Source organism: Monodelphis domestica, chromosome 7 (genome assembly GCF_027887165.1).
Source record: "Monodelphis domestica isolate mMonDom1 chromosome 7, mMonDom1.pri, whole genome shotgun sequence".
NCBI lineage: Eukaryota > Metazoa > Chordata > Mammalia > Didelphimorphia > Didelphidae > Monodelphis > Monodelphis domestica.
Window position 1 is genome coordinate 158,408,122 of NC_077233.1, and position 1,153,433 is coordinate 159,561,554.

Consider the following 1,153,433-nt stretch of genomic DNA (forward strand, 5'->3'; position numbering starts at 1 on the left):
AAATTTATTTTTACAGTTCTTGCATTGTCCAAATGAATGATATTTTATTGCACCAAGGAAAGCAAATGCTCTATGTTGTATTACAGTTGTTGGTTCATAGTTCATGGTTCATAGTTGTTGTTTGAGGTAATCAAAAGTATCCTCAGTGATGAAGTGAAGCTCAAATGTGAACTTCCCTTCCAGGCACAAGGACCCTAAAGAGACTCTTATTATAAAAATAAACATAAAATATTTATTGAAATATATAAGGATAAATAAAGGATTTTTAATTCTAAAGGATTCTAAATCCACCCAAATAAACTCCCAGGATCCACAAGGAACCACTTCTGTTTTTCACAGGTTACAGTAATCCTCCCATATCTGACTAACCCAAATGTATACTATCTAAATAAAAACTACCACTATTATCCTTATAAATCTTAACTTCACCTTCAAATTATAAAATAGCAAAAGCTAGCTGGTTGAGTCTCAACAAGAATCAAGTCTTAATAGACTCAGAGTCCAAACCAAAGACCAGGTTTTTCTTTGGTCTTCTCAGAGTTAAACTATCTATAAAACTACAATAGATGTTCAATAGTGTTTCCCAAGTTGGGAAAGGAAAACACTGAGCTCCTTCAGATCTTTCCCTCAGACAGAGAGAGAGGCAAAGATGTTACCTCCTCCAACCCTGAGAGAGAGTCTCTCACAGTGTATGTCTCTGCCAACTGCCAGAGAACAACTCCCAACTGTCAGAGAGAGTAATTGACATAGAAAAACGGTTATAACTGTCACATCTAAAATCAACATGCTCTCTCAGCTTCAAACTCCAGTTGTTTTCTCAAGTCAGACACTTTACTTCTTATCTCTAAACTAATAAAACAACATTTCTTTTCTAATATCATCCTTATAGAACACAGGAAAGAGGCAATTCAAATTACAGAATGCATTTTTAAAAGGAATTGTTTTACTATTTTCATATATACTCAAATTGGTCTGTGATTTAAACAAATCATAATGCCTCTGATTCAGATTGTTGTACATTCATACCTGCCCATCCCATGCAACTCTTGAATATATCCTCTCATAAAAGATATCCACCCAACATATTGAATATCATTGCTTCTTCCTAACATCAAGAAATAACTTTTCTATGTGACAAGTTTATTATCTCTTATTCTTATAGAATTCATTGATAATATTTTTATAACTGTTCTTTGAAGTTCCTCATTGAATATATGTTGTTGCCGGCTGACATGTACCATAGGCTTCTCCACTGTAATGTCATTTTTTAAATTATTTTGATACTGTTATATTCCATGTCTTGCTGAAACAAAAGTGTTGATACCACTAAAATTATTCTTAAAATAAAGGCTTTTGTTTTTACCATGGAATCATAAAATAACTTTGCCATATCCCAAAGGCAGGGTAGCTAGGGGGTACAGTAGATAGAATGCTGGGTGTGAAGTCCAGAAGACTCATCTTTCTGAGTTCAAATCTATCCTCAGACATTCAGTAGGCATGTGACTCTGGGCAAGTCACTTAATCTTGTTTGCTTCTGTTTCTTCATCTATAAAATGAACTAGAGACTACTAAGACTTTAATGGAGTCTGGACCTGACCAAAAGCGAGTCAACTGGGACTTCTGGGTAAACATGGTGGCAGTCTAGACATGGGACTCTTCCTCTCCTCAGCACACACCGATATAGACTTCCTCAAAAGACAAAAAAAAAAACAACCAAATTCTTAAGAATGAAGGGACTCATAAGAATGAAGGGCACAGCATTGAAGGTACGTGGGATTTGGGCATTTCCAACCTACCCCATCCCACCTTCAGAACCAGAGTCAGAGCCAGTGCACACCAGAATCAGCGAGTGAGTGAGGGACACCTCTAGAGTGAGCAAGGGGCTCCTCTAGGTCCTTGGGAACTGACTAAGACCACCAAAGACCTACCCCTGAGAGCAGCTACACCTGAATCCCCAGCAGACTGGGGAGCTCAGATTGTGGGCGCTCTCAGGAAGGTGGAGCAGAGAAGGGCAGTGAACAGCGGAGGCTGTGGAGATTTGAGAGCTTGCCTCAGGCAAAATCTTTGCAACTTAATGCCTTACACAGAATGCCTGCCCATCTCACTCAGATTTCTGACTAAAAATGGAAGGAAAAACCTCCACAGTGATCGCAAATTGTGCCCAGGAGCAACAACCACCCTCGAAGAAAAACAAAAAGGAGGCATTGACCCTGGAAAAATTTTACGGAGGAAAAACTCAGTCTATAGAGGAAATACAAATAAATGCACCAAAACCTTCACCCCCCTCCCAAAATAGAAATTGTCCACAAGCTCTTGAAGAATTTTAATTGGAGCTTATTAAAAAGATGGAAGCTTTCTGGCAAGAAAAGAAAAGAAAATAGTTCAAAGAGGAAATAACAGTTTAAAGGACAAGAACTCCCAATTGGAGAAACAGCTGGAAGCCACAAAAAGCAGGATAGACCAAACTGAAAAGGAAAGCCAGGCTTTAAAGACCAAAATTAGGCAACTGGAAGACAATGATCTTGCAAAACAGCTTGAATTAATAAAGCAAAGTCAAAAGACTGACAAAATCAAAGAAAACATAAAATATCTCACTGACAAGATCACAGATCAGGAAAACAGATCACAACAAGACAATTTGAGAATCATTGGTCTACCTGAAAAGCCAGGAATAAACAGAAATCTTGACATCATACTACAAGATATCATCCAAGAAAACTGCCCTGATGTTCTTGAACAAGGGGGTAAAATAGACATTGAAAGAGTTCATAGAACACCCTCTACACTAAATCCTCAAAATACAACTCCCAGGAATGCAATTGCCAAATTCCAGAGCTTTCAAGCTAAGGATAAAATTCTACAAGAAGCCAAAAAGAGACAATTCAGATACCTAGGAACACCAGTCGGGAACACACAAGACCTGGAAGCTTCCACACTAATGGACCACAAGGCCTGGAACATGATATTCAGAAAGGCAAGAGAATTGGGTCTTCAACAAAGAATCACCTATCCATCAAAACTGACTATATACTTCTAGGGGAAAGTATGGGCATTCAACAAAATAGAAGATTCCCAAGTATTTGTAAAGAAAAGACTAGAACTAAGTGGAAAGTTTGATATCAAAACACAAAGATCAAGAGAAACATGAAAAGCTAAATAAGAAAGAGAGGGGAAATGTGTTTTTTTCAAACTCTCTTCTTTAAGGGCTACAATTAGATCAAATTATATATATTAATACATGGGGAAATGTAATATGTAACTCTAAAAATTGTATTCATTATTATAGTTATTAGAAGAATCACTCACAGGAAGAGATTGGGGCATTAAGGGCTATAAAATGATATGCAAAAAAAAAAAGAAAAAGGGAGAGGGGAATCAAAGATGGCACCAAGAGATACTTGAAGAAATAAAATGAATAGGATAATCTTTATCACACAAAGATATACATGGGAAGAGGAGGGGGAAAATACTCTTATAAGAAGGAGAGGAAGAGAGTACTAATAGGAAGTACTTAAACCTTACTCTCAGTGAAATCAGTTCTGAGAGGGAGGAGCATCTAGATCCATTGGGGTCTTTAATTCTATACTATCCTACTGGGTAACTGAGAAGGGGAAACTAAGGGGGGCTGGGGGGAGGGAGTACAAAAAGGGAGTAAAACAGGGGGAGGGACCTTAACAGACCCTAAAAAAACAAGAAGTGAACAAAAAGGGAGGGGGCATAAAGGGAAGCATATTAAGAGAGGGGATTAGTGGGATAAATTAAAAGTAAACCATGGGTTTAAAAGGAAATAGCAAAAGAAGAAAGGACAGAACTAGGTGAGGATATCAAAATGCAAGGGAATACACAAGTGATAATCTTAACTTTGAATGTGAATGGGATGAACTCACCCATAAAATGAAAACAAATAGGAGAGTGAATTAGAATCCAAAATCCTACCATATATTGTTTATAAGAAACATACCTGAGGTGGGTGGATACTCACAAGGTTAGAATTAAAGGTTGGAGCAAAACCTATTGGGCCTCAACTAATAGAAAGAAGGCAGGAGTTGCAATCATGATATCTGACAAAGCCAAAGTAAAAATAGATCTGGGATAGGGAAGGTAAATACATCCTGATAAAAGGCAGTATAGATAATGAAGAAATATCAGTAATCAACATGTATGCAACAAATAGTATAGCATCCAAATTTATATAGGAGAAACTAGTGGAATTGAAGGGAGAAATAGATAGTAAAACTATACTAATGGGAAAACTGAACCTACCACTATTAAATGTAGATAAATCAAATAAAAAAATAAATAAGAAAGAGGCAAAAGATGTGAATGAAATCTTATAAAATTAGAGTTAATAGATATATGGAGAAAAATAAATAGGGACAAAAAGGAATACACCTTCTTTTCAGCAGCACATGGTACATTCACAAAGATTGACCATGTACTAGGTTATAATAACATGGCAAATAAATGCAGAAGAGCAGAAATGATAAATGCAACCTTTTTAGATCATAACACAATAAAAATAATGATCAATAAGGGTACATGGAGAGCCAAATCAAAAATTAATTGGAAATTAAATAATATGATTCTCCAAATTGGTTAGAGAACAAATCATAGAAACAATTCATAATTTCATTGAAGAAAATCACAATGTTGAGACATCTTTTCAAAATCTATGGGATGCAGCCAAAGCAGTACTCAGGGGGAAATGTATATCCTTGAGTTCATGTATTAACAAATTAGGGAGGGCAGAGGTCAATGAATTGGACATGCAAATCAAAAAACTTGAAAGCGAACAAATTAAAAATCTCCAGAAGAAAACTAAATTAGAGATCCTAAAAATTAAGGGAGAAATTAATAAAATCGAAAGTGAAAGAACTATTGAACTAATAAATAAGACTAGAAGCTGGTATTTAAAAAAATAGACAAAGTACTGGTCAATCTAATAAAAAAAAGGAAAGAAGAAAACCAAATTAACAGTATCATAGATGAAAAGGGAGACATCACCTCCAATGAAGAGGAAATTAAGGCAATCATTAAAAGCTATTTTGCCCAATTATATGGCAATAAATATGCCAATCTAAGTGATATGGATGAATATTTACAAAATATAAATTGCCTAGATTAAGAGAAGAAGAAATAGAATTCTTAAATAATCCCATATCAGAAAAAGAAATTGAACAAGCCATCAAAGAACTCCCTAAGAAAAAATCTCCAGGGCCTGATGGATTCACAAGCGAATTCTATCAAACATTCAAAGAACAGCTAATCCCAATGCTATACAAACTATTTGACATAATAAGCAAAGAGGGAGTTCTACCAATTTCCTTTTATGAGACAAATATGGTACTGATTCCAAAGTCAGGCAGGTCAAAAATGGAGAAAGAAAACTATAGACCAATCTCCTTAATGAACATAGATGCAAAAATCTTAAATAGGATACTAGCTAAAAGACTCCAGCAAGTCATCACGAGGGTTATTCACTATGATCAGGTGGGATTTATACCAGGAATGCTAGAATGGTTCAATATTAGGAAAACCAGCCACATAATTGACCATATCAACAAGCAAACCAACAAAAATCACATGATTTTCTCAATATACACAGAAAAAGCTTTTGACAAAATACAACACTCATTCCTATTGAAAACACTAGAAAGTATAGGAATAGAAGGGTCTTTCCTAAAAACAATAAACAGTATTTATCTAAAACCATCAGCCAACATCATCTTCAATGGGGATAAACTAGATACATTCCCAATAAGATCAGGAGTGAAACATGGATGTCCATTATCACTGCTATTATTTAACATTGTACTAGAAACACTTGCAGTAGCAATTAGAGAAGAAAAAGAAATTGAAGGTATTAAAATTGGCAACGAAGAGACTAAGCTATCACTCTTTACAGATGATATCATGGTCTACTTAAAGAATCCTAGAGAATCAACTAAAAAGCTAGTTGAAATAATCAACAACTTTAGCAAAATTACAGGATACAAAATAAACCCACATAAGTCATCAGCATTTCTATATATCTCCAACACATCTCAGCAGCAAGAATTAGAAAGAGAAATTTCATTTAAAATCACCCTAGACAATATAAAAATACTTAGGAATCTATCTGCCAAGACAAACACAAGAACTATATGAACACAACTACAAAACACTTTCTGCACAATTAAAACTAGATCTAAACAATTAGAAAAACATTAACTGCTCATGGGTAGCATGAGTTAACATAATAAAAATTATCATCCTACCCAAACTTATTTCCTTATTTATTACCATACTCATTGAATGTCCAAAAAACTTTTTTACTGAATTAGAAAAAAACATAACAAAGTTCATTTGGAAGAACAAAAGATCAAGGATACCAAGGGAAATAATGAAAACAAATGCAAAAGAAGGTGGCCTTGCAGTACCAGATCTCAAACTATATTATAAAGCAGTGGTCATCAAAACAATATGGTACTGGCTAAGACACAGAAAGGAGGATCAGTGGAATAGACTTAGGGTGAATGACCTCAGCAAGACAGTCTGTGACAAGCCCAAAGATCCCAGCTTTTGGGACAAAAAATCCACTATTTGATAAAAACTTCTGGGAACAAAGAGATAATGGACAAAAAGACTTGTACAAAAATATTCATAGCTGCGCTCTTTGTGATGGCCAAAAACTGGAAAACGAGGGGATGCCCATCAATTGGGGAATGGCTGAACAAACTGTGGTATATGTTGGTGATGGAATACTATTGTGCTAAAAGGAATAATAAAGTGGAGGAGTTCCATGGAGACTGGAACAACCTCCAGGAAGTGATGCAGAGTGAAAGGAGCAGAACCAGGAGAACATTGTACACAGAGACTAATACACTGTGGTATAATCGAACGTAATGGACTTTTCCATTAGTGGCGGTGTAATGTCCCTGAACAACTTGCAGGGATCCAGGAGAAAAAAACATCATTCATAAGCAAAGGATAAACTATGGGAGTGGAAACACCGAGGAAAAGCAACTGCCTGAATACAGAGGTTGAGGGGACATGACAGAGGAGAGACTCTAAATGAACACTCTAATGCAAATACTATCAACAAAGCAATGGGTTCAAATCAAGAAAACATCTAATGCCCAGTGGACTTACGGGTCGGCTATGGGGGGTTGGGGGGGGGGGAGGAAAAGAAAATGATCTATGTCTTTAACGAATAATGCTTGGAAATGATCAAATAAAATATATTTAAAAAAACTTCTGGGAAAATTGGAAGACAGTGTAGGAGAGATTAGGTTTGGATCAACACCTCACATCCTACACCAAGATAAACTCAGAGTGGGTGAATGACTTGAACATAAAGAAGGAAACTATAAGTATATTATGTGAACACAGAATTGTATACATGTCAGACCTTTGGGAAATGAAAGATTTTAAAACCAAGCAAGACTTAGAAAGAGTCACAAAGTGTAAAATAAATCATTTTAATTACATCAAATTAAAAAGTTCTTGTACAAACAAAAACAATGTAACCAAAATTAGAAGAGAAATAACAAATTGGGAAACAATCTACATTACAAAAACTTCTGACAAAGTTCTAATTACTCAAATTTACAAAGAGCTAAATCAATTGTACAAAACATCAAGCCATTCTCCAATTGATAAATGGGCAAGAGACATGAATAGGCAATTTTCAGTCAAAGAAATCAAAATTATTAATAAGCACATGAAAAAGTGTTCTAAATCTCTTATAATCAGAGAGATGCAAATCAAAACAACTCTTAAGTTACCACCTCACACCTAGCAGATTGGCTAACATGGCAGCAATGGAAAGTAATGAATGCTGGAGGGGATGTGACAAAGTCAGGACATTAATTCATTGCTGGTGGAGTTGTGAATTGATCCAACCATTCTGGAGGGCAATTTGGAACTATGCCCAAAGGGCAATAAAAGACTGCCTGCCCTTTGATCCAGCCATAGCACTGCTGGGTTTGTACCCCAAAGAGATAATAAGGAAAAAGACATGTACAAGAATATTCATAACTGCGCTCCTTGTTGTGGCAAAAAATTGGAAAATGAGGAGATGCCCTTCAATTGGGGAATGGCTGAACAAATTGTGGTATATGTTGGTGATGGAATACTATTGTGCTAAAAGGAATAATAAAGTGGAGGAATTCCATGGACACTGGAACAACCTCCAGGAATTGATGCAGAGTGAGAGGAGCAGAACCAGGAGAACAATGTACACAGAGACCGGTACATTGTGGTACAATTGAATGTAATGGACTTCTCCATTAGTGGCAATGCAGTGATCCTGAACAACCCGGAGGGATCTATGAGAAAGAACACTATCCACATTCAGAGGAAAAACTATGGAAGAAAAACATAGAAGAAAAACAACTGCTTGAATACATGGGTTGAGGGAATATGGCTGGGGATGTAGACTCTAAATGAACATCCTAATGTAAATATCAGCAACATGGAAATGGGTTCTGATCAAGGACACATGTAATACCCAGTAGAACTGCGCATCTGCTATAGGAGAGGTGGGGAGTGGGGAGGGAGGAATAGAATATGATTTTTGTAACCAAGAAATAATGTCTGAAATTGACCAAATAAAATAAAAAATAATTAAAAAATAAAATAAAATTAATTAGAGAAGGAAATGAAAAGTCACTCCAATATCTTTGCCAATAACACCCCAAATGAAGTTATGAAGATTTGGACATGACTGGAAAAAAATGACAATAATAACAAATTCTCAAAGGTAATCCCATCTAATCTCTTTTTGTTCAATTCTAACTTTCTGTCCCTAATGTGTATACTGATGTATGCCAACTCTATAGGTTGGTTGTCCTTCTAAATACAAGTCATATTACATTCTTAAGCCAAATAACTAGAATGATTTGTTGCCTTTAGAAAATATTCAATAAATAGGTAAGACTAGCATTAATTTCATTATATAAAGTTCTGAAATGTTTAAAGGATTTAAACAGTACTTTTCCCTTTCTCAAAAATAAAGGAGAAATGTGTCCTCTATTTTTACATTACAGTCATTTCTGAATATAAAAGAGAACTCCAGAATTGGAATTGAACCCTTCCTTATAAGAAAGTAAAATACTTAAGCAAAAACAAAAATAATTCCTGACAACAGTGTCGGAAGCATGGCATAGTACAAAGAGAAATAACCTGGAAGAGATGGCTTCAAGTCCTGCCTCTAATATATACTATATATACTAGTTATGGTACTAGGCAAATTTCTTAGTCCTTCAGTGCTATCAGACAAATCTCTAATAATCTAAATTACCAAGAAAGTACCGATTGGTGGCAGAGGAATTTCCTCATCAGGAATCATGTAAAATTATGAAATCACATCTGATCTGTAACACAATACTACCCACATATGAAAATGCATGTTTGGTTCTGCCTTCCTATCTCCTACTTCCAAGAGCCATGCTTCATTGTGTTTTCTTCAGTAATATTATTGCTTTTTTCAATTACTGAAAATTTGTCTTCCTTTTAGTGATCTTTTCATTCACATTGCTGTAGTTATTTTATACATTTTTCCTTTACTTATGCTTATTTCACTTCATATTGATTCATATAAATCTTCCTGTTTCTCTGGATACATTATCTTTATAGTTTCTTTTTTTAAAAACCCTGTCTGTCTTAGTATCAACTCTATGACAGAAGGGCAAGAGCTAGGCAAATGCAATTAAGTGACTTGCCCAGGGTCACACAGGTAGCAAGCATCTGAGATCAAATTTGAACCTAAGTCCTCCAGACTCTATCTACTGAACCATCTACCTGTTCCTTGTTTGTCCTTATAAACAATTTGGTTTTTAGTTTTGTTTAAGTCATTAATTTTTATATTCTATGAAAAAAAGAGTTTGAGAAATGTTAAACTTTAACCCAGATCCTGAATTAGATTGTTACAATTTTGAATCAGTGAGGTTCTAATTAGTGAGGTTCTGTGTTCAAATATAACAAATTGAAATGGTGTAGATGACTACAAATACCCTTACTCTGACAAAGGTTTCACCTTTGCCTTCATTTTATGTGTGCAGTGTTTATACAACCTTTAGTTTGATGATGAAATTTCTAATCGTTGATGTAATCTAGGCTTGTATCAAAGGACACGTTTTGGTGAGTAAATGATTAGGAGGCTAAATTGCATGTATTACAAATAGAAAAATGAAATTTTAATAGTATATCTGAACCACTAAGAATCTTACCACAGATGACGTCTAATATTGATTTCCCAGAACCAGCATTAGCATTAGAAATAATTTCACTTTATTTAACGAGTGGTCAATTAAAAAGATGATTTTGATAAAATGCAAGTAATATTCAGTACAAAAAACTGTGGCCAAGCAACCTCCCTTTTTTACTCCCTCTTGGAAGACATTAAGCCATGTATTGTTGGTGTTTGTTTTAAATTTGGAGGGGCAAGAACCTCTAACTTCACTGCAGAAGGGAACTCTAGGTTGGAAACTTCCTCTTCCTATGAAGACTAGCAACTATCTATACCTGAGAGCCTCTGAGAGTTATCTGGGGGCATGGGGAAACTAAGTCTCTGGCCATGTCAACGTAGCTAGCATATGTCAGAGACAAGACTTCAATGTAATCCCCTCTGACTTCCATGATAGATTTCTATCTACTGCATTCAGTCAGTTAATACACATTTATTTAGTGCTGGGTCCTGTGCTAAGCACTGAGGAAATAAAAGCAAACGATGGTCTCTGCTCCCAAGCATCTCACAATCGAATGGGGAAGACAAGCAAACACATGGGTACAAACAAGCATTCATTCATCTCCCTTCCAAATATCTAGGTCCCTAACTCCTATTTCCCTTGGAAGACAAGTATCTGGCTCTCCAATGTCTATTCCCATCAGGGCTCCTGGCATCCATTCTCACAGCACAATTCCCTATAGGGATTCAGACAGCAATCTTCCTCTTCCTTGTTCCCCTCAGGAACTGGGAGTTATTCCCTTCAAATCCTCTGGTACCTGCCCCTTTGCTCCTGCCCCCTTAGAAGCAGAGGCACACGATATCCTATTATTGGCTCTTTTCAAGGACATCTTTCACTATTGACCTCCTTTGGGGATCTAGTCTTATACCCCAGATTGTTCTTCCTTTAAAGAGTCAGAAATTCCGGCACCTCAGAGTCTATTTCTTTAAAGGATTTGGGCTTCTAAATCAAACTCCCTAATCTCTTTGACAGGGATTTTTAAGTCTAGGACCTGTGAATTTATTTTTAATAACTATATTTCAATATAATTGATATGCTTTGTAATTCCGTGTATTGTGTACATTAAAACCATTATTCCATGGAGGCATCCATAGGTTTCACCAGACTGCAGAGAGGTCCAGGATGCAAAAAAGATTCAGAACCCCTGTTTTGGAGGTCCCTGCCACTCATATGATCAGCACAGGGGCATTCATTTAACCCACTCCACTCAGACTCTGGTTCACCCTACTAGTCAATTCCATTGAGCATCTGCACTGACCAGGGGCTCTGTGCTACTTACCACTACAACCCCCACCCCCACCCCTACCCCAAAATTAGACAAACATCACGCTGGGGAGCCCTTCTACATGAGAACACAAAATTAAGTAACATTTATCATCAGCGAAGTTGGATTTGGAGTCAAAAGATGCAGATTCAAATCTTGACTGTCACTCCCTCCCCTCTGCAACCTTGGTTGAGTCACTTACATAGTATGAGATTCAGTTTCCTATCTGTAAAATTAGAGCTTCAGACTATCTGACCTCTAAGATCTCTTCTACTTCTAAACCCACAACTCTATGATCCAACATTTTTTATTAAAAATTATGGCTGTAAAAGAAGCCTATACTTCAATTAACATCCAAATAATATAAATTCTTTTTGTTTTGTGATAGTGTGTCTTTAAAACTACCACTAGATGGTGCTTTCTTCACTACCTCTAAAATTGCTAAAGTTCATTTACTCTGCCTCTCAGGAAAATTTGAGAAGTGCATCTGACTCAGGATGTCCCTGGATGGAAGGAATGTAGAAATATGATAATGAATTTACAGGGACTGATCTTTACTAACAAATGGAAAAATACCAGGCTAGCTTTAGAACCTCTTTTGGAGCTGGCAATTTCCTTACAAACTTTTTTAGAAGTAATGATTCACATGGGTTACACATAAGGAAAAACTTGGAAAATATCCTAATGAATAATGACATATTAAAAAATTCCATATTTATGAAAAGGTATTCAAGAAATGTCTATGCTGGGAGTGATAAACTTATGAAAAGAAAATGTCAGGATTTTGTATTTGTCTTCTCTAAAAGATGGATGAAATGTTTTGGCAACATACAAATCAAGCAGCATTTATTAAGTGCCTACTATGTGCTAAGCACAGTGCTAGGGGGTGGGGATACAAACACAAAACTAAGATCTTCCCTACTCTCTAAGAGTCTGAATTATGCTGGGATGATCCTTCAACTAACATGAAAATGATGAAAACATGGTGTATTTTAGCATAGAAAGCTGGAAAAGAAAGCCGCTTTCTATCTAGTTTCTAGAACTATTTATAAGACATTTTATTGCCAGGCAATTCATTGTTATATAAAGAATGCAAAAACACAACCTGTAATTAGAGGGAGTGTAAAATGGGATATTTGTGGATGGGTAGAGGTTGCTTGCTTATTTGTAGATCAATAACATGCTTTCAGAGGGTATTTTTGCTGTCAGTAACATTTCTGGTAATCAGGAAGAAAATTGTGCTTAAAAAGATTTTCAACAATTTGGAACTATAAAAACCCAATGAAAACTAATTGACCAATTTAAGCACCATTTGATTCTGAATCTTTAATATTAAAGGGAGAAAGCATTTTCTAAGTGATAGCTTCTTACTGATTACTGTTAGGCTCATAAATTCAACTAATAACTATTATTTTTATTGTTAAATATTCATGTTCTGGTTGTGATTTCACTTGTCCCTGGCATCAAAGGCACCAATTGTGGCATGGGCACATCTTCTAGAAGATCTATCTAAATGGGTGTGACTCCAGAATCTCTGGGCAATGTTTATCACTGATAATCCTGGGATTCATGGGCCAGAAGGAAGTGGGAGAGGAAATAGGGTTAGGACAGAAAGATTACATTGGAAAAGAAACAGAAAAGGAATAAGCAAGTTAATGTCCTGGGAGTTCTGACAAGCTAGGAATACCTACTCTAGTCTCAGCCTACAAAAACTGAAGGTCCTGTTCTCTTCACTCACCTGCACTTTGGCAGCCCTGTCTGCCATGTCCTTTAGGGATCATTTCCCATTTGTTTAAGTAGTGGTCCATTAAATAGAAAAGCTTGGAAAACGGCAAACAATATTTAATACAAAAGCATAAGACCTAATTCTTTATAAATCCATATTTTTAAAAGATATGTTCTCATGGTTTATTTAACTATTCTGTGTGTAAAAATGGTAGTTACTGAGGTAAAAATAAAGGTTCTCTCCACTGATTTTGGTGGTATATCAGTGGAGTTTCAGAGAGAGTTTCTGGAGGGAGAGAGCCAAAGCTTGAGTGGAACTAGCTTCCATCCTCCTCTCATCACACTGAGAGAGACAGCTGTCAGTTGCTGCACTTGGTTCCCTGAGAAAAGGGGTGGTGGAGTATTGAAGACAGGTTTGCACTACCAACTAAACCCAAGGATGGCCTCAGTTCTTCTGACACAGAGAGGATTTAGAGACAAGGCCCTGCAGGGGCTTTGCCTCAGAGGGGAATAGTTCAGCTGACTCTATTGATCTTGAATGATATACCTTCTCAAATCTAAATCAAGAGGCTTGGCAAATCTGGCCATTGTTTGTAAGGTTTAATGAAGGATCTTTAAGTAAACTGGGTGATGGAAAGTGGGGATTGGTTACCCTAATGACTTCCTATTCTGTCCCTCACCTGGACAGCATAATTTTCTCAGATCCAGGTTTCTCCAACCTGTTCCCCCAACTAAACAATCCCACTATGAATTTATATATCTATTTGACCTAAAATAAAGAGACAGGTGCAAGGAGACTGGAAGGGCAAGGGAGTTGGGCTCTCTCCTGCATGGGTCCACAGCCCCCTTTTGGGGTCTGAGGTATCTTCTCCTCAGTTAAGAGGTGGTTGGAGATATCAGACTGATGAAGGATTTATAGGAAATTTGAATGCAGAAACAGGATATTCACTGGTGGCTTTTGGTGAAATCCTCAGCCTGAGAACAGGTCTTACCAGGTCAAGGATTCAGCTCAGATGGCCCAGAAGTCCATCAAGATATTCCTCTAGTCACTTTTCTTCCCAGGATCCCTTGCACTCCAACTGATGCTTTCTCCCCCTCAGCCCTAATGCCAAGATCCCAAAAATCCTCTCATGCACCCATCATTACATGTGCTGAGGTCAAACTGGGAGAACTGGAATTTTGAGGATCATGATAAAAAAAAAAACAGAGAGTTGTCTGGAAGGTACATTTACTTAGTAGCTACACTGAGGAGAGTAAGGAAAACTTCTGTAACAGACTGAATCAATCAATCCACCAAAAAAAATTATTATTTACTATGTGCCAAACACCATATTAGGTTCTAGAGGCACACATAAAAAAAGAAAGATTCCTTAATCTCAAGGATCTCTCATTCTAATGAGAATATAAATAATTATTATGATACATACAGAGTAGTTGGAAGGTATCTTAGAGGGGAAGGCACTAGCATCTGGGCAGAAGGGAAAGACCTTCTGCTCGTTATGATTTGAGCTAAGTCCTCAAGGATGCTAGGGAGTAAAATGAGATAGAGAAGGAAATGGCAAACCACTCCAGTAACATTACAAAGACTTTTCCCTCAAATGGGGTCACAAAGAGTCAGATGCAACTGAAAATGACTAACCAACAATACCCATAACTAAACACACACACACACACACACACACACAGAGCTGTATACTACTTCAGTTGTCAGTGAAAAGATCCTCTCTTCTGTTCATGAAGAAAGGAACCACAGATGTCACTACCAGCAGCTGTGGCAATACTTGCATGGGATGACTGCCACCCTTTCTCTTCTCCTAGGGGAAAAAAAAAGATGCTAGAGAGTCTGGGAAAAGGACATAGAGAGGAAGCATTCGTGGTACAAAGCCTGAATCCCTACAATTAATAGCATTCCTGCTGTAAAATATTAACCGTATGTATCCTCTGCTCCTGTAGTGATTGGAGATGGGAAGTTTCTATTAAACAAGTGAACTTCCTGATATCTTCTCTTGTAGTTCAGGAATAGAAGAAAAAAACAAGGAGCCATACCCTTAGGGGTAGGCATTGAGATTTACTGTAGTTTCCAATACTGTGGCTACTATTTTTGAGATCACCAGGATTTTAAAAATTAAATGATTGTTCTTTCAAAATGTTGAGGTCTAAATGATTTGCTAATAAGAATTGAAAATTAAAGGGATGTCCATTAATTGGGGAATGGCTGAACAAATGGTGACATATGATTGATGGAATACTATTGTTCTGTAAGAAATAATGAACAAGATGATTTCAGAAAGAGCTGGAGAGACTGACATGAACTGATATTGTGAAATGATCAACTGTGACAGACTTAGCTACTCTCAGCAATACCATGATCCAGGACAATTCTGAGAGACTTATGACAAAGCATGTTATCTACCTCCAGAGAAAGAACTGTTAGGTTTGGAAAGCAGATCAAACCATACTTTTTTTTTTAACTTTAGTTTATTTGAATTTGTATTTGGGGACTTTGGTTTCATATGATTGTTCTCTTACAGAAATAAACAATATGGAAATAAGTTTTGTATGATGATATATGTATATCCAGAATCAGATTGCTTGCCATCTCTGGGAGGGGGAAGAGAAGGGAGGGAGGGAAACAATTTGGACCATATAATCTCAGAATAGTTAGGTGGGGAAATGTTATTATATGTAATTTGGTAAAATAAAATATCTTTATTAAACTTTCAAAAATGATTTGCTAATAACACATTGGATCTAAGGGGGGAAATAGAGGCATTTCAGTGTGAATGAGTTGGTCATAAGCATAGGGAGAGAGTCATATGTGACTGATTTCTAACCCTAGGATTTTGAAGTAACAGAATTATTAGCATGCTGAGACTAGATACATGTAGGACCTTGTCCTACATGAATGAAGTATTCCAGTTATAGGCAAAAGACAAAGTCTTCATTCAGAAGTTTTCATTAGACAAAGGCATCTCCTCAGAATCTGAGAGCAGTTACGATATAGAATACATAATGAAGAATTGGAAAAGAACGAAGAGGTCATCCAGTCCCCAATTGCCCAAAGCAAAGATTCCCCCTAAAACTTCACCATTAAGGAGGTTTCCAGGTTTCACTTGAAGACCTCTATTAAGGAAGAAATGTAGCTTTTGAGGCAGCCCACCTATGCACTTATGGTTAGCTCTTGAATAATTGGAAAATCTTGAACCCCAAGACTACATTCCCCAGAATTCCTTTTGTATTTCCCAGCATCCTTTTCCCTTAGTTTACATGTCTTTATGTGATTGGTTATAAGTTTCTATAACTCCTCCTCCCTCTTGGTTCTGGAGATCTTGGTTTGAGTTAGTTAGCTCCTTTTTAACTCTAGTTTTTATTTTAATAAATCTTATAAATATGATACTTGAGTTATTGTATATTGATTTTAATTCTCACACTCTAGTTTTAGCATTGGTTAATTCTCCTGGATAAGTCACTGCTCTGGGTTTTATGCTACTTACCCACACAGTTCCAGGAAAAATAAGTCAGTTGGCATTTGAGGAACCACCACTTTACACAAATGTAAATCATACTCTTTAATTGACAAGGCGACTGCAGTCTGATTCCCTTTCTATGATGTATACGGCTCTGAAAATACGTGTTCTGTGCTGCTATGTCCTCCATCTTTTATCTGTGGTTTTGTAGGAATCATTTCCTTTTTTTCTGTTTTATTCTATTTTAATAAATATTTCCCAATTGCTTTTTTTTTAATTTTATTTAGTCAATTTAGAACATTATTCCTTGGTTACAAGAATCATATTCTTTCCCTCCCTTCCCTCTCCCCACCCCTTCTCCTTGCAGACATGCAAATCCACTGGGTTTTACATATGTTCTTGATCAGAACCTATTTCCATATTATTGATATTTGCATTAGGGTGATCATTTAGAGTCTACATCCCTAATCATACCCCCTGGACCCATGTAATCAAGCAGTTATTTTTCTTCAGTGTTTCTGCTCCCACGGTTTTCCCTTTGAATGTGGATAATGTGCTTTCTTGTAGATCCCTCTGAGTTGTTCAGGATCACTGCATTGCCAATAATGGAGAAGAATAATTTCCTTTTTCCTCTCCAAATCCATGTGTCCATGTCATTAATATAAATAGACAAGGAAGACACACAAAAATGGGAACCAAAGAAATCCCCCACCGCACTGGCTTACTGTTATACACTCCTTCCAACTGTTATAAGTATATATAATTTGGATAGGGGGAAGGAAAGTAATGCAGAGGGAAAAGCATATAAATATTGAATTTATTTAACATAGAAGGGATGAAGGAAAGGGAAATGGGAAAGGATGAAATCTGAATTCTTTTACTCACTAAATAAACAATATCTGACTTACACTAGACTAAAACCCAAGTTATCTAAAGGCAAGTCCAACAGGGGATCAGTATCTCACAAAGAGTCCTTGGTGAGCCAGAAACAGGAATCCCAGGTATAATGTCCTGTGAAGATTAGATTTAGCTATTTCCTGATTGTAACAATGAATATACTTAGTTTAACAAAATCAGGAATGTCTTTGGAACTCTAAATTACTCCACCCTACTTAGACCATACTTTAGGGGAAGATAAAGTTGTAATCTTCTGATTGAACAATGAAGGTAATTAACTCTTACCTTATAGTGAAGCTAGAACTTTAAGTTGTCTATTTAAGATCTTAATACAAAAAAATGTTAAGTAACTATAAAGGTTAAATTAATCACACAAAGGTTAAGTAACTCACAAAAGGTGAACTTAACAAAGAAGTGTTAAGTAACTCTAAAGATATAATCTAATCAAAGAAGATAAGAACTCTAAAAGAATGGGCATTTAGAGGAAGAGACACAAGGGTGAAAGGTCTATATATTGACTCATTTCCTCTCTCTGGTACCTTTTGAGGTGGAGAGTTGGCTGATAGCAGCATGTTGGCCTTTCAGCATCTTAGCGTGGCTACAAGCTATTGTCCAGTTAGGTGGTGAGTTCTGGCTGAGTTTTCCTCCTTTACTTTCCAACTTTATCCTCTTAGAAGCCTCTAATCTTCTTCAGAGACCTAGAGGTGGGGATTTTAAAACTCCCCCTGGCACAGGCCAGCCAGGAGAAATCCTATATCCTCTTCCCTCCTTCTCCTTAAATTCCTTCCCTCTATATTAATTACATTAGCATAAATTTCCAGACTGACTTGGATATTTTATTTGGGATTTTCCCCAGCAACCAATTAAATCTAGATTTTAAGTCACAACCCTAAAATTATCTTGACAGTCCACAGATGGTCTCTTCCAAATAGATATTCCACTCTTCAATCACTATCCAGCAGAAAACTGAAGAATGACTCCACACCATAGCCAGTAGATATTAAAAAGGTCAGTATCTTGATGGATGAGTTTCAAGATGATTCACACATACACCTGTCTCCTTCTTCTCTCAGGTCCAGAGTGACAGTTAATCAACTGTCCCTAGGAATTCTGACCCAAACAGGCTCAGGATGATTCTGCTCTCAAGCCCCTGTCCATTCCTTGCAACCTTTATTTTCCATTGCTACACAACTGCCACTAGCGTTTGTGCTGTGCCTTGCTCTGTAGCTACAGACTGGCCTTGGCCTGTTTCATACCCTGGATGACCTTAGGCCAGTGAAGCCCAAGGTTAATACCCCCAAGGTTATCCACTACCCTGGTTACCAATAGATTCCCATCTATTACTCTTCCCTGTCCCAGGCTGCAACCTGGGCATCTCTTGCTCCCTGACTCATCCAGGCCATATCAGGGGCTAAAGCTTCATGTCCCTGTCTGCTGCTGTCAAAATCATATACTTGTAGTCCTCTTTCCCAAGTCCTTCCTCTCCTTTGGTGGGGTGATTAGCTCTTCTCTGAATACTTTGAATAACAATAGGCCATCAGGGCTGGGACATAGATGTTCTCCTTCTCAAGTCCAAAACTTGATCTGCTACTCACTTGATGAGCTAATAAATGATACTCTTCCTCTAACAATTCAGAATCTCATATTCCTCTCATGTTTAATTTAATGGAAAACCATCATGGATCCTTTTACTGTGGAAATTCTTGCTGACATACAGATTTGAAATATATAAAAAAGACAGTAGATCTGTTATTTTCTGAAGAGACCTACTGCATAGATAACTAAGTTGAGCTTTTGCTCACAATAAATGCCCCTTAAAAACAGGAAATTCTGCTATACTGAAATATAGGCACACCTAAAAATCACCCAATATGCAAAATTGGTCAATAAACCAAAAAGAGCTTAAGGGGGAAACGGGATTAGAGATAGAAAACTCAAATTTGGTCCCAGGGAAACCAGGGACCTGCTCTGACATGGGAAACCCCCTACTGTGAGATCTGAGTTCTTACTCTATGACCAAGAATGGGAGACTTTAGGTCACAGGCCCAGCTTTACCTGGGGAGTAACTGAGGGGTGCTGAGACTCAAAGGCACTGTCTTAGGTGGGGATAAGTTGGGAGTCTCCTTGTCTTTCCTTCCCTCCTGTGCCTGCCTCTTCAGGCCCTCACTTTTCCCTTCCTCACTGTCATATTTCATTCCAGCAGTTCTCAGTGCATTCTAGAGGATACCCAATTGCAACCGGGCACTTTCTTCTGTCCACAAACCCCATTATATGCTGGCAGCCCCCCTCCCCAAACTGATCTGTGGAGGTTGCTCTCTCATGCACACCTTGCCACCACAATTCATGAGACTTGATGACTAAATCATACTTAAACAAACACAAAATTCTAATGCTCAAACTATTCGCTCATCTATCAATCCTATTAAAAACAAATTTGCATTTTCAAAATGTTGTAACAGAATTGATCATATCATTTGTCCATTGTCACAGAGTAGTAATATAATAATACATGCAAATACCCTAATAATATCTTGTCTCCTCTTTCCAGAAAAGGGCCTCAGATTTCCAGTTGTCCCCTTTCATCTCCCCTACTTCAGAACTTGTCAAGCTACCTATCCAGATTAGGTATCTTTATTTTCTGATGCTTCCACTAGGCAAAGGTGAGTTGTGTAGCCAGAGGTAAGTGTGACTGGTGAATGATTCCTGAAGGCTGAGTTTAATGCAGCGTAGAATTCCTAGTTCTGCTTCAGGCATAAAATGGTCAGGTGGTTTAGTAGATTGAGAGCTAGGCCCAAAGATGGGAGGTCCTGGGTTCAAATCTGGACTCAGACACTTCCTAGCCGTATGACCCTAGGCAAATCACTTGACCCCCATTGCCTAGCCCTTGTGGTTCTTCTGCTTCTGAAGCTACAAAGAAAGGCAAAAAACCTGGTGTCTCCTCCAAAGGAACTCACCCAACAGGGAAGACAAAATGCAAACCACTGTGCACATATAAGATATTTTACAGGGTAAATGGAAGGCAGTCTCAGAGGTGAGGGACTGGAAGGCCTCTTACAGAAGGTAGGATTTGAGCTTACTCTTTTAAAAAAAGTCAAGGGGGGGAGGGGGAGCAGAAGCCGGGAAGGGGAGAGCAGTCCAGGCATGGGGGTAGTAGATGGAGTATCATATCAAAAGAACAGCAAGGAGGCCATTGCCATTGCTTCTAAGAATGCATGGAGGGGAGTAAAGCGTAAGAAGCCTGTAAAGGCAGGAAAGGTCAGATTACCAGGGGCTTTAAGAGACAAACAAAATGTCCTATTTGATCCCAGGAGCTCATCTCTAAGGTCAACTTACGTCTTTAACATGGCATAATTCTATTCGTCTTTGTAAACTTTTCCTCTGCTCTATCCTATGAAGCCTACACTTGAATCAAAATGGTTTGCATGACATTCTCCAGGTTAAGTGACTTGCTGAGGGTCACACAGCTAGTAAAGTCTGAGATCAAATTTGAACTCAGGCCTTGCTGATGCCAGGTTCAGCATTCATGTATGTTCACTTGATAAAGAGGCCTGGATTTAAAAGCCATATAAAGGTATAGTTCATAGTGATTTCTTGATAACCCCCAGCAATGACCTCTTTGCCCCTTGCAGCCTCAGGTAGAGACACCGTCAGCTCTTTCTCTTTTCCATATCTCATCTACGCACTTAACATTTTCTCTACCTAGTAACTGTAGACTTAAGCTCCTCTCATGATGGTGGTATATATGCAGGTTCTTAGACCTTCCTATGATCTTGGACCCTTTTATGACTGAGTTTGAGGAGTAACTGCCCAGATCTCGCATTGAGGGGGTTGCTAGGACTGCTTCCACCAGTAGGTTAAATGACTTACATTTGTAATAACGGTAACAAAGTAAAAAAAAAAGGCCCACACAAGTAGGTCCATTTGATCATGCCCTGGGGATCTTGATGTCTCAGAGTAGTTTCCAATTTTCCTGACTACAGGCTCCCTTTCTCATCCTGAACCCCTGGTGATAATGGCCAGCTAGGTAACGTGGGCTCCCCACTGGATGTATGGGGCTGTGATGTGTTGTCTCCTGCCAGGTCTTAAAATCTTGCTTATATTATGATTCTGAGATTTTATAGCTTTTCCATTGAAATCATTCCCATAGGTTATACAGGAAAGGGGTCTTGCTAAATGATCTTAAAACTCTTTACTCAGACCGTTAAACATTCCCCTAAAAATTCCTTCTCCTAGGCCAAAGTGGTTCTTGGTTGATGGAATTATTTCATATGATAAAACCCGGATGTTCCCTTTCTTTTGCTTAGCAAATGTAGTAAATAATAATAAGGGGGTATATTTGATTGGTCATAGATAACTAAAGATCAGGCAATTATCTTATTTCTTCTGTCTTTAGCTCCTCCCTCTATACCTCCCTTCCTCCCTTTTCCTTCCTCTCTTCAGCCTCTTCAGCTTCCCTCCCCTTCTTCTTCTTCTTTTAAATCACTCAGGGTGAGCTAATGATATTTCAAATGAAATATTCTTTATCTTCTTTTATCTTAAATAAGGGGCTTATTTGGGGAAGACAGGAAAAGATAGAGAATGGAGATAAGAGGGTTGGGGGTTTCCCTGATACTACAATGAGTCTTTGGAGGATGGTGAATATATAGTTCAAATTGAAAGAAATGTCTTTTATCAACAGAACAAGTCAGAGAGATATCTGGACTCATTGGCCTTCTTTCTTCTGCCTTCAAAGTCACTAGGCCACCACTCTTTTCTGTCTCCAAGGTTAAAAGACAAAGAACTCCTTCTTCCTTCCCTGATAAAAGACAAAAAGGATAACCAGAGTTCAGCCAACAGCTGGCTTTGCCTCCAACTGTTTTCCTGGTAACATTCAAAATCAGAACCTTCGTTTGACTGACAGGTCACCACTCAGCCTCCACTGCTTCTGTCTTTTGCGTACTTCCCAATTTCTCTCTTCCACACCAAGAAGCTGTAGCATCCCTTACTCTGACATTCAGATTAAAAAAAGATAATAAGGGTCAGTTAGGTGGCTCAGTAAATAGAGAGCCAGGCTTGGAGATGGGAGGTCCTGAGTTCAAATATGGCCTTAGATATTTTCTAACTTGTGATCTTGATTTATTGTTCAGGCTCTCGCTCTCTCTCTCTCTCTCTCTCTCTCTCTCTCTCTCTTTCTCTCTCTCCTTCAATGTTTTCTTGTATTATTTTCCATATACTATAATTTATATTTGCCTATCTAAATTCATGTTATATTCCTTCCCTAACTCCTTTTCTACCTTACCTTACCACACACACACTCATATACCCACACAGAATGAGCCCCCTTCCACCACCACCCTTGGCAAAGTTCCCTGGCAGTAACTTCACCAATTAGTAGAATAAAAAGAATAGAACAGAATTGAATTGTCCAACCTCCTAGTCTTTGACTGAAACTCTTTACTGGCAGGCCATTTCATATTTGTATAGGTCAAGTTATTAGAATTTTTTTTAAATTCTGCATTCTACAACTTGCATCCACATTTTCTAGTTCTGCTTTGTATAGCCAAGTTCAACTAATCCACTCCTTCTTCTGCATGTTAGTTCCTCAGATATTTGAAGAGAGCTATCAAGTCTCTAGCTAAGACTTCATTTCTCCAGACTAAATACACCTAGTTTGTCTAGTAGATTCTCATGTGTCTGGGTCTCCAGTTCTCTCAGCATTTCAGTTCTCTTCTTCTAGATGCTTTCCTGTTCCCTAAATTGTGGTTTTGATTTGGTTTGGTTTGATTTGGTTATGCCTTATTTTGAGGTCCAGAACTGTGATTTCAGCAGAGCAAGTAACCCGAAGGAAATAGATACCCTCTCCCAAAGCAGACTAGCAACTCCAGCAACTGAACACTTTTGGCAAACTGCTAAAATGCTTGGACACTGAATGTTTCGGTGGGTTGCCTTGTGTTACACAGTCAGCATTTATCAGGTACTTGAATACAGCATTCCCGTGGCTCCAAGACCTGCCCTTTGTCCACCATTCCATGCTGCCTCTCTAAAATGTGGTATTCAAAAAAAAAACCCCAAAACCCCAAAACACAGCGCTCCAAATGTGATCTGACCGGAACCGAGCAAAGGAAAACTGTCTCTTTTCTTTTGGAAGTTATATCTCTCAATGCAGCTTTAGGCTACAGTAGTTTTTTTGGCTGATATTTCACACTGCTGACCCAGTTTCACAACTCATATCAGAGAAGTTCTGCAGCAGTATGTTTGAGTTGTAACTACTAGAGGTAAGGGTCATGTCACACTAACAGTCAAGGTCTATGGTTCCTGGGAGAGCCAATTGGAATCCAAGGGCCAGAGGTAAACTAGGTGAACCATAAGAAGTCCCTGGGAGCCCAAGAGGCAGAATCTAAAAGCTAAGGCTGCATAAACAAGGACAAATAACAATTAAGAATAAGCATTTCATAAGAATAAACAGAATCTGTGTCCCATCAAAGAGCTGACCCACTGTGTCCTATTCAGTGAGCTAAGCACACCGGGCTCTTTAAACTGGAGAGTGTAGGATGAGTACTGACTCTCCTACCTCCTTGTTCTTCCAGTTAGCTGTGCAGCTCTGAACAGTCATTATAAACTGGCCTCTCCTGAATGGGAGACAGCAGCTGACACAAACCTAAAATATTTGCTGATCAAAATCATCTATAAATTCATATGAATAATGAACTAGATATATATTGTAATAATCCATAACTCATTTGTAATTACATAATTAATAATAAGTTGTTTATGGTATTTGAAAACAGGAGAGGATGCCTTTCAGTCAGGCCTCCATGTAATACCTCATTCAGCTCACCGTTTACACTAAACTACAGCTGTACTTCCAATAAAAGAGATGAGTGTCTTGAAAGCAAAATTAATTTTAGTAGCTAATGCTAACTATCCCCTTCTTTTTTTGAGGCCCCTCCCCCAATCTAACCAGATTATATTCCCCTAGCCTTGCCCTGAAAGCCAAACAACAACAACAAAAATTCAATGAGGTGGGGCAGGAAGCAGAAGGGACAGGGTGGAGATAGGAAGCTTTTACTCCAACTTTAGCAAAGGCCAAAGTTCCCCAGATTTGGGGAATAGGGACAGGTGATTTGATGGAAGTAATATAATGATTAGCTCGGTCTTTCTGGAAAGTTACATGATTATAACAATAAAATACTTAACTATAAATAAAGTTAAAAGATAACCATTTTTATAGTCAAGATATCTGGGTCTATCACATATCAGTTACAAAATCATATATATAAATTTCCTCAAATGTGTTACAAAAGAAAAGTCCTTGACACCTACCAACGGTGCTTTCCGGAGTATATGCTTCATCGCTCCTAGACTGTAGTTACTTTTTAATTTTTAAACGTTGAAGAAAGGAAAGTGATTGCTTTTAAATATTTGTTTTCAAGTAGTTAAGTTAAGCAAGACTCCTGTTCTGACTAAAAAGTATTCACTTTTTAAGCTAAATCTGTTTAATAAGTTTCTAATACATACTATTAAAATTCATCTCAAGTAAATATCTGGCTTTCAAGATTTTTCTGTATAATTAATTATATGATACACTAGGTTGTTTTTTTATTGTTCCATTTATAGCTAGCTCCAGTACTCCATAGCAACTAGGCAAGTTCTCATAAGAAATAACTTGTAGAGAACATCTCTGACTCATTCCTATTAAATTAGCATCTGTGGGGATCAAGATTGCAGTAAAAGAGTTGCTAGGTCTGAGTTTCTATAATAGTACCAGTGGAGAAGCAAACCAAGTATAGACCTATCTATTACTTAAATGTTTCATTAATCTGAACTTCAAAGATCGGAAATTTCTCATCACTTAAGTAGATTTTTAGATGAAATCTATCTGTTTAGTAACCATTATAATAAAAGTGTAAACATGGCAGGAGAAAAATATAGAATAATTAAGAAAAGAAACTATTTCTAAATGTTTAAAAGCATTTATGTGTAATAGTTGATATTTTAATGAGAAATTATTTTCATTAAGACAAATCCTCCTTTAGAATCATATTAGGCAGTATAATGTAGTAGGAAGGAAGCTGGATTTGGAATCAGGGCACATCAACAAGCACTTTTAAAAGTGTCTACTAAATTTTTAAGGTACTTTGCTAAGTACTGGTAATACAAAGAAAGGGAAAAAACTGGGTGTGTTCTCCAGAAGTTTATATTTTAATGGAGAGGACAAAATACAAACAACTACCTACAAATTACATACAGAAAAAAATAGAGATCATCTCAGAGGGAAGGCCTTATGATTAAAGAAGCCTGGGAAAGGCTTCTTACAGAAGGTAAGTCTTGGGCTGAGACTTGAAGGGAGTCAGGGAAGCCAAGAGGAAAATATGGAGAGGGAGAGAATATCAGGCATAAAAGACAGCCATTCAAAGTGCATGTCGGTGGGGGGGAAGCTAAGTGGCTCAGTGGACTGAGAGCCAGGTCCAGAGATGAAAGGTCCTGTGTTCAAATATGACCTCAGGCCCTCCTACCTATATGACCTTGGGTGAGTCACTTACCCCTAATTGCTTGGCCCATACCTCTCTTTTTCCATGGAACTGAAACTTAATATTTCTAAAATAAAAGATTAGGGTTTAAAAAAAAAAAGAAAATACATACAGAGAATGACTGATTACAGGCAGGAACTCAGCTAAATTCTTTCAAAATTTCCCTCCCAGAATAATTATTGTTTATAATAATTAATTGTTACTAGTAATTAATGACAATTAATTATTATTTATTAATATAATTCCTGAAATCCAATTTTGGAGTGGAAGACAACAAAAGGTCACAGTGAGACATTTTTCTGAGCTAAGAAAATTTAGGAGTTTAACTAGAGAAGTCTGTGACACTTGGCTGGAGGCCAGTTTCAGAGTGTGTATACTTGCCACTACTACAGCATCTATGTCTTTAGCAATAGCAATGATTTTGGAAATTATCAGCCTGGAGATGTCCCAGGGCAGTGAGGAGTACAATTATTTGCAGCTACAGGACAGCATGGGCATAAAGACCAGAACATAGACAAGAAGAGCAGTAATCACACCTAGTTCATGGTCATACCACCTTGGAAGCACCAACATCTTGCAGACTCCCAGAACTAGCTCTGAAAATAGCAGCATGGAAAAGCCTGAAGCTTGGGATAGTGCCTCCCTACTACAATATGAGCAGAGCCCAAATCTGGTGTAAGGTTCAAAATAAAAAAATAGTTTGGAAAAGTGAACTGACAGGAAAAAAAAAGAACATAAAAAGCTAATATGGTGGCAGGGAGAACCAAAACATTAATTCAGAAGAACACAATGTAAAAACAGCTACAACCAGAGCCTTAAAGAAAAATGCTAATTTGATCTAAGCCCAACAAGAATTCTTGGAAGCGTTAAAGAGTTGAATGGGAGAGGAAAAAATGGGAAAATAAATGACAGTGAGGCAAGAAAATTATGAAAAGGAATTTAACAGTTTGGTTAAAAAAAGAGAGGGGAGGCACAAAAATGTTGAAGAAAATAACACCTTTAAAAAACAGAATGCTTAATGGTAAAAGAGGTAAAACATTAACCAAAGAAAAAAACTTTTTAAAAGTCAGAATTGGCCAAATGGAAAAAAAAAGTTATAAAAGTTCATCAAAGAAAATAATTCCTTCAAAATTAGAATTGGACAGGTGGAAACTAATGACTCCAAGGGGCAACAAGAAATAATAAAATCAAATCAAAAGCCTGAAAAGTAGAAGAAAATTAGAAAAATAGTTTGCCTGGGAAACAGATCAAGGAGAGAGAATTTAAGAAATATTGGACTGCCAGCAAGATATGATTTTTAAAAAGAGCCTAGATATCATTTTTTTTCATTGTAAAGAAAAAAAAAACTACCCAGATGCCTTAGATCCAAGAGGATAAAATAGAAATTGAAGGAACCCACTGATCACCTCCAGAAAGAGATCCCAAAATGAAAACTCCCAGGAATATTATAGCCAAATTCCAAAGATCCCAGGTAAAAATAAGAAAAAAAATTTGTAAGCAACTAGAAAGAAACAATGCACACATCATGGAGCCACAGTCAGGGTCATATACAATTTAGCAGCTTCTACATTAAAATACTGGAGATCTTGGAATATAATATATTGACAGGCAAAGAAGATAGAATTACAACCAAGAATTACCTATGTAGAGATTAAAATTAATATTCAGTACTCCAAGTATCATATTTAATAATATTTATTAAATATTTTTCTTGAAGTATAAGGAAGTAAGGCTAGCAAGAAACCAGAGCAGCTCCTCCCTCCTCCTCCATGGAACCAGAGAGACTCCACATGGGTGGAAATAGCACCCAAAACTCCTCTCACATATGGAGATGCACAAACAGGATAAGAAAAAAGGGATTGTGGGAAATGTAGTTTCTAGGGTACAAGATTCTAAATCAACATACCCACCTAACAAAACTGAATGTAATTCTTCAGGGTAGGGGAGAAATGGATATTTAATATTGTTGGATTAGAAACTGGATACAGTGTCTTTTCTTAACTCTAGTTGTTCTCTGAAAGGCAGCTGTTTTGAGCTAAGGCTCTATGTAACTGTTGGGCCTAGTCAGCGAAGGTTGAATGAATACTGATATGGAGACAGATTAACAAAACCTATTTAATATTTTTGAATGGTTTTAAATTAGGAAAGGAGAGATAAACAAAAGACTCAGGATTAGATCCCTAATCTAAAAAGAATCTGAACTTTACCCACATCTCTGGTTTGCAAAAACCATCTTCCTTTATGAGAAACCTGAGCCTCCTTAAAACTCCTTATTCTATCACTAATTTCTGAATATCTGTTCTAAATAATGATACAAATTAATAATCTCCATATATAGTTTACAGTCACTGTCTCCTTGTATTCTTTCCAGCTCACTCTTTCAACTGCCAGCTCTTTTCAGGGCCTAGTCAGGCTTCAGTAGGTCATGGTAGGCTTCACTTGGCCTGTTTCACTTTGCAACTACAGAGGAAAAATAGTCTTTCTTTCTCTTCTCGGTTTGTCTTCTTTCACAAATTTATTCTGAAAACTCCAACCTGTTATCCTCTTTCAACTGACGCTTGGTTTTCCACAGTTTTCCAAAGAGAAAAATCTAACCAGCCTCTCAGAGTAAATACTCACTCCAAGAGAGTCTGACACTTGGAAACCCCAGGGACTTTCTAGGAACTTTGTTAGGAACTTTCCCCAAGATTCCAGCTAGCTCTTAAAGGTAATCTTATACTGGTCTTACCCTATGTCTATTTACTAAGGTCCTAATTAACCCAAATACCTAATTAATCCCCATATTATCTTAAATAGAGGAGTTTCAAGTATTCTTGATGAAAAGACTAGAGCTAAATAGAAAATCTGACACTCAAACACAAGATTCAAGAGAAGCATATAAAGGCAAAACATGAAAGAGAAGTTATAAGGGACTAAATAAAATTAAACTGTTTACATTCCTAAATGGGAAGATGATTCATGTAACTCCTAAGAACTTTATCATTATTAGGGTCATTAGAAGGAGCCTACATAGATAGAGGACATGGGAGTGAGTTGATTATGTTGAATGTTCTCTAAAAAGAAAATGAAGGGGTAGAAAAGGGGGAAGAGAGAAGTAGAGTGGAGAAATTTTTTTTCACATAAAAGAGGCATGCAAGAAAGTGTTTTTACCCTGGAGGGAAAAATAGGGTGGTGGCAGGGAATGCTTGAATCTCACTCTCTCTGGAATTGGCTCAAAGAGGGAAGAATATATATATGTATATATATATATATTCTTTACCAATGGGGGGGGAGTAAAGTGTTTTGGCTATTTAATATAATAAACAAAAGCTGTTAAACTTCCTTTGTTTAAATTTCCACTTCAACTTGTAAATCTGTTTTTATTATTGTGCATAAATACATGCTAATACTTGAAAAAATATATATAGTCTTCTCTCTTTGAACATATATATATATATATGTGTATATATAAAAATATTCAGTTGTGTATAGAAATTGATCTTACCCAATAGGAAATTATCTTGATTTTTGTCTTGCCTCTAGACTTTGATGACGAAAGACTGATGATTTTGTATAACTCTGCCTAATTTAAATCCATTTTATTCATGAATCAAAAAACATTACCAATAATATTACTTTAGACTTCTTCAAGTATGAAGGACTATAGCCAACCACCCAATAGGGAAATAGGAGGGAGAGGATAATATAAGAAATGGGAAGAAGGGATGATAAAGAGAAGGGAGAATTAAAGAAGGCAGTAGTGAGAAACGAATTGACTTTTAAGGAGGGATAGGACAAAACAAGAAAGAATAAACAAGAAAATGGGATGAAAAGGAATATATAGTAATGTGAACTGCGGGGGCAGCTAAGTGACTCAGTGGGTTGAGAGTCAGGTCTAGAGATGAGAGGTCCTGGGTTCAAATTTGACCACAGATTCTTCCAGCTGTGTGACCTTGGGCAAGTTACTTAACCCCCATTGCCTAGCCCTTACCACTCTTCTGTCTTGGAACCAATACACAGTATTTATTCTAAGGTGGAAGGTAAGGATAAAAAAAAAACTGGAAATGCAAATGGAATGAATCTTCACATAAAACAAAAGCAGATAGAATGTATTAGAAACCAGAATACAACAATATTATGTTTACAAGAGACACACTTGAAAGAGAAAAGCACATGGCGTCAGAATAGAATCTAATAAAAGTTCAGAATAGAAGTTAAAAAAGTCAGGGGCAGCAATTATGATCTCAGACAAAGCAAAAGCATAAATAAAGCTAATTAAAAGGTTAATCAGGAAAAATACATTTTACTGAAAGGTATCATTGATAATGAAGCAATATTAAGAAGTTTTTAGAGCAAGTTTTTCTGGTAAAGGTTCCCCCCCCAAATATATAGAAAACTGAGTTAAATTTATAAAAATAAGATATTTTATTTTTAATTTCCCAATTAATAAGTGGTCAAAGTAAACAAACAGGCAACTATCAAAAGAAGAAATCAAAGTTATCTATAATCATATAAAATGTCTTAAATCACAATTTTTTGGAGAAAAATAAATTGAAAAACTCTGAGGCACTACCTCCCAATGATCAGAAATAACAAATGCCATGGAAATGAGAAAAAATAGATACACTAATGAAATGTTGGTGGAATAGTGAATTGGTCTCACCAATCTGGACAAAAATTTTGAATTGTGCCCAAATGCATATGAGCCAGAAATACTATTATTGAGTTTTCATCCCAAAGAGATTAAAGAAAAAGGAAAAGAACCTATATGTAGAAAAATATTTATATTAGCTATTTTTTGTGATGGCAAAGAATTGGAAATCAAGGGATGATCATTAATTAGGAAATGACTGAATAAGTTGTGGTATATGATTGTGATGGAGTATTATTATCTTGTAGGAAATGATGAAGATGGTTGCAGAAAAACATGGCAAGACCTATATGAACTGATGCAAAGTGAAGTAAAAAGATCACTGCATACAGTAATAGTAATGTAATGAGGAATAGAAAAGTGATATGATCAGATTTGTGTTTTAGTAAGATCAATTTGACAGCTCAGGGGAGAATGAAATGGAGGAGATACTTGAGGTAGGGAGGCAAAAGCAGAGAGTTTATTGAGGGACACCTACTCTTGTCAGTTGCTATTGGAAACGAATCCAGCAAAATAGACTAAGGAGAAGTCAGAAGGTAGTGGTGTGGTCTGATGGCCTGATCTGATGGCCTGACAGCCTGGTGTAACATGCCACAGTAGGGCAAACCTTTGAAGGCCATCACCAAGAAAGGGAGAAAGAACAAAAGGTTTTGAAAAATCAGCACAGAAACTGGAGTGGGACTCTGCTTCCATGCCTGTCTCTGAGCTGGCATTTTTCATGGAGCTTTACCTTTTCGCTTGGTCTTGGCAAGCTGTAATGGGAAAAAGGATCATTGCTTAATGTTAGAAAGGCTGAAACCTATCACTCTCTTTCTCTCTCTCTTTACTAATGAATGCTTATAAATCTCTTAATGAGCCTCCATATTAATTTAAATTTATAACATAGGGGTAAAACTAGGAAAGAGGATTAAATGAAGCCTAGAGAGAAAAAAGTATCAGAGAAGAGAGTGACAAACAATGTCTAAGGCTGGAGAGAGGAGTTAAGAAAGATCTGCCTGTGACACTAGCTGTGTAACCATGGACCCACCACTTAACTCCCAAGGCTTCCATTTCTTAGAAAATAGGATATCTGTCTAGACTACCTCAGAGAGTTATTTCAAAGATCCACTGAGACAATATAAAGCATTTGGCAAGCTTTAAATTATTATATAAATGTCAGCTATTGGATTTATGAAAAAAGTAGAAAGAAAAAGAAAGAAGAGGGAAGGTGGGGTAGAGGGAGAGGTGGTCTTAATAGTACCTAATCCTATTTAGCTATAAGGACTAGGGTCTATGCGATCCAATTAAGAACTCATTCAACCACCCATGTGTGCCACTCAAAATGAGAAGGTACTTTTGGAATATTAAGTTAGCCCCTTGTGCCTCTTTTGGGGCTCTCAGAGTCACTTTAGTTTTGCTCCATTGTGAATATTGTCACTTTTCTTAGTGTAGGAGTTTGTGTAAATTATATATAACTCAGCCCCTATTCTACTTTGGGATAATTCCTCCTCTTTATCCAGGGTTTTGCTAGCAAATGTTTAAAAACCAGATCTCTGAAAAAAAGTATGTGGGATACACTTTAAAATTTACATTTTCTTCAACACGTAAATCTAGACAATAAACAAAACAATACATTTTTCTCTTTGTAGTGTTTGGCAATTTCCCAAGTGTAAATGCCCCCCCTAAAATGATAACAACCAGTTCTCACTTGCTGGTGGGAGCTGCCTCCAGAACACCCCTAATTCATCACAGCACAGCCTGTTACCTTTGTTTAGTGTCAGTTACCAAGACATATGTTTATATAATTCTTTATTCAGACTACTATTAAGGAATGTGTCATTTAACATCAATTTATACAACTTGCACATTTTCCAGTACCTGTTCTTCCTTAGCCCCTTTATCAACCTCCAGAGATGGCTGGCCAAAAGGCCCCAGAAGCCCCAAAGTCCTTTTCCTCCCAGAGGGAGGGAGATATCAAGGGTTAGTCCAGGGGTCTTTTATTTACTACGCCTACAGTATTGGATCAGTTTCCTGTTGATCTGTGTAGGAACTCAAAGTACTTGCTGGTCTCTCTCCAAAGAAGCACTAAGACTTTAAGGCCAGGTAATCATAATTTTTTCTTAGCTTGGCAGAAATCATCTTTACCTGATACAACTGCATTGCCCTGGTCCCACTCATTTCCATGCTTAAGATCTGAAACTCTACTGAGCTATGGTTCTCTCCTGCAAATGCCTTAAGAGTATAGACTGGCTATCCTAGATCTGGAGTACCCAATGGCAAGAGGGCTACTGTATGATGAGAACTTTAAGTTCCCTCCTCTTTCACCTTCAGGCTTCCAGGCTCTTGCCTCTGACATCAGAACTTTTCTATCTGCTTTCCCTTCAAGTGCAATGAATCTGAGGATGCAAACCACCCAGATGAAACTATAACAATGTTGGAATGCTACCCACTAAAGTAATACAAGTTTATTTCTTTACAAATTATTTAATAATCAAAACTTTTTAATAACTGAGCTGAGGCTTCTTCAAATTAATCTGAATTTATCAATCTATGGATAAGGAGTTCATTACCAAAAGATAAAGAGGTCACAGGAGGGAGAGGAGTGATATATTATAATGACTTGAACTTTTGGAAGATCACTTTAGTGGCAGAATGGAAGATGAATTAAAGTATGGAAAGACTTGAAGCAGGCAAACCTACTATCAGGTAGACTTATATATAGTTCTTTAATCAGACTATTATGAATGAATATGTTAGTAACAATAGTCCAGGCATGAGGTGATGAGGAGCTGCACTAGAGTAGTGACAGTGTTGGAGGAGAGAAGGAGGAATATTTAGAGATGTTGCAAAGATGAAAACAATAGGTCTTAGCAATAGATTGGATGAGAGATAGTAAGGAATCCCAGTTAACTCCTACATTGTGAAATTGTGGGAATGGGAAGATGATATTGCCCTCTAAAATAATAAAAGTAGGAAGGGATGAGAGTTTGGGGGAAAAGGTGAGTTCTATTTTAGACATAATGGAGTTTTGTTCTATTTTTAATTTTTTACTATGATCACAAACTCCTTTTTTCTTTGAGAATCCTAACTTTCATATCTTGTTCTAGTCCCTAATTTTTTTTTTTAATCCTCTAATTCTGAGTAGTTAGGCTCTTTTCTTGGATATTACCTTGAGACAGGGATGAAGGAAAGATTTTTCCTGAGGTTATCTTGTTCTTTCCCTATAGCCATTGCTGGGGACTCCAACTCAGACATGGGATCTTGGATTCAGAGCCACTGGGCCAGTAAATGCAATCTGAATTGGGAAAGATAAATAAACTCTTTAGAACTAGCACATTATAGTAAAAAGAAATCTTTTTAGAAAGCCAGAAACCTGAATTCAAATTTTGGTTTGCCACTCACTACCTATTTAATAATCTTAGACAAATCCTTTAATCTATCTGGGTCTCAGTCTCCTGATCTCTAAATTGAGGAAGTTGAACCAGGTTATCCCAATGATCCCTTCAAAGTTCTAAATATGCTGTTCTTATTCTCCTTAATTTACTATTCTGAGTTGATTAAAATGATTCAGTCTGAAGCAAATTGTCCTCTGACTCGGTTTATACATAAAAAATGCAAGACTGAGTCCAAATCAGAAAGTAGGACCAGTTAGATCTTGACTTCATCAGTCATAAATATTTTGAGCTTAGTTTAATAATTTTGCAGAAGAATTTATAGGCATATATTGTTCTCTACAGTTAAAGAATTTTAGGAAACACAACAAAATTCATTTATGGAAGAGTGTTTGGAAGGCATTAGATTGAATTAAACAGAATTAAAGTCTCATATATTTTGTCTGCCTTGAACAAGTGGGAAAATTCAATTGGAATTTATTTGAGACAGCAATGAGAAATATGACAGCTATGGTTCACATCTTAACAATTTAAAAGCTTGATTCTAACTCATTTAAGAGCTGTAAAAGGAAGCCTCATTTTATTTGATTTTTTTTTGCTTTCAAGTATATCTTCTAACCTAAGAATCATAGTAAGGCTGGTTTGTACCTTTGGAGTTATTGTACTACTCATGTTTGTGCTTGGTTGGAATTAGAGGTAGCTGCAGAGAAATTGCAACAGTTCTCCACCTGGTACATAAAACAATAATCTCCTCTAGGCCATGATGATGTAAGCTGGTTTGTCATTTTATGGTCAGGATTAGAAAAAAATGAGACACATGTAGACTATCCAATATTTGATTTAAAAAAGCCGACTTAACAATAACATGGGAAAATACACAGAAAAGACATAAAATTGATTCAATTATTCATTTAGAAATGGATCTGGCCAAAAAGGTATGTTGAGTTACATAGCAATGAGACTCTATCATGTCTGAGAGGCCCTGACTTCTTGTGGATTGGCCATTTTATATCCTAAATGAGCAGAAAACTATTTACATAATTGGAGATAGAGTCCTCTGAGCCAATCAAATATCAGGGACAGCTTCCTCTTAGAGTAGGACAAAACTAGGTAAGCCTATGAGACAGAGTATAGAATATGGAATGGAGAGTAATTGATGGTATTGCTGGCTATACCACTTTTTAGTTAAGTGGCTTTAGACAAATCAATTAATTTTTCTGATCTTTATTTCTCTTCTCTAAAATATATTTAATAATTTGTATCATGCCTACTTCTACTTCTCTACTTCATAGTATTGTTACGAGAATCAAATGAGGTAATCTGAGACTACTGCTTGAAAACTGTCCAAAAAATAGTCAAATGTACAGAAGAAATTAGTATCACATATATACCCTATTTCTTATTTCTTCCTCATTCTTCTCCTTTGAAGCCTGATAAAATAGAAGTTTGGAGGGAAATTTAGTAATCTCTTCACTCTGTTCTAACCAGCTATGAGTCCTAGTAACAATATTCTCTGTGGACATCAGTACTCAATTAACCAAGTACTGATTATACTTACCCTGTTTTTTATTACACTTGTAATTCTAGGACTTATTCTGCAAGATTCATTGGAACCTTAATTTTGAAGTTGTACAGGCCTAGAAACCAGCCTTGTTAATATGTATTACATCATTATTTTATCAAATTCTTTAAGCCTTTTAAAGAGCTATCATAAAATAGGAGTAATTAAATAAAACATTCTGAGCAGTGGTATCTCAAGAATTGACAATAATACTCTTTTTTGCTATGTATTTACTATTTTCCAACATGTCTTGCAGCCAGAATATTCTTCCTGTTTTTTTAGTGCATTAAGATTATTTTTATCAGAAACTCTTTACTTGTAAAAACAATTTGAGATTTTTTCAAGTCATCAATACTTTCTTAACATTTCACCAAAAAAGTAACAATATAAAAGATTACTCTAGTACAAAAATTAATAATATGGAAATAGGATTTGAGTGATAATATATGCATAACCCAGTGAAATTGCGTGTCAACTCTGGGGTGGGGAAGGGAAGAGGGGAGAGAATCGTAACCAATAGAAAAAAAAACAAAAAAACAAAATTGAAAAATTAAAATAACAAGAAACATTATTTTCATTTCATTTCATCAAATTTTGCTTTATTAAAGCAGATAATTGCACAGTAATTGGCGCAAGATTTTTTGAAGTAATTTGACAAATTCACCTAGATGATTTTATAATTTAAAATGTTGTTTAATAGAATTGGGGTTCTGGAAAATAATTTACCTCAAAAAATCCAAGTGTAACAATTTCCAAACCAGAAAAGATCAAATAAATCTATTTTATCTGTTTGGATTTAGGGTCAGAGGACCTGGGTACAAATCTTGGATCTGTTACTTAGTAGCTGTGTGACTGGGAAAATCATTTCAGCTTTCTGGGCCTGTTTTATTATTTGGAAATAATATATTAACTGATTTCCAAGGTCCCTTCCAGCTTTGGCAATTGTATGATTTTCATAAAATTCAAGATTAAAAAAAATTTTTTTTAAGAAAACATTTCAGGAAAAGAAAGTCGCTAACTCCTTGAATCAAGAAAATGAACCCTTCAGAGAAAGTGCCATGAAGAAACCTCCACTACATCAGAAGATCCAGAATGAACTTTAGGGTATCATTGATTGAACTGAAGGGGGTTGAACACATTTATTCTGAAGATAAATTCTTATGCCAAAGGGGACTTCCCCCTAATTGTTTTTTTTTTTGTCAATGCGCCTAGCAAACATTGGTTTTACTCTCTCTCTTCTTTTTTTTTAATTTTATAATATTTTATTTGATCATTTCCAAGCATTATTCATTAAAGACAAAGATCATTTTCTTTTCCTCCCTCCCCCCCCACCCCCAGTAGCCGAATTGTGATTCCACTGGGTATCACATATGTCTTGATTAGAACCCATTGCCATGTTGTTAGTATTTGCATTAGAGTGTTCATTTAGAGTCTCTCTTCTGTCATATCCCCTCCACCCCTGTAGTCAGGCAGTTGCTTTTCCTCGGTGTTTCTACTCTCACAGTTTATCCTCTGCTTATGAATAGTGTTTTTTCTCCTAGATCCCTGCAGATTGTTCAGGGACATTACACCGCCCCTAATGGAGAAGTCCATTACATTCGATTATACCACAGTGTATTAGTCTCTGTGTACAATGTTCTCCTGGTTCTGCTCCTCTCGCTCTGCATCACTTCCTGGAGGTTGTTCCAGTCTCCATGGAATTCCTCCAGTTCATTATTCCTTTGAGCACAATAGTATTCCATCACCAACAGATACCACAATTTGCTTAGCCATTCCCCAATTGAAGGGCATCCCCTCGTTTTCCAATTTTTGGCTAAAACAAATAGCACAGCTATGAATATTTTTGTACAAGTCTTTTTCTCCATTATCTCTTTGGGGTACAGACCCAGCAGTGCTATGGCTGGATCAAAGGGTAGATATTCTTTTGTCGCCCTTTGGGCATAGTTCCAAATTGCCCTCCAGAATGGTTGGATCAGTTCACAACTCCACCAGCAATGAATTAATGTCCCCACTTTGCCACATCCCCTCCAGCATTCATTACTTCCCTTTGCTATCATGTTAGCCAATCTGCTAGGTGTGAGGTGATACCTCAGAGTTGTTTTGATTTGCATCTCTCTGATTATAAGAGATTTAGAACACTTCTTCATGTGCTTATTAATAGTTTTGATTTCTTTATCTGAGAACTGCCTATCCATGTCCCTTGCCCATTTATCAATTGGAGAATGGCTTGATTTTTTGTACAATTGATTTAGCTCTTTATAAATTTGAGTAATTAAACCTTTGTCAGAGGTTTCTATGAAGATTTTTTCCCAATTTGTTGTTTTCCGTCTGATTTTAGTTACATTGGTTTTGTTTGTACTAAAGCTTTTTAATTTGATGTAGTCAAAATTATTTATTTTACATTTTGTGATTCTTTCTATGTCTTGCTTGTCATCAGCTTTTCTATATATCTCCAACACAGCTCAGCAGCAAAAACTAGAAAGAGAAATCCCATTCAAAATCACCTTAGACAAAATAAAATGCCTAGGAATCTATCTCCCGAGACAAACACAGGAACTATATGAACACAACTACAAAACACTCTCCACACAACTAAAACTAGACTTGAGCAATTGGAAAAACATTAACTACTCATGGATAGGATGAGCCAATATAATAAAAATGACCATCCTACCCAAACTTATTTATCTATTTAGTGCCATACCCATTGAACTCCCAAAATATTTCTTTACTGATTTAGAAAAAACCACAACAAAATTCATCTGGAATAACAAAAGATCAAGGATATCCAGGGAAATAATGAAAAAAAAAAACACATATGATGGGGGCCTTGCAGTCCCAGACCTTAAACTATATTACAAAGCAGCAGTCATCAAAACAATTTGGTACTGGCTAAGAAACAGAAAGGAAGATCAGTGGAATAGACTGGGGGAAAGCGACCTCAGCAAGACAGTATACGATAAACCCAAAGATCCCAGCTTTTGGGACAAAAATCCACTATTCGATAAAAACTGCTGGGAAAACTGGAAGACAGTGTGGGAGAGATTAGGAATAGATCAACACCTCACACCCTACACCAAGATAAATTCAAAATGGGTGAATGACTTAAACATAAAGAAGGAAACCATAAGTAAATTGGGTAAACACAGAATAGTATACATGTCAGACCTTTGGGAGGGCAAAGACTCTTTCTCTCTTCTATTTCCCTCTTATATCTAACTATTGTAGTTTCCTCTTAGAAAAGTGGAATATTGTATGCACCTGTAGCTAGAGGATCTTTAGAAGTATAAGCTGGTTATGTTAAATGATTCATTGGGGGGACTAGTCTCCCAAAGAATCATATGGGAGATTGTGAAGTGTGAATCAAACTTTCTTTGTCTATCAATCAGCAACTTTTAATTTAATCAACCAAAAACTGAAGCCACCCATACTTAACATTTTGTTAGCCATCAAGTAAGAGAATTCTTAAGTCACTTACTTAGAGAGCTCTGCCCTTTTTACTCAGTCAGTCAGGAACTTGTGAATCCTTTTGATAAGACCTCACCTCAGAGGGCAGGAGGTGGATCCCACAGACACTGTCGCTCCCCCCTAACCCCGCCCCCCCCAGGCAGTGCTAGGCAATTTGGAAGCTGTGATTGGTCCCTGTGAAGAGGGGAATGGACAAGAAGGACTATAAAAGTCCTGAACTTCTTCAGCTAAGGGTAGTCATACTCTTCAGCTTGAGTCTTCCAGTCATCTTTGGCTTGGATCTTCAGCTTGGAGCTTTGGTTGGTGACCTGCCTCTTGGAGGTGACTTTGGACTTGGACCTCAGCTTCAACTTGGACCTTGAAGGCTCTTGGACTATTTCTTGGGTGAGTGAGTAGCTGACCTTTCCTTTTCTGGCTTCCTGGAGAGAGAGTAGTTTTGGAGAGGCCTTCCCCTCTTGGAGGAGGTCACATTGGTGGAACACCTGGTCCTCTGGTTGAGGGTTAACAAGTCCTGCTGGGTTGAGCCAAGTACCAGAGCAATATTTAGTGTGATGGGCTAAATATCTTCTCTACCTTTTTTTTGTTTTTTGGATTTCTCTACTTTCACTCTTTCTACCTCTTTTGTAAATAAAAACTATTAAAAGTCATTTTGACTTTGAGCTATAATGCTTTAAATTGGAGACCATCATATTATTTTGGAATTTCTCACATATTTAGTCAAACCTTTAAATTTAATTCCTTACACTATGATACTGTGAACTTTGATTCAAATGCTTTTTTTTTTTTTTTTTATGGTTAATGACCTATCCATTAGCAATTAATAGTGCTATACTTGGAGTTAGGAAGACTGGGGTTTAAATCCTACTGCAGAGAACAGCTGTTTTATAATGGGAAAGTAATTTAACTTCTATAAGCCTCTTTTCCCTTATTTATAAAACAGTAATAATAATACTTGTAGTACCTATCTCATAGGATTGCTGTGAGGCTCAAATGATTAGTATCTATAAAGCACCCCAACTCCTTACTATTCCTGCCACATTGCCATGGAAACTTAATCTACAGGAAGACAATTTTAGCAAAGAATCTGTATTGGGAGATTCTAAATGTTCATAATGTTAAATCTGAGTATAGGGAGTTCTTAAAAGGAGAGAATGCTATAAGAAGTGTGAAACTAAGTAGAAGTTTCAGCAGCCCCCTTGGAGAGGACAGGAGTCAGACCAGTCCAAGGCTGTATTTTGGATTATCTGGGTAAGGCACTGAATAAATGTCACATTGCTTTCATTGACAGATTTGAGGGGAGTTCTGGGAGCCCAAGGCATAACAGGACTGGAGCTGAGTTGTACAGAATATGGATAGATTTTCTCTGCCTGTTTCTATTTGAACATGTGGGAAATAGGGGAGGGCTGCTGTGTCAGAAAAACAGAGAAGAGAGTATGAAGAAGAGGGTATTTGACAGTGTCAAAGGGTGCAGAGAAGTTGAGAAGGATGAGCATTGAGAAAATATTGTTAGATTTGTTGATTGAGTCACCACTGATAACTTTAGAAAGAACAGTTTCTGCTGAAAATTTAGGTTAGATACCATAGTGCAGAGAATTAAGAAGAGAATGAGGGGAAAGGAAGTGAAAAATTGTTGACAGTCTTTTCAGAGTTTAGGCATGAAAGGAAGGGGAAATTATAGGAGGTTAGCTAGCAGGAATGGACAGTAATGTCGAGTTTTTGTTTTTGTTTTTTGATGATGGAGAATTGAGTATATTTGTTGGCAGCAGAGAAGTAACCTATAGAAAGATGGAAAATTAGTGAGAAAGTGGACCATCTCTTTTTGTGAAACAGAGATGAAGGCAGAAAGCATCTGACTTATGTGAGCTGTGAAGGAGAGAAAATGTTTTTAGTGAATAGTTTCAATTTCTTCAGTAAAATATGAGGCGAATTTCTAACTTGAGGAAATGAAGGGTGAGGGAATCATGGAAGTTTTGAGAAGGGATGAAAAGGTTTAGGGAAGTTAATGGGGTGAGTGGAATAGTTGAATTGATTAGGGAGTTGTACAAATATAGTCTTGCCTTAGTGAGGTCCCATTTCAGAAAATGTAAAATGTAAAATAAATTGTATTGTAGTATTGTAGTGGACCAAGTCAGCATGACTTCATGATTTTTTCTAGCTTCTACCAGCAGATTGTGAATTGGAGCAAAGATAGTGTATGGTAAGAGTAATTCAAAGCTAAGACTTACTAAGACAAGGTAAGTAAGATAGGAAAAAGAGGCAAGGGGCTTCAGAGGATAGTATGAAGTTCATTCACCAAGGTGTCAAAATAGAGAAAAGAGGAAACTCTAGTACAGATCTAGCCTAGGATAGATCTGAAGGATGGAGGGATTAGAGTTAAAACAAAGTACAATGTTAGGGATTATAAGTAGAGAGAATGATAAAATGACAAATGTTTATGATCAAATTAAGGAAGTAAAATGATGCAGATTCAAGGAAATCCCCCAACCTCCATATTGATACCTTGAGTGCTTTAGTTGTTGTTTTTTTTCCCCAGAGAGTAATGTTCACCAGACTTGCTACCTCCAATACAAATTCTAATTCTTAATTTTTTTCTTTAACAATTAAAAAAGTTTTACATGTTGATACAATTTTTAATAATCATTTTCTAACATTTTGTGATCCATGTTCTCTTCTCCCCTTCCCTCTTCCTCAAGATGGCAAGCAATATGATACAAGTTGCACATGTGCTATCATGCAATATGTATTTCCACGTACATCATTTTTGAAAGAAGATACATATTACTATATTAGAAAAAAGCTCATGAAGTGAAAATTATATGCTTCAATCTGTATTCAAATTCCTTCAGTTCCTTCTATGCCTATGCATATGTGTCATTAAATAGGCCTAGTGTTACTGTTGTTGCTAACCTTAATTTTTTAATTATTTATAATTGTTTCTGTACTGTGAATAGGTATGTACTATTAGGAAGCTCATGTACTGTGTTTAGATATTTAGATAGATATGTCTATCAAACAATGCTTTGTATCCTGCTATGTCTAGTACATGCATTTTTAATTTGCTGTGAATTGTATCCAGGATTGATTACTTGTATTGCTCTTATAATCACGTATTATTTTAAGTGTGATGTTCCTCTTGATGCTGATGATTCGAAGATTTCAAGTTTACCTCAGCGGATTTGCAAGCGGCTGGGAAAATCTCTGGCTTTTGGGAGGATAAATGTTGGTGGTGTTACCTTGGAGACCTAGTATTCAGGAATCACTATTGCACTATAATCTGACAGATTTTACCCATGGTTCCCAAATGCATATGGCATTGAATTTTATCAAACTTCCATAAAAGGAGAATAGTTATGTGGACCAGTTTGACAAAGAAGAAGCAACAGCTGGAAATGCATCCTCAGCTGCCTAAGCAGAGAATTTGAAAAAGTGATTAGTGGCTATCACCCTTACTAAAAACTCCGAGGGGATGAACCTAAGATAAGACAAGAACTAAAATGTGAGTCAGACATGCCAGATAATATTGGATTCCAGTAAAAGCAGCATCTTGTAAAGTCGGCCCAGCGAGCTACACTCACATTAGGTACCCAATAGAGTTTCTTTGTTACATGTACATTTACTGCCTGTTTCCATGTCAGGGCTGGTAGAGGGAAACTAATTCTGTTTCTAATCAGTGACACCTTCAGGCAAGGTGACGTTTTCAAGTTATCTGTTCTCTCACTGCTTCTTATAACTTCATTGCTTTATAAATGTTAAAATTAAAAAAAAAAAAGCTGGTAGCCATAAACCCAAACTAGTTGTGATTAATGACAGTGGAGCCAGACTGTAAGAAAAGTAGAAAGCTAGAGCCAATTGAAGAACCAACTCTCTACATTTTTTTTGGATCAGTAAAGGCATTTTTATTGACTGTCTATACAAATTCTACCTCTGACACATATGCCTCTTCCCTTGTTTAACTGCTCCCCATAGTCATTCTTCCATGGAAGTTTGCTCAAGTTCAATGTCATATGCATTGGGAACTATGTATAAATATGTGACTCCCTGAGCAAATGACTTCACCTTTTCAATATAACTAAGATGGCAGAAATGATGTAGACCTGCATTGGCAGAGAGAATTTTCTCATCTGGAAAGTTCCATATATCTCTGAAAACACAGCCCAGTTCCTATCCACTATCTATATCCTTTTGTAAACAAAAGGAGAATTAGAACACTGCCATACAAAGTAGATTTCACAGCCATGTTCTCTCACCAATGAGGGGATGGCTGGTCAATTTATAGTCTTCCAACCAGGTTGAGAAAACAGAGGGTAAATTGGTGGTGATATAGAGCTGCAAGTCAAATGGGAGGATAGTATAGTTGGGAGAGGGAAGTAGGCATTGATGAAGACATAGTTATCAGGGAACAATAAATAGTTTTAATAGGAATATTCTAGTATTTCAAATTGAGCAGGTTAATTTCCAATGTCCTGTTGAGAGAGAGTATTTTTTTAAAATGGTAATTCATTTCCTTGGAGATTTTTTTCAGGTTAATTAGACAGCCTCCCCACACTTTTGTAGTACTAAATACAGCTTCTAATGATTGATGTGTTAAGGAAAAAAGCCTAGTACAGAGCCTTGAATCCTGGAGCTTGTCTGGGAGTTAAAGGAATCAGACATTTTTGCCCCCTTAGTGAAAATTTCCAATCTTGTATATAGTTTGCTTTCTACATATTTGTTTGCCAGTTGTCTCCCTTATTAGATTGTACCGGTCTCGAGGGTAGGGGCTGTTTTTTCTTTCTTTTTAAATACCCAGTGCTTAGCACAATGCCTAGCACATAGTAGGTGCTGAAAAAATGTTGATTAATTGGTCTGATAGAAATCTGAGTTGGGTTCATATTAGGAAGGGCCATAAGAGGTAGAGCTGAAAGGGATCTAAGAACTCATCTAGTTCAGCTACCCCACTTTACCGCTGAAGAAATTGATTTGCTCAGGGTCACACAGGTATTTGAATAGTCAGACTGGACTTAGAATCTAGGTTCTCTGACTCCAGAGTTATTAAAAAAAAAAAGTTAGATGACTTCTAAGGGTTATCCATTTCTAAGTTTATGATCCTAGGTCAGAAGGAAATAACCTGTTTTTATGACAAAATCTGGTTAGTTAGCTCTTTAACTCCATATCTAGTCCAATCAGGATTATAGATTACAATTGGTCAATCATTTATTAACTAGCATTTATTAAGCGTCCACTGTGTTCCAGGCACAGGACTAAGCGCTGGGAATACCCCCCAAAATTAATTTATTAAAAAAAAATCTGTGCTCTCAAAGAGCTCGCAATCCAAAGGTTCGATACAAAGTCCCGGGGTGCCTTTGACCTTGACCCTGCTCCCTAGAGAGCATAGAAAGGGGAAGGAGCCACTTCTGCCCCAACTCCCCATAGTCTCTTTCCAGTAGTCAGTCAGTTGATAAAACTAGGGCACAGGGGTAAACTACGCGCCTCCCTCCAGGCCGTTGCGGCTTTCGGGAGGGGGAGGGGCGCCCTCCTTGGGTGTAACCGTCGGGTTGTGCGATCGCTCACGCGCTTGCACTTGGGGTCACCTTCACAAGTCAACCCAAGCCTGAAAGACCAGCCAGAAGTGGAATGAGGAATGCTGGAGGGAGGGCGGACGAGAGGGGAAAGTACATAGAGCCAGCCTCCAGCAAACCCGCCCAGATCTTTCTTCGAAGCACGTGCTCTGTTGCCCAGACAACCAGGAAGCGCAGAGTGGAAGACAAGACAGTCATCAGCGCCGCCATCCCGGGTTACGCCTCCTCCATCGATGTCTAGAGGAGCTGGTGAAGTTTCCCCGGTCCTTTCGCACAAGCGCGCGCCAGGTTTCCTTCAACTCTCCCCTCTATCCCCTCCCTCCCTCCCCCCGGGGCGTTCACGCACGCGTAGTTTAGCCGACTTCTTCCGTGCCTCCTCTGAGTCATCTGCGGCTGCTGGCCGACTGCTCCTCCAGTCGTCCCTCCCACGGTCCGGGCGGGACCTTATGTCTTGCGGGTGGTGGCCCAATTCCCTGAGTTGGAGCCTGAGTCGAGTGAATTTAGAGAGGCCCTTTTGGGGCTGACAGGTGAACCGCCGTGGGGAAGGGGAAGAAGAGAAGGAGGCAGAGGAAGAGGAAGACCTGACCGCGGGGGCTACCCCAACCGCGGCTGTATAAGATGGTGTTCGAGTCGATAGTCGTGGACGTCTTGAATCGGTTTTTGGGGGATTATGTGGTGAACCTGGACACTTCCCAGCTAACGCTGGGCATCTGGAGAGGTAAAGAGACCGACCGACCGCCTGCCTGCCTGCCGCCCCCTCTTTCTGGATGTTCGGCGTGCATCCATCTCTCCAGCCCCCGCTGGGCCTCCCGCCGTGCGCCCTGTGCAGTCACTGCACCTTCGGAGCCGGCCTCTCTGAACACGCCGGCGCTCCCGCGAGTATCTCCGGGCTCCCACTCATACTGCCCACCCGGACACGCCTTCCGTCTCCGCACTTTCCTTTGGGGAGTTTTGCATGCGCTTGTGCCCCATTTTTGCTGGGGTCCCTTCCTTCTCCCCGGGTCTAGATGGCACCGCGCCCCATTTCCCTCCCAGGAGACAACTCTGCCTGAGATGATCACATTACATAAAGTTCGGGGTGTAGATGGCAGTTTCTTGTTGCCTGGGAATTTTTATTGTTTTTGAGGAGAGGAATGAATAAAAAATTTAATCTCTCTGAACTTTAGCTAGGTGTATGGAAATGGGATGACAAATAAATGCCCCTTTTCCTCCATTCCAGTTATTGTAATTCCTTTTATTTTTGGGAGGTGGTGGTGGGACGTGTGTGATTGTGAAGCAGGAAAAAAAAATGGTTCTAGGTTTGGTTTCTTGGTTATTTTGCCCTTTATGATTATGACCGAGGCACAGAGAGATAGGGAAGGTACCTCACGTTGCTTGACACGTGAAGGGTGAGACAAGTGAAAGACAATTTCTTCATTTTAGCCTAGTTTTACTTCTTGGGAAGAAGAGCATTCGCCTTTATTTGCATTGCTTGTCAGCTCCTAGGACATTTAGCTTGGACATTGCTGATTACAGTTATCTTGTCGCTGGTGACTTTATTGTTTTGGGGTTTTGTGTGTAGGAATTACATAACTTTTTCAAATTGGTGTAGTATATTGAGTGGGTAAAATTTATAGAAGAATATGTAATTTGACTGACTAATGAAATACTGACCCTTATTTTATGCAAGTTTACACCAATCCTTAAGTTGTTTTAGACACTTATTAATAGTGTTTTATGTACTTTAATTTGTCATGTACTTAGTTTTACATATGGTAAATTTAGACAATTTAATTAGTAAAAGTAATTCTATTGACGTAAACTGGTTAATGGTGACATTTGAAATTAAAGTTAGTTTTTAAAATAAATTTAACACTCGGTTTTTAGGATTTTCTTTTCTTTTCTTTTTTTTTTCACCCTTCCTCCAGAATTTGCTTTTACTAACTCTGTACTTTTTCCTGATCAACTGAAGCTCAAGATTTCTGGAGTGATATAGATAGTTTGAGGTGTAGTCAGCATTTTTTTTATTCAAAGATATTTTATTTTCCCAATTATATGTAATAATCTTCAACATATGTTTTCTGAAATCATAAGATCCAAATTGTCTTCCTCCTTCCCTTCTCTCACCCCTCTCATAGATGGTAAGCAATTTGATCAATCTTAATAATTAAAAAAAAAGTAACATTACAGTGTGATTAACACTGATTGGAATAGTTGCCCAGGAACTATAAGTTTTAGCTCAGCTAGCTTCTGACTTATAATAATGTATGTATATATGTATAGTGATGTTTGATAAATTGTTTAATAAAAAACGAAATAATAATAAATGGATCCCATCCTATTTCAGAAAGCTGTTCTGAGAATAAATGAGGAATGTTTTGTTCACTAGTGGAAGTTTGCATATAAACTCAAGATAGTACAGTTATTATTATATATAGTTCATTTTCAACAGATATTGTGAAAAGTGCCTTTAGAGTTTACAAATAATTTTGTTTCAGAAGAGAATTGTTATGCTGAATGCCTGGGTTTACCCCTGCTGGGAGACCTAGGGCATTTCACTTAACTGTTTATGAAGCAGTAGTTTTATCTGTAAAATGAGGTTGAACATAATGATCCTTCAGGTCTTCTTCAGCTCTAATAGTATGTAAATGAAAAATAAAATAAAATGCTTTTTATATATAGCTTTTTAAGTGGTTGGATAATATCCATCAGTTTCAAGTAAAAAGAAAACAAATTTTAGTATAGAAAATTTTGCACATTTTTTAGAATTTCATCAATACTTCTCTTAGGTATTTCAGATATAGAAACTTGATGCTGTGAAGTAAGGGTCAGTGAGAGCATAGCTTTCATCTTTTGCACATCATGGTCAGAATGCTGATTTAAATGTCTTTGGAGATTTTGATCTACCATGTGCCTGGAAACTTTATAGTAAAGAAAATTCTTTTCATCATTAGCACATTTCTGGTCTTGAGCCTGATATGATCCTGCATTGTTTTCCTGCATTTTGTAAGCCAGTTTCTAATTTATGAAAGAATTTTATTCCAAAAGCTTCGTTTGTAAGATTTGTTTCAAACTTTCCCAGGGAAAAAAATGTTATGATGTTTAACATGCCAATGTAGGGCACTAAAACCTATTTAATACATAACTTAATACAACTATACATTAAATACTAATTTGAACTCTTGAGTTCTAGGAGCAGAAGGGACTGGAGCTGAAGGAAGGATAATTTAGGTTAGTGCTTGTTAGCTAGTATTTTAATCAAAGTGAAAATTGTCTTTTAAAAAAAATATGAGATAGCATTGCTTAGTGGATAGAGAACTAGCCTAAGAGGCCAATGGATCAGAATTCTTATCCTGTCACTGAGATACTGATTACAAGATGCTGGGCAAGTGCTACAGGTTACTCTGAGACTATAACTGGCAGCTTAAGTGATATCTTGTTTTAGTGGAGAATTTCCTTATCATGAAGTTTTCTTTATAGAATGAAATCACAGTTATATAATCCCTATCCGTGTCCAATTTTCTTTCCATTTCTTCAGTGTGCATGCGGCTGTACCATGTACTATGGTACTTTGCTAAAGACTTCAGTACCTCCTAAAATAGCTCATTCTATATTAGCAACAATTCTTTTAATTCCCCATTAAAACTTTCATTTCAGTCAAAAAAACCAGATTTCAGTATAACAGTAACTGTTTAAAGGAATATGAGTGCACTAATTCATGGTTATTATGAATGACAACTCCTTTACCTTATCAGAGGTACTGCAGATTTATTATTTTTTTCAAAAAACTCTTACCATCTATGTTGGTTACAAGGCTGAAGAGCAACAAGGGCTAGGCAATTGAGATTAAGTGATTTGCCTAGGATCACTCAGCTAGGTAGTGTCAGAGGCCTTGAACCCAGGATCTCCTCTTATCTCTAAGCCTGATTTTGACTCACTTAGCTACCTACTTGCTCTGGTCCTGGAGATTAAAAAACATTTTTTTTAATTGTTATCTTTTGTTTTTACATTAACAACTTTTTCCATTTTATGTCCCTTTCCTCACCTTCTCTGAGAACCTTCCCTTATGACAAAAAAATGAAAAAAAGGGAAAAAAATCCTTCTAGTCAGCAAAGCTAAATATGTCAACTAAGATAATAATTATATGTAGTCTTCTACATCCCTATTTCCCTCCAAAAAGCAGAGGGAGATGCAGTATGCTATCTCTTTGGAATGATAACAATTTCAATTGTTCTTTTTTTCCCCCTTTTGTATCATTGTAGTGTAAGGGGGGAAGAAAAGGTGTTTTTATAAAAGGTTGCACTGGATTAACTAAGAATAGGGTTGCCAGGAATTTCTATGAAATTCCAAAAAGATCTATTTACAGTTTATTTATAAAATATAGAAAGAGTGAAAGTAAGAAAATGAGGGAGAGGACAGGGTAAGATATCTAGCCTAAGCACCAAGTAATTTGCTCCCTGTCCCTGGCTCAACCCAGGCAGGGAGAGTTAGTCCTTAGCCAGAGAGGCCTTGGCAAAGCCGAGGACCTGGGGATGTAGGAAGTCTCTCTCAAGGGGTAGGTCTCTCCTGAGGCTAGTCTCTTCAAAAAATCCAGGAAAGGAGTCAGCTCTTTCATTCACCACATGTCAGTCCAAAGGGAGAAATTTAAGAACAGTCTCACCAAGTATAGGTCTAGTCAGCAGATTTTTCTTCAGCCTTCAACTGGAACTCAGAACTCCAGAAGAAATCTAGTCTCCACTCCAAAGAATGAAGAACTGTCCCTCGCAGGAAATGACAGTTCCTTTTAAAGACACTTTCTTTTGCATCAGTTCCTGTTCCTTCCCCTAATTTTATGCCTACTAATCACAGTCTAAAGCCTTGCCTAGGGGGGGCAGTCAATTTGATTCTTAATTCGTCATCCACTATTGCACACGTGGGTCACAGATCTCTCCCACTAAATGATTAAGTGGGTTGTTTACACTTTTGGTGATTAAACCTAAAAATGGGCAAGGGAGTTAATTTCATTTTCACAATCAGGGGGGAAAGTTTAATTAATTTCATTTTCACAATCAAGGGAGAGTTAAATTTAATCTTCACAATCTTCAGATTTCCTAATTGTTATTCCATTTTCCCAAAGATTATTCAAGTTGATTTTATATTCCAAACTTTTGACTCTTAGACTCTTTGGACAAGTTAGCATCTTCTATTCAGTATTTTACAAGTCTTTGATTAAAATCCATTTACGTTTACAAGTTGTGTAAACTCAGTATTACTTTAGTGACAGTCTTCTAAAAGATCACAATCAGTACTGTTATTGACTCTTATTTAGATGAAGGCAGTATACTATACTCTCTGAAGCAAAACAAGCTATGTAAGAACAGGGCCTAACCTCAAGGTACTTGGCAGTCTAATTGGTCAGAATATAGAAGAGGGGGAGAGGACTACTAGTTTGGAGTCATCTTCAGAAAAGTTTCATTTTGGAGATGGGATTTGACCTAGACATTGAAGGATAAGAAGCTAGTTTAGTGATAGTGAACCTTTAAGGGACTGAGTTCTAGGCCCTTCCCCCACTCCACCCACTAGAGTACTTGCTGTGCTGGCCCTTCCCCAGAGACTGAGAGCCCCCTCCCCCTCTTATCTTAGACAGGGGAGGAAGGAAGTTCTGCCATTGGGCTGCTGGGAAGAGGGATGGGTGGTGAGAGGCACTAGTGGAGAGGGGGGTGAGGAGTGGTCTGAGCACTCTGCTCCTCTCTAGCTCTGCTGCCTACCTTACCCCCTGAGTATACCACTGGGCTGCTGGGCAGAGGGGCAGGTGATGTGAAAAAATGTCTTCAGGCATGATAGAGAGGGAGAGGGGAGCAGCTTTACCTAAGACCCTCTGTCTTTCTAGTAATGATCTCTAGAGTTCAGGAGTTGGGTCGAGGGTGGCGTGCATTCCCCCAGAGAGTGTTCTGTGTGCCATCTTTGGCACCTGTACCAATGGTTCACCATTACTGAGCTAGTGGAATAGGGGCATCCAGACCGTGGGAATGATTCCACTTAAAGAACACATTCTATCAAAATATACTGTGACAGTTTTCATTTATTTAAGAATTAAAACACTTGGACAAATTTTGGCACTGTTTTTCCATTAAAAATATAGATAGTTGCATTTTTTGGAAAAATCAGAATTAGCGAAGTTAGTGTTTTCTCAACTTTAAGATCTTTAATGGTTTTGGCAAATATATACCATCTTTGGGTACATTTTTAAAACATTTAATTTTTTCAAATTATATTTAAAAGCAATTTTAACATGTTTTTTAAGTTTTTAGTTCCAGATTCTCTCCTTTCTTCCCACCCTTTTCATTGAAAAGGCAGGCAAATTGATATGTTATACATTTGCAGTCATACAAAACACATTTCCATATTCATGTTGTGAGAGAAAACACAGACCAAAACCCCCCAACAAAAATAAAGTAAAAAAGTATGATTCAATCTGAATTCAGACCCCATCAGTTCTTTCTCTAGAGATGGATAGATTTTTCATCATTTGAAATTCTTGGGTTATTATATTACTGAAAATAGCTAAATCATTTACAGTTTAGCATTGTACAGTATTGTTGTTACTTGAATATTGTTCTGCTCACTTCACTTTTCATCAGTTTATGCAATTCCAGTTGTTTATGAAGGCATCCTTCTTATTTTTTATTGTTAATATTATTCCATAATAATCATATACCACAATTTGTTTAGCTAGTCTCCATTTGGTGAATATCCCTTCAATGTCCCATTCTTTGCCACCATAAAAAGAGTGGCTATAAATATTTTTGAACATATAGATCCTTTTTCTTTTTCTTTTTAAAATCTCTTTGGGGTTACATAGTAATGCTATTGCTGAATCAAGGGGTATGTACAGTTTCATAACCCTTTGGGCATAGTTTCAAATTGTTCTCCAGATGGTTGGATGAGTTTACAATTCTACCAACAGTGCTTTAGTGTCCCTATTTTTCCACTTCCCCTCCAAAATTTGTTTTTCTTTTCTCTCATATTATGATCTGTTACATATCACATGGTACCTCAGAACTGTTTTAATTTGCATTTCTCCAATCAATAGTGATTTAGAGCATTTTTTCATGACTATAGATTTGACTTCTTTATTTGAAAACTGTTCATATCCTTTGACCATTTATTAGTTGAGGAATGACTTGTATTCTTATAAAGTTGACTCAGTTCTCTACATGTTTGAGAAATAAGACTTTTATCAGAGAAACTGGCTATAAAATTTTTTCTATACTCATTATTACTGTGTATTTCCCTCCATCTTATTTTTTGCCTTCTTTCTCTCTGCTTTCAGTCAATATGTCTCTCTTCAAAAGTGTTTTGTTTCTGACCACCATCTCCCCCAATCTACTCTGTTTTCTCCTAGCCTCATATCTTCCAACACTCCCATTTCCCTGCAGGGTAAGATAGATTTTTATTGTGTGATGAATTTTGCATTCTCAGTGCGTTTTGGAAAATTTTGTTGGTGGGATAATTTCTTTCTTGCAATTTGGTTTCATGGTTCTGTTTTGTAGATATTGCCTTTGTTGCATGATCAGTTAATTTGACTAAATATGATCTCAAACTTGATGGGAAATTGTAGTTGATGTATTTATTTCCTCTTCCTTATTAACTCTAGCACTCAGTAAATAATTGTGAATTTTAAAAATGGGCATAGACTTCAAGTTGTGATTTCAACAGTGTAGAAAACTTTTGGAAAGAAAAAACCCTCTGTTTTCAGTGTAGAATGTTAAATTTAAATTGTGGTTGGACTGATAATATATTATTAATTAAGTGATCACCAGGGATTTAATTTGTAAATCCCAAAATGAATACTAAAGTAAATAGAATTTATGCTAGTTTATTTACAGTGTTTACAATAGAAGGAAGATATTAAGGAATGAGAGAGAGAGAGAAAATTCTGGCTTCTTCTGATATCAGTTAGAAAATTCTAAGTCCCAGCCAGGGGAAGAGAGTCTCAAGAAGTTGGGCCTTTTCTGGAGACTTCACGCCTCCAGAAAGGCAGGGTCACTGAGTCAGCTTTTCACTCACTAAGGTTAACAGTCTAAAAGAAGCCTGGGTGTTGGTCTTCTAGTCGCTCCTCCGTCCTTCACTCCAAATCCGGGTGACTGACTCTTCAGTCTTTTTTTTCTCTATTTAAAGACCTTTTTCTATTGTGTCACCTACTCTAAATTTTCACGTCCACCGATCACAGCAGACACTTTTTCCCAGGACTGCCCATTCTTTAGTTCTCACCTTCTTTGGTTAGTTTAAGTTGTTTGGCTTTCTGAGATGGATGATTTACCCAGAGTTAAAAGAGGTTGTGAAGGCCATTGTCTGGAGTATACTAGGGTTGAAATATATGTTGAAGCATTACAACTTCTGATTAGCTCTCATTTAGAAAGATATTTCCTTTCAAATAGAATTGAGATGGTTTTTATTTGTACTGTATTATAGCAAGACATTTGAATTAATTTCTACATGATTCCCTTAGTATTTGACATATAGTATATGATTCTTATAGTATAATGTATCTTGTAGAAATAAAATAGAAAAATTAATGTAGTGATATGCTTAACAACTTACAGGGGGTAAGTGAAATATTCCTTGTTAAACTTCAGGGTTGGAAACATAATACAATGGTGTTTGCTAGTATTTATTAGATTGAATTTTGAAAAGTAACTATAAAATAAGAAAACTAGGCTATATAAATCATAGTGGGTAGCATTTTTCAGAATATAAGCATCCTAAAAAGTTAATCCCTACCCAGAATTTTTTAATGATTAGAGATTGTACTTTTCCACATTTGAGTAACTAGGAATATTGCAGAGGGTTTTCAGTTAATGCTTATGATTTTATTCAATCTTAATGTGTTAATTGTGAGTCTGTTGGAGGTTGTAATTGGATTGCTAGTTCTGTATTAGCTATTGGAAGTAGAGTCAATGGAGTAAACATTTTTATTTTATTTCATAAACTTAAGTGTTACAGTGAGGAGACAAAGTTGTAATCAAAGTTACTAGCATAGGATTTTTCTATTGAATTCAAAAGACATTTTTCCTAGAGTACTAACAAAGGTAAGGAAGGTTGAATAAATAAATTGTATTGTTGGCTATGTTTTTATTATGAATTTACTTCACTTAAAAGTAATTTAACAAGATAAAATAAGCAATTTAACGAGATGCTTGGTCATCTTGTTTCTAAGCAGTTACGATATACATATGCCAAAAGAACATCATGAAGATAATTGTAGAGTATGTGCCAAAATCTTATGCAAAAGTACAGAGGAGGTTGAGAAATTCTATGAAGAACTTGATTAGCCTCTTCCAGTAAAATTCACACATACTTAAAACATATCAATAAATGCTTTTTTTCCCCCAGTTACATGTAAAAAAGTGTTTGGTATTCATTTTCTAATATTTTGAGTGACACATTTTCTCCCTCTTTCCCATCCCTGAGGCAGTAAGCCATTTGCTATTAGTTATACATATGCCATCATACAAAACATATTCTCATATTCATGTTGTGGAAGAAGACACATATATGCATACACACAAATACATGAAGAAAATAGAAATGAAAAGTGGTCTTCTTCAATCTGTATTCATACTCCAACAGTCTTTTTTTGAGGTATGTAGCATTTTTCAGTACCTTTTGGGATTGTCTTGGATCATTGTGTTGCTGAGAATAACTCAGTTATTCACAGTTATTCCTTATACATTATTGCTGTTGCTGTGTATAATGTTTTTCTGGTTCTACTTCACTTTGCATCAGTTCATGTTTCCAAGTTTTTCTGAAATTATACTGCTCATCACTTATAGCACAGTAGATTTATATTACAGTCATAAACTAAAACTTATTCAGCCATTCCCCAATTGATAGATACAACCTTACTTTCCAATTCTTTGCCACCATAAAAAAAGCTGGTATAAATATTTTTGTACAAATAGGCCCCCCCCCCCCACTCCTTTAAAAAGTTTCTATGAGATAGACCTATTATAGACCTATTAGTGGTATTTATGCTGAATCAAAGGATATCCAGTTTTACAATCCTTTGGACATAGTTCTAAATTGCTCTCTAGAATAGTTGGATTAGTTTACAACTCCACCAACAGTATATTAGTGTCCCAATTTTCCAATATTTATTATTTTCCTTTTCTGCCATGTTGGCCAGTCCACAGAGTTTTAATTTGCATTTTTCTAATCAATAATGATTTGGAGCATTTTTTCATATGATCATAGATAGCTTTGATATCTTTGTCTCAAAACTTCTTGTTTGTGTCCTTCGACCATTCATTAGTTGGGAAATGACTTGCATATTCTTATAGGTTTGACTTAGTTTTTAATATATTTTAGAAAAGAGGCCCTAGTCAAATACACTTGCTTTAAAATATTTTCCTCTTTTAATTTTTAGGATATCCAATTTGGTGTTTAATTGGGATTTTTTGGGATTTGTTCTTTTTCTAGTTTTTTTTTTAAATTTGAATGAGAATTTATGTACTTTCCTTCCGTATTTCTTAATTTTATCTTTTTACTTTTGCTTTATCTGAGATCATGATTGCCACTCATGCTTTTTTTTTTTACTTTAGCTAAAGTATAATAGATTCTGCTCCAGCCCTTTGCTTTTACATTGTGCATCTCCTTGCTTGAAAAGTGTTTCTTGTAGATAACATATTGTGGGATTCTGTTTTTCAATCCATTCTGCTATCTGCTTCTGTTTTATGGGTGATTTCATCCCATTTAAATTCTTAGTTATGATTACTGAGTATTTTTCTCCATCTTATTTTTCCCTTGCTTATCCTTCTCTTTCCCCTTGCATTCTTTTTTATTGTTTATTTTTTAAATAGCTCATTATATTCAGTTTACTCCTATGTCTTTTATGTATATTCCTTCTAGTTGCTCTTATAATGATGATGTTCTTTAGATTTAAAAGTATTGTCTTCCCATATAGGTAATATAAACTATTTAATTTTATTGAATCCCTTAAGTTTTCTCTTTTTTGTTCACCATTTTATGGTTTTCTTTGTGTCTCCTGTTTGAATACCAGACTTTCTGTTCAGCTCTGATGTTTTCATCAGGAAGGTTTAGAATTCCTATGTCATTATTTTTTTTCCCTGGACGAGAAACCTCCTATTTCACTAGGGAGATAATTCTTGGTTATAATCCTAATTCCTTTGCATTTTGAAATATATTCCCAGGCCTCCTATCCTATAATGCAGAAACTGCAAGACCGTATATAATCCTGACTGTGGCTTCACATGACATGTGAATTGTTTCTTACTGGGTTGCTTGCAGTATTTTTTCCTTGGCCTGGGAGCTCTACAATTTGATTATAAGCTTTCTGCAAGTTTTTATTTTGGGATCTCCTTTAGGAGGTAATCAGTGGATTCCTTTTCAATTTATATTTTTCCCTCATTTGAGAATAATCATGGCAATTTTCCTTGATAATTTCTTGTAGTAAGGAGTTCAAGCTCCTTTTGGGGAGATCATGGCGTTCAGTAGTTCTGTTATTCTTAGATTATATCTCCTTCGTTTGTCTTCTAGGGCAGCTGTTATTCCAGTGAGATATTTCAGATTTTTTTCTATTTTTTTATTCTTTTAATTTTTTTGTTTCTTGATGTTTTATGGACTTGTGGAGCCTGTTGTCTAATTATAATTTTTACAGATTTTCATGATTGAGCTTTTGTACTTCTTTCCCATTTGACTAATTCTACTTTTTAAAGAGTAGTTTTCTGTCTCATATTTTTGTGCTTCCTTTTCCATTTCATCAGTTATATTTTTTAAGAAGTTTTTTTTTCCCCCCTTGGACTTTATATTTATATCTCTTTTTCAGTTTGGCCAATTCTGATGTTAGAGTTTTTTTTTTTCTTCTTCTTTGGATTTTTGTATCTTCTTTTCAGTTTGGTTAATTTCAGTTTTTAGCAAATTAATTTCTTCACGGACTTTTTTATATCTTTTATCAATCCCTATTGATTCTTTTTTTTCATGATTCTTTTCTAATACTCTCATTTCTTCTTCTACTTCTCTTAATTGCTTTTTATAATCCTTTCTGAGCTCCTGTAGGAATTCTTTTTCTGGTCTGATACCATTTCACATTTTCTTTTGAAGCCTCATGTTTTGGCATTGTTGTCCTCATCTGAATTCGTATCTTCCCTATCACTTTTAAAATAACTTTATGTTGTTAGGTTTTTTTCTTTGTCTTTTATTCATTTTTTTTAGCCTATTTTGTGACCTTGTCTATATAGTAAAGTTCAGCTCTATTTCTAGTTTGGAGGGAGCTTGTATGGGGGGTTTACTCTGGTTATAGGGAGTAGCCTGGCTGCCTTTGGGTCCTGCAGCAAGTGCTTCTTGGGGACATCTTGACTGGCTTTCTACGGGTATGCTTGCAGCTGTTTTGCTCAGACACAGCCTGTGCTGGAATGAGCTGGATCTTTCCTCTACCCATAATCCCCCCCAAGTTTCCTGTGGTGCTGCCTGTGTTGGATTGCTTTCCTCATTTACCCAAGTGAAAAGGATTTTTTCTGCTGTCCTTCAATAGTGTCTTGGTCTGAACCATTCTTTCACCCCGTCTTTTGTTGGTTCTGCTACTTTAGAATTTGTTTTGAAGCATTTTTTGTGTGGTTGTTGAAGGTGGGTTTGGGCTAGCATAGAGCATTTTTATATAACATTTTATATAACAATAACATTACATTTTTTATGTAATGCTACTGTTCAAATATCCTTTTTCTAATTTTTTGCTACAACAAAAATTGTTGCTATAAATATTTTGGTTCATATGGACCTTTTTGAGGTGATAAGTTTTGCAAAGTCTTCTCTGGGTCACTGAAGAACATCATAATTACAAATTGCTTCCCAGAATGATAAGATCAGTTCAGTAATTCAGCAAAATATTATTTTACTACTGTAGTAGTGACTTTATAATTTTCTTTTGTCCTCTTTGCCTACTTGATCTGTGTGATGAAATCTCAGATTGGTTTTGATATTCATTTTTTAAGTGATGAAGAACAACCTTTCATATGTTTGTTAATACTATAGATAGCTGATGTTCTTTGGAAAACTACTTGTTCATATTTTTTAGATATTCATCCAATGGGAATGATTCTTAGTTTTAAATACTATTTCATCTTTATTGTTTATCTTGAATAACATGACCTTAATTTAAGATATTTGATTGCAAAGTTTTTCCCCTTATATTGACTACCTGTCATCCTAGCTTATTTGGATAGCTCAAAGGCTTTTCAATTCTAGGTAATCATATTTATTTACTTGATATTTTTTGATCACCTCTATCCTTTGTTTTATTAAGAATTCTTTCCCCAACTCTAGCTATGAAAGGATATTTAATCTGGTTCTCTTCCAATTGGCTTTAGTAGTGTGACTAATATTCAAGTCATATTTTATTTTTATCCTGATACATTACACAAAATGTTTATTGGGCCTAACTTTATTTTGCCATCTTATTTTCAATTTTTCTAGAAATTCTCCTCAAATACGGAATTCTTTCCTGAGTAATTTTAGTGTTATTGAAAAGTTCAATTTGCTTTTGATTCTTATTTAGTTAGTTCTGTTTTATTAGGGCTTTATAGAAGATAGTTCCTACTTTATGGAAATTCACATAATACAAATTCAATTTTGCCTAAAGAATTCTGACAGCTATATTCCAAAAGAAAATCTATGAACTTTACTGTGCAGTACTATTCTCTCTCTCCTCTGTCTGTCTGTCTGTCTGTCTGTCTGTCTGTCTGTCTGTCTTTTTTCCCCCTTCTTTCCCCTTTCTCCCTCTCCCCCACTTGCCTCTAAGTTTAGCATTCTGCAGCTTCCCTCTTGTTCTCCTTTCTCCTAAAAAAAAAGCTAAGTGAAAGGAGTAGAATGGATACCAACACCACCTTCTCAAGATGTGGGGATTGGCTTGAGACCACCCCACTTGCCCATCTTTGTTCTATCTGAGCTAGAATACAAGGTACCTATCTGCTGGTGTCTCTCTGCCTCATCATGTTCATGTTGCCTGTCCTCTTAGTTCTGTGGCGGTCCATCCCCCACCCCAAAGAGACCATAGGGAAAAAGACTTGTACAAAAATATTTAGAGTTGTGCTCTTTGTAGTGGCAAAAAATTGGAAAATTTTGGGATGCCCTTTAATTGGGGAATGGCTGAACAAATTGTGGTATTTGTTGGTGAACTGAAACGACCTCCAGGAATTGATGCAGAGTGAAAGGAGCAGAACCAGGAGAACATCATACACAGAGACTGATACACTGTGGTACAATTGAATGTAATGGACTTCTCTACCAGCAGCAATGCAATGATCCAGGACTATTCTGATGGAGTTATGATAAAAGAACACTATCCATATTCAGAGAAAAAAAACTTTGGTAATAGAAACACAGAAGAAAAACAACTGCTTGATCACATGGGTTGATGGGGCTATGACGGGGAGTATAGACTCTAAACAATCACTCTAGTGCAATTATCAATAATATGGAAATAGTTCTTGATCAAATGACATAAGTAAAACCCAGTGGAATTGTGCGATGACTATGGGGGAAGGGAGGGAAAGAACATGAATCATGTAACCATGGAAAAATATTCTAAATTGATTAAATAAAAAATTTCAATTAAAAAAAGTGTTTCTATAATATTCTTATACCTATAGATCCTTTTCCTCTGTTCTTGATCTCTTTTGGTTATAAACCAGAGACGTTTTTCCAGAACTATTTTCCAGAATGGTTGAGCTACTTCAAGATTCTACTAACAGTGCATTAGTGTATCTGTCTTCTGACAACCTATTCAACAGTTGCTCTTTTCCCCTTTTGACATTTTTGCCATTCTGTTGGATTTGAGATGAAATTGTAGAGTTTTAAAATTTGTATTTCTTATATTAGTAATATAGATGTTCCCCCTATGTATATTGATATTTGCATATCTTCATTTGGGAAATATCTGTTTATACTCTTTGGCTGTTTATTTATTGGAAAATAGCTCATATATGTATTAATTACAAATCTTAGTTGTTAGAGTTTTTAGAGCAATAAATTGAAATTCTTTTCAAAATTGATTCCCTTCTAACTGCATTTATTTTGCTCTTGAAACAATTTGCTCTTTTCAGTTTAATGTAAATCATTAATTTCATTTTTGCGATCATCTCCTATCCATTGTCTCTAGCTACAGATAATTCCTCTCTTTGTCACATACTTTTTCTATATCCTTTTCTCTTTAGATCATGCACTTCATACTTTGCTTATATGTGAATATATCTCTATATGTGTACACATGCACACATTTATTTATATATTTTTAAAAAATTAGAATATAAGCTTCTTTTGAGTAGGGTTCTTTGTATCTGAATCTCCAGAACCCAGCCCATAGTAGGTGCTTAATAAATCCTTGATGACATTTTGTCTCTATTTGGAATTTATTTTCTTAGATGGTATAATTTGCTATCTATACTTACAAATCACTTGGCCTTCCTGAGCCTCATTTTTCTTGCTTGTAAAATGAAAATGTTGGATTAGATTGTTTCTGTGATCCTTTTTAGTTCTAGATATATATAGTCTTATGATTTTGCTGGACTACTTTCCATTTTTCCCAGCAGTTTTTCTCAAATAAGTAATCTGTACTCTAGTATCTGGTGCCTTTTATGCTATTGTGCTTTATTGCTTCTGGGTCATATTTACCTAATATTTTCCATTGTTCATTCTTTTTGAACCCAGTACTAAATTGTTTTGATGGCTACTTAATATATAGTTGGCAAGTGGTAATGCTAGAGTTCCTCATTAGGATTTTATTTTCATTATTCCTCTTGAGTTTCTTGACCTTTTGTTCTTCTAGATGATTTTTTTATCCTTACCTTATCTTCTGTCTTCGAATTGATACCAAGTATCTCTTCCATGGCAGAAGAGCAATAAGGGTTAAGCAATTGGGGTTAAATGATTTGCCCAAGGTCTCACAGCTGGGAAGTGTCTCAGGCCATATTTAAACCCATGTGCTGCTGTTGCCAGGGCTAGGTGCTCCACTATAGCTGAATTTTAAAAATTATTTTGTATAGTTCTATAAAATAACTCCTTAATAATTTAATTATGTCACTAAATCTTTAAATTGATTTACATTGTCCATTTTTTTATTGGCATAGCCCAACCCATGAGCAATTAATAGCTCTTCAATTATGCATATTCCTTAATTTCTATAAAAAGTGTTCTGCATTTCTGTATTTAAAAGTCCCGAGATTGTCTTGGTAGGTAGATTTCATTTCATAGTTACTTTGAATAGGATTAAAAAAAAATCTTTTTTGATTGGGTAACATAAGTTTATTTTATATCTGATTACTTACTGAAGTTCATTAATAGTTTTCCTTTTTTTGTTGGCTGTTTAGGATTCTCTAAACAAATTATTATATCATTTGCAAATAGTTGTAATTTTGTTTACTTTTTGCCCATGTGAAGTCCTTCATTTCTTTGCCTTAATTGTTATAGCTAGTATTTTTTAGGTCTATAAAATATAATAGTAGCGATAGTAGAAATTACTTTTGAAAAGGCTCCTGGATTTTTATTTCATTTATTTATTTATTCATTCATTCATTCATTCATTTATTTATTTATTTATTTTGCAGAAAATGCTATTTTTAAATTTTTGATCCCTGTTGTTTAAGTGGGGGAAAAGCTACCCTTTAAAAGATCTCCTTTCTTCTATGATTTCTACAGTTTTTTTTAACATCAGTGAATATATTCCTTTGTCAAAGTGATTTTTTTGTTATCAGAGTAGTATTATGTTTATAATTTTCCTAATGTTGAATTGGCTTACATTCTAGGTATAGGTTCATTTTGCTTTTAGGTATCAGAATTGTAAAATGAGACACAAATTCTATGGAAGTTAGGTCTCCTTTTCCCCAAAGGAGGAGCAAACACCCTAGGACATAAGATTAATGAAAAGATAGCCTTTAAAAGGAGATAATTTTTATTAAGGAAGAACATAAACACACATGAAGTAAATTGGTCTGATACCAAAAAAACTCAGTTCAGAAGCCTCAAGGATCAACTTGAATAATTTTCTAGAGAAGGATGGCAGGCAAAGGGATTGGAAGGGACTGATCCGTGCTATAGGCACAGAGGTCCCAGGATTGGAGGTAATAAATTTTTAGGTGCAAGAGGGGAAAAAGACCCTTTGGTACATATTTTTGGCATGAGATAGCAAGATAAGAGTATGGAGTAACTTAGTCTCACGGTTTGAGCAGTACAATGACCCATTGAGTTTTAGGACTAAGAATCCTTCATAGTTGAGGCCAAGTGTTAAGAAGTTAAAAAACAACTTGGGCTAACAGAGATAGAGTGGGACTCATACTGCTGAGTTCTCTTAGTTAATTTCATCCAAGAGACTGGGAGAGCCCACTAGTGGGATGAGCCAGTGGTTGTCCAGCTTAGTGTCCTAAGACTAAGAGATTTCCATGGTTACCTCAGACTGGATATTACTTTCAAAGACATTTTCTACAAATTACTCTGGGTCCTAAATATGGAGAGTTTCAGTCTTACATATTGTCTTCACCTATGTAGCAGGGCAACTCAAGCATGCCAAGATAATTATCAAGATACTTTATACAGGATCATATTTGCCTCAAAAAAATTTGTTTCCACTATTTTTTTCAAGCAATTTTTGCAGTACTGGGACAGTTTTATCTATGATTATTTGAATTCATTTGCAAATCTTTTAAAATTCATTTATGGTATGTTCAATGTTTCTTTTTTCTGATGTTTAGTTGTTTAAAAATTTCTTATCTCCAAGAGTTTATATTTTTTAAGTATTCATCTATTTCTTTTACATTATTAATTTTGGGGGGGCATATAACAAAATAGTTTCTAATATTCCTTTGTCCTTTGTTATTTCTCAATTTTCTTTTTGAAACTACTTACTTCATTTACCTCTTTTGGAGTGATCAAATGATTTAACAATTTGTTTATTAGTTTAAAAAACTCCTAATTATCATTCAATTTGTTTTTAATTTTTTGTTTTATATTTTAAAAATATTTATTTCAGTGATTATTAGAGTTTTTATTTTCTAAGTTGTTTTTAGTTGCATGGCTGATTCAGTGATTTTTTTTGCTTGTTTTTTTATGAGCATGCTAAGACATATACATTCTTATACATTTTCCCCTAAGAACTACTTTTGCTACTTACCAAAGTTTTGATATATTCCAATTGTTGCATTTTTCTCTGACAAAATTATTCCTATAATTTTATTCTTTGATTCATACATACTTTGAGATTTTATCATTTAGTCTCCATTTAAACCTGAATCCTTTCTTGAAAATAACTTTATTGTGTATGCAGTGCACTGTTGCCTATAAGAATGTTTACTATATATGTTTCCATTTTGTTATGTTTATGAGTTTTTATGCCCTAGTGTAATAGAGGCTCTTTCACTATGGAATTTATGGTAAAAGAATTGCTGGAACAGTGACACTAGGAAATAAGGTTAGAGGAGGAACTGAGATTCTCACTCCTCCCCCCTCACCCACTTCCTGTGTCTTTCTGTTGATTTTAACAGCTCTTCAGAGAAGGTAAGTTAACAGCAACCTTTCAATAGATTAATTTCACAATATAATACTGTCAAAAGGGGATTTATTTTAAAAGGAAGAAAGTTAGGGAGTTGGGATAGGTTAGAGGGAATTTATGGGTTCCCTAATCTATTATAAAATTCAATATAAGAAAGTAAGGTTGATTTATCTTTGAGGGAAAATTGTTAATATCTTGAAAAGGATCTTCAGAGCTATGCCCCAATCTTTTCCAAGGATAAATTATTAGTCAGGAATTCAGAGCAGTGGTCTGCTGGCTCCTCTCTCCCAATTTAAGAGAGCAGAAATGAAGTTTCATATGTTGACTTTCTTAACTGACTCCCTGACCAAATTGTTCCCTGGAATCTTCTTTTCTTTCCTTAATTGACAGTCCTTCAAGCTTCCATTCCTTGCATCTGCTTGCAAGTCTCTCTATTGTGGTAGTTTCTCACAAATCCATCTTGACTTTTGAATTTTTCTTGAAATAGAATTTCCTTTTAGCCTGTGGGTTTTTGTGTTATGGGTTTAGTCTTGCTTGCTTTAAATTTTATACCCATAAGATTTTGATATTTTAATTTTTATCTTGAAATTAATTTTATTATGTCCAGTTCAGGCATACGACAGTACAAATAAAAAGTGTAACAGAACATATAGCTAATAGCCAAAACACAGTAACTTAAAGTAACATAGCATAACAGTATATTAGATTAGATCAATATGTGAACTTAAAAACAAAATAAAATCTAAACAAATAACAAATATAATAAACGTGACAGGATACAGTCACTCAATGTCTACAGAAGGTACTCTCTTTACATGAGAGCAATGAATCCAAGAGTCCTTTTCACTAATTTTGATAGCTGTTGGAGTGGTTAACAGAAATTGGAATGGACCTTCCCAGACAGACTGAGTTCCTCCAGTGAGCTGGAAGTTCTTAATATCAACCTTGACTCCTGGGTGTAGGTCATGGAAAGAGAAGTCTATAGGACCTACTTGTATAGCAGACCTGGATTCATGGAGTTTCTTGCAATTTGATCTGTAAGTCCTGTATATATGAAGCAATAGAAGTGCCCCCACCCCTTTAGTAATGATGTGTATGCAGGAGAAAAAGGCTTAGCTTGTATAGGGGAAGTGTCCAAAAAGCATCTCAAATGGTGAGATGTGTACATCTCCCCTGGGCCTACCTTGAGGATGAAATAGGGCAAGAGGGAGAATTTCAGGCCACTTTAAATGAATATCCATGCACAATTTTTCAATCATAATTTTAATAACTATTCATTCTCTCCGCTTGGCTCTGTAAAGATTGAAATTTAGGAATTTGGGGAAAGGTAGAAATTAGTTTCTCTCTGCAAGGAGTATTATATTTTTAGAGGTTTATTGAAGATTAAGGATTAAAGAAAATACAGGATAAGGAAAACGTGCCTAGGCCAGAGAGGCCTAGACAAGACCTCACCTACAATTATGGAAAGAGCCACGTCTGCCCCAAAACGGAAGTCAAAAGAGAGCTCAAAAAACTTTACAATCAGGTTAAATACCTTCTCGATCTCGGCCCACGTGAGAATTCAAAGCATTCTGGGGAAGTGAAGCAAGGACTTCTGGGGATTGAAGTCTAGAGTTCGAGTCTATTTTTTATAGCTCTGAGGATGATTCGGTACATGGAATTTGGGAGTGATCTCCAAACAAGAATATATCTGAGACAAAATCAAATTAGTAAAATGATTTCCCCTTTCTGAATCAATATGGTCAGGCAGGCCAAAATGAGGAATAATCTCTTTTAAAAGCACCTTGGCAACAAAAGTTGCTGTGGCCCGGGTGGTAGGAAATGCTTCTGCCATCTGGCCAGTTGATCCAGTCTGACTAGACAAAATTTATACTGTCCATCCTTTGGCATAGTGAAAAAGTCAGTTTTTAGGTGTTCAAAAAGTATAAATCAAAGGACTCCCACCAAAAGCTTTGCCACAAAAGGTATACTGATTATATGCTTGGCAGATATGGCAGGCTGCACACACTTTAGAGGCTATGGTTATATCAGGGGCTATCCATCCTTTTTAAACATAGTCTACAGTGCCTTGGTTACCAAAGTGACTATTTTTGTGAATGGATAGGTACATTTGTTGATAAAACAACAACAACAACAAAAACCAAACTTCTAGGGAGTAGGATTTTTCCTTCATATGATGCCTATACTCCATTTATCTGTTTTGCTTAAAATTTTTGCTTCCACTTTTCCACTTCCTGATCATTATAAGAAAGGGATAAATTTAAGTCATTACTAGTTGTCAATGTTAAAATTAATTCAGGCCCTTCTAAGGCAGTGAGTTTTGCTTCAGTGTCTGCCTTGTGGTTTCTTCTAGAGACAGGGTCAGTGCCACCTGTATGGGCAGAGCAGTGAACCACAGCTAGGACTTCAAAGGGGATTTTTAACTCAGCTGGAAAATGTATCACAAATGCAGAAATCATTAAGGAAGTGTGTTTTGCTCTACAGTCCTCAAATCCTGTACAAATCAATAGACAGTTTTCCATCTGAGCCTAATTTTTTTTTTCCTACAGGTAGAATAGGTATATTCAGATTTGCATGGAATTATTATTCCTTGCTCAATTAATGAATCTATCACTGAGATAACTCCCTTAAATTGCCTCTTTTTATAGAAGATACTGAGGAATGGTAGGACGTGGAATGCCTTTTGTCTTAATTTGAACAGAAACAACTGATTTAAGTAGGCCCAACATCAGAAAAGGATGTGACCCAGAGAGACTCAGGTATATCAGCTGGGATTATAAAGGTGGGAGGCTCCTTCACCTCTTTACTGTCTGAAAGAAGTACGGGGAGAAAAATTAAGGATTCTTCAGGCAATTCTAGTGTCATAGAACCATCTGGAGAGCATGTTATTGTGACTCTAAGCTTGCATAAAAGATCTCTCCCTAACAAATTTGTAGGGAAGCTAGGCATTAGAAGGAAAGAATGTTCTACTGATAGCGGTTCCAGAGACACCATTCAAAGGGAAAGCTTTGGGACCTTTAGGGGTGGCCCTCATATCCCACTACATTTAGTGAGCCAATAGAATCACATTCAGAATCAGGTTTACATATCAATACATAACTGCATGCTCCAGTGTCTAAGAGGCAATCATAATACGAGTTTCCAACTTTTAGGGTTATATGAGGTTCATCATTACGGGCAGGGGAACCAATTGGGATAACTGACATTAAAATATCAGGGTCTGGGAAATCAAAGGTTTCACTCTCTGATTTCAGAGTCCTTATCTCCCCTCCCCCCACAACTTCATAAAGATCCTTGCATAGTTCTCTGGGATCCCTCTTGGTGAGGGGGATTTTCACCCTGAGTATAGCATGGATGAGCCCCATTTTGGGTATTTGATGTGAGTTATAGGTTGCCTTAATTGGATTATTATTTCTGCAATTGTTATTATTTCTAAAGTTGTTATTATAGCTATTTGCCTGATTCCACTTCTTACAGATCATCTGTATATTACCCCCCTTTCCACAGAAATAACACATTAATGATTGATTTGTGGATTCCTGCAAAGGGGCTATGGCCACTCCTTGATTTTCTTTTCTTTTTTAATTTCGTCCTTTAAAATTTTTATTTTTTTCCTTTCTTCTTCCACCAAGTCATTGTTCTCATCTTTCTTTTCATGACCATTAAAGACATAAACAGCTACTCTCAATTCTTCAAGGTCCATATTAGCCCAATTCAAGCAGTTAGTCTTAAAATAATCTTTAACTACTTTATTACAATTGTTTATAAACTGTCTCCTTATCTGCCTGATATCCCTTTCTCTGGAAAAGTTCAGGTCTATATATCTACCTCCCAGCTAAATAAGTCTATCCATAAACTGGGAGGGATTTTCCTCCTGTTTTTGTTTAAGATTCTCAAATTTTGTCCATGTACCAGGCCTATCACAACAAGCTTTTATTGCTGTTAGTAACTCCTCTCTAGCCTGGCATAGTTTTAAGTAGTCTTGCTCATTGTTGGGGGACCATTTTGGGTCTTCCTGTGGCCAGTGAATTGCTTTCCTACCCTGGGCCTGATTTACAAGAGAGATGATTTTATTTTTCTCTCTGTCAAAAAAAGCTTGGAGCAAATTTTCTATGTCTATCCATAAGTCCAATAAATGTTTTCAAGCTTTTAAATAACTATAATAGGCTCATCTTCAAAGGGAGGGGGTATTTTGCTTGAATCTCTCAATATCTTGGGGGGGGTAAGGGTGTACGATGTCTTAAGGATACCACATCTTCAGTTTTATTGAAGGTGGGTACTTCTCTTAAGGGGAATAGTAATTTAACTTAATTATTTATGATTTCTGTTGCTTGGCTAGATGTTTGGGTTGCTACAGAGTAGGTAGGAGTGAGGAGGAGAAGTGGGTGATCTGAGAGGGAGGGGTTGGTCTGAGGATGGGAAGACAGAGTGGGAGGAATGGGGATGAGGTCAGGGGCAGGGGGAAGAAGTTGAGCAAGGAGGGGGGGTAGAGTGGGGTTGGGCCATGGGCTTCCAAAAGCTGAACAAGACAAGATAGGAGGTAATCAGCTTGAGGCATGGGCTGGATAGGCTTAGATGGAGAGGAATCTTCCTTCTGAATCTTTGGATCATTCAAATTTTCTCAGTGTTGTCTATTTGTCTATAGGGTAATCAAGGTAACTTTCTGTTGATTCTTCTTGAGGAAAAATAGATAAAGTGTAAAATATACTGAGTAATATAATGCCCAGGTATGGTGCTAAAGAATGCCATTCTGAAATTCTGACCTGTTCGAACACAGAAAAGTTCTCTGGGAAGAAAAGCTGTTTCAAACTAGTTTAAAAATGGAGGATGGCTGAAAGGCTTTAGCTCAGGGCTAAGTTAGTGAAGGAAAACAAAAGCTTTCTATTTTAGGTACAATGAAACATACTTCTTTGAAGGTAAAAACTCCTCAGAGCTGTTTAGCTGAGCTGGTCTAGGAGAGCAAAAGTGTTTTATGGGTGTAGAATACAGGCTGTTAGGATTTTAGCACTAAAAGAGGCTATGAAAGCTTCCATGGCTTGAAAGCTTAATGGGGTTGGAGGTGGTTGCCCCCAGAGGCAGAGAGTAAGAGGGTAGAAGCTTGCCCCCAGGTAAATGCCCTGAGGAAGCTAATTGTAGCTAAAAAACAAAACAAAAACCCCCAACAACTCAGTTTGGGAAGCCGCAGCAGGCAATTTCAGCTGTTTTCAATAAAAGGGGCAGGGGAATTTAGATCTCACCCTCTGTGCAGGAAAAGTACTTCCAAATACTTTTTTTTTTTTAAACTCTTACCTTCCATCTTGGAGTCAATACTGTGTATTGGCTCCAAGACAGAAGAGTGGTAAGGGCTAGGCAATGGGAGTCAAGTGACTTGCTCAGGGTCACACAGCTGGGAAGTGTCTGAGGCCAGATTTGAACCTAGGATGTCCTGTCTCTAGGGCTGGTAATCAGTCCACTGAGCTACCCAGCTGCCCCCCCAAATACCTCTTGGATCCTTGGGCAATCAGCAGTGGGAGGAGAGCTGCATGAATGGAAGAAGCACTGAGAAGTGGGGGGGGGCAGCAGGACTTCTAAAACTTTATAGTCTTAGACCAACTTCAAGGCTGTGGCTTTGAAGCTAATCTGTCCTTTTGCCTATTTTAAAAACTGTTCTTCTCACTTAGAGAGACATAAGGGTCTTAAACTCCAGACTTCCGGTCACCAAAAATGTAAGATTTAAATCAATATCAATAACTCCAACTATTATTTTTATGAAGTTTATTAATAATCACTTGAAGTTGAAGAATAAAAAAAAGAAATAGATGTTCAAAGCCTAATTTCTTAATTAAAGTAAGACCTGTAAAGATTAAAATTTAGGAATTTTGGGAAACTGAGGCAGGTAGAAATTAGTTTCTCTCTGCAAGAAGTATTATATTTTTAGAGGTTTATTAAAGGTTAAGGATAAAAGAAAATACAGGATAAGAAAACACATGTTTAGGCCACAGAGAGGCCTAGACCCAACCTCACCTACATTATGAAAAGAGCCATGTCTGCTCCAAAACGGAAGTCCAAAAAGCCCCTCAGTAGGTGGAGAACTCCTTTAAATAATCATTTGTGTTCTCGCCCAGGGGAGAATTTAGTGTGATTAAAAAGCATTCTGGGGAAGTGGAGCAAAGGATTCTGGGAATTGGAGTCCTGGATTCGAGTCTATTTTTACATCCCTCCGTTTGATCATTATTGGGGAGAGAAGTTTCCCCAAAAAGGATCATGAAAACATAATCAACTTAAACATTACAGTAATTTGAGGATAAGAGGAAAAAAACAAAACAAAACCAATAATTGCTGGATGCATTGACAAAAGGCCAGTTAGGGGGCAGTCCCCTTTGGCATGAAAGTATACATACAATTAAATGTTCAATGAACCACACCCAAAGTTCAATTTGGATTTCTTTTTTTTGTGTGCATCTTGTGATCTGGAGGCATCTTCATGGTGTATCCTCCAACAGTTCAGTTCTGGATTCAGAGAGGTATCATCTTTCTTTACCTAAAATTCTTCTCAAAAAGAATTTAAACTTTGCAATTTAAATTATAATATTTTTTTACATTCCCCCGTTAAGAGGATGATTGACAAATACAGGATCACTTAGGGATGCATGGCTGAGGTATGAGGTATATGAATCAATTGGCAAGAGACATTAAAAAGATATCAGAAAATCCAAATAAAAAAGACAAATTTCTGGATGAAAATATAGACTATCAAAGTCTTATGTGTAAAAATTCCAAGTAAAAAGAAAAATAAATCTATAACAGGTCCTTGAATCAGGGCCCAATTAAAATGATGGAAGCAATGATGCATTTACCCAGTCAGTGGCCAGGACTACAGAAAGGTACCACACTATGAGAGGCAGAAAAGTGGACCAGATTATAGGAGCCAGGGTTTCGGGGATACTCGTCTGTGAGTATCTTCAGAATTAGTGTGGACACAAGGAAAGCCTATGTCATAACAACATGTTAAACACAGTAACCTCGAGTCTTCACACTAGGTTCAAGACCTTTTTGTATTGGCCTAGAAGTGCATCAATCCATCCTGGATTGGCTTTTCTTTGGCTCTGTGCAATGGCTCTTTTGTGTATATTTTGTCCTGAAATAAGACAGAATCATTAAGCAAAGTCCCATAATTTTTTAAATAATTAGTGGCATCATTTTTATAGGCACAAGCTTTTTGGGCATGCATTGACAAATGTATATTAAACTTATAGTACTGCAAAATCAAAAAGTTAAAGAAAATATAAATGCTGCTGACATGTGCTTCAAATATAAAAAAGAGAGAGAAAAATTAAAAAAAACATATTGCACATGCAAGAAAAATATAATAATAAAAGTCTTTAAAAATTCAAAAATCTAGCTTATAATCATTGACACTCTGTGTCAGCTAAGAAAATATAAAATGCAAGGCTTTCTCACCAAAAATGAGATCCATTTTCTCTTCATGCCTGGCCATGATCTACTGTGAGTGAATGTAAATGAATTGAACAAGGTAATGATTTTTCATTTTTTTAAAATATAGTAATACAAATATGTAGATATCAATATCCCCCAAATTCTCAATAGCCCAATTAATTACAATAGCAAACAAACACACTTTCATATTTCACATAAGTTGCTGTGTGACATTTTTAAAAAACCTATGAATTGATGGATATTTGTCACAAGTTTTTTTTTTCTTATTTTTACAGACATAGCAAATCTTTCAACCTTGGTATTTAAACATATTTTTAAACAAGGTAAAACTTATCTTGGGTTAAGAACATAATCAAGAAATCTATATACCATTCTTGTGGAAGTTAAGTAGTGAGCTGAAGAGTATAAATGAGAGATGTTCCTTTTTTGGAGGCTTTTTTAGGGCTACAAATGCCCTGAGATTAACTGCCCCAACTTCCATTCACATATTTAGAAATGCGGGAAGGTTGGGGGTTATAAAATGTATTTCACTTCAGCTAGAATTGGCCTTACACCTCGTGTTAGGGGCAGGCAAAAATAACCAGAGATTGTTAAAAAAAAATTACAAAAATCGTATATAAAAAACCCTTAAAATCAGTTGAGATATTTTAGCACATTAAATTTTCCAAAGGTTGTTATAGCAATTGTAACCAGTTCTGATGAAGTCCATCTATCCTCTATGTGACAATTTACAAAGGCAAAATAGAAAAAAGCTGTTTTTTTTTTCTTATATGGGCTTAATTATTACAATGATATTCTTTTCAATATATGGTTATAGGGGAAAAGCAACAGAATTTAACAGTAGTTAACGCAGTACATTAAAAATAAACAGTGTAACATAATGATATTGAATCCAGTAATATATGAACTTAAAATCACAAAGTTAAACCTTAAACCAAGCAAACATCAAAATGCAATAGAAATGCAGAGATTTTTTTTATAAACCATTGGAGTCTGAAATGCCTTAAAATATAGCCTCTAGTCTCTCTTAAAATTCCTTGGGTCATTATCCATTTAAATGTCTATTGTCCAAAGGCAGAGTGGTAAGGGCTAAGCAATGGGGGTTAAGGGACCCATCCAGGGCCCCACAGCTGGGAAGTATCTGAAGCTAGATTTTAACCCAGGACTGCATGTCTTTAGGCCTGGCTCTCAGTTCGCTGAGAAGTAGAGTTTTTTTCCCCAAAGTTAGCTGAAAGCAACGCAGGTGAAGTCAATAAAAGGATCAATGCAATTACAAGACATCCTTGTAAAATAGCCATTGCTTTTAAGTTCCTGCTTGAAAAAGTCTGTTTCTTCTCTTCCCTCCTACACTCCTATCTGCCCACGTGGTCAATACCCCTGTTACCAGCTGGTAGAAATGAGTCCTGTGAGATCTGCTCCAAGGATCTAGGTGATGAGCCGGCTGGGGTCGCGCTTGTGGGTCTGGGGAGCAGAAACAGGCAGGCAGGGCCGGGAGATTGGGCACCAGGTGAGAGGCCAGGAGCAGGAGCCAGAGCTGGAGTGGGCCGCCGGGGTGGGCAGGGCCAGGACCAGGTGAGGACAGAGAGAGGTCAGGATCGGGGGCTGCAGGCAGGAGCTGATCAAGATGGTTTTCTAAAAAAGCATCTTGGAGAAACGTGGCTTAAAAAAAATTCTAGGCACTAGCTATTAAAGCTAAACTAAAGATCAGAAAAGAATCAGAAGATTGAGTCTTTTCTCCCATTAGATCACCAACTGTAAAGATTAAAATTTAGGAATTTAGGAAAACTGAGGCAGGTAGAAATTAGTTTCTCTCTGCAAGGAGTATTATATTTTTAGAGGTTTATTAAAGGTTAAGGATTAAAGAAAATACAGGATAAGAAAACACGTGTCTAGGCCACAGAGAGGCCTAGACCCAACCTCACCTACATTATGAAAAGAGCCATGTCTGCTCCAAAACGGAAGTCCAAAAAGCCCCTCAGTAGGCGGAGAACTCCTTTAAATAATCATTTGTGTTCTCGCCCAGGGGAGAATTCAGTGTGATTAAAAAGCATTCTGGGGAAGTGGAGCAAAGGATTCTGGGAATTGGAGTCCTGGATTCGAGTCTATTTTTACAGACCATATGTGTAAATTCGCCAGTCTCAGCAACTGCATTCAGAGAGTGAGAGAGAGAGAGAGAGTCAGTACTGGGGAGCAAATTCTACCCACACATTCCTCAGAATTGTCCTGGATCACTGCATTGCTGCTAGTAGAGAAGTCAATTACATTTGATTGTGCTGCAGTGTTTCAGTCTCTTTGTATAATGTTCTTCTTTCGCTCTGCATCAGTTCCTGGAGGTTGTTCCAATTAACATGGAATTCCTCCAGTTCATTTAGTATTCCACAATAGTATTCCATCACTAACAGATAGTACAATTTGTTCAGACATTTCTCAATCGAAGGGTATCCCTTCATTTTCCATTATTTTTTGCCACCACAAAGAGCATGACAATAAATATTTTTGAACAAGTATTTTTCCTTATTATATTTTTAGGGTACAGACCCAGAAGTGGTATGGCTGGGTCTGTAATAGTTAAAGGAATTGTAGGGATTGGAGAAGTACAGGGAATAAAGAAGGTTTTGTAACAGGGAATGGATGAGTTGAAGGGAGAGAGGGAATATTGCTGCCGGTGAGGTAAAAGAAGATACACCCTGCTGAGAGGCTATCTTTGAAAAATGTGGCTCCTGAGAGATGAACCACCTATGATAGTAGCTTGAGGGATATCTTCTCTATTGATTGATTTTGAAGATACCCCAGAGCAGGTAAGTGCAGACCCTCCTGAGGGACAAGCCCCTCCCCCCCAAGGTTGCCCAGCAGGGGTCCACTTAGGACCGTTTATGGTTGAATGGCTACCCTTGCGTTCAGCTCCCTCTATGTCCCCCTCAAATGATAGTTCTCTTATCTGTCTACAGTTATTTAAATAAAGATGAATCTAATAAGAAGTTTGGATTGGGGAGGTATCAGGGAAGAGGGAATTGGGATTTCCCTAGATTGGGTTTGAGTCTCTCTCAGCTTTTGAGCTGAGGCCAAGCCTCATAGGCTGGTGGAGGATTTCTTTTATTCCTGACTATGCTAATCTATGCTATCTTTCTTAAGTTCAAAGTCTTTAACATTAGACAGTAAGAAGAGGAAAAGGTTCTGACTTTCAGAGCTGGTTGGGCCTGTCTCTTCAGAGTAATGCCCCTAAAGACTGGTCTTACAGTTCAGATTTAGATGACAGGATCACAGGTATCCAGGTAGAGCACACAGATGGGTAAATCCTGGAATAGAGATACTTCTATCCAGAGACAGGGAGAGAGGCCCCTTCCAGTCTGAGGGCTGTAACTCCAAGAAGCCCCTCCCCCCACCAACTGTCATTCTTGTCAATATCTTCTCTCTAACATTCCAACTGCTGTTTGTTCCATTTGAGTGGCAGAAAGTCCAAAACTTGCTTCAGTTTTCCTTTCCACAGGTCAAAGGGCAGGCAGTCATTTAAAGCCCTTTGGGCATAGTTCTAGATTCTACTTTCTAATCCATATATAAATTCCTCTATTTTGTGGGTGAGGCTGTCCCATTTACATTCACAGTTTCACTTTGTAAGTTGTTTTTCCTTCCATAAAATAGGCATTTGGTGACACAGCAGATAAAGTTCTGGGACTGGTGTTAGAAGACCTAAATTCATATTTGGCTTCAGATTATTAGCTGTGTAACACTGGGGAAATCACTTAATCTCTAACTCAGTTTTTCTTCAACTGTAAAATGGGGATAATAATAGCACCTACCTCTCTGGGTTCATTGTGAAGATAAATATACAATAGTTGTAAAATGCTTTACACAAGCCTAGCATGTTGTAGGCAAATAGTAAATGCTTGTTTCATTATTTTCATTATCATATCCAGTTATGTTTCCCTTCTTTGAAAAAAGTGATATAAGAAAGAGATTGGGGTCAAGAGCAGTTATATCATTGGAGTGATCCTTTTTTTTCCCCCTCTTCTCTCTTCATCCAGCCCTGGCTCAAGTTGCTTAACTTCTAACCTTTCTTTCTTTCCTTTATCCTCTACTTTATAATATATTCTCCATAGCTGAAGTTTGTTTTGCTTGTTACTTCCTTTCCAATTCTACCCTTTCTATACCTTTCTCTCTTCTTATTCTATTTCTTTCCTAATTTCAGTGCATTTCATTTTGCTTTTTTCTTCAAAAATACATTGATATCTTTTGTTTTTTATGTAGCTAGCATTTTTGCCAGAATCAGTCCTTTTTCCAAATTCCCAGAGAGCCATCCAAATGACAATATTTTTAAGAAAAAAATTTTAAATCTATAAAACTATAATATTTTAAAAGTCTGAAAATAATATGCATTGTATCATTCCTCTACACATTTCCTTTCTCTAAAATGGACTGAGGTAAGGGAGTCTTCTCTTATTTTTTTCTTGGAACCATTCTTGTATTTGCAGTTTTGAAACATAGTTATTTCATATTTCTTTTAATTTGCATTGTTCTAAGTCATTGAGTATGTTGTTTTCTTGCATGTATTCATATTTTTAATAAATCATATAAATTCTTGTTTCTCTTTATTCATTATATTCATCATTTCTTCCATTATATTCATATGTCATATTTTGTTTAATTAATCCTCAGTTATTCAGTAGGAATCTTTTGTTTCCAATTTATATAGGGGAATTTTCTTATCAATTTTATTGTTGGGTCTTTATATAAGGAAGCTTAGTAATGGAATCTCTGGATCAGAAGGTAAAGACATTTTAGTCACTTTATTTAATATTTCAAATTGCTTTTCCAAATTGTAGTACTGATTCATAGCTCCACCAACAATATATCAAGTATGACTGTTTTCCTGCAACCCTTCCAATAATAACTATTCTTGTCTTTTGTTATTATTGCTAGTTGTCAGGAAAATACTATGGACTAGAAAAGAAAAGGGTGTGGATAGGTTAGAATTGAAGAGTAAGTAACAACCAAAATAGACTTCAGATATGGAGAATGTGTTTATATTTTTCCTTTTCACATTTGTTCCATTTCTTTATGCTCTAAAGCAGTGGTTCTCAACCTTTCTAATGCCGTGACCCCGCAATACAGTTCCTCATGTCGCAGTGACCCCAAACCAAAAAATTATTTTGGTGGCTACTTCAAAACTGTAATTTTGCTACAGTTATGATTCAGAATGTAAATATCTGATGTGCATTATGTATTCTCATTGCTACAAATTGAGAGGTTGAGAACTGCTGCTCTAAATCATGATCAGTTTTGTTAAGGTGCCATGCACAACTGAGCAGGACATTTTCTTTATTGATTCTCTTAAATGAATCCTTAGAAGTTTATTATTTATTACTTTCTAAAATTCTATTTAAGTCTCTAACTTCTTATTTGTCTTTTCGCTGGATTAATCTAGGTCTTAAAGGAGCACAGTAAAGTCTCCACTGTGTTTTGCTATCTGTTTCTGTCTATAGTTCACTTAGCTTTTCTTTAAGTAGTTTCAATTTCTCTAGTGCCTTTAAGTATATTTTCTGTTTATATTCTTACTCAACACTTTAGCCAAGCTGTTTTTACTTTTCTTCTTGGGACATGTTGCCTCATATCCTGCTTCAGTGGATTTTCGTTGGCTGTTTTTATTTTTTTTAACCCTTACCTTCAATCTTAGAATCAATACTGTATATTGGTTCCAAGGCAGAAGAGTGCTAAGGGTTAGGCAGTTGGGGTTAGACTGCCCAGGGTCACATAGCTAGGAAGTGTCTGAGGTCAGATTTGAATTTAGGACCTCCTATCTCTAATCCTAGGCTCTGAATTCTCTGAGCCCATCTAGCTGCCCCCATCCATCATTGGCTTTCTTTTTCTTCGCCTCTATCTCTTAGAAATCCCTAGCTTACTTTAAGATTCTGTAAGAACCCCCCCTCTACTTGATCCTTCTCCAGTTGTTATTTTTCTCTCTGTTTTTACTACCAATTATTTTTTTTATTCACTTACCACATTGTATCTCTAGTAAGTTTCTTGATATCAGTAACTTTTTTTTTTGGGGGTTATATACTTAGCCCATAGCTAAGCATTGTGCTTTGTACACAGTAGACATTTAATAGATAATTGTTGAACTTCATTGACACAAATGCTGGTGATAATATCTTGATGATTTGCATGTAGATTGTTCTCTTTAAAAGAGATCTCATTGAAAGGGAAAAAAATATCTGGCTTATAAAAAATACCATTTAGAGGCAATACTTTGATGATCTCTATTTCTAGCCCTCTCTCTTTTCCATACTTTAAATTCATTCTAGATGTTTGCTGGATATTTTTGCCTGAGTACCCCAGGAGCACTTAAATTTAATGTTTTCAAAGGTGAACTTATCTCTCTTCTCAAATTGTCTCCCCCCCCCCACCCCCCCCCGGTAGTGGTAATGTTCATTCAGCTATCCGTATTTGAAACTTCCGTGGATTCCCTTTGATTCTTTATTTCTCTTTACCTTTCACATACAGTTATCAAATCCTATGGATTCTGATCCAGCATCTCTCAAACCCATTCCTATTTCTACCAACTTAGTATAAGGCCCCATTTTAGCAGTTAATTTATTGTTTGGCAGTTAGGTGGAGCTATAGATAGACTGCTTATCAAGTCAAGAAGACCTGAGTTCAAATCTAGCTTCAGACTCTTACTATCTTTGAGACCTTGGACAAGTCACTTAACTCTATATGCCTTAGTTTATCATTTGTAAGATGATTTGGAGAAGGAAACTGCAAACTAGCTCAATATCTTGACCAAGGAAACTCTAAAAGAGGTCACAAAGAGTCAAACATGACTAAAATTCTTGAATAACAAAAAATATTTATACTTGACAGTCTAATGACTCCTCAATCTCTTTCTTCAAAACCCTTACTGATGAGATAATGCCACTTTTGTGGTCAAAGTCCTTCCTCAGATCATATGCCACTCAAGGATCTAGCTGGCACAGTACCTTCCTGTCTTCTGTTAGTATTTTATGCTACCTTTCCTTGTCATGTTATAGATAAATAGAACTTTGTCATTCTTTGTATAAAGCTAAGAATTTTCCTTTCTCTCTACCATTATTCACACTGTTTCCAGCTCTGCATTTTAAAAAATCCTTGTGGTGGTGGGTAGCGAGGTGGCTCAGTGGATAGATAGCCAGGCCTACAGTTGAAGGTCCTGCCTTCAAATCTGGCCTTGGTTGCTTCCTAGATGTGCAGTCCTAGGTAAGTCATTTAGCCCTCATTGACTAGCCCTTACTGCTCTTCTGACTTGGATCAAATATGTAGTATTGATTTTAAGATGGAAGGTAAGGGTTTAAAAAAAATCTTTGCATCCTGTCCACCTCAACTTCAATTTTACTTTTTGATTCCACTTGTACCATCACACCTCAGTAATATTTTTTTCTTAACATTTACCTAACATTAATTTTCTGCACTAAAGTTGTTCTTTATTGCATATTTATGTGTAATTGTACCCTTGTGTCATCTCTACCAGAGTAGGGATCCAGTTTTGCTATGTTTATCTGCTCCTTAGCATTTAACCCAACATACTGTTTAAGATTGGGTACTTTTGCTAATCTTTGTTAAATGAATCAAGATAGGTTCTTTGGAATACTGGACAAATGTAGTCAAATCATATGTAATAAACCCTTGAACAAAGAACCTTAAATAAGACTGTTTTATTAAAAGAACATGAATAATAAAAATGGGTGCATGAAATTACATGTAGAAACAATTGTTTTCTGCCATTTTGCAATTCAGATTCTCCTCCTTATACTCCTCCCAGGTGGCAAGTAGTATGATAGTTCTAGCAATGCTAAAGCAATACAGATTTCCATATAACCCGTGTTGTAACTGAAGACATATATCGCATATATAATTTAAAAACTCAAGAAAGAAACAAAGTAAAGCATGGCAAGCTTTGATCTTTAAGTAGATTTCAACAGTTCCTTCTTTGGCTATGGATAGCTTTGTTTTTTAATCACTTTACAGATATATCTTGTTGGCATGTTATCTTTCCCATTAGCTTATGAGCTCCTTGAAAGCAAAGACTATTTTTTTTCCTTCTTGTATTCTCAGAGAATAGCACTGAGCTTGGCATGTAGTAGATGCTTAACAAATGTTTACTGGGAGTTGTTCAGTCATATCAGACTCTGTGACCCGATTTGGTTTTCTTGTTGACAAAGATAATCGGAGTGGTTTGCCTTTTCTTCTCTAGCCTGTTTAAAAAATATTTATTCCAGTTATATGTAGAAACAATTTTTAACAACTGTCTTCTGACATATATTAGGATTCAGATTTTCTTTCTCTCTCTCTCTCTCTCTCTCTCTCTCTCTCTCTCTCTCTCTCTCTCTCTCTCTCTCCCGCACTCCTCGAATCAGTAAATAGCTTGATATTGGTTATACCAGTGCTTTTATGGAATAAATATTTCCATATTTCTCATTTTGGGATAGAAGACATATCTCACATACAATTAAAAACTCATAAAGGAAATAAAATGGGAGATGACATGCTTTGATCTACAACCAGACTCTGGACAGTTCCTTTTTTTGGCTAAGGATAGCATTTTTTATCATGGATCCCTTGTAGAAATTTTGGAAACTTGATTTGCTGATCCTAGTTTAGTCCTTCAGTCATTCATTGTGTAATGTTTCTGTTATCGAATACCTTGTTCTCCTGATTCTGCTTACTTTACATCAGTTCATCTTGGCTGTCATTTCTTATGGCTCAATATTCCATTCCAACCCTGTACCACAACTTGTTTATCCATTCTCCAAGTGATAGATACCTCTTCAGTTTCCAATTCTGTGCCACTTCAAGAAGACCTGTTAAAAATATTTTTGTGCACGTAGCTCCTTGCTCTCTTTTTCAAATCCCTTTGGGATATAGATCAAGTAGAGGTATTATTGGCTAAAAAGAGTATGCATAGTTTTATGGCCTTTTGGGAATGGCTCCATATTACTCTCCAGAATGGTTGTATCAGTTCACAGTTCCATCAATAGTGTATTAGTGTCCCAATTTTTCTACATCCCTTCTAACATCTATCATTTTCCTTTTTGGTCTTGTTAACCAATCTAATAGGTGTGAGTTGGTATCTGTGGCATTTAAAAGAGTGGATGCCATAAACTGTGGCCTTTAAAAGAGTGGTAGTCATAAACTGTAAGAGTTAAAGTGGTTGAGGCCGTAAACTGTAGTGAGTAAAGTAGTGGAAGATATTAATTGTAGTAGATATAAGAGTGGGTGAGTAAATTGTGACTGCAGAAAATATGTTTTCACCACAGTGTCTTGTTTTAAATCAAATATGAGGTGGTTGCCAGGGAAATATTCCCAATTATGAATATACCCAAGTCAACTGGGTTTTATAGAGAATTTAATTAATAATACAATGAGGAATCAAAGAAAGAGAGAGCGAGCGAGAGAGAAAGGAAATAAATGAGAAAAGAATAGGCCGGCCCAGGCAGCCCTGGCCAACCCAGGCCTAAGCCCTAAAAGAAAAGATCAGTCAGTCCTTAATCACTCACCATAAGATCTGTTCAAGCGAGGATTCAGGGGGACAGAGTCTCCCCAGAGGGAGTTCCAGCCAGAGTCAGCCTCCCTTGAGAGACCTCCTTAGAGATTGTCCTTCTCAAGAGGCTCTCCCTTAGAGCACTCTCCTTCTAACAGCCTCCTTAGAGCCTGTATTTCAAGAGACTATATCTTTTCAACAGCCTGTCCTTTTCTTATATAGGGGGTTTTCTCCTATGTCACCTCCCCTAAGTTCTTCCATCTACCAATCACAGTAGACGTTTTCCAAAGGACAGCCCATTCTGAATTCACACCTGAGTAGACTAATCCTTTTAATAAGTTTTTTCCTCTTTGCTCCTTGTAAGTTCACAAGTTGCCTGACCTTTATAGGTACTTAGCACCCTTTTTATATTAGTTCTAAAAATAGGCATGGCTTAAGTATGGGTTTAAGTACTTTTCATTGTTCAACAAGGAGTTTTCTCCCCTAAAGCAGTCTTAAGTATGGTGGAGTAGAGGTCTTCACAATTTCTTTTTTTTTTTTTAATATATTTTATATGATCATTTCCAAGCATTATTCGTTAAAGACATAGATCATTTTCTTTTCCTCCCCCCCACCCCCCATAGCCGACGCGTAAGTCCACTGGGCATTAGATGTTTTCTTGATTTGAACCCATTGCTTTGTTGATAGTATTTGCATTAGAGTGTTCATTTGGAGTCTATCCTCTGTCATGTCCCCTCAACCTCTGTATTCAGGCAGTTGCTTTTTCTCGGTGTTTCCACTCCCATAGTTTGTCCTTTGCTTATGAATGGTGTTTTTTTCTCCTGGATCCCTGCAAGTTGTTCAGGGACATTACACCGCCACTAATGGAGAAGTCCACTACGTTCGATTATACCACAGTGTATTAGTCTCTGTATACAATGTTCTCCTGGTTCTGCTCCTCTCGCTCTGCATCACTTCCTGGAGGTTGTTCCAGTCTCCATGGAACTCCTCCACTTTATTATTCCTTTTAGCACAATAGTATTCCATCACCAACATATACCACAGTTTGTTCAGCCATTCCCCAATTGATGGGCATCCCCTCGTTTTCCAGTTTTGGGCCACCACAAAGATCGCAGCTATGAATATTTTTGTACAAGTCTTTGTGTCCATTATCTCTTTGGGGTACAGACCCAGCAGTGCTATGGCTGGGTCAAAGGGTAGATATTCTTTTGTCGCCCTTTGGGCATAGTTCCAAATTGCCCTCTAGAATGGTTGGATCAGTTCACAACTCCACCAGCAATGAATTAATGTCCCTACTTTGCCACATCCCCTCCAGCATTCATTACTTTCCTTTGCTGTTATGTTAGCCAATCTGCTAGGTGTGAGGTGATACCTCCACAATTTCTGATCTAAGTAGAGTTCTCACATTTTAGTTCTAAGTAGCTTCACTGTTTAAAATGGGGAATAGTCCGAATAGGGAATTGTCCCAGTAAAAAATTCCCCAATGGGGAATTTTTTAACATTCACAAGTCTGAGAAATTTCAAGATTCACAGTGTCTCAGAGTTGTTTTAATTTGTTTTTCTCTAATCAATAGTGATTTTTTTTTCATATGACTATGTCATTTCAATTTCTACATCTTGAGAACTGCCTTTTTATATCTTTTGAACATTTATTAATCAGGTAATGCTTTGTAGTCTTTTAAATTTTACTCAATTCTGTATATAATTATAAATGAGGCCTTTGTCAGAGACATTTGCTGTAACGTTTTTTTCCCAACTTGCCATTTTCTCTTCTGATTTTGGTTGTTTGGTTTTATTTGTACAAAACTTTTTTAATTGAATGCAATCAAAATTATCCTTTTCATTTTTCATAATGCTCTATTTCTTGTTTGCTTCTCCATTTCTTTTAATTCTGTTTGCTGGGAACAAGCAGAATCAAGGGTATAATTCCACTTCCTTAACAGTTTTTCAAACTCTTGACCACATAGACCACTTTCATTAATGAATCTGGTTGTAGAAATCCCAAGTAAATTACTAATTAGGGCACTAGAACAATAAATCACAAAGATTATACATTTTGACCAAACAGGATTTATACCAGGAATGCAGAGATGCTTTAATTTAAGAAAAACTATCAATATAATTGATCTTGTTAATATGAAAAATGATAGAAATCATATAGTCATATAAATGGATTCAGAAAAAGCCTTTGATAAAGTACACTGGAAAGCAAAGCATAAGTATAAATGGAGTTTTTCTTAAAATGACACAAAGCATCTACTTAAAACCATTAGCAAGTATTATTTGTAATGAGAATGAGCTAGAAGCCCCCAAGGTTATAAATAAAAATTGATCTGCAGAAGTATTACAAGATTTATAAATAGTTATTAGCAAAGAGAGAGATTGATAGAGGGAGAGAGAGAGAAACAGAAACCTTTCTAGATCTGATTCTCCATTTTGCTGAATGACTGAGACATTGACATGAGACATGTCAAAGATTTCCAGAATAGATAAGCAGTTGCTTGGATGGCTCAGAGAGAGCCAACAATCCTCCATCCCCACCCCCACTCCACCACCCAGACCAGTATGAAAATCAGGAGAAAGACTTAGCTTCCTGAACTTGTTTAAAAACCCTCTCAACTCTACCTCCTTTGGCCACTTCCTGCTGACTCTGCCATGTTGTCACTCTGGAGGCCCACCCTGACAGGGAACCCAGGAGTCTGGTCCCACATTCCATGTAACTTTGTGATTTCTATGTCCCAGCTCCCTAAATAATTACTTTATACACCAATAGGATCAGGAGTAAAAGAAGGATGCCCATTATCACCAATATTATTTAACATAGTGTTAGAAACACTATCAATAAGAAAAGAAAAAGAAATTGAAGGTATCAAAATGGCTAAAGAGGAGCTATTAAAATTATTTCTTTTTGCAGATGATATGCTATATATGGAAAATTCTACCTAAACAGTTGAAATTATCAATAATTTCTTAAAGTAACACAATAATCATCAGCATTTATATATATTTCTAACAAGAATACAGTAAAACTTTAAATTTTAACTAATGTGGAAGAGAAGTTTCAATTATTTATTGTCACTAGGGAAATTGTTATAATACTTTTAGGTATAGTATACTTTCTCCAAGTTCTCTCATTCATTCAAACTCTCATGGAGTCTTAATCACAATTCCAATGAATACTGACTGGTTTGTATTGCTATCAGTTATATATAAATAGTAATTTCTATTTTTAACATTTTTCCATTGCTAGCTCTAATGGCTAACAAGTCATAGATAATATAACTCTGATGTTGGTATTATTTATAATTGGATAGTAGTTATACATTACAGTATTAATAATATGATAGATAACATGGATTGGACTGATTGAACATTTTGGTTTATTTGTTGAAATTTTGAATTGAATCTAATCAGTGAATAGCATGATTGTGGTTGTACAGTGGCAGAAAAACCCCCCCAACTAGAACCAAATCACCTGTAGTGCGTTTACACCAAACTATACACATTTTTCTACTTGACTTTATGAGAAAAGCTGAAAATAAAATGCGGGATTTAATATGTTGATTGAAACCTTCAGAGAGTTATAGTGCATGTGAAATTGGTGCTTTAAATGGTTGGTTGAGCAGGTTAGGGGAAGTGTTTCAAGGCCATGACTATTCATAATTAAAGTCTCCTGACTCTCATATAGAATATATATTTTTTTAAAACCTTACCTTCTATCTTAAAATCAATACTTTGTATTGGTCCCAAGGCAGAAGAGTGGCAAGGGCCAAGAAATGGGGTTGTGACTTTCCCAGGGTCACACACAGCTGGAAGTGTCTGAGGCCATATTTGAACCCAGGACTTTTCATCTCTAAACTTGGCTTTCAATCCACTGAGTCACCTAACTGCCTCCTATATGGAATATTCTTGAAGCATAACCTTGAATAATATCCTTATATAATATTTGTTAAGTAGAATTTCCCTATTAAACTTTCCTTAAGGCCTATGAAGCCAAGGATTTGGGCCTTAAATAAGTTTCATATTTTGCACCAGTGTTTGTTGGATGGATTCTTTAAACATTATAGCATTGGGTAGCCACCTACACAGTTTGTCCACCAGAAAATGCTATTCCCCCAGTCCTGAATCTGGACAGAGTATTGTGTAACAGATTTTTTGAAGGACTTTGATAAGAGAAGGGGGCAAGTAGGATTGTGAAGGGTCTTGAGATTATGTTTAATTTGAAAAGGAGAAAAAATGGTCTTCCCGTAATTGAAATCATGAAATTCTGATTGACTCTGAAGGCAGAACTAAGAGAAAGAGATGGAAGTAGAAAGGTAGCTTTAGACTTGATATAAGGAAAATAAAACAAACTTCTTAATTATTAGAGGTGATCTATTCAACTTTTTTGATAGCTCTGTATTCCCCTTGTAAAGAGATCTTCAGAAAACTGGATAAGCGTTAGGGATTTTGTAGAGTGTGATATTGGTCAAGAATAGGTTGGTCTAGAGTCTAGACTCTAGATGGATGGTCTCTGAGATTTCTACTCATTTTGAGATTTTGTGATTTAATAGGTATCAGAATGTGATCTAAGTTTTTTCAGCTTCTTATCTCCTCTGAGCATGTTGAATAGTAATTAAAAAAAATAATATAGAGAGCCAGGTGTCTAAGAAAAGAACCTAGGTGAATAACTGGGAGTTGATTGGAGTTATGTGAAATTTCCTTCCTACTATGGTAGTAATTTTGAGAGATTTAATTTACTTCTTTTCAAGCAAATTTATTAAGTGTCTTCTCTTGGTGGATTCCAAAATAAAATGTCTATGGTTGAGGAATAAATATATGGTTAGGAGGTAGCTGGCATGTGTGTAAACCATTCTTTCCACAAGTTTAGCAAAGGGGGGAGGAGAGAGAGAAAGAGAGACAGAGACAGACAGAGAGACAGAGAAACAGACAGAGACAGAGGGAGAGTGGAGACTACCTTGAGAGCATGGCAAGGCCGAGGGAAGTTTTTCTATGACTAGTAGAATCCTGGTTTTGATGATGGATAAGAAAACATAATTGAACAAAATGCAAGACAGTAGTAGTAGTAGTAGTAGTAGTAGTAGTAGTAGTAGTAGTAGTAGTAGTAGTAGTAGTAGTAGTAGTAGTAGTAGTAGTAGTAGTAGTAGTAGTAAGTCTTTCAGTATTAGATAAAGAAGGAAATGGTTCTGGTTGCTGTGGAATACTTTACTTTCTTCTGGAGTTTTAATGGCACATATCATGCCCAGATGAGTATTATATAGGGAAGAAAGTTGATGGTGCCTCAAAAGTGGCGAAATCTGGACAGTTTGATGAAAGAATATTTGAGGAGGGAGACTACATTTTCAAACTCAGAAATGTCAGGAAAGGTTCAATGGAATAAGTAGTGCCTGAGCTAAGGCCAAAAAAAGTTTTTTGAGAAGGTAGGGAGATGAGAGGAGTGCATTTCAGGCAAAGAGAATTATCTACACAAATGGAAAGTCTTGTTTGGGAGAAGATCCACTAAGGCCAATTTGCATGAAATGTAGAGTGATGAGAAATAAGAATTAAAATATAGGATAAAGTTTTAATGTGAAGGATCTAAATGCCAGGATTAGGAACTTTCTGTCCCATTAGAGAAACGATAAGGAGATAGAAAAAAATTTGAACAAAAATCATGATATTTTTGGAAAGATCTTATAGAAATCATTTGATAGCAATTTGAATCATGAATTGGAGAGTGGAAAGATTTTGAGCAAGATGACTAATTAGGATGCTTTTATAATAGTTTAGGTAAAGGTGGTGAATACCTGAACCAGAACTATGACAGTGATGACAGTGTGAATGGAGAAAAGGAGACTGATGTAAAAGATGTTGTGGAGGTAGTATTTATATTTAGAAAGGTAATATAACTGATTGGACATGGCTGTGAAAGAGAAGAGTCATAGATAATTTCAAAGTTGTAAACTTGGGTGCCTGGGAAGATAGCAGTTTTTGAAATGGTAACAGGGGAGACTAGAAAAATGAGTGTTTAGTGAGGAAGGTAAGTTGAGCTTTAGTGCTGTTGGTGGGACATGAAGGTGACACAATCAATATCTAGCAGTTGTTGCTGAGATATTATATAGTTTGAGGATAACATATATAACAAATATAAGATAGTCAGGAGGCTTCAGCACCAGATTTATAAGCATTTATAAATAAAAAGAGAGCAGAGAGAGATTTCAGTCTTACTAGTTTAAGGTATCATGTCCCACATTTCATCCCAGCTTGGTTCCCTCCATGCTGTGCTGCCACTTGCCAAGAGCCAGCCCAGGGAGTCTGTCTGTTCAAGAGCATAAGTAAAAAGAACACATTCCTGCCTATACTTGTCTTTTAAATCTACTAGCTCCTCTTTCTCTGAGGCAACATTGCATGTTGATGCTTACAGTGGTGCTGATGCTCATGTTGCTACCAGGGGACACCAGGCCTTGACTCTGTAATCAGAATCAGTGTTTCCTAAATAATTTACTTCACACATATAAATAGAGGATTGATTTCAAGGAAATGCAGGTTACTGAAGGCTAGAGTTCAGAGAAAAAAAGAGGATCTGGTATATTCAGGTATAGGTGGCAGGAGTGGAGCGGTGAGAAAGAAAGATGCAAGATAATAATTTGACGGAATGGCAAGATCTAATGAATTTTGAGAGGGAAATAAGAGTTGGAGATAATTCTGGTAGCACTAAATTACATAAAGATTATGAATTACCCTTGTATATATAAGAAACTATGGTTCAATGAAAATTTTGGTAAAAACTAAATTTAAGATATGGTGAAAATGTATATATATGGTTAATATAGAAAACTTCTCTAAAGGAAGACTTCTTTTTTTTTTTTTTTTTGGAATTTTTGCCTGATGGTGATCATAGAGGGGTGGAATAATAAATCTTTAAAAGTGTCAAAGTTTGTCCACAGTGAAAAATTAATAATAAAATGTATTTTAATGTTAATTTTCAGTAAATATAAAGATTTTGAATTATTTTCTTTTTAATTTGCTTTAGGAGTTGTAGCCCTTAAGAATCTTGAAATTAAAGAAAATGCATTGGTAAGTTTAAACTATATGGAATTTGGAAAGTATTAACAACCTTAGTTATAAGCATATATATTATTGATCCTTTAGTTTTCAAAATTAAATTTGTGGGTTGAAAATATAATTCAGTTTTAGAAACTTCAGAATTAAAAGTACTATGATATAGACAGCCTTTGTATTAATTCGTTTGGTGGAACTTTTATCTCCTTTTAAAATAATCATTAAATTTGATTTTAGAAATTTATTCCTAATACTGATAAAATCAAAAGTTCACTTAAAAAAAAAAGCCTAAGAAATTAATCAGAAAAGGAGTAAGTAAACCGTTTGAAGAGTTGAATTTTTGTGTATATATACTCCTGGAAAAAGTAGCTTACATTTTAGGAGGAAAAAATAGTAATATGAATGAACTTTACGTTTTGCCCATTTAACTTTGCAGTTTCAGTACAGTACAATGGAAAGCAATTGTTATTTGGAGTCAGAGGATCAGGATTCAAATCACATTCTGCTATTGGCCTCATATTCTTCATCTTTAAAAAGAAAGGGTTAGATTAAATGAATCTCTGAGGTCCCTGCTAGCTCTGAATCTATGATCCTATGATATTGTACTTTATTCAATAGTGGTTACATTTAAATAGAATGAAGGAAAAGATGGCTTTACAAAAGAATCCCAAGAGAAATTTATTTGTTGAAGAATCCTTTTGGTGTACAAATAACCATTTTATTTTTGGCATATATTTTGGTAAATAATCACATTGCTGCATAACAATATATTATATTTGCTATATCAAATTCACTTGTTCAATTATATCAGTATATCTAATTAACTTAAAGGGAGATCCATCTCTACTAGGTGTTAAGATTACAGTTCTTATGTATTGCTTTCAGAAGTCAAACACGTTTACTGAAGGGATTTCTAGAAACTCAAAGGATGCTCATTTCTCAGGAATGTTGTAGAAAGTCTTCTTTTGATTGTGGGAGACTGAGTAACCAGTTGACCTTTAAGGTCTCTTCCAATTCTAAATGCTGTGTTTTCTCAGTTCACAGGTTACTTTCCTATCATTCTGCTGTTATTATTGAATCATAGGGATTTTGGGAATCAATAGTCACTGACAAATCTAAGCAACTACACCATTACAGGGAAATCTAGTTTTTCCTATTAATTTTTGAAGTACTGAGAGTAGGAAGATTCATTTGTGGAAGCTAAGAAGGACATCCAGGATAGAAATGTGAAGGTGCTTGAGTTCTCCTGTATCATTACTACCTCACTTATTATGTGGTGTTCCAAAGAATAAAAAGCCAGATTTTCCTACATTTCTTCAGCACTTTATTGCTATTAATGAAGGAGAGGTGATTTTTATATTATATTTTGACCTGATAAGTCATGGACTGAAGTCTGAGGTTCTCTAGGTTTTCCTGTTAAGCCATAGTAGTATCCTGTTGTTAAACTTAGCATTCTTTCTGAAGTCCGTCCCCATAGCAGTGCTTATCAAATAGTAAAAAAAAAAATCGCTAATTCAGACAAAGAAGGGAAACGAGGTCTATCAAATTATTTTTAGACTTTTTTTTTTACTAGGCAGTTTCAACACATAAAGCAATAATTCTAAATAAAAACAAAGTAGGGTGTTCAAACAGTCTTAGTTCAGCTTTAAGTATATTAAAATTGCACTATGTCTTTTGTAACTCTTTGTATTTCTAAGTAGAAGTCCTATCTTTAATGACCAGCTTGGCTTGCCAGTTTATTTTGTTAAGCAAGTTAATGTCCCTTTTACTCATGTTTACTCTTAAGTACTCTTTAACAAATGTTTTTAATTAAATATTATTGAAAAACAAACTTAGCTTACTTCAGGTTAAAGTATAACAATTAAGAATTATTTAGATTGTTTTGATAAAATTTTGATTGTAAAGGGTTTTACTTTGTACTTGAACAAGTATATAGCAAAATAACTTATTCTCAAGTTAACCTTTCAACTGGTGAGCCCTTGAATTTGAAGAAATATAAAATTCTGTCAACTTTACCTTAAAAGAATGTGCTATGGAAAATTCCAATTCACTTAAGTATAGCAATGACAGATTCATCCGTGTCGTTACATTAATTTTAGATCTAATTTTCTCGGTTTTGCTAAACTTTAGTAATCTCAGTACTGCTAAATTTTAATCAAGCACTTGGTTAATTTGTTAGTTCCCTTCATTAATCTTCCACAGAACAAATACATTTTAAGTGTTTTTAACCTGAGAAAAAAACCCAAACTGCCCTTAAAGTTATAATAAAGGGTCTTTAATCTTGAATGAAAAGATTGAAGCCTGAGTTCCCCCCACAGCACCATGCATCCTGGTACTGGGGATCTCCAATGAGATATAGAGAAAGAGGTAGTTAAATGGGAGGAGGTAGGGGAGACTCCTGGGATATGTGAGTTCATAGAAACTTGAGTAAGATGAAAGACTAAAAGACCAAAGACCAGACTGAGCTGGGGAGTAGATTTCTTATTCTTTATATTTTTTTGCTTTCTTTCGAATTGAGTCCTTAACAATGGGAGTAGTTTCTGGGTAAGGCAAAACCAATTCATAATCAATTCAGAATCATTAGCCACCTTCTGGAAGAGGTAACTAGATTTTCTGCAGTTCAACTTCACAGTTATTAATAATAAAACTTCCACTTTTTGAAATTACTTTAGTAATGAAAAATAAAGAATACCTTGGTTTACAAAGATAGAATTTTCTCCCAACTGATAAATTTTAAACTTTAAAAAATAGTATGAATGTTAATTACATAAGTAAAGCTTCCTCAGAGGGGAGAGAAGCTTTAAGGTAGGAAGATAGAGACAGGATAGAAGTTTTAGATACCATGAGGGGGATGACGGAGTCAAATTAGAGATATGAGGTGGCAGGAATGAGTCTTTATTAATTTTCCATGAGCCACAGCTAAGCTCTGATCAAAGGACCCTTCCGAAGGCTTTTACCAGTCCAGAGATCCACATTTAATACCACACAGGTCGGAGAGATGAAAGAGAGAGATAGAGAAGATTTAAGGCCAAGCTCCTGCCAGGACAGCCATCAGCTAGCCTGAAAGAGAGAGAGAGGAGAGAGAGAGAGAGAGAGAGAGAGAGAGAGAGAGAGAGAGAGAGAGAGAGAGAGAGAGGGGCAGAGAGAGAGGCAGAGAGAGAGAGAGAGGCGGAGCTTGCTGGGCTAAATATAACCTTTTATATGCAAATATACACAGTACATAGGGATGATTCTCATTGGTTAATGACAAGGTATAGGTGTGGTTTCTCTTAACCAGGTGAGCACGAAGAAACCTGTGTTCCCACCTAACCTGGGGGAAGCTGGGGTCAAGGGTCAGAGGCTTTCCCAGCCATGTGCAATACTGGGCATGCTCAAGACTGAGCATGCTCTCTTCTAAGACAATCTGTACATACCAACTGTTCCCCTTGCCCATAGCTAGGGGTGGACTGCTACAATAAGGGTTGCTTATTATGTCCCTAAACAAGTTGGGAAGAAAAAATAAACTGCCTGGACTCAGTGATACTTGCTTGCTATTTCTATTATGGGGCGGCAAAACTGGCAGATTACTTTGAGCCTGGAAGTTCTGAACTGCATTATGGTTAAAGCTGATCATTGTTGACTGTGATAATTCTGGCACCAATTTGGTGAGCTTCTAGGAATGTGGGCCACTAGACTGCCTAAACAATGGTAAACTGTCCCAGATTGGTAATGGAGAAGTCAGAGCTTTTTAGCTGAGATAGGCGTGTGTGTGTGCGCATGTGCATGTGCACACACACACACTTTTATTATGTTGTTTAAATGTATTTTTATTCTCTTTATAGAGTGAACTGAATATACCATTTAAAGTCAAATCTGGATCTATAGGTAAGTTAAATTCATTTGATATATTTGACCAATTTTGAGAAAATGAAAAAATACATTTTGATATAGAGATATCATGGTGTAGTGAATAGAGAGCTGGTTTCGAGCCCAGAAAACCACCTGGAGGCTCTTTGCAAGGTTCAATTAATTATTTTTATAGAGAGGGGGAAAATGTTTTTCCAACACCGAGAATCAGAAAGAAAAGTGTAGAGGGAGAGACATTACGGTGCTGGGCATTCTTCAGGGTAAAGGGATAGATGCTAAGCACATTTTCATTAAAGATATCATAATTTTCTCAGTATTGCTAAGCTTTAACCAAGCCTTTGATAGATGCTGAATTTGATATCTACCTTCATTAATGCTTCCACAGAACAAGTACAATTTTTAGGTTCTGTCAACCTGAAAAAAACAAAACTACCACCATAGTTTTAACTGACACAGACAGAAGTTGACTAGGAGGAGACATGAGTAAGCATTTGAAGAAAAGAGTCATTTCAGTGGACAATTATTTTTTAACACTGAAAATCCAAGGCAGAGTATTCTGAGGAATAATGATTGGAAAAGCATTTAACCACTTGGACTATACAAAGCTTTTGTGCCAAGTGCTGGCTATACAAAATAGATAAATAAAAACCATCCCTCCTCTCCAGGAGCCCATATTTTAATGGAGGAGATACCTGTAGAAGATTTTACCTTTAAGTCAGATGACAAGGTCAAATCTCTTACCTTAAAATTCTCTCTCTACCTGAAGTTAGAGGCAGAAGAAATGGCAATAGATATTTAATGTTATTTCCATTGATAAAATCATCAGTTTCTGTTGAACTATCATGTTGAACCAATTGACAATACCAAGTGCTTTTAGCAAGAACTTTCTTTTTGTGGGCATTAGTAGTTGTAGTTCTAGCATCTGTGGAAGCAATTGTGGGGCTGAATTTCTACTCTGGTTACTTCCTGGGATGATAACTGAGGGATGGTGAAATAAATGGTAGGGATTTGGGGATGGTATAGGATGTTATTTAGGCCAGTATCAGAAGAGTAAATTGGTTTTGGGAAGGCTACCCAAGCCCAGTGCAGGCAGAACCAGACCCTGAGATGACACACACACACACACAGAACCCTATTATAAATCACAGTTGTTTAATAAAATAAGGACAGGTTAGAAGGGATTTGGATATACCTTACTCTAATAATAACTACCTACACCTCCCCAGATCTACAAATCTCTTCACAGAGATTTCTTCTGAGTGGTTTCCCTACTCTATTCCTGTACTCTATATAACCCCCAAATTACTATACTCAACTAAGCTAACACTAAACCGCCCTTTGTTAATCTAAGGAAAAGGGTCTGTGTGCAAGTCTGACAGGGTCCAACGATGGTCTCATGATCAGATGTCAGTTGTTACAAGAGCAGTATAGGAACTCAGCAGGTGTCAAATAGTCAACAGGGTACAGGATAATCCAAACAGCAGGTAGGATGTGAAGAACAAGCAGTCAAAGGCCACAGGGAAAAAAACTAATCTCCTCAGGTTCACCCACAGAAAGAAAAAGCCACAGCCCCTCTGCTTAGCTCAGCTTAACTGTCTCTCTCTAACAATAGTTGCTCTACCTCAGAATTCCAGAACTCTGCACTTTGCTGTCAATCTGCTTCTGCTCTCTGCACACACTTAACTTTATAACAATGGACTGGAATTAAGCCTGGTGGTCTGCAGAGAGCTCCCACTTCTGGGGTTCCTGGGCTTATATATCCATTGGTGGCAGTTGATAATGGTGATGGGTTTCTTCTCCACAGTGATTTCTCCCTTTATTAATAATCATGGGGCCCAGCTAGGTGGAGGGAATAATATTCCCAAGGCTCTTGGGTTAAGGATGTTGGGCTATCTCTATCCTGGTCTGTGAGGAGGGGAAGTGAGGCAGTCTCTGCGAATGCCTCAAGGAGAGAGAGAGAAAGAAAGGATAGTAGATTGGATTCCATGGGGGGCATGATGGAGCCAGGTAGGAGATGGCAGAAATGAGTCAGAAACCAGGCCATATTGATTACAATGGAGCCACAGCAGAACTCTGATCTCTGGACCACACAAAGGCAGAATCCATCCAGTGATCCAAATTTAACACTCACAGGTCATGAGAAATGATATAGCTAGCTGAGAGATCAGCCTAGGTTTCTCAGACTATTTGCCAAGCCCAAACCTTATGGCTGAGAGAATAGGGGAGTGAAAGGAGCCAGAACCAGGAGAAACTTATACACAGAGATGGATCCACTGGGTCATAATCTAATGTAATGGACTTCTCTACTAGCAGCAATGCAATGATCCAAGACATTTCTGAGGGACTTATGAGAAAGAATGCTATCCACAGCCAGAGAAAGAAACACAAGAAAAACAACTGCTTGATCACATGGGCTGATGGGATTATGATTGGGGATGTAGACTCTAAACGATCACCCTAGTGCAAATTATCAATAATATGGAAATAGGTCGTGATCAATGATACATGTAAAACCCAGTGGAAATGCTCGCTGACTATAGGAGGGAAGTGAGAAAGGGAAGGAAAGAACATGAATCATGTGTACATGGAAAATTTTTCTTAATCAATTAAATAAAAGAAAAAATAAAAATAATACTCCATTTAAAAAAACTGAGTCATTTAGCATGATGATGAAATTTCAGATGATTGGTTTGTCTTGGTGAGAGTGTGATGTTTCCTGGAACCAAAACCAAGTACATCTGTAAATGGAAAATGCAGTATTTTCAGTGAAGCCAGGAAGTTTTAGGTCTTCCAGATGGATATCATGAAAAAATAAAAAGACTATTTTCCAAAGTATTCTACAGAAAAATTGCCCACAAATATTGGAAATGGACACCTTTCAAGTTAAGAGTCCCAGAAACACACTGAATAAAACCCCTAATTTAAATCACTCTTCAGTTTGAAATAAATAGGTAAAGAGTTTTACCAAACTCTTTTTATAAAACATATATGGTACTGTTATCTAAACCAACAAAAATAATGAAAGAAAATTAGACTAATTTAATTAATGATTTTTGGATGCAAAATCCCTAATTAAATCCCTAATTAATCCCTAATTAAAATGCCAGCTAGTAAACTATAACAATACATCATAAAGATTATACCTTATCACTAAATGGGACTTTTTACAGGGAATACAGGGAATGTAGGAATGGTTAATGTATGGAAAATTATTGATCAGATAATAGCAAAGGTAATAAAAATCTTCATTATGTAAAGATTAAAATTAGGGAATATTGGGGAGACTGAGGTAGGTAGAAATTAGTTTCTCTCTGCAAGGAGTATTATATTTTTTAGAGGTTTATTAAAAGTTAAGGATTAAAGAAAATACAGGATAAACACGTGTCCAGGCCACAGAGAGGCGTAGACACAACCTCACCTACATTATGGAAAGAGCCACATCTGCCCCAAACGGAAGTCCAAGAGAGAGTCCAAAAATCTTTGCCACCAGCTTAAATCCTTCCTCGATCTCGGACCACCTCAGAATTCCCGTGAGATTACAAAGCATTTTGGGGAAGTGGAGCAAAGGTTTGTGGGGCTTGTAGTCCTGTATTCGAGTCTATTTTTTACAATTAAAGCAATAAATGCAGAAGCAGCGTTTGATAAAATACAACACTCATTCCTATTAAAAACACTGGGAGGAAAATAAGTCAATGACTATTTAGTTGTTTTAGTCATGTCTAATTCTTTGTGACCCCATTTGAGATTTTCTGGCAAGGATTCTAGAGTGGTTTGCCATTTTCTTCTTTAGCTTATTTTATAGATGAGGAAACTGAAGCAAACTGAGTTAAATGACTTGCTGAAGATCACATAGCTAGCAAGTATCTGAGGCCAGATTTGAACTCAGCAATATGAGTTTTCCTGACTTCAGGCCTGATACTCTATCCACTGTCCTACGTACATGCCTCAGTTCCTATAATCATTACATTTGTGACAAGGAAATCACTTTAAAAGACTGATATATATTAATTTAAGGTCGCCAAGGAATTCAGCTATGTAATTCCTAAATGAAAACTCAAGTCAGCAGTCAATCTTTTATGGAGTTTAATTACAACAGGAGGAAGAAAGGAATTAGAGATAGAGAGAGAGAAAAAGGAGAGAAGGGAATAGGGCTTAAATACCCCTTCTGTTTAGGCTGGGCCAAAAGGCCCAAGCCCTTAGATAGCTGGGGCAAAGAAAAGAGATCAGTCCCTATTACTCACGTGACCAAAATGGAGAAACAGTCTCAGAGGCCCCCACCTTCAGCTTCCTTCAGAGTAAGCTTCTCAGAGCACCCTCCAACCACTCAGACCAACTCCTCAATCACCCCCCTGAGTCTTCAGACCCCTCTCTCTTTAAGGAAACCATCCAAGTTCCCTCCCCTCAGTTCTCATATCTACCAATCACTGTCCATCAATTTCCCTGTGCCAATGGAGGCTCTAGCTTAACCAAGGACCGCCCAGAGGTCTCTGGCTTTGTACATGTCTGTTGAAGGTCATATTTTCAAATAATTAAATCTTTGATCCTTTGCTACAGCCCTTCCTAAATCCTGTTACCCTGAGTAGGGTAGAGATTGGAATAATTAAATTTTGATCTATGCTGCAGCCCTTCCTCAATCCTGTTAGGACTGAGTAGGGTGGAGATTGATTCCAAGTATCTCCATTGTATCAATTCTAAAATCAATCATGACTCAAAGAAATTCCTGTTCTATGCTTAAGCATAGGTCAAAGTCCTTTCCATTGTTCAGCAAAAGGTTTCTGTCCTAAAGTAATCTTAAGAAGGGAGGAGGGGGAAACTCTCATGCCAATGGGGTTCACATTCCAATAGCCAAGACCCACTATCAATAGGGAATTTTTCAAGTATGAAATTTCCCAATGGTGAAATTTCCAACATTTATAAGTCTAAGAAATTTTGAGGTTTACACATTATAACTAGATTTCAGAATTGTTATATTAAAGGACAAATCTTGAGAACAGCAATGAAAAAGATCTATTGAATTCCAAGTAGAAACGATTAATTTAGGATGGGATTATTTCATAGTACAAGAAAGCAAAGGAAAAATTGGAATATGATATTCCAGAATGAACAGGACATGGGTTGGCACTCTAAAATCACATATGCTACAAACTGAGTTGAAATACTGAAGGAAATAATTGGGAATTTAGTAAGAGGGAAGAAGCATAATCATTCCTTCAAAAGAACTTATAGGGGAGCAGGTCATTTAATTTAGAAACTTACCAAATAGGAGGAAAAAGAAATAATTTCAGAAAATGAAGACTAAGAAATGAAACATTTAATTTCATGTGCATAGGGCAAGAGTATGGTCAGCAGAGTACATAGGAACAGGAATATGACTCTAGGGCTTAGGGTTAAATTAAGCAAATGTTCCAGCCATGAAGCCTCCTCCAAGATGTCCTTCCAGGAGCCCAGAAAGAAATCAGCCCTTTCATTCACCTGTGTGGTAGCCTTAAGGGAAGATTCAAGAGCAGTCTTAGGTCCCAAGCCAGAGCTGCTCCAGGGCCAAGTTTGAAGGCAAAAGAGCTGGTCACAAGAAATTTCTTCCCACTTTTAAAGACCATTCCTTTTGTCACTTACTGTGCTTTCCTCCCACTTTATGTGGACCAATTGCAGCTTTATTTTTGCTTAGGGGGCAGTCAGTTGTTTTTGATTTGTCACCCACTATAGCTCATGTGGGTCACAGATCTCCACATACTTGAGGATAAATGGGGTGTATACTCTTCTGGTGATTAAATCTAAAAATAGGCAGGGGAGAGTTAATCCCATCTTCACATCATGTTCCAGGTATTGTGCTAAGTGTAAGGGATACAGAGAAAGGGAAAAGATAAGTCCCTGCCCTGAAAGAACTCATAATATAGAGGAGACACCAGGCAAACAAATAGTTATGAATAAGTTACATATCGCATAAATAAGAAATAATTAAAAGAGGTAAGGCATTAAAATTAAGAGGGGTTTGTAAAGGCTTCCTGTATAAGAAGAGATTCTAGTTAGGACTTGAAAGAAGCAAAGGGAATCAATAGATGGAAATGAGAAGAGGAGAACATTCCAGACATTGAGATAGCCAGAGAAAATACCCAGAGCCAAGAGATGGAATGTCTTGTTTGTGAAATAGCCAGGAGGCAGCTAGATGGCTCAATAGAGAAAGTGCTAAACTTGAAGTCAGGAAGACCTCTGAAACTGGCTGTGTGCCCCTGGCCATGTCAGTTAATTTTTGTTCCCTGAAGGCATGGGGGTAGTTCTTCTGATTTGGATCAAAGGGACAATCAAAGGAGGATAATCCTCTCAAGGTCTTTGGGTTGGGAGTCAGAGGGTATAAGACAGCAAAGGAATTTTCCTGATGATAGTTTGTCTGAGTTTCTGGGGGTACCACGCCCATGACACTAGGAAGTGTCCAAGGGCAGATTTGAACCTAGGACCTCCCATCTCTAAACTTGGCTCTCAATCCACTGAGTACCCAGCTACCCCCAGAAAAATCACTCTTAAATCAAGGAAAAGGGGTTCAGTGTAATAGTAGGCCTCCAGACAGAGTTTGGCACTGCAACCCCATTTAGACTCCCCAGACTTTGGCTGCTCTGGTCACCAAAATCTTGGAGTGCCACCAAGCTAGATGATAACTCCTAAAAACCATGAAAGTGGGCAAGCTTCAATATTTTTCTAGGGGAGCTTGGGGGCTGAGGATTACAGGGTTAGTTGAGTTGACTTTACAATGGTAACACAGGAAAATGAGTCCCAGATAGGAATAACTGTGAGGGGCTGAAAGGGAAAGACCTAGCCCAGGGCTGGGCCACCTTGGTTAAGGACTTTGGCCTAAGGGAAGAAGCCATTGGGACTAAAGAGATACTTAATGAATGAATGATGGGATTAGCTATTCCCACTTAACTCTAAGGCCTATTAGTCTGAGACCAGTGAAGTGTAGGACTTCTAGAAATTTCCCTTGGGGTTTTATATAATACTTTGCTAAAAATTTGAACTTAATGTTTGTTTCATAAATAATCTGGCAAGAAGCATCTTCATAAGATATCAGCAAATGTTTGCAGGTTGCATATGAATGACATTTGGGGAGAAAGGTCACAATTACAAAATGGTTAGGGATATGTTACATGATCAGTTAAATAATAAGTGCTTAAAATATTTAAAATGAGGTTAATGCATTATTTTAAACATAGGGATTTCAGTTGTATTATAAGGAAATTTAATTGTACTTTGTGAAATCTTGCCAGTCAACCAGCAGCTAAGTCCCTACTATGTTCCAGGAACTGTTGTGGGGTGCAGAGGTGAACCCCTGGGGTTTGGGAAGGATACCTTTTGCAAGAATGCAAGACTCCAAAACTTAGCTTAAAAATAAAAAGAGAAATTTATTAATTTGGAAAGAAATGTTGAATCTGGCCAGGAGGGCAACATAATTGGAAGCCTGCCTCCTAGGTGGAACAGCATGGGTGGAAAGTTGCTCCTTGGGAGGACTGCATGGATGGAAAAGCTGTCCCCCCAGAGGATATCAATTCTGGGGATTTTATACTCTGGAGCTCATGTTTGGGGGAAGGTTTGCTGGAGGATATGGGAGTGGTATATGGGGTGCTCAGGGAGGAGTAGTATTTCTGGTATGGAGGGCTTGTCGTGCCCTCCTAGGGCAGCTCTCCAGCCTCTGATCCTCACCTGACACTGTGGCTCGTAGTTGCTGCTAGCATGTGGCAGAGGCCACACCCCGGGCAAGGGCTTGGACAGGCCGGCTAAACCTTGTGAGGGTAGCCATCGGGTCATTGTTGACCCCTGGTGAACTAGGGCTTTGCTCACCCAGCATGTGAAGACTGCTTTGGCCGAACAGACGGAAGAAACCAATAAGAAGGTTCAAGGGCTGAGAGGGCAACACAGCAAAGCACTGTGGAGTGCTTAGGATGTGTTGGAGCACAAAAGACAACCCGGCCATCCAATGCAGCTGAGGAAGTCTCCAGGTGTGCCAATGGACCCAGGCTTTCAATGCCGAGAGAGTGGGACTGTCTCTGTGCATCGGCTTTTCCACTTAAATCTCCTTCAAGCACAAGTGTCTTTGTGCACACTCATCTACATCACAGATGAAAGCGCACAAAGACACCGAGAGACTACTACTACTACTACTACCTCAGTGCCTGGAATGCACCTTTTTCTTCTTTCTGCTTGCTTCTCTTTCTCTAAGATGCAGCTCAGACATATTGTATATGAAATCCTTCCGGATTCCCTCAATTGGTAGTTCCCTTCCTCTGAAAACTACCTTGTACTTCATTATTTCATATATGCTGTATTTGTGTTAATTCACTTTACATTTATGCTAGATGTATTTTTATAAATGCTTCTTTTCCCCAGTAGAATACAAGCTCATTTTTAAAGTAGGGGCTGTTTAGCACACTTCCTGACACATAGTAGGCACTTAATAAATATTAATTAATTGATATCATAAAGAATGTTGTAGTCAACATATATATTTTGGATATATACTTTTGATCATTTTAAAGAAGGACATTTGTCATGTGTAAACTTTTTCGAATTTTTAACAAAAACAAGTGCTGTATTTTGTCAGTCATTGCTGATTTGTATTTTTGGAGGATGTTTGCATGTAGAAAGTTACATAAGCTATATATATCTATGTCTCTGTCCATCTATATATTCATTTGTATGTGTAATACATGTAGAAGCACTAGAGAGATAGAGAAGTATACTAAGCAATTACTTGATACTTGTATATAGTCACATTTAGTAACTACAAAATTATTTTCCTTAATTTAGCATAAGAAGTGGAAAATGGAATGGAACCTGATTTTGAACAGAGGGGGAGGATAAAATATATTTGGGGTTGGAATTAATTATATTAGCTATAATATATTAAAAATATTACCTATAGTAAAATAGGCCACAATTAGATGTAAAAATTCTACTCATGAGGAAATAGTTTTATCTCATTCTGACAAATACTTATATATATATATATATATAAAATTATTATTTAAAATAAAAACCCTTACTTTCCATCTTAGAAATAACACTGTTTTCTGGTTCCAAGAAAGAAGAGCAGTAAAGGTTAGGCATTGAATTTGCCCAGGATCACATAGCTAGAAAGTGATTTTACACTATTTTAAAAACAGTTTAAAATGTAATGAATGCTCTTTTGTTGTCTGTAGGTAAACTTGATCTTGTGATTCCATGGACAAACCTTTACACTGAGCCAGTCAAGGCAATATTGGAAGGAATTTATTTACTCATAGTACCTTCAACCCGTAAGTATAATTTTAAGAAAAAAAAAGTAAATTTTAAATGGACTATTTTGAGTGGATGTAAAATGTTTTTAATTTTTGATATTTGTATTTCACATTACTACATTTTGGCATGTGCTATATCATAGCATTGTGTTTTAAAACTATATGAGGTCTTTTTAAAAAACTCATATTTCATTTTTATTGTTTTAACTAGTAATTACATTAAAAGGTGTAGAAGTGAAATGGTAAAATTTAGGTGGTTTTAATTTTTTTTTAATTTCATGTAGTTATGAAGTATGATGCAGAAAAAGAAGAGAAATATCTCTTAGATTTAAAGCAGACTACATTAAAGAGAATAGAAGAGGCAAAAAAGAAAATGGGAAATAAAGGTAAGGAAAACATTTTATGGCTATTTAAACAGGAAAGAGGTGAAGTGAACTGTTTATTCTTGGTTTTTCTTGGTTTAGGGGCATCTCTAGTCATGTAATTTGTCTTTATGGCAAGCCAAATGCTCTTTGCAACTTCCACCCATTGATTATGGTTTTGTCTTCCATAGCTAATAATGTAAATCTTTCACATAATAGACTTTCAGATATTTGAACATGGCTGTTATGTTTCTTCCTTCTCCTTCTGTGAAGATTTTTCTTTTTTTTTCTCCAGTTCTTTTTCTCTAATTTAGAATAACCTTGAGTCAGTTTCCCATTTTTTTACCCTAACCTGGGCCCATTCTAATTTCTCATTATCCTTCCTTACCTAATTTGTGCTTCAAATATTTCTTAGTCATGTTCATTCTGCCCTTTTAATATAAAGCGCATTCTTTATAATTGAGAAAATTAAGCAAAAAAGAAGTCAGGTAGTTCTTAGTTTCAAGGTTTGTTAATGTGCTTTTTCCAAGAAGTGGATTTGTTTTGGCCTATTCTTTTTGCTCTGAACACAGCTAAATAATCCTTTTTATGGTCCTTAGTAATTGCTTAAATTCCAGCTTGTTGTGGACTTCAGAGTTCCTAACAGAATAAAATTTTTAAAAATGTTTTTCAATCACATTGTAAAAATAATTTATGATAATTGTTTTCCCTCATATAGGATTTTGGTTTTCTCCTTCTCTCCCTACCTCCTTCCCCCCTCCCTGAGTCAGTAAATAGTCTGATATAAGCAATACCAATGCTTTTATGCAATACATATTTGCTTATTGCTCATCATGTGACAGAAGACATATAACACATACCAAAAAATAAACTCATGAAGGAAATAAAATGGAAGATGGCATGCTTTAATCTACAAACAAGACTCTTAACAATTCCTTCTTTGGCTTTGGATAGCATTTTTCATATTTGGTTTCTTGTGGATAACTTGGAAACTTGATTTACTGATAATAGTTTAGTCCTTCACAGTCATTCATCATATAATATTTCTGTTATTATTTACACTGTTCTCTTGGTGCTGATCACTTCACTTTGCATCAGTTCATGCAAGTCTTTCCAGATTTTTCCGAACTCATCACTGGAGTATTCTGTTTCAACCATATACCATAACTTATTCAGCCATTCTTCAATTGATGGACACCACCTCAGTTTTTACTTGCTTGCCACTACAAAAAGATCTCCTAAAATAATTTTAGTGCAGGTAGCTCCTTTTCCCCTATCTCAGATCCCTTTGGGACACAGACACAGTAGAGGTATTGATGGGTCAAAAAGGTATGCTTAGTTTTATATCCTTTTGGACATGTTTCCATTTTGTTCTCCAGGATGGTTCTATCAGTTCACAGTTCACCAACAGTGCATTAGTGTCCTGATTTTCCTACTTCCTTTCTAGTATTTATCATTTTCCTTTTTGGTCACATTGGCTACTCTGATGGGTGTGAGTTGGTTTTAATATGCTTTTCTCTAATAAATAGTAATTTGGAGAATTTTTTCATATGACTATATGTCATTTTAATTTCTACATCTTGAGAACTTCCTTTTTATATCTTTTGAACATTTGTTAATCAGAAAATGCTTATAAATTTGACTTAGTTCTCTGTATATTTAAGAGATTAGGACTTTATCAGAGATATTTGCTGTAAAAATTTCTCCCAGACAATATAATCAAAACCATCTATTTCATTTTTCATAATGTTTTCTGACTTGTTTGATAATAAGTTTTTCTCTTACCTATAAGTCTGGCAGGTAAACTTTTCCATGTGTGAGATATTGATCTATGCCTAGTTTCTGCCATACTGTTTTTGTGTTTTCCCAGCAGTTTTTGTCAAATATGAAGTTCTCTTCTCCCCCCCTCTCCCCCAAGCTTGGATCTTTAAAGGGGTTTTATCGAACACTCAGTTACTTGGTCATTAAATGCTGTGTGTTGATTACAAAACCTAGTCCATTCATCTATTACCCTATTTCTTAGCCACTACCAGATTGTTTTGATGATTATCACTTTATAGTAAGGTTGAGATCTTGCATGGCCAGGCCTCCTTCTATACTTCCTCTTTTTTTCATAATAGTTTTCATTAATTCCTTTGACATACTTGGCCTTTTATTTTCCCACATCAATTTTGTTTTTAATTTTTCTAGCTCTCTGAAATATTTTTGGATAGTTGGTATGGCATTGAACAGGTAAAATAATTTAGGTAGGATTGTAATTTTTAATATATTGACTTAGCCTATTGATGAGTAATTAATGTTTTTCTAATTGTTTAGGTCTGACTTTGTGTGAAAAATGTTTTATAATTGTGTTCATATAATTACTAGGTTTGTTTTGATAAGTGTATCCCCAGGTATTTTATTTTTTTACTGTTATTTTGAATGGAATTTCCCTTTCTATCTCTTGTAGTTGGATTTTGTTGGTGGTAGATAGAAATAACCATATGATTTTTCAATTGTTTATTTGGGTTTATATTTTAGGGTTTTGGTTTCATAAGATTATTCACAAAAATGAACAATATGGGAATATAATTGCATAATAATACATGTATAACCCAAATCAAATAGCCTGCCAGTACCAGGAGGAGGAAGAGAAGTGAAAGAGGGAGATAAATTGATCATAAACTTTAGGAAAACTTGTGCGGAAATTTGTTATTACATATAATTGATAGAAACATTTAAAAAAGATTTTAAGTAAATATAAATGCTGATTTATTTTGGGTTTATTTTGTTTCCTGTGGCATTGCTAATAGCGTTATTTCTGTTAGGTTTTTGGTTGATTCTTAGGATTCTCTAGTTATTCCATTATATCATCTGCAAAGAGCGATAACTTTGTTTCTTCATTGCCTATTCTAATTCCTTCAGCTTCATTTTCTTATTGCTATAGTTAGAATTTCTAATACAATAATAAGAAGTAGTGATTATAATGGAGATCTTTACTTTACCCCTGATCTTATGGGAAGGGTCCTACTTTATCTCCATTACAGATAATGCTGGATAATAGCTTTAGGTAGATTCCATTTATTATTTTAAGGAAAACTCAATTTATTTCAAAGTTTAAAAAAATTTTTTTATGAGGAATGAGTGTTGTATTTTGTCAAAAGCTTTTTAAAAAAATCTATTGAAGTAAGCATATGGTTTCTGTTCTTTTTGTTATTTATGTGTTCACTTATGCTGATAGTTTTCCTAATATTAAACCATTCCTACATTCCTGGTATAAAACAAGTTTGGTGTATGAGCCTTGTGATATAATGTTGTAATTTCTTTGCTAGTATTTTTTTTTAATTTTTGCTTCAGGGTTCATTAAGGAGATTGGTTTATTATTTCTGTTTTAGCTCTTTCTACCTTAATTATCAGTACCAAATTTGTGTCATGAAAAATATTAAGAAGGATTCCTTCTTCCCCCATTTTCCCAATAATTTTTATAGTATTTGAGTTGATTGTCCTTTGAATGTTTGGTAGAATTCATTTGTGAATCCATCTGACCCTGGGACTTTTTTCTGAGGTAATTCTTTGATGATTTGTTCAATTTCTTTTTCTGTGATGGGGGGGATTAAGTGTTCTATTTCCGCTTTTATTAATCTGGGCATTTTATATCTTTGTAAATAATCATCTTTTTCATTTAGATTGTCAGAATTATTGGCATATATTTGGGCAAAATGACTCCTAATGATTGTTTTAATTTCTTCATTGGTGGTGTTTTTGCCTTTTTCATTTTTGATTTTAGTATAATTTGTTTTTCTTCTGTCTTTTTCAAGTTAACCAATGGTTTGTCTATTACATTTTTTAAAAATAAAACCAGTTCTTATTATTAGTTTTCCTTTAGGATTTCTTTCAGGTTTATTCATTTATCCCTTGATTTTCAGGATTTCTAATTTGGTGTTTAAATGGGGATTTTTAATTTGTTCTTTTCCTAGGTTTTTTAGTTGCATGGCCAATTCATTGATCTCTTTCTCTTTTTTGTTGATATAAACATTTAGAGATCTAAAATTTTCCCCAAGTCAATAGTAAGTTATCATAAGGATTATTCACTGTGACCAGGTGGATTTTATACGAGGAATGCAAGTTTGGTTTAATGTTAGGAAAACCACCCACATAATTGACCATATCAATAAACAAACTAATAGAAATAACATGATTATCTCTGTAAGAATTAAAAAGAATGGTTGCCAATTATAATATTTACAATTAAAATTATGAGGCTGTTAGTAGCTTTAAAAATTTAGTTTAATCAAAATAGGGAGATACTAAAATGAGAGAAATGTAGGAAGAAGATAGAGAATTGCCTAGCCTATTGCCCTAGAGTCTTCACCAATGAAATACAGCTTCCCACCAACAAAAAACTCAATCTCCAGTCAGAAGATCGCAGGAGTCTCTTTAGCAGGAGTCCCCAGAATAAGTGTCTCCCTTCAGGCTGAGTCAGCAATGCAGGAATCTGAATCCAAGTCTGAGAGTCCCTTCAGCAAGGGCCACCAAAGCAAGAGAGCAAGTGGGCAATCAGAATGCCCACTTTGTGCTGGGTCTCACCTTATAAAGATTTTTCTCCATCCATTAGTTCTCCCATGTCACACCTTAGGAACCAATCATAGTTCCTTAGTTTGTCTGGTACTGCCCAGGGGGGTCAGTGCCTGTGGGATCAATTTCCGGTCTCTGAGAGTGTGAACTTTCTTTCTATCAATGATAAAGGATCTTCAAGTTCCTGACTGATTAAGTTAAAAAAAAAAACAGAGAAACAGAGTGTTAATTCCCTTTTCACATCTCAATAGATGCAGAAAAAGCCTTTGACAAAATATAACACCCTTCCTATTGAAAAGAACATCAATATAAGGGTCTTTCATCAAAATAATAAACAGTATTTCTTTAAAACCATCAGCAAATATCATCTGCAATGAGCATAAGTTAGAAACCTTCCCAAATAAGATCAGGAGTGTGAAGCAAGGATGTCCATTATCACCTCTATTATTTAATATTGTACTAGTCTTAGATCTTTTGCCCTTTGGAATATCATATTCCATGCCTTCCAGTCCTTTAACTTAGAAGCTGCTTGTTCCTGTGCAGTTTTGACTGTGGCTCCACAATATTTTAATTGGTTTATTCTTACAGCTTGCAGTACTTTCTTCTTGGCCTGAGAGTTTTGAACTTTGGCAATAATAATTGTGGGATATTTTATTTTGGGGTCTCTTTCAGGAGGTAATTGGACTGGATCAGTCTCCTGCTTTGTTGATTCAGGCACTCTGCAGCTTCACTGCCTCAGATCATGTGGAAGTATACTCAGCCTTTGCTACCTGTGCTGTGTGGTTTAGGCTGAGCTGGTCTCCCACTCTGCAGCTTTGTTGTCTTAGTTGCTCTGATGCTTTCCTGCCTCAGACCATGTGGAATTGTGTGGGCCTCATTTTTGCTTTGCCTTTGTTGCTTATGTCAAATATCTCAGTCTGAACTCTGTCAACCTTTGTGCCTTCATTGCTTATTGCATATTGCCATGTAGCAATATGTTTGGTTGGCTATTGTTCTCTTGGTTCTCAGAGATGATGAGCCCCCTGGGCTATTTTCTCTTAACTCAGTGAGAAATGTTCCTCCTACTTCCCTTTGTTTTGAGGCCATTTTTTTTCTTTTTGTCAGTGTGGAGGGTTTAGGTGAGTGGAGCATCCTTTATACTGCCACCTTAGTTCTCAGTTTGACAAAACATGTCAGTGTTTTGCATTTTCATGCAGTTTCATGCCCCTTATTTAATCTTTTTTTTAATATATCATTTAAAGAATCTGAGTTCATTAGAGATATAACTTTTACCTTCACTTTGAATCTTTCATATGCCTCGTACTTTAATTTTTCATTGAGAACATTATCACATTTCATTCTTTTGTAGATCTTTTCATTTTAGATTTTAAGGCAATGGAATCATAGCTGACATTTCTTTGCACTTTTGGAAATCTTATTTCTTACAACCCAGGGTATATTTCTGAATATTTCTTGTATTCCTGTTCTTGAATGTCACAAACTCTTTTAAAAATATTTATTTATTTTACAATATTTTTCCATGGTTACATGATTCATGTTCAAAGTGTACCTATAAATATTTTTTTTACAATCAAGTCCTTTCCCATTTTTTTTTTGTCTCTTAGGGATACACACCTAGTAGTAGCATTGGTGGATCAAAGGACATTGCAGTTTTTACAGCCCCTTGGGCATAATTGCTAAATTGCCTTCCAGAATGGTTGGATCATTTCACTACTCCACCAGCAATGCATTGGTTTCTCAATTTTGTCATATCCCCTTCATCATTTATAATTTTCCTTTACTGTCATATTGGTCTCTGGGTGTGAGATGGTATCTCAGAGTTGTTTTAAAGGTAAAAAGGAGAGATTTAGAACAATTTTTCATGCGATTATTGATAGTTTTGATTTCTTCCTCTGAGAACTGCCTATTCATATCCCTTGACCAGTTGGAGAATGGATTTATTTTCTGTAAATTTGACATAGCTTTTTATATATTTGGGACATTAGACCTTTGTCAGATAATGTTGTTATAAATCCCCATCCCCCTCCTGTTTATTGTTTGCCTTCTACTTTTGGTTGCGTTGGTTTTGTACAAAACCTTTTAAATTTAATATAATTGAAGTTATTCATTTTACATCTTGTAATGTTCTCTATCCCTTGTTTGGTCCTAAATTCCTTCCTTTCTCATAGATCTGACAGATATAGTATTCTATGTTCACCTAATTTATTTATGATTTTGTTCTTTATATTTCTGTCATTTATCCATTTTAAATTTATCTTGGTATAGGGCATGAGATGTTCATTGAAACTTAATTTTTCCTATACTGTTTTCCAATTTTTCCCAGAAGTATTTTTCAGATAGTGAGTTCTTATCCCAAAAGCTGGAATCTTTAGGTTTATCAAACACTAACTTGCTGAGGTCATTTACTGCTAGCGTCTATTCCACAGATCCACCCTTCTCTCTCTTATGTAGTACCATATTGTTTTGATGGTCATTTCTTTATAGTACAATTTAAGATCTTGATATTCTTGGATCTTTTGTTCTTCCAGATGAATTTTGTTATTGTTTTTACTAATCCCATAGATTCTTGGTAGTTTAATAAGTATAACACTGAATAAGCAAATTAATTTAGGTAGGATTGTCATTTTTATTATTTTAGCTTGTCCTACCCATGAACAATTAACATTTTTCCAATTATTTAGATCTAGTTTTATTTGTGTGAAAAGTATTTTGTAATTGAGTTCATGATTCCTCTGTTTGCCTTGGCAGAGAGATTCCCAAATATTCTATATTGTCTAGAGTGATTTTAAATGGAATTTCTCTTTCTAACTCTTGCTACTGAGTTTTGTTGGAAATATATAGAAATTCTGATGATTTCTGCGAGTTTATTTTGTACCTTGCAACTTTGCTAAAGCTATAATTTCCTCTAGCTTTTTAGTTGATTATCTAGGATTCTTTAAGTAGACCATCATATCATCTGCAAAGAGTGATAGCTTGGTCTCCTCATTGCCCATTTTAATACCTTCAGTTTTTTCTCCCTCTAATTACTACTGCTAGTGTTTTCTAGTACCATGTTAAATAATGGAGGTGATAGTGGGTATCCTTGTTTCACTCCTGATCTTATTGTGAAGGCTTCTAGTTTATCCCCATTGTAGATGATGCTTGTTGATGGTTTTAAATATATACTGTTTATTATTTTTGTAAAAGGCCCTTTTATCCCTATACTTTCTAATGTTTTCAATAGGAATGGGTGTTGTATTTTGTCAAAGACTTTTTCTGCATCTGTTGAGATAATCATGTGATTTTTGTTGGTTTTCTTGTTAATGGTCAATTATGTGGATGGTTTTCCTAATATTGAACCATCCTTGCATTCCTGGTATAAATTCCACCTGTTCATAATGAATAACCTTTGTGATCACTTGCTGGAGTCTTTTTGCTGGTATTCTATTTAAGATTATTGCATCTATGTTCATAAAGGAGATTGGTTTATAGTTTTCTTTCACTGCTTTTGACCTACCTGGCTTTGGAATCACTACCATATTTGTGTCATAAAAAGAACCTGTTAAGACTCCTTCTTTGCTTTTTTTTTGTCAAATAGTTTCTAGAATCTTGGGATTAGTTCTTTAAAGGTTTGATAGAATTTACTTGTGAATTTATCACCCTGGGGATTTTTTCTTGGGGAGTTCATTGATGGCTTGTTCAATTTCTTTTGGAAATGGGCTTATTCATGTAATCTATCTCTTCTTTTGTTAATCTAGGCAATTTATATTTTTGTAAATATTTGCCCATTTCACCTAGATTGACATATTTATTGCCCTATAGCTCTTAATAATTGCCTTAATTGCCCCTTCATTCGAGGTGAGATTGCCCTTTTCAATTTTGATACTGTTAATTTGATTCTCTTCTTTCATTTTTTTATTAGATTAATCAGTACTTTATTTGTTTTTTCAAAGTGCCAGCTCCTAGTCTTATTTATTAGTTCAGTAATTCTTTTATTTTCATTTTTATTAATTTATCCTTTAATTTTTGGGATTTCCAATTTAGTTTTTATCTGAGGATTTTAAATTTGTTCTCTTTCTAATTTTTTAAGTTGTAATCCCAATTCATTGGTCTCCTCCCTTTTTATTTTGTTGACATAGGCATTCAGGGATATAAAATTTCTCCTGACTACTGCTTTGTCTATATCCCAGAGATTTTAATATGTTGTCTCCTCATTGTCATGTTCTTTGGTGCTATCAGTGATTGTTTCTATGATTTGTTCTTTGACCCACCAGTTTTGAAGATTAGATTTAGTTTCCAATTAGTTTTAAATTTGCCTCAAATGAATTCTTATTAATTATAATTTTTTTCACATTATGATCTGAAATGGTTGCAATTCTGCTTTTCTGCATTTGTTTGTGATGTTTTTATGCCTGAGTACATGGTAGATATCTGTATTTGAACCATGTGCTGCTGAAAAGAAGGTATATTCCTTTTTATTCCTATTAACTTTTCTCCAGATATCTATTAACTCTAATTTTTCTAAAATTTCATTTATTTCCCTTTCTTTCTTATTTATTTTTTGTTTCAATTTATCTAGTTCTGATAGGGGAAAGTTGAGGTTCCCCACTAGTATGGTTTTACTCTCTATTTCCTTCTTAATCTCCTTTAGTTTCTCCTTTAAAAATCTGGATGCTATACAATGTTACATAAATGTTTACTATCAATATCACTTCATTGTTTATGGTACCTTTTAGTAAGATGTAATTTCTTTCCTTATCTCTTTTAATCAGTTCTATTTTTATTTTATCTTGTCTGATATTTTGATTTCTACTCCTGATTTTTTACTTTCCATAATCCTCAAGAAATTCTGCTCCAGCCTTTTACTTTTAATCTGTATGTGTCATTTGCCTCAAACGTGTTTCTTGTAAACAACATATAGTAGATTCTTGTTTTTAATCTACTCTGCCATCTGCTTCTTTTTTATGAATGAGTTCATCCTATTCACATTCACAGTTATGATTACTGTGTATTGCCCTCCATCTTATTTTCTCCTTTTGATCCTGGTCTATTCCCTTTCACTCCGTTCCTCCTTAAAAGTGTTTTGCTTTTTATCACCCCCTTCCTTCATTCCTCCCTCCAGTTACCTCTCCTTTCCCTTGTCTTATTTCTCTTCTACTTCTCCATAGGGTAAGATAGAATTCTATAACCCTGTGAGTATATTTGTTTTACCAGTTATGAACCAGTTATGATGATAATAAAGTTTAAGCTTTGCCCTTCATCACCCTCATCCTCCCTTTCCTGTAATAATTTTTCATACCTATTTATATTATATAGTTTATCCCATTCCATCTCTCCCTTCCCTTTTCTCTTAGTATAATCCTTTTATACCCCTTGATTTTTTTTACATATATCATTGTAATAAGCTTACTTCCCTACCCTTTCTAAGTATATTCCTTTTATTTGCTCTACTAATAAGAATAATGTTTAAGAATTATGGCTATCCTCTTTCAATGTAGAAATACAAACATTTTGACCTTGATGAGTCCCTTAAATTTCCTCTTTCTTATTTACCTTTTTAGGCTTCTCTTGGGTTTCATGTTTGGACTTCAATTTTTTTGTTTTGGTCTGGCTTATTTTTCAGGAATCCCTGGAAATCTGTTATCTCATTGAATGTCTATTTTTTTATCCCTGAAAGATTATACTCTGTTTTTCTGGATATATGACTCTGGGTTGTAAACCATGATCTTTCACTTTCCTTAATATCATATTTGATGTCTTCCTTAGAGTCTTTAATATTGAAGCCCATAAGTCCTGTGTGATCTTTATTGTAACTCCATAGTTTTTGAATTATATTTTTTCTGGCCATTTGCAGTATTTTTTCCCTTGGCTTGGGGGCTTTTGAATTTAGCTATTAATTCTCAAAGAGCTGGAAATTGTTATTTTAGGAATTTTTTCTAGAGGTGTTATGGATTCTTTCAATTTTTATTTCATTTCCTTGTTCAAGAATATCTGGGCATTTTCTTTGTTAATTTCTTATATTATGTTGTCCAAGCTTTTTTTTTTTTTTTTAAATAATGGCTTTCAGGTAGCCTAATAATTCTTAAATTGTCTTTCATGTATCTATTTTCCAGGTCTATTGTTTTTTCAGTTAGCTATTTCATGATTCCTTTTTTTTTCATTGTTTTGATTTTGGTTCATTGTTTTTTGATGTCTAATGAAATCATTAGTTACTAGTTGCTCAATTCTAATTTTCAAGGTTTGTTTTTCCTCCATCAGCTTTTGGGTCTCCTTTTTCATTTGGCCCATTTCTTTTTGCATTGCTTTCATTTCTCTTCCCCACTTTTCTTCCACCTCTCTTAATTGGTTTTTAAAGTCTTATTTGAGCTCTTCCAGACTCTGAGTCCAATTCATATTTTGCATGTGTTTACTTTCCTTTCACTGTCCCCTTCTCTATCTTTATCGTGCTTTTTGTCTCCGTAAAAATTCTTTATAGTTAGCTTTTTATATATAGCTTTTTTTGGTGTCTGCTCATTTTTCTTACCTTTTTATAGGTAGGCTTTGTTCTCTGGGAGGTTAGGGTACCTTTTTAAATTTCAGTCCTTCCTTAGTGCTACCCTTAGTTTTATTTCTGGTTTTCTGACACTTTTGGTTCTTCTAAGATGGTATGATGGCCTGAGGGCTGGGAGTTCTGAGGGCCACCTCCCATTGCTGATTCAGTTAATCCTTGAGATCCTAATAGCTGAAATTCTCACCTCAGATTTGCATTTAAGCTATTAGTCTTTACTCTGTGCTTTTGTTTCACTGTGAGCTTGATTTTGTCAGGCATACAGTAGATTGCCTTGTTCTGGGGTTCCACTCTGAGCTTTTGACAAGAGGATAGGGAGGCCATTCTCCTTCCCCCTCAACCCCCCCCTCCCCAACTCCCATCCTACTTGGGTCTATCATCTATATCAAACTGGGATCTACGTACGACTTCACTGGGTATGGGTTAGTTGGACCTCTCTGCCCAGGCAGTGTCTCAGGTCTGGATGTTGGCTTGGGCCTAGATTCTGAACCTGGGACAGCAGATATGGGGTTAGGGATGTGGCTTGCTCTTGGCTTTCTCTTCAGTCCTTTCTATAGCTTTCCTTCTGGCTCTTCTCCCCTCTTACATCCCCCTGCACCCCTGTGCCTACTTTTTGGGTTTTTCTTTTCCTGAAAGTTGTTTCACTCTGTCTCCTTGTTGGTTCTTTCACTCCTGTATTCGTTTTGTGGTGTTATTTTAAGGTCGGTTGGAGAGAATTCTCATGGTGAGTTTGAGCTTCTCTGCTTCTACTATGCCATCTTGACTTCCCACAAACTCATGAGAGATTAAATTATAAGCTTCTCTGACTCTTTTTGTATTCTCAGTGCTTAGCCCAGTGCTGGCATATAGTAAGTGATTAATAAATGTTGATTTTGTGTAGGGTTAAATTTTTGGTAGGAGTTTGACAGAAGTAAAGAGAGCAGTTTGGTAAAACACAAAACAGTTTATTTTGAGAAGTTCAGATAGTACATAGGAAGGATTATTTCTCTTATATCTTATAACTATACCTAAAATCCTAATCCTACCTAAAATTTCTAAGAAATCCTAATCTAACTGCCCTCTTGGGCAGGTTCTTCTGCCTAGGTCAGGCCCAGCCTAAATACATACACTGTCTACCTAAGAATTTATTCACTACCTAACTACCTACCTAAGCTAATCAATAAGCCATTATCTCCCACAACCTCTTTAAAATCTGGTTTCTATATCCCAATTCTCAACAGTAAAAACTGTGTGCCTGACTGAGACAAAGACAGACCAAGCTGCTGCTCTCTAGGGAATTAAGAGTAAAGGAGCCCTTAAACTCTTAACAGTGTTCCTTTTATATGATCCTTGTCTCTTAAGTAATGGAATCTTCAGCTCTCTGCTAACTCTTATTTAGAAATGTTTCTGTCCCTACCTCCTATTCTGCCTCTTAAAGAGACAGAGGGAGAGATTAAGAAACTCTCTTTAACCATATATTGATTGATGATTAAAGATAACATGAACGTCTTTGGAGAAAATGACTATCATTTCTACTTATCTAACTTGTTCTCCCTATTAGGATTTTGTTCATCAGTTAAATTATGTTAATTTCTTTCTCTCTTTTCTGAGAGGTGAAATTGTCAGTCAGCCAAGATGACTTTTATATGAATGAACATTTTAATATATGTCTACTTAGATGGTGTCCTCTGTCATAGCTGAATATTGCTTTTGTGACATTATTGTCATCTCGATCTATCTATCTGGAATTCACTATCCTTTTACTTTGGCTACGGGATTCATTCAGTGAATATTAATTAAATAATTACTGCTCACCATGGTAGTCACTGGATGGGGCAAGTCTGTAAAATATTATATGATATTTGTAGTAGGAGATCTTCAATTACACTCCTGGTATATTTTTAGCTAACTCTTCTTTTTTTCTAGTTCAAGTACAAGACTAATGCAGTGAGGAGAAATATTGGAGTAAAAGCTTATATGTTACTGTCAGTACAAAGATGTTTCCTGAATCTTTGTATTAATTTTTTGTTCTTAATTCTCCATTATTCATGTCTGTCTTCTCATTATATTTTTCTATTGGCTATCTCTTGAAATTTGGTGTCTAAAACGGGTCACTTTACTATTCTTAGGATCTCTGAATTAAAAAACAGATGAGCAAACTATTGTAATATGATTTATTTCCTTGGTAATCTTGTTGATTATATTTTAAACATTTAAAAACAGAATTCTAAGATGGAATCCATAGTCTTCACCAGACTGCCAAAGAGTCTATGACAGAAGACTTCACCTTTGCTGTAGAGTTATTTAGATTCCCCTCAGACTTCACTGATTAGAGAATGGTGCCATAGTTTCAGCCACACATAAAACCTTGAGTGTACCTTTAATTGCCTCAGCATTTCTAAATCTATCTAAATCTAGAGTCACCAATATTAATAATTTTCTTATGTTTTCAACTTGCATTGCTACCAGAGTCAAGCCCCTCATTATTTCATGTCTACATTATTGCTGTGAATCCTAATTCACCTTTCTACTAGTTGTTTGTATGCCTCTCTTTTTTCTCCATTTTTTCTTATTTATTGTTGACTTGTCTTCCTAAAACACCTTTTCATGTTTCCATAGCTATTAAAGATTTATTATTAGGTATAGATTAAAGCCTAACTCCTTAACCTGGTATTCAAAGTTCCTATACATTTTGACCCTTATCTGCCATTCAAGTCTTATTTCTCTTTGCCTTCCCCATATGAATTCTATTCTTCAACTGAACTGAAATTTTTTAAAAATTTAGTTCACATTTATTCTACTTGGGAAACTCTCCTTATTTCCCTACTTAAGATGTATTTTTCCTATGGGATCTTGAACAAATCTTGCTGTCTCATAAAGTTTTCATTAAATATCTGAACCCTCAATAATTGCTGCTTTTCTTGAGCTATTATAACACTTATTATCTTTACCACTTTTTTTTTTACTTTGGCACTTATTAACTTATATTGTTACTTATCTCTTTATGTTTATGATAATACCATATGTATGTGTATTACTCTGGCCTCTTTTAATACCATTCCTATACTTAAGAGGCCAAATACATATTTAAAGAAATTTAGGTATATAAGCTATTGGTTCACAATCTCATTGTTTAATTTATTTTAAGGGCCGTTTAAATCATTAATCCAGTGAATTATTCTATGGTTTCTATATTGACAGGTTTTGTCCCTGATTCCTGAAAGATCTATTTAGCCCTTTCTTACAGGTCCTCACACCTTCTCCATTCTGCAAGGTTGAAATTTCTCTTTTTAAGTCACCTAAATTGGTATAGTGATTCTATCCTTCTTACATAGAACTTCTCTCCCCCGATATGCCTCAAATTCTCTCATTATTTTTTCTTTGCCACATTTCTTAGTTCCTTCTTTGCTTCTATATCTACTCAGTCTTTTTGTATACTTCCTTGATCATTGAATAAGCAAAATTTTTATCTGTTTTCTCTAGGTCTTGCCCTTAAGATTCATAATTAACTGTTCTTTGGGTAGCTCCTTAAATTCCTGAGCAATGATACATTCCCATTTCCCCAGTGCTAGGATAGAGTTGTACTTTTCTAAATATAGATCACCCGCTTGGATCCATTATTTGATCTCACACTTCTGATGCCTGTTTTCTGCTCCAGTTTGCTGTTTTAATTCATGGGGAAAGTTAAGAAAAAACATTTTTACTTAGTAAAGTTTTTGGACTTCAGTATCCACATTTATAAAATGGTGGCAGGAAATGGAGTGTTGTATTAGGTAGTCCCAGAAGTCCCCTCCAGCTCTAAAGTGGTATAATTAATCTATGATAGAATAGGCCACATGACATAGTGAAAATGTCTCTTGTCTTGGAGTCAGGAAGACCTGAGTTAAATTATGCCTCAGAAAGTTACCAGCTATATCTTTTTGTCATAGACAAGTCACTTAAACATTCTTTGCCTCAGTTTGTAGACTACTTCTCCTTGTAAACTGCATGAAATGGGGGGAATGGACTCAGTGGTTTCCAAAGTCTCTTACTTTAAATCTATATCCCACATAAAATTAGCACAACTAAACCTCATAACTTACCTAGCTATTAACTGCTTTAGCCACATAGAAATACTTTTGAATCCCAAGTGTTTTGTTATATGATAGGATATATATAAATATATAAAATATATGATAGGTTATATAAATTACTTTGTTTGTAGTTTCAATCATGCAGAAGAAGTGTCAGAAAGTATTTAAACAATATTATTCAAGGTAAATTTTTAAAAATGTAAATGCTAAACTCACACTGTAAAGCATGCCAGACTCTTAATTCCATAGGGGCTAAATATAGCTCCACATTTTGTCTATTCAAAATTTGGTCCATGTTATGCTTGCTCGCGCTCTCTCTCTCTCTCTCTCTCTCTCTCTCTCTCTCTCTCTCTCTCTCTCCCTCTCCCTCTCTCTCTCCCCTCTCTCCCCCCTTTCCCTCCCTATCTCTTTCTGTCTCTGTCTCTCTCCCTCCTTGTCTCGCCTCCCCCCCCCCCCCCCCCGTCTCTGTCTCTCTTTCTTCCCCTCCCTAGCAATTTCTCATAAAGGACTTTGTTATGTGTTTTTTCTTTCTTAAACATTTTAACAATTGAGTAATATTTATATGTAATATGTAGGTTTAGTGATCTTGATGTCACAGCCTCTTTTTTGGTGGTGGCTTAATCAGTGTAAGGATTTCTCTAAACTGCATTTTCTCTCAAATTAGTCATGTTTTTATGTTTGCATTTTATAGAAAATCTAGAAGAGAAACAGGATACCTTCACAGAAAAGCTAATTGCACAGATAATAAAAAATCTTCATGTAAAAATTTCCAATATCCATGTCCGATATGAAGATGATGTAAGTATTTTTATAGTTTTTTCTTTACTTTGAACAATTATAACTGTCATTTGTAATTTACCTTAATGAAGAACTTGTTTCTTATTTTATATTCTGATTATTTTAGGTGTATTTATTGTCATTGTTGTTATAACTAGCAGCTGCAAATTGTTTTGAATATTCTTTAAGTTTGTCATGTCTTCCTTTTGGAAGTAGAACTGGATCAAGAGTCAAAATAATTACGTTTGAGTATTGGCTTTGCCCGTTGATTAGTCTTCTGACTTTGGGGAAATCTCTTAATTTAATTTTTAACATAGGGATAATATCTGCCCTTTTGAGAAATAAGTGACATAGTGAATTTGAAAGCACTTTGAAAACTATATAATCAAATGCAATATGGTGTCATATTTTTAAAAAGATAAGTGTTGTACAGCACTAAAATCTGGACAGTGTTTAAAATGTAGACATAGTGAATATTTCTTTGAAGAAATAAAATTTTCCCTTATATTTTTTATTTTCTTACTTAATTTTTTAGGTTACAAATCGAAAAAAACCATTGGCATTTGGAATATCTCTTCAGAATCTCAGCATGGAGGTATTTTATCTTTAGAAAAGATAAGCAGATTGATTTTAACTTCCTGCCACAAATATGCAAATACAAAAATATTCTTACTTATTATTTACTGATCTTCCCTGCTACAATCAAAAGTTGGGTATAGGAAGGTTAGATATTATGATTAGTAGACTAGTTCATATCTATAGAAGAATATGGAAACCACAAAAGAATGAAGTTGATAAAAATTTTTATTAAAAGAGTTTGAAGATTTTTATTGTTTATTAGGTTCTATAATTTCCATATTGTATCTGTTGAATATAAACATTTTAAAAATCATAAGCCATGGATTTTAATTGTTCTACAACTTTGTTTTTGAAGAGAAAGTTTTATGTGATCAATTTTATTTCTATTTTTATTTATTTAAAAGTAGTTTTCCATGGTTAAATGATTCATGTTCTGTCCCTCTCTTCCCTCCCTCCTCCTAGAGCTGACAAGCAATTCGATTGTTATACATGTATTATCACTCAATACCTATTTCCATATTCTTCATTTTTATAATAATCTTTTAAAAACCAAAAGTCCCAATCCTATACCCATGTTTTTTTAAAAAATTTTATACTCCCTGTGATCAATTTTAAAATAATAATCAATTATTAAATATCCTTAGGGCTACATAGAAGTAAGCTAGTATTTTAGGTGTGTATATTCAAAAATAGAATAAACATGATTTTGTATAATTCAAAAGCTTGGCAAAACAGTATGTAATGAAATTCATATAGATATAATTCTAGAAATATGTTGAAACAAAAACATGGGCCAGGAATTATTAAATGGTTCGGTTATTAAGGGCAGTATTAGAGAAATGGCAAAACTACAAATAATAAGCTTGTATGTTATTAAATATTGCAAAAATCAAATTACTTTATGTAAACACTTTTTGAAAGTTATACAAACATACCTTTGAAATAATTTTTACTAAAACTTTCTGTGTAGCTGAATTTATTACAGAGATGTCATTCAATGAATCATGTTCATATATTTTTTGGGTTTTCTGCAGATTTCATTTATCACTAATGTGCATGGCTATGTAGCTGCCATGGTTGTATAAATATTTACTACTACTAAATTTTATGAATTGTTCATTCTTGTTCTCACAGGTAGATTTCCTTGACTAAAATTATTTTAAAATACTGTTTCCTTTTATATTTCATATTGTATGGGCAGTATTTTAATAGCTAATTTTTGCCTTGTTCTTCAAATTTAGGTAACACCTTTGAACCTGTCATATATAAACTTAGTACCTTGTTACAGAAATGTAAAATCTATTTCTTATTTTTGGTGTGTGCTTGAAGTTGTGATTTTTTTTTTTTAATATTTGGAGTTCTATTAGGGGGCTTCTTCCCCAAGTCCAGATCATCACCTTTTCCATGACTTTGAGCCTTAGACATTATCTTGGGGCACTGATGGGATGAGCAGACTGCCCTGGTCACTCAGCCAGGATGGGGCAAGAGGGATCTTGAAGCCAAGTCTTCCCAAATACCCTCTTAACCACTGTGATGCTGCTTCTTCTTTTAGAAGACTATACATTCGATTCTAGATACTGCTATTTTTCATTCCAAGAAATTATTGAAACCTAGTATTTCTTTGAGAAAAATTTTAATAGGTGGTCAAGTTCATTCAGATGTTCCAAGTGAGTTATTTGTTCAGTTTTTCTTTACAACTTAATGTTAAAAATTCACTGCAAGTATGCAATTAATTTCATTGTCATTTTATCTAAAAACTGAACAATTTTTAATATAAAAGAATTCAATTAATAATCTTTTAGTTGCCAACAATGATGCTTTTTTTTCTCATTCCTCTATTGATTGATTGATCTAATTAGACTGCCTCTAAGATTTGTTGTGATAATAACATTTTGAGGGGTTACATGTACCATCTTCCTATATAAAGATGTATACTGTTTAACCTTGTTAGTCCCTTATCATTTCATACTCATGTTTACCTTTTTATGCTTCTTTTGAGGTCTTTCTTTGAATATCATATTTTTAATTTAGCTTAAGCTTCTCTTCAAGAATGTTTTAAAGTCCTCTTTTCATGAAATTTTCTTTTTTCCCCCTCCTGCAGGATTATAATCAGCTTTGCTAGGCAAATTTGGTTGAAATCCTAGATCTTTTGCTTTTTGGAACATCATATTTTTTTTAAACATTATTTTATTTGGTCATTTTCATACATTGTTCATTGGAAACAGATCATTTTCTTTTCCTCTCCCCCAACCCCCCAACCCCACCCCTTCCCTAGGATTTGTCTGGGTATCACATGTGTCCTTGCTCTGAACCCATTTCCTTGTTGTTGGTATTTGCATTAGGGCGCTCATTTAGTGTCTCTCCTCAATCATGTCCCCTCAACCTCTGTAGTCAAGCAGTTGCTTTTCCTCGGTGTTTTTACTCCCTCAGTTTGTCCTCTGCTTGAGGATAGTTTAGTTTTTTTTTTTCTTGTAGATCACTGCAGGTTGTTCAGGGACATTGTAAAGCCATTACTGGAGAAGTCCATTACGTTCTCTTCTACCACAATGTGTCAGTCTCTGTGTACAATGTTCTCTTGGTTCTGCCCCTCTCGCTCTGCATCACTTCCTGGAGGTTGTTCCAGTCTCCATGGAATTCCTCCACTTTATTATTCCTTTTAGCACAATAGTATTCCATCACCAACATATACCACAATTTGTTCAGCCATTCTCCAATTGAAGGGCATCCCCTCATTTTCCAATTTTTGGCTACCACAAAGAGCGCAGCTATGAATATTCTTGTACAAGTCTTTTTCCTTATTATCTCCTTGGGGTACAAACCCAGCCGTGCTATGGCTGGATCAAAGGGCAGACAGTCTTTTATCGCCCTTTGGGCATAGTTCCAAATTGCCCTCCAGAATGGTTGGATCAATTCACAACTCCACCAGCAATGCATTAATGTCCCTACTTTTCCACATCCCCTCCAGCATGCATTACTTTCCTTTGTTGTCATGTTGAACAATCTGCTAGGTGTGAGGTGATACCTCAAAGTTGTTTTGACTTGCATCTCTCTGATTATAAGAGATCTAGATCTAGAAAACTTTTTCATGCGCTTATTAATAGTCTTGATTTCTTTAACTGAAAATTGCCTATTCATGTCCCTTGCCCATTTTTCAATTGGAGAATGGCTTGATTTTTTGTACAACTGGTTTAGCTCTTTATAGATTTGAGTAATTAGACCTTTGTCAGAGGTTTTTGTTATGAAGATTGTTTCCCAATTTGTTGCTTTCCTTCTAATTTTAGTTACATTGGTTTTGTTTGTACAAAAACTTTTTAATTTGATGTAGTCAAAATTATTTATTTTGCATTTTGTGACTCTTTCTAAGTCTTGCTTGGTTTTAAAATCTTTCCCTTCCCAAAGGTCTGACATGTATACTATTCTGTGTTCACCTAATTTACTTATAGTTTCCTTCTTTATATTCAAGTCATTCGCCCTTTCTGAGTTTATCATGGTGTAGGGTGTGAGATATTGATCCAAACCTACTCTCTCCTACACTGTCTTCCAATTTTCCCAGCAGGATTTTTGTCCCAAAAGCTGGGGTCTTTGTGTTTGTCAAAGACTGTCTTACTGAGGTCATTTACCCCAAGTCTATTCCACTGATCTTCCTCTCTGTCTCTTAGCCAGTACCAAATTGTTTTGATGACCGCTGCTTTGTAATATAGTTTGAGATCTGGGACTGCAAGGCCACCTTCCTTTGTATTTTTTTTTTCATTATTTCCCTGGATATCTTTGATCCTTTATTCTTCCAAATGAACTTTGTTATGGTTTTCTCTAATTCAGTAAAATTGTTTTTTGGTAGTTCAATGGGTATGGCACTGAATAGATAGATAAGTTTGGGTAGGATGGTCATTTTTATTATGTTAGCTTGTCCCACCCATGAGCAATCAATGTTTTTCCAATTGTTTAGATCTAGTTTTAATTGTGTGGAGAGTGTTTTGTAGTTGTGTTCATATAGTTCCTGTCTTTGTCTTGGCAAATAGATTCCTAAGTATTTTATATTGTCTCGAGTGACTTTAAATGGAATTTCTCTTTATAATTCTTGCTGCTGAACTGGGTTGGAGATATATAGAAATGCTGATGACTTATGTGTGTTTATTTTGTATCCTGCAACTTTGCTAAAGTTGTTGATTATTTCAATTAGCTTTTTGGATGATTCCCTGGGATTCTTTAAGTAAATCATATCATCTGCAAAGAGTGACAACTTGGTCTCCTCATTGCCAATTTTAATACCTTCAATTTCTTTTTCTTCTCTAATTGTTACTGCTAGTGTTTCTAGTACAATATTAAATAATAAAGGTGATAATGGGCATCCTTGTTTGACTCCTGATCTTATTGGGAAGGCTTTGAGTTTTTCCCCAGTGCAGATGATGTTTGCTGTTGGTATTAGGTATATACTTTTTATTATTTTTAGGAAAGGTCCTTCTAATCCTATACTTTCTAGTGTTTTTAATAGGAATGGGTGTTGTATTTTGTCAAAGGCTTTTTCTGCATCTATTGAAATAGTCATGTGATTTTTGTTGGTTTGCTTGTTTATATGGTCAATTATGTGGATGGTTTTCCTAATATTGAACCATCCTTGCATTCCTGGAATGAATCCTACCTGATCGTAGTGGATAATCCTTGTGATGACTTGCTGGAGTCTTTTTGCTAGTATCCTATTTAAGATTTTTGCATCGATATTCATTAGGGAGATTGGCCTATAGTTTTCTTTCTCTGTTTTTAACCTGCCTGGCTTTGGGATCAGTACCATGTTTGTGTCGTAAAAAGAATTTGGTAGAACCCCTTCTTGGTTTATTCTGTCAAATAGTTTGTATAGTATTAGGGTTAGCTGTTCTTTGAATGTTTGATAGAATTCATTTGTGAATCCATCTGGACCTGGGGATTTTTTCTTAGGGAGTTCTTTGATGGCTTTCTGATACGGGGTTGTTTAGGTAACTTATTTCTTCTTTTAGTCTAGGTAATTTATATTTTTGTAAGTATTCATCCATATCACTTAGATTGCCATATTTTTTGCCATATAATTGGGCATAGTAGTTTTTAATGATTGCCTTGATTTCCTCTTCATTAGAGGTGAGGTCTCCCTTTTCATCTTGGATACTGTCAATTTGTTTTTTTTCTTTCCTTTTTTTAATTAGACTGACTAGTACTTGGTCAATTTTATTTGTTTTTTTTTCAAAGTACCAGCTTCTAGTCTTATTTATTAAATCAATAGTTCTTTGACTTTTAATTTTATTAATTTCTCCTTTGATTTTTAGGATCTCTAATTTAGTCTTTATCTGAGAATTTTTAATTTGTTCACTTTTTAGTTTTTTAATTGGCATGCCCAATTCATTGACCTCTGCCCATCTTAATTTGTTTATATATGAACTCAAGGATATAAATTTCCCCCTGAGTACTGCTTCGGCTGCATCCCATAGGTTTTGAAAGGATGTCTCACCATTGTCATTTTCTTCAATGAAGTTATTAATAGTTTCTACGATTGGTTCTTTAACTAGCTGGTTTTGGAGAATCATATTGTTTAATTTCTAATTAATTTTTGATTTATCTATCCATGTACCCTTACTAATTATCATTTTTATTGCATTGTGGTCTGAGAAGGTTGCATTTATTATTTCTGCCCTTTTGCACTTGTTTGCAATGATTTTGTGCCCTAGTACATGGTCAGTTTTTGTGAATGTACCATGTACTGCTGAAAAGAAGGTTTATTCCTTTTTGTCCCTATTTATTTTTCTCCATATATCTACTAACTCTAATTTTTCTAAGATTTCATTTGCTTCTCTCACCTCTTTCTTATTTATTTATTTATTTATTTTTTATTTGATTTATCTAGTTCAGATAGGGGAAGGTTCACGTCTCCCACTAGTATAGTTTTTCTATCTATTTCATCCTTGAGCTCCTCTAGTTTCTCCTTTAAAAATTTGGATGCTCTGCCATTTGGTGCATACATATTGAGTACAGATATTTCTTTGTTGTCTATACTGCCTTTTATCAGGATGTAATTACCTTCCCTATCTCTTTTAACTAGATTTATTTTTACTTTGGCTTTGTCCGATATCATGATTGCTACTCCTGCCTTCTTTTTATCATTTGATGCCCAATAGGTTTGGCTCCATCCTCTTACTTTCACCCTATGTGTATCTACCTTCCTCATGTGTGTTTCTTGCGGCCAGCATATGGTAGGGTTTTGGATTCTAATCCACTCTGCTATTCGCTTGTATTTTATGGGTGAATTCATTCCATTCACATTCAGAGTTGTGATTACTAGCTGTGTATTTCCCAGCATTTTGATTTCTACTCCTGGTCCTGCCTTTTCTTCTTTCACTATTTCCTTCTATACCAATGTTTGTTTATAATCAGGCCCCCCCCCACCCCCCTTATTTTACTGGAACATCATATTTTAAGTTCTCTGCTCCTTTGTAGTAGTGGCTGTTAAATAGTGGATGGTCCTGACTGTGACTGTAGTATGTTCTCATTCATCTGGGTGCTCTGGATTTTGGGTATAATATTTCCTGGGAGTTTTCATTTTGGGATTTCAGGAAGTAACCATTGAATTCTATTTCTACTCTCATTCTAAGATATTTCCTTCATAATTAATTGAAATAGGATATCTAAGCTGTTTTTTGTTTATGGGCTTCAGGTTCTCCAAAGATTCTTAAATTATTTTAAATCTATTTTTTAGGTCTTTTATTTTTCCTATGAAATATTCAACATTTCTTTTTTATTTTCAGTTTTTTTACTTTTTTATTATCTTTACTGTTTTATTATTTCTTGTCTCATAGAATCATTAGCTTCCGTTTGGCTAATTCTAATATTTTAAGGAGTTTTTTCTTTTCTAAGATTTTGTACTACTTTTACCAAGCTATTAAATTGTTTTTTGTAAGATTCTTGCATAGTTCTTTTTTTCTTTATTTTTTCCTCTACCACTTCTATCAGATTTTTAAAAAAATAATTTTTTGTTCTTTTAAAAATCTCTTTTTTTTTCCTTCAACACTTCTGGGAATTCTTATTGAGCTTATATTTAATCTGAATTTTTTCTTGAGGCTTTGTTTATAGTTTTTTGATCCATTCTCTTTTTTATTTAAGTTTTGAGCTTCCTTAGTACCACTGTGACTTATTATGGCTGGGTTCTATCTTTGTTTGCTCATTCTTCCAATCTGTTTTTGATTTTGAACTTTATGTTAGTGTTGGGCTCTGGTTACTCTAAGGAGGCTTGATCTTCTGTTCTTTTATTTCCTTCTGCTTTCACAGCTTAGTCTGGGAGCCCAAATGTTTTCATTGCTTTCAAAGTGATATGATTTGGGGAGGTCTATTTGTTGCCCTCCTAGTCTGAGCTCTAGATGTTCTTGAACCAAGTTTGGGTCTTTTGGCTTGTGAGTGTGTGGTTGATGGTCAGTAAACTGTTGTTGGACTCAGTTGCTGATAGCCCATTATAGGTTTGGAATCATTAAATTGCTGGCTTTCCTTTGGTCTTTTTCTCCTCCCTTGGTTATTCCACTGTAGTCTTAAACACTGGAGTAAAGATTAAAACCTGTGAGTGTGAAGCCACACAGCTAAATTTCTGGAACTTGTTCCTTACTTAGTACACAAGCATGACCCTTGTCCACCTGCAGCTACTTGTTGTCTGTGATCTGGAACTGCACAATGGGCAAAAGATGCATTAGATGGCATCTTTTCCTACACCCAGTGCCAGTTCATGGGTTTCCTGGGATTTCTTTCTGGCTCTGTGCTTCTAGTCATGCTGTTCTATATGGGTTGTTTTTCCATCCCTGGGGGCTAGAATGTTCCCATCTCATTGCTGCCGTTAGATTGTGCTTCTGGCTTGTTTCCATCTCTACAGACCTCTCTATTTTCCTAAGCTTCTTTGAGTTTGGAAAGTGATTCACTGAGACTTTCTTGTCTTTCCCCTTCAAAATTGAGATTGATATTTTTTATAGGTTGTTGGGAATGAGGTGTGTGGGTGAACTGGGCAACTAACAATGCTTCTTCTCTACCATCCTAAACGCCAGTTCCAACCTCATTATACATTATTCCCCTTCCTGATCTCTGTTCCATCCAAACTGTCCTTCTCTTTGTTACTCATGTCTGCTGCTTCATTGAGTAGAGCTTTTGTGCTCTCTGATTCCTGTGCCTAGAGTGCGCTCTCTTCTTTCTTTTTCTTCAAATATCAGCTTCTACATGAAGCTTTTCTTGATTCCTCTCATCTACTACTGTCCATTCTCCCAGCTCCCCCATATTTTTTATATTTTTAACTCTTAAAAAAACTTTTATCTTCTATCTTAGAATCAATACTAATTCTAAGGCAGAAAAGCAGTAATGGGTAGGCATTTGGGGCTAAGTCACTTGGCTAGAATCACATATCTAGGAATTGCCTGAAACCACATTTGAACCCACAACCTCCCAGCTCCAGGCCTAGTGCTCTGCCCCCTGAGCCACCTAGCTTTCCCTTGCAATTAATTCTTTATATATCATGCATGGATCTGTTAAAGGATTCACTTTCCTTTGTCTTCTTCTTTATCTGGTCATCTCAAAACAGAAATCAGTCTTGCTTAGTGCTACAAATTGATTCTAAGGTGACTTGAGGTTACTAGGCAAGCACTGTTTTAGATTCATTAGGTCAAAGGAAAATCAATCCTTGAAAGAATTTATCCTTTTATGATACATAGACTTTAGTTGCCTTCAAATTTATTCATCACAATTCATTTAAACTTGAAAAGGTTAATAATGAAGCTCTTTTGGTGTGAGAGTTTGTACTCTTTGATTCATTTTCCATTTCCTGTCCTCTGAAGTCTGGTCTCATCAGTTTGGATCAGAAAGATATGAACAGGGAGAGGGAGAAGAGGGAGAGGGAGAGGGAGAGAAGGAGAGAGAGAGAGAGAGAGAGACAGAGACAGAGAGACAGAGAGAGAGACAGAGAGAGAGAGAGGACAGACAGAGAGAGAGAGAGAGAGACAGTGAGACAGAGACAGAGAGAGAGAGAGCGACAGAGAGAGAGAGAGAGAGAGAGAGAGAGAGAGAGAGAGAGAGAGAGAGAGAGAGAGAGAGAATGAATGTCTAAGTATGGGTGGAGTAATGTAAAATTCCCAAGACATTCCTGATTCTTAGACCAAGTATCTCCATTGTTACAGTAAGGAAATAGCTAAATCAAATCTTCTAAAGTACAGTCTGAGTAGTTTTTAAGATTCACACCATATCATGTACAGCCTTCTCCTCAGCCTTGATAAATGCCATTGGTTTCCTGTTACTTACATCATCAAGTATCTAATCCTTTGGTGTCCAATGAAACTGAAGGGAAAAGAAAATAGAACTAATCTAGATATCACAAGGATGATTTTTGAATCTTAGTTTATGGAAAGTTTAAATTGGAAAGGCAAGTGAAGTCAATGTTTATTAAGTGCTTGCTTTTGTTCTACATTCTGCTAAGCACTGGAAATACAAATGCAAACAAAGAGAAGAATAAACACTTCTTACCTAATAGAACTGACAGTGGAATGGGGGAAGACTACATAAAAAAAGCAGCTAAAGTAATGTATGCTTGTATGGATATGAAGGTGAAATAAAGTACATGCAGGGCATAGTGGAAAGTTCAGAGTTAAGAGTGAACTAAGAGAAGAGTAAATAACAGTTGATTCTGGCCTTTCCTAAAAATGGAGGTTCCATGAAAAACTTGTTAGTGGGAAAATAAGACTACAAGGGCAGTTTTCCAAGTTGAGAAAGCAGCTGAGGCATGGTGACAAGGGTCAGAAACTCAATTGCAGATCTAGGAGACAAGACAAAGATAAACAATTAAATTTATCTTAATCTTTTTACAAAGGCATAGCTGTTTGTTTTATTTGTACTTTTAAAAAAGGAAAGAAAGAAATTGCGGTGAATAACCAGAAATTTTTTCAAAAAAAGAAATTGCAAGAATTCTGATCATTAAATTTGAATTATAAGGAACATTAGAGATCATCTAGTTCAACTATTTTAAGATTAAGAAATTGACATAGGGACCTGAATTGGTTTGTCCTAAGCACAGGGATAGGAAGTACCAGAGAAGAAAGTGCCAGAGAAGACATTGCAGTCTTACTGTCTTTGGTTTTTGAAATATGAGGAAAAATTTACTTTATACTTGGAACTGGGAATTCTATGTTGAATAATATTTAAAATTGAATAAATGGCATAAGTAAGAATTTTGAAAATGGAACCATTATTGTATAAATATACAATAAATGATATTCCGATACAATCTTAGTTCAGCTACTATCATAAAACATAAAGTAATTAAATGTGTACACATATGCTACTTTCAATTTATGTTCATGCTTTTATTCTTTCAAATTACAGTGTCAGTGGATTTAGCAAAAAAAAAATATGAGTTCTAGTCCTGCCTACCCACTTATTAGCTGTATAATCTGAATAAAATCATCTGCATACTGCCAAAGGAGCCTAGGATCCCCTGCTGTTGTATTGTACTTAGAAATATAACCAAAAATTAGGAGGATTTAGGCTAGTGAGAAAGCAAGTTACCTCCTCCAAATTTACCATTTTCCTTATTTTGTTATTATTGTTTCTAGTGAAACTTAAGTTCTTAGTGCTAACAGCTGAAAGGCCTTGTTTTAAAAAAAAAATGAAGGTCTAAATAACTTAATTTATTTTTTATAATTTAAAATTTTTATTTTCCCAATTACATGTAATAACAACTGAAGTTATAAAATACAAATTTTTTCCATCCCACCCATATCTCCCTCCTCCTGGAGATGATAAGCAATTTTATCTGGATTATACATGTATAAGACTTCCCCTATTTTGAGTTGTCAACTTATTTATTATGTCAAGTTGAAACCTATAGTTCTTTGTAATTTGTTCTTAAGTGATTCTTGAACTTATTCTTAATATGTAATACTATCTACTGCTTCTTTCTGACTTTGCTAATTGACCTCTCTGAGGTTTGATTAAGACTTCCTCTGAAAAATATTGAAAAAAATTAGTAAATTTTTGTTTAGTAATGATTTGACTGCTATATCTAACAAGTTACATAATCTTTTAAAGTCTCAGTTTCCTTATCTTTAAGTTGTGGATATTAATATTTTCTGTACATATGCAAGTATTTTGTATATAGACATTTTATAGTTTTAGTGTCATAAATGTAGACTAGTATTAAGATCTCAAATTTGATTTCACTTGTAAATTTTTCCTTTTTTAGACAACTGATCAAGATTGGAATCCATGTGTAGATACTGACACTGAGAAATTCTTTCGTAAGGTAAATTATACAGAATACTATTTTTCTCCCCATTGTCATATAGAGCTAGAGAGTCTTTTTCTTTCTTTCCTTCTCTTCTTTCTTTTCTTTTCTTTTTTTTTTGTGTTTTTTTAGAAAAGGTAATACTATGTAGAAAAATAATTATGACCAAAAACAGATATGATCAGCCAGGATAAGAATACAATTACAAAGTACCAAACTATCTAAAAATATTTGAGAGCTTGGGAAAAAAATTCATTTGGATAAACAAAAGCTCAGGAATATCAAGGGAATTAATGAAAAAAAAAATGAAGGAAGAAGGCCTAGCCAACCCATATCTTAAAATGTATTATAAAATAGTGATCATTAAAACAACCTGGTACTATATAAGAATGAGTACTGGATCAGTAGATTTGGTTAGGTAATCAATTCACTGTGTTTAATGACCACAGTAACCTAGTGCTTGATAAGCCCCCAAATCCAAGCTTGTGGGACAAGAACTCGCTATTTGACAAAAACTACTGGGAAAACTCAAAAACAGTACAGCAACAACTAGGCAGAGACCAATGTCTCACACCATATGCAAGGTAAAGTCAAAATGGATACGTTATCTATAAATAAAGGGTGATGCAATAAAGAAACTATGGGAATATGGAATAGTTTACCTTTCAGATCTATGAATAACAAAAGAATTTATAATTAAACAAGATATAGAGAACATCATGAGAAGCAAAATAGATAACTTTTGATTACATTAAATTAAACAAATTTTGTTCAAACAAAATTAATGCCACCAAGATTAGAAGGGAAAGAAAGAAACTGAGAAAAAAATTTTATATTGAATTTTATTATAATGAATATAGTATAATGAATAATTTATATGAATTGAATATGAATGAAAATGAATAAATTATAATGATATTATAATGAATGTCTCTGACAAAGACTTTATTTCTCAAATAGAGAACTGCATCAAATTTATAAGAATACAAAGCATTTCTCAATTGAAAAATGGCCAAAGGATATGAACAGACAATTTTCAAATATAGGAATCAAAGCTATTTCTCGTCATATGAAAAAATGTTTGAAATTGCATATTAAAGAGAAATGCAAATTAAAATTACTCTGATATACCACCTTACACCTATCAGAGTGGCTAATCTGACCAAAAGTGAAAATGATAATTGTTGGAGGGGATGTGGGAAAATTGGGACACTAATACTCTATTGCTGAAACTGTGAACTGATATAGCCATTCTAGAGCTCAATATAGAAAAACATGCAAAAGGCCACAAAACTATGCATACCCTCTGACCTAGCCATACCACTATTGGGTCTGTATCCCAAAGAGATCATATGGTGGAAAATGATCTGCTTCTACTAAAGTATTTTTATCAGGTCTTTTTGTAGTGGCAAAGAACTGGAAACTAAGAGGATGTCCATCACTTGGGAAAATGGCTGAACAAGTTGTGGTATATGATTTTAATAGAATACTATTGTGTCATAAGAAATGACAAACAAGATGATCACAAATCTTGAAAGATTTACATTAAAATAATACAAAATGAAGTGAGCTGAACCAGGAGAACACTGTATATAGTAATGGAAATATTATACAATGATCAACTGTGAAAGACTAAACTTTTACATGGAAGCAAGGTTCCAAGATTATCCCAAGGGACTTGTGATAAAAAATGCTATCTGTAGCCAAAGAAGGAATTATTGAAATGATTGCAGATCAAAGCATGCCATTTTCAACTTTATTTCCCTCATGAGTTTTTTTTTTTATTGTATGTATGATATGTCTTTCACCGAATGAGGAATATCGAAATGTGTATTGTGTGACAACATTAGAATAGCCTATATCAGACTATGATGCAACCTTGGGGTGGGGTGGGAGTAAGGGGAGAATCTGTATTTCAAAATGTCAGAAAATAATTGTCAAAAATTGTTTCTGTTATTGATAAAAAAGATAAAAAGTAATTGTGATTTCAGTAGCATTTGCTTATATCTTTGTTTCTCAATTGACTATTGAAAATCCACATTAAAAATGGTAACATGTTAAGAGAACTTCAAAAATAAATTGAAATTTTATATGAACTTCTTTTATCTTTAGCTAATACGTTTAGATAACCTTTTTGGCTATTGGAATGTGAAAGCTGTGATGTTTCATAAACATGATTCTGTTATATCTTTGGTAAGTATATTTGAATGTACATCATGTATCTTTGCTTAATTCAGTTGATTAAGAATTTGTGATTTTTTTTTTTTTGGTTTGGGTTCTCTTATATACTAAGAAAAGAGTATCTATAGCTTAGTAGATGAGAATTGTTGTGGCCCCAAATTCACCTTTTTTATCTGGTTATGAACCTTTCCAAATTAAGCCAAGTTTGTTCTCATGAAAAAGACATGTTCATCACTGGTCCGATATCTGAAGAATTTCTTCTTTAGTAGGACCAACCAGAACATTTATTTGACTGGTATAGTCTTTAGGAGTACCGAGTCCTCCCCTTGCTACATAGAGGCATTGGAATAGGACTTATGTTGATTTCTAATGGCAACTCTACGTGCATATGACTAGATATTTGATTTGAAAAATGTTTATATTTTGACATTTGTCTATTATGTTTAGTTGCCTTCAAGACAAAATCTGTTAGCAGAGTTCAGTGAACACAGTTATCTGGAAAAGCATTATGATTAATTATTTTCCTTTACAATACTATTTTCTGAAGGATAACTTAAAATTTACTTCTTTTATTTTGCTAATGTTAAATGTTTTAGATTGGAATTGAGTTTGTGTTTGATTGTTAAAAAAAGAGAGACTACTACTTCATGTTATGTGCCCTAAAAGAATATCAGATTATTTTACAATGTTGGTGTTAACCACAAATAAATATATTTTTTTCTTTTAATAGGAAAACTTAAAGTATGGAATCGTCAAAGACGTTGTCCCAGAAGGTTATGATTTTGGTGAGTAATATTCTTTTTTTAATCAATATTTTATTGGCCGTTAAGTTTTAAATAGATCTAAATAATAATCTAATAAGATTTCATGCTAAATTTTGTATTCAGGAATAAACCACAACTCTTCTATTTCTATTTTCTCTTTGTTAATACTTAATTTGCTGTTGGGAAATGTATAGAAATATTCTTGGCATAAGGAAAAATATAAGTGTTAAGTTGTCATATACTCTGTGGACACAAAAGTATTTTTTTTTCATAGTTTGTTACCGATGTTAGCTAATTTATTTTTCAGTTGGATTGTCTAAAGTTATTTACCCAAAGTGATTCAATAGCCTGGACATGGGTTTCATTCTACTTCGATTTACCATGAGTGGCCTTAACCTAATACGCAAAGAAATAGATAATTTGAATTAGGGGTTACATATAAATGTTATATTATATTTTAGTGTATCCACAACTCTAATAATAATCAACCTATTTTTCCATACTAATTTATTTTGCTTCTCAGATACTCTTCCATTTAAATGGTTTTACTTGGTCTTCCCTGTCCTCAGCATTTAAATTCCACCTCCATGCCTTCATAAAGCCTCAAATGTTCTCATCATATCTTCCAACTCCAGAAATCTGACTCCCTTTTAATGTCAATTAAAATGTCAGCATTGAGGGCAGCTGGTTATCTCAGTGGACTGAGAACCAAGCTTAGACATGGGAAGTTCTGAGTTCCAATGTGTCCGTCTAAGGACTTCCTAGCTGTGTGAACCTGGGAAAGTCACAACCCCCTTTGACTTCTTCTTACCATTCTTCTGCCTTGGAACCAATATACAAATTAAAAAAAAGTATTTTATTAAAATTTTTTTCCTGTGTTTACATGATTCTTGTCTACTTTTTTTCTTCTTTTTCCCCTTCCTGGGGCTGCCAAGCAATTCTACTGGGTTATACATATATTATTACTCAAAACCTATTTCCACATTATTCATTTTTATAATAGAGTAATCTTTTAAAACCAAAACCCCAAATAAACAAGTGATAAATCATATGCTTTTTTTTCTGGATTTCTACACCCACAGTTATTTCTCTAGATGTGAATAGCATTCTTTCTCACAAATCCCTTGGGATTGTCCTAGATCATTGCATTGTTTTTAGTAGCAAAGTCTATTAAAGTTGATCATCCCACAGGGTTTTAGTTATTGTGTATAATGTTCTCTTGGTTTTGCTTATTTCAATCCACATCAGTTCATGGAGATTGTTCCAGTTATTATAGAAATCCATCAATTTCATCATTCCTTATTACCCAATAATATTCCATCACCATCATATACCACAATTTGTTCAGCTATTCCCCAATTGAGGGACATCTCCTTGTTTTCCAGTTTTTTGATACCACAAAAAGTATAGCTATAAATATTTGTTTTTGCAAACCCTTTCCCATTTTAAAAAAAATCTCTTTGGGATACAGACTTAGTAGTAGTATTGGCAAATCAAAGGACATAAAGTCTTTTAAAGCCCTTTGGGCATAATTCTAAATTACCTTCCAGATTGGTTGGATCAATTCACTTCTCCATCAGCAATGTATTACTGTCCCAATTTTGCCACATCCCCTCCAACATTTATTATTTTCCTTTACTGTCATATTGGCCAATCTGATAGGTGTGAGGTGGTATATCAGAGTTATTTTGCATTCCTCTAATCAAGAGGAAATTAGAACACTTTTTCATGTGATTATTGATAGTTTTGATTTCTTCATCTGAAAACTGCCTATTCATATCTCTTAACCAATTTGTCAGTTGGGCAATGATTTGATTTCTTATAAATTTGACTTAGTTCTTTGTATATTTGAGAAATTAGATATTTGTCAGATGATTTTATTATAATTTTTTATAGTTTGTTGTTTCCCTTCTAATTTTGGTTGCATTGGTTTTGTTTGTACAAAAGCTTTTTAGTTTAATATAATCAAAATTTTTCATTTTATATCTTGTAATGTTCTCTATCTCTTGCCTAGTCTTAAATTCTTCCCTTCCCCATAGATTTGACAGATCTGAACTATTCCATGTTTACCTAATTTACTTATGATTTCACTCTTTATGTTTAGATCATAAACCCATTTTGAATATATCTTGGTATAGGACGTGAGATGTTAATCTAAACCTAAGTTTTCCTGTACTGTTTTTCAGTTTCCCCAGTTTTTAAATAGTGGGTTCTTATCCACAAAAGCTGGTATCTTTGGGTTTATTGTACACCAGCTTGCAGAGGTCATTTACCTCCAAACTATTCCACTGATCCACCCTTCTATCACTTAGCTAGTACCATATTGTTTTGATGATCACTGCTTTATGGTACAGGTTAAAATCTGGTACTGCTAGGCCATTGTCCTTCACATTTTTTTTTCATTAGTTCCCTTGATATTCTTAATCTTTTGTTTTCTTCCAGATGAATTTTGTTATTATTTTTTCTAATCTTATAAAATAGTTTTTTGGTGGTTTGATAGATATGGCAGTGAATAAGTAATAATTTAGATAGGATTGTCATTTTTATTATATTAGCTCACCCTACCCATGAGCAATTAATGTTTTCCCAATTGTTTAGATCCAGTTTTATTTGTGTGGAAAGTGTTTTGTAATTGTGCTTATATGATGCCTGTGTTTATCTTGGCAGAGAGATTCCAAAATATTTGATATTGTCTAGAGCAGTGATGACAAACCTTTTGGACCTTTTTTAGGGACCCTGTACCATGCCCTTCCCACCTCTCCAGACTGCATGCTTGTGCCTTTACCCCTACTGTGTGCCCCAACTGCATGTCCCACCTCCTGGCTGAGTTCAGTCCCTTCTCCTACCCCACACAATCTGGGGTGGGGCCTGGGGGGCAGGGCCAGGCTGCAGGCTGACTAAGCCAGGGCTGAGCTCCATGGGCCAGTTTCAGTACCCCATATCCTCCCCTTGTGTTAAGGGGGTGGGACCAGTCTACTGGCTCCCTGAGCTGACTGTCTTCTACCCTTGTGAAGGTGGAGGGAGTCTAGAATGGCCCACTCCCATCCCTATGCATGCCATAGGTTCGCCATCAAAGGCTGAGTGATCTTAAATGGAATTTCCCTTTCTATCCTTTGCTGCTGAGTTTTGTTGAAAATATATAGAAATGCTGATGATTTATATGGCTAAAGTTATTAATTATTTCCACTACCTTTTTAGTTGATTAGAATTTTTTCAATTAAAAAGTGTCAATGTCTTCCTGAGGTCTTTCCTGATCCACCAGTTGTTATTTTTTGCTTCTATCTACCTAAATTACTTGTACATGTTTTTTATTTATTTACCGACTATTTTGTTTATTTACCTGCTATGTACTATTTCCCTAGTAGAATATAAAATCTTTAAAGGAAGAGACTATTTTTTTTTCTTGGTAGTTCTAGTGCCTTGCATAAACATATCAGTTATTTTAGTTATCAATTTGAAATTTTTTTTCATCTACATAATGTTATCTCTGGTATAATAAGGACTAGCTAAATACATGTTAATATGGAATCAAGGAAAATCTGAAATATATTTCAGTGGTGCCAGACAAATTGAAATCCATTTCTGGATTTCTCATAGCCTCATACAGACTTTCCAAGCCTCATATAGACTTGGAAAACCACAAATTAACATTATCTAAGTTGTATATTTATTTTGTTAAATATTTTCCAGTTACATTTTAATCTGGTTCCCACTGTACTCTTCAGTGTTTTTGGCCAGGTGGCCTCAGATATAAGTTTGAGACCTGGTATAAACTCTTATCAATGTTAAGGAGTTATAGATTAGTGAGAAAAGGAGGAAAAGTATGTTTACATCATCTCCATTTTTAGTGTAAAAAGAAGCTTTATAACATTGATGTACTGATATGTTTTCTCAATTTCTTTCAATCTATATTATTTTCTAGTATTTTATCCCATTTCTGCTCAAGCCAAACTGGGTATGAATCGCCGAACAGATTTAGATTTTTCTTCACCAAAAATGAATTTGGAGGTTGAGGTACATCACATAGGCATCGAATTGAACAAATTACAGGTGATAATTGCTTTTATGAATTATTTTGACTTGTAAATTATATTTTATTGAAAATGAGAGCTAAAATTCTGAAATGATCTTCTGAATTTGAACAATATATTTTATGTGCTTTTTAAATTGTCTTTAGTTAGAAAAAGTTAAGTAATTTAGAAATTTGCTTTCTTTTCAGTGTTTAGGTAAACCTTTTTTTTTCTGAGAAATTTAAGAACATTTACTTTTTCCATTGATCAGTATTTCAGTGTCATGGAGCTCCTTGAATCAATTGATATGATGACTCAAAACTTGCCATATAGGAAATACAGGCCTGATGTATCTATTCATGACAATGCTGAAAAATGGTAAATACATTTTTTTCTTAAATATGTTTTATTTAAAATAAAATTTCTAAATGACATTTAAAAATAATTTCTGGAACCAATTTTTATATTTTGAAGGGGATGCATTATTATTTTCCTCAGCAATGAATTTCTACCTTCTTATTTATAGATCCTCTTGTACTTTTTAGACATTGTTAGTCTAGGGGCAAATGTCATGCTAATTATTTATTCCCATTTTAAGTTGATATGTTTACATTTTGAAATCAAATGCCAAGTTTGAAATGATTGCATTTGTAGTATAATTATTTTCAAGTTATTACTTAGGAGACTGAACTTTCTTAATCAAAAACATTTCCTTTCAATTTGAATTTAAATTTCCAAACTTAACATTATTATTATTTTTAAATCCCTATATTATAAATTGAATGTATTCTGTCAGATATTGAATTCCAAAGCTTTGTTCATCAGATAGTTTACATTTTACATTTCCTCCAGTGTCAGGAATTTTTAGACATGTTGACTATTGAGTCAGCTTTCAATATGTGAGCTATTCTGTAGTGTATAAATTATGTTCCTTTATATAAAACTACCTTAAATTTCTTAAAAGGAAATTTGAAAATGTAGAAAAATTTTCCTCATTTAGTTCCTTTAATTAAGAAAAACCCCAAATCTTTTATTTAAATGATATAAGTAACCCCTTTGAGGAAGATTCTTTAATTAATGTAGATGGGCAGTTGTATTATCTATAGTCTTTAAGTGAAAAGGAAAAAAATAAGCCTTTATATAGCACTGATCATATGCCATGCATTGTGTTAAGCCTTTGAAAATACCTCATCTGTTTCTCATAAGACTACCTGAAAAATCCTGCTGTTATCCTCATTTTACAGATGAGGAAACTGAGGTTAAATTACTTACCCCAGCTCACACATGTTGTGTAAGTATCTGAGATTTGGATTTGAACTCAGATCTTCCTGACTCTATGTAGAGTTCAGCTCTACATAGATTTCTTGTGTAGGTTTGAATCACCTATGGAGGGAAGCTGAAGACTGGGAAAGTAATGGGTGAAGATTAAGAATTAGAGGGAGTGAGCCATAGAAGGAGCAGAGAGACAGGGAACACAGAGACAAAACTTTAGCGTGGTGTTAGCAGGTCAGCCCTCTGGAGTCAGAGAGAGGGAGGCTGAGCAAGTTTATTATAGATTTCAAGGATGGGGTGTTTGTGAAATGTCAATCAAACAAATGAAACAACACAAGTATTAATTAATAACCAAATGCAAGATAAAGGAGTTGGAGAGCAACAGCAGTGTGCCCAGGAAAGAAGTTCACTTATGAAACCTTCCCCCAGAACACTGGCACCAAGATATCCAGATGTTAAATGTATGTCTTTGACATAACAAATAGAAATTGCTTGTTAGCCTTCCAGACTGCAGATAATAGTAGAGGCTTGATTTTTAAGTTCCACAAAGTTTAAGACCCATTCATTATAAAAATTAAAAAACCAATCATATGAAGTATTAGAATTACATCCATAAGTCTGGCCCATGAACACTTTGCTCATTAGAGTCAGCTTTTGAATACATCTTTAATATCTTCATGATTCATTATAACTGAAACCCTTCACTCTACGTCCACCACTCTGTGTACTATGCAACCTGAATGCCATAGAGGTTTAGTGACTTGACCAGGAACACATAGCCAGTATGTTTTACAGACAAGACACCCAAAACCATATGTTCTTTCCTCCAAGGTTGACTCTCTTCATGCATGTTGCTTCTCCATTTGATTCCTTGTACATGTAGTTAGATTGACTTAGTTCAGTTTCTCTTCTTAATTCTTTCCTTCTTAGTGGCCAAGGTGTTAATAATCTGTAAATGAGAAGAGTAGCAGAAGGGAAGAAGAGAATAAAAATGACCTGGATAATTTTTCCAGTGAGATAACACTATTAATATGTACTTTTAGGATATGGGTCATTGAATATATACAATTACAACTTCATCTCTTAGAACTGTTTTGTGTATATATTTTTTTCATTAGGTGGAAATATGCAATAACCGGCATTCTTAAAGTAGATATCCAGCCCAGGTTGCACATATGGTCATGGAAGCACATTTATCAACACAGGCAAAATATAAAGCAGTATAAGGAGCTTTATAAGAGAAAGATAAAAAGTACGAAACCAACTGATGAAATTCTAAAACCGTTGCAGGTTAGCATTTTTTTAAAATGTTGATGATATGTTGACTACACTATACTACTTGAAATTTGTTTAGCTTTTAAATATACCTAGAATTTGAGCAGTTATCAGTTCTGGGAACTCACATGTATTCCAAGCTATCTAGGGGTACTTTCTGGTAGAAGTAGTTTAGTTGGGTTTGATTGGTATCCAAATTGAGAAGAAGATTCTTTGAAAGTCCTTTGATACTGATTGGGATTGTAAAAGAGAAGAAAGGGGGAGACTCTTCTCTCTTTAATAGGAGAGGGGTGAACAGGTTTGTCCCACTGGAAAGATGTAAAATTTCAATGAGAGGTTGAAAGGAGATGTGGAGAAAAAGGATATGGATGAAGCAGAAAGGTTGAGGTAGGATGGCACTATGTCTCCCTCTGTGAAGTTAGTTAACACCTTGAGGCAACCTCAGAGAGGCAGAAAGCCTTCTCTAACCTACTCCCCAAAGGACAATTTAATTGACAGTTTCCTAAGAGAACTGTTATTTGACACAAGCCGGAAGGAGTGTTGTCAGGTTTCCTTGCCAGCAGTTCAGAGCAAAAGGGGTTTATAATCAAACCCTTTTCTGTGGAGGGATAATGGCAACCTAAGCTCTGGTTTGCCACAGACAAGGATAGGATTCAGTTTAAATCCTATCTTCAATTTGTCTGATCTTTCCCCTTAGTATAATGACAGGCCCAGACCCCAAAATCTGACTTATACTGAAGATTTATTGAAAGGAAGGGGTAGTATGGTTAAAGGAATAAAGAAGGAGGATGGAGGGAGAGAATGCTCTGTAAAATCTATTTCCACAGCAGTTGGATTTCAAAGGCTGAGGCTAGAGGCTTTTGAGCCTTGGCCCCTTTCCCAACTGACTGCTTTTTATACCTCTATACTATTGTAACTTAACTAAATCCCTATTATTCAGTCCAAGGAAAAGGCAACAGTGAGAGATCCAAAGGGAAGAGGGCAGGATGGCTCAGACAAGAGAGTCCAACCAAATCCCTTCTGAGTCTTGAGTAGCTGTTGTCCAATCAAAGAGGAGTTGTGAAGGATTTCTAGATGGAACAACACATAGGAAATTAGGCTCTTTCTCCCTCCTGTGGCTTCAGATATCCCCAGAGCCCCAGGAAAAAGATCCTCTCCATTTTTCTTCCAAGACTGGAAGTGATGAGTTGGTCAGAATCCTCTCAGCTCCCAGTCCTTTACCCAGAATCCTTTTGCTATCTCTTAACTGCCACTAAGTCAGCTTCCCCCACCAGACTAGCTGTCCATCAAACAGCAGGATTCTATTTAGGGTCTCTTTTTTTCATACATTACAGGATCCCAAAGTAGGATTATTGGGTATATGCTCAACTCATTTTGATTACCCAAGCTGAATTTTGGCTAGCAGGAAAGGGATTGTTAGGTGCAGAGCAAATGAATGGCACAAAAATGCAGGAAAGTAACTAGGATGAAATTGCTATTACATTTATTTTCATAACTTCATAAATTTATAAAAGCAATAAATTTAAAAGGAGTATATTAGAGACATATGGTGCTTTAAAGATGGAATATTTTTAATGCTTACAACTTCACAGGCATATGTTGCTATTTTTTGTGAACATTTTTTAGAAAAAAGTTTTTTGTCAACATCCCTAAAACTCATAGAATGCTCCTATCTTGGTGGTCCTATCTTGGTTTCTTCTATTTGAAGACTATCCTTTGGTTTGTGGCTGTATCATTTTTTAGAAAAAATCTGTTAAACATGACTGCTTCATCATATACATGATTTAAAAAAAAACCCAGAACATCAATTATCCTGCTTCCCTTTGCTAAATTGGGTCTTTTGTGATTGTACTCCTCCGTTATTCAAGATTGGGGGGTGGGGTTGTTACTTTTTGTGTGTGTGCTTTGCTTTTCATGCATGTTTCATTACAGTAATTTAATTGAAGATGCTAAATTATATGGGGGATGTTAACATATTATTTCTTTTTACCTTCAGAATTTGGAAAAAGTATTGGATGTATTTAACATTATTTTAGCAAGACAACAAGCAGAAGTTGAGGTAATTTTATGTATATTTTTCAGGTATTTGAAAATAAGAGCAAGGTCTTTGACATTAGAGGATAAAGTCATGAATTCTAGTTTATGTGCCCCAAATACCTTGGCCTGAGACACTGTCTCACCCATTTCAGTTTTAAGTTGGTCAGTGTCTAAAAATAGTAGTCCTTTAAATATTTGAATTTTTTGAAGAAAAATAAAGTATTATAGGAGGATGCTGGATTTTATTGATTTATTTTTCATTAGAGGGAAGTTTCTCTTCAGCCACAGCTCTTAGAAAAGTTAGAGAGGTACTTGACTCTTGAATCCATAATTTGGATAAATCTGCATTTGTATATGCTCTGTTATAATATATGTGCATAGGGCATTTATTTGCTTAGCCATATAGGTTTAGGAAAGAAGAGCATAAATTTATTTATTTAACTTCTATGAACCAATTCATCAAATTTATTTTACAAATTCATTTTTATATAATCCACTATGGTATTCATTTTATATAATGTTCATTCACTGTGACATAGGCAAAGAAAGCTGGACTCAAAATTTATGGAGAATCTTCAGAGGATAATAAAGGCTGGTTTGGTTGGTTGTGGAATTGGTCAGAATCGAACACTAATGAGCAAGCAGATACTAAACCTGCAAGTATGTTCTTTTAATTAATTCATAGGATCAGTAATCTTCACATTAAGTGAAGTTAAAGTTGTGAAGAAAAATTTGCTTTTAAACCTAAGTTAATACCTATAACATTTCTATAGTTACATTTCTAGTCAGATTGCCATGGAAACATGAATTCATTAATTTTGATGGATTTGGAATCAATTGAATGTCTTGATATATAGTTCTAGTCCGTTGTCATCTTGGAAAGAAGTTCCTGGTCGGGTTTTGTTAGTCAATAAATATTTATTGAGCCTACTGTCTGCTTACTAGATATCTGGGGATATAAATAAGAAAAAAAGAAAAAATAGCTCGTACCTTTCAGAAATTTGTGATCTAAAAGGGGAAGACTACCCACGAAAGGCAAAAGGAGGTGGCAGAGGGCTTGTTGGGGAAAATATATAGTGGAAAAAAATCACAGAAATCTCAAAGTGGAGTAGCCAGGTGAGAAATGAGGAGGTGTTCTGAGCTAAGTTCCGTCCTTAAATGGAGGTTTTGGAGTTCATGCTCTGTCCTTCAGTTGGAGGGACAGAAGGTGGTGATGAGGTAGATAGAGTAGCTAAGGGAATCTTGTAGAATAATGAAGTTTTCTCAATAAACTTCTCAACAATAAGTTTCCCAGGGATATGTACTTGGCCCTATATTCTTTAATATTTTTACTAATGATTTTGATAAAATAATTTTATAATAAAGTGAATGGAAAATAAATGGTTACTATATCCCAAATGTTGTATTAATTGTGGAGTGTGCAAATAAAAAATTGAGACAGTCTCTGTCCTCAAGTAGCTTTTATTTTAATAAGGAAGAATATTCCCATGATGAGTATGGTGACCAGGGACGGGAGTTGCAGTCTTAGGAAGTTTATTAAAAAAGAAAGTGCTTAGAACAGCAGAATATTGTCATGCTCCTTCTAAAGCAAATGGCCCTGTTGATTTGTTAATTAAAATATAGTTCTCTGAGCCAGATGTGGAAGTCAGAGAGAAAGGAAGAGTGTAAAAGGTTAGAAAGCTAGGTGATATAGTAAATGGTAGCTGAAAGAGTTGAGGTTAAATGTGGCCTCAGACACTATCTATGTGTCTCAAGAAAGCCTTTATTGCAAAAGGGAGATAATAATACCTACCTCTCATGGTTATTTGGAGGATAAAATGATTGTAAAGTTTTTTTGCCAGGCTTATGCTAGTTGCACCTGTTGTAATGTTTGGTGTTTGGGAGTACAAAGACAAAAATACACTTGTTAATTAAGGTATAGTAATATGACAATTATCATCTACTCTTAACAGTTGGTGGCAGCTTCACAACATATTTCCTTGTTGCTTAAGGAAGGAAACAGTAGTTGAACATATTTGCACACATAAATTCTTTATATTTAATTTATGAATTTTTTTTCAGATATGATCAACTTCATTTGTGGGTGTTTTGTTCCTAAAGTATTTCCTAAGTAAAATTCATTTTAATTCAGAAAATCAAATCTCAGTGAGGTTTTTTTACAAAACAATTCATAATCAACTAGTAATTCCTTTTACTGTCCCTTAAAATAAACATTTTTAAAGCTAATTAAATTGCTAATTTTCGATATTTTTTAATGTCTTCAATTGCATACTCTTAAAATTCTTTTGCAAGCACCATCAAAAATGACAGATTTACTGCATTTACTTTGAAAACATATTAAGAAAAACTAAACCATAATTAATGTTATTTGATGTTTTTAATTTCTATTTTATAAGGTTTTGAAGAATATATGACATCTGAAGAGAAGGTTAAACTCTATGAAGCAATTGGCTATAGTGAAACTGCTGTTGATCCTACATTGCCCAAAACAGTATGATATCATTACTTGAAAATTTGCTAAGTATTTAATAAGCCATTTCTTTTTCTGTCTTATTATTTTATGGAATCTATTTTTTATATTTGGAAAAGTATATAAGGTAAAATAAGCATGTCTATACATAATAGATTATTTCATTTATGTTTAACGAATGCTTTGATTCTCTTAAAAGATTTCATTTTTGTTACTATATCAAAAGTAGTGCTAAAAATCTGATTTGAAATTTTTTGGGGGGGGGAAATTTTATTTAATTAATTTAGAATATTTTTCCATTGTTACAAGATTCTTGTTCTTTCCCTCTCCTCTCCTCACCTCCCTCCCGTAGCCGACATGCAGTTCCACTGGGTTTTACATGTATCATTGTTGATTCCAAATCATGACACTTAAAACTAATTGGATTTGAGAATTCATTAAGTCACAGCCCCTTTTACATATAAATAAGATGATTTCAAATTGCACAGGTTCCCTAAGGTTGCAGAGATAGGACTGTCATCAATACTCTTTTAGTCCTTTGTTCCAAGGTAGTGAAGTTATTTTATATAAATTCATTTATCCCACAAATTCATGCATCAATTCCTAGGAGGAAAAGGGAGAACAACTTGGTTTCTACAAACCACATTTTAAATGCTCAGCACCCAAGTGGAACAGTGGATGGATTGCCAGATCTCTAGTTAGGAAGATTTGTGTTCATGAGTTCAAATTAGGTTTCAGACATTTACTAGCTGTGTGACCCTGCACAAATCATTAACCTTTCCTGTCTCTTTCCTCATCTGTAAAATGAGCTGGAGAAGGAAATGGCAAATCACTCCAGTATCTTTGCTAAGAAAACCCTCAAATGGGGTCTTGAAGATTTGAACATGACTGAAAATTAATTGAACAACAAATTGAATGTTTGTCTTTGAAGGATAGCCATTCTGTTTTATGACATTTTATTTCTATAGCCACTCACCATGGGTTTGTTTATGATTATATTTTTCCTTGCAAAATAGATTATGAATTGCCACCTATTTTATCATATCATATATAGTAATGTATAAAGTGACTATATATTGTATTTGAAGTACTTTGGATCATTTGAAATAAAGACTATGGAAATAATAGTTATGTTTTAATTTTAATTTTTATCCTTTTACATATTTCCTAGTATGAAGCCAAAAAATTATATTTGCACTTGGGAAGTATGTCTATTTCTTTAAGGGAAAGCAAGAAAAAATCTGAGTTGGTACATATTTTATTTGGCGAATTCAGCACCTTGATCATACAACGACCAGGAGCGCAAGCAATAAAGTAAGTGCCAAATCTATCTTAATTTTAATCCTTTTCTAAGAAAAAAATCACTTTGTAAGAATTTGATGATAGAATTATTTTCTCCAGTATTTCTATAAGCATGCTACTGTTAAATGGCATTTTTAAAGTTTTATTTGGAATATAGCTTTAATTTAAAATTTTACTTGTGTTTGGTGTGAGAAGCAATGTGTGGTTGTCAAACAGTTTTATTTTGTTTTATTGTTTCAATCTTCTTGTGGAATTTGATAATGCTTCCTTTTCAAGTCAAACTTAATTTCATGAATGCTAGCTTTTCTTTACCATTAAGTTTCCACTGAGTAATGTTTGAAGTTAGTGTTCAATCAACATGCATTTATTAATCACTTAGTATGTGATAGGTATTATGTTAAAGACTGAGGATATAAAGGCGAAAATATTCCCCACAATCAGGGAAATGACATTCTAAGGTGTGAAACAATATGTAAATAACTAGAATGTATGACATAGAGAGAGTAGATAAAAGATAATTTAAACAGTTGGGTGGATCAGGAAAGTAGTACCAGTAGTTAGGTGGACCAGGAAAGGCATCATGCAAAAGACTTATTTGAAGGAAGTTAACAATACAGATATGGAGGACAACTAGTGTAGACAGAATGGGAGAGAAGTGGTACAAGGAATAAACAAATATCAAATAGGCCAGAACAAACAGATATTGGATTGTGTGGAAGGAATTCATGTCGAGGAAGAAAGGAAATAAAGGAATGGGCCAGATTTTAAAGAGCTTTAAATGCCAAAAAGAAAACTTTATATTTGATTCTATAGGTATTAGGAAGCCACTTAAGTAATGGAGTGACATTTTCAGGTCATGATTTAGGAAAATCATTGTGGCATCTAAAGGGAGGGTGGTGAGATTTGAGGCAGAGAGGTTGATTAAAAATTATTATGGTAGCTGTAGGAATGGATATAATAGGAGAACACACAAGAGGAGAGATGATTGATAGATGGAGAGACGGAATGCATAGAGGGGATGTTGGGAAGGTTTCAACTGACTTGGGGAGTGGATTCCTGAGTCTGAAAGAATGAGGGAGGATCCTGAACTCTGGTGTGAAAAATATCATCTCAAATAGCCTGAAGTATCCCAAAGTGATTCCTGTGACTCCAGTGTAAATCAATCATCTTAAAGATCTTCTTGTGGATCTTTGATGGCGTCTGAGAAGACTTTTGAGATTGACCCAAGAAGGATGTTATACTAGGAGGGCAGTCTGTGTGTCTGACCAGCAGAACCAGCTATCTCTGCTCCTTCTCAAGACTCAAACTTATATTTAGGTGCTGAGATATATTAAATATAGATTAGGGGAAAAGAAGAATTTCCTTTGGACTGATCCTGGCTGATGACCACAGCTGAGGACTCAAGATCAGTCTGAAGGGATTAGCTTAGGGGTATCCTGAATCCCTCTTTCCTATACCTTTCCCTTACTTGTCTCTGTAATAAACTATTGTTAATTCATATGAAAAGCAGTCGGATAAGTCTTTGAAATATATCAAAGAGATAGAGGGTGATAGGGTGCTATATGGTGTCAGTTCTTAGAGACTTCAGTTAAGCCAAATCCAAGGTCTCTCGCCATTGCTGACAACCTGACAGGCCAGTATCATAAAGGACATCTAGGGGTGCCTGGCATTTCGCTAAGCCCAGGCAAAACCATCTATAGTTTACCCATTAGTTGTCTCTTATATGAATACCCGATCCTGTCTCTCGCTGTACTGAGTTTTTATCACAGGGACAAACCTTTGAAGACCCTCTGATTAAGAAGAAAGACAATCCTGCTAGGTTTATACATCATCAATCCTAGGTAATAAATAACATCAAATTAATGGATTTTAATTCTCATTTTACATAGCCTAGGCAAGAGGTAATGAAGGTCTGAATGAGAGTGGTGAATGTGAATGATGAGAAGAAGAGGGACATCCATGAGAAAAATTGTGAAAGCTAAGAGCCATGGGGTTTTATCAACCAATTGGATATGTGGGGTGGATGACATCATGTTTGCAAACTTAGATGACTGGGAGGTGGTGGTAACTTCAGTGTTATTGGGAAGGAGGAAGGATTTTGAAGATAAAAGATTATGGCTCTTTTGATCATGTTTCAGTTTGAGGTGCCTGTGGGACATCTAGTTCAAGCTATTTAAAAGATAGTTGGTGATGTGGGAGTGTAAGTTGGAAGATAGATCAGAACTACATATACAGATAATCATCTGCATTTAGATGATAATTGAACACAAAGAAGCTCATTAGATCACCAAGTGAGATAATAAAGAGGGAAAAACAGAAGAACATTGAGGAATACTCACTTTTAGTGGTTATGACATGAATAAAGACCCAACAAAGGTTCTTAGATATAACATATCCTACTTTACCTCTTCAGACAAAAAATGGGTTTTCTTTCAATGTATTGAATGGGAATTAGGAAATGTTAATTAAAATTTTTGTTTTGTCTTAGTTTTTAATTTAGAAAATGCTTATTTTGAATATTAGTTTTTGTCCTGTCTTTTTTCACATAGATTTGAAAGCAAAATAGATACATTTCGTGTTACTGGTTCATCAGGTCATTCCTCAAAACCATGTCTCCTTTCTTCATTGGATGATGATTCTTTACTTTTCAAAATTATGTTCGAGACCAATCCATTAGATGGAACTGCTGCTCAGAGATGTATCATAGAAGCTGAGCCTTTGGAAATCATATATGATGCAGTAAGTATAAAACCTTCAATAATTATAGGTTTTTATTTTATGTCCATGATATTCATTTGATGTACAAATAAGCTTGTGTCTCATATTAGTGATAATTGTATTTAAACAGAAAACAGTGAATGATATAGTAAACTTCTTTCAACCTCCAAAAGAAGTTCGTCTGGCTAAGCTAACTACAGCAACTTTGATGAAACTGGAAGAATTTCGTGAGAAGACAGCAACAGGTAAATTCCAATATTCACTGCTGATAAATCAAATGACAAAGTCACTTTAACAATAAAAATCCTTAGTTTATTATTTTAAAGATTATAATCTTAATTTTTTATTTTTCTAATGCTTGCTATAGCAATAAGAGAAGAAAAAGAAATTGAAGGAAGTAGAATAGGCAATGAAGAAACAAAGCTATCATTCTTCACAAATGATATGATGGTATATTTAGAGATACCTAAAGAATCAGCTAAAAAAACTTTAAAAGAACTAACAACTTTTGCAGAGAATAATTAATTATAAAATTAAACACATAAATCATCATTTTTTCTTTATATTACCAACAAAATTCAGCAGCAAGAAATAGAAAAAGAATTTTCATTTAAATTAGCGGTAGATAATATAAAATTCTTGGGAGTCTGCCTGCTAAGACAAACCCAGGACTGTATTAACTCGATTACAAAACACTTTTCATGCAAATAAAGACAGATCTAAACAATTAGAAAAATATTCATTGCTCATGGGTAGACTGAGCAAATAAAATAAAATAACAATTTTGCTTAATCTACTGAGCCATGCCAATGAAAAATTATGTTATAGAACTAGAAAAAAAATTCATCTGGAAGAACAAAACTCAAGAATATCAAGGGAATAAATGAAAAAAGTGTTAAGGTAAGTTCCAGGTTTCAAACTGTATTACAGAGCAATAAGTATCAAAACAATTTGATACTGACTATAAAAGAGTGATGATTCAATGGAATAGTTTAGAAGTATTATCCCTAATAATAAGTGACCATAGTAATTTAGTGTTTGATAAATTAAAAGATCCAAGCTCAAGGATAAGAACTTACTGTTTGAGAAAATTAGGAAATGGTATGGCAAAGACTGAGAATAAACCAACATCTCACACCTTATATCAATATAAGATCAACATGGATATATGGCTTAGACACAAAGGGTGATAGCATAAACAAAATAAGGGAGTGAAAAAGAAATCTACCTCCCAAAGGAGATATATTGATTGGCAAAGACCTAGATGAATTGGTGATGAAGAAACTCACCGAGGGACCTTCCCAGGGCCAATAAAGCACAAAACCCCTTGAGACTATAGGAAAAACAAGTTTATTTAGCTTATGAAGGTTATGGAAACTGATAAACTCCACAGGGTTCCTGTCTCTAAAAAGCTCAATCTCCACCCACCCACTTTTCTATGCCCCCCTCACGAGGATGCTCTTCTGGTCTTCTCAAGCCCTCCTTAACAGCTCCCTGATCTTTCTAGACCCCAAAACCATCTGACTACCTGGCTAAACTAAATGTCCCTAAAAGACTGGGGAGACAGGACTCACAACATGGATTGAATTCTTCCCTAAGCCTGGTGTTGGCTTCCTAGGTAAAACCCAAAGTCCCAGATGTAAAACCCTTTGGATCATCTTAGCCAAATTATCCACAGCCAGAATGTTCACAACACTTCAGGGAAATACAGATCTCCTCACAGATATTCTTCCAGACCGAAGAACTTCCTTGTTTTTCCACAAAACTAGTTACTTCCCAGGAGTTGATGGAGCAGCTATTTTCCCTTCCAGCTCAAAGAGAAGGCAGTTCAGGAGTGACAGTTTTTCTCAGTAAACTCACCAGACTCCCTTCTGCAGAGGTCCCCTTTCTAGAACCTTTTTCCAGGGTTTGTGGCTTAATTCTCCACTCTCCCTCTTAGAGACAACCTTTTACCCATTAGATCTTTGGATAAAGAGAGAATTTATATCCAAACAAGAAATAGAGAGCGTAATGGGGAACTATCCTAGAGGGATGTTAAATATTACAACCCACCCAAGAACTCCCCAGGGCCAGTTAAGTACAAAACCCTTGGCTTATGGAAAACAAAATTTAATCAAGGGAATAAGGGGAACTGGTAGGTAGGACCCTAGCACTCTTAAAACTAACTCCATCCAGCTTCTAAGTCCCCTGCTTAAGAGGAACCTTCTGTTTCTTCTCTGGACCCTGCCCACAACTCTCTGTGTTATCTAAAACCCTTCCCTACACTATCTGACTTTATCCTAATATTCCCACTAGTGATTAATAAAGAAAGGGAAAAAAAAATCCTGGGTTTGGCTGCTGCACTAAGTAACCCAAATTTACAGATGGAAATCTTTGGATTACCTTAGCCCAAGAGGAATTCTGGCAGATGGACCACTGGCAGATGATCTTTGGACTCAGGGAAATTGGTTTCCTCCAAATAAATTCTCTACTTAGAAGTCAAAGATTTCTCCACAAAATCTTGACTATCGAGGGAAAAATTCTCAGAGCAAAACCTGTCCTTCAGCTTGATGGAAATTCAGACAGAATCAAAAATCCAATTGGGTTGGAAAAATCCACGAAGGAAGAAGATTCAGTTATTTTCAGTTCAGACTACCACAATTCCTTTCCTACCCAGAATCCTCTCCCAGGACTTATCTCAAAACTCTCTTCTCTCAACTAACCCTAGAAATCAGAGTATTCCTAACTATATTCCTGCAAGAGTATTATAGGATGTAAAATGAATAATTTTATTATATTAAATTTAAAAGGTTTTATACAAACAAAGTCAATACATCTAAGATTAGAAGGAAAGCAGAAAACTAGGAAAAAAGTTTTACACCAAGTATCTCTGGTAAAGGTCTCATTTCTCAAATAGATAGAGAACTAAGTCAAATTCATAAGAATAATAAACATTTCTCAGTTGATGAATGGCCAAAGGATATAACGGGCAATTCTCTGATGAAATTAAAACTATCTTTAGACATATGAAAAAGTGCTTCCAATCACTATTAACTAGAGAAATGCAAATTATAGCAACTCTGAGGTACCAGCTTATACCCACCAGGCAGACTAGCATGACAAAAAAGAAAAATATAGTGAGTGTTGGAGAGTATGTGGGAAAATTGGGATGTTAATTAATGCACTGTTGTTGGAATTGTGATCTGATCTAGCTATTCTGGAGAGCAATATGGAAGTATGCCCAAAGGGTCTTGAACTGTATGTACCCTTTGATTGAGCAATGCCACTGCTAGGTCTGTAATCCAAAGAGATTTAAAGGGGGGAAAAACCAAAGAGGACCTATTTGTATAAAAATATACATTGCAGTCCTTTGTGGTGGCAAAGAATTGGAAATTTAGGGATTTCCTGTTAATTGGGGAATAGCTGATAATTATCTTGGAATACTGTTGTGGTATAAGAAATGATGAGCAGGATGAATTCAGAAAAACCTGGAAAGACTTACATGAACCAATTCAAAATGAAATGAGCAGAAGCAGAAAAATATTGTACATAGTAACAACAATATTTTTGATAAACAGTTATGAATGAACTAGCAGTTCTCAGCAATACAGTAATCTAAGACAATCCTAGAGATTCATGATGCTTTTAAAATGCCATACTGCCTTCAGAGAAAACTGGAATCTGAATGCATACAAAAACATACTATGTTTTAGCTTCTTCCTTTGTCTTTTTTTTAAATCTCTTTCCCAAAATGACTAATGTGGAAAAATGGTTCATATGATTGCATATATAAAATTTATGTCATATTGCTTACTGTCTCAGGGAGGATAGAAGATTTGGATAGAGGAAAGGAGGGATTGTAGAAAGAGGATTGGGAATAGTGGAACTCAAAATTTAGAGAAAAATGAATGCTTAAAAATTGTTTTTACATGTAATTGGGGAAAAATAAAACAAATTAAAAAATTTTTTCTAGACAAAGTTTTACAGAACTTTAATAGGAATATTTTTACCTCAAAAGGTCAATATGGTAATACATATGAAGCATTTTGGTGTAGTGGGGGGGCAGCCCTCAGAGTTGGGAAGATCTAGATTCAAGTCTTGCTTCTGACACATCCTGGCCACATGATCCTGGGCAACTGCTACATGCCTTAGTTAACTCTCTGAGAATGTAAATTGTGCAGCACTTACCTATCTGCACTTTGGAAGAGTTTTCCATGACTGGGAATTCCCTATATCAGTAAAATCATAGATTCCTCTTCCCTTCAAAAATGGTAGTAAATATATCTTTTCATACTTGGAAAGACCAAAACTAAATTTACTCATTTTAGGTTTGTTAAGCTTAGTTTTAAACTTTTTTTAATACCTAGTCTTGTTTTTCCTTTTTCTCCATTTATCTTATGTAATATATCCTTCCTATATTTCCTAGATGGTATTTTTTCAATGCCACTTCTTGTATGCTAGTTATAATTGGGAATATGCTACAGTCATTTTTCCCACCATAACACTTTGGATTCTATAATGTGGTAAGGGGAATGTGCTATATACCCCCCAAATTATACTAAAACTTGTTTGAATTATATATGTATATATATGTGAGTTCAACAGAGTGGCTAATTAAAGAACAAAAGTGTCACCTTACTTAATGGAGTAATGGAGGACAATGATCTGTTTTATTCCCTTAGAATCTTCCATGTTAACAATAATTCATTAATATTTATCTTTGTTCAGTTCTTTAATTTACCTTTCATATAATAATTCAGTCAGTTTTATATTCTCCTAACTTTATAACTATCATAATTATGTTTGTAGATTGATTGTCTCTGTAGTACATATATTAAAATTATATAACCAACTCTTAAGATTTACTTAATGTTTAATTTACATGTCTATTAGGCAAATATTAACTGTCTTCTAGTTGTAATTTTAAAAATTGTTAATTATAAAGTTTTAAATTTTATTTTAAAGGTTTATTGTATATTATTGAAACACAAAAAATTCTTGATCTTAAAATTAATTTGAAGGCATCATATGTTATTATCCCACAAGATGGATTTTATACTGCCACATCAAATTTACTTCTCTTGGATCTTGGTCATCTAAAGGTACATGTTTATAGTATATAAAGTTTGCTATATATTATTTTGATACTTCTGAATATGTTTGTTGCCTCTTTGTTGTTGAAATGAAGCCTAGCTTGTTACATGGATGATATACTGTGGTTTATGTAATTTAAAAAAATATTACAAATAGTTACCAAAATTAACAAGGTGTACTTTTTCCTTAGTGATTGAGAATGAGTTGAATTTTCATATAGTAAGGTTGGTTCAGTACATCTCTTAATGAGGATATATAGGACAAGCCAGTTGATCTTTGAAGAGTACATGGGAACAAATTGAATAAGAATTTATTTCAGTGTTCATTAACTCATTTGAGTTAAAGATAAAAGCATAAGAATTTGAAGGGAGCCCAGAACTCATTTAGCTTATACTTATGCTTCCAAGATTGCTTTAGTGTTATGATTTTACTATTCATATGTTAGTAGCAAGGGATTTTTCTGAAATATTTATAACATACTTAAGAACTTATAGCATTGGTAAAGAAGAGAACCTCCCATATTTATTTGCATAAGTTTGTCTTAACCCCAAAACTACTTCCTCATTTTACAGATAGAGAAACTCAGGCCTGGAGAGATGTTGTGTTTTACCCAGGGTAGACTCAAGAATTGAACCCTTGTCCTTTGATTCTTTTGTCCTTTGACTCTAGGTATATCACACTGTCTGTTACACTGTGCTTCTGGAGATCATGCTGTAGTATTATTGACTAAAGAACCTGTGTATATGTAATCTGGAGAAGGGAAAACATGGAATTAGGAATGATCATTTCTTCCAAACATTTTTTAGTAGTTTTCATGCAGAAGAAGGATTAACTGTCTTCTACTTAAATTCATAGTAATACTATTTTGCCTTCATTCTTACTTTTTATATTTCCCTTTGCATTTTAGATTTTTTTGTCTCCAAGTTAACATTTTTTTTTCTAGTTCTATGAAATATCTACCTGGTAGTTTAACATAACACTGGAACTTAAAATGAATTTCCTCATATTGTCATTTCTATTATTTTGATTGGCTCAACAGAATTAACCTAATGTACTAGAGTTTTTAAAAAGCCATTCTATACTTCTTTTTGGGGAATTTCAGAATTATATTTATACAAGTCTTGATTGTGATATGGTAGATTGATTCCTAGAAGTTTAGTGATTTGTTTGGTAATTATTTTGAATTTGAATTCTGTTTCTAATATGTTTATAATTTTTAAAGTTCATTTTCTAGCCTGCTATTTTACTAAAGTTATTAACTGACTCAGTTTCTTAGCTTGTTTTCTAGGATTTTCAAAGCCAGTTATCATGTTTCTAGCAAATATATATTTTTTCTTTGCCAAACTTTATGTCTTTTTCCTCTTGTTTGATTATTATTTTTGGTATTTCTAGAAACATACTAAATAAGAGTGGGGAAAGGGGACATGCTTGTTTAACTCTTGTATTTTATAAATTAATCTTCTAGCTTCTACATTGAGCTGCTAGATTTTGGTTTTAGTCATATGATTTTTTTTTTCATTGAAAAAGGTCCTATGTATTGTAGGGTTTTTAGCATAAATGTGTATTGTACGTTGTTTTTCTTCACTTATTGATAGAATTGATACTTTTGTTTTTAATGAGATTATGTTTATTCCTAATACTGAACCATATTTGCATCCCTATTATAGATCAAACCTGACCAAATGAATACTTTGTCAATAGGCATTTATGAAATATTTTTGGTGTTAGTGATAAAAGTACAACATGTTTGTAGAAAAATACAGAATATATTCAAAATAAATAGAAAATTTTTAGGGGGAGGGACTAACAATATGTGGAAGCAAGAAAGATTCTTAAAGGAGGTACCATTTGAGATGACCCTTGAAAAGGGTATTAGGGTTCTAAGAAATAGCTGGTAAGTGGAAGCATTGAATCTCTTGCTCAGTGCTTTGAAAGCTCTACATTGTGTTATACCACATCCTTAAGACTCCTAAATTAATCTATTGTATTTTCTACTATACCATACTGGAGGCTTGTTTTTATATATATCATTGACATTTAGGGAAATATAATAAATTATTATTTATCATATACCATTTATTTAGTAAATTTAAATAGCACTTTAATAAACCTCATTAATGAGATTCTGGTAAATATGGTTCCTTCAAATTTAGTATCAATGTTAATATTCCAGTGACAAAGCTTCTATGTTATAGTGTTTTAATGGAACATATGATTTGTGTTGAAAAAATCATTTTACATAGTATTTTTGATGAATTATGAAAAAGCAAGTTAACTATATTTTGTTGCAGACTTTATATTTTTTTTCCATGTATGAATCCTTAGTTGCCAGTAATTTACTGTTTATTCCTAAAAAATGGGAACTTTAAAATGAAATCTTACTTTGAACTGATTTAAATACATCTTCATAATATTAACTTTTAAGGTGTCAAGTAGAAGTCAATCTGAGTTACCAAACATTGAAGTAAACCTGACTGATATTGAAGAGATTATGTCTAGAGCTTATGATAATTTTGATATTCAGCTTAGTAGCATACAGCTACTTTTTAGCATAGCCGGTAAGTATAAAACATAAATCATTTCATTTTTATATTCTCTAAATTTTAATTTTGGGGGTATTTTTAATAGGAAATCTCATCCTTTGGAATGATTTTTTTCCTTTGTATATGACAGATCATAATAATGTGAGAACTCAGATAATTCAATAGGACTAAATTCAATTCAGGGGTTGTACTGTTGGAGTTTTGTTTTTCCTTTTTCCAAACTGTCAATTTTTAATTCAAAATATTGGTTATATCAGAGAATGGTTCTGAGAAATGCTTATTTAATTTTGAAATTAATATCTTCCTATTACTAATATTAATATTAATTTGCATTTCTAGCAAAAAAGAGACAAGCTACAGAAATGTATGAAATTGTAGAGGGAAATTTATCAAAATGTTGATGTACAAAATCAATATTTACTGTATTTTTATGATTTTGTTGAGTAGTTAATTTGCATATTACATCGATGACAGTTCTTAAAGATAATTACCACTGGCTTTGCTTATGCTTGGGGAGTTTTATAAAGGAAGATAAAATCTCCTTTTGTTAAGTACTTTTCTAGTACTGTGGATTCTGTTCCCAAATAGATCATATTCACAGCTCTATTCTCCAAAATTCCATTGATACTACAGCATCTCAGTGTTTAAATGTTTGCAGGTACTTAGGGACTAAATAATGAAATTATATTATTCTGGTTACTATTTGATTTTTTTGAAAATCAATCTGAGATATCCTTTCTCCTCAACCTGTCCTTCTAAAATGATTAACTTCTTCTCCATTGATATTTGCTGCTCTAATCTAATACTTCTAGTTTGTTAGGCAGCTCCTCAAGAATATTGGTCCACAGGACCTTTAAGCAACAGCTAAAGAAAGCAGTGGGAAAAACCAACCTGGGGATCACAATTATTAAGGGAGAATGATGGTGGGAAATGTTCCAGGATTACGCTTATGTGGGGCAGTGATACATATAGTTAATTTATTTGTTTCCAGGTAGTGATTGGAAAGAAGCTCGAAAACTCCCGTATTCTAATCAGCATATCTTGGAGCCATTGCATATTAATATGGAATTTTCCAAGGCCATGGTTGTCACAGATCTGCGAATGCCTAGGTAGGTTTTATCTTTTGGGAATAAGGGCTTTGTTTCTCAATAATTGGATGATTAGGATAAAAAATTATTTGGCTCTTTTAAAAGATGTAGAAAACTATTTTAACAAATGCTATTTTAATGTCTGGCTATGTATAAGGAATTTAATTCGCAAGTTTAGAAGATGGTTTATAATAACAGTTTTACTGTTCTTAGAATAAATTTTCATAAATGCCTGTACAGCCCTAATTCATGTATGATTCAAATCAAGTTCAGATTTGTTTTTATCAACTGGTATCATTACTTTCTTTTTTTGATACTATGTAGTTCCATCATCAATATCATTGTCGTCATAGTCATCATCATCAAAACCATCATCATTGCCACTAGTATTACCACACTACCAACACATTAAAAATCTAGATTATTGGGGGCAGCTGGGTAGCTTGGTGGTTGAGAGCCAGTCCTAGAGATGGGAGGTCCTAGGTTCAAATCTGGCCTCAGACATTTCCCAGCTGTGTGACCCTGGGCAAGTCACTTGACCCCCATTGCCTAGCCCTTACCACTCTTCTGCCTTGGAGCCAATACACAGTATTGACTTCAAGACAGAAGGTAAGGGTTTAAAAAAAAAAATCTAGATTATTACTCTCCAATAGCTAGCATTTAATTTTCTTTTTATCATCAACCATATTCCAGCAAGGGTGAAGCTTTTTTAGCGTGTGTTACTATAGCCCTTTTTTGCCTATCATTTCCTCTAGTCTCTTTCTTCCACACTTACCCTAAGGGGCACTTGGATGTTTGCTTTTCTCTCCATGCTCAATGACATGGATTTTGTTTTAATTTAAAAAGAAATCTTACTTTCTTAGAGTCAATACTGTGTATTGGTTCTAAGACAGAAAAGTGGTAAGGGCTAGGCAATGGGGATTAAGTGACTTGCCCAGGGTCACATAGCTAGGAAGTGTGACTGAGGCTACATTTGAACCCAGGACTTCCTGCCTCTAAGCCTGACTCAATTCATTGAGTCACCAAGCTGCCCTCAACATGGATTTAAGACAGCTGAAATATTAGAATCTTCTATGAATCTTCTATATTGTTTTTCTGGAGAGTAGTAATAGCATGGTCATTTTACTTAAGGCATGGAAGGGAGAGACCTGGTCTTAGAAGGAAAGAGGCAAGTGAGAATAGGCTTTGGATGCTTATTTTCTGAGAACCTTGGTATTTGGAAATCCAGGGAAGGAAGGAGCTTAGGTGAATGAAGTGAAAGCTCAGCCTTCCTACTGTTCTTTTTGACTGAGTGTTGCTTTTGTCCTAGTATAATTTGAAGGAAAAGAGACATTCCTTTACCCTTACCTGAAAAATTTAAAATCAAACACAAGTCTTTCATTATATAATTAGAGGAAAAAATTAAAAATGCAAAGCATATCTGGGAAAATCACCATTCAGAGAATAACTATATCTATGACTAAAGAAAAAGTGTGTACAAATGTAATTTTCTTTTAAGCCCTAAATAACTTAAAACTTGAATTCTTGTCTTTTTGGAATAGATTCAAAGTTTTCGGACATCTGCCTCTGCTTTCTTTGCGAATTTCAGATGAAAAATTAAGAGGGATTTTGAAATTAGTTGAAAGCATTCCAAGGCCACAAAGTGCAACTGATGTATATGGCCCTAAAAAAATTTCTCTGGTAAAGTATTGTTTTAAAATATTAAAGAAATGTTATAGTGGATATTTGAAATTGGAAGAGGCATCAACATCCAGTTAGTCTTTGTCATGTCCAAAGAGGAATCTTTTGCAACCCAGGGTCTCTTGAAAATCTCTACTTAAGGACGCATACACTACTTCCATAGACAGCCATTATGCTTTTGTATAGCTCTTTTTGTTGGAGACCTTTTTTTCTGGCATAGGTCAACCCCTTTTTTGCAGCTTCCTCCCATTGTTCCTAATTCTACATTCTCAACCCTACATCTCTCATCCCTCTTATCCCTGTTCTCCTGCCCCCTTCCAGGAGCAAATCAAATCTAATTTGTCTTCCACATTATAGTCCTTCAAATAGTAGAAGATAGTATGACAATTAAAAATTGAGAGGCTCAGTTACAGGTAACAAGATCAATGTTTTGATCAGGCTACCAATAAATCAATTGGTCAGTCATCTTTCTGGGTGATCTAAGACAAAGAATTTCAGCATCTTAATAATTTTGGAACTTCATTATTTTGCCCTCTCCATGACATCTCTAATTGGTGAATTCCTAATGAGGAGGAGGACTAATTTTTCATAGTCCCCTGATTCCTTCATGATGATGAAATAAGGGTATGCCTAGTTAAAAGATACCTTCTCCTTTCAACCCAGTGCTCACCATGAATGCTGTGATGCTGCTCCCCAGACATACTTGGCTTAAGTTGATTCTTGTTTACCGATCAAGGGAATGTCAGAGAATATCAGGACAAAGGAATGAGAAAAGAAAATTGAAACATAGGCTAAACCTTAGTTTGAAAATTATATAGAGTATTACTTGGAAATAAAAACAATACAGCACTAGAAAGAAATCTTTTCAATAGATATGTGTCCCCTGAGTCTTCAATTAAATATTCCCATTCCTTCAATTAATCCCCTTGTAGCATGGACTCCTTCCATTATCCTGATTGATCTCCCCTCTGGATATTTATCAGAGTCTTTCAGGTACTGTGGTTCCCAGAATTGGATGGGATACTTTAGGTACTTTAGTCTGACCAGGAAGAAATTCTGTGGAGCTATTACCTCCTTATTCCTGGGGAGAGTACCTTTCTTGGTTTAACACAAATTACTATTTACTTTTTTGGCAGCCTCAGAATGCTATCCATCAGTACTAAGCTTAAATCCACAAAAACATTGAAACCCTTTTCAGATAAACTGCTTTCTAAACCAGGGCCCCTCATCTTGTACTTTTGAAGTCATTTTCTTGAATCTAAGATTAGTAAGATTTTACATTTATCTATATTAAATTTTGTGGTACTAGATTTAATTCATTCTTCTTGTTTTTCCAAAAATTTATATCCTGTTTATATTGTTTATTATTCTTCCATACTTTGGGTTATTCTATAAATTCAATAAGCATACCACCTATGAAAATTGTTGGTAAAAATGTTTAATAGCACAGGCTTACCCCAACTTTTTGTGACATAGTACCATTAACTGCTACATTTTGAATATTCCTTGCTGTCCTTATCTTTTTTAACCAACAACTTCAGATCATTCAGAACTTTTGCATACCTAGCATTGCGTTGTGCTTTCATGCCAAACATTTGAAGTCATCTTTTGTACCTGTCTCTTCTATCTTCTGTACTTGTCTTATTAAACATATAAATTGATTGGTGAGTCCTCTCAACAATGAAGTGAGTCATTCAGGTGACTTAAAAATATTTCTCTAATCATTCCTTGACCTGGGGGTCTTCTTGATTCTAGTCAGAAATACAGCAAAAATTTTTTATAATAATCTATGAAAGAAATTGTAGATTCAGTTTTAAGAAAGTTCTTTTTTAAGCACTTATTGATATGCTATGTTTCTTTTTTCCTTTGTACATTATTTTTATAGAGCTTTATACCTTTCAACTTAATTTGAATAAAATATCAAAGTAAAGTCCCATTAACTTGAGCTCCTCCAATTCAGAATTTGTAAACAATCAAGGGTTGGATATTAAATTCTGTGAATAAAGAGATATTTGGTAATCAGATTAATAACTTAAACTATAAAGGTAAGTTTTAGTTCATTTGAAAGGGTTAACTTTTCAAGTGGTTAGACTATCCATTTGAATTCCCACAATTTAAATAATTTGGAAAACCTCTCTTTTGACACCTTTTTGTTAGCATTAATTTTTATTTATTGTGTGTATAATGCTAAAGATTTTTGTATTAATCTGTCTAAATATATAATGAGTATGAAAATTATTCTCATTAAGATTAAATTTATATTGCTGCTTTTACCTGTGATTAAATTTATATTGCTGCTTTTACCTGTGTTTATATATTTGAAGTATGTTTTCTTAGTTTGCTTTTGGTTTTTTTTTTTTATTGCCTTCAGGAAGAAATAATATGCTTGAATTGCATAAGTGTATAAAGTGTATTAGATATATATTTGTTAATTGATAGTACTCACATTGCACATAATTTGCATATAATTATCATTAGGCATATAGCTTAAGGAAGTACATTAAAGAAAGATTAATTTAGGATAGCTCTATGATAGAACAAATATATATATATACATATATATATATATATATATGTAGGCATTATAGAATAGTGAATTAAAGCTGAATATGAGGAAGAACTTTCTAATGATTATAGCACCCCACAACTAGACTGAATTTTATTGTAATTTCTTCTATTCTAGAAGTATTTAGCAGAAATTGAATAAACTTTCTCATGGATATTGTAACCCATCCCTTTTAATTGGATAGAAAGCTCAAGGTGAACTCTGAGATCACTTTAATTCCAAAGTTTTAGGAAATAACCATCAAAAAACATTAAATAAGACTAATGAAGAGGATTGATTTGTATTTGAAAAGAAATTTCCTTTCAACTTTTGTAATTTAATTTTTATTAATTCAAATTAATCTCTTTCCTATTTCACTTACATTTGTGATGTTTCCTTATCAAAATAGTCCCACAACATTTTTGTGTGTATTTTTATAACTTTAGACAATCTTTTACCTTTTTAGGATCATGCACCATCTTTTGGAACACCACAGATTTCGCAAAGGCTGCTTCCTCTCTGGGAACTTCAATCCATTATGGAAGATGGTAAAATAAAACTACTTGAAGGGTAGTGTCTTTATAATGAATGTATTATCATAGTAAAAATTCAGTGGATGGTTTTGAAAGTAGGTTTTGCATAAGAATTGCACAGCTTATGAGGATTTAGGCTGCAGTCAGTTTCCTTGGAGGGAATAGGCTGTTTAGAAGATCCATCCAAAGCCCTACAAAGTTTTCTCTAAGCAACTTAACATTCTTTAGGTACCATTATAGTATATGGACCTTCCATTCCTTACTCCAACCATATTAACAGCCTTCTTCCTTTTCTGGTAACATATTTCCTAAATGATACCTTTTATACCCTTTGTTGGATAGAAACTATCATGAATAATAGTACTCTACAGCTTATTTATAACCACCATATTCTCTTTATTACCCTTTGAGTTGAGTATAAATTTATTTTTCATAATCTGATATTTCATGATTTTCAATATATGACATAATTGGAAGAATAATAATATTGAAGAAATTTTGCCTCAGGAAGTAGCTTGAATTCTTTGAAAGTACTGCCATTCCCCAAGTGCAGTCCATCTCACTCTCATCCTCTCATTTAATTCTTGGCAAGTCATTACCCATTTTGTAGTGCTTGTCATATATGTGTATATGTGTATGTACTTATGTATGCACGTATTATGTATATATCTATATGTCAGTGCCATTAAATTTGTCCAGATCTATGCATATACTTTTACAGTGCATGCTTATTTTGTAGGTGTGTATGTATTTATATAGAAGGCAATTGCATGGTGAGTGCCATTAAACTAGTCATATCTGTCATGTGTGTTTAATATGTTATTTTGTAAGGATAATTTAGGGCCGTGACCTAATCTATATTTAATTTTTGGTTGCCAGGGGATATCCTTTTTATGCTTCTATTTCCTTTTTATTCCTTCCACTTCAATTGATTATTAATAAATTTTATAAAATTAATACTTGGAGTTATTTGATATTAATTTAAATCTTACATATATTAGTAGACATGAGTGAACTTGTTAAGCTTACTTGGGTATATTTTCATATGTAATAAATCCCTAAGTAATTGTTCAGTGGATTATGACATAATATTTTGAAAAAGTTACATTCTTTACATTGGGACTTGAATATCTTTATTGTTCATATGTATTTTATGTTCATTCCCAAATGCTGTTTAGAGAATTTTAGAATCCTTTATGTACATAATTATTTTAGTTCTTTAATTTATTAACCATTGAGCCCTTGTTCTAGTACTTGTTTATTCACAAATTATAAATATTATAATAACATTAATTTACTATTTTTATTAATGACATATTGTAAGATTTAGAATCAGAAGATGAATATTTTGATGCTCCTTGTAGTCCACTAGAAGATATTCCATGTTTGTTGTTTTCTGGTCATAATGTTCGACAAAGAAAATCTCAGAAACTAGGAGCTACAAACTGGATTGACTATAAAATGAAATTTGAGATACCTGAGGTATGTATCATGATAAAATGGGATCAGTATTTTAAGAAATTTAATTTTAATCATTTTTGTTTGTATAACTTCCTGCTATATCTCTGCCAATGGAAACTTTTGTCTTCACCTAGTTCAACTAAAAATCCAAAATGTATTTTTGCCTTTAATTTTTTTTGCTTTATTTATTGATTTAGGGAAGAAATCTTAAATTTTCTAGTTGAATAAAGCTTTCAATTGATATTTGCTTTTTATATATAGGCAAACCCTGATTTAATTATATTGACTTACTTAGAATCATCTATCTTTACACAGAAATAGCCATTCTCGAACAGTACTAAGTTTTGGATACAGAGCTTCTCCTCCTTCCCTATTATTCTGAGGTGGACTTACCCTTTTTTCTTCCCATCTTTCCACTTTCTTCTCTTTCTTTTCCTTCCCAGATCCTTACTCCAAGGCTTGATATTATATAGGTTGATTTGTCTATTGCTTCAAACTCTCCCCTGGGCCCTTCTTACTAGACTTTATCCATCAAGGTCAATGTGGTGGCAGAAATGAATTTAAAATCAGTTTAAAAACTGCTAAATTTTTTTCTTTTCTCCTCTCCCCCATTTCTTGTTTTTTTTTTTCATCCTATTAGCATTTGGTTTAATTCCTGTGATGAAGGCCCTAGGCTGCCTAAGACTTTTTGTTTTCTTGATGGAAAAAAACCATACATAAATATATGCATATGTGTGTATATATACATATATACACACACATGTACATTTTAAAACATATTAATACTTATGGCAATTTCCAAATAGGGTTTATGTAAAAAGGACAAGAAAAGAGAGCCTTGCAAGTGGCCTCATAATTAGTCTTATTATTTCAAATCTCCCCCTACTCTAATCCATCTTCAGCATATCTGCCTAGGTGAGTTTTCCTAAATAAGACCTTGTCACCCTCCCACCCCACCCTTCATTCAACTCTAAGTGGCTCTCTAAGCTTCTGGAATAACATAGAGCCTCTTCTTTTGACCATTAAAGTCCTTACTGACTTTCCCCCAACCTAGCTTCCCTGCTTCATTATATATTATTCCTAAACTGTATAGTTCATCCATATTTGCCTTCTGTCATATTTATTTATGTACACATAATATCAGCCAAGTAGAATGTAAACTTGAAAATCAGAAATAATTGTGTGTGTGTGTGTGTGTTTGCTTGCATTCCTATGACATATCATAGTTTATGGAACATAATAGGTGCCCTAATAAGACTAAGATGCATCCCTGTAGGATTCTGTTATCAGGATTCCCATTTTCTAGAATTCTCTACAACCTCCTCTGCTCCTCATTTCCAGAAGCCTTCATCCCTGACTTTCAGTCTATGTTCTTTTCATTCCTCCTTGTTACTATGCATTTTCTTTGATCTTGAAACCACTGCTAGTGGCTTGAAGCTATGAGAGTAAGACCTAATTTCCATTGCCTGTCAGGTGGAAACCATAGGGCAAAGGCTTGTTTACATTGAAAGATGAGTTCTTTAAGTTAACCTGGAAAAGTATTTAATCATAGAAATATTGTTCTTCATGTGAGCTTCTTAAGGGCAGAGACCGTCTTTTGCCTTTTTTTAAAATCCCCAGTACCTAGCATATAGTAGTGTAATGATTGGATTCTTGAGAGGCAGTATTTCTTAATTTAAAAAAATTAATTGGCTGTTCAAGAAAATCTAAATTAGCTAGTAGACTCATTCCAGTGGACTCCATGGAACTCAGGCAGGGCAAAAGAGACCAAGTTCCTGTGGCACAGGCTAATTGTGCATCCCTTGTAATGTCATAATTCAGTCCTTTCCTAAGATTTGGAAAAGTAGGGAAAGAGAGAATCCTTTCTAATCCTTTTTATGATACAAATATGGCACTGATACCTAAACCTGGAAAAGCAAAAACAGAGAAAGAAAATTATAGACCAATCTTCCTAATGAACAGAGATGTAAAATTTTTAAATAAAATTAATAAAAATAAAATAGCAAAGAAATTGCAGCATTTATATCACAAGACTCATACTCCATGATCAGTTGGATATTATATCAAAAATGCAGGGATGGTTCAATATTAGTAAAACTATCAGCCTCATTAATCAAGTTCAGTAACAAAAACCAACAAAGACCACTTGATTATTTCAATAAATGCAAAAAAAAGCATTTGACAAAATACAATACTCATTCCTTATAAAAACATTAGAAAACATTCAAATAAATGGAACCTTCCTTTGCATCCAACAGAGAGCAACTGGGAGAGAGACCAAAACTCTTCCTAATAACATCAGGTATAAAATAAGGATGCCATTATCATCACTATTATTTAATATGGTACTAGAAATGCCATCTATACCAATAAGAGCAGAAAAAGGAAATGGAATTAAAATAGATAAGTGAGAAACAAAGTGATCATGATTTACAGATAATATGATGATATACCTGGGGAATCCTAAGAATCCATCATAAAAGCTAATAAAAATTTTTAGCAACTTTAGCAAAGTTGCAGGATATGAAATATACCTATATGTCATCAGCATTTCTAATTAACCGCCAACAAAGTCTAATAGCAAAATACAGAATAGGAAACATCATAAAAATATTCTATATTTTGACATTATATCTAGAGTAGATTCTAAATCTACAATCTAGACAATACAAAACATCTGAGGGTATACTCACCAAAACAAATGCAGCAAGTATATGAACACAATTACAAAACATCACACAGATAAAGTCAGACCTAAATAATTGGAAAAACATTAATTTTTCATGGTATGGTATTAAAATTCTCTGGAAACTATATATTAATTTTTAACTAGTAGATAGTGAAAGCGGTTTGAAGAGAGAAAAGGCATATAATCACATGGCTGGTCACCTAGCTAATTTGAGTTGGCTGCTCACCTGTGTCTCTGCTAGCTAAGAGTCTGTGCTGCTTCATCTGATCCCCAGTTTATAAGATGTCACTCCCTCCAGGTTTCTCTTGTTGGACAGGCCTGATTTCAGTCTGGGTCTCGGGCCTGTCCTTCAGGCAGGAGTCCTGTGGGACAAGATGTAAGTGTCCTCTGGGATGCCAGGGAGATAGAGGCTTCTCTTTATATAGATAAGCCTCAGGATTCAAGTTCCCAAACCAATCAAAGAGCAATGGGTAGAGTGAGACCTAAATGGATTTGCAAAACTTTCCTTTTAGAAAGAAAAGAGGGGTATAATTTTTATTAAATTCACATGATGGATAGGCTGAGCCTAAATAGTGAAAATGATAATCCTACCTAAATTAATTCACATGTTTAGTGCCACACCAATCAAACTACCCAAAAATCATTTCATAAAAATGTAAAAATTACAAAATTCATCTAGAAGAACAAAAGACCAATAATATCAAGGGAATTAATGACAAATGAAGGAAAGAGACCTATCCAGATCAGATTTAAATCTATGCTGTAAAAGTGGTAATCTTCAAAACAATCTGGTACTGTCTTAGAAACAGAGTAGAAGAGAAAATTATTTTACAAAACTCAATTCTATTTTAATTTTTATATTAGTGATTTAATAAAAGTTTATTGACTTTATGAGTAATTAGTACTATTAATGATTTTTCAAACTTGTGGATTAATTCTAACTATCAGTAATAGCAGTTTTCTGGGAAACTCCTATTCAGAATTCTAAATAGCCAGCTTATATATGAACTTTTGGAACTTGTCCATAAATTGGGGATAAGGTCCCTATCTGACATCTACAGAAGATGAAACAGGTAATGGAAGGATGACTACAGAAGGTAGTCCCTTTAACAATAGTGTTAGTACAAAAAAATTCATGTTAGGAAAATGAAATATATAATGTAACATTTTGAAAACACCTCCCTAGAGATAGTTAGGTAATACATTGGATAGAATCAGAATCAGAAAGACCAGAGCTCAAGATCTGGTCGCAAGGCACTTACTAGATGTGTTACCTTGGGCAATTCATTTAAAATTTTTCTTAATTTCCTTAATTTCAAAATGGGGCTAATAAAAGCACATACTTTGTTAGTTTCTGAGGATCAAAGGAAAAATATTTGTAAAGTTAGGAATCTTTTACTTTTCCTGAGGTAAAATATGTCGGTCTGCAACAAGTATCCACTTATTGTTCTTAGTTATGCTCTTTGTGACCAAACAGGAAAAGTCTACAACTCTCTTCAATTAGAGAGCCCTTGAGCGCTTGACTCAAAGACAGCTTTCAGGGGCCTCTTAAGTTTCCTCTTCTCCAACTTAACTGTCTAGTCAGTCCTATTATAGTATGTTAGAGTTCTTTTTCTATGTAACAAATTATGTTCTTTATTCCAGCTTTTTAAAAAGTCAAATATTCATATAACCATTTATAATATCTAAAGATAACACACAACATGCACATTTCATTTAATCTTCTCATAACAATTATCATAATTGTTTTAGAGAAAATAATTTTATTGAGAGGTTGCAGGAGGAGTATATAGCCATTATAAATATTCTTCCACTTTTCAAACTATCTGATATTATAGCCAGGACAGAATTTGTGCTTCTATCAATGTTTTACTGATCACATGTCAATAGAAAGAGCCCCAAATGCTGTACAAAATCCATTGTATTTTAAGACCATTTCCAGTATATTTTTATATAAATAAAAATCCTTTTATTCATGGTTACATATGAAACCACACAAAAATCATGGTTACATATGAAACCACACAAAAATCATACCATCTTCTTTCTCAAAAAATTAAAATATTTTACTTTTTTGGCATTTCTTCTGTGGTGTTATGGGTTTTTTGCATTTGCATTAGAAATATACAGTCAAAGTTCCTGGGCTTAAAGTTCTTGAGATACTGAAAAATTCATTATAGATTATCACTAATAAGTATTGCAACAAAATGAGGCAAATTACAAGGATGCCATAAACTCCTTGTTTAGATTCTTCCAGATAGACATTTGCAAATATTACCATATTATAACTTAAGAAAAATAACTGGAAGAATAGATAAAACACTAAAAAAAAAGAATAATTATCTTAACTATTTTGAATTGAGAACAAATAATTATAGCTAACTGTTCATAGGAATCTCTGGAACTCAAGTGCTATGAGCAGGATGATTATCTTAAGTGAATTTTCTAAAAAACCTTATTAAGGATTCATTAAAACAAAGATAATAATCCTAGCTTTTAGGGTAATTGAATGGGAACAAGTCACTTCTGAGCTACAGTTTCCTGGTCAGTAAAATGAGGATGCTGAAAGTAAATGATATCTGAGGTTCTTTCCAGCTCAAAGAATTTCTGATTCTTTATGTGAAATCTAATCCTTAGTATGAAACCACAACTTTTATTTAAGCAGTTCCATTTATTTTCAAATAAATAGTTGTGATCCATATATGATCTTTTAAGTTTTAATACATTTCATTTTGTTTATTTTTAAAAGATTGATGATTTATAGAAATACAAAATACAGTTATAATAATTGTATTGCAAAGAACTATTTCATTGCTTCATCTTATTTGTAACATTATATACTGAAAACAGATGTACTGGTTACATTGAACTTCACTTTCAGTCTTCATGTAATTCATGCATTATAACAAATATGTTTATAGAAATACTGAGAAGAATTGCAGTAGTTTATAGGTTGATTCTTAATAAAATATGGATATGAAATTTTAATTTATTTAGAATTAGAAAAATCAATTAAAATATTGGGGGGATATTATGCATTAAATTTCAAGGAAAAAAGTTTCACACCAACACATTTAAACCGAATCTTTTTTTGAAATCAACACAAACTTCTTACATATCAATATGTCCCCATTTTTTAAGGGAAAGGACTAAAAGTTAATAGATAATATTCTGAATATTCACTAAACAAAACCAAAAATTCACTTTTTTCTTTTTCCATCATTTGAGGAATTTGATCCTTTTTGTGGTTTGCCTTCCTAAAGAACATTTTTTACAAATCTTGAATCAACTCCTTTCTCCACTTTGGCAGCCATTTTCTTATCTACAATTTCTTGACTCTCTTCATTTGTATTCTTATTCTACCTATTTTCTGTTTCAGGGATATTCTTTGGGATTAACTCCTTGAATGGCCATGTAAATCCAAAACATTTAATTCAATGTCTAATGAGAAACTAAATCTATCTTGTCCTGTTCAGATGGGTTCAACTTTTGTAATAACTCATTTCTAGAAACTGACATCATAATCTTTATTTAGCATTTAATCCTGAAATAATGTATTTAAAATAAGGGGCATAAACTATAAATATAACAAAATAACAGTTTATTTTAGGGGAAGAGAATTAAGGAAAGGGAATCGGGAAGATCTTATCTTAACCACAAAGCCAAAGTGCTAAACCCCACAATCTAATGATTTTCACTACCTACAAAGCTAGCTAACTATAACTAATTAAATTTAAACCCCTTAGATAGTTTATAGATTTGGGAAAGATTTGTAGGTACAGGAACAAGTGCCAAAGGAAGTCTCACAGACTGTTGTCCTCTTGATCCTGGCAGGAGTCCCAGTAGAAAATCATAGTAGCAGCAGATCCACTAAGAAGGGGAGCAATGGTTTAACTCACACAGTCCACAATAGAGTTTAAACCAATCTCAATCACTTCCCAGAAGGTGAAAACTTGCTTGAAGGAAAGCTCTCAGTCTCCTCCAGAAAGAGTAATTCCACCAACTGCCCCTCCAGAGTCAGTCTCTCCTTAGAGAGTTCTGGAATTCTCTCCCTGCCTCTACCATAATACTTCCTCCTTTGTAGGATTCCCTGTTTCTCCTAATTTCCCTGATAACAATCCCCAGAATAAAGAGATTTAGCATATGCTGATAGTCATTAATTTCTGTTGGATAGTCTTATACACTAGTATCTTCTGCTATGCTTATCTGTTAGCTTCTTTGGGGGAAGCCCTTGAGGTTCTTTAACTAATCTTAGTCACTCCTCTCAATGTTTTCAAATAACAGCTATAGTTTTTCAATCTTTCTTTTTTTCCAGTTATCTAAAGTTGATTGAGAATGCACTTTTAAGAATTGCAGTGCATATTATATTTCTTTAGACATTCATATTTATAGATATAAAAATATAACAAACAAGGAAATGACACTATGGCCTATTATGCATTTATTACACATTTCATTACAATTTTTTTGGTATGATTTTGATCTGTCTTCTCTCCCCCACACCTTCTAGGTTTTTATTCAGTGTTGTCGTCTTGTTGAAAATTTGGAGCAGCCCATGATGGAACTAGATATCATGGGATTGGGTACAGAGATTCAATTAAGAAGATTTGATAAGAGTGCAAGTGCTTTCCTGAAGGAAATCTGTCTAAAATGTCCAGAGTATATGGGTATGATTCCATTTAATTTTTCTTTTAAAAAAATTATTTAACCATTAATATTGGTAGAACATTTAGGAGATGCTAGATTTAGAGATAGAAGGGTCCTTAGAGGTCAGTTAGTCCAGTCCCTTCATTTTTCAGATGAAGAAACTGAAGTCCACAGAAGTGAATTGTCCGAGATCACCTAGCCGACTAATGAGAGAACTAGGCTTTCAAATTGTCCTCTGATTCCCAACATGAGGTTCCTTCCTAAATAATTCTTAGAGTTGGATGACTTTTAGTTTTTTTGACACTGACATTGCTTAATTTTTATTGCTGAGTTAGATTTTGTAAAAAGAATTTCAGGAATTAGTACTCTATGTCATTGTCCTTTGATGCCTCCCTTATTCAGTTTCACTTTCTGGGTTTTCTGTTACCTGAAATCAAATTCCAATTCCAGGAGAAAGAGGACAGTATGATGGAGGCTGCCAATGGGTGAGAGAGGGGGCCAGTATATGGCTCAGGAGGCTAGGACTGTGGTTAGAGTGGGGTAAAGGCTCAAGAACATCTGAAGTCAGAGCAGTAGTCTCTTCTCTCTATCTGGAGGTCTGCCCACAGAGGTGTTTCTCTGAGAGTCAGGTCTTCTGCTTTCATTTTCAATTTCTCTTAAAGTTTTTGTTTTATTTTTTTTGGTGGGGTGATGGGAGGCTGCAGAGATTGAGCACAGGAGCAGAAGAAGCCAGAGCGCATATAGAGGGTGAGCCATCCACAATAGGTCTTGGAATCCACAGTATGGATAATGTGCCCTTACTGTGTGTATTACCTAATAGATTGGAAGTCAAAGAATAGATCAAGAAGATCAAGAGAAGTTTTAATTTGCTACAGGAAAAAATACAACTTTAATACATTAAAACAGTTATAGAAAATAAAATTTAAAAATAATTTTGCTTGGCTTCTTGGAATTCCAGTTAAGAATAGTTAGTAGAATAACATTGTATATATTGGCAGAGATGACATTTGGATCAAAAGAAGAAAAATGAAGCTGACTTTGTCATTGATCCTAGAAATGTTTTGGGGATTAGGTGAATGTTTAAAGTAAAGGATTCTAGTTATTGACCAGAATGCAGTGTATAAAAAAGGTAAATTTTAGTTTTTCATAAATGTTGCTTACATTGAAAACATTATTACATCTCCTCATTTTCATATTCAATTCAACATGTATTTATTAAGCACCTACTATGTACCAGGTACTGTACTAAGTATAGTAGTGAGGATACAAAGGCAACAACACACTGGTCTTTTCCCATAAGAAGTTTATGTGCTTCAGGCGGAAAACAAAATGGACACAGATATACACATTAATACAGAATATATATAAAATAAAAACAAAGTATTGTGGGATGGAATGAGAAGAATTTACAATTGAAGAATCAAAAAAGACCTCTGATAGGAGATGGCATCTAAAGTGAGCTCTGAAGGGGAAACTGAGGCTTCTAAGAGGTAGTAAGAAGAGTGAGTGTATTCAAGGCATGAATGTGCACCTTGCACACTCATAAGGATGGGAAATGGAATATATCATATATGGGGAGCAGGAGCAAGGTAAATTTAGGATGTATGAAGGGGCATTATATATAGATTGCATAGAAACTTAGATTGGGGAAAGATTGTGCACAACTTTAGAAGGCAAAAAAGTTTGTATTTTACCCTAAGGACAAGAGGGAGCTTTCTGTGGAGATCAATAAAAGCTTCTTCAGCAAAAGAATGACATGATCAGACATGTTCTTTAGAAATCTCAATTTGATAGCTTTATGGAAAATGGATTAGAGACAAGAGAGACTGAAGACAGGGAGATTAAGAGGCCATTGCAATCATGAAGACAAGAGATGATGAGAATATGAATTGGGGTAGTTATATGGGAATGTCTAGAAGGAAATAAATATAAAATATGATGTGATGGCAGAATTGACAAGACTTGGCAACCAATTGAATTATGAATAGAAAATAAAGAGTTAGTTGACTCCTAGGTTTGAGTTTGTGAGATATTTTCTATGAGATTTCCTGATTTCCCTAGCTTATACTAACTTGAGTACTTTATTTTGTGTGTGTATATATGTATGTGTGTGTATAATATAGCATGTATTTATAAAACATTCAAGTATGTTTCTATATGTGTGTATATATATATTTTGCATATGAATGCACATACATATAAACTTCATTCTCTTACCACCCCACTGCCCTCCTCCTTAGTAAATATTTCTATTTCTAAAAAAAAATCAACACATTAGCCATATCCAAGAATGTATATCTCATTCTCCATTTCTAGTCCTTGATTTACTGTTGATCTCTACTTTATGATTATGAGATCATTGTTTGTTTTTTTTTCATGTTATTATCTTCAAGTAAGTTGTTTTTGTTTCTGCTTATTTCACTCTACATCACTTTTTTCAGGTCTTTTTCATATTTCTCTGAATCCCTAGTTTGTCATTTCTTTTGGTACAATAATATTTCCTTATATTCATATACCTCAACCATTTCATTAGTTTCTAGAACTTTGCTACTATAAAAACCACTACTATAAATACTCTTGTACAAATTGGTCCATTGCCTCCATCCTTGATCTTCTTAGGATATATACCTAATAACATTATATCTAGTTCAAAGGGCATGTATAGTTTAGTGACTTATGGGAAATAGTTCCATAGTGTTTGAACCAATTCACAGCTCTACTCACTATACATTAGTGTATTGATCTTCCCACAGCCCATTTTTCTTTTTTTTTTAAATAATTTTTTTATTTGATCATTTCCAAACATTATTCATTAGAGACAAAGATCATTTTCTCCCACCACCCCCCAGCCCATTTTTCAAATGTTATGCTCCACCTTTTTAGCCTCCATAGTTTAGATCTTTCCTTCACCTTCAAAGAAAAGGAGCTGAAGTCAGGCAGTAGCTAATAATGCATATGTTTGGAAACAGTACTATCTAGGTTGTCAGGAGTCTAAGCTTTTTTCCATGGGACAAAATGAGGATGGTATTGTCTCTCCCTTTTCTACAGGGGGTATCAAGTTTCTTGTTCTACTTTTGTGACTGTCTTTTTCCCTTTAAGGTTGCCTTTGATTTTCGTTTAAACTTGATTTTATGATAGAAATCTATTCAGAGTTGTGCTAGGAGTGGAGCACAACATAATATTTAATTTAGGACTCACACCTAGAGATGATTCTGAACCTTCTATTCCACTGCAAATGTCATCTTTTGAAGAGATATTATGTATGCCTTCTATGAACATGCTTACTCTGTAATTTTTAGAAGGCGGCTAACTACATAGCAATTACAAGGTCCCCTCTTTTTATTAGTAGTAGTATCAATCACAAGAAAGATTCTTGATTAGTAGAGGGTACCACACTTGGAACCTAATACATCAACCTCTTGTCCCTGTATAATTCACAACATTTTTGCTGCCATTCTTTTCAGGCTACCTCCATCATCTTAGAGGGAATTGATTGGGGGGAATATCAAATGTTGAATTGGAGCTTTCACCAGTTGTGGTTGGTTACTATATTCTCTATACATATCTCTAAATTACCTTTTTAATCTGATGAGCTTAAGGTAAAAATATTGCTTTTTATCAGAAAGTGAAGTCACAAGATCATAAATTTAGAGCTGATATGAACCCTCAGAGATCATCTAATCCAGTCTTCTTATTTTATAGTTGAGGAAATAGGCCAATGGAGTTTAAGAAATTTGGCCAATGTGCAAATGGATTTGTGAAATAATATAGATAGTATGCATCAGAGGTGGAATTTGAACCAAGGTCCTCTGAATCCAGAGCCTTTTCACTATATCATATCATACTGCCTCTGCAATATTCTTTTGTGTCATCCCAAACTAATTTTCTATTGGTTAGCTGTGATCTGATGACACTGATTTTCAGCTCTAGTATAAACAATTCTTTTTCCTTTGTCATATCCCCACCATTTTAAAAAATGTTGTCTATGGACTGCCTTTTATGTGAACATAAAACTGAAAACAGTTTATGGTTGGACACACAGTTAGCACTTAATAACTATTTATTGATTGATGGGAACAAAATCAAAATTATAGCAAAATTGATACATACTTAAATCAATCAATTAATATTTATTCAACATATACACATGAGATACAATGCTATTATTATCTTAGTGGCATTTTCTACCCAAGTTCTCCCTAAAAATAGTCTTGAATTTTCTAAAGCTATACCAAAAGAGTACAGCCTTTCGCAGTTCTTGTCAGAGTATAAAAAGGCTTTCAACAGGGGCCTCTGGATCGTTGTCTGAGATTAAGCTGGCTATATCAGGAAAGATTTGATTATAGGGGTGATGATTTTTCATGTTCCAGTAATTACATATTTTAAATGTTAAATAAAAAGTATTTAATGGAATATGTATATTGTGCAAAAAGGTTATTGACTTGTGGAAGCATTTAGTATAATTGGTAATCAGTTCATGGATATGACTTTTTGGTATTTAGTTTTATAGCTTATACCTTTGATGTTGAACCTTTTAGAAACTGAGTGCCCAAACTGCAACTTTCATGCCTTATCCTAGATAAGGGAGGGAGGAAGTGCTTCCACTGGACTACTGGGCAGAGGGGCAGGTGATAAGAGAAATGTCCTTAGGTGTGTGTGGAGAAGGGGAGAGGAGCAGCCCCCTCTGGCATGCATTCCATAGGTTCACCAACATGGGTTTGTTTTTTGCTTTTTTTTGTTTTTTGTTTAGTTATTCTCTTTAATTCTCCAATATCAGTAAGTGATCCTGGGTCATTATTTCTTGTTATCTTTAATAGTTTAATGATCATCACATATAAATACATATTTTCATTCTATTCATCAAAAGTTAGAGCTCCCTGTGATTTTCTGCCATGTTTCCTTAAATACCCCTGTATTATATAGAACTGAGAATCTTTGTGCCCTAATTCAATGGTTTTCTCTTTTTCTTTCCATAATACTTATACACCTGAAGGGTATTTGATCAGTAGCTTAGCTCCCTGTTTTCTCAGTCAATCTAAAAGCACTAGGTGAAGCTGTATAAAATACATAGGATCCTACTTGATACTTTCCAATTTTGAGATTCTGTGTTCCCAAAAATGCTAATGGGGTGGGAAGATAGGAGAAAGGTTGATGGGAGTAACTGACAGGGCATATCCCAGAGCCTGAAGCAGATATATATATTCCCTCATTTCTAGCATTTCCAGAAAATAGAGCTTCAGCTTCCAATATTAGTGTTCCCTACTCCCATCTTATGAACTGTTTAAAGTACATAGGCCATCTCATTTGTAGCTGTTTTCCTATATAACATAGTTTTAAAAAAATTATTTTTAGATGAAAAGCAAAAACCATTATACCTTATCACAACACTGGATAATGCATTAGAAGATCTGTTAACATTGGAATATGTTAAGGTAAGTGATTCTTTGTATATTAAACATATGTGATGAATATATTGTTAAAAACTTTGTGTTAATTATTTTTAAAATTTTTTAAATTTGTTGGTATCCTTGAAATGATTTTTTCTTTATTTTCTATTTTACTCACAATTATTTATTATAGCTTTACTTTTCCAACCTTCAGCATCTCAGTCAACAAGCATTATTATGTGCTTGCTACATGCCAGATACTGGTAAAGCACCAAAGATACAAGGTGTAAAGAATTTGAAATAACTAAAAGGAGTTTATGTTCTAATGCAGAAAATTAACACAAATCAGTATAAGTATAAAGTGAATAAGTGCAAGATATACAAAGCTGTTAAAAATAAGGTAGTTTGGAAGAGAAGTCACTAGTTTTTGGGGAGTTGGGAAGAAATCAAAATAGGATTCCTTCAGAAGACAGTTCTTAAGTTGCACCTTAAAGGAAGAGAAGAGCCCTGGAAGACTGAGGTAAGAGGAATATGGATTTCAGGAGTGTGTGACATTCACTGCAGATGCAGTGATGGGAGATGAGTGGTATATATGAGAAAAGGCCAGTTTTGTCTGCATTGAAGAATTAAAGAGAAATAGTAATGTACAATGGAAAACCTGAAAAATAATTTGGAGCCAGGTTGTGAAGAGCTTTAAAAGTTAAACAGAAGAATTTATGTTTGACTCTAGAAACAATGAAACGCTATTGGAGTGGAGAATGAGTTGGTCAGAGCTGCATTTAAGGAAAATTACTTTGGCATCAATGTATAGGATGGATTGGAGTAGCTGAGAGTCTTGAGACAGGCTATTTTGGGGTCTGTTGCAGTAATCTAGTTTAAGAGTTGATAAGGGCTTGAACTAAGTTGTAACCTTGTGTATAGAGAAGAAAGGTTGAGATGTGGAGTTGGAAATGGAGAGATCTGGAAATGGTGGGGCCTTTGAAAGTGTCAGCAAAGTGTAGAAAAGAGGTGGGTTTGGTGAGAAAGTTAATAAGTTCAGTTTGAAACAGGATAAATTTGAGATGTTTCTGAGGTACTAGTTGAAAGGGCAGAGTGAGTGGGAGAAATTTGGAATGTTGAAAGAGTGAGTTGAGTGTGACAAGAGGGACAGTTGGGGTTGAAACAGAGGAGCTTGGGAAGGAGAGGAGAGGAGAGGAGAGGAGAGGAGAGGAGAGGAGGAGGGGCTTTTAGATCAGAGATCTTGAGGGAATAGGAGCCCTCTTGCTTACTGGGGACCTCTGGGCTGATCCCCATAGGTCTTCACTCTTATCTGCCTTAATCCAATCCCAGTCATACTTAATACTGTAGATTAGATCAAGTTAAGAAATAGGGGAAGGGAAGGTGAATTCCTGGTTTAGGCCAGGAAGAAGGACGTTTAGGGTTAGAGTTTAGGGACTCCTCTTGTGCCTTTACCCTCTCCCCAGTTCCTACTACCTCATCAACTTAAATTTCATCTTAATCTCAGTCAGATGAAGGAAAGACTTTTATTCGGGGGGAGGGGGGAACATAGATGGAGCAGGAATCAAGGGACTGCTGATCAGCTGTACACTAGTTAAATCGGGTCCCCTACTGTGCCATTTAAATCTAGGGGAGATCTGTGCTTCTCCACCCTGGGGTACCTTTAACATCATCAGAGATTACTATCAGGTTACTATTGCTAGCCCATTCTCCAATACCCCATCTTTTCTGAGAATTACCCTCTTGTTCCAGCTTTAGTGCGGTACAGAGAGAGATCCAGGCAAACACACTCATAGCATATTCCACCCAGACATCTCTCTTACATTCACTCACTAGGGCAAAGATTACTTACCTATTAAAAGCTATGACAGTTAAATATTACAATACTTAGCAGGCAATTGGTGATGTAGGATTGGAGTTCAATGGAGAGACTGGGGCTATGTGTATGTGGATATAATATGTTTATTTTGTACATATAAATGTACACATAAATTTGTACAAATGTGTGAATCACATTTAATGCTAGTTAATTTAATGCAGGAATTGATATAGCTTACATAGAGTATAGAGGGAGAAGGGAAGTGGGCCTAGAAAAGAATGTTGGGGCTTCATAAACTCAAGGAGTTTGAAACAATTCAATGAAGATTTGACCTACTCTTTCCATTTGTAATTTTGTATTTTTGTAGAGTGGTTATTCATTGTGGGGTTTACTTGTAATTAACAATAAAATGTTACTGAGTCTAAGATAAATGGACAAAATTGTGAAAAAGTAATAGAAGAATTATATGAAAAAAGTTTTTACTTTGTTTCATTGATAGTTGGATTCCACAATGTAATATTTTAAAGAGGGTTTTTGATGTGTATTTTTGAGAGTTTATATTTGCTCTAAGACAGTATTTGAATTTGAGCTAAAAAATGCTAATATGTGTAATATATAGGGAAGACTGATAATTTAGACAGATTTTAAAGTCAAATTATAATTATTTGAAGTATTTACTAGTCCATTTTCATCAACTTCTCTTTCACAAAGGAATAATGAATAAATACTTAAACTGGGTTGTAGATGCTTCTTAGTATTTTTCTCAATCGGTAGAGGCAAAATTGCAGGTGATTGAGAGCTTAAAAACTTTTTTTTAGTTCTAAAGGCTAGCTTTTTTTAAACATGACTGGTTTTGTTTTGCTAAAAACATTTGTACAGTTTATTTCCTAGTATTGAACATTAATGTTTACAGGTAGAAAATAATTTCTTATTTTAAAAAATATATTTGAAGTATTTTAGATTATAGTTAGCAATGAATTATATAGATGTAAAGAAATTACATAGTATTCAAGTGCTTTGTGGATGATTCAAATGCCAAATTTTGCAATTCATTTTATGAGAAAGATTTAGTTTTCATTCATTATTTTTTATTTTTCTCTGTACTCTATAACCTCATAGAAAGTTAGCTATACATATAGAAAAGTTTAAACAAATTATTATATGTTAGGATCATAAAATGATTAAATATTCATGTCTACTTTTTTTCTTTGTATAGGTTGATTCACGTGTACCAGACCTTAAAACTTCCTATCAGAATGTTTTACAACTGTTAAAGGTATAGTTATATTATAACCACAAGGAAATAAAAACACTAAATATTATATCTGTATTTTTAGTCAGTTGTTTTTGAAATTTTATGTTCCCAATGAGATTTTAAACTGTGTAAGAACTTTGTTTAAAAAAATTTTTAATCTGCAATTGAGTTGTGAACATAGTAGGTTCATAATGAATGTTTATTGTTGATCAATAATACAATTACCTTTGGTTCATAGATCAATTTTTCTTCTTTGGATATTCACTTGCATACTGAAGCACTTTTGAATATTAAAAATTTTGTGAATAGTCTCCTTCCAAAAAGAGAAGTAAAATCACACAGTCAAATTGTGGAAACTGAAGAGAAAGGAGGAGAAATAATTAAGAAATTATGTAAGTTTCTCTTTAACTTCATTTATATTTTATATTGAATAAAGCAAAATATTATTAAGATTAATTTATTAAAATTCAAAAATGTTGGTATGCATTAATAACAAAATTATATCTGGTATAAAATTTAAGTGTGAGATTAAATTCTGGATTGATCTAATATAAGTTGTTCTTTTTGTGATTTTGTCAATATAGGAAACTTGGTATCCAAACTCTTTGTATAGCTATTACACATTTAGAGATATGAAAATTAGTACTTTGTTTACTTTATAGGTTAGAAAAAATGTTTAAGTAGCTACATTTAAAAAATATTTAAAAATGTAATTAGTAACTAACTTAAATATCAGGTTTTAGTTTTAGCATATATCTACTGATTCATCTCTTTTATGATTTCTACTTTGTTAGCATGAAATTTTATTCTATTTTAATGAGATGAAGATAATTCTAAACCTCTCAAGTTAAAGGAAGAATTTACTTTTACCTATATAAAAGGAAGAAATATTTTCTTTACTCTTAAATTTCTGATATGGGACTTCCTTTGTCAATCTGAATCACATTCATTTTGTAATTCACAGGCTTAGAGAGCTGTCTGTAGCTCTCAGAAGGAAGAAAGTATGCCCATGTTCACATAAACACCAGAGATAAAATTTGAACTTGGCTCTTTTTTACTCCAAGTTCATACTTTATGCATTAGATCATGCTACTCTTCCATTATTTTTTGACCTAATATTTTACTATCCTGCTGACTTGACTAATTTTTTTTAAAAAGTTCATTGTATTTGATAATAGTATTGCATTATATCTACAGCTTCTAAGATATCTAGGAGTGAAGATGTCATTAACCTAAATGTCATTGCTGAACTGTCTTGCTTACGTTTCTTTATTGAAGACCAAAGATGTAGAATTTCTGAAATTGCCATTGAAGGTAACACATTTTAACCAGAATTAAATTGAAAGCTTTTAATTTTGGAACAACGATATTAATGAATACTTTTTCCCCTGTAGGCTTTGAGTCCCACATGGTAATGAGACAAACCACAAGTGAAATAAATTTAAATCTGAAGAATATAATAATTTTAGATTCTGATGAAATGGCCTTCTATAAAAAGGTAAGTATATGTTTGTCCACTAATTGTAACTGATTGAAGTCAGTTTAATTTATTTGCCTTTAATATTTTGGCTTCTTGAGAGCAGATTGTCTTTTGCTTCTTATTATATTCCTAGAACTTACCATAGCACCTGGCATATAGTAGGCACTTAAAAAATGTTTATTGACTGATAGGAGTATAGTTTTTTTGAGTATGTAAGTATGGAAATATGGTTTCCATAAAACCAGCCCAGTTTTTCCTGAGATGCTACATTCTTTGCTCATATATTAAACTAATTTGATTTTTTGCTGTCTATGGATCACTAAAAGTTACATACAACCTTATATCATGCCTATAAATCCCCATGATACATTCAGGACCTCTTGTTCATACTCATGGAGAGTAAACAAGTCAGATTTAGGGATCTTATTCTGGCTTAGTCTATGTTGGGGAGGTTATCATAACCCTGAACTTGCTCCAGAGTTTGTGAACACATGCTTTTGGGAAGGTCAATTTGGGAATTGTTCTTCCCTTCCTTAGCAGTATAATTACTAGTTTGTGGTGACTTTGGGTTGAATTTTAATATCCCTTAGATTAAATACAAATTCTGGTTATAGTATGAGAAAACAAAGTATCCTAGTTACAAGCCCAAGAATGAGTTTTAAAACAAAATGGATCTTTTGAGAGTACCAACAGTCTTCTTGAGTCCCATCAAGGTCCATCTCAAATCTCAAATATCTAGTTATTGTCTCTGGAATTCATAAAGTGTAGTTGATTTTACATGGCTGAGCTGGGGATAGATAGTGTCTAACTTCTCATACTGTTGTAAAAATGGACTATGAGCTTTAGTGCCCAGAAAGGAAACACTGTGATCAGACTCTAACAAGTTACTTTTGATGTAACTTGGATTGTCTGACTATATAATTTTAAGAGTATTGACCTTTTTCTTTTCTTTAATACTACTGTAATTTCTAAATATATTTTTCATTTGTAATGCCTTTTATCTGTAAATAATAAAAAGAAAGAAGAAAATAAACATATCAGCTGAAAACATTAATCAAGTCCAACAGCTTCTAGAATATTTCAAAAATTCTGTCCTCTGCTCTGAAAGAATAGGAGAGAATAGCATTTTAAAAAATTAATTAACTTATTTGTTTGTTACACTACAATTTCCAGGTATAACTCTTCCTCCCACCACCACCCAAGAGAAGACATCTCTTGGCTAAAAAAAATGTATATTTAAATTATGTTTTTAGTGTTTCTTTTTTATAAGTTCTTTCTCTATGGGCAGAAATTAAGTTATTCTTCAAACATGAATTCTGTAGTTGGTACATAATCTCTTTGTTCTACTTACTTCTCAAAATTTTGTGTAGGTCTTTCCATGATTTAAAAAAAAAATTTAGCTTAGCATTTCTTACAGTGCTATAGTATTCTGTAATAAGCATATGTCACAATTTGTTCATTCATTCCACAATTGAATGGATAGCTCCACATTTTCCAGTTTTTTGCCATCACTAAGAGAGCTATTATAAATATTTTAGAATATATAGATTCCTTTCGTTTTTCCCTGATAACCTTGGGAAACAGACCCAACAATGTTATTGCTAGGTTCAAGGTTATACACAGTTTAGAACTCTCTTGGCATAATTTCAGAGAGAGTAGGATTTTTTCTTCTCTGTGGTCAAAATTATGTAACTTGTAACTAGTGTTTATCTTTATTTTTTTAAATATTCTAATTTTTTTTTTACAAAATACTTGTAAAAAAATTTAGCATTCTTTTTTATTTGAAATTCTTTGTTTAATTAATTAATTTAGAATATTTTGCCATGGTTACATGATTCATATTCTTTTCCTCCCTTCCTTCCACAGCACTCCCATAGCCGATGTTTCCACTGGGTTTTATACATGGCATTAATCAAGACCTATTTCTACATTATTTATATTTGCATTAGGGTGATTGCTTAGAGTCTACATCCCCAACCATATCTCCATCAACACATGTGATCAAGTAGTTGTTTTTCTTCTGTATTTCTACTTCCACAGTTCTTTTTCTGGGGGTGAATAGTGTTCTTTCTCATAAGTCCCTCAGAATTATCCTGGATTATTGCATTGCTGCTAGTAGGGAAGTCCATTACATTCTCTTGTGCCACAGTGTATCAGTCTCTGTGTATAAGGATCTCCTTTCACTTTGCCTCAATTCCTGGAGGTCATATCCAGTTGTAAAAGTTAAAATTAAATCACAACAATAAAAATATTATATTTTAATAGATTTATTAATGATCATTAGAAATCAAGGAATAAAGAAGATACACAATAAAAGACCATGTGCCCATGGCTGATCAACCAGTTCAAACAGCTGCCTTACCACCACCAAGCTTGGGATATGAAGTAAAGAGGTGGGACCCTTCACATCCTTGCCTAATATCCCCTGTCTACAGGAATTACGTAAGGAGAGGAAGGCAGTGGGCTCCTGGGAAATGTAATTCTTTGTTTAGTGTAACAGATTTTCAATTATACACAGTTCACATGGAATTCCTCCTTTTAGCACAATTGTACTCTATCACCAACAGATACCACAATTTCTTCAGCCATTCTCCAATCGAAGGGCATCCCCTCATTTTCCAATTTTTTGTTACCACAAAGAGTGAGGCTATAAATATTTTTGGACAAGTCTTTTTCCTTATCATCTCTTTGGAGTATGAACCCAGCAGTGGTATGGCTGGATCAAAAGGCAGTCTTTTAAAGTCCTTTGGGCATAGAACCAAATTGCCATCCAGAATGGTTGTATCAATTTACAACTCCACCAGCAATACATTAATTTCCCAATTTTGCCATATCTCCTCCAACATTTATTACTTTCCTTTGCTGTCCTATTAACCAATCTGCTAGGTGTGAGATGGTACCTCAGAGTTTTTTTTTGATTTGCATTTCTCTAATTTTAAGAGATTTATAACACTTTTTCATGTGCTTATTGATAGTATTGATTTCTTTATCTGAAAACTGCCTCTTCATGTCTCTTGCCCATTTATCAATTGGGAAATGGCTTGCTTTTTTGTACAATTGATTTAGCTCCTTATAAATTTGAGTAATTAGAACTGTCAGAGGTTTTTGTTATAAAGATTTTTTCTCAGTTTGCTACTTCCCTTCAAATTTTGATTGCATTGGATTTGTTTGTACAAAACCTTTTTAAATTTAATGTAATAAAAATTAATGTATTTTACATTTTGTAATTTTTTCTAACTCTTGCTTGGTCTTAAAATCTCTCCCACAGGTCTGGCATGTATGCTAGTCTGTGTTCACTTAATTTACTTATAGTTTCCTTCTTTATATTCAAGTCATTCACCCATTCTGAATTTATCTTGGCATAGAATGTGAGATATTGATCTAAATCTAATATCTCCCATGCTGTTTTCCAATTTTCCCAGAAGTTTTTGTCAAATATTGAATTTTTGTCCCCCAAACTGGGCTCTTTGGGTTCATCATACACTTTCCCTCCCTTTTGTCTCCTAACCAGTACAAAATTATTTTGAATAACCACTGCTTTATAGTACATTTTAAGATCTGGTACTGCTTGGCTCCCCTTCCTGACATTTTTTTCATTATTTTCCTTGATATTCTTGATCTTTTGTTCTTCCAAATGAACTTTATTTTAGTTTTTTCTAATTCAGTAAAAATTTTTCTTGGTAGTTTGACAGGTATGGCAATGACTAAGTAAATTAATTTGGGCAAGATTGTTATTCCTATTATGATAGGTAGGATATTTTTATTATGTGAGCAAATTAATGTTTTTACAATTATTTAGATCTAGTTTTAATTGTGTGGAAAGTGTTTTGTAGTTGTGTTCATATAATTCCTGTGTTTGTCTTAGCAGATCGATTCCCAAGTATGTTATATTGACTAGGGTAATTTTAAATGGAATTTCTCTAACTCTTGCTTTCAGGATGTGTTGGAAATATATAGAAACGCTGATCATTTATGTGAGTTTATTTTGTATCCTGCAATTTGCTAAAGTTGTTGATTATTTCCATTTGCTTTTTAGTTGATTCTCTAGGATTCTTTAAGTAGACCATCATATCATCTGCAAAGAGTGATAGCTTGGTCTACTCATTGCCCATTTTAATACCTTCAGTTTTTTTCCCCTCTAATTACTATTGCTAGTGTTTTCTAGTACCATGTTAAATAATGGAGGTGATAGTGGGTATCCTTGTTTCACTCCTGATCTTATTGTGAAGGCTTCTAGTTTATCCCCATTGTAGATGATGCTTGTTGATGGTTTTAAATATATACTGTTTATTATTTTTGTAAAAGGCCCTTTTATCCCTGTACTTTCTAATGTTTTCAATAGGAATGGGTGTTGTATTTTGTCAAAGACTTTTTCTGCATCTATCGAGATAATCATGTGATTTTTGTTGGTTTTCTTGTTGATTGGTCAATTATGTGGATGGTTTTCCCAATATTGGACCATCCTTGCATTCCTGGTATAAATCCCACCTGTTCATAATGAATAACCTTTGTGATAACTTGCTGGAGTCTTTTTGCTGGTATTCTATTGAAGATTTTTGCATCTATGTTCATTAAGGAGATTGGTTTATAGTTTTCTTTCTCTGCTTTTGACCTGCCTGGCTTTGGAATCACTACCATATTTGTGTCATAAAAGAACCTGTTAAGACTCCTTCTTTGCTTTTTTTTGTCAAATAGTTTGTATAGTATTGGGATGAGTTGTTCTTTGAATGTTTGATAGAATTCACAAGGTGAATTCATCAGGCCCTGGGGATTTTTTTCTTAGGGAGTTCTTTGATGGCTTGTTCAGTTTCCTTTTCTGATATGGGAGTATTTAAGTATTCTATTTCCTCTTCTGCTAATCTAGGCAATTAATATTTTTGTAAATATTCATCAATATCACCTTTATTGCCCTATTTATTGTCATATAATTGGGCAAAATAGTTTTTAATGATTGCCTTAATTTCCTCTTCATCAGAGGTGGTCTCCCTTTTTATTTTATATACTATTAATTTGGTTTTCTTCTTTCCTTTTTTAAATTAGATTGACCAGTTAGTTTGTCTATTTTTTTTTGTTCTTTCAAAGTTCCAACTTCTAGTCTTATTCAATAGTTCTTTCAGTTTTGATTTTATTAGTTTATCCTTTAATTTTTTGGACCTCTAATTTAGATTTCACCTGGGGATTTTAAATTTGTTCACTTTCTGGTTTTTTAATTTGTATTTCCAATTCATTGACTTCTGCTTTCCCTAATTGTTAATATATTCACTCAGGGATATAAATTTCCTCCTGAGTACTGCTTTGGCTGCAACCCATGGATTTTTTTGTATATCTTATTGTTTTCATTCTCTTCAATGAAATTATTAATTGTTTCTGTGATTTGTTATTTGACTTACTGATTTTGGAGAATCATATCATAGAGGAAGTTTCAGGTTTCTCACTAGTACAGTTTTACTATCTGTTTCATCCTTAAGCTCCACTAGTTTCTCCTTTAGAAATGTGGTTGCTGTACCATTTGGTGCATACATGTTAAATACTGATATTTCCTCATTGTCTATGCTGCCTTTTATCAAGATGTAATTACCTTCCCTATCTCTTTTAACTAGATCTATTTTTACTTTGGCTTCGTCAGATATCATGATTGTGACTCCTGCCTTCTTTTTCTCAGTTGATGCCCAATAGATGTTGCTTTCCAGCCTTTTACTTTTACCCTGTGTGTGTCTACCCGTCTCATATGTATTTCTTGTAGACAACATATGGTAGGATTTTGGTTTCTCATCCACTCTGCTATTTGCTTTTGTTTTATGAGTGAGTTCATTCCATTCCTATTCAGAGTCATGGTCGCTACTTGTGCATACCCCAATGTTTTGATTTCCTCTTCTAGTCCTTGTGTTTTCTTCTTTCACTATTTCCTTCTATACCAGTGTTTTTGCTTTTAATAAGTCCCTCTAATCTCTATCCTAATCCCTTTCCCCCTCTCCCTTTTTATTCCTCTCTTGTTTTTCTTTAGGATCTTTTAAACTACTCCCCACTCTCTCCCTCTCATGTATTGCTTCCCTCCCCAACAGTCTTTTTGTCACCCTTCTACTTTTCTATAGGGCACAAATCAATGGATCTGTTTGTTCTTTCTCTTTAAATAAATTTCAATGCATGTAAGAATTAAGTATTACCTGCCTCCAACCCCTTTACCCTTTTATTGTATTGTTCTTCTCCCCCACTCCCACCATGTGCTTCTTTATGAAATATAAATTTACCCCATTATGTTTCTTTTCCCATTTCTCTTATTGTTATTGTCTTTTTTTTACCTCTAGTTTTATATATATATTCATACATACATATGTGTTGACATTTCGTCCTATACTGTTTGTCACTGTTCCCTCTAAGTATATTTCTTCTAGCTATCCTGATAATAACAATTTTATTATTTTTTTAATAAAACCCTTACCTTCCGAGTGTTAAGGGCTAGACAATGGGGGTCAAATGACTTGCCCAGGGTCACACAGCTGGGAAGTGTCTGAGGCCAGATTTGAACCCAGGACCTCCAGTCTCTAGGCCTGGCTCTTAATCCACTGAGCCACCCAGCTGCCCCTGATAATAACAATTTTTAAGAGTTACTGCTGGAAGCCTTCAGACCATGACGCCTTGACAGAGTCATGTGTGGTAGCTGAGGATATCATAGAATGGTCCTTGGCGAGATGTGACTGCCCACCCAATCCCCCTTTATAAGACCTCTTTCATCAATGTCCATTACCTATGAATTGACATGACTATTATTCCCCCTAGTCTCAAAGGAAATAATGCAAGAACAAAACACCTGTACCCTAATTCCCCAAAACATCACCAAAAAGATCAGACCCTTATATCCAATCCCAAAAAAGACTATCATGGGTTAACTTTTATTTAGGTATATAATTCCCAGTAAAACTGTAGCTATAGGCCAAGCCCAGAACTTCCCCACTTACAGAAATCTGTTCTCATGAAGCCAGCACACAAATCAATCATAAGTGATACGTACAAGTACATCAAGCTTCAGTATCCCTCAGTGACTCGATTACACGAATTAGTAACTCAGAAACTCCCCAGAAGCCACCAGTCTAAATTTGAATTATGTTCCGAGTACCCCTAAACCTCAATGATATGATTGTTGAATTGGCTTTTAAGAACTGCTGATTAATTATTCCATTTTATTAAAAGCAATAAGTAATTTTCTTTGTTTGTAATCTCAAAAATTCTCACAGTTAATAAGAAAATTAAGCCACCTGTGACGAAATAATTTATCTGATGTGTAACCTGTATTCTATCTTTAATCACAATTCAAAAATATAGAATGTTAATGAAGTGATTTGTTAAAAGTTAATGTATCAATTTTCCAATTATCTCTCTTTGATTTTGTGTTTCTGCATGCCAAGAAAATGGGTATAAAAATAAAAACCAGATATCGGGATGGCGGAACAGCTGTCAGATGCAAAGCAATCCTATGGCTGTTATGATTAAGCTGTCTTCCATTTGTTATTTTTGTTGACTGATCATCTGTCACCTGTTGGGAAACCCTTGAGTTGTGGGCAAGGGTGGACTTTGCCTGTGTCAAGTTACCAATGTCATTTTTTCTTATAGGAATACAAATCATCTGAACTTGTTGGTTCCCTTAAAAAAAGATTGTTGTTTTTACCCCCTTAATTACTTTTTGATGATTCTCTTGAGTTCTGTGTTTGGGCATCAAATCTGGTCTTTTCTTTATGAATGCTTGGAAGTCTTTGATTTTATTAAATGCCATACTTTCTCCTGCAAGAATGTAGTCAGTGTTGCTGGGTAGTTGATACTTGGTTGTAGATTCAGTTCCCTTGATTTATGGAATATCATATTCCATGCCTTCGAGTCCTTCAGTGCAGATACAGCCAGATTCTGTGTTATCCTAACTGTGGCTCCATGATATTTGAATGACTTAGTAGCTTGTAGTTTCTTTTCCTTGTTCTGATAGTTCTTGAATTTTGCTATAACATTTCTGAGCATTTTCAATTGGGAATTAAATGTGGGAGGTAATCTGTGGAGTCTTTCAATATCCACTTTTCCCTCTTGTTTGATAATGTTGAGGTAGTTTTCTTGGATAATTTCCTGTAGAATGATGTCCAGCCTTTTTCTTTTGTCATGATCTTCCCGTAGTCCAGCAATTCTTATATTGTCTCTGCTCACTCTATTTTCAAGTTCTGTGGTTTTGTCAATGAGGTGTTTCTTATTTTCTTCCATTTTTTTTTCATTCATTTGATTTTGTTTTATAAACTGTTGCTGCCTTGTGAAGTTAATTGCTTCTAGTTGTTGGATTGTAATTTTTAATTACAGTAATTTGGGGATGAAAGGGAAAAGAACAAATCCATGATTTTAAGGCACGTTGGCAAAAAGCCAGTTTGGGTGCAGGCCCCTTTGGCATAAGTGTATATATACAGAATTAATGCATTCAGCCCCACACAGTTAAAATCACCGCATCCCAAAGTTTACTCTGGATCTTCTGGTGCAATATGTGGTCTGTGGAGGCATCTTCATTGTGCTTTCTCCAAACAGTTCACTTTTGGGATTCGGAGAGGTAACATGTTTCTTAACCTAAAATTACTCTCAAAAGAATTTAAACTTTGCATTTTAGAATAATAATACATTCCCTACTGAAGAGGGTGTTGGAAAACATAGAGATCACTTAGGGATGCATGGCTAAGTTATGAGGTATATGAATAAATTGGCGAGTGAAATAAAAAGCATCAAAAAATCCAAATAAAAGAGAAACTTCTGGATGATATATATACTATCAATGTCTTATGTGTACAAATTCTAAGTAAAGGAAAATAAAACTATAATAAGTCCTGCAATCAGGGCCCAATTAAAGTAATTTCTATCCCACAATAGCCCATTTAAATACAATAGCAAACAGACCCACTGTCATTAGGATTCACATGAGTCTGCTATATGACATAAAAAGCTAATGGATACTTGTCACAATTTTTTCAGTTGTAGCAATGCTTCAGCCTTGGCTGAGATATTTTAAAAAATCTATTACTTCCATCATTACAAAATGTGGCAGAGGAGTCTAGAAAAAAACCAAACCTTTGTACTGTTGATGTTGGGTCTAAAAATGTCACTATGAATCTAGATCATTCTGGTGGAAAGGATATAGTAAGCTGAAGAGTTACAAATGAGAGATGCTCTCTCTTGGGAGTCATCCAGGGGTACTATGCCTTTGGATCAACTTCCCAGTTCCTTTGGTATGAGATTGTTATGCCCCATCAATTCACATTTTTACAAATGCGGGAGGTGGGGATTATAATTGTACTTCACTTCAGCTACTAAAATGGACCATTTACCTCTTGTTGCAAATATCTCAGAGGTAGGCAAAATGATCAGTCAGAGTTGTTGAAAAAAAATCTAAAATTCATGTCTGAAGTCCCCATAAAACCAATTTGAGATGTTTAGCTCATTAAATTTTCCAAAGGTTGTTATGTAATTGTATCCAATTTTGATGAAGTCCATCCATCATCTACATGACAATTTACAAAGCCAAATTGGAAGAAAAAGCTGTCTTTTTAATGGCCTTTTTCAATAAAATTTATTCAGTATCATTATAGGGGAAAGGTAACAGTATATAACAGTAGTTAAAACACAGTAGATTAAAATGATTCAGTGTAACAGAATAGTATTGATTAGATTAATAGATGAATTAAAACCAACCAAATTAAATTATAAACTGTAAAAATTAATCTCAAATGTGAGATTAATAAATATGAGATAAAATGTAATCTCAAATAACAAAAATATTATATTTTAGGAAGTTTATTAAATGATCATTAAAAATCAAGGAATGAAGAGGATACAAAATAAAAACCATGTTCCTGTGGCTGATTAGCCATTTCAAAATCCCCTCCTTACAACCATCACCGCTGATTGCTGCATCATGCCAGAAAGAGGGCATGGGAGGAGTTATCACCAGTTAAATACCAATAACTTGATCTTCCCAATGTGGAGAGATTATATGGAATTTTGGGAAATTCTAAGGACTTCTGGGGAATGAAGTCAAAGGTTCAAAATCTCCATTTATAGAAAACAAAACAATCAGCAAAATACAATAAAATACAGAGACTTTCATAAAACATTGAAGTCTGAAAAGGCTTAAAAATTTCACCTCCAGACTCTTTAAAGTTCCTTCCCTGGAATCTCCCATAGTGAGGGAGAACATGGATTTGAAGAATCCCAAACTGGATATATCTTAGTGAGTGGGCAGGCCCAAATGACAAAGGGTTATAGGGAGATGAATTTCTCCCCTGAATCTCAGGCAAGATAAGTGAAAGGATTAGTACACTCATGAATGGTAGAAGCTGTTTGAAATAGGCAAAGTATTGCTCTTTCATAGAGTATGCCATGCTTGCAATTTTTACTTCTTTTTTGGAAGAGTAAAAACTTCTTCCCTTCCTTTCCCTCTGAGGTAAGATGCTAGGGGAGCAGTTTGTTTCCCCAGCCATGTGGAGAGGGAGTTAGGAGGCTAATTGTTGCCTAAGGAAAAATACACCCTGGATTTTAACCAGCTTCCTGGCAACTGGGTCCAAGAACAGGAGCCCAGCGTAATCAGAAATAGTGGTCAGGTTCGGGTTGGGGAGGAGGCTGTATCAGGAAGAGGGCTGGAGATCAGGAGGAGAATTGCTGGGGGCTGGAGACTGGGTCGGCAGCAGTATCAAGAGCAGGAGTAAGAAGCAGGCCTTTGGGATTTAGCAGCCCAAGTGAGAGGAATCAGGTGCAGTAATGCCAGAGGCAGCAACGAGGAATAAAAATAGCTTGGCTGGTAGGGAGAGCAACTGGGCAAAAGGTAGGGAAAGAAAAAGGCAGCAGCTCCAAAGAGAGATCAGAGTTCTCTAAGAGTTTGTGAGGGTGGGTGGGTGAGGGTGGTGAAAAGCCTTGGCAGGAGTAATGGGGTTTAAAAATTTATCTCGGCTATCTTAAAAAAATGTATAGAGTTTTTTCTCCATTTTCTGGGTGCCATAAATATAAAAATTAAAATTAATATCAATAATAAAATTATTATATTTGAGATTTATTAATGATCATTAGAAATAAAGAAATAAAGAAGATATAAAATAAAGACCAGGTGCCCATGGCTGATTAGCCAGTTCAAACCTTACTCACCACTGCCACCATGCTTGCTGCATCTTAAGAGAGGGCCAGCATGTCCACCCATTCAATTTATTTCCTGTCGACAGGAACTACATAAAGGCAGGAAGTCAGTGGGCTCCCAGGAAATGTATTTCTTTTTTAGGGTAACATTTTCAATTACATAGTATTAGCAACATATTTGTATTATCAAAGGAATTTTCCCTTTTTGTCTGTTTTTCAAAATACTTTAGTGTTAGAATTAATTGTTTTTTAAATGTTTGGTAGAATTAATTTCTAAATCTGTCTGGTCCCAGAAACTTTTTCTTAGAGAATTCATTGATAGCTTATTATTTAAGTTATTTAAGTATTTTCTTTCCTGTTCTGTTAGTCTGGGTAATTTTTATTTTTGTAAATATTTAAACATTTCACATATCTTCTCAGATTTATTGGCATATACTTGAAGAAAATAGGTCCTAAAAACTACTCTGATTTACTCTTTATTGGTGGTGAGTTCACCCTTTTAATTTTTGACACTTGTAATTTTTTGGTTTTCTCAAAACCAAACGAGTCCAGGTTTATTTATTTTTTTTTAATCAGCTCCTAGTTTATTAGTATAATGGTTTTCTTTCTATTTTACTAATTTCTCCTTTGATTTTCAGGATTTCCAATTTGGTATTTTATTGGAAATATTTAGTTTGTTCTTTTTCTATTTTTTAAAGTTGCATTTCCAGTTTGTTGATCAATTCTTTCTCTATATTATTGATTTAAAGATACATATTGCCCCAAGCGCTGCTTTCATTGCATCCCCTAAATTTTGGTATATTATCTCATTGTTGTTGTTCTCTTTAAATTATTGTTTCTATGATTTTTTCTTTGATCTATTGATTCTTTAGAATTGGGTGATTTATGTTCCAATTAATTTTTAGTTTATATTTTCATGACATTTTATTGAATATAATTTTTATTGCTTTATGATTTGAAAAGGATGCATTTACTATTTCTGCCCTTTTTTTATTTGTATTTGGTTGTGAGGTTTTTGTGCTCTAATACATGGTCAATTTTTGTTTAGGTTCCAATACTGCTGAGAAAAAGATATATTATTTTCTATTTGTAATTATTTTTCCCCAGAGATTTATCCTACCTAACCCTTCCAAAATTCTATTCTTCCCCTTATTTTTAAAAAATTATTTGTTTTTTGCTTAGATTTATCTATTTCCCCAAAGGGTAAAGTTGAGATCCTCTGCTTTTTTTTTTACTCTATATATTTACTCTCTACTTCTTTTTGCAAATTGTTTAATTTTTCCTTTAAAAATCTGGATTTGGAGGCACTAGATGGCTCAGTGGATGGAAAGCCAGTCCTAGAGGCAGGAGGTCCTTGGTTCAGAGCTGATCTCAGATAGTTCCTAAATATGTGACCCCGGGCAAGTCACTTAACCTCTATTGCTTACTGCTTGTCATTCTTCTACCTTATTACCAATTCATAGTGTTGATTTAAAGATGGAAGGTAGGTGTTTAAAAAAATAATTTAGATGTCAATCCAATTGTTGCATATATATTTAGTATTGATATTATTTTATTGTCCATGGTACTTTTTTTTTAAACAATATTTTATTTGATCATTCCATGGTACTTTTTTAACAAGATGTAGTGACTTGGTTGTCTCTTTCATTAGATTCATTTTTTATTTACTTCTCTGAGATCATGATTGCTACACTATTTTTTTTTTTACTTTAGTTGAATCACAATAGATTCTGCTTTGACTCCTTACCTTTCCTCTGTGTGTCTCTCAGCTTCAAGTGTGTTTTTTGTAAACACCAAGGATTCTGGTTTTTAAACCACTTTGTTATCTACTTCATTTTTATGAATGAATTCATACCATTCACATTAATAGTTATGATTACCAAATACAGTTTACTCTCCATATTATTTTCTCCTGCTTATTTCTTTCTCTCCTTTCAGCCTTTCACTTGTTCACAGATGTTTTGTTTCCAAACACCACCTTCCTCAGTTCTCCTTCCTTTTTGTTTATCTCCTTACCCTTATCTTTTTCCTCTTTCTCTACTACTTACCTATAAGGAAAGCTATATTTCTCTAGTTGAGTGTGAATGATATTTCTGTTTTGGCTAATTCTAATGAAAGTAAAGTACAAGCATTCACCATTACTCTTCCATTATTGACTCTTAGACACCTCTTCATATGAGATAATAATACCCTTTCTGTCTTTCCATTTTTCTCCCCATTTTTTCCTCTTTCTTGTTCATTGATTTTTTCTATCAGCTCATCTTATTCTGCGTACTCCCTTCTTTCTATGTTTACTTCTTACTGTCCTTTTAGTGATAAAGTTCCTAAATATTTTAAATACTTTGAATATGTTAAGTACCTTACATTACTCTAGTGTAAAAATGGAGATTTTACCCCAGACTCCAATCCCCAGAAGTCCGTGGCAGTTCCCAGAATTCCCTATAATCTCACCTGAATCCCCACCTGGGCCGAGAACAAAATTTGTATTTAAACTGACTGTACCTTCCACTTGGTCTTTCTGCTTCTCCTTCTAAGCTCACACGTCTCTCAAGATGTAGAGTAAGTAAAATTGAATGGACTATGTGCCCTAGGCACATGCTTTCTTATTTTGTATTTCTTCATCCTTGAGTTCTAATAATCTTTAATAAACCTCTAAAATAATACTTTTATTAGAGAAAGTAATTTAACTGTTACACTAGTATCATAAATATCTTAAATATAATCTTCCTAGGCATGAATTTACTCAATTGAACATCATTGAAGCCCCTAAATTTTCACTTATCTGTTTACTTTTTTATGCATCTCTTGAGCAGTGAATTTGATGATTAAATTTTTCTTTTTCATCTCTGTTCCCCCACCCAGGAAAATCTGGAATACTCTGATTAAATGTCTGGGAATGTGATTCTTGTTTGCAGACTGAGACTGATTGGCATTTCAAATATCATGTCCCTTCCCCTTCCAGTCCTTTAATATAGTAGGTGCCTGGTCTTGTGCCTTACTGACTGTGGCTTCATGATATTTGATTTGTTTCTTTTTGACTGGTTGCAATAATTTCTTCTTCATCTGGGAGTTCTGGATTTTGACTATAATCTTCCTGGAAGTTTTCATTTCTAGATTTCTTTTAGGAGGTGATTGCTGGTGTTTTTAAATTTCTAGTTTTTCCTTTTGTTCTAGAATATTATAACAGTTTTCCTAATTTCTTGAAAGGTGATATTTATTCTATTTTTTGATCATGGCTTTCAGGTAGTCCAATGATTTTTAGATTATCTCTCCTGGATCTTATAACTCAAAAAAATCCTGTTACAGATAGTTCTATTTCTGTAGTGAAGGGGACACTGTCCCAAATTTCAGGATCTTTGCATAGTTGCCCTCAGACCTAGATCCCAAGGAACTTTAAGTTTTCAGTATTTTCAAGGTGGTGTGATCTAAGAATAGATGTGTTTAATAATCTCTCGACATTTGCTCTGGCCTTTGAGTGGCCACAAGCACTCTTTTACACCCTGGAATTTTGACTAGCATCGCTCATTCCCTTATGGCTTTAATTACTGGTGTGTACTAGTGCTCCTCCTTCCCCTGAGATCCAGAAATGCAACCTGAATCTGTGTTGTATGGGTAGTGCAATAGGGTAGGGTTGTACCAGGTTGTGCCAGGGAAGGAACCTCTATAATTCTGAACATGCCCAACTCCCTTACCATCTTTGGCTGACAGCTCTGGAAGCCATTGTTGCTGGTGTAATTTTTTCTGTGGGGGGAGGGGGAGGACTCACACTCCTTAGGTAGAGAAATGAGGGTTGAAAGCAGTGAGGAAAGGGTTGATGATAATGGCTTCCCTCACTACTCCACCCTCAAAGTCTACATGGGCTTGCCAAAGTGTGGCACCTATTTGTTCTCTACTCAGACTTTTCATGCCAACCCTTTAAGTTATCTTGAACTGAAAAAAATTTTTACCTTGTCCTTTTGTGGTTTCTGCTATTGCAGAATTTGTTTTGAGGCTTTATATTATGGTCGTTTGGAGGGTAATTTGATAGAGATCAGACAGGTCTATATACCTTCTAAATCATCTTGGCTCTGCCCTATATCTTCTGTTATAGAGGTGAATTTTCACTTTTGATCATCAGTGTATCCTTAGTTCTTTGAGGAGAGATTGTAGTTCTTACTTCTGAGGAATCCAGTTAGACTCAGAAAGATTAAATGACTTGCTTAAGGTGACATAATCATTTTATCATAAATCTAGGTTTGAAACCATATTCTCTTAACTCTTAGTTTCAAGAGCTTGTTTGGTTAATTGGTGGCTGAAAGTTATAATATATGATAGAGTAGTACTATGAGATAAAGTATAAACAGAACCTAAATGCAGTAAATCAATGATAATTGCTTTTGAAATAAATCTTTTCTTTTTAATGGTTTTGCTTTTCCAGTTTGCCTTGGGTTAGGCGAAGTTTAAATTAGTAGTAAATGCTGGCCAAGAAAGAGGAAAGACAAAAATGGTGATTTAAAATCTGCTCTTGGTAAAGGCAGAGTAGATTAAATTTTAGTAAATGTAAAAATCTCCTCTGTGCAAGGTATTGATAATACAAAAGCAAAAACAGAACAGTGTCCTTATACAAGGAGCTTACTTTCTGTTTGGATAAAAAGTCCTCTCATAAGTAGGCACGGAGTATTTTGAACATATTGAGAGATGACTATAAAAAAATTCTGAGAGAATGAAGGAAATAAGAAATGATAGAAAGCTAGAGAAATAAATATACTGTAAATATGATGAATTTATACTTTGTAATTGACATGTCAAAGCAGAAAGGCTCCGATTGTAATAATGCAAAGCCAGTTTTCTCATGGCTATGTGAAAGTTTCATGTCAGCATATTTTTGTTCTGACCTAAAAATAGTGGCTAGGGGAGTAATTATATAGATATTGAAAAGTTGTTCTTGTGGGGTCTTTTCTTTGCCTCTGTTGACTTTCCTTCCTTCTATTATTAGAATTGCTGCCCAGATTTGTTCTGTTTAGTTAGTTGAATTTTGGTGGAAGAATTTCAAATTAGTATTTTATCATCATAATATCTGATGGATCGAGCATTTTTGAAAATAGAACTTTTGTTGGCTTCTTATAATTTAATTTTCTTTCTTCTTTAAGGTACTTTATATAACTGGAAAAGAAGTTTTCAGTTTGAAAATGATTTCTTATGTTGGTGCTACTGCTGGTGCTGAATATACCAATATGAATGTCGTTGACAGGGAGATTACTTTAACTGTTGGCTGCATTGAAGTTGTTTTAATAATGAAATTTCTGTATACTGTATCGGTAAGTATTTGGGAATTATTTCTTTTTTTAAAATTATAAATTAAAGCCTCATTTATTTAGTATAATGGCGTTGGCATGCTTGAATTTTCCAGAAATTTTAACCACATACTTTTTTTTATAACCCTTACCTTCTGTTTTAGAATCAGTACGCTATATTGGTTCCAAGGCAGAAGAGCAATAAACTGTAGGCCATGGAGGTTAAGTGACTTGCCCAGGGTTAGACAGCTAGGAAATATTTGAGTTGGTGTTGGCTGGAGAATCAGAATATCAAATTGATTAGGATTATGTCTAAAATGAGGATAAATAGATATTTACAGAAGATTTTTAGGTCCTTTTTTATGAAAGTAGTTGTATTACTAGAAAGAGTTACTACTACAACTAATTGCTACTGTAACTACCATCATCACCCATTTTTATGCTTTAAAAGTTACAAAACACTTTTCACAACAATTCTTATGATATTTTTTTCAGTGTATATTGTTATTGACATCTATTTTGGCTGCTTGTTGCTCTCATTTTGATTGTTTTCAAATTCTTTATTATGCTTTGGAGAGTTGAAATATATAATAAGGTTTTAGGATTCATTTTTTAATATAGAAAATATTTGTTATTCATTAGACCGTTAAAGAATGACCATTCTCCTGAAATCCCTTCTTATTTTATAGGTAATGCTTTGTCTCTGAATTCTGTTGATGTCTGATAATCATACTAATAAGAGGAAAACACATTTACATATTTTCCTTCTAAATCATACATTCATAGACTTTCTTGATTCATAACACACTTAGTCTCTTCTTAATTTTTTCACGTGGCCATAGACCAAAAGAAATAACTTCAGTAGTTCCACTAAGTAGTACGTTTAAACAGCTCAATAGATATTTGTGCTCTCCCAGTTTAATCACCATTTGAAAAAATCATGCATATTCATTAAAAGGAAAAACTATTATCTCATTTTGAACCACATTTACTTACTAATGGGAAATGTATACCTGTTGGGCCTTCCACAACTTCTCGGACTTTTGAATCATATTAGGCTGTGCCACACTCATTTCCTGTGCCATATTGATTTTCCTGTAATGCTTGTTTGTTTTTAATCACAGCAACCACTAAAAGTATGGGAAATCATAGCTGTAAGAATGTTAACCAAAAAATACTCAAATGTTCAAGAATATTGTTAAATGTAAAATATCAAATCTAATATTGAAACTATATTAAATTTTGCTAGTTGTTTGTGGTGCCTGGCATCTCAAATGGCAATGTGCTTCCTTCAGAAATATTTAAAATGTCCTGTGGCATATCCAAATTCACACCCTTTGGGGCTTAGAGGGCAGAGTTTGTAAGCCATATTCTAAACATTTAATGAATACTAAAAAGTACAAAGATTTCCAATAGATCTGAATTACTATTTGTAGTAACAACTGTTACTACTGCCACTACCACCTTGTATTTTCATAATGCTTTAAGAGTTAACAAAACACTTTTTTCAGAACAACCCTTATATTTGGTGAGTGGAGTTATTAATATCTATGTTGGGTGATTATTGCTATTATTTTGCTTGTTTTTAGATTTTAATTTATTTAAAGTCTTACACCTAAATACTCATCAGCTCCACTAACTAGATTTAAAAAAAATCTATTTTCCATTTTCTTTTATTCAATATAAGAGCAGAAAAATGGGAGTAAATAGGGGTACCAAAGACATTTATAAAAAACTTATATGAGAGCACCCAAAATTATAAACATTGATAAATATTTAGTAATAATCATATTCCTTGATTTAATGAACCTAACATAAAGAATGTAATTCTGTAATTCATAGGCTTTTATAAACAACTTTCAAAGAGCAAAAGAAGCTTTGACTGAAGCAACAGTTCAAGCAACAGGTATAGCTGGAGGAGTAAAAGAACTGACACAAAGAAGTTCCCGAATGGCATTGGATATTCATATCAAAGCACCTGTTGTAGTCATACCACAGTCATCAGAATCCACAAATGTCTTAGTTGCTGATTTTGGGCTAATTACAATGAAGAACAAGTTCATCTTAGTGCCTAACAGCACTTATTCCCCTCCACCAGTTATCGATGATATAACAGTAAAGCTGAGTGAGATGAAACTCTACAGGTATACATGTTTGTTGGTGGGTATACTGGTTTGATTGTGTAGGAGAAATAATCTCAAGTCTTTACCCTACTTGTGGACTTTTTTTCTTTCAAGGTGTTATAAAGTTTAGGGTCTTTCCTCCCACCCCCAAGTATTCCTAGGCAAGACTATCTATTACTATTTTGTTTGGTGTCCTGGTATTTTCATTATCTGAATTGTGTATTTATATTTGTGGAATATGGAAATATGTTTTAACTAGTGGAATTTAACTACTGGAAAAATATATCTATTTTTAAGAACTAGTGGAATACTTGTTTTTTCTTACAAATTTAACAACTTGAAGCTTATTTATGCTTTTAACTTTTGAAGTTATGTTGCAGGAGAGAGGCCTAATATACAGGATATCCCAAACTCTTTTTGTAGTTTTAAGTCAATAGCCTAAAGTTTCTATTTTCTATTTTGTTGTGCTACATTCCTTTTGAGGACCTTTTTGAACATTTGAGATAAATTTTTGATTACTTGTGATTAAGGCTAACAGTCTTGGGGAAATAACACAGTTTCTTGTTTTGGGAGTATGTTTTCTTGAGAGAGAACTGTTTACTTGTCATCTTATACATTCTTTCATATCCTCTAAATACTAGTGGTTGGACATGTGAAGATTTACACTTCACTTGTCCTAAGTAAAGTCGTTCAATAGAATCTTAGTTAAAACATATATTCTGCCCTGATTATGTCACATCTAGAGTATTGTGTTTGGTTCTAGGAATTATTAGGAAAGATATAAACAAAATGGATTGTGTCCAAAAGAGGTTATCCAGGGTGTCAAAAATTATGCCAGATGAGAATCATTTGAAGAAACTGGAATGTTTGATTAAAAAAAAGACTCAGAATTCATATGATACCATTTTGTTTTTTAGTATTTGAAGGGTAAGTAGATAGGTAAAATGTTTATTAAGCTAGTCACTGTACTAAATGCTATGGATATATATAAAGCAAGACATTTCCTTTTGTCAAGGAGCTTACCTTCTAATGGGGAAAGGTGATGCATAAAAGGGGTATGAAGGAGAGTGGAGAATTGTGTCTGTGTTACTGGTGAGTAGTGGAGAAGGCCAGGAGGTGAATCAACATGGGTCTGAAGTGAACATGGCTGGAATCCTTGAGGAAATGAGTCTGGCTTAGGGACATGCTATTTTGAGGGCCGTGTTTAGCGAGAAGGTATCTCCAGGGTAGCAGGCTATTGGCAAAGCTGTTGAGAAGTCTAGAAAGTGAGTCATAATTGTGTTAGATTTGTTCTATTTGCCTCCAGATAGCAAAAAATATTAGTATTATTTAGAAATTGTAGAGAAGCAGATTGAGGTTTGATATGTGAAAAAAAATAAAACTTCTATTTACTCTAATAGTTGAAAAGTTAAATGGATTGCTTCACAAAGTAGTGGGCTCTGGGCAGCTGGGTAGCTCAGTGTATTGAGAGCCAGGCCTATGTATATAAAGCAAACAATATACAGGATGATTAGAAAATAATTAAAAGAGAGAAAAATAATGGAATTAAGAGAGGTTAGGAAAGGCTTTCTGTAAAAGGTATGATTTTAGGTGAGACCTGAAGGCAGCTAGTGAGATCAGTTAGAGCAGAGGAGGGAGAGCATTCAAAGCATAGGAGATAGCCAGACAAAGTTCCAGAAAGATTCAAGAGATGGAGTATCATGTTTATGGAACATCAAGGAGGCCATCGCCACTGAATGAAGAAGTATTGAAGATTAAGTTGTCTGAACACTTTAAAGGTAGAAGGGGGCTAGGTTATGAAGGGCTTTGAATACACAACAGAGGATTTTGTATTTGCTTCTGGAAGCAATAGTGGGCCACTGGCATTTATTGAGTAGGGGAATGGCATGAAAAAATCACTTTTGTGGCTGAATGGAGGATAGATCAGAGTGAGGAGAAATTGAGACTGACAGACCCACCTGCATTAGAGGGGTGGCAATGTCAGAGAGAAGAGATTATATTCAAGAAATCTTGCAAAGTGAAGTCAAAAGACCTTGGCAACAAATTGAATTTGGACAATGAAAGATAGTGAAGAAGGCCAGATGACTCCTGGGTTGTGAGCCTCAAGGTCTGGGAGTACAGTGTTTCCATGGAAAATAACAGGGAAGGGAGGAAAAGAAGGTATTTAGGGAGGAAGATTATGCATTCTTTTAGAATCTCTGTATAGGAACCTCCGACAGCTCCTATATAATGAACCTGTGGGTGGTGACCTGAGAAGGAGATTGGAGGCTATAGGAATATGGATGAATAGATTAAAGACAGAGGGAGAGTAAAGCAGGAATGAAGACTCAGAGACCACAAATTAGTGGGGAGTAGGGAGCTCCATAAACACCTCTCTATAAGATAACAAGTGGAGAAATTCTAAGTATGACAAACAAGAGAACAGGTGGGGAGTAGATAACTCTGGGATATCCACCATGGACCAGGTGGTCAAGAGATAAATGGGAGATATGCGGGGCAGCTGCGCTGTGTAAATCTGGCAGACATGAGGAACATAATAGGCCATAGCATGATTAAGAAGTGCAAGGAGCAAGAGCAAGGTGTAAGAGAAGAAGAGAGGGCTCGCACATGTCCCAAGCTTTTCTTGGAGATTTTAGGAATGTCAAGTGGGAGGTAATTAATGAATACGTGACATGATGTAGGTTTTTACATTGGTTGAATTGACAATGACGGAATCAAAGAGGAGGAGATTAATCTAACCCGCGCTTTGTAAAGGAATGTAGTCCCAGCCAGGATACTGTGGCTGACAATGCCCAGCCCAGGAATTTGCTTGTCCTTTGCGCTAGTCCTTTGGACTGTCCCTTTCCATACAATGAACATTAAGTGATCTGACCATGTGTTTGGTAAATTAATATATAGGATACAATATCAATACATCAATCATACTTCCAAGATGCTAACATGCCTGGTATGCTACACTATGATTTGCTGGGAATTAGGAATGATTTGAATATGAAACGTATCTAGTCATTTCCTATGATGTCTGTGTTCACATTTGTGTGGTTTCCACTTCTGTTTTAATTTATTTCCACTTCCATTTAGAGTTTCAGACTTATATTTTGTTTCTATTTCAGAGCAGATTTTTGCTTGGATTTTTCTTTTTACTTTCTTTGTTTCATTTCTCTCCTCTTTTTTTAAACTACTGCTCCTGTTTTCATTGGATTAAATTCTCAGTGTTTACATTTGTTGTATTCTTGGCCTAATTTCTATGTTAGCTTCTATTCTTCACTAGGCATATCTTCTATTATTAGCCTTTTGGCCAGAATAGCCCTGATGGAATAGTTCAGTATTCATCACATCTTCTTTTGTTGAGATATTTAAGATAAAATCGATTGTAATATGCCTGCAGCAGTACTAAGGGGGAAAGAAAAAAAGCAATATATTAGGTTTTAGTTTCTACTGACATTAATTTTTATTTCCCATTAGGATGAGCACATTTTATATGTCAGAAAGAAATAATAGTTGGAGAGGAAGAAAAGAGATAGATATTGGTTTTGTTTTATAAGGTTATTGATTTAGGGAATAGAAATTCTGAATTAATATATATGTTTATTGAAGTAGTAGCTTGTTAATATTTGGATAATAAAAAGTAAGAGAAGAGAAAAAGCATATTCTACTAGAGAAATCTTTGAGAGGCTTCAGGAAGAAGGTAACAGATGATTCTTCGAGAATCGGTGGGTCTTTGGGAGGATCCTTACTCTCCCAATGATAGTAACAACAAAAAGCCTCTAGTATAGATTTGCTTTTGCCAAGAGTAAGTCTAGACTCCTATCAGTGACACTCAGTATTCTTCATAATTTGACCTCACCCTAATTATTCTATATTTTTTTCAGTACTTTCCAGTGAAAACTCTTACTTTTAATCTCCATCCTGATTAGGTTCTCTTTCTAAAATAAAACATTGCATGCAGGGCCAGTTTATTCAGATAAATTATATGAGGCCTAGTCTCATAGTTTTCTTCTTTTTCACAAATAAACAGTTAGGCAGACCTTTTGCAGTTTTCATCAACTTTCCTTTATAATCAGTATTCCAATCCTACTATTCAACTGGAATTAATTTTTTGAACGTTCTCATGAGCTCATAATTTTAAAATCTGATTTTTCTCCCTTAATCCTCAACCTTCTTGAACTCTTTGCAGTGTTTTATTTGTTTGGCAATCTCTTCATATGTATTAATTCCTTCCTCAAATATTTACAATTAAATTTTATTTTTTATCACGCAAATATTTTTTCTCTCTTGAATCTTGTACCTCTCCTTCCCCCAAAGAAAAGACAAAACCTTTGTAACAAATTTAAATATGGCCAAGCAAATTTCTATGTATATTGAGTTATAAATAAAATTATGAACTATTTTGTGTGAGGGAATAATTTATGTAAACCATGATATATATATTTTTTAAATGAGGGTCACTGGGAGTTGCATACAGCTCCACCCAAATCCCCCAAAGAAAGAAACTATCTGAAAACAAAGGAAAGCTCAACAAGCCTTACTGGGGGAAGAAGAGAGAGCAGCCCGGTGAGCTATTGAGAACTGGCTGAACCTGGACCAGGCCAACACACTGTGACTCTACCAGAGGCAATGAAGCTGCAGAATGAGAACAAGCCCAGCTGTGTGGACTTGACACAAGTAAAGAAAGAGGAGAGGGCAAGAAACTGACAAATTTACATGTCAGCAAAGCACTAAAGGATGAATAGGAAAAGAGAAGAGGATCTTCAAACAGCAGGAACCTACTCATTCCCACATGACAACAGAGTATGTGATGCTACTAGGGAGCCAAAGTAGGGGACCAGCTGAATTTCAGGAAACTACTCAGTACCAAAAGGCCACAGTTAATGGCTTACTTAAATGATTCCCTCACACAAAATAGTTTATAATTTTATTTATTAAATCAATGGTTTAAATTTTTTTTAAAATTATTTTTATCATCATCATTTACTTTTAGACCTCAGTTTAGGTGATTATTGATTTTCTTAAGGTTATTTTCTACAGTGCATTTTTAGTTGCATGCCAAAATCATCTCTTTTCCTGAAAAAAATATTTAAAGATAGACTTTTTTTCTTCAAAGCCTCTTTTGATTGCCTTTTAAAATGTTTGGTTTGTTGTCCTGTTACTACTCTTAATGAAATTTGTCATATATATAATTTTTTTCTTTGATACACCAATTCTTACGGAATTAATTAGATTCAAGCTAGTTTTTCTTCCTATCTTCAGTGGCCCATTTGAACATATAGTTTTTATTGTATTTTTGTTTATTCAATAATCTTGCTTTTCTGCATTTTGTTTTTATGCAGACACTTTATGTTGTTAAGAAAGATACCATTTATTCCTTTAAAATGGTTATTATATTTTATTAAATGTTTTTATTTATTCATTGATGCAATTATTTATTTTATATTATCTTTGTTATTAATTAATTTAATTATATTTTTCTATATCAACCTTTCATTCCTTGTAATAAATTCAAGCTTACGTTCAGTAGAGTTCTTAAGATTTCAAAGGTGTTACTGTAGAGATTATTGTGATTTTCCTCAATTAATTCTATATCAATTCAAATAAGTCTCAGATTTCTTTGAAAATCAGCTCCTTTATCTTTTCTTATAACCTCATACCCATAATTTATTGAGGCATTTGTCAGTTAATGGGTACATTTCTTTTCAAAGTGGTTGGACTAGTTCACAGCTCCACTGAGAGTACATTTATTTATGTAACTATTTTTTCATAGACCCTCCAACATTTGTCACATTTCATTTTTTGTCCTTTTTGCTAAACTGATGAGGTGTGAGATGAAATTTCAGAGTTCATTTAATTTGGATATTTTAATCCAGCATGATATTTTGAAAAATGTTGAGTTTATTAATATCACTTTGCCAAATTCATTAAAATGTTTATTGTAACTCAACTTTAATTTTTAATAAGATCTAGATCTATTATAGTAATTTTAAGTACTGAAGGGTTTATGAAAATGAGTCATTATATAGAAAAACCTTAAACTTATAAAATCATGAAATTGTAGATCATAACTTGTTTCATAAAAGCATCATTTATTTTTATAAAAGGTTTAAATTCATTGGCCTCTTTAGACAGGAAAGTCCCCTAAAGTATTTAAAACAAATCATGACTTTATAGACAGCAAAACAAGCACTCACATTAAATGTTGGGATGATAGTCATCTGGAAACTTTTAAATGCTTAATATGTGCAGAGCTAAGCACTCTGGAAACACAGGAAGCAAAAACAAAGAAACAAACAGCAAAACTCCTAAACCCATATCATATCATAGGCTGTCAAATAAAGATTGTAGTGCATATGTTTGTGAAATCTCAAATGCTTTAATTCATAACTCAAATTTCTATAATTGTGGTTGGGTTTCAGTAGATACTTGTGAGGGATATTAACACCTCTTGATGTTATTCAGTTGTTTCTGTCATGTCAACTCATTATGATCCCATTTTGGGGTTTTTCTTGGTAGAGATACAGTTGTCCCTTGGTTCACTTATCATGGCTTCACTGTATCCTGGGTTTTTAAAAATAATATATCTAACATTCTGTATAGTGGCATTTTTGCTATATGGGTTTTTTTTTTTTTGTGGATTAATACTGTACTGTACTCAATGGAAATGCAGTATGGTATAGTATTGGCTTTAGAATGAAAGGTGACTAACCACAGTGCTATGCTCTTTAATCCTGGGTGCTAATTGACTCAGTGATTATAGCATCAGTCTGTTTGCTCTCCAGCTACTTCTGGGATTTTTATCTATTGTGGGGGTGGTCTCTGGAATATAACTCCCACAATAGTTGAGGGATCACTGTACTCCTTTGCCATTTCCTTCCTAGCTTATTTTATAGATGAGGAAATTGAGGTAAACAGGATTAAAAGATTGCAAGATTACAAAACTAGTAAATTTTTCTGGGGCTGGATTTGAATTCTAGTTTTCTTGAGTTTAGTGCTCTCTGCCACCTTACTATCCCAATTTAAACAAGAGAAGTGAAATTGAAATAATTATTAATGCTACTTGTTATCAGGATTTCTAAGTTTAGAGGGAGGCAGTTGATAAGTGATTTGAAAATGAAGTTTATGAATGAATGACTCCTTTGTGTTTTATATCCATTATTAGTCATAGTTGCATATTACCTCTTTAAAACATTCAGAAGCTATTTTTATTATTTTCCCCAATTACTTATAAAAACAGTTTTTAATATTTAAATTTTTGATTTCCAAATTCTCTCCCTCCCTCCATCACTCCTTCCCATCCCTCCAACACTCCTTCCCATCCCTCCTTGAGAGAGTAAGCAAAAAATTGGATATAGATTTTGCATTTGTAATCATGTAAAAATTTATCCATATTAGTCCTTTTGTTGAAGGGATCTCAAACAAACAAAAAAAAGAAAATGAAATATAGTAGTTTCACTCTGTATTCAGACTCTTATCTGTTCTTTCTTTGGAGGCAGATAGCATTTTTCATCATAAGTCTAAAATTGTGTTGGATCATTATATTGCTGAAAATAACTATATCTTTTATAGTTATTCATCAAACAATATTGCTGTTGCTGTATGCAGGGTCCTGTTCATTTTACTTTGTATTAATTCATGTCTTTCCAGGGTTTTCTGAAATCATCTGAAATCATTGTTTCTTATAGTAATATTTCATGACAGTCATATATTAAAACTTCAGCCATTTTCTAATTGATGGACAACCTCTAAATTTTTAATTCTTTACTATCACAAAAAACTGCAGTAAATATTTTTGTACAAATAGGTACCCCCATACCCCCTTTAAAATTTTTTTCTTTGGGATAAAGATCTAGTTAGTGGTAGTAGTATTGCTGAATAAAGCATTATGCACAGTTTTAGACTTCTTGGGCATTGTTCTAAATTGCTCTCCAGAATGGTTGGATCAGATCACAACTGCACCAACAGTGTTTTAGCTTGTGTCCTCTCCAATATTTATTATTTTTCTTTTCTCTCACATTGGGTCAGTCTGATAGGTGTAGTGTGTACCACAGTTATTATTAGTGCATTAAAAAAAAAAAACCTTACCTTCATGCTTGGAATCAATACTGTGTATTGTTTCCAAGGTAGAAGGAGTGGTAAGGACTAGGCAATGAGGGTTAAGTGACTTGCCCAGGGTCACACACCTGGGAAGTGTCTGAGGCTAGATTTGAACCTAGGACCTCACTTCAGTGCATTTTAAAAAAATATAGATAGCTTTGATTTCTTTGTCTGAAAATTGCTTGTTCATGTCCTTTGATCATTCATCAATTGGAAAACTACTTATATTTTTGTAAATTTTACTCAGTTTTCTTTATATTTGAAAATGAGACTTTTATCAGATATAGTTGCTATAAATTTCCCCCCCTCAGCTTTCTTCTTTCCGTCTAATCTTGGTTGCACTGGTTTTATTAGTACAAACTGTTTTTCATTTAATATAATCAGAATTACTGATTTGGCATCCTACAATTATCCTTCTCTCTTGTTTGGTCCTATGTTCTTCCCTTATACTTAGATTTGGCAGATAAACTATTCCGTGCTTCCCTTATTTTTTACTTATCATCCTTAATGTCTAAATCATGTACCCATGTTGACTTTATTGGGATTTGTATGAGATGTTGGTCTATCATTGAGTTCTGCCATACCTTTTTCTAGTTATCTCTCATTTTTGTCAAATAGTAAGTTCTTGTCCCTAAAGATTGGATGTTTTGATTTATAAAATACTCAATTACTATGGTCATAAGTTACTATTTATTATGTACCCAACCTATTCCATTGATCCACCACTCTATTTCTTAGGCAATGTCAGATTATCTGGATGTTTACTGTTTTGTAATAGTTTGAAATCTAGTATTTCTAGTCTACCTACCTTCATTCACATTTTTTTCATTGATTCTTTGGATATTCTTGACATTTTGTTCTTCCAGATGATTTTGTTTTTATATTTTCTAGTTGTGTAAAATAATTTTAGGTCAGTTTGATTGGTGTAGCATTAAAAAAGTAAGTTATTTTATTTTATTTTTCCCCCATTTTATGTAGAAAATTTTTCCATGGTTACATAATTCATGATCCCTTTCCCCCAACTCTTTCCTCTCCCCACCTGGAACTGACAAGCAGTTCCACTGGGTTATACATGTATCATTATTCAAAACCCATTTCCATGTTATTCATATTTATAGTATAGTGATCTTTTAACATTAAAACCCTAAGTGGATACCGTTGTTTCTCATACGTTCCTCTGGATTGTCCTGAGTCATTCCATTGCTGCTAGTAGAGAAGTCCATTACATTCGATTGTGCCACAGTGTATCAGTCTCTGTGTACAATGTTCTCCTGGTTTTGTTCCTTTCACTCTTCATCAATTCCTGGAGGTCTTTCCAGTTCATGGGGAATTCCTCCGGTTATTATTCCTTTCAGCACAATAATATTCCATCAAAACATATACCACAATTTATTTAGCCATTCTCTAATCAATGGGCACCCCCCTCATTTTCCAATTTTTTGCCACCACAAAGAGTGAGGCTATAAATATTTTTACACAAGTCTTTTTCCTTATTATCTCTTTAGTGTACAAACTCAGCAACGGTGTAGCTGGATCAAAGGTCCAGCATTCTTTTAAATCCCTTTGCACATAGTTCCAAATTGCCCTCCAGAATGGTTGGACCAATTCACAACTACACCAGCAATGTATTAGTGTCCCAATTTCACCACATGCCCTCCAACATTTATCACTTTGCTGCCATATTGACCAGTCTGATAGGTGTAAGATGGTACCTCAGAGTTGTTTTAATTTGCATTTCTCTAATCAGGAGGGATTTAGAGTACTTTTTCATTTGCTTATTCATAGTTTTGATTTCATTGTGTAAAAAAACTCCCTATTCATGTCCCTTGACCATTTGTCAGTTGGAGAAGTAAATTATTTTTGAAAGAATTGTCATTTTTATCATATTGACTCAGCCTACCCATGAGCAGTTAATATTTTCCCTGATTTTATTTGTATAAAAAGTATTTCATATTTATGTTCATAGAGTTCTTTGGTTTTTATTGGCAAATAAACTCCCAAGTATTTTATGCTTTTTACGGCTAATTTAAATACAATTCCTTTTTCTGTCTCTTGCTTCTGGATTTTGGGGGTAATGTATAGAAATGCTGATGATTTATGTGAGTTTTTATGTTCTGCAACTTTGCTAAGGCAGTTGATTATTTTAAGTGATTTTTAGTTGATTCTCTAGGATTCTTTAATATATCATAATATCATCTGAGGAGTGTTATAGTTTTGTTTCTTCTTTGCTAATCCTCATTCCTTCAATTTCTGTTGCTCCTTTTACTCTTCTAAGAGTACAGTATTGAAAATTAGTGATGATAATGGTCATCCTTGTTTTACCCCTGATCTTATTGGGGATGGTTTTTCGCTTTTCTCCACTTTAAATTTTGTTTGCTGATGATTTTAGATAGATACTACTTATTATTTTAAGGAAAGGCCCACCCATTTTTATACTTTGTAGTGTTTTTAATAGGAATGGAAATTGTATTTTGTCCAGAACTGACAAACTACTTAAAAACATTTAATTATGTACTTTGTAAATTATATACTTATAATATCATTTATTATATCTGTATTTACATACATATTGTAAGATGGAAATTTTTTATCATTTTCCTTTTTTATATACAGAAAATTATCCTATATATTTGCTGTTTGTGAAAATAGAGACTTTTAAATTAATCTTTATCCTTTTTTTAACCTTAAAAATTATTTCATTGTTTGTAAAGCAATCCAAAATAATTTTTGAAAAAATTACAGGTCCCAATTTGTTGAAGGTCAGTTTCCGGATGTACTAGTTATAATGCAACCAATAAATCTTGAGATTGCTATTCAACGAAACTTGTCCTGGGAGTGGTACCAAGAAATTCCTGCTGTGAACCTTGATGCCCAGCTTAAACCTATGGAGGTAAATGTTTTCTTTTTATTGTTCCCTTTTGTATTATTAAGAAAAGCATTAATAAAAAGAGTTTTTCTTAATGCTTTTTTTTTTTAAACCCTTACCTTCTGTCTTGGAGTCAATACTGTGTATTGGTCAAGTGACTTGCCTAGGGTCACACAGCTGGGAAGTGTCTGAGGCCAGATTTGAACCTGGGACCTCCCATCTCTAGGCCTGACTCTCAATCCACCCAACTGCCCCCTATTAATGCTTTTCTTAATAACATACAAATCATATATGTGTATATATGTGTATATATACACATATATGTTTTAGATATAAGAAGCTTTATATATATACATGTAGATATATATGTGTGATTTTTTCTCAATGTTTCTGAGTGATGTGATTGAAAATCTATCTTGTGTATTCATTGTGATGAACATATATTACTACAAAAATATATTTTAAAATGTTTTTGATATTTTTTCTCCAAACCATGTCAGTGATTTAACATATATTAAAGATACTGTTATGGAAAGTAAGGAAATGAAATATTTAATAGAAGAATAAGAACAGCTTTATTAAAAACAATTCTTTAATCTCATTTCCTTTATTAGAAGGATTACTAGACTGTTACATCCATGGTGCATGCTATACATACCTAGATTGATCTTAAATTTATAAAGTATCTAATACTTTTTTCTCACAGCATCCTTATGAAGTTATTACTATGAGTATTATTATTGTAGTCTTACATATGAGATAATTGAAACTCAAATAGCATAAGTGATAGACTTTTGTTTATATGCTTAATAAGTATCAGATTGGAGATTTGAACCCAGTTCTTATTAACACCAACTCCAGCAATTTATCCCTTATGCTAGACAGCTTCATTCAATGACACATTTTGTTGAACTTTTATATAAAATGGAGAGATGTGAAGCCAGAATATGATTGACTGATTGGTAGAAAGTGAAGGAAGGAATGAAAATGGGATTATAATGATATTTGGAATGAGTGATGCTGGGTGAAAGGTATAAAAATAATAATGTAATTATAGAGAATGGAATATCTGAGGAATGAACCTTCGAGGTGGACCACTGTCAGGTGATTTGGGGGTTTAAAGTGTAATCATTCCTTTGGATAAGATAGAAGCAATGAAATGTTCATTGATGAAAAGGAGTTTGATCATTTTTAGAAGAATCATTAATGTGACTATCACCAAAAATGGTGGCTTGGATTATGTAGGAGAAAAAGACTATTAGTTATATACTCTATTCTAGGAGGAAGGTGGGAAAGTACCTTGGAGGGATATATGATAGCAACAAGGCTCTGAAAGTGAATGACAAACTTCAAAGCAGGTAGGTAGCAGCAGATTCTGAAAGTGGCAGTGGGAACAGGGAAGTTCTGTGACCTGAGGTGTATGTGAGAAGCTTTGAAAATATTGGTGAGGAATGTGATATCAAGGAAGAACTATGATAGTTATTGCTAGAAGGTGGAAGCATTGTAAGAGAAAGACTTGAAAAAGAGGGAATTTTAAAAATTAATTAAATAATATTCATTTTAGAGTTTTATTTGTTTAAAATAATTTACTCTCATGTCTCATAGCTCCTTCCTACACCAAAGAAGGTAGCACCTGACAAAATGATGTGTGTGTGTGTGTGTGTGTGTGTGTGTATATATATATATATATAGAGAGAGAGAGAGAGAGAGAGAATGAGAGAGAGAGAGAGAGAGAGAGAGAGAGAGACCATCTTTGTGTTTTTACCTTAAAGTTCATTCTTTGGAAATGTATATTAACAAGTTATTCTTAAAATATTAAATCTATAGCTGAATATAATGTTCTCTTGGTTTTAATCATTCTTTCTACATTGTATAGATCATTCCAAGTTTTATTTAAAAAATTAAACTTTTTGTTTCTTATGGCACAGTAATATTACATCACAATCAAATACTATAGTTTGGCCAGGCATTACCCAATTGATGGCATCCCCTCTTCTAGTTCTTGCCACATAATTTCTTTTCCTTTTTTACCTTATCTCCTTGGGAAACAGAGCTAGGAATCATATTTCTAGGTCTCAGGGTACACACCGTTTTATAACTCTCTAGGTATAATTCCAAATTGCTCTCCAAAATGTTTGGATTAATTTGAAGTTCCACTAGTATTAGTCCCACATCCCTTCCAACATTTGTCATTTTATCAGTGTAGTAAATCTCATGGCTTTGAGATGGTATCTCAAAATTGTGGTTTGCATTTCTCTTATCAATAGTAGTTTATTTTTATTTTTTCAACTCCAGCTTTATTCTTTTTATTGTAAAAAGATTTTTCCATGTTTACATGATACATTTTCTTTCCCTCCCCTCTTCCTTTCCCCCTCCCTGAGTTGACAAGCAGTTCCACTGTGTTCTTCAAAAGTTATCATTTGATAACTATTTCCACATTAATTCATTTTTGTTATAGAGCAATCTTTTAATACCTAAACTCCAAATTACATACCCATATATACATGTGACATATACCTGTGATAAGTCATATGTTTTTCTTTTCATTTCTACTCCCATAGTTCACTCTCACAATGTGGATAGCGTTCTTTCACATAAGTCCTTCAGGAGTGTCCTGAATTATTGCATGGCTAATAGTAGAAAAGTCCATTACATTGTGTAGTTCTGTAAACCTTAAAATTTCTTAGACTTATGAATGTTGGAAATTTCCCCATTGGGAAATTTCATACTTAAAAAAATCTCCTACTGATAGTAAGAACTCTATTGGAATATGAAACTCCTTGGCATGGGAGGATCCTTCTCCTCCCTACTTAAGACTACTTTAGGACAGAAACCTTTCGCTAAACAATGGAAAGGGCTTTGACCTATGCTTAAGCATAGAACAGGAAGTTCTTTGAGTCATGATTGATTTTAGAATTGATACAATAGAGATACTTGGAATGACAGAACCAGGTCTTGGAAACTACAATCTTCACCCTACTCAGAGTAATAGGATTTAGGAAGGGCTACAGCAAAGATCAAGATTTAATTATTTGAGAATATGACCTTCAATAGACATGTGCAAAGGGGGCAGACCTCTGGGCGGTCCTGTGTTAAGCTAGAGCCACCATTGGCACAGGGGAGACATCGACAGTGATTGGTAGCTGTAAGAACTGAGGGGAGGGAACTTAGATTGTTTGCTTATAGAGAGCGAGGTCTGAGGACTGGAGGGACTGGAGGTTGATGCTCTGAAGGAGGACAGAGAAGGTTGCTCTGAAGGAGAACTGAGAGGGTTTTTGCTCTCGAGGAGGTCTGAGAGGAGAGAGGTCCTGGAGGGAGAGCTCCTGGAGAGGTCTTGAAGGAGGCTGTGGAAGGAGAACTCAGGAGGAGTCAGGAGGAGAATTCTCTGAAACATTTCTTGAAAGGAGGCTCTCTTGAAGGTGGAGCCTGAGGTTGGCATGAGAAGCCTTACCTAGAGAGATCTTGGGTGAGTGATAAAACCAACTGACTGATTTATCTCTTAGGACTGAGATCTAGGCCTTATTGGCTTGAGACCCTTCATTCTTATTCCTTTCTTACTTTCTCTCTTTTTCTATTGATTAATCAGTGTATTATAAATTAAATTTCTCTATAAAACCCAGTTGGCTTGGGCATATTCATAAATTGCGAATATATTCCCTGGCGACCATCTTATATTTATATAAAACCAAAACACAGTATAAAACATATTTCAGCGGTCATAATTGTTATATATTTATCTTGCTCCAAACTATTTTAAATCTAACAGTTCCACAATGTTTCACTTTCTGTGTACAATGTTTTTCTGGTACTACTCATTTTACACTGCATCAGTTCATTGAAGTCCTCCCAGTTCATATAGAAATTCTCCAGATCATCATTCCTTACAGCACAGTAGTGCTCCATCACCATCAGATACCACATTTTATTCAGCCATTCCCTAATCAAGGGACAACCCCTCATTTTCCATTTTTTTACCACTACAAAGCGCAGCTATGCATATTTTTTCAAGTATTTTTTCTTATTCTTTTAGGGTACAAATCTAGTAGTGTTATTGGCAGATCAAAGAATATGCAGTCTTTTAAAGCCCTTTGGGCATAATTCCAAATTGCCTTCAGCATGGTTGGGTCAATTCACAACTCCACCAGCAATGCATTAGTAACCTGATTTTGCCACAGCTCCTTCAACATTCATTATTTTCCTTTATTGTCATATTGGCCAATCTTCAAGGTATGAGGTGGTATACCTCAGAGTTGTTTTGATTTGCATTTCTCTAATTAGGAGGGATTTCGGACACTTTTTCATGTGATTTATTGATAGATTTGATTTCTTTATCTGAAAACTGCTTCTTCATGTCCCTTGACCATTTGTCAGTTGGGGAATGGCTTGGTTTCTTGTACAGTTGACTTAGTTCCTTATAAATCTGAGAAATTAGACCATTGTCAGAAGTTTTTGTCATAAACACTTTCCCTCCAATTTGTTGCTTCCCTTTTAATTTTGGTCACATTGGTTTTGTTTGGACAAAAACTTTTAAATTTAATATAATCAAAATTATTCATTTTGCGTTTTGTGATGTTCTCTCTTTCTTCCCCAGTCTTAAATGCCTTCCTTTTCCATAGATATGACAGATAAATTATTCTATGTTCAATTAATTTATATGATTTCACTCTTTATATTTAAATCATTTACCCATTTTGAATTGATCTTATGATAGGATGTGAGATGTTAATCTAAATCTAAACCTAATTTTCCCATACTATTTTCCAATTTTCCCAAATAGTGGTATCTTTGGGTTTATCAAACTTTATCTTGCTGCTATCATTTACCCCAAATCTATTCCATTGATTCACCCTTCTGTCTCTTATGTAGTACCATATTGTTTTGATGATCACTGCTTTACAGTGCACTTTAAAATCTGGTACTGCTAGGCCTCTATCCTTCACATATTTTTTTTACATTAGTTTCATTGTTATTCTTGATCTTTTCTTCTTCCAGAAGAACTTTCTAATATTTTTTTCTAATTCTATCTAAAAAATTTTGTTAGTTTGATAGGTACTGTACTGAACAAGTAAACTAATTTAGGCAGGATTGTCATTTTTTTTCATATTAGCTTATCCTACCCATGAGCAATTAATGTTTTTCTAATTATTTAGATTTAGTTTTATTTGTGTGAAAAGTGTAGTTATGTTCATATAATTCTTGAATTTGTCCCAGATATTTTATATTTTCTAGAGTGACTTTAAATGAAGTTTCTCTTTCTAACACTTGCTGCTGGGTTTTGTTGGAAATCTATAGAAATGCTAATGATTTATGTGGGTTTATTTTGTACCCTGCAACGTTGCTAAAGTTTTTAAGTATTTCTACTAGCTTTTTAGTTGATTTTCACAGATTGTCTAGGTATACCATAATGTTATCTGCAAAGAGTGATACTTTAGTTTTCTCATTGCCTACTCTGATCCCTTCAATTTCTTTTTCTTCTCTAATTGCTACTGATAGCATTTCTAGTACAATATTAAATAGAAGCTATGATAATGGGCACCCCTTCTTCACTTCTTATTGGGAAGGCTTCTAACTTATCCCCATTGCAAATGATATTTGCTGATGGTTTTAAAAAAATACTCCTTATTATTTTGATAAAAAGCCCTTTTATTCCTATGCTTTCTAGTGTAGGAATGGATGTTGTATTTTGTCAAAGGTTTTTTCTACACCTATTTAGATAATCATGTGATTTCTATTACTTTATTTGTTGATATGGTCAATTATGTGAATGGTTTTCCTAATATTCAACCATTCTTGCATTTCTGGTATAAATACAACTTGGTCATAGTGAATAATCCTTGTGATAACTCACTATAGTCTTTTAGCTAGTATTTTATTTAATATTTTTTCAACTCTGTTCTTTTGTTCTCTTTCTATGTTTTTGGTCTTTCTAACTTGGGAATCAGTACCATATTTGTATCATAAAGATTTTAATAAGATTCCTTCTTTGCCTATTTTGTCAAGTAGTTTGTATAGTATTGGGATTAATTGTTCTTTGAATCTTTGTTAGAATTCACTTATTAATTAATCTGGCCCTGTGGATTTTTTCTTGAAGATTTCAGTTTCTTTTTCTGAGATGGAAATATTTAAGTATTCTATTTCTTCTTCTGTTAATCTAATCAATTTATATTTTCATAAATATTCATCCATTTTACCAAGATTACCATATAATTGGGTGAAATAGCTCTTAATGATTGCCTTAATTTTCTCATTTTTCGAGGTGAGATCACCCTTTTCATTGATGATACTGTTAATTTGGTTCTCTTTTTCTGAATTAGCTTAATCAATACTTTATCTGTTTTTTTCCTTATTTTTCAAAATACTAGCTCCAAGTCTTATTAATTAGTTCAATAATAGTTCTTTTACTTTCAATTTTATTAATTTCTACTTTGATCTTTAGGATTTCCCATTTGGTCTTCATCTCTTCTGCTATCCATTTCTGTTTTTTGGATGAATTCACCTCATTCACACTCTACAGTTAGAATTACTAACTGTTCATTTCTTACTATCTATTTTCTTCTGCTCATCCTCTTATTCTTTTTGTCCTAGCTTCCTCTGAAGTATGTTTTGCTTTTGACCACTGCCTCCTTTTATAGGCTCTTGCTTTTATTGATTCCCCCTATCCACCCTCCCCCACCCAGGTTCTTTTTGCATTGTCCTCTCTCACTTTCTTATTGGATAACATATATTTCTAGTATCAGCTGTGTGTGTGTGTGTGTGTGTGTGTGTGTGTGTGTGTGTGTGAGAATATATATAAATATATATATATATGTGTATATATATATATATATATATATATTTCTTTTTTAACCATTATGAATGAGAGGGGTTCAAGCATTGTCTACCCTTCCCATTTTCCCCTTTCACTATGAAAGTTCTTCCTTATGAACCTCATGTATTTGAGATGACTTTATTTGTTCTTCCTCCTCCTTCCAGGGTATCCCTTTTTCTGTATCTTATTTTGGTGTTTTTTTTTCCCATCATCCTACTAAGATATGGAAGATTTGAACAAATTGATTATATTCCTTTTTTACTACCTTTAAAATTTGTATATCTTTGGTTATTGTGAATCTATTGTGAATAAGAATACATTCTTATATGAAAATTTATGTACATTAATTTAAGAGTTCATTTGACTGTATATGTACAACTTTGAAGAGAGGAAGTGAATAAAGGGGAAAGGAGGGGCAGAAACAGAGATAAGATACAGAAACATTGATATTTATAAAGCTCAAAGTCCTATATAAATGTAATGCAATCCACCTGAGTTGGAAAAAACCTATATGGTAATATAGTTATAGGTTGCCAATGTAGTGTCTCTCTATTTATGGTATTTATTAATGTAGTAAAATACTGGATAGGTAATACAATAGTAGGGATTAGGGACATTAGGACAAGTATTTATGGATTCAAAATTCTCATTATAAATATTTTGGTTAATTAAGTTTATTATTAGATTTTAAATTTTGGAATTTAAGGGGACATTAGATATCATCTAACTCAACCCCTTTTATTTTTTTGGAATCATCAAAGGACCTTCAAAATTAAATTACCTATAAATCCAGTGGAGTTTTCTGCTCAATTAAGTATTTACCACACACATTCTACACTTTTTTCTCTTCTCTATCTCTCTCTCAAGCCCCTATTCTTTAACTTATATACTTTCATGTGACCAAACATAAGATCTACTCTTTCCTGTGGTTGGCATAATTAGTGAGCACATCTAGCAACCCAGGTGCATGGTTTTATAATGCTTTTCATGTTTCAATAGCTTATTAGGATATTCCATTGAGCCCATTTATTCACTGTTCAATTATCAGCCCATAGCACCTCATATATGATTGCAAGAAATTTAACATAATTATTTATGATATTCTATGTAAAGTATTTATATTAAATAGAAAATATTTTTGAGAATGTAGCCAGTAAATGACAATGAGTATATAAAATGGATTTTGGTTTTCAGAGTATATTTAAACATTTAATTTCTGTAAGATATTATTCAAAAGGTATTATAAGATCATATGGCCATTTGGAAAAGTTAAAGCATAGTCAGAATATGTTCATTCATTTTCAGAATTGTTTTAGAGGACAAATGGATGCTAATTTCTCATGCTTTTCAATGATGTGTGAAAATGAAAAATTTTTAATTTTTATTATTTTGAACAGCTTATTCTAAGTCAAGAAGACATTACTATGATAGTAAAAATGTTGTATGAAAATATATGGATTACAGATAATACTCAGCCATCAGTAGCTCCAGTCTCTGCAGAGTCTAGTGATCTAACAACTCCTCATATTTCAGGAGGTAAGTATTTCTTCAGTTTAAGAAATAATACAGAATTATCATGTTGTTTTTATATATATATATATATATATATATATATATATATATATATATATATATATGTATATTAGTATGGGGAAAGTATGAACCAAGGACAAATTTATTATTTATGACAATTCTCAAATCTATTTTTCTATCCCTAACCTCTCACCTGATTTCCAGTCTCATATTTCCAACTATTGATTATATGTAACTGGATGTCCAGAAGAAACTCTTAAACTTCACATCTCCAATGCCAAACTCATTTTTCCCCAAACCATCTTCCCTTCCAGTGTTCCTTATTAATGACAAGAAAAGCACCATCCTCCCAGTCTCATGGGTTTGTATCTGAAAGTAGCATCCATAACTCCTTACTCTCCCTCATTTTTCATATCTGATCTGTTGTCAAGACCTATCAATTTCACATTTATTTTATTTCTCTTGTGCATTTCCTCCTTCCCTCTGAAATACTTCCATTACCCTGGTATATTAGGTTTTCATAACCCAATACCTGGAATATTATAAAAACCTTCAGATTGGTCTCCTTTCTTAAGTGTCTTCCTATTCCATTCCATCTTTTATTCAACTGTCAAAATAATCTTTCTGAAGCATAGGTTTGACCATATCATTACCATTACCACCACCATGACCACCACCACCCAACTCTACCTAATAAATAAATAAATAAACTCTACCTAAAAAATAAACTCCACCTACTCAAATAAAGACTACCTAAGTCTCCTGCTTTCATTGTCATGAATACTTGGAAAAATTATTTTTATCTGGATTTATTATTTTATTGGTAGAGGCAGATATGAGGAATTTCTCTACCTTTGTACTTCTACACATCTTATAAAGAGTTAACTGAGGTGACTTGCTCTGGGTAATAAAACTAATACATGTCAGACAGCGAAACCAATTTGCTTTAACTGTCTTACTAGCTGAATTAAAAAGATTGGCCTTTGTTTCAGGGGCAAACATGAGTTACTTTATGAATTTATTTTAAGCTTTGACTTATTCAGCAGTACATTTATGTTGAACTTCTTCAACTGGTATCTTTATGATAAATTATATATATATATTTTGGTTAAATTTTCTGACTCCCATATTATTACATGTTATAATAAAAATATTAAGTAACAATATATACTAGTTAAATTAATCTTTTTTAACCATTGTTTCTTATATCTTTGATTAATGAAGTTTCATAATTTCTTTATTATACTTTCTCGTCTGCTAAATGCTAAGACTTTAAAAAATTACTTTCCGTTTTTGATTCGCATTTTTTCAATGCTTCCAACTTGTATAAGGAACAACTGTAGTGACAGCAGCCGTGGTAGAAATGCATCCACAAGCACCACGTGTTAAGACTACAATAAACCTAAATTTCAGAACTGACTATTTGACTCTAACTTTGTACAGCCCAGATCCTAAAAATGTAAGTAATGGAAGCAGGTAAAAACATTATCACAACCTTTTTGTGGCATAATTTTTATCAGATTTTAGATCAGTTATGTAAAAAGTTTAAGAATGGATGAAATGACTAAGGGAAGAGCAGATCTTTCGTTGATCCTCTCATTGACCTGTCAATATCAGTGAAGGAGACTGAGGGAGCAGATGAATATAAGAATGTGGTACCTGAAGCTGAGGGAAGAGAGTAGTTAACTGTGTTAGAAACAGCAAAGGTAATAAGAATGATTGAAAAAAGTGTTACTGTTTTTGATGGTTAGGTGATCATTGATATCCTTTGAGATAAGAGTTTCAGTAGAAAGAATACATACAACTTGTTTCTTCCTTCGTTCCTTCGTTCCTTCCTTCGTTCCTTCCTTCGTTCCTTCCTTCCTTCTTTCCTTCCTTCCTTCCTTCCTTCCATTAGGACTAGGCAATTAGGGATAAGTGACTTGCTGAGGATCACAAAGCTAAGAAATATTTGGGGGTTACATTTCAACCGCATTCCAGACTCTCCTCTCCATACAGCCAACTTTTTATTTCTTTTAAGAAGTTTTAACACCAAAAGAGATCATGGATTACTGGGGCAATCTTGATGTGAATGGTAGGTAGATAGAAGGAGGAGCCCCTGAATCCAGGGAAAAACTGAAAATATAGTTACATTTAGAATAGGAACTACAGAGTCTTTTGTTTTGATTTTTTCCTTTTTCCTTTTTGTATATTCAGTAACATCTTTTATATAAGGGTACTAGCATGGCACCCTTATACATAGTATATATTTTTTAACATTTTTATTGAATTCAATTAAATCAGTTTTTGAACATACCTTATTGGTATGTTCTTTATCATGTAAGCAAAAAATAATTCTGATACTCTAATGTTAATGTTTCACTTAAATCAGTTAAAGCCAGTGTTTAATAATTATCTTCAAGAGCTTAGTCAGTAATTTTTAGTAGAATAAATTTTAAAATTTGATGATTTTCCCCTTCATTTTAACAAATATATCTTGAGCTCCTATTCCTCATTACAGTTTGTTAATCTGGGTTTTTTGGGTGTGTGTATTAATATTTGTCCTTATTTCTCTTCCAAATAGACATCCTTTGTAGATGTTCGTGATCCCCTTTTGAAACTTGCAGAATTTAAACTGGAACAGATTCTAAGTGGTGGGAAAATGCTTACAGATGACTCGGTATTTTTTTCATTGTCATTAAAACACTGCATATTAGAAGATAAACAGAGCCATATTCGGAAGGCAACTCCACAGTATGTATAATAGTTTTCTGACTTTCTACTTAAGTAGTAATTAATTCATTAATATTGTAAATTACCAAAATGTAGCTTCTTAATAATATTGTAAAGTAACTACTACCAGCAATAATAATTGACATTTTATATCATTTTAAATATAGAAACATTTGAAACATTTTATCTATCTATAGCAGTCCTGGGAGATTGGATCAACATATATTATTATATTTATTTCATACAGGATCAAATTGAGGATAAGATAGGTTAATTTACTGCATAATAATACAACTAGTAAATAATTGGAGGCAGCAACCAATAACAGGATTTTTCTGATACCTAAGTTAGCTCCCTTTCAAATGTACCACACATTTTTCCCCATTGTCATATTAAGTAAGCACTGATCGGTAACTATAGAATAGTGTATTCTCTAATAAAGAAAGTCTCTAAAGAATTTCCATTATGAGAAGAACTATCACTTTCTGGTGTTTTATGAAACTTATGAGTATAGGTGATACTACCAGAAGAAAACTGAAGAATTACATTGCTAAATGTTACCAAATCTGGACTAAAGACCTTTGAAGAGGAATTATGGGGAACATAAAAGTAGGGGTATATAGACACACAAATGACCTCTCCAAGAAGACTGAGAAAGTATACCAGGAGAATACCATTCAGGAAGGATTCGAGTCAGCAGTATGAAATGCTTCAAAATGGTGCAGAATGATGAAGAATTAAGAAAAAACAGATGGTTTCAATAATCAAAAGATTCTTATCAACTTTGAAGAGAGCAAGGCTTTGAGAAATGTAAGGTTAAAGAATGGTGGAAATGACTTTTTCCAGGAGTTCATCTATAAAAGGGAGAAGTATAAGTGTAGTAGAATCAAATGAAAGCATTTTTAAGGATGAGAGAGAGATCAGGACATATTTGTAAACAGAAAGGGGATCTCTAAGAGTAAATTATTGAACATTTGGTTATGTGATATATATAATAAGTGCTGGGAATAAAAGGAAACACATAAAATGTTGCTGCTCTCAAATTATTGAATTCATATATAAAAACAATACATAAATGTACAGCTGGACATAAAAGAAAGGGAGAATGGAATAAAATTAACAAATGTAATAACTAACATGGGAAAAGTGAGAACTCAAATTTAGTGCTTAAGAAAGACTACCCTCAGAGAAATAAGGAAGCAACAAATAAGGATATAAGCATTTAATTAGAGAACAGAATTCAAAATAGATTAAAAGGGGAGTAGAAACAAAAAGGAATATAAAGTAAATTATAACATTTTAGTAAAGGGCACCAAAAGAGAAAGACTCTGAGGATGCATGGAGTAGGGAAGGTTGATTTTTGAGTCACAGGTTTGTCTTTGTAAAGATAATAAAACATCAAAAGAAGAAGACAGAGGGGGAAAAAACCCCTGCAAGCATAATGGTTGAGGGACAGCAGCTATTATGTCTCTAAATTATATGTTTCTTCATAATGTAGATTATTCATAAAAAATATGAAAATATTTATTAAAAGGAAGAGATGAAATAAAAAACAGATTGAACAACTATTCACAATTTTTATTTTGAATATTTTTGCTTCTTTTCTACTCTCTCCTTAAACAAACTGAGACAGATTGCTATTTTTTCTCTTTTTTGACTATACCCACAGCATTGGTTCTGCATCATCATGTTACACAGTGTGGTTCCAAGTCTATGCCCAGGTCTTAGTCCCTCTCTATTAAGAAGACTCTCATCTAAGAAGAAGAAAAAATATGATACTTCTGTTTCTCATAGTGTATACAGGTTCCATCCATCCCCTTCATCAAATGAGATGACTCAATTATTTTCCTCAGCCACCTTTTTCTCAGGCAGAGGTAACTTAGGAAGGCTGACTCAGGTCTCTGCCACAATCTATGCATCAAATTAAAAAAGTGATTATTTGTGTCTGAGATTTTCTCTGTTACATAGTAGAGGAAAACATTTCACTTTGAAATTTTTTTCCTGTATTCAGAGAGAGAATCTAGCTTTAAATATAATAGACGGGGAGTAGAAGTTCTTATATATGGCTTAAGTGTTCTGGGAAGTTAAACAAGAATTAATAGAAAATGAATCTTAAAGAATACTTTATTTTCCTCAGTTTTCTGGTAAAAGAAAATGTAAGAGATCATCAGGAGAAGTATTTGGCAGTGGTATGGAGTCCTGTCTATTATAGCAGTATCTTGGGGAACTTTCAGTCCAGAGATGTTATAAAAAAGTAAACAAGAAAGAGTAGTTATTAGACTCTTAATAAATTTATACTATTTTTTCAGAAATCTTTGAAGAACCATATCATTTATAAGGGAAATTTAAAAAGAGTTTACATAGATAGAGCATGGATGTGAATTGATTATATTAGAATGATATTCAAAATAATGAAAGAATGAGGAAGAAGGATGAACTGGGAGAAAGGGATAGATAGAGGTAAAATGGGGAATATTTTCTTGCATAAAATACATGAGTGAGGAAAATCTTTACAGTGGGATAGATGATGGGAAAGGGGCATGGCAGTTAGTGCTTTGAAATTCATTAGAATTGTTTAAAAATAAAGAAACATATACACATATGTGTGTATTTATATACACAAACATATATACACATACTCAATTTTTTAATAAAATATTTAACATACCAATATGTAAATAGGAGGAGAAGGGGATGAAAGAAAAGGGGGTGGGCAGGATGATAGAAGAAACTGAAGAAAATAGGATGGAGAGGAAAACAGAGTAATCATATTTGTGAATGTAAATGAGTGGATATCATAATGATTAAGAAACCAAATTCCAACAATAAGTTTTTTCTAAAAGACACGCTTGAAAGACAGAGATAGGCAAGAGTTAAAATAAAAGACTGAAGCAGAAATAAAAAAGGCAAAGATAGCAAACATGATTTCAGACAAAGCAAAAGCAAAAATTACTTCTTGTTTTGTTGTTTCATTTTCTTCATGACCCCATTTAAGGTTTTCTTGTAAAGATTCTGGAGTGGTTTGCCATTTCCTTGTCCAGCTTATCTTCAAAATAAGGAACTGAGGCAGAGTGAAGTGTTTTGCCCAGGGTCCCATAGCTATTAAGTGTCTGAGGCCAAATTTGATCGTAGGAAGATGAGTCATTTATCAAATATATGTCTATAGAAATGAGTCAATTTTTAAAAATTTATCTCTTTATTTTTAAAAATATTTCCCCAATGTTACATGATTTATTTTCTCTCCCTCCCCTCTTCATTCCCCTCTCCTGGAGCCAACAAGCAATTCCAATTGCCTATACAAATGTTATCACTTGATACCTATTTCTATATTGTTCATTTTTGTAATAGAGTAATCTTTTGAAACCAAAACCCCAAATCATGTATCCATATAAACAAGTGATAGTGATACGTTTTTCTTCTGAGTTTCAATGTAGATAGCATTCTTTCTCATAAATCCCTCTGGATTATCTTGATCATTGCATTGCTAATAGTAATAAAATCCATTACATTCAATCATTCCACAATGTTTCACTTTTTGTGTAAAACGTTTCCAAGGTTCTGCTTGTTTCACTCTGCATCAATTCATGGAGGTTCTTCCAGTTCATATTGAAATACTAGTCATTCCCCCAGTTGACAAATGATGAAAGGCTATGAGTAGGTAGATTTTAGATGAAGAAATTGAGGCTATCCATACTCATATGGAAAAGATATTTCAAATCATCATTGATTTTAGAAATGCAAATTTAAACAACTCTGAGGTTTCACCTCATACCTACCAGTTGGCCCATATGAACAGAAATATAATAGATATTAGAGAGGATGGTGGAAAATTGGGACACTAATGAAGTAAGTGTGAACTGATTCAACTATTGTTGAAAACAATTTGGAACTATACCCAAAAGTTATGAAATTGCATACCCCTTGATCTGACAATACCTACTACTAGATCTCTGTTCCAAGCAAATTTTTTTAATTTGAAAATTTTTATTTAATTAATTGATTTAGAATATTTTTCAATGGTTACAAGATTCATGTTCTTTCCCTTCTTTCCTCCTCCTCCCCCCTGCCCCCCTTGTAGCCCCTGAGCAGTTCCACTGGATTTTACATGTGTCATTGATCAAGACCTACTTCCATAGTATTAATATTTGCTTTAGGGTGATCATTTAGAGTCTAAATCTTCAATCATATCCCCATAGAACCATGTGATCAAGCAGGTGTTTTTCTTCTATGTTTCTATTCCCACAGATCTTTTTCTGAATGTGGGTAGCATTCTTTCTCATAATTCCCTCAGAATTGTTCTGGATCATTGCATTGCTGCTAGTAGAGAAGTCCATTACATTTGATTTGTATCACAGTGTATCAGTCTCTGAGTATATGGTTCTCCTGGTTCTGCTCCTTTTATTCTGCATCAATTACTTGTGGTCTTTCCAGTTCACATGGAATTCCTCCAGTTCATTGTTCCTTTGAGTATAATAGTATTCCATCACCAACAAATGCCCGAATTTGTTCAGCCATTCCCCAATCAAAGGGCATCCCCTAATTTTCAATTTTGTTTTTGCTACCACAAAGAGCACAGCTACACATATTTTGGTACAAGTCTTTTTCCCTATTATCTTTTTGGGGTATCTTCCCAGCAGAGAGGTATGGCTGGATCAAAGGGCAAGCAGTCTTTTAGCGCCCTTTGGGCATAATTCCAAATTGCCATCCAGAATGGTTAAATCAATTTACAACTCCACCAGTAATGCATTAATATCCCAATTTTGTCACATCCCCTCCAATATTTATTGCTTTCCTTTGCTGTCAGTTAGCCAATTTGCTAGGTGTGAGGTGATACCTCGGAGTTGTTTTGATTTGTATTTCTCTAATTAAAAGAGATTTAGAACACTTTTTCATGTGCTTATTAATAGTCTTGATTTCTTTATCTGAAAATTGCGTATTCATGCCCATTTCCCATTTATCAATTGGGGAATGGCTTGCTTTTTTGTACAATTGATTTATTAGCTCCTTATAAATTTGAGTCAGAGGTTTTTGTTATAAAGATTTTTTCTCGATTTGTTGCTTCCCTTCTCTAGAATTTTTTTTTATAATGGGGGAAAGGGGATTATTTGTACAAAAATATTCATGGCAACTCTTTTTGAAACTGAGGAAATGTCCCATGAAGTGATAATTACTGAACAAGTGGTAGTATATGATCATAATGGAATGCTATTGTGTTATAATATAAGAAATAATGAGCAAGATTTTAGAAAAATCTGGAAGGACATTACTTGATGTAAAGTGTAGTGAATATTACCAGGAAACACTATACATAGTAAATCAATATTTTAAGATGATCAATTGTGATTGAATTACCTATTATTAGCAATACAGTATCCAAGACAACTCAGTGAACTCATGATGCATTTATGCTACCTAGTTCAGAGAGAAAAAAAACTGATGGAGTCTGAATATAGACTGAAGCATACCATTTACCACCTTTTTTTCTTCATGGTTATTGTATACATTCATATATACATATACGCCCATGCACACATATATGTCTTCTATGATGAGAAATATGTGAAGATGTCATGTATGATCAAACATGTATAATATCAAATTGCTTACCATCTCAGGGAGAGGAGGAGGAGCAGGAAGGAAGGGAGAGATTTTAGAACTTGAAATGTTAGAAAATTAATGCTAAATATATTTTTTATATGTAACTGGAAAAATATTACTGAAAAGGTAAAAAAATTAAAAACATTAATAATTTAGTCTTAAAGAATAATAACATGTGTAAATTAGAGAACCATAGAAAATTTTACATATCATTTTTATAGCTAAAGGAAAAGATTATGACCAAACAAGAGGTAGGATCACAGTGAGTAAAATGTATACTTTTGATTACATGAAATTAAAAAAGCGGTTGCACAAACAGTAGTAATGTAGCCAGAATTAGAAGGAAAACAAAAAAATTGGGAGAAATGTTTTGTTTTCTCTGATAAAAGCATTATTTTATATTTTATATATATTTTCAAATATATAAGGAAATGAACCAAATTTTTAAAAATACAAGCCATTCCCCAGTTGATAAATGGTCAAATGATATTAACAAGCAGTTTTTAGAAAAAAATCAAAGCTCTTAGTAGTCATGTGAAAAATGCTTTAAATTACTACCAATTAGAGATACAAATTTAAATAACTTTTGAGATACCACTCCATATGTATCAGATTGATTAATATGACTAAAATTGTCACCTAGCTTAGTCATATTAGCCAACATTGGAGAGGATGTGGAAAAATTGGGACTCTAATGCACTTTTGGTCAAGTTGTGAAATGGTCCAACCTTTTCTGTAGAAGAATTTGGAGTTGTACCCAAAGGGATATAAAACTATACATTCGCTTTTACCCAACAATACCACCCCTTGTTCTTTTTACTAAAGAAATAAAAGAGGAATGGAAAGGACTTATTTGTGACAAAAAAAGGTAAGAAAAAATTATAAGCCCATATCTTCTGTCTTTTAAGTGATACTAAATTATTGGTTCTAAGGCAGAAGAGAGGGAAGAGTTAGGCAATTGGGCTTAAGTGACTTGCCCAGGATCATACAACTAGAAAGTGTCTGATATTAGATTTGAATCCAGGACCTCCAATCTACAAGCTTGCCTTTCTGTCCACTGAGTCACCTGTTCCTCCCCCTTGTACAAAAATATTCATAGCTGTTCCTTTTATAGTAATAGTCATAAAATGCGGGAATGCCCATTATTTGAGAATCACTGAACAACTTATACTGTGTGTTTTTGATGGAAGTCTGTTTTGTTGAAAGAAACCCTAAGTAGGATGGTTAAAAAACAACAACATGGGAAGACTTGTGTGAAGCTACACAGAGTGAACCAGGAGTTCATTGTACACAGTTAATAGCAATAGAATTAATTAACTAATTAATTAATTAATTAATTGTGAAAGACTTACTTATCCCGATCAAGAAAAAGATCCAAGGCAATTCTAAGGGATCTATATTGAAAAATGTATTCCACCATTCTCCAGGAGGAGGATTGTTGAGCTCTTGAATGCAGTTTGAAGCATTGTTTTTTTAAATCCTTTTTTTTAATTTTAAAAAATTCTTCTTTGCTTTTTAATTTTACAAAATTTCTAGTAATGGACATGTCTTGCAGGATTTTTTCATATTTCATTGATATCAAATTGCTTGCCTTCTCAAGAAGTGGGGCAGCATGGGTGGGAAGAAGAGAATTTGGAAGATTTTTTTTAATGAATGTTAAAAATTCCTTTACATAACATATAATTGGAAAATATTCAACAAATATTTTTTTGATAAATTGGAAGGCATCAGTGTACTGCCAATTTCAGTGAAGGGAAATTTTTTTTCCCATTGTATTCTTGGAACAATTTTTCCTTTAAAGATACCTTGAATTTGCTGCTTCTCATACTAGAATCCCAGAAAGATAGGATTTTTTAAACTTTTTTTAAATTTAATGACTTTTACTTTGCCAGATACAATTTTTAGATCCCTTCCCAAAATGTTTTTAAATGTATAAATAAAAATACCTAGGGTTATAAAATAAATCTCTTTCAGTGAAATTTATTTACGAAAATATTTTTTATAAACAAACATCTCACATTAAGAACTCTATCTTTATCATAGTGTGCCACATAGTATTTAGATTTGGAAACTAAGGGAAACATCTAGCCCATTCATTATCATTAACTATTGAAAAGGTCAAACATATCCTAGAAATATTTGAATATCTTGACATTTATTAGACATGGTTCATATTAGGGACTGACTTTACATAAAAGTGATGTAATCCTTATGTCTTTCAGAATGATTGGACTGACAGTTGGCTTTGAAAGAAAGGATATGATGGATTTAAGATACAAACGAAACAGAGAGGGTATTGTAATCGATATAATTTTGCAAGAACTTTATCTCTGTGCAAGTATGCAGTTCCTGAGGGCAGTTTCAGATGTCTTTCTTACAGCGTATTACAGTGGTATTGTTATAGAGACTACTACTGTTCAAGGATGGCCTTCAAAAGAAGGTTAGTTAATAATTTATACTGCTCTGACTGTTTATAATTAATTTTGCTATAGTGTTACAAGATTTGTTTTTTGGTGAAATCATTAATATTATTACAGTGATTCTTCCATATGTTTAATATTGTGTGATCTTAGGAGATACTTTTTAGTTTTGTTGGTCTTTACTAGTAAACAAATAATACCATTTTTAAAAGGCTGGGGAATGTGTATATGTGGATACACACACACATATATATATATATGAGGAATCACTTTGGAAAATATAGACGTATTCTTCATAAGATTATTCTAAACATCTTTTTTACTTTGTGATTACATTGCTTCTTTTTTGTATCCAAAACCCACTCTGGAGTCATGAAACATATTTCACTACATCGGATTTTATCTTTTTATCTGTATGGGTATTTTTTTTATCTGTATGGTTAATCCCTTTGATGATGAAGTTAATAAAGTATTTATGATTTGAATTTGAGATATTTTTGCAAAATATTCATCATTTATATTATTAAGAGAGTTTTGAACCTCCCTAAATCTAGTTAGCCTGGTCCCTGAATGGCAGACATTGTAAGGATGATATTAGAAAATAATTATTGTTTTATTAGTTTAGAGGTAAGAAGTAAAGTGGTTGGCTTGAGAAAAGAACTGGAGTTTGAAGCAAAGCTGAGAGAGCATGTTAATTTCAACTGCTGACAGTTATAACCATTTTTCTATGTCAATTACTCTCTCTGGCCATTGGGAGTTTCAGAGACAACTTGACAGAGACACACTCTCGGTGACTCTCAGGGCTAGAGGAGATAACATTTTGCCTCTCTGTCTGAGGGAAAGATCTGAAGGAGTTCAGTGTTTTCCTTTCCCAACTTGGGAAACACTATTGATCATCTATTGGGGGTTTTTATAGATTGGTTTATATCTGAGAAGACCAAAAAAACCGCTGATCTTTGGTTTGGACTCTGAGTCTGTTAATGTTGATTCTTGTTGAGACTCAACCAGCTAGCCTTTGCTATTTTATAAATTGAAAGTGAAGTTAAGATTTATAAGGATAATAGTGGTAGTTTTTATTCATATAGTATACATGTGAGGATTAGTGTAGCCTGTGAAACACAGGAGAAGCTGTTCCTTGTGAAACCTGGGAGTTTATTTGGGTGGATTTAGAATCCCGTAGAATTAGAAATCCTTTATTTATCCTCATATATTTCAATAAATATTTTATGTTTATAATTAGAGTCTTTTTAGTGTCTTTGTGCCTGGCCCTGAAGGAAAGTTCATACTTGAGCTTCACTTCATCCCTGAGAATATTTTTGATTACATCTATAAAAGTATCTGAACAGTTTGAACCTGATTGGCAAGTTAAACAGTTTTGAAAAGTTTTGAACAGTTTTTCCATCCAAATATTTTATTTTATGTAACTCCCAAATTTATTTTTACAACATAAAGACTCATACTCATTTTAAATACAGAAGATAGCAATAAAACCTATCCTTATTAGAACAAAATATATAATGAAACTAATATTTAAAATGTTATTTCATTTCAGTGCAATTAGATATGCAAGAGAAATGGGAAATGAATCTTTTTATTAAAAATCCTGAAATTGTGTTTGTGGCTGATTTGTCAAGATTTGATGCTCCATCATTAGTTCTTACCACACAATGTGAAATCAGTTGGAAATGGACACCTCTGTTAGATAATATAACGGCTGCAATTAAAGATCTCCAAGTGAAAGCATGCCCATTTCTTCCAGCAAAGAGAGAAGGCAAAATCACTACGGTTAGTATTTTTTAAATGTCTTAATTCAAATTAATTTATTTTTAATATTTTTTGGTTTTTCAATCAGCAGTTTCCCCAACTATATCAGGTCTTCTTCCCTGTCCAGTGAACATCTGTTTTGTAACAAAGAAAAAAAAGGCAAAGTTTAGCAAAACTAACCAACATTATCCACATGTGATAATATCCATAATATTCCACACTCTTCATCCCCTCCCCATTGTAAGGGATGGGACATGCATTTTCTCAACTTCTTTCTGGGCCACACAGTATTCAATGTTTCTTGCCACCCCCTTAATTGCTTTGGTTTGCATTTCCATTTTATAAAATAACTTCATTTGCTTTTACATAATATACCTTTTTCAGTATATTCCTCTATCCTCTTGTTCTTTATAACAAAGAAAATTGTGATGTGGATCAAGTCAAGGAAGGGAGGGAGAGATCCTGTCTCATATTTCTTTCAAGCCAATTTTTTTCATCATAATTCAAAATTATCAGTTTTAACTGTTTTGCTATTTTGATTTGCATTGTCATAGTAATTATATAGTTTTTTCCCTGACCTTCATTTGTAGGGGGACCAAATTCCTTGAAAATACTTTCTACTATAGATATAGCCACTTTCTTTCCTTTTACTAAGTCTTTTTAAACCCTTTACAATCTGACTTCTGATCTTATTCCACTTAAACTATTCTCTCCATCATTAATCCATTATTATGGATTATGGATATTATGGATCATCCATTAATCCATATTAAATGATCTCTTATTTGCCACATCCAGTGACCTTTTCTCAATCCTCATTTTCCTTAATCTTTCTGTAGAATGACACTGTTGATCACCTTTTCTACCTTGATACTCTCTTCTCTGTAGGTTTTCAGGATGCTACTCTTTCCTGGTTCTTCTCTTCCCTCTCTACCTACTCCTTCTTTATCCCCTTTCCTGCATCCTTATCCAGATCACACCTGCTAACTGTACTTAACCCTCAGGGTTCTCTCCTAGTCCTTCTTCTTTTTTCCCCACAAGAAGTCTTCGCCTAGTGATTTCCTCAGTTCCTACAGATTTAATTACATTATCTGTCCTCGTTTTTCTGCTGACTTCCATTCTTGCATCACCTTTCAGAAATATCAAATTGAATGTCCAATATACATATTAAGCTCACTATGCACCAAATCCAACTCATATTTCATTGTGCACGAGAGAATTTCTCTCTTTCTTTGATCACTTTGAGGAATATATCTAAGAATCAGAACTCTATTAAAAGCTATAGATATTTCGTCACTTTATAAGCATAATTTCAAATTGATTTCTGGAATATTTAATATTGAAAATTTAGATGGAACATCATTTTGGCAGTCCTTTTATGTGATGTGGATTGCAGTTCATCAGTGACTACTTATACTGTTTGATTTTTGTATATGGCCTCCTTTAAGTTTACCACTGAGATCCATTCAACATGCTGGAGGACTTCCTTGTAACAGTGAAATACTATGGCTGTCATTCCTCCTTCTTGCCACAACACCTATCTATTTTCTGTTAAAGTATTAAATTCATATCCATCCTTTTTTCCTGTCCCAGAAAATATAAATATTATAGATTGTCTATTCAAAGGCATTTTGAAATTGGGGCAATAGAAGTCCTTCATCTGTTTGGTCTTTCCTTTGTGAATTTGTAGGCCAAGCTCTTTTAAATTGCTATGATTCTCTTTCAAAAGAGGCTCTGCAGTATTCTGTGATTTTCCTTTGTTTCTTCTATATAGTATAATGGATAGAGTGCTGGATTTGGAGCCTGGATGACAGTTTAAATTTGGATTTAAACATTAAATAACTTTGTGATTCTGGACAAGTCATTTAACCTCTTATCTGTCTCAACTAATCACCTATAAAATGAGAAAAATGATACGGCTTACTTTCCAGGACTTTTGTGAGGATCAAATGAGATAAAATTTGTGAAGTGCTTTAGAAATCTTAAATAAATGCCAGGTTTTCTTGCTGTCATTGCTGTTGTTGTTGTTTGTTGATATTATTATAATTTGTTATTCTGTCTGCCCCTTATTTATATACTAATGGACAATTTCTATAGCATAATATTTTTCAGAAACTGAGCATCTGGAGGATTTTATCTATCATTCTATATTAAAATTATTATTAATAAAAATAAATATAATAGAATAATAAAAATCTTATTAATTATAACATTTTTAGTATAAATGAAGGTTATATTAAAGACTGAAGTCTTTGAAGAATTTTACTGCATCTATTGTTTGTGTAGTTTGAAGTATTTCGCTCAATTTAACAAACTTATTAAACATAGTATGTGTAAGACATGAAGTTGCGTACTAGGGATACAGAGAAAAAAGAATGATATTGTGAAAAGCAGACCCCAGAGTTAATGGGCTTAAATTTTTACTCTTTTGGTTGCTTTTTGCATTATTGTTAAATGAGTTTTGTTTCACTAAGTCTTATTAAAAATATTGATGGTTTGTTTTTTCTTACTGATAATCTTTTTGTCTTAGGTTTTGCAGCCATGTGACTTGTTTTATCAAAGTATTCAAGCAGGTATAGATCCAAAGATGGTTGATATATCTGTAAAGTCCCTGACTCTTAAGGTATGTTAAAATATTGTTCTAAGACTTTATTTTAGCAGATTAAAAAAAAGAAGTAGAACTTACAGTGAAATGCAGGTCCTTTAAAAAAATAAGTATTTAAATGCTAGAAAATATACATAACTACATTTTTATTCATGTACTCATTTGGAATTTAGTACCTTTGACTTTCCAAAAGGCTGGTTCCACCTCTAATTGAATTTTTTGAAATATATTTTACAAGATATGTTAATTGTATTTCATTGTCAGAATTTTAGAGTTTTTCTGTTTTTCTCCCTCAATTCATCCATTTATCAAAACAATAAATTCATTATGTGCCTTCTATTTGTAGAGCACCTAACTTGATGTAATAAGAAGGGATATGGTGAAGAGGAAAACATATTTTCTGAATTCGGTATCATATAGTAAACTAGAATATTTTTGATTACTAGATTGTCTGAAATAGTTGATGTTTCTAGAGCTGGGAAATCACATTGGAATATAAACTATTAATAATTTCTCATATATGATACCTAAGGTTGACAAAATGCTTTATGTATGCTTCATTTTATTTTGGATTGATATATTCTAATTCTAGTACTTTATAACCAGTTATATTATGAAGTTGGATGATAATATTAACAAAGATAGAGGCAACCTATTTTTTCCACCCAAAATTAATTTTTACCTGTGTTCAGGATATATATGAATGATTTTCATAATTGAAATGGTGTCTTTAGAAGCATTTTTGGTCATGATTAATTTTTTTCCTCCTAGATTTCACCTATTATTATAAATACCATAATTACCATTACATCAACATTTTATACAACTGCAAAAGTTACGCATCGAGAATCATTTCCATCTCAACCAGATTTATGGGACAAAATGGATACAAAGAAACTGAAAATGTGGTTTCTTGAAGAGTCAGGTGAAAATGAAAAGGTGGCTGCAGTGACAGAGTTGGTTCCCACTGGAGAGATGATAAAAATGACAATTGACTCAATTTTTGTTGTTCTTGAAGCTGGAGTTGGTCATAGAACAATACCAATGCTCTTGGCCAAGTCATATTTTTCAGGGGAAGGCAAAAACTGGAGCACTCTTATCAATCTTCATTGTCATCTTGAGTTAGAAGTAAGCACTCATTCTCCCTTTTCCTAGTATTTACAACAAAGGATAGTAGCTCAATTTAATGTTTATTTTTCTAGTTGATTTCAGTATTTATAATTACATGCAGCTTACTCAAATTTCTTAAAGATGAAATGATTTTAATAGTTATTGTGTAGGACATCTTAATTCAATTTCTTTTATGTTAAACATGTTACAAATATGATTCTTACTTAAAACTTTGAACCTTTGCAACATTGAACCATATACTAAATTTACTTCTCATCTTAAAATTATTCAAAGGTTCATTTAATATGATTTTCCCTGTCTGTATTTAATTATTTCTTGTATGTTCTCCTAATTGTAGTTATTTGTGAATTGATTCTATTAATAATTTATTCCTTATTCTATTAATAACCTTTATTAGACTCTGCATTTATTTTCTTTTCCAAAATATAGTGGAGTAGGTTTTGGAATACTGATATCTTTCTAAAGAAGTAATGATAAGTAGAGGCATATTTTCATGATAATAGATATGACTTGTTCATCCCCAGGGCTTAATGTCTTAATGTTTTAGTTAGTGAAGACTGTTAATTAGTAACTTTTAAGCTATATTTATACTCTTATTAGCAGAAATTGTCTTTTAAATTTAATTTAATTTCATGCAAAATTTCAAGAATCTAAATTTCTACTTAAATACTTATATCAATAGAGTCATAGAATTTGAAGTTGGACATTGGAGGTTAATACTTAAATGAATAATGAATCTTTTCTATAGTATTGTATTGGGAGATTAGTGATCTTTATTTACTTTAGCAACAGGAAATGCATTATCTTCTAATGTAGCTGATTGCATCTTTTATAATACCAATTGTAGGAAGTTTCTGTGTGGATTGACCTAAATCTGCCTCATAACTTTTACATTTTGTTTTCTCTTCCTAGGTCAAAAATAATATTTCTTTCTTCATGATATTTTAATGTAACCTATGTTTCTTCTACATTTAAAAAAATATTTCTCTGTTGTTATTTGAGTCAATTTATTAATAAGTGTGCTTAGCTTCATTACATATTTTTATGCTGTTCTGTGTTAAAATGTTTCATTTTATTCAGCTATCAAAATACTTTTTGCTGTTTTTCCTGATGAATAACCTTTTCCAAGTAATTAAAACCAGATTTCTAATTTTTAAACTTGTTTGAAGTATATACTGCAGAACTTTGCTTTGAGTTTAGTCCGAGATACTCAAGAAATTCAGATAATTATATAAAGAAATTCTGAGTTATGCATTATTAGAACATGAATGCCTGATTTTCTTTTCAAAAATATTTCTCTAGGTACATTACTACAATGAAATGTTTGGTGTATGGGAACCTTTACTTGAACCTTTAGAAATTGATCAAACTGAAGATTTTAGACCATGGAATTTTGGAATAAAGGTATATATAATTTCAGATGAAATTCACATATTTATCTGGAAAAATTAATAATTGAGTAAATCTCAGCCATAAAGAAGAGTGATTATGTAACTCTGAGGATAACAGTAAAGGATTAATATTCTGACTTAGGTTAATAAATGTATCTTTTTGTGACCTCTGAGTAAATTAGCTTTATAAAATAGACTCTGTTTTCTGCTCAGTACAACTTATACTAATGTTGCTTATCTTTGACAGTCTTCAAATTTTTATTGAGTCTTCCCTAAATATTAAAGAATTTTAAAGCAGAATGAAGCCCTAGGGATATATTTCTCATTCTTTTAAGTGAGGAACTTGAAGGTCAGAGCAGGAACTTTATGTAATTTCTAATCCATTGTGGTTATATGCGATTTTGCAATATACTATACTTTAATATACTACTTGAATGCATTTTTAATGTTTACCATCTATCTGTTAGTCATGAGATAGGTTTCCTTAGGCAAGAATTAAGTTTGGATTCTTCCAAGCAGCACCCTTTTCTTCCTTAATCCAGAGAGAGAAGTAAGAAGCAATAGTAGATGGTTTAAGATTTGAAAACACAATTGGATCATAGGCATTGTCATGTTTCTTTCTTTTTTTTCCTTTCTCACTGATAAGCAAAAAATCATTATGAAATTAAAAAATGCTAAACATATGTCAATTTCACTTTTTATGTAGGAGATAATGATGAGAAATATAGAGACCAAAATTATTCTTTGCTCCTAGATCAGTCAGTGCAGTTAGACTTTTATTCAATTTAGTAGTTCTGTTTTTTTTGGGGGGGGGGGTTAGTGATATTCTTACCTGTAGTGCCTGTGATTAACTAGCAGGTTGGCTGAAATTGGGATTGGGAATGATGAAGCTAGAAGTTTCATTGGAGTTTTAAAACAGTGCTATTAAGCTTTAAATTGGTAGATCACCAGTGTGAAAGTCTATGGCATCCACAATCTCCCTGAGCTAGAATGTAAACTCCTTCAGTAAGTCTCCATCTAATTCACTGATATGCTTAGCTTGGTCAACTTAGTGACTTAAATATAATAATTGGTAATTAACAAATATCTGTTTATTTGAAGATGGTTAAAGAAAATCAGGGAAGTAAGAATGATTTAAGTTGAAGGATGCTAGAAATATGGACTTTTTAATTGATTTTATGCCTATTTTAAAACCATTACCTTCAGCTTTAAAATTAATACTATGTTTTGGTTGCAAGGCAGAGGAGTAGTAAGGGCTAGGGTGTCAGGTCAGATTTGAACCTAGGACCCTCCTGCCTCTAGGCCTGGCTCTGAATCCACTGAGCTACTCAGCTGGCCCCTTTTGTGCATATTTTAAAAAATATATTTTAAGTGTATTTCTAAGTAGTATAGTGGCATCTCAAGAATAAAAGAAAAAATATTTAAATTAATTGGAGTTTAGATACTTTCAAAAAAGACATCTTAATTTTCAAAACTGCATCAGAAGAAACAGGTCAAGTCTCTGTAATCCAGTCTAGCTCCTCAGACTAGCAACAAGTGCCAGATGATTTCATGTTATTGTTCTGCTTCATGATTTGGAGTTTCTTCAGATAGTGGTAAGACTGTGTTTACTGGCATGGTAACAGATTATCAGCTTGTCATCTGAATATTTACCTCACTAAGTTCAGAGAGAAAATTGTCCTAAAGATTGCCTCCAGATGGTAAATCTTCAAGAAAATTGATTTGTTGTTATTGCAGTTACAATTAATGAATAGTGTTCATTCCTCCATCCCAGTCTCACATGAAGAAAATGGCCCTGTCTTCCTTGACAAAGCAAACTCATCTAAATTGATATGTTGTCCTACTCTATCTTTTTTTCTTATGCAAATTTCCCCCCTTTATCATCTTTATTCTCTAACTAATCTTGAACCTCTCCCTGTCTTATTGGCTGCTTCCTTGCTGGCTTCAAATCTACGTTCTCCAAAAACCCTGATTTGATTGTTCATCTCCTTGAAGCTTGGCCTTATATTTCTTCTGTGTTTTATAGCTAAACTCCCTAAGACGATTGTATAGGGAATATACTCTTCTTTTCTCTCACTTTTAACCCCCCCATCCCCCAGATTATATTGGTACATTTCAATAATCATTTTCTGATATTTTTTAATCCATGTTCTCTCCCTTCTGCTCCTTCTCCTACCCCAAAAAGGCATCTAATACAATGCAGGTTGTAGATGTGTACAATAATGTAATATATTATATTTTATATTACTATGTTGTAAACCTCAAAATTCCTTAGACTTATAAATATTGGAAATTTCACCATTGGGATATTTCATACTTGGAAAATTTCTTACTAATAGTCTATTGGAATGGGAACCCCATTGGCATGGGAGGTTCCTCCTCTTCCCTTCTTAAGATTACTTTAGGACAGAAACCCTTTGCTGAACAATGGAAAGGACTTTGACCTATGCTTAAGCATAGAACAGGAATTTCTTTGAGTCATGATTGATTTTAGAATTGATACAATGGAGATACTTGGAATAAATCTCCACCCTATTCAGTCCTAACAGGATTGAGTAAGGGCTGCAGCCTAGATCAAAATTTAATTATTCCAATCTCTACCCTACTCAGGTTAACAAGATTTAGAAAGGGCTGTAGCAAAGGAGCAAAGATTTAATCATTTGAAAATATGACCTTCAACAGACATGTGCAAAAGCCAGAAACCTCTGGGCGGTCCTGGGTTAAGCTAGAGCCTCCATTGGCACAGGGAAATTGATGAACAGTGATTGGTAGATGGGAGAACTGAGGGGAGGAACTTGGATGGTTTCCTGAAAGATAGGAGGGTCTGAAGACTAGAGGAGGTTTTGGGAGTAGTTGGTCGGTGTGGTTCGTGTGGGCTCTGAGAAGCTTGCGCCGAAGGAAGCTGAAGGTGGGGCCTCTGAGACTGTTTCTCCATTTTGGTCACGTGAGTAATAGGGACTGATCTCTTTTCTTTGCCCCAGCTATCTAAGGGCTTGGGCCTTTTGGCCCAGCCTAAACAGAAGGGGTATTTAAGCCCTATTTCCTTCTCTCCCTTTTCTCTCTCTCTATCTCTAATTACTTCCTCCTATTGTAATTAAACTCCATAAAAGATTGACGGCTGACTTAAGTTTTCATTTAGGAATTACATAGCTGATTCCTTGGCGACCTTAAATTAATATATATCAGTCTTTTAAAGTGATTCCCTTGTAACAATGTATATGTATTTCTATGTTATATTGTGAAGCAAAAGATTATTATTTACATTAGAGAGAAATTCATGTAAGAAATAAAATGAATAATGGTTATGCTAAAATCTACATTAAGACTGTCAGTTCCTTCTATAGAAGTGAATAGCCTTTTTCATCATGAGTCTGTTTGAGTTGTCCTGGAGCTTTTTTGATAATAGATAATCACTCACAAGTAATCATCATATACTATTGTAGTTACCATATACAATGTTCCTTGAGTTCTGTCATTTGACTTTGCATCACTTCATGTAAATATTTCCATTTTTTTGGGAATCTTTTTCATTTCTTATGCACAGTAATTATTCTATTACAAGCATATACCACAAATTGTTCAGCCATTCCCTAATTGATGGACATCCCTTCAGTTTCCAGTTCTTTGCCACCACAATAAGAGCAGGGAAGCTCAATCTCTAACATCCCTCCCCCATCTAATGCTCTATGGCCTGTGGTAAGAATAAGGCTAACTTGGATCCCAGGGTGAAGGCTGCAACTGTGACAGAGTACCTTAGTACCACCACCAGAAGATCAGGTCTCTGACCAGGCAGCCAGCAGGGAGGGTGTCAGCAAAAAGGAAGAGAGAAGGTTGAAGGTAACTACCTTCAGCCTCCATAACTTCACCTTATGTAGATAACATAACTTCAGCTTTATGCTGGCAGCTGGTGAAGATCTGGCCTATGGCCTCATTAACACAGTAGCCCAGTCTCATCAGCCTAATCCAGGTAATCGGTGGAGTAGAGAAGAAGCCCCTTCAGGAAAAAATAGCCCAAACCCACAGATTCAGCAAATAAATAGAGGAATAAGAATACAACCAATGACTGGCTAGAAAGAAAGAAAAAATAAGAGTAAACAACTAAAAAAGAAAAAAGAAATTACAATTGACAGCTTCTATTCAGGTAATGAACAGAGAACAAATAGAGGAGAACCAAGGGACACCAAGCAAAACCTCAGGAACTCCAGCAAATTGGACATAGGCTTTAGAAGTACTCAAAACACAATTCAAAAAACAATTAAGAGAAGATAAAGAAAATTGAGAAAAGAACTTAAAAAGCAAAATAGGTCATTTGGAAACAGAGGCACATGAACTAAAACAACAACAACAAAAAAGAAATAGTGCCTTGAAAGCCAGAATTGATTGGCTTGAAAACAAAGCAAAGGAAGTGAAAGATGACCTGAAAAGGAAAACAATGATCAAAAAGCTAGGGATGAAATTTAGTCCTTAAACATTAGAATCCAACAACTAGAAGCAAATGACTTCACAGGGTAGCAAGAGTCTAAAAAACAAAATTAAAGGAATGAAAAAAATCGAGGAAAATGTGAAACACCTCATTGACAAATTGACAGACCTGGTAAAATAGATCTAGTAGAGAGTTATTGGACTACTGGGAAATCATGACAAAAGAAAAAGCCTGGACATCATTCCACAGGAAATTATCCAAGAAAATTGCTCTGATATTCTTGAACAAGAGGGTAACGTAGAGATTGAAAGAATCCACGGATCACCTCTGTATTAAATGCCCAATTGACAATGTCCAAGAATGGTATAGCCAAATTCAAGAACTACCAGACCAAGAAAAAGATATGAGAAGCTGCTAAGAAGAAACCATAGATATCATGGAGTCACAGTTAGGATAGCAGAGGACGTGGCTGCATCCTCACTGAAGGACTAGAAAGCATGGGACATGATATCCTGGAAAACAAGGGAACTGGATCTATAAGCAAGAATCAACTACCCAGCAAAATTGACTATATTCTTTCAGGGGAAAGTATGGCCACTTAATAAAATAGAAGAATTCCAAGCATTTCTAAAGTAAAGACCAGACTTAATTTGATGCCCAAACACAGAACTCAAGAGAATCACCAAAAGGTAATTAAGAAAAGGGGGCAGGAGACCAAAAGTTTTTTAAGGGACCCAATAAGTTCAAATGATTTGTATTCATATAGGAAAAGATGATATTGGTAACTTTAAAAGTTGTTATTATTGTTAAGGAAGCTAGAAGATGTATACTTAGAGGGTACTGTGAAACTGTATAGGATGATGTGTCAAATATATATATATATAAAACTAGGTAAAAAAGAGGATATTAATAAGAAAAAATGGGAAAAGAGATAAAATGGGGTAAATATATATTTCATAAAGAAGTATGGGGGGGGGATGGAAAGACCAATACAATGGAAGGGTGGAAGAGGTTAGCAAGAGGTAATACTTAAATCTTCCATGTATTGAAATTGACTCAGATTGGAAAGAATAATCAGATCCACTGGGGCAGAGAATTGTATTGTTCCCTATAGAGAAGTAGAAGGGTAATAAATGGGCCAATGGGGAGGGGAGCAATACAAGGGAGGGAAGCAATACAAGGGAGGGAGATGTTGGAGGTGCTGTTTAAAAGGCACTATAGTAAGAAGGAAATATAAGAGGGGAGGATGTGGGAAGGGGAGAACACTAGGGAGTAGAAAGAGGGGAGACTGATTCAATGCAAAAAGTTGGAGGGGAGGGTAAGAGGGATAAGGGAACAGGCAGAATCAAAAGAAGAAACCAAAATGGAGGGAATACACAGACAGTGATCATAACTGTGAATGTGAATGGGATGAATGCACTAATAAAAGGAAGTGGATAGCAGAATGGATTAAAAACCAGAACCCCACCATATGCTGTCTACAAGAAAGTCACTTGAGGCAGGTACACAGGGTAAAAGTAAGAGGGTGGAGCAGAATTTACTGCACTGACAACTGAGACAAAGGCAGGAGTAGTAATTATGATCTCAGACAAAACTAAAGCAAAAATAGATCTTATTAAAAGAGATAAGGAAGGTAATTGCATCTTGCTGAAAGACAGTATAAATAATGAAGAAATATCAGTACTCAACATATATTTGCCAAATGGTACAGCATTCAGATTTTTAAAGGAGAAACTAAAGGACCATAAGGAGGAAATAGATAGTAAAACCATACTAGTGGGAGTACTTCAACCTTTCCCTATAAGAACTAGATAAATCAAACAAAAAAAAAATAAGAAAGAAGTAAGGGAAATGAACGAAGTGTTAGAAAAGTTAGAGCTAAGAGATATCTGTAGAAAATTAATAATGATAAAAAGCCATATACCTTCTTTTTTAGCAGCACATGACACATATATAAAGATTGACCACATACTAGGGCATAAAAACATTGCAAACAAATGTAGGAAAGCTGAAATAATAAATGCAATTTTTTCAGACCATAATGCATTAAAATTAGAATCAATAAGGGGTTGTAGAAAGACATATTTAAAATTAATTGGAAACTAAATAATCTAATTTTTAAAAACTAGTCTGTCAAAGAAGAAATCAAAGGAACAATTACTGATTTCAGTGAAGAAAATGACAATGAGGAAACAACTTATCAAATCTGTGGAATGCAGCCAAAGAAGCACTGGATGGAGGGGGTGGTGGTGAGAATTTGTATCCGTGAGTGCATATATAAACAAATCAGAGAGGGAAGAGGTCAATGAATTGGGCATGCAACTTAAAATACTAGAAAGAGAACAAATTTAAAATACCCAGATAAAAACAAAATTGGAAGGCATAAAAATCAAAGGAGTAATTAATAAAATTGAAAGTAGACTACTTTTAAAAAACCAAATAAAATACATAAAGTACTGGTTAATCTAATTTTTAAAAAAAGAAAGAAAAATTAACAGTATCAAAGATTAAAATCTCATCTCTAATGAACAAGAAATTAAGGTAATTATTAAGAACTATTTTCTCTAATTATATGGCAATAAACATGACAATCTAAGTGAAATGGGTGAATATTTACAAAAATATAAATTGCCTATATTAACAAAAGAGGAAATAGAATACTTAAACAATCTCATCCCAGAAAATGAAATTGAAAAAGCTATCAATGAACTCCCCAAGAAAAAAATCCCTAGGACCAGAGGGATTCAGAAGTGAATTCTGTCAAACATTTAAAGAACAATGAATCTCAATACAATACAAACTATTTGACAAAATAAGCAAAGAAGGAGTTTTTCCAAATTCCTTTTAAGACACAAATATGGTACTGATTCCAAAGCCAGGCAGATAAGAAGTAGAGAAAAGAAAATTACAGACCAATTTCCTTAATGATCATAGATGCAAAAATCTTAAATAGAATACTAGCAGAAAGTCTTCAGCAAGTCATCATAAGGATTATTTACAATGATCACGTGGGATTTATACTAGGAATGCAGGGATGGCTTGATATTAGGAAACCCATCCATATAATCAACCATATCAACAACCAAACTAACAAAAATCAAAAGATTATCTCAATAGAAAAAGCCATTGACAAAATACAACACTCATTCCTATTGAAAACACTACAAAATATAGGAATAGATGGACCTTCTCTAACAATAATAAAAAGTATATATTTAAAACTATCAATAAGTATCATTTGCAACAGGGATGAGTTAAAAGCCTTCCCAATAAGATTAGGAATAAAGCAGGATGCCCATTATCACCTCTATTATTTAACATTGTGCTAGAAATTCTAGCAATAACAATTAGAGAATAAAAAGAAATGTGAGAGATTAAAGTAGCCAATGAGGAGACTAATTTATCACTCATTGCAGATAATATGATGGTCTACTTGAAGAGTCCTAGAGAATCAACTAAAAGGCTAGTGGAAACAATCAACAAATTTAGCAGGATACAAAATAAACCCATATAAATCATCAGCATTTCTATATATTTCCAAGACAACTCAGCAACACAAGTTAGAAAGATAAATTCCATTTGAAATCATCCTAGATGATATAAAATATTTAGGAATCTATTTGCCAAGACAAACACAGGAATTATAGGAACATAACTACAAAACACTTTCCACACAAGTAAAACTAGATCTAAATAATTGGAAAAACATTAATCACGTATGGGTAGGATGAGCTAACATAATAAAAATTACAATCCCAAATTAATTTACTTATTCAGTACCATACCTAACAAACTACCAAGAAACTTTTAGTGAATTAGAAAAAAATTATTATAAAGTTCATTTGGAAGAATAAGAGGTCAAGAATATCAAGAATGTGAAAATGAAAAAAATGAAAAATGAAAAAAAAATGTGAAGCAGCACTATATCTTAAACAGTACTAGAAAGGAGTGGTCATCAAAACAATATGGTACAAGCTAAGAGATGGAAGGGAGGAACAATGGAATAGAGTTAGGGTAAATGACCTCAGCAAGACAGTGTATGATAAACCCAAAGATCCCAGCTTTTGAGACAAGAACCCACTATTTGACAAAAACTGCTGTGAAAATTAGAAAAATGCCCTTTACTAAGATAAATTCAGAATGGGAAAATGACAAATATATAGAAGGAAATTATAAGTAAATCAGCAGAACATAGAATAATATACTTGTTAGATCTATGAGAAAGAAAAGAATTTTAAGACCAAGCAAGATAGAGATAGAGAATATTACAAAACATAAAATGAATAATTTTGATGACATTAAATTTTTTGTTCAAGCAAAACCAGAGCAACCAAAATTAAAAGGGAAGTAACATTGAGAAAAAAATCTTTATAACAAAAACCTCTGACAAACGTCTAATTTTTCAAATTTATAAGGAGCTAAGTCAATTGTACAAAAAAAATCAAGCCATTCTCCAATTGATAAATGGTCAAGGGAAATCAATAGGCCATTTTCAGATAAATCAAAACTATCAATAAGCACATAAAAAAGTGCTCTAAATCCCTCCTGATTAGAGAAATGCCACTCAAAACAACCCTGAGGTACTACCTAACACCTAGCTGATTTGCCAATATGACAGTAAAGAAAAGTAGTCAGTTTTGGAGGGGTTGTGGTAAAATTGGGATTCTAATTCTTTGCTGGTGGAGTTGTGAATTGATCCAACCATTCTGGAAGGCAATTTGGAATTATGCCCAAAGGGCTTTAAATGACTACCTGCCCTTTGATCCAGCCATACAACTGCTTGGTTTATACCCTAAAAAGATAATAAGGAAGCAGATTTGTTCAAAAATATTTATACCCGTGCTCTTTGTGGTAAAAAATTGGAAAATGAGTGAGTACCCCTCGATTGAGGAATGGCTGAATAAATTGTGGTATATGATGGTGATGGAATACTATTATGTTGAAAGGAATAATTTGCTGGAGGAATTCCATGTGAACTGGAGCAACCTCCGGGAATTTATGCAGTGTAAAAGGAACAGGACCAGCAGAACATTGTACATAGAGACTGATATATTATAGTACAATCAAATGGTGACTTTTCCACTAGCAGTAATGGTGTGATCCAGGACAATTCTGAGGGACTTATGATGAAAAAATGCTCTCTCTATCCAGAGAAAGAACAATGGGGGTAGAAATGCAGAAAAAGAAAACATGATTGATCACATGGTTCAATGGGGATATGATTCAGGATATTGACTTTAAATGTTCACTCTATTGCAAATAGTAGTTATATGGAATTAGATTTTGAATAATGATACACATAAAGCCCAGTGGAAAAGCTCCTCAACTCTGGGACAGGGGAGGGAGAAGGGGAGAGAAAGAATATGTATTACGTAACCATGAAAAAGTATTCTTAATAATTAAAGATAAAAGAGAAATATATACATAATTCTGTATCATAGAGTTTTTGCTATATCATGTTATTTTGTTAAAATTATATAGGTTTAAGAGTGTAGAATGTTTTTAAGAGCATATGAAATATTTAGAGGAGTGTGGGAAAGATTAATAAGAGTGTGGAAAAGATTTATAGGAGAGTGGGAAGGGGTTATAAAGCCTTAACATGTATAAATAATAAAATAAATATAGTGTCACTACTTTGTGAATTGGTGGGGTCTATTGGTGGGGTCTCTGAACTTAACTCCTATGATAGGTGAGAGATCAGTGTATAACAAAGTACTGATAATTTATATGAATTTATTTTATAGCTTGCAACTTTACTAAAGTTAATTGTTTCAGTATGTTTTTGGATTGATTCTCTAGGCCTCCCATTAGTATATCATCATATCATCTTCAAAGAGTGATAGTTTTATTTCCTCATTGCCTATTTTAATTCTTTCAATTTCTTCTTATTGATTTCTTTCCTCTGACATTTCCCACCACCCTCATCACCTAAGTCCTTGACTATTACAATAGTTTTCTCATTCATCTGCCTTTCTCATATCTATTCCATCCTCTTAGTCTAATCTACCTGATATTCCACTGCCAAAGTAATTTTTCTAAAGCATAAATTTGGCTCTGTCACCCCATTTAGTCAACTCTATGAATCTCTGTTACCTCCAACATTGAAACTATGGCAGTAGCAGAAATGATACAACCACCATCTTATATTTTATTTGTTTAACATATCATAATTTTCAATATTCATCTTCATTATCTTATTTTGTCTTCCATCTACTTACTCTGTGTTGTAGTCAGCATATTTAGCAACACCTACATTTTACTAATGAAGAAACATAATCTCAATAGGGTTCAGTGATTTGTCTAAAGCCATGCTATAAGTCAGTAGAGTCAGAAACTGAACTCAGGATTTTTACCTCCAAGACCAGCACTCTTGTATATAGTTATTGAACAGGAACAGTGTTTCTGCTCTCAAGTAGCTCAGAATCTTAAAATAGCTTACAAAATTTGACTACTTTTGCACAAATGGTTATAGCTTCTACAAAATGAAACTAAATATACATTTTGAAGCAGCCTTTAATTGTTTAAGACTTTCCCTCTGCTTTTTAGGTATTTATAATTAATTGTTCTCATGATTTCTATTCAGATGATAATATTAGCTAGTCAATAGATCTGTGAAATTGCAACCTGAAAGTACCTTTTCATTTGTAAGAAGTGTTTTGGTGGCATTCCTTTTTTTTCTTCTTAATTTGGACAACATCATAACTTTGTAGAGAAGTAGAATTTGCCCTCTATCTTCCCTGTGTAACAGTTAAATTAGTTTCTCTACTAAAAGTATTATATTTTATGAGGTTTATTAAAGATTATTAGAAGTCAAGGATACAAAATAATAAGCCACGTGCCTAGGGCACAATTAGCCCATTCACAGCCTACTTACAACATGGTGCAATCTCTGAGTAGAGGAGGAGGGCTCTTGAGAGGCAGAGAGCCCTTTAAATAATAAATTGTGATCTCATCCAGGTAGAGACTAAGGTGAGATTATAGGGAATTCTGGGAAGTACCAAGGACTTCTGGGGATTGAAGTCTGGGGTTCAAATATCCATTTATACACCTGTTAGGACATGTTGTTGGAACTAAAGAGGTTTTGTTGAAGGATAACCAGTAAATGCTGAAAATAATAGTCCCTCTTGTTATAGGCAGGAAGGATACCCTTTTGGGTTTGGGAAGGATGCCTTTTGCAAGCATGCAATGACTCCAAACTTAGCTTAAAAACAAAAAGAGATTTATTAATTTAGAAAGTAATGTTGAGAGTGGCCAGGAGGATAGCAAGGTAGAACAGCAAGGTGGGGAGCAGTCCCCTGGGAGGACAGCATGAAAGGAAAGGCTGTTCCTCCATGGAGACAGCATGGATGGAGAGGCTGTCCCCCAGAGGATATCAGTTCTGGGGTTTATATACTCTTTAGATACTATGTCCTGGTGTGGACATGACCAGAGTGAGTGTTAGTCCCTCAGGCATTTGGTGGGGTGAGGTGGTCATCTGACTGGGGTCTGCCTGAAGGCATAAAGATTCATTTCTTTGTCCACCTTAAATCTAGAAGACAAAAGAGGGTAAACATCTGAGGATCCTGGGTGGGGTCATTGGGTGTTTCTAGGTTAAGAGTCACCAGGATGCAAGGGCAAAGGAGTTTTCCCTGATAATAGTTGGCCTGGGTTTCTGGGGGTACAGTGCCCATGTCACCTCTCATTTGTCACATTTAAGGGAAGACCTTTTGACTTAACTGGAGACACCAAGGAGAGCAATGAGGGGCAATGGCAGGGGGGTAACAATAGAAAAGTACTAGGGATGTATCTGCCCCAAACCTGGGTTACCTATTAAACCCAACAAAAGTTAGCCTGTTGATTCCCTCTGTCCTGGGGATGGGGCTGATACTTCTAAAGTTTGAAGGAATTTCTATCAAACTTTCCTGTACCTCTCTCACTTTAAGATCAGATTGATCATTTCATAATGAACCTGAAGAGGGAAGGGAAGGAATTCAAAGAAAGATATTTCTAAGAAACTAAAGGCAATGACAGGAGGGTAATGTTTGATGATCTTTCTAGAAGTTGCTCCCAGAATTTGACATTTTTTAATACCAAGTCCTAAGGAGTATTCCTGGATCCCTTTTTGCTTAGTGTTTAAAGGTGACTCGTTTTGTTTGTTTTTATTGTAAGGAGTCTCACTAGTGCCCCTAATTCTAGGATACATAGTTACATAATTAATATTATAACTTTTAATTTAAAAATTAAACATGTGCTTTTAATGAATGCAAATATTTTTGTTTCTAATCTCATCACTATCTAAAACACATTTATTTGTAATATTTTAGATTAAAAAGAAAGCAAAGAAAGCCTTGGTTGAATCTGACACTGAAGAAGAAAACTACAAAGTGCCGGAGTACAAAACAGTAATCAGTTTCTATTCAAAAGACCAGTTGAATATTACATTATCAAAATGTGGCCTTGTAATGCTGAATAATTTAGGAAAGGTAAGAAATTAATTTGAGTTTCAATAATGGAGTCTTCCTTTAAATTTGACCCAGTGCTAATCTTGATGATGTGATTCAACAAATTGTCTATTATGTTATGTTTCCCTATCATATCAGTTAAGGTGGTACAGTGGTTAGGGTTCCAGGTCTGAAATTCAGCAAATTAATCTTCCTGAATTCAAATCTAGCTGCAGACACATATTATCTGAGTGACCCTAGGCATGTCACTTAACCTTGTTTGCCTCTGTTTCCTCATCTTTTAAGTGAGTTGGAGAAGGAAATGGCAAACCATTTTAGTATCTTTGTCAAGAATACCCTAAATGGAGTTATGAAGAGTCATATACAACTGAAATGACTAAAGGACAAATTTTATTTATCATTTGTAGTACTTCTTTCTTCTGTTTTTATTGTTTGGTTTTAAATGTTTTCATTATTAGGCATTTACAGAAGCTGCTACTCAGACTTCAGATATCTTCACAAAGGATCAAGCACCATTTCTGATTTTCAATTGTCTTGGAATTACCATCACTGTGTCAATGAGCGATTCCTTTCGGGTTCTTGATGTACCTGAGGCAAAAACGTTTGAATTAAAAAATGAAGAGAGCTTAAGTATGGATTATATCAGAAGTAATGATGGTGATCAATTTAGTGCCATGACCAGCCTAAGCAGCAAACTTTTTTTCATTCAGCTCAGTAAGTTTCATATCTTTAAAAGAACAAGGTTAAATCAGTTAAATATTTCCTACTCTTAATATAGCACATTACAAATTATTAGCAAATAATAGACTAAATTACAAATTAGTCTATTATTTGCTACAGTATCCCACATTTGACCTAAATTGATATTTTTTAGTGATTTTAGTGATAGTTCACTAAAATGCTAAATTTTATGCTTAAATTGTATTCATATGACTTACTTTTTAGTCATACCTTCACCACATTGACTTGTAAAGTTTTTTTGTGAAAGTATCTTTGTATTGTATCAGATAGACCATGGATTTCATCATTCACTGATAGTTATTCAGCTTTTTCTAAGTTAAATTAAAAAAAAATGCTCCTCACCCCTTTTTGAGAAAATAAAAAAACTCCTGTTAACAAACCTGAATTTTCAAGCAAAACAAATTCTTAAAGTGATAGAATTTTAAACTTCATATTATATCTGACCCAGTATTCTCTTGTGTTGGGTTTTTGACTTTGTTTTGTTCTGGTTTTTTTTTTGGCTTTTCCGTATACAGTATGTTAGCTCTCCCAGTTTTCTGTCATGTGAAAATTTAAAAAGTTTGCCAAAAAGAACTTCATCATTTTATCAGTAAGGTTTGGGACTAGCACAGGGAAGTCCTGAATGAGGAAACTCCTTCTGCCAGTTTGGATTGGCCCCTTCTCTGCAACTTATAGTCATGAGAATTTCCTAGAATACTGAGAGTTTAAGTGATTTAGTCAGGATCACATAGTCAGTATGTTCCAAAGATAGAATTTGAACTCCTATTTTATTGGTTCTGAAGAGATTCTTTACATTATGTCATTTTTGCCTCTCAGCTCAGTATTCCAGAAATATAATAACAAATGAAATATTCCATTCCCTAGGGGATTCCATTTCAAAAGAAGAGACAATAAGGGCATATAAAGAATAAAAAATAAAGAGAATTAAGGCAAATACAAATTAGTGAAATACTGGATATTTGGGGAACAGAGGTACTAGCAGGGAGCGAATCAGAAAAAAAAAACTTCATATAGAAGATGATACTTAACAAGAATCTTGAAGAAAGAAATTCTATGAGGCAGAGTGAGAATTGAGTGCATTATAAATATGAAGAATAGCCAATAAAAAGGCACGGAAATTTGAGATGGATTATTGTATGTGAGAAACAGATAGAAGCCCAGTTTGGCTGGATCACTGAGTGCAGTAAGAGGAGTAAAAGGGCTTATTATTTGTTAAACTCTTTTCACTGATGATTTGGTCAGTATGGGATCAGGGAGAATAATTCTCCCTCCTCTGTCATTTCTTCACCTGGTCTTACTGCTCTCTGTTAGACTCACAAGGATATTTCCTACTCAAGGTGCTTCCAAAGTTTCACTGCCTTATACCCAAATCCCTTTTCTGATATACAGAGACCAAGAGTTGTAGCTGGTTATATTTGTTTTGTAAATCTGATTTATTCAGTGTCTTGACATACTCCATTCCTTCCAAATTAAGGCCTTGTTCACACCTAATTTATATTTTTGATTGGTTCTGCAGTTCAGTAAAAGAAATTCTCAGCTGATAAGGGTATCCAGGAATAGAACATCTTGTTAATTATATTACTTGAAAGCTGTGAGATACTCCTTACAATGCTAAATTGTTGAAATATCTTATGCCATTTTATTTGCACATTTTAATGGTAATATATAATTCTAAATGACAAATACTCTTGTTTCTTAATTATTAACATAATAAAAATTGAAATAAATAATCTTACTGAAATTTATTAGCCTATTCTTTGGGTCTCTCATTTATGAAATATGTATATTTTTTATTTAGCACCTGATAACCATTCAACTACTGATAAGATTCCCTTAACAAAAGGAGGTCGACGTCTTTACACTGTTAGACATAGAGAATCTGGTGTTGAAAGATCTATTGTTTGCCAAATTGATACAGTTGAAGGGAGTAAGAAGGTTACAGTCCGATCACCAGTGCAGGTATTATATGATTTGACTTTTTTTTTTTAAATTACATTTATATTCATATACAAATTTCATGTAAAATATTTTTCAGCACTATATTTTATGTGCATGATGTACTTTATCCTGGTAGTCACCTTTAGAAAAACGTTTTTTAAAGGTTGCTTTATTGTTTGGGGGTAGTTTTCTGTCTATTTTATGGATAAGCTTTTTTTTATCAGTTTCTAGGTAATAACATAATATTTGTCATTTATATTCATGGTAGAATAATTTAATGCTATTTATCTCAGTTGCTTTAAATTTTTTAAAATTAGAATACTTGAATTTGAGTTACTGGTAAAGTCTACTCCCAGACCTTCACATATGTATTATCTGTTTTTTGAGAGTACTATTGAGAGCATCTTTTTATTCCCAAATTAACTTTTTCCACTGAACTTATTTTAGGTTGTTAATGGTATGTACTTGGAGAATAACGTTCAGTTTTTATATTAGATTGTTTGGTGTGTGACTAACAAAGTAGTTTACTGATTAAATCATATATTACTCAAAGGAAAAAATTCAAAATCTCATTTTGAATTGTACATGCCCCTGCGTTTACTAGCATTTATATTAGATAAGTGAGTTTACATAGCAGCTATAGTTAGCCACCGTTGCACACTTTTTAAACTAATGTACAACCTGAAGGAGTTGTTTAGTGTTTTCTCCCTTTTCTGGCTGTTCTTCCCCTCTTGTATTTTCTCCTTGCCAAAATACATATTGATTTCTGTCCTAAGCAGGCAACTAAGTTAGAGTTTGGGTGTTTTCTTTTTTTGTACCTCTGCTTCCTTGTTAGAGGCAATATCTTTTTTCTTCATAACACAGCAGAGATAGGAGGTCAAGTTTAGTCATGTAATATTTCATATTAAAAACAGAATAATAAATGATATAGAAAAGTAGCATCAAACTCAAATAGAAACAGATCCTTGTTGGCTGCATATTGACTTAAAATCACAAATTAACATTCTACTCTCTTGTATTTTTCTTTAGTTTATTAAACATTTCCCAATTACTTTTTAATTATTTAATCTGCACTGGGGAGTTTAGTAGGCTTCCAGGTGCTGGTGTTTGGCAAATATGAGGTAGAACATTAACGATGAAAAATATTATGAAGATTTTACTTGTTTTAAGAACTTTTGAGGTTATTAAGATTAAGTTACTAATTTGAAGCCAGGCAATAATTTTGTATATTCATTTTATTCCTAAATATGGAAATATTTTCCCAAAGCCTTTTAAGCATGAATAGCAAAGGTCCAACATCCTCTGTTGGAGTATAAGTTTAGAGAAATCAGCTTACTCTTGTTGTTTCTGTCCTATCATGTTACAATAATAAATCATGGTTTTGTAGCTATCATCCTTACAGTGACTTAACAGCATTTGTTTTTAATTATTTTGATTATGTAGATGCGAAATCATTTCTCAATTCCATTAAATATTTATGAAGGTGACATATTGTTGGGAACTGCTTTGCCAGAAAATGAGTTCAACATACAATTGACATCTTATCGGTAAATATAAAATTGTAACCTGTTTCACTTCATAAATTTTTAGTATTACTTGTGTCTCGCTGTGAAGAAATTACTGAACTAAAGAACAGACTTAATTATGTTAATATTGCTTTCAAATTAGGTGTTTAAAACCTGTATTAAATAATTATAGATTATAGAAAAGTTGATTATCACTCTTTTGATCTTAGATCCTAAAGATATCCCTGAGTTTTAAATAGAACCCACTATGAATTTATCCTGTGGAATGAAGCAAAGGTACCATGCTATTAATTGTTATGAAAGACTTTCAGTTTTTAATAGTTTTGGCAATTAGGCTAGTAGAAACACTAGAACTCTTTTGTTGTTTGTGCCTCAGATTCTTATTAGTATATTCTACTCCTCATAGCATGGCAAATGCAGGAAACTTTTACATAAAAACAGAAATTGAATGATATTCTGGTATAGGCCCAAGTTTTTAAATTATTCATATTTATATAAATATTAGGGACAACTAGGTAGCACAGTGGATAGAACACTGGGTCTGGGTCAGGAATATGTATCTTTTTGAGTTCAATCTGGCTTCAGACACTTCCTAGCTGAGTGACCCTGGGCAAGTCACTTAACCCTATTTTCCTCAGTTTTCCTCATCTGTTAAATAAACTGGAGAAAGAAATGTCAAACCAACTCCAGTATTCTTTGCCAAGAAAATCCCAAATGACATCACAAAGAATTAGAGACAGCTGAAAAACAACTGAATATAATATAAATATCTAATAAATTATGCTTATCAGATAGCATTAATAAAGCACTATAAGGTTTGCAGAGTTTTTACTGATTTCTCATTTGGTCTACCCCAATAATACATAAGGTACATGCAATTATTATCTTCATTTTATAGATGAGGAAACTGAGATTGTTACATTCATATATTATGTATCTTGCCCAGGGTAACACAGCTAGTAAGCAATCAAGGAATTATTTGAAATATGGATGTGGACTATAGCAAAGTATTAGATCTATGAGATAACTATGCGTGTGATATTATTTAAGATGTATGAATCATAGTATAGTTTTTATAAATCACTTTATCAAAAATAATTCTTGGATTGTGTATACATATGTACTTATACACATACATCTCAAGTGTTAAAACCCCAAACTTAAAATACCTAAATTTTTATGTACAGTGATATAGTATTTCTACTCCTGAAAAGTTTTATAGAAATTTTTTTAATTCTCCCCAATCTGTCACATATAATTTTGGCATCTGGAAATTTAATTTGTAATCAATATTTTGGAAACATATCCATTATGTAAAGAAAAATATACATATAATTCTCTTTAATCCTTAATATTTAAATTGCTAAGAGTTGTTGAATTGCAGAATATATTAGATTTCATGGTATAGTTATATTTTAATATTTAGCATTTGTTATTATTAGTAACAGTCAAGTGTATTCAACATAGACATTTTGACATTACATCAAGTAGAGATTAATATCTAAATAAGGATGGAAGTATACCATAATAATGAATAATTATTTTTAGTTTTGCATTTTTGAGCTTCCTGTCTTATAGGAAAGATATAGCCTCTGCAAACAGGAATCACTGTCTTCTCTTCAGTTTGTGAGCCTTTATAGCTGGGAAGATGGTGATGCACTTAACAGTATTAAGGAAAGCCTTATTCAGAATAAATACCACATTTATAAAATAAATAGAAATCATTATTATTGTAATAATACACATTATACATAAATATGATTATAAAATCTAAAGAATTTAAGAATGACTGCTAATTTCTGGGTATATTTGTTGTTCATGATTGGGCTGTATTAATATAAGGAAAATTATTCTACTCCCCATATTAATTTATGATTTTACAGTGTATAAATTGAACTACCAAAGGAATATTTTATGAAATGAAACAGGATAACAACAAAATTAATTTGGGAAAAGTAAAAGTCATAAATCTTAAGGGAATTAAAAGGGGGAAAAAAAAGAAAGTAAGAATAGCACCTGGAAGATCTCAAATAATTTTTTTGTTAAGGAAGTAACCATCATAAAATGGTAGTGCACTTGTGTAAAAAATTGGAAAATATCTCATTGGAACACTGATAAGTAAATGTCAGAATCAAAAATTGAATTCAATAACTCAGTGTTTGCTTACTGAAATTATATAAATGATGAATACTACTGGAAATTTTTGGTAGAAATCAGATTTAGGCCAACATGACATATCATATACATCGTAATTTCAAAATAGATATTTAGAATGTTATAAGAAATAATTACATATTCACAAATGCAATAGTATGTATATATTATCCACATTCATGCACATATATTTAAGTATTTATATATATGTATGTGTTTGTATGTTACATATTAAGGAGAATGTTAAAAAGCAGAAGCAATTAAAAATAAAATAGATCATTACAATTCTATAAAATTGAATAGTTTATATATGAATAAAATGAATGCAATTATGGTAAGAAGGAGGGAGGAGACTAGTAATGTGAAATATTATGTGTAGTGTAGTACTACACTTGGTTGATATGTTGATTAAATTTACTCTATAGATAGCCCTCTTAAACCCTCCAGCTCTTTTTATCCTTTTTCAAGGAAGATCTCTTTGGAAAGGTGGGGAGAGTAGAATATGTCTAGAAATGTTGTAAACATGAAAGGTATCCCTCAAATACACACATATGTGTATAATAAGCTAATATGAGAGTATAGAATGAAAAATTTGCAAGGAACATTTTCTTTTGAGAGATCCAAGTTAATTTTAATTATTAAATGGAATTATAATCTTCATTCACATTCATGTAATACTTTACAGAAATAGCAGGATTCCATATTCTGACTTGACTAAAACTGTTTATAATTAGCCAATACATTTTTTGTTTTTTTTTCTCCATCAGAAAGTTTCATTTCCTTAATACTTTTATGTACTGACATTTTAAAGAACTTAAATATGATTATCCCTTACTTTAGAAGTGAAACCTTCTTAATTTATAAATTTGATGATTGTTTTTCCTGGTGTTGTATTTTTATACATAACATCCAGTGATTAAGGACTTGTACTACTAAAAATCTTATGACTTTTTACATTGAAGTATGCATATTTGTCTTTTAAGTAGGCCTAGATAGTTTCCTCACTTATTCTTTGCTTTCAGTAAGTTTTGTGAACTAAATAGATTTTATCTGTAAACTTCAAGTTAATTATAAATTTCTTCAACAAAAACTTTTTTATGATCAAAATTTGGATTACAGCATGATCTTTGCATGGAAACCACATATAGAAAGTATACCTGTCTAAAAAAGAGCTTTTTTTGTTTTACTTATCCAAACCATGATTAAAACAATATGGTCTTCCATACAAAATAATTGTAATCTATCTATTGCATTTAGTTACTATCTAATTAAGCATATACATTTTTTGAGTAACTTTCCAGATTGTTACATCTAGACACATTATAATATGATTAATTATAACTCCTAATAAATAGAATAACTCCATGGGAAGTTTTTTAAAAAGCATAGTAAAATAAAGTAATTAATTATGTTATTCCAAAGCTATATATATATATTAGCTTGCTTTTAAAGAACCATTTCAAAGTCATTACAAGTTACATTTTTTCCAATAGATCAATCCTTTTTTTGAGACCTGAAGTTGAAGAATATCAATCATGTGATGCAATCAGCTTCGAAGAAATTATAAAACATGAAGGGTTTCTTTTAGAAAAGCAATGTCAACCGTCACACTCTACAAAGAAATCATTTATCATTAATATGGTACCCGAAAAAGATCAATTGACATCACTGTCGGTGTATTCAGAAGACGGATGGGATTTACCATATGTAATTCATCTATGGCCTCCTGTTCTTCTCCGCAATTTTCTTCCTTATAAAATTGCTTATTATATAGAGGTATTTAAAAAATACTTTGTATCTTTAATTTATTCATTGACACTTGATAAAAAGTAGGAAAGAAAAAAATTAAGAATAATACCATTCTGATTTAAATTGTAGCACTAGAAAAGAATATGTAGGGTAATAGAAAAAAATGCAAAAAGTTTTAAAATGAGAAAATACTGGTGTACCAGTACCAGTCGAATAGAAATGTTTTCAAAATGTCACCTATGAAACATATTACTGTCCTAATATATCAATGTCTGGGATGGTGGCTAGAGATTTTTTCTTTGAGTCAGGAAGCCCTGAGTTTAAGTCTCATGTATTAGACACATACTGATTTTGGGGTTCTTGGTAAGTCACTCACCTTCTAATGGATTTCAGACAAGCAACTCTCTGAAATTATAAATTACAGAGAAGATGCTACTCTGCACTGCTAAAGAAAATTCTTCTCAGGACCTTCCTATACTGATGAAATTATTAGTCAAAAAATTAAAAATAACAAAATTAGTTTTCAGTACCTGCCACAAAAAAATTTGGAGTAGTACTAAAAAGAAAAAAAAAGCAAAGCTAAGGAAATCTATAAAGTACTTATTTCAAAAGAAAGGAAAACTTATATTATTAATTCTTTTATTTTAAATAATGAACTTTTTTTCTAAAATATCTTTTAAAAGCTAGCAGAAGGGGGCAGCTGGGTAGCTCAGTGGATTGAGAGCTAGCCCTAGAGACGGGAGGTCCTAGGTTCAAATTTGGCCTCAGACACTTCCCAGCTGTGTGACCCTGGGCAAGTCACTTGACCACCATTGCCTAGCCCTTACTACTCTTCTGCCTTGGAGCCAATACACAGTATTGACTCCAAGACGGAAGGTAAGGGTTTAAAAAAAAAAAAGCTAGCAGAAACTGCATTTCTTTTGGCCTAGTGCAATATGAGGATGGTAGGTCCTTATGACATTACTTAATGAAATTGATATTTTGGGGAAATTTTACTCCATTCTTAAGACAACTTCTCCCAAGGAAAAAAATGACTTGTATATCATATTATTAGTTATTTTACTGAAAGTGTAAAAGTATTTTTCTATTGATTTTTTTGAAACTGTAGCTGTAAGTACATCCTAGGTCTCTTTTTCCTATTCTCAATTTACCCTTTTCCTTTTACCTCCTTTCTTATTTCCTTTTTATATCTCTTTAATATTTTTCTGTTTTCCAATTTACCCCCTTTTCAACTTTTATTTACATGGCAGTTGTGAGCATTAGTGGTAGAAGGCAACTACCTGATTCATTTGCCATCAAGTTTATTCAATCCATCCTGACTCCCACACATAACTCTAGCCAGTTTTTACTCTACTATTCTAGGAATAATTTCTCGTTGCTTTCTGTGTCTCTGAATCTAAACATTCATTCTGTAATAATAAGATGTTCTATAGACACTTATAGAAATAGGCTTATCTGTTAAATTTTCTGATCAAGATAGCTGTACCAATATGGATTTTCTAATATTGTTTTTCATCATTTATGTGCATCATAATTTTAATTGTTTATCATGAACATGGGGATAGTCTTAAATATAAGTAGACTTTTTATGTTATTCAGAAGTAATACTTTTTTCTTTTTTCTATTACAGGGAAATGAACTTAGAGTTTTCACCCTAGAGGAGGGTTCTTCAGCCCAGATCTGTACTGCAGAATTGGATAAAACTAGACTACATTTAAAGTTAATTAATTATCTTGACCAGGATTGGAAAAGTGAATATCAAATAAGGTCTAATCAACACGACATCAGTTTTATTAGTTTCAGATGTGTCACTGAGATAGAGAAGACAGAATTAGTTATTGCCATTCACTTGACTTATAATACTGGTCAGGCAATTGTAGCATTTCACAGCCCTTATTGGATGGTGAATAAAACTGGTCGGATGCTACAATACAAAGCAGATGGGATTCATCGTAAGCATCCTCCGGATTACAAAAAGCCAGTACTCTTTTCTTTCCAGCCTAAACACTTTTTTAATAATAACAAGGTATTTAATTTTAGACTTTCTATCTCTCCTTTGCTGCCCTTCAGAATTCTGAATTAATTCCTTGCTTGTCAAATGATAGTAATAGCACCTACCTCATTAATCTTCTTATGAGTATCAAATGAGTTTATAATAACCTTCATTTATACACTTGTATATGTGTGTGTATACACTTGTATATGTTTGTGTATGTACGTACACACACATATACAAGTGAATTGTTGCAGCAATTCTTGATACTGTTAAGCTTCCATTTTTAAAAACTAGCAATATTTATTAAATTATTTCAGACTTTAAAATTATTAATGTTTATGTTTAGTTGAAAATAGAGGAGTTAATGAAATATTTTTTGATATTTTTCACAAGTGCCATTAATGAAGAATTATAAAAAATATTTTAGTCCTCTGACTTTAGCAATATATTTATATTTTTTCCATTCTTTCTTAGGTTCAGCTTATGGTGACTGATAGTGAATTGTCAGACCAGTTCTCAATTGATACTGTAGGCAGTCATGGAGCGATTAAATGTAAAGGCACAATAATGGATTATCAAGTGAGTCAATGTGATGATTTCAATTATTTTATTAATGCTTAAGAATACCATATGAGCTCATAAAAATAATGAAATGTGTTTCATTTTTCTTTTTTTTTTTAGGTTGGTGTAACCATAGACCTGAGCAGTTTTAATCTTACCAGAATTGTAACTTTCACTCCTTTTTATATAATAAAAAACAAAAGTAAATACCATGTAAGAGTATCAGAAGAGGGAAATGAAAAATGGATCTCTCTTGATTTGGAGGAGGTAGGTAGATGAACTTCAAATTTACCTCTTTTTATTCTACTGTGTTAAATGGGTACCAGTAACAACCAAGTGAGAATTTTTTCTTTCTACAAAGTAGTTCTTTTCTCAGAATACTATGGGCATGTATAAAGTGAGAGAAAAATATTCTTTGTTTACTACTTTGCTAAGTTTGAAACATTGAAATAAAGCATAGATTATGACATAAAAGGTTTAGTGATATAGTAAAGAATATCATTGTACCTATATATGCTGATCTGAACCATGAATAATTAACCTAGGAATGAGTGGTTTTTTAATTTTATCATGATAGATAATATCAAATGTCAAAATAAATTGAAAAAATTTTAGGTTATTTTTATAGTCCTTTAAGATGTACAAAGTGGTTTCTTCATAGCAAAAGTTACTGCAAAGATCATTAATCTTATTTTACAGATGAGGAAAATTGCTTCATAAGAGGTTACATAACTAGCTCATTCTCATACAACTATTAGTTGGTGTCTGAACCTAGTTTTAAATTTGTTTTCTTGACTCTCTACCCACTAAAAAACAGTTTGTCCCTCATATGAAATAAGATACTGAGTATAATTATAACAACTCAAGCTTGTTTCACTAAACCACTGACTTGAAAAATGGGAAATTGAATTAATATAAAGACTTTTAACCATTTTATTTTATGTCTCTATAATAAAATATGAGGACAACAAAAGTGTCTAAACAATATCAATTGGCCAGCATTTAATCTCCTTGCTAATTAATTATTTTAAAAAATCGTTGTTAAGCTCTTACTCTGAGTCAACTCTGGTAGAAAAAGAGAAAGAATGGGGTAAATTCTGCTCTCCAAGCATACCATGCGGGGAAGTGGTATATGAACTGAATTTTGAAGAAAGCTAGAAATTTTATGAGATAGAAGTGAGGAAGGAAGTCTGTTTTAAACATTGTAGATAGCTTGTGGAAAGGTAGCAAGAGAATGAATGAATTAAATTGTTTTTTAAGTGCCTGCTATGTACAAGAATTGAGCTAAATACTAGGGTAACAAATAGAAAAGTAAAAGTTCCTGCTCTCATGGAGCGCCTGCCCCCTTGCAGTGAATCAATATACACAGAAATTTTCAGCTGTAAGTCATATTGAAAAGCCTAATCATTCTTTGATATTAGTGGCAAGGCAGTAAAATACCTTTTTTTAGTGTTGTTTTAATGAATATAAGCCCTATCAGAAAAGCATGGCAGTTGAAGACAACACTCGGTGTATAATTCCATTTTCAAGATCTTATACAAGAATTCTCAGCTGACCAGCAGGCAAAAGATATTTGAGTGGCAGTACTATTAGATAACAATAATAGTGAACCATTTTTTGGAATAAAGGGATCTCAGGCTGCCTAAGGAAGGGCAAACTACTTTTGCCAGAAAGAGAGCAAGTTCAAGTTCTTTGTTGATCAGAAGTAGGATGGGGTCTTTTGATGACCACTGCATTTCCATCATGAATGAAAGTGAAAGACCCAGTCTCTTTTTCCCCTCTCAAATCTGTCTTATTGGTGATGGTGATAGTAAAATGTCACTAATTAGATTTTATCTCTAAATCTATATGTAAAGCAATGATATTGGTATTGGAAGTTAAGAAGATGGAGTAGGGAGTTTAACTATACACAACAAACTGAAAAAAACAATGCCAGAGACAAAATAATTGTAGAAGCTTTTAAGATTGAATTGAAAAATTGTTTTTAATGAAAAAATCTTAATACTTTTACAAAAATAAAGACAGCTGAAAAAGCATTGACCATTACCGATTCATATGCTTACACTAAGGATATAACTTTGATAAAAAGCAGGAGAAAGAAAGGGGAGGGCTTTCAAAGATGATTTTCTAAAGCACAGCACATTATGTTGTACAACTTATTGAGAGGGAAATAGAATATTAAGCTTCTTTGAGTTTATTTAATTCCTAAAAATTGACTCACTAATCCAAAAGTTAAAGGCTTTCCTCAAAAAGGATGTTTTTAATTACATCAACATTCTGAAAGACAAGTCTTTAGATGTTACTGTTTTCTGTTATTTGGTGAGAATTATCATGGGATGAGGTATAAAACTTATGTACTCACACTAGTGCATTCACTAGGGTCAAAGAACAATGTCCTTTATAAAATACAATCCAAAGGATTATCATATTAGTGATGAGATTCTTTAGATGCTTCTTTTTGCAGGTCATGTTGTAGTGATTACTTTCTGAACCAGATTGCTGCCAGTTCTCTCCCTCATTAACAGCAGTCATATGAGAGAGATTATTTTAACCATCTATCCTGGAAAATCCTGATGGAAAAACAATGCTTGTTGCCCAGAATCTGATTTACAGCTAGATATACAGATGAATGATGAGCTTGGCCCAGAAGAAGAAGCCAATTTACTAGATAACATGTGGAAAATTGCACAGCATTTTTATGATTCTTTGGTACTTACTTTTTAGCCCTTCTCCCTTTACTATGTCCTTGGAACCACAGACAATAGATAAATGAACCTGGATTTTATTTGAGAATTTTTTTCGGTCTTTATTGCCTGAGGTAAAAGGCACAAGCCTGCTATGCATTCTCATAGTCCAGGCTTCTAAATATGTACACCTTATATCACATACATTGTCACATATCATTTTTTTTTTCCTCCTGGAGCATCAATCTCCACTCACAGTATAAATTCTTTTGTGTGCATTAACCCTTTCTTCTTCCTTGTTCCCCATGCGATAATCACAGGTCTGACTCTTTTCTCCCCAGAGATCTTGCTTTAATTATTATTTGTCAGGATGCATTGTCTTAAGTATATCTAGTTGACAATAAATCTCCATTCTCAGGGTAGTGACTTCATTGTATCTGTGTACATCATTCCCTTGGTTCATCTTTAGTTTAATTCATTCAACCTTGTTTTACCATCTTGGAACAATAGTGTTCATATATAGACCTATTTCTGTTCTTGGTGTTACAGGTTCTTTTTTCTGTCGTCTCCAAACAGTCATTTCTATTTTATGTGTTGCTTCTTTGTCCAGATGTTTGTGTGGCTCAGTTTTTGTTTTGAGATAGACCTATCATTTTCTTCCCTCTCCCCAAACCCATGCTGCAGGAGAGACTGAGATTCAGGACTTTATTCACATTTCCAAGTCATAAAAGTCCATCTCTTTAATGCCAACTTCTCACTGATTATGTATAGCCATGAACATAGAGCATGATCTTCCAAAAATAGGAATTACAAGTGACCCAAAAAACAGTGGAAAGACTATTGTTAAAAGTAAGCTACAATTTCTGACTTGTGTAGAAGATGTATAAATGACTTGTGTGAAAGTCTTCTACCTAGAATAAATGACATCAGATGAATGATTTCCTAAAGCAGAGCACATTTTGTTATACAACTTAATGAGAGGTATAGAGAATATTAAGCCCAATCGAGTTTATTTAATTTTTAAAATTAAAAAGTAGGCTTTTTAATTTTTAAAATCACTAGTACAAAGAACTTTCTTTTAGATGTATATTCATTTGTGACTGCTGTTCTCCACCTTCACCCTCAGCAGGCTCTTTTTGAGCGTAGGACTTTTTATTGTTTTACTTTTATTGTTGTTTTTTATTATTATTATTTTATTGTCTCTTCCCTCAGAAACTTATGCAGTATCTGGAACTTGGATAGAATTTACTGAGTGCCTATTGAATTAAGCTGAATTGATATCCTAAGGATATTGAAGATATTTTAAAAATAATTGCAAGATAGATTCACAGTGGAGGAAGAATGTAGGCTGGACTGTCTTTGAAAATTTGAAAAGTTTTGTTGACAAATCTTTCCATGAAAGGAAAGACATATCTTTTCTTATATTACCATTTTAATGGCGCTGCTATCTGGCTATATGATGTAGAATTCAGTTTCCTCCACACAATTAAAAATGAAGATCAGGCTGAAGGCATTGGGAAACATTTGGTGGTTGTAAGCACAATGCTACATATAACCAATTAGGAGTTCTGTAGAAGAAAAGGAGCAAGTATGATAGAAGTAGAAAATGGGCTGTTAGTATAGAAAGGATGAAAGATGACCGCAATAAAGGCCTTTTGTATTCTGGGTGGACTTTCTGTGCCAAAATTTTTGAGAGTCTGTGTATAAGTTGCATAGGATCATCAGATATGGATGAATTATGATATGCATCACTGAAGGGAGTTCATTTTAAATAATTTATTTTTTCCCACTTGCATGTAAAAATAACTTTTAACGTGTAGTCTTTTAAAATTTTGAGTTCCAAATTCATTCCCTCTTTCTTACCCCTCCCTGAGATGGTAAGCAGTTTGACATGGGTTATACATGTGCATGCATGCAAAACATATTTCCATATTAGTTATGTTTTAAAAGAAAGCACATATTGAAGAAAATAAAGTGAAAAGTAGCATACTTCAATTTGCATTAGACTCCCAACAGTTATTTCTGTGAAGTTGGATAGCATTTTTTGCCATGAGCATTTAGAATTGTCTTGGTCCATTTGTATTACTAAAAATAGCTAAGACAATTATAGTTGCTTATACTTTGGTAATATTCTCCTAGTTCTGCTCTTTTCATTTTATATTAGTTCATTTAAGTTTTTCCAAAATTAACCTACTTATTATTCCATTACAATCATATATGATAACTTTATTACCCAGTCCTCAGTTGATGGGCTTCCTCTCAATTTCCAATTCTTTGCCACCACCACAACAATTGCTATAAATATTTTTGTACAAACAGGTCATTTTCTCTTTTTTAAAAAAACTCTTTGGGATATAGACCTAGTAGTGTTATTGCAGAATTAAAATGTATTCACAGTTTTATAGCTCTTTAAGCATAGTTCCAAATTGCTCTCTAGAATGATTGGATCAGTTCATAACTCCACCAATAGGTGTCCCAAATTTTCTCAAATTACCTCCAATATTTGTCATCTTCCTTTTCTGTCATATTAGTCTATTAGCCAATCTTACATGTGCTTAGACTTCTTTTAACTTGTATTTCTCTAATAAGTAGTGATTTAGAGTATTTTATCATATGACCATAGCTTTGATTTCTTTATCTGAAAACTCCCCTTTCACCATTTATAAATTGGGTAGTGATTTATATTCTTATAAATTTGACTCCATTCTCTCTGTATTTGAAAAATGAGGCCTTTAAGAGAGAAACTCGTAAAAAATTTCCCCCAGTTTTCTGCTTTCCTTTTCATCATGACTTTTGCTAATCTTTTATATTTAATGTGATTAAAACTATCCATTTTATATTCCGTAATGCTCTCTTTTTCTCATTTGGTCATGAATTCTTCCCTAATTCATAGATCTGACAAGGTAATATTCCATGTTCTCCTTATTTGTTTATGGTATCACCCTTTATGTCTAAATCATTTATCTATTTTTACCTTATTTTGTTTATGATGTGAAATTTTGGTCTATAGCTAGTTTATACCAAACTACTTTTCAGTTTGGGGAGCAATCTTTGTCAAATAATGAATTCTTGTCCCAAAAGCTAAGATCTCTAGGTTTATCAAATGGTCTATCTTTGGTAATTCTCTACTGTATATTATGTACTAAATCTATTCCACTATCTACCACTCTCAGTCAACAATAGACTGTTCTGATTATTACTGCTTTATAAAACAGTTTGAGATCTGGTATATGTAGGACACCTTCCTTGACATTTTTTCATTGATGTTCTTGATCTTTTGTTCTTCCAGATGAATCTTGTTAATTTTTCTAACTGTATAAAATTATTTTTAGGTAGTTTGATTGGTATGGCACTGAATAAGTAAATTAATTTTGGTAGAATTGTCATCTTTATTATTGTTGTTTTACCTAACCATGAGTAGTTAATATTTATTCAGATGTTTAGATCTGACTTTATTTGTATGAGAAATGTTTTGTAATGATTTTCATATAGTTTCTGGGTTTGTTTTGTCAGGCAGACACCCAAATATCTTATGTTGTCTACAATTATTTTAAATGAAACTTCTCTAGTTGCTGGACTTTTTTGGTGATGAATAGAAATGCTAGTGAATTATGTAGGTTTATTTTATATAGAGCAACTTTGCTAAAGTTGTTAATTATTTCATCTGGTTTTTAGTTGATAGTTTTATTTCCTTTGCTTATTCTAATTTTTTCAATTTCTTATTTCTAGTACAAAACTAAAGAATTTCTAGTACAATACTAAAAAACAGTGGTGACAATGGGCTTTAACAAAACCCTTTTCATATTGTGAAGGCTTTGTAATGCTCGCTGATGATTTTAGAAAAAAACTACTTATCATTTATTCCTGTGCTTTCTAATATTTTTACTAGGAATGAGTGTTGTATTTTGTCAAAAGCTTTTTCTACATCTATTGAGGTAACCATATGACTTTGTTGGTTTTATTATTGATATGGTCAGTTATACTGATAGTTTTCCTAATATTGATCCAGCTCTACCATTACCTGGTATAAATTTCACCTGCTCATAGTATATAGTCTTTGTGATATATTGGTGTATTGGCCTTAGTAGTATTTTATTTAAAATTTTTGCATTACTATTCATTATTGAAATTGGTATAATCAAATTAACCCATGGTTTATCTATGTTGTTATTATTAAAACCAACTCCTGTCTTTACTCTGCAGTCTTGACCCCACCTCTATTTGTAGGTTTTTTCCCCCTTAATCCTTAACTTCTGTCTTAGAAACAATATTGTGGATTTGTTCCAAATAAAAGAATGGAAAGGGTTAGGCAATTGCTATTAAGTGACTTGCCCAGGGTCACAATGCTAGGAAGTGTTTGAGTCCATATTTGAACCTAGGACCTCCCATCTCTAGGCCTCATTCTCAATCTACTGAGCCACCTAACTGCCCCCATTTGTAGAATTAACAAAAATGATTTAGGGCTTATTTTAATTGGCAGGTGTAGCATGCTTATAGAAAGTAATTAGTGGTTATTTTATACATCTACACAGAAATGTATGTACATATACATATATTTGTATATACATATACACACACATCTATATATATGTGTCAATATTTAATTTTTTTTTTTTAGTGTATCCCATTTTGGCCTGAAAGTTCTTCTAATAAACTGCTGATTCAAGTTGAAAACAGTGAAGAGCCTCCCAAAAAGATATATTTGAACAAGCAAGAAAATTGCATTTTACTGCATCTAGGCAACAAAGTAAGTGACTCTTAAAAATTATTAGAGAAAGTACTGAATGGCACTCTAACTTTGGAATAAAAATAATAGTATATATATTAATGTTTAAAATGTTTTCCTCTCTGTAAAAATGAAACATATTCTATTATCTTCAATTTTTAAAAATCTCTTCTTAATTCTTTAAAGGCTAGCTTGAGTGAGACCTTTTCACTCAACTGCAACTATTCTCTCCAATTGGCAATTATAATTGTCTTTGAATAAGGATTTATATTTCTTAATCACATCACTATAATTAATTGACAAAGTTAATTCTTGTTTACTGTTTAAAATTATGAATGAGTCAAGTTATTCTTGGCACATTATATATCTTAGTGTGTGTTTTATTGTTCTAGTTTTTAAAAGGCCCTTTTTCATATTCCGTTTGTGCCAAATATGTAAGAATCTCCTCTGCTCTCCCAGCCCAGTAAATTATAGCTTAAATGGAACTTTATACTTTTTTTTTACCTGTATTCATGTCAAAATGCTCTTTCACAAAACCATTTCATAGTAAAGGCTGCTTTCCCAGCCCAGGCCCATCTGCCCCTTTTTGCTTCCTATAGGAACTACTTATCATTCTGGCCACTTAGGAAGGAATTTTATGAATTAGAGATCTATCTGTAGATCCACCAGGCTCCCTGATACATATCCCTGCTCTTATTTCTGGCTTAGTTGAAAAGCCTTATGACTGCAAACTCATTCCCTTTATTCTTCCTCTCCTCCAAATTCCTATGTCCATTCCTAACAGAATTTCTCTATCTTATATACATTCTGTATATTTCTATGACACAATTTTTTATTTGTTACATAACTTATTAACCCATACTTTAATACTAACAGAGTGCATATTAATCAAGTTAAGGTCACTTTTCAGTGTTTGACAATATGCCTGGGCCTTCCCAACATATTCTATATTTATGCTTAGGCTTACTCCTCACATGTTACTAGATATGTCCCAGGGGCCTGATCAGGTCCTTCTTTTCTCTCTGTATTTTTTCCTCCTTTTCTCTCTCCATCGCTCTCAGGTTCCATTCTCTTCTCTATGCAAAAGATTCTTAGACATGTTTATCCAGCCTAAGTCTCCCTAAGACATTACAGAAGTAAAGCCACTCAATGCAACAATTAGAACAAGGGAATTATTTGAGTTTAAAGAGTTTTAAAATATTTGTTAAAGTGGCTTGTTCAGTTTTTTCTATCCATTTCTATTCCTATGAATGAGGTTCATATGACCAAATGAAATTCTTAGGGGATGTTTTTTAGAGCTAAGAGAAGATACAAGAGAATGGTTCACTCATTCAGCAAATACTTATAAGTTCCTACTCTCTGTCAGGCTCTGTGGTGAGCACTAGGGATGGGAAAATAGGCAAATGATAGTCCCTACCCTGAAGGAGATCACATTATAGAGGTGGAGACAACGAGTAAACAAACATTTACAATTTATATATGGGAAAAATAGGAAGTAATTAAGAGAGGGCATTAGAATTAAGAGGAGTTGAGAAAGGCATCTTTGTAGAAGATGGGATTTTGTTTGAAACTTGAAGAAAGCTAAGGAAGTCAGTTGTTTGAGATGAGGAAGGAGAATGTTCTGGGAATTATGGACAGTGAGAGAAGATGCTCACAGCTGAGAAATGAAGTGTCTTTTCATGGAATAGCAAGGAGAGCAATGTCACTGCATCAGAGTGCATGTTGGGGAGGGGGAGTGAATTGTAAGAAGACTGGAAAGGGGTCATGGTAGAGGAATCCTACTTTGTGAAGGATTTTGGATCCATTAGAGTTTGTTGCATGGGTTGGGGTGAGGGAGTTGACATGGTTGAATTTATGTGTTAGGAAAATCCCATTGGTCACTGAATGGAGGATGGACTGGAGTGTGGAGAGAGCAAGCTGACCTGCCAGCAGACTATTGCATTAGTTCAGGCATGAGGTGATGAGGGCCTGTACCAAAGTGGTGGCAGTGTCAAAGGAGAAAGGTGGATATATTGTAACTCTACTGGATATCAATTTTGAGATGTCTAAAAAGCAGGTGGAGATTTGAGATTGGAGTTCAAAGAGAAATCAGGACAGAATACGTAGATTTGAAAATTGTCTCCTTATCATTCCCTGTTTCTTTTGAAACTACCTCCATCATTTAGTCACCCAGGTTCACAATCTAATAGTTATCTTACACTTCACTCTCCCTCACTATCATATATAATCAGTTGCCACGTTTTGCCATTTTGTACTCACCTGATCACCTTCCCTAGTTCTGGCTCTCATTACCTCTCTCCTGGATTATTGCCGTGACTTTGTAATTAGTATTTATTTAGATCCTGGCTCTCCCTTCTCCAATATATTCTCTTTATTGCTTCCAAATTGATATTGTAAAAGCTTAGGTTTGACTATCTTATTCAGTGCAATCAGAAGATCCAGGGAATTGGACTGAAATTTAGGAGAGCTGTGTTCTAGCCCTAATTTTGCATTCATCTTAATTATCTATGTTCTCCGTGACTTAGCTTTAATGTGCTTTAGGTTATCATGTAGAAATGTAGTTATTGATTTGTATTACAGACACACACACCCATACATGAAGTCTCTTCTCCATTCTGTTAAAGACAAGAACAATGGAAGAGACATTAAATAACTGTTTTAGGATCTCTTCTTTTTATAAAAAGAATCATTGAAAACAGAATCATAGAAATTAGAATGCACCTGTCACCTAGCTCTCAACTCTCTTTTATAAATCATTATACCTAAGCATGATTTAGAGTCATATAGAATCATGGGCACCAACTGACTCAGTGGATAGAGCACTGGACCTTGAATCAAAAAGATCTGAGTTTAAATACAGCTTTAGATACTAACCATAAGGCCTTAGGCAAATCACTTAACTTCTGTTTCCCTTAATCCATTGGAGAAGGAAGTGGCAGACTACTCCAGATCTCTTGTCAAGAGATGCTCCGTGGAGTCATAATCAGCTAAAACTGAAAAACCACATAGGAAAGAACCTTTAAAAATCAAACTTTCTTCCATTTTATAGACCTGTACTAGAAATATTCAGAGACTTTTAGCTTTTTTGAGTAAAAGTTTGATGGTTTTTCAAAGTACTTTCTAATTTATTTTTTATTTGAGTTATTTTAAAAGTCCCTAGAAATAATAAGTTACTACTGCTTTTCTAAATTTCTCTTGTCTCTATTTTTCCCTTAGTGTTCCATCCTTTGAATTATTTTCACCAATTTGGAGTTTATTATTCCAGTTTATTTTTCAAACTTATTATTTAATATTCTAAATTATTAGAACATTAACAATTTGTGTTAGACAGTGAAAGGCACTGAGAATACATAAGCAGAATGAAAATAGACCCTACTTTTAAAGGAAATTCCATTCTATTGTGGGAGAACAGCCTGTATTCCCATGGCTGTCTTCATGCTGACATACTCTTGTGCTATGATTTCCAACCTTGTTCTCAAGTTGCTGCCTTCAGATCTGGGTTTCTGATTAGTGAAAATTTACCATATGTAGCTTTTATGTTGACACACAACTCCACAAATTTCTTTATGTCTTGCAGTTTCCCAGACTCTGTCTACCATGCCTCACTTTCCTGTTGTAGCCATGAGGACAGTCATTACCTAAACTATGCTTTGAAGGAATTTGGGAGTTTTAATGGGGAGGTGAGGAGAGAGAGAATGTAACAGACATTAAGGTTTACATATAGAAAGAGGCTGAGATTTATAATTTTTGAAGAATTACTAATAGACTAGTTTAACTAGAATTGAATAATATAATATGAAATAAGATCAAGAATATTCACTAAATATCCCGGGTCTTTTTTTTGGGGGGGGGGTTAACTCTTTTCTAAACTATACATCTGCTTACCAACCTAAATTTTATTAATCCAAATATAAAACAACATTTATCCTCATTCAATTTTGCCTCATTAAATTTGCCCCTACATCCTAGGATATTGATATATTTTTGAATCTCAATTTTTGTCATTCAGCATCTTAGCTTTATTTATTTTGAGAATTCAATGTTTCCCATCCTTGATTTTTTTCCCCAAGTAATTTTGTTAATTTTTAAAAATTATAGGACTAAGCACAGAGCCCAGTGTCAATCCCTAATGGGATTCAGTCATTTGAGTTCTGAATTCATCTGTCATCTACTACTGTCTAGGAAATATTTTTCTAATCTTTTCAACTAAAATTAGTGAGAGACTGCCAGATGCTTTGTTAAAATCTAGGCAAACTATTTCTACAAAATGTTACTGATATACCAACCTAATAACCTTGTCAATAAGGGAACAAAGATTAGTAATAGAATACAAAATAAGTATAACAGCAGTGTGATATGGTTCAGTCTGGCTTCTAACCTTATAAATAGACTGCGACTCTCTCAAAGTTACTAATGAGTTTTCAATTGCCAAATCTAGTGACTGTTTTTTAGTTCTTCTCCTTTCTGATCTCTCCAGCCATTGTCACAGTTGATCACTCACTCATCTAGGTTGCTTTCTCTTTAGATTTTCATGATACTACTCTCATGACTTTCCTCCTATGAATTTGACCACTTCTACAGTCTTTTTCCCTGAATTTTCAAAAATGCCACACAACTGTGCATGTCTTGATCCCTTTTCTCTATCTTACTATTTCATCCAATCTCATGGTTTTAATAATTAGCTCAATGAAGATGACTCCTAGATTTCTATATTTAGCTCTTATCTCTTTTCTGAGCTCCAGTGCCACATCTCCAATTGCTTGTTGGATATTTCAAATTATATGCACTCATCTACCCCAGATTCAACATGCTCTAAACAGAAGAAAATGTTTTTGAGTTCTTCTGAACTTTGCACCACCAACTTCCCAGTCACCGAGGTTTATAACTTAAGTGTCATCCTTGACTCCTCATTCTCAACACATATATCTAATCATTTGTAAAATCTTGTCATTTTTATCTTTACGATATCTCTTGTATATTTCCCCTTCTCCCCACCCAAGTCCCTTCCTAATTGAAATCCTCTTCACCTTCTACCTGGGTTATTACAATAGCATTATTGCTCTCTCTCTCTCTATTCCATGAGTCACCAAAGATATTTTCTATTCTATTCTTTCTTGCAGGAATTTAAACAACATTGATTCCTATGCTCAATCCCAAATTTCTTATTCCTCCCTACTCCCTACCCCATGTAGTACTCAATTCCCTTTTTATCTCAGCTTCAACCAGATTTTTTTTCTTATTTAGATTTTCCAACATAGCATCAAAATTAAGTTTCCTTGTATATAGGCTTAATTAGACAAATTAGAGTATATTCTTTATGTATCATGCTGTTTAAAATGTCTCATTGAAAACTTTTCTGTGTCCAACTGGTTTCTGAGGTTCCCTATTACTTTCACAATATTAATTCTTTTTTCCTCATGACCCTTTGGCATACTAATGTGTTTTAATACTAAAATCTCTTATATGCCAACCTAGTCCTTTTCTATAATAGCACTGTTTAATTTTAAATTATGTTTTAGCATACATATCCCATTATTAGTTTGCATCTATAGTAAATTAAAATATTTAGAATTATTACAAATTAACCATGATTAAATTAATATTTCCCATTGCTATAGTAAGCATATTTAAGCCTAAGTTTAGTATTTATCCTCATTTTTCCTCATAACATTTCACATTTATTTGTATTTTCAGCCTATTAATAGAATGAGCTTCTCATCTTTCTTTTTCTTTAGGGTTACTCAGAAGATTTATTTAATTTTATTTTTTACAATCCATCAACTAGCATTTGTTTTAATTTTTTAATTTTTTGTTTTCTTTTTTCCAAATTACATATTAAAACTTTTTTTTGCATTTGTTTTCTAACATTTTGAGTTCCTATTTCTCTCCCTTCCTTCTTCTCCCTAAGATATTAAGCAATTTGATATTGGTTACATGTGTGCTTATATAAAACATTTCCATATTTGTCATGTTTTGGAAGAAGACAAAAAATGAAGAAAATAAAGTGAAAAATAGTATGTTTCAGCTTGCATTCAGACTCCATCAGTTTTTTTTTCCTCTGGAGGCAGATGTCACTTTTTCATCATGAGTCTTTTGGGATTGTCTTGGATCATTATATTGCTCAGAATAGCTAAGTCATAGCTCTTCATCATATAATATTGCTAATGCTGTGTACAGTTCATTCCTGGTTTTGCTCACTTCACTCTGCATCAATTCACACAAGTCTAGGTTTCTCTACAGTTCTCCAGCTCACCATTTCTTATAGCACAATATTATTCCATTACAGCCATATACTTCAACTTGTTCACCAATTCCCAATTGATAGATATTCCCTCAATTTTCAGTTTCTTGCCACTAGAAAAAGAGCTGATTTTTGTAGAAATAGGTCCTTCTCACTTTTTTGATTTCTTTGGATATGAACCTAATGGTGGTGTTCTTCTTAAAGGTTATTTGGCATCTTCTAGTTCTTTTTATAATTTAAGGTTTGACTCTAGAGACCTGAACACATTTTTATATAATGTTATCCTTTTTCTAATTTTTCTCCTACCTTTGTTTTCATTTATCTCTATTAATGATATGCATTCTATTTTACCGAGGTGATCATTTTCCTTACTTCAAGAAAGATGAAAACAAATAGGTTTGAGAAATTGGTCCCTGCCATTTATATCATCTTTTTGAAGCAATAGAAATCTCTTATTTCTTTGTTTTGCTCTTAAAATGACTAAAACCACCTTTTTTTGTGATGTCCCAAAATCTGCTGGGTTTTTTCTCCCCTCAACTACTTGCAGTTTGACTTGTGTGATTTCATCACTTACTTGAAATTTCTGTCTCCAAAGTTAAGTTACGTATTCATTGCTAAATCTAATGGTCTTTTTAAAATCTTCATGTTCATTCCTCAATCATTGTACTGCATTTTACCACGGTCTATTTTTGTATTCTCTCTCTTTTCTGGATTTTTTTGATATATGATCTGTCATGGTTCTTGTCCTACAGAGTCATTCTTCATCATTTGTGCAGTTAACTTTTTCAACATCAAGAACTTCTGTGATTTTCTTAATAACTTTATTTTAATTGTTGTATTGATAACCACATATATTCATGCCTATGTGCAGTAAAGAAAAAAAAGGAGAGATGTGAGCATCCAAGTTTATGGAGTGACTAGTATCCTAGTATACCCTTCACTGATATTGTTCATTTGACTGTCATGAAGAACTCCGTGTACATTTATTGCATATTTTCATTGTTTGCCTTTATAACTTAAGTTTTATGGTGAAGTTCTGTCCAAAAATGTAGTGCAAATGCTTTGATCTCTAAGCCCAAGCATGCCAAGCTAGTGATGTGGCTTAGTGAGAAAATAAAAGTGTTGGATAAATTTAATTCTGGAATATTTGCAGCCATTGTAGGCTAAAAGACCTATAAAGATCCCAATTGGCTCACAAAGCAGATGTCAATGACAGATTATTTAAACCGGTAAATCCTTTACAATATCCAAGGCCATCTACCAGGAAGGACAAGAGTGGCAGAGGTGATGTCAAGACCTTTATAGTCTTGGTATCTTCCATCCGCAATGACTAAAGTTCAGCAATCTCTTCCTTGGTTTTCAGAGGGCAGCCAAGGTGGAGAGATTTACAGCAGTGGAGTACAATGCCCTCACATTGCCATCTGATACAGTGGAAGGTGAGATTAAGGTTAAAAATGTTTTAGTTTTAAGAATTTTATTTTCTGTACAGTATTTATAGCACAGTAGATTTCATGTTTGGGGAAAGTTAATTATCATCTAAAATCAGACAGATTCTGAAAGACACAAATGCTTATTTAGGGCTTCTTGCTGGTGCCTGAGGAGTCCAAGAAAACTTCCATTTCTTGCTAGCCATCTAAGTTGTCTTGGGATGGACAATTATTTCACCCTGGCTTTATATTGGTTTTGCCACTCCAGAAATCATTTTTAGGTTTTATTTTAATGTTTAATGAGTCCATGCCTTTATTCCTCCATCTTGGCTCTACCTCCCAGCAAAAATAATTTTTATATACTCAGTTTTACTTTTTTTTTTAATATATTGTTACCCCCAACAGAATATAAGCTCTTTGAGAATAGAAACTATTTCATCTTTGTTTATCCCTAATATTTAGCACAGTGTTTGACAGATAGATGCTTAAGACATGCTTATTTGTGGATTAAAATTTAGGGAGAGGAATATTTTGTTTTGATGTATCAATCACTTAACCAACAAACAACCTCTATATAATACACTTTCATTAAAATTGTTGATTGTGACCAAGAGACTAATTTCCTTGAGGGATTGGACTGTCTTTTACTTTTTTTTTATATGCCCACTGCTTAGTATAGCCACTGGCTCATAAATGCTAATTAAGTTCCTATGAAAGGGAAAAAAAAAGTTTTTTGTAACCTTAGTCAAATGTAACCACAAGATTTAGCCATTTTATCCAAAATTTATACAAAAATACAACTGTCATGTTCTTTATGGACATCTTCGCTATGTTCAATGTTCTCTGTTCCTTCAAATGATTCTTAAATAACATGGACTCAGGACCCTTCACCATCAACTGTGTTTCGCTGGGTACCCAAATTCCTTAAGTTATGACATGCAAAGATGATCACAGTGTTCAACCCTTCATTCATCCCTTCTTTTGTTCCTTTTTTTCCTTACTTCCAACCAAATAAAACAAGTATTTCCATGTACAAAGAAAATTGTACATAAATGATTGTACATAAATGAATTACAAATCTTTTAAATGTTAGCTTTCTTTTCTTCATATCTACTTAATAAGTACCATCCACAAGTGTCCTAGACCCTTCCCACCCTCTCTGCTTCACAGAAGGTATGTTGCCCAGGAGACCAACATGTGCTATAAATTAAATCTTTCGGGAGGTGGAGTCAAGATGGTGGTATAGATAGAGGCAATGAAAATTCAGACCTCTGAAAACCATTCCTTCCTAATTAAAAACCTAATGCTCCTAGGGGACTGAAAACCAAACCTAACAACAGGACAGAGCCAAGGAACCCTCCTGTTGGACTCAACTTAAAAGGTACATCCCCAAAAAGCCTGAATTTGAGAACACTTGGGTTTAAGGGGAAGGAAGAAGGAAAGTCCCGGGACCCCTTCCCCACCTACTGTACTGAACCTCCAGCAATGGTGGGAATCTCTGGGTGGGCAAGGGCTCTAGTCTGGAGGGAGTATCTTGTGGGCAAAGCTGTGCCAGGCTCAGGGCTTTGAACACAGGCAGTGGGGAAATAGTTCTAGAAGATGCACAGAGCAGGCAGCCTAGATGCAGCTGTGACACTCCATATTGCCCACCCCCCTTTTCCTGAGGTTTTGGCCTCAGGGCACTTCCATCTCAGCAAGTTCAACTCCATTGGGCTTAATCTAATCAAGTCTTCAGAGGGCAGGGAAGCTCTAGCTCCAACGCCCCTCCCCCACAGACTGCTCTGAGAGCCTTGCTAAGCTCCAATAGTGAAGGTTGATAGAAAAGTTCAAACCCACAGATCCTGCATATAATGAGAGGAGCAAGAGTGCAGGCAACTAAAAAAGGGGGAAAAGAAGGGGCAACTATGAGCAAACAACAGAAAAAGCAAAAAGAAATTACAATCAACAGCATCTATCCAGGCAATGAACAAAGAGCAAATGTAACAGAGGAAGATCAAGGAACACCAAGCAAAATCACAGAAATTCCAGTGAATTGGACACAGGCTTTTGAAGAACTCAAAATACAATTCAAAACACAATTAAGAGAGGCTGAAGACAACTGGGAAAAGAACTTAAAAAGCAAGATACATTATCTGGAAACAGAAAACAGTGTCTTGAAAATCAAAATTAATCAGCTTGAAAATGAGGCAAAGGAGATGAAAGATGAGGCAAAGAAGATGAAAGATGACCTCCAAAGAAAATCAGACCAGAAGGAGAAGGATGACCAAAAAGACAGGGATGAAATTTAGTCTTTAAAAACCAGAAAAGAATAATTAGAAGAAAGCGACTTCACAAGGCAACAGGAAACTATAAAACAAAATCAAAAGAATGAAAAAATTGAGGAAAATATGAAGGGTCTCATTCAGAAAACAGAAGATTTAGAAAATTGTTCCAGGAGAGACAACTTAAGAATCTTTGGTCTACCGGAAGACCATGACAAAAGAAAAAGCCTGGACCTCACCCTCCAGGTAATTATCCAAGAAAACTGCCTCAACATTCTAGAACTTGAGGGAAAAGTGGAGATTGAAAGAATCCACAGATCACCTCCTGTACTTAATCCCCAATGGACAACACCCAGGAATATTATAGAGAAATTCAAGAACTATCAGACCAAGGAAAAAATATTACAAGCTACTAAGAAGAAGTCATTCAGACACCATGGAGCTACCGTGAGGATAACACAAGATGTGGCTGCAGCTACACTGAAGGACCAAAAGGCATGGAATATGATATTCCTGGAAAGCAAGGGAACTAGGTCTACAACCAAGAATCAACTACCCAGAAAAAGTGACTATATTCTTAGAGGGGAAGTATGGTCATTTAATAAAATAGAAGAATTCCAAGCATTTGTAAAGAAAACACCAGACCTGAACAGAAAATTTGATGCCCAAACACAGAAACCAAGAGAATCATCAAAAGATAATTAAGAAAGGGGGAAACAACAAAAATAAAACAAAAGAAACCACTTTTTTAAAGGGACCCAATAAGTTAAAATGTTATGTATCCCTATAAGAAAAGAGGATATTGGTAACTCTTTAAAATTGTTATTATCACGTGGGTACCTAGAAGATTATACTTAGAGGAACAGTGACAAACAGTATAGGATGAAATGCCAAGACATAAATATGTATATAAATATATGTATGCATAAATATATGTATATACATATATATGTATACATACAACTAGAGTTTTAAAAAGAGGTTAATACTAAGAGAAATGGGAAAAGAAATGAAATGGGGTAAATTTATATGTCAGAAAGAAGTGCATGGTGGGAGGGGAGAGAACCTCAATACACTGGAAGGGTAAAGAGTTTGGAGATAGGAAATACTCAATTATTAAGTTCATTGAAATTGACTCAAAGAGGGAAGACTAGTCAAAGACATTGGGGCAGAGAATTGATTTGCGCCCTATAGGGAAGCATAAGGGTAACAAATGGACTTTTGGGGAAAAAAGCAATAAAAGGGAAGGAGAGGGTGGGGGTAGTTTAAAAATACTATAAAGAAAACAAGAAGAGAATAAGAAGGGTCGGGGGTAGAAAGGGAAGTTAAATAAGGATGCGAATTAGGGGGACTGATTAAAAACAAAACAGTGGTGTAGAAGGAAATAGTGAAAGAAGAAAAGGCAGGACTACGAGTGGAAATCAAAATGCTGGGAAATATACAACTGGTAATCATAACTCTGAATGTGATTGAAATGAACTCACCCATAAAATGGAAGTGAATAACAGTGGATTAGAAACCAAAAGTCTACCATATGCTGTCTACAAGAAACACACATGAGGAAGGTAGACACATATAGGATAAAAGTAAAAGGATGGAGCCAAATCTATTGGGCATCAACTGATAAAAAGAAGGCAGGAATACAGTCATGATATCTGACAAAGCCATAGTAAAAATAGTAAAAAAAAAAGAGATAGGGAAGGTAATTACATCCTGATAAAAGGCAGTATAGACAACGAGGAAATATCCGTACTCAACATGTATGCACCAAATAGCACAACATCCAAATTTCTAAAGGAGAAACTAGTGGAGCTCAAGGATGAAATAGATAGAAAATCTATACTAGTGGGAGACCTGAAACTTCCTCTATCAGAACTAGATAATCAAACCAAAAAATAAGAAAGAGGTAAGCGAAGTGAATGAAATCTTAGAAAAATTAGAGTTAGTAGATATGTGGAGAAAAATAACTAGGGACAAAAAGGAATACACCTTTTTTTCAGCAGCACATGGTACATTCACAAAGATTAACCCTGTATTAGGGCGTAAAAACATCTCAAACAAGTGCAAAAGAGCAGAAATAATAAATGCAACCTCAGATCACAATGCAATGAAAATAATAATTAATAAGGGTATATGGAGAGGCAAATAAAAAATTAATTTGAAATTAAACAATGTGATTCTCCAAAATCTGTTAGTTAAAGAACAAATCATAGAAACAATAATTTCACTGAAGAAAATGACAATCCCTTCAAAATCTATGGGATGCAGCCAAAGCAATACTCAGCAGGAAACTAATGTCTTTGAATTGATATATTAACAAATTAGGGAGGGCAGAGGTCAATGAATTGGGCATGCATATTAAAAAAAAACTAGAAAGTGTACAAATTAAAAATCCTCAGATGAAGACTAAATTAGAGATCCTAAAAATAGAAGGAGAAATTAATAAAATTTAAAGTCAAAGAACTATTGATTTAATAAATAAGTTTAGAAGCTGGTACTTGGGGGCGGGGGGAACAAAACTAGACAAAGTACAGGTCAATCTAATTTAAAAAAGGAAAGAAGGAAACCAAATTAACAGTATCCAAGATGAAAAGAGAGACCTTACATCTAATGAAGATGAAATTAAGTCAATCATTAAAAATTATTATAAAAATAAATTAAATCTTTCCTGCTTCACTTTTCAGTTGACCGTCTGGAGGTAAAATTCGCAACTTATTCTTCCAGCATTAATTTTGAGGTTGTGTATAATCTCTACTGGTTCCACTCATTTCATCACCATTCACTGTCTCTTATAGTTTTTTTCACGTTTTAAAAAAATCAGGTTACTCATTGCTTCTTAGGGTTCTGTAGTATTCCATCACAGTCATATATCAGTTTGTTTAGCCATTCCTTTCAATTTCTAATTCTTTGCCACCACAAAAAGAGTCGATATGAATATTTTTAAACATATGGATTGATTTCCTTTTCCCCTGATCTCCTTGGGAAACAGATGTAGAAATTGCTGGGTTTTGTAAGCCTCGGAATGTAGTTCCAAATTTCTTTCCAAAATAGTTGGATCCGTTGACAGCTCCACTAACAGTGTATTAGTATCCCTAGTTTTCCACATCCCCTCTAACATATGTCATTTTAGCCAGTTTTATAGTTATGATGATATATGTCTGAGTTGTTTTGATTTGCATTTCTTTCATCAGTAGTAATACAGAGCACTTTTTCATATGCCTATATGTATGGCTTTAATTTTTCATCCAAAAATAATATGTTCTTATATTTTGCCTATTTATCAACTGAGAGATGACTCTTATTCTTATAATTTGACAATGTTCTCTATATATGTTAGATATGAGATGGCTATCTGAAAGGCTGTCCATAAAAATTTTCCCTAATTTTCTGCTTTCCTTCTAATGTTGGTAACAGTTTCTTTATTTGTACAAAAGCTTTTCAATTTAATGTATTCAGAATCATCCATTTTACATTTCACAATGCTCTCCATTTCTTGTTGACTCATGAATTGCTCTTATTCATAAATCTGATATATAATGTTCCCTGTTATAATTTACTTATGGTATCCTTCTATGTCTAGATCATGTATCCATTTTGAAATTATCGTAATGAATGGTATAAGATATTGTCATATACCTGTTTTCTGTTAAACCAGCATCCATTTGTTTACGTAATTTTACCAAGTAATGACTTCTCACTCCCAACACCTGGATCTATGCTTTTGTCTTAAAACAAGGTTACTAATAACTAATAATCTATTGCTGCTGTTTATTTTGTGTCTGTTCTGTTCCATCGATGTACCTTTCTATTTCTAAGCTAGTACCAAATATTTTTTGATAATTACTGCTTTATAATTAATTTAAAACCTAGACCCTCCTTCTTTTGCATTTTTAATTCATCTTTTCTTCCTCCAAGTTAAATTTGTTATTATTTTAACTCAGTAATTTTTTGGTAACTCAATTAGGATGGTGTTGAATAAGTAGATTAGGCTGCATTATAATTTTAATTATATGGGCTCCAATTATTTAAATCTGACTTTTTTTGGTGAAAAAAGCATTTTATACTTAGTTCATATAGTTCCTGGGTTTATTTTTATATGTACACTTCCAGATTTTTATTCTCTCTGTGGTTATTTTAAATGGACTATCTCTATCTCTACTTAAAGGTCTTTGTTAGTATTATATAAAAATGCTGATGATTTATGTATATATTTACTTTATATCCTGATACTTTGCTAAAATTATTGATAGTTTCAACTAACTTTTTAATTTAATCTCTAGATTCAATACCAATTCAGTACCATCATGCCATCTGCTAAATAGATTATTTTATTACCTCTTTGCCCATTTTGATTCCTTCAGATTATTTTTCTTCTTTTATTGCCATTGCTAATATTTATAATACTCAGTGGTTGTTTTTAGGTATGACATTTCCCCCAATTACATTTAAAAGCATTTTCAACATTTTCAAAGAATGTTGGTCTCAAATTCTTTCCCTTTCTCCCACCCCCTTGGTCCTACCCTCTCTCTTGAGAATCTAAGCATATAGATTTTACATGTTTCATCATGTAAAATATTTTTCAATATTAATCTTTTTGTGGAAGGAAACTCAAATAGGAAAAAAATTGCTTTGGTTTTGATTTTGACTGAGCTCGGTTCTGTGGAAGTAGTGGGCATTTTATGGACATAAGAAAAGTGAGGGGAGTTGATAGAAAAGAAGACAAATTGAGATGGTACATGGTCAGTAACTAAACAGGGATAAATAGGATGGAATGTAATACACATTAATAATCATGGTCCAAAATTTCTTACAACAGATCTCTCTAATAAAGGTCTCATTTCTCAAATACATAGAGAAATGAGTTGAGTATATAAGAATACAAGTCATTCCCCAACTGATAAATGTTCAAAGAACTGGCACTTCTCAGACACTGTAATTAAAGCTCTCTATTGTTATACAAAAATACTCTTAAATCACTATTATTTAGAGAAATACAAATTAAAACAATTCTGAGGTACCACTTCACACCTATTGCATTGGCTATTATGACAGAAAAGGAAAATGGAAGAATTTGGAGGTAGTGTGGGAAAGCTGGAACATAAGAGGGATCCCATGTGTCAGCCTTCTAAGTTGTTATGAAGTGAAAAATTATTTCTTGACTTTTTATGTGTTATGTTGCTCTAGAATTCATTTTGAGGCTTTATATCATTGCTTTTTGGAGGGTAATTTGGTAGAAATCAGATAGATTCCCCTATCTTCTCTGCTATTCATCTCTAATACTCCATTAAATAATATTGGTGATGAAAACATCCATGATCTTGATCTCATTGGGAAGGTTTTTAGCATTTCCCCATTACAAATAATACTTCTAACTCATTCTTCCTTTATATGAGATAGTTGTTTCATTTTACCTTTTCCTGGCCTATTTCATTATTATTTCAGTTCATTCCATTGTATTCACCTCTACCTCAAGTCTTTTATCTATATATGCCATTTGATAGTACCCAGGTAATGATTTCATTCTTAAAGGTTATAGATGACATTTTCCCATATATGAATTAAAAGAATTTGACCTTTTTGGATCACATATGATTGGTCTTTTCTATTTACCATGGTATAATTCTTATAGATCAAATTTTCTACTGACTTCTGGTATTTTCTCTAAGAATAGTTGAAATTCCTTTTGTTCATTAAATATACATTTTTCTCATTTTATAATTATGCCCAGTTTTACTGGCTATATTATTTATTTTAAGACCAGTTCTTTTGCTCTATGAAACACTGTATTCCATGTCCTGAATTCTTTTCATGCTCAGCAACAAAGTCTTGTGTTTTTCTCATTGTAGGTCCAAAATAGTTAAATTTTTTTCCTCATTGCCTATATTATTTTGGGAGCTATGGAGCTTAATGTTGATGCTCCTTGCATTTTCATCTTTGGGCCTTTTTGAGATGGTGATCTATGGATTCTCTCAATTACTCTTTTACCCTCTGATTCTAGAGTTTCTGGGCAGTTTTCCTTATGATTTCTTGGCATCTGTTTTCTAGACTCTGGTTCTCTTATTCTGATCGTGTCTCTCCTTGATTAGTTGTTTTTGTGATAGTGTTTTCAATTTATTTGGTTCTCCTTCATTAGTATGTGTTGTCTCAGGAAGTCATTAGCTTCTCTTGTCCTTCAGACTGACTCTCTTTTTCCATTTGGGTAACTTTTCAATATTTTCTTGATTTTCAATCTTTTTTTCCTTTTAATTTTTCCTCAACCTTTTTCATTTTGTTTTTGAGGTATTTTCTAAGCTCTTCCATATTTGTTTTTGAACTTGTGGCCATGTATAGTGTTTCTTTGCTGTTTTTGAAGTTGGCTTTTTTATTTCACTTTCTGTGAGTTTAAATCTAGGTCTTTTCTGCCCCCATAATAGCTATTAATAGTTGGGCTCTATCTCCTTTGCTTGCTCTTTTTATTACCTTAAATTTTATCTGTCAAGCTAATAGACTTAATTATTGACTTAATGCTATTTCTAGAGTTCCTAGAGTGGTGGGAAGTTGAGACTTGGGTTTCAAGTTTTTTTTTTGTTTGTTTGTTTTATTTCCTGAACCCAATTTAGTTATTCCCGTTTCTACAATCTAGGTCCCCATATATTCCCTGGACCCCCACTCCAGCCCCAGTCTGTGATTGACTAAAGGTGCTTCAACTAGTGCAGAGACCTTCCTCTCTGGACATTTAGCTTCATTTCCAGCTCCTATCTATTTTTACCACTCTTACCACTAATTCTATAGACTTATTTTTGGTTATGTTAGAGGGAGAGGAAGCTTCATACCCTACTCCAGCATTTCCACACAATCCTCTTGTCTCAATATATGCTTTCACCAAAGAAAGTACATTACTTATTTCCCTTTTGATGCAAAGAAATATCCTTAGCTGAAACATCATATTGCTGAATTTTGTGTTTGCAGTCCAACAAAGCTCCCAAGGGCTTCTTCAGATAAACTACTAATTATGACTCACTAATTTTATAAACTGTAATTCACTAATTACTTTTCTTATTTTTCCTGTATTTCTTTTTTTAAGGTTAGGCATTTTTAAAAGAGATTTGCTGGTGATTACACAGCCAGTAAGTATCTTTAGGAGGCTTCCTGGTTCCATATCCAACATTTTATTTTTAATTCCATTTTGGCTCTTGAGAAATAGACTTTAGGTGATTTATCATGTTTGTAAAACATTAATACAGAAGAACTTGGAAATGGCAAATGTACATAGTACTTAGATGTTTCTAATGTTCAAATCTAAATTTTTAAAAAAGTTTTTATTTCCTCATATTTCTAAAAATTTCCCTTTAAAATTATTTAATTAATTTAGAATATTTTTCCATGGTTACATGATTCATGGTCTTTCCCTCATCTACTCCTGGACCCAATGAGCCACTGGGTTTTACATGTATCATTATTCAAAATCCATTTCCATATTATTAATATTTGTAATAGAGTGATCATTTAAAAACAATATCCCATATCATATACTCATCACACCATGTGATCAATCATACATTTTTCTTCTGCATTTCTACTCTCACATTTCTTTCTCTGAATGTGGATAGTGTTCTTTCTCAGAAGTCCCCTCAGAATAGTACTGGATCATTGCATTGCTGCTAGTAGAGAAGTATATTACATTGGATTGTGCCACAATGTATTGGTCTTTGTGTATAATATTCTCCTGCTTCTGCTTCTTTCATTCTGCATCAATTCCTGGAGGTATTTCCCATTCACATGGGATTCCTCCAGTACATTACTCCTTTCAGCACAATAGTATTCCATCACTATCAGATACCACAATTTGTTCAGCCATTTTCCAATTGAAGGACACCCACTCATTTTCCAATTTTTTTGCCACCACAAAGAGCATTATTTTTGTAATAAAATATTTATTTTTGTACAAGTCTTTCCTCATTATCTCTTTGGGGTACAAACCCAGCAGTGGTATGGCTGGATCAAAGGGCAGGCAGTCTTTTAAAACACTTTGAGCATAGTTCCAAATTGCCTTCCAGAATGGTTGGATCAATTCACAGTTCCACCAGCAAAGTATTAGTGTCCCAATTTTGCCACAATTCCTCCAACATTTATTATTTTCCTTTACTGTCATATTGACCAATCGCTAGCTATGAGGTGATTTGCATTTCTCAAATTATGAGAGATTTAGAACATTTTTCATGTGTTTATTGATAGTTTTGATTTCCTCATCTGAAATTTGCCTATTCATGTCCCTTGACCATTTATCAATTGGGGAATGACTTGATTTTTTTTTTGTACAATTAATTTAGCTCCTTAAAAATTTGAGAAATTAGACCTTTGTCAGTGGTTTTTATTATAAAGATTCCCCCCCCCCCCCCAATTTGTTGCTTCCCTTCTAATTTTGCTTGCTCTGGTTTTGTTTGTACAAAAACTTTTTAAATTTTATATAATCAAAATTCTTCATTTTACATTTTGTAATATTCTCTATCTCTTGCTTAGTCTCAAATTCTTTTCTTTCCCATAGATCTGGCAGGTATACTATTTTATGTCCTCCTAATTTACTTATAATTTTCTTTTTTATATTTAAGTCATTTACTCATTCTGAATTTATCTTGGTATAGGGTGTGAGATGTTGATCTAAACCTAATCTCTCCCACACTGTTTTCCAATATTTCCAGCAGTTTTTGTCAAATAGAGTTCTTGTCCCAAAAACAAGGATTTGGGGATTTATTATACACTGTCTTGCTGGGGTCATTTACCACAAGTCTATTCCATTGATCCTCCCTTCTGTCTCTTAGCCTGTACCATTTTATTTTGATGATCACTGCTTTATAGTACAGTTTAAAATCTGGTACTGCTCACCCCCCTTCCTTCATATTTTTTTCATAGTTCCCTTGATATTATTGATCTTTTGTTTTTCCAAATGAACTTTGTAATAATTTTTTCTAATTCAATAAAAGAGTTTCTTGGCAGTTTGATAGATATGCCACTGAATTAGTAAAGTAATTTGGGTAGGATTGTCATTTTTATTGTACTAGCTCGTCCTATTCCTGAGCAATTAATGATTTTCCAATTATTTGAATCTAGTTTTAATTGTGTGGAAAATGATTTTGTAGTTTTATTCATTTAATCCCTGCATTTGTCTTGGTAAATAGATTCCTAAATATTTTATATTATCTAGGGTGATTTTAAATGGAATTTCTCTTTCTAACTCTTGCTGCCGAGTTGTGTTGGATATATATATATATATATATATATATATATATATATATATATATATATATATATAACAACTTTGCTAAAGTTGTTGATTATTTCCACTAGCTTTTTATTTGATTCTGTAGTATTCTTTAAGTAGACCATCATATCATCTTCAAGGAGTGATAGTTTAGTCTCCTCAATACCTACTTTAATCCCTTCAATTTCTTTTTCTTCTCTAATTGCTACTACTGGCATTTCTAGCACAATGTTATATAATAGAGGTGATAATGGGCATCCTTGCTTCACTCTGTAACAGTTAAAATTTTTTGGGGGAGACTGAGGCATGTAGAAATTAGTTTCTCTCTGCAAGGAGTATTATATTTTTATGAGGTTTATTAAAGGTTAAGGATTAAAGAAAATACAGGATAAGAAAGCATGTGACTAGGCCAGAGAGAGGCCTAGACACAACCTCACCTACATTATGAAAAGAGCTGCGTCTGCTTGCAAACGGAAACAGGAAAGAAAAAAAAGAGGCCAAAAGGGCCTTTCCACTCAGGTTAAATACCTTCTCCATCTCGGCCCCCGTGAGAATTCAGTGAGATTACAAAGCATTTTGGGGGAGTGGAGCAAGGGCTTCTGGGGATTGCAGTCCAGAGTTCGTGTCTATTTTTACAACTCCTGATCTTATTGGGAAGGCTTCTAACTCTAACTTATCCTTATTGAAAATGATGCTTACTAATGGTTTTAAATACATGCTCTTTATTATTTTGAGGAATGGCCCTTCTATTCCTATACTGTCTAGTGTTTTTCAATAGTATCTTTCCCCCCTCTTAATAGAGTAAGCTATCTTTTTATGAGACAGAAAGAATATAATAAAAGTTTAAGATTAATCAAAAAGAGGATATTTCCATTCTAGATAGTTGTATTCTCAAGTCTCCCTTTTTACAAAATTAATTTATTTTTTTACATGACAATGTGATTTTTAATAATTATTTTCTGACATTTTGTTAACCACATACTCTCCCTCTTTATCTCTCCTTCTCCCTCTCTGAAATGCCAGGTAATATGATATAGGTTGTATTTGGTCTATCATGTCATACATATTTCTGTGTTTATCATGTTGTGAAAGAAGACATATATCATTTATGCCAAAAAATCCCCAAAAAACTTCATAAAAGAGATTAAGAGAAAAATGGTGTTTGCTTCAATCTACATTCAAGATTCTATACTTTTTTTCTATGGTGGTGAATAGCTTTTTTGTTATGCATCTTCTGGCATTGTCATGTCTCCTTGCATTACCGATAATAGTTAAGGTATTTACAGTCAACATACATTACATTTTTAAAGTTCTTTCTTAGAATCCATCAATCCCAAAGGTTAGTTAGTTGGGCTTAAGGGTCTTGCCCAAGGTCTCATAGCTAGGAAGTGTCTGAGGTCATATTCAAACCCAGGACCTCCTGTCTCTAGGGTGTGGTACTCTATCCACTCAATTGCCTACCTACCCTGTCACTCACTCTTTCCTAAGTCATCTTGATTCTGGATTTTGCACATGTAACTCATGTTGTTCATTTTTAAATCTGTTACATTTCAGTTTTCCAACTTTTCTTGGTTAAGCTAGAGATAGTATTAACCTTTTGATATGAAATATCCTTTCCCTTTCCCCTTTCTGACATTTTAAAGTATGCATTTTCTTTTTTTTTTTGAAATTTTAAATTTAAACTATATTTTGTGAAATTTTTTCTCTACCTATTTAGAACTTGGAGTTCTTTGCAATTCAAAAATTTGAATAAGTATTTAAAAAATATTTTTGGGAAGTGTTTCATGCATAGTGAAATGTTTTCTGTTGTTGGAATCCCAGAAATTCTAATGTTACTACTTCTTAATCCATCTTTCTAATATGTCAGCTAAATGAACACATGAAAGAAAAATAATTTAGTAAGCTCTTATGATGTGCTAGGCACTAAGCTAAATGCTTAGGACACAAATATATAAAAAGATTCTCTGTCCTCAAGTTGCTCATATATTCATAGAGATTCCTATGGTAGGGAATCGTTGCATAGGAGTGAGAGAAATGAATAGAGCAATAAATTAAAGTGCCCTTTCCCAGAGCAGTGATATTATTCATTTAATTATTTTGGCCAAAGAATAAGTTGGAAAATGGGGAGTTAGTAGAGGGAATATGCCCAATGATAGGGAGATGGTAGGAAGGCCTGGTTGGATGTGATGCTAAGGTTATTTGTAGCCAGCAGTTTAGATTAAAATAGTTCTCATTTTTACTTTTCTCCCCAGTTCCTCAAAAATTATTAGCAGTGTCCCATCTTGACCACTTTTTAAATTCAAATGATCTGAGGTATTAATTTGTTTGACCCTGTAAATATAATACTTTAATTTATACTCATGAAGGTACCAAACATATGGGCAAGTCCCAAAGTGATTTTTTTGAAATATGAGTTGATTAATGTCTTCAGGGCCTGTGGACCTGTATCCTGGATGAGTAAGGGATAGAGTTCCAGATCTTTTTGTGGCAAAGATTCTTGTCCTCATGGGAAAAAGAAAAGTGGCACCTGGCATATGCTTACCTTACTAATCTTGGTTTTCTGTTCTCTGTTAACTATTATTTATGTTGTATCTCAGTCTTTTTTCAGGACATTTATGATCTGAGTATGATTTCAACTTCCACATTGTTGGTTTGCCATTTTGTCTTCAAGGAAACTAAAAAAAACTGTTTGTGTATTTGTAGTGGCTCTTGTTTATTTCTTCCATAATTACTCATTTCTAGCCTCATTTTCTCCTGTGATTTGTTTTAATAGAATTCTAGAGGTTCTAGAGGGGGAACTGAAGTTGTAGGTAGTGCAGTTCATGCCCCTTAATATTTAGTAAGAAAAATTTAGTCCCAGAGAAATTACCTGTAGTTAACAAGGTAATGTGGGGAATCAAGCTGAGATCTTCTAGCTTAAAATTCAGTGTTATTTCTGAGAAATCACTTTTTAAATTTTATTTTTTATTTTCTTACTATTTTAAACTTTCTTTTAAATCTTTAGAATCTATTATTCATCTAGGTAAAGAAACCTTTAAATTTCATATGCTATTTTATTTATGATTTACAGACACTAAAATTTGCTGTTTGTACTATAATTTTTCTTTGGTTGGTTTATTGTCTTTTTAAATATACTTAAACTTTCTCCTGTGAATTTGTTTTAATAAACTTTATTTTCCCTCTTTCTTTTCCCATTTTTCAGTAACTTCTTGAACAGATTACAAGCCTTCATATAGTTTAGAAGTCCTGTTCATTGCACTTTCATTGACAATAACAGAATCTTTTCTTTTCATGTTTGATAGCTTGGAGGAATTATAGCAGAAGTGAATATAGCTGAACATTCAACAGTTATTACATTTATGGATTATCATGATGGATCTGCTACATTCCTTTTAATAAATCACACCAAAGATGAGATTGTTGAATATAAACAAAGGTAAGTTATTCATCAATAAAAGTTCTACCCAGTTTGTTACAAAAGACATTGATCCTGTTATAACTCCTACAGACTTTGAAAGTGGAATGGTTTGAAAGCAAACTTTTGAATTAGTGTTGGATCTTATACTGTGTAAGGGAATACTTAGAAAGAAATCTAGAAAGATAATTTCCTACCAGATTCAGCAATTCAGTTCAATAGCTTTTCATTAAGTACCTTTTTTGTGTAAGATATTTTATTATATGCAAGGCATGCAGAAAGAACAAGTAAATAATTTCTGCCTCAGAGATTTTATATTCTCCTAGAAGAGTAGGAAAATATATTCAACAATAAGAAAATATAAAGTAATGTGTGAAGGTATAGAGCAATTGTTTCAGAAAATAAAAAATGAGTTGAGTGAAAGAAAACATTACTTCAGCTAGGTTTTGAAGGAAGTTGAGAATTTTGAGGAAAGATATGCATACAAACTGTGTAAAATCCTTTAAGTAGAAATGGCAAGATGCATGTGGACAGCAGAGAATATAGATTGGAAAGTTATGAGGGATGCTGATTATTACCAATATTATTTAACATAGTATTAAAAATGCTAACAATAGTAATAAGAGAAGAAAAAGCAATTGAAGGAATCAGAATTGGGCAAAAGGGCAATAAAACTATCTCTATTTACAGATGGCATGATGACATTTGTGGAAAATCTTAGAGATTCAACTGAAAACCTTCAACTGATAGTTGAACCTATCAGCAATTTTAACAAAGTATCAGAATATAAAATATAGCTGAATTATTTTTGGTTTCTGCCTCTAGGCTTGATATTTCATTTTCAATGGGGTTGGTAAGCAGAGGGGGAGGAGTAGGTTAGCAGAAATGGAGAGGTTATGGGCACTCCAGCAGAGGGATGAGAGGTAAGGGCAGGGGGAGTGATGGGTGGGTTTGGGTAGTGGGCAGGGAAAAGCTGAGCAAGGTAAGAGAGAAGGTAGCTATGGCAAGAGCAAGGAGGCTGGGTAGGATTAGATATTGAGGGCTTATGGAGAGATGGATAAGGGTGGTGGTGGGAGAGATAGGTAGAGTAGGGGGCGGGATGGCTTGAATAGGGGGCAAGGATGGGTTGAGTATGAGCTGAAATTCTGTAGGGCAGGATGGGTCAGAGACTGAATCAGCTCTGATAATAAGGGATTATGGAGAGATAAATCTCTCTTCTTATTCTGGCGGTTTCTCAAGCTTTTCTCAGTGCATTTTATATAAGCCTTGAGCTCCTTGAAACTCTCCTCCAGCTTCTCCTCAACATCACTTGAGGTATTTTCAAGTTGTCTTTTAAGGTGAGCTTTTAGTTCAGCTTTGAACTCAAGATTGGTTGAGTAGTGAGCCACCTTCTCTCTTTCCTTTCTCAACTCACTCATCCCTCCTCCTGCCCCTACCTCTCATCCTTCCTCTTCTGTTCCAGCTACCCACCCCCATCCAGCCCATTTCTCCCCCTGCCCCTTCCTCTTGTCACTCTGCCAAAGTGACTACAACCCCTCCATCTCAGCTAACTTAACTTCTCCTCCTCCCCTTACCTGTCCCATTGAAAATGAAACATCAAGCTTAGAGGCAGAAACCAATAATAATTCAGTTAAAACCTTATTCTCCTTGAAGGAAGTACCCATCTTTAATAAGAATGGACATGTAGTTTCTCTCTTAGGCACCATTCACCTGCCCAGGATATTGGGAGATTCAAACAAAATTTGCATTCCTTTGAAGATGTGCCTATTGTAGTTACTAAAAAGCTAGGGAGCGTTTACCAGGCATATGACCCCATGTAGATTGATACTGAAAATTTGTTACAAACTTTTTTTGACAGAAAGGGAGAAAAATAAAAACATCTGTCTTGTTGAGTAGATGACATTGACTTGCATTTTACATACTTAAATTCTTATATAATTTATTATTTTTATTATGTATTTTAGTTGTCTTGTTGAAATTGAAGACATGCTTCCTCCTGGCAAAGCAGTTTTATACACTTGGAATGATCCCATAGGTACTAGAAAACTGATCTGGAAATGTGGAAAGAGCCGTGGTGAAGTAACACAAAAAGATGTAAGCATTTTTATTAAATTACAGAGTTTACATTTGAAATTTATTTAGATATCCTTTTTTTATTAGATCCCTTATTCTAAAGATACAATCTTCTAGAAAGGTTACAATGTTGAATGTCATATATAATCTTACAAAATGGTGACTTTTGGAAGGAAATCAAAATGGTTAAAAAACATGATTTTTTTTCCTTCCCCTCATTTTTTTTGTATCTTATTTTACAGAATAAGGAAACTGTTCTTCAAAAAGTACATTCCAAGTTAACCACATGTATTAGACATATTTTCTGTGTCCTATATGAAATTGCCTAAGAAGGAATGCTTGAATATGCTTTGTGTTATACTTTTTAAAGTGGCCATGTGCAGAATCATGACTATACTTTAGTTTCTGAAATAATGTTACCATATTTAATTTTTTAATATTTGATTTGAGGCTTATCAAGGGCATTGAAATCATATAATTTCTTTTTGTGATGATTAGGAGAAGAAACACATATAGGTATTTTTTTGCCCTGCCAACATGGGTGACTGAAAAAGGTTTAAGAAGGAGTAGAATCGAATAAGAAAACAAATTAACTAGTTATACATCACATCTATTTAATTTTACTTCTAATTGCAAGCTTTCATACATGTCACACCAAAAAATAATTGGGAAGATATAAGAATATTAAGCTTATTTTAGACCTCCTGAATATTTTTAATACAGTTCCTTTAGTTCTATTTATATTCCTTTCTGAAATTAATACCACGGAAAAGTGGTATGAGATGATTCATTTTTTAGAATATTCAATATTAAAGTTTCTTCTAAATAGAGATGTTTCTCTTCATTAACTGGAGAAAATAATTTAAAATTACTTCCATCTTATAGTTCACATTTTAGCCTGTGATATTAGCATATTAATTATTTTGATCCAAAATGAACTATTATTATAAGGAAATAGGTAGTAAAATTATAATTTATTTTTTTTAAACTAAAAAACCTTTTTATTTGACATTCTGATCTCCCATACTCTATTAACCAAAGAACATTTACATAAAGTAGATTGAGATATTCTATAGAAATAGTGGTTCTTGGTCTCATTCTTTTATTAGCTTGCTTTGTGACCCAAGGCAGGATGATCCTCAAAACAAGTCCTGTTTAAATTCAATATTACATACATTACAACTTTCACATTATCAGAGTATTCTTTGGTGATAAAAATAATAGTTTAAGTGTGTTAAATCCCTCAATAAAATTTAGCCTATTTAGTATATACAAGAGGGTTTTTTTTTTCTGTTCTAAAGGAATACTAATGCCATACACTTTAAAGATTGAGCATAAAGCATGAGACTGTCACCTATTGTCCAATTTCCATGTTAAAGCATTTGTTGTAATTTAAAAAATAGAGACTTTATAAGCTAGTTTTTTCTTGCTGTAATACCCAGTTAGTCATTAGTCACTTCCCAAATAAAATGAATGTTATTAATGATATTAATGTCTTTCTAAGCTAATTTGTCTTTTTTTTTTTTTTTGCTTTGTTATAGGACATGATGACACCAATAACTTTGGGTGGGAAGAAGACCATTTATTTAGTTTCATTTTTTGAAGGCTTGCAACGCATTCTTTTATTCACTGAAGATCCCAAAGTATTTAAAGTGACTTATGAAAGTGAAAAAGCAGAGTTGGCAGAGCAAGAAATTGTGTTGTCATTACAAGATGTTGGAATTTCTTTGGTTAACAACTATACAAAACAAGAAGTAGCCTATATTGGCATCACAAGGTTAGATATAGCATACATAAATATATGTTTACAAGTGAAATTATTGGTGAATAAATAGTCAATATTTCTATAAATGTAGATTTTTAAATTTTAAAAGAAATTAGTTTTTTTAGTTTTCATTTATTCATAATAATTTTAGTTTGAAAATATTTTGGAGAATGCCATGTACTTTTTGAATTAAGAGAAGATACCACAGAGTTAATTAACTAAAAGATCTCTCAGATAACAATCCCTAATTCTAACACTTATTTTAAATAAGTTTATTTTATTAAATATAACATCTATTATAACATGTAATTATAATAATATCAGATTTTAATTATATAACATCTTGAATAAATCTACAGGTTATGATAGAGTGCTAGATTTGGAGTCAGGAAGAAGACCCATATTCCTGAGTTCAGATCTGGTCTCAGACACTTCCTAGCTTTGTGACTCGGGGACTTGTTCTCATTTACCTCAATTACCTCATTTGTAAAGTGATCTGGGAAAGGAAATGAAAAATTACTTCATTATCCTTGCCAAGAAAATCCCAAATGAAGTAAAAAAGAGGTGGACACAGCGCCTGCACAAGAAAAGCAACAAAAATATAATATTTAACCAAATAACTATTAGAAATTAATGTTAAATTAAATCTTTCTACTGTGAATAATTCAATTATCTTAACTGTCCATTTTCAAGATTAATGAGTCTTAATAATTATATAGATCCTCCTTTTTTAATTTATGCATTTCAGTGAGTTAAATTATTTGTGTTGAAGGACAACTAAGCATTACACTGTATAGAGTTCAAGGCCTGGAGTCTGAAAGACTAATCTTCCTAAGTTCATATCAGGCCTCAGACACTAGCTTGTGTGATCCTGAGCAAGTTACCTTACCCTACCCTGTTTGCCTCAGTTTCTTCATCTATAAAATGAGCTTGAGATCAAGATGGCAAACTACTCCAATATTCTTGCCAAAAAAGGCCCAAATGGGGTCATGAAGAGGTAGGCAGACAGCACTGAAACAACTGAAGAGCAATAAAAATGTATTAACTATATTTTAAACATTGTAAAGTAGCTTTAACTTTTCATTCTTATATCTGACCTAGAAAATAGTCTTGGTGTAGCATTGATAGGGATTATATGAATTCAAATGGAAGTTTGCATCTTGTTTTCTCAGAAATTCTATATTTTATGTCATATAAAGTTGTGCAAATTATCTTGACTCAAAAATTATGAAGTATGCAGCAAATTTTAAGGCTTTTATAAAATTCTCATTCATATTACTCAAAAGTTGTTAAATAATCGGTCTTTATGTTGATACTTTAAAATATTTTCAAAAATTAAATGATATATCATTTATAGTCCTGAATTTTCTCCTTATTCCTCCATCCATCATCCATTTAGAAAATTTAAAGAGAAAAAAAAGCCTGTTAACATAAGTATTCCTCTGTTATCTGTTTCTGAAGAAAGGGAGGGAAAGAAGTATGCTTAATTTAACATTCTTATTCAATCATAATTATTAAATGCTTATTAAAGCAGTGTGAAAATTGCGAAGGACCATTTTAGAATGAATATAAGTATGATTTTTATGTTAATCTAATGATTAAAATAAAAGATACCACTATTTTGTGCCAGCTTGTAATAGCAACTTATTAAGTCTTTTTACTGACAGTTGTGTTCTTTTGTCATTAAATGGTAATATGCTATATTTGAAAATTGTTTTTAATTTTGTCATTAATAGTGTTTTCTTATTTTTCCCAATAAGCTCGGATGTAGTTTGGGAGACAAAACCAAAAAAGAAAGGAAGATGGAAACCACTAAGTGTAAAGCAAACTGAAAAATTAGAGAGAGAATTTAAAGAATACATTGAGATTTCACCTTGTGAAGATAAGATTATAGATTTGGAACCTTCTGTTAAGGTACAATTTTAAAATAATGATTTCTAAAATTTATTTATTTATTATTTGTCCGAATCATATGATGAATTAAAGCATTTTTATGGACAAAGAAGTCACTAAATCAATGATATTTAAGTAAAATATTTTAAAATTTGGGTTATTTTTATCTAAATGGCCATTTTGTTTATTTATATGTTTCTTTTGGTTTTTTAAGTTATTGAATTTTTTCTTCCCTGAATAACTTCTCATTAGATCTTAGTAATTTTCAAAATGAGAAAATACAAGTCTTAAGTTTTATAAATAAGGTGGATAAATACAGCATTAATTTTGTAATGTTGGTAGTAATAATTGCTATTAGGATTATATTATCTTAAATTATTTATGTAAAGTAACATATACAAATGCAATTCGCATGCTTATTTTGTGTATTATACACTTGCTGTTTTGTTATTCATAAAAATTACTATTGTGGTATTAGTAAAAAATAATTTTTGTGTTTCAGGTTTGTTTAACACCTAGTGGTAGTAATATGAAAATTTTACAACCACATATAATACCTGTACGAAGAAATTATCTGCCAGCAGTAAAAGTAGAATATAGTACATCTGCACATCAAACATCTTTCAGAGTTCAAATTTATAGGATACAGGTAAAATATTCCACCTAGCTGACAAATTTCAAATACCTCCAAATAAGACTAACAAGAAATATTGCTTTCTTATTCATTTTACTTGACATCAATGGATAGGTGTGCCATGTATAATCCTCAGGCTTCTTATTATTCAACTTAATCCCATGAATTCATTTTACCAGGATATCTTATATACATTTAACTCTTTGATTGATTTGTTTGACCATTTCCTTGTGCCTTTGTCTTTAGCAAAGTAGTTATTGATATAGTTAGATTACCAAAAATGAGTGTTGAGGAGGAAGATAGTCCTTGAGTAATACTTATATTCATAAAAAAGGAAAGAGAAACAGGGGAGGAAGGGAGAGAGAGAGATAGAGAGAGACACACACACACAAAGAAACAAAGAAAGAGGAAAGAAAATAAAAGAAAGAGGGAGGGAGGGAAGGATAAAATTGCTTTTGTTAAATTATTTCTTCTCTTATTTAATTAAATAAAATGCACAAACATCTGTAAGACTGAAGCATACTATGATAGAAAATTATAGGGTAAAAAACCAAAAATATTTGATTCATTTTTGTCTCTGGGTTACAGTGTAATTTTATCATTTATTTAATTTCTCTACATTTTATATTCCTACCTGATAAATAAGGAGGTTGGACAAAAAAGTTTTCCAGGTCTTTTCCAGCTATAAAGGTAAGACTTTACTTGCCTAACTGACATAACACAGTGTTAACATACTGTTTCTTTTTCATTAGATACAAAATCAGATTCATGGAGCTATATTTCCCTTTGTGTTTTATCCTATTAAACCTCCCAAGTCAGTCACCATGGATTCAGGTTTGTTACTTTTGTTTCAGTTTTCCATTAAAATCTGTTGTCTTTTAAAATGAAGAGATGAGCTAAAAATGGTTTTGTTATAAACTTATGCTGAAATTATTTTCAAAAACTGAGTTTCTACAAAATCACTTGTAAATTAAATTGTGTTTAAAACTAATATTCAATGAAATTGTGTATATACAAAAGAGATAAATAACTTACAACTACATTTTTATACCATTCTAATATCTATGTATTAGATATATATATGTTTGTGTATACATATATAACATACTCTTATCAGAAATGTCACTAAAATGATTGTATCAATTTCCTTTTTTTTTCTTCAAAATACAAATAATCTTTTAATTGTAAACTTGACTTGGGAACTACCTATATGTATGAATAGGTATTAGAATAGATATGGAACACGGATGTTTTCTGCCCCAACCTCTCCTTTGTATGTTAAGGGGTAAGGAGGAGCCTGTCCTTTGTATGTCTGGAGATTAATTCATTTGACAGATATTTAGAAAGCACCAATTACAGTACAGTACTAAGTTCTATGGGGGAATAAAAATATGTTTGGAGACTACATGGAATGATGGTAAAACTACTAGACTCGGAATCAAGAGACAAATTTCAGTTCTAACTCTACTAAAACTCACTCACCTTGGACCTTTATGTCACCTCACAAGACCTAAATTTCACATCTCTAAGGTAGGAGAATTGGATCTGGTGATCTTAAAGATGACTTTCAGTTCCAAAATTCTGAGATTCCATTATAATGACTCTGCTTTCAAAGAACTTGTAACTTAATTGTTGGAATTTGACAAATCGACCCAAAGTTAAATGCCCTTCCTTTGCCATTATACCCAAAGGGATTTTTGTTCTTGAAAGGCCTGGTTGATTCTTGGAATGCCTTTTTCCATTCCAGAAATGTTTTCAACAGCAGTTGAATGCTTCTGAATGTTTCTTTTAAAAAAATATCTATCCCAAAAGCATAGCTCTTAATAAACTTTGTCACCATAGAGAGTACAAATATTTGAATCTCTTACTCTTCTCAAAATACCATAGTACCTCAATATTTTGAGCCTCCTACTTCTAACAGTCATCCTCCTTATCCATAGAAATGTAGATATGTGAATATGCCTCTCCAATTTTCAGGGAGACACACACACTCTTCAAGCACTGGAAATAAGACCTGTCTTTTATTTGATCTCATACCTTTGCCTTCCCACAAGAGTTCTAGGACCATACCTCTCTCCCCTGGCTAACTTGTGAACTTAATATGATGTTAGATATATTATGTATTAAATAGGTTTTAATGTACTGACTTGGAAAGTTAATCCCTATTTATGATGTTTAATAGAAAAATGTCAATGTGTACAGTGTATAATATAGGAGAAAGAGTACTGTCAAGGAACCTGACAGATATTGTTTTTGACATATAACTGTTTGACCTTGGAGAAGTCACTTAAACTCTCTGCGCTTCAGTTTCTTCAATTGTAAAAGGAGGGATATAATAGGATCTACCAGCAAGTTCCCTTCCCCTGCCAAAAAATGGTCACACAAAGGCATAAGAAGGCCCACATAGGTGGGATTAAGGCCTATACATTTTAGTGGATCTCCCAAGACAATGGGAGTCTTTACATCCTGCCCCACTGACTAGATGTGTTTGGGCATATATCTATCCAAACTAAGAGTTACTGTATCCAGTGAGTGTATTTTTGTTAATTATATAATGATCTATCAAGTGCCTTATTTTTACCCTACTCTGAATTGAAAACTAACAAGGTGTGAACCAGAATCAGGCCTAACTTCTAATAAGAGTATTTTGGTTAGATGTCTTCTGAAGTTCCTTCTGACTGTAGGTCTGAGAAGTAATCCAGTTCTGGGTTTGGCCTGCCTGAAATGTTATTTATTTTTAGTAGTTTTGCTATGTGTGAACTGTTATAGGTTTTTTGCTTGGAAAAAGTTTTTGGTTTTGTTTTGTTTTGTTCTTTAGAGGTGATTTTTCTCCGATACTAAGCATTGATAATCAAAGAAATATAGTACCAATTGTGTAATGTTAGAATTTTAATTAGGAATTAGAATATTTCTTAATTTGAACTAATTTATTTCATGCCTTGTATCATTTGTTTAGAGTCCCTTTATTTATATCCTAAATGTCTTTTGACTACTGTGAAGAATTTTAGTAACATTTTAGAACACCAGGTTTCATGATCTATTCTTTAAAAAAAAAACAAACACCTTATTGCAAAATCTATAATAGTGATAGTATTATGAGAGGCTCCATGATATAGAGGCAAAGAGCTGGCCTTTCATTCACCAAGTTTGGTTCAAGTCCAATCTCTGACACAGAAGGCTGAGTGAAACTACTCATTTGTGAACTTTTCCAAGCAAATTTTAAGACTTTAAGTTGAAGAATAGTTCAGACAGGGGACTGCTCAGTTGGAGTTCCTTACACTATAGAAATCGTAGGACTGGCCCCAGCACTAACCCACCTTCCCAAATGTAAGAATATATTATTTTTCATACAGTAGCTATTAAATATTGGTTGTGAATACATGATAAAGTGAATTAATTAAATAATTTTATTATAAAATACAAATACTATAGTCCATTTTGGTGTGAAATTTTAATAAAATTCTTTATACTTTTAAAGTTACAAGATTCATCCAAGTACATAGAAATTTGGTAGGCATATTTCATGGATGTAAAAATCTATAACCAAGATAGTGATATAAAATGGCAATCAGTATTAGAAATGCCTAGACATAGTTCAGACATGAATGTTCCTCTTTGTGGTGACAGTATAACTTGATTAATTTCTGTAATAGTATTTATAAGACTTTTAGGACCCTGTGTAGTATAACTAATTTGGGAGTATATGAGTGACTGTTCTCTAATAATTATTTTACTTTATTTTAAATGTTTTCAGTAAAGTTAATTTCTTTGGGTTTAGATTTTGATTATTTTCTTCCTATTTCATTAGAGATGTTACTGAATATGATGTATTTTGTTTTTTTCCCATTTGGGCAAATCAGTGTTAAGCTTTTCTATTCATAATTGCTTCTTGGGAGTTTCACAGTATCTCTTTAAAGACATTAGTACAAAAATGTTACAACTATTCCTTCTATTTGGCAACATCTACAAGTTGAATATTTTCTCCTCTTTTAAGCATTAGGGAACGGGAGGGGTAAAGGAAAGAAAGAAAACTACAATTACTTCATTTAGGGAAAATTATCTGGGCTACAGACAGTCAATTCCTCTCTTCTTTCTTGCTCATTTAACATTATAAAAGAATGAACATTATTTCCATTATAGGGGAAAAGAATATAAGAGTATAAGAGGTTCAGTTGAAATATGATGATGAATCCATAAATTCTTGATTTATCATAGTTGCTAGTACTTCAGTACTAGATTTTTTGTAACTAGTACTTGTTTGGATGTTTCACTTTTTAACTTAGTACAATATAACACTTTCTCTTAAAAGTTTTTTTTTAATTAACATTCATAAGACTTTTAGCAAATCTTTAGTTTCCAAAATTCAAACTTCTGGTTTGTATATAATAGTATATTTCATATACTATTCATATAATAGTAGTTTTCAATTGACTTTTAAAATTGTCTTTATATATGATTATTACTTCTAGAAGCTTCTACAATTATAGTAAACATTTGGTACCTATATATGTAAAACTAATATTCCATCACAAAGTAGTATAACATAATTATGCTAATCTCTAATAACTTTGCAGCACCAAAGCCATTTACAGATGTAAGTATTGTGATGAGATCTGCTGGACATTCACAAATATCACGTATTAAGTAAGTATACTACACAATACAGAATTGTGTGCCTTGCTTCATTTAGAATTTTAGTTCATTTAGAGAGTAATCATAACTAATTTCCTTTATTTCCTTGATTCTTTCCTTCCCTTTACTCACTTGGATATGACCCAAATTCAGGCCTTCATCTTCTCTCTCCTGGATTATTGTAGTTGCCTGCTCTTCCATCCATCTTCTATATACCTGTGAAAGTGATTTTTTTGTGTGTATATGTGTGTGTGTGTGTGTGTGTGTGTGTGTGTGTGACCATGTAATTCCCTTTCTCATTATAGTCCAGGGATTGCCTAATTCCTTCATGATCAAATATAAGTATGTATATTTAGCTCCTAAAGACCTTCATAAAATGGTCCCCCACTTAACATAAAAACTTTATTATCTGTCACAAGACACTCCTTTTCCTCCTTACTCTGTGTTCCATCCATATTGACTTTCTTACTAACCCTTACATTTAATTCTCTAATCTCCTTTCCTTTTTATTGGCTTTCTTCAAAGCCTAGAATGCCACCTAAAAATTTAGTTCAAGCATTGCCTGTTATTTGAAGTCTTAACTAATTCCCCACAGCTGCTAGTGCTCTTCTTTCCTACTTCTTTGAAAATTTACTTTTTATTTACATACATATTTCTATGTTGTTTCCACTGAAGAATGTGTGTCCTTGAGGGCAAGAATGCTTCATTTTTGCTTAATACTTGGCTTACTAAATGCTTATTCTTTGCTTTCTTGATTGATTCCCTTTTGAGGAAATTTCTGGTGTTTAGCAGGTAACCAATTAGCTAGCTTGATATTTCACCTTTTTTTCTTGACCCCAACTTGACTTGAAGACCCTGTGCTTATACTTTCAGTAATCACATTGTCATCAAGATGAGGAATAGCCTCTGGGCTGTATAATTTCTACATCATTCTTACCTTGGCTACAATTTTGTTACTTCTGCCCATGAGGTAGACAGTTGATTTGTAAATGCCTCCTTTGCCTCCTTTGTTTAAACTGTATCAGGGATCTGTTGGCAAACCTTGTTCCCTATCTTTTAAGTCTGTCTTCTTAACCTCTTCAGCTCTCATTCTGACAACCATGAGTAATTGCTGGCAGCTAACTGATTGTCTATTTCTGACATTTGTATAGCCCTTGAGGATTTTCAAAGCATTTTATAGAAATTTTATTAATTGATTCTCACAACTGTGTGAGAAGTCAGAGCTCTAGTGATCCTTATTTTATAGATGAGGAAACTAAAGTTTAGAGGTTTTTTGTAAATTTCCAATGATATAATATAGCCAGTAAATATCTAAGGAGGGTTTCTAACCCAGCTCTTTGTGACTCACAAATTCAACAATTTTGCCATCATACCATTTTTTCATGAAAGGAAGAAGATAACTTGGTAATTATCTAGAGCAGTGGTTCTGAAATTTTTTGGTCTTGGGATGCCTTTATACTTTTAAATTTTATTGAGGTCCACCAAAAGCATTTGTTTGTATAGATTACATTTATTGATAGTCATTGTATTAGACATTAGAACATATATTTCTAAAATATTTTCTTTTAAAAATAATAAACCCATCATATATTAAAGAAGATCGTTTTAAAATTATTTGGTGTTGATGCTGGATAATTAAAAGGAACACATAAAGTCCAAAAATATCTGTACATTCATTAATATATAAGGCAAAAAAAAAAACCCTAACAATTCTCCAGATGACACATTAACTTGTTCTTTATATTGGCAGTGAAATCTTTAATTCTTAGATCATATAGCCTGGGAAAGATTCCACTGTATACTCTTGAGAGAATAGAATAAAAAAATCAAGTAAAAAATTAATATTGTTATGAAAACAGTTTGACTTCATAGATCCCCTGAAAGGATCTTGGAGTCCTGCTGCACCTTGAGAACTACTGTTCTAGAGTGACCTTTTACCATCAAGAAGTGATGGAACTGAATTAGAAAAGTCTCACTTTGCTTGAAAAGAGAACAAGTAATGAGAATTCTTATTCTGTTCTGCCACTATTAGCCATTTCCTCAAGTTGCTGCCTCAAGATTAACTAATTCATGAAAAATATTTTTTTGTAAATTCACTATATAGAAAAGTTAAATTAAAAGCAAAAACCTTGTATTATAGAATGATCACTGGTCTCAGAATCAGAAAACTCCAATTCCAAGCTTGTGTATCATCACTTCTTAGCAATAAGAGATATATAGTGATGCAGTGTAGAGAGTGCTAATCCTGCAGTCATGAATACCCAAGTTCAGATATGGCTTTAGACAACTTATTATCTGTGTGACCTGAGGTAAGTCCGTTAATTTTTTTCTGCCTCAAGTTTTCTCAAATGTAAAATGTGGATACCTAACTTTTAGGGTTATTACAAGGATAAAATTTTTGTGAAGGCTAACTTAAAAGCACTATATAAATGGTAATTGTTATGATTATGATGATATTGTGACTATGGGCATGAAATTTAATCTTTTTGACCTTCAGTTTCTTCCTATTTAAAATAACAACAATAGTAGTTGTGCTATTTAACTAATAATGTTGATGGGAGAAAAGCACTTTGAAAAATTTTTAATGTTATACATATGCCAATTATTATAAAACTTTTAATTAGTTATTGTTGGCTATGTTTATTATACTTTAAATGATTATTAATATACTATGCCATAACTTGAATTTGTTTATTAAATGTAGGATTAATTTATTTTGGATTAAAAGTGCTATTTTTACTACACTAAACTGACTTTCTGTAAAACCTTTGTTTTCTCTTATAGGTATTTTAAAGTGTTGATACAAGAAATGGACCTCAGGTTAGATCTTGGATTTCTTTATGCTCTGGCAGAACTCATGGCAGAAGCTGAGGTGACAGAACAACATGAGGTATAAAAAATTGTTATTAAAACTGAGTGAGGAATTAGAAAAGTAATTAAGTACCTTATTCAAAATGAATATTTTAAAAAAGTATATGTTATATAATCACAATGTCTATATTCAGAGAAAGTCACATTTCTCCATCATAGGTGCTAGGGAAAAGAAAGAAATTAACCTTAGAATCATTTTGTTAATTAGCAAAAAAAGGAAGTATTTTGAACCAAGAAGGGAGTATACAGGGTGGTATTGTTAAGGTTCTATGTTTTTCCTTTTGTCTCGATATTTTTTGGATCTTTTTTATCTTTTTATGTTATCTATTGAGGGCTTTGGAAACTTGGGAAATTCTTCTTAGAATATTTTCTGGTGTATTTCAGAGGGGATGAATCAAAAAAAGATTAAAAGGTATTGCTATTTGTTGCAGGTAAGAGTAGCTGATATTTATATGGTGCCTTAATTTGCAAAGCACTTTTCATATATTACAAAAACAACATAATTTTGGCTTATCGCTCCATTTCCTCTTACTATATAGTGCAGGCAAAATACCCTTTTATTTTGTAGAATGATTACATGTTTAGAGTTTGTAGAAAGCATTTTGTTGCTAAATCTTGTATGGAAATTTTTGCATCCCATATCAATAGAACACTAATCGTAATCAGAGAAACACTTACAAATGCTTACTTCTGTAAAATTTATTTATTTATTTGGGAATTTAATTTGCTGAACAGAAATTCTACTCTATTCCTCATCTTGGTATGAATGGAATCTTGGGTCCCTGAGAGGCTTTGTTAATGGAACACAAGCATCACAGTTCATACTGTGAAAATGGAGATTTGAACCCTAGACTTCAATCCCCAGAAGTCCTTGGTATTTCAAATCTCCATTTTTACAATACCAAAATGGAAAATTTCAAGTATGGGGGTAATGAAACTAATTCTTCTCTTTGGAGCCAAATAATAATATATTGATAAAGGCTGATCTACAGAAAGTTAACCACTAGGAAATCACTTTCTTGGCTACTATCACTTCTGAAATAGAGAAAAATACAAAATTGGACTTTATTCAGTTTTGCCACCTTCTGCTTTTGCACTGATTGTGACTAATCAGTATAAAAGTGGGGAACATATCCACCAAATCTGGGAACTTTTGACAGTCTGTAATACTTGTTTATTTTTGGTATTCTTATTGTGTGTTCTTTATCTGAATTGGAGAGAGTGTTGACCTTGGAGTGTGGAGGAACTGAATTCAAAACCAGCTCTTAGGTTCATAGAATCATAGTTTTAGAGCATGAAGGCATCTTGGGAGTCAATCCAATCCTTTCTAAATTCAAATAAAAAAGTGGACTTAGAGAAATTGTGGCCAAAATCATGCAGTCTATGATTTTAAATCTAGTATTCTTTGCATTGTACTATACTGTTTTCTGTTATAGCTATTTATGTGACCCTTGTTAAGTCACTTAGACATTCTGAACCTGTTTCCTTCTATATAAAATGAAAATAATATGTATAGCATCAGGCCATTAGTATTTTTAAATTTCAGTTATTACCGGCATCATTGATCTGCCACTGAGCTGACAGACTATGAGAGGAGATTAACTACATCTTTACTGGCATTCCCATTAGTCAATCATTAATCATTAATCATTTATTAAATGCTTACTCTGTGCCAGGCACTATACTAAGTCCTAGAGATTGAAAGAAAAGGAAATACAGCCCCTCTTCCAGGGAACTCTGATAAAAATGAGAGCTCTAAGGGAGGCATGCAAATAATTACATACTTAATAATATAAAATAAAGTGAAGATAATATGTGAAGGGACAGGCACTAATAGTCAAAAAGAGGGGCCAGAAAAGGTCTCCTTGCAGAAAATAAGACTTGAACTGATTCTTGTGGGAAGCAAGGTAAATGGAGCCATAGAGCTGAGGAGAGAGAAGATGCCAAGCACAGGAACAACCAGGGCAAAAAGTACAGCTATCAGAGATGAAGTGTTGTGCATACGGAATAGCAATAAAGCAAGTATAACTAGTTCATAGAGTACGTTGAAAAGAGTCAATATGAACAGACTGGAAAAAAGTAGTAAAATTCTGCCTTCACACTTCCCCCATAACAGGTAGTGAGATAAAGTAATCTATGTGAAGATAGCCCACTTTTTTGGGTGGGGGAGAACTCATGAGCACCCAGCCTGACAAGGTCCCTTTCCCAAGGAGCTCAGCCCTAGAATACCATTAAATAACTACAGGCAGATAAAGACCATCTTTGGAAGTATTCTGTCTGAGGAGAATGTTTTCCCATTTTTTTCCTCCTCTGCACAGTGACCACTCTAACTCTCTCTTCCCCATGGTGGCTCGAGCTTTTGGAAGACTCTCAACCTAACTAAGGACCTTGGTATCCTTTTCCCCAGCCTCATGCTTGCCTTGAGCCTCAGTTTAGAGCTATTCTTCTGGTAATATTCAGAAAGTTTAATTTCAGAAATCCTTGAGTTGCTCAGACTGGGGGTATGAGAGGTTTCCCAGTATGACAAAATCATTATCTCCATGGTAGGGAGGTTATAGAACTATGAATGTCAAGGAACTACCTCGTATCACAAGATCACTCCCTACAGCAAGACGGGCAGGATGTGACCTATTCCTAAGACCAGGCTCACCGGTCAGAGATTGAAACGTGGTCTTGATACCTGTACATTTTGCCAAGGAATGTAGTAGAGTAGTATCTACAAATGGTAGAGAGACAGTCTGTACATCTGATGAATTCTGTCAGAGTGATGGAGGGGAAAATGGAACCACAAGCAAATGAGAATGAGAAACAAAAGGCCAGGAATTTCCTTGGGGATTGGTGGGAAGAGGTTCCTTGTAAAAGCAAAATAACCATCCATGGACATTAAAAAACCCCAACAAAAACAAAAACTGGAAAAATGGGTTGAGGCCAGGTTGTGAAAACTTTCAACCAACAGACTATATTTGATCCTGAAGGAGAAGTGGAGTTGTTAGGTTTAATTGAATAGTAATATGTGACATAATCTGGCTTTTACTTGAGAGAAAAACACATTGGCAGCTGAGGTTATAATGAGCTTGAATAGAGAGATATTTGAAATAGGGAGGCCAATTGGAGGACTTTTACAATAGTAGAGGCAAGAGGGTTGAGAACCAGAACTAGGGTGGTAGCTGTATAACTAGTCAACCTCATACCTTGAACCCTTCCTCCTACTTCCCAATGCTATGGCTATCCAAACTATAGGAATTTGCTAAGGCCTTATTGAAGCTGGCACTTTAGATCTCTACAGAAGATTGGAGAAGCAAAGGGAAAGGGATGGGGCATCCAAGGTAGTTTGTAATAGAGTTCAGCCATATAACCCAACCTTCCCATCTCCTTCTAGAGCCTTGGAGATTCAAATGCCCAATGATAGAAATCAGCTCTTGCTGGAATAAATCCAGTAGGACTATGCTCTGAACTGTCAGACCAAAGATTTGAGAAACAGAGGGAATAAGTTAAGACACTATATGTTTAGGACTGTGTAGTATTCCACCAAGCTTAAAGGAAAAAGCCTAGCATCCAGCTGGGGCCAGGTCTTGCATCCTTAAAAGCCACTTGGGACCACGAACGAGACTGCTAAACTCTAAAATGCCCATTGTGGGAGGAGGCTGAGACTCTTTGAGATTTAATCCCAGGGAAACCCCTGTCAGAGAGGAGGGGAGTAACAAAGTTAGTAATAGGGAAAAAATAAGGAAAGAAAAAACATAAAAGGAATAAAAACCTGTGAATATAAACAGATAATTGTGTAAGGAAAACTTTAATGCAAAATAAATTCTGCAAAACAAATATGTAATATGGGACAGAAGACCTCTGGAATTTAGAGAACATTTGACCACCACATGCTTTTCCTGAGAGAAATGTGAATGAAAGCAAAATTTGTTGCCAGTTTTGCAAAAATAGTTTGCAAAATAGAAAAAATAGAATCTGCAATGGCAAATCGCACCAAAGGAAAAAAAGAAAGGACAATGGATATTCCAACCTAAATGAAGAAAAGTAAAAAAGAAATAACATTAAAATAAAACATGTTCTATTCAAAGCAAATCACATTTATCTCAAAAACTTAGAGATAACTTAAGGATTTATAGGTCTTACAGAAGAAAACAAGTCAAAGAACCTGAACACTGTAATGTAATAAAATAATATAAGAAAATTACTCAGAACTTTTGAACAGAGAAAATGAAATATCAGCTGAAATAAAAGCAATAAAATAAAATAAAATAAAATAAAATAAAAGGACCTGGAGAAAAATCTCAAAGTTAGAGATATATAGTGATATAGATATAGAGGTTAAATTTAACAATTTGGTTCAGAAGCAACAAATTCTGCAACCTATCAGGAGAAAGGCCTTTAAATACAAAGGAAAGGAAATTTGAATAACAAGACTATTGTACACACCTGAAATCACAAGAGCAGATGAAATAATGTGTTCCAAAGAGCAATGGAACACAGGTTATAGCCCAGAGTGACTTGCCATACAAATCAGACTTACCTCTAAATTTAACCAAAAGATAAATTTTCAGTAATAAAAGGGAGTTTGAAACATGTTTGGAGAGAAAACTAGACCTGAAGAAATTACTTGCAACTCTAATATATGATGCAACAGAAATTAAGAAACAATGAACAAATGCAGTGGTTAAGGAAGGCAATAATAGGAGTGACAGCAGCGAATGAGAGACTTCTTTCAAAATTTACACAAGGAGACATAAGTGAATGTGAATGTCAAGTAGAGGTAATATGGCAGGCCTGGGACATAACCTCCAGATACCCCTGCTACAGGTAAATTAGTGTTTTTGGCAGGGAACTCCATTACAAAATGAGATAGTGGATGTAAGAAGGGAGAGGAGAGAGGGCAGTATATCATGTGCTCAATTCCAGCCAAATGCTAGTAGTGAGCTAAAGATCCCTTTGATAATGATAACGATCTGTGGGTAAGGTTGAGGAGGGGGGAAGTTTGAAAAAGAAGAGGGAAAAGCAGAGACTTTGTGTCAGTGGTGGGAGGGGGTTCCATTAATAAATGCTTCTATAGGTCAAGAGATGTTCTATCTTGGTGGCTTTGGTATTTGTAAAGCCTATTTGTCCTTCCTTGGGGGAGGGAAGAGAAGGGGAGGGGAATACTAGGTGCAATTGACAGCTGTGGGATTGGAAGGGCATGAATATAGGAGGGACTTCTGAGGTAAAAAGAAGATATCCAAGAAGGAAGGTATAAGTCAATTAATAAGCATAGGGGTCAGGAAGAAAATGAGTGAGAGAAATTCTCTTTGGGAAAGGGTGTAAAAAATGAAAATAATTTTTTTTTAAAAAGCTAATACATAGAGCTTGTTGAAGGGGAAGAGAGGAAGGGGGAATCTATGCGACTGTGAAAAAAGACAAGAAGAGTTAAATAAGATAAAAGCAGGAATGGAAAAAAAAAACATTAAGCAAAACTCCAAAGGGAAAAGGATGCCAAATAGAAGAAGGAATGTATAATGAGGGGAAAGAGAGCCAGTGGAAATAGGGCCTTCTTTAAAAAGCTTAAGCTAAAGTAACTGAAGGAATGTCGTTCTGTGTTAATAGTAGAAGAAAAATAAAAATCATAATTTGAATAAAATCAAAGACAAATTAAGGAATATATAATAAACCCACCTTTCACTACTTTAAAAGTGAGTAACATACCAATAAAATGAAAACAAATGACAGACTGAATAAGAAAAGAAAACTCTACAATCTCTTTTTTTAAAAAAAGCACATAAAAAAAAAACCAAAGACATACATAAAATAAAACTCTGGGATTGAGAAAAATGTACTGTGTCAAGTGAATACAAAAAAGCAGGAGTTTCAATTATGTTATATGACAAACAAAAACAAGCATTCCAAAAAGGAAGAGATAAACAAGGAAATTATATTATGCTGAAAAATTGTTTATTAGGCATTATCAGAATAATAAATCTATACTCTCCAAATGCCTTAGCATCCAGATTTATAAAGGAAACATTAACTGAGCTACAAGAAAACAAACAGCAACACAATAGTAACAGGAGACATCATAGTCCCTCCCTCAGTTTTGGGTAAGTCTAATAGAAAGATAAAAAGGACAATATAGAAATAAATAAATTGCTGAAGAGACTAGAGTTAAAAGACTGGTAGCCATGTTGGTGAATCCATGGCAGACATGCCAGAAGGGCTGCTCCCTTCCTCCTTCTCTGACTCCATGCCCTCCTGAAGACATTTCTCTCATCACCCACCCCTCTGCCCTGTACCTCAATAGGAACTCTTCCTCCCTCTTCTGTCTGGGTAATGCAGGGGGGTCATGTGTGGCATGAGGGTTGCAGTTTGGGTTCTAGGTCTCTAAAAGGTTCACCATCACTTACTTATGGGCATCTATCTGGGATTGCAAAATGAGCATAGTCTTTTCTGCTACCCGCAGGAATTGGAAGTTCTTAGTGTACTATATAGAATGGCTATAAAAATTGATGTTTTTTTAGGGAAATGTATTGCACACAAATATTTTTTAAAAAACTGAAATAGTGAATAGATGTTTATAAACCACAACACGATAAAAAAGAAATTGAATTACAAAAAATGGCATAGAACAAAATGGATACTTAATGATGAAATCCTTAATAATGAGTGAGTAAAAGAACAAATCATAAAAGAAATTATTTTAATCATAAGACACTTAATATGCAAAAGAAAATTATAATGATGAAACAACATGGGAATTTATGGGAGGAAAGTAAAGCAGTTTTCAGAGAAAAAATAATCTCTGCAATCATGAATCAACAAAATAGAAAAAGGATTTATGAGTTGAATATGCATTTTAGAAATTCGAAACCCAACAAATAAATAACACTTAAATTAAGCCCAGGTTTAGTGGTTTCAGTCACATTTGGGTTTCTTGGCAAAAATATTGGAGTGGCTTGCCATTTCCTTCTGCTCATTTTACAAGTGAAAAAACTGAGGCAAATAGGGTTATATGACTTCCCCATGGTCACATAACTAGTAACTATCTGAGGCCATATTTGAACTCAGGAAGATTAATCTTCCTAATTCAGGCCCAGTACTCTATCCACTTGCCATCTGGGTACCCTGCAAATAAGCACAAGTAGAGATAATAAAAATTAGGGGAGTAAATTGGAAAACTAAAAGAACAGTGAAATGATAACTAAAACGAAAACCTGATAAAATTGATGTATCCTTAGCTAATCTGACTAAAAAATAATCTTTAAGAACATAAAACATCCAGACTATGAGAAGATTAGAAAGAGATCTGATATAAGCCAATCTCAGAAAGGGAAATTGAACTATTGTATCACCTGGGAGGTGGAAAGGGGGGAGGGTGGGACTTCTGGTCTAGAATGTTATAAGACTTTTGTAGAATATTTAAAGCAACCTATAAGAATACTTTTATTCAATAAATATTGTCCTCTATCAATCAGGAAAAAAAGATAAAATAAATAAGAAAACCATACTGTAAGCCAAAAAATCACTAATAAATTAAAAAATTTACATCAAACTAGAATAATTTATCCAAGAAATCCTTTGTTATGGCCAAGTGGAATTTATACCAAGGTTGAAAGAATGATTTAACATTAGGAAGACAATCAACTTAATTAATCACATTAAAAATGAAAATTTTCAAACCCATTTGATTATGTCATTAGATTCAGAAAAAAATCTTTGACAAAGTATACCATTCATTTATGCTAAAAACTCTACAAAATATAGGCATAGGAGGACCCCTTTTAAATATCATAAAAAGCATCTATCGAAATAAAACCTATACAAGGGATACACTAGAATCTTTTCTAGTAAATGTGAGCTTAAAACACAGAAGACCAGTCTTCCCATTAATATTTGATGCAATTCTGAAAATGTTAGGAACAGCAATAAGACAAGAAAAAGAAACTAAAGGCCAAAGATAGGTAAAGAAGAGATTCAAATCTGTCATTATTTCCTATTGATAACAATATGTATTTAGAAAATCATAAAAACAGCAAAGCTACTCCTTGAGGCTAATATTTGATGCAATTCTGAAAATGTTAGGAACAGCAATAAGACAAGAAAAAGAAACTAAAGGCCAAAGATAGGTAAAGAAGAGATTCAAATCTGTCATTATTTCCTATTGATAACAATATGTATTTAGAAAATCATAAAAACAGCAAAGCTACTCCTTGAGGCAATAACTTTAGTAGTTTCAAGCTACAAAGTACACACTTAAAATGTAACAGTATTTATATATATAAATAATTTTTAAAATACAAGAAGCACTAAGAGGAAGGGAAATTTCATACAAATAACTACAAAATTCATGAAATATAGAAATCAATTTCCCAAAGGACACCAATTACTTGTATAACTTATGTTACAAAGTGCTCCTCTAAAAAGAAAGATCATATGTGAAAGAAGATAGACTAGCAGTACTAGATCTAAAACTATTATAAAGCAGGAATCATCAAAACAATCAGATGTGGAATTGATTAGATACACAAATACATTGTTAAATTACCCCAGCAATGTAGTTTTTGATAAACCCAAAGATCCCAACTTTGGGGATAAGAACTAACTATTTGACAAAAACTAATGGGAAAACTAGAAAACAGTATGGCAGAAACTAGGTATGTATACACCAATATCTTCTACCCCATACCAGCATTGGCATAGGTTTTTCAAGTTTGAGTGCCAGAGGGTAAATTCAAGCTGTCTGTGAGCCCAGGCATTACTAGAGAGAACTGAGAGAGGAAGTACTAAGCTTTGGGCATCTGGACAGAGGGGTGGAGCATAAAAAATATACTCCAGCTCTGAGAAGAGGGGGAACAGAGCAACTCTCCATGTCCTGGCTCTGCACGTATGCCAGTACTTCACCAATGCTGCCCTATGTGGAGCTAAGATCAAAATTGGTATTGATTTAGGCATAATAGATAATACCATAAATAAATAAGAAGAACATAGAATCGTTTACATGTCGGATCTTCAGAGAACAAAAGAATTTATGATTAAACAAGAGATAAGAGAACATTATAAAATTAATAATTTTGACTATATTAAATTTAAAAAAATTTGTAGAAACACAATTAACCAAGATTAGAAAGGAAACAGGAAACAGGAAACTGGAAAAATCTTATAACAAATGTCTCTGATAAAATTTTCAGTTCTCAAATACATAAGGAACTAAGTCAAATTTGTAAGAATACAAATCATTCTTCAGTTGACAAATGGTCAAAGGATATGAAAAAGTTTTCAAATGAAGAAATCAAAGCTATCAGTAATCATAAGAAAAAGTGTTCTAAATCACTTTTGATTACAGAAATGCAAACTAAAACAAGTTTGCAGTACTACCTCATACTGACCCCAAATTGGCCAATATGACAGAGAAAAGGAGGGAATGTGGCAAAACTGGGACACTAATGTATTATTGGTGGAGTTGTAAACTGAGCCAACTTGGAGGGCAATTTGGAACTATCCTCAAAGGTCTATAAAACTGTGCATACCCTTTGATTCTGTAATACCACCTGTAGGTCTGTATCCCAAGAGAGGAGTAAAAGAAAAAAAAAAGGACAACCTAAATAATTGAAGGAATGAATATTCCTTGTTCATGGATAGACCATTCCAATAAAATAAAGATTATAATACTTTTAAAAGCAATTTATTAAATTATTAAATTCCCTGTTTGATATGCAGTGTTGGGGGTGGAGAGAGCTCTTGTTGCATGCCCTCAGTTTTTTTTTTAAATGAAATTTGAAGTGAGCCTCATCTGAGAGAGTGAGATAACATTCTGTGAGGAAATTGGGAGAGAGATTTCAATGACAGTAAAATCAAAAGACGTAAAGAAGTTTATTCCTTCTGGAGAATCAGTAATGAAGTTGAAAGAGTTTAATTGTAAAAGCCAAATAATTAGGATTCTCATACCAGCAGATCATTGATCAACTCACCTTGTATTACTTACAGTACTTGTTTCAGGGAATAAAGTAAAAAATTAAATATTCGAGAAGATTCTCCAAACTCATTGAACATATCCCTATAGAGCCAAAGTGAGCACAGGAGAATGTTAAAAATTGGTTAGAAAATGTGATTTGAGATTACAAAATATAAAATGACAAATGACCCAGTGGATTCATTCCTGTATGTCATGAATCTTTTCTTCTATTAGTTTTTTACGGGAGATATGACAAAAAATTGAAATTGGTTTATCTCGTGTTGCAATATGAATACCTATAGAATTACTGGTCATTTTGCAATTGGCTATTTATTTATAGATGATAGACTTCTCAGAAATAAAACTTAAACCAGAGGCGATAAAGATGAGAAGACAACATGCTCTACCACTGTTGAATCAAGTGGTCAACACTTTTCAAAAATGGCATTTGATGTAATTAACTTTGCTGCTAAAAGCAATGCAATGATCTAGGACAATTCTGAGGAATTTCTGAGAAAGAGTGCTATCTACATCTAGAGAAAGAACTGTGTGAGTAGAAATCCGGAAGAAAACATATGTTTTATCACTTGTTTTAATGGGTATGTGATTTGGGGTTTTGGTTTTAAAAGATTACTCCATTACAAAAATGAATAATATAGAAATTGATTTTAAGTGATAACAGATGCATAACCCAGTGAAAGTGCTTGTTTACTCTGGAAGGGGGGAGGGAGGAGGGAAGAGGGTAAGGAGACAACAAGAATCATGTAACCATGGAAAAAATAATTTTAAAAAATTTAAGAATGGCATTTGAACAAATTAAAAAGCTTGACTTCTTTTATATTTTTTATAAATGCAGTAGATACAAAAATCACCAAAGCAAGAATGCTAGAAAGAAGCTCACAAAGTCTCAACCAGCCTATACTTAATCTCCTTATTGAGAATCGAATTATCAAAGCCAAGGAAATATATCATCAATAATTTATGGTAGAAACTAGCAATATGTTTTTAGAATCAACAGATATTTTATGTATATTTTATCACTCATATTCTGTTTTTGACATGAATGGTACAAAGTCAAAAACAAACAGTTCCTGCCATCAAGAAACTTACATTTTACTGGGGGGGGGGGGAATGCACAATAGATATTAGAAGATAATATACTGAGTAATTATCACCTCACAAATTACCAAAAAACTGAAAAATTACTAGGGGGATTTTAATGTGAAATATAGCTAAGACAGGTCATTCTAAGAGCATTCATTGACAAAAGAAAAGACTACAAATACGAGAAATATCTCTATATATACTCCTCTTACTAATCATACTTACTAAACCATTCTAATCCAAATTCTATAACCTACATATACACATGAGAAAGTTGCATTGGCATCTGAAAAGATAAAGGGAAACATCTAAACCTGAACATATATAAATTAAGAAATCTGTTTTGGAGATCATAGAATTTTAAGGACACCCTCAAGGAAGGAAAGTCCCCACCTCCCTCCCCCCAAAATAAGTACTATAGAAGTATCAGCAACTACCAACTTAGTTTCTTATTGCTATAATTTCTTTGTGAGACTGTACTATTCACACACAAAAAGATATTCTTCATGGAACTGAAACTACAAAAAAAAAACACTCTCCTGGATAATTTTCTTTTTTTCTGTATAATTTTTATCTTTGTGGTCTTATAATAGAGAGTACCACCATTGGAGTTAGAAGTTTTAGATATTACAACACACTTTCTGAAACAGAGACACTCTGGGTTGACAAGTAACATGACCTCTCTAAGCCTCCTTTACTTCATCTGTAAAATGTGGTTGGGGAAGGAGTCATGTAGCTCAAAGTACCTCCTATATACTAGGCAGTGTGTTAAACACTAATGATGCAGAAAAAGGCAAAAGACAGTCCTTGTCCTCAAAGAGCTTCAAATCTAATGAGGAAGGGACATTGAGGTGGCTAGGTTGATAAAGAGCCAGGACTAGAAAAAGGAGATGCTTAGTTCAAATCCAACTAGGGACACTCTTAGCTATGTTACCTGGGCCAAATTATTTAACCCCAGTTGCCTAGCCATTACCACTTTTCAGCATTACACATTTGCCTGGCCCTTTCACTCTTTACCTCCCTACACTTTGATTAAAATGATCTCAAGAGACTTATTTTGGGCTAAGAATATAATTTTATTGATTATATCAGGTTTATTAGTTAGGCCAGCATCATAGCCAGTAAAATTATATAGGTCTTCGTGGCTCACTCAGGGACCAAGGATGACCTGAGTTGTTGGGTCAAGCAGTCAAGATTTTTAGGATCTCATTATTCAGACTCTCCCTTTACTATCCCAAGACATCTTTAATTGGTGATAGATAATTAAGAGGTCGTAAATCAACCTGTTCACCCCTCCCTGTTCGCACAGGTGAACAAGTCACATCCATAGGAAAAGAACTCTTATCTCCTTCATTTATTAACTGTATTCTGTTAAAAAGGAAGATATTCCTGGTTTCAAAGGACAAGGAAAATGCAAAAAGCAGCAGACTAAATGGTATCTTTGATTCAGATCCCAGACACAAAAATATTTAGTAATTTTCCCTAATGTGTAGGAATTAATACAGTATATAAAAATTCTCACACTTGGAACCTATGCTTATTACCAATTCCAAGACAGAAGACACAGGTTTAAAAAATAATGGGGGGTGGGGATACAACATGTAAACAACCATATACAAGGCAAGCTACATGCAGAATAAATAGGAAATAATTAACAAAGGGTAGCACTGGAACTAAGAGGAATTGAGGAAGACTTCCCGTAGGAGGTAGAATTTTTACTGGGACTTAAAGGGAATCAAGGGGTTTAATAGTGGCAGTGCACTAGGGAGAACATTCCAGGCATGGGGGCGGCCATATAGGAAGACTTGATGCCACAGATGGGAAATGCTTTGTACAACTTCATTTTTTTTATCATTTAATTAAAATTTTTTTTCCTATGGTCAGATGATTCTTCTTGTTGTCCTCCCTTCTTCCCTTCCCCCACCCAGAGTTAACAAGCAATTTCACTGGGTTATATATATATATATATATATATATATATATATATAGATAGATAGATAGATAGATAGATAGATAGATAGATAGATAGATAATCACTCATACTATTTCCATATTCTTTTTTGTAATAGAAATAATCTTTTAAAACCAAAACCCCAAATTACATAGCCCTATAGACAAGTGATAAATCATGTTTTCTTCTGCATTTCTACTCCCACAGTTCTTCTCTAGATAATTCTTTCTCATAAGTCCCTCAAAATTGTCCTGGATCATTGCACTGATATTAGCATCAAAGTCAGTTCATTTGATCATCCCACAATGTTACAGTCACTGTGTATGTACTCCTGGTTCTGTTTATTTCATTCCACATCAGTTCATGAAGGTCTTTCCAGTTCTTATAGAAATCTATTGATTCATCATTACTTATAGCACAATAGTATTCCATCCATATGATGAACCACAGTTTGTTCAGCCATTCCCCCAATCTAGAGGTATCCCCTCATGTTCTTATTTTTTGCCACCACAAAAAGTGTAGGTATAAAAGTTTTTGTTCAAAAAGATCCTTTCCCATTTAAAAAAATCTCTTTAGGATAAAAAATTAGTAGTGGTATTGGTGGATCAAAGGACATACAGTCTTTCAAAGCCCTTTGGGGATAATTCCAAATTGCTTTCCAGAATGGTTGGATCAATTCACAACTTCACCAGCAAATGCATTAGTGTCCCAATTTTGCCATATTCCCTCCAACATTTATTATTTTCCTTTACTGTCATATTTATTACTCTGCTAGATGTGAGGTAGTATCTGAGAGTTGTTTTAATTTGCGTTTTTCTAATCAGAAGGGATTTAGAACATTTTTATATGGTTGTTGATAATTCATCTGAAAACTGCTTGTTCATATCCTTTGACCATTTGTCAGTTGGAGACTTACTTGATTTCTTATAAATTTGATGTAGTTCTTTATATATTTGTGAAATTCAATGTTTGTCAGAGAAATTTGTTATAATTATTTTCCATGTTTGTTGCTTCCCTTCTGATATTAGTTACTTTGGTTTTCTTTGTACAAAAGCTTTTTAATTTAATATAATCAAAATTGTAATGTTCTCCATCTCTTGCTTGGTCTTAAATTCTTCCCTTCCCAAAAGGTATACTATAATAGATCTGACAGGTATATTATTCCATGTTCACCTAATTTACTTAAAATATCACTCTTTATGTTTAGATCATATACACATTTTGAGTTTATCTTGGTATAGGGTGTGAGACATTGATTTAACCCTAACGTTTCCCATACTGTTTTACAATTTTCCAGCAATTTTTGTTAAATAGTGGGTCCTTATTCACAAAAGGTAGGATCTTTGGGTTATTTGAACACTAGATTGCTGAGATAATTTACCCCTATTCCGTTAATCCACCCTAATATCCCTTAGCCAGTATGAAATTGTTTTGATAACCACTGCTTTATAGTACAGTTTAAGATCTGGTACTCTTAGGCCTCCATCCTTCACATTTTTTTCAGTAGTTCTCTTCTCTTCATATTCTTGATCTTTTTATTCTTCCAGATGAATTTTGCATTTTTCTAATTCTATAAAATATTTTTTTGGTGGTTTGATAGGTATGGCACTAAGTAAATTATTTTAGGTACGATTATCATTTTTATTAGCTCATCCTCCCCATGAGCAATTAATGTTTTTCTAATTATTTAGATCTTGTTTTATTTGTGTGGACAGTGTTTTGTAGTTGTGTTCATATAATTCCCATGTTTGTCTTTACAGGTAGATTCCCAAATATTTTAAATTGTCTAGAGTGATTTTAAATGAAGTTTTTCTAACTCTTGCTGCTGAGTTGTGTTGGAAATATATAGAAATGTTGATTATTTGTGTGAGGTTATTTTGCATCCTGCAACTTTGCTAAAGTTTTAATTATTTCCACTAGCTTTTTTAGTTGATTTCTAGTATTTTCTAAGTATACTATCATGTCAACTGCAAAGAATGATAGTTTTGTTTCTTCATTGCCCACTTTAATTCCTTCAGTTTCTTTTTCTTCTTCAATTGCTACTTCTAGCATTTCTGGTTTCTACAACATTACATTTTGTCATTATATCTTAATGAATTTCAAAGAATATTTACTATTCCCACAGTGTTTATTGGTATTTTTAAGTGGGAGAATAAAATGCTGCCTTGAAGATTAAAAAGTTGTCTCTTTTATGTTAAATCATAAAAGTCTTTCGCAGATTCAGTTATGGAAACAACACTTATCCTCTGCTTTTGTATTCAGAGATTTCCTGACATCAAATATTGGCCACTTGAAAATACAATATACAAAATACAAAATACAAAATACAAAATAAATAAATGGTAAAATCAGAAACATAATGTGTTTATTACTTTCAATGAATCTTATCCTTTGTTTAACTGAAGTATTATTCCTTATTGGTTATATTTTTGTTTGTTTGGTTTTTCTTGAAGTGTCAACAATTATTAAAAGAGAAATTTTTTAATTCATTATAACATTGAATATTGTCATGAAGGAAAATAAAATGGAGAAAGATAAATACATATAATATGTTTAACAAAGTCATAGAAAAAATGAATCTAAGCCTCTGGTGGTAATTGACTATATGTCTTAGGAAATCCATTATTAAAGGGTCTCTTTGTGATATGGTATACTTTTTTGTCAAATATGAACAATATCTTCCCTTGCCTAATTCAAAGACTCACTTTGGAAATAAAAACAAGACAATTTAACATGAAAGAATCTTTCAAAATTAAAAGCTTATAGATTTAAGAGCTTATACATCTTTTGTCTCATTTTCTTTTTTTTCTTTGACAAACATATACACATTTGAATATATGTGGGTATATTTGTACATATACATAGGAAAATATTTAGTACATATTTCATAATATTTTTCACTTTTTGAATTAATGATGTTTTTGTAAATCTTTGCCTTGAGAATTTTGAGGTATTTTAAATTCCTTTTTATCTTTATAGGTTGAACTTTTCCACAAGGATATTGAGTATTTCAAGGAAGGATTTCAGACAGATTCATTAACAGATACATCACAAGCCAGTCTTTATGAATATTTTCATATTTCTCCTATCAAGGTATGTTGAACCTCAAACACTTAAGTCTGGTTGTTTTTAATGACAAACTAGTAGCCATCTTTTCAGTACAAATCCATTTAATTGGACAAAGAGCTTTTCTGTGGGTAGAATAATTTAAGATTATTCTATTTCCAATAATATATTGAAGGCTTGAGATCAATCATAGGGTCTCTGAACTGAAAGTGACCCTAGAGGTTATCTAGTTCAACATGTTCCTGAACAAGAATTCTTTCTGCAATAATTCTTCATAAATCGTCATCCAGGCTTTCAATATACCCTTATAGTAAAGGAAAAACCTTCCAATGTTACTGATTACACTTTTAGATACCTTAAATGATACAAAGTTTGCCTTTATGCAACTTCCAATGATTATTCCACCTTCTGCTTTCTGAGGTCTAACAGAACAAGTTGAAATATTTTTTTCACACCATAGACCCTAAATTACTGGGAAAGAGTTATTATATAAAGTTCTAGGAATGGAACCCAGATGGTAGAGTAATCCTCAGTAGCTCTGTGCCACCATGAGAATCCTTCCCAACCAAAATATCGGCATAAAACATACATGAGTGAAAGAACCAACAAGAGGACAAAGTAAAACAACTTTCAAGAAAAGAAAAACCCCAAAGGTAGGCAGTGAGCATCTGGGGCTCTGGGATGAGAAAAGAGCAAATCAGCAAGAAGGTGCAGCAAGGAGGAAAGAGCAAGCCAAGAGTGAGCACTGCCCCCACCCCCCACCCTCCCACCCCCCCCCCCCCCCACACACATTGGGAACCTATGCTTGAGCCAATTTCCAGACCCTGAGACCTTGCCTGAGCAAATAGAGGTAAAACCAAACCCACACCCCTTAAAATTTTAAACATGTGGGGGGCAGCTGGTTAGCTCAGTGGATTGAGAACCAGGCCTAGAGACTGGAGGTCCTAGGTTCAAATCTGGCCTCAGACACTTCCCAGCTGTGTGATCCTGGGCAAGTCACTTGACCCCCATTGCCTAGCCCTTACCACTCTTCTGCCTTGGAGCCAATACACAATATTGACTCCAAGAGGGAAGGTAAGGGTTTAAAAAAAAAATTTAAACATGTGGAGAAGTCTAGACCCCTAGGCCAGAGAATTCTAGTCTGGGATTAGAACAAGGGTTTAGTTCGCACCTTGGGGTGGATAATAATAGTAAGTACTAAATACTGATCTTTTTGCCTTAAGATAAGGGTGGAGCTCCAAGACAGGACAATCAGGGTGAGACCAAAACTTTGAGATTAAGCCTGAGGCTAGAATTTGATCTGTCCCTGAACTAATCAAGATCAGAGTAAGATCAAAAGTTCACATTTAAGCCTGAGGCAAGTCTTTAAGCTATCAGAATCATGAGGGCCAATTGAATCAGCAGGGGAGGGGGCTCTCAGAGCTCTCAGCATTCAGACCATCACATAAAATGAGCAAATTGAAAAAGAAAAAAGATTCAGGAAAGACAATTTGAGAAATATTGGACTACCTAAAAGCCATGATCAAAAAAAAAACTTTGGATATCATATTATAAGAAATTATCAAAGAAAACTGCCCAGAGATCCTCAATAAAGAAAAGAAAATTGAAACTGAAAGAATTCGCAGATAACCTCAAGAAAGAAATCCTCAAATGACATCTTCCAGGAATGTAATAGCTAAATTCAAGAGCCACCAAGCTACAATCAGGATCACATGGGAACTAATGGTTTCTAGATTAAAGGATCAAAACACATGTAATATGATATTCAGGAAGACAAAAAATTTGGGGTTATCCAGAATCAACTATTCAGCAAAATTAAGTATATTCTAGCCCAAACCTAAACAAAAAATTTGATGTCCAAACATGAGACACAGGAGAAGCCCAAAAAGGTAAATAAGAAAGAGAAAATATAAGGGACTCATTAAGGTCAAAATGTTTATATGTCTACATAGAAAGAGGATTGATGTAATTCTCAAAAATTACTCTTAGTAGAGAAGACAGAAGAAATTTACTCAGAAAGAGGCTGGAGAAGTAAGCTTATTATGATGATATAATATATATGTAAATGTGATGATATAGAATGATAGGTATGATATGATATGTAAGCATATGTATGATATGTAAAAAATCAAGGGCTGAGAGGGTTGCACTGAGAGAAAAGGGAAGAGAGATATAAAATTGGGTAAATTATGTAACAAAGAGGCGTGAAAAATCATTATAGAGAGGGGAGAATAAGGGTGGTGAAAGGCAATGCTTAAACTTTACTCTCATTGTAAAGGGCTCAGAGAAGGTAAAACCAGTTTACTCAGTAGATTATAGAATTCTATCTTAACCCACAGAGAAGTAGAAGGGGGGGAATAAAACAAGGGAAGAGGGAGGTAATTGGAGGGAGGAGGAAGTGGGGGGGTTGAGATAAAAAAATACCCTGGTGAGGAAGAACAGAGAGAAAGGGATCTAGATTTTTAAAGGAAAAACTCAAGGAGCTCAAGGAAGAAGGAGATAGTAAGACTATATTAATGGGGTATCTTAACTTTCCCCTTTAAGAACTAGATAAATTGAACAGAAAAATAAATATGAAAGAAGTAAGGGAAGTGAATGAAATGCTAGAAAATTATAGTTAATAGGTATCTGGAGAAAACTGAATAGGATTAAAAAGAAATATACCTTTTCAACAGTACATGTACATATACAAAGATCAACTGTATAAAAGGGCATAGAAATATTGCAAACATGCAGAAAAGCAGAACTAATAAATACGATGTTCTCAGATCATAATGGGATAAAAACTATACTTAATAAAGGTTCATGGAAAGGCAAATTTAAAATTAATTGGAACCAAATAATCTAATTCCTCAAAACTAGTGTGTTAAAAAAGAAATCATAGAAATAATTACATGACAGTGGGGAGACATCATATCAAAACCTATGGAATATAGCCAAAGCAGTACTTGGTTGAAGTTTTATATCGAGGGAGGAGATAAATGAATTGGGCTTGCAACTTAAAAAATTAGAAAGAGAACAAATTTAAAATCCCCAGATAAAAGCTAAATTGGAAATCCAAAATTAAAGTAGAAATTAATTAAATTGAAAGCAAAAGAATTATTGAACTAGTAAATAAGATTTAAGAGCTGTTACTTTGAAATAAACAACTAAAATAGATAAGTACTGGTTAATCTAATAAAAAAAGAAAGAAGAGAATCAAATTAACAGTATCTAAGATGAAAAGGTGATCTCACATCTAGGGAATTGAGGTAATTATTAAGAATCATTTTACTCAATTATATGACAATAAGTATGACTAGGTGAAATGGATGAATATTTACAAAAATATAAATTGCCTAAATTGACAAAAGAGGAAATAGAATACTTAAATAGTCCCATCTGAGAAAAAGAAATTATACAAGTCATCAAGGAACTTCTAAGAAAAAATCTCCAGGGCCAGATAGATTCACAAGTGAATTCTATCAAGCATTTAAAGAACTAAAAGCAATACTATATAAATTATTTGACAAAATAAGCAAAGGAGTCTTACCAAATTCTTTTTTTTTGACACAAATATGGTACTGATTCCAATGCCAGGCAGACCAAAATCAGAGAAAGAAAACTTCCTTAATAAACATAGATGCAAAAATCTTAAATGAAATTATTTTTTTTAAACCCTTACCTTCTGTCTTGGAATCAATACTGTGTATTGGTTCCAAGGCAGAAGAGTGGTATGGGCTAGATAATGGTGGTAAAGTGACTTGCCCAGGGAGTGTCTGAGGCCAGATTTGAACATAGGACCTCCCATCTCTACACCTGGTTCTCAATCCACTGAGCCACCCAGCTGCTCCCTTAAATAAAATTCTAGCAAAAAAGACTACAGCAAGTTATCACAAGGATTATTCACTATGACCAGGTGGGTTTTATGCCAGGAATGCAAGGCTGGTTTAATATTAGGAAAACCATCCACATAATTGACCATATCAATAATCAAACCAATAGAAAATACATGATTATCTCAATAGATAGAGAAATAGCCTTTGTCAAAATACAACGTCCATTCCTATAGAAAACATTTAGAATAGAAGGGACCTTCCTAAAAATAATAACAGTATATATCTTAAACCATTAGCAAGTATCTTCTGCAATGGGAACAAGTTAGAAGCCTTCCCAATAAAATCAGGAGTGAAGCAAGGATGCCCATTATCACCTCTATTATTTAACATTGTACCAGAAATGCTAGCAGTAGCAATTAGAGATGAAAAAGAAATTGAAGGGATTAAAGTAGGCAATGAGAAAACTAAACTATCACTCTTTACAGGTGATATGATGGTCTACTTAAATAATTCTAGAAAATCAATTAAAAAGCTAGTGGAAATAATTAACAGCTTCAGCAAAGTTGCATGGTACAAAATAAACCCACATAAATCATTAGCATTTCTTTATATTTCCAACAAAAGTCAGCAGCAGGAATTTGAAGGAGAAATTCCATTTAAAATCACCCTAGACAATATAAAATATTTAGGAATGTATTTACCAAGACAAACACAGGAACTTTATGAACACTATTACAAAACACTTTTCACACAATTAAAACTGGATCTGAATAACTGGAAAAACAATCATTGCTCATGGGTAGGACAAGCTAACATAAAAAAATTACAATCTTACCAAAATTAATCTACTTATTCAGTGCCATACCTATCAAACTACCAAAACACTTTTTCATAGAATTAGAAAATTTTTTTATCAAAGTTCTGGAAGAACAACAAAGATCTGGAAGAACAACAGATCAAGAATATCCAGGGAAATTATGGGGAAAAAATGTTTAGGATGGGGACCTAAGCAGTACCAGATCTCTAACTGTACTATAAAGTAGTGGTTATCAAAATAATATGGCACTGGCTAAGACACAGAAGGATGAATCAATGGAATAGACTAGGGGTAAAGCAGTTTAGCAAGTTAGTGTTCAAGAAATCCAGATATCCCAGCAGTGTGGACAAGAACTCCCTATTTGATGCAATCTGCTGAGAAAATTATTATTATAATTATTATTGTTTATGGGGAAAATCGGGTCTAGATCAACATCTCACACCCTATACCAAGATAAATTCAAAAAGTGTAAATGACTTAAATATAAATAGTGAAATCATAAACAAATTAGGTGAACATAGAATAATATACCTTGCAGGTCTATTGAAAGGAAGTAATTTAAGGCCAAGCAAGAGATAGAAAACATTACAAGGTGCAAAATGAATAATTTCAATTATATTAAATTTTAAAGGTTTTAGACAAAACCAATGCAATCAAAATTAGAAGGAAAGCAGAAAAACTGGGAAGAAATTTTATAACAAAACTCTGACAAAGGCTTAATTTCCCAAATATATAAGAAACTAAGTCCATTTTACAAAAAGATCAAGCCATTACCCAATCAACAAATGGTCAAGGGACATTAATAGGCAATTTTCACACAGTGAAATAAAAACTTATCAAAAAACACATAAAAAAGTGTCCTAAATCCCTCCTGATTAAAGAAAAGATAATTAAAACAACACTGAGGTACCTACCACCTTACACCAAGCAGACTGGCCAATGTGACAGCAACGGAAAGTGATACATGTTGAAGGGGATGTGGCAAAACTGGGTCACTAAAATGATGGGGTGTCCATCGATTGGGGAATGGCTCAATAAATTGTGGTATCTGATGGTGATGGAATGCTATTGTGCTGAAATGAATAATGAATGAACTGGAGAATTTCTATATGAACTGGAAAATTTCTATATGAACTGGAACGACCTCCAGCAACCAATGGAGAGTGAAACTAGCAGAACCAATAGAACATTGTACACAGAGACTGATACATCATGGCACAATTGATTGTAATAGACTCTTCTACTAGCAGAAATTCAATGAGCCATGACAATCCAGAAGAACTGATGAGAAAGAATGCTATCCACATCCAGAGAAAGAACTGTGGGAGTAGAAATGCGGAAGAAAAACATATGATCGATCATGTGGTTAAATATAATTAGTTGTTTTAATGTTAAAAGTTCGCTCTAATGCAAATATGAATAACATGGAAATAGGTTTTGAACAAGTAAACATGTTTAACCTAGTGGAACTGCTTGTCAGCTCCAGGAGGGGGGAAAAAAAAGGACATAAATGTGTGGAGGGGATTATGAATCTTGCAACCATGAAAAAATATTCTAAATTTTAAAAAAGCTAAGAGTTATTATGTGCCCCATAAGTTTCATTTTCTCTAGATTAATTATCTCCAATTCTTTCTTTCCTTATATAGCACTATCTTAAGGCACTTCACCATTCTGGTTTCCCTTCTTTAGATTCTGTCTAATTTATTCTTAAATGTTCTCTTGCTTCCCAAAATGTATTGCCCAGAATTGAATATAGTATTAATGTAACCTGAGCTAAGCTATTGCCCTCCAGTTCTTGACATTAGTCTTTTTTATTAGTTTGAATATCACATTGTTGCCTCATTCCCTGAAATATAAAAATCTCTAATAGATCTTGTACTTATGGAAGTTGAAGCCCAATGTATGCTTTTTCGTTTATACTTCAAAATTTTTATCTTATTAAATTTAGCATAACATTCTACCCTCTAAAGTTCTCTTTAGTATATAATTTTGCTATTCATCTGACGTGTACTTCCCAACTTTGTGTTTTCTGAAAATTCAATAAGGATATCATTACCCATTTTGCTTATTTGTGAAATTATTTTTTTCAGAATGCAGGAATATGTCAGTGAGACATAATTTATATATCAGTGGGCAGGACTTTGTTTATTGACTACATAATCCTTAATTATATAATATTTTCACTTTTTCATATGGCTAAGCATTCAGAAAAATGTAATAGTGCATATATACTTATTTTTATTATATTTAGTAATGGAAATTTTTAGAGTAAATATACTTACTGAACTCAAGAATAATAGATGAAATGAGTATTACAAATTTTAGTTCAAAGTTTTAAGATTTCTGTGTTCATAAAATTCTTTCTTTAAGCAACTAGGTGGTGCATAGAACACTGGACTTGCAGTCAGGAAATCTTGAGTCTGAACTGAGCAAGTTACATGATTTCTCTTAATTTAACTTACTCATTTATAAAATATGAATAATAATAGCACTAGTCTCACAGGGTTGTAAGGACATAGTAAAATACATTATAAGTAAAGCATTGTTTAAACTTATTACCATAAAATCCAAAAGTCTTTTTGAAATAATTACATAATTGGTAACTTAATTTCCTGATATGAACACGTTTTTATTGATCTAAGACATATCTAGTTGTATGACATTTACTTTTTAGTTTCTTTACAGTAACTCTGAACAAATAAAATTTATCCAGTTAAAAGTAAACATTTATACAGGATAGAATGACCCACCTTTTTGTTTAGAAGAACAGTACTAAAACCAATGAAGTAAACATTTTCATTAATTAAGAAAAGAAAAGCAGACATTTTAAATGTGCTTTGAATTTTATGACTTCAAATATCTATTCATGTAAATTGATTTTTCTCAAATTGCCATTGAATTTAATAGGACACACATTCTTTCTAAAATGTAAAGGAATAACATTAATTTTTAGATTTTGAAATCCTTAATAATTGAATATTTATCAAATTAAACAGATAGATTTGAGAACTTGTGTTTGTTGTTAGTAAATGATGGTTAGATAATATTTTACCATAAAGGCATATGGAAATATTTGAGTCACAATTGGGAAAGCCTTTTTCTATTCATGCATTTCTTTTTCTTTAGTTACACTTGAGTGTTTCACTGAGTTCGGGTAGAGATGATGGTAAAGATACAGCACAACACGGAGGACTGATTCCAGTCCATTCAATAAACCTCCTGCTGAAGAGTATCGGTGCCACTCTTACAGATGTGCAAGATGTAGTATTTAAGTATGTAAACTTACAGATGTATACCGTGATCTTTAAAATGATTAGTAAATTCTGTTTTTGTGAACAGTTGAGTAACTGAAGGAACTGTTTTTCCCAATGAATAGACTGTAGTCTAATTTCAAACAGATATATGAGCAACTTATGTTTGTGTATATTAAAAATGTACACATCTGGACATATGTATAAAAATACATGTACTTTGGTATAGATAATTACTTGACTTAATTAGGGGGAAATAAGTACTATGCAAATTAAAAAAAAAGCATGAGCCTAGTACTTTTCTAGCTTACTCAAATTTTTTTTATGGATCTTTGTGCTCTGCCATGGTTTATGAAAATGATTAAGGAAACAAAGGCCCTTTGAGGAAGAGTAAATTCTGAAAATTCTGAATCCATTCATCTAAAATGAAATGTCAGAAGTAGGAAATATGTCTGGATTAAAGTAATTAAGTAAATACCATTGCATTTTGAAGGATGTATAGTTAAAGGTATAAATTGTGGTTATATGTGTGAAGTGATAGTAATCATTGAAATATTTGACTAAGGGAAGTGACCAAATTTTGTAGAGAATATTGTTGGTCTTGACTGATAGGGGTCTGACACAAGAAACAGACTAGGTAGATTTGGCAAGGTTTATTAGGCGCAGCAAAGGCAAAGGGTAGACCCAATGCCAAGAAAGTTAGCAGTGGGTCCCAATTGGGCAGGAAGAGACATAGTGTTTTATTGGTTTGGGAAAGATGGAGTGTAGATGATTAGGTATTCTGGGATTCATCTCATTGGTTGTTTCAGGGGGCAGCTAGTTCCCATGATTGTATAGTTCTTAGCATGGTACAGATAGTATAGGTACAGAATACCATTTTATCTAGAATCTGTCAGGTCAAGGCATAAGAAGCTACAGCATTCTATCAAGAAGAACTGCTTTATTCTGCACTTCTAGTAGGTGCAGAGGAAGGAGGGCCTGATAGGGGAAGTAGGGAAAGGGGGCGTAGACCTATCAAATATGAATGATAAGATCTTAGATAACATTTAGGAAAAGTTAAGAAGAGGTAATAATAGTTAATGCAAAAGATGACCAGAAATTATGTTTTTGTTAAAATATAGTTGGTGAGAAAAAAATTACTAGGTTCATAGTAAGAAAGATGAGAAGACTAGAACCAGAGAGAGGATATATAAGTAAAATAGAACAATTTTTGATTAAGATGGGAAAAACATATATATGAACTAAATTTTAAAGGAAAAATGTGAAAGGAAAATTAAATGAATGATAGGACTTTTTAAATAATAGCTTTTGAGTCTTTACCTTTTTTTCCCCTTTAATTTCAGGTTAGCATTTTTTGAGCTTAACTATCAGTTCCATACAACACCCCAATTACAGTCTGAAGTTATAAGACACTACTCAAAACAGGTTGGTCTGAAATTATAATATTAAGGGGAAAAGATGGATGATCTAGTAAAATCATTAAGTGCCAAATATACATCAAGCTCTATACTAATTGCTAGGGATACAAAAAGATAGGCAAATTTAAACAAATAAGCAAAATACCCTAATTCCTATTAGAATATTTTTGCCTTGCCTTGCTCTAAAGGAACTCACATATACAAACACATGCAATAACAACCTGCCTTTATATTTAGAAACACAATACTAAAAGCAAGAAAGAAAAACATTTTCAGTAACTTCTTAGAAAAGCAAATGCTATATAAGTAGATATCTTAAATATGCTCTGATTGTTAAATTGGCTTGCAATACCACATTACTAATTTCTATTTCAGAAATAATTGTACTTCATTATACTTTTGTAGCATTTAGCAACACAATGTAAGAATCCTTCTTAAATGCTAAACATAGAAGAGGAAAATACTAGATTTGGGATTAAGATAAATAATGGTAGATATTAATAGGATAAAAAGCTTGAGCCATCTATGTATTTTTAATGGATATGTTTTACTCCTTTCTTTTAGGCCATTAAGCAGATGTATGTTCTTATTCTTGGACTTGAAGTTTTAGGAAATCCATTTGGCTTAATTCGAGAATTTTCTGAAGGAGTAGAAGCATTTTTCTATGAACCATATCATGTGAGTTAGTCTTCTTTCTTTTTAATATTATGCTAATTATTAACTTTAATAGTACTTGCCTCTTAGGATTGTTGTCAAGAAAACAAGATAATACTTAAAAGTGCTTTGTTAACCTTAGAGTGCTGTATAGTTATTTTTATTGTAAGAAACTCAACACCATAGTAGATAAAGCAATACTTCTAAGACAAACCCTTTAAGGGGTTTTCATAAATGATTTGCTGCTTAAATGTAAATTTAAATCAATTAAATTAAAAATCAATTTTTTTGCTGCTTAAAAGTTAATGGATATCTTTTATGAAAAGTGGATATTCAGAATTTTAACTTATATCATAATTTTGAAAGCTTCTAGCATTTGTGTTATGTTGTAAAATAATTTTTAAAAAATACTACAAGGGCACAAAGGAAAGACATATAAATAAATAAATGCAAAAACATCTAAACCAAGTCCTGCAATGTTTATAACTGATTTTTATTTTCAAAAATATTATTTAAAAATTTTTCTGTAGTATATTAAAATTTAAGTACTCTTTAAATGCTATCTTCCTCAGAATCAAGAATTAGAAAGAGAAATGCCATTTAAAATTACGCTAGACAATATAAAATACTTGGGAATCTATCTGCCACGACAAACACAGGAACTATATGAACACAACTACAAAACTCTACACACAATTAAAACTAGATCTAAACAATTGGAAAAACATCAAGTGCTCATGAGTAGGATGAGCTAACATAATAAAAATGACAATCCTATCTAAATTAATTTACTTATTTAGTGCCATACCCATTTAACTACCAAAAAACGTTTTTACTGAATTAGAAAAAACGATAACCAAGTTCATTTGGAAGAACAAAAGATCAAGGATATCTACGGAAATAATGAAAAAAAATTGTGAAGGAGGGATGCTTTGCAGTCCCAGATCTCAAACTATACTATAAAGCAGTGGTCATCAAAACAATTAGGTACTGGCTAAGAGACAGAAAAGGGGATCAGTGGAACAGACATTGTGGTAAGTGACCTCAACAGGACAATCTATGATAAGACCAAAGTTCCCAGCTTTTGGGACCAAAATCCACTATTTGATAAATACTGCTGGGAAAATTGGAAAACAGTATGGGAGAGATTAGGTTTAGATCAACATCTTACACCCTGCACCAATATAAACTCAGAATGGGTGAATGACTTGAATATAAAGAAGGAAACTATAAGCAAATTAGGTGAACACAGAATAGTATACATCTCAGATCTTTGGGAAAGGAAAGACTTTAAAACCAAGCAAAAGCTAGAAAAAAATCACAAAATGTAAAATCAATAATTTTGATTACATCAAATTAAAAAACCAAACCAAAATTAGAAGGGAAGCAAAAAATTGGGAAACCATCTTTATAACAAAAACCTCTGGCAAAGGTCTAATTACTCAAATTTATAAAGAGCTAAACAAATTGTACAAGACATCAAGCCATTCTCCAATTGATAAGTGGGCAAGGGACATGACTAGGCAATTTTCAGTTAAAGAAATCAAAACTATTAATAAACACATGAAAAAAGTGTTCTAAATCTCTTATAATCAGAGAAATGCAAATCAAAACAACTCTGGGGTATCACCTCACACCTAGCAGATTGGCTAACATGACAGCAATGGAAAATAATGAATGATGGAGGGGATGTGGCAAAGTCAGGATATTAATGCATTGTTGGTGGAGTTGTGAATTGATTGTTGCCCTGAGCTGACTCTGACTCTGGCACCATAAGTAGAGTGGGGGAGGGGTAATGAGCTCACTCCTTGGTGGGAGTAATTTCCCCTTTTAGCGTGGAAATGTCCGAACTTCCATTCTGCATCCTACAGTGGAGCTCATTTGCTGCTCTGATCTTGGTTTTGTCCTTGTAAGGCACCCTAACTCAATCATTGGGGAGGAGAGGAAAAGCCCTACTATTCTTGGACCATCTTAACCTAGAAATCTGTACTCTAATCTTTTTAAAAAATATATTTATTTATTTTAAAAGATTTTTTGAGTACATGATTTATGTTCTCTCCTTACCCTCTTTCTCCCCTCTCCTGGGAGCAGACAAGCAGTTCCACTGGGTTATACATGTATCATCACTTGACTATTTTCATATTATTCATTTTTGTTATAATCTTTTAAAACCAAAACCCCAAATCATATACCCCTATAAACAAGTGATAAATTATACGTTTTTATTCTGTATTTCTACTCCCACATTTCTTTCTCTTGTGGATAGCATTCCTTCTCATAAGGCCCTTGGGATTGTTCTTGATTGTTTCATTTCTGTTAGTAGCAAAATCAATTACATTTGCTCATTCTGCAGTTTTAGTTTCTGAGTACCATGTTCTCCTGGTTCTACTCATTTCACTACATATCAGTTAATGGAGGTCTTTCCAAATCATATAGAAATCAATCAGTTCATCATTCCTTATACCATAATAGTATTCCAACACAATCATATACCACAATTAGTCCAGCCAATCCTCATTTTTCAATTTTTTACCACCATAAAGATCGAGACTATGAATATTTTTGTACAATCATTTTTTAATATCTTTTGGGGGTACAAATCTAGTAGTGGTATTGCTAGATCAAAGGGCATACAATCTTTTAAAAGTCTTTTGGATATAATTCCAAATTGCCTTCCAGAGTGGTTAGATCAATTCATAACTCTTATCTGTAATGCTTCAGTGTTCCAATTTTGCCATATCCCCTCCAACATTTATTATTTTTCTCTACTATCATATTTTGGGACATATAGTCTTATTCCTTATATAAGAAAACCTGTTTTTAACAATGTTTGTACATACTTTATAGCAAAATCTCTTTTATATAACAACTCATTAATAATAAAGGATCATTCTCACAGAGTCTAAGCTGAAGTTTACCTTGGCCTTATCCTTTTAAGCAGTTAAATTTTTGTAAACCCTTACCTTATGTCTTAGAATCAATACTGTGTATTGGGAAGGGCCAGGCAATGGGGGTTAAGTGACTTGCCCAGGGTCACACAGCTAGGAAGTGTCTGAGGCCAGATTTATACCTAGGACATGCTCTCTCCAGGTCTGGCTCTCAATCCACTGAGCCACCCAGCTGTTCTGACATTATCTTTTTTAAAAAGATTGTTTGACTAATAATATAATTGTAGCAAGATGCTTAACTTATTCAAAACAATATTTTCAGAAACCGTAACACTACTGTTGTATTTGATACCAATAGCTGTACATTAAGCACATCTCCTCATGCCTTATTAAATCTATTACCTGAGATCATGTGCAATTTAAACATTAAGTAGGTCACAGCATGTTTTAAATTGTGTTAGAAGCATTGTTAACCCCTAAATGAACTTCATTTGTAAATTCTAGTGCTAATAGAATTTTTAATTGTGAATTTTGTTTTTGTCCATTAAGGGAGCCATCCAGGGTCCTGAGGAGTTTGTAGAGGGTATGGCATTAGGACTTAAAGCATTAGTTGGAGGAGCTGTTGGTAAGCAATTATCATTGTGATGTTGAGGAGGGATATGTTGCAACCTGTACTAAATAACATTGTTTAGTTTACTTAATATACTTTAATTTCTATTAGGTGGACTGGCAGGTGCTGCCTCTAAAATAACTAATGCTATGGCTAAAGGTGTTGCTGCCATGACTATGGATGAAGATTACCAGCAGAAGAGAAGAGAAGCCATGAATAAACAACCTGCAGGTCTTAGAGAAGGCATCACACGTGGAGGAAAAGGCTTAGTATCTGTAAGAAAAACTTGTTAGTTCTTCATTTTCTACTATATCAACTATTAAATATGCCCAGGAACATCATGTCCCATAGGATCATTTTTAAAAACCTAAAAAGCAGTAGGAGGTTATACATATATACAAATATGGTGCTTTTAATTTCCTTAACGGCAAGATGCAATTCTGACTCTGTGAGAGTTAAGCAAAATAATCAAACAAGGTAATTATTATGTATAGAAAACAGAAAGCTAAATTATTTTCTTAAAATCTATAATTTAAAGTTTTGTGTTTTAAGACACCTATGTAAAAGTATGATTTTGTAATTGTGTTTTTTCTTCTAGGGTTTTGTAAGTGGTATAACAGGAATAGTGACTAAGCCAATCAAAGGTAAGTAGAGTAGTTCCTTTGAATCATACATAATTAGCAAAATTCTTATTTATAAATTTTTTGTCTTTCTCATTCTAAATTGTTGTTTTTTCTAGGAGCCCAAAAAGAAGGAGCAGCAGGGTTCTTTAAAGGTGTTGGGAAAGGATTAGTTGGAGCTGTGGCGAGACCAACAGGAGGAATTATTGATATGGCTAGTAGCACTTTTCAGGGAATTAAAAGGTAAATTCTTTCCACTATAAGATAAGTGTTAAGGAAGTTGATAAACCAACTATTTGTGTCATGACAGTGAACTTGTGTACTAGTCTTCCCTCAATTACCTGCTAATTTAGGTAATTATTTGATTCAGTACAAATTGCTTAATTTCTCATTTCATTTTGCTTGCCTGAAGATATTTTGGAGATTGAAAATTCTATGATGATAATACACAGTGTATTTAGCCACCAAAAGTTTACAACTTACATACATTTACCTTAACATACTCACAGAAAATCTGCAAGGTAAATTGTAACATTAATCTCATTGAGTTTTAAATGTTTCTGCTCCTAGTGTGTCTTATCTACCTCTCCTTTTCTTTTGTGGTGCTTGTCCATGTTTTTGCATTGATCCTTTGTAGATATTTTACCACAGTAACAAGTACAATAAGTAGAATCTCAAGGATTAGACTTCTTGTTCTTTTAACAATTCTTGGGTATTAGTACAGCACTAGGCAATCAGTCTATTTACACTTGCTGTAAAATCAATGTATATCCTTTTCTGATCATATTTATTTTATGTCTTTTTATTAATTTTAATTTTCTATTAATAATCATATTACCATTGAGTCTATACAACAAAGAGAACAAGGAAAAGATGCTATATGTTATATATATAAATATATATAAATTGTTTGATTGATTTCTACTTTCTCTTTGTGTGTAGTGGCAAATCATTACATTATCTGCTATAATTGTCCAGCTATTCCATACTGATAAGCTGCTTGGTTTCCTGTGATTTGCCACTACACACAAAGAGAAAGTAGAAATCAATCAAACAATTTATATATATATATATATATATATATATATATATATATAACATATAGCATCTTTTCCTTGTTCTCTTTGTTGTATAGACTCAATGGTAATATCATGGGATGATAGAAAGATGTTCAGTTTAATGACTTTTTGGACACAGTTCAAAATTGTTTTTCAGAATGGCTGAGCCAGTTCATAGTTCCACTAACAGGGCATTAATATGCCTATTTTTGTGGACAACTAGATGACTCAGTAGGCCTTGGATACCCTCTAGCTGTGTGGCCCTGGGCAAGTCATTTAACCTCTTTTGCCTAGCCCTTATTACTTTTCTGCTCTAGAATCAATATTGATTCTAAGATAGAAAGTAAGGTTTTCTTTTAAATGCCTCTTTTGCTAGAATTCTTCCCTTTTTGTCAGTTTTTCCAATCTGATAGTTGTAAAGTAGAATTTCAGGTTTACTTTAATGTTAATTTCTCTGATCAATTTGAACCATTTTCATAAAGTTATTGACAGCTTGGATTTCTTCCTTTAAAAAAGCTTTTTACCATTTATTAATAAGGAAATAGCTCTGCTTATTTTTATTTTTTTTTCAAAAATAAGTTTTTAAATGTCTTTTATTTATACATTACCTAAAATTGCCCCTTTATGCCAGATTCTCCCCCTCCCATATAACTAAAAATTTTTTTGAAGAAAGAAAAAAAGAATATTGAAAACTAAAATAGCAAAATTGACCAATACATTGAAAAAATTTCTAAAAATATATGCTATGTATATAATATAACCCAGTGGACCTTGTTAGTTCTAGGAGGGGGGGAGGAAGAAAGAGGAGAGGGAGAGAACATGAGTCATGTAACCATGGAAAATATTATAAAAAAATAAAATTTTATATATATGTTATGGTACACACCTATGAGCCTCCCACTTCTGCAAAGAAAGAAATGGAAGTGTCTACTATTTCTTCTTTGGCATCACAATTTTTCTTTATAATTTTGTAATATTTGTATTGTATTATAGTTATTCTTTCCATATACATTGTTGTAAATTGTATATGTTATTTCCTATCTCTGGTTACTTTGCCTCAGTTTATATGAACCTTTCCATGCTTCTATGTAATAAAATAACTGGCATTTATATAGTTGTTTAAGATGTAGCACTTTACCTAGACTGACTCATTTAAGAATATTCATTATTTCTTATAGCATAGGAATACTTGTGTATTCTTTAGTAATGACAGTTTACTCTGTTTTCATAAAATTGTTATAGATATTTTGGCATATATATGGTCTTTCGTTTTTATTAATGATCTGCATGTATAATTAATAGAATGTTTGTCAGAGTACTGCTATTTTTGTCTCTTTGTTTACATAATCTCTTCCAAAATGGTAACACTAGTTCACTGTATATCAACAATGCTATACCATACCATCTTCCCTCATTCCCTCCAATAATTCCTGTCCTTTGTCAATTTAGCCAGTTTCTTTGTGTGAGATGAAATCTCAAGGTTGTTTGTTTTTACATTTCTCATCTGACTGGTAATTTGGAACATACATTCATAAAGTCGTTGATAGTTTTAATTCCTTTGAGAACTGTTTTTATCCTTTGACTCCTCATTTATTGACTAATAGCTTTTATTCTTATATGTCATCTCAGATGAGATAACTTTTTTGGTTGGTCTCTTTCATACTTGAAGAGATCAAAATGACATCATTATGTTGAGGTCAGTGTATAATTTCCCAAATATATAAGGAATTAAGTTCTATTTGCAAGAAATCAAGCCATTCCTCAATTCACAAATAGTCAAGGGATCTAAATAGGCAGTTTTCACATGGTGAAATCAAAACTATCAATAATCATATGAAAAAGTGTTCTAAATCCCTCTTCATTAGAGAAATGCAAATCAAAACAATGCTGAGGTACCACCTTACACCTAGCAGATTGGCCAATATGGTCATGGGAATATGTTAGCAAAGGAAAGTGATAAATGTTGAAGGGAATGTGGCAAAATTGGGACACTAAGACACTGCGGGTTGAATTGTGAATTAATCCAGCCATTCTGGAGGGTAATTTGGAACTATGCCCAAAAGGCTTTAAAGAATGCCTGCTCTTTGACCCATCCATATCACCACTAGTTTTGTACCCCAAAGAGATAATAAGAGAAAAGATTTGTACAAAAATATTTATACCTTCATTCTTTGTGTTGACAAAAATTTGGAAAATGAGGGCATGTCCATTGTTTGGGGAATGGCTGAACAAATGTTTGTACCTGATTGTGATGGAATAATATTGTGCTGAAAGGAATAATGAACTGGAGGATTTCTATGTGAATTGGAAAGATCTCCAGGAATTAATGCAGAGCAAAAGGAGCAGAACCAGAAAATTATACACAGAGACTGATACACTGTGGCACAATCAAATGTAACAGACTTTTCTACTAGCAGCAATGTAATGACTCAGGACAATCCAGAGGAACTTAAGAGAAAGAATGCTGTCCACATCCAGAGAAAGTGGGAGCAGAAATGCACAAGAAAAGTATATGATCAATCATGTGGTTCGATGGGGATATGATTGGTGTATTGGCATTAAAAGATCACTCTATTGTAAATATGAATAATATGGAAATAGGTGTTGAGCAATGATACATGTATAATCCATTAGAATTGCTTGTCAACTCTTAGAGGAGGGAGGGAAGAGGTGTGAGAAAAATCATAATCATATTACCATGGAAAAATATTCTAAATTAATTAATAATTTTTTAAAAGAAAGAAAATTATGCCATAACAATTAAAATTGGGCAAATAGAAGCTAATGACTCCAGGACAAATCAAGAAACAATCATAGAAAATCAAAAGAATGAAAAAAATGTGAAATATCTCACTGGAAAAACAACTGACCTAGAAAATAAATCCAGGAGAGATAATCCAATAATTATTGGACTACTTGAATGCAAAGATTTTAAAAAGAGCATATACATCATCTCTCAAGAAATCATCAAGGAAAACTGCACTGATATTCTAGAGCCAGAGGATAAAAAAGAAATTGAAAAAATCCACTGATTGTCTCCTGAAAAAAATTCCAAAAGAATAATTCCCAGTAATATTATAGCTAGATTCCAATACTCCCAGGCCAAGGAGAAAATATTATTAATAGCAAAAAGAAGAAATTCAAATATTGTGGGGTCAAAGTCAGGAAAATAAAAGATTTATATTAAAGGATCAAGGGGCCTAAAATGTATTCCACAGGGCAAAAGAGCTAGGACTTCAAACAAAAATCACTTACCCACCATAACTGAGGATAATCATTCAGGGGAGGACTTTCAGACATTTCTGATAAAAAATACCAGAGGTAATGGAAAATTTGACTATTAACTATAAGATTCAAGAGAAGCTTTAAAAGGTAAATAGGAAAGAAAAATCAAAAGCCATTTAATAAGGTTAAACTGTTTATATCCCTACCTGGCGTGATGATTCTTATAACTTTATCATTATTAGGACAGTTAGAAGGACATAGACAGATGGCAAGGGTGTGAGGTGAATATGATAGGATAATATCTAAGAAATAAACTAAAATTAAGGCATGAGAAAGAGGAATGCATTCAGGAGAAGAGGGAAGGAGAAAATAGAATGGGGTAAATCATCTCACATAAATAATGGCAGGAAACAGCTTTTACAGGAGAGGGGATGATGTGGGGAAGGGAACACATGAACCCTGCTCTCATCACAATTGACTCTAAGAGAGAAGAACTTACATAATCAATTGGGTATAAAAAAATTTATCTTGCCCTATAGGAAAGTAGGAGGGGAAGGGGTTAAGAGAAGGTAATTAGAGCTGATAGAAAAGAGGCCAACTAAACATAGGAATAGGATAGAGAGTAAGTATAATGGTGCAAAAAAAAATTATAACACATCTCTAATAAATAATAAATATATAGAGAAATGAGTTGAATGTATAGGAATACAAGTCATTTTCCAATTGATAATGGGTCAAAGGATATGAATAGGAAGTTCTCAAAGTCATTAAAGCTTTCTAGTCATGCAAAAATGCTCTAAATCACTATTAAGTAGTGAAATGCAAAACATACTTTCATATTGGTCATTGTTGTAAGAGAATATTCACATGAAATCAAACCCCCACAAATTAAAAAACACAAATAAACTAAAGTAAAAAGTAGTATACATTGATTTGAATTCCAACTCCAATAGTTCTTTTTCTGGAGGGGAATAGCTTTCTTTGTCATACGTCCTTTAGAATTGTCCTGATTATTTTGCTGAGTGTCACTAAGTCTTTCATAGATGATCATCATACTGCTGTTAATATATAAAGTGTTCTTCTGTTTCAGCTTGTTTCACATCAGTTCATATAGGTCTTTCCACCTTTTTATGAATTTATCCTGCTTATCATTTATTATAGAACAACAGTACAATTTCTCAATTCTTTGCCACCACAAAAAAGAGCTACTATAAATATTTCTGTACAAGTAGGTCATTTCCCCTCTTTTTTTTTTATCTCTTTGAGAAACAAACCTAGTAGAGGTTTATGGGATCATAGGGTTTGCAATTTTATAGCCATTTGTCATAGTTTCAAATTGTACTCCAGAATGGTTGGATTAGTTCACAACTCCATCAGCAATGTATTAGTATCCCATTTTTTCCTTATTCTCTCCAACATTTATCATTTTTCCTTCATTGTCCTGTTGGCCAATCTTATAGGTGTGAGGTGGTACCTTAGAGTTATTTTAATTTGCATTTCTCAAATCAAGAATGATTTAGAACATTTTTTCTGGAAACTAAAAGGTGCTACACAGGACATACTCTTTGTATTTATATGTGTATATATATTTATGTGATTTGACTGCATTGGAAAGACTTGCTTACTAATGTTGAGCAGTTCCAATAAATCATCTGGCCCTTCAGTAACAAGGTAACATACATAATCTGCTGATGGCATGATATTCTTTCCAGAGTGCTTATGGTCTAACAGAGCTTTGTACCTTACTACCTTAGTCTTTGAGACCATAGGGTTAATTCCATAGCTGAGTTAGGCATTAAAGTAAAGATTTTGGTAAAATATTACATATTATATGTAAATGTCAGTAAAATATTCATAATGTAAATCAATGTGAATTGTTGCCTCAACCCCAACTGGTGAGATCCAAGATTTACTTCTGAAATTGTAGATAATTAAGAATCTATTATATGAGCAATAAAAAGAAAAGGATTATTGGATTTTACATTAGATATATTATTGATAATCCTGATAATTAAAATTAGTCATTCATTTTCAGTCATATTTCATTATTCATGATCCCATTTGGGATATTCTTGGCAAAGATCCTGAAGTAGTTTGCCATTTCCTTCTCCAGCTCATTTTACAGATGGAGTAACTGAAGCAAACAGGGTCAAGCAGCTTGCTCAGGGTCATACAGTTAATAAGTGGCTAAAACAAGATTTGAACTCAGTAAAATAAGGCTTTCTGACTCTAAAACTGGCATTCTATCCCCTGTGCCACTTAGTGGCCCTACAGATAATTTCAAATTTGTCAAATTCTGCATGAAGAATAAAGCATTAGTTTTGGGTTTTTTAACCCTTACTTTCTGTTTTAAAATTAACACTGTCTATTGGTTCCAAGGCAAAAGAGTGGCAAGGGCTAAGAAATGGAGGTTGATTGAATTACCCCGGGTCACATAGTTAGGAAGTATTTCAGATTTGAAGACAAGACTTCCCATGTCTTGACCTGGCTCTCTCTCCAGGGAGGCACATAGCTGCCTCCTAAAAGCATTAGTTGTTAACTTTAATTCTTCCTCATGACTTATCCTTTCATTTTGGCAACTAGAAAAGCAATTATATGAAATGATCACTTAACCACAAAAAGGATTATCTAGTACATAGTTTTACCTCTGCATTATTTTTGCCTAGAGCTACTGAGACTTCTGATGAAGTAGAGAGTCTTCGTCCTCCAAGATTCTTTAATGAAGATGGTGTTATTAGACCTTACAGGTTGAGGGATGGAACTGGAAATCAGATGTTACAGGTAAAATCATTATCTTACTACATTTAATATAAATTTGTTTTTGAAGTTTAAATTCTTTTAAGAATTTAAATGTGTGGCTTTTAAGGTTTTCTCACAAACTACTTAATCCTGTTTTTTATAACTTTCTAATACTTAAATTTCAAAGTACATTTATTCACTGTAAAGTTTTTTCTTTTTTACAGGTATCAAAAAGTTTGATATGAAAACAGTTAATGCATGACTTTGCAAGTGAAAGCCTACAATAAATTTTTATATCAACATAGCCATAAAACTTTGCAAACTACGTACAACAATTGCAATGTTTTTAATAAAGTGAAAAACCTTACTAATGGTAACTACATATATAGGGATTGTTAGAGAGTTTTAATGTTTTGTAGGGTCGTATTTTAATTTTTTACCTTATACATTTTCATACAAGATTGACTTATGTAAAGTCCAGTAATATGAGTTGAAATCCACTTTGCCTTGTATAACCTGTGAATCTAATAATAATTATTTTGACAATTGTTCAATGTCATTTTTGCAATGTTTTATTAGCTCCACAAAGAGATTTAGAGGCCATGTGATATTTGCCCTGGGATGAAGAATCACAACTGTTTATTCTTATGCTTTTCAGACAGTTATTTGAGCCATAACAAACATTTAAATATTACTTACTCTCCCCCATCTCTTGCCCATAGTATATTCTATTTGCAAAACATTTTGATGGACTTGATAACCAGGTTTTTTTTTTCCCTATAAAGGACGTTCTTCTGTAATGACACGACTGAGTTAGAATAATTCATCCACAAAGACAGTTAAAGAAGAAGAAAGGTTTTTTTTAATTAACTGGAAGTGCTCCTATCATTAATTAACTGTTTAAAAGTTGTGTTTCTCCAATAAATGTCCATGTAATTTTAAACATTTTACATGATTTAAAGTGGACTAAATCCTTAGTGAGAAAGTGAGAAAGCAAGGAGAGGCTTTCTTTGTAGAAATAAGTATTTACTACAGCACTGTTAACCTTTATTACAGAACACATTGGTGACTATAATATGCTATGGTAATGCTGTCTTTGATTATTATTTTGTTCTGTTAAAATAACACTGTTTAAAGGTGATTATGAGTAAACTAAACAAGCCAGTATTCAAATTTAACTGCTCCTAAACAGTAAAGTATATATTCTATAGTTTTCATTACAGAATCCTTGTGAATGATGAAAACTGTGACAGTATAACATGAGGCCAGAGATTTTTTGACAATGCAGCTTTTTATAAAGAATTGTCAAAATGCATATGACATAGTATCTTTCTTAAACTTTAAAATAATTGCATTTTGGAATAAAAATAGTAACTATCAATCAAATGTGATTTTAATGGGCATTATAAGATAAAATATATTTTGAAAAATGACATGTGGTGAAGGTTAAAATCACTCATTCTTGTACTTAAAAAAATGTTATCCAACTATATCCTTTCTTGCTCAAATTGTCCTAACATTTAAAATATAATCAGTTTTAATTATAATAGTTTAAATTCTTCTTTTAAAATATAGTAGGAGCTTAAAAGTTTCATACTACATACTCTTTATTTAGTATGTACTACAAATATTCTGGTTGGAGGCATAGAGATGTAGTTATGAAAAATATAAGTATTAATGTTTTAACTTCATTCCTAGGTATTAAAGTAAAATAGATTCAGAAACCAATCGCTCCTATAGATTCTTCTACCACCTTGGTTTCAAGGATATATAAAAATGCCTCCATCTTTGGATAATGCTTATTTTGGAAGCTTTAAATTTTGAAGAGGTGAAGGACATTGTTATGTGTAAATCTTTATAAATTCCTGTATTTTTGGTATGCCAGTAAAAAGTTTACCAAATATAATAGGTATTTAACTAATGATAATGATTAATGACCTAGATAAATGTTATCTGTTGCTATGCTTAAAGATATTAAACAAGTATTAACTGGAATGACCCACATTTCCACAAATATGTCTTGATATTTGTGATTAACCCAATCTTTTAATCATATGGAATATCTATGAAATATGGAAACTATTGACAAAACTATGCAATATTTTCTTAACACATTGTTTAGAAATTCTTACAGTTTATATTTCATAGTTATGATTTGGAAAGGAAATTTGTTCCTGACAGACAGGATTAAAAATTTTATTTAGTGTTCTTGAGCATTGTTTAATAATAGTAATCTTGGAAAATGATTCATAGTTAAGGGAGTTTTACCTTAATATTTTCTCTTCATTTTCTAGTCAAGCTTTTGTGAACTACTTAAGATAATTTGTTTCATATATAATAAGTATGAAGAAAGGAGTATGTATAAAATGTCTCTTTTTAGCATGTACATTTTCAACTAGACAGTAACATATTGTTATTTTCCCAAATGGTCTTTATTGGGATTGCGATCAGTTAAATTTAGCCAACCAGAGCAATGATTGACATTATAAATTACTTGTCAGAGTGCCACAAACATTTTTTTAATATTAAAATAATTCAGACAAATTGCTTCTCTCTGTTCTAAAGACTTAGCAGAATTCATTTAAATCTCAACTACAACCTAACAGCCAAAAAGAATGCTTTAATAGTATTCAGAATCCTAAAACATTTCATAAATTGTGCATGTTTTTAAGATAAGTTGCTATATTAAACTAACCTTTTTGCTTCTTTTTTTTCCTCCTTTACCATGCTTACAGAACTTTTATGCTAAAAGGGAGTGGAGTATGACTCTTAATAGTAGTAGTAGTGATGATAATGATTAGTCAGACTTGTATTAATTAAACCCATGCATTATTTGTCATTTTGAGTTGAATGTTTTCATTCATATGGTGTGTGTGACTGCTTCTGTAACTTCCATAACTGACTAGTTAGGATGTTAAATTCTTTTCCTCTTTCAATATATTTTTATAGAACTTTGGAAAAAAATATAGTTACATAATTTAAACTGAAAAAATAGTTATGATTTTATGTTTAAAGTGAGTCATGTTATAAATATACATATATCATTTGTATCAAAAATATTGTATAGCATTGTAATGACAAGTGCCTTTTTCAGATTTGACTATAAATTGTATTTTTGTTATTTTCACATTTGCTAGTTTTTCTTTATAGTATCTTTTTATTTTAAGTCACCTGCTCATTTATTAGCAAAATTCATGAATGTTTTCAATGTAACCTTTCTGGACTTTAATGTATTTACAATGTATTAAAGGAAAATATGCCAAGAGAAAAAAGGTCATCAGTTTTCTATATTTACTTTCTATTTCAGAACTATCTTGTCAGTTTCCTTTTAATAACAATAAACTTGTATAATTTGAAATAATGCGAATCTGTTGTTCTGTTCCATCATTTATAGTACATGGAAGGAACATTGTACATTTGATAAAAACCATTGGGTTTTGTCCTAGAAAGGTTAAATAATATAATCATTTTCCTCTCAAAAGAGAGAAAAGAACCATTTTGCTACCATTTTCATTTTATCCTTACTTCCATCAATTATTTTAACATATGATTTTATATAATTTGGAGTAGCAACATAATAGTTCCACTTTCTTTTAAAAAACATATAAAGAGTTCTAGTGAGCTAATAAGGACTGTTTTCTTACATTGTGTCATTATATTTTTATTTTATATGTCCTTTGTCACTACCTCTTTGAAATGTTCATTTTGTCCACAAACTATTATTAATTGACACAAGTAGTCAAGAAAATTTTCTAATAAATATCACTATGTGTATATCTTCTGTGTACTCTTGAAGGGAAGGATATGTAACTATAACTTGAAATATTTGGAAAAGTCAGCAAATAAAACCATAATTTTTTAGGGCACGAGATGCTTACTTTTTAATTATTTTCATTAAGTTGATTGTATGCCCTGGTCATCTCTTAGAAATCTGACATCCCAAAGTGACAACAAAGAATAAATGTCAGCAATTATGCAGTAGTTGATGCCTTCTATTGTATATTTGGGTCATCAAAATAATCTTCTTGACTAATAGTAAAACATATTGTTTCACTGTCACCTTTGCTGTAAAAAAAATACTACAAAAATGTAATACCATAATTTGGTTTCCCCATTAAGCTGGTAACTAGTTCAGGCTATGGATATTCTGAATTTTCTTCTAATTCTGAAGTCTACGTTATTCTTTCACAGATCAACTATTCTTTGAAAGTGACCATTTAGATTTAAAACTATAGGATTTATAGATATTGGATGAGGAAAAATAAAAACAAAACACTATGCAAAGAATCCCATTCCATTATATTCACTTAGCTGGCATAGAAACTAATGTCTCTTTGTCAAGGAATCCAGAGAAATTAAATGTCTCTTCTTAGAGCACACTATATTTGCTCTCTTCAAGTAATCTGAGGAAATAGATGATAGTAAGAACCTTTGTGTGACTGCCCTTGCTCTCATTGTTTCTGAAAATCATAGCTGCCACTGGCTTACCAGTTCACATTGTTCTTCTCAACCGTACCCTTCCCCAAACTCCTAATTTTACTGAAAGCCAGAAGGTGCATGTCTGGCTGCATCTGTATTGTATGTACTTCTGAAAAGAAACCATGAAAGGAAAATTATTCTTACCCTCAGCTCTGTAGAGTACCAATAATGATTTAATTGGGATACTAAACTGTTTGTATAGGAAATAATTCCTATTGGTACTAGTTCTATAATTCTGTTGTAGGGGAAGAAAAAGTGGATGATGTTATTTTTAACATTCTATTTCTACAACATATTTTCAGAAAAAGGATCCAGATGAACTCCAAGTCATTTTATATTGTTCATTTGAGTAATACTATTTTGTTTATATAGCATTTAAATATTGACAAAGAGCTTTTCTCACAACAACTTTATGAAATAATGTAGTACAAACTTTATCCACATTTTGAAGAAGAAAAAATTGTGGCTCAGAGAACTTACATGATTTTTCACTTTGTAAGTAAATACTAGAACCTGAAGTCTCAATCACAAATCCAGGGCTCTTTCCATGCTTCTTCTAATATAGAACATTTCATTCATTCAGGCAAATCCCTCTATTAATTCTTTCATAGCAGTTATTCTAAGAATTATACAATGTCTACAGGTGTTTTTAGAAGGCTTTTAAATTTTAAGTTTATTTGCCTTATTTAATTGGTGGGTTTTTTTTTTTAACTGTAATTTATACTCACTTTTCAGTCTCTACTTTCCCTCTACAGTGAGAAAATGTCTCTTCATAATTCTCTTTGACTAGAGGGCTCAATCTTATATAGTATACATATATATGTATGTGTATATTCATATCTATGTAAAGTATTTCTTTATGTCAGATAAGTGTTTATATTTTTTAAGATTAGATCTTTTTATGATTTCATAATCATTCCACTTTTGGATAGTATCCTAGATGTTTAAGGGACAGTGTTATATCACATACAAAATATTTTTCTTTTTTCTCATCATTTTGTATGTGAGTTCAATTCCATTGTATTAATAAGATGAACCCCTGCTTATTATTCATTAGGGACAATTGTATCAATATGGTTTTCCAAATTAAAGAGTAAGTAAATAGAATAGAAATCTAGGTGAAAACCAAGATGCAAAAATGAAATTCCTAGGTAGAAGTCTAGACCTAGGTAAGATATCTTTTCCTTGCTATGTAACTTCATTTAAACACCAAATTTCTGGATGGTCTTTTGCTATATAAATAAAAGCCAGCAGAAGAGCAACTCTCTTTTGACTTCAAGATTTCAACTTGGAAAAGGAAAGTATGTAGAAAACTATAAAAAGTAGGAATATGCCCGTTATAATCAAGCAGTGTTGCAAGATTCCATGATACTATGAGTAATGAAGTAGATAACAAATGGTTATTTTAAGACCTATAGAAAAAAGGGGAAAAGTTAAAAATGTGAAAAAATGGCAGAATTTTGAGAGTGAATTTTTTCAAAGTAGTTATAAGTAATAAAAATTTACCATCGAACTATATACTATTAACTGACTCACAATAACATATACCATTTGTTGTATTCTAAAATACTGATTTCAAATACAGAGAGGACTTCATTATTAAGGTGAAGCCATCATGCAGTGTTCAGTCCAGAGGCAGACAGAAATATGTGAATAGGACTTAAAAATAAAAACATTCTTAGAGGCATCCCTTGACCACATGATCAAAATAGTATATCAGATTAAGGAAAGTTTGCTTTCCTTAAATCTTCTAGAGAAATCACGAGTTAAAATTCTTGATACAAATAGCCATAATAGTTCTGTGCCTTAATACGTTGTCTATCACTACTTAATTATATTTATCTTTCCATGTTGACTATAATTTCTAATCATTTGAAAGCCTAACATCAAGAAAAAATAGCATGTTATTCATTTAATACAATAATATTAATAATGTGAATGCCACCCAGTCAAATCAATGATGAGTAAGAAATTAACTCTGCAAGAGGTGCTGGTTACATTTGTCTTTATATATATCTATAGTTATATCTATATGTATATACATTCTGGGCAAAAAGAAGTTAGTGTCAGAAAACGTACAATGGTACTTTCTGAAGATTTCTCAAATTCTTGCATTTAACATAGACAGTGGATGTGTGTGTATCTGTACTAAGCACATATAAAAACTTTTTTTGTTGTTGTTTTATGGAAATGTTATTATCCCTCTACCAAATGTATCTTTGTCAGGAGAACAGTTACATTTATTTATGATTTTATTGTGTTTGGATTTAATGTTTTTCTGTTTGTTGAAAATGTGGTAGATCCATTCCATCCTGAAGCCTGGTTTTCACTCAGCCAGATTATGAAAACAATCAGGCATTATTTTTAATCAGCTATAGTATACCAGCCACATAGCCCAAGTACCAATTTTTAAAATATTTTTAAAAATTAAATTCTGGATCACATGACTAGTAAGATGAAGGGTTAGGTGTTTTCTCTTATCCACACCTCTCCAAAAACAAAATTATGTTCCAAATTGAAAAAGAAACAAAATAAGCATATATATATATATAATTTTAGTACTGGATGGGAGGGACCTTAAAGGATGTCTGGATTCTCTAGATCCTTATGTAACAGATAGGAAAAACACCAAAGAAGTGAGGTGGTGTACTCAAGGTCACACATAGAATTATGGAATAACAGAGTTAGGATCAGAAACTGCCCTTTGGCTAAAAACTCAGTACTCTTTCCACTGTAGCGAATCTTATGAGATAGCATCTGATTTTAAGCCTGATTATAGTGCAGCACCTTTAACTTTATCTTCTCTATTCCATGAAAAATTATAAGTTTCTACTGTAAGTATAGAAACTCAAAATGTTTAACAAAGACTTATGTTAAAAGGATCTTATGCATATTTGAGCTGCTGGTTATTAAGCAAATAAAGGGTTCAAACCATTTACAGTCATTTAAGAGCAATTTAGGAAACACCGAAATAAAAAATAAACACATTCTAATGAAACTAGTAACAATTCTGTTTAAATTTAAGTAATTTTGTGCTGTGTTTAAGGTGATTTTAGATGCTTAATGAAAAATAAAAATGGAAGATTCAGTGACAATTTTTAAAAAAAAATTAATGTCTAGGATAATAATTGAATTTGGTCAGAACTAAGACAATTCCAAAGTTCACTGTTTCCTGATAGCATTTTACTTGATGGAAAATATGATTACCTTTAAAAACTTTAAATTATATTTCACTGGATGAAAATTCACAAAGTAGAAAACTATCCCTTTCTTCCTAAGCATATCAATTGCAACAGCACTTTTTTTGTGTTTTCTTATAGAAACATAAGCTACAGATTGTTCCTTCGTTGTTAGCTTTTTTTTTCTTTTTGTTCCCATTTACCTTTATCCCTCAGCCCCTCCTCTCCGGGGCAATTTATTCTTAGTTTGTCTTTTAAAAAAAGAAATTCTCTGCCTCCCATTGTTATTGGCATAGAGCTTGACCAGTGCAAGTAATATATTTTGCATCGTGTCGATGAAAAAAAACAAACTACAATTGTCTGTCTTGTCCTCTTGTCACTTCTAAAGGTAGCACAGTTGCAGTTTGTGATGTGGTGTGGGGGAGAGGCTGTTTTTGTTTGTTGTGTGTTTCTTTTCTTTCAGAAATTGCAGGAGTTTGCAAATAGCTTGAAGTTCTGCCTTGACAGCAATCAGAAGATATCTATCTGCGTTCAGCTGATATGATCTTTACCTATACTGCTTCAGGAAGATAATCACATCTGATCTGGAAGAGGGGTCTTATCATAGGCAGTCAGATCATCAGAGTAGTGCCGAACAGTCTGCCTGACCTCACCTGAAATTTTCAGTAAGTGTGACAAGAAGTAGACTCAAAAGGCTAATTGGATCCCACTCTTCATACAGCTCTTCTTCCCCTTCAGGAAGCTATTTCCGGAGGAGATTATAAAGCTGAGGAAAGAGCCCAATTTTGTTATGCAGGCAAATTAGTTATAGTAGTTTTAGACAGAGAGCCAATGGAGAAAGAGATCCTTTCTCTTTTTAGGAAGATTAGCTTTCTGGTTGTTGAGAATAGCAGAATTCAAGTTTTTAGAAACAAGTAGGCCCATTGTGGAAAAATTTTTGGAACTCTAAAACACTGAATTTAGTGACAAGGCCCTTAATTTGATGTTGATCCAAATTGGAGAGTTTGTTCTATTTGGAATCTTCCGGTGTTATAATGCAGGTATTTCTTGACTAAAGTTGTTGGCATTAATCAAATCTGAAGGCTTAATTTCCCCTAATGGAAGTTTTACTTTTTCTCTTTATATCACAGTTAAGGAAGAACTGAGTTTTAAGATATATGAAATAGTTATTTTATCCAAGCAATACAGCTTAAATCAATTGAATGAATCTTATATTTATTAGATTTCTTTGAAAAATTTATTAGCCATTATATTCATCAAATTTTTACAGTGTACCTGATATAGAAACTTAAGATAAAGAAGTGATTCAAACTGACATCTTAACCTGATAAAATTCTTCTAACACTCCCAGTTGACACAAAAACCCTTTACTAAGGTTCATTTCAGGGGGGCCTCCCTTCTGCCTGACACTCAGCCTTTACCTTCCTGTAATTAATCTTCATTCTGATGTTGTAACTCTTCCTCTTTCTACTCTAATACCTATTGGCACACAAGTTCTCAACAGATTGCTACAGAAATGAATTCAGAAAACCTTTTATAAAGAGGTAGCTAGGAGCAGTGGAGAGAGCACTGTACCTGGAGTCAGGAATACCTGAGTTCAAATCTTGCCTCAGGCACTTAGTTGTGTGACCCTGGGCACAGCACTTAATTTCTACCTGCCTCAGTTTACCCATCTGTCAAACAAAAAAGAATAGTACCTTCTTCCCAAGGTCATTGTGAGGATCAAATGAAATGTATAAAATACTATGTAAATCTTAACCTGTTTCATGAATGTTGATTATTTATATTTTTATTAGTAATTATCATGGGTTTGGTAATGTAAACTTGCTGCTAAAAATCTGAGACTGACTTAGTCAGTAGAAGTCCATCCTTTACTGGTTAAATGTTCTGCAGAAAAGAAGGGAAATTTATCCTTTTGCTAACGAAGACTTCAGTCCATCATAGGCTTCCTCATTGATATAAAAATGAAATTTAAATGTTATTTCTGAATTAGATAACACTATATTTCTTTATACTTTTTTTCTCTTATGATAATCCAGAAGGTCAACTTAGTTCACAAATATGTAAGAAATTCCAGTCCTTAAAATTTCTCATGACTGCCTTCTTATAAAATGTGATGGAAATGTACCAGTCATTAATACATTGTTGGGGGAGTGACTTAACTCTTAAAGTTAATGGCTTAACTCTCGAGAAGTTTTTGCCTGATTTTTTCTTGAGCTCTCTTAAGTATAATGTCCAGATTTGTGTACTAAAGCTCTTTTACTATTACTTAGTGTCTCTGAAAAATTTTATCTTTCCAGATTAAACTACTCTTTCTCTGATAAAGTTAAAAATTGATTAATGAAAGAACTATATATGAACTTAACTATTTTGCTGGATTTTCGTTAAATCGATGTTGGTAGGATTGATTATATGATTTTTTATATTAGAAAAATGACAGGCCACAGTTTAATTATATGTAACACAACCTAAACTTTTATGGGGTGATGCATGAATAACATTGCAGAAGTGTGCATTATATACATGTATGTATAAATATATACACAATAAAAAGTCTTTAAGACATTTTTCAATCATATGTTACTATTGCACATTTTTAAAAAGACAACAGTATTATTAGTTTTATCTCTTGTTATTGGATAAAGAAGTACATGGTAATTAACATGTACACATTTTTTTTCGGGATTCTTTAAAAGCCCATTAATTTGGATTACTAAGAATTATAGACTTTTTAAAAGAAAGTCATGAACTCAGGTGTTTATGATAAACTAAATATTGCCTTTTTATTAGATACTATGTAGGTAAAATAATTAGTTTATTTTATCTTTGGATTCAAGGATTCTAACTAATTTGACCAAGAACATAATTCCTTGCTCACAAACCTACCTGCAATAACTTGGAATCCTTTGGACTGAGCACTTAATTATTCATTATTCTTATCCTTGTAAATACTTCTACTTTTATCTTCTGCAGAAGGTAAATGCTTCAGGGGCAACTAGGTGGCTCAGTGTATTGAGAGTCAGGCCTGGAGATGGGAGTTCCTGGGTTCAAATATGCCTAAGATGCTTCCTAGCTATGTGACCCTGAGCAAGGCACTTAATTCCCATTGCCTATCCTTCCTGTTCTTCTGCCTTGCAACCAATATACAGTATTGACTCTTATTTAATAAAAAAGGAAGTAAATGTCTCAGCTGCTTTTTTTTGATGTCTAAAGTTGCTGACCAGATCTGGAAAAATTTAAATTAGCAAAATTTTATTAATTTCAAAGTTGAAATGAACCACTGAAATGTTATCTTATTAGGACGGAAAAGCTATAAAGTTAACAATTGTTTGATGAAGAAAAGACTGTTCTGGTCTAATTTTGATTCACTGATTTCTTAAATAAATGAGTAAAAGATCATTGGTGTTCATACACCAAAAAAAACACAGTATGTGTTTTCTCCCACTAAGAGCAGTCGCTTACTTAGAATATTTGGAGAATACAGTTTTATCCCTCTCTAGGATTTGTTGTTTCACAAAGTAAGCATAAATGGTGAATAGTTCCTTACTATTAAACTTCTTTCTTACTCCATATTTCATTCTGTGGTCAGTAAAGGTTATAGATTTATTTTCTGTGCTTGTATATCTATTATAATTATTATTTTATAGTCTAGTGGTTTCTCACTATTTTTGTCATCTTTACCTTTTAGATCTTAATTTCTTATTTTTTATATTTAGATGAATTAGATTTTTCCCTGTGATTTCCCACTTCCATTCCCATGTTGGTATCTTTCAAAACCCTATTTTTGTACTTCCTAGCAGTATGACCTTGGGCAGGTTACTTAACTCCCATTGCCTAGCCCTTACAACTCTTCTGCCCTAGAGCCAATACATAATATTGAGTCTAAGATGGAAGGTAAGGGTTTTTAAAAAATACGAAGTCTAGATAGACATCCTCTCATTTCCTTTATTCCTTTCAGTCCTTTTCCATGTTTGGGTTATGATTCAGTTGATTTGTTTACATTAAGTGAACCATTTTTCAGATGCTTATCTTTCTAAATATAGAGTAACTTAATTTCTTTATTATTTAGTTGATTACAGATTTCAACACATATGTGATGACTATAATGCCATATATATACATATAAAGGAATGAATATTCATTCCTTTTAAACATTTCCCAAAGGTTTATGGGAGGGGGAGATGTTTACTAGTGATGAATAAGGCAGAGGAAGTTCCCCCACATATGATGTGGATATAATTGAGACTACTAAGGAAATGTCAGACAATTTGGTGCTGATGATACTTCTAGTTACATTGTTTCTTTGGTTACTGCCTGGAGACTTAGGGTTGAGATTTCTAGCCCTGGTTTTATAATAACCCAAAGTGTTATTGGTTATTTTCAGACGTATCTCAGATTTTAAAGATTTTGCTTAATTCACTTCTATAAAGATCTGTCACACAGCCCTTTGAGAACTAGAAAGTAGAATGGCCAAATCAAGCAAAAGACAGTGGGGTGCAAATAATGTAAAAAAGCTGGAACTTGCTGACTATGAAATTATATTGAGCCCAACTTGGGGTAAACAGAATACGGTTTAATAGATGAGCTTCACATTGATTAAGGTTAAGTGTCTTGGGATTGTAAGCGCCCAGTTCTTGCCCTCCATGGCAACAGCCACCAGGTGTCAAGGATGTTAACAAGGCCTAGGGAATGTGTTTCATTCAAGGGAGTGAGAGCATAGATCTGGAGTCTTGAGTACAGCACTGAATAAAGACTCAGGCTTCCTGCGCAATCATCTGGATCTTTTGGCCTTGGCAGTTCATTTAATTCAATCCTACAAACATTTATTAAGTTGGCACTGTGCTATAGAGCCATTTAACTTTTCTATGTCTCAATTTATACATCTGGGGGGGGGGAGGATGGAGATGGGTACATATGTCACAGAATTGTCATGAGAAGCAAATTATAAAGGAACTTCTTTGGATGTCTTCTGTATAGTGAGAGAGTTATACTAAATGATCCTTTCCACATCTTAAGTTCTATGACCTGTTTGATCCTATACATAAGTTCTTTGACAAGTAAATAAATAGGCATGAGAAATAAAATACTGAAATTCTAACAATGGAAATGGGAGCATTCTTTATGGGAACAATTTAATAATGGGTTGGGGGAAGGATATACAGGCACTGAAGATGAGAGAAATATGGAAGGATTAAATAGCAAGGAACAAAAGCTGTTAACATGTCACAACTACGAATTTTATGTGATGCTTCCTGTGCATTTAGTTTGAAAGCTGCTTTTATTTTCCTTTTCAGTCCTGGCCGTGGTGTTCTTTTTTTTTTTTTTTTAGTTTTTCATTTTTCCATGAACTCATGATTTAGGCTGATTATTGTTCTATATGTAATTTTCTTTGGATGTTTCTTAAAACCTCAGTAACAAAGGATATATTAAATGGAATCAAGCACAGTTTGTTTAAAATCAACTATATCATCTCTTTTGGTGTCTACTCATCTTTTAAAAATGTATTTATTTAGAATATTTTTCCATGGTTTCATGATCATGACTTTTCCCACCCCTCTTCCCTCCCTCCTCTCAAAACAGACAAGCAATTCCACTGGGTTATACATGTACCATTGTTCAAAACCTATTTCCATGTTATTCATATTTGCAATAGAGTGATCTTTCAACACCAAAACCACAATCATATCCCCATCAAACCATGATGGGGATGATATGTTTTTTTTTTTTTTTTTTGCATTTCTGCTCCCACGGTTCTTTCTTTGGATGTTGATAGCATTCTTTCTCATAAGTTCCTCTGGATTGTTGTGGGTCATTGCATGGCTGTTAGTAGAGAAGTCCATTACATTTGATTATGCCACAGTGTATCCATCTCTGTGTACAATGTTCTCCTGGTTCTGCTTCTTTTGCTCTTCATCAATTCCTGGAGGTCATTCCAGTTCTCATGGAATTCCTCCAGTTCATTATTCCTTTCAGCACAATAGTATTCCATCACCACCAGATACTACAATCTATTCAGCTATTCCCCAATTGATCTACACCCCATCATTTTCCAATTTTTGCCACTATAAAAAGCATTGTTATGAATATTTTTGGACATTTTTCCTTGTTACTTCTTTGGGTCTACTCATCTTCTAAGTGTTTGGTAGGTTTTGTCTAGAAGATACTCTACATATTTCTTCCTAGATAATTTTGATATCACTAATAAACATAAAGCAATATGATTTTCAAAATTTGCTTAATTTTTCCACTGTTGTAGTATGGATTTGATTTGAATTAGTCTCAAGAGATAGAAAATGTTCCATCTTTTCCTTTGCTACTTTAGTATAATCTGATTCAATTAACATTTAGGCCCAGCTGCTATGCTTGAGTTTATTGTGAGGTGACATTAAAGACAAAATGAGAACATAGACATGTGAGGATTGAACTAGAGCTTGTAATTTTTTTAAAGACATCTTTTCATGTAGTGTATAAGCTGACTTTGTAGAAATGAAAGGACATTTAAACTACTTCCTTGATCTAATGAATTGGGATTGTACACAAGTTATATACAATAATTGGAAATCAATTATATATTTTTAAGATTTAGACATTTTCCATTATTCCTTGATAATTCACACCAGTGTTCCACAACTTTGTTATTAGGAAGTTCATTGATATAACTTAAGCAATAACTTGCCTGATATTTTTCTTTTCCTATTATTCCTTCTTATTTCAAGTGAAAAAGAATTACCTGTGGAATCTCCATCCAGAAGAATCACTCTTCTTTGTTTTAAGAGTCTTCTAAAGATATGATAATTATTATAAAATCATTCTTGTGTGTTCTTTGCTCAGACTCAATCATTACAATTCCTTTTAATGTTTCCTCATTGGCTTTGTTTTTGAAACCTATAACATTCTATCTTCCCAAATCTTTGAAGTTGGTAACATTTTATCTGCCTATTTACATATTTTATATTACAGAATTCTACTCACAGTTACCTAATTTGCCTAAAAAAGTACATCTTGTTTATCATAAAAAGAAAAAAAATAAGCTTATTAAAGCATGAGTATTTCAGATCCTAATCATAACCTTGGCAAACAGATTCATACCTGGAGAAAATAATGGTTGGTGCAGAATGAATGCCAAATAAACAATTTTATTAATTGTTGTCATTTCTGTACTTTCCATGGGCAAAGAGCAGGTGAAGTTAATATAGGAATGAGTGTTATTTGGCATAAGGGGGAGTTACAGAGAAGCAGCAAAGGACCATAATAAATCATGGTGTTACTTTAGATTTTTTTAATATGGTCTCATATGGACTGAATTTGATGTTAATTTTATTCTGCAAGGTAAAATAACTGTAATTATTGAATAATAATATTTTTGTCTGATCTAAGCTTTTTTATGCATTTGGTCATGTTACTGGTTCACAGGTTTTGTTTTAGAAGATTTCCCTGAAAACCTAATTTTAAATAATATTTTTACTTCGCTAAAATTGAATTTATCTTTAACAAATCTTTTCATGTAAGCAATTTGAGAAAGGTGAATGTAACATTTAAATAAATATTAATTTTCTCTTGGTATTTAATTTTGGATAGTTACTGTAGAATTGTGATCAATTTTTTCCACCATAATTTCTAGAAGATGCTAAGGTGTAAATAAAATTAGAATAGGAATAGCATCAACCTTTTTTTTTCTCTTTTACATTTTTAGGTGATAGAACGTGGAAGATTTTCCAAAAGCAAGTATATTACACATGTTATGGTCAATAAAAAAGATTTCTTGATGGTAACAACAAGGTAACTTTCACTAGTTTTAATATTTAGCTATCTAATTTAGTAACAGGATTATTACACAGAGTTATTACTCAATATAACTGATGATCATCTAAACTTTTGCTTATATATACTTGTGTTTATATACAGATATACAAATACATAGATGTACATATGGTTTCAGCTATGCCACATAAATATGTATTGATGAAACCTCAAACACATAAAGATATTTCAAAACCAAAAATAAGTATATAAGTAACAACAGCAATGATATAAATGCATAAGATTTAGACTTTCATTAACCAACAGGTAGACACATTACTATTTTTATTTTAAGAAAGAGGTAGACATATTATTATTAAGTAACTACATATAGTTTTCCTATTTACCCTTCTCTTCCCATGCCTGAAATGCACAAATTAAAGTATTTTACATTATATATCAGCAGGTATATTCCTTATTGATAATTTGTAAAACCTGAGCATTCAATCTTAGACACAGCACACACAATGATAAAACAATGCCTGTATAGAGAAAAAAATGTAGCTATGTATGATAGATAATACAGAAATGCAAAAGCATGCTCAAAAAGAGAAAGAAGCAAAGTAGGCGAATGTATGACTTTGTGGGAGTGAGTTTAGATAAATAGGTCACTGGTAGACAGTGAAGGTTAGATGGGAGAGTGGTTGCATTAGCAAAAGAAAAGACTGAGTGGATCTAATGAGAGTAATCAATAAAAAATCAGATGATTTTATTTTTGTTGTTTAGTCATTTTTCGGGCTTGATTACTCATATTGTATTTTCTAGGCACAAAAGGCAAAGATGCTCAAATATGGGAGCTTTCCTATAGCTGATAATTTTCATCATGTTTTTAAGAGTCCTTGGAATAAATTGTCTTTGGTTCAAGAGAATTAAAATTAAATAGCTTCTATATCCTATTTAAATGTGACAAGTTACTGTAGTCTAGTGGAAAGAAAGCTGAACTTGGAATTAATGGACATGACTTTGAGTTCTGGAATTTTCTACTCTAGACAAGCTAAACTCTAACCCTCAGTTTCCTCATCTCTAAAATGGTATGATACATTATCTCCCAAAAAGGCCTTCATGAGAAATGTGCTTTATAAGTATCAACTGGGTTGTATATATGTATGAATGTGTGTCTATATAGGCATACACATATTTAGGTAATATTTGTCTATAGTTAGTAAGTCATGTACACATAATTGGAATTTATGTATAACAGAGACATACATTTACATGTATACATACATATTTCTGTAATATGTCTATAGCTGTATGGACTTTTTATTAAATTATTGAGTGCCATTCTATATCACTGAAGGTAATGTTGGGGACTGATAATAATTCTTAACCCCTGTCCCTTCTATCCTAGGAAAAGTGAGAAGAGAAATCTGGGCGAGGTAATGGAGAGTAGGGCAATAGCAATTATTGTCTTAATGCAGAAGAAAAGTAATTAGGGGTGGGGTAAGAGATGTTATTTTGCCAGGAAAGCATTTTTCTTGATTTTCATCTTTAAATGAAAGATGGGATAGAAATTCTGATATGAGAAATTATATAAGTATAGTATTTAAAAGTAAAACCTTTCTTTTTTTTTTTTATAAAACCCTTCCATCTTGGAATCAATACTATGTATTGATTCTAAGGCAGAAGAGTGGTAAGGGCTAGGCAATGGGGGTCAAGTGACTTTGCCAGGGTCACACAGCTGGGAAGTATCTGAGGCCAGATTTGAACCTAGGACCTCCCGTCTCTAGGACTGGCTCTCAATCCACTGAGCTACCCAGCTGCCCCCAAGTAAAACCTTTCTTAAAAAGACATTATAAGCATTAATTGACCCATATCTAAGTCCCTTAAGTTTCAATGTTAAGGAATAGAAGATTGTGACAAGGTCAGTTTCAGAATTAGGATTTAGAACTGACTTCCTTGTTCTGTGCTCAATGTGGTGGAAAATGCCCTTTCACACAAGGATCTATAATAGGTGCTACCTAGAATATTAGTGGCAAAAACAATAATTTAAATGCATAGGTTACACATAAACAGCCCCAAAAATAGAGAATAGCAATTGCAGTCCACAAAATTTGCCCTATTACACTACTTATGAAATATCTCCAAACAATTCTTGGTGGTGGTAGTTGTTATTTTTGAAAAAAATAGTATCTGCCTTCCAGGGTTGTTTTCAGAATAAAATGAGATGATATTTGGAAAGAAGTTTTTATATAAATGTTAGCTATTATTATATGCTTTAGTTTTATTCTGTTTCTTTTTGGTAGTGGTGTATTGTTTGTGACAAAAGGAACATTTGGGCAGCTGACCTGTGAGTGGCAATACAGTTTTGATGAGTTTACCAAAGAGCCGTTTATTATTCATGGAAGAAGATTACGTATTGAGGCCAAGGTATTTTAAATAAAAATGTGAAAAGAGAATGTTAAGATTTATTTTTTTCCTCTTCAAGATGTTTACATTTTTCTGCTTTAGTACTTGTAAATTTCTAATTGGCATATAGCCACATACTTTTGTCAAACAGAAAACTGATCAGTTTTAATAGATGTTACTTTTTGTGCCATTCCATGCAAAATGACATCTTATAGGTTGCATCTAGACCTAACAGCCAAAAATGCATGGGTTTGAGTTTCATATGATACTTCCTGGCTCTGTGATGATGGACAAGTCACTTAACCTTTCAGGCCTATAGAGAAGATGCTGAATTGTATTTTCAGAGTAGCTTCTTACCTTGCACTTCTAATTAATAAAATCACAAGTCCAGGCCCTATCCCTATCTACCATCTGTAGCACTAAGCCAAGAATATAAATATTCAGGTATTCTCTAGTTTCCCTCATATGTTTTCCTTGAAACCCTCAAAAATGTTCAGAATAAAAGGCTGTTGTCTCTAAAACAGTCTTATTTATTGTTAGTGATATTTGTTTGGTCTCTCCAATTAGATCTTAAGCCCTTGCCAGCAAATACTTGGAATTTTCCTTACTGCTTGTACAATGTAATTTATGGTAGGTAGTGAATATGTGTTAGTGGACAGTCACTGGAAAATATAACTGACTTTTTGTCATTCAAATCTATCAAAGATTATCTGTTCTAGAGAAGGAATTGTACTAAAAGATATGTGGAAAGCTATTTGAACACAAAGCCAATATGATGAGGAGCTTACTTTTTGTCCTGTGTCATATTTCTTAAACCCAGTTGGATTCTTTTAGACTCTGAATATTTGAAGATTTGCTAACAAGAACTATTAACTTAAAATAACTTTGTAAAGACTTACAAAAATAGTGAGTTTAGCAAAAGCTACATATGGCCTCCTAACAGGTTCACCAGTTCCAACTAGTTACCAGTGTCAAGACACCATGATTAGTCCTTGGTTAGGCTATCTCTTCATTCTTCTATCTTTAGATTAGAGAATTAGGCTCCAAGAGGCAAAATCTCCCTCCTGAAATCCTGGTATATAACTAAAATAATTGTTTCTAGAAAGATACCTGATGGTAATGGGATTTTAGTGGGTCAGGGAATGATTGTTTAGGACCAATATCAGAAGGACACAGGGTTTGGGAAGGCCAACGGGATAAAGCTTACAGGACACCAAATGTTATTAAACAGGATTTATTTAAGAGAAGGGAAGGAAGGGAAGGGAATTGGGATGTTCTATCTAAAGAATATAAATAAACCTCCCACCAAATCTAGTTGGTAGCTTCAGAGAGATGGTGTCTGCACTGTCAGTTACCTCTCTACCTAACAGTCCCAGTTCCTATAATACAATGCACTTCACTAACCCAAACCCCCCTTAGAGGATGATAGAGGCAGTAAGGTTGGAAGGTAAGCAGGAACAGGGCTCAAAGGGAAGGTCTCACTAAGAGATGGCTTTAGGTGTCTCAAGCAGCTCTGTAGGATTCGTCTCTCAGTCAGCATCAACAAGATATACAGGAATCAGGTAGCTGGTAAGATGGAGCACAAGAAAGCCACAGGGGAGAGAACAGCTGGTTTTACCAGGTCCACCCTAGGAGACTATACAATTGCAACCTCTTGCTTAACTGTCTGGTAGAAGAAGCAACAGTCCTGCCACTTCTCCAGAATTCTGGAACCTTCCTGCTCCTTCCTTCGCAGCATCCCTTCCTGCTCATTTCCTTATCACACTACAAAGAGAGATTTTCATGAGTTCAAAGAAAAAAAGGGACTAGAAGGGATATAAGGACTACGTGTACCTTCTGTGAATGGACCTTGACTTTCTCCAGGTGAACTCACAAACCAGTTCTTACATAGTTGTAACTATAAGTCACATAGATAGATTTGAGATGTATTGATTTTGTCTATGATTTCTAGACTTAATGATTCTTTTAATGGATTTAAAATAGTTTTATATGAAGTACAGAGAAATGACATTTTTCTTGAACTAATTTTTTCCTCATGAAGTTTGTTTGTTTATTTATTTATTTGGTCTGTAGGAACGTGTACGGTCTGTATTCCATACCAAAGAGTTTGGGAAAATAGTTAATTTTAAGACTGCAGAAGATGCTAAGGTAAATCAAATCACCTCTTCCATTAGAACTGATACAAGCTTCTAATAATTTTAAAAGTACACAGTGGGCATGTTGACAATTATGAATATTATTTTTTTATTTTTAATTTAATCTATATGTCTGCCTTGGCCAGCATGAGAACTTTTATGTGGGAATTTCTTCCTTTGTTGCAGATCGGCAACTTGTCTGTAAATTGTGGTCCTAGAGAGTTGATGGGGGATGGAGTGGTTACGTGCCCAGGAAGCATCAGAGGGTGATCATGAACCTAGGGCTTTGACTTCCATGATCTGCCCTCTAGCAACTGGCACATTGTTTTCTCTTTTTTTCTCTTAAAAATGATAAACAAATTGCATCTTTATGGACTGCCCTTATGTTTGGAGTCATCCAAGTATTTGCTAAATGGAATAGATTCCTTTTTGTGATCAGTTATGCATCTTGCCTTTCCTTAGACTAGACTAGTCTGGTATAGTTTTTTAATTTAACGAACATTCTAAATTCTAAAAACATTCTAAAAAACATAAGGGAGAATACAGTAATTCTCTTAATTCACTCAATACAAAAAGTTATAATAAATATTTCATAAAACAAAACTTGTTAATTTTCCACAAACTGTATATTTATTTGCAATCTATTATATTTAGTTAGTTAGATAGCTGGGTGCCACAGCCAATAGAATGTTTGGCTTGGAATTAAGAAGGCTTGAAATCAAATCCTGCCTCAGGCATCTACTAGCTATGTGACCTTGGTCAGTTATTTAACCTCCCTCAGCCTCCTCTCTACAGTGTGGATGATAAGAGGACCTCTCTCACAGGGTTGTTGTGAGAATCAGGCAAAATAACATGTGTAAAGAAGCACTTTGGAAACCTTAAAGGGCTGTGTAGTGTTGTTGTTGTTATTATTATGCACTTAATTGGAGTTAGCAGTCTCCAGCTTTAATTCCAGCTCTTCTCTAGGATCGTAGATCTAGAGTTGAAGGGGACCTCCAAGTGCATCTGCATTATTTACATCACATTTATAGATAAGGAAACTGAGAAGTAAGCCATGGGAAATAAATAAATTGAAGAACTGGGAAGTTGGGTTTGAAGGAGTACCGCTCAGGATGTGTGCTGAAGTCCTCTAGTACAAGTGCAGATATTGGAGAAGAGAAACTTAAGTCTAGTGCACACTCCCCACTACAGTAGGTGCCTTGCTTTGGCTCATTGCTCATCCTTCCCATTACCTCAGTTTCTAATCTTAGAGACCATCCTTGATGTTTCATCTCCGTTATCCAGTTACTGGATATTGCCAGAGCTCATTCATTCTGCCTCCACATCTCCTGCATTTATTTCTCTCTTCCCTATTCACATGGCCACTACCACCACGTCATCTCTCAGTGAGACTCTTCTAACAGTCTCATAATTGGTCCCATTATGTCTAATCTCTGCTTTCCCAAAGCCAGCTTCCATACTCATATTCCTAACTTTTAAAGTTCTTTACAATGCAGCTCCAACCTATTTTTCCAGGTTTGTGGCATATATCATTCCATTTCCACTCTTTTCTCCACGTCTTAGAATAGCTCCCTTCTCACTTCTGCCTCTCAAAGTTCAGCTCAAGTACCTACAGGAGAACATTTCTGCCCCATCCCCCCAAATGCAATTTTCAGAATCTTTTTAAAATCTACTTATCAAGTGTACATGTCATTTCCTCCAAGAGAATATAAGTTCCTGGAGTTCAAGGACCATTTTTTTTTTGTAATTTTTTCCCCACTACCTCACATCGCGCCTAGGAGGTTGATATGTGCTTGTTAAATTCAGATCAAAACTGGGTAAGTTAAATAATGAGTTTTTTCAATAAACTCATCAAAATAAAAAAAATATTATAAAATAAGAACTTGTCTTTCTCTTTTCTCTGCTTTTAGTGGATCCTTTCAAAGCTGGAAGAAGTGAGAGAGTTTAACCCAAAGCTTTAACTGATGGAAGGAGCTGAAAACAGTGTGGATGAAACAAAACATGACTTTAAAGCTGTTGTCTTCCAGTGCCTGATTACCAAAATTAATTTGGGGAGTCAGATATAAAATTGTATTCAAGCACTCCATGTTTCGTTATAGTTGTTTTCATTAAGGAATCAGTTGGAATCAGGTAAAATGCCTACTTAAAATATTTCACCCATTTTGGGGTATGATTAGATTTTTAACTTAAAGCAAGCATCCAGTTAAAATTCTTTTAAGGTATTTTTTAAAAAAGATAATTTTTTTTCCTGAGGGAACTTTACTACATGCTATAGACGTGTATTTTACACTAATAAAGGAGTTGCCCTAAGTTATTTCTACTCAGAACTAAATTATAATGTTTTCTGGGTCATATTCTGAAGTTTACCATACTTGTTTACAGACTCCTATAGTACAAATGGTTTGAGTGAGCAGTGGGTAGACTGTTTAATATCATTCCAATATCACAAGACCACCTTATATATTAGTCTAATCAGAAAGGTGAAGTTCAGCAGTTTGATCTTTGAAATTCTTTTTATGAATAAATATTTTGGAAGTATTTTCTTTATTTTTTTACATTAAGGATAGGTTCAAATTATTCTTCAAATGTACAAGTGTTTCAAGTTACCTTTTTTATACATTATGCTATAAATTATAAAATCAATCCACTGATGCCTTGCCTTAAGACATAACATAGTGTTGACAAAATAGTTATCATGCTCAGGAAAGTCTCTTTGAAAGAGTAAAAATAAATACCTCCTCAAGCCAAGTCCCCAGGGATAACATTATTCATTTAGTTTATATATTCAATACTTTTAGTAGAATGATGGCCTTACAGAAAACTTTCTGAAGCCTTCCAAATGGAGCTTCTTCCAGATTTCCTCCAGAGACCAGGGCTATGTCACAAATTTAAATTCCTTGCAATAACTCCCATCCCAAGGAATTATATAGAAGAACTCACAGGTCTCACTGGAAATTATGGTAACCTAAAATTAGAGCCAGCACCAAGAAGTGAATGCTAGAGACTCCAGAACTTTGGGTTCACTTTTCCAAGCTCATGAGTCAGGTGTGAAGTTCATCCAAACAGAAATAATTGGCTGCACTTGAGTGGAAAAAACGGCCATGGGATTTCTTTGCTTTCCATTCTCTCTACAGAAATCTTTTTTTTTTCCCCTTTTGAAGGAAATGCTGAATGATAATCGTATATTCTGTTTAGTTGTTGAATAGTATGGCATATCTGATGCATGTTCTAATTGCTGCCAAAAGAGTCTTTTTAAAATGTTTTTGAAATTTTGGAATGTGTATGAGTTACTGGCTTTGAAATTCTTTGATCTGTTCAAATTCTTGCTTTGTAGTAAAAGCTACAGTAAACAGCATGCCAAACTATAAGTGTATTTTTCTTTTTTTGGACCAAACTCTTTAATCTTTGACATGATCACAAAAATTCACTATACATACTATTGATCACTTCCAGGTTGTTGTGTTATTTTATATAATTAACAAACCAAAGTAATATTACAGGGATTCCAAACTGTGATAAAGATTTGAGTGACTGATTATATGTGTCTGACACAGTAGGAGATATTTTAACCTCAAACTTAGCTAGAATCTGGCCAGCACAGGATAGGTAATCATTACACTTGATTTGAAGACTTAATTGATAATGTTGTTGTAAGGGCTCTTCAGTTACCATCCCTGAGCTTGGAATTTTCTTTCTTTAACCCTTCTCTGAACCTTAGATAGTTGGATTGTCTAAATATCTCAGCTTGTGTATCTGAGTTCACAATTTATTAATAATAAAGCACATTAGCATTAAGTACTATCCAAACAAGTATTTAGAGGCCCAGGGGCATAAGTGGAAGCAAGCTGGGATCAAACGTAAAACTTAAGTAATGGTCACTGTGGGCCCCAAAGAAGGTGTTATAGCCAGCAGGTGTAGGCACTGTGTGTTCTCATGTGTGCCACAAAGCCCCAATTTCTGACAAATCAAGCAATTTTCTCCTTTGGATTGATGATGTGGGTGAATGCCTTGTTTTTGTTCTCCCATAGAAAGGAAACTCAGAATTTTGATTGACCCCATTGATGAATCTTTATGGAAGGGGGGGTGAGGTTTATATTTGACCATGAAACTCAAGAAATAAAGAGGCCAGTAATAAAGTCAACTCAATTGCATTTTCGTTCAATATTTTAAAAATTAAGGTTATGCTGCTTGACTCTGTGTACCAGTAATGTTATTGTCCTAGTTATGCTTGTGCTCATCTCCATGCAATTTAGAATTATGCAGAGACAGAATTGAGAAATCGCTTGTGAGAGAATTCTACTCCTATCTCTATTCCCATGGTAATCGGTGTATAATTACCAATTTGTTTTTCTCTGCCATGGACTCCATACTTAAATGAAGAGTAATTTCATGCAATTTCTTCCCTTCTGTAATTTAGGCTGGTCTTTGCTATTGTCACTTCTCTTACAGCTACCGTTATCTTCATGTCATGAGGCCTCATTTATGAAGGATCCATGATGTGGTACTCAGTGATTATAAAGCACCTAAAGCATTCTGAAGTTTTCAGCACATTCATTAATACTCTCCATTATTTTTACTTTGCTTTTTTTTACTTAGTTCTTTTTTGTGGCCTGTGCAATGACATCCCACTTACAAGTCTTCACATTGAGATGAACCTGTCCTATTAGTGTAACACTATTCCACCCCCTCCTATAAGCAATAGGCTAAAAATTGAAAAGAGGCAAATTGATGTATGATCTCTGAACCATGAGAGCTCTCCATAAATGAGGTGGGCTTCCTGCCTTTGGAAGTGTTTAGGTATTGCCTAGATGACTATTTTGGGGGATGTGGATTGTTAAAGATGTCTGCTGAGGTCTTCTGAACTAAAATTTCGTGATTTTACAGTTTATAATCATAACTTCTTTTAACCATTTTGTTCTGGAAAAGTGTGTGCTTATTTATGTGAATGTTGTAATTATTACAAGGTGGATTCATGATGGTGGGGGTATCCAAGTTATCATCACCTAAATAACTGAGAGTCAGTTGCAAGGCTAAAAAGACCCAATCCCAATATTCCTGTAGGTGTAAGAAGAATGTAAATGGAAAGATCATCATATTAATAGTTCTCAGAAACCTTCATGAAGCTCTATAATTGGGGGATTTATTTTAAACAAATTTAGGTCTTTGGTTTATTTTATTATTATTTCATTTTTCCATTTACATGTAAAAACAAATTTTAGCATAAGTATTAAAAAAAAACCTTAATTCCAAATTCTCTCCCTCTTGCCTTCATCCCTGAGATGGCAAGCAATTTGATATAGGTTGTCTTGCAAAACACATTTCTATATTAGTCATGTTATGAAAGAAAACATAATACCCCCACCCCTAAAAAAAAAGAAAAAGAAAAAAAGGGGGGAAATATGCTTTGATCTTCATTTCAGACTCCATCTGTTCTTTCTCTGGAGGTAGATAGCATTTTTCTAATCCTTTAAAATTATCTTGGACCATGACATTGTATTGCTGAGAATAGTTAAGTCATTCACAAGTAATCATACAGCGTTCTTGTGGTTCTGCTCACTTCACTTCCCATCAGTTCATGTAAGTCTTTTCAGGTTTTTCTGAAAGTGTCCTGCTCATGATTTCTTAGAGCACTTGAGTATTTGGTCACAATCCATATATATACCACAACTTGTTCAATCATTCCCCAGTTAATGGACATCCCCTTAATTTCCAATTCCTAGCTACCACAAAAAAGAGCTGTTATAAATACTTTTGTTTTTATTTAAAAGATCCCTTTGGGATATAGACTTAGTAATGATATTGCTAGGTCAGAGGGCATGCACAGTTTTAGGCCATTGGGCATAGTTCCAAATTGAATGAATGGTTGAATCAATTGAAAAATCCACCAGCAGTACATTAACATCCAATTTTTCCACATTACTTCCAACATTATTTTCCTTTTCTGTTATATAAGTCAAAATAATAGGTATGAGGTATACTTCAGAGTTGTTTTAATTTGTATTTCTCTAATCAATAGTGATTTAGAGCCTTTTTTTTTCTAATGACAATAGATAATATAGAAGCGCAGGTATCAAGTGATAACATTTGTTCAACCCAGTGGAATTGCTTGTTGGCTTTGGGAGGAGGGAGGGAAGAGGCAAGGGAAAGAAAATGAATCACAAACATGGTAAAATACTTTAAAATTAAAATAGAAAAAACAACAAGGCCACTTTTCAAATATGTGATGTCTCATATGCCCCTATCACTTCTTAAAGTTAAATCTTCTAAATTCCATCAAATTATCATCACATGGCTTATTTTTGATGTCCATCCTGGGTGCCTCCCTTTCAACATGCTCCCCTTAGGCAGGCTCTTATTAACATGTGACCCTTCCACCAGTGTCAGTGGTAGTGGAGATGTGGTCCTTCACAATGAAGTGGGACTATGCTCTGCCTTACACTTTTGTTTCTTTTAGAACAGCCTAGGGATGCATTAACCTTTTGGCTGCTGTGGACCATTTGGGCCCTCACACTCATGTTAAGGTGTATTTTTTAATCTACAGACTTCTTTTCCTTCACATTGACCTGTTGATTAGACATGCCCCTCCCATTCTATCCCTATAAAGATGATTTCTTGAACCCAATTGTAGGATTTCATATTTTACCAATATAAAATTTTGTCTTTTTAGATTCCATTGTTCTGGTCTGCTATTATCTTTGTTTTATTTACCGTGGCTTTGCCACACTGAGTCCCAAAGGGGCTCCTGCATATAGATTGTTATTAATGAAATTTGAGAATAATCATTTCCATTATTAGAACTTTAACTTATCAAAAACATATCTGGGAAAGTGGTAGATGTATTCTAGAAGCAACTTCTACCAATCATTTTTCCTTTGGAAGATGAAAAGATTAGATAGGAGTATCTAAAAATTAAGCTTAATTAAGAACACTCACAAAATAATCAGGATATGGGATGTTATATTCTTAGCATTCTTAGGAAGGCACAGACCATGTAGAATTCAACTCTCCACTCAATCTTGGCAGATATACATTATTTTACCTTATTTTGTTGACAAGTCAATGTTACATACATCTAGCTATATGCATTTGTATTATTTACCACTAACATGCACAATATATTATTTTTTTAAATGTAGTGTTTCCAAAGCTCATTTAGTAGATGGAAGATTTGGTAATACTATCTTTACTTTTAAATCAGTTTATATTTATACAAAGCCAATTTATTAAGCATGTAGAATCTTTTTTTTTGTTTTCTCTAAAACTTTATATTCATGCACTTTAGAACAATCTCTTTAAATGTTACAAAAGGAAAAATTCTTCAACATGTCAAGAAAAAAACCAAAACTGTAAATTTTCATATAGAGCCTCCAATCTGCTCCAATGCCTACCTCCAGTCATTTCCCTACAATCCTAAGAGCATGGCTATATGATATAAGGCAATTCTGATTTAAAGCTTGATGTTACACGATTATAAATGGCTATGTTTAAACACTGAAAAAGGAACAATTGAGAATGCATTATCAGTTGGAGTTTTTTTTTGTTTTGTTTTGTTTGATTTGGTTTTGGTTTTATAAATTTCTATAAAATATTCATCTTAAATATCCTTAAATTCAAAATTCATGCACAAAAAGAATCTCAGTCAAGATTCAAAAAATAAACATTAAATCAGATTCAGATGAGTTTTTTAAAAAGGCATTAGCAAACTTTCATATATTTTCCTCTAAGCTTTAATACCCATTTCTTCATTCCTCTTGAACCCATAACAATTGTTGAGCAAACATGGTGGATTTTTCCTCAGACTTGTGTTTCAGAGGAGGCTAGACATCTGTGAGTCACAGTGTAATGGGTAGGGCAGTAAAAGGAGAGGTTGAGAAGCATTTGCAGAAGAATCCAAGAAGATGCCAAAAGCCCAGTCTTTTTTCATTAGAGAGAGAAAGGAAGAATACAACTTTTACACGAGGTTAAATTCCCTCAGGTTTAATTGTAGAATAGTGTCCTTGACTGCTGCAAACACAAAGCGGATGTTTTCTGTGTCTGTAGCACAGGTGAAGTGGGAATAGATAACTTTTTCTTTATCTGGATTCTGGTCTTGATAAAGCTTCAAGATGAAGTCTCTGGCAGCTTTGACATCCTGTTTGGGTCCTAGTCAGAGGCATAATCATGCATATTAGGACATTGAGAGACATACTGGGCCATTATAAAACAGTTGTTCTCAAACTTTTGGGACTTAAGACCCTTAACATTCTTAAAAATTATTGAGCACACCAAAGAGCTTTTATTTATGTGGGCTATATCAATATTTATGGTATTCAAAATTAAAATAGATATGTTTTAAGTATTTACTAATCTACTTAAAATAACAATCTCATTACACATGAACATGAACCTTTTTGAAAATAACTAAACTGCCCCCCCCAATTTGTAATGGAGTCAGTCAGCATAGTTTCATGATTGTTTCCAGCTTCATTCAGTAACACATGTGTAGGAGTGAAGACAGCAAATCATAGGAGTGAGCCATGGCTAGGATTTGCAGAGTAAGACCATAGAGAGTTGAACTATTTCACTAAAGGGTCAAGATGAGAAACTGAAAGGAGTGTGGAAATGCAGGGACAATGGCCTGGGAAAGAACATATGTTGAGAGGTTGGAGATCGTTGTGGATGAGGAGCAGGATTTGGCATTTCAAAGCACAGGGGGAATGACAGTAGATTCTAGTAAGATAAAGGGAAGTTCAGAGTTCATGAATGTAGATGTGGCGCATTTGTGAGTGATGGCAAGATCAAGGGCATCTTTGTGAGTGGCTGAGGTAGAGGGGTAAAGAGGTCCTAAAATTGGGTAAGTTGAGACATCGTGTTTTTAACGTTTGTCTGAGAGAGTATCAGTATGCATGTTGAAGTCCCCTAGTATGGGGCAAGAGTTGAGGAGGAAAGACTTGTGAGCCAGATAACTCATTAGGGGAAAAAGGGGGAGTATCCAAAGTATTAAAGGACAACAGCTTCTAGAATTTGGATTGCGTGACAGCTATGGATTGAATGAACCTCAGACGAGAAGTTACTGAATGATGATGGTGGAGATCAAACCTGAAGTGGAAATGGGGAACAATTGTGACTCTTCTACCTCTCCCAGTGAATTGAAGATGGTAAGTAAACAACACAGCCAGTACTGGAAATGAATGCTAAGGCATCTGTGCCATTTAGAGGAATCCAGGTCTAACAAAGAGCAAGAAGATGGATGCAATAGGAAAGGAAAACATTTAAGATGAAAATAAGTTGTTAATTATGGAACAGGCATTCCAGAAAGCATAGTAGGTAGCATTCACAAATAGTTGAGGAGAATAAGGAATTAAACAGTTGCAAAGACAGAGAATGCAGTTTGAATGATTTAGTAGAAGATCCAAAATCTTCATTTGGATTGATAAAGGGCAGGGGGAGATCATTGAGAAAAGATTTTATAGGGTATGCACTAGTTCCATGGTGGAGTTTTCTCAGGGTCTTAAATAGTTCAGGCAAGGGGGTATAGTAATTTAACAAGCTATGAATCCAATTAATTATTACCTAGGACACATTTCTCCATCATATCCAAAATAATATTGTCAAATGGCTTGCAAAAATCTAGAAATACTATGTTGAAAACATATTTTTCTCACTTGTCTTAATAATCTTGTTTTTACAAAAGCAACAGAATTTAGTTTTGCAGCATTATTTTTAGTGAATGATCTCCCCTTATTTTTCTGCATCTTCTTAAACCAGCAGTTGAATAACATTCCAGAATTTTGGTGGGGATTTTTATTAGGTTCACTGGTTTGTAGTCTCTAGAAACCTTTTTCACCCCCTTTGAAAATATTTGAACATCTCCAATCTTCTGAGACCTCTCCTGTTCTCCATGTTGTCTTAAACAATATAGTCCTGTGATAATATGAAATTTATTTATGTACTCTGGGATTCTCTGGGGCGTGGAGACTTGAATCTGTTTAAACAGCTAGTTACACTCTTATTATCCTCACTTATTGAGGACTTCAGTTTTTCCTTAACCAAAATTGTTCTTCCAGTTTGAAAATCCTTCATGATGGAGAAGAAAGAAGCAAAATGAGAACAAAGTACGTCCCTACAGCACACACTTTATAATTCTAGGAAAGTAATTATCCCATTCTACTTTTTATTAGTCAGCACAAATATGAGATCATAGATTTAGAGATGAAAGATAACCTTTGATTTTATCTAATCCAACCTTTTTATTTTATAGAGGCCCAGAAAAGTTAAATGGGGTGTGTGTATACATGTGATACATACACATATATTATGCATTATATTATAAATACATATGACATGATATACCCATAACAAATTATACTAAATAATATTGAAACTTAATCACATCAAACTTGAACATTCATTGTATATTTAATAAATTTGGTTTTAACATAATTATGGATTATTTTAACAGAATTATGATTTTACTTTAGAATTTATATGTACCTATATGTTACATTTCTACGTTATACATATTTTATATACGTACTTACATACAACACACAGAAATTCAAAGATCACACTCTCAACTTCATGCTGGCAAAACTAGTAACCAGGAGGAAAATTGACAAAGTTGAACTCTTTAAGAAGCAGGATCATTCAAATAGGAAATGAGAGAATAGGATACTGGATTTGGAGCCTGAAGGGTCTGGGTTCAAATCTCCCCTAAGTAGCCATGTCACCCTGGGCTTCAGTCTCCTTGTCTGTAATATAAGAGGTTTTTATTTGATGACCTTTAAAGTCCCTTAAAGCAATAGGTCTCTTGATCCATGACCACCTTCTAGAGAATCAAGGCCATGCTGTTAAACTTGAATTCTTTTGAAACAGGATATTTCTTCATTTTTCTACCATTGCTTCTATTTAAGAAGATTTCCCCTTACACACCACTTCCAATGCTGGGCCGGAAAGAGCAAGCAAACATGACCTCTTCCCACTGGACAGAGAAGGATTCTGGCTCACATTTTCCAAGGTATTCCCCATGCTCACAGGATTAGCAGAGACTCTATTGTTTACCTTTAAGAAGACTTTCTCTCCACGGGCTTTGTTTCCCACCTATTTCTGAGCTACAAACCAGGATAGAATTCAGGGAAGAGGTTGTTTGGCCAAGTCCTGGTAAATCGAACAAATGGCTCAACCTTTGATATCAGAAGAGTACCTAAAAGGCACTTTAGGGCCTAATGTTGAATTTTTCTTCCCTTCATACTTCTTTTCTCCTTGGATACTTCAACAAATATGCTGTATATCTCCTTGAAGTAATTAATTTTGTGGTTACACTCATGTCTTTCCTCCCCCAGGGCATGTATTTAAGTGCTGTATTATCAATCCTGATACGTAAACATGGCATTGCACAGGCATGGGGACTCAATAATGAAGAGTTCCTCTAGAGAGGTCATGTTACATGGATCAGAATAATTCACACAAATTAAATGGGTAGAAAAGAGAAGCATTCTGGAATTCTACTTGTTGGAGGGTAATAAAAGTCATCCAGATGTCCTGTGGCCATTCCTGTTGCTACATATCAGATCATTACTGTGACTAGGCATCCCAGACAGGTGGTTGTCTGACCTAGATTTGGAGTCAGAGAACTCTCTTCAAATGATTTTTCTGCCGCTTCCAATTGCATGATCTTAATTCATTTCCTCCTGGACTTCATTTTCATCACCTGAAAGATGAAAAATTGAACTCCAAACTCCCTCTCAACCCTAGATCTGAGTTACTATTTTCTAAGATTCTTAATGTTAAAGATGCTCCGTATTTCCTACAATAAGCAGCAATTCCACCATCTACCACGCTGGAGAGGCAGATGAGAGAAAAAAACATGTCACATTAAAATGTAACTAACATGCTGGGCTAATGTACTTTTTTTGTATCCTAAATTCTTACACATAATCAGAGAATCTTACCTGTGTATTCTGGGAAGTAGCTGATTAGATGGGAATACATGATTTTCTCCTCTAAAAGATCTTTTTTGTTTAAGAATAAAATCACTGATGAATTCAGAAACCAGGGATAAGTGATGATGGTTTTGAATAAGGCTTTGCTCTCTTCCATACGATTCTGTGTAGAAAATAAAGATGGTATTAAGCATGAGAAAAAAAGAAATACGATCAAATTGGCTTACCAAGCAGGTTTTCATCCTCCTCGTAAACCTCACCCCTTCGGGTGCCTACATCTCCCAATCCTGAGATTGGGGGGTCACTGCCAAGTACATGTGTGAATTTTAGATTTTCTCCAGCATGATTAGTCTTTAAAATCCTAGTAACCAGGAATGTATACATCCCTACTTAAAGATTAAGTGTTGAGGAGGATGGCCTATGACAGACATGTGCTAGCAAGTGACAAATAAGAAACAACTGACAGACTCCTTAAGCTACCATTGGTACATGTGAGATGCAGGAAGTGATGCAAAGAATGGTCTATATATTTCACGTCACTTCCTCTCTCCAGCCTCTCTCACAGAGACATGGCTCTCACTTGCGGAGACGTTGGTCTCTGTCGGCAGTGTGGGGAATGCTGGGGGGCATTTGGCGTGCTTACAGATCTTGCCTGGTTTTTGGCGTTTTGCAGCTTGCTGGTAAAGTGTCTGGGAGAAGTTCTTAGCATGCTTGGTGAGTGGTTTAGGCTGATTCCTTTTTACTTTACCTCCCAAAATCCTAGACCCCTCATCTCAGAGGAGGTCTTGTGGCTGGTAGCCGAGCTAGATTGAGAAGGCCCCTTGGCCTAGGCCTCTGAACTCCTGCCTGGCTCAGGCCGGGCTGGAACAATTTAAATTCTCTTTCCTCTCTCTTCTTCTTAATTTCTTCCCTCTATTGTAATTAAACCACCATAAACATCCCAAACTGACATGAGTATTTTATTGGGATTGAATTACTCCCTGATGACCACTAGTATAATATATTCAGTCAATAACCCCTAAATTTTACCCCTTACACATGGAAGGAGCCTTTACTCTCATCTTCACTCTAAGAGAGGAAAAAGTGGAGAGGGCAGGGCAATCAGCCATTCTCCTAGCCTCACCAGGCCTATATCTTCCCCCATTTTTCTCTGCTGTTTACCTGTCTCTTTGCTGAATCCTTTCTGCTTGCTTTGCTGCTCTCCTTCCCAGATTGCCCCTTCCATAATAATCTCACATTCCTGCCTATATACTGTGAATTAAAATCTTAGAAAACTAAACAGTTTTGTGCAACCTTGCACTTGACAAAAGTATTATGTTCTGCCTTCACATGATAATCATTGTGTTCATGAGAAACCAATAGGATCCCAGTTATATAGCTAGCTAAATTCCAAGATCCTTCCTTTCCTCTTCTTGGGAAAACATGGGGAAAACAAATAAAGCTTGTTTAAGACCAGTTGGTCAACATGAGATGGGCCATTTCTAATCTTTCCTTTACAATAGATCCAGCCACCTTTTCATAGCTTTTGAGATATCTGCCTGTCTCTCCCATCATTTAGCACTGATAAATTAATACTGGAGAACTTCTTTCATGGGCCCTCTTTGTCTGTTTTCTAGGTAGAGTCTTTCCTGATTGCACCCCTCCTCCTCTTCCCAACTACTAGTACACTCTCCCTGTGTACCTTGTATTTCTCTTAACTAGTTAGGAAGTATCTTTGCACTTCCTAACATCAGAGCATACACAGTGTTCTTAAAAGCTCTAGTTTACACAGAATATCAGTGCTATCAGGCTCAGTGGTTTGACAACTATGGTTCCACAGAGCAGGAACAGGACTTTAGAGAAATAAAGCTGTAAGCAGGTTGGTTGTGGTTAGAGTTTAGATGAAACAGAATGAAAAAACGTTCTTTTAAAAAAATTAACCTGGATTGGGATAAAGATTGATTTAAAAGGTTTTATGGAAAGAAACTCATCAATAGCAAAAATTTAGCATTGTCTAAAAGTTCCACCATGGAGGGGTGGAGGTGGGATTGGAGAGGGGCAGGGCTGTGTGTGCCATTTAGGACAGCAACCATTTCCCCTCAACATGGCATGACATGTGTGACGGGCACGACCCTTCTGACAAGGCATAGCATTTGTGTGGCATAGCTTGACACAGATGGGTATGATGCATTCATCTCAGGCAAGACATGACGGAGACATGGCATGGCGTGACAGGGACAAGACAGTATAGAAGCATATTGAATGACTGCATAACACATAGCTTATCTTGTATTGTGTAACAGCATGATGTAGAGCACGTTGTACATATAATACAACATACTGAACTCCGAGAGGGGATGGACAGAAGCTCTCTTGGCCTCATCACACAGCCTTGGGGGCTCTCAGCATGAGCCGAGCATTTAATATCATTTTGCCATGGCCGAAACCTGAAGATTTCAGTGCCTGGCATCAAATTCCTCATTTTCTTGATCGTGTTTTTATTATATCTGGTCAAGTTTGGTGCCACTAAAATGATGGGAGCGTTAGGACCATATCGTCACTCCAGGACACCATTTTTCAGGGACATTTTTGAATGATGAGGGATTCACAAGGGAAAAGCCAATTAGGAATACGGGTGATGCCACGTGGCAATATGAACGAGGTGTAAAACTTGGATTCGTTCTCCCTTCTGTAGCTAGCCATGTGACAGGGCAAATCAAATCATTTCCTTATCTATAGAACAGGGAAATAACATTATTGTTGTATCTGTCTCAAAGGGTAACTGTAAAGCTTAAAGGAGAGCATCTCTTTAAGTACTATGCAAACCCATATCAGTGTCATTCTTGGATCACTATTTTGGTTAATACTCTGAGGGTTGGGGTTAAGAGGAAGAACAAGAAGACAACCTTTGAATATGACTGAAAAAAATCTATCCTGGGAAAAGTAGTGTGTAAGGAAACTCAGGAATACTTTCATATGAATGAGCACAAACTGCCAACGTTTCTTCAAGCTCTTTAGGAAAGAAGATGGATATATGCCATAAAAGCTGTAAAGATGTTGGTGCTCATTGACCCTGGGATCCCATTATTAGGATTAGCCATTATTGAGAAGGTAAAAAGCTACGAAGGTATGAAAATATTCATGGAAGCATTGTTTGTAATGACAAAATAACTGGAAATATCAAATGCAATGATTTGGAGAAATGGCTGAATAGATTGTGATATCTGAATGTAATAAATTGCATTAAGTTATTTGAAATGATAAATATTGGAACTACAAAGAAAATAAGGTAAATTTATGAAGAGATAAAAAGAGAAAAAAAGAGTATTTACCATAATTACATTTTAAAAATAACAACCACAATATCAAGTAAAATAAATCCAAAGGGAATTCAAAAGCAGCAGATATTAATATTAGCACACATGTAATTTACATATTTTTAAACATTGTGAACAATGTGAAGTTTGTGGGTTTACATGCAATTTTTAGTGCATTTGTTTACTTAAATGTTTGGTGGTTGTGGTGGTTACTGAGTATGTAATAAAAAATAAGCAGCAAAATAGAAATTTTGAAATTCAAAGTTGAGATCAATAAAATGAAAATAAGAAAACCATTGAACTAAAAATAAACAGGGTTAAAATCTTTTTAAACTCAATAAAGTAGATCAACCATTATTAGATTTGATTTAAAAAAGAAAAGAGAAAACGAAATTACTAACATCGAAAGTAAAAAGGATAAATTCATCATCAGTGAAAATGAAATTAAAACAATTCTTAGGAGTTATTTTACCAATTATATGCCAATAAATTTGATAATCTAAGGGAAATAAATGAATATTTACAAAAAAATGTAAACTGGCCAGATTAACAGAGGAAAAATGGAAAACTAAAACAATATCTTAGAAAAAAGAAATTGAACAAGCTATCAGTGAATTGCTCAAGAAAAAAATCCTCATAGCCAGACTGATTCACAAGATTTTAAAGAACAATTAAACTCCAAACAATACAAATTATTTGGAAAAATCATCAAAGAAGAGGTTCTACCAAATTCTTGTTATAACACACATATATGGTGTAGATGCCTAAACTAAGAAGAGCAAAAACAGAGAAGGAAAACTAGACCACTTTCCCTAAGGAATAGACTGTAGTTCTAAATTATGTTCCAGATTGTTCAGACTAGTTCATATTTCCACCAGTGATGCATTAGTTTCCCAATTTTCCCACATTTCCTCTGACATTTGTCATTTTCCTTTTCTGTCATGTTAATCAATTGGTATAAGAAATGACAAGCAGGCTGGTTTCAGAAACTTATATGCACTGTTGTAAAATGAAATGAGCAGAACCAAGAAAATATACATAGTAACAGCCATATTGTAACTGAAACACTTGGCTGATCAAGTCAATGATCTAAGACAATTCCAAAGGACCAATGATGAAAGTTCTATCTGCCTCTAGAGAAATAACCAAACTTTGCAGATTGAAGCTTTATTTTTCTTGTTTTATTTTGTTCGTATTTTTTAATGCAACATGGCTAATGTGAAATATATTTTGCATGAAATAACATGTAAAATTGATATATTGTTTGCCTTTGCAGGGGGGGGCATGGCAGGCAGAAGGGAGAAATTTTGAAACCCAAATATTTTAATAATGTAAAAAGTATATTGCATTAGTAAATATTTAAATAAAATAATTTTTATAAACCTATTTTATTTTATTGAAATCAGGACTGTTTTGTAAGATCTGGGACATGTGACCACTCTATCTTAGTTCCTATCATGACCAGAAATTGTTCCTGATAAAATATATATACATATATATATATATATATATATTACTTTAATTAAGTATTTTATTCAGGGTTACAGTAAAATGCACTAGAAAGGCAGGCATGCAGTTTAAACCCAGGATCCCACAATGACCTATACTAACAGTTAAACCAAGGTAGATCCAGCAATGCCTCCTTACAGCTTCTCTAAGAGGCTCCTGAACAAATTAGAAGAGGAGATGTTGATGTTGGTGTTCATAATAGGTTATTTAGGAAAAGAAGGAGACAAAGGAGAGTATGAGAAAAAAGTCACTTTCATTCCTGGGCCTTCTAGTGAGAGTACTATTCTTTAATATGTTGAATCTGTCAACTGCCCCAACTGTTTGTAATCTTCAGTTTGACCAAGCCAACAGTAGAGCTTCAGGGCCAAACTACATTCAACAAAGACCAAAAAGCTCTTTTTAACCGAAGTAATTATTAAGATCCAAATGAACTATTTTTAGCCAAATTTGGGAAATAAATGCTGTCCTAATGGGTCAATGGCATATGTAAAATAAATTGATACTATAAAAAAAAAAACCCATGTATGTTGTGAAAACTCCCTTGGCATCTGCATCTTGCCATGTTTCTTTGTTTTTTGGGGGGTGGGATGCTATTATTTAATTTATCCTAAATGAATAAATCTAAGAAAGAGAGTCCATCAGCAACGTAACTCGTTTTCACTTTCTTTAGGAATAAGTAAACCCTTCTCAAAGCCACCTCATTTAAGTTTTCTATCTAGCTTACCTCATTGTCACACTCTGCCAGGACTTGATCATATTCACTCAGAGCTACTAAGAAAATGATGGAGGTGACACTTTCGAAACAGTGGATCCATTTCCGTCTTTCAGACCTCTGGCCTCCAACATCCACCATCCTGCCAGGCAGAAACAGAGAACATGGCCGAATGTACACAGCTCTTCATTACAGAAAAGTCTTTGATTATTGGAGAAAAGAAACGTTTGAATGCCTCCTTCAGCAGATTCCTCAGTATTAGATGGTGCCCTTATTACACAAGCAGCTCTGCCCTGGTGAATGCCCACAACCACACACTCCACTCCACAGTCAGAGTTATAAATATAGGATTTTGGTTTAAGAGATATTAATTGCCCCTAATATTCAGAGCCTCAGAAAATATGGAATCTCAGAGTTGGAAGGAACCTTGACTAAGAATCTTTTGCACGATAATTATCTGTGAAAACTTGACTACTCTCAGAAGTGCAATGACGGGGCAGTCCTGAAAGACTTGTGATGGGGAATGCCATACACCTCCACAGAAAGAACTGCTGACATCGTCTTTCACATCAGTGTTTGGGGTTTTATTTTGAGGTTTGTTATGTACGAGTTTGTTCTTACGCAATGACCAATATGGAAGTATTTTGCATTATGATAAAATTAAAATTTAAGTTAAAAAAAGAATAGTAAAGAATAACCCCCCCCAAAGTGGTTGCCTTGACTCCACTTGAAGACTTGTGAGGGGAAACTACCACTGGCTCAGATAAGTAAGCTGTTCCTCTATCTCCCATGGAACGAAGCCTCCACTTCTCAGTTATTGTGCTCCAAACTAGGCCAACTCCTCTCCTAAGAACTTCACTTCTTCTCCACTGGAACCTTGGAATCCATCCCGGAATCTGGACTTTGATGAGTACCTGAGATGATTCTGTTCAGAACCAGGGATATTTTCCCCAACACCTTTCCTCAAGAAGACAAGCTCCTGGAGGGACTATTTTGCTAATATTTGTATTCCCAGCATTTAACACGGTGCCTATCACATAATAAATGCTTTATTCTTGTGCTGTCATTTACCTACCCATCTATCTTTTTTGGAGGCAACCCATCCTGCTTTGGGATGCCTCCAATTATTGGGAACTTCTTTCACACAGGTTTAAATCTGACTACAATTTTTGCCCACAGATACTAGTCCTATTAGGCACGAAGAGGAACAAATTTAATCCAAAAAAAGAGAGGTCAAAGTTCCATTGATGGTTATATTTGTTCTAGAGTACTCTGTTTGGTTTGAGGTACTACATTTTAGGAAAGAAGCTAATAAGCTGGAAAGCATCCAGAGGAGGAAGAATGCAATGGTGAACTGACCTCAATATAATATCATATTGAGGTCTGTTCAAGGAACTTGAGATACTTCACCTGAAAGGGAATATTCAAATATTTAAAACCATATCATGCAAATGAAAATTTAAACTTATTTTTCCATCCTTTGATATAATCTGAGGGGAGGAAAATTTCATGTTGATTCTTAACAGAGTGGTCCAAAAAAGAAATGGCCTGCCTTGGAAGGCAGCAGGATTCCCCCTCTGCAGAGATGTTCATGAACACCTCATTCTAGTTACTTATTTCCCTCCATCTCCTCAACCATGATGATTCTTGGCCTAGAGAAGAAATGAGTAAATCGGTGGTATGCTAAGCCCTAAAAATTGTGTTAAAAATATAAAAGGAACCACAATTTAGCACTGATCCAACTAATATTTACCAGTACAATGGCTTCAACTCCACCCATTCTTCCTTCCTCTTATTCATTCAACAAATATTAACCATTTACTACATGCCCAGCATTATGATGGACACTAATAAGTCATCAGCTCAATTACCTGGCAACTTGGTTATATGGGTAAACACATAAAAGGAGTTTCTATGAGAGAGACTCTGGAATCATGATTTGATCCCTGAAGGCACTGGACCAACGTCATTTTGCAACCGAAGAAAGCTAACAAAATATTGGCCACTGAGAACAATTTTGGAGACTAAACAGAAAACATGATACAGAACCTGATACAGAATTATAATATATAAAAATCTGGAATATGGAATAAAATTCTGATCATAGAATCATGGTTTCTAGAGCTAGAAGGGACCTCACAGGTCAACTAGTCACAACATCATTTTAGAGTTGAGGGAACTGAGAACAAGGGAAGATGAGTGATTTGTTGAAGGTCACACAGGAATAAGTGACAGAGTTAGAACTTTCTAAAATTTGAGGTGGATTTTTTTGGGCCGGGGGAAGGGGAGGGAAGCTTATTATACATGTACTTTTATCTGTGTGAGGTGTACAATTTATCCTACTAAAATAAATCACATACATTCTCTCATCCCGTTTTGCTACAACTTGGTTTCTCTGTTTTCATTGCTAAAAATCACTGACAACTTTATTTTACTCATAATCAGCTGAACTTTCATCTCAGAACATTGAAGAATTTGATACATTTTAATGCTATTTCAGAGGCAGTATTTGAACCTATTACCCCTCCTAAATATAATACTTCTTTCATTGTACCACAGTGCCTCAAATTTTGTTCTTGGAAACAGCTAGACTAGGGAAAGAAGGCAAATCAGAAAAGTTTGAGGAGGAAAAAAGAGAACAATGATGTATTTAGGAAAGGAATGTTGTCTTTTCCCTAAATGAGGGAAAGTATCAGCTGTCAAAGAATTCAAAGAAATAACAGCTTCTAGTACTGGGGTAGTTGATACTATTTACAAAAAAAGGAAATATAACTAACAATAGGAAAGTGAGTTCTATTCCTCAAGGCCTTCACAAATCCTGCCTCATTTTGAAATCATCTTATGGCAAATCTCGCAGTCCCTACTTCCTTGATTGATAAGGGAGGGCACTAAGGCAATACAATACAGTAGATAGAACAATGGACCTATTAGAATCAGGAAGTGTTAGCTTCAAATCCCACCTCAAACAAATGGAAAATGAGAGAGATTTAATTCCTCTAAGACCCTTCCTGCTTTAAATTTATGATCCAGAGATGCTGTAAATATTATCCTAAGCTTATAAAACACTTTAGGGAACATTAATGAGTTTCATGTTCTTGGACACCATTTTAGAAAACTGCCAGTGGCATTTACAAATTCTTAACAGGCTACTCAGTTAAGGTCACAATCTTACCGAAAGATGATATTTTCTAAATCAAAGGGATATTCAATAATTCCAGTTGTAGGCACTCGGACACGGAGAACATCCTGTTGTGTTGGCACAAATGATGGCATGGCAATTCGATCGATATCGCTCAGGTAACTGTAAGATTAAATATAGTTGAGTTGAAATATATTTTCAAGGAATACCAAGCAACTTCCTACTAAACAAATATATCCTTCTATAAAACATAGAACTAAAAAAGTGCATTTAGACTCAACCCTTCAAATGCCTTTCGGAAATATAAGATAGTCAACCTTTGAGAGAATATGCAAATATACAAACTCAGTTTGTTCTTTTTGAGTTCTAGGCAGTTCTATGCGATCTTAACAACCATTTCTTAAGGGCCTACTATCCCATTTGTCTAAATCGATATCTTATTCATTAAAAGGGCAGGGTAAGGGTAGAAAGGTGAGTGGGTATATTTTTACTGATTAAAAAATATAATATGTATATAAAATATTACAAATTTATACATATAAATTTTATACATACATGTGAATCCATGTATTCATGAATTGTGTTTGTGTCTTGTTTGACACTTCTTGAGTTTTTCACCTCTATAAGGAAGAGGGAGCCATGTTTAATCATTAGGCTTGTGGAACTATGGTTGAATATTATAGTGCTCAGAGTTCCCAATTCCTTCAAAGATTTTTTAATTTTTCTATATTGTTACTAAGTAAGTGTCCTCTTAGTTCTGTTCACTTCATTCTGCAGCTGTTCATTTAACTCTTCTTGAGTTTCTCTGAAATCAACCCATTTATTATGTCTTAAAGCATAATATTCCACCAGAGTTAGTTATTTCCCAACTTATAGGTACTACATGAGATTCCCATTCTTTGCTACCTCAAAAAGAGTCATAACTCTTTTGGTAATCTTTTGTTTGCTTAGGACTAATGCCTCCCTTCATCTATCTGCTCTATAATTCCTCCTGTCTTCACCTTCTATTTCCCTTTTGAGTGAAATGTATTTATATTCCTAACTCTGTGTGTTTTTCCCTGCTTTGAACAGTCCAGATGAGAATAAGGTACAAGATAACCTTGTTCTTCCCCATGACCTCCTCATGATTTGTATAGCTTGGACAGCTTTGTGCATTATCTTCATAAATATTTTTAAGTTTGAGAAAGCAGATATGTAGTTGGTAAATTATTGATGCCATTTCAATCCTCTTTTGGATAATCTCTAACAATAATAATAATAATAATAATAATAATAACACAATCTCTGATATTAACAATTCTTTCTGTATCTTCTTCATCCTGAGATAGCTTATAAAATGTCATTTCAAGATTATATCACCTCCCTTGTTTTACTCCATTTGCTTTTCATGAGTTTATTTCATTAACTTCCATTTCAACTTCCCTGTATAACACATTGGGAACTAAAGTGTTAGCATCCAAATGTAGGTGATTCCACTATAACTCATCATTATAGAAAGCATATGCATTTCACTTTCCATTTTTGTTAGATTTTGGACAATTTCATCTTTGAACATTTTTGGTGTGCTATGGGCTCATCTGAACCTCATGCAAAGTTTTCCTTAGTCATGTTTTGCTTCCAGTGAGTTGCATTTTATGAGGTAATACTGATCACTTTCTGTCGTCTTTTTGTGTGGCTTGAAAAAGAAAGATCAAGTTGATGAGGAAATTCAAGAATGATAAATTAAAGTGTCTGACAAGACTAGATATGGAGTCAAGTAAAATTAGAGCATGACCAATGGACTAAGCATATATGGAGTAATCAAGAAATTGAAGGTCATAATGAAGCTAAATAAGAGATTCAAGAAGCAAAATAGGAAGGCTGCAACTGCAACAGAATATCTTAATTACAGGGTGGGAAGCACAGCTACCTCCAGCCTCCACCTTCACCTACACCTTCAGCTTCTTCTGCCAACTGGGGAAGATCTGACCTCAGGGTTCATTAATACTCCATAAACCTAATCTAGTAAATCAGCAGAGCAAGGAAAAAGCCCCATCAGGACATAATAGCCCAAACTCACAGATCCAACAAATAATAAGTGGAGCAAGATTACAGCCAATGATGGAAAAGAAGGAAAAAATGAGTAAACAACAGAAAAAAATTATAATTCACCGTTTCTATCCAGGTAATGAACAAAGAGAAAATGGAGCAGAGGAGAACCAAGGAACACCAAGCAAAAAAAGCATAACTCGGCACATTGGACTCAGGCTTTGGGAGAACTCAAAATACATTTAAAAAAAAACAAGAGAGGCTGAAGACAATTGAAAAAAGGCCTTAAAAACCAAAATAAGTCATTTGGAAACAGATGCACATGAACTAAAACAAGAAAATGCTGTCTTGAAAGCCATAATTGTCCAGCTTGAAAATGAGGCAAAGTAACAGATGACCTATACAGAAAAACACATAAGAAAGAAACAGATGACTGAAAAGCCAGGAATGAAAATCAGGCTTTAAAAATTAGAATCCAACAATTAAAGGCAAATGACTTCACAAGACAGTAAGAGTCTATAAAACAAAATCAAGAAAATGAAAAAATGGAGGAAAAGATGAAACACCTCATTGATAAAACTATAGATATGAAAAATAGATTCAGAAGAGATGATTTAAGAATTATTGGACTACCAGAAAATCATGACAGATGAAAAAGAAAAAAGAAAATTCTACAGGAAATTATCCAAGAAAACTGCTACAACATTCTCGAACACGAGGGAAAAGAGATTGAAAGAATCCACAGATCACCCCCTGCAATTAATCCCCTATTGACAATGTCCAGGAATAATATAGCCAAAATCAAGAACAACCAGATCAAGGAAAAGATACTACAAACTGCTAAGAAGAAACCATTCAGATATCACGGAACCACAGTTGGGATAACATAGGACCTGGCTGCATCCACACTGAAGAACTGGAAGGCATGGAATATGATATTCTGGAAAGCAAGGGAACTGGGTCTACAACTGAGAATTAACTCCCCAGCAAACTTGACTATATCCTTTCACTGAAAGTATGGTCATTTAATGAAATAGAAGACTTCCAAGCATTCATAAAGAAAAGACCTGACTTAAACAGAAAGTTTGATGCCCAAGCACAGAACTCAGGATAATCACCAAAAGGTAATTAAGAAAGAAAGGGGGACATTTTTTAAGGGATCCAATAAGTTCAAATTATTTATATTCCTATAAGAAAAGATGATATTGGTAACTTAAAAATTGTTATCATCATTAAGGTAGCTAGAAGAAGTATACTTAAAGGGAACAGTGACAAACTGTATGGGAGGAAATGTGTGTGTGTGTGTATATATATATATATATAGGGTAAAAAATATAATAAGAGAAATGAGAAAAGAAATAAAATGTGATAATTTTATTTTTCATAAAGAAGAGCATGGGGAGAGGGGGGAGAAGACCAATACAATGGAAGGGTGAAAGAGGCTGGAGACAGTCTCCAAGAAAATTTTAATCATTACAGTGGTACGGGTCAGAAAGGTTCAAATGGAAGGAAAATTGCCAACTCCAAATTCAATCATCATCAACACTGTCATCAACACTATCAACATCATCAATGTCATCATCATCAACAAAAACATCAACGTCAATGTCATCTAGATCATCCTCAGCAATGTCATCAACGTCATCAGCGTCATCAACAACATCTAACTATCCATCTGCCTAACCTAATAGCATACTATGCAGAGTACTAACTGAGATCCAAAAGACCTAAATTCTAGGTTTGAGTGCCACTACATGTCCTTTAGGGGTAAAAAGAAAGCCTTCTTTTTCCTGGACTCAGTTTCCTCATTTATGTAAGACTGAAGCTTATCTGGATTCTGCATTAAGTTAATCAATTAAATCAAAGAATTAACCAGGCATAAACAACAACAACAAAAAAGAACATAAGTTTTTTTTTTTTTTTTTGATGGAGAGTGGGGAAAGAAGCACAGTAATCTAGTAGGTGAAAGGAGAGAAAATTATTTTTAGGGAATTGAATATGGGCTATTACTAGGTAAAAATGAAGCTTAATATATGGCTATGTTGCTGTCAAGCTGAAATAAGGGAAGAAAAGAGAAAGAGGAACCATGAAGCTAGGGGCATTATTAAGACAAATTATAAGACAAATCTACTTCAACCCTCTGAGTGTGGGATTCATTTCCTTATATGCAAAATGAAGTTGGACTAGAAGCACTGTTAGGTATATTCTATCTTGAACATTCTGTGTGTATAGAATTCCTTTCCTCTTCCTTGGCCCTTCTCACTTATTTATTAAGTAGCACACTTTGACTAATTCATATGATGGCTCAAAAGGAAGTAAAATACTTGTGAGTAGACTTTTGGTTACTTCTTTGTAGTTGCTAAGGACACTTGGGCATACCTCTCCTTTTTCCTTTCCCTGTTCTCCTGTCCATCATCCATAACTTTCATTACATGAATAAATTTCCATAAAATATAATAGATGAGCTTTACCTTCTTTTGGTCCATGTACACACAAAACAAAGCCTCTGGGGGAAAAAACACAAAAGTACAAAGTGGCCACATGTAGGCACACAAGGAAAAGTCAAATGATTTTCCAATCAAACCCATTATGAATTTAAAAAGAACAGTGAGACAAATATCCCAAACCAATCACTTGGATCACAGACTATGGTGTCTTAATTACAGATTTCAAAATAGAATTAATTTTTTATGTGGCAAAATTGGAGAACATATTTTTTAACAATATGAATGTAGAAAGTATGCTTAAAACTCCTAGATCTAATAAAGATGAGTGTGGGGTTGATGAGTCACTGCTATAAATTTGGCCATTCCTTATTTCTTCACTATACAATACATCCAGAGTAGGACAAAATTGGATGAGGTGATGAGAAATGCCCTGATCTCATTATATGGTTAATGAGTCCTCTTGTTACTCTCTTGACTTCTTCCCTATTTTATTTTCATAAGTGGAATATAAGGAATGGCCTCATTTCTCAAATATATAAGGAACAAAGTCAAATTTATAAATATAATAACCATTCCCCAATTGATAAATGATCAGAGGATATGAACATGCAATTTTGAGAAGGAATTAAAACTATATATAGTCCTATTAAAATATGCTTTAAGTCACTAATAATTAGAAAAATGCAAATTTGCAAATGTGAAAAAAATCTGTGATACCACTTCACACCTATCAGATTGGTTAACATGACAGAAAATGATAATGACAAAAGCTGGATGAAAAATGGAAAAATAGAAATAATACTCCACTTTTGGAGTTGTGAGCTGGTCTAAACTTTTTGGGAAGAAAATTGTAACTATATCCACAGGGCCAGAAAATTGTGAATACCTTTTGATGCAGAAATACTTCTACTATATCTGTATCCCAAATAGATCAAGGAAAAAGGAAAAGGAAGCATAAAAATATTTATGGCAGCTCTTTTGTGATGGCAAAGAAATGAAAATTGAAAGGATGCCCAAATGTTGGGGAATGGCTGAACAAGTTATGATGTGATGGTGATGGAATACTATTGTAATAAAAGAAATGATGAGAAAGTTGATTTCAGAAAAACCCGGAAAGACATCACAATACAGTGATCTATGGCAATTCCAAAGAACTCATGATATTCTTTTCTAGAGAGAGAACTGATGAACTCTGAATTCAAATTAAAGCATTTTTTACTTTCTTTACTTTTCTTACTTTAAAATTTTTTGCTGCAGAGCCATAGGAACATGTTTTACATGGCATTATATATAATCAATAGCCTTCTCAATTGGTAGGGGAGGATCTGGAAGGAGAGCAAGAGTTTGGAACTGAAAAAATTTTAAAACAAATGTTAAGAATAATATTTTTAAAAAATTCAAATCGCAACCATGAATTGAATCAACCACACCAACTCCATTTTATGACTCAATTCTGGAAAAGCTTGGTTCCCTTTGTATTTAATTGGTCCCACTTAGTTCTTATGCAAAGCATTTATTAATTTTTAGAATTGTGACGAAACGTTATTGTATCATTTGAATCTAGTCTTGCATGGCTGGGAAACAGCCAAGATCCTACATTATGTTGACAAGAAACATAGCCAGATTCTAAAATTGATGTAGAGAGTTTTCTTCTAATTGTGCATCTCAAGCAATTCATACATATTATCTGAAAATTGGCCCCATAGTAATCAATCAATTATTGTTTCCATGTTCCTTTAATTGTTTATATATACTCAAGAGTAGTGAGACACTTCCTGAATTCAGGGAATTGTTCCTGTTCACTCTCCCCCTCACAGCTTGGAAAGTACTTAATCTTTCTTCCAATTAGAAATCGGGTTACCTAATACTGTGTTGTTTCCTTTTAATTAGCTTTTTTCAATTTTTTCAATTAACTATTTTAAGGTATAAAATCACCCAGTATTGGGGATCTAGCCCTAAGCTGAGAAAGGGCATGTTCCCAATCTGTTAGGCAACTGACAAGCATTAATAAATAGATATGCTCAGATGAAAGAATGGGGGTTAAACCGACTAATAGAGGTAACTTAGTGTGGGTTTAGGTTTGGATCAGTGCTGACCCAAACAGTGGTTCTGCCCTATCTGTAGGCTCAGGGGTCAGCCACACCAATCCTCTGAATGGTTAACAAAAAGATCTGACTGTGGTTTGATATTATAATGATGTTTACTTTAAAAATAGCAGGATGGGTAGTGGACCAGGGTAAAAGGAGTTCCCTAAGATATCAGATTCTACCTCCTCCCATTCAGATACTGATCCACAAGGACTTGCTTGGTCCCAATACCGTTGGGCTACTCTGTTTTACTCTCTCTATCTGCCTAAACCCTTCTAGCTAACTAAACTGACTAGCTGGTCCACAAAATGAGAACAAAGTTCAGATTGTTACTGGATCTCCTCAGGTAGGTCCAGCCAAACCCCCTCTAACTGAGGATTAAAGGGATCAAAAATGGCCACAGGAAGTTCCCCTCTCCCACTCACAAAGTCCCAAGGCAAAATGGCCCCCTGGGACTCTCTGTCCTCTCACTTATCCTTCCCTCTCATTCCAGAATGCAACCCCAAATGGTTCCAGGCGTGTTGTCAACTGCCTTTGCAAAAAGTCTCTTCCACAAGGTTCTTGCATGCTTTTTTCCCCAAGTCTTTTGCAAGTTTGCCTTCGTCTATCTTTATTTTAACACAGATGATTAAATCTTTTGTTTCTTCAGTAATACCATCTTTTGCTCATTATATTTTCTGAACATAACTCTTCCCTTACTCATAGATCTGACAGGTATTTTTTTCCATAGTTGCCCAATTTACTTATGACATTACTCTTTTTGTTTCATCATCCACCCATTTTGACTTTATCTTGGCATAGAGTGTGAGATGTTGTTCTAGACCCAGTTTCTGCCAGATTGCTTTAGAATTTTCCCAGATAAAGATATTGCTCCAAAAACTTGGATCTTTTGGTTTATTTTAAAAACTGCCTATGGGAAATAGGTATCAGGTGATGACATTTGTATAACACAGTGGAATTGCTTCTTGGCTCCAGGAAGGGGAAAGGAAGGAGGGGAGGAAAAGAAAATGTATCATGTAAACAAGGAAAAAAATATATATATATATATTTAAAACTGTCTATGCTTACTTATTACTGTATACTGTGTACCTAATATGTTCCAGTCATTAACCATTCTCCTTCTTATCTAGTGTGTGTTTTTTTTTTTGATGATTAGTATTTTGTATTACAGTTTGAATGTTACTAAGGTTGCCTTGATTCACTTTTTATTTCATTTATTCCTTTTGTATTCTTGACTTTTTGTTCTTCCAGATGAATCCTGTTATTTTTTCTAGATCTACAAAATAATTTTCAGCAATTAGATTGGCAAGGCATTAAATAAGTAAACTAATTGAGTTAGAAATGTCATCACTATTGTGTTAGTTTTGGCCTAGTCATGAGCAATTAATTATTTCTCTAATTGTTTAGACTTGCCTTCATTTGTCTGAAAACTTTTTTGTAATTGTGTTTATAAAGTTCCTGTGTGTATGCTGGAAAGTAGACTCCAGGTATTGTATGCTATCTGCAGTTATTTTAAATAAAATTTTCATTTTAACTCTTTCTGTTGCAGTTTTTTGGATAATACATAGAAATAATAATGATTTATATAGATTTATCTTATATCCTGCAACTTTACAAAAGTTGTTAATGATTTCAACTAGTTTTTAGTTGCATACCCAATTCATTGATTTTCTGTCTCTCTTTTACTAATGTACTGTTCTTGGAACTGTGACTTAATCCAACTACTCCATCAGATCAACCCAATCAATCCACTAGTATACTTTTACCATTTCTTCTTTTAATTCTTTTAACATTTCTTTTAAGAATCTAGGTGCTTTGCCATTTGCTGCATATGCTTAGTCTTTACATTATGTCCTTGCTGGTGGTACATTTTAGCAAAATGCAGATTGTCTGATTAGCTCTTTTAATTAGATCTATTTTTGCTTTTGTTTTTTTGCTACCCATGAATATTTTACTTCAACTAAAGCATAACATATTTTGCTCTAGTCCTTTATTTTACTCTGTGTTTCTCTGTTTGTCATGGCTGGACAAATGCCTCTCTGTTATTTATTATTATATTTCTTATAAATATAATATTGTTGAATTCTGAACTTTAATCCATTCTGCAATCCACTTCCATTTTATGTGTTAGTTCATCTCATTCATATCCATAACTATTTTTGCTAACAGGGTATTTTCTAACATACTATTTTCTTCTCTTTCTCTCTCATTCTTGCTGTACTTTTTCAAAAGGCTATTTTTAATTTAATCTGCCTTTCCTCTTATTAACCTGTCCAATCTCCTTTTCTTAGTTCCTTCTCCTACTTCTGTGTTGGATAAGATAGATTTCCATACTTAATTCAGTGTATGTATTCCTCCAACTTTGAACAAGTTCAGATGAGAATGAGTTTTAAGCATTGTCTACTTAACTTTCCATTTCCTCCCCATTGCAAAAACTTTTCCTTATGTACCACTTTTATATAAGATCCTCTTTCCCATTCTTCCTAATACTTCCTCCTTTTTTTCCAGTACATCCCTCTTTTTCATACTTTCATTTTTCTTTTGAGATCATCCCAACAAAATAGACTCACCCCCATGTCATCTAAGTGGACTCCTTCAAACTGTCCCAATGATGACAAAGTTCCTAGTGTTTACATGTATCAACTTCTGATTCGGGAATATAAACCATCTTACCTTATTATATTTTTTTTGAGTTCTCTTTCATGTTTACATATTTTTAAAGCTTTTCTTGAGTCTTGTGCTTGAATGTCAAATTTTCAATTAAAGAATGCCTGGAAGTTCTTTACTTCATTAAATATCTATTTTTCACCCACAGTATTATACCCAGTTTTGCTGGCTAGGTTATCCTTGGGTACAATACTAGCTTCTTTGCCTTTTGGAATATCATACACCAAGCCCTCTGCTTCTTTATTGTAGTAGCTGCTAAATTTTATGTGTTGTTCTTGACTGTGGTTCCATAGTATTTGAATTATTTATTTCTGGATATTTTTAGTATTTCCTACTTCACCTGGAAGTTCTGAAAGTTGCCTATAATATTCCTAAGAGTTTTTATTTGAGGACTTTTAAAGAGATGATATAGAGGCTCTCTCAGTTTCTATTTTCTGACTCTCAGATATCCAGGAAGATTTCATATATAAATTCTTGAACTGTGTCAAGGGGAATTTTGGAAGGAAATAATGAACCAGAGTGAAGAGACAGAGTTGATGGGGAGAAGGGAACCAGGAAATGGAGGAGAAGCCCTCAGAATCTGGGGGTGAGAATTCTGAGAAAAGTAAATGCCAATGGGGAGTTGGGCTGAGACTCTGGAGAAGAAAGCATCTCCAAAACTCAGCTCTTTCCTCCTATTGACCTCCAACTTGTTCTTGAGAGAAATCAGCCAGTTCATGAATATTTTTTGATCCTGTACTCTGATACTACATCTGGAGAAGTCTCAAGCAGGAATTTCAAGCAACAGTAACCTGAACTGCTCAGTTTGCCTTGTGGGGTTTTAGCCTCATCAAGGTGGACTAGGTCACATCTGACACCTGACTTATAATCTGCAACTTTCTCTAGAGTCTATATTCTATGTGGATTTAGCCTAGGTTAGTTCAGATTAGATGGGGAGAATTGAGACAGAGGAAGATAGCGTTGCTTCAGCTTTGCTGAGGACAGAATCAATTTTATGCAAAGTCAGATGGCAGGACAAAGGTAGATTCAATCAGTAATAGGGAAACTCCTCAGCCCACATACCTTATCCTATCCAAATCACCAATTGATAATAAAACTCTGTTATTGTTTAAGTGGAGCCATAGTGGTTATCTACTGGCCTTGGACAGAGAGACGCCATTTAGCTCTCTGAGCCTGAGAAGATCATTCCTTTAGGCTGCGTTAAGTAAAATCCCAGTCACTCCAACCCTAACACTAAATCACCTTTAACAACTATTATGTCTAGGCTTGTTTTATTGATCATGGTTTTCAGATAGCCCAATAATTTCTCCTCAATCTGTTTTCTAGGAGAGTTATTTTTCCAATGAGATATTTCACAGTCCTCTATTTTTCATTCTTTTGACTTTGTCTGATGTCTTACGGAGTTGTTGGCTTCCACTTCACCAATTCTAATTTTTCAAGAAATTGTTTCTTTGGTGGGGTTTTTATCCCCTTTCCCATTTGGCCAATTCTATTTTTTAAGAAGTTATTTTTGTCAAAAAATTTTGTGCCTCTTTACCAAACTATTCTCTTTTCATAATTTTCTTACGTAATTCTCATTTCCTTTCCCAATTTTTCCTCTACGAACCTTATTTTATTTTAAATTTTTTTCCTTCTGTGGCTCTCCCAGAAATTCTTGTTGAGCTTTTGTCAAATTTACATTACTTCTTTGAGGTTTTACCCACCTTATTGGAAGTGAGTTCCCCTTGTACCACTGCTGCTATTCTTGCTGTTATTGCCACCACTGTGCTGTACTTCTGGGCAGCTCTCACCCCAATTCTAAAGACCTCTTTTTCTGACCTAAATTGTCATGGCTGGACAAATGCCTTACCTGAACCTTTTGTTGGTTATGATCTTTGGAATTCAATTTGACACATTATTTTCAAGTTGTTGGGAAGGCTTGGCTAGAAAGCTCTGTTTACTCTCCCATCCTGGCTCTGCCCCTCAAAACTCCACCATAGCTGCTCTTGGCATCATCCTTTCCGCTTGCATTTAACATCCCTTTCACTCCCAATTTCACATTTAGGTATAATCTATAAAATCAGCATGCATATACACACTGCACACTGCGCGCACACACACACACACACACACACACACACACAAATAAGGTAATTTCTATTTAACTGGACTGAGAAATGAAACTCCAAGATGAATAGGCAAGATTGCTTGAAACAACTACAGTTATTTAGCCTTAAGAAAGATGTGCTTATAACTTTCTCCAAGAATTGCAAAGGATAGTAAATGGAAAAGATTTGTTTTTACTTGACCTAAAGGAGAGAACTAAGGAAAATGTATAGAAAGTACAAACATGCCAATTTAAGTTTGATGTGAAGAAAAAATTGCCTAACAATTAGAATTGTCCAACAGTAAGACAACCCAAGTTGGATTTCTCTTCCTAGAGATCTTCAAGTACTTTTAGAAGAATGTCCTAGGAATACCTTGCCGACCCTGAAATCTTTTCAGGGGCTCTATAAGATCCAAACTATTTTTATAATAATACTAAGATATATTAATTTGTAATATAATAAATAACAGTAGATACAACTCATATAACAAAAGCTTCGGGGATGTGGTCCTCAATAATTTTTAAGTATATAAATGGGTCTTTAGGCCAAAAAGTTTAAGAACTTCTGAATTAAATTAAACTTCAATGATTTATTTTTTTTATTAATTTGTTTGTTGCTTACATCAAACTTTGCAAATATTTCTTTCCTTCCTTCTCCTCCACACATTTGAGAAGGCATCTCTTGAAAAAAAAAAGGTAGATATAAATTATATCTTTCAAGTTTTCATTGATCAGTTCTTTCTCTAGAGGTAGACCTTCACAAGTTATTTTTCAAATATGAATTCTGTAGCTTTATAGAATATTCTTTTTGTTCTACTTATTTTGCTTTTCATGATTCCAGGTAGATTTTTCCAAGTTTAAAAAAATTAACCTGATCATCACTTCCTACACACAGTAATATTTCTTCACAATCATATGCCAAACTTGTTCAGTTATTCCCAAATTGATGAGCATCTCCTAGGTTACTAAATTTTTACCACCACAAAGAGATGCTATAAATATTTTGGAATATATAGGTTATTTTCCTTTTTTTGATGATCCTCTTAAGGGACAGACCCAACAATGGCATTGCCAGGTCTAAGGGTATACACAGTTTTACAATTTGTACATAATTCCAGATTGCTTTCTGAAGTAGTTGGATTAAGTCACAGTTCCAAGAACAGTATATTAGTGTCTCCATTTTCCACATAGCCTCCAGTATTTGTCATTTTGTCCTTTTATCACTTTAGCCAATTTGATAGTATGAGAAATCTCAGAGCTATTTTGAATTACATTTCTCTTATCAACTTATGGCTTTCCTTCTAATCTTGGCTATATTAGTTTTATTTGTACAAAAATTTTTTTAACTTAATCACAATTGTATATTTTATACCTCACAATACTCTCAATCTAATTTATCATAAGTTCCTGACCTATCCATAAATGTGATTGTTAATATACTCCCTATTCTTCTTCTTTATTTATGATATCTCCCTTTATGTGTAGGTCAGATAGCCATTTTGATCTTATCTTAGCAAATGGTGTTACATTATTGGTCTATACTGTAAGGGAGAACGAAGGAAAGTAGGATTTTGCAAAAGTGGTCAAAGGCAAGGGTTTACAACAGAGTGTCTGGTCACACACACAGAATGGAAAGAGCTGTTCCAGAATCTGGGGAAGGGATAAAACTTGATACCTAAGACAGTTGGATATTCATTGTTCCCGTCGTGCCAGGGGAATGGAGAGGTAATTTCCTGTTGGGGGATTGGGTCTAAGCCTAAAGGAGGTGACTTCCCTATTCCCTGGGAACTGGAGGATTCTGTGTTCCAGCTATCCGGAGATTCCTGAGATCCTTTCCATCCCTGTCTCCAATTTCCATCTCCCTGTGATCCTATAAGCTCCCGAATCCCTGACTATGTGTGAGAGAGAGCTGCCCAGCCATCTTGGCCCTTGGCTTTGGCCAACAAGGGTGAACTCATCAAGAGTTCAAGCTATCTTATCTGAATTAACTTTTAAATTGTCTATAAATGATTGGAGGACCAGTTAGCTCAGAGTAGTTAGTGGGGTTTTGTAATAGATAGCCAGTGTAGAGACAAGATAGAGGAAGACCTATGAAGATGGCTTTGTGAGGAGCACATGGAGGTATTTGGGTGGAGAATTTAGATTTTTAAGCTGAGGGACACCTTCTTCCTCATTCTCATCCTTCCTCTCCACATGGATATAAATTAATCTATTAGTGTTTTTTACAAAATAGTCAGACAGCATTTGAACTTACAAGCTTCTTCTCAGGCCTATACAGACCTGAAGGTTTAGTCTTTGAGTGATATACCAAGCTGTGAAACATCAAGTATACAAATCTTTCCATCTATATTATCAACCTTTATTTCAATACCTAGTTTCTGTCAGACATCTTCCCAATTTTCCCAGCAATTTTTACCAAATAATAAAATCTTATCCCCAAAACTTGGGTCTATACTTTTGTTAAGTACAAGATTAAAAAAACAAAACAAAACCTTTCACTACTGTTTGTTATATTTCTATCTATTCTGGTCTAGAGATCTATCTTTCTATTTCCTAACCAATACCAGATTTTTTGATAATTACTGCTTGATAATACAGTTTAAAATCTGGTACTATTAGTCCTTTCTATACATTTTTTTCATCAATTCCTTTGATATTCTTGATCTTTCCTTCTTCCAAATGAATTTCATTGTTATTTTTTCTAGTTCAATAATATAATTTTTGGCAGTTTAGTGGGGATGGCATTGAATAAGTAGATTAGTTTAAGTGTGATTGTAATTTTAATTATATTGACTCTACCTATCAATGAACAATTAAATTTGCTTTTCTTTTATTGCTATTGCTAGTATTTCTAATAGGATATTTAATAATATTGGTAATAATGGGTATACTTGTTTCACTCTTGATCCTATGGAGAAGGCCTCTAGCCTAATCCCATTATAATAATACTTCCTAATGGTTTTAGGTAAATGCTTATAATTTTTTTAAAAATCCATTTATACCTATATTTTCCAGTGTTTTAATAGTAATTGGTGTATTATCATGTTATTTTTGAAATTTTTGATATTTCTATGATCAATTATGTTGATTGTTTTGTTTATATTAAACTATTTTTGCATTCATTGTATAAATCCTATTTGGTGACAACGTATAATTTTTGTGATATTTTGTGATAGTCTCCAACCTACTAATTTATACCTTCTTTCCATTAGCACATAGTACATTGTAAAAATAAAACTTGTGAGTTATAAAATATTTATATGGAAAAACTATTCCAATATAGCTTCAAAACTTTTCAAAACAGTTTAACTCACCACTCAGGTTCAAACTGTTCAAAACCTGTTTAAAACTGTTTGGATAGGACTTCCGGTCAAGATGGCAGCTTAGAGAAAGCTAAAGTTCAGATCTCCGGAAACCCTTTCCTTCCGAACTCAAACTATATGCTCCTAGGGCACTGAAATTCAAAATGAACAACAGCATAGACCACGGGAATCCTCCTCCTGGACCTGGACCAAAAGGTACACCCTCCCTGCCCAAAAGCCAGAACTCAAGATCACTCAGACTTAAGGGGTAGGCAGAAGGAAGGTACCAGGACCCATCTCCCCCAACCCAGAGTGCTGAGTCCAAGGCAGCAGAGGGAACCTCAGAGCCTCAGGGCCAGCTATTCTGAAGGCTGCTTTCTGAAAACAACCTGATTCAGTTGCGGGGGCACCCAGACAGCAGGGAAACAGAGAGAGACAGGGGAGCCTGTAACCCCCAGCTGGATCCTTCCATCCGAGTCTCATGGAAGGTCCCTGCCTCAGGGCATACTGAGTTCAACCCAGGGAAAGTTAATCCTATCAGGAGCCTTTGGAGCTCAGGGAAGCTGCGGCACCTCCCCCCTCAGAGTGTAGGCTCTTCTGGCCAGCTAAGGCACTGAAAAACCTCACAGAGAGTGCCAAGCCAGGCTCACAGCATGGAAGTAAGGCAATGGAGGAGCAACCGGAGGGAACTGAGGAGGGTAGTAACACGGAAACACCAGCAATTCCTGGCCTCCCCGGGAAGACAGAACAGCTGAGGAGAATCGGACAATTTGCCTAGGGCTAAAACCTCTGAACACCAGACAGAGATAAGAAAAACTAGTCCTCCCCACTCAGATAGAGATGGCAAACTCCACAGAAGCACAAAAGCCTCAAAATTCCAAGAAAAACAAGAAGGGGGTGACTTTAGACACATTTATGGAGCAAAAATACAAAATACGGAGGAGATAGAAGGGGAAACACAAGCAAATGCTCCGAAACCTTCCAAAGGAAAAGGAAACTCTCCACAAACCCATGAAGAATTGGAATCAGAAAGGATCAAAAAGATGGAAGCCTTCTGAGAGGAAAAATGGGAAATAATGCAAAAAAAATTCACGCATCTACAAAACCAGTTTGACCAAAGTGAAAAGGAAAATCAGGCTCTAAAGGTCAGAATTAGGCAACTCAAAGACAACGAGCAAGAATTAATAAAGCAAAGCCAAAAGACCAAGAAATTAGAAGAGAACATAAAATATCTCACTGACAAGGTCATAGACTTGGAAAATAGAGGGAGAAGAGACAATTTAAGAATAATTGGACTACCCGAAAAGCCAGAAATAAACAGCAAACTCGACATCGTAATACAAGATATAATGAAAAAAAATTGCCCAGAGATCCTAGAAGAAGAGGGCAATACAGCCACTGACAGAGCTCACAGAACACCCTCTACACTAAATCCCCAAAAGACAACTCCCAGGAATGTAATTGTCAAATTCCAAAGCTTTCAAACAAAAGAAAAAATCCTACAAGAAGCCAGAAAAAGGCAATTTAGATATAAAGGAATGCCAATCAGGGTCACCCAAGACCTTGCAAGTTCCACTATAAATGACTGTAAGGCATGGAACATGATTTTCAGATAGGCAAGAGAGCTGGGCCTTCAACCAAGAATCAGCTATCCAGCAAAACTGACTATATACTGTAAACCTTAAAAAGGAGAAAAATGTTATCTTTTTCTTTCACTCAAACTCTCTTCTATAAGGACTACATTTATATCAATAAATCTATGTATATTAACATGTGGGGAAAATGTAATGTGTAAATAGGGGGAAAAGAAAGACCAAATAGAATAATCTTTCTCACACAAAGATTCACATGGGAAGGGGAGGGGAAGAAAACTCCTATAAGAAGGAGAGGAAGAGAGATTTTACTTAAACCTTACTCTCAGGGAAATCAACTCTGAGAGGGAAGAACATCCAGATCCATTGGGATCTTGAATTCTATCTTACCCAACAAGGGAAGGGAGAAGGGAAAACCAAGGGGGGTAGGTGGGAGGGAACAAAAAAAAGGGAGGGAAGAAGAGGGGGGAGGGGGAGGGAACAAAAAGGAAGGGACTAGAAAGGGAAACATATCAAGGGAGGGGACAAGGGGGACTGATTTAAAGTAAATCACTGGACTAAAAGGTAGAGCTGAAGAAGAAAGGTTAGAATTAGGGAAGGATATCAAAATGCCAGGGAGTCCACCAGTGACAGTCATAACTTTGAACGTGAATGGGATGAACTCACCCATAAAACGTAGACGAATAGCAGAATGGATTAGAATCCAAAACCCTACCATATGTTGTCTTCAAGAAACACACATGAGGCGGGTAGACACCCACAAGGTCAGAATTAAAGGATGGAGTAAGACCTTCTGGGCCTCAAGTGACAGAAGGCAGAAGTGGTAATCGTGATATCTGATAAAGCCAAAGCAAAAATAGACCTGATCAAAAGGAATAGGAAAGGTAATTATATTTTGTTAAAAGGGACTTTAGATAATGAGGAAATATCACCAATCAACATGTATGCACCAAATAATATAGCACCCAAATTTTTAATGGAGAAACTAAGAGAATTGAAGGAAGAAATAGACAGTAAAACCATATTAGTGGGAGACTTAAACCAACCATTATCAAATTTAGATAAATCAAATCAAAAAATAAATAAGAAAGAGGTAAAAGAAGTGAACGAAATCTTAGAAAAATTAGAATTAATAGACATATGGAGAAAAATAAATAGGGATAAAAAGGAATACACCTTCTTCTCAGCACCACATGGCACATTCACAAAGATTGACCATACATTAGGTCACAGAAACATGGCATACAAATGCAGAAAAGCAGAAATAATAAATGCAGCCTTTTCAGATCACAAGGCAATAAAAATAATGATCAGTAATGGTACATGGAAAATCAAATAAAAAACTAATTGGAAATTAAACAATATGATACTCCAAAATCATTTAGTTAGAGAAGAAATCATAGAAACAATAATTTCACTGAGGAAAATGACAATGGCGAGACATCCTTTCAAACCTTTTGGGATGCAGCCAAAGCAGTAATCAGAGGTAAATTCATAACCCTGAGTGCATATATTAACAAACTAGGGAGAGCAGAGATCAATCAATTGGAAATGCAAATAAAAAAACTTGAAAGCTGTCAAATTAAAAACCCCCAGCAGAAAACCAAACTAGAAATCCTAAAAATTAAGGGAGAAATTAATAAAATCAAAAGTGATAGAACTATTGATTTAATAAATAAGACAAGAAGCTGGTACTTTGAAAAAACAAACAAAATAGACAAAGTACTGGTTAATCTAATTTAAAAAAGGAAAGAACACAAGCAAATTAACAGCATCAAAGACGAAAAGGGGGACATCACCTCCAATGAAGAGGAAATTAAGGCAATCATTAAAAATTACTTTGCCCAATTATATGACAATAAATACACCAATTTAGGTGATATGGATGAATATATACAAAAATACAAACTGCCTAGACTAACAGAAGAAGAAATAGAATTCTTAAATAATCCCATATCAGAAAATGAAATCCAACAAGCCATCAAAGAACTTCCTAAGAAAAAATCCCCAGGGCCCGATGGATTCACCAGTGAATTCTATCAAACATTCAGAGAACAGTTAATCCCAATACTATACAAACTATTTGACATAATAAGCAAAGAGGGAGTTCTACCAAACTCCTTTTACGACACAAACATGGTACTGATTCCAAAACAAGGCAGGTCAAAAACAGAGAAAGAAAACTATAGACCAATCTCCCTAATGAATATAGATGCAAAAATCTTAAATAGGATACTAGCAAAAAGACTCCATCAAGTGATCAGAAGGATCATTCACCATGATCAAGTATGATTTATACCAGGGATGCAGGGCTGGTTCAATATTAGGAAAACCATCCACATAATTGACCACATCAACAAGCAAACCAGCAAGAACCACATGATTATCTCAATAGACACAGAAAAAGCATTTGATAAAATACAACACCCATTCCTATTAAAAACACTAGAAAGCATAGGAATAGAAGGGTCGTTCCTAAAAATAATAAACAGTATATATCTAAAACCATCAGCTAATATCATCTGCAATGGGGATGAACTAGATGCATTCCCAATAAGATCAGTAGTGAAACAAGGATGCCCATTATCACCTCTACTATTTGACATTGTACTAGAAACACTAGCAGTAGCAATTAGAGAAGAAAAAGAAATTGAAGGCATCAAAATAGGCAAGGAGGAGACCAAGTTATCACTCTTTGCAGATGACATGATGGTCTACTTAAAGAATCCTATAGATTCAACCAAAAAGCTAATTGAAATAATCAATAACTTTAGCAAAGTTGCAGGATACAAAATAAACCCACATAAGTCATCAGCATTTCTATATATCTCCAACACAGCTCAGCAGCAAAAACTAGAAAGAGAAATCCCATTCAAAATCACCTTAGACAAAATAAAATACCTAGGAATCTATCTGCCAAAACAAACACAGGAACTATATGAACACAACTACAAAACACTCTCCATACAACTAAAACTAGACTTGAGCAATTGGAAAAACATTAACTGCTCATGGATAGGATGAGCCAATATAATTAAAAATGACCATCCTACCCAAACTTATTTATCTATTTAGTGCCATACCCATTGAACTCCCAAAAAATTACTTTACTGATTTAGAAAAAACCATAACAAAGTTCATTTGGAATAACAAAAGATCAAGGATACCCAGGGAAATAATGAAAAAAAAACCCACAAATGATGGGGGCCATGCAGTCCCAGACCTTAAACTATATTACAAAGCAGCAGTCATCAAAATAATTTGGTACTGGATAAGAGACAGAAAGGAGGATCAGTGGAATAGACTGGGGGCAAGAGACCTCAGCAAGACAGTATGCGATAAACCCAAAGATCCCAGCTTTTGGGACAAAAATCCACTATTCGATAAAAACTGCTGGGAAAATTGGAAGACAGTGTGGGAGAGATTAGGAATTGATCAACACCTCACACCCTACACCAAGATAAATTCAAAATGGGTGAGTGACTTAAACATAAAGAAGGAAACCATAAGCAAATTGGGTAAACACAGAATAGTATACATGTCAGACCTTTGGGAGGGGAAAGACTTTAAAACCAAGCAAGACAGAAAGAATCACAAAATGTAAAATAAATAATTTTGACTACATCAAACTAAAAAGCTTTTGTACAAACAAAATCAATGTAACTAAAATCAGAAGGGAAACAACAAATTGGGAAAAAATCTTCATAAAAACCTCTGACAAAGGTTTAATTACTCAATTTATAAAGAGCTAAATCAATTGTACAAAAAATCAAGCCATTCTCCAATTGATAAATGGGCAAGGGACATGGATAGGCAGTTTTCAGATAAAGAAATCAAAACTATTAATAAGCACATGAAGAAGTATTCTAAATCTCTTATAATCAGAGAGATGCAAATCAAAACAACTCTGAGGTATCACCTCACACCTAGCAGATTGGCTAACATGAGAGCAAAGAAAAGTAATGAATGCTGGAGGGGATTTGGCAAAGTAGGGACATTAATTCATTTCTGGTGGAGTTGTGAATTGGTCTAACCATTCTGGAGGGCAATTTGGAACTATGCCCAAAGGGCGATAAAAGAATGCCTACCCTTTGATCCAACCATAGCACTGCCAAGTTTGTACCCCAAAGAGATAATAAGGAAAAGGACATGTACAAGAATATTCATAGCTGCCCTCTTTGTGGTGGCCAAAAATTGGAAAACGAGGGGATGCCCTTCAATTGGGGAATGGCTGAACAAATTGTGGTATATGTTGGTGATGGAATACTATTGTGCAAAAAGGAATAATAAAGTGAAGGAATTCCATGGAAACTGGAACAACCTCCAGGAAGTGATGCAGAGCGAGAGGGGCAGAACCAGGAGAACATTGTACACAGAGACTAATACACTGTGGTATAATTTAACATAATGGACTTCTCCATTAGTAGTGGTGTAATGTCCCTGAACAATCTGCAGGGATCTAGGAAAAAAACACTATTCATAAGCAGAGGACAAACTGTGGGAGTAGAAACACCGAGGAAAAGCAACTGCCCGACTACAGCGGTTGAGGGGACATGACAGAGGAGAGACTCTAAAGGAACACTCTAATGCAAATACTAACAACATGACAATGGATTTGAATCAAGAACACATGTGATACACAGTGGAATCACGCGTCAGGTATGGGGGGTGGGGAGGGAGGAAAAGAAAATGATCTTTGTCTTTAATGAATAATGCTTGGAAATGATAAAATAAAATATTATTTTTAAAAAAAAGAATGTGTTAGGGTCCTCATATTCACATGACCCTTCCAGCAATTGTAATTTTCTTTTGCCCCTTCCACATCAAACTTCTTAGATATCTGACTTCTCTTTTCCTCCTACCTCTTTATAGGCTGACCACCTTTGTACAATTTTAGCTCATGGGGTGGTACATATTTTTTTTTCCCACAGAACTCCTTGAAATCTGGTCTCCTAACAACTACAATCATACCAGTCAATCTATGCCCAGATTTTTTCTCGTTCTTTATAATATATTCTAAAATGCAAGCTAATTCCCCTTAAGTTGCTATCATTCCTACCCTAGCAACCAGTTCCTCCCTTTTGGTAGGAATCAGGTTCAGAATAGCTTCAACATCTCCAATGGCGTGAAACAAGGCAGTGTCCTCGCTCTGGTACTATTCAACCTATACTTCACCCAAGTATTACGACATGCTGTGTGGATCTAGACCTGGGTGTCTACATCAAATACCGACTGGATGGCTCACTATTCGACCAATGGATCTGGATGTTCTTCCCTCTCAGAGTTGATTTCCCTGAGAGTAAGGTTTAAGTAAAAACTCTCTTCCTCTCCTTCTTATAGGAGTTTTCTTCCCCTCCCCTTCCCATGTGAATCTTTGTGTGAGAAAGATTATTCTATTTGGTCTTTCTTTTCCCCCTATTTACACATTACATTTTCCCCACATATTAGTATACATAGATTGATATAAATGTAGTCCTTATAGAAGAGTGTTTGGGTAAAAGAAAAAGATAAAATTTTTCTCCTTTTCCCTTTCCTTCATATTTACCTTTTCAGGTATTCCATGCTCTTTGTTTTTCGATATTGAACTTTCCACAGAGCTGTGGTCTTTTCTTTGTAAAAACTTGGAAATCTTCTATTTTGTTGAATGCCCATACTTTCCCTTGGACATATATAGTCAGTTTTGCTGGATAGCTGATTCTTGGTTGAAGGCCTAGCTCTCTTGCCTTTCTGAAAATCATGTTCCATGCCTTACGGTCATTCATAGTGCAACTTGCAAGGTCTTGTGTGACCCTGATTGGCATTCCTTTATATCTAAATTGTCTTTTTCTGGCTTCTTGTAGGATTTTTTCTTTTGTTTGAAAGCTTTGGAATTTGACAATTACATTCCTGGGAGTTGTCTTTTGGGGATTTAGTGTAGAGGGTGTTCTGTGAGCTCTGTCAGTGGCTGTATTGCCCCCTTGTTCTAGAATCTCTGGGCAATTTTCTTTGATTGACCCTAACACATTCTTGATGGAGCTGTGAATTACTGCATCCTGTATTAGAGGATTGGTTTGGGTATAATGGAGAAAGAGTAGATGATCTCAGAAAGTAGAAGAAGGGTGTGATGGATTTCCCTCCTTCACTCTTCTTCAAATATGTTTCTCCACTAACTCTGCCTTTACTCTCCTCTAATAACTGTTTAATGGGTGAATCTTTTCCCCTGGGGAAAGAGAGAGAAATCTGTTCTCTCCCCCTTCAATATGACAAGGAAGTCAATTTAAGATAACTGACACTTTATTCTAACAAATGGTGGTTAGGGGTAAGATAAAAAGATGTCTGTAGGTTGGGGGTTATAAGAAAGAGGGTAAGGAAGTCCCTTTCTGTCTAAAAATATCTTTCTCCCTCCCACCAAAGTTGAGAGACCCAGGCTAATCAGTCTGGTCTCTAAGAGGCTCGGGGTTTGGTGACCCCTGGTCTTAGTCCCCCAGAGCCAATGTCAAGATTCAGGGTATAACAGGAGCTATTTGAGATCTGTTGATGCTGTTCCTCTTCTTCTTAGGTTTGCTACAAATCTTGGTGTCTTTTTTGGGAAATGGTGATTAGGATCAATGAGGATTTTTTATGGATCAGGAGAGAAATCTCTGATCAGCCTGCCACCCTTGGCTTTCTCAGGCAAGAGAGCTAGATCAACTGTCTTCCCCTGGAATCTCCTCTTCCCTCAAGATTCCAGATATCCTTCACCATCCCCTGCTGTGGATGCAAACCTCTGCATGTCCTCCAGGCTCTGTCCCTCAAAGTCTCTGGATCATTTCTCTATCACAATTCATTCTGGAAATCAATTCAGAACTATATTCCTAAAGTTACAAAACCATATGTAGTCACAGACCCACAGAAACTTCTGTAAATCTATACCCCAAAGAGTTCAAAGAAAGATGAAAAGGATCAATATGTATAAAAATATTTATAGTAACTTTTTTAGTTGCAAAAAACTGGAAACTAAGAGAATGTCCATCTATCAAGAAATGGCAAAAAAGAAATGTTATATTAACAAATACAGTATAGTAATATAATCAATTATTAGTCAGCTAGATAGCACAATAGATAGCATGCTGGGTATTGTAAGGTTCATATTAGAAAATAAGTATTGTTTTATTAGTTAAGGGATAAAAAGTAGAGTGCTGTCTTGAGAAAGAATTGGAGTTTGAAGCAGAGCTGAGAGATCATATTGATTTCAGATGTTGACAGTTATAACTGTTTTTCTGTGTCAATTAATCTTTGGCAGTTGGAGTTGGTCTCTGACAGGTGGCAGAGACATAGATTCAGAGATTCTCTCAGGGCTGGAGGAGGTTACATTTTTGCCTCTCTGTCTGTCTGAGGGAAAGATCTCAAGGAGCTTAATGTTTTCCTTTCCCAACTTGAGAAACACTATTGACTATCTATTATGGATTTTATAGATTGATTTAACTCTGAGAAGACCAAAGAAAAACCTGGTTTTTGGTTTGGACTCTGAATCTGTTAAGGCTATTTTATAATTTTTTTTATAATTTCATTTTATTTTATGATTTGAAGGTGAAGTTAAGAATTATAAGGATAATAGTGGTAGTTTTTATTTAGATAGTATAAATTTGGGTTAGTCAGATCAGGGAGGATTAGTGTAGCCTATGAAACACAGGAAAAGCAGTTCCTTGCAGAACCAGGGTGTTTATTTGGATGGATTTAGAATCCTTTAGAATGAGAAATCCTTTTTTATCCTTATATATTTCAATAAAGTTTATTTTATATTATGAATCTCTTTAGCATCCTTGAGCCTGGCCCTGAAGGGAAGTTCACATTTGATCACTTCATCACTGAAGATACTTCTGATTACCTCTATCAAAAGTATCTGAACAGTTTTGAACCTGTATTGGTGAGCTTTTCTATTAATTTTTGTAACTCACCATTTATTATTTTTATAGTTTAGAGTCAAGAAGACTTGAATTCAAATCCAACAGCAGACATTTCTTAGCTGTGTGACCTTAGACAAGTCACTTAAACTATGTCTGCCTCAGTTTCCTCAACAGCTTCCACAACATTGTTGTAAGCATCAAATCAGATAAACTGCTTAGTACAGTGACTGGCATATAATAGGCACTTAATAAATTCTTGTTCCCACCCTTCCCCCTGTTATAGAGAAATGATTAGTTTCAGAGAAACTAAGAAGACTTCAGTAAACTGATAATGAATGAAATGAGAACCAGAATACTTTGTATAATTATACAATATTGGAAAGATAATTTTAAAATATTAATAACTGACCAATGCAATGAAAAACCACCATTCCAGAACACAGAAAATGATGCATCCTAATCATATCCTGTCACAGAGGTGATCAACCAAAGATACACATTTTTGGACATGGCTAAAGCAGGAATTTACTTCTGCTGGATCCTGTGCACGTGCACTCACACACATATAGACACACTCACATTTACATATGTTAATGGAAAATGGTTTTATTTTTATCTTTTTGTTGTTGCTGTTCAATGGTGAAAGGGAATGTTGAAAGGAACTGAACTGAAAAAAACTGGATAAAATTACATTGTTTTTTTTTTAATAGACAATGTAGATAAAGAGAAAACTAAGGAACCAACATAGATTTAAAAAATATATGTTTGAAAGATGAAAAAAAGAATAGTTTCCATCTACTGAGCAAGGAGACTTAATGGAGAATTAAAAATATAGCACCATCAAATAACAAAAGTATCCAGAGTACTAATACTCAGAGTGGACCAAGACTAGAAAGGAATGCTAAGGACAATGGAAAAAGAATTTTGAAGGCATATGGGTGAAGAAAGAATGTTCACAGAAGGTTGTAGACTGAGAAGAAAGAGATGATAAACGACAAAAGTAGGTAAAACCACTCAAATAGTTCTATTTTCTCAGCTAAGGAAAATTATCTTTGATCTAGAAAAGCCAGAATAAAAGTATGCCATGCTAATCCAATTTGCAGATGAGACAAAGATGGCGAGCTAGCATGGTGTGATGGAAAAAGCACTGTCTTTAGAGCCAGAGGACAAGAATTCAAGCTTCTCAACTACCTGTGTGATTTTGGGCAAATTACTTAATTTCCCTGGGCCTCAGTACTCTTATATGTATAGATAGAATATTAAAAGTTAAAGTCACAATCCAAGAAGATCACAAAAGGTTAATAAAACGAAATATAAAATGTTATGCTTAAATAGGGAAAAAATAAGAAAATTTCAGAGAGAAGGGAGGTATGGCTAGGCAGCAGGTTATCTGAAAAGATGTGGAGTTTTAAAAGTGAACTGCAAGTCCATTCTGTTTACAATGTCACATGATAATGAACAAAGCTCATGCAATCAGGTTTCAATGAGAGAAATTCTGCATCTAGTACTGGGTAGGTGATGGCTCCACTCTGTTTTGTTCTTATTGGGCCACATCTGAATTGTGGAGTTCCATCCCAGGTGCCACATATTAGGAAAAAACCTGCTAAGTTGGTGAACAGTCAGAGGAGGGTATTAGGGAAGCTGAGGGGTCTTGAGATCGTGCCATGCAAGGCTCAGGTAAAAAAAGGGGGAACAAAGAATCCTATTACATTTGGTTTTTTCTTGGCTCTGGAAGGCAGAATGATAATCACTGCAGAAGTGCAGAATTGGCTTCATGTAAGAAAATAATTAGCAATGAGTGATAGAATCATCTACATCAGCAAACAGTAAAGGGCAGAAAGGCGTCCTTACTAGAGATTTTTGAGAAAAGATCCGGATAACTACTTGTTACTCTTGTTTGTTGGACACAAGATCTCTTTCCAATGTAACTGTTTCAACTAGAAATTTGTCTCTTCCCCACGAGAGGGCATCACCAGACCAACAACAGTAAATCCACTCGCTCTCATTCTTGGCAAAGACGAGCTCTTTCTCTTTGATGCTGTAGGGACCTCTCCTTTGGAAGATGGAATCCCCAAAAGGGTAGAAGGCAGTTGACCCCAATGTGGAAGGCAGCGGAGTTGAGCCAGGAGAGCAAGGAGAAAGGAAGCTGCTCCTGCTGCTAGTAGCCCAAACCAGGGCTTTAGTTCCTCTCCTAATCTGGGGCTGCTTGGAAGCAGTTTAAAATAGCTGAAATGGCAGAGTCCTCGGGGATTGGGTTCCTTAAACTACCCTGATAATGTGACTACAGAATTGCTCATGATGACAGAAGGGACAGCAAGGTGGCCGGCTTATCCTTCCTTATGGTAGAATTATATAGCACTGCAAATATTATTAACTGGGGTTTTCCCAGTGTTGTGTACATCCCTACAGAAAGCCTAATGCATTAATCTGTACTTTATGGAGTCTTGGTTAAAGAAGACACCAAAGGGTGCAGCTGAGTAGCTCAGTGGATTGAGAGCCAGGCCTAGAATCAAGAGGTCCCAGGTTCAAATCTGGCCTCAGACACTTCCCAGCTGTGTGACCCTGGGTAAGTCACTTGACCCCCATTGCCTAGCCTTTACCACTCTTCTGTCTTGGAGCCAATACATAGTATTGGCTCCAAAACGGAAGGTAAAGATTTAAAAAAAGACACCAAACAATGAGGTATTGATGGAAATTACATAGTCACCAGTGGCTTCAGACTTTACAAAACCTCCTGAGCTCTTCCCTGTTTTCATGAGAGGCTGCATAAGATGTTGGAAGTCAGGCATCCAAGGGGCCTTTTTAGAGTGGAGAATTTGAATCTGAAGAATTTCTGAGAAATATTAGCCAAGTGTAAGAAGGAGAATGAAGAAAAACGATGTTGGTAGGTATTGCCTACCCGGGGACCAAGGAAGGCACTGGTTCAGTTTTGAGGATGATGATAATAATAAAACGATAATGGTAATTGCAATGATTGTTACACTATTGAAATATTACCACAAAGATTCTACCAAATTCCTCTTTTAAATGGGTTGAAAAAGCCTATTGATCAAAACTCTGGTAAAGCACTTTAGGTCAATAATCTGCTAATCGTTACAAGAAGACTCAGGACTGAAAAAAATGGAATCTTTGACTTATTGCAGCACAGGCCACTGGGGGAGGGAAGCTCTGGACTGAGGCTTGCACTGAGGAGCCTAAGCCTGCCAAAGGGCAGTCAGAAAGGCTAGGTGTCTGTGGGGCTACTCCTGAAGTTATTATTGCCTCTCACTGAGGTGTTCAAACTGGGCAAGTAATCACTCTCTGCTATTCTATAAGGAGGTCTAATATTAGGTGGAGAGGAGTCAGAAGGGAAAGCAGAAGGGAGGAAAACAAACTTCCTTTACTCGTGGTTAACAGTCTTATTCTAAAGCTCTTGTGGCAACAACTCTCTCTCTGCTGAAAGTCATTTTCTCTTCCAGGTTGCCAATGCCAGCTTTGGAATCCTAGGAACAAATGTCGTTAAACACACACACACACACACACACACACAAAGTTTATTATTCTTACTATTTAGCCGAGTCTGAGAGTTGGTATTCTCTTCTCCGATCATAACACTCCTGGATTCCTGGGTCCTCCCATAGCTTTTTGATTGCTTCCACTTGTTTCCTGGGCAACATGGAAACTTTGTCTACTTCCACTTCTCTAATCATCTGAGCATTTTCCTAATCAAAGGGGGAAAAAAACATTAAAGAGATGCTCTGGTGCAACCTATGAAAGTAGATCCATCTTTGCATAGGAGTAATGGAGGATTATTGTGTAGGGAAGAATGTTGTTTGGAGTCAAAATACCTGTGTCCAAATTCTACAACCCCACCTCCATCATCTCATTCACTAGCTGTGTAACCTTGATGCAGGTCACATTGCCATTCTGGACCTCAGTTTCCTTATCTGTAAACTGAAGAGGTAAACTAGATGATCTCAAAGTTCCCTTATATCTCCAAATCTTAAAGTCTATGAGAGCACACTTAGGAAGTGGCAATAGATACATAAGTATGGAGGGGAAATATGCTCCTTTATAACGTTGTTGATAATTAAAAGACATAGGACAAGATAAGCTTGTCTAGGGTCAAGAAGAGATGATGGGGACACCTCAGCTACCTACTGAGATAGTCACACATTGGCTCTACCAATCATCTTCATCCCTTAGTGATGTGTTAATGCCAACACCTTCTGCTTTGAAAATACAACATGCCCACACATCTGAAGGAGGAACGAATAAGAACAAAATGACACCCTGATACCACCACCCTTTTCCCTTCTAGCAACTCAAGATGACTGGGGATGGCTCAGGATGCAATGGATCACTTTGGGTTCTTTGATGTCAAACCAATCTCTAAGCATTCTATAGCACCCATTTCCACTTCCTTCATGGGTCTTAGAGCAAATTGTTCTCATCTGCCCCTTCTACCAGGGAAGTCTTTACATGCCTGGAATACATACTCCTCTAACTCACCAACAGGTCTAGCCTGTCTGCCAAGATGGTTTACCATGGTGTGGCTACTGCACATGCTACAGTGTCTTGGAGCCACAGGTGAGGATTGGGTAACAAGTAGACACCAAAGGAGGAAAATAGCCCTGAAAAAGGCTTGGTAAGCCCTAATGCCAGATGTACTAGTGTGCCCTGAATATCCCATACACTGCATACAAACTATACTAAATTGATGATTTCATGAGTTTATTTAACATCTAGATCTATACCGCTGACTTCCAGATCTCTATATCCAGTTTTAGTCTCTTATCTGACATCTACCTTCACATCAACTGCCAACTAGACATTTCAAACTGGATATCCCATAGACAGGGCAGAATTTCTCAAACTCAACATGTCCAAAACATAACTTGTGTTTTACACACACACACACACACATACACACACACACACACACACACACACACACACACTAACCATCTGTATCATGAGCATCTCTATCCTTCCAGGTTAATAGTCTTTAACATTATACTCTACACTTCCTTCAGCCTAAAGTTTAACTGCAAGTGTTACTGTTACCCCCTCCCTGACAAACTTCTTTCTTGCCTTTTAGATAAAATATAAACTTCTCTTTTATGTTTAAGTAACTCTTCACAATCTGACCGCAACCTACCTTTCCAGCCTGATTATAAATTGCTCCCCTTTATGTACTCTGTGGTTCAGCCTAACTGTTCAACTAGGTAGCACAGTGGGTAGCATCCCAAGTCTGGAGTTAGGAACACCCAAGTTCAAATCTAGATTCAGACACTAGCTGTGTGACTCTGGGCATGGTGCTTAACTTCTTTTGCCTCAATTTCCTTAAATGTAAAATGAGGATAATAAGACTGTAAAATGAAGATAATAACATCATCTACCTTCTAAGGTGTTTATAAGGATCAAACGAGGTGATTGTAAAACTCCAAGCACAGTGCCTGACATAAGTGTAATATAAACATTGGCTATTATCATTATTACATGAGATAATATTCATAAAGTGCTTAGCACAGTGCCTGATACAAAGTAGGTGCTATCTAAATCCTTCCTTCTTTCCTCTTCTCACCCATGGCTTTCACTCTCCTTCCTATCTGCATATTTATATACCAGCTACCCCCAATTCACCTCATGCTCCCCTGTGTCCAGTTTCCTTCAAGACTCAGATAAAGCACCATCTTCCATGAGATTTTTCATGATCCCCCAACTTCTAGAACCCTCTTTCTCCCAAGTCATCTTTTTAATATATTTTCCTACTTGGATACAAGTCAATTCATCAGACAGAATATAAGCTCTTTGGGGTCTAAGGCTGTTTGACTTTTCTCCCTTTTATCTTCAGAGCCCAGGCCAGCAGCTATTGCATAGGAAACCTTCATATAAATACTTCTCAGTATGTGTCATCATGCATGTTTTTTCTGTGTGGTCACTGGCTAGAATCTAGTAGTATAGAAAGAATACTCTTGCCTGGCTCTTTCAGGAAAAACAACAGAGTTCTAGAATCTTATGAAGAGTAGGTGGGAGGTGAGAGGAGGAAAGATGTTCATTTCTATAGAAAATCTGGGGCAGACTAATAATAATAGCTCACATTTATACATGAGCTGAAGATTTATCAAGCACCTTAATTATATTATTCCACAGTCATAACCTGAGGCACAAATATTATTATTCCACATTTTATGAGAAGTTGAATGACTTGCCAAGGTCTATTCTACAGTCAAAATAACCTGATTGCTCTTCCCTGTGTCCTACATTCCATCTGCTACTCCAAGAGCTTTGTATGATCTAATTCACAGACCTGGGATGATATTCCTCTCCCTCGCTTCCAAATACCTTAGCTCCCTTCAAGCCTTATTTGAACTAACATTTCTTTTTAGAGGTCTTTCTTGATTCCCTCAGGCATTAGTTCTTCTAAACCACCATCATTTTGCATTTATTTTATACATATCCCACACTAAGGAGGCATGTAAGATCCTTGAGGACAGACGCTGTCTCACTTTTGGTTTGGTATCACTAACATCCAGTCATGTGGCTGGCATACAGATACCACTTAATAAATATTTGCCAATCAACTGAGGATGAACGATTGATAGTGGCACAGCTGGGATCTGAATACAGTCTCTTGATTCTAGGCTCTGTTAGTGTTAATATTTTTTATACAGAGGGTTCAGCAGGACTTTAGCTGGTTATGCCTCTCAGACTTTGTTAGGAATAGAACTGGGGAGCAGAAGAGAGATTCTGGGTTAACAAAGTGAGGAAAACACGATCCACATATGAATAGAAGTAGACTGGAATTCTGAAGAAAAGTACATTCATGTCTTAGGAAGACAAGCAGAATCTGAGCCCCAAATAGGTTATCCAGATCAAGTGATCTCTAAGGAAAAAACACTCTCCTAAGTGGGACAAAGCTGGTTTGTATTTCTACAACGAAGCTTCATTTATTCAATTCATTCTCTTTCCATGTAGAATAAAGTAGCTTTGGTTGCACCACAAAAGACTAGTCTAAGAAGAGTGTGTAACTATTGGGAACTTAGGAGGAAGAAGGCTGGCATGGTAATAATGGCCCTCATCAATGTGAGTAAGGGGGCACATTTTATGAATCAGGGGGAGCAAGAACTACTCATACTTTTGTATTTGCATATTATAGTGTGCAGATGGAAGTACATTTTTATGTGACTACAGAGGCCGTTAGGTAGCATAGTAGATAGAGTGCTGGACTTGTAGTCAGGAATATTTATTTTCCTTAGTTCAAATCTAGCACCAGCCACTAGTTGTGTGACCCTGGGCAAGTCATTTAAACCTGTTTGCCTCAGTTTCCTCATCTGTAAAATGAACTGGAGAAGGAAATGGCAAAACACTAGATTTTCTTTACTAAGAAAACCCCAAAGAGTTGGACACAACTAGGATGCTGATATGATAGGAGAGCAACTTCGACTATAGGAATTTTGTTTATTCTGTTTATTTTTTCCATTGTAGATTATTTAGTCAATTTAGCACATTATTCCTTGGTTACAAGAATCATATCCTTTCCTTCCTTGCTCTCCCCCATCCTTCCCATAGGTGACATACAATTCCACTGGGTATCACATGTGTCCTTCATCAAAACCTATTTCCATGTTGCTGGTGTTTGCACTAGGATGTTCATTTAGAATCTACATCCCCAAATATATTCTCCTCAACCCATGTAATCAAGCAATTGTTTTTCTTCTGTGTTTCTACTCCCACAGTTTTTCCTCTGAATGTGGATAATGTTCTTTCTCATAGATTCCTCTGAGTTGTTCAGGATCACTGCATTGCAACTAATGGAGAAGTTCATGACATTCGATTGTACCACAGTGTATCAGTCTGTGTACAATGTTCTCCTGGTTCTGCTCCTTTCACTCTGCATCAATTCCTGGAGGTTGTTCCAGTTCCCATGGAATTCCTCCACTTTATTATTCCTTTCAGCACAATAGTATTCTATCACCAACATATATCAGTTTGTTCAGCCCTTCCTTCCCCAATTGAAGGGCATCCCCAAATTTTCCATTTTTTTTGCTACCACAAAGCACATCTATGAATATTCTTGTACAAGTCTTTTTCCTTATTATCTCCTTGGGGTGCAAACCCAGCAATGCTATGGCTGTATCAAAGCACAGACAGTCTTTTATCACCCTTTGGGTATAGTTCCAAATTGCCCTCTAGAATGGGTTGGATCAATTCACAACTCCACCAGCAATGCATTATTGTTCCAACTTTGCCACACACCATCCAGCAACCATTACTTTCCTTTGCTGTCATGTTAGCCAATCTGCTAGGTGTGAGGTGATACCTCAGAGTTGTTTTGATTTGCATCTCTCTGATTATTGGAGATTTAGAACACTTTTTCATGTACTTATTAATAGTTTTGATTTCTTTAACTGAAAATTACCTATTCATATCCCTTGCCCATTTATCAATTAGAGAATGGCTTGATTTTTTGTACAACAGATTTAGCTCTTTATAAATCTGAGTAATTAGACCTTTGTAAGAGGTCTTTGTTATGAAGATTTTTTCCCAATTTGTTTCATCCCTTCTAATTTTGGTTGCATTGGTTTTTGTTTATACAAACCCTTTTTAATTTGATGTAACCAAGATTATTTATTTTATATTTCATGATTTTTTCTAGCTCTTGCTTGGTTTTAAAGTCTTTCCTTTCCCAAAGATCTGACATGTATACTATTCTGTGTTCACCTAATTTACTTAAAGTTTCCTTCTTTATGTTCCAAGTTATTCACCCATTCTGAATTTATCTTGGTGTAGGGTGTAAGATGTTGATCCAACCCCAATCTCTCCCATATAGTCTTCCAATTTTCCCAGCAGTTTTTATTAAATAGTGGATTTTGGTCCCAAAAGCTGGGATCTTTGGGCTTATCACAGACTGTCTTGCTGAGGTCACTTACCCATGGTCTATTCCATTGATCCTCCTTTCTCTTAGCCAGTACCAAATTGTTTTGATAACCACTGCTTTATAGTATAGTTTGAGATCTGGGACTGCAAGGCCTCCTTCCTTCGCTTTTTTTTCCCCATGATTTCCCTGGATATCCTTGATCATTTGTTCTTCTAAATGAACTTTGTTATGGTTTTTTCTAATTCAGTAAAAAAAAGTTTTTTGGTAGTTCAATGGGTATGACACTAATAAGTAAATTAATTTGGGTAGGACTGTCATTTTTATTATGTTATCTCACCCTACCCTTGAGCAGTTAATGGTTTTCCAGTTGTTTAGATCTAGTTATGGTTGTGTGGAAAGTGTTTTGTAGTTGTGTTTATATAGTTCCTGTGTTTGTTTTGGCAGATAGATTCCTAAGTATTTTACATTGTCTAGGGTGATCTTAAATGGGATTTCTCTTCTAATTCTTGCTGCTGAGATGAGTTGGAAATATATAGAAATGCTGATGACTTATGTGGGCTTATTTTGTATCCTGCAACTTTGCTAAAGTTGTTGATTATTTCTATTAGTTTTTTAGTTGATTCTCTAGCATTCTTTAAGTAGATCATCATGTCATCTGCAAAGAGTGATAGCTTGGTCTCCTCCTTGTCTATTTGTCTATTCAATTTCTTTTTCTTTTCTATTGCTACTGCTAGTTTTTCTAGTACAATGTTAAATAATAGAGGTAATAATGGGCATCCTTGTTTCACTCCTGATCTTATTGGGAAAAGCTTCTAGTGTATCCCCATTTCAGATGATATTTGCTGATGGTTTTAGATATATACTGTTTGTTATTTTTAGGAAAGGCCCTTCTATTCCTATACTTTCTAGTGTTTTTAATAAGAATGAGTGTTGTATTTTGTCAAAGGGTTTTTCTGCATCTATTGAGATAATCATGTGATTTTTATCACTTTGCTTGCTAATATGGTCAATTATGTAGATGGTTTTCCTAATATTGAACCATCCTTGCAGTCTTGGTATGAATCTTATGTGGTCATAGTAAATAACCCTCATGATCCCTTGCTGTAGTCTTTTTGCTAGTGTCCTATTTAAGATTTTTGTATCTATATTCATTAAGGAGATTGGTCTATATTTTTCTTTTTCTGTTTTTGAACTGCCTGGCTTTGGAATCAGTACCATATTTGTGTCATAAAAGGAATTCAGTAGAACTCCTTCTTTGCTTATTCTGTCAAATAGTTTGCATAATATTGGTATTAGTTGTTCTTTGAATGTTTGATAGAATTCATTTGTGTATCCATCTGGACCTGGGGATTTTTTCTTAGGGAGTTCTTTGATGGCTTGTTCAATTTCTTTTTTTTTTTTTTGATATGGGGTTGTTTAGGTAATCTATTTTTTTCTCTGTTAGTCTAGATAATTTATATATTTTTAAAAAATATTCATCCATATCACCTCAATTGCAATATTTATTGCCATATAATTGGGCATAATAATTTTTAATGATTGCCTTAATTTCCTCTTCATTAGAGGTGAGGTCTCCCTTTTCATCTTGGATACTGTCAATTTGGTTTTCTTCTTTCCTTTTTTAAATTAGATTGACCACTACTTTGTCTATTTTTTTTAAAGCACCAGCTTCTAGTCTTATTTATTAAATCAATAGTTCTTTGACTTTCAATTTTGTCATTTTCTCCTTTGATTTTTAGGATCTCTAATTTAGTCTTCATCTGAGGATTTTTAATTTGTTCACTTTCTAGTTTTTTAATTTGCATGCACAATTCATTGACCTCTGTCATCCCTAATTTGTTACTTTATGTACTCAAGGATATAAATTCCCCTGAGTGCTGCTTTGGCTGCATCCTATAGACTTTCAAAGGATGTCTCATCCTTATCATTTTCTTCAATGAAATTATTAATTGTTTCTATGATTTGTTCTTTAACTACCCAATTTTCGAGAATCATATTGTTTAGTTTCCAATTAATTTTTGATTTGCCTCTGCATGTACCCTTACTAATTATTATTTTCTTTGCATTGTGGTCTGAGAAGGTTGCATTCATTATTTCTCCTCTTTTGCACTTGTTTGAGATGCTTTTATGCCCTAATACATGGTCAATCTTTGTGAATGTACCATGTGCTGCTGAAAAGAAGGTGTATTCCTTTTTGTCCCTACTTATTTTTCTCCACATATCTACTAACTCTACTTTTTCTAAGATTTTATTCACTTCTCTTACCTCTTTCTTATTTATTTTTTCATTTGATTATCTAGTTCTGATAAAGGCAGTTTCAGGCCTCCCACTACTGTAGCTTTTCTATCTGTTTCAGTGGAGCTCAAGGAGCTCCACTAGCTTCTCCTTTAGAAATTTGAATGCTATGCCATTTGGTGCAGACATGTTGGGTACTGATATTTCCTCATTGTTTATACTGCCTTTTATCAGGATGTAATTACCTTCCCTCTATGTTTTGATTAGATCTATTTTTACTTTGGCTTTGTCAGATATCATGATTGTAAGTCCTGCCTTCTCTTTATCACTTGGCACCTAATAGATTTGGCTCCATCCTCTTACTTTTACCCTATGCATGTCTGCCTTCCTCATGTGTGTTTCTTGTAGACAGCATATGGTAGGGTTTGGGATTCTAATCCACTCTAGGCGGTGGAATGGGTTCTGGGACCTTCCTTCTTCCTTCCCCTTAAACCCGAGTGTTCTCGAAATAAGGCTTTTGGGGAGCATACCTTTTAAGTTGAGTCCAGCAAGAGGGTTCCTTTACTCTGTCCTGTTGTTAGGTTTGGTTTTCAGTCTCCTAGGAGCATTTAGTTTGTAATCAGTAAGGAAGGGTTTTCAGAGGTCTGAAGTTTTGCTGCCTCTATGCTGCCATCTTGTGTGAAGTCTATCAGGAATTTTGTTTACTAAGGTGACATAATGAGGGGAAAGGAGAGGAAAGGCTAAAAAAGGTGACCTTAAAAAAAGAAATATGGTAGATACTAGCTTGACTCTCTTCCAGGATCTGAAAAGGGCTTCTGAAGACAGTAAAGAAAGGAAAAAATATTCATCAGCCCTTAATACATTCAGTTGATTTTGCAGTTTTTTTCTTAAATCTAATTAGGTCCTAGATTATTTTTTAAACCTTTACATTCTGTCTTGGTTCCAAGGCAGGAGCAATAAGGGTAAGGCAATTGAGGTTAAGCGACTTGACCAGGGTCAAAGAGTTTGGAAATATCTGAGTCCAGATTTGAATCCAGGATCTTTTTCTTGTCTCTAGGCCTGGCTCTCAACCAACTGGGCCACCTAGCTGCCCCCTCTCCCCCCAATAGGTAGATTTTAACTGGTATAGATGAAAGAAGGAAGATGAGAAGAATATTCTAGACATCAAAAATGACACCACAAAGGCTCAAGGAGAGGAAAGCCCAAAACAGTGTGAGTGATGAGATGGAGACGGATGATGGGCAGCAGAGTCTGGCTATAGCATAGCCAGCATGAAGAGGAGGGAGTATGGTGATATAAAGCTAGTAAGGTAAGCTGTTTAAAGATTGCTGTACTATTATTTCTCTCTATTTTGGCAACTTGTCATGCTTTAATTTTTCTAATTTTTCTCCTCTGTGGGGGTGGGGATGGAAGGAAAAGTTGAAATTGCTCAATGTTTTTTTTTTTAATAAAAAGGGAAAAAACCACAAGTAAAAGGTAAAGAGATTCTGAGGCTGGATCAGCCTCTCAAAAGCTGAGCTAATATTTGGCTCTTCTTTCATTTCTCAAAAGCCATTATTTTCTTTGTCCTGGCTTATTTGGACAAGGGTTGAAAGCGGATGTATTGAAACTGTGTTACCACTCAGAAATATCATGGCTCCACTGGATGAGACCACAGAGACAAAGTGAGGAGGGGAGAGGGAGAGGGAGAAGTAGAAGAAGGAGGCGGAAGGAGGAGGAAGAGGAAGAGAATGAGGGAAAGAAGTAGAAGGAGGAAAAGAAAAAGGAGAAGGAGGAGAATGAAGAGGAGGAAGAGGAAGAGGAAGAAGAAAAGAAGAGACAGAGAGGAAGAGGGGGGGGCGGAACAGAGAGGGTTTCTGTGCATTGCTGCTTGGTACCATAAAACTAGCATTATTTGATTTCTTCACTTGGTCCTCAAGGAAGTTCCCATCTAAAGAGACCACAAACCACTAGGTGGAGCCAGGCATCAGGTTAATACCTCAGACCAGCATTTTCAAACTTAATTTGGCCACAGAATATTTTATCTTTAATGAGTACCTTAGTTTTGTGGGGTTTGAGGAAATTTGAGAGTAAGCTTATTTTTCTGTGGAAATTGATGCTTATAGTTTTGTTTTGTTCCTATTTGCACATTTAACATTGCAGGGAAAATCTTACTAGTAAAGGGATGTTGTCATGAGACCCCCTATTCACATTTCATATAACCCTAACCCTCAAGGATGTCTAACAGATGAAGTGATAAAAATGACTGGGCACATAGTAGCTTTGCTAGGTTGTTGGCTCAGCCGCCTCTTCTGTAATTGCTGAACCGGAGAAGGGGATCCCTAATCTGCCTTTTTAGCCTCAGAATTCTTTAATTTTACAAAATCTCTTTGCAGTTTGATCTGGGAAGTGGAAACAGGAATGACATTTGAAGAAGAATGAAAAATACTGTAAAGTTTGCTCAGGTTTCTCTATTAATGCACTATAATAAAACATCACATTTCTTTTTGCTTCAAATGACTGCAATTAATTTCAAGAATCAAACTTGAAACAATACTATAGAGCTCAGAATTGATGCCAAAATAGTTTTTAGTTCAATTTTTAAGTAGGAACCTTACAGGAAATCAATTTATGGGGGTCATTAACTTATCTTTGGATGGGACGTTGCTGCTTTAGTTTTATGTACTTCATTTCATTTTGTTCTATTTGTTACATATATTCTTATTTTATTTGGTTGTACACTTTCACTGAGAATTTTGGGACTTTTGAAAGATTCTCTAAACTACGGTATTTCTGAAGCCACAGTATTGCCACTCCTTCCCCTAAAAGTCTCTCTCTAATCCAAGTCTTCCTAAACCCTAACTGTTTATGCCATTCCCCTGCTCAGAACCACTGAAGGCACCCCAGTCTCTATAGAATCATGTCAGCACTCATCCTAGTATTCAAGGTTCTATTAGTGCAGTTATTTCTATACAAGGATCCAATATTCTCACCAAACTGAACTGCTCATTATTCCCCAAACATTCATGTTTTGTTAACTCGGTACTGTTTCTGATGTTGTTTCTCCCTCCTTCAAAGTCCTGCCCCTACAAATATTGGAATTCTAGCTCATCCTTGGAATGCAGAAGAGTATGGTGGACGTTACCCTGGATATGAAGTCAGAAGATGGAGATTTGAAGCCCACCTCTTAATCCTTACTAGCTGTGATCTCTGGCAAGGCGCCTTATCTCTCATGAGCCTCAATTTCCTTCTCTTCAAAAGTCAATGAACATAGGAGGAGCTAGGTGACTCAGTGGATAGAGTACCAGACTTGGAGACAGGAGGTTCTGGGTTCAGACCTAGCCTCGAGACACTTCCTAGCTGTGTGACCCTGAGCAAGTCACTTAACCCTAATTGCCTAGTTTTGGCTGCTTTATAAAACAGAAGGTAAGTGTTAAAAAAGTCAGTGAACAGGCATTTATCAAACACGATGTGCTGGAGACACAAAGGTAAAAAGCATTTGCCTCTTTAAGAAATTACATTCTAATGAGGAAGGCACTGTATCGAGAGTATGGAAAGTAATTTGAAAGGGGAATGCACTAACTAGTAGCTGGGGTAATAGGGAAAAGACTCTATTGAGACTGCAGCAGAATCTTAGAGAGAGCTCTGGAAACCCAGAGGCAGGAGTGAGGCAGGTGGGGTAGACAGAGCATCTGAGACAGAGGGAACAACCAGCATAAAGGCAAGGAGAACAGAGACTGGCGTACCACTGGTGAAGGAGAGGAAGAAGGCCAGTCTAACTGGATTGTGGAAGGTGAGTGCTGCCAAGAAAAAAGAGTTCAGATTTGATCCTGGAGGTAAAATGGGGCACCTGAAGCTCGTTTTGGGAGTTGGGGGAAGGTCAGCCCACACATGGGCTTTACAAAGATCACTTTACCTGTTGAGTGGAAGATGGGTGAAAGCAGGAGAAACCAGAGACTATTGTGAGGAAAATATTTTGCAAACCATGAAATATTACCGTGTGCACCAAACTTGGTCAATATTTTATTTAGAAAACAAATATAGATATTGCATTATAAAGTTAGGATAAATGCTGTCTTCTACCACTGAAATCTGACCCCAAAAGGCTTCTTCTTCCTTCCCCAAAAAATTGCTATAATGTCAAACATCTTAAAGTTGCCTAATAAAGAAAACATCATTAACCACAGTAAAAAAATGCCATTTGGACCCACAAATAATTTATTATCGTCTACATTTCTGTATTTGGGGCAGCATGAAGTAAGACATCAACTCTGGCCCAAAGCTCAAGTGTGTGGATGAACACAGTCACAAATAAATACATGTTGACTCTCCAAACATATTATTGGAAGAAGCATATTCCTTTTTAAAAGCTTAAAACTCTGTTTAAAAAGAAAATCAATTCTACTTCAGCTGATCTTCACTTTTTTTTTTTTTTAACTCTGTCAGATCCTGGTAAGTCCAATGGGTATAGACGAGGATTAATTTGGGATTCTGCCCAATCCACTGTAGCATACAATGAATGTTTAGCATACGGTAACAATTGTAAAAAGTCAAAAGTTATTAAAATTTATTCCCTTTCCAAAGTAATGGGATTCTCATTTCTTTTTCCCATAATTACTTCCTTAAGCAAGACGGTTTATTAGGTGCTAGTTTCACAAGGGTTTAAAATCACTCTCTTTGTTTCCTAAACACCAGAGTATCAGGCAGCTTCAAACCAAAGGAAAGCAACTTTAGAGTGAAATGTTCCCCAAATCAAAGGGGTTTGGCCTCCTCCTGTAAGGAGTCAGGTCCCAATCTCGGAACACAGACACTGCATTATTCTAGTACTATTTACTCTAAGGAGAAGCTAGGAAAGGGAGAGATGAATGAATGGTTTCTTTAATTTTTAACAGAAGAACAATGCAGCACGCAAAAATGTTTTCTTTCTTTTCACTTCTTGCAAAACAGGTTTTTGTGTTGGAGCAAATGCAGATTTGAGGAAATGCTGGGCTCCAAGAGTATCTAGTAAGTCAAGCTTCCTACAGTTGTACAAATCTGAGCTAAAGAACAAACATTAAGAGATTAAGTTCTTGTCATGGTCATTGGAGCCAGATGCCGACCTCTGTTTCTTTCTTCTTCATTTCTTTAAATGACCCAGGACCCAGACTTTTGTGTTGGAAACTCCTGGTTCTGCCATTGCGAAATTCAGATTTCTTTAGACTTTAGCATCAGGACATCAATTGATTAGAGGAAGCAGAAGAAGGCATAGAATTGCCTTTTCATCCTCCCTTCCCATTCTTAGCTTGGCTCCATCAGGCACAAGGACAGGACAGAGCTCGGGGGCCACACTTTGGCTTTCTTGATGATTTGATAACTGATCAGAGCAATCTTTGGCCTCAGTACTCCCGATTCCCTCACCTGCCTTCGTTTTCAGTTACAAAGGAAGGTATCAGGGCAGGGACATATATCATCTGGTTACATCCAAAATTGTCAACAAGAACACAGGAAGAGTGTTCCTATTGCATACAGGAGGGTGCCCAAGGCCAGCTTTACCCTTTTCCTAATTCGGAACCCCCTCAAAGTGGAAGGAACTTTCTTTTTTCTTCTTTTATCTGAAGGATACCTAGAATATGTCTCCAAGTACCCTCCTCTCCCATCTCTTATTATTAGGGCCCAGAATTCAAGCTAGTAATTCAAGCTTTTATGTCCTGGCCTGGGAACTTAAGCACAGCATCTGACAACTGTTCCTATATAGAAATTCATTCTGAAAAATAAATGGGGCCTATTGCTGGGGTCTCAGGTCAATTTCTCTACCAAGCTGATCAATGTCTGATGCCCTTTCAGAACTATCTCCTCATTTGGCAAAGTGGAAATGGTAAACTACCCCAAGAAAAGCCCAAAAGAGGACATGAAGAGTTGGCTAGAATTGATATGACCAAACAGAAACATTAAGAGAGTACCTGGAGTCAGGAAGACTTTACTTACTTCAAGTCCTACTCCAGACACTAACTTCGCTATGTGACCCAGGGCAAATCACATATCCTTTCTTAGCCTCAGTCTGCTCTTCTGTAAAATGGGAACAAATGCATTTCCCTCATAGGGTTGTTGTGATAATCAAATTAAGTAATGCAAGTAAAATACTTCCCCCAAATTAAAAGGATACTTGAGTATTAGCTACTGTTATTGTGAAGTTAACACATCAAAGCATTAGTGATAACTTAAGTGTTTCTCCAACATTCCCAAAAATATCTGAAATCTAAAAGTGGATGCCTCTAGAGGTCATAGATTTTTGTAGATTTCCATCCAATAGTAATAGGTAAGCAATTTTCTTTTAATTCTTACTTTCTTAGAATCAATACCAAGTGGGGGAGTTAAATGACTCGTCCAGGTTTACACAACTAGGAAATATCTGAGGCCATATTTGAACCCAGGACTTTCCATCTCCAGGTCTGGCACTCTAGCCACCTAGCTGCTGCTATAGCAAGGATTTTTGATACGAGGTCCATAGATGTCCACTATAAACTGCTTACAAACATTGTAGAATTAGTGGATCCTAGATTCAAGTAGGTCAAGTTTGGGGGAAAAGTTTTGAAGCAAGTGAGCCCTCCTAACATCCATCGAGTCACAAAAATGGGCAAGTGCGTACTGTTCCTATAAGGTTGATCCAAATACCCAGAGCCTCCCAGGACAGTGAAAGTTCCTTGTTCTCTCTATTCCTCTTTTAGCTAGTCTGAAGAAGAGGGGAGCACAGAGCAGAAATGGCTGTGTCTGGCTCTATTATCTCCCAGTCTTCTTGTAGAAGTAACAGAAAAGAGGGGGCGAGGGAGGTGTTGATCCTGGCAGGAGCAGGGACGCCAGGCTCTGGCTCCATTTCTTGATCAGTCTCATCACAAGACAAGTACAGTCCTCACAAGGGAGCACTTGTGGGAAGTGGGGCATGAGGACACAGACACCCTCAGGATCTACAGGCAGTTACCCACATCTAAAGCACCCTGAATCTTTTGGATGTCAGGAGCTGGAGTGGAAAAAAGCCCCAGACCATGAGTTACCATACACTTGGCTTTCTAGCCCCACCTTTGTTTAACCATTTCACCTACCCCTCAAGTTTCCTCATTCTTCAAAATTTGATATCTCTTTATTTTACTTGTCTGTTTGGACTAAAATATTGCTAAGCTCTATTCCTGCTCTGACATTCTATGCCTAATCAGGGATGGATACAAGGTTTCTAATACTTTTGTCTTCAGATACAGCTTTCGCAGTACATTTAGTATACACTGTGCATTCGTGAAGAATCTGTATAAATTCAACTCTGATCCTGCTCCTAATTCAAAGGGAGAATGGAGAAAAAGGAAAATACACATATAGTCTACAAAGCCCCACCTCCATCTGCTCCATCTGGACTGCCTCAAAAGGAAACATCACATTTTTAAGGCAGGAAACATTAATAGCACCCAGTTCAAATTTTAATTTAAACAGAGCTAATATCTGTCAGCTCACTTCAGAGGACAATGAACAGCAGTGATGCCAAGTACTGTGAAACACAAAGGATGATGTTCAACAGACAATGCCTCCTTAAACTAACACAGCAGGAAGAGGATCTTCATTGCATCCCCTCCCTTCTTCCCTCTCCCAAGTCCATGTTCTTGGGTGTCACAGCTCAAAACTAAAGACCTAGCCTCTATGTATAGAGTACTTAGACAAATAAGATGTATGCCTTGTTGGCAGCAAGGTAGGGGCTGAAAAATCTAACCCTACAACGTCCAGCCAGGTCTCTCAAATTATAGTCATTAATATCCGATGCCTTATAATAAGAATGCCTTGAATTTGTGCAAAGGCCAACCGACAAAGGACTTTCCCCGGTCTCAGAGAAACCCTGAGGATTAGTGGGAATAAGGTTATGTGGGGCTTAGAAAGCCAAGCAAAGGAATACATGCTCTAAGCACGAGCTCTAGAGTCAGAAGAGCTGAATTTAAATACTGAGCTTACCTTTTAATAGTTCTGTGATTTGGAAGGAGTTAATTAATCTACTGGGGTCTCAGCATCCTCTTCTGAAAAAGGAGGGAATTGAATGAGATGTCCTCTGAAATTCTTTCTAGCTCTATATTGATTATCCTATGATTCTAATTTCATACCTGTTCACTCAAACACTGGTCCCCAAGTTCTGAATGAGAATCTAAGGGGTTGAACAAGATAATCCATGTAGGAGCATATCATGGGGCCAGGCAAGGAAGATTACACTCCATCCTATCCTTGCTGCAAAAGGTATGTCTTTAGCATGACCCCATCAGCCCATACATCAGAGGAGCATAGGATTGGAAGTGAGGGGGCCATTGAGGAAGGTTGTATGTAGGGGTGGGTGTGGAATGGATGGATATAGTTATAACCAGTCCAAGCCAGGTATATTTTCCTAGGGTAGACAGTCAGTTAGCATTAAAAAACAACTTACCTTCTCTCTTAGAATCTATACTAATTATTGGTTCCAAGGCAGAAGAGCAGTAAGGACTAAGCAAGTAACCAGCTAGGATATCTCTGAGGCTAGATTTGAACCCAGGACCTCTCATTTCCAAACCTGGTTCTCTATCCTCTGAGTGAGTCATCTAGCTGCTCATTAAGCACTTGATCTATGGCAAGACTATGTTAAGAACTGGGAATTCAAAGAAAGGTAACAGATTTCTCTAGCAACTCAGTCTAATGGCAGAAACAACATGCAGATAACCACATATAAACAAGACATACAGAGGATATATGGGAGATTATCAATGGAGGAAAGGTGCTAACATGAAGGGGAATCTGGAGTAGCATGACATGACTCCCCACTTCACCAGAGAATGAGGCAACATGGTACTGTGCCCACTGTACTAATGAAGAACACCTTTGTACAAATTCTGCTTCAGACTCAATATCTGTGTAACAAAAATATCACTTAAACTCTTCATTTTTGTTTTCTTATCTATAAAATAAGAAAGTTGTACTCTACATCCTCCAGCAGCCCCTCCACCTCTAACTCTTTGATTCCACAGGTAGCCTTGGTTCTCAGCATCTTAACTGAAGGGATGTAGCCATCAAGAAAGGAGCAGGTAGCTAGGAAGCCACTGGAAGCCTAGGAAGGGTGGCTTGTTTTTAGTCCTATTCTCTCTCATCTGTTGGGATTCTGCTTGTCCATCTCTCCTCTGATTCATGCTCTTTCCTGATCCCATGAATTTTGTCACCAATTCTAGCATAGTAGATAGCTAGCAGCAGTAGCAGAGGTGGTAATGAGAAGGAAGTGTTTGGGAAGGAGCTCAGCCCAGTTCCACCACTTTTAAAGTCTATGTGGGGAAAAGTGACAGTAGGAATTCCATGCGAGTAAAAGCAAATAGCAAATACTTGTTGGAGTGAATTGGCCATCCCCTGATTTCCTACAGCAATGAGATTCAGAAAGGAAGAAGGCTAGAAGAGAGCAAATGGTTGATAAAAGATAGCTTTAGTGTTAAGTCAATGAGGTAAAGAGTAAGGAAATTATTTATTAAAAGAACACCTGTGTATGCGTGGGTGTGGGTGTGTAGACAATTACCACAACAAGAATTAATGAAGGTTGGCAGGATAAATTTGTCACTGATGCCCTCTTAGAGAAGGACTGATCCCTTTCCAGGATAGTATGTACTAAAGCAGCTCAGATTTCTCAATGATGATCTTAGAATAAGATCTCTAATTATAATTTCACAAAATAGCAAACATTTCCAAAATATGAACAAAATATGTTCAATTACATTGCTCTCATCAAGTATACTAATAAAAAATTTATGGTTTATTAATAAAGATTCAAATATTTTAAAATGCAATTGAGTTTTTATCTTATCCCTTTGAAGTTATACATTTTGTGTAGGATTATACATAATTATAAGGTATAGTTCATATACAATGTAAAGGCTATATACAACTTTGACCCAGAAGTGTCCAGACACATTATTCATCTGCAACATTCCCAAGGGTTGCCCAAGCCAAATGAAAATATAATTTGGAAATATGTACCAAAATAAATAAAAATATAATAAACCAAAGATAAGGTTAATATGTTGTTTTCTGAGTCAATATGTTCCTTAAAGGATCCTTATGTATGGTATTTCTATTTGAGTTTGCTACCAATGATGTCAATGATATATTAGCATAGTAATTTTCCACATAATTATTAAATAAGTAAAAATGTAAAAATAGCTAGAGAGTGTGTATTCAAAATGTAATTTTAATTAATAAAGGAAACTATCAAAAATATAGAAACCACTGGCTCAAAAGATCCCCAAACTATGATTAGCATACATTTGTAGTGGCCTTAATGATTTATTCTCTTCCATACCCTTGGATGTCTTTGATTTGCTTATTATCTTTTCATTGTAAAATTAAATGGTATTTGATGATTTAATTTTTAAAAAGAGGTAAAGAAATGTTTTTGACCTAGTAAAAAACATTCTTCTACCCAAGCGTCTCCGAGTTCTATAGATATTAATTCAATCTCAAACATTTCTAGTTAATAAAAAAATATTGAACGAGGTCCATAATATACCAGCATAACATAAACTGAGGATGTTATTTAATCAATGAACACTAATTATGCATCTAGCATATACCAGACATCATGTTAGGTACTAGGGATACAAATAAAAAGAATGGAACAGATCTTACTCACAGGGTGCTTACATTCTAACAAGGGTGACTATAAGTCCATATTAAATATATACAGAAGAAAGAGAATATCCATAGCATGGTCCCAACCCTCAAGGTAGTTTATTCTTTAATTGGACATTATAATATCCAAGAATAAATTCCCTTAGTAATAGATTTACTTTTCCAAAAGTCTTTCTTTAGTGCTTAATTATCATGCCATGCCATTGTTTTAGGTGTTTTCTTAAGTACAGAATTAGAAACCTGCTAATAGTTTACTTTTCAAGACAGACACAGGAAGACACAAGTACAAGGTGAATAGAAAACAAACATGCAACCCATATATGAGTGGACAGAAATGTACTACCAAAGATGGGCAAAGGGCAAATGCATTTAAGGAGTGGGGTAAGAGGATAAATATTAATTAGGAAATATAAAAGGGTTAGTAATTTCATATGCAGAGAGAGCAGAGTAAAGGGAAAGAGTACTTTCTAGAAATACCCTGTGAAGTGTACCTGGAAGGGATGGCATTTCATCTGTTAGAAGACTGTAGACTCATGGTGGACTAAGCATGTGTTTTAGATACGTGGCACCATATTGAAAAAAATTTTGAAGGGAGGATTGAGAGAAGTGCATAATGATAGCTTTTGGCAGATGTGTTTGAAAGATGGAATGTAACTTGTGATAAGAGAAGTCACAAATGAGGTTAGCTAGTTCCCAGAAGAGGAACCTGAAGCACAGAGATTCACACGTTTACATCTATCTACTAAGTCTGATAACATTCCCTGGCAATTAACAAGCAGTCAGAGAAGAGTAGGAAAAGAAAAGATTCGAAAGCTAGACAGAGCTTGGGAGTTAGGAATGCTGATGACACAAATCCTCTCTCTCTAAGAAGTTGTAAATAAGAAGAAACTTCTGACACCAAGCTTTGATGTGACTTAGGAAGCAATGTGCCATATAAGCCTTATATTTTAAGGTTTTCAATAAGAAATGCATAAACTTGTAGTAGTTAAAAGTTTCTTGTAAAAGGATAATAAGGAAAATAAGAGATTGAATGGTGAGAGATAGCAATAGAAGTATAGATAGGAACACGCTAAAATTTCTCTTAGATAATGCATTTTTTACTCTGCAACATATATTACTTTATTATGTGAAACATAGACGTTAAGTTATAATTTTGGTTTATATTAAAATTTATTTTAAAAACGAAGAATAATTAATTTGATCATGTCCTAATCTACACTTTCAGACATCCATGTCTAGGGAAAGCCCCCAATGGAGATATCACACAATAACCTGATAAATCATAACCCCCAATATAATTATAATCTAAAACATTATCATTTATCTAGGAGAAAGTCTCTGTACAATGGCTGTTAATATCCCAGCCTACCCACACGGAGTTTAAGATTCTACCATTGTTTGTCCTTTTGATTTTTTATTATTATAAGGAAGACAAAAATAATTTCTGACATAGGGACTCATCTACTAACAAGAATGATTTTGGGGGGGGGGTAACTTCCAAACCTCTGTTTTGTCCCTTAAATCACTTCACTAGTTTAGGACTCAGTTTCCTGATATATAAAATGAGGGGCTTAGTCAAGATGATGACCTTGAAGGTCTCTTCTAGTTCTAAATCTATGATTCTATTATCCCTGTTAGTCTAAGGACTGGTTAAATATTAACCACAAAGTACTCCCCTTAGAATAAAAATATTTTACAAATAAAACAAAATTGGCATATGTGTTGAATATATAAAAATCACTGCCACTTCCCCAAAGTCATAAAGCAAAATTGTGATAAACTGACAGAAAACCATATTGCCTTCTTTTTCTTAGCTTTCTATAAAATTAAATTGTTTTGACTTCATCAGTACTTTTAACTAATGATCCCAGAAAGTCTCTCAGCAGATTATATTGGGCAAGACAGAAAAACATCATAATGGACACAATTTCTCTCACCCTGAAGCAAGCCTGTAAGAGTTTCATTATATTTGCACTGAATCTTAATGCCATCTTTCCCTGAGACCCAACTTTTCAGATGTTTACTGGAGTTATCTTAATTTGAAGAAGTAATACAGTGGCCAGAGGCCTGGGCTTAGACAGGAAGCCTCATCTTAGTTCAAAACTGACCCTAGACACTTATTAGTTGTGTGATCCTGGGCAAGTCACTTAATCCTGTCTGTCTCAGTTTCCTCGTCTGTAAAATAAGCTGGAGAAGAAATGGCAAAGCACTACAGAATCTTTACCAAGAAAAGCCCAAATAGGGTCATGAAGAGTCAGATATGACTGAAAAATACAGCAACAATAACAAATTGCAGACTGTGAAATCATCATAGCAAACCTCAAGTATTATTTAGAGTTTAACTCTGCTGAAGTTTATGCTTCTGAAAATAATAAACACAACAGAACTCTCACACATGAATCCAGCAGCATTCTTGCCATTTGGGGTGCTTCATTTTTTTTTGCACTCTTCTAATAGGCAGGAAAATTGCTAAGAACATCACAATAAATATTTGGGTCCCAGTTTGCTTTAATGATGCATTTTTAACTGATAGTTTTATTCCTGTGTGATTTTTTGTCTTCTTTTGAAAGCATTTCAACCTACCAGAACATTGTCTAGCCTATAGAAGGATACAGGTGACACTACCTTGAAGAAAGCACTGGTCCCAGCTCCCATGGGATCAGCTCTTCCAAACCTCCTCACTCTGCCAAGAACTGCTCTCCTGTTAGCTTTCACTCTGACAAGGTCCAATCTAATAAAAATCTCTCGTGTGTTTGGTGGCACTTTCGAGTTTATAAAAGTCCATTCATAGTCCTTATCTCTTTTGAACTACACTGCCAAAGGAAATAAGATTGGCACTCTGATTCCCATTTTAGAGACAAAATGAAGGCACATAAGGATTAGGTGGATTATCTACTGTCACCCCCAGAAAGAAGGTGGAGTGGGGAACTGAATACAAATCTTCTGTCTCCAAGCTTCCTTTTCTTTCTCCTATGCCATGCAGTCAATGAGCACAAGGCTTTGCACAGGGCATCAAAGTTGGCTAAGAATATAGACAACCATAGGTGCTCTTAAACACAGATAACCCATTAAGGCTTAACTTCTCTAATATTAATTGTTGGCTCTAGACGACGAAACTCTCAGAACTAGACAGATTCTTACTATCAACTCACCATTTCTTTCCCTCCCTGGTCTTAATTCTATTTCTATACACTGAATTACAGACATGAGAATTTAAGCACCCAGAGGCAATACCAGTCTGGTCCCTTCCACATCAAGAAACTTTATGTCATGAAATATAACTACTGGCATCACTTGCTACAAGCTTCCACAGTGACCTAAAATCTTCACAAGATTTCTTTACCTCACCCTTGAACAACAGCCAATTGACTGATATGCCCCCAAGAAAAATCCTATTCCTGAGATGTACTGGAGCCAACATAAGTTGTTGGCTTCTCGATGTGTAGAGGGAGTTGAAAATTCTCCTTTAATCCCCATTGGCCCAGTTTGCCTTGCCATGTCTACACAGACAAGAGAGAATCCTAATGCCCTGAGCATGGTTCTTGTGACTCAGTAACTGACATGCTGGATTACTCATAGCAAATACTTTATCTGGGACAGTCCTCCTTTCCCAGCAGTTCCTTTCTCTCTCCTTCTCTCTGGGGTCAGGCAAAAGGCAAAGATTTAGGGCATTCTGGCTTTCTTCCTCAGCAAACTACCTGCTATTCCTTGTGTATACCTGATGTATTTTTGAGTAGAATTTAAACACCTTGAGGGCAAAGAGAGTTTAGTGTTCTTCTTACCTGAGAGCCTGGCATTTACTAGGGACTTAATGTTGAATTCAATTAAAAGAGGGGATCAGTGTATGGGTTACACGTATGGAAAGATGGACAAGCCAACAAACAGGGAAGTTCACTGCTTCTTCTCTGATACTGAATGATCCCCACAATCAAATCTGGGCTTCTCATGATGACATGTAGTATATCCAGCTAATAATATGCCACCCCACTACTGAACACACACTTCCATTGCCCACTCTCTCACCACTAGAGAAAAAAAAGGACAAGTAACCATCCAATCCCCTGGTAAAGTTTTGCATGGTCCTTTGTCCCAGTCCATCTTGCTTTTCCTCAATAAATCCCTTCTCCTACAGGTTACAGGGTCATAGAATCCTAGCGAGAAATGGAATCCTGCATGGTTTTTGGTCCAATTCACAGACATTGAGTCATGGAATAGAATTTGAACATTTGGTGGCTGGCCTAGAGAATCCAAAGACTACACATAATTGGGGTAAATATTGATCTTGACAGTACAATCTGGCATCAGCATTGAGAGGACTTGGAGGTGGGCAGCTAAGGGCTTAGGACTACCTTGGTTCCAGCTGGGTACTGCCATTCTTTAATTGACTGGTTCAGGAGCCTTTTGTAAAGCTTTCAGTCATGCCTGGAGCATTTTAGAGCTGGAAAGGATCTTAAGAGATCATCTAGTTCCAAATTCTCATTTTAGAAATGAGGAGACGGAAGCCCAGAGAGTTTTGTTTAAGGGGCATTGATTGTGGGCACTAAATTACATTTTTGTTGATGATGGAACCCCACTACCAACCAAACTGGGAAGGGAGGGGGCAGTCCTTTGTTGCATGCTTTGATTCCCACTGGGGTAAAGCAGTGGGTGTGATTCCATGGGACTGGGCTACGGGTTGGAGTTGCTTTGAAAAGTTTGAGGGAAAAAATATTCTTTTTTTCTTTTGGAAGACATGCATTATTCTAGACTCATCTCAAAGCCATGATTCTCCAATCTGCTTATTCAGCCCTAATCTCTCTGCTGACCTCCAGATTTGTATCTCCAACTTCCTATGAGACATCTTGAACTAGACGTCTTATAGTCATCTTAAACTCAGTGTGTCCCAAACTGAAATTATTACCTTTCCCAAGTTATTCCTAATTCGAAGGAAGCCAGGATGAGGGTATCACTACCCTCCCAGTCACTCAGGTTCACAACCCAGATTTCACCCCTGCCCCCACCTCCAACTCCCAACCTTTGCCATAGTCAACCAGTTGTCAAGTCCTGTTGACTTTAACCTTTGAATACCTCCTCTTCTCTGACATGGCCACTAGCTTGGTGCCGGCCCTCATTGCCTCATACCTGGACTGCTGGCTGCTGATTGGTCTTCTGCCACAAAGCCATCCCATTCCAGACTATCTTCTGCTCAGTTGTCAAAATGATTTCCTTAAAGCATAATTCTTTTTTTTTTTAACCCTTACCTTCTACCTTTGGTTCCAAGACAAAGAGTTAAGCAATGGGAGTTAAGTGACTTGCTCAGGGTCACACAGCTAGGAAGTGTCTGAGGCCAGATTTGAACCTAGGACCTCCCATCTCTAGTCCTGGTTCTCAATCCACTGAGATACCCAGCTGCCCCTTAAATCATAATTCTAACCTTTTCACTCCCCTACTCTAGTAGAAACTCTGGTGACTTCCTTTCACCTCTAATATCAAATATAAAATCCTCTATTCAGCATGTAAAGTCTGTCATAAAATTTCCTCCTTACCATTTCAGACTTCTTATACCATACAACATCCCTTTTCCCCTGTCCCCAGTGTAATCTTTTTTGAGGTTTAAATTTATTTGTTTTGTTTTTTTTTCAGTTACATGTAGAAATTTTTTTTTGGCATTTTAGGATTCTCCCCAAGGCAGTAAATAATAGTCTTATATAGGTTATACCAATTCTTTCATGCAATACCCATTCATCTTAAAATCAATACTGTGCATTGGTTCCATGGCAGAAGAGTGGCAAGGGCTAGGTAATGGAGGTTAAATGACTTCCCCAGTGTCACACAGTTAGGGAGGATCTGAGATCATATTTGAACCCAGGGCCTCCCATCTCTAGCCCTGGTTTTCAATCTGCTGAGCCACTGAGCTGCTCCTACCCAGGATACTTGTCAGTCAATGGCACAGGTCTCCTAGCTGTTCTTGAATGAGACACTTCATCTCCTAATTCTGGCCATTTTAACTAGCTGTCTCCTATTCCTGGAAAGCTCTCTCTCCTCATCTTTGCCTCCTGGATGTCTTAGCTTCCTTCAAGTGTGCACTAAAATACAGCTTCTATGGGAAGCCTTTTCTGATCTCCCAAATCTAATGCCTTCTTTTCTCTGCTGATTATTTTAATTTATCCTATATCTAGCTTGCATGTACATAGTTGTTTGCATGTTGTCTCCTCCATTTGGCTGTAAGTCATCAAGAACAAGAATTGTCTTATGCCTTTCTTTACATCCCTGGAGACTTTGGTACATAGTACATGCCTTATAAATGTTTATTGCCTGGATGACTAGTAATCAACTTGAGACATAGAGAGAGAAAGGAATAGCCTTTGGAAGATAGACATGTAGAGGAAGATGGCACCTCAACATGTTCCCAATCTCCAGCTTCCTTTTTTAAAGAGATTTAGGGAAATTTCTACTACATGACAATAGAGTTTCTGGCTTAGATGAGTAAGAGCTTAGCTTCTTCCCATCTAAAGAGCTCTATAATTTTTGTATATTCTCCAATAAGTATAACTTCTATGGTCTCTGATATCTTCTTGGGTAAATGGACTTGCTGTTCAATATTCATGCTGGTTTTTGAATAACTAGTATTTAGTAGGAAGGAGCCAAGTTGGTGGATAGAAACTTAGGATACTCCTCCCCTTTAAGGATAGTGACCAGGGAAGCTAGCAGCATTTGAACTAAAAAAATCATGGTGGATCAGTAATGTTTAGGAGAATATATAGAGATAATTCTAGTCTAGGGCCCTTATATCTTACAGTTGCCCTCATTGCCTTTTCCATATGATTCCCCTCAAAGGAAGATCCAGATCCCCTTGGAAAAGAATGAGCAAAATTCCAGTGCTATCTACCCTTGGCTTCTACTCAAAACATCTCTCTATATACATGGATATGTCATAAGGAATATATATATATATATATATATATATATATATTACACACATGGGCAGCACACAAATTACAGTTGATTTGATATGTGTCCTATGCAAAAGTACTTAGTTACAGAAACAGGTCTGGAACCTAGGTGTCCTGACTCCCAGTCTAGCATTCTTTGCATTACCCTCTGATCTCTCCCTGCTCCATGATGTTTAGAGCTGTATATTTATTGAGAATATTTTTAAGCTCATTGCTTAATAGGGCTAAGTGCAAAATAATTAACCATCTGGCCAGCAGAGGGAAAAATGAACATTAGTGGGGAAATTAAAATTAGCTTTCAAGTACAATCAATTTTTGATTATTCATAAGTAGATGATTGACTTTTGTGAATTATCTGAAGCTCAGAGTGCCCTGATAGTATTTCAGGATGCCAGTAATATAGCAATTCTGGGAAAGGGTTGGATTGGGTGGGCATTCATTTTACATATCCAATTTATCAACTCTCACTAAGTTAGGCGATTCCCTTAACCTTTTTTTTCTGAAAAAATGGGAATACTCCTCTTCCATATATTTGCATTACCCTGTCAGTTGCCAACTCTTGTTTGGTTTACTTAAAAAGGATCACTACAGCTATTACCTTCTTTTTACTCACACAGCCATTAACTAGTAAGGCTCTCATCTTTTGCCTGGACTATTTCAATAACCTCTGAACAGATCTTGACTTTTCCTTTTCTCCAACATATTTTCCACTCAGCTGCCAAAGTAATATTCTTAAAGTCTGGCCATGTCATTCCTTTATTCAATAACCTGCCCCCTTCCCCAATCAGTTTGGCTCTGATGATCAGACTATTTTTGTCTGTCATTTAAATTCTTTTATAACTTGGATCTAATCTTCATTTCTGGGCTTACTACAGATTACTCCCCTTCACACAATCATTGGATCAAATTGCTTTTCTGGCTCTTCCTCACACATTCCCCAATCTCTCGTTTCTATACCTTTGCACTGGCAAAGGAATGTGTTCCCCCATGCCTGGAATGTGCACTCCCTGCTTACCTCTATTTCTTAGAATCTCTTGCTTCCTTCAAGCTCAGCTCAAACACCACTTTCTGTATAAAGCCTTCTCTGATCACCCTATTGATGTTAATGCCTCTTCCTCTACAAATTATCTCAAAGAAGGTATCCCAAAATCTTTGGGATCTTAAGCTTTAGTAGTTTAAAATTTTCCCAAGACTTTGGGAACGTTCCATATTTATTTTTATCTCTATTTTGTAAATATACATATATTTACAATCTATATGTATATATATATTTATACACACATATATATAAATAACAAAAATCTATATGTGTATAAATTGTTTCTCCTATAAAATATAAGTTAGAGGTCAGGAACTGTTTCATTTATATCTCTGTTGTCCCAGTTCAATACCTGATACATAGCTAACCTCATTGTCTTTTCTCTTGCTCCTGTCTAAGAAGGATCCAGTTTCCCTTAGAAAGGGTTCGGCAAGATTCCAAAGATATCTGTCCTTGTATCCTTGCTTTCCATCAAAACATCTCTCTCTCTCTCTCTCTCTCTCTCTCTCTCTCTCTCTCTCTCTCTCTCTCTCTCTCTCTCTCTCTCTCTCTCTCTCTCACTGTCCCATAAGGATATTCATATCTTACACATATAGGCAGCACATACCTTACAATTAATTGGTATGTGTTCTGTACCAAAGTACCTAGTGTCAGAAGCAGGATAAGAACCTAGGTCTCCTAACTCCCAGTCCAGTATTCTTTGTCCTCCCCCCACGATCCCTCCTTGCTCCATAACTAATGATTCGTTCATCCTATTCCTGATACCTACTTACATGATTACCTCTTTAATTATCTCCTTTTAAAGGAAAGCACTTTAAAGTGATATCTAAAGGTGTTATTATTATAAAAGGAGAAAATGCATGCAGTTATCATGACAGGGCTGCTGATAGCCTTCTCAAATCCAGCTATAAGAATTGTGTAAATGGCTGATGCATCACAGAAGAGTATAAAAGACATTTTCCATATTCTGTTAAAATACCATTACCAAAGGCAAGGATATATGTTGATGGTAAATTAGTTAAGGTATGACAGAAGGCAAAAGAGGAAGATGGTAGGCAATGAAAACTGTTAAAGAACAAATAAAGTAGACCCTAATTGCATTTAAGGTATATGAACTTTCTGTCACAGTGGGAGGAGCCAATATGGCAGCTTAGTACCAGATATATGTCACGATGTTTTGAACTAGGGAGTAATTTATGAAAAATAGTGTTTTGGAAGATTAAAATTTTTGAGAAAGAGAGACATGAGCAGAACAGTGTTTACAAAGATGATGAATGGCACTGGTGTGCTTGATGTATTGGAGGAGGGAGAAACAAGAGACCATTGCAATGGTCTAGGGGTAAAATTAAAAGCAGAGTTTCTTAACTCATATTTGTGTCTAAGACCCCTTCTCAGACTCATGTTTCATATAGGACTACAACAGAAATCAATTCTTTGAAAGAGAAATGTCATTTTTTGCAACTCAAGTTCATGGAATCCTTTAAATATGTCTATAGATCAAAAAATAAGAACTCTTAGTCAGAGAGATAGCACAGAATGGAGATGAGTGTGAAGCATTATTATTACATAATAATAACAACAAGTGATATTTATATAACACTTTAACCCTGAGTTGGTCTTCCTAACCATGAAGAAAAAGATATTAATTCCCAGAGCCTTTAATGTTGTCAGCTTTTCATACTAGAAGAAACAAACAATATATAGAGATGTATATCCAGAGAAAAGTAAAAGAATGATAAAAGGACTTAAAATTAAGTCATATGAAAATTGAAGGAAAGGAATAAAGGTGCTTAAAAGGGGTATGGTCACTGTCTTCAAATATTGAACGGCCATCACGTGGAAGTGGCACGTCTTGTTTTCTTGGCCAAAAAGGTAGAGCAAAAAAAAAAAATAGAATAACCTCTGAGGTATCTTTCCAATCCTACAATTCTGATTCTGTGATTTATATACATCTTACCATCTACTAGATTCCATAAGACCAAGATCATCTTTGTATCTCCTATAGAATCTTACACAGTATCTAATATATATATATACATATATATATATATACACACATATATATATATATATAGTGGTCATTAAATATGTCTTCAATGGATAGGTGGTGGGTGGTTAAAAGACTGGATTGAAAGGGAATTCAGGCATAAAACGGTTTTATTTTTGTTTGAAATGCAGAATATACTGATATGAAGAGAACTCTCATATCAGGGAATCTAGTTAAGAGGCCCAATCAATGATCAAGAGTGAAGTGAAAAGAGGCTGAACTAAGGTAGTAGTGATAGGAATGGAAAAGAACAGGGGAAGCTGTGGTAAAGGAATCTGTAAGAGAATCAGTATCATAAGGATATCTTAAAAAACAATTATATGTGTATAATCCTGAATTTTTTTCTTCAGGTTTTATTTAGGGAGCTTAAACATGCTCTGCAAGTGCTTCATTTAATCAGCTTATATTTTGCTAAGCCATCTGTCCATAAAAAAATGTGTTAGAAATTTTCTGCTGTTCTTATTGTTAAAAATATCCTCCTGTGCAGGTATAAATGGAGAGTGGTAGGAATTCTAGTACATATGGTATAGTTTCTTCTAGGAATTATTGTTGAAGAAGTAGAAAAGATGGTGGGTTCGGGCAGGGGGTGGGGGTATAATCACATGCTCTACAGATTTAGTACTTTCAGTTGTGAGACCAATTATTAGATCTGTTCATATGCTACAACTTCTAAAATTATGTTTAGGTGCTGATGGATATAGTACATGGACTGACTTCCATCATTCTTAAAAGAATTGTGCTGAGCTTTCAATCCCACATAGGAACATGACATTCCAGGGCTGGTGCCTCTTAGTTCTCCCAAATATTCAAGAGAAATTGTACCAGTACATGAAATTCATTAATGTTTCACCTCACTAAAAAGCCATGATAGTTTGGTCCAGAGTGGAAAGATGACTATGGGGCCCCATTCTAATTAGACATATACAGCATGCATGTTAAAACATCTGTCTTAGTTTCAGGCAAAGCTAATGTTAATTATCTACTCCTGCTTCCAAAATACAATACTTGCTAATGAAAACATCTTGGAATCCACTCATTATATCATGAAAGAAAATGTCACAATTTACCAGGGAGTGGACATTGTCCTAGAAAGATGTTAACCTTTGCTTAAAAGTCACTACCTTTATGCATTTAATTTAAGAATGAAGGTCAGATAAATATTAGGAAAAATAAGCATTTATTTTCAACTATATTTCGAACTCTATCACAGTATTTTCTCCAATTTAAAAAAAAGCCATAAGTTTTTGGATGTTTACTTTCTCTGCTGCAAGTCACATATGATTTCTCAGAAAATATTAAAATTAGTCAGAAATACTTTAAACAGTGCCTTGTTTCATGAGGAAATTAGGGCATAAAATTATGGAAAATAACCAAACTCCTTTGTTATCTCTAAATCACAACAACTCAAAAATCCAATGAGTTCTGGAGAAACACCAAAAAGACTGGGAGACCTCTAAATCATAGTGGGGAGCTTTCAAACTGAACAGATTCCATCTGGCTCAATTACTGTAATTAAGCAAGAAGATTTAGTGTTTGCCTTGTTCCTTATGGGTAGGTACATGATTCTGCAAACATAAATGGAAATCTGGTCCTGATTCAGGCATAAGTACAAGGACACAGATCAAGTCATTTCTCTCTTCTATTTTATCCCCACCACTCTAGATTTAGAAAAGGTTCTTCAGTAGTCCTCTAACTTGTTAGTACATCTTTGAGAGAGTTCTTACCATTAAGTTTTTACCATTTTTACCATTTACCATTAAGTTTTAAGAAATGTATTTCCCAAATTTCTTTTGGTCTCAAATGCACTCACTTTCTTCACTGACAAAGAATCAGGAACTATGGTGGTTTGGTTCTCAGGAGGTGTTGAGGAAGAATGGCACCTATTCAGATCTGATCGGAAAAGAGGAGATTCCTTTTCCATGAAGAGTTGGGGCTCTATCAGTATGAAGCAATACATATTTAGCCAAATACAGTCAATATGTTCATTAGTTTTGATGAACTATTTTTCTAGAATTTTCTTCTCTTAAGTTTTAATTCTTTACTAGCAGGGATGGCTCACTATTAGGGAGAAAGGAAAGATATATACATGATGTTCCAAAAGTCTTGAGGCAGTTTTAAGCTTTAGTACCTTAAAATGGAGTGTTTTTGTATAAGCAATAAAGCTTAAGACTACCCTAAGACGTTTGTAACATCTCAGATTTGGAAAGGAAGGTGATAAAAAGTAACCTTTGGAAATATATCAACAATATTTTTTTAAAAAAGGAGATAGAAGCCTTCTAAGTATAATATTGCCATAAAGAACCAGAAGATTTTGCCTCTGCTCTTCTGAATAATTAGTTTTAATAGTAACCCAATTAATAGGACATTTAATTAGAATTTTTGGCTTGGAACAAAAATATACTGTGTTAAATGTCTTTCCATTTAGTCCATATTAGTTGTATAGTTTGTTTTTTTAAAAACACCTACTAAATCAACAAACTGGGTTGCCATTGTATGTTAAGCACTAAGATGTAAGAAAAAATGGGAGAAAAAATGTAACCCTTGCTCTAAAAAGAATATAGTAATCAAAGATATCCTGGAGGTCATTTTTCTCAATCTCCTCAAATAATATATAAAGAAATTAATTCTTATAGAGGCTGAGTGATTTATTCAAAGCCATACAAATTGTAAATGAGCAGAAATTACATTTAAACTCATTCATTCCTCTGCAGATAGTATCTTAACTTCCTCTATCACTCACCACTGGAATTTATGCTTTAAGAGAGTGGTGACTCTGTCTTTCTACTATTATTCATATTACTAGCATTTAGCACATGGCCTGGCATACAGGAAGCACTCAATAAATGCTTGCTGACTGCCGTGAACTTTGATATTCAGACACTAAATCTATTGATCTTTCTACTATGTTTATGCAAAGAAAATAACAGCAATACAACTAAACACAAGTAGATCCCCAATTTGTCATGACATGAGAATATAGAGGTGGGAATTTAGGAATACTGAGATTTCAAGCCTCATTCCATTACTTTGCTTTGTGAATAACGAGTTACTTAAGTTCCTAGGGTCAGTACCTTTAACTATTAAGTAGGGGACTTTGACAAGAGACTCTTCCAACTCTAATGATATCTGAGTTAACATTATTATATTAAAAATACTTCAGTGCTAAGGAAGCATAGAGATAAAGAATTGGAGTGCAGTGGGGTTAACCTGGGCAGCCTGGTAGCACAGTGGATAGAGTGCAGGGCATGAAGTCAGGAAGACTCATTTTCTTCCACTCCAATCCAGGCTCAGAGACTTACTAGCTTTGTGATTCTGGATGACTAACTTAATCCTATTTGACTCAGTTTCCTCTTCTTTAAAATGAGCTGGAGAATTTGGTACTGGCTAAGAGACAGAAAGGAGGATCAGTGGGATAGACTTGGCGTAAATGATCTCAGCAAGACAGTTTATGACAAACCCAAAGACCCCAGCTTTTGGGACAAAAATCCAGTATTTGATAAAAACTGCAGGGAAAATTGGAAGACAGTGTGGGAGAGATTATGTTTGGATCAACACCTCAAACCCTACACCAAGATGAACTCAGAATGGGTGAATGACCTGAACATAAAGAAGGAAACTATAAGTAAATTAGGTGAACACAGAATAGTATACCTGTTAGACCTTTGGGAAGGGAAAGATTTTAAAACCAAGCAAGACTTAGAAAGAGTCACAAAATGTAAAATAAATAATTTTAACTACATCAAATTAAAAAGTTTTTGTACAAACAAAACCAATGTAACTAAAATCAGAAGGGTAGCAACAAATTGGGAAAAAATCTTCATAAAAACCTCTGACAAAGGTTTAATTACTCAAATTTACAAAGAGCTAAATCAATTGTACAAAAAATCAAGCCATTCTCCAATTGATAAATGGGCAAGGGACATGAATAGGCAGTTCTCAGCCAAAGAAATCAAAACTATTAATAAGCACATGAAAAAGTGTTCTAAATCTCTTATAATCAGAGAGATGCAAATCAAAACAACTCTGAGGTATTACCTCACACCTAGCAGATTGGCTAACATAACAGTTATGGAAAGTAATGAATGCTGGAGGGGATGTGGCAAAGTAGGGACATTAATTCATTTCTGGTGGAGTTGTGAATTTGTCTAACCATTCTGGAGGGCAATTTGGAACTATGCCCAAAGGGCAATAAAAGACTGTCTGCCCTTTGACCCAGCCATAGCACTGCTGGGTCTGTACCCCAAGGAGATAATGGAGAAAAAGACTTGTACAAGAATATTCATAGCTGCCCTCTTTGTGGTGGCCAAAAATTGGAAAACGAGAGGATGCCCTTCAATTGGGGAATGGCTGAACAAATTGTGGTATCTGTTGGTGATGGAATACTATTGTGCTAAAAGGAATAATAAGGTGGAGGAATTCCATAGAGACTGGAACGACCTCCAGGAAGTGATGCAGAGCTAGAGGAACAGAACCAGGAAAACATTGTACACAGAGACTGATACATTGTGGTACAATTGAAGGTAATGGACTTCTCCATTAGTGGCAATGCAGTGTCCCTGAACAATCTGCAGGGATCTAAAAAACACTGTCCACAAGCAGAAGATAAACTGTGGGCGTAAAAATACCGATGAAAAGCAACTGTTTGACTACAGGGGTGGAGGGGATATGACTGAGGAGAGACTCTAAATGAACACTCTAATGCAAATACCAACAACATGGAAATGGGTTTGAATCAAGAACACATGTGATACCCAGTGGAATTGAGCATCAGCTGTGGGAGAGGTGGTGGGAATGGGGGAGGGAAGAAAAGAAAATGATCTTTGTTTTCAATGAATAATGTTTGGAAATGACCAAATAAAAATAAAAAGTAAAAAATAAAAAAAATAAAACATCACTTTTACATCCTTAATCCTATTACAGGAGATAAAATAAATGTTTAGATATAGTTGAAAAAAAAATAAAATGAGCTGGAGGCAGAAGTGGCAAACTGCTCCAGCATTTTTGCCAAGAAAACCCAAAATGCAGTCACTGGTGACTCAAACAACAACAATGGAGTTAATCTAGAAGGACTTCTTGATCTTATCTGGTCTTAATGACTAACAGACAACTTATGAAAAAATCCTTTTAAGTGCATGTATGTGGAGGCAAAAGTAAGCAGAATTTGTCCAGTAATTATTTACATCGAGTGGACAGTTCACTTCGTAAATTCCAGCATGTACCATTCTCTTTCCATTTTCTCTTGCCTAGAGGCTACAAACTAGATACCATATGTAACAGAGCACCTTAGGAGAAAGGACACAAGTGTTAGCAGTTTGAAATGTAAACCACTTTAAGTCATGACTACTACTCAAATACCACAGGCTAGCATTATACCGATTCTGAATCTGGAAATAATTTGACCCCATTTTCTTATATATGCTGGGGATGAACAAGCGGCATAAATGACCAAAGGAAGCGATAAAGGTTGCAAATTATTTTTGCAATCTAAATTGTTTCAAGCCCAAAGCTCCAGGAAACCACTCCTGGATTTTGAGGATTACTAAATTAATAGAAAGAAGAAAAAACAACGAGCTAACTGGAGGCCTAAGCTTTCTTCTATGGAAAGAAGGAAATCAGGTCACTTCTTGTATTGGCAGCTCACTTTATCCATCTATGCCTTAAAGGGTATGTAGAGGTGAAAACTTACAAATTAAATCATATTTAAGTGTGCTGGAATACTTCAGGGACTTCTACAAAACAGATTCATTTAGAAATGTGAATAATTATCTACTAATCTATCGGTTGTGTACATTAAGTTTTTTGAAATCTGCTTTGAAATAGGTCACAGCTGAGTACACAATTGCTACATTACAACTATGATACTAAATGGTAACCAAGTAGCTTGAATGCATTTCTGGAAATGTTCTACCAACTATCATAGTTTTTATTTACACACACACACACACACACACACACACATATTTATTTATTTATGGGGAAATACTGCAAAATCTAGAAATAGATATGCCTCCGTATATGCCTCTCACAGTTTCCTATGAAACAGAATAAGAAATGGGTAAAGTAGTTTAGTAGTGGGAGCTTGACACCAAAGTCACAACTCACACTCTGCATGCCTCATGGGACACTTTTGAGAGAGAATGTTTCAGTGGCTGAACACTGAACCCCAAGGAATGTAAACTCAACTGATTGATTTTTAATTATTTCACTTTGAGGGAAATATTATTGTTTAAAATGGAGTAGGTAAAACTGGTTCAGCTCAATTATTTCCTTAAAGTTTATTAAGTATTAGTTCAGAAATGAGGCTGTTTACCATGACCAGAGAAGAGAGAAAGATAAGAAAGTAGTTTATACTGAGTAAAGAATATGTTGAAATATAAGGAAGAATTTCTCCACTCAAAGGACAAAAAAAAAATAATACCCAAGTGGCCTGCTAAGAAAACTTAGAGAATTTTTATTTTTACTAGTCTCTCCTAATAAAATAGAAAGCCATCTGTCTCAGATTTTTAGGATCTGTCCTGCCCAGCAACTTGGAACAATTGACCCCTTGAATCTAACTCTGAACTAGGATTATGCAATTGAGCTGCTACTCCCCATTTAAGTCATTTTACAAATTAGTTAGTGGTGGTTTAGGTCACAAGGGCAAAAGAATCTGTCTTTTCTGACTTTACTCTTTCTATCATCTCCATTTCCACCACCTCCAAATACATTGCAGAATTTAGAACCATAGAAATTCAAAGAAGAGCAATTTAGGGCTGAAAGAGAACTTGGAAATTAGTTAATTCAACTCTGATATTTTATTGATGAGACACAGACTTGCTCATCATCACAGAGTGAATTGGTGACAGAGTTGGGTTGAGAAACTAAATGTTCTGACTGTTCAGTACTTTACTATCACTTAAAAGAGGTCATGAAGTAGGAACAAGAAGCAATAAAATATGAAAAGTAAAGGCAGGTGTCACCATGCTAAAAAAATAATGTAAGTTTCTTTTGTGGAAAAAGGAATAAAAATAGCAAAGAATTGTTTCAAAATGCTGATGTGAAGTATCCAAGAAAAGACCAACAGGAATACATATAAAGAACCTTTCTATAGCACAAGTAGTATCAAATGTCTAATGGAAAGTTTTCAGAAAGACAACATAGTGCCATTGATTGGGAGTAAAAAGAAAACAGATAATATGATACAGTGAAAAGAATGTTGAATTTTGAGGCAGAAGAGTGGGGTTCAGATCTCTACTCTGCCATCCTTGGTGACCTTCAACTCTTCAATAGCTTCACTTTTTTCCTCTATACACTGAAAAGGTTGGACTAGATGAATTTCAAGGTTCATCCCTTCTAGCTCTAAATCTATGCTTTTATGATTCAGGTTTCATTCTGGGCTCCATTATTTATCAGTAGTCTTGTGATCAGAGGTGAATTATTTAACCTCTCTGACCCTCAGTTTCTCCATCTGTAAAATGAAATAATACAACAACTTATCTCACTCCAACTGACCTTCCTCTAACTGAGGAAATACATGTGGGAATGTTTTGTAACTGTATAACACAACAGTCAGGAAAATAAGCAAATCACCTGGCTCCATCATAACTGTGTATCCTTGAGCAAATTATTTCTTTGGGGGAGGGCTTCAGTTTCTTTATCTTTTAAAGGGGGCGAGTCTCAAGTTAATTCATCTCTTGAAGTCTAAGTTTCTGCAGCTCCCATAAAAAGTTCAGAATGCACTTAGAAAATTTGTGGACTTTGTCTCTCTTTTCCTTTTATTCAGTTTACAGCCTCTGAGCTTGAGAACTAAATTTCTTGTAGATTTCTTATTTTATTTCTTCTTCTTATTTTTAAAACTCTTACATTCCATCTTAGAATCAATACTGTGTATTGGTTCCCAGGCAGAAGAGTAGGCATTAAGTGACTTTTCCAGGGTCACACGGCTGGGAAGTGTCTGAGGCCAGATTTGAATCAAAGATCTCAAGTCTCTGGGCCTGACTTTTCAATCCACTGAGCCACCTAGCTATGCCCTTTTGGATATTTTTAAAGTGGGTCATCGTTAGATGCAAATTTGCCATATAACAGTTGCAAAAGTTAAATTGTAGTCATGTGGTTTGCATGATTTTCCAAAAGGAATTAACTGCAATCTTAATTTGCCTGGGTTCTCTACCTGGGTTCAGTAAATTCTGTTTTGGTATATTATGATAACTATATTTCAACAAAACTGGTTTCTGTTGTAACCCTTTGAATTTTCTGCATTTAAAAACATCATTATTTTGAAATCAGGGTCACAGGCATCACCAGGCTACCAGTAGAGTCCGTGATACAGAAAGCATTAAGAATTCCTATTTGCTGGAGTGGGAATCCAAAGATAATTGTACCCAATAGTGGTAAATATGGCAAAGCAAAGCAACTTCCGATATCTATCTGATTGATCAAAGACAAGGGAGCTACCAATTCCCTCCCAGTAATTTGAGAACTTCCCTTCCTCAATAAATAATAAATAGAGTATCAAGGAAGTTTTCAAATTACCCTCTAGGAAAGGGATCATCAACTATTAACAAATAATAAATATTATTACCCATCTCGCTCTCATAAATAGTTCTCAAGATCAGCCCAACTAAACATCATTCACCCATTTCTTCCTTTCTAAAAAAATTTAAATCTCTTCATTTTTGTCTCAAAATCACTACTTTGTTTTGGTTACAAGGCAGAAGATCAGTAAGGGCTAAGCAATGAGAGTTAAATGACTTGCCCAGGGTCACACAGCTTGGAAGTGTTTGAGAACACTTAGAGACCTTAAGGCTCTAGGCCTGGCTCTCAATCCACTGAGGCACCAAGTTGCCCCAAATACCACTTCTCTTTTACATGAGATTCTTTTTTTGTTGTTGTTGTTCAACATTTGAGCAGCTACTTTAATAAAAAAAAAATTTTAAGAAAAGTACCTTGCAGTCAAGATGGCGGCATAGAGGCAGCGAAAGTTAAGACCTCCGAAAACCCCTCCTTTTTTTTGTCTTTTTTTTTTTTGCATGAGATTCTTTTAAGATCAAAGGTATAGGCATTTAAAGAACCTTGTGAAAAATCCTGAAAAGCACTTTAGGATAAACTTCAATAGAAATATTCTAGCACAGACCTTCAGGACATAGAATATTGTTCTTTTGAAACAAAGGACAAGCCACAAATCAAGAATATTGTTCTTTAAAAGCAGCAGACAAACCAAAAATCGTAGCATTTCCCTGATTCTACATATGGTAGGTGTGTTTACTTTGATGCCTCAGTGTCAAACTTGCTTTGTCAATTTGACTAAAAGCAAACATAGGACCCTTTTCCCAAAGCTAATACAAGGCTGAGCTCTTGGCTGCTAAATGTTTTCCATGTGTATCCTCCTTGTGAGATTTTGCCACTGTCCTATCAGTAAGGCACTCAAGTATCTGGTAACCACGCAGCATATTAAAACTCATTTTTCCTCTGTCTCTCATTCTGTCATGGCATGGGGGACATGGAAATATGTACTTCATGAAAGCACTGGCATAACCTATATCAGATTATTTACCTCTTCAGGGAGCAGAGAAAGAAGGGTGGGAAAGAGAGGATCTGAATCTCAAAATGTCAGAAAACAATTGCCAAAAATTGTTTTTACATGTAATTGAAAAAATAATAAGATAAAAAGTCTCTCGCAGATTTAGCTATAACCTCTTTGTAGATGACTTTCTGATCTCTCTCCTAAGTGACCACCAAATATACTCAACTGAAAATTGGTTGTCTCCACCTGTATGACTCAGCATCATCTTGAACTAATGATAACCAAAACAGAATGAGATTCATTATCTCCCTCTCTTCTTCCCTGTTTCTGTCAAGGGACAGAAACTCAAAACAGGAAAATATTTAATGCAATAAAGATTTATGAGCAGACACCTACAAAGCAATCATTCCAGTTTAGCTCTAATATTCTTCTGATTACCCAAGTTTCTAATGTAAGAATTATCCTCAGTTCTTTTTCCTTTTATCCTGTTCTGACTGGGTGCACTACAAATTTATGTTATACAACCTCAATGGACCCTCACTGCCTAGGCATCCTTTTAGAGATCTCTTATTAACTCACTGTCCCACTCTCCACAGCAGCTCTTCCAAACCTTTTCATCCCTCCTCAGAATCTCATGGTTCCCCTTCTCCCACCTTCCTAGCTAAAAACCTTGCCTCCTATTTATAGAAAAAATAAGCAAATTCACCATAATTTCCTTCTTCCTCATCTCATATCACTGAGATGCTCTGTCACTTTTCCTTCTTCACCTTGGCCTCAGAAGAAGAAATTACCTTACTCCTTACCAAAGCCAACTCCTCTAACTGAGCAAGCAATCTTATTGTATCTTGTCTCCTCCAATAGATTGCCCCCTCCATCATTCCCACTCTTTCACTAACCCTACTGCCAACAAATATGTCCATGTCTTCCCCATCCTCAGAAAGTCCTCACTGGATCTATCTATCCCGACTATGTAGATACATAAGCTATTGTCCAATTTCTCTTCTGCTTTTTGTGGCCAAACTCCTTGAAACAACTGTCTATGATAGGCGCCTCCACTCTATCTCCACTCACTCACTTAACACCTTACGATCTGAATAATGTCTATTCATTCCACTGAAAACCCTCTCTCCAAAGTTACCAATGATCTTTTAGTTGCCATAGATATTTCCACATCTATGCTGATGATCCTCAAATCTATGCATCCAGCCCTAACATCTCTGCAGACCTCGAATCTCTCATCTCCAACTGCCTTCCTGACATGTCAAACTGGATGTCTAACTTAATCTTAACATTCAAAATTGAACTCTTTTTCTTCCTCTCTTAAACCCTGAAACCTCTCAGCTTTCCTTACTGTGAAGGGCAGCACCATCTTCCCAATCCCTCTGACTGGACCCTAGGTGCCAGCCTTAACTCCTTACTATCTCTTTCCACTCCCCCAGATCTAATCTGTTGCCAAAGTTTACAGATTTTACTTCTGAAACATCTCTTGAACATGCCCCACTTTTTGCTGTGGCACTGCAGCCACTCTGATACAGGCGCTTTATCAACTCATACTTACACTACTGAAAGTAGTGAGTCTACTGCTGGTGAGTCTACCTGCCTTCAGTTTCTCTCCACTCCACTCCATCTCCCATTTAGCCACCAAAGTGATGACCATGGCATCCCTCCACTCAATAAACATCAATGGCTCCCTGTCATCTCCAGGATCCAAAACAATGTATATAATATGAAATAGATATATTCTTTGGTGCAGTGAATTGCCTTTTTTACTATTCCACAAACATAGCATTCTTCTCTTGGCTCTGGCCTTCAGTTTCTTCATGTGTAAAACAAGGAGGTGGGATTAGCTGATCTCTAAGGTTCTCCCAAGTTCTAAAAGTCTGTTTCTAAATGATGAACACTTCATCCATTTAATCTAATCATTTGTCTGTCACTTACTGATAAAAGGAATTTGGAATTTATGTTGATGCATAACATAGAAAAATATAAGGACAGCTAGAGAGTGCAATGGATAGAGTGCCAGACCTGGGATTGGGAAGACTCATCTTCCTGAGTTCAAATATAGCCTCAGACATTTACTAGCTGCATGACTTTGGGCAAATCATTTAACCCTGGTTGTCTCAGTTTCCTTATCTGTCAAATTAATTGGAGAAGGAAAGGGTAAAAACTACTCCAGTATTTTTGCCAAGAAAACCCAAATGGGGCACAAAGTGTCGGACATAGACTGAAATAACTCAACAACAATAATAGCATAGAAAGATAAAATTCAAGCTAATGTACAATCTGGAACCCATCAAAACATCCCCTACATTTCTATTTATATTTTTTTTGTCATATCTAATCACTTATTTGTTTGAACAAAGCATTTCTGCCTCCATTAGTTCTCCTTAGGATCTATCAGTTAATGATAATATGATAGATGGATGACATTTATGGGGGAACCTTCACCTTCATTTTCAGATACTGTTTAAATCAAAATATGGATTCCTGCTGAGGATACATAGACAAATTAAAAACCAGGGACTGTTTTAAGCATTGGGTGATGATTATGGAAGTTTTTAGCTCTTCCCTGTGTTAGTCATTAACCCTGATGTGATCTTCAGCTATAACATACATGTACATTTATATACATGTATAATGCTTATCACTTTTTCAGCTATATCAAAAATCTTTAAACATCATGTATGAAATCCTAATGATTCCATCTCTCCATATTTATCTCATTTCTTACCCATTATAGATCCAAATGAGCCTGAAAGTTTTTGTTATTCTTCTGAGAATCTTATGGGGCTAGCTGCTTGAACCAATGCCCTCCCCTGCCTACAAAATGGTGTGTGTGTGTGTGTGTATGTGTGTGTGTGTTTGTGTGTGTGTTTGTGTGTGTGTGTTTGTTTGAGACCCTTTTGACCTTGCATAGAACAGGCAGATTCTGAAAAAAAAATCTAGCTGATGTTAATATGACCCTAAATACCCTCCTAACTAGATCTGTCCCCAAACTACCTTTTAAGTCTTATTTCTCATTACACTCCTTCATGTAATCTGCACCCGAGCTAGATTGGACTGCTCTTCATTCCCTGAACATTATTGACTCCTTCCCACTTTCATGCTTTTATTCATGCTGTTCATTCCATAATAAATGCCTTTCATCCATCTTTATCTGTTGGAAACTTATCCAACATTCAAAGGGCAACTGAAATATCAGTTTCTGCATTAAGGTATCTCTGATTCTTCTGTTTTTACTGCATCTTCTTAAGTTTGGGATAATACCTCCCTACTCTGCCCTCCTTATAATACTTTATTAATACTAAAGTATGAGAAGTTCTACCCTATGGAGCACACGTGGAGTTGGGTCCAAAGGGAGTCAACCCATGGAGCATATACTGAATTATCTTGGCTACTTCCAGAGAAACACTTGCTCATCTCTGAAAAAAGTGTAATTTTGGGATAACCCAGTCAACTCACCCTGTGATGTTTGGGAAGGGGGCAAAGTCATATCAAAAAAAGTCTAAGCTAAGAGTTGATTTAGTGGAGCTTAAAAAGCAAGTGATTCTATTTCCTGTCTCTTATTGCATCTGCTGTCCCACGGAGCAAGTAATTCTCCTTCAGTAGACCTCCTGTGAGGGAGTGGGGGTTCCCCCACTCTGACAGCACTCAATCAATCAATTAATTAAAAAATCATTAAGTTCCTCTAGATGCCAGGCTCTGTGCTAAGCAATGAAAATACAAATAAAGTCAAGTGATCACAGTGGCTGCAAACACAGAGCACCCTAGGGAGGAGCTCAGCAAGGTGAGCTAAGTCTGGGTTAACTCACCCAGATCTGAACTTGGATGCCTGGTTTCATCTGTTTTGTATTTCCTTTTTGATCATAAGTGACCAAACAATCCTCAAATGGATGAATACACCTTTGGATGTTTGCATGTTTGAGAAGTTAGAAGACTCTGGGTCCTCAGGACATGTCACCTACGTTACAAGAAGCAACAATTCTACATCTCTTATAGTGTTTCTTGGAAGAGATGACCATTGACAGGAAGATGAGCAAAAGCTGTCATCTGGAGGGAACCATTTGGATAGTGTCAAGTTGAGGTGAAATTCATCAGTCCTGAAAATTAGTTTGCTTTTATGAAGAGTATAACACTAATTATAAGTTACCATAACCCACTTTAAATCTTCTGTCAATGTGTGTTTATAGGTCCTATGTGTGTATACAGAGGAAAAAAAAATATCTATCTTATATTGTACATCAAGTATCTTTTTACTCCCCACTTTAAGGGTACTTTACACATGAGCTAAAAACCCAATCCTTAAGAAATTTTCCCTTGGTTGTAGAGTAGGAATATTAAAAAGACAAAGACAATAAAATGAAAGAGCTTGTCCATTTTCTTTGGAAGTCAGGCTCCCACAAGTTCAAACCAGACCCATATGCACTGATAAGTGGTACATTATTGGAGAGGTGGAAGAAACAGAACTAGAGCCTCCTAGTCATAGGTCAGGGTTTTTTTTTATCATCATGCTAATTTTATGATATTTGTCACATGCTGTTTTATATGAAAATTATTCCCAAACTTCTTGAAGTCAAGGACCATATCCAATCAATCTCTGTATTCCTCCTATGCTCTAGGATACCTCATACATAGGCGTGAAAATAATATTTATAGACTATAGTGTTGATAAAAGAAAGTAACTTTCTGCTCTTTATGATACTCTCAAGTCAAATCAGCAAGTATTTATTAAGCACCTATTATGTAAGGCACTGTTCTAAGTGGTGGAGATACTAAGAAAGAAAAAAAAGAAGTTCCTGTCCTCACTATTAGTGAATACTAAGTAAAATCTCATGTGTTCATTTATACAAAATGTCTGAAACATCTTATTGCAGCTTAGAACTATTAAAACTTTAAGCTCTTAAAGCTTTAAACTGCCTTATGACTTTTGGGACACTATATGATGAGATTAGTAGTTTTATTTATTATAGCAGTAAATACACTGACTATATAAAATTAATGGTAATGAAATAATCCCTAGTATCAAAGCTAAGGAAATTCCACTGGCTTAATGATGCTTTAACTTTAAACAATTATCTGTTGCTACATGGCCCTTACAAATAATGTTAAGGACTTGTGGATCTGAGTAACTGAGAAGATGGAAAAGTGAGAGGCTGTAAGGAAGCAGACTTTGTCATATAATAATAGAAATTTCAAAAGAAAATTAGATCTCTTAGAAATCCAAATAAGACATTTTAATCACAAATGAGGGAAAAAGAATAACCCAGGGGCAACTAGATGTCTGATTAGATAGAGAGCAACTCTTGGGTTTAAATCTAGCCTCAGATGCTTTCTAGCTGTGTGATCCTGGGTAAGTCACTTAAACCCAACTGCCTAGCCCTTACTGATCTTCTGCTTTAGAACAAATACTTTTATCAATTCTAAAACAGATGTAGGAGAAAGAAAAGAAAATGAATAACCCAATGAAGAGCTCCATTATATGTTTATGTATATAAATATTAACCCTCTGAAGCAAAAGCACCAAAAGCAACATATATAGGAAAAGAAATAATATAAATGTGTTATTTATCAAGCTTAGGATGTTTCTCAGAATGTCTTAAGACCTCAAGAAAGGGTTAAAACTTCTTAAAAATGATGGGCAGAATTGAAGCTAGAACTCAATGGCACTAACAAGATTAGAAGAAAATAATTTTTAAATGATGACTCTAACAGAAGGTCCAAAAGTAACAAGGACAATATCAGGAACAGAATTAGATAAGATGAGGATCAAAATCCATAGACAACAGAGTAGAAGTAGGAAAACAAGCTCAGAAAATAAGTCAACAGAAAAGAGACAAAGAAATCATAAAATATCATATAATTGGGATGAAGGATGGAGCAAAATTTAGCAAGTTCCTGTTCTCTGATTATTTTACATAATATAATCCCTAATTATCCCACTGGGCAAACTATATCACACACACACATAAATGTGTGTGTATATGTGCGTGTGAACATACATACAAAAATGTGTGTATGTGTGTATGCACACATATACTTTTATATACATATTTATTCATTCCTGAAGGCAACTGGAATTGACTGAATAGGGGGAGCAACATGGTCATATTTGTGTTTTAGGAAAATCACTTTGACAGGTGAGTGGATGATGAATTGGAGTGGATAAGAAACTCAATTAGGGTTAGGCATTATGAGAACCTGTTCCAGGCAGTGACTATGACAGAGGAGAAAAGGGGATATATATGATAGATGTTGAGAGAGTCAGTCAGTTAATAAAATATTTTAAATGTTTATTGACTGAATGACTATGCAGAATTTCCTTTTAAGTTTCCTGCCTGAAGAAGTGAGGACTCCTTCACCCAGGATTTTTGTGGGCACATATGAAGAGTCAAGTTACAACTGTAAGCCAAGAAAGCACAGAATAAAACCTCCAGAAATATTTAAAAAACAAGCAAGCATCTCTACAAATATAAAGAACCCACAGAACACTGAGAAAGCGCTGCACCATAAAAAGCTACCCCTAAGCTCTGGTATCGACTTAAAGCTATTCATACATTCTCTCTCTCTCTCTCTCTCTCTCTCTCTCTCTGCCTCTCTCTCACACACAAAAGGATAGTGCAATTTCTTCTTTGATTCTATGAAATATTAAAAATTGGTTTCTATTCAAGGATAAAGGAGGGGTTCCTTATGTAGAGAGGCAAAGAGAAACAGAAAAAATAAACCACTTCACAGATCCAGTTAAGAATCACTGATATGCCTACATTTTAAATTAAAAAAATTTAATTATGAATCAAGGACTAAGGGTCTGTGCACTTTAAAATATTTTGATATTTATGTTTCAGTGTAATTAGTTGCCCTTTAATTTTATACATTTCAAAACATTATTCTGTGATGGGGTTGATAAGCTTTCCCAGACATTCAGAAAATGTTAGGAAATCTAGACTAAATGAAACTGGAATCAATTTTCTGGAAAGTTTAAATATGTCAAAGATAGACAAATAGGATTTTTAAATGAAAGAAAAATTATACTTCAAAGTTTAAGATATATTTAACTCAATTCAGTTCAATTAAAGAAGCATTTATTAAATGTCCACTATGTCACTATGCTAGGTGCAAAAGATACAAAAACAAAAAGAAAAACAGTATCTACCCTCAAGGAGCTTGCCTGTTACTGTAGGTATCAAGTGGTTCTGAACATATAAGTGAATACAACATCATCTGAGGATGATGACAGTAAATCCCATGAGGAAGATATGTTCAATTCTATCAAAAGCTTCAGAAAAGTCAAGGAGGATGATAATTGAGAAAAGGTCATCAAACGTGGCAATTAAGAGTTTATTGGTGACCGGAGAAAGGAGTTTCAGTGTGGTAACTGAGTTAGAAACTAAATTTCAGCCAGATTGGATGGGTTTAAGAAGAGACTGAAATGAAAGAACAGTCCAGTGTTGGTAGGTTTTCTAGATGCTTGATTGTAAAAGAATAAGAAGTATAGGATGAGAGTTGATTGAGTCAATGAAAAAAATCACTTACTATGTTCTTATCATGTAACAAGCACTTTGCTAAGTTGTTGGAATTCAGAAGTGGATTCCTGACCTGGAAGGAGCAGAGGGAACCAACACATAGAGGAATAATGACTGGGAATGTTATTCTGTTTTTTTTTTTTCAGTTATAAGACAGTGAGTAGAATCACAGTGGGGTAGATTGACATGTCCTCTTTACTATCAATAGCAGTTTTGATTTGATTATGATTCTTGACCTAAAAAGGAGGAAAGAGAGTTCCTTAAAGGTATATAGAGGCAGTATAAGAGGAAGTATGACTAAGGTATTTTTAGACAGCAAGTAACAAGGTATATTCTCTAATCAGAGAGGCTAGAAGAGAATTGTTAAGGTTCTAGAACTTGAAAGTACAATGGTAAAATGAAGTGTTTTTTTTTTTTAAATTCATATCATTTTCTGGGAAAGTATAGGAGTCAGGAAAGGCATCAATTTAGGAGAGATTGAAGATGCTTACTTACTACATGTAAGATTCTAGGAAGGTAAAGACAAAAACAATCTCTGTCCTCAAGGAACACACAACTCTGTTTCTTAAAGAAGGGAGTCAGGAAGTAGTGGATATACCAACCACAAGACCGTCTCATAAAAGAAATGAAATAGGTTGTAGTCTACAAGACAAGAAATGACTGGTCACCTGTGTGAGAATAATTTACACATAAGAACCACTGAATTGTTAGAACAAAGCAAAAAATAAATACTGTCACAGGTAGTGTGGAGGAGTAGACAAAAGGTTAGCCTTGGAGTCAGAAGACCTAGGTTCAAGTCCAGCCTAAAACACACATTTGTCAGCAAATAGTAGAACTTCCTTCTAAGCACAGAGAGATGGTGGCTAAGAATAATATTTATTTAGAATATAAATGTATTTGTAAAGATTTTCAAAAGAGGATAATATAAGATTACAGAGAGATTGGCTTATAAAAAAGCAAGAAGCATTGGGAAGAAAAATCCATATACAGAAAGCGTAATGAGAGACTCCACTTAACCAGACTTATCCTAATGGTATTTAAGGATAAAACTGGAAGGAGGACAAACAATAAAAATGGAAAATATCTGCCAAAATTTCCATAATAAACTGTCTCCCCCCCCCAATGACAGTGACACTACTACATTTGGACACAAACATCACAATTCCCAATGTCCTGTAGGAGAGAGAATCCCAGGAAGAAAGTATCTGCATAATGGAAGGGAACTCAGAAGTCATCCAGACCAAGATTTACCTAAACAAGAATCTCATTTCCATCATATCTGAGAAGTAGCTATTCAACTTTTCTGACTAAATATATCTTAAGGCACATTTCATTTTAATGTCTCTGATTTTAAGTTTTTCTTCACATCAAGACTAAAGTTGCTTCTCTGTAAAATCCATCCATTCATTATAACTAGTTTTGTCCCCAGAATCCAAACAGAAATCTAATCCTTGAAACACATCATAGGACTTCCACTACTTGAAGTTATCGCTTCCATTCATAAACTTTTCTCCAGAATAAACAAATTCCTTCTATCAGTTCTCATCAGGTTCTTTGTCATTATGTCAATTCAGTCAGTATTATAGTATCAACTGTGTGCCAGATACTATGTCCTGGGAATATAAAGAGAGAAACAGTCCTTGACTTCCAGAAGCTTATCTTCAATTAGGTAAAATCACATATATGAAGACAACTAAATATAAACAATATACAATGAAAAGAAGGGGCAGTTAGGTGGCTCAGTGGATTGAGAATCAGGCATACAGACGGGAGGTCCTAGTTTCAAATCTGGCCTCAGACACTTCCCAGCTGTGTGACCCTGGGCAAGTCACTTGACTCCCATTGCCTAGCCCTTACCACTCTTCTGCCTTGGAACCAATATTAAGTATTGATTCCAAGATGGAAGATAACAGTGTAGAAAAATTTGGAGGTTGAAAAGACTGACAAATGGGAAGACTAGGAAAAGTTGTACTTATGTATTTAATTTTGAGTTGAGCTATGAAGGAAGCTAAGAATTCTAAAAGAAGAAGGTGAGGGGAAGAGAATGCTATCATATATAAGGGTATGTGGTCATCCTAAATAAATTTCCTTTTATTAACTCTGATTTCTGACACATGTTTAATATTATTATAATTTCCATTCGAAGTGCCATCTGGACCTAAAAAGACATGGTCTGTAGTATCCTGATTTAACACTTTAGTACCATTGGCCAAAAAATAATGTCGGGGGGGGGGGGGAGGATGATTGTTTTGAAAGGACTTCTTTTTGCTGGAGCCATGTGGGCTCTTTGTCTTCCTTTTATAAACATTCTCTAACTATTCCTTTTATAATACATTCTGGAATTTTGCCAGGAATTGGGAGTCAAACTCACCTATAGATCACAAATTCCATTCTTTCCCCTTTTTTTATAGAAAATTAGTTCATTTCTCCACTCTGCTGTCCCTCTCCTATTCTCCATGACCTTCAAAGGCTGCTTAAAGTAATTCAATAGTCTGATAAATCTTTTTATACCAAGTCTGGCAACTTGAACATATCATAGGCAGTTAGGTGCTCTCTTATCCTTTACTTATCCTGAATATCAATGCCTTATTAGCCATTTTTTCCCATCTCTTCCAGTCCAAAGATCCATCCTCTAGACAGAAACAAAAAGAAAATTGAGCAACTCTGTCTTCTCTATGAAGTCAGTGTTCCATGTCATCTTTTTCCCTGATCCTCTTTACCTCAAATATCTTCAAAAATACTTTTTTTTTGAGACAGCTATGTATATCAGTGGATTAAGAGCCAAGTCTGAACACAGGAGATCCTGGGTTCAAATCTGGTCTTAAACATTTCCTTACTGTGTGACCCTGGGCAAGTCACTTAACCCTTATTACCTAGTCCTTATCACTCTTCTGCTTTGGAACTAACTCATAGTACTGATTCTAAGGTGTAAGGCAAGGGTTTTAAAATTTACTTTGTTGTCCTTGGTTTTCTTCTCTAACCTCAGGTCATTTTAAGCATCAACATTCCTAAAAGTTCCCAAAGGACCATACTATACCTTCAGCTTGATATCATAAATTCTTATTTTCATCTTTTGTATATGTTAGCTTCTTTTAAAATAGAAAGTCCATATTATCTACACTGGTCTCTTAGACAACTACTCTTTTCCCTTTCAATTGGGATTGTTTCTCTTGAGTATTTAGAATTTCATCCTTGAGAGCACATCATTCCTCTTTGATTTCCCTGAATAACTGTATAGAATCATTAAGGGCAATAACCCTTGTGGAGAAGGGTCTCATCACTACATCCATCTCCACATACAAATGCCAACTACATACTAATTGCCACTAATGATCAGGTTAGCCCATGAACCATGTAACAACAGTGTCCACCAGACCACTAGACCTTTTTCCAGACTGGCTCCAGCAGCCACTGTTCAGTGGAATAACCACTTTGGAGAAGGAATTTGTAATCTTTAAAATCACCACCATCCACCAACTAGCTATTTAATAATTTCCTGCAACCAGGCAAGCCAGCCAGCTTAACTGAAGAAGTAACATGTTCTTTGGGAGAGAGTAGAGGTAGCATGTGCCAGGCAGATCAAACCACCATCCCCATGACTTCTACCTAGAGGTGCAAAATACCCAAGCCCTTGAGTTAAAAAACCCTGGGATTGGCAGTGTTCAACACCTAAATAGCACTACTTCCAGCTCAACCTTTGTGCAAGAGTGCAGAAAAAGGGTCTTACCATCCCTGACATCAACAAATGGCCACCCATGAGCATATATGCTCTAGGAACAGCAGGAACCCCTTAGCCCAGAGATGTCAAAATGAAGGGCTACATCACTCCCAAGGATGGCCTGATCCTGATTAAAAAGTAGCTGAGAAATATTAACCAAATAAAAATACAACACATCATAAATGACATAACTATGTGGTTTTCTAAGTCAATAGGCACCAAGCGGGGATCCTTGTGGACAGTTCAGTGCCTTGCCCCATCATCTTTCCTTCTGGGTTTGACACTGCCCTGGTCCATTCCCTGGTCCTGTTTCCAGATTGACTTAGTTATAATGCAGTGTAGCTTGGCTTCCTCTGTTGGTATGGCACTTGTAACTATGAACTCCTCAGCAGCCAGATCTACTGAAGATCTTGAAAAGAAAGTCTTGACTCCCAATGTCACCTGCATTATCAAATGGCTCAAAACCAAAACTGACAGGGTTTTGTTGACATAAATCATATTAAAGAATATTCCCTTCAAGCATGTATGTAGGATGACTGAGTCTTTCAAACTGACTTGCCCCTGAAACCTCCCACTACTGTCCACTTCAGAATGGAGGCTCCTCGAAAGCAGGGATTGTCTGCATTTTTCTATTTGTATCTATAATATGTAGCATGATGCTTTGGATGCAGAGAGTTTAAAATGCCTTAGCATTATTTCATCTTGTTTGTAAGCCATAATTTATAATATGAAACATCTGAGGACATGGACTTTAAAAATGGTTGCTTTGCTGAATTCTTATGTGAATTTTAGTTTTGTGTGTCTCAAGTGCTATTCTTCTCTCCATAAGGTAGCAACTTAATATGGCATGTAGTGTGTGTGTGTGTGTGTGTGTGTGTGTGTGTGTGTGTGTGTGTGTAAAGAGAGAGAATAGAGGGGAAGAAGGGAGAAACAAGGATAGAGGAAAAAAGGAGAGGAGAGAAGAGAGAAAAGGAAGGAATCATTTTCTGTCTGCCCTTTCCTTTTCAGTCCAAAGACATATAAAATTCTATATTTCTGTTAAAAATATTTTTAAATGGACAGAAAAAAATTTCTTAATGGGATGTAGAGTTACTTCTTTTTGAGGGGGAACTTTAAGGTAATATTATGTATAATATTAAATTAATTATATGTAATATTTAAAAATCCAGCATTTTCTCCATTAAAACAGATGATTATTCTCTGTTAAGATTTCTAGTTTTTGTTCTAGTTCTAGTTCTAGTTCATTACAGCAAGAGAGAATGAAGTATGAGAAAGAAGCTAAGTTTAGACAATGAAGAAGTTAAAGTACTTTTATTTATAAAGGGTATATCATATTTAGAAAACATGAGACATTCCACAAAAGATTGAGATCATAACTGATCTTAGCAATGCAGTATTGTCAGATAGTAAACATACAAACATTTCTGCATTTCTATAGGCTAGCAACAAAAAATTCAGAAAAAAGAAAACTAATTTAAAGAATGGGGAAGGAGAGGGTTGTTCAGCTAGATTTCAGTGGTGTGGAGAATTTCTGTAGCTTAAAGATAGGTGTTGTGATTCACCCAGAATAACTTACATATGTAAGAGACAACTTGAGCATAGTGAGCCCTTCCCAACTCTGGAGGGAGGGCTGACCCTCGATCCATTATGTCCCATTGCCCTTGAAAATGAGAAATACCATTTATAAGGTTATAGATTTGGGGGTGTTGCCACTTCAAATCACCAAAAAATATCCATGTAAATATAATTGTAATGGCTTTAGGGGGAATAAATGAAGGAAAGACTTGACAAATGGAGGGATATTCATGACAAAAGGTTAGGTCAATCAAAGACACCAAAAATGTCAATATTTTAAAATTTAATTTACTGGTTTAACAAAATGCCCAAGTATGGGGCCAACCTTACAGTATTTGATAAAGTCATGACAAAATTCAGATGAGAAAAGATAGGCAAAATTATTAAAAGAAAATATTTATTGATGAAAGAGGAAAAGTATCAGCTTTCTAAATAAATAAAATAAGTGAATATTATATATGTTTGTTGTGAGGACAAAATAACAACATATGTAAAGAGCTTTGAAACATCTTATTTCAATTATTGTTACTCTATATAATGGGGCCAATATAATACTGTTATTAAAAATAAATTACTTGAAGGCAGCCAGACAGCACAGTAGATAAAATTCCAGGCCTGATGTCAGAAGGACCTGGGTTCAAATATGATCTCTGACATTTCCAAGCTATGTGGTCATGGGCTAGTTATTTAACCTTGACTGCCCAACCCTTGCATTCCTTTGTCTTAGAACTGATAGAAGGTAAGAATTTTAATAATAAATGAATAAATCACTGGAATAGAACTGAGCATTAGTTCTGTAGCCCCTAAATGTACATAACAAATAAAACATTTTATAAACATTTACAAAATATTATGGAAAAGAATCATTACTTAATATAAATTCTTAGGAACATTGGATAATTGAATCATGAAAAACATTTCATGTCAGATGCTATGTTAAAGTCCACAGAGACCAACAAATATTTTTAAAATGAAAATTAAAAGGAAAAAGGAACAGTATATTATTTCTACTATGGAAAAGAGAAAAATGTTTATACCAACAAATGGAAGAAAATTTTGGAGATAATTAATGGGCTTTAAAATACAAAGAAAAGAGATTCACATACAACCAAAAGCAATGGCTCCCAAGGAAAAGGGACAAATTTGGAAGAAAATATTTTTACTAAATATATCTGATAAAAATCTGACATTTGTCTCTATAAGCAATTCTGGGTAACTCATACCATCTGCCTCTTCCTTTCTGATTCTCAAGCTGTCAAACAATGCTTAATGAAACTGAAATTATATTGACTGAATCAACTGTAAGATTATGTTAAGAAAAACTAGTACTTGGTAATCCTTTCACTCATTTGTGAGGCATGTAAGGTGTTTCAGTGGATAGGGTGCTGTCCTGGAGCCAGGAAAACCCAAGTTCAAATCCTGCCTCTGATACTGTCACCCTGGGTAAATCACTTAACCCCTGCCTCATTTTCCTCCTCTGTAAAATGGATAAAAATAGCACCTGTCTCAAAGGGTTGTTGTGAGAAACAAATGAAAAGATATTTGAAAAGTGTTTTGAAAACCAGAAAGCATGAATAAATATTTTAAGAGTGATAGGATTTATTTGGGGGGAAGTCAGCCATATTCATATAAATACTCTTGATACAAAGTACAGGGAGGAAAGGGAAACAGAAACTTCTACTGTCATACCAAATAAGACCAGGATGCTTTCTGTCCCTAGGAAAAGCACTTAGGATAAACCACAAATCAAACCTCCTTTGGGTTGAACTACATCATTTCTTTTTGAAAAGGCAAAAAACAAAGAGGGGAACCAGGACCATTAAATGGATAGTGCTATTTTTTTTCAGCAAGTGTCCTCAGTCATTAGAGATAGCAATGTACTGTTAATAAAATATATATATGCTTCACTTTAAAGCATATATATGTATATGTATATGTATATGTATATATGGAAAATGCTTGTTTCTCCAACCTAAAAAATACTTCCTTCAATCCTGCCACTCCCCTCAATCCATTTCCTATCCCATGAAGATTTACTCTATATTTTATTTCTTTTCACTGGTAAAAAAATTGGTAGCTAAAATCATTTAAAAATAAAAACTCGTGCATGAAAAATAAAGTGTCTAATTTGGTTTGCTCAATACTCAACCAAGCCAATGATTCATACTTTCCAAAGAAGAATGAAGAATTGAGTGCAATTTAATTCAATGCCTCAGTCATTTGTTAAGCAGTTACTAGGTGTTGAGCACTTTGCTCAGCTCTAAGGATATAAAGGGTGAAATAGCATTTGCCCTCATGGAGTTCACATAATGATGAAGAAAAGCAACTTGTGCTCAGATTAGTGAAATTGAAATATAAGCAAAGTTTAAACAAGACTATCTTCCAATCACAGTCCTTTGTATCATTATGATAATGCTTTAGAAATCTAACAGTAGAGGTCATGATCAGATAACAAAAAGTCCACTGATAAATCAATACAATTATTTTTTAACTCATAATGAATAGATTTTTCTCAACTTGAATACCTTTTTGTTATACTAGATTCATTAATTATAAGCAGAGGTCTGCCAATCAGATCTTTAATAATTTGCCTAAAAGAAAACAAAGGAGTAATTAAATAGCTCAATGGATAGGGCACCAGACCTGAAGTCTAGAGGACTTGGATTCAAATTCTACTTGTGTCAACCTGAGCAAGTAATTTAAATGATTGCCTATTTCTTGCTACTCTTCTGTGTTGGGATTTATACTACTTATACTAATAAGTTAAAGGTTAAAAAACACACACAAAAGAGAAAATCAATAAGCTATCACAGGGTTTTTATCACTAACAATAAAAAGACACTTATTAAGTGTCAAATTGCCACTATACTGTTTGATGATTTACATATCTTTCACTGCTGTTCCTAAAGAAACACTGAGGTTATGTTAGCTTAATACAGCTAGGTGTTGTAGTGGATAGAATGTTGAAGCTGGGTTGAGGAAGATGCAAGTTTGAATCTGGTCTCAGATAGTTACTAAATGTGCAACCTTATGCAAGTCACTTAATATTTATCTGCCTCCATTTCCTCAACTATAAAATGGGGGTAATAATAGCACCTACCTCTGTTGTGAGGATCTAATAACATAATCTGTGAAGCACTTATTCGTGGCCTATAGAAGGTTCTTAATGAATACTTGGTTACTCCTCTCCCCTATTCATTTATATTATTTACCATGTGCCACAGAAATATGATATAATTCCCACTCTTAAAGACCTGATTATGTAAGTTTAACTTTCTTTAATTTTTATTAAAGAAATTTAAATTTCTTTAATTTTCATCACCTCCATTTTATCCTGGCTACTCATAGAGGGAGGTCAAGCATTAGACCTCAATATTATTTCTTACTACTCTACATTTAATTCTAAAATCCTTCTTTTCTCTTCCATGGCATCATTCCGCTTAACCTTTATCCTAACTTGCATTCCTTTCCTATTTCCTAGAATGTAAACTTGTAAGTAGGAGCTGTTTCATTCACTAAATTTGTACCTTAGACCTAGCACAGTGCCTGGCACATAAAAGTCATTGAATACTTGCTGTTGGATTTCTCCCTCCCTGTACAATCTTAATAACCTGCCATTTCAGCAATATCTTCCATCATTGCATCCCCCACTTTTCCTGTCCTATTCTCACTGTTCTGTTCATCATCCATCCTGAATAGCTCACATCATCTTCCTTCACAGAATCTAGGAATTTCAGAGTTGTAAGGAATTCTGATGGTTAGCTACTTCAAAAGGATTTCTCTCTACAACATTTCTGACAGACTGTCATTCTATCTTTACTTGAAGACATCCCATGAGGAAGAATCCACAATCTCTCTCTCTCTCTGTCTCTCTCTCTCTCTCTTCTCTCTCTCTCTCTCTCTCTCTCTCTCTCTCTCTCTCTCTCTCTCTCTCCTTCTCTCTCTCTCAACCTTTACCTTTCAACTCAGAATCAACACTATATATTGGTTCTGAGGCAGAAGAGGAGTCAGAACTAGGCAATTGGAATTAAGGGACTTGCTCAAGGTCACTCAGCTAGGAAAGTGTCTATAGTCACATTTGAACCCTGGACCTGGATCCATACTCTCTTAAGATCATCTTTTTTACCTTTGGCTAGCTCTAATTATTAGGAAGTTTTTTCTTATGTCAAACCTACATTTGTCCCTGTAACTTACACCACTGTTTCAAGTTCTACATGAGAGTTATCCAAATATTTAAAGATGGCTATCATTCTATCAGAAACCCCTCCTTCCCCATGTCTTCTCTTCTTTAGGTGATTTATTGGCAGTCCCTTCAGTGAATCCCTATATGGAGTAACCTCAAGGCACTTTAGTATTCTGAATGTCCTCCCCAAGATATTCCTATTCAGTGCCCCTCCTAAAATCTAGTTCTGAATATTATGCTTTAGATATGGTCTGATCAGGACAGAGGACAAGTAAGACTAGGAGCCTTGTTACTGGGCACCATGAACTTTAGGTAGCCTCAGCTCACTTCAACTTTACTGGCTGCCATATTATACTGTTAACTCATATTAAGCTAGAGACCTACTAACCCCCACCCCACAGTAGCACTCTCCCAGAGACTGTTTTTTTTGACAAACTGACTCTAACCACACCTTTCCCATTCTATCTTTTACTTATTTATAAACCTGATTTTGAACCCTAGTTTATATTTATCTCTAATAAATATCATCTGATTCAATTTGATGATGTATTCCAGCCTGTCAAGATCTTTTTGTACTCTGTCATCTCTTGTGCTGTCTTATACCTTCTCATTTTGTCTAGTTCTCTGCTACTCCAGAGCATTGCTAGAAATCACGGAATCTTCATCACTGGAATCATTACAAATTTATGCAAATTTCAGCAGGGTCCTTCATCTACTTTTGTTTTCCCTGATTGAAATCTTGTTCCTCTTCCCACAGTGGTTGCTCCAAACTTTCTCTTCTTCCTCAGACTCCATCCCCCTATCTCTTGGCAGAATATGTGACTTTCTACTTTACCTTGGATTGAAGTCAATCAAAGTGAACTACCTTCTCTCCACACTTCAGAATCTCTCATTGCAGTTATCTGTTCTCTCTTACTTTCTCCTCAATAAGGCTACCCTCTTTCCACTCATACCTTTGATTGTACTACCTTTCATCTCATCAGGGACCTTGGTATCCTGACCATTACTCAGGCCCTTTTTGCTCTTCTTGTCTCTCCCATGACTTAAATCTCTGCTTCTACATTCTCCCACTCCTCTTCCTCTACACCTAGAAACTTTTCTAGGTCACCCTATCCTAACAAAAGGTTTTCCTTGAGCCTTTTGCTCTACTCACATCAAGGTATCATTCAATTTCTTATGCCCACTAGATTCTTCTACCTCACCATGCACAAATCTCTTAATGCCTTTGCATTTTGCTCCTCCACTAAAATTACTGATGACACTAGTTGCCAGATTCTCATCCTTGTTGGCCTTTCTGTGGCATATAACACTGTTAAGCTCCCCTCTCCTTCTGGATATTCTCTGCTCCCTTAACTTCTGGGTGACTCCCCTGCTCAAAAACCCTCAATTACGTAAATAATAAAGCATACTCTGTCTACTGTACCACTTAGCAAAGGGCAAGCAAGGACGATTTTGTTCATCTGAGCATGTAGTACAATGCCTGGCACAAAAGTAGGCATTTTAAAAATATCTACATTTTAAAAATATTCAACTGAAATGGGAGTAGCAAAAACCCAGGTCTGAGAAAGCAAGAGACATGTTTAGGAGAATGGTGACTAGCTCAGTTTGGCTAAAGCATGAAACATGAAAATGAGTTAAATGAAATAAGGTTGATGATTTAGATTGAAGCAGAGAACCTTAATGCCAGGCAGGAGTTTAGATTTTATACAATAAGTAAAGGGCAGTTCCTAAAGAATTTCGATAAAAAAATACATTAGGAAGGCCAATTAGAAGGTAGAGTTAAAGAGGGATTAAAGGCAGGAATGTCTGCTGAGAGGACATCTATAGTAGTTAAGGCAAGAGGTAATTGGGGTCTGAAATAGGATAAAACACTTAGTAAGCATGGCAAAGAATAGATAAAAAGGGAAATAAACAGAAGAGTTCGACAGGACTTTGAGGTTGAGAGTATGGATGATTGGGAGAACGATGGTGAATGAAAAGACAGGGGGGAAGGAGAAAGTAACAAAGAAGGAAAGATTTCGCGAAAGAAGATGATGAGTTCACTTTGAGATATGCTGCAATATTAGTGGGAATTCAAAATGGACAACACCAGTTGGTAGCTAAGAATGCAAAAAAAGTCTCCGGTTCAGAAGAGGGATGAAATCTGGAGGTATAAATTGGGTTTTCCCCCCCTTACAATTAAAGCCATGAGAGTAGATGAGATCACCAATAGAAGCTCTTAGATTGTAATTACATATGCTTTTCTTGCCTTTTTACCCCTCAGGCTATACATTCGGTATAGTCAAAAACATCTTTGTTTCTCTTTCTCAACTTCCTCAACAATACTACCAGAACTGGACACAGTACTCCTATTTCTTGACTTGACCCTGAAAATATGGGATTTTGTATAATTCGGGTGATTTTGCCTCAGAGCTAAATGTCTATAATATGATTCTTGATGCTCCCTTAAAGTATGAACGATATTAATTAGATTGAGTAAGCACAGCAATCCCAATTATATTCCACAATTATAGAGAAGTTAAAGATTTTACTTGGAAGGCAAATAATGGCATTTAGATGGAAATAAGGATACAAAGTAACTCAAAGCAGACTATATCACCCATGCAACTATTCTGGCCAAACATGACCAGTTCCAATTGGCTTAATCACCCACTTCTGTTGTTTCAATCTGACAAGTGAGAATTTAAAGAATTCTAGCATAGCCCACTTCAACAGCATGTAATGGAAACAATCCATTTTTATCAGAAATGTTCAAGTGACTTTGTTGTACTTTAATCAGATTCTTTTCAAGTGCTCTCATAAACAATGGCATTTTGTATCTTAAATATTTGATCACTGGCCCGGGGACCATGCTAACCTGATTGGCATCCCACCAGACTTGCATTTATAGTGAATCAGTCCAGTGAGGCTTTGCCCTGCTTTCCTAGACCACACAGGCTTCTCTACCAGAGGAAGAAAGCCAGAAATGTTTAAAGAGAAAGAACCTCCTGGTAAGATTAATTATCACAATGAAGTTCTCATTTGTTCCTTTCCAAAACAAATTTTCTCTTGCAAAATCATCCTCCCTCTAACAACTGAAAAGTCAGGCCACATCCACTCTGATGTTCTAATTGGTTAAATTATGATAGGCCATAGGTGTCTTTTCAGTGTAGAATCCTGGCAAAGCTTGCATGATTTTTTTTAATATTTGAAAATCCTTAGTAATTTATGAACTCACATAGGCTACAGGTAAATTCAAATTAGACATTTATGAACAAATTGAACTGTCACATAGAAGCTCTCCTTAATGATGAAGCAAACAATTTGCCTTTAAAGGCAGACAATAATTTTATATTTAATGAATAATTATAAAATAGAGAATGGATTCCTTTTGTACTTAGATCAAGTTCTGCCAAAGACAGAGTTTAATAAATTAAACTTGTTCAAGGATCCATAAAAAATAGGTAGAGGATAGTATTTATGATAAAGATCTCTTTAGTTACATTTTAAGTAATGTTATTTTAATAAACTTGTTTCATATCTTTGAAATTATTTAAATTAAACATTTATTACCCATTAATATAGCATGTGAAAGATACAACATATATTAGGGAAAGAAAGAAAATTAGAACCATCACTCCCTATATGCTCAAAGAGTTTCCATTCTTCTGTGTATATGACATACATAGAGAAAGAAATAAGCAAATGCAAATTTATCTCAGGAAGGAGAGAGTCCTATTCACTGGGAGGAAAGATCAAAAAGGTTTCTTGGGGAAGAGGAACCCAAGCTATTCCTTGAAGGAAGATGAAGCTCTTAAGAAGCAGAGAAAAGGGGTGGGAAGAAACATTCTAGGCAGGAACACCAGTCTGTGCCACCTCATAGCAGGAGGAGATGGAATTCTGACTTTGGAAAATAGCTAAAATACAAAATCAATGAAGGGGAAAAAGTATAAAATGAGGCTAGAAAGACAGTATAAAGTCAAATTGTGAAAGATCTTGAATGCCTGGCTAATAAGTTTGTATTTTGTCATGGAAAATCTTTTAAGATTTTTGAGCAGAGATATTATATGTTTGCAACTTGGATTTATAAAATCTATTCTGACAGCTGACAGAGGAAGATGGCTTGGAAAAGGGAGAGAATGGAAATAAAGAAACCAATGACCAGGCTCTTACAATAGTTGAGGCAAGAAGTTGATATGGGCCTGAATTATAGAGGTAGTCATAAGTCAAGAAAGAAGGGCATTATATGAGACATTGCACAAAACAAAACTTGACAAATGTCTGGATGTGGAGCAGTGAGGGAGTGGGAAGAATCAAGGATAATTTGAAGATTGCACACTTAAATGACTAGAAGAATGGTGGTACCTTGCAAAGAAACAGGCATTTGGGGGGGGGGTGAGAAACAGCTTTAGAGAAGATCATTTCCTTTTTTTGGATATGCTGAGGATGAGGATGCCAAGAAGAGATGTCCAGCACATGACAAAGGACTGGAGTCCAAGAGAGAGATTAGAGCTTGACATAAAGATTTGAAAATCAAGTTTTTAAGCCCACCACCTATGTTGTTGTTGTTGAGTCTTTTCAGTTCTATCCAATTTGTTGTTGTTCAGTCATTTTAGTCAAGTCCAATTTTTGGTGACTCCCATCTGTGGTTTTCTTGGCAGAGATACTGGAGCAGTGTGCCATTTCTTTCTCCAGCTCATTTTACAGATGAGGAACTAAAGAAAACAAGGTTAAGTGACTTGCCCTGGGTCACACAACTATTAAGTTTTTGAGGCCAGGTTCAAACTCAGGAAGATGGATCTTCCTGATACCAAATCCTGTACTTTATCCACCTTACCAACTATATATGAAGATTTGAGAATTAAGTTTTAAGTTCACCACTCATACAGTAGTAAGATTATTTTTCTGTTTGAAAGTGATAACTGAGCTCCTGGGAAATGAAAAGATGACCAAGGAAGACAGTAGAGTCTTTTGATTTAAACTCAGTCTTGACAGAAGTCATATTACTATCCTTTAAAATTATTATTTTAATGCCTATTAACAATTTGAGATTCATTTAAAAACAAAGCTTGGGGTTTAAGGGTTCCTTGAAGCACAGTTTGAGAATAATTCATCTAGAGTAAAGAAACTACACTTGGGTGATGCAGTATGTAGAAAAACTGGGCTTGGGAATCAGGGACCTGAATTCAAATCCTGTCAAGAATACCCACTTGCTATATGACTCAGGGTGAGTCACTTAACCATTTTGTGTCTGTATTTCCCCATTTAAAAATGTTGATAATCATATCTGTCTTATAGGTTTATGAGCATTAATGAGATAATGTATAAAATGCTTTTAAAAACCTTAAAGCAGAATCTAGCTATTATTAACCCCTTTCCCATTAGATTTTGAGCTTCCTGAGGGTAGCTAAACATGTTTGCATTCTTTGTACCCCACAGGGCTTAGCACAGTGCCTAGCACACAGCAGGCACTTAATAAATACTCGTTGACTTGACACATGAAGTTACTTCAGTGAATGCCACCATTATCCAAATCATTAATTACCTAAAAGGACACCATGAATTTTTACACAAAAGAAATCCCAGCTGTTAGATAATCAGAAATTGTGTAATAGGACCTAGTTGAAAATGGGTAATGAGAATAACAGCTGATATTTATATAGCCTTCTCAAATATGCAAAGTGTTGTTTTCAGATGTTTAGATCCTGGATGAGGTAGTGAGTAGTCATTTAATCATTCCAATAACAAAGCCTTCTATTTGTAATATTTTCAAAAGGGTTTCATATCCATATCCTCATTTGAGCCTCAAAATCATCATGTGAGGTAGGTAAACTATTTTATTTAACGAAACTATCTCAAGGGAAATTATGTGACTTGCTTAAGGGTCATATGGCTAACAGATAAGGAAGGCACAAATGAAATTCAGAATCGTTTAACTCTGGCCCAATGCCCTTTCCCCTATATTTGTGATACATTCAAAACCTTCAGTAGCATAGAAAACATCTCCCTTGAGAATTAAACATTAGAGAAATAATCCTTCATTTTAATGAGTTTACCCAATTCTAGCACAAAAATCCAAATGGCCAGTACAGGGGTGAGAAAGTTTAGGCCTCAGAAGAGGCTTTATCCCCCACTAAATAACTTGAAAGAAACACTTGGTTGCCTTCCAGAAGTAAAAGAGCCAAAAACAAATCATTTCCTCATTTAAAGTTATCATGTATTTCTAAGAAAAACAGTGTGGGACATGGACAGTGGATGAAATGTCGAGTATGAGAAAATGTCACCATCAAAGCCAAGCATATCAACCAGAGCCTGAAAACAGAATACATTTTTATCTGGCTTAAGGAAACAGCTGTCTCTCTCTTTTCATTAAAATATAACCTTATGTACTATTAGTTGGCTTATAAATATGCATAGCATTTACCCTGACAGAGTCAGCAAACTAAATGCTTGAAGAAAAACTTGTGTATTCCTAACCCCATTCTTCTCAAGTGGAATTAGTTGTGTCTTAGTAACAAATGTGGAGCAAAAGTTCACAAATCGTCTCAATTATGTGAAAACACACACCAAGACATAGCCTCTCCGCCCTCTCTGCTCCTTCCCCTCACCACCCAGGAAGCAAGCAAGAAAGGTGGCATGAGCTCACTTGCCTCAGGGCAAAAGAATTCCAAAGGGGGGGGGGTGCTACTTTCACCTTTGAAAAGGTGATCTGACAATACAAAACCCTCACTCTGAAAGATGCCCATAGTGACATGTGTGTTGGAAAGCCAAAGAGACTAATAAGAACATGTCTGCCTCTCTCTTTCTCTCTCTCTCTCTCTCTCTCTCTCTCTCTCTCTCTCTCTCTCTCTCCCTCTTTCTCTCTCTCTCTCACAAACACACAAATGCACACACACTATCAGATTTTACTTTCCTCACAACAATCTTCTAAGGTGAATCATGTAAGAATTAATTCCATTTTACAGATGAGGAAACACTGAGAACCCGAAGCAGTTAACTAGCTTGCCCATGATAACTGAGCTAATAATAAGTTCACATAAGCCAAAAGCATAAGAACCAGAATATGAATTCCAATCTCTCCTTTTCCCAGTTCTATCCCCTTTTCACTAAAAACTGCACCTCATTAGTTTCCTTTCCAACATATTCGCTGAGGAAGTGGGGTACACTGGAATGAGCACTGGTTCTGGAGTTAAAGGGCTTAGTGTTAAAATCCTCCTCTGACATTTACTAGCTGTGTGGCCCTGGTAAATCATCTAGCCTGTTCAGCCCTGATCTATACAGTGAGGAGGTTAGACTAGAAAGTTTCCAAGGTCCTTTCTCAATCCATGAAATATGACCATGATGTTTATCTTCTTCAATCTAGTATCTTAAGAAGACAACAGAAGAAACTGTGTACAAGGAAGACTTGGGGGTCCTTGCTATTTTCTAGTCGATCCATAAAACCTTAATGAAGTGCAGAGGATCCAAAAATAAAGTCTTTTCCTTCAAGGAGTTTATGGAAGACGGGGGGGATTCACGAAAGGAAGCTGAAGGGAGGTTAGGTGGCATATAGACCTGATGGAGAAGTCCAAAAGCAGTGACACTGGTGAGAAATAAGAGTCTAACAGTACTGGCCCCCCCTTCCCTATTTTGCAAGTCATTCAACTTCTGTTTGAATGGCTGTTTGCTTCAGTTTCCTCAGATGTAAAATAGGGATGATAATAACCCCAAAGAATTGTGGTGGGGATGGAATGAGATAATATTTTTAAAGGGCTAAGTATAGTGCCTAACACATAGTACGGACTATGAGAATGCTTTTCCCCCTTCTCATTCCTCTCTATCAACTAATTCCTCCATCCAACAGACCCTAAGGTAGAGCTGTCATAACATATGTAGAAGCTAGACTGAAGATGACTTTAATGCCAAGCTGAACAGGCAGTGGCTTTGGGGAAGCCATTGAAGTTTTTTTTTTTTTTTATTAAAGCAATGCAAAATTATATTATATAGTACAATTAAACTACAATTGGGAGTTTCTTAGTTTTCTTTTCTATATATCTTATGTCTGGTTTATGGTGTCAGGACTAGCATGAAAAAAGGTCTTTCTTCTATTTGGCTTAGTCTCTTCAAGGCAAGAGTAGAAGTGGAGAGGAGAGAAGGGAAAAAAGAATAAGATAGAGGAAATTAGCATTGACCTTACCTGGGAAGACAAAAGTCCTAACATCGACACTAGATTCTACAGTATTTTCTCCTCCCTTTCTTATTTTCCCTTACTTAATTAGTAAAGAAATATTAATTAGTAAAGGAATATTCCAAGGTCCTTCAAAACATTCAAAGTATTCTATCCTAACTCTTCTTCTTCCTCCCCTCTCGCCATGTATACTAAGTATCTGTTGTATCCATAGGGCAATCTATTTTCTCAGTGGTTTTACTGAGTATCACATTGTTTCCACATTCAGATCAAAGGGAACTCTGAGATGAGTCAAGTAAACTGGGTTCTAGCTCATTCACTAATCAGTGGTGTGACCCTGGGAAAGTCTCTCAATTCTTCCAGGTTTCCTTACCTATTAAATGAATGGGATATGTAGATGTGCAATGAGGCTCCTCTTTAGTCCTAAAATCCTAGAATTTGGACAATGAAGGAGAGAAATGTGCAGGGAAAAAAGGAAATCACAGGGGATGCCCAATCTACCAATATTTTTTCAGGCGATTTCTTAGGGATTGGTCTACTCTCTCAGTTTAGCAAAGGGTTCTGTCAGGTTATGAGGGTGTCTCTAAGGATTGCCTTGGTGTTAATTACAGCTTGGGTGGTTCTTACTATGGAGGGTCTCTTTCTCTTGCCCAATTCTCCACCTTCCAATTTTGACAAGCTTCCTTCCCACCCCAAGCCAGTATTTCTGATTAAATCTTGTTTCTCTTAAACTCTTAACTTCTGTCTGAGAATAGATATTAAGCATTGGTTACAAGGCAGAGGAGTGGTAAGGGCAGGGCTATAGGGATTAAGTGGCTTGCCCAGGGTCACACAGCTAGGAATTGACTGAAGTCAGATTTGAACCTAGGACTTCCCCTCTCTAAGCCTGGCTCTTCATACTCTGAACCACCTAGCTGCCATTTAATAATTTCTATTACAAGTAAACCTATAGTACTATAAAATACACCCAATCAAGATGACTCTCCTCATATTATAGCAGTTTTCTCCATGGAAGCTTTCCAGCTATTTGCTCCCTACACAGCTGCTCTCCCAGTGCACTCTCCTAATTTTATCCTGGGAGCTTGATATAGAAAGGCTCAAATGGAACATTCCAAATCTGTCTCCTTAGTCTTCCCAAGAGGATGTCCTGAGTCAAAGTTGGCATCTCCAACTTGGAAAGATGCCCATATGTCACTTTACTGGGAATGAAACAAACTATTTAGAGAAAAAAATCTCAAATATCAAGGACCTAGGAGTCAGTCAGTAATCATAGAGTGCCTAATATGTACCAGGCTCTGCACTAAACAGTAGTCCTTGCACATAAGAAATAGACTCCTAATACACTTTTCTTGAATGAAAGTCATCACTTCCTTGCTATCTAAGACATTCAAACAACACATGAATTTTCAAAAGGTTAGGAATCAAAGTAACCACAGGTGAGTTCCATTTGTGTGACAAGAAGAAGACATCATTTTATTTAGTCTCCTTTTATTTTCTAGCACCACTTGGAAGCACATTCTCAGTTCGGATTGATTTCATTAGGACAGTCAAAAGAGTTCTGGCCCTAGAGTCAAAGAACCAGGTTTCCAAACCTACCTCTGGCATTTATTATCTATGTAACCTTAGGCAAGAAACAACCTCCTTTGTCCTCAGTTTCCTCTATTTTAAAATGAGACAGTTGGTTTTGATGTTTTAAAGGTCCCTTCCAACTCTAAATGTAGGATACTAAGAGCTTATAAAATAAATTTATAATCATCTGGTTAATGTTTTCCATTGTTTCACTAGAATAAAAACAAACAACCACCAAAAAAAAAAAATCCAGGCAATTGTCCACAGAAAGCTACCTGAAAGCATCAGCCTAATATTTCTGGACTATGTGATTCTTTGCCTAAGCAGCAAGTAAGTTTGTTTCTAGTAAATAGGGAAGTAAATGGAATTTTGGAAGAAAGAAAATAATCACTTATTAAGCACCAGCCATGTGCTAGGTACTATGTTAAGTACTTTAAAAACATTATCTCATTTGATTCTCACAAGAACCCTGGCTTGGATGAACGCTATCCTCATCCCCATTTTGTTGTTGTTAAGGCATTTCAGCCATGTCCAAATCTTCTTGACCCCATTAGGGGTTTGTTTGGCAAAAATACTGGAGTGATTTGCCATTTCTTTCTCTAGCTCATTTTACATTTGAGGAACTGAGATGAACAGTGTTAAGTGACTTGCCCAGGGTCATACAACTAGTAAGTATCTAAGGTCAAATTTGAAATCAGGAAGATGAGTCTTTCTGACTTCGGCTGAGCCACTGGATACCTAACTATACACACTACTCTAAATATCCTTGAATCAGAAAAAGTTGCTTGACACCCTCTTCCTAGCCAAGAAACAAACTATCCACCTTGCAGAACCTACAGGATCTCAAGGTAGCTGTCCAATGATTCAGCTTGAAAGAAATTAACCCTGCTGACCTAATATTTTACAAAAAGGAGCTAATTAAGCAGATCTGAACAGCTAAATCACTCTAAGTGATCACTTAGCAAATACCAATTCCTGGGCTATGAACCTGTCACACAGTTTTTCCCCAGCCTCCTTAACACACAAAGGCTCCCTAACATGTCAACTTGGGGCTAATTTTTGTTTGAAAATATTTTCCTTAGGAATTAACAAACAGCCACGTGTGTTCATTATTGCTCTTGGCCCAAATGTCATGCTTTCAAAACTGAGGACTTAAACCCAAAATTATATCATGCAGGGAAAACATTTGGTTTACCCTTTGAGGTAAGGAGCACCAGCTGGCAGAGAAAGCAGCTTTGGAGACTTTCAATTCTCTCTTCAGTAAACAGAAAAGCTTCTTGAGGTTTGGGATGTGTTTGTCATTTTCTCTAGGGTTGTTGAGCCGTCATTGAGCCATTCAAGGCTTAGCTTTACAGAACTTTGCTTTAGGTTAACAAGTACTTTTCTTAAAACAACATGCAATCCCAACTGCAAATGTTCCTCTCAGCCTGGAGTTCAAGTTGACATTCACAATTCTTACCAAAGGGCTATCTTTCTGATGATTTGCCCAAACCCTCTCCCCAGGGAAAGGAAGCTGGTCTCAGAGTCCTATATTGTCCAGCCAGAGGACATGTGTAGACTGATGCTGCCACCAGTCTATTCCAGTGCATGAACTTTTATTTTGATGATTTAATTTTATTTAGGAAGGAAAGAAATACGCATTTTGAAGATGTGACAACTATGTACCAGGCAATGTGCTAAATACTTTACAAAAAGTAACTCATTTGAGCCTCATGACAACCCTGGGGAGGATCACTCATCTACAAATTTTTGAAGCCACATTTTAATTCGGGATTTCCTGACTCTAGGTTTAGTCTTACTATCTCCTGTGCCCCTGAGCTGCCTATAAATGGAGTCAACTTAGTGGAGTCTAGACACAGTACTCTTTGAGAACTTTGTAAGGGGTTACAATCACCATACTGAAGTGACAAATCTTTTACTAATTGCTAGTCTTTCTCTTCAAAATTGTTTTATTGATATGTAGTAGGGAAGACAGATGAGTTCTTCCACACACCATTTGGACAAGTGGGTCTGTCCTCCACTCAGGAATCATCCCGAGAGAACGTGAACACAATCAGCAGAACAAATTTCAATTTAGAAACAGATATTTGCTGGCTTAGGATGCTCATTTTTGGCATGAGGATAGCTAGGCAGAACCATAGATAGAGTGCTTTTTGATTTGATTTGATTTGATTTGAAGGAAGGAAAAGTCATCTCTGTAAATAGCTACATGACCCTGAGCAAGTCATTTAAACACTGTTTGCCTCGGTTTCCTCATCTGTCAAATGAGCTGGCAAAGGAAAAGCAAACCATTCCAGTATCTTTGCCAAGAAAACTCCAAATGAAATCATAAAGAGTTGGACACAACTGAAATGACTGAACAACTACCACATGTAGCCTGAGTTTTGATGATGACCCATGCATGAGAAGGGGTTTATTATTCAGGAAGTAGGCCATCAGATGAAAGAATGGGCAAGGGATACAGGCAAGACTGAAGGGGGAGAGGCAACAAAGGTTGTCACATAATTCAGGCTATATAAGGAGAGCTGAAGGCAAATGTGTGGCACAGTGGAAAGTTCCGAACATGGAGTCAAGAAGACTGAAGTTCAAATCCAGCCTCCGATACTTACAAGTCCCTGGGCAAGTCTTTGCCTGTTTCCTTAGCTTTGAAAGGGGGGAAAATAATAGCATTCATTTCTAGGGATTGTTGGGAGGGTCAAATGAGATGATATCTGTAAAGTGCTAAGCACAATGTCCGGCACCCAGTTAACTACTACATAAATGCTATTATTTTTTACATTTTATTTAATTGATTAATTAAGAAAAATTTCCATGGTTACATGATTCATGTTTTTTCCCCTCCCTTCTCCCACCCCCCAATCCCCTCCTCCCAGCCGATGTGCAATTCCACTGGGTTTTACATGTGTCATTGATCAAGACCTATTTCCATATTATTGATATTTGCATTACAGTGATCTTTTAGATCTACATCCCTAATGGCTAGCTATTATTATTACTGAAGAAGACCTCTAGCATTTTGGGTAGGTCTTAAATAAAATCTATGGAAAAGCACTGAAAAGAATCAAACAAGTTGAGATGGCATGAATAGGATGCATCTCTGGCCTCTTTGGCAGCTAAGTAGTACAGTGGGTAGAGCACTAGGCCTAGAGTCTTTCAAATCTGACCTCCTAAATTTTCCACCTAGTGACCCTGGGTAAGTCACCACCTCTGTATACCTCAGTTTCCTCATTTATAAAACTGGTATTATAATAATAGCTGCCTTCAGGTTGTTGTAAGGATAAAATGAGATAATAATTTTAAAACACTTAGCACAATGCCTGGCACACAGTAAGCACTACATAAATGTTAGCCAGCATCAGCAACATCATTATGATTATTACCTCTAGAGAAGAAAACTACTGACAAATCACTCTCAAGTATTAAAATCATATGAAAGTCTTGGTCCAGGATGATGGGCATGGCACATGTCCTGAGGGGTTTTGCCAGAACAAATAATAATACTTTAGAAGCAGAGACTTTTAAATAGTTCAATCCAAGCAGGAAGTTGGACATGTACCCACATACCTGCAGGACCTAAAAGAAATCAGGATGGGGCAAGAGAAAGTCAGTGAGTAGGATCAAAAGGCATTTAAAACATTTTGCTCAGTCTTCCCATTTGTGTTTTATTTAGCTTTCCTGTGAATATACATTTGGAAAAGGAAGAGAATAGGTTAGGAAATAGGATTTTTGAGGTGACGAGGCCTGCCCAAAAATGTCTATGCTATTTTAGCATAGTGACACGGGAGAGGAGCAGGAGGGATGAATGGGCAGATGGATAGATTGGTAGCAACAGAAGGGAGAGTGGTAACACGGTGGCACTGAGAAATATAAGTGGGGGTGGTGGTAATATATTATGCAGTAAACTGACTATTTGGGGGCTTTTAAAAATTATTCCTGGATAGCTGGTTTCTTTGTCTATAGGGTTCTCATCCTGACATTTTTACACATGAAAATCAAATGTATTTATAGCCAACTAAGCAATGCTTTGATATTGAAATTGTAAATATATCTCTGATCTTAAGATAGTGATTTCTATTCAGGAAGTACAACATTCTGAATCCCACAATGTCAATGGAATGGTATATGACTTGTTTGTGGAAGGAAACGAACATTTAGAAGGAGGGTGATTTGTCTAAGATTGCTCACAGGAAATAAAAGGCGAGGGGCAAGGAAAGAAAGCGAACACTTGATCCATATACATTTTTATATTCATTTGATAGATGTTAATTGGGTACCTACTCTGTGCCATATGGTACTGTGTTAGGTGCTGTGAAAGATATGAGATGAATGAGCCACAGGTCCTCAAGTTCTACGAATCTGAATTTATGCAGCCTTTATTTAAACTATTAAGACACTCATTTCCTTGGTTAACTCGATTCAAATCAACAAGCATTTATCTTGAGTGTCTTTATGCTGGGCACTGAAAAGACAGAGATAACATAAAAATTGTCTCTACCTTCAGTGGCCCACAATATTCCTCTTTGAGATATGATGTTATTGGAAGACTGACTGATTAGTGACTTTTCTGCCTAGGAGATTTTAAGTTACTACAGTAAAACAAATGATTCATTCTGTGCCTGGTGGGGTCATTTATTTAGTCTGTTCTTGACTTTGAAGTATAGCCTAATTTACAGCATCCCAGTGGGAAGCAGCTAATAAAACATTATAAAAACCATAAAGCATTTGTTAAAAAATAAAATAAAGATACTTTATGCTTCAAAGGATCCATGATCTCATCAGTGAGACTACTCTTCCCCTTGTCTAACATTTATAATATGCTTGCTATTTAACAGGCACTGTGCTAAATGCTCTACAATTTTTAACTCATTTGATACTTTCAACAACCCTTGGGAAATGGGTGCTATTATTATCACCACTATTTTACAAATAAGAAAACTGAGGTAAGCAACAGCTAAGAGGCTTGCTCAAGGTTACACAAGCTAATAAATATCTTAAGTAAAAATACACACACACGTATGCACCTAAGCACACACAAACACACACCCTTCCTCTCACTGCAAGGGATGGTGAGCCATAGCAATGGTACCAAGGAGTGGGAATGGTGGGAAGAGATGGTTTTGATCAGGGTCAAATTTAACAGTTTATCAGGGCATTGTTATGACAGCTGGATTCTTTTTCTCAGAAAACACTTCTGAGTCTACTTGATTGCTCTGTGATGGACTAGTTATAGTAAGAAAAGGCTATCAGTCCCAGCTAACAAAAAGACAGCGAAGAGTTCCATACTCTGATCTGAACCAAGATCCCAATGTCATACCAGATACTCAATGCCATCATTTTCTATGTTGGAAGCCTCAAGCTCAGCTTTCCTCTAGACTAAAGGTCCACCACTGGCATCTGATGAATGGTCTCATTGGAAGCATATTCCAACCATTCAATGAGAATTGGTCTGTTGCATTTCTTTGCCTATTCAGAGGAAGATGAATAACTTTCTTAGAATTCCTGGCTCTAGAAAGATCCCATGTCTGAGGGATTTGGGGGATTTAGGAGCATGACAGCCCTGAAGCCACTTGGTTGTACTGTTTTAGTATTCACTGTCATGCCTAGTGGTTATATATTCTTTACTTGTTTACTGAGTCTATGCTAAGAATAAAACAAGAGTACTTGTTTGCTTCAGTGTAGTAGTTGCCAAAATGCCAAAGTCACAAGACTAATGCTCATAGAAACATGGCCATTTCAGAAAAGAAAGGGAAGTTACAGAGATGAGGGGCAGGAGAGGGCATGTGTTAAGTCCTAATTAAGTAGATCTAGGAATTCACAAACCAGAAATGAGTAATCTCTACCCTGTAGAGAAAAAGAGGGACCTGAGGGACTGATGGTTATTGACTCTCTGAGAACCATAGAAAGCATAGCATTTACTCATTATTTCCACCCTGCGGGGAACATGCCAACTGCAAGAATGAGGATGGGTACCTCTTCCATCACTGCAGGTAGCAATTCTTCCTGCTGCACATTCTCATCCATGAAATCCCTCAGGGAAAGCCCCCTTGGAGGATGCAAGTGATGTGTTACAGACCTTACTCAGGTTCATTTACTATTTCAAGGCCATATGGATAGTAGAAGAGATTATGGCCCATTATTTGTTCATTTTATTATGAGTAGTCCATCTCCTTTTTTGGTCTCTTGTGATTTTAATGATGCCTTATTCTACTTTTTCACAACAGAACACTGTTGGCAAAATAAACGAGTGTGGGTATATGTATGTGTACATATATATACATATATATACATACATATGTATATTTATTTATATGACACCCAATTTAAACATTCCATAGGTCTTTCTATCATTAAAGTAAACCTGTTAATTTGCTTTTGACATTGCTATAAACCTAAAATATTAAGGGGAAAGTATTAGATTCCCTGACCTAAAATTTTCCATAAAACTTATTATGATCATGATGTTGTCACTCTCCGATGATGATGATGATGATGATGATGATGATGATGGCAAAGATGATAACAGTAGCTTCCATTTATATGGGGTAATTTGTCCTGGGTTCAAATATGATCTGACACTTACTAGCTGTGTGACCTTGGACTAAGCACTTAACCCTGTTTGCTTCAGTTTCCTCATGGTAAAGGAAATGGCAAACCACTATAGTATTTTTGCCAGAACTCCATCCATTGTGTAACCAACTACCTCATACCCTCCAAAACACATTTTATAGTTGAGAAACTGAGGCAGATGAAGTTTAAATGAGTTGGCCAGGATCATTATAAGAATTAAAAAAATTTTTATACTAATATGAACGCTCTAAAGTAATATTGTGGCAATGGATTTTAAAATATCACAGCTTAAGTCAGAATGACTTTTAGCAGCTTTATTTACAAAGAGGTGGAAAGATTGAAAGTGGAAAAACATAAAGAGACAGAAAGTACTGCCTAGCTACAAATACCCCGAGTTTAATCCTAATGTCTCCAGACCTCAAAAGCGAATCTCACCAGAACAAAGTCCTAATTAGGAAGCCAAAATCCAAAGAACCAGGAGATGCTGAAGAATCCACCAAGAACCTTCAGTGAACAAGAGGCTAAGACTGCCAAGAATCTCCCCAGAACTCATGCTGAAGGGAGTTTCCCGCCGAAGTGCCAATGAGCAGATAGAGTCTCCTCATCGAAGAACCAAGGAAGGAATCACTCCACTCATCACCGCAAGTCAACGCAGGATCCAGGGAAAGAGTCTCCTCCTCCAGTTCGACTCACCTATGCAGAGTGCATCCCTGAATTCTCCAGCTGGTTTTTTTAAAAGCAGTTTTCTCTTCCTGTCACTTCCTGTCGCTCCCCCACTTTATAGGAACCAATCTCAGTCTTTCAATTTGCCTAGCACCGCCCAAGGTGGCTGGCAGTAGCCTTGGAGGTATGAGCTTACTCTAAAGAGTGACTCATGAATTCTCTTGCTTAGTGTTAAGTAGGGGTGCTTTGAGGTCTTGATTGATAACTAAAAAGTTACTGATTGATAGACAAAAAGAGTTTGACTCACTCTTCACAGTCATACAGCTAGTAAGGATCTGAGGCCACATCTGAACTCAAATCTTCCTGATCCTCCGGTTAATGAATGCACCATGGCACCATTTACTTGCCTCTACCTCATTGATGTTACTGACATATTTAATATGATTTTGTAGCTAGAAAGGTCTTAGACAAATGGCCCAGTCATAGAATTTAGAACTGGAAGGAACTGTAGAGATAATTTAGACCAATTTCCTCATTTATACCAAAGGAAGCTGAGGTCCAGAAAGGCTGTGATTTGCCTGAAGTCAGGAACTGTAGATGTCAGGTCTCCTAAATCCTAGATCAAGACTCTTTCCACTCTATCTCTTGTTCTTAAGCTGTCATTTTTAATGGCATAAAGGCAAGGGCAAAAGGGGGGACCCCCATCTTCTTTTCCAGTATAATTTCCTCATCTGAACACCTAGGCATTGTACTGCCAAATGGGTACTATAAACATGTTCTGATAAATAATTTCCCATTTGTGTTTATCTTGGGGTCAAGCCAAGGAACTCATCTGCTCATCTCGTATTATTGAATTTAGAGGGTGATTTTCTTATTTAAAAGAATCAACTCTGATAAATACAGTGAATGGAATAGTCTGGGAAAATTTCATTTCTAATTTGGAAGTATATGAGATGTGACTAGAGTGGGAAGGAGAACAATATTACCATGTGACAAAAAAACAGAAATTTAGCTAGAATCTTATTGTCTAGTAACTGGAACAGTTGATTTCTTCCCATGAAGCTTCTGACTTAAAAGTTTGGCTTTACGATATTACATTCCACAGAGTATATGGGCCTTAAAGTCAAGAAGTTTTAAGTTCAAATTCTACCTCAGATTCTTACTAGCCAAGAAGACTCAAATTCAAATTCTATCTCATATTCTTACTAGCTATGTGACTTCAGGTGGATCATTTAAGTTCTCCCTGCCTCCATTTCTCCATTTATAAAAGGAAGTTAATACTAGAGTCTTCTTTACAGAGTTATTGTGAAGATTGAGTGAGATCATGTCTTTAGGAACCTTATAGCATTATTTAAATGCCAGCTATCATTATTTTTTTAATTTTAAAAATTTATTTGTTTAATTAACTGAATTAGAATATTTTTCCATGGTTAAATGATTCATGTTTTTTCCCTCCCTTCTTATGTCCCCCCCCCCCCCAACCTGAAGGCAACGAGCAATTCTACTGGGTTTTATATATCATTATTATTATTGAAGTTGATTCTAGCATCTAAATATAATCTGCTTTAATGTACGCCATCTAAAGAAATGCTTGCTAGTAAATGTTTGTTAATTATATCTATTGTTAGTGTTCCTATGTGTATATACATACATACTTATTATTTTTATCATTTATTTATATGATTGACTAATACATTTGTTAATTTATTAATATTTATTAATTATATTAATCAGATGCTTTACATAAACTTTTATCGGTATGATGCAGTATATAGAGCACTAGATCTAGTTAGTTAGTCCTGAATTCAAATCCAGCTCCCAAAAGTTATGTAATCCTGGGTAAGTCACTTAACTTTTATTTAGTTTCCTCATCTGTAAAATGGGGATAATAATAATCCCAACCTCCCAGCATTGTTGTGATGATATAATGCCATGATATTTATGTCTTTTGTAAATCTTCAAGTGCTCTCTAAATGCAATTTTTTATGTATCTTTGGTAAGGAAGATGTAAGCTTTGTACTTTTTAAAGGGATTATATATCCTGGGGTAGGGGTGGGAGGAGGAGAAAAACGAAGGGGTCTCTGCTTTTATTTTTATTGACTGTAACTTAGCTCCTGCACTACCATGTTCATAAAAATCCTATAGTCTGTCGCCAATATGGCACAGGGTTGAAGTTAGACGAGTACAGAGAGTTATGGGTAAAAACAAAAGGGAAACCATTCCCAAATCAATTTTCCCCATTTCAGGCTCTGGTTTGTGGTTACATTGGGTATTTCCTTTATTGATTTATGTGTAGGCTTCAATTAGAAGTTTTTTTCTTCCACTTTTTAACATCAACAAACAATCCTTTATGGAGCATAGTTCAAGCAGGCTCAGTACAAGGTCCCGTGTTAATGCTAGTTTTGCCAATAAATGGGCATTTAAAAAGCTTAAAGAAAATCTTCATGCTTTATCACTTGTCCTAAAAGTAGCCAAAAGGGGTACCTTTATTTCTTTTTTTGCAACAGAATAGCATGATAAGGGAGTCCTCGCAGCATCCAGGAGGGGGCACAGCAGATAGAACAGAATGCCTGGAGTCAGAAAGACTCATCTTCATGAGTTCAAATCTGGCCTCAGACAATTACTAGTGACAGTAGCCTGAGCAAGTCACTTAATACTGTTTGCCTCCATTTCCTCTTCTATGAAAGGAGGGGAAGGAAATGACAAACCAGTCCAGTATCTTTGCCAAGAAAAAACTAAAATGAGATCATTGAGAATCAGACATGATAGAACAACAAAAAGTAATGATCAGAATAGTTCTAGAGATGAGGCAAGGGGAAATCCTCAATTTTTTTTTCTTTCACTCTCTTAAATATTAATAATATTGGAGCTCAGGCAGTTTTGTTTTTTTCTGTTTTTGTTTTCAATTTTCAATTAAGACCTTGAATTTCTGCTGGGATACCATGCTCTTGGTTGAGAGAAGAAGATAAATGGTGTCATTAACAACCACCAAGAGAAGGGAAGAAAAATGAGACTAGCATTTAGTATTTCACCAAAGAATTAGCAACTATGGCCAGCTGTTGGCCTCTTAATGTTAATCTTCTGTCCTAAAAGGCACTTGAAAGGACAGCTGGGTGGCTCAGTGGATTGAGAGCCAGGCCTAGAAATGGAAGGCCCTGGGTTCAAATCTGGCCTCAGACACTTTCTAGCTGTATGACCCTGGGCAAGTCACTTAACCCCCATTGCCTAGCCCTTACCATTCTACTGCCTTGGAACCAATACACAGTATTTATTCTAAGATGGAAGGTAAGGGTTTAAAAAAAGGCACTTGAAGTTCTGTTGTTGTGATTGAGTTATTTTAACCATGGCCAACTCTTAAAAATGAGTGAAAAGGGAAGGGAGAGGATATTTAAACACTCACTTATTTCATTACTAGGTTTAAAGACAGTTCAAAATTCTTTTTAAGCTCTATGGTAGATATGCCATAAATCATGTAACATTTTTATGACTTTAACCTGATGTCCTACCTTCTCTCATATCCCTAGAACAAGCTGTCCCTAAAATTTCTACTCCTAATATGTCCAGAAAAGGGTGAAAATCAAATTAATTTAAAAGAGATTAAGCCTAATGAAACAAAATGGTCAGAGAATCCTCAGGAAATAATGATCAATATATATATGGTGATGGGACACTATATTTAATCAACAAACATTTATTAAGCATCCACTATGTATCAGGTACTAAGTCTATATGACCTGGGCATATAGGAGGTTACATTTTAATAGAGAAAACAACAGACATAAATAGTTACAAATAGGAACACAGAGTGGAATGAAAATAATAAAATAATGGGACTGAAAAAATACTTTTCCTCAAGGTCTTTGATTCCTTGGGACCAAAAGCAATATTGTTCCTCAGGGATACCAGTTCCTTTTGACCAAAAATGCTCTTTTCCATCCTTGAACTATGACCTAGAAGTGGGTATAAGGAGTTGCAAAAAAGCTAGTAATCCTGCATTCAGTGCTAGCACAGGCAACTCCTGTAATCTTTCTTAGCAGTTGCTGGGTCCTTTTCCATCTCTGAACTGTGAAATCCCAAAGTTGATGCTACTTTTGTCATCCACGTGGGATTCAGGTCAGCCTCCACCCCTGAATCACAGATCCTTTTTTTCTGACCTTCTAAGTTATCTTTTGCTAGAAGAACATCTCACTCTGACCTTTTGTTGGTTCTGCTACTCCAGAATTTGATTTATTTTGAAGTTGTTAGGAGGGGAATGTTGAAAGAGCTCAGCTGAGTTCATTGTTGGATGAACTCATCTAGATGATCCCATTGAGAGATTTTTTTATTCCACTTTTAGAGCTGAATCATTTCAATTTTAGTCATTTCCTAAAGACTGGTATATTCTACCAAATTTAGAAAATAATATGCTACTTTCTGTGTCAATAGGCAGGCCATAGTGATCCTTATATATCATTTTTGACCCTCTTTTTCTATTTTAATTTGATAATACTGATTGGTGGAAGTACTCTTATTGATAAAATCATGCCAAGTAAAGAATTTATTATTATTACTAGAGTGGCAATAGGAGCAATAAAGTTTACAATTATAAATGGTTAAAGTTTTCCTTATAAGCTCTATAATATAAATCATTATCATCCTTATAACTGAAGAAAGTATAGCTTAAAAGAACAAAATTACTTATCAGTCACAATTTATTAACAAGATATTTGAAAAAAATTCTCAAATGCAGGGAAATTCTTTCTATTATACCTCATTATTCTTCCCCCCCAAAAAAATTTCATCTAATCTTCATTATAACTATTCTATGAGACAAATGACATACACCACGGCCCCAGTGTAAGCACCAGACTCTCGGCTTGAAGATCTGTTTCAACCTTGGCGGTATCTGTCACAGTACATAGTTTTTGGCTTATTTTGCCCTCATCCAAAGTTTTTACTGGATATGGTGTGCTTTGATCTTCTGGACATAAAAATACCATTTCCTGAACAAGAATTTAATGTAACTAAATAACAAGTACAGAAAAATCCTTTATTTTAGTCCATACAGAGAATACATGAAGCAGATATGGCTCACTATATCCCATAAAAAAAATCAATACAATTTTCTTCCCTCTCCAGAGAGTCATTTCCTCCCTCTCTCACAACCAAGAATCCATGTGGCTCTCGAGACTTATAGCATCATCTTTTCATTTGGACTTCCCTCAGGAGAAAAAATAAGTTGGGGTTGTTAGGGAGGCAAACTCCCACCAAGTTGAGCAGCATCTTCAGCTCCAGAAACCTCCATAAGACTCTGGACTTACAATCTTAAGGGCTTGGACTTCTTCAGAAGATGGGGATTGATAGAAAGGCAACTCTCCTCATCAGTCCTGCATTAGCCACATAACTCAGAATAGTAGCAGAAGGAAAAGTCTTCTTTGCACCTCAGTATTGTGGCTCAGCTTTCTTGCACTACTCAGGCTCCTTGTTTGATCCTCTACACTCTCAGGGGTTCATACTAACCAGGCTCTCTCCTTTTCTCCAAAAGACTGGGTTCTAGAGCTCCCTAGGAATCTGTCCAATGAAGGAGTAGGGCTCATATGTCTCCATCTTTTCCAGGAAAGCTATGTGATCAAAAGCACATTCAACTTGAATCATCTTTTTAGGAAACATACTTAGCAGCGAGATCTTTGGGTCAAAGAGTATATATGTTCTTAAAGCATTAAGTATATTTCAGTTTCCAATGGAATGTTATTTCTCTTAGGGAAGAAATGATTTCTTTTTTGACTCTGTATCCCCAGCACTACTATAATGCCTAGCAAACAGAAAATGCTCAATACTTATTTGGTAGGGAAAGAAAGCATTTTAGAGAGAACTTGTTTATCAAGAACTTAACATCTCAAACATTGTGCTAAGTGCTGGGGATACAGATAAAAGCATGAAGCAGCATGGTTTGAAGATGGCAGAAAAGAGATTAGATGTAGGATTTGAGAAGTTCACCTGTCAGAGCCTAGGGTAGATCCTGGTACAGAGCACACATTTCAGATGGAGAGGAAGAGGGTATAAAGGCCTGAACAGAAGCAGCATAGACTAAAACTGGGAGCCCAGAAGTTATTGTACAGAACAGATTCAAGATAAAGAAGCTGTACTCTCATTAGGGAGATAGAGAACATACAATGCCAAAGAAGAATTAATGACATCAAGAGATGGAAAAAGGGAAAACGAAGGATCCATAAGGCAAGTTCTCAGAGATGATGAGAGAAAGCAGACAAGTACAAGCTTTAGCCATGGTAAGGTGAGAGCCACTTCATCCTTGGAAACTGAGACAAAGGAAGAAAGCACAAATGAAAGAGAAAAAGAGTTTTGAGGTGTGAAGTTAGGAGATGAGAACATTTTGAACAGATGGTCCAAAGCAGAAGGCAAGACCTATTGCTATGGGGGTGGTGCTGAGGTGAAAAGAGGTCTGGAACAATGATTGTGGGGGAACTTGAGAGCCCATCAGAAAAGAATAATGGCATTACCTACCACACAGCAGTTTATTATGGCTCAGTATAGATGAGTAAAATTGAATTTGTGGTGTCTTTTTCTAGCAATTTAAAGAACAAAGCAGGCAGGAGAGAGAGTGGGGCAATCCAACCATATGGGGGGGTGTTGGCAAGATGTGACTAGCAGGAGGGACAAGGAGGTAGATGAATCAAGGAGCACAAGGATGTATAAAATTAGATTGGTCAATGAGGATGAAAATGATATAGGGGTAGTAAATTGAAAGAGAGAAGTAGATAGATGAGACTCTGAGTTTAGGCTAAAAAAATAAACAGAGAGAAGAGTCAAATTTGAGAGCAAGATCAGAATTAAGAATGTAAGGAGGTAAATAATTATAACTTAATTCTTATGTCATCATAGATATTAAATTCAACCAACAATTAAAATACCACAATAGTTTGCCCAGAATGACAATGTGTATATATTTATTTTGTAATTTCTCAGCCCCAAAGAATTATTTTTCTAATTTAATGTCTTTTTCTCACATACAGTATCTGATATAATCTTGGAAATTTCTGCTTATAAGGGTATGCACACACACAAATACTGATACAAACAAAGAACCATTCCAGTCATGATTATTTTGGAGACTCAAACCAGAATTGAACCTGAATCAAATGCTCTTATGCATTCTAAAACCTTCTTTAGAAAATGCTGTAGACTATTGACCTGACTAAACACCATAAAATATGTCAGCTAAACTTACTGAGTTTCTATTCTTAGAAACAAATAATAAGTTTCTCCAGTAGTTGCCCCAGTTTATTCTGCAGTCCAGGAATGGATAGGAATAGGATGGTCTCTGAGAGAGGAAGAGTGGCATAACAGAGAGGGTAACAGGACTTGGAGTTATGAAGACCAAAGTTTGAATATGTACCAGCTGGGTGATCCTGGAGAAGTGATTTAACCTTTGTGTGCCTTGGTTTCCTCACATCAAATAGAAGGGCAGCTTCCATACCATCCAATGTCCCTTCCAGCTCTAAATTCATGACCCTAAGAAAGTAAGAAATGAGTCATGGATCTAGTTCTTACCGAGATGGAGATAAAGAATTTAGCTTAAAGCAGAAAGAAGTGCAGTGCAAAATGCCTTGTGGGAACTTTTCTGTCTCTTAATACATTATACATGGAATAAAAAGAAACAAAAATACTCCAAAGACCTTTCTGCTAATTCACCTAGATAATATAAGCCAAGGGAAGAAAATAAAGTTCCCTGAAGAGAAAACAGAAAATCGTTATCCTAATTAGCAGTCTGCTTTGCTATTTTAAATATGTCTAAATAGCTTAACAATAATATTCCTGGGTGATGGAGTCTGGCTGGGAGTCATGGAAGACTGCAGTCTCTGAAGAATTGAAATGGAGGGTTATCAAAAGGGCAATGAGGAGGCACACAACAGGAGTAGGAGAGTTCCAATCCATTATCAGTCACAGAATAACATCAGAGATCTATGATCAGAATAAAAAGAAAAGCGTAGTCAGTATGAGCGCTGTTGGGTTCCAGTGGACCCATGTAATGTAAAGATGATGAGGGGCAGCTATGGAATGCTGGCCCTTTGACCAGGAAGACCCAAGTTCAAAAACAGCCTCAGATATTTACTGGATTGTGACCATGGGATGGTAATTCTGTTTGCCTTGGTTTATCTGTAAAATGGGGATAATAATAGCCTCTTACCTCTCTGGTTGAAGTGAGATAAAGACTGTAAAGTCCTTAACACAGTTCCTGGCACAAGGTAATCACTATATAAATGTTACTTTATATTAATGCAAGCTGTTAGAGACAGGTAAACCTCAGCACATTAGGTAAAACCGCCTATTTTATGGGAGGACATGAATAAGAGTCTTGTAGAATGGACAGGCATAGTGGAGAAACTACTGAATGAATGAGATCCCAGATACATTGATCTGTCCAAGTAATTAGCTTTCTTTTCCTTTCTATCTCTCTCTTTCTTTGTTTCTTTCTTCTCTTTCTTCCTTTCATTCTTTCTTTCCTTTTTCTTTTTTTAAATAAAACCCTTATGTTCTGTCTTCAAATCAGTACTAAGTATTGATTCCAAAGCAGAAGAGTGGTAAGGAATAGTCAATGGTTGCAACTTGCCCAGGGTCACACAGATAGGAAATGTCTGAGGCCATATTTGAACCCAGGACCTCCCATCTATCCACTGAACTACCCAGCTGCCCCAATTAGCCTTCTTTCTGCTTGTATTTGTATTCTCTGTGTTTAACAGTGTTGGACACATAGTAAGCACTTAATAAATGCATACGGTTTTACTTTACTATTTTGAAAATTCTAAAACACAAATAAAATGTAGCTGATCTTACTGGTTTTGGTACCTAATTCAATCTTCTTTTTATCTGACCCAACAATTTCTTTGGAAAAAACCCATCCATCTTTCCACTAACTTTGCTCTTCATTCAAATAGTTTCTTTCCTATGTGCAATTTTCCTAAATGGTTTCAATCTTTATATTACTTCCTCATCTCTTTGTATCTGTCAGGAAAAGAAAAAATATTTAAAATCACCTCTATAACAGGCCCCATTCTTGGAACTTTTCCAGGCTAAACTTCAGACTTGAATGAAAAAATAAAAATAAAAATCATTTTGTATCTTGTCTTTGACACACTTAATTCCTCACTGCTTCTTTTCCCCTTTAGTTTGCTTAGTAACCTGCCCCTTAAAATATAGTAATTCACAAACAAAACACTTTCTAAAAGTTTCTAGCTATTCCTCCATATTCTGTGCCCTCTGCATGCCCTCCACAACCCTCTCTATCAAAGATCTGGCATACTGGTTGAAAGACAATCCAGTTGTTGCCCTTTGATTCTCTCTTCTTCCCTTTGACCTTTGATCTGAATTACAGATCCTTACAATGTGTTCCTTTAAGCCCATCTCTTCCCCATCTCTCCTCAGGCTCATCTCTTTAAAAAAATTCCCCTTTTCAATCATTTCCAGTGATCCTCTCCCCTTTCCAGGTCCATGAACTTTTAACACGAGAATTTTTGTGCTACTTCTATGTCCTCCCACCTCCCTAGTCCTTGCTATCTTGCCAAATCTTCCTAGCTTTTGAACTATGATATTTTTTAAATGTCTGCCCTTTCAATCAGAACACACTGGCAAAATATTTCTAACTTTGTTCTGTTATTTCCATTTTTAATTAATAAAACCACCTACATACTGACTTTTAGTCTAGAGATGGCAAAGCTTATGCTCTTTAACTCTCAGTACCAGCAGCTCTCCCTATTCTGCCCACCAAGCACCCCAGCAAAAGCATATCTATCTTTCTTTGCAACATTCTCCAGGATGCATCTCATTGTGGCACCCCTGTTCCATATTCATCTTTATAAAATGATTGCAAAGGGAAGAACTAGGGTGCTATCTCTAGAGTCCTGCTTTTTTCTACCCTTGGATGCTTACTCATCACTTCCAGATTTTTGACCTTTTGGGAATCTTAGATCCTTTTCACATGAAGCCTATGGATCCCTTCTCAGAATCATGTTTTTAAATGCATAAAATAAGAAGCAAAGAATTCCTAAGGAAAAGAGTTACAAAAAAAATTAAATGAGATAAGAATTCCAGATTAAAACCCCATGTAGGCTCTTTTTGGCTGATGACTGTTATTGTAATAGCTGTTTTCTATATATTTTCCCCTCTCTAATTCATCCTACAAATCAATGGCCACTCTAAACTTATTGAAATGATATCCTGTCATATCACTTTTTTATTTAGAAATCTTAAATGGTTCCGCAGGGCCCTCAGGAACCTAAGTTTCACATCTTAGAGCCAGAATTTGGAGCCATAGGTTCTTTTTAAGCTCTATTGCAAGGACATAGGATAAAAGAATTAGAAGAAACCTTAAAAAGTATGGAGTTCATTTTATAAATGAGGAAACAGAGGCCAACATCAAAATGTTAGTTAGTGGCAGAATCAGGATTTGAATCTAGGTTCTCTTGCTTCCCATCCACTGTTCTTTCCACCATACCATGGTTCAGAGGTTTTCAGCTTAAAGCCCAGGATTGCTATTTAATACAATGGAATCACAAAAGACATATATTTAACTTTCACAAATGTACAGTCAACAAAAATAAAATAATTTCAATAATGCTGCTAATTCCATACCATTATTTACTATTTCACTCAATGAGCTTGTGACCCAGAGCCAAAATGAGATGAAGGATATACATTTGATTATTCCTTGTAGATCTGAATTCCCTCCTGCCCCTCATAAGTGCTGAATGTGACTGGATAATCTCCTATTCATCATACCAACAGGCAGTCTATTCATTCAGTTTAGGCTTGAAGAGCTAATAAGAAGGACATCTTTAGATGGCCTTCCTAGAATTTATGGTCAACTAAAAGGCTCCCATTGTTTTATTTTCCCCTTTCGTTTCCATGTGTCCTCTTTTTCTCATGATGAAGCAAGAAGACATTCAAATATAATCACACCTAGGGGGAAAGCCTTGTCAACATTACTTTCCTCCCTAAATATCAGTTTTCCTACCATCTAAGTCTTTAATAATCCTTTTTTTTTAATAGTTCTCACCCCTCCTATATTAGTAACTCAGCTAAGTATGGTAAAAAATAGTTTACAATCATTTCCATAGCAACCATCTCAAATTTACCTGTCTTCTAATTCTATAGAAATCCCAGCCCCTCTGCTTCCCTTTTTTTAAAAGCTACAATGGCTATAGATATCATAGCGTAATTCTAGAGAATTTAAGGGATTTTCAAGGGTAAATTTTTCTTTTTTTCTTTTTCCTTTATTTTTTTTAAATTTCATTTAGTCAATTTAGAACATAATTCCTTGTTTACAAGAATCATATTCTTTCCCTCCCTCCCCTACCACTACCCCTTCCCATAGCCAACATGCAATTCCACTGGGTTTTACATGTGTCCTTGATCAGAACCTATTTGCATGTTGTTGATGTTTTTACTAGGATGTTCATTTAGAGTCTACATCCCCAGCCATATCCCCTCAACCCATGTATTCAAGCAGTTGCTTTTCTTTTGTGTGGTATCTGTTGGTGATGGAATACTATTGTGCTCAAAGGAATAATAAAGTGGAGGAATTCCATGTGAACTGGAACAACCTCCAGGAATTGATGCAGAACCAGGAGAACATTGTACACAGAGACTGATACACTGGGGCACAATCGAATGTAATGCACTTCTCAACTAGCAGCAATGCAATGATCCGGGGCAATTCTGAGGAATTTATGATAAAGAACACTATCCACATTCAGAGAAAGAACTGTGGTAATAGAAACACAGAAGAAAAACAACTGCTTGATCACATGGGTTGATGAGGATATGTTTGGGGATGTGGACTCCAAATGATCACCCTAGTGCAAATATCAATAATATGGAAATAGGTCTTGATCAATAACACATGTAAAACCCAGGGGAATTGGGTGTCAGCTACTAGAGAGGATTAGGAGGAGGGAAGGGAAAGAACATGAATCAAGTAACCATAGAAAAATATACTAAATTAATTAAATAAAATTTTCAAAAGTAAAAAAATATATATTTGTTTGCTAAGTCCAAGATGATTCTCTTCCCTTTAACAATTTAGCAATCAATCAAATCTTATTGAATGGTTACTTTGGCCCAGGCACTGTGCTAAGTAATAAGGAAATGAAAAAAATGTGAAAACATGTCCAGATGTCTTACATTCTAATGGGGAGACAATATGTATACTCCAAGTACCCTCAAAATGGATAGAGTTATTTTAATGGCACTGTATTATTTTTTATTATAAAGATATTTTATTTTACTAATTATATGTAATTTTAATAGCACTTTATATAACTTTTCACGTATATCATTTGAGTCTTATAATACAAAAACTCTGTAAAGTAGAAAAAATGTATTATGATTCTATTATCCTTAGTTTGGGGAAGATCAAACTGAGGCTCAGAAAACCTAAAGGACTTACCCAATGTCACATAGCTGGTAAGTGGCAAAGCTGACTGAAGCCTAGGTCTCTGAATTCAGATCCAATGCTTTTTGTACTATATCATACCTAGTCTTTTTCAAGCATATTAATTTTTTAAAAATTCCCACCTAGATTGTATCTTTTTGAGAGCATGGTTTAGATCTACTTTTCTTTTTTTCCTTCTCCAAAGTGCCTTGCACAGTGTTAAATAGTGGATAGTTGTTTGATAAGAGCTGTTTGAAGTGAAAGAGATAAACAAAGAAGGCATGAGATGGATTCATTTTCACTGGAGGTTGCAACGTACAAAAAATGGGTAAATTTTATGCAAAGACCATTACAAGTCAACTCAAAAGACATCTGTGAAATAAGGAATAATAATACTTATCCTGCCTACTTCAAAAAGGTTGTTGTTGGAAGGACCATATATGTCTATATTTTTAATACTTTGGAATTCTAATGTGATCTATAAATAATAATATTAAGTCAAGAGTTTGAAAGCTGAGATTTTAGGTCAATGCTACATGTAAGATACCTTGCTTCCCCATCTCACATGCCTGTTTTACCAACATTCACATATTCATAAGCCATAGTTCTATTCTGACAGCTGTTTTCTAACCGTTTTCCTTTTATAATAATGGCAGCTAACATTTATATGAGCAGCTAGATGGCAGAGTGGTTTGAATGCCAAGCCCAGAGTCATTTGGACTCCTTTTTATGAGTTTAAATCAGGTCAAAAATGGCTATTTACTAGCCATGCAACCTTGGACAAACCATTTAACCCTGTTTGCCTCAGTGTCCTCATCTGTAAAATGAGCTGGAGAAGTAAATGACAAACTACTCCGGTATCTTTGCCAAGAAAACACCCTATGGGGTTATGAAGAATCAGACCTGACTGAAAAATGACTGAACAATTATATAGTACATTCATTTTTATAAAAACATTTTCTATATATTATCTCATTTACTCTTCATAAAAACTCTATAAAGCCTGGTTAGATAGCTAGAGAAACTGAGTCTAAACAATTTGCCTTATGACCACCCTAGTAAGTATATGAGGGCAGCACTTGAACAGAGGTCTTCCTGATTCTGAGCCCATTACCATGCCACCTAACTGTCTTTGCATTCTACTTCTGAGGTTGGGGAGACACATATAGATTTCCCCATAAGCCACTCATTTCATAAAATCAGTCCCCCTTCAAAGACACACACAAAAAAAATAAAAAAAATAAAAGGGAAAAATTTGAAAATTAAAAACCCTTTCCAGCTCATTCATGCTATATAATTAATCTTCTCTTATTAGATCTCTGCTTTGCATTCTATCTTCTCATCTAGCTTTCCTTGGAAAAGATACCCAGTGCTATGTTTGCTGAATTTTATGGCTCTATATAAATAAGAAAATAATGGTGTTGATGCAGTGTCAATGTCTTGGAGCCAGTCTATTGTTAGATAATATTGATTCTGCCTTTATGGCATGGAAATTTGCTATCTAATTATTTGTACGATATCTTTTCTATCTCACAACTCTCTCCTAATCTTCAAAACTTTGGCCTTTTTATCTCATGTCAGTGTTTAATTATAGGGATCCATGCTAAACACCACCATTTTGAGGATGGGACAGTGTGGTACAAAGGAAAGACATGCTTCTAAAGTCAAGAGAAACTGGGTTCAAATTCCCCTGTAAGGACAAAATGAGATATTATTTGTAAAATACTTAGCACAGTGCCTAACACAAAGGAAGTACTCCTAAATGTTTATTCCCTTCTCTCTTCTTTCCCCCTTCTGTTTCTTTTTATACATGTGACTTTGGGAAAGTCACTTAATGAGTCTCAGTGTATAAAATGAGGGAGCTGGACTCTATGATCTTGAAAGCTTCTTTCCAGGTCTAATAATTTGAGCTCAGTGCTTGTGATCCTACATAATCCCATGAAAAGTTATCTACTCATGACATATGAACATTATTTTTCTAGAATAGGTAAAAAATTCATTAAGGCATTAAGCAAATACAACAAATATTTAATAGCACCTTACTTGTATTAGACAATTGTGTTAAATCCTAGAAGATAAAAAAATTAGATTAGACGCTGTACCTGCCATTATGAAACTTATATCTAGTAAGACAAAAGACTTCAAAAAGCAATAATAGCAGCTAGGATTTATATAGTATCTACTGTGTGCTATGTTAAGCCTTCTACAAATTTATCTCATTTGAACCTCACAACAACCCTGGGAGATGGGTGCTATTATTATCCTTGTTTTACAGTAGAGGAAACTGAGGCCAAATGGGGTTAAATGACTTCCCAATTTCACACAGCTAGTAAGTATCTGAGGCTGGATTTGAACTCAGGTCTTCCTGACTCCAGGCCCAGGACTCTTTCAACTGCATCATCTAGCTATAATACAATATATGACAAATATGTTGAAGAATTAGAAATTTGAATCTATTAGATTCAAGTAGAATCAGAATCTATCATCAGAAATACTTATGTACTTCTACACAAAATATACAAAATGTAGCATCCAGGATTAATCTGTCAGCTGTCTGGCTCACTAAGAATGATTTTTAGATTTTTAAATAAAGTTTTATTTTTCTTTAAAATGTAAAAAAAAAAACACTTAGCTCACAAACTGGGCAGTGGTTCAGTTTTGGCCCTCTGGCCATGGTTTGCTCTCCTGTCCTCTAGAAAGCCTGAGAATGAAAGGTCATTTGATAGCCTAAAGGTTCCTGTAAGACTCATTGGAGAAGAGGAAGTCCTACACCATTTAATTCAGTTCTACCTTTCCAACTCCTATGTATCTTATCTAGAAAGGACTTCCGAATCCTCTATTATGGGCAATTTAGTTTGAATTTAAGAAAGTTTAGATTTTTTTGATTAACCTGTTTGTCATTTCTTAAAGTACAGTAGTACTCCATCACAATGGTATGCCATAACTTGTTTAGCCATTCCCAATTGATGGACATCCCTTCAATTTCCAGTTCCTTGATACCATAAGAATATGTGTACACACATGGACACACACATACACAGATATACACATATTTTTGTCAAATGATGGCTTCTCTAATGGGACCAGGGAAGGGTGTAATCTGTGTATTTTAATGCAACAGATAAATACATTTAGATTTTAATAAAAAAATTTTACTGATTGAAGATGCCTCTTGTGCTACTTGTATGCCAAAAATCCTTCCTGGATGTTCTCATGTTCTCTCTCTCCCCCCTATTTCTCTTTCTTTCTTTCTCTCTCTCTTTTCTCTCTCTCTCTCTCTCTCTTTCTCTCTCTCTCTCTCTCTCTCTCTGTCTGTCTGTCTGTCTGTCTCTCTCTCTCTCTCTCTCTGTCTGTCTGTCTGTCTCTCTCTGTCTCTGTCTGTCTGTCTCTCTCTTTCTCTCCCTCTTTCTCTGTCTCTGTCTCATTCTTTACATCTCTGTCTCACATACACACAGTATTCTCATTGTCCTATGATTTTGCTTTTCCAATATTATAATTCTCAGTGAATACCAGTGTTAAAAAAACAGACTTTTTTCAGCAGCAACTTAAATTCACTGTACAATTTCCTAAATTCAATTTAACCTGTTCTCTCTAGAAGGAAGAAGAGATGATTTGCAAAGGCTTGCTTTCTCCCATTTTTCAAGGATAACTTTGATGTTAAAAGTAGCCTCATGAAGATTTTAAAGACACAAGTAAGAAGGCATATGAATTCAGTTCATGTTTCAGTTTTTAAAAATGCCACCCATGATCCTTTCCTTGTTTAGGATATTCTTCTCTATGGAATATTTTTAATGCTCTACTTTAAAATAACAATACTTCCTGCAAAATGTCCCTCCACACATAACTCTAGGTGTTCTTTCTATAAGGAAGTCCAGTAGCCATTTTTTTTAAACATTTACTTTGGGTATTGGGGCAGTAGAGTCCTAAAGGGATGGTTTCCACTATTGCTGCCTATTATGAAATAATACATAAAAATGATGGAAGATCTCTTTCATTTAGTATCTGTTGCCTGCCTTCTGGTTTTATCTATCAACACACTTGGAATGATGACTTTGCTAAATTTCATTTGAATTTCTGCAACTATCAAAGGAGGCCATAAAGAACTGAGGATTCTTTGAAATTATTGTCCCTTTCTCAGGGCAAAATGACAAAAAAAAATCACTTCCTGATGTTTGGTCCTAGAAAGAGGAAACTGATTGTCCCAGCCCAACATTCTTAGTCTTACAAATAGTAATTTAAAAATAAGCCTGCAGATCAGACACTTAGAAAGATATTAAAATCTACATGAATAACCAACATTGGGTATTTTTGTAAATAAAGTATGAAAAGTAATGGACTAATCTACTTATTAAATGCCATCACAATCAAATTACAAAAAATTATCTTATTGAGATAGGAAAAATAACAAAAAAGGATCAAGAATAGCAAAAGAAATAATAAAAATATAAAGAAAAAAGGTCTAGTAATACCAGATTTTAATCTGTATCATAAAGCAGTAATTATCAAAACTATCTGGTACTGCCTAGGAAATAAAAAGTTGGATTAGTGGAACAGAACAGACATACAACAAACAGTAGTAAAAGAATATAATAACCTTGTATTTGACAAAAAATATAGATCCAGGGTATTGGGATGAAAATATCATTATATGGTAAAAACTTCTGGAACAACTGGAAAGTAGTTTGGCAGAAACTAACCATAGACCAATAACTTACACCATTCACTAAAATGGCTACATGAACTAGACACAAAAGGAGATATCATAAGGAAATCAAAAGAACAGGGTGTATATTACCTATCAGATGTATGCACAAGAGAGGAAATTTTAAGTAAGCAAGAGATAGAGTATTTTAGCTTTAAAATGAACAGTTCTGAGCATGTTAAATTGAGAAATTTTTGTGCAAATAAAATAAATGTTGTCAAGATTAAAAGGAAAACAGAAAAACAAAACATTTTCACAGACTATCTCTTGGAAAGATGTCTCATTTTGAAAATAGATGGAGAATTTTGTCAACTTTATGGGATTAAAGGCCATCCCCCAATTGATAATGAAGAAATCAAAGCCACATATAGGTAAATATTCTAATATAGGTAAATGTTCCAAATCACTATTGATGCAAACCAAAACAATTCTGAAATATCTTCTCACATTTGTTAGATTGGCTAAAATGACAGAAGAACAAATAACAATTGTTGGAAGGGATGTGGAAAAGTAGGGACCCTAATTAACTGTAGGTGGAACTGTAAATTGATCCAACCATTTTGGAGAACTATGCCCAGAGAACTATAAAATTCTATATGTCCTTTCTTATGGAGATCAGGGAAAAAGAAAAGACATCTATATATTCCAAAAAAAATTAGAGCAGCTCTTTTTGTGGGTGGTAGAGAACTGGAAATCAAGGGGGATGTCCATCAAGTAGGGAATGGCTAAACAAATTGTACTAAATGATTGTGATGGAATATTATTGCACCATTAGAAATGATGAGAAGATTTAGTTTAGTTTTGTTTTTAACTTGGATAGAATTACATGAAGATAATCAAGAGTAAAACAAGTAGAACAAGATAACATTATATACAGTCACAGATTTAATATTCAAAGAATAACTTATTCACTTATTCTCTGGAGGTGAACTCCAGAGAATGAACTGAAAAGTAGAAATGTGAAAGACATGATCTATGTATTTGCTCAATGGTGCTTTCTATGCTATAGGGAGGGGAGAGAGGGGCTAATTAAAAAATAGTAATAGGGGAGAGATATAAATAAGGAAACAAATAATATGGAAAATGTGATAAATAAGTAGTATATGATTTTGGAAATTTGGGGGTCTTTCTCACTTTACAGATAAAAAAATCTAGGGATCCCAGTGGTTTAAGTAAATTGCTCTAAGACACATCAAAAGTAAGTAAAGCTGGAACTCAGATCTTGGTCTTTTTCCTTTATCCTTCAAGTCCAATATATCTTTCACTGCCTAATCCTTCTATATTTGGAATAATTTAGATGTGTACGCATGCAATAAACAGGTGGTTAAAAACTAGAACCCTTAACCTCTTTTTCAAGAATTTCAGGTTTTTTTTATTTGGTGGGTGGGGTGAGGAAAGGGAGCTCACAAGTGGCAATTCAAATTCATATTTGAAATAAAAGCACAGTAGCCAGAGAGTTGAATGTTAGAGAATTCAGATTCTAGCACTCTCTGACCTGATCATTACAACATTACTTGCCTATATAGCCTATGTTAGAATCTTGCCATTCATCCCTTCTCTGAGAAAGAAAAATACATATATATTACTAATATTTTTGTTTGGTCAGATCTTAAAGAGAACATTTAAAGGAGTTTATTATTAATATTTTATTTATTTTAATAAACAGCATAATATTACATATAATATATTTTTATTTATTGTATTTTATTTCATTTATAATATATTACATATATAACATATTACACACACACATATATATATATTTATTATATGTACTCAAGGCAAAAACACATTGAATGGGAACAGGCACCAAATTCAAAACTTGCAGTCTTTATTTGTAATTAATTGAAGACAATCCTGATAGATGCATATTTCTAATAGGGGATGAACTAGCATCTCTCAGCTCCTCCCTTATTGCCCTATGGTAGGAAAATAAGACTAGAGATAAGGAGATGGGGTGAAAAGTTAAAGTGGCTACCTGCCAACTAGCAAAGGACAAGGGGATGGGATCAAAATCCATGCCTCCTTTCCAAGCAAACTGCCTGGTTCATACAAGCAAGGCTGGAAACAATAGGATAACTCAGACTGATTGCACAAATTTCAATACTGTATTCTGCAAATTAGGCTCAAGCTTATGATAAACAATCGTATTTCTCTTAATCTATATCTAAGCCATTTTCTAGCTTGAAGAGAGAGATATCCAAATTGTCAGTTTTTCCCCACCCCAAACCCTCTGATATGACTAGTTTCTCCAAGCCAATTTCGTGTAACATTTATAGGAGTTTTGAACAAAGAAAAGATATACTAAAATGGTCTGGCTTAATATTCAAGAAGAGTTGAGTAACCAAGTCACTAGGATCATTTATTTTCTCTCTTAGAGAAAAGCAAGAGAGATTCTTACTTTCCTTTCCAAAGGATAGAGCTAGCCCTAAAGTCAATTGCTTCAGGTGGGAAAGCAATGATGTGAACAATTCATTTTCCTAAGAAAAATGTTATTTTTTTGTCCTTTACCTATTTTTGTTGTCCCTCCTTTTTCTAGTAAGACCATTGACATCACCAGGGTGATGTCCTTCCTGACTTGTGGATGAATTGGATTTGCGTTAAGGAGAGTTGCACAAAGTTCTCAGTCTCACTTTCTCTTCAAGTCATCAGAGTTCAATGGAAAGACAAAAGTCAAAATGGCTAGAGATAGCTGGGGATGTAGTGGATGACCTTGGCATGTTTGATATCTGACCAAGCTCTAAACATTCCATACTGCCTGCTTCAGCTGCTTTCATGGCCACTGGAACAAATTCCCATTCCATTGCCCATTCCACCAGGAAGGCTTCACATGCTTGGAGCAGACATCCCCCCACTCACTGAAGGGTTGAGATCTGTTTGTCACCTTCACCCTGGTTTAACCTGCCTGCTGAGATGGTTTTACTGAGATATAACCACTGCACATGTGCCTTTCTAAAGGACTTTCTCCAAAGATTTTTGGAGAGAGCTTTTTGGAGCAAGAAATCACATTTCTTAATATGTATAAAGAAACTAAAAAGCAAGTTGTTTCTTTCAATAGACATTTAGATTACACTGCCTCAAACTCCTGTCATCTCTGCAGAAACAAGTTTTGTTTTTACAGAAACCCTTGGCAAAGAGAAGTTGTTGAACTTAGTCTCTGACCACAAACAGGTAAGTGCTGTGACTTAAGTACTGTGACTCATATTAATCTAGAATGCTAAGATATTTGATCACTTATCAATTCAGAATGAATGAGCACTCATGATCCTGTCTGCAGCTGGGGAGCACTTTATATGGCCAATAATCCCCTTTTTGTAGATTCTAGGTCATGAAGCTCAGAGAGAAGTACACAGAGTTTAGAAAAAGATACAGTGGAATAATGAAATGCACCCTAGATTATACTACATTTGATCTTAGCCAAAAAGCTAAGAAGTGATGCACCCCCAAGATTATTTACAGAGGCAGAGTAAATCACTTAAGAATCAGGGGAGAATGAAGCAATTTATAATTATAGGAAAGTATTCTTTTTTTAAAATGTGTGTATGTACAAATATGCCTACATGTATCATTTACATAAATTTCAAATATATATGATACATATAGGTATAAATGTATGTGTATATATATATATACATATATATATATATATATAATGTACATACAAAATACACACACTCCCATTCGACTTGAACAAATTTGACAGGGAGAAAGAGGGAGACAATTTTTTTTAAAGCTTATGGTTAAAAAAAACAAACAAATTATTTTGCCCTAAAGAATCAGGCACACTCAAGAAAATAAAAGAAAAAAGAGTTTATTAAAACATAAAAAGCATACACATTATATGAGCAAGACCCCAGATTCAAATCTTGATTTGTTTTTTAAGACAAATTTCATAATAAGAGAAGCCAATAGATGCACATATCTATAAGGGAATGGGTTGGTGTTACCTCCAAGATGAGTTTATAATCCAGGTAGATGGAGATTTCTTTTTTTTTATTTTTTATTTTAAAGTATTTGTCCATGTTTACTTGATTCGTTTTCTTTTCCTCCCCTCTTCTCTCCCTCCTCCCAGAACTGACAAGCAATTTCAATGGGTTGGACAAATGCTATCATTTGATATCTATTTCTCTATTATTCATTTTTGCTATAGAGAAATCTCTTAAAACCTCAACCCCAAATCACACACATGTGATAAGTGATGTCATATGTTTTGCTTTTGCATTTTTACTCCCATCATTCTTTCTCTCAATGTGGAGAGCATTCTTTCCCATAAGTCCTTCAGGAGTGTCCTGGCTTGTTGCATTGCTACTAGTAACAAAGTCTATCACATTGGATTGTTCCACAATGTTTCACTTTCTGTGTACAATGTTCTCCTGGTTCTGCTCCTCTCACTCTGCATCAGTTCACTGAGGTTCTCCCAGTTCATAAGGAAATCCTCCACATCATCAGTCCTTACAGCACAATAGTATTCAGATGGAGATTTCTAAAAGAGAGATCAAAGCTCAGGGAGTCTCTCTTTCCTATGCTTGAGTTGGCATATACTGTGCGCAAATAGTACTAGGAAATGGAGATGAGAAAATCCCTTGAATAATTTGGAAGTAATCACTACATTCTACACAGCCACTGTTACTAAAATGCTTTAATATGAGGCAAGCCTGGACAGTAAGCTCTGGCAGAACTCTAATTCAATGAAACATCTACCATATGGAAAGAAAGAGATTGTATGAGTATTAATGGGCTAAAGAACTCATTGCATATAGACATATATACACAAATATGAACACACACTCCCCATCTGTATCCCCACAGACAAGTTATTTACCCTATCAGTTCCCCAATGCAAAACTCTTAAGATTATTAGTAGTTGAACAGTTATCTGTTATCATAAGAGGAAGTTTTCTCAATGGGGTAGAACAAAATAACAAAAGAAACACAAATCATTACTCAAAAGAGTTTGACAATGTACCCATTTAGGGAAAATTTAATTGACATGTATATAAGTTTTAGGGCAGCTAAGTCGTGCAGTGGATGGAGTACCCAGACTGGAGACGGAAAGTCTCATCTCTTGAGTTCCAATTTGACTATAGACACTTCATAGTTGTGTGACTCTAGGCAAGTCGCTTAACCATTTACCTCAGTTTCCTTATCTATAAAATAAGCTGGAGGAAATGACAAACCATCTCAGGATCTTTTCCAAGAAAACCCCAAATGGGGTCACAAAGAGTCAAAAACAACTGAAATGGCAATGACAATATATGGGCTTTAAGACAACATTTAATTGGTTCTTCACAAGAACCACAGGTAGCACATATATGATTAACTCTATTTTATAGATTTAAAAAATGAGGTTCAAAGTGGTTTAGTAATTTTTCAGTCACATAGCTAATAAGTGCCAAGGACAGGATTATAACTCTAATCTTCCTTTCTCTAAATGGAAACATTGCATCCACCTGGCCAAAGTCTTATATTTATCATTAGACTATTAATTGAGTTAAATTAGGAAAGGCTCATTACCATAATCTGACCACCAGGTAATAAACCTTCCTTTTCCCCAAAAAACAATTCATAAAACATCTACCAAGGCATTGCTACTGCCTCTATTAGTGGAGCAGGATTTTCAACCTTTTTGTCATGTACATTTCTGGCAGTCTGGTATTTTAATGCATTAAATGAAATCTACTATATAAGTTTACAAAGGAAATCAAAGTTTCATGAAAATAAAGACACTTTTTTTTTCTCTACTGAAACTCATAGACCCCCTAAAATTTATCCACAGACCTGTTCAGAATCCATGAACCTTTGCAAAAGAGCCAAGGGTTACACTGATGAAATTACGAATCTTTTGAAAACCTGAAGCAGAGGACTAGGACAGGGCCTTGATATCATTGATACAGGATTTCTTTCATTATAGAACTTCACCCAAGCAAGTCAAAATCTTCTCCATAGCTGATGAGAAGTATTTTCACATGTTTTTGTTTCGGGAATTTTTCCATTCCTTGAAAATTATTGAGGACTCCCTAAATGAACTTTCTTTTAAGTGGTGTATATTATACTTATCAATACTTACTGTATTACAAAATATTTTTTAATCTTTTACTATTACCAACAATTTTATCACTAACAATTTAGTATTACAACATTAAAACATTTTAGTGCTATTATAAAAATATTTCAGACCACACAGACCTCTGAAAATGTCTTCAGGCATTCCCAAATCATATTTAGAAAAGGTGTCAGATCTGTCTAAAGTGGAGGCATGATAAGCAACCTACAAAAGTCCTTAAGTGTAGCCTAAAACATATTAAAATATAATTGGGAAATGCTTAATGAAACAAAATTACAATATAATATAGATAATATAATTTTGTACTTTTCTAAGTCCATATGCAAATATTCATTTTCAGAAAGCTTGTGTTTTTTAATACACATTTCACAAATGAATTCACTAAATTGAATTGGAGCCATTGTCCAAAGGAGGCCAGTACTATGTCCTTGCCTGAACTATGTAGCCAAAAGCAACACTTTCTACAATATAAGTTGAAATTTATCAGGGATAAAAATTGAGTCATACACCTAGTTTAAGAAAAATCAGCTACACATTGGAATTTGTCCACAAGAGTATCACCAGGGCAGCAAGTTTAAAACCATCATCTGAAAAATTGTTACTTAGGTCAAGAATGTTTGTTCTGGAGATGGGATAACACTTTAAGTATTTGGAGAGTTGCTTACAAATAAGGGAGAAAACTGTTCCTTTTTTATTTCTAGAAAACCAAACTAGGTTCAATGAGACGGTAAAGAGAGATAGATCTAAATTAACTATGTATGTGATTTTCCTAAAGTATTGGCCTGACCATGCCAGAACTCTACTCAATACAACTCCAATGGTTCCAAATTACCTTTAGGGTCAAATGTTAGCTCTTCTCTTTAACTTTTAATATCCTTAACAACATGGCCCCAATTTACCTTTCCACTATTACTAGATATGCTTTCCATTTCCACAATCTATGGTCTAGCCAAACTGTTGTTCCTCATGCATGACATTCCATTTCCAATCTCTCTGACTTTGTACTGGCTGTTCTCCAATGCTTAGAAAGCCCTTGCCTTTTAGAATCCCTCTTTTCCTCAGAACTCTACTCAAGAAATGCCTACCCCATCATGTCTTTCCTAATGACCCTAAACTGCTAATTACCATCTCCCTCAAATAATTTACCTTGGATTTATTTAATTTATGTTGCTTCTCCCAATAGAATGTAAACTTTTTGAGGCAAATGATTGTCATTTCTTTGCTTCTTGTGTGTGTGTGTGTGTGTGTCTGTGTGTATGTGTGTGTGTGTAAACACTTTTACCTCATAAACAAAAGTGTGCCACTAAAGATTTTTGAGTTGACTAGTGGTATGGGCTTTACAAAGATTATTTTGGGAGCTGTGTGAAATTTTGATTAGAAAAGGAAATTAATTACTCTGCTGAGGTGGGAGGAGACAAACCCAAGAAAAATGACTTCTAATTCAGTAATTCTTCTAATTCTGGTCATGGGACCATAGCTCAAGGGACCCTTGAGGCCATCTAATTCAACTTCTTAATTTTTCTTTTTTTTTTAAGCCTTACATTCTTAGAAGTGAAACCAAGTCTTGATAAGAAGACAGAAGGGTCGTAGGTAGGGCTGGAAAATTGGGTTAAATGACTTGCCTAGGGTCATAGAAGTAGGAAATGTCTAGGGCCAGATTTGAACTGAGGTCCTCCTAACTCTAAACCTAGCATTCTATCCACTGAGTCACCTAGCTGCCCTTCCCTCTATTATCAATTAGTAAATGAGATATAAATGAATTAAGTAATCTATGAAAGGTCACACCAAGACTAAGTGCCAGAGCCAGAATTTGAACCTAGAATCTCTGGCTCTAATTCCAGTGCTCTTTATTGTATCATATTGTCTGGCTTGTTATAGGGGGGATAAATCACACAGCAATGCTCCTCTGTTCCTTCACTGGAGTGCAAACTGTGGGGACCATCCTACAAATGAAAACAATATGTTATTGCTTCTGATACTGCATGGCTTGAACTATCTTACCTATAGCCCAAGATGGATCCATTTTATGATGCACATGACTGAAAGCTTAATGTAACAGTGTACTTCAATGTCTCCCAACTGTCCAGAAGACACAGTCCAAACACCTAAATTTAAAACTTAAAGGCCTAATGTAAATATACCGCTCTAATTTTCTCCCTTAAACACTCCTCTATGAAATCTTGCATTCCAGCTAACTGGGCACATCTACCATCTCTTTGGTTTTCACCATTCCTTGAACATACAATGTCTTTCCTCCTCCTTTCTGTCCATCTTACTCTTTCTTCAAGACTCACCTCTTTTTAAAACTTTCTGTGACCTTCCTAGTCCATAGGATCCCTCTTTCTTCTCACTTCCAATACCACTTATTGTCCATACCATTTATTTGCTACTAATTCTGAAATGACTGAACAAATAGTACTTTGATTGATTAGTTATAGCCTTAAGTGCAAATAGATAAACATAGAGCCATGATCCCTAGAGCCCAACCCAAAAGACAAATTATTACGTGTAGACTACATGTTGGATTGACCATGCTTCAGGTTCATATCCCATCTAAGTGTCTACTCAGTCATTTTACTCAATAGCCTGCTGTCATTTCTCCCCCTTCTTGCCCACTGTTAAACTTTTCCCCAAATAAAACAGCCAATCCTGGTCATCACACCCTGCTATAGTCTTCATGTATTGCTTTTCCCTGTAAGAATATATAAACTCTATTATAGACAAGAACTCTGTTTTAAAAAAAATCTTTTTTATCCCCCAGCACTTAGCACACTGTACTGTAGTATGCACTTAATAAATACTTTTTCTTTCATTGTCATATGAGGAATTAGTCTTTAGAATACTTTTCAAAACAAAAGGCTGGATTTAATTTGTTTTTTTGTTTGTTTTTACTTGTTTGTTTGTTTTTTAATCCTGAACTTAACAAAAGCACATAAAACAAAGATTTCCATACATGTTTTAGAACAGAAGTAGAGACCGGCATAGGACAGCTGGGATCTCTATTATGTACAACTTGCTTTTTTCTCTTTAAGTATAAAATACATTTCAGTGTGTGTAATTTGTAGACCTCCCTGCTGAGAGAGTTGTTTGTAATGTCTTTCTGTTTGGATTTTATTTTCATTGTTCATGAAGTCCTAAAGATGTCCTGTTATTTTGATACACATTTCTTATCCTTTTCTTTTTCAAGGAAAATGCTCAACAGATGGGAATGCCTTTTTTGGTTGAGGCCCTCTTCTAAGGGGGCCTGTGTGGGACAGAAACATGCTTGCTCCACAATAGTTCTAAATATGTTAGATGTTGTTAGCATTTCTTAACCTATCCTCATTGCCATATGGATCAGTTACCAAAGCATTTCTACCTTCATAACAACTTTCATAAACATCCCCTTCTCTTCTCTGGCACTGTCACCACCCTGGGGTGGGAGAAGCCCTCACCCTTACATGCAAGGGCTATTGTAACAGCTTCAAGTCTCTTCCCCACTGCAATCTACCCTTCACTGAGCTATCAAAAGTAAATTTTCCTTAATCCTAAATTTGACCAGGTTAACTTCCTCTTCAACCCACTGTTTGGAATTCAACCCAATTCAATCAAATATAAAATCCACAATTTTGACTTTTAAAGCCATCATAACCTGGTCCATTTCTATTATATTAGTCTTCTCACTTCTAACTCCCCACCACATACTCTAAGATCCAGTGATCCTTGCTCTATTTTCCACCAGTCACTTCACCTTCTGACTTAGGACATTTTCACTGGTTTTTCCCCATGAATGGAATGCTCTCCCAACTCATCTTTAAAACGCAGAGTTCCTCACAAAGGTGAACCATAAGGATTAATAGATAACTAACAAACAAATATTTGACTACAATTTTGTTGTTGTTGGAGTCAATGTGCATGAACCCAGGCATTATTTTGCTGATCTCTTTGAATAATAACCTTTCTCATCTTGTCATATTTTCTATTATGCTATGCTATGCTATAATATAATAAATATATAAGTATATATTTATAGCATTATTTGATTACATAAACATAGCACCATGGGTTAACATACATTGTTGGAAATTTTCTTTTAATTTGCTATTATAAATAAAATAGCTATGATAATTTTTAAAAGAGCATCCTGGCTTTTTTCAAATCTCAGGTAATGTCTCATTTTCCTTAAGAAGCCTTTCTAATTATCCTTAATTTTAGTGCTTTTTTTCTGAGACTATTTCTTCCATACTCAATTATTATTCAGTCAATCTTCCATATATAACCTTTTGTGTGGAAATATACAGGATACTTAATTATTTGCATGTTGTTTCCCCTATTAGACCATGAGCTCTTTGAAAACTGGAATGTTCAAGTTCTTTCATTTAGCTCAGTGCTTTGCCTAGGATAAGCACATGAGAAATGTTTGTTTATTTGACGTAATCCCCACACTCCCATTTTTATCAGATTTAAATGGAATTTTTTTTTAAACTTGATTTCAAAGTCTTTGTTTCTAGCCTTGTGACACTGGACAAGTAATTTAATCTATCTCCCTCTAAGAAAAGGAGGCCTTTTCTGCTTTAAAATTCTAAGATTCTCTGATTTAACTGATGTGTGATCTCTACTACCACCTCCATAACAAGTACTCAACCAGCTTCTACTTGCAGAAGTTCTGTGAGGGAGGATTCCCTGCATCCAAAGATGTCCATTATACTGTGGGCATTACATTATACTTAATTACAAATGTTTTCCTTATATGAGGCCCAAGTCTGCTTCTCGTCAACTTCTCTCCTGCTCTCTGGTGCTCAACAGGGCAAATCTCATCCTGATTCCACATGAAACCTCTTCCAGTGTTTGAAGGCATAACATATCCCTACTAAACTTTCCTTCCACCCAACTCAATCTCACATGGCATGTTCTTCAGTCCTCTCAGCATCCTAATCACTGTCTCCTGGCTATATTTTACCTATTCCATAAAATCTGGTGTCCAGAACTAAATGAGGACACCAGATAGGACCTTAATGGGATAAGTATAATATAATTACCACCTCTCTCATTCTGGATATTATACTTTTTTAAAATAGAGCTGAGGATATCCTTAGGAGAAGGAAGGAAGGAAGGAAGGAAGGAAGGAAGGAAGGAAGGAAGGAAGGAAGGAAGGAAGGAAGGAAGGAAGGAAGGAAGGAAGGAAGGAAGGAAGGAAGGAAGGAAGGAAGGAAGGAAGGAAGGAAGGAAGGAAGGAAGGAAGGAAGGGAGGAAGGGAGGAAGGAAGGAAGGGAGGAAGGGAGGAAGGGAGAAAGGGAGAAAGGGAGGAAGGGAGAAAGGGAGAAAGGAAGAAAGGAAAGTATGTAGGGAGGGAGGGAGGGAGGAAGGAAGGAAGGAAGGAAGGAGGGAAGGAAGGAGGGAGGGAAGGAAGGAGGGAAGAAAGGAAGGAAGGAAGGAAAGCAGGCATGGAGGGAGGGTGGAAGGAAGGAAGGAAGGAAGGAAGGAAGGAAGGAAGGAAGGAAGGAAGGGAGGAAGGGAGGGAGGGAGGGAGGGAGGAAAGAACGGAAGAAGGAAGGAAAGGAAGGAAGGGAGGAAGGGAGGAAGGGAGAAAGGAAGAAAGGAAAGTATGTAGGGAGGGAGGGAGGGAGGGAGGAAAGAACGGAGGAAGGAAGGAAAGGAAGGAAGGGAGGAAGGGAGAAAGGAAGAAAGGAAGGTATGTAGGGAGGGAGGAAGGAAGGAAGGAACAAAGGAACGAAGGAAGGAACGAAGGAAGGGAGGGAGGAAAGAAGGGAGGAAGGAAGGAAAGCAAGGAAGGAAGGAAAGGAAGGAAGGAAGGGAGGGAGGGAGGGAGGAAGGAAGGAGAGAAAGAAGGAAAGAAGGAAGGAAGGAAGGAATGAACGAACGTAGGCAGGGAGGGGAAAAGAAACATAGTATGTTTTGGTCTATATCCAAATTCCATTAATTCTTTCTCTGGAGGCAGGTGGCACTTTTCATCATGAATAATAATGGCCTCAGAATCAGAAACCTCTATTCAAGTCTCACCTCTGACCCATTCTAACTATATAACTATGGGTGTACACTTAGCTTCTCAGGGCTCTAAATAACTCTCTAAGACTTTGTGATGCAGAGAAGGGCCTGACTTGCATTAAAATCATAAGTTCAGTACCTAGCAATAATAATAACATCAATACAAAATAATACTTATTCAGGTCACTGTAAAAAAACCCAAGTAACCGAATCATTATTATGTTCAAATTCACTATAGCATCTTGTACCTCTTTCTTCCACTATTTATTCTTGGTTTTTCCATTTAGTAATCTTAATAATTAAATTGAATTAGTTAAATTTAGATAGTTTAACTTATTAGTTACTAATAATAGTAACCAAAATTTATCTGGCATCTTAAAGTTTATGAAGATCTTTACATAACGTGATAATGTCTGAGACTTATAATAACCTCATGAGGTAGGCACCACAGGTGTTACTAGCCTAATTAATTAACTTTTCCCCCACTAAATGAGGAAACAAAGGCTCATGAACTACCTCCTTTGTCTCCTAACTAATATGTAACAGAGTTAGGATTTGAACTAAGGTCATCCCAGCTCTGAATTCAGCACTCTAACATTGCCTCAAATTCAGAATGTAAAACTCTTTTTAAGTACTGGGCTTGAGTCTGTGTTTGGGGTAGACAAATATTGAGCCTTAAAAATATTAATGTGTTTGTCTTGGGCTTTCAGGTATCTTCTGGGAACCTCATCTCAGTCCTGTTTTATAGGGCAGGTGCTATCTACCCATGTTTTTCAAATGAGGGAACTGAAACTCCATGAGACTGCTTGACTTGTCTGGTCCCAGGAAATGGGGAAGGTTAAACTAGGATCTTGATTTTCTGATCCCTAGAAAGAAACATGGATATCTGGCATTTTTGCTTTGCTTATGAAGATTTTAATGTAATTTGAAAAGCTGAAAAATTGTAACTTGAGTAAAATAATTTATAAAGCTTCATATCCATGATAGCATAATTCTTTCATTTCCCATTGCTAAATGTTTCAGTTTCCATTACCTTCTCCCTTCCTGGATAAAAAGAGCATCTTGCATGTAAGGAAGTTTAAAATGATATTATGATAAAAAGGCAATTTTCCATTTTAAGGAGATAATTGCTCAGCTAGGTCATTGAAAGTTTCTAGCAATCCCAGAAGTTCATTAAAAATTCAGGTCAAGATTTATTTAGTTTTTACCAACATGATATTTCAATTAAATACTTAGCTTTGAATAAGATTTTTTATTCCTTGTCTGATAATTAATCAGTGAAACAGGTTCACTTGTTAGGTGTCATACAATAGGGACTCATGAATATATAAGAGAATTTATGGTATCCTAGGGAAAATGCTACAACAGCAGTTGCTAAGAAGCATGGTTCCTGTCTCAATTAAATCATAACCCATGTTTGCTAAAGATTATGTCACTAACACTAGAGGAGATGGACTGTTTTATTTCAGCAGATAATTTTGAACCTCGACCCTATGCTCTCTGGAGCTCCAAAAGTTCAACTTCTCAGTAAATCTACCAAGGACAATAGTTCATTGTCCTTGTTCAATTGAGTCTATTGTTCAATAAAGAAAACACTAATTCTCCCGGTAAGCCTACTCCTTTTTCCTTCAAATAACCTCTGAAATAAAGGTAAGATTGGAAAATGAGGGTTGAATCTAGTAGCCGGTTCCCAAATCCCCAAAGGCTGTTCTATTAAAGATAGCATGGCTAGGTGAGAGCAGGTTATCTGATGAGAGTTTTGCAGTAGTACAAATTCTGTGTAACCAGTATTTTTCCTTCTTAAGAACAAATCCTGAGTTTCTTATAGTCTAAACTTCTCAAATGATTCTCTTTTTAAACACTTACCTTCCATCTCAGAATTAATACTAATTATTGGTCTCAAGGCAAAGGAGCAGTAAGCAATAGGGATTAAATGACTTTCCCAGGGTCACATAGTTAGGTCATATTTGAGGCCACATTGGAAACCAGGACCTCCTGTTTCTATGCCTGGCTTTCAATTCACTAACGGCTCACTCAAATGATTCTTATTGGGATGACTGCTGACTTCTATCCTACTCTTTCACATATTCCAATTTGCATTATTTGAGACACCCTGTTCCAATCTGATTTGTCTTGGCATTTGTTTCTATCTACTCCATCCACTTGGCATCTTGGCTGCTTTCCTCTACATTCCCTAGACCTACTCCTCTGATTAAGGATTAATATGAGTAATCTCTGATTGGGACATAGAAATATTCACCTCCAACCCAGCTGGTTATGAAACCCCTGAAACCCACTTCAAAGCAACGGGATGAGAGAGGTACCCAAAAGACAGTTGATGAGGGAGTCATCACAAAACCTAAAAAAAAATATACTTCAAGAAAAGCCTTTTATTCTTAAAATAACAGAAAGAAGTTGTCTTTGCAATTTATTGCCACAATAGAAGATCATTAAAGGGGAATTTGCAAACATTTTTCTTTTTTTAATTTTATTTGATTAATTTAGAGAATTTTTCCAGGATTACAAAAATCATGTTCTTTCCCTCCCCTCTTCCCAACCCCCTTCCATATCTGATACACAATTCCACTGGGTTTTACATGTGTCTTTGGTCAAGACCTATTTCAATATTATTGATATTTGCACTAGGGTGATCATTTAGGGTTTATGACCCCAATCATATCCCCAGGGACACATGTGATCAAGCAGTTGTTTTTCTTCTGTGTTTCTATTCCTACATATTTTCCTCTGAATGTAGTTAGTGTTCGTTCTCATAAGTCCTTCAGAATTGTCCATTATCATTGCATAGTTTCTAGTAGAGAAGTGCATTACATTCGATTGTGACACAGTGTTTCAGTCTCTGTGTACAATGCTCTCCTGGTTCTGCTTCTTTCACACTGCATTAATTCCTGGTGGTCATTCCAGTTCACATGGAATTCCTCCAATTCATTATTCCTTTGAGCACAATAGTATACCATCACCAACATATACCACAATTTGTTCAGTCATTCCCCACCCAAAGGGCATTCTCTTATTTTCCAATTTTTTGCCACCACTAAGAGTGCAGCTATGAATATTCTTGTAGAGGTTTTTCCCTTATTATCTCTTTGGGGTACAAACCCAGCAGTGCTCTGGCCAGATCAAAGCTTAGACAGTCTTTTATCGCCCTTTGGGCATAGTTCCAAATTGCCCTCCAGAATGGTTGGATCAATTCACAACTCCACCAGCAATGAATTGATGTCCCATCTTTGCCACATCCCCTCTAACATTCATTACTTTCCTTTGCTGTCATGTTAGTCAATCTGGTAGATGTTAAGTGGTACCTCAGAGATGTTTTGATTTGCATTTCTCTAATTACAAGAGATTTAGAACATTTTTTTGCATAATTATTGATAGGTTTGATTTCTTTATGCAAAAATTGTCTTTTCATGTCCTTTGTCCACTTATCAATTGGGGAATGGCTTGATTTTTTGTACAACTGATTTAGTTTTTTATAAATTTGAGTAATTAGACCTTTGTCAGAGGTATTGGCTATGAAGATTTTTTCCCAACTTGTTGTTTTCCTTCTAATTTTAGTTGCATTGATTAATTTAATGTAATCAAAAGGATTTATATTACATTTTGTAGTGTTTTTTTAAAAATCTTTCTTGGCATTAAAATCTTTCCTTTCCCAAAGATCTGACAAGTATACTATTTTGTGTTCACCTGATTTACTTATAGTTTCCTTCTTTATATTCAAGTCATTCATCCATTCTGAGTTTATCTTGGTGTAGGGTGTGAGATGTTGATCTAAACCTAATCTCGCCATTACTGTTTTTCAATTTTCCCAGCAGTTTTTATTAAATGCTTGATTTTTGTCCCAAAAGCTGGGATCTTTGGGTTTATCATAGACTGTCTTGATGAGGACATTTACCCCAAGTCTATTCCACTGATTCTCCCTCCTGTCTCTTAGCCAGTACAATATTATTTTGATGACCAATGCTTTATAGTATAGTTTGAGGGCTGGTATGGCTAGGCTACCTTCCTTCACATTTTTTTTCAATATTTCCCTTGATATTCTTGATTTTTTTGTTCTTCCAAATGATCTTTGTTATAATTTTTTTCTAATTCAGTAAAAACATTTCTGAGTAGTTTAATGGGTATGGCACTAAATAAGTAAATTAGTTTGGGTAGGATTGTCATTTTTATTATATTAGTTCATCCCACACATGAGCAATTAATGTTTTCCAATTATTTAGATCTAGTTTTAATTGTGTAGAAAGTGTTTTGTAGTTGTGTTCAAATAGTTCCTGTGTTTGTGATAGATTCCTAAGTATTTTATATTGTCTAGGGTGATTTTTCAATTGAATTTCTTTTTCCAACTCTTGCTGCAGAGATGTGTTGGAAATATATAGAAAGGCTGATGATTTATGTGGGTTCATTTTGTATCCTGCAAATTTGCTAAAATTGTTGATTATTCCAATCGCTTTTTGCTGTATTCTCTAGCATTCTTTAAGTAGACCATCATATCATCTGCAAAGAGTGGTAGCTTGGTCTCCTCATTACCTATTTTAATACCTTCAATTTCTTTTTCTTCTCTAATTGCTACTGCTAGTGTTTCCAGTACCATGTTAAATAATAGAGGTGATAATGGGCATCCTTGTTCCACTCCTGATATTATGGGGAATACTTCTAATTTATCCCCATTGCAGATGATGTCTGCTGATGGTTTTAGATATATACTGTTTATTATTTTTAGTAAAGGCCCTTCTATTCCTATACTTACTAGTGTTTTCAATAGGAATGAGTGTTGTATTTTGTCAAAAGCTTTTTCTGCATCTATTGATATAATCATGTAATTTTGTTGGCTTGCTTACTGATATGGTCAATTATGTGGATGGTTTTCCTAATATTAAACCATCCTTGCATTCCTGGTATAAGTCCCACTTGATCATAATGAATGACTCTCATGATCACTTGCTGGAGTCTTTTTGCTAGTATTGTATTTAAAATTTGTGCATCTATGTTTATTAAGGAAATTGGTCTCTAGTTTTCTTTCTCTCTTTTTGACCTAGCTGGCTTTGGAATCAGTACCATATATGTGTCATAAAAGGAATTTAGTAGAACTTCTTCTTTGTAAATTATGTCAAATACTTTGTATAGTAATGGGATTAGTTGTTCTTTGAATGTTTGATAGTACTCACTTCTGAATCCATCAGGCCCAGGGGATTTATTCTTAGGGAATTCTTTGATGGCCTGGTTAATTTCTTTTTCTGATATGGGATTATTTAAGTATTCTATTTCTTCTGTTAATTTAAGCAATTTGTATTTTTGTAAATATTGATCCTTATCATTTAGATTGCCATATATATTGCAATATACTTGGGCAAAATAGTTTTTAATGATTGCCTTAATTTCCTCTTCATTAGAGGTGAGGTTTCCCTTTTTGTCTTGAATACTATTAATATGGTGTTCTTCTTTCCTTTTTTTTATTAAATTGACCAGTACTTTGTCTATTTTATTTATATTTTTCAAGATACTAGCTTCTAGTCTTATGTATTAATTCAATAGTTCTTTCACTTTTGATTTCATTAATTTCTCCTTTAATTTTTAAGATCTCTCACTTAGTTTTTAACTAAGGATTTTCAATTTCTTCCCTTTCAAGCTTTTTGATTTGCATGCCCAATTCTTTGACCTTTATAGTCCCTAATTTCTTAATATATGAGCTCAAGGATATAAATTTCTCCCTGAGTACAGCTTTGTGTACTGAGTACTGCATCCCATAGATTTTGAAAGGATGTCTCATCACTGTCATTTTCTTCAATGAAATTATTGTTTCTATGATTTGTTCTTTAACCAGTTTTGGAGGATCATATTATTTAATGTCCAATTAACTTATGATTTGGCTCTCCATATACCCTTACTAATTATTATAATTTATTGTATTATGATCTGAAAAGTTTGCATTTATTATTTCTGCTTTTTTTGCACTTCTTTGCCATGTTTTTATGCCCTAGTACATGGTCAATCTTTGGAATGTAACATGTGCTGCTGAAAAGAAGGTGTATTCCTTTTTGTCCCTATTTATATTTCTACACATATCTATTAACTATTTTTCTAAGATTCCATTCACATCTCTTAACTCCTTCTTTTTTATTTTTTGGTTTGATTTATCTAGATCTGATAGAGGAAGGTTCGGGTCTCCCATTAGTATAGTTTTACTATCTATTTCATCCTTGAGCTCCATGAGTTTCTCCTTTAGAAATTTGGATGTTATACCATTTGGTGCATGCATTGTGTATACTGCCTTTCATCAGGATGTAATTACCTTCCCTATCTCTTTTAATCTGTTTTATTTTTACTTTGGCTTTGTCAGATATCATGATTGCAACTCGTGCCTTCTTTTTCTCAGTTGAGGCCCAATAGATTTTTCTCCAGCCTTTGATCCTTATTCTGTTAGTGTCTACCTAACTTGTATTTGTTAGGATTTTTGGTTTCTAATTCACTGTGCTATTTGTTTTTGTTTAATGGATGAGTTCATTCCATTCATATTCAGGGTTGTAATAAACATCTCTGTATTCCCCAACATTTTAATATCCTCTCCTACTTCTGCTCTTTCTTCTTTTGCTATATCTGTTTAAACCAGTGGTTTGCTTTTAATCAGTCCCCTTAATCCCCAACCTTATACTTTTAATACCCTCCCTTTTTATTCCCTTCTTATATTTTTTAGTGTTTATTGAGTTCCATTCCACACTCTTTCCTCCTTTTTTGTACTCCCCATCCTTGGTTTTTACCTTATTACTTTCCCCACAGGGTAAGATAGATTTCTATACCCCAATGAATATAGATGCTCTTCCCTCTCAGAACTGATTTCACTGAGAGCGAGGTTTAAGTATTTCATATTAGGACTCTCTTACTCTCCTTCTTATAAAATCATCCTTCCCATGAGCCTCTTTGTGTGATGTCAATTATCCTATTGATCTTATTCCTTCAAGTTTCTCTTGGTGTCACATTCTATTCCCCACTCCCTTTTTCTTTTTTTTTTTTGCATATCATCTTAGATCACTTATTACCCCAAAATTTACCTATGAATAATTCTTCTAATTACTATAATAGTAAATATAATTTTTGAGAGTTACAAATAACATTTTTCATATATTAATATAAACAATTTGCTCTTATTGAAACCCTTAAAGAATAAAATTTAAATAAAAAATAAAACATCACCCACCCTTTCCTCTCTCTTTCTTATTTACCTTTTCATATTTCTCTTGATCTTTTTGTTTGGCTATCAAATGTTTCACTTAATTCTGGTCTTTTCCTTACAAATAATTGGAAATCTTTTATTATGTTGAATGCCCATATTTTCCCCTGGAAGTATATAGTCAGTTTTGATGGGTAGGTGATCTTTGGTTGAAGACGCAATTCTCCTGCTTTTCCGAATATCATATTCCAAGTTTTGCAGTCCTTTAGTTTGGAAGCTGACACTTGTGTGATCCTGATTGGTGCTCCTTGATATATGAATTGTATCTTTTTGATTTCTTGTAAAATTTTTTCCTTGGCTTGGAAGCTCTTAAATTTGGCAATTACATTTCTAGGGGTTGTATTTTGAGAAATCAGGGTAGAGGGTGTTCTATGAACTCTTTCAATGTCTATTTTGCCATCTTGTTCAAGAATATCAGGGCAGTTTTCTTGGATAATATCAAGGTTTCTGTTTATTTCTGGGTTTTCAGATAGACCAATGATTCTCAAATTGTCTCTTCTAGACCTGTTTCCTTGGTCAGTCATCTTTTCAGTGAGACATTCCGTGTTTCCTTCTATTTTGTCAACATTTTGATTTTGCTTTATTAATTCTTGTGGTTTTGTGAGATCATTGTCCAATTCTGGTCTTTAAAGACTGCTTTTCTGCTACAATCTTTTGATTTTCTTTTAAGTTTGGTCTATCCTACTTTTCATGGCTCCCAGCTGTTTAATTTTGGTCTCTAATTTATTTATCATTTCATTTTATTTCTGGGCTTCTTTCTCCAATTGGGAGTTCCTGCCTTTTAAAATGTTATTTTATTTTTGAACTATTTCCCACTTTTCTTGCCAATATTCTTCCATCTTTTTCATAAGCTCCAATTTAAATTCTTCAAGAGTTTGTGGCCAATTTCCATTTTTTCAGGAAGGTTTGAGTGCATTTATTTGTTCATCTTCTTCTGCTATTTCCTCTGTAGTCTGCATTTTTCCTCCATAAAAATTATCCAAGGTCAACGTCTTCTTCTTGTTCTTCTTGGTGTTGGCAAGTTGTTTTTCCTTGGCATTTTTTGCCATCACTCTGCTGGTTTTTCCTTCCCTTTGCAGTCAGAAGTCTGAGTAAGGAAGGGTAGACTCTCTGTATACGGAGCTAAGGAGTGAGGTTTTTGCCTGAGGCCACCTCTCGAGTCTCTGGAGCTTCTACTGGTTACAGATCTTCTCTGTGCTATCTCCTTGCCCAAGGTCTGAGCTCTTCCACCTGCTGGGGTCTTGAATCCAGCTGCTCTCAGGGGGTAGGTCTTTTTTGGTCTCAGTTAGGTGCCAAGGACCTAAGGGTGTCCCTCACTTGTTCACCGATTCTCGTGTGCTGACTCTGAGTTTAGTTCACTGGCTCTGTAGGTCAGGTGGGGGAGAGTAAATCAGCTCAAGTTTTGGTGGAAGCTTATTCCCCTCTCCCATTATAGTGTGGAAATGCCCAAATCCCATGTATCTTCAATGCTGAGCCCTACTATGGAGTCCCTTTGTTCATATGAATTTTAATTTTTTTGGCCTTTTGAGGTAGTGTATATCAGTAGGTGATGAGGAGAGGTAGATTCCCGTGTCTAAGCTGAGCCATGTTTACCCAGAAGTTCAGTTTGTAAACATTTAGAACGAAAAGCTGTGATTCCTAAAAGTCCATATAACTTCATCAGGAATATCAATTTTCTTTTCTTTTCTTTTATAAAGTAACAACTTGTAGGTAGGAGAAATTTTATAGACACAATACATACTTAGATTTCAGGAAATTATTTGACAATTTATTATGCTATAATTATGGATCCAAAGGCGATACGAATGATATAGTTAGATAGATTGAAAAATATTGAATGGCTACATCTAAAAAGTTGTTTTTAATGAATTGATGAATCTAGGAAAGAGGTCATCTAATTAATGAAGTACCCAAATGATCTGTGCTTGGCTAAGTGCAGTACAACACCATTCTCAATGATGTGGATAGACAATAAGCATTGTTACATTTTCTGAGGATATAAAGGAATAGCTGAGACATAAGATAATGGAGAACCTGGATCCAAAAGTATCTTAATAGATTAGAACAATGGGCCAAAAAGAATATGATTTTTGGTATTACATTTTATTTTATTTTCCCCTATAACATGTAAAAACAATTTCCAACATTTCTCAAAGAATATTGAGCCCTGAATTCTCTTTCACCTTTCCTCTGCTGCAACCTCTACCCCTCACAAGATGTTAACAATAAGATGAGTTTTTTATAAGGAAAAAATAAAGTTCTACAGTTGAGTTTGAAAAATGAACTTATTAACATAGGAGCAGCATAAAATTTAAGGTGGCATTGCTATTTAAAACACAATTTCTTTTCTATTATTTAATATGAAATACTCATAATAATGCCTCCCTGCCTTTTTATAGCACTTTATGGTTTTCAAAACATTTTTATGTTCATAATTTCTTTTGAAACCCACAGAAATCTAGTAGACAAGAGAAGAATTATCTCCTTTTGCGTAAGGAAAATAAATATGGAGAAAGGGAAGGAAGGGAGGAAGAGCAAAGGAAAAGAAAGGAGGAAAGGGAAGGGGGAGGGAGGCACTTATTTAGTCCCTACTATATACTAGGCACTGTGCTAGTTACTTTATAAATATTATCTCATTTGATCCTCACAATAATTCTAGGGGTTAGGTAGTATTATTACCTTGACTTTACAGGTGAGAAAACTGAGGCAGATAGAGATTAAATGGCTTGTCCCTGGTTTCACACCTAGTATCTGAAATAGGATTTGAATATAGCTCTTCCTGACACTAGATTCAGTGCTGTGTCCACTGTACCACCTAGTTAAGGAGACCAAAAAGAATTTGCATTTATCACATGGGTAGTTAGTTATAGACTCTTGACTAGAAATCAGTCTTCCAATTTCTAGCCCAGTGCCCTTTCCAGTATATACTGCTCCGTCACAAATGTGGTAGTATGAATTTTGATCAAATATATATATCCAGAAGAGTAAAAGGAGAAATTTTTTTCACATATACTATAGAGTGGAAGAATGCAAACAAACATGCAAGATGTTTGGTAAATAAGGAGATGGAGAGAAGGAAGACAAAACCAACTAAGAAGTTGGGAAGGAAGAGACCAATGATTTATATTTAAAGTGGAGAAAATTGTGGAAACCGAAATAAACATCATAAATCCTTCCTAAAAACTCAGAATACTAAGAGGATGCCTGGTATTAAAAAAAACACTTTAGATTTTTCATTAAAATTTTTTTCAATTCCTGAATCTCTTAACTATTCACAAAATCAGTTTTATAAGATTATTGACTTATGCTTAACAAAACTTCATCTTCAAATAAAATTTCTCTGTTGAGACTTCTCAGATCATTCCAATCACAATAGATTGATATAAGATGCTCTTAATGGAGGGAGAATCAACAACCCAAAACCGTCCTGATGCGTTTGATGCTTGGTGTCTTAAGGTAATATAATTATACAGCTTAATAGAAATGGGTGTTTACAATGAAATACTACCTTACTGAGACTTCAGGATCTTTGCTGGAGGTACCTCTTTCATAATGAGATGCTTTAGTCAATAACTAAAATCTCTTGGTTTGGATTCAAGCTAAATTCTTTTAATACAAAATTAATACCTAGGATTTATGTTGTATTTTCAGGCTTGTAAAGGTCTTTAGAAATAGAATATCATTTGATCCTCACAATAATCCTGTGTGAAATAGGTGATATTACTTTCCTTATTTTCCATGAGGAAACAGGCTGAGAGAGGTCAAATGGCTTGCTCAGCATCACAAACATGGGAGTCAGAGTAATTGTTCAAGTAAAGATACTTAGTAGTTCTGTAATCAAGGAAAATTTAGTTATGTCACAACTATAATTGTCAGCCTTATTGAGATCTTTACAATAATAATCTAGTGGAGCCAAACATATGAATATAATCTGAGTTGGAAAAAGGAGCCAAAGTGTTCCTACTTTCATGGAGTATATAAAAAACATCAAATGTTTGAGAACTTTTTTGGGTGCATTATAAGAACACTGTAAATTTCCTTATTGGTAATATATGCAAAGATGGAAACATATCTAGCTCTTAGCCAGCCTTTTATCTAGCTTACCTTGTTCTGTTCAGATATGTATTGTATATGTAAAGTTTCCATGGCTCTGATCATTGCTTGCATGGCAGTAAATATATTTTGATAAACCAGTTTTGTGAAGCCTTTTCTATCTTCATCTGAGTAACCAGATCCATGAATAATCCTCATTTGTTTGATAAAGGTGCTTTTCCCACTTTCACCAGTACCTTTAAAGATAAAAAAAAAAGACCCAGTCAACAAAAGTTTCCAAAACAATACAGCTCAAAAGGACTGAGATATAAAACTTCTTTACTTTTAAAGTCCTTTCATAATCTACATATCAGCTACAATAGTTCTTAGAGAATGTGAAGTTGTCGAGTTGGCTACTTTAAGAGCTTTTCATTAGTTTTGTTAGGTCGGTCCTTGCTTCATTAGTGCTCCCTCTTTTAATAATAAAAATGATGACAATAATATTATTAGCATTTTATATAGCATTTTAAAAGTTTGCAAAGCACTTACAAGTATTACAATATTCATCCTTACAATAACCCCGTGAGGTAGGTACTGCTAGAGGCAAAGTTGGAGACAAGAATGGACTGCATTCTAGACATACTAGACAGTGGCAAGTCTTCAAAAAATGCACTGAGTGAAGATATTTTTCAGGTGTCAGTCCCTTAAAGAGGAAGGCAGATTAATGTGATAGTGCTTCATCAGCCAATCTTTCCACTGGATCTCATGTGACACAAGTCCCAAGATCTGTTTTGTAATAGAAACCCACTTTAGCCCAACCATGTATCTTCTATAGTTAACTAAAATAAATTGTAAATAGATAATCATGGGAAACTCCTCCAGTGTATCTAGACATGCCATTCTAGCTCTCTCATCAGCAAAAGCTATTATAAGAACATGTTAGTGGGAAGACGGGCTTCCTGACATAAGTCGAATTCCCAACTGCTTTTTTCCTTGAGTTTTTCTTCCCTGAGCACAGGTCAGGGGGAAATGAACTTTCCATCTCCAGCAGCTATCTTGTAAGTTTGAGAGTTTAAAAGCTATTATATTGACTGTTAGCTGCATGTGGAAAGTGATTAGTTTAAGAGCATGCTTTTCTGAGAAAAGCATCACTACTGATATTATGAAGCACACAAGAGATCAAGGAGAGAGGTTAAGGATCTATATGGACAGGGATATTTATAAAAGATATCTTTGAAATAGCAAAGAAATACCAGGGGGAAATAGATGCTATCATTTGGGGGAATGGCTGAACAAACTGACTTTTATAAAATGATATGAAGTGAAACAAGCAGAATCAGGAGAGCAATTTATATGTCAAGAACCAAAAAATGAAGAAAAACAATTATGTAAGACTTCAGGTCTCTGTTAAAAGCAGCAAACAATATTGACTTCAAAAGTCTGATGAAGAAATATCCCTCTCCTACCTCTTCACAGAGAGGTGAGAAATTAGAAATACAACATGAAAGATGAATTTTAAGCCATGAGCTGGATGGGAACGTAAAGACTATCTAATCCAAACTCTTCATGTTATAGATGAGGAACTAAGGTCAAGAAAAGTTAAGTCCTTTTGCCAAAGGATATATCCATAGTGTAAATTTAGCAGAAATAGTATTTGAACTCGGGCTTTATTTTATTTGAAATTAATTAATTAATTGAGAATATTGTTCCATGGTTACATGATTTATGTTCTTTCCTTCCCCTCCTCCCACCCACTCCAATAGCCAACACACAATTCCACTGGGTTTTACACATGCCATTGATCAAGACACATTTCCATATTATTAATATTTTTATTAGGGTGATCGCTTAAAGTCTACATCTGCAATCATATCCCTATCTACCCATGTAATCAAGCAGTTGTTTTTCTTCTGTGTTTCTACTTCCACAGTTCTTTCTCTGAATGTGGATAGGGACTTTCTCATAAGTCCCTCAGAATTGTTCTGGATCATTGCATTGCTACTAATAGAGAAGTTCATTACATTTGATTGTGCCACAGTGTATTCATCTCTGTGTATAAACGTTTTCCTGTGAACTCAAGATTTTAAAAGTATTTTATATTTTCCATATGTGTTAATGTCTTTTAAATCTTTGACAATTTCTAAAGTTATAGAAATAAATAGTCCTAAAACTGCTAACCTAGTTATAAACTGAGTAATAGAGATCCTGTTACCCACATTTTGGGGAAAATATGGGTGTAAATTATATTTAAGTTCTGTTTTTGGTTATTTCCCCAGAAATTCAGGATAGGGCAACATTTTAGAGATTAAGAGAAATCTGATTCTTTCCTAGACAAGAATGAATCAAAGTCCATATGAAAGTAGAGGAAAGTTTTATAGAAGAGAGTAAAAATAAGACATTGGGAACAAATTACAGAAGGACAAATATAGAAGGATCCTACCAGCATAAAGGTTTTCTGACATCCAAATCCAGTACTCTATCCACTATGGATGCTATTTCTTGAATGTATGATTAATTTATACTGAAAGAGATAATGTGAAGGGTTAAGGTACAAATATAATCCCACAGTGTTTTTCCCACAATGAGGCAATATTTGAAGTACAAGTCCAGAAAAGAAAGGCAAAAGGAAACCAAGAAGAATGCAGAAGGGGAAGGATGATAGAAGCAAAGAGGGAAAGAGAAGTAGACATCCTCAAATCCTGTCTATCAGTCAGTCCCATAGAACCTGAGAGTGCTTGGAGGAGAGACTAAGGGAAGGAAACATCCAAAGTTTCTCCCTGAATTGATTCCTGAAGGTCTCAGGAGTGAGGGTGGTTTGATGGGAGAAAAGACCAAGGGAAAGACGGGGGAAAGACAATTCTATTGGTAGTTCTTCCCTATCAGTCGCTCCATGAGATTTGAATAGAGAGGTGAGAAATGATGAAGCTATTAATCATTTTTTGTTATATGCTATTCACATGGATGAATATAATCATGTTAAACATTTATTTTTAGTTTTAAGATTTCTTAAAATGTTTAAATTTTCTTTTTAGTTATTATTTTTTTTGAATCATCCTTTATTTCTTTTTTTTTTGAAAAATTTATTTAGTCAATTTAGAACATTATTCCTTGGTTCCAAGAATAATATTCTTTCCGTCACTCCTTCCTATAGCCAACATTCTATTCCACTGGGTTTTACATGTGTCCTTGATTAGAACCTATTTCCATGTTGTTGATGTTTGCACTAGAATGATCATTTAGAGTCTACATCCCCAATCATATCCCCCTCCAAACATTTAATAAAGCAGTTGTTTTTCTTTGGTGTTTCTGCTCCCACAATCTTTCCTCTAGATGTGGATGGTGGTCTTCCTCATAGATCCCTCTGAGTTGTTAAGGATCACTGCACTGCCACTAATGGAAAAGTCCATTACATTTGATTGTGCCACAGTGTATCAGTCTCTGTGTATAATGATTTCCTGGTTCTGCTCCTTTCACTCTGCATCAATTCCTTGTGGTCATTCCAGTTCACATGGAATTCCTCTGCTTTATTATTCTTGTGAGCACAATAGTATTCCATCACCAACATATATCACAATTTGTTCAGCCATTCCCCAATTGAAGGGCATCCCCTCATTTTCCATTTTTTTGCCAACACAAAGAGTGCAGTGATGAATATTCTTGTACATGTCTTTTTCCTTATTATCTCTTTGGGGTACAAACCCGGAAGTGCTATGGCTGGATCAAAAGGAAGACAGTCTTTTAGGGCCCTTTAGGTATAGTTCCAAATTGCCCTCCAGAATGGTTAAACCAATTCACAACTCCACCAGAAATGCATTAATGTCCCAACTTTGCCACATCCCCTCCAGCATTCATTACTTTCCTTTGCTGTCATGTTAGTCAATATGCTAAGTGAGAGGTGATACCACAGGTTTGGTTTGATTTGCATCTCTCTGATTATAAGAGATCTAGAACACTTTTTCATGTGCTTCTTAATAGTTTTGATTTCTTTATCTGAAAATTGCCTATTCATGTCCCTTGCCCATTTATCAACTGGAGAATGGCTTGATTTTTTGTATAATTGATTTAGTTCTTTATAAATTTGAGTAATTAGACTTTTGTCAGAGGTTTTTGTTATGAAGATTTTTTCCCCAATTTGTTTCTTCCCTTCCAATTTTGGTTGCATTGGTTTTGTTTGTACAAAACCTTTTTAATTTAATGTAATCAAAATTATTTATTTGACATTTTGTGATTCTTTTCTAACACTTACTCGGTCTTAAAATCTTTTCTTTCCCAAAGATTTGACATGTATACTATTCTGTGTTCACCTAATTTACTTATAGTTTCCTTCTTTACATTCAAGTCATTCACCCATTCTGAGTTTATCTTGGTGTAGAGTGTAAGATATGATCCAACCTAATCTCTCCCATATTGTCTTCCAATTTTCCCAGCAGTTTTTAACAAATAGTGGATTTTGGTCCCAAAAGCTGGGATCTTTGGGTTTATCATAGACTGTCTTGATGAGGCCACTTACCCCAAGTCTCCTCAACTGATCCTCCTTTTTGTCTCTTAACAAGTACCATATTGTTTTGATGACCACTGCTTTATAGTATAGTTTGAGATCTGGGACTGCAAGGCCACCTTCCTTTGAATTTTTTTTCATTATTTTCCTGGATATCCTTTATCTTTTGTTCTTCAAAATGAACTTTGTTATGTTTTTTTTCTAATTCATTAAAAAAGTTTTTTGGTAGTTCAATAAGTATGGCACTAAATAAGTAAACTTGTTTGGGTAGGATTGTCATTTTTATGTTAGCTTGTCCTACACATGAGCAATCGATGTTTTTCCAATTGTTTAGATCTAATTTAAATTAATTTGTGCCCAAGTTGTGCTTTTTTTGAGGCTCTAGTTATATATATATATATGGAGAGAGAGAGAGAGAGAGAGAGAGAGAGAGAGAGAGAGAGAGAGAGAGAGAGAGAGAGAGAGAGAGAGAGAGACATAGATATAGATATCATCACTTCTCAACTTTTGTCTAGAATGTCCCTGTTATCACAATAGCTCTTTTTGTTGGGTTATTACCATTTTTTAAAAATTCTATCATTCTTCCAGCCTACTTCCTACCTTAGGCTTTATTATAAGGCTGAGTTTTGTTCTTTTCTGGAAGAGGGAGGGAGATGATGCCTGAGTTACTTCTGCTACTGCCTTTCTGAGGTATTAAGTATTGGTGATTCCAGGATGTCCAAGATAGTTCATTGTGGGGACCAGAAAATTTTCAGTTCTCTGATACAGCATAAAATAAGCAAAACTATGAAAACGCTGTACACAGTAACAGTAATATTGTGGAACAATCAAATGTGATAGACTTTTCTAATAATAGCAATACCATAATTCAGAACAATCCTGAGAGACTTATGACAAAGAATTCTATCCACCTCTAGAGAAAGAACTGTTGGAGTAAGAATTCAGAAGGAAGCATATGGCTCATCATTTGTTTATTTGGGTATATGTTTTAGAGTTTTGGTTTCATAAGATTATTCACTTACAAAAATAAACAATATAGTAACGTGTTTTATTTGATGTATCATGTATATAATCCAGATTATGGCTTGTCAATTCCAGGATGGAAGAGGGAAGAAGGGAGGAAGACAATCTGGATTGTATAACCTTGGAAAACTCATGTGGAAATGTTTTATTAAAATAAAAAAAAATTTTAAAAATAAAGAATATGAAGAAAAAAATAAAATAGAACATTTTTATTTTTCCCAAAGTTGTCTGATCCAGAACAAAATCTGTTGTCCCCTAGCCTGGACTATGCAATATTTTGACTTGGATTTGGAAGTGAGCAATAAACTTATGAGGAATACTTCCTCTAGATTGTTAGTAGACTGCTACTGGATTCAGCCACTGTCAGTTAGCTAGAAGGCAGTGCTGATTTCAGAGTGATAGAACTGTAGGTTCCCTTCCCTTCAGTGTGGGATTCCTGTCATGGTTACTCCTCTGTAGGATTCAAACTATCCTAGAAGTTGGAATTGACACTATTCCTCTTCTAGGGCTAATTACTTCTGCACTTATTCCTTGCTAGGTACAGAGCCTCTTAGAGCCCATGAGTGCTCCTCATTCTGAAATACAACCCATAAATGTGGGTCCTTCCTTAGTCTACCCTAGATCTACACTGGGGAGTGAGCAAAGAAGATGTCAGTTAGCCTTAATAGTCATTCATTCAGTAAGCATTATTAAAAGTCTAATATACGCTAGATACCACACTAAGCATAAGGGGTACCAAGAAAATCAAAGACAGTCCATTCCTCATAGAGCTCACAATCTAATAGAACTGGTGTCTATTACCATATCTTATACAAGGTTAGCCCCTCTATGTGCTGTATCTAGGACTTCTTGCATTGGTACACAGCCTATCCCTCTACAGGAACACTCAATATAGTGCACTTCTAGCCAAAGCTGATCCTTAGTGTCTGCAGATATGGGTTGAAAAATGACTTACTGTGACTATTTTTTCATAAATTCCCCAATTAGGATTCTGTCTGGTAAATTTTTTAGATAATTTAGAAGGAGTTGGATATAGTTGGGGAGGAGGTAAGGAACTCCCTGTACTTCTTCCTGCTATTTCATCATCTTGGATCTGTCTTAATTACTTTTTATTATAAGTTTCCTAGGTTCTTTTCAGACTACAGGACTATCCTTTCGTTTGTAATGGCAGGAACCAGAACAGTATTAAACAAGGAATTAATTAAATTCAAGACAAGTGCCAGAATTTGTCTGTTTTAAGGAGTAAGTCATTGTTAGACAAGGAGTGACTTTTCAATATTTTTAATGAATATATACAAATAGCTTAAAAATTTATTGAACATTACAGAGTTAATTGCCTTAAACTTTTGTATTCAATTTGATTCCATAATAGTACATGTTTAGTTTTGTTTTTTAATGGAGCCTATGCTATTCTATTTATCTCTTCCAGTACAGGCTCTTTGACCTGCTTACTCACAAAACAAACTTGCCAATGTTATCTTTTCTATAACAACCACAAATACAGACACAAAGGACTGTAAGTAACTCTAACCTTGGAAGAAGTTTCTTGAAATATGTAAAGGGAAATGGCAAAAAAGAGTCGTCATCTTGTTAAATACAAATATGACCGAGAAAAATTCTTAGATTCAAAAGGAATCATTTTTAAAGGATATTTGGCTGCCTACAGTGAGTTCAATGAGGAAAACAAATAAATACTTTCATTACACAAAAAAGTGGTCTACCATAATGATGTCAAACTCAAATAGAAACATGCCACTGAACTTTATGTATGGACCCCTGCAGGTCCTATACTGACTTAGAAAACTACATATGTTTTATTTGTACATATATTTACATATAAATACAACACATTAAAATTGGATAGGAACTTCCGGTTAAGATGGCGGCTTAGAGAAAGCTGAAGTTCAGATCTCCGGAAAACCCTTCCCGACCGATCTCAAACTAGAAGCTCCTAAGGCGCCGAAATTCAAAACGATCAACAGCACAGACCCTGGGAACCCTCCTCCTGGACCTGGACCCGGTTCAAAAGGTACGGCTCCCCTTAAAAGCCAGAACCCGAGATCCCTCGGACCTCAGGGGTAGGAGCGCAGAGTCCAAGGCTCCCGGAAGCGGCAGCCGCGCCGGGCTCAGAGAGCAGGGTCTGAGGAACAACAACCCTCAGGGTCTTCTACCCAAGTCCCAGTCCGGGTGAAAGTTACTGCCTGGGGCTTCCGCTGCAAAGAGCCGGTCTGTCAAAGAGCCGGTTGGTCCGGGTGAAAGTTACTGCCTGGGGCCTCCGCTGCAAAGAGCTGGTCGGTCTGGGTGAAAGTTACTGCCTGGGGCCTCTGCTGCAGAGAGCTGGTCAAAACAACAGCAACCCTCAGGGCGGGCAAGACAGCCTCACGGGCTGGATCCTGCTATCCAAGTCTCAGTGAAAGTCTGTGCTCTCGGAGCTTGGGGAAGCGGCAGCCCATCCCCCCGCAGGCCCACGAAACAGCCTCACGGCCAGGGATTCTGAAGGCAACTTCCGGAAATCGAGCCAGGGGGAGAGTGTGGCCTCGTGGTCCGACCCTTCCATTCCAGTTCCAGTGAGGCATATTCAGTTTAACCCAGGGAACGCTCATAGAACCAACATCTGCCCAGGACTAAAGCCTCTGATCACCAGATAAAGACAAGAAAAGCCAATCCTCCACGTTCAGAGATGACAAACTCCACAGAAGCACAGAAGCCCCAAAATACCAAGAAAAATAAGAAGAAAGGGGCGACTCTGGACACATTCTATGGAGCCAAAATACAAAATACAGAGCAGATAGAAGAAGATATACAAGAAAATTCTCCAAAATCTTCCAAAGGAAATAGAAACTCTCCACAAACCCATGAAGAATTTGAATCAGAAAGGACCAAAAAGATGGAAGCCCTCTGGGAGGAAAAGTGGGAAATGATGCAAAAGAAATTCACGCATCTACAAAACCAGTTTGACCAAACTGTAAAAGAAAACCAGGCTTTAAAGCAAGAACTAATAAAGCAAAGCCAAAACACCAAGAAATTAGAAGAGAACATAAAATATCTCACCGACAAGGTGATAGATCTGGAAAACAGGGGGAGAAGAGAAAATTTAAGAATAATTGGACTCCCAGAAAAGCCAGAAATAAACACCAAACTGGACATGGTGATACAAGATATAATCAAAGAAAATTGCCCAGAGATTCTAGAACAAGGGGGCAATACAGCCACTGACAGAGCTCACAGAACACCTTCTACACTAAACCCCCAAAAGACAACTCCCAGGAATGTAATTGCCAAATTCCAAAGCTATCAAACAAAAGAAAAAATCCTACAGGAAGCAAGAAAAAGACAATTTAGATATAAAGGAATGCCAATCAGGGTCACACAAGACCTTGCAAGTTCTACGCTGAATGATCGTAAGGCATGGAACATGATCTTCAGAAAGGCAAGAGAGCTGGGTCTCCAACCAAGAATCAGCTACCCAGCAAAACTGACTATATACTTCCAAGGGAAAGTATGGGCATTCAACAAAATAGAAGACTTCCAACTTTTTGCAAAGAAAAGACCAGAGCTCTGTGGAAAGTTTGATACCGAAAATCAAAGAGCAAGGAATACCTGAAAAGGTAAATATTAAGGAAAGGGGAAAAATGTTATCTTCTTTTACTCAAACTCTCTTCTATAAGGACTACATTTATATCAACCTATGTATACTAATATGTGGGGAAAATGTAATGTATAAATAGGGGGTAAAGAAAGACCAAATAGAATAATGGTTCTCACACAAAGATTCACAGGGGAAGGGGAGGGGAAGAAAACTCCTATAAGAAGGAGAGGAAGAGAGGGGGGGGGGCGGTTTACTTAAACCTCAATCTCAGGGAAATCAACTCTGAGAGGGAAAAACATCCAGATCCATTGGGATCTTGAATTCTATCTTACCCAACAAGGGTAAGGAGAAGGGAAAACCAAGGGGGGGAGGGGGAGAGGGAGAACAAAAAGGGAGGGAAAGAGAGGGGGGAGGGGGAGGGAACAAAAAGGGAGGGACTAAAAAGGGAAACATCAAGGGAGGGGACAAGGGGGACTGATTCAAAGTAAATCACTGGACTAAAAGGTAGAGGCGAAGAAGAAAAGGTTAGAATTAGGGAAGGCAATCAAAATGCCAGGGAGTCCACAAATGACAATCATAACTTTGAACGTGAATGGGATGAACTCACCCATAAAACGTAGACGAATAGCTGAATGGATTAGAATCCAAAACCCTACCATATGTTGTCTTCAAGAAACACACATGAGGCGGGTTGACACCCACAAGGTCAGAATTAAAGGATGGAGTAAGACCTTCTGGGCCTCAACTGATAGAAAGAAGGCAGGAGTGGTAATCATGATATCTGATAAAGCCAATGCAAAAATAGACCTGATCAAAAGGGATAGGGAAGGTAATTATATTTTGTTAAAAGGGACTCTAGACAATGAGGAAATATCATTAATCAACATGTATGCACCAAATAATATAGCACCCAAATTTCTAATGGAGAAACTAGGAGAATTGAAGGAAGAAATAGACAATAAAACCATACTAGTGGGAGACTTAAACCAACCATTATCAAATTTAGATAAATCAAATCAAAAAATAAATAAGAAAGAGGTAAAAGAAGTGAATGAAATCTTAGAAAAATTAGAATTAATAGACATATGGAGAAAAATAAATAGGGATAAAAAGGAATACACCTTCTTCTCAGCACCACATGGCACATTCACAAAAATTGACCATACATTAGGTCACAGAAACATAGCACACAAATGCAAAAAAGCAGAAATAATGAATGCAGCCTTCTCAGATCACAAGGCAATAAAAATAATGATCAGTAATGGTACATGGAAAACCAAATCTAAAACCAATTGGAAATTAAACAATATGATACTCCAAAACCGTTTAGCTAAAAAAGAAATCATAGAAACAATTAATAATTTCATCAAGGAAAATGACAATGGCGAAACATCCTTTCAAACCTTTTGGGATGCAGCCAAAGCGGTAATCAGAGGCAAATTCATATCCCTGAAAGCTCATATTAACAAACAAGGGAGAGCAGAGATCAATCAATTGGAAATGCAATTGAAAAAACTCGAAAGCGATCAAATTAAAAACCCCCAGCAGAAAACCAAATTAGAAATCCTAAAAATTAAGGGAGAAATTAATAAAATCGAAAGTGATAGAACTATTGATTTAATAAATAAGACAAGAAGCTGGTACTTTGAAAAAACAAACAAAATAGACAAAGTACTGGTCAATCTAATTAAAAAAAGGAAGGAAGAAAAGCAAATTCACAGCATTAAAGATGAAAAGGGGGACAGCACCTCCAACGAGGAGGAAATTAAGGCAATCATTAGAAATTACTTTGCCCAATTATATGGCAATAAATACACCAATTTAGGAGAAATGGATGAATATATACAAAAATACAAACTGCCTAGACTAACAGAAGAGGAAATAGAATTCTTAAATAATCCCATATCAGAAATTGAAATCCATCAAGCCATCAAAGAACTTCCTAAGAAAAAATCCCCAGGGCCTGATGGATTCACCTGTGAATTCTATCAAACATTCAGAGAACAGTTAACCCCAATACTATACAAACTATTTGACATAATAAGCAAAGAGGGAGTTCTACCAAACTCCTTTTACGACACAAACATGGTACTGATTCCAAAACCAGGCAGGTCAAAAACAGAGAAAGAAAACTATAGACCAATCTCCCTAATGAATATAGATGCAAAAATTTTAAATAGGATACTAGCAAAAAGACTCCAGCAAGTGATCAGAAGGATCATTCACCATGATCAAGTAGGATTCATACCAGGGATGTAGGGCTGGTTCAACATTAGGAAAACCATCCACATAATTGACCACATCAACAAGCAAACTAGCAAGAACCACATGATTATTTCAATAGATGCAGAAAAAGCCTTTGATAAAATACAACACCCATTCCTATTAAAAACACTAGAAAGCATAGGAATAGAAGGGTCATTCCTAAAAATAATAAACAGTATATATCTAAAACCAACAGCTAATATCATCTGCAATGGGGATAAACTAGATGCATTCCCAATAAGATCAGGAGTGAAACAAGGATGCCCATTATCACCTCTACTATTTGACATTGTACTAGAAACACTAGCAGTAGCAATTAGAGAAGATAAAGAAATAGAAGGCATCAGAATAGGCAAGGAGGAGACCAAGTTATCACTCTTTGCGGATGACATGATGGTCTACTTAAAGAATCCTAGAGATTCAACCAAAAAGCTAATTGAAATAATCAACAACTTTAGCAAAGTTGCAGGATACAAAATAAACCCACATAAATCATCAGCTTTTCTATATATCTCCAACACAGCTCAGCAGCAAGAACTAGAAAGAGAAATCCCATTCAAAATCACCTTAGACAAAATAAAATACCTAGGAATCTATCTCCCAAGACAAACACAGGAACTATATGAACACAACTACAAAACACTCGCCACACAACTAAAACTAGACTTGAACAATTGGAAAAACATTAACTGCTCATGGATAGGACGAGCCAATATAATAAAAATGACCATCCTACCCAAACTTATTTATCTATTTAGTGCCATACCCATTGAACTACCAAAATACTTCTTCACTGATTTAGAAAAAACCATAACAAAGTTCATTTGGAAGAACAAAAGATCAAGGATATCCAGGGAAATAATGAAAAAAAACACATATGATGGGGGCCTTGCAGTCCCAGACCTCAAACTATATTACAAAGCAGCAGTCATCAAAACAATTTGGTACTGGCTAAGAAACAGAAAGGAAGATCAGTGGAATAGACTGGGGGAAAACGACCTCAGCAAGACAGTATACGATAAACCCAAAGATCCCAGCTTTTGGGACAAAAATCCACTATTCGATAAAAACTGCTGGGAAAATTGGAAGACAGTGTGGGAGAGACTAGGAATAGATCAACACCTCACACCCTACACCAAGATAAATTCAAAATGGGTGAGTGACTTAAACATAAAGAAGGAAACCATAAGTAAATTGGGTAAACACAGAATAGTATACATGTCAGACCTTTGGGAGGGGAAAGGCTTTAAAACTAAGCAAGATATAGAAAGAATCACAAAATGTAAAATAAATAATTTTGACTACATCAAACTAAAAAGCTTTTGTACAAACAAAACCAATATAACTAAAATCAGAAGGGAAACAACAAATTGGGAAAAAATCTTCATAGAAACCTCTGACAAAGGTTTAATTACTCATATTTATAATGAGCTAAATCAATTGTACAAAAAATCAAGCCATTCTCCAATTGATAAATGGGCAAGGGAAATGGATAGGCAGTTCTCAGATAAAGAAATCAAAACTATTAAAAAGCACATGAAAAAGTGTTCTACATCTCTTATAATCAGAGAGATGCAAATCAAAACAACTCTGAGGTATCACCTCACACCTAGCAGATTGGCTAACATAACAGCAAAGGAAAGTAATGAATGCTGGAGGGGATGTGGCAAAGTAGGGACATTAATTCATTGCTGGTGGAGTTGTGAACTGATCCAACCATTCTGGAGGGCAATTTGGAACTATGCCCAAAGGGCGACAAAAGAATATCTACCCTTTGACCCAGCCATAGCACTGCTGGGTCTGTACCCCAAAGAGATAATGGACACAAAGACTTGTACAAAAATATTCATAGCTGCGCTCTTTGTGGTGGCCCAAAACTGGAAAACGAGGGGATGCCCATCAATTGGGGAATGGCTGAACAAACTGTGGTATATGTTGGTGATGGAATACTATTGTGCTCAAAGGAATAATAAAGTGGAGAAGTTCCATGGAGACTGGAACAACCTCCAGGAAGTGATGCAGAGCGAGAGGAGCAGAACCAGGAGAACATTGTACACAGAGACTAATACACTGTGGTATCATCGAACGTAATGGACTTCTCCATTGGTGGTGGTGTAATGTCCCTGAACAACTTTCAGGGATCCAGGAGAAAAAAAAACACCATTCATAAGCAAAGGATAAACTATGGGAGTGGAAACACCGAGAAAAAGCAACTGCCTGAATACAGAGGTTGAGGGGACATGACAGAGGATAGACTCTAAATGAACACTCTAATGCAAATACTATCAACAAAGCAATGGGTTCAAATCAAGAAAACATCTAATGCCCAGTGGACTTACGCGTCGGCTATGGGGGGTGGAGGGGAGGGAGGAAAAGAAAATGATCTATGTCTTTAACGAATAATGCTTGGAAATGATCAAATAAAATATATTTAAAAAAAAAAATTGGATAGGAATTACAGCTCAGTCTGGTTTAGGCTGCACTATGAACTGTTGTGGGCTGCATATGGCTGACCCATCACATGTTTGACACCTCCAGAATACATTCCTAAGGTCAATGCCCTATTTTTAATAAAAATAAATAAAATTCTTTTCTTTGTTTTTTGGCTTCATTTGCAGAGGAAGAAATTAAAAGTATCCTTAGTCAAATTAAAAAAAATCCTCCAAATCATTATTGATTAGAGAAATGCTAATTCAGACAACTCTGAGATACTACCTCATTGTTATCAGATTGATTAGCATAACCAAAAAGGAAAACGATAAATGTGGGAGGGAATGCAAGAAAATTGAGGCACTAATACACTGATGGTGAAACATTCCCGGGTCTATATCTCAAAGAAATCAGAGATAATGAAAAATAATCTACCTGCACCAAAATATTTTTATGAGTGCTTTTTATAGTGGCAAAGAATCGGAAATGGAAGAATTGCCCATCACTTCGAGAATAGATGAAAAAATTGTGGCATATGGTTATAATGGAATACTATTGTTCCATAAGGAATGACAAACAGGATAAGTTCCAAAAAACCTGGGAAGGCTTATTTGAACTCATGCAAAGTGAAGTGTGAAACTGGAGGACAATGTATACAATAAGAGAAATATTATACAATGATCAAATATGAAGGACTAGATTATTATCTGCAAAGCCAGTTTACAAGGTAACCAAAAGGAACTCATGATGAAAAATGCTATCCATAGAAAAGAAAAAATTGCTGGAGTCTGATTGCAGACCAAAGCATTCCAACTTCCACTTAATTTTCTTCATGAGTTTTTTATTGTTATGTATGATATGTATTTTCCATCACAACATGAATATGATAGAAATATATTGCATGAAATCATTGGTATAACCTTTATCAGACTATTTACCACTTTGGGGAGGAGAGGAAGCAATGAAGAGAGAAATCAGGATCCTAAAATCTAAGAAAACAATTGCCAAAAATGTTTCTACATATAACTGAAAAAGGTAAGTAAAAATCATTTTTTAAAGTTAACAATGGGAGCCAGACACAGAGACCAGATGGTCTGGGTTCAAATCAAGCCTCAGATACTTCCTAACTATGTGAACCTGGGCATGTCACTTAACCCCAATTGCTTAGCTATTATTATTCTTCTGCTTTGGATCCAATATAGTACTTATTCTAAGATAGAAGATAAGGATTGAAGTAGATGAAATTGGCAGGAGGGATATTATTTAGAAGGAATTTTATTTGTTGAGCTGTGATGCTGTAATAAGGACTTGAACTTTGTTAATAGAAATTAGAGTGGAAAGGGGAGGAGAAAAGTGAAAGGGAAATTGAAAAAAGAAAATTCAATATGATTCAAGAGTGAAACAAAATAGCTTCCAGATCTTAAGCCTAATGACAATTTCAGATTCTACAAAGAGACCTAGGGTGATGAATACTGAGGAGAACCCCCTGAGATTTGATAAGTGCATGGATCACTTAAATGTTAATTGAACTTTTTCTTCCTTAAAAAAAAAAAACAACTTACCTTCTTTTCTCTTAGAAACAATACTGTGTATTGGTTCCAAGGCAAAAAAGTAGTAAGGACTAGGTATTGGGGGTTAAGTGACTTGCTTGGAGTCACACACTTAGGAAGTATCTGGCTCTTAAAGTTCAAACTAGAATGTCACTGGAATGAGGTTGGAAGGGAAAAGAAGAAAAACCAAAGTCTCAAAATATAGCATAACAAATCATATATATTCTTTCTATCATGATGAAAGTTTTAGAATACTTCTCTTTTTCACTGATCTTTTTAAAATCTAAAGACATTTTTGCTTATGTATGATTTTCTTCTGTTCTTTCCCTTCCAATTTTGGTTGCATTGATTTTGTTTGTGTAAAACCTTTTTAATTTCATGTAATCAAAATTATCCATTTCATTTTTATAATATTCTCTGTCTTGTTTATAAATTCTTCCCTTATTCATAAATATGACAGGTAAACTCTTCCATGTTACCTCAATTTGTTTATGATGTCACTCTTTATTTCTACATCAAGTATTTATTTTGACTTTATCCTTTTTATTCGGAGTAAGATGTTGGTCTATGCCTATCTCTGCCTCTACCTCTATAATGTTTTCCAGTTTTCCCAGAAGTTTTTCTCAAATAATGAGTTCTTTCGCCCAATGTCTGGATCTTTTGGCTTATTAAAAACTAAGTTGCTTTGGACTTTAACTACCAGGTGTTGATTACATAATCTATTCCATTGATCCACTACTCTGTTTCTTAGCAAGTACTAGTTTGTTTTGAAAATTGATGCTTCATAGTATAGTTTGATATCTGGCACAGTCAGGTTTCCTTCCTTCATATTTTATTTTATCAACTCCTTTGATATTCTTGGCCTTTCTTCTAGATGAATTTGGTTGTTATTCTTTCTTGTTCTATGAAATAATTTTTGTGTAGTTTGACTAACATTGCACTGAATAAATAAATTAATTTATGTAGATTTGTCATTTTTATTATATAGGCTTGGCCTATCTATGAGCAGTTAGTGTTTTCCCAATTGTTTAGATCTGACTTCATTTCTGTGAAGTGTTTTATAACTGTGTTTATGCAGTTGCTGGGTTTGTTTTGTTAGGTATACCCCCAGGTATTTCATATTGTCTTAGAGTTACTTTTAATGGGATTTCCCTTTTTTCTCTTACTGTTGGACTTTGTGGTAAACAGAAAAGTTGATAATTTATATGAGTTTATTTTGTATCCTGTAACTTTGATAAAATTGTTAATTATTTCTATTAGTTTTTTGGTTGCTTCTATTGGCATGTCATCAGTCACCTGCAAGGAGTGATATCTTTGTTTCCTCATTGCCTATTCTAATACCTTTAATTTATTTTTTCTGCTTTTATTGCTATAGCTAGCATTTCTAGTGATATATTAAATAATAGTGATGATAATGGGCATCCTGACTTTACCTCTGTTCTTATTGGAAAAGGTTTTATTTTATTCCCATTATAGAAAATGCTTGCTGATGGTTTTAGATTATATTGTTACCTCTTTGAAAAGAAAACGATACAACAGAACATAAAGACAAGCTTTATAAAAATGAAAAAAAAAACAACTTGGTGAGAGATGCTATCAACCTAAGACATCTTGGAAGAATTTAAAAGTGAAAATGAAACAACAAATAAAAGACAAATGGAAAAATTCTTCAAAGATTTTTTAAAAATACCTTTTGCCATGAGAGAGAGAGAGAGTGGCAGCCTCAACTCTGGGGGATCATAGTCCTGGTTGTGCTTAAAGAGGAGGTAGAAATGACCATTTTAATAACAAAGAAGTGGAAAATGCAATTGGGCCAAATATATGCTGAAAAGATCTATGTGGGAAGTTACACATGTAAGAAGGAAGACATTAAGAGGTGAATTGACAAGGCACATGAAGAAATTTTTAAAAGGTATCAAAATGCCCACAAAATTTATTAATACAAAATAAAGATGACACAGAACATCAACAACCATTTATACACATGCATACTTTCTCATCTATATAAAAGTATTGTGTGAATCACTTGCTCAGATATTGTTGATATTGGGCATTGTTGATGGATATTATTATATGGAACAGGAAGGCACTTGCAAGGAATATTCTGGAGGAGATCATATTTTTACTTTTATACAATTACTTTAAAGATGTAGAGGATACAAAAAAATCTCACTGGCCTACCTCTCGGAGTTGTTATGAAGATCAAATGAGACACCATATGTAAAATAATATAAAAGCTGAATGCTTCATTGGAATCCTTAACAAATCCCAAAAGAAAGTGAAAAGTGCCAATACACTGGTTGGAGCCCTTATAGTAAATTTATGGAGAAAACATGGACAAGACTTGGAAATTATGGGTGTTTAGACAACCAAGGAACACCTGCATCAATAAGATGGAGGCTCAGGGTTTGGACACTAGAGAAGTTGTTTTGTTTTGTTTTTAAACAAAACAGTGCATTTATTCATATAAAAGGACTTTGGGCTATTTTTTCATGTTTCCCTTTTTATAACAAAAGTAGGCTGTGAATTGGGAGGCAGAGATTTGTACATGTTTTAAAGATGTGTACAGAATGCAATGCACCCATCATTACAAGAAGAAACAACTTCTACAAATTAGGATGCATATCTTAATACTCTCACCCTAGAGGTCAGGATAAAGAGAAGTGAGACCCACATGGGGAGGAACAGGATGCCTTGGACAGGATTGAACTGAGAATTATACTTTTAAAGGGAGAAGAGCATCATCTCAGAAGGGTTAGATGAAGAAAAAAGGCCAAAAACTTGTTTAGAACCCTCAGATTCATGTTATGGAGCACTTTCCACTATTGGCTTAATAGAATTAAATACCTGTTCCTCTAGAGTCCCATAGAACAAAGTATTACTTCTGTACTTCTTTTGACTTTAAAGCCAACTTTAACCCATTCCTCCTCCTCCAATAAAAACTTTTCACTAAAGAAAGACATATGATTCCATTTGACTTGAGCATTTATTAATTGCTTATTATGGGCAAAGTACAATATATGGTAGAACCTGGAGACACAAAGAAACAACATGAAGGTTTGTGCCTTGGAGGAGGTTACATTCTACTTTAATATGTAAAAATATAGAATGTGATTCATAACTTTTATTATAAAGATATTTTATTTTACCAATTACATGTAATAAGAAATTTCCACATAAGCCTTCCAAAGTTATATGATCCAAATTGTCTCTCTCCCTATCTTCCTTCCCACCCACCCCCAAAGCTGGCAAGCAATTAGATCGGGTTTATACATATATTATATTATCATGCAAAACATATTTCCATATTGTTCATTTTTGTAAGACAATAATCATATAAAGCCAAAACCCCAAAACAAAAATTCAAATAAACTATTCAATCTGCATTCTGACTCCAACAGTTATTGTCATAACTCCTTCAGAATTGTCCTGGATCAATTTGCATTGCTGAGAGCAACTAAATCTATGTGATTCATAATTTAAAGAGAAGAATGAGTAGTAGAGGGGCCATTCCGACACCTGAGTCTTGAAGAAAGTTGGATTCTAAGATATAGAGAGGTAAGGAGAGGATGCATTTAAGGTATGGGGAAGCAGGGATACAAACTTTATGTTCAATAAAATGAAAACAGATACCCATCACTTCTAATTTTGGGGAATCTTAAGCTCCAATGCACTCTCTTACTCAAATTCTGAAGGTGCTTCTTTTATGCCAACTATATCATGGTAAATAGTTTATATATAAACTCACAAAAATACATACTTTTTGCTACCTGTTAGGTAAAAGCTGAAATCACATTGATTCTTGGTTTAATGTCCATTAAGTGGCCTTGCTTTGCTGGAAAAGGCTATGGTTTGGTTTGGTTTTTACTTTGACTCACTTATCTTATATTGCCCTCCTTGTATAGAATGTACTTTAAAAAATCTTTTAAAATCATGTTTTCTCTAGGGTGGTAGTAGGAGATATGGCCTCTCAAATTCTGATTATGAACACTAGTCTTAAAGAATTATTATTCTGAGACCCAAAGTAACTGGAATTCCTACACAGGGGAACACAACAGGTACACATATATCAACAAAGAAGCCTTAAAATGAAAATCCTAAACTTCCATTTGTGTTCTAAGAAAGCAATGCAAAGCTTACAATTAAAGATGTAGAGCACTTCATAACAAAAAAATCATCAGAATATTGAAAGATACTGCAGGAAAAGCAAAAGAAATTCTTTCCTTCCAAGAGTCTAAGGTTACTTGAAAGAAGAGAGGGCTAGTCTAAAGTTCACCTAAAATGCTTGTTAAATTGGATCAATGTAAAATATACATTATATCTCTGGCCACTTTGAATGATCCCAAGATATTTATCTCATCATGATTGGAGGCATTTTAATGCCTGAAACATCACCAATTGCTCTTGCTTATTTTTGAAACTATTTGGACAGAGCCATTGACTTTTGTATCTTCAGTTGCTTTTCTAAGAGGTGATGTGGTATAATGAAGACCAAACACTTCTTTGGAAGACCCGAGATCTGGCTTTCTACTGGCATTTAGAAAACTAATTTCTCAAGAAAGAAACAAAATCATCGACTGAAAATGGGAAGCTTTCTAGATCCAGGGAATGTTGGAGTCACTGGAAGGATAAGTGTAAAAAAACATACATATATGCCAAGAAACAATGCTGCAAATGATGTACTTATATGTGAATATCATTATATATATATACACATATATTTGCATGCATATATATGTCTGTATAAATATATTGTTGTTTAGTCCTTACAACAATCATGTTTGACTCTTCATGATCCCATTTTGGAGTTTGGTAAAGATATGAGAGTATTTTGCCATGCCCTTCTCCAGCCCATTTTACAGATGAGTTAGTGAAATAGACAGGGTTAACGACCTGCCCAGGATCACACAGCTGGTAAATGTCTTAATCCAGATTTGAACTCAGGAAGAGGAGACTTACTGATTCCAAAGCCTGACACTTTATCTACTGTCCCACCTAGATGAACAAGTTTCTGCAGTATAGGAAACACTAGGAAAGGGTACCTTCTTCCAACCTGACCCACGAAGTCCTAGAATTAATAGAAAAGTCCTATAGAGTCATGAAAACCATGAAAAGGACAACTGATTTGCCTAAGATCATAAAGGTAAGTGTCAAGATAGATTTGAATACTTGTCCTCAGACTCCCAAATCCAGCATGCTATCCACCATACCACACTGCCTGTGAAATGAAAATCATAGTAAATTATCATTCGTTTTCTCTTTTGAATTCATCCTCCTCAAGTACAAACAACTTGGCTGCACTCCTGATTTCCTCCACTCGTGCAGCTAAGAGATAAAAGAATGGGTATGAATTATGGCATGAGAGTTCCAGATTTGTTATAAGTGAGGGTCGTAAATAAGAGAATTGATTATTGAGGGAAGTTAAGGAAACTTTAGATGTCTTTAAAAACAAGATCCCCATCAGTCTGAGATGACTTAAATATGAAATCAAGGGGATAAATTCAATTACTTCTCAAGTTTCCTCCATTTGAAAGATTCCCACATTACATCATTTTGTATAAATCTAAAGTATGAATGCTTCTAAGCCATGTCTCTTTCCATTGCTCGGTTTTGTACTAATTTTCAACTTCAGTCCTATATGAAATAGATTTCCCCAGCAGGATCTTTGCTTCTAATGTTCATAATATATAATTTATCTTTATTTCTGTCATTAAGGCTCTCTTCTTTCTCAAGTCAAGTCCATTTGGCAGGGTCCTTCCCTCATACCATTAAAACCATCTGCAACAACTGAACTCTACAAACAGAAATAAACCTTGCTGTTTATTACTCCAAGAAAATGGTTTGGATCTAGGCAATATAAAACAAAAGTCGGCAACATTATTGAGGCTGCCTCAGGAAAAAAGAGATGAAAATGGGATTGAACATTGACTTGATGTCAAGTGAAGACAAAAGGAAATAAGTAATATGGTCCAATAGAATATTTGAAGTTACATAAAAATAACTGAAATTGTAGAGAAGCACTATTAAGAATATCTCTTGGTATTAAAGTGCTATGATAATTTAAAGTAAAAAATGTCTTTCTACCATAGTCATTGTTTATCCTTAAAAGATTGTTTTCTTTATTAACAGTCTGGGTTCTCAAATTAAAAATGAAAGCTAGAGAGAGTAGTGAAAAGAGCAAAAATAATGAAAAGATTTGACATGGGCTCTATGAGAAAAAGAAAAAGTTGTTAATGTAGATAAGGCAAAGAAAGGGATGCTTTCACAGTTGCTTCCAATTACTCAATAATTCATATTCAAAATACTTCTTTAAACTTAAATGAACTTTCTTATTATAACTTAAAGCTGAAGAATCCTCAGCATAGAGGGCTCTAAAAACAAACACCTCCCACCTATTTTGGATCATTTAAATAGTTAACTATCACTGGGGCAGGGACTTAGACCAAATTGAGAGAGAAAATAGTATATCATGATTCAAACAAACTTGAACTGAATTTGATTTTTTCAGTTATCAATCAATTAACAAATATTTATTAATTAATATTTATCTATATATTAATGATTAATAGTAACATTTTATTGTGTCATGAATGAATTAATAAATATGTATTACATGTCCCAGGCACTGTGTTAAGCACTGGAGTCACAAAAAGAAGGAATAGATAGTCCCTGCCTTCCAGGAGCTTACAATCCAATGGAGACAAACAAATATACATACATATATATATATATATACATATATATATATATATATATACACACACACACACACATAAGCTATCTACAAGGAAAAAAAAGCTATCTACAAAAAGGAAATAATTCATTTAAAGAAGATACTAGAATTAAAAGGAGTTGGGAAAATCTTCCTGTAGGCATTGGGATTTTAGTTGGGACAAACCAAGAAAGCTGGGATGTTGAGGTAAGGACAAAGAACATTCAGGGGATGGAGGACAGCCAGCAAAATGCCAAGAGACAGAGTATCTTGTTCACAAAAAAGCAAGTAAATCACTATTACTGGATCAAAGAGTATGTGACAGGACAAGTATGGTATAAGAAGACAGAAAAGATATGAAGGGCTCTTCAAATGCCAAGCAGAGGATTTTATAATTTACCCTGGAGGTTTTAAACAGCCACTAGAGTTTATATGATGTTGGAAGTGGAAGGAGAGAACAGGTAGCACTCACTAGCAATCAAGCCACAAATCTTAGATGAAATGAAAACCTTTGAACATAAAAACACAAGGAAAGTTCAAAGACTGCCAAACGTTCCACTAATTCCAACAGTTCACTTCATGAGGAAATATAGAGTGTCCTGAAATCACAGACTCTGACCATATTGAAGTACTCTGCTCACATACCAGCTTCACATTCACTAACTTTCATAATAAGGTAACAATCCTACCTGTTTCTTACCCATAAATATCTTCATGGGGATGCAGTCATTGGCCCTTTTTCCCAGCTGCTGCTGCACACCCATTTCTACCAAGGAAGGGAATGTTCCTGTGCAGCAACACCTGAGCCTCTCCTTCCCATCCAAATCTACACCTTCCTTTTCCTCTCCAGATAGTAGGGGAGCCAATTTAGGAGGCTCACAAGGGACAGTTTCTACTACTATCCTGCCAAATCTCACTTTAGGATACTCAAAACCCAATGAACAGGGGTAAGTGATCTCAGCAGGACAGTATACGAGAAACCCATAGAACCCAGCTTTTGGGACAAAAATACACTGTTTCATAAAAACTGCTGGGAAAATTGGAGGACAGTGTGGGAAAGATAAGGTTTAGATCAACACCTCACACCCTACACCAAGATAAATTCAAAATGGGTGAATGACTTGAACATAAAGAAGGAAACTATAAGAAAATTAGGCGAACACAGAATAGTATACATGTCAGACCTTTGGGAAGGGAAAGATTTTAAAACCAAGCAAGACTTAGAAAGAGTCACATAAAGTAAAATAAATAATTTGGAATACATCAAATTAAAAAGTTTTTGTACAAACAAAACCAATGTAACTAAAATCAGAAGGAAAGCAACAAATTGGGAAGCAATCTTCATAAAAACCTCTGACAAAGGTTTAATCTCTCAAATTTACAAAGAGCTAAATCAATTGTACAAAAAATCAAGCCATTCTCCAATTGATAAATGGGCAAGGGACATGAACAGGCAGTTCTCAGCCAAAGAAATCAAATCTATTAATAAGCACATGAAAAAGTGCTCTACATCTCTTATAATCAGAGACATGCAAATCAAAACAACTCTGAAGTATCACCTCACACCTAGCAGATTGGCTAACATGACAGCTATGGAAAGTAATGAATGCTGGAGGGGATGTGGCAAAGTAGGGACACTAATTCATTGCTGGTGGAGTTGTGAATTGATCCAACCATTCTGGAGGGCAATTTGGAACTATGCCCAAAGGGCGATAAAGGACTGTCTGCCCTTTGATCCAGCCATAGCACTACCGGGCTTCTACCCAAAGAGATAATAAGGAAAAAGACATGTACAAGAATATTCATAGCTGCGCTCTTTGTGGTGGCCAAAAATTGGAAAATGAGGGGATGCCCTTCAATTGGGGAATGGCTGAACAAATTGTGGTATATGTTGGTGATGGAATACTATTGTGCTAAAAGGAATAACAAAGTGGAGGAATTCCACGGAGTCTGGAACAACCTCCAGGAAGTGATTCAGAGCGAAAGGAGCAGAACCAGGAAATCATTATACACAGAGACTGATACACTGTGGTACAATCGAAGGTGATGGACTTCTCCATTAGGATCAATGCAATGTCCCTGAACAATCTGCAGGGATCTAAAAAACACTATCCACAAGCAGAGGATAAACTGTGGGAGTAAAAACACCGATGAAAAGCAACTACTTGACTACAGGTGTGGAGGGGATATGACTGAGGAGAGACTCTAAATGAACACTCTAATGCAAATACCAACAACACGGAAATGGGTTCAAATCAAAAACAAATGATACCCAGTGGAATCGCGAGTTGGCTACTTGGGGTGGGGGGGGGGGGGGAGGGAGGAAAAGAAAATGATCTTTGTTTCCAATGAATAATGTTTGGAAATGACCAAATAAAATAATGTTAAAAAAAAACCCAATGAACAATCATATGATTCTACTACCTCTTTTATTCATTTTACATTTAGAATATTTAGAAAGAGATGGGGAAAATATTAACAGTGAAGCTTAAATTTAAAAGTGTGCCATTTATCCATTTTTCCCCTAAGGAGGCAGTTAAATATTTCCCAACACACTCTTATAGATAAGGAATGATCCTGACAAAATCCCAAAGGAGAATGACTCCAAAATCTACATCTGCATAAAGCCTAAAAGAAAAAGACAAGTTGTGCACAAGACCTACCAGAATTCCAGAAGAGATTATGCAATAGTTTTTTTGAAGAGTAGAAAAGGGTTTTTTTAGTAAATGAAAATGTTAGAGAAAAATGAGAACTGTGAAAAAAATATGCAACGAAAATTAACAGTTTGGCACAAGAAGTACAAAACTTTATTGGAGAAAAAAAATCTCTATGACAGTGGGTCATATAAATGCTAATGACCCCAATATATATAAAGAAATAGTAAGATGCAATCAAAAGATTGAAAAAAGAAGAAAACGTAAAACATCTTATTAGAAAACAACTAACCTGGAAAACACATTGAGAGGTCATTTAAGAACCACTGGACTATCTGAAGGTAATAACCAAAAAAAGACTCCACATTATATTTCAAGAAAAGAAAGAAAACTGTTCATATCACTTAGAGCTAAAGGGAAAAAAGAAAATATTCTCTTGGTCACCTGTTGAAAGAAACTACTAAATAAAAACTTCTAGGATCATTGCTTCAGTTCCAAAATTCAGTTTCCAGGTCAAACAAAAAATACTGCATGCAGGTAGAAAGAAAGAATTTATGTATCAAGGAGCTACAGTCAGAATTATGCAAGATTTTACATCTACCACCATAATAATCATCTTGGAATATCATATTCCAGAAGGGAAAATGTGTATGTTTGTAGATAATAACTTACTCAGCAAAACTAAGCATAATCCTATGGAGGGGAGAAAAGTATTAAATAAAATAGAGAACTACCAAGAATTCATAATAAAAAGTCTAGAGCTGGATAGAAACTTTTAAATATAAACACAGGAGTTGAGAAGGATAAAAAGGTAAGCAAACTAATAAATCAAATTAGGATAAACTGCTTACATCCTAATATGGGGACATGATATATGCATTCTCTCAAAACATTATCATTATCAGAGGTCATAGGGAGAATATAATTGGAAAGAAGAGATGGGAGTAGTTCAGTTTTGATTATCTTAAAAGAAGACTGGAAAGGGAAGGGAACAAGAAATGCACTGGGGGCAAAGTTTGAGGGAGAATAAATGTAGGGGATCACCTCACATCATTGGAGTATACAGGTGGAAGTGTGTACAAACAAGAAGGAAGGAAAAGAGAAGGTAATACTTGAACTTCACACTCATCTGAATTAGTCAAAGTGAGGAAGGATACACGCAGACTTAGAATTCAGCTCAGAAATATGATTCACTAAAGAGGGAAATGAGGAAAAGAGAATAAGAGAAAAAAGATTATGAGAGGAAGGATGGGTTAAAGGAGATATGTCTCAAGAAAACCCATCTTTTAAAGAGGGGATAGGAAAGAGAGAAGTAAAAGTTAAATAGATTAGGATGAAGGGAAATATACAATTAACAACTGTAACTGTGAGTGCTAATAAGATTAACTTACCCATAAAAAAGAGGGTAAGGATAAAGTCTTAGCAACCAGCTTCCAATAATATGTTGTTTACAAGAAAGAATCACGTAGAGATAAAGTGAAAGGTTGGAACAGAATATATTATAATTCAATGAAAAGAAAAAAGACAAGGGTAGTAATAATATCAGGCAAAACAACAGCAGAAATAGAATTAATTCAAAAATAAGCTGAGAAACTGTATTTTATTCAAATATGGCACAGACAGTAGCTCTTTTTGTTGGTGACAAAGAACTGGAAATTGAGGGGATGTCCATCAATTAGGTAATGACTGAACAAATTGTGGTATACATTGATGATGGAATACTATTGTGCTCTAAGAAATGATGAGCAGGGTGATTTCAGAAAAAGCTGAAAAGAACTGCATGAATTGATGCAAAGAGAATTAAGCTGAACTGGGAGAATACTGTACACTCTAAAAGAAATATTGTACTATGATTAACAGTGAAAGACATGGCTACTCTCACCAATACAATGATCTGGGACAGTTCTGAAGGACTTATGACAAAGAACGCTATCCACCTCCAGAAAAAGAACTGTTAGAGTCACATGCAGGGCAAAGTGGCATCACATACAAATTATTAAAGGAAAGGTTAAATGAATTTCAGGGAAAGTTAGATAGCAAAAATTTAATAGTGGGAAACCTCAATTGATCCCTCTTAGATCTAAATTAATCTAGTTAAATTAGAGGAAACTAGCACTTATAAAGTACCAACTATTGGCTAGGTACTGTGCTAAACACTTCACAAATACTTTCTCATTTGATCTTTGCAAAAATCCTGTCAGATAGGTACCCTTATTTTTTGTTACCATTAAAAAAATGAGGAAATGAAGATAAGTGTCTTTTTAAGGTCACACAGCTGATATGTCTCTTAGATTAGATTTTAATTCAATTCTTCCAGATTCCCAGTCTAGCACTCTATGCATTATACTACCATCTGTCTAACAATAAACAAAAAGGAAATTAAGGACCTCAATAAAAATTTTAAAATATTATGTGTAATCCATTTCTAGAAATTTAATAAATAGAAAGAAGTACACATCTCTCTGTTCTGCATAGTAACTTCACAAAAACTGATCTTTTATTAAAGAATAAAAACATATAAGCAAAATTAGAAAATCAGAAATATTAAACACATGTCATAGAGGCCATAATATAATAAAAATTACAATCAATAGAGGGAATTTGAAGCAAAGATGTAAAAATTAATTCAATTAATACTCACAATTAAAGAACAAATCAAAGATACAATCATAACTTCATTAAAGATTGTGATAATAAATGAAGATGCTAAAAAATTTTGATGCCATCAAAACAGTCCTCAGAGGCAATGCTTATTACTAAACACTTTTAGGAAAGAGAGAGAGAGGTGGGTAGGGAAGGAAAATAAGTCAATGAAGTGGACATACAACTAAAATATTCCTAGGAAACCAATCAGTTTAGCCCCTTTCCATTAAACATCACAATAAAATACTTAAAATCTAAGAAGAGATCATAAAAATTGAAAGAACAATTACTAAATAATAAAATTATAAACTAGTTTTTTTGGGGGGAATACATATACCATCAGTTAATCTGAATAAAAAAACAACTAAATGATCCTTATTTTTAAAAAATGTGAATTAATAACCAATGACGTGTAAAAAAATTAAGAATAATTTCCCCCAATTATATGTCCATAAAATTTATAATCTGAATTAAATAGATGAATTAGAAAAAATGTAAAATCTCCTAATTGATATAATAAGAAATAGAAGATTTCAGTTACCTAATCTTAAAAAAGAACATTAAATAAATCTTAACTACCTTATGGAAGTGTTTGTGAGGCTCTAATAAAATACTATGTATAAAAGCTCTTAGCAGAGTATCTGGGACATGGTTGTACTATAGTAATGCTTATTCCCTTCCCTTCCACCATCAATAAATTTCCGAAGAATAATTGTTCCAGGACCAGATGGATTTACAAGCAAATGCTATCAAACATTAACAGATAATTCCAATATTATATGTACTACTTGTAAAAATAGGGGTAAAATGGGGTCTGTCAAATTCTTTTTATGATACTAATATGGTCTTGATACCTAAACCAGAAAAAGTCAAAACAGAAAAAAGAAAGCTATAGAATAATATTTTTAATATTGATGCACAAATTTTAAATAAAACACTAGCAAGAAGACTATAGCAATTAAACACTATGACTAGAATGGCATTATACCAAAAAATGCAAAGCTTATTCAAAATTATGAAAGTATAAACATAATTGACCATACTAATAATGAAGAAAAATCATGTGATTATATCAATAGATGCAAATACCTTTTGATTAGATACACTCATTTTAAAAATACTAGAAAGTATGGGAATAAACAGATCTTTCCTTAATATAAGCAGTTTCTATCTAACACTAAGAATCAGCCTTATCTGTAATGGGAATGAACTAGAAGCCTTTCCATTAATATCAGGGATAAAGTAGGATATCCATTATCATCATGACATTTAAAATAACTATAAATTGTATTAAAGCACTTGGAATTCTACCTGCTGAGGCATACATACATACATAATTAGACAATCATATGAACACAATTATAAAACGTTACAAAAATAAAGACAAAAATTAAATATTAATTGCTCATGGGTGGGTGTGTCAATATAATAAAATAACAATGCTCCCTAAATATTCTCTACTAAAAATCTCATTTGAATAATTAGTCAAATTTATGAGAATAAGAGCTATTTTCTTTTTTTTTCTTTTTTTTTCCTTTTAATATTATTTTATTTGGTCGTTTTCATACATTATTCACTGGAAACAAAGATCGTTTTCTTTTCCTCCCCTCCCCTCCCCCCCCTTTCCCTCTCCCATAGCCGACGCATGATTCCACTGGTTATCACATGTGTTCTTGACTCGAACCCATTTCCCTGTTGTTGGAGTTTGCATTATAGTGTTCATTTAGAGTCTCTCCTCAGTCTTATCTCCTCCAACCCTGTGGTCAAGCAGTTGCTTTTCAGCGGTGTTTTTACTCCCACAGTTTATCCTCTGCTTGTGGGTAGTATTTTTTTTAGATCCCTGCAGATTGTTCAGGGAAATTGCATTGATACTAATGGAGAAGTCCATTATGTTCGATTATACCACAGTGTATTAGTCTCTGTGTATAATGTTTTCCTGGTTCTGCTCCTTTCGCTCTGCATCACTTCCTGGAGGTTGTTCCAGTCTCCATGGAGTTCCTCCACTTTATTATTCCTTTGAGCACAATAGTATTCCATCACCAACATATACCACAATTTGTTCAGCCATTCCCCAATTGAAGGGCATCCCCTCATTTTCCGATTTTTGGCCACCACAAAGAGCGCAGCTATGAAGAATAAGAGCTATTTTCAAAATTGATACATTGTCAAAGGTTATGAACAGTTCTCAGAGAGGGATATTCAAGCAATCAATAGGTATGATAAAAAATTCTCTAAAGCACTAATAATTAGGGGAAAGAAACTTAAAACAACTCAAGATCCCATTTCACACCCATCGAATAGTCAAAGATGACAAAAGGCATTAAATGACAAATGCTAGAGAATTTCTGAGAAAAAAGGGTGGATAACCACACTCTTGGTGGAATTGTGCTTTGGGTCTGCCATTCTGGAGAGTAATTTGCAACTATGTCCAAAAGAGTCTTAAACCTCTGCTTAAGTATATGCCTCAAAGAGGGGGGAAAAGGGGAGAAAGTACCCATATGTACAAAAATATTTATAGCTATTGTTTGTGGTGATAACTGGAAATGGGACCATTAGCTAAGAATGGCTAAAGAAGTTATGGTATATAAATGTGATGGAATATTTGTGTTTTACGAAACAATGAAGAATGGTTTACCGAAAACCTGGGAAGACTTATGTGAACTAAATTAGAGTGAAATGAGCATAATCAGGAGAACAATTTAGATGATAATATTATAAAATATTATAAAGACAACTCTGAAAGACTCAGACACTCAAGGTCCAAAAGACTCATGATGAAAGATGCTATTCACTCTCCAGAAAAGGAACTAATAGCATTGGAGTACAGATTGAGACATTCTTTTATGGATCTGGTCCATGCAGAAATTGGTTTTGATGCCTTTCCATGTTTATAAACAAGGGTTTTATTATTCTTATTTTCTATATATGAAGGTAAGATGGGAAAGGGAGTTCGGAGAGAAAGAACGGGAACCTGACAATTAAATTAAATAAATATAACAGAAAAAGAAAAATTGTGCTATAGATTATATAGGAATTTTAGCTATTCATTAAAATCTTGTGCTAATGTGAAATATTGTTATTCCCATTAGCACTAGCACTTCTCCCCTGGCCCCCACTTTGCAAACATCTCATTAGCATTTAGTTCAAGTTGCTCTGTGGATTAAAACTGTATTTCTTTTCAAATATTCTGCAATTCAAACTGACCATCTCACCATGTAGTCCGAGTTAGTAAGCTTTCGCTGCCCTGTAATTGATGATGATCATTGCAAACATTTGCATTCTGGCAGATCCACAGAGAAGCCTGTTTTGTGAGAAGTCAGTCTGGCTGGTAGCAGGCAGGCAAGAGAATCATCATCATTGTTATGGGACTAATTATGGCTTAGCCCTTCAGAGGGAGATTTATTTTCTGGGGTCCAGCTTTAATTATCTTTTTCTACCCTTAATAAAACTAACTTTAAATGGATTAACTAGACAGAATTTAATGACCATCTTTAAAGTCAAGTTTTACAACAGTCAGCACAGTAGAGACAGTGATAGAGACAGAGTTCTGTATTAAGCTTTGGAAGCTTGCTCCTGTCCCTTTAGGCTTGTGCCAAGTGGAAATAAAGGAACACAAGTCATTGCTGAAGCTGTTGTTTTTTTTTTCCTGACAAAGAATATGTTTAAGGCTGTAGCACAAGTTTTCTTGCCTATCCTCAAGTCAACTCTGTCAAAGGCATTTTTTTTCCTTTCAGAAGGCCTCATCTGGAAAGGTTGAAAAAATTCAGTTAGTCATTTAAAGGTTAGAAAAATGGTTAATTTCCCACATTCCAGAACATTAAAGAAAGTTCAAGTTTCCAAATGGTTCCCATAATGACCCAATTACCATGTAGAAGTGAGGGGGATTTTACACACAAGTGCTTCTATCTCACCCCACTCATCTTTGGGCCAGTGAGGTGATATTTTAGATAGAGGGAAGAAGATCCAAGTCCAACTGTGCCCCAGAAGGTTACTAGTGCTGTGGTCCTGGCCAAGTCACCTTAGCCTCTTGGCCTCAGTTTCTTTATTTCTAAAATCAAGATAATCCTCCCTCCCTCCTAGGGTTGTTGTGAGGATCAGGTGAGAGAACATTTATAAAATTTGTTTATAAAAATTAAAGCATTACACAAATACTAGGTATTATTATTTTCATTATCAAATATTAGAACTCCTGAAGTATTTCCAGATATCAAACTAATCTCATCCTTTCACTTTATAATTGAGGAAAGCCTTCCATTGGTTATGTGAAGTTGGCATGAAATCACATGTATTTTAATTTTCTAATTAAATACATGCTCCTAATATAAGTCATTTAGTTCAAGAAATCATTTCCTGTAGACTGGCTGCATTTTGGAAAGCTAATGCCAGGGGCGGAACTGAAGCCAAGTATTTGGCCCAGGAAAATGTAGAGACATTTAATATGCCAAGTAAAGTTTTGTCAGGAAGAGAGCAGTTCAGGGTGGGTGTAGAAGAGCTTGGACAATTGCTAACTTGAATGCCTTATTTTCCATTCCTTAATGAAATTGGAAAAGTTCAAGTCATTTACAAAATGCTGGAGATCCCTTGTTTTTTTATTTCATTTATGTTCAAATACAATCAACTAGTTACTTTGAAAGTCACCAAAAATTGAGCGAGTCATTCCCCTAAAGTAAGCAGCCCTTCCCAGCTAATGGGGAAACCATTAGCAAAAGTGCCTTCATTCTCAAGTGTCCAAAATGTAACTTTACAATTTCACTTAATTTGGAATTTGTGACCTTCTAATGATCTTTCATCCCTTTTGCTGTATTTTCATAAACATCACATTCATCCCTCACCTAGATTAGTTCAGAAGTCTCACAACTGTATTCTGTGACTCATTTTCTCCCTGAAATAACTGTAGAGGTGATTCCTAAACAAAACAAAAAAAAAAAAACCTTTCTCAATTTTTTGGCACAATATCAGAAAAACTGGAAGGACTTCCTATTACAATTAATCTAAATTTTTTTCCTTCCAACAACTTCGGAACAACTCATATTTTCCACACTATTTTGAAAAGCATTCTATAGAAATCAGAAGACCTACATTCTAGTTGTGGATAGATCACTATTTATGTGATTATATATATTTTGTAGGGAATAGAATTAAATTACATACTGAATGAATTGCTGTGAAGTCAGCTATACATTATAAATAAATGTGGGTTGCAAGACTATTACAACCCAAAAAAGAGCAATGAAAGATGAAAAGAATGTCTATGTTAAAAATATATATATGTATATAAAACACATATGAGTATGTATACACATATATAAATTCTTTGTAGTAGCTCCAAACTGAAAACTAAACTGGATTTCACCTCTTGGGGAATAACTAAACAAATGGCAGTCAATGAATATAATAGAATATTATTTTGCCATGAGAAATGAATAAATGGACAATTTCAGAAGAAAACAGAAAGATCTCTATGAAATGATAAAGAGTAAGTGAGCAGAACAATATATATAGCAAAAGCATTATAAAGAAAAACAACTGGAAGATTTTGAAAGGGGTCAGTGCAATGGTAAACCTTGACTAAAGATGAAATATAACACTCACCATATTCTAGAAAAGAGATAGACATAAAATGCAGATTGAAGATACAATTTTCAGATACGGGCAATGAAAAAATTTATCTTGGTGGATTATGTATATATATATTACATTTTATGTAATATGTTTTAATTGTTAAATTGAGGGAGGCAATGGGAGAAAGAGAATAAATATTTGTAAAAAATAACTTAAAATAATTTTTATCTAGAAAAATTTACATGACTGTACCTTTATAAAATTTCTTATTTTATGAATGTATAAAAGTTTACACCACAATTTGTGAAAATTGCTCATATATATAATTTTATTATACTTTTATACTAGTTTATTTGATATTATTTCTAGTTTGTAGCTTTGTGACTATTCTTAGATTGTCTTAAACAGTTTTGTTTCCCCTCTGTAGATTGCTGACTTCTACTGGACCCTTCCATTTTATCCACTACAATAACTTGCACATAATAGCTGCACAAAGCAACCATTCCATCATCAAACATTTATTTAGTGCCCTCTATGTGCCCATCCCAGTGCAGCAAAAAAATGAAAAAGATTTCCCTGGATCTTACATTCTAATAAATGTGTGAATGAATTTGAATAAATAGACTGTTCTTCAATTTCTACCATATTCTCAAAGTTTCTTCCTTGCATTCAAAGACTCAAATGGGACCACTGAAGTCAAAGGTGATTTTCCTTAACATTTTGCCAGCCACCTTATGAATAATTACTAAAATACACATTTATCTGATAAAGAAAAAATATCTTTCCTTCCTGACACATTTTGAGGGGCCTTGAACTTTTCAGTTCTATTTGCTTTTTTCATGGTGCTAGGGTAAGTAGTAATAAAAATGATTGTGTTTACATTTCACAAGTCTTACATTTCAAAATAAGGTGTCAAGTTCAGCAAACACAATCACAAAAACCGAAGCTTTCTATCTCAGCGAGGGCCCTTGCTAATTTGAAGAACAAAGGCTAAAATATGAATTTGTTACCTTACCTCTTACATTAAAGTTCAGTCTTTAACTGTGATATATTCTAGTAATCCTGATGTTAAATAAAATCATATCATAGAACTTCCAATTTACATGGTGTGTTAAAAACAAAACAAGGCACCCACTCACTACCAGAAGACTTTAAAAGATAAGGTACTGAGGTGGAGGGGAGCTATTACAACAAACACTAGATGGCTGAACCTAATGTCAGTGTGATCCTTTGTTACAGCTCAGTTGTACCTTATGCAAGTCAAGCCCAAATACGAAGAAGTGAGTTACAAAACTCTTTCATATAAATTAAAAGATTAGTGGGAATGAGAAAAAACTCATATCACCTGATGCCTGCACTACTCTGCCTCAAATATCCCCACACTCCAGCCCATCTTCCATTCAGTTATCAAAATTATTTTTCTAGAGTTCCAGTCTGACCATGTCAGTCTTAGTCAATAAACTCCCATGGCTCCTTGGTACCTACAGGATCAAATACAAAATCCTGTTTGGGTCTACAAAAGTCATTCATAACTCACCCTCTTTGCCCCTTTCTCCTTTTCTTACACTCAACTCCCTTCCAGTTACTAGTGATCAACCACTCTGTCACTCCCCCATAGGACATTCCATCACCTGAACTCCATGAATTTTCATTGACTCTCCTCCAGGTCTAGAATAAACTTCCTCCTTTCCCCTGACTTCTTTGTCAAGAAGCCTTTCTTACTACCCTTCAATGTTAGTGCCTTCCCTCTGAGATGACCTACAATTTATCCTGTATATATCTTGTTTGTGCATAATTTTTTGCATGTTGTCTACCCCATTAGGGCAGGTAGGTGGTTGCAGGTCAGGAGTCAAGAAAACTCATGTTCCTGAGTTCAATCTGTCTTCAGAAGCTTACCAAGCTGTGTAGCCCTAGGCAAGTCATTTGACCCTGTTTGCCTCAGTTTCCTCATCTGTAAAATGAGCTGGAAAAGGATATGGCAAACCCAAATGCAGAACATGAAGAACATGAACATCACTGAAAACAAATGAGCAATAAATATTACTCCATTAGAATGTGCACTTCTTGGGAGCAGAGAACGCCTTTTGCTTTTCTTTATAATCCCAAAGCTTAGCCCAGTGTCTAGAACATGGTATGCATTTACTAAATGTTGGTTGATTGACTCTTCTTGTTCATGTGAATTCTAAAAAAGAAAGGTCCTAAAAAGGAAGAGAAAGCACTATAGTTGGTAGGTGTACTGTAACATCCAGTATACCAGTACTCAACCATTATTCTAATTCCCTCCTTATCAAAAATCATCAATTTGTTAGTATTTGCTTGAGAATTCATCTCTAGCTTCCTGATGCAAACCACAAGAAAATGGGACTGACTTGACAGTTATAGTAACTAAAACAACTCTTTTATAAGATGAAAGATAACCTTTGCATAATTTACATGAGATTTCAGGGATGCAAGTATCAACTTCAATCCTCCTCATCTTTTTGTAATTTTTATGCATTTCCTACCCTCTATAATTTTACCATAAAGAATCTATGCAATGCATTGTAGTCTTTCCTCTGTTTGTTTATTAAATAGTCTGGAGGTGTCACTAAAGCCTGCCTAATTAATATCACCCTAATTCTTCATGGCATTAAGGAGTGATCCAGGATTCTCAAAGGACAGGTCAACTCAGCACAAGCTCTAGCAGATTTTACCAAGCTGGAAATCTTTCAAGCACAGCCCAAGAAAAAAGACTGTGTTTGCTTTGAAAGGACCAGCTTAGCTAATTACAAAAAAAGGCTCATTACCAGTAGACTGGCCACTAAATGATGAATTCTTTGGCCAGGACAAGACATGAAAGAAAGAATACTACCCCTTCTCAGTCCTGTACCATCTCAGCTTCTTCAGAAACAAAATCAAAGTGCAGGAAAGGAAGATCATAAATTTCTAGGTGGAAAAGAACTTAAGAGGATTCCTAGTTCAACTCTTTACTTTGAAGAAGGGGAAATCAGAGCCCAGAGAACAAGCCCTTCCTTGGCCAAGATCGTACATTGTTATGAGGCAAAATCAAGATTTAAAACCATTTCTGACTCCAAATTCAGTTTTATTTCCAACTGTACAACACAAGAACTGGGAGTGCTAAGAATCACGACTTCTACAAACATTCGTTTAGCTGGGAGGTCTTTTTCTAGCGACTTGTGGACAGACAGCTAGAGAAGCTAAATCTCTTGAGAGAGGGGAACAAAACCTTTACAATATGGAGACTGATTGAAAGAATTAGGGATCTTCAGCCTCTATAGAGGAAAAAGGCTCAAAGGAACATGAAAAAGGTCTTCAGGTCTATAAAGGGCTGTCATGTGGGAAAAGGATTAAACTTGTTCCCTTTGGACTGGGGAACAGAGGAGAGAAAGAGGAACAATAGGGGGAAGATGCAAAAAAAGGCAAATTTATCCTTGATATTAGGGAAAGCTCCCTAACAATTAAAACAATCCCAAAGTGGGCTGGACTTCATTGGAAGTTAATGAATATCCCATCATTGGAGATCTTCAGCAGAGGCAGGCTTGTTAAAACGGGATTCCTTTCAGTGACAGGTTGACCTAAATGAATACCAAGGTCCTCCTTTCTACCATGTGTAAAGATATTTCTTTTAAAAATAAAAAATGCACCTTATACTTTTTAAAGCATAAACTCAACTGGCCTCTGAATAAGTTTTCTCTTTATATCTTCTCATCTCCTAAATTAGGAAAGATGATATGAAAATGTATTGAGGATGTTGGAATGTTACTCACATGTGATAACATTTGTAAAGGACTTGGCACAGTGCCAGGCACATAGCTAGTGCTTAATAAATGTTCATTCCCTTCCCTCCCTTTGGTTTGCCCTCAAGAAGAAATAAGGATCAGTTAAAAGACTACATTTGGTATATAATAATATACTTTCATGTTCTTCACTTGTTGGAAATGAAATCTTGATTGTGAGATCAAATCTGTACATTTTCCTTGCCATTTGTGCTTCTTAGAATCATAGTTTTCCACCAAAGTCCTCTATAGAAATGGCAGAGAAATAGAGAGAGATGGCAAAAAAAAAAACCCAAAGAAACTCAAAACTCTATATTCCTGATACTAGCACTTGGGAGCACAGTTCCATAAAATGTTTGATGAATAAGATAAATTGTCTTTATTCTTCAGCATGAACTTGGATTTTTAAAAAAAAGGTAAATTAGATTGTTGTTGTTCAGTCATTTCAATTGTGTCCAACTCTGTGACCCCAATTGGGGTTTTCTTGGCAAATATACTGGAATGGTTTGCTATTTCTTTCCCCAGTTCATTTTATAGATGAGGAAACTAAGAGAAACTGAGTTAAGTGACTTGACACACAGTCAGTAAATGTCTGAGGCCACATTAGGACATGGGAAGATGTCTTCCTGACTCCAGGCTGGGTCATCTGCCTGCCCAAAGAATATTAATTCATATGAAAAAAATTGTACATTCAGACAATACAGTATTTGTATGTCTTCAGATAAACAGAACATTAGTACCAGCCTCAACTTTTTTTTTGGAACAGTCTATCCAAAAAATGGTTGAGTTTTCTTAACACTCTGTCCTTACCTTCTGAATCCTCCTTTTTGTCTCTTTTCAGAACTTCCAATGTGCTCCCACATGTGGAAGGGTTTAATAGTCTCCAGCACATAATGTTAGCACTGACAAAGCTTTAAGATTTTAAAGGTTATAGAAGGGTCATTCCTAAAAATAATAAACAGTATATATCTAAAACCAACAGCTAATATCATCTGCAATGGGGATAAACTAGATGCATTCCCAATAAGATCAGGAGTGAAACAAGGATGCCCATTATCACCTCTACTATTTGACATTGTACTAGAAACACTAGCAGTAGCAATTAGAGAAGATAAAGAAATTGAAGGCATCAGAATAGGCAAGGAGGAGACCAAGTTATCACTCTTTGCGGATGACATGATGGTCTACTTAAAGAATCCTAGAGATTCAACCAAAAAGCTAATTGAAATAATCAACAACTTTAGCAAAGTTGCAGGATACAAAATAAACCCACATAAATCATCAGCTTTTCTATATATCTCCAACACAGCTCAGCAGCAAGAACTAGAAAGAGAAATCCCATTCAAAATCACCTTAGACAAACTAAAATACCTAGGAATCTATCTCCCAAGACAAACACAGGAACTATATGAACACAACTACAAAACACTCGCCACACAACTAAAACTAGACTTGAACAATTGGAAAAACATTAACTGCTCATGGATAGGACGAGCCAATATAATAAAAATGACCATCCTACCCAAACTTATTTATCTATTTAGTGCCATACCCATTGAACTACCAAAATACTTCCTCACTGATTTAGAAAAAACCATAACAAAGTTCATTTGGAATAACAAAAGATCAAGGATACCCAGGGAAATAATGAAAAAAAACACATATGATGGGGGCCTTGCAGTCCCAGACCTCAAACTATATTACAAAGCAGCAGTCATCAAAACAATTTGGTACTGGCTAAGAAACAGAAAGGAAGATCAGTGGAATAGACTGGGGGAAAACGACCTCAGCAAGACAGTATACGATAAACCCAAAGATCCCAGCTTTTGGGACAAAAATCCACTATTCGATAAAAACTGCTGGGAAAATTGGAAGACAGTGTGGGAGAGACTAGGAATAGATCAACACCTCACACCCTACACCAAGATAAATTCAAAATGGGTGAGTGACTTAAACATAAAGAAGGAAACCATAAGTAAATTGGGTAAACACAGAATAGTATACATGTCAGACCTTTGGGAGGGGAAAGGCTTTAAAACCAAGCAAGATATAGAAAGAATCACAAAATGTAAAATAAATAATTTTGACTGCATCAAACTAAAAAGCTTTTGTACAAACAAAACCAATATAACTAAAATCAGAAGGAAAACAACAAATTGGGAAAAAATCTTCATAGAAACCTCTGACAAAGGTTTAATTACTCATATTTATAATGAGCTAAATCAATTGTACAAAAAATCAAGCCATTCTCCAATTGATAAATGGGCAAGGGAAATGGATAGGCAGTTCTCAGATAAAGAAATCAAAACTATTAATAAGCACATGAAGAAGTGTTCTACATCTCTTATAATCAGAGAGATGCAAATCAAAACAACTCTGAGGTATCACCTCACACCTAGCAGATTGGCTAACATAACAGCAAAGGAAAGTAATGAATGCTGGAGGGGATGTGGCAAAGTAGGGACATTAATTCATTGCTGGTGGAGCTGTGAACTGATCCAACCATTCTGGAGGGCAATTTGGAACTATGCCCAAAGGGCGACAAAAGAATATCTACCCTTTGACCCAGCCATAGCACTGCTGGGTCTGTACCCCAAAGAGATAATGGACACAAAGACTTGTACAAAAATATTCATAGCTGCGCTCTTTGTGGTGGCCCAAAACTGGAAAACGAGGGGATGCCCATCAATTGGGGAATGGCTGAACAAACTGTGGTATATGTTGGTGATGGAATACTATTGTGCTCAAAGGAATAATAAAGTGGAGAAGTTCCATGGAGACTGGAACAACCTCCAGGAAGTGATGCAGAGCGAGAGGAGCAGAACCAGGAGAACATTGTACACAGAGACTAATACACTGTGGTATAATCGAACGTAATGGACTTCTCCATTGGTGGCGGTGTAATGTCCCTGAACAACTTTCAGGGATCCAGGAGAAAAAAAAACACCATTCATAAGCAAAGGATAAACTATGGGAGTGGAAACACCGAGAAAAAGCAACTGCCTGAATACAGAGGTTGAGGGGACATGACAGAGGATAGACTTTAAATGAACACTCTAATGCAAATACTATCAACAAAGCAATGGGTTCAAATCAAGAAAACATCTAATGCCCAGTGGACTTACGCGTCGGCTATGGGGGGTGGGGGGAGGAAAAGAAAATGATCTATGTCTTTAACGAATAATGCTTGGAAATGATCAAATAAAATATATTAAAAAAAAATTCTGAAGTCATATCAAAAAAAAAAAAAAAGATTTTAAAGGTTGAAGTCCTTTTATCCAAGCCACAGCATTTGGTTCATTATGAAATATGTCGGACTGTGACTATGTTCACCCTAGCCCCAACCTCTCTTCTGGAGGCACACCTAAGGGCTCTAGCAATTCTCACTCACTCCAAAGGTGACCCTTCGACCTTTGTTCCCTGGTTCTTCTTCACTGACCCCAGAGATAGTATCTTCTTTTAGAGGCACTCCGATGGTGGCATTCCTTCCCTCCTCCCCTCCAGCCCCCAATTAAATGAGACAAACCACCAAGGGTTTGTCAACAACTACCATCAAAGGACAAAAGAGTACAAAAAAAGGCAGTTTCAAAAATAAACATTTGGCTACAAAGCTAGTGTTAGATTTCTGGTGAGAGGACATCTCCAGAGACTTTTAGAACAACAATGACTTCAATGCAGCCTCAGGATAATAAATTCCCAATATATTCAACCAGTTATTTTCAAAAAGACCCCCAAAGCAATTATGCCAATGAAGGGACCAAAATGTCCAAGCCCTTTGACCTTGGAGACTGCTAGGCATATCACTCAAGGAAGACAAAGACAGAAAGAAAGTAGGACCCATGTGGCCCAAAACAGCAAAGCCAAGAAGGGAAGGGACAGAAGGGAATAATCATTGATGTAGTACCTCCTAGGTATCAGGCACTGGGCTAAGTGCTTTTTCAAAGAGTATCCGATTTGATAGCAGTACTTTTTGTGATTGCAAAGAAATGAAAACCAAGTAGATGCTGCTAGATGGAAGAAGAGCAAAACTAAACTGGTGTGTACTGATGATCCACTAAACAAAAAGGTTTCCATGAAGATCTTAGGGAAGCTCAGAAAAACAAAACCCATTAAGATTATAAACTTAAAAGAAGGTAAACTAGAGTCATTCATATTTTTAAATGCATACATTCACAAATTTAGAGCTGGCCAAGGATGTTCAAGATGAACAAGGCTTCCTCTAAAGAGGAAGAGCTAAGATCCAGAAATTTTAAACAACTACAACTTGCCCAAGGTCACAGAGGCTGCAAGCAGCAGTTGAAGAATTTGGACCTAAGTTATCCAACTCCAGGTCGGATGTGCTTCCATTGTTACTTTGGAGTTCCATTACAAAAATTGATGCAGAGTGAGAGAATGAATCAGAACCAGGAAATCAATACACACATGACCACATCAATGTAAAATGAAAAAAAAAAAGAAAAGAAATAATATTGTATAATTATGATGATCAAACTTGGTCCTTGGTAAGATTTGAGGAAATTCACCTCCCTCTTTTCTTTAAAGAAGTAGCAGACCACAGGCACTGGGGTATCAGATATTTCCTATACTGCCAGATATAGATGGTATATTGGTTAGTTTGGGTGAACTGCCTTTCCCCCCTCCTTTCTCTAATCTGTGTTTCAAGGGATAGTTCACTGGCTAAGAGAGGAAGAAGGAACAAATTTAAACATAAATAGGATGGTAGGGGGTAGCTAGATAGCTCAGGGGATTGAAAGCCAAGCCTAGAGAAAGGAGATGCTAGGTTCAAATCTAGCCTCAGACACTATCCTAGCTGTGTTACCCTAGCCAAGTCACTTAACCTCCATTGTCCAGCCCTTACTGCTCTTCTGCCTTGAATCCAATGCACAACATTGATTATAGGGAGGGAGGAGGAAGGAAAGGAAGGAGAAAAAGAGAAAGAAGGAAAAAGAAAAAGAAAAAGAAGGAAGGAAGGAAGGAAGGAAGGAAGGAAGGAAGGAAGGAAGGAAGGAAGGAAGGAAGGAAGGAAGGAAGGAAGGAAGGAAGGAAGGGGGGAGGGAAGGAGGCAGGCAGGAAGGGAGGGAGAGAGGGAGGAAGGGAGGAAGAGAAAGAAGAAAAATGTGAAAGAAAGAAGGAAAGAGAAAGGGGAAGAAGGAAGAAAGAAAGAAAGATGAAAATAAATGGGATGTAAAAATAAAAGATATCAAAAAATAAGATTTTTAAAAGATCCCAAAGCAAAGCAAATGCATTTTAAAAAATGAAACCATTATCTTCTAAATGAGAGAGATTCATTAAATGTGAATGAGAAAGGCTTCCAGCAAATTTTTTGCAAAAGCTTTTTTTATAGCATTTCTTATATAAAAGTCTCTTATCACTAAACTTTAATCACATTAGAATTTAGGAGTTAATATTCAGAAACATGTTTGTTGTGTTTACTGGAAAGGGGGGAAATGGATTGTTGGCAAAAAAGGATGGTTCAACTTATTTGGGAAAATATTTGGAAATATGCCTTTAGTTTGTAGAAGGAAGAAATTGGGAGACTTTTTTAAAGTCATAAAATACCTGATTCTTGGCATATAAAGTTAATTTGTTAAGAGTTCCTTAATTCAAACAGTTCAACCGAGGTTCCACATTGCATTTGTTGGCACTGATAGGTAGATTTTTATTTTAATTGCTGTATAGTAAAAATTATTCATTCTCTTTCCCCCTAAATTCACCTGTCCCTTTCTCATATTTTAATTTTTGCCAAGGATATCACCCTCCTTCCATAGTCACCCAAGTTCACAGCCTTGGATTGATCCTGGACTCTTCACTCTCACTCAACACTCCCTACCCCCCACATATCTAACTGGTTGCCAAGTCTTGCGGACTCTCTCTCCACATTTCTCACATCCATCTCCTTCTCTCCCATCACACAACTGCCCTTCTTGATGTCCCCATTTTCTCTCACCTAGTTTTATCTCAATAAACTAATCAGTTTCCCTACATCCATTTTCCTCTCTTTCCAATTCATTTTTCACAAGAGAGCTGTCAAATTAATATTTCTAAAGTACAGTCCTAACCATGTCACTTCCTTCCTCAAAAAGCGTCAATGTCTGTTATTGTCTCCGAGTTAAAATATAAACTCCACAATTTTTGTATGGGCTGTTTCCTATGCCTGGGATAATTTCCCCCTCATCTCTAGGACACTCTACCTTTCCCTGAGGCTCAGCTGAAGTGCTACCTTTTACAAGAAGCTTTTTCTGTTCCTCCCACTTATTAATTCCTCTAAAGAAAAAGTATTCTGTATTTACCTCCCAGTACATGTGTTGACTCCCCTCATGTGAATATAAGTTCACTAGGGGCATATGCTGCTTAGTATTTTGTATCTCCAGAACCTCACACAGTGCTGGCCCATCACCGGTGCCAAAAATACTTGTTGAACTGAATTATAGTCATATGTTGCTCATTTAAGGATTCCAAAGTCAAAGACTAATCATACTAGATGACAAAACACAGGCATGAAAGGTTAGGAAACAAGGTTAAGGTCACCGTGCAAGTAGGTGAGAATAATCTATTCCAGATTGGTTTATTGCAGCAGATAAGGTCTTGCCTTAATACAGAGGAGAAACATCTTCTCTAATAATCATTTTTATTTACTGGCATTAAAAATTAACCAACTATTACCTTTAAACAATAAAATTGCAACAATTAGACATTTCTATTAAAACATGCTCATGAAAGTCAGATTTTAAGGTAGCCATTATCAAACCAAAAGACATTATGCACAGCAAGAGCCTGAAAGTAAATGGTGTAGACTCTGAGTCCATACTGGAAGATAAGCAGCTGGGAAAAGAATTCCTGGCTCTTACAACCCTCTGAGGTCAGGTCAAATTATTACTATTTGCTTGGTTTTAAATGACTGTTACCTGATGAAAATCTCAATGTGGTATTTGGCTCTTCTTTCTCAGTGGACAAGGGTCACACATTGTTGATATCCTGATATCCTGGTCTTGAACTTTTCTAATCAAATCTAGTTTTATGCATGGAGTTAGCCTGGCAAATTAGAAAGGCTTCATAAATATTTATTATTCATAAAATGGGTAAAATTCAGTTTGAAGACTACACATTCTCTTTCTTTCTCTCTCTGGACTGTAATTTGCTTTTTGAATGTGCACTGCTCCTTAGTATATCTATTATTGAGACAGATGCAATCAAAGGAAGAGGGCACTTGAAATTACTTATTACAGTGCCTAGTACACAGTAGGGACTTAATAAAAGATTGCTTGTTGAGTGCTAATTCTTTAGTAGAATCACTGAAATCATAAGCATTTATTAGGCATCTATTATGTGCTAGGTATTGGTTGAAATGGTTAAAATGAAGTCCAATTTTCTCCTTTCATTCATTCATTGATTTGGTTCATTAAATAGGTGAAGATGAGATCCTCTGTAGGCTCTTAGAAACCTTAGCATTCTATAATGCTGAATTAATCAATTAACTATCCCAAATGATAAAGATTATCCAAAACTGGTTTTATTCACCAAAACCAGAATTAAAATTCAGAAGGTCTCAAAAATCATTTTACTTTGAATTTATCTTGACTTCTAAACATTTGGCTAGTTTATTCTTTTTTCCTATCTCACTCTTATGCCTTTAAACTTTTAAATATGCTTTCAATCCAAAAGGGGCAGAAGGGAATGACTAAAAGATGATATTAATCACTTTTAAATGTGGCATTAATGAGGGAAGTAAAATTCATCAAACAGCTATTCGATCAAATATTATTTGATAATTATCACATATTTTCCATTTTTTGCTTAAGTTCTATAATGTTGATAACTATTAATATGAGTATGTATAAGTACATTTTACATAAGTGTGTACCTACTAAGAGTCTGAACTCAAAAACTTTTAAAATGATTAATTATATGATTAAAAATGTTTGGATATTACTGTTAGAACAGCTTCCTGGAGTTTTTGCATACCAAATTAAGAAATCCAGGAAACTCATCTCCATGCCACCATGGATGGTTTCAGGCACCCAACCAGATCAAAAAGATTTCCTCCTCACTTCTCCTTGCCCCCTGGGCCCCCAGTATCACAATCAAGACTAATTGGTACACATTATCTCCATCCTCCCAAGTCAGAATCTTGCTCAGATCTTGCATTAAAAGTGAAAAATCAGTCACATCTTATCAGAATAACTGTCCTCTGTAGTAGAATCACTGAAGCCACAAGCATTTACTAGGCATCTACTATGTGCCAGGTATTGTGAAGAGATTGGAATGGTTAAAATGAAATCTGGCATAATCTTTGGGGTCCACTGAGTTACTTTTTCTCTTTTTATTCATTCATCAATTTGGAGAAATGAATAGATGAAGAAAAATTAAATTCCCTGAAATCTATAAAACCTAACATCTTAAAACCTCTACAATTACTGTAATCATCCTTTTTAAACATTGCCCATCCAAGGTCAAGCACTCATTCTCCCCAAATGTGCCCCCCAAATTCATAAATTTACCAGACTGTCAGCAAGAACAAGGTAGCAATATTCAATGCAAAAACCCTTGTGAGTTTGAAAATTTGGTCATATCTCAAAAATGTATCAGACCCAGGGAATAACTCCATTCTTTGGGAAGAGAAGCAATACAAAAATGCATTAGCAAAATCAAAATTAAAATTAAAAGGACAGCCCCTCACTCATCCCTATTTCTTAATGTCCCAGGACAAGAACAACCACATTCCCCCCAATGCTTTTTTAGTCCATAGTTCTTCAAATATTTCATTTCATTATGAACAAACTGTTATCAGAGAACACTGAATGCCCCAAGATCCTTCTTGGCAATAGATAAAACCAACTTTTCAGGAACTAATAAAAATTAAGACAGGAAACAGCCATTCCTGCCAATAACACCCAAATATAACCAAAGTTTCTAACTCATGACCTTCTTTTCCAAAAGGACCATGAAGATGGAGTCTTATTTAAAAAAATAAAAAGTTTATATAACAAAGTGACCTTCCAAGGAAATCATCCTATTCCAGCTGACATTAAATAATCTCCCTGTTCTGAAAAGGAAATCTTGACTCAATTTTTCTACTTTGCCTCTAGAAAAATGCTTCAGGTGGGGATAGAAGACAACCCTTAAATATAACCACCTGCAGAAGTACACTTTAAATAATGAAGGTTCTCCCTCCCACTCTCCCTCAATTTTGTTCTTTCACCTTTTCAGTGATTTAAAACTTCTGTGATCTCTAATGTGACCTGAAGAGGACACAATCTTCCCTGTTACCTAAATACCTACTCCACAAGTTGCACTGAGCTTCATTTGTTTGTTAACAGAGCATGCAAGTTCCCTATGCCAATATATTCTCATGGATAAGATACTCTGCTAGACTAAAAAGATGCAAAAAAGTTTATGTTTACTCTGATTAGATCAAACTCAGTGAGTGAGAAAACACAAAAACAAGTATAAGGTGTAAATCTGCAATAAAGGGATTTTTTTTGTTCTGTAAGTTTTAAGAGGTGGGCAATTCAAGTATATGAAGAAGACCAGTGAATAACTTTGTTTTGCTTTTTTGTACCTATTGGTTACAAAGAAGGAAGTGGGGAGGAAATCTTTGGGAAATTATAGAGGTGTATAAAAGAAGATAACATCAATAAAATTTTTTTTAATTGCAAATTAAGGAGGGAGAGTGAAATTTCCATCTCAGGGTAGCAAATGAGATCAAAGAAAACGTCGTTGATGAAATGGTTTTTGTCTCAGACATTGAGAATAGGTAGGACTCCAAAAGACAAAGGTGGAGGTGAGCATCTTAAAGGGAGATAGAAAATGTAAGTTATTCAGATCTTCCAGTTTGGCAAGTATTACACCTCGGTTGGAGCACTCTTTGCAGAAAAGAAGCTACTTGGGGATAAAACTGGAAGGAGAGTTTGGGGTCAAATCAAAACTTGAATGTTAATTGAAGTTTGAACATTTCCACAAACAGGCATCATTCAAGTAGAATTCTCTAAGACAGATAGGAAACTCAGATATTCATGTTTATGGCATTTCCATCCACTTTACTTCTCACTTCTTTACCCTTTCCCAACTCATGAATTTCTCCACCTTCTGATGCAGCTTCATGTGAACATAGAAAAGCATCCTTTTTTCCAACCCATCTCCCCTTTTTGGTCTTTGTCTGCCTTTGTAATACCTCACCTCTACTCCAATGGCTTATCAGTTTATGTCTATTACACAAAATATTCTACTTCCATTACTACTTCCTTACTACCCATTTCCCCCCAAACTTTTTAAATTAGGCTTCTGCTTCTGCCATTGTACTAAAATTAACCACTTCAGCATTTGTGTGAATACCACAGGTTTGGTTCACACTTCAAGAAATAAATATAATGTACTCAAGGTGTTGTGATAAAAACACAGGACTTGGGGACAGAAGCTCTGGTTTCAAGTCTTAATTCTTTCATTCGTTTGTGTGTGTGTGACTTTGGATAAATAATTTTGCTTTTGGGACCTCAGTTTCCTTCTCTCTAAAATGGAAAGAAAAGGAAAGAGGGGGACTAAATGATTCCCAAATTCCATTTTGGGTCTCACATACTAAGATTCTACCTAGTAACTAGAACTCAGTTTCATTATTAAGATTCTATGGGTTCTAGGACCAGTAATATACTTTCCTGGTGAAAACTACTGCATGTATTAGTATGAGAAGATATCAAAAGAGTTCATTTCCAATTGCCATGGACACTATTAAAATAAACTCATATTGCCATTTTATTAATATATTAATATACTAATATTAATTATTATTGATATATTACCATATATTAATAATTTCTATTATATGAATTTGGTACCATTTTCCTTTGGTTTTCTGAAATAAAAGTATTTTGAACATATACTCCAAGACCTTGCAGAGTCTGGCAACACTCTTCCTCCCTTATCCTATTGGGTCCTATCCTATCTCATCCACATACTCTCTCTACTTCAGTCAAACTACCTGACTCCCCTCTCACACAGCCCAAATACTTCTGCCTACCAGCCTTTGCTGGCAGGATTCTCTATAACTGTATTACTCCAAACTCTAAACTGTGCTGGTGGAAATCCTACTCATCTGTCTAAACTCCAATCTAATGCCACTCCCTGCAAGAAGCCTTACTTGTTCTCTCTGATATGAACTGATCTTTTCCTACTCAGACATCCGATAATAGATTCTTTATGCCTCTCAAGTGGTTATCATGCTCTATTTTGAATTAAAATAATTAATAATGAGCACTTATAGAACACTTTGGCTTTTTCAAAGAGCTTTACATACATTATTTTATTTGAGGTTCAATGATTCTGTAAGGTAGGTGCCACACATATTATTATTCCTCATTTGACAGATTAGAAAACTGAAACTCAGAGAGATTTCGTGATTTGCCCAGGGTTGCAGAACAAGTGTCAGAGACAGAATTAGAATCCAAGTATTCCAGACTTCAAATTCAATGCCTACTACATCCTCCTAGTACATTATTAACTAGCAGATGGGGGAAGATAGGGCTATGTCTTTTTTATCATTGAAAACTTCCAAGCACCAAGCATAAACATATAAATGGTTGTTAAATCAAACAGGCTTGAATTCACTATTGACCTCTCTGCCATGCAAACATCATTGAGACTTTGTCTCAATAAAAATATTGAGAATGCAGGTTGGGTTTGTGTGTGTGTGTGTCTGTTTAGAATTAAGGATATAAATCGCTAGTTGGAAGAACACTTTGAATAGTTTCCTAGGTGTGAATCTGTTTCTATAGTAACAAGAAAGATCATAGGTCTTTAAATTCTAGGGCAAATGAATAGACCATTTTATATATCTAGTGATTCAGGCTATCATTTAACTCGCAGAAAAAAAAATAAAGAGAGATAATGGTTTGAAATCTTGCCAAAGACTGATTTGTTTAATTTTGTTAAGTGCAGGAGAGGTGAATGAAAGAGAGATCCTTGTAAGAGAGCTGCATCCAAAACTGACACTGATGAAGTCTGAAGTAGAGCTGATCCTCAGGAGTGCTTATCTTCAAAGGAAGTGTGTTTGACTTTACTTCAGAGACCATTAACCCTTTAATTATCAAATTGGACTGGGCCACAGAAATACATTTTTTTACTCCATCTTTCCTATTTAATTGAAGTAGTGTTTATTAAATAGCAGTCAGTTAATCTAGCAGCAGCACTAGCAGGAGGAGGATGAGGAAGAGAAGTAATAAAAGTAACAGCAGCATTTATATGAGTTTAAGGTTTGCAGCATTCCTTACTAATATTATTTTATTTTCACAATAGCCCTGGGAGGAAGGTGTTATTATTATTATCCCTATTTTACAGTTTAGGAACCTGAGACAGGTTAAGTGACTCACCCAAAGTCATATGCCAGTCATAAACTGAGGGAGGATTTGAATTTAGGTCTTCCTAACTCCAAGTATCATGCTCTGCATTTAACACTGCCTAGCTGCCCAATGTTTTGGTCTTAAATGAAGTTTAACAACCTTTTTCACTCTCCACCTCGTAACAATTGCTCATGGTTTCTGATGAAGATTTCTTCCATGGGTAATCAGTTCTTGCCTCATTTGCTTGCACCTTGAACAGAACTGTTTCCTTCCTGGTACCAACTATGTCAAATGTTATAATTAGTGCAATTTCAGAAACAGAATTAAGAATTAGAGGAAGAATGATAAAGCGGGAAGAAAGTTTGACTTGAGAATCGGAAGATCTAGGTTCAAGTTCTCAACTCTATCATTTAGGATCCTTGGATCATAGATTTAGCACTGAAATGGAGGTGAGAGGTCATTTAATCCAAATCATTTATTTAAGAAATGAGGAAAGTGAGGCCCAGAGATATGCATTAACTTGTCCAAAGTCACACAGTTAAGGAAGAGAAATGGAATTTGGACTTAGGTCCCCTGACACCAAATTTTGTTCTCTTTTCACTTACCAGTTATGAGAAGTTGGTTATTTCCCCTCCTCTGTAAAATAAATAAAGGCATGACAGGATCATGAACTTTATTTGAAAAGACCTTAGAAGTCATTTAGTCCAACCCCCTGAATTTACAGATGGAGAAACTAAGGACCAAATTAGCTGAATGACAAAGCTACATTTCAAATCCCAGCCTTCTGCTAAGAAATCTAGCACTTCTTCTGACCCATTCTGCTCCTTAAGGGGTTGGACCACATAATTTCTAATGTCCTTTTCAGCTCAAAATGCTTTCAAAATTGCAAACAGATACACTCATAAGATCTATAGACTGAAGGCTCAGCTTTCCACGTTAAGATATTTTTGGTTTGATCTAATCAACCCAGAAGTGAATTTCTCTACAAATCACTTAGTTGAGTGTCATTGGAAATCAAAGAAGTAATATTTGTAAACCACTTAGCCCAGTGCTCAGCACATAGTAGGTCTTTCATAAATGCTCTTTCCCTTTCCTCTTCCCTCCCTTACTCTTTCCCATTAAGACCACTGAGTATCTTAATTTTGTCAGCTAATTAGGTGAGATCCTGATAGAATGGTTTGACATCTCCTGTTGTCTTGAGGTCTCTGTCTCCCTACCACCAAGATGTGTCCTGGGTTCTTTTCCCACAGAACCTTGTGTCTAGAGGTCCTAGATATTTGTCCAAGTTCTCTTCTACAACAAATCCCCCAGGTAGTAGCATTGCTGGGCAGCTATTTGGCACAACAGATAGAGAATCAGGCCAAAAGACAGGGAAAAGGGAATTTGAATCCAGCCTCAGCTGTGTGACCCTGGGCAAGTTATTCAACCCCATTTGCCTCAGTTGCTTCATGTGTAAGATATAATCTGGAAAGGGAAACAGTAAATCACTCTAATGTCTTTATCAGGAAAACCCCAAAAGGAGTCACAAAGAGTCAGGCACAACTGAAAATAAATGAACAATAATAACAAATTGCAATCTGTGGTGACCAAAAATTAGATTTGCTAGTTGTGATTCTTGCCCAAAGTCAGAGTTTTTTAAGAGCAGAATTTGGAATAGAATGTAGGAACCCTATTATATCCTGGTGATTCTCTCACCCCCAGAACAAGTGCTCTATACCTACTGCCTCAATCTACTTAACATCTACTACTTTAATCAACCGCCTTAAATTTAGCTTCACTTCCTAATAGTCCATTGAAACTGCTCTTTCAAAGGTCATCAATAATGCTGTCCTTTTTCTCCCCTTAAACCAAGAGTCACTGGTGACCACTTCATCCAATTACTAAAGTACAGTAATGAAGTGATTAAAAATATAAATCAAAGTGATGTCCATGGGAAGTACAGAGAAGTAGATAAGAATGGACATGGATTGGTGACTGCCATTTGCAGGGAAGGAGCCCAGGAGAATCAGTCCAAGTGAGGAAGGATGGAATCACATGAGAGAACTGAGTTATCAAGTATAGCAGAGACTGATTCATTCAAACTTAAGTAGAGAAGTTATTTCCTCCAGACTTTTTAGTCTTCCAACATTTCCATTTGGGGTGTGCTGGAGTCAGGTAGAACTAAAATTTTCAGTATATGAAATGGAAAATCTTGGAACCCTCAGAGGACACAAATCAAGGATTGTTTTGTCTTATTGATTGTCTGGACTTGAAATTTTGGAGAAAACAAGTATATTTAATGATACAGATTAAACTTAAAAGTTCATTGGGCATATGAGAGCTGCATTGTTTTTTTTTTTAAAAATCAGTTAGTTGTTAATCATTTATTGGCACATGGCCTCTTTTATCCCATCCTTTTTATATTTACTGGAGGTTGAAGAGGGAAATCAAAAGCAAAAGGGCCAAGATCATACAAACTATCCATCTTTATTTGTATAATCCTGTTCTCCTAGTCTCAATTTTTAAAAATTATACCCTAAAAGTTCTCACTAGATATTCCTGTTCTTGTACTTTAAAAAAAAGGATTATGTACTTCCATCTCCTAAAAGCACAGATCTTCAGGCTCTTAAGAAAAATAACACTAATATTGGAAAGTTGTTATCTCCCTTAAAAAATCTTTTGTTCCTCCAACGCATAATTCCTTTTGAGACCAGGGTCCATCTACTAATTAATGTGAATGCTTTAATATGTTACCAATATTATTCTTGATATATTGTATCTTCTTTGGATTTGCATGTAACATTTGAATTTGAGTCAGAGGACTGCAAGGCCCAAATATTAAGCAATGTTGCTTCTCTTTACTTCGTTTACATAGAAGACATGAAAGCATAGCTCAGTGTCCAAGTAAATACTGCCTTTAGGGTGACTTTTCTTTCTCATAGGATATGCACTATTTTCATATCCTCTCCAGGTGCTGGTTCTGTAACAGCTTACATACTATTAGTTATGGATGATTCTCCTAAACAAATTAACAAGGAGTCCATCGTTTATTTTAGTCCATTGTACAAATTTCAAGGTGAAATTTATACGGAATTTAGTGTTTCAACAAAACTTTCTCCTATTGCCTTAATATTTACATCTCACTCATTCCAGAAAGCAGGATAGTTTCTGTTTCCCACTTACAAATTCCATATTTATGAATATGCAAATTTTACCTAAAAGAATGGCTCTGGCCCCAAGGTTTTTGCATGATATTAATATTAAACAGAATAAAAACTACTGCCATAAAGCTATTCAGAATTGTGGTTTTCTTAAAATCTCTGTCATTTTTTATGTGGAATTTAATTCCAGTTTGCCTCAGGTAGAATGTTAACTCTATGTACAATATAATACAAAATTATATGAGCTTTTCAGATATTCATGATTGACTCTGACTTCTAGTACCTAATAAAGTTCTAGTCTGCTGTTCATTTAAATTCTTTAAGAGGCATTCTCCAGGTCCAAGTCCTCTTAACTAAATGTGGCCAACAAAGGTTTTCACCAAACCTGGCAATGATTTGCCAACATATATTTCTTATACAGAAAATATGGACCATACATTCAAGAGCTAGTTGAGAACTTGAGGATCATCTCATCCAGATGGGAAAACGTGGCCCAGAGAGGTAATGTGAGTTGGAAAATTTCACATATACAGTAAATAATAGAAATTACATGAAAATTAATGCCACAAGGTCAGCGAGGTGGCTCTGTGGATTGAGCGACAGGCCTAGAGACAGGAAATCCTGGGTTGAAATATGGCTTCAAATACTTCCTAGCTGTGTGACCCTGGGCAAATCATTTAACTCTCATAATCTAGACATCACCTATCTTCTGTCTTGGTACCAATACATAGTATTAAGTGAAGGAAGGAAGGAAGAAACGAAGGGAGGGAGGAAGGGAGGGAGGGAGGGAGGGAGGGAGGAAGAAAGGAAGGAAGGAAGGAAGGAAGGAAGGAAGGAAGGAAGGAAGGAAGGAAGGAAGGAAGGAAGGAAGGAAGGGAGGGAGGGAGGGAGGAAGGAAGGAAGAAAGGGAGGAAGAAAGGCAGGGAGGGAGGGAGAAAGGAAGGAAGGAAGGAAGGAAGGAAGGAAGGAAGGAAGGAAGGAAGGAAGGAAGGAAGGAAGGAAGGAAGGAAGGAAGGAAGGAAGGAAGGAAGGAAGGAAGGAAGGAAGGAAGGAAGGAAGGAAGGAAGGAAGGAAGGAAGGAAGGAAGGAAGGAAGGAAGGAAGGAAGGAAGGAAGGAAGGAAGGAAGGAAGGAAGGAAGGGAGAGAGAGAGAGAGAGAGAGAGAGAGAGAGAGAGAGAGAGAGAGAGAGAGAGAGAGAGAGAGAGAGAGAGAGAGAGAGAGAAAGAAAGAAAGAAAGAAAGAAAGAAAGAAAGAAAGAAAGAAAGAAAGAAAGAAAGAAAGAAAGAAAGAAAGAAAGAAAGAAAGAAAGAAAGAAAGAAAGAAAGAAAGAAAGAAAGATCTAGCGAGCCTAGGTTCAAATCCTAGTTTTCCTATTTACTCCTTGGGTGATTTACAAAAAATCACTATAGGCCTCAATTTATTCATCTGTATGATAAGGGAGTTGAATTAGATTGACTTCAATGGTCCTCTCCAGCTTTACATCAATGATCCTATAAACTCAGTTCCTTCAACTCTAAACATAGTGCTCTTTAATCTATATAAAAGGTGATGAGGAAAATTAAGAAAAGAAAAATGAGGCAAAGACATTTCATGAGTAACCAGATTAGGCCACCATTTTTCATTATAGAAGGAAATTGTTGTCCTCAGACACTCAGTGGATTGAGTGACAAGCCTAGAAACAGGAAATCCTGGTTTGAAATATGGCTTTAGATACTTCCAAGCTGTGTGACCCTGGGTAAGTCATTTAAGCCCCATTGCCCAGCCCTTACCACTCTTTTGCATTGGAACCAATATATAGTATTGATTCTAAGATGGAAGAGTTTAAAGAAAAAAAAAACTTTTAAAAGAATTTTAAAAAAATTTAAAGGAAATAGTGTTCTGACAGACCAGTACCAAATTGCACAAGGGAATGAGTTGGGGAGGTAAAAATGAAAATGAGCACCAGTTTACTGAAATGTTGATTGTCTTCTCCAGACGAATTAAAGCTACTCTAAATTAGGGAAACTCCTTTATTCAGGTTGACTCCCCCCTTACCCCTTCAGTAGGAAAGAGCAAGATTATAGAAGCAAGCACAATCTTGAAATGTCTAGCATCCACAAGCCTGGCAAAGACATTCATCTTCCCATTTCTATCCCCCAAAAATTTGATGTTGAAATTGTACTCTGGAAAGAACAAGAAGGAACCACCAATGCCCTGAAACAATGAAGTTGAAATAGTGAGTCATAAAGTTATGCCCTTCTTGAAATAAACTAAGTTCTCTAAGTGTAGGCATTCTTTTACAAGCCTATCCCTTGGGCTGTGTAATGCCCAGACAGGGAAATAAACCTATGGATTTTTGTAGAATAAAAAGGACAGGAGGTGGGACAAGGAGAGAAAGAATCAAGGCAAAGAAACATACTCTTAATTTTTATAAGGTATTGTTGAATTGGGTTTGCTTAAAGGTTCAATCATGTGAATATTTTTTAATGTTCTTTTGCAACCAATTTTGGGAGGGGAAGATGGGAAGAAATGTTTCTCTTCTGTAGAAGTTTGCTACTCTTCAATCCAGAGACATTGGTCTCCTGGCTGTTCTATAAACAAAAAGCTCTTTCTCAGGTCCTGGCATTTTTTCTAGCTGTCACTCATGCCTGTAGCATTTTTTCCCCTCTGTTCTGACTACTGACCTCCTTGGCTTCCTTTAAATCCCAACCAAAATTCCACCTTCTACAGGAAGCCCTTCCCAACCCTTCTTAATTCTAGTGGCTTCCATCTGTTAACTATTTCTTACTCATCTTATGGAATGTATGGGATGTTCAGAGAGGACTAGTACCTCTGGTGTGAGGACTTGCTAAGCCCTTCTCAGGATTGTTTTCCTCCTTTGATATTGACCTGCCACTCAACTCTCACTTGTGGCTCCAAGAAGCTGTGACATGCCAGTGGCCACACTGCAGAAAACTGTCTCCTTAGGCTGACTAAACTAAGTTGAGGGTAAACCACATCTCAATCCTTTCAGTGAGTTATGGGTTTGGGGGGAGGTCTATCCTAAACTTGCATAGAACTTGGTTGGACATCAAAGCAGCCACAGTCATCAACTGTATCCCCAGGCATCAACAGTCATCCTGACTTGAATCTTGCCTCTAGATAAGAAAGTGAGAAGCTGATGACCTTATGAAACTCTGTCTCTTAAATTCAGTTTATGCATAAGTCAAAAGACATCACCACTGATGCCATGGTGGCATTCTTCAAGTATGAAGAACAATGACCAACCAATCAAGACCTGAGTTTGAATCCAGTCTCTTAACCTTTACTAGCTGTAAGACTTTGGGCAAGTTACTTAAACCTCTCTGACTCAGTTTATTTATCTGTAAAAAAAAGGAGACAATAATAACACCTATTTTCCAAGGTCATCATGAAGATAAAACAGTATAATATTTGGAAAGTGTTTTGCCAATCTTAAAGTGGGATTTATTATTAGCTCCTGTACCAAGCACAATGAAGATGTTTAGGAAATGTTTATTTAATTAAGTTAAAATATCTCCCATTCTAATGGGTACCACTATGTAGATAAAAAGAAATGCAAATCATAAGGGCATTTATACATATATACATGTGTATGTATATATGGCAGATGTATAAACTTAACAGAATAAAGCTGGGATACCCATTAACTGGCCAGAAAGGATCAAAGAGCAAGGTTTAGCTCTATCTTCAGGAGAGATCTGCTGTCAAAATAGAGATAGCTCTTCAAATTAGCTCTTTAAGTAGCATTCATTGCATACATTCTTCCCAGAAAGAACTGATAAATAGAAATATGCATGATATAGTTTTACCCATACATACACACACACTCACTCTCTCTCTCTCTCTCTCTCTCTCTCTCTCTCTCTCTCTCTCTCTCTCTCTCTCTCTCTCTTTCACACACACACACACACACACACACACACATTATTGTTGAATAGTGCCTTCTCTAGTGGGAGATAGGAAAGGAGAGAGGGAAGCATCTCAGAACTTAAAATGTAGCAACAAAAATTTTTAATAAATTTTAAAAAAAGATAAATGTATAAAGAATCGCTAGGTTTCCTTCAGGGCTCTCAGATATGAAAGAATTAAAATTGAAGAGGAAAAATATTCACTGTTTAGGATATAAGAAACTAGGTGAACATTTTATGTTTATTGCTACTCACCATCATTCTCAAAAACTGTGAATTTCTTCAAAACAAATTTTCTATTTGTAAAATTCACAATGAAAGTCAGTCAATATTCAGTGAGAAGTTTTTTGCAGCAGAATAGAGTAGGCATTATCGTCTAGTGCAGACAGAACTTGATCTTGGAGCCAAGAAGGCTTGGGTTCAGGCACTACTGACACTGGATAAATCATTTAACTTTTCAGTGCTCCTGTGTTTTTTCTCCTCCTATAAGCTCCTTGAGGACAGAGACTACCTTTCTTTGTCATATCTGTATCCCCAGTGTTTAGCACAATACCTGGCATATAGTAGGTTCCTAATAAATGTTTATTGATTATTTATTGCTTTTTGTCTCTAGGAAGCTCTCTTAAGACTATATGTTGTGGAGAAAATGTAGATCTATTTTTTAAAAAATTAATTTGTTTGTTACATTAAAATTCCCAGATATCACCTTCCCTCCTCACATTAGAGGAGACATAGCTTGACAAAAAAAAAGGTATACATATAAACAAAGGTTTTCTATTCATCAGTTTTTTCTCTGGAAGTGGACATTCACAAATTATTCTTCAAACATTAATCATGTAGCTGTATATAATATTCTCTTGATTCTACTAATTAATCTTTTCATAATTTTTTGCAAGTCTTTCTGTGTTTGTTTTGTTTTGTTTTGTTTTGTGTTAGAGTGATATCTAGGCAATTAAGGTTAATTGGCTTGCCTAGGGTCACATAGCTAGGAAGTTTCTGGAGTGACATTTGGACCCAGGTCTTCCCAACACCAGGCATAGTACTCTATTCACTGTGTTGACCAGATGCCCCTCCATGTTTTTTTTTTGTTGTTGTTGTTGTTTTTTGACATTAACCTGATACAAACCTACTTTGGCATAAGTTCCTTTCTACCTTAATAATATCAAATGTCCAATCTCTTAGACTTGAGCTTTTGGTATGGTTTTATGTGCCTTGAATTCTCTACTGCAGACATTTTTGGAATTGATCACACATATGCTGGTTTCTTTTACTTTGCCAATACTCAGTACATTCCTCTTTTTCCAGTCATACAATGCTAGATCTGGAAAGTATTAAAGAACTGAGAGAAATGATTTGCTCAAGGTAACCCAAGTAGTAAATAGCAAAACTAGGAACTTAAAAGGTCATTCAGATCAACCTTCCATTTTAGAGAGGAAGAATTTGAGTCTTTCTATGAAAAGGAACCAGATTTATACAAGGTCATAGAGTTAGCTAATAGCACAATTGTGATTAGTTTTGGCATCCTGACTCCTAGTCCAATATTATTTCCACTCCATCAAGCAAATGGTTAAAGCAACATTTAATGTATTTCCTTCACCCAATATCTGGCATTCTCCAAACCAATTTTCTCTACCTTGGGCCAGATGACCTACTAATCTGGAACCCTGTAGAAAAATTAGGAAATATGCAAACATTTTTATAACAAGAAGATAAGAAGCCATTAACAGCTTAATTATCAGTTATGGCATCAATATTTTTGGTATATTTTTAATTTTAATTTTAAAATATTTTCCATGTTTACATGATTCCTTTTCTTTCCCTCCTCTCTCCCCTCCCTTCCCCACCCCCCAAAGCCAACAAGTAATTCCACTGGGTTGTACCAATGTTGTCACTTGATAACTATTTCCATATTATTCATTTTTGCTTTAGAGCAGTTTTTTAAAGCCTAAGCCCCCAATCACATATCCATATATACATGTGATAAGTGATGTCATAAGTTCTTTTGCATTTCTACTCCTACCATTCTTTCTCTCAATGTGGATAGCATTTGTTCCCATAAGTCCTTCAGGAGTGTCCTGGCTTGTTGCATTGCTACTAGTAGCAAAATCCATTACATTGTATTGTTCCACAGTGTTTCACTTTCTGTGTACAGTGTTTTCCTGGTTCTGCTCATTTCACTCTGCATCAGTTCATTGAGGTTCTTCTAGTTCATAAAGAAATCCTCCAGATCAACATTCCTTACAGCACAGTAGTATTCCATCACAATCAAATACCACAATTTGCTCAGCCATTCCCCTATCGAGGGATATCCCCTCATGTTCCAAGTTTTTGTACGGCAACAATCTTGAGAATTTTTGGACACTTAAAAATCCATACTCTTTCTGAAAGGAATCAGATGGGAAGCTCAAGAAGGATCTCTACTCCTCTAAATGATCACCAGAATGCTAATATCAATAATATGGAAATAGGTCTTGATCAATGACACATGTAAAACCCAGTGGAGTTGCTTGTTGGCTATGGAAGAAGGGTAGGAGGAGGGGAGAGAAAGAACATGAATCATGTAACCATGGAAAAATATTCTAAATGAATTAATTAAATAAAAAATTTAAGACTAATAAAAGGCTCTCTACTCTTTGCTTTAATCAAAGAATTATCTTTTCTGTGTCTAGTTTCAGAAGTTAACAAATGCTACTGGCAATCATACTTATATTTCTTTAGAAACTAAGAGGTCCTTGAACCAGATGAAGATGAGCAAGCCATAGACAGTATAAAGAAAACAGATTAAGATTTAGTTCCTTAAGCAGTCACTATTTTCTAATGGTTTAAAATGTTTACTAATTTATTGTATAGAGAGTTTTAGAACTGGGAGGGACCTCAGTCTAATTCTTTCATGAGGTAATATAGGGTTTAAACAATTTTTCCAAAATCACTTAGCTAGTTAATTGACAAAGCTGGTACTTTTTTTTTTTTTTAAACCCTTACCTTCTGTCTTAGAATCAATACTGTGTAAGAAGAGCAATAAGGAACTAGGCAATGGGGGTTAAGTGACTTGCACAGGGTCACACAGCTGAGAAGTGTCTGAGGCCAGATTTGTCTCTAGGTCTGGCTCTGAATCCACGGAGCCACCCACCTGCCCCCCAAAGCTAGTACTTTTAACCAGGTATCCTTATTCCTAATTTGGTGCTCATTTCATTATGCCTCACTGTTTATCAATTCTATAAATTTATAGCAATGATTGCTGAGAGGAATTCTGTGAGAGGTGGGATTTTTTTTTGTATTTGTCTTGGTAATCCCCAATATAGTGTGGAACATGGCTTGTTAGGTGCTAAATGGTAAAATGGTAAAAATGCTTACTAAGTGACAAGAATTGAAATGATGGTCTTCTGTTAATGTCAAAATAATACCATGGATCCCCACATTATGGGAGCTTTCCTAGTATTCCTTGGTTGAGGAAGAAAAAAAATTCAGCTACTATGAATTTGATAAAACTTTGAAATTACAATGTCATATACATGCATTTGCAAAAAATATTAATGCATATACTGGGGAAAATTGTTTATTCCATTTTATTTGTAGATTTAGGTATGGATTTATTAGATTGCTGGAGACACTTCTGCATCCCCAGGCCCACAGCCTTAGTCTCAAATCAACTAGTTAGAAACTATTCATCTCCAAGTACCCTCAAGGCAAGAACTTCACTCATTGCATATCAATCCTTTTAAATCCAAACTAGAACAGGATTTCTATCTTTGTTATTAAAATTTGGATTGATTTTCATGAGCATTTATATTTCTTGGGAAAACAACTGAGTATATTTGCTTCAGGCAAATGCTTAAGTTCTCTGTGTAGTGAAAAGAGAGAAGAATTGCTGAAAATATAATGGGCTAGGAGAAGGTACCAATAAACTAGACTAAAATCAAAGAAAACAGTGAGTCAAAAAGAACAGAGGCTAGTGATTTTGGAAAACTTTTGAGGGTAGTGTTGGTCAGGGAATATCTTTAAAAAAAAAACAACAGCATATCATTGGGCTTGAATGGGTTGAAAATGGGACTATCTTTATGGTAACCCTGCCATCTTCTTATTAATAAAGAGTCGAGAAAACCCATAGGTTGGTGAGAATTTGTTGTTCAGTCATTTTTAGTCACATCCAACTCTTCATGAATCCAATTGGGATTATTTTGACAAAGATACTGGAGCAGTTTGCTATTTCCTTCTCAAAATCAGACAAAATCCTGACAAATCAGACAAATGAGGCAAACAGGGTTAAGTGACTTGCCTAGATCACACAACTTAAAGCTGAGGCCAGATTTTAACTCCAGAAGAGAAACCTTCCTGACTCCAGCCATTGCCTTCTATCACACCTAGCTGCCTGGTGGTAGAAACATTCTACTTCTAAGCCCATCAGAAAGATTAAAGACAAGACATAATCCCTCAGGAGATAAGGGCAATCCATTAAAAAAAAAATTTCGCTTGATTTTATGAAATTGATAAAGCAGAATATTCACAGTCTTCAAATTATTTAGATTGGAAATCTACTATCTAAGGAAGATACATTAAAATTATCAAACTTAAATGGGACAATTCTACTCTCAATGTGTCCACCAAAGGAATCCTAGCAGCCTTGGGTACAATTCTGCTTGGGAAAAAGAATTACAGAATTTGGGAAGATAGATACATAATTGACTTTGCTATCACTATACTGATTTGGCTAGTCAGTCTGCAGCTCACCTAGAGCTAGTAGTAGTGGTAGTCTCTCCGTGACCGAATGACTATTGTCTTTGTGCAGTTTCATCTACGGTGTACCCTCATGTGGCTTTGAAGTCCAAAGACTGAGGCGCAGTTTGTGGCACTTGGGGCCTGGGACGCCAGTTGTTATGGGAGGTGCAGCTGTGGCCTGGTGTCGGCGTTCACGCGCAGCGGCAAGACGTCGACGTCGCTCATCTTCAAAGGTGGCGGCGGCTTGGTTAATGTGGGCTCGCCAGCTGCTTCTGTCAGAGGCAGCGAGTTCTAGTTGCTTTGGTGTCATGCCAGCCCACTTCAAGCTTGACTTCAGCTGATCCTTGAATCTTTTCTTTGGTTGGCCTTGTTTCCTGAGTCCAGCTGACAGTTCACCATAGAATACCTGTCTTGGTATTCGCTGTGGGTCCATGCGGATGATGTGTCCAGACCATCGTAGCTGGGTTTTGAGGACCATGACTTCGATGCTGGTGGTGTTGGCTCTGTCGAGGACTTCCTGGTCGGTGATTCGGTCCTGCCATCGGATCCTCATGATCGACTGGAGAGAGCATTGATGGAATTGCTCCAACTGCTTCATGTACTTCCGGTACGGTGTCCATGTCTCACAACCGTACAGGAGCGAGCTGAGGACCACTGCGTTATACACTTTGAGCTTCGTCGCAGTGCTCACACCGCTGGGTTGGAGGACTTTGCAGCGCAGCCGCCCGAGTGCCTGGCTGGCCTTTTGGATCCTGGCATTGATCTCATGGTCTAGGGACCCGTCGTTGGCGATGGTGCTGCTCAGGTACTTGAAAGTGTTGACGTTAGAAAGCTGCGTGCTGTCGATTGTAATGCATGGCTGGTTCGTTGGCCTCCCTGGTGCAGGTTGGAACAGCACCTCTGTTTTGCTGAGGCTGATAGTCAGGCCAAACAGTTTTGTTGCGGTAGAGAACCTGTCCACAATGGTTTGGAGATGATTTTCTTGGTGGGCCATGAGAGCACAGTCATCTGCAAAGAGAGCTTCCAGGATGAGTCTCTCTGTTGTCTTTGTTTTTGCAGTCAGGTGGTGAAGGTCAAATAGTGAGCCATCCAGTCGGTATTTGAGGTAGACGCCCAGGTCTAGATCCATCACAGCATGTCGTAATACTTGGGTGAAGTATAGGTTGAATAGTACTGGAGCGAGGACACAGCCTTGTTTCACGCCACTGGAGATGTTGAAGCGATCGGAAGTCTCTCCACCAGATAGGACTTCCCCTGTCATGTCAACATGAAAGAGCTGGATCAATTTGACGAATTTTGCTGGGCAACTGAGCTTGCTGAGGATCACCCACAATGCATCCCTGTTCACTGTGTCGAACACCTTCGTCAGGTCTATGAAGACAATGTAGAGACTCAGGTTCTGCTCAAGGCATTTTTCCTGCATTTGCCTCACCGTGAAGACCATGTCAATGGTGCTGCGATCTGGTCAGAAACCGCACTGTGATTCAGGTAGGTTCTGCTCTGAAACAGATGACAGGAGTCCATTGAGTATAACATGGGTGAGGATCTTTCCAGCAGTGGAGAGTAGTGAGATGCCTCTGTAGTTGTCACAGGCTGCTCGTGTGCCTTTGTTCTTGTATAGGGCTACGATGGAGGCATCTCTGAGTTCTGGGGGCATGTCTTCCTCTTCCCATATGCTGGTCAGCACTATGTGGAATGCCTGGAGCACCTTTCCATTTAAGTCCTTGTAAACCTCGGTTGGGATCCCGTCTTTCCTGGGTGTGTTGCCTGCACTCATTTATTGAATGGCTTTTTGGACTTCCTCTATTGAAGGAGGTACATCAAGTTGTTCAATGGAGCGGTTTTGGGGGATCTGGTCAAGGGCGCTTTGGTCTACTGAAGAGGGTCGGTTGAGAAGATGACTGAAGTGTTCTTTCTACCTGTTGCTGATGCCTTTTTTTATCTTTTATGAGAGTGTCACCATCAGAGGATAGCAAGGGAGTGGTGGTGGGTTTTAATGGCCCATAGACAGTCTTGAGGGCACTGAAAAATTGTTTGTAGTTTTTCATATCAGCAAACTGCTGGATTTCTTCTGCCTTTTTTTCCCACCATCGGTCTTGCATCTTCCTGATCTCACGCTGTGCCGTGGCTTGGAGAAACTTGAATCTGTCCTTTTTGGAGCAGAGTTTGGGTTATTTTGCCACTCCATAAAGGCTTTGTTCTTCTTGCTCAATAGGTCTACAATAGCAGTGTTGTTCTCGTAGAACCAGTCCTGGTGGTTGCGTTGTTTTGGGCCTAGGACTGTGTTTGATGTTTCCTTCACTGCATCTCTGAACTGGTTCCATTTCTCGGTTGAGCTTTCAGTGAGTGGTCCCTTGGCAGACAGCTTGTTGTCCAGGCAGGACTGGAATGTTTGCAAATAAGATGGATCTCTAAGAGGATTCATGTTGTAAAATGCGCAAACTGTCTGGGCATGTTTTGGATGGCAAGGCGCAATGCGCATTTGAAGAGTCACTCTAACCAATCTAACCTAGAGCTACAGAAACTTAAATAATACAACAATGATTTTAAGATGAGGTTTACTTGAATGATATGGAGGATGAAGAGATAGCCACATCAGAAAAACAGTCACCCTGGGTCAAACAACCCTAACTCTAGGATATACAACAGATCAAGACAACTGGGAGGAGCTCTGTGTCTTTTGGGATGAAGATCTGTAAGGCAATGACTTCTCCCGCAATAAGGAATTTTATACCTAAAGAAAGAACAAACTGAAAACATTAACAAAATCCTCATGGACCTGAATGAAGATTTTATCAATGTCTCAATTTATTCTTCTATAAAATAAAGAAGTTGAATCAGATAATTTCTAAACTTTCTTTGAGCTCTGACATCTGTAGTTTACTATTTCTGATAAGATTCTAGTTTATTATAATCCCCAGAAATTTTTGAACTTTCAATATCCCACCAACATGATAATTCATCTTCAATCATAAAGAGGCGTAAAATTAAGTGGGTTTAATCTATTAACATGACTTTTCAGAAGGCATGTTTATCTTTTTCAGTAAGTATTTTAGATACAAAATTGGTTATGTGAGATGACTTGGGAGAGAAGTATTGGGCAAATTGACTGAATGGTGTGTAATTAGAAATTTGTTACCCTAAACAATACATTTCCCGGGAGCCCACTGACTTCCTGTCATTACTACTTCCTGTAGACAGAAGGATATATTTGGTGGGGTTCCTGGTCTCACTCTCTTGCTTCCTGTCACAAATGTGCTGGAATGGGCTTTTGAACAGGTGACTGACTTAGCCATGGGCACATGGTTTTATTTTGTTGCTGTTTTATTCCTTTATTTCTAATGATCATTAATAAATCTCTTAAAATATATTTTTAATTATTGTACATTAACTTTAATTTTTACAAAGGTAATATCTATTTAGCCAGCAGATGTCTCTGTAAAGCAGGGATTGGCTATATAAGAGAAATCAAAACTACTAAGTAGGAGGAGCAGATTTTTTTTTAGTCTATACCTTTCACCTTCTATTTGTTGGTTGACCATCCCTTGGAGGTTGGAATTTTTTCTCTAAAGCATCTATGTTCTAAACCGTAACTGACTTTGGTTACTTACTACATTAAGGATTTCCTTTTTCTGATGTAGAAAAAAAGAAAAAAGTCAACTACTGAGGCCTGATCCCTTCTACTCTTGCCTCATGAGAATGAACTAAGAAAAAGGGACTGATAAAGGATTCCCTAAGTAAGAGAAAAATGATTGTTAGAGTAAAGTGCTGAAGGCATCAGCATAACCATGAAGGAGGACTGGATTCAGAGTAATAGGACCTGGGTTCAGGTTCTTATTTTGCTATTTTCCTTCCATTTTCTTCACCAATAAGATAATGCCTTAGATGCAATGATCTCTAAATTTTCTTCTAGCTCAAAATCTCTAATCAAATGAAATGTGAATGGAATCTTGCTCTACTGGCTTCCAGTTCATTCCCCTGAATACTAGTTGCTACTCTTCCACATGGTTAAGGGGTATTAATATTCTATAATATTCCTTTAGAACTGATGCCTATATTAAATACATAGGACTGTAAGGATTACAAATTGCTTTGTATAGATTCTTTCAGGGCCATTTAAAAAAAGGTGAGGTATTTTCTAAGCATATTATCACAATTTCAGATTAAGAAATAGCCTTAAAGTGTTTAAGTGACTTGCCCATGGTTCCCCCAGTAAGTAAATATCAGAGTGAAACTGAAACCCAGAATTTCCTAACTGAAGTTGAGCAAAACTGCATGTTATTTAATATCTGACATATTGACCTCATTTTGCAGACTAGGGAGCTCCCTTAAACTTGGGGCTTATACTATATATTTATTTCCCCCTGGATAATCCTTTCCAGACTAGTGAAAAAAAATAATGTGAATGAAAATTTTACATATTCTAATGTTTGTATCAGGGAAGCCTGGAAGACTTGAGCAAGGTATCTAATTGTGAGGATTACAGAAAAGATCTGAAAGGCAGGGATGAAATATAAGGAAAAAGGAATTTTATAGAAGTGATATCAAACTTCAGAATTATCTAGATGTTCAAGGCTTGAAAATTGGGAGATACTCCTTTGAATAGGAAAAAGATATTGAATTTCAAATCAAGAAACATTTTACATGCTTATTACTATAAGATATTGAGCCAGTTTTCCTAGGGGACATATATGAATAGGTCATAGTTCTTGTACTCAGGGAGTTTATGGAGTAGATAGGAGAGATTTTTAAATTTTATAAAATTAAATATAACAAAAAAGTTACAAGTACATTACCAGTAGAAACCTTTGAAAATAAAGGAGCATAGAGCATGGGGAAATTACTATCAGTTACAGGGAGATGAGGGGAAAAAGGCTTTGAGGCAAAATTTGATCTGAGCCTTAAAAGTAAGACTCAGATTTTTTTGTCAGATGGAGATTAAGAAGAAAACATTTAGCCAGAAAGATCAATGTGAGTAAACAATACATTTTGCAGGAAAGTAAATTGCAAATTGTTCCAGTAACAATGAGTATTCCATCTTGGCTGAAGCCTGAAGAAACACGAGAAGAAAAAAAGAAGAAAAAGCCATTGGAAGATAAATTGAAATCAAACTGGGAAAATTCTTGACTGTTAAACTATTTATCATCACTAAATATAAAATACTTAAACTTTATATTATGGCCTAATAGATCAAAAATGTTTACAATAGTTTTAAAATTCATTTAGACAAAATTCAATGGAACTCATGCAGTAAATTTTTTAAATGCCTACTAATACTACTAAAGAAGAAAAGGCTAATTTTTCTTTAATCCAAGTCCAAAAACCTATTTAATATTAGAGCCCTATAGATGAGCATATTTCTAACTTAAGAGACTGAGTCAAAGACACAAAGAAATAGGGATAGAGAGAATTCCAGGAAATGGAAACAAGGCCTCTTAATTTGCCTCTTAAATCAACCCAGGGAAGAACGTTAAAAGGAGGTTCCCTAGAATTCATGCTTTCTTCCATTATTCCATGAAAAACATTGGAAGAGAAGGACTGAGATGAATAGTATATGTGATAATTGAGGCTAGAACTATAGAGGAATAAGACTAATTTTATTCTCTCAAGAATGTACAGGAAGGTTCAGCAGAAAATAAAAACATGGCTTTCTATGTGAATAAAAGAGTGCTTTCACTAACAATTCTTTCTTCCAACTCCAAAGTGTGGGTTGAGACACACCTGACAGGGAAAGGTGGAGAGGCAGAAGGGAATATGGAATAAGTAAAAATAGAAAATGGTAAATAAAGGACAGTAGGGGATAGAGAGGATAAAACGTGGTGTCCCAAGAAGGCAATGGAGATTTGGGGAATAGACAAGGTGTAAAAATTAAAATTAATGTCAATAATAAAAATGTTATATTTTAGGAGATTTATTAATGATCATTAGAAATCAAGAAATAAAGAGGATACAAAATAAAGATCACGTGCCCATGATTGATTAGCCATTTCAAAATCCTTGTGCTTATCTTACCACCTCCACCATGCTGGCTGCAAACCCAAGAAAGAGACCCAAGAGGACCGCTGACTCACTAATATCCTCTGTCTACAGGAAGTATGTAAGGACAGGAAGTCAATGGACTCCCGGGAAATGTAGTTCTTTTTTAGGGTAACAGATTTTCAATTATACAAAAGGAAATGAGAGTAATTAGGGCAACAGAGAAGGAGGAGTTTCCACAGAGCAGAATGCAATGTTAGGAATAGTGGGAACAGAGTTCTGGAGTTTTCATTCTGAAATTCATAGGCTCTTGACTGCTTCTCCCATCTTTAATTCCAATTTTTAAAGTATTCCTTGAAAATCTCTTGTTCAACCAGGAAAACATTGTACACAGTATCAGCACTATTGTGGAATGATCAACTGTAATAGACTTAGCTACTCTCAGCAATACAACAATCAAGGACAATTCTGAGGGACTTAGGACAAAGAATACTATCTACCTCCAGAGAAAGCTCTTGGAGTCAGAATGCAGATGAAAGCATACAATTTTTCATTTATTTATTTGGGTATGTGTTTTCAAGTTTTGGTATCTTACTATTCACTTACAAAAATGAATAATATGAAACTGTTTTGTATGATAATACACATATAACCCATACTGAATCCACTGCTAACTCTGGGAAGGTCCAGGAAGGAAGGGAAGGAGACAAGTTTGATCATGTAACTTTGGAAAACTTATGTGAAAAACTGTTAATATATGCAATAGGTAAAAAAAAAAGTTAAACACAAATCTCACGTTCAAGAAAGAAAGCTATCACTACTATTATTATTACTACTACCACCACTATTACTACTACTACTACTACTACTACTACTACTACTACTACTACTACTACTACTTCTACTAGTTATAATGTGCTTAATGAATGCTAGGAACCATTCTAAGCACTTTAATATTATCTCATTTGATCCTCATAACAGCCTGGGAGGTAGATGCTATAATTATCCTCAAACAATTGAGGAAAGAAATACAAAAAGAGGTTAATTGACTTGCCTAGAGTCACACTATATTTAGTAAGTTTCTAAGCAAGAGGAAGGGATGTAAGAGAAAAACATTAAGAATAAAGATAAGAAAGATACAACTTTGATGTTTATCAAAGTCCAGAGAGGGAAGAGTACTCATTTATTAATGCTATTTTTGAGGAGTGATGAAAAAAGGATGACATTAGGAACCTAGAACTCTTTAGAATAAAAAAAGGCAAAAATTTCAGAAAGTATTAGAATTCAGTATACAATTATTAAATCCATGGCCTCCTAATAACAGTTTCTGAACATTAGAATTTAGAGCCATAAAAGACAATCTCTTTTTACAGATGAGGAAACTAAAGCTAAAGGAGGTACACTAATTTTCCAGGTCACCAAGATAGCAAAGCAAGATGGAGATCAGTTCCTAAGACTCCAAATCCAGGAATATTATCTATGATTTCCTAATGCATTAAAACAAAGTGCTGATATATAACTTAACTGGGAGAGTTTAGTTTTCAATCATTACATTAAAAATAAAAAAAAGACTCTGATGTTTCTCACCATTGAAAATAACCTTCTGAGTGGATCCAAGATGGGGGAGAAGGTACATGGATGCATCTGATCTCTGCCAAATTACCTTCCAAAGCCAAGCAACTTAGAAGGTTGGTATGAGAAATCTAGTATGCTGAGGTAGAGGCAGAGTGCAAAGGAGTCACTAGGGCAGGTTTTACTGCAGCAATGAGCCTTGGGCACAGCTGAAGCAATAGCAAAGGCTCCTAGATCTCTCAGCCAAAGATGGTAAATGGGGTGGGGGGTATAATCAGATAGCTGCTCAGAAAAAGATTAGAGAGATCCCGTTGAAGATTCTGGGTGCAAGACTCTTACTGCATTGCCCATCCAAGCACTAGCACTCACCAGTACTTGTTGCCTTGGGGAGTAGGGGACCCTGGTCATAGTACCAAGGGATAAAAAAGTGCTTGGGGTTATTCACGGACCATTCTCCTTACATCATAACACCTAGGCAGAATTTAAAGCAGATAGGTCCCCACAGCCAGCCTTAAAGGCAGTTGCACAAAGAATCTGAAGTTTGGTAGAAAGTTTCCTTCACCGCAAGCCCACTTTTAACAATTTTTTTAAATTAAAAGAAAATTAAGAGGCTGGAAAATGGGAAATATTTTTTAAAAAGAGAAACTCAACATAGCAAGTTATTTTGGTGACAGGGAAAACTAAAACACAAACTCAGAAGAAGACAATAAAGTCAGTATTGCTGCATCTAAAATCTTCAAGAAAAGTATGAATTGTTCTCAAAACCACAAGGAATTAACAAAGTAGCTCAAAAAGGATTTTAAAAAGCAAATAAGGAGGGGAGAAGAAAAAATAGAGAAAGAAATTGGAGTGATACAGGAAAATCATGAAAAAAGAATCAACATTTTAGCAAAGGAGGCAGAAAAATTACTAAAAAATTGAATACCTTAAAAAACAGGATAGGCCAATTGTTAGAAGCACAAAATCCAATGAAGAGAATTCCTTAAAAAGCAGAATGGCCAAATGGAAAAAATATACAAAAATACACTAAAGAGAAAGTCTTAACCAGCACACTGTTCATATGGACAAAGAGGTACACAAATTCACTGAGAAAAAGAACTATTTAGAAAACAGAATTGGCCAAATGGAAAAGGAGGTATGGAAGCTCACACAAGAAAATCATTCCTTAAATATTAGAATTGAACAAATGGAAGCTAATGGCTCCATGAGACATCAAGATACAATCAACAAAGTAAAAAGAATGAAAAAAGAAGAAGAAAATGTGAAATATCTCATGGGAAAAACAAATGACCTGGAAAATAAATCCAGGAGACATCATTTAAGGATTATTGAATTACCTGAAATCCATGACCAAAGAAAGATCTTAGACATTATCTTTCAAGAAATTACTAAGGAAAACTGTCCTGATCTTCTAGAACCAGAGGGCAAAATAAAAATTGAAAGAATCAACTAATCATCTCCTGTAAGACATCTCCAAAGGATAACTCCGGAGAAAATATTGCAAGCAAACCAAAAAAAAAAAATCAAAAAACAAAACAAAACAAAACAACAAGAACAAGAACAAAAAAAGTAGTTTAAATATGATAGAGTCACAGTCAGAATAATACACAATTTAGCAGATTCAAAGGAGTGGAGGGCCTGAAATATGATATTCCAGTTTGTAAAGGAGCTGGGACTGAAACCAAGCAAAACTGAGCAAGATTCTTCAGGGGGGAAAATAGGTATTCAATGAAATGGAGGACTTTTAAACATTTCTAATGAAATCAGCAGAGCTAAACAGAAATTTGACTCTCAAATCCAAGACTGAAAAGAATCATAAAAAGGTAAAAGGAAAAGAGCAATCAAAAGATTGGTAAAAAAAGTTAGACTGTATACATACCTACACAGGGAGGTGATTCTTATAACTCCAAAGAACTTTATCATCATTAGGGTTTTTAGGAGTATACATAGGCAGAAGGCAAGGGTATGAGTTGAATATGATGGGATGATATAAAAACATAAAATTAAGGCACAAGAAAAAGGAATGCAATGGGAAGAGGGGGAAGGGAAAATAGAATGGGGGTAAATTATCTTACATAAAAGTGCCAAGAAAAAGCTTTTATAGGAGAGGAAGATGAAAAAGGTAAAGAGGGAAACATGTGAACCTTACTCTCATCGGAATTGGCTAAGTGAGGGAAGAACATACACAATCAATAGAATATAGAAATCTTTCTTACCCTACAGTAAAATAAGAGGGGAAGGGGATTAGGTAAGGTGGGTATGGCTGATAGAAAAGAAGGAAAATTGAGGGAAGGTGGTGATCAGAAACAGGGAAATAGGGGATGGAGAATAATTAAACAGAAATCATGATGGTGCAATTTTTTAACAAGTCTCTCTAATAAAGTCCTTTCTCAAATACATAGAGAAATTAGTTGAGTATATAAGAATACAAGTCATTCTCCAATTGATAGATGGTCAAGTGATATGAATAGGCAGTTCTCAGATAAATTAAAGCTCACTTTCATCATACAAAAAAATAAAAAAGTTAATGAAAACAACTCTGAGATACCACCTCCCACCTGTCAGACTGGCTATTATGACAGAAAAAGAAAATGACAAAATTTGGAGGAGATGTGGGGCAAATGCACTATTGGGAGAGTTGTGAACTGATTCAATCATTATAGAGAACAATTTGGACTTATGCCCAAAAGGCTATAAAACAGTACAACTTATTTGACCCAGCAATGCTATTACTAAGTTTATATGCCAAAGGGATAAAAAAAGGGAAAGAACCCATAAATGCAAAAAATATTTAAAGCAGCCCTTTTTTGGGGGTCAAAGAATTGAAAAGTTATGGGATACTCATCAACTGGGGAAAGACATATATGTACATATACTATATTTATGTATATATGATTATAGCATTTGACTGTAAAGGAATACAATTGTGCTGTAAGAAATGACAAACAGGAGGAAGTCAGAAAAACCTGTAAAGATTTACATGAACTGAACCAAAGTGATTTCACAAGCAGAACCAGGAGAACATTTTTCCCAGTGACAAGAATTTTGTACAATGAACAACTGTGAATAATTTAGCTATTCTCAGCAATACAATGATCCAAAATTATTCCAAAGGACTCATGTTAAACATTTCATTTGCTTCCAAAGGAAAAAAAACCTGATATAGTCTGAATCGAGACCAAAGCAAACTTTTTTATTCTCTCTCTTAAATATTTTTATTTGACTTTCCTTCTACAAAATGATTAATCTGGAAAAATGTTTTATATGATTATACATGTAAATCTATATGAGATTGTTTACCATATCAAGGAAGAGGGGATTGGAGGGAAGAGAGGGAGGAAGAGAATTTAAGACTCAATATTCCTTTAAAAACTGCTGGAAGCTGTTTTTACATGTAATTGGGAGAAAATAAAATTTAATTTAATTTAAAAAAAAGAAAAGAAAAGAAAAAAAACATCTGAAAAACTCCTTCAAAAAGCATATTTCTTTTTTGAAGAAAAGACTTCTCACCTGAAATGAGAGGTTTTCTATAGGACTCAAATCCTCAGATGATCATGGGGAAATTATAAGAAGTCTATGAATATGTGGGGTTTTTACATTTATATAATTATATTTCTATAGAATTGGTTTGTCTTTGTAATTCTTTATTTTTATTTATTGCATTTATTTTATGTAAACATACATTAATATTACTGAACATAGTTTATTCATTTGCATTTAAAACATTACTCTGAGAAGGGATTCCCAAAGCTGCACCTGATTGCTAAAAAGGTCCATACAAACAAAGGTTAAGAATCCCCAGTGTACATGGTCTTTATATCGTTAAATACAAAATCTTATAAAATTGGTGTTTTTGTGTTAGTTCTCTAACTTTTCATTCATCTTCCACATAAATATTGCATTATGAAAGAAATTGAATAAATCACTCTAAATTTGACTTTGGAAGTAACTGAACATCAGCTCTTCTGTAAGCAATTAGAACGACCTCAGGCTAGACACTACATTGTTTGCCAATATGAAGAGTATGGTTGAATAGATAAAGGGAGAAGTTCTTTAATCTTGGAGCTAAAATCATTCAAGAAATAATTTTAATTATTACCAGCTTAAATGGACTGACTCCACGAAACTTGGTGCTCAGGGGGAGAAGAATTAGGGTTCCAAGTATTCCAACAGCCCTGCACAAAAGCCAGGGGAATCCTGTTTTGTCTCTTAAACAATGATTCCTAAGTTTTACAATGTTCACATTATGTTTGGTTAATAAGAAAAAAAAAAAAACAGAGGTTGTTCTTCTTAGATTCCCATCCCTGGAAAAGTCCTCTCAAGCATCAACTGAGGGCTATTCCACCATTGCTAAATCCGATCCTGAAGCTCCATTCCCCTGGAAATCTCAAGCTCTAAGGAACATCAAGACTGGTATGGACATCTCAAAGATTCCTCTAAGTATTCTGGAGAATTTGACAGCTTCACCCTTCTCCTTTGACTTCCACAACAGAAGTAGAAGAAATTATTCTCCGCCCCCCCTTAAAACCTTTACCTTCCATTTTTTTTTTTTATCAATTCTGTGTATTGGTTCCAAGGCAGAAAAGTGACATGGGCTAGGCAAAGGGGATGGCTTGCTTTTCATACCATTTTACCTGTCATGTTAAACAACAACTCTTTTTTCTTCTCCAAAAGAAGATAATATAATAATAATTCTCAGATATTTCATAATGGCTTTTTGGAATGTTACAAAACAGTGGTCCTGAGGCAATATTATGAGATAGGCAAACTTTGTCTACATGCTTCTAAAATAATCCCTAGAAAATGGCTGAACAAATTGTGGCATATGATTATGATGGAATACTATTATTGTGTTATAAAAAATAAGGCAGATGCTTCTAGGAAAAACCTTGGGGGAAGAGGGAGTGAACTAGGTGACTCAGTTGTTAGAGAGTCAGGCTTAGAGGCAGGAGTTCCTGGGTTCAAATCTGGCCTCAGACACTTCCTAGCTGTGTGACCTTGGGCAAATCACTTAACCCCAATTACCATGAGGTAATATATTAATGCTTACCACCTTGAAACTGATACTTAGTATTGACCCTAAGACAGAAAGTAAGGGTTTAAAAAAATCCTGGGAAGATTTACGTGAACTGATATAAAATGAAATGAGCAGAACCAGAAAAACATTGTTACACAATAACAGCAATACCATAGGATACTCTACTGTAGCCATTCTCAACAATATAACACTTCCCAAAGAGTTTATGACGAAAATGGTATCTACCTCTAGAGAAAGACTGGAGTCTGAATGCAGATCAAACAAAGCACATTATTTTTAACTTCTTTATTTGTGTCTGTGTGTGAGTTTTTTTCACAGTATGACTAATATGGAACTATGTTTTGCATGATTTTACATGTATAATCTATATAAAATTGCCTTCTCAATAAGGAAGAGGGAAAGGAAAAAGAGATTTTGGAACTCCACATTTAAAATAAATATTAAAATTGTTTTTACAAATAATTGGAAAAATAAAATATTGAATTTTTTTTAAATAGCAAAATAACCCCTAGAGTATACGCTCTTAGAGAGCAGACTTTATTTTGTTTTGTCTGTGTTCCCAGTAGCTACCATAGTGCCTGGTATGCAGTAGGTGCTTAATAAGTTATCATTAGCAACTGCGAAGGTCTAAACTATATGAACAAAGCAAGTTGCCAGGCTATCCACGAGGGATTCATGATGATCCAAGGCCAAAGAAGGAACTGTTTAGAGTCTGATTGGTCATCAGAACATACTATCTATCACTTTCCTTTATTTCCTCATTTCCTGCATGAGTTTTTTATTGTATGTGTGGTATGTATCTTCCGTCACAGCATGAGCAACATGAAAATATATATTGCATGAAAGCAATGGTATAACCTACATCAAACTATTTACCACCTCAGGGCAGGAGATGGAGTAAAGGATAGAATCTAAATTGCAAAATGTCAGAAAACAATAAGGAAAGTTGTTTCTACATATAATTGAAAAAAAATTTTGAGAGTAAAAATAAAAGTAAAAAAGACAAAAAAGTGATTATTGAATTAGAATAGAAGTGCAGCCCATTCTACAGAATAAGAAACATATGATAAAAAGGGCTTTAGTAATTACCTGCATTGTAGAAATGCTAAAAAGAAGCATAGTAGCAATCAAAATCACTTTTAAGTTACACTTCAAAATTTATATCAAAATTATTACTCCACTCTCCAGTCACTCCTGATCCCACTTCAGTTCTTTATCTGGTTGTTAAGTCTGGTTTTATATAAAATAGTATTCACTACTCTTCCAGAACTTCAAACAGATCTTAAAATGCCCTCAAGGGTTTCCTCTAGTTTGGAGATCTCTTAATTGGTCATATCCACAACCCAAAGTAGGAAACAACAAAACTTTTGTTTTGTAAATCTACTCTTAATACAGTTATAGCAATAAAGAGTAGGGTTTCCTATTTAGGTCAGTAAAAATGAACAAGAGAGAAGAGTCACATTTATTTTACATTCTATTTATGCCCTGGAGGTCATTAAAGCTTCATTTAACAAGGCAGAAAAATGGTATACATATGGGAAATTTGTACAAAGTTCTAGCAGTAATACACTGCAATTAAAGGAAATATCATCCTTAATTGGTTCTAGTGATTCTGGCGCTAAGCAAATCTTTTTAATGGAAGTTCTTACAGTAAATTCATTTCCTTTTGAGGAGGTTGGACCAAATGATTATTTCTATAATATTTTGTTAGTTTCTGGGAAATGAGGAGAAAGGAGTAATATTTCAGTTATCTTTATGGTTTTAAATATGAACTTTTTTAAGGAAGAACATCAGACATATCCTACTATGTTAACACAATTAAAGGCAACTCTAGAATGGTATCAATATAAAGACGAGCAGTTGTTTTTCTTTTTCACTCACAAATTAATAATTAATTCACAAATCTTTGAACAATTTTTCCTGTCTCTGGGGTCTAGTCATAGACAAAGGAACGAAACAAGCTGAAAATACTACTGCTACTATACAAATTCAACTTTATACCTAGAGAAATAATTAAACTGTTTTTTTCCTGGTAGTTGTTTTTGGTTTTGTTTTTCTTTTTCTCAGTAAAAAAAAAATTTATATAATTCCCGATATCAATGGGAAAGATATTCAAGCATAACAAACAGCTAGAATCAGACTTGAAATGTTTACCTTAACCATGTCAACCACAAGAGATGCAAGAAAAATGCATTATGTGATTTAATGAGGTCCTCAATTTTTCTTTAGTTCAACTCTCTTTAATCTCTTACTACCATGCCATCCACTTCTATTTTACCTTGATAACATTCAAACCAATGCAATACAAAGACTGTCAGATCTTATCCAGGATGATCAATTAGGAAGTTCAGCGATATTTCCATCTTTGAACTTGGCCTATGCTATATCACTTGTTGTCATCATTGGAGAACTACTCAATTCATAGAGAAGGTAATCCCATAACTTTATGATCAAGCAAATCAGCCTACAACACTTTCTTCATTCTGGGGAATCGTCCTACATTAATCTGGATGGTGCATTGTTCATGCTTCTCTCTCACTGGCTCCTCATAATGCATGATAGTTCTCCTGTGTGTGCATAATTGGCAAAGAAAAAGGCATATAACTTCTTCTGGCATCAGATCCTTATTTTTAATGAAATTTCTCTGAAGCACTCAAAGGCAGTGAGTTTTGAAGAGAACCAGCTGCATCCTTTTTTCCTTACCAAAGAAGCTACACTCCTAAAACCTAACAGGAGGAAGAAACAAAACAAAAGAATCAAAGTTCCTTATCTACAGGTGGTGTTAGTGTCACCAGAAGGAAGGGATCTGTCAAGCAACCAGCGAGCATTTATTAAGTATTTACTATGTGTGAGATAGTGTAGTTACAAAGACAAAGAGAGTTTTCTCTTTTTTTGCTAAATTTCAATTTAATATATATATATATATATATATACATATATATATATATATATATATATATATATGAAGACCCTTAGAACAGATATATTTCAGACCATTCTGATTTTGGACCCCAAATTATCCCAGCTGAAAGACTACATGGATCCATCAAGTTATATATGTATATATATTCAATTCTTCTTTTGAATTTATCAATGTGTACATACACATACGCACGTCCTTTTGGGTAACTGAAGGTAGACTATTTAGAGGTAGATAATCTTCTCTGTCAGTTAGGGAAGACTGGAAAAACCGACAGAGTCCTTGCTTTCAAGAAAGCAATATTTTATTGGGGTTTTTACATGACTCTATAAGTATCTACAAAATACATAGAAAGGCATTTTCAAAGAGTCCCTAGCAGCTGAGAGGCTAAGGTCAGTAAGTTGGTCAATAAATATTTACTAAAGGGGGCAGGTAAGTGGCTCAGTGGATTGAGAGCCAGGCTTGGAGTGGGAAATACTGGGTTCAAATGTAGCCTCAGACACTTCCTAGCTGTGTGACCCTGGGCAAGTCACTTAACCCCTATTACCTAACCTTTAGTGCTCTTCTTCCTTGGAATCAATGCATAGAAGATAAAAAATAAATAAACATTTACTAAGTATTCACTATATTTCAGGCACTATATTGAGCCCTGGGGATACCAAAGGAAAAAAAAAGGCAAAAGGTAGTTCTGCCCTCAAAGAACTTACAGTTTAATGTGTTAAGACAACACAAAAAGACCTGAAAAGTAAGAGGGGGTAGGAAAGAAAAGATTTCGTGTTGAAGGAAGAATTTGAGTGGTGTTTTAAAGAAAACAGGCAAAGGTAAGGATGAAGTGCATTCCAGACACAATGGGCAGCCTGTACAAAGACAAAGAAAATGAAGACAGCACATGTCAAGTGTCTAGCAGTTGGTTGACCAGTTTATCTGGACTGTGGAATCTATTACTGGAGAAGGAAATGGCAAACCACAACCGTATCTTCATCAAGACACCTAAATGGGGTCACAAAAGAGCCATAAACCACTGAAATGACTGACTAAGCAGTGCAGGCTTGAAAAGTAGGTGAGGAAAAGATTGTGAAGAGGTTTAAATTACAATATTTATAGTTGATTCTTGAGACAGTAGAAGAGTTTAGTGAATAGGAGAGTGGCATAATCATCTCCATGCTTTAGACAATCATTTTGACAGGTGTGTGGGTGTGAGTGTAGAAAGAAGGCAGAAGCTGGCGGAAGTTCAGAGAAATCTTCATGTTGGTACATGGTCATTAAAAAAGCCTATGAGTATTGAGATGCTAGACTTGAGCCGAAGTATATCCTGTTAGGCATGAGTCCACCTCTGAGAGAAGTTCAAGAGGAAAGAAAACTGATTTGTACCAGGCATGAAAAAAGTAGGCATGCCAGCACCATATTAATATTAATTAATATATGGCTCTGCATGCCCAAATCCTAATTAATATGTGCTTCAGGCTTTTAAACTTACTTATACTTTATCTTCATTTCTTCAACTTTACTCAATACACTTGAAATTAATTTCTACTTTATTTGTGCCAAGCCCTTTCTCTATTCATTCAAAACTTTTCAAATCTCTCCTCTTCCAATGGGAAGGTCACAGCAGTTCTTATCTAGGACAAGCAAAACTTTACCAAATAACTTGACTTCATCTCCACAAGGATCTCTTAAAAAATCTTCTGTACTTCAAATTTGGTACTTAATATTCACTATTCAGTGAAATCTCCTGTATTTCTGCTTTATACAAAATGAGGGAAGATAACCTCCTTTTTTCCAGATAAACAACACCTGAGGTATTGCATTCAATGATGAGCACCAGATTCTAAAATGAAAGGTTGCAAATGTAATGTCATCAACAAAAATCAATAAGCATATCAATTATAAAATATTAATATACATAAAACCTTTAACATAGAACTAAGCAAAATCAAAGTAATTGGCAAAAAAATTCATCTCACCTGGTGCTTTTCAACTCTGGCATTTACATAAATGGTTTTTCTTCTTCAAAAGATTCTATTCATCTCAAATCCCATACTTACTTCATAGGTATCCTTTTATATTTGCATGTATGTTTCATACTTATTTTAACAGCACCATAATCTTCTACAATATCTGTGTGTGTGTGTGTGTGTGTGTGATAAGTGTAGGAGTCAGGGTCTACCTTTGTAATTTTCCTGGTTTAGGACAATCTGGGTAAGGATATTCACTATCAATTCAGAGTCTCCCCTTCTCTGCAACAGATAGTCTCAGAGCAGTGATTCTCAAAGTGTAGTCTAGGGACCTCTGGAAGTTCTAACATCGTAATTCCAATTACTTAGAAATAACATTCACAGATCAGAGGGCACCCAGGAGGTAAAAGTACTCAATTATCCTCCACAGAGACCTAAGTGTTCTTTTGGATGACCCATCTGATGAACCTCCATTACATCCAAAAGGTATTATTTTTCAGGATGCTCAGTGTCACAATAATCTACATTCCAACACACAGCAATCTGACTGTACTGCATTTTTGCTTGAAAAACCAAAATGAAAGGAAACAAAACACAACAAAAGCTAGAATTTGGACATCTATCTAATGGATCAAATTAATTCCTTAGTCCTCTCTGCATACAAAAGATTTTTGCAGTCAGTCAGACTCTTGAATCTAGAAGTATCTGTCTACAAAGCCGAGATTTCTAGGACTAGACCCAGAGGTCTCTCCCTCTAAGCTAATACAACTTGTGTACTTGAAGGACTCTAATGGCTCTTGGCTATGCAGTCTGCCATCACTAAGCCTAGAAGGGCTAATGGAATCCATTGGGTAAAGCACTACTCTCCTCAAGCCAGAGGGCTGTGAAAGGGGCTAGAGATGCCTGTGCAAAGCCTTGTGTTTGGGGCTACTAGACAGGACTTTAAGAGGTCACAAGAGATGTGATGGAAATGGCATCTATTTTATCTGGTCTTTTGGGATATAAGTGAGTACAAGGCAAGGATTCCACAGAGAAACTGTCAAAACTACAGCAAATCCTGACAAATCCATCTTCTAGCCCAGGTGGAGTAATGCTATATTTTATCAGTTCCTGACCCATTCTCAGGCCACAGTCTCATTTTGGTAGCGACAGATGCCCTGAATAAAATAGTTCTAATGGAGATCACGTTGTCAACAAGGCCATATTCTTCAGAGTAACTTGACATGGACTCCTGTTATCTAAATTCACATTTATGGATCTTTAATTTACTAACTCTGAGTTAGCAAGACCTCAGTTTCTTCATCTGTAAACTGAAGTTGTATAAGATGACTTTTGAGTCTCCTTGAAACTCTAAATCTGTGATTTCAGATCCTCTATTTTAGGAGTAATTCTATTCAACTGAACAAAAATGTGTTAAACACCAACTATGAACAAAGCCCCAAGAAGTAAAGATGATTCAATAAAGAAGCCACTCCACAAGTAGCTAACATTCTACTGGGCAGAAGCGATATGTACACAGAAAAGTAAATACAGGATATACAAAACAGAAGGAATAATACTAATGATTGGGGGGGGGGATCATGAAAAGGATTTGTATGGGAGGTGTCACAAGAACTAAGTCTTGAAGAGTTTTGGTTTTTTTTAAGATTAAATATTGAGCAGGAAAAGCATTATGGGAATAGGAGCCAGCCTAAGTAAAGGTACCCCAAAAGAGATATCGTTGGGTCTAGAAGTAGTTTTGGGGGCCAGAATTATTTTAAACGCATCCTGGATTCTCACAGGTGTCAGTCTCAGAAATCAAGCTAATCACAATAGTGGGCAAAAAACAAGTACTTGAGAGATCCAACATCTGACTTCCCGGCGGCTTTTAAGAGAAGTGAATTTGACTACGTCTGACTTGTACTAACAGTTAGCATTAGCGATTTCTGTGACTTTGCCTCCAAAGTTTGATTTACGCAAAAAGGAATGGAAGGATGGGTTTGGATGAAGAAAGTCAGTGCTCATATCTCTTCACTAAAGAACAACATTCACCGGATTCTCCTGGGATGAGGCATCGCTACACCTTATTCTCAAAAATGCTGGCATGAGTCAGTTCTCACTTTATAGGTGCGCGTTTGCTCGATGAGGGTGGAGAGAGAAGTGAGAAGCTCAACATCACCTTCATTCTCTGGTTATAACCACGAGTCAGCACACGCTGTGTAAACATTACGTTACCTAAAACAACACCGGGAGCTGGAATCGCTTGCTAAGAAACTGTCTCTTAGATTGCCAACATTTGATTTTAATTAAGAATAACAACTCTAGGTTGTTTTCTCTTCAGTACAACTAGCAACTTTTTTTTAAAATATATTTTATTTGATCATTTCCAAGCATTATTCGTTAAAGATCATTTTCTTTTCCTCCCCCCCACCCCCCATAGCCGACGCGTAAGTCCACTGGGCATTAGATGTTTTCTTGATTTGAACCCATTGCTTTGTTGATAGTATTTGCACTAGAGTGTTCATTTAGAGTCTGTCCTCTGTCATGTCCCCTCAACCTCTGTATTCAGGCAGTTGCTTTTCCTCGGTGTTTCCACTCCCATAGTTTATCCTTTGCTTATGAATGGTGTTTTTTTCTCCTGGATCCCTGCAAGTTGTTCAGGGACATTACACCGCCACTAATGGAGAAGTCCATTACGTTCGATTATACCACAGTGTATTAGTCTCTGTGTACAATGTTCTCCTGGTTCTGCTCCTCTCGCTCTGCATCACTTCCTGGAGGTTGTTCCAGTCTCCATGGAACTTCTCCACTTTATTATTCCTTTTAGCACAATAGTACTCCATCACCAACATATACCACAGTTTGTTCAGCCATTCCCCAATTGATGGGCATCCCCTCATTTTCCAGTTTTGGGCCACCACAAAGAGCGCAGCTATGAATATTTTTGTACAAGTCTTTTTGTCCATTATCTCTTTGGGGTACAGACCCAGCAGTGCTATGGCTGGGTCAAAGGGTAGATATTCTTTTGTCGCCCTTTGGGCATAGTTCCAAATTGCCCTCCAGAATGGTTGGATCAATTCACAACTCCACCAGCAATGAATTAATGTCCCTACTTTGCCACATCCCCTCCAGCATTCATTACTTTCCTTTGCTGTAATGTTAGCCAATCTGCTAGGTGTGAGGTGATACCTCAGAGTTGTTTTGATTTGCATCTCTCTGATTATAAGAGATGTAGAGCACTTCTTCATGTGCTTGTTAATAGTTTTGATTTCTTTATCTGAGAACTGCCTATCCATGTCCCTTGCCCATTTATCAATTGGAGAATGGCTTGATTTTTTGTACAATTGATTTAGCTCATTATAAATATGAGTAATTAAACCTTCGTCAGAGGTTTCTATGAAGATTTTTTCCCAATTTGTTGTTTCCCTTCTGATTTTAGTTATATTGGTTTTGTTTGTACAAAAGCTTTTTAGTTTGATGTAGTCAAAATTATTTATTTTACATTTTGTGATTCTTTCTATATCTTGCTTGGTTTTAAAGCCTTTCCCCTCCCAAAGGTCTGACATGTATACTATTCTGTGTTTACCCAATTTACTTATGGTTTCCTTCTTTATGTTTAAGTCACTCACCCATTTTGAATTTATCTTGGTGTAGGGTGTGAGGTGTTGATCTATTCCTAGTCTCTCCCACACTGTCTTCCAATTTTCCCAGCAGTTTTTATCGAATAGTGGATTTTTGTCCCAAAAGCTGGGCAACTAGCAACTTTTAAAAAGATCACTTAGGAGAAAAAGAGCTTAAAGGGAAAAGTCAAAATCACAATAATAGTAAAAACTTAGAGAGGAGGCTACAATTTCATATTTTTCTGACTTGAAATTGGCAAACTTGCCACCAATTATTTTTGTAACCCTTTGTATAGGATTTCAGAGCAATTTTCTTGCTCTGGATCAGAGATAATCGATTTGGCCCCCCTTCAGAGGAAGAAAGCACTGGGGTTCCAAAATGTTGAGGACTTACAGGTAGAACCAAAGCTAAATTAATCACAGGCTTGTGAAGGTCTCTATGCAATGCTGAGATCTCCAGTTTCACTAGGGGGCAGCTGATGGTCAAGATGAGCATTAAACCTAGAATCAGGAAGATGTGAGTTCAAATGTGACCTAGGGCATGGACTTTCTGTGTGACCATGGATAAGTCACTTAACCTCTGTTTGCTTCAATGTAAAATGAGGCAAATAATAGTACTTCCCTCCTAGTATTGTCAGGACAATTAATTCAGATCATTTTAATATACTTAGTACAGTACCTGGTACTAAAAAGTGCTAAATAAATGTCACTATCATTATTATTTTTATTATTACTGTTATATGAGAAATATTTTAGTGCCACCAAACTAATACTACTGCTAGTACTGCTGCTACTATTATTATTAATAGAACAGATACTCACCAATAGACAATTAAAAAAAATAAAATTATTGCCTCCACAAGTAAAAAGTTAACTGCAAATGCTAATATTAGAGAATGACACCAATTCAATTAAAATTCCCTCCTACATACTCCACTACCAAACACATTCATATCAGCAATGCACTTTAGAAGTGTAAGGCAATCTAGACTGGAAATCTCTCCTCTTACATTGATCAGGAAATTAAGGATGAGAGAAGCTCAGTGATTTGACAAAAGTTCCCAAACCATTTTTAATAAGTGAGAATGAGACAGTAATCTAATTGTGTCTTGTTTAGTGCCAATGAGAGCCACTGTCACCTCTATATTTTAGGCAAAGGACTCTACCCAACCTTTCATGTGTTGATCTCAGTTCGACAGCTGACTATTTAATATCTGGATGACCTTGGGCCAGACCCACTCTCTGGACCTCAGTTTCCTCACATGTAAAATGGAATTGTTGGTCTGGAAGACCTCTGGTTTACCTTTTATCCCTATCTCTGTGCTCTTATGATCCTTTGAGGGAAAAAAGTGGATTTTTGGCCCCAGATACACTAAGCATGAGCCATATAAAGGTCATTATTAGAAAATGGAATTTGGGAGACTTTTTGATCATCAAAATGGTGTATTGGTCACTTTATTTTCTCCAAATTCCTTTAATTTTCTAACTTCCTGCCCACCAAAAAAGAAAATATATACCATATGGGGAACAATTACAGTTGAATCTATAGGGCTAAGAAGAGAAAATGATGACAAAATATAACTCTCAGAACTTAACAGTGGAGAAATCACATCCTTGAGTTCACTCAGCACTACTCCTCCCCAGGAGACTTTGTTGGATGGACACAAAGCAGACTTGAAGTCTTGTAAGAAGGACCATATTTATATTCCCTTCTTAATTGCAAAGAATCTGCTGGCATAGTTTTTTAGGCCACCACCCAGAAACAAGAAGCAGATTTCTACCCAACCATTGAGGACAGGGACAGAAGCTGAAAATGTGTCATCTTCTAAGGAGGTCTTGAACAGAGGTTAGCATTCCCCAAGACTACACAGTCTTGGCCCCAAAAAACTTTACAATTCCCACATTTTTCTCAAATAATGGTAAGAAGAAAAGAAGAGAGCCCTCTGGTACAGAGGACCAGTATATTCAAGTCTGTCAAGATTATAAAGGAAAGAGGACTGAAAATCAAAGAAACCAGACTTATTCCCCCAGAAGGTATTCAAGTCTGGGACTTAAGACAACTGACATATTCTTTAACATTGGAGGCTGAAGCGGCTTTCAAAGATAGAAGGAAAAGGCAGTAAGTAACAGAAAAATATTTTTTTAAAAGCTGGAACACCAAAGATTTCAAAAGGAAAAGCCCTCAACAAGGGCCTTTGTGAGCAAAAGTAGATGTATGTATAGAGAAGATCCTAAAACTAGAAGGAAGAATCAATACTATATTCTCAAAGAAATTGAAAGACTCTAAACAAATATTTTAAAACAAAGGAAACTGAACCTGTTCCTGATGAAATGTAATATTTGATAGATACTCAAGAAAGCATGATACAAGAAGAAATTTCACAATAATAAATGAGAAATAAAAGCCATAAGAGAAGAAATTAGTAATGAATACAGGTCAAAATTTAAAGTTTTCAATCCATAATTTTAAAACTTAATTAACTGAATAGGAAAAAATATTAAAACCAGAATGAGAAGTCTCTCAAAAGATGTTTAAGAAATACAGTATTTAAAGGGAAATCTCTGAGAAGAAAAAGGAAACATAAAAAACATTAATTTATCAATAAATATAGGAATAAGCAACAATGTTCTCTTTGCCAACTATCATTTACCTACCTAAGTTCACCAGGCTCAATATCTGTATAGATTCAATTGCAAAATGTTTCTTAAAGAAATAAAGTGAAACTTTAAAAACTGAAATAGTAGTCAGTATTCATGGCTAGTTCATAGTAATCCATTTAAATTATAATATTAGCAAAGATAATTTGTAGATTTATTGATATACCAATTAAACCAATAAAATGATATTTTTAAGAGCTAGAAAAAATACAGTTCATTCAGAGTAATAAAAGAAAAAATAATGCAGAAAAACAAATTTTTTAAAGTTAGGAAGAAAGAGAAAATACAACAGTACTCATTGAAATAATTCAATATTCCTTTCAAACTTGAAAAGGAGATAAATGGAATAAACAAAAACATAAAAACAAAAAAACAGATTAATCCACTGCTTGATAAATATGAAAATATATGTCATCCAAGAAAATATGCCCTATTTGTTGATAACTGCTGCAGAAAATAAAAAATATTCCAGCAGCAATTTGGCTTAGGTGACCATATTAAACCATATTCTAAGATGAATTCAAAATGGATATATAATTTGAGTATCAAATATCATAACATTTAAAAATAAGAGAAGCACATCATATACATCCTACAATTATGGGTAGGGGATGGATTCTTAAGCATACAGGAACAAAATGACATACAAGATAAGGTGGATAATTTTGCTTATGTAAAATTGAAAATCTTTTATACAAAAAAAATTTTACATTTAGTATTAGAAGTGAAGAGGTTGAATGGGGAGGGTGGGGAATCTTTTTTTTAGATAGCTTTGATGAGGATTTGCCACTCAAGATATATACATAGCTATGTATAAAACCAAAAGTTAATAGTTAATAACTTGTCAAATGATATGGGAAAAACAGTCCCAAAAAAGAATTACAAATGCAAATAAATCAATAACCATTTGAAAGAAAGAAATTCAAGGGATTGTAGAAAGGAAGACCAACTAATGCATTGCTATAATAGAACTGTAAATTTGTCCAACCACTTTGGAATTATGCTAAAAAGAATTCCTAAAATATCTCTACCTTTCAACCCAGTGATTCCACTGAGAGGATTATATACTAAGGTCATTGACATAAAGAAAAGATTCCATATATGGCAAAATGTTTCTAGCAGTAGATTTTGTAGTAGCAAAGAACTCAAAATGAAGACTCAAATTGTCTATTGATTAGACAATAGCTAACCAAATTCTGGTGCAGGAATATCATGGAACATTGGTGTTATTTTTTAAATGATGAATATGACAAAAATGGAAAAGCTTAGAAAGGTTTACATGCATGGAGGCAAAATGAAGTAAACAGAGCTAGGAAAGTAGTATCAAAAGAACTTTAAAAAGTAAATAGAAAGAGCTTTAACAGAACAATAAAAACTAAATGAAATGTTACCAAAATATAAAGACAAAATACAATCCCAATGAAGACACAAAAGAAGACACTTTTTACTTCTCCTTTGCAGAGGTGAGTTACACTGTATAGAAAAACTGTATATGTCACAGTTTTCTGGGTTTCTCTCTTATTATATTCAGAATTATTATGAAGGATACTTGGATTTTTAGGAGGGAGAATATGAAGAATTCAGGCAGAAATCTAAAAATTAGAAGAGCAAAACATATCAATGAGATAGATTTACAAAAATTGTTTAATATGTTAAAATGCTAAATATCTGAGTCAAGATATACAACAATTTAATGATAAAAGCATTTCAGGGGAAAAATATAGGAAACCCAAACTGCATAATACAGAAAATGATTCACAACGGAAAACTCCATGACACACAGTGGTTAAGTTTAACAATTGCAAAACAAATAATAAATTATGCAAGGGAACAAGAGAAAGACTTTCAAATACATAGGGAAGAAAATTTGAATAACATGAGATTATTCTACATTGATGAAAATAGATAGTAGAATAGTATATTCCAAAAAGCAAAGTTGATTAAGGTACAGCCCAAACTTACATACTCTATAAATCTCAATATAATAATCAACAGCAAAAAAGAAGATGAATATTCAGTAAACAAAATCCTGGAGGGAATAATAGGAAGGAAAGTCTATTCAAAATAACTATAAAATATATTAAATAGCTGAGTGAATCTACCAAAATTCACTAAGTATTTGTTGCAGATTCAAATACAAAATGTTCCTTAATGAAATTTAAAAAAAAAACTTTTTAAATTGGAAGTGCATGTCAATGTTCATAGCTGGACCATGCCAATATAAGTGAAAAAAATACTGCAGAAATTAGTTTACATATTTAGTGCTATTCCAAACTGCTCAGAGTATCCTTTATAGAGTTGACAAAATAACAAAATGCATTTGGAGGTACATAAGATCTAGAATGAGAAGATAAATAATGTAAAAAGGTAGTTAACACAAAAAATAATACTTCAAAGTCTCCAGCTATGTCATAAAGTTATATTCAACAAAATAAGTTGGTATTAATTCAAAAAAAGCAAAGTAGATCAATAGTATAAATGAGACAAGGAAGAAACAAATAATCTAACTTGGTAACCTAATGTTCAACACCCAACCCTCCCAAAAAATTAACTAATATCAATTACCTTTTTGACAAAAATTTCTGAGAAAACTTAGAAATCATTCTTAAAGATTCACAATTAATACAATATACCAAAAAAAATTCCAAATGGATAATGGCTATTAAAGATCAGTTAAAAATAGAGAAAAAACAGATTAGAAATATTTCACAGCTATGGATCAGGGATAAATTCCTTCATATGTTTTTATTTATCTTATTAAATATTTTCCAATTACATTAAAAACATTTTAACAATTTTTAAAAATTTCACATTCCAAGTTCTTTTCTTCTGTCCTGTCCCTCACCCTACTAAGGAAATCAAGCAATTTAAGAGATAAATTTTTAAGCAAACAAGAGATAAAGATGATTACAAATTTTAAATAGATAATTTTAATTATATGAATTAGGGAAGCTTTTCCATAAACAAAATCAACATAACTAGTATAAAAAGGAAAGTGATTGCCTGGGGAAATATTTTTGAATCAAATATCTCTGCTAAGGTCAAAATTTTAACATATATAAAGAACTAACAAAAATATATAAGACTGAAGGTTACTGCCCCATATGATAACAAATAAAAAGAAAAGCCTTCAGACATAAAAATATTTCTAGAAGCAGTGTTTTTGTCAAAGAAAAAGAACTAGAAATAATAAATTATCCATTGGGAAGTTGATAAAGAATTTGTGGTACATGAAAGTAATGGGGAAAATGTGCTGCAAGGTATTATGAATATGATGAATACAGAAAATCATGATGAGATTTAAAGGAAGATGCAAAGTGAAGTAAGAAAAGTCAAGAAAACAATACACAAAATGTCTACAACAATGAAAATGTAAAGAATAAAATAATGAAACTGAATGCTTGTAAAATTATAGTAACCAAGTTTATTCCCAAAGAAGAGATATGAAAACACATTTCTTTCCTGTTTCTTTATGGAGCTGCAGGACTATGGGTGTATAATAGTACATAAACACCATTTTAATTTTTTTAATGTTGCTGAATTTTTCATGTTTTTTTATTATTTGTTATCAGAGACTACTATTGAGAAAGAAAGAGGGAGAGGGAGAAGGAAGGGATACATTGTAAAATGTAGCTGATATAGAAAAGATACAAATAAAATATTTAGAAAAAAGAAAACTAAATTTCAGTTTACCTTTTAAGGAGTAAAAAAAATGGCTTGATATTAAGCTTTCATTAAAGTCTACTATCTTTTGGTCTTACAAGTGTTTTGTCAAAACTATGATTTAAATTATTGATTTTTTATATATCTATTTGAATTGTGTGAGAGAGGAACTGCAATATCATAGATAGAGAACCAGACTTGAAGTCAGAAATGTCTAGGTTCAAATCTATCCTTTGATATATGTTGGCTACATACATGATGCTGGTCAAGTCATCTAACCTCTCTAAGAAACCACATCTCTAAGATGTCATATAGAAAGAAACAACCTGTGTGTTGTTCAGTCATTTAGTCATGTTCATGACTCCATGGCCCATGCTTGTTTTTTAGGGTGTTTGTGGCAAGGATGCTGGATTGGTTTTGTCATTTCCTTTTCCAATGGATTAAGAAAGAGACTAAATAACTTGTTCAAAGACACAACATTATCAAGTGGCTGAAGCTGGCTTTGAACTTGTGTCTTCCTGACTCCAAATCAGTACTCTATCCACTGAGCCACCTAGCTCCTTCTATGCATCAACATGCATTGGTAGAGGTAATTTCTTCACCCAAGGGTTCCCTATACCAGTGAAGTAAGATGACTAATCTCTATCCATACATGAATTATATCAATAAATAATGTAAACCCAATATATCAGTAGGGTACATACAATGATATACTAAGTTAATATACTTGACTTTATTATAAAAATAAAAGAACCCTGCCCTATGAGAGTCCCAAAGAAACTTTTCTAGAAGCAACCTTGAGAGAATAGAAGAATACAGTTTTTTCTCTGTTGAATTTGCTTAAAAGTTATATGCTGCATTTAAGGAAGTAATGAATTAAGTAACATAAAAGACTTCTAAAATAGCAAATTAAGATTATGTACTTATAAAATACTTTTAAAATCACTAATGATTAGAGAAATGCAAATTAAAACAACTCTGAGATACCACCTCACACCTACCAGATTGGCTAACATGACCAAAAAGGAAAATGATAAATGTTGGAGGGGATGTGGAAAAATTTGTACACTAAGACACTATAGGTGGAATTGTGAACTGATGCAACCATTCTGAAGAGCAATATGGAACCAGGCTCAAAGTGCCACAAAACTATGCATACCCTTTGACCCAGAAATAACACTACTTGGTCTTTATCCTAAGGAGATCAGAAATAAGGGGAAAGTATCTACTTGTACCAAAATCCGTTTTTAGCAACTTTTTTTATAGTGACAAAAAATTGGAAACTGAGGGATTATTCATCACTTGGGGAATGGATGAACAAGTTGTAGTATATGGTTGCAATGGAATAATACTATTATGCCATGAGGAATAATGAACAGGATGAGTTCAGAAAAACTTGAAAAGACTCATGAACTGATACAAATTGAACTGAGTAGAACAGAACCAGGAGGACAATATATACTGTACAAGAAATCTCATATAATGATCCATTTTGAAGGACTAAAACCATCATCAGCAAAATAAGTCTCCCAGATAACCACAAGGGATTCATGATGAAAATGCCCAAGAAGGAATTGTCATAACCTAAGTGCAAAATCAAAGCATGCCATATTCCACTATATTTCCTTCATGAGATTTCTATTATATGTGATATATATCTTTTATCATAATATAAATAATATGGAAATATGTATTCCATAAAAGTAGAAGTATGACCTATATCAGACTATTCACCTACCACATTTGGTAGGGGAGAGTAAGGTGTAAGAAAATTAGAATTTTAAAATACTTTTAAAAATTATTTCTACATGTAACTGAAAAAAAATTAATGGGAAAAATAAAGACTAGCCCAGAGAACTGAACCATCAAGGGAAACTGGATAAACTTCACTTACTGCCTGCCTCTCTCTCTCTCTCTCTCTCTCTCTCTCTCTCTCTCTCAGAATCCTCAGGGGTTACATGGACATTATTATCTCCCACTTCACACTTATTTTGAGTGACGTACTAGTTGAATTGAATGGCTGACTCAATTCCTCCCAGTACTGGCTTGTTTCTTTCACTTCTCTCTTTGTCCCTCTCGGTCTCAACACATATAGCTGAACTTGTATGATGTGACTTCATCTCTTTTTACAGTTGACAGTGATATTCAGACCTACATGCAGTCACCCTTAAGCCTAGAGTTAAGAAAGTATTCCTTAGTCTTTCCCATTGGTTTCCACCACCATCATTCCTCTCCCATACTCATACACCCTCTGCACTGCCCTATCAATAGCTTCACAGAATACTTCTAGGAAATAAGTGTTCCTATCTAGTTTATGATACAGAAAATAGTTATAATTAGATACCATTTTATATCAAATCTACTTCCTTTAATGAAGCAGATATTGAAGGAACTCTGCTAGTTTATGAAGTTTATTTGAGCAGAAAAGATTTATGATGATGAGATACACTGAGCAAACGTTTGATGAAGTGAAGGAAGACTGGATGTGCTAAAAGATAATCTTCAGCAAGAACAAAGGGTACCGCTACATTATTAGAAGAGATAAGAGAAAATAAGACAGGGCTAGTCTGTGAAAAGCTCTGAAGACAAGGGTCAGAACTTAGCAAATTATTCGAGCCAGAAACATAAGAAGTCAGTGAAAGAAAATGACAGGATTAAAGCACCAGGCATTAAAAAAGAGCTTAGCTGTGGTTAAGTAGCACAAGGAGAAGCTAGAAAGCTTGAGGATAATCAGAAAATCACAGATTTCACATTTTTTCAATCAATCAATCAATCAACAAGTATCTATTAAGAGCCTATTGGTGGGGCACTTAGGTGACTTGGTGGCTAGAGAGTGCCAAGCTTGGAGATAGGAGATCCTGAGTTCAATTTTGGCTTTGGACACTTCCTAGCTATTTGATCTTGGGCAAATCATTTAATTCCAATTAAGTTAGCCCTTAATAGTCTTCTGCCTTGGAACAAATACTTAGTATCAATTCTAAGACATAAGGTAAGGGTTTAAAAAAAAGATTATTGATGTACCAGGCATGGTGTTAAGTGATGGGAGATATAAATAAAAAAGCAAAAACAGGAATAGGAAAGAACCTCTGTGGCTAAGAATATGCAACAGTAGTAGTATCAAACCCACATAGAAATGAGGTCCACTAATGACCAACTGTGATAGACTTAGTTACTCTCAGTAATTAAACAATCTAGGACAACTCTAAGGAAATTATGACAAAGAATGTTATATGGCTCCAGAGAAAGAACTGTTGGAGCCAGAATGAAAATAAAAACATGTGATTTTTCACTTAAGTTTATTTGGATTTTTGTTTTAGGATTTGGCTTTTATATGATTATTCTCTTACAAAAATTATCAGCATGGAAATATGTTTTACCTGATAATATATGTATAACCCCGACTGAATTGCTTGCCAGCTCTGGGAAAGGAGAGGGAGGGTTGGGAAAGTGACAATTTGGACCATATAACTTTGGAAAACATGTGAAAATTTGTTATTATATGTAATTGGGAAAATAAAATATCTTTATAAAAATTGTAAAAAGAAAAAATGAGGACCACTAAGCCATACATTGGAATGCATATGGGTCACATATTGACTTTTTAAAATATATACATTTGTATATACATATCTGACAAGAACTACATTTTAATCTGGTTCAGCCAGAACTGTAGGAGTGCTGTAGTCCAAATATTTAATATTTCTGTTCTACAACATACCAGACAATCATAGTTATTCACCAAAAAAATTATCATAAAAGGAAATCCACCAGGACCTGAAGGCAGCCCATTTTCACTTTTGTGCTTAATTATTAGAAAGTTTTTCCTTACCAAGCCTAAATCTTACTCTTTGCAACTTCTATCTCCAGATCTTCCGGGGCCAAGTGGAAATATTCTAGAATCTCTTTCAAATGAGAGGTACTTAGTTTAGCTTTACAGTGGTTGGCATATAGCAGTCAATGAATGTTTATTGAATTGAATTGAATTGAATGCCTTATTTCTCTTATACAGTCAAACATCCTTAGCTCCTTTGAATAATCCCTATGAAGTATGAATTTGATCTGAGAGCTCTTCTGAATACTCTTCACTTTATCAAACATCCTTCCAAAAATGTATCCATAGCATTCTCCTGATTTATTAATTTAGTAATCCTGTAGGAAGGATAGTCTAAGTTTCTTGCTTCCACGTAAATGGACTTCCTGATGCTCATGTCCTATATTAATTGAAATTTTTTCTGAAGTGTAACTGGAATTTCCTAATTAATACCAGAACCATAAAATTCTTTTTATCCAAAGACAATCTCAAAGTACTTTGAAAGGGATGCTCAACAAGGATCAAATTGGAATTGGCCCAGGATTCTTGAGCCAATACTCATAAGCTTGAAATGAAATGAATAACCATAAAGCATTAGGAATGGGTTTTGCCTCTCATCTGAAAATATTCTACCTCCCACATGAGTCATATCCACTTACTGTCTAAGAGGAGAAAGGAAAAGGAGTTGATTATAGTTGGAAATGTTTAAGGCTCAAAGTCTTAAATATGAAGACCCAGTAGCAAAGCTAAGAAGTTCAAAAATGTGCTTGTACTTTCTGAGTACTGCAAATGAGTTCTTTAACCATTTTATGATATAAGGGCTACTTAAAGAGAAATTAAGTCAACATGGCAAAAAGTCTATTATTTCAGTTGATGTAGAAATTCCTTCAACCAATTCAAGGCTTGATCCACTAACAGATATGTATTAGTGAGTTGCCACTGCATCAGAAAAAAAAGAAAGAAACTTGCTGAGGATCATACAGATAATATCAGAGGCAGTATTTGAATCTAATTCTACTTGAGACCAAACCCAACAATCTAGCCACCATATTTCACTGTCTCGCATTGAAGTATTTTATGAAAGTACAATGTATTTTAAAGCCTTGGGAATATATGTATTAGCAGAACTTGTAAAGTAGAAGGGGACCACACTAGGGCTAACTTTAAGATGACTCAATAAGGCTGTGCTTACAGCAATCTACAAGGGGTGGAATGAGAAACGAGCATTTATTAAATGTTTGTTGTATGCCAGGAACTCTGCTAAGTACTTTACAAATATTCTCTCAGTTGAGCCTCACAACAATCTTTTGAGATTGAAATTATTATTATCCCTATTTTGCAGCTGAAGAAACTGAGGAAGACATAAATGCTAAGTGACTTGCCCAAGGTCACAGAGTTAAGAAGTGTTGGGAGTATCAAATTCAGAGACTGTTCACTTTGCAAGGGATATTAACCTAGATTATTAAGTTGACCATGATTAGACAGATGAGATAACTGAAACCCAGAGGAAGGAATATGTCTAAGGCAAGAAAATTAATAGAAGATCCAAAATTTGAATCTAGGTCTCTTAATTTCTAATCGGGTGTCTTAACAACAACAACAAAAAAAAATAAAAATGACCAAAAAGTGCCAAAGTACCTCTCTTAGAAAGGCAACATTAAGAAATATTGCATAATTGGGTTAGATCTATATCTATATCTATATAATTCAGTCTCTCTTCTCATTAAAGTCCTTTAATATTTTCACTAAATCCTTTATGTCTTGAGATAATTATTTCTTTTTTAGTTGAAAATAAAATATTGTTATTTAAATGAAAGAGCTTTAACATTTTAAAATATTTTATTTCCCCCAATTACATGAAAAACAATTTTAACATTCTTTAACATCCCGTCCTCACACTGAAATAGTAATCAATCTGATATAGATTTTATATGTTAGATTATATATTATATATTAGATTCAATCATGTAAAATATCTTTCCATATAAGTGATTTTGTGTAAGAGATCTTGAACAAAAAAAATAAAGTGAAATACAGTCATGCCAAATGTTTTAAAAAAAAGTATTCAGAATCCATCAATTCTTTCTTTGGAGGTAGATGGCATTTTTCATGAGTCTTCAAGATGGTCTTGGATTTCTATATTGTTGAGAATAGTTTGGTCATTCACAGTTATTCATCATACGATATTGCTGTTACTGTGTACAATGTTCTTCTGGTTCAACTCAGTATATTTTGCATCAGTTCATTAAGTCTTTCCAGGTTTTTCAGAAGCCATCCTGTTCACCACTTTTTATAGCACAATTACAATCATCTACCATGACTTATTCAGCCATTCCCTAACTGATAAACATCCCTTCAATTTCCAATTCTTTGCTATACCACCAAAGGTACCCAAATATTTTTATACAGATAGGTCCTTTTCCCTTAAAAAAAAAAACAAAAAACTTTGCCTTCTGCCTTAAAATCAATAGTAAACATTAATTCCATGGCAGAAGAGCAGTAAGGGCTAGGCAACTGAGGTTAAGTAACTTGTCCAGGTTCACACAGCTAGGAAGTATCTGAGGCCAGATTTGAACCCAGATCCTCCCAACTCCAGGCCTGGCACTCCATCCATTGTGCTACTCAGATGCCCCCTTTTTTTCCTTATTCTCTTTGGGATACAAACTTAGTAGTGGTATTGCTGAATCTCAGGGTATATACAGTTTAAAGCCTTTTGGGCAAAAGACTCCATCATTTCTATGCATCATAACTGGGATACAAGTACCATCAAAATACATCTGAATGGGGAAGATTAGACAGGTATGCCAGATGTTCAAAAATGGTAGTGGTGGTGAGCAGGGAAGGGAGAGAGAGAACAGTTAATTTTCAAACTACAGTCATGGGAGTGATAATTTTATTTTGTTTTTATATCACCTTTATTTCCAAATATATTTCTCTCCTTTTTATGTCAAAAGCCAGTTCTTGTAACAAAATAATTAAAAAGAAAAAAATTAATAAAACTATCAAGTATATCAACTAACTCTAATAGTATTTGTGATGTTCTCCACCAATAGTCCCCTACCTATGAAAAGAAGGGAGGGTAATCCAGATTTTCATCTTTCCATTGGGACCAAGCTCCTTCATTAAAATGGTACAGCCCTTAGTTTAGGGGTTTTGTTGTTCTTTTCATGTACATTATTGTAATTATGATGAATGCTTTGTTACTGAATCTCTTTATTTTATTCTGCCTTCAATATTTCATTATATCCACACTCCACAATTAGTTAAGCCATTTTCCAAAATATAAGCATCTACTTTGTTTCAAGTTTTCTGCCACTACAAAAAAGGGCTGCTATAAATAATTTTCGTGTATAATAATAGTCCTTTTATTTTTAATTGCTTGAAGGCATATAACTACTAACAGTTTAAACCTCTGGTTTAAGAGGTAATTTTCATCATTTCATAAAATAATTTAAATAATTTGTTTTCTTTTTTGAAGAAATTGTTGATTAATTCACAGATCTACCAAAAACATATTAGTGTATTTTTTAAAAAATTAGAAAATTAGATCACAGATCAGATTAAAGAAAGAAAAACAAAAAGCTATTGAAATCAATAACCCAGTTTTTGACAAATAAGAGAACATAAATTACTTGGAGAACACTCTACTTAACAAGAACTTCCAGAAAGCCTAGATAGCAGTTTGGCACATAAAAGGGACTAGTATCTTATACCATATAACACAAACTCAAACCTGAATTATAAAGTCATACCATGAAGAAAGAAGAGAGAGAAGTAGAAAAGGCAGCTTTCATAGCTAAAACAAGGGGAAAAGCTCTTAATCAAAGTAAAGATAGAAGTAATCTCAAAGGATAAAAAAAATGGATTTTCAATTATATGAAAGAAATGTTTTTTTTGTGTGGTGTTGAGAGTTTTCATTAATTTCTCTTTTTCATATTTACGAGGAAAAGGAGCAATAATATTTTTTGGAAAGATCCCCCCCCTCCCCCCGCTGAGCTGCTTGTCAGTGACAGTTAGAAGGGTGTGGCAGAGTGTGGTTAGTGAGTTGCAGACAGTTAGAAAGGGGCTTTTTCTCTCTGGGTCTCCTGGGGAGAGGGTGTGCTGCTAGTACTCTCTCTGGTTGGAGACAGAGAAATGGAACTAAGGCCTTAATAGCCTTATTGATTAAGTATATAAAAGACTCCAAAGAAGAACTTAATAATGTCTCCCTTAAAGGTTTCAAGGGACTAGAGTACCTCAGTGTGGGAGGAGGGTAAGTAAATTCAACTATTCTCTCTCCCTGCCCTGATCACAATGTGGCCCCTTCATGTATTTCTTTTGTCCTTGTATTTATTCTTTCTTGAGTAAAAGAGTATTGAAGATGGAATGAAAATTGGAGCTATAAAATTCAGGTGAATGACCAGAAATCCAATGAAAAAAGTCCATACCATAGCTATCACATCTAATCTAGGATATAAGCCAATGAAGTCCTAAGAATCACTTATTTGACCCAACCCAGCAGTGAATCAACCCAGCAGCCAAGACACCATATTCTTCAAACAAGGGAGTGTAATCTATCCAGCAGCTAAGCAGAATCAGAAGCAGACATCATGAAAAGAATGCTTGTAGCAAGCACTTTAAGTTTGAGTACATTCTCCCCAGGGAATAAGATGAAAATGGGGAAAACTGTTCACATTTTGCATGTTTGTTCATCGCCTCTTACTACAACTTCATATTTGATATGTCATTGTAAAAGTCAAATGATATTAATTGCTAATTAGTTATATTAAGGACAAATCAACTGGCTAAATTATATTGGAGAGATCCACTTAGGTACACATTAGCACTGAAAAATTAAATTGGGTGGTAATCACTAATGATTGATATTGGAAGAACATAGTAAAATGAGGACTTTAAACCAATAGCATTAAAAGAACTACTCCAACTCCTAATGGTTACCTCTAAAACAATGGGGGAGGGGGGAGAGATGTAATCACTTCTATGGGGGAAATCACTGATGAATGATAGTGGAAGACCTTGTTGGAATGGGGATTTAAGCCATTATCATTAGAAGAACCACTCCCATTCCTAATGGTTATCTCTAAAACAATAAGAGGGAAATCTAAAAACCCTCTGGGGGCAGACTTGCCATCCAGATTGGAATTTAGCACAGGGACCCACAGTCTAAAATGTAGACTATATGAAGATAATCTAGAATTCAGTGTAAATGAAGAATAAAGGATGACTTGATGTTTATGCAATATGGAAACAAGATAAGCAGTTTTTGAGTCATTCCTAATATGAGGATTATTTATGTAAAGTTGTGAACTTGGAAGGAACAGACAGAACTATATTATATGAAGAACTGAAGACAAAATATGGGAACAGAAATGAATAAATGTATTCAAATAAAGGTGTAGAAATGGTGGGAAAATAATAATACTATAAACATTCTTATCTGGGTATGGCAAAAAAATTTAAAACAAAAAACTAATATCAATAAAAGTAGAATCTCAGAATTTGTTTTCAGCTGTTCAAGTATACAAGGAAGAGGTGATCTTGTGTCATGATAAAGAGTGGTGGTTAGATGTGGCTATTATAGAGAAAAAACTGGCAATATGATGCCATATTTGATTTTTTAAAACTACAACAGAAATTATTTTAAATTATAGCTTTGCATATCAAGGGATACTAGTAAGAAGGAAATATTTTGCAGAATGACTTGCCCAAAGTCAGAATAAATATGTGTGTGCACACACACATATTGAGAGGGGGAGGGGAAAGAGAGGGAGAGGAAGAGTTCATGAACCTGCAAATGCAGCCAGTGCACATGCACACACACACATGCACATACCCTAAGTGTCAACAAACTCTGGTGAAATCTCATTGACAAACTCATTGACTCATTTATTGAACCATTCTTCTTATGCTTTGTAAATAATTGTTGAATTAATGAATTCCCTAGAATTATCCTTTTAAAAATGAAGAATTCTTTCCTTGCAATATACACCTTAAATGATGTTTTAATTATCTAAAAAGTAGAAATGGAAATCTAAAAATACCAAAGGCTATATAAAAAAAAAGTTGGAATGGGGAAGTTTTTTTTTTAATTTGAAAATTTTTATTTAATTAATTTAGAATATTTTTCCATGGTTCCATGATTCATGTTCTTTCCCTTCCTTCCTGTAGCCAATGAGCAAATCCCATTGGGCTTTACATGTGTCATTGATCACAACCTATTTCCATATTATTGATATTTGCACTAGTGTGATTATTTAGAGCCTACATTCCCAACCCTATCCAGGTTGGGGAAGTTTAAATCACTCAGTATTCAATTTTATGTTGAACAATAACTTTTCAAAAGAGATGGAGCCTGTCAAGCAGATATTCAAGAAAAACAAAAATCAGCTTTTTCAATGTTCAATGACATTTCTCAGGATTAGCTGATCACCATCTTTAACTTCTCTTTCTTATAATCTTGATTGTCCTGCTAGAATGCCCATCACTGATGTACAGAACACCTTGTCCTTAATTTCCATCCCATATTAAAATAGTCACTTGATACAGAATTTTTAAGTGTGCCTACCAATAATGGCTGTTTTATCCTCTTTGTATATCTGTCCAACCCATGCCCCCAGGATTTGAGAAGACCATGAAAAGAGATAGAACCAGATTCTTCAACTAAAACCCTGCTCAGTAGTTCTCCAAGTATATAAAGTACCTCCCTGAGATACCATTCAAGTATTACTACTAAAGATTTAAAAGCAAATAAGCTCTTTAAAAGCAGGCTTGGACATTTTAAAAATATAAACTCTTAAACCATATATTGGTTCTAAGGCAGAAGAACCATAAAGGTTATACAGTGGGGATGACTTGCCTAGGATCACAGAGCTAGGAAGTGTCTGAGTCTAAATTTGAGTCCAAGACCTCCCATCTCTAGACCCAATTCTTAAACCACCCAGTCACCTAGCTGCCCCCTTGGGCATTTTTTAAATATGCATTTTGGAGATATTGATCAAGCTATTTTAAAACTGTCAAAATTGTGGGGAATGAAGGACCAATAACTACTAGAAAGTTTGTGGTAATGATTAAGAATGATGATCTATAAAGAGATCCACCATATTATACCTACTAGCCCCAGGTGATATAAGACCAGACAGGCAGATATCTTGAAAGTTTGAAGCAAACACCAAATAACAGGAACCTATAAGACTTACAAAGTGAATTTGTTAGTGATCAAGGCAAGTTATTCAATTACAAAGATGGGTGACTCTTTCCTGGTGTCTTTTAAAACAATACCACCATCTCCAAGAACAGAAAAACCAAAGAACACATTGAAGTCAATGATTAACCCTGAACAAGTTACAGCCTAGCTAATAACACTATTAAAATATTACTTTCCTTTATATGGTCTCCTACTTTGAAGTATCCTTCCGTGGAGTAAATTGGATGGCTTAGAGTCCTGATGCTAGTTAAGTCTTGCCTTATTCTAAAATGTTGGCCAAATTCTACAGTTAAACCATAATAGCCAAACCATGAGGAGAAAAATAAGATCTCCTATTCAGGGCTGGCTTACTCCAACAAGGAAAGATCCTATTGGCCTGGCAGCTTGCCCAGCCTTGAATGGCGATCACCTTTCTAATATATAATTTCAGGCTTTTTCTTCTCTTTTTTTTCTTTAAGCTCCTACCTTTTGTCTTAGAATCCAAACTAAGTATCAGTTCCAGCAGAAGAGCACTAAAGGCTAGGCCAGTGGAGTTAAGTGACTTGCCCAAAGTCACATAGCTAGAAAATATCTGAAGCCAAATTTGAACCCAGGACCTTCCATCTCTAGACAGGGCTCTCTATCCACTGAACCACCTTGCTGCCTCAATTTCAGGATTTTTCAAACCTAGTAACTCTATTAAGATGCAGAATGCACTGAAAGATATTGATGTAACATCAAGAAGGGATTAATTTATTCAAGTCAGTTCAACAAATATTTATTAAAGCACCCACTTTACACTAGCACTATGCTAGACTGAAATTGAGGTTAAAAGGAAAAAAAAAACAAGACAAAACTGCTTCTGTCCTCAAGAAGCTTACATACTAAAAGGAAGAGCCCAAGTCCAAGTCAAGAGGTCTTGAGTTCAAATCCAGCTTCAGGCAATTAATAGCTACTGAGACCCCAGGTAAATCACTTAACTTCCACTTGCCTTAATTTACTGATCTGTCAAATGGGACAATAATAGAACCCTATTATTTGTATTTGTAAAGCAATTTGTCATATATGAAGCTATTCTATATGTGGTTATGTTATGGTATTTCTTACAAACATTTTGTTTTTGTCCCTCCCCCCCCAATGAGGGAGGAAAAGGGGAAGGAGAGCTCTGGAAGCCAGGATAAGGCAACCAAAAGAAAGAAAAGATCATTTGAAGGGTTTTCTTTAATGTACAGAAGAAAACAGAGAGCCAAAAAGAATCACCGACAAGTATCTATGCTGGAGCAGCTTTGAAACTCGTAATGCATATTTTACAAAAAAAGCAAGTTGTGCATAATATTCATAGTTTCATATGTAATCTTTTTTCTCTTCTGCTATGTATATGTAAATATTCATTCTGTTTGTTGTCTAAGCTCAGAATTTTTAATGCATGTACCCTAAATTAAAGATAAAAGATGTTAATACTGAGAAAATCCAATGGATCATTTATGTATGTCATAAAACATAAAGAGTATCAATATAAAGACAACAATAGTGACTTAAGTAGAAAAATCAGATCCTATTTTAAAGATGTTATGGGAGAAGTGAAAAGGTCGATTAATTAGCTTCTTTAAATTTCGGTATTACCTTATAATCAACATCAGACACAGCTAAAATTCATCCTATATTACAGGTTGATCAAGTCAGATATCTTACTTACTGTAGACAGGTGAGAAGTTCTAGGGGATATCAGCTAACCTATTATGTATCCAAATTTGTATAACAAACACAATTTTGCTGCATGAAAATCAGTAGAAAAGGAGGTAACAAAGAAAATTAACAGGCATAAGTAGTGGTTGATAGATAGGAAGCAGAAAGAGCTTAAATTTCCTTTTTTTGTGTTTATGTTCTATCATCCCCTCAAAGAATGGAAATTCCTTGAGGGTTCAGACCGCTTCATTTTTATCTTTGTTTGACCACCACATAGCACTATTTCCTGAACATAGAGGGTACTTAGTCAATATCTATTTTTTTAATTTAAAATATTTTTGTTTCATTAAATGTTTACAAATTACATATAATTTTTTTAACATTCATTTGGAAAAATGTTAATTTCAAATTCTCTTTCCCTAGCCACTTGCTGAGAAGGCAAACAAACAAAAATAAGAAAAATTAATAAATTTTAGAAAGTATGTTTCAACCTGCACCCAGAGCTCATCAGATATCTGTCTGGAGGTGAACAGCATTTTTCATTTCTTGCATCCTTTGGACATGTCTTTGATTGTTGTTTTGAGCAGAGTAACTAAGTAGTTGGCCATCTTGACAATATTGCTATTACTGTGCACAGTGTTGTCCTGGTTCTCCTCACTTCATTTTGTTTGACTTCATACTTTCCAGGTTTCTCAGAAGCTATCCTGCTTGTCATTTCTTATATCACAAGAGTAATCCACTGCAATCATATACCACAATTTGTTCGACCATTCCCCAATTGATGAGCATCTCCTCAATTTCCAATTCTTTGCTATTAGAAAAAGAGGTACCATAAAGATTTGTGTACAAATACGTCCTTTTCCCTTTTCTTTGATCTCTTTGGAACACAGGCCTTGTAGTGGAACCCCTTGTCAGGGGATATGCAGTTTTATAGCCTGTTCAGTGTAGTTCCAAATTGTCCTCCATAATAATTGGAGTACTTCACAAGTCCAACAGTGAATTGGTGTCTCAATTTTTCATAATCTCCTCCAACATTTGCCATTTTCTTTTTCTGCCGTATTACCCAATCTGAGAGGTGTGACGTGATACCACAGAGTTGTTTTAATTTGTATTATTATAATTAGAGCATTTTTCATGTGATTACTGATAGCTTAGATTTCTTTGTCCAAAAATTGCCTATTCATATCCTTTTACCATTTATCAACAGGAGAATGGCTCTTGTTCTCACAAATTTGGCTAAGTTCCCTACATTTTTGAGCAATGAGACCTTTATTAGAGAAACTTGTTATAAACTTTTCTTCAAGTTTTCTATTCCTAATGAGTACATTTTTCTAAGCTCTTTTAATTTACTTTTAGTATCATCCTTGATGAATAAATCATTTATCCATTTTGACTCCAACTTAATAAATCATGTAAGATGTTGGTCTATGTCTTCTTATAGTTGTTCAGCACTGTTTCATTCTTCATGATCTCATAGAGTAGAGCATGCCAGGCCCTTCCAACTTCCACTGTCTCCCTAAGTTTGTCCAAGCTCATGTTTTTTGTTCCCATGACACTATCTATCCATCCACCTCTTCTTCTGACATTCCTTTTCCTTTTATCTTGAATCTTTCCCAGCTTCAAGATTTTTTTCCAATGAGTCCTGTCTACTCATTATTTAGCCAAATTATTTAAGCTTTGGCTTTAGCATTTGGCCTTTCAGTGAATCATCTGATTCAATTTTTTAAGCATTGACTGATTTGATCTCCTTGTTATCCAAAGAATTTTCTCAAGTCTTCTCCAGCACCACAATACAAAAGTGTTGATTCTGCAGTGTTCAGCTGTCCTTATGGTCCAATTCTCACAACATACACAGGAAAAGCCAAAGTTTTGACAACTATTCTCGAAGAATGAAAGGTCAAGAATATCAAGGGAATCAATAAAAAATGTGAATGAGTGATTTAACTATTCCTGATTTCAATCTATATTATTGAGTTGTAATCATCAAAACAATCTGCCAGATAAAAAAACAGAGGTCAGTGAAATCAATTTGTACAAAATATACAGTATTAAATGACCAGAGTAATCTAGTGTTTGATGAATCCAAGCTGTTGGGGTAAGAACTCATCATTTGACAAACATAGCTAGAAAAACTAGAAATCAGTTTGATCTATATCTAGTTTCTTACAAATTGTTTGGGAGGCAGACTTCCATCTTATTGTTCATGTTGTCTGCTATTATTTTAATAGAATTTCTCTGATGCTAATTTTGTTGGTAACATATATAAAGCTGATGATTTTTTTAGGCATGTTTAATAATCTGAAACTTTTTTCAATGAGTTTTTATTGATTCTCAAGGGCTCTCTTAAGTATACCATCGTATCATCTGCAAAAATAGATAGTTTTGTCTCTTCATTGGTTATTTTCATTCCTTCAGTTTTTTCCCTTATTACCATATCTAGCATGTCTAGTACAATACTAAATAATGGTGATGATGGTCATCCTTATTTAACCCTTGACCTTTTGGGGAAAGCTTCAAGTCTATGTCTGTTATAAATCATGCTTAATTTTTTTTAAACCCTTACCTTCTGTCTTGGAGTCAATACTGTGTATTGGCTCCAAGGCAGAAGAGCAATAAGGGCTAGGCAATGAGGATTAAGTGACTTGCCCAGGGTCACACAGCTGAGAAGTGTCTGAGGTCAGATTTGAACCTAGGACCTCCCATCTCTAGGCCTGACTCAATCCACTGAGCCACCCAGCTCCCCCCTTAATTTTGGTTTAAAGTAAATATTACTTATCACTTTAAGAAAGGCTCCTTTTATTCCTATGCTTTGTAGACAAATATCTTTTTTTAATTAAGCCAATATTTCTTGAATTAAATTTAATTTATCCTACTCCAAGACCCTCTCAATTTTTAAACTTAACTATGGGAGTTGTGATATATCTTTGTATATGGTAAACATTTTTGGTAAGCATTTTATCTAATAAACAATACTGGTGCTAAAAAGAAAATCCTGAGTTGAAATATAATCAAAGTCACTGGATGCTGGTGGTAGTGGGCTTTCCCCAAGATGAAATAGAAAAGAATTCATTAAGTACTAAATGTACCAAATACTATGCCCAACTATTGCTGATAATCAAAATAACCCAAAGGTACCTAACCTGCCTCACCTATCAGTGAGACTTTTCTCATAGTTATAGGAAAGCTTAATCTTTAAAACTTGGCCTAGAAACCTCCATGGCTATGCAAGGGCTTTATAAGAAGGTCAGATAGAAGAGGGACACCTTGTAGCATATTTAAATGACGTTTAGGGAAGAGTGAGGAAAGAGTTATCCTAACTGGGTCATGGGAATAGGAGAAAGATTGGATTTATCTTAGTTTATATGAAGTTCTGTACTGGAAGAAGATAAAATTAGGCTAGATTGCCTAGTCATAACTACTAGCTCTGTTTAGGCCAGCAAAGTATCAAGATACAACGAGGTACTCCTCTAATGCTCTGGAAAACTGACTGAGAAAGGGCCAAATGAATTGTAATCTGTGGGATATTTAGGAGGAAATCCAATCCTACATGTTTACAGAAAATTAGAAAAAAGGGAAATTAGCTAAAAGTGTAGTGAGAAAATTTAGGCAAAAAGAAAGACCCCCTGACTGATGATTAAATAGTAAACTTGGTTTACTGAAAATGTTACCAAGAACAGTACAGGATCTAGAGTCTCCACCCCAGAAAACTACAGGCCAACTGCCATTTGTTTGAACAGGTTAGGCGTTGCCTGGACTGAAAGAAGAACTGATTAAATAACTTTTTGAAATCCCTTTCATTATAATGAGTCTATGAAATAAATGCTTGGCATCTGCTTCCTGCTGAATGTCTTTCTTTTCTCTTCCCTCCCATAAATAGGGATATTCATCTGACCTGGTTGATGGAATTAAATCTCTATAACTCTTGAAATTCTCTTTTTGCCATTTTTTTTTCAGTCAGAGGCTGATTCTTTGGGAACTACCATCATTGTAACAGAAGTAATTAGACAATTAGACTGTAAACCCCAGGAAGACAGGAAATAGTTCTGTTATTCACAGTGCCTAATGCTGTGATTTGATCATTTAAAAATACTTGTTGGTTGCATGAATCAATAAATACAATATGGTACAGGGTTAAGGAAACTATATTTGGGTCAAAGGACCCGAGTTCAAACTCCAACTCTGCTTCTTACTCCCTTTTTGTCACCTCTGGGTAAATAACTTCTCCTCTGCCCCTTTAGAACATAAATTTCTTAATCTGTAAAATGAGAAATTTTTAAACGTAGATGAATATTAAGGTGAATTCCATTTCTAACCTCTATGTTCTTGAACAAATGTACTTGAATATTGTCCATGCTAAGTATCTGAAGTATACTTAATATGTTAAATTTTTAAAGAAGGTTATGTGATGGACAACCCTTAAAAGGATGTACAGATATTTCTTCTCTATTATTAGTACAAATGATATTGTGCATACTTTAAGGAACCAATTTCTAGGCACTGTAATATAGGAAAAAGAGACCCTGTTGTTTGGATGAGCAGCTAGCCTAGGGGGTCGGGGGGAGGTGCCTGAGGAGGAGTGGAGAGTGAGCAAGAGGACTCTGGTTAAAAGAACTGAGAGCTGAGAGAATTCTGGACAACTGTTTACTTCCAGCCTTGGAAGAAAACTGATAGGGGCATTTTCCTGAGGGTGAGAGAAATATCTGAAGCCATAGGAGGAGAAAGAACCTGATATTGTTCTTGTTGTCTACCTGTCTCCAGCTAGATATCCTCACAACCTCCCTTTACTTGTCTCCTGCTACTCAAGACTAACAAGTTCAGTTGAACACTGTGGCAGAGATAATCTGCCCATTCCCTTTTAAGTCTCCCCTTTTTTGTTTTTAATTGGATAGATTTACAGAGATGTTACTTTAAGTTAGTGCAGTGTAAGAAAAATAAAAAACAGGGTGCTGGGGAAAAGGCTTGAGGCACAAAGCCTCTGGCCAGGGACCTTTGAAATCCAACTACTTTAAAATATAGTTATTAGGGCATCACTATCCCTCCATCCTACTGCTTTGTCTCTTCAACCCCTTTGTTCCCCATCTCTTCAAACAAATTTCAGCTCATGTCAAGTTTGAGTTTGGTTGGGGTTTTCATAAGAAGATAGAGGCTAAGTGAATAGTGAATAAAATCAAAGTAAGTCTTGTTTCATCTGTGACAAGCAAAGATTCAGCTTGTCACTGAGTTATAGGGAAGGGTTCAACAACAAAAACCCTTGAAAGGACTGTCTGGGATACAACATGTTTCCCAATAGCTGAGATCACATTCAAAACTCAAGGATATAGTTTGTGGTGTATCCTAGGGAAGAGAGGTAGACAGATTCCTCCTGTCTCTCTCTCTGAGTAATCCAAACTCTAAGGTCAGCCAACCTTGAGGAAGGGGAGACACAGCCATATTCACTCAGACCTTTCAGCTTTTTCTTCACACCCCTTTCCTTCGCATCTCCCTTTCAAACCTCTTACTGGAGAAATACATGCATCCATTGGGTTAAAACCTGTTCACCCCTTTCCATTAGTAAGAGAGAAGAGTCTCTCTCCATTTTCCTCCTCTATTACAATTAGTGACCCAGATGTGTAGGAGAAGAACCATTTTCAGTTAGTGGCAGTTGGAAGTGACTAGGAGAAGGGGTAACCATCTTGGAACAGAGGCTTAGTCTGAGAGCCATTACTGTTTACTCCAAGGGGGAGGAGGTTCTTAAAGGACTATATTTAAAAACAACTTTTTTCCTGAAGAGGTTTTTGGGACAAAGGACAAAGAATCATGGTACAACATAATCAAACATATAACAAAAGGTCTTACTAATCTGTGCAGTTCTCATAATGGTTGGACAGCTATGTTGGTGACTATATGACATGATTTTTTATGTGATTTCTGACTATATCTGGCCAATAATACAGATAGCACAGATTGAGGACAGAATAACAAAGGAAGTCAACAGTTTTGGGCCAATCTTACCTGCCATATATGGAACAACAATGATAGCATGGAAAATCTTTAACACCGCAAGAAAGGGAATTAAACTAGTCTTGGGCAAACAAAACAACAATGAAGATTCCACATTAGCAATGGTGCTCATTCAAATGAATAACGTGAATGAATTATACCAGGGACTGATAACAAAACTGGACAAAATGGCAATGGGCAATTACACCAATTCAGACAAGGGCACTGACAATGACTGTGACAAGGACAAGAATACTAAGCCTACACTAACCATAGGGGTCTGCACTGACCCCTAGTCAGTAAATGCAGACAAGGGAACAAACACAGAAGCTACAGACACTGGGGGGTGCTGAAGGAGTAGAAAATATCCTACCTCTACAGGGCTATGCAAAGTTAAATGCATATTCAGATGTGGTTCACATGAAGATTCATAAGCCCTTTTCAGCAGAAGACTTAGAAACATTACATAGACAAATGCCTAAGTTCTTTCTCGAACCTTACCTTTGCTTTAAGGAGTTGAAACATGCTGTTTGGCTATATGAACCAAGATTTGCAGATACTGAGATCCTTTTACAAGAACTATTTAGTCCTACAGTGCAAGACCAATTCATTAAAAAAAATGAGGGGATGACCCAAAACCTACTAGCTGGCCAGGATTTTATGGGGATGTCAAATTTTCTAATCCCCAGAACTTTTCTTACCTTAAAAAAAGCTAGGGAAGATCTTTAAAAGCAGTAAAGTCCTTCTGTAACCATCCTAACTCATGGGATAAATGTGAAAGGACTCGTCAAGAATCCAAAGAGCATCCTTCCAATTATCTGGACTTTCTGGAAAGTGCTGAAACCGCATTAGGGTTCCCAGAGGATAGTGATCAAGTATCATAACAGGTTAGGAGACAATTTCTGAAAGGCTGTTCCACCACAATCAGGAATTTCTTCAAAAATTTCTGCCTGAGATATGACTCCATGACATTGGAAGAATTAAGGGAATCAGCAGCTTATTTACATGACACAAATATGGAACAAGAGAGAAAGAAGACCAAATAAAAGACTTAAAGCAAAAATTAAAAGAGGAAAAGGAGACAATACAACAAAAGGAAACAGAAGTAAAAAATTTAGCTACCCTGAGAACATTCAAGCAGCCTAGGCCTCAATACCAACAGAAGAGGCAGGCAGCTCCAAAAAGGTGCTTCTTGTTCCAAAAGCTGCAGCACATAGTCAAATTCTGCCCTCAAAAAGCACAATATGAACAGGGAAATGAAAGGAGATCCAGCTATAACACTAATAATTACAATCAATACATGGGTAATAGGAATAATTACAGGGGAAACAACAATAATTGCAAAATACAAATGATAGTGTGCATTCTTTAAGGGAACCAATCTCTAGGGACATGGAATTGTGTGATGGCAAATAGTCTGACTTGAATAAAACAAAAAAAAATAATTGATGACTCTGATATTGCTTAGTTAGAAATGAGTTGGGTATACAAAAGGGGAAATCCCCAAAACAAGTCTTCCTCATTAAGAAAGAACTCAGATCAGAGTTTCTTAAGCCCACAGATGAAGTGCATGAACTTGGAGAGAAAAAATGTATTGGTTTCCTCTGTAATTCTATATATTTTATGACATTATTTTGAGAAGGATCCCATGGGCTTCACAGTCTTAGAAAATTATAAGAACACATTCAGATATTCAACAATATTCTATGGGTTGTAAATGAACATTCACTGTATTTTATCTTATTTTGTGTTATGTTCAGGCTATGTTAGGATTGGATCCTAGGCAATATCTTATCCCCCTTCAGGGGGATTATGAAGTTATCCTAAAAGTCCATAGTATAAGATATTTTTAAAGCAATTTTAGGGAAAGATATCATCAATAACTTGGGTTAGGAAAGAATATCTTCTACAGAAGATGCTGTGAAAACCACATGATTCTGAACAGACTAAAAAGATGACAGCAATAGAGGATGTCCTCAGAAATCAAACAATACATGAGACTCTAAGTGAACCTTTGGATATAATGAACTGAATTATGCAAGGGTTTGACCCTTCCTTCTTCCACATTTATTATACTCTTGGGCCATTATTTTATCCTGATTGTAAAACCCTTATGCCAAAAAGAAAAATGCCCCCAATGTCTCCTTGTCAATGCACCTAGAAATCATTTTTAATGTGAAGAAACACTCTTATTATAGTTAAACCCTCCAAGAAATGTATAATATTTTGGGGCCCTTATGTACCCTGATGAGACAATCCTAAAATGTATAAACATCATATATGGGATGATCCATAGGGGAACCTGGCATATTAATCTCCCAAAGAATCAGAGACTAACCTGTTAATCTTCCAAAGAATCAGAGGGGGAATATAAGACTTAATATAAATTGTACCCTTTTATTTCATTTGAAAGCCCATTCTTGGTTGATATCAGCACCACCCTTTGACACAGAAGCAGTGCCATCATTAGCCTTATAAGAAAGGGAATGGAACACTCACATGTTATCTTTCATGCTAGAGACACTTTTAAGTGGACCCAGGGAAGTAAGGAAGCAGTTGTGCAGCCAGGTGACCCTGTGATATCTGTGTGTGTGTGTGTGTGTGTGTGTGTGTGTGTGTGTGTGTCCCCACTCTCTCTGATTCTCTTTGCCTCTCTCTCCTTCTCTCTGACTCTCTCTCTCTCTCTCTCTCTCTCTCTGTAACTCTCTCTCTAACTCTACTCTGTCTCTCTCTCTCCCCTCCTCTCTCTGACTCTCTCACCTTTACTAACAAAGAATTATTAATTAATATAGAGTCTCCAGAGAATTTTGTTTTTAACAGTTGATGTCCTGGGAAGAATAGACAAAAAATAAGGCCAAGTTTTTTCTCTAAGGGGAAGTGGGCAGAGATTTGTAATTAGGAAAAAAGAATCTCCTCAGGAGGGCTGAGGTTGATGAATCTCAGTGTAAGACTCAGATTCACACTATTCTATCAACTTTGAAGCAGCCTCAGTGAGGAGCCCTAGTGAAGGTAGCAACTCAGAGAATGAAATAAAGACCCCATGAAAATAGCTAACAATTGTTAACAGTCCTCACATCCCACAGCACATGAGGGGCATTTTCTTCACACAAAGGCCAGGTTTGGGTTTGATGAGGCATGCCAAGGTCACAAAGAAACCTTCCTCTGAATTCTCTGATAATCGCTGTATTCATTTTTAACTATAGTTCACTTATTCATTCTTATTCTTTTTTAAGTCCTCATTGATTTCAGTGAATTCATCTGCTCCAAAATATAATTTTAGAGCTCTATCCTATACTCTCCATTTACACTGTATATATCTGGTATATACATTTTTTCATATTCTCTCTGCCATTGAAATGTGAGGTCTTAAAGGTGGAGACGTTTTTTGCCCCTTTTTATATCTCTGATGCTTGGCACAATGCCTGACACATTATATCATCATAAGGGTTTCATAAATGCTTGTTGACTGGCTGAGTGTAAGACATTTTTATCATCTAGCTCAGGTATTCTTCACCTTTTGTATATTATAGATCCCTCTGGCAGTTTTATAAAGCCCAAGTACTTCTCAGAATATTTTAAATGCATAAAATAAAATATATAAAATTTCAAAGGAAAACAATTATATTAAAACATACATTTTTAATTCAATTTAATTTACAAATGTAAAATATTAAAATAATTATTCAATCCTTCAAAAATTACAAAGGAAATCAATTTACTAAAAGGCAATTATCACAAAGAACTTTTTAAACAAGTTCACAGACTCTACGTCAAGAACCTTTGATTTATTTCAACTCTCTAATATTAAAAGCAAAAATTGTAAAATTACTTAACTTGCCTTTGGTCACACAGCAAGATAGTGGCAGATCTAGGATTAGAACTCAGGTTTTCTAACCTCTACCACTAACCTACAACTACCTCTCTCTTTGTTTTCTGAATAATGAGCTACATCTTTCATCTCCTTCCTGGACACTCTGCCAAGTTAAGACTATAGCTCAGTCTAGAAAAATCATGTCTCTATTAGGGCACTGATCTCTGCCACAAATCCTTACCTGGTACTCTTCTCACTCAACTTCTTAATTCCATTATTTCTAAAGAAATTGAAGTGTATGGAGTTAAAATCTTAATGTAACTTCAGATAACATTTCAGACATTTTCTAGACATACCAAAGTCTCTCCCCACATCAAATAAGGAATAGTCTTATAGGTCATAATTCTGAAGTACATAGTGTTTATCTTTATGCCCTGGTAACATTATTTAGAAAACCACTGTAAAACTGGTGTTTAACATCATAAAATGATTATCCAAACATCATCTTCATGTTAAAGTTTTTTTTATTTAAGGACTAAAATGCTAAAGATGACAGAGAGCTGCAGAGGCCAGCTGGCTAAGGGAAGCATCATTCTTTGTTAGTCAAAGTTCTCTCCAAATCCCTATTGGCACACATCCAAAGGCTAAACCACTGCTGTGTCTATTAAAAAGCTAACCCTTGGACTAGAAAGATCTCTGAATGGGAACCATCACCTCAACAAGTTGAAAGTATTTTTAAATGCTTCCCATAAGTGGCAGGAATATAAGGCAAACACCTGGAGTTTGTTTTAGGAAGAGGAAGTTTCCTTTTACATACAACACATGGACAAAGTCTTCCATTCTATAACTAATGAGAATGCTTAAGCTTTCCCAAGGGATGGAATACATTGACAATTTCACACGTAAAAGACCAGTTTTGAAAAAGGATGGGGAAGAGGTGAGGGAATAAAGCAACAACCTTGCTGTCTGGGAAAATGATATTTTTATTAAAATATTTATCAATCTAAAATATTTATTAACATTTGTAGAACAGGTGATGGGGCTTGGTGAGAAGAAAGATAGCCTGGAAATTAGGATACTTGGATGCAAATCCTGGCTCTGGCGCATACTTAAATTAAATAATTACATTTAAATAACTTTAAATTAAATTTAAATTTAAAATTAAATAATTTTAAAATTATTTAATTAAGTAAAAATTAAATAATCTTTGAGGACAGATTCTCTCATTTTGGGGTTTTTATCTCCAACATCTGACACATAATAGCAGGTTAGTAAATATTTTTGAGTGACCTATTAGGCTTGTCACTTAATTTTTTCTGCCCACAGTAACTCTAAAAGACTAGAAGCTTCAGAGAAGCTGCCCTGGTAGGGATTTGCTCATGTTGGAATTTCCTTATACTGATGAAATCACCAGTTCAGTCCCTATCAAATGATAAAATTCTAGGAAAATAATTCCCCAGCTTTGGGGGTGGGCTGAGAGTAAGACACTTCTGGTGAATCAAGGAGAAGTCACAACAGTGGACCGACCTTAGAGATTTGGTTATTATCAAGTTCATTTGCCATTTCCTCATATTAAGGAAGATGGAGAACTTCCTAAAGCTACATCCTGGCAAATCCAGAACTAAAACCCAATCAGGCTTACTACCCATCTCTGGATCTGCAAGCCATAGTCAGTTTTCTCTCTGTGAGGAGTTTCCTTGTGTGAAGATTTTTTAGCCTTTAATAGTGTCACTGAAAACAGCCCAAATTTTCTTTAAAGAGGATATTATATGGGCAAGGGAAGATGCTTCACCAGGATAAGATGTGGAACAAAGCCTATCATCAATATTTGGTTTTATTATAGCTCATTTAGGAATAATGAAGAGATATTTTGACAGAATAAATACCCATATTTGCATTTTTCAATGATTTTCAAAATTTTTTTGACATTCAAATATTTGTTATTTGGATATTTTAAATACTCAAGATTCACATTATGTTTCTTTCTCTTTCAGTGACAAGGTATAATCTTTCATAGTCACTGAACTTCCATTGCTTAGCCCTTACCATTCTTCTACCTTAGAACTAATGCACAGTATTGATTTCAAGATCAAAGGTGAGGGTTTAATCAAAAAGAAAGAAAGAAATTAAAGAAATCTTGCCAGTACTTTGTTTAAATGCAGGTAATACAAAACAAAAACTGTAAGCCTAAAATGCATTGGCTTTAGAGGTAAAATCCCAGGGCTAATTTAATACATGGATGACTTTGGTTAAAACAATTACTCCCTCTTGCCAAATCCCTAATCTATAAAATGAAGAGGCTGGGGGCAGTTAGGTAACTCAGTGGATTGAGAGTCAGGCCCAGAGATGAGAGGTTCTGGGTTCAAATCTGGCCTCAGACACTTCCCAGCTGTGTGACCCTGGGCAAGTCACTTGACCCCCATTGCCCTAGCCCTTACACCAATACACAGTATTGATTCCAAGATGGAAGGTAAAGGTTTAAAAAAATAAAATAAAATGAAATGAAGAGGGTGAACTTTTCATGGTTTCCAACTCATATAGAAAGGATGCCTGCTGACCACACATTGAATTAGAAAACAATTCAATTCCATAAATGTCTATTAATTTTATTGATGTTTTATTGTATTTTTATTTATCTTATTAGACATCTCAATCTGGTTCAGGCAGCAGTTGGGAGTTTTGTAGGGACAGGAAGTCTACAAGTCACAAATGTGATACCTCTGAGCTAGATGATCTCTAAAGATCCTTTGAGCTTAAGGTCTGAAACTACTGTCCTAGTATTGTAGAAGTGAATATCTAATACCTTTTAAGCAAATCGGGGACAAAAACTAGGTTTATATGCTCTAGTATCCCTCCCCCAAGATGTCAAGTTGGTGAATAAATGCAACCTTCGATAAGCTGTTAGGTTACAGAGCAAATAATGGAAATCTGAAACATTCTTATGCCAGTAAGTACTTCTTGCTGTGGTTAACCTGTGGAAGAACTATTGGCCTACATGACAGTAAATCTGACTTCCTCTCCCAACTCCATTACTAACCAGTTGAGTAACCAAACCCCTTGGACAAATCATTCACTTCCCCATTCTCTAAGCTTATTCTTTTTTATCTTCAAAAAGATGGGGGTAGTGCAGAATAATATTCTATGACAAGAATTCTAGGTACCAACTACTGCGATAGTGAAGCTACAAAAGCTAAAAAATAACCCATGAGGGCAGGAACTCTCATTTTTTGTCTCTAAATCTCCACCACGTGGCATATAATAGCAAGTTATTAAATACTTGTTGGACTGAATTTTTATCCATGCTAATCATTCAATTCATCAAAACAAAAAAAAATTATGAAGTAGCTCTGACCAGCAAAGTTTTGTGGTTATTGCTAAGGAAGAAAGAAAAGGAAAGGAAGAGAACAAACACTTATTAAGTGTCACTATGTGTCAGGCACTTGGCTAATGCTCTACAAATATTATCTCATTTGAGTCTCATAAACAACCTTGGGAGGTAAGTGTTATTTATCACCCCCATTTATAGCTGAGGAAACTGAGGCAGACAAGGATTAAATAACTTGCCTGTGGCCACCCAGCTTGTGTGTGAGGCCAAATTTGAACTCAGGTCTTTCCTACTCCAGCCCAGCACTCTCATCTAGCTGCTTGATAAAATAAAAGGGGACATCCCTTTTGACTTCATAGAACTTTCCATCTAGAGGTTTGTCTTACTTATAAATCAATTAAGACCACATTGATAGAACAATCATTGGTAATTATCTTTAACTGACATCTCCTTTCCCTTTAGGTTTTTAAAAAATGATACCATCCAAAATATCCAATACCCAAATTTTGCTAACTATTGGTTTTAATTTTTAAGTTTATAAATGATAAAGAGGTTTCTAAAAAAAAGAAACACATCAAAAGGGGATTAGAGTTTGACTACTCATGATAGAAAGGTATGCTGCCATATAAAAGAAGGTTGCAGTTTGATGAAATAATCAACATATAATATGGTATTTCTTATTTTCAGAGAATATGGAGGAAACCATAGGTCTGTCCTGTCCTAAATAAGGCCTGGATTTGGGGGCCAACAATACAGTCCATCTGGAAAATGTGCTACCAATTAAGGAATGAGCTGTATTCCATCTGGATTTTCTAGGGAGCTTGAAATGAATCTCATTTTCACTCGTATTAGCAGTCCTTTAGTTGCAAATATTTACAAAGTCTCCTGTTAATTTGTGACCAAAACTTAAAATCAAGTAAGTTATGTTTTTGTAACAATTGGTTAATAAGTTCTACCTCCTGTGACTACAGTGGTGGCCAGAAAAACCAGAATCTCAACTATTTTAGATTCCTGCTGCATTAATATGCAAACTTAGTCTTTTTGTCCCAAGCAGATGAACCAATCCCCAGATTACTCATGGAATCAAAGAAATTTCCCTTCAGCATTTGGTCTACTCAATTCTGGGCAGCAAGGGTGTGGAGGGAAGGGAGGGGTCCTCAGAAATGGAGCCAAGGTCCTTGGCTAGTGAAAGACAAATAAACTAATATCCAGTGTGGACACAGGGCTGAGAAGATGTTTAGAGAGAGTTAATGAGGGAAGATTTCCTAGAGGAAGTGAATTTTATGAAGGGTTTTTAAAATGTGTGCAATCTTGGTCAAATCAATTTTATCTCTGTGGGACTCGGCTTCTTCATTTGTAAGATAAGGAAGTTATGTCAAGTGTATGATCCCAAGAGGGAGGAAAAAAGCTTAGAGCTGGAAGGACCTTCAAGATCAGTTAATCGACCCCTTCATTTTACAGATAAGGCAACTGAGGCCCAAACAGGTTAAGCCACTCACCCAATGAAGAAACTGACAGAGTATGATATAAATTTCAAATGCTTACTCCAGATCCAGTACTGTTCATGGTGAATCACAATGAAACTCCTGAGGCTGTAAGTGCTAAAAGGTCACATCCTGGGAGTAAAAAGTGGTAAGATATCAAGCTGACAGGTGGGAGAACCCTGAGCCAGGAGCAGTGAGTAAAGAACATTGTTCCAAGGATCTATGAGAAGTCATTGCAATGTAGAACAAAAACTCTGCCACAATTTTCAGTCTGTCCTGCTGAGTCCCCCCTTCATTCCACTCTCCATTCCCCACTGGCCCATTCATTGCTCTAGACAAGATAATTTTATGTTGTATATTTTGTTTAATAAATGAAGGAATTGTTTAAAATTATGAAACAACATTTTGCTAAATAATGGAGAAACGAATACAAAAATATGGCAGCCTCTACCTTCAAGGAGGTGACACAGTGGATAGAGTGTTAGGGTCTGAAGTCAAGAAAAATCATCTTGAATTCAAATCTGGTCTCCAATAGTTAGCTGTATGACCCTAAGCACGTCACTTAGCTCTGGTTGCCTCAGTTTCTCATCTATAAAATGAGCTAGACGTGGAAATGATGTAAATTTTAAAAATTAATATCCAATCATCCAAGTCTTATTTTTAATAAGATTTATTAATATTTAACTTGAAGCAAAAGGAAACTAAAAGCTAGAGGAACAAAGAGAGCTCAACCAGTCTCACATGTGGAGAGAGAAGAGAGTGAGGGAGACATTACCCAAAATGTATATACAATAACGTAAAGGACACATGTAAACAGAAAGGAAAAAGGAATTTTGGGATGAGGGAAGAATTCTGGGAGATGAAGTCCAAAGAATACAAAATTTCCACTTATACACTGACAAACCACTCCAGTATTTTTGCCAAGGAAAAACTCCAAATAGGGTCACTAGTTGGGCATGACCAAAATAAGGAAACAACAACAAAAACCCTCAAGTCGCTTATTAGGAAGACAATACATATGGGAGAGTAGGGGCAAGCTGGTTAATGTTTAACAAATGGATCCCCAGGGGGAAAATAGGTGAAGGACACACAAGTTTTCTCTGCATTATTCACATTTTCTCAATAACTTTAAGTCTAGACAATCACCAATACAACACATCAAGCATTGATTTGTAGTCTGCAGATTTCTGAGGCATAAAACCTCACCCCCAAAATTTAACAACAAGCAGCTGCTCTGAACTGGCTCCAGCAAACTCCCAAGTGGTGGTCAGAGGGGGATATTTTGGTCAGAAAAGGAAGAGATAGGGAGCTAAGACATAGGGCAATTAATCTTTCCAGGAAGACTAGTGTTGATCTGATTGCAGTTCTCAGTTTCAGACACATGGATGGGTGGAATGGGTCTCTATGCTGATTATCACATGACTAGGAACAGTATGGTGGGTCTAGGTTGAGATTCAATATGGCGAATCTTCACCAATCAGGAAACTAAGATCAAGCCTACTCAGGAATGCTGCTGGGGCCATGGAAGTTTCAGAACTTCAAATAATCCCAATATTCTGAACTCTAGAGGATCTAAATATGGCACTACTCGTTTCCTTAAAACAGTGTCAACAATGAGGAAATGAAAAGGTGAAGGCACCAGCAAATTCCCTTGCCAGTCAGAGTTGGGGTCAGTCTCTACCACTTGGCAGATATTCTGTCTGTGGCCTTGCTGGTTACAGAATCACAGACTCAGAGTTAAGAGAAGTCTTTGGAAGCCTGTCTAACCTTCGCTCTTTAAAAGAAAAAAGCTGAGGCACCTACGACTAAATATGTGATCCTATCAAGCAGAGGTACAGACGGCTCACGGAAGAAAAATACATCCAGGCCAGTCAGAAGCCGCCATGACACAAGGAGGGCAGGGAGAAACCATGGAGACCTTTTTGTTACAAATTGCTTCTGAGAGCTGGCATTTCCACTTCTGAACCAAAGGCAAACAGTGCCCCTGACTCTCTGATGTGATGGGCCATTGATGTACTGAAAAGAGCATCCAGATGGGGGAAAATGTGTAAAGGACTGAAAGTCAAAGACTTGCTCTTGTGTGAGATTACCTTGCAGAGGAGAAACTCACTTCTGATTTTTCTCTCTTCTGTGAATTCTTCCCCCTTCACTTATTATATGTCTGTGCCATTCACTTGGCACTTATTACCATGGATTCCCTCTTATAGTATAATTAATGGCAAAAAAAACAGAACTGGAACTCGGGTAAACTGGGTTCTTGTCCTTCTCTGGGCAACCAACAATATGTTCTTAGGCGAGTCCTTCTACCACTGTGGACCTCACTTTCCTTAACTTTCAAATGAAATAGCAGATGATCTATTGGGTCCCTTCAAATCTTAATAATACAGAATTCTAGAAATTATTGCTTTAAATACATATTGGTTGAAACATAAATTGCCAATCATGTATAAGCTAAGATGACTCCTGGAGTTATGAAGTAAAAAAAAAAATCTATGTCCTCAAGGAACTGACTTTTTCCTAGGAGGATTCAACAAGCACATAGAAAAAAAATTGAAAATAAGGATGTGCTCTCTCTGCCCTGCTCCTGCCCAGGAAGTTCAGAGCTCCCCATCCACCCCCCAAAATAACCTTAGAAAGTAAAAGTAGAACAACTGAACAAGGAAAGCTTAAAGCCGAAACTCATAGACCTTCTGCATCTCTGAAACCATGGAAAGTAAAACCTCCCAGAAGGGGAGATCTTATTTGATCTGTGTAGTACCTTGTTGAGGCAAGTGCTCTTATTATCTACATTTTACAAATGAGGGAATTGAGGCAGACAGTAGTTATGACTTGCCCAAGATCATCCAGCTGGTTAAGTATCCAAACTTAGGTTATGCTGGCTATGTTAGAACAGTAAATAAAGCCCTGGACTTCAAGTTGAGAAGACCTGAATTCAAATTCTGCCTGAGATTCTTGCTGGCTGTGTGATCTTGAGAAAGTATCTTAACTTCTCTCAGGTACAGTTCCTTCATCACCTCACAGGGCCACTGTGAGAACTGAGGAGAAAACATATATGTAAAGGACTGGACAATTTTTAAAGCACTCTATCTATATTAGATAATAAACACTTAATAGTAAATCAAGAGCAGCTAAGTGGCTTGGGGGCTAAAGCACTATGACTGGAGTCAGGAGAACCTGAGTTCAAATCTGACCTCAGACACTTCCTAGCTGTGTGACCCTGGGCAAGTCACTTAAAACACTAATTGTCTGGCCCTTGCCCTTCCTAGCACAGAAAGTAAGGGTTCAAAAAAAAAAGGAATATACATAGAATATTTGAGGAAACAAGGCATATATATAGAACAAATTCATTTTGTGTTGTCTCATACTCTTTAAGTTCCAAATAAGTGGTATAGATAATACATATTATGGGAGTTTAGACAAAAGAGATAGCAATAGGAAATGAACTGCTTAGAGAAGACTTCAGAGGTAAACCTTGACTGGGAATATGATTCGAATCTGTGGGGTGTAAAGGTAGACAATGCGGGGGATATCCGCGTCCTTTTTTTCCTTTTCCTTTATTTTATAATAAATCACGCCATCTGCACAGCCTCGATTGTGCCATCATTCCTGGTGTTTTCAACATCTCTAAGCAGCCAGCGTTGCTGACTGACTGATCAAAGGTAACATAGGCAAGATAGGAACTGGTTAGTTTGCTGAAGAAACGAAGAAGCTGTCTGCCAGCCTGCTGAGCTCCAATTAAAATGCAGTACATGGCCCAGAGCCTGACAGTAGGACATTCAGTAAAAACAGAAGGGAAAAAGTGATGGTTTGCCTCTTTAATGATAGAGAAAGCCAGCAGGGGCTTGTTCTGTGGTACTTTATACCACAAGGGGCAAATCGATTCACTTGTACATCTTTGGGAAAGGGGGAGAGAAGAGGGAAATAAGGAGGGAGCGAGAGAAAGGAGGGGGAAAGGGAGGGGAGAAGAGAGACAGAGAAGGGGGGGAGAGGCAGACAGAGAAAGAGAATGAGCATGATTTATTCTTTTCTCAAGTTATAAGCAGACACACTTTCATTACTACCTTGCACTGTCAATAAGAAATAATCACACTCTAAATATTTCTGCAAAGAGAATACTCCTGGTTGTTTCTGCCAAGGTTTTGTTTTGAGGAGGATGTGAGAGTTATATGGGAAGATGAAATAAGAATCCTGCAGGATGGGAAGAACATGGGGGAAGTTTTATATGCATGAAAAAACAAAGGAAAGAGAATGTATTAAACACTTTCTACATGCAAAGCACTGGACACGCAAGAAAAATGAGAGTCCTGGAGAAGGTACCCACAGTGATGAAATCAGTTCTAAAATAATAAGTATTAAAAACAAGTAACAGTTGTTGACTGTTGGGTACCTAGCTCATGATCATACTATGTATTACATTGGTTTAACTAATTATAAGCTGAAAAATAAACTATATCCCTGAATTGAATTTCTGAAACATCCATTTGGGCTGGTATATTGACAGTTTATTAAAAGGAAAAGGAAAAGGGAAAAAAAAACTATGACCACAAGAAATCATGTCTTAAATTCTTTGTTTGCATTACAAAGGGCCTTGAAACTTACATAATATTTGTAATTTTCAAACAAGAATTGCCTAATTTATCAAATAACTTTTTCTTGCATCAGGACAGATTCTGCGTGTTAAATAGGAAGATACAAACTAAGTACTGAAGTTAGCTAAGAGATAAAATGTATTTTAATTTGGAAGGGTTACATAATTTTAAGGTGAGAAGATCTCAGGAATCTTTTTAATCCTAACAAATCAAAGGTCATGGATTTCGAGCTCAAAGGAGTTTTAGAGATTGAGTCCTACGTTCTCATTTTACAAATGAGGAAAGGGTATTCAGAGAGATTAAGTGATTTATCCAATCACACAGTTAATGCAGGGTTCAAACCCAAATCCAGTGGTCTAGAGGAAATAAATGACTTTGGAAAACAGGATTTGGAACTAAAAGTACTTCATGAAACCATCTTTTCCAACACCCTCATTTTACAAAGGAGGAAACTGAGACCTAAGGAAACTAAGCAATTTGTCTGAGGCATGTCACAAAGCTGGAATTCAAACTGAGGTTCTCTTACTCCAAATTCAGTCTCTTCCTACTATTTCACTTCTACAACAATGAGCATTAAACCTAAGAAATGGTAAAACCACTGGGAAAAATGGTGGGGGGAAGGGAGGCAAGCGAGCATAATCTTTGCTCTAAAGAAGCATATAATGAATAGATCAAACTATTAGTTAACATGGCAGTCTCTGGCCTACAACCCAAGTCACTGCACTCAGTGCCCATGCTTTCTGTTACATGAGTCTATCTCCAATGACATAAAGCTAATTCTTTATGAAATATCTATGATCTTCATAAGAAGGGTGGAACTAAAGATAATTTTGGTTAATAACTAAGTATTCTCAGTTGAAATTTGGGGGGGAAATTTAAAAATAAATTTTATTCTGTACATTGTTCTTCTGTGATATTTTGATAAACAATCGAATACTCCATAAGAAAAAAAGCAAAATACTCTTCTCACAAAAAGAACTGAGTCTGAATTCAGACCAAAGCCAATTTTTTCACTTTCTAAATTTTTGTTTCTTTTTTTACTTTCCTTCCATAAAAGTATTAATATGGAAAAATGTTTTATATGATTGTACATGCAAAATCTATATGAGATTGCTTTAATCTCAAAGGTGGGAGGCCTGGGGGAATTTGAGACTCAATATTCAAAAAGTGTTGGGAGACTGTTTTTACATATAATTGGGAGAAAATAAAATTTAATATAGTGCTTAAAAATATTCTTCTCAAGGGAAGCATTTAAAACCAAACAGAAGACAGAGAACATTATAAGATACAAAATGAATAATTTTGATTTTATTAAATTAAGATATTTTTGTACAAACAAAACCAATGCAACCATGATTAGAAGGGAAGCAACAAACTAGGAAAAATTTTTATAACAAATTTCTCTGATAAAGGTCTTATTTCTCAAATATGTAAAAAACTAAATAAAATTTATAAGAAGCCAATTGTCTCCAATTGACAAATGGTCAAAAGATATGAATAGGCAGTATTCGGATGAAGAAATAAAAACTATCAATAATCACATGAAAAAAGTGTCCAAAATCCCTCCTGATTAGAGAAATGTCAATCAAAACAACTCTGAGGTACCACCTCATGAACCTAGCAGATTGGTCAATATGACAGTTCTGTAAAATAATAAATGTTGGAGGGGATGTGGCAAAATTGGTATACTAATGCATTGCTAGAAGAGTTGGAAAGTGACCAAACCATTCTGGAAGGCAATTTGGAATTATGCTCAAAGGGTTTTAAAAGAATGCATGCATTTTGATCCAGCAATACCACTACTCAGTCTATACTCTAAAGAGATAAATAGCTGCACTTTTCGTGGTAGCAAAAAAAATGGGAACTGAAGGTATGTCCCTCAATTGGGGAATGTCTGAACAAATTGTGGTATATGATGGTGATGGAATACTATTATGCTATAAGAAATGATGACACAGTTGATTTCTATAAAAACTGGAAGGACCTACATGCACCAATGTGGAGTAAAATAAGCAGAACCAGGAGAATATTATAGACCATCATAGGATGATCAAATGTAATGGACTTTGCTACTAACAACAATACAATGATCCAGGACAATTCTGAGGGACTTGTGAAAAGAATGCTATCCATATCTAGAGAAAGAACTGTTGGAGTAGAAATGCAGAAGAAAAACATATGATTTATCACTTGTTTATTTGGGTATATGATTTGGGCTTTTGTTTTTAAAAGATTACTCTATTACAAAAATGAACAATAAGTTTTGAGTGATAATACTTGTAAAATCCAGTGGAATTGCTTGTCAACTACAGGAAAGGGGAGGGAGACAACATAAACCTTGGAAAACTTATGTGTAGATTTGTTATTGGAATAAAATAGTTGTTTTTTTTTTTACAAAAATGCTCTCACTATATTTAAAAAACTAAGGATCATCTTAACATTTACAATGAACTCAAACTGACTTCTCTAAATTTAAATTAAGCATTTTTTCTAAATTACATACGTAGTATTAGAAACTAGAAATCAAAACCATAATTAGTATTTCAACAATTGAGGTTGAAGGGGAGAAGAGAAAAACCTTTGTGATTATAGATAAGTTAAAGTAAATACTCTTGTACATGATATGATGAATTCTATGGAGATGACTCAACCCAGTCCTCATCTTCTCCTAAACTAACTGTTCATCAGGCAATTCAAACTCAAACTGTCCAAAACACAATGTATTATCTTTTCCTCCCTGAAAATACTTTCCTTTTCCAGGTTTCTCTATTTCTGACAACATTCTTCTAGTCTTTCAGTTTTACAATGTCAGTCTTATCTTAGATCTCTCTCTCTCTCTCTTTCTCTCTCTCTCTCTCTCTCTCTCTCTAACCCCCATATACAGGCAATTTACAAATCTTAAAGTCTTTACCATTACAGTATCTCTTGCAAGCAATCATCACTGCTCCCCTAGCCTATTGCAAAAGTGTCCAATTGATTAAAGCATCTCTCTCCTCTCCAATTCACCCTCTATACAGCTGCCAAAGTTATTTTCCTTAGAAACAGCTCTAACCGACTTACTTCTGTACCCAAACTCCAAGACCACTCTACTGCCTCAAAGATCAAATATAAACTCCTCTGTTTAACTTTTTTTCTCTGTTTAACTTTTAAAGCCCTTCATGATCTTGTCCCAACCTATCTTTCTGGCATCCTTTATATAGATTTTTTTTTCCCTGAACCTGATAGCTGAACCAAACTGACCACATGGCATTCAGTCTTTCATCCCTGACTTAGTACTAGCTGGTTGTCTTTGCACATCTGAAATGCTCTCACTTCTCATCTGTACCTAATAGAATCCTCCTCTTTCTTCAACACAAACTTCAAAAACTGCCACCTAGAATGATGTATTTCCTGATCACTATGTTAAAATCAAGTTTTCCATTCCAGATTATAAGAGATGGTCCTCCTACATCTATACCACAATATCTGTTAGCAAAAGAAGCCATAGAAGGAGTTACCCCAATGATAGACTCTTTAATCAAAGAAAAGATAATAATATCTTGCAATTCAGAATACAATACACCTATTTTGCTGATTAAAAAACTGAAATTAGATGAGAATGGAAAACCAGTATATGGATTTGTTCAAGATTTGAGAGTTATTAATAATCACATAATTAAAAGGCATCCAGTTGAACAAAGTCCTTCAACTATGATTTCCTCTATTCCTAGCAATGCAAAGTACTACACACTAGTAGATCTCTGTTCTGCATTTTTTCAATACCCATAAATGAAGATTCCCCCCAAAATATTTGCATTTACCTGGAAAGGATCACAAATACATAGTGCTGGTTGCCTCAGGGTTATGTAGAAAGTCCTACTTTGTTTTCCCAAATTTTAACTCAAGATCTTGTAAATATTAAATTTAAGAAAAACCAGCTAATACATTTCATAGATCATTTACTCTTGGCCTCGTCCAAATGCAATTGCATGCCAAGAAGACAGCAAGCACTTGCTAATAGAATTGTATAAAAAAGAACATAAAGTTTCAGTCAAAAGTGTAGTGGTGTCTCTCAAAAGTGCAGTATTTAGGATTTGTTTTAACCAAAGGTGCACAATTACATCTCTCCCAAACGTATTGAAGACATCCAAAAATTGAGTGCCCCAACAACTAAAATCAACTAAGAGCAGTTTGGGGAAACGTGGGTTTTTGCAGACAATGGATTTCAAAACATATAATAATAATTTATTAACTATTTATTAACCCATTAGTATAAAAATAACATTAAATGGTAATATTAATAGATTAATAAATAATTGATCAATAAAATAATATAAATAAATATTTAAAATATAAATGTTAAAATATTAAACAAAATAGCAGGGGGTACCTCAGGGGGGAATATTATATGTAAATAATGTATATTCTTAAATATAATATTTTTCCAAGGTTTTGTACATAGTAACTATAAGGTAAATTTGAATTATTATCTTTAGGTTTTGTTTTTATAGTATATAATTAGAATTGTGTGATATCTGTAACTGTAAATATTTGGAATTTTATGTAATGTGTAACTTGCATTTTGTAAGATTTTTTTCTTGCTTGTTTGCTTTCTTTCTCTCTTTACCTCTCCCTGTTTCAGATATAGAATATAGTTTAGTTTGAAAGATCCATTTGGAGAGAACATTTTTCCAAAAAGGATCCGGGGGAAATATGTTATAAGGATTTTATTTAGTTTACCCTGTCTCATTAGGAGCAGAGGTTTAGGTTAGAGAAAGGATTTTTAATTTGTATGCCTTTTCCTATAAAAGGGAGGAACAGACAGAGCTTGCTGCCAGCTCTTTAAGATGCTGACTAGAAAAGCAGTGAAGGGAAGAAGTTCTGGGCTCCATCTTCTCTGGCAGTCTCAGAGAACAGGAATGGCTATTTGGGTTCTCTGTCAAGAGGTCTCTCTGACAGTGACTGGTGGAAGTTGAAGTTGAGAAGAACAGATTTAAGGAGATTGAAGAAGGAAAGGCTTACTACTTTTAGTTAAGAGTCCAGTTGCTGAGAGACTTTCCTTCTCAGTACTGTGGGGGAGATAGGTCTGACTCTGAAGCCTAGTCTGCACAGCACTTTGAGGGGAGCTGCAGAACTGTCTGTGTCTGTGTGTGACTGGCTACTTTAAATGGACAGTTGATTCAAGAAGAATTACTTAAGGAGTTTATTATAAATTTAAGGTTCATCATTTAGCAAAGGTGTAGTTAGAGAAATATTATTTAAGATAGTGAAAATAGTTTAAGGAGGCCTACTCTGTAGGCAAGAAGAAGCTGCAAAGAAAGCAGTTTGTTGGGGGGCGGTATTTAGAGATATTAGTATAAGGTTAAGAGATTTCCTCTCCTATTCCTAACACCTAGTTTCTACCTCCTATTTCCTTTCCCTACCTCTTCTCATAGAACAAATAAATAAGGGTTGTATCCAACTGCTTCCAGCCTTCCATCCACCACCTACAAAAATAGTTTAATCCCTAAAAGCTTTAGTTTATTATAACAGCCAAATTACCATTTGGCTATCAATGCTCAATACCAACATTAGATCATTTATAGTTATAACACCTATCAAACTCTAGTGCTCCCTCTCTCTTTACCTTTTTTGTATTTATTCTCTTTATATTTATTCTGCATATACTTATATAGATACTTATCTACTCCCATTGAAATGTAATATCCCTTTTCATATGGATTCTTTATATCCTGAGCAACTAGGATAGTACTTGGCATAGAGTAGGTATTTAATGAATGCCTGTTGATTGATTGATTGATTGATGGTAAAGGTGTGATAAGGACAGAAGTTATGAGAGTTGAGGCAGTTAAAAAAATTGGTGGTGAAGATCATATATCTACAGCTAGAGGAGCCTTGGAGTGGGCAAGGGTTGATGTGGAAAAGATGGATGTAAATCAAGCACTTAAATTATTAACATGTTGGTGAGGAGGGACCAAGATTTAGAGATCCATAGATAACAGCAATAAGGATCTAGATAGTATGGAGTAAACTTTTGAGAAGAGATAATTGCTAAGAGATGGCAGAATGAGGAGGGTATGAAAGTAGTAATGGGAAACAGGGAATCTACCAATTTATCCTCCTGTGCTGGATATTAGTGAGTGTGAGAAGAAGCACTGTGCTGGGCCATGACTAACTCAGACCAGTCCAATGATTCAGATTTAGGGTGATGATAGGCAGTTGTGGACCATAAAATACAATGAGGTAATTGTTCTGGTGACCCCAAAAATATGTATATATATATATTTGTATATATATATATATGTATATATATATATATATAAAATTCCTAAAGTTAAAATATACTAATTTAAATAAAATGATGACTTTCTGCATTCTCCACAGTCACCAAAGTACAGAACACCCTAAAGGTTGTCAAAACATTCTTGGGGGGGGCAGAACAAGCTATTTGAATAGTCAGTGCTGGTAGAAGGGAGGGTTAGGAATCCTGCTTCATTGAGAAAGGAATTGTCTCCTCCTTGGGGGTGAGTATGTAGGACAGAGCCCTGGCATCCCCAGTCTCGTTCCAACTCTGCTGGAAATTATACTTGTCTTAGATTAATAGGATAGGTCTCTTTCTAATTAATCACCCAGCCTCACTACAACTTCAACACTTCAAAAATATTTGATTTCATCTGCCTGAGTGCTCTCTCCATCAACACAGACTGAATTAATAGATGGTCTTCAATTAATCATTTCTGTGTTTGTTAAACTAAGATATAGGTCATGTCAAGACATACACAAAGCCAAAAAATCACTATGAGATTAAAACAGGACAGAACTGGGCTTTTAAATATCTTAATGGAAGATTCCTATTCCCACAAAATCAGTCTAATTAATTATCTGGCCATTAAAATCAATGTAAAAACTGAAGTGACATAAGGCTGACCTATTTGGCTATGATATGAGTGATGTCATGTCCAAGTTTAACAATAAACTGAATGCCAACATTATAGCAAGCATTTATAGAGAGCTTCAAAGTTTTCAAAGCACTTTACAAATATCACTTTCTTCCTCACAACAATCCTTTATGGTAGGTACTATTATTATTCGTATTTTTTACTCCAGAGTAACCTTAGACAAACAGAAAAATTGTGACTTGCCTAGGATCACATAAGTGTCAGAGGAAAAATTTGAATTCAGGTCTTCCTGGCTTCAGCTCCAGGATTCTGTCTCTTGCCCTACTCAGTTGCTCATTAGCCTTGAAGGATTTAAGTGTAAGCCTGAGAGTCTTTACCCCCTCCTACTTACACTAAAGAATGAATAAATAAATGACTTCATCATGCCCCAAGAACCTAATCATCCTGAAAGATCCTACTAGCCTTGGTAGTCACACTTCCTCAGGACCCTTCCTTCCCCAGGGTCCCTCTGATTGGAGGATAGAGCAGAAAGTTCCTTCCAGAATTTCCATTTAAGGAGGATACTCAGTTCTCCATCTCTTTGTTTCCTACCCTCTCATGCCCTGAGTCAATTACCTTCATTTCCCTCCTCCATCTACAGATTTCTTTAGCTGGTTGTCTTCCTCCAATATATTGTAGGCTCCCTGCAGGTAGAAATTATCTTTTTTTAATATTTGTATTCCTAGCCAGTGCCAAGAACATAGTCTGTACTTAATAAATATTTATTGACTGACTGACAAGATCTATAAAGAAAGTCAATCATAATTCACATTGCTTTAAAGTTTTACCCAGTGCTTTTCTGGTAATCATCCTGGGAGGCAGATAGTACAGGTACTATTGAGGAAAGAAAGGCAATAGAATTTGGGTAAATTTCAAGACAAGATTCAATTACTGAACTGTCTTCAAGTTTATGCTCTTTCCACTCCAGCACGTTTGTACATTATTTTGATAATCCCTTAGGCTTTTAAAGGAAATTTTGGACACTAGAAACGGATGCCTGTGGGTCAAGATGGAAATTCCTCAGTGTACCCCTCCTCTACCTGTCAAAGAGTTAGTACTATACCAGCATTGATGCAAACAGATTTGACTGACAAGTCTGCCCTTCATTTTTTTTTAATTTTCAAAAACCCCTTACCTTCAGCCTTAGAATCAATACTGTGTATTGGTTCCAAGGCAGAAGAGCAATAAGGGCTAGGCAACGGGGGTTAAGTGACTTGCCCAGGGTCTCACAGCTAGGAAATGTCTTGAGTTCAAATTTGAACCTAGGACCTCCCATCTCTAGGCCTGGCTCTCAATCCACTGAGCCACCCAGCTGTCCCCTGCCCTTCATTCTTAATGGGGAAAAATAAAAGTGGCATCCAGGACAAGGATTGTAGGGAACAAGCAAACCAGACAAAGGCAGGATAAGAGCAGGAAAACAGGCACCCGAACAAGTACAGTGAGAGGAAAGGAGCCTCCCTGGGAGCTGCCCAGGCCATCAGCTGTAAAGATCATATGCTGGGACACCAAGACAAAGCTGTGTGTCCCTGGACTATGCAGCAAAACCTGAGTTGCTGGAAATATTCAGGCTGCTGAGAACACAGCATTCTCATTCCCATTCTCTTCCTAAGAGAGATATGTGCCTGTTCTTCAGATACATACAAGTTTGGTTCTCATTTTCCTTTTGTTTTAAAGTCACTTTATCTAGGTAAAATGTGATTTACCACTGCATTCCCAATGAAGTGTTTCATTCCTCACATTCAGCTAAGGAAACACAGCAGGGTTGGAACATTTTGGGAAAAGAGGAAAGAAAAGAAAAGCTAGATGCAGAATAGAGAAGAGAGGGAAGAGAGTAGGAAAGGGAAAGAAAGAACAGAAAGGGAGGAACAGAATAAAGGGAAATGTTTAAATTTCAGTACAAAAATCTTAGCTGGGGGCTCAAACAAGGGAGGATTATTGATTATTCTGTGACTTTCAAGAGCCACAAAATAAAATATGGGCTTTGATCTTTCTAGGTTTTATATCATCATCAGTTTTTTTTTCTTGGATTTGGAGAGGGCAAAAGCCTGTGACTAGTATGACCAGTGATTTTCTCTTCTCATTATTTTCTTCTAGCATATCTGAAAGCAAAACCAGTAAATGGGGGAAGGGAATGACTAGACAGAAAGTCACACCTGAGGGAAAGAGTCAAAGGAGTGCCTGGGAAAGCATGGTACCACCTAGAAGGGAGGGGGGGAGGAGACAAGGAAAGAGTGACTTACCCTACCATCACCTACACACCACCACTCTATATATTTTTCACTACTCAGGTTTACACTGAATAATAATTAGTCCCTTGGCCTAACATAAGACAATATCTTGTAGAATATTAATCAAAATCTTGTACTGCCTCAGTCATACTCCACTGTCTGAATCTGTACAAGAAAAAAAAGCATTTTTGTAAACAGTTGGTCATGAGAAGAGGACTTCATGAAAATGTAAGTAGATCTCTGGAAATTAAATCAACATTTATTTAATGCCTACTATGTGCCAGGTACTGTGCTAAGTGCTGGAGATATGCAGAAAGACAAAAGATAATCTCAGCTCTCAAAGGATACCCAATCTGGAATACTGGAATACTCCTTCATCTTATTTAATCCTAAATAATTATCTGCTTTAATGAGAAAAAAGTAATTAATCAAAATCCATTCATAATTAATTATAGAAGGATAAAGTTGATTTTAAAATATTCAGCCATGTTGTACAAATTACTCCAGGTCTATTAAGGTAGAGTAAAAACTGATTTTCACATCATCACTTAGATTTGCTTAGATCTTCACATTCATTGTGGTGGAAAGGTAGGCGTTAAAACAAACATTGGACCATCATAAAGAAATAACTGCAAGAGAACTAAAGAATTATTTTCAGAATTCTTCATAAATGTCTATCTTTTGAATGGTGAATATTATTTATATATGTGGTACTTCATCAAGGCAAGGCAGAGACCTTGGAAAAGACAAATTCTAGCCAAATATAAGCCCTCATTGAACCCCACAAACTGGAATGGTTTGGGTAGGGACCTGGTGGTGACAAACTAAGTATCCTTTAAAAAAATTATCTTTATTTTATTCCAGTAACAAGTTTACACATAAGTTTTCCAAAGTTACATGATTCATATTACCTCCCTCCCCTCTTCCTCCCCGCCTCCCAGAACTGACAAGCAATTCTACTGGGTAAAGCATGTACTACCACCAAGTATCCTTTTTGGAAGATATACCTAGCTAAGTCTGCAGACAATCATCATCAGGTTGACCAAAGGGATATAAAATGTTGGACCAAAGCATCTCTTGCAGACCATCTACTAAGCTACTCCCTCTTACTACAAAGAATATTTACAGGACATGAATAAAATCACAGGTATTTGATTTATCAAAGTACAACTGAAACTCAAAGGTAATTAAGGAGAAAGGAGAAAGGATTCTACGAAATCTGTTTTACTACTAAGGATACTGGCAAAAATCTGCTTGTTGAATACCAAATAAACTTGAGGTGATAGTGTCAGATAATCAAGAAAAGAGCAGAAAATTATTTGGGGAAAATCTTGCTTAAGAGCAAAGCCCTAATGACCACCTAGTTCCAGTTAGTAACATGACTTAATAGGAAGAATAGGACCAAGGATCTGTTTTGTTTTGATTTTTAATTTAAATTGAGTTTTACTTTAGAATTTGAGAAGAAATCTGGGACATATTCCTTTTTTTCCGAACATTTTATTTAATTAGTCAATTTAGATCATTTTCCCTTGGTTACAAGAATTATATTCTTTCCCTCCCCTGATCCCACACCTTCCTGTAGCTAATGCCCAATTGCCCTGGGTTTTACATGTATCTTTAACCAAAACCTATTTCCACATTGTTGATGTTTGCACTAGGATGATCTTTTAGAGTCCACATCCCCAATGATATCCCCTTTGACCTATGTGATCAAGCAGTTGTTTTTCATCTGTGTTTCTACTCCCACAATTTTTCCTCTGAATGTGAATAGCTTTCTATCTCATAAATCCCTCCAAATTGTTCTGGATCACTGCATTGCTACTAATGGAGAAGTCCATTACATACGATTATACCACAGTGTATAACTCTCTAGATATAATGTTCTCCTGGTTCTGCTCCTTTCACTCTGCATCAATGCCTGGAGGTTCTTCCAGTTCCCATGGAATTCCTCCAGTTCATTATTCTTTTGAGCACAATAGTATTCCATCACCAACAGATACCACAATTTGTTCAGCCATTCCTCAATTGAAGGGCAATCCCTCAATTTCCAATTTTTTGCCACCACAAAGAGCTCAGATATGAATATTCTTATACAAGTCTTTCTCCTTACCATCTCTTTGGGCTACAAACCTAGCAGTGCTATGGCTGGATCAAAGGGCAGACAGTCTTTTAGGGTCCTTTGGGCATAGTTCCAAATTACCCTCCAGAATGGTTGGATCAATTCACAATTCCACCAGCAATGCATTAATGTCCTAATTTTGCCACATCCCCTCCAACATTCATTACTTTCTTTTGCTGTCATGTTAGCCAATTTGCTAGGTGTGAGGTGGTAAATCAGAGTTGTTTTGATTTGCATTTCTCTGATTATAAGAGATTTGGAACACTTTTTCTTGCTCTTATTAATAGTTTTGATTTCTTCATCTGAAAATTGCCTATTCATGTCCCTTGCCCATTTATCAATTGGGGAATGGCTTGATTTTTTTGTACAACTGATTTAGCTCTTTATAAATTTGAGTAATTAGACCTTTGTCAGAGATTTTTGTTATGAAGATTGTTTCCCAATTTGTTGCTTCTCTTCTAATTTTGGATGTATTGGTTTTGTTCGTACAAAACCTTTTTAATTTGATTTAGTCAAAATTATTTATTTTACATTTTGTAAATTTTTTCCTAACTCTTGCTTGGTCTTAAAATCTTTACTTTCCCAAAGATCTGACAAGTACACTATTCTGTATTCACCTAATTTACTTACAGTTTCCTTTTTAGTATTCAAATCATTCACCCATTCTGACTTTATCTTGGTGTATGCAGGGTGTAAGATGTTGATCCAAACCTAATCTCTCCCATACTGTCTTCCAATTTTTTCAGCAGTTTTTATCAAATAGTGGATTTTTGTCCCAAAACCTGGGATCTTTGTGTTTATCATAGACTGCCTTGCTGAGGCCACTTACCACAAGTCTATTCCAGTGATCCTCCTTTCTGTCTCTTAGCCAGTACCATATTGTTTTGATGACCACTGCTTCATAGTATAGTTTAAGATCTGGTACTGCTAGACCATCTTCCTTCACTTTTTTTTTTCATTACTTCCCTGGATATACTTGATCTTTTGTTCTTCCAAATGAACTTTGTTATGGTTTTTTTTTCTAATTCAGTAAAAAAGTATTTTGGTAGTTCAATGGTTATGGCACTAAGTAAGTAAATAAGTTTGGGTAGGATTGTCATTTTTATTATGTTAGCTTGTCCTACACATGAGCAATCAATGTTTTTCCAACTATTTCAATCTAGTCTTAATTGTGTGGAAAATTTTTTGTAGTTTTGTTCATATAGTTCCTGTGTTTGTCTTGGCAGATAGATTCCTAAGTATTTTATATTGTCTAGGGTGATGTTAAATGAAATTTCACTTTCTAATTCTTGCTACTGAGATATCTTGGAAATATTTAGAAATACTGATGACTTGTGTGGATTTATTTTGTATCCTGCAACTTTGTGAAAGTTGTTGATTATTTCTACTAGCTTTTTAGTTGATTCTCTAAGATTCTTTAAGTAGACCATTATATCATCTGCAAAGAGTGATAGCTTGGTTTCCTCATTGCCTATTTTAATACCTTCAATTTCTTTTTCTACTCTAATTGCTATTGCTAGTATTTCTACTACAATGTTAAATAATAGAGGTAATAATGGGCATCCTTGATTCACTCCTGATCTTATTTGGAAGGCTTCTAGTTTATCCCCATTGCAGATGATGTTTGTTGATGGTTTTAGATATATACTGTTCATTATTTTTAGGAAAAGTCCTTGTATTCCTATACTTTCTAGTGTTTTCAGTAGGAATGAGTATTGTATTTTGTCACCATCCTTGCATTCCTGGTATAAATTCCACTTGATCATAATGAATAACCCTTGTGATCACTTGCTGGAGTCTTTTTGCTAGTATTCTAGTTAAGATTTTTGCATCTATGTTCATTAGGAAGATTGGTCTGTAGTTTTCTTTCTCTGTTTTTGACTTGCTTGGCTTTAGAATCAGTACCATATTTGTGTCATAAAAGGAATTTGGTAGAACTCCTTCATTCCTTATTCTGTCAAATAGTTTGTGTAATATTGGGATTAGTTGTTCTTTGAATATTTGATAGAATTCATTTGTGAATCCATCTGGAGCTGGGGATTTTTTCTCAAAGAGTTCTTTGATGGCTTGTTCAACTTTTTTCTGATATGAGGTTATTTAGGTATTCTATTTCTTCTTCTGTTAATCCAGGCAATTTATATTTTTGTAAATATTCATCCATATCACCTAGATTGTCATATTTATTGCAATATAACTGGGGAAAATAGTTTTTAATTATTTCCTTAATTTCCTCTTCATTAGAGGTGAGGTCTCCCTTTTCATCTTGGACACTGTTAATTTGGTTTTCTTCTTTCCTTTTTTTAATTAGACTGATCAGTACTTGGTCTATTTTATTTGTTTTTTCAAAGTACCAGCTTCTAGTCTTATTTATTAATTCAATAGTTCTTTTACTTTTGATTTCATGAATTTCTCCTTTAACTTTTAGTATCTAATTTATTTTTCATCTGGGGATTGTTAATTTGTTCACTTTCTAGTTTTTTAATTTGCATGCCCAATTCATTGACCTCTGCCCTCCCTAACTTGTTAATATATGAACTCAAGGATATAAATTTCCCTCTAAGCACTACTTTGGCTTCATCCCATAGATTTTGAAAGGATGTCTCATCATTGTCATTTTCTTCAATGAAATTATTGTTTCTATGATTTGTTCTTTAACTAACCAGTTTTGGTGAATCATATTATTTAATTTCCAATTAAGTTTTGATTTGGCTCTCCATGTACCCTTACTAATTATTATTTTTATTGCATTGTGATCTGAGAAGGTTGCATTTATTATTTCTGCTCTTTTGCACTTGTTTGCAATGTTTTTAAGCCCTAGTACATGGTCAATCTTTGTGAATGTACCATGTGCTGCTAAAAAGAAGGTGTATTCCTATTTCTCCCTATTTTTCTCCACATACCTATTAACTCTAATTTTTCTAAGATTTCATTCACATCCCTCACCTCTTTCTTATTTGTTTTTTTTTTGTTTGTTTGTTTGATTTATCTAGATCTGATAGAGGAAGGTTCAGGTCTCCCACTACTATAGTTTTTCTATCTATTTCATCCTTGAGCTCCACTAGTTTCTCCTTTAGAAATTTGGATGCTATGCTATTTGTTGCATACATGTTGAGTACTGATAATTCCTCATTGTCTATATTACCTTTTATCAAGATCTAATTACCTTCCCTATCTTTTTTAATTAGATCTATTTTTATTTTGGCTTTGTCAGATATCATTATTGTGATTCCCACCTTCTTTTTATCAATTGATGCCCAATATATTTTGCTCCATCTGCTTATCTTTACCCTGTGTGTGTCTATCTTCCTCATGTGTGATTCTTGTAGACAACATATGGTAGGATTTGGGTTTCTAATCCACTCTGCTATTTGCTTGAATTTTATGGGTGAGTTCATTCCATTCACATTCAGAGTTATTATTACCAGCTGTGTATTTCCCAGCATTTTGATTCCCACTCCTAGTCCTGTCCTTTCTTCTTTCACTATTTCCTTCTACACCAGTGTTTGGTTTTTAATGAGTCCCCTTATTTCCCACCCTTATTTTGTTCCCTTCCCCACCCTCCTTTCTTATTCCCCTCTTATTTTTCTTTAGGGTTTTTGAATCTACCCCCATGCTCTTCTTCCTTTGTATTGTTTCCCTCCTCACCAGTCTGTTTGTTACCCTTTTACTTCTCTATTGGGCATGAATCAATTCTCTGCCCCAGTGGATCTGATTGTTCTTCCCTCTTTGATTCAATTTCAATGCATATAAGAATTAAGTATTTCCTGTCTCCAACCTCTTTACCTTTCCAGTGTATTAGTATTCTCCCCCAGTCTTGCCATGCTCTTCTTTATGAAGTGTAAATTTACTCCATTTTGTTTCTTTTCCCATTTCTCTTAGTATTAACCTCTTTTTTACCACTAGTGTTTATATACATACATATGCACACATACACATAAATACATATATAGTCTTGGTATTTTATCCTATAAGGGTTTTGCAGGTGTAACGCAATAAAAATTTCTAGTGACCTGTATTAAGTTGTGTTTGGATTTATATTTTTTTAGAGCCAACTATTTTATACAACTTGTGGTCTATTCTCCTTCTAAAGGAAAAGATGAAAGGGCTGACAAAACAATGATCTGTTCTCTGACTTATTAAGGAGTCTATAATATCCCTTGAAATAAGGGAGGAAATGCTTGAAGATGAACATAAAAAATATAAAAGGAGGTAAAGTAGAAACTAAACATATTAAGAGCTTGGAAAGGGTGAAAATATGTGATATGGAGAAGAAATGAAATTCTTCAATAACAGGGAAATATATGAGGGTCAAGGTTCTTTCCAAATAAGTAGAAATTAATACTATCAGGAAGAAACAACTTCTTGAATTCCATAAAATGAGTGAAAGACACAGATGTCACCAGGAGAGAAGACCGATAGTACTGGTCACAGACAAAGAGGCTATTCCTTAAGGTTAGCAATAACTTGTTTTCGGGCGGGAGGTAGAAAAGTACTCAAATCTTCTAAATAGGAGATTGTTAGTCTCCCTAGAGAAGGTATCAGGACTTTTTATGATCAAAAGAAATAACATGAAATTTAGCAAGTGTTGATCGCCTTTGTGATACTTCTGTTGCATAAAAACAATGAAATCTGACATATAGTAAAAAAAAAATAGTTACAACTGGTTGAAGTGAGTTCCTTTCCTACTTCTTACCAGATCAGAATAATGTAGAGGAGAGGGCCATATATGAATCCAGAAGACTAAGTTTGCATCCTACTTCAAAATCATTATTAGCTGTGAGACCCTGGGTAAATCATTTCTCCTGTCTAAACCTCAATTTCCTCACCTGTAAAAAGGAGGAGAGGGTCCAATGATTCTAAATTTTCTTCCAGTTCTAAATCTGTTTCCATGATATGATTCAATGGTCTATCTTCCTACCACTGGCTTCCTACTGGCACCCCAGGATCACTCTCTGTACCATAGTATACGGTACTTCTTAAATGGGGACACATCTTAAACCACTTTGCCTGGGTGGAATTTGTTGTACAAATCATAGTTATAGCTCTGACTTTAGTTCTAGAAGCATATCACATAGCTAGCTCAGGAGTGTTGACAGAAGACTTCAAATAGGAAGACATCTGGTAAAAACAGGGCAACTAAGAAATGAAAGAATTCACTTAATGATAACTTCATCTTTTAAAAGGTAGAAGCATATGAGGAGAAATGCAATTCTGGACCCTCTATTCTGATGTAGTTAGTACAATCCTCAAATTTAACAGATAAAGAACTGAGACCCATAGAAGTCAGATCATTTGCCCACATCACATAGGTAGAAAGTAGCAGAGCCAGAATATGAATCCAAGATCTCTGACTCCATCACCAGCAAACTTTCTGCTTTATCATGTCTCACTCTGGAGTAAAAAAAAGCTGATCAGCTAGCTAAGTTCTCTCATTTTAAGAAAGCAATAACCATCCTATCTTAGCTCACATAATGAATAAGGATGGACCATATAGCAGAATGTGGCTATATTTAGAAGAGTGACTTTCAAAGTGTTCAAAGAATTCTATACAAAAAATTGGCTCAGGTGGTTGAAGAGGATCTCAAAAATGACATCATTATGAGAAAAGAAAAAAAGGAAGTCAACTGAAGTAACAGACTTGTCTGTAGAGAGAACTCAACCAACTAAGGAATTTTAGAGATGCCAAAGGGCAGATAAGTGAAAATTATTCTTCTTACATGGCACAAGCCTGAAGAAGTATCCAGAATGTTAAAGCTGAGAAGGGACAAATAGGGGCTTGCAATGAATGTCATGTGCAACCAAAAAGATTGTTTTTTAACCATCTGGGTACAATAAGAAAAACAAAAGAAACTGTTAAATGAGGGAGAGACAAGAGAAAAGGCAGGACTACCTAGCACTGATTTCATTTGAACCACAAAAAAGAAAAAGGTGCCCAGTTAAAAAAAACATATTCTTAGACTAGATGCACCTTGTTGATATCCCCCTCACCTTCTTCAAACACTTTAACACTATCACAACAATTAAGCAATGTACTCAAAGCTAGTCATAGTTTGGATTTTCTTATTGGAAAAGAAATCAATTCATTTAAATATACATCAGATTCTTTCAATATGTCCCCTCAGGATGTAAGAGGTCAGTACATCCAGTTAATTACTAATTCTGGTGGACAGAGAAGAGAAACTCTCTGCTTACATACCAAGATGGTGACCATCCCCAAAAGAGGCAGCCTGTGTGAGTGGACACTGGACTCATAATCTGGAAGACATATTTAAATCCTACCTCTGACATTCACTAGCAGTCTGACTCTGTGTAAGTCAAAATTTGTCTGGCCTCAAGGACCTCCCTAGGAAATATTCCAGGTATGTTATCATGGTCTGGCCATAGGCAAGTCATGCCTATGGACCCTGGGCAAGTCACTCCTTTCCACTAGACCTCAGTATCCTCATCTGTTAAATAATGGGTTAGACTAGATAGGCTATAAGGCCTTTCCCATACTAAAACTATGATTCCATGATAGATTCTTGATATTAATCTTTCCCAACAGTCAGAAATTACTTGGGAGCAGAGGGAGGTATACTGCAGGGGGAAGGCACAGTTTCTACTATTCAAAAGTATCTTTGATATATTGTTACTGTTAGCATTTTTCTCATAGTTCAAGAAAACACTTATTAAATGCATATCATGATGAGTATCCCTGAACATAAAATGAGGAATAATGTTGTAAAAACTTTAAAATGTAGAATTCTTTTATTTGACAGGAGAGAATGATAATTTAGAAACACCAAGAGAAGGAGAAACACAAGATTTGTCCCATTTATTTTTCATATTTCTAAAGATTAAAGAAGTAAAAACAAACTATAGTTAGAACTTCAAGTTAAAAGAAAAGAGTTCCATTTTTAAAATTATCAAAATAATACTTTTACAAAGAAATTTCTTCTTGACTATCATTCCAAGTACTCAATCTCCTTATCCAATACTTTAAAGTTCCATCACTAAACACAGGTCCAGATTCACTGATGTCTTAGGATTAAATTCATCCAACTAGGAAGAAATTATCAGGAAGAAGAATGGATACTGCCTAGATAAGTCTAGTTTGGAGAAAGGGAGGGAAGTGACAAAATCAGAAAATGAGAATCAAATGACAAGTATGTCAGACTTAATAACGATCATTTAGTAAGAACTTAAGAATGTAGAGGGGGAGGAAGTAGTGACAAGAAGTAATCTCTCCGGAAGATACTTTAAAGCAGAGTAGATTTGAGTTAAATCATGACTATTAAGTTTAAAGTCATTAGTCTGGAGAGAGCAATTTTTTCTCCCTACGTAAAGTACATTATTCTCTATGTTTGACATAATTTTAATACTTGTCTTTTGCAATAGTCTCATTCACTTGCTATTTTTAAACTTGGTTCTTTAAAATAAAAGTTAATGTGCTTCAATTCTTTCATGTAAATTTCAAAAGATAATATAGAATATCAGATTTCATCACTATTTGCTAAATAAGCAATTACTTCTGAAGATGCAAAAATATAGTTGAAGAACTGAAATTTAATAATCAAGGAAACACCAAATGAGGTCTTCTAGTCTGACTGAGTGCTGACTTTGATTACACAAACAATCTTCTTTGATATTTTAATATAATATACAGACAAGTCTCGGGAACCTCTTAAAGTTAGGTTCATGACCTGATAGGAAAAATATAAAATTTAAAGAAAAAATTTTGTTATTTGACAAAGGGCCAAAATTAAATTTAAGATGACCTTCAAAAATAAGTTTTCAAACACAAACAAAAATACTACCCATTCTATATAAAAAACTGCATATTTTACATACTCAGATAGTAAAATAAGTAGGTAATTTAATTATTGTAAGGAACATCAAAAGCTATATAGTCCTACCTGCAGAGGTTTTCTGAAGAGGAAATTTATTCTACAATCTCAGTCTGATAAACCAGTGTCCCTCTAATCTAACTTCTTCCCTGCCATCCACAATATAGAAAGACTTTACCTAAAGGAACACAAAGCTGCCCCCAGAAACTGACTTGTCTCAAATTCTTTCCCCACTTCTCTTCCTATCTTTCTCAACCAATATGAGATAAGCTAAAGACAAAGGTGCCCCTGGGATCTGATTGGCCCTGACTTCACTAACACAGCTTTCTAGTCATCCATGGTCATACAGAAGACCCCATCATGTGGAATGTGAGCCTTTTTGATATACACAAATCACCAAACCCTGATAACCCACTAGCACTTCCAGATGGAGACAAGGCAGTGGCAGGTGTGGTGGAGGAAGCATTTGCAGAGAAGCAAAGTGCCACTGTATCTTTGTTGATATTCTTGTCATTCAGGAGCAAAACCTCCTCAATGACATAAAAGTGCCTCATTTTATCCCCAAATTAAGTCTGACCTAAGAGGGTGCTGGTGTTAAAGCAGCAGAGATTTCAGAGAGAGGGAGAACCCACTACCCCAAGAAGCCATCCGTTTCCCATCAAGATCATTCTAATTAACGGAATTTCCCCCCTTTATATCAAGACTAAATCTCAATGCAACTTGTACTCATTGCCTCTAGTTCTTTTCCCTCAGCAAAACAAGAACATGTCTAATCTTTCCTCCACATGAAGAAAGCCCTCAAATTATACCAAATAAAGAGGCCCCTTTCCTCCCTTCCTCTTTGTTCCCTCTCTACTCTCCTCTAAGCCAGATTCTCCAAGTTCCTTCAACCAATCTTCCCCACAGCATGATCTAATTACTAGTCTCCATCTTGTTTGCACTTCTTTGGATGGTGTTGAACTTGCCTCTCTAAAATGTACTCTATGGAGGTCAGCCAGAGTCATTTTCAAGGTTTCCAGAGGACAAGTGGTTGGAGAGCCGCGTGGCCAGGTGCCTCCCATCTCCACCATGAAGCTGTTTACTTCGGTGATGATCTACGTTTCCACCAGCCTCGTCCTCCTGTCCGCTTTCTGGCACACAACTTGCTTAGCAGAAACACGTAATTCCTCATCGGTGTTTCATGTTCCCGTCTCAGACTTGGCGAACAAGGCACAGTGCTCTAGTCTAGATTTCTGCTCTCAGGCTGCCCAGTGCTGTAAGCATGGAATAGATGAAGATGGTTGGATTGCAGCAGCTATTGGCTGGAGTCTCTGATTTCTCACACTCATTTTGTTCTGTGTGGGTAAACTCAGAAAGATGACACCTGATGAATCCAAGGCCATACCAGTGCGAACTTTGGGACTCTATCGACAAGACTACCAAACTCTTACCAGTTTCCTAAATGAAGGGAAGGGAATAGTCTTGCAATAAGATTCATTTTGCTTTTTAAAGAACAGAAGAAGAAATGTCCAATTTCAGCAAGGTATTAGTTCTTTCATGCTTAGTTTCAAAGGGTTACTTGACTCTTGATAGTTTTCTCTTTCTCTGTCATTTAATATCAGAATTATTTCCATCAACTTTTGTTGAATTGAGTCAACAGGAAGAATTTATGAAATACCAATTGTGTTCCCAGCACTATTGACATTCAAGGGATATCAAAAAAGTAATAGCCAATAACCAAGAGCTATTCCTCAATAGATGAATGGTCAAAGCATAGGAAGAGTTTTTGAAAGAATTGCAGATCATAAAGTACATTAACTTCCACTGAGAAAAAGAGAAATGCAAATTAAAACAACTCTTGAGTTTTCCCCACTCTAACATATAGAGAACTTTGTCAGATTTATAAGAATAAGGGTACTTCCCAATTGATAAATGTTCAAAAGATGTGAATAAACAGTTTTCAGATAAAGAAAAAAAATTAAAAAAAAATGTACTCTATGGAACTCAGTACAACATGCCAGGTGTGGTATGACCAAGGAAGAGTCTAGTAGTGCTGGACACCATACCTTTCAATGTGGTCTAAGATTGCATTAGCTTTTCTAGTTGCCAATTAACATGTTCCCCTATGGAACATTTGTAGAAAGACAGATTTGAATATCATATGATGCGATACATTGGAGATAGTATCAAAATTGATGAGATCAAAGATCCACTGAATGCTGGGGAAAAGAGCATCATCCTGTTAACTAATAAAATACTAAGCTTATAGACTCTTAAACACCTAGATTGTTTTTCAAATGCACTACTGTCTAGCAATGGCACTCTTATCTTTTACCTCTGAAGGTGATTTTGCAAGTCCACAGCTTAATGTTTGCTTTATCTCTACTCTTCCATGTTATTAGTCAGTCCAACATTCTATCTAATCTGCATGCTTTCTCTCCATCTTATCATCCACAAATTTATCCCTCCCAGCTCGGTATCATCTGTAAATATGGTAAGCATACCCTCTATGCTTTTATTATCTGTGCCATTCCTGGGGCAGTCCATTAGAGTCAACTCTTCAAGTAGATTTAGAACCACTTGGACAAGTAAGACAACTTGGAAATGCCCATTGATATCTGTGAAAAACCTAGAGGATATCCCAGAAATATTTAGGTTATTAAACTTTAAATTTTGATGGAGCTGTGAACTGGTCTAACTCATTTTGGAGAATAATTTGAAACTATGCCCACAGTCCTATAAAACTGTGCATACTCTTTGACCTAGCAATTCCACTGCTAAGTCTATTTCTCAAAGAAATCAAAGTAAAGGGGGAAAGAACTATTTGTACAAAAATATTTTTAGCATCTCTTTTTTGTGGTGGCAAAAAATTGGAAATCAAGAAAAAGCTCATCAATCAGGGAATGGCTGAACAAGTTGTAGTATATGATTGTGATGGATTGCTACTGAGCTATAAGAAATGATAAGTGGTACGGTTTCAGAAAAACATGGAAAGACTTATATGAACTGTGGCAAAGTAAAGCGGACAGAACTAGGAGAAAATGACACAATTAACAGCAAAACTTAAAGCATAATCAACTATGAAAGACTCAGCCACTCGATAAAAGAATGTCTACCCTTTGATCCAGCCATAGCACTGCTGGGTTTGTACCCCAAAGAGATAATGGACAAAAAGACTTGTACAAAAATATTCATAGCTGCGCTCTTTGTGGTGGCCAAAAATTGGAAAATGAGGGGATGCCCATCAATTGGGGAATGGCTGAACAAATTGTGGTATATGTTGGTGATGGAATACTATTGTGCTCAAAGGAATAATAAAGTGGAGGATTTCCATGTGAACTGGAACAACCTCCAGGAAGTGATGCAGAGCGAGAGGAGCAGAACCAGGAGAACATTGTACACAGAGACAAACACACTGTGGTATAATCGAATATAATGGACTTCTCCATTAGTGGTGGTGTAATGTCCCTGCACAATCTGCAGGGATCAAGGAGAAAAAAACACTATCCAAAAGCAGAGGACAAACTGAGGGAATAGAAACACCGAGGAAAAGCAACTGCCTGACTACAATGGCTGAGGGGACATGACAGAGGAAAGACTCGGAGCGAACACTCTGATGCAAATACTAACAACATGGCAATGGGTTCAAGTCAAGAACACATATGATACCAGTGGAATCACGCGTCGGCCACGGGGGGTGGGAGGGAGGAAAAGAAAATGATCTTTGTCTTTAATGAAAAATGCATGGAAATGAACAAATAAAATACTATAAAATTAAAAAAAAAGAAAAAGAAGAAAAAGAAAAAAAAGAAAGACTCAGCCACTCAGACCAAGACAATGATCTAAGACAATTCCAAGGGACCCATGATGAAAAATGCTAGCTATTTCCAGAGGAGATCTAATGAACTCTGAAGCATGTTTTTTCCCACTTTCTTCAACTTTTATATATTTTCTTTTGCAATATTACTAATATGGAAATATAGTTTGCATTACTTCACATATTTAATAATATAATGTTGCTTGCCTTCTCAAGGGATGGGAGAGGGGTAGAAGGAAGAGAATTTAGAACTCAATTTTTTTTTAAATATTGAAAAACTTTTTCATGTAATTGGGAAATATTTTTTAAAATAAATAAAATATGTTAAAGACAAAAATAAGCCTCAATGCTGAAACTTTTAGTATATTATTGTATTTCCTCATATTGTTACAGATATGATAAAAGATAGCATGGTGTAGTGAAGCCAAAAAGACTTAGGTTTATGTCCTACCTCTGACATAGATTGACTGTTTGGCCAAATCATTTAGCTTCTCAGAACTCGAGGAAGCTCTCTAAATCTTTTAGTTGCCAACAGACTACTAACTTGCATTGGTAGTAGGATTAGTATCATCAGAGACTGCCTTATTCCATTGAAATCATAGGTCCAGTTCCCAGATCCTATTGTTTCAAAGAACATGAAAATTAGAAATTATAATCCCTTTTATGTGATATAAATTTTGGCATAGAGTTAAGCATTCCTAAACAGTATTATCTGCATTCCCAACTGTCTTCTTCTTCCTCATCACCCATTTCATGGAATCTTAAGCCCTTGAGCTCAAAACAAGAGACATTTTACCTTATTTTTCCTGGAAATAGGCCACTATTTCTTAACCACTTCGAAAACATGGAAAGTATCTAATTCTGTAAAGCAAGGCATAAAAAGAAATGGAAGGAATAAAGGAAGTTGTATAATGAGGAAGTAGTGTGCTACCTTTTGTGAAGTTAGAGGACTCAGGTTCAAATTCTACCTCCAATGCTTACTACCCACGTGATCTTGGACAATTCATATAAGCTCTATTCCTCAGATATAAAATGAAGGGGTAGAGTAGATGGTCTCTGGGGTTCCTTCCAGCTCTATAACTATGACACCAGGATTTTAGATTCTTGGGGAATCCCAGTAAAGATAAGTGATTTGTCCAAGGTCATATGGATAGTAGGCATCAGAGGCAGAATTTAAAAGGTAATAAGAGTAGAAAGAGCCCTGAGCCTAAAGTTAGGGAACTCATCCTCTTAAGTTCAAATCTGGCCTCAGACACTTAACCAACTATCTGATTCTGGGCAAGTTACTTAACCCTGTTGGCTTTAATCCCTCATCTGTAAAATAAGCTAGAGAAGGAAATAGTAAACCACTCCAGAATCTGTGCAAAAAACAAACAACAACAACAAACCCCATGGACAAAACAACAACCCTACTCCAGAGTGGAATTTCCATCATAGTATTTACTGCATCAATTCTAAAAAGCCTTGTGAAAATAACTGTAATTGCATGAAAGAATAAGTTATGATCTTTAGGAGAAAAAACCCCATAAAGTTGATATATTTTGGGAGTTCTCCTCTAGCACTGAAAATACAAAGTTGATGGAATGTTATAGGCCAATAAGCTGACACAGCTTTTCACAAAGAGCAATAGCTTATAGGGTCACTTTTTCCCCTCAAAGAATAACTTCTTTAGATTAAAGGTTCTCTATGGATTCTTGCTGTTTAATTGTATAGGACTCTTTATGACTCTATTTGGAGTTTTCTTGGCAAAGAGTGGTTTACCATTTCCTTCTCTAGCTTATTTTTACAGATGAGAAACCAAGGCAGACTTAAATGACTTTCCCAGGATCATATAACTAATGAGTGTCTGAGAACCAGATTTGAACTCAGGAAGATGAGTCTTCCATATTCCAAGCTTGGTACTTTTTCGACTGTGCCACATAATTGCCTCTATTCTATGGATTCACATTTTCTCAAAATCACACACAGTTCACAAGCCTAAAATGTATATACTATTTCTCTAGTCAGAGCCAGAAGGCATAATTTGCTCCAAACAAAGGCATTCCTTAAAATAGCATAGAAAAAAAAAATTATGATACCTAACTTCTCAGTCAAGATGGTAGAGTGAATAGGAGCCAAATAGCCGAATTCCAAAATACAAAACTAAAGAATATCAGAACTTGAGGGGAGAGACAGACAGACAGACAGAGACAAACAGAGAGACAGAGACAGACAGAGAGACAGAGAGGGGGGGAAGAAAGAGGGAGGGGGGGAGAGAGAGAGGGAGAGAGAGAAGGAGAGAGAGAGAGAAAGAAAGAGGGATGGAGAGAGGAGACAGAGACAGAGACAGAGACAGAGAGAGGGGGGGAGTAATCTCATATAATGTAAGTAGGCAAAAGGAAATGCCAAGAAGTCTGTAGGCAATAAGGGGGTCCCAACAGGAGTGCCATAGGCAAGGCAAATGCCATTGTCAGAGGCCTTCCAGCTCCAATAATCTCTGAGTACTCCAATCAGAAAGCCTCAAGATAGTCAAGCATACCTGAAACCTGGGGGGCAGAAGAATGCTGAATTGGCAGAATGCCCCAGCAAGGAAGCCCCATGTTAGGAGCAAGCAAACATCAAATCTCCCAAGAGGAAAACTTTGAGTCCACGCACTAGGGGCTCTGCAGATTTGCTTCAGGATAGTATGAGTTATTCTTTACAGCCCTGAAAAGTTCACTACACTGGATTAGAGAATATAGGCAAGTCTGGAGCCTGCCAGTACTCTGCACACTACACAACCTGAGGGAGGCCAGCTACAATGTCTCACCCAGCACAGAAGAGAACCAAACAGGAGCCAATTATCCCATCTAAGGATGCAGGAGGAGTCAGAGCCTGGACCCAGGTCAGGAGATATAGCTATTATAAGAATAAAAAGATATGAATGATTAGAGAAGTGGTTGGGACATTGGGATGATAACAGAAGTCAACAGAAGAATTCTATAACAACTAAGAGTAAAAATACCCCAGATAAAAATATGGTTTCACTGTCAGGTCTATTAGAATTCTTAGAAGAGATGAAGCAAGTGATTTTTAAAGAAAAGATATTATAGGGTTGGCTAGATGGCTCAGTAAATAGAAAGCCAGACTTGGAGACAGGATGATCTGGGTTCAAATATGGCCTCAGACACTTCTTAGCTGTGTGACCCTGGGTAAGTCACTTAACACCCAATGCCTAGCCCTTACTGCTCTTCTGCCTTGGAACCAACACACTATATTGATTATAAGATGGAAGGTAAGAGGTTTTTAAGACATTGGGTGTGATGGGGGAAGGGGGTGCTAGAAGGTAGAAAACAGCTGACTAAACAAAATGAAAAGAAAAAAAAGAAAACAGCTGACTTTTCCCTATAGGGAGAGCATAAGACTTAGCATAGCCAAATGTGGTCACTTTGTAACATACCACTTGAAAATTAGAATAAATCAAACAGAAATCAGTGATGCCATAAGATGACCAGAAATATGAAAACATAAAAGACAGAAAAATATAAAATATGTATTTTCTATCAACAACTTAGAAAATAGTTCAAAGATAAATAATCTAAGAATCACTGGACTATCACCTGAAAACCATAACAAAAAGAATCTGGATATCATATTTCAATGATAAAACTCCCCAGACTTCCCAGAACCAGAGGACAAAGTAAAAATAGGACTGTGTGCCACCCAAAAGAAATTCTGAAATAAAAACTTGCACCAATGCCTTAGGTAGCCAGCCATGTGTTTTGTGGATAAAGCCCTAGACTAGGAGTCAGAAAAACTTGAGTTCACATCCAGCCTCAGTCACTTATGGATTATATGACATTAGAAAAGGGTCATACAGGTATTAAGCTATATAATATTAGGGATGAGGATGATGCCATGACCAAAATCCAGAGCTCCCAAATTAAAAAAATAATAATAATAATGAAAATAGCCACAAATAAAGAGTTTAAGTACTACAATGCCATAATTAGGATCACTCAAAATTTGGAGCTCCAATGCTCCAAAGACAGGAGATCTTGGAATACAATTTTCCAAAAAGCAAAAATGCCTGCTTACAACCAAAATTAAAATCCATAGCAAAACAGAGAATTCTACAGGGGGAAAATGGACCTTTAATGAACCCTCTTGGAAAGTCTGCCCAATTGGACATCCAAGCATTCCTGATGAGAAGTTCAGAGCTGAAAAGAATCTTTGAAATGCAAACAAATGCATTTAGAAAGTAAATGCATTGGCACATTTGAAAGGGACCACATGATGATGAAGACTATAAGGAGCTACTATAAGACTGAAGAACTATTTCCCCAAAAAGCCCCTATGTTCTCCAGTATCCCAAAGAATGTAAATACCACAAAGTCTGTGGGTTGTTTCATTCAGTTTTGGAGAATTAATGCAAAGAAAGAAAAGTGAGAAAAAAGGAATGCACTAGGGAAGAAAGGGGGAAAAGAGGTAAAACTTGTTATTTCACATCATTAGAATATGAGAGAAAAATATTATACCAAGAAGGAGAAAGAAGAAGTGGTTACCATATATACTGCACTTTTGTCTGAACTCAACAGGAGAGGGTGGAACCCAAAAACAATATAACAGAAAGTTTAGAGTAGAAAAATAATAAAGTGAAACAAAATATAAGATCATGCAAAAACAGGAACAAAGAAGGCACGTTTAAGAATATGGATAGAATAAGAGTTAGATTAATTTTATGCAAAACAAATAGCTTTATACAGTAGATCATAAAAGGGGAATTAAAGGATAGAAAGGGGAAAATCCTATAAAATGGGGATGGAAGGGAAAAAAAGATGGAAGCAAATTTCTTAATCGTGTTGAGCACACACACACACACACACATATATATATATATATATATAGAGAGAGAGAGAGAGAGAGAGAGAAAGAGAGAGAGAGAGAGAGAGAGAGAGCAAGAGAGAGAGAGAGAGAGAGAGAGAGAGAGCAAGAGAGAGAGAGAGAGAGAGAGAGAGAGAGAGAGAGAGAGAGAGAGAGAGCGAGCGAGCTCAGGCTTACTTTTTCTTTTGGCTGTTTGCCTGTGGGTCTGGTGCCATCAATTTTTATTTTGGCATAACTCTTGATGTTTCCATTGCTTCCTTTCAATCCTTCAACTCTCTGATTCCAAATGAATTTGCTGAGTTTGAGTCCCACAGGATCAAACTCCTTAAACAAGAATAATAATCTGAGGGAGAAGTCAACTCAATAATGGAAGCTTCCATTCATTAATGGAATCCTTAGCTAAATGGGCCTTTCCTGATGTCTCCATCTACCCCAATACCTTTTCACTAAAATTCCTTTATCAAATATACTGTCTATACTAAGTCTGGGGAAAGAGGAGGGGAAGTTCAAAGAAAATATAAAATATAATCCCTCTGTTAGGGATCTTGCAATATACTTGAAGACATGGAGGAAACAGTAATTTTTTCTTACATTCCATTAATGTTATACTAGTACAGAATGAAATATTTAAAACATGAGAATCTGAAGTACTAGTAATCTCTGTCTCTTATGGATTCATAGTTCCTCCACTCTGTTCATCAGTTACAGCCTCATAAGTACCTATAGCTCACTGTAAAGCCCATTCATGTCTTCATCATTCAAATGATTCAATACCATTCAAACATTTACTAAAGCTATTCTGTGTTCAATATACTGTCCCCAGCACTGAGGAAGGAGCTCAAATTCTATAGTGTACAACATGTATATGGCTATATAAATACAAGAAAATGTGAGAAGAAAATACTAATACATGGGAAAATCATTAAAAAGCTTCCTACAGTAGATTGAGTGAAACCTGTCTAAAAGATAGGAATTCTAAGAGACAGAAATGAAGAAGTGCCTTCCAGCCATGGGAAACAGCTAGTACTTGCCATGTTCAAGGAATGTATAGTTTGGGTAGAACTGAGTACATGAAAGGAAATATCTGTAATGAGTCTAGGAAAGTAATTAGGAGCCAGATTACGAAGATCATGAATTTTATCTCAGAGGTAAGAGAAAACCATGGAAGATTTCCAAGTAGGAGAGAGATATGGTTATTTCCTACATTTATGAAAGTTATTTTGGTAATTATTTAGGAAATACACTGAAGAAGAGAGAGCCTAGAAGCAGAGAGTCCTGGGAGCAAGAAGCTATTGAAAAATTCCATATAATAATGTGAACAACGTTAGTAACCACATGAGTCAAAATGAGGACTTTAAAAGCCTTTGAAAAATTCACACTACAATGTGCTTTCTAGGAGAAAAAAAATGTTAAAACTTGTTCTGTAGGGATCCAAACAAACCATATATAACTATGGATGAGATTCCTTTCCATTTATGTAAACTGATGATGAGAAGAGGAAATTAAGGCAATCATTAAAAATTACTTTGCCCAATTATATGGCAATAAATACACCAATTTAGGTGTATTTAGGTGATATGGATGAATATACACAAAAATTTTTAGGTGATATGGATGAATATATACAAAAATACAAACTGCCTAGACTAACAGAAGAGGAAATAGAATTCTTAAATAATCCCATATCAGAAAATGAAATCCAACAGGCCATCAAAGAACTTCCTAAGAAAAAATCCCCAGGGCCTGATGGATTCACCAGTGAATTCTATCAAACATTAAGAGAACAGTTAATCCCAATACTATACAAATTATTTGACATAATAGGCAAAGAGGGAGTTCTACGAAACTCCTTTTATGACACAAACATGGTACTGATTCCAAAACCAGGCAGGTCAAAAATAGAGAAAGAAAACTATAGACCAATCTCCTTAATGAATATAGATGCAAAAATCTAAAATAGGATACTAGCAAAAAGACTCCAGCAAGTCATCAGAAGGGTCATCCACCATGATCAAGTAGGATTCATACCAGGGATGCAGGGCTGGTTCAATATTAGGAAAACCATCCACATAATTGACCACATCAACAAGCAAACCAACAAGAACCACATGATTATCTCAATAGACGCAGAAAAAGCCTTTGATAAAATACAACACCCATTCCTATTAAAAACACTAGAAAGCATAGGAATAGAAGGGTTGTTCCTAAAAATAATAAACAGTATATATCTAAAACCATCAGCTAATATCATCTGCAATGGGGATAAACTAGATGCATTCCCAATAAGATCAGGAGTGAAACAAGGATGCCCATTATCACCTCCACTATTTGACATTGTACTAGAAACACTGACAGTAGCAATTAGAGAAGAAAAAGAAATTGAAGGCATCAAAATAGGCAAGGAGGAGACCAAGTTATCACTCTTTGCGGATGACATGATGGTCTACTTAAAGAATTCTAGAGATTCAACCAAAAGGCTAATTGAAATAATCAACAACTTTAGCAAAGTTGCAGGATACAAAATAAACCCACATAAGTCATCAGCATTTCTATATATCTCCAACACAGCTCAGCAGCAAAAACTAGAAAGAGAAATCCCATTCAAAATCACCTTACACAAAATAAAATACCTAGGAATCTATCTCCCGAGACAAACACAGGAACTATATGAACACAACTACAAAACACTCTCCCCACAACTAAAACTAGACTTGAGCAATTGGAAAAACATTAACTGCTGATGGATAGGACGAGCCAATATAATAAAAATGACCATCCTACCCAAACTTATTTATCTTTTTAGTGCCATACCCATGGAACTCCCAAAAAATGTCTTTACTGATTTAGAAAAAAACATAACAAAGTTCATTTGGAATAACAAAAGATCAAGGATATCCAGGGAAATAATGAAAAAAAAACCACAAATGAGGGGGGCCTTGCAGTCCCAGACCTTAAACTATATTACAAAGCAGCGGTCATCGAAACAATTTGGTACTGGCTAAGAGACAGAAAGGAGGATCAGTGGAATAGACTGGGGGCAAGCAACCTCAGCAAGACAATATACGATAAACCCAAAGATCCCAGCTTTTGGGACAAAAATCCACTATTCGATAAAAACTGCTGGGAAAATTGGAAAACAGTGTGGGAGAGATTAGGAATTGATCAACACTTCATACCCTACACCAAGATAAATTCAAAATGGGTGAATGACTTAAACATAAAGAAGGAAACCATAAGTAAATTGGGTAAACACAGAATAGTATACATGTCAGACCTGTGGGAGGGGGAAGACTTTAAAACCAAGCAAGACATAGAAAGAATCACAAAATGTAAAATAAATAATTTTGACTACATCAAATTAAACAGCTTTTGTACAAACAAAACCAATGTAACTAAAATCAGAAGGAAAACAACAAATTGGGAAAAAATCTTCATAGAAACCTCTGACAAAGGTTTAATTTCTCAAATTTATAAAGAGCTAAATCAATTATACAAAAAACCAAGCCATTCTCTAATTGATAAATGGGCAAGGGACATGGATAGGCAGTTTGCAGATAAAGAAATCAAAACTATTAATAAGCACATGAAGAAGTATTCTAAATCTCTTATAATCAGAGAGATGCAAATCAAAACAACTCTGAGGTATCACCTCACACCTAGCAGATTGGCTAACATTACAGCAAAGGAAAGTAATGAATGCTGGAGGGGATGTGGCGAAGTAGGCACATTAATTCATTGCTGGTGGAGTTGTGAACTGATCCAACCATTCTGGAGGGCAATTTGGAACTATGCACAAAGGGCGATAAAAGAATGTCTACCCTTTGACCCAGCCATAGCACTGCTGGGTCTGTACCCCAAAGAAATAATGGACAAACAGACTTGTACAAAAATATTCAAAGCTGCGCTCTTTGTGGTGGCCAAAAATTGGAAAACGAGGGGATGCCCATCAATTGGGGAATGGCTGAACAAATTGTGGTATATGTTGGTGATGGAATACTATTGTGCAAAAAGGAATAATAAAGTGGAGGAATTCCATGGAGACTGGAACAACCTCCAGGAAGTGATGCAGTGAGAGGAGCAGAACCAGGAGAACATTGTACACAGAGACTAATACACTGTGGTATAATCGAACATAATGGACTTCTCCATTAGTAGTGGTGTAATATCCCTGAACAATGTGCAGGGATCTAGGAGAAAAAACACTATTCATAAGCAGAGGACAAACTGTGGGAGTAGAAACACTGAGGAAAAGCAACTGCCTGACTACAGTGGCTGAGGGGACATGACAGAGGAGAGACTCTAAACGAACACTCTAATGCAAACATTAACAACATGGCAATGGATTCGAATCAAGAACACATGTGACACCCAGTGGAATCACGCGTCGGCTACGGGGGGAGGGGGGAGGAAAAGAAAATGATCTTTGTCTTTAATGAATAATGCATGGAAATGATCAAATAAAATATTATAAAATTTAAAAATTAAAATTAAAAAAATGATGATGAATTTCCAGTCTTATTTGGCAATATTGAAATTTCTTTGACTTAAAAAATTAAAAAATCAAAAATAAATACAAATAGAAATTGGTTCTATGGATCAAGGCCAAATTAGTCTGGGTTCTTGGGAGGACTGTTCTGAAAATGAAAGAGTTGAATTTGAGGGACTCTACGATCCTTATCAGAGAGAAATATATGCACATGACCCCTGGGAGTTATACATAAGATTTGAATATAGCTTCTTTTAAAGTAACAATTTTTACAGTGACATATCAAAGTACGATATAGCCAGAAATGAGGATCAGACAAAATATGTGTGAAAATTTGACTTTTTTGCTGTGGCTTTCACTAAGTCAAAAATAATACAGAAATGTGCATGATTCTCTTCCTTTTGCTACACTGTCTGAAATTCTAAGAATGGAAGAAATCCCCTAAAACTTCACGATGAATTCAGAAGACCTGAAGTCATACTTGGCAAGTCTACTTCTTGCCAGATTCAGAGACCTCGTTTAGTAGATCTGTTCTTAGCAAATAGGAAAATTTGAATGGAAATAGCAGAATCCTCTACTTCATAATTATAGGGCCTCAAATACTGTAGGACTTAAGGCTGATTCATGATGTCCTAGGACAAAATGAGCTTCCCTGAAATGGTTAGTCAAAGAAAGGGAATGCTTAAACTTTTCATAAATCAAGGAATGACACTTTTCTCCTCCTAAATATTACCTTCTATTATTAAAGTATGTGTCTATGGAAGAAACTTGTGTATTCTATTTTGCCTGTGGGTCTTGTGCTTTCAATTTTTATTTTGGCACAATTCTTAATGTTTCCATTGATTCCTCTCAATCCTTCAAATCTCTAATTCCAAATGAATTTGCTGAGTTTGAGTCCCACAGGATCAAACTCCTTAAACAAGAATAACAATCTGAGGGAGAAGTCAACTCAATAATGGAAGCGTCCATTCATTAATGGAATCCTTAGCTAAATGGGCCTTTCCTGATGTCTCCATCAACCCCACTACCTTTTCACTAAAATTCCTTTATCAAATAGACTGTCTATATACTAAGTGTGGGGAAAGAGGAGGGGAAGTTCAAAGAAAATAGAAAATAAAATCATGACAGTTTCATTGTCTCCCTGAATACTTGCAGGAATCTCTTCATAGTAAAATTCCCTCCACCAATGCAAATTTCAACAGTTGGGGCCATAATTAAGGGAATGAAATTTTAGCGAACTGCCGGAGATACATTAGTGACTTTCCCAAAGTCACAAAGCTAGTGAGAGAAGGATATGAATCTTACCTTACTACTATAATTCACTACTGCCAACATACATATTTCTCAAAACTAAAACAACAGTTATACATATATACATTTCTCTATATAGATATATATGCATATATGCCTTTATATATACCCCCCAAAAAGTAGAATTCGTTTTTCTAATTTTTCTCATGCATTTTTTTGGAGTTTTTTTTCCATCTCATTCACTCACATTCCATTCAAGCTCTTTGAGGACATGGACAATATCCTTTTCTTTTATCTTTCTATCCCACCACTGTGTCTTTTATAGAGAGATTAGTAAGTGCTGACTGAAAGTATTTTGTTGCCACCAAAGAGCAAAAAACAAAAAACAAAAAAAACCCTACCTTTTTTCTTCCTATTTTTCTAAAAAAGGATTTTGTGTGTGTGGGGGGGGTGTCTTTTCCTTTTCTCTCCAAGTATTCTGTTTCTGCTATTTTTATTTATGTATGCCAATCATTTCCTCACCAGATTTATTTCTGTTCCCAATACCTGCCTCTGGTTTTTTCCCTTATGCCTCTCACTTCAGTCCTAACAGGAATAAACTGGCCAAACAGAGAGTATCAGAGAAATTCGATCTTTCCACTCAAACCTGGTTTTCTTAAAGCCTGCCAGTGATTGAGGAATGCTTCCAAATTATTTCACTTAAAAGTGATGGAGAAAAGTGTAGCCATTTGCAGAAATAAAATTCAAACCACTTATAAGATGACTCTCCCTACTCCATCAGCAATTTTCTTAAAAGTAATTCATTTGGCTTCTCTTGCTCTAATTTAAAAGTCTATTTTTTTCTTGTTTGTAAAACTAACTAACTTTTGTATTTTGGCATAGAAACAGAGAACTACAACAGAAGAAGGAAACTCTAGAATCCCAAACTATGAATCTAATGTATAATGTCTGAGTAGACGGGCATCCGGCTTCTACTTAATCACTATTACCAAAATATACATGTTTGTATATTTTGACAGCCCTACTAGAAGCAAATTTGTTTTCTGTTGTTAAACCCAAAATCTACCTGCCCCTGTATAATTTCCACCCATTAGTCCCTGTTATGCCCTTTGGAAGCCTAGCAGAACAAGTTTACTTCCTCTTCCCTTTAGTCCTTCTACATGGAAAAATGAAGTCATTGAAGGCAAAGATCATGACTCACTCCACCATTAAAGTCTTCAGTTTGTATCCTCAGGTCCTTTCATTCATTCTTTGGATGTTTTGGTTTAGTTTGTCAATATCCCATTTAAAACTTTCACCAAGAACTAAACATAAGTTTCCATTTGGGGGAAATAGAGGGAATGAATATATGAATATTAAATGAAAACTGGTTTCCTTTTATCTTCTCCAGAAGATACAATTCTTCTATCTCTTCCCACTTCAAACATCCCAATCACCTAAAAAGAGAAGTAACTTCCAAAACACTCAACACTGCAAAAAGATTATTTTCCCTGAGGCCAAGGCATGGGCAGAACGAGGATCTTAATATGATCATATTTTGGTAACTCAACCGCTGCTATTATCCAAATAAAAACAACACAATAGCATGCTACACTTCTTTAGTAAGCAATCTTTAGCTGACACTTGGAATTGTCTACTTGACTTTTTTAGGTTGTGTTTCAGTTTGCTGCTGCATCCTTTGCCAAAGAAGTGAGCTCAGTAGCAACAACAAAAAAAAAAAGAACTTGGGAAACACCAACATTCTATTCAATGACAATGGCACCTGGAATACATCATTGGCAAGAACTAAGTCCAGGGAGACAAGAGGAGTTAGGAGGATAAAGAGGCAAGGAAAGGGGATGCTATGTCCATAAGAACTTTGTTTCTCTTCCTCATTACTAGATTTAAAATGTTTTTCCTTTGCTAATGGATGAGAAAGGCTGTTCTACATTTCCTTTCACTTCTTATTCTTCCCACTTGAGAAAATGATTTCTAGCAATTATTCATTATAAATCCATTAGAACAAAACAATCTTTATTGCCTAGTTTCAATTATCATAAGTAAGCAACTCCTCTTGTAATTTTTTTAAACCCTTACCTTCTGTCTTGGTGTCAATACTGTGTATTGGCTCCAAGGCAGAAGAGTGGTAAGGGCTAGACAATGGGGGGTCAAGTGACTTGCCCAGGGTCACACAGCTGGGAAGTGTCTGAGGCCAGATTTGAACCCCAGGACCTCCCATCTCTGGGTCTGACTCTCAATCCACTGAGCCACTCAGCTGCCTCCCTTCTCTTATAACTATTTAAAGAATGTGGATGTATTTGTGGGAAAAGAACTAGCCTAAAGAGTCAGCTCGGGTTCTAGTTCCTATCTCTAAAACTAGTCAAATATATAACCTCCAGACAAGTTGCTCAATTTCTTCACCTTTAATATCACTGACAATTATGACCCTAAAGAAACTGGTCAATCTTAAGTAAACCTAATAATTTTTTAACACATGTTTCAGACTTATTAAAGCTGACGATTCAAGGCAATATAGTTTCTAGTCCAGATTTTTATCTGCACTGAATTACCAGAATGGTCATTTAGTGGTTGTCCCTGCCTCTTCCTCTATTATAAAAACAATATTCAGTCATTTTTTCAGTCATGTCTGATTCTTTGTGGTCCCATTTGGGATTTTCTTGACAAAAGTACTGCTGTTTTGCTAATTTACTTCCCCAGCTCATCTAACAGATGAAGAAACTGAGGCAAGCAAGGTTAAGTGACAGAATCACACAGTTAGTATCTGAGGTCAGATCTGAATTCACAAACACAAGTCTTCCAGACTCCAGACCCAGTACCCTATCTACTGTGCTACTTAAAAAGCAATAGTAAGAAGAAAATTAAGTTATTCTTCCTAATCTCTTTCCTGGAACATTTAAAAAGAAAACAAATTTTGATTTGAAAATTGATGTTTGCTTGATTATATGATTTTCTATAAAGGAGAGCTTTATTTGGGATGAAGTGATAGAGTTTAGAGATACTGTTATTTTTTAAAGAAAGAAAAGGAAAAAAAGAACATCATTGAATCATTTTTTAAAATTTACTCTTATTCTGAACTTAAACATCCCTTCCATGGGTATTTCTATATATAGAAGAAAAAGAAGAAGACAATTGTATGTGATACTGCAGATCTCTTATTACATACAGATTGTTTCTCTTTTAAGTATAAACAAATTTGATCTCAAGCAGGCAAAGCTGTCCTACTTGTCTGTGGTTCTTTCTGTCCTTTTTTCTTTTTCCTTCAATGACTCATGCTAAGAACACACAGAAGAAAGTATAAGGAAGACCAGAAGGGGACAGAACCAATCAGGGCAATGTTGGAATCTATATGATTAATTTGAAAGCATTATACATATTGGAGATGCATAGGGTCACATGCAGACCTCTTTTTCTGTTCTTTGCAGATACTGGCAACATTCATAACAATAAAAGGAAAATGTATTTCTAAAGTGTTTTTGAGTTCCTGTGGTAGTTCCAAATCTTCAATAATAGAGAATAAAGTTATGGACTGACCCCCAAAACTGCCAGATGACTATTCTGGTAAAAGTAAAATAAATCCATATACCGTTGGTAAATGGATAATAAAAGCCCATTTATTTGATAATAAGGAAGTCACTGCTAGATAGTGATATATTGGAGTCAGCTCAAACTTGACATTGCTAAATTGTTGGTATGAGCATTTTATACCTAGAAATTGACAAACTCTTTAAATCAGACTTTGGTTTGCTGCTTTGTTGATTGTTTAGAATTAAGTGGTAAAGAAAATGTTACTAAAGCAGATTAAACATAAAACTGTGTTGTGTATACATTTTTCCCCCTGAAGAACTGGTTGTTTAGCATTTGCTATCACTTGGGTGATAGCCCAAGTACAATTTCAATAGAAGAGTAAGAAAGTAAACTAAAGCAGAAGAAGGCATTAAGCACAGAACGCTTTCTCTAGAGCTCTGGTATTTAAGAAGAGGAAAGCAATGTCACAGAAGAATTTAAAAAAGGAGTTTTGATTAAGAGGGATTTTTCCTTTCAGGACTCCTCAATTCACAAGCTGGGTCATCTGTTCCAAGTGAAGGGTGAACGCAAAGGTGGGGAAATGAAACAACTACTGTGGGGAATGAGAGAAGAATCAACATGTCATCAGTGAGGTCAGACAACACAGATTCACAGTAGACAAAATCAGCAAGATTGTGACATGTTCCAGCCACAATAAGTAGCCTAAGAGAAGGATGTTCATATTAGCCTGAAGGAGGAATAGAGTAAAGTGTAATCCTTGTTTTCCTGTTTCCCTTTAGGTGCCTGGCCTTGGCAATAAGGGCTGAGAAAGGAGATGCCACTGGAAACACTGTAGAAAGTCAGTCAATGCCTTCTTTGTATGAATGGAATAATCTTCCTTTCCCAGGCTAGTGTATACAAAACCACTGTCAAAACTTATGGTTACATTTGTATAAATGAATCAATTAGAAAGATATTTTAACCACTGTAGTATTAAATTCAATTCCACTAGTGTCTCCCATCCCCCACCACCAGGTACCTATAAGCTATATATAGAAAGACAGAAAATGCAAGCAAGCTATTGGTTCTTTCACTTTTGTCTAACTCAACTCTGCCTCTGTCATGTCCTCCTTCAAATCTGCCCATCTCCTCCACCACTGTGCCTTCTGAAATGCATACTTCATAATTTACAAACTTCCTATCCTCTTATACCATTTCCTTTATTGCTTCTCCCAAATGTTGGCACTCACTGAGATGTGACTTAATCTTCATGAAGCCAAAATCCTGGACACATTTTCCAGTACTAACTAGACATTCATTCATGCCCTGGACTCCTCAATTGTAGCAGAGGAGTCATAATTCGCTTTGTTTCCCATTGGTATTGCTAGACTCTCCTTCTACCACCATCATTCAGCAACCTTTCCTCTTCTGAGGTTCATTCAATCCAAACTTATCTGACAGTCCAGATTCTGGTCTCCATTACCTACTGACAGGAAGAAAAATTTCTCTTCCCTCTCAATGATTTCAGTGTGTCTCAAAATCCATCCCAAATCCTGTTTGTGCTTACTGTTTAATAGAGCAAAAGAGCACATTAATAGAAATTATGATAAACTATATCTAATAAATGCATCATAGAGCTTTTACAAGAAGATTTCTACCTAAGGTTTACAGAATGGAAGGAAGTGTAATTGCCAAAGATAAGGAAAGGCTGCCAGAAGTCCAAGTTAAACTTTAAATTTGGATGGATAAGAATTCAAAAGGTAAGAAGCTATGAATGGAAGGCATTTCAGATACAAATTCATGAGATAGAAATAATGGGACATTTCTTGGAGAGAATAAGTAGACCAGTTTGGTTGAAACAGAGTACATATAGCAGAGGACTATGAGGTAAAGCTGGAATGAGGTTGGCATGAAACAACCAAGAATCTTGAATGATTTTCACTAGTAGATGAAACACAGAAGGTTTTAGAGGAGCGACATGATAAATTATGTATTTAAGGGTTCAGAGTCTGAAAGTGGGGTAAAAGGACTGGAAGGGAGATTCAGTGGAGGCAATAAAACCTGTTGCAATAGTCTCTACTAGACCAGGTAAGAAGAGACTATACCAAGATGGTGAGAATACAATGTAAAGTAGTCTCAGTAAAGTGGGAAAAATATTGCAGAAATTGATTGGTCTGAGTGACTGGGTGAGGAAAGTGAGGGAAAAATTTAAAACATCAAGTTTTCAAGCATGGGTCAATGAGAAAATGGTGGCACCACTTTCGGAAATTATCATCAGAAGGAGAAACAGGTCTGAGGAGAGAGATCTGGTTTGGATAATATTGGGGCTCAGGGGCTAGCTAGATAAAAATATCTTTTGTAAACAGTTGAAAATTAATTTCTAGATGCCTGAAGGGAAGTAAAAGCTGGAGAAATAGACATGGGAATCAACTCCACACAGGAGAGAATTGAAGCTGTGGGAATGAAAGAGATGGTCATAGAAGAGAAAGCATTCTGAAACATCTACTTTATGACAGTTAAGGAAAGATAGTGACAGGTTCCTTTAAAGAACATTTGGAGAGAAAAAAGTGGGGGGGAGAGAACTGGGGGTGTATTCTGTTCTGGAAGCCAGCAGAGAAGGTCAAAAGAAACAGATGCTAGAGATAGTTCAAGGAAAAAAAAATCAAAGATCATTGGATATGTTGATTAAGAAGTCATTATGGGTCCTTTGAGAAAGAAACCAGTCTGAATGGGAAAAATTGTTGATAGGAGAAGCCAGATTTTAATATTAACTAGATATTGGATAATGAGGAAAGAGGTGTGTTGGTTGTAAAAAACTTTTTCAAAAATTTTTGCAGTGAATGGAAATAAATGAGCTTGGAACATGGATGTTGTAAAAGGATCTAGTGCTGGCCTAAAATTGGGGAAACCTGAGAATTTTAGCAAAGCTTTTGGTAAAGTCTCCTCTACCCCTAGTATTCTTTGTTGAAAAGACATAAGGGAAATATCAAATAGATAAAAGAAAAATTAGGTGAATTAGCCTAACTCCCAAAAGTCATTTGGAAGTTCTGCAATTAGTCACAATAGGGACCTGCACTTGGTCTGCCAAGTCCATTTTATTAATTACTTGGATAACTGCTTATCAAATGTGTAATTTACACAAAGGTAGAAGGGATAGCTAATACAATGGATGAAGTCAGAATTCAAAACCATCTAGAACACCAGGCTGAATTAAATAATATAAAATTTAACCTGTAAAAATGCTCATCTTACCTTGAGTTAAAAAAAAATAAAAGAAAAAACTTTTACAAGATGGGGAGGCATAGCCAGACAGCATTTTGTCTAAAAATCAAGATCTGGTTAGGGAAGTTTAAAGGAAATAACTGGAATGTTTAATCCCCAAAAGAGAAGCAGCAGAAAACATGATAGTTGTACTATATATATATATATATATATATATATATAAATATATATATAAAATAGGAGCTAAATAAATGTTGGCTGAGCTGAATTTCTACTGGGCACCTTCAATATTATAGCTTAGAGGTGAAGACCATCAGATCTAGGATTTTAATCCTATAGAGAATTCAGATGGACAGAAACTCTCACATATTGGTTAAGAGCAGAGGGTCTAAACCTTTTTTGTGTCATGTACTACTTCTGTGGCAGTTGGAAGATACCTATGGATCCCTCATCAGACTCATGTTTTTAAATGCATAAAACATACAGAATTACTAAGATCAACTATACTGTCATACTTATTAAATTTTAAAGAAAATTTATCATCTGACCCTATTCTAGAGTTGATCTTAAGAATCTGTTCCAGAGAGTTTGATGTTTTGAGATACTAAGATTAAATAATGTGTCCAGGATCACATAGCTAGTGTGAGAAGTGGTAATAGCACCCAAGTGTAAATCTTACTCCAAGCCCTGAACTCTATATACAACTCTGCCACTAAAATAAAGCTGCATTAAAGTAAAACAGCATATAAATATATTAAAATTAAATGAAACATAGCCTTGTTTAACCACTCATAAGAAGAGTGGAAATACACAGCATAGGTGCTTAAGAAATTAGCAACCATACTTTGCTTAAGACAGAAACTGGACAAACCCTAAAATTATTCTTTAGTGCCCCCTCTTTTTCTCCTAAGAAATTATTCAAGATTCTGGTATAAAGTTTAGGTTTTTTTTTTTCTTAATTTTTAACACTATTGCCAAGTACTGCAAGTGGTTGGTTTTGCTAGCAGCAAAGTTCCAGAACTCTACATACATACAAAATGGAAACAACCCCAAAGGGTCTCTGAAATCAATGACACTCATAATATAGCTTCAAATGGGGGCTGGAAAAATGGCAACAGGGAACTGGATTGAGGGTTGGAAGGAAATCACATAGTGAGGAGGTGAGAATAAACTAGTCTCAGAGCAAAGAGAAAAGTGGAGGCAATGGCACTCTACACCCCCGGTTCCCCTTTACCCCCAACAAACAATCTTCAAGGAAAGGGCACCTCCACTGACCAGTCCAGGAGACTCAGCTAGGAAAATGGTAAAGAGGGGAGGGGAGAGTTTATTGCTTCAAGAAGATGACGAAAGTGAAAGGGAGAAAGCAGCGGATATTAACGTGGTTAAATCTCTGATTCAGGTTTTGTAAAAGGATGGGCTGTCATTGCTATATGGTCAAGGGGAAGTGTCATGAAAAGGGCTTTCATCTCCGAGGCTGCAAACTGTCTAACCAAACTCTACAGTAAGACTGGAGAAGGTACCAAATAAGAGATCAAGAAGCGCTTAGATCACTAGACTTAGTCCCACTGTGTGAATCTGGGCTTTTCACCAGCCCACCCTCAGAGTAGGAGTGGTCAGGGTCATGTTTCTGTGTACGTTATGGCACTTGGGACAAACTCGCGCCCTATAGCGCACTCACCCAACAGCAGCAGCTTGAGCTCCCTTCGCGCATCCTTCTTGTCCCGGCGCAGCTGCCGCTCAATTTCGGCACTGATGCGCTGCGACTCTTTCTCTTCCGCCGACAAGCAGCAGCAGCTGGCCATAGTTTCTCACTGCTCACCCAGTATGGGTTATCTAGGGCGTTGAACCAGACTTAGTAGCCACTCCTGATTCTCTCCCTCCAAAGTGGTTTCTCCTCCTCCGCTTTGCCAACTCCAAACTGATCGCGGGCAATCAAGGCAAGGCGAGAGAAGACAGGTCTCCTTTTCCTCTAAAAAACGTCCCAAGAATTAACCTGCAAGAAGGGACTTCTTTATAGTTGGTGATTCTCGGGGGATGAGAGGAATGAATGGTTCTTCTGAAGCACACGGACAAGCAAGATAAAGAGTTCTTTGAACTCCGGGGGGTGACTGTAGGCAGAACGCACCCTCTGCTCGGGTCCTGATCAGAGATAATAACCTAATTAGTTTTGTTTGGGGTTTTTCCCCTCAGAAGATTTGAGAAGGTTTAAATTGGCTTCCTTCAGTTCGATTGCGGCTTGTTTTATGCTTTGGGATAGGTGAACCTAGAGAGGGAGCCGCGCTTGAAAGAAGGCGGCGCGATTCACGAGCAAAGTTGGGGCGGATCTGCCCAGGGGCCCGGAGAGCACAGACCAGAGGCGGCGGTGGAGGAGGAGGAGGCAGCAGTTGAAAGAGGCCAGGAAAGGAAGCCTGGCCGGGAAGATTCAAGCCCCCAAAGCAGAAAGGGCCTCCACCCTTCCAGCAAGCAAAGTCTAAAAGAAAGGTTTCTGGTTCCTGCTGTTCGGGGCTGAGGAGGAGGCGGAGCGTCCACGAACACTCCGCCGCAGCTTGTCTTCGAGCTGAGCACCCCCAACAAATGGCGTCTGTTGGCTACAGTGTGGGTCCTGGTGGGGCCGACTGGGCTGGGGAGAGGGAGGCGGGGTAGCGTCCGCGCCTAAACTTCAGCACCTGCGCTGCTTCTAGCTAGCTCTTCTCTGCTGCACTTGGGGGAGTGGCGGCAAAGCTCGGAGTGCTGGCGCTCCCTTCCCCAGCCAAATCTGGATTCTGATAGGTAAGGGTGTTTCCCCAACAACTGAGGAGAAGTTCCTGCCTCCACTTGGAGAAGAGGCACCTCAGAAGTTTTCTTTAATTCTTCTGCCAATGTGATTGCTCTCTGAACCCCCAAATAACTTGTGCAGATAATCAGAGGTTCTCCTCTAGTTATATAGAGTTGCTTCTGCTGGGCTCGATCGTAGTTAAGTGAAGACCCGTGTAAATATCATCTTGGGATCCTTCCCACACCCACCGGATTTGGGAAAGGGGGGTTGGAGAAAAGAGGAAATGGAAACTGATGGATAGTTTGCATATTTTAGCTTAGGGGGAAAAAAAAAACTTCGCCTAGAAGTTATACCATCTGAGCAACACCTGATGTTTCCCTAATTCAAAGCATTTGCTTGGCACATAATCCATTAAAGGTCTGTGTACATAAGTTATTTTATACGAAGATGAGATATAAAGTTTTGTTTTCATGTACTGTGAATATTTGTGGATATAAGTGTATGCGTGTATATCTATATATGAGTATACATGTATACTGAACATCAAATATATTGATGGGTATAAATGTATGTGTCTGCCTTCTTAACCTAGTAAATCAAATAGGAAATTCAATGTGTTGTAGATGGTTTGCCTGGAAGGCTGGAAAAACTTGGGTTCAAGTTTTGCCTCGGACACATACACTCTTAACCAAAGGTTGGCTCAATTAAGCTTTCCGTGCCCCTAGGCAACTGCTAAAGCACTAAATTACTGATGAGCCACTTATCTGCTGGGAAGGTGAGGTTTCCCCACCAGGAAACACCTAAAATAATAAAAATCTGGGGCCAAGAGCAAATTTAAAAAGTCTTCAAAAGGCAGGAGGCAGTTTTTTTGTTTTGTTTTGTTGTTTTTTGCCTTGCTCCAGTCTGAGGCACCAAGACCAGGTACAAGGCGAGGGTAGAGGGATGAGAAGAAAAAAAATTGGAGATTGATGTCTTTAGTAACTATAAATTTTCTATTACTTCTGGTCTTCGAGTCAACGTTTACACTGTAAACATTTTATAGCAGTAGACAATTAGCTTGTGGTGCCTAATTAAGAGCAGGCAAATGTAAGTTTAGAAGGAGAACCATATCTTTTAATCATTGATAATTGGGCAGCATGTTCAATGAAATGAGTTGCGTGTCTTTTTTTATAGAGCATAAAGAACTTGGCAAGGTGGAGCTATTTTGCTGCAGGGTTATACTGTTTATTTTACAGTCCAAAGAATGTAAACTAGTCATGCATTAAAAACTTATTATGTGCATGCATTCTTAAACATTTGTGGCTTCCCCCTCCTCCCCCTTTTACTATAACCGAAAGAGGCTGATGCTAACAGTGACCCCTACAGGAAACTTTAATCAAGTTTTCAGTCTGTTAGAATGTTAGTATGTGGTAACCACACGTTTTCATTTTTTACAACCTCATTTTGCATTTGTGGTATGGACTTTTAGAACTGCCAAATTATAGTTGCTTTACATTCAGTAGAATTAAAAAACAAATTCCCAAGGGGGGAGGGGGGGACTTGACTTGAATTTGTTTGCTCAGAAAACATTTAAAGGTTTTTAGCCTTCAGCCATCTATGGTATCTGCTGCCAAAAATGTAGAGGGAAAATATCCAAGACAGGTGGTAAGATTTCAATTAACTTTACCAAGCATTTATTATTTCAAAGGCGTGTAGATAGATAAATCTGTGGAAAGAGCACTAGCCTGGGGAATCGGGATACTAGGGTTATCTATTGCCTCTCTAGAACTAACTAGCAAGATAAATAACCTGTCAGTCAGTAAATATTTATTAAGTACCTACTATGCACCAAGCACTGCACTAGGGATACAAATATAAAAAAGACAGTTCCAGCCTTTGGGAGCTTACAATCTAAAGGGGAGAACAACACACAAAATGAAACAAGAAAGCGGGTGCAGATGGGAAAAGTACTTGAGGAAGGGTACTATGCCAAGCACCAGGTTAGAAAAGTCAGAGAGGTCCCCAAAGAAGCCATAGGCAATCAAGAAATGAAAAGATGTGCTGATTTGTATTCCCTCCTTAAATGGGAGTTTTGGAGTTCATGGATCCACCCTACAATCCAAGTCAGCTTTATAACCCATGGGCAAGTCACTAAATTCTTCACCTTTAATGTGATCAATCTGAATTAAGTTCAGGATTCTTAACCTGGGGTGGGAGAACATTTTAAGTGAACAGTGAAATACAGTTTAAAACTGTATTTCAGTGTAATAGGTTTTGGTTTTTGCATACTAAATATTTTAACTTTACTCAATTAAAAACTATATTCTGAGAAGTGGTCCACCCATAGACTTCATCAGAGTGCCAAAGTGGTCCGTGATACAAAAAAAGCTTAAGAATATGTCCTAAGAGATGAATAATATGGAAGGATGTTTTGAGTGAGAATACATGTATAACCCAGTGGAATTGCTTATCAACTCCAGGAGGGAGGATGGAAGAGGGGAGGGAGACAACATGAATCATGTGGAAAACTTATGTGTAAATGTGTTATTGGAATAAAATAAAGATGAAAAAAGTACCAAAGAGACTATGTCCTGCTATTTTGATGTATTATAAGTAAAGCATGGAATAGAAATGATAGGGAGCATCAAATCAAACTAAGCTATATGCCAGCTTGGTGGTACAGTGAATAGATTATTGGGTTTGGAGTCAGGAAGATCTGAATTCAAGTTCCATCTCAGACACTAACTACAGGACTTTGGCCCAGTCACCTAGCTTGTGTTTACCTATTAAGAGCACCTACAACCCAGGGTTGTTATGAGGCTCAAATGAGATAATATTTATAAATCACTTGGCATACCGTCAGACACACAGCAAGTGCTATATGTAAAGGCTAGTTATTACCTATTATATATCTAGAAAAACCAGTAACTTCTGGACTATCCCACTGCAGATATTTTAGTAGAATCTATCAAATCATCCTCAAAAGTCCACCATTTGGATACTGGAGTTAGTTAACCTTCAATGAAACATACAGCTGAGGACCTCACTTATTGCTTTATTGGGAAAATTAAGATCTTTATCTTCATTCTTTGCCATTATCCCCTGCTCTTATAATGAAGTAACTTTTCTCTTTATCAATGCCCAATTCCTCTATATGTGTCCCTGATTCTAACCTCTTCTCTCTTCTCAAACATCGTTCTCTCTGTCTCTCTGTCTCTCTGTCTCTGTCTCTGTCTCTCTCTCTGTCTCTCTCTCTCTCTCCCACTCCCTCTCCCTCCCAACCCTCAAGGTGTCCAAACCTCTCTCAACCTCTTATGATTCTGTATATCTTCTCCCTTTCTATACCAAACTCATATAAAAAAGCTGCCTCTAATTATACATTCAACCTTTGCCATCTGGCTTCCCATGTCATCACTCATTTTAAACTGCTCTTTCCAGAGTCAACAGTGTTTTCATAACTGCTGAATCCAATAGCATTTTCTCAGTCCTCACTCTTTGACTTAGTTGCATTTGCAATTTCTTGTCACTTAACCTCTCAATGTCTAGGCAATTCTCTAAGCCTAGAAATTGCAGAGAAGGTGCCAGCCTGCATGGGAGGAGAGGGAGAACATGCATTTGTTGTCTACTATGTGCCAGGCACTATACTAAGCACTTTCTAGATATTGTCTCATTTCCCCCCCTTAACTGGGAATTACTTATACCAGTGAAATCACAGGACCAGTACCTTTCCCTTCTGTGATAAAAAAACACACATTAAGAATTTTAAGTAATCAACTCTCAAACTGGGACAAGAAATCTGTTTTTATGATGGGAATTTCCTAAATAAGTATTTTTCCATTTACTGATAATTATATCCCAAAAGTTCATTTTTAAGTCAGTTTAGAAACTCTAAATGCACTTTCCTATAAAACATTGCATAAATAAATGATAGTTAGGTCCCTAGATAAATCCACAAATGCCTACTTAACCCCTTAATGTATTTGAAACCTAAGTCCTATGATAAACAGTCACATAATGTGAGAATTTGAGTGTATCTTATACATTATCTGAGAATAAAAGAGATGCCCTAGTTGAAGGATTCCTTAATCTTTGGTTATCTGGTAAGATCTGTGGATCCCTACTCAGAACAATATTTGTAAATGCAAAGAATACAATACATAGAATTATACAACAAATCATATAGGTACACAGTTATTTTAAAAAAATGAAACCCTTAGACTACAAACTCCAACTTAATACATTCCTATCCTAGATCACAACTTTAAATTATTTTTTGTCTTTGGTTTCCTCCTATCTTACTTTCCACATTCCTTTTCCCATTGTTATTGTTACTCTTCCTTGGGACCCAAGTCTCATATTTCCCTAAAACACCCCACTTGAGCCCTCAGATAAATTGAATTCTAGTGCTTAGTTAGACTTTAGAGATCATCAAATCCATCCTTCTAATTTCACAGAAAGGAAACTGAGACCTAGAGAGAAGACATGATTTCCTCAAGGTCACACAGTGAGTACATGTCAAACCCAGGACTAGAGAATCTAGCTTTTGTTGGTGGGAACATACAAGCTAAGCAGTGAAGGAAAGCTAGGAATTCTTAGGGGTAAAGATGAGACAATTCTACTACTCTTTCAAAGGACTATATACCCTCAAACTGTCTACTCCTCTTCCCTCAATGAAAATTCCCATTCTCCCAATTTAGGATATTTTGATTTGTATGCTTGAACTAGTTTACACTCAAGAGTGAATGGCTGATTCACTGAGATCTGATTCACCACAGTGATGGCAAATCTTTTAATGACTATGTGCCCTGTGTAAGGGTAAAATTAGGGGTTATTGACTGAATATATTTTACTAGTGGTCACCAGGGACTAATTCAATCCCAATAAATTACTCAAATCAGTTTGGGATTTTTATGGTGGTTTTAATTACAATAGAAGGAAGAAATTAAGAAGAAGAGAGAGAGGAAAGGGAAATTGTACTGCTCTGGCAAGCCAGATAGGAGTTGGAGGTCAAGGAAAGGAGGAATCAGTCACCTCACCAAGGACACTCAGGGAAGACACCACACCTACCCCATGCTACAGAGCTTCTTCCAGTCACCTCTCCAGCAAGCCACAAACTCCAAACAGCCAAGAAGGCAAGCACCCTGCCACCAGCTCCCAACATGCAAAAGCTCAAAGTCTCCAAGACAGCCAGCCCGAGAGCCAGAGTGTGCTTGAGAGAGAGGCCAGAGAGAGGAAGTGATGCAAAATATATAGACAGTTCTTTATATCACTTCCTGTGTCTCACATGTACCTATGGTAGCTTAAGCTTGACTTAGGATAGCCCAAGGGGTCTGTCAGTTGTTTCTTATTTGTCACTTGCTAGCATATGTCGGTCATAGATCATCCTCCTTAACACTTAATCCTTAAATAGGGGTGTATACATTCCTGGTTGCTAGGATTTTAAAGACTGATCAGGGTGGAGAAAATCTAAAATTCACACCTGCCCTGCCCCCCCAGGCTGTATACTGTGACCCCAAGCCTTCTAGAGATTGAGTGCCATGTCACCTCACACACACTACTGCCTTACCCTAGACAGGGAAGGGAAAAAGGGAGGAGAATGGCCTAAGTACTTTGCTCAGGAGAGGAAGTAAGAGCTTCCATTGGGCTGCAGAGAAGAGAGGCAAGGAGGTAGAGTGGAGAGGGGGAAGGAAGCAGCTCTGCCAGAGTAGTTCTACCTTTCTAATAACTAACTTGGGTGGGCAAAGGTGGCACATGTGCCCACAGAGAGGTCTCTGTGTGCCATCATTGGCATATGTGCCATAGATTTGCCATCACAGATTTATAGCATTGGAAATATTGTTAACCCTACCAGAGGCATTCACATTTTTTGCAAGAATGCTTGTTAAATCAAATAGGCAGCAGAATGTCAAGTGTAGCTTTAAGTCGCTATCCATTTTGTATTTTCTTAACCATTTAGTTTCACCAAAAACTTTACAGCTTGATATCAATTCAAATATTCTCCTAGATTGGAGATTTTTTTGGGTTCCCTGATAATTTTAGATTTGAGGCCACATAGTCCAAAACTTGTAGATTAATACCATTTAGAATAACACCTGGGGACCTAAAGATCTGGTTTTCTATCAACCCCTTAAAAAACAGAATTGATCCTTAAGTATGTCAGTTTACATAATGGTGCTTCACCTAATGATGTTATTACAAAGTAAACTGTGACTGAAAGTTTGCCTTGAGTTTGTGAAAAACCCTTTCAATATCATAGAATCACTAGATAGTTGTGTCAAAAGAGATCTTGGTCACCATAAAATTTGACCCACACCTTTAAAAAAATTTAATAAGCAACTACTACATGTTGGACATTGTGTTAAATACCATACATATATCTCATTTTATCCTTAAAACAACCTTGGGAGATAGATGCTATTATTGTCCCCATTTGAGAGATGAAGAATCCAGGACTGAAGAAGAATGAGTGACTTGTCCAGAATTATACAGCTATTAAGTATCAAAGGCTCAATCTACTGTACCACTTATCTACCCATAGGTACAAGAAAAAGAATCCTTTCTCTTTCAAACTAGACAAGTCATTCATTATTCAATCTTCTCTTAAAGAATCTTATTGAAGAAGTACCCTCTCTCAAAATGCCTTTTCTACTTTTGGACCATTCTAATTACTAGGGTTTTATCTTGACATAAAACTTTAGTTTTTCTTTTTATAACACCCACCCTTTCATTCCTCATTCTTCTCTCTGCAGGTGCACTGAGTCTAAACCTTCTTCTATAAGAAAGCCATTCAGAGGTTAAAGACAGTTCTGCCCTTCTCTATTGCTATCCATCTTTAATTCCTTCAATTAACCTTCACATGTTATGATTCAAATGGCCATCACCACTCTGGTTGTCCTTCTCTGGATTCTCACCTGCTTATCAATGTTCTTCCTAAGATGAGATGCCCAGAATTGACCACTGTACTCCATATTTGGTATGACTAAGGCAAAGTACTATAGACATATCAAATCCTTTTTTCTGAATACTATACCTCTCTTAAAGTAGGCTTAAATATCATAGTGATGGCATATTAAGTTTAGCCATACTTTATACCTGAAACTGATATATTGTTGCCAAAGGCAAAAATGATATAAGAAGCAGCTTTTGTAATTTAGTTATCATATACTACCTGCTATGTGAGATTTATAGGGTACTAATACAAAATAAAACTTTTTAAAAAGCAATGCATGGCTAAATGGGATGTGTATAAACTGCTTGAAGTACATGTTAATACAGAACACTAGGAGGGGAAAAAATCTATTCCAGCCCCTGTGGAATTTGTCTGATCAGGGCCATTCTTCCTGACTGACTGTACAAGGTCATCTGAGAGATGAGAAGTTTTAAAAAATATTTTATCCCTCTCCCATTATATGTGAAAAGAATTTTTAATATTCATTTTTTAAAATTTTGAGTTCCAAGTTCTCTTTCTCCTCACCATCCCTCTCCTACCTCCTCCTCGAGACAGTAAGCAATCTGATACAGATTTTACATGTGCAATCAGTTAAACCATTTTCCCATGTAAGTCATTTAGTGTAAGAGATCTTAAACCAAAAAAAAAAGGAAGAATAAGAAGAAAATGAAATATACTATGTTTTGGTTGCATTCAGACTCCTTTAGTTCTTTTTCTGGAGGTAGATAGCATTTTTCATCATAAGTCTTTTGGAATTCTGTATTACTAAGAATAACTAAGTCATTCAGAGTTGATCATCAAACAATATGGTTGTTGTTGTGTATTATATTCTTCTGGTTCTGCCTACATCACTTTGCAATGGTTCAAGTAAATCTTTGCAGGTTTTTCTCAAGTTATCTTATTCCTCATTTCTTATACCACAATAGTATTCCTTTATAATCATATACCATAACTTGTTTAGCCATTCCCCAATTGATGAACATCCCCTCATAATTATTTGCTACCCACCATAAGAGCTGCCATAAATATTTGTATACCAAAAGATCATTTTCCTTTTTTAAATCTCTTTGGGATATATACTAGTAGAGCTATTGCTGGTCATAGGGTATGCACCGTTTTAGAACTCTTTGGATATAGTTCCAGATTAATCTTGAGAGTTTTTGGATTAGATCACAGTCTCATCAACAGTGCATTAGTGCTGAGAGGTGGAGTCAAGATGGTGGTGTAGAGGCAGCAAAAGTTCAGACCTCTGAATACCCTTTCTTACCAATTACAAGCTAAATGCTTCTAGGGGACTGAAAATCAAACCCCAAAACAAGACAGAGTCAAGGAACCCTCCTGCTAGACTCAGTTCAAAAGGTACAACCCCGAAAAACCTGAATTCGAGAACACTTGGGTTTTAGGGGAAGGAAGAAGGAAGGTTCTAGGACCCCTATCCCCCACCTAGAGCAATAAGACTCCAGTGTCAGCAGGAATTTCTGGGTGGGTAAAGGTGCTGGTCTGGAGGGTGTACTTTGAGGGCAGAGATGTGCCAGGCTCAGAGCATCGAACACAGGTGCTGGGGAAGGAGCTGGAGAAGGAGTGCAGAGCGGCAGAGACCCTCCATATTGCTCCAGCCTTCCAGGAGGTTTGGCCTCAGAGCACATCCAGCCCAACCCAGCTAAACTTAATCCCATCAAAAGCCTCCAGAGGACTGGAAAGTTCAAGCTCCAACACCCTTCCCCCACAGACTGCAACAAGAGGTTTGCTGACAAAGCTCCAAGAGGGGAGACTGACAGAAAACCCCAAAACTAACAAAATGAGAGGAGCAAGAGCACAGACAACAGCAGGGAATAAAGAAGGGGTAAATATGAGCAAACAACAAAAAAAGAAAAAAGAAATTACAATCAACTGCTTCTATACAGGTAATGAACAAAGAATAAATGGAACAGAGGAGGAGAGATCATCAAGCATTAAAACAGAAATCCCAGAGAATTGGATACAGGCTTTGGAAGAACTCAAGATGCAATTCAAAACACAATTAAGAGAGGCTAAAGGGGGCAGCTGGGTGGCTCAGTGGATTGAGAGCCAGTCCTACAGAAAGGTGGTCTTAGGTTCAAATCTGGTCTCAAACACTTCCCAGCTGTGTGACCCTGGGCAAGTCACTTGAGCCCCATTGCCTAGCCCTTACCACTCTTCTGCCTCGAAGCCCATACACAGTATTGCCTCCCAGATGGAAGGTAAGGGTTTTTTTTTAAGGTTTTTTTTTAAAGAGAGGCTGAAGATAATTGGGAAAAGAAATTAAAAACTAAGAAAAGTTATCTGGAAACCGAAAATAGTATCTTGAAAGCCAAAATCAACCAGCTTAAAAATAAGGCAAAGGAGATGAAAGATGAGGCAAAGAAGATGAAAAATGAGGAAAAGAAGATGAGAGATGAGGTAAAGAGAATGAAAGATGACCCCCAAAGAAAATCAGACCAGAATGAGAAGGATGACCAAAAAGCCAGGGATGAAATCCAGTCTTTAAGAACCAGAATACAACTAGAATTAAGTGACCTCACAAGGCACCAGGACACTATAAAACAAAACCAAAAGAAAGAAAAAATTGAGGAAAATATGAAGCATCTTACTCAAAACCAAAAACAAAACAGAAGATTTAGAAAATTGTTCCAGGAGAGACAACTTAAGAATCATTGGTCAACCAGAAGACCATGACAAAAGAAAAAGCCTGGATGTCATTCTATAGGAAATTATCCAAGAAATCTGCCCCAAGAATATTCTAGAACAAGAGGGAAAAGTGGAGATTGAAAGAATCCACAGATCACCTCCTGTACTTAATCTCCAACTGACAACACCCAGGAATGTTATAGCCAAATTCAAGAACTATCAGACCAAAGGAAAAAATATTATAAGCTGCCAAGAAGTCATTCAGATACCAGATATTCAGATACGTTCAGATACAGTGAGGATAACACAGGATCTGGCTGCATCTATACTATATATAGTCCTATATATAGGTTCTATATATAGGACAGAAAGGCATGGGATATGATATTCTGGAAAGCAAGGGAACTAGGTCTACAATCAAGAATCAACTACCCAGCAAAACTGACTATATTCTTACAGGGGAAAGTATGGTCATTCAAAAACAAAATAGAAGAATTCCAAGCATTTGTAAAGAAAAGACTACAAAACTACAAAACACTTTCCACACAATTAAAACTAGATCTGAACAATTGGAAATACATAAAGTAAGGTTTAAGTAGGGCAGAGTAATTTTAAAGTTCACATATTCCATGCCTTTCAGTCCTTCAGTGTAGATGCAACCACATCCTGTGTTATCCTCACTGTAGTTCCATAGTATCTGAATGACTTCTTCTTAGCAGCTTGTAATATTTTTTCTTTGGTCTGAGTTCTTGAATTTGGCTATAACATTCCTGGGTGTTGTCAGTTGGAGATTAAGTACAGGAGGTGATCTGTGGATTCTTTCAATCTCCACTTTTCCCTCTTGTTCTAGAATGTTGGGGCAGTTTTCTTGGATAATTTCCTGGAGGATGATGTCCAGGATTTTTCTTTTGCATGGTCTTCTGGTTGACCAATGATTCTTAAATTGTCTCTCCTGGAACAATTTTCTAAATCTTCTGTTTTGTGAATGAGGCATTTCATATTTTACTCAATTTTTCATTCTTTTGATTTTGTCTTATAGTTTCCCGCTTCTTTGTGAAGTTGCTTGCTTCTAATTGTTGTATTCTGGTTTTGAAAGACTGAATTTCATCCCTGGCTTTTTGCTCATCTTTCTCCTTCTGGTCTGATTTTATTTTGAGGTCCTTTTTCATCTTCTTTGCCTCATCTTTCATTCTCTTTGACTCATCTTTCATCTTCTTTACCTCATTTTCAAGATACTATTTTCTGTTTCCAGATGACTTATCTTGCCCTTTAAGCTATTTTCCCAGTTGTCTTCAGCCTCTCTGAATTGTGTTTTGAATTGTATTTTGAGTTCTTCCAAAGCCTGTGTCCAATTCACTGGAGTTTTTGTGTTGTTGCTTGGTGTTCCTTGATCCTCCTCTGTTACATTTGCTCTTTGTTCATTGACTGAATAGAAGTTGTTGGTTTTAATTTCCTTTTTCTTTTTCTGTTGTTTGCTCATATTTCCCCTTCTTTTCCCCCTGTAGTTGCTTGCACTCTTGCTCCTCTTATTATGTGTTGGATCTTTGCGTTTGTGCTTTTCTCTCAGCCGTCACCCTTGGAGTTTAGTCAGCAAATCTCTCAGATCCATCTCTGGGGGAGGGGTGTTAGAGCTTGATCTTCCCTGCCCTCTGAAGGCTTGATAAGATTAAGCCCAGTGGAGTTGAACTTGAAGAGCTGGATGTGCCCTGAGGCCAAAACCTCAGGTAAGGGGGGGGGCAATATGGAGTGTCTCTGCTGTGACTAGGCTGCCTGCTCTGAGCTTCTTCAACTGCTTCCCCACCACCTATGTTCAAAGCCCTGACCCTGGTGCAGCTTTGCCCACAAGGTACTCCCTCCAGGCTAGGGCCCTTGCTTGCCCAGAGATTCTAGCCACTGCTGGAGACTCAGTACTATAAGTGGAAGAGGGGTCCTGGGACCTTCCTTCTTCCCCTTAAACCCAAGTGTTCTCAAATTCAGACTTTTGTGAGGTGTACCTTTTAAGTTGAGTCCAACAGGAGGGTTCCTTGGTTCTGTCCTATTGTTAGGTTTGGTTTTCAGTCCCCTAGGAGCCTTTGGTTTTTAATTGGTGAGGAAGAGTGTTCAGAGGTCTGAACTTTCACTGCTTCTATGCCATCATCTTGACTCTGCCTCTCTGTACAAAACATTTTAAATTTACTATAATCAAAATTATGCATCTGACATATTGTTATGCTCTCTATCTCACTGAACCATAAATTCTTCCTTTCTCCATAAGTCTGACAGGTAAACTATTCCTTGTTCCTCTAATTTGTTTATGGTACCATCCTTTATGCCTAAACCATGCACCAGTTTTGGATTGTTTTGATGACTACCATTTTGTAATACTTTTTGAGATCCGCTGCACTACTTTCCTTTATATTTTTTTCATTGATTCCCTTGATATTTTTGAGTTTTTGTCCTTCCAGATAAATTTTATTTTTTTCTAGCTCTATATAGCAATGTTTTGACAGTTTGATTGGTATGCCACTGAATAAGTATATTAATTTAGTTAGAATTGTCATTTTCATTATATTGGTTCAACCCATCCATGAGCAGTTAATATTTTTTCCAGTTGTTTAGATCTGACTTTTTGTGTAAAAAGTGTTACAGAATTGTGTTCATGTAGTTCCTGGGTTTGTTGATATCTATGACTTATTTCATGCTAATTTGTATCATATGAACCAAAAATAGACCTTCATATCACTTACCCTTCACTTCTAAACTGTCTTAGTAACACCCTGGCCACTATCCTCACTTCTTATTTCCTTCTTCACTGGAATCCTGGATTTCTGTTCCTGGAAACACCCTAATAAGTTATTTATTGTCTTACTTTCCCCAGAGTCAGTAGTCTGTACCTACATATTTCAGAATCATACTCTCTCACATCCCAATTCATCTCCTTTTCTAGCTATCCTTTACATATTATATTTCTCTATTAGAATGTAATCTTGAGGAAAGGCTTGTTTTCTCATATTTGTATCTCTGAATAGTGATTGACAAATTGTTGTTATTCAGTTGGACTTGACTCTTTCCTACCTTGTTTGGGGTTTTCTTGGCAAAAATACTGGAGTGGTTTGCTATTCCCTTCTCTAAATTATTTTATAGGTGGGGAAACCAAGGCAAAAAGGATTAAGTGCCTTGTCCAGAGTCACACAACTAGTAATTATCTGAGGCCAGATTTGAACTCAGGAAGATTCATCTTCCTGACTCTCAGCCTGGCACTGCTTCACCCAGCTGTCCATGCCAAAATGTAAGTGCTTAATAAATACATTAGTGGCAGCAGACTCAGCAGCATGAAATTAGTTTTATTGATGACTTTTATCTTTACATTTAAGTTGTTTCTGGAAAACCATCCTCCTACAGACACCAAAGATCCTTCCCTTATTTAAAAGAAAAACAGTTAAGGAAAACATACCCTCACGGTGACCACATCCAATAGTGTATTTGGCAATTTACTCCTCTACCAAAAAAGTAGGTTCATGTCATCATCTGTTGTCTAAATGAAACCATAACTGGTCATTATAATTAGTCAGAATTTGACTTCCCTTTTCAGTTTCATTATCATAATCATTGTGCATATTGTTCTCCTGGTTCTGCTTATATCAGTTCATTGAAGGTTGAAGATGCCACTCTAGGATCATATATATGTATACTTAAATATCTATATCTCACACACATATACACAATTCCAATTTAGAGAATTTTAAAGATATTTTAAACAACAAACATATGACTTGGTAATTAATTATTTTAAGTAAATTTTAAAGTAATAATATCATCCATGATATTTTTTCATTTTTTAATATCTTTTGTGTTTTCAAAAATGTTTATCTTCTCTGAGACAAATTTCTTCTGTGTACTTGAAGTGTTCAGCTGATTTTCCTGACACCTTTTAAAGTATCATTCTCTTTTTTTCTTTGTTTGATTCTCTAATCTCTGATTTTTTTTAAAATTTTATTTAATTGATTAATTTAGAGTATTTTTCCAGGATTACAAAAATCATGTTCTTTCCCTTCCCTCCTCCCCCCATCCCCTCACATAGCCAACACAATTCAACTGTGTCATTGGTCAAGATCTATTTTCATATTATTGATATTTGCACTAGTGTGATTATTTAAGGTATATAACCCCAAACATATCCCCATTGACCCATGTTATCAAGCAGTTGTTTTTTTTTATGTTTCTACTCCCACAGTTTTATAGTCAAAATTATTTATTTTACATTTTGTGATTCTTTCTATGTCTTGCTTTGTTTTAAAGTCTTTGCCCTCCCAAAGGTCTGACATGTATACTATTCTGTGTTTTCCCAATTTACTTATGGTTTCCTTCTTTATGTTTAAGTCACTCACCCATTTTGAATTTATCTTGGTGTAGGGTGTGAGGTGTTGATCTATTCCTAGTCTCTCCCACACTGTCTTCCAATTTTCCCAGCAGTTTTTATCGAATAGTGGATTTTTGTCCCAAAAGCTGGGATCTTTGGGTTTATCGTATACTGTCTTGCTGAGGTCGCTTTCTCCCAGTCTATTCCACTGATCTTCCTTTCTGTTTCTTAGCCAGTACCAAATTGTTTTGATGACTGCTGCTTTGTAATATAGTTTAAGGTCAAGGACTGCAAGGCCCCCACCATATGTGTTTTTTTTTTTCATTATTTCCCTGGATATCCTTGATCTTTTGTTCTTCCAAATGAACTTTGTTATGGTTTTTTCTAATTCAGTGAAGAAGTATTTTGGTAGTTCAATGGGTATGACACTAAATAGATAAATAAGTTTGGGTAGAATGGTCATTTTTATTATATCGGGTCATCCTGTCCATGAGCAGTTAATGTTTTTCCAATTGCTCAAGTCTAGTGTTAGTTGTGTGGAGAGTGTTTTGTAGTTGTGTTCATATAGTTCCTGTGTTTGTCTCGGGAGATAGATTCCTAGGTATTTTATTTTGTCTAAAGTGATTTTGAATGGGATTTCTCTTTCTAGTTTTTGCTGCTGAGCTGTGTTGGAGATATATAGAAAAGCTGATGACTTATGTGGGTTTATTTTGTATCCTGCAACTTCGCTAAAGTTGTTGATTATTTTGATTAGCTTTTTGGTTGAATCTCTAGGATTCTTTAAGTAGACCATCATGTCATCTGCAAAGAGTGATAACTTGGTCTCCTCCTTGCCTATTTTGATGCCTTCAATTTCTTTTTCTTCTCTAATTGCTACTGCTAGTGTTTCTAGTACAATGTCAAATAGTAGAGGTGATAATGGGCATCCTTGTTTCACTCCTGATCTTATTGGGAATGCGTCTAGTTTATCCCCATTGCAGATGATATTAGCTGATGGTTTTAGATATATACTGTTTATTATTTTTAGTGTAGCAGTCCACCCCCTAGCTATGGGCAAGGGGAACAGTTGGTATGTGCAGATTGCCTTAGAAGAGAGCATGCTCCGTCTTGAGCATGCTCAGTATTGCACTTGGCTGGGAAGGCCTCTGACCCTTGACCCCAGTTTCTCCCAGGTTAGGCGGGAAAACAGCTTTCTTTGTTCTCCCCTGGTTAAGAGAAACCACACCTATGCCTTGTCATTAACCAATGAGAATCATCCCTATGTACTGTGTATATTTGCATATCAAAAACTATATTTAGCCCAGCAAGCTCCACCTCTCTCTCTCTCTTCTCTTTCAGGCTAGCTGATGGCTGTCCTTGCAGGAGCTTGGCCTCTGGCCAAGCTCCATCTTTAATCTTTCTCTATTCATCTCTCTGACCTGTGTGGTATGGATCTCTGGACTGGAAAAGCCTACGGAATGGTCCTTTGATCAGAGCTTGGCTGTGGCTCATTGATAATTAATAAAGACTCATTCTGACCACCTCATATCTCTAATTGGACTCCGTCATCCCCCTCGTGGGATCCAAAACTTCTATCCTGTCTCTATCTTCCTACCTTGTGGCTTCTCTCCCCTCTGAGAGAGCCACATTTAGGAACGACCCTTCTATTCCTATGCTTTCTAGTGTTTTTAATAGGAATGGGTGTTGTATTTTATCAAATGCTTTTTCTGTGTCTATTGAGATAATCATGTGGTTCTTGCTGGTTTGCTTGTTGATGTGGTCAATTATGTGGATGGTTTTCCTAATATTGAACCAGCCCTGCATCCCTGGTATAAATCCTACTTGATTATGGTGAATGATCCTTCTGATCACTTGCTGGAGTCTTTTTGCTAGTATCCTATTTAAGATTTTTGCATCTATATTCATTAGGGAGATTGGTCTATAGTTTTCTTTCTCTGTTTTTGACCTGCCTGGTTTTGGAATCAGTACCATGTTTGTGTCATAAAAGGAGTTTGGTAGAACTCCCTCTTTGCTTATTATGTCAAATAGTTTGTATAGTATTGGGATTAACTGTTCTCTGAATGTTTGATAGAATTCACTGGTGAATCCATCAGGCCCTGGGGATTTTTTCTTAGGAAGCTCTTTGATGGCTTGTTGGATTTCATTTTCTGATATGGGATTATTTAAGAATTCTATTTCCTCTTCTGTTAGTCTAGGCAGTTTGTATTTTTGTATATATTCATCCATATCCCCTAAATTGGTCTATTTATTTCCATATAATTGGGCAAAGTAATTTCTAATGATTGCCTTAATTTCCTCTTCATTGGAGGTGCTGTCCCCCTTTTCATCTTTAATGCTGTTAATTTGCTTTTATTCCTTCTTTTTTTAAATTAGATTGACCAGTACTTTGTCTATTTTGTTTGTTTTTTCAAAGTACCAGCTTCTTGTCTTATTTATTAAATCAATAGTTCTATCACTTTCAATTTTATTAATTTCTCCCTTAATTTTTAGGATTTCTAATTTGGTTTTCTGCTGTGGGGTTTTAATTTGATCGCTTTTGAGTTTTTTCATTTGCATTTCCAATTGATTGATCTCTGCTCTCCCTAGTTTGTTAATATAAGCATTCAGGGATATGAATTTACCTCTGATTACCGCTTTGGCTGCATCCCAAAAGGTTTGAAAGGATGTCTCGCCATTGTCATTTTCCTCGATAAAATTATTAATTGTTTCTATGATTTCTTCTTTCACTAAAAGATTTTGGAGTATCATATTGTTTAATTTCCAATTGGTTTTAGATTTGGTTTTCCATGTACCCTTACTAATCATTATTTTTATTGCCTTGTGATCTGAGAAGGCTGCATTCATTATTTCTGCTTTTCTGCATTTGTGTGCTATGTTTCTGTGACCTAATGTATGGTCAATTTTTGTGAATGTGCCATGTGGTGCTGAGAAGAAGGTGTATTCCTTTTTATCCCTATTTATTTTTCTCCATATGTCTATTAATTCTAATTTTTCTAAGATTTCATTCATATCTTTTACCTCTTCCTTATTTATTTTTTGATTTGATTTATCTAAGTTTGATAATGGTTGGTTTACGTCTCCCACTAATATGGTTTTACTGTCTATTTCTTCCTTCAATTCTCCTAGTTTCTCCATTAGAAATTTGGGTGCTATATTATTTGGTGCATACATGTTGATTAATGATATTTCCTCATTGTCTAAAGTCCCTTTTAACAAAATATAATTACCTTCCCTATCCCTTTTGATCAGGTCTATTTTTGCTTTGGCTTTATCAGATATCATGATTACCATGCCTGCCTTCTGTCAGTTGAGGCCCAGAAGGTCTTACTCCATCCTTTAATTCTGACCTTGTGGGTGTCAACCCGCCTCATGTGTGTTTCTTGAAGACAACATATGGTAGGGTTTTGGATTCTAATCCATTCTGCTATTCATCTACGTTTTATGGGTGAGTTCATCCCATTCACGTTCAAAGTTATGATTGTCATTTATGGACTCCCTTGCATTTTGATAGCCTTCCCTAATTCTAACCTTTTCTTCTTTGGCTCTACCTTTTAGTCCAGTGATTTACTTTGAATCAGTCCCCCTTGTCCCCTCCCTTGATGTTTCCCTTTTTAGTCCCTCCCTTTTTGTTCCCTCCCCTGCCCCCCTCTCTTTCCCTCCCTTTTTGTTTTCCCTCTCCCCCTCCCCCCCTTGGTTTTCCCTTCTCCCTACCCTTGTTGGGTAAGATAGAATTCAAGATCCCAATGGATCTGGATGTTTTTCCCTCTCAGAGTTGATTTCCCTGAGATTAAGGTTTAAGTAAAAACCCTCTCTTCCTCTCCTTCTTATAGGAGTTTTCTTCCCCTCCCCTTCCCATGTGAATATTTGTGTGAGAAAGATTATTCTATTTGGTCTTTCTTTACCCCCTATTTATACATTACATTTTCCCCACATGTTAGTATACATAGTTTGATATAAATGTAGTCCTTATAGAAGAGAGTTTGAGTAAAAGAAGAAGATAACATTTTTCTCCTTTCCCCTTTCCTTAATATTTGCCTTTTCAGGTATTCCTTGCTCTTTGTTTTTTTGGTATCAAACTTTCCACAGAGCTCTGGTCTTTTCTTTGCAAAAAAGTTGGAAATCTTCTATTTTGTTGAATGCCCATACTTTCCCCTGGAAGTATATAGTCAGTTTTGCTGGGTAGTTGATTCTTGGTTGGAGACCCAGCTCTCTTGTCTTTCTAAATATCGTGTTCCATGCTTTGCAGTCTCTTAGTGTGTTAGCTGCTAAGTCCTGTGTGATCCTTATGGGAGCCCCCTTATATCTGAAGCTCCTCTTCTTGGCTTCTTGTAGGATTTTCTCCTTTACTTGGAAGCTCTTGAATTTGGCAATTACATTCCTAGGGGTTGTGTTTTGGGGACTTAGTATAGAGGATGTTCTATGAACCCTTTCTATTTCTATTTTGCCCCCTTGCTCCAGAATGTGTGGGTAATTTTCTTTTATAATCTCCTGTAGAATAACATCAAGTTTATTGTTTATCTCTGGTTTTTCTGGGAGACCGATAATTTGGAGGTTGTCTCTTCTCCCTCTGTTTTCCAGATCTGTGACCTTCTCAGTGAGATATTTTATGTTTTCTTCTAATTCTTTAATTTTTTGGGTTTGCTTTATTGATTCTTGCTGTTTTATGATCTCACTTTCTTCGAGTTGCTTAATTCTGGTTGTTAGGAACTGGTTTTGCTTTTCAGCTTTGTTTGCCCTTCTATTGGATGCTTCCAGCTCTTTTTCCAATTGAGCAGTCTTATCTGTCAGACTGCTGATCTCTTTCTCCCATTTTTCTTCCAGGTTTCCATCTTTTGGGTAAGCTCCAGTTTGAGATCTTCCAGAGCTTGTTAATAGTTTCCATTTTGGGAGGCATGTTCTGATTTTTTTTGGATTTCATCCTCATTCTCTTCTTTTCCTTGGGTACTCCCACCATAAAAGTTTTCATTAGTCACCTTTTTCCCTTTCTTCCTGGAGGCTTGATTTTGGGCCATGTGAGCCATCCCTTTGGTGGTTTTATTCCCCTTTCCTTTATGGTCTGGGGTCTGGGTAATATGGGCGGTTTTTCTGTGAATTTTGGTTGCCTCAGACTAGTTTTTCCCGCCTCTGAGGTTTCTTAGAGCTCAGGCCCCAGTTCTCAGCACAACCGCCCAGGTGATCAGCTCCACCTAGATAATCAGTGTGTGGTCCTCCCCTGGTGTTTAGCTCTGCCCAGATGCTCAGCACAACAGCCCAGAGTACAGCTTCCTGGGCCCCCGTGCTCAGCGCAGGATTCTCCCATGAAACAGCCCTGAGACGTTTTTTCCTGGCAGTCTCCAGATCCCAAGGACCCTGGAGTGCCCCCCCAGACAGAGACGTTCCCCACTCACTTGCTGTCCCAGTGAGCACTCCGGTAGCTTACTCTGGTTTGGTGGGGGAAGTGGGGGGGGGAAGGGTGGCTCAGTTCACGTTTCTGTTCAAGCTTTACCTCCTTCTTATTATAGTGTGGAAATGTTCAAACCCCACGTATCTTCTTCTTGTTCTTCTTGGTGTTGGGAAGTTGTTTTTTTTTTCCCCTGGGTATTGGTTGCCATAACTATGCTGGTTTTTCCTTCTCTATCTAGTCAGAAGTGTGAGGATGGCAGGCTCTCTGTGTATGGAGCTAAAGAGAAAGGTTTTTGCCTGAGGCCACCTCTCAAGTCTCTGGAGCTTCTACTGTTTGTAGCCCTTCTCTGTGCTATCTTTATGCCGAAGGTCTACATTCTTCTGTCTGTTGGGGTCTCAAGTCTAGCCTCTCTCAGGGGTAGGTCTTTGGTGGTCTTAGTCAGCTGCCAAGGACCTGGATGTACCCTTGCTTGCTCACTGATTCTATGACACTGGCTCTGTAGGTGGGGTGGGGGAGGGTAGATCAGCTCCCATTTTGGTGGAAGATATTTCACCCCCTTATAGTGTGAATGTAAGAACTTAGGGGAGGTAACATAGGAGAAAATTCGCTTTAAATGACAGCTCAGATAGAGCTGGAGGGTCATTCAGATTCAGGCATTGAGCTGGTGGAGTCAGCTGAGATGGAGCTGGCCTGGTGTCACTAGAATCCTTGCTTGGACAGATCTTGTGGTGAGTGATTAAGGACTGACTGATCTTTTCTCTTAGGGCTTAGACCTGGGTTGGCCAGGACTGGCCAGGGCCAGAATATCCCTTTATCATTATTCCCTCTTTTTCTCTCTTTCTTTAATTCCTCATTGTATTAATTAATTAAAAATCTCTATAAAACCCAGTTGACTTGGGTATATTTTAATAATTGGGAATATTTCCCTGGCGACCTCCTTATATATTTGATTTTAAACAAGACACTGTCTTGAAACCATATTTTCTGCAGTCAAAACTTACTCATCCACTCTTTTATCTACTATAATTTAAGTCTTCCTCTATTTTAATCACTACAGTTTATGACCTCAACTATTTTAACTCTTACATGGAAATGCCCACATTCCATATACTTTCAATGCTGAGTTCTACTGTTCATATGAATTTGATTTTTTTCCCTTTTGAGGTAGTCTATATCAGTAGGTGATGAGGAGAGGTAGATTCCTGTGTCTAAGATGCAGCCATATTTACCAAGAAGTCTCTTAAGTATCATTTTCATTGTATCACATAGTACTGTGAGCTACCTACACTCTAAATATAGTGCTCACAATATTATCAATGATAAAAATAAATCACTATTAAAAAAATAAAAAAATCTGGAGGAAAGGAAAAAAAGAATGAGATATAGATTTGGGGAGATAACTAATGTAAAAATGTGTTCATCTTAGATAAGCATATTTATTATAATTTATTACATATTTATAACAAAAATGAATTGTTTTCCTTAGGAACATGATAGAATAATAGAGGAATGTTTCTAGAGTGAATTATCTACTGTAAAAGAATTGTTTTATTTTACTTTTTCTCTTGATAAAGGACACATTCATATTATATGCTAATTTTAATTATATTATATCATGTTTAAATAACAATATAAATGATTTTTCTAATAAACAAAAAAAAACTGTGTTAAAAAAAGATTAGGAAAAACTTTCTGTAGAAGGGAAGATTTTAGCGAGGACTTGAAGCAAGCTAGGGACCCCAGGAAGTAGAGATGAGGAAAGAAAATATTCTACGGATGTGGGATAGCAGGAAAAAAGGAAAGGAGCATCTTGTTTGTGGAATAGCAATAAGTTCAGCACCAGATCAAAAACTGGGGAGTGGGAAGGTATAAGGTATAGCTAGACTGGAAAGATTATGAGAAAGTTAAGATGTCAATGACTTTGAATTTCTCTTTTATCTTGGAAGGGAACCACTAGAGTTTATTGAGAATAAGCAGTGACATGATCAGACCTATACTTTTGGAAAATCACTTTGGTGACTAAATGAAGGGCAGACTGGAGTTGTAAAAACAGTATTCACACTCAGGTACTGAGACTCCAGGATCTGTACTCTTTCTACTATATCACAGTTCTTCTAGGATGTCTTACTTATGAGAATGATCACAAGAGAGATCCTCAAATACATGTATAATAAAAAGCAGGGAATATGACATTCATAGAGCATGCGTGAAGATTCTAGACAATCTTAAGTACTGTACTGGTAGCCACTAAATATGAAAATGGATCATTTTCAAGTGCTTCAGTTGGATAAATAATCTATGGAGCTCTGATAGAAGGAAGTAGGCAAGAATCACATATAAGAAGGCCTAGTTTACTTGTCCTTTGCACTGATAGACCAGAAGATTATAAGGGTCATCTAGGGCGTGTAGACTTCATTTTCCTGTACTGAGCACATTGGCATGTGCTTTATAAATGCTAGTTAACTGGCTACGCGATAATGACAGAAGCTTGGAAGAGATTGCCTTTATTGCTTTTATAGGATTAATTATAAAGCAAGTGATCATTTATAATCCTTTAGTTAGGCAGCCGCAATTATGGCTTTAAAAAAGTTAGTACCAGTTTTTCAATTAATTGTGTATAAGCACAATAATAGCGAAGGAGAATATTAATTGTATTCGTGTGTTAAAATTTAAAAGCAACTTGATTAAGAGCTTCCATTGGAAGAATAAAAACTTCAAGTCTGTGTTGGAATCTAGGGAAGCTGTAGGAGATAAGCTATGCTCATTTGGAATAGGGAGTGAACAGCTGGATTTGTTGTCCTGATATGATAATAGAAATACAACCTTGGCATGTCCAATTACTATTTTATCCCATGAAAATTTATACTCTCTACAGGCTCCTTAGAGTTTTATGGCCAAGATAGGCTCCTCTGACATCTTTAAGTCTTCAACCTGAGCCACCGGTGATATGCTAGGCTATTGGTTATATATATATATATATATATATATATATATATATATATATATATATATATATATATAACATATATATATATACTCGTACCTTCAAATTGATATATATCAATTTGAAGGTACGAGTATGGGTTTAAAGGGAAAAAATCTGTTTTTGTTCTTTAAAAATATGCGTTTAAGTTGTAAACATTTTTTTAAGCCTTTGAAGTGCCTATGATTCTATGCAACTTGTTGCAGTCTGGTGTTAATGAGTATATATAACAGTAAAAAAAAAAAGAAGTTGGTATTTTATAAGCACAGACAATTCTAATGGTAACTTTTGTAGTCTTATGGATAGACATAAATTGTAATTTGGGAACATAAACACTACTGAATAAAGCATGTGACCTAAAATATATATATGATTATAATTATATATTTATATATGTTACATACATAATTATATAATTATAATCATATACATATGATTAATCAAAATGCTTAACGATGTATCTTATCTTAACCTTGTATTAGACTTTTTTAACTCTTTGCAAGTGTTACCAAAATGTTATAACATGTTTCTAAAATACTCTAAATATTTGGTCTTGTCACTCACTTGTGTTAATTAATTGTCAAAAGCCTATAAAACAAACTGCTGAACCTCTTAACAAGGTCTCAGCCACAAGTTGGGTGTGGTGAGACCTCTGATTATATTTTACTCACAAAATAAAATTAGATTCTTCAACTCAGGATTATTGGCAGGTAGAGGGCCTTCAGAGAAGCTGTGCTGAAGGTGTCTTTGGCTCAGGTCTCTCCACCCCCCCCCCACTTCCCCACTGCACAGAAGCTGGGTTGGAAATAGTGGATACCCCAGAGTCCACACGCACCAGACAGTGGAGAGCAGGACCTCAAAGGATGAATTCAGGATAAAATAAAAGAGGGATTTTTAGAATCAAACCCATATCAGGAAATAGAAGGCCATGGGGAGGGGGGATAAGGTAGGGACTTTTGAAAAAGCAGATGGAATAAGAACTAAAAGGGAAAAGACAATGGATGGGCCATCAGAAAAGTGGGTCAATGGGGGGATCATGAATCATGTAACCAGGAAAAAATATTCTAAATTAAAAATTAAAAAAGAAAAGTGGGTCAGTTTTGAACTAGGAGGGCAAAAGAAGATAAGGAGGAATTTCTAAGGAGTACAAATTGGACAGGTAGTAGTCAGAAGAAATTGAACATCTGTGGAAAGCATATATACAGCAGAAAGAAAGAAGGACGGTGAGGAGAAACAGAATGGAGAGAAATACACAACTAGCAATTATGACATTGAATGTGAATGGGATGAATTCATCCATAAAACAAAAAATAGCAGAATGGATTAAAAAACAAAAACCCAATAATAAGTTGTTTACAAGAAACACACTTAAAAATGAGAGACACATATAGAATGTCTTTATTTTTATAAAGGGCTGAAGCAGAATATACTCTCCCTTGGCTGTCATGATTTCTGACAAAGTTAAAGCTAAAAGAGATAAATCAAAATTCATGATCAGGGAACCTATATTTTATGTTAAAAGGTACCATAGATAATGAAACATTGTCAATTTTAAATCTATATGCACCAGGGTTTTTAAAATGAAAGTTTTTAAAGGAAAAATTAAATGACAGAATGAGATAACAAAATAATAATACTAGAAGGCTTTAATCTCCCCCTCTCAGAACAAGATAAATCTAACCAAAAAACAGTAAGGAAGAAGTATAGGGAAAGAAAAGAATTTTAGATAAGTTAAATATGAAAGATAAATGGAGAGAACTGAATAGGAACAGAAATGAATATACCTTCTCTCAGCAGTTCATGGCACCTTCACAAAAACTGACCATACATTAGGGCAGGAAAATATTATACTTAAATGTAGAAAAGCAGAAATATTAAATGCAACATTCTCTGATCATATTAGGACTTATTTTGTTCAATTATATGAAAACAAATTTAACAATGAAAGAGAAATAGTATACCTACCAAAAAAATTTCTAGACTATCAGAGCAAGAAATACAACATCTAAATACACCTATTTTATAGAAAAATAAATTTAACAAAGCATAAATGACCTTTCAATGAAAAATAAAACTTCAGGACCAAATGAATTTAAGAGTGAATTCTACCAGATATTTAAGAATCATTTAATTCCAATATTAAACAAATTGTTTTAAATAATAAGTGAAGGAGTTTTACCCAAATCCCTTTATGAAACAAATATGGTGTTAATACCTAAATCAGGAAGAGCAAAAGCAGAGAAAGAAAATTATATAACAATATCATTAATAAATATGAATGGAAAAATCCTAAACAAAATATTAGCTAGGAGGCTATAATATATCATTAAGATAATGCATTGTGACCAAATAGGATTTATACCATGAATGCAGTGATGGTTTAATACAAGGAAAACTATCAACATAATTGATAATATAAATAACAAAAGTAATAGAAGCCATATGATTGGTAAAATCAGGAATGAAACAAGGATGCCCATTATCACCAATATTATTTAACATAGTAGTAGAAATGCTAGTAATAGTAGTAAGAGAATAAAAAGGAATTGAAGGAATCAGAATGGGCAAAGAGGTAATAAAACTATCTCTATTTGCTGCTGACATGATGATATATATGGAGATTCAACTGAAAAGTTTATTTGAAGCTATCAATAATTTTAGCAAAGCAGCAGAATAGTAAAATAAATCCACATACAAGTATTTTTATATATTACTGACAAAGTCCTGGAAGAAGAAATAGAAAGAGATATTCCATTTAAAATAATCACAGATAGAATCAAATACCTAGGAATATACTTGCCAAAACAAACTGAGAAACTACATGAACATAATTATAAAACACTTTTTATACAAATGAAGTCAGACCTAAATAATTTAAGGAATATTAATTGTTCATGGATGGGCAGAGCTAATATAATTAAAATGATAATCTCATCTAAACTAATCAAGGTAGATTAGTTCAATGTCATGCCACTTAAATTACCAAAAAATTACCCTATTGAGTTAGAAAAATAATAATGAAATTCATTTGGAAGAATAAGATATCAAGAAGATCCAAAGAATTAATTTTTAAAATGTAAAGAAAAGCAGTCTAGCAATACCAGATTTTAAATTGTATTATTAAGTAATAATTATCAAACCAATCTGGGACTGGTTAAGAAATAGTAAGATTTATCAGAGGAACAGCATAGATATATAACAAACAACAGTAAAAGATTATAGTAATCTTATATTTGAAAAAATCACAGAACCAGGTTTTTGGGATAAGAAATCACTGGTTGTTAAAAATTGCTGGGATAATTGGAAACTAGTTTGGCAGAAACTAGGTATAGACAAATATTTTATACCATTCACTAAGATAAGATCAAAATAGATACATGATCTAGACATAAGTAGAGAATCAGAAGAACAGGGAATATACTACTTATCATATTTATGTATAAGAAAGGAATTTATGAGACAACAACAGATGGAGTGCATCATGAAAGGAATAATTTTGAGGACATTAAATTGAAAAAGTTTTTGTACAAATACAATAAATGCATAAACAAAATTTAAAAATAGGAGGAAAGTAGAAAATGAAGGCGTATGTGGTTGACAATATAGACAGCCTCCCAGATAGAGGGCTCATCTAAAATAGAGAAATTTGTCAAATTTACAAAGATAAGAGCCATCCCTCATTTGATAAATGGGCAAAAGATATGAACAATTTTCAGATGGAGAAACTAAAGCCATATATATGTGAAAGAATGTTCTAAATCACTACTGATTAGAGAGAAGCAAACTAAAAGAACTCTGAGATATCCCCTCATACCCATCAGACTAATTAAAACGACGAAAGAGAAAAGTAACAAGTGTTAGAGGGGATGTGGAAAAACAGGGATACTGATGCACTGTTAGTGGAGTTGTAAACAGATTCAACCATTTTGGAGAGCAATTTGGAATTACACTCAGGGAGTTATAAAATCATGTACACTCTAAGAGCCAGCAATATCATATGATAAACAGATTGATTTTTTAAGGGGCTTGGAAAGAACCATACAAAGGAATGAATGGTGAAATGAGTAGAACCAGGAGAACATTATGCCAATTATATATAGCCACAGAATTAATGCTGGAACAATAAATTGTGAATGTTATCTCCAAAAAGTGAACAAAAAGGTGAAATATAAAAGGCTTAATTTATATTATATATTGGCTGCCCTGGTGATATCTTTTGTGATGTGGGGAGAGTGGGGAGGCAATGGGCCACTTGTAGATGAGAATGATTAAGTAGATATGAAGAAAAGTAAGCTATACATATAGAAGATTTGTGATTTTACTTCTGCATTTTTCCTTTGCATATGAAAATGCTTGTTTCATTTGGAATTGTACAATTTGGAATAAAAAAAGAAGTGGTTACCATTAAGAGGTTTAAACAACAACAACAACAACAACAAAATACTGATTCCTATTTCAATTGTCATGTCATATTTCAATTGAATTTCAATTCAATTCATATTGTTATTAATCTTTGATTTCTTCAGTATAATTCCTCCCATCCTGTGGGATTCTTGTCCATGTCTTCGTGTAAATTTTCCACAGTGCCTGCAACATTTAGTCAATATATTTAAGTCTCTATCTCAGTAAACTGTCCTGATAGGAATTCCCACTCTGACCTCTTCCATTGCAGCCCCATGTTCTTATATCATGCATCCCTCTTTTATTCCCCAGGACCGATTTGTAGAAAGAATGATGTTTGTTAAGCCTATTTGGGTGTCTCTCCCCTCAAAAGAGCAGACAGAAAGTCCAGGAAATGTAGATAACTTAATCAGACTGAACAACTCTTCAAAACTGATGCTTTCAGTTTCTGTTTGAATATTGTTATTTTAAAGAATGACGAAGTTTCACTGTAGCTGGCTTCTCCATTTTTCTTTGATGTTTCCAGTCTTCACTGTGTTCACTCACTGTTAGGTAACTGTTAGGTGGTAGTAATTACGTGCCCTGAAAGGAGCAGGCTCAGAGAAGTTTGCTTACTGGTCTGAACAAGTCTGATGGGTCTAATGACCCTAACACCACTACCCTGAAAAGGAGTCAGATTCACTCACTTTCTAAGTGCTACGTAATGATGTCCAGTTTTAATTTTCATCTAATGGCCAGAATTTGGATTCAAAAGCTGCCCTTCCAGGGGAAACTAGGTGACTCAGTGGATTGAAAGTCAGGGCTGGAAATGGAAGGTTCTGGGTTCAAATTTTACCTCAGACACTTCCTAGCTGTGTGACCCTGGGTAAATCACTTAACTCCCATTTATTAGCCCTTATTGCTCTTCTGACTTGGAATCAATACACAGTATTGATTCTATGACAAAAGGTAAAGACTTTTTTTCCTAAGCTACCTTTCCAAATGGAGTTGCAAGGTTAAAAGTCTCATTCTTTGGGCAAATTCTTTGAAATAGCTTGGGACAGCAGTTTATCCTATTAAATCAATCATTGAGCATTTGGTAAAGTGCCAAGCATGTGCCAGGCAATGTGCCAAGTGCTATAGGTATGTTAGGCTCATGATTGGACAAAAGAAAGCAGCACATGAGGTTCTTTAAGTTCGTGGAGCTGTCCAAGATTCCTTGGGAAAGGAAAACTATGCAAACCATCTGAGAGAGTAGAGGCAGAGATTTTTTAAACCTTCACCATTTTTCATGCTTTTCTCTAGGAAGAGAGATCTCTGTGGAATGTGTCTATGGCAGAGAGTTGGCATGAAGGTGACAGACTCCTTTTTTGTAAGTCCTTACTTTCTGTCCCTGTAACAACCTTAAGACAGAAGGGCAAAGGCAATTTGTGGTTAAGTGGTTCACCCAGGATTACCCAGCTAGGAAGGATCTGGGTCAGTTTTGAACCCAGGTCCTCCTGACCCCAGGCCTGGCACTCTATTATGCCACCTAGCTGCCCATCAAGGGACACATTCTTATAGGATGGTATCTTGGTTCAGATGCTAAAGCCTTCAAACTGGAATAAACACTTTTTAAAGAGGACAAACATGCATACTTAACAGAAGCAGGAGGAAGAGAACATTGTTATACCACAACAGTGTCTGATTTTTAACCAAATTGAGTGAAGCAAGGAGCCAAGACTCACTGCCATGCAAGGAAAGCTTGCTTTTCTTAGGGCAGCAATTCTAGGTTCTATAAGAGGGTCCTTCTCGCTGTTAGATTCTCCTGGAAAAGAAGATACAGAAACGCCCCCATAGATCACAGAATCTTGGTTCTAGAGGTGGAATGGGCCTCCATGGTCATCATCATCATGCCCAGGTTTTATAGGTGAGAAAAGTGAGCTTTAGAGAAATCAGTTGACTTTCCCAAGATCACACAAGTTGCAAATTGGTAGATGGGATTTGAACCCAGATCCTCTCGCTCCAAATCTATTGCTTATAAAGATTAAAATTAATATACAAGAAATCTCATATTTTAAAAGTTTTATTAATAATAACTAAAGCAAAAGAACTGCCTGAACTCAGCCTGGTCGCAGGTCAAAGAGAGAGAGAAGGCAGAATTACAGTCACTTATATAACAATAATATGATCACGCCACTGTGGAGATGCAGGAGAGATTACAGGGAATTTGGGGAAATACTAAGGACTTCTGGGGGATGAAGTCAAAGGTTCAAAATCTCCATTTATATAGCTACTTCCACTGCAGTTAGATGTAAATGTAGATACAAATGCATTTAAAGAGACAAGAGGTAGATGCTATATGAAACAGCCTAAATAATCATTTAAAGTGGCAAAGTTTGAGATTCAGAATTCTTAGCTGTCATAAGCTTTATCTAAAATCATCATTCACAACAAGCCTAAATTGCTCCTTTTCCTGAACATGGCAACCTTGAAAAATATATTTGAAGCAGGGCAACTCGGTGGCACAGTGGATAGAGCCTCAGGGCTGGTGTCAGGAAGACCTGGATTCAAAGCTGACCTCAGATATTTCCTAGCAGTGTGACACTAGGCAAATCACTCAATCCTATTTGCCTCAGTTTCCTCATCTGTAAAAGGAGCTAGGGAAGGAATTTTTTTTGCCAAGGAAACCCCAAATGGGATCACAAAAGCATCAGACACACCTGAAAATAATGGAAGAAAACTCCTTTTTTCTGTCTAATATGTGCTTTTAAATGATTCAAATTTAGAACGAGACATAGCCCAAGACACTTTTTTTCCTTAAACAGTTTACTGAGAAGAGAACAGCCTCAAATAACCTTAGTCTCTGGCTTTCCTAAAGGCAGATGAAGGATGGGGCTAGACTGGAACAGCTTTCCAATATCCTGACCCAGCTGCATTTCTCTAAATCACCAAATAAGCACCAGGGGGACCTCTGTAGCTTCCTCTCTTTGAGGGAAGAGGCAGCATGACTGGACAGCTTCTCCAGACAGAATGGATAAAATGGCCCATGTTTGTTTATCCCTTACTCATATTAGGGATCCAAAATCTTTGTCAGTGAATTAAATTGTAGAGAGTGATGTCTTCTGCATGATTTCATAGTTTTCTGGCAGGAGGCTTCTAACTAAATGACTTTGCAAAACCTCTTCCAGCTGGAGAAGATCTATGCTTTTGTCTCTGTAGAGCACTTATCCTCTCTTTTTCCTTCTGTTCATCCAAAACTAGGTTCTTTCTAAATTAGCAGAGAAGTTTCATGGACTTCTGGGTATATAATGTACATAAAAATGGCTTCCTTATCCCTCTTCCTCCCTGCCTCCCTGCTTTTGTCCCTCTCTGCCTGACTCCGTCTATCTCTCCCCCCTACCATTTCCCTTCCCTCCTCCTTGTCTCTCTTCCTCTCTCCATCTTTACTCTGCCTCTTAAAAAAATAATTAGGGAGCAGCTAAGTGGCGCAGTGGATTGAGAGCCAGGCCTACAGATGGGAGGTTCTAGATTAAAATCTGGCCTCAAATACTTCCTAGTTGTGTGACTGGACAAATCACTTAACCTCCACTGGCTAGCCTTTACAGATCTTCTGCCTTGGAACCAATACACATTATTGAATTTAAGACAGAAGATAAAGATCTCAAAATAAAAATAAATAGGAAATAGATAGCTGATTTTAAAGGGGGTGAGAGGTACCATATAGGGAATGTAAGAATTCCTTCCTACCTCCCCACATTGGGCGATATGTTCCTCCCTGTTCCCTTTCCCCTAAACTTAACAGCTTTCCGACTGTACTTCATTGACTGTTTTCAGCTGCATTTTTCCCGGTTATGTAAACTTGGCAATATACAGCTGTTTTATATTTCATCTATTCTTCTCTGTGCTTCAGCTGCAATGCACTTGTAAAGAGGGAAAAGAACCACCAGAAGACACCTAGAGTTTTCTTCCCTGTTTTTTTTTTCAAAAAGAGGTTAAAGCAGGACAGTAATTAAGCCCGCTATCTGATTCCCTACACTACCAACATCCATTTCTTCTATATATACACCTTTATACAAGCTCTTTGAAAGAGAGGAAAATCGATCTAAGATTAATTATGACCCAACAACTCAAAATCAGAAACAAAATATCCCCCCCCTTTTTTTTTTACCAATTCAAATTCATCTGATTAGATTGGATTTTAGTTCAAAGGAAATATGACATCATTTTGGTCTTGAAGTCAGGAATTTATTCCAATTAAAATAAATAAACTTTTATTAAGTATCTAGTATGCCAACCAGCATGTATTAGCACCTACTATGTGCCAGGCACTGGTAATACAAAAAGATGCAAAAGAAGGTCCTTGTCCTCAGGGAGCCCATGATCTAATTTGAGAGAGAAAAACAAAGAAATAAATATGTACAAATGAGTTATATATAGGATAAAAAGAAAAAACTTAACAGAAGGAAGGCACTAGAATCGAGTGTATAGAAAAGGCTTCCTTTAGAACAATGGTTCTCAACCTCTCAATTTCTAGCAATGAGAGTACATAATGCATATCAGGTATTTACATTCTGAATCATAACTGTAGCAAAATTACAGTTTTGAAGTAGCCACCAAAATAATTTTTTGGTTTGGGGTCACCGCAACATGAGGAACTGTATTGCGGGGTCACGGCATTAGAAAGGCTGAGAACCACTGGTTTAGAAGATGAGGATTTTGTTGGGACTTGAAGGAAGCCAGGGGAGTCAGAAATTGTGTTGGCCATTATTAGCCTTACAAAACCCAAAGTAAACATACTCTTTGCCTTTAAGAAAACTTATATTCTATTTTTAGTAGACCTGGGCTTCTGAACTGCCTCTGGCACACCAGGTGTGTGAAAGAGGGCTTAACCTTTTAAAGGCATTTTCCTAAATCTACTGCTTTTAAATTAGCTGTAATATTCACCAATGGGGAAGACTATCAGGGAGTACACTAGTTATATATCGCAAGTATCACTGGGTAAGCAGGCATCAGAAAGTAGGAACTTGGGAGATCATTAAAACATGAGAGTTATAAGGAGATGGTCAAGGTTTGCTTTTGAAAGGCATGTGGATGGGAAAATGACCCAACAGCTATTGCAGGATCAAATACAAAATGCTTTGCTTGGCATTCAAAGCCCTTCATAATCTAGCCCCCTCCTACCTTTCCATTGTTCTCATACCTTACTCCCCCAAATATACTGTTTTATCCAGTGACACTCTCTTTCTGACTGTTCTGTGAACAAGACACTCCATCTCTTGGCTCTGGCTGGACATTTTCTTTGACTGTCTGGAATAGTCTCCTTTATAACTTCCAACTACTGACCTCCCTGGCTTCCTTTAATTCCAGGGAAGCCTTCCTAGCTCCTCTTAAATCCAGTGCTTTCCCTCAGTTAATTATTTTCTAATTTTCCTGTACATATCTTGCTTCATATATATTTGTTTGCATGTTATCACCCTTATTAGATTGTAAGCTCCTTGAGGGCAAGGAATGTCTTTTTCCTCATTTGATATCCACAACCTGACCTATTGTAGGCACTTAATAAATGTTGATTGGTTGACTGACTGACTGAATAAAGAAAAAAATATATATATATATATATATAGGTCAGTAGGCATTCACTTCTATCTGTAGTTTCAGCCAGCTAGTAGACTTGGAATGGGAATGCATCCTTCCCACCCCATTTCCCCCCTCCCCACAGGAAGTTCAAAACTGCAAATGAAGACACAGAAAAACCAGACAAAAGGTTTGTTTGAAGGCAAGAGCAGGAGCCAGGAACTTGAGCTCAGCGCAGGCTTACCTTTTTATTTTTATTTATTTATTTTTAATTTTTTTTGGCATTCTACCCATTCTCAAGTACCCTAATTATTAAAGCATGTGCTCCTCATAGCGTGTTGTATTTCCCTCGGAGATTTCATGATTTCCAGCTTCTTCTTTTAAGAAACTATGACCTTTGGAGAAGTCCCATCTGTTGAAGATTCACTTCAGGACTCAACTCCTCCTCTCTGAACTCCTAAATTATCCAAGACCCACGTAGCCTGAAATGTTGATTCGCCCCCAACCCAATGGATGTCATATTATAGCTAGTTAGTTAACCCCGACTAGCAGCAAAGTATTCCCCAATGGAAGACTTCTTGGATCTGTAAGAACTTCTGGGGAAAAAAAAAAGGTTTCAAGATCTTCTCATCTGGGCTTCCATCCTGAGAAAGATCTGGATCTTTCCATCGACCCAGATTAGCCCAAGTGATGGGGTGGCGCACTATTAGAACTGGCTGCTGGTAGGTTTACCGCCTTCAAGAAAGCTTTTTGCTACTTCAGCAAGTAGTTGTAAAAGGAGCTGTCTGAATGAGTGGGATAGCTACTTTTGGTCCCAAACAACGTCCTTGCCCTGGTCTTTGAGTTATGAGATAGGGCTGCTGTCTGCTGAAATGTTGTAGGATAATGGCGGATGGACCTTCTACCAGAGTTATGCTGCAGCAAACTCCAGCCAACTGCTAAATATTCAGGGTGAGCATTTACACCTGGGAAGTCAGCAAATGCTGGAATGACGCCTTGATTTAGTGTTCTGTTGATTGTCTAGAAACTAGATTTAAGGGAGTGTTAATCATGGAAAATAAATAAAAAGGAGTCTTGCGTGCTTACCTCACTGCCTCAGGCTGTTCAACATTTTTTCAGGACTTCCCTGGCTTTTAGAGCCACCACTTCCTAGAAAATGTATTCCTTTATGGCACTGCCTGGCCTTTTTATATTCCTCCTGGATTTTCCCCACAATCCCCATTTTTCCCACTTTTAAAAATATTTCTAAATGATTTTATTTATTAAATACTTTTCCATGTTTCCATGATTAATTTTCTTTCCCTCCCCTCTTCCCTCCCCCTCCCAGAGCAGATACACAGTTCCACTGGGTTGTACCAAAAAAAATGTATTTATTTAAAAACCTTTAGCTTCTGTTTTAGAACTGATACTAAGTATCAGTTCTAAGACAGAAGGGTGGTCAGGATTGGACAATTGGGGTTAAGTGACTTGTCCAGGGTCACACAGCTAGGAAGTGTCTGAGACTACATTTGAACCAGGACTTCCTGCCTCTAGGCATGGCTCTCAATCCACTGAGCTGTCTAGCTGCTCACTAATTAAACATTTATTAACCACTTAGCAAGTGTAAGATAATATGTTAGGTTCTGAGAACCAGCAAAGGTTCTACCATTAAATAATTAAAATTGCCAGGAGATGTACTGAAAGAAGGAAAAAGTATCATGGTGCAAAGGAGAGTCCAGTGTAGTCCGCAGATACATAGAGCTTCCTGAGACCTTTTCAGGGAGTCTTTGAAGTCAAGACTATTTTCATCAAAATATTTTGGTGTCTTAATTTCTAAATATGGGACATATCACACAAAAGGTCTTTTGAGGAGTCTTCAGCAATTTTTAAGAGTCTAAAGGGATCCTGAGACCAAAATGTTGGAGAACCATTAATCTGGAGGCATTGGGAAGGCTTTGTAGAAGAGGTGATGCCTGTATTTGACCTTGAAGAAAAGGAACCAATGGAGATACCAGGCATGGGCTCCTACCATGTGCATACCATCTTTTACCACTTGTGCTTATAGATGACTTCTCGAAGCCAATGATGATTGCCTCAGTTTTTCTGGTAGTTCAATCCCCTCCCTCACCTCATACCACAAACTTACATTTCAAATAAAAAGTTGGCAAGACTCTGCCTTGCTCCTGGATCCAACTTCTCTCATTCAGAAATCCTAGGATGAATTCCTTCTTTTATTAAGAACCTCTGTTGGGTAGCACAGTGAATGGAGCACTGTGAACCAGAGTTCAAATTTGACCTCAGATATTATATGAGTCACTTAATCTCTCTTTGCCTGTTTCCTCAACCTTAAGAAGGGGGTTAATAGTTCTTGTCTTGCAGAAGAACTGTTGGTAGGATAAAATGAAATAATAATTATAAAGTGCCTAGCACAGTGCCATATACATGCTTAGTCCTTTCCTTGCTTGTCTCTTCATTGAATTTCTATCATCTTCACGTCCAGATAGATCTCCTCCACTATCAAGCAAGTCTTCTTTTAAGACAAATATTTCAAAGGAAAGAGAAAAGGAAATGCTGTACATAAACTAACCAAAGTATGGATGGCTTGGATATGAGCACAGTCTCTCACTACTTTTTCCAAGCCCTGTTGGGATCCAAGTTTGGGTATTATAAACACACCTCTTTCACCTTTATTTTATTGGTCTTATCCCATGATATTCTCCTTAAATATGTATGTCACATCATTTAAGAAAAGGAAAGTGGGCAAAGGCACCTTTTTATAATGTTTTCTACTATGCTACACTATCTACCTGACTTCTTTTGTGTTGGGTACCTGTCTCATACCTTCTCAAACCCCTTAAGGAAGCAGTGTGCCACAGCAGAAAGAATACAGACTTTCAAGTAAGAAGATCTGAGTTCAAATCCTACTTCTGAAGCTTATTATCTGTACAATGTTAAGTCTGTGAGTCAGTTAATTTTCTTGGACCTCAATTTATTCATTTGTAAAATGAGCAGAATGATACAAATGGCCTTTAAACTGTCTTCCAGTGCTTTTCCTATGATTTTTATCACAGCTTTTCTCATAGCTCTCTGAGATCTTCAATCCTTAACCTCGTCAGTTAGGCAGTTCAAATCAGATACTCTGTAGCTATGTGATCACGGGCAAGTCACCTAACCTCTGTTTGCCTCAGTTTACCCAAATATAAAATTAGCACTCTGTATATGCTATCAGAATTCTTTGCTTTTATGGTCAATTTTGCGTGTTTTTCTTCATTATAAAGGATGGTTAAATGGAAGGAAGGAGTGTGAAGGCATATGGCTCTGGTATAAAAAAAGACACCAGGGGAAAACAGATTCCATCAGGTTTCAGAATAGCACATAAACAATTACTGATGATCCTTGGTGGTAGGAAGTAAATAATTAAAACCCAACAATTTCCCTAATTATCAATTAAATTCTTACTATTTGTAATGCACAACAAATTGAAGGACTCATTTCCTCTCCTCCCTCCCTCTCTATGGTTATTTTATTGCTCCTGAATATGCTAATAAGCCTTGAGGAAGACAAAAGTAAGGAAGATCAGAGGAGAAGAAAACCAAGAAAACCCACAAATTAACCTGTATAAATTGAAATTCAAGTCTATTTCAGTAATTGAAAAATGGAAGGGAAGGGAGGCTAAGATGGTGAGCTAAAGTCGGAGAAGGGCAGGAAGCAGATGAGAGATGATGATAAGAGCAGAGCTTCTCAAGGGTTTGTTTTTTTACTACTTGTTTATTTAATATAGAACAATGAACTGATTCCACTTACCCATTGCCTTGTTTCAATTAGACTTAGCCAATTTCATTTACCTCCTTTTCCCCCTTAAATTTTAGACTTATGGTCTATGATGCCATGATCATTCACCATAGAACCGAGGCACGGGAAAAATCTATCTACCAAATGACTCGGGCCATACATGTCATTTGGACTTTGAAGAGATTTGGTTTTGGAAATAAAGATTTGGATTTGAACCGAATTTGATTCATTAACACTGACAGCCTCTAATCAGAACCCTGTATACTGAAGAGCTATAAGTGCCTACAGGAATATAATAAAGTGATGATAATTTAAGCATATTTCAGCATCTTTTAACACAAACAAAATAATGGCAAATAATATATGTACTGGCATAATGCCTTTTAATTTAAAGTTCTTTAGAGACGTACAATCATCTTGGAATAAAGGCTCCTTTGCTTTTTATTTTTTTGTATTGTTCTCATAAGGTCACATCTTTAGTGCCATTTAATTTGATGAACTTGTCTTTGTTTTTTTTTTCTTACATCTAAGTATCTCTTCCCTGACATCCTCTGAATGTCCTTTGCTTTTATAAATGTCTGCTAATTGCTGATTTATCTCTTTAAATGCCTTCTTCCCTTTACAAAAAAATGCTAATACACATCTTTCCTTTGCAGAAAGAATCGTGCCTAAGGAACCAGTTAGTTACAGAGTGACTTGCCAAGTCATAGTGCATGGTGGTAGTGTGTTGTTACATGATGGAATCATGCCACCAGTGGCAGCACCAGCTGTTTCATGTTGTTACATGAAGACAATGTTGTCACATGAGCATAACATGTTATGTGTTGGCACATGGCTGCAGTGTGATGTCACGTAATGATATTGTGCTGTGCAATACTTACATGTTTTCACATGAAGATAATGTGTTGCCACACAGTGGAAGCATGCTATTCTGGCTTGTCGATGCTAGTGTGCTGTCACATGATACTAGCATGGTTTGTGTGGTGACAGCATGGTTTCACATGATGCTGATGTGTTATCACATGACTGTTTCCTGCCACATGCTGGTATTATGTCATCCATGTTGCTGTCATAGTCATACTGTCTCATGACTGGCAGGTTTTACATGTTTTTCCATGGAGCTGACATGATGCAGTCCATCTTATGTCTCATGTTTGGGGTCTGTTGTCATGTGACATGCATGTTATGGTATAAGTGTGTTATTGTGTTTTAGGATGCTGAGGTTATATAAAACATAGGTCCATTCTTACAAGTATATGAAAGGATAACAGAGAACAAAAGGGAGAGACTTTGTCTTAGTGTTTTTCAGACTGCAAGAGAAAGGAAAACAAAAGCCCTAGACTCCAACATTTAGATCTAGAGGCACCCTCAGCCTCATATTTTCATTTTTCAAATGAAGAAACTGAGACCCAGTGTGATGATATGACTTGCCCAAAGCTACTCAGGCAGTAAATGACAGACCATAATTTGAACTCAGGTCCTCACTTCCTGAGCCAGTACTCTTTCTGCTCCAGACTTTGTTGAAGATGGGGATCTTCTTGCCAAGGTCAGCTCTCTCTCTACACACTCTCTTGATTTAATCCCCTTATCTTCTCCAACAGATCATCCCTATAATCACTTCCTCACTCTTTTCTCTTCTTTGCTTCCTACAAACATGCCCAAGTCTTACCCAACCTTTAAAAAACAAACTCTGATCCCTGCAATCTTTTCAGTTTTGATCTGTTATTTCTCCTCCTTTTCTCAGCCAAATGCCTTGGGAAATTGGCTTATATTTGTTATCTCTCTTTTTTGTTTCCTCGGTTTTTTTCTCAAGCCTTTGCATTTTGGCTTCTGACACCTGAATGAAACCATTCTTTACAAAATTACTTATTTTCTATATTTGTGCGTTCTTTTCTCAATTCGAATCACTCTCGATATCTTGGAAACATTTACCACTGTTGACCCCTGTTTCCTCTGGGCTTTTGTGATGCTGTTCTCTCTTGATTTTCTTTCTACATTTAGGAGCATTCTTTCTTTATCTTCTTTGATTGTTCATCAGCAAGGTAGCATCTTCTAAATGTGACTTACTCCAAGGCTCTGAGTTGGGCGGTCTTCTCTATCTACATGGGTAACCTCAAGCATCACCTTTTATGTGAAGCTTTTCCTATTGCCCCCAGATGCTAACTAATGCCATCTCCCTCATATTATCTTATGTCCAATTTATAGAATCCAAGAAAGAAAATAAAGGCTGCCTTACAAATAAATAAATACCCATATCTTTGTTTATGTAAATGGAATTTTATGCTGTGTTCCTATACTACTCCCATGTCGACCAAATCAGAAGCGTCATCACAATACAAGAAAAACTCTATATATTTTAAATTACTATCTTCAAGTCCCTTAGCAAATCTTCAAAATAGTATTTATTACATATGGAAGGAACCAGGAAATCATTTTAATTTCTCACTTCTCTGCCCAATAGGTTAGATGACGAAAGATAGCAAGAGAATTAAGAAGGCTAGATAATTTGAAAACTAGGGCATGGAGTACCATTCTCTTCTCCCTCCATTAAAGCTGTGCTTATTGATTCTTCATTGATGAGGATAAGTATGTCCTAATTATGTTTCATAGCAGATCAGAAGAGTCCACAGCTGGTGGTCAGTCTTCCAGTGTTATGCTCCGATCACTTCAATAGCAGGCATATATGCTATCCTCAGGTTCACATTTACAGCCTTTCCACTGTGGAAGAATTTATTCTCTTTATTTATTCAGCTTCGAGATCCCTGGGTCACTTCCATTCCACAACGAGTGAGGCTCCTACAAATTGTCCTTTTCACAGATGACATTAACTTAAAGGTGACAAAAGCACCAAACTCTCCTTTGGAAAATCCATTGCAAAGCAAAAGAGATTGCCCTAACCTTCCACACTGGAAAAAACAAAGCACTTAAAAACTGCACATTGCTCAGCTATATAGTGGAATGTGGACTAGACAGCTTGTCTAGAAATATGGAAGTGTACCGAAGATGGACTAGAATTGAGGAGAGGGAAAGAATCAGATTAGATCACCTTTGGGAAATTTCCTCTATTCTTCAATTGATGGCTTATGTACACCATGATCTCAGAAGAATCAAAATGACAGTAACCCATAGCTAGGTCACACAGCACAATTCTCACGACATTGTAAAAGAGGTGACATATCAAGAAAGAAGACCAAGAAATGGATGGGCTGACTATTATATAAAGAGATAATAATAGAATCCAGATTCCTCAAGTGTGTCAACTAGGATCTCTGAGGATTTATGAAAGACAGAAAAGAATTGCATGGGATGCAGATACATGAAATGATCATAGCAACATACATTTAGAGCTGGAAGGGACCTTTGAGGCCATGGGGTACAAACTCCTCATTTAAGTGAGTTAAACTTAGGTAAGTTACATAGGATGACACAGCAACATCTACTGCAGGATACGAACTCATCTTCCTGAATCCAGGTCCAGCATTCTTTTTCCATTGATAAACTACTTTTCTTAGTTTGTGACTATAAGAAACCTGGCAGCAAGTTGGATTTGTCCCTTGGGTTATAATTGACCAAACCCTGAAATTATTCAATAATTTGATGGGTATATGATTTAATCTGTAAGGTGATAGATGGAACACTATACTTGGAGCCATACTCAAAATTTTGATGGATTTAGTGAAATCCAGCAACATAAACAACCATTTGACTGCTTTTCCATGTATTTTGTTGAGTTGTTTTAGTTGTCTTACTCTTTATGATCTCTTTATGATTTCTTGGCAAAGATACTTGAGTGATTTGTCATTTCCTTCTCTTTTTACAGATGAGGAAACTGAGGCAAATGGAGTAAAGTGACTTGCCCAGGATCATACAGCTAGCATCTGAGGCCATATTTGAACTCATATTTCATGTGCACCTAGCTGTCCCTTGTATATTTGTTTCTAATTGCTCATAAAGAAGCTTAAACTCAAACATGAGTGGCTTTTCGTTTTCCCCACATGTTATTATTTTAATACCAATTTTGTCTAAGAGTTGTTTTGCTAGGAGCATCTTTCAAAAATCAAAATAATGGGTATATGTTATGCAAAGGACAGTGGGAGAAGCCCAGGATGTGCAAGTTGGCTGTAGAATATTATTAATGAAGATGTGTTTGTGAAGAATAACATTGAAGGTATCATCATCATCGTCATGAAATTATGTGGCCAGAAAAGCAGGTGGCCTGACCTAACTACTTTGAAAGTTTGAAAGATGGAAAGTGTGAGTGGGAAATTTGTACTTCAGGTATTAAGTGAGCCAGAGGAAGGTTTCTAGTGAACTGAGTGGGTCTTCTATCCAGAATTCATAAGAATCACACTGGATATGGAGGATATAGGACTTTCCCTGCCCTTTTCACCACCATTATTCAAGGCAATGTCCACATCAATGGAGGTGTCATATTTAGCCAAATTCTATGTGCAAAATGACCAATATTTTGATATATAGAACGTTTCAGACCCCCAAAGTCCTGGCCAGTTTAATGTCTCAGAATCACAAAATTCCTATAGATATAAGAGCTCAGTTCCTGCTGACTCCAATGATCAAGAAGATTATCCAAAATCAAAACTATTAATTGATCATCATTCAAAGAGGCTTTATTTTCTCCAAGGTGAGTTGAGATGTGGGGATGCTGGAATTGCCATATTCACTGCAAAGTACACTCTACTGGCAGATTTTTTAGCTAATTGTTGACTTAGAAGACTAGAGGGAAATTCTCTTTCAAAATGGCTTCATGTGAAGCAGCTCTTTTGAATATTACTTAAGCAACTATTTCACTATAGGAAAAACAAATTTGAAATCAGATTATTAAATGTGAAATATTATATTGGGGAGAGGAGCAGGCACTGAATGTCTTATTATCATAGAAAACAGAGCTTCCATTCACAAAGGTACACTTTCCAAATATCATATTGTTAAGGGAAAATGTTTAGTGTTGGTATCTTTTCTTGACCAGTCAGGAAACCAGTAGGTATCAGAGGCAGGAGCATGAACCCAGGCTTTCCAAGATCTCAGGCCAGCTGTCCATCCAATATGCCACAGCACAGGACCAGATGCTGGCCTGCATTATTTAGTAGAGGGGATTCCCCACATCAATGGAAGCACAGGTTTGGATTTTTTTTAATGCATCTATTTGGGAAAAGGCATGTGTATTATAAAACATCATTTAAGGAATAAAAATATTTATTCCAATACTAGTCATCATAAAAAGCATTCTAGGAGAACAAGAAAGCTGGGAAGCTTTGAAAGAAACAAAATTCGAGGAATGAAGAATACTGTAGTACAAAAGTATGGCCAAAAATACTGTATTTTTAACCAGCAAGATCATTTGGGGTATTATTATACAACATTAGTTTTTTTCCAAAACTATTTCCCCATCCCAAACAATAGACAGTACATGCATTTGAATGACATTTTAAGAACAGCAAGTATGATTCTCTTAAATACTGCAAGTTAAAAATGTTTCTGACAAAACTCCCTAAATATACAGGTCTCTAGTAAGGGCTTCCATCCACCAACAGCAGGTGAGGCATCCAGCAATAAGTTGTGTTTTAGGCCCCTCCCTTGAGGGGGAAGAACCCAACAGAATAATTTCTTACAGTTCTATTTATCTGGATCATTTTTATTTAGTACTACCTCTCAACCTCTCCTCTTTCCCCCTTTTTAATAGCCATAACAGCTTAACATTTTATTGGGGACATCGGTTTCTCTTTTCCTTCCATTTCTGCCCCCCACCCTCACTAAGCAATCTTTTTTCTCCCACCCTCCTCAACCTAGTAAAAGCTTATATGAAAATTATGGATTTCCCTTTATCCAGGAAAGACACCAATTCTCAAATGGATGTTTGAATTACTGATAAGTGCCACCCCCCCTTTTTTGCCTATAACTGAATAATTTGGAGGATTGAATATTATATGGGGCAAGGACAAATCTACTCCTTTGAATGTACAATCCTGAGGAACTAGTAAGACAAGTGTTTTCTACTGAACTAACAGCAGTAGTTGGGGAGGATCAGTAGGGCAATTTGTTCTCCTGTGAAAAAACAAAACAAAGGAAAGTTTAGACAATATGCCACACATAGGGATGCTACATATGAAATGGCAAATGTCTGGATGTCCAAAGGACTGTTGCTAACCACATACAGCTAAGCTTCATTTTCGTTTCCTAGTTTGATGGAACCAAAATGAAATTTCAAAGACAAAGATAACCAGGACAGAGCTATTTATCGCTACATATGCCAACAATATAGACAGACAGATAGACATACGTTATGACTATTTTTTAGAAATCGTATGTGATTCAAACCAAAGGCAGATCTTTGGAAGGCCAATGTAACATATGCTGTATATACCCTATTAGTTTTATTTGTTATGGTGGTTGTTAATTATCAGTAAAGTGGTTGGTAACCCTTTGTTTCAAGAACAGCAGCGATATACATTATAGTATTTGGGTAGACTTTATTTTGTATGTGTTAACATTATGCTAGGGTTTTAAAAAATCTTTTTTGAAATTTTAAAATTCTTTTTCTGGAGAATTGAAAACAGAAGATAATTAGGATAAGTAACTTAAAGGTCATTTGCAACCAGTAGCTGGGAGTCTTGCAGTATCACAGAATTCAGCCCTTTCTCCCCATTTAAAATTTTTGCAAGTCATGCAGTCAGCTCTGACTGAGGTCCAGCATAAAAATCCCTGCCCCACTTCCAAACTTAAGACAACTGAAATTTACAACCATGTGGCAGTAAGATTTTTTTTTAATTTACAGTTCATACACCTTGACAATCAAGATCGTCTGAGTTATAAAAAGTCAATTGCCCATTAGCTGCATTATCTTCTCGATAGGTCAGGATGGTGCCAGTCAATTTGTCCAGTAAAGGCATGAAAAAGTTAAGGTTTGTTTTTTTAAAACATGTATGTATGTAATACAGATTCCTTGTGCTAGTGAATATCTAGAATATACAGGTTCCCAAGGAGGATTTTAAAAAATATTTTCACTCTATTCATGACATTCAATAAGAGTTCTTTGTTACGGTAAAGTAAAAAGTCAACAGTTGTGGGGCTTATTTTTTTTTGCTGTTTACGTGTGTGTGTGTGTGTGTGTGTGTGTGTGTGTGTGTGTGTGTGTGTGTGTGTGTGTTTCCCCTCAGTTTCTAGATTGAGGCACAAACTTCTGGACATAAGCTCTGTAAGGCATAGTAGAAACCACCAATTTGCAAATAACGAGTAATTCGCTGTGGGTGGGAACTGCTGTGTCACTCAAGAGGGGAAAAAATGCTTTGTAAACTGGTACACTGTGATGTTGTGTTGAGTGAATCATGAAATGGTGGCTTGTCTTGGTATGAGGAAGAAAAAAAGAGTTTTTTTCCTAAAACATTCCCAAGTCATCTCAACATCTGCCACAGGCCCCATTTACCTACAGCATCAACAGAAATATTCCAGTGGCACACTCTTAGACTCTCGAAATCACAATAGAACTACCGAGAATAAGTAAACTTTTTTTTTATACAAAACTGAAAAGAATCCCCTCCCTCCCCCCAAGACCCTTCAAAAATAAAACAAAAGAAAGGAAGATCCTTTCCACTCCATTGACTAGTGTGGATACAGTTCCGTTTATATTAATCACTGCAACCAGGGTGATCAATTTATTCCCTCCTTGAGAGAAGAGATATTGTCATGCACCCTACGAAGATCAGTGAAGATACAGCCTCAGTCGTGTATAGCAAGTTCCATTCTAATTTAACAATGACCAACGCAACAAGCTTCGCTCCTGTTTGTAGAGCTTCGGGATTGGGTAGAACTGTCTATATCTAGGAGAGCTTTATTTGTTAAATAGAGTATCTCATGTCCCTAAAACTAATACTTGTGATGAGGTTGGATTTTTCCCACCGAAAGTATCCATGAGCCTCCAGAGAATGAGTGTGTGCCATAAAATTGCACCAACTTCATCACCACATTTTCAAGGAAGCAGTGGTGCATGGCCATCCAAAGCTCCAAAAACCACCTTTCTAACAAAGGCCATCAGGGAGGAGACACTAAACTAAGCTGTACAATGGCCAAATAGGAGTCTTGATTTGTCGAAAAGCTGATCTTTCCATCTGGGATCAGTGGGCAAAAATCCTACCAAGTGGGTGTCCATGAATAGAACAGCTCCAACAGAACTTAGGCATTTTGCTGTGAAATGGCCTTTGGGTCTTAAATTGTGTAATACCTCTGTTCATGAATGTGCAAATGATCTTGGACAGCACAATGCTAGTACCGCTCTGTATGATAGAAACTTTTGTTTTTTGTTTGCTTGTATGTTTTCTAAATGGGAAAAAAAAAACCCTAGTCAGAAATAAACTGACAACTTTACATTCTCCTCTCTTAAAAAAGTAAATAAAATAACATTATTCAAAATGTGAATTAGCTATAAGACAGACAATACAATTACATAGATACATATCAATATAGCACATTCAATCTGCCAAAAAATTAATGATTACAAAGCCAGTATGGATGCTGCCATATATATAGAGATGTATGTACAATGATTATAGCATTCATAATTGCACTATACCTACAACCAGTTTTTGCTTTAAATTACAATTGTTTTTTGAGGGAGCAAAAAATAAGTAACCTTTGTTTCTTGGGGTTGGGAGAGTTAAGAATGAAGACATTCCATTAATGTTTATTACCTTTGGTACTCAACTAATACATAATTAATTTTTCCCCCTCTCCTCTCTGATGCCCCAAACAGTGATTTCCAGGAATATTTATCCTGGATCCTTATTACATCCCAGAAAAATCAGACCAGCATCATGACTAGCTTCTGACTTTCTGGAAGCTTTACCGGACTCATGGTTTATCATTTTAAATCACATTTCAAGTCAAGCTGCTTCATACAGGCTTGTCGATATGTGATTTCTTTTTCCTTTTGTTTTTTTTTTAATTGCACATTTAGAGTTCCAAAGTTCTTTCTTAACAGGTTCAGTTACATAAATAAAGCTTCTACAGAACACTAAGAGGCTACTTTAGAGTTAAGCCCATTAATCTTCCCTAAATCCTTGGAACTAGTCACCACTTAAATAGTGATTTCCAAATTGGATAAGTAGTCAGTGACTTCTAATCTTACAACTGAAAGGTGCCATTATAATACTATAAACATATGTTCTCAGCTGCCTGACTCTACCTTAGAGGGAGTAACTGAGCAGAGTAAGACTGTCTTCAAGTAAGGAGAACATAAGTCGACTTCATGGCGCACCTCACAGCTTGCTAAAGCAATGCTGTTCTGGGTGTCAAAAAATGGAAAAATTCCATAAGGGCAAAGAAAATGGTGGACCATGAGAGGTGAATCTACAGTGATTTGTTGTGTGGTGGTTGTCTTAGCTGGTTCTTTCTCAACCAGTTCACTTTAGCTTTTTGATCTTGGTCATATCTTATATTTGACAATATAAGAATTTCTATTTGTATTTTTATTTTCATAAAAAAAGCCAGTTTTGGCAACAAAATTTTTATTTCCTAAAAGAAAGTATATTAACTTGTAAAGCAAAAACCAAAAAAATGAAGAAAGATTGAAATAGGAAGGGGAAAACAAAACAAAAACAACCACCCTAAACATGGTTCCAGGCTACAGTCACTGGGGAATGTAGTGTCTGTTGGCATATCTGTTTGGCATCTGCAATTTTTTAAAAAGTCAAAAAGAAAAATGGCACACAACAAGTCAACAGGAGGGTCACTTTTTGTCTGCAATTACATTACTGTCTTCTGTGCATTTCTCTGAATCACCAAGGTATGGCTGAAGGTAAAATCCCAAAGAAATGACACTATACCATTTGAGGATTATTCAGGCCCAAAGTGAGAAAAGACAGTATCAAAAACCATAAGGATTTTATACCCAGGTCAATAATTTAAAAACCACAGTAGTAATACTTCTGATCCTTCAGAAAAAAGTACATACTGTTAAATTAGGTTGATGGATGATGGCTTAAGTTGATGACAGTTTTCCTGTCTATATCACTCAAGAAAAAAATGCTTTACTGAGGAATACAATTGGGAAAAGAAGGCTTTTGTAACCTCAGAAAATCGAGAGAAACAGGCAAGGAAAGGGAAGGAATAAGTTGTTTAAACTCTTTATCAAAAAATAAAAGAAAATAAAAAAAGAAAAAACCCAAACCCCTATCTTTTGTGAGTGCATTATTGAGAATTTAAAATACATTGAATCACAAGGTTTTGCCTAAAAAAAAGAGAGAGAGGAAATGTGCTGGAAATGTACTTCAGCGTCTTTTGTTTTTCCTTCTCATAGTTTAAATAAAATCATAATATTTACTACAAACTCTGTGGACACTCACACAGAGTCCAGGACAGCAATAAATTAGTATTATGCAAATTGTTTTTCACAGATAATACAGTCCCTCTTGTATTCATCAATTGGCCTCAAGGTTTAGAAAGGAAAGGGAAAGAGGCATGTCTAGACACATCTATGAGGCACATCTAGACCAGGTTGTACTCCTTCAGATTTAACTGTAGGATGGTGTCCTTGACAGCTGCAAAGACAAAACGGATGTTCTCGGTGTCTGTGGCGCATGTGAAGTGGGAGTAGATAATTTTGTCACTGTCTGGGTTCAGATCTACAAACATCTTCAAGATGAATTCTCGTGCTGCTTGGGCATCTCGCTGGGGTCCTGTGAGCCAGAGGAGAAAGACAGACGTTAGTCTTACTGAGTAATATTCCTTATTACCTCTCTATAAGACTTCTGAAAGACTTGGTACCACGTGAGTAGATAAGATTTTTTTTCACCTGATGGGAAAAATGGAGAGGAATGGAGGTAGGAAAAATTGGAAGACTGGGGTAGTGGCGTACTATGAGTAGTGGTTAAGATGCCAGAAACAGTGTGGTCTGACCCTTGTCCTCATGGGATTCGGAATGCTGGAAGTGAGAATGGGGTGCCCATAGCAATAGGATTTCTGGGGATTGTAGCCCAGTGTTGTACCTTATGGTGGCAGGATGGAGCAGAAAAGCCTGAAACAAGATGGGGAGATAGAGAGCTGTGGGGAGAAAGTACATCCTCCCAGAAATACATGCTCTTTTCCCCGGGGGAAGAAGCCATCCTCCCTGCCATGATAGCATCCTGGGTCAAAATTTCATTTGCCCCACACTTGTTATGGATCTATATCTGATGTTCAAGCTCATATCTTTGCCTATAATTTATTCAATAATTCAAAAGCATATATTAAGATCTGTGCCATACAAAGACCTGGAAAAAAGTAGATTTTCATTAATAGAATGAACAAATTAAAGTATGTGAAAATAAAATAATATCAGTATGCTGTAAGAAACAATGGATAAAATGAACACAAAGATTCATGAAAAAATGTATATGAATGGATGCAAATTAAGATAAGAAAGTAAACAATATACCCAATGACTACAACTATATTAAGAAAGAACAAGAATAACAAAACAAGTGAACTTAAATTTGGGGATCAAACTTGCCCTAAAAGAAGAGATTATTATAAGAAGGTTACCTTCCTTACTTATTTCAGATAGTGTCAGATTCTTTTGAATTTTTTGGTTATTTCTGATAAAAATTTTTCATTCTTTTTTTGTTGTTGAAAGAATGGGAGAGGAGGGAAATAATACCCTGGGAACTTTAAATTATGTAAAAGATATTAATTAAATTTGGTTTCAAAAAAGGCCTATGATACACATATCAGTGTTTTTCTAACTCTAATGCTCTTTGACCCCATTTGGTTTTTTTTTGGCAGACACTGGAATGATTTGCCATTTTCTTCTTCAGTTTATTTGACAGATGAGGAGTTGAGACAAATAGGATTAAGTTACTTCCCTGAGGTGACACAACTAGTAAGTGTCTAAAGTTGGATTTGAACTCATGAAGTTGAATCTTCCTGATTCCAACCTGGTGCTCTATCCACTGCATCACCTAGCTGCCCATGACAGAAATATCTACCATTACCTATCTAAAATAAAAACATTCATGTTTATTATAATTAAGAAACTTTAAGTCTAGACAAAAAAAACCCCCAAAAAACAAACAACTATGTTTAGGCAAAAAACAATGGGGAATAGAAGTGCATTATAGACAAAATACATAAACATACAGAGGGGAAAGAGGGGGGGAGAGGGAGAGACAGAGAGAGACGGAGAAAGAGGGAGAAAGAGACAGAGACAGCGAGACAGAAAGAGAGGGAGAGAGATAGACACAGAGATAGAGAGACAGAGAGGGAGACAGAGACAGAGAGAGGGAGAGACTTCTTTTAAAGGCAAGTAAATGGATGCCCAGAAAATTTATGTGATTTACTCCAAATCATACATAGTTTCCACAGATTTACTCTATTAATTTCCTTCTAGGAGACAGACCTAGACACACACTTCAAGTAAACTTAATCATGGAACACTTCTTTTTTTTTTTTTTTAAACCCTTACCTTCCATCTTGGAGTCAATACTGTGTATTGGCTCCAAGGCAGAAGAGTGGTTAAGGGCTAGGCAATGGGGCTCAAGTGACTTGCCCAGGGTCACGCAGCTGGGAAGTGTCTGACGTCAGATTTGAACCTAGTACCTCCTGTCTCTAGGGCTGGCTCTCAATCCACTGAGCTACCCAGCTGCCCCCCATGGAACGCTTCTTGGAAGAAGAGTCAGGTCTTAAAATCATGACATGGGCTCAGTGCTGTTGATTTAAGAGGTTCTTTTAGATTGGGGCAAGTCTATGAACAAAGCAACAAAGATGAGAAAGAATAAAATATGCTTATAAACTGTTTAGTAAAGTGTCTTGGCATAGAGGTGAAGAATAACAGCGAAAAGAAGAGATAAACTCAAATAGGTATGGGAAAAGCAGAATGAACAAGCATTTATTAAATGTCTACTATGTGACAGATACTGTGTTAATCCGGGGGAATACTTAGAAAGGCAAAGACAGTTCCTTCCCTGAAGGAGCTAAGATCTAATGGACAAGACAATATGTAAACAACTGTGTACACACAAGATCCATATGCATGATAAATTGGAGATAATCACAAAGGAAAGGCACTACTAGAATTAAGGAATCTCAGGAAGTCAGTTGAAAAACCATCATAAATACAAGAATAATGGAACAAGATATAAAAACAAAGCCATAGAGGGATTTCCAATAAAATATTTCTTGCCAACAACATTTTGAAGTACTACCAAATGGATACTATTCCCTTCTAAAAAAAAGCCTGTTATCCCAACATATCTAACAATCTTCCTCTACAGAGTAGATTATAATATCTACAAGAACATTGCATTTAAAGATTTCACTGTGAACTAGTATTTTAAAGCAAAAATATGCTGATATGGATAGAATTTTTATTTATTTTATAACATTAAACATTACAACATGAAGACAGTGGAGATTTTAAAGTTTACTCAATGTTCAGTTTCTTAAAACTTTTAGATCATTCTTAACCTAGAATTCATAATTTCTTTCCCTTCCTCCCTCCCTTCCTTTTTCTTGCTCTTCCTTCCTTTTTTCCTTCCTCTCTTTTTCATTTTTCTCTTTTCCTTCCTTTCTCTACTTTGATAATCATTTCAATGTAATTCTTTGTAATCTCATATTTGTATGTATTTAAAAATATTATTCAGTAAAGGAGTCCATAGTCTTTACTAGATGGCAAAGGGGGTCTATCACTCAAAAATGGTTGAGAATCCCTGTTTCCGATAACATATAATACTTTTCAAATCATCTGCAATTCAGCAAATGGATCAACTTAATTTATATATTTATCAAGCACCCATTCTGTATTAGGAACTGTGCTAAACATTGCAGATTCTTGTTACTACTCTTCATTTACTTATCTCTAATTTCCACTCATACTCTACAGAAATCCTACTCTGACGCACCTATGTGACCCTGAACACTAGAAGGCTACACCAGTGGATTGTATGCTCTGGCAGATTCTACAAGATGTCAGGAATGATCATAGAGAGACAGTGAGGTGACTGGGTTCAAATTTGGCCTCAAACTTTTTTTAGCTGTGGGACCCTGGGCAAGTCACTTAATCCCAAATGCCTTGGCTAAGACAGAAGGTAAAAGTCTATTAAAAAAAAAAGAATGATCCTGGTAATAGACTTGGTTTATTTTCCAAAAGAGCTAGCTTGACTAAATATGGATAGAATCATTATCAACAGGTCAGCCATGAGGTGGTTAATTCTTTGGCCACAGGAACCAATGAAATAAAGATAAAAAGTAAAAAAAAATGATGCCTTCCATATTTGCAGTAATGGTAATGTAGTGGCAAGAAAGGGGGTTAAGAAAGCTAAAAATGGCATTTTTTAGACCAGAAATTGCCTCTTGCAGCAAATTGCTCTTTTTTTTGTAAATTGGAGAATCATGGAAACCAAGGATTATGCTGGTCTAAATAAATACTCACGTGGAAAACAACTGAGTAGGATGGAGGAAAGCTATAAGCAACATTGCCTCACAGAATAGTTACAATAATGGGAGAGGAAGAGGTGGATTAGTTTGAAGAAAGCTTGGTATGACTCCCAACTATAGAAGCCAGATATAAGCACTTATAGATGAAACAAGAAAGAAGGTAACAAATAGATGGAAAATGAAACAGATTTGCTATTTTTTAATAGTGATTTGTTCTTATCAATGATAAGTATGATATTGAGAAACTAGTTAGCTCACAGTTCTATATGATGCAATGAAAATGATACTTAAAAGATATGTCAGACTTGGCTACTATGAGCAATACGCTGATCCAGGACAATTCTGAGGGACTTCTGACAAAGAATGCTGTCCACCTCCAGAGAAAGAAGAGTTGGAATGCAGATCAAAGCAACCATTTTCCATGTGTTTGTTGGGGTTTATGTTTTGTGGTTTATATGGTTATTCACTTACAAAAATGAATGATATGGAAATTTTAAAAATTCAAGTAAAACCAATAATAAGGTAAGAAAATCAGCTGACTACCTTAAGTACACACAGAAGAAATTTGTCTTGGAGGTGACCCACTGTTTGGAAATCACAAAAGATATCAGAATTGGGAAAATTATGGATGGTATTATTACTAAAAATGTAATAAGAAAAATTATCAATTGCTAAATCATGTTTATTTAAAAAACAAAATCTATATCAACGATATAGATTTTTTTTTAAATGAAGGGGCATCCAGGTAGCTCAGTGCATAGAGAGTCAGGCCTGGAGATAGGAAGTCCTGGGTTCAAATTTGATCTTATACATCCTGGCTGTGTGACTCTGGGCAAGTCACTTAACACCAATTACTACTTACTACTATGGATTGCAAAGCAGAAGGTACAGTTTAAAAAATATGTAAAGGAACAGTTAGACTTTTGAAGGATGCTTTTTCTACAATAAAATATATTTCTGCAGTCATATTAAGCACCCAATCTGTATTAGGAACTGTGCTAAGCATAGCAGATTCTTGTAACCACTCTTCATTTACTTATCTCTAATTTCCACTCATACTCTACAGAAATCCTAAGAATCTTGCTACATGTAATGCCTGTTTATTAAAAAAAAGATTTGACTAGTATTAATTGTTCTTCCCAACATATAAATGTCAAGATTATATATGATCTTTTGATCAATGCAACCCATAGTAATAACTTTATGCAATGACCTCTGAGTATGAAAATAAAGTATAAAACCCAGTTCACTAAAGAAGTTTACCAGATAGCTATGTGACTCTGGGCAAGTCAATTAAACTAATTGCCTTCCCCCTCTTCTGTCATAGAACTCATACTGAGATAAAAGCTAAGGGTTTTAAAAAAAGAAAGAAGTTTATTAGAGTCATGGAAGATATTCTCCCCAGAATCCAAGAGAGAAAGAGGTTTCTTTTCGGTAAAATGATAAGATTGGAATAAATTATTTTAAGCTCTTTTCTAGCTCCAAATCTTGATGACGACCTCCAAAAGTTTCTGCTTACAGCTGACACTGTGATGACTGTATAAAACACTAGAAACCTCTTCAGTGAGATCTATAACCATTTGAAGAAGACGAGACTCCACACAGGAAAACTATATGGTCAAAGAAAATTTCTTGCCAAGAATATGACATGCCTTTGGATGGGATTGTGGTAGCCTTGGTCTTGGACCAATAGTGCAGAAGGATAATGAGCTTGGCACCAGAATTAAATGGGGAGAGGGGAAAGAAGAGATAGTAGGCTGGATTGTGCTTAGGAAATGGATTGCAAGAGCAACAGAATCCTTTTTCTTTGAACCCAAGTTGCTCCTCAACACAATTTATGGCACTAATATTCCATCAGCACTGCTACATGGCTATGACTCATGGAGTAAGACAATCCCAGAAGAATCAAAATTGTGGGTGATGCAAAGGGCAATGGAGAAATACAGAATGGTTGCAAGTAGGCATCATATTTCCAACATTCATTTGCTTATCAAAAATGGCATAAGACATCATTTAAAAACTGGATAAATAGAAGAAGCAAGTAAGGTAATCTTATAGTAAGAATAGGGGTGGCAGATGGATAGCATTGCAGGCCACATGACATAGCAGCACTCATGAGATAGATGTCATGTGGCTTCTCTATGGAAGATTCCTGGAAGACAGGATAAGGAATTAGAAGGCAAAATGCATTGAGATTACTCTTGGAAGGCATACCTATAGGGGTACAAACTTATGGACCCACTTGAGTACTGAAGCATATGCTTAGCTTTGCCTTTGATTCCAAAAACAAGATTATCTTAAACATGTACAGGACATGTCAATTTCATTTTCCTTTCATTTATTATTTTTAGAGACTGATGCCTTTTTTTGGAGGGGTGGAAATGGCTTATTTCTACAACATTCTCCAGAAATAAGCTATCCTACGACGTGGTTTCTCAAATAAAATTGTAAGTATTTTCTAAAATCTTTTTCTGTTCTTCCTTGCTGTTTTCACCAGGCTTATTACTCTTTCCTAATTTTCTGTTTTTAATCTAATTGAAGGATAGAGAACCAGATAACAATGGTTACTCTAACTGTATTTAACTATTCTAACTGTGTCAAAAATGGGAATAAATTGGCTCTCATTGAGGACTTTAATAATTTATATGCAGGAGTTTGAGTACATGCACTCTTGACACCTATTTTAGTCTTATTTTAGACTTTATTCCTACTTCCTTCCTAATTTTTGACATTGTAGTACATAGACAAAGCTACCCGACAGGTGACTTCATCACTCAGGTGTTATACTATATTTCAATTATCCTGTCTTATATACTTTATCTTCAAGTTTAAACTCCTGGAGATCAAATATTTGATTATGATGGCTTTTCTTATAATGATCAGAACAATAACATAATGCCGCTAAATATTGAAGATGATATGATTTAGGGCTCAAAGTATTTTACTTTATTTTTAAGTCCTTACCTTCTGTTTTAGTATCAATTCTAAGAAGAGCAGCAAGGGCCAGGCAATTGAGATTAGCTGACTTGCCCAAGGTCACACAGCTAGAAAGTATCTGAGGTCACATTTGAACCCAGGTTCTCCTAACTCTAAGGTTAGTGCTCTATCTACTGTGCTATTAAGCTGCCCCCTCAAGATATTTTAAATACTATTTGGTTCAACCCTCTTATTTTCCTGATTAGGAAATTGAAGGTTAAAGAAATAAAATGACCTGCTTAGTGTTACAGAAGGTGGCAGGTAGCCAAGATAAAACTCAAACCCAAGTCTTCTGACTCTAAGACTCCAGTATTTTTTCTTCTTCTTTTTTTTCTGATTAATGTTCAATTAATCAGAATTCTGATTAATTTAATTTCTAGTTTTGGTTCCAGAGGACTAAGGATGAATTGACAGAGAGAGCAGACTATGGGTATGGAATGAGACATATGGTAGCCTCCAAGCTAGGTTTGTTTAATATTGTGTGTGTGTGTGTGTGTGTGTGAGAGAGAGAGAGAGACAGACAGACAGACAGACATACAGACAGACAGTCAGAGAGAGAGACAGAGAGAGAAAGAGAGAGACAGAGAGAGAGACACAGAGAGAGAGAGAGAGAGAGACAGAGAGAGAGAGGGAGAGAGTCAAGACTTGAGTGGGGTGGGTGAGACAATATACCAGAAACTGGCATAAAATAGACTGGAAACCTGCTTGTAGCAGCCAAGATGGTGGAGTTAGGAAAGCTCAGAGCTTGCCCAAACCCACCTCCAAACAACCACACACAAAAAAACTAACAACAAACAACATGCATCTCAAAAATAAATGGGAAGACATTATGGCACAAAGGCTAAAAACTGGCCGTGGAGTTAGGAAGATCTAGGTTCAAGTGATTACCTCTAGCACACAGTAGCTGTGTGATGCTGAACAAGCCACTTAACCTCTTGATGGCTTGAGAACTCTCTAAGACTGTACACTGCAGATGAGGAGGCCAGAGACATTACTCACAGATGCTGTGAAATCACAAGTCTCCTACATCTCTGAAGTGTTTTATAGCTAAGCCTGAACGTGAAGCAACTCAACCATAACAACATCCAGAAGGGAGGGGACTCTGAGTGTCTGTTTTCACAAATGCTTTCTCCATGGTTGGCATTGTCTAATCATAGGCATACTGCTGGGGGAGGCAGCGGGGGTTGTCTCAGAGCAGTCCCTGGGTGCAATAGCTCTACCAGTACCTGCAGGGATCATGGCAGGGAGCACTGGATGGCCACCCAGAGCTTGGATATTATCATGGCAGGCCAGGATGTTGTGGGGCAGATTTTTTCATTATATGTCAGATAGCATTTAATGAGTGTTTTAAATACGATTACAGTACCGACTGGCATGGGGACAGGGAAATTCCTTTTCCCCTTCCTTTTCAGTAGGGCAGTGTGTAAACCAAATCTCATATTTTAGAGCTCAATGACAAATAAGAATTTTTAACCAGAAATCACATAGTTTGAAACCATCTTTAATCACTCTTAAATAAATTGCTAGATATGACTTGTGCCAATAGTTTTAAGTATATTGGATTTTGAGTCAGAGGACTAGAGTTTAAATCTTGTCTCTGCTTGTTTATTATTTTGTAATCTTAATTATTTAATCTATCTTGGCCTTAATTTCTCACCTATGAAGTGAGGCATTAGGCTAGATGACTTGGAAGGCCCCCCTTGACTCTAAGATTCATGTTGCTAACTCTCTGCCGCCTCACCCCTTTGCTGCTTCTAGCATAGGGATCGTCTCTACCACAGAGAACATCTGTGGGTTCAGAAGTATACAAAAACCAGAAACAATGCCTGTAAGACGGTTGTAGGTTTGAGTGATGGCTAGCTTCTGGCCAGGGCAAGGACCTTGGAGGCCATCTAATACAGCCAGCTCCCTCATGTCCAGGAGAGAAAACTGAGGTTGGAGATGTGAATCTGCTTAGTTAAGGAAGGTTTCCTTAGATTCTTGGAAATGCCAAAATGACCAGTTAACCAGCCTCTATTTCTTTTTTTTAAACCCTTATCTTCCATTTTAGAATCAATACTGTATATTGTTTCCAAGGCAGAAGACTCTAAGGTCTAGACAATGGGGATAAAGTGAAGTGTCTGAGGCCAAATTTGAACCCAGGATCTTCTTCTGTCTCTAGGCCTGGCTTCCAATCTCCTGAGCTCCCTAGCTGCCCCAACTTCTAATACTCAATTCCCTCATCTAGAAAATGAACTGCACGAGGAAGTGGTAAACCCCCTCTAGTATTTTTTGCCAAATTTACTCCAAATGGGCTCATGAAGACTCAAACAGGACTGAACTGACTGAACAACAATGGAACAATCACCTAGAGATTAAAAAGGCTCTTTCCCCCCCTTGGATGTTTATATGTTTAGAGTCAGAAGAGACCCCAGAAATCATCTAGTTTGATGCCCTCATTTAACAGATGAGAATATTGAGGCTCGAAGAGTCAAGTGACTTGTCCAAGAGGACACTGGTAGTATCAGATGGAGGATTTGGATTCAGGTCCTCTGTCTTTAAAGCCAGCAGTCCTGGCAATGCAACTTAATATATGTCATAGTTTAAAGAAGTTCAATCATGTTGATGTCCATCCAAAATGTAGCAGAGTCTACCTGTGCTGGGGGAAAGGAGTCAGGATGGTGCAGAGGGATACAGGCAATTTAGGAACATGGAGTACTTTGGGATGGTGGGAGGTTGACAGAAGCGGGATTAAGAGAAATGAAGAACCTAGGACCCTAAGGGCCTGAGAAGAGGCCACCTGAAGGGAGCAGCAGAGGCCAAAAGGGAAAAGGGATAAAGTCAAAGCTAAATTTTAAGTGTCAGAATTTTGCCTTGGACCAAACCAATACTGAAGAAATGAAAACTCTCCCCCTCATCTGCCCTATACAGCACGTAACCTTTCATTCCCCAATTCTAGAACTTGGACTCATAGAGGATGACTATCTAGAGATGGGTTTTTTCCTTCCTCTGGATCTGTGATTTTATCCATCCGAGGAACTCTCAGTGTGGAGATGCCCTTTGCTGGACCATTGAGAGAGGGGGGGCATGACTCTTCTGTGACCGCAGAGATGGCACATGGGGAAGGAAGGCTGGCATTGGAGCCAGGTCTTCCTCGCCCGGCCCTGATGAAGGCCATCTCTTTAACCACTATGATAGTAAAAATATTAGCTATCCCATTAATCTACCAGTCCATTATGACATCGGTAATTGTATAATATCCTATTTTGAGATATAGCATGAGGTAGTGAACAAAGGGCTGTCCTTGAGCAACAAGAAAGCCTGGCGAGGGTCCTGCCTCAGACCCTAAGCTTGGTGCAATCAGGCTGTCATTGAATTCCGCCATGATTCAGGCATCTCGCTAAAATGACAAACTATGGAGAAACCACCAAGCAGAATCTGTGAAGGGCATTTCCATGATGGGAGTTTCTTTTGCATTACAGGACTGAACTCCCAAATATGGCTACAATGTGTAATAACACCATATTTTAATATATGGATAATATATAATATAATATAACATAATACAATCCATATTATAGGTAATATACATGATAAGGTATATTATCATAATATAATGCATTATATTACATAATATATTATATATAATAGAATATATGTAATACATAATGCAGGTAATATACATGAAAATGTATAATATGATCATCATGCATAATGCATTATATATTTATATGTAATAGATATGATAATGTATAATATAATGCATTATATATAGTATGCATGGTAATACATGATATATAATAATATACTATACATTATAGTTATACATAATATACATGATGATAGATAATGCATTAGATATTTATATATAATAGACATGATAATGTATACTAGTATATATTATACAATTCATTATATATTTATATGTAATATTCACAATGTAAAATATATACAATATAGTGCATGTAATTCTATATGATTTATACAATATAGTAAATATATGATCATATATTATGATGATAATAGAATGTACAATATTATACAATAAATATATTGTACAATGTATAATAATACTTAGTTCAATTACAGAATGGATTCAATTGGTTCTAATTTGGAAGTTTCATGACCACTTACTGTTTTAAGGGAACATTTTTAATTTGCCAACAACTTGCCTTGAAACTTAGAATACAACCCTTTAAGGGTTCTTTATACAAGACACACAAGACGGCTGTACATACTATCCAGCATTTGGGAATGCAGTTCTTGAGGGCAAGGAGCCTTTTCAAAATTAATCACTGTGTGTGTGGTTTTTTAATTACTTACTGGTTCTAAAGTAGTACTTATAAAAGCAATGAGAGAATACTCAAGTTTTATGGGGAATAAGTATTTTCTAACTTCAAGTAGTAATAGAATTTGGGTTTGAGAATAAAACTAATTTAAAATTTCTTGGTGTGCTTATTGTTTATGAACATAAATCATGATCTTCGATGAAATCTAGCCTATAATGAAATTATCATAGAATCAAATCAAGTGTAAAACCCTGTAGATGGCATAATAATTTGTGAATTTCCAGTTCACAATAAATGATCATTCTATTTGCAAAAGATAAGCATCAAAATAGTATTCCTTATAATTTTGATCATATAACTAAAACAGAGAAGTGTGAAATTTATTATTTCACTTATATAAATACACTTATTATGTTTTTGTAAAAGCAGCACAGTGGAATGGGCTTGAGTTTTCCTTGATCTTAAATTCATCTTACACAGATTATGATATTCTCTCTAATTAACTAATGATTGAGCTTCACTTTAAAAAATAACTAAATGTGTTTTTTTCCAATGGACTACAGGTGTGTGTGTGTGTTTGTGTGTGTGTGTGTGAGTGTGCATGTGCTTGTGAAGTTACACAGTATATCATGTTTCTCTTTTGCACTTAGTGCTTTTCTGTATATTATATTTTTGTGTACATGTCCCTTATTATGAAATTATTATAGGCATCAAAGTTCTGAAAGGAAGTGTCTTAGTCATCTTGTTCTCTCCCATTGTCTTTCACATTTTCTTGGGAGTGGAGGGAGCAGATGTGTGAATTCATCAACAGAGTAAACTCCCCAATGAGGAAATTCCTTCTACTAATGCAAATACACAAAATTCTGGAACTTACAGTCTTGGAGAACAGCCTAAGGCACTGAGGGGGCCATGTGAACTGTCTGGAGTCATTTATCAACTCTTTCAGATTCTTCATAAATACTTAATAAAAGTACTTGATAAATACTTAAAAGCTTAATAAATATTTGCTAAATAAATGAATGGTGGGGACAAGAATAGGGATGGTTGATTATTGTAGCATTTTCATCTTAAAATATCAATAAACCAATTTTGACACCTATCATATAAGGGGGCGAATTGAGAAGAAGGGAGAGTTGGTGAAACTGATGACTAGGGGCAAGTTATTGGAGAAAGGCCAAATGAAAGGAGTTAGGAAGAGAGGGAGAGACAGGGTAGTTCCCAGGTCTCATAGTTCTTTAGAATAGGAATGAATGAATGAATGACAAATAGTTTGGTGCCCTAGGTTACAGATGAAGAAGCTTCCTCTGGAATTTGTTTAAATCTCACAGAGTGAACTTGTCCATTTCCATTCTGTTCCTTCAGTGTTACTAATTTGCCAGCTGGTGTCGAGAGGTGGTGGTTTAATTATGATGAAGAAGAAGGAGGTGGGATGGAGATGAAGTATGACCACTTTAAAGCATTCTGAGATCTGCCCTATAATCGACTTGCACTGAATTCCAGTAATCTCTGAACACTTAGAAGATAGAGAGGCAGCTCAGAATAGGCAGACATAAGATGACAATTTTTTTTCAGAGGTTTAACAAAAGAACTTTTTTTGTTCAGTAAAAGTATCTTCTCCATACTGTACAGTCCTTCTCTTCCTAAGTTTTTACTATCCAGAGACATACTCCAAGGAATTTATGGCTCAGGGATAGCAGTAAATTAAAAGCAATAAAAGAGAAAGATTATTACACTTGGGGAAGAATTTGCTTTTATAGGAACAGCAAAACATAAAGGAAAATGTACCTACAAGAAATATGAGTTCCATTTCTTACTTAAGAAAAAGGCCATCTCAATACCTGGGAACATCCAGAATATACTAGTGGGAAGAATACTAGACTAGGAGTTTGGAGTCCTAAGGCAGCGTTGTGGCTCAGTTTCCTAGCACCAGTACAGCACCTTGTACACACTAAGTACTTAATAAATGCATCTTGATTGAATGCTGGATTCCTTCGCTGTAAAACAAGGAAAATGTACACAATCTCTAGGGCACCTTCTAGCTCTAAAATTCAATAATTTTACAGATATTTAAATTTGCCAGCCTCTGGTTAGCTTACTTGCTTGCAACTCTGTGAAAAGATTCATGTTTAAATATTTGAGGGTGCTTATGCATTCATGCATAGTTACAAAACCAGCTAATGCTATTTTTAAAAATTGGTTACAGATTTTTTTGAGATTGTAAAAAGTAACAGCTCCACACTGAAGCCAACAGTCATCACAAGTCGTATGTATATATGAATGTATGTATTTATGTATGCATTTACATACATACATATAGTTGTTCACTTATTTCAGACACTTCTGAATCTTCATGACCTTATTTAGGGTTTTCTTGGGAAAGATGATGGAGCAGTTTGCTATTTTCTTCTCCAGGTCATTTTATAGATGAGGAAACTGAGCAAATGGGTAAAGTGACTGGTCCAAAGTCACACAGCTTGGAAGGATCTGAAGCTGGATTTGAACTTGGGAAGATGAGTTTTCCAGCTCCAGGCTGATACTCTATCCACTGGGCCACCTAAGTTCATTATATATGTGTGTGTCTGTGTGTCTGTGCCTATGTGTCTATAAAATACTTGTAACATAAAATGTATTATCTTTTTCTCTTACAACTACATTGTGATTATATATTTCAATACATCTTTATAATGTGTGTATATGTTTCAATGTCTTTTTAGCATTACGAGCAGTGAAAGCCTACTTTATTAGTACATTAGTACCATGCCTCACGATGCTAGGGATGAATAGATTATCATTGATAACCAGAGAATTCATCAATAAATGTTGTGCTTGGCATATGACTGATTCAATCGGAAAATGAAGGGAGAAATAAAATGAAGGATCATACTATTGTTTTCCAGTACTTTGCAATCAGTTAAATAGTTGAAGGGAAATGCGGTAAATACATTTAGAATGACTGAAAAGCAGTAAAATGCAGTAAATAATTAATGGATAAATGAAGTTATAGTATATGATTGTGATGGAATAGTGCTGTGCTGTAAGAAAAGATGGGCAGGTTAATTAGAAAAAAACATGGAAAGAACTACATGAAATTATGAAGAGTGAAACAAGAGCCAAGGACCACCTCCAGGGAAAGAACTGAGAAACAGAAATGAGCAGGACAATTTTATATCTATATCTACATATATCTATATCTAAATCATTCTCTCTCTCTCCCTTCTTCCCTCTCATCTTCTCCCACCCCAAAGGGATTGCTTTGGGGTCCAGGAAATAAAACACCATTTTCCATAGGGTAGGGAGGATGATAATTTGGAAATTTAATGTAACAAATAAATTAATTAAAAAATTTAAAAATGATCTACTGGTCTCAGGGAGCAAAAAATAATTAAATACTAATATAATATAATGCAGACCTTCTGTGTTTCAAGAATAGCCCTTTTCTGATATGAACAGGCAGTTTTCAGCCAAATAAATCAAAACTATTAATAAGCACATAAAAAAGTGTTCTAAATCTCTTATAATCAGAGAGATGTGAATCAAAAGAACTCTAGCAGATTGGTTAACATGACAGCAATGGAAAGTAATGAATGCTGGAGGGGATGTGGCCAAGTTGGGACACCAATGCATTGCTGGTGGTGGTGTCAATTGATCCAATGATTCTGGAGGGCAATTTGGAACTATGCCCAAAGGGTGATAAAAGACTGTCTGCCCTTTGATCCAGCCATAGCACTGCTGGGTCTGTACCCCAAAGAGATCATAAGGAAAAAGACTTGTACAAGAATATTCATAGCTGCGCTCTTTGTGGTGGCCAAAAATTAAAAAATGAGGGTTGGGAAATGGCTGAACAAATTGTGGTATATGTTGGTGATGGAATACTATTGTGCTAAAAGGAATAATGGAGTGGAGGAATTCCACAGGGATTGGAACAACCTCCAGGAAGTGATATAGAGTGAAAGGAGCAGAACCAGGAAAACATTGTACACAGAGACTAATACACTGTGGTACAATCGAACGTAATGGACTTCTCCATTAATGGCAATGCAGTGATCCTGAATAACCCAGAGGATTACAGGAGAAAAAACACTATGCACATCCAGAGGAAAAACTGTGGGAGTAAAAACACTAAAGAAAAATGACTGCTTAATGACATGGGTCGATGGGGATATGGTTGAGGACGTAGACTGTAAATGAACATCCTAGTGTAAACACCAACAACATGGAAATGGGTTCTGATCAAGGACACATGCGATACCCAGTGGAACTGTGCATCAGCTATGGGAGGGGTTGGGGGAGGGGAGGGAGGAATAGAAAATGATTTTTGTAACCAAGGAATAATGTTTGAAATTGACCAAATAAAAAAAATTAAAAAAAAGAATAACCCTTTCTGACTCTTCCCTCCATGTTCAAATTCTTTTCCCTTGAATTCCTTAATATTTACTTTGTGTGTATATTTTATGTTAACATATAAATTTTTTTTGTTGTTGTTCTATTGTTTCTGATTCTTCAAGATTCCATTTGGGGTTTTCTTGGCAGAGATACTAGCATGGCTTTGCCATTTCCTTTTCCAGCTGATTTTCCAGATGAGAAAATTGAGGCAAAACAGGGATAAATGTCTTAACCTAGGGTCACACAGCTAATAAGTGTCTGAGGCTAGATTTGGATCCAAGTCTTCCTGAATCCAATACTGGTACTCTATCCACTGTGGTACCTAGCTTCCCCTTTGTGTACTTATTACTTGCTTAAAAAAGTAATAAGAAAGAATGAATGAATGGGCCTAGAAGCATCCGGTGAGCTGGAGGTGAGGTAGCTCATGACAATAAGACATTGATGAAAACCACTTTGGAGACTCATCAAAATTAGGTTTCCCATTAGATTCATTTTTCTTCTTACCTCTTTAGATGATTTGGTATTACTTAACAATGTTCATTTTTCTAGAACTTCCGTTTCATTATAGAGAGCAATTTTCTAACATCATTAAGAGTAGCCAAAAGGGAAAACATTAATGGGTAATCTATCCATCATGATGTGCAGATTTCCAAAGGCAATGACGACATTGGCTGCCTTGTAATGTAATAATTGGGAAAACTAGCTCTTGCATCAGTTATTGCCCTGGAAAGAAAGAATGTTAACAGATCCAGTGCAACTCTTTCCAAAATGATGAGAGAGATAGACTTACCATCATATTCTGGGAAATAGTCAACTAGGTGGGAATACATAATTTTCTCCTCTAGAAGATCTTTCTTGTTTAGGAACAGAATAACTGAAGAGTTCTGGAACCAGGGATAAGTGATAATTGTCCTAAATAGTGCTTTGCTTTCCTCCATTCGGTTCTGGAATAAAATCAGAGAAACAAAAAGTGAATTATGTGGTTACCAAATCTGCTGGTTTTATTCATTTTGTAAGGCCAGCCATTCTATCTCATGAATCTAATTTATACAGCATAGGGTTTTTATAGCTTCCGACAGAATTTGTTTGCAAGTGATTCATTCGGTGTCTTGGCTATTTCCTTTATGCAAACTCACAAGCTAATGATGCAGAAGGAAATATAATAATAATAGAAAGACATGCTAAAAAACTTTATGGTTGTACCAGAAACTAATCAAAGCCTAGAAATACATATGTAGCTAGTGCACAGTCACATACCACCATTAAAAATTATCTGTATTAAATCAAAGCATGAGAACTGATTTAAGAATAGAAATTAGGCTTCATTTTGAGTGTGTTGGAATCTTGTGTTTTGAAGTTAAGCTTAATTGTTTATGCACTGCTAAAACCTGAGCTGGTTTAATATTTTTGTCCCAAAGTGCATTCATATTGATGTCATAAATATTTATTAATGCATATTTTATCTTGATATACATATACAGGGGAATGAAAATATATGCATGCACACACACACACACACACATATATACCTTTGGATGTATTAATCTTATTATAAATATATTTACATTTAAACGTGTTTTTGTTGTTGAGTCATTTTAGTTGTGTCTGACTTTTTCTTGGCAAAGATACTGGAGTGGTTTATTATTTCCTTCTCTAACTCATTTTATAGATGAGGAAACTGAGGCAAATAGGGTTAAGTCAGTCTGAAGCCAGATTTGAACTAAAGAAGGTGAATCAGCCCATCACTTTATCCATTGTTCCACCTAGCTAACCATTTAAATAGATATAAAATATATATCCAACAGATATTTATATGTATATATAGCTTTCCCCCAATTATTCAACAAACCTGTATTAAATGCCTATTATGAAGAAAAGGAAAAATATAGTCTCTACCCTAAAATAGTTTGCATCCTAATGAGAAAGAAAAAATGTTATTTAAATTAATATTCCATGTACACAGTCCAGAATATGTCATCTTTTACAAAACAAATTCTTTCTCATGATATAGTAGAAAAATTAAACAACACTTCTGCTTAAAGTCTATGTAAATTATTTTGCTTAGTCTATGTAAATCAACTCCATACAGGAATCAACACCCTGTTTATTTGTACATATGTATATAAATTATATCTTTCGTGTTCCTATTTTTCAGTTCATTCTCTGAAGGTAATATTCACAATTTATTCTTCAAGTATTAAATCAGCTGTGGATGATATTCACTTGGTTCTATTCATTTCACTGTTAATTATCCCATGTAATTCTTTACAAATTAAAAAAAAAATTAGCCTATTCATCATTTCTTATGGTGCAGTAGTGTTCCATCACAAGTATATACCACAATTTACTTAGCCATTCCCCAACTTATGGGCATCTCCTCAATTTCTAGTTCTCAAGCAACCACAAAGAGAGCTGCTGTAAATATTTTGGGACATACGGGTTCCTTTCCTTTTTTCCTGATTTCCTTAGGAAATAGACCCATTTCTAGGACTAAGGAAATGCATAGTTTTATTGCTCTCCAAAATGGTTGATAAGTTTATAGCTCCACCAACAGTGTATTCGTGTCTTCATATATATGTATGTGTATAATCTTTTCTTATTTTAATATAATACATGAGACATAGTTGAAAAAGCATAAAAATTAGGGAGTCAGAAGCATGGGTACAAATCTTAGCTTGGCCATTAACTGTGCAACACTGAAGTTCCTTCACTTCTCTGTCCTTTAATTTCTTCTGGAAAATAAAGATTGGTGTAAATCACATCAAAGGTCGATTCCAATTCAAAATCTAGGATTCTTATATTTATCCTATTTTTCAGAGCACTCTCTTTGGTTTTCATATAGAATTGTTGGAAGAGATGCAAATATTAATTACTTGTGGTTCAAAAATCAAAATTTGTGGATCTCCAAAGTCAGCATTTATTCTAACTCTTTTCAGAAATGTGCATGAATGGAATCTTTCAAATCTTACAGCTTGGACTTCAAAATGATTGATCTTGTTGCTAATTAATACTAAGGAGAAGTCAAATAATTTTCATTCTTAAATTTTGTACTTTGAGCCTCTTTTCTTCTTCCCCCACAGCGTTGCCAATTATCTCTCAGAGTCAAACATTCCCTGGTATTATTTTTTCCAAATCCCATACTTAGTAATGGTACGTAGTGCACAGATTATTGGCCATGGAGTTAAAGGATGTGAGTTCAAATAATACTTCTGATTTTTATTAACTGTTTAACCATGGGGGAGTCACCTACTCTCCCCAGGTCTCAATTTCCTTAACTGTAAAGTGAGCGGGTTGGATTAGTCTCTGAGGTTTCTTCAAGTCCTAGCTAAAATGCTACCTTCTACAAGAAATCTTTCCTGATCACTCTTAATTCTAGTGCTTTCCCTTTGTTGATTATTTCCATTATATGCAGTCTATAGCTTATTTGGACACAGTTTTTTAAACAGTGTCTTCCCCATTGGTTTGTGAGTTTCTCAAGAGCAGGAATTGTCCTTTACTCTTCTCTGTATCCCTAGCACTTAGCAGCATAGTGCCTGGCACACAGTACATGCTTAGTAAATGTTGACTGACTACAACTATGATGTCAACATTACAAAAGAGGCTTCTGATCAGGTCTTGAATTAAGGGTATCTTTGTATTTCATTAAATAACTTTTTTTAAAAACATTCCTATAAAATTAATTGAATGAAAGAATTATCCACATGCTACCTGTATGTCTGATAGTCTTGCTAGGCTTCTTACATTGTCATCTTGTCTGTCTTACTAATGTAGAATCATCCTTCCCTAAGGACACAGTGCTATAAAGGCAAAATAGATCCGTTTGCATAACCTTCCGGTCCTTGTTCCAAGAAACCTCCAGGAAATTAGGCTCAGCAAACATGATTATTAGGTGCTTAACATGTTTTCCTTTTTGTTCTGTAAATTGTGCCAATGAAGATGAAGTCAAAACAGCACACTTGGCTGTCAGCCTTCATGCTTCAAGTAGATTGTTCATAAAATCTTTCTTTCATTATCTTTTTGCTTATAATTTTTTTAAACAACTAAATACCTGTGGGACACACAAAATGTTCCATTTAAAATACACTTTATATATAAGAATGTATTTCATTGGTATATAGACCCAATTCTTTGAATAAACCTTTTTAGATGTATATAAATGGCATTAATGATGCTCATCAATGCTATATGCCCTATACACCTAAAACAGTAAAGCTGGTCTATAAAAACCACACCTCTGTCTGCTCAAACCCACATCCATATACCTGGTGATTAGAGCACCACAAAGGACAAACATTTACAACTTTAGAGTTAGTTACTGGGAAGTGAGTGCTTTGCTTGAGAGTAAAAAAAAAAGGCTTAAATTTTAGGCTGTATCCAGGGCAAAATTCTTAATAACAGATCTTAAGACATAGAGATCCATGAAAGACTCCTCATACCCTTAAAGAAGGTAAAAATTATACGTGTTTTTCTTAAAAGAACACTACCATATGATGGAGGAGCTGGGATACAAACTAACATCCATATAGCTAAAGTCTAATGATGGAAAATCCTACTATTTTAATGAATAAAGAATCAAATTTCATGATAGTTTTCTCTGTCCAGTAAAAAGGCTGTATTTTCTTGTCTTTCCTCCCAAATATGTATAAACAGATGTTCCCTCTGACCTAGAATCATACTAGCAATTCTGGAATCTAGGAATCTGGAATCTAAATGCTAAAAAAAAACAAACTTCTGGAATAAACCACAACAGGTACCCTCATATGAACTTTTGAAGTATGATGTTTAGGCTCTTCTTTGATTACAACTTTTAGGAAGTTTAATAATTCTTAAATTTCTCTCTCAATCTATTTTCCTTTTTTAAGTGATATTTCCCATTTCTTTTCATTTTTTACTTTCTTTTTTGCATTGTTTCTTGATATCTCATGAAATAAACTTCCACTTGCCCAATTCTTATTTTTAAGATATTAGTTTCTTTAGTGAGCTTTTTTACCTCTTCTTCCATTTAGCCAACTGTTTTAGTGTTATTTTCTTTACTATTTTTTGTCTCTTTTATCAAGATGTGTCTTTTCATAATTTTCTTCCTTTGCTCTCATTTATTTACCTAATTTTCCCTCTACTACTACTACTATTTGATTTTGAAAATCATTTTTAGCTCTTCCAGGAATTAATTTTTCTTTGCAGTTTTGCTTGTAACTCTTTTTGACTTCATTGTTTTTTGAGTCTGGCTTAATCTTCCCTGTTATTACAATAGTTTCCTGTGTTCAGGATTTTTTTTTTGCTCATTTTTCTATACTACTTTAAAATTTTACATATTGTGTTAAAAGTGGGCTGTGTTCCTGGGGTGTGTGTGTGTGTGTGTGTGTGTGTGTGTGTGTGTGTGTGTGTGCGCGTGTGCTCATGTAACTGTCACAATCTTTATGTTTTTTTGCCCTGCTGTTTTCAGAGCTAGTTTTAAGGGTTTGGAAATTTTCAGTGATTAGAGGGGTGGTCACTGTTCTCCTTTTCCATATTATGGTTCTTACCAAAGAGGAGCTCCGTATCACTTGGGATTGTGATGGATACTATTCTTTAGTCAGGGTCCCTGATTTCTTATGTTCAAAAGCTATCCTGTTCCACAGGGTTGTCACTCCCTCTTTTTTTCCTAAACTTTTACCTTCTGTCTTAGGATTGATTCTAAGACAGAAGCAAGGCAAGGGCTAGGCAACTAGGGTTAAGTAACTTGCCCAGGGTGGCACAGCTAGGAAGTATCTGAACCCAGGACCTCCCATCTGAGTCATTTAGCTGTCCCAACACCTCGTTTAAAACACACAAAATAAATTCATCTTTCTAAAATGTACTCATCATATCTTGTTCATGGGTTCTGTATTGTCTAGGGGATACAGTCCAAATCACTATGCTTGGCATTCAAAGTCTTACCCAAGATGCCCCCAAATCTACCTTTATATCCTAATCTCCAACTACTTCCCTACACAAACCCTTTGACCTACTCACACACTTGACATCCTGTAGTCTCAGTTTCCTTATCTGCAAAATGTAGAGGGAGGATTAGATAACTTCTAAGGTCCCTTTCAGTTCTAAATGTATATTTCTATGACCCTGTCCCCAATTAATATATTTCTCCCTCTAAGCTGTTTATGCCTTCCTTTCTACCTTTTTGTATCCCATTCCTTGAAGCCCCCCACTTCAATTTGAGGCTCTTTTCAACAGTTCAATACAAGAAATACACATTAAGTGTCTATTTTTAATTTATTGCTAGGTAAGGGGCTACAATAACAAAATGTGAAATAGTCCTTCTCTTTAAGGAGCTTATATTCTACCCTCTATGTGAAAATATCTTTGATCAATCAATGAATCAATCATTTATTACACAACCAATTCTAGGATTAATCAATTAGGGAATTAGTTATTAAGCAACTACTAGGTTAGTGGCCATCCCAGATAATGAAAATTATCTCCTCTGAACTCTTCTGGCACTTAGTGAGAGTGTCATTCATTTGGCTCTGATTGCATATTAAAATAATGATATTGTATCATACTATTAATTCACTTAAAATAATTTGGCTGGGAGGGAGGGCATTGTGCCCCTCTTACCCCCAACAAAGCCCAGAATTGCAAAATGCCCACAAAAGGTATATAAAATATATAAAATTATAAATTCTTCTTCCAGTTTTATGTTTTCCCATGATCCCGTATTAATTATAATTTTGTCACATAATTATCTGAAAAATTTGTATTATTTCAGCTTTTTTGCATTTCTTTGTGGTGTTTTTATGCCCTAATACATGGTTGATCTTTTTATATGTACCATGTGTATATTTGTGCAAATAGAATAAATGCTTCCTTCAGAATACACTCTTTTTTCAATGTAAAAAAAAATGGCGTACTGGCTAGAAATCTTCAGTTTCTTAATAGTCTTGCATAGAATGGGCAATGTAGAAGAGCAGAATGAAATGCTACTAGTGTGGAAGACATCAGTTCACACCCTAGCTCTGGCATATAAACTGAGTGACTATAGACAGATCATTTTATCCCTGAGCCTCAGTTTCCTCATATGCAAAATTATTGATCTTTATATATGATTTCATTGGCATAGGGATCTACCAGTGGGAAAAACCCCTCGACACAATAAGCATTAGGAACTACTCTATCTACAATTTCCAGTTTCCCTTTAAGATGTTGGGAGCACTTGCTTAGGATTTCAGTCTTCCTAACCCCAAACTGGCCTTCTACAAGCTCCTCATGTACAAAGAGAGAGTGATAATACTTAACACCCTCTACTTCATAAAGCTGCTAGCAGGAAAGCACTTCATAAACCTGAAAGTACTACATAAATGGAAGTTGTTAATAATGTGTTTGCTTAGTTGAATTGACTTATTTGCCTTTGGTAACATGCCTGCTTTATTTAAAAGGCCACCAAGGAGTGTCAGGAAGTCTTCACTTTGGCAAACTATGGCTCCATAAATCCTGCATATCCTCAAAATGCAAATTGGCCACTCAAGTTAAAAACAGAAAAACAAGCACAGGATGAAATAAATGAATCATTGAGTGGCTGTCCCTAGGATTCATCAGTTTCTCTCAGGAAGGCTGGAGAATCTGCTCTCTTTCACGGTCCCCAGCTTTTATTATCTGTCGTGCCAGGTTCTTAAACACTTGTTGAATGGCAGCTCTCAGATTCTTCCAGTAAGAGAGCTAGCTCCTTTGAACCAGAGAGAACCAAGTACTTATGGACAGGCTTTGGAGACTACACAAGCACTCTCCAGTTTTCGCCAGTAAGAGACGAAAAAAGATGAAGTGGATGGTGGGCTTGGCTTGGGCATTCCACAAACTGCATCTCCATCCAGAGGCAGAAAATGCTTCCAAACACGTCCAGTGCTCTGGAATTTTCAAAGCCTTTGCCTAGATTACCTCCTCACAACCCTCCCTCTAGTCCCTGTGACCCACCCGTGACTGGTCCTAGCGGGCTCTGATTGCACTTTCCTAAGGATGAGCTGAGACCCAGAAGGGCTAAATGATCTGCCCATCGTCCCAGGGTTAACAAGTGTCTGAGTGCAGACGGGGATGCCTGGACTCTTGTCCAGTGCTCTATCCCAGGAGCGGGCACTTGGAGATGATGCAATATTAATAGCAGGAGACTTCACTGAACTCTGCTGAAAAGCTAGCTGAAACCATTAGTTATACTCAGACAAGCAAAGGACAGATAACAAGTCAGTGGAGAGGATTAATGAGTATGCCTGGGAAGTGCTTTGTAACAGCAAGATTGCTCAAGAGGAGAAAACATTCCCAGTGTCATTTTACAATGTTTTTGAACATGGATCTTCAGAGTTAGACAGTATGGTAACATCTACAGCCTACACAGTTCATTTTGATGCCTACCAGCTAAAATTCCTTTCTGTCTCACAAAGGGAATAATGCACACGGAAGGCACATTGTAGATTTCTTTTTAAAGTTTCTTTTGTTTTTAACATCAATCAATCAGTGTGCATTGACTGAGCACCCCAGATGTGTCTAGGTTCTGGGGATATACAGAAAAAAATAAAACACTCCCAGTTCTTAAGGAACTTAAGGTCTAAGCAGGATCAGGATTATTTCCGAATATGTCCCTTCCCCCTTCTCTACCCAGAGAGCCAGTTTTTGTAACAAAGGTCAGAAGAACAAAGGAAAAAGCAAATCATCAAAACTAAGCAGCATGTTAGCCAAGTCTGACAGTAGCAGTGTTCCAAACCCAGAATGCCCTATTTCTGCAAAGAAGGGAGAGATGGGAATTTTCTCATCTCAGAAGGTGCATTTTTATTGGCAATTTTCATCTCTTTAGATGAGTGAGCTAAAGAACTCGAACATATCCATGGGGGTAAAGGAAACCTGATTGGGTTCATTTAATAGGACTCCATTTTAGACATCCCTCTTCACTTTTTTAATTGTTATGGTAAGATTTGCATGTTTCCTAGCGCAACCTAATTAAAGTCTAACCTACTCTTTAAAAACCTTATTTTTAAAAAGATCAAGGCTGGCTGACCCTGCCTTTGTGTTTAATGATGTATAACTAAGGCAAATCCTATTCAAAATGTATTATCATTTGCAGCTTACCAAGACCTCAAACCATCTGGAAATCTAAGTCACTGACAAGAATTCTGGGCTTAGCCTATGTGTTTTAAAGAGTTATTTTATTTTAAAATGATTCCTGGGTAAATAAATACAACAGTCTCAGTGCCAAATAATTCTAAAGCCTTAGGGGGAAACATTTGCAAGCATGGCCATTTGTATGTTTTTTGCCTCCTTGATTATTCAGGATAAAACTGTTTGTTTGACTTTGTATCCTCCTCAGGACCACATCATTATGTGTCCTATCTGCTGCAAACACTACAATAATGCAAAACATATTTTGTGCCAAGTTCCTGTTGCTCAGGGAGAGAGAAGGGAAAAGGGGGGGGGGGGGGAAGAATGGACATAAATCTGTTATCTGAGAATACTCTGCAGAACTTTTTCTTTTGGCAAGTATAGAGTGTTGATTTCAAAAGTCCTATGAAGGTTAGCTTCTGAGGTGCTGTCCTGATCTGCTCTCTGCTTTACATTCTTTGCCTAGCTGTAAAATGCAGCATCCGAGTTATATTGAGTTAGAAGGGGCTTTCGAGGCCATCGGGTCCGCTACCCTCTTTTTCCAGGTGCAAAAAACAGTTTTTCAAAGAGGTTAAGTATTTAAGGTCACACAATAAATAAAGACCAAACACTAACACAGTTCTACTGACTAACACAGGTCCAAGAGTCTTTTTATTCTCCCATGCTGGCTCTTAATAGCCAGTTTTCTATCAATTTCTTTGGGTCTGTGTTCCAGAGGCTACATATTTTTTATAACACAAAACTAGAAAAGTATGTGGGTTTCTGATGATTCCATTCATTTGGTGAATATTTTTCCAAATATTGCTTTCTCTCACCTTAATATTGTCTATCCATCTAACCATCTGTCCATCTAACTCAATATTAAATTTCCATTATCCTCAAAAATCTTGTTAAATGTTGAGGGAAATTGAAAAAAAAGAGCACTTAGTTCATGTGTTCAAAGAACTGAAATTCTAAATAAAGACAGAAAAAGAATTATAACTAGGGTCGTTAGGTAGCTTTATGGATAGAGAGTCAGGTCTAGAGATGGGAGACTTTTGGTTCAAATCTGGCCTCAGACGCTTCCTAGCTGTGTGACCTTGGGCAAGTCACTTAACTCCAGTTGCCCAGCCCTAACAGCTCTTCTGCCTTGGAATTGATATCTATTCCAAAAGAGAAGATGAGGTGTTTTTTTTTAAAGGCACATAAAAATAATATAAATATATAAGATAAGCGCAAAGTACTATGAATTCAAATAAGGGAGAGATCACTATCGGCTTAGAGATCAGAGATTTTATGGAAGAATATCATTTGTGCTAGGTCTTGTGCTAGGTTTAGGATTTCGGAAGATAGATTGGGTAGGTAGAGAACTTTCCAGATGAGAGCATGAACACCTCTGCAGAGTAATCAAAGTACAGAGCATGTTCAGGGGATGAGAAATGATTTAGTTTGGTTGGAGTGTGTAGTATATGAAGGGACCAGTAAAATAAGGCTGGCTAAGGTAGACTGGAGTTAGACCGCACAATTTAAATGTCAGACAGAGGAGTTTGGACTTGATTCAGTAGGCGATGGGGAGCCACTGAAGGTTTTTCAAGCACTGGAGTGAAATGATTAGAGTTGCACATTAGAAAGAGAAATTTTGGCAGCCTGTACAGAATGGATTATAGTAGAAGAAAGTGGAAGGCAGGAAGATGAATTAAAGAGCTACTGCAATAGTCCAGGGGAGAGATAATGAGAACCTGTACCAGGATGGAAGCAGTGGGAATGAATGAATGAATGAATGAATGAATGAATGAATGAATGAATCAAAGAGATAGAATTGTCAGGATTTGGCAACTGATTAGCTATGAGGGGTAGGATGAGGAAGAGGAAGAGTTGAAAGAGGATGCAGAGAATGAGTAACTTGGAAAGATAATGGTCCATGTATAGAAACAGGAGAGTTGGGAAGAAGATCAGATTTTGGAGCAAAAAATAAGTTTGGTTTTAGACATAGTTTCACAGAGTTAGAAGGACTTCAGAGACCATCTAGTCTAAGTTTCCTTTTACATCTGAGGAAAATGAGGACCAGGGGAATTAAGAGACTTGCCCAAGGTCACACAGGGAGTATCAGAGGTGAGATTAAACCCTAGTCAGTGTTTTTCTCACATTAAGACCCCGTGTAATATAGGGATAAGGGGTTGTACCTGTGATTTCACTGGAAAAGTGAACTCCCAGGTAAAAAAATATTCCAGAGTAATATGGCCTAGTGCCTTCTCTGCAACTTATTGTCTTGGAGAAATTCCTAGAGCACTAAAAAGTAATATATAGGTGGGATCCAGGAGCTCAAGATAGAGATGGGATTAGACACAAAGAAAGAGTTGAAGCTTTTTTGAAGAAATTCGGTGAAGAAAGAAAAGAGGGCCATGAACAGAACTTTAGGGAATGCTTATGTTAAGGGAGCAGAAGCTGGAAGGAGAATCACTGATGGACTCTGGATCTAAAGCTGTCACTTCTCCTTCCCCTTGACATTAACCCCAACATACATATGTGTGCATGCACATAGACATACAGACACACAGAATATATTAATGGAGTGAATGGATTATTGGTATTCAACTTCACTTCCTAAATTCTTATTCTATTATTCAGACTGCTCAATAAATGTAACAATGACAGCAATACCAAGCCCAATGGGATGTAGGCTGAATACTGTCATCTCAAAGCTTTTCTTACTTGGGAGTCAGTAATCATTAAAGATCAAACTTGGCAAGCACTTTTGGCATAGAGATGACTCCAGGAGGTTTAAATATTATAATTTCAGCATATAAATACATGTACAGCTCTTACACTGGATGTTGATTGAAGAAATAAAATAGAACTCATTTGATTTACACTTTCATGCCAGGGTTTGTGAAGGTGGGAAGGTTATTAGTCTTCTCCCAACTCATGATTGAAGGAAGTAGTTTGAAAGTTTTTAACTAGGCTGTTCTATTAGGAAAGGGGGATATAAAGGAAGAGAGAATGTGGTAAGGAGAAGGGAAAGCTGAGGGGGAAGATAAAAGGAAGACTGTCAGTGAGGCAGTGAGTGGGGACATGGATAGAGCAACTGGGACTTGGTGTTAGAATACCTAAGTTAAAATCCAGTTACAGACATTTTCTAGCCAAGAGTCATTTAATTGTCTGCCTTAGTTTCTTCATATGACAAATGGGGATAATAACCCTTCTCTCAGGGTTGTTGTGAATTACAAATGTTGTAATATTTGTAAAGTGCTTGGCACATAGTAGGCACTTAATAAATGCTTATTTCCTCCCTCCCTTCCTCCCAAAGGAAGGAGAAAACTATATGCCAAGAGACTATGTGTTGAGATTCTCTTTAGATGCTCATAGAAATTCATTATTTTTCTGGTGCCTTAATTTAACCAAGTTAACAGGGAACCACTTATTTTCAAAAGTGGTTCTATTGGGGCAATTATATGGCTTAGTTGATTGAAAGCCAGCTAAGCCACATCAAAATGTATTTAATTTAATTATGAAGGCAAGTTACTATAAATGGTTAAATTAAGAGGGATCATTCTTGGCACCTATTTCTAAGATGGCTTTTTATTCCTCACAAATGATTCTCAAGGTAGATAGTACCAGTCTCAATTGCTACCCCCATAATACACCAGGAGTAGCATAAAAAATCACTCAAGAGAGGAATATGTTAGAAAACAGTTCAGATCAGCAGCACTGGGTGAATTGGGTCTCCAAAGCAACTCAGCCAGAGTACAGAGCACTAGTCATTCTGAGCCAAGCATCCCAAGCTGATTTCTTCTCCTCTGGCCCCACGCCTCTTGGTTGCAGTCTGTTCTGGCCATCTGCCTCTACCATTCAAGTTGGGGTATGGCTTTTGTCTGCTCCATGCAGCACTTCAGGCTCAGGAACAATGGGCATCTCTCCTCGCCACTGCCCTATTTTTGTCCTTTCTTCCCTTTAACTCCTGTTCCAGTTTTCTTTATCATTTTTCTTCCAGCTCAGGGAATACCTGTCATGTAGGGTCTACTGTATGCTATCCATATAAACTCACCACTTTTGCATTTTGTTTCATTTCAGCCACCCAATTTGAACCTCTTAATCAGAATAAATATAGCTCTCCTTTCACATCAGGACCACGGTCATCATTTTCCACATAACCAGATTCCATGTGATGAATCCTTCACATCAATCTTTCAAATGCCTTCACCATTTTTATTCTGGTGTTTCTCTGAACTCCTGCTGACAAGATATGCAGTCTTTCCAAGAGAGAGCTACAAGAATCTTGGGAGAAAGGGATCATCGCCTCCTTGCTCTATGATGTGATGTCTCATGGCCTTTCATTTTTTTATTGCTGTATCACATTACAAACTCACATCTAATTTTCTGTCAACTATTGCCCCAAGGTTGCTTTCATCATAGCTGCCTTCTCTTCCACAGAATATTTATGGGCCAGATAACATCCCTGTGCTGATACAGTTTGTATTTCTTCCAACCTAAATATTGTGTTGATGGATATTCCTTATTTAAAAAAAAAAAACTCTTTGAGGCAACTATTTCTCCCATTGGTACACATGGGAAGAAGTTTTGTTGGGATGTATGAGTGCCCATGATCTCTCTAGTGAGTTTGAATCAGAAGAGGGTGGTGGTGGGGAGAGCAGATGCAGCCTGTGACCCCACTCATGTAGCCACTAATAAAAGGTTAAGGCAGACAACAAGTCAGTTTCCCTGTCAATTTTTTCCTCCTGATCCAGTTTTGACTTGCTGGTCTGAATCTATATTGTTGGAACCAGTTTCCTACTTTATCTTCAACACCTGGGATTTTCATGCTCTGCATAAATGGTCATACATGATACTTGATCTGGCCTTTAGGTTTAGGTCTTCTTGGATCCTGATGCAGGTTACTGGTTTGTAAGGATTTATTAAGCATTGCTATATGCTAGGTACTAAGGACCTGGGATTCAAAGATAGGCAAAAAAAACCCAACAACCCTTCCCATAGGGAAATTTCATTCTGATGGAAGAAACATGTAAATACTCGGTACATAAAATATATATACAGAGTAGATAGAGGTAATCTGGGATGGGAAAGCATTAGTGGCTGAGAATATGGGGTCAGAGCAATAAAGATCTACCAAAGATGGAATTTAAGTTTTGAAGGAAAGGAGGGAAACTAAGAGACAGGTGAGAAGGATGAGAATTTTGCACACACAGAAGGCAACTTTGAAAAGCATATATTGCAAATGAGGAAGAGCAAGGCCAGTAAGTAAGTCTTGTAGACTGTGTCAAGGTAGAGAAGATGGAAAAGATTGGAAAGGTGGGAAGAGGCAAGCTTTTGATGACCTTGACATACCAGAAGACTTTTTCTTTAATCCTGGAGGTAACAAGGAGGCACTAGAATTTCTTGGGTAGAGGGACAAACCTACATTTTTGGAAAATCATTTTGGCAGCTGAATGGCGATTAGACTGGAGGAAAGAGTGACTTGAGGCAGGACAGGGAGACCAATCTGAACTCTTTCAATTGTTTAGGCAGGAGGTGATTAAATTCTCAACTATGCTGGTGGCTGTTTGAGTGAAGAGAAAAGAACTCTGGGAGAGATATAAAAGAAAAAATGACAAGATTCAGAATCCATTTTTTGCTCTTGAAGAAGACCCCAGAGGAATGCTTACCCTCATCAAGATTGCATCATTACCTTACCCTAGATAGGATAGGACAATAAGTCAGCTAGTTTACCCCTAGAAGTTATTATTTTCTCAAAACTCATCTTTTCATTTCCTCCTAAATTAAAAAAAAAACTCCAAACCCAAAGGTTCAGCAGAGAAAAAAGAAAGGGAACACAATTGTCTTATATTTCTAGGCAGTTTTCATAAGGGGATGCTAGGTGGTGCTATGGATAGAACACTGGGCTTGGAATCAGGAAGATTCATCTTCATGAGTTCAAATCTAACTTCAGGTACTTATTATCTGGGTAATCCTGGACAAATCACTTAATTCTGTTTGCCCCAGTTCCTCATTTGTAAAATGAACTGGAGAAGGAAATGGTAAGCTTCTCCAATATTTTTGCCAAGAAAACCCCAAATGGGGTCATGAAGAGCCAGACATGAAACAAACATCAAAACAACTAGACACAGTTTTCACGAAAAGACAGAATAGCTTTTTTTCTAAATGAGTATTGTTTGAAATGGTCTCAGCTAGGGTGAAAAGGAAAGGGGTGTCACTATTAAATGATGCTTAGTAAATAGTCTCATAATGGATAAAGGGAATGAAAAACAGAGGGTCCCAATTAGTATAAATAATGAATCCCATCAAGTGGCCATATTATTTGAATTTTCATTGAATATTTCCATTGGGTTGCAACCAATTACTTTATTTTACATATAATTACAGCTTTGATTAGTGTGAAATCAAATAATGCAAATACTTGGCAGGATTCATTATTCAAACTAATCAGGACCTAGCTATTACAGAGATTGAAAGGATTTGGCAACTGATTAGATGTGGGAGGTGAAGTTAAGGATAGACTGAAAGATGACTCAAAAGTTGAATGACTTACAAGGATGTTGCTTCTATTCATAGAAATGAGGAAGTCGAGCAGGTTTTGGGGAGGAAAACCTACATTGTTCTAAGTTCCATTAGAGCACAGAAAACAATTAAGGCTACGAATTATGACTAATTCTATAGTGGAAGAATATCAAAGGACCCTGAGAAATAGTCTGAAAATGTATGTTGATCCAAGGCAATTTTGACTGAATTTGTATCCTTTGACATCTGACCGAAGGGCACAAAACCAAGCTGTTTGCTTATAAAGCTAGGTTCCTCAGTAATACTGCATTAGCAGATTACTGCTGGGTTAAGCCATTAATAGACAGAAATACTCTCAAAAGAGCCAATGGAGAGGGATTTACAGGTTAGGCAGGCATCCAGTAGTAGTCTTTTCAATCCTTTGGCTCAGTTCCTTTTTCATTATAAGGGGGGGAAATACCAAGAGGTCCCATCGGAGGGCTCCAAAGATAACAAGTGACTAAAACATATCTTGAACTAAACTTTATGTTGTTTTATAATTTAAAAAGTGAATTAGCCATATTTCAACCACCAGAAGACATTCCTAGTTACCAGGTTCCTTTAAACACTGAAAACCCAGATGTTGGGAATTCGATGTTTAACCCAGGAGGTGGGCACTCCATTCAACATCAGGGAGTACTCAGGGATAATTCCAATTTCTCTTGTTCTCAGAATGCTATAACATGTATCCTCCAGTTCTGTCCTTTAGTGGGTGGAAGATGCTTGCTTACTCATTCTGAGTTTAACAAGGCTGGTCAATACAGATTTATCCAATCAGAATATTTTGAGCCTTTATAGAATGGCTAACTCCAAAGTCTTGTATGATTGCTACTTGTAGCAGTCCACACCTATCTAGGGACAAGGGAAACAGAATGTAAAGACTGTCTTAGAAGAGAGCATGCTCAGTCTTGTGCATGGCTGGGAAAGCCTCTGACCCTTGACCCTAGCTTCCCCCAGGTTAGGCGGGAAAACAGGTTTCTTTGTGTTCACCTGGCTAAGAGAAACCACACCTATACCTTGTCATTAACCAATGATAATCATCCCTATGTATTGTGTATATTTGCATATCAAAGACATTAAAAGCAAGGGCCACAGCAAGCTCCTCCCTCTCTTGGATCTTAGCTCTCACTGATGTCTGAGGCCAAGCTCCATCTTTAATTCCTTTCCTTATCTACCTCTCCCACCTGAGACCTGGCTTTTTGGCCAGGCACTCTCTTTTCTCTATCATGTCTCCGACCTGTGTGGTATTAATTGTGGATCTAAGATCGGGGTTCTGCTGTGGCCCCATTATAATCAATAAGGCCTGGTTTCTGACTCATTTCTGCCACCTCATATCTATAACTTGGCTCCACCATGCTCCTCGGTGTATCCGAAACTTCTATCCTTTTTCTATCTTTCTACCTTGTGGTTTCTCGCTGGCCGAGAAAGCCACACTACTCAATAAAACCCTAGTGATTTCCTATCATTTCCAGGATCAAACACAAGGTTTTTCTGTTTGACATTTAAACTCTTTCACAATGTGACCCCTTCTGCCTTTCCAAATTTTTATACTAATATGAACTCTGATGGTTGGGGTCTTCCTCCCTACTGAATGGAATTTGAGGTTCTGAGACCTTAATAGCAAACGAAAAAAATGTAGTTAGAGGTATTCACTTTATTTTACTTAATCCAATTGTTTTTTAGAAATCCTGTCTCTCTCCCTACAGTGTGATGCTAATTGGACTGAGCCTGGAATCACGAAGGCTTGAGAATCAAATCTAAGCTCACACATAGTTGTATGATTTTAGTCAAGTCACCTGTCACACTATTTGCTTCAGTTTCTTCAGTTGTAATATAGGTATAATAATAGCATCTATCTCAGGGCTATTGTAAGGATGAAATGAAATAGTATTTGTAAAGGTCTTGTTACAGTATCTGAAATGGTAGGCACTATATAAATGTTAAATCTTCTTCCTACTCCTCTTCCTCTTCTTCTGATTCTTCTTCTTTTTTTCTCATTGTCAAATGCCTGAAGTCAGGAAAACATGAGTTCAAATCTGGCCTTGGACACTTACTGTGTGACCCTGGGGAAGTCATTTAAACCAGTTTGCCTCAGTTTCCATATATGTATATGATGATCTGGAGGAGGAAATGGCAAATCATTCTAGTATCTGCCAGAAAACCCCAAATGGAATATGAAGAGTCAGACACAACTAAAAAAACGACTAAACAACAACAAAATGATTTCCGAACTTCTAATCTCTTCCCCTTTCCTGCGTGCCTTTAACAAAGCTCTTAAAAGAATTTTCCTTGTGTCCACTCCTTACAATACCACTTTCTACTAAAAAAAACTTCATTATCGTTCCCTGTTGTTTACAGGAGAAAATATAAATTTTTATCCTGACATTTAAGGGACACTGAAATATGAATTTAGTTTACCTTTATATAGTATATTTATATATAATCTACTTTACATTGTATTACTTTTATATAGAGATTTTATATTAACTTATATCATCTTACCTGCCTATCCTCATTTCTTCTTCTTTTTTTTAATCCTTGCCTTTTGTCTTAAAACAGATACTAATATTTGGTTCCAACACAAAAGAGTGTAAGAGCTAGGCAATTTGGGTAAAGTGATTTACTCAGGATCATACAGCTCGGAGTGTCTGCAGCCAGACTTGAACCCAAGAACTTCTCTCTATTTATGAAGCTACCTTGCTGCTCCTCTACTCTTTTTTTTTAAACACTGGAAAGGTTGACATTACCATATCTTGTTTTTTAGTCTCCTGACTCCATGCTTTTATGTAGGTCAGAAGTATTAAACATATGCCTCACCACATGCAGCCAAAAGCACTCCTGAATGAAGCCCAAATTAGATGAAAATGTAATTGGTAAATAACCAACAAATAAGAAAATAAATAAAAATACAATAACATAATAGGTGATGTTAATATGTGGTTTTCCAAGTTAATATGTGATCCACAGGGATTCTTATGTATAATTTGATGGCCCCCACTTCTATTTAAATGTGATATCATTAAAGCAGGTCAACCCCTATGCCAGAAATGCATTCCCTCCTCAATTCTACTGCTTTCTTGAAGTAAAATGAAATGTATCTTTTCTAGGCTACATGCACAAATAATGAAAATTTGCTATTCAACTACTTGTGTGGATTGTTGTTTTTTGGTGGGAGAAAAAGGGTGATGATGGACAAGACATAAGTTATACAGAAACTCCACATTCGTTCCTGCAGGCTAAGAGAGCCCCAGGAGAACAGTGGACAGAAGACTGGCCATCTAGTCAAGAAACACTTGGATCCGAGTCCTGCTTCTGATTTATTCTAGCTGTTCAGATACTAACTTTCTCGGTGCTTCAGTCAGCTCTCTAAGACTTAATGTCACAGATGACTTGACAATCTTAGTGTAGCACCTGGCACATAGTAAGCAGAGCATCGTATTGCCTTGCCTTGCCAATATGAATCTGCAAAAAGATTTTCCATAATCCAAGTTTCAGAGATCCTTACACTGACAAAAGAATAGGTCCAAATAGGGAGTAAAAGTCTGAGGGATGGTTATAAAAAATATTTTCATCAGTAATCTGCCCAAATCTATATGTATGAAAATAAATTAAAAGCATGACTACATATTTATTTATATTTTTATGTAAAACATACATACAAATACAACATATTCATTTGTTACAATGTAAATATATTTTAACTATTTAAAGTAAAAAGAAAATGATATTTCTCATCATGTGGATTACAAGTAGATCAATACATTTCCCTCCTTAATTCTCAGCTTTCAACTCTCTTCCCTTCACTGTTCTTGAGATGTGCTAACTTTAAGAATTTTTTCCCTTTTCCTTAAAACAAATCATCAGTTTCCTTTTGTTCCCATTTCCCATGAGAGGTGAAATATATATAAAATCAGAACTCTCCATTTAATTTTCAGTGACATTGTTGGATATGAATATACCTAGATGATTCAGATGTGTAAAAATTTTCTCTTCTAAATGTCTTTAAAAAATTAAACTCTTGCCTTCTTATTTTAAAAAAGCCACCTTATCTTCTGTCTTAGAATGAATACAAAGTATTGGTTCCAAGGCAGAAGACAGGTGAGGCCTCAGCAACTGGGTTAAATGACTTATCTAGGGTCACACAGCCAGGAAGCTTTGAACTCAAAACCATCCATATCCAGGCCTGACCCTCTGTCCACTAAATCACCTAGCTATCTCTTTCTAAATGTCTTAATTCAGCACATGGAGCCCTGTAAACAGAAAAAAGGAAGTGTAGGCTTTGTGCCAATTAATTCTATTTAAATCTGAATAGAGAGGTTTACAGAATTTCTTTAAATCTATCTTTTCAAAGTAGATATGGAATTATTTATTTTGTTTTCTTAATCATTCTTGTCAGCTATTACAGAGAGACTTGTAAATAGAGGAACCAGGTCTCCAAGATTTCCTCTCTGTCCCAGCTGACTGCCTCTTGGATATTTCACTGCTTAGTAATGCTTCCAACAGAAAGGGGGAAGGAAAGAAGGGAAGGGAAGGGGAGGGAGGGAGGGAGGGAGAGAGAGAGAGAGAGAGAGAGAGAGAGAGAGAGAGAGAGAGAGAGAGAGAGAGAGAGAGAGAGAGAGAGAGAGAGAGAGAGAGAGAGAGAGAGAGAGAGAGGCTACTTTGCTACTTGCTAATAAAGTTGAAAGGAAATTTGGTTGCAAGACTTTATAGACCATCATATCTTTGAGTACAACACCCGTGATATGCCAGTATAAATTAATGTTATATAATGTTATAAAAACCTTTAGTTAAGCAATAAACACTTATTGAATTTAACTATGTACACAGCAAGTACTTTGGATTACACAAAAAAAGATTCCAGATCTTCTAGAACTCCCAATCTAAGGCAAGAGTCCTCAATCTGGAATCCATGCAAATATTGGGGAGGGTGTCAGTTTATTTAAATATTTTAATAACTATATTTCAGCATAATTTACTTCTTTTTTAATCATATAGAATTCATTTCATGTATTTAAAATATTCTTAGAAGATGTCAACAGGTTACATCAGATTGCTGAAGGTGCTCCAGGATATAAAAAAAAGTTATGAAGAGTAAAGATCTCAAGGAGATAATTCCAAAATAAATTAAAATTACTATTAAGTAAAAATTCAAGTGGCATAAAGAATTACATATGGCTGGCTATTGCTACAGAAAGTCATATTAATGATGAGTCACTCAGGCAAGTAAGAAGAATGAAAGAGAATCAAAAGTTCCTAGAGCATTATGTGAAATTTGGGATATTTTGAGGGATAATGTCCAACTTCCCTTTGTCAAAAAACATCTCCCTTTGCATTTTTCCAGATACATAAAATTCATCATCAGATTCAGTGTGCTTGTGTGTGTTTGTGTAAGTGAGTAGGGGAAAGAGTGACAGCTGGAGTTATTCCTAAGTAGAAAATTTTATTAAAAGCTCCAAAAAACATAGTTCCAGCACTATGGTTTTTAGCAATCTTTGTTATAATGAAAATATATGTATTAAGATATTTTAAGTCATTATCAGCCAGGAACACTTAAAATTTATAACTCAATCTGTTGGCTGCTTAGCAAGGAGCCAAGAGAATGGGACATAAGTCTATCAAAATTTGATGGACAAGAGGAATTGGAACGATTTGGAGTATGGGAATTCCTTGGCAGACCAAGTCTTGTAGGGGCAACCAGGAAACTGCATGAACGCACTTGATTCTGAAGGACATGGAGAGTAGAGTAGGAATGAAGGAAAGACGGGGACTCACAATTTCAACCTATTTTGCAATTTTCTTAAGGGAAGGTAGCAAATGGAAGGACTCAAGTTAATCTGGGAAAGTGAGTTTCAAGGTGACATATTATAATTTCATGGCTCAAAATGGACTTTTAAATGGTGTTTTTGGGGGGCAGATAGGTGGCTCAGTGGATTGAGAACCTGACCTAGAGATGAGAGGTCCTGGGTTCAAATATGGCCAGCTGTGTGACCCTGGGCAAGTCACTTAACCCCCATTGCCTAGCCCTTACCACTCTTCTGTCTTGGAACCAATACAAAGGATTGCTTCTAAGACAGAAGGTAAGGGTTTGTTTTTTTCTAAGTGTTTTTGCAAACTGTGTCCCCAACAGTAAAATCCAGAGGAACCCATGCTGGTGGAATAAAATACATTATTGAGCTGTGATGCTTAAATTGTTGACTTCACACTTGAGAATCCTCTATTATCTCAGTTGCATTGTAGTTCGGAGTCTATTGTTCCGCCCTCTTAGATTTTCATATCCTTCCTTTAATCTTGTACCTTTTTAAAGGCCATGTATAACAGTTCCAGGAGAGTGAAAAGCTAAAACCTAGGCAATAAAATTGTATTAGTAAAACCTGATTGGGCTAAACTTGAAGTATGCTGGCAGAGATGGAAAGAATCACTGCTGCTCAGTGAATAGGAAATGTTCTTGGCACCCCAATTAACTTCAGTAGCCCTTAAGGACAAATGACAGTACTTTGTAGAGCATGAAGCCTTGTGTAAGCAGCAAAGTCAATGTTGGGTGTAATTGCTTCCCATTAAGAAGAAGTGGTGAGGGTGACTACAGAGTAGGTAGGCTTGGCTCAAGGGAAGGAACCAATCCAAATCGCAGCTTCAAATCTCATTCTGAGCTTACCTCCAACCATTGGGTTGTTGTCATTCAGTCATTTCAAGTCATGTCCAGTGCTTTGTGACCCCATTTGGGATTTTCTTGGCAAAAACACTGGGAGTGGTTTGCCATTTCCTTCTTCAGCTCATTTGACAGATAAAGAAACTGAGGCAAACAGGGTGAGGTGACTTGCCTAGGGTCACACAGCTAATAGGTGTCTGAGGCTAGATTTGAACTTGCTCTATCCATTGTGCCACCTAGTTGCCCTGTGAAAATACCAGGGAATATTGCTAAAGTTTTCTATGTTACATTTTCCCTCTGTGAAGCTCTTACTGCCTCTAAATCCATAAAATCGAGGAAATAGGAATGGATGTTCTAAAAATGAACAGCTGATAAAAATGGATTTGGTATAATATTACAAATTGTGTAGTGGATCAAATGTTAGACTTAAAGAGTTAGGAAGGAAGGCCTGGATTCAAATTCTACCTCTGTCACTTACTACTCTGGCAAATTCATTTTTTAAATGGTCATAGCCTTACATGGAATACTTTTTTCCACAGAATTATTATGAGGCTTATAAGACATAATCTTATAAAAAAACAATAACTTTCAGGAGTTACTATCTAATAGAATATAATCTCCATTACTGAAGGTATTAGTTTATTTTTGTCTTTGTGCTTCCAGACCTGGGAATAAATAGTTGTTCAGTCATTTTTCAGTCATGTCTGACTCTGTGAGCCTATTTGGGGTTTTCTTGGCAAAGATGCTGATGTGGTTTGCCATTTCCTTCTCCAGCTCATTTTACAAATGAGGAAACTAAGGCAGAAGTAAGTGACTTGTCCAGGGTCACACAGTTAGTAAATATCTATGGCCAGATCTGAATTTAGGAAGATGAGTCTTCCTAATTCCAGTCCCAGAACTCTATCCACTGAGACACCTTGCTGCCCCCCGCCCAACAAATAATAGATACTTAATAAATGCTAATTAAATTTAGCTGAATATTTTAAAAGACTGGATAGGTAAATATTCTCCATGCCATCATTTTAAAGCTGTGGTGCCAGTATTCTGGCCATCATCTTTATTTTCCACTCTCCAGATCTTTGTTTTCTGCCCCAGAATCCTCTTGGGCTCCGATAGATGAGCTTTAGTCTTAAGCTGACCAAAATCACATCTCACCATCAGTTCTCATTTCCAAACTATCTCCCAAGTTCTCTGACTTGTCAGTTCTTCTTCCTCCTTGAGGGAAGTCAGGGACTGCCTTGTTTGTAAAAGTCTTCCCAGTACTTATCACAGTGCCTGGCACATAGTAGGTGCTTCATTGGTGTACTCTCTCTAACTCTGTTTATCTCTCAAATAAACCAAGCATGCAGCCATTGCCTCTTGATGATCGAGATTTTCATCAGATGAATGTAAGATTTTAAAAACAGTTCTACAAAGTGGTTCCTAGAGCATTCAAGGTTCTTGCACCCTGCAAGGAGATCTAACTACTAGTATGCCAGGAGTCAAGAGAAGCTAAATATAGATAAATAAATATAGATAAATAAAAATAAACATAGAGAGCAAAGATTCCAAGTGCTCTCTGGAACCTCAAAAACCATCTACAACAACCCATGCCTGAATAAGAATCCTTTCTATAACTGTGGAACTTGAACACTAATCTGAACCCCTTTTTGGCACCCCAAGAAAGCCTCTGGATTTTAGAGAAAACGCTTAATCTTAAGATTGAAGCTATGTGTTTCTTTTCTCCTGTGATGATTAAGAGTGGAGACAAGCTCTTTATCTCTAAACAAGCCTCTTCAGATGCTATAGCAGAGAAAAGTGGCATTTCTTACTGGGTGGCCATTCTAAACATTTCCTGACTCCTGGCACCCAGAAGACCCACCTCTTGTCCAGGGCTGGGCCAGAGCACTTCGATCAAAGAGATTTGAGAAAGGGACTTTACAAAGGGCATAAACTATAGTAGAGAGGGAGGAAGGAGGGTCTCTTTCCTTGGGATCCTGGGCTGAGCAGGTGTGAGGTCAGACTCTGGGCAGCTCTTGGGAGAGTATCTAAAGGAGATGCCAGCCTCACATGGTTGGTACCTTCTTTTTCTCTGGTCTGCCTTTTATTATTTAATAAATAAATAATACATTAAGATACAGTCTCCAGAGAATTTTAATCACAATAAAACATCCTCAGTAAAATGTTCATTCAGCCTTTGCTTGAATACCTTCAAAGAGGAGAAATCAATTAGCTTGTGAGGCAGCCTATTCTACTTCTCAATAGCTCTAATTATTAGGAAATTTTTCCTTGCATTCAATTGAAACCTGCCTCTTTGCAACTTCCATTCATTGCTCTGCATATTCTGCCCTGGGAGGTCATGTGGAACAAGTGGAAGCCTTCTTTCACATGATAATCCTTTGTATGCTTCACATACTTGGAAAAAAAGAACCATACATCCTCTCTGGGACAAGCATCCCTAGTTTTTTTCAAACGAGCATCCTAGGACAGGTTCATAAGCCTCAGCATCTCAGCTGCCCTCCTTTGGACACACTCCAATCAACCTGTCTATCTTTTCTAAAAAGTGGTACCCAGAACTGAACATGACATTCCAGAGATGGTTTGACCACATCAGAGTGGAAGAGGAATGACCTCCATTTTCTTGAACCCTGTCTTCCTTAATGCAGCCTAGATTTGACTTCTATGACAGCTTGCTGACTCATATGGTTCTTCCAGCCAAATCCCTACTTCTACCCTCATCCTATTCAGCTGGTGCTTAAGGAGAGGGACAACTCCAATTTGAAATAGTTTAGGGAAGGATCTGACAATGGCCCATATGTCTAGGGACTAAAAGAAATAATAGTATTCTCCAAAAATCCAAGTAGCCAATCTAAAATGAAATGATGTCTTCCACTCTTCCTTGTTTATTTATTTTTTCTCTAAGTCTCAAGTTTGTGAAGAAAAGTGAACCAATTTATCTGAAGCTCTTAGTTATTTGCTCAGTATTACTTGTATAGCAATTTGGACTGAACCCAGTTTGGGTAAGAAATTTAACACATTTTTTTTATTCTGCTGTATCTGGAGGCAGAACTTCCTCATAAGATTGTATGGTTGGTTCTAGATTTAGATTTGGAAGGGGCCTCAGAAGTCATCAGTTCCAACATTTTATACTATTACTAAGGTGGCTCAGTGGATAAAAAGCCAGGTGTGGAGATGGGAGATTCTAGGTTCAAATTTAACCTCAGATACTTCCTAGCTATATGACCCTGGGAAAGTCACTTAACCCCAATCATCTAGCCCTTACTGCTCTTCTGCCTTGGAACCAATACTTAGTATTGATTCTAAGACTGAAGGTAAGATTTTTTAAAAATATAAATAAATAAAAAATAAATACAATATGAATTTAAAATTAAGCAGTTTGCCCAAGGTCACACAGCTGATAAGTGACAGAATTGTTTCTTTATCACTCAACTAGGTAGCATGGTGGATAGAACACTGGGCCTGGAGTCAGAAAGATCTGTGTTCAAATCTTGTCTCAGATGCTCACTAGTTATGTGACCCCGGGCAAGTCACTTAGCCTCTATTTGCCTCTGTATTCTCTTCTATAAAACGGGGATAATAATAGATTCTACCTCCCAGTGGCATTATGAGAATCAAATGAGATAATTATTGTAAATTACAGTGACTGGCATATATTAAGCACTATATAAAGTTTGGTTATTATTATTATTATTGTTACTACTATTACCTACCAGGTTTCTAGTCATTTACACACATTAAACAATGAGTATACTATTATAAATATTTATTGGACATTACCAGGCTACAATATTATGAAAAGCAGAATCAATTAGGGAAATCATGAAGGAAATCAACAAGCCAAAATATAAACATGGGCAAAGTTGAGCATAAACCTAAGGGAAATGAAATGAACATGTACAAGACTTTTAATAAATGTCAGATAAATGTAACGATTTCCACAGCTTTGGATAGCTTGTGTCCCTCCTAGGTCCATCCTTGTGGAGTCTAAATCCTATCCCTTTTCATAATTGGTGCATTTTTTCATCCCATGGAATCAATGGAAGTCTCTACCTGGAAATAGAGTCAAAATTGAACTATTCTGAGAGAACCATTTGACACTGGCTTTAGTACATTTCTTGGGGTAGGAAACACCCCACCTTCCCAGAAACCAGTGTCAAATGGCTTGGCATCATAGGGGATTTGTTTAACTCTTTTGGGTGGAGGTTGTCTAACCCCTACATAGTCAAACCTACTCATGTGTTTATTAATCTATTGCATCTGAAGGTGTTTCCAAGAGAGTGGAAATACTCCATATTGCCTTAGGAACTTCCCTAATTGAACCCAAGTGCCAGAAACAGTTCTAAAAGGTGAGAGTAGAGTACTAAACAGCAATGTGACCCATTTCAGGGAATAAGCAGGCGATGGTTTGGTTTGGTTTTTCCATTCTGAAACCGGCAGGTGACTGTCAATGACTGATGGGTATGTTTTCTGGACTCCAGCAGCTGTTAATGACTGTGGCAGAGCCTACAGGTAAGACAAAATAGGTTGTGGTCCAGCAAAAAGGAGAAAGAGGCTGCTGACCTCATTAAAAGCAAGGCTACCACCCCATAGTAACCAAGGGTTACAATCTGTATCTGAGTCAGCAGGATTTCATTCTCTCCGGTAATAAATAAGAAAGACCTTTCACTTCCTGCAGTTTCAGGTTGACAGGCTGTTGTCATGGCAACTGGGAAAAGGAGCCAAGGAACAGTGACCTCCAAGAAAACAGGTCGCTAAAGTTATTATATGAATTCCAATAGGAACTGTTACTCTGCCAAAGGAAATGCAAAAAAATGAATTTGGAATGAGATACGCCAGTGGCTTGAATTATGATGATTTCAATTTACACTGCCATTGTACAGCCAATTTCAGCAGCCTGGCATGTCAAATCACAAATGTTCTTTGGGTTGAATGACAAAATGACATGAGTTAATGCCCATGGACAAACAGGAGAGAGAAGGAAGAGGGTGGACTAGAGACCAGAGGGCCTCTGAGGTCCCTTTCAGCTCCAGATCTATGATCTACGAGTCCACAAATGAAAGATCTCATTTTTCACTTGTATGGTTTATTGGTAACCACTTTGGTATATGTTTCACTTTATGAGAGAGCTGTAAAATGGGAAGAAAAAGTCTCCAAAAAAGCCTTATTCTTTGATGCATTTTTCATGTTTGCATGCTAGAAGCTGGATCATTACTGGACCCAAGTGGTGTATGAGGACCCTGGGGTGACTACCACTTCTATGGTGTTGCTAATAGGACTAGGATGAGTATAGAATCACAAATAGGATTTGTAAAGCTGGAAATGTCCTTAGAGATCATATATTCAAACTCCCCTTACATAGATGAATAAGTGTAACTTCCCTCCCCCATATTCCATACCTGAAATGTACTTAAGGTCACTCATATAACAAATGAGAGAGCCAACATTTGAATCCATCTTATGACTTTTATGATTTTCCTTGTTCTCACCCTTCAAAGATAACTATTGTCTCCCTTAGACTTCACAAAGTACTTTGTTTTACAAACTCTGCAATTATTGTATAATTGTATATATTGTATAAGACACTGGTGTCTTGTTCTAGCATTAAACAATAGGCTCCATGAGGACAGGCAATATCATACACAAATTTCCCTTTATCTTCTAGCTAAACACACTATATATACTTAATCAATATGTGTTATATCTTTATGTTATTGTAAAAACAGTGGAAGAAATAATGTATTACTCAGGGCTTCTCTTCCTCTTTTTTAAATAAAAAAAACCCTTACCTTCCATCTTGGAATCAATACTGTGTACTGGTTCCAAGGCAAAGAGTCGTAAGGGCTAGTCAATGCTGATTAAGTGACTTGCCCAGGGTCACATAGCTGGGAAGTGTCTGAGGCAAGATTTGAACCCAGGACCTCCCATCTCTAGGTCTGGTTCTCAATCTATTGAGCTACCCAGCTGCCCCCTCCCTTCCTCTTGCTAGCCCCCTTTTCCCATTGGTGAGTTACAACCAAAAAGGTTTGAAGATGGGGAAATAAATTGTCATGTCTGAGTAGCAACACGATGGCAGGAAGTACTGTGTGAAAAGATTGGAAACATAAAAAGAAGCCAGATTGTGAAGGGCTTTAAATGCCAAACAGGATTTCATATTTGATCCCTGAAGTAAATGGAAGCCACTAGAGTTCACAAATAGTGAACTGGGGATGTCATGGGCAGCACAGACCTATGCTTTAGGAAAGACATTCTGCTAGTTGAGTGGACAATGGATTGGAGTGGAGAGAGAGCTGAGACTGGGAAACTGACCAGAAAGCTGTTATAATAGTTGTCATTAGGTAGTGAGTATCTGTAACAGAGAGGGCACAGCAGCATGGAGAGAAGAAAAAAATATATGTGGGGTCTATTATTGTGGAAGTAGAAACAGCAAGACTTTGGAAAGGACCAGATATGTAGGAAAGGATATGACACCAAGGTTAGAAGCTTGGGTGTCTAGAAGGACAGGGGTCCCCTCAATAGGAATAAGAATAGCAATGTTGAGAGTCGGGGAGGAAATTGGAAGGATAGGTTCTATTTTACACATGCTGAGTTTGAGACATCTAATCTGAAATATCCATTAAGACAAGTTGGTGAAAGGAGACTGACGTTCAATGGAAAAAATAGGGCTAGATGTACGGATCTGGGAATGTGTGTAATTAATTAAATTAAATCTATGGAAACTGATGAGAAAGTCAAGTGAAAGAGAATAGAGGGAGAAGAGAAGCAGACCTAGTCTGGAGAACTGGGGGACTGTGAGGAGACAAGAATAAAGAAACACAAAAGGAGATCAAAGAGGGATGGTCAGGTAGAAGACAAACAGTCAAGGTGGAAGATAAACAGGAATTAGCAATGTCATGAAAACCTGGAGAGAAGACAGTGTTCAGGTAAAGAGGATGATCATCAGTGTGAAGAGGTCAAGAAGGACAAGGACTGAGAAAAGACCATGACAATTAAGAGATCATTAGTAACTTGGTGACTTCATTTAAATCACTGATTGAATGATGAGGTCAGAGTAGCCAAGTCTATGTACACAAACTAAGGCAGTTATCTGGATAATTTCAGGAAAATAAAATTTAAAAAAATCTAATTTAAGTAATTGTTTTAATTTTTCATTTTAGAAATGTGGACTTTTAGATTGAGAACAAACTTTGGATATCATCTAGCTCATTTTAGCCATGAGGATCCTGAGATTCAGAGTTTTGCAATGGCATATTCAAAGTTATAGCTAGTTAATAATAGTGTTTGGACTAGAACTGAGAACTCCTACTTCTCACCCTTCTCAATAACTGTATAACTTTTTTTATTAATTCCTCACTGTACAACTATTTCATATCTGTAGATATCTATCCCCCCTGAAATGTGAATGCACGGATTTTTCTTCTTTAAAACTAAGTTTTAATGACATTTTTACTTTTATGGCAGTTACTTCCAGACCTAGACCTGCTACCCAATCCTCTTTATAACTTTATAACAAAGAAAAATAGTTAAGCACACAATCTAGTGATAGAGTGGTCAGTGTATGCAGCATTGCAAACCCACAGACACTCACCCCTCTCATGAGAGAAGGGAGGTATATTTCATCATTTGATATATTGGACCAAGATTGGCCAATATAATTAATCTGAGTTGAACTATCTGTTCTGCACTATATGGAAATTGTAGAAAGGTTCAAGACAATACTCCAAGGGATTTGGTTTAAATATTTTTAAAGGCACTTAAAGCAATAAATAATAAGGAAGGTAAATGTAAAAAATATTATGATCAGCATGTTAAATCATCATGGGAGTTCACAAAACATTTTATTTTTATTGTTGCTGATAGGGTTTGTCAGAACAAAAAAAAATTAGGAACCATTGATGCAGTGAAGAAAGAATTGACAGTGGAGTTAGAAAACAGGGATTTGAATCTTGGCTCTGCCTCTTTGGTGTGTTATCTCATGTCCTAAACCTCAGTTTCCTTCTCTGTAAAATAAGAAGTTTAGATTCAGTGAACTTTAGAATAACTCTGATCCTCTTATATTACCATATTACGAATGCATTATGACCACTGTAAGAGCTCTTGGGCAAGATACTTAAACATTTTGGCCTCCTTTGATTTATAAAATGGTGGGGTTGGATGAGATGACCTCTTAGGTCCCATCCATTCCTGATTAATGATTCTATGATCCTACATCTATCCTAAGATCACTCTTCCTATATAAGCATAATGGAAGGTACAGAAGTTTTATTTATTCATACATGCAGTCAAATAAGAGTTAGGTATAATCTTTACAGGGTTCGAAATAAAAACACTATTTGTATGAAACTGACACCTTCGGAGTAAATTTCAGTTTTCTTTCTTGTAGTACAGGAGCCCCCCCAAACTTATGTTTTACCTGAATGTAGAATTCACCTAATATCTATTAACTTTCCAAAATACAGATAATTATTCTTATTGCTTCTTGCTAAACATGAACTGTTTTTGGAATGAGAAGGCTACAGGTGAAGTTTATTTTTGAAGGAAAGAAAATCAGCTTTCTATAGAATATTCTGACAATAAATCAAACTCAGATGCAAATCAGAGAAACTTAGATTTGCTGCTTTGTGGGGGGAAATCCATTTTTAATGAAAAAAAAATTCTCAATTGGCTAGCATATTTGGGGTAAAATATGGATAAACATTGATACTTTGATTTTATGGGCATAGTGAACTCCTGTGGGAGGGAACTACTTCTACCAAGGCAGGTCAGCACTTTCTCTGAAATTTTCAGTCTTAAGAGAGTTACCTGGAATAGAGAGGTGAAAAGATTGCACCCAGGTTCCCACCTATGGAACCAGTTCTTCACTTTGCCAAGTTATCTTACTTAGAATAATAACAACAGTAATGATATAATGGCAGTTAGGTGGCACAGATGGGGACTGGGACTGGAGTCAGAAAGCTGTGAGTTCAAAACTGGCTTCAGACACTAACCCGTGTAACCCATGGCAAGTCACTTAATTCTGTTTGCCTCAGTTTCCTCATCTGTAAAATAAGCTGGAAAAGGAAATGACAAAACCATTCCGGGATCTTTTCCAGGAAAACTTCAAATGGGGTTACAAAGAATCAGACATGTCTGAACAATATCTGGCATTTATGTAGTACTTTATGATTTGCAAAGCTCCTTACAAATATCTCATTTGATCTTCACAACAAACCTGTGATGTAGGTGCTATTAGTAGCTTCAGATACAGATGAGGAAACTGAGGTAGAAATGGTTTAGTGACTTGCAGTGAATCACACATTTAGTAAGGGCCAGGAGTCAAATTTGAACTCTGGTCTTCCTGACTCTAGGCTCACTGCTCTATCTAGTGTTCCAACTAGATGTCTGATTTTTAAACCCTTTTTGAGTAAAACAACTACTTAAAAACCAGATGGAATTTGCCTGAAAGATTAATTTTCTATCTGATTGGGTTCATGTTTTGTTTTTGTTTCTTGTATTATTACTAATAGAGCCATTGTTGTCTGAAAATAGAAATAGCTAGATATTTTCTTTCAAAGGGAATATAAATAAATTAATTAAAAACATGTGTGGCACTTATCACTGTGAAATTAACTCTACTGACTCAGAAAGCTGCAATATTTTCCTAATTTGAGGTGACAACAGATACATTTCAAAACCTATTCAACTAACACCATATAATATCACATATTGGTTTGCACCAATGAATATATATCTACATCCTTAAAAGACCAAACTTGCCTTTGAAGGTGAGGTCTAAATGTAACAGTGTTAAAATAAAATCATTATTGTAAAAGCAAATTCTGGGTTTTTTGCTCTCTTGTAGATACCAATTGAGGGATTAAATCCAGAAATGGAAAATGAAGTACTTGACATAATGTATACAAGATAAAAACTGGCAATGGTGCTGTCCCAATCATGGTAAGGAGGGGATTCCACATGGATGGCAGCAAAGCTTGAGAAATCTTGGTTTTTTAAACATTAATACATTTTATAATCTTGGTACATTGGTGAGGACTTTGGGGATTGTTTTCTTTGAAGTAAAATGAATGACAAAATTACCTTCTTGAAGACCCATCAGACATAGAGGCAGTGTCATCCAGTGGGGAAAAAAACACTGAAGACATGGTTTTGATCGCTCTTACTCACTATGTGAATTCACAAAATAGGAATAATAGTATTTTTATCTACCTACAGGGTCTGTGGTGAGAAAGTACTTTATAAAGTATAAAGAACTATATAAATGTAAACTATGATTATTAATGCATGCCCTGTCTTCTTCATATGAATTTAATTATTTTGTTTGTACAACTTATTTAGTGATTATATGTGTATTGCCTCTTGAAATCTATGCTTTGTTCATATTTGCTGTTGAATTATGTCTATAAGTAACTTGGTGCCTGGAACATAATGAGTGCTTAATAAACGCTAATATAGTAACTGTTTTTCCAAAACTGCCATCAGGCTTCTAAAGGATAGAGACAATGTTTCAGGTGTTTTTGTTTCTCCCACAAAATCACAGAATGTCAAAGTGAGGAATGACCTTAGATACCATCTGGTGCTTGAGGCCATGCCTGAATAAGAAACCACTCTATGACATGCTAACAAGTAGTCATTCTGTTTTGCGGTAAAAGACTTCTAGTGGGAGGGAACTCATAGCTTTCAGAGAGAGCAGATTTGACTTCAGGAGAGCTCTAATTGCGAGGAAGCCATTCCTTATACCATTAAAATTTCTCTCTTTGTTCCCTCCACAATTACTCTTAGTTCTGATTTGAGGAAAAGTAGAATAAGTCTAATTCCTCTTCAGTGTGCTATCCCTACAAATGCATGGAGAAACCTATTTCATTTCCTCTCAACCCAACTATCAATAGTTTTTTCAACTTTTTTCACAAATGGCATGAACTCAAGACATCTGGAATACTATTGTTCTAAACAGAATGATGAATTGCTTGATTTCTATAAAAACTGGGAAGATTACATCAACTGATGCAGAGTGAATTAAACAAAACCAGGAGAACATTGTACACAGTAACTGAAACATTATCAGATGATTAAATGTGATAGATTTTGCTCCTAATAGCAATGCAATAATCCAGGACAATCCTGAGGGATTTATGAGAAAGGATGCTATCCATATTGAGAGAAAAGAACTGGGGGTGGGGGGGAATAAAAACATAGAAGAAAAACATATGACAACATTTGTTTATATGGGTATAGAATTTGGGTTTTAAAAGATTACTCTACTATAAAAATAAATAATATGGAAATAGGTATTGAGTGATAATATATGTATAACCATTGCTTATCAGCTTTGGGAGGGGGGAGGAAAGAGAGGAGGGAGAGAACATGAATCATGTAACCTTGGAAAAATACTTAAAAATGAATATATTAAAAAAAAAAAAGAACCATCACCATCCTGACTGTCCTCTGTACTCTCTCCAGCTAACAAAAGTCTCGGTTAAAGTGTGGTATACAGAACTGAATATGATGTTCCAGATATAATCTGATGAGGGCTGACTATAGTGGGATTATCCCCTACTCCTGGATACTAAAATATTCTTAATTCAGCTCATGATTGCATGGTTATCTTGGCTGCCATCTCTCTCTTTGCACTTTCAGTCCACCTAGATCACTATCAGATGAAATTCTGTTGAGCCATATCTACCGCATAGGAAGTATTTACACACAGTAATTACTCAAAGGAAATGTTGGTTGATTAGTGATAATGTAATGCCATGAACTGATGTTGATGATCAATCAATGAATGTGTATTTGCTTAATACTTCTCATGAATTTAGTAATGGAAGAAACACTCTGGGGATGGACTACCTCCTGTTTCTGGGACTCATTTAAAAAAAAATATGAAAAATGAGGGAATTGAACAGATAAAACTTTAAATAGGTTGTAAACTGTAGAGTTTTGTTGGCATTTTTAAGATTCAGTGTCAAACTATTATCAAGCAATATGGTCCTGATAGCATACCAAAGATACACCTGTTACCAAACAACTCCATTAGGTAAGCCATTGGGGAGAAACAAATGAAAGGAGTACCATAATTGTAAAGAAGACTTCAGCAGTTGTGGTATGAGGGTTCAAAGAGGAGCAAGAAACACTAAACACTCATTGAAACAAAGTTCTACATGGTCAAGGATTTCTTGGAATCAAGACAACAGACTATTAATATTTCAGGTATTTCTAAGTACACTACAGGGAGGTAAAGATAGTGGTTATGATTTTCCTTTTCCTTAAACTCTTTGGGTTTCTTGTTCTTCATTTGTAAAATGAAAGAGGTTGGACTAAAGGTAATTTTTAGCTTTGATATTTTATGATTATGTCATTTATTTTTTTCTGTTTCTTGGGTGCTGCCATCTAGCTCAAATATTCTGTGCCTCTAGCTTTTCTCTCCACCCCCTTAACAAACTTGCTCTTGGTTCCATCATTTCACTTTTAAATGAAAATTGCTGATAGAAGCTGAAAGTGTTAATCCTTTCAGGATTACTTGCATTTTAATAGAGACTAAATTCTTAAATTGATAAGAACTTCAGGCAACAACCTAGGAACTACACTTAGAGAAGATGAGGTGGTCATAATGTTAAAATGAAACCCTCAAGGCTTTATGTGTAGTATAAAGTAATAGCCAGTTCTACTTGCAGCAATCAGGGATAGGGTATCTTTTCTGTCTTAACTAAATGTCTTTACTTGGAATTCATGAATCATGTGGCTTAGTCTGGTATAGAGATACATTTTTGGGGTCTGAGAAATGTGAATTTAAATGTAGTAGTTAACTACTCATAAAAGCATTAAAATCTTAAGAGGCAAATTAAAAGGGTCCTGGGCTACACTTTTATACTCAGTCTAAAGGTGAAAAAAAAAACTGAAGTTTGGAGTCTTTAAGGACTTGTTCTTGGTGGCACAACTGGTAAGGGCTTAAGATGGGATTTCAATGAGTCAAGGTTTCTCTTGACTCCAGGTAGAGGTCCTTTTCTTCTACACTGTGAAGCCATCAAAGCCATCAGCAATGTTTCTGAGCACAATTAATGGACACAAGGACAAATATTTCATAACTACTAAGATACTTGGAGTGACAGTCATGTGCTTCAGTGTGTGGCTAACATATTAGAAGCATTTGGTTCAGGTATGGCCAAAGGAATATGCTAACTTCATTTCTGAAACAGATTAAATGAACTCATTACTTGAGTTTTATGAAAAATGTATGTTAAAATTTAGATATGTGCAGAATTCAAACCAGCTGGTGCTGGCATACAATGCTATATATTTCAGTTCCTTTGAATCTTCCTCAAACTAGTCAACTTCAAACCTGGAGCCTTGAATAAAGATGAATCCCAATGAATGTAAACAGAAGTGTTTTGAACTTTACAATTTTCTTGCTTCAATATAACTCATGCATTTGAAAAAAAATGTATTTGCAAATTAGTCTAAAGGTCTAGAAATCATCATTTATAGAACTTGAGGTACAATGATAGAAGACATCATTTTTGTGATTTCCTCAGGAAAGTCAGTGCAAAGTAATGGAAAGGGTGCAAAACCTGGAGTGAAGAGACACTTGGCTTCAAATTCTGCCCCTTTATTTCCTGTGCCACCATAGATAAGTCATTTAACTTCTCTAGGTCTCAATTTCTTCATCCTTAAAATTGTAAAATCTATAGTGTGTAACTCCAAAGGATCAAAATAAAATAATATAAATTAGAATCTACTATGTAATTGGCAGTCCTAATTAAGTCATCAGTTATCATCTTATTATCCCTAGGCTATGCCACACATGGCTATCTAACTTTATGTTCTTTTGTTCTCTGGAATTTTTTTTCTTTATCCAATATAAACTGCCTAATCCTCTGTAGCAAATTTTACATACACACAGTTAAATGGCACAGTGGATAAAGCACAGGGCCAGGAGTCAAGAAGACTCATTTTCTTTGGTTTAAATTCAGCTTTAGATACTGAGTAGCTATGTGATCCTGGGCAAGTCACTTAACCCTGTTTGCTTCCATTCCCTCATCTATAAAAAGAAATGGCAAACCAGTTCTGTATCTATGCCAAGGAAACCCCAAATGGGGTCACAAAGAGTTGGGCACAACTCAAACACATGCATGTGTGCACATGCATGTGTGTGTATGTTGGGAGTTTTTGAGATGATTTTCTCATCCTCCAGTGTGAGAATAATCAGTACAATTAAATAGCAAGTCCCAAACAAATTGGTACACAGCATCCTAAAAGAAGATGCTGTCCTTGAGAGATCTATAGTTTCATTGGTATGGCTGCTATTTCTATGGATGCATACCAGAGTTCCTCAAAGAACAAGTTCAGTTAGAGTAAGAGAATAATACCTGTGCTCAGACCTGTACTTCTTTATTCATTGAGTCCAATAGATGGAGCAGTGAGGCGGTTAGTGGATATAATGATAGAGTGTGAAACTTGAAGCCAGATCAAGTTGAATTTCAATCTCCCCTCAGACTTTTGCAGCTGTGTGACTTTGAGAAAGTCCCTTAACCTCTCTCAGTCTTCTCCTATGTAAAATGATAGAGTGGGACTCAATAGCCTCTTAGGGCCCTTCTAATACATTTTAATGTAAATGATATTTATTTGACTATTTAAATAGTAACCAATTTGTGAAATTTCAAAACAACTTACCCTCTTGATAGAAGTACAAGGAAGTGACTCTAAATAGTGTCCATAGCTTGAAACTATTTGGATATTCATACAGTGCCTTCCCAGAAATGTTTCCTTGGCAAACCTCCAGCCTACCCATAAAATATTAAATGTTTCAACTTCCAGAGATGAATGGTAGTAGGATACAATATTTTATTGGAATTGCAATAGTTCTGCTGATCTGGCCTCAATGCCATTACTTTCACAGGAATCTCATCTCCATATCCAGTCAACTGACCTTCACAATATCTCTCACATTCACACGGCTACCACCCTAGGTTAGGCTTTCTTGGCTCTCATCTAGACTACCCCCAAAGCTTCTTTAGTCAGTCACCCTGGCTCCTCTTTCTCTTTTTTCCCCAACAATCTTCTGCACCTTTGCCAAACTGGTATTCTTCAAGCAAAGGTCTGACTAAGTTATCACCCTCTCCAGAAATCTCTAGTTGTTTCCTCTTGCCAAAACTTCTCCATTTGGCATTTAAAGCCACTCACAGTCTGACTCCAATTTGTTCCTCCTGGCTTATTGCACATTAATCCCTTTAGTGCATTCGACATTACGGTCAACCCTATCTACCTTCTGTTCCCTATACCTGTTCTATGTTCTGCCTCTGCTGTTCTCCATACCTCAAGTGCTTACCCACTTCAGCTTTGTCCTTTGCTAATCTCTGGGTCTCTTTAAGGCCCCGCACAAATGTGATCTCCTAAATGAAATATTTCCTGATACTATGATTTTTCATGCTTTTCCTCACCTTAAAATTCTTTGTAATAACATTGTAGATATTCACTTCTGAATGTACATATTTCCTTGAGGGCAGGGACTGTTTACTGATGTCTCTGTATCACCATCACTTAAGTTATTATTGAGTTCAGACAAATTGAAATGAAAAATAATTACCCAGCATTATAACAGAAAAATCCTTGTTTAGTCATCAAGAGCTGTGGAGTATAGTCTGAGTTTTGTCACTGAAGTCTTGTGTGATCAATGGTAAGACAGTTATTGTCTCTGGGTATCCTCATTTCCTCATCTGTAAAATGAGGTTGGTCAGTGAAGGTTCCTTCTACTTCTAGATTTATGATCCTACAATTCCATCCTCAAAATGATATAATTTACAAATGTTTCACTCAAAAAATCTAGAGCATCTTGAGATTTTTCTGTTTTAATATACAGTAGATTATTTTGTATTGTATGTGGTTGTTCCATTAATAATTAGGAAAATATCAGGACGTAGATATACTGTGGGAAACACTAAAACAAATCTCCTAGATGATTTTTGCTAAATCTAATCTTGCATACATCTCTAGACTCTAAGGATCTTCTCTGGGTATCTCATGCCTCTGGAACATCTCTGCCTCCTTCCTAGCTTCTCTGGTTTCCTTCAACTCTTAGCTTCAAGTCTCACCCTTGGAGGTGGGGGACAAGGCAGAGAAGACCTATCCTAGTTTTCCTTAATCTCAATGCCTTCCTCTAGGATTACTTCAAATTTATCCTTTAAATACTTATTTGTACATAGTTTTTGGCATGTCATTTTCCTCACTGAACTGTGAGCTCCTTGAGAGCAGGGTTCTTCGTGGTGGTGGTGGGTTTGGACTTCCTTTGTATCCCTAGAACTTGACAGTGTCTACCACATAGTACTGGCAGATAGGTGGTGCAGTGGATGGAGTGTTGGGCCTGAAGCCAGGAAGAGTAAAATATTTATAGCAGCAATCTTGTAGAGGCAAAGAACTGAAAATTAAAGGAATGCCCATCAGTTGGATAATGGCTAAATAAGTTGTGGCACATGAATGTGATGGAATACTACTGAGCCATTAGATGATGAGTAGGTTAATTTTTTAAAAACCATGGAAAGAACTATATGAAATTATGAAGACTGAAATGAGCAGAACCAAGAGAATATATAACACAATATTGTTTGAAGAATATGTCCACTTCTGGTGAAAACTTATAAATGGAAATGAACATAGTTTTACATGTATATATATGTCAAATGACACTTTTTCTAGTGTGGGGAAGGCAGGGGAAGGAGATATTTAGGAATTTTAATTCAACAAACTAATAAATTTAAAAATTAAAAAAATCTGGCCTCAAACACTTACTTGCTATGTGACCCTAGAGAAGTCACTTAAATTTGTTTGCCTCAATTTCCTCATCTATAAAATGAGCTGGAGAAGGAAATGGCAAACTACTCCATTATCTTTCCCAAGGAAACCTCAAAAGGGGGTTAAGATGAGTCAGAACTAACTGAAAAACAACATGACTGCCACATAGGAGTAACAAATGCCTGCTGACTTTTTTGTTTATCTAAGTTAGTATTCTTTAATAGGAAGCTTTAAATTAATTCTAGATGTAACAAACAAAAAAAGAATAGAATAGAAAGAGAAAAGCAGTCCATTTGCTGCTCAGTTTTTAAAGGTTAGAATATTCTGTTAGTTCAAATGTGCAGGGACCTCTTTTACATTCATTATTGGGATAAACATAAGCGGTTGTTCTGAACAAGATCATCAACACTTATTGAACTGTACAGAACACAGAGTCAGACAATGTCCTTGTCTGCTGGTTTTATAATATAAACAGACAAGTGAGAAACAAAGCACACTGGAGGAGAAGAAATTCAGTTTGCTTTGGGAAAAGACAGGTAAAAAATACTGCTCAAAAATATGTAAATTATCAAGTAAATTAGAATGTCACTTACTATAGTGTCGCTTACTATAGGGAACGTAAAGAAATATGCAGCTATGTGGCCTACCTATAAAAAGAACACTGTCTTTTTTTTATTACTTGTAATATATTACTGTAGTTGCAAAAAAGGTCTATTTTCTCCAATTCAATAAATAATCATACAATGTTATGGAAAAGATATCATGCTAGACATTAGGGTTACAGAATCACAAATTAAACTGTTCATTCCCAAGGAGTTTCTATTTCTCAGGGGTTGGTAGTACAATTCACCATATACACAGGGAAGAAAGAATAAAGTATACACAAAGAGAGAGAGAGAGAGAGAGAGAGAGAGAGAGAGAGAGAGAGAGAGAGAGAGAGAGAGAGAGAGAGAGAGAGAGAAAGAGAGAGAAAGAGAGAGACAGAGAGAGTGAGACAGAGAGAGAGAGAGAGAGAGAGAGAGAGAGAGAGAGAGAGAGAGAGAGAGAGAGAGAGTGGAGAAGATCAGAAAAACCTTGTGAAAGAAGTAGAACTTGAATAGGTTCTTGTAATATAATCTTTGAAGGAAACTAGGGATCCTATGGGGGCTGGGGGTGAGGGAGTAAATTCTAGAGCAAGTGAATTCAAGATATTGGGAACTACTTGAGCAAAGATGCAGGGGCAGAAGATGGACTACCATGTGTATAGAACATTTAAAGACTACTGTGTATTTTGGGGACTATTTTACAAACAAAAAGTAAAAAAAAATGTAAAAGCTACTGGTGAATGTTTTTTTTTTTTTTTAATCTAAAGAACATAGCTAAACTCAGGAGATAGAGAGCCAGGACTAGACAGGAGTTCATAAGATTCAAATTTAGCCTCAGACACTTCCTAGCTATGGGACCCTAGGCAAGTCACTTAACCCCCATTGTTGATTCTAAGACAGAAGATAAGGTTTTTAAAAAAATAAACAAAGAACACAGCTACCAAACTGCAACTTCAGGACACAGGGAGAAAAAAAAAAGTAGTTAAGACGGTCAAATATATAATAGATGAAGAAATGGACTTAAAAAGATTCTATCTTAAGATTTTGTTGTTTGTCTCTCATTTTCAAAAACCAGTAATATCAAGATAAGTGATGGCAATTCAGAAGAGGTGCTCTCCTTCCAACTATGGTATATTATTTATTTTTTCCTTTCTTTTTTTAACCTTTCTCTTTTTTTCCTTTTTCTTTTCTTCCCTTCTCATATAGAAAAGGTTTCTTTGTTATTTATTATTCTATACTACATTCTATACTACATGTCACAATGTGATATATGAAACAATATCAGGCCACATTATACTTAAGAATATACTAGTGTCAGTGTTAATTTTTTTTCTTAAATCTGTAACCATTTATCTTAGCGACAATTCTAAGATAGAAGAGCAGCAAGGGCTAGGCAATTGGGATGAAGTGATTTGCATAAAGTCACACAGCTAGGAAAGGCCTGAGGCAAGATTTGAACTTAAATCTTCCCAACTCCAGGCCTGACTGTCTATTAACTGTGCTGCCTATGACTCCTGTCAACCTAAATTTTAAATGGGATAATTTTGGGAAACAACAAATACAGTGGAACAGGGCTCAAGCTGTTGTTTCATTAATTGTTTAGTCTTAGGAGATTGATGGAGAAAAATGTTAATATTTCAAATTAAACTTTAAAAAATGTCAGGGGTGCATTTTTTCTCCCTCAGAGAGCCAGTTGTCAAACATTAATCTGCATATCTCTGTGAAGTTTATACTATCCTGAGAGAGAGACAGCGGTGCCTAGTGGTGGTAAAGAGCTGGTCTTAGTTGGGAGATTAGGAAGATCTGGTTTTAAATCCCATCTTCTGTCTTAATATAAGGCAAGTGATTTATTTGTCTTATATTAAAGTTACACAAGCAAATCATTTAAAGTCCTTGAGTATCAGTTTCAGCCTCTTTTGTAAAATTAGGATTGTATTTGATATCCTCGGAGGTCCTTTCCAGCTCCAAAATTCTGTGTGTGTGTGTGTGTGTGTGTGTGTGTGTGTGTGTGTGTGTGTGTGTTCAATATTGCAAACATACTGAAGCCACAGGTTCTTCATCAGGTTCCTGAGGGTTTACGAATATGTTAATTTCTATGTGAAATGCTCTGGTTGTAGCTCTGGTACCATCTAGTGGACATTTGGTTGAGTTCATTAACCATAAATGAGGAGCATGTAAAGTTCACGAAACTACCCAAGGCTGCTGCTGCTTATCAGAAAATCGAAGGGCTGGAAGGGACTTCAAAAGATTTTACAGTCTGTTCTCTCTGATTTCAGGAAGTGCTAGAAATATATCAGCTTAGAAAGATGAGACTCTATCATGGTTTTATGGCTAAGGTTACTCAGTACCATAGTTTGCTGGGTTAGGATAAAAGAATCAAAAGCTCGAGTGCTTAAAAGAGTACAAAAACCCCCCTAGAAGATGTGTGTGTGCACATGAATGCAAAATGGGAAGTAAATTCATTGAGATTGGGCAATCTTTACTATTAGATAAGTTTTCTTTTGTCCCCAAAAGAAAAAAATGGTAGCTTTTTACTTACTGTGTGAGTGACCTTGGATAAATTGCTCTACATGTCTGTCCTTAAGTTTCCTCTTTTGAAAAATCAGATGAAATGCTATCCAAGATTCCTTCCTGCTCTAACATCCTATGGTTCACACTGAGCTAAATAAGTTTCATAGTTTATATGTAACTCATAAGCCTATAAAAGGCATAGAAAAAGAAGTGAATTGCCATTGGCAACCCATGAAAAGCCTTTAACAACAGGAAGAGAAGTACTGTATTTACAAAGAAGAAAAACAAACACTTTTCTCCCTTGTGTAGCAACCTGCAGGGGGCTGCTTTCTACCAAGAAATCTCACACATTTGATCAGACAGCTGGTTGCCTCTGATTTTTTTTTTTGTTTTAGTTTGATCCAGAAGGAAAACACACACACACAGAGACACAGACACACACAATTGTATATGCCATGACAAGACTCAGTTAGTTACAGCATGGCCCTAGCAGCAGTTAGGATTCTGAAGCAAGGTACAATGTAGAGACACTCTGCGGGCACAATTTTGATGCTACAGTTAACCATCAAATGATACATGTAAACTAGTTACAGCTGGCTCTTTCACCTCTGCCTCCAGGAAGCATCTTGGGGGTAAAGAAATTAGCAACAGCCCTTTACTCTTGTTGTAGTCTGAGAGGCAGAGATAATGGAGGACTCAGGCAGTGGTTTCCTTGTCTTCTCTCTGTTGTACATTTTAACAGTCTGTTCAGGGCACCCCTAAGATACACTGGCATGATGACAGGTGCAGAAGGGCTTTACAACAAAAGTAAAAAATCCTTGCCTTCCCATAGCTCTTGGCTATATCATAACCAACAATAAGAAGTAACAGTATTTTTCTTGTGGCCTCCATCTCTCCATCCCACCCTACTCCTCCACAAATGCATCTAAGTCTCATTGTTAAAACCTGTATAAAGGAGAACAGTGAGGTTGTTCAGTGAATTAAGAGCCAGGTCCAGAGATGGGAGATCCTGGGTTCAAATGTGGCCTCAGATACTTCTTATCTGTGTGACTCTGGGCAAGTCACTTAACACTCATTGCCTAGCCCTTACCACTTTTATGCCTTGGAACCAATACTTAGTATTAAGACAGAAGATATGGGTTTAAAAAAATCTGTATTCCTTAACTATGCTAAGGCAAGTCACTTAATCCCTCATACCTAATCCAGTGATGGCGAACTTTTTAGAGATAGAGTGCCATGGCCTACCCTCACCCCACCCCTTAGACCAAGTGCTGTACTGGTCCCCCACCAAAGAATAAGTGCCACATCCCACCCCACCCTTACCCCAGGCAGAGGAGGTAGGAAGTGCTGCCGTTGGGCTACTGGGCAGAGGGGTGGGTGATGAGAGGCACATGTGGAGAAGGAAAGGCGAATGGCCCAAGTGCTCTGCTTCCCTCCAGCTCTGCTGCCTGTAAGCCACCCACCTTACCCCCTGTGTACTCCCATTGGGCTGCCAGGCAGAGGGGCAGGGGATGTGAAAAAATGTCATCAGGTACAGTGGAAAGGGGAAGGGGAGAAGCTCTGCCCAAGTCCCTCTGTCTTTTTATTAATGAACTGGGGGGGGGGAGCAGTAGAAGGAGTTGGGGTGTGGAATAGGATGGTCCACAGAGAATGCTCTGTGTGCCATCTTTGGCCCTGTACTAGTTGGGGGGGGGGCGTCAGGAACTAAAGATTGAAAGGTCTAAGAGAGAGGGGACAGATAAAAAAAATACTACTTCATCTCTTGGAAGGTGAGAGATTTGATCAAGGGCCAGAGCTGAAAGGTAAGGAGGAAATCCCCTTTAGTCTCTGGTTTCTGGTTTCTTCCCTTGATAGATATTATCCTGATCCCCTTAGTACATTAGATGAATAAGATGTTCAGTTTCTTCTGGATTAATAAGATCTATTTATTCTTTTTTAGTAGTTACGAATGGCAGGTTTAGGGTAGAGGGAAAATTAGGAAATCCCTAATTTCTATTTTAACCTAAATTCACTTCAGGGTGTCTGGTACTCTTTCATGCACAGCACCTGTATCATAGGTTTGCCATCACTGACCTAGCCCATACCACTCTTTTGCCTTGAAATCAATACTTAGTATTAATTTGAAGACAGAAGGTAAAGATTGTTTTTAAAAAAAGTCTATACCAAGGATCCAGAATTAGATAGGAACTTAAGAGAGTCCTTTCCTCATTTTATAGAAGAAGCTGAAAACTAATACTGATTGCAGGTCATGTTGCTGTTGACTCATTGACTCTAAGGGATATATAACTGCTCTGACTATTCTGTGACAGAGGCATGACAGAGTTCTTCAAAGGGTATTTGCTTTTAAATGGGGGAAAAGTTCTAAAGATGAAGAAATTAAGCTCTAATGGTAGAATTTTAGGTACATAGTAAGTCGGGGAAGAAAACTTTCTGGGGAGTCAGTAGCAGGCCTTGGGGGTCACTGAATCAATGATTTCTGGAGCTAATAGCCCACAAATGGTAAAGAGATTAGATAGCTGGTCAGAAGATTACATGGGATCTTTTGCTAGCACTTGGTGCCTGACTTTGTTGCATTGTCTACATGTGGTTCTTGAGATAAGAGCAGGAATCCTTGTCACAGTTCCAGGGTAGAAAAGAATGTTAGTAATCACTTATAGATCAGAGCATAGGCCAGGAGAGAATTGATGACATCTCTTTGTGGATCATACCATGTAAGAAGAACTGAAACTTATGGACCTCTAAAACTAGCTCTGAACACAACAGCACAGAAAACCCTGAAACTTAGGATATTGCTCCCTACCTGAGAGGAACAAACCCCAACTTTAACATCAAGTTAAAAGTCAAGAACTAGGCTAGAAAAATGAGCAAATAAGAAAAAAAGAACTAAAGTTAATATGGTGATAGGAAAGATCAAAATATAAACTCAGAAGAAGACATCAAAACCAAACAGCTACATTCAAAGCCTCACAGAAAAGTACCAACTGATTTCAGGCCCTGAAAGACAGAAAGATTTTTAAAAATCAATAACAGAGGTAGAAGAAAATTTATGAAAATAAATTAAAATAATGTAAGAAAATCATGATAAATGTCATCAGTTTGATAAAGGAGACAAAAAATAATGAAGAAAATAACATAAAAAAACAAAATTACAATTGGCTTAATGGTAAAAGAGGTACAAAAAGTCTAATGAAGAGAAAACTGATTTTAAAAAGCATAATTTGCCAAATAGAAAAAGAGTTTCAAAAATTCTTGGAAGAAAATAACTTCTTAAAAAGTAGAACTTGTAAGTGGAAGCTAATGGCATCATAAGATATCAAGAAATAACAAAATAAAATCAAAAGGATGAAAAAAATAGAAGAAAATGTGAAATACCTCACTGTAAAAACAATTGACCTGAAAAATAGATCCAAAAGAAAGAATTTCAGAATTACTAGACTAACTGTAAAAAAGAGGGAAATAAAAATATTCTATTATTTAATTTGATTAATAAAAGAAGAAGAAAACCTGATTACTACCAAAATAAAAAATGAAAAGTGTGATTTACCACCAATGAAGACAAAGCTGAAATAATTGTTAGGAGTTATTTTGCCTAGTTATATGCCAATAAATCTAACAATTTATGTGAAATATATGAATATTTGCAAATACAAATTATACAGATTAACAGAAGAGGAAATTAAATATTCAGATCACTCTATGAAAGAAAAATTAAACAAAACAACAAGCAACTCCCTAAGAAAAAAATCTTCAGGACCAGATAGATTTGCAAGTGAATTCTACCAACCATTTAAAGAAAAAATAATTCTAATACTTTATAAACTCTTTGAGAAGAAGGAATCTTATCAAATTATTCTTATGACACAAACATAATGCTAATATCTAAGCCTGGGAGAACAAAAACAAAGAGAAAAATATTAGACCAATTTCTTTAATGGTTATTGATGCAAAAATTTTAAATAAACTACTAGTGAGGAGATTACAGTAGAATATTACAAAGATTATACACTATTTAATCAGGAAGGTTTATACCAGAAATGTAGGGTTAGTTCAATATTAAGGAAATTATCAACATAATTGGCTATATAAAGAACAAAAACAACAGAAATCATATGATTATCTCAACAGATGCAGGAAAAGCTTCTGACAAAATAGAATACTTATTCCACAAAAAAACCTAGAAAGCATAAGAAAAATGGATCTTTTCTTAAAATGATAAGTGGTATTTATCTAAAATCATGAACAAGCATTATTTATAAGGAGGATAAACTAGCATCCTTCCAATAAGATAAGGGGTGAAACAAGGATGCCCTTTATTATCATGATTATTCAGTATTATACTAGAAATAGTATCTATATCAATAAGAAGAAAAAAATGAAAGAATAGAACAGGTAAAGAGAAACCATTGCACTCTCTACTGATGATATGATGGCATACTTAGAGAAAACTAGAAAATCAACTAAAAAACTAGTAGATATAATTAACATCTTTAATGAAGGTTCAGGATATAAAACAAATCTACATAAACCATGAATATTTCTATATGTTACCAACAAAATCCAACAGCAAGAGAAATTCCACTTAAAATAACTACATATAATATAAAATACTTAGAAGTCTAACTCCCAGGACAAACTATATAAACTATTTAGGAACTATATGAACACAATTACAAAACACTTTATACAAATAAAGACACCTAAACAATTGGAAATATACTAATTGTTTGTGGGTAGGTAGAGTCAATATAATAAATATGACAATTCTACTTAAATTAATTTACTTATTTAGGGCCATACAAAAATCATGCTACCAAAAATGTATTTCATAGAGCTAGAAAAAATAATAACAAAATTCATTTCGAAGAACAAAAGGTCATGAATATCAAAGGAATAAATGAAAAATATGTGAAGGTGGCCTACCAGTACCAAATCTTAAATCATATTACAAAGAAGTAATCACCAAAGTAGTACTGCCTAAGGAATAGAATGGTGGATCAAGGAATGGGTTGGGTACAAAATATTGAATGACAAATTACCATAGTAAACTAATATCGGATAAAACCAAAGATCTAAGCTTTGGGGACAAGAACTCACTCTGTGACAAAAAAAACTGGAAAGACACTTGGCAGAAACTAGGTATAGACCAACATCTCACGCAGATATGGGCATATAATTTGTATATAAATGGTGATACTGTGAGCAAACTAGGGGAGCATGGAATAGTTTACTTGTCCAATCTATGGATGAAGAAAGAGTCTATGACCAAACAAGAATTAGAGAGATTTATGAGATGCAAAATGTAAAAAAAAAATGTACAGCAAATTTTTCTGATAAAAGTCTTACTTCTTAAATATAGAAGAACTGAGTCAAATTTATAAGTCATTCCCCAAATAATAAATGGTCAAAGAATATGAACAAGCATTTTTTCAGATAAAGAAATCAAAATTATAGTCACATGAAAAAGTGTTCTAAATCCCACTGATTAGAGAAACGCAAATTAAAATGACGATTACCTCACATGTATCAGATAGGTTAATATAATAGAAAAGGAAAATGACAGATGTTGGAGGAGTTGTGAAAAAATTGGTACACTAATGCACTATTGGTAGAGTCATGAACTGACCCAGACATTCTGGTGGGGTGGGGGGAGCAAATTGTGTTCTTCATCCTTTAGTAGAATTCCTCCCCTCTTATACCCAAATGACTGATAGGAACTTTAGTTCCCTATTCTAAATTAACTGCACAAATGGATGGAGTTTCCACACCCTCAAGAAATCATAGGTCTGGACTAAAATAAATTTCTTGTTTATCTCCATGGTTAGTGAAGTTTTACATGCTTATATCTATCCCCTTTGAGGCAACATAGATCTATCACTTTCAGGATTTTTCCTTCCTTAGAAAAGTCATTCCTTCTCTAGAATTAAATATGAACACATCCTTAATTTGAAAAAGGTCTTGTAATAGCTCAAAAAATCCTTTTAGGTAATATTAATGCCATCACTTTACTGCTTAATAGTAAGTGGGGTATTATCGGACTAGTATATTAGTCAACATTCTGGGTGTGTTCATGAGATACATCACTGAAGGAACATCAGCTGATCATATTTCCAGCATTTCTGAACCTGTCATGATTCAAGTGATTTAAAACTAAAATTATAAGACATAGGAACTTTGCTCAATGTAATGACCAGTCTTTCTAGAGGCAAAAGGACACATATTTCTCTCCACTTGTTCAGTTGTTTCAGTCATGTTGACTTTGTGAACTGGTCTGGGGTTTTCTTGGCAAAGATACTGGAGTGATTTGCCATTTCCTACTTCAGCTCTTTTATAGATGAGGAAATCAAGGCAAACAGGGTTAAATGGCTTGCCTGGGTTTACATAGCTAGTAAATATCTAAGGCTGGATTTGAACTCAGGTTTTACTGATTCTTGGCCCAGCACTCTATCTACTGCCCCATTCAGTGCCCTCTCTCTACCTAGAGAGGTGCAAAATGAAGGGTTTGTAATAAAGATACGGTTAATATTTTGGTTTGTTTTGCTAAATTGAACTTTTGCTTCAAAGGAATATTCGCTTTCTTTTTTGGGGGGGGGTATTGGAAAACAATACCTATATTAAAGATAAAAATATTACAAGATAATATGAAAAACTCATACTCCTCTGTAACCTTCAGACAGCCTAGCCAAAAAAACAAAAACAAAAAAACCAACCCCAAAACACTTTAAAAGAGTTTCATGCAAGTTGATTGTAAATAGCAGTCAACCACCACCACCACCCTCATCATAGCTCTAATATAATCCTTAAAGGTTTATATACAACTTTTTGATCTAGAATACATGCTTTTGTTCCCATAATGCATGCAAAGACATACAAGGCTTTTAGAAAGTTGACTTGTAAGTTGAATGTAAAACTAGAAACAGTCTGAGGCTGGATTCATACCCAGTTCTGCTAACACCAAGTCTACTGTTCTTTCCAGCTATGACATAAAGCCTTTCAAACATTCACTTTCATTTTCAACCCTGCCTTTTCATACAGTGTCCATTCAAGGGCCAAGGCAGTTGAAGTCTTTCATTCCTTTAGGGTCCCAAGGAACTACTTGCACTGGAGGTTTTCCCACTAATAAGGCAAGGTGTAGTGCTGACCTAAGAAACATAAAGAAAAAGGAGCTCCTACCTTTTCCCATAAAATAAAATGCACTTTTCATTGCCGCAACTAAGCAACAAAGTCAGAAAATAAAATTACTGTTGCTAATAAAATAATAAATAATATGATCAAATACGTGGATCCACTAATGTCCACAAAATGCTAGAGATAGAAAATAGTTCCTCTTTTAAAATGAATAGAAGAGAGTATAGAAAAGAGGAATTTTCCCTTTTCCAGATGCCTTCCCTCAAAATTTGAGGTGGAAGAGTCTAGATCAGAACTCACAGACTTCACTTTTCTGATCTATTCCTTGGTTATTGTTCATCATTATCTCAACTGAAATTTCAAGCACTCATGATGCTCATAAAAAGTAACATAAGTACAAAAATGCAAGTAGCACATTGGTTTCCTTTAGTTATTTGACAAGAATCAGAATCTTAATGGGAATTGTATATCTATGTAAGGAAACTAGCCAGTTGACCAGTGAAATGACCAGATGAATGATTTTGCAAATTTATGGCTGTTTAGAATTTATTTAGTTTTATAATTTATACTTAGCATCTGGACATTCAGAATTAACAATTCTAGATGAACATAAATGATGCTTTTGTGTTAAAGTGATACTATTCAATCACAATATGTTTAAATTTTAACTTCCGTTTTTAAGAGGTATATTACTTCTAATTAGATATTGGGGAATACTATTTTATGATTAAAAGGAAACTTCAGTTTTATTCTTTGATTCTTCCACTCTCTCAGTTTATAACCTCAGCTGTATTCTTGATTGCTCACTTGTCCTTGACCACATATAAAATCAGCTGTCAAATCTTGCTGTTTCTGCCTCCATAAAATCTATCTCTCTATTCACATAACAACATCTTAGTTCAGGCCCTATTCACTTCTCACCTGTGTTACTTCAACAACCCTTTAATTTGTCTTTCTGCCTCAGGTCTTTCCCACTCCAATCTATCCTCAACATATATGACAAAATAATTTTTCTTTAAACATGGATCTGACCATCTCACTCCTCTTCTCAATAAACTCCAGTGGCTCTAGTTAGAAGATACACTTCTCTGTTAGCTTTTAAAGCCCTTCACAACCTGGCCTCAGTCTCTCCAAATTCCTTGAATATTAGTTCCCCTTTCACATTCCACTAGTAAGCTACACTAGCCTTATATCTCTCTTACTTGTGGCACTCCATATCTGATATACTGGCTGCCCCTCAAACCTGGAATGTACTTTCTCACCTCTCCTCTCTCTCTTCCTTCAAGATGCAGCTCAAGCACCACCTTGTCCATCAAAAGCCTTTACTGATTACCCCATTTACTTGTATGGTATCCATATGGTTCTGCTCATTTCACTCTGTTCATTGAAGTTTTTCCAGTTCATATAGAAATCCTCCAGATCATCATTCCTTACAGCACACAGTAGTATTCCATCACCATCAGATACCACAATTTGTTCAGTCATTCCCCAATCAAGGGACAACCCTTCATTTTCCAGTTTTTTTTTGCCACCACAAAAAAATGCCCCTTTGCCATTTCTCATGACACATCAATATTCTATTATATCCATATATCACAATTTGTTCAGTCAGACCCCCTTAGTTTTCAGTTCTTTGCTATAGCAAAAAGAGATGCTATTACATTCTTAAACATATGGGTCCTTTCCCTCTTTTAAAACGTGTTTATCTCTAGTTATGCCAGTGTTGGGTCAAGGTTCCATAGTGGTATGATGTAGGCTGACTTTCAGTGAGTATCCCACTCTTTTCTGGCAGGTATCTCTGTCATGAGATGGTACGTCTTTATCCAGAGGTCCTGGAATGGAAGTGAAATGATTTTTAAGACTTAATGTCTTCCTCTTGGGAAAAGTCAGATGTCCTCAGCCTATGGTGTAAAGGAAAGAGGAGAACTGTTGTGTTGTGGCTTTGCAAACTGCTTTGCTGTGGCCACCCCTAAAATGGCAAGGTCTCGTCAGGAGAAGGGACAGATCCACAATGAAACATTAGGATTGGGAGTGGTTGTAAAAAGCCTGCTGGCTACCCCAGTGGGTCCTTAGGTCATTTCCTCCATCACAAACTTTATATGACTAGTGACTCAGAAAACATGCTGTAGCCCTCCAGTTCTTAATAACAGTATCTGAGGTTTGAAGCAGGTTTCTTTGGGCCAGGGAGCTGTCATGGAGGAGGAGGAGCACTTCTCATTGATTCTCACCATGAGGGATGAACAGGATGTTATAGTGAATTCAAGTGAAGGAAAAAAAAATAACATGTCCAAGGGATCTGGAACTGATTGATATTGATCTGCCATGTGGCCTGAAGGCCCTGTAGGTGTTTATAATCAATATATGGATGATGATGGGGGAAGGGGGTGCTAAATTTAGTTAAGATGACATCTGCAAATGTATTTTTCCCCTGGATTGTATAGTTCTTGTAGGAAAAATACAGGTGAGGCAGGAGCATGGAAGGATTTATGCAAGAAGGGCACTCATAATTATACTGATTGTCAGTGGTCAGAGGTTTAAAATTCAGTGCTAAAAGGGAACTTAAGAGGCCATTTAGTCCAAATTTCTCATTCTACAAATAAGGAAACTGAGGCCCAGAAATTGCCCTAGAAATAACAACTGACAGATCCAGGATTTTGAACCTAAGTTCATCGACATCAAATCTTGCCTTTTATACAATGAAGCCTTTCTGTGAATCTGTATACCAGGATAGAGGTTAAGGTGAATCAGGTCTTTGGGTTATCAAATATTCCTTCTGTCTCTGTCTCCCACTGGAAAGCCTTAGGTTGCTTCAGCTGAACATTCAGATACAGTAATGGTGATAATACCCTGCAAATCTGAGAAACTAAAGTAGGCAGTTTGATACTCAACATCTTCTCAATTCCCTCACTTGCCTTTCCTCTTCCATTGAAGGGCTGGTGGGAAAAGCAACGAATTCCTTCCAATGTCTTAAGGGCTCAGGATTTTGCCTTTCCAGTGGCTCTGTAGGGTTTCTATGAAAGGTAACATTATGCCCTTGTGCCTGTACTCCCAGTGCTCCCCTAACTTCCTGCTTTTGAGTTCCTTTTTGTATGTTCTTCCCTCATTAGATTGTAAGCTCTCTGAGTGTAGGAACTGTCTTTCTTTTCTCTTATCTGTATCCATAGCACTTAGCACAGTGCTTGGCACATAAGAGGAGTTTAATCAATGCCTCCTGAATTAAACTAAATAGGTCCTTTGCAGGGGTTGGGGAGATGTGCCCCATAGTAGTCCAGACTCAATGTTCTGTGCATCCTTCCTTGGTCTATTAGGTGCCCAGGGAATTCCATCTCTTCCTTCTCAAAGAGGTTCTCTAATTTGGCAAATGGCGAGTTCTAGCATAGGTGCTGTGGGTCAGTTCAGACCAATCCATGTTGGACAGGATCCCAGGAGTAGATGATAATATCAGTGAAATGAACTACCATTCCTCGGTCCAGAAGGTCTTGAAATGCCAAGTTTGCGAATCACTGAAATGCTGGAGCAGCATTGTACAAGTCAAATGACAAAACAGCCCAGTATTAATAAAAGCGGTACTAGGACCAGACAGCCACCTGATTCCCAAGTCAGAAGTCTGATTTCCAGGGAGTAACAAATCATCCTCACACACTGCCAAGTGATTAAAGGCTTCTAGCCACTTCCCTGGGGTCCTTGAGATAGTCAGGGGTTCTGTCACTGACTACTTCAGTCATTATGTTGTGAGTCAAACAATATTGTCCAAAATTATTCTGGTGTGGAGGTTAGGGACGAGGTGAGAAAGTACGACTTATTAAGATGATGAGGATAATCACTGAGGAGGTGGTAAGAGAGGGGTTTTGAGTTCTCCCTGAAGAGAGAGGATGAGCTCGGAATTATGACCCAAGAGAGCACACCATGGGTTCAAAACCTGGAGTCGTCAATAGATTGCAGGAGACCAGAGAAGTTGAATGAGGAAAAAATGCATTTCCTTCAATTATTTAGAAATATGATTCTAAGAAGAGGTCCATAAGCTTCACCAAACTTACAAAGGAGTCCATGACACAGCAAAGAAGAATCCTCAACATAAACCAAAGGTCAGGCCAAGCTGGAACCTGGGTTTTTCTGGAGATCCAAAATCCGAGGAGTGAGAAACAGGGTACAAGAAGCGAGAATCAAGTTAGGGAGATTAAAAGCAGGGCAGCTGTCAAGATATAGACAGTGTTAGTCATCTGACTGTCTGACTGGACTGATCTTCCAAAGCTTGGGGCTTTTATGTGGAGGGTGGCCAGTAATTTCCCCTGACTTGTGGCTGTGGTCATGAGAGCTTGATGTAACCTTCCTGACTTGGCTGAGATGGGAGAGTGGAGACTTGATACCCCTTAGATTTCTCCTCATCCTGCCCCTTCTGGGTAAACGAACACCTGCAGTGCTAACCCTTGTTTCATTTAATAGGATGCTATCTTTCCTTCCGGTCTGACGAGTCCCAGGGACTTTGGCATGTCCTTCCTAAAATGGAAAGAATTGAATTACATTGTTCCGCTAGGCACTGAGCTGCTGATGGAATTTTTTTTTATTATATATGATTTTATAAACATTTTGTACATGTGCCCAGGGAGCTTTTAGGGAGTTTCATGCATTTTAGAAATCTAATAAACAAACCCATGATAAAAAGCGTATGAGTGTTTTTGTGTATCTGTGTGAGTGTGTTACAGAAAAAAGGTACCCCTCCCCCCAAAAGCAGCTACATACAGTACAAATAACAGTTCTTTCATTATTGTTTAAAGGGTCTTTTGGGGTGGGTGGGTGGGGTATCAAAGGGTTACTTTTCTTTCATATCATCCAAAATACTAATCTGTCAGGGGCAAAGATGAAAGGAGAGGAGAAGAAAACATACATGCCGTTAACCCATATTAAAGTATTAGCAACTCAGTTTAATGGATGTTTATTTAGAATACCAGCCTTTCTTAATTCAATGTTGTCTCTTTTCTTTCTGTAAATTGATGGTCTGTATCCCATTGGGAAGAAGTGTGTATGTTAAGCTGTGAATTTTGGTTTTCCATGGCCTTAATGAGTGATTAGTTCTTGAATTTTCTTGAAAATGGGTGCAGTTTACATACTAAAGTTAGAATGGCACCCATTGGGAAAGGGAAAAAGGAAATCAACTGCTAATTGCACTTCATATCACCGTGCTGCAAATTAATCAGGAAGGGACGTGTTTTGTGTCAGATTTATTTTCAGAGGGAGCAAGCTAAGCACCCAGGGTAAAAGCCATGTAGAACAAAGTCAAAAAGAGAACTAAAGTCACACTTTCAGGTGGGAAGAGAATACTTATGAAGTGAAGAGATCTCTGAGTCTGAGCTTGGGCTCAGTGAATTCAAGAGCATTAACTTCTGTGGTTTATCCACTACCATCTCAGACTGGGAGTGAGAGATATTTGTTAAGGGTGCTCAACATGAAAGTGGCTGGGGGGAGAATTTCTGTACTTTAAACCACAGTGGATGAGTTTTATTCATGGAGAGTGAAAAGAATGAAGGAGGGAAGGGAAGAGGCACGTAGAGAAGGAAGATGGGGTGGGGGAAAAGAGAGATTGAGAATAATTTGATTTAAAATCTGATCCATTTGATGCAATAACATTCATTTATTTAAGAAAAATTTATTTAGCACTTTCTATATTTTCTTGGTGGTGTGTGTATACATGTAGGAGGGAGGGAGGGAGGGAGCAAGAGAGTGAGAAAAAGACATTAACAGCTTAAAATTGGTCACAGAGCTATTAGATTAAAATTAATATCCAATAACTCCAAGTATAATATTTTAAGGTTTCTTAATAATCATTTGAAGTTTAAGAAATAAAAAGACAAAAAGTAAAAGCTTGAATAAAGAGAAGTTTTCCTACCTGAGTTAGTGGGGAAAGAGGGAGGGGTAGGGCCACACACAAACTTTATCTCTAAAACATAAAAATGTAATGTGAGAAAGAAAGTGGGATGCTGGGATTTAGTTTAAGGTAGCTTTTTATGCTGGGGAGGTTTTTTTTTTTTGTTTTATTCTTACTTTCCATTTTACTATCAATACTGTGTTTTGGTTTCAAGGCAGAACAGCAGTAAGAGCTAGGCAATGAGGGTTAAATGACTTGCAAAGGAAGTGTCTGAGGCCACATTTGAACCCAAGACCTCCTCTCTCTAGATTTGACTCTCATTCCACTAAGCCACCCAGCTGCCCTCTATCGTAGTATAGAGCTTTTGTTAGGAGAAGTAGTAACTTTCATACATTATGAAGCTTATTATTTTCTTAGGCTATTTGTTTGAGGAGCAAATGACCACCTACAGGCCTACCATCATCTGTATGTGTGTTGGGGTAGGAAAGGGGGTAGGGGCAGCTAGGTAGCAAGGTGGATAGAATGACATACCTGGAGTTGGGAAGACCTGGGTTCAAATCTAAACTCAGACATTTCCTAACTGTGCAACTCTGGGCAAGTCACTTCACTCTGATTGCATAGCCTTTGCCACTCTTCCCTTTGGGAACTGATACTGACAGATGGTAAGAGCTTAAAAAAATAAAAAATAAAAAAAATAAAAATGTACATGTGCACACACATATGCACATAGCTGTTCTGTGTTGTATGTATATATGTATGTATATATATGTATGTATATATGTATGTAAGTATGTATATATGAACACAACCAATGTTTATGTACATATAGTACTCAGACATGTATATACATGTGTGTGTATGTAAAGACTTGGGGATTATCCGGTTCAATTCCCTTACTTTATAGATGAAGTTGAAAGAAGGGAAATGTTTTGCCTCAAATCCTAGTCTTTTATAATTTTTTTTTTTCAGAACAAACAAAGAACTGTGGCACTGACCTCACCAGGTCACTGACTTGCTCTTGTTGAGCATTGTCAAGATAATTTTAGGGTTGTGACTTAAAATCTAGATTGAATTGGTTGCCGGAGAAAATCCCAAATAAAATACTCAAGTCCGTCTGGAAATTTATGTTAATTTAATTAATATAGAGGGAAGGAATTTAAGGAGGAGGGAAAAGGATATCGGATTCCTCCTGCCTGGCCTGTGTCAGGGGGAGTTTAAAATTACTACCTCTAAGTCTCTGAAGAAGATTAGAGGCTTCTAAGGGGATAAAGTTGGAAAAGTAAAGGAGGGAACTCAGCCAGAAACTCACCACCAAACCAGAAAAATAGCTTGTAGCCACACTAAGATGCCAGAAGGTTAGCAGGCTGCTCTCAGCTAATTCTCTACTGCCAATAAGGGAAAGAGAGAGCAAAAATCCCAAATATATAGACCTTTCACCCATGTGTCTCCTCCTCTAAATTTTCAGGTCTACCAATCATATCAAAGGCTTTTCTCCAGGACTGCCTGTACTTTTAGTTCTCATCTTCTTTGATTTGATTATGTCTTTAGAGTTACTTAACACTTCTTTGTTAAGTTCACCTTTTGTGAGTTACTTGACCTTTTTGCGATTAATTTAACCTTTATAGCTACTTAATACCTTTTTAAATATGATCTAAAAATAGACTTAGCTTAAAGTTCTAGCTTCACTATAAGGTGAGAACTAAGTACCTTCATTGTTCAATCAGGAGATTACAACTTTATCTTCCCCTAAAGTACAGTCTAAGTAGGGCGGAGTAATTGAGTTCCCAAGACATTTCTGATTTTGTTAAACTAAGTATCTTCATTGTTACAAACAGGAAATAGCTAAATCCAATCTTCACATTGTCCTGATTCAGACTCTGTCCCCTTCATGTCCCAGGGATAGAAAGTTCTTCTTTGTTTCTGGTCTTAGTCACATCACTGACCTATGCCATGCTGGTAAACCAGACAGTTGAAAAGTCTAGTGAATATAAGATTATACTACACCTATTTATTGATTTTTTGGTGGTGGTGGGGTAAGCCTTGGGTGCAGAAGAACAAAATATGGCTTTAAATATTCTCCCTGAACAAAGTCCCTCTGATAGGTACCGATTTTAAATAACACAAGATCTACGTTAGCTACAACCAGGTGGATAACTTTGTTCAGTTACTTGAGTACACTCAACATATGCTCTCATATGCTTCTGGAAGTAGCTGGGTGTCTCAGTGGATAGAGAGCCAGGCTTAGGGACTGGAGGTCTTGAGTTCAAATATGATCTGACATACTTCCTAGCTGTGTGACTCTGGGCAAGTCACTTAACCCCCATTGCTTAACCCTCACCATTCCTTCTGCCTTAGAACTGATACCTAGTATCAATTCTTTTTTAAAAACCCTTACCTTCCACCTTAGAATAAATACTGTGTATTGGTTCCAAGGCAGAAGAGTGGTAAGGGTTAGGCAATGGGGGTTAAGTGACTTGCCTCGGGTCACAGAGCTGGGTCAGATTTGAATCCAGGACCTCCCATCTCTAGGTGTGGCTCTCAGTCCACTGAGTTACCTAGCTACCTCTCTTAGTATCAATTCTAAGGGAGAAGGTAAGGGTTTTAAAAATAAATAACATATGCTCCCCAAAGTGTTCACAAGTGTCCAAGAAGATGTCCTACAAAAGAGTACAAATAAGAGGATGTTTCCCTATTGATGATAATCTCTAAATATTCTTACTTTCAAATGATACTCTACTTACTATGCAAATAACCTCCCAGAGAGCAACTCATTTAGCAGTTCTCAACCTGTTTGGTCTCAGAACCCTTCTCCACTCAAAATTATTGAAGAATTAGAAGAATTCTTGTTTCAGTCGCTCATATCCATCAACACTTCTCATATTAGAAACCAAAATCAATCACTTAAAACATGAATGTCAAAATAACACTAATAAGCCTATATAACATGATAATATAAATAACATTTTAATGAAAATAATAATTTTCCCAAACAAAAAAAAGAAGTGAGGCATTGTTTTCCATAGTTTTGAAAACCACTTTAATGTATGGCTTAATAGAAGGCATCTGGGTTCTTATAGCTGCTTCTGCATTCAATTTGTTGTGATACACTCTTTTGGCTTATGAAGAAAATCTGGCCTCACACAGATATATAGTTGGAAAGCAGGCTGCAGAGTATGTGAATAGGCAAATTAAATCTCAGTATGATTATGAAAATAATTTTGATCTCTAGGACACTTCTCCAAAGGGTCTCAGGGATCCCTAGGAATCCCCAGACCACACTTTGAGAACTCCTTATCTAATTTAACAGCCTGATTTTGGAGAAGGGAAGACATAAAGTGACTTGCCTAAGATCACTTAGCTATTTAGTTTTACAGGTGGGACCAGGCTTCTTGATTTCTACATCCTACTAGTCTTCTTCTAGCTTAGAATAATGAATGTATACATAAATGAGTTAATGAATAAACATCTATTAAGTGCTTATTACAAACCAATTCCCATGAAATAGAAATAGAAATAAAAATAAAAATAGAAATTCCTAGTCATAGAAATACAGAAGCAAAGACAATGTTGGCCCTTGAAATTTGACATTCTAATAGTGATGTTCAAAATATAGAAGAGTAGTAGTCAGGGAGGGGCATTTTTGGTTTAGAAAGTTAAGATAATACTGAATAGACCCACAGAGGACAAGACTGGCATGCCCTTTCCACTTATAATAGAAGCATTGATTTTATTAGGGTTCCAGAATTATAAGAACAAATAGGTGTGGGCAGTGGATCGAGAGCTAGGAACACCTGAGTTCAAATCTAACGTCAGACACAAACTGTATAATCCTGGACACAACACTTAACCTGGATAACCTCAGTTTTCTCATCTATAAAATGATCTGGAAAAGGAAATGGCAAACCTCTAGTATCTTTGCCAAGAAAATTCCATGTAGGGTCCTGAAGAGTCAAACATGACTGAAATGACTGGACAATAATAACAACTAAGAATTGGAAAGCAGGAGGAAGGTCTATGCAAGGTACAAAGATCTCTTCAGAGAAGATGATCAGGGATTAAAGTAGAGCATGCATATAGCTGTCCTAGATGTAATGGGGGCAACATTAAATGGTTATCCTAAGTGGGCATTCTGGAAATGAAATGGTTAAGTCCTCAGGGGGCTTCTTTCCCTTTTCCTTCCCTTTTTGGTCTGGACCTGTGCAAACTCACAGGAGGGAAACATTCTCCCCTAAGATGTGCTGGCAATATAACTCTACCTTCCAGTCAGAGAGTTGCCTGGAGCAGTGAGAGATAAAGTGACTTGCTGCTTATGGTCATAAAGCTGGTATGTTTCAGAGGCAAGACTTGAACCCAGCTTTACCAGATTCTAAGACTGGCTTTCCATCTAACATACTATGCTGTCTCTGATGAAGGCTACATAGAATATTAAAATGTTGGTTGGCTATGAACATTGTACATGACATTTTATTTGGAAACATTTGGGACAACTGGCTCATTTTCTAGGACTTTTCTTTATATATATTACCAATATATAATTCTCATTACAAATTTTGATGTTAACTGAGTCACTGGAGGGAATCCCCACACTAAGACTTTCCTGTACTGACTAAATAATAGGTCTTCCCCTAAATAAATCAACCAAACACTGTATTTATTTATGACTTTATTATTTATAGTCTGGACAGTTAGGTAGCACAATGGATAGAGTGCTGGGCATGGAGTCAGGAAGACTCATTTTCCTGAGTTCAAATCTGACCTCAGACTCTTATTAGCTGTATGACCACGGTCAAGTCACTTACCTGTGCTTTTTTTACTCAGTTCCTCCTCTGACAAATAAATTGGAGAAGGAAATGGCAAATTAATTAGTCCAGTCTATTTGCCAAGAAAACCCCAAATGGGGCCATGAAGAGTGGGGCACAACTTAAAAATGATTGAAAAACAACATTTATACTGTTAAGAGGAATAGGTCCCATCATTCTTACCAACTCTCTAACACCATCAATTAACCCAGAGGCTATTTACTCTCATTCTGGAAATAAAAATTGGAGGAATACTTCTTTCTCAGAGAAGCAACACTGCCTAGTTGGCAGACGGCTGGCTTCAGAGGCAGGTAAGCCTGGGTTAACCTAGAGTCGTTGTGTCACCGTGTGTGACTAACAACTTCTCAGTGACTTCAGCAATTCTCTGAAGACTAATGCTGCATTTACAGAATAGGATTTTCTCACTGGGAGCTTTTTACACTACTGAAACCAGAAGTCAAGACCCCAAACTACTTCTTTCACCACTACTATAAGATTTATTCTTTGATTTGAGGCTGGAAATCAAGGACCCAAAATCAAACAAGAATTTGTCTCTTTTGACAACTCAATCCTTCATTCTGAACACATATACTTGCTCCTTTGGACTCCTGATTGTAAAGACAGGTTAGTGATGTCACATCAGTTTTCATTATGTAACATATCAGTGTACTGGGAATATTGGCAAATCACTTAACCCATGTTTACCTCAGTTTTTTTCATTTGTAAAATGGGCCAGAGAAGGAAATGGCAAACACCAGTATCTTTGCCAAGAAAATCCTAAATGAGGTCACAAGGGGTTGGATATGATTGAAAACAACTGAACAACAAAATACTTTCTCTCTCTCTCTCTCTCTCTCTCTCTCTCTCTCTCTCTCTCTCTCTCTATATATATATATATATATATATATATATATATATATATATATATATGGTATATTGTACCAAAAAGATCACCAGCTTCTTTGGAGAATAATTGAGCTAAAGATAAAGTGTTAAATTTCAATGAAAAACTTTCATTTAGAAAGACATAATCTAATGGCCCTCTGCAAAGAATTCCAGCTGGTTAAACTTATGGTATTGAAAATGGCCAATCCAAGAATATTCCCTGGCTCAGGACCTACTGCATTGTCATTTGATTATGCATTAGTTAAAATTTCATTTACTTTAAGCTTTTCCTGACCAACATTCAGTTTTTTTGAGACAAGAAAACCAGTGTTAGAGAAGAGCTGGCCTCAGTAAAATTGTCTTCGTTATTTAAATGTGCTCCTTCAGCTTCATTATTATGGCTAATTAAAATGGCTTCATTTAGACATGTGGATAAATCAGTGTATGGTATAAGAAATGTTGATCGTGTCCTATGCTGTGTAGTCTCTTCAATCAGCAATTTGTACTTATTTTCTCAGACTTCTACCTTCATCATTTTCCTTCTTAAAAGCCATGGAGAACAAACATCCCATGGAGTCCTTTTTGCAACAAACAAGTAAACAAAAACCTTGTGAGTTACATAAGCTCCCCAGCTGGAGAGGAATCCTTTGACAGGGACTGTAGTAAAAAGGACATAGATTTGGACTCAAGGGAGGCTGGACTTGATTTTCAACTTTCCTCTTTATTATCATGTTGAAAAAAATAATTTAACTTCTCGGGAATTTAATTTCCTTATGGGTAAAAAGAGAGGACTAGACTAAGAGTTTTAAACTTCAGACTCATAAATTTGTTTTAAAACTTTTTATAACTGTATTTTAATATAATATGTTTTCTTTGTAATCCTATATATTTTAGGTTAAATACCTTAAATACCCAAGGAGTTTGCATTTTATCTCAGAGGCTTTAGGGAGCCATTGTACCTTTCTGAGTGGAGAGTGAAATGATCAGCCTTATACCTTAGGTATATCATTTGTATGCCCATATGGAGGAGAATTTGGATAGGCAGGCTAGACACATTTTTTTCGAGTCCCAGCTAAAATCACACTTTCTACGGGAAACCTCTCCTTATCCTTTTTCATTCTGATTATGTTAATCATGTCCAATTTACCCGGTATATAGCTTGTTTATACATGTCTGCTTGCATGTTATTTCCCTCATTACTTTGTGAGCTCCCTGATTTTTAACTTTCCTCGTGTCCCCAGTCCTTAGCAGAGTGCCTGGAATAGGGTAGAAACTTAATTAATATTTACTGACTATTATTATTACACCATTTAAAATTATGAAATGAGCTCCATTAAGCCTTTCCTTAGTTTTTGAGACAGCATTATTTTTTCAAGTCCAGAATATGGGGAGAATGAAGTTCTGTCTTTCACTATTTAGATTTAAGTTTGATCACTAAAGTTTTTATGATTTAATATTCTTTCCTCTGGTACTCTTCACTGCTTCCCATCTCACACAAACACACCCACCCACCCACCCACACACCCATCCACCTCTTTTCATGTAGGATAACACTGGCAACAAAGACACTTATATGATAGATAAACTCAACCCTTTCAAACAATCCCCCATAAGGTTTGCATCTCATTTGTGAACATTAGAGAAGGTGTAAAATCTTGCTGGAGAGAGGCAGATTGGAAAAATGTCATCTTCTCTCAACACAGTCACTATTCTAGTTCAACCTTTCACTACAACAGCTTCCTAATTGATTTCCCAAGTTCTTGTCTCTCATCTCCTACTCATTCTCCATAGATCTTTTAATTTTTAACCATAAATTTTATTCAATTAAACATAGAAATAATTTTTGACTATCGCTATCCAACATTTTAAGAATCATGTTTTCTCCCTCCCACCCACCCCACTCTCTCCAAGGCAGTAAATAATATGATATAATGCAATATATATTTCCACATTCCTCATGCCATGAAAAAGGACACACATTACATATATAATTTTTAAAATTCATAAAGGAAATAAAGTAGAAAATGGCGTGCTTTGATTTGTAATCAAAATCCAACAGTTCCTTCCTTGGCTGGGCATAGTATTTTCCATAATGAGTCTTCTTCATATGGCTTTTAGGAAATATTTATTTTATTAAAAGAATTTCTTTCCAGGGATCTCATCTCTTCTCTCTCTTCCTCACACCATAAAAAGCATCATCCAGCAAACAGATATGAAGAGAGAGAGAGAGACACACACACACACACACACACACAGATTATATCTTTCATGTTTGCATTTTTCATTTCATTCTTTGAAGGTAAACATTTGCAAGTTATTCTTCAAAATTAAAAAAAATAAAATTTGTAGCAGCATATAATGTTCTCTTGGTTCTACTCATTTTAGTCTTCCTTATCTCATAGTCTTTGCAAATTTTAAAAAAACTTAATCTGCTCATCATTTCTTATAGTACAGTAGTATTCCATCACAAACCTATACTATGATTTGTTTAGCCATTCTTCACAGCTCCTCAATTTCCTGTTCTTTGCCACCACAAAGAGAACTCCTATACATATTTTGGAACATCTACATTCTCCTTTTTCCCTGTTCTTCTTAGGAAATAGACCAAGCAATAGTTTTGCCAGGTGGACTAGTATATACAATTTTATACAGCTCTATGCAAAGTAATTCCAAATTGCTCTCCAAAATGGTTGGATCAGTTCATAGTTACACCAACAATTTATGAGTGTTTCCACTTTCCTACATTCCCTCCAACATTTGTCATTTTGCCCTTTTGTCATTTTAGCCAATCTCATGGCTATGAAATGAAACCTCAGAATTGTTTTGGTTCATATTTCCCTAATTATTAGTGATTTATAATATTTTTTTCATATTTATATATGGCTTTGATTTTTTTCCTCCAAAAACTGTTCATATCTTTTTCCCATTTATATTCATATAATAGCTTCTTAACAATCTTCATAGGATAGTCCCATGCCATTCTCTTGCACAAAAATCTTAAGGGGCCCCCTCCTACTTCTTAAGTAAAAATAAATATTCCTCAGCCTGGCATCTAAAGCCATCTACGATCTACTCCTTGGGACAGTTAGGTAGCACATTGGTTGGCATGCTGGTCCTGAAGTCAGGGAAATTCATCTTCCCGAGTTCAAATTCAGCCTCAGTAATTACTAGGTGTGTGACCCTGGGTAAGTCACTTAACTCTGTTTGCCTCAGTTTCCTCATCTAGAAAAATGAGCTAGAGAAGGAAATGGCAAACGGTTCCTGTCTTTGCTAATAAAACTCCAAAAAAGGTCACAAAGAATTGGACATGACTGAGAAACAACTGAACAACATGATCCTTCCTACAATTCCAGGCTTATTTTACATTACTCTAAATGAACTAGATTTCTGACAAACTGAGCTATTCCGCTGTTCCCTAAACTTGGTATCATAATTCATCTCTCTGCCTCCATGCCTGGAATTTACTCCCTTTGCTATCTCGTAGAATCCTTATTTCTTATTCAATACCCCCTTCTCCTCTCCCTTAGCTATTAGTGCTCTCTCTTTCCTCAAATTACTTTATTTTTCCATATTTTTGTATAAGCTCTTCTCCCTCTTGTCTCCAAAATAAGGTCCTTTAGATCATGAACTGTTTTATTTTTTCCTTTCTTTTGGTCCCTAGGGTCTAGCAAAGTGCATTGCACATATAGCCTAAAGGGTTTTTAAGTTGAATGTTCAGGTATACCTTTCATACTTTATAAGATGAAATCTAATATTTGAGGTCATTCATTCCTATCCATAACAAATGAAAGAAATGTCGTCATGTTGCCTCATATAGCATCTACCAAAACAGTCTTTGGTTTACTCTGATGGCATGAATCTAGAAGGACATAGAAAGGCAGCAACTTGTGGCAGATACAATACTGATTTAGGTAAGAGGTGCTTCAGGTTTGAGTCTCGACTTTTCAACTCACTAGTTTTATGACCTCTCCAGTCCTCAGTTTACTCAACTGGAAATGAGGAGAATGGACTAGATGTTCCCTGACTTCTCTTCCACAACTGATAATTTATGACAGCTACAAAGTTCCCACTCCTCTCCTCCATCTTCCCTTCACCCCCCCCCCCAGCCCCATCAGGAGAAGACCTCTCTGGGAGAGGTCCTGGATTGTCAAAGGAAAACAAACTCTCTCTCCCACTGTGCTGATCTCTCTAGCTTCTATTCCATGAAGGAGGAGAGACTAAAGCATCCTTCCATAATATCTGAGAGATGTGCACATACCAGGATCATTCTCAATGTTTTTAATTCTAGATTACTGTCTTTGGCTGCATTTATTACACATTTTTTCAAGGTTGGTTTATGATGTGCCATTTTATTTTAGTTAATATAACTATAGATGATAGTGCAATTATATTTATTATGTCTGATATTACTAATATAAATTGTTTTTCAAAAAGTTTTCATAGAGTCCATATGATGGTCATGGGGGGAGGAGGGTTAACATCAAAGGAACCAAGTTCATTTTTTAAAAATCCAAGATGTGAATTTAAAATAGGAGTGACATTTGGAATCTTGCTACACTGGCAAAATGTTAATCCATGAGTATTTTTGGACAGCTGAGAGAGGGACATTGTTCATGCCCTTTTCCCCTTTGTGGTTCTGGGACTGGAACTGAGAAGTTGCTTTGTTGGAAACCTCACAGTTTTACTCTTGTTCCTTAGTTTTCTTTATTAACAGACAATAGGCTAAATTCATAATTCATGGACTATTATTTTTAATTTTTTTAAAGCCATCAAACCTATTGAGTATGTTCTAGTGGGTACTCTTTTTCTACTGTGGTTTGAAATAGGCATTTGGTCATGTTCCTTCCAACTCTGAAGTTCTGCAGTTCCTATAATACCATTTTCTCAGTTTGTTGTCTTCAAAAGGACAGGGCTGAATAAGATGATGCCCAAGATGCTTTCCTAATCTAAGACCCTATACTTTGAAGATTCTCTGATTATATGGAGATGATGTAATATAATTTTTTTATTTGAAGCAACCTAGCTATAGGAAGGTTATATTACTTAGAGAAAAGATACATAGCAAGGACTCAAGAGGTCACATTTGATTAGAGAATGGCCAACCAGATTGTGTCTTATGAAACCATAAATAAGAAGAATTCAGAAAAGCAAGGGAAGACATATTCAAAGTGAAATAGGCAAAATCAAGAAAGCTATGACCAAAAAACCCAAAGCTAAGTGATATTAATTTATAATGATGGAAACTTGACTCTGGAAAAGAAGAAAAACACAAATTTTCCTTTTCCTTTTTTTGCAAGAGAGGGGGAATATAGGTATGGAACATTGAATATAATATTGAAATTAGCTGGTGTTGGTTATTTTTTTTATTATGAGGAATAGCTCACTACGTAGGGAGGGATACATTTAGAAATGAAGATGATGTAAAGACAATAGATAGCAACAATTATTTTAAAAGAAGTTATCAGGACTTCAATTAGAAATTATTGTCCTCCGTGCTTTATATTTTAGGCCAACAATTTTCATTTCTCACTTTCTCCTTTGTCCCCAGTTTAGAAATTGCCCTGATAAGGATGGTAACTCTAATTACAAGTGAGCCTCACAATCAGGTAGGAAATCACAGGAGTATAGGCTGAGAGCTGGGAGGGATCTTAGAGGCTACTGATGAAGAAACTGAGGCAGAAGACATAAATAACTTGCCCAGGCCACATAGCTGGTATGTGTCTGAGGTGAGATTTTAAACCTATGTCTTCATGATCCCCAACTTCAATGCATTCTCCATTATACCAAGATGGCTCTCTAGAGATAAAATTACAGGTATTGTGTGTCAAATGTTCCTAAATGAGAAGAAAAGAACTTTTATAGCTATCTGTAATTTAGGAAAAGATAAAAAATGCTAGACTGGATAGAGACAGAAGGCTGGTATGGCTATGATTTGGTTGGGATGTGGGGATGCAAAATCTGAAGCTTTCCAAAATGCAAGAGAAATGGTCTTCCTTATCCTACTCCAGGAATTCTAATCCAGTTGAGACATGATTGGCTTTGACAGTGTTTAAACACCATTAGACAATTAACATTCATGTAGCACTTTTAAGCCTTGCAAAAATCCAATGACGTAGGTACTATATTATTTTCATTTTGTAAATTTGGGAACTAAAGTATAAAGAGGTTTGTGAAAGGATTTGAGCACTGATCCTGCCCTCCAGAAGCTTATATTCTAATCAAATGATATTGATTTCTAGTAATAATCTATGATTAGACTAGGTGAGGAATCCCCACTACCAGACAGGCTAAGGCTGGCGGATTTCTAAAGCTCAGGAGTTGTAAATTGTGGTGAATGAACTGAGCAGGCGTCCAAATAAGTCCAGTATTAATATGATGAACTCCAGAAGTCAGCTACCAGGTTACCTAAGGAAGGGCAATTTGGGTCAGGTGAGAAGCAAAGATCCTACAGTATAGAATCAGTGGATTGTCCCCACACTTCCAGACTTTTTGGAAAGGAGAGATCCAAGGTTTTTTTTTTTTTTAATCCATGCTCAGTTCTATATTGAATGACCATTATAATTTTTGTTTATACCATCATTGTAATGGTATGCCAAATCATATAGTTTATGCAAAGAGTTATGCCCAACATAGGATGAATGATATCAAGATCATCTTGATAATGTATCATGTTATTACTGATTTTTAAAAGGTATTTTTTTAGAACCCTGTGCCTTCCTTTCAAATTCCAATAAGCCCTAAATTTTGCAATTTGTGCTTTCAGAGACAACTGCTACAAATCAGTGGTTCTCACATTTTTATGGTGACAATAAATTTTTTTGACATTTGTCCCCAAGTGCCTCACCCTGCTTCTGTCTATTTAAAAATTCTGGGCATATGCTTCCCTCCCTCAATTCCTTGTCACCCTCTCTACATCTGACGGTCTCCCATTCTTCATATCCATTTAGTCCTTTCAAGATTATCTTCTCATCCTGATGTTTCTGAATCAGTTATGTCTAGAAGTACATAGATGCCACAATGGAACCCCAGAGCTACAGACCATTTTCACTGGGCCTTTCTCATAGAGAGGGGGTGTAATTTAAGGACAATAACACTTGGCTGGATCCTATGGACACTAGTTCTTAAAAGTACCTCTTTTTTGTTAGAGGTTGGCATACTGTGCTGTATCGGGTAAATGAGTTCACAGAACAGTACTGGGGAAAGAACTGTGCTTAGTGTATCTATCCCCAGTGTTCCAACTCTTTTGAGGGGGTGGTTCTTTTGCTGACAGATGGATCGTAATTTTAAAGGGCCTATAAAGATATACAAAGTTATTGTTCTTCAGTCTTCCCTCTTCCATTGATGGCCTATCCATTGGAAGCATTGAAAAAAGAGACCACATCCCCACCCCTTTCCTGTATCTTCTCCTGTGGGTTTTACATACAGATTGTGTTCTGCCAGAAGCTGGCATCTATACTTGCTCTCTGTGATGATTTATTTTTGTTAGAAAACAAAGTGTTTTATTATTCTCATGGCCAGAGAATGTAGCACTTGGGGCCAACTTTCTAATAGTGAACCACTTCCTATTTAGCTCTGCTTGTCCGCAGGCAGCAGTCTGTCCCTAACACCATAACTAAAAATTCAATGATCCTACTAGAGCTTATACTACAGTGAAATAGCCTTGAGGAATTGAGGGTCTCTTCTATATCATTATGAGGCATAGATGGGGACTATGATTATGGGATAAACTAAGTGATAATAGGGAGACAAACTGAGTATTACACTGGTACCCGCAGCATATTAAAAGACCTAGAGGACATAGAAAGGTCTTTAGATATAGGGTAAGAGACATGGGTTCAAATCCATGTTCTGCAACTCCCTACCTATGAGACTTTGGCAAGTTATTTAATTTCCTTTGGCCTTAATTTCTTCCTCTGAAAATCATGGGACTGGATAAGATATCCTTCTAAGGTCTCTTCCAGTTAAAAAAAAACTATGGACCTTTGACTTCTAATGGAGTGTATATATCCTTTATGGAGGCTTTTGGGGGAGGATATGGTTAAGATTATAATATGATAAAAAAGGCTGTTCCAAGGTTCAGTCTGTGCATCTAGGAGAAGCATCCTTACTAATGAGATCACAGATCTACTCAATTTCTGAAAAAGGAGGAGAAGATTAAGTTAAATCCGGAGTCAGATTATGGATCATTTAATATAGTATCCTTATTTTATGGATAAGGATGCTAATGCTCAAAGAAATGACTTGCCTAAAGCCACTTGAATCATTTGTGGCATGTGGCTATATTACCGTGATGTGAAAAGTCATTCTCTGTAGGCTGCATAGATAAGTTTCAGACAGCAGACAAAGATTGTGTTACAGTGCCCTCTGGAGGACACTATAATGATGATATTAGAAACTGAGTCTTGTTTTATTAGTTTAGAAATAAGAAGTAGAGAAGTTGGCTTGAAAAGGAATTGGAGTTTGAAACAGATCTGAGACAGTGTCAGTTTCAAATGTTGACAGTCTAATGGTTTTTCTGTGGCTGTTAGGCTCTCTGGGTGTGGCAGTTACTCTGAGGGAGTTGGCAGTTACTCTCAGGGACTGGCAATTACTCTCTCAGAGTTCTGGGAACAGATGACATCTTTTCTCTCTCCTCACTGTCTGAGGTAAAAGGAAAGAAGGGAAAAACATGAAGGAGCTAAGTGATTCCTTTTCCAACTTGGGAAACACTAGTGACTGTCTATTGCTGTTTCATAAAATATTTTCTGTCTGAGAAGACCAAAGAAAGACCTGGTCTATGGTTTGGACTCGGAGTCTTTAAGGCTCATAGTCCTAATTTGGTTCTTGCTGAGGCTCAGCCAGCTAGTCTTTATTATTTTTATAACTTGGAGACAAAGTTAAGAAGTATTAGGATATTAGTGTTTAGTTTATTGTAGAATAGTGAAAATTTGGGTTAGTCAGATATTTTGTAAGTACAATATAAGCAAAGTATCTAATCAGTTTATAATCAATAATCAATTCATTCACATATTATTTTTACAATACCCAATTCTGTAGCTGGTGGACCAATGTTCCAAAAGGAGAGAGAGAGAGAGAGAGAGAGAGAGAGAGAGAGAGAGAGAGAGAGAGAGAGAGAGAGAGAGAGAGAGAGAGAGAGAGAGAGAGAGAAAGATGTAATTCTCTCTACTTATTTTTGAAAACCAAATTTCTTGATAATGTATCAAAGTCAGCTTTTAGAAAAATCATGGGTTTAGAATATTATGGCTTGGATTCAAAATCTCTTATTAACTGGCTCTCCTGGGTGACTTTGTGAAAACTATTTAACTAACCTCCTTCAGCTTCACAGGGTTCTCACCTGTAAAATGAGGAGATTGAATGATGCCAGAAATACTTTCATATCTATGAATCTCTGACTTAGGTAGTATCCTTAAGGGATTTCTAGATTAAGCTGACTCTATCAAACAACCAGCTGTTAGATATTGTCTTCACCATGTTTTTCTCTCATGACAATTTTTGTACTTGTGTCAGAGATTTTGGTCAGAGTTCAAGGTTAGTTTTCTTTCTTTTATTTGCTGGGCAAAAGGTTTCATCAAGGAACATTATTGGTCTATGTGTGCTGCTAAGTTAGTTACATTCTGCAGGCAGGATGCTTACTCATTAAGAAATCCAATTAGCACTGATTTCGGTTATGTGATCGAGTATGGCTTATGGAGTATTTTAGATCCACCACCTTCTTTTAGAAAAGGAGAGACTATCAGGAAAAGCTACCAGACACTCATCCTTAGAACTCAACAAGGAAGACATATAAGGATAAAGTGCTTAGAAATACAAAGTAGTGGCAGCTAGATGGCTCAGTGTATAGAAAGCTATTGCTGAATACAGGAGATCTTGGGTTCAAATCTGGCCTCAGATACTTTCTAGCTGTGTGTTACTAGGCAAGTCACTTAACCCCAATTGCCTAGCCCATACTACTCTTCTTCTATTGAATCAAAACTTAATATTAATTCTACAATAGAAGGTAAGGGTTAAAAAAAAGAAGAAATAAAAAGAATTTCAAAATAAAAGCTCTCTCTATGGAGAATCATTAAACACAAAACCATATTCTATTCCAACCTACACTAGCCAGTAAGGAGGTGCGCTAAGAAAGAATCTTCAGAAAACAAAGTAGATTTTTCAAATTTATTATTGATCAACAAATACCCATCAGACATTACAGAGTTTTGCAAAAATATGTAAAGCAACTCAATCACTTTTCTCACTATCTTTTTGGGAAACATATCATAATTTTTCCATTAAAATGTTATTTATGTTACCATATAATGGACTTTAACTGTTATTTTAAAATGAACAAATAAATGATTTTAAAATGTCAGTTTTAATGTCAAATGTGGTAAATATTAATTGATATAACATATAAACAAAAGATCTTTAGAATCCTTAAGAGTTTTAAAGAATGTAAAGGGGGGGTCTGAGAACAAAAAGTCTAAGAATCACTGATGAAGAATAACCCTTATAAATTTCCCTTCTACTTGTCTTACTGTACTTTCTAACCTGTGTGACAGTGAAGCCTAATGGATAAAAACAAGACCAGGGAGGCAAGTTCTAGTACAAATTCTATCATTACTTAGGATTTAGGCAATGTGACTTTAGACAACCCATTGAAACTTTATTGGTCTCAGTTTAGTAGTCTGTATAATATATTATAAAATCTGTCCTTTTTTACATATAGGGTATTGGAGTTAAAATGTCCTTGAAAAAGAATAAAGCAAAAAACAAAAGTGGGATAGTACTCTTTGGTAGACAAAAACAGCCTAAAGTTTTTGAGTCACAGATCTGACACTTATTTATGATGAAAGTCTTGGCAATCGCTTTGTCCCATCTCTGGGCCTCAGTTTATTCATCAGAAAATCTGGAAATTATAGTAAATATACTATTTCTTTCAAGGGATTTCTGCTAATAAGTTTTCTTTTATTGCTTAGTCATTTTCAGTGATGTACAACTCTTCATGATGTCATCTAAGACTTTCTTGGCAAAGACACTGGATTGGTTTGCCATTTCCTTCTCCAGCTCATTCTACAGATGGAGAAACTGAGGCAAACAGTTAAGTGACTTATTTAGTCACACAGCTAGTAATTATCTGAGGCTAGATATCAAGTTATATCTTCCTGACTCTAGACCTAGTCATCTATTTGCTGCGTCACTTGGCTGCAGTACTAGCTTTATAGTATTATATGAATGTAATCTTTTACAATTATTTTCTTCTTCCTTTTCTTGTTAGCTTCAATTTGGAGAGATGTGTGGCTAATGAGTTGATATTTGCTTCCGCTTTCCGATTCTTGAGATAGATATCATTTTCAAGTCCTTAATGAAACCATATTTGCCACAAAAATTCACATCTTATGTAATTTGTAGATTCCTATTATTAAAATGAACCCATAGGTAAGATTATTGTCTAAATCTTGCCCAAAGTGCTTTGAGAGCATGTTAAAATGTTACATAAATTTGCTAAGAAGTAATCAGGTTGGCCTGTGAATCAGTGTGGGAATAACTAAGTACAATGGCCCTGGAAATGCATCCCTTCTCTCAAAACTCAGATATCTGAATCAGTGAAGAATAACAAAAAAAAAAAAATACTTGATCAGAAATACCCTGATAAGCTGAGCTATATTTATGTGAATGGCTGATTGCTGCAATCATTTCTAAAGTTTAAGGACTTTGAATTTACTTATGGTACAATAGCTGACTCCCTACCAGTGACTCTCTTTGGGATTATCATGAATGAAAGTACAAAAAGTTTCCATGTCTTTCTATCTCCAACAACAGGGCTAATACTATACACCTCATCGCTTCAGTTCACCAATAGGAAGCCAGACAGCAGTAAACCTTTATTAAATACTTATTGTTTCTGCACTAACTGCTAGGAATATAAATAAACGCCAAGACAGTCCCTGTGTTTAAAAAGCCCAAAGTCAATCTAGGGAAAGATCATGAAAATAAATGTTTTTATGTACTAACTAGCTATGTACAGAATAAACTGGACCTAATTAATAGAGGGAAGGAACTGGAAATAAAGGAGTTCACGAAAGTCTTCTTATAGAAGGTGAGATTTTAGCTGGGATTTAAAGGAAGCCAGGGAAATGAGGAGGTAGAAATTAGGAGAGATTATTCCACAGATGAAGGACACTTCAGCGAAAAAGCCCATAATTGAGAGATAAAGTGTTTTGTTCAATAAATGGCAAGGACACTGGGGTCACTTGATCAGAAAATCCTTAGAAGGGGGTAGAGTATAAAGTATAAAAATACTAGAAAAGTAGGATGGTCTTTGAATACCACCCTGAGGGCTTTATATTTGATTCTGGAGTTGATAGGGAACCACTGGAATTTAAGTAGGTAGGGTGCTATGGTCAAACCTGATCATGGTGACAAATCAGAAGAGCATGAACTTGAATGGCAAGAGATTAAAGGGCTACTGCAATAGTCTAGGAGTGAGCTGGCAAAGATCTGTGCCAGGGAAGTGGTGTCAGAAGACAAGGGGGCGTATGTGAAAGAGCTTATGAAAGTAAAGTTGGCAAGAATTGGCAACAAATTGAATGAGGGAAGTATCTGTGAGGAGTCAAGGATGACATTTAGAATTGCAAGCCAGGGTGGCTGGTCAGATGGTGGTACCCTCAGCAGTAATAGGTAGGAAATGGTTTGTTAGGAAACAATAGAGTTCAATTTTGGATACATTGAATTTAAGATATCTAAAGGACATATCGTTTAATATGTCCAATAGGCAAGTGGAGTTGGGGTATTGGAGTCAGTAAAGAAGTTAAGGCTGGATAAGTAGACTTGAGAATCCTCCGCATCAGAGATCATAACTGAATCTATAGGAACTGATGAGATCACCAAGAAGGAAGAGTCAAAAAAATAGGAAGAAAACCAGGAATAGTCCTATAAAAACTAAATCATGGAGAAGAGGGTGATCTATAGTATCCAATGTTGCAGAAGGTGAGGACTGCGAAAAGGCCATTGATTGGGCAATTAAGAGATTATGAATATTTTGAAAAGAGCAGTTTTGACTGAATGATGAAATCAGAAATCATACTGTCAAAAGTTAAAAAGAGAATGAGAGGAAAGGAAGGGGAGGCAACCATTGTAGATGGCCTTCTCAAGGAGTTAAGCCACAAAGGAGAGGGGAGCCAACTGATAGCTAGAGGGATCAAATGAAGGTTTCTTTAGAATGGTGCAAAGGCAGAAATTAATTAAAAAAAACCCCAAACTCCAGAAAAGTCCATGCATATAGTAGAGTTAGAACAGGCAAAAGCACAGTAATACAGAAGAAAAAGTATTGGATGCCAGTTTTTTTTAATATCAAAAGCACAAAACTGTCAACATGGAAATGTAGAGATCCCCATATTTCCATGATGACAAAACCAACCCAGAGAGTTCTTTCCTCTCACCTTTCAGGTCTGTTGTTCACTGTTTCCAACTTTTCAGGATAAGAATGGGTTTGTCACAATCTGTTCTCAGGTCGTTTTTTGAAAATATATACAAAGTGAGGAATAAAGAAGTCTTCTTGAGATTAAAGTGATGAACATGAGATTTCAAACTAAAGGATGAAGTTTCAGGACTTTATTTTCATTTTATCCTACCAGTGCAAAGAATAATTTTTAAGCCTTAGGAAAAATAGAACTCCTTAGCTGTTAGTATCCTCAAATGATTAAGGCGGGGGGGGGGGGGGTAGTGAGAGGTAGAATTTTACAAATAAGGATAATTTGGAACAAATGCCTAAACAGAAACAGGTTGATAATAATGTTCTTTTATTACCAACAGGAATGAGCATGAAGATATGGTCAGAACAAAGGGTAGCATTTCCCTCTCCTCCCTTGGTATCCCTGGCACTAAGTTCTCTTGGTTCTCTTGCTTCTCTAATCCCTCCTTTTCAGGCTTCTTGGTTAGGTCATCATACAACTCCTCCTCTTTCAGTGTAAGTAACCACCAGATCTCTACTCCAAGCCCTCTTCTTTTTCTTGTCTCTCTTTACATAAAATCTCTTGAAGATCTCATCAGTTGCTACAGGTTTAAAGTATCATCTCTGAACAAATGATGCCCAACTTTTTAAAAAACCCTTACCTTCCACCTTAGATCAATACTGTGTATTTGTTCCAAGGCAGAAGAGTGGTAAGGGCCAGGCAATGGGGGTTAAGTGACTTGCCCAGGGTCACACAGATGGGAAGTGTCTCAGGCCAGATTTAAACCCAGGACCTCCTGTTTCTAGTCCTGGCTCTTAATCCACTGAGTTACCCAGCTGTCTCTTATGCCTAACTTCTTAAAGGAGTCATAACTTCTTTCATGAATTCTACTCATATAATGTCAACTGCCCAAAGAATATTATCTATATGTCTTCTAGCAATGTCAAACTCAACATGTTCAGAAAGAAAGTATCTTCATCACAAAACCCACTATTCTTCCAAACGCTCTTATCTTTCTGTGGAAGATCTTCTCAAATACTTAGGTTTACAGGATGGATATAATAAGCATCTGCTATGTACCAGGCACTGGGCTAAGCATTTTAGAAATATTATTTGGTTTAATCATAATCTCAGAGTCATCCTTGAATCTTCCCCATCTCTCATCCATCTTATCCAATCCATTGCCAAATCTCATCAACATGCAAAATTAATAAAATAGAGAAGACAAACTGCTTAATTTAAAACTTGACAGTAGTTATTCATGTTATTTTATTTTTCTTGTTTGCTTTTTGAACATTTTTTAAAATTGAGCTTTAAGGTTCTTGGCATAGGGAAGTTGTATTATAAAAAATGCAAATTAAAACAACCTTGAGATATAACCTTACACCCAGAAAATTGGCAAAGATAACAAAAAATGAAAATAGTCAAAGTTGGAAGGACTCATTAATATGCTGTTAGTGGTGCTGTCAAATTGTTCCAAATGTTCTGGAAAATAATTGAGAATGATTTTTAAAGCTAGTAAACTTTTTATATCAGTTGATCTAGCAATTCTTCTACTAGAAAGATACACTAAAGAGGTAAAAGACAGAAAAAGTCTTATATGTACCAAAACATTTAGAGCTGGATTTCTGGAATATCAAAAATCAGTAAACAAAGGGGATACTTATAATTGAATAATGAAAAGCTGAATAAATTGTGGTATATAAATTGTGGTAAATAAATATATAAATTGTGGTATATAAACACAATGTAATATTACTGTGCTATATAAGAAAAGAAGAATAAATAATTCACAGGAGCCTGGGAAGTTTTGTGTGGATCTATGTGACCCAGAAAAGCAGAATCAAGGAAATAATATCTACACAGACCACAATATTAGGAAGAAAAACACTAAAAGACAGTAGAATTCAACACCAAATGTAATGACTTATCTTGTTTGGTCTCAGAGGATGGATAACCAAGCACATTTCCTTCTTATCGGTAGAGAAGTCATGACCTACAGTATGAGTTATCAGATGCAGATTTTGCTTTGCTTAGATGCTTTTCTTTATTGCTAGGGAGCATTCTATTGGTAGGAGGGAAGAGAATTATCCCAAGAGTTGGCAGTTGGACAACTAAACAAACCACATTCTTAGAAAGAAGCATTTCCTTGATCTAAAAGACCAGATACTTATCATAAGAACCATGGCAAAACTTGTGAAATCCAAAGGCAGAGGGAATTTAGGCAACCATATATTCAGCATATAGTCAATATGTTACATGTTACTCCAAATATGTTCAGGATTTAGTTGAATAAGGGATTTATATAACCTATATCAAAGCTATATGTCGAAGGCAAAGTTATGCTGATTTCTGTGTATATTATAGGGGATGTTAGTTTCAGTTAAAAGAAAAGAAAACATTACGATGAATTCAGAATCTAGCAGTCTTTGCAGACTTATAAATATGGGGTTCCTTAAGACTAAATACAGACAATACACCAGGATTTATCTCAATCAGTCTTGGAAAATATAACACTAATATCTACATATAGTCTAACCTTAAAAAAGGTACCTCAGTGTCTATATTACAGACATATGATCTTCTGCAAACAGCAGGCTAAATTCTCCTAATGGATTCTAACCCTTCAGGGCAAAGAGCTTCCTCTTCTTCCCCACAAGAATCTCTTTTGAATCAGAACTAACTATATTTTTTCCATTAGATATTATCTTTTAACATCCTGCACATAAGTTTACCCTAGAAATCCCAATTAGCTTGCAAAGTATAAATAAAGGGAATTGTGCCTAAATTATGTTCACAAAAGGAAAACTTTTCAATTTAGTTTACGTTGCATTTATCCCTTGAGTCTTTCACACACACACACACACACACACACACACACACACACACACACACACACAAGATTGCTAGACTTTGGACTATGAAGAAGCTATTAATCTGCTACAGTAATATGATAAAAATGGGCCCCCACATTCACTGGCAGTAATGCCTAGATTCCACCAACCAAAGCCTTAGACTTATGTGATTAAGTGTCTTACCCCTGGTCACACAGTCTAGGTAAACCACTTTTAACTAACAGCTTTTCATACACAGGAAAAACAGTCATAATACAATTAAATCACAGATAGGGAATAATTTTTCACAATAAAAATCACTTTTTTCATCTTTTTGATCGCAGATTCAAGACAAGAACAAATCTAAAAGCTTAACTCAAATTGAATGATGAAACTTCCTATAGAATTATTCAATAATCTACAAAAGCAGAAAACCAAGTCTTCAAGTCAGATCATAATGTGCCCAAATTGATTGATTTAAAGCTTAGTGAGGGAATCATTTACATCTAAAAAATGAGCTTCAAGTTGTCTCCTGGATCACCTGTCCATCATTAGCAAATTGTTTTAAAAAATAAAAATAAAAAAACCCAAGTTGATTATATCTCATTTTTAATAGCCATGCTATAAACTCATTAGATCTACTTTTCAAGGGAATATACAAAAATATCTGAAATTTATCATGCTGATCCATACATGGCTGCCAATATTATCTGCCACAAGCACAGTGCCTGGCATATTCAGGTACTGAATAAGTGGTTGTTGAAATGAAGTGATTGTAAGGGGTTAAAGATAAAATTGAAAACATATCTATTCATAGATCCTGGCAAAACAGACTACTGATTTAGGTCACATAATACACATATGTTTGGTCTTATATTATATTATATATATACCCACGCACAGACATCCATACTGGACATATACTGGATTTTTTCCTATATATTATGTAGACTCCAAAGATAACTGTTAAGCTATCAGGAGAAAGTATCCATCTTGACCTTCCTTTCTTTTTCCTCTCTTTTTCTCAAATCCACCAACACATACACATCACCATTGTCACTTCTACCACCTACTAAGAATATAATCAATTACATTTCCCCTTGTGCACTTACCTCATTGTCTGACTCCACAAGAACTTGATCATATTCACTAAGAGCTACCAGAAACATAATAGAGGTGACATTTTCAAAGCAGTGTATCCATTTTCTTCTTTCTGATCTCTGGCCCCCAACATCCACCATTCTGTAAGGTTGAAAACATACAAATCAATCTCAGGTAAGGAAAAGTTAAGAAAAATCAATATGCACTTACTTAGGGAGTTTTGTTCACTAACACAAATGGTAGGATGTAATTTAAAAAAAGAAGAAAGAAGGAAACAATTTATTTTCCAGAAAATGATATCCAATTCAACAAGTTGTCATTGAATGAATGCCAGTTTGTGTGGCAAGGCTGGAGAGAGGAATGTTTTGAATAATCAAATATTATTTAGAAAATGGAAAATGATTATAGATATCATATATGGATTGCTAGGTTTCTGTCATTCTTTTTTATTTTTTAATTTTCTCAGTTGCCAAGGATTTATTTTTCTCCCTCTCAGGGCTCCCCTGCTGAAAAAAAGAAAACAAAATCCATGTGACAAAAATATATAGTGAATCAAAACAAATTTCCAAACTAGTCATATCCAAAAGTGTGTCTCATTTTGCATATTAGAATATTTCCTTTCTATTAAGACATGGGTAGCCTTTTTCAACATTATTCCTCTCAAATCATGGTTGATTGCTGTGTAAAAGACTGAATTCAAAGAAATAAAATATACATAGGTCTAAAACTGCAACTGAGACAATTTAATATTTCTTTGATATTGCAAAGGTACTTGTCCATAAGATAGCTTCAAGTATACCTTTATTAATGTTGATGATCACCATACTTTCAAAAACTCTAGTTAATAATTATTAATTGAATGGCAGAAAATGGAATTAACTTTATTGATTAATAATTATGTATATATGATAAGAATGGGAGATTTTTGTTTCATTTTTTAGGTTTAATAACTCACAGATACCAATAATTATGCATGTAAGTGGTTAAAGGACTCTTGAAGAATAAAATATATGGTGTGTTAACTTGAAATAAGAGCAAAACTTTAGTCTTGGTGTTTTGGGCCACACATACAATAAGAAATGCCTTGTGAGTCATAAGTATGTTCTGAATACAAATATTCAGAAGATCATTGTATCATTGCGTATGGCAGCTTGTCTCTTTTCTAGTCTGAAAAGGTCATTGAAAAAAAAATATGGTAAATTTGTACATCTTTCTTAAGGAATAAAGTATACAAATTTAGAAACAAATTTAAATTTCCTTGTAAATGATTACTTTTTGCAAAATGTTCACATTTAAATTTGTTTTGCATGACTATACATATTTTGTAGTTGGTTTGGTTTTTCTTCCCTTTTTAATTGGTATGGGAGGGGTAAGAGAGAACTTGGAACTGAAAATAAAATAAAATTGAATTTTTTATCACATACACTGACATTATACAGGATGTACTCTTTCAATGAGAGTCGGGAAGTGAATGTCATAAGTTTCTAACTTTTAGTCCTAGTTTTGTCACATGTTAAACACCTTGAAGATACACATTTAACTGTAGCTTCCTCTCCTATAATATGGACAGGATCTATTGTTTTTATCTATTTCATAAGGAATCCAACTAATGAATGAAATATTTATTGGCTCTTAATTTTGAAGATGATGTCACTAATCCTGTTAATAATAAAGTGTTTGCTTTGATTTACCATTATAGCAGTGTGACAGATTTCAGCTGATATAAGATGCGTTCTCACCTCTTTCCCTTTATGCCCAGTAGCAGGTATTTATAACAACACTAACAGAGGTTGAAATTGGATTACGTTGTGAAACAGAATTAAATCAATCAGTCCAAATGGACACTGAACCTTTAGCTTTATTAGCTGGATCAGAGGCATACTGAATTCAATAGTCAGAGGCAATGTATTGAATTGAAATCTCATTTTAATTATTTTTAAATTTCTATTTTAACTATAAAAACAACAATATTTATATAGAACATTAAGGTTTATAAAGTATTTTACAAACGTCTCATTTGGAGCTCATAACATCCCTGTGAAATAGGTGCTTTTACTATCTCTATTTTACAAGTGGGGAAATCAAAAGGTTTATGAACTTGGCCAAGATTATCTAGGATTTAAATCCATGATTTCAGATCTAGCATTCTATTGACTATATCCCCTAGCTTGCTGCAATCTGATAAGACAGAATTAACTATTCCATCCTTCCCCCTTAATAAGTGAATGCATGAATTAAAAAAAATATTAACTGCTTACTATGTGCTATGCTAAGTGTTTGATATAAAAATTTTAAAAAATCTATATGGTCCCTGCCTTCAAGGTGCTTTTGCTATAATTATAGGAGAAAACATAAAAAAGTTCATCTGGAAGGCATTTGACAAAGGTTATAAGTCCTTTGGCTCCTTAACTAGATAAGATAGATGACTGTGCTGGGGGACTGCAGGTCACAGGGTCTTGGAAGGTAGTGTCAGGGAAGAACGTATGGCTTAATGTTCATCCATCTGATCAGAAGGAATGGAATTGCTGACTTTCATCTCATTCAAATCCAGTGAGTAATAAAGGAGTCCAAGTAAGGGACAAAGAAGGCAAGGCAGGGCTCTCCTGGTGATGGTACTCCTCCTGCCCAGGTGATCTGGGAGGGTTCTAAGACAATATAGGTTGGGGCAGAGGAAAGATCAGGAAAGGAAAGGGTCCCCTGTGGTAGCAGCTTTTCTACTACCTGGCCATCCCAAATCCCTTCATACTAGAGGTTTCCATTAGTAGACTGAGCAACAGAGTTGCTTATATGGAACCAATAATAAAACTATTTGGACAATATGATTGTTGTTAACCTAATGTGCTATATTGTGACTGACAGACAGAAACAATACTCTGTCAGTGCACTAAATTGCCCTGAATTAAGCAAACAAATGTGAACTAAGAAATAGAATCATAGAACTCTACATAACAAGAAAGATTTAAAGAAAAATACCTGTTACAAACAAATGTGGTTTTGAAGCTAGCTCTTTTTCAACCATTGATCAAATATACTATTTGGTAATTTCAATAAAAAGATAAAGATCAATAAGTATATGAACTTTTTTGCCTGTGCAAACAACAAGAGGAAATTAAATTATGTTGGGGGAAATGGAAGGATCAAATGTACCACAAGATACTGCAGTAAATTCACAGAATGTTGACTTTATTGAGGAGATAAAAAACAGGAACAAGTAAAAGCAAGAAAGTTGTATGTAGAACAAAGTCATTAATGTTCATGAAGTGGTTCAACAAGAAGATATATTTTCCTCAATATTATTTATGATTGCCTTAGAAGCAGGGCTCCATTGCTTTGACTAGGAAACAAAATATAAATGTTAAACACTTTAGACATATCTGTCAGCCTATCATCTATCTATCTATCTATCTATCTATCTATCTATCTATCTATCTATCTATCTATCTATTTATCTCCATCTCTTTTTCCTTTCTTTCTTCTTCATATTATAAGTTGTTTCCTAGAATTCTAAGAAAATGTTTGGGGTTTTACATGGAATCTAAGCTGATAAGTATAGGGATAAACTTTTATATAAAACAAAGTGGGAATGATGAGAACATTGCCTATGAGACACAGTGCATATAGATGTCTTAAAGGCTGAAAAATTAGTGGAATATATGTACCTCAGGCAAGAAATTCAGCAAGATAATGAATAAGAACATAACCAGAATATGAAAAGTCTAGAGTCACATTTGAAAATATTGATGAGAATGTCTATAATGATCAGAGCAAAAATGTTAAACACTGCAGGGTTGTTAAGATGATCTACAAACTGGAATGCTGATCTAGTACAAAATGTGATTACCAGAAGTTTGTACATACTCAGTATTTAATGGAAAAAATGATGTGCATAACACTATGGAAAGTCAAGGATAACAGATCATTGAAGGCAGACTGTCTTAAAAAATATGAGGAAGTCATGTAATAAGTTAGCAAATGAGCCACAGCTTCAATTTCTGGGATCCAGATTGTATCCCACATTACCAGAAATAGCCAATCAGAAAGTATTAAACTCTGTGGAAAGATTAAATGATTTGATTATTTGAACATATGGAAAAAGCCTTCACAATTATGGCATAGGCTAGATGTGTGTTTTCATTATGATGAGTGATGTCAGATTCAATGTAGATGTGAGTACATAACCAAAAGAAAAATATTCCTAAAAGTTCTGCCTCTAAAAAAAATTAAAGATAGAACTTGGAAAATAAGGCTCTGAAAGAATTTATCTGAGCATTATGCCTTTTTAGTTTATAGAACTATATATAAATAAATAGTGCCCCCATAAGTTTTGACTTGAGGAGCAGGGCATAGAAGAAAAATAACTGGACTTGGAAATAAGATTTAGGCTGTGTACCAGTTCCTACTACTTAATAGCCACATGACTTCATGGAAGGTCACAACCTCCTTAAATTTCAATTTCCTCACTTTAAAATGGGAATAATAATGGCTGTAATATTAATTATCTCAAAGGATCACTGGAAGTAAATGGCTTTGAAACCAGTAAATAACTTTATAAATGTTATCTAAAGATAGTAAAAAGAACATGAGAAGATGACCAATAAAGGTAAAGAGAATAATAATGGAAAGGTAATAAAAATTAAAAAAAATTAAACCATGTAGACCACTAGAATTATTAAAACACTGACTTCTTCCCTTGCACTAAGGGGAAAAAAAACAACAACAAAAACATCAAAAAACAACTCTATCTGAACTGGAATAGACTCATTGTATCTAATTCAGTTCCAGATCAATCCTTCAAAAGTGTGTCAATGGTGGCAGATGATTATCCTTCCTACATATTGCATTTTCTAAAGTGAGGTCATGTTCCTAAAGTGAATTGATTGATGAATTGGTGAAATGTAAGATGAAGAGTAACATAAATTGATAATCAGTCAGTTCACATATGCCATGAGCTTTGAAGAGCAAAGTCTCTTTAAAATTGCTCACTGCTTTTGATTGTGTTATTCATTTTCTAAAGTCCTTTTGTAATATAGACATTATTAAAACACAGGAAACATAGATCTCTAAATTTCTGTGTCTTCAAAATTAAGAAGGCATTCTATTTTGTCACTCTTTACAGGCAGGGCTCCTCTAACAGTTTGCTCAGAAAAATCCTAGCTTGGTATGGGATGATGGAAGATGGGATTGAGTTTAATGAGCCTATGTTTTCTTTTTAGGCACACTGGAAGAACAGAGATCCCCAATGAACTTTATGTTATTGCTTAGATTCATATTAAACTAGTAATTTATCATAAATAATATTGCTTCATTTCTCAAAGTATAATGAAAAGTCAGATTCTAATCAAGAGCCTGACCAAATAATTGTGGAAGAAGAAATTATACATATATATGTCATTATTGTTTATTTTTCTCTTGCTTTTGAAAGACATCAGTTTATTGCTAAATTATCATTGGGCAGAAAAAGCAGTAATAAGCAGGACAGTAAAGTTCATTTCTCATTTACTCTGCAACATGAGGCCAACTAATCCTTATGTGCCAGAAAGGGTAATGTAACATTTCTAAGTATTCAGCTTTACAAACAAATGTAAAAAAATGTTCATGTTAATTCATATTAGTGGTCAAAAATGCAGCATTTGGTAGTAGAAGCTAAGTTGAGAAAAGCCAATATGAAAATCTTTCTAACATACAATTGCTCTTACTAACAAGCTCATAAAGGCACCAACCATATCTTACATACTTCCAATAATGGACAAATTCCTCTACAGTTAAATTGATTCTAAATCTATTTAGGAGTCAAAGCAATATTTGTGCAATTGGATTTCATTCCATTTCCCACAAATGTAAACGTTCTATGTCTCCCTTCAAGGAACTATTTAACCAACCATGAAGGAGCTTCATTCAACCCAGAATATAAGTTTAAAATCCTGCTTTTGGCAACATAAGTTATACTGAGAAACCAATATTAAATTTTTGTGACATACAATTTCTTATTGACAGGTTCATAAACTAAAGTAAAAAGGAAAGATTATTTAGAATCATTAGAATAAATACAATAATTAAAGGGCTGGTTAAATTAAATTCAGAGTTGATCAGTTTTCCTCATATGTTTCCCTTAGACCTATACATGCTTTCATTATTTAAAAAATTCACCAAAAGGACACATGATAATTAGAAAATGAGTTTCACAGACTAGATTACTACCTGAAAATGACGCTTTGTAAGTCAAAGGGGTATTCGATAATCCCTGTGGTGGGGACTCGAACTCTAAGGACATCTTGTTGAGTAGGCAAATAGGCAGGATCTGCTACACGGTCCAAGTCGTTAAGATAGCTACAGGTGGGAAGAAACAAGAGTAAAATCAGTGACACTATAATACCAAATTCCATTAAGGAAAAGAATGGGAAGAAATAAAGAGAGAAAGAAAATAAGGAAGAGATATGAGAAGAATGGATATTTGAGAGGTAGAAAGGTAAGAGGAAACTTTCAGTGATTAGATGGATACACAGACAGTTTGTAATTACCCAGTTTTCACATTTCTTCTCCTTCCTCTTGTCACCTTTGATTATTTTATTACTCATTAGAACAAATTCAGATGAGATCCAAAGAGAAGAAAAATGGGAAATTAAAATAAAATCATCCTACTTTTATACTTGTTAGCAGCTCTGGTAGGGGGTGGGTTGCAGAAGAGGATAAAGCTAATGTATTTTTTTGATTATTTGTGGATTTCATCTGTAAACGTCATTTTCATCACTGTTTGCCAAAGACGATAGAACTGAATATAAGCTAGTCTCTCTGCAGGGTTCTAGAGTAATTTCCTTTGGATGAACCTTGTTAGCCTCCTCAAAAAGGATACAAATCCTTCATTTAATATTCTCCAATGTCAAAGGTACTCAACATGTAAAACTGGGCCCTTGAGAAAGTGCATTGTTGATATGAAGCTCTTAGGGTAACAGCTAATGTAGCACTGTAATAAATCAGTCACCTCCTGTTTGGGAGAGAGGCATCATAACTAGAATTAATTTGATTCGGTGACACCTTTATGCTTCCTCTATATACCAGAGGGCACTATTACATACATTTGTTAAGTTAAAGTTAATTGTATTTGGGGGTTTAGGAAGCATACTTGATATAACTGGAGACTCATAGGAGTCACAAAACAAGAATTAGAAATTATCATTCCAAATGGTACCCAAGTGACTCTTAAAGTTTATGTAATTTTTGCAGGTCCCAGAGAGAATAGAGCCATGTATTTAGATCACCTTCTTCTTCTCGACTAGGTCACCCCTGACCCTAGCCAGGACTTCTGGATGGGGCTCTAAAATTTCAAGGCCCTTATTATTTTAAATGCTTAACTCACTTAGGAAATCACAAATTAAACCAAAAACAGAATAGCTAAAACCAATAAATGAATGGTAACAATTTGAGATTCAAAAGGGAAAGAAAAACCACAAGTCCTTTCAAATTATGTAAATAAAAGACACAAATATAATTGAAAATACTATGGTAGTTGTCTTGCTATATAAAGAATTTTTATTCTCTATTCAGAACCATCATTTTAGTAGAGTTTTAACATTGATTACTTTCTTTTTCTCTACTGTATTTATAAAATCCTTATTTTATAAGGATTCCCAAATTTATAAAAATTTGAGAATGAGAAGTGAAGTGAAAAAGTCCATAAATACTCTTCTAAATCTATTATATTATTATACTATTATATCATAAAGCACTACGAATTTATTGAATCAGAATTCTAGGGTTGAAAGAAACCTTGGAAATCCTCTTCATTATAGGATGTTAGGATTTAGAGTTGGAAGGGGCCTTAGAGATCCTTAGAGTCCAATCCTCTTGTTTTATAGATGAGAAAATAAAAAGCCTAGAGGCAACTTGCTTAACTAAAATGACAGCAATATTGTATTTAATGACATTCTTAGAATTAGAACCATGTCCCCCTTTTGTACCATGTAAATTCTAAGTGAGTTTTTACTAGCCATAGAAGATTTTTAAGTTTTCTATTGAAACATTTCACTTGCTTTCTGATCAACATCAGCTCCTCAGAGGACTGAAAGAATGAATTTCTAGTAAGGAAGAGATACTGCTTGGATCTGAGATTTCATTCACATAAAGAAATCTAAGATGTGGAAGGTCCTTTTACTAACTCAGGTCTCTCTGCAACTTATAACCCTAGAGAATTGTCCAGACCACTAAGACGTTAAGTGACTTGCTCAGGGCCACACATATAGTATATATTAGAGATAGGCTTTGAACTGAGGTCTTCCTTGCTCCAGGACCCACTCTTTGTCCATATGAAACAGGCGTTTCTCTAACAATAAAAGGGAAAGAAATTGTTTCTCTTTTTGAAATACATTATTCAGAGACAGCATTTTCTAAAACTGTAAGTTCTAGAGAAGTTGACCTGCATTGTTAGAGAGAGGATCCTCACTGGGACAGATCCACATTTCTCTATACTGATGAAATCACAGGTCTAATCTCTAACCATAATTATCCTAAGGTACCATTTGATAAATTAATTCTTTCAGGTAACTAATTATTACACATTTTGATTTAACCTCTAACAAATAAATGTTTCATAAGATAATAGTTTATTCTCCGCTTACTTACAAGAATCAGCTTAATATCTTTAAATATCATGAAAATAAAGGGAGACTCCAGATGGGAAGTAAGAGAGGGTATATGAAGAGGGCATGCAGAAGGTAGGGGAAAAGATGTATTAGGGTGGTGCTTCGGGTTTGGAACACTGGACAGTTTCAGATTGTGGTCTTTATATGTTGACAGGTAAGAGTATTTGATTTGGGGGATTGTGAATGAGACAAGTTCCTTTTGATTTAAAAAATCAATTAATAAACTTTTATCCAACACCTACTATGTGCTAAGCACTATGCTAAGTACTGGGGACAAAAAAGAGGCAAAAGACAGTTCCAGACCTCAAGGATTTTTCTCACATGCCACATTTAAAAATTGGACATGGAAATAGAAGTGTAAAGCAATTAACAAGTTGAAAAAACCTGAAAATTTTCCAGTTTACCAGGTATTGATTTTACTTTGAAAAGGATAAAGTGAAAATGCATTTTGAACCCAAGCCTCTGTGTATTCAGCTACACATGGAACAAAATAACTTCAAAATTATTCTCAGAAATTAAATAATTTTGAAATGATGCTGGGAAGCTTGCACCGGAATCTATTTACTTGATTGAGTAACCCATGTTTACCCACTTAACTCATTATACAGAGAGCTACTGTTGCATCTGGGATGTTGAGTTTTTTTGAAAAGCAAGGATTCTCTTTTAGATGAGCCAAAAGCTTGACATTAAATTTCTTTTTGAAAGTAAATGTTTTATTGATGTTCTTTTTAGAAACATCATTGTCACCTCCCAAAGACTCTTTCCATCCCTCTAGCTCACCCAGCTCACAATAAAATCCTTCGTTGTAACAAAAAAGTACAATTAAGTATAAAATATCAGAACATTAGCTGTGTCTGACAATGGATAGCTCATTCTGCAGGTGGAGGCCACTACCTTGCCTAAAGAAGGGAAGCACGTTTTGCTCTCAGTCTTTTGAAGTCAAAATTGGTCACTGCATTAATGACAGTTTCAGTATATTTCAATGTTTTTTCTGACATGCTTTTGGTCATTGTATAAGTTGTTTTCCTTCTGTTTCACTGCACACAAGTTTGTGCACTGACTCACAGTTTCACAAAGACTAGACTAAGTTATGAATCTGAAGACTAACTTTTGGTACTTTCCTAATAACCACTGATGATGTTCAGTTGCACATTACAGAGGAAAAGCACATTAAAGGGGGAAATTATTTTGTCACACTGAAGCCTAGGAATTTTGCTCAATCTCATTCTCAATTTGATAAGAGAAGATATATATATATATATATATATATATATATATATATATATATTTATATTTATAAAACCCTTACCTTGGGTCTTGGAATCAATACACAATGCACAATACACAATACACGATACTGTGTATTGATTCAAAGACAGAAGAGTGATAAGGGCTAAGCAATGGGGGTTAAGTGACTTACTCAGGGTCACAAGGCTAGAAAGTATCTGAAGTCAGATATGAACCTAGGACTTCCTATCTCAAGACCTGGCTCTCAATCCACTGAACCACCCAGCTGCCCCTCAAAAGAAGCTATATTCTTGAGAAACATTTATACTTTAGATGGATTCTATATATACTTGGTACCTGACTTTAGTTCCTGACTTAAAATAGTAATACCTATATAAATCTGAAGCCATGATCTAAGTCTGAGATATTTTAACATGCATAGGATCAATTTATAAGAAAGTTGTTTGCTTCCTGTGTTTCTGTGGGGTTGGCGAGGTGACCATCAGACCTATGAAATACTGAACAACATACAAATTTGGTAAATGTTCAACTCTCCACATCTTCTAATAATGTTTGGGGTTTCCTAAACAAATATGTGATTATAGCCTAAACATCATTCAAAGGATCTATGATTTAGCCCTTGAAGGAGTTGAGATTTTGTTAGTGGAAGGAACTCCTGGTATGAGCATGATTTCACTAACACAAATACCTATCCATGACTTAGTTGTTTAGTTCCAGGAAGTCGTGTACAGGTCAAATGAGTTGCCAAGATTCATATGACTAATAAGGGTCGGGGTGGGACAAATATCTTTCAGATTACTTCACTATTCTATACTGAATCATTGTGTTGTTATATAAACTACACTTAAGAATTAAACACACAAACACTTAGCAAAATAATACTCACATGCTTAGGTTTTAATAAGACAAACCTGAATAAATTAACAAACAATGAATGAGCAAATTGAATACATTTTATTTTGGTTTGGTGGTTAAGTGGCCCATTTTATAAGCATTTGGCAAGTTCCAAGATTCCTGACCCAAATATTATTTTCTTGAACTAGATGGTAGTTACCCTAGATGTTTTTATACAAAGTGCAACTGTATATGCATGGAGAAGGAAAGCAATTTACTACTTCAAATTGGACTCCAGTCCAACATGTCATAAGAGAACATTTCTAAACACTAGTTATATAATGGTCTCCAACAAAAAGTAAGAATCCAAAGGGTTCCTGTAGCATTACCTCATCACAAGATTTCTTTGTGGTTGTGAAAAACAACCCAGAAGTGTGCCAGAAGGAATTATAAATTCACATTGTGATTGAGTTGTTTTGATTGGTGAGTGAGTTAATTCAAACCCATCTAAACCACTCTTTTTGGCCAACCCCAGACCATACTTCACATTCTGTACAGTTATCCACCAAGAACTAAGGTCTATCCACACATTTCACTCTCATCTTACTGACACATGTGCACCGACCCTCCCCTCATTTTCTGTCTTTTTCTCTGGAAGCAGTAATCAAATTAATCCAATTATTGCCAATGTAAAGGGCATGACAAACCATCTACTATCATTTGGCTCCTCTCATACTTCCTGAGTCCTCAGACCAAAATTCCTTTCTCTGGCCACCATTTCATCATATATATTGCCTTCTATTCTCAAAATGTTAGCTTTTGAAATGAAAGGATATTCACTCTGGTATTTGTGTCAGCACTCTAAATAGTATCTAGTATCTAGTAGGTACTTAATTCATTTTTAAAAATTCATTCAAGGATATGAAAAAGTCTGTTTAGGATTAAAAGTTTGGTTATGATAATCCACAAATTGAATATTATATCTACAGTTGTTTGGTTGTTTCAGTGGTGTTCCATTCTCCTCGACCCCATTTTGGGGTTTTCTTGACAAAGATTACTAGAGTGGTTTGCCACTTCCTTCTCCAGCTCATTTTACAGATGAGGAAACTGAGGCAAACAGGGGTAAGTGACTTGCCCAGCATCACACAGCTAGTAGGAGCCTGAGGCCAGATTTGAACTCATGAAGGTAGGTTGTCTTTCTGATTTGAAGCCCAGTGCTCATGTCCACTGTGGCACCAAACTGTCCTTTAATCAAGAGCTGGTTCTTTTCCAAGCGTAATACAAGTTGAAGTTCTCTCATTTCACAATGCATCTCTAGTGCTTATCAAAATCCCTGGAAAATAGCAAGTGCTTCATAAATGCTTGAGTTGACTGACTGTCCCAGTAGGGTTAGAGTTAACAAGTCTTCATGAGTAAGACCAACCCACTGAGTGTTTTCTTCATTCTGTTTGTAGGTCTTTTGAGAAAGACAGAGAACTCCTGTGTGTAGAATATTGCCTGGCTCTCCAGGAGTGAGATAAAATGTATGTAGCTCATGTATCTGTTTCATTTGTCATATTCTGATGAAAGATACAAAAGTTACAATCTCTTATTCTTATTGTACTCATTCTTTGTGTTGTAAAGGTTGAACAAAATAAAAAGAGGCTGCAGTGGGGGCGAAGGAAGAGAGATGGCATAGATTATTCCATTCATTTAATCTTTTTTTTTTAAATCACCCAGGTCTGAACAAATTTATATCACAGAGTAAATTCACAAAGTTAATTATAGCTATAATTTGTTTTGTCAAAATGATTCCCAGTGGTTGCTGAGGTCATTCTCAGGGGGTTGCTATGGTGACAGGCACAAGGTACATTACCAATGGCTGACAGAAGCTCTCTCCTGACGTCAGGAAGAGATGGCTAATATAGCATATGTGAAACATATTACTAAGATAACTGCAACCTCATAATCAATGTCATAATGTGGAAGCTTAGAAACTTGCCAAAAATATATTTTTAATCCCTTCAGCATAGGATGTCACCTGCTGCTAAAAAACAAAACAAAACAAAACATCATCACTACCAACACAATTCTTTATTAAAAGGGAAAAAGTTGTTTATTGTAATTGTTCATTGTTCAAAGGATGGGATGAGATGATCTCTAAGGTCCTTTCCAATCAGAAAGTTTTGTGATTCTAGAATGATAGGTCATAACTAGAATTTTTAGGTTTTCTTTTTTCAATATTAAAAATTTCATTGTCAAAAAAAGAACACAGGGCTGTTAGCTACCTGATCATTTTTATGCAATGGCCTTTAATGATGTTGCTTTGCACAGGTTGTAAAAGTAAGTAGTGACCTACTATCAAGGAAGAATTGTGTAAATATTATACAAAGAGAGAGAGTCAGTAATTTAAATGACTGGAAAAGGAGTCAGGTGCATCATGTATAAATGATAGACAAAACACAGAGTCAAATTCATATTGTTATACTTTTAATAGATTTGGAATAAGGTTTATGAGCACATTAAGTATGCCCAATGTGGAGTAGGAAGACATGGGCAGCAGTTACTCAAGATGAGAAGGCAAAAATGGATTGTACTGAGGTCAATGTCTAGCATATGAAGAAACTGCTGCTGCTGCTGGATACTATTACCATTTATATAGTAATTACTATGTGCCAGGCACTGAACTAAGCTCTTTACAATTATTATCTTATTTGATCTCTGGGATGTATTATTATCCCTATTTCATAGGTGAGGAAACCAAGGCAAACAGTGATTAACTTACCTATGTCTGAAGCTACATTTGAACTCAGGTCTTTTGGACTGTAGGCTATCCACTGTGTGACCTAACTGCTCCTATATGTTAAGTGCTTAATAAATATTTGTTGACTGATTTTAATCGGCAAAGTGTATCCACTGAAGAACCATTAAAGTACTGAAACATAGATTCAGATTCCAAATGGAAGCTTATAATAGTAATTACTCTTTGGGCACTTATATAATACGTAAATGTAGATAATTTTTTTTTTTTGATACTCACAACTACCCTGTGTGTAAGTGCTACAGGCAGCATGATTGCCATTTCAGAGAGATTTGTCCAAAGTTACCGAGCTAGTGTCAAAGATGGAATCTGAATCTCAGGCTTTTGTGATTCTAGCTTCACAATGACACTGAACAAGTGGAAAAGCAAACAGAAAACAGAGGTACTGTTTATCCAATTTCATGTAGGCTGCTTCCTGATTTCCTTTGGGTCCAGTTCACAGGAACATATGCGAATCAGCATGGTTGGTTTAAATGTGATCCTGTCAAGTTTTTCAGGGCACACGTTTAGGTTCCCTCTGTGACAGCAGAAAATGATGAGAGGGGACTCTAATTAACATGCTAATCAACTTCTGAACATAATCTCTTTATGAGGAGAAAATAGCATCATGGCAGTCTCCTTCAGAAAAAGTATGAACTCTGGAGGCACAAAAGAATCATTCTATAGATTTTCAAATTTCCTTTCCTTTTTCTGAGGAAAATGCATAGCCATTTGGAGAAACAATAGCTATTTTCAGAGAAGCAATAATGGGGCCTTACTGGGGATCTACGGAATTCTGAATGTTTTAGAAACAAAGATCTTTTTAGATCTGTTTGCCTTAATTCTGTAGTCTGTTTCAGTTTTTTTAAACCTTTCTTTACCTTTCATATATTGGTTCCAAGGCATAAATGTGGTAAGAGTTAGGCAACTGGAGTTTAGTGACTTGTCCAGGGTCACACAGCTATAAAGTGTCTGAGGTCAAATTTGAACCCAGGACCTCCTCTCTCTGGATCTGGCCCTCTATCCACTGAGCACCCAACTAGCCCAGGCATTGCCATCTTAAAAGCCATGAAGGCTATATCCTACTGAGAACTGAGAAGATAAAAATCATAACCAAGAACAACACCACTCCTTAAAAGCAATTTTTTAGAGGAAGAGAACAAGCAAATGTAAAACTAGTAAGTGGAATACATTGTATTATAGCTGGGATTAAAAAAAATCTAATAGAAAACTAGGCATATAACCTTCAGTCATGAAATCAAAAGGGAAAAACATTTGTAGGTGCCAAGAGGAAAAAGAAATCTTTGGCATCATTTGATGCAGAGCCTACCCATCATAAAAAGAGAAAAGAAGCAGATTCTTAGACCACAAAAATAACACAATCGACCAAATAGAGGAATTCTCTAGTAGTTGGTCCTCCTAGAGGATGTTACCTCCATTATAGTATCTGCTATTGTATTTGAATTACTAGAATGGCATAAAGATGAAGATATGGGACAGCTGGTTTCTGTAAAGCCTCTCACACCTTAATTATTGAAAAGAAGGTTACAGAAATTAGGTTTGTTTCATTAAAAAAAATTAACAAGAGGCCTCACTATGATAGGAATATCCTTGAGGAATTAAAAAGCTAGATCATGCTACAAGGTGTGAGGAGTCATTATCAAAAGCAGAAAAACCAAGGAGAGAGAGAGCAGAAATCCAGTGATTTTTGAGAACTATCTTTACATAGTTGAGATTGAAGGGCTGAAAGGGGCCAATTGGGAAAAAAAGAGAGGGGGAGATAATTGTTTTTAAAATCCATGAACAGATTTTGTAGGTAAGTCCAACAGTGGAATAAAGCTGTCACTATAAAGGAAGAAGTATAAAGAGGTCTGTTCCCTGCCTCCCTCATGCTCTAAACACCTAAACCTTTTACCGGTTTTCAAATCTTTCACACCTGTTTGATGTGATCCCTGTTGCTGACAGGGAACATAGCACTTACTCTTATCCAATAGGTTAGTTATAAAGAAATAGATTGGCATGTACATTTTCATCAGAAAACACATTTTGTGGAGGTAAAATAAGTTTTCTGTTCTGTTCATCAGAACCAAGTAGCCCAGAGAATGTGGTTTTTAATTTTTGACATAAAAGTTTTTTCATTTATTAGAAGAAGCATTGTTTAAAATATAATAAGTGGGAGTTAAAACAACAAGAGATATAATAGCTATGCCTATAATTCTTTGGCTTATGTAGCTAGGGTATATAGTGGATAGAATGTTGTTCCTAAAGTCAAGACGTCCTGAGTTCAAATTTGATTTTAGACCTTGGGCAGGTCCCTTAATGCTTGCTTCAGTTTCCTTAAATATAAAATGGGAATAACAGCATCTGCCTCTCAGAGTTTTTTAAGGATTAAATCTGATCACTCAATCAATATGCTTTTATTATGAGTCAGGCACTATATTAGGCATTAGTGATATAAAGGCACAACATGAACCAGTGCCAGTCATCAAGGAACTTACATTCTCTCTGGGGAAATTGGAGATATACATAAAAATAAAATAAATGCATGATAATTAGGAGCAGAGGAGGAATTCATAGCTGAGGAATCACAAAAGGTCATATATAGAAGGTATCAGGACAGCAAATGGTGCATCAGATAGATTGCCCAGTCTGGTATCAGGAAGACTTGAGTGAAAATCTGGCCTCAGATACTTACTAGCTGTGTGACCCTGGGTAAGTCATTTAACCCTTCTTGCCTCCATTTCCTCATCTGTAAAATAAGCTAGAGAAGGAAATGGTAAGCCACTCCATGATCTTTGCCAAGAAAACTTCAAAAGGAGTCATAAAGAATTGGTCTCAACTAAAATGACTGAACAACACAGAAGGTGGCACCTGAAGATAAGATTCTAAGCTGTGGAGGTGAAAAGGGAGAGAATTCTAGGAATGGGGAAAGCCTGTACAAAGGCACGGAGGAGAGGAAATGAAGCCTCCTGTATGAGTACTATAACAGCAAATGGGGCACTATTGTCATGTGTTAAAAAGAATAGAAAGGCAGGGTAAAGCAGGATTCCAAAGAGCTTTAAATGCTAAACAGAGGACTTTGTGTTTCCTTGTGGAGGCAGTAGTGAGGCACTGGTGATCTTTGAACAAGGGAGTCTATATCTTATGAAAATCAACTAACTAACTGTATTTAAAAAGACTGTAAGATTGACCGAATGTCCTTCCTAGGAGCCTCTTTACTCCAAGAAATATACCAAACCAGAAAGTTTGTTTTTAATTTTTATCTTAAGAATTTATTTTTAACCCATATCTTCCATCTTGTGTATTGGTTAAGGGCCAGGCAATTAGAGTTAAGTGACTTGCCCAGGATCACACAACTAGGAAATGTCTGAGACCAAATCTGAACCCAGGACCTCTCTTCTCTAGGTCTGGATCTCAATCCACTGTGCTGCCTCCCTATCTCCTATCATTAAGAATTTCAAAGGAAAAACTATACAGGCTATTTCTTCCCATACCTGGAATAAACTTCCTCCATACTTCTGCCTCTTAGCATCCCTAATGTTCTCAGTATCACCTTCCCTAGGAGGCCTTTAAAAAATTCTCTTTAGTTGGTAATGTCACATCCAGTTACTGATACCTACTTTTTACATATTTGCTTACATGCTTTATTTTCTTCCAACAAAATGTAAGTCCCTTGAGTGCAAATACCATTTGATAAAGTCTAAACAGGCTGAACAGGTGCAAAGGATGGGCTGGAGATACAAACTGAGGAATCGATGGTTGGACAATGGAAGTGATATGAATGGATCAGTCCCTGTGGGAGTGAATATAAAGAGAAGACAGCTTAAGGCTCTCCACCCATGGTTAGGAGAGACAAAGAAAATGAACCCAGAAAGAAAAATATAGGATGAGGAGGAAGAGAGGCAAAAGAACTGCTAGAATGCTGTGTTACAGAGCCCAAAGCTTCAGGGCAGAAGAATGGACAGCATAAATCAAACAAACAAAAAACAACAAGCATTTTGCAAAGGAGCAGATCTTCCATCAACTTAATAAAATCTGGTAGTAAATAGACACTAAGGCCTACAGCTAACCGGAAACAGTGCATAAAAGTGACAACACTCACAGGAGCAAATGTTACTGCTTAGGGTTGCAATTTGGCAATGTGGATTATAACCTAAAGGGTCCTGGGACTAATTTGAATCAGAACTTTCTGAACTTTGAACTGTGCTCCCTATTATGTGAGTGCTCATACATTCATAGACATTATTGTTTAGTTGTTTTGGTCTTTATGACACCATTTGGAGCTTTCCTGGCAACAATGCTGGAGTAGTTTGCCATTTCCTTCTCCAACTCATTTTATAGATGAGGAAACTGAGGCAAACAGGGTTATGTGAATTGGTCAGCATATATAGCTAGTGTCTGAGGTCAAATTTGAACTCATCCCCAAGCTTTTCACTCCACCCCCATAAACATCTTCCATAGCATACTTCTCACTCTCCTAAGAGAATCTTGTCTCATATTTCACTGGAAAAAAAAAACAAAAACAAAACCCGAGGGCGTTCATGAAGTACTCCCTTTACTTCCTTCCTTTTCATCCCACATAACCCAGATACCTTTTCCTACAATCTCCTCTTCTACATTTATCTCACATGAACAAGTTACCCTATTCTTTACTAAGGCTATGCTTTTCATGTAAAAGGAATCTCATTCTATTCTATTTTCTCCAACAAATTGCCTCTTGATCATCTTTTCACTCTTACTTATCTTTAATCTCTCCTTGACTACTGGCTGCTTGCATGTTGCCTATAAATATGCCCATGTCTCCTCCATCCTTAAAAAATGAACCCCCCACTCATTTGCTCTTTGATCTATTCATCTCCACTAGCCATCATCCCATAGCTCTCTTCTCTTGTGCAATTAAGCTCCTTGAGAAACCTGTCTACAATAGGTGCCTCCATCTTTCCTCTCATTCTCTTCATAACTTATAGTCTGGTTTCTGACCTCATCGTTCAACTGAAACCACTTTGTTCAAAATTACTATTGAATTTTTAATTGGCAAATTTAAAGGCCTTTTAAAAATCTTCACCCTTGACTTCTCTGAAGGCTTTGATATTCTTGATTCAACTTCTCCTTGATACTTTCTTCTTTCAAAGGTTTTGCGACACTGCTTTATTCCTGATTCACCCGACACCTTTATTCTACTTGCCTGACCACTCCTCAGTTTCCTTTCCTGATTTTTATTTAGACCAAGTCCATTAACTGTGGTTGTTCTCAAAGGGTTCAGTCCTAGGATCTATCCTCTTATCCTTCCCACCAAAGGCATTGAATAGTGCTGAGCCTAAAGTCAGGAAAATCTGAGTTCAAATCTTGACTCAGAAAGACAGCTATATGACCCTAGGAGAGTTACTTAATGGCTGTTTGCCTCAGTTTCCACAAATGTAAAATGGGGATAATAATGTCACCTCCCTTGCCAAATTTTTGGAAGGATCAAATAAGGTAACATTTATTTAAAAACTGTTTAGTACAGTTTGCAGCACACGAGAGGCTCTATATAAATGCTTATTACCTTTCCCCTTCTCTCTCTATATTAGATCTGCTTGGTTCCCTTGAATTCAGTGACATTCTAATGATTCTCAAATCTCCTGTCCAACTCTAACCTCTTTGTAGCTCTTTAGACTCATATCACCAATTACCTACTAGACAGGCTAAACTGAATGCCCCACGGACATCTCAAGCTTAACATGCCCAAAATTGAACTCATTATCTTTTCTAACATACAGTCAGTCCCCTTTTTTGAATTTTATTCATTACAGCAGAAAGTAATACCATCCATTCAGGCAACCAGGCTCTCAATATAAGTGTCATCTTTGACTCCTCACTCTAAGCCACCACCCCCATATCCAATCTGTTGCCAAATTCTGTTGACTTTATCTTCTTAATATCTCATGAACACACTCCCTCCCTTCCTTCCGTCTTTTGACATTGCTACCAACCTGGTGTGGTTGTGCAAGTCCCCCATCACTTTCAATATTAAATATAATATCCTGTGTTTGGCATTTAAAGGCCATTATAAACTGGCCTCCTACTTTTCTAGTCTTCTTAAATGTTACTCATCCCCATGTACTTGTTCTGTAACTCTGTGACACGGGTGTCCTTATTTTTTCTCACACAATATAGTTCATCTCCTAACTCAGTACAATATTTTCACTGGCTGTTCTTGTGCTTGGAATTCTGTCCCTTCTCATCTCCACCTCTGGGTGTCCCTGGTTTCCTTAAAGTCCCAATTAAAATGTCACCCTCTACAAAAAAGACCTTCATGATCCACTTAAATCCCAGTGCCTTTCTTCTGTTGGCTATCTTCAATTTATCCTGTTCATACCTTGTTTACACAAGGTTTAAATGTTTGGTGTATGCCATCTCCCTTATTAGAGTATGTCCTTCTTGAGAGCAGGACTAGGGTATTATTTTGGCTTTCTTTGTATCCCCAGTTCTTAATACAGTACCCAGAACCTAGTAGGTTCTTAGCCACTTATCTAAGATCTCACTAAAATTAGTGTGAGAATTGGGATTTGAATCCAGGTCACTGGACAAGTCAAACATTATTCACTACACCAGAGATGCTCCTTTGAGGGGAGAAAGACAAGGAAATAATAATAAAAGGAAAATTATAAGTGCCATAGGAGAGGTACAAAAAAAGCCTTTTGTTCTGAATAGGGAGACAATGTTTCATAATGAAGACTGCATTTGATAGAATTTCAGAATAGGAAGGAACCTTAGAGATCAACAAATCCAACTTCCTAATTTTACAGGTAAGAAAGTAAAGGTGAGAGAAAGCTTAGAACTTACGTGGACTCAAATCCAAGTCTTTTGACTTCATTTTTTCAGGGTTCTTTTCATTATACCACTAATAAATTTAATGGAAGCCAGAATTTCAATAGGAGGAGATTTCAAAGGATGGGCATTCCAGAAAAAAAGGGAAGGTCATGGGCAAAAGCATGGAGCTCATTGACTCCTTTCTTTAAAAAGAAAAAAAAATCAAAGGAAACATTATGATTTAATATTGAGAAAATTATAAAAATAATACAATATAATTTATATCTAAGGATACTCTGGATCTCCCCCAATGTCTTACATTTTTAAAAATTCTCAATCTTTACTAATTCCAAATAAGCATTTTGAAGACAAGTATCAGGGGAAAATGGCTTCAACATGTATTTGCAATTGACCCAGTCAAAAAGAAAAAAGTAAATAAGTATGCAAATAAGATATGACTCTCATCATTAGATAATTTGCCAGGGTCATAATGAAGCTATTTTAAAAGGAAGTCCTGATTGGAAGTAGATGATCTGACTTTGTTCAGTCACAAAAAAAACAGCCAAGAATATTATCCCCAGGAGACCTCTGGCAACTGTGCCCCCTGCATTAGAATCATGCATTAATTTCCTGGTCACAGTGTGCTGAGTCCTAACAACAATGCTCCAAGAATGGAGATACAAAAAACTGCCAAGTTGTAAGCATATGGCAAATCAATTGAATGAATGTAAATCCAATCTTTTGCCCACCCCCCCCCCCCCACCTTGGGAATGCCATGCACAGTGTATAAGGCATCAGTTTTAAGTCAGGAGACATGAATTTAAGACCTTTGAGACCTAGTGTTTGCACTAGCTGTGTGATTCTGAGCAAGTCACTCCCTCAACTTCCCTTTTCTTGATTGTAAAATAGGCATTGAGGGGCAGCTAGAGGATACAGTGGATAGAATGCCAGGCATGGAGTAGGGATGACCTGGATTCAAATTTGACCTCAGATACTTCCTACCTGTGTGACTTTGGGCAGGACACTTAACATTGTTTTCCTAGCCCTTGCCCTTCTGTCTTAAAGTTATTAAGACACAAAGCAACAGTTTTTTTTAAGGGGCATTAAAATATTTCTACTACTTACCCACTTCACAGATGTGAGAAGAGCTTTGTAATAAATAAATGCTACTTATCAAGGTAAGTTAATGAGAACCAGCATCAGGTAATGGTTAGAGAACCAGGCTCAAAACCAGGGAGAACAGATTCAGTCAAGTCCTACCTCAGAGAAATACTGGCCCCTGTGATCCCTTTGTAAATCATTTAATCTCTTAGTGGTCTATGAATCTAAGACTATAAGTTGCTGAGAAGGTGTTAACCAGTACTGGAAGAGGGAGTTCCCTACATCAATAAAGACACAGGTACAATCTCTATTCTTATTGTTACTTATAACTATTTTTTCTGCCAATGTACGATCAGAAAGCATGATACCATTCATTATTTTGCTCTTTTATAATGACTAGTAGATGATAAAAATATATTTAATAGTAAAACCTTTTTCATTCAGAACAAAAATGAAATAATAAGTAGACCATGGCTAGTACTCATGGAAGACAAATGCAAAATTCTAAATTTTGACTGAATTCTAAGTATAAATCTAGAATAATTCCTAGAAAACAACTTACATGGGATGTTGAACAACAGGTAAAAAGAGTCAAAATCTCATCCCATTTTTTAAAAAAGCAAAAATTCATCATATTGCAGGTACTTTTTAAAATAACAAGAATATAATGAATTACGGCTCCCCACCACTTTATGTTCCAGTGGATAGGGTGCCAGGGCTAGAGTCAGGAAGGCTAATTTTCCCAAGTTTAAATGTGGTCTTACTTACTGTGCAACTTTTGGGCAAGTTACTTAACGGTTTGCCTCCATTCCCTCATTTGTAAAATGAGCTGGAGAAGGAAATGTGCAAAATATTCCAGTATCTTTGCCAAGATAACCCTGAATAACCCTGAATGTCGTCATGAAGAATTGGAATCAACCAAAAAGGACTGAACCAGTTCTCGACATTATATGGATTTTCTAGTACCCATTGTTAACAATGATATAACATTATTACCATTCTCAATCCCTTCAAGTCCAATGATCCACTGTTGTTGTTTTTTTAATGCTCACTCTCTGATATGTACTAACCTTATAAACATTTTCCCCACATCACTAAGATCTACTCTTTTTGTCTCATAGTTTTTATTAGTTCTAGTCATGTTTACCAATATGTTCTCCTAGCTTATTTTCATTGCCAATTCATCCTTATGAAAGGGCAGCTGCATGGTACAATAAATAGGACACTGGGTCTGGAATCAGGAAGACCTGAGTTCAAATTCCAGCTTTAGATATATACAAGCTGTGAGACCCCAGGCAAGTCACATAACCCTGTTTGCCTCAATTTCCTCATCTGTAAAATGAGCTGGAAAAGGAAATGGCAAAGCACTCCAGTATCTCTGCTAGTATAACCCTAAAGGGGGTCAGACAAAGAGTCAAATGTGATTTTTTAAAATGCCTGAAAAGCTAAAAAAGCTCTACTGATTGCTTCCAGTAGGTTCATAAGGGTAAATTTCTTTCCATTTTTCTCATATTCTCTCTTACAATGAAATTTAAACTTGGCTACAGAGAGAAGCAAGTAAATCTCAGGTGTGGTAGATTATAAATTGAAGGGACCATAGAAAGACCATGTCCTTCAAATGCATCAAACTCATGGCCCATGGGCCACAAGGGGTCAGCAAAACTGAGTGCAGCTAAAACAGATTAAAATGTAATAGGAAAATGGCTAACAAAATAAATAAAATCCCATACAATGTAGTTGATGTTAATTTATGGTGTTTCTATCGAGTTTGATACCACTGGTCTAGTTGGGTGATTCAGACTTGAGGTTTTTTTGGGGTGAGGCAATTGGCATTGGGGGAGCAGAACTTCCAGTGAGGAAACTCCCTCTATCAAAGTTGATCTGCATTTGCTCTGCAATTTATCATCTTAGAGAGTGGCCTATGGGCTCTGAAATATTAAGTAACTTGCCAAAGGTCAAACACCAACCAATACAAGGAGAGTGAGAGGGGCAAAGAGGCTACATGATTTTCTCAAATCAAGACAATAAATTAATGGAGTTAATGGCAGATATTGGACTAGAACCCTGATTTCCTTATGCTCAGCTCAGTGCTCTATAAATCTTTTATGTACATAATTATTTTCATGCTTTCTCTCCTATTCAAATGTGAGCTCCTTGAAAGAAGGAACAGTATTTTTGCATTTCTTTGTTATTTCCAGTACTTAGCACAATGTCTGGCATATAATAAATGCTTATTGGCTGACTAAAGTCACACAAGAATTTCATTACAAAATTACCTTACTTATGAGTTGATCCCATACCATGGTCCTTGAGGCCATTGTTTTTTATGTTGAGGCTTCAGTGTTTTGGCTAGCAGGAATCCTGACAAACTTTTAAATAGTTAACAAAATTTAAATGAGGTTCACATAAAAAGAGGACTATTTTAGCCACAGCCCTCTCTATGGTATTTGATTGTGGCAAATGATTTGATTTCGTCCAAAGTTGGGAAAGCTATATTTTCAACATTTGGAATCACTGCTCTGATGAATTTCAATATGGCTATATACTATGTTGGATGTGGAAACTGTGTCTGCTAACCCTGCTTTAACTGGAAGTCTATATAGAATTCTAAAGTCCTAGTCTGGGACTGTACAATGAAGTTTCTGCTTCCATGGACTTTGGAATGACTAATCTATAAGCACATGGTATTTGTAAGGGGACTAGATGCAACTAAGTGATGATAGGAAACTTCCTAATTCCTCTCTTTATCCTTCTCCCCTCCATATACATAATCCTGTGTGCTTGAGTCAAAAAGAAAATCCACATCATTTGTTAGCTTAAGGCAGGCTCCAACTGTAACAATTGGGGAGAGACCCTGAAAGAATTTTGCAGGCTGAGGGAGACTGGCCTGGGGGGCAGGGAAGAGGAGCTGAGGATGCTGGGAGAAGAGGAGCTGAGAGGGTTCTAAACCAAGGACTGGACTTCCAGCTTTGGAAGCAGAGGGAAAGGGGTGTTTTCTGAGAGTCAGAGAGAGGTCAAGGAAGCTGATTTCATCTTGCTACATACTTGTCCCCAGCTTGAAATCTTCTACAATTCTCTCACCATTAAACTCTTGCTATTCAAGACAGACCAAGAGTCAGTGGGACTCTGAAGCAGGGGCCATCTACCTTTTCCCTAGAGTCTCTTCCCTTCACTTTTTTCCCTGATAGGATAACAAAGATTTAGCTTAAGTAATAGTAAAGTTAGGAGATAAGGAACAGGGTGTTTGGGGCCAAAAGGCTTTGAGGCACCAAGCCTCTGGCTAAGGACATTGGGTTTCATATATGTGTTCTTATTAATTTGTTAGGGCTCCCTTAATCCCTCCATCCTGCTTCCTGATCCATCCTGCCTTAATTCCCCATCTCTTTCAAAATAAATTATCAGTAACTGTCAGAGATGGTCAGAGGTTTCTTGAAGGATAGAGGATGGGTGTGTGGGCACAAGACCAAAGGGAGAAACCTTTGTGTCATTCTGAAACAAGCTAAAAGTCAGCTCACCTTTGGGGGTTATAGGGAAGGGCTCACAACAAAGACCCTTACCCCAGAAAAGGACTGGCTGGGATATCACATCTGCCCAGCAGTTGAGCCCCATTCAAAGGAAGAGATAAAGACAGATTCCTTCTCTTGCTCCCAGCTAGATTCATAGCCCTAAGGTCATGAGCTTTGGGGAAGGAGAGACAAAGCCATCTCTCTACTGACCCTACAGGTCCCTTACAACCCTTTTACCTTCATATTTCCTTTCAATCTTCTCACTGAAGAGACACCTCCATTCAGTGAGAAAAACCTTGCTACCCCTCTCCACCACTAAGAGGGGAGAGTAATCCCCTTCCACTTTCTCTCTCTCCCCTTTCCTCCTCATTTACACAACAAAGTGTTTCTCTAGATACTGGGAATTTTAAAAATCACTGTAGTATGAGTTTTCTAACCTTAAAGGTTCCTGGCAATGCACCAGCCATGAGTACCCCCTAATGTCACAGTTAATGTCTAATGTCACAGTGCTTCTGTTGATGCAAACAGTGAACTAATTAGAAATTACTCTTCACTATATTAAAGTAGGTGAACTCCAGCAAAATTTAAACCAAGTGCTGCCTGTTTATAACTTATTAACTAAAGAAATTCATAGCCCTTAGACTTTAGGTTAATACTGAGAAAATAAATGAGAATATCCAAGAAACTTTCTAGCATTTAGAAGTTATATGTGTATATCAGTTTGTTTTCTAAGAACAAACCCAGGTAATCCTACTCTCCAATTTATATGGCACTACTTCTCCAGTTAATGAGTTATCCAATTTTCTTGCATCTACTCTTGGACCATTTCACAGCTTTATTACCATTAGAAAGTGGATAATCAAAGCAAGAATAAAAGAAATTCAAATTAGTTTACTTTTCTTCTTACAAATAGCTATAAGGAAAGGCTTTTCAGGGGGAAAATTTGAAACTATGGTTAAAATGAAGTTTCTTAAGTATCTGTGGATTTTACCCTCTCCTAAATTAGCAAGGGTTAACTGAGGCTTCTACATATGAGGAGACAGCTTCCAAACTGCTAACTGAATGCTTATTGATTCTTTTTCCACCACCTGCATTTATACTTTTTTATTTTTAATTTAACTTTTAATTTAAATTTAAATTTATAAAATTTACCTTTAATCCCTGTGGACACAAAAAGCCCCAACAGACAACTCTGACAGATAAAGATTAATGTTCAGAGTAACTGATCCAGAAAAGTTTTCATCAGAAAGATCTAAGTAGATATAAATCTATATTCTGGTTTTAAAGATCTGACAAACCTTGGAAGTTAAACAGATTCTTCAAGAATGTCATTTGCATCATCCTGAAATCATAGAGTTTGTCTATAGTGACATAAGCGAAAGAATTGTCTTCCTTTTGAGGTAATTAAATGGTCTATTTTCACTAATACTAGTTATGACCCAAAGTATGAATAAGTAAGAGATTGAACTCTGATTTCCCTGAGATGAAAGAGATAAGAATGGCAGTTTAATTATATTATTTGGTATTTGTAAAATCAATCTAGTCCACTGTTATCTTTTCAAGCATCCTATTGGCTGATTTAGATAGTCACACAAAAATCTCAATGACTAAGAATTTAGAGCCTGTAGAGACAAAACCCTGGCTCGATTCCATAACACTTGGTTGAACATGGTTGCCAGCCTGAGAGATACTTAATGATACTTCAGAGAAGTTGGCTATGACTGCAAAAGGACTTTGCATAAAATTAGTTCCCACTACCAAATAAAATATTCGGATCTTTTTTGTTCTTGTTTAAAAAAATATTAGCAAGGAACCCCAAGTGAAGTAAAGTTGGAAGAAGGAATATTATAGACACAAAGGTTGCATTAAAAAAAAAGGAATGGAAAAGGGAAAAAGTAACAGCTTTTCAAAAGGCAAAGAAACTCATTTTCATATAAAAATTTGCTTGGTATTTGGAATGAATGATCTCTAATAAACACGACCTGCAGCCTGGTTCCCATTATCCAAGCCAGCTATTCCAGCATCTGCTATGAAGCATTTCAGAAACACATGGAACATGACTACATAGAAAGAATCCAAGAAACCACAGACCCAAACCGTATGCTAGCAGAGCCAACATGTCTTCGACTTTCCTCATTTGTGAAAATGCTGAGAAGAAAGAATGGAAATACCTTGAGATTCTAATGGGGGGGGGGGGATTTGGAAAAATCTATATCCATTTTACTTCTATATATCTAGAAAAGTAGATATGGTGCAATATATAGAGAGCTCATCTACGAGTCAGGAAAGATCTGGGTTCAAGAGTTGTCATTTAACTACTTTAGTCTAGGCAATGTTGAGATTCTTTTTAAAAATGATAATAATAGCTAGCTTTTGCATATTGCTTTACAAATACTATCACATGAGGTAGCTGGGTGGCTGAGTGGATAGAAAGCTAAGCCTGGAGACAGGAAGTCCTGGGTTCAAATTTGGTCTCAGACACTTCCTAGCTATGTGACCCTGGGCAAGTCATTTAACCCCAATTGCCTAGCTCCTATCAACTCCTTTGCCTTGGAATTAATACACAGTATTGATTCTAAAACAGAAGGTTAGAGTTAAAAAACCAAAACCAAATGCTGTCACATTTCATCCTTACAACAATCTTGTGAAGTAGGTACTATTATTCTGCTCATTTTATAGATAAGGAAACTGAAGTCAACAGCTGCTAATCAACTTGCCCAGGTTCACACAGCTATTAAATATTAAGGCCAGTTTTGAATTCAGGTCTTTTTGATGGGAGCCAGGAAGTCACTCGATTACACAATTCTAATTACTGCTTCATGCCTAATTGGATGATGGTGGCAGGCATGTCTTCATCAGGAATTACCTATACTACCAGAATCTGGATAGGTCTTAGAGAAAAGAAAAGTATAAATATAATTTTTTCTAGTTTCATACTTATTGAATCCACGTAGGAAAATGACAGGATAGAAGCTCCTTTCACTGATATAAAACAACTCCTCCGTAATTTATAGTCTTAGAGCATTGCGCAGGTCACTGAGAAGGTAAGTGACTTACTTGCCTGTGGCCATCTAGCTAATATGTGTCAGCAGCTGAACTTGAATCAAGGCCTTCTTGACTTCAGAGCTGGCCCTCTACGCACTATACCCAGGAATGTTTGTGTAGCTATTTTCCTTTATCCTGCATCAGCATGATTCACAGAGAAGGGCTTCTGCCCTATCAGAAGGGTATTACTCAAAAGACCGTCTTTTTCTTTGGACAGGGAGGAGCAACAGTCCCTAATTCTCAGCCAGTTCTCAACCAACACACTAACAGGGCAACCTGGATATATCTGAGAGAGCATCCCTACAAATGCCACCAGCACATCTCGGAGATAACTGGGAAACCATCACTGCCAATAATAGCAGGGTCTTACCTAGAGAGCCACAACAAATGAATTGTGGAAGTGGCCACCAGGTTTTCCATTAGGACCCTCCCAGAAGAATATAAATCAGCAAACTCTAGTGTATGGTTGTTTCGTTAGGGAGAAGTCCCTGATCCTGGTGAGCACTTACCTTACTTGTAGGTTGGAGATCTGATTCCCAGAAGCAAAACCCCATCAGAAGGGGAAGAAGCCACAGGTAAAGATTAAAGATGAATAGGCAAAGTTTAAAGTAGGAAGGTCAGGGAAGAAAGCAAATATAAGCAGAAAGAGAAAAAGGACAGGAGAGGAAAAAAAAAAGATGAGGGCTAGAAAAGAAAGGAATAAGGATGGCCAGGCACCTATGCCCCTAAGGGACAAGTGGAAAATAATATTAAAAGGTTGAATATCAGGTAGAACTGAAATGATTACATGAGGCAAGGGTGGTAGTAGGGTGATGGGTAGAGAAAAAAACATGATGATCATGAGTACAGAATGAAATAGAACATGAGGGAGTTACTGGAAGCTGAGGCAGTAGAGAAAGGCCAAAGGGAACAGCAAACAGAAGACAGATCACCGGAGGGAAAGCAGTGGAAATGGAAGCTTGAGCAAATGTCTGTAGAGTGAAACTTGTAGCAGCAGCTGAAGATGTCAGAAGGGCAAGAATAGAGGGTAAGAAGTGAATGAAATGAGCAACATTGGCATTCAAGGAAGGAAAAAAATATTTTCACCAAAAAAAGACATAAAGGCTAAACACATGTCTGAACAAGATACACTTTTTCATATTCCAAGATTTTCCAACTTGAGTTTTCACACTACATTATGAGAAATATTTTGGCCAAAAGATATTGTTTAGATTATCTGATGACCTATATAGATATTAAGAATGAAATTATGAAGAGAATCAGATATGTAAGTAGGAATTCTACCATTTGTATCCCTGGCATTGCTGATTCAATTTATTATTAACCTGAGTCCACTGCACAGTTTGCACCAAACTACTAATTTGAGATTCCACAGAATCCCACTTGTGCCTTTGATTATATAAAACCAGATCAAGTGAAAATTCAACAAATATTTGTTTTGTGTGATCAAGATCCAAATCTGACTTAGTAAGGGGTAGGAGACCTGATTGAGTTGTTGATTACATTCATCACATTAACTAGATATAATTGCCAAGTCTTCACTTCCCTTTCTGCTAGGCAGACACAGAAGAAGTAACAAATAGATCTCTCTAGGAAGCAAATCATTCTCAGTGCATACTATTTTCTTTGACAGCTCACAAAATAATTTGGGAATGCAGGTATAATTAGACTTGCACACAATGCTCATGCAAAAGAAAACCTGCCAATCAACATGATGCTGCCTTCAAAAAAAAGCAGTCAAGGTTCTGTCTGTGACAGCCAGAGATGGGTAGTCTGAATTTTTTAGGAGGCTATATAATCTAGCTTGTTTTTTGTTTGCAATTTTTGAATGCATGTAGGTGTTTTGTAGCATCTGAAAAAGAAAACAAATCTCTTCTGAAAATTATTATGTTATTTCAACATCACAATAGAATATGTGCTTGGGAAAAGCTGGTTTGCCATTTGGGAAGGAGAGGAAAGAGTCATAATCTTCTTCTCCTTGGGTTAATTTGGAATCAATCAATCAATGATTTGCCTACTATGTGCCAGGCACTGTGTTAGGAAATAGGAATACAAATTCAATGAATGAAAAAATTACTACTTACAAAGAACCTCTTCATTGATTCATAATGTAGCCCAGAACTGTGTCCATATCAAAATTTTATGTTCACACGTCCCAGTTTTGAAGTTTGAATCAAATGGAACACAAAACAGTAATGTCTATACTATATTAGAGGAAAATTTTGCTTCAGAAAACATTTAAGTGAAATGGAGAGTGGAAAGAAATAACCAAAGAGCCCTTATGACATATACTCACTATTTGGTTGAATCAGATAACTGATATTCTCGTCTTCTATCATAACATTCTTGGATACCGGGATCATTCCATAAACTCTTTATTGCATCTACGTAAGGGTTCTCAAAAGCGGATACCTTCTCCACATCAACTTCTCGAACTAACTGTGCATGAGCCTGTTTCCAAAAAAGAAAACAACTTCAATTTTCTTTTAGTCAACTATAAAAAATCTTTTATTTGTAATGCAAATATCATAGCTTTTGGTCATATTTTCCTTCATAAAATGGATAATGGTGTTTAAATGATGACCAAACAGTTCCTATACAGATTGACCTTTTTAGAAATATTGGGTTTTGAAAGATAACTCAGTTCTCAGTTTTTCCCTAAAAGTAATACATGAGAATAACATAAATATGATTAAAGTTAATTTAAGACAAAGCTGGTGCTCAAACCTTCAACAAAATGCTAATCTAAGTATCACAAATTTGGTGTAGTTAATATTACCAAAGGAGTGGGAATAAAAGGTGGAGAACAAGAAGTTTAGACTTTATTCTAAACAAGTATATGGTGACCTAGACTCCATTAGTGTGTGTTTGTTCATATTTACATACTTCTACTTGTATCAACTAACCAGACCATTCAACTAATAAGAATTTCCTGTCCCATATTCTAATGTTATGATATGGAAAAATGAAAAGAACAATAACTAGTTAAATCAGATATTAAGGTCTATTTGTTTTAAAAGGAATATTCTCAAGAATTCATAGATATATCATGGGGTCAGTACATATCCTACATCTACAATATTGTGTAATAAACAACAATATTCAGAGAGTCTATCCTGAAGCATTACAGGATCAATTCAATTTAGTTCAACTCAGTTTTCTCATCAGTAAAATGAGGATAATAATAGCACCTACTTCACAGGGTTGTTGTGAGATCAAATGCTATAACTATAAATTGTTCAGCACAGCACATAGCACATAGCACATAGCACATAGTAAGAACTATATAGAATTATTATTTCAGTTGAACCAACACTAAAGAGACTACTATGTGCAAGAAATTAATTTAGGTGCTGGGAATCGAAGACAAAATGAAATATCCTCTTTCTTTAATGAGCATGAATTCTATGGGGAGAATGCTATGAGCTACACAGTTCAGTGTAAAAGATGGTAGATTGGAATTCTGGCTCTCTCACACTACCTGGGTGTCCTTGGACAAGTCTACTCATTTCTCTGGGACTTTGTTTCCTCATTTGTTAATTATGGTTGAACTAGAAGTCCTCCAAAGTCCCTGCAAACTCTCAATCTAGGATCAGAGTGAAATAAGAAGCAAATTTGAGGAGGGAGAGAATATTAACATCTTGGGAAGAGGGGGATGGAGGAAGCCTTCATGAGTAAGTCAAGGTTGAGATGACAGTATGAATTCCAGGAATAAAGAGATGGTTTGTACAAATGCCCAGAGGTAAGGTTATGGCATACCAATAGCTGGGAATAATTAGTGCAGTTTGGATAGAATACAGAGCATATGAAGGAGGCTAAAATGTGATACGGATGGAAATGTCAGCTGGAGATGGAATGCGGAGGACTTTAAATGCTAGGCTAAGAAGTTCTAACAGGGAATGACCACAAAGTCTTACTTCAGTTTTTAAGTTTTAATTACTTAACTCGTTTTAAGATGCAGTAAGACTTTTGGGACAATCTATATTTTATTCTACAACCATTCAATCACACAGTCAGCAAGCACTGATTAAGCCCCTACTATGTGCCAGGTATTTCACGAAGGGCTAGGGATACAAAGAGTCCCTCTAGGAGCTCATTTCTCAATAAGGGAAACAACATGCAGAACCCCCCAAAAAGCTGGACCTACTTGGGGTGAGGGGTAAGGAGGTTGTTGCAAGCAGGAAAGGGGAACAGGGAAAGGCCTCCTACAGAAGGTGGGATTTTTAAGCAGGAGAATGATATTGTCAGATGTATACCTGGAAGGTTATTTCAATATACGTATGGTGGACAGATTGGAGAGGGCAGAAAGACCAATTAGAAGACAATTAAAATAGTCCCAAATGAAAGGCAATGAGGTTTGGAAAAGAGTGGTAGCAGAGTGAGTGGAGAGAGTAAAGCGTTTCATCAACAAAGATTTTGTTATTTTCATGATACTATGTTAAGGCTATAGAGACATTTTAGAAAGATTTTTGACAGGACTGAAACAAAAATAATTTTCGAATGAATTCTCAGTAGCCAAGAAAAAATTTACCTGATCATTCTTACTGATCAAGACTTTACATCATATATATAAAAACACCTGAAAAATATGCACATGCATATAACTAAAATTTTTGAAAAGAAAGTTTATACATTAAAGAAAGTTCTCTTTTTTTCCACAAGTCAAAGCTCACCTCTACAGTGGCCAAATTCTGTTGTTTCTACCTTTCTAACATCTCTTATATATTCTCTCTTCCCTTCATCACCTCATTTCTGCTTTTACTGCAATGATCTGGTGGGTTGTTCTCTCTAACTAAACTCTCAAGCTTCCCCTTCAGCTGTCAAACTAATTTTCCTAACACATAAATCTGGCCATGTTATCAACCCCATATTAAGATACCTCAGTGGTTTTCTGTTGCCTCCAGATTTAAATATATCTTGTTTGGATTTTAAAGCCTATGAAATCATTCAATCAAAGTTTACAAATGATCTCCCACTTTCTAAATCTGGTGCTACTGTCTCAATCCTCATACTTTTTCATCTCTCTGGAGCTTAGGATATTGGCGACCACTCCTCATTTCCTCAATATTCTCTTCTCTTGTCCCCTACATCAGGAGTTCTTAACCTTTTATGTGTCATGGACCCCTCTAGCAATCCAGTGAAATCTATGAACTCTTTCTCAGAATAATATTTTCCAATAATCAAAGGAAATATGAAACTACATAAAGTTTAGTGAAAATAATGATGTGATCCCCCCCCCCCAAGCACGTCTACAGACCTCTTGAAAATGCTCATAGCACTGAAGTTAAAACCACTACTCTAAACATTGCCCACTCCCGGAAATTTATTTTTAATATTATTTTTATTGATAACTCTTCTTGTTTTTATATAACCTTTATTTCTGAATATGTTTCTCACCTTTCCAGTGAGCCAAATCTTGTGATAAAGAATAAAGTACTGTGTATCAGTGATATTTATTATTTTTATAGTGCAGTAACATTCTATTACATGCATTTACATACAAAATCTGTTTAGCCATTCCACATTCCTGGGTTCTCCTTTTTCTATACACACAAACATGTACTCCTATGGATTCAATTATAAACTCCATTCAGATCTATGTATCTAAATCATATGTGTTTTCTCAATTCCAGGCTGCCTACTACACATCTCCAGTTTGATATACTAGTGGTGGTAATTTAAACTCACTATGTTCAAAAGAGAACTTTTCATTTCTTTACTCCAAGCTCACCCTTTTCTCCCTAGTTACTCACTTCTCTGGAGAATACTTGATTGAGGCTATTTATTACTCAGGTTTATAATTTTTAACCTTGGAGCTATCTTTGACCTCCCTCCTTCCTTTCTTTAAACCTGATAATGAGGCCCTTTTGATTCTACTGCTCCATCCTAGATTACAGAACCTTGAAGAGGAGCATCAAAGGCTATCTAACTCTAGTCATTTCATTTTTCAACTGAGGAAATGGATTGTACAGGTTGTAAGTGTTAGAGGAGGAGTTGAATTCAGGAACAATGATCTGAGACCTATTCTTTAAACAATACTATACTGACAGCCCTTCTAAAAAAAGCTTCTTTGGGGCTCCAAGAAGCTGTAGCTTATGTAGTAACCATACCCTAGGAAAACTAGTTTGTCAAGTGGGCTAAAGCACATAGGGGTTAACAGATATGCCTGGTGAATGAGGGGGATGTCTACCCCAAGCATGTAAAGACTTCCTCTGGTATAAAGGGCAGATGAGAACAATGTGTTCCAATAGCCATGAATGTGGCTGAAGCAGGCACTGCGGAGTACTTGAGAGTTTGGTCAGACATCTAAGATGCCAACTCATTCACTGCATTCCAGGCCACTACTGTAAAGTCTTTTTTTTACCCTGCTGCTGGACTTCATTGACTCTGGAAGATAAATCCATTTTATGTATAAGTCAAGACATTATCCTTGTGATGTAACTGGCCCAATCAGCCATGGAAGACACAGAGCCATCAAAAGATGACATTCTAAAGGCCTAAAAAGATTCTGACCACAAGAACAAGGTCGAGTTTTTTAAGAGATGATGTGGATATACAGAAAACTCATTCATTTTCTTCAGTTTTTTAAAAATATAGTAAACAAAGTGGTATGTAGAAGTATGTACATCATAGAGAATGAATACGACATAGTCCTCTAAGAAAACAGTCATCAATACTAAAACTGAAATTGAGCTGAGACTGATGAGGAAGGCTAAGGAAAACAAAGGTCTGTTTGTCTTGGAGGAATTTTACCTCCTTTGGTTGGATGTGATGATAATTGAAGAGAGTGAGAAGGCAGAGCTACTCAAATGTCATCTTGCTTATGTTTTCCCTGCAAAGAAAGTACCTTTGAACTGGAAAGGAGAAAACGAAAATGAAAATAGAGGTTTGAACCTAAAAAAATCAAGAGATAGCGAAAGAGCAATTAGTCGTTCTTGAGATATTTAAGTTTAGCTTCAGCTGGCCCAAATTAAATCCTAATGGTAAGACCCTCCAAATTAAATTATTTTATTTTAATAAAAGGTAGCATAGCATAATGGATAGAGTTGACTTGAAAATCAGGAAGATCTGAGTTGAAGTCCTACTTCTGGTTCATATTGGCTGTATAACTTGTGGTTTTTACTTTTTAGTGTCCCAGGCAATTCTCTAAGGCAATAAATTGCAGATTTGCTGTTAATCTATACTGATTAACAGAGTTTCCTTGATGAGAATTCTTTATACCAATGAAATCATAGGGCTGGGTCTAAATACATATATATATATATACATATTCATAAAATATATAAATATTCAATTAATACAAAGATGGGTATAGCATAGAATGCTCCTTTCCTCCCTCCCCTTTTAGGAAAATGTCTCAGGATAAGGATACACAGCAGGCCACGCCTACTCAGAAATGTCATGCTAATATATCAAGAATACTCTTATTTAAGAGAGTAGTAGAGTACTAGACATAGTGAGCACCAAATATTTGACTCTTATAACATTAACTGGTTACTGATGTGGAAGGTATTTACAAATTAACAGTCTTTGTATAGTACGCCTATCAACTTGTTAGGGAAAAAAATAAACACTAAATTAGAAGAGAATATTATTCAGAAGAAATGGTGCCCAAAGAGATAATAAGGAAAAAGACTTGCCCCAAAATATTTATAGTCATGCTCTTTGTGATGGAAAAAAATTGGAAAATGAGGATATGCCTTTCAATTGGGTAATGGCTGAACAAATTGTGTTATCTGATGTTGATAGAATACTATTGTGCTGAAAGGAATAATGAACTGGAGGAATTCCATGTGAACTAGAAAAACCTCCAGGAACTGATGCAGAGCATAAGGAGCAGAATCAGGAGAATAATGTACACAGAGATGGATACACTGTGGCACAATTAATGTAACAGACTTTTCTACCAGCAGCAATGCAATGACCCAGGACAATTCAGAGGAACTTGTGAGAAAGAACGCTATCCTCATCCAAAGAAAGAACTGTGGGGGTAGAAATGCATCAGAAAAATATATACTTGATCACATAGTGCAACAGGGATCTTATTAGGGCTTTGATGCTAAAGGATCATTCTACTGCAAATATGAATAACATAGAAATATGTTTTGAACAATGACACATGTATGACCCAGTGGAACTGCTAGTTGGCTTTGGGACAGGGGTGGATAGAGCAGGAGGTGGTTATTATAAATAATGTAACCATGGAAAAATATTCTAAATATTTTTAAAAGAAGAAAAAATGGCAGACAAAAATAACTTGAACATAACTTATTTTTGAAAGTCATTGACATAAAAATGGGAAACAGATAAAGGAACAGATATTGACCCAAAGTAATTCCTACAGAAGTTTAATGAATGCAAAGTAATTGCCATAAGAAGGGAGACAACAGTTCCTAGAAACTGCCTAGTCTAGCAAACATTTGATCTTTTTACTAAGCAGGAAAAAGGCGGGGGGGGGGGGGGAGGGAGGGAGAATAGCATCTGTTTAGAATGGAAATTCATTTACAAAACCTCACAGAGGAGAATGACAAAAGATTATGAGCAGTTAATCTAAACTTATAAGAGAGTAAGAAGAGTTAGAAGGAAAAAAAAAACAAATTTGCAAAATGCTTGGATTGATGCCCAATTATACCAAATCATCCCAAGAGCATTTAAAGTTGAAACTGGAAGACAACAAACAACAGTGAAAAACAGCTGTCAACATTTCTATAACAAATCATTTTCTTCATCAGTGACAGAGGAACCATTACATTCAGATTCATCAGAGTTCCTGCTATGCTGCCTGAAGATATAGAAAAGGCACTAAAGAAAAAGAAAAGAATAGCAGCTGGACCAGATCAAGTACATAGAGAAGAAATTCATCCTGGAGGCAACAGAATTTTGAGGGCATTGAAGAAATTAGTCTCAAGATATTCTTAGAGAGAAAGAAACAAAACAACTGGGGGAAGGGGGTGGAAATCACAGATGGCATCACTACCCAAAAAGGCTATTGAAGATTCATCAATAACTATGGAAACATATGCCTATTTTCTCACCTCTACAAAATCTTTATCAGAATAATCTATACATATATCAAGGGCACCATGAAAGAAAATATGAAAAGGGAACAGCCAAACTTTCAAAAAATTATGTTGTCTAGTAGAACATATCTTTATAACCACATAACTGACTCAAAGTTGGAGAGCACAATATCCTACTTTTTATTATTTATTGATGATGAAAAGGCCTATTCTATATTAAAAGCTTTCCCCATAATGAAGTGTTTTGAATATGAACATTAAGATCAGAGAACAAGGGACAACTTTGTACAAGTATCTGAATATTATTAATAAGAAACAAGGTGTAGAACCAGGAAAACATACTATCCAAAACTATCTTCTACTTTCATGGAAGATATCTAGAAGAGTCCAAATGAAATAAGGGCTCCTCATGAATGGTGCTGTCCTCCAGATGCTCCCATTTGTAAATGATGCGGTCCTTTTTTCATCAAGTAACACAACACTGGAGTCTTTTAAGTAAGATTGATGACTGATTATAAAAATTTGGATGAACAAATCCATGTAGGGGGAAAATAACCAGAAGAAAAATATCCATTGTCCAAGTTAAATAGATCTCTATTAAATGGAGAGCCCATTGAGCAAGTTCATTAATGTGTATATATATATATATATATATATATATATATATATATATATATATATATTTGGACAGACATTGTAAAAATATAATGATTTGGGCACAAAACTACTTAGAAGAAAGAGTAAACGCTAGTCTGTATTTGAAAAATTGTCTAACATTTTCAAAGACCCACAGGACCAAACCTCTGAAGAATAAAAATTGCAGTATACAAAAATGGTACTATAGAAATGTATGGTAGACACAATTATTATGAATTACAACCTGTGTATAGAACACACATAAAATATTTCATTTAAGTGATATTTATGGAACCTTTAAAGGAAACTATAAAGTCAGGTAAAGAGAATGATAGGCAAATTGTCAATCCATATACTGCATTGGCATTTATGTAATGTTAAGAAATCTAAAGAACTTTTTTGGAGAATTTATATGAGGATATACGTGAGAGAGAATTTCACGAGGAAGAATGAATGGAATTCTCTCTTTATCACTGGAGGGAGTACCTATAATGATAAGATCACAAATCCAGTCAGATATTAAAATATAGGTTTGTCTTAAGTTTTGTAAAGCATTCTCTTCATAGTCAATCACTTTTATCCCCACTTCACAGATGTGGTACCTGAGATATAGAGTTTAAATGATAAGTGTAGACTTTCATGATGTTCTTTCTACTTCTACTTTAAAACCCTAGAATTTTTAGATTTGGAAAGAACCCCATATCTACTCTGATCCCCTTATTTAAAAATACATAAGCAAGGGGGAATAAGACATGCCTATGAAGTCCTGCTTTAAATGAGTCTAAGGAGGATTGTTCATTTGAGTTTTGGAATTCTGAACTATATAGCTGGGCTAAAATCAATCTAGTACCTACACTAAATTCAGAAGTAATATGGTGAACCCCTGGGAGCAAAGGATTTCCAGTCTACTGAAGGAGGAGCATAATGAAGAAGGTTAAAGTTTCTAAACTTTTGAATTGTCACTGAACTTCCAACCTAGAAGATATAGGGAAATAGATCCTCAAAAACAAACCAAAAATAAATAACAAAACCTCATAAAAACTTGAATTTATATTCCTGCATTTTAGAGTTAAAGTTCAAAAGATGCATGCAAGTCTAATATATTCCTAGTCTCACCATGTGGAAAACATATAGTTATAGTAATGATACCACCCTTCTACTTAAATGTCACAGTCAGTAACACATTAAATATCTTTTAAAAAACACACTATATTCTCATGGCAATGAAGAGGTTATAGAAATTACCAGCAATGACCTGTTCACAAGGAGTACTATAAAAGATATTATAAAAGAGATACATGGAATGTTATACCGAGTTAGATATAATGGATAATCTGAATTCTCTAATGGTAACTTATATTGCATAGAATTTCTGTGAAGGATTTATATGAGACTATGGAAAAGAGTACTGGGGTGGGGGTGGGGAGAAGATGGGAATGGATTGTAATGGGCAGTACCGGAATACGCACCCATCATAATGGGGTTGTAGAGTCATCAAAATGTTAATTATGGATGGTTCTTTCATCAAAAATACATACTCAACTTTCTATTTCTATGGGTTAAACTAGAACCACCATTGGCACAGGGGAGACATCTACCAATCACTGTCGATGTCTCCCTGTGCCAATGGTGGTTCTAGTTTAACCCAGGACCACCCAGAGGTCTGTGGGTTTGCACATGTCTGTTGAAGGTCATATTCTCAAATAATTAAATCTTGATCCTTTGCTGCAGCCCTTCCTAAATCCTGTTACTCTAAGTAGGGTGGAGATTGTAGTTTCCAAGAACTGGTTCTGTCATTCCAAGTATCTCTATTGTATCAATTCTAAAATCAATCATGACTCAAAGAACTTCCTGTTCTATGCTTAAGCATAGGTCAAAGCCCTTTCCATTGTTTAGCAAAAGGTTTCTGTCCTAAAGTAGTCTTAGGTAGGGAGGAGAAGGACCCTCCCTACCTAATGTTGGAAATGGGGAAATTTCCAACATTCATAATTCTAAGAAATTTTAAGGTTTACAATGGCTTTTATTATATTTTTGAAACACATAATTGCATAAAGATAAATCACATTCTTGGTATATTTCAAAATCAGAATCATTGGAGTCATTTATTTTGCAGATACTCTCTTTAAGACCTATTCGTTTTCAAAGGAATTCTATCATCTCTAAAATGGTTCAGGTGAAAAATCAGTAGATTTACCTCTAGAATGTATGATGAAAGAAAGAGAAGGCTTTTAAAAAGGACTGTTATTCTTCTTTCAGAGTACTGTTTTCCAATTGGTTTAACCCAGGCATAGCTGACAGTTCTATAGTACTTGGTCTATCATACAATTGAATTAACGACTTCCTATTATCCACAGGGAGAAGTGACTGATAGTAAGTACTCTTTTAACTGGGTAAAGGCTACATGGTGACGTAGGTGAGTGTAGCTAATGATTCTAAAATAAATTTCACATCTACTATTAGGCCAAAAGTGTCATTTGAAAGGCATACTCTTTCTGAATCTGGAGCACAGTTTTTGTCAGAGAAAACAATACACTTTTAAATTTAATTAAATATCTATGCTGAACCATTGAGGCACAGGGCAATAGATCAAACCCAGAGTTAGAGAGAAATAGTTTGTGTTTGGGAAAGAGGTTATAATAACAATAACAATAATATTGAGTGCTTACATATCACTTAAAGGTCAAAATGCTTTAAATATATTATCTCATTTTATCCTCATAACAACCCTGAGAAGTACTCTATTTTTATCCCTGTCTTACAGATAAAAAAGACTGAAGGAGATGAAATGACTTGCCCAGGGTCATACATCTAGTATGAGGCTGGTTTAGACCTCAGGTTTTCCTGACTCCATGTCCAACACTCTGTTCATTATACCATCTACCTGCTTTATAATATAAAGAGTTTATATAAATACAAGCAATATATAAACAGATATGGGGAAAATCAATTATTGTTTATAATGCTCTGGGGAGAACTAGGAAGAACATACTATTAATCCAAACTTCACTCTGATTAACATTAAAAACATTTAGGTAAAATTAACATTGTAACAAATATTGGAGTGCTAGATTTGTCAGAAATGCTTTAGTTCAATTTAATTCAACAGGAGGGAGCTAGTGAGTGCCCAAGTTAGCTTAGATCAGTTCATGAGAAGCTACTATTAAATTTTTGGTGTGAACACTTGCACCTCAGAAATTGGCAATCCTTCAAATCAGTCATCACTAAATTACAGCATTTATTGCTTTGATTGCCTAAACTTAAGAAAGTGTTAATAATGCTGAACATTCGCTTCCTCTCCCCCACCCCCTAGTCGTTAAACATTTACAAGCACACCCCTATATTGCTCTATAAACAGGGCTTGAACTCAGCAGGAGTACACCAGAGGGCTTAGAGAATGAAATCATCACTAGATAGGAGACTTGACTATAGGGTAATAATAACAATAACAACCAACATTTATATAGTGCTTTAAGGTTTGCAAAGTACTTTACATCAAATACCTCCTTTGAATGTCACCTAGTTGAACACCATGAATCATAGAATCTCTCTCTGTGTGTGTGTGTGTGTGTGTGTGTGTGTGTGTGTGTGTGTGTGTGTGTGCATGTGCGTGTGTGTGTAAAACCAGGATTTTATGACCTATAATTTGGGGAAAATAACTTTTCATCCCTGGAGCTGTTTCCTTGTCTTTAAAAAATGAAGGTAGGTTCAAGATGTCTGCATTCCTTAAATTCTATGAGTTGGAGTGTTTATTATGCCCACTTATTACAGGACAAGTATACAGTGTAGTGGATAGAGTGCTGAGCCTGGAGTGAGGAAGACTCACATTCTTGAGTTCAAATATGGCCTCAGATACTTAATAGCTATGTGATCCTGGGTAAGTCACTTAACCTTGTTTTGCCTCACTTTCCTCATTTGTCAAATGAGCTGGAGAAGGAAATGGTAAACCACTCCAATATCTTTTCCAAGAAAACTGCAAATGAGGTCATGAAAAGATGGACCCAACTGAACAACATCTGCTATGCTCGTACAATATGAGTAACATTGCTCAAAGCACCGAGGGTTGTTATTTCCCATAGGTTCAATGTATCAACATTCATATTTTTGAGAGGAGAGAACACAGGAAAAAAAAGATGTTACCCTTGTGAAAGTTGAGGATTGGTTACACATACTTATTTATTTAAACATCACTTCTGTCTATTCCTCTCCTTGACTGGAATGAATGCTCTTAGAAGGCAGAGCCCATTTTTATTTTTGTCTTTGTGTCCCTAGAGTTTAGCAAGGTGCCTTATCCTGGATGGATTAGATTTGTTTCCATTGAATAGTCATGATTTGGGTTGAATTTCAATGGAGCAATAACTAACCCTTGACTCAATGATGAGTTCATAGCTGAGACACTATACCTACCTCAAATTTACAGTGACACAAGGTATCTGGAAAACTGTTGCTACTTATTGCCACCAGACAACTCAAAAAAAGACATTTTTATAAAAAAATAAGTATATTCTTAATTATATTTTTGTTGCTAAGGTTCATTTCATTTGATTATATAATAGCTAAATTTTGTATAAAGTCCTTCAAAGTTTGCAAGTTGCTTTCATATATGTTAATTCATTTGATTCTCAAACTAGAGAGATAACTATTTAGATTATTCCCATTTTACAGATGAGAATGTTGAGGTTAATAGAAATTAAGTGACTTTCACAAAATCAGTAAGTTTCTGATGCCAGATTTGAACTTGGATCTCTAAGTCCCATGCCCTATCTACTATGCCATCTACCTTTCTCACTATAATTCACAATTTTCATTTAAGAGATTTCATATAAGCTTCTCAAAATCTTTTAAAAGCATGACAGCATTTAAAAAATATATATGCCTATAATAATTGCTTACACATATTTAGCTATAGATTTTGATTTAAAATATTCTGAAAAGGGAAAAGGGTGTTTTTTGCCAAAAGAATTCTATTAGAAGATAAACTACCTTTACAATACATAAGTTAATAGATTGAGAGCAAGATAAGACCTCTGAGAGGCCTTTTTTTATAGTTGAAAAACTGAGACCCAGTGAGGGGTGTAGTGTTTTGCCCAAGATCACAAGATCTACCTAAGAGATAGAATTTGTATCTAGGTCTTTTGAATTCAGAAGCAGTGCCTGACACATAGTAGATATTATATGGAGGCAATCTGCTCTAACTACTAACCTCCTTGACTTCCCTTAGTCTGGTCTAACTGTAATAGGAAACTGTCCTAGAGGGATGTGAGATGATATGACCCACCTAGGAACTCCCCAGGGCACAAACCCCTTGGCTTATAAAAACAAAGTTTATTTTATAAAGGGAGTAAGGGAAACTGGTAGGTAAAACCCTAACACTCTTAAAACCTAAGCTCCACCCAACTTCTAAGTCTCTGGCAAAAGGAGAGCCTTTTTGTTCTTCCCTGGGCCCTGCCTAAAGCTCCCAGTTCTTATCTAAAAAACCCCGCAGGCTATCTGACTCTAACCTGATCTGTCCACTAGTGATTAACAAAAAAGGAAAGGGAAAAGCCTGGGTTTGGCTGTACTAAGTAATCCAAAGTCCTAGATGAAAAATCTTTGGATTACCTTAACCCAAGAGGATTTCTGGTAGATGGATCACTGGTAGATGATCTCTATACTCAGGGAAAATGGTTTCCTCAAAAGTAGTTTCTCTACCAAGTCAATAATTTCTCCACAAAATTATGGCTATCTGGGGAAAATCTCTCAGAGCAAAACCTCCTGACAGTTTGATAGAAATCCAGGCAGAGAGTCAAACCTCCTTCCAGATCAATGGAAATCACAGAAGGAAGTAATGACAGTTAAAATAGTCAAACTCCCACAATGCTTCTCCCATTCCCAGAATCCTCTCCCAGGGCTTGTATCAAAATTCCCTTCTTTTATCTAATCCCTGAAATCACTCTATCTCTAATTTATATTCCTACATAATATCCCAACTTCCATAGGAAGCCTTCCCCAACTCTACTTAATTCCAATGCTTTCACTCTGTTAATTATTTCCTACATATCCTGTATATAGCTTGCTTTGTATATATCTGTTTGCATGATATTGCCTCCATTCAATTGTATGTTTCTTCAGGGCAGGGACTGTATTTTGTCTCCTTTTGTATCCCCAGCACTTAATAGGTAACCTGGCAAATAACAGGTACTTTAAAAAATGTCTATTGAACTTCTGGGTTAACATGGCTGCAATTTAGATGCAGGATTCTTCCTCTTCTCTTCACTTTCTGATATAGACTACCTCAAAAGGCCAAAAAAAAAAATTCAGATGAACAAAGAGTCTCCACAGTAGGGTGCAGCACTGAAGGTACATGGAATTTGGGCATTTCCACACTATAAGGGGGGTGAAATACCTCCCAACAAAACATGAGCTTTTCAAACCTCCCCCACTCCACCTATGAAGGCAGCTCGCTAGAATCAGTGGGCAAGAAAGGGGCACCTCTAGATCTTTGGCAGCTAACTAAGACCACCAGGGACTTACACCTGAGAGCAGCTAGACCTGAGCCCCCAGAAGACAGAAGAGCTCAGACCTTGGGTGCAGAGATAGCACAGAGAGGAGTGGCACATAGTAGAAGACATGGAGACTTGAGAAGTGACCGTAGGCAAAAACCACTCTCCTTAGCTCCATACACAGAGAGCCTGCCCTGCTCACTCAAATGACTAACTGGAAAGGGAAGGAAAAAACCAGGTTAGCTATGGCAAACAAAGACTAGAAAATATAACTTCCAACCACCAAGAAGATCAAGAAGAAGGCTTTGACCCTGGATAATTTTTATGGAGAAAAAATCCAGACTACAGAGGAAATAGCAGAGGACAATGAACAATTAAATGCATCCAAACCTTCCAAAAAAACCAGAAATTGGCCACAAATGCTTGAATAATTTAAATCTGAGATTTTGAGGGAAATGGAGGAGTTTTGGCAAGAAAAGTTGGAAATAGTTCAAAAAGAAAATAACAGTCTTAAATACAGGAACTCCAAATTGGAGAAAGAAGCCCAGAAATCAAATGAAATGATAAATAAATTGGAGAACATAATTAAACAGCTGGAAGCCATGAAAAGCAGGATAGACCAAGATGAAAAGGAAAACCAGATGATTACAGTGAAAAGCCAAAAGATTATAGGAGAAAATCAGTCCTTAAAGACCAGAATCAGGCAATTGGAAGTCAATGATCTTGCAAATCAATAAGAATTAATAAAGCAAAGAGAAAAGACTGACAAAATAGAAGGAAACATGAAATATCTCACTGAAAATTTGACTGATCATGAAAACTGCTCTAGAAGAGACAATTTGAGAATTATTGGTTTACCTGAAAACCCAGCAAGGAATAGAAATCTTGACATCATACTACAAGAAATTATGGAAGAAAATTGCCCTGATATTCTTGAACAAGAGGGCAAAATAAACAGTAAAAGGGTTCACAGAACACCCTCCACACTAACTTCTCAAAAGACAACCCCCAGGAAAGTAATTAACAAATTCAAAAGCTTCCAAGCTAAGGTGAAAATTTAATAAGAAGGCAGAAAGAGACAATTCAGATATCAAGGAGCACCAATCAGGATCACACAAGATTTGGCATCTTCCACACTAAAGGACCACAAGGCTTGGGATATGATATTCAGAAAGGCAAGAGAATTGGGTCTTCAACCAAGGATCACCTACCCATAAAAACTGACTATATACTTTCAGGGGAAATTATGGACATTCAATAAAATAGAAAATTTCCAAGTATTTGTAAAGAAAAGACTAGAACTAAGTGGAAAGTTTGAAATCCAAACCAAAAAAAAACAAGAGAAACACAAAAAGGTAAATAACAAAGAGAGGGGAAAGAAAAAAATTGGTTTTATTTAAATTTTCTTCTTTAAGGGCTTCAATAAGATCAAATTGCTTAAATATAGGAAAATGTTATTTGTAACTCTCAAAAATTATATTCACTATTATAATAATTAGAAGAATCATCCATAGGTAGAGACTGGGGTAATAATTGGTCTAAGATGATATTTAAAAAAAAGAAAAAGGGGGGAGGGGAATACAAGATGGCACCAAGAGAAACTTGAAGGAGTAAGATAAATAGGACAATCTATATTACACAAAAAGGCAGAGGGGAAGGGGAGGGTAATAATAGTATTATAAGAAGGAGGGGAAGAGAATGCTAATGAATAATGCTTAAGTCTTACTCTCAGTGGAATAAATTCTGAGATGGAAGAGCATCTGGACCCCATGGGATCTTATCCTATAGGGAAAGTGGGAAGGGAAAAACTAAGGTGGGGGAGTGGGACTGGGAATACAAAAAAAGGAGGGAAACAGAGAGCTTAGGGAATTTAATAAACCCTAAAAATAATAAGAAAGGAACAAAAAGGAAAGGGAAGTAAAATAAGAGTGGGAATTAGGGGGATGGATTAAAAGGAAACCACTGGTTTAAAAGGAAATAGAGAAAGAAGAAAGGGCAGAACTAGGAGAAGATATTAAAATGCTGGGGAATACAGAGGTGGCAATCATCACTCTGAATGTGAATTGAATTAAACCATCCATAAAACAAAAGCAAATAGCAGAATGGATTAGAAACCAAAAACCTACAATGTGTGGTCTACAAGAAACACACATGAGACAGGTAGGCATACACAGGATGAGAGTCAAAGGCTAGAGCAAAATCTATTGGGCTCCAAATGAGAAAAAGAAGGCAGGAGTTGCAATCATGGTTATCTATCAAAGTCAAAGTAAAAATAGATCTGATTAAAAGAGATAGGGGAGGTAATTACATCCTGCTAAAAGGCAGTATAGATAATGAGGAACGAGCTATAGTCAACATATATGCACCAAATGGTATAGCATCCAAATTTCTAAAGGAGAAACTAGTGGATTTGAAGGAGGAAATAGATAGTAAAATTATGCCAGTGGGAGACTTGAACCTTCCTCTATCAGATCTAGATAAATCAAACCAAAAAATAAATAAGAAAGAGGTAAGACATGTGAATGAATCTTCAAAAATTAGAGTTCATAGATATGTGGAGAAAAATACATAGGAATAAAAAGGAATACACCTTCTTTTCAGCAGCACACGGTATACTCACAAAGATTGACCATATACTAGGGCATAAAAATATGGCAAATAAGTGCAAAAGAGCAGAAATAATAAATGCAACCTTTTTCAGATCACAATTCAATAAAAATAATGATTAATAAAGGTACATAGAGAGGCAAATAAATTAACTGGAAATTAAATAATATGATTCTCCAAAACCAGGTAAAGAACAAATCATAGAAACAATTCTTAATTTCATTAAAGAAAATGACAATGATGCGACATCCTTTCAAAATCTATGGGATACAGCCAAAGCAGTATTCAGAAGTAATTTATATCCTTGAGCTCATATATTAACAAATTAGGGAGGGCAGAGGTCAATGAATTGAGCATGTAAATTAAAAAACTTGAAAGTGAACAAATTAAAAATCCCTAGATGAAAACTAAATTTGAGATCCTAAAAATTAAAACAGAAATTAAAATCAAAAGTAAAAGAACTACTGAATTAATGAGACTAGACGCTGGTATTTTGGAAAAAAAAAACACAAATAGACAACGTACTGTTCAATCTAAAGAAAAGGAAAGAAGAAAATCAAATTAAGAGTATCCAAGATGAAAAGGGAGACCTCACCTCTAATGAAGAGGAAATTAAGGCAATTATTAAAAACTTTTTTGCCCAATTATATGACAATAAATATGGCAATCTAGGTGACATGGATGAATATTTATAAATATATAAATTGCCAAGATTAACAGAAGAAGAAATAGAATATGTAATTAATCCCATATCAGAAAAAGAAATTGAATAAGCTATCAAAGAACTCCCTAAGAAAATCCCCAGGAGCTAATGGATTCACAAGTGAATTCTATCAAACATTCAAAGAACAACTAATTCCAAAACTATATGAACTATTTGACAGAATAAGCAAAGAAGGAGAGTTCTACCAAATTCCTTTTATGACACAAATATGGTACTGATTCCAAAGCCAGGCAGGTCAAAAACAGAGAGAAAAAAAAAAACCTATAGAACAATCTCCTTAATAAAAATAGATGCAAAAAATCTTAAATAGAATACTAGCAGAAAGACTCCAGGAAGTGATCACAAGGGTTATTCATTATGATCAGTTGAGGTTTATACCAGAAATGCAAGGATGGTTCAATATTAGGAAAACTGTACATGTAATTGACTATATCAACAAGGAAACCATCAAAAACCACATGATTATCTCAATAGATGCAGAAAAAGCTTTTGACAAAGTACAACACTCATTCCTATTGAAAACACTAACTATAAAGTATAGGAATAGAAGGGCCTTTCCTAAGAACCAGAAACATTATATATCTAAAACCATCACCAAGTATCATCTGCAATGGGGATAAACTAGAAGCCTTCTCAATAAGATCAGGAGTGACACAAGGATGCCCATTATCACCTCTATTATCTAACATTGTACTAGAAACACTAGCAGTAGCAAATAGAGAAGAAAAAGAAATTGAAGGTATTAAAATAGGCAATGAGGAGACCAACCTGTCACTCTTTGCAGATGATATGATGGTTTACTTAAAGAGAATCAACTAAAAAGCTAGTGGAAATAATCAACAACTGTAGCAAAATTGCAGGATACAAAATAAATCCACATAAATCATCAGTATTTCTATATATGTTCAACTCATCCCAGCAGCAAGAATTAGAAAGAGAAATTCCATTTAAAACCACCCTAGACAATATAAAATACTTAAGAATCTACCTGCCAAGACAAACATGGGAACCATATGAACAACTACAAAACACTTTCCACACAATTAAAACAAGATCTAAATCATTGGTAAAACATTAATTGCTCCTGGGTAGGATGAACTAACATAATAAAAATGACAATCCTACCCATACTAATTTATTTATTTAGTGCCATACACATCAAACTACCAAGAAACTTTTTTTACTGAAGTAGAAAAAAACATAACAAAATTCATTTGGAAGATCAAAAGATCAAGAATATCAAAGGAAATAATGGGAAAAAATGTGAAGAAAAGTGCCCTAGCAGTCAGTACCAGATGTTAAAATGTACAAAAAGTAGTGTTCATCAAAACAATATGGTACTGGCTAAGAGACAGGAGGGAGGATCAGTGGAATAGACTTGGTGTAAATGACCTCAGCAAGACAGTCTATGATAAGCCCAAAGATCCCAGCTTTGGGGACAAAAATCCACTATTTGACAAAAACTGCTGGGAAAATGGTAAAACAGTAAGGGAGAGGTTAGAATTAGATCAACATCTTACACCCAATGCCAAGATAAACTCAGAATGGGTAAATTACTTGAATATAAAGAAGGAAACTATAAGTAAATTAGGTGAACACAGACTAGTATAGCTGACAGATCTTTGGGAAAGGAAAGATTATAAGATCAAGAAAGAGAAAAAAATTATACAATATAAAATAAATAAAAAATTAAAAAGTTTTTGAACCAACAAAACCAATGCAACCAAAATTAGAAGGTCAGCAACAAATTAGGAAAAAAATCTTCAGAACAAAAACCTCTGACAAAGGTCTAATTACTCAAATTTATAAAGAGCTAAATCAAGTGTACAAAAAAAATCAAGCTATTCCACAATTGATAAATGGTCAAGGAAGTTCAATAGGCAATTTTCAGATAAAGAAATCAAACCTATTAATAAGCACATGAAAAGTGTTCTAAATCTCTTATAATCAGAGAAATGCAAATCAAACAACTCTGAGGTACTACCTCATACCTAACAGATTGGCTAACATGATAGCAAAGGAAAGTAATAAATGTTGGAAGTGAGGTGGTAAAATTGGGACATTAATGCATTGCTGGTGGAGTTGTGAACTCATCCAACCATTCTGGAAGGCAATTTGGAACTATGCCCAAAGGGCACTAAAAGACTGCTTGCCTTTTGATCCAGTCATAGCACTGCTGGGTTTGTAGTCTAAAGAGATAATAAGGAAAAAGACCTATACAAGAATATTCATAGCCATGCTCTTTGTGGTAGCAAAAAACTGGAAAATGAAGGGATGCCCTCCAATTGGGGAATGGCTGAACAAATTGTGGTATATGTTGATGATAGAATACTATTGTGCTAAAAGGAATAATGAACTGAAAGAATTCCATGGAGACTAGAACAACCTCCAGGAAGTGAAGCAGAGTGAAAGGAGCAGAACCAGGAAAACATTGTACACAGAGACTGATACACTGTGGTACAATCGAATGTAATGGACTTCTCCATTAGTGGCAATGCAGTGATCCTGAACAACTAGGAGGGACCTATGAGAAAGGATGCTATTTACATACAGAGGAAGAACTATGGGAGTAGAAACACAAATGAAAAACAACTGCTTGATCACATGGGCTGATGGAGATATGATTGGGGATGTAACTAGGGATGAACTGGGGTTCACCCTAGTTCAAATATAAATAATATGGAAATAGGTCTTGATCAATGACACATCTAAAACCCAGTGGAATTGTGTATCAACTATGGGAGGGGATTGGTGGGAAGGGAGGGAAAGAACATATATCTTGTAACCATGGAAAAATATTATAAATTAACTAATTAAATAAAATAAATAATGTCTATTGATTGATTATATAAATGCGTATTTCCCTTCCTGTCTTCTTTTCACTGTACCACACTGCTTCCCATAGTCAAATGTGGAAATGGAAATGTCAATAAAAAGTAATAAATAATTATACTAAATTAAATTATAATTAGTAAAAACACAGTAAAAGAATTTTTAAAATCCTCTTGAAATTTATCATATCTAGACAAAGGGAGTTACCTCACTGGCACTTCCTTATAATGACTAAGTCAGACATCCAGTCTAAAAAACAAATTACACCTACATCTATAATAAAAGAAAACTAGTTCCTTGTCAGAATGCAAACAACAGACTTTTAACAAATTTTTCTTTCTCTTATTTCATTTTAATGATGATAGCATAAGAAGAGGAAAAACATGTGTTTCAGATAAGTATAAACACATTTTTAGAACTGAATTCTCTTCCATTTTAAATGACAGTGGAATTTGGCCTTGATGATTTAATCTGAAGAGTACTAGCTTTAGGAATGTTTTAGAAGCAGGTGGCTGCCTTGGAGGACACACAGTGGGCAAAAAAACCAACCACTGAAGACATTAAGAAATTGTAAATGGGGTAACAACATTGTGTTTACATGATTTTGTCCTTCTGAAATGTAATTACATCTTAGATGGCTGAATGTTTTCCATGGTCTCTTCAGGAAAAGAAAGAAAGAACATATAAGATTCCCAACTATTAGATACTAACAAAATTGGGTGCCAGGGCAGGGGGAGGGAGGAAAGGGTTCCAAATAGTTCAAATGCTTTTATAAAGATAATCATGTAGACCGCTAAATATAGATAAATCCCCAAGATCAAGGGTTTTGGGTTTTTTTGCATCGTAAGTTTTTGAAAAATTCATGCTTTCTTTTTAAAAATTCTCTTAATTGTTATGTTTTCATGTCACTTTTATTCTCAAAAATATCCTTTCTCATTCCCTAACCAGCAAGACATGACCTTGTCACAAAGAATAAAAAGGCAGAGAGAAAAAAGCAGATCAGCAAAACTAGGCAACGAATTCCTAATATATTTTCTTTTAACAAAACAGATGAACGTTAGGACAAAACATAATCTCTGAAAACAATTAAGCAAAATAAAACAAAGAAGTGACTGTAAAGAATTGTACACACATCCAGACCCCCCTCCCCATTTATTTCCTCTTGTTAAAGGGAAAGGAAGGCTGCACGCTTTAACTTTAATAAGACAATACCATAGACAACCCAAGTGCATTAAACACAATATTTACTGTTCCTTAATCTTGTTTTCATTTACATACTTGTACTCAGTGTGTACATATATTTTATGGTTTTGCTTTCTTTACTTTGCATCATACAAATCTTCCCATATTTCTTTGAATTATTCATAGATGTCATTCTTCACAGCATAAGAATAGTCATGTCACAGTTTAGCTGTTCCCTAAATGCTGGGTACATAATTGGTTTCCATATTTTTATCTTTCTGAATAAATAATCTCCTTATGAATATTTTGTACATATAGTTCTGGTCAATGATCTCTATAGGGCATACACCTAATGGGGGATTAGTAAGTGAAAGGACATGAATATAACTGAACTTTTGTTGCATAATTCCATATTGCTTTATAGTACATGAGAACCAATTAACACTTCCACCATCAGTGAATTAGCATAGCTATTTTCCCACAGCCTCATCAACTCTGAGCATTTTTATCTTTTATCATATTGACAATTTGATGGGTATGAGATCATAGAATCATAATTCTAGAAGTGGAATAATAATAATAGCTTGCTTTTAAGGCTTGAAAATGGCTTTTACATATGGCATCTCATTTAATCCTTACAATAACCCTAAGAGATAGGTGATATTATACATCCCATTTTACAGATAAGGAAACAGAGGCCAAGAAAGGTTAAATGATTTGCCTAGGGTCCTATAGCTAGTACATATAGGAGATAGGATTTGAACTAAAGTCTTCCTCACTCAATTCCAACATCATATCCAGCTGAATCTAGTTGGAAGAGACCTTAGAAACTATCAAATCCAACCCCCTCATTTTACATGTAATGAAACAGAATCTGAGAGAGGTTAAATATTTTTCCCAGATTCACATATTTAGTAAAAAGTCTGGGGTAGGATTTGAAACCATGTCATCTTGTTCCAAGTCCAGTGTCCACTCCTACTCTCTCCTCAGTATACAGTTAAGAAAACTAGTCCTAGGGAGTTAAATGGCTTATCCAGTTATTAACTGGCAGAATTAAGATTTCAACCTAGGTCCTCTCACTTCAGATCTTACAGTCTTTACACAATACTCATAGTTTTAATCTGAATTTCTTTCATTATCCGTGATTCTGAACACTTTCAAATGGGTATTAATTACCAGAATTTCTTCTTTTGAAAGCTGCCAGTTCATATCTTTTGACCTCTTTTCCACTGGGAAATCTTTTAAAACATGTCAATTGTCTAAAGATTTTAGATGTCATGCTTTTAACAATGATATTTAACAAAAACATCTTCCCAATCTATAGATCATGGAAAGAGTTTAAGAACTAGAAGGGCTTTTGTGGGAATTGTTAGATTCACCATAGAGAAGAAATGTTGTGCAAAGTAGTAGTGATGGGAGAATTCAACACAAATCTCTGGGATCTTCTTAGCATCTTTCTGAACTGTGAGAACTGTGGGTTGGAATGTTGGGAAGTCCTAGACATAGGAGGCATGGTGGGAGACAAAAAAAAAAATCACTCTTTTAGATGAAGTCCCTTATTTAATACCTGGGGTAAATTTGTCCTAAGTACAACTGTCCTGGACAGCCTTAACAATGTCTTTCTCTCTACTCTAGTTGTTGTGACAGGTAGAGCTCTGCCATGAGAAAAGTTCAGTCTGGGCTTTTGCAGGCATTGATAAGCTGGCTTAGACATCCTCTTTATTCTGGCTCCCAGTTAGGAAAATGACAATGATTGTAGTAGGCACATACTATGACCATTGCAATGTCTTCAAATGGGATATTTCTTGGTATAGGTACAGATATAACCAAAGGTCGTCATGTTGGATTTTGGCATAGCTATAATTGCCAAGACTGATTTATCCTCCACCTTGAGTAGCTATCTAACTCAACTTACATCAAAAGAATCTCCACTTTAATATACCCAAAAGGTAGATTTCATGTAGACTTCCAAGAAATAGGAACCCATCAGGTCTTGAAGCAAGTCACTAAACTTTTGGACAGCTTCAATTCTTAGATGATCTTTCCTAATATAAACTCTAAGTTGGCCTTTTTTTCCAAGTTCTAGTCATTGTTGCTGGTTCTGCCCTCTGGGGCCAGACCCAACAAATGTAATCTGTCCTCCAAATGACAGCCCTTCACACACTTGATGACAGCTGTGATGTCCTCCTCAGTTGTCTTTTCTCCAGGCAATACATGTCTTATTCCTTCATTTGTTCTTCATATGTCATGAACCAAAAGCCCTTCACCCTATTGGTTGCCTTGCTCTCAATGTTCTCCAGTTTTCAATGCCCTTCTTAAACTGACTGTTCAGGACTAAACATAGTAAGCTAAATGAACTCTGAAAAGGGCAGATTACAGTAGGATTATTGCTTTTCTATGCCTGGAAGTCACACACACACCCCTAATATAAGGCAAAATTGTATTAGCTTTGCCATGTAACATTGCTGACTCATGAGTTTGTAGTCTACTAAAAAGCTCGGATTCTTATCAGAATAACTGCTGTCTGTCCATGTCTCCCCCATATTTATTTGAGGATTTGATTTCTTGTACCTACATGCAAGACTTTACATTTATCTCTACTGAATTTCATTTTAATAGATTCAGAGTATTGTTTTTAAATATCAGACAGATATTCCTTTTTTCATTTATTAGACACTGAGGATTCTTACAAAAGATCTAGTTGCACTTCTGGTTGTTTTATTAGTGTTGTGTTCTTTTTATTCTCCTAAAATCCTCCACTAATTTCTTTTGCCCCCTAAATATCTTTTGATTAGGAAATAGTATTTTTTTCTTTTTACTTGTCACTGTCTTGAGTCATTTGTTTCCCCTTTCTTTAAAGTGATTTTCCCATAAAGTTTCTTTCTTTTCTTCTCCTTTTTTGTTGTTCTTTGGCTTTGACAACTTTGTTGCTATTTTGAGATGATGAAGAGAAGCCAAGCTTAGTTATTTGTAAGTAACAGGAGTAAAAATTAATCATCTGCATATGTGTGTTTAAAAAGAGAACTAAGGATCAATAAAAGGCATTTATTAAGCACATACTATGTGCCAAGAAATGGTCTAAGTCTGAAGATACTAGGAAATATTTCTCCCAACTATTGTGACAATTAAGAACAGGGAATTTATTGTTAGACTATATGTATAATATTATACAAAATGCTTCAATTTTATATTATGTTCAGCTTATATTATGTTCAGTTAGAAATATTATGTTCTCCTAAGTATAGGAGAAGCATAGCTGGATGAGAGAAGACAGAATAGGAAGTGGCATTGAACCATGTTAAATTTAGCCAATAAAAAGTTTGAGCATATTCTGTGTGCAAAGCACTGTGTTAGGTATTATAGAATACATAAAGATGAATAAGACATCTTTCTTCTCTTTTAGAGGCTCGTGGTCTATTAGAGAAAAAGATAATTAAGAAGCACATTAACAATTATAATCCAAGGTAGAATGGGAAAGAATAAAAGAGTAATTTAGAACATGTTATGGAAAGCAAGAAATGGTCAGAATGAAGTCACTTGGTACAAAGGAAAGAGTCTAAATTTACAATGTAAGATCTTGGGATCAAATTCCTTTTTTGCCCCTCCCCCAATTATCTGCATGACCTTGGATAACTCATTTAATGTCTTTTAGCTTCTATAGATATATGAAAAGGGGTTAGACCAGACTTTGAAAGTCTCTTCCTATTCTCTGTTTATAATCCTATAATTAAAGGAAATATACCCATCCTGAAGAAGAGGAAATATAGAGGGCATCATGGGTATCTTCAACAATTTCAAAAATTGTCATATGGAAGAAGAATTAGATATATTCCATATAACTTCAGTGAAGTAACAAAAAATCCAAATTTGATTCCATCAAGGAAAAACTTCAAAAAGGGCTTTCCAGGCACAGCTAGGTAGTTCAGTGGTCTAGAGACGTAGGGTTAAGTCACTTAACTCCCACTGCCTAGCCCTTGCTGCTCTTATACCTTGGAACCAATACCACAGTGTTGATTCTAAGGTTGTGTGTTTTTTTAAAGCTTTCCATCAGAGGTGTTACCTGATTTGAACCCAAAGGAAGCAGAGGTGAGGAATAAATCTATGACAAGCATTTGGGATAACCTGTGCAAAGCTATGGAAACAGGAGTTGCAATCTTGAGCTTTTATAGAACTCAGTAATGTGAAAATAGTCCAACATGTGCCAGACTGCAGAGGGCTTGAAATACCAACTGAAGGCTCTGTGTTTTATCTTCAACTTAATAGGGAGCTGAGGGGAACCGCATAGCTAGACGTCTTCAGGAAAGTTAACTCACTTTAGGAAGATTATATTCACAGTGGTGTGGAGGGCAGATCGAAGAGAGAGGTAAGACAAAAAACAGGGAGAGCAATTAGGAATCTACTGCTGTTGTCCAGGTATGAAGAACTGAGGCAGGTCTGAAGCAGAATTGTGCCAAAAGAAATAAGAGAAAAGGGGATAAATAGGAAGAATATTATGGAGGCAGAATAAGAACAAGGCCTTTTTATTTTTATTTGCTTATATCTTTCATTGTTTACATTCTCACCTTCCATATTAGAATCCCTGTTGTTCATTGGTTCTAAGGCAGAAGAGTGATAAGGAAGAGGTGATAGGAGTTAAGAGACTTGTCCAGAGTCACATAGCCAGAAAGTGTTTGAAGCCATATTTGAACCCAGGACATCCTATGTCTAGACCTGGCTCTCGATCCACTGAGTCACCCTTGACAAAGCTGTTTTAAAGCACTGGGACCACTGTATTGAGGGGTAGTTTGGGCTCACTCCGGCTATGGACATCATCAGTTAATCCTGCTTTCTGAATTCTTCATTAGATCTCTACCAAATTTAGTGAACTGTTACTGACTTTGAAAAAGCTTTTCTGCTTTTGTTTTCAAACTTCAAAATTAAATGTCCACCATACATATTTGTTTTCCCAAATGATTTTGAAGGTTTTGTGCATCCTTCAATTTCCTAACTACCATGAAGGTGCTATTTCCATGCAAAGCATGTGTTATCTTTGTTTTCTAAGGAATTAATTTCAGTTCATTCCTTAGAAATGAAAATAATTATTAGAAACCAACTTTAATTTCTTTGTTCTAAGTCTTTTAACTTCTATTTATTTAATTTTTGGTTCAGTTGTGTCCTCATCGGAATTTCCTTCCCTCCTCAATATATAAAAAGAAATAATAAAATCATGTGGAGGTTAAATATGCTTATCTCTCTCTCTCTTTCTCTCTCTACATACACACACACACACACACACACACACATACATACATTGTATATATGTATGTGTGCACACCATACCAGTGATTCTTCTCTGCCCTTTAGGGCTATACAAACTGTTTATTCTTCTTCAAAATGCCAGGAATAGGAACTGCATCAGTGATTTTGTTAGTATAAGAAACTCCAGAATAAGGTCCCTCCAGCTTCTCTGAAATTTGAAGTCTTAAGACAGTTGCCTCCCACATCCCTGTGTGGAAGAGGCATGAAGGAAGAGAGAATTTTCATGCATGCAAGACAGAAAGCTGGGGACATCATCTGTCAATCAAGGTGAGCATTCCAAATAGAATGATCCTAGGAAAGTCAGCTGGAGCCTGGCCAGGGGATGAACTGAGGGACTTCCTTGGTTTCTGACAGATGATGTCCCCAGCTTTCTGTCTTGCATGCATGAAAATTCTCTCTTCCTTCATGCCTTTTCCACACCTGAGAGGTTAAATTGGTTGCCCAGGGTTTAGTTGTATGCTAATAAATGTTTAACAACCAGTTCTCCAATACTTATGTTAATCTATATTATTAACCTTTTCTCCATCACTTTCTTAAGTTTATCAACAAAATAATAAATCAAACTAATTTGTAACATTTGCAATTTCCAAAGTTTAAGTGCTCCTGCTAAAAATCTAATAATTTTCTGAGTCGGGGCCGGCTCCAAGAACCCCATCACAAGGTCATACAACCAGCATATGTCAGTGACAGGATTTGAACCCAGATCTTCCTTGATCAAAGGATTTCTGTTTACTACCTCAAGATGCCTCTCTAACGATGACAATGATTAAGCATCTCTTCATTAATAATCATTAAGTAATGATTATGTATCCCTTCTTAGACTTATTTTTCTATGAGAAAAATCCTCTCAATTTAAAATGGAACTCGATTCTTGGGGAAAACATTTGGAAATCAAGAAAAGCTGGCAAGAAAACATTGGTCACCCTGGAACAAATAGTTGCTTTTCCTTTAACAGAGAGATTCCTGAATTATACTAGAACAGAAAAAGTCTAATGAAAATAGGTTTCACTCTTAAGAGGCTTCTTATATTTGTTAGAAATGTGAATCACAAGATTGTATCCTTGAATGGCTTTATTCAACTTTAGGAGTTTAATGCTTCTGCCACAGTCCATTCAAAAGCAAATATAGACCAGAGGCCTTAAGATTGTAGTTCTCTTAGGTTTTGATTCTAATCTAAATTGTTTTCACTCTCCAAATCACTCATCTGATCTGGGTGACTTTATTTTATAGTGGAAAGCATACTAGATTTAGAAATGGAAGACTCAGGAAAGTAAATCAACTTCTCTTAAGCCTCAGCTTATTCATCTGTAAAATAGGGATGACAATATTTGCAGTGCTGTGGTGAGAAGCATGAGACAAATAACATAAGGCTCTCTCAATTTTAAAGCACTATGAAAATGTAAATATTATTATCTGCCTCATTTGACAAAACGACATTTTAGTTCTGTAATACTGGGGTTCTGTGAGCTGACAAAATGATGTTGTTTATGATTTGGGAGAAACAGATAAATTTGGCCCCAGCTCTGCAGAGGTTCCAAACAAAGACATTTTGAGAAAAGCAAGGTCTTTAGGAAGAAAACAACCCTTTTCTCCACACCTACCCCAGGCGTGGAGTAAGTCTACAGGGCTGGATGAGAGAATTTCAGCCATCTCCACTTGGACACTGGCCATTTCATCTGTAGTGTCCTATGTAGAACTTCAAGGAGATAAGAATGACTAGAGCAAACAACAAAGAAAGGTTCTGAGTCATTTAAGGTATAAAGCAGAACAAAAAAAGGGGCACATCCAAACTACTGGACTGAAATGACTAAAAATCATAGGATTATGGGTTTCCTGGAACCCGAGTGGTCATTTAAGACTAACCCCCTCGTTTTACTGGTTTAGAAGAATGTTTAAACTATTTACTTGTTCCGGGTTACACAGGTGACAAGTAACAGAGCCAGGATTCAAATACACTTCCCCAGATTCTACATCATGTCCCCTTTCCACTGCATCCTTCATTCTCTCTGTGAGATGTATAGGTGAGGTTGTGGGAGAATAAGGTAACCCATTATAGAGCCAGGAAAACTTCAAAAATCAACAAACAGTAAAGCTGTGTAATGGAATCCCCCTGATTTCCCAAAGGAATCAAATTTTATTTTTATCTGTAACTATTTATATGGTACTGTGATAAAAGTGACAGAAGAACAGCATGAACTAGGCATTTTACCTAATGAAATCAAAATGCTCAGAGAAGTCAATCTGACTTGACTCTAGCCACACAGCTATGGAATCAGCAGTGCAATTTGAATTCAGATCTCTCCTGACTCAAAGTCTAATGTTCTTCCCAAAACTACAAGTGATGCTGGAAATAACTACTAAGGGTTATTTGGACCAATATTGGAAACTGGGTGTTTTTATTTTGTTTTATTCTTATTTTCTGTCTTATTAACAGCTCTAAGGCAAAAGGGCAAAGAGTAGGCAAATGGGGTTAAGTGACTTGCCTAAGGTCACAACGCTAGGAAGTATCTGAGGCTAGATTTGAAGTTCTCCTTACCACTTTATCCACTATGCCAATTAGGTGCCCCAATTTTATGCTTTGACAGCTTATGCTCTCTTTGTCTTTGAGCCCCATTTTTGTGTACTACTATATAAACCTCAGACGAGAGCCTTCTCCCTATCCAAGGGTAATTTCTTATCCTCTCTTTCAAATACACATCCCCAGAGAATAGTTGATGCAACATTCTTTGAGAGTTTTTTTTTTTACGTTAGACATTAATTTCTGGCCTGCATCTGTGAGTAATCTATATGCTGGGTGCCTAGGTGACATGAGTTGCTGCTAATGGAAATTATAATATGTATATTTGTGCACAGAGGGAAGAAAGAGCTGCTGCATATGGTTTGAAAATGGCCCCATACTGTCCAGAATATGGTGTACAGTCATTACTATAATAAGGGGTTATCATGTTAACATTTACTTAGACATACAAATGGATCTGCATTTGTTATGCAGTTACCAAAATTTCATGCTATTTTATAAGGCATCAACTTCCCTTCCCCCAATAAATTTTAACAAAATATAGAATGAAAAGGTAAGATTTAGAAATGCTTTTCAGGAAAAACTAACTTTTAAAAAATTACATTCTGGATTGTTAATCTCTGAATTATTTTGCTAGGTGAAAGAAAAATGCACATTCCTGTTTCCACTTGTCCTTAGGCTATATACCTTTTTGAAAGGTTTTCATGTAATCTCTAAATATAGCTACCACTTCCTTTGTCAGCTAAGCTATAGTCCCTCTGTCTGATAACACTGATCTTCACCCTAACCAGCCTATGGAAACTGCTTTGCAAAAGGCAGATAACCTTTGACTAACCTCCCCATGCCTGTTCAGTGCCCTCCAGCACTTGCAGGAGTGTACTTGACAGCAGGAGATTACCACTTCCTTTCTTTTTCTAGGTTTTGTGGACATGGCTTGTATATAACTTGAGTGTCTTAGAACACTTTGTACTTGGTGTCTTTGAAGATCAGCCTCTCCCGTCCTGGGGCTTAATATGCTACATTAGCTTGAATTCTCTTACTTGAAACAAGAGAGAAATTAATCTCTTTTGACTTCAGGATTAAAGGGAGGGGAATATAGAGTGAGTGGCAGATGTAGTAAGAAAGAATGATGGTCCAATCACTAAATAAAGCAACATTTACCCAAAAGAAGGGGGAATAAAAGCTTCCAAACTCATATAAGGAGAAAATAGCAAGTCCTTGAATATGTGCTTCTCTTTTAACAGTGGTATCCTTCTGACAAATATAAAGAAGATACTACTATAGTGTAATTATTAAAGCAATATAAAACTAAACTTGGTAAGAAAGGAAAACTCCAAATGATGGAGCCTACTTCAAGGGGCTACTAAAAAGCAAAGACAGGCATGGAACCCTATTTAAAAACTCCTTTGTTCAGCCAGTAAAAAGAATAAATAATATTTCTCCTGCCTAAAAGTCTTTCCTAGGGACTCCCCCCTCCCACCTTAAAAGTTGGGTTAGGCATTCTGAAGTCAATTCATAAAGGGTGGAAGACAAATTTTAAATAGAGAGTAGTTCAGTCCAGGTAAGAATATTGCCTTCCTGTCACTCCCTAAATGGTTGGGCAGTTCATTCTTTCATTATTCTTGAAACTATGGCACTGTGGCTCCATTCAGAATAGAATACTTATATCATAAGATAGAGTTCCTTTTCAATGCTAGAAGAATTTAAAAAAGAATCGAGTGGTGACTATTGTTAGGTGAATAAGCTAAAAGGATAAGTCTCAAACTATATTTTAACATACAAGCTTTTCCTTGATCAAAAAGATACAAATGTTATTTCAAATTATCTAGAAGACGATATGTTTTAAGGGTATGAATGGGTGGACTATCCTAGTTTCTCTCTCTAACCCAGAAATGGATTGGATTTAGAATAATGCTAAATTAAATTGTTTCTGGCAGACTTCTACCTAACATGCAGAATATTATAACTTTTTTTTTTATTTTTTCACAAGAAATAGATCAACCCAGGTCAGCGACGAGGAGAACTAGGATAGATGGATAATTTTAAGTCAAGGAATCATGTCTGATAACATTCTGATCTTCATTCCAAAAGAGCTATAGAAACTCTCTCAATAGGAAGATAACTTTTCATTAGCCTCTTTTATTTAGGAGGTCACTGATAGTGAATTGTTCTACCTAGACAGAATGTCTCTGTGAAGAAATAATTAATGGCTCTATACTTTTCAGAATTTCAGGGCTTAGCTCAAGAACCAGACATTCTTTGAAGCTGACCCTGAACATTCTGGCTCACAATATAAGGTCTCTTATAGTTCTTACTTGTTATGACTTACTCATGTACTGTCTTGCATTTTTCTTTAGTTTCCCCTCTCCCTCACCCCCAAGCCCCCTTGGATAATGATACTATGGAGCTTGAACTCATGTGTTAGTGTAAGATGTGAAGGCTATACCATAATAAATTTTCCTGAACATCTAAGACAAATTCTGGGGCCATGTGTGGCTCAGTCCTAAAGGAATTGGTGTTTTGAGAGGATGTAGTAAATCCTGAGTGGTTTCTTGGTTCTTTATTCTTCCAAACCACATCCCATGACACTGGTAGAGAGGGAGGGTTCAATATCAGTTTAAAAAAGAAAGATAGCGTTTGACTTGCTCTCTTTCTTCAACTCTTTTATAAGGGAATAAACTTCTCCTTCCACAGATTTCCCATTACAGCTCACCTTTTCCCTGACACTGGAGCACAATGGCTTCAAGGGCATGGTAACAGACCAAGACCTGAGCCAAGGGAATAGAGTCTAGCCCTCAGAGTCCCTGGCTAGAGTCCCTGGCTATCTCTTCATGGCCTCTCCTGAGCAAAAATGACTAATGAATGTTCTGGAGATAGACACGTCAAGTGCATGTTAGCCCCAAATGTAAAGAGAATAGAAGATCCTGGGTCTTTGGTCAGTGTTGGCAACATGCCAAGAGCAGCCCTCTCTACATCCTCTAAATCACTTCTTTTAAACAATGACTACCAGCCAGATGATAAGCTCATCATCACCTGGTCTAGCTTGCCAAAAGGAATGGCTTTCTTTGTATTCCTGTCACATAGCATAGTGCCTGGCAGAGAGAAAGTGCTCTATTAATGCTTGTTAACACGGAAGGAAGACAAAGTACCAAAGGGGAGCTAGGACAATTTTGTTATTACTTTGTTAACATAGTATGTCTTTTAAAAACTGCATACAATTCATATTTTCATATATCATCTTCCTTCCTGTTCTTGGCATATTGAAAAGATTTGTTCACCGTTTAAAATTATTTAAGGAAAAATAAATAAAATGTCTTTTGTAAAAAAAAAAAAGAAGTTTGTTGACTAACTTGGAAAAACTAGGATTTATGGGATAGTCCATTTTTTAATCTGATTTAATTATTTTTATTCCCCCATGACCTGGATGTAATTATTTGGACAATGGAGTGTTAAGATGAAATAGTAAATAACACTATAGTAGAATTCTTAAGCTTCAGTTTTCTGGGAGAGTATCATCATCATCATCATCATCATCATCATCATCATAACTATTCCTTTTTCCACATACACATATGTACACACACATGCACACACACATACATATATTTATTTATGTAAAGCCCTTACCTTCCATTTAAGAATCAATACCAAGTATTGGTTCCAAGGCAAAAGAATGGTAAGAGTTAGTCCACTGGAGATAAGTGAATTAGCCAGAGTCACAGAGCTAGGAAGTGTCTGAGGTCACATTTGAATCCAAGACCTCCCATCTGTAGACCAGGTTTTCTAACCACTGAGATACCTAGTTGCCCCTTTCCTTGTGTTTTTATTTTTCAGTTAATATGTACTTGTCTTTTTTGCTCATTATTATTTTTTTTTTGCTTAGAGGAAATAAATAACTGTCTTATACCTAATCTATATAGTTCACTGACTACTTCTCTGCTTCTCCCTTTTAGGAAGACCATAGATATAATCTAAAACCTAAGCTTTAAGTAACTTTCCTAGAGTTCTGCTGGGGGCTGGGGGGAAGAAGGATAAATGTGCCAGAGTATAAAAAAAGAAGTCTGGTCCTTTTAGGGGGTAATCAGTTTACCTAAGGACTATGTTCTACATGCAGAGTTTCTGAGCTAAGAGGGACTGTTTAGTGACGAGGAAATAAACAAGAGCCCCACAGATTCCCTGGCCTCCCCAATAGTTCTTATTGTTAAAGTATTATCTATGTAGGGCATCAGTATAGGACCTAAGAGGTCATCCAGTACACCACAGAACCAGTAAGATTATGTGACTTATTCAACCCACACAGTTATCAGTCAAGATTTAAACTCAGATTCTCAAGTTCCAAATTCAACATTCTTTTGTGTGTCCTGTGCTATCTTTCATCTATCTATTCTCTTTCTTTTCCAAATAAATTATAAACTATTTATGGTCAAAAAGAAGCTAATACTTGCTTTTTAAAAAAAACTGACAGTGCTGGCACATGGTTATGTATAGGACTGTATGACCCCATATTTTTTCTTTGAATGAAGACCCAAGTTCACATTAGCTCTTGATTCATGTATACATTTAGCTTCCCTGTGGTCCATGGTGCATTCACTAGTAGAAAGAAGGTGTGTTCCTTGAGGGCAAGGGATATTTTTTGTCTTTGTATCACACAATGCTTTGGACATAATAGCCAATTATAAATATTCATTAAATTGTATTCAGCTTAAGTGATTTTCAGATGGATACATTCAGAGTTCAAAACTGGTCAGAAATGCCATGTTGAAACACTAAAGATAATACACATTATTATTTCATTTTTCTATGTAGCTAGAGATTTTATAGCTAGGAGACCCTAGATTCAGAAACATGTCCATTTTCTCTCAGAATATCTACTCACCTGATGGATGCCTCTTAACAGTTCATCCATTAAAGATAAGTACTTGGCATAGAAATTGATATTCCCACCAACCCACTCAGTGGACACATGATGCCTTTCCTGTCCTCCACACTCACCCCCAATCTTTCGGAGGCATAAATAGCTCTGAGTTAACGGAGATAGGTCATCCTATCCTGGGATGCATCACAGTGGCACGGTTCAGTCTTCAATGAGAACTCAAGATTGTACTGTCAGAACACAAATAGTGCCTATGTTTCTTCAGCTGTCTGAATGTGTCTGTGACAGTTACGCATTTTCTCAGGAAGGGAAGGGAATAAGCATTTATATAGTATCACTTCTTTGCCAGGCACTGTGCTAAGTGCTTTTTATAAATATTTTCTCATTTGATTCTCACAATAAACCTTCAAGGTAGGCTCTATTTTAATTATTGTTGAGGAAACTGAGGCAAAAAGAGGGTAAGTGATTTGTTTTGTGTCACAAACCTAATAAGGACCTGAAAGGAGATAGGAACTCATATCTTCCTGAATCCAGGGCCAGAACTATGTCACTTTGCTGCCTCTGCAGTTGTGGATATGGATTCAAACTCTCCCTTTAAAATTTAATACCTATGTGACCCCTAGCAAATCATCTAATTTCTCTGAGCCTAATTGTTCTCATCTGTAAAATGATAGATGACTTATAATGTCCCTTCTTGCTCTAAATTAGGTGTTCTTCAATTATGGCTCATGAACTTGTTTTTAAAAAGTATATTAACAATGCCTTCTCTAGTGTGAGGAGGGGAAGGAGGAAAATACTTGGGATTTTTAATATGATAAAGAAAAATAAATTTAAATAAAATAAAAAATATATTTTGAGAATAATATGGAGATGTGTTTTGCATGATAAAATATGTGTAACCCAGACTGAGCTGCTTGTCAGCTCCAGGATGGGGAGAGAAAAAGGGAGATAGACAACATGGTGCCTATAACATTCAAAAATTTATGTGGAAATTTGTTATTGAAATAAAAAAATCCAAGTAAAATATATGTATGCATATGACTGGTTTAGTCAACATTAGAAGGTAGGGAAAGGGAGATAACAAAATAAACTCACAAAAATCAACTTAATTTCTCATATAGCAATAACAAAGTGCACGAGGAAATAATAGAAAGGAAAGTCTTATTCAAAATAACTCCAAAAAGCATAAATTATCTGGGAGTCAATCTACCAAGGCACCCTCAAGACCTATATAAGCATAATTACAGAACAGAAAAGAGAAGGGAAAAAATAGAAATGCTACCTTGGAAAGGGAGCCAGGGAGTAATTTTTGAAGTTTTGCTAAATAATTATATGTTGGGCTTAAATCCTAAAGATTTAACTTTTCTAACAGTTGGTACTATAAGAGTTCTTTCTCTAGTAGCAAAAAAAAAGGAAAAGAAAAAGAAAAAAAGAAGAATAGTTCTAGTCTTGTCAGTACCTGTGAGATCTTGGACAATTCCATTTAATTTAATTCCATAAATATTTATTTAGCATTTCTTATGTGCAAGGCAAGTCACAACCTCATTTTCCTCACCAAGGAAATGTAGTTAGCCAGCACTGTCAAAACAGATCCTTCTAGGCCACAGGTTGACTTAGAAAACCACAAATTAACATTACCTATGCTGCATTTTTCTTTATTTTATTAAACATTTCCCAATTACATTTTAATCTGGCTCATGCTGTCCTGGGGAGTTTTGCTGTGAGCCACAGAAAGTTCTGTGTCTAGGTGACAGAGATTAGACTTGTGATTTCACTGGCATAGGAGCTCTAAGTGGAAGGGTGAAATGGTTCTATTAATGCTTTAATATTACCCCTTTAGGGTGAGGTATATGGCTAAGTGAATAGATAGCCAGGTCTAGAGGTGGGAGGTCCTGGGTTCAAATGTGGTCTCAGATACTTCTTGGCTGTGTGACCCTGGGCAAGTCACTTAAACCCCAATTGCCTAGCTCTTACAGCTCTTCTGCATTGGAGCCAATAGTTAGTATTGATTCTAAGATGTAAAATAAGAGCCTTTAAAGAAAAAATACTATTACTTTGGCAGGTTTATAAGGAATGGATTTGAGGCCCCAGAATCTGGAGATACAACATGAATCAGGAGGCCACTGAAGGAGTATGGATGAGAGAACAAGGACCCAAACCAAGATGGTGGCCTCACAAAGGTAAAATAGTAGATGTGAGCAGGAGATGCTAAAGAGGTAGAATTGAAAAGACTTGGAAAATGATTGTGTATCAGAGGGGAGGGAAAGTAAAGAGTTGATAACTAGGAGGTTGAAAAGCAAGATGAATGACTAGAAGGTTAATGAACCAACAAACAGTCTTTAATAAAAGATACCTGAGGACAAGGATTGTGTTCTGCATTCCCCACCCCCACAGCCTTTCCTCCCATCTCTCCCTTGTCTAAGTGTGTGGTAGACAGTAGATTTGCTGCTAGTGATGACTGCTGAAGAAAGACCACTTCTGATCATTGGCCCAATGAGAAAAATGCCCCATACTAATTCCACATAGTGCAAAGCATTCACATCCACTGATATAACAGAAAATCCACCTCTTTTATGGGCTTGAAAATTAGTTCGGGTATAATGATCAGCGACTGGAGAGTGGGAAAATGATTAATTAGCCTTACTATATTTCAAAACCTTGAGTTAAATATAGTATGATGGAAAACTACTAGAGAGTGTTTCTGAGAAGACAGCCACTTTCATTGTGTCTAAAGCATCCCTTCTCCACTCTATTAGGAATCATTATGAATTCAGGCAGCTGGTTGAGCAGTGGATAGACATTGGGCTTGGGGTTAGGAAGATTAGGAAGAGCTGAGTTCAAACCTGGTCTCAGACACTGATGAATTTTGTGACTGTCACTTAACTTGTTTGCCTCAGTTTCCCCAACTGTAAAATGTGAATAAGTACCTACCTTGCAGATTTGTTTTGAGGATCAAGAGAAATAATATTTGTAAAGAATCTCACACATAGTAGCTGTTTAAAAATGCTTATTTGTTCCCCTCCCTATGGCTAGAAACACTAACTCAGCACTGATGTGTCTGGGGAAAAAATGGAGATTTCATATGATGGAAACACTAATTTTATACTGAAAATTTCTTCTGAGCCATTTTCCCTATGCTTCCTGTGTCTTACTCTTACCAGAAAAGGTGTATTTAGAGATGAATGGAATAAAGTCATAAAGTACACACAGTCACACTTTAAAGAATTGTTTTACACCCTGGTTGGCCTAACTTCAGTTCCCTAATGGTGCTTCATGTGACTTAAACTAATTCTTTATTATTGCCCTCCTAAGCTTGTGTCACCTACATTTTTTAACTAGTGACTATAATCCCCTACTGGCTCAGTGTCATGTGATTTCATGACCTGAGGTGCCTCATTTCTGGGTGATTCTGAGGATACAGCACATTTAGGTCAAAGACATCTTTTTGAGAAATTTAAATGGATCCTACACCTCCCGCAGCATTTAGAGCACATATGTTGACTCTTATGCTGCTTTTTCATTTCTCCAGTATGGGGCATAGAAACATAAAGTGAACTCAATGGTTTAGGAAAAAGATACACAGTGGGGGTATGGCTCATTTTACTTCAAAGCACCCCATTTTGATTTCAATAGATGTCAAATATTTAACTAGGGAGAAAGTATAGCACAAGTAATAAAGGGAGCCCCATATCAATTTGATAATCATCTCAAGTATTGCTTCCTATCTTTTTCATGGATTTTTAATTAAATCAGCAGCACATTTGCTACTATGAAGGGTATGATAATCTATTACCCCATGGCTCTACTAGCTGTCCTAGAGGAAGCTACTTTATCTAACCACAGCTGGCTGCTCCCTTATACTCCTCTAAATCAGTACTTTTATCTCCAAGGTTCCTATCCCATTGTAGCCTACTTTTCCTTTGTGCCCTCTGGAATTCCTCTGCCATTATTGACAAATAACCCTTTATATTGGCCCCATGCCCTCCCCCATTTCTTTGTATATATTTTTAACATTTACTTTGATAGGTACATGTTATCTTCTCCCCATTCAAATTGAATGTAAGCTCCTTGACACCAACAATTATTTATGTTTTTTTTTTATTAAACCATAGTAGCTGCTTGCTGAATTGTGACAAATTAAATCTAAAGCTGTTCACTTTATTAAACTTGCTAATTATAATGCATAATAGTTCAGAATAAGAGCAAAACAAATTTCAAATAAAATCTAGAGTTATATGTTGTTTTTTTCTTGAATCCAGATCTACAGCAAAATTCTTGCTACAATTATTCACACCACCACTAGATTTGTAAACCATGATGCTTTCCAGAGTAACACATTTCATGCACTGGAAATATAGAGAAGCACAAATGATATGGTGTTAAATTTGTGTGCTCTGAAGTGGGAATATATTGATGTGGTATGTCTGGCAGCTGATTTATACTACAGATGTTTGGGATGGTGGAAATCTGTGGCAATAAGGTGTTTAGAAAGGAGAAAAAAATTATCAACAAAGATAATATCCATATGCTTTTTTTTTCCAAAGTAGCCTGTAAGTTCATGACAAAAAAAAAAGATTTGGGCACTATTTACTTGCATTATAATACAAGAAAGTCATAGGATGATGACTTTAGCAGTGGTAGGGACCTTAAAGTCTCTAAGTCTCCTTGTATGCCTGTCTTTCTGAAGTAGCTAGTGATAAACTGGTGACTAGGAAGATCTGTCACATTGATTTATAACAATCTGGAATATGGAATTACAAAGAGGAAAACTAAGATGCTCTGGACCAGAACAGCCCACATTGGTCTGATCCTTCTCTAAACCTCAAACAGCATTTATAGTCTGTATCCACCAATTTAGCACTTAATTATAGACTATCTTACATTGTTCTCTAATTAACATGTGTTAAGTTTTCTATGTCAATTAGACTGGATTCTTTGAGGTCTACCCTTACTTACTTATAGCACTCCAGAGGACTTGACAAATATATATTTGTTCATAGTGAGAAAGCATTAAGTAGTCTGACATGGTATATTTGGAATTGGGGACCCAGGTATTAATTAAATAGTGGATATTTTGAAAACAGCACCCCAAATTTCTCATACTGTTAAAACTGTAAACATGTGACTTTAGATCTAGATTTAAATAGTCACCAAATAAAATCCCCAAGTCAGTCTGAAAATGTATGATAACTTAATTAATATAGAGGGAAGGAATTTAAGGAGAAGAGAAAGGGAGAGGAAAAAGAGTTAATTTAAACTGCTCTGGCTCAGGCTGAGTCAGGCAGGAGTTAAAGGCCTTAGCAAAAGGGGTCTTCCTGAGTCCAAGGGAAAAGGATGTCAGTCTTATCACTCACCACAAGACTGTCTCAAGGAAGCTGTCTGAGTGAGCTCTTCCAGGCTGAGTTCCAGGATCAAACTGGTGCCCAGGCTGCTCACAGGAAGTGATTAGCCAGATCCAACTTTCCAGGGAAAGAGTTTTTGAGAGACGAAAAAATCCCAAATATATAGACCTTTCACCCTTGTGTCACCACCTCTAAATTTTCACATCTACACAATCACATCAAAGGCTTTCTCCAAAACTGCCCATACTTTTAGTTCTCACCTTCTTTGATTAGTTTATATCTTTTGAGCTACTTCACACTTCTTTGTTAAGTTCACCTTTTATTAGTTACTTGACCTTTTTGTGATTAATTTAACCTTTATAGCTACTTAACACCTTTTTGTATTAGCTTCACTATAAGGTGAGAACTAAGTACCTTCATTGTTCAATTAGGAGATTACAACTTTATCTTCCTCTAAAGTATGTCTAAGTAGGGTGGAGTAATTTTAAAATTCACAAAACACAAAATAAATAATATTGAAACAATAGTAATGATATGGCCACTGCACATTTTTAGTTGCTGAAATTGTGGGAAATGAATGAAATAGGAATACTGTGGGGGAAAAGAAAAATAAACAACATTTTCCATATCCTTTAACATATTGAGAAGAAGAGCTTTTATAGAGGGACCATGACCTTTTCTCTCATGAAACTTAAATCCATTTTTTAAAAATCTGCGACTATTTAGAGGATAATCAGGATACATGATATTCATTGTTAGTAGATGAGATATTTTGCTTTGTAATTCATTTATATAAAGCCCAAGATTCTCAGATGATAAGATCTTTTAAATTATGTACAACCAAGACTTAGTAGCTTAGGATTCTGGTAAAGAATCACTAAAAAGTTAGAAATCATTCCTTCTTCCATTGCATCATATACAGATTTAGCATATATGTGTGTATATATATATACATATATAATATTAATAATAACTTAGAAGTACATAGTGATTATGGTAATAATAGCAGATAGCCTTTATATAATGCTTTAAAGCCTGTAAAGTGCTTTACAAATATTATCTCATTTTATGCCTACAATAACCATAGGAAGTAGGTACTATTATTATTCTCATTTTATAAATGAGGAAACTGAGGTAAAGAAAGGTTAAGTGATTTGCTGAGGGTTAAAAAACTAGTAAACATCTGAGGCTGAATTTGTACTCTGGTCTTCCTGACTCCAGGTCTAGGGTTTTATCTGCTGTGTTATTTAGGTGCTATGATTTATGTATATTTTAATAGAAAGCTGCAGAGCACTACTAGCCAAGATCTGATTTAATTCTGAAAATTCTTCCTATTTGAGCAAGAATTGACCATCCACCTCACAGGGCAAAATTAGACTTGTATTCCTTTGGAATGTAGTAGACATTTTGGCTCATGGCATGATTATAGACCCAAAGAGTCAGTTGAAAATATTTGCAAATTAACTACATTCTGATAGCCCAACAGGATTGCCCAATATTTTAACATTTTGTCTGCTTCCTAAACACTGTTAGGTTCAACTTCTTATTATTTCCCTTCCATGTTCCTCCTTCCTCCTACTTTCCATCCAGTCAAAATCTGAGTCTTTCTATTTTTCTTGCTCTTTCTCTGTTTTTTCTGACAAGTAGGATGGGATAATAAAGCTCTGCTTAAGAGCAAATAGTAAGACAAAGACAATATTGGCTTTTATTTTTCTTGACTTTGCATACTTTTTGCAAGGATTTTTAAAAAAGATGGGAGTAGATGGAAGGAAAAATATATTCTTATTAATTTAAAAAAGTGAAATAATTACTAAGTTCTTCAACTCAGGGGTCTTTTGGATATGTAGTTTGTTTATTAATGGGGGTGGAGAGAATATAGTTATTTAACATTTACTGAGTACTGAATACTACCTGAGGCAAAATGATAAATCATATAAACCTTTCATCCCCTTTGCTTATGGCTAATATGTCATGGCATACATTGGATGGAGTGAATCCTTTACTTCTAATTTTTTATGCTACAATCCTTTATTTACCTAGCATTGTTAGGGAGTGAAATCTTCTATTCTTATCTGCACATCAATTTTTGTGAAACAAATTATATTAAAATTATCTATAATCTTCCCCTTAATGTTTTCCAAACATCTACATATTCTTAACTGTTGATACCCATGGAGGTTGTGTCTTTCTAACTGGCATGTAGATGCCAACTTTGTCTTCTAATAGTCTTCTAATCGGAGTTTCTGGGCTTTTTTGTTTGTTTGTTTCCTCACTATGACTACATCAGTAAAACTTTTAAAAACCCAGAAGTTAAATTAATGCCTTTTTTCCATTTTCCATTTTTCCAAGTAAAAAGTCTTAAACTAGCTAGCATTGCTGTGGCCACATATAGTGTACTTTTCTCAGTTTTATCCTTTCTTCTAATTTGTTATTGATTTAGACCTTTGCTCTCATGATTCAATTATCTGCTTCAAAGCTGAACACCAGTAACCATTTCTCTCCTATCTGTAAAATTATAGTTGCTTCAATTTCTATGTGTGAGAGATGAGGTTTAATATAATATGCATGCAGAATGTTTTGATTTCTTTTGAAGAAAATGGTATATAGTCTCAATAAAGCCAGTGAGTTTCGTATAATCTTTGATATTGAAACATTTTCCAGCACTTTTTTTCTCATCTACTTTGCCAACTTTCCCATTGAATACTAGTCATGACATACCTAGATTTGATCAAAACATTTAGCAGTGTTTCTAATGCTATCTTTTGTAGAAAAGATGGAGAGGTGGTTGACAGGTAGATTTGGAGCTTGTTGAATAGGCACATCCAATGGATCACTATGGAGAGAGCCACTAGGATCTGTTCCCCTACCTTTGTAGCCTTCTAAGCCTGGAAGATTCAAAAGCCCTCTCCCCTTCCCAATTCCTTTCATTGGTGTTGTTCCTTCTGGAACATACATTTTGAGGATGTGCCCTGACCAACCATCTTTCAGTCCTCTTGCAGATCTCCTGACACTCTCGACTTTACCACCATGTAAACACCATGTGTCCCCTTGCTTTTCAGTCATCTCTTTTAATGTATTGTTTTCTTCCATTAGAATATAAGCTCCTTGAGATCAGAGACTCTTTCTTTTTATGCTTGCATTTGTATTTCCAGTTCCTGGCACATGGTAGATGGTTCTAGACACTACTGACCATCACCTCCAAACTTGACTTCACCTTGTCACTGTGATGTTTAACATTTGGACATCCAAGTGACTTAGATGAAAGCATGTATGACTTAAATGGCACAAAATGGGAAAGATTGTTAACACACCAAATGAATGAATCAGAACTCAAATATTTTTCAACAGAGTAGACCAATGGGTAGAAAGTATTAAGACAAAAAAAAGTTTAGAGTTGCAAAATACATGTCAAAAGGAAATGAAGAGATATAGTTAAGAAAAAGCTTATATGAAAATAATCAAAGGATTTTAAAGACAAGCTCAATACAAGTCCACAATAAGACACAAGGAAACTGAAATAACATATGTAAAACAATTTAAAAAATTTAAAGTACTGTATAAATTTCAGCAATTATATAGCAAGCAAAAAAGCTGTCCTAAAAAACTGAAATGAGAAATATATTGTCCAGGACAAAATTTTCCTATTGCATGGTGCCTTGTCCAGATGAGGGAAACTAGGATGATGAGAGGATAGAAGACTGTGCCATTCTAGATTTAATTCATGTCTGTCTAATTTGTGTACTCTATGTTCCACCGAAAAGGAACTGTTCCCCAAACTTGACATTCTATCTCCTTTCCTGTGTATTTGCTCATGACTTTCCCCATACTTGGAAATGTATATTCCCTTCCAATTGCCACCTCTCTGAATTCTTATCTTTTTATTCAAGGGTCAGCTCAGGTACCATTACTTTCCCTCATGCACTCTTTGTTCCAGTAAAACTGGCCTACTTTCTATTCCTGGGATAAGGCATCCTATCTTCCTCCTTGATGTCTTACACAAGCTGTCCTCAATGCCTGAAACTCTTTCCTTCCTTGTCACTATGTCTTCTTAACTCTTATGTTCTTTTTCAAGACTCATTTCTGGTACCACTTCTTTCCATAGGCCTTTCTCATTTTCCCCATTTGTTACCTCCCCCACAATACTTTGTATTTAACATATAAATATGCTTATATGCATATACACGTACATTGCATAATTCTCAGAATAATGTGTTTAAACACATAAAACACAATATTTAGGTTTATAAAGGAAACCAATTATATTGAAATAACTATAAATTTTTCACTTTAAATTTTTTCCCAATCACATGTAAAAATGATTTTTAATATTTTTTTTAATTTTTGAGTTCCAAATTCTCTCCTTCCTTCTCCTCTATTCTCTCTAATTGAGAAGGCAAGCAATTCTATATAGATTATACATATTTAGCCATACAAAACATTTTCATATTAATCATTTGTGAAAGGAAAAACAACAAAAGAAAAACAAAGATAGTTTTTTAAAAGAGTATGCTTTCATCTGCATTCATATTTCATCTGTTCTTTCTTTAGAGGTGGATAACATTTTTCACCATAAGTCCTTTGGAATTTTCTTGGATCATTTTATCACTGAGAACAGGTAAGTCATTCATAGTTGATCATTGCACAATATTGCTATTACTGTGTACAAAATTCTCCTGGTCTTGCTTACTTCACTTCATATAAGTTCATGTAAGTCTTTCCAGGTTTTTCTGAAAGCATCCCAAACTCAACATTTCTTATAACACAATAATATTCAATTACAATCATATACTATAACTAGTTCTGTCATTGACCAATTGATGAGCATCCTCTTGATTTTTAATTGTTTTCCATCACAGAAACAGCAACTAGTTTTGTACAAAATATTTTTGTACATGTAAGTCCTTTTCCTTATTTAAAAAATCTTTCAGATATAGATCTAGTAGTGGTACTTATGGGTCAAAGATCACAGTTTTATAGCCCATTAGTCATAGTTTCGAATTGCTTTCCAGAATGTTTCCATCAATTCACAACTCTCCCAACAATGTATCTGAATTTTCTCAGATCCCCACGACCATTTGTCATTTTCATTTTCTATCATATTAACCTATCTGATGGGTATAAGGGGGTATTTAAGTTATTTTTATTTTTATTTCTCTAACCAATAATGGTTTAGAGGGATTTTTCACATGATTATAGATAACTTTGATTTTTTTTCATCTAAAAAGCACCTGTTCATATCCTTTCACCACTTATCAGTTGGAGGAATGCTTTATATTCTTGTAAATTTGACTCAATTCTTCATATATTTGAGAAATGAGGTCCTTATCAGAAAAACTTATTGTAAAAATGTTTATAGTTATAATTACTCTATGTATTTTCCTCCATCCTATTTCTCCCCTATTTATTCTCCTCTCTCTCTCCTTTCACCCTGGCCCTCCTCAAAAGTGTTTTGCTTTTGAGCACCACCTTCCCCAATTCATCCTCCCTTTAAGCAGCCCCCCCACCTGTATCACTTTCCTCTCCTTTTAACTATAGACTAAGAGAAATTTCCACACCCAACTGTGTATTATTGTCAATTTGAGTCATTTTTGATGAAAGTAAGGTTTAAGCATTGTCCACCAACCCCACTGCCCCCTGTCTTTCCTCTATTGCATAAGTGCATAAGCTCTTTCATGCATCTTTTATGTCAGTGACCATGAGCACCCTTTACTGCTCTGAAACTGTGACTAGGGTCTGTGCTCTCCTGCCTCCTCAGACTCTAAAGTACTAGTTTTCCTAGTTGAGCCAGAACCATGTATAGAAAATGCAAACGTCCTGCATCCAGTGCCTACAAATAATATCTTTCTAATTAGTTGTCTGACTTTCCTCAAGCCATGCTATTAGCTTTCCAGGTGCAGCCTGTGCTCCACTCTCACTCCAGTGAGATAGATCTTTCCGGCTGACTATCTAACTTGTCCTGGATTGGAAAATTGTTTTACTTCATTCTTTTGTTGATTCTGTCACTTCATAATTTATTTTGAGGTCTTATTTTAAAGCTGTTTGGTGAAGAATTTGCGAGAGCTCAGGTGAGTCTCTACCATTATTCCACCATCTTGGACTCATCCCTTAAATAGATGTTTTTCAAAGTTTGGATCCAAATTAAGAATCTCTGATTTAGAGAGTCTCCTTAGGACTCTCTAATGTATGAAGATACAATAGATTTCCTCATGCAACCAAAAGAAAAAAGAAATACAATAACATTTTTATCTAAAATTCTATAGCAACTTCAGCACCATTCTCTCACTACTCAACATCTCGATGGTGAAAGAAAAGAGTTATTTTCTATTTTTATCCATTTCATAGATAAAATCCATTTTTCTAAAAGTTAAGAGGTTCAAACTCAAAACGTGATGACCATTAACACAGCCAGGAAGTTGTTACTGTACATAAGAGATTAAATTAAGGTGATCAGGTATAGACTGTAAGTTTTAAAATATCAAGGAATCTCTTGTTGCATCTTTCATTTGTCTCTCTCTTTCTGTTTCTGTCTCTCTTGTCCCTATAAATCATGGTGCAAGTTGAATCAGAAAGTCTTTATTTCATTATCTTCAATGAAGTAGACTATATGCATAGACATATAGAGACTATAAGGCCATTTATGTAATATATAAAGGTAGAGAGAATAATATAACTGGAAAATTTGGGTATTTTTCTCTTTCAAATAATTACCATGCCACTGTTATCTATCTGATAGATAGGTGCATGTTCTTCAAGCTATATTTCCTTAGAAAAATAGAAGAATCATCTTCTATACTACATATTTGTTATGATTTTTTACATTAAAAATGAGTATTGGAAATATGGTGCTACAAGATTATTAAGAGGAACTGCGGTGTTTGAAAATTATTTCTATGATATCTTGAATTCTTATCTGGAAATTCTGGGAAACCCAGAAGTTTTTGAATGGCATATATGAAATATGAGGGGAAAGAAATCTCAATTTATGGGAAAGTCACATTTACCTCTAGTTACATTAGAGAGTTGAACTAGATGAACTCAAAGTTCCCTTCTAAATCTAAAAACAATGATCCTATGACCTAGAGATTACTTTTTAACAAAGTAATAGGAAATCAGCAAACTAAACATTATCCTCTACAATACTCCTATCCACTCACACATATATACCTTTTCTGTACACCCTACAAAGCCTAGCAGCTAGTGAGGAAATCCATTTTGATTAAATTTGGATAAATTAATGACTACAGGAAAGACCAAAACTCCAAGGGATTTTCCAAATTGTTTTGGTATCCTGGAATCTTATTTCATTGCTATCTTATTTAGCCATCTGTTGGGACTTAACCTTCTAAAATCTATTTGTTTTGTAGATATTTTAACTTTAATTAAATTGTATCTGTACTCCATTCTTCACAATAGCAGTCATACTCATCATATAAATCTTTTTGCATCATGACAATACATTTATTACATATTATAGTTATTTTTGGATTGAAGAACCTACCTTACTTTTTTCCTAAACCTTAAGAAGTATTGTCTCTGAATTCCAATCCAATGATAGAAACCCTATCACTTGATGCAAGAGCACCTGCCCAATTTTCCACCTTTCACCCATTGTCTGACTCCTTTTCTCCTATTCAGATTTCCTACTCCTATGAAAACCAAAGATTGTAATGAATTATTTGTACCAATCAAGAGGACAATTTGTTTTCTAGATGTCAGTCACCTTGTTTTGGACCAACTTCATTCCCACCTCAGCACTGGGACTGTTACTTGAAACTACAATCTTGGTTTAAGTGTTTTGGAAGAAACAAGACAAAGAAATTTTAAGTTATGAGGCCAAATGTGAACTCTGAACCCTCAGATCCAAGAGGTACATGTAACATTCCTAGTCAAGGATATGCTTTTTTTTCAGGCAATCAGTTTTACTCTTCCCTTTTGATTTCTATAGGGGCATCTCATTCTCTCCAGTGATATAGCTTCCTGTTCTGACACGTTGTGACTTCAAAAGGTCCAATATTAATAATACTATGACTATCAAACTCCTTCTAAAATAGCCAAAGATTGCCAGATGGCTTACACATTCAAAGAAACTCTAATCAATAAGTGACTGACTATAGTGAACTTCAAGAGAAAGCATAATCTTCCCACTTAGTACAAACAAGCCCAAAAGGGTAACTGCTATGAATTAATGCAAACCTAGATATGTGATTAGATGGTACAATGGATAGAGGACTGGGACTATAGTCAGGAAAATGCATCTTCCTGAATTCAAATCCTAACTGATGATATGACCGTGGGCAAGTCACTTAACCTTAGTTTCCTCATCTATAAAATGAGCTGGAGAAGAAAATGGCAAACCTCTCTAGTATCTTTGCCAAGAAAACTCCAAATGGGGTCACAAAATGTCAGACACACCTAAAATAACTGAATGAGAAGCTATGTCACTGGAGAAAACGAAATGTTCCTACCGGAATCAAAGGAAAGAGTAAAACTGATATTGCTTGCACAGGACCAGAGTTGTGCTCTTAATAACAACAGTAATGATAAAATATCTTCTTTAATTCCTCTGTATTATTGTTTCTAATATTGGTAATTGTATTTTTGTTCTCTTTCCTCCCTCCACCCCCTTCATTCCCTTTCTTCCTTTTTACTTGCAGAGTGGACTATTTTTTTTTAAGTGGTTAAATGCCAAAATCTTTTTTTCCTTATTTCCTTTCTTCCTTTCCATCCTCCTTCCATCCCTTCCCTCTTTTTTGTGAGCTTGTTGAGTAGGCCATTGTTTTCTTTTCTTTTTAAGCAGTCAAAACCTGTAACCTTTTCTAATGAAGCCTCAGTTAAATAGGAATTTGTTCTCCATCCTCAACTCTATGAATGTAGGCATTTTTTCTGCACCTAATTAGAAAGCAGCACTGGCTTTCTGTTTTTGAAAAAGCTACATTTCCTCTTCCTTCTGCCATTCTTTCTCTTTTTTAAAAATCTTCTTGTCTTAGAATCAATACTATGTAAGATAAGGTAAGGTAAGGTATTAGCAATGGGGATTAAGCAACTTGCCCAGGATCACAGAACTAGTGCCATTCTCAATAAATTGGACACTTGATGAACATTTATTGAATTACAGGCTGTTAATTTCCTAGATAATAGTTATGAACCATCTGAAATCCCCAACACCCATTTATAACTCTGCCAGTATGCTAAAGGTCCTACTCCATCCTAGGTCACTGAAAAAACTGATATTCTCCCAAAGATGCATTACCCTTTTAAAAGAATAAATGGATCCATTCTAATCATCCCTACTATTCATAAAGTCTACCTGCCAGTGGCACGTGTAGTTGGTTGATGGTTTCATAAGAAGTGAGATCCAAGGAATACCAGGATGGGTACAAGCTCTTCCATCAGCAATGATGGTACATTCTCTCTTCTCTGGTTCCTTCACTGAATTGGAGGTGGAGCAGGGGTCATTTGGGAAGAGTATTAAATGGCTAGGGACATCCATGTGGGGCATATAGATGACACAGCGTCTAATCATTGTTGAATCTAGCAGAGGAAGTCAGGTAAACCTGAATTGAAATTTTGCCTCAGACAAGTCTTAGTAGTGTGATCCTGGGAAAGTCACTTAAGCTCTCCCAGCCTGTTTCCTCTTCTGTAAAATGCAGGAAATTGGATTTGAAGGCAGCTGAGGCCCCTGACAGCTCTAGTTCTGTGATCTTTTGACCCCTCCACAAGATTACAGACAACAAAAGCCAAATCAGGACTCTCGCACAGCACACTGGTCTAAACCCTAAAGGATGCCACCTCCTGGCACATGTACTCTGGGCTCCTAGTCCTGAAGATATATACTCCTAACTACACCAACAGTTCTCCACGTACACGTTAAGTATGCCAGTCTAACCACAAGAGAATGAAGAAAAAAAGTTCAATATTTCTTACCCCCTAATCCCAGAGGAAATTTTATTGACCTATAAAAAATCTCTTTACACACAACATATATTAAAAAACCTTTTTTTCCCCCTTAACGGTATTGTGGTAAGAGACCAGCATTAAAAACATACGCAGGAAGCATTTAAATAAATAAAAAAAACCCCAACTATACAGAGCTTCCTCTTGAAGTCAAATTTTGCATTGACATTTCTAGCAAGGGCAAATGGAAAAAAAAGCTTTCAGCATCTATTTAAAACAGCATGGCCACTGAGGAATGATTGGCAACTGAACAATCATCTTTCTGCAATTTTCCCACAACAAATTGGGGAAAATCGCTGCAATTTTGAACAAATGTTCCTTCTGGGGAATCTTTCTCTGAGTTAACATTGTGTTTTATTCTAATGCCCATTTTCCCCTTACCTCCAACTTGGTTACCTTTTCATGATTTTTATTTAAATGAAGACCAAGGTATTTCTACCTTTCATTTGTTTTTAAACTCCAAGGATGAGGCATATCCATAAGACAAGTAGTTAAAACATACAGGAATAATTAAATAACTAAATCAAGAGTAATGAAGATGATTTGTTTAGTTGTTTTTCAGTCCTGTCTGACTTATCACGTCTCCATTTGGGTTTTTTGGCAAATATATTGGACTGGTTTGCCATTTCCTTCTCTAGCTCATTTGTACAAATGAGAGAACTTGGCAAATAGGGATAAGTGACTTGCCCAGGGTCACTCAGCCACTAAATGTCTGAGGCTGGATCTGAACAGGAAGATAAGCCTTCCTGATTCCAGGCCCAGCACTCTATCCACTGTGGATGGAAACGATACCCATTTTTATTTCAGTGAACGTGAGAGGAAAGGTTCACTTATTTATTCACTACTTGGAATATGGTGCCACACTTTGAACCTTATATTAAAACTCAATGGCTAAGGAAAACTTTGAAAGATCACTTCAAAGGGAAAAAAAGTCAGAGTAAGGAATAATTGCAATATAAGTACATTTTGGGGGGGTGAATTCCCCATCTCCCACCTCCTTTCCTCTTTTTTTTCCCTCAGGAATTTGTCCCTGCAGTTTCTTGGTAATAATATATTTGGTGTTTTAAGCTTGGGAGTGCCCTCTGCTGCCCAAACCAGACCTTTGGCTACTTTTGCTGGGAAACTTTATAGGATATTGGATAAGTGAGTGGTATAGCCGAAAGATAATCTCATAACTAGTTAGCCAGGGAGCCCCCTCTTAGAAAATCAGATCACCACAGGGGGAAGTACTGTTCTATCAAAATATACCTCAGTCTTGAACTCCAGGGCTCTATTTCCCACACAAAGTACATGGAAAATAATTCTATTGTTGTATGCAAAGAAGATTCTCAAAATTTAGCTGTATTTTCCATCTAAGTCTCAATCAGCTTGACTAGGAAGCTTTCACAACATCCTTCAGTTATCAGCCAAGCATGGCAAGCCTTCCAAGCCTGACGGTAATATGGGGAATTCGCCTTCACATCCACAATCTCATGGAAGTGAGGAAAAGAATTCAAACCACTGTGTGAAGTCCCTCTTTCTAGCCTGAGCTACTCAGTAACAGATTCAACAATCCATATTCCTGGGTTAAGAAAATGGGGCAGATTTACATCAGTATAAGTTTTCATATGCTCTTGGATAGAACTGATAGTTGGGGATGAGAATAAAGACAATAAGACCAAGCAGCCCTGTGTTATTTTAACCTGGAATTTAAGGTAGGTGCTTAGCTCCTCAATTCTACTGATGGAAATGGGTCTCTTGATGATGGGTTCTATGGATGAAAGCTTATGCTAAGGGGTTATCATGTTGTCTGAAAGAGTTGGCCAACCCTTCAATTCCATGAAGGGGCATTAGCAGGCTCTGACATTCAAACAGACCTTAGGGTGGGTGCCAAGGCCCCTCCAGTCATTCTGAATAGCCTAGGACTTTCCAGGGGACTAAAACCACAACAAACACTGTCCACAATCCATCCTTCTCACAACTGAGGGAAGAGTTAGTAACAATCTAATTTTTCTTATTTTTATTTTATTTTTTACTTTATGTTATTTATTAGACATAATATATAATTTAAAATTATTTTATTAATTATATAATTACCAAACTAAATAACAGTTAGCTAAAATGGAAGATTCTTTGCCTTCAATGTCCAGAAACTCCTCACATCTTCTGGATGGGTCTTGGTTTTGATATAGCTAATGCAAAGAGAGAGAAGGTAGGTGACACAGTGGTGAGAGTGCAGGGCCTGGAGCCAGAAAGTCTTGAGTTCAACTCTGGCTTCAGACACTGACTAGCAGCCATGTGTGCCTAGGATAAAATCACGTAACCCTGCTACCTCGGTTTCCTCATCCTTTGATGTGAGCTAGAGAAGGAAATGACCAACTACTCCATTATCTCTGCCAAGAAAATCCCAAGGGAAATCATGAAAAGTCAGATACCCAATATCCACCCAATAACAAAATAACAAAAAAAACAAAAGGAACACAAATTTTTAGGGCCCCTACGATGCTGGCCAGAATACTTAATAGAGTAACATCAAATATTAGTGAACTCATCTACCTGAAAAAAGTTTCATATGTCAGAAAACTTTTTTTAAGCCTCTGAAATTAAACCTCTGAAATTGCCAAAATATTGCTCGTCTAGTAATAAGACTTCAGTCAAATTATAAAGTAGCAAAAGAAATATTAGAGTCTCTCTCTCTCTTCCTTTCTACCCCCTAGTCCCATAATTAAATAACCTCATCTGGATTATGCCCCTCATTAAAATCTGCTGTCAGAAAATATCTGATAGCTTTATTCACATGTAGATATAAAATACTGAAAAAGCTTACTTACTATATGTTATCCCTTTTTCAAGACTATTTGCATTTTTTTCTAATCTGGCCTATGCCACCTTGGACAAGTCTCTTAACCTCTATTACTTAGCTCTTATAGTTCTTCTGCCTTAGAATCAATACACAGTGTTCATTTTAAGACAGAAGGTAAAGAGGTTTGTTTTTTTTTTTTAAAAGGGCTAATTGCATTTTGACAGAACTCAGAGGCTTACAGAGGGAATGAACCCTTGTCCATCTTGGGGCAATAGTTAGTCAGTGGGAGATTTTCATCAAAGAATACAGCTTTCAAAGTCATCAGAAGCAACCCTGGCTTCAGCGGATGAATGATGAACCACACAGTACCTCTCTCTTTTCAGCAGAGATAGTAATGTCAATGCAAAGGAGACTTATACCTGAGAGTCTGCCAACCTGCTGGTGAACTTCTTTAACTGTGGAGTTATTTGCTACAAGGGAACAGTCTAGTGGGGGAAGCTGTTTGGAAGTGATAGAATATATAGACTATAAAGAATATAAATATCCCCCAATAAAACTAGGTGTACTTGAGATTTGCATTTTTACTTTTTGTTTTGGAAAGCTTATATTGTTGAAGTTGGTTGTTGTATTTTGGCTAAAGTTTTTTGTTTTCTTTATTTTTTCCCTCTCAAAAACCAGCAACAACAAGCAAGTCACCATGTTCATGTGTGTGTGTGTGTGTGTGTGTGTGTGTGTGTGTGTATGTGTGTATTAATAAGGGCACATCAACAATCAGAAGCAATTGTTGGACCTAAAAGTGACTTGGAAGATACGGTACTCATTTGGGACTGGGTTCTTTTCTTTTCTAATCTTAAAGACCTCTCATATCAAACTCCTCAATTTGTTGTTTAATTATAAGCTACAGAAACTTCATATATGTAATCCATTTGGACTGAGTAAAGGAAATAGATTAAATTAGTAATATGTACTGGAAACACTAGAAAATATATTACATTCACTTGGGGAAGTTATTTAATAAGCAGTTTCATCTGAGTCAGGTTCATGTCCTCACATGAACCTAAGAATCCATTACAAGTGAAATAACTTAAACCATGCCAGATTATTAAAGGGCTCCAGAACTGAATGGAGTAATAATTTGTAAGCCTTGGTGATATTCATTTTGGCTGTCTTGGCACAGATTGAAAAGTATATAATGCATGATAAAGACGATCACTGTGAGCTACCATTAGGAGGTAATCTTGAAGTCTTTCAATGAGACTTTAGCCCAATTAGAATTTTGAGACACAGCCCAAGAGCAATGGAAATCTTTGTACAGCTCTATTTGGTACACAATTCTACTTTCCAGGCACAGTGGTGGAAAAAGGATAAGGTGGTAAGGGAAAAGGAATCAAAATGAGGAAACTTATTACTCTTCTCTTAGTATAGACATCAATGAAGAATGTACAAATCACATAATAGTAATAGGTACTTTACTGGAGTACTTCACTAGCATATCCTCTGGAACCCTACGACTCTCATGTCTTTGTGGGGAATTCAAGAAATCTAGAAATGCTGAAAACAAAAAGGCAAGAAATTACATACTCAGAATTGGAAGGGACCTTATAGGTCAGTTATTCCAATAAGCACCTGAATTCCTTTTATAAGTTCATGTCCAGCTTCCTCTTGAAGACTTTCAAACTGAGAAACTCCTTTCCTCCAGAAGCAACTCATTCTTTCCTGAGTCAGCTATGATTATTAGAAACTTTTCTCTTATTTTAGCTGAAATCTACCTCCTCTGGAGCTTTGCTCCTAATTTTTGTCCTCTGGGATCAAGAAGAGCAACATTCTTTTCCCCTTTTATGTAAGGAGGGCAAAGGTAGGGAGTGCGTTTCCATCCATGTCCATAAAATATCTTTTGTTGTTGTTCTTCAGGAGTTTCAGTCTTGTCTGACACTTCAGAACCCTATTTGGTGTTTTCATGGCAGATGCTAAAGTAGTTTACCATTTCTTTCCCTAACTCATTTGACAGATGAGGAAACAAAGGCAAACAAAGTTAAGTGACTTGCCCAGGGTCACACAGTCAGAGTGTCTGAGGCCAGATTTGAACTTGGGAAGATGAGCCTTTCTAGCTCTATGCTGGGAACACTATTCACTGAGCCACCTAGCTGCCTCATGAAAATAAAATAAAACAAAATTAAAAGATAAAATCTCTTATCAGACTAAATAGACTCTAAGTAATTTATATCAGTCTTCTTAAGACATGATCCCCAGGGGGAAGCTGGGTAGCTCAGTGGATTGAGAACCAGGCCTAGAAATGGGAGGTCCTAGGTTCAAATCTGACCTCAGACACTTCCCAGCTGTGTGACCCTGGGCAAGTCACTTGACCCCCCCCATTGCCTAGCCCTTATCACTCTTCTGCCTTGGAGCCAATACACAGTATTGACTCCAAGGCAGAAGGTAAGGGTTTAAATTAAAAAAAAAAAAGACATGATCTCCAGTCCTCTCTCTATACTTCTTGCCTCTTTGGTAACCCTGGAGAGTACTAAAAATATGAAAGGACCAGTGGATGAAATTAATGAACAAATTAGGGAAAAACATTTATCAAGCATTATGTGCCAAACACTATATGAAATTCTAAAGATATTATAGCAAAGGCAGGAATACTCTTAAAGGATTTATATTCTAAGAGGAGGTGATAACATGTATGGGGGAATGATGACCCAACAGGAGAATTTTGAAAAGTTAATAGTTACAGGGGGATAAGTGCAACCATGGGTGAATAGTTTGAAACACCTTTTCCAGTCATTATGTCAGTATTGGTCTGATTATAATTATTCCAGGCTAGAAGGGGGTGAGGTAGGGAAATGAGGTAGAGTGTAGAAATTACCAAGTGGAGTGTGATGGCAATAAAATGGAAAAGGGCTAGGGTGCTACCTAAACATAGTGGGCTAAGTTAGGCATTATAAATCCAGAAAGGGGGTGGTTGTTCCAGAGCTGAAAGGGTTAAGTCCTCCAGGGTCCAGCCTCTGTTTCAAGAATGGTAACTTTTTATTTTTCTTCTTTTAAACATTGCAAGAGAAGAAAAAGAAAGAGGCAATTGAGAGATGTTAATGCTGACTGGGAAGGAGGAAATGGGAGGGATGATATCTTTAAGTAGATGGGAAGGGATAGAGTCAAAGCTGCTTTGACAATCAAGACTGAATAAGAGAGCTCCTTCCATAAAAGAAGCGGAAACCTGAGGCTGGGCAAAATCAATGTGGAGAACATAGCAGACAGGGATATTTGAAAGAATTCATGCATGAAGATACTTCCTTGGGTCTCCATCACTCCAGCATCACAGATGTATAGCTAGAAGGAACCTTAGAGACTCTAATTCAATTCTGTCATTTTACAGTGAGAATGCTAAAGCCCAGGGGTAAAGTCAGTCAACAAGAATTTATTAAATAAATGCTAGGAAATAATTTTACAAAAGTCACATAGTTATTAATTTAAGTGGAATTGGAACTTAGGGCCCCTGACATCGCTGCCCCACTCTGAAAAATGAGTATTTCTATATGTGGGATAAAATGTGGGCAACTCAACCGACAAATATGGCTCTCTCCTCAACTGCAATTTTCCTCTAACTGGCCAAACTACCATTAAAGAAGAGAATCCTTTAATCCAATGCTAAAAGGAACAGCTGAGTTACTTTCTAAGCGTCTACAAATGCAGTGATCTTGGGGTTTTAGACTTCCCTTACCAGGATTAGCTTCCTCTGAACACACCATTCTAAAAATCCTGTCCATATTGACATCTGGGGTTTGCCTGGCCCAGAAGGCAGAGTGGCCAGTTTTGCCTAGTTACATCCCTTATTTGTTCAAGAAAACTCTGCATATATTTTGGCAAATAGACTGCAGAAAAGCGGAAGCGCTAATTATTAGCAAGCAAACACTCAGTAATAATATAAACAACAAAATGCCTTTTCTGTGCTGCTTATTCAATGGGCTTTCCTGTTGCTTGTGCCACAAAAAACACGATGGGAATAAGCAGGAGGAGATGGAAGGGGAAATGACTTCTTTAAAGACTTCGTCCTGTGGGCAGAGTGTTGGCTTATGATTTGCTAGAATAGGATATCAAAAAGGAAGGGTGGGTAGTTTAAGTTTTAAAGAGAGAAAAAAAAGGCTAGAGAAATTTGAAGTTGTTAACTATTGTTAAGGTGGATACTAAGCTAAATGCTTCACTGAATAAGTCCCCATACCATTTCTTTCTGCCCCACTTTTTTTTTTTTGCTTAGAAACAGGTGAATCAAGAAATTAAGCCAGATTCTTTTAACCTGGTGTATGTGTCTTAGATCCTTTGGGGAATCTGGTCCAGTCTATGAACAATTCAGAATAATGTTTTGAAATGCATAAAATACAAAGGATTACAAAGAAAACCAATTACATTGAAAAATTCTTATCAAATTTTTCCTTAAAAAAAGGAGATTTACAGACAACTAGGTGAAGAGCCCCTTCATTAAAAGGTTAGAGTTATTTGCCTTTGGTCACAAGTATGTCTGAATCTAACCCATTATCAGGGAAAAAAAGACTCCATGAGGGTTTCTGTAATCTATATAGAAATCCATGTCTGGGTAAGGCAATGGAGTCACATAGATGACACAATGAATTATGAGTTGAAGGTCATCTTTATCTTTTCCCCCCTTAATTATGAACTTGACAAACACCAAATAAAATGAGTGTTTCCAAATACAAATGGAATAGGAAAAGACTGCCAATAAAAGTGAGAATATTACATATTTTTCTCTTAAATATATCTCTTTGTGTATAAACATATATGTAAAAATTGTCCTATGGAACATTCAAAGGTGTCCTTTAAAGTTTGTCTGTGCTTCTTTCTGAGGTTTCTTCTGTCTATTCTGTACATTATTTGCTTGTTTACCTCTTACATTCTGTCTTAGTAACAGCTCCAAGACAAAAGGATAAGGGCTGGGCAAATGGGATAAAGTGACATGTCTAGTATCACACAGCTAGGAAGTATCTGAGGCCATATTTGAACACAGATCTTCCTGATTCCAGGCCTGATGCTCTATCCACTGTGTTAGCTGCTCCCATATATTGTTTAAAAAAATCAGAAGCCATCAGTTGCTTTGCTACATAGTGTATAACCTTAGATAAATCATTTAAGATCCATATCTTTTAGTTTCCCTATCTGAGACAGTAGAGGTTTTATTGGCTTGCTTTTACTATGTGAAGGAATAATAAGATCATAAATTTAGAGGTGGAAGAAGCCTTGAAGGTCCTTTAGACCATCTTTTCAGATGAGGAAACTGAGGCCTGGAATGGTTAAGTTTAGTTAATTTTAAACATTAATTAATTTTGATTATTTTAATGAGATTACATGTGAAAACAGTTTGGAAGATGGGTACAATATAAATCCTACCCTTAGGATACACAGAATCTATCTTCTAAAAGCATTGCCCTACGGTATCACCATATTTCCTCTTCCTCTCATAAGTTGAGAATTTACTTAAATACACATTGAGAAAGGACTGGGAAAACATAATTCTTTTAAAATGCTAAGCACTAAAGTACTAAATGACCTTCTTTTAAAGGGCAGTCCCCACTTCCTTAGCCAATTATGACCATCATTGATCTTCAAGGCATTTTGCTGGAGTCTAACAGTGCAACTCTATTAACAAGCCTTCCATTGCTGGCATCTTTGAGGCAGAACTTAAAACCCAAAGTTGGCTCAACTCCTCGGCTGACTGCTGGGATTCAGATTGTAAGCCAAAGTATAGAAAGTCTGGCAGCTTTCTACCTCTTCCAGACTTAGCTTGGCTGGGGTAATACCGGAACAATTGGTCTCATTGCCCTCTGAGATGACAATTAATTAGTGTTGTGGGAACAAGGAATAGTGTATCTGGGGAGCCGAGTCTTTACCCATCTGAGGGCTGTGGCATTGGCATCTCAGCCAAAGCCAAAACATTGCACGTCCTAAGACATGTTGGTGATAGCCGTTGGCCTCCCTTTAGGCTATCCTGGAAGGGAATTGAGGATGGAAGATCTTTCCCATGGTCTTTCATTTGAAAACAAAAACAACTACAACTAATAAAATAAGAATTTCAGTGGCATAAAGTATTGTTACAGAGAATATCATAGAGAAGGAAGCTCTAGGTAAAATGGACAAAATGTGGCAAAGGTTTCCCAGAGAGCTATTTCCCAGTAAAACATGAAGAAAGATCTATAGTAATTTGGATGGTAGCCCCATTGAGGAAAACGTAACTACTCTGGCAATATCTACAACAGCCAGCCTGTGTTATTAGGCACCAGCTTAAAAAGTACATTGCTCAACACGGTGTGAAGGAGAACATATGAGTCATCCTGTTCTTCCTTCCTTACTCTAAAAGCCAACAAAGGACATCACTTACTTAATCAGAGCAAAGAGTGATTACTCCTAAGGCCCTCACAGAAAAGAGAATAATACTTCACAGAGAGAAAGCTGAATTGAATAGAACTTAATTGCAATACCAATATCCCAAGATTTTGAAATAATGTAAAAATAAGGCATTTTCCTTTAAGGTTAGGGGGGAAAGTAACCCGACATGTTCTCCATGATGACAGAGTTTCAAATTCTTTTTTTATTCCCTCACTATATTTGAAAAAAAAACAACACGATTTTTGAGGTATTAGCACCATCTATCTTTTTATACACAAAAGCTTCTGAATCTTCTGGGATCTTTACCAGCTGTCAGGAAGTTTGCACATAAGTGCAGGTTGTGCTTGACTATTTCCTTATGCAATGCAATTAGATCAATATTAATATGATTACAGGGTACATGGCATGTTATTAGAATAAGATCCAGGGAAAATTCAATGTAATCTGAATACAGTAATACAGTATATATATATATATATATATATATATATATGTATGGATAGATAGATAGATAGATAGATAGATAGATAGATAGATAGATAGATAGATAGATAAAGATATATCACACTAATCCCACATAACACAGAGGTACATGTGGACCAGTGATTTCATCAGTGTGAGGAACACCTGATGTGAAATGCCCTTATCTCATCCAATGTGATATGCATGTATACATGGAGGTTATCTATAACTTAAATTCTTAGTTGAATAGAGGCACTGGGTATCTTGCCCATCATCAGATAGTTAACCATGGAACTAAGAGAGACCTTGAACACAGGCTCCAAAGCAAGCCTTTTATCCTTCACTTTCATTATAGCACATATCACAGAGTATATTACATATCATAAAATATAAATATTATATTATGAAATAAATGAGGTCACAGAGGATGGTATGTAGAGTTAACTTTGGAATAGGGGAGATATGGGTTCAAATTCAACCTGTAAAACATAGTAGGCATATAACTTTGGGCCAGTCACTTAACCTCACTCCAAGACTATAAATTTTGAGGGCAACTGGGTAGCACAGTGGATAGAGTACCATACTTGGAGTTGGGAGGGCCTGGGTTTGAATCTAGCCTCAGACACTTCTAGCTGTGTAACCTTGGGCAAAACACTTAGTATCTATTGCCCACTCCTTGCTACTCTTCTGTCTTAAAATCATACTAAGACAAAAGGTAGCTAAAAAAAAAGAAAGAAGTTTTGTAGAGCAGGTGCAGAAATTTCCTGATAAAAATACCCTATACCAATGAAATCAGGGAGTTGTCTAAGCAGCAAATATACCTACATACATTTTGTAGGAAGATAAGTATGCATCAAAAATCTTTGCTTGACTTTTGTTAAATTCAACAGTTGATACAATGAGGCATTGTTCTCCTTTCTGTGTGGACCTTAGGAGTAATTATTCTCTCCTATGATTAGGGAAGTAAAAGAATCCAGACAAGTTACCTAGCTTACTTAAACTTTGACAAGCCAGATATTAAGCAGCCCAGGTTTCCAGATTCAGAGATTCGAGCATCTTCCCATACACCATAATCTCCCATACAGAACACCTTACACCTTGCTGCCTCCCTCCCTCTCCCTCTCCCTCTCCCTCTCCCTCTCCCTCTCTCCCTCTCCCTCTCCCTCTCCCTCTCCCTCTCCCTCTCCCTCTCTCTCCCTCTCTCTCTCTCTCTCTCTCTCTCTCTCTCTCTCTCTCTCTCTCTCTCTCTCTCTCTCTCTCTCTCTCTTTCTCTCTCTCTCTCTCTCTCTCCTATTCAAAGTGGATGCTTCTTTCTGACAGTGCTATTTGGGTGTATGAGTGTAGATGAGGAAACTGGAAACTACTGCATGGCCTCAATCTTTCCTACTCTGAACACTTGCACTGTTTACACTCTCTAGTAACTGAGGCTACTTGTTTGAGATCGTAGGGCTCCACAAAATACTTTGCTCAAAGGCCTGCCCCATTATAGACCAGGTTCACATAGATAGTTTAAACAGTTTAAGGTTTTACAAGGCACTTTCATCACAAGCTTGTAAGATGGCTAAGAATTTTCTAAGCTAGGCTCCTATATACTTATACCAGTGAGGAACATTGTGATGAGAAGACAGATATGTCTCCCATGTTTCCACCCCATGCTCCCATGCTCTTCCAGCTTACTATAAGAACCCCATGACTCCCTAATCCATCACTTCTCAGGCTCAAAGTGCCAGCCTAAAGCCAAGCTGGCATTTCCAGAGAGGTAATTATTTTGGCTCAAAAGGCTTTCTCTTATAGCTCTGGGCTAGAATAAACAAAAGTCCTGTTTTTCATCAACTGAGTGCTTAAATAAACAGAGTAGATGCCAATGTCAATAAGATATAGAAAGCAAGATTTTATTGAAGATGATCTGCAGTGTAAGTAGAGAGTCAGTGAATTTATGCTTTTCCAAAAAAGGGTGGGGGAAAGAAGAAACTGATTTAAATACTCTCTAGATGTGTGATACTAGACAAGTCACTTTATCTCAGTTTACCTCAGTATCCTCATCTGTAAAGGAAGTTAATAATAGTACCTACCTCCTGGAGCTGTTGTGAGAATCAAAAAAAAAATAATTACAAAGTTCTTAGCACAGTGCCTTGCACATATAAGTGCTGTAAGAATGTTGGTTAGTTATTATTGTTGTTGTTGTTAAATAAGTAGTAGCAGCATCTTACTTCTATCCAGAAAAAGGCAGAAAATCATTTTGATGACAGAGCATTGAGCGGATTTTCTGTGGTTGTACAGCTTCTAGGGTATAACAATTTGGGGATATAATTAGAATAGGAGAATAGGCTTATGTATTACTTAGTATAACAATATGTATTTCTACCAAACTTTAAGATTTGAAAAGAATTTTTCTCAATCCTGCTATGATGTTATTATTATCTTTCATTTATGGAGAAACTGAGGCTCTGAGAATCTAAGTGGCTTGACCCATCATCACATAAAGGAGTTTAGGAATGGATGGGTGGAACTCAGTGGTGATTTTTGAGAAATCATATCTTATAAAACAATGGAAATGCCTATTTGGAGAGGGATTATGTAATGATTATTATAATTAGCAAAAATTACTGCTTTAAAAATTATTGTAGTACCAATGCACCTGATTCTGTACCCTTAAGTAAAGTAACATATACACCTAGCTTCCTGATAAGAGGAAGTAAGAAAACAATGCTGTAAATTCTCATCCATTGATTCATTAATATAGTCATTCCCATATCAATTGGCTACTCTAACAACTTAGGAAAGCCTTTTCTTCTGCTTGAATTTTCTCCCCACAAAAACATGGGCTCCAGTGGTGGTGGTTTGATGAGAGAGGGAAGAATAGCTAAAGGATGCTAAGGCAGAATCTCCATAGTAACACACAACCCGACTCTGTCCTTCCTGACCTTGTGAGATGCCCCATAATTGGACTTGGATGCTCCAGACAAGCAAGTGCAAAAAGGGCATTCAAAGCACTGCTTCATTCCTAGCCAAGGTTAAAAAAAAAAGTTGGATTTCCCCTTCCCTTGGGACAAGAATTAAGACTCCACACTATCTTTCTCATCCACTGACCACTGTCATACTCCTTTATATGTCATTCCCTCTGCACTGAGTCAATTTGTACTATAACAATTTGTACTTTCTGATTTGCTATTCTGAAAATACTCCCGCAATTCCAGGAGTATGTTCTGCCTCCCCTGTTTAATTGCAAACTCCTTAAGAGGAGGGATTCAGGTGACCACTTATTTTGTAAATACCTCTAACACAATGCTTTTGAACACAGGTCTCAGTGACTATTGATGATTGACAAGGCAACTATCACAGTGTCACTCATTTTTTTCTATAATTATATACCTCTCTTTGGTGAGCTGAAAGTATTTCACATAAATTTAACATTAGTTCTCATAATAGTTGCATGATAGAGGTAAGCTGATTGTATTTTCATTTTTTAAAAAAGAGAGAAAACCAAGACAATTCAGAATCAAAGAATATCAGAGTTAGAAAGGATCCCAGGAACTAGTCTTATCCATACCTAACCAGGTATTGCTTTCTACCACATCCCTGGATATGAGGTCATTTCGCTTCCATTTGAAGTCTTCCACTGATAGAGAAATGAGTAAGAGTGAATGCAGTCCATTACAGCTTGGATAGATCTTTAATTGTTAATGAGGTGTTTAAAAACCAAAATATTAAACCTAAATATGCTTCCTTTTAACTTCTCTCAATCACTATGGGTTCTATCCTCTGGAATCAAAGAAAAAAAGATTTAGTAAGTACCTACTATATGCTAGCCACTGTACTAAGTGCTGAGAGTAGAAAGAAAGGCAGAATGATACTGCTTTCAAGGAAGTCACAGGCTAATGGAGGAAGAAAATATACAAATAACTATGCTCAAACAAGCTATATACTGGATAAACTGGAGATTATCTCAAAGGGAAGGCACTAGCATTAAGGGAAATTGAGAAAGGCTTCCTGAAGTGGGATTTTAACTGAAACTGGACAGATATCCTCTGTAGCCAAATAAAATAAAGATAATTTCTCTTCCACATAGCAGTGTTCTAGATATTTGAAGGCAGTCATTGTGTTCCCTCTAAATTTCTTCTGCAATTTAAACATTCCCCAGGTCCTTCATACAATCCTGTCTGGACTTAATCTATTTTGCCAATATTTCCCCTAAAATATGATTCCTGGTACTAAACCCAATACTTCCCCATGAGGTCTGAGCATAGAAGTACAGCAGAATTCTTATCTCCCCTACAGAATAGTACAGTGTGTCTCTAGGAACATGAACTAATATGAAGAAGTCTAGCAATATGTCGAGATAGCTGGCCTCCAGAGTCAGAAGGACATGGATTCAAGTCCTGTCTCTGACATATACGGGGTATGTGAGCCTGAGAAAATCATTTAAGCTTTCAGGGACCTGGGCAATTCTCTGAGATAATAAATTGCAGAGAAAATGCTGATCTTAATTGGTCTACTTATATGTAGATTCTATGCAGATGAAATAAGAGGTCTGGTATTAAAAAATTTGGAAGCTAATAATATTGGTTAGCTTTTTTGACTGTCATTCCATACTCTATGCCTTGAAATTCACCCAAAATTCCGGAGGTTTTTTTACATTATTTGCACCTGTTTTCAGCTGGTGAAGGAACATTGCAAAATATTTATCCTCTAGTATGTGTCTAATTGTCTAAATATAGGTAAGAACTTTGAGCTGTCCTATATATTTTTTCCTTTATTAGAAGAACTCTTTGATATTTTAAGACAAGAGAGAAGTAAAACAAAAACAAGCAGGGAATAAGCAAAAGAATTTACTCAGAGGAAAGTTAGGTTTGAGAAGGAATAAGTTAAATATGAAAGCAAAGAAGGAAAAACAGTGAGGAAAATAGAATGGAAAGAAATACATAATTAATAATTATAACTTTGAATGAAAAGAAGTCTGGCAGAAACTAGAGATAGACCAATATCTTATCCCATTTACAAAGATAAGAACAAAATGGATTAATGACCTTGGCATAAAGGAAGATATCATTAGCAAATTAGAAGAACAGGGAACATATTACCTATCAGATTTATGGCTAGGAGATGAATTTATGAATAAACAAAAGGTAGAAAGCAGTGTGGGATCTAAAATAGATAATTTTGAATATATTAAATTGAAAAGATTTTGTACAACTGAAGCTACTATAGTTAAGATTAGAAGGAAAGCAGTAAGTTGGGGGAAAAACCTTATAAGCAGTTTCTCAGATCGAGCTCTACATATCTAAAATATGTAGACAACTTTGCCAAATATCTAAGAATAAAAGTCATTACTCAATTGATAAATGGTCAGAAGATATGAATGGACTATTTTTGGATAAAGATATCAAAGTTGTATGTAACTTTATGAAAAATGTTTTAAATCATTATTGATTAGAGAAATGCAAATAAAAACAATTCTGAAATATCCTTTCATACCTATCATATTGACTAAAATGATAAAAGGATAAAATGACAAATATTGGAGATTAATCTGGAATTATATCCAAAGACTAGTCCGCAGTCACACAACTAAGAAGTGTCTGAGGCCAGATTTGAAATCAGGACCTCTCATTTGAAACTCTGTTTTGAAACTCAGGCCAAGGTCTACAGAGTCAGCTAAATATCCCTGCAATGACCTCTTAATTCTCTATTTAGCCTCTAGTCTATCCCCTCTCTCATCCATCCTCCATGCAGTTGCAAATGTGATATTGCTAAAGCACAAGTTAAACCTTATTCAACAAATTCCAAGGCTTCTTTTTCCTCTACATTCACATATAAGTTCCTCTATTTGCATTTAAAGAACTTTACAATCTAATTCTAAAATACCATCATTATTCATTATTTCCCTTCATACATTCTTCTGTCCTGCCAAACTGGCTTTCTAACTATTTTTCCCACAGAAATCTCCGTATTAATCAATAAAATCATGGTAATTCTACTTGTATTGTCAATAACTGAGAAACTTGGAAAAAAGTTACCTTAAATAATTGTAATATTCATAACAGCAAAAAAAACCCCAGAATGTTAGAATACAAAATAGCAAAGCCTATCATATGTGTTCCATTATCTCATTAAAGCTCCATCTTTTGCAAAATTTATATGTAAAAATACAAAACAGTATCTTACTGGAAAAGAGCAATTACTTATACCTATCATGTCTTATTTCTCGGAAAGTTTCCAATATGAAAAAGAATATTTAAATTCATTTCAGAGTTCATTTAGGCAAGGGGTCCAAATTTTCTATACTTTTCTATTGTTTTATGGATCAACTGTTTTCTAAAACAAATTGGATTAATGGATTGAGATATTGGTCACTACTCAATTTTTAGAATCATAGGTGACCACAAAATTCTGTATTTTTTACATATAGTTCTGCACCTCAAAACTCAGAAATTGGATTTAAAAGATTAAAACACATGCAGGACAGTGAAAATTCAGCAGGTGGAACCTCAAACTTCCAAAAAAGGATGAACATCAGTTCTATATATACTTGGGGATTTATCCATCCTTAATTGCTGTAGATTTGGTTAGTTTAAATTTATTCTTTCTTTTTAAATGTGCCCCTGAAGCCAGAAACAAATGAGCAAGATGCTAAAAATGCCCTATTTTCCTTGCCCTGGGCTGCCCTACTCATTCATGCATAAATTTCTGAATGCCTTCTGTAACTCAAGGAGAGATGAGAAATATTTAAGTCTCCCCCCCTTCTCCCTGCCCTGTAGTCACTAAAATCCAATAAATGTACATTCTATAGGGCCTTAATATTCTTCAGAGATCAAATGGTATATGATCAAAATTGAAGACCAGAATGCCCTCTAAGATAACGGTATCTATCCTGGATTTCCTAGGAAATTCCTAGGAAATATAATGTTGATTTTAATCCAATATTTATCATAAGACAAGCAAGAAAAATAGAAGAAAAGTGCAAAGAAGTGATCTCACTTGTGAGGAATGAAGATTGGTAGGCCTAAATTATTGTCCTTAAAAGTTTGTTTTAAGGACAATTAACGAGACACAATGGAAAGAACACTGGATTCAGAAACTACCAGTTCAGGTTTAGGCTCTGTCCTGATGGTGTGGCTGTGGATGAGTCACTAAACCAGTTTGAGCCTTGGTTTCTTCATCTATAACAAAGAGATAATACTTGTACTACTAGTTTCATGTATGTGAGATAAAGACTCATAAACTACAAAGATTTATATGACTGTGGGCTATTATCATTAGTCTGAATGTGTTCCTTTTAACATAGGGTGCTGATGCTTTTTTGAAAAGATGTACAAGTTCATGGAGCTTAGAGCTTTTGCAATCTTTTATCTAAAAGGAAAACAAGTAATTCAAGGTCAGGAAAATTTCTTTTAACTAGTCATGCTATGTTTCATGTATATAAAATTGACATTTACATCATGGAGACGGCATAACTATCCCTCTACCCTATGACGGTGACTGGTCCTTGGAATATAGAATACTACCCAGAAGATACTAGATCTTAAGGAACTTTGGTGAAATGAATCTTCAGTCATGAGAAGGGTCAATTCTTATCCCAAGGTGAGGAAAAAAAGGTTAAATAGATTATTGAATATACAACTAGGGACTTAGAAGAGAAGTAAAAGAAAATTTGAACTAAAAGTATGGGCTTTGAGGTAAAAGGAAAAAATAATATAAAAAAAGAATTATGGGAGAAACATGAAGAAAAGAAAAATATAGTTTTTTTTAAAAAAATAGCAAATGATCTACAAAATTATCCTTCTCCTCCAGAAACTAAAGCATTCTGTTGTACCTTGGCAACTAGTGAAAGCACTAAATTAATTTTTCTTACTCACTATTGTTATGTAAGCAAAGGCCAGATGACTCCTTTTAAGAATGTTGTAAGAAAGGCTTCTTATTCAAGTATGAGTGGGACTAGATCCCTTGAAACTCAGATTTTCTGATTCCATGGTCACTCTTTGCCATTCTTACATATTAATGTAGCTTTCTGTGTTTGAGAAACTAGCTTAAAATGTTGGAGGTGATGTGGAAAAGTAGAGACACTAATACACTGTTGGTGGAATTGTGAATTTATCTGACCATTTTGGAAAGCAATTTGGAATTATGCCCAGAGAGCTATAAACATGTGTATATCCTTAGCTCCAGCAATACCAGTGCTGGGACTATTTCCCAAGAAGATCAGGAAAAAAAGGAAAAGAACCTATATATTCCAAAATATTTAGAGCAGCAATCTTTGTGGTGACAAAGAACTAGAAATCAAGGAGATGCCCACTAGCTGGGGAACTGCTAAACAAATTTCAGTATCTGATTGTGATTGAATACTATTGTGCCATAAGAGACCATGAACAAATTAATTTTTTTAAACTTGGAAAGAACTACATGGGATGATAAAGAGTGAAATGAGGTGAACCAAGGGAACATTGTATAAAGCTTCAGAATCAATATTTGAAGAACAATTTGTGAATGTTCATTGCCAGATAAGTAGAAACATGAAAGACATAATCTATATATTTTTCTGGATGATGCCTTCTATGGTGTGGGATGGGACTAAATTAAATTATAAATTAAAAAGAAACTATTTTAATACAGAGCATTTTGTCTCTGTCGTTTGAAATGAGATGTCTGGAGAAAAAAAGGTGAAAGTTGAAAACATAAGAACAAAAATAACAACCAACCCTTAGTTAGACATGCAAAAAGCAAACAGCTCAGACCCAAAGTCAGGTACAAATCTAATCACTGAAAACCTTAATCTGTTGTAACACTTGGTAAAGGCTAAAGGTGGTAAATTATTTTTCCTTTCCTAACAAAGGATGCATGAAATCATTCATGGTAAAAGTAGAATAAAATGGATTCCAAATCTGCTGCCATTTACCAAAATTGCCTTTACTTGCTTTAAAGAGACAGAGACAGAGAGAGACAGAGACAGAGACAGAAAGAACGCCTATTTTAAGACTGTGTTTACCATAAGATGTTAATTCAAATTTTAAATTCTGCCCTTTAAGCATCCTTTAATTGAGATTCAGTCAACTCCTTTTGAACTCATGGAAAGGGGCATAGGTGTGAATAATCTAGAAATCACTCCTATTTCTTCTTGGCATCTACCATGGTCCATACAGTCCCTACTTTTAGAAACTATAAATCCTGGAGTTGTTGCCTGCCTGTCTTAAGGCAGTTAGCTGTAAGGTAAAATCCTGACTTGTCTATATCCTTATTGGGTAAAAACAACAACTACCCAAAACCAACACTGAATGGGGAGGGAGAGGGTTACAATCAGGAAATAAAGTAATGAAATGTAGGTCAGTATTCAACTGAACAGGGCAGCAACATGGAAAAGAAGTGAAAGGAAGGGTCTGTCTGTACTGCAATATAAAAATGAAAACTCACTTTTTCTTTTTAAATAAAGAAACAATGTAGAGACATCTTTGGAGGAACTGGGATGCTGTCCATATTCTCTGTTCTGTGTGTCTACCACTCCCTGTCCTATCATGACTCCTTACAAAGTACCTCCTATTGAGAATAGACAGCTTTCAGACTGATAAAAAATCCCTATCAAATTTGGTAAGCCCTAAAGCTGTCTCCTCTCATCACTTTCCCTGGGGCTGGGGAAATAGTTAAGAATTTCATTTTCAAAAAGTTTTTCTACTTTAGATCTGGGTAAAAAAATGGGATTTTCCAGGGGGCATTCCAGCAACATAAGGGACTAAAGAGTAAAACACCTATAAATAAGATTTAACAGAGGTAAACCACAAACTTGATAATCTATCCACAGATAATTTAGTATTCACAGCATAGATAATATTGAATGGATGGATGGTGGGTGATGGATCTAAAATCACTAAGTTATTGTCCTTGGATATGAAACACTCCATTGATATGGATCCTATTTTGGTCTTCTTAATGCAGGACTCCCCTCCCCAACCCCCCAATCATAATTCAAAGAAGCATGAACTCAAAAAGCTTTTCAACTTGACAGAGAAAAGGATAGGCTAGGTATGACAAGGTAACCTTACACAAATGAAAGCAGACTGGGGAGAGGTTATTTATTATTTAAATGCTCCTTCTGTTTTCCAAAGGATTTTGACTTAAGTGCCAATAAATACTTTTTGATGGACTGACTGATTATTTGTCAGCAGAGTAATCAACAATAAATTAATTAACTCAGAATCTAATGGTACTAAGGCTTGAAAATCACTCACTTTCTCCACTTGCTACATAGTTACAGGTGGCCCTTCACAGTTTGGGCATGTAAATTATTCACATCCCACTTATCTGTTTCATAGATTATCTGATCCCACTGCTTCTTTTCCAGATGTTTAACTTTTGGCTATTGCACAGTTCAGTGTTATCCTTTAGAAACTTCATTCTATACATTATTCAAAGCTTGATTATCCAGTTTTCAGATAATCCAGACTTTCCACTTTCCTAGCTACCTATCTGTTGTTTGCTTCATTTTCGAGGAGGGCCAATGACATCAAAATGTTAAGTTCAGGGCACAGTATGTTCAGCCGCAGCTGATGAGTCCAATATGAGCTCAGGGAAAGTGATGAGAGGAGACAGCTTTAGGTCTTCTCAAATTAGATTGGTATTTCGTATCAGTCTGAAAACTGTCTATTCCTAATAGGAGAACATATTGGGCACAAGTACTCTGTTAGAACATTTAGGATGGAGATATCTCTGGATTTGAGCATTTCTCCTGTGCTACCTGTATCTACCGTGAAATCATAGCAATTCTACCCTTTTCAGAGCTGAGGAAGGGAAAAGGAATCAATAAAATAGCATTTTATTAGAACGTTTAAAAATTCTTTTTGAGTGGAGTGGCTGGGGAAAGGGAATTATGCTGAAGGAGACTGGAATAATTTGTAAAAATCAGAGCTGCTGACATCATCTAGCAATCTCTGTAATCTATTCTATCTCTGTTTCACCCTCTATCAGTCTATCACTATGAAAACCAGAGCTAGACATCCTGACAAAATAAACTTCCCAGTCTCAGGAAGAAAACCACTGAAATGTTGAGAGATTAATTGGTTCACCCCAGGCCCTGGAGTCTGAATCAGACTTCCCAAAGCTCTAGTCTCTTTGTGGAGCTTCCTGGGGTGGAGAATGATGATGCTGAATTGGTTTTAATGAACCATTGTGTATTGAAGACACTTTCAGAGGAAAATCATCAGACATATTGAAACTGTTGAGGGGAAAAATTTGTATTCTACCAAAGAAGAGGGAGTTCCCAGAATTCTATCTATTTTTTGTACTTTTTAAGTTAAGGTCTTGTTTGCTTACCTATGGCTGACTGGCTATGCTAGGTTAATATTTGTTGATGATGGAATTCTATATTGTAGAATTCCGCCAGGAGCATGAACTTGACCTCTATCATTTTACTTTGTACCCTCAGTGGTGTTCTCTGAAATACTATTTGTGACTATTACATTCCTTATCTAATTGTTTGTTTATATACTGCAGGTCCTAGAGCTATCATATTTGCCTCACCTAGACCTCTAATCCAAATGGACAGAGAAAAATTGAAATCTTCCTGAATGGCTTTGCTGAATCCTAATGTACAGAAATGAAAAAGAAAAATGTTAAAACACGATCAAAATGTCAATTTTATCCCCTCCCCCATGGAAGTCATTTTTTGGGAAAAGCATGTTGATAAAGCAATAAAGCATTTTTCTAGGTTTGTAATGATGGTACAAATTTCACACAGCACTATGCCCTTTTTTACTTCTGTACAAACTCCCCAAAGTTATGTTTAACTTCTTTAAACAGAACTGTCAACTCTGTTTGTTCTAGCCCCTGATTTACAAAGAGCCCACGGATCACAGCAAGTTCCAGAAGCAAGATGGCAGCAGTTTCTAGTACTATCTCTATTTTAGAAGCAGGGCAGGCTTAAGTTCTCAGCCTGTTTTCAAAGGAAAGCCACCAGATACTTTTATATCTCTCCACCCAGAGCAAGTGGATACAGTCTAAGGATCTAAATTGTAGAGGGTTACTTTACTTGAAACTCCTGCTGACTCATGGAATTAAAACTACAAACTTCTTGACAGGATGGCATTTTGGTTATTCTCTATTCCTGAGGCCATGGACTCAGGTCTGTGAACAGATTTCAGGGAGTCCTTGAATTTGGATGGGGGTGTGGAGAAGAAAAATGATATTTTCATTTTCACTAACCTCTAATTGAAATTTAGCATTTTCTTGTCATGAATTTAGGTAGCAAATGCTATTCTTAGAAGAGGGGGAAAGGGTTCACCAGACTTCCAAAGGGATTGGTGACATAAAAAGGTAAAGAATCCCTTTCCTAGTAGAGCTGTACCCCAATGCATGTAGTTGTGATGTTACCACAATGGGTGAGACACAAAGTTAAAAGGCCCTGCTTCTTCAAATCAGCTTAAATACAGCCACTCTATCCTTTCTCTATTTCTTTTTACCATCTAACTTTTCCCACTAGTGGCTACTCACTATTCCATGACCCATGGGACTTATTTTAACTCTCACTTTTCTCTGCTGAAACTAGCTTCTCATAAAATGTAAAATCCTGATTGGCATTTGAAGTTATTCATAATCTGGTCCTTTTCTACCTTTCAAGTTTCTTGTACCTTACCCCATACTGTGTGATCCAGTGACTCTTAGCCTCTCATAAAAAAACCTTTTCTCCCACCTCCAAGCATTTCACTAGCTGCCACCCACACCTCAAATGCTCTCCCTTCCTAGACTTCTGGGATCCTGCACTTAGCTCAGTGTCTGGCACAAAGAAAAGGCTTAATAAGTGTTTATTGATTTATTGTTTCAGGAACTTTGGGCCTCTCAAAAAACAGGCCATCTCCCAGCTCCAGGAATTTCACTGGCTGCCTGCTATGCCTGAATACTCTCCTTCTTCATCTCCACCACCTTGGCTACCTTGGTTTCCTTCAGATTTCCTACTTTTGTAAGAAGCCTTTTTGAATCTCTCTCTTTCTCTGTCTGTCTTTCTGCCTGCCTGCCTGTCTCTCTGTCTGTGTCTCTCTCTCTGTCTCTCTCTCTTCCCCCCCCCTCACACACACACACACACACACACACACACACACACACACACACACACACACAGAGTATGTGAGCTTCTTAATGGCAGGAACTGTTTTTGCCTTTTAATTTATATTTCCAGTTTGTACTGTGCCTGGCATATGCTTAATAAATACTAAAGAAATGCTTGTTGACTTGACTCCCAAATTTACCAATTCCCTAATCATTTAGCTGAGAGGGGAGACAAGCAGGGATGTCTTTAGACAGAATTATGAACTATAAGAAGGGTTTTTTAAAAACCTCTAAGACATCACTTTAAATTCCTTTGCTCTTCCAGGAAAGGCTTCATATGCCATCCAGCTATTTTATACCTGCTTAACTTTGTTCTTACCTTCACTTCTTACTATCAAAATGTATTTAGTTTATGTCTAATCCTCTCCCTCTAGAGCTTTTGACCCACTTTTTAAGGTGACCAGAAAAATATGTTAATGACCATCATTTACAGGTTATATATTTATGGATTTTAACAGGGACAGAGTCCTGGAAACAATAGCTTCATACAAACCAAGGACTTTGCTGGGTAAGCATTTCAGGCACCATGACCAGCCAAGTGATGGTACTATAACTAGTAAAACCCAGTAGAACCATGTGAGAGAGGTGAACTATGTGGCAATTATTTAGGATGGAAAGCCCCAAAACAAATGAAAGTGAAAGATGAATGGTAGCTATTGATGGTAGATGACTGGTTATAAACTCTATTTCCTTTACAAAGAATTGTCCCACCATCAGACAAAGCTAAAACAAATAAGTTTTGAGGAAAATAGGGAAGGAGATTGCTATTTTGTACAAGTACTCCAGAGGGGACTTTTCTTCCATTTCAATTTCTGTGATGAACTTACCTGCTATGAAAGCTACTAGTTGGGGGGATCAGAGGGGAAGAGTAACTGTGGTATGTTTCTATTTTCTCTTCCCTTAACTAGACTTCTTATGTGCCCGGTGTTTGGTACCCATTCTGGAGTAAATTATTTATTTATTATTATTAGAAGAGCAAATCTGTAATGACACAATAATTCAGCAACTTTTTGCTCAGAATCTCTTCCCTATTTCCCTAGAAGTCTATCTTAGAATCCAATAATAAACACTAATAGTGGGTGGAGTCTTTTACTGAAATCAAACTGTAGGCAGCTACTTTCTCCAATTATCATTAACAATGTCCCTACTTTGAGGTGATGTGTTTTCTACTCATTTCTACCTGGAAAAATACAGCTCACTCCACAGATTTCCTGAGAAATAATCCCATTCTTGACAGTTCTCAATAGAGCCCAGAAAAATGAGAAAGATTGAACTGGACGATCTCCAAGATTCCCTGACATTTCATCTTCCCTTTTCTGATTCTAAGTCTATCAAGCATCCCTTCAGATTTGAAATGGTAAGTATAATTTAGGCAGAGAGTATATAATTTTTGAAAAAGGAAGGCTTATCTCAATACTTTAATTGAAGTGTTGTATCCTTAGAAGGGTATTTTAAAGCCTACAGAAGCCAATCCTTTCAATGAGCCAATGAGCTGAAATCCTTCAACACCATTAATTATTATGCTTCTTTATCAAAAGGCCTTTTGGGATGAGGTATCATACACTTTTAATATTTTAATTTGCAAGTGAAGGAAAAGTAACTCAATTGGTCTTAAGGTCTTGAGAAACCCAAAATCCTTTAAGCCAACAATCTAGAGTGTAATAAGGAATGGTGGCATATACCAAACTATATTCTAAAAAGTAAGTTTTAAATAATAAATTATTTAGTCAATTAGTCTAGAGCTTGCTTACAGCTTGATTCTATTTTATAGAATCATCAAATTTTGGAGATGGAAGGGACCTCAGTAGCCATATACTCCAACCTTACTCCAATCTAAAAAGAATTTTAAAATGTAGAGTTGAAATAACAAGTTAAGCCACTTCATCCTTCTGGGTTTCATTCTCATAGTGTGCAAAGTGGGTTGGTTGGGTTTGTTGATCCTTAATGTACTTTTCAAGACTAAGATTTTAGACATAAGGACCACAAGTCTATACGGTACTTGCTAGGTAATCCACTATGCAAATGGCAGCTTGTATGCCTACATCTACTCTTTTTTGTTGCTTTGAACAGCTAAAATGTTGCCAGAGTTTTTAACATGAAAAGTGAGTCCTATACACTCACTAAGTGATTTTTTTCCCCTCTAGTCTGACCACAACATAAAATAAATAAATAAATAAATAAATGAAATATGTATAAAATTAGTTTAAGTTTAAAAAGACACATTTTTATAATACATTATCTATGCCCTTCCTCTACCCTAATTTTTACCATTACCTATTTTGGGTTATCATTTAACATCTTCTCTTCTTTAATAAGAGAAGTTATGGTTGATTCTTTGTAGCATAGCAACAAAACACTGGGACTACACAAATATACTTGTATTATGACAAGATCCAAGGTTCAAGAGAAAGAGTTCAATACAGGACAACTTCAGCTCTGGCTTAGTTTATAGAATAAGACAGATTTGTATAACAATTTTTTTAAAGGCAAGACAAGATTTTTAAATGCCCTATCACAGTAACATAGAAAATAGACTTGAGGCTGGTATAAATGATTTAATACACATTGATGGGTGAGGCATGATGGGTAATGTGAACAGAAACAGCTGGACCTTAAAGGGATTTTGCTCCTATGAACTTCAGCATTTTGCTATGTGACTTGGCAAAAATTGTCACTTTCTACACTGAAAAGGGAATAATGTTTAAAACAACAATAACCACACTGAACGCTTTGGAGAGATGCACTAAATTAATGCACTGTCATTATTGTATTGGTTTCTGAGGGATAACAACTTAATCCATCCTTTAAATTAGGGAGACCACAGGAAGAATGATCGACTGTTATTATTAACAACTTAATAATAATTTTTAATGAAATAAGATATTAGGAAAGTGTTTTGCAAACCTTAAAGGGCTATATGAATATTAGTTAATAGTATTATTATTACTTATCACAATTTAATAAGTAAAAATGACATGCCCAGGGTCACGTAGCTGGCTAATTTCAGGTCAATTTTATTCAATAAATATTTATTAAATATACACCATGAAAAGCCTTTATCTACATTTTGGAAATAGAAGACAAAAAAGGAAACAGTATATGGTTGAAAGTAGAGATTGCTTGATTCACTGCATTTGCATTCCTAGTGCCTAGCAAAGTGCCTGGGACATAGCAGATGTATAATCAATAATTGTTGGTTCATTGTGAGAAGAAATACACATTCAAAAGGAATATAACATGAACATGGATAAGTTTAGTAATAGATTATTTAAAGAGGGGAAACCATTGACAACTGAGGGGGAAAGAGATGGCTTTATGGAGGAGGTGACACACAAGACTTATTCTACAGAAAAATAAGGATTCTTAGAAAGTAAGGAGGCAAGAGATGAGAAGTGAAATAACAGCAAATAATTTAGTAACCCTAGAACATAGAGTATTTAAAAGGGGGTAATTTAAATTAAGGATCAGCTAGGTGCCACAGTGAATAGATTGGCAGGACTGATGTGAAGATGATTCATTTTCTTGAGTTCAAATCTGAGCATCTGAAACTTATTAGCTGGGTGAACCTGGCCAAGTCACTTAACCCTGTTTATCTCAGCTTCCTCATCTGTAAAACGAGCTAGAGAAGGAAATGGCAATCTACTCCGACACATTTGCAAAGAAAACCCCAACTGGGGTCATAATAAATCAGACACAACTGAAAAATGACTGAACAACAACAATATGAATCAAGGTTTAAAAGGCAATATTAAATACCAAGTTGAGACATTTGTATTTTATCCCAGAAGCAACAGGGAACAATTTTGATCAGGAAGTAATATGGTCAGACATATGCCTCATGAAGATTATTTTGGCAGTCGTGAGGAAAAATGGATTGAAAGGGGGACAGAAAGCAGGGAAACCAATTAGAAAGTGATTATATTAGTGTAGGAGAAATATGATGAGGGCTTCGATTAGGGAAGAGATTCAGTAGAGGAAGAAGGTTTATAGAGTTGATATTATTGAAGTAGAATAGTCAAGATTTGGCAATTGTCTGAATGCAGAAGCAGAAGCAAATGTCAAGAAAGGCTGGAATTATGAATGTGGGTGTTAATTCAGTCACTTATTAAGCCCCTACTATATTCCAGGCACTATGTTAAGCCCTTGGGATAAAGACAAGCAAAAGACAATCTCTGTTCTCTAGAAGCCAACAGTCTAATGGGGGCAGGGGAGAGGACTATGACATGCAAACAACTATGTACAACCAAACCATATGCAAGATAATCAATAGAGGGAAGGCATTAGAAGTTACTGGGAACAGGAAAGGCTTCCTGAAGGTCAAATTTTAGCTGGGACTTGAAGGAAACCAGGGAAACTAAGAGGCAGAGATACGGAAAGGCTTTAGATGTGGAGTGCAGCCAGTGAAAATGACCTGAGTTGGGAAATAGAGTGTCTTGTTCCAGAAACAGCAAGGAGGCCAAGTGTTACTGGATACCAGAGTATAGAATGAGTAGGTGTAAAGTGTAAGAATACTGGAAGAGTAGGGTGGGACAGATTATAAAGAGATTTGAATGCCAAAAAAAAAAGATTTTATATTTGATTCTGGAGGTGATGTGAGACCCAAATGGGCTTTAGTGAGTGAGGGAGAACAGGTGACATGGTCAGATCTATGCTTTATGAAAATCACTTTGGTAGCTAAGTGGAAGGTAAATTGGATGGGGAAAAATTGTGGCAACCAGGTTGCTATGGAAAGAGTCCAGTTGTGATGTGATGAGGGGATATATCACGGTGGTAGAATTGTCAGGAGATAAAGTGGTATATGTGAGAAATGCTAAAACGTAAAGCCAACAGATTGGATATGGAGTGGAATCAGAGTGGGGAGTCAAAAATAATGCCTAGGTTATAGACCTGAGTGGCTGAGAGGATAATGGTACTCTGAAGTTATAGGGAAATAAAGGAGAGGAGAGAATTGGGAGAGAAGACCATAATGAGTTCAATTTTGGATATGTTGAAGGTAAAATGTCTACTGGACATCTAATATCTCACATCCAATAGATGGATGTGAGAGCCTGGAGATCAGCTGACAAATTAGGGCTAGATAAGTAGACTTGAGGATCATCAGAGAAATGAGCACTAAATTAATGGTAGCCGATGAAATCACCAAATGAACTGCTATAGAGGGATGAGATGTGTGGGACAAAAATTAGAGAGAGTGATATGGATGAAAATCCAGCAATGGAGACTGAGAAGTGGTCAAATAGGTAAAAGAAAAGGAGAGACATGAGTTATGACAACTTAAGGAGAAGACAGTATCAAGGAGAAGATGGTGGTCTACCATATCAAAGACTACAGAGAGGTCAAGAATGAAAATTGAAAAGAAGACACTAGATTTGACAATTAAGAGATCATTGGTAGTGAGAGCATTTTTAGTTAAATGGTAAAGTTGGGAGCCAGAATGCTGAAAGTTAAAAAGAGACTAAGGAAAGGCAATGGAGGCCCCTATTGCAGACTGCCCTTAAAATGAGTTTAACCACAAAAAAAAAGATGAGAGATATGGGACAATGGTTTGCAAGGAGAGATGGTACCAGTGAGGGGTTTTTGAGGAGGAGGGAAGGGTGAGAGGAGAGGAACTGTGACAAATCTTAAAAGACACCCACACCTAGGAGTCAAGTGGGCCAGAAAATGGTGATGCTTTTTGAGGACAATCTGAGTTGACCTCCTTCCCCAAGGCTATAAGCCAGTATACCGTGATGAGGACAAGGATGATTTGAATTGGCTTCTTTCCCTCTTCTCTTCCATCCCAGGATTTTTGTGAGTTAGGACACTGTGGGATATTCCCAAAGCACCATGGATTAAGTTTATCCTAGATGAACTGGATTGAAGCACAGCCACTGATTCTTTGGGCAAGGATATATAAGAACCACCTTAAGGATAAAACAGGAGAGTCCTGAGACCTCATGGAACCTCTTGTCAGTTGTTTTTACTTCTTGAGGGCTCCTTTTACCTTCCTGAAGACTGCTTTAATCTGATGGTTACCAAGAATATTTTAAGTTATTTGTTTTAACTGAAATCTTCAGGCTCTAAGTGGCCCATTGTACTAGATGTAAACCTCCTCGCAGGATGACAAATTATTAAAGAAGACTGATATTGTATGGACAAATAGGTTTGGGGAGAATCATGAGACCCCTATAAAAGAGCCCAGGAAGAGGGTATGATCAATAGCATTAACACCTGCAAATGGGTCAAACAGAAAGAAAACTGATAAAGAATTGCAAAGCTACTAAATCACCTGATAATAAGAATATCTGAGACAACCCTAACCTTTCAAAAGCATGATTTTAATCACAATGCTTTATGAAGCACCTACTATGCCAGACATGGTATTTTCTATTCCAGTATGGTCTAGTGAGAGAGGCAGTACATTTGTAGCCCAGTAAGCACAAGGAAGGGCTACTTGGTCTGGAAAATCACTGGAAGGGTAAATGGAATCTTAGGCTAGTAAATTGACATTCCTTCTGCTGAGGAAATGAAGGTGTTGATTGGATTATAGTTCTCAGGGACAGAGGGGGCAATGCATAAAATAATCTTTGTGTAGAAGCAAGATCCAAGGAATTTCAGAACTGAGTGGCTTAGCTGCAACCTAGCATAGTCTCTGAAGATCTAGTTTGGGTATCTAGTCTTAAATCCTATTATCTTTTTGATCCTATGATTTAAATTATATCACAGCATTCAGATAGTCTTATGACAGCTGTCATGGATACAAAATAAAAAAGAATTTTAAAATAATTAACACCAATTTCCCAGCTCACTCAACTGAAACTCAATGTATATAAACAGCACAATGCTGTTTACATGCAACAATGTTGTTCAGTTTAAGTGCAGGCGCGCGTGCACGCACGCGCGCACACACACACACACACACACACACACACACACACACACACACACACGATCTTGGCAAACAAGTAAGCCATTCTTATCATAATCCAAGACCTACTTAATGTTGTGTGACATACACTGATTAACAGAAACTTTAGCTTTAGTGGAGAAGGAAATTGTTCATTAGTATCCTCCAAAATGACCTTACTCAAATTATCCCAAACTCTTCAGAAAACAACAGAGCCATAATTGTTAGATATAAAAGAAACAAATTGTATTATCTAGTTCAGCTCATATAGCTGTATCTTTATTTGCAATCATCTCCATCTTGCCTGGATTTGCCAATTTTTATTAATATTTAATTCCAATGCTGAATTTGTTAAAATGTAATTGGTTACCCTCTGATCTTAGTTGCAAAGTAAAAATTCAGTTTTTTGAGGAGAGGATATAGATAAACAATTTATAGAGCACATCTGATATTTTATGACAATAAAGTTTCTTCTCTCCTACTTAAGATTCTGCTCATTTTTCTTCAGCAATGGAAATAAAATATACTCCAAAACACTTGGTAAAAAAGATAGTACAATTGAGTGACATGTGTGCTGGATCTGTAGATATGAAAGACCTGAGTTTGAATACTGCCTCTGACCTATACTAGTGTATGACTTTGCAAACTAACCCATCTGAAAAGTGGGAATAATGAGGATCATATGAAATTATATACAAATTTATATGCTTTGTAAATCTTAATACATTAGAGTTAACATCAGCTAATTCTATTATCTCTGCATTTTGGGGTTATGCTATATAAATATATACTCTGTTATATCCTAACACAAACCAATTTGTTCTAGCCCTATTGAGTTATTGAACACAATTTGCTTTTTAACACACCAGGATGCCTCTCAAATCCTATCCCTTGTTCAAGGCTCCATGGAAGCCTTCACTTTCCTCCATGAAACCTTTAGAATAAACCAAGTCTCCTATGGTCTCCAATAGCACTTAATAATAACATATTTTTTTACTATGCAGTTTTTATCAATTATCTTTTCTTGTGATATGAATTATTTCCCTAACTAGATTATAATGTGATGGAAGGTATTACCTAGCTCATACTTTATATCCTCAACCAAACTTAGCACCGTGCTTTTCCTATAGTAATTGCTAAATAAATATTTATTGGTTGATTGATTGAAAATTTTTTAATTATTTGAAAAAGACAAATAATTTATTATTTATTCATATTATCTTGCAGATTCCAGAATATCATTCCCAGAACACTGGCTATAATCCTACTTAGTGGGATCCAAAGTAGTGGAAAGATATTGGCTTAATTATCCATATTTTTTAAAAAGAAGATAAAAAATGCATATGCCCTACAAGCAGTCAGTTAAAATGCCCACAAATATACATATATTAGACAAGTGCTACAGATGGATAATATACTAGATCTAGAACTGAAGAATAGAAGACTGGGCTGAACTATATTTGAAAATTGTGTAGCACTGGAAAGGTCCCAAATCACTTGCAGTTGAAAAAGTCTCTCTAACATCAATATTTTCCTAGCGGTGCTATATGACTCCAAGCCATGGAACACCATAATCTCCTAAGAATCAAAGTTACAGGGGACAGCTGGGTGGTTTAGTGGATTAAGAGTTAGGCTTAAAGATGGGAGGTCCTGGGTTCAAATCTGACCTCAGACACTTCCTAGCTGTGTGACCCTGGGCAAGTCACTTAACCCCCATTGTCTAGCCCTCACCCCTCTTCTGCCTTAGAACCAAGGGCTTAAAAAAAAAGTTACAAATAATTTTGTGTGAAGGAAATTATTTGGTTGGGGTGGAGGAGGGGGCTATAAGGGGAGGGGGAGACTCTAATCAGGAGGACAGACTGGAAACTCTGGTGCCACCTGTAGTCAGCCAGAAAAGGCAACAATAGAGATAAGGGATCAAAAGGCAAGAGGATCATGAGCCAAGAAGCAGGACATAGAACAGATGTCCCCTGGACTGCTTCCCTAGGAAGCCTCATCAAAATAGAAAGGCCACAGTTGTCTCCTGAGGCATGACATGTGAAAATTAGTAGAAAAAGTTTGATAAACTGAGGCAAGAGTAGATTTGGGGGGTAAGGACTTCTGATTTAGAGTGAACTGGGGAGTCCACATAGCTGCTTTGATACAGCAAGGAAGCTAGTTATGGTAATAACTTTTCTAAGTAATCTATCTCTCTCATCTGCCTTCCCTTCTCCTGTCTATCAATAAAATCATTAAATTTATGGCCAGTTTCATAAATTTCCCCCTTACAACTGAAGGGTGATTTTTTGCAGGCTACAAGCATACAATCAACCAACTTGCACTCAAAAGAGTGAAAAAAAAATTAACAAGGACATAGGTGACTGGAAAATGAAGTATATTATAAGAATGAGAGAGTTTGAATGGTACTTTGCAGTCCCAGAGATACTCCAACCAAGAGAATGTATGCTGCTCAAAGAGAGGAAACATTCTCTCTCTCTCTCTCTCTCTCTCTCTCTCTCTCTCTCTCTCTCTCTCTCTCTCTCTCTCTCTCTCTCTCTCTCAAGGGGGGAAAGCTTTTAATTGAAAAATAAATCAGTACATCTCAAGTAAGACAATGTTTTACAACATACAATGTCATTGGTTGAAGAGAATGGTTTTCCTAAGTGGTATGGTGAAATTTAAGCATTTCAGTGACTCTCCCCCACCAAGTCAAGTTAAAACTGCTACTTTCGTTCTGCTCTTAAATTGTAAACCCATTGGCCCCTTAATTCATTTACAAATGGAACATGCATCCCACAAAATATTCAAAGCCAATTTCATAATACCTTCTTCTCTCTTTGTTCCTTAGAAAGGTTCCTTCAGAAAGAAATAAACTATTAAGTCCTACTTAAATTTTAATCTATTCCTACTACTATTACCAACACTATCACTGATACTACTACTTCTACTACTCCTACTACTACCACTACCACTACCTCTACTCTATTATTGTTGCACTATCTTTAGAAACCCAGAACAGTAGCAACTATCTTAATGCACTGCTCTAATGCGCCCTGTTACATTCAGTGCTGGGTAATCTTGAAAATACAAAGATTGGCTGGAATTTCTCCACTCCCCACAGCTGAGCTTTCTATGAACAAGGCTGAATTCAGTCAAGAGATCTCAGTGGGACCTCTAACAACCTCAGGTTTTTCTCATCTTTTTTTACATTTTTAAAGTTATCCTCCCTCCATGAAGGTTTGATATCTGCTCCTTCCTCTTTCCTTGTAGTCAAGTTCTTCTCTTGCCATTTTCAGGCTCCATGGCCACAGACACTCTAAATCTCTTTCCCATTACACCCATTGTAGTTCTAAAGCTGTTGGAACAGTAAATCATGTAATTTTTAAAATTTAAAACAGAGCCAAGTATCCATACCTCTCCATCCAGACTGTACCATCAAGATTCTTTGCATTCTTACCCTAGAACTTCTTTGAACGTTTGGGTTCCTCACTCTAGAATATCTCCTTGCCGATCTTGTCTCCTTTTCTAATTGGTAAGTTCCTTCTAGAATTTTCCACTTTGGATATAGGCCCAGGTAGATCATGCTTCCCTCCCATCTCCTGACTCACTGGTCCTCACCATCATGCTTTTGTGCAGATATCTTTTCTTCTCTCTGCACTCCCCTTACTCCTGCTTTTCTTCTCCTTTTTATGTGTTGTCCTCTCCCATTAGAAAATAAGTTCTTCAAGCCCAAGAACTGTCTTTTTGCTTGAATTTAATAAATGCACACTAATGCACTGTTGGAATTGTGAACTGGTCCTACCATTCTGAAGAGCAATATGGAACTCTGCCCAAAGGACAGTAAAACTGTACAAACCTGTTGACCCAGCAATCCTATTACTACAAGGTCTGAAAAAGGAAAAGGGCCTATGTGTACAAAGATATTCAGAATAGCTCTTTTTTTGTGGTGGCAAAGATTTGGAAGTTGAGAGGAAGAGTTGTGGCATGTGATTGTGAATGAGCATTATTGTGCTATGATGAGTACGATGCTTTCAGAAAAACCTGTGATTTATATGAACTGATGCAAAGTGAAATGAGCAGAACCAGGAGAATATTGTACATAATAAGAACAATACTTTGTGATTATCAACTGCAAAAGACTTAGCTATTCCCAGCAATACAATGATCCCAAACAATTCCAAAGAATTTATGATGAAAAAATGCTATCTCTAGAGAAAGAACAGATGGACCTGAATGAAGATTGAAGCACACTTTTAATTTTTTCTTTGTTTTATTTCCCAACATGACTAATAGGAAAAATGTTTTAATAATGTTACCAATTTTTGTTTACATGTAATTGAGAAAGAAATAAAAATAAATGCTAGTTGTCTGCTTACCTGCCTGGTGGTACAAACCTATAATCCCTGCTGCTGGGGAAATGAAAGCTGGTGAATTGCTTAGGCTAAGCTAACCTTCTTTCTACACCAAGTCCAACCACAATATGAGTGAGCTCCCAGAAGCAAGGGGCCATCAAGCTGTCTGTGGAGGGTTGAACCAGTCCAGGTAGAGAAAAAAATAGAGCAAATTAAAAGCACCCAGACCAATGAGTAATAGGATCAGGCCTGTCAGTGACCAATGCAATTCAAGCCTGGACAAGACAGGCTTGTCAGTCAGTCTTAAAAAAATAAATAAAAAGTCAGCTACCTCAGAAGTAAAAACATTTAAAGTATGTCATGTCCTTGAATGGGCTCAAATGTAAAGCTCTAAGAAATTATTCTAGTGGACTCAGCTTTTCTACTATGCAGAAATGACTCCCATGTAATGATTTGGAATTTCCTGATCACTCAGGCAACTTTTGGGCTTTCCCACATAGTTTTCAGCTGTGTTTACATAAATGTTGGAAGCCTGAAGATAACACCATTATTGGGTTGCAAAATATTATCTTGGTTATGCTGAAATAAGGGTTTCATTTTGTTTTAGGATGACAAGGAATTTGTTCCCATGATGGATTTAGTGAGACTCAGAGGTTACTGAAAGGCAACTCTAGATCTTTCTACTACTCTACCCACATCAGAGTTACCTGCCATCTTAGTGTTACTCAACAACTTACTGTGAGTGCTTATTCTTCCCTGTGCAGTGTCCTAAGTACTTACTGAAAAATGGGGTTTTGCTTCTTTTATCTTCTTTTAACCCTGTTTTCTTCCAAGTTGTTTGTGCTCTGCTTCTCTTCAAATGACCTTGAATTTCTTTCTTTATTCATAACCTTACATTTCTTTATCTGTACACTGTCAACCTCCTTGAGGAAAAGAACTCTTGAATATTCCTACTTCTTTCTCTAGATTGCACAAGGGTTTAATAAATGCTTGTTGAATTTTAATTTGAAAAGACAGTGAGGTTCCAGGAGATATATAAGAAAGTGAATTTTGAGGAAAAGATCTTAATTCTACCACCTGTTTGAATTGGAGCAAAAATGGGCCTCAGTTTATAAAGTGGTGGTGGTGTTGGACTAGATGAGTTCTAAAGTCTGTATCTATGGTGCTATGAAACCATGACCCAAACTATTCTTGGGAGTGAAAAAAAAAAGTTAGAGGATGAGAGACTACCAGCAATCCTAGAACAAAGAGTATAAAGGGGAAATAGTCTAAGATAGAGTAGTCTTGATAGTCTATTTTACTTTTGGTCTCTAATCCTTATGACCTTAAAATATGTAAACCCTTACTCATTGAAATCCAAGGGCAGAATTATAGAGATTTGTTGAGTAAAGTTTATGAGGAAAAAGATTTGCTTCCTTTTCTTGTACTGTGATAAATATCCAATAGTAGGTACTAGTGGAAAAAGATCATAATGACCCTAATTATCTTCTTTGAGTCATTAGTCTACCCTAAGAGAATGAAAATTTGATTTTTTGCATCCTTTTAACAGTGATTATTAAATAGAGGTTTCTTATTTTTGATTTGAAGTATTGTATCTGCAGAAGAAAATTTCCTTTCACAAGAATATATATATATATGTATATATATATATATATATACATATGTATGTCAAAAATCTTACTTTACAAATAATGTTTCTGCCAGGTTATAGTCTTTACATTACCCCTTTAATTCCCCCCTCCCCCTCATCTCTTTTCTAAATAAAGGCTGAATCAGACAAAATAAGGAAGGAGCCTGTAGAGGTTGGGTTGAGAGGATTAAGGGAGAAAAGGGGGGAGGAAGAATAGTTTTCTAAACCAACAAATAAAGAGTGGGCTCTGGTTGTAGAGAGAGCTACAGTAACTCCTTTAGCATCCCTGCAAGAAGTTTCCCAAGCACTAAATACACAAAGGGAATTCAATAAACAAAGTGCCTTTTGCCTTTGTTTGCATTGCTGAGATTTCATGATATATTGCTGGGTGACTCCCATCTGATGTCCCTGAACCATTCAATCAGTTCCTGCTATTTAAGTAACACAGTGCCTTTTACAGTGGTGGGGAGAAGACTGCTGGCCTTACATAAAATTGTGCAGAAATAATAAATCAGCATTTAAATATCATTTTCCTCACAACCTTGTGGAAAGGAAAACTGATACTGAGGAACCATTGTTTAGAATGTTGCCTGGAGGAAGAGCAGCAGTTGGGAGCCTCAGTCTCCCTTTTCCTTTCCACAGCCTTAAAAGATGGGTGATAGGGCAAACATTCTTATCATTCCCATTTTACAGATGATCAAATTAAGGTTTAAATTACATGCTCAGGAGCACACAGCTAATAAAATGAGAGCCTGGGCTGACACTATAGCCTTCTGATTCCAAAATCAGTGAGTGGCTCTTTCTACCACATTGTGCTGACTATCCTAATTATATTTTAGTTTGTCTTCTATCATTTCTACCTTCCCTTTTAATGTTCTTTTCTCCTAGCATTTGGCCTCTCAAATATCTCCCCAAATAACACCCATATCTGTCCTCCATAAGCAGTACCTTATGTTTCAGAAATTTCCCTCTTTCTTCTAACAACTCTTATTTCAGTCAAAGCTCTCATTCCTTTAGATCTCAGTCATAGCAAAATGCTAATACATATGGAAGAATCAGTGAATAATAAAACCTTATCAAGCTTACTCTTACAATGGTATTTGTAATGCAAAAGACCCAGCAGATAGTGGGGAAAATGCTTACAGGTTAGTCATTTGTGAAACCAAAAGAATTTTTCTCTAGTGGCGAAATTTCTGACAGTGACAGATCTGTCTGTATATGTGTGTGGAGGGATTAGTTTTAAAAAGCAGAAACCCCATGTTGTGGCCATTGCCCAAATCATGCCACACAAATGACTGCCTGCTCTATGTAAATGTAAACAAAAAGCTGCATTTGGTCTAATATTGAACTGATTTCCCAGAATAACAGGTTTAAAAGCTGAGGGACTGGGATAACTGAGGCTTTGCTCTAGGTTACAGATAACCAGAATACAATTAACCCACATCACAGTTCTCAACACCTCAGTCCCATAACATAATGTAAGTCACAATGTAATCACTTTTACCTTTCCTGGCACGCCATAGCCACAACAGTGCTATTATTGAGTTACTCCTCTCCTGGGGACATTTATCAGAAGCCCCATACATACCTTTTTCTTGGCCCCATAAGTCTTCTGAGAATTGAGACTGTGGTGATCAACTATGCCACAGACAGGACAATGCTCCTCCAAAGCAATATTATCTTCTGTGTTTCAGAACCCTTCTTCCAACAACTGAATTTGGTGCAAATGTAAGAATTCCTGATTAAGGCTCTCTTAGAAAGGTAGATTTTGCTGTCATAACCTTTTATCTTTCATAATCCTCTCTCCCTCTACCTCCTGCAACCTGTTCTTTACCCTCACTGCAACTTTTGATTCCTCTATCCCTAATATCCTTCATCAGTCTCGTATCCTCACTTCCCACCTGAACCTCTCTGGTGAATCAGTTCAATTCTACATTATCCTTTACACTCTTAGCTCCCTGTCCTAACCCTAAACCTGAATTACTCCACCATCTTTCTTGTTAGCATCTAGTCATATGTTATTGTACAGAGGTGGAGAAAATAATAAATCCATGCTCACTGGGTCCACTTCAAGTTGGTGCTGCACATTCTCCAATTGATAAATGGGCAAGGGACATGAATAGGCAATTTTCAGTCAAAGAAATCAAAACTATTAATAAGCACATGAAAAAGTGTTCTAGATCTCTTATAGTCAGAGAGATGCAAATCAAAACAACTCTGAGGTATCACCTCACACCTAGCAGATTGGCTAACATGATAGCAAAGGAAAGTAATGAATGCTGGAGGGGATGTGGCAAAGTTGGGACATTAATGCACTGCTGGAAGAATTGTGAATTGATCCAACCATTCTGGAGGGCAATTTGGAACTATGCCCAAAGGATGATAAAAGACTGTCTGCCCTTTTACCCAGCCGTAGCACTGCTGGCTTTGCACCCCAGAGAGATAATAAGGAAAAAGGCATGTACAAGAATATTCATAACTGCACTCTTTGTGGTGGCAAAAAACTGGAAAATGAGGGGATGCCCATCAATTGGGGAATGGCTGAACAAATTGTGGTATCTGTTGGTGATGGAATACTATTGCGCTCAAAGGAATAATAAAGTGGAGGAATTCCATTGGGACTGGAACAACCTCCAGGAAATGATGGAGAGTGAGAGGAGCAGAACCAGGAAAACATTGTACACAGAGAATGATACACTGTGGTACAATCAAATGTAATGGACTTCTCCATTACTGGCAATGCAGTGATCCTGAACAACCTGGAAAGATCTATGAGAAAAACCACTGTCCACATTCAGAGGAAAAACTGTGGGAGTAAAAACACCAAGGAAAGGCAACTGTTTGATTACATGGGTAGAGGGAATATGGTTGGGGTTGTAGACTCTAAATGAACATCCTAGGGTAAACATCAACAACATGGAAATAGGTTCTGATCAAAGACACATGTAATAGTCAATGAAATTGTGCACTGGCTACAGGAAGGACGGGGGAGGGGGGAGGAATAGAATATGATTTTTGTAACCAAGGAATAATGTTTGAAATTGACCAAATAAAATTTTAAAAAATTGGTGCTGCATAATTCCAAAAAGGTCCTCACTGCTGTTGCAAAGCAATCATTTTACATCTCCCTAATTAATTATCTACTCAGGCACTCCAGTGGCTATTTCAAATCTTTATTTCTTCACACATTTCAATGGCTCCCTCCTCATACTTTTCAGTTAAGGACCTTTCTCTCTCTCTCTCTCTCTCTCTCTCTCTCTCTCTCTCTCTCTCTCTCTCTCTCTCTCTCTCTCTCTCTCTCTCTCTCTCTCTCTCCACACACACATACAAATTGAGACCTCCCTCTTTTTTTTTCTCCTCATCTCCTACTCCATTATTTCCTCTTTCCCCCCTATCTTACATGAAGAGGTGATCCTTCTGCCAATCCCTCTACATGCACTCTTGACCCTATCCTACTTTGTCTTCTCTAGCAGACTGTCCCCATTATCATTCCCAATCTCCAGTATTCAGTTTCTCCACATCTATTGGCTCCTTTCCTGCTGCCAACAAACAAATCATCCTATGATGCTCCTCTTCTCAGCAAAACTCCTTGAGAAAACCATTTATAGTTTTTAAACCCTCTACAATCTGACTTCTGACCTCACAATTCAAATGAAACTGCTCTCTCCAAAATTATCAGTGTTCTTTTAGTGACCAAATCTAATGTCATTCTCCTCAGTCCTGTGCTTTGCTGAAAATACACTCTCCTTTTTAGGCTTTTGTGACATTGTTATCTCCTGATTTTCCTCCAACTTTCTAACTGTTCTTTCTCAAGTCTCCTTTGCTAGGTTGCCATGTGTGCCAACCAAAGTTTAATACTAAACTTTCTTATATATAGTTGATCTCATCAACTCCCATAGGTTTAATTATCATCCCTTTGAGAAGAGTCCTAGGTCTATATAATTTCTCTCCTCAGCTCAGCAATACACTATTGAAGGCATCTGAAATCCAACATTTCCTAAACAGAATTCATCATCTTTCCCCTCAAACCCTTTCCTCTTTCCAACTTGGTCATTAACGTGGAAGGTGCCTCCATCCTCTCAAATACTCAGGCTTGCAACTTTGTAGTCATCCTCAATTCCTCACTTGAATATATCCCATATAATTATTTGTTAAGTTCAATAAACTCCAGTGGTTCCCTTTTATCTATAGAATCAAGTATATATATTTTTTGCTTTACATTTAAGGCCTTTTACAACCTGTGCTCCTTCCTTATATACTTTTTATTCTGGGCACAAGTCACTACAAGCTCCTCGAGGTTAGAAACCATGTTTGTCTTTTCTTTGAAATCCTACAGGTAAGCATAGTGCTTCATGTTAACCTATTGATAATTTAACATTTATTATTTGATGTATTGGATGTGGCCATTTGGGCTAAGTCATATGCCTAGGATTTGATTTAGAAAAAATATCACACAGGGTGGAAAAGAATTGGAAACTGAAGGGATGTCCATCACTTGGGGAATGGCTAAACAAATTGTGGCATATGATGTTGATAGAATACTATTGTGCTGCAAGGAATGATGAATAGGATGATTTCAGAAAGAACTGGAAAGACCAACATGAACTGATGCAGAGTGAAATAAGCTGAACCAGGAAATCATTGTTCATAGTAACAGCAATATTGTGAAATGATCAAATATGATAAACTTAGCTACTATAAGCAAAACAATGATCCAGAACAACTCTGAGTGACTTATGAAAAAGAATGCTATCCACAAGGAGAAAAAGAACTGTTGGAATTAGAATATAGATGAAAGTATACCATTTTTCACTTGTTTATTTGGGTATATGTTTTGGATTTTGGTTTTATAAGATTATTCACTTACAAAAATGAACAATATGGAAATGTGAAAAAAAATAAAAGGGGGGAATAAAACTAACACTTACTCTTGAAGACAAAAGAAAATTCATTGGTAAAAGAAAAATCTGAGTATGGAATCTCCCTCTACCAAAGCAAATCTGCAACTTCTCAGTAACTTCTACACTTAGAGAGTTGCCTAGAGTATTAGAAGTTAAGTGACTTGCCCATGGTTACTTACCTAGTATGTCAGACGTGTGATTTGACCCAGGTTTTTCTGCTTTTAAGGCCTGTTCTTATCTTCATGGCCTCTCAAAACATATTTGTTTATTTTTAAATCAATGAACCACAACAACAATCATTAGTTAATATACATTCTCATGAAGAAAATAGCCCACAAATATTATGTTGACAAGAAAAAGGTTAGCCCAGGACAATCTACTATTTTGCTAGTTATTTTGTAAGTTTCCCATATGTATGAACCATGGAGTTCTTTGAATAGGCAATGACTTTTCTTTTAAAAATGTTTTTCGGTTAAACCCTTACCTCCTGTCATAGTATCAATTCTAAGACAGATGAGCTGTAAGGGCTAGGCATTTGGGGTTACAGGGCTTGCCCAGGGACACACAGTGGGCAGGAAGTATCTGAAGCCAGATTTGAGCTCAAATCCAGGCTGGGCACCCTATACACTATGCTACCTAACTGCTCCCCTTATTTTTTAAATTTTAAACTCTTACCTTATTTCTAAGTATCAATTCGAAGACAGAAAAAGCAGGAATTACTTTTCCAATGCCAATAAATAATATCAGAAACAGAGGTCAGATAGCAGTCAGCTTTTTCCTAGTAATTAGATGCAACATTACACAAACTACAGTAGTGAAAACAAAATGTTATCACCAAGTAAATAATGAATAATTTCTTTCAAAGTGAAATGACAAAATAAGCCATAGTAACTATCAAGCACAATATAGTACTGCTTGATATGATGTCATTAGTGAAATCTGAAATGTAAATAGAAATATTCACATCCAACTCAATCTTTCTTGAACTCATTGGTCATATTTAACATGACTTTAAAGGAAAAAAATTGACAATATTGGGTGAAAATAGAGAAAATGGAGAGGAAAAGTAGGAGAAATAGGGAAAGAACCTATATCCCCAACTCTAACAAAAATGCCTTTAGCCCAACTTTCAGTAAAAGAAGATTATATGGATTAAAAGGGAAAAATATGAATGTAGAACTGGAAGGAATCTTAGAAGAGACCATAGAGTCCAACTCCTTCACTTTATAGGTTTGAGGAAACTGAATCAAAAATCAGGTATGTGATTTGTTCAGTGTCATACAGCTAGTAAATGTCTGAGACATAATGTGAACCCAAGTCTTTCCAGGTTCAAACTCCTCTACCCTATCAAACATAACACAATACTGAAGGAATCCATTTAAATAGCTTTTTGAAACCTTGTAGAGGCTAAAGAGAATATTTATAAGACATCCTTTTAACTAAACTTATGCTAGATGAATTGGCCAAAGAATTCACATGCTTGGAGATTTCTATGACCGACCATTTTTAATACTAAAACTTACAAGGATGCTTAGCACAATCTACAAAAGCATCATTAACAATAAAGTTACTCAGTAATATTTTTATACACTGAATGAAGCCACTAAAATTCTGCCAGACCTAATGTCTCTAGAGAACATCCTTTGCTAGCTATCCCAATCTCCTCAAATCTGTTTGTCTTCTCCACTCCATTTCCTAGAGTGGGCTATTTTAATTGTTGCTTTATCATGGTTATTGTTTAAGATGTCATTTTAGCGCCTTAAACATTATTCCTCATTGTCTCAGTAATGGAAATCCTTGTACTGATATCCTAAGCAAGGAGAAATAGCAAAAGAGGCTTTGAAAAGGAACTATTTTAAAATGTACTTAAAATTTAAATTCAACTTGACAACTGACAACACATAATTCAATATCCACACAATTCTACACATTAAAAGGCAGCTTGGTATGGTGGTTTAGAATGTTACAGCTGGAATCAAGAATCTCCAAGTCCAAATCACTTCAAACACTTACTCTAGGAAGTAATTATGTAACCAAATAACCTGCATAACTATGGGAAGGTTATTTAACCCATGAAACTTTCAGTTTCTTTTGCAAAATGAAAATAATAAAACCTATGGTACCTTTCACAGCTGTTGCAAGACTCAAATGAGATAAATAATGTAAAGAGCTTTCCAAACTTTTAAACCCTATATAAATGCCAACTATTATTATTCTTACTTTTGGAGGGGTTATGCTTCACTTCAATTTAACTTTTGATTTAGGAGATTATATCCATCTCTGCAAGGGCTAAATAAAAGAAGTACAATAGCCAGTTCCTTCTCCCTCAATTAAGATTTAGTTGGGGATAGGGTAGTCACAATTTGGCAGAGAAAAAAGTGATTCAGGGCAGAGAGATCATCAGTTTTTCAGCTCAGAACACTTCACAGTTTTAATCTAAGATTATCACGATCTCATTTCATTCTTTTAAATAATAAAAGCAGATTCAAGATCAGCAGTTACCCATTTCTATTGAGGGAAGGAAGATCAGAAATGGATCTAAATGCAGAAAAAGAAATTTAGATGAGACATTCCCCTTTTGCATCTAGCTTTCCTTCCTCTCCTTGGCCTTTCCAAAACCTACTCTTCAATCAAGAACCAAAATTTCATTTTTCATGCCTCTAAACACCCACTACACTGATAGTAACTTGGTAATTCACTTTAGTTTATTGGGTATTTATTAAGCTCCTACTATGTACCATGCACTTTACTAGGCAATGAAGTAGTTTTTTTTTTTTAAATAAATCCACTACACAGTCCCAACTATCCAATAGTTTATTTATTGTTCATCATCTGCATTTTCTTTAACTATTGTGTTAAAAAGTTTTCTGTCTGGTGTTCAAAGCCATCATCAACTAGTCCTCTCCTATCTTTGATTCATCTTATTCTAAATAATTCATGGCTAAATAATATAAGATCCACCCATACTGGCCTCCTTGTTATCCTCCAAACAAAGCCATCCCATATCCCAACATGCAGTCTCACTGATCTAGTCACACACCTAGAATTAATTATCTCCTTCCTCAATACCATGTCCTGATCCTGGTCTCCCTCAAATCTCAGCTAAAACTGCACTTTCTCTCTATGACTCCTTTACAATTTCCTCTTTAATTTATTATCTCCAATTTATTCTATAGAGAGCTATTTACATATTGTCCCTACCTCTCTTCCAATAGCCTGTGAACACTCTGAGAATAGGGACTGGGATTTGGTTCTGTTTTTTTGGCTTTTCATTTTTCATAATTTTGTAGTTGGAAGGAACTCCACAACATACCCAACAACTAGTCTTCCAGCTTTTGCGTAATGACTTGCAGAGGGAGAGAGGCAAAGAGTAGAGAGACAAAGAGAACCTTCTGAGGCAGCTCATGATCCTTCTGAATAGTTCTAATTGTTAAAAAGTTCATTCTCACATCACGTCTAATCTACCTCTCTGAAACTTTCTCTGACTGCTCCTAGTTCTGCCTTCTGGGGTCAAGCAGGGCAAGTCTGATAGTCCTTTTCCAAATGAAAACCCTTTACACAACTGAAGGGAAAGCAAGGAAGAAATCACCTTTTGGATCTAAGCACAGGGGAAGAGTTTATGACAAAAAAACAATGTATCAGTAAAGATTGCATAAGATAAAATGAACTGTATTGGATAAATGAGATTTAAAAATTCTTAAATAAATCTAATGTAGTTAATGTTAAAAAGGAAAAAAGGTCTCTGGGGAGTAAAGGAAACTTTGTAATAAGTTTCATTAATAAAATTTTAATATCTAAGATATAGAAGGAACTGATTCAAATTTATTTTGAAAAAATTAAGAATCATTCTCCAGTAGTAAAATTGTCTAAGGATATGAACAGGCCAGCCTCAGAAGGGGTAGTGGTGGAAATCAAGCTAGCAACATGTAGGAAAATTCTCTGTTTCACTAAGAACTGAAAAATGCACATTAAGAAACTTTGAAGTCCCATCTGACATCTCATTACATTGTCAAGGAGGACAAAAAAGGAAAATAATGAATGTTGGAATGGTTGTGGGAAAACAAGCACTGATGGTAGAGCTGTGAATTGGTCTGACCGTTATGTAAAGCAATTTGGAGTGATGTCCAGAAATTTACCAAATTGTGCTCTGTACCTATTGACTCAGGCATACCGCTTTGAAGCCAATGCTCCAAAGATTTAAGAAAAGCCCATATATACAAGAATATTTATAGTAGTTCTTTTCATGGTAGTCAGAAATTGCTGTGTAGAAATGAAAAACAAAATCCAGATGTGCGTGACCAGAGCAGAGTACAGCAGGGCTCCCAGCTCCCTAGGCTTAGACACAAAGCCTCTTTTAATGCAGCTTAAGATCACATTAGCTTTTTTACCTGCTTTTTTTTCCACTCATGGGCTTATACTGAGCTTGCAGTTTACCTTTTGTTGATAGATTGGATGGCAGACTGATTAATCAATACTAGGAAGAACATCATGTCCATATTCAGAGGAATTACCAAAAGTAACTGCCTAATTTTCCTGTCTAGAAAGACTTTGGGAAAAAAGAAATGATTTAAATTTTGAATATTTGAAGCTCAGTACATAAAAAAAAAAACCAAAAGATATTGAACAGGATCCCTTCTAATCTTTTGATTCTCTGTTTTTAAAGATATCATAATTTGGTAATAAAGACACCCCCTTTATCTGGTTAGTTAAGTAGTATTTGAGGGCAAGTGTCTGATAGTGTTCAATGAATCTTTGAAACAGAAAAATAAAAAAAATGTTATCTTCTATGTAGAATATATCTTCAGAGATGATGCATCATGTTCTTCTTTTAAAAGAAACCAAAAAAAATTTGTAAAAGTTCTAGTAAACTCAGATCATGTGAGGAGTCACATTTTCTCATTCCTATGCACAACAGGAGTGTCTTCAGTGAATTATTCCTATTATGCAGTATAATCGAGGATTGTAACTTTAACAGATATGCTAAAAATCCTTTATTTTTCCTTTGGCAACATTCAAATTACTCTTGTTTAAGGTCAAGTTGATTAATACCAATTCAGATTTAAATTCTAGTTAACAACTTAAAGATTCCATGCTCAACCATTATTGTAGGACCTCCCAATTATGAGTTATTTTCACCCAAGATGCCTGTGAAAGGAACCTTAGCTTTCTGGGGACTATCTTGAAAGTACATTTTTCTACTCCTGAATTATATAGTTTCCTAATTGGATAAAAATAAGTGCATAAATGATTTACTTTTTTCTTCTTCTTCTCCATAATCAGAGGTAATAACTGGCTTCCCTGGCTAACTTAAAGACTCAGCTCAAATTTCAATTTGTGCAAAAAGCCATTCTAAGTCCTCTCTACTGTTAGTATTGTCTTCTGGAGATTACCTCCCACTTGGTATAATATCTTATATTTAGAGGCAACTAGATGACCTAGTGGATAAAGCATAGGACTTTAAAGCAGGAAGATGCATCTTCCTGAATTCAAATCCGATCTCAGACACTTAAGATCTGTGAGATCCCATTTGCCTCCTTTTCCCCATCTGTAAAATGAGCCATAGAAGGAAATATCAAACCACCACAATATCTTTGCAAAGTAAATCCTAAATGGGGTCACAAAGAGTCAGACATGACCAAGACGACTGAACAACAAATGTCTCCTGTTTAAACTTGTTTGTTGTCCTTTTCATTGAATCCCTTGCAGGCAGAGACTGTGTTTTTGCTGTTCTTTCTATCCCTAATACTCAGTACAATAACTAGCAATATAGTGAGTACTTTATAAGTACTTGATCAGGGTGCAAAGTTTTTTTAATTGAAAATATCAGAGCTTTAGAGCTGAAAAAGGACTTAGAGCCCATCTAGTCCAATGTTCAAATGAGGATCTGAGACCCAAGGATAACTTTTCCAAGATCATATAGATAATAAGTTTAAAAAGAAAAGAAAAGAAAAGTCAAAATTTGAAGCCAGGTCTTCTTGATTTCAACCCCTGTATTCTCTTCATAGCAGTACCTTTTAGGGGGCCAAAAACAAAGTAAAAAAAGTACTAGCCCTCAAAAAGTGTATAGTCTCCTCCATGGATACAAAATATAGAAATATTTAGATAAATGATCATTTGAGAAGGAGAGAGTAAGCACAGTTTATATCAAAATCAGACAGGGATTTAAAAAATTCAGTCCTGGCCTTATTTTCAGTCATTTTGGACGGTTCATCTTCTAGTTTCTATTCACAGGGCTCCAATTTGTAACTAGATTTCAGAGTCAAGCCAACTGAATTCTACAATCCCAGCCCCGCTGGTCTGTGCATGAATTTCCATTTTTCTTCAATGTACAATGAAGAGTTCAGTAATTCATTTAGGGCTCAGGAGTGTCCCCACAGCACATAAAAGAAGCCTGAAGAATCGATTATCACCAAGGGGAAAGGTGATAAGAAATTACCTTATAATTGGTGGGATTTAGGAACAATTCATCAGTCAGTCCTCCTAATAAACAAGGAGATGTGACAAAAATGCTGTGACTCAGAGAAAACAGCTGTGAGAGAGCCTAAGTGTCAGGGCCCCAGGCAAAACCTCTCATCAGGGACAGAGACTTGGGAAATGAATGCAATAAACAATAACCACTAAGAATTGGGAGATTCTCTACCTCTCTAAGCCCCAAGGACAGACATAGTGTTGCTTCCATAAGTCAGATTCTAGGGAGCCTTGAACCCAAAGGAATTAAAATCACGTCCTCTTCTTTACTTTACCCTCCTCAATCTTGCACCCTCCACCTCCATTCTCTTACCACCCAAAAGAACTTTTAAGGATTGGTCATTTTAAAGTTGTATTACCTCAGAATCCCAGCAGATACCCTTCCTCCTGGTGATGCTGTGTGACCCCATCTCCTTCTCTTTAGTTGTTATGGGAAATGGTCCATTAAAAAAAAAGATGCTATTTAATTTGGGCACCCTGTGCAGAGTCAATGCAACTAAGATGATAAACTTAGTTTACCAAATGTTAAAGACATAAAATGCAAAAGAATAGGATGATGGAAAGTTCTATATTTTCTACAGCACCATAAGTTTTTGTGAAAGGAATTCCTTTGTAACCAGTAACAAAATGTAATTGCCTTAATTTTAGAGTAGTCACTTTTTAAAAAGAGTGTGAGTATTTCAGAGGTATTTTAAATAAAAGGACAATCTTGTGTTGGGGGAAGAGGAGATTGTCTGCCTTCATTTTTGTCAATGACTAAACAAGATGAGAGCCAACAAGAAGCCTACTTTAAAGAGGTAATTAGAAAATTTAATCCAAGGGCTGAGGATATAGCCTTAGTGAGGGAAATGAGGGGGAAACATTTTTTATTCTGAGACATGTGACCTAGAGCAGCATTGGGCAGAAATTAGATTGTCAAAGTTGATATGCCAAGAATATTTAAGTACTGGGGATCAGAGTAGGTGTGTTACAGTGAATCCAGGAAGGAGAAAAACAGTAGGGTGTCATATAGAAAATATAAATTCTGGCTCTATGGGGTCAGTTGGCCTTTTCCGCTTTTCAGGGGGCATGAGTGCCAGCTCTATGAAACTGCAGGCTTAAAGAAAGGGGAAGGAAGGGAGTCACCATTTTCCGACTCTTTCATCTAAATGATCTCCAACCCCAAGAACCTGGAAAAATAAGCCAGAAATAAGATTGTATTTTGCAGATAATAAAAATACAGTCAAAAGTGATTTCATGTAAAAATACTTAAGCACTAAATACATTAACTTTTGTAGCACTTAGTTATTCTATATATAAACATTGTTTGTATGAAGCATTTATACATCTATCTGTGCATATATGGCACACACATATAATAATGTTAGACTATAAAGCTGCACAAAAGGTTCCAATATGTTATTGGCAGAGAGTGAAAGGAAACTGGAAAAGGAAATTCAACTGGATTTCCCTCCACCAATGAAGAAGTCTGATTAAAAAAGGAAAACAGGGAAAGCAAAAAATAAACAAATACCAAATTAGAGAATCACAGAAAGGGACTAAACAACAACAAAAAATTCAAACTTTTCATTTTACATATAGGAAAATTAGTCAAGGTATCAAGATTCATAAATGGCATAGCTAGGGCCTGAACTCAATCTTCTGGATCCTTTTGACTCCCAAGCAATGTATGCTTTTAGTCTGTCAGAAGTTGTTTTGCAAAAATTATGACTTGGCTCTAAAATAAAATGTTCAAATTTGCAGGTTTAGATATGACTTGTATTTAGAAGAAGAAAGTACCTTATAATAAAAAGCAAACATTTGAGGGGCTGGGCTAGCTCAGTTATTGGAAATATCAAAAGGACCTTTTCATCTGTGTGCTACCACTTAAGTAATCAAAAGCAACTAAATGTCTTAAATTATTGGCTCATCAGTTAACCCAGGAAGTCCCCACAAACACTTTTAGTCAATAATGACTCTTAGTCGGAAAGAGGGGACAGTGAACATAAATACCATATTGGTGGCCTTAGGACAGCCTCTGTCATGTAAGTTCCTATCAGCCTTCAGACTATCTGGACAACTCATCCTGATTATTACTCCTTGGTTGAGTTAGTGGAAAAGAAACCAAGCGAGAGAGAAGGCTTCTAGGATAAGGTGAAGAACATGGCTGTATCTATAAAATGAAGGGCTAGATTAGATGGCATTTCAGGGTCCTTCTCATTTTAGATCTAAGATCATATGAATTTAAATTTCTGCTATTATGCTCATAGTATATATCTGATGAATGAATGATCTCAGACTATAAATGAAGTTGCTATTTCTTCCATTTCTGCCTTTACAATAAAAGGTCTTCCCATAGGAATGTGTCCTACACAAACATCACATTTTATTATGTTTGAATTTATTCAGTCATTAAACTCTATATTTTAACAATTATATACATATGAATATAAGATATTTTACTTTTTATGGCCACCTAGGTTTTTATCAGGTAATTTGAAATTAATATAGAAAGGAATATTCCAGATAATTGGACAAAAAATACTCATTTTCATTAAAGGGCAAAATCAGAAATAAAAATATCATTATTTCATAATTTCCAGCAATTTCCAGAGCCTGCCCTTCAAGATTTTGCCAAGCCACTTGTCATAATGAAAATTTTCCCAATTGCTGGAAAGAGGTAATCTTACCTAGCTACTACGTCAGAGAGAAATAATTGTATCTAAGAGGAAATATCATTTCTCTCCCTGATTAACCAATTTTAATTAATCACTTAAATCATAATATACCATGTCAAACTTTAGGTAACATCCATTTTTCTACAATGAGTTAGAAACCTTCAACCTTCTACTGAAATTATTGATCCCTAGAAATTTATCATAAGAGAACTTTTCAACCTATAGATTGACTTTCAACAGTTATACTAGGACATTCTTCAAACATCCAAGAAAATTCAAAGGGCATAATATTAGGCTGTACTATGGACTAAAAAGACTGTCTTGATCATTAATATTCTACCAACACCTAATATAAAATTGATCACTCCCAGTAGTATATGGGATGACATTTTCCCTTTTGGAGTTCTCTGATGGCAGGAGTGGTAATATCTGTTTAGTTACCTTTTAGGCCATGAAATAACCTCAATCAAATCCAAAAAAAATCTATTTTTCTGCCTTAATGTTGATGTTATATAAGACTATATTATACTTGGTGCTAATGCTGAGAAAAAGATTCTTCAAATCTATCCCTATCCCTCATCCTCAATTCATGTTCTTTTACTCACTGAATGAAAGTATCTCTAAATTTTTTTTTTTTGCTGAAAAGACACATCACTTTTTCTTCTTCTTCACAATCTGACCATTTCATGTTATATTAAAGTAACTAATTATGATAGCAGATGGTTGTAGTTAAGATTGTCAATCAGTATTTGAAATGTTTATTTCCTATCCCTATAGGTTTCATTTAATTTTATGTAATAGACTATGTTTTTACGTCAATTAAGTTGGAAATTAAAGAGAAATTATCATTGAGCAGAGTTCAAACAAATCCCTGAAGTAGTTGAAACAAGCATAATGATACAACTTAATAACATCACTTCTAAGTCTGTATCCCAAAGAAATCAGAGATAAGGGAAAAGAATCTACCTGTACCAAAATATCTGAGCAGCTTTTTTTGTAGTGGCAAAGAAACTTAGGGGTTGTCCATCACTTGAGGGGATCGATGAACAAGGTGTGGTATATGGTTGTAATGTAATACAATTGTACCATAAGGAACAATGAACAGGATGTGTTCAGAAAAACCTGGAAAGACTTTTATGAACTGATTCAAAGTGAGGTGAACAGAACCAGGAGAGCAGTAATAGTGAACCTACGGCACAGGTGCCAAAAATGGCACATAGAGAGCTATTTGTGGGTACTCGACCATCCTCTACCCACCCCCCCAAAATTTGTTACTAGAAAGGCAGAGGGATTCAGGTAGAGTTGCTCCCCACCCCCTCTCTATACTCACTGAGGATTCTTCAATTTACCTACCCCTCCATCCAGCAGTTCAATGGGAGTTATTCCTCCCTCCCTTGTGGTGGGGGCAGGGTCTGGCATTCCATCACTAAAAAATTCACCATCACCGGTATATAGTAACAAAAATATTATATAATAATCAACTGTGAAGGACTAAACAACTCTCAGCAAAGCAAATTTCCAAGATAACCACAAGAGACTCATGATGACAATGCTATATACTCCGAAAGAAGGAACTGTCTGTCTGAGTGAAGATCAAAGCATGCCATCTTCCACTTCCACTATATTTCCTTTATGAGATTTCAGTTGTATGTGTGATGTGTGTCTTCTGTCATGACATGAACAATATGAAAATATTTGTTTTATGAAAATATGGGTATAACCTATATCAAACTATTCACCATTTGGGCCGAGGAGTGGAAATAGGAAGAAAATCTGAGTTTTAGTATATCAAATAATCAACAAAAAATTTTAAAAAATCAAAAAGTTAGAATATCAAAAAGTAATAGTCAAAAAATATTTCTACATTTAACTGTAAAAAATGAAAACATAAAAAAGGCATTTTAAGCACCTACATTGTGCCAAATGCTATGAACTATAGATAACAAAGACAAAAATGAAAATGTTTCTGCCCAAGTGATTGCCAATCATCATAAATCTAAGGAAGATTGTATTTGTTTGGTCACAATGAAATAATTTAAAATGTAGAGTTTGATATTAATTATGGCTATTTGAAATATAAGGCTAAGATTCCCTGATTGTGTCATTTCAGATAACTGTCCTCCAAAAGATTAAAATAAGTTGTGCAAGAGGAGTTCTTAGAGTTCTCCATTTGTTAATCATCTAAGTTTGATAGTTAATTGTAAAAATTTATTCTTCTTCCTTCAGGTTTTTATTTTTCAGAAAAACGTGGCTTTATAATAAAGTAGGATTGTGTCTTTGACATTAAAGTCCTATCTTGAAAAGACCTGAGGAGTCAACCAATTTCTGGGTGGATTCCCTTTACTACTTCTCCTAAGTAGCCTCTTAGGTCTCTATTGAACTTCCAGCTCCCCTTTATATATTGTAATCTTTGTTAGAATCTAAACCCTTTGAGGGGGGGAAGGAATGAATTAATTGTTTCTATTTGGACAAGCCAGTGCTTTGCACAGTGGCTGACACATAGCATTTATCTCTCTCTCTCTCTATCTCTCTCTCTATCTCTCTCTCTATCTCTCTATCTATCTATCTCTCTATCTATCTCTCTATCTATCTCTCTATCTATCTCTCTCTCTCTCTATCTATCTATCTATCTATCTATCTATCTATCTATCTATCTATCTATCTATCTCCTACCACCAATATTATCAGAGAAAGATCCCAATGAAGGATGCTTTAAATGATAAGTAAATCCTTCCAGAACACTCAAAGCTGAATTGATAGACAAGGAACTGTCTCAAGACAACGGGGTGACTGGAAATAAAACCATGAAAATCTTCAAGGCTTCTCATGGCAGCAATAGGATTCATTGGGGGGGGGGGGAGAAATTCTTTCAATTGAGATTTGTAGGTGATTCTTCTAGCACTTGCATACTGTATATTCCAGTGGGGGAGGAAAGTATTCCTCCCACACAGTCTGTCTGCAAGGCAAGCTGCCTTTAAAACTGCTATGAACCAGCTGTCACTCATCTCTCTGCTGGCCATTTTACTCAACTGTCTGTTCTGAACTATTTCAGAGGAAGAGAAAAAGGAAATAGTTATAAATCTGAAAGTAGACTTAGCTTAAGGAGTAAGAAAATTCTATTATTCTTAACTAAGACAGGACAAAAGAAATAAACAGAGAAACAGCCAAATTTCCCACAATTATAGTGATTAGAGAGTTTGGGATCAAGGTTCATCTTGGATATAATGAAGACACATGCCCAAAGAGCCATTTTTTTCTGAATGGTTCACCCTTGTTCCTATTTCCTTTAATCATATTACCCATTGAAGTTCATTTCTCCCCTAAAGGCAGAAGTAAGGTGCAGTTACTAAGCACCATGATGATACTGACATTTCAGCCTCCCCCCATGCTTTCCTTATCAACCTATACCCTTCAATTACAGTAGAAGTGCTATGTATATACTCCAAAAGTTAAAATTCTTTCTGTAATAGAAATATGACCATGCTGGAAAGACATCCTAAGGAAATCAAAGAGAGAAAGATCTGGTAAACAAACAAAAATCATAGTATTTTTTTTGGTTTCAGAATTTTAAAAAACCGGTAATAAAAAGGGTGTCCATCAACTGGAAAATGCCTGAACAAATTGTTATATATAAGTAGATCAGAATATTACTGTTATTAAAAAAACAAAAACTGTGAGGAATTTAGAAACATGTGTATGATTTATTAAAATTGATTTAAAAAAGAATCAAGAAAACAACATATTCAATGACTGTAATAACAAATAAGAAGAATACTAACACGAAGGTTCACAATAGATAAATGTACTGACACAGCTGGAATTCAGAAAGAGATGAAGAAATGCATCTCACTCCTTCCTGTGGAGAGGTGGAGTATTATAAATGCAGAATGTTGCATATGCTGGTAGACTTGGTTACTTGGGGAGGTCAAGTTTTTCCTTAACTGTTTTACGTTATTATAAGGGGAGGTTTCATGAGGATGAGAGAGAGTGGGAGGGGTACGGGAGAGTAATAATATCCAGAAATGTTTGTGATATAATAAACAGAAATGTTAATTTTAGCTATAAGAAATAATGAATACATGGATTTCAGAAAAACCTGGAAAGATTTGCATGAACTGATGCAGAGTGAAGCAAGTAAAGTCAGGAAAACATTGTATGAAATAACAGAAATATTATAAAATTATCACCTGTGAAGGATTACACTATTGTCAACAATGCATGGATTCAAGATAACCCCAAGGGACACATAATGAAAAATTCTATTCCCAGCCAGAGAAGGAACTGGAAGAATTTGAAAGCAGATGGGAGTGCACAATTTTTCACTTTATTTCCTTCATTAGATTTTTCTTGTATGGACAACATATGTCTTCTTTTATGACATGAGGCATATGGAAACATCTACTGCACAAAACCAGTGGTATAACTTATATCAGTTTATTTACTGTTTCAGGGAGGGGGGAGGGAGAGAGGGAGGGAGAGAAACTGAATTACAAAATGTCAAAAAAAAGTTATTAAAAATTGTTCTACAAGCAGATGTTTAAATGAAGGAAGTTACACACACACACACACACACACACACACAAATGTTAATTTTAAAAAAGAAAGTGACATAACAAGGGCCATTAAGAAAGAGTTAGTTATTAAACTCTGACTCTATCAGGCACTGTTTTAGTTCCTAGGAATACAAACAAAAATGGCACAATTCCTGCCCTCAAAGAAGTTATATTCTATTAGAATACATAGGAAATTAAATACAAAATATATATATATGTATATATATACAAAAAATATATATATATGTATATGTATACATATATATATTCCAGATGGAAAGAAATGAGCATTTATATAGCCCCTCTAAGTGCCAAGAATTTTACAAATATCAATTCTAAGCATTTTACAAATATTTCATTTGATTGGTACCTCTGTGAGGAGATTCTATTATTATCCCCATTTTACAGTTGAGGAAATTGAGGCAAAGCACTTGCCTAGAGTCACACAGCTAAGTGTCTGAGGTTGGTTTTGAGCTTAGGTCTTTCTGATTCTTGGCCCAATACTCTAACCACTGAACCACCTAGCTCACTCAAGGTGCTAAACAGGGCACTAGCCAGTGGGTCAAGATAAGGTCAAGAAAGGACAGAAGTTCCTGACCTCTTTTTGTGTCAGATTATTTTGACTTCATGGTGAAGCCTATATATCTCATTTCAGAAATGTATTTTAAAACATGTAAGATTATAAAGAAAACCCATTTTGGTGAAATGAACTTAACAAATTTTTTTAAAAGATTAAGAACCTAGATTAAGAACTTGTGTTCTATAAAGTGGCACTCGAGTTGAACTTTGAAAACAGTAAGTCTAAAAAACAGAGATAAGTAGAACATTCCAAGCAAAGAAGAAAACCTAAGCAAAGGCATGGAGATATAAGAAATGGAATTTCATATACAAGATCAGCAAGTAACCTACTTTGGTAGAATGTATAAACCTGGAAAGGCAGACTGGAAACAAATTTTGAAAGGATTTAAAAGTCAGAGGAGTTCCTAGAGGCAAAAGGGAATCCATGGCACTTTTGAGTGGAGGAATGAGGTAGCCAAATCAGTGTTTTAGGAATATTAATTCGGTGGCCTTTTTAGGATGAATTGGAGACTCATTTGATACAATAGGACAGGGGAGAAGTTGTGGCAATATTACTGACAAGTCTTTATAGCTAACTGAATAGGAGGGCAATGACAAAAGAGTGGAGATGCCTCTGATGTTGCAAACCTGGGTGACTGGGATAGACAGTGGTACTTTCAAAAGAAATAGGAAAGTCAAGAAAATGGGAGGGTTTGGGGGTAAAGATACCAAGTTCTGTTTGGACATAATTAAGTTTGGAACCACACTGCTGTGACAGCATTAAAGAATTGGTCACATCTTGTGAACTCCTGACAAAAGAGAAGGTGTTGTCACTTCTCAGCCACTCTATATAACAGTGACACTCCATACGTGAACAAAATGAGTGTTACACTCATTCATAAAAAAGAAAGTCAAGAGCATTTCAATGCCTTAATACTATTATGTATTCCTAGCACAGAACACTAGGCAAAAAACATAAATCTCTTGATGGTGATTCCATAGAGAGAGAAAGAGGGAGAAAGGAAGGGAGAAATGGAGGGAGGGGGATAGGGAGAGATAAAGAAAGGATATCAGGTCAAGAAACTAAATGCTACAATCAAGGCTTCCTTCTCAGGTCACTCTACTGAAAGACCAGGATTTCAATATTATACAGAAACAATTCTTATTTTTTAAATGAGGGACAAGTTATTTTTAAATCATGGCTATTTTTCTAAGTTGTTTTAGAAGGAGAGAAAAAAATAACATCAATTCTGACTATGCCCACTTAATCACTCAGTGCTTTTACCTGAGGAAAGTCCTTCTTGGGGGAAACAAAGAGGTAGCCACTTAAAATGCTAAATAGCTGATCCTGAATCTTAGAAAGCTTGGGTCCAATGATTCTCTCTGATACTGGTTGTATGACCCTGGGTAAGTCATTTAATTGCTAAGTCTTTCAGGCAATTCTCTAAGATCATATATTGCAGAGAAGATGCTGGCCTGAATTAGTAGACATTCTATATAGCTGTGCAGGTTCTGTCTTAGGTTCCTATTAGAAAAGGGGAGAGAAGTTCCTGTCTGGAATTCCTTTACCAATTGAGGTCAGGATCTTCTCTCCAATGTGGGCTCTAGAGTACTGAAAAATTAAGTGACTTTCCCAATGTTATACAGCTAATAACTTGAACCCAAGTCTTCAGGCTCCAAGGCTTGCTCTTTTTGCATCATAACATGATCCTATAATCTGAAGATAATTCATTAATGTATATCCTTAGCATATTAAACCTTTAGTGGATCCCTGATTTCTTTCAGATGGCTTTTCAATGGAGCATACTGAAATCCATTCATCTCTTCTTCCTATTTTCCTATAAATCTCTCGGCACTCTAGGAGACCTTCTGGAACTATTGACACCATAAGGTTTATAATGCTGTGTATGCTGTCCACCTATTATCTCTTGCCATATGATCAGCTCAATCCTTTTAGTCCTTTCTGAATCATACATCTCTTTGACATGGACTATTACATCATTCCATGCACACAAGTTACCATTTGTAAAGCACTAAGTATATTTATCCCTAGAATATGTTTCTCCATTGCCCACAACTTCCATTTCTTAGAATAGTGTTTTTCCTTGATTTTTGTAACCATGTCACATCAGTGGGAGAACTGGTGATAAAAAGTTTCAGGTGGGGTACTTCAGGAGAAGTTGGGATCATTTAAAGGTCTGTACAGTCATGGGCATGGAAGTTCATGTCCATATTTCCAGATACTGGGGGCAGGCTGAGACTGATGGATGGTTTGACTTTGAGAGTTCTGAGGTGAATCAACCAATCAATAAGCATTTATTAAGTATGTACTATGTGCCAGGCACTGTGCTAAGTACTGGGAGTACAAAAGGAGGCAAAAAACAGTCTCTGCCCTCAAGAAGTTCACAATCTAATGGGAGAAGCTCAAGTAGAGCTATGGCCAAGCCAGGCATCTGCCCCAAGACCACACCTAATACAGTGAACCTCCAGGAATGGAGGTCTACCAGAATGCCTAAAGAGAGACAGAACAGCATAAGTGAGAAAAATAGTACAGTGTTAAGTTTCCAAAGTGAATCAGGTCCATGGGTGGCTGCTGTATTTCCAATCCAGGTGAGATAATGAAACTCAGACTCAAAATAAAATACAATTTTATACTATTTCCCAAATGAAATAAAAGCTGTTCTTTTCACTCTATTCAATACTAGTCTTAGCTCACTGTACATTGGCATGATGTGTCATATATAAATATATGTATACAAACACACACCTATATATGTATATGTAGCTATGTGTATATATATATATATATATATATATATATATATATATATACTGCTAGAGGAGCTGTCTCATTGAACTGCTTATCATATGTTAGAAAATTAAGGATTCTTTGTCTCCTCTTGCATATATAGTTAACTGTTTTTGTTGGTTACTTTTGCCAAATCACTTTTACTTTCTTTATTCTTTGTTTTGGAATGGCTTTCTGGGAAAAGATATAGGGGAGAAATATATTTGGAAATCAAGGTGACATAAAAGAGAAGATATCAGTGAAAATAAAATGGGCTTTTTTCAACTACTTGGGTTTTTTACCTGTGTAGATAACTAAGCTGGAAAAGTGGAACTGATGAAAGTGTAACAAACAATGTAAATATCTATTATGATAATAATGATATTGATTGCACATGAAAAATCTACCAGAGTGCTTACCATTTAAGTGAAGGGAAATAAGGAGAGAATTTGGAGCTCAAAATTAAGGGGGGGGGGGAGAATATTAAAAATGTTTTACATGTAATTAAGGAAAATATTATAAAAAGATAATGATTATTAACATTTATATAGAACTTTGAGGTTTGCAAGGTGTTCTCCCTTTATAGATCTTCATAGATAAATTGATAGATGTGTATGTGTATATAAACACATTGTGTATATGTGAACATATAAACATATATGCACATACCCTCTTATTTGATTTTCACAACTCAATAATATAGGTGTTATAATTTCCCCCATTTTATAGGTGAAGAAACTGAGGTTCTAAAAATTTAAGTGTCTTCTTGCTCAGAATCACACAGCTAGTAAATGTCTAAGGCAGGATTCAAACTCAGGTTTTTCCGACTTCAAATTCAGCACACTCCCAGCTAGGACACCTAGCTTCATATAACAAACTATTTTCTCCATCACTGATAGTGGAATCACATTTGAACTCTAAGATCACATTCCCCCATATGGTTCACGAGGAAGTGGAAATGTCATTAAGCAAAACAAAGACAGGAAGAGTAGCTAGACCAGACCAAGTGCACGCAGAGTAAATCTGTACTGGTGGTGGTGTAGTTTAAGGACACTGAAGGATTACATCTCAAGATATCTGGAAAAAGCAAAGTTCCAAATGATGTGGGGAAAAACCACAGATGTTATTCTATATAAAAGTATACACTGAGAAATTATCAATAATTACCAATGAACATGTTATTACTTTCTCATCTCAGCAAAATTTCATATGAGAATAAATAACATGTCAAAGGTACTGTTGTTAAAAATATGAAAAGGAAGAAAATGATCTTCCATAGCCAAAGACAATTTGTGGTTACAGGAATGAAATGAAAGGTAAAAAGAATTCAAGATTGCACTGTGCTTGTTGTTTTTTGACTCTTTTAAAAAAGCATTTGGTCCAGTAAAACAAAATGCTATCTTAACAGCTCTCTTCTGTCCTTGTCCCTTAGAGAATTTAGTCCACCAACACAATTAAATCCAGAGAATTCAGCTTGCACTCCTCTTTCCACCTCAGACCAAATCAGCACATGGGAAGGGCATTAAAATACACAAAGGCAAAACTCCCAGCTAGTCAGTTCCTCTAATAAGCGAGCTTCCTGATTGCTACAAAGCCCCACCCTACAAACACAAGTTCAACTGAACCACAGAGAGATTATATTCTTATGACTGTGCTGCCAAGTATGATTTCATTGCATGGGAAATGCAAAGAAAAACCAAGCACATGTTAAAAAGAGAATGAGGGGTAAAACAAATAAAACCATAAGGAACAAGCTGGAGTTCCAAGACTACTTTGCAAAAAGATGAGTTGCATATTTAAGGTGCATGAGTTTTAACAAAATGTTTTCTTTTTTCCTGGTGTGTGTCTGGGGGCCAGGGTAGGATAGGGGTGGGGGAAGTGGCAGGGCAGGGCAGGAGAAGGAAAAAAAAAAGAAGAAAGCCAGTTGTTCTCTCTCTCTCTCTCTCTCTCTCTCTCTCTCACACACACACACACACACACACACACACACACACACACACACACACCTTCATGGCTAACAGCATTCTATTAACAGAACTCTATGGGACAGAGAAAGAAGGAAATAAACTTCATACTTCCCCACCAGCAACATTTGATTTTGAAATTTCAGTTCCCAAAGGCCATCATCGTCTGTCTCTGTAATAGCAAAATGAGGATGTAGCCTTACCAGGCATAGGAAATAACTATTTAAAAATTAATTAAAAAGTGACAGAGTACAAAAGTTGAAATTTATGAATCATTCCTTTCTTTACATGTCTGTGTATGTCTGTGTGTGTGTTTTAAAAAAAGGATATGTCTTTACTAACCTTATTAAAAAAAAGGAAAAAAAGTAACCATAAGAGTAGTAGTATAATTTCAATAGGAGGTCCTTTCGTGAAACCAGAATCAGATTCATTAAATGTTGATACTAAAAGGAAACATAAAAAGCTTCCCCTTAAGGTTCCAATCTTTTATATCATAACAATCTATTGAAACACCACATACTGTCCCAAAGGTTTAATAAGAAAGTAAGAGTAATTTTACTTTAAGATTAAATTTGTTGTGAAAACCTGTCAGAAAAGATAGCTCTTGGAAATTTTGTGTTTAGTGTGATAATACATGTATAATCTAGATTAAATTGCTTGTTAACTCGGGGTGGGGGGGGAGGGAGACAATTTGGATCATATAACTTTAGCAATCTTATGTGGACATTTTTTATTACATATAATTTATAATAAATTTTTTTTAAAAAAGAAAAGATACTGCTATCAATTTCTTGAATTGAGACAAGTGCTGTGAAACTATCCTTCAAAAGAAAAGTTATATAATAAATTATGTCTAATATTCTCACTATTTTGCCTCAGAAAAAATGATTTTTAATTAATAAAGTATTATATTGTTTATGTTTAAGGGTATACTTATTAAGCATATGGAATCCCAGCGTAATGAACTAAAACTAGAGGATCTTCTTGGAGCCTATTTCAAAATAAAAACAAAACTAAGAGGATTGCTGAAGGAAGGTTATGAAATGGGAAAATAGAACTTTGAAAGAAAAACTATCTGTGGCTGATGGGGGGGAAAAAGTATACATAATATGCCACTACCTTGTAAACATTCATCTAATACCAGTTTTTGCCCAATGGGTCCTTAAGCAAAGCTCAAATAGACTTCACTAGAAAGCAAGTGCTTTCTTTTCTCCTCCTCCCCCTACCCCACAGGAAAAAAAAAAAGCTGACTGGAAAAGTTGAATGGGTACCTCCCACGTGTGTGGAAGTGCTGAGAGAGAGAGCTCCAATTGATCGCATAACAAATAGATGAATCATAATGAGTCCAACATACTCTGACAGACAAGCTTATGCTGCTAAAAAACTACATGTGGGTTAACTGCCTACTCTGCAGGCACTGAGGTATCTAAAAGCAATCAGTCTTTTAGCTCAGAGCCTAAGCTTTGTGCCTAAAAAAGGGAATTGAATTGTTTCTACCTTTTAAAAAAAACGGAGGTATTTTTTGTTGTTGTTATGGTCTGTGAGATATCTACATTTAAATGTATGACAAGGGTGTGCTGGTAAATGTTTAACAACTAGCTTTCTGGGAAAAAGTATACAATTTAATCTGCATTGTTAACATTTTCTCTATTGCTTTCTCACGTATAGGCTGGCAACATAACAATAAATCAAGCCACAGTTCGTAGTCTTTGCCAATTTTCTGAGGTATAAATGTTCACACTGATAATTTAACAATTGGCTCCCAGGAACTAGTTTCAGCCTACTCTTGAATGTATGTCTCTGTTTCCTATTTGTTTGCTCAATCACTTCCTAGTTCCATCTGCTCCACTGCAACAGCAGATATTTTTAACTGAAAGGATGACTTTTAGCTCCATATGTAGCTCTATGTCATATGGACCAAGATAGATACACTGGTAAATGGGACAAGTTCTCCTCGACCTTTCCAGAACAGAAATTGGTAGGGGGCAGGAGGGAAATTTGAACCTTAGAAACCACTATATAGAGTAGCCAGTCTAGAGTTTTGGAGAACTCCACTTCCACCTTCCACCATCTTCAGAGATAAAGTAGAATATTTACTCATTTTACTGTCTCAGAACCTTGGTCACATACTTAAAGCCCCAGAACCTACTTCTCCTTATCAGTTCCAAAGCAGAAGAGTGGTAAGAGCTAGGCAACTAGAGTTAAATGACTTGCCCAGGAGCACACAGCTAGGAAGTGTCCGGCCAGCTTGGAACCCAGCACCTTCCATCTCCAGGCTTGGAGCATCTATTCACTGAATCACCTCACTGCCCCTTAGAACCTACTTTTTAATTTCTGAGCTTTTCTTGTGCCTTTCCATAACTAGAACATGCCATTAATTTCTCCCAATAAACAGAGCCAGGCCAATAGCCTCTAAAAACATTTTGTCCAGTAAACCTACAGGCATCCAAATATCAACCACTGGGTAATTCAGCAGCTTCTCACCTTTTAATGTTACTCTGCTCAGGCAAAATACACTTCTAAAGAGGCATACAGCTGGTTTAGTCAGACATTAGAACTGGCAAAAGAGTAGACAGTAAATATTTGTTAAAGGACTAAAATTTCATCATATTGCTTGGCCAGTAACCTCCAATTCTCCAAGTTTAACCCAATTCTTATAATTAAACACGAAGTATTTTTGTTCTTGGATAATTCTACTTCCAAGTCAACATTCCAGATTGATAATGGTGGCCATTTGGTCTTTTGTGTAAAATTCTCTTTGTAAAGTTATCTAAAAATGGTGGCGCCCTGGAAAGGGTGCTGGACATGGAGGCAGAAAGACCCAAGCTCAAACCCAAGCCCCAAACCACAGATTTGGAATCATGTAAACCAATGGGAGGAAGCCGCTGGCAGATTTTAGGCTGTGAATAAGGAAAATCTCAGTTGCATCCAGTGGTGGGGCAGTTCTGTGGCTAGCTATTTTGCTCCATCCTCTATAAGGCACACACCTGGGTTGCTGATGCTAAGCTATTCTGGCTGATAAAGTATAACATTATCTTTATGCAGCTAATCTGGGATTCCTATGCTTCCCCTAAGCCCACCCAATCACTGCTACCAACACTGGTTGTCCAGAAAACCAAAGAAAGGAAGATGAGGGGATGAGAAGAGTTGGAGGATGTTATTTTAAAAAAAAGAAGATATTGGACTTCCGGTTAAGATGGCGGCTTAGAGAAAGCTGAAGTTCAGATCTCCGGAAAACCCTTCCCGACCGATCTCAAACTAGAAGCTCCTAAGGCGCCGAAATTCAAAACGATCAACAGCACAGACCCTGGGAACCCTCCTCCTGGACCTGGACCCGGTTCAAAAGGTACGGCTCCCCTTAAAAGCCAGAACCCGAGATCCCTCGGACCTCAGGGGTAGGAGCGCAGAGTCCAAGGCTCCCGGAAGCGGCAGCCGCGCCGGGCTCAGAGAGCAGGGTCTGAGGAACAACAACCCTCAGGGTCTTCTACCCAAGTCCCAGTCCGGGTGAAAGTTACTGCCTGGGGCTTCCGCTGCAGAGAGCCGGTTGGTCCGGGTGAAAGTTACTGCCTGGGGCCTCCGCTGCAAAGAGCTGGTCGGTCCGGGTGAAAGTTACTGCCTGGGGCCTCCGCTGCAGAGAGCTGGTCAAAACAACAGCAACCCTCAGGGCGGGCAAGACAGCCTCACTGGCTGGATCCTGCTATCCAAGTCTCAGTGAAAGTCTGTGCTCTCGGAGCTTGGGGAAGCGGCAGCCCATCCCCCCGCAGGCCGATGAAACAGCCTCACGGCCAGCGATTCTGAAGGCAACTTCCGGAAATCGAGCCAGGGGGAGAGTGTGGCCTCGTGGTCCAACCCTTCCATTCCAGTTCCAGTGAGGCATATTCAGTTTAACCCAGGGAACGCTCATAGAACCAACATCTGCCCAGGACTAAAGCCTCTGATCACCAGACAAAGACAAGAAAAGCCAATCCTCCACGTTCAGAGATGACAAACTCCATAGAAGCACCGAAGCCCCAAAATACCAAGAAAAATAAGAAGAAAGGGGCGACTCTGGACACATTCTATGGAGCCAAAATACAAAATACAGAGCAGATAGAAGAAGATATACAAGAAAATTCTCCAAAATCTTCCAAAGGAAATAGAAACTCTCCACAAACCCATGAAGAATTTGAATCAGAAAGGACCAAAAAGATGGAAGCCCTCTGGGAGGAAAAGTGGGAAATGATGCAAAAGAAATTCACGCATCTACAAAACCAGTTTGACCAAACTGTAAAAGAAAACCAGGCTTTAAAGCAAGAACTAATAAAGCAAAGCCAAAACACCAAGAAATTAGAAGAGAACATAAAATATCTCACCGACAAGGTGATAGATCTGGAAAACAGGGGGAGAAGAGAAAATTTAAGAATAATTGGACTCCCAGAAAAGCCAGAAATAAACACCAAACTGGACATGGTGATACAAGATATAATCAAAGAAAATTGCCCAGAGATTCTAGAACAAGGGGGCAATACATCCACTGACAGAGCTCACAGAACACCTTCTACACTAAACCCCCAAAAGACAACTCCCAGGAATGTAATTGCCAAATTCCAAAGCTATCAAACAAAAGAAAAAATCCTACAGGAAGCCAGAAAAAGACAATTTAGATATAAAGGAATGCCAATCAGGGTCACACAAGACCTTGCAAGTTCTACGCTGAATGATCGTAAGGCATGGAACATGATCTTCAGAAAGGCAAGAGAGCTGGGTCTCCAACCAAGAATCAGCTACCCAGCAAAACTGACTATATACTTCCAAGGGAAAGTATGGGCATTCAACAAAATAGAAGACTTCCAACTTTTTGCAAAGAAAAGACCAGAGCTCTGTGGAAAGTTTGATACCGAAAATCAAAGAGCAAGGAATACCTGAAAAGGTAAATATTAAGGAAAGGGGAAAAATGTTATCTTCTTTTACTCAAACTCTCTTCTATAAGGACTACATTTATATCAACCTATGTATACTAATATGTGGGGAAAAGGTAATGTATAAATAGGGGGTAAAGAAAGACCAAATAGAATAATGGTTCTCACACAAAGATTCACAGGGGAAGGGGAGGGGAAGAAAACTCCTATAAGAAGGAGAGGAAGAGAGGGGGGGGGGGGGTTTACTTAAACCTCAATCTCAGGGAAATCAACTCTGAGAGGGAAAAACATCCAGATCCATTGGGATCTTGAATTCTATCTTACCCAACAAGGGTAAGGAGAAGGGAAAACCAAGGGGGGGAGGGGGAGAGGGAGAACAAAAAGGGAGGGAAAGAGAGGGGGGAGGGGGAGGGAACAAAAAGGGAGGGACTAAAAAGGGAAACATCAAGGGAGGGGACAAGGGGGACTGATTCAAAGTAAATCACTGGACTAAAAGGTAGAGCCGAAGAAGAAAAGGTTAGAATTAGGGAAGGCAATCAAAATGCCAGGGAGTCCACAAATGACAATCATAACTTTGAACGTGAATGGGATGAACTCACCCATAAAACGTAGACGAATAGCTGAATGGATTAGAATCCAAAACCCTACCATATGTTGTCTTCAAGAAACACACATGAGGCGGGTTGACACCCACAAGGTCAGAATTAAAGGATGGAGTAAGACCTTCTGGGCCTCAACTGATAGAAAGAAGGCAGGAGTGGTAATCATGATATCTGATAAAGCCAATGCAAAAATAGACCTGATCAAAAGGGATAGGGAAGGTAATTATATTTTGTTAAAAGGGACTCTAGACAATGAGGAAATATCATTAATCAACATGTATGCACCAAATAATATAGCACCCAAATTTCTAATGGAGAAACTAGGAGAATTGAAGGAAGAAATAGACAATAAAACCATACTAGTGGGAGACTTAAACCAACCATTATCAAATTTAGATAAATCAAATCAAAAAATAAATAAGAAAGAGGTAAAAGAAGTGAATGAAATCTTAGAAAAATTAGAATTAATAGACATATGGAGAAAAATAAATAGGGATAAAAAGGAATACACCTTCTTCTCAGCACCACATGGCACATTCACAAAAATTGACCATACATTAGGTCACAGAAACATAGCACACAAATGCAAAAAAGCAGAAATAATGAATGCAGCCTTCTCAGATCACAAGGCAATAAAAATAATGATTAGTAATGGTACATGGAAAACCAAATCTAAAACCAATTGGAAATTAAACAATATGATACTCCAAAACCGTTTAGCTAAAGAAGAAATCATAGAAACAATTAATAATTTCATCAAGGAAAATGACAATGGCGAAACATCCTTTCAAACCTTTTGGGATGCAGCCAAAGTGGTAATCAGAGGCAAATTCATATCCCTGAAAGCTCATATTAACAAACAAGGGAGAGCAGAGATCAATCAATTGGAAATGCAATTGAAAAAACTCGAAAGCGATCAAATTAAAAACCCCCAGCAGAAAACCAAATTTGAAATCCTAAAAATTAAGGGAGAAATTAATAAAATCGAAAGTGATAGAACTATTGATTTAATAAATGAGACAAGAAGCTGGTACTTTGAAAAAACAAACAAAATAGACAAAGTACTGGTCAATCTAATTAAAAAAAGGAAGGAAGAAAAGCAAATTCACAGCATTAAAGATGAAAAGGGGGACAGCACCTCCAATGAGGAGGAAATTAAGGCAATCATTAGAAATTACTTTGCCCAATTATATGGCAATAAATACACCAATTTAGGAGAAATGGATGAATATATACAAAAATACAAACTGCCTAGACTAACAGAAGAGGAAATAGAATTCTTAAATAATCCCATATCAGAAATTGAAATCCATCAAGCCATCAAAGAACTTCCTAAGAAAAAATCCCCAGGGCCTGATGGATTCACCTGTGAATTCTATCAAACATTCAGAGAACAGTTAACCCCAATACTATACAAACTATTTGACATAATAAGCAAAGAGGGAGTTCTACCAAACTCCTTTTACGACACAAATATGGTACTGATTCCAAAACCAGGCAGGTCAAAAACAGAGAAAGAAAACTATAGGCCAATCTCCCTAATGAATATAGATGCAAAAATCTTAAATAGGATACTAGCAAAAAGACTCCAGCAAGTGATCAGAAGGATCATTCACCATGATCAAGTAGGATTCATACCAGGGATGCAGGGCTGGTTCAACATTAGGAAAACCATCCACATAATTGACCACATCAACAAGCAAACTAGCAAGAACCACATGATTATTTCAATAGATGCAGAAAAAGCCTTTGATAAAATACAACACCCATTCCTATTAAAAACACTAGAAAGCATAGGAATAGAAGGGTCATTCCTAAAAATAATAAACAGTATATATCTAAAACCAACAGCTAATATCATCTGCAATGGGGATAAACTAGACGCATTCCCAATAAGATCAGGAGTGAAACAAGGATGCCCATTATCACCTCTACTATTTGACATTGTACTAGAAACACTAGCAGTAGCAATTAGAGAAGATAAAGAAATTGAAGGCATCAGAATAGGCAAGGAGGAGACCAAGTTATCACTCTTTGCGGATGACATGATGGTCTACTTAAAGAATCCTAGAGATTCAACCAAAAAGCTAATTGAAATAATCAACAACTTTAGCAAAGTTGCAGGATACAAAATAAACCCACATAAATCATCAGCTTTTCTATATATCTCCAACACAGCTCAGCAGCAAGAACTAGAAAGAGAAATCCCATTCAAAATCACCTTAGACAAAATAAAATACCTAGGAATCTACCTCCCAAGACAAACACAGGAACTATATGAACACAACTACAAAACACTCGCCACACAACTAAAACTAGACTTGAACAATTGGAAAAACATTAACTGCTCATGGATAGGACGAGCCAATATAATAAAAATGACCATCCTACCCAAACTTATTTATCTATTTAGTGCCATACCCATTGAACTACCAAAATACTTCTTCACTGATTTAGAAAAAACCATAACAAAGTTCATTTGGAAGAACAAAAGATCAAGGATATCCAGGGAAATAATGAAAAAAAAAACACATATGATGGGGGCCTTGCAGTCCCAGACCTCAAACTATATTACAAAGCAGCAGTCATCAAAACAATTTGGTACTGGCTAAGAAACAGAAAGGAAGATCAGTGGAATAGACTGGGGGAAAACGACCTCAGCAAGACAGTATACGATAAACCCAAAGATCCCAGCTTTTGGGACAAAAATCCACTATTCGATAAAAACTGCTGGGAAAATTGGAAGACAGTGTGGGAGAGACTAGGAATAGATCAACACCTCACACCCTACACCAAGATAAATTCAAAATGGGTGAGTGACTTAAACATAAAGAAGGAAACCATAAGTAAATTGGGTAAACACAGAATAGTATACATGTCAGACCTTTGGGAGGGGAAAGGCTTTAAAACCAAGCAAGATATAGAAAGAATCACAAAATGTAAAATAAATAATTTTGACTACATCAAACTAAAAAGCTTTTGTACAAACAAAAACAATATAACTAAAATCAGAAGGGAAACAACAAATTGGGAAAAAATCTTCATAGAAACCTCTGACAAAGGTTTAATTACTCATATTTATAATGAGCTAAATCAATTGTACAAAAAATCAAGCCATTCTCCAATTGATAAATGGGCAAGGGAAATGGATAGGTAGTTCTCAGATAAAGAAATCAAAACTATTAACAAGCACATGAAGAAGTGTTCTACATCTCTTATAATCAGAGAGATGCAAATCAAAACAACTCTGAGGTATCACCTCACACCTAGCAGATTGGCTAACATTACAGCAAAGGAAAGTAATGAATGCTGGAGGGGATGTGGCAAAGTAGGGACATTAATTCATCGCTGGTGGAGTTGTGAACTGATCCAACCATTCTGGAGGGCAATTTGGAACTATGCCCAAAGGGCGACAAAAGAATATCTACCCTTTGACCCAGCCATAGCACTGCTGGGTCTGTACCCCAAAGAGATAATGGACACAAAGACTTGTACAAAAATATTCATAGCTGCGCTCTTTGTGGTGGCCCAAAACTGGAAAACGAGGGGATGCCCATCAATTGGGGAATGGCTGAACAAACTGTGGTATATGTTGGTGATGGAGTACTATTGTGCTAAAAGGAATAATAAAGTGGAGAAGTTCCATGGAGACTGGAACAACCTCCAGGAAGTGATGCAGAGCGAGAGGAGCAGAACCAGGAGAACATTGTACACAGAGACTAATACACTGTGGTATAATCGAACGTAATGGACTTCTACATTAGGGGCGGTGTAATGTCCCTGAACAACTTTCAGGGATCCAGGAGAAAAAAAACACCATTCATAAGCAAAGGATAAACTATGGGAGTGGAAACACCGAGAAAAAGCAACTGCCTGAATACAGAGGTTGAGGGGACATGACAGAGGATAGACTTTAAATGAACACTCTAATGCAAATACTATCAACAAAGCAATGGGTTCAAATCAAGAAAACATCTAATGCCCAGTGGACTTACGCGTCGGCTATGGGGGGTGGGGGGGAGGAAAAGAAAATGATCTATGTCTTTAACGAATAATGCTTGGAAATGATCAAATAAAATATATTAAAAAAAAAAAAAAGAAGATATTCATCACCATGGAGTGCTGAATCAAGAATAAAGGAAAGGGTTTTTCCCTACTAGTACCCTTAATCTCCCCTTATTAATAATAGTCCTTTATTGTTTTATATCACATTAGTATTAGTATCTGGATGCTTTTGATACTGATTGACATCTCCCTCTTTCCTTCTCCTTTACTTAGCCAAAATGAACCAGTTAATTCTAGAAAAGCTTTCTCATAATGAGTTATTCCTTCCATTCCTTGAATCAGTGTGGTTATCCTTCTCTGAGCCCTTTCCAGCTTCTTCACTTACCTTCTTCCTGCATATGAGATGCTTATTCTTTTGTATTCTAAGCAATTTTATTATCTTTGGGGGGGGGAAGCAGTGATTAAGCCCACAATCCTTCACATTGGTCATTTTGGCACCCATGCTACATTGTAACTTTCTATTTGTCTTGCTTTCAATGATCCTTCTCAAAAAAACCTTTTGGTGGTCATACTTCCCACATTTTGCTTTTTTTTTTTTAGTAGCCGTGCTTCCAATGATTCTCATCTCACTCCCTAGATGTATTAGACTAGCTTGTATACCTTCATCAAGTTAAATCACATTTTGTTTCCTAATCAAAGTGCTCCTAGCCACTGAGTCTAGTTTTCCTTATTTTGTTGCTTTGTTCCCTATGACAACTTTATCTGAACATTTATTTACAAAAGAAAAAAATGCTCCCACACATACACTTGTAATTGGGTCTATGCTACAGGATCTGTGATATACATTCTCATTACTATTTTTATTTGAAATTTCTGTCTAGTCCCAGGAGTATTGTGATTTCAGATAGGAAACATGGTAGCATAGCAAAGAGATACAACTGATAGACCTGGATTCTTTTCAGTCCATCAAAACAAGCTTATATTAAGCACAGACAATGTGCCAGGTTCTATACTAGTGACAGAAATACAAAGACAAAAATTAAACTGTTCCTGGTTTGGGGGATCTTACATTCTATCAGAGGAGACATCGTGTACACACATAATTATATATAACCTGTACATCTCTGAACACATGGACACAGGTTTATAACATGCACATATACATGATGTGTATATATGATATTTATGTACATGATGTGTATATGACGCACATATGTACATATACACAAAAATAAACAAGACAATTTTTGGAGGGAGCTTGAGCAGGGAGTGGGAATTGGAAAATGCTTTGTAATTTATGTCAGAGGTGATGTTGGAGTTAAGTTCTGAAGGGAGCTAGAGATGGACCAAGTGAGAATGAGAGCCAGGGAGATGTGAGTTCAAATTCAGCCTCAGATGCTTACTAGCTTACCTTACTGAAGTGCTGAACAAGTCATTTAACTCCACACCCCCCCTCCTTCCTCATCTGTGAAATGGGGAAGATAGTAATTCTCACCTCACATGGTTATTACAGAGCTTAATTGAAGTAATATATGTAAAGTCTTTTGAATAAAGTGCTATATTAGCTGTTGTTGTTGTTGTTACAGGAATAGGAGCATCCTTTGCAAAGGCATGGAGATGGGAGATAAATGAAGAATAAGCTATACCCAAAATACTCAATTGCTCACTATTTGTTTTTGCTCAAGCTGCTTAGGGAAGTAGCATTGTCATTGTATGTCTCCAGTAAGAGAATAAAACTTAGCTGTTGGGTCAGGACCCCCTACAACATGGAATTTTGAGTGCAAGAAGTCGGTATATTATGCCTACATTTGGCATCAGAAGTTTCCCAGAAACCTCTAGAGCTGTTTAGGTTATATCCCAGGGGAGGATGCTCTGAATAATTAGCAGCAGCCTCTTCCCAGATGCTTACTCCACCCCTGAAAACAGCAGCCACAGAAACATCTGATGGAGAAAATGTGTTGCCAAAGAGCATTACCACAGCAATAAAAATTCAAATAAAATTTTACTGAAGAGCCATAATCAGAATACTTCTTTTTCATTTTTCAAGAAGCTGGCACCACAATGAATAAAAAATATTTGTCCAGAGATTTTTCAATGGATAATTTCCTCATTCAAAAGCATAATATAATATAAAGATAATAGCTTCCTTTCCCCTTATGCCTCCTTAAGAATTCCCTTGCTATGTTATTAGTTATTATTTTATAAAGTCTCTTTGACTTGCCACTATGTAAAAATCACTTACTTTCTATATTAACATGGACATTACTCTTGAAAATACTGTCATCTTGTTCCATCTTATTTTCACAATGACCTTTTAACGAATTTTTCAAACCTTCCAACATGATGTTTACATAAACTCTTTTATTTTATTGAAATACTGGCAAATCACATCATATTATCATTCATATGCATGTTGTTACCCTTATCCTTTCTTCCCAAGAAAAAAAAAATTCTCTTTTTAGCTCTATAGGTTTCTTCCCCTACAAAAAAGTTTTGAATTATTTTGTTTTGTTTTTAAATTTTTATTGTAAAAAATGGCTTCAAGTCTTAGAACAATAGTATTATTTTAAGTGAAGTTTTACTAAAAACATTTTGTAGGATACTTTAGTTGTATAATTAAGTGAATATTGCAACAACAACAAAATCATGATTATGACCTTGGTTCTGTCTTTATAGATGGAGGATATGTCCCATTCACTTGAAATTTCAACTTCAAGGACCCTAACAGTTACTGAAGGCTAGGTTAATCTCCTCTCATACTCTGGAATGGAGAAAAAGAACATGAGAGGTGGGTACTCCCTTTATTTCTTTGTGCTTCTTTGAAGCTACATGAGGGCAATGGTAGAACCTCAAAGACAGTGCTTTGTAATGCCTACTCCAGTATCCTTGATTCATCATCCCCAAGGTTATACACAAAATACACTTCTGGGTAACATCTTATGTACTCTTCTGGTTTTATTTATAGGATCTTCTAAAATTCCCGTCCTGGGCCTTTGCCTTTTTGCTTAGCATATTTTAGACTCTGGGCCACCAATCCATGGGAACAATTCTCTTTGAAGTAGGAGGGAGCTTTGAAGCCAGGTCATCACCCCAAGCATGAAGCAAGATGAGAAATATACCTTTAATTACTCATTTGACCAAACACTGTCTTTCTCACAGTCCAAAATTCTTAAAAAGGCTGCACTAAGAAAATCCTTCCCTCCCCCTCCCCCAACTAGATATGAGGTAGTCATTAATGTTGAGTACTACATTTCTTATTAGTTAATTTGGTCTTCTGTATCACTTTTCCTTTTTTTGCTGGTTCTTGGGACCTGGAGAATACCTAAATCAGCAGTGAGAAGAGTTTCCAAAATTTATTAGGTACATCAAATACTATCTAGCCCATAAGATTTGTATGCAGCTTCCCAGAGCATCCCAATCACCCGTAACTAACCTTCCCTCCCTCCTTTTACTGCTTCACATTTCCCAGGAGAATTATGTGTCTGAGTGAAGCAACAACAAATGTTAAGGGAACAGAAAGAGGAAGAAAGTTACATTTCCTTACTTGTAAAACTGCTGCCTGATTTCCACGGGGTACACTGATTTCTTTTAGGTTCTGGCCATATGGTGCAGTTCTAGTTTTTATGGTTAGTTCAAGGGAACAGGGATGACAGAGCCATAGAGGTATTGTAGGAAGAACAACAGATCTGAAGTCTGAAAGCCTAGGTTCAAGTTAAGTTGCTACTTATTTATTCAAGTCACTTCAGCTTTTGGGACACCAGTTCCTTTGTCTATAGAATGAAAGATTTGCACCCCATAACTTCTAAGGCTCCTTTCAGGGACAAATCCAATGAGCTCCATGGGTTTGGAGACAGGGGCAATTTCAAAATTACAGTACGGAGTCATTATAAAATAACATGATATTATGAAGACTGTTCAACAGAGACTATCTTGCTAAGAAATATTGGATGATGGGTGAACATGGCCAGAGCATTCATTCATGCTGCCAGCTCTTCTAACCTTAGCTAGGGTTTAGACAGCGGACACACATATTGGTTTTCTTGGACAGTTCTTCGGATAGGAGGCACACATTATTGAGTTGAAATTGAGGATAAACCTATTAATGAAGGTCTAAATGACAGACCCTATGATTGAGTGGTTCTTCCCACAACCTCCATTTTAAGAAAGATATCCAGGCAACCATGTCATGATTTCTCTCCACACAGCATTTCTGACTATCCTGGACTTTCTTTAGTGTCCCTGGACAAGGTACTTTCTCTGGTTTTCTCAACCTATTCTTTTGCAGCTTCCTTTCATTTGTTATCTTCCACCATTAGAATGTAAGTTCCTTGAGGGAAAGGGCTTCCTTTCCTTTTGTTTGTATTTGTATTCCCAAGGCTTAGCACACTACCTTGCTGGCACATAGTAAACATTTATTTATACATTTTAAAATTATATATTTAGTAACCACCACCACCAACAACAAAAAATTTAACTAAACAAATGAATAAAAAATCTATGTGTAAAACCACAAACTCCATATTTGTCATTTGTTTAAAATTATGTAAATTATATATATGGTAATACAAACATCCTCTGCTTTTGAGTTCCCTTTGGATTTGTTTTGCTTATTTTTTTCTCTTGATTGTGTGACTATTTTTTAATGTAACCAAGGTATATAATATTCTTATTCTCTTTCCCAATAGTATACATTTAATAAATTATTCTTGACTTTTCTGATTTAGAGACATTTGTAGACATAAATTCATAAGTAGATTTAAAAAATTTCCTATATTAATTTCATTTAGAAATCAGTTAATGATGCAGTTAAAAAAAACAAAAATTCCACTCAAGTTTTCTTTGAAGAAACAATTATCAAGAGATTTTTAAATCTTTCTTTAATGGAACATGAAAATTTAGGACATATTTAAAAGATCTAATGGTGTGAACAATGCATATAAGCCAACTTTGTAATAAGAACTTCTAAATGAGCCTTTTATAGAGTCAATACTCAATTATGCAAAGAGAATGGTAGTTATAGGTGGATGTGGGACAATCACAATAAAAGATGAAAGGAAGGCAAACTATTCAACTTATATTTTGCTATTGTTTTCTCTGTCAAGGAGAATGGTCTTGAGACTAAAGAGAGGACTATGATTTCACTGAGACAGGTAACTCCCAAGTTGACACTTCTTTGGTGGAAGGAGATAGAAGTAATATTTAGTCTTAGAGAGTCTTAGAGAGGCTAAACAACTTGCCTAGCCTCCCACAGTTGGGATAGGTTAGAGGAAGGACTTGAATCCAAGTCTTTCTGATTTTGCTGCTAGTTGTCTATCCACTACCTCATGCTGCATCTTGTTTAGACTGGGAAAATAGTAGGGAATGGTTAAGAAAAGAAGTAGGAAGAAAGAAGGAGAATATTCATCTGCTCTTGAGAAATTCCTCTTACAAGACCTAGATGAACTCTATTACATGGCACTGAAAGAACCAATTGATATTGTTGTGATGGTGGTTGTTTTTAATAGTCAAAAAGTGATAGAGACAAAATCAAGTTCACAAAACATTTGGCATGGAACCCAAGTAAGTCAGGTCATCCCAGGAGCACATATCTATCTATAACTTGTAGTCTAAGAGAGTGACCTGAGACACTGGGACATTAGGAAGTAAAATGACTTGTCAATAGTCATACAGCTTTTAGAAGCAGGGCTGGAATCCAGATCCCCTTGACTCCAAATCCAGCCCCCTCTCCACAATGAAAAACTGATTATCAATTAAAATACATGCTGAAAGGGCAACTAGATAGCAGAGTGGATAGAGAGCTAGGTCTGCAGTCAGGAAGACCTGGGTTCAAATCTAGCCTCAGACACTTCCTCACTGTGTGACCCTGGACAAATCACATACCCCTGATTGTCTAGCCCCCTCTTCAATCTTAGAACTGATATTAAGGGGGCAGGCTTGGTGGCTCAGTGGCTCAGTGGATAAAGACAGGCCTGGAGACAGGAAGTCTCAGGTTCAAATATAGCTTCAGATACATTCTTAGCTATGTGACCCTGGGTACATCATTTAACCCTGACTGCCCAGCCCTTGCTGCTTGTCTGCCTTTGAACCACTATTTAGTATTGATTCTAAGAAAGAAGGTGTTAAAATAAAAGAACTGACACTAAGACAGAAAGTAAGGATTTAAAAAAAATAATATTAAGATGGAAGGTAAGAGTTTAAAAAATACATGCTGATTTAGTTTGATAGCATGTTCTTTAAAGGCTATTTCTAACATCCTGGGCAAAAGGTATCAGTATATAAGGGGCAACTATCTTACTACTCTTTTTGCTTATGCTTATTATTAGCATTTTGTGGCAAGATGAATGTCTTCCACATTAACATCTTAAAATCAATTGCAGCAACTTTGTTATTTATCTCTCCAGGAACAACTTGTAAGCTAGCCTTCCATTTATGTGCCACTTCATTACATCTTTTTGTTTCATTTATAGCAAAGATGTCAGTGGGACTCAATTCCTCCAGAAGAATGATCAGCTCACGGGTCACTGAACAGACATCTCATATGTAGAGTCCCTTTAGTTAATATAAATGGAGAGTCTAAAAACTATGTGATTCTTAGCACGTTTATATTCTTTTTCTGTCACAGCTAGAGAATGGGACATAAGGGAGAAGGGAATAAACTATATATATATAATACACTGTGCTAAACATTTTACAAGTATCTCAGTTAATCCTTACAACAACCCTAAAAGGTAAGTGCTATTATTATCCCCATTTTACAGTTGAAGAAACTGAAGCAAACAGGTTAAGGGACTTGCTATAGTCACACAGCTGAGGTTAGATTTGAACTTGGGGCTTCTTGACTACAGCCCCAGCCCTCTAATTACTGTGCCACCTTGTTGCAGATGAGGAAGGGGACCCACCTATATTGAGGGCCATCTTCTCTTTTTAAAAAATAGGTGAGGGGGAAGCTGGGTAGCTCAGTGGATTGAAAGCCAGGCCTAGAGATGGGAGGTCCTGGGTTCAAATCTGACCTCAGGTACTTCCCAGATATGTGACCCTGGGCAAGTCACTTGACCACCATTGCCTAGCCCTTACCACTCTTCTGCCTTGGAGCCAATACATAGTATTGATTCCAAGATGGAAGGCAAGGGTTTAATAAAAAATAAAAAAAATGTTTAATTAAAAAAAAAGTGACATGGCCTAGAAATTCTTGACCTGGTGGTCAGCCCACTAGTAATAATCCTCTTTTTATTCATCTAGTTAGCCAACATAACATGCTGCCATAGTCATATGTAAAAGCTGTATCTTGCTAAAGTCTTCTGGGGCTTGTGTTCTGCTGTTATTGATTTTGAGAACCTAGATTCATATCCATGTCATTATAAAGCATCTGAGTAGGACTTTTATGGAAGAAGTACTTCTCCTAAAACATAAATGGTACCTTCAGAGAGCGAAAAGTGGCAGACTAGAGAGAATGCTCGCCTTGGAGTCAAGATCTGGGCTCAAGTCCAGCAGTTAAGAAGGATGTTAGAGGAAAAAGCCACAGTGCTAGGGACAAGCCTAGGGAATGGCTTCTTCTGGTATTTAATGTACACATGAGAAATGGAAAAAGGATCCATTCAAGAGACAGGATAATATAGTAGGAAGCATTAGGATAGGGTCACTGAAACTGCCTTGATGTTGTTCTTGTTCACCCTTTTTCAATCGTGTTTGACTCTTCATAGCCCATTTGGGGTTTTCTTGGCAACGATACCATGGTGGTTTGCCATTTCCTTCTTCAGCTCATTTTTACAATGGATGAAACAGAGGCAGATAGAGTAAAGTGACTTGCCTAGGGTCACACAGTTAACAAGTCTCTTAGTCTGGATTTGAACTCATGAGAGGAGTCCTTCTGACTCCAGTCTTGGCTCTCTCTCCATTGAGCCTAAGTTAGTCACTTTCCTTTTCTAAAGAAGTTTTCTCATCAGTATAAAGAGATAATAATACCTGTTGTAATTCCCTCAAAGAGTTATTGTGAAGATCATATAAAATAATATATGTAAAGTACTATCTTAAGGCACAATATAAATGTCAGTCCTTTTTAAACTGAGTTTAAGATTAACTTACATCCTTTTGGCAACATCTCCAAGAAGGCTTTTCACAAATATACAAGGATAAGATCTGGAGAGGCTACAATGCGTATCAGGAGGAGAAGTACCCATACAGAGGAAATCATGGAACCATTAAAGAATCAAAAGGTTCTTTTTTCTCTGTCCATACATTTTCTGTCAATGCATTTTACAATTGGGGGGGTCGGAGGGAGGGAGAAAATAGACAAATAAGGAAACGTAAATCATGTTCCAATCAGCTGTATGTTTGGTTTTAAAAAGAAGGCAGATACAGAGGGTGGATAAGGAAGGGCATAATTATCTAATGAGATTTTCTAATGAGAACCCTTATTTAAAGCTAGCAAGCTTTTCTCCATTGTGACTTTTCATCCTCAAAAAAAAATCATACATTAGAATGTCCTGAGTAGTTGATTACCTCTCCCACCACAACCTCTTTAAAAAGTTTTATACTTAATATTTTCAATGGAAAATAATTCTAATAAAAAACACATATAGCACACCATGCCAGCAGTTCTGCTGTGTTTTACGGGAGTTATTTATCTATATTACTATGATTATCCACATCTGTTATTACAATGGTGCTTAATTAGGATGGAAGACATACTGAGATCCTATTTTAGGGAGTGGTGGAAGTTTGGCCAATCCATCCTTAAGCCCCATTACAGAGCAGATAGTACAGCAGAACCTACTCAGTTCTCTTGAATTAGAAAACCACTAGTTGGGAGGCTATGAAGTTTGAGAAATTAGCAAGGTAACAGATGACTGGGATTCCAAAATGTATATAAAAATGGAGAGGGAGAGAGAGACAGAAAAATAGACAGATAGACAGACAGAGACAGAGATCAGTTTGCAACATGAGATATGTTCAGCTCATATGCTTTGTTAAGTATATCTTTGTTTTTAATTATTTATGATGATATTCCATTGAATGTTTTGCAAGACTAATGAAGACCTGGGAACCTGAAACCTCAGCTATTAAATCTTTGCTGAGCCTGAGATGAAACTACTAAGGCTGCATGAGTTTCTCCATTTTTGGTGAAAATCTTCGAGTCTGAACAGTGATCAACAAAATGAGACCTTGCCAGATCTGAGTAGAAAATCCAATTTGGACCTTGAACTAGCAGGGGCAAAATGTCCCTGAAATGTTTTCACTTTCCATCACATCATCACATGTTCCTGCTTTTCTGCTTCTATTCACGTTATCTTTATCATTGTGTCCTGTCTGATAAGTGGATGATTTCTTTTGGGTTGTGGTTCTGTGTTTTGATTAGGCTTGACAACTGGTTCACAGGCATTGCTTCCTAAGAGAATTTTCCCTGGGATTTTCATTAAGGATGCCTGCTCCTCTCACTGCTGGTATATTTTATGCAAATTAAAATATTCTCTAAAAGGTACCTGTGGATTAAGCAATACAATTCTGGAATCAATATTGTTGGAGGCTACTAAAAGTCTACCAGGAGTCAATAAAAGGGGCAGCTAGGAAGCAGAATAGAGCCCGAGACCTGATGACAGGAGGACCTGGGTTCAACTTTGGCCTCAGATACTTCCTAGCTCTGTGGCTCTGGGCAAGTCACTTAACCCCCATAACCTACTCCTGACCACTCTTCTGTCTTAGAATCAGTACTCAGTATTAATTCTAAGAAAGAAGGTAAGGTGGTGGTGGTTGTTGCTTTTTTTTTAAATAGCAAATGGTGGCCAAAGTACAGGATAGAAAATATAAATTATTTTGGAATCTGTCATTCCCGTCCCTACTCCCAATGTGACTCCACATTTATTTATTCTTATCTATTCTTACTTAAGGAATAACAAAATGATCGAATCAATGACCCAGAAACAAAAGTTTACATTTGTTCAGGAAGAAGTCACTTGAGAGATCCTTTCTTTGCCTGGCGAATTCCTACTTGTCCTCTAAAGTAAAACTACATTCTCCACGAAATTTTCCCTTACCCCTAGCTTGGTAACAATATTTTCTCATAGCTCTTGTATAGCATTCATTATATTTTGATTCTCTACTGCACTTGCAATTTTTGTGGAAACTTATCCGCCCTAATAAACTGTAAGCTCCACGACAGCAAAGTAACTGGATCATAGTCTTTAGGAATATAAGGACAAAAAGTGAAATAGTCTCTGCCCTCAGGGAGCCTACATTCAACTAGGGGTTTTACAATACAGACACAAAGAATTATGATGCAATGTAAGAAGAGATAGGGACAAAGGTAAGATGCAAAATACTCTAAGAATATTAGAAGAGGGAGAAAACATTCTCATTGAAGGATGAAGGAAGGATGGAGAGTACAGCACCTAAGCTAAGCCTCGAAAAGGCTAAGGATTCTGGCAGGCACAGAGAAGTACATTCCAGGTACTGGAGTGAAGGAAGAGAGCATAATTGTAGTGAATGCATGGACGTGAAAGATGGCATGTTAAATTTGGGGGAATAGCAAAGAATCCAGTTTAACTGAAATGCAGAGGATGTTAAGGTCAGTAATGTGAGGAAAACTATAGAAAGGTAGATAGGAGCCAAGATGAAGAGTTTGTATTTTATCCCAGAGACAACAAGAAGTCTTTGAATATTTTAGTCATTAAAGTAACATGACCAGATCTAAAACTTAGTTAACATTATTTTGGCAGCACTGGAAATGATAGACTGAAGAAGGAAGAGATTGTGAATGCAGGCAGATTAAAAGGAAATTACAATAACCCAAGGGAACAGCAGTGAAAGCCTGATCTTGAGTGTGGGTGGGTTAAAGGAGAGAAGGGGAAAGAGGCAAGGGATTCTGTGGATTCAGATGGCACTTGGAAACTTACTGGATGTGAAAGATGAGACACACTGGGAAATTTTTAACCTGGGGGCCTGGAAGTCTGGGACACACAGAACAAAACAGAAGATTCTTCTAAAATTCTCTTCCATATTAAGTCCCAGTTGTTTAGAAAATGTTTCACCTTGACACCATTACTAAACAAGCATTCTTCCATGCTGTCCTATGCATTTGCTTCAATCCTTTCCCAAACAGTAAATGCCCCAGTATTTCTTATTTGCTGGTCTTACCCAAGTCTCAACAAGCCTGTTATGAAATGTTCTATGCTGGCTACCGCTTTAGCAATTATTTGACCCTGGTACCACCCATATTGCTGACTCACATGGTATCGAAACAATACATTTCACAGGAAATTTGGCAGGAAGACCACAAAGGGTTATGAGTATCTAAAGATGGTCACACTGGGGACTCTACCATGACATAAGGAAAAGTAATAAGACAGTGGGTGGGGGCGAGGAGAGGGTAGAAACAAAAAGGAAAAGAAAATTTGAACTTTTAAAAATGGGTAATTAACTAGATGTCAATTATGATGTTACTTACTTTGCTAATTGTACCACTGGGTAGAAAAATAAAGCACTTTTCCCTCTGATCTCTCATGAGGTTATGTACTTCTCCTATGTACTCATTTTCTATTCTGTGTTAAAATAATGCTTCAGACTTGTTAAAGCTGCGCCTTTAACCCAGAGGGGAAGTGGAACACATAAAGAAAGCCAGTTCTAGCGATAATCATAGACTTAGATCTGGAAAGGACCATTGAAGTTACCTCGTTCAACTTCCTCAATTTACAAATAAGGAAACTTACAGAGATGAGCTGACTTTCCCAGAGACACAGAAGACACATAAATGGCAGAAACATAATTCAGACCCAGGTCCTGTAATTTCAAGTTGATTCTTCTTTTCTGTACTGTAACCTGCTGCCTGTTTAAACACTCAGGAATATAAGGTCTGACTAATAATACCAATTCCCATGGTTAGGTTCATCAAATCTACTCATAACTAGGGAGTATTCCAACATGGCTGCAGTGGATTCATACATTGGAGCACTTGCCTTCCTTTGTATCTCTATAAAACTCCACAGCTCCCTCCTCTCTGTGGGTTACCTATAACTTGTCTGCTGATTAAGCTGAACCAGTTCACCTTGTATTTGCCTCTGCATGCATTCTGGATCAGGTTTAAGATGGCAGAAGGGCCTACATGTCTTGGGTATCCTTCTTATGTGGCCATGCCATTCGGTTTGCATATTATAGCACCAATTCTATTGAACTGGGATGAATTTGTGAGGAATCATCTTTCTTGTGGCCACAGGGAAGGAAGTCCTGTCTGTACACCCATGGTGATCTGGAAGTGAGACCACATAAAATTTGGTTATCTTGGTTTGCCACAGCCTACCCTTAACATCAAACAAGTAACAAAGTGTAGACTCCAGGCTGCTTAGCGTGGAATGTCCACTCCAGAGAGAAGCTGAAATGAATCAAGCCAATTCCATTTCACAGCTCCCATTCTGTTAACTCTCCCCCTACAAATGCAGCCTTAGAATTTCCATTTTGTGAATTTTGCAAGTTCATTCTGGGCCCACCCATAGTGGTCAAACACACAGCTTGTTAGTGCATAAAGAGGAAGAAGTAATAAAATGTAGCTGTCATCAAACACCAGGGAGCTTTCTGTATATGTGACATTGGAACTTGGGGCGGCAATGAGGGCTGTCCAAGGGGGACATGAAGATTGGCTTGAAAAGGAGAATGGATGTGCCTACTGGCCAAAGTCAAGTCCAAAGAGGTCAGAGAAGGCCAAAAAATGTAGGCACATATTGAGATTTAGAGAATGGGGGAGATTGAGGAAACTAGGATTCAGGCTATTAGACTGAGGAACAAAGGGAAGGAAGATGTTAGACTCTAGACCAAGGGGCCAAGGAAAAGATATGGCGAATTCACAAGCCAAACAAAGGCTTTATGTGAAAAAAGCTACAGAGATACTTGATGCCCAGGGTCAATAGTGCTCTCAGACTATGTCATCCCAAAGAAAAATCCTTTAAGTAATACATATATATATACATATATGTTTGTTTAGATATATGCAATCCTATCCTAGGTGTGTATCTGTTTTATACATAGCACCTGGTCTATTTATTGTATCTTTGTTTTATTTATCCTATCATTACTATGTATATGAATTACTTATCTTGATTTTATATATTAGCACATTTTATTATCATTATCTTTTTTGTAAATACTATGAAGATTATGGTAAAATGCATTTATTTTGGCTTACTTTATTAATTGAATATAATTTATTACTTGGCTATTATATTGCTATACTATGTAATGTAGGATATTATTTTGTTATTATAATATTACTTGACTAGTATATTATGATATATAGTATATTACTTGTCTCTTTGTATTCCATATGTTTATCAATACCAGGGATAAAGATAAGAGACAGCATACTTCTCAAACTTGTAGATGGAAGAAAACAGAGATAGAAATACACAACCAGGATAAAAAGGTTTCCTTCACAACCTTGTACATTTTATTTTATGCACTTAAAATCATTATTCTGAGAAGGGATCAGGAAAATTCATCAGAATGTCAAAGAGGACCAAGACACAAAAAAGACCTGGTCTATGCATAAAAGCTACCAAAAAGGCCATAGAATCCAAAGCCCTCATTTTAAAGATGAGAAAACTAAGGTCCATGGAAGTTAAAAATATGTTCAGGGCTACATAGGAAATAGATATCAAGAGTTAGGTTTGAATCCAAATCCTCTGGCTACAAAGTCAGTGTTCCTGCCTCCCAAGAATTATCATGCAAAAGAGGAATTCAATATATCCTGTTGAGTCCTATAGGAGAGAATCAATGGGTAGAAATCAGCAAGTAATCCAGAGTTTGACTTAATGTGAAAAAAAAATTACCTAACAATAAGCACAATCCAAAAATGGAATGGCTTGCTTCAGGAAGCATCAATAGCTCCAGATCATGGCTGTTGACAATAAGAGTCCTGCTGAGACTATGGGTATGTGTTGAAGCAAGATTTATAATGGAACCACAATGCTTTCCAAAGTATTGGCCCCTCTCTCAGGGTGAAAACATTTCCATAGCATTAATGCCCTTCACAAAGAAAAGAACTCTCCCCAGGGCTCTTACCAGTTTCTCCAGGATCAGAATTATTACTGCACTGAATATCTTACAGTAGCAAAGGCTTGAATGAATACTTTTCAAGGTTCAGAGAAATTATATCTCAGTAAGATTTGGTCTGTCCAAAAGACCCTAAAATTCTATGACTCCATTCTCTCCTTGTAGTGAAAAGCAAAACCATCTAGTTGGAATGCAAAAGTGAGAGTATGGAGAAGAGAACAATTCCAAATATTACTCTTTCTAGCTAAGCATTTTCTTATCAAAAGCAATGAGGCCATCCAACATTATCTTAGAAAAGATCAGGTAACTACAAATTATACAATATACATAAGGTCTGTTTAATCAACACCATTTCACAGTACGATAAAACATAATAAATGAATAATAAATGAATAAATGAAATAGCATTACAAATTCTTGCTATATCATTCTTGCCCCCTTTTTCTGACATTTCAATGTAACTCAGTGTCTAAGGTTATTTCTTGACAAACATCTATGTTGTGGTACCAATGAACAATGTTATGTACTACCCAGCTAAAAATTAATAGACCTTGTTTCTATGATACATATTTAAATGAGAAGAGGAAACAGGCAGTTTTGAGTTAAGACATCTTTTTTTCTTCCAGTTTTTAGCTCCAGTGAGATCCTAATAATGTCTAGAGAATTTGAGGAATGATCCACTGTGGTAAATTTCTGGAGGAACATGGACGAGTCACATTGAATGGCCAGCGCTAGATGGGTGGTAATTTGCTCAGGTGGAAAGATTGTTCACATTAATAAAATCACAGATCCATTGAAGTTTGGGGGCACAGGTGACCAGCACTGCATAATTTTCATCAACTGAGCTTTGTCCTCATACTTATATAGAGGGTTAATGTTTCCCAGGCACTTATGAGGAAAGAAGTTAGTATAGAACCTACGGGTCAAAGGATTTTCATATAAATGGCATTTTGGAAAGAGTGAATGGCAATCCTGATGGGGTCAGAAGCCTTTTGTTTTCCAATATATTCTATCTAGCTCAAGAGAGTGATATGTTCCGGAAATTTTGGCATTCCAATAAGCCTAGAAAAATTCATCAGCTGATCCAAGATACAGTCAAACCTTTTAGGCAGCTAGGATGGGCACTTTCCTGGAACAAGTTCAGAGAAAAGAATAATGATACATTCTGCTGCTATTGGGGTTGAAAGAACAGTCTCTCACAACACTCTGGCACACTCCTGCTTTTAGTTTAGGTGGCTGTAGAGGGCATAGAGAAACTAATCAATTTCCAGACTTCAAAAGAGATTTTGCTGGTGAAGTGGGTGAAAGCTAATCCTTACTTATGTTTTATGGCCAGACAAAAGCCCTACAAGTAAATAGAGCTTGAGACAAGGCTTACATAATTGGGTTGGGCTTCCTAATTTAAAATTGGCTGTGGGAAAATTTGTGCACAACTCCTTATTTCCTTTCATTAACTCTCAATATAGCTGAAGAAATTCGACAGATTTTGTGGGTTTTCTTTTATTCTTTCCTCTTACTTAGATTATTCAGCGCCATGTTTGTAAGAGGCTCTGCTGGTATGCAAGTAGATTCTCTGAAGCTGTCTTCTGAAGTAGAAAGTATCACACATGTTTGTACATACATATGGAATGATGAAATACAAAAGATAATAAGCCATTGCATAATTAAACTGAATTAGAGGAGGGCAGCTAGGTAGCTTAGTGGATTAGAGCCAAGCCCAGAGATAGGAAGTCCTGGGTTCAAATTTGGCCCCAAATATTTCCTAGCTATATGACCCTGGGCAAGTTTACCCCAATGCCCGGCCCTTATTATTCTTCTATCTTGGAAGAAATACATAATATTGATTCTAAGATGGAAAGCAAGGGTTTTTTTTAATTGAATTAGAAGAACATTTTAATCCCTGAGTAGTTACACATTTCCCTCTAACTAGATCTAAACAAAAATAAGCTCCAACAATGATTTTTATACCAGCTTAAGTGCTGTAAATTTTTGGTTTTCTCTATTTTTTAAATCCAAGGAAATGACAGTCTTCATTTCAAGTGTCTAATAAACCCTCAGAAGAAGAAAAATTGCTTGCGACTAAAAGAAGACAAGATGCCTTGAGCTCTTAAGAGTCCAATTCTTAAATAATAGAGGAAATGGACTGGGAATATGTAAAGCATTATATTACTATTACTCTTGCATCATGATTTAATCCAGAGTTAGTCCTCATAGTTTTAAGGAAAGTTCTCTTCAGACCTGGCATATTACAGCATTTTCTTAAAAGGAGCACACAGTCTCTGTATTACATTATACTTGTCAATTTACTCAGTGAAATATGTGGAGAGGGCCACTGGGCACAAATCTGCTTAATCTTACTTGCAAGCTGTTGAGGCACTTGGGGAGATTACTAATTGAACCCCATAGATGTAAAAGCTATTGAATACCTTAAGTAGGTAACCTTCAGTAAACTCCTGTTTAAAATGAGCCTTAAAAGAGCATTGTGTTGTCATATTCTCCAATATGTAGGCATTTCCTTAAGAAGAGAAGCATCATGGAGTTGTTGATTAACAAAGATTATGAAATCATCTCAAAGTTAGTACTACAACTAATAGAGGCATCGCCAATCTGGATCATGAATATAGGCTGCATTTCTTCCCATGGTAAAATAAAATCATCTTTACAAAAGTTATGCCTTAATATATAATTAATGTTAGATAGTATTCTTTCCTAGATCAAGTTGAATGAAAATATTATCATCAATAAACCTAATATAATCACTTTCTTTTTTTATAAAAGACATTTCTCCTTCTTCCCAGAAATGATAAGTAGTTTGATCTTGGTTACATATGTATTATCATCGAAAACACATTTCTATATTATTCATTTTTGTAAGAAAATAATCATATAAAATCCAAACCCCAAAATAAAAACCCAAATAAACTAAAGTGAAAAATAGTATGCTTTGATCTGTACTCTGACTCCAACAGCTCTTTCTCTGGAGGTGGATAGCATTATTTGTCAGAAATGTATAATCACTTTCAAAATATGTTAACTAAAATTTGTCATCCCCAAACATGTGCAGAAATAAGTTTTGTAAGTGATTGTTTTAATAGATAATTAGTATTCTCAAGAAGAAGATAAATCTCTTCCAAATTCAAGGTGTATGGTAAGATCATTATTAGTAGACCTAGTCTAACCACTTTCAAAATGCATTAACTAAATTCAAAACTCATTCCCTACCCACCCACCCACCAACCCATTCTCATTTCGGATCACAGATGTAGAGTTTTAAGAGGTTCCTGAGGCCATTTAACTCTCATTTACAAATGAGAAATGTGATTCCCAAGAGTGGTCAAGAAACTCATCTAAGATGACAGAGATATAGTAAATGACAGAAATAGGACTGATCCTCAGGTTTTCAGATTCTATCTCTGACAAACTTTCTACTTGACCACAATTGTTATAACCTACATACAAATTATTTTAACTGGACAATAATTTCTACTATTACCATGATCTATTGTTAAATTGTATATTGGGATAATGACGACAGATCACTTTGTTAGTACTTTCTAGTCCTTGGAACAAGCAGCACACAAAATGAGTAGTGATAAGTAGGCTATGGTCAATGATCAAGCATTCTCTCTTTGTTTTCTGTAGCAGTAAACAGCTTATAGAGGGTGTCCCAAAAGACTTAGTGCAGTTTTAAGTTATTAAAGCTATTAACGACTATGTTTTTGTTGTTGTTGTTGCAAGATAAACGTGCACCCTAACTACTCTGGTACCTGACAGATTAGAAAACACTAAAAAGAATTAGCTTTAATATAAACTAAAGGGCTGACTAATAGAGAAAAGGGAAATGAAGGAAATAAAGACAAAGGGGAAGAAGATATAGTAATTTCTCTTGGCAGTACACAATGTATTCCTTTCTTATATACTTGGGCCAGACACAGCAAAATGAGGAGTTAGACCCAGATTTAAACAGAAGGAATAGAACAGCCTACATTACTTATGGGAAACCGCAGAACATTAATGATTACAAACTTTCCCCTAAAAATATAAGTTCATCTTTTTTTTTAATACTAGGATTCCACCAGATGTCTACAATCCATAGAACACTAGGCTCTTACAAATTAATACTGAACATTACCCAGGACTTCAATGGAGAAGAACACAGTGGTTTTGAGCAGGCTGCAATATAGGACATATACGGGAACATTAAAGATACTCAGGGAAAAGAATATCATCAAAGAAGAAATGCAGTATCGAGAAAGAAGTTGGGCTTTTCATGTGGCAACAGCAAGGACTAATCATTAGATAGCCCATGTCCTTCACTAGTGTCCTCATTAAGTCAAATCAATACGAGGAAGGTCCTCAGTGCACTGAATGGATTCCTCATGGTGAACTTAGAGAGCACATGGAAAATAGCTGTACAGGCTGGTCAGGCATAAATGAGTACAATCTGTACCATGGGAGGAATATCTTCATCAGTGAAATTAAAGCATTTTGTAGTATTTAAGTACATATTTTTTCACAAATAATTTCAAGTGTGGATGCTTCAAATCACCACCAGGATTGTGGGTAGAGATTAGGTCTTGAACTTTTTTTTTTAATGTCTTAATCAGAGCTTAGAGCTAGACACACAGTAAATGTTCATTAAACATTTGCTTACTGAATAATTTTAAAACAAGAAGCACACAAAGAAGATGTAAAAAGTCATGATAGAAAGAGGAAAGGTAAGACAATGGAAGGGTGAATGTATAGAGCTTAACAGTTAGACAAAAGAAGCAGTAATGGTATAAAAATAGGTATAAACATGGAGAAGGGGACTATAACTAATGTATTAAAGATGCTATACTGCACGGAATTTATGCTGGCAACCATTTTAAATGCTACTGGGAGAGATAAGCTCCACTCACTTTCTCTATGGATAACCTATGAACTGAGAGACTGAACATACCTACCTTAAGACAGAAAAACCTGTAGTACAACAAACCTGGGTAACTTTTATGGTCGCCAAGGTGGAGGAAGGAATCAGAGTCCCTCAGTCAATAAGCTTTTTATATTAAGTGCACAATTTGTAAAAAGCACTGGCTCACCACTGGGAATTCAAAGACTTTTCTTTTGCTTCGTCTTGAGCACACAAACAAAAACTTGGGAGATTGATGCTACTTAATAGCCTAACAATTCTCTACTTGCAAGCATTCTGGATCCAACATACTGAAAAACAAAACAAAATCATTTAATAATGATAAATAAGCATTGCTAGGCTCCTAACTGGTCTCCTTATCTCAAGATTTTCTGCTCTCTAATTTGTTACTCTACACACCTGATAAAGTGATATTCCTGAAGTTTGACCATGTCACTCCTCTACTCAATAAGCTCCAATGGTTGTCTACATCTCTAGGATCAAACATGGTGGTGCAGTGGATAGAGTATCAGTCTTGGGAGTCAGGAAAACTAAATTCCCTGAGTTCAAATCTGGCCTCACACACTTACTAGTGGTGAGACCTTACACAAGTCACTTAATCCCTTTGGCCTCAGTTTCCTTATCTGTAAAATGAACTAGAGAAGGAAATGGCAAGCCACTTCAGTATCTTTGCCAAGAAAACTCCATTTGGAGTCCTAAGGAGTTTGACATGACTGAAAAATGACTGAACAAGGATCAAATAGAATTTCCTAGATTTATTTATCTTTTAAATTCCTTTACAACATCAATCTACCCTTCCAGTCTCATTTGGTATGATTTCCCTTACTGTACTATGTGATCATGTCAAACTTGCTTTCATACTGTTCCTCATATGTCATACTCTATTTCCCATTCCCAGTTTCTTCACACTGGCTAGCCTCCATTCCTGGAATGAACTCTCTTCATCTCCAACTCTGGTTTTACTTTTTTTTTTTCCAAAAATACTCAAGCAGTGTATAAAATCTATCCTGATATGTTTCAGTCATATTCAGCTCTCCAAGCCTCCATTTTTGGGTTTTTGTGGCAGAGATAGTGGGGCAGATTGCCCTTTTCTTCTCCAGCTCATTTCACAAATAAGGAACCCAGGCACACAGGGTTAAGTGACTTCCCCAGAATCATCCAGTTAGTCAGTGTCTGAGGCTGGATGTGAATTCATTAAGATGAGCTCTGCCACTTGCTAGTGTAGATCTCCAAGGTTAGAGATTCTCGACTATTTAACTAGGAATAATATTGCTTATATTCTCTGTCTCACAAGACTGTTGTGAAAGAAGAACTCTGGGGAGCAGCTGGGTAGCTCAGTGGATTGAGATCCAGGCCTAGAGACGGGAGGTCCTAGGTTCAAATCTGACCTCAGACACTTCCCAGTTGTGTGACCCTGGGCAAGTCACTTGAACCCCATTGCCTAGCCCTTATCACTCTTCTGCCTTGGAACCAATACACAGTATTGATTCCAAGATGGTAGGTAACGGTTTTATATATAAAAAAAAAGAACTCTGTTAACCTTTAAGTGGAAGTTACTGTTAAATTATATACATGGGAGTTATTATTTATTCCTTACATCCTACCTAATCTAATATGGTATTGCCATATCAGCTACCATATGACTTTTTTTAATCTTCTGTCATAGAATCAATATTAAGTATCTGTTCCAAGGCAGAAAAGGGGTAAAGGCTAGGCAGTTGGAGTTAAATGACTTGTCCAGGGTCACAAAGCTTGGAAGTGTCTGAAGCCAAATTTGAATCCAGGACCTTAATCCACTGAGCCATCTAGCTGCCCCTACCATATGTCCTTAATTCACTCCCCTGATAGACTGACATATATTATTTAAATTAAACACAGACACACATAATCAAAATCCCTAAATTGCAAAGGAATAACAAAGCAATGATAAAAACAGACTTTACAGGCAATCAAACACATCAGTTATATAGACATAATTCCCACCTCTCTCTCTCTAGACGGTGATGGCAATCTGTCTAAGGAGACCAAAATAAAGAATATTTTCTAGCCTTCACTGATCAAGTCAGACAATCTTTTAAATATGTCAGACTTATATGATCAAAATATCATTTATAGCCAAAGGACATGTTTTGTCTAATTCACAATACCTATAATTATCATTAGCCTTAAGCTCTGTCAACAGTCCATATTATATTTTTTAATGTCCTCCATGGCTGCCCCCTAAAACTGAAGAGGGTAGTTGCTGACTTTAATATTTTTTGGCCCCTGCTAAAAGTAAGCCCTTCAGCGCACATTAAAAAGAATTTTTAGGAGCAGCAAGGTAACACACCAGGTCTGGAGTCAAGAAGAGCTGGGTTCAAATTTGGTCTCAGACACTTCCTATTTCTATGACCCTGGGCAAGTCCCTTACTCCCAGTTGCCTAGTCTTACTGTTCTTCAGCCTTAAAATCAATACTTGTATCAAAGATAAGGATTTAGAAAAAGAATTGTTAACACTAAATTAACCATTACACTACAGAAGATAGTTGTGAAATAATAAATTATAGAATATCAGACCCAGAAGTCTCCTTAGAGATTAGTTTAGCTAACTACCCTCATTTTACAAATGAAGAAAATGAGCCACAAAATTGTTCACAGACAAAGAAGGGTTCTTGCCTAGGGTCATATAGCTCAGTACAAGGAGAACAGGATATGAATTCTCATTTTCTTACCCCAACTTCAATGCTCTTTCCAATATGCCACAATATCTTTACAAGAGAGAGAAAAAAAATCCATTTCTAACTGTACTAGAGAAGAGAATTTATGGCTCAGTGCCCAAACAGATGAAAGGCAGAGAATGAATACATTCAATGAGAAAACCCCACATTCCCTGCCAAGGCTACCCAGAAGAACTAACAAATAGGGAGGGACCTTTCCCCCATTTTGCCACCAAACCCACCAACTTCCAATTCACCATGGAGAAGAAAGAGGAGGTAGAGCAAACACAATTCATACCAAGAATATCTTAGGTGTTCTCAGCCTATGCTGAATGGTAAGAAGACAGACAAGGCAGAAAGTATGGAAAGGGGGACATCCTGGGGAGAGAACCTTCTGGAAAAGGCAATTGGAGAGCACAAAATCAGTTTTAGACTAAACTTGTAGTAGACATTTTGTATTCAGAGCTGGAATGAAGTTATCTTAAGGGTTAGAATTCTCCTCCCACCTATGGTGCCTATTATAGTGCTAAGAAAACAGTAGGAACTAAAAAAAAATAAAAGTTGTTAACTGACTAATAAAGCATTGGAATGGCGAAAAAAAAGTGAATAATGGGGAATTAAAGGGTAGATCAGAGTCTGAATAATATACAAAGAAGATAATCTACTAAATAATTGGAAAATGACTCTAAAATCACTGTTCTCTCCCTAGAGAAAACAGCATCTATTGTCTGTCAAGTCTTCTTTACATCTCAAAACCGTTACAGTTTTTAACCACAAAGGAAGTGTGCATTATGCAAGGAGATAATCTAATAATACTCTACATCTCAAGGAAGTTGGTAGGCTTTTCAGCATATGTCAGTAATGTCATCTCCTACAAGTTTCTTGGAACAATTAAACAATGTACACAATTAAACAATCCACAGGAGTCTAGATGTATTATTAAATAGCAATAGGAAAATTAATATATTTAAAGCCTTCTCAGCAAATGCATATGGAAATTAAAGTCAGAAAGATACAATGTAAACTATGTTTGTGTAAATAGAGTTTTACATATATCACATAATTAGACTTTTAAAGTTCCTAATGGAGAAATTTTGATGATCATAATATAGTATAAGACATATCTTTTTTGCTTCTCTAAAAGCATATCAACTTATTGATAAGTAGCATTTTAATTTTTACATATATTGGCTTATACAGTTGGGTGTTGGTGAAATACTGTAAGAATGTATTCAATATAATTTCAAAGCTTATTTATATAGCAGGTATAAGTATGTATATATATATACATACATATGTATGTGTATCAGTGTGTGGGGTAAAGTGAGAAAAGAACATAATTGTTACAAAAATAACAAGGACTTTAAACAATCTATGAATGCCTCAATTTTTACCCTTCTTAGGGAATAATATTTGTTAATGAGAAAAAGAAAATGCAAAGATAACAGTAAAATGATGAAAAATGAAAGGAAAAACGGAGGTATTCCTTGTATCCCAAAAGGGTCCCTGGAACTCTTTTCTGCAGGTCATTTATCATGAACTAACTTCAACTTTTTCTCTCTAATCAGAAACAAAGGAATCCTTCAAAATTAAAGAAAAAGGTCTATAATTCAGAGCTAAAAGAGCAAGATTATTATTGTTATTTTAATGCTGTGTAAGGAGTTAACCGGGAGCATTCAAGTCATCAGCTTTCCAACTTCCTACTGAAACAAGCTAAACTAGGCCACGTGATTTCCTATGGTTTCTGGGACTAGTTCAAAATTAATCCTTTGCAGTCCTGTTCCTCTGTTTGGATGACTGTTATGAAAGTCCATTGTTAAAAATCTCCTAGATTTGTTTATGTTGCATGTCTTCCCCTAAGGTTATGAGGGCTTCCAGAAAAGGTCCCAGAACTTTCATGCTTTTTTTTAAAAAACCTTCTCTCCTCACTAAGAACAGAATCATATTTGTGATGGACCAAAGAATCACAAATTTAAAGCTGGAAAACATTTGAGAGGCCATCTAGTCTAATCCTCTTATTTTATGGATGAGGAAATTGAAGCCACAGATACACTAAATAAATCCTCAAAAATCACACAGGTAGGAAAAAAAAGGCTATCGTGATTGGAACCTGAATCTCTCCCCTGTTTTTTAAAAAAACTCTTATTTTCTGTTTTAGTATTGGTTCTAAGACAGAAGAGCAGCAAGAGCTAGGTAATTAAGGCTAAGTAACTTGCCCAGGTTCCCATAGCTAAGAAGTATCTGAGGTCAGATTTGATCCCAAATCCTCTTGACTCTAGGCCTGCCATTCTCTTGTCTCTGAATCCAGTACTCTTTCCATGGTACCACACTGCATTTTTGGTGGCTCAATAACTGGCATTGGGGTAAGTTTATTGTTATGAAGCCAGTTTTCAGATTCTGGATATTATTCAATTATTTTCTGGATAAATTAGCAGGGTTTTTATCTGGGCTGTAATCAAACTTAGTGATGTCATATTATTATACTGAATCATCCTTGGAATGTCCTTTTAAATTTCTAATTCCATGTCAATTATTTATTCAATAAAAATTTATTAAGTGCCAACTATGTGCAAATGTCTGTGCCAATTGTTATAATTCAGGAATTAAAACTCAACCATTCCTACCCTCGTGGAGCTTACATTCTACTGAATAGAACAACATGTGCACAAGTAATTAAATATATATGTGCAAAGTAAATACAATGTAATTTGGGATGGTAAGGATTTTAAGAAGTAGAAATGAAGAGAGTGCTTTGTGGGCAAGAGAAACAAAGATGGGAAATAGAATGCTGAGTGTGAGGAACAGAAAGTAGGACAATTTGACTGGAAAACAGAGTGAAGGGGAGTGATATCTAAAAAACCTCTAAAAGTAGGCTGGGGCCAGCTTGTAATTTTAAATGCCAAAAAACAGTATTTTTGTATAAAATTTTAGAAGCAATAGGGAACCAGTAAAGCCCTTTTAGCAGACAAGTAAAATGTACTTTTGAAATAGTGGGAAAAATTATAGGGGGATTCATCACCATAATTCTTGCTTATGTCCCCCACCTTGACCAAAATGCCCTTAGCATACTCAGTCTGGTTATACCAAACCTCCATGCTCCTGGCTTGCCCTCTCCTCATCATGCTTCTTTGAAAATAAGAACTATGATTAAAATATTGTAACTTGAACAAATCTTCACATGGAATAAAGCAGTGTTTTCTTGTTTTCTTTCCTTTCAATTCAACTTTCTTTCACAAATATTTCTTAAAATACAATTAAAAAAGTGGAAGTTGGTTTTGCTTTGGGCTTGTTTTTCTACACCTGTTCCTAAACATGGATATTCTACTGGAAACTATTTGGGAAAGTAGAGATGAGACAACTTATTAGCTACCCTTCCAAGATCCATAATAGACTTTAACATTGAGATGTGTTTCTTTATCATAAAAGAAGAATAAACAAGGAAAAACCCAATTCAACTCAAGAAACATTCATTAACCCCTATTCTGTCCCTGACTAAACACCAGAGAGATACCTCATCCTTTCATATTAGGCCAAAATAATCTTTTGCTCCAAAATGTGCATATAACCAACAACAAAATAAACTGCTTAGGAGTATATCTGCCAAGACAATTGCTATCCAGGAACATTTGGGTCCATAGTCTACTGGGGGTCAAATGAAATATGTCATCAGCTGAAATATCAGACAACCAAATAAGGGATGGAGAACTCCAAGTTTCCAATACCATGACCTCATCTAGTGTGGGTTAGCTAAGTGGACCAGTACATGAAAAAAGTGGAACCAGAATACTTGGTATGATAAAGGAAACATTTCCATTGCCCCAAGTTAGCCTGTCATTTTACAAACATATACTGTTATTCTCAATAGAATACAAGTTTATTTAGATCAGGGACTGTTTCATTTTTCTTTGAATCCCTTCAGTGACTAGACCAAGGACTGACTAATGTATAGTAAGTATTTAATAAATGCTTATTGATTGATTGACCATAAGAAATGTCTATAAAATTCAGATGGATCAATATTTCTAAAAATAGAAAAAATACTCAAGATTTACTCTTATGTTCTTATATGCCATAAGCCCTTATAGTCTAATAATAGTAATTCAATACCTTCATTTTACATAGAACTCATCTTTAAATGTACATGATAAATATTGTCATTATTATTATTATTACTGCCACTTTTTCTTCAACTTCAAGCAGTGTGTTTTAACTGAGGAAAGTTATATTGGATATGTAATTGTGAAAGAGACAAAAAAGAATTCAGAAGTCATCTCATCTTTAGTTGAGGGAAAGGGGGTATTAAAAAATAAAGTGGAATTACTATGATATAGATACTCTTAAGATAGTAGTCATAAGCAGAAGTCAATGAGCAGTTATCTCATATATTCAGCATAAAAGGTGTGGCTAGTCTTCATCAATTTTATCAGTCATACTCAAACCTATGCATAGTAAAATCACCAGCAATACCTTTCCTAATGCAAAGATGAACAGATATTAAAACATATGGAGAGAGGTTTAAAGCTGACTTGATTCTGTGATTCCATTGAAATAGGATGTCTTCCCCCAAAAGAAATAGAAAAGTGGAATTTTATATCATGGAGTGAAATTGCTCTACATCCAGAAATTCCAATGTCATGGTGGTAGTTATTTTCTGGGAAAAACAACAAAAACCATCTTTACCATTTCCTTTAGTGATAAAGTTCTCATGTAGAGGATTTTGTAGTTCTTTAGAACAGTGATATCAAATTCAAATAATTAACATGTTTTATTAAATGTATTCCAATCATATTTTAATCTAATTTGAGATATCACTTCTTTAAATAATAGATTTCCACAAAGTTGGAAAGCCCAAAATAAAGAGGAGATAAAAATTTAGATAACCCCACTCAATTCTTCTGGTGTTCTAAGAAGCGAGAAGATCACAGAGAAGAAAAGCCTTCTGAAATTGTATCTTCTAATGCAGAATTCACTGATGGCATTGGGAGTTTCATGTGAGGCATGGAGAAAGAATATGGTTCTAAGTCTAAGTAATTACAAAATCATGGATCAGCTCCCTGACCATTCCTAAATTAGGTAATCAGTAATAAAAATACCATATTAGTAAACCGAGGAACATTAAAGTGCTGTTATTGAGCTCCATGACTAACACAGCCACCTTACAGAGAAAAGAAAGTTAGGCCATAGGGAGAGAAGGAAGATGTTTGAATTAAACATTACAATGTTAGCAATTAGACTTTGCTTTCTGCAATCTGCCCATTAGGGAAGAAAAATCTATGAAAGCCCATTGCTCTCCTTCCCTTAGGGTACTAATTGCAAGGCAATGAACTCAGGGGGCCACAGCTCAGATACTTAATATTTAAAGGTCATTTTCCAGCATCTACACTCAAGGCACTGGCTGTTGATACAAGCTTATCCAGGGTACAAGAAATGGGGCTTAAAGGTCACGAGACCACACAACTGAAGGGAACTTCAGAGGTCATTTACAACATCCTCATTTTCCATTTGAAGAACTAGGTCTAGGAAATTTAGAAGTTCAAGTTCAAAAAGGGGAATTTGGACCCATGTTCCAAAACTAGAACTCACTCCAGAGCTACATGCTTTTTCCATTGAACCATGTTGTCTTGAGTGGCTGGGTGGGGTCTTCACTCTTGCCATTAAAAGCAGGTGATAATACTATGTTTCACTTTTCTTTTTACACAGTTCTAAGTAGACAATACTAGTGAAAAACAGCAACAGAGAAACTGGAAACCAATGGTTAGAAATGGGAATCAAAGAGAAAAAGATTTGTATCCCTATGGGAGTTCTGGAAGAAGCAGTCTTCAATGCTACCAGAAACACAGAAGCAAAATTGGTCAGACAACAAATTCTGCTGCATATTAGAAAGAAAACAAAATATATATTAATCTCAGGATAAGAGACATTCTTTTTGAGAGACTATTCAGGTAGCTCAATGAGATTGGGCGGTGCAGTATAGTGCTGGACTTGAAATCAATAAGATCTCAGTCTGAATCTAGTCCAAGACACTCACTTTACCTCTATTTGCCTCAGTTTCCTCAGGTGTTAAATAAAGATAATAATTCTTAATTGCTAGGTTTATTGTGAATATTGAATTCACAATATTAAATGTGAATATTGTAAATATCAAATGAGATTACTACTACTATCATCACCATCACCATCATCATAATCATCATCATCATCATCATCATCATCATCATCATAACAACCAAAATTTTTCTTCTACTTGTAGTAGTAGAGAATAAAAAGTTTACTCCTGTAAATGTAAAAGATGACTGCTGTAAGAACAGACCAAAAATGCATGCACATGTGTGCATGCGTTTGTGGGTGCATGTGTTTGTTAAGTCATTTGCAAAATATAATATCAAATACTTTAAAGAAAAGTAAGTTATGGATAAGAAAATCCTCTGTGTAGTGAGGGTTGGGAATTTATGATCATTAAATGTTTAGAAAACTTTAATATACTAAATGAAGATAGTTTTTATATATAACATCTAAAAGTCAAATCAAAAATGTAAAACCTCTGAATTAAAGCCAGAGTATCAGTAATTTTTGTTTATAGTTCCTGAATCACAGAACAAGAAATTAAATGGCCTTGAAGTTAATGTGACCCATATTTTTTATCCTCAAAACAGCCTTAAAGTATTTTACATAATAACAAGGTAGACTTTTTAAAAGACTCAAAGAGAATATTTCACAATTTATCTGTGTATTAATCCTTTCATTTTCATTAAAGTTTTCCATAGTTTATAACATAAGCTCAGCATGGAATTAACCTAAATCTCTCATGCTGAAGTTTTGGCCACTACTCTCTTGTTTGTTTTTTCAGAGACTATGTAGAACTATAAGTTACTATCCTCTTTATGGTGCGAATTACCATTTGCTATCCCTTCTTAAATTTCTGGAGTAATTAATCCCATTATTAGCCTTAGGAAATGACCATTTTTGGTTTCTTCAATTCCCTCCAAACTCTCCATGCCCCTCTTTGAATAAAGTTCCAGTATGGAAACAAGGTTACAACAAATGTTGAATGTTGAAATGAAAGTAGGATAATACTAAATTAATAATTATAACATTTACATAAGAGTATCAAGGTTTGCAAAGTACTGAACATGTACTATCTCATTTTAAAGGAATAATATCTTTCACTTTATCAATATGTCATCAAACTTTGAAAACTGACTGTGAACCTTATTTAGTAAAACCACAAAAATAATAGAAGAGAGCAGGAAAAAGAGAGACAAAGAGAGAAAAGAGAAAGAAAACAGAAAGGAAAGGGGGAAAGTTACTGATAGAAACTATTTGAGATTAACTTATTAAGTGTCATATGGGCTCAATGGATGAATGGCATTCTCATACCCAAACAAAAATGGATCTTTGTTGTATACGCATTTATATTTTACTTTTTCTTTGTTGGCAAAGGGACTAAGAATCAAGTACTTGTCCTAACTCCTAAAGCACATACAGCATTCACTGTAGAAGAAAACAGGAGCCACTACTTCAGAAAGAAAAAAAACCTACCCAGATATCCTCAACACAAATATGAAAATCAATCAACAAGTATTTATGGAGCTTAGTTAGTGGATCTGCTTTCATTATCTCCATTATGGAGGATGGATGTGTAAAACATGAATTAAGCCTTTTGGTATTTCTTTAAACTGAGAAAATGTACTGATTGATGTAACATTATTATGGTAATTTCTTGTACAGAGTTCAAAAGCATGATGAATTAATAGCTGAGTTCTCTGAAATATATTAGGGGACAATTCTGGCTAGGTTTTCCTTGTGCATTAAAATAACAGTTTCAGGAACCTCTGGTTGTAAGGGGTATCTCAAAACAGAAATAATGGTAACTCCAAAAAAGAAATAATGAATGTGCTTTTTCTCTATTGTCCTCTTTTACCACAAAAAGGCTTAGAGAAGGCAAAAGAACTGAGATTCACAGCCTGATGTCCCTTCCAAATGTAGCTATTAGAATCACAACAGGTACATCAAAGGGAACCTCAGTTATCAGGCAAGTGTAAGAAAAGTATAAGTGCAGAAGAAACTAGTATACAAGTAAAGCTTAGCTTCTGAAACTGAAGTTGATATACAACAGTTTTCTGGATTAGTTGAGTTCCTTGGAGAAGAAGGCACCTACGTTGTTATCTTAAGAAACAATAATATTATTACATTTTCTCTTTCCTGAATTGGAAAAGCAGACTAAAACCTTTCAATACTTGTCACTGAGGCTAGGTGCTGTGGGTGATATGAGGGATCATAAGATATGGTCCCTGACTTCAAGGACTGTTCCCTTGAACAATTCTGTTGGGGCAAGAATGCAATATATATATACACATATATGTAAATATATGTAAAGATAAGAGGTAAAGGCAGTTTTCTATGAGTGACAAGATATCACCAATAAACACTCCAGGAATGCAGACAGATTCCAATCTATAAGACCATCTTTGCAAAGTTGTGGATATAAATAACAAATCTACAGCCATGCTGACAGCTTTCAGGTTCTTTTTAAATTTTATTTTGTATTATATTATATCTATTTTATTAATAGCTGATTCAAGGGGTATTTCTAATATTATTTCTGTTATTTTAACCCCATAAATGAGGATATTATTATCCTCATTTTTCTGTTAAAAAAAACTGAGACAAAGGTTAAGTAATTTTCCCAGGGTCACACAACTAGTGAATATATGAGGCCAAATTTTGAACTCAGGTCTTCCTGACTCCAGGGCCAGTTTTCTCTTCACTGTGTCACCTACCTACCTTTTGTCTTACCTAGATGCACCATATACATTTAATAAATATTTGTTGACTAGGTTTGGCTGAGTTCTTAATACTTAACCACTTTTATTGACGTTTCTTGAGGCTGTGGTTAGTAAGGAAAAAATATTAAGTAAGAAATAGAAGTAAGTCCAAACTCAAGAGAAACAAAGTAATGAAGTTCTGGGGAATAAAGGAGAGGTTAGGGGTGAGGGGGCACAGATCTGTTCCCTTTATTGAAAAATTTATATCTTACATATTTCACATATTCAAACATAACTTTGTATGGTTAGACACAATCTCAGATGCAAAGTTTGATACATAGTTGGAGAAGAACAGGCCTTCACTTCTGATACTTTGAAAATTCATTAGTACCCAATCTGAGAATGAACCATTCCTAGGATGTAGCATAGTGCATAAAGAGAGACTACATTATATCTCATGACTACAACTACTTTTATTTCCTATGACTCCCTGTGGCCAATTTAATACTTGAGCAGAAACAAAAGCATTGCCAATATTTTGGCACATCACATTCACAACTCAAAATCACTTTGTAGCAAACATAAATACTAACGCCTTGATGTCTTTTAAAATAGTTATTACAATATACAAGCTATGATTTTTTTTGTAAACAGTCATTTGTCCTTGAATCCAGAGAAAGTATGGTGGTGCCGCAATGAAAAATTCAATTCAACAAATAAATAGTAGAGTTTATAAAGTGCCTACTATGTACAAGACAGTGCCAAAAAGTTTAATTTGTGTTTATTATATGTTGACTAACTAGAACTGAGCTAATTTTGCTTAATCTATAAAGCTGATTAATACTCCATTAAGTTGCAGTTGTCAACAAGTAACTGCATTAAAGATATTAAAAACTCTCAAAATGTGAATAAGCCATTGTATCATCTCTCCATAGCTAACACATATGCATATCTGTATCAGTATGCATATACAAATAAATACATACACACACACAGGTATATAGATATCTCTAATCTCGCTCCTGGACTCCAATCCTGTATCATAAACTACCTGTTGGATATATACTCTTGGATGCCCTTAAGTCTTTTCAAATTCAATACATTTAGAGATGAATTCATCATCTCTCCCATCAAAATCAATCTGTCCTCCAAACTTCCCTTTTTGATTATTAGAATACCACCATTTCCCAGGCACCTACGCTTCCTGACTCCTCCCTTTCCCACACTTCCGTATCCAAGCACATGCCAAGTCTTGTGGATTTCTTCTCCAAACCATCTCCAGTATCTGCACCTGTCTTTTCACTCACCCAGTCACAATCCTAGTTCCAATTCTCATCATTTCATGTCTAAACTAAAAGCATTTTAATTAATGGCTTTTCCTCTAATCTCTTCATTCTCAAATCCATCTTCCAATAACCTAAAACACAGATTTCGCCATGTCACTCTCCAAGTGCAACAATCTCCAGTGGCTGCCCATTGCTTTGAAGATAAGACATAAATGCTTCATTCAGCCAGGTCAGGCAATTAAAGCAGTCTGCCATCTAGCTACCATCTACCTTTTCAAACTTATTTCAAACTCTGCTTTACAGCCAAACTATTTTTAACTATTTTTAAACTTGATTGTCCAACTCTCCAAAATTTCACAACCTGTCTCTCCCCTTTGTCTGAAATATATTGACTTCCTTTTCTCATTATAGTCTTTCTGTTTTTCTTCAAGGTTCAGCACAAATGGCCCCTCCTTTACAAAACCTACCCCAATTTCTCCACTTATTAATTTCCTCTCCTTCAATTTTGCTAGTATCATACTTATTGGAGTTTCAGTTTCAGTAGTTTTTACTAAAAGTTTTAAACTGAATTTTTATTCAATTCTGGTACTGGTTTGTGTATGTGTGTATGTGTGTGCATGTATGGTTTGTCTCTCAAACTAGATTATAAACTCCTTAAAGGTATTCCAAGCTTTTTTGTGTTTCCCGGAATGTCTAGCTCAGTGCTAGGGACTTAGTAAGCTCAATAACAATTACCTACATTAAATTAAACAAATGAAAAAAATTTGAATCTGTAGTCCTATCTTTTAGCTGTTTTATTAACTTAATTAAAATTGTGTTATTCTTCTTCTCAGTTACAAAAAAAAAAGTCTTGCACTAAATTCCTATTCTGCCTCATCATGACGAGGAGCTTTCCTTGAGCTCCTGAAGACCATGCCCCCAAATTTCATGCTCTGACAAGTCCTACAAAGTTAGAAAGATTTTGATTATGGGCCAAAGGACAGGCCACAATTTCAAGGATCAAATGAGCTAAATTCAGATATTAATTACCCAAAGCTTGGCCAGCATGTGATTGATTTTTTGGCAATAACCATCTATTAAGACAATGAGAAGTTATGATCTACAGAGTATGTGCAGAGTAAATATGGAACACAGATTATATATATATATGGAAGTTGTAGGGCAAAATGGTAACAGCAATCATAATCTAAATGTCTGAGTTATTTCCACAGGCAGGAGTTAAACAATTTAAGGAATGAGAAATCATTAAATACTTGGTCAAGTCACAAAGTAGTTTGGAACATGGCCCATATCTAAGATGTTTAAAATTTTAACAATAGATGATTATACCTTTCTTGGCAAATGCTACAACCAGATGAATTTTTATATAACAATTGAATAACAGAAACCTCTCAGTGTCCCAAGGAAACTCTCTAAGACTATAAGAGGCAAAAGAGTTGCCACTGTGAATTAGCAAAGACTTTCCTGACCAGAGATCTCCGTTGACCAAAGATCTACTCACAGCAGTGAAATCACAGCTTCATAGTCAAAATAATAATAAATATGACAAATGGGACTAATCCTTATTTTTAAAACCAAAGGGCTCAAATTCCTAGAATTATTCATAAAACATTCTAAAATTACAAGAACAAGGCAAATGACAGAGAAAGTAATACCAAGGATTCATATCTAGCTAACAACTTTCCATGTTTATATATCTATCACAGTAGCAAATGACCAGGCAGAAACTAAGTAGAGAATTAACAACTAGAAAATCCATTCCTAGTTTTAAATGTCTGGTTCCCAGAGAACCGAGTAGTCCTCTCTTGTCTACCATAATGGTCCATATACTCAGCATCTTTGAAAACCCTCTTAGGCATATCTAATCACACAAACGAAGGGTAATGAGCATCACAAAATCTGACTTTCAAAATTTCATTCTGGAGAGTTAAAAATAATGAACAAGATTATTTTGGGATGAACTCTGTATTCCTATAAGCCTAGATAAGAGTAGTCATACTGAATTAAGCTGGCATAGGAGGATGTCACAGTGTATGAGAGAATAGCCAGTTAAAAGAAAAAGGAGAGGGAGAAATCCTGATTTTCTGTTGTTCAAATGTGAAATGCCTTCTGAGTGGTAATTTAAGCCCAAGCAAGGTAGATGGAATTCCATTATTTTACCTATAATTCTGCTTTCAGGATTGAATCACAAATATTTCTACACATCAGGGGATTACACCTTCACATATCTTTCATTTTCCCTGACTGAATAGAGTTCATAGAATCACAGAACCACAGAGGTCATTTAATTGAATAGAAAGCAAAGGAAGTTTAATCCTTAACTTTAGATTATCAGGCATTTCTTAGATCTTTTCAGAGTTTAATACTTTAATCAATGACACTGAAACATCTCTCAAGCAACAGAAATATATCCTATTAATCAGAGGTGATTTATTCTGTGGCTTATTGTAGGTGGACAGCTCCTTCCAAGCATAAAACTACCAAAAATCAATTCAAGGATGGTCTCTGATGTCAGGATGGGATTACTTTATAACAAAGAGCGTCTGAACTTTCACTAGAAGGAATCACCCTGTTTTTATATTTTAGAGAGAGGACAGATACCTCAAAGGAAAACATCCATTGCTTAGGCTGGTGACTTTTATTTCACTTTCCTAGGTAGACATTGTTTTCTTTTGACTTTATTTTCAAAACCAGAAACATCAACACACAAACTATCCACCTTTTTAACTGAAGATGATTAAGACAAGGCAGTTATAATAGCAACAAACTCCAAAGTTAAATTCAGGTGTCTGTATGTGCTAGTATTAATGGCTTTTTATTGTTCAAGGCGCTGTACTAAATGCTAGAGATTTTTTCTTTTGGTCTGAACTGCTAGTATTATTGAGGTAGGGAACTTCCAGTGAGGAAAATTCCAGCTAACGATTCAGTTTCACAAGATGTTATTAAACTTAAACTCTTAGAGAGCTTCTTAGAGTTTTTAATTGGAGTGGTTAAGTGAATTGCCCAGGATCATGAAGTAAGTACAATTATGAAAAAGGATTTGAACCCAGGTCTTCCTGATTCATATTGCCTCTAGAGTAGTAGAGATATGAAGATTCCCTCCCCCTACCCGCATCAAGAATAAGCCAAGGCATTTATATAGATAAGTATGATACAAAGTAGAGAGTAAAGTGCTATAGGAAAATTTGAATTATGATACCTTCTGTGCCCTCTGTGACTGCCACTTTGTAAGATTCCCATGCATCACCTTCCATTAAACCAAACTGTTCTAGTTATCATCACATCTTTAAGTTTATCCTAAAATTCCTTGCAATCTGATCTAATCATAGTCTTTTCCTCATTTCTATGTAAACAAAGAATTATTTTTCTTAATAGATGTGCTACTAGATGTTTGCAATGTTTATTTGTTACTGTTTAAAAATAAAAAGCTCAAAGAGGTGTATTTCTTGCCTAACTATTTCTCAAGTTAGTTTAGAAGGTGTAACTTTCTTTTACAAGTGTTACCTAGCTGAGGGTGCTGGGTATGAAGGATGACAAGTGTCTCTGGAATAGAGAAAGAAGTGAGATTGGACTATTTTGAAAGAAGATTGAGGCAGTGGAAAGCAAATCGGGAAGTTTAAAATTAAACACAACACAATGGCCCTAAGATGCTTTCCTTTCTTTGTAAATGAAGTACACAGGGTATGAACTATGTCAACAGAATCAGCTTCTATTTGAAGTTTCCTGAATAAAGCCATTTTGTGTCACAATTTCAAGTTTGGGGTTCAGCCATATACAAATTAAAAGCCAACCATGCTCATATCCATTTAAAATGACACCAAAAATACTGCACCTTTAAAAGACAAAAACCCATTACATTTATAACATGTGTACATCTTGCTTTCGCTAATGATATCAGAATATTAATAAATAACCACACCATTGAAATATGCCCCCTGCTAGATGTAACCAACTGTTTCCCAGACATCTTTTTGGGAAGAACCAAAAATGAGCCTTCTAAATTTCAGATGCTTTTAAAAGACCATCAGCAATACTGTAGTGTCCTCATATGAAGGGGAATAGATATAGTAAAACTTACCTTATTGTGTTCATACTTGTATGGTATTTTGAGCGTGTCCATGGCTCTGATCATAGCCTGCATTGCTGTAAATATGTTCTGATACACCAGTTTTGTGAATCCTCTTTTATCTTCATCGGAATAGCCTGATCCATGGATGATTCTCATCTGCTTGATGAATGTGCTTTTACCACTTTCTCCTGTACCTGAAAGAGGGGCAATAACAATAGCTCATCAAACTAGAATGTCCAGGCACAGTTCCTCTGACATAGAGAACCCAAACTGAGCCATGAATTGTGGTAAATTTGAGGCCATATTGTGTCTGCATTGTAGATAGAAGGATGGTCTTGCTATTAAGACGACCTAGGCTCAAGCTCTGCTTCTGAAACTGATTGTGACCTTGGACAAGTAACCTAAACTTCCAATGCCCCTAACAAGTCTCTAAGTCTATAAATTGGAAAAACTACAATTTGCATTGGAGGAAAGAGTTCCCTATGTCACTGAAACCTTAGATTGAAACCCATCCCTTACACAACAAAATAACATCAAAACCCTGGAGGCACTAAAAGACTGAAGCTAAAATCAAAATGAGATCAGAGAAAGGCAACCTCTAATATAGCTAGAAATGCATTTAAAGGGGGCTTGGAAACCAAATTTCATGAGAGATTATTCCCCTCAAAGAAGGTATTCTCCAAAAACCATACCACAAGCTTTCCTGTGGAACAAACCATCATAAATGTTTTAAAATTAAGTTTTAGTCATGCCATTTTTCCCCCTCATTTCCTCATTTCCTCATCTCCTCATCTCTAAGATGAGCTGGAGAAGGAAAAGGCAAACAACTCTGTTATCTTTGCCAAGAAATAGGGTCATAAAGAGTCAGGTATGACTCAAAAATAATAACAGGGCATGTATAAATACTTGCTGATTAACCAAATAAACAATGACCATGAGTGACATCACAGTGCTATGAACAATGGGAGATTTTAAAAAATATTCACTTGGAAATTAGATAAAACCCTGATTTGAGTTTCACTAGGTGTCCTGACACACCTCCACACACACAGAGTTACATATCACTCCCTGTCCAAGAACCACTCCCAGTCTAAGAACCCACCCCAGCTGTAGTTTGTTGTTTGCTCTTCCTTGATTAGTATTGGGAAGGTCACAAAAGTAGCTCTATCCGTGGAGGCACAAAGTCCTCCACTGAGAGTCATGAGAAATAAAAAAAGAAAGAAAGAAAGAAGTAAAAGATGAAGAGAAGAGAGAGAGGTGGAACAATACAAAAAGGCCAGAAATATATCTAAAAGCTGGATTGTCCAGAACACCTTTTTTTGTTAACAACTTAAAAGTTTAGTGTGTCTCAGTTCTTCATGGCAAAAAAAAAAATACTGTGAAGTCATGAAAAGAAAAAATTTGAGATCTACTATGAGCCCCACCGACAACATGTTAAAGAAATAAAGTAAAAATGACTTTCTTCCCACAAAACAAAAAATTTAATAAGTCTTATTTCCCATGTAAATTTGAGAATTATTAAAAATAATTCTAGTCATTTAGGAAGAATTTGGATCTGGAGCCTAAGTTAAAGTCCTTCTCCAAGTCCTCCAATGAAAATGAAACAAGCAGAGCCAATAAAACAATTTATACAGCAAGTCCTACCAAACCAGAAGAGAGAGGAGCATATGAAGAACAAGAAAAAAACTTAGAAAGGAGAAAACATTTTATAAGTTGGAGGAGGAAGGCAGTTATGGAATGCTTCATGGAGGAGGTAGAACCTGAGTTGGCTCTTAACAGACACAAGGACCTTCAACAGAAGGATATGGACGTATATTTCAGTTATGAGATGGTATGAACAAAGGCAGATGGACCCTAGGATGAACCTATGATTACAGGATCACAGATATAAAGTTAGATGGTGCCTCAATGTTCATCTGCTTCAATCCCTAACTATTATAGAGAAGAAAATTAAGACCAGTGGAGATCAACTGATTTGCCTAAAGTCACACAACATTACCAAGTATCAATTGGGGAATGGAATTTGAACCCAAGTCATATAACTCCAAAGGCATGGCTCTTAATGAAGACTCATTCTTATTTCCTAAGTATCTCACCATAACCCATATGGAGATTTTTCTTCTGATATAGTAAGCCAGACTCTATCTCCTAGAGTTCCTTCTAACTAACTGTGAAAACCTGACTGCCAAGGAAAGATATGAGAAGGTACCTTCCCCTATTCTTTGCAGAGGTGGGAGACTATGGATGTGGAGCACTGCACACAATGTATTGGATAGTTTTATTGGATGGCTTATTTTTTCACATTTTAAAAATCCTTTGCTATAAAGAATGTTCTGGAAGGGAGGAGAGGGAGAAAGGTAAAGATACATTGGAAAATGACAAAAAAAAAGTTATCAATAAAAACTATTTAAAAAAAAATATCCAAAGAAAGAGGCACTCTAGGGATACAGGAATGATACTATTAAATGGGACTGAAGACATATTCTTTCTTGATCCTGACCTCATTCCCTCAAAGATTGACATTAGAGAACTCCCCATAGAACCCTCCAGATTATCACTGGGGCCTGTGGAGAAGGCGACAATTCTCCTTTTATTCACCATGTGCTTGCCACCTGCCATGATTATTTGCAAAATCAGGAGCTAGTCAGGCTTCTATTACCACATGACTCAGTCGAATGAGAGCTGCTGCCAATGATAGTGAAAGAGATGCCACTGCCAACAATATTACTATCCTGGTCTTTGTACTGGCCATATAGCCTTAACCAAAGTCCCTCACAGATATTGGGATCTAAAGGCACACCTTTCAATTGAATGGTTGACATTACTATCACCATCACTCTGTGTCAACACACAGTCCAGGTTGGGAAGGTCCAAAATCACTGAGAAAAGAGGAGGTGGCACCACCACTTTGACCCCAGCCTTCACTGGCATTGTTCCCTTTATGCCACATTTCATCTTCTGTCTCCATGTCTTCACTCATGCTGTTTCTCATGCTTAGAAAATGCTTACTTGAAAGGACTACCAGGTAAACATGGTGGCAGTCTTGACTCAGGACTCTTCCTCTCCTCACCACCTACCAATATAGACTACTTCAAAAAGACAAAAAAACCAAATTCATATGAACAAAGGGACTCTACAGTACGGCACAGCATTGAAGGTATATGGGATTTGGGCATTTACACACTATAAGGGGGTGAAGTAGCTTCGAACAAAACATGAGCTGATCAACCCTCCCCCACCTCACCTATGGAGCCAGAGTCAGGGCCAAGGATCACTAGAATCAGTGCATGAACAAGAGGCACCTCTAGAGTGAGCAAAGGGCACCTCTAGGTCCTTGGCAGCTGACTAAGATCACCAAAGACCTACCCATGAGAGCAGCTAGACCTGAGACCCTAGCAGGCTGAAGATAACAGACCTTGGGCACCTGCAAGGAGATAGAACAGAGAAGGGCAGTAAATAGTAGAAGCTACTGAGATTCAAGAGATGGCCTCAAGCAAAAACCATGATCCTTAGCTCCATAAACAGAGAGCTTCCCCTCCTAACTCAAAATTCTGACTGGAAAGGGAAGGAAAAACCACCATAGTGATGGCAAACAATGTCCAGGAAAAGCAACTTCCCAACACCAAGAAAAACAAAAAGGAGGCTTTGACCCTAGGTAATTTTTATGGGGGGGGGGGGAATCCAGACTACAGAGGAAATAGCAGAAGATGGCATACAAATGAATGCATCCAAACCCTCAAAAAATGGAAATTGGCCACAAGCTCTTGAAAAATTTAAATTAGAACCTATCAAAAAGATGGAAGGATTCTGGCAAGAAAAGTGGGAAATAGTTCAAAAAGAAAATAACAGTTTAAAGGACAGGAACTCCCAATTAGAGAAACAGTAGAAGCTACAAAAAGCAGAATAGAGCTAACTGAAAAAGAAAATCAAAAGATTACAATAGAAAATCAAAAGATTATATGAGAAAACCAGTCTGTAAAGACCAGAATCAGGCAATTGAAAACCAATGATCCTGCAAAAGAGCAAGAATTAATAAAGCAAAGTCAAAAGACTAACAAAATAGAAGGAAACATAAAATGTCTCACAGGCAAGATGACAGGAAAACCAGTCTCAAAGAGACAATTTGAGAATCATTGGTCTACCTGAAAACCTAGGAAAAAAAAACAGAAATCTTGACATCATACTACAAGAAATTATCCCCCCAAAAACTGGCCTGATGTTCTTGAACAAGGGAGCAAAATAGACATGGAAAGAGTTCATAGGAATCCATCTACACTAAATCCTCAAAAGACAACCCCCAGGAATGTAATAAACAAATTCAAGAGTTTCCAAGCTAAAGAGAAAATTTTGCAAGTAGACAAAAAGAGGTAATTCAGATATCAAGGAGCACAAATCAGGATTACACAAGATCTGGCAGCTTCCACACTAAACGACCTCAAGACATGGAATATGATATTCAGAAAGGCAAGAGATTTGGGTCTTCAACCAAGGATCACCTACCCATCAAAACTGACTATATATTTCCAGGGGAAAGTATGGACATTCAACTCAATAGAAAATTTCCAAGTATTTGTAAAGGAAAGACCAGAACTAAGTAGAAAATTTTGATATACAAACACAAAAATCAAGAGAAACATGAAAATGTAAATAAGAAAGAGAGTGGAAAGGGAATTAAAAAAAATTTAAGCTTTCTTCTTTAAGGGCTTCAACGAGATCAAATTATTTATATTAAAATATGGAAAACTGTTATTTGAAACTCTCAAAAATTATATTCACTATTATATTAATTAGAAGAATCATTCAGAGGTAGAGATTGGGGTAATAAGTGGTATAAGATGATCTGTAAAAAAAAAGGAGGGGAGAATAGAAGATGGCACCAAGAGAAACTTGAAGAAATAAAATAAATAGGATAATCTATATCACACAAAGAGGCACATTGGAAGGGGAGGAGAAGAATACTATTCTAAGAAGGAGAGGAAGAGAGTGCTAATAGGTAATATTTAAACCTTACTCTCAGAGAAATAAATTATGAGAGGGAAGACCATCTATATCCAATGGGGTATAAAATTCTATACCTACAGGTAAAGTGAAAAAGGGGGGAGTGGAGCAAGGAGTACAAAAAGGAATGGAAAGATATGGGGGAGAGAACTCCCCTAAAATAATAAGAAGGGGAAAAAGGGAGGGGGAAGAAAGAGAATCATAATAATAGTGGGGATTAGGAGGAGTGATTAAAAGCAAACCACTGGTTTAAAAGGAAATAGTGAAAGAAGGAAGGGCAAAACCAGGAGAGGATATCAAAATATTGGGGAATATACAAGTGGCAATCATAACTTTGAATGTGAATGGGATGAACTCACCCATAAAATGAAAATAAATAACAGAGTGGATTATAAGACCAAAATCCTACCATATGTTGTCTACAAGAAACACACATGAGGCAGGTAGACACTCAAGAATAAGGATAAAAGGCTGGAGCAAAATCTATTGGGTCTCAACTGAGAAAAAGAAGGCAGGAGATGCAATTATGATGTCTGACTAAGCCAAAGTAAAAATAGATCTGATTAAAAGAGATAGGGAACGTAATTACATTCTAATAAAAGGCAGTATAGACAATGAGGAAATAGCCGTACTCAACATATATGCACCAAATGGTATAGCATCCGGATTTCTAAAGGAGAAACTAGCAGATTTGAAGGAGAAAATAGATAGTAAGATTATACTAGTGGGAGACTTGAAACTTCCTCTATCAGATATAGATAAATCAAACTAAAAAAATAAATAAGAAAAAGGTAAGAGATGTGAATGAAATATTTGAAAAATTAGAGTTAATAGATATGTGGAAAAAATAAATAGGGACAAAAAGGAATACACCTTCTTTTCAGCAGCACATGGAACATTCACAAAGATTTACCATGTACTAGGGCATAAAAACATGGCAAATGAGTGCAAAAAAGCAGAAATAATAAATGCAACTTTTTCAGATCATAATGCAATAAAAATAATAATTAGTAAGAGTACATACAGAGGCAAAGTAAAAATTAATTGGAAAATAAATAATATGATTCTTCAAAACTGGTTAAAGAACAAATCATATAAACAATTAATAATTTCATTGAAGAAAATGACAATGATGAGGCATCCTTTCAAAATCTATGGCACACAGCAAAAGCAGTACTCAGGGGGAAATTTATATCCTTGAGTTCATATAAAACAAATTAGGGAGGGCAAAGGTCAACAAATTGGACATGGAAATCAAAAAATTTTGAAAGTAAACAAATCAAAAATCCTCAGAGGAAAACTAAATTAGAAATCAAAAAGTTAAAGGAGAAATTAATAAAATTGAAAGTGAAAGAACTATTGAATTAATAAATAAGTAGAGGCAGATATTTTGTAAAAACAAATAAAATAGACAAAACATTGGTCAATCTAATGAAAAAAAGCGAAGAAGCAAACCAAATTAACAGTATCCAAGAATAAAAGGGAGACCTCACCTCTAATGAAGAGGAAATTAAGGCAATCATTAAAAACAATTTTGCCCAATTACATGGCAAAAAATATAGCAATATAGTTGATATAGATGAATATTTACAAAAATATAAATTGCTTAGATTAACAAAAAAAGAAATAAAGTACTTAACCCCATAGCAGAAAAAGAAATTGAACAAGTCATCAAAGAACTCCCTAAGAAAAAGTCCCCAGGGCCTGATGGATACACAAGTGATTCTATCAAACATCCAAAGAACAACTAATCCCAAAAGTATTCAAACTATTTGACATAATTTGCAAAGAAGTTCTACCAAATTCCTTTTATGACATGAATATGATATTGATTCCAAATCTAAGCAGGTCAAAAACAGAGAAAGAAAACTATAGACCAATCTCCTTAATGAACATAGATGCAAAAATCTTAATTAGGATACTAGCAAAAAGACTCTAGCAAGTGATCACAAGGGTTATTCATGATGATCAGGTGGGATTTATACCAGGAATGTAAGGATGGTTCAATATTTGGAAAAACATCCACGTAATTGACCATATCGACAAGCAAACCAACAAAAATCACATGATTACTTCAATAGATGCAGAAAAATCCTGTGACAAAATAGGTAATTCATATTGAAAACACTAGAAAGTAAAGGAATAGAATGGGCCATTCCTAAGAATAATAAAAAGTATATAACTAAAATCATCAGCAAATATCATCTGCAATGGGGATAAATTAGAAGCATCCCCAATATGATAAGGAGTGAAACAAGGATATCCATTATCACTTCGATTATTTAACATTGTACTAGAAACACTAGCAGTAGCAATTAGAGTAGAAAAAAGAAATTGAAGGTATTAAAATAGGCAATGAGGAGACTGAGCTATCACTCTTTGCAGATAATATGATGGTCTACTTAAAAAATCCTAGAGAATCAACTAAAAAGCTAGTGGAAATAATCAACAACTTTAGCAAAGTTGCAGGTTACAAAATAAACCCACATAAGTCATCAGCATTTCTATCTATTTCCAACACATCTCAACAGCAAGAATTAGAAAGAGAAATTCTGTTTAAAATCACCCTGGACAATATAAAATACTTAATCTATCTGCCAAGACAAGCACAGGAACTATATGAACACAACTACAAAACACTCTCCACATAATTAAAACTAGATCTAAATAATTGGAAAAACATTAATTACTCCTGGGTAGGATGAGCTAAAATAATAAAAATGACAATTCTACCCAAACGTATCTACTTATTCAGTGCCATACCCATCAAACTACCAAAACCTTTTATATAGAATTAGAAAAAATTAAACAAAATTTATCTGGAAGAACAAAAGTTCAAGAATATCATGGGAAATAATGAAAAAAATGTTAAGGAAGGTGACCTTGCAGTACCAGATCTCAAACTATACTATAAAGCAGTGGTCATCAAAACAATATGGTACTGGCTAAGAGACAGAAAGGGACATCAGTGGAATAGACTTGGGGTAAATGACCTCAGCAAAACAGTCTATGATATATCCAAAAATAATAGCTTTGGGAACAAAAATCCACTATTTGACAAAAACTGCTGGGAAAATTGGAAGACAATAAAGGAGAAATTGGGTTTTGATCAACATCTCACACCTCACACCAAGATAAACTCAGAATGGGTGAATGACAGGAATATAAAGAAGGAAACTATAAGTAAGTTAGGTGAACACAGAATAATATACTTGTCAGATCTTTGGGAAAGGAAAGATTTTAAGACCAAGAAAGAGAAAAATTTATAAAATGTAAAAAAAATAATTTTGATTACATTAAATTAAAAAGTTTTTGTAAAAACAAAACCAATGCAACCTAAATAAAAAGGGAAGCAAGAAATTGGGGAAAAGTCTTCATAACAAAAACCTCTGACAAAGATCTAATTACTCAAATTTATAAAGAGCTAAATCAATTGAACAAAAAAATCAAGCCATTCCCCAATTGATAAATGGGTAAGTGACAGGAATAGGCAATTTTCAGATAAAGAAGTCAAAACTATTAATAAGCACATGGAAAAGTGTTCTAAATCTCTTATAATCAGAGAAATGCAAATCAAAACAATGCTGAGGTACTACCTCACACCCAGCAGATTGGCCAACATGACTGCAAAGGAAAGTAATGAATGCTGGAGGGTGTGTGGCAAAATTAGGATATTAATGCATTGCTGGTGGAGTTGTGAATTGATCCAGCCATTCTGGAGGGCAATTTGGAACTATGCCCAAAGGGCCCTAAAAGCCTGTCTGCCCTTTAATCCAGCCAGAACACTGCTGGGTTTATACCCCAAAGAGATAATAAGGAAAAAGACTTGTACAAGAATATTCATAGCTGTGCTCTTTGTGGTGGCAAAAAATTGGAGGGGATGCCCTCCAATTGAGGAATGGATGAACAAATTGTGGTGTATGTTGGTGATGGAATACTGTTTTGCTCAAAGAAATAATAAAGTGGAGGAATTCCATGTGAAATGGAATGACCTCCAGGAATTGATGCAGAGTGAAAGGAGCAGAACCAGGAGAACATTGTACCCAGAGACTGATATACTGTGGCACAATTGAATGCAATGGACTTCTCTATTAATAGCAATGCAATGATCCAGAACAATTCGGAGGGATTTATGGGAAAGAATGCTATATACATTTGGAGGGAAAAAGGTGGAAACAGAAACACAGGAAAAACAACTGCCTGATTACATGAGTTGATGGGGATATGATTGGTGATATAGACTCCAAATGATCACCCTAGTACAAACATCAACAATATGGATATAGGTTTTGATCAAGGACACATGTAAAACCCAATGGAACTGTGTGTTGGATACGGGAGGGGGTGGGGGATAGTAGGAAAAGAACATGACTTTTGTAATCAAGGGAAAATACTCTAAATTGACTAGTTAAATAAATTGTTTAAAAAAAAGGAAAAAAAAGAAAATGCTTACTTGATGTACAGGAAGTAATAAATACTGGTCAAATATAATTGAGATAAATTTGATTGAAATTCTGTCACAGAGGATGAAGTAGTTCTTTCTCTTTTCCAAGCTTACCTCCCCATTTTTGTCATTGATCCTAACCATTTCAAGACTCCTTCAGGATCTCATTCCATCAACCACTTCCTGTCTTTCCCCTAGTTGTTCTTCCCTGCAATTTACAAAAATTCTCTTGTTGCTCAGTCATTTCAGTCATGTCCACCTCTTAACAATTCTACTTGGGATTTCTGAAATAAATTTACTAGACTAGTTTGCCATTTTCTTCTCCAGTTCATTTTACAGAAGACCAAAGTGAGGCAGAGTTAAGTGATTTGCCTAGGATCACTAAGCTATTAAGAATTTGAGTTCAGAATTGAACTCAAGATGAGTCTTCCTAACTCCAGACCTAGCATCCTATTCAGTGTACCACTTAGCAAACCACCAAATATTCTCAGTTCAAAACCTTCACTTCACTTGTCATTCCTTCAAGTTCTTCATCATTACCCACTTTTCATTACTGAGCATTTAGACTTGTTGCCTCCAATTCACTATGACTCACTTATGATATAAAGAAATGCACTCACAAAAGCTTCAAGCAATCTCTGGTCCAGAAGACTTTCATTAATCATCATCTTCCTTTACCATTATGAAGTTTTAGCACTGTTGACCATCCTGATCCTTTTTCTTAGGTACTTTCTTCTCTCTTTGCTTCTGTGGCACTATTCTTTCCTCTTTCTCCTCCTACCCATGTTATTTTTTTCCTAAGACTACTTTAGAGAATCATCATCCATCTCTCAGTCTATAAGAATGGGTGTCATACAAAGCTTTATCCAATAGCTTCTTCTATTCTCTCTTTATACTCTTTTCCTTGATCTTAGAAGCTTCTATATTTCAATGATCCTCTCTATCCATATGACTCCCCAAACTACACATTCATCCCTCATCTTTTTCCTTTGAGTGACTAAATATTTGCTAGATCTGATTTTGTCACTCCACTGTGCAAAGACCCTGAAACGTAAATTTCAGGTCTGTAAAGGATGGGAATATTTCATTTTGTCTTCATCCCCATAACCCCTAGCACTCAGCAGACATATAATAAATGGCTGGTGAAAAAGTGAATGTATCCACACATTATACCATTCAGCTCAAATTCCTACTGTTGCAAATCATGGAAATATGGAGGTAGCACAAGATAGTACTGGATTTAAGAGTCAGAAAAAAACAAGTTCAAATCTTTCCTTACTTAGCCGTATCACCACAGGAAAGTCAATTAATCTTTGTGTGCCTCAATTTCCTTGTCTGTAAAATAGGGAGAATGATAGTACACATAGCATCTGCCCCAAAGAATTGATGTGATGTTCACATTATATTAATAATATTAGGGAGTTTGAAAACCTGAAAGCCAATGACTAGAGCCTCAAGAGAGAGGGCATGCCATTTATGATACACCTTTACATATTATATTATATTATATTATATTATATTATATTATATTATATTATATTATATTATATTATATTATATTATATTATATTATATTATATTATATTGTCTTGTCTTGTCTTGTATTGTATTGTATTATATTATATTATATTATATTATATCATATCATATCATATCATATTATATTATATTAAAATAATCCCAGATAGATTTATATGGTAATTTCCCAGATTTCTGATACTTTGAGGGATCTATGAAATCAACAGGGGAGATCCTGCAAACTTAGTACAGATTACAATTTATTTATGTCTTTTAATCATGGACAATCTTTGCCCACATTCTCCCACAAACCCCAATAGAGGGTCTACTGATTTTTCCAGATGATTTCCTTGGGAGTCTTTTAATATCTATTGGACAATAGTACTTCAACTAACATTTATTAGTGTGTAACAAGTACTGGGCTAAGTGTATCTTTAATACTTCAATACATCATTAATGTAAACATCATTGAAATGGGAGGTCCCATGCAGCTCCTCTGTGTTGTCTCATTCTGTATAATTTACAATTCTTGTTCATGTCCCCCCATAAATATTGTAGAAGAGAAACTACCCAATGCTGTAGATGTTTTCCTCTGGTTCTTTTAACTATGCATGGCTAGTAGTGCAATACTTGGGAATCTGTTATCCTTCATTATGACTAAATGACAGATTTGTCTTCTGATTTCAGGTATTTTTCACTACCATTCTTCATGCCTAGAATTCTTTCTGTCTTCATCTCTACTGCCTAGCTTCTCTGGCTTCCTTCAGTTCCCAGCAAAAATCTCACCTTCTATAGGAAACCTTTCTCAAACTCCCTTAATTCTAGTACTTTCCCTTTGTTGATTATTTTCAATTCATACTCTAGCTTGTACATAGTTGTTTGCATATTGTCTCCCCCCTTAGCTAAAGGACTGCCGTTTCCCTTTATTTCTAACCCTAATATGTAACAGTTCCTGGCACATGGGAGATGCTTAATAAATGTGTAATAGCTAACTAACCAACTGGTCCAATTTCTTTTTCATCACACATTTCCCAGAAGACAACACTGATGCCAACTTTGCATGGAAATTACCCTGGTAAAATGTTACAACTTATAATTTTGATTCAATAGAATGTTGTGGCCTATGATTTTCAAGCAAACCATATTACCAGGAAACTGGTATCATTATTTTAAAAGCAGTATTCTGTCAGGAAGAAGCTGGAGTCTTTTTGAATACTATTCCAATTTTCAAATGTAACCCATTCGCCTTTTTTTTTTTTGGCTTAATTTCCATTCAATTCTGCCCAGTTCACTATCCATCTCTGGCATATAAGAAATATCAAGATAGATTGGCTCAATAGATTTCCTATACAATTTCATATCATACTATAAGCAACAGGTATTTTAAAATCTATTTTGTTTTTCCTATTTAGATTTACATCTAACTCTTAATTTTGCCACAAATTCCCTGAAAAAAACCCCCTTTGGTATCTGCTGCTTGATGCAATCAGCAAAATGCCATCCTCAAAGAATAACAACTGGACCTCTTCATTCCATATAAGGAATCTCTCTTCCATTTAAATTCTAAGCATGACATCCTCCATGACAGTGACAAACACATTTGACAATTATATACTTGATGTTAATAATCAGATATTAATAATAATTTTGTATTTATTCCCTCCCAATTGGGGAAAAAAACCTCTGATCAAATTTAAAAAAACAAAAAACCCTTACAGAATCTGCCTCTGACCTGGTTTTCATTTATAGAAGCTTTTAGTAGGGTCAATTGTTTTTTTAATTTTATTTTCCTCACTTTTGCTTTCTTCAAGATTTAATGAACAATTAATGACCTTGTTTTCCCCAATCAATTGAAAACATGAAAATAGCTATTGAGATTTTAAACCCACAGAAGGAAACAAAAAGAGCAGGATGACCTTATAACCTCTGTTCTCAACCAATTTCCTCTCTTCTCCTCCCTCAAAGTTAAAAGAACAGGTGGGGAGGGAAAAGAGGAAAGGTGGTGTGAGAGGAAGAAAGGAACTGAAAGTTAGGACCATAGCATTTGCCCTAATTTCATTTTTTTTTGGTGTTTGGATTTCATTAATATCTTTTATAAAAAATAACTAATAAGTTAAAATAAGTATTTAGAGTTTTCAAAAAAGTCCCCTTAAGTGATTGCAGATGTCTCAACAAACACAGTACTCTTTTACAAAAAAAAGGAAAAATGGTTAATAGTATCCTTTTTTTTATATTCAACTATTTATTAAGCTTTTTCTATTATCATTTTTCTGAGGATTTCACAGTGCCTTAAAGAAAATAATCCAACCATACAATGTGAATGTGACCACTTTCATTTTGCTCGTGAATCTAACTATATTCTGATAGTAGGAGCAGACTATGTATAAAATCATGTTTTGATTTCATAATTCCAACACATTTATTTACATGTAATGGGAAACCATGTAGATTTTTCTGTAAGTGAAAGTGTTAACCTAGTTTCAACTTCCACATATAAGACTCCACATTCAAGACAAGTATTTTTAAAATGTCAAGGAACCAAGATATAGAAATAAGCCTATGAAATGGGATGTTCCTCACATTTGTGAGACTTGACTTATGAAAACTAACAAAAAAAGCACCTTTACTCCCACTGTTCCTTTTGAATCCTGAACTTGGAATCAGAAAAGACCAGGGTTCAAATCTTGCCTGTAGTATTTATTAGCTGTGTGGCCATGAATGAGTCATCTAACCTTTCTGGGTCTTGGGTTTCTTCATCTCTAAAATGGGGATAACAATGAGCAGACACAAGGTTAAAAAAAAAAAGATAATGTATGTAAGGTGCAGTGCAAACCTTGAAACACTGTACAAAAATCAGCTTTTATTATTGTTATTTTTGCTTATTGTTATTATTGCTATGTTTCCCTCACTCTTTAAAATATATGTAAGAAGCATTCATATTGGCTTCCTTAGACATTTTCTAAGATTTGGTGTTCTTGAACACTATTTGAAAAATCAATCAGCTAATCCAAATCATGGTAAGATTTTGTTACAATGAGAACCAAAGTGATCTTAATAGACTGTTGTCAATGATATGACAGAAGAAGGGGAACCAAGTGATTACCTCTCCTACCAGTATAATTTGAGTAATGTCTGAATGCCACACTATTCAACAAAATAATAGTAAATTACTAAATAGAATTCTTCTTGGCTCCTGTTATATTTAAATCACATTAATCAGGTTATGAAATCAAGGACGGGAAAAGGTATAGGAAACAAAAGGAGAAATAAGTAGAAAATAAGTAGAGGAAGGAAGGAAGGAAGGAAGGAAGGAAGGAAGGAAGGAAGGAAGGAAGGAAGGAAGGAAGGAAGGAAGGAAGGAAGGAAGGAAGGAAGGAAGGAAGGAAGGAAGGAAGGGAGGGAGGGAGGGAGGGAGGGAGGAAGGAAGGAAGGGAGGGAGGGAGGGAGGGAGGGAGGGAGGGAGGGAGGGAGGGAGGGAGGATTGGGGTTAGCTTAATAAGAATCAAGAAATGGGTCTTACAGATATTGGATATGCCTTGCCTGTTCTTTCAGTTTCCTTTTTAATGTTCATGAATATCTGTGTCTAGTCACTAGAGAACTGAGTACTGGAATAGCACTGAAATATAAAAGACCCATCTGCAACACATACTGGCCATATGACAATGAGCAAATAAATGCCTCAGGATATTCGACGAGACTATAAACATCAGTGAAGGGAGTTCCCACACAGACAAAATCATAAGTATAGAAGAAAAAACAAAATCTTTTATTTATATGTATTATAGCCCCTTTCATTAGTGGGGGGATAGTAGTAGGGAATTCTGGACATCCTCATCTTCGTCTCTTGGCTTCCTTCAAATATCAGTTAAAAGCCTATCTTTTTTTTTTTAATTAAAGCCCTTACCTTCCAGCTTAGAATCAATACTCTGTATTGGTTTCAAGGCAGAAGAGTGGTAAGGGCTAGGCAATGGGGGTTAGGTGACTTGCCCAGGGTCACACAGCTGGGAAGTGTCTGAGGCCACATTTGAACCTAGGACCTCCCATCTCTAGGTCTGACTCTCAATCCACTGAGCCACCCAGCTGCCCCCTATCTTTTTCAAGAAGCCATTTTTGGTCCACTTTAATATTAGCAACTTCCCTCTGAGATTACCTCTAATTTTTTCCTGGAATTATTTTGTATGTACATAGGAGTTGTCTCCCTCATTAGACTGGGAGCTCCTTGAGAGCAGGGACTATTTTTGCCTCTCTTTGTAACCACAGGGCTTAGCATAGAAATCTTTCAAATAATACTAGAGAAAGGAGCAGCCATACAATTGTTGAATTGGTATAAAAGATCTTAAGAGGAATCTAATGTTCAAGAATTGGGGCATCCTAATGTTATTTAAAAAATAACAACTCTTCACAAGGCCTGTGTGATCTGTCTAAGATTTTAGGAACATTTTAAAAGATGTTCTCTCTCTTCCTCCCACTCCCTCCCTTCTTCCTCCTGTTTTGTGGATTGTCTAGACTTAAGAAATTTATGGAAAAATGTTAATAATGGGGATTAAACATAAAAGTATGTTAAGGTGTTTTTAGAGAGCTGATTGTTAAACATGTACTGTACTAAGGGATTTTAGCAGGAGCAAGTTGACAGCAAGAGATCCTGCAAACCAACATTCCACAAGAACTTTGAGGAATTGGGGAACTGAACACAAAGGTATTTTCTGGGAGCAGTTGGTGGACTTCTCTAGAAGAGAGAGAGGCTGCTGCTTTTCCCTAGCAGTCAGGAGAGCCAAGAGGGTTTCTGTTTGTTATTTCTAGGGTGGACCCAGAGAGCCAGTGATAGCCTCTTCTTTGGCTTTCTTGCTGCTGGTGGTGGTGCTGCTGCTGCTGTCAAATGAATTTCAACGGAGCTGTTCCTGGGACTACTGCTTGACTCAAAGAGGCCTCCAGGTTGTGAGATTCTTTGGCCCTTGTCCTTGTTCCTACCAAACTCCCCTAACCTTAATTACTACTTTAAGAATTTAGTTTAGAATAATTATAGAAGGTATAAGGGTTTCAACCTCTGTTTTGGGTTAGAAGTTAGGTATTCCCTAATTCCCTTTTCCCCTTCTCCCTTTAGCTACATAAACCTGTTATTTTATATATATATATATATATATATATATATATATATATATATACATACACACACATATATATAGTTAGTTAGTTAGTTTTGAATTCTTCTTTTAACCCGCCAATTACAGTACTCACATGTCCCTGCATGCACTATCCATTTGTACTTTCTCCCTAAGATATATACACAGCTCTAAGGGTGGTCCATGTTTCTGTGCATCTGAATTCAGGTGAAAGTTTCATTCTTTTAGTTCTTCATCTAAAGACAGTTCAGATAAACTCATCATAGATGATTCTACAAGGTATTTGAGTTTTATGGGAGCAGAACAATGCCATTTGTAATCAGGGGCATCTGGAAGACATGACCCTTTAGGGAACCTTTGTTCAATTTGGACTGTGCAGAATATCCTGATGTTAAAACCTTCTGCTATACTTGTAGTTATAAAGTATCTTGGGTGGCTAGTGGATAGTGATAGTAGATGGCAGATACAACACTAGGTTTGGAATTATGAAGACTCATCATCCTGAGTTCATATTCAGCCTCAGACATTTACTGGCTATGTGACCCTGGGCAAGTCACTTAATCCTGTTTGCCAGTTTTTCTCATTGGTAAAATGAGTTGGAGAAGGAAATGGCAAACAACTCAAATATCTTGGCCAAGAAAACCCTAAATCTATTCATGAAGAATCGGCCATGACTGGAACAATTAAACAATTTACCTCTCCAACATCTTATCCTGTGTTTCTATGTTTAGTCCAATGCCAAACACATAGAAGGTAGCCCATGGAAACATGCCAACTGATAGTCAAATGCAAGACAACCATTAAAGAATGAAGGAATCCATGATGATCTAGAGGCTTTCTAGATGAACTGGGAGAACTTCAATGAACTGATGCAGAGTGAAATGAGCAGAACCAGAAGAACACTGTACACAGAAAGCAAAACATTGTGGGAAAATCCAGTATAACAGACTTTGCTACTAGTAGCAATGCAACAAGCCAGGACACTCCTGAAGGATTTATGGAAAAGAATACTAATCACATTGAGAGAAACAACTATGGGAGTAGAAATACAAAAGCAAAAGATATGGCATCACTTATCATATGTATATATGGGTATATGATTTGGGGTTTAGGCTTTAAAAAATTGCAAAAAATTTTGGAAGGAAGGAAGGAAGGAAGGAAGGGAGGGAGGGAGGGAGGGAAGGAGGAAGGAAGGAAGGAAGGAAGGAAGGAAGGAAGGAAGGAAGGAAGGAAGGAAGGAAGGAAGGAAGGAAGGAAGGAAGGAAGGAAGGAAGGAAGGAAGGAAGGAAGGAAGGAAGGAAGGAAGGAAGGAAGGAAGGAAGGAAGGAAGGAAGGAAGGAAGGAAGGAAGGAAGGAAGGAAAGGATCCACAGGTATTTTAGATTCCATCTGCCAGGCATCCTCTTCAATTCTTAAAAGCATGAACAAATTTAGTTTGTTAAATAGTTTAATATTTTGGGCTCAAAAGCAAGTCATAGGATCTGCTAGTATGACATGTTTCCCAAAGCCTATTTAACATGGCTTTGACTTTACTGAATTTTTCTCTATCAAACTTGTATTTTGCTGAAGCTAAGTAAAGAACAAAATGACAAGGTTCAAGGGATATATGGATTCTCCAACCTGTTAAAAAAGGTCAGCAGCCACTCAGAGGTCTGAGGTCTTAGCTAAGTTTCTGACTACTAATATAATGTACCAGATCAATTTACATTTTAGTGCTTTGCGAGTTGGATATCATCTGTGCCCTCAATGATCTTGTTTCTGATCTCGTCATTTTCTTCACTGAGGAAAATGAAAGCAATTTACTGTCTCTAAAGCAAAGATGATTTTTCATGTGAAATACAGTATTTATAATGCAAATGTGTTTATGGCTAGAGTCAGATAGTGAAAAGATCAGTTTGCAGATGAAGAAAATGAGAAGCAAATGGGTTAAGTGACTTGCCCAGGGTCACAAAGCAAGTAAGTATTTGATGCCAGATTTGAACTCAGGAAGATGAGTCTTCCTGACCGCAGGTCTGGCACTTTAACCACTGTGTCACCCAATTGATCTTAAGCTCTCTAGCTGCTTTCAGGTCATATGCCACTTCCTGACTGGTGTTTCTAAGTGATTCACCTCCTCTCCTCCCAAGGACTCTGTATGACTTGGTGGCACTCAAGTTCACTTGTGTATATGTTTTTTCTCCTCGGTAAAATGTCCTTTTTTGTAGGTAATTGTTTTGTTTATGCCTTTTTTTAAAAAATCCCTCACATTCATTGGAGAATGAATTCAGCCCCTTTTTATCTGTCAATTGATGCTCTCTGCAATGGTGAATGTGTTCAACATGTTTCTAGCATACTCAACTTACAACATTTGAAAGTTAGGTTCTGCATATCTCTTCCCTATGTCTGCGGAACAGTACAATTTTCTCATTTCACTTTTACAATCTGTTCATGATGAACATGAGACATTATTTAGCACTACATGAAAAGGAGCGGTTCCTATGTCAGATAAAACCAATTATGTTTCCTCAGCTGACATACAAAGTTTAATGAGACTTCTATTATGCCTTATCACCAAATGAAAGTAGAACTTTCTGCAAGTAGCATTTTGTTGTGGATCAGGTTATATCTAATCTCTCAAAGCAAAGGGCAATGAAAGACACAAATAACTCTAGTACCACTAAGGGAATATTAAAGTAATGTTTCCCATGCCTTTGATAAAATGAAATAGATCAAACTAATTTACATAAAATGAGGAAAGAAACACACCTTGTTTTCAAAGTTGCACAATTCTGCCATAAAATTGTCTAATAACTTTAAAAAGCAAAGCAAACACACACTTGGGGAAAGTCTCATAAAAACTAATGCTTCCTTTTAAGTAGATTTCTTTGGAAAGAAAGGCAAATACCCGTCTCCAGGGAAATTGTATGTATCTCCAAGTTCTGAGGTTTAACACCTCTGCCTTCTCTAATTCAAACCTAATTGAAGCACCTAGTAATAATGATACCCAATAACCACTTCATCAGAAGAGAAGCTTTATCTAAAGCACATAACTGCTTTGAAAAGAGACTGGCTTCTTTCTTTTTCTGTTCCATTCTTTCTGCCAGGTAAAAGCACTAGAACCTATAGCAATTCTCTAGTCCAAGGCAATCCAATGTAATGAAAAAGAGGCTGGACTGGGATGCAGATGATTTTGGGTCTAATCCTGACATGATCATTTTTATCCTCTGGAGTTGGAAAAGTCATTCAGTTTTCCAATGCCTACCTTTCCCCGTCTGTAAAATGGGGATAATGATGTATGCTCTAACTACTTTAAGGGGTTATTGTGAAGATCAGATGAGAAATGTATGTGAAAACCTTCTGAAATCTTTAAAATACTATCCAAACACAAGGGATTATCTATCACCTTTACATTAGAACAAAATATCAGGCTTGAAAAAAAAGTTGGTTTGGGAGTTTTATAATTTCATGCTATTGAAAAAGAGCTCATAAAAATGATCAGATGCAACTTCAAGCTTTGTCATCGTTCTTCCCAAGTTCTATTGAAACTCTAAGACTATATCCAAATTCCTTTTTCTACTTCATCTACCCAAAGTCATCACCTGTATGATTTTGTCTATATAATATTTTATCCAGCTACACAACACAAGGTCCTGGCAGCTATGACACATTTACAACAAAAGGTAGAGTTTTTATGGAATAACATTAAACCCAGCCAACTAAATGCATCATATTAGCACCCAGTACAAGGAGAACTATCAACGGTTACTTTATATGGTGTAGTTAAGAGTAATCGGCTAGGAAGCAGTCAGAGGATCACAGGTGTAAAGATTGAGAGGTGGAAGAGGCTCTGGGGCAGTGGTTCTCAACCTTTCTAATGCCATGACCCCGCAATATAGTTCCTCATGTTGCAGTGACCCCAAACCAAAAAATTATTTTGGTGGCTACTTCAAAACTGTAATTTTGCTACAGTTATGATTCAGAATGTAAATACCTGATGTGCATTATGTATTCTCATTGCTACAAATTGAGAGGTTGAGAACCGCTGCTCTGGGGAATACTTAGTACAACATTCCCTCCCCCATTTTATAGATGAAGAAACTGAGTCTCACAATGGTTAAGTGACTTGTTCAAGGTTGGGATTTGGCCTTGAGTTTTTTGAGCAGTAGATATTGTTCAACTTTGAAGTCAAGAAGATCTGAGAGCAAATGTGACCTCAAATACTTGCTAGCTGTGTGACCCTGAGCAAATCACTTAACCTCTTCCTGCTTCAGCTTCCTCCTCTATAACAACAGCACCTACCTCAGAAGGTTTGGGGGAGGATCAAATGAGATATTTGTAGTGTTTTTAAATCTTCAAACATTGCATAAATACTAGCTATTACTTTGACTGACTCTAAGTCCAAAACTGGGTTTCATGTGACTATAGGAAAATCAAAACCTTAGTGAATCTGACTCCTCATTTATAAAATGAGTGGGTTGGACTTCTCAGCTCCTAAACCATAGACCACAGATTCAGGAGGAGTGGGAAAGGGAAATAGGAAGAAGAAGAAGCTTTCAAACGGGTCTCAGAATTGGAGGCATTGATCTTGAAGTCTGAAAGACGTGAGTATGAATCCTACCACAGACACTGACTAGCCATGTCAACCCTGAACAAGTCAATGAATATCTCTATATCTCAGTTTTATTAAATGAGAACAATAACATCACATAGCTCAGAGTATAGCTGTGAAGAACAAATATAAAGCATTTTTCTCACCTTTAAGCATTTTAGAAATGGAGCTATTGATCCATATGTGTACCAAATACTAACATTTTTGTTCACTTTTTAGGTATGACCAAGTATATAGCATATTGGAGTTTGTGAACTTTTCTGACATTAGCAGGTCTTTAGCCTCAAAAAAATGGGAACAATTAGATTATATGATTGCTAATGTCCCTTGTGGCTCCAACATGCTAGAATGTCTTCCTAGCCTTAAAACTACTCCTTGAACTGTTTGTTTCCAACATTTGACATCCATAAAAGTAGTCGAGATTCAATACAGTAACACAAAAGTATTTGCTAAATGCCTTATATCTGTCAGCTCATTCTTGAAAATATTACTATGAAGGATATTGATGCTATGAATATGGCCAATTTCTAGAAGGGAATAAAAAGCTTCCCAAGACACAGTCATGGAAGCATCAAGCAGTAATAGACCTCAAAAGATAAGTTTAGTCCTCAAACCCCTTGAAAAGATTGCAATAAATTGCACATGAAATTAAAAATAGATTAGGAACAAAATTTAACAGGATTGTAAATCAGGTACTGAACTTTAAGTTTATTTCACTGATAAAAGATGGCAAAATTGTAGCATGAAATCTTAGCCTCAGTCCAAAACTATTAAAATATCATCTGTATAAAGCACAACAGGAAATGTTAATCAGGAATTTTCTTCCCTCCTCCAATGAACCTTCAAAAAATCAATAGAATTTATACAAAAATTCACAGGCCATGTGGTTTCAATATTCTATTTGTTTTTTTTTTTTACTCTAAGAAATGTCCCTTCTCTGTATTCTCTATTCTACCAAAAAGTCACCATTCTGTGTTTGGGATATGACAGCATGCTACCATGGAAATAACTTTGATATCACCAATCTGGCATTCAAATTGCAATATTGGGAAAGATGGAGGGAACTAGGTTTTGACATCGCATACAAGGATCAACATACAAGGAACTGGGAGGGGGGCAGGTTTTACGTGAAGAAGACTAAGGATATCAAATAGTTGTCATCAGTGTTTGAAGGACAATCGTAAGAAAAAGTCAGCAGCCAAATGGCACAGTGGATAGAATCCTGGGCTCAGATTCTCAGGAAGACCTGATTTCAAAATGTATTGCAAAATTAGACACTTACTGTTTGTATAATCCTAGGCAAATCATTTCAACCTCTGATTGCCTAAGTTTCCTTATGTATAAAATGGGAATCCTAACAGCTTATACATCCCAGGATTATTGTAGGGATCAAAGAAGATAATGTTCCTTTTTTTTTTTTAAACCCTTTCCTTCTGTCTTAGAATCTGTCTCAATTTACTTATCTGTAAAATGAGCTGTAGAAGGAAATGCAATGCCCTCCAGTGTCTTTGGCAAGAAACCCCCAAATGTGGACATGAAGAGTTAGCCACAACTGAAAATGACTGAACTACAACATAATGGGCTTTGTTTTTCACCCCCACATTCTCTGGGATGAAAGATTTTTATTCTCTCGGTTTAAGTAGTTTACTAATATATAATAATCTCTAGTTCTGTCTCTGCTTCTGCTTTCAGGGAAATTCTATTGATGTTTTTTTATCTGACCCAAAACTACTTTAGAATTCTGTCCCCTTGCCTGTCATCACATTTGGACTTCAACCTGTCCCTGACAGGTCTAACTGGTGAGACTAGGTGTAAATCACTCTTGGGAACAGATTTAGAATATAAAAGTAAAAAAAAATAGCAACTTAAAGAAGGTTAACACTAACTTGCCTGTTAGATTCTTGTTTCACATCTAAGTTTAAGTGGGAAAATAACTATTAAAAAAAAACTCCACATCTTAAATAGATAGATAGAGTGCCAAGTCCTAGAGTTGGGAAAAATCATCTTTCTGAGTTCAAATCTGGCATCAGAAATTTATTAGCTGTATGACCTTAGGCAAGTCATTTAATACTGTTTGCCTTCGTTTCCTTATCTATAAAATGAGCTGGAGAAGAAAAATGGCATACTATTCCAGGGTCTTTGTCAAGAAAACCCCAAAAAAGGGTCCTGAAAAGTAGGAAACAACAATACCACACAGGATGATGAAGTTATCCCAATAATGAGTTTTTTGAGGTTTGGTAGAGAAGTCAGAGAAGCCTAAAAGTAGTACAAACAGGTAAAAACTGAAATTTCTGAGCTGGGCTCTCTCCTTAAATGGAATTTTGGAATTTATGGCCCCACCCTCCAATCAGAAGGATATAGAGCACATGGCCTGGAGTCAGAAAGACCTGAGTTCAAGTCTAACCCCAGATGTTTACTATCTGTGTGCTCCTGTTTGTCTTAATCCACTGTAGAAGGAAACAGCAAACCACTCCTGTATCTTTGCCAAGAAAACCCCATAAAATGTCATGAAGAATCAGACACAAATGAACAACTGAGAAGCAACACATAAAGTATTTTTGTCCTGAGTCATTTAAAAGGGATTTATGAATCATCTGTTGCATATGTGTCAGTCATAGAAAGATGTACATAAAGCATAAGAAACAATTTCTTACCCTCTAACAAACAATCCCTTTAATATGCATGGTTCATCTGAAAAAGCCATTAGTGGATCTACTTTTCTAAGAGGTTAAGTCAAAATAAAATTTTGTTTCAAAAATTTATTTCTAATCTTAGTGCCAGAAACAAAACTCTCCTTCATTTAGTTTGATTTAAAGCCTCAAATCTTCAGCAGGCCATCTATAAAATGGGGATAATACCTTCTATCCTCTTATTGGCAGAGTTTGGAAGCTGGTGAAACAATGTTTGTAGATAAACTTAGCCTTTAGGATAAAAGGGTCTGTAATTTCATCAGCCCCCTCTCCATCAACACAGATTCTACTCTGACTTCATTAAGCATGCAAAGAATGGGTGCTGTGCCCTGGCCCATTCCCTTTGAACCCATATGACTATAGAAATCTTAGGGTACATTAAAAACCTTAGAGACCTCACCTTGGGCAGATAAAGGTGAAATGATTTACCTCAGGCACACTATTAGTAGTAGAGGCAGAAAATGTATCTAGGTCTTCCTGACTTTTTGTGTCCTTTACATGATATAATGCTAACTCTATACTTTTAGTTTAATGCATTGGAAATTGCAGGAGTCTAAACCAGTAAACATTGATTCTTTAGTCCTAGCTCTTCTCCTTTCTAGACATATGGCCTTTCTAGACATAAGAACAAGTTGCTTAACAAAGATCAATTTCCTTTTAGGCAAAAGGAGAACAGCATCTGCTTTGTCTAGCTCACAGGGTAAATGTAAAGATGACATAAAATATGTTAAAGTACTTCACAAGTTACAAATGTATGATTCAAAAGTATACTCATTGTACAGTACTTTAATTCAATTAATAATGGGAGCAGTAATAATAATAAATCTCTAAATTTTAAAAGAATGAGGACTTTCAGAGTGTTGAGTTTTCTACCCATAATATTTTATCATTTCAGGTGGTTTAAATGAATTTATGAATGAGAATATAATATGCATTTGAAATCCAAATTTTAGGTCATACACAAAAATTGCATACTAAAAAATATGGTGGGTGGAAAATCTAAAATTGTATTTTTTAAAAGTCATTTCAAGATCTTATTATTAACCAAAAAATATAACCACAGACTAGAAACTGGCTTATATTAGTTAGATCCCTAAAAGATGGTTACAAATCAAATCAAGAAGCAGAAAAATAATCAACAAAATGGATCCAAAATGCCATTTTCCACATTTGACAAGAGATTGTTTTATTTCTTCATATGAGTTTTTTTAATAATCAAAACAATGTTATCAATACCAAGAAAGGTTCAGAGAAAAAATGTACCTCGAAGGTATTTTCTATTGTCATTGGATAGTCTACCCAGAATTCTCCAAATGTACCTAGTTAATGATGGCATTGTGTTGATTGCATCAAGTCCCAGAACATTATAGGACCTTCTGAATGGATCTTTGGTTACTCAAGAGAGATTGGTCTAGCAAATCACAGAGGAAAAATGAAATGGGTAAAGAATGCACCCTGTCCAGATAATAGCATCCAGTAGATACGATAGCCATTCCATTAATTCATCAGTGCATATACCAGGTACTACAGAAAGACAATAAAGGTGAACCAATAATTGAATATGAAGAGGGAAGTGAATTGTATTGCAGAAAGTAAACACACTTTCAATGATCCTAGTCACCTCCCTGGCACACACACACACACACACACACACACACACACACACATCCTCTTTTTGACATCAGTTTTTTCCAGTGATGCCTTATGACTGTGGATCATGGAATATTACTACTTAAAAAGAATTAAAATTGTGGTTAACTGAAAAGGTGGCAGCAAGATCCATAGGAGGTAAGGCTACAGTGGGGAGGAGAGCACAATAAATAAACTCCACGATATAGCATCAACAAAGATTTTTGTAGCTGATTCATATAAAGAAAACTCTGAAAATAGTTTTTTTGTTGGGAATTTTTCCTATAAGTTAATTGGTCCAATTAAAAGAAAAAGGGAAAAAATTAAGACTGTTATTTCAATAGATAAATGATCACAGTGATTTGATTATTTTCTCTATTGATGAAGATCATTGAACAGTGAGATAGAACTCAAATTCAGACCTTCCTGACTGCCACCCTGAGCAAATCCCTTAATCACTCTTGGTTTTCATTTACTCATCCATAAAATGACAAGCAAATGAGATAACATGCAGAGTAACTTGCAAGCTTTAAAAGGACATATAAATGCAGCTATTATGTTATTATTATTAATTCTTTGGAGACTATAATATGTATAAATATTACTTATAGCCATATTGTATTACAGGATGAATAATTTATGTAAATGATGTCAGGAAAATAGGTAAATGGCAAAGAAAGTAAACCAATCACAGACCAAGAAAAAAGGACTGGAGATGTGTAGTCCAAGTGCTGTCACAGTATCCATGTAATATAAAAACTCTTGGAGAAAAGCCTCCAAAGTTTTGAGCAAGCTCATTTGTAAAGCCTCCATGGAAGGATATGGACAGAAATTACATGGGATGAGAAGCCATGGACAGATGTGATCTCCTCTGATAAAGGTAGTGAAATTGCATAGTTGGTAGAGAGCTGGACTTGGAGTCAGGACAGATTTCTATTTAGATGCTGCCTTGGTCATTTACTAGCTGTCTGACCCTGGACAGGTCATTCATCCTCTCTTAGACTTAGTCTTCTTCTCAGTAAAATGAGAATAACAATAGCACCTACCTCACAGCACTATGAGTGAAGATCAAATAGATAGATATATGCAGCACTTTGCTAGCTATTATTATTAAAAGGTTGGTGTTGTCCTTCAGTCATTGTCAGTTGTGTTTGATTCTCCATGACCCCACTGGGGTTTTCTTGGCAGAGATATTAGAATGGTGTATCATTTCCTTCTTCAGCTCATTATACAGATGAGGAAATGGAAGAAAATGGGGTTATGTGACTTGCCCAGGGTCATGCAGCTAGTAAGTATCTGAGGCTGGATTTGAACTCCGGTCTTCTTGGCTCTAAGCCTGTCCTGTATCCACTGTACCACTTACCTGCCCTATTATTAGAGGAAGGATTTTCTAATGTCACAAGTGGATAAATTCTCAGGGTATTGTGCAACACAAAATACTGATAAACAAATTTCTCATGAAGTCAAGAAATGCTTTAGCAGTTATTTGTTATTTGCTAAAATATTAACAGAAATGAGTTGACTGAAATCATCTTTCTTTCAAGGTTAATGTGTTGGACTTTTTTTTTTCCTGCTACTGTGACTCTTTACTGTGAGCTGCCTAAAAATAATTATCTTTTGAAAGAGACTGATAGGGGAGCAGTAAGGGAATTAAACTCCTGTGGCAAGAGAACAAGTAATGTTCTAATTAACCCTTCAAAGAAGCAGCGGGCTACATACATGACACCAGAAGTAGCATTCTGACAAAAATAAGGGAAAAGGGTAAGAACTTAATTGGGATGTTGTGTTTGGTCAAAAAGGAAGTACAGAATGATACTTGCTGACAGCTTGTGTTATGGGGGAAAAGAATGACCAATTTTCTTTCTGTGTTTGGCAGCTAATCCAAAAGGGCATCAAAAGTCCTATCGTCTGGGGCGGCTGGGTAACATAATGTATCCAGAACTGGAGATGGGAGGACATGGGTTCAGCCTGGTATCAGATACTTCTAGCTGTGTGACCTTGGACAAGTCACTTAACCATGATTGCCAGCCATTCTTCTGCCTTAGAGTTGATACTAAGACAGAAGATAAGGGTTTCAAAATAAAGTTCTATTGTCCATGCAGTATCCAAAGATATGAAGCTCAGGTCATCTGTATGTCAGGAAATAGGCGGTTAAATATAAAACCCAAAGGAGATGGGTCATTTCTGAAAAGAGAAGACTAGACACTATACATATATACACATACACACATGCATATGTATGCATGTATATATGTACATGTATACACACACACATACAAGACAAGGCACCTAGTTGGAAGGGTGGATAGAGGGTCTAGTCTGGAGTCAGGAAGACCCAACTTTCTGAGTTCAAATCTGGCTTCAGACACTTAGAAGCTGTGTGACCATAGGCAAGTCACTTAACCCCTTTTGCCTCAGTTCCTCATCTGTAAAAAAGAGCTAGAGAAGAAAAGGGCAATTCAGTCTAGGATCTTTGCTAAGAGAACCTCAAATGGGGTTACAAAGTATTAGACATGAGTGAAATGAAAGAATCCATACACATATAAAAGAGATACAAATATACATATTTCTATATACATATTCTCTTTGCTACTTTGAAGCAGAAATGATGCCTAGGAATATTAAAACCCTGCCATATTGATAATTCTCTGCCGAGATTTTTACCCTTGACCTTAACCATTCTCAAATCATTCAACAAATGAACTGGGGAGAAGGGCATCAGGAAGTCATTTGGCTCTCACTTCTCAAAAAGAGCAAACTTGAAGCTGCAGACTAGGAGTGGAACCCTTACCACATATGAAGAGACAAGATAGCCCTTTTTGTGGCTGTTGTTAAATATATAGAGCACTTAGAAGACAGAAAGCTAGAAAGGTCCTTACTCTTTAAGGGCTGACACACACAAGTTCTCTTTGGAGACAGTTTATTAATTCATGGATAGTAGATGCTGTTTAACATAGAAAGAGGAAAATATATCTAAAGATATCAAATAATGGCATGAGCAATTTCTTGAGCACTTCAGATGTCAGCATGTGACTTATTTTTTAATTTAAACTCTGTCCTTCCAATTTGTTTCACTTAATCTCCATGTGTTCTTACCATGTTTAAAGGTCTGACAAGCAGCAACAAGAATACTAAAGTGCCTCCATCAAACCGCTTCCCCTCCCTCCCTCTTCCTTCCCAGCTACTTCAGATTCACTTTAACGGTTAAACTGAGACATCAGTCTGAATAATAATTTAATAGAAAAGATTCTTTTTTACACACTCTTCAGGTAAGTGATGCCTGAAAATACTGCTTTCTAACATAACAAACTGAATGTTGCATAATTATAATGACTAAGTTTGGCCTCAGAGAAGAAATGAGAAAATGCAACTCAATCCGTTCTTTGCAGGAGTGGGAGGCTATGCCAGTCAATTTGCATTTATTAAATACTTACTATGTGCCAGACACTGTGCTAAGACTTAGGCACATAAAGAGAGGCAAAAAGACAAAAGGCAGAATTGTTCTCAAGGAGCACCTTAGTCTAATGATGTATGAGTTCTAGGACAATGTATAGATACTCTTTTTAAAAAACCCTTACCTTCTGTCTCAGTATCAATTTTTTCTTGAACCCTTATCTTCTGTTGTAGAATCATGTTAAAAGCAGTTCCAAGACAGAAGAATGGTAAGAACTAGACATCTGGGGCTAACTGACTTGTCCAGGGTAACACAGAAAATTTCTGAGCCCCGTCTCCTTTTTTATTTTCTTTTACAAGGGATAACTCACTGGGTAAAAGAGTGGAAATAGGTATACTATTTTCAAAAATGATGGAAGAATATCAATACAAATTTAGAATCTTAAAAAAAGAAAGAAAACATTGCCTTCTTTCTGGAAAGTAGATATATTCTTTCTTTTGAAGAATATTACCAAGAAATTTATAACTGTGGGGAGGATTCAATTTAGAACTAAATTTGTTCTTGTAAAAGAACCTGGATGAGGGCATTTGATGCTTTTTTGGGTCTATTTTTGGTTTGCTTACACACATTATGATTTCCCACCACTTAACTGATAAAAAGGGAACTGAAATCAATTACCCTTTTCATTTAGGGCTAACCTCATCTTGCTCAATGGCCCATGGAATTGGTCCAAGGAAAGAGAAAAAGAAAAGTGGGGTGAACACCCACTCTCACATCCAAACCTGTTAGGAGTTCTCAGATTCTTTGCAACATCTGAAGTTTTGTGACCCAAAGAACATAGTGGATACCGAAAAAAGGATTGGCACATGAGATTCCTCTTCAACTGATCTGAGAACATGAACACTTATACAGTGAAGTGCACACATACATCCCACACTAGAAAAAGGAAGTTGGTTGGCAAAAGAGATCTTGGCAGAAAGAGAATGATGATAGCAATTGTGTTTATGGGCAGGCTTTTCCCCCAAAAAGTTCCACATCCAATGGGGAGGGAGAATTGATGAGGCAACAGCATCTAATGAAAGTTGTGCATCATGCAGGCTGCATAAAGGCTTGAACCAATAAAGAAAGCAATTGAGAAGTAAAGGGTGGAATGCATATCATTAAAACAAATAACAACATAAAAAGATGGAAACAATGAATGGCTATGCTCTAAAAAGTCAAGTGATATCCCCAATTATAGAATTCCTGGCAGGGGGTTAAACTATCATTATTATAGAATCAGACTCTAACTGGCATGTAGATTTTATAGCTTGGGACCCTCACTGTTTCCTAATCTTAACATGGTACCAGAAGCATGATTTGTACAGACTTGTCTTCTGTTTCATAAAATTATAGATCTGAGCTAAAGGCATCTTAAAACCTATCTAATCCAATCTCCTCATTTCACAGATGGGGCAACTGATACCTAAAGGGATTAAGTGCTTGCCCAGTCACACAGGTAGTAAGAAATGACTAGGATTTGAACTCGGACTTTAAAATGACTGGAATTTGAATATAGATCCTGTGACTCCAATGTCCAGTGCATCAAGTTGTAGTCAAAAGCATACTCTTATCCAGTTATAAATTCAAATGGTCCGTTAGTCTAAACAATTTCATTAATACTATTTTACTATGTCACATTAAATGGAAAGGATAATGTGATCAAAATGAGAGGTACAAGGTCTTTTGCCCTCAGGAAATTACTTCCCCCCCAAAAGAGGTCTTCCTTACTCATATTTCATCATTCAAAGGTGTTTCCTGAGCACCCGGATTGTATGAAGTGCCTGCAAGAAATATGAATATTGCACTTTACAGAGTCTCTCATTAGCCAGAGTTCCAAAGCTTTACTTAAGGAAACAGACCTATGCCAACTTATCACTTGTCCATGTTGTTATGCATTCCCTTTCTGTTCTTCAGATCACTGAATACTGGCTTGTCACCAAGAGATTAAGCACACAGTGTTCACAAAAGCCTAGCTATGGCCCATTTCAGGTCATGAATTTGAGGTCTGGAGCACCTACTCAGAACTGTAATTACCACTGTGGGGAGGGTGAGTTAGTGATTCTCTACAGATTTATCCTTTATGGAAAAAAAATTTTTTATACTTGATGTCAAGAAAAATTTCCTAGCAATCAGTTGTCAAAAGTGGAATTGGCTGCCTCAAGACGTGGTGGGTTTCCTGTCCTTTAAACTTGGAGGTCTTGTAGTAGAGGCTAGATAATCACTTTTTACTGTGGGAATTTCTTTGGTGGTATAATTTTGGGTAGAAGGGTACTGAGGTTCTGGAACCTCAAGGATAGACTCGATTCTTTAATTCTGTGCTTTCAAAGATAGGAAGGAATTTCCTAAGAGAAAAGGGAATTGTGTTTCATGGGAAAGGAAGTGCATGAGCAGAGAAAGGTACAAAGGAGAAAAAACTCATGAGGTGGTTGGCGACCAGCAAGCAGATAGTTGTAGCTGAGGTGAAATAATGTAGTAGGAAATAAGTCTGAACAGGTGAATTCACAGACTTTAAAATCTAGCAGTCTCCTTCCTCTCCCAATACCTCCACATAACTATCAAAATAATCTTCCTAAGTCTTGGGTCTAACTATGCTACTCCTGCATCAACTACTTTCGATAGCTCCCCAATGCCTTTAGAAAAAAATCCAAACTCCTCACATAGGTATTTAAGACTTTCCACAATTTGGCTCCAAACTACCTCCCTGGTCTTATTTCACACTATTATTTCCCCTTCACAAACTCTACCATCTGGCCAAACTGGTTTTCTAGTTGTGCTCAGAACTCTCTACTACATCTCTGTTCTCTTTACTAATGCACCAGCAGTCATCCCCTCTGCCTGTAATGTACTCCATCCTCATCTTTGCCTATTGGAGTCCTTGTCTGCTTTCAAAGCTTAATCATGGTTCCATCTCCTCTCTGAATCCTAAACCCTATGCTCCCAACTGTCACTGTTCTCTCCCTGCTCAAATTATACTAAATTGAATACAGTTAATATCCTTCTTCCCATAGTAGGCTGTTAGCTCCTTGATGATAAGGTTGATATTGAATCTCTGGTAGCTTGTACGGTGCCTCACTCCTAGGAGCTACCCAATAAGTCTTTGTTAAATTATTATGCTAAATTGTTATATAATCATGGAAGCCCATTGTGAATAGAAATACTTTTGCTTATATTTGACTCCTCAATGCCTAGTGCAAAGAGGAATTAAGTGAAGACCTCCCCTTGTACTTGTATGAAGCAAATGGAATTAAAGAGAAAGAATAGAACTGGAAGTTGAGATTCAGAAGTAATATGCATATAGATGAAAATAAAAATTTGTGAATGGACCTTTTTTTTGGTTCCTATGAGGGTAGACCTGTAAGGCAATGAACAAGTGAGGACAGGCACTCCCTCCACTCCTGACTGCTTGCCAGGATTTAAAGGTAACATCTGTGGCATCAATAGATAAAGGGAGCCAGACAGGTGGAAAGAATAAAGATTCCAGAGAGTGTTGGAATTCTGGCTGTCAGCTTGGCTGTCACTAGCAAAAAGGGGAAGCTGACATAGCAGTACACTCCCACTGTAGCACTTGGCTGATTCTCAAACACATTCCTCTCTCCAGTTCTTCCCTCCTCACCCCAGCATGCAAAGAGAAGAGAGTATGACAGCTGTATGAACTGCTGGCTGCTAAAGTAGAATACAAATATCCAAGAAAGTTCCTGAAAGAATCCCTTTACTGCAAAAGGTATATGGACCCACATGTTGGGTATCTCCCAACCCAGACTAATTTCATAATGGCAAATTTCTGAATTGTGAACCTTCTCCAGGGAGTAAGTTATCCTTGTACCTGAACATCAACTAGCTGGCAGAAGCCCAATCTCCCTTCACCAAGTTGTTGTTGTTGTTGTTGCTCATCCTTTGTTTTTGAAGAGGGCTAGTGAGGTCATTGCTTGACATCATGACTTTCAAGTGATTTGGATCTAAGTAAGGCAGAGTTGCACAAAGCCATCTGCCTCACTTTCTCTTTGAAAGTCATCCCATCCCAGTAGCAAGACAAGTCAATATGATTGGCAATGACCTGGAATTCAGTAGATAACCTTCACATCTTTAATGTAAATACTCCATAGCATCTGCTTCAGTCCCTTCATGTCCATTGGAACAAACTGTTCTCAACTGTCCAGTCTGCTGAGGGAAGGCTTTATATGTTGGGTGGCAGATGGACACCACCAAAGGTAGAAGAGCAGTCCTGAAATGGGCTTAGCAAGTCCTCACATCAAAAAGGCTGATCCTATAGAATGCCTAGCAGGTCTAACTAATCTTAGCTAGTTTGCTCCGTCACCTGGCCTGTCTTCAGCATCCTCCTGCATTGACAGGACCTGCATAACCTTGGAGAACCAAGTCATTTCTATGCCACAATAAAATATTTAGAGGATGCCTTTGGGAGAAGATTGGAAGGTAGAGTTCCCACTAGTTCAGAAAGGAAGAGCCATCTACAAACATCCACCCTGAATTAGTAGGTTTACTGCATTTAAATATAAAGATAGGGTTTTTAACCTAATATCACTCAAAGATTCCTTTCCTAAAAGTATTTTTAAAACTACAATGCTAAATTATTCAAAATCTTCTATAAAATGAACAAGACTTGTTTTAAAACCCATTACCCTCACCAAGTCTCCCATGGAATTCAACTGAAAGTTGACTGACAATGAAAAAGTTAAAAGTTCACTAAAAGGAGAAAAGGCTGAGGAAGAAGATCAAGAAAGAGAAAGGAGAGAGAGAGATAAAGAAGAAAATAGAACTTTAATCTACAAAAAGACTAGGTGCCAATATCAGCTACCCCAGTGGTCAGTTCTGATGTTTTAAGGTACTCCTTATCAATACAATGAATGATTTACAAGCTAAATCTCACTTAGCAATTCTGTCATTTCCAGTCTAGGAGACACTGAGGAAGTCACTGAACCTGATGAGTTTGTTTTCTTACCTACATTTGATACTGGTCATTTATTTCTACCTCATATATTAGATATATAGATATATAGATATATATACACATATATATGTATATATATATATATATATATATATAATGGGATATTTGTAAACATCATACCTGACCACTTGACTTTGTACTTCCTAGGACAATGGAGCCTCAGCTCCACCCTAGTCTTTTTCTGCCCTACAGCACAAAACATATGCTTTCCATCTTCTACTGTCTCTTTACTAGACTTAATTTTATATCTGTAACCCAATGACTTAGCACAGTGCCTGCCACAAAGTAATCAATGAATGTTTTCTCCAAAGTGTTATTATTAATATATCCTTGACTAATTCATCCCCTACTAGATCAGGCAAAGAATGCAACTCAGTGTAGTAAAATTAAAAGAACACAGACTCTATAGTAAGAGGACCTGGGTTCAAATCACACCTCTGATGCTTACTACCTCTGTGTGGCCATAGTAAGTTACTTTATCTGTCAGATCCTGGGCCTCCTTATCTAAAAAATGACAAGACTGGAATAGAAAGATGGTCTTTGAGTTTTAGAGATATGATCCTATGATCTCTAAAAAACAAACCCTCAAATTAAATATTGGCTTGAAGATGGATTATCTTGGAATTGTATAGAGATCTGTCATAATAGACCTTCTGATTAGTCCTAAAACTTCAGTTGTCATGTTGTAGATGGCTCTCAATTCTCTAACTAGCCCCAACCTTCTTGATTTCCTGTCCACATTTCCAACTGTCTAGTATACAGTCAGATGTCACTAAAACTCAACATACTAAAAACTACAATAATCATCTCTAAAGTACCAATCCCATTATTAAGTTCTTCCTTTTGTCTTTACTATTTTTTGTTCATGTCAAAAATCTTATTGTAGTTACCATGAATCAAAATTTCAAATTAGTGCTATTCCCTCTATTAGACTGGAATTTCATTGAGGACAAATACTTTCTTGCTAAAAGTACTTTGTAAAAGAAAAAAGGGTACTTTGAAAAATATTCACAGAATTGAAATGAACAAAAAAGGTACAAAGTGGCTTCCCTTGATCATAGAAAAGATCAGAAAGTAAATAGTAATGACTCACATGTTTATACTGCTATAAAGATTTACAGAGGATACTGACATTCTTTACAACCCTGTGAGTGGTAAAGGTATTATAATCCCCATTTTACACATGAGGAACACTGAGTGTCAGGGAGGTAAATTGCCCAACCAAAGTCATATAATTCATAAGTAGAAGAACTAGATTCAAACCCAGGTCTTCTAGTTAAAGATTTACTGCTCTTTCCATGACCCCATAATACTCTTTCTATAATAAACCAGGTAGATTTTTTTTTTAAATCCCACCTTGTATTTTTCACCTCTGGTTCTGCTTATTCCCTCTGGGTTTGTTTATCTGGATATTTTTATATATGAAATCTAGGTCAAGGTGTCCTCCAAATGTTCCTCATGTGGTTTTTCTTGAAAGTTCAAAATGAGCCTTAAATTTATTAAGAAAGAGAAAAAATGTTCACACTATGGAGCAAGCTTTCTAACAGTCCTTAATTATTTAGGTTAGGTAAGCTGCATATTTAGGAAATAAAATGGAAACTGTACCTGTTGTATCTGAACTGTATTAACAATACCTAAAAGAAAAGGATTTGATCTTTAAAATAGAAAAGCTAGGATGATAGTTTTAATTTCCTCCTCTGAGAACTACTTGTTCGTATCTTTTGACCATTTTTTGACTGGGGAATGTTTTGTATTATCATAAATCGGACTCAGTTCTCTATATATTTGAGATTGGTCTTTTGTCAAAGATACTATAAGATTTTTTTCCCCAAATTTGTTGTTTCCCTTCTGATCTTGGTTGCATTGGTTTTATTTGTACAAAGCTTTAATTTAATGTGATAAAAATTATTGATTTCATTTTTATTAATGATCTCTATGTCTTGTCTGGTCATAAAGTCTTCCCGTATCCATAAATATTACAAGTAAACTTTTTCACAATTCCCTAATTTGGTTATGCTGTCACCCTTTATTTCTAGGTCAAGCATCCATTTATCCTGGTTATGGTGTGAAATGTTGGTCCATGCCTAATCTCTGCCACACTGCTTTCCAGTTTTTTCCAGTAGTTTTTGTCAAATAGAAAGTATTTTACCCAAGAGCTTGGATCTTTAGATTTATGGAGCACTAAATTGCTATGGACATTGTGTCATGTGTGGATTACTTAATCTGTTCCATTGATCCACCATTTTATTTCTTAGCCAGTACCAAATTATTTTGTTGATTACTATTTTAGAGTATAACCTGAAATCTGGTACAAGCAAGCCTCCTTATTCCACTTTTTTTCCTTTAATTCCCTTGATATTATTGGTCTTTTGTTGTTCCAGATAAACTTTATTGTCTTCTCCATGAGGAATTAATGTTTTTTTTCAATTGTTTAAGTCTGATTTTATTTCTGTGAAGTGTTTTTTAATTGTGTTCATATAGTTTCTGGGTTTTTCTGGTAGGTATATCCCAGGTATTTTAAATTGTCTAGAGTTAATCTGAAGGGAATTTCCTTTTCCTATCCCTTGCTATGGGATTTTGTTGGTGGTAAATAGAAATGCTGATGATCAATGTGGGTTTATTTTGTACCCTTCAATTTTGCTAAAGTTTTTAATTATTTCTATTAGTTTTTTGGTTGCTTCTCTAGGGTTCTCTGGGTATATTATCATATCATCTGTGAAGAGTGATAAACTGTTTTTCCATTTTCCATTGCCTATTTTAATTCCTTCGATTTCTTTTCCTGTTCTTCTTGATATCTGGCTTAATAGTGGTATTAATGGGCATATTTACTTTCTCCAGATCTTGTATATACACATAGATGTGTATATGTATATGTATATATACACATACATTATATATATACATATATATATATATATATATATTTAGCCTTATATCACTCTCAATATATGTACCATACCAAGTACCCAGAGGTAGCATAGCATGCAAGATATAGGATTAGAAAGCTTGAACTCATCTTTCACTTCTGGTACTAACTGTGTAACTCTGGTCAAATCACTTAATTTCTTTTCATTTTTTCCCATCAGTTACTGACATATAATGGGGATCAAAAAATACACTGCATAGGGTCCATTACAGAGTTGTAGCAAAACTCAAGGGGGATCATGTCCACCAAGTACCTTATGAACCTCAAAGCACTGTATAAATTATTTTCCTTTATGCACTCAGAAAAGTTAAACTGAACTCAGGATTTAACTATCAAATTTAATCAGACTACAGTTATACCTGGTCAAATTTATTCAAATACGCATTTCTCTCTCTCTTGTCCCCCTTTTTTCTTCTATCTCCCTTCCTCCTCCTCTCTGACTCTTTCTCTCCTCACCCTTCCTTTATTTCCTTCTCTTCCCTTTCCCCTCTTCCTATGTCTTTACCTCTCCCTCTATCTCCCTCTACACCCCTCTTCTCCTCTCTGCTCCCACTGCCCCTTTCCCTCTCTCCCTCCTTGTTTCTCTGCTGAAGTTCTTCAAATCTCAGCTAAAACTGCATCATCTGCAAGAAGCCTCTCCCGGTCACTTTAATGCTAGTACCTTCCCTTTGAGATTATTTCCAAGTTATCCTGTCTACATTTTGTTTGTATATAGTCTTTTAGTTGTCATCTCTTCCATTAGGCTGAAGTCAGAATGTGTGTGTATCTCCAGCACTTAGCATAGTACCTGGAAAACAGTACATGCTTAATGAATTCTTATTCTTTTTTTTAAACCCTTACTTTCCATGGCAGAATCAATACTGTGTATTGGTTCTAAAGCAGAAGAGCAATAAGGGGTAGGCAATGGGACTTAAGTAACTTGCCCAGGGCCCAGCTAGGAAGTGTCTGAAATCACATTTGAATCCAGGACCTCCCATCTCCAGACCTGACTCTCTATCCACTGAACCACCTCGCTACCCTCTCTCTCTTTTTTTTTTTAAATTAGCCTGCTCATCATTTCTTACTACACAGTGCAGCTTGATTAACCATTCCTCAACTTATGGGCATCCCTTCAATTTCCAGGTCTTTGCCACCACAAAAAGAGTTACTATGAATATTTTAGAGCATACAAATTCTTTCCCTTTTTTCCTGATCTTTATTACTTCAAAAGCAATTGTAATACAAGTGGGTCATGGAGAAGCAGATTTTGCAGCAATAAAATTACATCTGTCCAACAAAGAAAGGGATGCTTCACAAAGCACTAAGCATGCTACCACTGGAAGGATTCCAGTTGCAGAGCCCTAACTGAAACCATCATTCAAATGCTTACTAACATATAGTATCATAGCTTTATCGCTAGATAAGCCTTAGAGATCACATTGTAACCTCCTCTTTTTAAAGATGGAGAAAATTAGGTTCAGAGAAGTTATAAGTTGCCTATGGTTATACAAGTTGTAAACAGAATTTAGATTTGAATCCAGGTCTTTGAACACCATAATCTGTGATCTTTCTATTATATCCAGCATGTTGTATTCCCAGTGACCGCCTAGCAGGAAAAATGTAGAACAAAGGTTTTAACCAGGCATTCATGGATAGATTTCAGGGGTTCCATGAACATTGATGGAAATAAAAATGCACATGTATTTTTACTCATTTCTAAATTAAATTTAGCATTCTCTTCAGTTACGAATGTAAGCAAGAAACTACAATAATATTAGGCTTCACCAGACTGCCAAAGACATCCATGATACATAAAAGGTTAAGAGCTTCTGACATAGAAGATCTAAGAGTCTTCATTTATAAAATGAAAGAATTGGCCCACATCATCTCTACAGTCCCTAGCAGTTCCAAATTCACTGGTGCTATAATCCTCTGATATACAAGAGGATTTTAGATCTAATGATGAGGTTTGGATTCTCTTCTAGATTAACATAATTCAATGAACTCAAAACTGTGATAAAGAAGGGAGAGGTAGTAGATAACTAACCTTCTGGTTAAAGAGGTCAAAAGGCATCAAGATAATCTTATTTTACAAAATTCCCTAAATTATTTTTCTTCTCCATTCAAGAGTGGTGGGGAGAGAGGGGAGAATTATGTCAATTAAATCTGGGTTGATTATCTATCCAATATCACAGCCCCATCTTCATCCCAGGTGCAAAGGATTGTTAGAGGCAGCATCTGTTCATAAGAAAAGTTTGTAGGTTAACATAATTAAAACTAGATCCAAATAATTGGAAAAACATTTATTGCTCATGGGTAGCACAAGCTCATATAATAAAAAATGCAATCCTATCCAAATTAATTTATCTATTCAGTGTCATGCCTTCCCACCTCCCAAGAAACTTTTTTTATAGAATTAGAAAAAAAACTATTAAAAAGTTCATCTGGAAGAACAAAAGATCAAGAAAATAAAGGGAAACAAATAATGAGGGAAAAAGCAAAGGATGGTAGTCTAGCAGTATCAGATCTTAAAATGTACTATAAAGTAGTGGTCATCAAACCAATATGGTACTGGCCAAGAGACAGAAAGGTGGATCAATGGAACAGACTAGGGATAAAGAACAGTTTATAGGACACAGAATTTGGGTGTCAGAACCCATAGGCCCTGGGAACTCATTCATACTATTGTTAATTCCTCTCTGTATGACTCTTTGGCCCCAGCTTCCCAGTATCACTTCCTAGATCTCTCTTCTCAGAACACCCTGCACTCAGCCCTTGGTTCCCTCTCCCAAAGATAAATCTCCTTGGCAACACATAGCTTTCTGAAAGACATGCCTTATTTCAAACTACTGCCTCCAATGGTCAGATATGCCTAGTGTAAACCTTAAAATTTCTTAGACTTATAAATGTTGGAAATTTCACCATTGGGAAATTTCATACTTGAAAAATTTCCTATTGATAGTGGGAACTCTATTGGAATGTGAACCCCATTGGCATGGGAGGTTCCTCCTCCTCCCTTCTTAAGATTACTTTAGGACAGAAACCTTTTGCTGAACAATGGAAAGGGCTTTGACCTATGCTTAAGCATAGAACAGGAATTTCTTTGAGTCATGATTGATTTTAGAATTGATACAATAGAGATACTTGGAATGACAGAACCAGGTCTTGGAAAATACCCCACTCAGTCCTAACAGGATTTAGGAAGGGCTGCAGCAAAGGATCAAGATTTAATTATTGAGAATATGACCTTCAACAGACATGTGCAAAGCCACAGACCTCTGGGCGGTCCTGGGTTAAGCTAGAGCCACCATTGGCACAGGGAAGACATGGACAGTGATTGGTAGATGTGAGAACTGAGGGGAGGGAACTTGGATGGTTTCCTTAAAGATAGAGGGGTCTGAGGACTGAGCGGGGGTTGGTTGGAGAGGTTTTGGCTCTGAGAGGTGGTGCTTTGAAAGTTGGCTCTGAAGGAAGCTGGAGGTGGAGGCCTCTGAGACTGTTTCTCCATTTTGGTCACATGAGTGATAGGGACTGATCTCCTTTCTTTGCCCCAGCTATCCAAGGCCTTGGGCCTTTTGGCCCAGCCAAAACAGAAGGGGTATTTAAGCCCTATTCCCTTCTCTCCCCTTTCTCTCTCCCTCTCTCTCTCTATCTCTAATTCCTTTCTTCCTACTGTTTGTAATTAAACTCCATAAAAGGTTGACTGCTGACTTGAGTTTTCATTTAGGAATTACATAGCTGAATTCCTTGGCGACCTTAAATTAATATATATCAGTCTTTTAAAGTGATTTCCTTGTCACACTAGCTATTATCTATAAACATTACTTATCTTTTCCATCCTAGTAGCAGGTTTTGGGGGGATTTTGTTGTTGATTGATATACCTGCAAAGGTGGCAACACATAGATAAAACTTAAGTGTGTTCAATTTCTTATCTGTTAAGAAGTCGTAGAGGAAGAAGCTTTGTCAATATAAGCATATATGATTTATCCATGTTCCAGAAGAAGGATATTTCACACTGAGGATCAGGTTTAGGTAGAAAAATATATCTAGTTTTCATATTTGTATAAAAATTTTGTTTCACATTACATATATTTTAGGTATTAAATAATGAACTGAATTCTGAAAATCTGAGAAGAGAATGAATTAACTTTGAACTTTTACCTAATATTGGCAGGTTCCTGGGCAAGCCAGTACCTTTAGATTGCAAAGGGATCATGGTCAAGACACCACAATAAACAATTAAAAGATTTTCCAATAGATTTTGTATACACTTGGGAAAGGCTTTTTTTATGACCACCTGAATCTTAGAAGTACCAACCTGATTCTCTTATTCCTGATTATTGGCTCCTGTCCTAGTTCTCTGCTTGATCGCATTTACATTCTCAGCAGCTCACTCATTTCATTTCAATCTGGTCTATGCAATCGTATCTGCCTCAGTCCATTTGGCATCCTTAGATTTTACCCTCTACATCCGAACTCTCTATGGATACAATCCTACATTCTGATCCTGAATCAAGACTCCAGGTCTCTCTGTATTTCTATTCATTCTTTTCCTTCTATTGTCCCACAGCAGGCTCTTACAAAACCTAGGGTTGGAGGGGAAAAAGAGCAGGATTCAAACCCATTTCAGATATTTTTTTGTTGGTTAAGTCACTTAACTATTCTATGACTCCATCTCTGCTTCCATAAGACAGGGGGATGGAGACAATGGTCACAATTAAGTCCCTTCTAGCTCTAAATTTATATGATATATGACATGATATGACATGCCAAGTCTCAAATCAACAGTAAATTAAATTATAAGAGAACAATTCATATATGTAAAATATTAATCTCACTACATTTAAATAGCTAATAAGAACAATAAATAATTATGAGGAAGAAATATTAAGAAAGATAAATAATCATACTGCTTCATTTCTATGTCTTTTTTTTCCTAAAGCCTTTCATACTTATTACTTTATTCTCATATCAGCAGTAGGTATTAGTTTCACAAAAAGTTTTGAGATTAAAACTTCAAAAGAACTAGTATAAAAGGCAGTGGCACCATTTTAAAATGGAAGAGTTAATACTAAATCCTTCCTTTGGCTAAATATTCCAATAGCTAAAATGGCCGTTGAGTCCTCTATCAGAAAATGAAGTCTCCAAACTCAGAAAATATGTCATTTGACTGATATCTACAACAGTTTGGTTAGCTGTTTTTTATTACTTAATAATTCATAAGTCAATATCTAAGAAGCCTATCAATAAATTATGAATGTTAGCAAAATATTAGATTTCATGGGAATGACTCATCTCAAACGACTAGACTGGAAAGACACATCAACAACAACAAAACCTCTCCAAAGGGGAAAGCTTAGAAGGTACTATATATGCAGCCACAATGATCCCCAGATGAGTAATTATATTCTCCAAGTTATTTTTCCTTGAGCTATAACAACAGTATAAAATGAAATTTGAAAATATATACATAAGCAAAAGAAAATTACCCAAAGTGATATATGCTTAATTTGCATTTTTTATCTGCAGAAAAGGATTTCCATTCTTTGAAAGGGCTCACACTTTCATTCATTTATTCAGTAAATATTTATTAAATACTTAATGTGTGATATAGTAGATAGAGTGGATACAACACTCCCTGAGTCTGAAGTCAGGAAGACTCAACTGTGAGTTCAAAGCTGTTCTCTGACACTTACTTAGCTATGTAACCCTCGCCAAGTCATTTAACCCCTTTTGCCTAAATTTCCTCATCAATAAAATGAGCTGGAGAAGGAACTGTAAACTATCTGGTATCGTTGCCTGGAAACCTCAAACAGGAACATGACTAAAATGATCCAACAATAACAACATTATGTGTAATTCCAGTTGTGCCAAATACAAAAGTTAGTAAAACATGGTACTGGCCCTCAGAGAGCTTAAAGTTCTGATGTTTCACAGGAGGTTAAAGATTGTACTGGAAGATACTAAAGCATCTTCTTACACTTGTATCTTCCCTTTATATTATTTATATTTCAAAACCACTGTACTCTCTTTTTTTCCGTTTTTTTATTTTTATTTTTGGTCAATTTCAAACATTATTACTTGGTTACAAAAATCATATTCTATTCCTCCCTCCCCTGCCCCCGCCCTTCCCATGGCTAACATGCAATTCCATTGGGTATTCCATGTGTCCTTGTTCAGAACCTATTTCCATGTTGTTGATGTTTGCACTAGGATGTTCATTTAGAGTCTATATCCCCAATCATATGCCCTCGACCCATGTATTCAAGCAGTTGTTTTCTTCAGTGTTTTTACTCCCACAGTGTTTCCTCTGAATGTGGATAGTGTTCTTTCTCATAGATTCCTCCAAGTTGTTCAGGATCACTACATTGCCTCTAATGGAGAAGTCCATTACATTCTATTGTACCACAGTGTATCAGTCTCTGTGTACAATGTTTTCCTGGTTCTGCTCCTTTCACTCTGCATCACTTCCTGGAGGTTGTTCTAGTCCTCATGGAATTCCTCCAGTTTATTATTCCTTTGAGCACAATAGTATTCCATCACCTACATATACCACAATTTGTTCAGCCATTCCCCAATCAATGGGCATCCCCTCATTTTCCAATTTTTTGCCACCACAAAGAGTGCAGCTATGAATATTCTTGTACATGTCTTTTTCCTTATGAGACCACTGTACTCTTTCTCTACCTCTTTTTTGAGATGGTGAAAATTTAATTTGATATTAAGATGATAGCATGATTGAGAAGAGAAGGTGGGGCCTAATTGACCTGTCTTTCAGCCTTAAAAATGAGGAATTTATATGAAATGAAGTCTAAAACATTGTCCTAAGCCACCATTCTGTGGAAGTTTTATCATTTGAAGAAGCCTTTGCCAATCAAAGCCTGCATACCCAAGCACATCAGCTGATCTTTTTCATTTCTTAGAGAGAGAGAAAAAGCTCATGAATAGACAGTTCATCTGTGAATGTTTTATTAAGCAAAGTAATCCTCTTACAGTATTTAATCTGCCCATGTTTGAAGACATAATATACTTTGCCCGGTACTTTACTACAGTCATCAAACCAAAGGGAATAAGTCAACCCAGATGACAGGAGCAGTCACAGAGTAATGGATCATGGCATAACAATTACAAGACACCTTACACTTGGCTGCTAACCTGATCCCTGCACTGGCATAGAGTTTCACTTGAAACTTAATGCTACCTGGTAGATCTCATCTCCCCAAGAAGAAGGGCACGACTATTAAAACAAAGTCCTCCTTACACAGAATGCTACCTTTTCCTCACTTTGCCTCTTAGAAAATTTTCTACTCCCAGTGTTCAATCCATAGCAATAAACTGAAAATGAGTGATTCTTGTGCCACTTGATTAAAAGATATAAAAGCCATATTTCTATTTTTGTTTAAAAACTACAAAACAGAGGGTTTCATTTCCTTATCTCCTTGGCCCCCTATCAAGATATCTTGAAAAGTCTAGCTAGCTTCATCCTTTTCTTGCTATTGATATCAGAAAATGTTCATGTCATCACCAAGAGGGAGAGACAGCTGGATTTCATTAAAAAGAGAAAGCTTGTAACTGGATTTCTATCCACTCAAACATTTTGCCTTTTTGCATTATAATTTGTACAGCTGAACTGCACACAAAACAATGTGTGGAGGACCCTGATGTCTTTCTAGTCAATGAGTGCTCATCTCTCTTTCCTTCCATAAAAATATCCAAGAAATGATGTGCCAAATGTATTGCAAGTCCGGTTACAGAAACAAAATTTTGTCATTTTTTTATCTGAACTACTGAAGTGTCACGATAGTGAATGCTAAGAAATGGAAGAACATTACTGGCATCATGAGGACTTAAGGAATCAGATTCACCCTGACATCAAGACCTTGTGATATAGAGAGTCAAGCAGAAGAATACTACTTAGCCTATCATCAACATCACTTTCTGAACTTTCCTGAGATTTTTTGGATGGATTCACCCATGTGAAAGGAAAAATACCCATTCAAGATAACAAAACTGAGCAGAGAACTCATATGCCTGACCACTACTACCATCCTTATGAAAACTGTCATCATCTCATACCTTAGCTATTGCAATAACCTTCTGATCAGTCTCCTTACTTCAAATCTCTCCCCATTGTAGTTCAGCCTCCCTCTAGCTATGTAAACAAACTTCCTGAAGTTAAAGTCTGAGCACATCACCCCCTGTTCCAATTCAATAAACTTCAAAGCTTTCCAATTACCATAAGGATCAAATATGAAAGCCTCTCTTTGAATACTACAGTGCTTCATTACCTGTTACCTGTCTGTCTTTCCAATCTTCTTATACCTCAACTCTCCTGCATGTCCTCTGTAATCCAGTGACACTGGCCTTTTTGCTATTCTTCCATCTCCTAAAAATCTATTCATTTGGGGGGTAGTTGGGTAACTCAGTGGATTGAGAGCCAGACTTAGAGATGGGAGGTCCCAGTTTCAAATTTGACCTCAGACACTTCCCAGCTGTGTGACCCTGGGCAAGTCACTTGACCCCCATTGTCTAGCCCTTACTACTCTTTTGCCTTGGAATCAATACATGGTATTGATTCTAACACAGAAGGCAAGGGCTTTTTTTTAAATCTATTCATTTTTTGAGACTGTTGCTCATACTTGAAATTCTCCCTCCTTATTTCTGTTTTCTGGCTTCCCTGGCTTCCGTTTAAGTCTTATCCCACCTTCTACAAGAAGGCTTTTCTAGTTCTCCTTAATGCCAGTGCCTACCCTGAGATTATCATCCTTTATATTCTGTACATATCTTGCTATACATAGTTGTTTGCAGTTGGACTGTGAACTCCTTGAAGGCAAGGACTGTTTTTGTTTTCCCTTGTATCCATAACACTTAGAACAGTGCCTGACACATACATAGTAGGATCTTAATAAATGCTTGTTGAAGTGTCTTGATCTCTTTATTAGACTACTATAAGCTTTTTGAAAACAAGAATTATATTTTCTCTTAAATATAAATCACCACTCTTACATTTTCGTTGTTGTTTCTCAGTCATTTCTGTTGTGTCTGACTCTTTACAATTCTAATTGGAGTTCTTGGCAGAAATACTAGAGTGGCTTGCCATTTTCTTCTCCAGATCATTTTACAGAGAAGGTACTGCGTCAAACAGAGTTAAGTGACTTTCCCAAAGTCACATGGCCAGTGTCTGAGGCCAGATTGGAACTTAAGGAGTTAAGATTTCCTGAACCCTGTGCCATCTACCTGCCATTTCATTACAAGATGTTAAAACTATCTAAAGTAGCTCATAGAGTGGATGGAGTACAGAGTCTATGTCCTACCATGATGCCTCTCACTTGGAGGTGGGGGGAGAAGAACAAGATTAGAACCTAGATTCTTATTCTCAGACCATCAATACTCTTTTCGCTATCCTTTTCAGTCTAATATTATTTTAGTAGCTGTTCCATAATAACCAATGTAACAAGAACAAATCCCTAGCTAAAAAAGCACTACCCAGAGCTCCAAGTCAAATGTTCAGTTTTTATTATACATTAAGTTTGTCCAAAGCTTTGTTTCTGCTGGATGAGACTTCATATTTTCTTCTCACTGTAAGCAAACATAAGTTCAGATAAAGAATTCTAAAAAAGGATACAGAAGCAGGCATTCCAGATGCAAAAGTCAATATGTTCACTAGTGCTTTGGGGAAGGATCAAAGTTAGCAGATGCTGGTTTATCTGCTTGTTAACATAAAGCTTTCTGAGATCTGTGAAAGGACTAGAGGTAAGAAAACAGAAAATAGAGGATGGTACTGGAGCTGCTCTCTGAAAGTGATTATTACTTCTAATCCTATGTAGTATGGGCCGCATGGGGTGTTCAGGGAAGACTAGTACCTTTGCGTGAGGGCTTGGGATGTTTTCCTTCTTTGATGAAGGGAGACCTGCCACCTAACTCCTACTTGTGGCTCCAAGAAGCTACAGCATAAGGAGCATCTACACCCAGGTAAAGCTGTCTCAGCAGAAGGGCTAAACCAGGTTGATGGTAACCAACAGCCTCAAACCCATTGGTGAGTTAGGGAAAAGCCTACCCCAGACCTATGAAGGCATCCCCAGACAGAAGGGATGAATGAGAACAATTTGTTCAAAGGCCATGAAGGCAGTTGAAGCAGGTGCTGCTTAGAGCCTAGAGCTTAGTCACATATTCAAGAAGTCAAGAACTACATACTGGCCCATCACCAGCTGTTTTGACTTCTGTCTTACCACAGGATTTGGATGAATGGAAGAGAAAGCAAGGCTAAAGACTTTGTACGATTCTGTATCACTTAAATACAGTGTATGTGTGAGTCCAAAGACATCACCCAGTGATGCCATTTTGGTCCTCTCTAAGCATAAAGGACAACAACCAACCAATAACGACGAGGGGTAACTCATAAATAATCATTTTAAAACACAGTTTGACAAGTTGTACATATTTGTTTTAAATTAATGGAAAGCCTAGAAGATAAAATTATATCAAATCAATTTTTAAAATAAAAGTGGAAACAGCAAAAATTTATTAAGCATACAAAAAATACAGTGTCGAGGGCTTATTATACAAGCATGAAAAGTGGGAAATTTATAATCTAATGGGTAAAGAAGTGCAGGGATGATACATAAAAATATATGAATGCTAAAGAATTGTATATGACAGAAGAAAATTTGATAAAAATATTCCAGGGAAAGTTAAGGACAGAAAGATTCAGTCAATTAAGATGTTGTTAGAAGACTTCATGGAAAAAGTAGTGTCTAAACCAGGCTTTGAATGAAAAGAATGTAAAGGTTTACATGAAGATAATGTGTGGTACAGTCATGGGGGACAGACTATGAAAAATGATTAGAGGAGGGGCAGTTAAGTGCCCCTCAGTGGACAGAGAGCTAGGCCTGGAGACAGAAGTCCTGGGTTCAAATTAGATCTCAGACACTTTCTAGCTGTGAGACTCTGGGCAAATCACTTAATCCTAGCCCTTACTCTTCTGTCTTGGAACCAATAATTTATATTGATTCTAAGACAGAAGGTAAAGGTTTTAAGGGGGAAAAAAATAGAGGCTAGGGAGCCACTGTACCTTTTTGAGCAAGAAGGGATAGGAGTTAGTCCTATTTTTAAAAAAGATTATTTTGTCAAACTCTGTGAGGGATAGAGTAGAAAGAAGAGCCTAGGCAAAGGGAGACTATAATCTTTTATAATAATAATAATAATAATAGAATGTATTTCCATAGTACTTATATATAAATAATTTATAATACAATAAATTAATTTTATAATAGTCCAACTGAGAGGTGAGGAAGATTTGGCTTAGAGGGGAAACAGTATGAGTAAACATGAAGGAAAAGATCACATAAAATAGTCTAACAATATGTTAGTCTAAACTAAAATATGGTAGTAAGACTGAGATTTATTTGTGTATTGTGTGCATTTCCCCCTTAGACTCTAAGAGTTCCTTGAGTGCAGGAATTACCTCTTGCTTTTCTTTGCAGCTTCATAAAGTTAGCTAGGTTGTACAGTGGTTAGAACACTGGAGCTAGAATCTGAAAAGCCTTTGAGTTGAAATTTAGCTTCAGATATTTACAAGTTTGTAAACTGAGCAAGTCACATGACCTTTGTATGCATCAGTTTCCTCAACTATAAAATGGGGATTTTAATGGGCCCTATCTTACAGAGGTGTTGTAAGGATCAAATGAGATAATATTTGTAAAACACTTAACACAGTCCCCAGCCCATAGTAGGTGCTTAATAAATGCCCCATTTCTTTCCCTTTCTTGACAGTATTTGGCACATAATAGGCATTAATAAATGCTGTCTGACTGACTGACTTACTTCACTCTCAAATCCTCCAGCAAATTACTGATGTCCTAGTTTCCAAAATGATACTCAGATGCAATTAAACCAAACTAGAATGATGGCTAGGGTAAGGGCTGGATGCAGAGGGAAGTATCTCCTTATTTTGCGATATATAATGCTGTATTTCTTCTTGATCTTTACCAAATGACTTTTCCTTTAATTATTCCACATTTTGTTTTTCTATGCAGAGCTAGCATACCTCTAACCTGGTATGCTTTTAATTTCAATATACAGTTGTGGAAAGTTTGAAGGTACTTGATGGAAGAAAGTATCTCTGCTGGCCTCTAAACATGGAAATTCCTCACAGTCCTGGGCTGGATCATGGTATGCCCTTACCATGCCACTATACCCCACTACAAAGACACTATTTCCTTTCTCATGTCACTGGAATGCTGGAAGGTCTGAGAAAATGGTTTGAAGCTCCAGAAGGTTAATATTTTCCTTTTAGTACAAGCTGAATCCCTTTCCTTGAACAAAGAGCCTTTGGTTTCTAGTCTCCCAACCCTAAAGCCATGCATCCTGTGAGAGGATCAGTTTCTGAAACATCCATTTTAATTATCTTGGGTTGGAGCTGAAGGAATGCAAAATCTCTTAGTAGCACCCAAATGTCCTCATCTTGGTAGAGAATAATCCCCGAACATACTAAAGGGGAGAAAACAAACAGCTATAAGTTCAAATCCTCTAAAACTACGGGTCAGAGAGAGAACTTTTCCTCCTCAAAGAAACTATCTGAGAGTTTCTGCAGAAAAGAGCATGTCTTCTTCAAACAGATGTGGGAAATCTTAGTCCTCAGAAGCCCTTTCCATAATCACAACCCAGGTATATGACTTCAAATGTAGTGATAGCTTTGGCTCAAGACACTAGGTTCAGTTAAAATAAAGATGTGAAATCAAAGAGGTTTAATTTGTGGACTCTTAGAGTCATGGGTTCTTAACCCTTTTTTTGTCGTGGAGACCCCTTTGGCAATCTGGCAACAGCTATGAATCCCTCCTAAATGTGTTTGTGATACATAAAACTCATAGGATCCTGAACAAAATAAATTATGCTGAAATACAATTATCAAAATTTAAAATAACAAAACAAATTCATAGAGCCCAGGTTAAGAACCCTTATCTTAGAGTATGCAACTTTAAACAGATATAAACTAACAGAATGAATGATTAGACATCACATATTTTATACAAATAATTATTATTTGTATCCCAATAACATGCATAAAAATATTGAAAGAATTGTGGATAAAAGAGGGATTCATGGATATATGTTGAGGCAGTTAGCTGCTGGATAGAGTGCAGCACTTGAACTCTGGCAGACCTGAGTTGCAATTTGTCCTCATATACTTACAAGGTGTTTGACCCTGGGCAAGCCATTTAGCCTTTGCCTCAGTTTCCTCAACTGTAAATAGGAATAATAATTGCACTTACTTCCCATAGTGGTTGTGAGGATCAAATGAGATAATATTTATAAAGCACTTTGCAAACTAAAGGGTGCCATACAGATGCTAGTTTTATTAACTATTACTATTTTTACCCTAGGACTTTCTCCACACTGAAGAAATCGCATAGTACAACAGAGTAAGTGTACCAGAGTTCAAATCCTGCCTCTGATCCTTGGTACGTATGCCACCTTGGGTAAATTGCTTAACTGCAGGAGGCTTCATTTCCCTATCTGTAAAAGGAAGCAGCTGGATTCTAAAACCCTTCCCAACTTCAGGTCAATGACCCTAAGATTCTTAAGGTAAGCTGATTTGACCATGATGGTTGGGTTCAGCAGAGCATGAATAGCGCTTTCTTAGGTAGGTGCAGAAGAAAGTAGGTGGCTCAGATACTTAGCTGTGTGACCCTGAGCAAGTCACTTAATCCTATTTCCCTAATCCATTAGAGAAAGTAGATCAATTCAGTATCTTTGCCAAGAAGACTTCATGGATGTTATGATCCACAGGGTCAAAAGAATAAGATGCAACTGAATAACAAGGTAGGTGCCAGAGATGTATGTGGAGTGGCTAATTAAGACTTGGTTATAAGGCATACCCAAACAGTATAGGTAATAGAAATGTTCTTGTTTGTTTTTTTTCTCTTTAAAAAAAAGTCTATAAGAGATGTCTTTTGGGGAGGGTAGAGGAGAGGGATACAGATAATGATATAAAAATATAGTAAAGTACATAAATAAAAATCCATTTTTAAAAAGAGCTCCATGTCAGGCCTGGAGTCAAGAGGACCTCAGTTCAAATCTAGCTTCAGATACTTCCTGGTTGTGTGACCCTGGGCAAGTCACTAAACCCAGATTGCTTAACCCTTGCTGCTCTTCTGTCTTAGAATTCACACTAAGACAGAAAGGAAGGAGGGAGGAAGGGAGGGAGGGAGGGGGAGAGAGAGAGAGAGAGAGAGAGAGAGAGAGAGAGAGAGAGAGAGAGAGAGAGAGAGAGAGAGAGGAGAGAGAGAGAGAGAGAGAGAGAGAGAGGGAGGGAGGGAGGGAGGGAGGGAGGGAGGGAGGGAGGGAGGGAGGGAGGAAGGAAGGAAGGAAGGAAGGAAGGAAGGAAGGAAGGAAGGAAGGAAGGAAGGAAGGAAGGAAGGAAGGAAGGAAGGAAGGAAGGAAGGAAGGAAGGAAGGAAGGAAGGAAGGAAGGAAGGAAGGAAGGAAGGAAGGAAGGAAGGAAGGAAGGAAGGAAGGAAGGAAGGAAGGAAGGAAGGAAGGAAAGAAGGAAGGAAGGAAAAGAGTGAGCATTGGCTGATTAAATCAGTTTTAGTTTTTTGTTCTCATAAAAAGAACCAGAGATTTGTCACTCTTATTCCCTCTTGCTCTTCCCAACAGAGCCAAGCTTTTCCAGGTAAATGCTGGCAACGTTATACTTGGGCTTTAATAATCTTTCCTTTCAAAGATCCTGTAACAAAGAGGAAGACCACCCTAATGGACAGCAGACCTGCCTCAGAATCAAGAAGACCCATTGATTCAAGTCCCACCTCTGACAAATCCTAATTGTATGAACTGAGGAAGCTGTTTAACCTCTCAGTGTCTGGGGTACTTAGACTAAAAGATATTTATTGCTGAGAGGTGCCGATTTGCATCGGTAGAGGGTCCTTCACTAGGAATTTTCCCTATGCCACTGAAATCCCAGGTCTACCCACCAGTCAAATGACAATGAAATTGGGTATAAAGATTTCATAATTAAGACAGAGGACAAAGGAACAACAATAAGAGATCAGGTGAGAAGGAGGAATGCTATTTGAGATCTATCTTCTTTCTAAAAAAAAATAGTGTACGTGGTTTTACAAACCGTATAAATTTGGAACATTAACCCTCTGTCATCTGCTAATGCAGTTCATCTTCATTTTTCTAAATGTGGCTGCAGCAAAGTGAATCCTGGAAATCTGACTCATCTATTGCCTTGTTGATATGTGATACTGGACAAGTCACTTTCTCTATCCTTCCATCTGGGCCTCAGGTCTACATTTCTTAAGTGAGGTGATTCTATAAAATCATCTCTATAAAGTCCCTTTCAATTCTAATGTTCTTTATCTACTACCCATACTTTGTCAATAATCTTAACCTCAAACTGGCTTCTCCTTGCCAGCCGTCTCACACTTGAGCTACCTCCCCTACATTTCATGGCCAGTGGAGTTGTTGGTTTTTTCTTCAGTTTTTTCGGTAGGAGGAAAGGAAGAGGAAAATGGCTTTGTAATTTATTTGGTATAAAACATGACCTCTGAGGAAATTCTATTAATGCAGATCATCATCTATAACATAAAATATTCTTGTTGTTCAGTCTTTTAAGTTGTGGCTAACTCCTCATAATCCCATTTGGGTTTTCTTGGCAGTGATACTAGAGTGGTTTGCCATTTCCTTCTTCAGCTCATTTTATAAATGTGGAAACTGAGGTAAACAGGGTTAAGTGACTTGCTCAGGGTCACACAGTTCATAAATATCTGAGGCCAGAACTAAACTCAGGAAAACTTATCCTCCTGACTTCAAGCCTGGCATTCAATCTATTGTGCCACCTAGATGCCCCAAATTATTATTATCCTAAGGCAAACATGATTGGAAAAATAACTATGCTGCATTTCCTACCCTAAAACATATAATATATAAAAATAAGTCTTTTAGTTGATAGCTCATCTATCCATTGGTATGTGATCTATAAATGAAGAACTAAAAAGATCAGATAACTATTCCAAACAATCTTTGGAAGATGGTAGGAATAACACAAAAACTGTAGAGGTATCAGGAAAGCCTGGGGTGAGGAAGGGGGACACCCTCAGTGGAAAACCCCCTTTCCAAAGCAAATCATCATCAACCAATATCTTCTCACCAAGTTAGAGTCTTAGAGAGTTGTTGGGGATACTGTGAAATTAAGTAATGCACACAAGTTGGCATTCCTAGCATGCATCCAAGGCCCATCTTCCTGACTCTGAGGCTGTTTTTCTATCCAGTGTCCAAACACAAATTGTGTGCTAGCCAAAATATTTGTAGGTCTTTGGTTAAATTATTTCCAAAACCAAAGGGTAGGTTTTTAAATAGCCAGTTGTCCGGTCTCTTCCATTCAAGATATTCATTCACTTTTGTCCCCATTTCTTGGAATTTTTTTTGCTATTTTCCTACTTGATTATGGTCCTAAAGTAATTCAAAAAATTATTTTAAATAGAAATGAACTGACCATAGAAATAACAAGAATGATAACTACCTTGTTCACAATAGACTGGTCTTGTTCAAAAATTATCCCTTTTTATCTTTTCCTTTTTCATTATCATATTGTAAGCTTCAAGGTCTTCACTCCAATGTCTCCCAATTCATTAGATTTCTTCAGCTATCCCTCTGTAATTAAATATTCATTCTTTTGGTTGGTTTGCTCTAATTCTATGACAGATTAGCTGGCAAAAGTCTCTGTTTCTATTTGTTTTATTTTCTGCCCACATTTCCAACTCCTTTGCTGTGTTCTTTATACCTAATTAATATTAAGTTTGAAAGTGTTGTATTAAAACTTCAAGATGAAGATTTGAAGAAGGGAGGTGACTGGAGCCACCAATCAATATATTATAGAAAAAGCATTTCAAATAAATTTTCTGCATGATTATTTTCAAATCCAAAGCTATCTTTTTAATGAAGAAATCAAAAGGACTTGATGTTGTTTAACATGAAATATAACAATGTTTCCTTCTTTTATCCATTGATTCACCCTTTTGAGAATTTTTTATTGCAAATTACATCCATTAATTTTCCTCTTTTCCTTGTTTTCTCAAATTATAATTGTTCTCTACCTCTTAAAATAACTTGTATAACTTCTTGCATTTACTTATCACCCCCTACTGCCAGTAGACTTTAAGTTCCTTGCAGACAGTGACTTACTGTTCTTTTTTAAAGCCTTTACCTTCCACCTTAGAATCAATACTGTTTATTGATTCCAAGGCAGAATGGTGGTAAGGACTAGGCAATGGGAGTTAAGTGACTTGCCCAGGGTCACTCATTTAAAAAGTGTTTGAGGTCACATTTGAACCCAGGGCCTACCAATTGCTTTTTGTTTTCCTTTTGCCTACCATAATGTCATGAATGTAGTTGGTATTTATAAACATTTGCTGAATTGAAATGAATCAATTTTAAGAGTAAATTGAAAAAAAATCACACATTGGTTTGTTACTCAGTAGGGAAAAATTGTGTTTTTCCCAGATTAAAAATAATGCAGCATCATATTTACCCTCCCCCCATCTTCTATTTCTTCTCTCAAATTCCATGACTTTTCAAATAAAATTCTTGGAGAATTTCACTATGTAATTTATGCATATCATCCTGACCCAGAAAACAGAAGAAATACATTGATAAACACTTCTCAATTATGGAGTAGGCATATATTGTTTTCAAACAAAGGAGTTTCTCTACATTATCAAGCAACTCGACAAAACCCTTACAATTTGTTCAATATTTTTGATGCAATTCTTAGAATTTAAAATGTTTCATCCTTCAAATAATAGTGATGATGATGTTACTATTCTAAGAAACCCAAAAGTCCAACTCATCTCTCTGTTTCTCATTTTGTTGTCAAGTAACTGAGCCATAACAAAGTTTATTTCTCATTACACTGAAGTGTTAACCTCGTTCTCAAAATACTCAGAACTTTTGCCTTAACACAGTTTCAAGTAGGTTCAGAGTACCAGATTTCCATACGGGGGATTATTCTAGAGCTACCTCTCTTTGCTGGCCCTTATGTTGAAGGGGAAGATCCTTAGGGGCACTCATTTTGAGTCAGGGTCTTTAATCACAGACCTAATGTCAAGAGGGGCTTATTGTTGGGGCAGAGTTCCTGATTAAGCCCTTGCTTTCTATCCTCCCTGAGACAAAAAACTGGGGATACAGATGTAATTGCTAAATAACTAGTTACTCATCCAGCCAACAACTCAGGTGAGGCTCAGCAGCGTGGACAGCAAGTAAGCTTTGAAAGGAGATATTCATACAAAGATGAGAAGATCAGGGGAAATGGATACAGGAAAGTCATCCCAGTAACTGGATGGATTTACATGCCCAACATGAGTAAAGCAAGGTGGGTTTTTATGGGATTCTTCCCTAAGTCAAATAAAACCAGGCACTGATGGTAGCAAGTGGGGAGTTCGGACTTGGTTTGTGGGTCAAGGTTCAGAACTAGTGCAGGCTAACTGGTGGGGGAATGGAGGAAGGGAAAGAAGGAGGAAATGGAAGCTAGTTGATGAAGCTGTCTGAAACTCCCTAATCCTTGGAAGGTCTAACTAGATGGCATAGTGGATAGAATGCCCGACCTGGAATCAGGAAGACAGCTTCCTGAGTTCATTTCTGGCCACCAACACGGACTAGCTGGGTGACTCTGACCAAGGCACTTAACTGTTTGCCTCAATTTCCTCATCTAGAAAATGAGCTGGACAAAGAAATAGCAAACCTATCTGTCCCCCAAAAAACCCAAATGGGGTCACAAAGATTTGGACCTGACTGAAAAAAAACTAAATCCTTGGGAAAAGAGGCTTCTGCATTTAGACAGCCATTTGTGATAAGATGATTTGAGTTTTTTGAATTTCCTAAGTATTTCTTCATTTAGCAGATCAAGAAGACTATTTATATATTCCTTATAATTATATTGCATACCACCTCAGAGATTACAGAGACCTTAGCTCAATAAACCTCTGAGAGGCTGGCAGATAATGCAAGTACCATCTCATTTTACATATGAAGAAACTGAGGCACAAAAAATAGCATGATCATAAAGCATTACTCTAGCATTCTCTCCTCCATACCACAGTGCCCCCCATTAGTCCACCCTGAAGAGGCTTATACAAAAGAGAAAGTGGACTCCGTGTTTTCATAAAACAAATCAGTCACTAAGAATTTGTTAAGTCGAGCTCCATGTTAGATCCTGGGTATGCAAAGTAAAAAATGAAAGTCACTGGCTTTAAGGAGTCAGCAATGGCTCACTATATAAGGAAGAACAAAATATATGCAAAATAATAGAAGATCATTCCTTTTCCTGAGTCATCTTTGTAAAATATCCTGATCAAGTGGCTTTAGGTAATTCTCCTAGCATGTCTGAGGTGGTTGGGAGAGATAAGATCAGGCCATAATCTTCCTTCTTCAGTAAATTTACTTCCATATAAAGATATGTTCAAATCTGGTTTGGTGAACAGAAGAAGGGGATAATTTTCTTTCATTTGGAAACCACTTAAATATTGGCTTGGTTGGATCATCTATAATAGTGAAGAATTCAGAGAACTTTGCTAAATTAAATTCTTAAATCAAAATATTCCTAATATATAAATCTGATCACCACTACTTTAAAAAAAATAAAACCTCTTTGCCTACCAAATGTCATTCCTGTAATCATTTCCATCTGCCTAAATCTTACCTATCCTTCAAGAGCTGGCCCAAATCACTCCCATGATTCCTTCCCTGATCCCCTTAATCTCAGGATTCTCATATCAATTTCTGTGCACATCTTGTGCTTTATACTAGTTTAGGGGCATTTTTTTGTCCACTCTCTACTCATAAATGCCTTATTGGTTTGGGAACGTGGGTATATGACAATCTCTCAGGCTCAATTGGTTAGACTAAGTGATTTCTAAGGTCACTGTCCATCTCTGTCAACACTATTGAGTTAAAATTTATAATCCTACTTTTTTATACCAAAATCCCACAAAAGTACTTTTATGTGGAAAAATAAAGATTCTACCACTCAAGGATCTCTCTCACCTATGTGTTCCTTTCTATCCCAGTGCTACTGTACCTGTTCAGTCCTTCACTGGTGCTGTTTTGTAAGTATATATTGTGATAGAGGCTAGCACTAGAGAAAAAGTGTCAGCCTCTATCACAATATCTACCATTGTAAAATATCTCTTATTCATATCACACAGGTGGGGTGGCATTGTAGAAAAGAGAGGCTGGGTGGAGACTTGAGAGATCTCAACACAAATTATTCTTCAATCACTTACTAGCTATGTGACCCTGGGTAAGCCACCTAATTTCACAAAGCCTCAGTTTCCTTATCCATAAAATAGCAATGATCACATTTGCACTCCCACTATGATGAATTATAGGAAAGATCATATGAATCCTTCACACCCAAAATTTCAGAGTTGGAAAGGACCATATTAGATATATATATATATATATATATATATATATTCAAATAAACATTTTTAAGGAAAAATTTAGCTATTCTGTGGCAAAATGTAATAGAAGAGAACAAAAGTTTGGATACTTTAATTCTGCAACATAAAACTAACTAACCCTGAATAATACTAACTGAATACTAACTCTATTTAATGGTAATTAACCCCATATTCAGTCAGCTTTCAGAAATGCAATGATTTTAGAGAAAATTGTTGCCTGTGTGGAATTTTTTACTTCAATATTGCCCTATTAGATAGATACTGTTTGAAATACGTGGAATATTTGTAAGTCAGGGATTTCTTGTTTTGAACAGAATCTGACTTGTATGTGGATAAAAACAATTTAAACCTTTTAGGACTGTTGTCTCAGAGTAATTAAATTCATTTTCCTTGGGCATGTTTTTGCTACAATAGGCCCTCTCTGTTATGAAGACATATTGTGTCTATTGCCAGCTCCTGGCTCCACCCAAAGGAAAGCCAACAGTACACTAATATGACATTAAAATTAAATTTACTCAGACTAAAGTCAGGAAATTTAAACCTAAGATACCCATAATGGGGAAGAGTTAATGCATTTTGGGGGACGAAGGATGTTCAAGCCATGACTGCCAAGATGATTTTTTTTGAAATTTGGGTTTCACAGTTCTCAAAGATTCAAAATAAAAGCCAGAAGCTGCAATTTGTCCCTTCTGTCCCATGTACACTTGTTATGGTCTCTAAAGACTGTCTTTCATCAGAATTCAGAGGTCTTTCCTCCTTAAACTCTCCACCCACAATCTTACTCCGAGTTTCATTAAACTGTTTAATTTTTCCAAAACACTTGTCACAGAATTATGGAGCACTGGGCTTAGAATTAGGAAGATATGCGTTCAAATCAAGCCTCAGAAACTTAACAAGCTTTGTGAGCTGGAGGCTGGTCATTTAACCTCCATTTGCTCAGTTTCTTCATGTATAAAATGAAGATAATGATAGCACCCATCTCACAAGAATATCATGAGATCAAATGAAATAATATTTGTAAATTTATAGCACAGTGTCTAGCTTATTGCTGTTCAATCATTCAGTCACATCCAAGTCTTTGTGATTCCATTTGGGGTTTTCTTGGCAAAGATACTAGAATGGTCTGCCATTTCCTTCTCTATCTCATTTTACAGATGAGGAAACTGAGCCAAACAGGGTTAAGTGACTTCCCTAGGGTCACACCACTAGCAAGTATCTGAGACCAAATTTGAACTCAGTTCTTCTTGACTCTAGGCCTAGAAGTCTATCCATTGATCCACCTATCTGCCTCCTAATATATATGCCCAATATGCCTAGCATATAATAGGTATTTAATAAATGCTTATCTCTCTTCTCCCTCCCTTTTCCCTTCTCTACCAGCCTTCACACTAGGCTTTTTAGACATACAAATAATAGTCTCTCACATTTAGAAGGTAGTTTAGAGATTAACTAGTCCCCCACAATCAAAAATCTCATCTCTGTAAACCCGAACAAATGACAATCTTTGATTCACATGAAGCCTTCCAGTAGCCTCACTACCTTCCACTCCACTTCCCGCAAAAAAAGTCAATCCATTTATGAGCAACTCCAGTTGTTAGTTTTTCCTATTACGAATTAAAATATGATTCCTTGGAATTTCCACCTATTGTTCCTACTTTTTCTCTCTGAGTCCAAGGAGAAAAAGCCTCATCTCTCTTCTATATGACAATTCATTTTACAGATGAGGAAAGACATAAAAGAATAAAATAAGTATAACCTATAGTGCTTTAAGATTTACAAAATACTTTGCACCCATTATCCCATTTGAGCCTCAAGCACTCCTAATAGTTTTACCACTTTGTAGATGAGGAAACTGAGGAACAGAAAGGTTAGTTAACTTGTCTATGATACCAAAGCGAGTAAGTATTTGGGGCATAATTTTAACTCAGATACTGCTGACTTGAATTCAGGCACTTTATTCTGAAAGGGAAAAGTAGAACATATATGAAGGAAGTAATACTGAAGAAAATAATTTTAGAGCTAGAAGGTATCCAGTCTCCTCCTTTCAAGGATGTGGAAACTGACCTACAGAGATGAAGGGACTTTGCCTGAAGTCACATGGTTAGTGGCAGAGAAAAGACTAGAAGCCAAGGTCATCTAACTTCCACTCCTTTTCTCCCTCCACTTCATCCTGCTGCTGACAAGGCAGAGTCCCACCAACCACTGTCCCATGTGCCAATCAATGGCACCATAGCTGTATGTTACTTAATCTTGATCTAACTCCGTTCCTAAACTAAAACTTCAGTATCATCTTGAGTCACTATGGCCAAATGTTGTTTGCTGTCCTTTTCTACAAAATCCATCATCTCATTCTAAGCTTCTACTGTCAACTCCTTAGCCTAGGTTTTAGGCTTTTAGACTCAAACTACACTCTGGTTTTCATGTTAACTTATCAACTCATGCCCTTTTGTGTGACAGAACTAGTTGCCCACAACACTAAAACAAGGGGGGAAAGCTACAATGAGGCAAATGGGTTGGAGGAAGGGAAAACTTTCTAACAATTAGAACTATTTCAATGTGGAATGGGCTGTATGAGGAGGGAATAAACCTACTCACTGGAGTGGGCTAAGGCTGTATGAAACACCTATGAGAGATACTCTGTAGAGGGTATATCTTTTCTTTTTTCTCTTCTAAATGTATTATTTTATTTTTTTATATTTATTTAATTGAGTTTCAAGTTATGTCTCCTTCTAGCCCTTCTCAATACCCATTGAAAAGAGAAGAAATTCCCATTATACATGTGAAGTTATGTAAAACATACTTCCATATTAACCATGATACAAAAAAAAAAAAGCAAGAAAAATAAAGAGTAAGAGGAAAAAAAGATGCTCCCAATCTGCACTTAGAGTTCTCTCTCTGGAAATGGAAAGCAGTTTTCATCATGACTCCTTTGAAATTGTTATGGACCATTGTATTGATTAGAGTAACTAAGCCTTTCATAGTTGATTGGCTTTACAATATTGCTGTTACTATGTACAAAGTTCTTTTGCTCTCTTCATTCTATATCAGTTCATATAAATCTTCTCAAGTTTTTCTAAAACCATCCTATTCATCATTTCTTATAGTATGATAAGATTCCAACACAATCATATGCCACCACTTGTTAAGCTACTCCCCAAGTGATGGACACTTTAACCTTTTATTATTTTAAAGCATTTAACCATTTACAGGTTAAACTAGATGGACTCTGAAGTTCTTTCTAACTGAATTTCTAATATTCTGTGCAATGTTCCTCTTCTCCAACCAATTCAAAATAGCTCTGAAAAATTATTCTTTATTCTTGTCTCTTTAACTTCATCTTTCACTTATATAGAAGAGAATTCAGTTAACATTTTTAGCATTGAGTTCAAATGTGTTCCTCAGTTTCAAGACTTTTGAAATTAGGCTAACACTGACTACTCTTTGTAGCTCGTATATTCTGTCTGTAACTATTGTTCCCATTTTCTTGTCCCTTTTCCATTCATTCTTCTTGGCTAAGCCTAATTCTCAAAATAATTTCTATAGTGACTTGTTTGCCTCTTTCCTTTCACTAAAATCTCACTTCAAAATCTCCTCCTTCAGAATTCACCATAGTCAACCGTAAACTAAGGGGGAGAAAAAGATATAAAGTAGAAAATAAAACTCTCTCAAATGAAAGAATAGGAATAGCAACTCTGTCTCCCTTCCCTCTCATATCTTCCCCTCCTCTCTTCCAAAAAAGACCTATTCCTATCCCTTTTAATTTCTTTCCTATGCAAATGCTATAGGAATAAAGTGAATATGTTGCTTTTTATTCACAATTCCTATTTTGGATGCAAATAAATGGAAACTGAAAAACAGTAATAAAGTTAGAAGTTTTTAGCTAGAGAAAATAACTAGATTAATTTTTTAATAAACCCTTACCTTCCCTCTTAGAATCAACACTGTGTATTGGTTCCAAGTTATAAGAGTGCTAAGGGCTAGGCAATGGGGATTAAGTGACTTGCCCAGAGTCAAATGGCTAAGACGTGTCTGAGGCCAAATTTGAACCAAGGACCTCTTTGTCTCCAGGTCTGGCTTTCAATCCAATGAGACACTTAGTTGACCCCCTCACTAATTGTTTTTAATGCTTATATTTTATGCAATTTTACATTCCAAAATAATTCAAAGTCATCAGTAGTAATGTACTCAAAGGAGCCCTCCGAATGGCTGATGTCCCAAATAAATACAAAGGGCAAAATTTAAGATAAAAGATTAATTTCTTCTTTCTAAAAAGAGTATACTATTCCTGTTTAGCTTCTCAAGTGCCCCTACCTATGGACTCTTTTCAAGGAGAGTAGTGAATCTCCATGGGGCCCAATCTCATCCAATCTAATAAACCTTTATTAAGCATTAACTCGGTGTCCAGCAATGAGCTAGGTACTAAAAATACAAAGAAAACAAAACAACTCTTAATCTCAAGTAGTTCATGTTCTACTGAGGGGGATACAGCATCAATTAATAAATATGTACTTATTCTATGCCCGGCATTGTACTTAAGTGCTGGAATTACGAAGTCTTGATCTCAAGATACTTAAATTCTGGAGGATGTAGGGAACAAGTAAATATATATGAACTACACAACAAAGTACTAAGTAGTTTGGGAGAGAAGGTCCTAGTAGCTAGAGTAATTAGGAAAGGCAGAATGTGGATCTTAAACTGAATATTAAAGATCATCTTTCAAAGCTGATTATCATCAATCACAATGTCATTGTTACTATGTGCAAAGTTCACCTCGCTTTATATCAGTTCATTTAAGTCTTCCCAAGTTTTTCTGAAACTATCTAGTTCATCATTTCTTATACCACAATAGTATTCCATCATAATCATGAACTACAACTTGTTTGGCTGTGCCCCAATTAATGGGTGTCAAGGGGATCTTTTCACAAATATAGCAATTCTAAGGGAATACAATCTAGTCACTGTGTGGGGGGGGTGGCGGGGGGAATGGGGAGGAGTCGAACAGAGGTAAAGTGATGGGAGTTGGAAAGTCCAATGTGCAAACCAGTGAGGTCAACCAACATGAGGCAAGGATGGGAAGAAAAGTGTAAGAAAATTGGAAAGGCAAAAAAGATCAAGTTGTAGAGTGTTTTAAATGTTAAAGAAAATTTTTTATATTTAATCTTAGAAGCAACATGGAGCTACTGGATTTTAATAAGAAGGGAGGGGTAACACAAGCAGACCTATGCTTACAGGAAAATTACTTTGGTCACTGTGTGGAGGATGGATTTCAATGGGAGATACTTAAGGCAAGGAGATCTCACAGTAGTCCAGGAATAAGTTAATGAGGGCCTGAACCAAGGTGGTGACAGAGGGAGTAGAGAACATAAGATATGAGAAATGGAGATATAGAAATAAAAAATCTGACATGATAAATATATACATGCCAAGTGCAAAATAAAGTCATACCCTGCCTAATGTTACAAGTTGGTGCCACAAGAATACAACATTTCACAACACATTATTGCAGGGGGCAAATCCCCTAGTAAATTATGAGACAGTCATTTGTTACTCACTAGGGCCAGATGTAAATATAATAAAATAACTGTCAGAAGAATTAAGCACTAAATTCAAAGAAGTGCACAGTTTTTTTTTCCCAAAAGGAATACAATCAAAGGGGTTTTTTTTTGTTACAAATCTTTGTACAAACAATGACATATCTATTAAGATTCTTTTGCATTCTGCTACCATACAGTTTCCTTTCTCTTAGTCTGTGTCATCTATTTAAAATAGTCTAATGCCACAATTGGGGGTGGGGGAGAAGTAATTTAAATTAAGGGCTATTAAGCAAGGCAATGATATTCAATGTATTTAATGCTTTTCCCAGACACTAACTCAAGTGCTTTCCATTTCCCAATCAGCAACACTGTTATGCTCTAATAGATCTGCCCATCAGATATGATAATTGGCCTTCAATTACATTTCATTCCAAATTAATCCTTGTAAGTGTACCAAAGCAAAAGAAAGACAATAGCCAAACTAAAGACACTAAGACAACATGTAAGCCTTTACTAGAGTAAAAACTCCCTTAAAGCCAAACCTCAGGGGAATCGGGAAAATTAACAGAACCAGCTTTGTGAGGGATACTTACTAACAGCATGAGTCTTCTGGGAAATCACTACCTGTGGGTGGGTTGGAAATTTTATAACTGAAGGTTTATGCTCCTACAGAAAGAGGAGGAGGTAATAATGTGGGTGAATGAACCAAATGCACAAATAGCTAGCTCATGTGCAACATTTCTCATCTCACTTCTGAGGCAATGTGGCTTGAGGTACACTCTGTCTTAGTCTGGTAAGAGTATTTCCAAAATATGCTACTGCATTACCCCTTTCTTCTTGGGGAACCCTAGAAAATGAAAACCCTGTTTTAGCTACATTGCCCAGTAAATCAGCCACAACCAAAATACAAAATGGAAGCTATGAATGGTGTATGAATTCTTTCAGATTTTTAAGGTACAAATCTCAGCCAAAAAAAAATTTGATGACATTAATTCCACCAAATGCTCCTGTTGGCTACCAATCTGGATACTATGCATGCATTTTGCTTTTAACTAAATCATTACAAGTTTTATTCTGCACTAGAATGGAAACTCCTTGAAGGCAAGAACTGGGATATTTTTTTCCTTTTATTTTGTTTTTACTTTCATTATATCTCTAGGCATGTAGCATAGTGCCTGACATACAAAATACTTAATATTTGTTGATTGACTGGTACTTTGTACTAGTACTCTGAAAACTAGTGTTTTCAGAGAATCACAGCTCTACAACTAGATGGGACCTTGGAATCCATTTAATCCAACCCTTCCATTTAACAGATATGAAAACTGAGATCCATAAAGGATGAAAGATTTACCCATGGTCACCCATGGTAAGTATATAAGAGTCAGAGGCAGGATTTGAACCTAGGTTTCTGACCCTAAAGACAGTTCACTTTCTACTGTGTCAGACATTCTAATCCTCCCTTGTAATGATTTCATACATTTGGGATTCTCCCACACTTTCTAATATATCAGAGTTCCCCTTCAGGGCCCCAAACTAGCAATATAAACATTGCATCAATTGAAAAGTTAATACAACTGACAAAAAGCCTTTTTTGCCCCACCAAGGAACCAATTTACTTAAGATACTGTCCCTGTAGTCAATATATCTCATATAATAGCAACTTTAACATTCCCTGACATTAGGGCATAAAATTAATTACAAAGAAAACAAAATATTAATCCACTGTAGATGTTGTTATAGGATGGCAAATCTCAGAAATATTTGGCGCTTTCCTGGAAAAAAAAGGGATAAAATTTTGGAGCAGGGAGAGCAAAGGAAGGATCTTTCACAATGGTATCATGACTATGTTCAAATGACTGCATTACAGACCCAGGGTTCTTAATCCTGGGGTGTGAACTTGTTTCTTAAAATATTTTTTTTACCTATTTTAACTTACTTGGTTTATGTTATGCAGTTTAAAACATAATTCTGAAAAGAAGTTCAAAATCTATATTAGCCTCCCCAAAGGGGGTCAATGAATCAAAAAGGGGGGAATAATGGTGGCAAAACTTCTTGCTATAGAACAATTTCAACATCAACTTTGAGCAAAACACAAAAAGCAATGGAAAACAGATGAATTCTTGCCTATATGCCTCTCTGCCAAGTCAATAAGGCAATTCTGTCTCCAAATGTGGGATTTTGACTCATGACACATCACTATCATTTGCAAAGCTGTCAGGTGTCTTCTTACAGCATCAAAATATGTCCTGCTTCCACAAAAGGAAGAAACCACGCAAACATGCACATGCACACATACACACATACACACACACACACACACACACACACACACACACACACACACACACACACCTACCTCCTTTCCCCCCAGCAATGTACATTTGACAAATGAAATGCCTGGCTTGCTAGACGTTTGTGTTTTGGCAGGGTAGGGCACAATGAAAACTGACACCTGCCATCCCAACTCCACTCACTCCACTCCACTCTACTCCACTCCACTCCACTCCACTCCACTCCAGTACATCCCATCCCGTGCCTGGTTATGAACTGCCAAGCTGTCGCATCAATACCCTGAAAGGACCTTTCTTCCCCACTTTTGTACACTATGTGGTTACAAAAGACTCCACAAGTACATTTGCCAATAGCAAAGGCACTCAGAGCATTCCACAAGGCAGTAATGAAAGGCATAACCACAACTCAGGGTTTCAGCAAGGATTAGTCCTTCCCTTAGGCTGCCAACAAAGCCTTGAAAATTATACCTTTAAAAACATAGAGTATGTCCTTGTTGAGGGGTTTCAGCTGATATATGCAGCGGGAAGAGAAACAAATTCAACCGCTTTCACCTTAACTCTCACAAGGGGAGATGTGTGCTGTCTCCACTTACTTTGCCCAGAATCATCTTATAGACCATTGTCTGGGGCCCCATACTTGTACATAGGCTCACCATGATATTCTTATTTTCTAGTCCACAACACTTAGCCCACTGCTAGGCAACATTGATGAGGCACATACTAGTTGAATGGTTCTGGTGGGTATCTTACCCAGTTCTGACTTTGAGATAAGTTCACTACATTTACCCAGGCCCTAGAAAGGATAGCTTTTCACAGCTGGTTGTGTTTATTCAGAACAGGTGTCTCTTCCCCACCCCAAAGCATCTTTTCTTGCAGATTATGAATATCTTCTAGTCTAATAATAAAATGCAGCATGTGTCAGTTCAAAGATTAAACCCACACCTCAAATATAAGCATAATCCCAGTCATTCTGCTAACCTATGTTGTTCCCTAAAGCAGGGATTAGAAAACTTTTAAAAACAGTGCATCAAGGTTCCAATCATTTTTCTTTGGCATCCCCTTAAGTTGAGTAGTAAAGATATGGGGTAGAGGGGAAGAGAAACAAGATGACTTCCTGTTCTCAGAGCCAAAGGCAGCTTTCATAAATGATAGGCAAAGAGATGTGAGAGTAGCAATCGGCCCATATGCCAATAAAAATCAGCTTGCATGATAGCTTTAACATGTGTATTATAGGTCGCTGATCCCTACCTGCAATTGATTTGGGGTTTAAAGAACAGGTAATCATATTGGCAATTCACTTTGATATAGTACTTTTATCACAATTCTGTGAGATTACTGGTAAAAAATATTATCACCACCACTTTACCACAACAGGGCTGAGTGGTTTGTCCATGGTCATATAGCTAATAAATGTCTACAGTAAGACCAGAGCCCAGATTTCCTGACCTTAATTTCATCACTCTTTTTCAGTCTCTCATGCTGAGTCCAAGTTTAAACTGGAATTCCTTTCTATTGGCAAATGTACCTCCTAAATGGGAAGTAATGAAGCATAAACTAAGATGGCAGCAGTGAACCAATCTGTAATAAAGGTGCCAATATTGCTGGGATGTACCACTGTCCCCTGCCTACAGCAGGCTCTATCAACTATGTCCTTCAAAGATTAATTTTATTCCCTCCCACAACCTCTAGTCACTACCTAAGGCTTCCTATACCAGTTCCATTCCTCTTCTGGGGCTCATCTTCCCCCAACAACTCTGCCCCCCACTTTATACCTTCCTAGTCCCCTCATACTTCAGACTAGATGGGGCAGGTTGTTTTCAGTGTCACAGGATTAGACTGGATATTCTAGGGAATAAGCCATTCCTTTCCCTGTACTACTATAGAAACTGAAATGCTAGGCATAAGTATTCATATTCTTTTCTCTAGGGATACCCAATTCATTCCTTCTACTCACAGAGAAGATGGAGGTTTCAGACTCTGGGGTCTCCACCATAGGAAAAGTTGTATTTCAAGGTCTGTTGACCATTCAACTGAATTTTCCCCAACCTCAAAATTCCTTGTTACAGCTCTAGCAATGCGAATGGCAAGAGAGGAATGGTCAGGATCAACCTCAGGGTGCACATGAGGCGTTTTGTTACTCTTTTCTCTTAAGCCTGCTCCTAAGATATGAATGTGGGTTTTTTCCCCTATTGCCACAATCATCTTTACTTTTAGAGAAGACAGAGAGGTGTCTGGTAATAGACAATTGTCCAAGCTCCCCTTCAATATGAAGCAAGGTTTATTTCAGATATTAAACACTCAGAGATGTAAATGGAACTGTTCCCAAGGCAAAGCTGTTTTCCCCCATGGTTTTAGATTTATTCGGACTAAAACCATTTTACATATATACCCCTAAACTGTCCTGTTCCCACCCAAAAGCATGTATAAACCTCTGAATCTTTTTAATATGCATCTCCTATATTCTGCTCTCTCTGCTATCACTCTTTACCAGAGAGTCAGCAGGAAGTCAGAGTCCCTAATATACTACTAGCTGTTATAAGAAGCAGGAAGTGCAATTCTTTAAGAAGAGTTCAAAAGTACAATGCACATTTCAGCTCCATCTTTCACTGGAAGTGAGGCTGCCCTAACATGGCAGTTTCATTAGTGATGAAAACCAGTAGAATGCTCTTAATGACACTCCTAACTGGAAAAGAATTCCAGCAAACATGAAACATTCTCGAGAAATGGACAAACGTCCTGTCTTGGAATATTGCAGGTTAAGGAGGTTGAATAGTTATTGTGGGGTTTCTTATATGATTATAGAAAGAAATTTGAATTCACACAGAAAACTTGAAAAATCATACCAAACTGGATATGTTCAATAGTTCAACATGATGCTGTCTTGACTTTTTTTTTTAAATAGGATTCAAGTAAATAAAGCACATCATCAACCCAATTCCTATCTTTGGCACAGCAACTGCCTCATCCTAAAACTACTTTGAATTGAATGACGAATCAGCACCTAAGAGGAAAAGAATCCTGCCCACTTCTGTCATATGATAGGGAGGGATGGGAGTAGGGGGGTGCGGGAAATCATTATCCCCATTTTACAGCTATAAAAACAGAATAGTAAAGTAAGTTACCAAACATCACTGAATAGCAATGCTGAGGCTAGAATTTAATAGCTTCTGACACCCAAATCTGAAGGGAAGCTTCTACGCATTAAAATCGCAATAAAGCTCAGTATTAATAAAGCTAATCATAGATTATCTTCCTGTCTGGGACAATTAGTTTCACTGTATTCTGAAACGACAAATTGCCTGCCTAAATCTAACGAGGCAGCAATCATGAAATTTGTCCTGCTGACCATCTGGAAGTGGGATGGCAGAAAGATAGTTTGTGTACATATGTGGGTATGTAGGTATATTTAGAAGATAATAGATAGACTGATAGAAATCCAACATGAACACTTGAGAAAATAATTCAAAGACACATCTTACTATTAATGGATCAATGGTGTCATTTTTTATGAATGTCTTAAAAATCTGGCCCCCTTTTACTTTCTCATTTTTTTAAAACTTTGTATTCTTTCATCCTCCATCCAGCCCCATGTACTCTAATATTCAACAGCACTGGCCTATTTTCTGTTCCTCACACACAGCACGCATATCTCCTGTCTATGTGCCTTTGCACTGGATGTCCTCCAAGCCTGGAATGCTTGGCATCTTTGCCCCTGCCTCTTAGCTTCCCTGGCTTCCTTTGAGATGGTTCAAGTCCCAATTTCTCTGTGAGGTCTTTTCCAATTCCCCAGATACTTCCCCTCTGATATGACCTTTCCTCTCCTCTATACATAACTTGTATATATCTAGTTATTTTCATGTTGTCTCCTCCATCAGAGTGCAACTGCCTCATGGACAGAGATTATTTTTGCTTCTCTTTGAATCTCTCTGAACATAGTACAGTACCTGGCTCATAGTAGGCACTAAATAGATGCTTGCTTAAATGACAGAGAAAAGTGGCAATATGCCCTACTTTTGTATTACTAATTACATCAACAAAGTCACTTCTTTGAATGTCTTAAGAGTGATACCTCACTGAAACACAGAGTTGACACAAGTTCCGAAAAGCTATACCAACAAAATACTAACTGACCTCTTCTATCTACAGTCAGAAAAACTTCAAGTTCAGTCTCAGTTATGTTTCTCCTAGAAGACAGGAGTTGTCTCATTTTTGTCTCCATACAGAGAGCCTAGAATAATATTTTGTACATGACAGGGTTTACAAAGTGTTTGCTGAATTGGATTAATTGAATTTTGCATCCGTTATCTAAGTTCAAAAAAACTCCTCAATCAGATCATGGATTTCAGAAGGTGATGGGCCACAGCATCTCATGAAACCTCTCTTCTTCAGGGGACTGAATCTACATCAGCAGAGGGAGTGCTTATACCAATGACATCATGGGTCCTTCAAATAATGAAGTATAGTAGTCTGGCCTTTATTAGTGTTCCATTTTCTTAATTAATGTTTTTATACAGCTACATTTAAACAAATTGGCACTGTAAAAACAAATTCTTTTTCTGATTAGGTCAGTGGTTTCATCGGTTTAGGACAGTGCTATCAAACTCAAAGTGACCTAGAAAGCCACAAATTAACATCATTTATGCTATATTGTATTTTTATTAATTTTGCCATATATTTACAAATTTCATTTTAATCCAGTTCAGGACCACTTGGGAGTTTTGCTAACTGACTGATGTTGAGAGTTTAACAACTTAGGTGTAGGGGGCTCCCTACATTCTCTCTGTAATTTATTATCGCAAAGAGATGCCTGGTACCCTAAGTACATAGATATCATGTTCTGGGTCACACAATTGTGTCAGAGGCAGGACTCATAACCTAATATTTCTGATATCAAGTCCAGCTCTTTATCTGTTATGCCATACTGCCTCCAAATTAATTTTAATGTTTTCAAATCTGTCCATAAAGGGCATAAAGGGATGCTGTGGGTCCCAAGTGGCAATTATTCAATTATAATGAACATTATTATTTTGATCACTTAAGTGGACACACCATCACCATGCAAGGTTCTTCTTGGACTCCTATTCAGTACTATTGTGCTAGCCTATTTTCATATATTCTTAACAGTTTCTTCTCAATACCATCAACTACCCTCATCAAATACTTTAAGCCCATCTTTCCAGTAAATACTGGCACTTAGCTTGTGGCTGAATCTTTAATTGTTTAGATGATTAAATGTCTCAAACCTATTTAGCAGGCAGCACTCTAACTGAAAGTGGGTAATCCAAGATTCCAAAGTTGATGGCACTTCTAGAAGTACCACAAACAGGCCAAACCACTCTTCACATGGTCAAAACAAAACCAAATTCTCCTCTGGGAAACAATAGCTCTGGTGTTGCTCTAGCAACAGGCTTTTTCAATGCCCTTAGAAGGAAAGGCCAAAGTTTTCCTTACAGGCAGTTCCTGAAGGGCGCTACCTTAAGGCTTGGCCAGCCTTCAAAACAAGTCATAACAGACTCACTATTTTTCTTCCTATTGATTGTAGCTTCCAGGAACATTCATTAGGATTGCAAAAGTTGATCTTCTCCCAGTAAGGAAAGCTTCCCTCAATGTAGGATCATTTGCTTAAAAACTTATTTTTCTATGAGGTTCCAAAGAATCATGATCTTTTCTTTCTTCTATGATACACATTAGCCACTCAGATAGCTAAAACAAGATCACTACTTTTTAAAATTATTTTTCCAGATTAAATGTATATTCAGTTTTAATAATCACTTTCTGACATTTTTCTATGTTCTCTCTTCCCTCCTACCCTTTCCCTTCATTGAGACAGCAGATAATATGATATAATGATAAAAATATGCGATGCATATTTCCATGTTCATCATTGTGTAAAAAAAGACATTTGTACTAGAGAAAAATTCTTGGAGGAAATAAAATAAAGAATGATAATGCTTCAATTGGCATTCAGACTCCATCACTTCCCTCTATGGCTATGGATAGCCTTTTTTAATCATGAGTCCCTTGTAGTTGTCTTGGATCCTTACATTGCTGATAATAATTAAATCCTTCACAATTGGTGAATGTTTTCCTGGTTCTGTTCACTTCACTTATTACCTCAAAAAAGTATTTTCAAATTCTTCATCGTTTCTAATGGCAAGATCACTTTTTAATCTAAATTAATGCATCTATCCATTTAAATCACACTTTTAAGCACCTATTACGTGCAAGGAAAATGAATGTGTTAGGCAAAAAGGGAAACAGATAAAGAAGGGATCAGCCTTGTCCTAAAAGAACTAACAATCTAATAGAAAGATGATACAAAAAAAAAAACATAAAACTGATCCTATGGAACAGTTTTATACACAAATTTTTATTTATACATTTATACATAAATGAGATCCTATGGAAAATCAGAATAGTGTGAGATCACTTCTGATAGAGTTAAAGCAAACATCTAACTGATGACCATTTGTTGTATATGGATGATATCAAATTATATGGCTCCACCAAAAAAACTATTAAACATCTCCATTACCTCCTAGAATCTGACTTCAATATTATACAAATAACATTTGAAATGGATAAGTGTATAATTCCTAATATATGTCAAGATAAAGATTGAAAGCTTCAATCCAAGGGTCACAATTAAGCAAAGGATGAAGGCAACATCTACAAATAAATACACTGATGTCCTTGAAGCAAAACAAATCTAACACAAAGATATGGAAAGGAAGGTAGTGGCTGAATACATTAAGAGTCTTACTGGAATACAGGAATCAAACTTGAATGAAAAGAACACACTGAAAGAAATTAACATCTAAGAAACACTAGCCTTAATGCATACTTTCTGAAATATAAAGTGAACCATAAGAAATATGGAAAGTATACTAACGAGATCCCATATAATATTAATGAAAATAGCTCATACATCTCAAACTGGAGATTGATGAAAAAACAAAAACTACAAATGCTGGAGGGACAGTAGAGAAAAAGATACATTAACGTGCTGTTGGTGGAGCTATGAATGGGTTTAGCCATTCATTTGGAAAGCAATTTGGAATTATGCCGAAAAAGCTATTAAACTGCATACCCTTTGACCCAGTGATATCATTACTATGTCTATTCCCTAAAGAGATCAAAGAAAGAGGAAAAAGGACTCATGTACAAAAATGTTTATAGAAGCTCTGTTTGTTGTGGCAACAAACCGGAAGTAAAAGGGTTGTCTGTCAATTAAGGAATGGCTAAACAAATTATGGTATATAAATATGATGGAATACTGTTGTACTCTAAAAAGACATAACAACAACAAAAGGGATGGTTTCAAAGAAACCTAAGAAGACTTGTATGAAATGATACAGTGAAGTGAGCAGAACCAGAATATTTACACAATATTGTAAAATCAATTTACTTTCAAAGACTTATGAACCCCAATTGTCACAATGACAAGTCATGATTACAGATGTTTCATGATGAAACAGGTTACCTACATCTGATTAGAGAGTGACACTCAGAATGAAGATTAAGTATGTTTCTTTTGGATGTGCCAATGTGAAAATTTGTTCAGCTTTACTATGTATGTTCATAACGTAAGTCTTATTTTTCTTTTTTCCTCAATGGGGGTAGTGGAGTATGGAGGGAAGGAAAAATCTTAATTTGAAAAAATTTTTCTAAAAAAAAAATGTCTATCAATTCCCCTACTATATCTAAAAGAGATCAAAAAAAGAAGAAAAGGACCCAAGGAGGCAGCTAGGTGACTCAGTGGATGGAGAGCTAGGCCTAGAGACAGGAAGTCTTGGGTTTAAATTTGACTGCAGATATTTCCTAGCTGTGTGATCCTAGGCAAGTCACATAATGCCCATAGCCTAACTCTTACTGATCTTCTGCTTGGAACCAAAAATAGTATTGATTCTAAGACAAAAGGTAAGAGTTTTTAAAAAAGAAGAAAAATCTGTGGTGATATTTCACAGATCCATCACTTTCTTGCATGATCTGTTTCGTGAATAAGTCTGTGTTCCTGAAGGATAACCTTTCTATTACATATGAGGTGGTACCTCTTTTTGTGGGGCCAAGAATTGGAAAGCAAAAGGATACCCATAAACTGGGAAATGGATGATGAAGTTATGGCATGTGAATGTGACAGAAAAATTGTGAGTTGTAAGAAAGGAAGAAGGAAATATATGAACTGATGCAAAGTGAACGGAGCAGGACCAGAGCACAATCTATACAATAACAGCAATATTATAAAGATAATTAACTATTAAAGCTGTACCTACTCTGATCAACACAATGGCCCACCACAATTCTAAAGATCTCATGATGTAAAATATTATCTACCTCCAGATAGAGAACTAACAGACTCAGAGTGCAGGCTGAAGCAAATTTCTTTTCTTTTTCTTTTTCAGAACATGACTAACCTAGAAAAGCATTTTGCATGACTTCACATTGGGTTTGTATTTTTTTCTTCTCGATGGATAGGGGTGGATATAGGGTCCACCTGCGCATGGCAGTTATAAAAAGAGGGCACAAGAGATTTCACAAACATTTTTAAAGCATATGATAAACAGGTCAGAAAAATGTATGGTCCCAGAACAAGTAGCTATCACTTCAATGAGCAATTGTAAAGACAAATAACAGGTATACACCATTAGATTTATTGAATGTAACTAAAAATGGCTTATTTCTAGGTGAACACTATTAAATAGTTAAAATCCAAAAATGGAATCCAAAGGCCCTCCCTCAGCAACATCTACCTGCATTGAATGAATAGTACGTTCACTAAGAAACCTTGACTAAATTGCAATCATGAAGTTTTGTGTTTTAAAATGGAGAAGTTAATAATGGCAATTTAGTGCTAGGTCACTGCCATTGTGAGTTATTTTTCACTGGTACAAATTATGCAAGAAAGTGATGAATCTGTGAAACAACTACAGATTGCAAAATTTTAGGCTCTACTAGACACTTGGAAAAACATGATATAGAATTATTGAGAATCTTGCTCTCTTTTTATAAATTCAGAGATAACAAATCCCCTTATTACAAATACAAAATAGAAAACATTATGAAAATCCAATAATTGTACTACATTGGGTCCAACTACAGCCCTTCACCTTCTGGAAATAAAGCATATAAAATTTTTAGATCAATATTTTTGATAGATGTTACATACAAAATACTAATATGCTCCAAATTAAAACTATTTGGAATGAAATATATAGAAAATTTCAAAATATAGAGACCTACAAGAAGAAATTAAAATACATGGGAACGGTACCAGCCACTTGTCATCCTAACATCCTGTTAGAAACAGGCAATATTCCAAAGATGCTTTCAGTGAATCTACAGAGCATGAATTTGGATCCCAATATACTTACTCAATTAAAAAGAGGCAGCGACTTTAGCCACCTACTTAGTAGTCAAAAGAACATTAAAAATAAGAGAATAATAGCAAGATAACAACTTGTCCTCAAGACATTTTCTATCTTGATCCCATCAAATAAAATGATAAAACTAAATTTTTAGTAAACAATTTGAAAAATGAGATAAAATAACAATACCACAGGCAAAATCATATTACTGGTATTTTCCTAGATTTGTCCTTTCATTAATGTAGAGATAAAAATTGCACTTAGAGAAGTAAAGTAATTACTTTCTGATCACAGGGATACAATTAATGAGTTAAAAGAACAATTCATTAAGTGTGAGACCTGAAAACTTTACATCTCCCAGTGAGGTGATAGATACTAAAGGAGCTCATTCACTTTGCAAGTGTAAGCCAACATTTTGCTTTCTATCTCTTTTTGGAATCAATTTGCGGGCATGTTAGTTTGAAATATCAAAATTTTTACTGTGTATTTAATCTATTTTGTTATAAATAAAAGAAAAGTAATGGAATAAGATATCCATCTGAGTTATTCATATGTCAGTATTGTAAAACAAAAAAGAGAACACCTTGCAGATGTAAATGTGCTTAATTTAGTTCACCTCAGTTTCCTCATATGTTAAATGAGCTAGAGAAGGAAATGGCAAACCCCAGTCTTTTTGCCAAGAAAACTCAAAATGGGGTAACAAATAGTTGAACACAATCAAAACAATATGTAAAAATATATATATAAAAAGCAAGCTATATATGAGATTGTATATATTATATATTATATTTATTACATATTAGGAGATCAATTTCTAAAATAAGTCAAGCTATATCTGGATTATTGCAGTAGCTTGCTGGTAGATCTGCCTACATCAAGTAACTCCCCACTTAAATCCATTCACCATTCAGCCACAAAACTGATTTTCCTAAAGTGTAGATCTCATCACATTACCCCCATACTCAAGTAACTCCAGTGGCTACCTATTGCCTCCAAGATCAATATTAAATACTCTATTTGGCATTCAAAGCCTTTCACAACCTTCTCCTATCTTTAGACTCTGCTTACACTTTACTCTCTAACTCACAGTCCTCAATTCAAAGACACTGGTCTCCTGGCTATTTCTCAAATAGGACACTCCAGCTCTTGGCTCCAGGCATTTTCTCTAGCTATTCCCCAAGCCTAGAAGGCTCTCCCGCATCTAGTTTTAACTGCTAATCTCTTTGGCTTCCTTTAAGTTCCAAGGAAAATCCTACCTTCTATAGGAAATCTTCTCCAACTCTTCTTAATTATTCCAGTGCTGTTGCTCAATTAATTATCTCCTGTATATAGCTTGCTCTGCATTTTTTTTTTGCAGTTTATTGTCCAGTTGTTTTCAGTCGTATCCAACTATCTGTGATCCCATTTGGGGTTTTCTTGGCAAAAAAAACAAACTGGTATTTATTATTTCTTTCTCCAGCTCATTTTTCAGATGAGGAAACTGAGGCAAACAGTTGAGTAATTTGCCCAGGGTTACACAGCCAGTAAGTGTATCATGCCAGAATTAAACTTATGAAGGTGAATCTTCCTGATTCCAGACCCAGTGCTCTATTCACTGTAATGCCTAGAAGTCAGTTGTACTTTGGCTCCCACATTAAGTTATAAACTACTTGAGGGCAGGGATTATCTTTTTTCTCATTTTATGCTCCTAGCACAGTGCCTGGCACTTAGATACTTAATAAATGTTGACTGATAAACTGAAATCACAGTGATCAAGGGTCTCTCAAAAAAATATGAAGTCCAAAAGAACAGCTGTAAAGAGACATTCAGTCATATTTGAAGCTGGCAAACTTGGATATACATTATTAAAAATCTAGTCAGTTTAAAAAAAAAGAATCTAGTCAGAAAAGGATATTGGAAATTAAGTATTAAAATATACACAAGTGAGTTTAAAGGCAGGATGAAAAATTCCAAAGTGGAATTAAAGAAAGGAGAGAAAGAAGGGAACTAAGACTGAGTTATGCTACCCATAACCTTCAGTGGGAAAAAGAAAAGATTGAATTTTTATTTGCAAAAGAAAAGAAAAATATATACATTTATTATTTGATGGTGAAGACTAAAGTGAAAAATAACAAAATCATAGGACTTAGAGGTAGAAGGAGCCTTAAAGATCATGGAGTTCAACCCCCTCATGTTAAAGGTGAAGAAACAGAGATACGGGGAGATTAAATAACTAGCCCAAGTGTGCTCTGTTAACAAAAGTGCCAAAATTTGGGCTGACTTATATACTATGAGTCCAGATTCCAAGATCATTCCTCTAAGAAAATTCTTGTTTCATTGAGTTGTATTCATTTAACAGCTTATCATGGAATTTCTCTTAAAACAAAACACTTTTTTTCACATTTTGGCAATATTTTAAAAAGTGTTTAAAAAATAAGGCAAATGTAAATAAGCATGGACAAAAACACATTCAGGCACATCACTAGAGAAAAATTAGGTTCAGGATAATGTTCAGGATAGAGTACGCATTTATAATTAAATCCTTAAGAAAAAGAAAATTCCCTTCCTATGATTAAAAAGCAGAACCAGATTTTAATGTTTTCTTATAAGTAAAATATACAATATCTATCAGTCTGTCAACTTTGTTATTAAATACTTTTATTATACTTATTATACCAGGCCCTACACTAAGCAGAAGGATTATAAAGAAAGGCAAAAATAGTCCTTGCCCTCAAGGAGTTCGTGCTATAATGAAGGAAAGAGACAGCATATAACTATTTGCATACAAGATACATACAAAGTTTATGGAAGGCAATGTCAAAGGTGGAAGAAGAAAGCCAGTAAAAGGTCTTCTGAAGACAGTAAGATTTCATGAATCTGAGAGAAAGCCAGAAGAGCCAAGAAGAGGAGATGAGGAGGGAGAACATTTTAGGCAAATGGGTCAACCAACACAATGGTCCAACCAAGAGAGATGGGCTGTCATGTGTGAGATACAGCAAGTAGGTCTGTGCAGATGCAATTTAGAACACATGGAAGGAAGGTCAATGTAACAAGACTGGAAATATGGGAGGGGGTTATGTTGTGAAGGGCTTTGAAAGTTAAATGGAAGACTTCATATTTAAGCCTAGAAGTAATAGAGAGACACTGGACTTTACTAAATAGGTGTAGGCAAGAGAGATGTGATCAGACCTATTTTGTAAGGAAATTACTTTGGTAGCTGCTTGGAGGATGGATTAGAGCAGGGAAGATGTCAAGGTATGGAGACCCATTAAAAGGCTATTCCCCAGGGGCAGGTAGGTGGCTCAGTGGATTGAAAGCCAGACCTAGAGGGATCCTGGGTTCAAATTTGGCCTCAGACACTTCTTAGCTGTGTGATCCTGGGCAAGTGACTTAACCCCCATAGCCCTTATTGCTCTTTTGCCTTAGAAACAAGACACAATATTGATTCTAAGATGGAAGATAAGGTTTTTTTTAATTAATCATTTTTTTTTAAAAAAAGGTTATTACAACAGTCCAAGTGAAAGATGATTATGGAGGTGGCTATATGAATTAGAAAGGAGAAAATGCGGTGTAGTCTAAAAGTATTAGTGTAGCTTTAAGCTATTAAATCTTAATTTCTTTCTCCATGTTTTCATTTTTCTGCCTTGTATTCACACTTACTGATAACTTCATGGGACAAGGATCTTTCCAATGCTCTTCCCTCCCATCTCCTTCCTACTTTGTGGTCATTTTACATAGCCCATAAATCAAGGCAATTACAGTAAGGAATGCTGCCTTACTAACTGAGCCAAAGGAGGTTAGTTTTTCTGAAACTTCTTTTCTCCACAGCTGAGAGAACAGAAGACTTTTGGGTCACCTTGTTTATAAGAGATACTGCGAAAGAAATAACAAGATATGGCGATAGACTGGATATGTGAGGTGAGTGTGAGGAGTTGAAGCTGACCCCAAGCTCACAAGCATGGATGATTGAGAAGATGGTAATGCCCTTGACGATAAAATGAAAGTTGTAATAAGGGGAAGATTATTATTACAGCAGCAATTTTACAAGACAAGATTTTAAACATCATACCTATTTAGAAAGAGATGAGGTTGTTCCTATCTCATTACGGTCAAGGAAGGGAAGCCTTTTTTGAATTACATTCGACCATAGATTAGAAAGCAAGAAATCAACTATAAATTTTTAAGGAAATGGATGCTACTGCCTTTTTAAATATGAATATTAGATGAATGACAAACAGGGAGAGAGGATCAGCCTTGGAATTAGGAAAGCTTGGGTTTAAATTCTGCCTCTAAAGATTATTAGCTGATGGGCAAATCACTAAGCATTTTGATGCTCCAAGGAACCCCCAGAAATTATCATTATAAATTTTTGTTAGTGGAGGGGGTTTTCATACCAGGAGTACCCTAATATTGATGAAGTCATAGATATAGAGCTAAAAAATAAGGTTCAAAAACTAAATGAAAGTGCCCTGCCATATATTAATTGATACATAAGAGTTGCAAAATTTTACATCTTACTTTTTTCATGATTAAACTGATTTACCTCTTGTTGACTATTAATGTGTATATTGTTCACAGGTAAGGCTGTAGAGTCAATCTCAGTTCCAAGTGGTTTCTGGATAAATTGGAATTATTATATTCCCATATATTTTAAAAACAGTTCCCTTTTAAAAGTAGATTATGCTATAGATCGAAGGACACCATCTTTTACTTTATTTCCTTCATAAGTTTTTTTTTGCTGTATGTATGATATGTGTCTCTTGTCATGGCACAGGGAATATGGAAATATGTATTGTACTAGTATAACCTAAAACAGACCACTTACTGCTCTGGGGAGGGGAGGAAAGAAGGAAGAGGATCTGAATCATAAAATGTCAGAAAACAATTATAAAAAATTGTTTCTATATGTCATTGGGGGGAAAAAGAAAGTAAAAAAAAATAAAAGTAGATCATGCTGGGCCAGTCTCTTAACCTCACCAAGTCCTAGGCAATTCTCTGAGGCTTTAAATAAAACAGTAGTTTCTATAAAATAGATAGAAAAACAAAAAGCAGATGATGGACACCCATTTAGTTGCTTGGGTTTATTCAAATTTACTCAGATGTGATGTAGCATTCATCAATAGGCACTGTGATTGGCAGACATTTCTCTTTATTACATAATGAACTTATAATACATATATCCATAGAGTAGATAATAAACATAGGTACTTGCTTTGGATTTCTAGCCACAATCAAAACTCCCTTGCATAATAACATTTCTTTAAAAGAAATCAGTCAAGGCAGAATAAAAATTATGATTGTATGAAACTACTCATCATTTAGTCCATCTGTCCTTTAATCTTCAGAGGAAAAGACAGTAGGGAAAAAGAAATGAAAATAAATGAAAGCATCTATCATTCTGCCCATGAAGGTAATACTTTCAGCAATAACATTTGTGAGCTGGTGGAATTATGGCTGGTTCTTTTCTCTGTCTTTTTTTTTTTTGCCTTGTATTCACACTTATTAAAAGCCACGGATCTTCCAGTGCTCTTTCTTCCTATCACCATCTTCCTACTTTGTGGTTATTTTACATAGCCCATAAATCAAGGCAATTACAATAAGGAATGCTGCCTTACTAAATGAGCAGAAGGAGTTAGTATTCCTGCAACTTTTTTCTCCACAATTGAGAGAACAAAAGGTATGTAGAAATTAAGCTTTCTCTCTGCAGTGGCTCCTCTGCTCCTATTCCACATTTTGATTCCAATTGGTTGTTTGCCTCATCATCCCTAAGAATTATTTCAAATGTGAGGAACTAAAAACCTACTGATGGAGGGGGATCATTTATCATTGAGGGCAGGGATGGGTATTCTTTTATATTATCTTCCAAGACCGCAACTAAACCATCTCCAATAAATATGGATCCATCTATTGACTACAAATGTAAAAAGAAATGCTGGATACCACTCCAATGTCTTTCTGATATTTTATAACTATTCAGGAATTCACATATACCCTGTGTTTAATTTTTTAATGTGTATGTATATGTGTTTACACCCCCACTCCTTTTTGGCCAATATTTTCATTCTGGGCAGCTTATGTGATGTCTTTTTCTACAGAATGTTTTTTAGCTAGGCAGTGTGCAGGAAGAGATTTACAAAAAGAATTTGGTGTTTGATCACTAATGTTGGCAGGATGTATAACAGCATGCCTCTTTTACTGAAGAAGGTGGCATTTATGGAGTGGAAGACTAAAGAGGAATTGGTGAGAAATGAAAGCAGAAGGAAATACTGAAAGCCTGTAGCAATCTTTTAAGAAAATATTCTTCACCTTATTAAGGGGTTAGAAACCTATAAAGAGGGATATATATGATAAGGAGGCAGGATTGTAAATGAGAGGGGGAAATGATGCCAAGATCATCTTCCTAGAATTACCAAAAAGTCACAATTAATCCATTTTGAGAAGAATGGTGATTTTTCATGAAACATTCTTGGACAAATTATCTAATGTCTCAGTTTCTTTGTTTTCCCAAAAGGTGGGGGAAACCATTGAAGTGGAGGGACATACCATTAGAAAATACATAATATTGTGAGGGCAGATAGGGACCAGAATGGTTTTATTGTACACAGTCTTCCTATTCTTCTTTCTGAATTTGTAAAACCAAGATGGCAAGATCAATAGCTCAATTAAAGCAATTCCAAGATAAGTAGAGCATTGTAGGGCTGCTGAAAAGAGGACTAAAGGAAAGCACAAGACTTCAAACCTCTCTAAGTAACCATCTAGTAATCAATCTAGTAATCAGCAGATACTTATCAAGGACCTTCTCTGTGCTAGGTGCTCCAGATACTAGGACAAGAAAAAAAAAAGCACAATATTGATCCTTAGGGAGCTAAGAGTTAGGGAGGAGACAATATGTATGTGTATGCATATATGTATGGGTATGTATATGTATATAGAAATAGAGAGAGATATATGGGAAATAAATACAAAACTTCTTAAAGGTGGTTGGGGGAAAGGCACTAAATGTTGCAAGGAAAAGGAAAGACTAAGTGCAGAAACTAGCACTTGAACTGATTGTAAAGGAAGAGTTCTGTGAGAAAGGAAAGAATGAAGTAAGGGAGAAAGAGAGGAAGGGAGGAAGGGAGGAAGTGAGGAAGTGAGGAAGGAAGGAAGGAAGGAAGGAAGGAAGGAAGGAAGGAAGGAAGCAATAGAGGGAGGTAAGAAGAGGATTTTAAGCATGGTAGTTGACAGGAGAAAAGGAATGGAAATAGAAGGCAAAGTATAAGGAACAAAGAGAAGGCCAGTTTGCTTGAAATGCACAATGCTAGAAGATGAGTTAATGTATAAGTTCTTAACCCTTTTATTCCTAGAACTCTTAAACTGGGGCCCTGACACACAAGTTGGTGGTTGCCTCAGTCACATGTTACATCTAATCTAGTTCTAACCATCATTTTGCCAGCTGGCCCCACTTTCTCTTCCAGTTCAGGAATCCTAATCAAATCAACTCTCATTGTTCTTGGAAAGGGTATGTCACATTCCCTCTAGAGCTATATTCACCATAAAGGTGACTTCTCAAACCAAAGTATTTCTCTCCAGCCACCAGTCCCCAAAATATGTTTTCTCTCCCAAATAGAATGTTAACTTCTTAAAAGCAGGGACCATCTTTACTTTTATATCTGTATCCCTAGATTTAGCACATAAAACAAGTTTTAAAAAATATTTTTATTTGTTAAATCATTCATTATTCATTCATGAAGCTGAAGAGTGAGGCTTTGGTCTAGGTTGTGAAGAGTTAAAATCCAAACAGAGAAGTTTATATTTGATCCTAGAGGTAAAGAAAAGACATTAACTCCAGTGAGTAGAAGTATGAAATGGTCAGATTGGTACTTAAGGAAAATCACTTTGGCAAGTGCATGGGAGTAGGGCACAATTAAAGCAGAAAGGTCACTTAGGAGACCATTGAATAGTACAGGCAAGAGATGAAAAGGACCTGAACTAAGGTTGTAGGTATATGTGCATAGAGGAGTCATATATTAGAGATGTTGTGGAGATAGAAACTGCAAGGCTTCTCAAACTACTGGATATTTTGAGTAAAGGATAATGGGAAATTGAGGATAATATCAAAGATACAAACCTGGGAGATAGGATGAATGATACAAAAAATGATGCCCATTTCTTTAAATAGTTGACACAACATCATGAAGCTATAACATGAGAAAGACTAGGAGAAAGGTGAGTTCTGCCAGATGCTCTTAGAGAAAGATATAATTTTTAATTTAGAATACAGGTTAGTTTATGTAATATTAAAGATATGTGTTTTTTATTAATAGCATACTTTTTTTTAAAGTTTCATTATTTTTTAAGTTCATGTCATATAGGTCAAAGTTAAAATAGAGACGAAGGGGAACATAAAGATACTAATCTTTGGTAATCTTTGGTTATCTGCAGCAATCTTGGGTCAATGGATCTGCTTAGCTTCTATACTGCACAATTCCTCAATTACCCAATATACTTCATGGCAGGTCTGAAATCCAACTGGATTTTATTTTGTTTTGTTTTTTTAATTTTTATGTTCCATAAACTAGTACAGGCATACTTTGTTTTATTGTACTTTGCTTTATTACACTTCTCAGATACTGTTTATTACAAATTGAAAGTTTGTGGCAACCCTGCCTCAAGCAAGTCTATCAACACTATCTTTCTAACAGCATGTGCTCACATTATGGTAATTCTGACAACATTTCAAAGTTTTTCATTACTATTATATGTTATAGTCATCTGTGATGATCTCTAATGCTACCATCATAATGCTACCATGAACCCAACCCATAAAAGGTGGCAAACTTAATTGATAAACATTGTGAGTTCTGACTTCTCTACCAACAGGCTGTTCCCCATTTCTCTCCCTCTCCTGGAGCCTCTCTATTTCCTGAGACACAGCAATATCGAATTAGGACAATTAATAACCCTACTATGGATCTCTAAGTATTCAAGTGAAAGGAAGAGCCAATCAATGTGGGAAAACTTATTGTCTTATTTTAAGAAATAGCCAAAGCCACCCCAACCTTCAGCAACCACCACCCTGGTTGGTCAGCAGCCATCAAGAATGAGGCAGGAGTCCTCACCAGAAAAAAAGATTATGATTTGCTGAAGGCTCAAATGATAGCATTTTTAGCAATAAAATATTTTCAAATTAAGGTATGTATTTTTTAGACAAAAGGCTATTGCACACTTAATAAATTATAGCATAGTGCAAACATAACTTTTTATTACTGGTAAACAAAAAAAAAATCATTTCACTTTCTTTGTTGCAATATTTGCTTTACTTAATTGGTCTAAAATCCAACCTGCAAAATCTCCAACGTATGCCTATAGTGATATAAAGCCAGGTTAAATTACCAGACCAAAGTATTTTCAGAACAAGTTTAACCACTGAGCATTGGAAGATCAGTTTGTTTCATTCTATCATCTCATGCCTTACTTATTTTGATCAAGGTCTTCCCATATGGGACCCTATGTTTGTCCCAGAAATTTGATGCTCACCATCTGACTTTCTGTGGAAAACTGTAAATCTGACAGCTATTGGATCATGACTATTCATGGAGTATGCCTTAGAAAAGAACAGGGTAAATGTGAATGACCATCTATGCCACACCTACAGTTTGAATCTCATCCCTTCCCATCATCACCACTACTCCTCAACTTCTAAGTTGGAATGACTGAAATATGATTTTATTCCAAGCTGGCATAAATGCTCCCAAGAAATCATGGGCCCTCTCCCTGCAACCTCCTCCTTCAAACATTGCCCCTGGTATTGAAAAAAAAATTTAGCTCTGGATGTTGCAAAATTACAAAAAACAAGCATGGTCCCAAAGAAAAGATAAAAAAAGAGAAGCTCCCAAGTTATCAAACCTCATGAAATATACCCATGGACCTCTTAGGACTTCATGAACCCCATGTTAAGGACCACTGCTTTAGAACCATCTAAGACTTATTCTATAAATACTGTAATGATGTTAGAAAAGATCCAATTTCCCTGGACTTTTTCAGACAAGCGATAAATTAAGCCTTAGCTAGACTTCCCTGAATTCCACTAGACCATCGATGGTGAACCTTTTAGATGGAGTGCTGAGCCCTGCCCCCACACCCGCCCCCAGACTGAGTACCGTGCCCACTTGCCCCCCAGAGAACATGTGGTATGCCCCTCCCTGAGTGCTGGGTGCACCCTATTCCCCTTATCCCAAACAGGGGAGGGAGAAAATATTCTCCCATTGGGCTGCTGAGAGGAAGGGCAGGAAAAGTGAGGAATGTCTTCAGTGAGTGTAGAGAGGGAGAGAGGATTGGACTGAGCACTCTGCTCCCCTCCAACTCTGCCTCCTGTGAGCCTCCCACCTTAATCCCTGTGTGCTCCCATTGGGCTACTGGGCAGAGGGGCAGGGGAATATAAAAAAATGTCATCAGGCATGGCGGAAAGGGGGAGGAGAGCAGCTCCACCCAAATCCCTCTGCTTTTCTAGTAATGAACTTTAGCAGATATGTGCGTGTGTGTGTGTGGCCACATGCCCTTAGAGAGTGATCTGTATGCCATCTTCAGTACCTATGAGAGTGCTCTGTATGCCATCTTCAGCACCTATGCCATAGGTTCACCATCATTGCTCTAGTCCTTCACCCTCCCTTATCTGTAATTGTATTCCTATAACTGGGTTAGAATTGGACTCACTTTCCAGAGTAAAGAAAGTTCTTTATTTCACTTATAGTCTCTTCAAGATTAGAAATTTTTCATTAAAAAGCCCTGCCCTACCAATAAGTGAAATAATACATACAAATGTAGCCTAAGGAGCAGTTTATTTTAATAAGCCAAAATTATATCTGTGAAACTTTGGCTAGCCTTCTAATCTGAAACTGAAGTGAGGTATCAGAGTTAGGGTTGATCTTATTTCTCTATCTAAACAATGGAAATTTTAATGACCTGTCATCTAGAGGGTTTTGATAATTATTTTAAAAGTTCCATGAAAACGTAAGAGTTTTATAAAAGTAAATCATATTATAAAAGGGTTTTTTTTTTAATCCTTCTAAAACTTATCTTAGTACTAAGCCAGTATCAGTCTTGAAGGAATTTCCTGAAATACCTTGGGAAAGTTCCCTTTATGTAATCAAAAGATCTCCATGCTTCAACTTGGTCCATGAAAGTCAGTTGTGCACATTAGAAGGTCTGATCCATGAAAGAATGTGGACAAAGATTTAAAAACAGCAGGAGATAGCATTTACTCCATCTCCCTGGTCAGAAGTCACCTCTCCCTTTTGTGAACTCTCACAGCACTTTGTCTCCAATAATTGCCCCATCACATTCCATGGTGCACTGTGCTTATTTGTGGGATAAATGTAGGGATAGGACACAGGTTCTGTTTTTACTAATAAAAGGAACTCCCAGATTAGGAAATACTCTCTATCATGGCAAAATGATACCTTCTCTTAAACCTACTGTCTTAAGAGAGTTGTCTTTTTATAAATATACCTTAACTCTCCTACTTAACAACCTGTAAGCTAGCGATGACATGAAGTGCCTTTCATCTTTCAGGGGAAAATGAGAGCATCACATAAACCTAGCCCAAAGTGTGGTGCATAATATGCACTCAAGATACAGTTGCTGAATAAATGATAAAAATTAGAAATAAAATATTTAGTATTAACTTTTTATGACTTTAAATTTCTGGTTCTGATTTTTTTAGAAGCAATGTTATGATAACAATCAAAAGCATGGGAAGAATCAATGACAATTTCAAAGACCTAGAGATTTTTTAAGAATTATTTGAAAACTGGTCATGAAAATATGCACACTCCATTCTGTCCTTAACTGTTTAAGATAGCAGACTGTCATAACTCGGTAAGTCCATCTTTTGTATTTGATACCAATGGTTTCTTTCAGCCATCCGAACCTCTAAGGCTCGTTTCTCTTTCTGTAGCCTTTGTACATTTTCTGTATTCTTCTATCTCTTCTAAGGGGTCCAAAATATTTTTATACCATTTCTTCAGTCTCTGCACATACAGAAAAATTTCTAACATTTGTCTATTTTTCATCTCATTGTACAAAGGTGATCATAAAACTAGAAGTTCAAAGACTTGGGTCTACTCCATACATGACAATATTCCACAACAAACTCCCAAAAATAAAACAATGGATAAATTAATATATTCTTTAGTCTATTTACAGGACTGTCATAACCTATAAATTCCAACATCATTTTATATGCAGGCAACCTTTGGGTGGCACTGAGAGGGCATTGGAGTTGGGAAGACCTGATTTCAAATCTTAACACTAAGACACTAATTTAAATATGTCATCTTGGGCACTTAACTAACTTCTCTGGATCCCATTTTGCTTGTGTGTAAAATGAGAACAGATGGCCCACAGAGGTCGGCCTTTCATATGTCTCTCTCTCTCTGTCTCTGTCTCTCCTGTTCTCTTTCTCTCTCCTTCACTGCTCTTCTCTCTCCCTCTCCCTCTCCCTCTCCCTCTCCCTCTCTCTCTCTTGTCTTGTCTCTCTCTGTCTGTCTATATACACACATATGTATGTATTTGCATGTGAACGTACATATATATATATGAACGATCTTATATATATGTATATATACATACAAACAATGTGTTCTTCAGACCTTCTCATGCCTTTGGTAAATAGTTCTATAACTTATTATATACTAAGAGAAAACAGGGTTGCAGCTTATAGCAAATTTAATATCCTATAAATTTACTAGCTGAGACAGTGATTCATAGTTCAACCTACCCAAATACAAACCTAAAACTGTGAAGGGGTAAGCCTTTGTAGAAGGATTAAATTTATGCTAAGCAAAGATTGAGTTCAATAAAAATGTGGCATTTCTTTTGGATCATAATGTAAGTGCTCACACACCAAAATCAATCATTTCAGGTCTGTATTGGGGAGAAGTCAGAATGAGTCATTACTAAAAGAAGCAGCCTACCCTCCCTCTTTGATCCAATCTACAATGCTGAAAGCAAGTAGTGGAATATCCCCAAGGAAGGGTAACCCCTATTAGTTGTCTCCCATGATAGAATAAGAGAGGGGCTGTTTAATTTTCTTCTTTGAATTCAGTGCCTAGAGCAATTCCTGCATATACTAGGTACTTAATAAATAGTAAAGAAAAAATTATCTAATAAAATCATGAATCATAAATATAAAGATGGAGGCAACTTTAGAGGCAATTGAGTCTAACCTCCTTAGAAATGTAAGGTATTAAAAAGTTAAATGATTTGCATAGGGTCACATAACTTTATGGAATCAGAGTCTTTCTGACTCTAAGTTCTATACCTTGTCCATTAAGCCATGTCCTGAGTATATTTTCATCCTATTAGTATCAGTGGAAAATGACGTCTATTTAATATTTTCAGATTCACTACATAACCAGCCCAACTAGCCTTTTCCAATACCTAAAAGAAGGGTCACAAGTATATCCAGTGGATTGGAAGATACCTAGGGGATATGAATAAGAATTGCACAGGGTGAGCAAATGTGGATAGATTGCTATCTTCACCACAGGAAGTACCTACTTATAGTAGATCATGAATCCTTTTAAGTTTAAGTACTCATTACTTCACAGAAAATGGTGAAGGGTGGTTTAGGAAAAACTGGAGATATAGCCTCCACCTCTTTTGGAGTTCAGACCAAATCTTGCCCCTTCAAATAAGTAGCTTCTTAAGAATTCCTAGGTAAATTACTATGTTATAAATTGTTAATGATTTCTAAATGTTAGTAAAATGGAATCTTTTTTTCAGGTATTGCCTTACAGCTAGTAAACTTTTTGAAAAACATTTACATCATAAACCTTGAAAATTAAGTTATATTTTGATGTGAACATCTATTTTGTTCAAACTCCCATTCTTCTGCTTTCAATAAATTGTTTATTTTCCATTTTCCATTACTTTCCTTAAAAAAAAAACCTTACCTTCTGTCTTAGAATGAATGCTATGTATTGGTTCTAAGGCAGAAGAGTAGTAAGAGCTAGACAATGGGGGTTAAGTGACTTGCCCAGGGTCACCCAGCTAGGAAGTGTCTGGGGTCAGATTTGAACTAGGACCTCCCATTTCTAGACTTGGTTCTCAATCTACTGAGACACCCAGCTGCCCCCTTTCCATTACTTTCTTCCAAAGATTTATTTTTACAAATAGCATCTCACTTTCCACAAACTTGTAAAGTGGTACCCTTTCCCCTCTCTTATTTACTGTTCCTACCTTAGATTAAATAGAAACTGTTCTCTTGAAAATATCTATTTTTAAATATCTAACAAAATAATTATAGTTGGGAGCTTTTTGTGTTCAACTTAAAAGGCACTGATTTAGCAATTTTTCAATCTGCAGAATTCAGTGGAAACTATGTGTTGAAGAAAACTGTGGGATTTGTGCTCACATATGCTTATGATCTTATGATATTTACAGTGTAGGGAAGATTCATCGCAGTCTCTGAGCTATCATTCTTTCCACCAAGCTGTTAAAAGATTTCCTGTTATTAAATGTTTTTGTCAATAATTCTTTCTCTAGCCATCCTCTGGGTTCTTCCAAAAGATAAGCTTACAATTTTGCAAAGTAATAGCTTCCTTAATTCTTATTTGTCTCATGAAAGTGTTTGTGCATATATGAGTAGATCCACAATTACTTCAAAGTAGGGATAAGGACCATGCCTATGATGTTATTGGTGGAAAAGATTTCTAGGTGAGGAAACTTCCTTCACCAATGCTAGTCAGTATCTGCACAGCAGCTAACAATTGACTATAGTACAAAGAGATTTAGTGACTTGTATAGTCACATAGCCCATATATATCAGAGGCGGAATTGAACCTGAGTCTTCCTGCCTTCCAGGGTGACTTTCTATCCACTACACCAGATGTGTCAAACACAAGGCTGGTGGGCCAAATGTAGTCTACAACACTCCTGGATGGGGCCCAAATCAGACTGAAATATAATTGGAAAATGGCTAACAAAAGAAATAAAAACATAATAAAACATAGATAATATTGCACATTAAAATGAAATCATATGTGGCCCACCAGAATCTCTATATATGGTTTAAAGGTTCCCATTTCTATTTGAGTTTGACACCATGTTGCCTATCACTTAAAGGAGCAATAGTCAAGGAGTTGATACTCAAAATTCCCTCCCAAGAAAATCTATCATTGTATGTTCTCAATCCAAAGAGGCAGAGAATACACACAAATCCAAAACATTTTTTTACACAAAGCAGCCTAGAACACAACAGTAGATGAAATGTTGCCTTTCTAATTGATTTCATGATACTTAACTGCAAAATGGCTTCATAAAAGTGATGGATAATTACTGTGAACCAATAAAGAGTATTTCCAACTTTTAAGTTAAAACACACTCACTCACACACACACACACACACACACACACACACACACACACACACATGATGTTTGCTTCCTTGATTACGCGTGACATAAGAATGCGTTCCTTACATAATTTATTTTGACCTTTCTATATGAAGCAAATCAAATTTGTGTTGGAGTGATATATCATGAGATCAAATAAGTTTCCTTCAAATATGGTTTAATGGAGTCCTACTACTTTTGACGTTTTAGGCAACTTACAGATCCCTCAAAGGTGCAGTAATTGCATTCAACTACTCACAACAGATGCCACAGAAGGTAAGATAATGAGTCTGAATAACATAATTGCAGAGACATTACATTGTGCTACTACATGTGCTACTACATCTTCAAGAATGAATACATGAATCCATCAGTTGTTCAATCAGACATCTATTAAAAGTGAAGAATTTCACTATGCCAAGGAAGGGACTTTATTTTGAAGGAAGAATTGCTTATATGTGACTCTTAGGAGTGGCTGGCAATTCCTAAAGAGGGAGATTGAATATTCAGGCATTTTTAATCTAACAAAAGTGATGTAGCTGGACAGAAAAGCCTATCATTACCACTCTATTTTCAAAGAAAGCTAAAAATGAACCATGTGACAAATGTACATAGTAGGCACTTAATAAATGTCTGCTTAACTGAATTCTGAAGCATTCATCATGCATAAGCACATTTTTTTTACAGTTGTATAAAACTAGATTGAAGTATAAATCCTTGGAGCAGTCAACTCTTTATCTCATACTTATTACCTACTTCACTTAAAAAGTTCTTATTACTTTCCATTTTCATGTTACCATAATTTCCTCCTTATCTTTCCATCGTTTAATTCCCTTTTTTACTATCCAAGGGTTACAGTGGTTGGTATTATAGAAATAGTCGCAAAGCATTCATTCAAAAGAAAAAAAAAACCTTAAGAAATAACAAGGGAGATTTTAAAAGAGGAATATGTTAATATTATTTGTGTTTTGATTGCATTACTCCTTACTGTCTTTACAGGAAATGCCTAGGTACAGACACATTTTCTTAAGAGTCCACATATTGTTGCTTATAAATATGGTTTAAAAAGAAAAACATTGACTGACAACCAGAGGAGGTGCCCAGAGTGGCCCATCACCCTGTGATAGAATCATAACTAGAACTTCTAGTTGAGAATAATTAAAGATATTTGGTGCCAATTGACTTTCAGGTATATCTCTTGATTCAGTTTAACCAGTGAAAAGGTAAGTAGAATGCAGGGAGTGCAGGCAGACCTGGAGTTTAACTGCTCTAAGATCAACAGTCACAATACCAAGGTCATGGGAAGATAAGTTGAGCCAGACATGGGTCCAAACTTCAGGGCTCAAGGCTAGTGAAGGTAGAGGAGATAATTTGCCCTCAAGGATGGAGTTACCCAATAATATCTGGCCAGAGAATTCTTTTTCAGGAAGTCCACCAGAGAAAGAGCAGCTTTTTAAAGGCTAAGGTATTTGTGGCTATTGTTGTTAAGTCATTTAAGTGTATCTGACCCTTTACAATTCCATTTTTATGGGATTTTCTTAGCAAAGATATGGACTAGCTTGCTATTTCCTTCTTCAGTGTCCACATTTTACAGTTGAGGAAACTGAGACAAAAAGAGGTTAAAATGACTTCTTCAGAATCATACTGCTAGAAAATTGTTGGGATTTTTTTAAACTGGTAAACACTAGGCAATTGGGGCTAAATGACTAACTTGCCTAGGGGCACATAGCTAGGAAGAGTCTGAGGTTGGATTTTAATTCAGATCCTATTCCAGGCCCAGCACCCTACCCACTGTGTCACCTAGCTGCCCAAGCCAGAGTAAGGAGATACACACAAAAAAAAAGAGTGAAAACTACCATACCTGAAATCTAAAGGGTAAAGGTGGTTTGGGTCTCCAAAGAAGAATGTTTTATAAATGACAAGAAGACCCAAAAACTGGCCCCAAATCATATAGGTAAGGAACCCTCAAAGGTGAAATTTCAGCCCAGGTCCTCTAATTCCACAGGCAGTTCCTCTCCCTCTACCAGGAAGCTTCCATAATAAAAGTTACTATTAGTAACTTTGGTAAGAAAAAGATCAAAATGTATGTACAATGTATATCAATAAAGTGCCAGATATACCAGCAATGCTCTCACTAGAAGCAAAACAAATATTACATGAATTAATCCTTGATTTAGCTATTTATCAAGTTCTTTATGGTCATAATGCAATACAGATTCCTCTCTGATTGCTCCTTTTTCCTTTCTCCTTAAAGACTGAGTCACCCTATCTTGCCCAGACTAGAAAAAGCAAGGGAGGTACTCATGCAATTGATGTGACTGATCAAAATGGCAGCTTTGAACTTCTCCGTCTCCACACTGGGTTTGTTTGCCCCTCCAAAGGTAATTTCAGGGCTTCTACTCTCAAGGGTTCAACATATTAATGTCAAACTTAAAGCAGACAATTCCACTGGCTTATTAGCCCACTGCAGCTCTGAACTCCTGAGCTCATAAGATCTGCCAGCAGCAGGATACAGATAAATGTTTAACAGTCAACTGTACAAAAGAAAAAAATGTTCCCATGACATAATTGTAAATTTAACTTTCCTTATTAGCATTTTCTCCATCACTTTAAGTCAAGCTCTAATTTGTAAGTTTGCAAATTTCTGAGGTATAAATGTTCACACTGAAAATTTGACAGTCAACCAAGAGTTGGTTCCAGAAGGCAATCCTGGTCTTATAGGTAGTTAGGATCATAGATATGGACCGCTGCATCTGGCTTCTGGTTATTCTTTAATAAAATAACTAATAACTTTATTTGGTGGGGGGTTTAAGTATATTTTATCACAATAGTTCTGGTTCTGAAAAGTTTTGTGCGAAACTGAATTTTTGTAAATCAAATCATATTTTGGATACATTAAGAATACTTGTAAAAGAAATCCCATGGTGAATCCCTCCATAAAGTGAAGAAACACACTGCAATTTCCTCCTCACTTATCTCTGTCAGCAAATCTAGATGTTCATTTGTTGGGTTGGTTCTTTAGTGAGTACAGCTGTTGCCATTCCCAGAAGCAAGACAATGACCTCTAAAGGTTCCTTCTATCCTGAGCCTCTGCACACTAAATATTACACACACAACACCTGTATGAGTCTAAGCACATCACTTGACCCCCACTGCCTAGCCCTTACAGCTCATCTGCCTTGGAACCAATACTAGTATTGATTCTAAGACAGAAGGCAAGGGTATATATATTTGAGTGTGTGTATAGATATAAAAATCTTAAGACCCAAATGAAACTATTCTAGTATTTTGACCAGTCCTTATCACCTCAGATTAAAATCTTATCTACCTCAAATTTGCTCATTCACTTCCTGAGGTCTTGATGACTTCATTTCTAGCTACTTCCACTTAAGTATAAACAATTACTGTACTGCTATGTAAATTACCAATTACAATCCACCAAGGTCTTTAAGTTATGTTCCACATAAACCATTATCTTTCCCTTAAAGCCAGAGTCATTTCCAAATGAAAGTGCATTGAATTTTTATTCCCTTCTACTGATAATTAATTCCCTTTGGAAAAATGTTTTGTGATAGACTCATGGAAATAAAATTCAAGATGGGTCCAAGTATATGTAAATAGTGTTGGTATTAGGGTATGCAACATTGTATTTGGCAGAATTGTGACTAGGGGAAGGGAAGCCAGGAGTTTTTCCCAGAGTGTACTTATGTTCCTTCAGCAAGAAGAAGCAACTGTTTAACAAATCATAAACAAGAATAATTAGTTAAAAGTGTAAATTAACAGGTTGTATAATCTGATATCCTGTACTATCCCCTCCCTCTCTTCTATCCTGGCCAGTTAACTATTCCCTAAGTGAATTCCTCTTTTCCCAACTTGACTCTGATTCTCTGTGTAGGTGGGCTACCCAGCAACAGCCTTGTAGCATCCTTCAGTCCAAGGTCTATCACCAAAGTCTCTCTTCCCCACCAATAAGAAGGCTTGATGAGAGGATAGCTTGCCTTGAGACATAGTGTGATACTTGCCACCAGTCCTAAAATTTCTGAATCCTGAGAAGTATTAGATTGAGTCTATAGCAATAGAAAAATCATTTGTTCTGAATTCCAAAATCCAAGTTCAAATACAGCCTAGGGCATGACTGAAACAAAGAGTTTTGCTTCCTTTTCTGAAGGATAATACTCTAATATTCTTATTAGGAATAAATAGCCCACCAATTTGGGTAGGAATGAGATTGGACCATTTCCTCATCAAGTTAATCATGAAAATATTTTTCCTGGCTTCAGAATTCAGCTCATTTTCATTAGTGGAAGAGTGATGGTAATAGGACTGACTTGATTCTACTTCCTTCCTTCCATCTTCTCTATTAGTAGGCAGTCTAATCATTTAATTTAGAATACCACATCTTGGTTCCTTTGCTTTTTCCTACTCATGTTATTTATTATCCTCTAGAGGGAAAGGTGAACATTGTTTCCTCTGATGCTGCCAATGGGGACTTACTCCAAATGAAAGAAACTCAACATCCAGTATGAAGTCACCATTCATTGAGCAATAACAACTACCTCATCTGGATCATCCTGGTCAGAAGACAGAAATTCAGAGAAGTCCAGAAAAGGGATGTGCAAACGTTAAATAGGAAGAAAAAATGACTACTGTAGCAACTAGCTTGCTGCCACCCACAAAAGCATCAAGGTAACAATTATACAGCTTACACTTATGTAGCATTTTAAGGACTGCAAAGTAACTTTATGTTAGTGCATTTGATCCTCACAGGGACTTTGTGATGTATGAGCTGTTAAAATGTAGGAGTTCAATTTTACTGATAAAGATACTGAGACACACAAAACAAGCAAATGTTTGAGCTAAGACTTGTACCCAAGTCTTTTTGACACTAGGTCCAGGGCACTATCCATTGTGCCACAACAAATGGGAACAGAAATGAAAAAAAGTTGCTTTAGGCCATTCCCCTTTGCTAGGTTTTTTTATCCAAGTCATTTCTACCATGAGTGTCCCCCAAGGCACTGTCCTAGCCTCTTTTCACTCTTCCTTTTGTTTATTTTAAAACCTTACCTTCTGTCTTATAATCAATATTGTGTATTGGTTCCAAGAAAGAGGAGCATTAAGGACTAGGCAATAGAGGTTAAGTGTCTCTCCCAGGGTCACATAGCTAGGAAGTGTCTATGGCCACATTTGAACCCAGAGTCTCCCATCTCTGGTCCTGGCTTCCAATCTAGTGAGCCATCTAGCTGCCCCCTCTATTCCCTATATACAACTACCTTGTAGATGTAACTAAGTGGTGAAGTGCCTGGAAACTAAGTGGTGAAGTGCTGACTTTGAATCAGATTTCAAATGAGTCACACCAGCTGTGTGACCTTGGGTTGGGAAAGTCCCTTAATCTCTGACTGCCTTAGTTTCCTCATTTGTTAAAAAAAAAAAAAAGATAACAGCACTTAACTCCTCAGGTTGTTCTGAGGAGCAAACGAAATAATATTTGTAAAGTACTTAGCATGGTGCCTCATAAGTAACAGGTACTATATAAAAGCTTATTCCTGTCTTTTCCCTCCCCTACTAGATCACTTAATCATCTTATTTGCTCCCAAGGATTCCATTTTCATTTCTTTGAAAATGATTCTCATATTTATTTATCTAGACCTAGTCTGTAGCCTAAGTTAGAGTCTTACATTACCAACAGCTTCTCAATGATCCCAAACTAGATATTCATAAACATTTCAAACACATAACTAAAACAGAATCCACTAATTTCCCCCATCAAACCCTTCCCACTGCCAAAATCTCTTATCACCCTAGAAGGTCCCATGAACCTCCCAATCATCCTGGCACACAATCGTGATGTCATGCTTGACATCTAATTCTTACTCAGCCATATATCTAATCCTCTGCCAAACTGTATTGTTTCTATCTAAACAACTATTGTATACTGCCCCTTCTCTTCAGTCACACAGCCTCCATTATCACCTCTTGCTAAGAAAAATTGCAATAGCCTTCTAAGTGGCCTCCCTATCTTGGTCCTCTCCCCACTCTCATCTACCTTCCACTTTTCTACCAAACTGATTTCCCTAAAATACATATCTAAGGATGTCACACCCTGACACGTGCTCGATGAAGTCCAGGGGCTCTGGCATTTAAAATTCTTAATAATGTGGCCTTTTCCTACTTTTTGGCCTTCTTGTATTTTACTCCCTCCCATGCCCTTTATGATTCAGCTACACTGGCTTATTTGCTGTTCCTCACACAAGACTCTCCATGTCTAGAATGCTTCCCTTCTCTCCTCCACTTCTTACCTTCTCTGACTCTGAAGAATCAGTTCAGGGGCACCTAGGTGGCTCAGTGGATTAAGAGCCACATTTGGAATTCGGGGGTTCCTGAGTTTGAATCTGGCCTTGGATACTTCCAACCTGGGTGACCTGGGTAAATCATTTAACTCCAAACACCTAGTCCTTACCCCTTTTCTGCCTTGAAACCAAAACTTAGTATTGATTCTAAGACAGAAGGTAAAGGGTTTTTTTGTGATGGAGAAATGTTTAATAACTACTCAAAAAACTGTAAACAGTACATACTTTTAAGCTTAATCTACATTCTTAACATTTCTCCATCATTTTCTTAAATAAAGGTAGTCAATAAACAATAATCAAGCCTTGATTTGTAGCATTTGCTGATATCTGATATGTAAATGCTTTCACTTGGAAATTTAACAATTAACTTTTTTAAACTCTTACTTTATGTCTTAATAACAACTCTAAGGCAAAAGGACAAAGCTAGGCAGTTGAGGTTAATTGATTTCCCCAGGGTTATACAACTAGGAAGTGACTGAATTCACATTTGAACCCAAGTCCTCCTGACTCTAGACCTAGACTTGGCTTTCTATCTATAGACCCACACATAGTTGCCCCACAATTGACTCTTGGGATCCAGTTTGATGTGATTCCAGTACACCTCTGACCAAATCTTGGCTGAATGCTGCAAATTGTATGGAATTTGTATTGACAATCATATGTATACCCAAGTCTTCAATGAATTCAAGGAAATTGTGATCACTTTCCCAATATTAAAATACTTATAATGCTATAAATATGGTATGTTTAAGATTCCTCAAGGCAACTGATGAAGTATTAAATGTTATCTCTTTGATAGCATAGGCCTGGACATATCATCTCCTATTCAATAAACTCCAATGACTCCCTATCAACTCCAAGATCAAATACAAAATGAAGTAGGAATTTAAATCCTTTATAAGTTAGCCACTTCCTATCTTTCTAGTCTTTTTTTCTCCTTTTTTATTAGACTATTTTTTCATGGTTACATGGTTCGTGATCCCTCCCCCCAGAAGGTAAAGGTTTAAAAAAAGAGTCAGTTCAAGTCCCATCTTCTACAAGAAATCTTTCCTGAGTATTTCCAGCTGCTAATGCTTTTCTCTCTGAGATCACCTTCTGCCCACTCTCTATATCTTTTGTATAAACTTAGTTATTATTTACATGTTGTCTTATTTAGAATTTGAGCTTCTTGAGAGGAGATTTTCTTTTGTCTTCCTCTGCATCCTCAGCTGTTGGCCCAGTACCTGGCACACAGTAGGCATGTTAAGAAATGCATATGGACTGATTGGTTAAATGAATTAAGAAAACCTTCTCTGTGTATAAAAACAAGGGTGTGGTGGTAAAGAATCAGGGAATGTTTTCCTCGCGGAACATTATGCTGTTAAAACTTGAGTTGATCTTGTTGAAAAGAAGTCTAGAACTCATTATAGACCCAGACTTGATAGGAAAGCTACACTGTATTTTCATTTGAAGGGTATATTTTGACATATTCAAGTCCCTGGAAATAGGTATCTCTGGAATCTGTGCTGAAAGACGAGAGTGCTACAATTGTTCCATACCAACACAATGTCCATGTTGTACATGATAAAAAAAAAAATAAAGCTTCCATTTCTCAGTGAATCTGGCATTATGGATACCTAGTTTTATCTTTCTTTTTGTTGGTAATGCTAAACACAAAGGGATGTCTTTCAGGCCACCTATAGTTTAGCCACTGAACTTTCTTCAAAGCTAGGAATCCCAAGCAGTTCTCATTTATTACAGTATCTAAAATCTTTAACAATGTAATATCTACTATACTGTGGATCAAAGTTATTTGTATGACCTTGTAAAAGACATTCAAACTTTTCTGGAATTTGGTCTCCTCCTCCAAATGAGAGGTGAAACTGAGTTTCATAGATTTTCATTAATCTCTCAAACCATTTATCTTTTAAATATATCCTCAGACAACTCCTGACTGGCTGGTATCTTGACCCAAGATACCAAGGGACCATACCTTTTACCTGGGAGAGCTGTGTGTAACCCTTAGTTCAATGGCACCAACAGAACCAGGGCTGGGAATGGATTTTTTAAAATATATCTTTCCTAGTAATTGAGCTCAAAATCTCAATACCTATCATAGTAGCCCTCCTTGTACATGGAGTAGGTGAAAAGGTTTAGTAGATTTATGAGGAAAGTATGATTTGATTAAAGATTCCCAAGTCAAAGCTTTGTAACTGGCCTATGTGACAGAGGCTGACACTAGAGAAAAAGTGCCAGAGTATATGAAATTGATCACATTGACTGGGGAGGGGCCCCAGGAGTGAATTTCCGGAGGAGAGAAGACTGGTGAGGAGAGCAGTGAGGGACTCTTAGTCTTGAGAAGTGGAAGACAGAAGGTGGGAAAAGACTTTCCCCTGAGGGTTACCCACCTTTCCTGCTGGTGACTGGAAATCTTTCCCCCCAACATTTCCCAATTGAGGGGACTTTCTGAAGAGAAACCTGAGCAGACTTTACCTCAGCTCCTGTTGCCCAGGGGTGAATCCACCTGACTTGCTCTTGGGGGGCTCAGGCTGCCAAGGCCCAAGTTCCCCCCAAACTTGAGGAGGGAGGAAAAGGGTTTAGGTAGAGACAGGGACCTCTTCTCCCCACTTTCCTTTTCCCATTCTTCCCTACCCGTTATTCCTTTTGTATTACTTGATTGAGTTAATATTAAAAGCTATCTGTTCCCCAAGCTGAGTAGGAGTGAACAGAATCAAGGGGAGACCTTTTTGGTCTCGAGTAGTGGTAGGGGGACAAGAGGAGCAAGAGTGAATTGGGGAGAGCAGCTTTAGCTAAGGAGGGAAGGCAGAAGGGGGAAAGTCTTCAATACCCCCTCTCCTCTCTCTGAGCCAACCCATTACAGCTACTGTCTCCTGAGAACCCCGTTTTATGGAGTAGGGGGTTTCTCCTCTCTTCCCCCACCTCCAAATATCTAAAGTCCAAACTTTCTCTTGGGGTACATCCCTTCCCTCTCTCTTATCTTTTTTTTTTAAACACCTAGAGTCTTAGAATTATAGATTGAGAACTGAAATGGGCCACAAAAGTCATTTAGTCTAATCTTGTATTACAGGTGAAAAAAATGAAATGCAATGAGGTTAAGTGACTTTCCCAAAGTCATAGAGATAGTAAGCATCAGAGCTCAATTTTGAATCCAGTTTCACTGAGTCCAGGATGAATTCCCTTTCCACGTACAGATGGCATAGTAGATGGAGCACCAATCCCTACAGTGAGGAATGCCTGAGGCACAACCCAGTCTCAGATATTCATAGCTATATGATCTTAATAAAACCATTTTGCTTTTGTCTGCCTCAGTTTACTCAACTATAAAATGGGAACAACCCTAACATAGGTTGCTTTGAGGGTCAAATGAAATAATATTTATAAATATTTATAGCACAGTACCTAACGCATGGTAGTTATTCTGTAATGTTAGCCATTATTGTTAATATTTTCAAAGCCATTACCTTCTATAAAATTAATACTATGTATTGGTTCAAAGGCAGAAGAGCATTAAGGCCTAGGCAATGGTAGTTAAGTGACTTGCCCAGTATCACACAGGAAGTGTCTGAGGCCAGATTTTAACCCAGGACCTCCCATCACTATGCCTGGGTCTCAATCCACCTATCTGCCCCCTATTATTAATTTTATCATCACCATCTTCATCTCTAAACAGATTACCCTAAGTTCCTATTCTAAAATCAAAATTCTACAGCTATACTTGGTCTTGATAGTCACCTTAGTGAGCAGCTAATCTTACATGCAGTGCTGGGCATCTGATCTGATTCCAAATTCCATAGAGGCTTTGAGAGGGAAAAGTTTGAAAAATATCAGTATAAATGATTACTATTATTGATAATAAATATGGACCTGACTTCCTTAGAAAGGGAGTGAAGAAAGAGCACATAACTTGTGGCCCTGTGGGAAAAGATGTATTGTATTGCATGAGTGGAAGAAGCATTAACAATAACAGATAGAATATGACAGGAAGATTGGCTATGGTCTAAAAACTAGGAACCTAACAACCATGCCCTAAAAGGACCGAACAGAGCTAAGCATCATTCATCAAACAGGATTAGAGGAGCTGAGCTCCTCTGCTTCCTGTTGAGTCTTGCCTCTGACATTCCCACAAATCTGATGAAGAAGAATACAAACAAAGTTCATATGCTAGAGTGGATATTAAATCAAGACAAACTTGGACCTGCTCTATCTGGTGGTACCTTTCTGAACCTTCTTTCTTAGGCAGGAGCTAATACAGCTTTTGGGGAAAATCACAGCATGTTAACATCACACTGAGCATCACACTTTGGTTCCTGCTAAATCCATGTTTCTTTCTTAAGTTGAGGAAATGAAAACAGCAGTGCAGCTCCTTTACACACTCATACTCTCAAACTGAAAGTTTCAGAATTGTAATTGGAATAAAAGTACCAGAGATCGGTCCGAATATGAGGTTATATGAAAATACACAGATACTTTATTACCATTTGTAGAAATGTTCTACAAGTCTCTGATGAATGCAATGAGTAAGAGATTTTTCCTTTGGAATCAACTTCATTGAGATAAGAGAAATAAAAGGATTCTGAGAAGGAAATCAAAATATCAATAACATTCAAGAATATACCACTGACATTGGCCAAGATTATCCAGATCATTTTACACCAAGCTGTGGAAAAATATTAATTAGTTATGTTTTAGATCCATAAGATGACTGGAGTACATTAAGACCAAGAGGATTTTTGACAGAATGACTAGGAAGACTCAAATTTGCTAATATAGCTTCAGACTGCACTACCTAAACCTATCTTAAACTATCTCCTTACAATAAATACATACACAACCAATAAATAAAAATGCATCATCTTAGATGGGTCAATAGGAATTAGAACACCTCTAGTCTAAATAAGTCCTCAAATGAATAGAATTGTATTGCTTCACAATATTCTTTTGAGAGTTCTAAAACAGGATTTTTTTATCTTTATTACTTGTTTTTCTATTCTACAATCTTTTAAGTAGTTTTCAGACAGCTCTAAATCCTAGTCATTTTCTAAACCTTTCTTCAAAGCCCAGAACCACAAAAGGACATACAGAAATCTATAGTTGAAGAACAAAGCCAGCAGTGGCAGAATCCATTTTCTAGCAATGGGAATCAACATACAAATTAAATCACAAGCCTCTGGGGACAAAAATGGTACAAAAACCTCACTTGTTGGCTGAAAAATGAAAGAAGGAAGGGTTTTTTATCTAAATCCTGCTGCTTAAGCACGAGGCCTTATGTACACATGAGATAATAAAAACAAAAGAAATTGCCACACTCGATTCTCAAACACAATCTCACAAAAATATTCATAATTATCAGGAATTTAAGGGATGGAATACTGATGAAGCTTGGAATTAATAAATGCGAGAATACACAAACGGAGGTGGGGGGCAGCTAGGTGTCTCAGTGGAGATCTTGGGTTCAAATCTATCCTTATCCACTTTGTAGCTGTGTCACTTAACCCCCATTACCTAGCCTTTACCACTTCTTCTGCCTTAGAACCAATACACAATACATAGTACTGATTCTAAGGTGGAAGGTAAAGGTTTAAATAAATAAACACACACACACACACACATAGAACTTACATTCTACCTGAGAGGTGCAACATATACCCTAATAAATGAATATAAAAATCTCCAAAAAAGTAAATAAATACATGCTATGAGAAATAGCAAACATGATGTAGACAGGGAAGCTTAGAAAGGCTCACATAAACTGATTCAAAACAAAGTGAGTAGAACCAAGTAAACAATCTGCATAATGACTACAACATCAATAGAAAGAATAACCACAGGAGAACTTTGCATACAGTGACAATAATAATGTGTGATGATCAACTGTGAATGACTTAACTATTATCAACAAGGTAAGGATCCAGGACAACCAAGAGATTCATGATGAAAAAGGATATCTACCACCAGAGAAGGAGCAGACAGAGTCTGAATGCAGATTAAAACATACCATTCTTCCTTTTATTTCCTCCATGAATTTTTCTCTACTGTAAGCAATACATATCTTGTTTCATGACAAATCATGACAATACATATCCTGACAAACAGGGAAATATATATTATGTGATAATATATCATATCATATTATATCATAAAAAGTATAACCACAAAGCAATAAAAAATGAATGTTGCAAAATTATAAAGAACAAGCTTGATCCCTAATATGGGGGCTGGGGAAGAGATGGTCTCAGCTGTTGGGACATAACATATGATATCAGATCAGTATCACTCAATTTTTTATGTTTAATATTGTGCATCACTATTCACAGCACAGTATTAAGGACCAAACATTGTATATCCCCTAAAAACTATAATTAAGGGGATCATTCTACCACTCAAATAAGATAGAAGGGAATAATTAACATCGTAATCATAGCTGATATTTATATAGCTCTTTAAGTTTTATATAAAACACTTTACATACATTACCTCATTTGATACAATAACCCTCTAAAAGTTTGGCACCACTAGGTTCAATTTATAGAAGACGAAATTGAGTCTCTAAGAGGTCAAATGACTTGCCAATGATCATGCAACTAGTTAGCACCAGAAGTCAAATTCAAAGGAGAGAATTTGTTGACTTCAAGAATAAAATTCTTTTCATAACAACCTTGGACTCATCCTTAACCCTTCCCTCTTTCACTTTTCCATTCATATACAATCAGTTCCAAATCTTATCATTTCTACCTTTATGCTATGTCTTATATTTTATACTTCTTTCTACTCACATGACCACCACTCAATCTGGGCCCAAAGCACCTCTTGCCTAGACTAGTTCACTGGATACAGCAGATAGCCTTTCAACAGTAATAGATAGATAGATAGATAGATAGATAGATAGATAGATAGATAGATAGATAGATAGATAGATAGATAGATAAATAGATAGATAGATAGATTTCTTGTGTTACCCAACAAAGGGATAATTTCTGCAGTAGTTTATATAGCTTCTATGGGGCTGTGATATATCACTGATTTGTGTATTCAATGATGCAACTCATAACCTATCCACACCTTTCCATCTAGTGCCAAACCTTGCTCAGGTAGTATCTAGTTTATGGCTAAAGTGAGGCATGCTGTTTAATGATATGGAAAGATATAAGGGAAGTTTGACTGTCATTAAGAACGATCATTAAGAATGATCACATATCTAAAAAATTTTTTAATCCTGTTCAGATGCTATGTACAAAATATGGTTGGCAACTTGCCAAGAACAGAACCCATCACAAGAATATCATAATGGCTGTCATGGATTATACTAATAGACATCCTAATTTTGCTATGATTATACACCAGTAATTAGTCCTCAAGTGTGGGCTGATAAAACAGTACTATAAATACAAAACTAAGAATATTTTAGAAAATAGTTGCTACAAGATGTACTGGGATAAAGCCATAATAAAAGACCAACGAATGTTAGCTAGCAAACTAGACATTATGCTATTCAATAAAAATAATGACAGTGAAAGGCAATGGAAACAGGGCCAGACTTCAAGTCAAGAAAACGAGTTCAAGTCATGTCTATGACACATGCTAGGTATGTTACCATGGAAAAATTACTTCATCTCTAAGGGCTCCAAGTAACTCTAAATCTTGAATTTAAACACAAATCCCACAATCTCCATTGATACAGGGAATTTCCCACAATAACGGGAATTCCCCACAATAACAGAATCACAGATCCAGATATTACTTCTGCCACCACCAAAAAAATAACAAAGTATGGCTTAGTAAAGCAACTCTGAAATTTAACAGAACATCATTTACCTATGCAGAAAACATTTTAAAGAATGTTCCTCTGACAGAGGAACTAAAATAGAAAAACAAATTCAGTGAAGACACTAATGATCTTGACAGCTTGTTTTGTTTCAAATCACAAACGTTATCAACTTGAAAACGTATGTACTGTGAGATCTGACATATAACAAGAGTGCAAAATCTTAAGAGTGGATATTTGTTGTATACTTTGTCAGCATCATTTATGTTATTTTAAGTAAATATGAATTACACATGTATATATATATATATATAGTATATGTGTTTGTATTGAGCTAAAATATGCTTCCCTGTAACTTTATTCCATTTGTTCTAGGTCTTCCCTCATGATCCACACAGAACTAAATTATCTTACACATGATGACCATTCCAGTATTTGTAAAGTAACACATACTCTGCAATTCTTTTTTACTCCAGGTTTAATGACCCTACGATGTTCTGCAAAGTTTTTAATTCCTTTACTATCCAAATCACCATCCTCAGGAACAACTCTGGAATGTTAAAGCCCTTTCTAAAATATATTATACAGAAATGGCAGTGCTCTGAAGGTGATCTGATCATTTCAGACTACAGGAGGATAATCACCTCCCTCTCTCTGAAATTCATTCTCTTAATTCTCACACTGCACTGTTTACTGATATTGAATGTGCCATGTCTGTGACTTTTTTTCACATGAACTTATTTCTGATCTTATATCCTTCTTGTACTTGGCCAACTGATTATTTTAAACTTAAGTTTAGGAATTTTTATTTATTCTTGTTGCATTTAATCTTATTAGCTTAAGCTGACTAAAGCACTCCATGGAGATATTCACAGTTCCTTATTCTGTCACCCAAAGTATCACTTATGCCTCCCATACACCAGTCTCATAAGTATTTTATCTATGCCTTCATTCATATTATCTAAAAAAATTAAGAGTATAGGACCAAGAAAAGAACCCTAAAGCACTGCATTGGAGCTGTCCCTTCAAAATTACTTTATTTCATTCACCAAAACCCTTTAGGTCTAGTTAATCACAAAATCACCTAGATTCTAAGAACTGGAAGGGGCCTGAGAGACTTCCTACTTCAATAAATACCAGAAAAAGGATCTCTTCTACAAAATCATCAATAAATTGGTCATCTGGCTCCTACCTTAAGACCCCCCCAAATGATTCTATTTTTAGATAACCATAATCATTAGGAAGCATTTCCTTACATCAAGGCAAAATATGCTTCTACAACTTCTACTTCAATTTCTCAGTTACATTATACTTTTTGCTCCTAGTTCTGTTCTCCTGAATCAAGCAAAATAAATATAATTCTTTCAAATGATAGTCCTAATAACTGAAGGCAATTAGCATATTCCCATTGAAATTTTCTCTTTCTAGAATAAACATCCTTAAACTTTTCAACCAATTCACATAGTGTAATGATCTCTGGGTCCTTTACCATCCTGGTCATCTTCCTCTGGACTGTCTCTAGTTTATTAATATATCAATATATCGAGGACTTGTGATTTAATCAGTGTAAGAACCATAGTATAGGAACACTGAAGATCACAACTCACCTGTTTTTGATAGACTTATTAAAAGTGTTGCTTTTGGCTCAGAAAAGATATTTGTCCATTGCCACATATTAACAAATGTCAGAGATTGGATATGAACCCACCTCTTCCTGACTCCAAGCCCTGCCCACTATACCACATTTTCTCTTAAAAGAGAAATAGATCTGTATTTAATGGAAATAATTCAGAAGAATGCAATATTAAAACATGAGGGTACTCTTTAAAAGTCATAATCCATCCCCCTCCTTTCAAAGATGTGATACTACTGCCATTTGCCATAATTCTTCAAAAATTAATCAGTTGTTCCACAGTCACATTTATTCAGTACTTTATACTGAATACCTTTTTTACAAAGGCCAACTACTCTGACCTAGTGAATGGAACTAAGTATTTTTTATCATCTTCTCACCTATCATGGGTTTCTCTTCAGCTAAAGTTTTCTTCTATTTTTCTCAGTCTAAAAAGTGTTGCCCAAGGTGGAGAAAATAGAAGTTAAAGAGAATTTGGATGTTTCCCCCTCCTCTCTTCTTATCCACACCAAACAAGGAATCCATCCTATTCTTATCTTCCTCTTAGCCAGGTCACCTACCTCCCATTATGGCTTTAAATGCCCTTTTTGTTATTTTGTTATTTCTATTGTTAGACTTAGCTTATCTGGGCCTTAGCCTTCTCAATTCTACATTCCTTCATTCATTCAGCAAGTATTTATTAAGGACCTACTGTATATAATGGACTATATACTAGGCACTGGGGACACAAAGTCAAAAGCAACAATAGCCTACTCTCACAAATCCATCTCGGTCTGATGTATTGGCCTTAGATTACCTGTCATAGTTTCTGTCAGCCACTGGGAAGAATCCACAGTTACCATAGAAGTTAATGAGGGCAACATTAAGAGATTTCTAGTTGAGGTGAATTAAACAACAAAACAAAACACAATACTATATAGAACTTGGCCCAGCCATACAAGTCTGGGTTTTAAAACTCACACATGCCCATAGAATAACAAGTGTGGCAAATTGGAATTTTCTTGTCTAATTCAACACTGCTGTTCACCCAGTGGAAGACCCAGATTACTGAACCCCAAATCTTGCTTTCCAAGACACTCCTGTTGTTCCTGGTTTGGCCTTTGTTTTCTTGGGCAACAGTTAAGGTCTGAATCTCAATTCCCTAAGAGATGGTACAGTGAATATAGAACACTCTCTCTCTGGAGTCAGGAAGCCTTGAATTTAATCTGGCCCCACACATTTAATAGCTGTGTGACTGGGCCAGTCATTTAACCTCCTTTTGCCTTCGTTTATCCATTATTGCCAAATAGAGAAGATAATAGTGACTCCCAGAGTCCTGGTAAGAATCAATTGAGACAATATTGTTTGCATACCTTAAGAGCTACATAAACATTAGTTACTATTATTATTCAAATGAATGTGTTGAACTCATTGACTTCTAAGCCTCACAATTATGAACACTGAGCCACTTACTGGCTCTCTCAGTTCTGATACCCGTATCCTGACTATGGTCTCTGCTTGTTCATGTTGTGATTCTTTCCTTATCATCAGTGCCTGGTTTATACCAAAACTTCTGTCAAAAGCTCTCTCCAACCTACTCAAAGCTGGAAGGCTTTATCCAGGCCCGTGTAATATGTATCCTCTGCACTCAAAGGTAGGACTGGGGGTCATAGTATATAGTAGACTGCTCTTATGCATGTTCTTTTTAAATTAGAGCTCCAAAACTTTTTGCTTCCAAAACTTCACAGTCCTCGCTTTAGATACCTGGTCCTTTTCCTCTTCATAATCAATTATACCTGGATTTCCAGAGGTTTATTTCTGAGAGCCTTCAACTCTCCTTGAATTCATCTCTCTCCTTTATTCAGTCTCAGATTATGGAATCCTTCTTATCTTGCTTTCTGAAGTTTAGTACATATTAGACTCTGTTCCATGTTCCTTTCCTTATCTATCAAAAATTCCCTAGGTTCCTGTCATTTCTCTTCAACCTGCCAAGGGTCCTTGTGGTTCCATAGTTCCATGACTATATCACAGCTGTTTCTCCCTCCTTTGATCATCACCCAAATGTTCTCCACTCAGCCTCCCAACTTAAACGCCTGTGTTTCCACACAGGTGAATACCATCTTATTATAAAATGTTATCCTACATCTACTACCTAATTTCTTACTCTTGAACATGGTGTCCTTTTTCATTGCCAAGTTCTAGCCATGGGTTGCATCCCACTAAGTCTCAGGTTCAGTGTGGTTCACATTACTTTTATTACTTTCCTTTCTCATCAGCTTTTGACCTTTGAGTATCAAATCATTCATTCAGCTATTCCCAAAGGTTAGATTCTGGGACCTCTAGTATCTGAAATATATACCTCTTTACTTCTCTTCAAATTCTATCCATCTTCTATACAGTAATTTAAAAGTCCTCCATGAAGCCTTTCCTGGATTTTTCCAGCCTTCGCTGATCTCTTCCACCTCTGAATTGCTAAGCACATAATAAGGGAGTAGATAATAATATTCTAGAGTTCATTCATATGTGCTTGAATTGTATTCCAATTACCTTGCAAGCTCCTGACCACATCTTTGTCTTCTCTCCTGTTATATAACCCACCTAAGCACAAGGCAGGACACAGTAAATTACAGGCATCATAAACAATAAAAAAATATTCCACAGCACACATAAAAACTTTAAGCTAGCAAGTTGTGATATAGGGTCACAGACAAGACTGAAATTAAAGGTTTAATTCAGAAGAATGCTATAGAACTGTTGTTATTAAATCACATTTATGAACTGTGGAATAGATAAAACAATTATTGTTATTCTCTTTTTCAGAGAAGAGACTTGTTCTACAGATGCCTAGCTAATAAGTGGCAAAACCACAACTCAAAATCTAATGTGCTTGGGGCAGCTGGGTAGCTCAATGGATTGAGAGCCAAGAATAGAGACGGGAGGTCCTAGGTTCAAATCTGACCTCAGATACTTCCCAGCTGTGTAACCCTGGGCAAGTCACTTAATACCCATTCCCTAGCCCTTACCACTCTTCTGCCTTGGAACCAATACCCAGTAATGATTCCAAGATGGAAGGTAAGGGTTTAAAAAAAAATCCAATATGCTATTCACTGTAACACATTGTCTCTCTGAAACTACTAAGTTATATGTATATAAATTTGAGTTATCAAGCCAACTTTATTCACTTTCTTTGGTAAAGCTATTTTACATAATTAATATCTTTAAAACCATTTTATATTCTTGTCCACTCCCTAGATCCTGCATGTCCTGCTCTGCTCTTTAGCCCTAACCTCATTTCCTGCTGCCATTATCAGCCCCACCTCACCTTTGGATACAACCCAAAGTGGCAGAAATGCTTTTGCTGCCTATGAAATAACTCAAAACACTATCTGGGAGCAGGAAGGGACCACACCAAAGGGCAATCAGGCTTCTGTCCATCAACTTGTAAGAGAGTCTGCATTTTTTTTTTCAAATTAAATAATATGTGCAAAGTGCTTTGTAAGGCAGGACAACTTTGAAAATTTTATATGAAATTTATTGTACACTTAAAAGGAAAGGCATAGTGTTCAGAGATGCATGTTCAATGATTTTTTCTGTTCTGCTTTACATATGGAAATATTCATTTTATTTGGTGTTTATTAAGTTCAGAATAAAAATAAACTTACAAAAATAAAGTGCCTTGTAAATTATAACGCATTATATAAATGCTGGATTTATTTTTCCCCTAGTTTATACCAGCATAGAAAAAGAAATAATGCACTGCCTGCCCTAGAAACTCTGCTTAGTGGCCTAGTATCAGGAGAATTAGCCAGGCCTACTTTGAAGAAATTGTCAGCCACTACCTAGAGGACATTTCCTTCTATATGTATGCCACATTCAGCATTCCTTGTCCTTACTATCGCAATAACCTATTAACTTGAACTTCCCATCCCACCAGAAAGGGGCAGGGGGAAGGGAAGGGAGCGAAAGAATATGATTCTTGTAACCAAGGAATAATGTTCTAAATTGACTAAATAAATTTTTCAAAATAAAAGATTATAAGCTCAGGAATGCAGGAGACAAGTCTTATATAAATTTTGTGTCTCCTTTTAGAAACAGTATAATGCTCTGTATACAAAAGGCACTTGATAAATTTCCAATTAATTAATGAAGAGCTCTACTTCCAGAGCAATAACCACAGCATGTCACTGAGGCTGCAACAATGCTGATGCCTACATGTCCAGTTTGGTTCACTACATAGGAGTCAGACGGAAACATTCTCTACCCTATGACAAATTCAGGAATGGATTCTTGGAGCTCCACTTCTCTAGTCTAATAACCAGGAACAGTCTAGTAACTTGAAACATTCAGTACTTTACCAGAGGCAAAGGAATAGATGTTGGTATGAGGTGTTTGTTACTTGTTAGGAATGCTAAATACCTGAAAATATTGGTGCATAATCCAAATTTGCTATGCTTTGTTTAACCTGTCAACAAATTTTAAAGAGCAGTAAGATTTATAAACAAACCTATCGTGCATATGCAACTATGAAATTATGCTCTTTCTTCTAGACTAAAGTATGTCCATTTTAAAAGCCAACCATTTTTGTTGCCATCTAGATATCAACATTGTAGGCCAATATTTTTCTACAAATATGTGGAAAAGGAAAGAAGGAAGGAAGAAAACAAAGAAAGAAAGGAAAAGTTCCCACTTTTCTTCTACTGTTGACCACCCTTCCTCCATATTCTTCTGTGACAATAGATTCTAATAACTGTCCTCCCACTTCTTTGACTGCTATTTCTTTGTCTTCTTTGCTGTCCTCGTCTGCCTCCGTGCCATTGAACCAAGATTTTCTTTGAATTTCTTTTCTTCTCTCTCTAAACTTTCCCTTGGCAAGCACATCCATTCCCATGACTTCAGTTATCACCTCTATGCAAATAATTTTAAAATCTCTATCTCTACTCTCAATCTCTCTCCAGAGTCCCAGTTTCATATCTTTAAGTTCCTTTAAGGTATCTTCACCTAAGTATCAACCTGCCATGTTAAAATCAACAAATCCAAAATGGAACTTAATATCTTCTTCACTAAGCCTGTTGCTCCCTCAATTTTTTCCATTTATAAGGATGGCACCATTACTTAACATTAAAATTTTGAGAAATCTTTGCTCTGTGAGTATCCAATCTGTTGCCAGGTCTTGTTAATCCTATCTCCAAAATATTTCTCACCTCCACCTCCTCACTATTTTGATTATTCTAGTTCAAGACATCTCTTTTTTTTTTTCCAAATTACCGTAATAACCTCTGCCTCTATTCCATATCTTCACAAATCCCTCTTTCATACCGCTGCCAAAATAATCTTCATTCATCATTCTGATCATATGCACTTTCAGTTACTCCCTTTTGCCTACCAAAATAGACCGACAAGTAGACGGACAGAAAAACAGAAAGACAGACAGATAGATGATAGCTACATAGATATTTTTAAAATCCTGAACTTTAAAAATTTTGACAAATTATCTTTGATTCTTCCCCTCTTCTCAACCCCACATCTTGGTAATCTAATGTTACCAAACATTGGTGATATGTCCTCCATAGCATCTTTTAAGTGCATCTCCTTCTATTCACTCACACCCACCATACTTATTCAGGCCCTCAATACTATTTGACTAGACTATTATAGCTTCCTGAATGTTTTCCTCACCTTCAGTCTCAACTATTTCCAAGTTATCCTTCACACAAGCATCACAACAACCCTTCTGAAGTACAGGTCTAATCAAGCTGCTCATCTGTTCAAAAACTTTCTGTGGCTCCCTACTGACTCTATGATCGAATAAAAATTCCTTAGTCTGACACTTAAAACTCTGAAAAGTTGAAGTTAAATCTGCAACCCCAGACTTGTTATACTTTTCTCCTCCACAAAGTACCCCAATCCAATTAAATGATGTGTTACTGCTATCAGTGCTGCTGCTGCTACTGCTATTTGTACTACTACTTTCTAGCTAATGCCTATTAACTCCCTTGTCTTGAATGGGCAGCCCCTTCATCTCCACCTTTCAGAATATACCCTTAGTTCAAAGCTCAGCTATGACGCTACTTTCTCTCAGTGCCTCTCCAATTTTTAGTTATTTCTCCTTCCATAAATGTCTTTGGAGTAGATTGATCTTTCCTTTGCCTCTTTGCTTCCTTTTATATTATACTTCTAAATTGATATTGCATCTCTCCCAATAGTAATGGCTTCATTTTTGTCTTCGTATCCCTGGCACCTGGCACAGTAAACACCCTCATCATCATCCCTGGCATCTATGTAGAGTTTTAACATTTGCAAAGCACTTCACAAATAATATCTCTTTTCACCCTTACAACAACCTTTTGAGTACTTGTTCTTCTTATCTTCATTTTACAAATGTAACTGAGACAAACAGAGGTTAAATGACTTGTCCATAATCACACAGCTAGTGTCTTACCCTGGATTTGATCTCAGATTTTCTGGTTCCAGGCCCAGTGCTCCATCCATTGTGCCACTTAGCTGCATAAAGTTGGCATTTAACTAACACTCGTTAAATTGTTGTGCTCAACATGTTCCACAATCTGGTTCCATCCTATCTTTCAGATTTCTATCACATTATTCCTTTGCACATGTTCTGAATTCCAGTCATTCTGGGTGACTTTATTCTAACTATATTCCCATTTCACTCTCTCTTGTCTCAGAGAATTTGGTCACTCTAAGCAAAGACATCAAAGGTTGAAATTTTATTTCTAATCCTGTCTCTGAAGTGTATAAAATATGGTGTAATGGGCTGCATAGCTTTCTTAAGCACCAAAATACAGATTCATTTCAATGAGGTAAAAGATCAAGATGAGAAGAGCTAGATTTCCTGGTTTGTCACAAACTAATCTTTTCTTAGGTGAATTTAACATTGTCTGTAACATTATTCCTCATGAAAATGAGAGTCAGGCTTTTTTTTTACAACGTGGAACTTTATGGGTTTCATCAATTTGCTTGGCCAATGGATTCTGATCTTGCTCTCCAACTCTACTGCTTTTTCAGTTACTGAGCTTAGTTTAAAAAATCGGATTGCATTATGGCTAAATAGTGCTGGAAAACAGATTTATTCAGAGTTTGTGGTTTTCTGAATATATGGCAAATGAAGATTAGCCTTGTCTCAACTGTTCCCCAGGCAAGATTTAAGAGGCAGGTGAACCATTTAAGAAAAACCACATAAAGAAAATATTTATCCCTAAGATGTTCCCTTATCTTTTATTTTAGCTAAGAATAGAAGACCATGAAGATATGGTATTGTACCATATAATGGGAAGTAAGTTATGTTTTATAAACATCAAAGAATAGGAGAAGCTGAGTCCTATGAGAGGAAATTCTAAGATCTAAAATGCTTGGAACATTCATCATCAAAAGATATCTGAATTTCATTTAAGATACCTTAAGTTTTGGTGTAGAGCAAGTGTAACGACGACTAATATAATAATAACAATAAGAGATAGAAATTAGACTTGTGAATTTATTACCATAAGAAATCCCCAGGTGAGAAAACTGCACAGGTCAACACTTTACTTCCCCCTTACATTGGTAGACAGCTGCCTAGAGCATTGATTAAAAAGTAAAGTGATTTTGCCTAGGGTCCCACATCTCATATGTATCAGAGGGAGGAAGGACTTGAATTCAAGACTTCCTGTTTTCAAGACTTTTTCTCTATCCAACAGTCCATACTGCCTCTACAGCAACACAAGAATAACAATAATAAAAACATACATATATATATGTGTGTGTGTGTATGTGTATATATATATATATATACATATATATATAGTTCTTAAGGTATACAAAGTGCTTTATGTATATTCTCTCACTTAATCCTCCCCCTAAAAAAACTGTCAAGTGGCTGCTATTATTATCCCCATTTTTCAGATGAGGAAGCTAGTCAACTTGACTGAGTTATACTGTTAGTATCTAAGGAAGGTTTTGAACTTGTCTTCCAGACTCCAAACCTGGCATGTTATCCATTATGCCATCACCTTGGCCTTCTCTGGTAAGTAGAGGACTTAGTCAAGAAGACCTAGTTTCAAATCCTACTTCTGATATATACTAGCTGTAAAACATAAGCAAATCACTTAATTTCTCAGTGCTCTATGATAACTATGAGTTTCTGATTTACATCAGTAGAGGAAAATTTCTATACCAAATTTTCCACATGAAGTGCCTATCAGGTGTAGACCCCCCAACTCAAATAGAACAAAACATGAATAACTTGGAAGAAATAGCATTCTATTCATACAGAACAAGAAGCATCATGATATAAATGATAGCTTACCAAACTTGAAGTCTGAAAAGATTTAGATTTAAATCAGACCTCAGACACTTAATACTTATGTGACCATAAATAAGTCACTTTGACTCAGAGCCTCAATTTTCTCAACTACAAAATGGGATAGCAAAACCACTAGTACTTTACTTAACGTATAAAGTTGCTTTGTGAATCAAATAAGATAAAGGCATAGAAAATGCTTTGTCAAGCTTAAAACATTATTTAAATGCCAGCTTTTATTATTCGTTAAGTCTCTCCATTCAGGTAAGCTGGCCACCAGAAAGGGGGAAAAAAAACAAAAATTTATGATAATCATCATGCATTTTATTTAAATCATTTTTTTAAAATCATAGACAATGAAGCAATGAGCATTTATTGAGCACCTACTATGTTTTGGGAACTGGGCTGGATGCTGAAGATAAGTACATAGAGTGAAACATTACACAAAGGATAAGGATAAACCATGCTTTAAAAAATTCAGCTCCTCCTAATACCGCATGTTTCATTCTGCTCAGAGCAAATGCCAAGGCAATCACATGTTTACTTAAAAGAAATCTTAAGCATTAACAAAAATGAAAAGCTAAGAGAGAAGCACATTTACAATGAGATCAGCAGCTAAGACAGACCTTTCATAGGTCAGGCTGGCTTAAAGGTACATTAGATCTCTGCCCTGTTACTTTGTCCACAACTTGGAATTCATCACTGGGAATACAGCCATATTTTTAAGCTATTGGCATAGTGGGTACACATTTTAAAATGTGATTTTGAACTAGAAGTCTAAAATATCTGAGTCTGAGAAAGTCTCAACAACCAGGATACAAGCCTTAGCTAGTTAATGGGTAGTGTATTACTGTGCTGTAAATCCAAATACAGAAAGCAGAGGCATTCCTAGCCTTCAGATAGAATTGCCAAAATTTCTTTTAGTATAATTTTTGTGGGTGAGAGAGAATAACATTACACAAGGGAACAAAAATTACTCCAGGCACTTCAAAAACATTTCCAGCCAGCGTTAATTTTGACTATGGATTATAATGGCCAGGTTTAGAAGGAAGCACTGCGCTGTAATTGACCAAATTAACAAAGAAATAAACAACTGCCATGTTACTACAAACTATATGTATGCAATGAGTTCCTCTCTCCTATGAGTCAGGTAAAGATTAGGGGAGATTGAAGGGATGATTATAAAGGGATGCTACATGGATGATACATTGCATGAATTTTACACAGAAGAGAGGAAGGAAAATGTATGGGATTCCTCTACATGGGCGAAATAAAACAAATCCTCTGCCTCTCTGAAGTTATGGAAAGGGAATGAGCTGAAGAAGAGTCAGTGACCAACAACAGTGACTAGTTTTGTTCTAAGTGAATTATCCCACCATATAGTCTTTTGCAGAACATTGGCATACCTGCTAGGAAGACCTATAGATGGTTTATTTTTTCCCATTAAAAACAATTCCCATCAAAGATTTTTGGAGGAAAGAGTAGTGGAGGCAGGAGAAGGCCCTCCTCTCTTTTGGAACTAAGAATGAACACTGCTTACGCCCTCAGGCATTCAGATGGAAGAATCACATTCATTATATGTTTTAAAAGAACAATAATTTTTTAAAACCCTCCAAACTACATATACTACAATAGCTGCTCATTAGACAATTTTCTATATCAGAAAATGTAAACATTAACACTGACCATTACTGCTATGATAATATAGGTACAAGCCCGGTCCCAGAATCTTCAAATGGTGGGTTTTCTCCTTACTTTATGAAATAGGTTCCTACAAAGGTGGCTATGAAGCAGTAAGCCCTCTTAATGAGCTCTTTTTTATTGTTAGTGTTACACTAATGGCTTATTTTGAGTTTTCAGTAAAACTCATAAGTCTTTTACTCTCTAATCACATCTCCCATATGTGATTTCTTTAGTTGATATGTCCTAATGAGAATATGGGACTTGGTATTCATTAAATTCATTTTATTTCAATAGATTTGTCCCATAATTCTTAAGTGTTGACATCTTTTTTTTACCTGTAGTACTGTAATCAAACTAGCTATTCTAACTAGCTTCATATCTACAAATTTGATAGGCATGCCTTCTATATCTTTGGTTAAGTCATTGATAAAAATGTTGCATTGAACAAAATCAGGGACAGAATTATAGGACACTCCACTGTGACTCTCTCTCCAAGTTGAAATCAATTCATTAACTAAAACTATATTTCTTTAATCATTCAACATGTTCTAAATTGGCCTTATCGTACTTTAATCCAGGGTCTACACACAAAGGAGAAACAATAGATGTTAATATAGCTTTAATTCAGTAAGATTTTTTTCCATCCAAATTGGATGTTCAGTGGTAAAATGGGACTGCATGACCTTGGCCTTAATACTGTTATGAACAACTGGTTTGAAGGCCACATCTAAATGGTAATTATAAATAGTTTGCCACCAACCTGGCAGGACTATACTGAATGATACCCTGTAAGTATCAGTGCTGGTGTTTATTTTACTCAAATTCATTCAGCAAATCATTATCAATTTAAGCACCCACCAAATATGAGGCCCTGTGCTAAATAAGTAATTGGAGGTAAAGAAAGAAAAATCTGGTGTAATTTTTGCACTCGCAGAGTTTAAAGTCTGGTAAGGGAAATCAAACACAAACACAAATAATTACAATATAAGGTAGAATGTCAAATTGTTGTTAAAGAGATAAAAAATGCTATGAGAGTCTCAAAAAAAGATCAATCACTTTCAACTTAGGAAATAAAAGGTAAAGTATCACAGAGTGTTGGGAGAAAACTGCTTTGTAAACCATTAAGTGCAATAAAAATATGTTATTGCTTTTATTAGAGGGAATGGCATTTGAAATGAGAAGTATTTTTATGTCCTCTACAACAAAGTTGTAAATATGCTCATCATTTTTCCACAGAGATTAATTTAGGCAACATTAAGTCTCTATAGCTAGAAATTAAAATTACCTTTATAATAGATTAAATTCAATGAGTGTTTTGTTTACACGATTAGAAACTTTTTACATCATATATCTTATGTGATTCACATATTAATTCCCTTGATGAAGGCAATAAAATTATTATCCCCATTTTACAGATGAGAAAACTGAACCTTAAAAAGGTTAAGTGACTTTCCTAAGCTTACATAGCTAGTCTGTGTTGGAGTCTAGAATTTAAACTCCAAAAACATTAGCTCTTACTTTCTGTATCATGATGCTTCATAAGGACAAATACATAAGAATGAAAAATAAATATAGAATATGAAAGAATGCATAAGTACCATGAGAGGGGGAAAGATTCGATGAGAACAGTTGACCATAAAATTAATGTTTATTCAACATATTGGGCTATTTTGGGCAAGGGAGTAAGAAGAGAATTCAAAGTGATAGGTTGACACCCCAGTTAAATGGCATTTGGGCAATGAAGAAGCATCAAACAAATAACAGCATGGTAAACCTGGAAACTATACAAGAAAATAAGAGAGAATCCATTATACTCAGAATAATTATATTTGAAAGTTATTTGTTTGACACCTTCAAACAAAAGAAAGAGAGCTTCAGAGAAGTTATTCTGAACACATTTTAAGACTAATGCTCCTGAAGCCATCTGTAACCCTGAGGTTGTAGTTAAGAACTTGTCCTTGGGTTGATCCAAATTATGTCTCTGTTCTCTGTGTGTGTCAAAGTATAGATTTTCTACAATGTATATATTAGGATAAGAGTTCAATTTTAATATGGAACATAATACATCTTACAAGATCTATTACTGAGCAATTGGAAAGTATCTTTAATTATTTTTTAATTCTGAATAATCCTCCCAAAAAGCTTTATATATATATATAAAGTAGAACAGAAAAAGATTATGTGTAAAATCATGAATCTCCTATGCCCAATCTGCTTTTTTGGTATATAATACATTTAACATATTACATTCTAATTGTCCTTCCTATATTTTCTTCTGAACTTCCTTCTGTTCTCTTCCAAACATTTTTTAAAAATACTTTGATAACCTCTATTTTCTTCCTTTTTGGTCAATCTTATTACTAGGTACTCCTTCCCACCCAGTTCCACTCCCCAATGAAAAGAGAAAAATACAATCTTTGTGATGAATAAGCACAATTGTGTTTGCCATGTCCAAAAATATATTCTGAATTTCTAATTCTGCATTTTTAGTTCATCACCCCATCACTAGTGCTCTGGAGTCGATTGATCACTGCAATATTGGGACTTCTAAAGTCTTAGAAACATATCTAAAGAGAAATCATGTTTAGTTATGCAAATCTGAAATTTCTGTGCAGCACTTGCCAAAAAGAAGCAGAAATCCAAATGGCCCAGAGTTTTTTGCCTCTTTATAGGAAAAAAAATACACCTGGAGAAGGGAGAACAGGTTTTTTGTTGCTTGCTTTTTTTTGTTGATTCAGATATGGAAGAACATTAAATTTTATGGCTTATTCTATACATCAAGTTTTTTTAATTTAAGTATTCTAGAGGCAATTGTTCAAAAAAATCAAGTGAAAAATATGTTATTTTATCCTTCATTCCAATGACAGAAAAAAAGAATACACTGGGATAAAAGTGAAGATGGAAATACCTTGCTGGGAGATGTGTTATAAAATATAAACACACACACACACACACAAATAGCTTTTCTGAAGTCAGGAAAAATACAGAGTTATTTCTGACCCAGTGAATCAGTGCTAGGGATGCACAGTGCATTAATTAATTCTTAGAAATAAAGAATTGCATTTTGATTAGTAACTACTAAATGGACTCCAGGGATTTTGAGAAACCCTAGAGAAGAGCATACAACTCCATAATAAATATTAACAATCTTAGGGGGAAATTTCCACAAGAAATGAATTTGTGACAGAATATAGTTGATAGCTTTCATTAAAAAAACTTGATTTGAAACTTCCATTTCTTTCCTTGAAGAAAATATTCAAGATATATGATGTAATATTTGTGTATAATCTGTCTACCTTTCCCTCTCTCATTTCTTGCTCCCAGTCCCTATTTTCAGCATAATATTTGCAGCCTCCCACAAGACACAACTGAGGTCTAAACAACATTGCTATAAAAAATTAAAATTGAGTAGATTTAAATAGAAAGAAATCATCAGTATGGGAGCTATTTCATAATAAGTTGTTTGTGCGTAGTCAGATCATTAATTTGTTAAAATAAGGATAAAAAATAACATCACATTAAAAGATAGGATAAAGATGAGAGGACCCAACATACCACTACAACAGCTCCAACCCAACTTATTGAAAAGAGCTATTGACTATGAAAAAAGAATAAAGGCAAAGACACTGACTCTGCATACTCACCTGTTTTAAGGAAGATTCACTAATGTAACATCTACCAGGAGAAGACAAAAGAGCTCATAAATTTCTTTAGCAAGCCAATGCTTGATTTCCTTGCCAAATAGAAAGGAGTACAAATTTATCAATTTACAGTACAAACTCCTCTGCAAAACATCAAGGAAAACAATTAAGATGGATTACAAACAGTATCATCTCACCAAAAATAAAAGAAAAAAGTAAAAAGGGGTCAGTCTTCAGAAAATTTAGCATGAGCTGTAACAAAGCCAGATCATTTGACTACTATTTACTGGGAGGACATATTTCCATAAAGTTGAACAGATCTGCAAACATTTCTATACTATTCATTCTCTATCACTGATAACAGTGAGACCAGTGAATGTTTTTTAAGCAGAAATGCCACTCAAGAAAATAAAGTAGGGAAGAACAATTAGATCTGACCAAAACAAAGGGAAATTCTTGCTGAAGATGCCATTATTTAAAAGGCATTCAAGTTTTCATGAGAACTAGAGGGGTAGAAAATACAGAAAAGTCTGAGAATGCAACAGTAATTATCAACCCATCTATTACTCTCTCATCTCTAGAATGCTTGATAAAAACATTAGAAGGAAACAGGTAAGTGTTTATATCAGACTATTTACAGGTGTAGTGACAGTTATATATAAAAAGTTTAAAATTCTATTGAATTTATTTATTGCATATTATAAAAAAGCATTTAGACCTAGAGGAAAACACATACTTAACTGAAGGATTTTCTCCAACATGGTGTTTCATATGTATATGTTGAAAACCGTTTGTTTCATTCCAATGAAGATAAAACACAGAGGCTTTGTTTGATGAGTCTATGATTATCAGTATCAAGTAATGCATAATATTTCCAAAAGTATTCACTACTATTATGAAACATCTTGCTTATGCAAGTGGGTAAGATGTTTTCTAGATGGTAATGTTCTCCTGTTGCAAATGTCACTGAACTGATTCTACTAAGCTCTGGCTCTCCTTAATGAGATCCAAAACCATTTAAAAGATATTGGCCTATTAACCCATATGGGGGAAAAAACAAGAGGATGGAGAAACCAATGAATCAGCAATGCATCTGTGAAGCGTCTACTATATGCCAGGCAGATCTGCTCAATTCAAGGCATTCATTTGGAAGCATAGTATATTAAATTAATCTAGCAATAGGCATATCTTGTTGATGATTTCTTATTAAAGCACTCTGGTATTCTTTCAAGGGAGAAGGCTCCAATGAAAAAGAATTAAAGTCATCCCATCTTATTAGAACACATAACAAGAAATTGATCATCTCTGTAGGACAAAGGATTTAGTGCATTTAAAATCTATAGAAATATCTTGACATATAATGAAGAATTTATATAAATTTGAAATATCAAGTCACAAAAAAGTGAAATAGTATTGATTATTTGCTGTATCACAGGAAAAAAACGCTTTTCAGTTTGTTAATCTGACTCAGTAGCAGGAGTTGCAGGCTGCTTTACTCTCTGACTATATCTAATTATTATTAGAAAAAGATCAGTTTGAATAAAATTCAAATAACTTAGAAAATGACATCTGCCTTATTAAATAAGAGAAATATTTTATAGTCACTAGCAGAGATAGATCCCATGTATATGTCTACATATGTAGAATACATTTTTTATCTTCTAATAATTTGTTACATCCTAGTTTGAATATTCAGAGATGTTTTTTAAAATGTCATCTCATCTGGGCTCACTATCTCTTACATGACAATGTTAAATTTATTACTGTTGGACTGAAATAATAAAATTGGTGGTTGCCAGGGATTTGATTTCTAAATCCCCAAATGAATTACTAAAGTAAAATGTAATTTACTGGTAGTTTATTTTACAATAGAGGAAAGATATTAAGGAAGAGATAAAATAGAGGAGGAGAGAGAAAACTCCAGCTTACTCTAAGCCAGGTAGAAATTCTAAGGCCCTAATCAGGGAAAGGAGTCTCAAGATGATGGGCCTTTCTTGGAGGTTCACACCTCCAGAAAGGGCAAGGAACTAAGTCAGCCTTTATACTCACCATGGTGACCATTTAAAAGGAAAGCAGTCTGAGGTCTCCTGCATGAGCTCCTCCTGCGGTCCAGTTCCACAGCCAAGTATCTTCACTCCAAGTCTGAGTGTCTGTCTTCTAGTCTCTCCTCAAGTGTCTGTCTTCCAGTCCAACTGCAAGTGACTGATCTTCCAGTCTCTCCTCTGAGTGACTGAATCCTTGATTCTTTTCATCCTTGTGTGCCTCTGTTTCCTCTATTTATAGACCTTTTTCTCTTGTGTCACATCCCCTAAATTTTTTACATCTACCAATCACAGTAGACTCTCCTCTCCAGGACTGCCCACTCAATGTATGAAATGGGTGTTCACACCTTTTTTGGTTAGTTATACCTTTTGTGGCTAGTTGACACAATGGTTAGTTCACCTTTTGTAGTTAGTTAACACCTTTTTGTAGTTAAAATGGGTAGATCTACTTAAAATACTGAGTTAACACTTTGGGGATTAAAATCTAAAAATAGATTTGGGATTACAATTTTATCTTCACTATCAAGGAAGAGCAAAATACATTCATTGTTATAATCAGGAGATAGCCAAATCCAGGCTTCACAATAATCATGAACATAATTCTGGCCCTCAAAAAAGGGACAAGTATTTCAAATTTTGATTAACATCAATGTATTTTTCTTTGGGGAAACAAAATAAGAAAGACCTACTATAGAAATATCTCACCCAACCTTACTAATAGTTTCTATAAAAATATGTTAGATGAACCATTATAAGGAGCTCTTGGTTCCAAGGAAACAATGTTACAAATATGAATATATTTCTAACTGGCCAAAATTCAGACTCTAAAGCTTAAATTAGTTCTCTTAAAGAGGCTGAAAGCTATATAATATCTATAATAGTAATACCAAGTTCTCTCTCCCACCCCAAGACCTCAGGGTTATGCTGGCAGGTGGGGCAAAAGCAAAAGGAAACAATCCTACATATTTCATATATTTAACTATCTTTAAAAATCATAGCCCCAAAATATTAATTTACTAGACAATGAAACATGACTACAGATAACAAAAAAAAAACAGTGACAGCTAGATTGCTCAGTGGATAGAGCTCAAGACCTGGAGTCAGAAGGATGTGGGTTCAAATGTAACCTCAGACACTTCCTCTTTGTGTAACTGTGGGCAAGTCTCTTAACCCCATATGCCTAGCCCCTTCCCTTCTGACTTAGAATTGTTACTAGAATAGAAAGTAAGCATTAACCAAAAAAAAAAAATTAAACCAAATCTTTTAAAGACAATCTCATCCAATCTGAAAATTCAAGGGAGCTGCTCATGGGTCCAATACCATTCTGATTGGCATGAGATGTCTGACCTGTTCTGTTTCTTACTGGGATCAATTTGCTTTACTATAGGCAACTTTGTGTTCCTCTTCTAAAACCTCAGGATCTCAGTATATTAATAACAAATAATGCAAATATATAAATGCTTAGCCTACTGTAGCTCAGAATTCCTGAAATCTCTTTGTCTCAACTTTCCTAATAAATAGCTAGTATTATAGGCATGTACCACCAAACTCAGAAATATGCCTTTACAGTATTGGAGAAAATATGGGTCCATAATGGAACAAAGGATATACAGGAGAATAGTATAATAGAGTTCCCTCAACATGGCATATGTTGCTTGAAAAACTTTGTACATTCTCTTATACCTTCTGTCTTTCAGAGTTTTGCTTCATCTCTGAAAAATACACCAGCAACAAGCAGAATTTTCTCTCCCTCTGCCTCTACCCCACCAATCAGCTATCTCTTCCCAGCTGGCTATTTCACTAGAAAATGAAAAGAGATAACACTGTGACTTCCAGTAAAGATGGATTCATGAAAGGTCACAGAAGAGCCTAACCTTCCTACTCATATACCCACAAATACCTACAAATAGTATCGCATTAAGTATTTATCAAGAAATTCAAAGTAAATCATACTCATGTGGCTTTGTCCAACCCAGGACCACACAAAAAGACAATCGGAAAGCTGTAGGACACCTTCACTAAGGAAATTAGTGTAAGTGTGGATGAACCAGCTAGAAATCTACCAGTGCTCAGACCAGAGATGGACCAGCTCTTAACTGCAGTGTTATAAAACCAGAATGAGCAGACAAAGAAGCCCCAGGAGCCTTAGAAATCCAGTGATCTCTGTGGGCTCAGGAGCCCAAAAAGGCAACAGTCCACAAGCAAAATCTGTAGTACTCTGGTCTGGTTTGCTCTCAGGGGTCAAGAAACTTCAACCCTGTGAACCAAGGGTCAGGAGATCCACAGCATTTGAATTGCAGAAATCTCAAAAGGTTCAGAAACCCACAAAGCTCTGACCACAGATGTGGGAATGGGGTTGGTAAGTACTCTGGCCAAAGGGACTGGGAGTCCATAGAAATCTGACCTGAGATGTTCCACAAAACCCTGAAGACAACAGCTCTCTGAACCTGAATGATGAAGGTAAGCTTGAAAACTGCCAATATTCTGAACTGACAAAAGTGACAGGAGTTTAAGAGGTCAAAACCAAGTAGGAACATTCCATGGAGCAGTGTTTGAGGGGGTTGAGCCTGACCCAGACATACCAGCAAATCAGAACTGAAGTTGGAGATATGAGCAAAAAGAAGACACCAATTACTTTAAGTAAATATGGAACTTTAAAGTTGCCTAACCCAGAAAAAGAGTATAATTCCACAATTCCACATAAGGGGGTAGAAGGAATGGTTTCATCCCACAGACTTTAAGTGTACCTTGAAAAAATGAACAAAGGGATAAAAGAAAAAAATTAGCTCTGAAGAAATAAGAAAATAATCTAAAAGAATTTTTAAACCTCATTAAAATGGAGCAAATGGAAATTTAAAATTTCATGAGGATAATGAAAATAAAATTAAAATACTTTTAAAAACTGGGAAAATATGAAGCACCTATTATTAAAAAAAAAAAACCTTTACCTGGAAAAGGGTCAAGGATAGGTAACTTAAGAATCTTCAAAATTACTGAAAATCATAAACACTTGGGAACATTTCAAGAACTTACAAACAAAATCTGTCCAGATCTAGTACAGCTAGAGGGTGAAATAAAAAAAAAATTTAAACCCACTGATTAAATCTTGAAAGACATCTAAAAAATGGAAACATCCTAAAATATAATAGTCAAAATTCAGAGTTTCCATATCTAAGAAAAAAAATGTTGCAACCAACCAAAAAGAAAGAGTTCAAAGAAGGGAAAGAGGATTACACTAAGAAATGATACAATAACGGTATGAATAAGGTGATAAATGAGGACTAAGAGGATGAAACTTAATACTTCTCAGAATGGAGATGTGGTGAGAAGGAAAAATACAAAGTACTAAAGAATGGGGAATGGGAGGGCAGGCAATATATGAACCACACTCATCTAAACCAAATAAAGTAGAGTGGAATACACATGTTTCTGCATGCACGCATGTTTGTGTGCACATATATTCACACACAAATAAGTTTAGTGTAAAAATATGTTAAATTCAACAGAGAAATATAAGGGGACAAGGAGAGGGAGGGTTATGTAAAATCTGGGAGGAAGTCACAAAGAAAACATACTTCAACTTCAGAGGGTGAATTGTAAAGAATGGATTAAAAAGAAAGTATAAAACCTAGTGATTGATATCTGAGAAGGAGAAAGAACGGGGAGACAGTGAGATGGAAGGAAATTCTTTCAATTATAGATCACTAATTTTTGTTATATTCATTCTCCATCATCTTCTTTGTAAAGCATGGTATTGATGTTATGGATGGGGCAGGAGAGGAAGAACTATTAAATTATATGACAGAAAGAAATACACAATTAAAAATCACAAAGATCAATACAAATGAAATGAACTCATCAATAAAAATGTAAAAGGATAATAGAATGGATTAGAAAGAAGAATCTAACAATCTTACTTATAAGAAAGACTACTGAAACATAAAGACACATACAAGTTAAAATAAGGAGTTAGAACATGATTCATTATGGTTCACATATATTAAATTTTTAAAAGCTAAGGTAAGCTCAAATAAAGCAATAGTAGAAACTCATTATTTAAATAATTAAGCGAGATATAAAGGAATTTTTTATGCCTAAAGACATCATAGACTATGAGATAACAATAATTTTATGCACATGTGTATATGTGTGTATATATGCACCAACTGTTATATCATCTAGGTACTCTTAACTGAATTAAAAAATAGAAAAAGACAGCAAAATTATAATAGTTGGAGATTTCAATGAACTCATTTCAGAACTAGAAAAATTCAATGCAAAATAATGATCAAAAAAGAAGAAAAAGGCTAAATAGAATTTTAGGGAAAATAAAGATGATGGTTATCTGGCAATTATTGAATAGAAACAGAAAGAAAATATATACAAAACTCAGTGGTGCTATGTAGCATCTTTATAAAAACTGACCACAAATTTGGGCAGACACACACAAAGAATAAAAAAATGCAAAAAAAAAAAACAGAAGTAAAAAATATCTTTTGCTAACAATGAAATATAAAGCAGAGTCAACAAAAATTCTTGGAAAAAAAACTTAAACTTAAATGAAGGTTAAGTAATTTAATAATAAGGAACTTGTGGGTCAATAAACAAATCATAGAAAATAGACAATTTCACCAAAGAAAATAGAAACCATGGGAAAACATACCAAAACTTTTGGCATATATTCAAAGCAATCCTTTGGAAAACATTTATCTCCAAATATTTTCATCAACAAAAGAGAGAAAGAGAAAATAAATAAATTGAGCATAAAACTAAAAACAAAAGCAAGACACAAGAAAAAGAGCAAATTTTAAAACCTCAACTAAACAACAAAACAGAAATATGATAAAATAAAAGAGATGAACAAAACTGATAGTAAAAAAATTAAAGCAAAGCATGTGGGATGGATGGATAAATTGATAAATAACATAAGGGCCTAGCATTTTGAAGAAAAAAATAACAAAACAGATGAACAATGAACTATTGCCTGCTGTGATTTTTTAAAATAGAAAAGCCAAATAACCAAAATAAAAAATGAAAAACAATTTAAAACACATGAAGATGAAATAAAAGAAATTAGTAGAAATTCATTTGCCCAATTATATGCCAAATAAAATTGATCCATAAAGTGAATATTTATAAAAATGTAAAATATCTCAATTAAAAAACACAATACAATTTAAATAATGCAATCTGAGAGGACAAATTTAATAAGCTATAAGTGGTGTCCCTGGCCCAAGGGAAGTGGGTGAGGAATAGCAATGACTTATAAATGAATATCAAATATTCATAGAACAACATGTCCAACATTACATAAAATGTTTGCAAAAATAGAAAAAGAAGGAATTTTACTAAATTTATCCTGCTATATTATTATGGTCTTACTACCTAATCTAAGAAAAGATAAAACAGAGAAAGAAAAAATTAAGTGTGATAGTCCTAATGAATATGAATGCAAAAATATTGGATAAAATATTCACAGACACTACATAGCAGCAGGTTAAAAAGCTTATTCATTATAACTAGATTAGAATTATTATATATCTAAAATGCATATTTTGTTCAACATCTTTTAAAACTCTAAATTTATGTGATCATATTCACAATAAATCTAAGTTTTAAACATGATATCAATATATACAATAAAACATTTTTTAAATAGTATTTTATTTGATCATTTCCATGCATTTTTCATTAAAGACAAAGATCATTTTCTTTTCCTCCCTCCCACCCCCCGTGGCCGACGCATGATTCCACTGGTATCACATGTGTTCTTGATTCAAATCCATTGTCATGTTGTTAGTATTTGCATTAGAGTGTTCGTTTAGAGTCTCTCCTCTGTCATGTCCCCTCAGCCATTATAGTCAGGCAGTTGCTTTTCCTCGATTTTTCTACTCCCTCAGTTTGTACTCTGCTTATGGATAGTGTTTTTTCTCCTTGATCCCTGCAGATTGTGCAGGGACATTGCATTGCCACTAATGGAGAAGTCCATTACGTTCGATTATACCACAGTGTGTTTGTCTCTGTGTACAATGTTCTCCTGGTTCTGCTCCTCTCGCTCTGCATCACTTCCTGGAGGTCGTTCCAGTCTCCATGGAACTCCTCCACTTTATTATTCCTTTTTGCACAATAATATTCCATCACCAACATATACCACAATTTGTTCAGCCATTCCCCAATTGATGGGCATCCCCTCGTATAATATACAATACTCATTTCTATTAAAAACATTTAAAAAGCATAGTAATAAATGGACCCTTTCTTTAAATGGTAAATAGCAACTACTGAAAACTAGTAGTTAGCATTATCTTTAAAGGAAAAAATGACAGAGGTATTTCCAGTAAAATCAGAATTAAAGCAAGGATATCTATCACCATCATTATTATTTTATATAGTTCGAGAAATGCTAGATACAACAAAAAGAAATTGAAATAATAAGCACAGAAGAAATAAAATTGTTGCATATTATAGATTATATGATAAATGATAGGATTCTAAAGAAGCTGAAGATTCAACTAAGAAATAATATTAAGCAATAATTTCAGCAGGATATAAAGTAAACTACCTCTTCTGTATATTATCAACAAAAGCAACAAAAAGAAATAGAAATGGAAATTCCTCTCAAAATAACTAGAGTGTATACAACATTTTGGAATCTGTCTACTAAGACATACAAAGGAATTCTATAAATACAACTACAAAGTACTTTATGAAAAGAAAGAATTGAAGAAATAATAATTGCTCATGATAGGTGCATGCCAATACAGTGATCCCTCACCTACCGTGAGAGTTACATTCCAGAGACCCTCGCAATAGGTGAAAATCCTCAAATTAGTGACATTATATTTATTTTATTATTTATATATATATATATACATATATTTTTTTTAAGGCTTTATGAACCCTTCCCACTCTCCTATAAATCTTTTCCACACTATTATTAAGCTATAGTCACTGAGCCAAGCAGCACCCAGGATACAGAAAACAGCACTGTGGTTGGTCACCTTTCATTCCATCAGTCAATAGTGTGCCCTGATAAGTGTAACTCCATGATATAGTATTAGACTTAAAAAAACAAACAAACAAACATAGAGTGAAGCTGTGATAAGTGAACTGTGATATAGCAAAGGATGACTATGTTATAAAAAATTATGAAACTATCCAAATTAATATACCTTTTCAGTGCCATATCAATCAAATAAATAGGATTACTTTATAAACCCAGGAAAAATAATTTAAAAATTAATCTGGAGGAACAAAAAAGTCAAACATTTAAAAGGAAATTATGAAAAAAAAATAAGTGGAAAATTAAGAGCTTTCCCATAGATTTCAAACTATACTAACAAAGCAAAAATCATCGAAACTATCAGGTATTGGTTGAAAATTAGAAACGTTGATCAGTAGAAAAGATTATGTATATAATCTATGAAGGCAAACAATTATAATAGCATATTATTTAATAAATTCAGACACCACCATCCATTCACACTAATGAAGTAAAAACTCAATTTTTGATTAAAAAAAATGCTAGGAGAATTGGAAAGCAACTCTATCAGAAATTAGGTTTAAAACAATATCTCATACCATATATCACAATAATCACCAAGTAGATATAGGCCCTAAATATTCAAAGTTATATCATAAACAAATGAGAAGAGTCAGAAATCATCTAGTTTTTAAAACTAATAACAGAGAGAGAATTCTTGATCAAAGATGTGAGTTTTTAAAAAACAGGATTACAAAAGATAAAATGGAAGTTTTTATTAGATAAAATTGAAAATCTTTTGCATAAGCAAAATCAAGGCCATTAAAAATAGAGGGAAAACAATTTATTGGGAGAAAGGGCAGAAGGGGCAACCTTAGCAGGAATTTTTTTCTAAAATACTGTGATATCTGAGTGACTCAAATATATAAGAACCAGAGTCACTGCCCAATAAGTGAATGGCTAAAGATATGAAGAGGAACGTTTCAAGAGGGAAAAAAAGTGAAGCAATTCCTTTAGCTATTCCTATAACTATATGAAATATATTCCAAATTATTACCTATAAAAGAAATGCAAATTTTCAAAACTTTAATGTTCTAATTCACACCCATAAAATTGGTAAGGATTATGAAAAGTGGAAAATTACAATTGACAGAAGGAATATGGGAGGTCAGGAATGCTAATGCACTGTTGAAGGAGCTGCAATTGGTCCAGCTAATTCTGAAACTATCAAAAAATGACTTTGCTATGCATACGCTTTGACCCAGATATATCACTATTAGGCAGAATTCCTAAAGATTTGGAATAAAAAATGTTTCATGTGATAGCAAAGAACTGGAAATCAAGAGGATACCCATAAATGGAGAATGACTGAATAAATAATGGCAAAAGGATATAATTAATTCAGAGAAACTTCCAGAAACTTGTAATGCAGAATAGGGACAAAACCAGGAGAAAAATTTTATTCAACAAAAATAACATTGTGAAGAAAAACAACTTTATTTTGAAAATGTGTATCTATCAATGAAATGATTATGATTTCTGAACATCAATGATGAAGCATTTTGCCTACCTTCTGATAGAAAAATGATGTAATCAAGCACAGAATAAGACATATTTTTAGACATGGACACTATGTATATTTATTTTGCCTAAGTTTATTTTTTTTACAAATAAGGGGTTTTACATGATAGGAGTAGAGGCCATTGAGGAATAGAAGGGACCTAATGACTTAAATGCCCCAAAAAATGTGCCCTTGAAACTTTTTTTTAAATACATGGAAGAAAACAGAATGAAGCTCAGAGGACCTGAAGGAGACAGATGAGTAGGATAACTAAGTTGAATTTATTATATCCTTTGAAAAATGCAAGTGGACATAGTAAGGATTAGCAGTTTCATTATAATCTTCTGGTCTTTGTTTATGGAAATATCCATGCTGAGTATTCATATCATTCATAATAATAACAAATACTTTTAAAAACTAAAATATATCAATTTGCAAAAAAACATGAAAGGAAATGAAGAGGATTTTGAAGGTCTTCAAGGGAGAGTAGGAATGAAGGTTATTAGGGCTAACTGATGATACTATCACATGGCTGATAACTTACCATTTTTTGATTATGCTATTAAAGATTGTTCCTCTAAACTACTCTCTCTGCTCTCCAACAATCAAAGGGTAAAGAGGATTGGCATCTCCAGGAATCACTACCATTACTATACAATTTTCAGTGGTAGGATTTAATTACAATAAACAGGTTTTCTCAGCAACTGTTCAATGTTATTTTACAATGACATCATTAATACATTATAACCAAACCGTACCTTAAGGCCATGAAAATCCACTATTATGTTGACTATTCAAAACATTGTTCTTATGAAAACAACTGTCAATGTAATATTGCTTCATCTAACACTATGTATCTGGAAAAGATTAAGTACACTAAGATGAGGAAAGTTTATACTAATAAAAGGAATAAAAAACATTCATTGTTCTACTTATCTACTTCTACTTATCTAAGCACCTAAACACATATCACAAGTCACTTACTTTTCAGTTATTCAATCAACCTACTTCCCTTCTTACTAGACCGTAATCACATGATATTTGACAGCAGTACTAACTTAGAAGTTCCCTAAATATTTAGAAAGTATAAGAATCAGAAAGGCAAAAGTATATCACTACTTATTTGCTTGAGTCTTGTGATCATAACTAATCAAGTCATTGAAATGAATTATAATATAATGAAAGTAAATGGGTGGGATTCCCATGAAAGAGAATCATCAATCCTCCTTCTAGTCAAAAGAGAAAAACAAAATAAAGTCTTATGGTCTAGGAGATTAAAGCTACACTTCATTTTAATCCCCAGTCATGGTGTTAGAAGGAGCCAGGAATCACTCAGCCAACATGCATTTATTAAGTACATACTATGTTCCAAGGCATTGTGTTAAAGCGTAGGAGATTTTTAAAAGGCAAAATAAATAAACAAAAAGCCTACTAGTAAAAAATCAAAAAGTAAGAAAAAATCTTTTTCTTCCTTGGAACGGCATAAAGTAGAAAAGATGGAGAAAAGGAAATGAAAAAAAAGTATAATTCTATGCCACTTTGAGTTAAATTATCTTTGTTCTTTGTTAACATTCTCTCTATTGAAATTATATTACATAACTTTTGATATATTTAATATTTACCTGCATACCTATTTTATTCATACCTACCCTTCCTACATTACCCCCCTTCTGCCCTCTACCACAAAACACACACACAACAGACTGTGAGCTCCTTCAATTGTGGGGATGTTTTGTTGTCTCTGTGTCCCAGAAACCTAGGAGAGTACCTAGAGTATGCTAAGCACTGAAAATATGTTTGTGGAATTAGACAACTAAATTTGAATACTAAAGATTATCAAGAGGAGTCAAAGGTAGGGAAGGTGAAATTACTCATCAGGATTCTAGTTTCTAAGAAAAAAAGAATGTGTAAGGCCACCTCTTACAAGTATTTATGAATACACTACTAAACATCAGCATTCCTTTCCCACATGAGAATCAAAATGCCTCATTATAGCATTTTTCTTTAATTTGTGGTTCAATTATTGTTCCCTTCTGTGAAATATCTTGAATATAATGACACTAAAAACACTTTAGTTCCCACTACATACTTCCTTGAAACATCTACTCCCTTTCAAATTATTCACAATCAAAGATTAATCTTATACTAAACTTACATGGAATTGTCTCCTACAAAATATTCTGTATATGTTTCAGGAGGGAGAGAGAAAGAGAAAGAGGGGTGGGAGAGAGACAGAGACAGAGAGAGACAGAGAGAGAGAGAGACAGAGAGAGACAGAGAGAGAGAGAGAGAGACAGAGAGACAGAGAGACAGAGAGAGACAGAGACAGAGACAGAGAGACAGAGAGACAGAGAGAGAGAGACAGAGAGAGACAGAGACAGAGACAGAGAGACAGAGAGACAGAGACAGAGAGAGAGACAGAGAGAGAGACAGAGAGAGAGAGAGACAGAGCACTTCCTATTTATACAATTGGACAAATTGCTATTTAGCTTTTAATTCAGCAACAACACAAAATATTCAAATCAATTCCATCCCCAATGAAAAATGAATCATAGGCAAACACTTGACCAGAGAAATGTTGCCTTTTCCAAACAACATTAATCTACTTGCCCAAGTCAACCCAAAAGCAACCTATGAGGATAGAAAATAAAAAACATCCCAGATAAAAAAAGAGACTTAAAAACACATAGGGTTTTTTTCAACATTATAAGTCAACATGTCACTCTTACAGATGGTAAGTAAACAACAGGGGAAAAAAAACCTTTTTTAATCAATGGTTATAATCACTTCCTCTGAGAATTATTACTTTCTCTCAGAGAAATTCAAGGCCTGTGACCAACACACTCAGAAAAAAATAATAACCTACAATAGTTACTAAATTGAAAACCCTTTCTGGCCTCCAGCTTATCAGTCAGTAAACATTTATTGGGTAGATACCAGATATAGTAAGTATAGTGGAGGGAATTTAAATAATTATCAGGCATTCTTGCCCTCAAGAAAGTTATAGTTTAGGGGGCAGCTGGGTGGTTCAGTGGATTGAAAGCCAGGCCTAGAGACAAGAGGTTCTGGGTCCAAACCTGGCCTCAGTGGTGTGACCCAGGGCAAGTCACTTGACCCCCATTGCCTAGACCTTACTGCTCTGCTGCCTTGGAATCAATACACAGTGTTGATTCTATGATGGAAGGTAAGGGTTTTTAAAAAAAGAAAGCTATAGTTTAGTTGTTGAGGTAAAGCATAATGACTTTTAATTTTAATCTGACAATATAAGGGATTGTGTTGAATGTTCTAAGAATTTAAAATTCTTATGAATTTTTGCTTTCCCAAGCTGTAGATCCAAATGATAATACTATAGCTCTGCCACTAGCTTTCAACTGCTTTATGTCTCTATTTTTAATTAAAAGACAATACAAGGTACAATGAGACAAAGGATTTATAAGAAGGGCATATCAGTACCAAGTAAGTTTTCTATAATGAAAGAGAATGAACTGGAACAATTATTCAAAATCCTTCTAGAAAACAAAAAAATGTACACTACAACACAAAGATTGTACACTATGATCAAATAAGATTTATACCAGGACTGTAGGTGATTATTATCAAATTATCAACATAATCTATTATATTAATAAAAGAAATAAAAATCATATTATTATATTAATAGATGTAGAAAAAGCCTTTGATAAAATACAACACTCATTCCTATTAAAATACTGGAAAGCATAAGTATAAAATGGAGTTTTTCTTAAAATGATATGAAGCATCTACCTAAAAGCGAATATTATCCATAATGGAGATAACCTAGAAGCCTTCCCAATGAGATCAGGAGTGAAAAATAATCACCAATATTATTTAACATAGTATTAGATAGGAATAAGTAATAGGAATAAGAGGGGGAAAGTAACTGAAGGACTCAGAATGGGCAAAGAGGTAATAAAAGCTCTTTTTGCAGACAATATGATGGTATATTTGGACAATCCTAGAAATTCAGCTAAAAAGTTAATTGAAACTATATAATTTTAGTAAAGTTACAATAGTATATAAAATAACTCATATAAATCATCATCATTTTTATATATTACCAAAAAAGCCCTGCAAGAAAAGAGAGAAAAAGATACTAAATTTAAAATAACCATGGATAGAATAAAATACTTGGGAGTATATCTGCCAAAACAAACCTAGGAACTACATGAACATAATTAGGAAACACTTTTTACACAAATAAAGTGAAATCTAAATAACTGGAGAAATAGAAATTGTTCATAGATGGGCAGAGCCAATATAATTAAAATAACAATCCTACTTAAACTAATAAACTTATTCAGTGCTATCCCAATCAAATTACAAAAAAAAATCTTATTGACTTAAAAAAATAATAAAAATCATTTGAAAGAACAAAATATCAAGAACAACAAAAGAATTAATAAAACGTAAAGGCAGCCTAGCAGTACAGGGTTTTTAACTATATTATAAAGCAGCAATTATATAAAATATCTCACACTGGCTAATATATATAAAAGTTAAAACAGTGGAACATAATAAACATACCACCAACAATAGTAAAAAATTTCAGTAACTTTATTTTTGACAAAATTATAGATACAGGTTATTGGGATAAGAAATCATTGTTTGGCAAAAATTTCTGGGACAGCTAGTAAGTAGTTTGGCAGAAACTAGATATAGAACAACATATTATAATATTCACTAACATAAAATCAAAATGTATATGTGATCTTAACATAAAAGGAGACATCAAAATCAAATTAGAAGAATGAGGAACATATCACCTATCAAATTTATGGACAGGAGAGGAATTTACAAGTAAACCAGAGGCGGAGAGCATGGTGAAATATAAGATGGATAATTTTGGAGTACATTAAATTGAAAAGTTTTATACAAATAAAACAAATGTTTCCAAGATTAGAAGAAAATTGTGAGAAAAAATATCAGTCTCTTGGTTAGAGGTCTCATATGTAAACTATATAGAAAACTTTGGCAAATTTATGGGAATAAAAATCATCCTCCAATTGTTAAATGGGCAAAAATCATGAACAGACAATTTCTGAATGAAGAAATCAAAGCCATATATAAGTATATGAAAAACTACTCTAAATTATTATTGATTAGGGAAATGTAAACCAAAATAATTCTGAGATATCATCTCACACCTATCAGATTGGCTAAAATGAAAAAAAAAAGGCAAAATGACAACTGATGGATGAAATGTAGAAAAGTGGCAACACTAATACACTATTGGTGGAACTGTAGATTGACCCAACCATTTTGGAGAGCAATTTAGAATCATACCTAAAGAGTAGGCTGTATACCTTTTGATCAAGCAATACCATTACTGGGTCTATTTCCCAAGAAGGTCAGAGGAAAGGGAAAAGATGTTCCAAAATATTTATAACATATCTCTTTGTGGTGGAAAAGTACTGGAAATCAAGGTGATGCCCATCAATTGGGAAATGGCTTAACAAATTGTAGCATATGATTGTGCCATAAGAAATGATGAGCAGATTAATTTTTTAAACTTGTAAAGAACATGAGATAATGAAAAGTGAAGTGAGTAGGACCACAATAGCATTATATACAGCTACAGATTTGATATCTGAAGAATTGAATGTTCACCTCCAGAGAATAAACTGAGAAGTGGAAACATGAAAGACAAAATCTACATATACATATCTATTTGCTAGATGATGCCTTCTATAATATGGAAAAGGGAAGGAGGGGCAGCATACCTGGGAAGGAAGAAAGGAAGGAAGGAAGGAAGGAAGGAAGGAAGGAAGGAAGGAAGGAAGGAAGGAAGGAAGGAAGGAAGGAAGGAAGGAAGGAAGGAAGGAAGGAAGGAAGGAAGGAAGGAAGGAAGGAAGGAAGGAAGGAAGGAAGGAAGGAAGGAAGGAAGGGAGGGAGGGAGGGAGGGAGGGAAGAGGAAAGAAAGAAAGAAAGAAAGAAAGAAAGAAAGAAAGAAAGAAAGAAAGAAAGAAAGAAAGAAAGAAAGAAAGAAAGAAAGAAAGAAAGAAAGAAAGAAAGAAAGAAAGAAAGAAAGAAAGAAAGAAAGAAAGAAAGAAAGAAAGAAAGAAAGAAAGAAAGAAAGAAAGAAAGAAAGAAAGAAAGAAAGAAAGAAAGAAGGAAAGAAAGAAAGAAAGAAAGAAAGAAAGAAAGAAAGAAAGAAAGAGAGAGAGAAAGAGAGAAAGAGAGAAAGAGAGAAAGAGAGAGAAATGTGGACTAAGCTCACACATCATGTAATTACACAAACAGAAAGGCAGATATATCAATACCTGTATATGTGAGAGAGATATAATTATATGAATACATAAAGACACTATGATTCCTTTACCCCCCCCCCCCAAAAGGGCTTGTCCTCAGATCGGAATCTATTTATCCCACTACCTCATCACATCCTACCTATCTAAGCCTTTGCAAAAAGGATCATACAGTAATAGATGAGTTAAAATGGACCTTAGAGATCATCTAATCCAACTCACCTCACTTTACATGTGAAGAAACTTAAGACTTCAAAGTTCAACAGATAAATAAAGGGTAGAGAGAGAATTTGAACTTCGGTCTGTTTCCAAATCTGGAGATCTTACTGTACCATATGATCCCAGAGAGTTCATTACTATAAATAGAAACTAAGTGACATACCCAAGATCACAGACCTAGTAAGTGGCAGAAGTAGATTTGAATTTAGAACTTCATGATTCCAAGTCCAGTACTGTCACCCCTACACAACATTGCCTCTTCACAGTCATGTTTAATAAATATTAATTTTGTTCTTAACATGCTTCCCAAGATTTAAGTCCAAGCAGTTTATACTGACATCTAAAATGGAATTTCAAGAACAAGAATTGTAATTCAGTTCACAAGCCTAAAGCAACTGGAATATGCGTATATATTATTGTGGAGCAATAGTGCATGGCTGCTTGATATTTGTTAATTAATTTACTACAAATATGCTCAAGTTCTCTTTTTCTGTGCTGTCCCTGATGGACACTGGTCTTCATTCACTAGTCTGACAGACAGGTGTTTAAATTATGAACAGTCTAACAAATAATAGGTGATTGCTGAACAACTTCCTATAATTTTATTTCTAACAGCTGTTCACTTGCAATAGTGTTTGAGTCTGAGAATAGATTTTTCTTTAATGCTATTCCATTCAGCAGGGTAAGAGAAAATGTTCACTGTTTACAGTATTCAGTTATTGCAACAGAGTTAATTACCAGCAATCACACATTTTACCTTATAACATCATTTCACACTTTCCTAGGATGTATTCTGCAGAGATCTCATTTGCTTAAGAGCCATTATAATAGTTTTCCACAAAATTGTCCCTGCCCTCCTGCATCTGCTAAGAAAATAGACCTTTAGCCTGTTAAAAATTCTGTGATTGGATCCATACTGTGGGTGGAGAGCCTAATGACAACAAATTGTTCTTACATGTTTTGTGTCCCTTTCTGTCTTAAACTTTCTTAAAAACAACTTCCTCTAAGATGTATAAAGTACTTCTGGACCCCTCTACAACATTTCTTCTGAGATCAATGGGAAGGATGTAACCATATGCAAAGAGAAAAATGTGAATGCTCCAGCAGAAAAACCTTCCTTGACAATACATGAAAGGAATTTAATTGGATTAAAACTTAGATCATCATGGGAAAAAAAGTTCATTTTTCCTAAGAAAGTGCCATTCACCTAATCATAAATGAGATGGTTACTTTCTGACCCATAAAAATGTATGTCAGTAAAAATCAGGGCCCAAGTACTCATGGCAACCATACATTTCAAAGTTTCCAGGACACTCAGTTTTAAGAAAAAAAAAATTACTAGCATTTGCAAAAAAGAATCTCATTTATCATTCTGGGTATCCTGATTTTTAGCTCAGGAAATATGTATGTCATCTTACATAGACTGTACACATTTCATCTTTTAAAAGTGAACAATGTACTTACCAGGAAGGACAGTGGTATAAGTAAGAAAGAGAGCCAGGTTACTGTATATCAAACTTTGTGATACTGAACCATTCTTATTCCAATTCATACTACAAAATCATCTAAAACATTTTATTTAGAAATATGAGGGACCACTTAACTGTCAACCAAAGAGTGAATTTGGGCAGAAGAACTTACACGACAGAAATAATGTAAATAGGAAGTGAAGGTACAGTTATCTGACAAGATGAAAGCAATGTAGACAGTGTGTCTACACAGTTAAATAAAAAACCTCACAACAATGTTAAGTAGGGCTCCAGCTTTCATTTTATGAGGGATGCTTCACCTTTCTTTTCATTTATTTCTAGACAAGTATGAACATTTTATTACAGAAAAGAGGAACTGAATTTTTAAATCTTAATATTTGAAGATACTTTACAAGTTGAAGTTGTTTTTACAAAAAAAAAAAAACAGTAGATTTTTTTAAAAATTGGGACTCCAATGGGAACTCATTAACACCACATTCCTGCGTTGAAAGGGAGGTCTTCACACTAGACTTGCCCCAGGGTTGATTTCTCTCTCTGTTTCTGACTAGATAAAAATAATATCATCTAGATAAATCAAGAAAAAATCATACTCATTCTTGCTTCATGTATCTTGATCTATGAGTTAAAAATTCTTTAACCATGCAGATATATTATCTAAATCAACCTCCCAACTCTTTAATATCTATCAGGACTATGCTTTTGTTTCATGGAACAGAAATTATTTTATATTCAATTTATGTGTCGTTTTCTATTTACTTATCTGCGGTCACATTGCTTCTCCAGAGTAGAATATTGATTCTTTGAGAGCAGAAATTGTGTCCATGTTGTTGGATCTACAATATGGAGCACAGTGCTTGACACATAACAGACACATAATGTCTGATGAATTATATACCTAACTAAAATGAATTCAATTGGATTGAATAGACTTGATATCACATTAAGTATCCAAATACAAACCTTTTGAATTGTGAGTTTTTTTACTATCAAAAACTTCTAATAATTTATATCCATATATTCTAGGTTTTTTCTTATACATTTTTCTAGTTGACTAGCAGAGAACAATTTTATTTATGACTGTTAGAGAGAATTTTTGTAATAAATCATAGTGTAATTTTTAAATATACTATGTGTGTTTATAACAGAGAAGAAAAAATTATATGGTCATAAAAAAGAAAAGAATAGGGTTAAGCTATTGAATGCAAGATATAAATAACCAGGAAATGCAATGTCTTGCAATTTCCTTCGAATGCTCATATCTTAGACATGACTTGTCATTTCCAAATACACATAGCATAGCAATGTAGTACACTGTTTCAAATGTAATATAATATTTTGTATTAGGGCTTATAACCCTGATGTGCTTTTCTAACAAGTTGCTTGCAATAGTTGCATACTATAAAAAGAGATCAAGATTTTGTGTCACAGATAAAAATAACAGTATTATATCCTAATAATCCATTCTTTGGTTTGCAATGTTTCAATCAATTCCAGGGAGAGTCTCAAATCCACATTATTCTAAAGTGTTCGATTTTGTAGCCAGATCTCTGAATTAGCTGAGGAGACCAAAAGTATATGTTAGTTTTCCTAGGACTGGCTAAGTTACATGCTAACATTTTTGAAATTTTGCATTTTTTCAATTGCCAGAAATTAATAAAGTCATTGCTAAAAAGTTTTGCCAAGCCACAATTCTTATCAATGACCTAACTTCTGAAGAATAGGAGCTTTCAAAATTTATGAATTAAAAAATAGATGAAGAGCAGATTTCCATTTAGGATCCAAAAAATTAACCAAATCAAGTTTCCTTATCAATATATTGTATATAAATTCAGATAAGTCATGTTCTTAATTTAACACCAGAGCATCAAAGGGAGTGGCTCATGGACAGTCAGATAAAAATATATCTCCTCTGAGAGAATAATTAAAGAAGCAAACATTATATAATTTACATATAGTAAATACCCCAAAGTACCCAATAAGGACAAATTAGATCATTCTCTATGGGACATACAGCAAACAAATAAAGTCCAAAAGTGTTGGAGAGAAGTAGATAAATATTAAAACATCATCAAACCTGGGAGAAGGATAAGAAAGAAGATCTGATAGTTATATGAAATGAAGGGAAAATGAATGTTAAAAATGTAATATTATTAAGAGGGGAAATTTTTGTCAGATTATTTTAGGAAACAAAGAATTAAATATTCAAAGTATTTCTCAAGTACCATACAACTCAGTACTCATTTGGCATGAAACTGTATTTGAGCCAAAAATGTCCCAAAATTTATAAGCACCATTTATTAGTAGTAGAAAAATAACCAAAATTTCCCTTTCATCATTTAGCTCCTAAAATCAAATAGTTAAATTTTAAAAGGCATAAACTGGCACAATTTCAAATACCCACAAAATAATCTTTAGGGGAAAAAAAAGAAAGAAATTCTCTAAATAGTCTCCTGACTTTAAGTATAATGGCATCTTCAATGCCACTTAGTAATTTACTTTGAAAAGCATTTTACTCTGATACCATAGGGTATTTTCCCCTCTCCAACACTTTAAATAAGTTGGTAACAATGAATACTTATTAAACATCTGAGCAATGATATTGTGCTACAATTTCCTGTAACCACTAGTGGAAGGTAGTCCCACACTGAATAGCTACTCAAGTGCAAGTCAAATGAAATAGTGAAGGAATGAATAAATAATTGCTTTACAAAAAAACACATAGTTTTCAATAGACCAAAAGCACCTCCCTTATACTCTCATATTCTGTGTCTCTGTCTCTCTTTCTGTGTCTGTCTCTTTTTCTGTCTCTCTCTCTCCAACCCTTCCAGGATCTCTAAGATAGACCTGCATTTTTTCATCTTTAGCCAGTAAATCATTAATAATCTCATTATAGACTGATTTCTCAGGTTGCATGAAAAGTCTACATTTATCATACAGCATAAAGCAATGTAGGCATTTTAGGATGCTTATGTTACAGAAATCAAGAATGATATATGAAACTAAAATCACTTGACAATTCTTACATTTTAAAGGGTCTTGTCTAGCACATGGCAATCTGTATAATCTTTAAATCTTTAAGCAGGCTGTTGATTTTAAAACCTAAACTTTAATTCCAGGTTACGCTATTACAGGAGCAGAAAGGACAGATTTTAATAAATTTGAAGGGAATTCTAATAAGCCTAATCAATTATTTGAGATGGATAGGAGAGGTGGGGAGAGTCAAAGCAAGATATTTCCCAGAACCTCAAACCCAGAGAGCTTACATGTGGATTGCTACTTTCCTTCCCCTCCCTTAAAAAGACAAGATTAACTATCATTTTCTAAAACAAAGAAGGCCTATTTAAATAAACATAGAATACATATTTACAAGCAAATATAATCTTCCTTTGGGGCATGTTTCTGAGGCCTTTTGACTGCCTTCTCTGGGCTCTACTCTAAACTCCAGAGAAGTCCAACCACTGAAACATTTGTTGCACTAAGCAGGGTAAGGGTTAGAAATCTTGGAACCTGCTGTTCAAACCATAAACAGAAACAACTCAAGGCAGAATGCAGGTCAGGAAGGGAAAAAAATACTTTTTGAAACAATAAGCTTAATATGACATATTTATGCTTTCTAATTATGTGTCTCCACAAGAAACACATTTCCTCCCCACTTTTCCTCATTGCAGAGAAAATCTAATCTATCCATTTGTGCAATTTCAGCCATTAAAAAGTAGCCCCCAATTTGGCTCATCACAGTCTTCATCATAAAATCTTGGTTTCTGCATCCCTCATTTCATTACCTTAAATCCCATATCTTTTTCTTCAGTTTTTATACCCTCCGTTCCCTCTAAACTAAACATGTGCTTATCTGTCTAACCAGGCTCCAAAGTGACTCACAGGGGATGCTCCTTCACAACATGTATAACTAACCATTTGTATCTTTCTGCCATTATCCTATTTTGTTCCTCCTCTTTAATTGATCCAACACATAAACAATAGGGTTTAAACAGCAAAGTACCTCCTTACCAAAGAAGATGGAATGTTCAAGATAAGAAAATGTAGGTTACTTAGACTCCAGAATAACAGTATTCTTTGTCCAACACAGAATTTTATGTAATGTCTTTCCAACACACAAGTATCCATAAACACTAGGGCAGACATTTTTCAGGCCTATTACTCCAAAGCTCTATACTGTTTCTATCACATTAACTAAGAATTATGTCACACTGTACTGTATGTGAAAAATGATCTCGATTTTGAAAACACTGTCAAATGAAAGCATCAATATGGATTCCTCTCTGAGAAAGGGCATTTTCTGAGCCCTGAGCAGAATTTTTAGACTGACTTCCCCCTCCCCCTCCCCTGCCTGGTTAATGGGAAATTGTCCTAAACTCTGCCCATTTTATTTCTGGTCCAAATGGGCCAGTTCCAAAGGTGTTAAATCACTGTCATTTTCAAACACACAATAGGTGACTATTCAGCTCCACAGGAGTAGCTGAGTGGTTGATTTTTGATTCTTTGCTAGTATCTTTTCTAAAGACAGTGCTTCATGTGGGTTGTCTCATGAAACCAAAAGCTCCCATCACATTACCAACCTCTAACACTCTCACCGCCACAAACCCCAACACCCCGAACCCCAAGTCTTTCTTTTGAAGGAGGTGCAGCTGAGGAAGCCTGCCGCCAAACCTTCCCTTCTTAAGAAGCTCCTCTCCTGTTCTCTCGCTCTTGCTATAGACTCCAGGTTGCAACAGAATTTCACTTCTTTTACAACATTTGCCGCCTCTTTTTCACATCTCACTCTAAACCTCCTTTGCCCCAGCTTCCGAGAGCCACCACCACCACCCCCTTCCTCCATGTCACCACATCAAACCGCCTTCGGAAGCCCCATCGTTTCTCTTACCCTACAAGCCAGAATGCATTCCTAATAAATGCACCGAAAGAAGCACAGACCTGCAATAGCTATTATGCACAGATTATATATGTCTGTACATATATATATATATATATAGGAATCTACATAAAACATGATCCACAGTATATGCGATATATGTGCGCGAACACATTTTCCCGACTCCAATTAGCCTAACGGAAATAGCACGCTCCCACGGAGCTTAGGCAAAGAAACTGGGAGTTGAATTCCTATTTCTCACTCCCCCTCTCTCACCCCCAAATCCACATGCCCTACCCCCCACACACCTTTTGTTGATACGACTTTCATATGTACCGTATCCACATCAGATACAAACGCATACATAATGCATAGTCCTTGGGTTTGCATATACCCGGGTACATTACATCCGTATAGCTTTTAACACTGAGGGGCAGGAGGAACACGGGGGGCGTAGGGAATGCATATGGAAAGATACGCTCCATAAGGGCACCGTGCGCGCGCGCGCGTGTATGTGCGTGTGTGTGTGTGTGTGTGTGCGTGTGTGCGCGCTTGTGATGTGGTGTGGTGTGGTGTGGTGTGTGTGTGTGTGTGTGTGTGTGCGTTGGGTGCTGGGGGAGGGGTGCCTGGTGAGCGCATCAGCAGTTGGGGGTGCAGAGGGCAGCTGCCCCAAGGGTGGAAGGAGGGGGAGGAAAGGAGAGGCGGAGGGAACCGAGGTGGATGGGGCAAAGGAAGGGAAGTAGTCGGGGAGTGAGGGGAGGAGGCTCTCCTACTTACCCAACAGCAGCAGCTTGAGCTCCCGGCGTGCGTCCCGCTTGTCCCGGCGGAGCTGCCTCTCGATTTCATCGTTAATCCGCCGGGCTTCTTTGGCTTCTTCGCTCAGGCAGCACGCCATGATGGACTCCAGAGTCATTCTTCCTAACTGCTTCAGACACAACCCCCAGTACCCCCAGAAAACACACGCGCGCGCGCGCTCCTTCCTCACTCACTGCCGCGGGCCGCGGCGGCTGCTAACCCCTGGGCTGGGTGTGGGAAGAGGGACCGGGGTGGGAGGGGGGAAAAGGGGGTCCAGGGTAAGGTAGGGTAGGAAGGGGAGGGGAAGGTGGGAGACTCCTGAAGCCACCCAATGCACGCCTGGCAAAGCCTGATCGCGGCGGCGGGGCCCGGACCCAGAAGCGGAGCTCTCCACCACGGGTGGACGGGAGGTTAGGGAGGTGCAAGGAAGAGAGAGGGGGAAAGGCCCGCTCCCCCTGGCCTCTCTCAAACACGCACCCCCCTCAAAGAATACAACAACCTCCCCCCCACCCCCCACCCCCTCTATCTCCTGCCTCTGTCACTAGCTAGATCCAACTCCTCCTCCTCTTCTAAATCATGCACGGAGCAACATAGAAACATCCACTAGGGCAGCAGCGCGGCTGCGGCGGCGGCGGCGGCGGCGGCGGCAGCAGCAGAAGCAAAAGCAGCAGCCAGCGATGGCACAGACACCAGAGCGCACCCTTTTCCCCTTCTCCGCCTGACACCACTCCCCCAATGCCCCCCTGTATCCTAGATGACACCCGCCGGGATCCCTTTCCCACCCACCCCAGGCTCGCGCGCAAACACACACACACATACACACACACCCCACTCCTTCCTTCTCTCCCTCCTCCCCTCCCTCCTCCCCCTCCCCCTCCCTCTCCTCCTTCCTCCTCCTCTGCTCTCTGCCAGATACCCACCCCCCGGCCCAGATGAGTGGCTGATCAGTTTTCTCCCTCCCCCTCGCCACACACACACATTTTCTTCTCTCAACTGGAGCACAGATCCGGGAGGGAAGCGGCAGCTAGCACCCACCGTGGGGAGAAGAGAAGTAGGAGAAAGAGAAGGAGGTGTTGGCGCTGGTGATGGTGGTGGTGGTGATGGTGATGGTGGTGGTGGTGGTGGTGGTGGTGGTGGTGGTGGTGGTGGTGATGGTAGTGAAACTGGTAGCTGGAGGAGATAGTGTCGATTGCCTCCTCCTGGGTCTCTTTTATTATTGTAATTGTGGTGGTGATTCTTACTGTTCTCGTCTCTTCTGAGACTGCCTCTCACTCTCTTCACTTCCCCAATCCCTTCCCTATCGGGGTTTCAGTTTGCCTGCTCCTTCTGCCTCCTCTGCTGTGTTAAGGCTGCAGCTGTTGTCGGGGCTGATCCTGCTGTTCCTGCTGTCCCTGGCCCAGAGAAGGGGGAGGAGAAGGAGGAGCTGGTAGAAGGGCCGTAGGCTGAGGCTACTGCTGCTGCCGCCACCGCGCCCGAGGCCGCCGGCTGCCCCTGTATGTACTATGTGAATCCAGCACAGGCTGCTACAGCCTCTAACCTGACTTTTCAATGGTTTAGCTTCCCGGGCGTGGTAAGGCAGAAATATGGCGGCCTTTCTCTGTGTCTCTCTGCCCACCAGACAGGAATACTGCTAACTACACACTCCTGGAAACCATAGGGATTCAAACCTCCAAACCCACCCAACAGGCTTGCAAAGCAAATACCACTCCCCAGCAACACCGCCTGTAGACAACCAGCGTGGCGCACCCCCAATGGCCATGAGGAACAGTGTCTTTTTTGTCCTGTAGGGCAGCTAAAAAAAAAAAGGAAAGAAAAAAGTATATACTTAAAAAAAAATCCTAGTTTCTAAAGTACTATTGAATTATAAACCACCTCACTCCACCTCCACCTTTAAGCCATCCTTGGAAAACTTAGACAGGAATTGTGGGGTGGGGTTGAAGGGGAAGCACATTTGTAATTAATTCTAGCTGGTAGTGTGGGAAGAGGATCGTCCATAAAGTTACTTCAGAATGAAATCTAAATCTTGAGCAAAAAAAAAAAAAAATGAAAGTGTTGACGTTTCCAAGAGTTTTAGAGGCAGCATTTGTAACTTTTCAAGCCAGTCAGTTTGTTGGTTATTTTTTACTAGCTTCCTCTTTGTTTTTGAAAATAATGCCACCTTTTCAACATTAGATAGGCACCCCCCCAAAAGCCCTAATAATTAATGACTGCTCAGCTCTTTTAAAATACAGTGATCTGACTGAATAATGTAAACAATGAAACAAAAAATAAACGGGATAATAAACATGGACATTCCAGCAAAATTTCTTCCAACTTTTTATTTCTCTGGTTTAAATTGATACTGTTTGTTTTGATGTTCTTTGGCTACTTTGTCCAATACTCTACTGATAAAAGGATAGGACTTTCTGTGAATTAAATGAGCCAACAGTTCAAGAAATAAAACTACCCCGTCCTTGCTTACCCAAATCTCATGTGTTTACAGGTTAATATATGGCTCAAGGTAATGATGATGAACCTTTTAGAGACAGAGTGCCCCTACCCCACCTCCAAAACGTGCTCCTCCTCCCCCATAGAGTTTGGAGTGCTTCCTGTCCCCACCCTTACCCCACACAAGGGAGGGAGGAAGCACTCCCAATTGGGCTGTTGAGTGGAGAGGTGGGTGAAGTGAGGAATGTCCTCAGCAAGTGTAGAGAAGGGGGATGAGTGGCCCAAGCTCTCTGCCCCCCTCCAGCTCTGTTGCCTGTGAGCTGCCTACCTTACCCCCAATGTAATCCTATCCAGCTGCTGGTCAGAGGGGTAAGGGATATGAAAAAATGTCATCAGGCAGGGTGGAGAGGGGGAAGTCTTTCTGCCTTTCTAGTAATGACCTGGGGTGGGGAGAGTGAGGGAGAGAGCAGAGTGCCATCTTTGGCACCCATGCCATAAGTTTGCAATCACTGTCTTAAGGCTTTCCTTTTTAATTTTAGCTTTGTTTCTTGAAAATTTCTCCTGTTTAACCTGCTAATCCTAGAGTATCAAGTAATTTCACTATCATACCCATTGGAATTACACAAAGGGTTCTAGGAAGTGAGAGAGGTGACAACATCTCCATGCCTTTTAATCTGAAACCTACTCACTCCACCCTTATATGACAAGCCAGGATGGAAATCACACAGGTTCTCAAATTCTCAGATCAACTAATCCCCATATCCCCTCTCCCTTTCCCCACTACATTCTTTAGGGGAGAAATACATGGGAGTTTTACCATCTTGTCTGAGGATAAGGAGGACAAATTTCTTCTCCTATACAATAAAGCCCCAATAAGTGACTACTAGACATGCTAAGAAATTAAAATTTAAAATTAAGTGACTAATATAATTAAATATTCATATTCAACATGCAGAATTTTAGAATGACTGCAGGGAAAGAACTTAATGATGAATTTTCATATATGCATATATGAATTTCAAAAAGACCTAAGAGCATAGGAAATCAAATGAGGATCAAGAACCTACAAAACCAATGACTGGTGATCTAAAAAGTCAAGGGCCCTTGAAGAGTTATTGCAAAGTTGCCAGTTTATGAAACTATCTATTTTGACTTATCTAACCTGTTATTTGACTGAATTGAGCAAATTGAATGATTGTTTCATGATTGGGTAGACATAGCCTTAAACAATTATTTGAAGTCAGTATTGAGAGGGAGGAAAATGGCAATTCAGTATTAAAGCAAGATAAAAAGGAACAAAAATGAACTGGTGGTGTGAGGAGGAAGGGATAGAGAGTATTAGTTCTACATGGAGAAAGAAGACTCCAGGTCTGAATCTAATAATAACTTAAATTTAGTGCTTTAGAGTTTACAAACCTTTCACTTTTATCATTTATCTAATTACCCTCACTACACTATATTCAAATCTAACAAATTGCTGTGAGTTCTTGAATTTGACATACCACATTTCTCTATCTCTTCATTTTAACTTAAAATTGACTCTCCTAAGGATCACATATCCTTCTAAACCTCTCTATTAGGAAACCATTCCATGATCCCTTTCCCTTGTGTTTCTAGATATCTTTCCTCTATGATCTTTATTATTTTAAGTACTAGCTTTTACTTTTTCTATGTGATACATGTACAACATTTCTATATTATGTTATCTACTGATCCCTCAGTTTATTCTCCAAATTTTTTTCTCAGTGATTAGCATTGTATTCATAGCATTCTTCTCCACCCCATCCTTAGCCAACATAAATACTCCAGTATTTATGCTGTATAGAGTGTTCAAGAAGGACTAGCTTCTGTGGTGGGAGGACTTGCTGAGCCTTTTTCAGGGCTGCTCATCCATCTTTGCTTTTTGCCTTTTGTTCAACTCTCATCTGTAACTCTAAA

General features: G+C 35.6%; 3 protein-coding genes and 1 long non-coding RNA gene across 11 annotated transcripts; 2 read left to right on the plus strand and 2 right to left on the minus strand.

Annotated features, from left to right (window-relative positions):
* Nucleotides 1–44,665: 44,665 nt before the first annotated feature.
* VPS13A (vacuolar protein sorting 13 homolog A) lies at nucleotides 44,666–361,928 on the plus strand. Of its 6 annotated transcripts, none has more exons than XM_016424094.2 (72): nucleotides 44,667–45,398; nucleotides 87,155–87,198; nucleotides 91,005–91,047; nucleotides 100,215–100,310; nucleotides 100,577–100,678; nucleotides 116,478–116,584; nucleotides 117,099–117,158; nucleotides 128,364–128,423; nucleotides 130,518–130,598; nucleotides 131,317–131,371; nucleotides 135,273–135,400; nucleotides 135,632–135,738; nucleotides 137,751–137,922; nucleotides 139,904–139,966; nucleotides 140,484–140,604; nucleotides 142,341–142,435; nucleotides 143,586–143,728; nucleotides 146,266–146,455; nucleotides 146,565–146,679; nucleotides 151,379–151,515; nucleotides 153,933–154,065; nucleotides 155,042–155,159; nucleotides 156,680–156,818; nucleotides 159,830–159,911; nucleotides 161,227–161,378; nucleotides 168,557–168,713; nucleotides 174,046–174,125; nucleotides 177,113–177,172; nucleotides 177,390–177,543; nucleotides 178,349–178,465; nucleotides 178,546–178,649; nucleotides 194,900–195,067; nucleotides 196,886–197,187; nucleotides 207,997–208,144; nucleotides 216,326–216,464; nucleotides 217,793–217,920; nucleotides 219,025–219,194; nucleotides 226,994–227,211; nucleotides 228,744–228,976; nucleotides 231,486–231,578; nucleotides 232,332–232,688; nucleotides 233,994–234,095; nucleotides 246,809–246,967; nucleotides 247,405–247,660; nucleotides 249,486–249,646; nucleotides 251,069–251,172; nucleotides 254,799–255,081; nucleotides 256,685–257,080; nucleotides 257,525–257,629; nucleotides 257,732–257,878; nucleotides 264,914–265,042; nucleotides 287,491–287,624; nucleotides 289,568–289,697; nucleotides 291,218–291,453; nucleotides 293,202–293,355; nucleotides 293,837–293,983; nucleotides 294,721–294,802; nucleotides 298,543–298,612; nucleotides 301,385–301,490; nucleotides 317,434–317,547; nucleotides 325,282–325,427; nucleotides 326,750–326,831; nucleotides 327,389–327,502; nucleotides 330,916–330,991; nucleotides 331,088–331,251; nucleotides 331,575–331,620; nucleotides 331,716–331,839; nucleotides 338,546–338,660; nucleotides 353,970–354,055; nucleotides 356,323–356,446; nucleotides 358,499–358,573; nucleotides 360,471–361,928. In XM_016424094.2, exons 1-72 carry the CDS (start codon nucleotides 45,299–45,301, stop codon nucleotides 360,519–360,521), a joined length of 9,489 nt encoding a protein of 3,162 aa, XP_016279580.2. In that variant the 5' UTR covers nucleotides 44,667–45,298; the 3' UTR covers nucleotides 360,522–361,928. The 6 variants fall into 6 exon arrangements, with proteins under 6 accessions (XP_007499071.2, XP_056659958.1, XP_056659959.1 ...); XM_007499006.3 differs by having other exon boundaries at nucleotides 44,668–45,398; nucleotides 161,221–161,378; XM_007499009.3 differs by lacking the exons at nucleotides 353,970–354,055; nucleotides 356,323–356,446; nucleotides 358,499–358,573; nucleotides 360,471–361,928 and adding an exon at nucleotides 339,404–342,394 and having other exon boundaries at nucleotides 44,666–45,398; nucleotides 161,221–161,378.
* Nucleotides 361,929–362,021: 93 nt separating this feature from the next.
* On the minus strand, nucleotides 362,022–682,365 carry LOC100011567 (guanine nucleotide-binding protein subunit alpha-14). 3 transcript variants are annotated; one of them, XM_001362344.4, is made up of 7 exons: nucleotides 680,754–682,365; nucleotides 518,913–519,097; nucleotides 406,758–406,912; nucleotides 379,171–379,299; nucleotides 376,011–376,140; nucleotides 370,491–370,644; nucleotides 362,022–366,702 (listed from the first exon to the last, which is right to left on the minus strand). In XM_001362344.4, exons 1-7 carry the CDS (start codon nucleotides 680,875–680,877, stop codon nucleotides 366,512–366,514), a joined length of 1,068 nt encoding a protein of 355 aa, XP_001362381.1. In that variant the 5' UTR covers nucleotides 680,878–682,365; the 3' UTR covers nucleotides 362,022–366,511. The 3 variants fall into 3 exon arrangements, with proteins under 3 accessions (XP_001362381.1, XP_007499074.1, XP_007499075.1); XM_007499012.2 differs by lacking the exon at nucleotides 362,022–366,702 and adding an exon at nucleotides 366,725–369,290; XM_007499013.2 differs by lacking the exon at nucleotides 362,022–366,702 and adding an exon at nucleotides 366,725–370,249.
* A 40,771-nt stretch (nucleotides 682,366–723,136) lies between these two features.
* LOC100011605 (guanine nucleotide-binding protein G(q) subunit alpha) lies at nucleotides 723,137–1,150,618 on the minus strand. The gene is made up of 7 exons (XM_001362422.3): nucleotides 1,149,051–1,150,618; nucleotides 1,006,208–1,006,392; nucleotides 852,304–852,458; nucleotides 828,265–828,393; nucleotides 822,078–822,207; nucleotides 744,655–744,808; nucleotides 723,137–728,504 (listed from the first exon to the last, which is right to left on the minus strand). Exons 1-7 carry the CDS (start codon nucleotides 1,149,184–1,149,186, stop codon nucleotides 728,314–728,316), a joined length of 1,080 nt encoding a protein of 359 aa, XP_001362459.1. The 5' UTR covers nucleotides 1,149,187–1,150,618; the 3' UTR covers nucleotides 723,137–728,313.
* Nucleotides 728,475–743,987, plus strand: LOC103099849 (uncharacterized). The gene is made up of 4 exons (XR_008913284.1): nucleotides 728,475–728,595; nucleotides 731,684–731,797; nucleotides 734,589–734,684; nucleotides 743,369–743,987. It is a non-coding gene; the product is annotated as an uncharacterized LOC103099849 (long non-coding RNA).
* Nucleotides 1,150,619–1,153,433: the final 2,815 nt, after the last annotated feature.

Excerpts from the sequence above, each read along its gene's own strand:
- VPS13A (XM_007499006.3), top strand. The coding sequence starts at position 45,299 with ATGGTGTTCGAGTCGATAGTCGTGGACGTCTTGAATCGGTTTTTGGGG. Across the intron at positions 128,424-130,517 it reads CTGAGAAATTCTTTCGTAAG|CTAATACGTTTAGATAACCT; the intron begins GTAAATTATACA and ends TTTTATCTTTAG. Across the intron at positions 137,923-139,903 it reads AAATTCTAAAACCGTTGCAG|AATTTGGAAAAAGTATTGGA; the intron begins GTTAGCATTTTT and ends TTTTACCTTCAG.
- LOC100011567 (XM_001362344.4), bottom strand. The coding sequence starts at position 680,877 with ATGGCCAGCTGCTGCTGCTTGTCGGCGGAAGAGAAAGAGTCGCAGCGC. Across the intron at positions 406,913-518,912 it reads ACATATCTGAACAGAACAAG|GAAAATGCTCAGATGATTAG; the intron begins GTAAGCTAGATA and ends CCCTTTGATTAG. Across the intron at positions 376,141-379,170 it reads TTAGAAAATATCATCTTTCG|GATGGTGGATGTTGGAGGCC; the intron begins GTAAGATTGTGA and ends TCTGCCTGGCAG.
- LOC100011605 (XM_001362422.3), bottom strand. The coding sequence starts at position 1,149,186 with ATGACTCTGGAGTCCATCATGGCGTGCTGCCTGAGCGAAGAAGCCAAA. Across the intron at positions 1,006,393-1,149,050 it reads GCTCAAGCTGCTGCTGTTGG|GTACAGGAGAAAGTGGTAAA; the intron begins GTAAGTAGGAGA and ends CCCCTCTTTCAG. Across the intron at positions 828,394-852,303 it reads TTATCTGATTCAACCAAATA|CTATCTTAACGACTTGGACC; the intron begins GTGAGTATATGT and ends TCCCACCTGTAG.